Source organism: Symphalangus syndactylus, chromosome 21 (genome assembly GCF_028878055.3).
Source record: "Symphalangus syndactylus isolate Jambi chromosome 21, NHGRI_mSymSyn1-v2.1_pri, whole genome shotgun sequence".
Classification (NCBI taxonomy): domain Eukaryota; kingdom Metazoa; phylum Chordata; class Mammalia; order Primates; family Hylobatidae; genus Symphalangus; species Symphalangus syndactylus.
Genome location: NC_072443.2, coordinates 47,837,187 through 48,905,162, shown reverse-complemented (window position 1 = coordinate 48,905,162; position 1,067,976 = coordinate 47,837,187). Strand labels below are relative to the sequence as shown.

The window sequence follows — 1,067,976 nt, the reverse complement described above, 5'->3', positions numbered from 1 at the left end:
TGCAAAGCTGCCGCTCAACTGCCATTTCAGCTCTGCCCACCGCCCCACCCAGCCACCCCCTTAGCCTATCAAATTTATTTGGCCACTTCCGTATACCACTCCTCTGCCCAGCCATCTCCCTCCCTTTCCAGAGCCTTGGACATTTTCTATTTTATTTTATTTTATTTATTTAGAGACAGGAGCTCACCCTGTCACCTAGAGTGGAGTGCAGTGGCACAGTCATAATTCACTGCAGCCTCAATCTTCCAAGCTCAAGCGATCCTCCTGCCTCAGCCTCCTGAGTAGCTGGGACCACAGACACTCACTACCATACCCAGGTAACTTTAAAAAAAAATGTATTCTTGTAGAGACAGGGTCTCACTCTGTTGCCCAGGCTGGTCTCGAATTCCTGGGCTCAAGCGATCCACCTACCTCATCCTCCCAAGGTGTTGAGATTACAGGCATGAGTCATTGCACCTGGCTGGAAATGTTACTTAAACCTACCTTGCTCTCCAGTTCTTTTGAACCATGGCTTACCCGAGAGTAAACAACTCATGCCTTGCTCTGTCTTATCCCCTCGAGGTCCTCATAGGCATCTGAGAGGAGAGGATCTGCTGTGGAAGTGCGCGGGCTGGAGATTTTTCTACATTGCTTGCACTTCTCCATCGGCAGGGGGACTGCGGAAATCTGTGCTCACCAAATACTGCTCAGCAGTCCTGCATCTTGGAGATGTACCTGGGCTCCTTTGGGGAGACTCACAGCAGAAACAGATGCCAGTTAGTCAGCTTGAGGCAGGAAGGAGAGGCTTAAGCCCCTGACTCTTGATAAGGCACTCTTCTTGGGAAGAAGGCCACATTCAAGTAGAAGGCAAAGCAGATGGTGAGAAAGGCCCACCAGCATCAGGGGTCTCCAGCTGGCTGTGCTTCCGGGAATGCAGCCCATTCTGCAGCATCACGGCTGGCACCAGCTCCCTGTTCCCAACCTCCAACCGGCCAAGGGTGAGTGGGGGATGCAGACTCACCACCATTCGTTGGCGTGAAGGGGGACACAGCCACCTTCTAAAAGGTCCAGAGTGATTCTCTAAATGAGAGTCTCTAAAATATTGGAAAGCCTGTTTTTTTTTTTTCTGTTTTATCTTGTTTTAAATAACACACACCAGTGCATGTGTACATGTGTGCACTTTCTTGTTTCTGTTAGAGAAGGTTGGACTCACCAAATGTGAAGCCTGGCTTAAAATACTGGCCATGTGGTATAAATCAGATTCACTTTGGGGAGCTCTGAGGGCAGGTGGCATTTCAAAGGATTAGCAGTCATGCCCCAGCAGCCAGCAGGAAGGCTTGACGAGTGCTGATCTGTGCAATGTGACATATACCATATGTATTAAGAGGCTGACGATGGAGAAAATAACACTGGCTTCAAATATGAACCCCAAACTGAAAGTCAGAAGGATAAATGCTTTAAATGGCAGTGTCAATTTCTATTCTACTTAAGCTGCTTCTCACATAGGCAACTCAGTGTAACTCTGTGTGTCTGTGTCAGGCCAGACTTGCTGCTGTAACAAATGGCCCCCACATTGCTGTGACTGAACACTATAAATTTATTCCTAGTTCATGTTACAGTCCAGTGCAAGTCAGAAGGGAAGGAGTTTTTCTTTACACTGTCATTCAGGGGCCTGGGCTCCTTCAGTCGCATGGCTTGAACATCTTCTATGACCCCAGAGTCTTCCCCTGAATTCTCAGCACCAGCTGGCAGGTGAGAGAAGAGGGACACGTGGAGGAACCCAGAAAGGTTTTAGGGGCCAAGGCCGAAAGGGCTCCTGTCACTTCCTCCTTCATTCAGTTGGCCAGAAGTAGACATATAATCTGTCAGACTGAAAGCAGTCTGGGAGTTACAGAGCAGCTGTGTGCTCAGGAAGAAGAGGACTGAGTTTGGTGGGCATCTGGCCAGTTCCTGCCACCATGCTGCTGGATGGGAAAGCTGGATGAAGTTCCTTATTAAGGGCAAATGAGTGAGTCTCCTGACTTGACTAGGTTTGTGCCTTCAGAGCTCTGTCTCCTGCGGTGAATCACACACTCCAGCCAACAATTCTGCCATTCTTCAAATCATGCTTGGGATTCCATTTTTGGTACTCTCTTCAGAGCCTTTGAATATTCTAATGAATGGTAAGTTTTTATCCTTTGAGAGTTCTTTTGATTCCTAGAAGCACCAGAAATCATTTGGAACCAAGCCTGGGAATAAGGGGACTGATCAAGCTAAATCACCTTCTTTGGGTCAAAAACGAGGTGTGACCATAAAGTAAACCAACTCTTGAGGCAAATTCCAAAGATGAGATACCCATGCAGCACATTTTGAGGATCGACTGTGTCACTGGAATAATTCTGTGAGGCTTCCCAAGGGGCTGATTTGGAAGGAACGACGTTCATTTAGATGCAGTCATGTGCCGCATGATGACATTTGGGTCAGTGACAGAACACATATATGACAGGGGTCCCATAAGATTGTATAAGAAAATTCCTATCACCTAGTGATGTTACGGCCATTGTAATGTCATAACACAACACATTACTCGTGCTTGTGGTGATGCTGATGTAAACAAATCTACTTCACTACCAGTTGTATAAAAGTATAGCACATATTAATACAATTATATACAGTACATAATACTCGATAATAAACAACCATGTTACTGGTTTGTATATTTAGTATACTATACTTTTTATTGTTATCTTATTTTTTGTTTTTCTTTTTTTTTTTTTGAGATGGAATCTTGCTCTGTCACCCAGGATGGAGTGCAGTGGCATGATCTTGGCTCACTACAACCTCCGCCTCCTGGGTTCAAGTGATCCTCCCACCTCAGCTTCCCAAGTAGCTGGGATTACAGGTGTGCACCACCACACCCAGCTAATTTTGTTTTGTGTTTTTAATAGAGACAGGGTTTCACCATGTTGGCCAGGCTGGTCTCAAACTCCTGACCTCAAGTAATCTGCCTGCCTTGGCCTCCCAAAGTGCTGGGATTACAGGTGTGAGCCACCACACTCAGCCTTTTTATTGTTATTTTAGAGTGTACGCCTGCTACTTATTAAAAAAGAGTTAAGTGGTGTAGAAAAAAGAAAAATTAAATAAATCTGCTAAAATCTCTTTTTAAAATTTAAAGTAAACCTAATCTGGTATTTCCAGATTTAAAAAAAAAAAAAAGAGTTAAGTGTAAAACAGAGTCAGGCAGGTCCTTCAGGAGGTATTCTAGAAGAAGGCATTGTTATCACAGGAGATGGAAGCTCCACGTGTATTATTGCCCCTGAAGACTCTCCAGTGGGGCAAGATGTGGAGGCGGAAGACATTGATAGTGATGATCCTGACCCTGTGTAGATCTAGGCTAATGCGTGTGTTTGTATCTTTTTTAACAAAAAAGTTTAAAAAGTAAAAACATGTAAAAAAATTTAAAAGTAGAAAAAAATTAGAAAATTGGAAAAAAAGTAGAAAAGTAGAAAAAAGCAGAAATCATAAAATAAGGATGTAAAGGATATAAAGAAAGAATATCTTTTTGTATAGCTATACAGTGTGTTTGTGTTTTAGCTAATGTTAATACAAAAGAGACAAAAAGTTAAAAAAATTCAAAGTTTATAAAGTAAAAATGTTACATTAAGGTTAATTTGTTATTGAAGAAAGAAAAATATCTTTTATAAATTTAGCATAGCCTAAACACATGGTCTATATAAAGTCTACAGAGTCATGCACAGGAATGTCCCAGGCCTTCACATTCACCCACCTCTCACTCACTGACTCACCCAGAGCAACTTCCAGTCCTACAAGATCCATTTACGGTAAGTGCCCTGTACAGGTGTATCTTTTTAAATCTTTTATACTGTATTTTTACTGCACCTGTTCCATGTTTAGATAAACAAATACCATTGTGTTACAGTAGTCTACAGTATTCAGTACAGTAACATGCTGTACAGGTTTGTGGCATAGGAACAGTAGCCTATGTCATACAGCGTAGGTGCATAGTAGGCAGTACCTTCTGGGTTTGTGTGAGTATAGTCTATGATGTTCAAACAAGAACACAATTGCCTAAGGATACATTTCTCAGAACGTATCCTTGTCATTAAATGACACATGACTGTATATACATTTTGATAAATTGAGTGTGTGTGTGTGTGTGTGTGTGTGTGTGTGTGTAGTGGATGACTTTGTAGTTTAGGTTCATACACTATCATTTATTCACGATCTGTGTTGGTCTTTTTGCCCAATCAACTGAATCTGCGGGAGTAGAGGTGTATCTTCTGTAAGCAATCATCTCAATTTACGGTTTTAAGTATTCTTGACATGCCGTCAAGCCTGTATAACCCATCATGGATTTGTTCCATCACTCACTAAGTATGTATTGAATGTCTATGTGTGCAAAGCTATTTTGCTTGATTCAGACAAACTGTGATACTAGATGACAGCAACTGCTTCCCTAGCAGCCTGAAGCTCAGTTTGTAGGTGCTAGCAACAGAGTGTTCTAGGATGAAGAAGCAAGAATCGGGCACAGACCTCTTGGATGGCCAGTATGAGAGGAAACTGGTCTTGGAATAGGCTGCACTTGATGGTTCAACTGAAATGTTCTGAGAAGAGTGATTACCCATAAAATTTTCTTATTGGCTGAAGAACACTGGATCAGCTCTTCCCTGGACTGGTGTTTTGCTTTTCTGGATAAACCCAGTGTCTTGGAATATCATCACATGTATTTCAGAAATCACTTATGTTACCCCAAGAAATACAACCTCAGATTATCTTTTTCTCATGAGCAGTGAGGAGGAAGCATAAGAGATAAGGGTGGACCCTGCCATATAGCTACAGTCCAGGAAGGAAGTTGGGGACCTCCTTGTACCATCATACGACTGCATTCAAAGATGAGGAAGTAAAGCCTTATGTCTGAAAGTGTAGTCCTCAGGTCACTGATAAAATAAAAAATCATCTGGGATGCTTGCTAATATGCAGATTTGGGGCCCTTCCATTTAAGCAACCCCTCCCCAGGTGATTCGTTAAAGCTCGAGAAGCACAGGTGGAAGGGATTTGGGCTGGCCTGAGTCTGTGACTAGCTGTCTCCATCAGCTCCAGGCTCTGCAGTGAGCAGCAGGAGTCCCAGACCAGAGCTTCATGTGATAGTGCCAGTGAGACACACTGGTCCACACTGCGGTCCAATAAACCACACTGCAGTGAGGCCTGTCCCTGTGGGTCACATTGATGAGCTGGAGACAAAGCACTTCAGAGCCTTGTTTTACTAAGCATGGTGGAGATGGGCTGCATCATCTTGATGTGCGTGTGTGCATGAAGTTTGTGTTGGCACCTGTGGGGTCTATTTCTCTGTAGATCTGGGGATGCACATTTTGTTCTCTCTGCCACTGACTGGTAGGGCCTCTTCCTTTACCTCCCACCCCAACCCCCAACTCCTTCCTTCTTTCCAGTCTCACCTCTCTGGCTGCTAGGACTCCAAGCCCTGCCTAGACACCAGTCCAGAGAAGAGCTGATCCATGATCAGGGATCCCAGGCAGGGCTTGGAGCCCTAGGAACAGCTAGGGTCTTGCAATTCATAGCCAATCCTTAAAATTAAATAAGAAAATCTTTATTGACCTTATGCTAGCCACCCACATTCATTATCTCATTTGATTCTCAGAACAATGCAATGAGGTTGGTACTCTTTTTCCCCATTTTATAGAAGAGGAAACTGAGGCTCAGCATAAGTAAATAAGTAATTTACTGAAAGTCCCATAGCTAGGAAGTGACAGAGCCAGATTTGAACTCAGATCATTCACTGGTCACTGTTCACGGGACCCATGGAAGCCAGCCCAGCCCTTGTCTTCTCTAAGTCCCCAAGTGCTCCTCCCCCTCCTGCCCTTCACCCCTCTTGCCCCACTGTCTAGAACAGGTGTTTGCAAACCACAGCCCCATGGGCCAAATCAAACCCATGGCCTGCTTTTGTTTTAATTGAGTGAAACTCACATAACATAAAATTAACGATTGTAATCACTGCCTGTTTTTGAAACGAAAGCTTTATCGGAACACAGCACATCCACTCATGCACTGTCGGTGGCTGCTTTTACACTGCAGCAGCAGAGTTCTGCAGCTGTTGTGACAGGCACCCATAGGGCCCACCAAGCCAAAAATATTTACTATCTGGCCCTTTACAGAAAATGTTTCCTGAGCCCTGCTTTAGATGATTTTGATCTATTCTCTTTAGACAGGACCTGGGCCCTGGGGAACGTTTTCTCAGACATCTCTACCTCTATTAAGAAATGCCTGCCCTAGTCAGGCATGGTGACTCACGCCTGTAATCACAGCACTTTGGGAGGCCAAAGCAGGCAGATCACTTGAGGCCAGGCGTTCGAGACCAGCCTGGCCAACATGTCAAAACCCCATCTCTATTAAAAATCCAAAAATTAGCCAGATGTGGTGGTGCGTTTGTAATCCCAGCTACTCGGGAGGCTGAGGCACGAGAATTGCTGGAGCCCAGAAGGCGGAGGTTGCAATGAGCCAGATCATGCCACTGCACTCCAGCCTGGGCAACAGAGTGAGGCCCTGTCTCCAAAAAAAAAACAAAAAAAAAAAACAAAAAAACCGTGCCTGTCCTCTCTAAAGGCAAACTCTTCCCCTCTGTTGGACGCCATGCTGCCATGCTCCTGTGCCTTACGGACCATCTCCTCAGCGACTCCTGTTTCCCCCTCCTTTCTCCGGTCTCTACCCACACACGGGCCAGTCCTGGCAAATACACTGTTACCTGATCTGCCAGGTGCCACCCTGTTCTTTCCTTCTCCTGACAAGTGCCTGGTGTATATAGTTTGTATCTGGATATTCCACTTTCCTTATATTTCCCCCTTCACCTTCTACGATCCAACTTCTGTCCTTCTGCTAGCCTTTTGGACACATCTCCATGTGGATGCCTTGGAGTTAAAATTTAAGTCATCTACCCAGAGGCCTCAGTCTTTGCTATTCCTGTGTTATCTATCTCATTGCCTCAAATTAGTCACTGTGGAGCCATCTTCACCTTTCCCTCTTTCTTTATCTCTGTTCTGCTACCAAATTCCATTGCCTTTTAAGGAAATCTCTCTTGGGTTTCTCCCTTCCTTATTCCCACTGTCAATTCCTTGGTCCAGCCCTTCATCACCTCACATCTGAATCATTACCATGGCTTCTAACTGGTCTACCTTCCTCTCTCTTTTCTGATCTGTCGCCTCTGTCTCACTGTTCAAATACTGAGAGCTCAGATAGAATCCAGGCCCTTGGCATTTACCTTCCCCATTCTTTCCAGCCTCCTGTCCCCCTCTCCCAATATTCCCTGAGCACAGCTGGTCCCCATAGGCCCCACACCTGTGTAGTACTCTGTCTTTCATGTATAATGTTCTCCTCTGTTTTCTTTGCTTGGGAAACTCCTAAACATCTCCCGGGAAAGAGTTCTAATATCTCTAAGAATGCTTTCTCTAGCAACTCTCAATGTCCTTAGAGCACTTGGTTCATACTTATGTGAAATAACTTCCCTTACATCACACATATTTATGGATCCATTTTTTCTCCTAATCTGTTGGTTGGACAAGGGCAGGCACTACATATATCTTCTTCATCTTTGGATAGCCAGAGTAGGTGCTCGCTAAATGTTTCTTCTAAACATTTTATTTTAGATTCAGGAAGCACATGTGCAGGTTTGTTACATAGGTATATTATGTGATGCTGAGGTTTGGGCTTCTTAGGATCTCATTGCCCAACTAGTGAGCATAGTACCTGATAGGTAGTTTTTCAACCCCGGCCCTCTCCCTTCAATAAATATTTCTTGAGTGACCCTTCGATCATGTCCCTCTACTGCTGAAAGCCTACACTGAGTCTCTGTTTCCTAGTGCAGTAAGTTTCAGTTTCAGGTGTGGCTGCACATTAGACCCACTTGGGAAGCCTTGGAAGAATACTGATGTCCGGGCCCCACAGCCAGAGATTGTGATGGAGTAGGGGGGTTCCAGGCACTGGCATTTCGTGAAAGCTCCCCTGGCACGTGTGATGTCTAGCCAGGGCTGAGAATCACCAGTTTCATGTAGTTTTCAAGGCTCTCATTCATTTCCCCATCTCCCCAGGAGGCTCTCAGGAGCCCTTGCCTCAGAACCCCTCTCACATGTTGCTCATCCTCAGAGCCTCCTTGCACTGTAGACCCTTCCTCACTCATATCACTCTCTGTCATTCAGGCTATACTTCTCCCCTCACCCAGGTGGGAGTGCCCCAAGGGCAGGGAGCCTGTAGCTTTGTATCCCCAGAGCACTGAGACAGGGCTGCCAGTGTGGTGGGTGCTCACAAAGAATCTGTGGGCTGGCTGCTTGAGGTCTCACCTTGTAGAAACCATCCTGGTGAGGCCTGAGGAAACAACACATTTCACAGCATGAGCCTCAGGACATGAGGTTTGCTTTGGGTGGATGGGGAGGAAGAACTTGGGTGGGAGGGTGCCCTGCCTATCTTCACCAGTGTGTAGACTCCAACAGCCTCCATAAACTAACAGATGATCCATGCTGGCAGAGAGTGAAGAGTCTTAGATTGGCTCTGATGGTCAGCAGACATGGACTCCTGTCTCCTGCCCACACTGTCATCAGATCCTTGCTATATGAGGTTGGGCAGTGTAAGGTAGAGGATGAGGCGCTGGCTGGTGTCTGAAGACAGGTCCAGACCTGGTGTTCTGTGCATCCTTTGTGGGTACATGATTTCCCTTGAGGGGTCGGAGTCTACCCCAAGGTCCCTTACAGCTCATTCGGTGGGTTTTTCTGTTGCTCATCTAGACCAGGAGCCCTCAGCTAATGCGAGCCAAGGGCCACCTGGAAGGGGAAAAACATGGCACAGGCCACATGTTCCCACTTGCTCATGCAAAACATAGACCTTTGGAGATTGGACATTTTGAGACATTTCTCTTTTGTGGCCCACAGTGGATCAGGGATTCGGGAGCTCTCATGTCTAATGAAAGTCACAAGTTCAAAATTCTAAAACAGATGAGTCAGGAGCATCACATTGTTGCTGTTAATTTTTTCTGTAATAAGAGAAATAAAGACATTATTATTATTATTTAACAGGGTCTTGCTCTGTTGCCCAGGCTGGAGTGCAGTTGCGTGATCATGGCTCACTGTAGCCTTGAACTCTTGGACTCAAGCAATCCTCCTGCCTCAGCCTCCAAAGTAGCTGAGACTACAGGTGCATGCCACCATGCCTGACTAATTTTTATTTCATTTTAGTTTTGTAGAGACAGGGTCTCACTATGTTGCCCAGGCTCGTCTTGAACTCCTGGGCTCAAGCAATCTTCTTGCTTCAGCCTCTCGAAGCATTAGGATTATAGGCATGAGTCACCACACCTGGTCATTATTTTTTGCATGACACCTTAAAAATTTTTTTCCTCATATCCATCATCTCGTTCGATTGTTACAGTTACCCTGTGAGGCAGTAATGCCTACCAATGACAGGTATTACTGTTCATATTTTACAGATAAGAAAACTGAAACTCACTGAGGTTAACTGATTGGCCTAAAGTTGTAGAACTAGAGAACAGAGAAGCCAGAAGGAAGACTCGTGTTCTGTCTCATACTCCAGAGCCCTTTTATGAAAACATCCCACTTGGCCATGCCCATCTTTCCAAATGGAAATAGTTTTCTTTTTTTCTTTCCTGCTTATAACAGTAATACATGCCATCAAAAGACATGTACATGAATTTTAACAGCAGTGTATTTGTAACAGCTGCAAATGGAAACTACCCTAATACCTATTAACAACTGAAAAGAAAGTAAATTGCGGGATAGCCCCACAATAGCCACCACCTCACAAAGACAATGAAGAGTCCATGCCTACATGCAGCAAAGTGAGTGAAGTCCTGAGCAACAGTAGAAGCTAGACACGAACTAATAATCCATATGACTGCATTTTACTTCCATAACATACAAAACCAGGGATTTGGTCTTTTATCAGACAGGAGTCCATGCTGAGAGAAGTCAGGGCAGTGGTGACACATGTGGGGGAGAATATTGAAAGGCAACATAAGCAACTTTTAGTCCGAGATGTGGCTACACAAGTGTGTTCAGTCAGCGAGATTCTTGGAGCTCTGCATGGCATGTTTATGGCATTTCATGGGCACTTTTTTCCACGGGCATTGATATGGTTTGGCTTTGTCCCCACCCAAATCTCTTCTTGAATTGTAGCTCTCGTAATCCCCATGTGTCATGGGAGGAACCCAGTGAGAGGTAATTGAATCATGGGGGTGGGTTTTTCCGTGCTGTTCTCAAGATAGTGAGTAAGTCTCACGAGAGCTGATGGTTTTATAAAGGGCAGTTCCCCTGCACACACTCTCTTGCTTGTGGCCATGTAAAATGTGACTTTGCTTCTCCTTTGCCTTCTGCCATGAGGCCTCCCTAGCCATGTGGAACTGTGAGTTCATTAAACCTCTTTTTCTTTATAAATTACCCAGTCTCATGTACTTCTTCACAGCAGGATGAAAATGGACTAATACAGGCATCGTATTTTAATAAACAGTTTTAAAGAATTACACATACTCTTACAAGAAATTCAGACAACACTAAAGAATGCAAACATTTTTCAATGAATTTTAGAACTTAACACCAGAGAATGTGAAAGTCTATTCCACAAACCTAAGAAAAATGTATTTAGTTCTATATCAACAGTCACTTAAGGAGAAGAAACAGAAGAGGGAAGGAGAAAAAAATGGGGATGAATTGATTGGAAGAAGGGCAGACTGATGGAGAGGTAGAGTGGCTGGGCCGGGAAGCACTTGGTAACACAAAGGGAGACTTGAAGAATAGAGACTGAGAGACCCAGAAACAGGCTCAAGAAGAGATACCTGCAAACAGAGAGCGACCACAGAAAAGCCAACAGAATGAGGGCGCAGCGAGCTGGAGAGGAAGAAGAACACATCCAGACTCACAGAGCAAGTGAGGTAGAGAAGTGTGTGGACATTGCACCCAACTGTCAACCTGGACTTGTGAGGAGAGGAAATCCTTGCTGCTTTTTGAAAGTCAGGGGAGCTTTGCAGTCATGTGAAAACACTGCGTTTCCAGTGACTCCATCAGAGCCTGGCGCTTGGGACGTGTTCAGCAAATATTTGTTGAGTGAGTGACTGACGAACAGATGATTGAAAACTCAGGTCCCTCTACCCACAATGGGAGCTCCACCTCTAGACTTTCTGCTCCTTCCCTGGGGCCCTGGACACTCTGCCCAATGTTGTGGCATCCCAGGAATTTCCCTGCTTGCTGTGGGGAGGATGTTTCACACTGGAAGGTTTTGCAAAATAGGACTGCTTTATCAGAATCCTGTTGCACCGGAGAATGTTCCTGGCTCATTGATGTTTACAATGTGTAACCACTTTTATCAAAGGAATGTTGTTTGTAATGGAATGGTCCTCTCAGATGGGCAGACAAGAAACGGAAGGTCATTTGAGGACCTGCCCCAAGCTGTGTTAAGTTGGAGCTCCAGGTTGCTGTGTGTGATGTTTGGGAGCCTGGCCAGCCCATGAGCAATGCTTCCTCCCTGGAGGAGGTTCCAGCCAGTTTTCAGAGGAATTGCGGTGTTTATATTATCACCTTGGACCTGCAAGGCAAATACCCCTGGAGCTCAGCACTGGTGGGTTGAGAAGCAGCAAGGGCTCCCCATGCCCGGGGTCCAGCAAAGAGGTCAATGCAGCCTGGACAAAATGACACTGGTCCTGACATTCCAGAAAGGAGAGAATAAGCCTTCTTCTGGGGGGTTAAAAAATAGGGAGATGGGTTTATTCCTTTCGTTCTTTGGTGAAAATCCCAATGCACCTGCTTCTTGGAGCTCTGAACAAAATAGTGCAGATATAGCCCATGTGCCATGGAGGGCTGGAATTCTGCTCTTCTGTGACATCTCTGGTGCTGTGGGGCCAGCTCTGCAGTTCCTGTCTGCAAGAGTTCTTCATGTACCTTCGGGCAGAGAAAGGGACTGAATGGGAGGCAGAGATGGCGGCTGAGGCAGGAAGGGAGGAGGAGTCAAGAGAGGTCACAAGGTTCTGTTCTTGTGGGAGAGAAAACTGCCCTGCAGCAGGAGAGGGCTAGGTGCCCCAGCTGTGCCCAAGGATGCCGGTGAGCAGAGAGGAGCAAGTGGGAGAGCAGCTGATGCTGCAGCATACTCTCACTATTGGTTTATCTTCACCAGTCCCCATGGGCCCGTGACAAAGCTGGGCATGCTGGGACATTTCTCCATTTCTCTCCCTCTCTACAACCATTTCCAAATGTCTTAATGATAATGGATAGAATTACGCCTCCCCAAAAGATATGTTCAAGCCCTAACTTCTGGTATCTGTGAATGTGACCTTATTTGAAAATAGCGTCTTTGCAGATGTGAATAAAATGAGATCAGACTGGATTATAAGGGGTCCTAAATCCAGTCAGTGTCTTTCTAAGAATACCATGTGAAGACAGACACACACAGTGGGAAGAAGACCACATGATGATGGAGGCAGGGGCTACAAGCCAAGAACAGCAAGCATTGCCAACCACCGCCAAAGCTAGGAAGAGGCAAGGAAGAGCTCTCTCCTGGAGTCTTCAGAGGGAGCACGGTTCCACTGACATCCTGAGTTCAGAATTCCAGCCTCCACAACAGGGACAGGATACATTTCTGTTGTTTTAGGCCACCCAGTTTGTGGGACTTTGTTACAGCAGCTCTAGGAAAAGAATACATTGGTGTTTCTCAAAATTTCAAATCCCTCAGGGCCACCCTGTCATTCCCTCCACTCACAGCAAGTAGCCCCTCTTACAAGTCAAGTCCCCTACTTTGCCAAGAAAACTGAAGTCCTCAGAGGGAAGTCCAGGCCCTGCAGTGTCCCATGCTCTCCTCTTTTCCTCCTCCCAGGCCAGTCTGTCCACCTAGGCTAGGGAGTCCATCCCCTCCTGCTTCTCAGAAACCTTATCCCATCACCTTTGACTTTCTCCCTCCCACCCAGACCATTTCCACGTCCAAATGTTCCCCCTAAAAACAAGAACTCCCCTCTACTCATTCCCCTGTAGTTACTGTCCCAGCTCACTCTCCCCCTTCAGAGCAACACACTCTTGAAAAGTTATCTCCACCAGCTCTGCTTCCTCAGCTCTCGCTCCTCCCACTCTTCTCCATGTGGATTCTGCTCTGAACACTCTTCTGAAGTCACTTTTGTTATGATCACCGGTGACTTCCATGTTGCTAAAACGAATGGTTATTTTCAGTCTTCACCTCACTTGACCTTTCGGCAGCATTGCACACTGTGAGCCAGGATCTCCTTCCCTTTGCTGGGGTGATGTAACCTTCTCCTGGGTTTTCTCCTGTCTCTCAGTGGCTCCTTTCCAGTCTTTTTTCTGGCTCAGCCTCCTCTCCCAGCCATTTCATGTTGTGTTCCCCAGGACTCATTTTCAGCCTGTCTTCTCTATGATACTCTCTTCCCTACTTAATCCCATCCCCTTGTACTCCAAACCTTAAACTTGGACCTCTCCCCTCAGCTCCAAGTCTGCAGATTCAAATAGTTCTTGTCCACCGTTCCCTCTCCTTGTGAATGGTACCACCATCCATCCAATCATGCAAACCAGAAACCTGAGAAACCTTGCCACTCTCTCTCTCTCTCTCCCTCATCCTCCATGTCCGTCAACATGTCTGGTGGATTTTACCTACTGCCATCTCTCACATCCATATTCTCCCCTGAATTCACTTCTATTACTCTTATCCAAGAATTATCACTTCCCACTTGGACTCCAAGAGTCCGGGCATGAGTTCTTGTTTCTTTCTAAATTATTCCTCTTATCATAGTTAGAATGATGATTTCCAATCCCAAATCATGTCACCCCTCACCCTTTCACTCCTCCTCCTCCACCTTCACTATACTCTACCTTCTCTACTTAACACTTTATAATGACTTCCTTAAACTCTTAAAATAAATAAAAAATCCTTAAAATGAGCTGTTAGGTCTCCCTGATTTAGTTCCTATCAAAGTCTCCAGGCTTACCTGCTTCCATGCTCTTCCTCGCTCTCTACCTCAGCCCCAGTGGCTCTCTTCCAGTTCTTTCCATGCTTCCCACTTCCTCCTGCCTCAGGTGCTTTGCATATACTCTCCCCACTCTGCTTTGCCTGGTTAACAGCCCACACAGCTTTCAGATCAGGGCTCAATTTCATGTCCACGGGGAAACCCAACACACCCTCCTGAGTGCTCTCCTTCGGGCACTTACATATGGCAAGTTTACATTTATACTCTTAATTACTGTCTATCTATCTCCTCCAAACCCTTAAGCTCTACGATGTCACAGACTTGCCCAGCACTCAGCACAGTGCCAGGCACAGTGTAGTCACTCAGTAAATATTTGTTGAATGACTAAATAAAAGAAAGTCTTAGGTTGGATTTTGAGGATATAAAGATGAATAAAGCACAGAGCATCCCAGAAAGCACCTTGTAGATTGAGAGTGGGAGGGGACAAGCAGATGAGAGGATGAGTAAACAGACTCAGGGTTTAATAGGGTGATGAGCAGATAACAGAGAAGCCGGCCAGATGCCCCAGTGGAGACAGTGATCCGTGGGCCCAACCTACCTGTCCCTAAGTGAAGCTCAATCCAGGTGTCTATTAACTGATCTGTCAGCCCTCAGGGACCCATAGTCACCAGAGTCCTGAGTGTCCCTAGGATATTACTGCTGTGCATCTGCCACTGCATCCCAGCCATGGCAATGCCAACTTGCGTGACCACAAATCCTGCACAGGCACCATCGTCAGGAACTGGGCCCACCATGGGGCCAGGTTAGAATGCAGTGTTATAAAAGGCCCTGGCTACAATAAGGGCATCGTGCAGAGCACTTTAGTCAGAAGAGTTCCTGGTGCCTTCTGGCCAGTGATCTCATCATATCCTCAGGCCAACCCCAAGAGGCAGCAGAGGGAAATGATTTTTCTCCCCACTGGGCAGCTAAGGAGACAGATCAATAGAGATCACCTTGGCCAAAGAATGAGAATAGCTTTGGAACAGAACTTAGAGAGAACCCAGGGTCCTCTCTGTCAAGTCTACCAGTCAGACCAATCAGCAGAGGAGGCCTCCTCAAGCTGCAGGTCTGCTGTGGTAGGAACCTGCACAGTTTGTTCACTTTGGTGTGGAAGGACATTTCATGGCCCCTTCACACCACTGAATGTTAGATTAGGTGGGCCTTGAGAGATCATTTGATTCAACACCCTCATAAAGAAGGAAACTGAGACCAAAAGATGAATCTTTTTACTCTCCCTTTCCTTCCCTGCCCTACCAATATCTAGAGGTAGGGCAGAGATTGTTAGCAGTCTACCCAAATCCCTTCTCCCTTTCTTTGCCTCTGTGGTTACACTACATTTCCCAGCCTCCTGTGCAGTTGGGTGAGCCATGTGACCATGCTCTCTCCAGTGGAATGTAAGAGGAGATGAGGCGCTTCCAGACCGGGCCCACAGAAACCTCCTCTGCTCACACCACCATGTTCTTTTCACCTCTGGCTGACTGGGATGCCAATTCCCAGAGCAACTTTGGAAGCTATACTAAAGTATGGCAGAACCACCATAAAGTGGATTCATAATGTGGATTCTTGTTCCTTTAACAGCCTTAGACACTGATGTTCAGCTCAATGGGACAGCTTCTTCACACAGCCTATTGAGCTGAACATTAGTGTCTAAGGCTGTTAAAGGAACAAGAATTCACATTATGAATCCACTTTATGGTGGTTCTGCCTTAGGAGGAGAAGAAAAAGAGCTGAAATCCATCTACAGCTTTATCAATCTTTCCAAGTTCTCCCTGTGTGTCCCTCTCCTAATCTTCTGGTTAAGCCCTTTCTAGCTGGCAGTTACCCTGAACTCAGTCATTTCTCTTAGAAGGCAGAGAGAAGATTAGAGAGAGATAAGCCTGTGGTACCTAAACTGGGGTGGGATTGAGGGTGGGAGAGGATTGGTGGGAGGTGGTAGGTACATGTTTACTCCTTGGGTCTTAGTAGAGAAGGCAGATTATCTCATAGGATCCCTGAATCCACACTAGAAGCCTGTAAGGGCCATTCTACCCTTAAACCTTTCTGCTTGCCTGGGAGTGCAACCAGTACTATGTGACATGGTCTCCTTGGAGGGGAGGAAGTGGCAGTGACCAGAACCTCTGAGCACAGTCCTAGTCTGTTGGGGCTTGTCTGGCTGGGTCTGGGCAGCTGTGCAGTCCTGCCTGTTAATGTGAGAGCAGCATCCAGAGAAGTTGAGCTCAGGCCATGGGAGCAAACCAAGTCAGTTTCAGGGGGATTACTGTTTGACACTTTCTTGGAGAGACCTGGAAGTTCTGTTAGAGCCCTGGAAAGCTGATTTGTTTAAAAACAAAACAAAATAAAACCAAATCTTTACTCTTCATTCCCCCATTTAAGGTGAGTTTGTTTATACACAGCCTCCTTTATGTTTTTTGCCAAATGACTCACTTGTACTGAGTCACCAGAAAGTGGGCCTAGGCCCATCTGCAGCTGCCCTGGACACTACCATCTCATTCTCCTGGAGATGGGTCATGGAGATCTGAAGACAGAGAAACAGAGAAGAGCAGAGAAATGGGATGGAGAGCCAGGCCTGAAAGTGAGGTGCATACTCATATTTTCACGAGCATTTGGTTGTCAGACAGGGGCCCCCAACAGAACTGGCAAGATCCCCAAGGAGCTGCAACATTTGATTCTGTTGCAATACTATTTGTTTCCGTTTGCGAATTATTGCAAACTCTGAATTAGGAGACCAGAATTAATAATATCACATGGTCATTCACAGATCAATCATTTCGTTTTCGGGTCTACCTTCAGAATCTTGAGCAAGATATCTTCCCATTTGAGCCCCTCTTTCTGCACTTAATGAGGAGGCATACAGTCCTAAACTTTAGACATTTTATTATTCATTTACTGGGGAGGGAGAGGTTATGGAAACAAATGGAACTTTATTTACCAAGAAAATTTGTTTACATGAAATCTTTGAATCTTTCCCCATAGGTTTCTATTTAAAATTCTGTGATCTCTGGGCATCATTTGGTTTAATTTGCGATCTGCAGTTCTTTTCCTGATGATGAGTTTGCCCTAGCCTGCCTGAATTCACAGTTTTCTTTTCCCTGCAGCCTGTTTGGGTGTCCTCGCGGTGACATCTCTGCAGAACTCTGGTGTGAGCCAAAGGCAGTGGTCGGATGGGAACGGCCGGCATCCAGGCTTGAGAGGGCGTGGGGGGATACTCGGATTCTCGCGTTGGCCAGAGGGTGAAGTGTTAGGTTTGGCAAACACGAGCTCATCACCAGCCCTGGGGCCTGGAGAAGGGGAGGTGGGGGTGGGAGTGGGGACACTTCAAATCAGTAAGGGCGGTGACAGCGCGGGCTGGGTACCAGGGGACCGTTCCCTTTCTCTCTCCTATCAAAGCACTTGGGATAATCTAGTCTGGTGCTAATCACATTACCCAGGACCTGCTTTTCACCTACTTCTCGTGCGTTTAAGGAGTTGGGAAAGTGGTGCCCGATTCAGAAGACTCTATGCGGAGCATGTGTGTGACAAAAGTTGCAGCACCGTGGCTCCGCTGACCTCATCCCGCTGTCCCGGGCCGGGCCGCTTTCCAGGCGCCGGGCCCCAGCCCCCTTCCTGCCCTCTCCCCGCCCCCGGGCCCGCCGCGCGGGGCCGGTGATGTCAACTGAGGAGGAGCCGCCCGCCAGCCAGCGACCCGCCCGGGCTAATTAGCATGTAGCGGCGCCGCGGGCCGCCTCCGCCCAGCCAGCCCGGCCCCCGGCCGCCCTCCCGCGGCTCCCGACAACTTTTGAGGCGGGGAGCGCGCTAGCAGCCTCACTCCGCTCACTTCCCCGGCCCCGCGCGGCCCCGCCGCCCGCTGCCCGCTGCCCGCTGCCCTCGCCCCGCGCGCCGGGCATGTGAGCGCGGGCGGGCGCCGTCACCATGGCCTCGCCGCGCGCCTCGCGGTGGCCGCCGCAGCTCCTGCTGCTGTTGCTGCCGCTGCTGCTGCTGCCGCCGGCGGCCCCCGGGACGCGGGACCCGCCGCCTTCCCCGGCTCGCCGCGCGCTGAACCTGGCGCCCGTCGCGGGAGCGGGGCTGGAGCTGCAGCTGGAGCGCCGCCCGGAGCGCGAGCCGCCGCCCACGCCGCCACGGGAGCGCCGCGGGCCCGCGACCCCCGGCCCCAGCTACAGGGCCCCTGAGCCGGGCGCCGCAACAGAGCGGGGACCCTCCGGCCGGGCCCCCAGAGGCGGGAGCGCGGGTGAGTGAGAGCCGGGAACCTGGCGCCTGGCCAGCCTGGGCTGGGGGCGTGGGCGCGCCCCGGGCTGCATCCCCAGCCGTAGGCCCCTCCGCGCCGCGCGACCCAGGGTGGGGGCTCCTTGCCCGGCGTTTGCGGGACCCTGAGGGTCGGCGGGTAGGGAGGGACGCTTTCGCAGTTGGCTGGACTGAGGGGTGTGACCATCCCGTTCTCCCCCAACCCTTTGGAAGAAAACTTATTTCCTATGGGGTACCCTGTATCTCTTCCACCCCACTTTAAAAAAAAAATGGAAAGGAAAGGAAAGGGAAAAAGACCCCAAAGCATCTCTCCCACCTCCGATAACTGGCCAGCCGGTCCCCAGTTTCATTTTTTCCGCTATACAGAACTGGCCTCTCCAGGTACAGGGCTTGACTTTCTCATCTAAATAACTGATTTTTAAGGGGTTCTAGGACGGGATATTGTAAAGGACAAAGGATGTACGTAGTTTGAAACAAAACGCTCTACTGGTTCGACTTAAAAGCAAAGGAACTTGGTTGGGGTTGCATGGTTGAACCCCTGCAAGGCGCAGGCTGATACAGGACCATCCCCGAGCCTCTTCCCTCCCCTTTCCTTTCCCAGTGAACTGTTGCTCCGTGGTAGCCACCGCCTGTCCCACGCAGAGAGAAGGAACTGACCTCTTCTCCCTGCCACCTTTGTGTCCAGTTCTTTCTTATGATCTGGAAAAATATGCCACATACTGAGTGGAATTCTAACCATAATACCATTATGACCTTGGGAATGGTGTCTCTTTGAGCTCACTTTCTCCATCTGTGAAATGGAAGTGATGATCCCTGTTCCTTCTAGCCTCCTAGTGATGATGTGACAAAATGAAAGTAAAAATAAATGGAAAGTGCTTTGAACAAAGTCAGCAACGTGGTGGTGTTAGCCTTTGCCTTCCTGTGAGTGACACAGGGCATATGCTCTGTCCGGGCTATTCAAATAAGCTGGGTTGCTTGCAACATTGGACATTGATTTGGAGTTTCCCTGAAAGTTGAGTTTTTTGTCTGCGTAATTGACAATTCGTTTAAGTTTCTCATATCATGCAGACTTTCTGGCACGTGAATTAGCTTGCTTCCTCCAAGCTAGAGTTGCTTCTTAGAGTTAAATAAGAAAAAGTTTGGATTTTTAAAAATCAAGTTCTCCTGTAAAAACTCAATTTCATATTCAACAGTATTCCCATTATCGCAAAATGCCTTATTTTGTGAATTTTTAAATCACTGGCATAAGATTGAGAACCCGAGGAACAGTAAGAAAAGGGAGAGGAGAGATAAGCTTCTGAAGACTTGTAGGAGACACATCCCGGAGTGACTCTGACTTTAGATTACTTACAGCATACGCTGTTTTGCTAACTTCCACGGGAAGGAATCAAGAACATAAAACAACATATTTCCCGACTTTCTCCAACTGGAAAAGTAACTGAGGAACACTGTGTAGTATTTTGGAGTTTTTCTAAACAGAAGATAAACTGCAGAGAATTGAGAACATTTCAGAGGAGACATCCAAAAGCCGAAGGCATATTTCTCTGGGTAGTAGTCAGGCTGTCTTAGCTGAATGGCCCCCATCTTGTTGTTAGGGGATAGGTGGGAGGGACACTGACTTGCAGGGGCGCTGGCTGGATGGGGCAGGCAAATGAGTCTCTTTCCTTCTCTTAGGGGTGGGATCTCCAGAGAGAGGTAGGGATTACAGGTATTACAGAGAGATAGGGACAGTGGAGGCTGCTAGCTTAGAGGACTCAGCTGGTAAGAATTGGGGCCTTATGGGACCCAAACATCCCTCACAGGTGTGGCAGGTAACACTGCTGGTCTTGGTTTTGTGGCTTTCCCAGTTTGATTCCTTTGCAGAGGTGAGTGGTGGAGGCTTCAGGTATATGAGGTACTGGAAGGAATACATGTGAGAGTCCCAGAAAGCAGCGAGAGAGTAGTTGGAATAGTGCACACCTTCTCTTACCTAAGTAGGCTCTCCTGGTGCCCCACAGACACCACCCAAGGAGTGCCTCCCCTTCAGTGGCTCAAAGGCCCAATCTCTGAAGAGATGTTAGAAAGGTGCGATTAGAAGAGATGAAATGAACACCTGTTGAAGCTGCTAGAAGCTACTCATATGGCCAAGGATCTAGGCATGACCTGTGCTTGTTCTTCTGATAGTGGCTCAAACAGTGTCATTTAGGGGTAAAAAAGAAGAAACACATAAGGAAACCAGTGTTGAGTGATTTCAGTGAGTCTGAGTTTTCCGATAACCAGGATTGGGGGCCTTTTGGATTGGTCCTCATGTATCACTAGATGCTATCACTCATTTCACAAGGCAGCAAGGTCTCAATGCTGAGAGGGCCTCCACAGGTTGTCTAGTCCACACTGTGTCCCATGCAAATGTCTGCCCCTCCAGCACCCCTGACAGATGGTCATCCCGGCTCTCCCTCAGCATTTTTGTGTTTGGGGAGGCACCACGCTACTGCCACTAACAAGCCCTGAGTCTCACGAGTAACGTGCTCCATTTGGTTGTTGGGGAAGCTGCCTGCAGGCCTTTCGTGCCATGGGGATGCTGGTAGTCAGGGCCTGGCCCCTGGGACTTCCAAATACACTGATGTCAGCAGCAAGGGCCACAGATGTCCTTTTCTTCCCTGTGGGCCATTTCCAGCTCTTCTCTTCCTGGCAGAGTTCAACTTCTCATTGCTGAGTAACCGCGTTTGCATTCCATTATGTGGATTGTTTGCCTGTATTAGACTGTAAGTCCCTGGAGAGCAGCTCCCTGTTTATATAGCCATTGTTAAGCTTTAGCGCCCACCCGTCACCCTGCTGGCTGTTCAGCTGATGTTTATTGCTGGTGTTTCAGCCAGTGGTGATAAGATGCTGAGACCTAGAGGTTTTCTTTTTCTGCGTGTGTTTTTCTACCACTCAGGACGTCTGAGCCACAGTTCTAAGCTGAATGCAAAGTTTATATGCCTTAATTTTGTGACCCATATGCTATGCTTTCATTGTGAGATCTGCAGATGAGAGGGAGAGAAGGCTTAAATCATAATGAAAATCAATGCAGAAGGAAAGAACTTTCCCACCCAAAGGGGAAATGACGCCGAGTAGCTGAGCAGCCGGCCCGAGAAATAATAATCTTAGAAAAATGCAGCTCCCTAGAGGAAAGGAAGCGCTTTGAGCTGAGCCCCTTCTGAGCTGTTAAATAGCTGTCGCCTGAATTGCTCTAACTTTGTGGGCCAACTTCGTCATTTAGCTTGGCTGCTGGGAGAACCATTACAAGGTGCAGCAGGCAAGAGGCAGCCCCTCAGGGAAGGGAGAGTGGCTTTCCTCCAGAAGGCAGCTGCCTCACTCCTGGCGGAGGCTTGGGGGTGGTGGTAGTGGGGATTCCTGAGAAGCCTGTTTGCTTTGATGGAGGGTGTCCCAAATAGAAGGGGGGAGGCGGGAGGGGGCAAGGGACTCTCCGTGGTGCATGAGTGTTTAAAAGCCACATCCTTTTTACCTTGCAAGAACCCTTTTATTGCTTTCCTCAGCCTGTGTGCACATGCTGAACTGTTATGTTTTGCCAGAGACCCGAATGGTGTGGACTGAGGGAGACTGAAAGGTATTTGCTGCCCAGCTGGGCAGTTTCTGCATCCTTGTCCTGGAGGCTGGGGAAGGAGCCTGTGCCTTCCTGGTGATCCCTCCTGCCTTCCAGTAGCCCTGCCTAGCTGGCTGAAAACAGTGTTCCTGAAGTTAACTTGTCCTTGTCCAGAGACACTCAGAAAGAAAGCAAAGAACAGATGGCAGTTGTGGTTTTGTTAGCCGCTTACTGCCTTCTTCAGTGGCTTCCCTCTGTCTCCAGTGTCCTTTTTGTATGAATGGGAGGTTTCAGCTGCCATAAATGCTCCCTTCCAAGAATCCTGGGGAGGCAACAAGGAAGGAAACTAGTTTTGGGGTCTGACTTTTGACTCCCTGGCCTTTGAGCACCTATGTGTGGTCGGTGCCTTCACACTCCTTGTTCATTTAACCCTCAAAACAAGCCCATGAGGGATGTTATTTGTGTTTTACAGTTCTGGAAACAGTAGCCGGGAGAGGTTAGATCACACTGTAAATGGAGGCAGCAGGATTTAAATAGATTTTGACCAAATCCATGTGCTTGTCCCACAATATCAGGAGGTCTCAGTTTTCTCATCTGTAAAATGGGGTGCCAGTTGTCCTAGATCTCTAAGATCCTCTCCTGCTCATCATTCTTCTTCCTCCCTCCCTCCATTCCTTGCTCTTGCTTTTTTGTGGAGATTAGGGGCCAGCATTGGCGTGGGGAAAATATGAGGAGATGGCAGTGGCAATGAGGACACCTATTGAGTAAAAATTTTTTTAAAAGTTTGTTTGAAATTGCCTGAAACAAGACCACAAGTCTTTAAAATGACATTTTATATAGAGATTGTAAATTATGCCCTACTCATATGCCAATCCATAGGTTATTGATGCCAGAGGTTGCTGCATTAATTATAAGCCAAGCTGAAATGAATTGGTGACTTTCTTAATGGGCCCTCTCCTGGGAACGTGGAGCAGTGGCTGACATTGTGAGGCAGTTGTTATGAATGTCTGCCTAGTAGGAGGTGAGGTGAGATGGTACTCCATGCAGATGCTGTCAAATTGCTTTCATTTGAACGTCTATGCTCTCTTCTACCCACTCACCATTCATCGGGCATAGACAGAAACAAAGACGTTTCTATCCTCTTTTTCACTCTTCTTTTGTTGGAGTGTGGCAGATGTCTCTGTCGGTGTCACATTGGACTGATTTGTAAATCAAGATATATTTACAGAAGCCTTGCTATGTGGAAGAGCCGTGCCAGGTGATGTTCCCCCAGGGAACATTCAGTCTTGTTGGAGCACACACATCAAGATTGTAAAAAGCAAAATAACAATGCATGAGTGATTCACAGCTGAAGAAATGCCACAGGAGATCATACTGACCAAAGGAATGGTGAGGGTGGAGATGGGCTGCTGCATGCAGACGTGGAGACCACTGGGGGCTGGATAGTCCAGGGAGACTTCAGTGGGAAAGAGGGGAGTTGATTTAATTTTGAAAGTTGACTGGGATGTGGATAGACAGAGAGGTGGAGGATGGGCTGGGCACGATGGCTCACACCTGTAATCCCAGCACTTTAGGAGGCCAAGGCGGGTGGATCACTTGAGGTCAGGAGTTCGAGACCAGCCTGGCCAACATGGTGAAACCCTGTCTCTACTCAAAATACAAAAATTAGCTGGGCATGGTGGCATGTGCCTGTAATCCCAGCTACTCAGGAGGCTGAGGCATGAGAATCGCTTGAACCTGGGAGCCGGAGGTTGCAGTTAGCCGAGAATGTACCACTGCACTCTAGCTTGGGCAACAAAGTGAGACAAAGTGAGATTTCATCTAAAAAAAAAAGAAAAAAAAAAGGTGGTGGATGAATGGCATCCGCAAAATCCCAAATATTGAAAAGCCCAAGACTTTTCAAAATGGAGGTGATCAACAGCCAGTAAGGCTGGAGAAAAGGACTTGAAGAGGCTAGTTAGGCTCCCAAATCAACTAGTCATTGAAGACAAGACTGGAAAGGAGGATTAGACCTGATTGTGGAGGGCTTTAGAGGCCTATTAAGGTGTTTGTTTTCATCCCATCCACACCAAGGAGCCCCTGATGGCTTCTGAACAGGGAAAGCATAATTAGCTTGTTCATTTCTGCTTGGAGCTGGGGCCTCATAGATGCACCACATACATATCTGTCTTCACTACAGCCCCATAGTTGTTTAAGAGACACTGGAACGCTGGTGGGCATCGTATTGATGTGTTGGGAGGAAAGACTGAGGACAGAGCATGGGTTAGAGTGGAGGTAGTGGAAATTGAAAGGGAGAGATGCAAGGGCCACTTAAAAGAGTAAGGCTGGAGTACTAGACTGCCTAGCCACGGGGATGATGGGACAGAATGGAGAGGAGCTCTTTGCTGTTAAAGGGGCTCCTTCAGTTTCAGCCTTTCGGTGTAAAGACTGCATGTCCCCTTGGGAAGTATTCTGTGGATGGTTGAGAATGTGGAACTGAACTAGAGGGAGGCCAGGGCCAGATTCAGCCCTGAGGGGCAGTAGTTAAAGCCACAGAGGAAGAGGAAATCAGCTCCAGTCAGGTGGAGAACATCCAGTGTGGATGGTGGGGAGGAAGGGATGCCAGCCCGGCATGAGGGCGCAATGAGAGGTGGGGGTGGCTTGCAGGTTGGCTGTGGATTGGCAGATAATCTGAATGTAGCATGGTTTATGCATCATATGTGGAGGTCTGTGAAGGTCCATATAAGTTAACACATTTCTGCTTTCTACCTTGACTTGTCCTCTCACCTGGAAACTATTCAAGTTAAAAGGCAGAGGGAGACTGGGGAGAATGAGGTCTGGGGAAAGGCCACTGGCCTCCATTCTGAGCTGTTTAGCGGGACTCCTAAAAGTGCAGGAAGAAGCCTGCCTACCGTATGATAGGCGTGGAAGGCCTGTCTGTGGCAAAGTTTGATGGTGAAATAAAAGAGGAAAATCAGAGAGAATCAGAATCCTTGATTCTCATCCCCTCACCCTGTGTCAACTCCTGCCTCTTCTCATGTCGGGAGTTAGCAACAGCATGCACCTAGTTCCTTAAGCTAGAAGCCTAGAAGTCACCCTCCATTCCTCTCCTTTCCTCACCCACTACCGTGATTCTTTTTTGGCAACTCCAGCTGATTCTGTTTCCAGAATACATGGTGAATCTGCTCTCCTCCCCACTGCTCTTTTCTGTTGTCTGCATCCACTTATGCTCTCTCTCTAATCTGTACTCACAGAAGCCAGAGTGATCTTCTTAAAATGTAACTCAGGTCACCTTACTCGGAGGCTTAATACCCTCAAAGAGCTTTGCATTGTACTTAGAATAAAATCCAGACCCCCTAAGTTGGAATATGAGGCCTGCAGGATCTGACTGGCCACCTCTCTCACCCTCGCTTGCTCTGCTCCCCACTTACACCAGACAGTTGTTAATACATGCCAAACTCATTCCTGTCTTGGAGACTTGGCACATGGCGTCCCCCTGCCTATAGCAGCAAGAGCCTTCCAGGCAGGGGGAGCAGCCAGGGCAGATGATCTAAGGCAGGACCCAGCTTGCCTTGTCGCAGGATTGGCAAGAAGGAAGGCCAGGGTGTCTGGGTCACCCAGGGCCGTGAGAACCATGGTAAGGAGGTCGATTTTCCTCTAGGTGCTGTGGAGGGTCCTGCAGCAGGGTCTGCACCACCACATGGTATGGGGCTGTGGTTGCAAGGTCCTTAAGGAGCTGGAAAGACCATCTGCAAAGTCTACAGAGGCTATTAAAAATGGACAGTTTCCTTTTGCTTAATATTTTAGCTCTGAGGTACTTGAACTTCATTCTAGCTTTTGTGTCATGTAAATGTTTTTGAGAAAAGCTTACAGGTCAGATGGCATGGCAGGCAGGCAAGACTGCATTCCCAATTCCTGGGATGTCTCGGGGAACTCGAGGGAGGATCTGACCTCACTGAAGACCCTGAATAACAGGAGCCCCCATCTATCTGTGCAGAGAAGGTGCTGAAGGCAAAGAAATGGATTTGATAAGTTGACAAGTTTCTTCTTAATGTCTCTGATAGGCTGGGAAATGAAGATGGGGGAGGAAGAAAAGTGACAAGAAGAGGGCAGAGGCCAAGGTCAAGCTCTTCAGGTGGCCCTGCAGTTCCACCTTGGAACTGAAGAATCAAATTGGAGGAAGGAGTAGCAAGAGTCAGGAGAGAGACGCCTGCTTGTCATCTGGGGGGATGTTCCTCGTGCAGGGCTGTGACTAGTGATTATCATATGTTGGGCTAGAATTGAAAACCACTCCATTTTCCTTTTCTGGGTGATAGGAGATGGAAACAGTTTTAACTTGGGGACGGGTTTCACTCCTGCCGCCTCCCTGGCCACCAGGACCTTTATTATGGCCATGTGGTGAGACTTTTTCAGGGATCATCTTTTGCCAGGGTGTGGACGAGAGCTCTGCTGGTGTTGCAGTCACAGGCCACAGAGGTCCCGACTTGGAAGGGTCAGACAGTCTCAGTTCAAACCCTAGCAGTGCCACTTGCCAGCTATAGGACTGTGGTAGGTTATTTAGCCTCTCTGTGCGGTCAGTTTGTCATCTGTCAAATGGGCTATTTTTTTTTTTTTTTTTTTTTGAGACGGAGTCTCACTCTGTCGCCCAGGCTGGAGTGCAGTGGCGCAGTCTCGGCTCACTGCAAGCTCCGCCTCCCGGGTTCATGCCATTCTCCTGCCTCAGCCTCTCCGAGTAGCTGGGACTACAGGCGCCCGCCACCACGCCCGGCTAATTTTTTTTATTTTTAGTAGAGACGGGGTTTCACCGTGGTCTCGATCTCCTGACCTCGTGATCCGCCCACCTCGGCCTCCCAAAGTGCTGGGATTACAAGCGTGAGCCACCGCGCCCGGCTCAAATGGGCTATTAATAGAAAGAGGCCTGCTCGGAATGGAGAAGTGCAGTATAACACCTCTAAAGCAGACGGCTTGATGCCTGGGCAAGAGAGCTCTAGAAATGCTAGCAACGGTGATGCTACTGAAACCAGTGCCCATTTACACTGGTCATGGTGTTGACAGCAATCCCCTCACCGCACCTTGCCTTCCAGGCATTTTACTGGACAGCAGGCAAGCTCCCTGCCTAGGGTTCAAGTCCATGTTTCAAAGACCTCTGTTACCTGGTCTTCCCCTTGTTGGACCCCTGCCAACCTCACCCCTTGGTATCCCTAGAACTCTCTCTTGCTTCTTAGCCTTAAACATGGAGAGGAAAGAGCCAACTTGCATGATTTGAAGTCAGAAAAACCAAGTGCAACAGCCCTCACCTAAGGTCATCTGAGGAGACCAGATGAACACATAGAAAGCTATCAGGATTGAATAAAAGCAGTATGCCAGGTGTGACCACAAAATAAGAAGCCTTTGAAAATCAGTCACACTTGGACCTCTGTGGTCAATGAGTATTCTTCAAATCAGAACCTTTGGGGGTTATCAATACATGCTTCACAAGTGTTTGAAGGAGTTGAGAGCCACCTTCAGAGTGTGTGTGAGCCACATGAGCAACTCCCTGGTGTTTCTTGCAGCAAACCTCCTGGATTGAAAATGGGGTTGCGGATCTCCATCTACTGCATCTTTCATCAGATCGTCTTTGAAGTTTTGTGTTTCCAAAATAATCCAACATCATTATCAAGGGATGGAAATGTATCATTATTCAGGAAACTCAAGAGAATAATATTCTGCAGGCTCTATTGAAAACTAGCCAATTGGGTCGGGCACAGTGGCTCACACTTGTAAACCCAGCACTTTGGGAGCTGAGGCAGGAGAATTGCTTGAGGCCAGGCATTCAAGACCACCCTAGGCAACATAGTGAGACCTCATCTGTATAATTAAAAAATATATATATATGTGTGTGTGTGTATGTGTGTGTGAGCAATAACAGTATTGATGGAATAAGTATTGTCTTATTGGGACCTCTTTGAAGAGGACCATACTCACTTGGGTAGGGGAATTCTTGTGGTTTGTTAGGAATTATTTCTAGTACAGTCATGCTTTATGGTAATGGAGTGCTACTGGCTGCAGCTGCTGTTAGAGTTGGGGAGAGATGCGTGGAGCTCTGGCGGGGGTTGGAGGACCTGTGCTTAACCCCTTCTGTTTTCTGCCTCTGTGGCATTGGATAGCTGCCTAATGTCCCTAGGCCTTAATTTCCTCATATTAAAAATGAGGATAATAAAGACTTTCCTGCTTCTAACAAGATTTTTGAGGAGGAGCAAATATAATTATGACTGTGAAAGCACTTACTGGACAGAGCAATGTTTTAGTTGTGATATAGTGAACTGGCTATGACCTTGGGAAAGTCATTTAACTTCTGTACCTGCTTCCGTATCTGTAAAATGGAGACGATAACTGTTTTGTCGACTTCAGTGTTGTTGGAAGGATGAATGGAACTGATCCACATGGACACGCTTTGCAAACATGCGTGTGCTGTGTACGCGTTAGTCATGAATGCTTCCCAGGAACACATCAGGCGTTATGTCTCTAAGAGAGTCAGGCATCAGGAAGAGGTAGATGTGGAAGGATGAGTGGAAAATTGGAGAGGAGTTGGAGAAAGGGAGAACGTTTCTGGGAAATCTCAATAGCCTTTTCAGTTGTTCGTCTCTGTCCTGTCATCCGTCTGTGATTGCCATGGCTAACGCTTTGCCACCTCTTCTGCCTCCCACCAGGTGGGATGTCCTTCACGGCTCTACCCTTGACCTTCTGCCTCCCCCTCAGTTCAGTGAATATTTACAGAGCACCTGCTATGAGCCACAGTCTCTCATAAGAGACCTAGGATTGCGAGAGAATAAGCTAGAATTGTGTAACAAGATAAAATAGTCCAGAGGGAGAGAGTTGTTTCTGGGGAATACTTCTTGGAAGGGGTGATCTCTGAGCTGATTTTGCCAGGAGGCCAAGGGGAAAGAAGTAGGACAGTCTAGGTAGAGAGAACTGCGGGACAAAGGCTTGGAAAGAAAACACAGTGTGGCTTCCCCTGTTTTCTCTGAGTGAGTGCTTCCAACTACAATCCAGTTCTGTGCCTTCAGCCATCTGCCAGCATTCACACAGGTTTAGTGAGCTTCACTTTAAACCAACAGGTAACAGTTATAAACGCAAACACGTTATCTCTTCCTCCTCCAAAACCTGACCTCCCTTTGCTTGCTAATGGTCCCACTAATCTCCCAATAATGCACTCAAACCATCATCTTCGTCTCTTGCCACCTTTTCTTACTTGCATGAAATCAGCATGGACTCCTCTCTCTCCCTTCCTCCCAGCCTTGCTTCCTCCCTTTCTTCTAAATCGTATCAGAGCGCTGAATTCCATTTGGACAGTGAGTTACATAGGACATCAAGATGTCCTATCCCTGTTTGTGTCAGGAAATTGCAGTTTGGATCCCAGCGTTCTTAGTGAGACATCCCTGAAGCCCACAAGGAGGAAGCCTAGCTCTGTCCTTTCTGGCTTTTGCTTTCAGTACATGTTAGCCTTTCTCTGGAGCTCTCAGTCTTAGTTTTGCTCTTTCTTATTTCATTCTTTCTCTATTTCTGTATTTTTTTAAACTGGATTTTCATTGCAGTCAGACGGACCTGGGTTTGGATCCAGTTTTACTATTTGCTGTGTAACCTTGGACAAATTACTTAATCTCACTACACCTCAGTTTCCTTATCAGAAAAGCAGGGATAATAACGGGAGGACCTCATAAGGCTGTCGTGAGGATGGATTGAGACAGTCTACGTGAAATGCTGAGCACAGTGGCTGGCATGGAGTGGATGCTACCTATGTTTTGGCTGCAATATAACCATAATAATCATTATTATTGTCCTGCCCTGGTATGTCTTTTGAAAAAATTCCGTAACTTTATTTCTTTTTGTCTTATTTCTCTTTTCAGCCCCCTTCCTTTCTTCCTCTTTCTCTGTTTTATCTTTCTTAACTGGCTATGGTATACAACTGATTTTTTAAAATACTGGTTATATTTGAATAGAATGTCAGGTTTCCCAATCTTGATTTACAAAACGCATTAGCAGACTTTACATTTCTCTCTTAACTAGATTTTAGCTTCTCCCCTCAGAGGCCCTGGAGCTCCCTCCCATCAGCCAGCGCAGGCCTCAGAGCCCTTCGTGCTGAAACATCACTCCACGGCTCCATTTTCTAGCAGTCGTCAACGCTCCAGACAAATGATGTTTCTATGATTTCCTCAGAGTCCTGGGCCGCTTCACAGAGGTCTGTCGAGTAAATTAACTGCAGAGCTTCTGAAAGTCCGCCGCCAGCTGTGTGGACACCGGGGCCCGGGCCCGGGCCGGGCTGCCCAGTGCGCACACCCCCGGGAGCAGGCCCGTTTCCTCCCGCCCCTCCTGCGCCCGCCTCTCCCCCCTCTTCCTCCTCGGAACCAGGATGTTTTTCCTTGCCTTTTTATTGTTTCGCTAACCTGGCAGGCCTCCTTTGGTGGAGCCCTGCCACCCAGCTTCCTCTCTGGGTGTGATCGAATGTGACGGTGACAACACAGGAGACCCGGAGGCCCGCACCACCCCGCTGGCACCCTTGGCCTTCGCGTCCAGAGGGGACTGGGAGCTACCGGCTTCAACTTCTTTCTGGAAACTCCCCCTTTACCGAAGAGCCTCCTCTTCAGCCACTGTGCTGGATGTTTATTTGTCAAAGGATGAGAGGGGCAAAGAAAATGGAGGCAGCAAGGAAGGTGCCCCCAGAAACAAGGTAGACCCCCTTTCCTCCCTGCAGAAAGCCTTTTTGTTCACTTATTTAGCCAACTGGGAATCTTCTGACCTTTGACCCTAGGACTTTTCCTCAAGGCCTTGAAAAAAAAAAAAACAACCTATAGAATTCTTTTTAAAGCAAAGAGCTTGAGGTCACTCCAAGGTCCTTCATCTTTCACTCCTGCTGGGATAGGCTGCATCCCTCCTCCATGCCCGAGGCCACCTCAGAGCCAGTTCTATTTCTGGAAGGCTGACCCTGACTTGGGAGCTCCAGGCCAGGCCTCCCCTGGGTCTGGGTTCAGTCCAGCAGACGTCTGTCACCCGGAGAGAATGCTCAGCTCAACAACATCCCACCCCTCACAGGGAGGGGAGATAGATTTTGCTTTCTTCATTGCTAGAGCACTTGCAGGGGAAGCGTTTTAAAAATCTGATCATCAAATCTCAAGTCCAGCACTTTCCAACATGCTTGATTTTTCTTAGGGCTGCTTCTTTCAGGGCAAGAACAAGGAAGGAAACGAAACTCCCCGAGAGCCCTGGACAGTCCAGATCGAGGGCTTAGTCTTTTGTTCGCACAAACTCATTTGGCTTCTAAACGTCCTCCGCCCAAAATCATTACATCCGCAGCAGCATTTCAAAACACAGCCCAGAGTGGCCTCGCTGAGTGGGCGGCTGCTTTTCTGGAGAGGCCGCAGCCACCTTCCCACAGGCCCCCAAGGTTCTTGCATGTCCCAGAAATATCCCGCTGCTGGCCACCAGCCTGAAATCCCCCTCATCCAGAGGACCCTTGGGGGAAGGTATGAGGCAAAGAGGGCCTGCAGGGGAAGGGCCCCTGCTAGTTGAAGGGGACTGGGACTGGCAGCCGTGGAAGGGAGGATGAGTTTCTAGTCCTAGCCTTGCCCCTTCCAAACTCCCAGGCACAGTCTCAGTCTCTACCCCTGGGGGGCCCCTTCTCACACCCCAGAAGCATCACAGGGACTTATTAACATGGTCCAGCTCTCCTGGAACTCCTTGAGGTAGATTCTATACCTGATTCATCCTTGTAACCCTCACAGTGTCTTGCTTATGGTTGGTGCTCAGTAAATACATACTTTTTGTTTTTTTTTTGAGACAGAGTCTTGCTCTGTCACCCAGGCTGGAGTGCAGTGGCATGATCTCGGCTCACTGAAACCTCCGCCTCCCAGGTTCCAGCGATTCTTGTACCTCAGCCTCCTGAGTAGCTGAGATTACAGACGCGTGCCATCATGCCCGGCTAATTTTTGTATTTTTAGTACAGACAGGGTTTTGCCATGTTGGCCAGGCTGGTCTCAAACTCCTAACCTCAAGTGATCCACGCACTTCGGCCTCCCAAATTGCTGGGTTTACAGGCATGAGCCACTGCACTTGGCCTATTAAATATATACATTTCTTATTGTAGTAAAATATGCGCAACATAAAATTTACCATTTTAACCATTTTTAAGTATACAGTTCAGTGGCATTGAGTACAATCACAATGTTGTTGCAATCATCGTCACCATCTGTTTACTGACATTTTTCATCATCCCAAATAGAAACTCATTAAATAATAACTTCCTGTTCCTCCCTGCTTCCAGCCCCTGATAACCTTTATTCCGCTTTCTGTCTCTGTGATTTTGCCTATTCTTGATACCTCATGAAAGTGGAATCATGTAATATTTGTCCTTTTGTGGCTGGCTTATTTCACTAACCATCATGTTTTTAGGGTTTACCCATGTCGTAGCATGTGTTAGTTAGAATTTCCCTCATTTTGAAGGCTGAATAATATCCCATTGTACATATATACCACATTTTGTTTATCCTTTCATCTACTGATAGACAGCTGGATTGCTTTCATCTTTTAGCTGTTGTGAATAATGCTGCTATGAAAATGGGTGCATAAGTGTCTGTTTGAGTTCCTGCTTTCAGTTCTTTTGGATATAGACCCAAAAGTGGGATTGCTGGATGAACTCATAACTCTTCAGGTTTTGAGGAACCACCATACTGTTTTCCACAGTGACTGCACCATCTTACATTCGCACCAGCACTGCGGGAGTGTTCTGAGTTCTCCATATCCTCGCCAGCATTTCTTTTCCATTCTTCTTTTTTGATAATAGCCTTCCTAATGGGTATGAAAGTAAATATTTTTTGAATTTATAAATGCTACTCATTGGTGTTTTGCAGATTTGAAACTGTTACTATCCCTCTTGGACCTCAGTCCTGTGAAGGTCAGGTTAGTTGGTTGCTGTGGTCCCTAAGGGTAGTGGTCACCTTTGGAGAGGGATGGGGGCACCAGAGACAATCCAGGTAACTTTGGCCAGAATGAAGGATGTAAAGCAGTATGGATGCTAGTCAGTAGAGCTTGCCACATGCCAGAAATCAGTTTAGCAAGAGCTTCTCTCTGCTCAATCTTCACTGGTTTTCATTTGAAAGTGGTCAGTTAGGAAAGACACTGGAATGAAGGAGCTGGGCTCTAGTCTTTGCTCTGCCACCTATTTTCTGGGTTAACCTGGGCAGCTGACTTCTGTACTGAGCCTCAGTCTCCACTTCTGTAAAATAGGGCAAGAATTACCCTCCTGCCTGCCCTCAGAGGGTCAGAATCTAAAGGGATAATTTAGGCCATGATATTATCCTGCGAAAAGTGCTTTGTCGATTGTAAAATGCATGGGAATTTTTTTCTTAATTTGATCTGTGGGAAGAGAAGCACAGATTCATTCTCCTGGAAAGGACCTGTGAACAGTGCTCTGCCCCTCTTCAGTCTGTGGCCGTCCATCATACTCAAAGGGGAATTTTAAAGGAGGGTGCTAAAAGTCCTTTAAAAAAAAAAAAAGTCTGTTTTCTCCCTTCCCTGTATGAACAATTAAATTTTAGGAAAATGTTTTAAAATGATAAAGAAACCCCCTCTTATAGGTGTAAGGATCCATTGCTGGTATCTAAGACAATGTTATATTTTCATTTGAATGTGGTCCACCAGTCCCCAAATTGAGGATCCCAGGAATGCTCTACCGGGGAGGCAGGAACGGGCAATTCCACAGCTGGGCATCAGTGTCTTACCGTTCTGGAACCGCTCCCTTTTGAGCAATATGACCTTCATCTTTCTTCTACCAGGCGACACCCTAGAAAGGCCTAGGGACTTTCTGCAGGGCTGGTCTCACTGCCTTCCTCTTCACTGGCTCCTTCCTTTAATTTCATCCTATCCTTCCCTTGTCATCTGTGTCTCTGTCACTGGCTCTTCTCCTGTCTCTACATTCAAGTTTTCCCGGGAATCAGTCCTTGATCCTTGGTTTTTCCCTTCGTATGTCATATCCTGTCCTTTCTCCTAATCAACAGTCCCGAATCTTTAACTGTCTGCCAGACATTTTCCCTTGGAAGTTGTAACATCACCCCAAATGTCACATATCAAAAACAGACTTTTCTTGTTCCTCAAGCTCATTCTTCATTATGGCTCCACTCTTTCTTATTCTTTTCGTTATGCATAAAAATCCTCTCTGAGTTAGAAGCTGATCTAGAAGTCCTCTTGCTCAGTCTTCCAGCTAATAATGTGCAGCTGTTGTCAAATCAAGTCTGTCTGATTCCAAAGCCCATGTGATAGGCACCATTTCATTCCTCTTAGAGAGAAACAAGGTCAGCACAGTTGTGTTTCAAGCTGCAGTTCGGCTTTTTGTGGGGGACTTTTTTTTTTTTTTGGCTCTGCTCTTCTGGCCAGTGTCTTAAAGCCTCATGGAATAAGCTGGAGTGTTATGGAATGAGCCCTAGGTTCAGACTGTGTCTGTACTACTATTGAGTACATGACCTGGAACAATCACTTAATCTTTCTGACCCTCAGTTTCCCCGTGTGCCGTATGAGGATAATAATACCCGCTTGACAGGGTATTAATGAGATAATGCATGTGAAAATGTTTAGCACGTGGTAAGCCCTAAATAGATGTTAGTGAAATCTGAATCCAAATGGAGGGAAAAGAAAATAAAGGGCTTGTTCTTCAACTGTGTGCCCCAGAAGCTTGTAGCTGGCAGCACTTGTCATTTGGCTCGCTGCGGGGGTTGATGCTGAGGTGTGGGGGTGGGGTGGACCCTCCAGGAGGAAATTACCTCTTTGGATAACACAGCACACTCCCTGTATGCTCCTACTCACTCCACTGCTCAGAAACAATGCAAATTGAAAAGCCCCAAATCACTGGCAGGGAGTGGGGGGTGGCAAAGAGTTGACTCTGTAGCAGCTGCTAATTAGGAAACCCTATTCTTGGGCTATGCTAGCATGCCTGATGATGCTGGTTCACAAACAGATGTTTTGGAACATTAAGACGCTACAGAAGTGGAAGTTGTCCTTTAGAAGGAAAAAAAAAAAAACAGGCAAAGCAAGCAATAAAACGCTCTTGTTAATTTAATCTCCATTCATGGTACAAGGGAAAGTTATGGCCCAGCACAGGGGGCTAAGTACAGAGGGAAGGATGGTATTTTCAGCTCAAAAGATACCTGAGAAATGGGATGTCGAATCTCTAATATGAGGAGGGTTGGTGTGAATGGGGTTGGAATGATCATCTCTGACCATCTGCGAAGCTGGCCTGGGTGAGGTGCACAGCACCAGCCTACTGAGCCTCCAGGGTTCCCCCTCCCATCCCATGAATGTCTGAGGGCGCACAGCCTCTTCTCCTTCCTCCTGACTTCACTGGGCCCAGGCTCTGAAGCTTGAGGTATCCCATCTCCTTTCCTCCGGGCCATTTCTCTTCTCCACCAAGAATAAGAGCAGGTTCTTTGACAGCTCGCCCCCCATGTGGCAGGTTTATTCCAAATTACTCTCCTACTCAGGGTGTACACAGGTGCTGAGTAGGAAGCCATGTCCTAAACAGAATTCATCCATAGTGGCCCTGATGAACTCAGGGCTTCAGAAAGGATCAGTCATTGGACTTCAGTACATATTTTAGCATTTGAGCCATTGTCCCCGCTGAGATGCCACCTGGAATCGTATAAAGCGCTTGGATGTTCACAGTCAAACAAGACCTCCAGTGGCAGTAGGGGTGGGCTGGGGGTGTTGCCTGCTCCAGCTGTGTGGTTTATTAATCCCTTTCCAAGGAAGAGTTAGTAGGCAATAAGAGAGATAGAGGGGTACCCGGAGTTCAGTAGGGGACAGTGGGATATTGTTCTTTTGGGGTACCAGGCCAGTGACTTCAAGAGCTTGCTGTGCTGGAGGTGGTCCCGGGTCTCACCCTGTGCGCCCTAAGCTCTCCCTATACCTCCTAGGAGAGGTGTCGTGGAGTGGAATTCAGCGAGGCCCAAACTGTTCCTGCAGCCATTTGTCTAGCCTCAGTGCTTTGGTCAGAGTGGATGCATAGCTTCCAAGAGGGCTTGGGAGCCTGGGGCCGTTCTGGTATGGGCTCTGGTCCACGACCTGAAGAGGGGTTAGGACACTGAGCTTTGATTAGCAGTGCCTGCCAAGGTCATCCACCCAAATCTATTTCTTAAAAGTTGACAGCCTGAAATCCATTTAATAGCTATGACATATGTAGCATTCACTGTGTACCAGGTACTCTTTCTAAGCTCTTACATGTCTACATTCCATTGGTTTTCACAACAACCCAGTGAGGGAGATACTGTTAATATCCTCATTTTACAGAAGGCAAGCTGGGGCATGGAGAAATTAAGGATCTCACTTAAGATCATAGGGTATGAAAGAGGTGGAGCCAGAAGTCTAACCTACATGGTCTGACTTGAACCACAGTCTGTGCATTCCCCCACTGCCTCTCTTATTAAGAATGGAATTTCTAGAGACACGGAAAGCAGTAGTTTCTCACCAGTGCAGGCGACTCTGGTGCCCGCTGACTAAGGAGAAGAAGTGGAGGTGTAACCACAGAAGGTAGGTCTCTGGGGCCAGCAGGGCCCAGCAGTGGATGCACTAACCAAGGGTGTATTTGGTGTCTAGCTGCTGTGGAGAGGTGGTCATGGGCCACCAGTTATGGCCATGACTGTTACTGAGAGTAGTTAGGCATCCAGGGGCAGAGCAGCCGAGGCACAAGGAAACTCATCAGTCTTTCAGCTGTGCCGTCAAAAGCCACTCACATGCTTACGTTATGTTTCAGAAATGTCACTGGAACTCCTACCTACACACTTTGTTAGTAGCAAGTTGGCATGAGCCAACTTTCTATTAAAGGTCACAGACTTCACCTACCTTAGGAGGCCGTCTGGGGATCCCAGAAAGCCCATTCCTAAGTGGCTTCTCCAGGTCCGTAGACCTGGGATCCTTTTATCAAGATACCAACCATTTTTGTTCTTTATCTTGGGACACACATTTGTCATAGATGTATTTTTAATAACATGGAATCATATTATACATACTATTTTATAATTTATGTTTGCATTTAACAATATAGTGTGAGCATAATACATAAGAAAAACTGTATCAACAATATATTTTGGTCAGTCCTTTAAAATGTTGTCTCATAATTAAGTTAGCCAACTCCCTTTTGTAGAAATTTAGGTTGTTTCCACTTTTCATTATTATAAACAATTCTGTGATAAACTTCCTTATACCTGAAACTTTGCACACTTCCTAATAATTTCCTTAGAACTAATTTCCAGAAATGGAATTCTTGGGCTAAAATATATGCCTATTTTTAATGCTTTTGCAATGGATTGCTAAATTCCTCACCAAAAGGACTGTGTTAATTGTATTTTTACCAATATCGTATGAAAGTACCTGTGATGACATTAGATATTATTCTTAAATCTTTGCCAATTTGATACACAAAAATAAACAAGTAATGTGAAAGATCTTTTCTAGTTTGGGTTTGTATTTCCTTGCTTTTCAACAATGCTTTCATGTATTTATTCTCCACTTATATATTTCCTTTTGTGAATTGCACATTCATGTTCTTTGTCTACAAGGGGTACATCTTAGGGATTTGAAAAAGTTCTTTGTGTGTTAAGGATGCTAAACATTTTTATCAGGCACTGCAGATGTTTACCCTTGTTTGTCATTCAACTTGTTACAAATATAGCTTTTATTTTTATCAGACTTATACATAGTTTGAAAATCAAATAGATTGTATAAGACTGTAATAAAAACTCTGACCACTCCTATCATCATCATTTTCTGTTCTCCAGAATTAACTGTTCTCAACTCTTTTAACTGATTATCTTAGTAATTTTTTCCATATCTCTAACCTGCTTATGTTGCTATTTATTGATTTTTTTTTAAATTTTGGTTTTAGACAGTATTCACTGATTTCTCTCTATGACAATTTTATATCATTCCAAGCTCTGCCAGTTTGGAAGTGACACACTCTACTTCTGTTCTTTTTTTTTTTTAAGACAGGGTCTTGCTTTGTCATCCAGGCTGGAGTGCAGTGGCACCATCATAGCTCACTGCAGCCTTGACCTCCTGGGCTCAAGTAATCCTCCCACCCTAGCCTCCCAAGTAGCTGCAACTACAGGCATGTGCCACCATGCCTGGTTAATTTTTTTTATTTTGTAGAGACAGAATCTCTACTTGAGGCCCAGGCTGGCCTCAAGTAATCCTCCCACCTCAGCCTCCCAAAGTGCTGAGATTACAGACATGAGCCAGCATGCCAGGCCTCTATTTCTATTCTTTAGAGAGGTATTTTAAATGCATTTTTCACAGAATTCAAAGTTTCCCTTCTCCTATGCAACATGATTCTAATTATCCCATGCCAGACTTACGAACTATTGTTATCCAGGATTTGTTCCATCTTGTTTTATTCATTTCACAAATGAGAAGTTATTGTTATTATTTCATAAATTCAGTGTTCCTTTAGATTTATTCACACATGTATTTTTTTTGCTCATTATATTGCCTTGCATCTGATACCTTTCATTAAGGATTGTTTTTCTTCTGCTTGAAAGAAATTTGTTATAATTTACTTTAGTAGAAATGGTTGAAAAACTCAATTTTGACCGAACATGTTTTTATTTGATAGTCTGAAGATGTTTCTCAAAGATAGCTTTGCTGAATGTACAATTATAGTTCTCTCAGCACGTTGAAAATATTTATCCACTGTCTTTTGGCTTCCATTATCACTGTTGAGAAATCAGCTGTAATTGTCACCTTGTATAGATGATTTGCCATTTTTTTCCCCTCTGGTTGCTTTTAAGACCTAGTCTTAGTCTGTGGTTTTTGTGCAGTTTCACTATGATAGAGGTATATGTTTCGTTTTTAATTTAGTCTCCCAAGGAGCCTCCTTAGAATGAAGATTTATAGTTCTCATTACTTTGGGAAATTTTCCAGCCATTACCTTTTAAAATATTACCACTTCTGTAAGCCCCACACTTTGTGAGGCTGAGGTGGGCAGATCACCTGAGGTCAGGAGTTTGAGACCAGCCTGGCCAACAAAGGTGAAACCCCATCTCTACTAAAAATACAAAAAAATTAAAAAGGTGTGGTGGCACACCTGTAATCCCAGCTACTCAGGAGGCTGAGGCATGAGAATTGCTTGAACCCAGGAGGTGGAGGCTGCAGTGAGGTGAGATGTACTCCAGCCTGGGTGACAGAGTGAAACTCTGTCTCAAATAAAAAATAAAAAAATAAAAAATAATTATTTTCGCTTCTACTTTCTCTGTTTTCTCCTCCTAAACTCCAATCAGTTGTGTGTTGGACTTTTTCACTCTTTTAGTCTCTTAACCTCTTTTTCATATTTTCTGTTTTTTAATCTCATTTTGGGCATTCTGTTATCATTTATTTTCTAATTCTTTTTTTTTTTTCTTTTGAGATGGTCTCACTCTGTTGTCCAAGCTGGAGTGCAGTAGCACAATCACAGCTCACTGCAACCTCCATCTCTCAGGCTCAAGCAATCCTTCCACCTCAGCCTTCCAAGTAGCTGGGACCATGGGTATGCACCACCACACCCAGCTAATTTTGTTTATTTTTTTGTAGAGACAAGGTCTCACTATGTTGCCCAGGCTGGTCTTGAACTCATGGGCTCAAGTGATCCTACTGCTTTGGTCTCCCAAAGTGCTAGAATTACAGGCGTGAGCCACCATGCCTAGTGAATTACAATTATTTTCTAACTCTCACTTTGGCCACATCTAATCCGCTATTGAGTTTTTTAAATTTCAATTATTACTTTTTTTAGTTCTAGAATTTCCATCTAGCTTTCTTTCAAATATTTTGGGTTATTATAGTCTCTTTTTAAAAAATTTTTTTCTAATGTAGTTTTGTATACTTCTTTGTCTGGTAATTCTAGCGTTTGAAGTCTTTGCTTGTCTAATTTGTTGGCAATTATTTAACAAGCAAAGACTTCAACTACTAGAATTACCAGACAAAGAGGTGTGGATGTCTTGTTTCCTCATGGATGCCTCGTTTTCTCATGTATTTTGTGATTTTTGATTGTGGTCTCTTATTCCTTAGAATGTTATCAATACATGATAAAAACTGGTTTGAAGATATGTTTATCTAGAGAGCATTTGTATTTGTGTCTACACAATACGGGTACCCGGAGGCACTATCCATCAGGACCGCCCCTGCCCCATTATTAACAGGATGTGTGTGTATTGGGGATATAATTTACATCAGTGGTCCCCAACCTTTTTGGCACCAGGGACTGGTTTCATGGAAGACAATTTTTCCATGGATAGGGCGGGGTGGGGTGGGCTGGGGGTTGGGATGAAACTCTTCCACCTCAGATTATATCAGGCATTAGATTCTTATACGGAGCATGCAACCTAGATCTTTCACACATGCACAGTTCACAATAAGGTTCTTGCTCCTTTGAGAATCTGATGCCACTGCTGATCTGGCAGGAGGCGGCGCTGAGGCTGAGCTAAGGCGGTAATGCTCACTCGCCCACTGCTCACCTCCTCCTGTGCAGCCTGGTTCCTAATAGCCCATGGACCACTACCAGTCCATGGCCTGGGTTTGGAGGTCCCTGATTTACATGCCATAAAGTTTACCGTTTGAAAGTATACAATTAGGTGGTTTTTAGTACATTCACAGGATTCAGGACCACTCGTGAATAGAGGTAATGTGACATACAGCACACCCATACGAGGGCTAGCTTTATGGTTATATATACTCGGGTGAGATTTATTTTTTCTTTCACTTGAAACCAAGATTGAAGGGCCAGGTTTCCTTGCTGTGCCCTTCTGCGGGGCAGGTTTGTTTCTATTTGCCTTACACCCAAGGCATAGCTGTGTAAAGTCCCAGCTTTACACAGTGGTTTCCTGTTGGATTCCCTCCTTGAGAATCGTGTCTCCCATCTCCTGATTCTCGGCAGCCATCAGAACAGAAACTCAAGGTCACAAATGTTGAACAGGTGCCTCCAGGGCAGCTGCCAGCCTCAACATTAGCTCACTTCTCTGGATTCCTAGTCATGGTTCATTTTTGGCCTCAGATTTGATTCTTTACTTACTTGCCAGCTCAGCAATGCTTTTAGAAATTTTTTTTAAAAAATATTTTATTCCGCATTTTGAGTTGTTTATAGTGGCAGGGTTATGGGGGATACTGCAGGACTATTGTCTACCTTTTAGTTTTGTTTATAGTGTGCACTTTTTCTTTCTTACATCTTTAGTCACCCCTTTAGGAAGAGAGCGCAGGTCAGTGTGGGTCCTGCCCTGTCTGCACGTGGCCATTCTTTTCCCCTCGGAGACTGCACTGGAGTTCCCTGAGCTGAATGGGCTCTGGGACCTCCAATCCTGGTCCCTGGAGAGGAAGGGAACAAAGCTGCTTCCTCAAAGTCCCCGCCACACTCACCAATGGCTGAGTCTCACCTTGTCTGAAGGTTGTAATGGAGCCAAGTTCATTGCCTTCCCTTTGCTCACAGCTGGCCAGCTTTGGGGCATGGGTTTTGAGTCCCTTCTGCTTCCCCACAATCACTTCTCTCTGGCTTCCTTAGAGAATAATTTCTCATTGTGCACAGTTAACCAAGAGGAGACAAAAAGCATCCTCAGACCTTTCACCTCCTCCCAGGAGACCAGCTTGCCTTCGCAGCTCCCAGAGGTAGAACAAAAGGACATGTCCTGTGGGCCACTGTTGTCTGTAACCCCAGTCTCTCAAGTTGAACTTACAGGCCTTGTGGCTGCCCCTGGAAACGCCCTTCTACATCCCATTTCTAGCTGCATGTGGGTCTTGCCTGTCTGGAACTGGGCCCCAGAGGAGCCCAGATGCATGGCAACTTCCCTCCCCCTCCAGGAAGCGTCTGTTAATTATCACCCACAGGAAACAGAACAGGAGGCATAAAAACAGTAACACTCAAGGGATTTTGGGAGGAAGTGATTCCCTCAGGAAAGTTTGTCAGAATGTCTTCTGGAAGTTTTTTATAATCATCATCCCCTAACCCCAAATAAGTGAGCCACTGCTTCTAGAAGGAGTGAATCAGAGTGGAGAAATGTTCAGAACCATTGATCTAGAACTGCACTGGCAAGTGATGCGGCCACCAGCCACGTATGGTTGATGCAGCCACCAGCTACGTGTGGCTATGGAGCTCTCGAGATGTGGCTCCTAAAACATTCACTGGATTTTAAACATTTAATACCAAAAAAAGAATATAAAATATCTCAATATTTTTATATCAGTTACACATTGAAGTGATAATCTTTTGGCTATGTTGAGTGAAATAAAATATTAACATTGAAATTAATTTCACATTTTTTAATTTTAAAAATGCAGCTACTAGAAAATTTAAAGTGTACACATGTGGATTGTATTTGTGCCTCAGTATCTCTTAGGCAGCACTGATCTGAAAGATAACTTGTTCTGTGTATATGTGTGTGTGTGTGTATGTGTGCATGTGTGTATGTGTGTGTATATGTATGTGTGCGTGTGTGTGTGTATGTGTGCGTGTGTGTGTGTATGTGTATATGTGTGGGGGGTATATGTGGGTGTGTGTGTATGTATGTATATGTGTGTGTGTGTAGTATTTAGATACAAACTGTAGGTTCTACCTGCAGCCTCTACTTGTCCGATGGTTTGCCATTTTTGTTTGATTCATATAAATAGAAGTGATTCCATTCATCCCCACAGAGGTTTCTCACCAATGCCTACAGTCCCCATTCCCAAGCAGAAATAGAAATAACATTTCCAAGTGAGGAAAATTAAATGGTTTTTTCAGGGAGTCACGTAATCAGCGACAACTTCACGTGGCCCTGTCCTCACCCTTGCTCAGTGTGCCTCAATTGGCACCCATATTTGATATTGGATTCCACATTAGTTTGGATGTATGGGGAAAGGACAGTGTTCTCAGAATGCTGTTTGGTTTTGGTGCTATTTTTTAGGGGCCCGGCACCCAGCAGTGACCCAGCACTCAGCAGTGGCCCAGCTTTGGCTTCTAAGCAGTGGCCAGGTTGGGTGCAGACTTTTCCAGAGTAACAGGGCAGCTTTCTTGGACTGGACTTGGGCATCCCACGCACCTGCTCTGACCCTGAACCTCCTGCCTTGACAAATGGCATTTGATGCTACATATGACTTCCTCTTGCCCAATTTAACCCCCAACTTTATCTTCATCCTCAGAACATTTTTAACTAATACCCTCTTTGCCACCATCTTGGGTGTTACGGAAGTTAACTATCATTTAAATATATTTTCTGACTAATATAAATACATTCCTAATATACAGGCTTCAAGTAACAGTCCATCCTCAACAGCATTATTTCCTCAGCACTCCCAACTGGAAGCCATACTCCTCTCCACCATTTTCCCTTCCAGCTGAGCACAGCTGGCGGGTGAGGGGCCTGGGTTTGGAGCAGGCTGCCTGGCCCTCCTGCTTTTTGACTGTGCGACTTGGGCAAGATGCATGACCTCCCCCACCCTCCATGTCTCCTTTGCTTCCTATGTAAAATGGGAAGAATAAGAGGACCTGTCTTCATCTTTGTGCAGTGCTTGAATGAATACACATCAGGCACCTACGTCTGCTACCTACCTCAGTGCATATTTACTGTTATTTTTCACAAAATGAGATCATTACCTATAAAGTCTATTTGAAGCCTGCTGTTTTAATTCAACAATCCCTGAAGAATATCTTTATTTTATAGCACCAATTCAGTGACCACATAGTTTTCTTTCTTGTGGATACCGTCTGCTGTAACTGATTTAATTGATAACCTGCTGAAGGAGTTTTAGGTTTGTTCTTTCTTTTCCTTTTTCTACTATAAACAATGCTGTAATGAACATCTATGCAGCTAAATCTTTGTCCACATTCTTGAGTATCTCCTTCAGTTAAATTCAATTTGGAATTGCTGCCTCAAACCCATGCACATCACACAAGTTTTAGTAATATTGCCAGAGTCTTCATGTTTTACCAGAATTGTGCATTACACCTCCCACCTGCAAGAGTAGGTGTCAGGGTCAAGGGCTGCCAGCTTTTATAATAGCTTCCCACCACCCCAGGAGGCACAGTTAGCAACTTTGGCGAATATGAGATGCTTCTTGCCTTTTGCTTACACCCAATCTTCCTCCTCCAATCCCCTCTCTGACCCTGCACAGGTGCCAGAGGTTCAGTTGCTCTTCCGTGAGCCCCATGTTGATCTCTTTCTATCAATAAATTTTCATCATTTATTCTATGCACAATGAAATTTAATCCTGTATTATATTGTTGCTTCATAATTCCTTCCTCTGGATTATAAGAATAATGAATATGGGAAAAAAAGAAAGGTGAAATTATTGTTATTATTTTTTGAGATGGAGTTTCACTCTTGTTGCCCGGGCTGGAGTGCAATGGCACGTTCTTGGCTCACCGCAACCTCCGCCTCTCAGGTTCAAGTGATTCTCCTGCCTCAGCCTCCCTAGTAGCTGGGATTACAGGCGCCTGCCATCACGACTGCTAATTTTTTTGTATTTTTAGTAGAGACAGGGTTTCACCATGTTGGCCAGGCTGGTCTCGAACTCCTGACCTCAGGTGATATGCCCGCCTCAGCCTCCCAAAGTGCTGGGATTACAGGTGTGAGCCATCACACCTGGCCAAAATTCTTTTACTTGAATTCACTCTCTACTGATGTATTTCACGGTGTCTTTTCTGAAGGTTTACTTTTCTTTTCAGAAGCCAGCAAACTCTCCCTGATGCATCCTCTTCTTCTTTCAGATGCTGCCTGGAAACATTGGCCAGAAAGTAACACTGAGCCCCATGTAGAAAACATCACCTTCTATCAGAATCAAGAGGACTTTTCAACAGTGTCCTCCAAAGAGGGCGTGATGGTTCAGACCTCCGGGAAGAGCCATGCTGCTTCGGATGCTCCAGAAAACCTCACTCTACTCGCTGAAACAGCAGATGCTAGAGGAAGGAACGGCTCTTCGAGTAGAACAAACTTCACCATTTCCCCTGCTGGGTACTCGCTGGAGATAGCAGCAGCTCTGACTTCCCAGAGTGGCAACTTAGGTGAGCTTGTGCTGATGATGCACATTTCATGTATGTGTGTCCAGTCCTGGAAAACAAAGTTTCTGCCATTGCCCACAACCCCCATTCTGAGCCATTGTGCCCTTCCAAGGTTCCTCGGCTGGGGTGGGTCAGACCTGTGACTTAGGCCTCATTTGCATTATGCTTGTCAATACCAACCAGACAAGGGTGCAGATTTGCTGGTCCTGTGGTATCTGTGATCCATGGCCTGTGGAATCCAAACTTCATTCCTTTTCAGGGAGCCTGCCACGCCCGAGGGTCTCAGAGGCAGTAGGTTTTGTGGGATGCATAGCTGGGACAGGCTTGGGTTTGGTTTGTGTTGATGTGGCCCAAACGGTTGTTCTTGCTCTGGTGTGCACAGCTTGGCGGTTTGCTATTTTTAGCAAAGAATATCAAGAAGGTGCTGGGGCTGAATGGGTAAAATTTCATTAAGGAATAGAAGACTAAGAAAACTAGCATTAATTAGAGACCTACTACTTACCATCATGTCTGTTCTCTCAATCCTTCTAGCAAGCCTATGAGATCATGTTATTCTCCTTTTAGGCATTTGGAAACTGAAGCTCAGAGAAGTTAGTTGCCCCAATATGTGTAGGTCAAACAGTTAACAGGTTTCAGAACTGGGATTAGAGCTTATGTGTGTGTATCTGAGCAAGGTGGTGGGGGTGCTGAGGTGTGGAATGCCTGGACAATGAGAGTAAGGTGCAGAGGAGAGAAAGACAGGTGTGGCCTGTCTGTAGGGTGGTAAGGCCAGCAGCCTCCCTTGGGGAGGGCATCAGTTGTCCACAAAGGAGAGGAGGAACAGGTAGGACCATTGTGTGAACAGGGTTAGGGACAATCACGGAGGACTTTTGAAACCTGGCAGTTTAGATTTGGTGTGGTAAGGAGAGTCAATGAAGGTTTCTGAGCAAGTAAGTGACATAACTAAAGTGAATTTGAGGAGGATTCGCCCGGCAGGCAGGTACAGGATGTCTAGCGTGGGGGTGGGAGGATGGAGGGAACCTGGAGTCAAGGGGACCACCCAGGCAGACAGAGAAATTCAGACAACAGGTGCTGTGATGTGGCTTAGTGTCCACAGGGATGAAGAAGAGGGGATTGGTAGAGACTTCACCAAGGAAAAGTGATAGGACCTGTTGATGGCCTGAAAGTAAAGGATGAAGCTGCCAGAGATGACTCCATGGTTTCGGGTCCTAGTGGCGGGAGAACTCGATTCTGTAAAGATGCATCTGAAAGTCTTTTGTATTCATAAATGATTCCTACAGAGCTTAGAAACTCTGCACATGACATTCCCTGGTCTTCTTGGTCGCCCAGATATTGGGAATTTTGTTTATATTGCATTCAGGTACATTCTGGGACCAATTTGGTGGAATGTGGACGCTGGGTCCTGATGATCAGACCCTGATTTCTGATTCCATATTGTCTGATACTTACCTCCAGTGAGCCCCTTTTCTGAGAATTTTACCACAATACACAGAATCTTTGTGAGATCTAATAACACTCTCTGCCTTGGTCTGTGGTCTTTCAGGAGTTTATTTTTCATAGAATGAATTATTCTCCTAATTTCTTCTTATGTCTGTAAATTTTGTAGATGTCAGAACTGAGCCCCCTAAAATCATATTAAGACATTTTGAAGTCTGCTGGTGGAATTCTAATTGTGCTGTCTGTTTTCAGCCTCGGAAAATCTTCACCTGCCATCCAGCAGTTCAGAGTTCGATGAAAGAATTGCCACTTTTCAAACAAAGAGTGGAACAACCTTGGAGATGGGAACAGAGAGGGCGATGGGGCTGTCAGAAGAAGTGACTGTGCACATCCAAGAGGCCACCACTTCGGCTTGGAGCCCGTCCTCTCTTCCTGCTTTGGAGATGGGAGAGCTGACCACGCCCTCTAGGAAGAGAAATTCCTCAGGACCAGATCTCTCCTGGCTGCATTTCTACAGGACAGCAGCTTCCTCTCCTCTCTTAGACCATTCCTCATGTGAGTGCCACATATCCAGTGTAACACTCGGAAGTCACTCAAAGTAGACATAAATCAATGTGCATAGCCAGCTAGTTACATACTCATAATAGGGGGTAAGGGGAAAAGACATCAAACCAAAATGCCATTCCTCTAATTTCAGGTACTTGGATTGGAAGTAGGTACAACCTACCCAGTTTATCTCAGTATTGAGGCTCATGTTTAACATGGTTTTTCTTTTTTTTTGTTGCCCAGGCTGGAGTACAGTGACGCGATCTCAGCTCACTGCAACCTCTGCCTCCCAGGTTCAAGTGATTCTTCTGCTCAGTCTCCTGAGTAGCTGGGATTATAGGCGCCCATCACCATGCCCGGCTAATTTTTGTATTTTTAGTAGAGACCGGGTTTCAGCATGTTGTCCAGGCTGGTCTGGAACTCCTGACCTCAGGCGATCCACCCACCTCGGCCTCCCAAAGTGCTGGGATTACAGGCGTGAGCCACTGCGCCCAGCTATTGGTGTCTATTCTCAAACAAGAGACCTTACCTTGGGGTGCATGAAATGGTGAGCATTGTACCATCTGATTAGGAGTGAGATTTTTATTTCTTTATTATTGCAAAAATGTTTCCTTCGATGGTAAAGAAAACATGAGTGTACATTTTTCTAGGCACCGTTTTGAAAAAAAAATATATATATATATAAAATGCAGGAGTTTGCAAGGTGTGATATTAGTAACTACAGCTGTGGAGTGCTCTCTTCTCTCTCTGCTATTCCAATTACTACTCATCAGTTAAGTCTCAGCTCAGGGATTCCCGAGCCTTTCTTCAACCATCTGGTCCTCTGTGCTGTACACCTCGTCATAGCAGATCGTCTAATGCCTCTCTGCCCAGAGAGACTGTAATCCTCTTGAGGACAAGGGCTGTGTCTGTTACTTCCTTTAGGTTCCCCCTCGCCCCAGAACAAGGTACAGCTGATAAGACATAGGGATTAGCATGTGCCCCAGATACCCTCACAGGGCACATCATGCCGTGGGCCAAAGAGAATATTGGAAACTCTGACCATCTTTTTTCTTCTCCGAGGTTTTATTCAGTGTTTGTGCTGCTTGTGTTTTCATCCTCGTGCCATAGGGAGCAGGACAGAGAGGGTTGGAAATGTTCTTGGGAAACAGTGGTTAGGTTGCCTCCGAAATTGCCATTGCAAAATTTTTACAGGTCAGAGGTTTTTAGAAGTACCTTGCGAGACTAGGAGTTTGGGTTTGTGTCATCAAAGCAAAAACTAAACCCAGAAATCCCTTCTGGAGTGCCTGTTTAAAGCAGCCAGTTCTTCTTCCACATACCCTGTATACAGTTTCCTGCCGACTGGATTTGGATATAATTTATGATTCATGTTTTTAGAAGATCGCTTTTTAAGATTATTCATAAACATTGCTTGGATTGGATAAAAGCTGCAGTTCTTCCAGCCTCAAAGTTCTGTGGTTCAGTGATTTACAGCTTTACTAAACGGTAGAAAGGAAGCATTTTTTAGGAAGCTATGCTTTGATTCTGGTCAGGATCATTTAATATTTATAATTTAAATTCAACCTACTTTGGTGGTATATTTGAAAAATCAGCCTATGTTTCCAACTTTACTGGACTTGACTCTATGACTCTATATTCACCTATATATTTTTTTCACCTATATTTTTCAACACTAAAAAATATAATTGTCCCTGAAATTCTTTTACCATCCATCCTTTTAAAAGCTTATACTTTTAACTGCTGGTGAGTTTCATCGTATCTTTCATATCTCTTGAGTCTTTTACTGAGCATTTCTTTTCCTTTTTAGTGAACTGTGTGTTCAGTTCGAGGTAGAGTCCCACCACCCTTTTAGATATTAGAGATGGCTCTGGGTGCTGTTAAATGGGGTTCTCACCAGGCATCCAAGTATGTCTAAATCCATCCTGCCAACCTCCCCTCCTCCCTGTGGGGATGCAGAGGGTACATGCACAAGGACCTGAAGTTACATGGGAAATAAAGTTCCGCTTTGTTTTTAAAGCTGGGCTGGCATCTGCTAACCCACTAACCAGAATCTTCCCCTTGAATCTAAATGTTGAGACGTTACTATCCCTTTCTGACTACACGATACAGGAGCTCTAGGCACTCAGGCAAGAGTGCTGAGAGAGAGCCAGCAGGACCTGCCAGGCAGACCTGGAGTCGACTCAGCCTGGCTGGCCAGCTCTGGAAAAACAAAAGCAAAGGAGGTGAACACTTGGTCACTCCACGCACTAGGAAATATGACCCTGTGAAAAGCCTGGCGCTTACACCAGTCTGATGAGTGATGCGCCTCACTAGGTGAACACAAGGAAGATAACTAGGAGCCTGGCACGGAGAGAAGGGTGCTTCTTATTTGGAACACGAAGGAATTTGAGCAGATGATCTGAAAGATTCTTTCTAGTTTCAGACTGGATACATCTGAATACATCTGTGATTCCACATGTATTCAGCCTTTGTATTCTGTGCCTCGTTTCACTCTTCACTCAGCTACACAGAAACGTGCATGCAACGTAACCTCTTCCGAGGCTGGGATAGCCAGGAGTTACCTGCTTCCAAAACCAAATTGTGTGCCTTACAGTGTTAAAGCAAGTATAGGCCTAGGCAATGGAATCAGATTTTTAAAAAGAGATCAGAAACCACTGGAAATTGTTTTTCTTGCTGCTTTACATCTTTTGCTGCTTTATATCTTTCTGTATTTTCCATATTTTTTAATAATGACCATTGTACTATTTGATCATCGGAGGGAAAAGCAAACAAAGCAACAAACAGGGAAAAAAGCTCCCTTCTGAAGGTGGAAAGAGATATGTGTATGTTGAATTGTGTGAGAGTGGCTACAATTGAGCACTAAATTTAGTACTGAGCTTCCTGGAAACCAGGGCACAAAGAGAAACCGGGTGGGGCATGCAATTGTTTTCAGATAAAGTAAGCATACAATTTCATCCATAGGCATAAGTGTTTGGGGCAGTACATTTTAAGAGGACTGTTTATATAAGAAATGTTGAGAATCATAATGGAAAATGCCTTCAATTGCTGTTTTGTGGAAATTGTGCTAATGTTCTTTAAAAGGTGATATTTTATATAGATTCTCAATAGGAGCTGAGGGTATAATAATGTATCTCAACTTATGAAAGTATTTCTGTGGGTAGCTAAGCTACTGTGGTCCAGGTAAATTGCTTTGTGGTGATTTCACTTTGTAAAGAAAGAGAGCATAAATAACTCAGAAGATTGTAGATGTGACGTATCTTTCTCAAGTATCAGCTGCTTCAGCTGTACTTTTGGCAAGTTCTGGATAGCAGTCAGGTCAAGGTTGAGCGTTCCGATGTGTTCCTAAGATTCCAGTGTTTTGTGCTGTGATTGAAGAGAGACCCATGTACTTTTAGCAGACGAGTAGGCATTCTTGCAACCTCCCATTATAAAGATCAGGAATTTGGCTTGTTTCTGCTCCCAGATGGATGGTCTTTCCATCTTTGAATGGCTGCTTTCGGGGTAGAAATGAGCAAGAAGGGCAATTATTAAATAACCAAGAATCCAGCCTGTTGATTAGAAATGTGGTACGTTTCCCCCTAGATTTATTTAACAGGTGCTCATTTAGTAATGTAAGTGGCGTTTGTAGATTAGTTTGACCAAACATTTTCTGTTTTTACAAAGAGTCATCAACTCTGCCAAAGTATTCACACACATTTCATAGCTTTCCCGTGAGGATTAAATGAGATTTGTATGTAATGTACTTAGCGCAATGCCTCGCAAGTCATAATTGGTCAGTAAATGGTAGTTTTTGATAATGATGATAATGATGAGATAATGAGATAAAGAAGCAATGTTCTGCAGAGCTCTCAGAGTCAGGGAAAAACAGCCGTTTTCCTTTCATGATTTTCAGCATTTGTGACTTTTGTCATTATATTTCTGTGGCCATTGATTTGCTAAATCCACTAGAGGTGGACAGGCCTGGGTTTTTCAGGCTGAATTCAGTATCATCACTGGAGTTTTTTTTGGTTTGTTTGTTTTGTTTTGTTTTTTTGTTTGGTTTTTTTTGTTTGTTTGAGACCTAGTCTCTCTCTTGCTCAGGCTGGAGTGCAGTGGCACAATCTCAGCTCACTGCAACCTCCACCTCCCAGGTTCAAGCCATTCTCCTGCCTCAACCTCCCGAGTAGCTGAGATTACAGGCACCCACCACCACAGCCGGCTAATTTTTGTATTTTTAGTAGAGATGGTGTTTCACCATGTTGGCCAGGCTGGTGTCAAACTCCTGACCTCAGATGACCCACCCGCCTCAACCTCCCAAAGTGCTGGGATTACAGGCATGAGCCACTGCACCCGGCCGACCACCGGATTTTGATGGGAATGTTGAATGGGTGAAATTAATGCAGTATCCTGGGAATAAAAGTGTTTTGAAAGAACCTCTAGCAAGCTGATGAGGCTGTAATTTGGTGGATATAAATGATGACTCCAATGAAGTTAGGGCTGAGAAGTCACATGGTTGAGTGAGGATTTGGGGCATATCTATTATGCTTTCTTTTCTTTTTTTTTCTTTCTTCTTCTTTTTTTTTTTTTTTAATACTGAAGTGCGTTATGTTTGTTTGCTTTGGTTTGGTTTATGTTTTTAAGTAGAGGTGGGTTTTGATGGTCTGGGACTCTATTTTTGTGTCCAGGTCTTTCTGTTTCTTGTTTCCATTACTAGTTTTATAGATTGCCTGCATCTTCATTTTGTCTCCATTAAGGTGGGGTGACCAGAGCTGCCGGCTGTGTTCTAGATATAGCTGGTTTTATGGTTTTGCACAAGAATGAGAGGAACCTTTTTGTTTCCCATGCTTGCTCTCTCTCTCTCTCTCTCTTTCTCGCTGTAGTGATATTTAAAATTTATTTGTGGTTTTGGTCACAACTGCACATAGGACTGGTCTTCAAGGAATTGTTTGTAATGATAACTTCCTTTTTCCCTTTTCTAGGCCATAATTAACAGCTCAAAGCCTTTTATTATATAAGTGTAGAGTACTTTTTATTATTTTTAGCCCAAAAAGAAGAAAAACACTCTCTTTTTGTGACTTTAGTCTTACCCACCATGTTTCTTTCCATTCCCTAAGCTTTCCTGCAGTTTATTCCCATTTGGAATAAAGATTTTAATAGACCTTTCTGGAGGTCAGTTCTCAGGGCATCCTTTGGAAAGTTGTTTGTGGAAGGGAGCCACCCGTACTTACGTGGAGCAGACTACACCTTTTGACCAATAGTGTCTGATTCACTCCTTGAGGCTCTTGACAGTTTCCCCATGGCTGCCATCCGTCGATTAGAGAAAACGCTCCTGGAGTCCTTGATCTCCAAGGGCCCATTGGAGTAGTATGCAGATTTGAGAGCTGGTCTCTAAAGCTTAATGGGGCAAAGTATGATAATGAAGCCTGTTTGCTTTTGGGTAGAATTAAATTTATGGGGTAATAATAAGTATTTCCTGCTGGTTAGAAATTCTGTTACTTAATAAATGCAGTTTGGTTAATAGTCTTTCAAAACATAGGGCTTATGGTGGCCGTGAGGTGGGGAATAATAAAGAACCCTTGATGGTGACAAGCCTGGGAATTGCTGCTGTAGGCCATGAGTGTCCCAGCTGTGTTCTGCAAAACCCTAGGCCTCCTCAATAGTGACCTGCGGTGGAGCACCTTGCAGCAGCTTCACTGTTATTCATTTTATGTATGAGATTTTAATCAATAATAGCATTTGAACAAAAAGGTTACATTGCTAAAACAAAGCAGAACAAAATAACAAAAACCTTATCATAGTGGCCAGTCCTGTTTAAGCTGTAATGTAGAATTCAGCAGACATTTTCATCTTTCTCTTTAAAAAACAAATAATGCAAACAACATATAAGCTTCTCATTGTGCCTGGTGAGGGATCTCGGTGTTCTCCACCTTCCTCTGTGAGAATTAGACCTAGTAAGGGGAGAGTGCAGGCATGTGTCCTGGTAGCATGTGTGTGTATAGATATGTTTGTATCTATATTAGGTCCACGGTATTTACATGTATCCACCAAAATGTAAGAAACGTCATTTGTATCTCGAATATAGTCTGGATTTTCTTAAACTCCTGAGTAATTTTGAAGGATATCTTTTTCCATCGTAGCTTCTGAAAGTACAGAGAAGCTTAACAACTCCACTGGCCTCCAGAGCTCCTCAGTCAGTCAAACAAAGACAATGCACGTTGCCACCGTGTTCACTGATGGTGGCCCGAGAACGCTCCAATCTTTGACGATCAGTCTGGGACCTGTGAGCAAGACAGAAGGCTTCCTCAAGGACTCCAGAATTGCCACGACTTCAGCCTCAATGCTTCTTTCACCCTCTGCAGTGGAATCGAGAAGAAACAGTAGAGTAACTGGGAATCCAGGGGACGAGGAATTCACTGAACCATCCACAGAAAATGAATTTGGACTTACATCTTTGCATTGGCAAAATGATTCCCCAAGTAAGTATTCCCTCTTTACTTGATCTATTAGGGACATATGTAAATCTTTGAATTTTCTTAAGGGATCTCTTCAAGACCATTTGTAATCTCCAGAGAAAAGTGTGTTCTTTAATGGCACTATTACATTTTGATGGTCACTCTTATGAGAACATTGTGAAGTTAGTCAGACGGTTGTCATTCCTCCTGCTTTCTTATAGATGAGAAAACTACGGCTCTGAGGGTTTAAGTAATGGGTGCCTGGCCATTTAGCTCACTCAGTAGAGTTGAGACCTTAGCCACAGGGTTCTTGGTTCCATCTTTTTTTCAGTCTACAGGATGGTCCTCAAGCTGAGAGCTGGCCTACTCTTTATGTTTTATTTTGTTTTGAAGACAATGTCTGGCTCTGTCACCCAGGCTAGAGCACTGGCATGATTACGGCTCACTGCAGCCTCAACCTCCCCAGGCTCAGGTGATCTCTCACCTCAGCCTCTGGAGTAGCTGGGACTGCAGGTGCATGCCACTCCACCTAGCTAATTTTTCTATTTTTTGTAGAGATGGGGTCTTGCAATGTTGCCCAGGCTGGTCTTGAGCTCTGGCCCTAAGCAGTCCTCCTGCCTTGCCCTCCCAAAGTGCTGGGATTACAGGCATGAGCCACTGCAGCCAGCCTGGCCCACTCTTTAAACTAGCTTCAGTTATTTTGTGTACAGTTCATCTTTCCACATAAATGTGCAGATATAAATATTATTCCCAAATTCATGGTTTGGCTTAATCCTTATAATTGATTTTTGTTTTTGCTATACTTAGAATGACCTTTATTCATATGAGAACTGTTTTAGGAAAGTGCTCTCACTGTGCTATATTTATGTGCATTGTATTTGTTGTACATAACCACACACTCACTCTCTCGAACGCTTTTTATGGGAAAGAGAATGAAACACTCAAGCCTATAGGTTACTCTGCTACTTGCACATGCTGTTTCAAAGGTCCCCTGTTCAACAAGTTATATTTTTTGTATTACTCTCTTGCTGCCACCCAAGAGTTTTGAAATAATTATTTAGAATATGATAGTGCATAATACATTTAATAAACACTATACCAGGTTCCTTGGCAAAGAATCTTTCCCTAGAGAGGTCTCACTTCTTAGTTGCCAAGGAATCTCTTTCATATCTATGTAATGGCCTTTTTTCCTATATTACCTTACAGCCTTTGGAGAACATCAGCTTGCCGGCAGCTCTGAGGTGCAAAATGGAAGTCCCGTGTCTCAGACTGAGACTGTGTCTAGGTCAGTCGCACCCGTGAGAGGTGGAGAGAGCACTGCACACTCGCTCTTGACCAACAGCACAACATCTGCAGATGTGACAGGAAGCTCTGCTTCATATCCTGAAGGTGTGAATGCTTCAGTGTTGACCCAGTTCTCAGACTCTACTGTACAGTCTGGAGGAAGTCACACAGCGTTGGGAGATAGGAGTTATTCAGAGTCTTCATCTACATCTTCCTTGGAAAGCCTGAATTCATCAGCACCACGTGGAGAACGTTCGAGTGAGTTTTTCCATTTCATGCAACTGTGCCCCATAGAGGAGAGAGGGACTCACGATGCTTATGAAATCTGTGGCATATTAAAACCACGCATGAGGGCCGAGCGCAGTGGCTCACGTCTGTAATCCCAGCACTTTGGGAGGCCGAGGTGGGTGGATCATGTCAGGTGAGGGGTTCAAGACCAGACTGACCAACATGGTGAAACCCCGTCTCTACTAACAATACAAAAAATTAGCCGGGTGTGGTGGCCGGCACCTGTAATCCCAGCTACTTGGGAGGCTGAGGCAGGAGAATCATTTGAACCCAGGAGGTGGAGGTTGCAGTGAGCTGAGATCGCACCACTGCACTCCAGCCTGGGCGACAAAAGCGAAACTGTCTCAAAAAAAAAAAAAAAAAAAAAGCATGCATGAATGAAATAACTCCTCAGGCCCCTCCACTTTCCTTCCTTATTTCCCAGGCCCTTCTTCTAGCTGGTTGATATAGATACACCTATATATCCCCCAGTTTTTTCTGGTACATCTCTGAGAAGCTGTTCTTGCCACTTCCTTTTCCCACACACAGCTCAAGGACTTCTCTGTCCACATCCTCTCATTCCCTGTAGCCAACCCGTAACTCCATACCTGCCTCAGTCACAGAGCTTCTGGAAGGTGAAAATATCACCTTCTCGTTTAGCAGTTGTCGGGGCATTCATCCAAATAAATTCTCTGTTTTTTAAAAACCAGCTTTATTGAGGTATATTTCACATTCCATAGTATTTGCCCATTTAAAGCACACAATTCAGTGATTTTTGGTGTAGTCACAAAGCTGTGCAGCATCACCACTGTCTAATTCCAGAGCATTTCCATCACCCCACAAAGAAACTCCAAACTCATCAGCAGTCACCTCCCATTCTTCCCTCCTCCCAGTCCCTGGCAATCACTCCTGTGCTTTCTGTCTCTGTAGATTTGTCCATTTTAGACATTTCCTATAAATGAAATCATACAATATGTGGTCCTTTGTGTCTTTCCCTTAGTGTCATGTTTTCAAGGTTCATCCATGTTGTATCACAACTTCGTTCCTTTTTGTGGCTTAATAATATGCCGTAGCAGGGATATACCACACTTTGTTTATCAATTGTCATGAATTGATGGATGTTTGGGTTGTTCCCACCTTTTGGCTATTATGAATAATGCTGTGGTGAACATTCAGGTACAAGTTGTATATGTGGTCGTAAATTTTCCTTTTTTTTTTTTTTTTTTTTTTTGAGATGGAGTCTCGCTCTGTCGCCCAGGCTAGAGTGCAGTGGCACCATCTCGGCTCACTGCAACCTCTGACTTCCGGGTTCACGCCATTCTCCTGCCTCAGCCTCCCGAGTAGCTGGGACTACAGGTGCCCACCACCACGCCCGGCTAATTTTTTTTTTTATATTTTTAGTAGAGATGGGGTTTCACCATGTTAGCCAGGATGGTCTCGATCTCCTGACCTCGTGATCTGCCCGCCTCGGCCTCCCAAAGTGCTGGGATTACAGGCGTGAGCCACCGCGCCCGGCCATAAATTTTCAATTATTTAGGAATGGCTAGGTTATGTGGCTGTGGCTGCTCTATTTTTAACCTTCTGAGGAACTGCCAAACTCTTTTCCAAAGTGGCTGCATCATTTTATATTCCCACCAGCAGTGTACAAGTGTTCTGATGTTGCTACATCTTCACCAATACTTGTAACTATCCATCTTTTCTGATTATAGCCATTTGAGTGGGGGTGAAGGCATCTCATTGTGGTTTTGACTTGTATTTTCCAGTTGACTAATAATGCTGAGCATCTTTTCATGTGCTTCTTGGCCACTTGTATATCTTCTTTGAATATGTCTAATCTAATCTTTTGACTATTAAAATTGGGTTATTTGACTTTTTATTATTAAATTGTAAGAGTTCTTTGTGGCCGGCTGTGGCGGCTCATGCCTGTAATCCCAGCACTTTGGGAGGTCGAGGTGGGTGAATCACTTGAGGTCAGGAGTTCGAGACCAGCCCAGCCAACATGGTGAAACCCTGTCTCTACTAAAAATACAAAAATTAGCCAGACACAGTGGCACGTGCCTGTAATCTCGGCTACTCAAGAGGCTGAGGCAGGAGAATTGCTTGAACCTGTGAGGTGGAGGTTGCAGTGAGCTGAGATCGTGCCACTGCACTCTAGCCTGGGTGACAGACAGACCCTGTCTCAAAAAAAAAAAAAAAAAAAAGTTCTTTGCATATTCTGGATACAGTCCTTTATCAAATATATAATTTGCAGACATTTCTCCTATTCTGTGGGTTGTCATTTCTTTCTTGATGGAATCATTTGTAGCACAGAAGTTTTTAAATTTGAAGAAGTCCAATTTGTCAATTTGAGAAAATTGTTCTTTCGATGTTTCTTTTTAATAATGCTTAGGGATAATTTTTTAAAACAATTCTCAGCAGTCTCTTATTAATGTAAAGTATATTCTGACTAAAGCAAAAATGTATTAGCTTATCATTTAAGCTTTGAATAGGTTTAAATTCTTACTTCTCCATCACTAGTTATAGCTTCATTTCCCCCATATGAGAATCCTAATTGAGGAGAAAGATTAGCATTTATTCTCATGTGATGTGGAAAAGCATATGCTTATCATGAAAGAATACCGCACATATGAGTGGGGGATATTTATGCTCTTTTATGTCTGTGCCTGGAAAACACATTATCTATCTCCTAAGCAAAAGGAATCATTTTTCACCCTCACTACTGTGGGGGTCAGGACTTCTGCCTTCTCAAACCAGGATCTTGAGTTTCATAGCCTTTCCCTTTTTCATCTCTTCAGTACGCTCTTCTCTGCAATTAATGCTCAGTTGGTTCACGAGGAACATAAGATTTCAGTGTGATCAGATCTTGGAGTTCAGTTATAAAGAGCTAGATAGAAAGTAGTCACATTCCTGAAACCATCTCACTGTGGGTTAACACAATGCTTTATCTCGTTCCCTCAGAGTCACCCAGAGCTGACGGGGTTCTGTACTCTAGCCTTTTAGAGTTCTTGGCCCACTCCCTTTTCTGCATTCAGAGTCTCCATTTCATGTCTGACTCTCTCTCTACTTTGTTAAGCCTGTAACCCTGATGTGGTCATTGGCCTAAATTTCATTTAACAGGGAGTTTAGGATCTCCCCATCCAAGGCCTTTTTCTCTTTGCCCAGAGAAATCGTACTCAGATAGATCCTGCTCTTCAGCCTCTCCTGGTTGGCTCTCCACAGGTCTTGAGCCCTTCAGACTGGCTTGAGTCGCGTCTCTCTCTGGCTTCTGGCTTTCTCAGTGATGCCTGTGGCCTGTACTCATTCCTGTCTCTGTCAATTCAAACCTATCCCAAAATGAATTTAGCCAACACTCAGCTTTACACTGTTTTCCATCAAAGCATGGCCATGGGGTACTGACAGCCAGTCTGGGCTGGGAATGTGAATAAGAACCAGAAAAGAGCCTGTTTTTTGTTTTTTGTTTTTATACAGCCAGATTAGGAAGGATTTAGGCCAAGGAGAATTGGACCTCATTTTCATCATTTCTGAAAAGAAGGGTTTATCTGATAATCTAACAATCTAAGATTAGTTCTAAGACCCTTTAGGTTTGTAGCATAAACACATACCCAAAAGAGGATGAAAAGGACATTTATTCATGTGTCGTCTTCCCTATTCCATCCCCATCAATAGAATAAAACACGTGCATTTTAAAAAATAAAAGAAGACAAAAAACAAGCCCACCTTTCACCCCCCACCTCAGGCTGTTTCTTTGCCATTGTACTAATGCCATGGAATGACTGGCCCTGTGGCCATTCATGTATTCCTGGTCCTTCCGGGAGGAAGAGCCTTCTAAGGAGGACTGTGGCCTCCCTCCTGGGCCTTGTGAAAATGGCTAAAGCCCCAATAGGGTTCTTAGTCTTTCACCCACTGTTTACCTCTTCACCACCACTACCAATTTCTCTGACATAAACTCTGTTTATTGTGTATCACTGAACAGAAATCCAGTATCGATCCTATTTGCTAAAGTAATATACCCTCCTATAAATCCAGGGTGCCTGAACAGATGTGCTGATCCACAGTTCCTCTTGAGGTTTCAATCACTGAGCCATGTTTGCAAAAGCAACAGACATCTCAGATAAAGACCCTAAGAGTATGGGAAAGCGTCTTGGCTCCCATAGCCCAGGAAGTGAGGCTTGGTGCACAGTCCTGTCGCTCCAGCCCTGCATTTTTCAGCCATCCTCTCTCTCACTCTACTTTCAGCCTTGGAAGACAGCCGAGAGCTGGGCCACGTGCCAGGTGACAGTTCCACCAATGCAGAGGACAGGACTTCTGGGGTGCCCTCTCTCGGCACCCACACCTTGGCTACTGTCACTGGAAATGGGGAACGCACACTGCGGTCTGTCACCCTCACCAACACCAGCATGAGCATGACTTCTGGGGAAGCAGGCAGCCCTGCAGTGGCCATGCCCCAAGAAACAGAGAGTGCCTCTCTGCACGTGAACGTGACGGACGACATAGGCCTGGTCTCACGGTCACTGGCCGCCTCCAGTGCCCTCAGAGGTGGGGTGTCTTCCACAGTCTCTTTTAACACATCCCTTCAGCTCATCTATTCATTTACTCACAGTCCTGGGATGATTCAGTTAGCTGTCAAGCCAGAAAGTGCCTTACAAGCTCTTTATGGAGAGAACTTTCTAGATTCTCCCCCCTCAGGAAGGTGAATACCCCTCCCCAGTTCCTACCCCCAGTCCTCCACACACACTCACCTAAGGAATTTGGGATAGTGTCTGCTGGGAGACTTAAAATAAGAGACCAACCACTTATGGCTAAGGTCAATCTCCTGAGAAAGAAATATCTCATTCTACAGAATGGAAAGTTGGGAAGATTTTCCTTTTTTCATTTAGGCATAACAGTTATTCTATTTGGGGTCTTAAGAGCTTTTCAGATACCAGTTTGCTTTTATGGAAAAAGGTATGTGGAGGGAATTTGCAACTCCTCTCCATTTTTAGACCCTTAGTCCCCACTTCTTTTTTGTTACCATTTCTACTGCCGCTACCACTGCTTCTCTCAGGAGGTCAGTCTGCTCAGAGGAGACACTGACCACTCCTGCCTGCCCACAATGTCTTTTTTCAGAGTGCTCACCATTGAAAACCACCTCTCCAAAGCAAGTGTTTCACCCACTTGAATTCATTGAGTTTCATGACACTGAAAGTCTGTTTGATAGTGCATATTTCAGAGATTTGTTGTTCTTTTACTTGACCTAACTTTGGCTTTTCCGTTTACAGTCACTGGGATTAGCTACGGTCAAGTGAGTGGCACAGCTATTGAACAAAGGACTTCCAGTGACCACACAGACCACACCTACCTGTCATCTACTTTCACCAAAGGAGAACGGGCATTACTGTCCATTACAGATAACAGTTCATCCTCAGACATCGTGGAGAGCTCAACTTCTTATATTAAGATCTCAAACTCTTCACATTCAGAGTATTCCTCCTTTATTCATGCTCAGACTGAGAGAAGTAACATCTCATCCTATGACGGGGAATATGCTCAGCCTTCTACTGAGTCGCCAGTTCTGCATACATCCAACCTTCCATCTTACGCACCCACCATTAATATGCCAAACACTTCGGTTGTTCTGGACACTGACGCTGAGTTTGTTAGTAACTCCTCCTCCTCCTCCGCCTCCTCCTCTTCCTCTTCTTCCTCTTCCTCCTCTTCTTCCTCCTCCTCCTCTTCTTCTTCTTCTTCTTCAGGGCCTCCTTTGCCTCTGCCCTCTGTGTCACAATCCCACCATTTATTTTCATCAATTTTACCATCAACCAGGGCCTCTGTGCATCTACTAAAGTCTACCTCTGATGCATCCACACCGTTGTCTTCCTCACCATCACCTTTACCAGTATCCTTAATGACATCTACATCTGCCCCACTTTCTGTCTCACAAACAACCTTACCACAGTCATCTTCTACCCCAGTCCTGCCCAGGGCAAGGGAGACTCCTGTGACTTCAGTTCAGACATCAACAATGACATCATTCATGACAATGCTCCATAGTAGTCAAACTGCAAACCTTAAGAACCAGAGCACCCCACACCAAGAGAAAGTCATTACAGAATCAAAGTCACCAAGCCTGGTGTCTCTGCCCACAGAGTCCACCAAAGCTGTAACAACGAACTCTCCTTTGCCTCCATCCTTAACAGAGCCCTCCACAGAGCAAACCTTTCCAGCCACAAGCACCAACTTAGCACAAATGTCTCCAACTTTCACAACCACTATTCTGAAGACCTCTCAGCCTCTTTTGACCACTCCTGGCACCCTGTCAAGCACAGCATCTCTGGTCACTGGCCCTATAGCCATACAGACTACAGCTGGAAAACAGCTCTCGCTGACCCATCCTGAAATTCTAGTTCCTCAAATCTCAACAGAAGGTGGCATCAGCACAGAAAGGAACCAAGTGAATGTAGATGCTACCACTGGACTGATCCCTTTGACCAGTGTACCCACATCAGCAAAAGAAATGACCACAAAGCTTGGCGTTACAGCAGAGTACAGCCCAGCTTCACATTCCCTCGGAATATCTCCTTCTCCCCAAACCACAGTTGTTTCCACGGCTGAAGCCTTGGCTCCCAAATCTGCCACCTTTGCTGTTCAGAGCAGCACACGGTCACCAACAACACTGTCCTCTTCAGCCTCAGGTAAAACACAGTCACACAAGCACATGTTAACTGCAAGGCCCAGTCCAGCACTGAGAGCTACATGGGGCTCAGGGTTCCTGTGAATTTGTAGAAATGGCTGGCATTTGAAATAGCTTCTGTTTTGTGACCTAAAATGCTTCCTGTTGAAACACTTAAAGTGTAAAAGAAGGTCATGGGTGGGCCTAATTTTCTCACCCCTGTGTTGCATAATGCTTCCTGAATAAAGAGGAAAGGATGCATTGGCCATGTGTCACATCAGTAGATGGTACAATTGCAGCTTTTAGTGCCCTGTAGTTGTAAGAGCTGTTCAAGCATGCCTTTAACTTCTCAGAGGTCAGAGGAGGGCAGTGATGCAGGATTGCAGGGTGGAGAAACTCAAGTAAAGAAGCTGAGGTGGCCTGGCTGAGACAGGGATCAACTGGGTATCTGCGTCTGGATCAGATCCCAGAGTCTCTGAGTCAGGGGCTCCCCAGTCACCAGGGGGCTTCTTGGCGTCCCTGGGCTTCTATTGATCCAGGGAAGCCCAAGCTCCTTTGTCTCCCAAAGAGTGTGTGGCTAGTTGATAAATGGGAGTGGGGAGTCATGTAAATGAAAAGATGGTGAACTAACCTTTTCGCACAGTGACTGCATGGCCAGGGCTCCTTTACATCACACTTAGGGTTTTTATAGCCATGTTGAAGTTGCTGGTACCAGGAGAGTAAAGCCAGCCAAATGATCCTTTGTCATTTAAGGAACGGTAGAAGGAAGTAGGATGATGCAGCTTTTCATGTCATATTCAAAGTTACACTTCTGGCTTGTCCAGACACAGGAAAGGAAAACTGCCGTTGGAGAAGGAGTGAAATGGAAACTGGCATCTTAGGGAAGAAGGAAAGAAGAGATGATGCTTTGTAGTGGCTGGCGCAGGAAGCTCAGTGAGCAGCACAGTTCCAACCTGTCAGCCACAATCAACCTGGGCTGGAGGCTCATAAGCAAACCACCTCCATGCCAGCCCCACAGTGCCCCTTTGTATCAGTGATCTGAGCACCTCTGGGAAATGAAAGGTGGCTCTTTCTCCAGGGAAGTTTGGGAGCCTTGCTTCAAGGCCTATAGCCTTCAGTTTCAGAGGCCACATATATTCCAGTGCCAGATGAAATCTAATTCACAAGTCTCCCTTAAAGCCATTAGCCATTCTGATTACAACTGTAGGCAAGTATTAGAGGCAGATTCACTGGCTGTTAGTATATTTTTTGTGCCAGTGTTCATGGGTTAGTGTTTGGCTATATAAGTGCTGTGCTTCTGTGGGTGATTTTAGATAACACTTGACATGGCAATACAGGATAGGAACACCATCTTTAGGTTTAGCTCATTTGTTTTCAGGGTTACTATTATTTTTTTTTTGAGTGAAGGCTTGACTTTTACCTTCTTTTTTTCATTCCACCACTGATTTCCTTTTTGCAGACAATGCAGTTATGTTGTAGGCTTCGGCTTCTCTAAGTATGTCAGAAACCTGTATGCAGCATATTACATAGCTGCTCAACTCTGATAATTTTCTAAATATGGCACAATATGTGGAGGCTCAGTTACATTTGGAGATTTTGGGGTAAAGGATACCATGATTTTGATAAAGCCCAAGAGAAAGGGCAGGGCACGTGCGCACACACACAGACACACGCACACAGAGTAAATCTTCCAGCAGGGGGATGAGTTGATCAGAGATCGTTTTTCCCCCTAAAGTGTGCTTTCAATTGGCATTGATTCAAGTAGAATTTCCTAAGTGTCACAAAGGCAATATAATCATCAATCCTGAATGGAGTGACCTGTAAGCAGCATTTGATTACAATCAGTTCTTGCATTCAGGGATCCCATTGTCTAACACTTATATCTGGACACAAGCTAGTACCAGGACCCAGTCCCACTGCACCTCTGGGAAACCCATTTTACTTTTGTAATGTGGCCTTTCAGGGCAAGTAAACAGAAATAAGCAAGAATCAAATATTAGCTGGGAGAATTAAATATTTACCTAGAGCTGCCTTTACATTTCCTGTATGGTTAACTGCTTTACTCCTGGAATGTGTTTGTAGTCAACAGCTGTGCTGTGAACCCTTGTCTTCATGGTGGCGAATGCATCGCAGACAACACCAGCCGTGGCTACCACTGCAGGTGCCCGCCTTCCTGGCAAGGGGATGATTGCAGTGTGGGTAAGAGAAAAAGTAATGCCCAGTGGTCTGCACTACAGTACCACATTGGGCTACCCAATAAACTCCTTTTTCCTCCAAAATGTGGACAAATACGCTGTTTTAGTTAATACCCTGCTTACTTGAGAGTTAGCATGTTTGCAGGTTGTGATCTGCAGGAGAATGTCAGGAACTATAGTGTGGCACTGACAGACTTCCTGATCTGTATCTGTTCCCAACACTCCTGCCACACTGTACCCTATTCCTGCCCCTGGACATTACTGTGCTGATGCCTCAGCCTGGAATCCCCCTGCTGCCACCCTAATCTATTGATTAAAGTCCTTCCAGTTGTAGTCCAGATGTTATGTGAAACAGTCTTTAATTCTCCCCTCCATTAAAATTTGCTGTTTCCCCCGTATATGCAAATCTTGTCTTGAATTTGCAGTTAGTTGTTTATATGGCCACCTCCACCATCAATAGATGGCAACCCCCTTGAGGGCAAGGGTGTTCTCATACTCGTCCTTTGGGGTCTCACCACACCTAGCACCATTTGGCCCTTAGTAAGTACTTACTATACTGGGTTATGGTTTTGCTGTTTGCTACAGATTCAAGATGTTCTTCTTTTTTCTCCTCTACAGATGTGAATGAATGCCTGTCGAACCCCTGCCCATCCGCGGCCACATGCACCAATACTCAGGGATCCTTTATCTGCAGATGCCCGGTTGGATACCAGCTGGAAAAAGGGATATGCAATTTGGGTAAGAGACTTAGTCTATTTCGGACTTTATTCCATACCACAATATATTTCACAAGGTAACATTTGTTATTTTTCTTCCTAATCAAAATCAGTATTTGTCCAAGCTATAAACTTAAGGAATATAGAAAAAAGTGGAAGCTGTTGTCCATTATTCTAATACTTGGAGACAGAACACCCTACTTTGCATTATGTTTTTGACGTGCAGTATGTTTTTACGTAGTTGAAATCCTAGGATATTCATATAAACTTTATATCTTCAACATTTTCCTATGTTGTTAAAAACATTGTACAAACATCTTAATGATGGCATATTATGCCATCATTTGTGTATAATATTATTTGCTTAACCACTCCACCCTGGAGCTAGGAAAAAAAAAGTCAAAAGGATTATTCTGACTACATAGTAAAAAAAAAAAACAATTTAGATGGAGAAAAGAGAGAGTAAAACTCTGATTGTCCTACCACATTCACACATTCTTTCAGTTTTTAAAAATGACCTTCATGCTCTTGCTCATAGGCAGATAGATTTTGAGAAAGCTGCTGTCCTAACTATCACACAATTTGTCATATTTTGTTCGCTAATTGGATAGATTCATGAAGCTGTTTGATTTTGAAAATAATCTCCATTTTACAAGTTAAAAAGCAAACAAACAAACCAGATGAAAACCAAGGCCCTCACAAGGTGCTAAGTGGGAAGCCTGGTTTCCAGCCCACAGCTCTTTCTATTACACGATAATGTGTTAATTTTAGGAGCTTTCTTGCTTGCAGGATGTGACCCTTGTTAGAATGTCAAGTTTAATACATAACTTGTTGAAGAAGTTAGAAATGAAAGATACAGAGTTTTTTGGTTGTTTTGATTTTTTTTTTTTTTTTTTTTTTGAGATGGAGTCTCACTCTGTTGCCCAGCCTGTGGTGCAGTGGCACCATCTGGGCTCTCTGAAAGCTCTACCTCCCAGGTTCAAGTGATTTTCATGCCTCAGCCTCCAAGTAGCTGGGATTACAGGCCTGCACCACCATGCCTGGCTGATTTTTGTACTTTTAGTATAGAAGGGGCTTCGCCATGTTGGCCATGCTCTCGAACTCCTGACCTCAAGTGATCCGCCTGCCTTGGCCTCCCAACGTGCTGGGATTACAGGTGTGAGCCACTGTGCCCGGCCGGATACAGAGTTTCTAAGCTAAGTAAGGAAACTGGCAGATAAAATAACTCATCTTTCAATCGTCTTAAATTGCCCAGTGTGACACTTAAGACACAAAAAGTGCTCAGTGTTTTTGAGAGAGCAAATGTCTGTATCCTTTGAATGTGCTATTACCTGTGGGCTGAAGGGAATTTTTAAGAAGTACCCTACCAAAATAACGGTAGAATTTTGAAAATTGTTTAAAATAACAAAGATCAAGTCAAAACATTGTTTCAAAAAGAAAGATCTAGAAATAGAGACATCAGTCAAAATCAAGAATTTCTCTCATTCTGGCCTGGCGTGGTGGCTCATGCCTGTAATCCCAATGCTTCAGGAGGCCAAGGTGGGCTGATCACTTGAGATCAGGAATTCAAGACCAGCCTCATCCACATGGTCAAACCCTGACTCTACTAAAATTACAAAAATTAGCCAGGCATGGTGGCACACACCTGTAGTCCTAGCTACTTGTGAGGCCAAGGCACGAGAATTGCTTGAACCCAGGAGGTGGAGGTTGTGGTGAGTCAAGATTGTACCACTACACTCCAGCCTGGGCCGCAGAGCGAGACTCTGTCTCAAACAAAAAAAAAAAAAAAAAAAAGAATTTCTTTTATTCTAATAATTTACTTGCATTTTAGTAAACTATTTAGCCACACACTAACATATAGCCAGGAATTTTCAGTTTAAGAATAGAGAAGCTGGAAATGATTTTGTTTTTAAGGATTGTGGGGAAAGTGTATTTGCCCAGGACTCAAATGATTTGCTTCCAGCTCCAGGGCCACCACCTATAGCACATGGCTTCTGAGCCCTAATTTCCTCATCTGTAAAATCAGATTACCATCTGTCCTGCTTCCCACTCAAGATTATTGTGAAGATCAAATAAAGTCATATATTTGAGCAAGCTTCAAAAATGGTAAAGAGCTGTCCAGATGGGAGGTATCATTTAACTTTAGTCTTCAAACTCTTGGACCAGAATTGAAAGCATTGAAAACAATAAACTGCGCTGAATACAAAGTAATAATTATGGCTCTTTCCCAAAAAAATCATTTATATAACATAGGGAAATCAACATTTAAATTGGAAGTAAAAATTCTACTTAAAGCCAGGTGCTGTAACTGCAGGCGTAAAGGTATAAGTGTCTTTAAAAAAAAACAACAAAAAACCCTGCCTGGAGTGAGTACAGGGTTTGGAATGAAACTGATATATCTTTATATTCACACCAAAAGCAGATGCCACATTTACTCTCCTGACTCAGAATAGATCTATGTACCTGACATTTGCGATGTGAATTTCTATACAGAGAGTCTGGGTATCAGCCTAGACACGTGAGATGAGACAGTGAAGAAGCGGGACCACTGTTCTGGAAGCCTGTGTGCAGAGGGTTCCACAGGTAGCACGGCTCAGGAGGAGAGCAGCACTATCGCCTTCACAATCATCTTTCCCTTTTCAAGTCATTTAGCTTCATTGTTCATAAACATCAGAGGAACATGCAAATTAGAGCATGCTGAAATGCTTTCATTTGGCCAAGAATGTTTTCAGAGAGCTCCCTGCTGCTCAGAAAGAGTCCTAAGCAGCTGGCTTCACTGAACTGTAGAACAAGCAAAAAGATGTTAAGTAAGGATTAAGCGCTTTAGACAGTAAGTATAAGATGTTAAATGTTTTCCCTGGTTCATTTGTGGGTCTTTTTCTCAATTCAGCATGCAAGCTTTCGGGGAAAGAGCAGCTTCATGGACTTCTGTGTCTTGAGTTATTTGTTTTCCATCCGGAGGGAAAGATAAGCATTTAATATAAAGGAAGATAAGAGCCAGCGATGAAACACACCATACTAAATTTTGATTGCCTGCCCATTTGTAAGTCCCATTCCCCTCAGGCCCAATCAGCACAATTTGATGTTAACTGGAATTTTATTTATGAGTGAAATGGGCCTTGAAAATGAGGCTGCTTTTTTTCATTTCCGAACCCAACAGTGTCTTGAATATGGGCTGTTTTCATTATGTGGCTTATAATCATGGAGTCGGCAGCCCCATGCAGTATAGCCCCACGACACATGCTTGGCACCTTTCTTTCTCTCAAGCCCCTTGGGTGTCCTTAGGATATCAGATTCCTCAGGGCACAGACGTTATAGGGGAAAGGAGAGCTTTGAAGATGGACACGCACATGCTCCAGTGCCAATGGTGGCCCTTGGGAGCCTGAGTGAGCTTTCTTAGGAAGTTGCCTGACCTCTGGAAGCCCCCTTTATCAATGATAAAATGGGAATTTCCTCTGACCAAGAGGAGTGGTGTTTGGATGGGGGTGGCTCCAAGGACAAGAGGAAACTGAAGCACTCCCTCGAAGTGGAGGGCATGACTCAGTTGGAGACCTCGGAGGACAAGAGCTTTCCTCTGTCGAAAGCCTGATGAGGCCTGAGGAGCATTTTTAGTGTCTAACACATCTCCCTCCCTCCTCCTAGGATGACATTGTTTAGACCTGTTCATCTTTCTTCTTTGTAGCAGCTTTCTTGGGCATCTATTGTGCGGGACATTGCTAAGGCTCCTTCTCTTAGCAGCCTCGCACATACAAAAAAGGCGCTTTGGAGTTTCTCTCTCTCAAAAGTTTGCTCAATCTAAGCCTTCAGCACGGTCCAGTAGATGCTCACTTTGCTAGAGAAAAATCTAGAAGAGGGAGAGGGAGTCTCCGCCCATAAGGAGAAAGAAATGCACAGAGATTGTCCTGTGAGGTGGAGTAAAGCCGGACACCCCAGAGATTTGCAAGCACACAGCCTTGCGTAGGTTCTTCTGTTGTGTAATCTAACAAGTTACATTTTCCTTTGCAGTTAGAACGTTCGTGACAGAGTTTAAATTAAAGAGAACTTTTCTTAATACAACTGTGGAAAAACATTCAGACCTACAAGAAGTTGAAAATGAGATCACCAAAACGGTAAGTGTCCTGAATGGCATCTTTCTACTCGTCTTGTGTTTCCTAGAACAGATTTTATTCCAAGAGGGGACTGCCTAGGGGTCAGCCGTGTCTCCTGGGCTCTTCACTTTTGTTATATTTGGAAGGGAAACTTCATGGTAAAATAAAAAGCCTTTCAGAAATGGAAGTGAGGTATTGGTGCCCAGTAGAAGAGTTTCTTCAAATGTGTCCTCATGCACAGTCTTTATCTGCACCTTTGTGTTTCTTTTCCATGTGCAAACTCATAGTCACAGACATGCCAATGACAGGCACCAGCAGGAGCTGTTGGTGAGGAGGAAAGACCCAGAAAATCTTACGGTCCCATCTGCTGTTGACAGGCTGTGTGACTTTCCCCTTGTATTTTGGAACCTGGGGAAATGATACTCTTTTTGCTCAAAGGAATGCCAAAGGTGCAGCAGTTAATCCTGATGTCCTAGGGTTTGAGAACTCACTGTGTAGATGACCAAGGGGTCTTTGATTCTACTTCTTTCCCTCTTTGCCTACTTTTTATCAGAATTTTTTTTTTTTTAAAGAAAAATGCCATCCTGGGCAGCATGGCAAGACCCTGTCTCTACAAAAAAGACAAAAATTAACTAGGGTTGGTGGCATGCACGTGTGGTCCCAGCTACTCAGGAGGCTGAGGTGGGAAGATCACATGAGCCCCGGAGGTTGAGGCTGTGGTGAGCCGTGATCGAACCACTGCACTCCAGCCTGGGTGGCAGAGTGAGACCCTGTCTCAAAAACAAAAGAAACCCCCCGAAACAGCAACAACTAAAAAGGAAAATGGAGAGGAAGAAAGAAGAGAGGAAAATGAAGCTCATATAATAAACTTTGCTCCTCAACTGCTATCTGAGTCAGAGATTTGACTTGTCTATACAGTGAGTTCTTAAGCTCTAGGTTCAGAAAATTGAAATTTGTCATTAAAAAACTTCAGAGATGAATGATTTCCAATCTCAATGTTACTTGTTCTTTGTGGATAAGAGTTAGTATATTAGCTAAGAATTATACATTTCTATAGGACTTTGGACTTTATTTGTGTAAAATACGGGTCCAGTTCTATTTCTCTATCTCCTGAGCATTCACTTCATGATAGGGATGATGTCAGATGGCACACTCCTGTGACAGGCATTGCCAGCACGTCTGCAGATAGAACCCCGGGAGGTCTGGAAGTGAATGACATTGCCTGAGTCCACGCAGAGCAGGTGCAAAGTTGGGGAACAGTCCACTAAACCACCGTCACTACTGATACCAATTTCAAGTTCAGGCATCCCCAAGATCACCCTCAGTTTCAATAATTCACTAGAGGAGTCACAGAGCGTACTAAAAGTGATTATATTAACAGCTACAGTTTATTACAGTGAAAGTCAACAGGTTAAGATCAGCCAAGGAAAGAGACGTGCAGGGCAGAGAGTCCGGGAGAGTTCCAAATGCAGAGCTTCCAGCTGTCCTCCCGCTGAGGAGTCCTGCACAGTGTTAACTCCTCCTGGCAACAGTGTGTCCAGTACGCAGGGAGTACTGCCAACCACGGAAGCTCTCCAGAGCCTTGACTGGGGCTTTGTCATGTGGCTGACCTCAATCTCTAGCCCCTCTAGAAGTTGAGCTGATACCATGTTACCCAACCCCACCATAAATCACATTGTTGGACTCTCTGGCACGGCCCAGCACCCCCAGGTAAACAAAGAAGTTTTTATTAGACAGCACATTCCAAGGGCTTAGAGATGGCCTCCCAGATGGCCTCCCAAGAGCAAAGGCCTGACTTCCCTGGGCCAAGGTTAAATTCTTTACTACACAGCAGAATTTTATGTCTACTAATCCTATACCTTGTCCCTTCGCCACAGCTGCCCCTTGGTCGTGCTGCAGGTCGATATCTCCTGCTAAGATAGTACAGGGATTTAAAACTCTATGCAGAAGTGCAGTCCTTTGCATTACATGGCGCTCAGTGACTTATTTGACTTGCTATTTTTTGCCCAGTATCAATGTATAATTTGCTGGTGATGTAACATACCTGCCCCCAAGAAAGAGTGAAGATTAGTCCATCATTGGCTGAGGAAGCCACTCAAATGTTCTTTCCCGAGATGTTATTCTGTTTACCAAACCTGGAAAAACAGGTTAATAATAAAACAACAATAATAAATCATTGCTATTAGGCTATAAACTGATGTCATAAAAAGGGTTTGATAATGTCCCATGTTTGCCTCCGTCTTCTGCAGAGTGGCATGTATCTGATACACAGGCCTTGAAGACAGGTGGGTCTGCACTGGCCCAGTACTGAGACCCTCCACTCCGGGAAGGGAGTCCCGATAGCTCCTATTGTGCAGGGTAGCAGGGAAGCAGGCCTGATATTTCATGCTGTAGAGGGATTTTCTGCTGTCTCCAAGGGCACAAGGCAAACATAGGGAGAGTAGCTCTTAATTTGCTCTCAACAAAAGGGCTCTTGACCCACGTAATGTAATTTCTCACGGAGAGCCTTTTTGAAGAAGACCTGTCTTTGAGTTAGGTCAACTCATTGTAGATTATGAAGCATCTATGTAGGGCCTGTCAGACCTAGGGTAGCTGAAAGGAGCCTTTCCAGTGCAGCTCGTTCACTATGCAAAGTCCAAATAAACAGTTGCCTCTGAGTTGTTTGAAACCCTGGGCCTTAGAAGAGAGCTGCTTCTTTGAAGATGTTTTGCATCCAAGGGTGCTATTCTGAACATCATTTCCTGCCAAGATTTTCCCCACTGATTTACTCTCTGCCTCCTTCTCTTTGTACTCGTGGAACAACAGAAAGGCATTTAAGAGGGGAACAAAAAAAGGACACCACTTCTGTGCAAAGCCGCCTGCTGATAACTTGATGGCTAGAAAATGCCTGTTTTATCCTGAAAATAGGAAACTGGTTCTAGGTCCAAGGCTTTTGTCTAACTCACTGTTAACAACAGGCTTGTTCTTCCTTTCAGTTAAATATGTGTTTTTCAGCGTTACCTAGTTACATCCGATCTACAGTTCATGCCTCTAGGTAAGTAACAGAATTACATTTGCTTGTGAACTAGTCTGTAGAAAGGGGAGGCTGTTCTAACATGGGTGATAGCAACAAAACTGGGCTGTTTTCACCCAGCCGTGGGGCAATCCAGGGCCAAGGTCACTGACCTTCATGCTTTCCCATTCCATCACTGGAGAATGGCGATGACATACATTTCCAAAAGACTTGGGACCCACGTGTCATTTCAGGGCTGTTAAAAACCCACAAACTTTGCCTATAGGGAGTCCAACGTGGTGGTGATCTCACTGCAAACAACCTTTTCCCTGGCCTCCAATGTGACACTATTTGACCTGGCTGATAGGATGCAGAAATGTGTCAACTCCTGCAAGTCCTCTGCCGAGGTCTGCCAGCTCTTGGGATCTCAGAGGCGGATCTTTAGAGGTAAGAGGGCAGCCCTCTGGGAGGGCCCTACCCATATAGTTAGGCACAGACCTAAGATGGATATGCAAGGCATCTAGGGCTCAGGCCCAGGAAAGGCCCTCACAGAGCCTATTTTTGGCATGGGTGTTAAGTCAAAGACCTTTGTGCACATGCATCTTCTTTTATGTGTGCATGCATGTACAAACACTCACACACACACCCAGAGTCCTGTACACAAGCCTTGAAGACACCTGGTCTTTGGCATGCAGCTCCTTCTGTTTATTTTATCTAGTGTTGATGTGGGAGGGAGAGGGGCATAGGAGCTGATGTGACAAAGCAGAAATCATTCTTTTTCCATTGAAAAGTTCCTGCTCTCTTTGGGGAAACAGAATGTACATGCTTGTCAGTGACCCAAAAAAACCTTCATCTGGCCAGAGGCAGTGGCTCACACCTGTAATCCCAGTACTATGGGAGGCTGAGGTGCCCTTAAGCCCAGGAGTTCGAGGCTGCAGTGAGCTATGATTGCACCACTGCACCCCAGCCTGGGCCACAGAGTGAGACCCTGCCTCAAAAAACAAAATAAACAACCACCACCAAAACCTTCATCATGATACATTATTAGGTTAAAAAAAAAAAAAAAAGCATGTGCAGTATTACCCATCATTTGTGTTTGTTCGTTTGCACGTTATAAATGCACAGAAACAAAACCGGAAGAATGGAGGCCAGAATGCCCACAGTGGCGCCATAAACAATTATTTTCCTTTTCTCATTCTTGCTTTGTCTGTTTTGTCAAAAGCTTCTATAGTGCCTCTGGTGTGAGGCAAATGAAGAAAGGGATTGCAGACAAGTTCAAAAGGGAAGTTTGGGTCTTGGAGGAGAAGTTTCACCTCCAGGACAGGAAAACTCAACTGGAATCTAAAGTACTTCTTTGCAAAGGGGGCTTGTCCCTGTTGCCACGTGCTATGTGATCAAAGTTAGCTCATTTTACTACACAAGTAGGGCTGGCAAAGGATGGAGAATCTAGTCTAAACTGCCCATCTGGCATCCAGATGCTGGACATGAGTAGAAGATATCAGGTTGTAACAGTCTGCTGGTAGATCCATGACATTGATATTCCCAGTGGGCCTGGGTTCCGGAACTGCTGGTCAAGAGAGCTTTCTGGAGTGGGCATGTATATTACAGAGCTTGGGAGCCAGATTGTTAGCCCTTCATTCTGGGATAAGAGCTGGAGCTTGGCCCATTTAAAGCCTGTTATTAATTTGAGAAAAAAAAAAAAAAGCTAAACTTTCTGAAGTTGAAGTTACTATTGATGGGGGAGTGAGGTAGAAAGGTCATGCCCCATTATATCATGCTCGAAACTTTGAGACTCTGTGGTTTTACTTTTTTGTTTCTCTTGACAAGGATTCAAGGGTACCAAGTTGTCCTCCCCAATGAGGTAGAAAAGTCACCTTTCAGTTCACTAAATATTTATGGAGTACATTCTATGTGATCAGCATTGTACCAGGTTACTTTTTGTGCCCCATAAATGCGTTCAAATCAAGTGCCTTGCAAATCAAGTGCCAGCCATTTGGATTTGAAAGAGCCTGCTCGTGGCAGCCCTACCTATCCTCTGACTCCCATTCTTCTGACTGCTTGTATATGGTTTATGGGAAAGTACCTCTCACCCTTGCTGCCTTGCTGCCTTGCTGAAGTTCCTATTTACTTCTCCTTTCAGAGCCCGTGCGAACAAAGACAGCAATGCATATCGGCTGAAAAAAAACAGGCTTGTTTCCCTGTTTTTCCTCCCAGGTCTTCTCCAGGTTTTGCCAAGACCAGCCTGGTCTCATGCTAACCTTTCTGAGTGCTAGAGAGGTGGCCTTGACAGCTTCTGACATCTGGATGTTCCTAGCATAAGGGCAGTGCTGGGCTACTCTGGACACTGCCATTGGAAAGGAGGGTTTTCTGTCTTCACTTCACTTCCTTGCCTTTCAAAGAACTGCAGCTCTTGTCATCTCCAGAGGTTTAGTCTTTGGAAATCCCCCATGGAATGTCTCAGCTTTAGATTTACTTAGAGTCTCATTGTCTGTTTTGGCGGATGTTATGCCCAGGAAAGACCATGGGAATTGTGAATGTAGCAAAATCACATTGCCAGGCTTTATATGAAGATGGGATTCTACATGGTCCTATTGGATGGATTTATGGTAGAATATTCTGTGAGAATTTGTAGGGTAGCACCTCCTCCACTGCAGAGGTGGGGCCTGTGTCCCATGCTTTTGCATGGATCTGCTTCTGTGCAGGGCACAGTTGCTCCAGCAGAGTGACTTGCCAGCAGGCTGGATTAATGGGCAGGGTGGAAGGAAAACGTGACATTGGCTTCCAGAAAATATCTAATCAGGCCAGGCAACTCTGGCTGGCTGCTGGACAAGGCAAGTGTCAGCCTGGACAGGTTTCTGCCCTGGAGGAATTTCTTTATATTAAGGTTTGAGGACTGGCAAAGCCTTCAAAGAGTTGAGATGAGGGATTGTGGAAGTTCATCACCTCCCTGGTGCCAGCTTTGCAGTGTTTGCCTGGTGAGATTTTCCATTTTTAATTTTTCTCCCTTAAATACAAACTTTTTACAATAAACAAAGGAAATTCTATCACACACACAAATGTGGTTCTGATTGAGCATGCCAGCTTCCACTGATAAAGGCAGGAAATTCAGCTTTGAGAACTAGAGTTGTGTCCTAAGCTTACCTCGTGTGACCAGGCTGTCTACCGGCCCTGAGCTCTCAGGACTCACAAAAGGGGGCAGATGTCAGGAACCCCATGTGGGGTGGCAGCTCATGTCACCAAAACCTGCCTGGGCAGGGGCAGTTTTGCAGCATTAAAAGGGGTACCTGGCTTCTGAATAGGTTGGCTTCCTCCTTTGGGTGGGAAATGGGAGACCATGCCTGGAAAATTGGCAGCCATTCCTCCCTGCACAATAGATACATGGCCCTTCCTCTTGCATCTTTCTTCCCATTCCGAACTTGAGCTTGCCCCCCAATAACAACAGCAAATATCTAGCTTGCCTTGCCCTGCACATGGGTGTAAATAAGGTACTATCCACTATCCAGTTGGTTTCCTATTTTTGTTCTCTTCTCTGTGTACCCCGTGTACATGGTAGGCCTATGCACCCTCATTGTGTCTGCGATGCACAACTTCACACAGGGCCATATGCCCCACAGGAAATGCTTTCTGATAATAATGAAATGATTCTTTGTCATCCATGAGATGAATAAGGCCCTAAAGTGAACGAGGTAGCAAGCCTGAAAGATGGGCTCCTTCTCTGCCTGCCCCTGTTTCTCTCTGCCTGGTCAGTGACAGGCTGCCATGTGTACCAACCAGTCCCTGTGCGAGGCACTGAAGACCCAGAGATGAAGAAGACTCAAGAACCCATCAGTGGAGTAGGGGAGACTGCCTGATAAACAGAATTACACTACAGCTCAGGGCAAGTAGATTGTCTTTCAGACCCCTCCTCATCACCAGTCTCTTGTAGGCAGCACGCTGTCAGGACAGCAAGCCACCCTGCCACAGGGAGTGGTGCTAGGTGCCACTTTAGGCCATGCAGACACACAGAGCTGAGATGTACTTCCACTTTAGACAGGTCTGGTCTGCACTCCTGTTCTTAGGCCAAGTCTCGGCTTCCAAGAACTCGGCTGTATTTTCTGGTTGTGCTGATCCTTCCCCCTCAGTCCTTTGGAAGACACAGGGCCGTTAAGGGCTGTATTTGCAGTGAGCACCAGAGGAGGGAACAGGGCCCTGTTTATTCCAATTTGGTTTTTCAGTCGGTCCACGGCACGCTGTGAGGGTGTTTTCAACGGGGAACGCTGGTGCACAGCCTGCGGCTGATCAGAGGAGTGGCAGAAGGCAGTGCAGATGGACTCCTGAGAGGAGTGTTGCTCTCTGGAGACTTTTCGGAAAACTCTTCTCAGTCTCTTGAAATAGAAAGTTCATGCAGACGCATGAGCTTGGAAGTGGAGGAGGCTTAAAGGTTTGAAATGGAGGAGGTTTGAAGGTTTGAAGTGGAGGAGGTTTTGTTTTGTTTCACTGTCTTGTTTTTCCATTCCAGCGGGCAGCTTGTGCAAGCGGAAGAGTCCCGAGTGTGACAAAGACACCTCCATCTGCACTGACCTGGACGGCGTTGCCCTGTGCCAGTGCAAGTCGGGATACTTTCAGTTCAACAAGATGGACCACTCCTGCCGAGGTAGCCACAGCTTCGCCTGGGGTTCTGTGCCCAGTCCTGGGACTCTGCCTAGTGCTGTTTCTCTCTCTTGCTCTCTCTCTCTGTCTGCTTAGGTGTGACCATTCTAAACTGAGGGTAACTGGTTCTTGTTATTTTGCTCATGGCAGGATTGAATACATTATCTCCTTGGAATAATAGCATTATCTTTGACTGGTGCATGCTGGTCTGGCCAATTAAATTCAAAGGAAGAGAGAATGGAATGCCTGTGGTAGCAGTGCCTTTTCTTTTTTTTTTCTTTTTTTTTTCCATTTAAAAGAAGTTAGAAAAATTATTGTTGTAATTCCCAAAGCTTTATCTATTGTCTGCTAATCTTTTAAAGTGGAAGTACAAGCATGGAGTCAGGCTTATATCTTTCAGAGGCAGCTGAGGCCAGAGTCAGAGCCTGACTCTGCCTCACTGATCGTGTATCACCTTGGGCAAGTCACTTTGTTTCTCTGAGCCTCAGTTTCCTCTTCTGAGAAATGGGTATGGTGATCCTCTATCGGAGATTTATTCCAAGAGTTAAGGAAGGCAGTGGATAGAGAGGCCCTTTGTAGCCATCAGCATCTGCTCTTGTATTTGGTCCAGGTTGTTGTTGAATTAATAAGTTCTGGTTTTAAAGGTCTCATGAAGTGTTTGAGAGCAGAAATCTAATTCTACTAACCTTTAAGGTGAGGCTTAAATTCATTTAGTTTGAGGGAAAAACTGCTCAAAGAATGTAGTCCAAGAATACTGCTTTAAAATAAAATTAATTCAGGTCCAAGAGCACCACACATCCTGACTTATAAAAGGCTGCTGCAACTTGCAATCACCAGAAAAACTAACGATATAAAGGCCATCATGGGTGGCCAGTTTTCCTACTCAGTCAACACCTTGCTGGTGATAGATGTCAATGGATGTTACTGGAATCTGAATAAAAATCACATACTGGGGCGAGGTGACATGCCACTTTTCTCTATCAGGACTTCCCATGAGAGGACTTGTTCATCACAGATAAAAATATATTTCAGGGCAGCACTGTTATCCTGAGCTTCAGACCCTCTGGACTTTGTTAGGTTTGGATGCAAAGTTCTTCTCAAGTGCTCATCATCAGCTCTCCAGGTGGGACCTGTGATGGGTTTTGAAGTGGAGGGCCAGCTCTCTGTGTTGGGCCTAAGTCCTGATGTGTGACTAGCACACTGCGTGTCTCAGTGCCATGCCAGACTGCCACATTGCTACAAAGAGATGATTCGTCCTCATGCCATCTTATCTGCTTTAATGCAAACTGTTCCTTGCACCTCTTAGAAACGGGGAGTTGAGCCGGGCACGGTGACTCACGCCTGTAATCTCAGCACTTTGGGAGGCCGAGGCGGGCGGATCACCTGAGGTCAGGAGTTCGAGACCAGCCTGACCAACACGGAGAAACCCTGTCTCTACTAAAAATACAAAATTAGCTGGGCGTGATGATGCATGCCTGTAATCCCAGCTACTCGGGAAGCTGAGGCAGGAGAATCACTTGAACCCAGGGAGTGGAGGTTGCAGTGAGCCGAAATCACGCCATTGTGCTACTGCAGCCTGGGCAACATCCGTCTCAAAAAAAAAAGAAAAAGAAAAAAAAAAGAAAACAAATGAGAAGTTGAGCCCATCTTCACGTGGGAAGGGGGCTGGGCTAACATCCATGTGTGTTGGGGCGCTGTGCTGCTGACAGGGGATGACACAAGGTGGGCAGAGGTATGGGCATAGTGCTGTGGTGTTCCCTGTGACCAGTGTCTCAACAATGGCCCTACCACCTTTGCTTCTGGCTGGCCTGCGGCCACTTCCTCTGTTTCCAAGTCAGCAATTTTATAATTGTTTCAGTTACAGGCTAGCATTAACAACAGCTATGAAAGATTTCAATAGCTGTGAAAGATTTATGAAGTGTGCTGACACAGGCACCAGCAACCTTATGTTGACCAAGTGAGGACCCAAGAAGTGGCATAAGGAAACCTTGATTCGCTTTTGGGCTTGTTGCTGAGACCCTGTGAAGTCCTTTCTCAGCAGTATTTGCACCATCAGGCCTCTGAGGAGTGGATTCCGGAGCTTCTTGGGCCACAGCCCTTTAGGCTGGGTTCTGATGGGTTAGCAGTGACATCTTCTGGCCATCAGTGCTGGAGCACTGACACCTCAAATCAAGGCTCAATATAAATATCAGATAGAGGAGTGTGTGTTTTCCAAATCACTACAGTTCAAGCTATACATTAGCAAGTCTGTATGTTCTCTGCAGCGTGCGTGTGCGCACACACACACACACACACACACAATGTGCTTGGTGTCTCACAGAAAATGTCTTTACCAGACTTTCAAAGCTACACATAAAATCTAAGTAGATATCCCTCTCATAGGTTCCTTAGCTTCCTTTCATCATGCAGGTATCATGATTAATTCTTTTTTTTTTCTTTTTAGAGACAAAGCCTTGCTCTGTCACTCAGGCTGGAGTGCAGTGGCGCAATCAAGTCTCACTGCAGCCTTGACCTCCTGGGCTCAAGTGATCCTCCCACCTCAGCCTCCCAAGTAGCTGGGACCACAGGTCCTTGCCACTATGTCCAGCTAATTTTTGTATTCTTTGTAGAGATGGGCTTTTGCCATGTTGCCGAGGCTGGTCTCAAACTCCTAGGCTCAAGCAATCCACCCACTTTGGCCTCCCAAAGTGCTACGATTACAGGCGTGAGCCACCACACCTGGCAATGAATTCTCACAACCTGTTTGCATGTCTCTTTCTTTAATCCGACTGCCATTGCCTTGAGTGCCAGAACCATGTCCTGAGCAGTGCAGGGTTCAGCAAATGTCTGTTGAATGAACGAGTGGATGATAAGGCAGCAAATAAGATGGGAAAAGATTGACATGGCTAGATATAATTTCCTGCAAGGGAACAAAAGAGTTTTTAAGATGCCACTGTCAGCTGGGCACAGTGGCTCACGCCTATAATCCCAGCACTTTGGGAGGCTGAGGCGGGAGGATCACGAGGTCAGGAGTTCGAGGCCAGCCTGGCCAATATGGTGAAACCCTGTCTGTACTAAAAATACAAATATTAGCTGGGCGTGGTGGTGCACGCCTGTAGTCCCAGCTACTCAGGAGGCTGAGACAGAAGAATCGCTTGAACCTGGGAGGTGGAGGTTGCAGTGAGCTGAGATCCCACCACTGCACTCCAGCCTGGGTGACAGAGTGAGACTCTGTCCCCCAAAAAAAAAAAAGATGCCACCATCTACTTATTTCTATTTTTAAGTCCAGAAGACTTGAATTCACTTGTATCTCATGGCAATAGGGGAAGCCCAGTTTGGGAATATATACTAGCTGTTGCCAAATTCATTTCATCTTCAGTGCTCTGTGGTCAGAATATCTCTGGGGCAGGGGTCCCCAACCCTACCGGTTTGTGGTCTGTTAGGAACCCGGCTGCACAGCAGGAGGCGCAATTAGGAACTGGGTTGCACAGCTGAGTCCCGCCTCCTGTCACATCAGCGGCAGCATTAGATTCTCATAGGAGTGTGGACTCTATTGTGAACTGCACATGTGAAGGATCTAGGTTACGTGGTCCTTGTGAGAATCTAATGCCTGATGATCTGAGGTGGAACAGCTTCATTCTGAGACCATCTTCCCAAGACCACCCCCTTGCTGGTCCATGGAAAAAATGTCTTCCATGAAACCAGTCACTGGTGCCAAAAACGTGGGGACTGCTGCTCTAGGGTGAGTGAGATGAGAAGCTGGGTCCTAAGGAGCACAGGAGCACCTCATTGACAAGGTTTCCCCAGAACAGCACCACGGCACTGTAGCACTCAACCACTGATGCGTGATGGAATGAACCCATTTGAAATAGAGAAATGTCATGACATCAGGGAGCCAGGTCACTTCTGATACAAAATGAAAACAGCCCAACCCATCAGCTCACGGGCAAGACAACAGATGGACCTTACATCTGCCTGGATGACAGCCATGGAGTGGAGCGCTTCCACCCAGCAGATGAAGTCTAATGTTGGGTGGGGAGATTGGATGTAAAAACATTTCCAGGAAGAAGTGTTCAAAATAGAAAAGGCTGGTGTGACATCAGCCTGCCTCAGTGCCGAGATGGGTGGGGAGGAGTCGCTGAAGAAGCAAGCAATTTCTGGTGGCTGCCCTGCAGCGTTAGCCATCCACAGATCATCCAGGGCAGCTTCCCCCACTCCCACGACCTGCTGCAGTATGAGGCAGAGGCATACACAGGAGGAGGACCACCGGACATGGGAGAGGCAGGAGCACTCAGATGCCTCCTTAGAGAAGACCCCACCTGAGTGAGGCCAGCAGAGAACTCAGGTATCAAAGATTGGGAGATGGGGCCTCGTTACTCCTTCCCTAAACAGGATGCAATTATGCTCTACCTGTGGCATAAAGTGAAAGCACCTAGTGAAAACTGATTTGATAAAATAAGATTTAAAAATATGTAAAAGGTAAATCAGGTCGAAGGGGAAATTAACGGACTGTTTTGTTGAGGCCAGAAGGAAAGTAAATATGCAGAACGAGACACAGCAGGGTCCTGCACACTTGCTAAAAGAAGGCCCCTCACTTAAGTGCTGAGGTTCCCGGACCCTGAGGCAAAAAGGGAAACATGACTTTGAAAAGAGTCAGGGTCCCTAAAATAAAGAGCAGCTGTTCAGGAGCATCCCTGTCTTTTAAAACAATGGGGCCAAGAGTAATTTCTCTGGGGCATCCTCATCAAGAGGTTACTGAGTGGTATTGTAGCAAAGCAGTCCATGACATCCCGAAATAAATACCACAGGGACTTTCCCATGGCTGCTGCTTATAACAAAAAGCCCTTAATACAAGAGAATGGAGCGCTCTTTTTTGTGGCACCTCGGAGGCGTTCAGCTGCTTCAAGATAAAGCTGAACATCTCCTTCCCAGCCACTGGCTGCCAGAAACTCATTGAAGTGGACGATGAACGCAAACTTCGTACTTTTTATGAGAAGCGTATGGCCACAGAAGTTGCTGCTGACGCTCTGGGTGAAGAATGGAAGGGTTATGTGGTCCGAATCAGTGGTGGAAACGACAAACAAGGTTTCCCCATGAAGCAGGGTGTCTTGACCCATGGCCGTGTCCACCTCCTACTGAGTAAGGGGCATTCCTGTTACAGGCCAAGGAGAACCGGAGAAAGAAAGAGAAAATCAGTTCGTGGTTGCATTGTGGATGCAAATCTGAGCATTCTCAACTTGGTTATTGTAAAAAAAGGAGAGAAGGATATTCCTGGACTGACTGATACTACAGTGCCTCGCCGCCTGGGCCCCAAAAGAGCTAGCAGAATCCGCAAACTTTTCAATCTCTCTAAAGAAGATGATGTCCGCCAGTATGTTGTAAGAAAGCCCTTAAATAAAGAAGGTAAGAAACCTAGGACCAAAGCACCCAAGATTCAGCGTCTTGTTACTCCACGTGTCCTGCAGCACAAACGGCGGCGTATTGCTCTGAAGAAGCAGAGTACTAAGAAAAATAAGGAAGAGGCTGCAGAATATGCTAAACTTTTGGCCAAGAGAATGAAGGAGGCTAAGGAGAAGCGCCAGGAACAAATTGCAAAGAGACGCAGACTTTCCTCTCTGCGAGCTTCTACTTCTAAGTCTGAATCCAGTCAGAAATAAGATTTTTTGAGCAACAAATAAATAAGATCAGACTCGGAAAAAAAAAAAAGAGAGAATGGAGCTCAGGAAAAGTGATACTGTGGGGCCAAAACAGTGCTGTCCAGGTGCACAGCTCTCTAATATCTGCTGTGAGACACATTACAGATGATTTAGAACAGTGTTTCTGAAACTGTATTCCACAACACTCTAGTGATATGTTAATAGAAAGTCTGTAACAATAAAGCAGATGCCAGAGACATTCAGCTGCTAACATTAAGAAAGTAGGAGGAAGAACATTCAACACATTGTCATGAGGAAAGTTATCATGCACAAGGACGCTGGACCCAGCCCTCAGGGCATCACTCGCCAGCCCCCTGCCCCTCCTCACCCCCAGCCATGCATGCTACTGGCCCCCATAACCCACCATTAGCATGTCTGCTATCCCATCAAGTATCGCAGCTCTACACTCTGTACCTTTTCTTATTCAGGATCTTTTATGCAATGTATCTCCTACATTAACCCTGAATCACATTTTTATCATTCCTTGCAGCAGAGAATTTGTCTGTGAGGCCATTTTTCATTGTCTGCTTTCATTCAAGCATGCATTATAGCTCATGGTGCTCTGTCATCTTATTGTTGTGTTGAAAATGTTCTGTGATCACATAAATTCAGGAACTGCTGATCCAGGGAAATGGCCAGGCTGCAACTGCTTCAGTGAAGTAGCGTTCCATGAGCCGCACCACCCGAGGGTTCAAAGTTCTGTTCTTGGGCAAGGTGCCGATTAGCACACATCTAGATATGTCCAAAAATCCCCTACACAGACTCTAGGGTGAGCATTCTGTTACGAAAACCTGGGTACACACCAGGACTGTGCCCCAGAAGATGTCACCCACAGCTCCCCCTTCTCATGGAAGGGTGTCAGCAGGGCCATTATCAGGTTAAAGGTTTGATTTACATTAAAGAAGGGGAGCCATATGTCTTTGTGATGGAAGAAGTTTCCCCAAGGGACATTCTTCATCTATAGAGAACTTCTAAATGATTTGCACTGGTCATATAATAATTACAACTACATGCCTGACATGGTGGCTCACGCCTTTAATCCTAGTACTTTGGGAGGTCGAGGTGGGTGGATCATCTGAGGTCAGAAGTTTGAGCAGCCTGGCCAACATGGTGAAACCTCATCTCTACTAAAAATACAAAAATTAGCCAGGCTTCGTGGCCGGCCCCTGTAATCCCAGCTACTTGGGAGGTGGAGGCAGGAGAATCGCTTGAACCTGGGAGATCGAGGTTGCAGTGAGCCGAGATAGTGCCACTGCACTCCAGCCTGGGTGACAAAGCTAGACTCCATCTCAAAAAATAATAATAATTACAACTACAAAACATTGATTTAGTGGTTACTGTGTACCAGACCTGTACTAAGCCATTTGATTGCCTTATTTCACTTAAGCACCTCCAATAAAATACTTTTTATAGCTGGGAGATTGAGAGCCACAAAGAGGTTAAGAAAAGTTTCTTGATAAGGTTAAGATTTGAGGCTAGGCACGGTGACTCATGCCTGTAATCCCAGCACTTTGGGAGGCAGAGGCGGGCAGATCACTTTGAACTTAGGAGTTCGAGACAAGCCTGAGCAACAGGGTGAAACCCCATCTCTACTAAAAATACAAAAATTAGCTGGGCATGGTGGCACATGCCTGTAATCCCAGCTACTTGGGAGGCTGAGGCTGGAGAATCGCTTGAACCCAGGAGGTGGAGGCTGCAGTGAGCCAAGATGGCACCACTGCACTCCAGCCTGGGCGACAGAGCGAGTCTCTGTCTCAGAAAAAAAAAAAAAAAAGAGTTGTGCTGGAACAGTATTTAAGTGAGAATCATTCCAAAGCAATTTGCAGCCTTCTGGTACTAGAATAATCTTGTGGACTTTAGGGTGGCTGGCGTTTAATTAACTGGGAGTTTGGGAGAGGTAAATAGACACGCTCAAGCGTTTTCCTTTTCTCTTTCAGCATGTGAAGATGGATATAGGCTTGAAAATGAAACCTGCATGAGGTAGGCTCCATGTTGATTTAGTCTAATTTTATTACAAATCTTATTTAGAAGTTATTTAGATAAATTGCCTCACTTATTTCTTTTGAGATTGGAAACTAATTATTGCCCTTTTTTCTTTCTTGGCTTGCAGTTGCCCATTTGGCCTTGGTGGTCTCAACTGTGGAAACCGTAAGTGTACAAAAGTGGACCATTATGCGTGGGCAGGGGCCTGGCCCTGTTGTTAGTGCACAGGTGTCAGTCTCCTCCCACTTCCCTCAGTTCACACCCGCTGTCTTCTTAGGTTCTGTGCCAATGGCATGGGGGAAACAAAGAGAAAGGCCGGGCGTGGTGGCTCGCGCCTGTAATCCCAGCACTTTGGAAGACAGAGGCAGGAGGATCACTTGAGGCCAGGAGTTAGAGACCATTCTGGCCAACATGGTGAAAGCCTGTCTCTAGTAAAAATACAAAAATTAGCTGGGCGTGATGGCACATGCCTGTAATCCTAGCTACTAGGGAAGCTGAGGTGAGAGAATCGCTTGAACCTGGGAGGTGGAGGTTGCAGTGAGCCGAGATCATGCCACTGCACTTCAGCCTGGGCGACAGAGCAACACTTCGTTTAAAAAAAAAAAAACCCAAAAACATCAACAAAAAAAACAAAGAGAAAGACTTGACTGGTGCTGTTCAGGGGCTCAAGGTCTGGGCAGGGAGAGAAACACTCACTCCTAAATAGCCCTGCTGTGTGCTGAGTGTTACTGTGATAACCAGACATGGGGTGTGGGACGGGGAGGCAGGGACTATGCCCACAGAAGAATGAGAGGACACTCGACGGTACTTCTTGGAGGGAGTGGAATTAAAGGAACAGTTGGAAAGATTTAGACTGGCAGATATGGGGGGAGGACATCCCAGGCAGAGGGAACAACTTAGACAAAGGTCTTGAGGCAGCCATGGGCCCTTGGTGTTCTGGGGACAGTGTATAAGTGGGCGTGGCTGGAAGATAGGAAGATAGGAAGGCAGAAAGTAGAGGATTTGTGCTGGCAAAGTATATGGGGTCTGAACTGTTGGGGTTGGGCTCACCAGGCTGAGGAGTGTAGACTCTAATCAATAACTGTCAGGCAGCTGGCAAAATTCTTAGAGCAGGAAAGCAGTTTGATTAAAGAAAGCAATTTGGGCTGCATTGAGAACAGACTGGACAGAGGAGAATGTGGATGCAGCTTAGAGATTTCCAGCATAGTCCCACCAGGCATGATAGAGACAAACTTAGGAGTCCTCTCTGTTCCAAGTGGAAGTAGAGGGTGGAACGCCAAGCACCCAAGAGTGTTGTTGGGGACTGTGAGCAGGGCGTGTTTTGCACCTAATCCAGTTCTTAGAGAAAAGCAGTTGTGATTCATTTAAGATTGCTTGCACTGACATTTTCTTATATTCATACATTAGAAATTGAAATTATCTGCAAAATTAAATTTGGGGATATAGCATATCATAGGATGTAATAGAAATACTAACAATGAAGATTTTAGTTTAGGACAGCTTTGTCTGTCATCCTACAGACAAATGTGCCAGTGGACTATATTCTAAGTTTACTAGAAGGAAAATAGACATGATTTTATTTAATGTGTGTAAAAAAGCCCCCAGTTTCTATTCCCCAATGGTATACCTTACATCTGATTTCTTCAGTGGTGTTTTCTTTGTTCGTAAAGGTTTTCTATTAGCAAGTTTCATTATTGACTTTCTTTGAGCATAACTAAAAAATAAAAATAATGAAATAAAATCAAACACATTCAATGCTGAATATAAAACTGACATAAAACTCTCTTGGTGCACCCAGCATGGCCCTACTCTCAGGCCAGAGTCTAGAGACTTAGAATTACATATCCATTTAGGATTACTGATGACTTTGGTCATCTGATTTATCTTGACTGCAGACTAGCAAGAGGTTACAGAAGATAGCCTCAGAGAAAGACTAGGGAGGCAATTCTAGAAGCAATTATATTTATAGGTATATGAGTAGAGAGGGAGGAGTTCACAGAATTGATATTTGTTTTTTTGTGTTTTTGAGATGGAGTCTTGTTCTGTTGCCAGGCAGGAGTGCAGTGGCACAATCTCGGCTCACTGCAACCTCCGCCTCCTGGGTTCAAGTGATTTTTTTGCCTCAGTCTCCCAAGTAGCTGGGACAACAGGCGTGCACCACCACGCCCAACTAATTTTTGTATTTTTAGTAGAGACAGGGTTTACCATGTTGGCCAGGATAGTCCCGATCTCTTGACCTTGTAATCCGCTCGCCTCGGCCTCCCAAAGTGCTGGGATTACAGGTGTGAGCCACCGTGCCCGGCCGATGTTTGTTTTTTAGGAGCAACCTGCAGCCCTGAGTGGTGTAGTAAACAACGCTGTACTCTTTAGAAGTCCCAGAGGACACTGTGGGGCCATAGAACCATGTGAGCACGGCCCTTCACTCTGATGGACCCCAGTCATCACGCTCTAACTGGTGTTTCATGCACTCAGTTTAATAAGGCAAGGAAGTTATCATATTTTAGGCTTTTTTATTTAATAAATTAAAGAATAGTCAAAATTCTTTCTAGGTGTCAATGCTGAACAGGGTAGGCTTGAGTATTTTGGAGATTTGGCTTATGTAAAACAGTCTGGTTGGCAGTACGTGTCCTTTTCTAAAGATCAGTATTTAGGCAAGCCAGTTTCTCAGCTGGGCTCAGGGTCTTTGTGCTTTTGTGTTTAGGAGGATATCTGTGCCTTAAAGGGGCTGCCTGGTCTACAGAGTGGTGTGTGTTCACTTTTTCATGTGAATCTCATTTCTCACTTGAAACCAGAACAGAGTCACAGAGAGCTCATAAACTGATCAGAGAATGGAGTAGCCTGTGCACAAAAATAGATAAGAAAATCTATAAAGTTTCGATGTGGAAAAAGGAGGCTGACTAATCAGACAGAAATTTAAGATATTTGAGACTTGTTTCCCAAATGCTGGAATACTAGAACTACATGGTGTATATATATACACGTGTGTGTGTGTGTGTGTGTGTACGCATATATAGTCTTTCAGAAGAGATGCTTCAAGGCTAAGAGTAGAGATTACATCACAAGCCTGCGGACCTGATCCTAAGATATTGTAAGTATTAGAAACAGAGAGGCTTAGACAATTTCATGCAGCAGGAGGCTCAAGGTGCAGCAGACCTGTATCACGTGTGCAGAAAACTCATCTGAATGCAATCCCACCTGATGGCAGAGAAAGAGAGAGCCAGTGAGACAGGTGAGAGGTGTGCAGGTGTGGCCACCCTGTTCTCCACGTGTGCCCCTCGGGTGAGCCAGGGAGCAGGAGGTAAGAGATATGACCTGCTCAGTCATCTTGGGGCCTCTCATCCCTGACAGGCCTCTCATAGAATGAGCTAGTACTTTAAACCTGCTTTGGTCAGACAGCTCCCTAGTTTTTATTTTTTATTTTTAGAGATGAGGTCTCTCTCTGTTGCCCAGGCTGGAGTGCAGTGGCCTGATCATGGCTCACTGTAGCCTCAACCTCTCAGGCTCAAGCAATCTTCCCACGTTGGTCTCCCAAAGTGTTAGGATTACAGGCATGAGCTACCACACCTGACTCCTAAATGAGTTTTATTAGAAAATGCTTCTTGTTTCCCAGCAAATGGAAGAGTGATCCATCGAGGGAACATGAGTCTATAAAGGGTTGCAGGAAAGGGGTGTGAGCTGCAGGGCATTATTCTAAGTGGCACTGGTAATTTTTTTCTCGGAGATTATTGGGATGCTGTTTCCCTATGTCATTGACTATTCTGTAAGTTCTTACGTTAGGAAAAAGTCAAGCCCTCTCCATTATTTTTGTGGGGTTCTGGAAGTAGCCAAGATTTCTCTCTGGTTCCTCAGACTTCCTTTTCCTTCCCATTTGTCCAAGTCATTGTCACTTTGTCCAGCAGAGGGCAGAGGCCTGTCTGGATGGTTTGCTCCTGGCCACCTCTTAGAACCGGCAGCCTATCATTAGTGTGGTAACTATTGTTATTCTGTGATGGCATGTAAATATCACTTTATCATTTTGATATCTCTATTAGTTTCAGTGTTGCAAGGCAGTTAATATTATAGTGGCTGATAATAAGTAGCGCTTGCCACCTGCCTCTTTCTCTGAGGTCTGGGCCCAGACCTGGGTGTTGGTTAAGGAGTTGGGAATTCATCCCTCTCTATGGTAATAGCATATTGGGAGTCTGTGACTCATCACTCAACATTTTGTGCCAAATAGCAGGGCTCTGACTGCCCACCATTATTACTCCCATTATTGCCACCCAAGACAGCAGGGGACTTCCTGGGGCTGTGACTCAGGCTGGATTTTTCATAGGCAAGAAATGCTTCTTCTCTATGCAGGCTTCTTAGGGCACATGCTCTACCCAAGCCCAGTGAGGCTGGGGAGGCTGGCTTTTTCCAGCCAAGCACACATCATCCAACTCCAGCAGATTTTGGCATTAGGCATAACCTGTGTCCTACCCCTCAAAAGTTTCTGTTCACTTTCTACTTGTGCCCAGATTTCAGTCCTTGCTCCTTACAGAGAAACTGGAAAGGGCAAGGCACAGTGGCTCATGCCTGTAATCCCAGCACTTTGGGAGGCTGAGGCAGGAGAGTCACTTGAGGTCAGGAGTTCGAGACCAGACTGGCCAACATGGTGAAACCTCGTCTCTACTAACAATACAAAAATTAGCTGGGCATGGTGGTGCATGCCTGTAATCCCAGCTACTCGGGAGGCTGAGGCAGGAGAATCGCTTGAACCTGGGAGGCAGAGGCTGCAGTGAGCCAAGATCGCACCACTGCACTCCAGCCTGGGCAATAGAGCGAGACTCTGTCTCAAAAAATAAATAAATGAATAAATATCTGGAAAGGGCAGGACAAGCCTTTCTCTCAAGTCTTCACCCCCTGCTGGAGCAGGGCCCCCACTCCTGGGCAGCACAGGCCTGCACCTTTCTTATCACTGCTCTCCTTTTAATTTTCTAGACACGTAAAATATCTCTCTGTTTATATCCCAGATTCCACCAATTCCAACAGCAAATATACTATTTGCCAGATGGCCCCAGAATTCTTTTAGGAATGTGTCATCAGATGTGTCTCTCTCTCCCCTTGCCTCCACCCTTTTCTTAGGGCGTGCACATTTCCTCTGTTGCTGGAAGTTTACGTTGGTTCCTCCTCACAGTTTCATAATTGCTCTCATGACACTTTAGGTTGTTTAGCCTTTTTTCTATTTTTAAAATAAATTCCTTTTTAAAAAAATAACAATATAGCACATGGCCATTAATTTCCCCTATTTTAACCCAAATTAATTAGAAAATAGAAGTTAAGGGAAGAGGAGAGTAAAGTAAACAATCTCACCACCCGTTAAACACTATGTTCACCGCGTTTCCTTACTACTAAGTGTGGGGCATAGGCCAGCAGGATCCATGTCACCTTGGAGCTTGTGGGAAATGAGCAGCTTCGGGCTCTCCACTCCAGACCCACTGAATCCGAATCTGAATTTTCACCAGGCCCATAAATTTAGTTAATATGCAGATTCGTATGCATATTAAAGTTTGAGAAACACTGGTATTATATATTTTTCCAGAGATATATATATATGTGTATGTCTTTTTAACAAAAATTGGATCTCACTGAACATACTGTTCTGTAACCTGCTTTTAAACCTAGTAAACTGTGGAATGTTTTCACTTACATAATTTTATGTTACTTTTGATAGTCCTGTGGAATTCTGCTCTATGGACATACTGTAATTTGCTTAACCATTCCCCTCTTACTGCCTTTCAAAAGTCTCTTTTTAAAATATTCCTGTCATCTAAGCCATTTTTCTGTTTTTTGTTTGTTTGTTTTTGTTTTGTTTTTGGTTTTTTTTTTTTTTTTTTTTTTTGAGACAGAGTTTCACTCTTGTTGCCCAGGCTGGAGTGCAATGGCGCGATCTCGGCTCACTACAACCTCTGCCTCTGGGGTTCAAGGGATTCTACCTCAGCCTCCTGAGTAGCTGGAATTACAGGCCCCCACCACCACACCTGGATAACTTTTTGTATTTATAGTAGAGGCAGGGTTTCATCATGTTGGCCAGGCTGGTATCGAACTCCTGAACTCAGGTGATCCACCTGCCTCAGCCTCCCAAAGCACTGGGATTACAGGTGTGAGCCACCATGCCTGGCCCCATTTTCCTGTTTTATGGTTATTGTCATTTTGTGATCATAGAGCTCACATAATTCTCTTAGATTACTTTTTTCTGGCCACAGATATTTTTTTCCATCCTTCTTTCATATTTGCCACATGTCTCTTTTGTAGGTCATCCTTTCATTCAAAGCGTCTGCGCCTCTTCAGAGGAGACCCCTTCCTCACAGCCTCCCAGCATAGCCAGCAGGGAGTGAGAGTCTGCCTTCCCCACTGACAGCCCGCTTCCCGTGAAGCCAGACATTCCGCTTAAATATAATTCTGCACTGTCTTCCCAGCCCAACCCACGGTCCGATGGCAGGTGTAGAAGGTGTCTTTCAGTTGTGTTCACCCAGTTGTTGCCTTGGGTTATAAAAGATTTAGACCAATGGAAATTCTGTGTGTTGGTGGGAGTCACTCAGAACAAACATCTGGGAAGACAGCACTAAACTGCTTAGGAGGAAGGAGGGAGAATCTATTAATATTACCCAGAAGGAAGCTGGAAGTCTCATTTAGCTAAAAGCAGTCATTTTCTCTGTCTTGACTGGCCTCCCTTCACTTCAAATGGGGTAAGGCAGGGATTGGGGAGAGGGAACTGCTGTTCTGTACCCAGCCCTTCTGCTAGCGAGTACTATTTGGTGAGGTGGAAGGGATAGAGTTGTATAAAACATCAGGAGAAAGTGACAGAATCATGTGGGGCACTGTCACAGTGGAGAGTGGTGGGCACTGGCTATGTTCACACCCTGGCTGTAGACTTGCAAAAGGTGAATTTCAGAAGGTGCAGGGGAAAATGAGAATGCTGTGAACAGAGATGGAAGAGGAATGGAAAGATTTTAAAGGCAAAATTCATCTGAGTGCAGTGGCTCACACCTGTAATCCCAGCACTTTAGGAGGCCGAGGAGGGAGGATTGCTTGAGCCCAGAAATTTGAGACCAACCTGGACAACATAGCAAGACCTCATCTCTGAAAAAAAAAAAAAATCAGCCAGGCATGGTGGCATGCCCTTAGTGTCCCAGCTACTTGGGAAACTGAGGTGAGAGGATCACTTGAGCTGGGGGGTTGAAGTTGCAGTGAGCTGTGATCATGCCACTACACTGCAGCCTGGGTGACAGAGCAAGACCGTCTCAAAAAAAGATTAAAAAATAAAAGGCAAAATTCTAACCATAAATCATGAGTGAGCTTAGTGAGGAAAAATATGGAGAGAACTGAATGCATTGTAAGATAAAAACTAATGTGGCTACCTAGAAAATTCTGTAATGTGTTCAAGAATCTTAAAGGAAGGTTGGCTAAGGTTCTCCTGGAGTAAGTAAGCCTAGCTAGCCTAAGCAACAAAGAGAGTTTATTGGAAGAATCCTGGCATCAGGAGTGGAAGGAACCAAGGAAGTAGAGGAAGGAAGCTCAGCAGCTGGGGGTAGCGAGGGGCTTCCTGTGAGAGCACATGTTGCCATGACTGCATCCTCATGTCTCATCTCCGCTCTTTGCCGTGTATCTGTATGCAGGCTCTCCTTCCCAGATAACATGATGGAAAATAGGGTCACCAAACAGCTCTTGGTCAGGGGTGGGGAGGTCTCTAGCTCAGCAATTGTGAAAGTGATGGCCCTCTTTTCCCAAATTCCTGGGAAGTAACTAATTGATCCACTTTGGATGGTGGGTTTATTCCAGGACCAGTGAGCTGTGTCCAGGTGATGGTGTTACATGTCCGAGTGTGCCCATCCCCGGCTGCAGATGGAAGGAGGTGCACAGTTCTCAGAAGGGGGGTGGCTAAGCAGATAGTCCAGTAGATCCCATCCAAATAAGCATATAAACATAGACACATATGACTCTGGGGAAAGGCTAAGGCCCAGAATGTGCTGTTGGTTTGATGAAAGATGCTAACAGTGATGACAACAATGTCAAGCTGTGAAGAGTAAGGGAAACATGGAGCCATTGCTTGAGAAAGACTGAAATGTCAACAAATGCCAAGAAGAAAGTAGGACTAAGAATTCCAAGCTCTTCATTCCAGAAAATCTTTTCGCACTAAAAAGGATAGGACAGACAAGCCTAAGATGACATTCACTGCCTCTGTCTCACCTAAATATTCAGAGCACCTCTGAAGCTAGGAAAAGCTTCAGTTGGCACTTATTCAAATCTGTGCACTTCTACATCATCATAAATCTAAAATCAGTACTTAACCCCAAAAGATCAGTTGTAGAATGATTTTAAGAAGATCTGTGGAGGATATTACAAGGTTACAGTGACATGGCTGCCAAAGAACTTCAAATGTACTCTTTACAAAATATGTATATGACTGGGCGTGGTGGCTCACGCCTGTAATCCCAGCACTTTGGGAGGCCGAGGTGGGTGGATCATGAGGTCGGGAGTTCAAGACCAGCCTGGCCAATATGCTGAAACCCCGTGTCTACTAAAAATACAAAAATTAGTCAGGCATGATGGCGCGCACTTGTAGTTCCAGCTACTCAGGAGGCCGAGGCAGGAGAATCACTTGAACCCAGGAGGCAGAGGTTGCAGTGAGCCGAGATCGTGCCACTGCACTCCAGCCTAGGCAACTCTGTCTCAAAAAAAAAAAAAAAAAAAAAAAGTATGTGTATATATACACAATGTCAAGATTTCAGGGAGGTGTGTGTGTGTGTGCATATGTAAATATGTAAATAAAATTTGGGAAATACAGAAAAGCACAAGGAAGAAAGCAAATTATCCACCATTACCCGAGGCAGTGCTAACTTGTGCAAACATTTTGGTGAGTTCCTCCCAGGGTCTTTCTCTCTGCTTGTGTGCTGGGTGGTCTCCTTGCTTTCAGCCCAGTGCTCTTTCCTCTCCTGTGTAATCTAAACCAGTGCTACTCATGGTCTGGTCTATTGGCTGGCAGCAGCACCATCCCATAGAAGCCTCTAGAAGTGAGGTTCTGAGCCCCTGCCCAGTACAACTGAACCAAATCTCTTGGAGCAGGGACCAGGAATCTGGGTTTTAACAAGGCTTGTGGGTGACTGAGATGCAGACGGGAGTTTGAGAAGCCCTTGTCTATGCCAGTGCTATGCAACTTGTGGTCTGCCGTGTGAACTGTTACTGGACCATGGCAAGATAACACAGAAGCTGAGAGTGAGCACTTAGAAATGTTTATATTAACTTGACATAACTGTGACATCCAAGCATGGGAGCCTTGGAAAAGAGTTTTATTGTATTTTACAAATATATCAGTCCACAGTCAACTCCTTTAAAAAAAAAAAAAAAAAAGAGGAGAAAGTGAAATTTATGATAGTTGGTGCCTGTGGGGACAGATGAGGGGAGGAGCACATGGGACTTTATTTTCTTTATTTAAAAAGAATATCCAGGTTGGGCGCAGTGGCTCACACCTGTAATCCCAGCACTTTGGGAGGCCAGGGTGAGAGGACCACTTGAGGCCAGGAGTTCAAGACCAGCCTGGACAACATAGTGATACCCTGTCCCTACAAAAACCAAAAATTAGCTGTGCCCATGGTCCCAGCTGCTTGGCAGGCTGAGGCAGAAGGATTGCTTGAGCCCAGGAGTTGAAGGCTGCAGTGAACTGTGATTGTGCCACTGCACTCCAGTGTGGGCAACATAGTGAGACCTGTCTCAAAAAAAAAAAAAAAAAGGATATCCAGAAGCACAAGCAAGTAAGCAAAAACTGGCCCTCAGGCAAGGCACTGTGGCTCACACCTGTAATCCCAGCACCATGGGAGGCCGAGGTGAGCGGATCACTGGAGGCCAAGAGTTTGAGACCAGCCTGGCCAACATAGCGAAACCCCGTCTCTACTAAAAATACCAAAAAATTAGCTGGGCATGGTGGCGCGTGCCAGTAATCACAGCTACTCAGGAGGTTGAGGCATGAGAATCGCTTGAACCTGGGAGCAAGAGGTTGCAGTGAGCCGAGATCGCACCATTGCACTCCAGCCTGGACAATGGAGCCAGACTCTGTAAAAATGAAAAAAACCAAAAACTGGTCCTTGACCACAGATAGTTTGAGAAGCACTGGTCTACACCATCTGTGTTTCTTTTTAGACAAAACTGCTTGTTTCCAACAGGAACCTGCTACAGCTGCAGCCACTTGCAAGGGTCACTTCTAAAATGGATGCTTACTTGTTTTGTTGGAAGTGAGAAAATTTAACTTGGTGTGGAAGGATAAGCAGGAGCCAGACTCTGGTCTTTAGGAAAAAAGGGAGCCACGGAGGGTTTTTTAAAGCAGGGAAATGGCAAGATCAGATTTGCTTTCTATAATAGTGAGTGGACAAGACTGGGTACAGGTGGATGCGTTGGGAAGCAGCTGCAGTTGTCCAGACAAGGGATGATGGTAGCTCAGAGCCATGTTGGGGGAGATGAAGAAAAGTGGATAAATTCAAGAGGTTTGTTTTCTGTCTTCACTTTTGTTAAAAAAGAAACTTTCAAATACATGTGTTGCGGGGTAAGGAAGAGAATGTGTTTATTCTGTGGCTTGGCTTTGTTTCCTGTGTATCTTAATACTGATGGCTTTTGTATCCTAATACTGATGGTTTTACATAATAGTCAGGTTTCTGTGCTATTTATTTAAATAAAAGGTTAGGAAAATTGTTGCATGGCTTGTATTTGCTCATAGTCTTCCTGTTGCCTGTCTTCATTCTCAACCAGCACCTAGTGCCCTAGAAGCTTGGTGAGGAGGGGAGGAGGGTGTCAGCCCTGTACCTCATCCTTGTTTACATCCTTGTTTAGTAGAGACGGGGTTTCACCGTGTTAGCCAGGATGCTCTCAATCTCCTGACCTCATGATCTGCCTGCCTCGGCTTCCCAAAGTGCTGGGATTACAAGCTCCAATCTTAATTTACTATCGAGAATCCGGCTACTGGTATTTCATCCTGGATCCTACAACTAGAGAACACAATTTTCTTATATTTCCACAATCAAAAAATCAATCGGAATATTTAATAAAATTTATTGAAGATATGATTTTACCAGAAACACATAGATATAAAAGCAGTTAATTAAAGCTTTTAATATTGCTTTCTACATATGATATGTACTTGCTTAAATCACTGCTAATTTCTGGTAATTAAATTTGATGTGTATTTATTGAGGAGCTACTCAGTCCCTAGCATGGTTGACGCAGTGATTCCCAGACTCTGGACTTAACTGATCAGTAATGTTCCTTATAAAATTGGGGAGTCTAACCTAGGGTTGCCTCCTTTTTATTTTATCAAGTAAAAATCTAGAACTGAATCAAGAATTTTTAGGCCAGGCATGGTAGCTCAAGCCTGTAATCCCAGCACTTTGGGAGGCCGAGGCGGGTGGATCACCTGAAGTTAGGAGTTCGAGATCAGCCTGGCCAACATTGCGAAACCTCGTCTCTACTAAAAACACAAAAAAATTAGCAAGGCATGGTGGCACGTGTCTGTAATCCTAGCTACTCAGGAGGCTGAGGCAGAAGAATCGCTTGAACCCAGGAGACGGAGGTTCAGTGAGCCGGGATCGCACCATTGCACTCCAGATTGGGCAACAAGAGCAAGACTCCATCTCGGGAAAAAAAAAAAAAAGAATTTTTACATCTACTATCACCGTTAACTCAAAAAATTAAACAACACCAAAGGGTGGGAAGTGGCCAAGAAAAGATTCTGCGTTATCTCCATTACTTTTTTATTTATTTTTATTTTTTTGAGACAGAGTCTCACTGTGTCACCCAGGCTGGAGTGCAGTGGTTTGATCTTGGCTCACTGCAACCTTGGTCTCCTGGGCTCATCCATTACTTTAATAAAAATCAGATTTACTGAGGCATAATTTACATATGATAAAAGGCATCCATCTTAAGTGAGAGAGAAAAGTAGAAAGGACAAAAATCTTAGATTATAGAACAGTTATCAAAAAGGAACAAATTAAGTTTTTAAAAAACTCATAACTCACATTTATATTTCTCTTTCTACCGTGGGTTGGTGAAAATGTCATCGGGGCTGGTGCACAGGTAAAAGTTAGGAGCCACCACCATCCTAGGAGTGACTTAGAAAAGGGAGCTTTTCAGCCAGGTACGGTGGCTCATGCCTGTAATCCCAGAACTTTGGGAGGCCGAGGCGGGTGGATCACGAGGTCAGGAGATTGGACCATCCTGGCTAACACAGTGAAACCCTATCTCTACTAAAAATACAAAAAATTAGCCGGGCACGGTGGCACGTGCCTGTAGTCCCAGCTACTTGGGAGGCTGAGGCAGGAGAATCGCTTGAACCCGGGAGGCAGAGGTTGCAGTGAGCCAAGATTGTACCACTGCACTCCAGCCTGGGCGACAGGGCGAGACTCTGTCTCAGAAAAAAAAAAAAAAAGAAAAAACTTTTCTTAATATGGAGAGCCTTGGAGATAGCCATTGAGGATCCCTTGCCAGAGAGTAGGAAGTTGTAGGCGAAAGCACCCCTCAAGGCAGGGTGGTGACCGTAGAGTCAGGGGAGGCCATTCTTGAGAACTCACTGATTCCTTCATTACCTCCAGCCAATACACTTTTTTGTTTGTTTTACGTTTAGCCTATCAGCTTATCACTGTGGTGATCGCAGCCGCGGGAGGTGGGCTCCTGCTCATCCTAGGCATCGCACTGATTGTTACCTGTTGCAGGTAAGTGATGAGAGTTCAGACTCCAATCCTGTTCCTTTGCCTGTGCTATACAAGGGTCAGTTTGTATTCTTTTATGGGATACTTGAGATGGTTCACAATATTAAACCATAGTGTGTGACTAACCCATTTTTAAAAAAGGAGAAAGGGAATTCATCGTAGTTGGTGCCTGTGAGGAAAAAGAAGGGGAGTAAATGGAACTTCATTTTCTTTATTAGAAAAGAATATCCGAAAACACAAGCAGGAAATGAAAAAAGAAATAAATTGGGCTTCATCAGAGTTAAAAACTTTTGTACTCCCAAGGACACTATCAAGAAAGTGAAAAGGCAACCCATGCTTGCAAATATGGGTTGCATGAGAAAACACTTGCAAATTCTGTGTCTAATAAGGGACTTGTATCTAGAATATAGAAGGAACTCTTACAACTCAACAATCTAATTTTAAAACTGGACAAAAAGCTTGAATAGACATTTCTTCAAAGAAGAGATACAGATGGCCGGTAAGCACATTATCTTAGTCCGTTTTGTGTTGCTATAAAGGAATACCTGAGGCTAGGTGCATTAGTCCATTTCCACACTGCTGATAAAGACATACCCAAGGCTGAGCAATCTGCACAATAAAGAGATTTAATGGACTTACAGTTCCACATGGCTGGGGAAGCCTCACAATCATGGTGGAAGGCAAAGAGGAGCAAGACATGTCTTACGTGAATGGCAGCAGACAAACAGAGAGCTTGTGCAGGGAAACTCCCCCTTATAGAACCATCAGATCTCATGAGACTCATTTACTATCATGAGAACAGCATGGGAAAGACCCACACCCCCATGATTCAACCATCTCCCACCAGGTCCCTCCCACAACATGTGGGAATTCAAGATGAGATTTGGATGGGGACATAGCCAAACCATATCAGTGGGTAATTTCTAAAGAAAAAGGTTTATTTGGCTCACAATTCTGATGGCTGCAAAGTTTGAGATTGAGCATCTGTATCTGGTGAGGGCCTCAGGCTGCTTCCACTCCTGGAGGAAGATGAAGGGAGCCACCTGATGAGAAAGAAAGCAAGAGGTGGGGGGCTAGGGGAGAGGTATCAGGCTCTTTTGAACAACCAGCTCTCCCAGGAAAGGTATTAGTCCTTTCATGAGAGATCTGCCCTCATGGCCCAAACACCTCCCTGTAGGCCCCATCCCCTAGCACCTCCACACTGGGGATTAAATTTCAGCATGAGACTGGGTGGGGATAAACTATATCCTGATCATAGCACACACGAAAAGATAGTCAACATCATTAGTCACCTAGGAAATGCAAATCGAAACCACCATGAGACACCACTTCACACCCACTAAGATGGCTATTAAAAAAAAAAAATAGAAAATAGCCGCTGGGCACAGTGGCTCAGCCTGTAATTCCAGCACTTTGGGAGTTCGAGGTGAGTGGATCACTTCAGATCAGAAGTTCAAGACCAGCCTGGCCAACATGGTGAAACCCTGTCTCCACCAAAAATATAAAAAAATTAGCCGGGTGTGGTGGTGCATGCCTGTAATCCCAGCTACTCGGGAGGCTGAGGCAGGAGAATTGCTTGAACCCGGGAGGCAAAGGTGCAGTGAGCTGAGATCATGCCACTGCACTCCAGCCTGGGTGACAGAGCCAGACTCCGTCTCAAACAAAACAAAACAAAACAAAAAAACACCTAGAAAATAACAAGCATTGGTGAGGATGTGGAAAAATTAGAACCCCCCATACACTGCTGGTGGGAATGTAAAATGGTGCAGCCACTTTGAAAAAGTCTGAAAGTTAAAGACAGTTACCAATGGACCCAGCACTTCCACTCTTAGGTATATTAAGAGAAGTGAAAAGGTACACTCACACAAAAACTTCACATGAATGTTCACAGCAACATTATTTACAATAGCCAAAAAGTGAAAACTCTACCAATGTTCGTCAATGGATAAACAAAATATGATATATTTCTACAATGGAATATGATTCCAGCATAAAATGAATGAAGTACTGATACATACTATAACATGGGTGAACCCTGAAAATATGCTAAGTGAAACAAGCCAGTCCCAAAAGACCACCTATTGTATGATTCTATTTATATGACTTATCTGAAATAGGCGAATCTAATAGAGTTGGAAAGTAGATTAATGGCTGTCTAGGGCCAGGGTGGTGGGGAAAAGGGGAGAATTGGAAGATGGTGGCTAAGGGGTATGGGGTTTCTTCTTGGGGTGATGAAACTGTTCTAAAATTGTGATGATGGTTGCGCAAGTCTGAATGTGCCAGAAACCATTAAATGAGTGAATTGTATGATATGTGAACTGTTTCTCAGTAAAGCTATGTACAGAGAGGGAAGCAGACAAAGAAAGAAAGATGAAATATTTTTGCAGTAGAGAAGTTGTAGCAGCAATGTGGGATGTTTTGGGCTTCCTGGAAACCACTGAGATTGGGTTTCTATTGGAAAAGGAAGAGAAAGAAGGAAATTGATTCCCCTTCTCTGTGATGATCTATTCAGATAAGGGAAAATTATGACCTCTGACTTAGATGATAATAATGGCAGGAATTATCTAGATGTAACAGATGGGGGGAACCTCCCAAAATAGCTAGTTATCTTTTCTACCGTTGACATAAAGGACATTTTAAGATATTCTCCGTCTCCAAAAAGGCAGCAGAGAGCAATGTGCCCTAACTGCCCAACTAGGAATGCAGGCCTTATGGTATAGCCTTTGCCTATCATTTTCCAAATTGCTGTCAAATCATCAAAGATAAACCATATGAGTGGAAATAAACTTCAGGGGATGAGACTAGGAATGGTTACCTAGAGGGACATAACCTGAGCGCTCAAGGGACAGAAGCCTCATATTTGCTATGTGTTCTGTACTCTATGGTGTACCCATTTGGGGAAGGAGCCTGTGTCTGCTGGCTCCTGAGAAGACAAGGTAGTTGTGCATGAGTATGTCATTGTCTGAGCCCAGGTATCCCACCCACCAGGAAGCAACACAGTGGCAGGTCTGTTCCCAACTTCTATAAAGAGCCAGCGCCTAAGCCACATGCTAGACATTTGGTTTTATGACCCTGAGTCACTTTTTGCCTTCCCTAGAAAACTTATTTGTAGTTTAAGTAAGGTAGAAAGAAAAAGACTTCAGATTATCCTATCTGTGACAAATATAATTTAAAATTTCTGATCCTGGGCCGGTTAGATAGGTGAAGAACACAGATTCCAACAATTCGCAGTCAGTGAAATCTCACAAGTAGCATTTCTGTAACCTGCTGAAATGAGAATTTGTACAGGTGTATAAATAGGTGGGCTTTTTCATAAATAAACCATTCTGTTTTTATGACTTGTGAAATATTTGCTTTTTGTAGTAGAAAGAGCACTGCCTGGGGAGTTGAAGGCCTGAATTCTAGTTCCAAACCTTCTAGTAGCAAAAGGTGACCCAGAAGACAAGTCAGGTCTCTTTACTGAGCTGGAGCTGCCCCATCCTATCCCCAGAGCTCCTGATTCAGTCAATCTGGGGGAGACCCAGACTCTTCCCATGTAAATTCTGATGCTTGGGCAGCTCGGGATCCACTGGACTAGAATGAGTCTAAGGGCCCCTCTGGCTCCAGCATTCTGTGAATTTATGACCCTTGTTTTCCTGGCCACCCCCAAGACACAGTGATCTCTGTCCTGTAGAAGAGTCTAAATCTGCCCTAATGCCACTGTTTTTCTCCCCCACTCCCTGATAATCTGGCCCTTTGGGGTTGGAAGACTTTTTGTATCTTTTTTTGCACCTAACTGCATATTTACTTGTTGTAGGAAAATACTAAATAACAACAATAATAATACTACTCAGTGGGCAGCTACAAATAAATATAATGATAGCTTTCAGTTAAATTTACATTATAAAATCATAGTTGGTGCTTTCACAGATATCACTTCTTTACAGAATTGAGCTTTACAAATATTTCTGTATCCCACAGAAAGAATAAAAATGACATAAGCAAACTCATCTTCAAAAGTGGAGATTTCCAAATGTCCCCATATGCTGAATACCCCAAAAATCCTCGCTCACAAGAATGGGGCCGAGAAGCTATTGAAATGCATGAGAATGGAAGTACCAAAAACCTCCTCCAGATGACGGATGTATACTACTCGGTGTGTATTCCTGTGTCAGGATGACCCCAGGGCCCCCGGTTCCTCTGAGAAGTAAAAGAATTCTGTTTTGTTGTAGTAAAAGCATTACAGTTAGTTAAGGGTTAAAGAGTAGTGGCATGAAACTCTGATTTACTATTCAGTTTACCTACAGTCTATCTATTTGCATGGTACTTATCAGTGTTGCTATTGAAGTATGAAGGATATTTCCATAAAGCACATTATATTTATGTGGTTGTAGCAGTAACCCTCTTGTTACTAAACTTGGCTTTTAAGTTATAGGAATGGATACTGAAAGGTAGAGCAAGAATTTAGTGATATTTAGCCTTGGGGCCTTTCATTTTTATCTCCTGTCTGCCATGCTTACCTTGTGTGGTTAGGTACTTAAAACTAGAGGATTGGTGGCTGGGCACAGTGGCTCACACCTGTAATCCCAGCACTTTGGGAGGCCGAGGTGGGCAGATCTTAGGAGTCCAGGAGTTTGAGACCAGCCTGGGCAACATGGTGAAACCATGTCTCTACAGAAACCATGCTCATCTCTACAAAAAATTATTCTGGCATGGTAGTGCTTGCCTGTGGTTCCAGCTACCTGAGAGGCTAAGATGGGAGGATTGCTTGAGTTGGGGAGGCAGAGGTTGCAGTGAGCCAAGATTGCACCACTGTACTCCAGCCTGGGCAACAGAGTGAGATCCTATCTCAAATAATAACAACAACAACAACAATAATAAAATAAACAACAACAAAAAAAACCAACTAGGGGATGGGGAAAAGGTATAAAGAGAGCAACAATTCAATGTCGTCCTCAACAAGCACTTCTCGGGTTTAGAATATTGTATACTCAGTATGCCTTTAATAATTTGCTATGTCCAGCCTGGACTGCATCATTTGGAAAGGTAGGAGACAACCTTGAACCCTTGCTGCTTCCCTTCCATATTGAATTTAACCTGTGTCATATTCCTGTAAACTGCTCAGCTCATTTCATATCACTGTATCAACCACAAAGCAAACATGAACAGGCGTATCTGAGCTGAAAAGTAAACGGTTATCAGGTGACTTCTTGTGCCATGTGGAGCTGTTTGAGGAATAGCAATAAATGTGAAACCTTGCCCCGTGGGGACTTAATGGTGTTAGAAAATCTTATGACAGAAACCATAATTCCTCTGGGTTGCTATGGGAATTAACCATGGGGATTCAGACTTCGGATGGGAGGGACAAGTTTGTTCATGCTAAGGAGCTGTTTATTTCCATGGACTCTTTTTGAAAAATTTGAACCTAGAGGAAGAACAAAAAGTTATAAATAAGGAAAAAAACATAAAGAGATACAAACTTAGCTCTAGCAAAAATATTCCCATTGATATTTCTGCATTGGGCTTTGTTTCTCTGTTTATCAGGAAAGTCCTTTTCCTTTACTAACTGAAGCCATAACTGAGCTGGTATTTTACCCTGGTGTGTCCCCACACTCTCATCCTTTACTCGGGACTCCTCAGCCCCAGCACGGTTCAATAACTAGCAACAAACAGGCCTGTGGCATCATAGGAACCAACTTCATGGCATGTTTTCATGGTATTAAAGAGTTACCTTAAATAAATGTAGTCAAGAATATAAATGAACCCCATTTTTATTCCAAAAATAGCAGGCTGGCCAGGCACGGTGGCTCATGCCTATAATCCCTGTAATCACTTTGGGAGGCCAAGGTGGGGGGATTGCTTGACCCTAGGAGTTCAAGACCAGCCTGGGCAACATGGTGAGACCCTGTCTTTACAAATTTTTTTTTTTTTTAATTAGCCAGGCATGGTGGTGGACCCCTGTAGATCCAGCTACTCAGGAGGCTAAGGCAGGAGGATCACTTAAGCCGAGGAGGTCAAGGCTACAGTGAACAGTGTTTGTGCCATTGCACTCCAGGCTGGGCAATAGAGCAAGACCCTGTCTCAAAAAAAAAAAAAAAAAAAGGCCGGGCGTGGTGGCTCACACCTATAATCCCAGCACTTTGGGAGGCCGAGGCAGGTGGATCACGAGGTCAAGAGATCGAGACCATTCTGGCTAACATGAAACCCCGTTTCTACTAAAAATACAAAAATTAGCTGGGCTTGGTAGCGTGCACTTGTAGTCCCAGCTACTCGGGAGGCTGAGGCAGGAGAATACCTCAAACCCAGGAGGCAGAGGTTGCAATGAGCTGAGATTGCGCCACTGCACTCCGGCCTGGCGACAGAGTGAGTCTCCATCTAAAAAAAGAAAGAGAAAGGAAAAGAAATAGAGGGAAAGGTAAAAAAAGAAAAAGAAAGAAAGGGAAAGGAGAAAGGAAAGGAAGGAGAAAAAGAAAGAATGAAAAGAAAAAGAAGGAAGGAAAAAAGATAGCTGGCTGAGCAGTCTGTAGAGGCAGAGCCTAAGCTTAGGGCATGAAGCTGTCACCTGGGTAGACAAGCTGTTCCACACAGTGGGCTCAGGTGTCGTCCAGGTGATTCCCACATTGGGCCCTCCTGCAACTCATTTATGATACACAGTAGCTAGTATTTTATTTCTGCCAAGAAATAATTTACCTTTGGTGCTATTACGAAGGCCTCAAAGTAGCCCCTCTTATTCCCAGGGAGCCTTTTTTTGAGATCAAACTGGTCACTTGAGGATTGCTGTTGGCCTCCTAGTTTGGTGTCCAACTAGGTGGTCGTAGGACCTTACAAAGGTCAGTTCCTCCATTTGCATCAGCCGCCTTCTGCATGGTCAGGGACAGGAAGGATTTAAAGTGGGTCGTGCTCCAGAGAGAAAGATACTTTAAAAAAATTAGAAATAATCAGTAGAACCACATCATACAGGATAAACCCAGATCTTTCTTACATTGGTCTAAAATCATTGGGATTTAACACTGTAATTTAAACCCAAGGATGATAAATTGACTTTCCTTCTTTTCTCTTTGGCAACCAGCCCACAAGTGTAAGGAATCCAGAACTTGAACGAAACGGACTCTACCCGGCCTACACTGGACTGCCAGGATCACGGCATTCTTGCATTTTCCCCGGACAGTATAACCCGTCTTTCATCAGTGATGAAAGCAGAAGAAGAGACTACTTTTAAGTCCAGGAGAGAGAGGGACCCATTGCTCTGAGCCAGTCACCTGGGACCTCTGCTCAGAGGACTGCACCAGGAGGCTGCGCCCAGGATTTGTCGGGAGCCACACTGAGTGGCAAGCAGGAAGAGGGACAGGCATGCGGGGCGTGACCACAGTGGAGGGGACAGGTGGATGTGGAACCACAGGCTGCTCATTCAGCACCTTTGTTGTTACTGTGAATGTGAATGTGGGCCAGTATCAAGAGAGTCTCTCTGAGTGACTGCACCATGGCACTGGCACCAGGGCGACTATTAGCCAGGGCAGACCACTAGACATCAGTGCAGGGGCCTGGTTTTCCCTTCATTTGCACTTTAGTAAATTGGGTGGGAGGTTTCCTTTTGGATCTGTTTCAAGACTGTTCCAGAAAGAAGGCTTCCTTTCCTGAGACACTTCCATAGGCAGCAATTTGGTGATTTATTTGCAGCAAAATACTGGCTTGTTAATTATTTTCCTGCCCAGCACCTGTGTGCTAAACAACAGATGAGGATGAGCGTACCACTAAAGTCTGAAGATGTCGCCGTTGAACGGACAGTATTTTCATGTTTCTTATGCTACAGTTTCCAAGCCAACTCCCACAATGAGGAAATGCGTGAGGCACAGCACACAACTGCAATGTGTTTTTTTAAGTCAAGGTGACACATTTATTTAAGATTTTTTTTTTAATCTCTTTGCAGTGAAATCTCACTTTTTCAAACAAGCCTGGATCAGGGCAAAACAACTTATATTTGGTTTTAGCTGGAGGCTCAGCAGGCAGATTGCAGGCAGGGGGGCACTTTTCATCGATGAGGGCCTAGCCTGGGGCCTGGGACTCTGATCACCATTGTGGAGGCCAGAGGCAGCTGTGTATGGAGGAGAAATGTCAAAATGAATGCAGGTTTCACCACTCTAGGAAAGCAGCTTGTTGAGCCCCTGCAGCTGGATGTGGTTAGAGGGATGGGCTGAATAGGCAGGTTAGATTTCCTGCATCAACAGTGCTTTGGGAAGCTGCGTGGATTCTTGAGGAAGAACAGGGAGCCGAGATGGAGCCACACGTGAGTTTGCTCACCTGCTACTGCAGCACTTTGTTCCCAGAATCTCATGTCTACAAACCCCATGTAAACTTTCAACCACTCAAAGCTGTTTATTCGGCTGAAGAAATAACTTTTTTTCTCACCCAGTCATTTGTACCTCTTCATATGGCTGTGTCGCACCCTCCAGAAACGTGGTTATACTTCCAGTCAGTGTGGGAGAACTGAAGACTTCCGGTTGGTCAAGGAACTGAGGGTTGACCTTCGGGAAGGAAGTTCCACTCGTCTTATTTATTATGCCTGTGATGTGGGTCCTGCCAGGGAGACATCCAGTACTCGGGTCTTTAATTGCCACCTGGGGAACTGTGTTTATTGGCCTGCTTTGGGGCATCCTGGTTTTGGATAAAGTGAGGGGAATACAGAGGTAAAAGAATTGTCTCTGCCCTGAAGCGGGGAGCCCCACTTCTCATTTCTGGAAATGGTGCAGCCATTGGGGACAGTTCTGCCCTGGGCCTGGTTGTTTCTTCAAGGTCCCCTAAATATAATCCCTATTCTTACATAATCCTTGGACCTGATGGTTTTAAGCATGAACTCCTGTGTCCCATGGTCCCCGCCACTCACCATCACCCTGCTGTAGCAGGAGTCCTAGTCAGGGGAGGTGCATTTTAGTAGTTAAATTGCACTCATCCATGAGATAAATAAAAGGAGAACTGTTTTTATCAGTGGAGGCTAACCTAAAATTTCAAAGTGTCGCCTTTTTGAAATCTTGGGCCTTACCTCTCTCTCTGTAGAACCAATGGCCGTTTGTGGCCCACGGCCTCGCACCTAACCGGAGAGTTCTGAGCTCCTGCAGCTCACCTGAGCCCACAGACTAGGCTTCTTGGCTCCTTCCGCAGCATGCCTGCTCATCCCCAGGACCCGCAGCTGTGGGAAGAACCACGTAGGGAGGCTATTCCCAGGCATACACTTCCACTGCCTTCAGCTGACATCACAGCTGACAAATCATCTCCTCTATCGGAGCCAGAAGCCTTCAGCTCCACAAAATGAAGTGTTCTGTCCTGAAAACATTCTTGGGAAGAATCTCAACATCCAGAAAACGGTGTCCTGTGAGTTCTAACAATGCTTCTTGTTCATGGGTTTCTTGCGTATGGAGTGGATTAAGAGTGTTTTATTTTGTTGTTTTAACTGAGATAAAAAGGAGGCACCCACAAGGTTGAGTTCACACAGTCTCCACAGTTTCCAGGAGGCGTGTGGGGGTGGGGAAGGCACCTCCAGAGCATGAGGCTCTAAGGGGACATGAGTAAAGCATGTCTGTGACCCAGTGAGGAAGGGAGAGGCCAGCTGCACTCCTGCATTGGGTTCCTAGCTGCAGAAGGGTCCCGCCTAGGCCGAGGGGAAACACCTGGTAGCAGAAGAGGCCTGGATGCACACCTGGCACGCCAAGGCTCTCCACCCAGACACAGTGCTCCATGTCAGCCCCTGCACTTGGGGTGTGTGATTCACATGCGCAGATGCCACAATCCTGCACCAATATCCCACAGATGGGGGAAGGTGAGAGGAAGGGGCAAGTGATGTGTAACTGCTCAAAAGATGCTTAAACCTCTGTAGAGAGGAGCCGGGCGCAGGGGCATCTGTATGTCCCGTCACACACTGCAGCAGGGAAGGGTGGCTGGCTGGCTCCCTGGTATCAGTGGTTTGGTTTAAGCTCCAGAGGGTCTTATTGCCATTGTCTTTTCCTCTGCCGCTTGAGCCAGCCCAAGGCCCTGGAGTCTGTTTCTTTAGGCGGATGAACTGACATGCTCCTACCATGACCAGGCTCTGGGCAAGGCTCCTCACAGCATCCTCGAGAGGTGGGCATGGAATTGCCCATTTCTCAGATACAGAAACCTTCAGAGAGGATAAATAGCTTGCCTTGTAGAAGCAGGACTGAAACCCTTGTCTGCCTGACTCCCGCGGCTGCTCTGCCCACTGTAGCCCCCTGCCTTACTGTCTGGGACACCCCTCACCGTCCTGTGTACCTTAAATATCAAAGAGGGCAAGAGAGAAAGGGCTTTAAAGATAAGTTATGTTTTTAAGGAACCTTAATATTATTTTTAAGGAGTAACCAAATTAATGACATGAAATGAAAAAAAAAATGCTGAATACCCTTTTGAAAATGTGCTTTCAGATTGGTTTTTATATATATTTCTTAGACACTTGTCATTAAGAAAATAGTGACTGGCTTGTGCTCAGCAAGAAGCACACTGGCACGTGGCTTTGGTATATATAGGAAGTGGAAGGCAAGGACCTGGGTTTCTGACAAGCGCAGTCAGACATACACATCCATCTGAGAGCTGCTTGCCTTGTTCCTATGGTGAGGCCATGGCTTCCACATACTGGAAGCATATTTTTGTGAACTGTTTTCAGAATTGGGAACATATTCAGTGGAATGTCTTAAACGCTGACACATCTTCCTCCTTTGAGGGGAAGTATATTTTCAGAAGCAGCTAAGTCATTTAGAGCCAAAATTGCTGATAGGTGGTTCAGTCAAGCTGGCTGATGGCATCTGAGGTCAAAAACTAAGATGTGACAATTGAGTTCTTAAAGAGGTAACTCTTAAAGTGGGCCCAAGGGAGAGGGCAGCATCTTTGGACTCCTAGGCTGGATGGCTACCCAAGAATATGCCGTTGAAGGATGACACCTATTCAGATGTGAAAGTTCCCAGAGCAGGCACCTTTGGGTCACCCACCTCGCGTGGCTTTTTGGTGCCTGCGTGAAACTGTGTTGCCCCCTGGTGAGGTGCCCAGGTGTCCTGTAAGCTGATTTAACTCTGCCTGAGGACGAGGAGCTGTCCAGTCCAGTTGCCCTTGGCTAAGTTTAGCCTAACATACCCAAAGTTAGGGTTTTGACCCATAGTTCTAAAATTACACCAATTTTGAGACTACAGCACTTCTTTGGAAAGAGGAAGCATGCAAAGTTCAGTATTTCAATACTTTGTATTTTACTTGAAATTACCCTTAGTATCATCTTTTTGTCCTATCTGAAAGCTTTTGTGTGGATGAGAAGGGATATTTCATTTCCTCCCTTAACAAAGTGTCATTCTGAGGTTCTCATGTGTGTTTTTGGAAATAGAGATACTGGTTTTGTAGAGTTTGCCTTTGGGTATGTTTTCTTTTTTTCTTTTTCTTAAATCTCCAAGAAAGATAACTGACTAAAATAGTAGGAACATGAAAGTATTAAATGCCAATTAATTTGCTGTAGTAAAGTATCTTCATTAGCGTTATACTCCATCATATCTGGTGTAAACTCCTCACAGAAAACCCTATGAAACCAAAGGGGGACCGTTTAGGTCTAAAAAGAGACAGGTCCGAGACTGGGTCTGTCACCTGGGCATGTTCAAAGAGGACATTTTGAAGAATTTGCATATTCTGATTTTTAAAATGCACTTAACATACTTCATTACAGATTTCTTGGGTAGGGAGGATGGGATAGGCCAGGGATGGGATGGAATCAGTTCTGCCTGGGAAACTAATCCGACTCATTTACCTTTCTGTATTAACCTTGGCCTGTCCTAAAAAGAGAACGACTGTTTCATCATGAGTTGCTCTGAGTTTTGTTAATGTTTGTGTTGGTGGATTGACGGTTAAATGAAGCATGTAGCTGGAATATGAACTTTTGGAGTTTTCATGTTGTCCTGGATTTCTCTTTGTAAACCTTTAAACCTTAGCCCCTGGTTGATTGTGTTAAACTCATTATGAGAATGTTATTTAAAGTTGTATTATAATTGCAACCTCCACTAATTATTCAGTACTGTAGCAGCAAAGTATTATTTGTAAGAATTTGGCTATTTTTATACTTATATCCATTATAAGTCTGGCGTTCTAGTCAGTAAAATAATGCAATAAAATTAATATCATTTTCGTTGTGTGTTTTCCTCTTAATAACAAGAAAACCAGACCAGAATGCAACAAGTTACTTTTCAGGAGGGCATCACTTAAACAATGGAACAGCTGTACAGTGAACTTCCACATGGCAAATGTGGAGGCTGAGTCATTTCTGTATTCTCAGTGCCCAGCACTGGGGAAGTACACTTTTGATGATGGATGGATGGATGGATGGATGGATGGATGGATGGATGGATAGATGGAGGGAGGGATGGACAAACAGAACTAAATGGCAGGAAGCCAAACTTAGAATCTAACACCTGCTTTTGTTTACGTGAATTGGAGAGCATAAGTGACCAATTCAGACACTTACAATTTCCTTCTCAATGTCTCCCACTACCCCTTCCATGCCAACTCTTCATGTGTTGGAGGAGACGGGAAAGTAAGCCTATGTGTGCTCTGGTGGGGAGAATCTGCAGAACTTTAAGATGGTGGGCCATGGATCTTACACTCATGGTGACGGAGGGATGTGGCTGCCTGTTTAGATATACATTCGTGAATGAATTGCTTCCTTGGATGCCTTGCAGGTCAGGGATGATGAACCTCTCATATGCTTTATGGCAAAAACCTTAGCACTGGGGGAGGCCAGTAATGGCAGTTTGGGGCATGAAGGTGACCTTTTGGCAGGTTGGATCAGGGCTACGGCCTTCCAGATGAATGGAGGTGGCCAGTAGCACTCTCCTCTCCTGAGCCAGCCCCACCCACTCAGCTCTCCCTTCCCCACAGCTCACAATCCCAACTGAGGTCTGAGCTGGAACCCAGGACTGACCCCTTGCTTGTTCCCACTCAGCTTAGGCAGACTTATAAACATCACATCATTTCCAGACTTTCTCTCCCCTCATACTAATTTTTGTTTGTATTTTATTTTTTAAATTGTATATATTTAAGGTATACAGCATGATGTTTTGATATACACAGTGAAATGGCTATTATAGTCAAGCAAATTATTATATCTATCATCTCATTGTTACGTGTGTGTGTGTGTGTGTGTGTGTGTGTGTGTGTGTGTGTGTGGTAAGAGCACCTAAAATCTATTCTCTTAGCAAATTTTCAGTATACAACACAGTATTACTAACCATGGTACTCAGACCGTACATTAGATCTCTAGGCCGATTCATCTTACATAACTGCAAGTATGTACCCTTTGATCTATTTCTCCCCATTTCTGTGCCCTCCCACCATTCTACTCTCTGTTTCTATGAGTTCAACTTTTTTTAGATTCCACATGTAAGTGAGATCATTCAGTGTTTGTCTTTCTGTGCCTGACTGATTTCGCTTAGCATAATGTCCTCCAGGTTCCTTGTTGCCCACATTGTTGCAAATGGCAGGATCTCTGTTTTTAATACTGAATAATATTCCACATGTGGTAATATACAACACAGTTTCTTTATCCATTCTTCTGTTGATAGGTACTTAGGTTGTTTCTGTATTTGGCTATTGTGAATAATGCTGAACCCTGGTAATTGTTTTGAACCTAAAATGGAAGAAACTTCTGCTGTGCATGATAAGCTGGCCTGAGTGCTTTATCCTACTTGTGCCCCTGACCTGGCAGCGCAGAACCTCCACCTCAGGCTTTGATTACCAGCAAGTAAAGAGCTAAAAAGTGGTTTTAAACTGTTGGGCTAAACCTCAGCAATGCGCAATGAGCCATTTCCCAGTTGCTTGGGAAGTAAAAGGTAAGGGGCACAATGCATAGATCACACAGGTCAGAGTCCTCTCCCGTACTGGATATTGAACGGCTGTGGCAGCTTTCAGTTCCTAGGGCTGGATTGTGGTAGCCACTTGGCACAGTGAGCAGGAACTTCAGTTCAGAAAGATAAAAAGATGCCAGGAGTAAAGGTATTTATGTCGATGTGCATTGACCTCGTAAATACTTGCAGCACCATCAGCTGGTACAAGACACTCTCCAGCCATTTTGTGGCTGTTTTCCCAGATCATGATGTCAGGCCTAAGAGGCTGCCCAGTTCTCTGGGCCCTCAGTGTCCTGATCAGTAAAGTGGGGATAATAATCATTGCCTCACAGAGTTATCGTGAGGGTTAAAGGGGAGAACTCACAGGAAAACACTATGAGCGTTTCCTATGATTTTAATACAAATCAACACAAATATCTTTACCCCTGGGATCTTTTTATCTTTCTGACCTGAAGTTCCTGCTCTCTGTGCCAAGTGGCTACCACAATCCAGCCCTAGGAATTGAAAACTATGAAGAAATAGCACATTGGTTCTCTTCAGTAGGGCCCTCCTGTTACCAAAAGAAGGAAAGATGCCACTTTGGGAAGCCGAGGTGTGAGAATCGCTTGAAGCCAGGAGTTCAAGACCAGCCTGGACAACAAAGCAAGACTCTGTCTCTACAAATTTTTTTTTTTTTTTTTAATTAGTCAGGCATGGTGGCTCATGCCTGTAGTCTCAGCTACTCAGGAGTCTGAGGCTGGAGGATCGCTTGAGTCCAGGAGTTCAAGGCTGCAGTGAGTTAGGATCAAGCCACTGTACTCCAGCTTGGGTGACAGAGTAAGATACCACTACTGCCAACAAAACAACAACAACCACAAAATAGAGGAAAGACAGTTGCAGAATTGAATGTCATCTCCATACTGATATGTTAGTAACTCCCCCTGAAGACCTTGGACTTGTGGTCAAAATGTTCTCATCATTTCCCCTTTACTCCTTCTCCAGCCTGTTTCCTAGATCATGAAGGGATTAATGGGCTCAAAATCATAAATCCTGTGGGGATAGGAACCAATCCTATCCTTGTTAAATATTATCTGCTCAGTGCCTGGCACCTAGCAGGCATTCACTAAAACAAAGAATGAGTAAGTGGGCAGACCAATCAGCCAACAAAATAAATAAATCATGACAATTAAAGATTCTGGAGCTCTAGCTCCTCTAGTAGCTGCAGGCTGATGACTGGCTGATGGTGGAAAAATATATAGCCATGACATATCACTGAACAGGAGCGCTTAGCAAAGATCTCTTGTAGCAAAGCTCAGGCAAACATTTGTGGAGGAAACACTTTCAAAACACACTAGAAAGTCCTTTCCCTGGGGAATTGTGGAACTGTGCTACAGAATCTCACTCAGCAATTTAAAGGAACAAAGTACTACAACAGGCAACAACATAGATGAGTCTCAAAGTGTTGTGCTAAGTGAAAAAAGCTGGACACAAAAAGTCTCAAAGCATTGTGCTAAGTGAAAAAAGCTGGACACAAAAAGTGTCAAAGCAATGTGCTAAGTGAAAAAAGCTGGACACAAAAAGGACACAAAAGGCTTTTCCATTTACATTACATTTGAGAAAAGATAAAACTATAGGAACAGGACACAGATGAGTGGTTGCCTGGAGGTGGAGGAGATTTCTGCTATTTACCAAATATGTCTAGCTTTCTTCCTTCTAGGCGCATGGTAGGATGTACTTTTCTACCCTTTTGAAATGTGGCCATGTGAGTTGCTTTGACCAAAGAAATGTAGATGGGAGTGAAATGTGTCACTTCTAGGAAGTTGCTTTTTTTTTTTTTTGAGACAGTGTCTCACTCTGTCGCCCAGGCTGGAGTGCAATGGCATGATCTTGGCTCACTGCAACCTCTGCCTTTTAGGTTCAAGCAATTCTTCTGCCTCAGCCTCCTGAGTAGCTGGGATTACAGGCATGCGCCACCATGCCAGGCTAATTTTTTTGTATTTTTTTAAATAAACACGGGGTTTCACCATATTGGCCAGGCTGGTCTCGAACTCCTAACCTTGTGATCCACATGCCTCGGCCTCCCAAAGTGCTGGGATTACAGGTGTGATCCACCGCGCCCGGCCCCTGGAAGATGCTTTAAGAGCCCGTATATGATGTTCACTTCTCTAGTCTCAGCAATCATGGAAATATGTGCTGGGATGGAGCTGTTGGTGCTCTGGGACACTGACTGCCTCAGATGAACATAGTGCCTTGCTGACCAGAGTTGGACCAGAGTATGAGAAATAAATGTTGTTATATTAAGGTACTGAGACTTAGGCATCACTTGACTTGTTATTGCAGCATTACTTAGCTGGAGTGCTGATGAGTACAACTCTCCAAAAGTAACCCTAGTTACTACAGTTCATGCAAATTGTTTGATTCCTAGTTCAATGCCATGGGACATTTATGTTATCTTTTTTTTTTTAGACAGATGATTTTTTTTTTTGAGACAAGGTCTTATTATATTGCCTAGGATGAAGTGCAGTAGTACAATCACAGCTTGCTGTAGCCTCGAACTCCTGGGCTCAAGCAATTCTCCCATCCCACCACAGCCTCCTGAGTAGCTTAGACTACAGGCATGCGCCACCATACCCAGCTAATTTAAAAAAAATAGAGATAAGATCTTGCCATGTTGCCCAGGCTGGTCTTGAACTCCTGACCTCAAGCGCTCCTCCTGCCTTGGCTTCCCGAAGTGTTGAGATTACAGGCATGAACCACCATGCCCAGCCCCATTTATGATTATCATTAACATTCTTCAACCAAGTTGTTTTAATTTGTTTTTAAACATTTAAATCAGAAGCACTTATTGTGTGTCTAATATTTGCAAAAGCTGCTGTGTGAAGCTTTGTGATATGAGTGGGCTGTTGAACCGGAAGGACCTAGATTTGAAACTCACCTCTACTGCAGTGAGACCTTGATGAATATCTTAACCACTCCAGTCATTTGTTTCCTCCTCCATAACATAGAAGCAATGAAACTAGAGAATTTAGACGTATGTTGAGGGATTGAATGATAGGATGTCTCTAAATTGTGTCTAAATAATAGGGTGCATCTAAGGCTCTGGACCTGAAAGGAAGCAGGCGTGAGGAACTGTGTATTAGGCTCTGTGGTAGGCACACTTGAAGCAGCTGTCTTGTTATAGAACAGAAAAAACTAAAATATTAATTCCTCTGCCCTTCCCTCCTGCTTACTTCATGGTTGCGCAAGTAAGGCATTGTCACTGTGATACTATTATCATCAATAAGATCAGAGCAGCTGGGCATGGTGGCACACACCTGTTATCCCAGCAGTTTGGGAGGCCCAGGTGGGAGGATCGCTTGAGCCCAGGAATTCGAGACCACCCTGGCCAATATGGCAAAACCTTGTCTCTACAAAAAATACAAAAGTTAGTCAGGCATGGTGGTGTGTGCCTGTAGTTCTAGCTACTAACAAGGCTGAGGTGGGAGAATCGCTTGAGCCCAGGAGGTGGAGGTTGCAGTGAGCCAAGATCATGCCACTGCACTCCAGCCTGGGCAACAGTCAGTCCCTGTCTTAAAAAAAAAAAAAAAAAAGACAAAAGCTGTATTGGACAATATGCCATAATCTGATAATCCATGTAGAACTCGATCTATATTTAGCCTGGTGATAATTAAGTTAACCAGGAGCAAGGTCCAAGTTTCCTGCCTGTCCATACCCACTACTCCCAATGGGGAGTCCCTTGTCCCTCATTTCCTTTCTGGTCGCTTCACATCTTGCACTGAGGCTAATTCCATTGTAAAGATCAAGGGACAGATTATAGCCATCTTAGCCTGTAAAATAGGAGCAGCTTCCCCTTTAATCAAAGTATCAGAATGTGAGACCTGGACAACTTTTTAGTGAGGTCACGTGGGCCAGGGCTTTAAAAATCCTACTTATATATATAGAGAGAGAAAGATGCTGATTCAGGAAGACGTTATCACTGGGCAGAGGCCAAATGCATAAAATAAGTAGGGAGATTTTTCTAAAAGCAATATGTACTCAATTTAAATGCTACCTCATTGATATGCGATAATGTCCTTTCTACATTTTTGGTAATAAAAATGTCCCTTATAATGGTGATAGAAAATGGTAGTTGTCTGTACCTACACTTACTCAGCAGCTCCATGTCAGTCCCCTCCACAATCAATTTTTTTTTGACATGTCACTAATTTTTCTAAGCCTTTAAATCTGTGAGCCACTAATGTAGTCCAGTCCTGCCATGTTACAAAAGAGGATTTTCAGGCCCAGTGAGGCTGAATGACTTTACCCAAAGTTTCCTAATGTCCCTGGTTGTATTTTCCCCAGCAGGACAGAAACATCCTCATATGGTGGGACAGAAGAATGCAGGCTTCACAGACAGATCTAGATGCAAATCCTGGGCTCAAATGAGCTACTTACTAGGACAGGACCTTGGCAAGGCCACGGAATTCTCAGATCTTAGTTGTTGCTTTTGTTTGCTACTTTTAAAACCAGGACAGTTCTGGCATTAAAAGGAAGTCCTGGCTGGGTGCAGTAGCTCACGCCTGTAATCCCAGCACTTTGGGAGGCTGAGGCAGGTGGGTCACCTGAGTTCAGGAGTTTGATACCAGCCTGGCCAACATGATGAAACCCTGTCTTTGCTAAAAATACAAAAAGTTAGCCAGGTGTGGTGGCGGGTGCCTGTAATTCCAGCTACTCGGGAGGCTGAGGCAGGAGAATCACTTGAACCTGGGAGGCAGAGGTTGCAGTGAGCCAAGGTCTCACTACTGTACTCCAGCCTGGGCAACAAGAACAAAACTCTGTTTAAAAAAAAAAAAAAATTAAGGGAAGTCCCTTTCAAAGGGCAAAACCAGACTTCTTCACAGCAACATGCAAAGCCAGAAGGCAATGAGTCAACATCTATGAGGTTATTAATTTAATCATGAAAGCAATGGGCAGATTTTGTCCAACAGAAATGATTTTAGAGAACCTGGCATGCAAGGAAAACCACTCCATGGGGACATCTGCCAACTAAGAGAGGAATCAAAACACAGAGTTTGGGAATGAAAATGCTATGAGGGATAAATATTAGATGTGTTTGATATAGAATTAATGCTAAAAACTGAACGAATTAAGATTTGGAAATAGAATATGTTATAAAACCCTGATAGAGTAAAAATAATATAGGCAACAAAACAGGAGGTAGGGAAAGAAAAATGAGATGTTCTTCTGCTTATTTTTGGTGTGTATCTATATATATCCTAGCACAGTTCCTGGCATATTGTAGGCACTCGATAGATGCTGAGGGCTATTATTATGGCTTTCTTGAGGAGGCGAATAAGAGCTTTAAATTCTAACTATCATACCCCCCTGTATTAGTTGGGGTTCTTAGTTGCAGACGTAAGCATCCAATCTGTTTGATTTAAAGGATATCAGGTGACTCACAGAATTTCCAGAGGGTCTTGGAAGATCCGCAGACAGGAACAGGAGTCAAATCACTCTGCAGGAGGGCTCTAGTGAAGACAGCCACACTGCCACCACCACAGGGCATGGACCACACAGCACCCACCACTGATCCTGGCAAAAAAAGGACTCTGTTTGTGCCTGCTTCCTTTCTCTCTTCTTTTTTTTTTTTTTTTTGAGACAGAGGCTCACTCTGTCACCCAGGCTGGAGTGCAGTGGCATGATCTTGGCTCACTGCAACATCTGCCTCCCGGGTTCAAGCGATTCTCCTTCCTCAGCCAGCTGAGTAGCTGGGATTATAGGAATGAACCACCATGCTCAGCTAATTTTTGTATTTTTAGTAGAGATGGAGTTTCACCATGTTGGCCAGGCTGGTCTCAAACTCCTGATCTCAGGTGATCTGCCTGCCTCATCCTCCCAAAGTGCTGGGATTACAGGCATGAGCCACCACATCCGGCCCATTTATCTCTTCTAAATACAAGTCCTAGGCAGATGCCTCTGACTTATGGTGCCAAGTAACAGGTCAGTATCCCAGCAACAAGAAAGGCTGTGGTAGCAAGGTCCTGGCTTCTACCTTGCAGAGGCTGGCCTCGTGATGCGGGAGATCCCCAGCTGCAGGGAGGGCTGCAAAGATGCTATGCAGCCTCAGAAAGGGCAATTGCTGTCCACTCCACCTCCTAAATACCCCTTCTGATGCTTGGTGATCCAAAGACCAAAAGAATCCTGAGAGCACCTGAAACCTATGGTAAATTGGTTTTTACTTATTCAAAGGTTCTGCTAATTCACGGAAATATATTTACGTAAAATTCTAAAATCTCAGAGAAGGGACCCCTTAGCCAATGTAAAAACACTGTTATCAGAGACCTCTCAGTTCTTAGCTGAAAGAAGGAGAGAGTTGATATTATTAAAAAATATAGGCTTGGCATGGTGGCTCCCAGCACTTTGGGAGGCCGAGGTGGGTGGATCACCTGAGGTTAGGAGTTTGAGACCAGCCTGGCCAAGATGGTGAAGCCCTGTCTCTACTAAAAATACAAAAAATTAGCTGGGCGTGGTGGGGGGCACCTGTAATCCCAGCTACTCAGGAGGCTGAGGCAGGAGAATCACTTGAACCTGGGAGGCAGAGGTTGCAGTGAGCCAAGATCGTGCCATTGCACTCCAGCCTGGGCGACAGAGAAAGACTCCATCTCAAAAAAATAAAAAAATAAGTAAAATAAAATATATATGTGTATATATATGTGTGTGTATATATACATGTGATATATATATTATATATATATATATACATATATACTGGGTGTAAAGAAAAACATAGTTTTACTGTACATATAGAGTTCAGTACTATTCATGGTTGCAGACATCCACTTGGGGTCTTGGAACAAATGCTTCATGGAGAAGGAGGAACTACTGTTCCTGACCCTTAGCCTGCAAGGACACAGGCATTCGTGAAGAGGATGGCTATAGAGAAGGAAGAAGTAGAGAAACCTCTCCAGGTGAAGCAGATGTGTCCCAACAGCATCCTTTGTGATAAACAACAGTATTAAAGGTAAAACTAGCACAGGTGGAAGAGAAATGTTTTAAGACATCAGATGGAGATCCTTTGCTTTAAAAAATATTAAATATACCTCAACAAACTAGGCATAGAAGGAACATGCCTCAAAATAATAAAAGCCATCTATGACAAACCCATAGCTAACATCATACTGAATGGGGAGAAGTTGAAACCATCCCCCCTAAGAACTGGAACAAGACAAGGATGCCCACTGTCACCATTTCTATTAAATATAGTACTGAAGGCCAGGCACGATGGCTCACGCCTGTAATCCCAGCACTTTGGGAGGCTGCGGTGGGTAGATCACGAGGTCAGGCATTCAAGACCAGCCTGGCGAACATAGTGAAACCCCATCTCTACTAAAAATACAAAAAATTAGCTGGGCGTGGTGGTGGGCACCTGTAATCCCAGCTACTTGGGAGGCTGAGGCAGAAGAATCACTGGAACCTGGGAGGTGGAGGTTGCAGTGAGCCAAGATGGTGCCATTGCACTCCAGCCTAGGCGACAGTGCGAGTCTCCACCTCAAAAAAAAAAAAAAAAAAAAAAAAAAAAAATATATATATATATATATATGTATATATATATATATATATTTATTTATTTGTTTATTATATGTATCTGGAAATCCTAGAGAGCAGTCAGGGAAGAGAAAGAAAGAACGGGCATCCACATTGGAAAAGAGAAAGTCAAATGATCTCTGTTTGCCAATGATACGATTGTATGATTGTATACTTAGAAAACCCTAAAGACTCCTCCAAAAGACTCCTAGATTGATAACTAAATTCAGTAAATTCTCAGGTTACAAAAATCAATGTACACAAATTAGTAGCACTGCTATACACCAACAATGACAAAGCTGAGAATCAAATCAAGAACTCAATGCCTTTTACAATAACTGCAAAAAAATAAAAATAAATAAAATACCTACACATATACTCAACCAAGGAGGTAAAAGATCTCTACAAGGAGAATTACAAAACACTGCTGAAAGAAATCACAGATTATGCAACCATATGGAAATTTGTTACATTCCATGCTCATGGATTGGAATTATCAGTATCAAGAATAAATATACTGCCCAAAGCAGGTTGAATGCAATTCCTATCAAAATACCAACATCATTTTTCACAGAATTAGAAAAAAAATCCCAAAATTCATATGGAACCAAAAAAGAGCCCATAGCCAAAGTAATCCTAAGCAAAAATAATAATAATAATAATAATAAATAAATTCTGGAGGCATCATATTACTCAACTTCAAATTATACTGCAAGGCTATAATAATCAAAACAGCATGGTTCTGGTATAAAAGTAGATACATAGACCAGTAGAACAGAATAGAGAACCCAGAAATAGTCAAATACTTACAACCAACTGATTTTTGACAAAGCATACAAAAATACAAACTGGGGAAAGGACACCCTATTCAATAAATTGTGCTAGGAAAACTGGATAACCATATGTAAGAGAATGAAATTTGATCCCTATCTCTCACCTATACAAAAAATCAACCCAAGATGCATGAAAGACTTAAAATAAGACCTGCAACCATAAAAATTATAGAAGAAAACCTAGCAAAAACAATCTTGGACATTGGTCTAGGCAAAGAATTTATGACTAAGACCCCAAAAGCAAATGCAATAAAAAGCAAAAAGAAATAAATGGGACCTAATTAAACTAAAAGGCTTCTGTACAGCAAAAGAAATAACCATCAGAGTAAACAGACAAGCCACAGAGTGGGAGAAAATATTTGCGAACTATGCATCTGACACAACTAATATCCAAAATCTACAAGAAACTCAAACCAGCAAGAAAAAAACATAATCCCATCAAAAAGTGGGCAAAAGGCTGGGTGCAGTGGCTCACACCTATAATCCCAGTACTTTGGGAGGCCCAGGCAGTAGGATCACTTAAGCCCAGGAATTTGAGACCAGCCTAGGCAACATGGCAAAACCCTATCTCTGCAAAAAATACAAAAATTATCTGGGCTCGGTGGTGTGACCCTGTAGTCCTAGTTACCCAAGAGACTGAAGTAGGAGGATCGCTTGAGCCTGGGGGGTCGAGGCTGCAGTGAGCCTTGATCACACCACTGCATGACAGAGTGAAACCCTATCTCAAAAAAAAAAAAAAAGAAACAAAAAGTAGGCAAATGACATGAATAGACATCTCTCAAAAGAAGAAAAAGAAGATATACAGGTGGTCAATAAACATGAAAAAATGCTCAACATCACTAATCATCAGAGAAATGCAAATTAAAATCACAATGAGATACTACCTTGCCCCTACCAGAATGGCTATTATTAAAAAGCCAAAAAACAATAGATGCTGGTATGGATGTGGTAAAAAGGGAATGCTTATATACTGCTGGTAGTAATGTAAATTAGTACAACGTTTATGGAAAACAGCATGGAGATTTGTCAAAGAACTAAGGGTAGATCTACCATTCAATTCAGCAATCTCACTACAGGGTATCTACCCAAAGGGAAAGAAGTCATTATATCAAAAAGATGCCTGCATGCATGTGTTTATCACAGCTCAATTCACAATTGCAAAAATATGGGACCAACCTAAGTGCCTATCAACAGATAATGGATAAAGAAAGTGAGATATATATACACCATGGAATACTCCTCAGCCATAAAAATGAATGAAATAATGTCTTTTGCAGCAACTTGGGTGGAGCTGGAGGCCATTATTCTAAGTGAAGTAATTCAGGAGTGGAAAACCAATTGCTGTATGTTCTCAGTTATAAGTGGAAGCTAAGCTATGAGTATGCAAAGACATAAAGAATGGTATAATGGACATTAGATATTTGAAAAGGAGGAGGGTTGGGAGTGAGGGATTAAAAAAAACTACATATTGGATACAATGTACACTACTCAGGAGACAGGTGCAGTAAAATCTCAGAATTCACCACTATACAAGTCATCCATGTAACCAAAAACCACTTGTACCTCAAAAGCTATTGAAATCAAAAATATATAAATAACACCAGAAATATAGATTACTGAAATCTCAAGATGAGAAGAGATCTTAGCCATCAACTACTCTAAAATGCCTAAAAATCCTTTAAACATGCCTAAATCCTCTCTCTGAGTAGATGTCCCAGTGACAGGGAGCTCATTTGCTCCAATGAGGCCCCCTGTAGAGCTCCGTAGCTTCAACTGCAGGAACGTCCTTTCCTAATTTCAACCCAGCGATTTTCTCTGCTTGGAAGAGAGTCCTCTCAGAAGGGGTAAGGACCTTGGAGGGAGGAGTTGAGAAAGTGGATTTAGGTTAGGGCTGCATGGGGACAGATATGAGCAAAGCTAATCAGGAGAGAGGAGAGTTGACAGTGCAGAGGAGGGTCTGTTGTCCTCCTACGTGAAGGTAGGGTGGGCTCCACATGCTGAGAAGCACTAGCCAAAGGGGACAGATTCTTTTGCTCTGAGTCCCAGGGTGAGGCCTTAGCAGACACAGCTAACTTTCCAGGGACTCTGGAAAAATGTGTGAAGAGCAAGAGTTCCCTGCTCATCTCCGTGGCTTCTCCCCACCCATCCTCACAGGCATGGTGGGGAGGGCAGAGGCTGAAGAGTTAGTGGGTGAGGGTGGATGACATTGGCCATTCATGCAGGCTTCCTGGGTGCACATCCCCACTTACTAGCTCCGTGACCCTGGGCACATTATTTTTAATCGCTTTGTGCCTTAGTTTCTTCAAATGTTAACAATAATAGAATCTACCTGTTGGAGTTATCATGAGAATTGAATGAGTCAATATTCATTAAATACAGCATTTATTAATACAATCATATGTATTAAATTGCATGTATAAATGTACCTATTCGTTAAACGTAATACATTTTGTAGTTCACACTGTGAATCAATCAATTGAACTGTGACTTGGGTTTCACCATTTATGTAGCTGATTTCACATAATGCCGTGTTTCTTTTTTTTTTTTAGCATATTCCCAACAACCTCCTAAACTGTGAAACAAGTTGAGAAGCACACTGTAATGAGAGGAGCACATCCTACTCACTCTCTTGCCCCCCAACACAGTGCTTGTGTCCAAAGAATTAAGTCACAGTAACCTTTAATGGTAACGGAAATTCGAGGCCATGAATATTCACTGAGCCTCTCTCTGTCCCCTTATTGATAGGCATCACAATAAAGCAAATTTTCTCCTCCTACTTCTCTACAGTGGCAGATAGGTCGAAAGACTCACTGACATCAATGCTGTTGATTCATAAATGTGTATTATTCTTAAATTTCTATTATTAGCTTCTTGGTCATCACCCACTAGACTGTGGACTCCTCAAGAACAAAGACCTCAGTCTTACTTATCTATTTGTTTTGGTATCAACCCCTACTCCCCTTGTTAACACATGGTAGGTGCTTAATAAGTACTTGTAAAATCGGCTTTCATTTCAGTCCCTCCCCATTCCATAATGCCCCATTCTCTACCCTCTTTAGTTCGTGCATTTGGCTAAAGATCAAAGATCAAGTTGGCCTCTTTGGCTAATTTATTCTTTTTTTTTTTTTTTTTTTTTGACGCCCAACAGGAAACACAGTTAATTTTTTCTCAAATACCCTTGTGAATGTGCCAACCAGTTGACATTTCAGGGGTGGTATGCTTATTAATAGACAATTGTGTCATATACTTAAACAAGTTTCAGGGTCCATGATTCTCTGGTCTATCAGCAGTAATAACTTTCTGTAAGTTACTAATAATGTGACGTTGCAACATGTGGGTCATAAAACAGGGAATCAATTGACTTATGGAAGGCTAAAATTAGAAACGAGCTCAGGAAATGTTGGTTTATCACTCAACTTCCCAGTCCTATTTTACAGATAAGAAAACTAAAGATCAGAGAGGGCAAAATATTTTGCAGGTTACATAGCTGGTTTATAGAAGGTTGGAATAAGAGTCCAGTTTATTATCCTTTCTGCAGCACACGTAGTCATTGAAAGTGTGTGTCATAAAAGCACATAAGCTACAGAAGCATACGGGAGAGGGCAGGCCCGCAAGCACAGCTGTGTTGACTGACTGGGCAGGATACAGGCAGACGTCATCGGTGATTCTGGAAGAAGGCCTGGTTGGAGAACATGGGCAGGGATGTGGGGCAGGCATAGATAAGTGTCTAGATTAAATAGTGACAGTGTGGCCTAGTGAGTACAGCATGGCCTTGAAACCTGGGATTTAATCCCAGATCTGACACATATCCCTTTGTTACTTAACATCTCTATTGCTGAATTTTTTAGTCAATAAAAATGTGCCCATAAAACTGACTTCTCAGAGTTGAGTTAAAGGAGACAATGGATGCCTTATAATATTCAACCTAGCCTCAGGAAAGAGTTCTGAAAGATGGTGGTTTCTGATATCCTAATGGAGGTCAAGCCTTGTGGTCATTCTAGGAGGTCAAAATTGAGAGCCCATTTCTCCTGTCAATCTTTGGGACACTGCTGGACAATGATGAGCTCTTATGTTGGTGAGGGGAGTACCTATCCTCATTGAGCTGATAGCTCTCTAGATCAGGGATTGGCAAGCTATACGCCATGAGTTAGAATCAGCCAGTTGCCTATTTTTGTAGGATCCACGAGCTAAGAATTATTTTTGCATTTTAAATCACTAAAGTAAAACTTTAAAGTAATAATTTGTAAAATGTGAAAATTATATAGAATCCAAATTTTAGTGTCCACAAAGTTTTATTGGAACACAACCACACTCATTTGAGTGTATATAATCTGTAGCTGCATTTGTGCTGTAATAGCAGATTATAGTAGTCATGACAGAGATTGTATGTGATGTTGTCACCACTGCACGCTGAAACAGAACACTACACATCCCAGTGATGCAGCTATGACTCAACAATATTTCAAATGCCATGCATATGGTCATACCATGACATTATCTTTCTTTCTCCCTCCCTCTCTTTCTTCTTCTTTTCTTTTTTTTTTTTTTTGAGATAGAGTCTTACTCTGTCATTGAGGCTGCAGTGTAGTGGCACAGTCTCGGCTCACTGCAACTCTGCCTCCCAGGTTCAAGTGATCCTCCTGCCTCAGCCTCCCAAGTAGCTGGGATTACAGGTGCCTGCCACCACACCTGGCTAATTTTTGTATTTTTTGTAGAGACAGGGTTTCACCATGTTGGCAAGACTGGTCTCGAACTCCTGGCCTCAAGCAATCTGCTTGGCTCGGCCTCTGAAAAGTGCTGGAATTACAGGCATGAGCCACAGCGCCTAGCCCATTTTCTTTTCTTTTTATTAAATTACCAATGCATACCCATCGTGTCAAAACAAGAAAAGAAGAGAAAAAGGGACTTTAAATGTCATGCATTTAAGTCACAGTATGAATTATTTTGGGGTGTGGAATAGGGATTATTTTGTTATCAAAATAGATGGCAAAGCATTGTGTGTACTATGCAATGACAGTATAGGTAGGCTAAAATAATAGTTCATGTTGATATTACTACACTAAACACATATCACAATATTCCCAAGTCACAGGAAAGCAGCCATAGAAAAAAACAGAAAATTTAAAATAGAACGTCTCATCATAGCAGAATTTCTTCTTAAAATTAAATAATGAAAATGAGGCTGCAACTAAAGCAAGTTTCTGAGTGCTTCATTTGTAAGCCAAGCAAGGAAAGCCATTTAGGGATGAGTTGATTACATTGTGTTTGATTGTAGGAGCCAAAGAAATGTACCCAGAGGAAAGAAACTTGTTCAAGACCATGCTAAACTTGCTTAAGACTGCTTTGGAAAGAACAGTTGCTCCGAGAGTTGAAATCACTGGGAACAGTATCAACAGTTAATTTAAAAACAAGGCAAATGACTTTGAGTGGTTTTCTTTGAATCTTGATGAGCTGACAGTTGCTACCAATACTGCTCTGCTGTTTATTTAAGGAGTCAATGACAAGTTTGAAATGACTAAAGAATTAGCCTATATAACCTCTGTGGAACAACTATAGGCAAGAATAATTTTAATGGAATTAGACACTTTAAATGGGTGCATTTTATAATATGTGGATTAAATCTCAATAAAGCTGGGTTTTTTTGTTGTTTAATGAATATTTTCAAAGAACTTAGAAATGCAATATTTTGGTATAAACTGAAGTAGACTCCTCTAAGATGTATTACAATTGATGGTGGTAGAAATATGTTGGAACAGAACCATTTGTAGTTGGGCACATTTGCAAAGCTTGTAAAATTGTGAGGCATTTAAAATATATGGTTATTCACTGCACGCAGGAGCAAGTATTTTGCAGAAAATATTTGAATATATCATGTGTTATTGAACCAGTAGTGTCGAGTGAGCCTTATACCCTCTAAATAGACTTAACCATCATTGGTTCCATGAATTTTTGTCAGATAGAGAAGCTGAATACTCTCACTCACCCTACTGTGCAGCAATTTCATGGCTTAGCAGTGGCAACATTTTATTGCAAGTTTTTGAGCACAGGGCTAAGATTAAAATTTTGAGTCAGAAGAACCACTTTCAACCACTATTATCAAACACTGGATGGCTTTTGAAATAATCTTTTGTTGAAGGTTAGATAATGCTTCTTTTTTTTTTTTTTTTTTGGCTTGAGACAGAGTCTTGCTGTCGCCCAGGCTGGAGTGCAGTGGCCCAATCTCGGCTCACTGCAACCTCCGCCTCCTGGATTCAAGCGATTCTCCTGCCTCATCCTTCTGAGTAGCTGGGACTATGTGTGTGCCACCACACCCGGCTATTTTTGTATTTATAGTAGCAACAGGGTTTCACCATGTTGGCCAGGCTGGTCTCGAACTCCTGACCTCAAGTGATCTGCCCACCTCAGTCTCCCAAAGTGTTGGGATTACAGGCATGAGCCACTGCACCTGGCCAGATAATGCTTCTTAATGAATTCAACTTATAATTACAAGGCAAAATAGCACTTACATGCAAATTTTATCCTTCGGTAAAGTCATTTTAACAACTGATGTTGTATGACTCACGAGTAATGTAAAGCAGTTTTCCTTACTTACCAGGTGGTCGAAAGTTACAATGAGAAGCAAGATCTCCCTTCCCACACAAATTTGCAGCAGACATAGTTTATGAAGTTAAACTATCGTCTCAACAGCTGCTTTTTGGCCCCCAATGCAAGTGCAAAGAAAGTTTTTTGAAATTTCCGTATCTCAAAATCTATTTTCTGTGGTCATTGCAAAAGATTATGTGTAGCAGAGGGAGCCCTTTTCTGAGTGAAAATTTCCTTTAAGTCAGTCTGCTCTCAAATTGCCCTGGAGGGGTTTCCATCTAATCAGTCCTAACTCATTAAAGGAAAAAAATTCTTTTTTTTTTTTTTTGGTAACAGCTTTATTGAGATATAATTCACACACCAAACAATTTAATTCACTCATTTAAATTCAGTACATCAGCCAGGTACAGTGGCTCACACTGCACTTTGGGATGCCATGGCGGGAGGATCACTTGAGGTCAGGAGTTTGAGACCAGCCTGGCCAACATGGTGAAACCCCATCTCTACTAAAAATACAAAAATCAGCTGGACGTGGTGGTGAGCACCTGTAATCTCAGCTACTCGGGAGGTTGAGGCAGGAGGATCACCTGAGCCCAGGAGGCAGAGGTTGCAGTGAGCCAACATCATGCCACTGCACTCCAGTCTGAGCAACAAAGTGAGACTCTGTCTCAAAAATAAAAATAAAAAGTAAATTCAGTGCATCACCACAATCATTAACAATCAATTTTAAAACATTTCCATCATTCCAACAAGAAACCTGAACTTCTCAGCCATCATACTCCAAACCTCCCATGCCCCTCAATCCCTTGACAACTACTAGACTGTGTTTGGCCTCTGTGGATTTGCTTATTCTGAACATTTATTATAAATGGAATCATACAATATGTGGTCTTTTTTGTCTGGCGCCTTTAACTTAGCATAATATTTTCAAGGTTCATCTATGTTGTAGCATGTAGTTAGTACTTCATTCCCTTTTATGGTGAAATAATATAGACGGTTCTTGACTTATAATCATTTGACTTGTGATCTTTTGACTTTACAGTGGTACCCATACTACTGTTTTCACTTTCAGTACGGCATTCAAGAAATTACATGAGATATTCAAAACTTATTATAAAATAGACTTTGTATTAGATGGTTTTACCCAACCATAGACAATGTAACTGTTCCGAGCATGTTTAAGGTAGGCCGGATTAACTAATAATGTGTGGTAGGTTGGATGTATTAAATGCATTTTCAACTTATGATGTTTTCAACTTATAATGGGTTTATTGGAACATTAACTCTATTGTAAGCTGAAGAGCATCCGTATTCCATTATATAGACATACCACGTCTTGTTTATCTGTTCATCAGTTGATGGACATTGGGTTGTTTCTACCTTTTGGCTATTATGAATAATGCTGCTATGTACATTCATGTATGAGTTTTTTGTGTGGACATATTTTCATTTCTCTTGAGTATATACTTAGGAATGGAATTACTGCATCAAAATAATAACTCTATGTCTAACTTTTTGAGGAACTGTCATACTGTTTTCCAGATTGGCTGCACCATTTTACATTCTCCATTTTACATTCCATTAAGTACATACATTACATTACACCATTTTACACTAGCAGTGTATCACAGTTCCAATTTCTCCACGTACACACCAACACTTGCAATTACCTTTCTTGTTGATAGTTATTCTAGCGACTATGAAATGGTATCCAGCTCACTCTTAATTCTCCAAGTTGGGGCAATGGGGAAGGCGATCATTCATACTACTCCATACTTGGTCCATGTGAGGACACCACCCTAGGAGCTCAGCTCTGTAAGAACTTCAGGTCACTTCCATTGAAAATGTAAGTTTTTTTCAAGGTAGGAAAGAATCCCAGAGATTACAGAGATTATGTCCCATTGGTAGTTAGTTTTTGTTTTCTTTTTCTGTTTTTTTTGTTTGTTTGTTTTTGTTTTTACAGAGTCTCACTTTGTCCTTCAGGCTGAAATGCTGTGGCACGATCTCAGCTCACTGCAACCTCCACCTCCTGAGTTCAAGTAATTCTCGTGCTTCAACCTCCCAAGAAACGGGGATTATAGCCATGTGCCACCACATCTGCCCAATCTTTCTTTCTTTCTTTCTTTCTTTTCTTTCTTTCTTTCTTTCTTTCTTTCTTTCTTTCTTTCTTTCTTTCTTTCTTTCCTTCTTTTTCTTTCTTTCTCTCTCTTTCTCTCTCTCTTTCTCTTTTTTCTTTTTCTTTTTCTTTTTTTTTTTCTTTATGGGGTTTTGCCAGGTTGGCCAGGCTGGTCTCAAACTCCTGGCCTCAAGTGATCCACGTGCCTTGGCCTCCCAAAGTGTTGGGATTACAGGTGTGAGTTACCACGCCCAGCCGATAATTAGTTTTTCAATTCACAAACCCACATATTATGTCACCCTCTAAGAAGCCATTATTGGCAATATGGAGATATTTTTCAAGGCACTGTAAATATTTGCAGGGCAGGTTATTTACGAAGCAGGCATTAGGATGTGATCCCTTCTGGAAAGTTCCATAGACAGTATTGCCCCAGCCCCACCTCTTACCTCTCACCCTCCTTCTAGTGATTTACAGAGACACTAAAGGATCTTTCTGAGGAAGGGAGGTGACTTGAATTCTGCAAAGAGTATTAAGACAAATGCAAACACTGACCAAGGCTAAATTGCAAAGGAGAAACCAGGACCTCTGGAGAGGAGTTGCCGAAAAGAAAGGAGGAGCCTCGTAAGGGAGTCAGGCCCAGCATCAGGGCAGGAGCTCAGAGGGAAGGGTGGTTTCTGGTCCTGACCTGCATGGCAGCTGCTAAGCAGGGTAGTGCTGAGATTGGGATATTTGCCCCTAAAGAAACTCAATCAAGGGCTATTTATTGAGTGCCTACTGTATGCCTACCCCTGCTGGGTATTGTTCTTACTGGGTGAACATCACAGTGTTTCAAGGTGAGGTTTTCCTGTTAAACATGCTCCCACCATATCCCGAATGTGTCCTTTCTAAAAGTGCTCTGCACAGTTCTTGCTGCAGGAATGATGGCTCTAGTTCATTGCTATATCCAGAGCCTAGAACAGTGTCTGTCCCTGATAATGCTCATGGTACTCTCAAGTATTTGGTGAATGAAGGAAAAACCCTAAATTCAACATATTGTTGCAAGTTTCCTTTGTTATCAACTATAAGCTGAGTTTTAGTGGCTCCACAAGACCCTTCTCATGAACTCACCAAATTTGTCTTGACCAAGCCACAACTTTTAGACATTTATATAGTTTTACTAGGCGTGGCGGCTCACACTTGTAATCCCAGCACTTTGGGAGGCTAAGGCAAGAGGATCACTTGAGCCCAGGAGTTTGAGACCTGCCTGGGCAACACAGTGAGACCTTATCTCTGAAAAAAACAAACAAACAAACAAAAAAAAACCTAAAACTAAATTTTTTCTTTGAAAAACAATAATGAGACCAGGTGCAGTGGCTCACACCTGTAATCCCAACACTTTGAGAGGCCAACGTGGGCGAATCACCTGAGGTCGGGAGTTCGAGACCAGCCTGACCAACATGGAGAAACCCAGTCTCTACTAAACATACAAAATTAGCTGGGTGTGGTGGCACATGCCTGTAATCCCAGCTACTTGGGAGGCTGAGGCAGGAGAATTTCTTGAACCCGGGAGGCGGAGGTTGTGGTGAGCCGAGATCGCGCCACTGCACTCCAGCCTGTGCAGCAAGACCAAAACTCCATCTCAAAACAAAACAAAACAAAAATAATGATATATTTATACAAATGTATTTGAGCATATGTCTGGCTATTTCCTTGGGATAAATTCCTAGAATGGAATTGCTTGATCAAGAGATAGATCCATTTTAAAGGTCTGTGATACATATTGCTGAATTTCCCTCCTCCGAAGGCTGTTTAAATACCTTCCCTACTGCTGTGTTGGAGGCCTGTTTCCCACACATCATTGCCAACAGCAACCATTGCCATTCTCTTCTTCTTTGCCAGTTAAATAGCCTCAACATCATGGTATCTAATTGGTTCCCAGTGCTAAAGCAATCTCTAGGAAATTGCTTATGAGTATGTGTCAAAGGCAAATTTTCTATCAAGTAAAAGGTTTCTGAGAAAGTCAAATCAAAGATTTCCTCTGGGAAAGGTGACTTGGAGCAACAACAATAAAAAAGAACGTGTAGTTAAAGATTATGGGGATAGTTGTGAGTTGAGTTCAAGCTTTGCATGTCTGTCTAAATGTCATTATGTTCTCCCAGAACTGTCAGCTGCAGGGAGAGAGAGACTTTCCAGGAATGGGTTCCTATTGCATTAAAGTTGATAGGTTTAGCTCTAGCTCTGGCATTGTTCAATTTTCTCTCTTATTAGTATGTTGTGACATTTTTCATGTGGTGGAAAATGTGTATTTCTTTTTTAGTTAACTCACCTGTTTGCTTCTCTGCTCTCACACTTTCAAAGGCCCTCTTCCTTGCCATTCACCCTACAGTGTGCCCTAGCACAGTGTTTTCCAAACTTCCGTCAGTTTTGTACCTCCCTCGTGATTTTTGACAAATCATGTATTATCACTAGTCTTTCTTACATATTTTTGTTGAAACTGACTTTTTTAAAAAAAAATTAACTGAATTTTCTTTCTTTCTTTCTTTCTTTCTTTCTTTCTTTCTTTTTTTTTTTTTTTTTTTTTGACATTGTCTGGCTCTGTCACCTAGGCTGGAGTGCAGTGGCATGATATAGCTTATTGCAGCCTCAGCCTTGAACTCCTGGGTTCAAGCGACTCTCCTGCCTCAGACTCCTGAGTAACTGGAACTACAGGCATGTGCCACCATGCTTGGCTAATTTTTATTAAAAAAGAAAAAAACTTTTTTGTAGAGATGGGGGTCTCACCATCTTTCCCAGGCTGGTCTCAAACTCCTGGCTTCAAGTGATCCTCCTGCACTGGTCTTCCAAAGCTCTGGGATTATACTCGTGAGCCACTGTGCCGGGCCAAACTTAATTTTAAAATAAATTTTACAGCTTGGTGTGGTGGTTCACACCTGTAATCTCAGCGCTTTGGGAGGCCAAGATGGAGGATCACTTGAGCCTAGGAGTTTGAGACGAGCTTGGGCAAGATGCTGAGACCCTGTCTCTATGAAAAAAAAAAAAAAATGTTTGTGATTTAGCCAAGCATGGTGGTACATGCCTGTAGTTCCAGCTACTCAAGAGGCTGAGGTGGGAGGCTCACTTGAGCCCAGCAGTTTGAGGCTGCAGTGAGCTGTGACTGTGCCACTGTGCTCCAGCTTGGGTGATAGAGCAAGACCCTGTTTCCAGAAAATAGATAAATAAATAAAAGCAAATTAACTTTACATCACCACCCCAAACTTAGAAGAAAAAAAAAAAACTAGTTTCCTTTGCCATGGATAGAAAATAACCATAAGAAACATAAACAAAAATAAAGTGTTATTAGATTACCAGGAGTTTGGTTGCCAAAGGCTCTGTGTCTGGGGCCTGATCTCTTTTCCTCACAAAGAGAAATATGTAATTATTAGAGAAGAGTTAAAGATATCTTAGCAATACATGAGATTTTCTCATTGTGTAATCAGAATGGCTGAAATTTGAAAAAGCATAACTTTCCCCTCCAAGTGAATCTCTGTTACCTAATGCTGTGTCCATGGACACTTAAAATCATCTTGTGTGCCACGAAGGCAGTTGTCCTCAGAGCTGAGCACCAGCAGAGTCACAATAAAAATACAAAAATTATCCAGGTGTGGTGGCACATGCCTGTAATCCCAGCTACTCAGGAGGCTGAGGCAGGAGAATCGCTTGAACCCGGGAGGCCGAGGTTGCGGTGAGCCGAGATCATGCCATTGCACTCCATCCTGGGCAACAAGAGTGAAACTCCATCTCAGAACAAAACAAACAAACAAAAAAACACAGATTGCTAATTCAGTAGGCCTAGGTGGGGCCTGAGAATATGCATTTCTAAAAAGTTTCCAGGTCATGCTAGTGCTGCTGGTCTGGGGAACACATTTTTGAGGACTGATGCCCTAATTGTATCATCTCTCATTTTAGGAATAACTGGACTGAGTAAGGTTGAGAGGTACAAACCCCAAAGAGGGGCAAACCTACTCCCACCCATTGTTTTCAATTTTCCTCAGAGCAACAAGTCCAGGCCTGGTGCTAGCATCTCTGGGGACAATGTTTTAATCTCTGGAACCACTCACTTCCTCTCTGAAGAGATCTGAATTACAATTTGTGGCCACCGCAAGAGCTTTCTGATCTCAGTCAAACCTCCCATAGTCTTGATGGGTGAGTAGAGGAGGAAGTGGGTGAGAAATCAAACTCCTTCCTGGGGAAAATCCCTTTATAGAACTTCTCCAAGAGTTTCATTCCAGAAGATAATAAAATGTAATAAAATAATAAAATAAGAAGCCCACAAAATCTCTCATGATGTGAAATATATTTTTAGAGCTGACTAAATTCAGTGAGGTGAGTAGATAAGCAATTGTGAAATTTTATAAGCCAAGACTCAAAAAGCCAATGCCTGCTCCTTTTGAAGTTCAAGGTGATTCGGAACACATCTCCAGTGGTTAAACACAAGGCTGGGCGCAGTGGCTCTCGTCTGTAATCCCAACACTTTGGGAGGCCAAGGCGGGCAGACTCCTTGAGCTAAGGAGTTCAAGACAAGCCTGGGCAACATAGTGAGACCCCATCTCTATTAAAAATACAAAATTTAGGCAGGTGTGATGGTGCACCCCCTGTAGTCCCAGCTACTTGGAAGGCTGAGGTGGGAGGATTAGGCGGAGGTTGCAGTGAGCAGAGATTGCACCACTGCACTCCAGCCTGGGCGACAGAGTGAGACCCTGTCTCTCAAAGAAAAAGAAAATCTATACATTGGTACTTGACCCTTTCTCTGAGCCCGTTACATCGTGTGTGTAAGAAGAGGAAGTTGCCATGAGAGTGCCCGGCCACCGTTCTGCCACCCAACAAAGCAAGTCATTTTCGTGTGTTCATGTTTCCTGCCAGGGCTTATCTTTATGGGGGCATGGTTTTACATAATTAGAGATATAGTGAGAATCCTGCCTCTTCAACTTCTTTTTTTTTTTTTTTTTTTTTTTGAGACGGAGTCTCGCTCTGTCGCCCATGCTGGAGTGCAGTGGCGCGATCTCGGCTCACTGCAATCTCCGCCTCCCGGGTCCACGCCATTCTCCTGCCTCAGCCTCCAGAGTAGCTGGGACTACAGGCGCCCGCTACCACGCCCGGCTAATTTCTTTTTGTATTTTTGGTAGAGACGGGGTTTCACCGTGTTAGCCAGGATGGTCTCGATCTCCTGAGCTTGTGATCCGCCCACCTCGACCTCCCAAAGTGCTGGGATTACAGGCGTGAGCCACCGCGCCCGGCCTTAAACTTCTATCGTAGTAGAATAAGCACTTCCCCTCACGGCTGCGGTCTTCTGCATCGTACTGTGTGTGGATGGAGTCCTGCCTCTCATCAAGGGTGGTCACCACATTTAAACCTCTGTTGTTGGGTAAGGTTGTTTTCAATTATTTATACTGTATATATGTAATACTGCAGCAAACATATCTGTACATATAGTTTTCCCTTCATTTGAAATTATTCCTTGACCAGACTCTGTGGCTCATACCTATAATCCCAGCACTTCGGGAAGCTGAGGCAGGAAGATTGCTTGAGGCCAGAGTTCAAGAACCCCGTCTCTACAAAACTTAAAAAAAAAATTTTTTTTGAAGAAATGATTTAAGATAAAGTTCCAGAAGTAAATTTCTCAGTCACAGGGTAAAAACTTGTTTGTTTGTTTGTTAGTTTGTTTGTTAAGACAGGGTCTGGCTCTGTCACCCAGGCTGGAGTGCAGTGGCACAATCACAGCTCACTGCAGCTTCAACCTCCTGGGCTCAAGCAATCCTCCCACCACAGCCTCCTGAGTAGCTGGGACCACAGGCATGCAACACCATGCTCGACTAATTTTTTAATTTTTTGTAGAGGTGGTGTCTCACTGTATTGCCCAGGCTGGTCTCAAACTCATGGACTCAAGCGATCCTTCCGCATTGGCCTCTCAAAATCATGCCCAGCCAAGAACATTTTTAAATTGCTCTTAATACCTGTTGCCAAATTGTAGCATATTACAACGTAGCAATTGTAAAGCATATTGAATTATTTGCACCCCCACCAGAGTTGGATATATCATTGTACACATTTTTAAAAGATGTAAAATATTACACCAGTGTGGTGGCTCACACCTGTAATCCCAGCACTTTTGGGAGGCCGAGGCAGGTGGATCACTGGAGGTCAGGAGTTCGAGACCAGCCTGGCCAATTTGGTGAAGCCCATCTCTACTAAAAATACAAAAATTAGCCAGGTGGGGTGGTGTGCACCTGTAATCCCAGCTACTCAGTAGGCTGAGGCAGGAGAATCGCTTGAACCTGGTAGGTGGAGGTTGCAGTGAGCAGAGATCATGCCACTGCACACTAGCCTGGGTGGCACAGCGAGACTCCATCTCAAAAAAAAAATTAAAATTAAAAAAAAGAGGTAAAATATAATCTCACTTTTGTTTTAGTTGTAACATCTTTAAGATGAGTAAAGGCTGGGCACAGTGGCTCACACCTGTAATCCCAGCACTCTGGGAGGCCAAGGCGGGTGGATCATGAGGTCAGGAGATTGAGACCATCCTGGCTAACACGGTGAAACCCTGTCTCTACTAAAAAAATAAAAATAAAAAAATTAGCCGGGTGTGGTGGCAGGCACCTGTAATCCCAGCTACTCGGGAGGCTGAGGCAGGAGAATGGCGTGAACCTGGGAGGCGGAGCTTGCAGTGAGCTGAGATTGCGCCACTGCACTCCAGCCTGGGTGACCCTCTCAAAAAAAAAAAGATGAGTAAAAAGCTAAATATTTTTCCCCCACATATTTACTTACTAATAATATTTTCTCTTTTGAATAATTTGTTCATGACAACCAACTTTTGGAAGATAAATTGTCTGAATTCACTGCGGGTCTGAAGACCCCAAACTGTGTCTTATTTACTTTGCATTCCCTGTTCCCTGCACCTAGAACAAATCTGACGGCCTTCATTCATTCCTTCCTTTCTTCCATAAATCTTTACTGAGCACCTGCCATGTGCCAGCTGCTCTGGATGCTGGAGACACAGGAGTGGACAGGGAAGAGAAACTTTCATGGAAGTTAAGCAACAGGTAGCTAAACCAGCAGAGACAAAGTAATTACATATTGTGATGAGGGCTATGGATGAAACGAACTGAGGTGGGATGTCAGGCGAGTAGACCAGCTCCTTTAGATAAGGCCCCCAAGGAAGATCTGGCCTGTCGTTCTCCTGCTTAAATGTTCCCATGGCTTCTACCATTGTGCTTGGAATAAAATCCACATTCCTTTCCACAGCCTCTAAGATCCTGTAGGATCAGGCCCCAGCTTGCCTCTCTGACATCTCCCCCCGATCTCCTCCTAACTCATGGTGCTCTTCAAACACACCAGACTTGTTCTGGCTTCAGGGCCTTTGCACTTACTACTTTTCTAGCTGGAATGCCCTTTTTCTGATGTTTCTATGGCAGGCTTCCCTTCAATAGCAGCTCTCAGTTCCGATATCAGCTCCTGCAAGAAGGTTTTGCTGACCATCCTATTTAAAGTAGCACCTCATACCCCACAAGTCACTATCCCATTGTTGTGTTTTATTTTCTTCAAAGCATTGACCAGTCTCTAAAATCATTGTATTTAATTACTTTTTTTTGCCGACCTCCACTACCCATCAGCTCACAGAAGCTTCAGGAGAGCAGAGACCTTCATCATCTTGTTCACTGCTTCATCTTCAATACCTGATGGATGTGCAGAGATGCCTCGAGTACCTGGGAGTGATTGAACAGCCCCCTCCTGAACATTACTCATGTAAAGCAACCATTCACTGAAAAGTTAATTTCAGAGGGTATAAAAAGCAAGAGTGGAAATGGTTCTGTCAGTGTGTCATCAATTAGACATTTGAATTGGGAATATTGCATTCCACAACTCATTTCTCTGGGAATGGTTTTCTGAATTAGAGAGGAAAATGCTGATCAGCTTCACATAGTATCTAAATGTGGTATCCGTAAATGGTAGTAGTGACTCTGGAAAGGCTATACTCACACCTCTATTGAGGGGCTGGAATTAGTGAGAAGGAGATAGGAGCTTAACAAGTATTTACATTTGGTTCTGTAGACAGAAAAAAATCTTTGGGTCTAACTATTTAATCTTGATAGAAATTTTATGTTTTAATTATCCTCTAGAGCCTTATCATGGTACTGCAGTGTTGCAGAATCAAAGTAGCCAAAGAGGGGCTCTTTTGTTTGAGACAGGGTCTCGCTCTGTCACCCGTGCTGTGGTGCAGCAGTGCAATCTCGGATCACTGCAGCCTCTGCCTCCAGGGCTCAAGGGGTCCTCCTGCCTCAGTCTCCCAAGTATCTGGTACTACAGGCATGCATCACCATGCTCAGATAATTATTTTAAAATTGTTTTGTAGAGACAAGATCTCACTATATTGCTTAGGCTGGTCTCGAACTCCTGGGCTCAAGCAATCCTCCCACTTTGGCCTCCCAAAGTGCTGGGATTACAGATGTGAGCCACCTCACCTGGCTAGAGGGGCTCTTGATGGATCAAATTCTAATTCTAAATGGCTCTGATATAGCTCTCTTGAGTTTACTTTATGCCTAAATAACTGGATATTGCTTTAGCTTAATGGGCATGTCCCATTCCTCTGCATAGTCAATAGAATTATTGAAAAGCTCACCCTGAATAATAGTTCTTTTGCAACCAGGTAATTATGGGTAAACAGCATTTTTTTAGCTGACTTGTTGACAGCGTTACCAACATAACATTGTTTCTATGGGAAAATGGAGTCTGTGTTGTTGACTTATAGATAAATACTTAGAATTCAGCCATTTCATACTAATAAATATCACCCCTTTTTCCTATCCAGGTTTTGAGTTCTGTGAGAAGTAAAACAAAGAGTACAACAGATGGAGACAAAATATTGCTTTTATAGAAGCTTATTTTTGAGAATGTGGCTTAGGGCTCCCTCCTACTGGATCCTTACCTTCTTGGGCACAACAATCCAGAATCCAGGTTATCTCCCCAAAGGGAAACTGCAGGATCTGAGGTGAGTATTCCCAGTTTATTCTGAAATAAGTCACTGCTCTTCATTTGGGGCAAAATGAATAAAGACATGCCAAGAGGCCAGGAGTATTTCAGGAATTAAACTCCCTCCATATGTGAGGAAACATCAGCCCTGAGGAAGAAGCAATTCCCCTCATGAAAGCTCTGTGCATTGTCTCTGTCATCCTGCAGTACTGAAGTCCGGTGTGGATGAGTTAGGAGGGGGCATAACAGTGATTGCTGATTTATACTTTGAGGACTGCCTGACTTTCTTGCTGCCCATATTTTTCCAGATGATAAGGCCAGGAAGAGTCAGGAAGCCAGATGCTTGGCAGTCCTCCATGCCTTCCTGGTTATACTTTTCATTCTATGCTCAGCAGATAAGTAATATAGAAAACCATGGAAATATTGACACTGTTGTAATATGGTGGCATCAGTAGACATTGGTGATAGAGCACTGTGGGCACTACTCACTTATATCTTGAACCTAAGACATGATGGTGTGTGATAGGCTCCTCCCAATTTAGGAGACAGGATTTGAGACCCTGCATTTGAGATCCTGCAGCTACTTATGTGACCCCAGGCCACTTTTTCAATTTTTCTAGATTCCTGGTTAGGCTTTTATAAAGTGAATATAGTAAGTTTAAAATTCCATATAAAAATGACAGAAAAGGAGAAAAGATTTGCAATACATATATAAAGAACTTTTACCATTAAAAACCAAGAAGAAAACCAATTCGACTTTACAATGTGCAAATTATTTGAACAGGTACTTTACAAAAGAAGAGACATGAGTGGCTAATATGCATGTAAAAAGGTGTTCAACATCATTTGTCATCAGGAGATGCAAATTTAAAACAAAAGTGAGATGCTACTACATACCCTTTAGGGTAGCTAATATAAAGACTGACAATACCAAGTGTTGGCAAGGATAGAGAACAACTGGAATTCTCATATATTGCTGATGTAAAATGGCATAACAACTTAGGAAAACCATTTGACGATTTATTAAAAAGTTATATACCTACCATGTGATGCAGCCATTCCATTCTAAATATTTACCCTAAAGAAATGAAAGTGTATGTTCATACAAAAACTTGTACATGAATACTTATAACTTTTTTTTTTTTTTTGAGATGGAGTCCCACTCTGTTGCCCAGGCTGGAGTGCAGTGACGTGACCTTGGCTCACTGCAAATACTACTTCCAGGGTTCAAGAGATTCTCCTGCCTCACCCTCCTGAGTAGCTGGGGTTACAGGTGCCTGCCACCATGTCTGGCTAATTTTTGTATTTTTAGTACAGATGTGGTTTCGCCACGTTGGCCAGGCTGATCTCCAACTCCTGATCTCAGGTGATCCACCTGCCTCAGCTTCCCAAAGTGCTGGGATTACAGGTATGAACCACCACACCTGGCCTTATTTATAATCTTTTTATTTGTAATAGTCAAAACTAGAAACAACTCAAATGTCCATCAACAGATGAATTGATAAACAAGTCATGGTACATTGATACAGTGGAATAGTGTTCAGATATAAGAAGAAACAAACTATGAATACACACAGCAAGGATTAGTCTCAAAATGGTTATAAGTGAAAGAAACTGGCCCAAAAAACAAAACAAAACAAAAAACTACATCTGTGTGATTCCATTTACATAAAATGCTAGAAAATGCAGACTAATTTATAGAGACAGAAAGCAGATCAATGGTTACCTGGGGTTGGGGTGGAGTGTAGGGGATGTAGCACTACAAAGGGACAAGAGGAAAGTCCCAAAGGGTGTGTTGGGAATGCTCGGAATCTTGGTTGCAACGGTAGCTACACATGTGTATACATCAATCAAAACTCATTGAACTGTACACTGTAAATAGATACAGTTTATTGACATAAATTATAGCTCAATAAAGCTAGTTTGAAAAGAAAAGAAAAACAAGCCTTTGTTTAAATCCTGATGCCAGGAGTTATTCAAGCTGAGAATAATAGCATAACATAATGGGCCTTAGAAGTGTCTTTGCTTTGGAAAAAGTGTTTAAATGGACCTCTCAGCCATGTAAGAACAAACCCCTGTCTTATTCTTGAATGGAGACTCGAGGACAATAAGCAGCTTATTTGCTGGGTGATCATACAAAAATGTTTTGTTTTCATCAAGGTCAGAGTTAAAATTTAAACCCAAAGGCCAGGAGTGGTGGCACACGCTTGTAATCATAGCACTTTGGGAGGCTGAGGGGGATTGCTTGAGTCTAAAGGTTTGAGACCAGCCTGGACAATATGACAAAACCCCATCTCTTCTGAAAATACAAAACTCAGCCAAGCATGGTGGTGTATGCCTGTAATCCCAGCTACTTGGGTGGCTGAGGCAGGAGGATCACTTAAGCCCTGGAGGCAGAGGTTGCAGTGAGCTGAGATGGTGCCACTGCACTTCAGCCTGGGCAACAGAGTGAGACTCTGTCTCAAAAAAAAAAAAAAAATTAAACTCAAAACTCTAGCCACAACTCACAAGGTATCATTAGTTTATATTCCTCTGGCTGGGGCTGGACACAGTAGAGCTGGGGCCCTGGACTTTAAGGAGGGAGAACTAGATTAAGAAGACCCAAATCCAAGCATTAAAGCTTGTTCCTGACACATGGTGAGAGGTGAGGGGCTGAGGAACTAGAGAGAGGGTGAGAAAGGGAACTGAGAGGTGGGGCCTGCCCAATGAGCAGCCAGGAGCAGAGAGATCAAATCAGCTGTTCTAAATTTTCTCTTTTCTGTACTTTATTGCCCACTCCCCAACACACTAGTCACCCACAAGACTTCAGTAAAGTTAGGTTAAATGCCATGATGTGATGTCCATTGTGCTTGGGAACTTTATTGGGGGCTGTATCCAGGTAGAGTCACAGAAGTTTGGAGATGTGATTACAAAGTTGCTAGACGTGACCATCAGAGAGGCCCGGAATGGTGGTCCCCAGCATATGGTGACCAAAGTTAAGCAACTAATAATTTTGGGAAACATGTAAGTCCTCTTCAGGGATTTTCAGAACTACGGCTGGAGGAAAGTGGGTTTCCTGCGCTCAAATGCGGGTGAGTAGAGCACAGTTTGTTATTGAATGTTTAATGGAATGGTGACCTCCTAAAAGATGGCAGCTTGGAGACATCTGAGATATCAAGAGATTAACCAAACTCATGTGCCACCAACCTCACAAGGATATTTGGAATGTCCTGAGTTATTTTGGGCTTTGAGTCAGAAAAATGATTCGTAAGGCCAGCTCCACCTCTTCTATCTCAAAAGCTCAGAAGAGACCTATGGTATATGGCCAAATGCTAGCTATAATTGCCTTTCTCTGGTTTGACGTCAATTAATGACTGGACTTTGTACCTGAAAGACAGTTAAAACGAAAGGTAGCCAGAGAGGGAAATCATTTCCTCCTCGGATTACCAAGCAAGAACAGCTAAAATGAAAGCCATCACTCATCTTACTCTTCTTGCTCTCCTTTTTGTAAACACAGGTAAGGAATATTTTTACATTTTAATTCTTCCAATCATGTATGTTGTCTTCGAGGTAGAATCAGCAGGCCTACAGCTACCAATTCTCCCAGCCCAGCACACGGTCTATTTTATAAATGAAGTTTGCTCTCCAGCTCAGCTCAAAGACACAGGCATTTTATTCTGTGGTGGGGAAGATAGAGCAATAGCAAAAGTAGGCGGCTGGGTGCAGTGACTCATGCCTGTAATCTCAGCAATTTGGGAGGCCAAGGCGGGTGGATCACTTGAGGTCAGGGGTTTGAAACCACCCAGGCCAACATGGTGAAACCCCATCTCTACTAAAAATACAAAAAAATAGCCAGCCATGGTGGTGGGCACCTGTAGTCCCAGCTACTCAGGAGGCTGAGGCAGGAGAATCGCTTGAACTCGGGAGATGGAGGTTGCAGTGAGCTGAGATGACATGGGGTGACAGAGCGAGACTCCATCTTGTGGGGGTAGGGGGAAGAAGTGGTCTATGGAGTGAGATTTGGGGCTCAGCAAACCAGAGGCTTGTCTTTGAGAGTTCCTGAGGCCAGATAAGAAGGACTAAGTAGGTTGCAAGGACCTAGTTCTCTACTGTAGTGTTCTGGATCCCCTCTCATGATAATCAGAGAGCTGACCACAGCAAAAAGCCTCCTTTCACAAATGTACTTGAATTTGAGAATGCTAAACCATAGGGAGCAATTGTCGTGTTGATTAGACTTCAGACATGTACTCTCTGTTCTGAGTTAGGAAGGCTTCTATGGGCCACATGTGGGTGAGGTCAGCAGTATGTTGAGAGATGAGGGTTGTGGGGGCCAGTTGGCTTCCTAAAATTTTGCTGAAAAATCACTGGCATGAAGTAGATGGATTAATAGGAAAAAAGGCATACAAAGTATTTAATGTGTGTACCCAGGAGCCTTCAGCATGAACACCCAATTTCCTGATGAGGTATAGAAGCTTATACACCATCTTGAGGTTACAGAAAGAAAGCGGGCTTGGATCTTGGTAAAACAAGTTATGGAAGAAGGGAGAAGAGGAATTCTGTTGAGGGGCAATAAATGATTATTAGGGAGAATAATTGGATCTGGGAACAAAAATGAACTTGTAGATAATTCTCCTTGGAATCTGAAGATCCTTGGAGACAGTCCTTATCTTGACGAAGGGTCTGCTCAGGGATGGTTTCCTTCTCGGTCTTCTTTCCTGCAGTGGATAATGACATAACATGGAGGGGAACAGGAGCAATAGCTCTTCTTTGGTGGATCAGTCCTTACAGCACTTGTCGACCTCTAAGAGTTTTTAATTTAAAATACTCATTATATCATGGAGCTATATTTGGGGGTGAAATATTTTTATTTCCTTCAGGTTCAATGAGTTGAAATCTAGAAGCTGCTTGCAGAAAGGAAGAAAGTATTTGATAAGACAGATATATGAAGAGAAATTAAGCCCTTTCAGAGAACTGGAATGAATGGCATCAGGATTAGAGTTTGTCAAGAGCTGGTTTCAAGCTCTTAATGCAGGAAGGTTGGAGAAGTCTAGCTGCACAGGAGGGGAGGGCTCACCAGATCCCTCCTGCCAACCCTGGGGGCAGATGCCAGGTCCAAGCCTTCAGGACAAAGGAAGAATTGGTGAGGCTTGTATGACTTTCAGGAGCCACTGTTAAAAAAGGCTTGACTTTTAAAAAATAGAATAGAAGGGCGGTAGACAGGGGAAAGTTGACTGGGAGGGGACAAGGAGATGAATAGAGAGGTAAGGGAATCAGGAATTATTGAGGCTCGAGGTACCTTAGGGGAGTGGAGATGTTTCTTGACCCAGAGATCCCAGGGGGAAGGGCAAATAGTGGGGCAAGCAGGGATTCAGATGGCATGCCACCACTTATTAGCTGTGGGGTGTCTCTGACCCTCAGTGTCTTCCTGTGCAGCAATAGAGGGGAAATCTCTATACTGAAGAGTGCTGAGAGGATTAAATGAGACAAAGAGCCTGATGTGCTGGGATACTGCCTGGCACATAGTAGGGGCTTAATACATGATTTCCCTTTTTGTCATGTCTGCACTTGGATCTGATTTTCTTTTCTTTCTTTCTTTTTTTTTTTTTTTTTTGAGACCAAGTTTCACTCTTGTCGCCCAGGCTGGAGTGCAATGGCACGATCTCGGCTCACTGCAACCTCCGCCTCCCAGGTTCAAGTGATTCTCCTGCCTCAGCCTTCCGGGTAGCTGGGATTACAGGCACCTGCCACCATATCTGGCTAATTTTTGTATTTTTAGTAGAGATGGGGTTTCACCATGTTGGCTAGGCTGGTCTCAGACTCTTGACCTCAGGAGATACACCTGCTCTGGCCTCCCAAAGTGCTGGGATTACAGGCGTGAGCCACCACGCCCAGCCTGGATCTGATTTTCAAACTTTGGTTTTGATTTCCTCTTCTTTGTTTAAAAAAGTTATACAAGTAATGCAGACCCACTGTAACAAATCCAAACAATACAGATGTATATGAAATAAAAATTGAGCATCCAATCTGCCTTCCCACCCATCTACCTCCAGATGTATTAATATTGACAGTTTTTGTGACTATTAAGGCTTGCTTTTGAAAAAAAAATTTATTTTATTATTTATTTATTTATTTATTTTGAGATAGAGGTTTGCTCTTGTTGCCCAGGCTGGAGTGCAATGGCGCCATCTCGGCTCACTGCAGCCTCCGCCTGCCAGGTTCAAGCAATTCTCCTGCCTCAGCCTCCCAAGTAGCTGGGATTACAGGTGCTCACTACCATGCTTGGCTAATTTTTTTGTATTTTTAGTAGAGACGGGGTTTCACTACGTTTGCCAGGCTGTTCTCGAACTCCTGACCTTGTGATCTGCCCGCCTTGGCCTCCCAAAGTTCTGGGATTACAGGCGTGAGCCACCACGCCTGGCCTTATTTTACTTTTTGAGATGGAGTTTTGCTCTTGTCGCCCAGGCTGGAGTGCAATGGCACTATCCCCGCTCACTGCAACCTCTGCCTCCCAGGTTCAAGTGATTCTCCTGCCTCAGCTTCCCAAGTGGCTGGGATTACAGGTGCCCGCCACCACGCCCAGCTAATTTTTGCATTTTTGGTAGAGATGGCGTTTCACCATGTTGGCCAGGCTGATCCGAAACTCCTGACCTCGGGTGATCTGCCCTCCTCGGCCTCCCAAACTGCCGGGATTACAGGCATGAGCCACCACTCCTGGCCTGAAAATTTTTAAAAAGTTGCTTTTTTTTTTTTGAGTCTCGCTCTGTTGCCAGGCTGGAGTGCAGTGTCACGATCTTGGCTCACTGCAACCTCTGCCTCCTGGGTTCAACCAATTCTCCTGTCTCAGCCTCCCAAGTAGCTGGGACTACAGGCATGCGCCACCATGCCCAGCTAATTTTTGTATTTTTAGTAGAGACGGGGTTTCACCATGTTGGCCAGGATGGTCTCAATCTCTTGATCTCGTGATCCACCCACCTCAGCCTCCCAAAGTGCCGGAATTACAGACATGAGCCACCACTCCTGGCCTGAAAATTTTTTTAAAGTTGCTTTTTTATGTAACGTTAAGGATTTTGGAGGTGTGTATAAGCAATCACTACTTCAAACATGAGTTCCGTCTCAGATTCTGAGCAACCAAGGGCAGGAAGTGTGTCTTGTACACCTTTACGTTCCTCCTCACCCCCATTCCTTGTATAGCACCTTGACTGCAAGAACCCCTGTGCAAGCATTTCCTGAAACAAATGAAAAATGTGCTGGTGACAGCTGAGGTGCCTTTAACAGGCAAAACTTTCCAGGTTGTTTTTGCTTTCTCTGAGAGATTAGGACTGCATTATTCCACAGAATATGATGAGTGCCTTTGGGAACCAACATCTCATCATAATAAAGAATTTAGATCTGGGAGAAAGGCGTTTGATTGTGACTTTCAGCTAGCTTTGAATAAAGAGTTATAGATGTGCCCTGGACAGGGGTGGTGATTATGGGGTGTTCCCCAGAAAGAAACCGGGTCAGGGCATATATTTTCCCATTGAAACCTATGATTTGTACCTCTGTGGACATTGTGCTATCCTTGTGTTACTTAGAAGCTTTAGGACCTAAGGAAATAAAAAGACTAAAGCTATTTTTACTGCACAGATGTCTTCATATATTTCTGTTATCTATAGATTGAACAAAATACGTTATTTTACAATTCCTCTTGGGTATTTTTACTAGATAATTTAAGCCTGGGATATCAGCTCTAAGCTGTCTTCCCTGAAATCTATACAACCCTCAGATAAAACACACATACACACATAGACACACACAAGTGTATTTTAGTTTTAAAAAAATTGTAGCTATTCACAGCAATGAATTGCTGTCAGCCTGGAATGTGTCTCATTTATTAAAACTAATTGAGCATTCTGAAAGGTAATCTCCCCAGTGAACAGAAATTTAAAACCAAAATAAACAAGCCACCAGTCCAAAACTCCTTGTCATAATTTCAAAGACCTGCAGAAAACCTCTTAAGAAGTCCCAATTTGTTTTATGCACATCTACAGAAACATGTTGGTTCTTTGGCATCGGCCGAGAATGAACATTCCCAAAGCATGAAATTCATGGTCTGGTGGGGTTGGGGTTGTTTGCACCCACAGTCTGCCAAGCCCTTTTCTTCTGTCCAGAGTTTTCCATGGTGAGAGCCAGCCCCTGGCCACTCTCACTGCTACCCCAATGATAGAGGGCACCATGGAGGTCACTTCTACTTCCGCTGCTTTCATTCTGATCCCCAATTTTCTCTATTTGCTCTTGTGTTTGTTCCTTGGGGGTCTTAGCTTTTTCTTTAAATGGATGGCCTTCCCCATAACTTTAATGAAGTGGTAGTTAGGACATTGTCATCTTACAGACCTGGCTTTGCCTCTGGGCAAATTCCTTAACCCCTCTGAGTATTGGTGGGCTCTTCTGTCAAATGTGGGCACTTACGTCTACTTCACAGGTACTGTCAGGCACACGGCCAGTGCTTGATAGATGAGAACTATCCTGAGTGGCAGGAATAGGAAGAGTGGCAGTCAACATTGCCAGCTGGTGATGTATTTCTTACCTAGGAAGAGCAATTGCTGATCTCTTCAACACTTCTGAATGGCTATGTTAGCCAAGCCCTCTTCAAGGTGAAGAGCCGGGCTCTGCCCTCAAGGGGCTCATAGACCCATGGGGGAATCAGGAAGCATATTCCGCAGTTCTCTGCACTGTAAGGTTTAGAAATTGCTTCCTCACTAAAACTTTTTCTTTCAGTAATTTTTTTAACCTATTGTCAAGGTCAGAGTTCTTAGAGACAAGGAAAAGTTCTAGAAAACTTATCACCGGGCCAGTCAAGGTGGCTCACACCTGTTATCCCAACACTTGGGAGGCCAAGGTGGGAGGATCACTTGAGCCCAGGAGTTTTGGGGCTGCAGTGAGCTATTATGGCACCACTGCACTCCAGCATGTGTGACAGAACAAGACCATGTCTCTTAAAAAAAAAAAAAAAAAAAAAAAAAGGCGGGAAGAGAAAATGGATCACTGGATCACTAGAGTTTACTACTCCATGTGTCCAGGGATTCCTAAAAGTTGTGAAAATGCAACTTTGATACCCATGATAGCTCAGAGGGCAAAGATCACTTATTCTTAGTCAATGTATCTAGAATTGTGAATGGGAAAATACTACTAGAATACAATTTTGGAAGAAGTATAATAAGCACTTAATGAGGTATTTTTATTTTATTATTCTTTAAATTACCCAACCCTAACCTTTCCCTTCCTCAATCTATCAAGGTAATGAAAAATTGGGACAGTTGCCTTAAAGTGCAGAAAGACAAAAGAGTCCATTTCTGGTAGTCACTGCGCCACCTTGTGGCACATTCTCAATTGTCTTCACTGAGAATGGTCTGAAGTATATTAAACCCAGATCTACAGTTACACAACTACAGGCATAAATAATATTACTTCTTGATACTCAACCTAAAAAACACTAACTCCTCTGCGGGACTGATGGGTCACGTCTGCAATCCTAGCACTTTGGGAGGCTGAGGCAGGAGGATCATTTGAGGCCAGGAGTTAAGAGACCAGCCTAGCCAGCATAGTGAGAACCTCATCTCTAAAAAAAAAATTAGCCAGCCATGGAGGTGTTACAACTGTAGTCCTAGCTATTTGGGAGGCTGAGGTGGGAGGATTGCTTGACCCTAGGAGCTCAAGGCTGCAGTGAACTATGATCACACCACTGCACTCCAGCCTGGGTGGCAGAGCAAGACCTTATTTCTAAAATAAATAAATAAACATTAACTCTTTATGTGTCATATTTTTCAATAACATTTTTCCAGTTTTGTCTGTTTAATTTTTAATTTTATTTATTGTGGGTTTTTTGTGTTTAGAAATAACCATGTATTTTAATTTTTAATGTAGTCATATATTTTCATTTTTCCAGCAAAGAATGAGTTGAGGCTGGGCATGGCAGTTCATACCTATAATATCAGCATTTTGGGAGGCCAAGGAGGGTGGATCACTTGAGCCCAGGGGTTTATGACCAATCTAGGCAACTTGGGGAAACCCTATCTCTAAAAAAAAAAAAGAATGGGTTGGATACGATTTAGGATTAAGTAACTGTCATTAGTTATTCAATGTACTGTCTCCTCAAACTTGGTATCTTTGTTCCTACAGCCTCCAGCCAAAGCAGCTCACCTGTTTTAACAGCCACAGAAACTGCAACTAGTGGTCCTACAGTAGCTGCAACTGATACCACTGAAACTAATTTCCCTGAAACTGCTAGCACCACAACAAATACACCATCTTTCCCAACAGCTACTTCACCTGCTTCCCCCATAATTAATACACATAGTTCCTCCACAATTCCTACACCTACTGCTACAGACAGTGAGTCAACCACAAATGCAAATTCATTAACTACATCTGACATAATCACCACTTCATCTACAAATGATGGATTAATAACAACGGTTCGTTCTGAAACACAAAGTAACAATGAAACGTTCCCCACCACAAAAGACAATCAATCATCAGGGCCTCCCACTGGCACCACTTTATTGGAGAGCAGCACCCTAAGCACCACAGGTAAGGGCAATTCCCTCAAAGACTCCCTAAGGATGGAGCGTACCACTGTGGAGGGAGGGAGGTGGATATGTTCTGGTGGGGTAGGAAAATGGGTCTAAAGAGGCCCAAGGTTTCCTTGGAAATGAACTGTGCGCTTGAAATCTGTGTCACAATGTAGTGATGGCAGAGGCCCTGAAACCCTCAGTTTCTTTCTGTTCTCCTTTCCTTCCCTCCCATCCTACCTCAAGTTTATTTGCTAGCTATGCAGTATTTTTGTTTAATGAACTCGGGCTTTGTGAAAGGTATCTCTATAGCTTTCCTCTCCCTAGGGGATTTTTAGAAATAGTTTCAGCTGCTCTGAGAGGACCAGGTCCAAATGAGCACAGACTGTCCAGCCCCACTGGTCTAGCTCTCTGGTCTACCTAAGGAAGAAGACAGTTCTACACTTAAGGTAAGAAGGTGGCTGACCACAATGCGGAACTTGAGCCAAGTCATAGAATTTAAGACTGAGGGATAGAAAGCAAAACAACAGCAGTGTTCAAATAATCCTAGGCATAACCAGGGCCATTGTCCAAAGGACAGATGCTTTGGGAACACTAAGAGATGACAAGTGACCTCAAGCAGAAGTTAATGAAACAGGAACCATTTGCTTCACTTCCCCAAGCTCAGTCTATAACAGAAATCAACCAAGTTTATCAGTAAAGGCTAAATGGCCTTGTGGGCCATGTGGGGTCTCTGTTGTAACTCCTGCACTCTACTATTTTAACATGAAAGCAGCCGCAGTTAACAAACAAAAGGTTGGTCAGATATGACTCGTGAACCATAGTTTGCCAGCCCTTGATCTAGAAGAATCGTCACACTTTAGAGCCTAAAGAATCTCGATAAATCCTACCATTCTCAGATGGGAAAGCTGGGAGCCAGTGAGGGCCATGACTCACCCAGGGTCAAAGACCAAGTGGATGTCTCCCTACCCTTAACTTCTGGTAGCTTCCTCAGTGTTCTTTGATAGATTTAAGAAACAGATGGTTAAGCAAGTAGGTCCCAGAGGCTGTATCTAAGACCTCTTTCCCCAGTCTTCTTTCATGTTTGGAGGGGCCACTCTGAAGGCGGGATCCAATGGGACACAGCTCTCCTGGAATCAGGAAAGAGAGGTTTTCTAAGCCATTTCTGTTTTGCCAGGTGTTCCCTCAGAATCAGGCCGTCTTCCTGTGTTCTGGCCCTACCATGAACAAACTGGGGCATGGGGCAAGTCATTTCTCTCTTGGCTTCAACTTACTGATCTGCAATAGGGCAAGACTGAACTAAAATGCCCCCCAAATCTCTTCTGGCTGTAATGTCCTGTGACTTAATTCCTGGCCATGAAACAAGCTAACGAGTCTGTCCTTCGTTGCTGAAGATAAAGCACCCGAGAGTTATTTGTCTGGTGTCTCCGGAAGGAGATACATTCTTCCTTAAGATTTCCTAAGTCATCTTTGCAAGGTGGCTGAGGCTTTTCTTAAAGAAGCCATTAATTTTATTTAGAAGACTGGTTCATACCTTGTCAGAAGGGCGAGCCTTATTTTTGTTCATAAGATACTGAACTATGCCTCCTTTTATCCTATGTAGTCTATTTTTTTTCTCTTTAAAAAATTGTTAATGGAAGCCGGGCATGGTGGCTCACACCTGTAATCCCAGCACTTTGGGAGGCTGAGGTGGGTGTATTGCTTGAGCTGAGGAGTTCGAGACCAGCCTGGGAAACATGGCAAAACCCCATCTCTACAGAAAAATACAAAAATTAGCCAGGTGTGGTAGCACGCACCTGTAGTCTCAGCTATTCAGGAGGCTGAAGTGGGAGTATCACTCAAGCCCGGGAGGCAGAGGTTGCAGCCAGCCAAGATTGTGTCACTGCACTCCAGGCTGGGCAACAGAGCAAGGCCCTGTCTCAAAAAAAAATGTTAATGAACTTTATTTTTAGAGCTGTTTTAGACTCACAGCAAGATTTAGAGAAAGGTACAGAGGTTTCCCATATACTCCCTGGCCTGACATATATATTATCAACATCCCCCACCAGAGCAGTGTGTTTATTACAATCAATAAACCTCCAGTGACACATCATTATCACCTACAGACCATAGTTTACATTAGAGATCACTCTTGGTGTTGTGCATTTTATGAATTTGGACAAATAAATGTATAATGGCATGCATCCACTATTATAGGATCACAACCCTAAGTAACCTTTGCACTTTTCATCCTCCCCTCTAACTCCTGGCAACCACAGATCTTTTTACTGTCTCCATAGTTTTGCCTTTTCCAGAATGTCATATATTTGGAATCATACATTATGTAGCCTTTCAAGATTGGCTTCTTTTACATAGTAGTATGCATTTCCTCCATGTCTTTTCATGGCTTGATAGCTCATTTTTTAGTGCTGAATAATATTCCATTGTCTAGATGTACCAGTTTGTTTATCCATTCACCTACTGAATGGTATCTTGGTTGCTTCCAAGTTGTGGCACTCATGAACAAAGCTGATATTAACATGGATGTGCAGGTTTTTGTGTGGACATAAATTTTCCACACCTTTGGTTAAATACCAAGGAGGGTGACTCTCAGATCTTCTCATAAGAGTATGTTTATTTTTGTAAGAAACCACCAAACTTTCCTCTCAAAGTGGCTGTGTCATTTTGCATTCCCACCAAACAATGAATGAGAGTTCCCATTGCCCCATATTCTCACCAGCACTATTTTACTTTTTATTTTTTAATAAAAGTAAATTAGGCCTATGATTATGGAAAAAACAGCTCAAACAGGGCAAAATCATGTACAATAAAAAATAAATCTCCCTCTCATCCTAAACTTCTAGGACCCAGACCCCCAGTTTCCTTCCCCAGAGGCATCTTCTGTGCCCAGTTCATTGTATCTCCCTCCTAAAATTACCTATGCAAATATAAGCAAATATTTGCTTGTGTATAATCCTCCTCTTCTTTTATTCACAAAAGAGAGCATGTTATACACATCGTACCTTACACACAGCTTTTAAAGAAATCAGTGGTTTCTACATATAGGTTTGTAAGACTCTCAAGACAGCTCTGAAGGTTATCAAACACATAAGCTATTCTGACATCACAGCTCAGAATCATTCCACTTGACAGAAGTGAAGAAAACTGGTAGCCCAGATCACCACTGGACCACTGAGCTAACTCTCCTCCTCAGATCTCATCAGTTCCCCAGAGAAAGAAAGATGCTGCACCCTGCCTGGCCTAGGAGTCTTGGCCCACAGTGTAGAACCCATTGCAGTGTTATTTTCACCATTTATTCAAGTGATCCACTTAGAAAGCCAGAGGCTAGAGTGTCTTCTCATGGCCTCTTAGAATTTTCACTGAGTTAATCCACATTCTCTCCTTTACTATCCCATTCCTGTTTTTATGGATATGTCTCCTAGGTATGCCTACCAGAATATGACATCTAGTTTCTTTTTGGAGCTTCTTGGCTGTTCCTTCCTATACGACAATTATTCATACCTTTCTAAAAATAAGACGTTTTATCTAGAATGTTTTGGGGAGTCCCACCTAGTGTTAGAGGACTGTGCTTCAAGATCCTGGAGGGACTTTGAGATCTGAAGATTCCTGACTCCTTGGAGTCAGAAGGCTGCAATCTCTCTTTCTCTGGGCAAGCACTTGTCCACTAATCTCCGATCTTTACTATTGACAAGTATTATACTTGGCTCTAGAATTTCAGAAACAAACTGTCTAGAGACCTAAGCAAGCAAATATTTGTTTTTAACTCTTCCAAAAGTGTGCTGTGGAGTAACACAACCAAGGAATGGAAAGAGCCCAGGAGGGAGGCATGAAGATGGAAAAATACGTTTCCAGTTGTTATTTATTGTCATTTCTCTGGATTTCTAATCTCTTTCTACTCCATCTAAGTTCCCAGCAGTCCTTGCCAAGATGATCCCTGTGCAGATAATTCGTTATGTGTTGAGCTGCATAATACACATTTTTGCCTGTGTTTGGAAGGGTATTACTACAACTCTTCTACATGTAAGAAAGGTGAGTTACAAGGGATGAGCCATGGCTGAACTCTGTATGTCACACCAAAAGTAGAATCGAAAACGCAAAATGATGGCAAAAGGAGATTCCAAAATATGAGAGATAAAGAAAATGCGGAGGCAACAAATGCCAGCAAAATAGAGAAAAGTGCTGTTACCTTGGGACACTGAGGCAGAACAGGGTGATCTATAAAAGACCACACAGTCCAGCAACCCTGGGAGCCTGATCTTCAGTTCTGTGTCACAAGATTTGTTTGCTCCATAACATCAGATCCCCTCTTAGAGACGTAAGAGCCCTTCAGCTCTTAAAATGGATTTCAGGAGTACATTTATACACCTGTGGCATAATGATGTTTTGATTAGATCACCAGGGTGCAATGAAGGTCTGAGGGCTGACTGTCTGAGTTCTATTTTTTTTTCTGTTTTATGAATGAGAAATATCTTCATTTTCCAGAGCAGCCAATTCTATAAGAAATGAATGCATTGCATTGCCCACTGGGGTTAGGCATATACCAAAAGCCCCCCAAATGCTCATATTTTTAGCACTAATAATCTCACTCCTGGGGATTTACTGTAAGTAAGTGACCCCAAATACAGAAGAACAGTTTGTGTGTGAAGATGTTCATTGCAACATTTTCTTTTCCTTTTAAATAATTAAAAGCACTAAGTCCAATAACAAAAAATGATTACATCAAGGAAGGGGACATGTACGTCACAGAATATTATGCAACCTTTAAAAATGATGGTTATGAGACCAGGCATAGGAGCTCACACTTGTAATCCCAGCACTTTGGGAGGCCAAGGCAGGAGGATCACTTGAGGCCAGGAATTTGAGACTAGCCTAGCCAACATACTGAGACCCCCATTTCTACAAAAGTTAAAAAATTGCCTGGCTGTGGTGGCATATACCTGTAGTCTCAGCTAGTCAGGAGGCTGAGGCAGGAGGATCCCTTGAACCCAGGAGTTCAAGCCTGCAGTGAGCCAGTTGTGCCACTGCACTCCAGCCTGGGTGATAGAGCAAGACCCTGTCTGTCTCTCTCTCTCAAAAAAAAAAAAAAAAAAAAAAAAAAAGACTAGGCAATGATTTGGAAAATACCTATTATATAATAAGAAAAAAAGAAATATGGCATGAACTTGGAATTACAACAATGTAAACTGTAAATGGAAAGAAATATACCAAAATGAAAATGGTTGTGCTAGGTTGGGTGGGATTATGGGTAACTTTTAAAATATTTCCAGATTTCCTGTTGTGTCATTATACAATGTTGGGAATTCTAAAAAATAATCTATGTTTTAAAACAAAATGGAAATGACCCTCTTTTCATTAAGTAGTACAGAAAGATTCTGCTTAACTTTCAGGAAAGGTATTCCCTGGGACGATTTTAGTGCAAGTATCAGAAACATTTGACCCAGAAGAGAAACATTCCGTGGCCTATCAAGACTTGCATAGAGAAATTACTAGCTTCGTAAGTATTTTCCAGCTTTCCTTTCTGTAAAGCATTCTTTGTTCTAACACTGAGTTGCAGAGTGTAGAGCTGGTCTTCAGGTGGTTCACGCTGGTACCATTGTACCAGTTGTTCAAACAGTGAAATGTACATTTACTGGTCGGTAAATGGAAGCTGTCCTGAGCGCCTCCACCAGTGCCACCACTTCTTCATTGCCCAGGCCTCTCCCCTGGGGCCCTTGGACCACCCCATGGTCTTGCACCTGGAGGCGTGGCACCTGGCTTGGCATGGCAGAGGACATGCACAAGCTGGCTCCAGCCATACCATACCCATTGTTTTATGAGCTATTAAAACAGTTTTAAATGGACAGATAAATATCACGAAGTTTTAAAATAAATTATTTCCACAGAATGAAAGAGAAAAAATTTAAAGATGTTGTTTTTCTTTTTTATATTCAAATTTGCATAAATTTTCATACTAGTCTGGCTTTTAAAAAAATGTCTAGAAGAAGAATTACATCTGAATATCTGCTACTTATTTTTTCCCATTTTCAAAAATGTTGGCATGAACAATAGTTTCTCATCGTTTAGATTATTGTGAGCGAGTGCACACATGTGAGCAAGCATGAAAGGAAAGGGTCTTTCCATTCTGCAGCCACAGATGTTAGCCCTGGAAGGACTCTCAGAGCGTGTCCAGCCAATATAGCTCAAAGTTCAGTTTTAAAGGAAAAAATATTAGCCTTAAATATGTCTTAGAAGTCGAGGTGGAGGCTGGGCATGGTGGCTCATGTCCGTAATCCTAGCACTTTGGGAGGATGAGGCGGGCGGATTACTTGAGATCAGGAGTTTGAAACCAGCCTAGCCAACATGGTGACACCCCATCTCTACTAAAAATACAAAAATTTAGCCAGGCGTGGTGGCACGTGCCTGTAATCCCAGCTACTCAGGAGGCTGAGGCAGGAGAATCGCTTGAACCCAGGAGGTGGAGATTGCAGTGACCCAAGATCATGCCACTGCACTCCAGCCCGGGCAACAGAGTGAGACTCTGCCTGGAGAAAAAAAAAATAAAAAGTAGAGATGGAGAGACATTTTTTTTAAAGCTGAAGTTTTATTCCATGACAATGTCTCTCAATTTGAAATTGTATCACTATTAGAACTGGTAACATGTAAAAAATATATCATGGAAATGATTTTACAGATGGTGCAAAGAGAGCTGATGCTTCTGACTGCACAGCCAGCCAGTACATGACAATGCTAGGATAGAATCTATGGCTGCTGTGTCACAGAGTTTGCTCTGCCCCTTTGCCATGTCACCTCTGCCCTGTGGGCCAGCTGGCAGTGACTTGCCCTCTCATCTCGGATCTGCTTTCAAATGTGCCAGCATGGATGTTTTCAGTACATTGAAGATAGCAACATCAATGTCGTCCTACTTCCAGGGAACCCCTGAAGAACTTCATGTGGCTTTACTGAGCAATGGTCACTTAGCACTACTTTCCCCAAACTTGACTTTGAGTGTGAGTGTCACAAAAGCCCCCTCCAGTTACAGGCCTTATGCCCCAGTCTTCAGAAATCAGATTAGAGACTTGATCTCAGTCAGGGTTTGATGTTCCTGGGGGAACCAGTGAGGGGATGAAGCATTCTTATAGTTTCTGGGAGATTTGTAATCCAGAAGGGATGCACCAGAACTCCCTTGCAACCATTAGAGTAGAGTTAGGAAAATAGAGACAACTGACTTTCTTCAAGGTCCTCTTAGCAGCCTTTGTGGGGGCAGTCCCAGCTCAGGCCCTAAGAAGTCTCCCAGGGTCCATTTTCTACCCAGTTAGATCCTGTTAAAGGCTAGATAGAGCATTATTTTTTTCTGCCCCATTTGATTTGTAGAAAATGTGGAAAAAAATTGTTTTTTACTTGTTATTAAATCTGTTCTCCTCCACAGTTTAAAGATGTATTTGGCACATCTGTTTATGGACAGACTGTAATTCTTACTGTAAGGTAAGTTTGTTATGGACTACTTTGGAGGCAGATGTGTGTCTGTCTAACTTCCAAGCTTGTCTTGAGGTCTGCATGTAACATTAAGGCCCTCTGTGGCAAGTCACAAGAGGAGAGGGTCAGTCTCAGTCTGAGCACAGCAAAGGGGACTGTGTGCCTTGGCCCTGCCTCTGATGTCACCCCAACTCTGGGCAGGGCATGGCCTGGGGAAGGCAAGATTCTGCCTGTGATTGGCTATGCAACAACTTGTGCACATGGTCCAGGACATCATCTGGATCTCTTTGTTTGTGTTGATCCCATGGCTGCAAACCATAGCTAGTCAATCTCTGGAATGTGCATTCCAGCGGGCCAGGGGGAGACCGAATGGCCCGTGATCATCTCTTCCCTCATATGGCAAGAGTGAGGAGGACAAGAACACCCAAATCACACACCTGGCTACAGAAGGGTCAGTGGTGAGCTTTCTGCAGTGAGAACAAGCACTTACTGAGCACTTCAATATGTAATGGCAAGTGCTGGGTGCTATTTAGGGAAACAAAGAGGCAGAAGATTCTCAAGAAATTAGCAATTGCATCCCAGCCTCCTCTGGAGCACATTAATACACACGTACTTAGGCTGAGGAAAGAATGCTCTAAGACGGATGAAGTTAGGTAGGAAAAGCAGCCCTCATGTAGCAATGCACTATTTACATCTTAAGTCTTACTATTGTATTCATCCTTGTAAGCATATCAAATCCTTTGTGGAGGCCAGGCATGGTGGCTCACATCTGTAATCCTAGCACTTTGGGAGACTGAAATGGGAGGATCACTTGAGGCCAGGAGTTCAAGAGCAGCCTGAACAACATAATGACACTATATCTCTACCAAAAAAAAAAAACTTTTTTTTTTTTTTTTGAGATGGAATCTCACTCCCATCATGCAGGCTGGAGTGCATTGGTGTGGTCTCAGCTCACTGCAACCTCCACCTCCCAGGTTCAAGGGATTCTCTTTCCTCACCTCCCAAGTAGCTGGGATTACAGGTGTACGCCACCACGCCCAGCCTAATTTTTGTATTTTTAGTAGAGATGGGGTTTCACCATGTTGGCCAGGCTGGTCTCAAACTCCTGACCTCGTGAGCCACCCTCCTTGGCCTCCCAAAGTGCTGGGATTACAGGCGTGAGCCACCACTCCCAGCCTAAAAAAAACTTTTAAAAATCTTTTGTGGATGAGAGAGAGAGAGAGTATGTGTATAGAATTTCAGAGAGGTATTTTAAAAGTGATGGATTTCTAGCTTGGTCTTGATTGAGGGGCAAGTCTGGTTGGCAGTGAAGAGGCACAGTTTGCATGGTGGGAAGCTGGCAGCAAGCAGACAGGCTGGGCCCAAACGCAGTGGCTCTGAAGCTGGAGGTGTGCAGCGGACAGCTGCTGGAGGGCTGTGAATTGTTTCTGGGAATTAGGTTTGGTTTAGTGGACAATAGCCAGTTCATGTGTAGCAGATGACTGGATACAAACAGGAACGGTGAAATTGGAATGGAGTTAGCTAAGCCTGTACTTGAATCCTGGCCTTGGCACTTCGTACCTGAGTGACCAGGCAGGTGTTCTAACCTCTCGGAACCTTTGTCACTGCATCTGTATAATTGGGATAATCTGATCAACTTCCCTGGAGCCTTGTGAGGAGTAACTGAGATAACATTTGGAAGATTCCCTGTATGCAGTGCCTGGCACGTAGTTGATTTCAACATCATCTGTTTCCTTTCTAGAATATGGGACCCTGCAGTGTCATGGAGAGCTGGTCCCACAAGATCATTTGGGGGATCCCCAAAACTGTGGCACTCCTTTGATTCTTAAGGAGTTACTAAAAGGGAGCCAAGCGTGTTTGGAGGCAAACCTTCACCTGTGAGCTCAGAGGCATGGAGGGAACTACTTCCCCCACCTCGGGGGCCATTGCAGGGCAAATGCACCTGGGGCTCACCTAGAAAGGCATTTCTTAGGTTCCAGCCCAAAATTGTCTCTCCACTCTGACTCCCCAAGCTCTTTCAGCCCAAAATTGTCTCTCCCCTCTGACTCCCCAAGCTCTTTCCTACTATAGAAATGTTGGAATTGGAAGGATCCTCAGAATTTCTCTCTTTAAAACCTCTCTTTGGACAGAGGAAGAAACTCAGGCCTGGAGAAGCTGACTGGTCTTGGGCCACAAGGGTCTGGACCTCCTGTCTTAACTCCAAGCCTAGTGCCCTCGTCATTTATACTCAGGTGTGCAGTGGCTCCAGTATTCCCTTTAACCGTTTCACAGGTGTAAGGTCTTGACTCTCCTGAATTAGAGTATAAACCAGCAGGTTCTTTTAATGAATAAATTATGGGTGGCATTTGCTTTCCTAGCCCCAGTGCAAAGCTATGCCATATATTTTAACCAATATAGAATAATTTTTATCAGGTACACCTTTCTCACTGCCCTATTACATTCCACTGCCACTCCCTGCACGCCCCCCACCAAATCCCATTATGAATGAATTATCGTAGAAAATATTAAATTACAATGCTGAAGCCCATTTCATTTTTTGGACTCCCTTTTGAGATGATTGTGCCTAAAAATGGAATTTGGTTCATGTTTTGGATTTTTCTTGATTGTTCTGAGGACTCAAGGTGGCTGCAAACATTGCCTAAATAGGTTGGCTATATTTTCAGCCTTCTGCATTTATTCGAAAGTCAAAATGAAATTTTAGCTGGGCATGGTGGCGTGTGCCTGTGGTCCCAGCTGCTTGGGAGACTGAGGCGGCAGGATAAGCTGAGCCCAGGAGGTCAAGGCTGCAGTAAGACGTGATCTCACTACCACACTCCAGCCTGGTGACAGAGCAAGACCCTGTCTCAAAGAAAAAAAAAAGTCAAAAAGGAGTATAGAAAAAAACATTTAGACAACAAAAATATATCCTGAGGCTTAAAAGCACAGAGTGACAAATCAAATAGTGAATACGTTTTTAAAAGTCCTTTTCCCCCTGTCTCAGTGATTGTATCACTTGATTCATTTTGGAGAATAAAATAATTAAACTTGGCACAGCTGTGCTTAGGGCTCCAAACTGCAGTGCTGATTAGAGAGAGAGACAGTGACAATGTCTTGCTCATGGCAGGAACTTGATATTGCTGGTAGGATTTGCTCATGTTTCCCGCAGCCCTGGCCCTCTTTGTTTCAGTTCTCCTCTGGGTCATGTGTGTCCAGGCCCAATCATGTTCCCACTTTGAAACTGCCTGCTGACTTCCTGGTCCTTTCTGGGAGTGATCCAGGCTCTCTGTGGCTGGTTACTGCTTTCTCCATGCAGAGGGAGGGACACGCGCCCCTCTGTCTCTCTCAAAGAACCAGTCTGAGATTTAACAGCTCAGCGAGACCTACTCTTGCTGTCCTACAGAAAGTGACAATTTCCCATTTCAGGTGTTACTTGTTCTAATTCTGGTTAGCTCTAGGCTCCTAGATCCTTAAAATGATGATTCACAATTTTTCCAAAAATGATTATCCACAATTTTCCTAAGTTTTCTCCAACAGAACATTGTTTTCACCATAGGTTTCCACTGAATACACATCAAATAGAGACCTCCAAGCCTGTACATTGCCATCTTTTTGCAGCCGCCGGCCTCCATGTGTGGGTCCCAGTCGTAGGGACAGGACAGCGGGTCAGGACTAGGGCCGGGAGATTCAGGAGTCTGGGAGATTAGAAGACTTATTTGTTGATTCTTCAGTTCAATTCATTAAGTGACAGATTCATCTCATTTTTAGCACACCTCGGTCACCAAGATCTGAAATGCGTGCTGATGACAAGGTTGTTAATGTAACAATAGTAACAATTTTGACAGAAACCACAAGTGACAATGAGAGTACTGTGGCTACTAAAATTAGTAAAGCAACTGGAAATAACTCAAGCAACATTCTAAACTATGATCGTAAGTATTGTATAATTTTATTCAAAGTTTACCTGAAGACCTACCTACCTTTTTTGTAAACCTTTTCATTATATGTGAAAAGGAGACAAGAACTGTGTCACTGAACTGACAACTGTCTCTAAATTTCTTTTTAACCAATTCTTCTTCCCTTTTCTTGTTTGCTTGCCGTCTGCTTCTTTCCAACCATCTCCCAAGTCATCAAACTGACCAGTGTGTTCCTCTCTAGGAAGGTATAAATGACCAGACAAACCACTGCTGGGCAGGGAAAGAAAAAGGAGAAACAGGCTGGGTGCGGTGGCTCACGCTTGTAATCCCAGCACTTTGGGAGGCCGAGGCGGGCGGATCACGAGGTCAGGAGATCGAGACCACGGTGAAACCCCATCTCTACTAAAAATACAAAAAAAAAAAAAAAAAATTAGCCGGGCGTGGTGGCGGGCGCCTGTAGTCCCAGCTACTCGGAGAGGCTGAGGCAGGAGAATGGCGTGAACCCGGGAGGCGGAGTTTGCAGTGAGCCGAGATTGCGCCACTGCACTCCAGCCTGGGCGACAGAGCGAGACTCCGTCTCAAAAAAAAAAAAAAAAAAAAAAAAAAAAAAAAAAAAAAAGAGAAAGGAAAAACAACAAGGCTTTATATCGAGTTAAAGCTTTCCAAATTATTACAGGAAATTTTACCTATGGCTGGGTGTGGTGGCTCACGCCTGTAATCCCAACACTTTGGAAGGCCGAGACAGGCGGATTCCTTGAGCCCAGGAGTTTGAGACCAGCCTGGGCAACATGGCAAAATTCCATCTCTACAAAAAATTAGCCAGGTGTGGTGGTGTAGGTCTGTGGTCTCAGCTACTTGGGAGGCTGAGGTGGGAGGATTGCATAAGCCCAGGAGGTTGAGGCTGCAGTGAGCTGAGAGCACGACACCACACTCCAGCCTGAGCAATAGAGCAAGACCAAGCATTACCTGTACTATTTTCCCCTTTAGACTGACACACGAACCCACCATGTAGCTGTAGCAATTTGCGTTTGCTGTGTTACAATGGTAGTGGCCAAAAACAACCACCATTTATTTATTGCAACCCTAGAATTCTATGGGTCTGAATTTGGATTGGGCTCAAGTGGATAGTGTGCTGATCTGGGCCAGGCTTAATTGATCTCTGCTGGGCTCACTTAAGCATCTGCCATTAGCTGCTGGGTCAGCTAAATGGTTTGTCTCTGCTCCACATGGTCTCTTATCCTCAGCAGACCCATCCAAAGGATTTCAAGAGCAGCAAGAGGGTAAGATTCAATGCACAAATATTTCTCAAGTCTCTGCTCACATCACAGTTACAACTGTCCAGTTGGCTAAAGCAATTCACATGACCAAGCACAGTGTGAAAGGGCCCTGCCAAAGGGGTACAGAAAGGTGTGAGTAAATTGATGTCATGACTGCAGTCAACCCACCACAACAGTCATCAGAAGTTCCTCACCCTAGAGGTGACCCTTTGGGGCCAGTCCTGGGAAGAGGTGTTTGCAGCTGGTTCTCAGTCCTGGTTGCCAAATCCAGAATCCTCTGTTGAGCCGCAGCTTATTTGACTTTTCTATAGCATTTGACACTAGTATCCTTCCCTTCTAGATGTTCCCTTCTTCCTGGGCCTGCATCCACCATTCTCCTAATCGCCTTCGTGCCTCCCTCATCCTTCTTTTTGCTCCTTCTAAGACTCCTTTTTTCATCTCTTAAATGTTTGCTTTTTTGTTCATTTGTTTGACAGGGTCTCACACTGTTGCCCAGGCTGGAGTGCAGTGGGATGTTATTGGCTCACCACAACCTCCAACTCCCGGGTTCAAGCGATTCTCCTGCCTCAGCCTCTTGAGTAGCTGGGATTATAGGCGTGTGCCACCACGCCTGGCTAATTTTTGTATTTTCAGTAGAGACAGTTTTCACCATTTTGGCCGGGCTGGTCTCAAACTCCTGACCTCAGGTGATCTGCCCGCCTTGGCCTCCCAAGGTGCTGGGATTACAGGTGTGAGCCACCATACCTGGCCAGAAAACACTTTTTCCTGTTCTCTGGCTTAAGTGGCAAAGATAATTTGTTTTCTTTGCCCAAAATTGTAGAATCTCTTGCTCTAGGCTTTTAATCAGAGGCATTTTCATGTGGCAGGTGATGAAGGAGGCTCAATTACAGTTTGGGATGTTTAGTAGAGAGGAGCCATATGACTCTACCTACTCCTATTCTCTCCCCCAATCCATTCTCAGACTCATCTTTTTTTTTTTTTTTTCTTCCCAAGACGGAGTCTTGCTCTGTCACCCAAAGCTGGAGTGCAATGGCACGATCTCAGTTCACTGCAACCTCTGCCTCCTAGGTTCAAGCAATTATCCTGCCTCGGCCTCCTGAGTAGCTGGGATTACAGGCACATGCCACTACACCCAGCTAATTTTTGTATTTTTGGCAGAGACGGGGTTTCACCATGTTGGTCAGGCTGGTCTCAAACTCCTGACCTCATGATCCACCAGCCTCGGCCTCCCAAAGTGCTGAGATTACAGACATGAGCCACCACGCACAGCCCAGACTCATCTTTTAACCCTAATGCCTTCCAACCCATTTTTATTTCTTTATTTATTTTTATTTATATTTTGAGACAAGGTCTCACTCTCGCTCAAGTTGGAGTGCAGTGGCATGATCATGGCTCACTGTAACCTTGAACTTCTGGGCTCAAGTGATCCTCCCACTCCAGCCTCCTGAGTAGCTGGGACTACAGGAGCTTGCTAACTTTTAATTTTTTTCACTGTGTTGCCCAGGCTGGTCTTAAACTCCTAGACTCAAACGATACTCCTGCCTTGGTCTTCTAAAGTGCTAGGATTACAGTTGTGAGCCACTGCACCTGGCCCCAAAACTTATTAAAAGGCAAAGTATAACAGCAATGGGGTGGGGTAATTTTCACAAATTACCTTATCCATATTGTCATGCTGAATATATTTTTAAATTATTTGTGCTTCTCAGCGATCTCTCGGTGTGATTATTATGGCTGTAATCAGACTGTGGATGGCTGCCTCGATGGTTTAGCATGCTATTGCAAATCTGACCTGCAAAGGCCTAGCCCACAGAGCCCTTTCTGCGTTGGTAAGTATTTCACCTGCTTCTAAATGTTCTTCACAACATCACTTTCTCTTCTTTTGCAACATACAAAATTCACTGCTTAAGTTTCCACGTGCATTTCAGAGTCCGAGTGATGTGACTTCTGACTTTAGACATATGGACCATGGCTGAGACCTTTGCTAGCCCATATCTAGCTTCACAGGGGGCACATCATGTGTGGAGTCAATAAGCATCTCATTTTACCTAGAAAAAGCAATGTGAGAAACACTGTCATGTTGTCACATGTGACTTTGGGGTTAAAGAGATTGTTTCTGAAAATTACCCAGAAATTATTCTGTTTTGAAGCTTCCAGTCTCAAGTGTCCTGAGGCCTGCAACGCAGAGCACAAGCAATGCTTAATAAAGAAGAACGGTGGGGCCCCTGAGTGTGCATGTATGCCGGGCTATGAGGAAGATGCTAATCAGAACTGCCAAAAGTAAGAAAAATCACTTTGTTTTTGTCTTGCCACAGCTGGAGCTAGACAAAGAAGAGAGACCTTACAACACGTATATAGGTGTTGAGTCAGGAAGTTGGTAAGCTCGCATAAGTTGGTAGAGACAGAGCATCTTCATCATCGTCATCGTTAATAGTTTTTTTTTTTTTGAGATAGAGTCTTACTCTGTCCCCCAGGCTACAGTGCAATGGTGCAATCTCGGCTCACTGCAACCTCCACCCCCCAGGTTCAAGCGATTCTCCTGCCTCAGCCTCCCGAGTAGCTGGGATTACAGGTGCCTGACACCGTGTCCAGCTAATTTTTGTATTTTTAGTGGAGACAGGGTTTCACCATCTTGGCCAGGCTGGTCTTGAACTCCTGACCTCGTGATCCACCTGCTTCAGCCTCCCAAAGTGCTGGGATTACAGGCGTGAGCCACCGCACCCAGCATCATCAATAGTTTTTGAGCATTCTCTATGCTCCAGGAAACACACTAGGTAATACCTATCGCACAGCAACACCATCAGGAATGTCTTAATTTCCCATTTTCAGGTGAGGAAACTGAAACTGAATGTAAATAACATCCTCCAGCTCACAGGGCAGCAAATAAGTGGCAGAGCCATGTGGCGTCACAGCCTGAGAGGATCCCACTACCCTCCATACCTCTTGGGTTCAGCTTTGCCTGAACTGCAGAATCTTCCTGAAGCCTGGAGGGTGGAGTGTTCAGTCAGTAGCAAATGAGCCTGCATGGGATTGCATACCCCCCTCACCCTTGCAGAACCCCATGGAAGGTGGTCTCCTGGAAGAATGAGAGTGTAAGGAAGGCAAAAGAAAGAGGAAAAAAGCAAGGGATGACAGAATAAAAGGAAGATGGAAAGGAAGAGGTGGAGATTGGGGTGGGAACTCTGACATGCTCCCCACAGGGGCTCTTTAACACTGTTTCCTATCGCTCACTGTATTTCAGGTGTGCATTTGGCTACAGCGGACTCGACTGTAAGGACAGTGAGTATGAAAGCCTTGCTATTATAAACAAGTTATTAAACATCTGAGAAATCAGTAGTGACCCCATTCAACATCCTGCCCAGTCCTTCAACGTCTCTGTCCTCTTTCATAAAGAGAGAGACCATCTGCCTCCAGTTTGCCTTCTGGGTCCTGCCATGCCATGCCCACCCTTAGGTTATGAACAGCAGCCCCTCTGCCATAGAAAATAACAGAACTCAGCACCAGGAGTGGGCTGGCACCTCTGGACTTGCTTGAGACCAGAGAAGGGTGTCTTAGCATTATATTGATTTCCTATGTTAGCTAACATATGCATTATCTGCTGCTACTAGAGATAAAAGACCAGTATATTCCAAAAATTCTGGTGGTTGTAGAAGAGCAGACCTAGAAACCAGACATTTAAATACTCAAATCCTTTTGTCTCAGAGCTATTTACTGGTTTGGGATATTTTGCTGCAAATTCAAATTCTGTACCCTCCCATGCCCCACCCCCACCAGATTAAGACAATACTAACTTTAAATTTTCACTATTTTATATTCTAAAATTTACATAACGAACTAAAGATCAGTCTTCCAAGATGAAGGAAATATTACTGTCAGCCTTCCCGCCAGCCATGAAGATAGTGATGAATGACATTCTCCATTTCTACTGTATTTTATCGCAAGGAATAATTTGCTAAGTCTTTCTTCAGGGCTTTCAATTTCCACACCTATAAAATGAGAAGTTCGGACCAGACAAACTTTGAGGTCTTTCCCAAATTTGCTAGTCTATGGCCCCATGAATCCACATTAAAGGTGGCATTTGTGGAAGCCACATAGCAGAAAGAGACAAAGAGGCCTAGAGCAGTGCTGTGCAACAGAAATATCATGTGAGCTACACATTTCATTTGAAATTTTAGAAATTTCAAGTAAATTGTTAGAAGTAAAAAGAAACAGATGAGGTTGATTTTAAGAACATATTTTATTTAACGCATATATCCAAAATATCATTTCAACATGGAATCAATAAAAAAAGATAAACCAATTATCTCACATTTTTTTCACAGGAAGTGTTTGCAATCTGGTGTGTCTGTTACATTGTGTCTCATAGCCGCAGTGAAGTGTCAATAGTGCCAACCAGGGCAGAGTTAGGAGAGGAGAATGGGTGATAATGAACGTCTAGACTCTTCCCTCATTGATGTTATTATCGAGCCATTAGCTGGCTCCTCTTGCAGTGACATTTAACTCCAACCTAGTTTCCTCAGCTTATCAGTAAGGTGAGGTATGGAGGGCAGGCAAAGGCAGCAGAGGTAAGGAGGGAGGTGTGGCCCTCAGTTGATACTCCACTCCCCACAAAGTCCAGGAAGACCCTGCCACCATCCTTTGTATTTACAGTCTTTTGTCTGGCAAGGCTGCCCTTTCCAATTGAGTCCTGAAGACACAGTTTAGGAAGTATGAGGAGGGAATGCTAAAGGAAATAGGCCAACTACCCAATCTGGCCTGGAGGGTTGGAGACCAGAACCTGATCGTCTTCACAGCTAGGAGTCCCTGGGAATACACGAACCTGTGCAGTAGACAGTTGGGGGCCAGCTTGTTGGAAACTGTTCTTATTTTTTTCTCCCTTTCAGAATTTCAGCTGATCCTCACTATTGTGGGCACCATCGCTGGCATTGTCATTCTCAGCATGATAATTGCATTGATCGTCACAGCAAGGTATGGGATGAAAGTGTCCTTTTTAAATTTTTTTTTTATAGAGAGATGGGGGTCTCACTATGTTGCCAATGTTGGTCTCGAACTCCTGGACTCAAGCCATCCTCCCACCTCTGCCTCCCAAAGTGCTGGGATTACAGGCATGAGCCACCACACCTGCCAGAAGTGGCCTTTTCCTGCGGCACAGCACCACCAGCATGACACTCTCTAGTTTCCAAACATACTCATCCTTTCCTGGGCAAGAGAAGGGAGATAAGGAGAGGCCTTTCTAATACCACTGACTTTTTTTCCTTACCTTAATTTTCTTCTTATATAAGCAATAGCATGATCACAGAAGAAAATAGAGAAGTGGGTAAAGGGGTGGAATTTAAAAATCACTCACAAAACCCACCATGCTGAGGCAACTAACGTTTTGAGATATAACCTTCCAGATTTATTTATATCTTTTAAAATAATATACATAATTTTGTATCTTTTGTGTTTTTAAAATTTTGGATTGAGGTTTTTTTTTGGTTTAACACCATAAGATGACATAGCAACCATTTCCTTATGTCACTAAAAATTCTTTGTTAATGTAATAGTATTTAACTCCACTGAAGTTGTCAAATACAATTTTCATTGGGTCACTTCCCTGTCCAGGACTCTGCTACAAATGGTCTAAAATCAACCTCAACTAAACCCCCTGGTTTTTTTTGTTTTTTTTTTTAACTTTCTTTCAGAAAGGTTATCTCATTAGCCAGGCATGGTGGTGGCACCCCTGTAATCCTGCTACTCAGGAGGCTGAGGCAGGAGAATCCCTTGAACTGGGAGGCAGAGGTTGCGGTGAGCCAAGATTGCCCCACTGCACTCCAGCCTGGGTGACAGAGCAAGACCCTGTCACACACACACACACACACACACACACACACACACACACGTGTTATCTCTGCATGGCTATTTCTCAGCTTGGTGCCTTAAGGTCTCTTCTCTTAAGGAAGGGGCAGTAGAGTTCATTCATTCAACAAATATTTAGATAGACTAAAGGTCCCCCCATTAATAGGGAGGCAAATGCTGTGATCTCTTTCCCATTCTAAATGTGCCAAGTGGGGATCCACTTTGATTTTTTAAAGCTACTGTTTTCTAACATTTAGTTCATATCTTATATTTTGGCAAAATAGGTAGTTTTCCACTATAACGTGAGAGGATAAACAGATTTTAGTTTCCTAAAATATTTTGTTCTTTTTTTTTTTTTTTCTTTTTTGAGACAGAGTCTTGGTCTGTCACCCAGGCTGGAGTGCAGTGGCATGATCTTGGCCCACTGCAGCCTCCACCTCCCAGGTTCAAGCGATTCTTCCACCTCGGCCTCCCGAGTAGTTGGGACTAGAGGCACGTGCCACTGTGCCTGGTTAATTTTTGTATTTTTAATGGAGACGAGGTTTCGCCATGTTAGCCAGGCTGGTCTCGAACTCCTGGCCTCAAGTGATCTGCCCACCACGGCCTCCCAAAGTGCTGGGATTACAGAGGTGAGCCACCGAGGCTGGCCTCCTTTCAAGTCTTTGAACTTGAGACTTTTACTCATTTTACCCACCATTCTTAGATGTTGACTTTGCTTGAATGAAATGCTGTATCTCAAATTATTTTCTAATATTATGAGCAAAATATGAATGAGGCCAGTGGAATTAGATGGTTATGTTGGATCAGCATTGAAGTCCAGGTTTTGTAGCTACACAGAGCTCATGACCTTAAACTTAGGGAACCTACACTGAATAAAATAATGAAGTGTTTTATTTCATTATTAGTGGGGCATCAAGTCTGCAACTTATTCTTTCATAAAAAAAACTGTTGTTAGTGTTCTTTGGTTATGCAACTTATTCTTAATTGGTTCAGAAATGTTAATAATTGGGGAATCTGGGTGATTAGTGTGTGAGAACACTGTAATATATGAATTTTGTAACTTACAAATAAATGTGAAATTATTTCAGAATTTAAAAATATTTTTAAAAAGAACATTAACATTTACTTCAAGAAACTTTCTGCCATTGTCAAATCCTAATTCCTCTTACTGATTACAGATCAAATAACAAAAAGAAGGATATTGAAGAAGAGAACTTGATTGACGAAGACTTTCAAAATCTAAAACTGCAGCCGACAGGCTTCACCAATCTTGGAGCAGAAGGGAGCATCTTTCCTAAGGTCAGGATAGCGGCCTCCAGAGACAGCCAGATGCAAAATCCCTATGCAAGCCAGAGCAACATGCCCCGCCCTGACTATTAGGTGAGTCAATGGGCTTTTTCTCCTGCTTTTGGGAGTGAATGCACTAGGGCAGAGCAGAGACCTGGTTGCTGAATCTTCAATCCTCGGCTGCCCTGCAGGCTTTCTTTTTCTTTTTCTTAATTGAAAGAGAGAGAGAGATCAAAAAGGAAGTTCCGTGCTGTTGTAACTCTGAGCATCTATGTGACTTCAGACACATCACTTAATTTCCCTGGCCTTTGATTTTCTCATCTGTAAAAAGGGCAGCTTAATTTAGATACCCCTAAGGTCCCTTTAGATTACCAACTTCCATGAATACGACTCCAGAGATTATGATGACACTTCTCAGGCTGTTTAAAGACCTAGGTCCTCAGCCAGGACCAGGGAAGGACATTGGATGTAAACATAGTTCTGTGGGATCCTTTTCACCAGGCTGTGTAAAGGCAATGCTTTCTTTCCCTGCCACTTGATCTCAAGGCAACTCTCTCTCTCTCTCTCTCTCTCTCTCTCTCTCTATATATATATATATATATATATATATACATTTTTTTTTAGTTCTATTTGTTGTTGTTGTTGTTGTTGTTGTTGTTGTTGTTTTGAGACAGGGTCTCACTCTGTCACCCAGACTTGAGTCCAGTGGTACGATCTTGGCTCACTGCAGCCTCAACCTCCTGGGCTTAAGTGATCCTCCTACCTCAGCCTCCCAAGTAGCTGGGACTACAGGCACATGCTGCTATGCCTGGCTAACTTTGGTATTTTTTGTAGAGGTTGGTCTCAAATTCCTAAGCTCAAGTGATCCTCCCGCCTCGTCCTCCCAAAGTGCTGGGATTACAGGCATGAGCCACTGAACTGGGCATCAGTCCACTTCTAAAGAGATAAAATGGAGCTTAGCTTGTTGGCTCATCCCATACTCCTAGCACTTTGGGAGTCTGAAGCAGGAGAATTGCTTGAGCCCAAGAGTTCGAGACCAGCCTGGGCAAATAATGAGACCCCCATCTTTACAAAAAATAATAATAATAAAAGATAGCTTTTTAAAAAAGGAGATAAGGCTACTTAGGCTGGCGATACTTTATTTCTCTAGGGAGAACTTTCAAGGACAATAGCTTGTACCCACTGGGTTTGTATTGGATAATCATAGCTGGCACTGCTTAGCGTGATTGAATGAAATGTTGAAAGGAGGAAGCCTGTACGAGACTTTTGGAAGAAGAGTGACAGGAGACTGAGATGGAAAGAAGGAAGATGGTAAAGGAAGAGGAGAAAGGGAGCTGGGGAAGAGATGGAGAATGGAAGAGACGTGAGAGAAATGATAGGGAGAATATGGGATAAAGCTGAAGAAGACAAATAATGTTAATGAAAGTAATGTTAATAATTTACAGATCTAAATAATCGCATATGTTTCTGTTGGAGTATTTTCTAAGAGTATTATCTCTCCCTCTCTGTTTCTGTCTAGAATCATAAGAATGTGGAACCCACCATGGGCCCCAACCAATGTACAAGCTATTATTTAGAGCGTTTAGAAAGACTGATGGAGAAGGGAGCACCAGTAAAGATCTGGCCTCCGGGGTTTTTCTTCCATCTGACATCTGCCAGCCTCTCTGAATGGAAGTTGTGAATGTTTGCAATGAATCCAGCTCGCTTGCTAAATAAGAGTCTATGACATTAAATGTAGTAGATGCTATTAGCGCTTATCAGAGAGGTGGTTTTCTTCAATCAGTACAAAGTACTGAGACAATGGTTAGGGTTGTTTTTTTAATTTTTTTCCTGGTAGGGCAACAAGAATCATTTCCAATCTAGAGGAAAGCTCCCCAGCATTGCTTGCTCCTGGGCAAACATTGCTCTTGAGCTAAGTGACCTAATTCCCCTGGGAGACATACGCATCAACTGTGGAGGTCCGAGGGGATGAGAAGAGATACCCGCCATCTTTCAAGGGTCACAAGCTCACTCTCTGACAAGTCAGAATAGGGATACTGCTTCTATCCCTCCAATGGAGGGATTCTGGCAACCTTTGAACAGCCCAGAGCTTGCAACCTAGCCTCACCCAAGAAGACTGGAAAGAGACATACCTCTCAGCTTTTTCAGGAGGCGTGCCTGGGAATCCAGGAAATTTTTGATGCTAATTAGAAGGCCTGGACTAAAAATGTCCACTATGGGGTGCACTCTACAGTTTTTGAAATGCTACGAGGCAGAAGGGGCAGAGAGTAAAAAACATGACTGGGTAGAAGGAAGAGAGGCAAAGGAAACTGGGCAGGGAGGTTCAATTAGAGAGGAGGCACCTGGGATCCACCTTCTTCCTTAGGTCCCCTCCTCCATCAGCAAAGGAGCACTTCTCTAATCATGCCCTCCCGAAGACTGGCTGGGAGAAGGTTTAAAAACAAAAAACCCAGGAGTAAGAGCCTTAGGTCAGTTTGAAATTGGAAACATGCGGTCCAGCGAAGGGTGCGAGAGGGAGCTTGTGCTCAGGAGTCCAGCTGTCCAGCCTCGGGGTGTAGGCTCCTGAGGTGTGCCACTGGGGCCTCAGCCTTCCCTGGTGACAGAGGCTCAGCTGTGGCCACCAACACACAACCACACACACAAATGGGGGCAACCACATCCAGCACAAGCTTTTACAAATGTTTTTTATTTCTAATGCCTTGTCCTCTTTAAAGTTATTTTATTTGTTATTATTATTTGTTCTTGACTGTTAATTGTGAATGGTAATACAATAAAGTGCCTTTGTTAGATGGTGTCCTTTCTTGTGTCTGGGGCTTTTTTTTTTTTTTTTTCTTTTTCTTTTTCTTTTTTTTTTTTTTGAGACACGGTCTCACTCTGTCACCCAGGCTGGAGTGCAGTAGTGTGAACATGGCTCACTGTAGCCTCAAACTCCTGGGTTCAAACAATCCTCCCATATCAGCCTCCTGAGTAGGTGGGGCTACAGGAGTGTGCTATCATGCCCAGCTAATTTTTTTTTTTTTTTTTTTTTGGTAGAGACAGGGTCTCACTATGTTGCCCAAGCTGAGTTTGGGGGTTTTGATGATGCACAGAGCAGTTAGTCTCATTTTAAATAGCAAACGTGACACATGGTAAATGGGAGTGATTGATATCTGCAGTTCTTATTAGGGGTTATTGGATTACCCAAGATAACGTTCTACCGCATAGTAGACATTTGCTTCCTTCATGCACATCCCACTCCTACCCCATGATGACGAGCATTTTGGGTGGGGCTGATCCTGTTCCCAGCTACAGAGGTTGGCCCTGGTTGGCTCAAGCCAATCAGTGAAATCCCATGCCTCCTTGCCACAATAATTGTCCTAAAAATGAACATGTGGCATAAGTGGATACAATTAGAATAAAGCCTAAACTTTGGTAGGAAGTTTGGAGAAAGAGAAACTTTCTTCTTCTGGAAAGGGCTTGAGGGTGTGAGGTCTTGAACTGCTTCTGTTTTGCTGGGGACAAAGCTGACACACACAGAGGAGAAGAGCTGAGAGAACCAGAGAGAAATGGACCTGGCATGTTGATCAAACCATACCTGAAGCCTCTGGAATTGCCTCTGCTACAAGGCCAGTTTGAAAAGTTTTTTCCTGTTATTTGCAGTCAAAAAATCCTCACTGATACCACTTATGTTTATTCTTGTATTCTCATGGCTAAATGGTGGATCACATACAAGAAACATACTCTTATGAGCTATTAATGCCCACACTAAAGACATTAGCCATAAACCAATCAGTTAACAGCAGCAGAGTTACTGCAGGCAGAATTTACAATTGGCTGGCCACTGTAATTTGTCATCACAGACTTTATTTCTGACCTGCACATTACCCCCTTTATATATAAATATGGTTCTGGATTCAGTACTAGCAGAAGGCTATTGGAACCTTATTTCTAAAGAGGCCTTTCCCCCTTCCTGATCCCGCTTTGAACCAGGGCATGCCAACTCCTGTCACTTCTCAAAGGTCCTGAACCATACTAATTTTGGGCTTCCTGGGCCATTCTTCAAAGACTTCCATTGCTATTGTTTGAATAAAAATAATCTCCTAAACATGTATATGTATAATGTTTATGAAAATGGCTTTTGTATTTGCATTCAAAAAGTTCTTTTTGATTGTTGTGCAACATGACCTATAATTCATTTGTTTCTACTTGCTGGTACTATTGCAAAGGTTTTCTACTAATTGTCCTGCCATCTTGGAGGGCTGTCAGAGTGAACTTTCTACGATGCATATCTGATCGTGACACTCCCTTGCTTAAGCTTTCAGGGGTCATCCACTGAGAAATAGAGCTCATAGAATAAAGTCAGACTCCTGGTGGCATGGCACTCCTAGACATCCGGTTACCGCCACTGATTGTGCTGGCTTTGCCTCATGCCCCTCCCCACGGTGCACTAACACTTTGGCCATACCTGCTGTTTCCTAAACATACCACCTTTTTAATTAATTTTTTTTTTTTTTGAGATAAGGTCTGGCTCTGTTGCCCAGCCTGGAGTGCAGTGGTGCGATCTTGACTCATTGCAAACTGCCTCCCAGGCTTAAACCATCCTCCCATCTCAGCCTCCCGAGTAGCTGGGACTACAGGCACATGCCACCACACCTGGCTAATTTCTGTGTTTTTGTAGAGAGGAGGTTTTGCCATGTCACCAGGCTGGTCTCGAATTCGTGAGCTTAAGCAATCCACCTGCCTCGGCCTCCCAAAGTGCTGAGATTACAGACATGAGCCATCGTGCCCAGCCAACACACCATCTCTTCATGCCTCCATTCCTTTGTTCATGCTTTCCCTCTTGCTTTCCCTCATGCTTTCCCATTTTGGAATGCCTGTTTCCTTCAACTACCTAATGTCTTAATCTATTTGAGCTGTATTACAAACTACCACAGACTCAGTGGCTTACAAACAACATAAGTTATTTCTCACAGTTCTGGAGGCTGGGAAGTCGAAGATCAAGTTGTCAGCCAATTTGGTGTCTGGTGAGGATCCAATTCCTCATAGATGGCCATCTTTTCACTGTAACCTCACATGTTGGAAGGGGCAAAAGATCTCTCTGGGTTTTTTGTTTGTTTGTTTTTGTTTTTAGATGGAGTCTTGCTCTGTTGCCCAGGTTGGAATGCAGTGGTGCGATCTTGGCTTACTGCAACCTCTGTCTCTTGGGTTCAAGCAATTCTCCTGCCTCAGCTTCCTGAGTAGCTGGGACTACAGGTGCGTGCCATCACACCTGGCTAGTTTTTTGTATTTTTAGTAGAGACAAGGTTTCACCATGTTAGCCAGGATGGTCTCCATTTCCTGACCTTGTGATCCGCCCGCCTTGGCCTCCCAAAGTGCTGGGATTACAGGTGTGAGCCACTGCGCCCAGCCTGGGGTCTCTTTTATAAAGACATTAATCCCATCCATGAGGGCTCTACCCTCATGACCTAATAACTTCCCAAAGGTCCCACCTCCTAATAGCATCATATCAGGCTTTAGGATTTAATACATGAATCTTGAGGGTACCTAAACTTTTAGACCACAGCACCTGATAAATACCTCCATCTGCCTAGATCTACTAAACCATTATCTCCTCTGGCTACCCCAGCACTCTCAAGTAGAATTGCCTCCTTCATGTCCCAACTGGTCCTGTAACCAGTTCCCCCAGGGAAGTGGTTGTATATGGTTCCTTCTCACCCAGCACAATGTCTGGCATAGAACAAGCATTAAATAATTGTGAAATGGGAGTGTAAAACAGGACTCTTGCAGCTCAACCTTGAAGAATATGTTCATTATCTTGATTGTGGCACTGGTTTCACAAGTATACATATATGTCAAACATTGTCCAATTGTACACTTTATAAATGTATACTTTGGTGTATGTCAATTATACCTTCACAAAGCTGGGTTTTTTTATTTTTATTTTTTAAGTGGGGAGTGAACTATTATGTAGAGCTGTCTCCAACCTTGAGGGCAGCACCTTCTATGCACAGCCCTAAGACAGGACGAGAAAACGCACATGTCACACTGCTGGCTCTCCGCATTAGACCGAAGGTCCTCTGAGGTTGGCTTTGGGTGAAAATACGGGATGGCCCGCTGCCCTGACAGCAGCAGGTCTTAGCTTCACGTTGGGATCCCTTGAGGAGGTATAAAAGTTACTGATGCCTGGGTCCCATTCCAGAGCACTTCATCAGTCTAGGGCAGACCTGAGTCTCAGGAGTATTTAAACTCCCACCTGCATGTTTGTTTTTTTTTTTTTTTTAGATAGAGTCTCCCTCTGTCACCCAGGCTGGAGTGCAGTGGCGTGATCATGGCTCACGGCAGCCTCTAACCCGTGACCTCAAGCCATTTTCCCCCCTCAGCCTCTTGAGTAGCTGGGATTCCAGGAGCCACCCGCCGCGCCCCGCGCTCCCAGGTGCTTCTAATGTGCAGTCGAGTTTGAGAAACACTGTTTCAGGTCACTGAGTTGGCTAATGGTCCAACTCGAGGTCACATCACATCATTTCCCATTCCTTCCTCCCAGAGTCTAGAAGCCAAGAGCCACATTGTGGACAAGAAGCCCCAGTAAGCTCCAAGTCTCTTTATGGAGAAGGTGACCAGGCATCCAGATTGCATCAACACCAAAACCGCTTGAGGCTGAACTCTTTTGTGTCATTTTGCCCCCAAACCTACCCTGTCCTCCTGCCCCTTTCTACAGCTAGGCAAATCTCGGGGCCAGTAGATGGCGCTGTCTCCTATGGCTTGCAGAAAACTCAACTTCCGGCGGGGCGGCGCTTTTAAAAGGCTTTTTTGAAATCATTAACTTTCATTTTATTATTTTTTTCTTATCGAGACAGAGTCTCACCCTGTCGCCCAGGCTGGAGTGAAGTGGCGACATCTCGACTCACTGCAACCTCCGCCTCCCGGGCTCAAGCGATTCTCCTGCCTCAGCCTCCCGAATAGCTGGGATTACAGGTGAGCACCACCATGCCCGACTAATTTTGTGTTTTTAGTAGAGACAGGGTTTCACCATGTTGGCCAAGCTGGTCTTGAACCCCTGACCTCAAGTCATCCTACCGCTTTGGCCTCGCAAAATGCTGGGATTATAGGTGTGAGCCACCACACCTGACCTTAAAATCATTAACTTTTAATTCACCGTTTCTAAATTTCTCCTTGGACTTTTCTTTGTTGGTCTCTTTATTCCTTGTTATTGTGCTAGGGAAAAATGAATGTTACGCTGTTTGCTCTTGTTGAGATATTTGCATCATTTTTACTGAATCATTAGAGATCATATATTGTCCTCTTTATTGCTCTTATACATAACCATAAGTAGTGTTAATGTCATATTAATGGTGCATAAAATTTGGTACGATTGTTCAGAGAAATCAATGTTTTATTTAGTGGTGATTGTACAAAATTAAAAAGGAGATAAATCCATTTTCATTGAAAAATTCTTCAGTTAAATAAAAAACAAAATGCCACCTGTGGGAGGTGAGGTGAGCAAGATCTGTCTGGGTTTTCCCTGAGGGTTCTCCGAGAACTCCAGTTTGCCATTAATTGACAATCCACAGTGCAAAAAGCAAGGTTGGAGATTAGGTTGGGGAGAGCCCTGGAAGGCATATGGGGGTGTTCTTCTCAGTCTCAGGGCTATGAAATGTGGTGCTCTTATTCAAAGACAGAAGCCTGGGGCAAACCATCAAAGGCCTCATAATTTCTGCAGGCCTGGTGACATTTTTCCTGAGCCCACAATCATGACATGTGGGCCAATAAGGAAATTCTCTGCTACTTCCAGATGAGAGAACCAGTTTGAAAATCAACAACAACAATAATATGTCATATATTATGAAGCACTCCCTATATGCCAGGCACAATTCTTGTGCCTCACACATATTAACCCCTTTAATTCTCACAATAATTATGAAGTAGGTACTATTTTTATGCCTGTTCAATATTAGGGGAAATAGAGGCAAGTAACTAGTCTGCAGTCATGTAACTAGGAAGTGACACAGCCAGGATTTGAGCCAGGCAGTCCAACTCCATTGCCCACCTCTCTGTCATTTAATGTTAAAATATTAACAGAGGTAATATATTTCAATAGTCAGCAGGAACAATGTGACATATATTTGAAGCTGAGAGTGTCCTGTATTTACCAGGACCTGGTGCCAGATGCAAATAGAGCGGTGGATGAAACACAGGCTTCATCGTCCTGTAGCTCACAGGTTAATGGCCTTTATTACCAAAAGTGCAAAACTCTTTCTTTACTTATGTCATTGTTCAAATTTCATAAAGTATTCTCATATTCTCTCCAGTAAAGTAACTTATCTAAAACTACCTGCAACATGCCTGCTGCAGCTTTTTTTTTTTTTTTTTTTTTTTTTTTGAGACAAGGTCTTGCTCTGCTGGCCAGGCTGGAGTGCAGTGGCATGATCATGGCTAACTGCAGCCCTGACCTCCTGGGCTCAAGCAACCCTCCCACTTCAGCCTCCTGAGTAGTAGGACCACAGGTGAATGCCACCACACCTGCTAATTTTTAAAATATTTTGGAGCGATGAAGTCTTGCTATGCTGCCCAGGCTGGCTGTGAGCCTTGGGCTCAAGTGATCCTCCCACCTTGGCCTCCCAAAGTGCCTGGATTCCAGGTGTGAGCCACCACGCCTGGCCTGCTTCTCATTTATTACCCCAGATATGGCTTCCTCTCTGTTTGGGGACCCTCCAGCTTTTCTATCTTGTGTGAAGGCTCTCCATTCTCTAATCAGCTGTGGTGTCCTGCCCTTGTGCAGTGATGGGAGGAATCTTGGAGGCTTCTTTCCTTTTGGTGGAAACAATAGCCTCCTGACTGGGTCCAAGTCAAAAATGAATCCCCACTGTACGGCCAGCCCCTTTGCTGCACCTGAACTTCCTGAAGGAAAATCCTCTGTTTTATTTCTTTGCTGTGTAAAAAGCCCTTAACAAAATTTATTGAATGTAAAAATTAAGTCCCTATTTCAATGAAGTGGCATGGCATCCTAGAGCAAAGCATGTCCTGGAATATGAAAGCAAATAAATAGAGTCAGGGCTAAGAGAAAGCATCTCTTAGCCAGCCCTGTGTAAGGGTCTTTACCATTTTCTTTCTTTCTTCTTCTTTTTCTTTTCTTTCTTTTTTTTTTTTTTTTGAGACGGAGTCTCACTCTGTCACCCAGGCTGGAATGCAATGGTGCGACCTAGGCTCACTGCAACCTCTGCCTCCCCAGTTCAAGTGATTCTCCTGCCTCAGCCTCCCAAGTAGCTGGGATTACAGGCACCCGCCATTACTCTGGCTAATTTTTGTATTTTTAGTAGAGAGAGGGTTTCACCATGTTAGTCAGGCTGGTCTCGAACTCCTGACCTCAGGTGATCTGCCCGCCTCGGCCTCCCAAAGTGCTGGGATTACAGGTGTGAGCCACCACGCCTGGCCTTTTTTTTTTTTTTAAAGACATGGGCTTTTGTGGTTTTGCTGTGTTGACCAGGCTGGTCTCAAACTCCTGGCTTCAAGTGATCCTCCTGCTTCAACCTCCCAAAGTGCTGTCATTTTCTTAATAAAGAGAATTAACTTACACGATATCCTCTAAATGGTACGTAAGTCTCATTCATAATACAGCATCTGTCATTTTTAACTAATCATTTTTTGTTGCTGTTATCCACAGTCTCAAGTTTTAAAAAAAAAAAAAAAGACCTCAAAGTGTCAATACAAATAGATATTTGGACAATGGACCCCACCTGAATATTCTAATCAAGCCACATCTATTATTGCTTGTGTGTCTTCCTGATAATTCCCCTACCCCTACCCCTACCCTCTTAAAGTGGTGATTCAGGTCCTTCCTGTTTTGTTCTCAAGGTCACTACTGATCTCAATTCAGTAGAAAGCCAAAGAATATGGAAGATTTTGCAAGAGAGATTTTTTATGAATCAAGTCTGGTATTACTGCACCTCATTTCCCCCCACATCATACTGGCTTAGAATTTGTCACATAACCGCACCCAACACCCCAAGGGAGGCAGGGGAATATAGAAGAGCTACTTGTCCAGGAACATAGCACTTTGTGAACAGCTCTCTAGTCTCTGTTTTTCTCCCTTCCTTCACGTTACAAAATTTCCTCATCCTTTGAGACCCATCATAAGCACCACTATTTATTCCTAACCCTGTAACAGTATTTGGCACATGGTATACACTCAATAAATATTTGTTGGATAAATGCATCATTTCACAAATATTTTAAAACTTTTTTTGCTTTATTTTGTAGAGATGGGGTCTTGCTATGTTGCCTAGGCTGGTCATGAATTCCTGAGCTCAAGCCTTCCTGCCTCGGCCTCCCAAAGTGCTGGGATTACAGGCATGAGCCACTACGCCTGGCCAACAGATACTTATTTCAGTGCCCACTCCCAGGGAGTTGAGTAATAAGTCAGAGACTAATTCCATAAGCAAATAACTTCAACTTCAACTCTTCCAATGGAGGCAAGGACCAAGTTCTCTAAGAACATGAAGGAAGCCAGCTGTGGTGGCTCACACCTGTCATCCCACTACTTTGGGGGGCAAGCGGGGAGGATTAATAGAGCCCAGAAGCTCGGGCAACATACTAGGTTGACCAGACCAGGCAACATAGTGAGATCCCATCTCTCCCTCCAAAACAACAATAACAACAAAAACAAACAAAAAGGAAGAACATGGAGGAAAACACTCGTCAATAGTAGTCCTAGGAGGTTTCACAAAGGAAGCAACATTTGAGCTGGGTATCAAAAGACAAATAGGAGTTTACCAGTCACAAAAGATCAGGGATAGGGCCTTTGAAAGAAGAAACACAATCTGCAAAGATAAGAATGTATCTGTCTGTGAGGGTGGGAGTAGGGGCCAGGCTCTGAAGGGCTTTGTGAGTTGTGCAATCTGATTCCTGGTCTACTTCAGTATACTTCGGTCTTTCAAATATACCTGGTATATGTGCTCTGCCTCCTTTTTCTTTTTTAATTTTTTTTTTTTTTTTTGGTTTTTCTTTTTTCTTTTGTAGAGACAAGGTCTCCCCATGTTGCCCAGGCTAGTCTTGAACTCCTGGGCTCAAGTGATCCTCTCACCTTGGCTTCCCAAAGTGCTGGGATAACAGGCATGAGCCATGTGCGTGCCCGGCTTCTTCTTCTTCTTCTCCTTCTCTTTCTTTTTTTGACAAGGTCTCACTCTGTGTCCCAGGATAGAATACAGTGGTGCAATCATAGCTCACTATAACCTCAAACTCCTGGGCTTAAGCAATTCTTCCACCTCAGCCTCTCAAGTAGCTGGGACAACACGCATATCATTACCGTGCCCGGCTAATTTTTTATGAGATGAGCTTTCACTATATTGCCCAGGCTGGTCTGCTTCAAGCTCCTGGGCTCAAGCAATCCTCCTGCCTTGGCCTCCCAAAGTGCTGGGATTACAGGCATGGGGCACCACACTCAGCCTCCTACATCTTTTTGAGTTGACTAAAGCTAAGTGTGGTCTCCGGAAGGCACACGAGTCTGAATGTGTAGTCTAACATAAGAACCCCTAGTGAGCATTGCAGGCATCATGTTTTACTTTATGGTCTCTGAAATATTGGAGGGGACAGTGATCAATCTCCACTGAAGCTGGGAGAAGAGGAAACTATCAAAGGCTCTTGAGTTACAAGGAATGAAGTATTTACTTGTTGATGATTAAATAATTGGGGTGGATTAGCTAGGAAGCTGATGGAGGCCTCTTGGGACATCCTTTAAAGAGGAGAGGTGATCATTTTTAGAGTCCACCCATAAGACAGGCCCTCATAGTCTTCCCACATAAAGAACATGTTCAAACAGGCATTCCGTCTTCTATGTAAGCGCAGTGCTTTTTTGTAGAACAATTTTTAGTCGGTAGATCAGGTTATGTAAAGTAGAGCCTGCTGCCAAGTGCAGAACACATTTGGCTTTGCAAGTGGTAATTATAGAGCCAGCTCTGGCAGGGACCAGGCCCTTCACTTTCCAGATGAGCAAACTGAGGTCCAGAGGGTGGCAGGCAGTTGCACGGTTGCTCAGCTAGTTGATGGCAATGAGGACTGGAACTCAATTCTTCTGATCCTGGGCCCAGATTTCTCATTTTCCTCCACTAGCAATTGAATATGAGGGGCCATATTCTACAAAAGGGGCATCAGCTACTGCAAACAGGTGAAAGCTGGGTCCTGGGCCATGGCTTCTTGTGTACCTGGTCCTTCAGCAGCTGCTCACCCTCCATTCCCCACCGCAGCCCCAAACATGACACCCTAAGAAGGGTAGGGGTCCAGAAGCTTGTCCCATCTTTTGAAAGGCTGCTGAACTGCTAGCTAAGCACTGTTTTAAAAGCCACTAGTATACCTAAGACAAGGTAAAGATGAGAGGCATGATGGTTCACACCTGTAATCCTAGCACTTTGTGACGTCAGGGGCAGGAGGATTGCTTGAGCCCAGGAGTTCAAGACCAGCATGAGCAACATAGGGGACCCCTGTCTCTACAAAAAATAAAATAATTAGTCTGGTGTGGTGGTGCCCACATGGGCCCAGCTACTTGGGAGGCTGAGGCGGGAGGATTGCTGGAGCCCACAAGGTCGAGGCTGTAGTGAGCTATGATGGTGCCACTGCACTCCAACCTGGGCAACAGAGTGAGACCTTGTCTCAAAAGAAAAGGAATTCCAAGAAAGTAGTGCCAAGGTGGCCGAGGAATAATCCTGGCTCAGCTTCCAAGAGTGTTCCCATGTACTGGTTCTTCCATCTTCAGGTATCTCTGTCCTTGTCTGGAGCTGTGATATTCTGGGCCTTCTGTCTTATCACTCCACTCCTACAGCATTTCTCCCCAAGCCACATCTGTGTAGAACAAGCTTGTTCAACCTGTGGCCTGTGGGCCACATGAGGCCCAGGATGGCTTTGAATGTGGCTCAACACAAATTCGTAAACTTCCTTAAAACATTGTAAGATTTGGGGTTTTTTTTTTTTAAGCTCATCAGCTGTCGTTCGTGTTAGTGTATTTTATGTGTGGCCCAAGACTTCTTCTTCCAATGTAGCCCAGGGAAGCCATAAGATTGGACACCCCTGGTGTAGACCATACCTGTTCTGTGTCTCTTCTCCATCTCCTGCCTACTCCTTTATTACTGGCATTTACTCAAGAAGTCTCTAAACATGATTGGTTTAAAATATAGTGTGTATATTTAGGTGTATTTGTATTCATTCATTCTACCTTTTACTGAAATAACTGGAAAGGAATCTATGCCCTTTAGATGATATGAGAAAACATCCAGGAAAAGAGGAACACATTGTGATTGCTTTGCTCCAGTGGAAAGAGGGCATTTAGAGAAAGAATCCAGGAGAGTTTCCTCCAGGTCTAAGCTCTACTGATAATCTTAAAGAAAATTTTACATAAGCAATATTCGATGTGAAAAAAAAAATAAAACAAGCATGGCAAACTTAATTGAAAAATATCAGGGCCGGGCGCGGTGGCTCACATCTGTAATCCCAGCACTTTGGGAGGCCAAGGTGGGCGGATCACAAGATCAGGAGATTGAGACCATCCTGGCTCACACAGTGAAACCCTGTCTCTACTAAAAATACAAAAAATTAGCTGGGCATGGTGGTGGGTGCCTGTAGTCCCAGCTACTGGGGGAGGCTGAGGCAGGAGAATGGCATGAACCCAGGAGGCGGAACTTGCAGTGAGCCGAGATCGCGCCACTGCACTCCAGCCTGGGCAACAGAGCGAGACTCCATCTCAAAAAAAAAAAAAAAAAGAAAGAAAGAAAAGAAAACTATCACAACTTTTACTATAATTTCATTCATAGATTTGTTAACATCATTCATGAAAGCTGGAAAATATATATTTCCTCTGGAATATATAATTAAAAAGTATTTTCAAAATTAACCTTTCAAAAGTTGCCCTCAGAAAGATGTAATAATTAATGAGTATTTTCAGAATTGGTAATTAAATGCTTGTGTGTGCTTCTTAACAGTGTCAGAGAAATATGACATTTCTGTGACTTACAGCTACATTTGCACATTAAAAGCAACAACACCAAAGATAAACACCTATCCCTATGTTGAAAATTTCTGTTGAGACTTGTTTGCTATTCTGTCTCTCAACGTGAAATTCCACCCCCCTCGCACTTGGCAATGACCACTATGCACATGCTGAACCTAAAAGTAAGCCATCGAACAAAAATTACTGATATCTACTATATGCCAGTTACCATAATAGGCTATTTTCACTAACAGGGAACCCAGTGTGCCCCGGGACTTGTCCTCTGCTTGTCTCCCATGTTCATCCATCATCTAGGTGTCATTTTTGGGTCTGCCCTCAGTAGTCCCGTATTAGCTGTGAACTCTGAGAGCTGGCACGGGGATTACTTTTTCCTAACCAGGACCATGGTGGACAGGGAAAGAAAAACTTATGACAGAGCATTTTCCTATAAAAAGGAATATAATTTAGTATTTTTCAAATAAAAAGTTAATCACTTTAATTTTATTTTATTTTGAGACAAAGTGCCACTCTGCCATCCAGGCTGGAGTGCAGGGGTGCGATCTTGGCTCACTGCAACCTCCACCTCCTAGATTCAAGCAACTATCATACCTCAGCCTCCTGAGTAGCTAGGATTACAGGAGCACGCCACCACATCTAGCTAATTTTTGTATTTTTAGTAGAGATGGGTTTTCACCATGTTGGCCAGGCTGGTCTCAAACTCCTGACCTCTGGTGATCCTCTTGCCTTGGCCTCCCAAAGTGCTGAGATTACAGGCGTGAGCCACCACCACGCCCAGCCTAAAAAGTTAATCTTAACTTAAAGAAAATTGTATACATGTGTCATAGGCCTATCAATCTCTACAAAAGAATTTTGTAATACTCTGTCACCAGAGTCACTCATTTCTTGGAGTGTGGCAAATCCTAGGGATGACTACTAAAAGCAGAGTAAATTAAGTGCCTTATCTAAACTAAGGAGTATACTGTAGGATGGTTGTTTTTCTGCCCCTGAACTCTTTTTCTCCCTGCATGTTAAATTACAGGTATGCCTCAGTAAAATATTTCTGACCTGGATTATAAATTGAATTGCCCAATATAACAAGTCACTTTGGGAGTGGGTAAATCTGAACTGTGAAATAGGAAACTTAACGAATCTGATTTTTAAGTTTTTTTGTTTATTTATTTTTACAGGTAAAATAGACATAACATAAAATTTACCATTTTAACTTTTTTTTTTTTTTTTTTTTTAAATACAGAGGCTCCCTCTGTCACCCAGGCTGGAGTGCAGTGGCACAATCATGGCTCACTGCAGTCTCGACCTCCTGGGCTCAAGCGATCCTCCCACCTCAGCCTCCTGAGTAGCTGGGACTACAGGCACTTGCCACAATGCTATTTTTTTTTTTTTTTAAATAGAGATGGGATTTCACTAATGTTGCTCAGGCTGGTCTCGAACTCCTGGGCTCAAGCAATCCACCCCCACCTCTACCTCCCAAAGCGCTGGGATTATAGGTGTGAGTGACCACACCTGGCCCATTTTAACCATTTTTAAGTTTACCATTCAGTGGCATTAAGTACATTCACCATGTTTTGCAATTATTACTACCATCTATTTCCTGAACTTTTCCGTTATCCCAAACTGAGGCCAGGCGTGGTGGCTCACTCCTGTAATCCCAGCACTTCGGGAGGCCAAGGCAGGCAGATCACTTGAGGTCAGGAGTTCGAGACCAAACTGAAAGTATTTACACATTAATTTAATTAATACTCTCAATTCTCCTCTCCCTCTAGGGTCTGGTAACCTCTATTCTACTTTCTGTCTCTGAATTTTTCATTCTATATACTTCATACATAGCAATATTTTGTCCTTTTCTATATGGCCTATTTCACTTAGCATGTTTTCAAGATTCACCCATGCTGTAATATAACAGAATTTCTTTCCCTCCCTTCCTCACTCCCTCCCTCTTTTCCTTCTTCTTCTTTTTTTGTTTTTGTTTTTTTTTTTTGAGACAGGGCCTCACTGTCTCCCAAGCTGGAGTGCAGTGGTGTAATCATGATCATGGCTCATGGCAGCTTCAACTTCCCCAGGCTCAGGTGATCCACCTCAGCCTCCCAAGTAGCTGGGACTACAGGCATGCCACCATGCCCAGCTAATTTTTGTATTTTTTTTGTAGAGATGGGGTTTCACCATGTTGCCCAGGCTGGTCTCAAACCCTGAGCTCAAGCAATCCTCTTGCCTCAGTCATCCCAAAGTGTTGGGATTACAGGCATGAGCCACTGCTCACAGCTGCATAATGTCAGAATGTCAGAATTTCCTTTTTTTTTTTTTTTTTTTTTTTTTTTTTGAGGCAGCTATGCACTCTATCGCATAGCTCACTTTAACCTCCAGCTACAGGGCTCCAACTTGAGGGCTCAAATGATTCTCTCTCCTCAGTCTCCCTATGTTGCTCAGGCCGGTCTTGAACTCCTGGCCTCCAGCAATCATCCCATCCCGGCCTCCCAAAGTTCTGGGATTATAGGCATGAGCCACTGCAAAGGCTTTCATTTCTTTTAAAGGCTGATAATAGTCCACTATATGTACCTACTACATCCTGTCTTCTGTTCATCTGTTGATGGACACTTGGGTAGTTTCCAACTTGTAGCTATTGTGAATAATGCTGCTATGAACCTTGGTGTACAGGTATCTGTTTGAGTCCCTGCTTTCAATTTTTTGGAGGATATACCCAGAGCTGGAGTTGTTGGGTCATATGGTAAGTCTATATTTAATTCTTGAACTCATCATAGTTTAAAACTAACCATAAGAAACATAAAATTTCTCTGGGTTATCCATGCTCAAACCCCATAGTCAAACTGATCCAAAACCAGCAGCCTCCTTTGGGTCCAGAAGCCTAGCAGTGATCCGACATGGAATGTTCCAGAAGTAGCCACAAAGGAAACTGTTCCAGTGGCTGTGTGGAAGTTTTGCCTCGAGGTTAGCAATCAGTGCATACTGAATTTAATGAGTAGATGTAAGTCAAAGCATTTGAAGGGCATCTCCACTCTCCAGCTTAATAAAAAGAAGAAGAAGAAGGAGAAGAAGGAGGAGAAGGAGGAGGAGGAGGAGGAGAAGGAGGAGGAGGAGGAGGAGGAGGAGGAGGAGAAGGAGGAGGAGGAGGAGGAGGAGGAGGAGGAGGAGAAGGAGGAGGAGGAGGAGGAGAAGGAGAAGGAGAAAGAGAAGGAGGAGAAGGAGAAGAAGAAGAAGAAGAAGAGACAAGAAAAAAGGCATAAACCAGAAAGCAAAATCTCAGAGAAAGGCATCTCTAAACCAGTTTTAAGATATTGGAGCCTGGATCACTCAGGATTTAGAGCTTATGGCAGGTCTGGGCAAGTTAGGGGCTCAGGAAACCACCAGGTGGTATAGGAGGGGGGCTGGTAAGAAGGGAACGAGCGGCAGGTTTGATCGCAAAACTTTGCAAGCGCAGTTTAGGTAAGTGGCGTTCTGTGTTGGATGAGTCTGAGACAGATCAAACTGATACTTCAACAGTTTGTAAAGCACTGGAGTTGGAAGAAGGAAGGTGACACGCAGAAGATCTGCTCCACAGGGCCTAGGCTTAAAGAATGCTAGATAAGGCCGGGCGCGGTGGCTCATGTCTGTAATCCCAGCACTTTGGGAGGCCGAGGCGGGCGGATCACGAGGTCAGGAGTTCCAGACCGTCCTGGCTAACATGGTGAAACCCCATCTCTACTAAAAATAAAAAAAATCAGCCGGGTGTGGTGGCACATGCCTGTAGTCCCAGCTACTCGGGAGGGCGAGACAGGAGAATCGCTTCAACCCGGGAGGCAGAGGTTGCAGTGAGCCGAGATCGCGCCACTGCACTCCAGCTTGGGCGACAGAGCAAGACCCGGTCTCAAAAAAAAAAAGCTAGATACATACTAATTTTTATTGCAGTTATTAATGCAATATTTACCCAGTTTCCAGGACTCCACTCCCCTCCCATCTAATCCATCCTACACTCCCCTGACAGACAAATCTTTTAAAATCACCACTTGGCACACAACACCTCATAGCTCAAGCTCTTTCAGGGCATTGATTGATTGATTGATTGATTGATTGAGACAGAGTCTCGCTCTGTCACCCAGGCTGGAGTGGAGTGCAGTGGCGCTACCTTGGCTCACTGCAACCTCTACCTCCTGGGTTCAAGCGATTCTCAGGCCTCAGCCTCCAGAGTAGCTGGGATTACAGGTACCCGCCACCATGCCCGGCTAATTTTTGTATTTTTAAGAGACAGGGTTTCGCCATGTTTAGCCAGGCTCATCTCGAACTTTGGCCTCAAGCTATCCACCTGCCTGGGTCTCCCAAAGTGCTGGAATTACAGACATGAGCCAACGCGCTGGCCCCATTATTTATGATCACTGCCTCTCAAACTGGGATAAGAGTAGCTCCAAGGCCGCTGACCTGCGGGACAGGTAGCTCCAAGATAAACCCAGGACAGCTCCTGTAAAATGTTTAGGCACAAGCATTTTACATCAAAACAAACATGAGGATATTATAGAATATGTTAGCCCAAAATATCTGAGACCAGTCTCAGTCAATTTAGAAAGTTTATTTTGCCAAGGTTAAGGATGTGCCAGTGACGGGAAGTCCTGACAATATGTACCCAAGGTGGTCGGGGGTATAGTGTGCTTTTATACGTTTTAGGGAGACATGAGACATCAATCAGTATGTGTAAGATGTACATTGGTTTGGTTTTTTAAGGCAAGACAACTTGAAGTGGGGGCTTCCAGGTTAGAAGCAGATAAGAGACAAAAGGTTGCATTCTTTTGGGTCCTTGATCAGCCTTCCACTGAATACACGATTTAGTCTGGCTCAGTGAATCTGCATTTTTACATAAACAATAGGCCAGAGGGAGCAATCAGGTATTCATTTGTCTCAGGTGAGCCTCAGAGGGATGACTTTGAGTTCTATCTGTCCTTTGTCCACAAGGAATTTCCTGTGGGTAAAATTGTGAGGGAGGTATGTAGCTTCTTAGCTATCTTATTTAGGAATAAAATGGGAGGCAGGTTTGCCTGACATGGTTCCCAGCTTGATTTTTCTCCTGGCTTAGTGATTTGGGCGCCCTGAGATTTATTTTCCTTTCACAAATACTATAAAGGAGCTTGCTATGGACTGCTGCATCTTTGCCCCCAGGCACGCTATATTGTACTTCAAGAAGTTTACTTCCTCAGGCATTGAGGCACTACCTTGTTAGAGTTTGGGAGGAGGCCAACAAATAAAGGTTAACATCCAAATTCCTTGAGCTGGGCCGTTAGGACAGTTTTCCACTGGGCCCTCCAAGCCATTCTTCCACCAGGTCCCTGGCCTGCAAAGGTGAGACCCCGTTGTTCTTTACCCCTTACTGCTTCAATTTTAGCCAAGCCATGCTGCACTTTTGAACAAGGCATCCCAGCTGTCACTTCCTCCAGCAGTTAACCCCTCTGTCCCTCAGTTTCCTCAACTGGATAACAGTACGGTTGTCAGGAGGATGAAATGGGTTAATATGGGTAAAGGACTTAGAACAGTGCCTGGCTGGCAGTGTGCTCTCTGTACTTGGTAGGTATTCTATCGTTATCTTCCCCTACCTGAATGTCGCCTCTTCTCTTGCCTATAAAACACTCCACTCTAAACGCACTTGTAGCGAATCCAAGCCCAAGGCATTCTTTGCTGCACCATCTGAGGAAGACCATTTGAGGAACACCCCACTCCTTATTGGCTAGTTCAGATCCAGCTCATATGTAAATGATAAGATGAAAACCTGAGCATATGTTTTTGAGTCTATCAGTTTGATCACGGAAACTGACAGATTATCAGTAAGGACAATGAAATATAGCGGCATATTGGCCAGTCTCAAATCCTTTAAAGTTGAAAAGGTTAAAAAGTGAAAAGTGGGCCGGGCGCGGTGGCTTGCACCTGTAATCTCAGCACTTTAGGATGCAGACACAGGAGGACTGCTTGAGCCCATGAGTTCGAGACCAACCTGAGCAACACGGCGAGACTCCCATCTCTACAAAAACATAAAAATTTTCCGGGTGTGGTGGCGCGCGCCTGTAGTCCCAGCTACTCAGGAGGCTAAGGTGGAGGAACCTTTGAGCCCAGGAGGTCCAGGCTGCAGTGAGCCGAGACTGGGCCACTGCACTCCAGCCTGAGTGAGAGCCAGACGCTGTCTCAAAAAAAAAAAAAAAAAAAAGAAAAAAGAAATGTAGGTTTCACCTGTGCCTCTACGCCCCACCATGATGCCATCCCTTGCCCATCCATAAGTCGCTTTGCGGTTCCACGCGCGGGCGTCTACGTCCCATCTCGGGCCGCCGGCGGTGTGGCTTTGGGAGGATGAGGTGGCCTCGGCACGACCCCCGTACCTGCTCTCCCTCTCGCAGTCTAGCAACAGCCTTTGGCCCAAGTAATCTCGGCTCGCCTAATGCAGCGTGCCCCGCCCCCTTCCCGTGGCGACGGCCGGCTAAGCAACGGGAGCGGGCTCTACTCAGTGGTTTCGAGCCCCCTACGCCCCAAGTGAGTCGCAAGCGACTTCCACCTGGGCCCGTAGGGCCTCCGCGTCCCGGGCCGGTCCCCGCACAGGGCGGAGCTGGCCTGGCTCGGAGCTCGCCCCGCCCCGCCTCGCCTCGCCTCGCCTCGCCGTAAGCTGACCGTGTGGCGGCCAGGCGGGGGCCTGGCAGGGGAGAGAAGGGGAGGAGAAAGGAGAGGAGGAAAGTGGAGCCTGGCGGGCCGGAGGGAGGAAGGGAAGGGGCGGAGGCGAGGGGCAGAGCGTGCCGGCGCGCGGGGGAGCCTCGGCGCTGGGCGCGTCTAGGAGCCCAAGTCGCGGCCGCCGAGCGGAGCCAGCCCCTCCCCTATCCGGAGCAGCCCGCCGGGGCCGTCCCGAGCGGCGACACTCCAGGCGTCCCGGCCGGCCGGCCGGCCAGCCAGGGCAGCCGCGGTCCCGGGACTCGGCCGTGAGCGCTGCGGGACGGATGGTGGCGGCGGGGCGCGGGCCAGTGCAGGCGCCTTGAGCCGGAGCTGCGCGCGGGGCATGCGGCTGCGGCCCCCGGCCCTCGGCCCCAGCGCTCCGGCCCCTCCCCCGGCCGCCGGCCCTCGCGGAGTGCAGCGACCGCGCCGCCGCTGAGGGAGGCGCCCCACCATGCCGTGGGCCCGGGCGCCGCTGTACGCCTGCCTCCTGGGGCTCTGCGCGCTCCTGCCCCGGCTCGCAGGTAAGCCGCGCCGCCCACGGCGCTCAGAGAAACTTTGTCGCGCACTCAGCCGCGGGCGGGCGTCTCGGAGGGGCGGGGAGCGCAGGCGGTGCCTGAGGGCGGAGGGCGCCTTCGGGGCACTCCCCGGTGGGCCAGTCGCTGGGGGACAGCCCCGCGGGGCGCTCCCCGCGCGCAGCCCCGCCGGGCTGTCGTGAGTCTCCTGTTCCCTCCCGGGCTGAGGAGGAGCTTCCCTTCCTGTGTAAACAGCCTGGCCGGCCTGCTGACCTAGCCCGCCAGCGCCCGCGCCTAGGGCACGGGGAGGACGGCCGCCAGCCCTGCGTTGGGGCCCAGGCTCTCCGTTGGTGGGCACAAAGCGGTCCTTGTGGCCGGCCGGGGGTGGGCGGGCTGCTGGGGGGGATGCCGCCGGTGCCCTGTTCCCGGAGAAGCAAGGGAGTCTGGAAACCCCAGCCAAAGCCCGGGGCCACCTCCACTCCTGAGGGCTCGCCTCCTGGAACGGCGGGTGCACAGGGCCCACGGCGAATCCTGGAGTTCGCTGCGCCTAGGCTAGCCGCCTGCCTTTGAAGATGCAGCCCCCACCCTCCTCGCTCCCCGCCTGCTTCCTCCTTGCCCCCTGCCTGCTTCCTCCTCGCCTAGGCCACCGCAAACCCGAGGGGGTACCCGCGTCCCAAACCACAGCCCCACCTGGGACTTCCCTATTAGATTCCTTCTGCCCGACTTTATCCCGCGATTTGCACACGCTCGGAGCCTCACACTCCCCTAACTGTGGAGGATTCTGGAGCAGAGGACAGGGGCTGTGGAGATTGCCTTAGCCCGACGCTGCGGTGGGCTGGCGGCGGTGCAAGGATCCTTCGGTTACCTGCTCTAAGTTTTCAGAGTTGGGAGATGATTGGACGTGGTAGTTCGGAGGCCCTCGAGTAAGGATGCACTTGTTTGGGATGCGGACTTTCTCCTTTTCTTTAGGAAATAATAGTGCTCTATTCACTTTCAAGTCGGAGATACTTGATTGCTCTTGTGAGCCAAGTGGTTGCCTGGCTGCTAGAGGGGAGGACTGTTCCCCCACGGTGTCTCATTTACATGAAGGCAGTGGAGGTTTAGGTGTAAGAGCGGAGGAGGGGTCTGAGCGAACAATAACTTCGTTCAGACCCTAATTCAAACTTAATACTGTAGCAAGGTTTTTGTTTTTTGTTTTAAATGGGAAAATAATCACTCCAGAGCTTGGAGAGTAGATGAGTGGATTCCAAACACCCATCCGGCAGCCAGTGCCCATCACGGATGTTTTCATGGGTCCCTAGGGAAGGCGAGGAGAAGGAAGATGTAGCCTGCATCACACAGGAATGCATTGTTGTCAGCGCTCCCGTGCTCCACAAGGACTTTCCTTTAGTTTGGAATTAGGCACTTTTTCTTTTTTGGTGGGAACATTTTCTTTTAATACTTTTTAATAATATTAGTAGTTTTTAATTTTGGCAAAATAAAATCTGGCAACCCTATGTTAAGCTCCCCTTCTCTTTTTTCTGTTTGTTTCTTTTGTTTTTAAATCTTAGTTTTCTTTGAAATCCGAAAGTTTGGAAACTGCCAAAGGAGATGGCTTCTAAGTTCCTTTCCAGCTTGACATTCTGTAATTCTGACAAACAGAATTATAATAATAATTTCCAGTTGCAAATAATTTTTTTTTTTTTTGAGTCAGAGTTTTGGTCTTGTAGCCCAGGCTGGAGTGCAGTGGTGCCATCTCGGCTCACTGCAACCTCCACCTCCCAGGTTCAAGCGATTCTCCTGGCTTAGCCTCCCAAGTAGCAACGATTACAGGCGCTGCCACCATGCCCGGCTAATTTTTGTATTTTTAGTAGAGACGGGGTTTCACCATGTTGGCTGGGCTGGTCTTGAACTCCTCACTTCAGTTGATCTAATCGCCTTGGCCTCCCAAAGTGCTTCAATTACAGGCATGAGCCACCATGCCTGGCTGCAAATAATTTCTAAAAATACATTATTTTCCACTTGCATCGTGCTTTCTCTTTTTCAAAGTTCACGTACATCTTCACGGTGATGTCCATTTTCTCATATGGGCTCAGGAAGGAAGTGACTTGCCCTTCCCCTCTACTTGGATCAGGAGTGGTGGACCAGGGACCATGGCTTTTGGTCCAGTGTCCTTTGTCCTACCAACTCAGTTTAGGGAAGAGAAAAGCACTGAGCATGGTGGTTCATTTGCAACTCTTTTGGGGTCCCGTTTTCCCATTTCCCATCTTTTCTTTTTTCTTTTCTTTTGAGACAGAGTCTCGCTCTTGTTGCCCAGGATGGTGTGCAGTGGCATGATCTCAGCTCACCACAACCTCTGCCTCCCAGGTTCAAGTGATTGTCCTGCAGAGTAACTGGGATTACAGGCATGTACCACCACGCTTGGCTAATTTTGTGTTTTTAGTAGAGACAGGGTTTCACCATGTTGGTCAGGCTGGTCTCTAACTCCCGACCTCAGGTGATCCGCCCACCTTGGCCTCCCAAAATGCTAGGATTACAGGCGTGAGCCACCACGCCTGGCCTCTGCCCATCTCTTTGACCACAGGTTTTGGTGGTGGTGGTGGTGGAGCAAGCCATGGCACTGGCCTCCAGAACTTGCTGCCTACCTCTTAGGGCCCTGAAGCTTCTCAGGATTAGCAGAGGTTGACTCACATCTGTGTGATTTATCCTAGTTTCTCAGTGTTGCTGAATTAACTTGAACATTCTTTTTTTTTTTTTTTGCTTCCCTTCCCTTCTTTGTTTTCTTGAAGCATTACAGGTACTTTATTCAGGACGTGTTTCTGTCTTGCCACTAGGAACATTATTTGAAAGAAAAAAACTTAGTTACTCAGAGAAAAGAAAGAGACGACCCTCAGGGCCATGCCTGCCTGGGTGTTCCTGGACCAGTAGTTGAGTGGCTCTCTGTTGCTCTAACCCCACTTTCATCTCAGTATGGATTTCCAGCAGGAAACTGACCTTAGGTTTCAGGGGCTCATTTCAAACAAGTCCCTGGCCGGCTGACAACCCCCTCCCGTCCCCACCAAGGGCTATCTCCTGCTCTCTTTATTATCTTATGGCCAAGAGCCTTCAGACAGAATCCTAGGACGTGGTCTTCCCACAAAACCAGGGGTTCACTGAGGTGAGGCTTTTCCACGCTGCCTTTGCTAAGACAGAGAGGAGCACCGTCTTATAAAGAGGATCCTGCAATACCACTGGAATTATGTGTGCTATCACATTCATTTCTTTTTAAAAAAGCAATCAAATGTTCTTCTAGTGAATGCTCTGCACATCCTAAGAAAGCCCTTTGTTTTATTTAGTGGACTCATGTTGGCAGCACCCTTCCTCTACCCCCCACCCCCTACCACATTTCCTGTGGTCTGTGATGGGGTTGTTGGAATTTGGCTGGGTCTGCATTTCTCTGTAGGTAACCAGGCACAGGTTTAGAGCTGACAGGACAATGAAATACAAACAGTGGGTTTGGTCTGTAGACTGCTGTTTATCCTATGGATTTACATTTTAACTCCATCATCCTTGAGTTGGGGGAGCTTTTTATAAAGGGGATTGAGGCAGAAGAGGGCAGGGTCTAATTAGCTCTAATTAGTATTCCCTGCCTGCTTGTTCTCCATGCTTATTTAGCCACTGAGGCAATGGGGAATTAAAATATCTAAGTAGTTTGGCAAAAGGCCTTTTGTGCCTGCGTGGCCTGGTAACTACTTTTTCTTCTTCAGCCTGGCCATGGAAATATTCTGAGATGCTTTAACGATATCAGTAATGTGGGACAATTACACACTACTTAAATAATAGGGCCCCTTTCACATGGCAGTGTGCAGCTGGGTTAATGGGATAAGGTCTCTTTTCACAGGTATTTCCAGTTGGCTGGAGCCGAGGGCCTTGGAGAACTGACTGCCATGGTTTGTTTTCCTTCTTTCCGGTTCGAATGGGATTAATGGCCTCTATAAATGTAAAGGAATGCTTTATTTAGAGGCGCCCATTTGTTTCTGAGGCTTCTTGCTTCCGTTGAATGCAGGGTTTGCTTCCCGGGCCTCTTGGTGAAAAGTTTGCTCCAAGACAGTCTTGACTCATCCCCTAAGGCTGATGCTTTGAAGGCACTGCAGGGTACCCTGCCCTCTCTTTATAGGATTCCCTCCCCAACTCCAGCCAGACATTTTCAGAGCTGGTTGTCTCATGTAGAGCTGGGACCTACTTCTGCAACTTGTTCCCTTTAGTTATTCTCAACTCTCCCTCAGAGTGATCCTGAGATCCAACTCCAGTCAGATCATGTCTCTCTGCTTAAAACCTTCGAATGGTTTCCCAGAGTCCTGCCAGGCTCCACGAACTCTCCACCGACTTCTCTGACTTTCCTTCACCACTTTGCCTTCGAGTCCTTTGCTCTAGCAGCATGAGCCTCCCACTGTCCCTCCAGTGTGCCAGCCATGCTCCCATGGCAGCCCTTCTCCCTGCCTGGAATACTCTCCTCCAAGATATCTGCATGACCGGCTTCCTCCACCCTGCAACCCTTTTTTTAGCGTCTCCTGCTCAGCAAAGTTTTCCCTGGCTGCTCCCAGCTAAAGCTGCAACCTCCTCCCTATATCCCGCATTCTTTTTATCTGCTTTCCTTCTTTAATTTTTGTCCTTAGCACTCATCACCATCTAATGTAACTACATATCTTGTTCCCTATTTCCCCTAAGTAGAATTCTCCTCCAGCCAGGATGTGAGCTCCGTGAATAAGGGAGTCTTGTTGGTTTTATTCATCTCTGTATCCTCCATACCTAGAACAGCACCAGGAACATATTTGTTGAATGAATAATGGATGAACCTGAGTCTTGGTAATTGGGAGGTGAAGAGGGCGATGCATCCCATCCTCAACTCCCTGTTGCCTTTTACAGCTAGCTTTGAAGTCAGGGACTATGCATGTGGCTTGTTAGGAAGAAACATCCTGGGAGAAAGAGATTCTGTTGGAATGTGTCAGGATTTTTTTTTTTTTTTTTTAATTGGAGTCTCACCCTGTCGCCCAGGCTGGAGTACAGTGGTGCCATCTCTGGTCACCGCAACCTCTGCCTCCCAGGTTCAAGTGATTCTCCTGCCTCAGCCTCCTGAGTAGCTGGGATTACAGGTATACACCACTGCACCCGGCTTATTTTTTTATTTTTAGTAGAGATGGGGTTTCACCATGTTGGCCAGGCTGGTCTTGAACTCCTGACCTCAGGTGATCTGCCCACCTTGACCTCCCAAAGTGCTGGGATTACAGGCATGAACCACCACGCCTGGCTTTGTGTTAGGATTTTTTGAGCTGGTATGGAGGCCATTTGATCCACTTCCTGAGTTGTTTGCATGAGGAGGCTGAGGTCTGGAAAGGTTAAGTGACTTGCCCTAGGTCGCATAACCAATAAGTGACAGAATAAGTCCTCAGATCTTTTATACCCGGTATATCCTGTTCTCCTTCCCTACGTCCCTGGGTGGAGCAGAACTATCTCCTCCTTCTCCTGCTTTCATGGCCCATTCCATTAGAGAGACTGGGGGCTGCAGCTGGTCTATCTCACCTGCTACCTGGTTAATAGCCCTGGTCTTATTTACCTGTGTCCCTGACACAGCCACAATGCTTGGTACTCAAATGATCCCTCCTCTCACCCCAGGATTTTAATGGGCTTAGAAAAACTTTATTTAAAATATTTGGCCAGGCAGGGTGGCTCACACCTGTAATCCCAGCACTTTGGGAGGCCAAGGCAGGCAGATTACCTGAGGTCAGGAGTTCGAGACCACGCTGGCCAACATGGCAAAATCCAGTCTCTACTAAAAATACAAAAATTAGCCAGGCATGGTGGTGTGTACCTGTAATCCCAGCTACTCAGGAGGCTGAGGCAGTGGGATTGCTTGAACCTTGGAGGCTGAGGTTGCAGTGAGCTGAGATCACACCACCGTACTCTAGCCTGGGAGACAGAGAGAGACTCTGTCTCAAAAACAAAACAAAACAAAACAAAAACAAAAACAAAAAACTTACATGTGTACTTTTTCTTTTCTTTTTCTTTCTTTTTTATTTTATTTTGAGATGGAGTCTCACTCTGGTGCCCAGGCTGTAGTACAGTGGTGTGATCTTGACTCACTGCAACCTCTGCCTCCCAGGTTCAAGCCATTCTCATGCCTCAGCCTTCCAAGTAGCTGGGATCACAGGCACGTGCCACCATGCCTGGCTAATTTTTTGTATTTTTAGTAAAGATAGGGTTTCACCATGTAGGCCAGGTTGGTCTTGAACTCCTGACCTCAGGTGATCTGCCTGCCTCAGCCTCCCAGAGTGTTGGGATTACAGGCATGAGCCACTGTGCCCGGTGTCTTATTTATTTATTTATTTATTTATTTATTTATTTATTAAAAAAAGACAGAATCTCGCTCTGTCACCCAAGTTGGAGTGCATTGCCGTGATCATGGCCCACTGCAGCTTGAACTCCTGGACTCAATTGCTCCTCCCACCTGGTCCTTGCAAAGTGTTGGGATTACAGAAGTGAGCCAGTGTGCCTGGACCTTTAAAAAGCCTTCAAAGAATTTAGAACAGTTTTAGATTTCCAGAAAAATTGAGAAGATAGTGCAAAGAGTTCCCATCTACCTCACACCCAGTTTTGCCTATTATTAACATCTTACATTAGTATGGTACCTTTATTATAATTAATGAACCATATTGGTATGTTATTATTAACTGAAGTCCATCAGTTTAGATTTCTTTAGTGTTTACCTAAGTCATTTTTCTGTTCTAGGATCCCATCCAAGATACCACAATACATTGAGTTGTCATGTCACCTTGGGTTCCTACGGCTGTGACAGTTTCTCAGTCTTTTCCTTGTTTTTTATGACCTTGACAGTTTCAAGAAGTACTGGTCAGATATTTTGTAGATCATCCCCCTCTTGGGATTTTCTGATTTTTCCCTGTGATTAGACAGAGTTAGGTGGTTTTGGAAGAAGAACATAGAGGTAATTAATTGCCTTTTAAAAAAAATACCTTTTGATAGGTAATATAGTCCCATAATTTTTAAAAGTATAACTCATATCAACTGAGAAGCCTTTCTTTCTTGTTGCCCATCAGTGTGGGATATTTCTGTGACCCCCTTTCCTAAACAGATTATGCCTATATAATTCCTATTATAGAGCTAATAAGCTTTCTTATGTATCCTGAGGGTTTCTATGCATATGTTATGAATATCCCTCTTTCATTTTTATTCAGAGGCAGCACAAGACACAGTATGTATCTTGCTTTTTATTTTTAACTTAGCAATGTATTGGGGTAAGCTTCCTGTCAATACAGAGAGCGTGCTCATTCTTTCTTTATAGCTGTATAGCAGTCCGTTATATGAATTGGTGTTTTAAAAATAGAAGTCAGATCTGTAAGGCTGGTATTGTTGAGTGTTGTGCAGATGTCTGATGTTCATAAAGGCAGTCTAGAATGAGAACTGCTGGGATAGAACCTTCCTAGAGCATATTTGCATTTCATGGTAACATTTAGACATATGGCTATTTAGTTGCTAGAGTCTATACTGGGACTCTTTTGTCCATTGTGTGACAAATGTGAGGGCCTGGTTCAGGGTGTGGGGAGAAGCATTCCAGAGCATTGCCATCTTCAAGGCAGAAAGGCCATTTCAGCTTCTGTATTCACTTCTGTTATCCCACTGAATATTTTGGATCAGGAAATTCCAACTGCAGATGTATGTTTCAGTAGTAGTTGTCTGACCTTGGACCCATGGGGTGTACAGAAGTGGAGAAAGGCTGAATGGAAGGAGGCCAGCCAGGAGGCTATGGCAGGAATTTAGACCAGAGGGCCTGGCTCGGGCTGTTGGGGCTAGAGGTTGCAGACAGGAAGGGTTGGCTTGGGATAAACATTTCTTGCATCTTGAAAGGAATGATCGACCGGATGCGGTGGCTCCTTGGATGATTGATGAAACACAGGGGTGAGTCAGTGAATTTTGGAAGAACATATTTTTAGATTACAGTTTGCAATAAACACTGGGCTTCGGAGATGTGAAGCAAAAGAGATACAGGGAGTTGCCACTGAGCTGGGAATAGTCACTATGCAAACAGCAAAGAAGATGAGATGTGGCTATCGTCTGGGCTGCTAGTTCCTGTTTCCATGACCTAGACCTAACACTGACATTTGTGAACTCCGTGTGTTTAGTTTTTTATTCATTGCTTCCTTCCTTTTCAAAATGCTTATTGGTGCCAAGTGACTCATCCAGCAAAGTCCAAACTCTCTGAAATATTAATAGGTGGAGAGAGGAGAGATGCCAAAGGGAGTGAGTCTGACGCTACACATATCAGCACACAGCCTGTGGTTTTGGATCCTGGAGTACCTGTCTGGTACCTGGTACCCGGCACACTGTGAGTTCCTGGACATCAAGGGCTGGTAGGTCGTTCACCTGTGCATCTCTAGCATCCCCCCAGTCCAGTGCTCAGTGTTTAGAGTGTGTCGAGTGCAGAGTTTCTTGAATTTGAATTTGTCCCAGCAGCAACCGAATTTTAGGGCAATCATTTTGAGTACCAACGACTTTACTTTTCCATGTGAATATTTAATAATAACAGAAACAGTTAGTAATGCTATATGACAAATTGTTTTACAGTTGTTCATGATGTTTTCATACCAGGTGACTATCACATCCTTTGAGTTTCTTTGGTATTGTGTCCAATATTCAGTAAGGGCTTTTAGGCTGGTGGACCAGAAGACCGGAGCTCAGTCTGATCTGCGTCAGAATTGAGGAGCTCTTATTGTACTGAGCCCTGGACCTCCAGCCCAAGTTCCCAGAGCGCAGTGATGAGGCTCTGGTAATTATAAAGTGTTGTTTGTAAATGTATGTGGCTTTGAAGCTGGGTGTGGTGGCTCACGTCTGTAAGCCCAGCACTTTGGGAGGCTGAAGTGGGCAGATCACTTGAAGTCAGAAGTCGAAGTCAGAAAACCAGCCTGGCCAACATGCTGAAACCCTATCTCTACTAAAAATACAAAAATTAGCCAGGCGTGATGGCATATGCCTGTAATCTCAGCTACTTGGGAGGCTGAGGCAGGAGAATCACTTGAACTTGGGAGGCAAGGTTGCAGTGAGCCAAGATCATGCCCCTGCACTCCAGCTTGGGCAACAAAGCGAGACTGTCTAAAAAATAAAAAAAAAAATGTGGCTTTGATCAGAGTCCTAAGTAAGGCCTTTGACCTCAAATTCCTTTCTGATGAAGGGGCTGTTACAGATCTCCAGAGGACCCTAGAGCTCAGCAGGTCACACTAGCCCTATGTCCAAGGTGGCAGAGGGACCACCAGGCAGGCATCCCATGTGGGCACTTGCTGGCCAGGACCCCATCTGACCTCTTTTTTTGTAGATAGGGCTCCTTGTTTCAAGGCACATACTCTCTTTATCTTACATTTTCATCTATAAAAAGAGGCAACTTGACTAGCTCATCTTAAAACAATCCTAGCCCCAAGGTGCTATAATTTCATGATTTTATGGAAATGATTTTATATGTCAGAGAAAAGGATATGCCACAACGAGCCTGAGTTTGTATTTGATAAGGTTGAGGAGAGGAGGAGCAAAGTTACTTTCATTCTAGATTTGTTATTTTTCCCCCGCAGATAGTGATTGCTGATAGGTACGGGGATTTGACCAAAAAATGGGACTGGCATTGTGCAACTCTTTTCCTGTACACACTTTTGTTTTTAAAGGCTTAAGTGCCTATTTGAAAATCACTAAGTGAGCCAGATGTGGTAGCTCACACCTGTAATCCTAGCACTTTGGGAGGCCCAGGCAGGAGGATCACTTGAGCCCAGGAGTTTGAGACCAGCCTGGGCAACATGGCAAGACCCTGTCTCCACCAAAAAACAAAACAAAACAACACAAAAACATTAGCCAGGTGTGGTGGTGTGTACCTGTAGTCCCAGCTACTTGGGAGGCTGAGGTGGGAGGATCACTTGAGGCCAGGAGTTTGAGGCTACAGTGAGTTATGATCACACCACCGCACTCCAGCCTGGGCAACAGAGCCAGACCCCGTTTCAAACAAACAAAAAAAAGGAACAAAAAATAAAAAAAAAAAATAAAAGAAAACTCACTGAGTGAGTGAATTCATAAAATTAGAAGGAGGTTGTCAGCACATACACAGGCAGGTCCAGCTTCCCAGTAGGTTGTGTTCTCAGACCATCTTGGTCCACATTAGGGCCTGGGATGGCTTTTCCTGCTGAAGTGAGGTCAGGCACGGTGGGTGGGTCCGAGCAGCACCAGAGCCTCCTGCTGCAGACCTCCCTGGGTGAGGTAGATAAGGATGAGGAGGCCTAGGGCTCAGGGTTAGGGCTGGTGGAAACCTTTGTTCTCACCTGCTGTGGGTTCTCAAAGCCTCTCTTCCTTTCTTCCTAGCCTCTCAGCTTCTGCCTGTTTCTCCCTTCCCTCTCGTCCCAGCTACTATCCTTATGCCAATTGGTATTTCTTCCTTCTAAAGTTCCTGGGGTGACCTGATAAAGTTTCCTTCCCTTACCACCACCTCCTGCACCCACCCCTCTCCCAGTCAGCAGTTTTGCTGTTTGCGATTTCTGTGAGTTTTTACTGCTAGTGACAAAGGAGAAGCAGGGAGTTAAAATTAGCAAATTAGGGAAATGTTCCAGTTGCAAGATATTGGTTTTTTTTTTTAACCCCAATTTTGGCATTTCTTCTCTTTTACTTTTTAAATTTTTCTTTTCTTTTTCCAGCTTTATGGAGGTATAGTTGACAAATAAAAATTGTATATATTTACAGTATATGATATGATGTTTTATTATATGTATATATTTGCAGTGATTACTACCATCCAGCTAATTCACATATTCATCACCTCCCATAGTTAACTTTTTGTGTGTGTGGTGAGAGTATTTAAGATCTACTCTCTTAGCAGTTCTCAAGTATACAATGCATTATTATGAACTATATTCACCATTCTGCACAATCGATCTCCAGAACTTATTCATTCTAACTGAAACTTTGTACCCTTTGACCATCTCCCATTTCTCCATCCCACCTCAACCCCACCAGCCATGGCAACCACCATTTTACTCTCTGTATTTCTGAGTTGAATTTTTTTCCACTCCACGTATAAGTGACATAATGCAGTATGTCTTTCTGTGCCTCGCTTAATAGTGTCCTCCAGGTTCATCCATGTTGTCACAAATGACAGGATTTTCTCGATTTTTTAAGGCTGAATAGATTACATTGTATGTATATACCACTTTTTAAAAATAATCACATTTTCTTTATCTGTCTATTGATTCCATATCTTGGCTGTTATGAATAGTGCTGCAAGGAGCATGAGAGTGCAGGTATGTCTTTGACATACTGATTTCATTTTCTTTGACTATATACCCAGAAGTGGAATTGCTAGAACACATAGTACTTCTGGTTTAAGGAACCTCCATATCATTTTCCATAATGGCTGTACTAATTTACATTCCCATGAACAATGTACAAGTTTCCCTGGTTCCCTTTTATCCACATTCTTGCTAGCACTGGGTATCTTTTGTCTTTTTTTTTGAGACAGAGTCTCACTCTGTCACCCAGGGTGGAGTGCAGTGGCGCTATGTAGGCTCACTGCAGCCTCCACCTCCTGGGTTCAAGTGATTCTCCTGCCTCAGCCTCTCGAGTAGCTGGGATTAGGAGGTGCACCACCACACCCAGCTAAGTTTTGTATTTTTAGTAGAGACAGGGTTTCACCATATTGCCCAGGCTGGTCTCTAATCCCTGATCTTAGACAATCTGCCCACCTTGGCCTCATAAAGTGCTAGTTACAGGCGTGAGCCACGGTGCCTGGCCCATTGCTTATTTTTCTAACTGGGTTATTTGTTTTCTTAATATTGAGTTGTTTGAATTCTTTATGTATTTGGATGTTAACCACTTATCAGATGTGTGGTTTGCAAATATTCTCTCACATATAGTAGGTTGTTTCTCTACTCTGTTGATTGTTTCCTTTGCTGTGCAGAAGCTTTTTAGTTTGATAGAATTCCATTTGCCTGTTTTCATTTTTGTTGCCTGTGCTTCTGGGATAAAATTCAAAAAGTCATTGCCTAGTCTGATGCCAGAGAGCTTTTTTCATATGTTTTCTTTTGGTAGTTTTACATTTCAGGTGTTACATTTAAGGTTTTAAACCATATTGAGTTGATTTTTTAAATATGGTGTGAGATAAGGGTTCAGTTTCATTCTTCTGTATATGGATATCTGGTTGTCCCAAAACCATTTATTGAACAGACTAGCCTTTCCCCATTGTGTGTTCTTGACAACTTTGTTGAAGATCAGTTCACTGTAAATGCCTGGATTTATTTCTGGGCACTTTATTCTGTTCCATTGGTCTCCATGTCTGTTTTTATGCCAGTACTATGCTGTTTTAATTACAGTTGCTTTGTAGTATATTTTGAAATCAGGTAATACAATGTCTCCACCTTTGTTCTTCTTGCTTAAGATTATTTTGGCTATTTGGGTTTCATACAAACTTTTGTGGTTTCATAAAAATTTTAGGATTGTTTTTTCTATTTCTGTGAAAAATGACATTGGGATTTTGATAAAGAGTGAATTAAATTTTTAGACTGGATAGCATGGACATTTTGACAATATTAATTCTTCCAAACCATGAGCACAGGATATCTTTCCATTTTGGGGATATCTTCAGTTTCTTTCCTTTCTTTCTTTCTTTCTTTTTTTTTTTTTTGGCTTTTGAGACTGGGTCTCCCTCTGTTGCCCAGGCTGGAGTGCAGTGGTACGATCATGGCTCAAAGTGCTTACTACCACACCTGGTGAAATTTTGTTTTTCTTAGAGACAGGGACCCTGTGTTGCCTAGGCTGGTTTCGGACTCCTAGGCTCAAGCAGTCCTCCTGCTTTCGCCCCCAAAATGTTGGGATTATTATAGGCGTGAGCCACCATGCCCAGCCTTGGGTTTTTTTTTTTTTATTTGACCTATTAATAGATATATTGAATCAATGGATTTCCTCTATCTTAATTCAATATTGTATTCCTGGGATACATGGCTTCTTTCAGTACACTGTACATTTTGATGTAAGAGTATTTGATTTAGAATTTTATTTAAAAAAAATTCCTGAATAAAACCAATGTATTCTTTTTTGTTTTGCACTATTTTTGTCATTTTGGATAGACTAAGTGTAAAGGGGCCTTGTTCTCTCTCAGCAAGAGAGGAGTTGCCGAGTTATGAGGAAAATGAGAATCCAAGTGGGTCTAGCAGAAGAAATGGAAGTCGCTAACACAAGCGTGCAGGCTTGGTGAATCCTTCAAAAACTCAATGTTCAGCCTCAGCAAATGAGCCTTAAACTGCAATTAGCAATGGGACCTGCACCCTTTAGACTCAGAGAGGCCTCCTGTTAAAGAAGGAAGTAATTCCCCCAACTTATTCAAAGGCCTGATCCATGAAATTTATAGCCAGGAACTAATTAGTACATCTTTATCTTGCTTTAAAGGTCTCAACATATGCACTAGTGGAAGTGCCACCTCATGTGAAGAATGTCTGCTAATCCACCCAAAATGTGCCTGGTGCTCCAAAGAGGTATGTAGGTGGGGGAGGGGAGGAAGAAGGGAATTAATGTTGCGAGGGTGAGGGTGAGGAGGAGGCAACACCACAACACACCAATTCACTATACATAAAAATCCTGTGCAGATTCTGTAAGCTGCCTCTTCCCCATCAGGCCAGAGCGATGACAAATCCAAGTTTATGAGACACTAAGATAAACTGGGTTTCTTGATACTGTGGAATGCTAATCCTGTTTTGGGGAAACAAGAGTTTCCTTCCCTTTTGTTTGGAAGCCAATTAGGATTCATCTATAGTTTTCTGATCTTTGGTATAAGAACTCCAAAAGACCTGAGCCTGTGAATTGAGTTTGTTGCATAATGATTCAAAACATATCTAGATGGCTGGCATGTTGGTGGAGGCCAGTTATCTTAGTGTGTTTACTTGAGAATAAATATTAGGAATTAGCCTTTATGGAATGATTTTATTTAAAAATAATGGCTGCCATTTCTTTAAGCCTTTTAGGAAGAGATATAGGTTTGGGACAACCTAGGCCATTGGTATCATAAAGCAATGTGGGCTGGGTACTTGGCTCATGCCAGCATTGTGGGAGGCCAAGGCAGGAGGATCGCTTGAAGCTTGAGCTCAGGAGTTTGAGTCCAGCCTAGACAACATAGTGAGACTCTATCTCTACTAAATAGGAAAGAAAGAAAGAGAGAGGGAGGGAAGAAGGAACGAGGGAAGGAAATGTAACTTGGTGGACTAATCAGAAAATGATCGATTTCTAAATTTCCTGTCTTGAAGGAAATTTCTGGGTCACAAACCCTCCCTATAAAAGTGCCCCATTAAGGTTATTTGTAAAAGAATCCAGGACTTTTAGACTGGCTCAGTCTGCAATGCAGTGCGTGGTCCCTGTCAGGAGGACCAAGAGATGGCTCTCGGGAGGCTGGGGTTAGTCTCCATCATGGCAGCCTCAGAGGTCTAGGGATTCCTTTAACCTATGATGGCTAAAACTGATCATATGGGGACCCTACTAGATGTCGTACACTTTGTTTTATTTTTATTTTTTTTATTTTTTTATTTTTTATTTATTTATTTATTTTTTTTATTTTTTTATTTTTTTGAGACAGAGTCTCGCTCTGTCGCCCGGGCTGGAGTGCAGTGGCGCAATCTCGGCTCACTGCAAGCTCCGCCTCCCGGGTTCACGCCATTCTCCTGCCTCAGCCTCCGAGTAGCTGGGACTACAGGCGCCCGCCACCGCGCCCGGCTAATTTTTTGTATTTTTTTAGTAGAGACGGGGTTTCACCGTGGTCTCGATCTCCTGACCTCGTGATCCGCCCGCCTCGGCCTCCCAAAGTGCTGGGATTACAAGCGTGAGCCACCGCGCCCGGCCTAGATGTCGTACACTTTGTACATCATACAATATCTCTGATCCTCACAACAGCTCTGTCAGGTGGGTGTAATACACTTGTTTTATTGATGAAAATCTGAGGCTCAGAGCAATAAAGTAACTCACTCAAGGTCACACAAGTGTGCCAAAGCTGGGGTTTTAATCTGACCTCTGAGCCCAAGCTTTTCCCTCCAAACTATATGGCCTCTTGCTTGCTATATGAACTCTCTAAAATGTCAGTTTTAAAACTTTGGGAGTTCTCAATTTACTTTGAGAGAGGAATCTTTCCAACACATAAACCTTTAATCGTATTTGTGATTAATTGTACCATCTTTGTTATCACCCTTCTTTAAAATCTTCCTTTTGTTCTCTATGACCTGCAGGGCAGATCCAAGCTGTGTGGCTCTTGCCTTCCTCCTACCATCATCTCTTGTCTGACCCGACATTTAGCCAGAGGGAACCACCTGCAGATACCCAGAGAGCCCAGCTTGAGAAACCCTGCCTGATCTTCCCGGTGTTGCTCCTCTCCCTGGAGAGACTTCCTGGCTTTTTCTTCCTCCTTTCATTCTTTTATTTATTTATATTTATATTTTTTGAGACAGGATCTTGTTCTGTCACCCAGGCTGGAATACAGTGATGCAATCATAGCTCACTACAGCTTCCATCTCCTGGGCTCAAGCAATCCTCCCACCTCAGCCAGCAGGTAGCTGGGACTACAGGTGTGCGCCACTGTGCTCGGCTAATTAAAAAAAAAATCTTTTAGAGATGGGATCTCTCTTTGTTTCCCAGTCTTGTCTGAAACACCTGGCCTCAAATGATTCTCTTGCCTTGGCCTCCCAAAGTGCTGGGATTACAGATGTGAGCCACCATGCCCGGCCCCTCCTTTCCTTAACTGATACCGTGTTTTATCGTTTTTAACAATCAATTTGGCCAGGTGCGGTGGCTCACACCTGTAATTGTAGTACTTTGGGAGGCTGAGACGGGCAGATCACAAGGTCAGGAGTTCGAGACCAGGCTGGCCAATATGGTGAAACCCCATCTCTATTAAAGATACAAAAAATTAGCCAGGCATGGTGGCATGCGCCTGTAATCCCAGCTACTTGGGAGGCTGAGGCAGGAGAATCGCTTGAACCTGGGAGGTGGAGGTTGCAGTGACCTGAGATCAGGCCATTGCACTCCAGCCTGGGCAACAGGGCGAGACTCTGTCTCAAAAAAAAAAAAAAAAAAAAGAATCAATTCAGGCCCCATGTACAGTGGCTCACACCTGTAATCCCAGCACTTTGGGAAGCCAAGGTGAGTGGATTGCTTGAGCTCAGAAGTTCAAGACCAGACTGGGCAACATGACGAAACCCCATCTCTACAAAAAATACAAAAAAATTAGCTGGGTGTGCTAGTGCATGCCTGTAGTCCCAGCTACTTGGGGGGCTGAGGTGGGAGGATCACTTGAGCCCAGGAGGAGGAGCTGCAGTGAGCCGAGATTGTGCCACTGCACTCCAGCCTGGGCGACAAAGCAAGACCCTGTCTCAAAAAAGAAAAAAAAAAATGAATCAGTTCAACCTCATCTACTCCATAACGATCTGCGTACCTGACTGTCTCCATCTGTCTATCCATTTATTTATCCATCCATCCATCCATCTACTTATCTGTGTATCCATTTGATATGAGAATGTATGAGAATGTAAGCTCCCTCCACTGGAGTGTGAGTGTTAGGGGCAGGGGTTCCTTATTTTTTTTCTTTTGAGATGCGGTCTCACTCTGTAGCCCAGGTTGGAGTGCAGTGCCATGATCTCGGCTCACTGCCACCTCTGCCTCCTGGGTTTAAGCAATTCTCTGCCTCAGCCTCCTGAGTAGCTGGGATTACAGGCACGTGCCACCATGCCCGGCTAGTTTTTGTATTTTCAGTAGAGATGGGGTTTCACCATCTTGACCAGGCTGGTCTTGAACTCCTGACCTCGTGATCCACCCACCTTGGCCTCCCAAAGTGCTGGGATTATAGGCGTGATCCACCATGCCTGGCTGGGGCAGGGTTTCTATCTGTTTTCTTCATTGCTGTATTCTGAATGATGCTTACCACATACTAGTTGCTCAAAGGATTTCACTGGATGGCTATTTATTGTGTGTCTGCTAGGTGCAGGCCATGACTACCTCTTTGTCTCTCTGTACTCTGTGCTTCTTTAGCACTTATAACCTCTTTTTGTTTTAATTTGTTTTCATGCCTGTTACCAACTAAATCATCATCTCCTTGAGAAACTAAACTGTCGTATTCATGTTGGATACCCAGTATCCAGCCAAGAATCTGGCAGGAATTTGTATTTGATATAAGAGTACTGTTAAAAAGACATGGAGTGAGCAAAACCAAAGTTTCAACCCCCCTTTGCCATGATTTACTCTTAATTTCTTGATATGTAAAATGAAGGTGACTGTTCCCACCCTCCAGCATGACTGGGAGTGTGAAATGAGCTCGGTGCATGAGAGAACTTGTGGACAAGGCTGATTAGCTGAGCCTTCTGAATGGCTGCCACTGTCATCCATGAGTATTTTCTAGTGGCCTGTGGCTAGAAAATCCAGAAGCCAGATCCATTTTTACTTTAAGTAGCTTCCTTTCTTGTGCTAGTACTTCCACAAGTCAGACTTCCTGATGCTGATAGTAAATGAAGGTGTCCCTAGGAGCTTGTTATCACCCCAGCCCACACTTAGGTTCCCTGTCTATCCCACTGGGCTCCCTCTCTGCTCATCGGGAGCCTCATTCTTAGCTGAAGAAATTCCTATGATCTCTGCCCTGGAATGCAGCTTCCCATCTTCTTTGGGGGTGACCTTTCCCCAGGACATGGGTGTGTTTTAGAGAGCCAGGTTAGGAGAGTTCAGGAATGGTTATTTATTTATTTATTCATTTGAGGCAGGGTCTCACTCTCATCGTCCAGGCTGGAGTGCATGATACAATCATGGCTCACTCCAGCCTCAACCTCCCAGTCCCAGGTGATTCTCCCACCCAGCTTCCTGAGTAGCTGGGATTACAGGCACACGCCACCATACCTGTCTAATTTTTGTATTTTTAGTAGAGATGGGGTTTCACCATGTTGCCCAGGCTGGTCTCGAACTCCTGGGCTCAAGTGATCTGCCTGCCTCTGCCTCCCAAAGTGCTGGGATTACAGGCGTGAGCCGCCATGCTTGGCCACGAATGGTTTTGATGAACCCCTACCCCTTAGCAAGATAGAGTAAGTGTGGCTGGGTGCCTTCTTAACCATATATCCCAGGACATCATCAAAGATGTAATGAGCATATGATATGTGTGTACACTTAGGGTTGCTGCCCAGTAGACAGCTGGTGAGGGCCAGGTTCCCAACCTGTGAGGATGAATCCCATGGCACATTCCATGGGGATTCTCCTGCTCTAGAGCCCATGAAGACTTACCCTTATTTTACTTGAAGTGGGCATGGCGACTCCTTATCCCTCCATTTCACATTCCTTGTAACCGAATTTCATGCCTGCTGGCTCCGTTTCCTCCCACAGGCATCATGTGTGAGTTCACCAGTGTCCTTCCCCACCACCCCATGCACGGTGCTCTTGCTGGTTCTCTCTTAGTTGGCTCTGTGTCACATCAGCCCTGGCTCTCTTGCCTTCATTTACTTTTTTTTTTTTTCATTTTTAATCATTTAGTTTATTTATTTTCTGAGACAGGGTCTTACTCTGTTGCCCAGGCTGCAGTGCAGTGGTGTGATCATAGCTCACTGCAGCCTCAATCTCTCAGACTCAAGTCATCCCCCCACCTTAGCCTCCCGAGTAGCTGGGACTATAGGCCTATTCCACAACATCCAGGCAAGTTTTTGATTTTTTTTTTTTTTTTTTATGATAGAGAACAGGTCTCACTGTGTTACCCAGGCTGGTCTTGAACTCCTGGGCTAAACTCGCCTTGGCTTCCCAATGTGCTGGGATTACAGACAGTGAGCCACTGTGCCTGGCCTGTTGCCTTTATTTTCACACCATGGTTTACCTGAGGGTTTCAGACTTACTCTCTGCCCTCATATCCAGAGTTGCCAGACTCTCCCCTACTCTGAGACCAGGATGTATGGGTCACTGCCTGTCTTGGCCTGTCCATGCTGCCCCTGCCTCTCTGCAACACACTCTCTACCTTGTTCTACACAGCCTTGGCTGCCTGCTTCTCAGCCAGCTTCTCAGCCCTTATGGTGCTGTTTATACAGCACAGCTTAAGACACATGTATTAGTCTGTTCTCACATTGCTATAAGGAAATACCCAAGACTGGGTAATTTTAAAGGAAAGGGGTTGAATTGACTCACAGTTCGGCATGGCTGGGGAGGCCTCAGGAAACTTACAACCGTGGTGGAAGGTGAAGGGGAAGCAATGCATCTTCTTCACAAGGTGTCAGGAAGGAGAAGTGCTGAGCAAAGGGGGAAGAGCACCTTATGAAACTATCAGATCTCAGGAGAACTCACTCACCATCAAGAGAACAGCATGGGGGAAACCACCCCCATGATTCAGTTACCTCCACTTGGTCTCTCCCTTGATATGTGAGGATTATGGGGATTATAGGGATTACAATTCAACATGAGATTTGGGTGGGAACACAAAGCCTGACCATATCAACACACAACAAACCCCAGCAGTTTATGATCTATTTTGTCCATCATTTTTTAAAATGGACATTTTGTTTCCCCTCTAAGATTGTAAATTTTACAACCCAGCCAATTGTCATGAGGAATGTGCCTGGAGGAGAGTGTGCAGATGCTTTCAAGCAGGGCCTAGAGGTAGCCCACATTCTTCCTACTCACACTGTTGCCTAAAACCCAGCCACATGGCATTGCCTAACTGCAATGAGAACTGGGAGACTTGCTCTAGCTTTGTGCCCCAGAAGTAAGGGAGAATGGGCCCAGTGTACTGGCAGCTTATGCTCGTGTCACTCGCAAGAGGACAGTGGTTTGGGAGAAGTGGGCAAGGCTGAGGGATCAGTGCTCCCTGTGAGAAGAGAAAGCAGGGTTGGGGAAAGCAAGGGAGGAGGCAAAGACAGACAGAGATTGCACTTAGGGCTTGCAGAAGTTGGGAGGTTGTTGGGGTGTGAATATGAGGCTCCGCGAAATGGTGTGGCTGTGGGCAGTACCAGGCTGCTGTGAAATCTGGGAGAAGGACCAGGTTAGGCAAGGCCACCGCTGTGGAGCTGAATTCCCACAGGGAGAAGAACAGTGAGGCCATGGATGCATGGAAATGGGGTTGGGCATGGGAGAAGACTAGTGAAGCCTGGGCTGGGGTGAGTGGTCTTTGCCTGGGGAAGTGGATGTGGAGAAGAAGCAATGAAGCATCAGTAGGATTGGAGGTAGGAACATGAGAAGGGAGACAGGTGAGAGGCTGGGAAGCAAGATGGGCCAACTGAAATGAATCAATATTCAATCCAGCTCACATAAACTATAGATTCTTGAAAGAACATCTTGTGGTCAGATTAAATGAAAGAAATAATATTGGCCTATTGTAGACACTTCATAAATATTTGTTCAATGAATTAATAAGTCCATTGAAAGCTGGCAGAGGGATTTCTCCATCCCCCAGGCAGGGAGTATACGTGGCAGTGTGTTGCTGGCACACAACACACATTTTGGTTGTCATCAGCTACCTTCCCCTCAAATCCCTGAGGGTTCTGCCAAGTTGGAGCTGCAGGCGTGGCTGGTCAGGGGGCCAGGCCCTGCCGTATCCCAGCCAGAAAGGTCAGCCTTAGCAAGAAGCCAGCTCCCCGCCTGCGTCCACTTCTCCCCTGGGCTTTCTGCCTGTTTCCCAGTTTGTTTCTTCCCTCTTCATCCCAGGGATTGGGCATGCTGGCTTCCTTTCTTGCTTGGGTTCCTTTTGTTCAAGGGCCTACAGTTTCTCAACTTTCTACTCTATTTCAGAAACAAACAAGAATTTGTCTTTTCCCCCAAAACAATCACCCTCACCTTTTTAGAGTTTTAGCCTTCAGCAATAGTAGGCAGGATGGCACTCAAATAATGTAATGTCTGGTCTGGCATAGAGGAACCTGAATGCACTGGCTGTGATGCTGGACAGCCAAGCACCCATTGAGCACTAGCCTTGACTGCAGGGTAAGAGACCTTGATTAGCAAAAAATATGTAAGGGAGCAGCTGGGCATGGTGACTCATGCCTGTAATCCCAGCACTTTGGGAGGCTGAAGCGGGTGGATCACTTGAACTTAGCAGTTCAAGACCAGCCTGGCCAACATGGCGAAACCCCATCTCTACTAAAAATACAAAAATTAGCCAGGCATAGCAGTGGGCGCCTGTAGTCCCAGCTATTCAGGAGGCTGAGGCATGAGAATCACTTGACACCAGGAGGCAGAAGTTGCAGTGAGCCAAGATCACACCACTGCACTCCAGCCTAGGTGACAGAGCAAGATTCCATCTCAAAAACAAACAAACAAAATATATATGGAGTCAGGTGTTAACATATTATAATAAGTAGCAGACCTCATCTTATCCTCCATGTAACAGTGATGATGGGGTGAGTGCGCATGGTGGCTTACAGTAAGTTGCAAATACCAGTGTTGTAACAAACTAAAAACAATCTAAATTTTAAACACCTCTCTTTTCTCTTTTATATTATTACGACTTAGTAACTAAAAGCAGCAAAAGGCCAGGCGTGTATAATCCCAGCACTTCGGGAGGCTGAGGCGAGAGGATTGCTTGAGCCCAGGAGTTGTAGACCAGCCTGGGCAACATAGTGAGACCTGGTCTCTACAAAAAAAGTAAAAAATCAGTGGGATGTGGTGGCACCTGCTTGTAGTCCCAGCTACTTGGGAGGCTGAGGTGGGGAGACAGCTTGAGCCTGCGAAGTTGAAGCTGCAGTGAGTGGTGATCATGTCACTGCACTCCAGCCTAGGCGACAGAGAGAGACCCAGTCTCTCAAAAAAAAAAAAAAAAAAGGCTGCAAAGGACACTTCAGCTTTTTATTTCCATTCTGCTGCTTTTCCCCTTTGGAGAGTTTAATAAGGGCATTTCTGGAGACCAGGGATCAATGCTTTGTTTGTGTACAGGAACCTCTTCCAGCATAGAGCATGGGGAGCATCTACAAGCAGTTGTGTTGTGGCCCATTAGAAGCCATCCTTCTTGCTTGGATTCCTTTTGTTCCTTGAACAAAAGGTTGCCATTTTTCCCTGTTGAGATGAAGTCTCCTCTCCTATAGGTTGAGACCCCTCTGTACCTGTTTCTCTGCAAAAGGATATTTATCCCTCATGTTTGGTAGGTAACAGATCTCTGAATTTGGGGCAGCAAAGAATTGCTGCCTTCAGAAGGATGGAAGCTGTGGGCCCAAAGTTAGTTTCCTGCTGCAGAACTTGGCAGTGGCCTTGGCTAAAATGGGAGGCGGCACATGCTGCAAAGAGCACTGGATTTGGGCCCAAGAAGCCAGGGCCAGATGAACTTCAACTTCTTGGGTGAACTTAGGCTTGTAGACCTCTGATTCCCCACCTGTGGAAGCCAGGGGATGGCACCAGGTGATGCAGTCAAGGGCCCTGCCCCTTGGAACTTACTATGTCTGACACCTGGCAGAGGGTCTGAGTGTCAGGTCTCTGGGATCTGAAGCTGTTACACCATCAGACATGAGGATGTCATTCATGTGAGGAGGACTTTCTTTTTCTTTTTTTTTTTCAACTTTCATGTTAGATACAGAGGGTACATGTGCAGGTTTGTTATATGGGTATATTGCACTCTAAGTAGTGAGCGTAGTACCCATTAAGTAGTTTTTCGACCCATAAACCCTCCTGTCCCGGTAGTTCACAGTATCTGTTGTTCCCATGTTTGTCTGTGGGTGCTCAATGTTTAGGTCCCACTGATAAGTGAAAACGTGGTATTTGGTTTTCTGTTCCTGCATTAATTTGCTTAGGAAGGAGGATTTTCTTAAACATGAGTCTGCCTTTTCTCTAAGGCTTTATGATGTGAGGCATCCGTATTCATTGAATTTGGAGCTTAGAAATATAGGTATTGAGGGGCCAGATGTGGTGGTGGCTCACACCTGTAATCCCAGCACTTTGGGAGGCTGAGGCAGGTGGATCACGAGGTCAGGAGATCGAGACTATCCTAGTTAACACGGTGAAACCCTGTCTCTACTAAAAATACAAAAAGCTGGGCGTGGTGGCAGGCACCTGTAGTCCCAGCTACTCAGGAGGCTGAGGCAGGAGAATGGCTTGAACCGGGAGGCGGAGCTTGCAGTGAGCCGAGATCGCATCACTGCACTCCAGCCTGGACGACAGAGCAAGACTCCATCTCAAAAAAAATAGAAATATAGGCCTTGAGACATTTACTTTCTTTTTTCTTTCTTTCTTTTTCTCTTTCTTTCTTCCTTTCTCTCTCTCTCTCTCTTTCTTTCTTTCTCCTCTCTCTCTTTCTTTTTTTTCTTTTTTTTTCTTTTTTTACCTTAAACTACTAAGGGTTAAGAGACATTTTCCAGATTTATAATGTTTGTATACCTGGAAGGTCATAGCCATTACCAGATATGCCCCTGGTCTCTGTCATTTTGGTTTTCTCTCTTTAAATATGCATCTATCCTTGTTCAAAATTAAAATATCTAGGCCAGGTGTTGTGGCTTATGCCTGTAAGCCCAGCATTTTGGGCAGCCATGGTGATCATCTGAGGTCAGGAGTTCGAGACCAGCCTGGTCAACATGGCAAAACGCTGTCTCTACTAAAAATACAAAAATTAGCCAGGCATAGTAGCACATGCTTGTAATCCCAGCTACTCAGCAGGCTAAGGCGGTGGGATCACTTGAACCCAGGAAGCGGAGGTTGCAGTGAGCTGAGATTACACCACTGCACTCCAGCCTGGGTGACAGAGTGAGACTCCGTCTCAAAAATAAAAATAAAAACAAAAATACTTAGGAAGGAATACATGGAATAGAGGCGAAGCTCTTGGCTTGTGGCCTGACACCCTCTGTTGAGGTCTGCAGCACTATCCTTTTCTTGGGCAATAAGAACCTATAGCTACAAATCAGTTATGGCTTACTCCTTCCTTATTGGGTCAAAAATAAATCAAAAGAGATTAGTCAAAGCAATTTTTTGGACTCCGTGCCAAAAGAGATCTTCACCTCTTAGGGGAATTTCCCTGTTAAGGTAGCTGCCTTACCCTCAAAATCTTCTTCAGACCTGCCTTACCCCGTGGTGCCTCAGCTAGTGGCTCTGAGTTCCTAGAGCTCTGGGACAATAATGACAGAACTCGATATATAGGTAAAGAAGTCTCAAAGTTGTTGAGCACATCAACAAAACCATATGGCCTGACCCAGGTAGCAAGAAAGTGAACTTTGACACTGATGATAGAGATGCATGGCACTGAGAGGAAATCTAACTTTGGTCCACATGGCATATTGGGTGTCCTTTGCTGTCTATAAAGCTGGAGTTGCTGAGAATAGGACTCCCTTTGTACCATCATGTTGCTGACTTGGTCTGCACTTCCAAAGTCAGTGCAACCTTGCAAGTTGCAGCTTTAATGTGATTAATGGTGGTTTCCACACTGGCAACCAGGTGACAGTGCAGGAGCCCATGATTCTTGTTGTTGGTGCAGCTAACTTCAGGGAAGCCTCGTATGCACTGGAGCTGAGGTTTATCACAACCTCAGCTGAAGAATGTTTTTAAGGAGAAACATGGGAAAGCTGCTACCAACGAAGGGCATGAAGAGGGCTTTGCTCTTAACATCCTAGAGAATAAAGAAGCCCTAGAGCTGCTACAGCCTGTACTTGGGAAAGCCAGTGACACTACTAGGGTTGTAATCAGCACTGACCTGGCTGCCTCACAGTTCTTCAGGTCTGGGAAATATGATTTAGACTTTAAGTCTCCTGATGGTCCCAGCAGATACATTTGGCCCTGTACAAGTCCTTCATCAGTGACGGGTAGTGTCTATCAAAAACCCCTTTGAGCAGGATGTTGGGAAGCTCAGATGAAGTTCACTGCCAGTGCAAGTATCCCAGCAGTGGGGGGATCATCTCATTGACCAACCTGAAGGAATTGTGCACCTGCCTCCTGCTTAGGTGAAGCAGGTTGGCTCTGTGCCCTGGTCTATTCTAGAGTGTAAGCTGGTCCAGACCAGTGGGAGAGGTGTCAGGGGTTCCCATTACTCTGAGGAAACTGACCATGTTTCCACTGCCACCCTGGTGGTGGGGCTGTGCACTGGACTGATCAAAACAGGTGCACCTTGACAAACAGAACTGGGCCAAGTATAGTCAGCTCCTCAGAAGCAGAGGGGCTGGATAGCAAGGCTCAATTCGCCAGTGAGAAAGTCAGAAATTCTCTAGCATAGTAAGCACTGGGCAGGCAAGTCCCTGAGCTCTTCAAGCTCTGGAAAGCTAATTAGACATCTACTTCAGACAGCTCAAGACAGCAGACCCAAACTGGCAGGGCCCTTAGGTTGTTACACCTCCTTTTCCTGAACGCTGTGTTTTTCTTCTCACTGCTTCACTAGAACTGCTATATCAGAGCCAAGCTTGACCACCTGGAACCCCATGTAGAAAGCTCTGCTTTTAAATCTAAGGCCAGAGGCCAGGCACGGTGGCTCATGCCTGTAATCCCAGCACTTTGGGAAGCCAAGGCAGGCAGATCACAAGGCCAGGGGATCAAGGCCATCCTCGCCAACATGGTGAAACCCCGTCTCTACTAAAAATACAAAAATTAGCTGGGCATGGTGGTGTGTGGCTGTAATCCCAGCTACTCAGGAGGCTGAGGCAGGAGAATCGCTTGAATCAGGGAGTTGGAGGTTGTAGTGAGCTGAGATTGCGCCACTCACTGCACTCCAGTCTGGTGACAGAGCAAGACTCGGTCTCAAAAAAAAAAGAAAAAAACTAAGGCCAGAATAATATATATATATATATGTGTGTGTGTGTGTATTTTTTTTTTTTAAACAAAGTCTCACTGTCACTCAGGCTGGCGTGCATTGGCATGGATCATAGCCCACTGCAGCCTGGAGCTCTTGGGCTCAAGAGATCCTCCTGCCTCAGCCTCCTAAAGTGCTGGCATGAGCCACCATGTCTGGCCAGAAAACTCATTTTACTAACCTTGTTTCATTACAAGTGTTTATGGAGCCACTTATACCTTTGGTGTAGTCCTGGAGGTTGTTGACAGGCAAGATCCTCGGGGATTTAATGCACAAATAAATCGTTATTTAAAAAAAAAAAAAAACCCAAAAAACAAACATACCATAGGCTTAGGACAATACATCTGGCTTTACTTATTTGAAAACACTGCAGCGTCTTCTTGACTTCTTGTTCTTTTTTGTGTTTGTTTTTTGTTTTTCTGAGACAGGCTCTTGCTCTCTCGCCCAGGCTGGAGTGCAGTGGCACAATCGCAGTTCACTGCAGCATTGAACTCTTGGCCCAAATGATCCTCCTGCCTCAGTCTCTCAAAGGGCTGGGATTACAGGTGTGAGCCACCAGACCAGGCTGACTTCTTGGTCTTGAATTTTACAAGGATTCTAAAGGGCATTGGGTAGTTCCAGGACATCTGAGACCTTGAGGGAGGGTGCATTCCTCTGATTTTTGTGCCTCTGCCAGCAGTCTGGCTTCTAACAAAGTGGTCAAGGGATGCTGACTCACATGAGGCTTCTGGCAAAGTGTTCCAGAGGGAAGAGGAAGAGACCAGTGTCTTAACTCTTCCAGAAAGACTCATAGGACAGCATTGGCCTCCAGCCTGCCAGAGCGGAGGGGAATCTTGTTTTTCACATTCACCAGGGAAAAGGTGAAACCCCTTTGCCGGAAATGACCAGGGAGGCTTCATGTTTTATAATAAAGTATATTGTTTCATTTTAAAGTTAATACCTTAACCTCCTGGTGTCCCAAATGAGGTTGAGTTGTTCTGATGTCCAGCTTTCTCCCAAACCCAAAGAAAGATTTTTCTTATCAATGTATCGTTATCACACAAACAACAAAGATAAAAATGTTTTTGTCACTTTACTATAGCACCTCATTTAAAATTGTTCCTTCAAATCCTAGTAAATACGATTCTATATTCTGGGTTTTTTTTCCTCCTTAGTGTAAATATTTTAAATTTCTTCTTAATTCTCATAATTATTTATAATGACTGCATCTATTGAAGTGATATGTTATTCTTCTGGTTTAAGGATTTAGGCTTGCAACTTTTAAAGATTATATTATAAATAATACTGCCATATACATCACATAGAGTTTCTCCTTTCTCTTTAGATGATTTTCTTGTAGTAAGTTTCTTGGAGTAGAGCACTGGGTCAGTGGATATGACCTGTACTGCCACGTTGTTCTCCTGAATGATTATCCAGCATCCAATGCCTGTGAAAGACGATAAGTGAACAGCTTAAAGGTTAACTCTTGAATGCCCAAGGGAAGACTTCAGCTACTTATATGTCATCTTATTTATTTAACTATATATTATTTCATCTACTTATTTATTTATTTTTAGAGATGAGGTCTCATTATGTTGCCCAGGCTGGTCTCAAACTATTGATCTCAAGCAATCCTCCCACCTCGGCCTCCCAAATAGCTGGGATTACAGGCATGAGCCACCACGCCCAGCAATATATAACAACTTTTAAATAATTTTAGCTGTACAACTTCTAATCATTTCTGTTCTTTCTCTTGCTAATCATGTAGGCAATTAGGAGCATTTTAACCATCAAAATAACAACAAAACCGAACATTTTTATTATGTGTTTACAGTTTACAAAATGCTTTCATATCTAGCAGCTCAGTTAATCCTTACAATACTTGGTGAATCATCTGGGATAGGGATTACCATTTCGTCCATTTTCAGACAATGAAAATGGAAAGTAGAGAATTTAAGGTCAACCGGATGGAGACGCAGCCACGACATGCGATGTTTTCAGGAGACACCCTGACCACCTCCTGCTCTCTTCCTCTTTTTCCCTGCCTAGGACTTTGGAAGCCCACGGTCCATCACCTCTCGGTGTGACTTGAGGGCAAACCTTGTCAGAAATGGCTGTGGAGGTGAGATAGAGAGCCCAGCCAGCAGCTTCCATGTCCTGAGGAGCCTGCCCCTCAGCAGCAAGGGTTCGGGCTCTGCGGGCTGGGACGTCATTCAGATGACACCACAGGAGATTGCCGTGAACCTCCGTCCCGGTGAGTTGCCCACAGAAAGGGCTGGATGCTCTGGGATCAGGAAGGCCCATGGGGGAGGTGGGACTTGTTAATAATGGGACAATGAGTCAGGCCAGGCTGAGATCAGAGCCACGAGATGGTGATGGGGAGGCGAGGCCCAGACCTCAGGAAGCAGAGTATGTTCTTATTGATGTGTCTGTGGACAGGCTCCTGTGGACAGAGGAAGATCTTTGCTATTTTTAAACAATTGTGTTTAAATATACATAACATTTACCATTTAAGCATTTTCAAGTGTACAGTTCAGCAGCATTAAATTCACAGTATTGTATAAACATCAGTATCTATTTCCGGAACGTTTTTGTCGTCCTAAACAGAAAATCTATACCCATTAAACATTAACTCCTCATTCTCTCTTTCCCTTGGTTCCTGGTAACTGGCATTCTACTTTATTTTTTATTTTTCATTTATTTTTATTTTTAAATTTTGTTTAAATCAGGGAGCAACTGATGGCAGAAATTACAGTCATTCAGGGTGTAGTGGCTGCCCACTCTACTTTCCGACTCCGAACTTGACTAGTCCAGGTACCTACCATAAGTGGAATCATCCAATATTTGTCCTTTGAAGTCTGACTTATTTCACTAAGTGTAATGTTTTCAAGTTTCACACATATTTTGGCATGTGTCAGAACTTCATTCCTTTTTTGGCTGAGTAATATTTCATTGTATGGGTGTATCACATTTTGTTTATTCATTTGTCTGTCAATGAACATTTAGGTTGTCTTCAACTTTTGGCTCTTGTGAATAATGCTGGATGCTGGTAGATTTACTCCTTAGTGAATGCAAGTTGCTCAGGAAACATGCCACTTTTAGGAAAAAGTGTTTTTTCCCATCAGCAAATTCCATTTGAGTCTGTAGCATTCTGCAAGGACAAACCTTTTAGAGTGGAGATATTTTGTTTTGTGACCATGGGGCCCTGCAAGCCTTAGAGTTGCTTACTGTAAGGAAATAGTAATATAATTACTTATAATGTAATATAAAGAAACAGTTTTGCACACCTACTATGTGCTAAACACTTGACCTAACTTTAAGGTAGCTATTTTTTTTTTTTTTTAAGATGAAATATCGCTCTGTCACCCAGGCTAGAGTGCAGTGGCACAATCTTGGCTCATTGCAACCTCCACCTCCCGGGTTCAAGAGATTCTCCTGCCTCAGCCTCCCTAGTAGCTGGGTGTGTACCACCACGCCCAGCTAATTTTTTTTTTTTTTTTTTTGTATTTTTAGTAGTGACGGGGTTTCACCATGTTGGCCAGGCTGGCCTTGAACTCCTGACCTCAGGTGTTCTACCCTCCTCGGCCTCCCAAAGTGCTGGGGTTACAGGCGTGAACCACCATGCCCGGCCAGGTAGCTCTCATTTTACGCACAAGGAAAAAACCTGCTCAAGGTCTCTCAGTTAGTAAGTGGTGAATCAATTCAGCCCCAGGTCTTGGTAATCACAAACCCATGGTTGTTTCTAGTTCACCACTTTTATCATCGAATATTCTGCATATTAGAAACCTTGAAACGTCAAAGGGTTGGATGTGCATGTGGCTAAATTAGAAAGTATTACACTATTGGGAAGGGGCAGATTTTTTCACATTTCACTGATTTTTTGCCGTTTTCTTCTATCCCATGGTCTAGGAAACCACTGGCAGTAACTATTTGTACATGGTTTATGTAGACTCCAGGGAAGCTTGTAGCAGTGGAAAGATCATGGATCTGGCTGGCTCTCTTGACCAGCTCTGGCTCTGTCCCTAGCTTGGAGGCCCTGGGCAAGTTACTCCATCTCTCAGCATCTTAGGGTCTTTGTCACCTTTGTTCCTCGTGGGCATGTTCAGAGGCTTAAATGGACTTTTTATATCAGTGAACTTTTCAAAGTTAAAATTTTTATTATTTTCAAAGAGCAGTAGCCAAGGGTGCCAGATGGAGGTTTGACCAGGGATGCTCAGTGCCTCGGAAATGGATTTAACACAGTGCTGCACGTGGTAAGCACTCAGTAAAGCTCGTTGTTGTTGCTGTGGTTATCATCGTATGGTGTGCACCATGAGTTTTTAAAGAAAGAGCTCCAAGTTATCATACAGTTGAGAAATGTTTTATTTTGTCTATTTTAATTGGCTTGAAAATAAGAAACAAAAGAAGAGTGTAAGATGGCCCTGCTGATAGAGAAGCCTAAACTATTGGGTTGCCTGCCCGGGAATCAGTGTTCAGATTAATTGAAGTTAGGATTTTTGCAAACCTTCTCACTATAAGCGACACTCAGCCTTTTAGTTTAGTGAGATACTGAGTTGAGAGAGAAAAGGAAGAGAACTCTTACAGAGCTGTGTGAGTGGGTAGAAAAAGTCAGCTGAGCCCTTATGTGGGCAGATGGTTGGTAATGTCCTCTGCGGAAAGAGAAATCTCTTACGTAAAGACAGGCTCAGGGTCCAGGGTTTGGACTGATAGGGGATATAGGAGTTGTTGTAGACTATTAATATATTGGAACATTGTGTTGTATAAGAATAGTGTATTGACTAATGTGAATGCCATCTCTTCTTTTTTATCATAGTAACAGTATAGCAATAACACATGAAATTATTTTTCATTTTTACTATGTCCCCTGTCTTTATTCACCTCTTTGTATTTTTCATATACTTATTATCATAATGTATGTATAATCGTGCTATTTTCATTCAATAATCTTTGAAAATTAGGACAAAAATTCATACCTCCAAAAGAGTTTGTAGTTTCAGAGCCATTGTGGAGGAAGGTTTTAATTTACATTTTCGGAACTCCTCATCTAGAATAGCTCTCAAAGCCTGTGGTGTTCTCTCCAGGAAGTATACTTTATGGTGGCAAATCTTTCTTCTTTAGGGTAGACTTAACTTAGGAAAGAATTGCATCACACAAATCCAAAGATGTCCACACTTTAATAATTCCAGTTTTTAAAATCGGAATTAAGGTGTGAGTGTGAGCAGAGATGGTTGTCTGGTTTGACTATCAACTGGCCTTTACAGCAGTCCCTGTAGAAGAGTTAGAGAGTTAGAGAGTTAGTGAAGGCTGGGTGTGGTGGCTTATGCCTATAATCTCAGTGGTTTGGGAGGCCAAGGAGAGAGGATCAACTGAGATCAGAAATCCGTGACCAGCCTGGGCAACATAGTGTGACCCCGTTGCTATCGGGGAGACTGAGGTGGGAGGATCCCTTGAACCCCGGAGTTTGAGGGTCCAGCCTGGATGAAAGTGAGACTCTAAACAACAACAACAACAACAAGAACCCAAAATAAAAAACAAGTGATTTGAGTAACGGCAGGTTTGTATACAATCCATATTTATGCATAAAACTCAATATATGCTCAATTAAAGAAAAAAATCATTCTTATTTGGTATAGTTACATCTCCTGCTAAGCATTATGATATGGTTTCTGGTATTAGAAATAAAACGGAAACCATGACCCTATGTTTATACAAAACCACAGTGTGGGTGCTGTGTGCAGCTCTGTCTTGTGTAAGGTGTCGTGGTGGAGAGCCCAGTGCTGGGGGTGTGAATTGGATGGAGGAGCTGACTGCCTCCTGAAAACACACCCAGACTATGAAGAGGGTTCAGTCTGAAGAGATGAAGACTAGGAAGAGATTTGATGAAAATACGAGTTCCTAAGACCTACAAGCATTGTGAATATGTTTCCCAAAGGTAGAAACACTTGAAACCAATGATGCCTCTTAAAATTTTGAAAATATAATTTTAATATTTACAAAGAGAAGTACAGGCAAACCCGAAGAATTTGTTTGGGGGGAGAGAAAAATGGTATGTCGCAGTTAGCAAAATTTTCAGTTATGCAAAATGCATATTTGCCTCAGGGTATTTCCCCCCTGACTCTAAGGAGGGCTTTCAGGTATATAGGGGTTGGTTTTTCATGTATCTATCTATCTATATAGAGAGAGAGAGACAGAGTCTCGCTCTGTCGCCCAGGCTGGAGTGCAGTGACATGATTTCAGCTCACTGCAGCCTCCGAGGTTCAAACAATTCTTATGCCTCAGCCTCCTGAGTAGCTGGGACTACAGGCGCACACCACTACACCTGGCTAATTTTTGTATTTTTAGTAGAGACAGAGTTTCACCACGTTGGCCAAGCTGGTCTCGAACTCCTGGGCTCAAGTCATTCGCCCACCTCAGCCTCCCAAAGTACTGGGATTACAGGCGTGAGCCACTGTGCTGGGCCTCCATTGTATATTTTTAGAAATGCTTTTGTGTCTCCTTCCTTGTCCTGCCCCCCATGCCTCATAATAGTTATTTGTTGAGTGAAATATAAGACTTTGCCAGACTTTTCGCAGACTAATCAAGGACAGGCCTCAGCATAATATGAAAGACACTTCATGAAGGCAAAGTAATTGTTCCAAGGTAAGTCTCGGGAAGGAAATAAAAATTAAAAAGAATTTGTTTACTTTAAGCAGGACATTTTTAATTTTTTTAAATTGAGATATAATTCACAGACCATAAAATTCACCATCTTAAGGTGTACATTCAGTGGTTCTTAGTATATTTTAAAGGTTGTACAGTCAACACCACTATCTAATTCCAGAACATTTTCCAAAAAGAAGTCCCATACCCATGAACAGTTACTGCCTATCCTACCGTCTCCCACCCTCCCCTTTCAGCCCCTGGTATCCACCCGTCTACTTTCTCTATATATAGTTTTGCATATTCTGGACATTTCCTATACATCATATAATGTGTGGCTCTTTTAGCTGGTTTCTTTCACTTAGCAACATGTTTCAAGGTTCATCCATGTTGTAGCATGTACTTCATTCCTTTTTATGGCCAAATAATATTCCATTGTATATGTATAGATATACTACATTTTAGTTGATGGACATTTGGGCTGTTTTTACTTTGGGACAATTCTTTTTTCTTTTATTTTAATAACCCCACAGTTAACATCCTATACTTTGGGGCAATTATGACTAATGCTGCTAGGAACATTCATATACACACTATTGTGGGGACATATGTTTTCAATAATTGGGCCTATAGCTAGGAGTGGAATTGCTGGGTCATATGGTAATTCTGTGTTTAACTTTTTGAAGGACTGCCAAGCTTTAAGCAGGATTTTGTGTAAATATAGGATCATGTTTTCCATTTTATTTCAATACTGGAAACTACATGTCAGGATAAGAACCTTAGAAAAAATCATTAACAAAGAGCATAAAATCCTTAAGAAAGGACATAAACTTTAAAGTAAAGCTTATTGAGAATGGTCAAAAGCTAAAGGTGGTTTTGAAACACTGAGCAATTAAGAAGAGTTTATTAAAGTCATTATTGGCCTCAGTCCTTTAACCTCTTAAAAAATGACCCTTGCTTGGTAGCTTTCTTACATTTTGAAATAATTTTAGACTCACAAGAAGTTGCAGAAATAACACAGAGATGTTCTATGTACCCTCCTTCGCTGCCCTCAATGATAGCATCTTAATATAACAAAAGTACGTTCTGAAAACCAGGAAACCAAGACGGTTACAATACTATTAACTAAACTACAGGTGATTGGTTGCTTTTGGGTTTCCTGCCAGCCCCTATTTTTTTCCTCCCTTCTCCTTCCAGGTTCTACTTGGAAGAGCCAGTTTTTAGGTATTGCTTCTGCAATAAAGTTGCCACCCTGGGTGACAGTGTACGTAGCTTAAATAGATGAAGAAAGTCTTTTGATGATGGCTGGATAAGGGGTTATTTTAAAGGAAACCAGAAGTATAGAGCCCTGGGCTTGGAGGCAGACACTGTGGAGGACAACCATGTCTTCAGGTGACTTGTTCCTTGGTTCCATCAGTCAACAGTCACAATTCTGAGGTGGAGAGGGGGTGCAGTACAGCCTGGCATCCTTGTTCTAGACCAGTGAGGCAATAATTTGGTTCTAGATCTGGATTTAATCCTGGGATACTAAGTGCCTTCTGCTGTAGTGACTGGAAGAGCTGTCTGCTCATTTATAATGTGTGCACCAGGGCCCTAATTTTCTGTTCAGTTGTAGTCCTGTTATAACAGAGTGGATTTTTATGTTTCCCTTCTTTCTTTCAGTTTCCAGCATAGAATAGTACTTCTAGGGAATCAAAAACCATTTGCATTTATTTTGGGATGGCAAGGGTCTTTATTTGCTGAGGTATTACTTTGTCTTAACACTTTGAACAAAATCAATCTTAAGAGTTTTTGGCTCAAAGGCAGGAAACTTGAGGGAAAAGAAGAAAGAAGAAAAAATAAATAAAAATTTAAAAAAAGTTTTTGAGGCTGGGCATGTGGCTCACACCCATAATCCCAGCACTTTGGGAGGCTGAAGGGGAGGTTCACTTGAGCTCAGGAGTTTGAGGCCAGCCTGGGCAACATGGCAAGACTTTGTCTCTACTAATAATTTTAAAATTAGCCAGGCGTGGTGGCACATGCTTATAGTCCCAGCTACTTGGGAGGCTGAGGTGGGAGGATTGCTTGAACCTGGGAGGTTGAGGCTGCAGTGAGCTGTGGTTGTGCCACTGTACTCTAGCCTGGATGACAGAAGAAGACCTTGTCTCAAAAAAAAAAAAAAAAGGTTTTTGCTGGAATTCTCAACTCACTCTCTAGAAATGTTTGTTATTTGATATATATCCCTAAGGAAAATGCCAACTTTTCACTTTTTATTAAAGGGAAAGCAGAGAGAAGAAGGCTTTAAAAATACATTTCAGATGGAATGCTAGTTGATACCCGATTACAGTGGAAGAACCTGTACTTACAAACTGAGCAGTGCAGAAATTCTGTGCAAAATGCAGTTGGAGCTGGGTTCTCTGGAACCAGGAACAAGCAGAAGGACATGAGAGGGGCTGCCTGGGGTAGCATTTCACCGGTGCCAGGTGATCAGCTTCTGTTTTGAGTTTGCCATTTCTCTGGTCCTGCCCCTGGTCCTGAGGCTGGCAGGAATTACGTGGAATAGCCCCAGAGAGAAGGGATACAGCCACAGGGATACATGAGCCTGTAGAGACCCTAAGTGGAGAGGGAAGGAGCAGAGAAGGATGAATCCTGACACATGGGACGGAATGGTGTCACCAGAGACCAAGACAGGCAAATTAAGGGTGAGAAGCCCTTCCCACTCTGCTGGGCAGCTGGAGGTGGCGATTGGCTTAAAGTCTGGGGTGTTTTTAAAGGAAAGCAGCGTGGCTGGGAAAGAGTTGGAAGGGAGGAGAGTGCTTAAGCGTGCATGGTTCTGGAAGTGTACCCAAAGGTGGAAAACATACCCAAGACCTTCTCTCAGCAGAAGGTGCACTTCACATGCATTAATGGCTTCACCTTCAGGCTGCTAACGTTAGAGGCCTCCCTTTTTGGGGAGTTGGTACGCTGGAAGCTTAACACCCTCACCGCGGATCTGACCAGGAACGTCAGTCCCTCCAGGATCTGCTGACAGAAGATTCTGTCATTGCCACGGCCTATTCAGGAGTCTGTGGCAGTTAAAATCAAATATATTAGAGGCAGCAATAAACCCTCACTCTGAACATCAGTGGTGTTGCCATCTTTCTTACATCCCTCTCTTTCTGGAAAAATGGGACAGTATTTCTTTTTAACAACTGCAGCCTTCCTTTGGGAAGGGGTGTATGTGTGTGTGTGTGTGTGTGTGTGTGTGTGTGTGTGTGTGTTTTCTTACTGATCAATTTCTCTTAGAATGTAATGCCAAGAAGTTTCTTGCTTCAGAATAGATAGCCTCTTAGGATACAAAGGGACCTATATATCATGCCTTCTTTCCCTCAGCCTTCATGTCTGGAAAATTTAGGGTTAAATTTGTATGCCCAAGGCTGTAGCTGTTGAAATTCAAGTTGCTGGCAGGATTTTCTGTCTGTCTCTTTATCCTCACAGGAAATTGCTTCAGTAATTGACTTTTGGGAAAACCGAGGCCAAAGTTTTCTTTGTATAGGAACATTTGTGTGGTGTTTATCTCTTTTAATCCCTACAATAGTTAATATCCTCCCCACTTGACTGATGCAGAAACTGAACAGTGAGTTGAAGAGAGCCTGAGTTCTCCCTAGTCCTTGGTGACCAGGTCTGGATTCAAACCCAGCTTTCCTGCTTCCAAGCCTCTATCCCATAGATGCCTCTCTGCCTCCCAGAATCCAAGCCAATTATTTGTTTCCTGGTTTTAAAGTGCCCATCTGTTAATTTCTTATAATTTGTAAAAAAGTAGAAGTAGATTTTGGATAAAATAAGTTGTAGGTGGGAACTTCGGGGGACAGGTGGCTGAAAATGCAGAAGACCTGTGAAAAGATCATGGCATCAGGAAGAGGAAATAGGATTGCAGGCTCTGTCCATTTGGGGTCTGTTGTGTGCCCATGCAAGGGCCAAGGAGGGAGCTCCCTTCCCCCAACTCCCCCCTCCTCCCTGCCCCTCCTCACTATGATGTGGCACCCAAGGAGCCCTCTGGCGGGACCAGCTGTGTCTGTCTGACCAAAGGCAGACACTGCAGCAGCCTGGAATTCATTCTGGAAGAAAACCTTGAACATTCCTCTGTTTGAGTCAGACTCTGATGGTTTTAAAAAATAGGCTTATATCAATAGGCAACTCAAACTCCATCAATCCTGAGGCGCCTAGAACAGTACACGCGAAGACAAGTCAGGGGAAGCAGGCTCAGAGCTGCCACTCTGACTACAAGCAGTAATGATCATAATCATACTGCATCCATGCAAGCCTGTACTGCTCATAAAACACTGCTCTCCCTCATAAGCGCATCATAGGCTTAACTGATGCTGTGAGCGTTGTTGTTATTTCCATTTTATATTTCAAGAAACTGAGGCCCAGGTTGCACTCCTATTCAAGGGACACAGCTGGAACTTGAACTAAAATCTTTTGATCATTGGATTCCTCGTGGTCTAGTTAGTGAAATATGCCTTGTCACGGTGGGAGGAGGAGAGGGAGCATAGAGGGTTGAGTTCCCTGCAAATTAAAGAAGGCTTCAGTTTGCTAGTTGTCAGCTTGAGATGAAAGACCGGTTGCTCTGAGATGTGGCTGCTGGCAATTCAGGTGTAGACCTGCTGGGCAGGAGTGAGGCCACCTTTGCTGTTGTACCTCTAAACACACAAAGAATCTATCCAAATTTCAAGTATGTATAGACAGTTCTACTGCAGGATAAATAGGACATCTCTTGGCACTCCTGAAATGTTAATAAGCCCAAGGCACTCCTGAAATGTTAATAAGCCCAAGGCAGATAGAATGATCTGGTATGAGTTGAGCCTTAAAGTTGGTTCTAAGTGGTTTGTTTTTAGAAATTATGAAATGATTTCAAGATCATTATCCTGGCCTGGGTCTTCCAGTTATTGCCCTGACTTGAGCCTCTCTGAACTCTATAGGGTGAGACAGCAAAGTCCACACCTGCTAGACACTGGCTTTTCTCTTTGTTCTTTTCCTCTGAATTAATTCCCCTTTTCTCTGCCTGTTGGCTATCTTATTGTAGGTGGTAGACAAATCTAGTGCTGTCTTTTCTCTTTCTTCTTGTTTTCTTTTTTTGATAGAGCTAAAATTTGGAATCGGTCTTCCTGTATTTACATATGTAGTTTCCGATGATAATGAATTGTGCCTGTGATGTCCCAAAACATCAAATATGCCCCCCGAAGTAAATACTAGTCTGGTAAATGGCGAGAGAAATAGAAACAAAAACAGGTGATGTGGCATAGGCATGCATATTTTTGCCCATTGGGGTATTTTAAACAACCATCTTTGTTTCTCTGCCCTCCCTTGCCTTGCACATCTCTCTCCCCAACTTGGTTCTTCCCCACTCAGGCCCACACCCCTCTTTTGTTCATTTCTTCCTGCTTTTTGTTTCAAACGCACATTCCCATCGTGGCTGGGTCTTTCTCTGGAGTTGGTATGTGGTTGGTGGGCTATTCTCCACCCAGTTTGTGTTCATGAAATTGTCTGGTTCACTGTCCACTGATTACCCAAGGGTCCTTGTTGCTGGGAAGACGGAACACTATCAAGGAGCCTGGTTGTTAAGGAGTTTCCTTAGAAATGCTAAGCCCAGGCCAGGCGTGGTGGCTCACTCCTGTAATCCCAGCACTTTGGGAGGCTGAGGTAGGTGGATCACTTGAGGCCAGGAGTTCAATACCAGCCTGGTCAACATAGTGAAACCCCATCTCTACTAAAAATGCAAAAATTAGCCAGGCATGGTGGTGGGCACCTGTAATCCCAGCTACTCAGGAGGCTGAGGCATGAGAATCGCTTGAACCTGGGAGGCAGAGGTTGCAGTGAGCCGAGATCGCACCACTGCACTCCAGCCCGGGCGACAAAGCAACACTCTTATCGATCGCACCACTGCACTCCAGCCTGGGCGACAAAGCAACACTCTATCTCAAAAAAATAAAATAAAATAGAAAAAGAAATGCTAAGCCGAGTGTTTGGGAAGGAGAACCCAGGCCTCCATTCTCAGCACCGTATTCCCTTCAGGTACTTTACTTCCAAGAAAAATCTTCTGGGAGGCACACAATCACTAAAGAACAGTAAGAGGTGAACTAGCTTTGAAAGCAAATCCCATCCCTCAGCCCTCAGCAGGTTGCACAACCTCTAACACGCGTGGCCTCTCTGTTGGTGCAGGTGACAAGACCACCTTCCAGCTACAGGTTCGCCAGGTGGAGGACTATCCTGTGGACCTGTACTACCTGATGGACCTCTCCCTGTCCATGAAGGATGACTTGGACAATATCCGGAGCCTGGGCACCAAACTCGCAGAGGAGATGAGGAAGCTCACCAGCAACTTCCGGTTGGGATTTGGGTCTTTTGTCGATAAGGACATCTCTCCTTTCTCCTACACGGCACCGAGGTACCAGACCAATCCATGCATTGGGTAAGTGACCGGTTGCCCTTCTGTTGGGTACTTAAGGGTGGGAGAATGGAGTAGCAGGAAAATTTAGCTCAAAGAAAGAATTAAGGAAGGCATGGTTAGGAGGGGTGTCCAGGCTTAGGTGTTTAATTTGATTAATGATAAGCATACATTCTCTCCTTTCATGACATGTGAAGAAGTGAGTGAACTGTCACAAGGTTATAAAGATAAAATGATCACAACCCTTTGATTTTCCTGCCTGCCATGCACAGCACCATTTGCTCACATTAATAGAATTCAGAAAATGTTCTCAGGGAGTGATGGATCCAGATTATCAGGGAGGCAGCAGGCAGGGCAACTTAAACTTTCCCCTTGCTTGTAGTAACTGAGGTGCTTGGGGAGAAATGAATTCAAAATTTGTCCCTGTTGTTTTTCTATGAATAACTATAACTTATTTTCACATAATTAGATTAAAATCCTATTTTAAATGTAAGAATTTTTTTTCAACATAAACACCTGAACTAGAAAAGATTTGACATATTATTAGAAAACAGGTGTCTCTAACTGCTGCAACAAAGTCTATAATAACAAAATGTATAATGGCTCAAACTTGCTGGAAGTTTATTTCCTGCTTTTTAAGTCCATCTGGGTCTCTTCATCCGTGGAACTTCTCCTGCAAGCAGTGACTCAGGGACTTAGGTGCCTTCCATCTTCTAGGCTTTACCATCTTCCACACATGGCCCCTAAGGTCATGCTACCTAGAGGGTCATGCACAGGAGGATAGGCCTTTGCCATGCCCGCTCCCACATGCTATTAGACTGAGCCAGGAGGCTGGGAACTAGTGTAGCTGTAGGCCCAGGAATCAGAAGAAGTAGCATTAGTGAGCGGGTCTCTGCCATGGGGTGTTTGTGTGCATGCTGGGGGTGGTGGTTGTATGAGGAGATTGCATTCTTCAGCCCATGTAACACAACCTCTACTAGGTTGGTTTCTTTCCTTTTTAGTCTTTCAGGAGTTTCTTTAAATGTCAAGATTATGCAAGTGACTGCAGTGAGTGGTAACTTCCAACTCTTGCTTTCCTCATCTCCACATTTAACTTTAGTGAGGGTTTGTGTTGTAAGGTCCAAAACTAGTCATGAGATAGGGAACAACTAAGACTTAAGTTTTTACTAAGTGTCAAGCCCCATACTAAATATTTTCTGTGGATTATCTCATTTACATCTCATAACAATCTGTTGAGGTCTCTAAGGTAGGTATAAGCCAGATTTTAAAGATGCAGAAACTGAGGCCTAGAGAGAATAACTTACCCAATATTATACAAACAGCAAGGGGTAGAGCTGGAATATGAATACAGACAAACTATTTTAGAGTCTGCATTTGCATTATTTTTTGAGACGGAGTCTTGCTCTATTGCCCAGGCTGGAGCGCAGTGGTACGATCTCGGCTCCCTGCAACCTCTGCCTCTCGGGTTCAAGCCGATTCCCCTGCCCCAGCCTCCTGAGTAGCTGGGATTGTAGGCACCTGCCACCACACCTGGCTGATTTTTATATTTTTAGTAGAGATGGGGTTTCACCATATTGGCCAGGCTGGTCTTGAACTCCTGACCTCAAGTGATCCACTCACCTCAGCCTCCCAAAGTGCTGGGATTACAGGCATGAGCCACTGTACCCGGCCTGCATTTGCATTTAATATAATGCCTTCTTCCCCATTCAAATCACACTACAACACAGATACTTTACCTTAGGCTGAGTAATAATACCTGCTCCAAAACCACCCTACCCCAGCCTCCTAGGGGCTTACCTGAGGATCATAGTAGGCTATGCTGCAGTAATGTACAGTCTCCAAATCTCAGTGGCTCAATACAATGAACATTTTTGTTTTTGTTTTTGTTTTCGCTTGTGCAAAATCTGATGAGGGCTGAGCTGCTTTCCTTGGCAGCTCTCCATGCAGTAACTCAGGGATCCAGCTCCTTCCATCTTGTGATGCCATTCTCAATTCTTGGTCTTCCAGCTGCCACCAAGGGGAGAGAGCTGTTCTTAAACCCTGAGCCCTTCCCTCACCACAAGTCCTCTTTGGTAGCCTTCAGAGCTCCCAGCTCCAAGTTGGGCTGGGTGATGGGAGCAAGTTAGTGTGTTGGTGGCATGGGCTCTTCTGAATCCCTCCAGATCCTCTGTATACTCTCCTAGAAGCTGATTTAGATCTTCTCCAGGTGTTGGGAACTGACACTGGTGGAAAAACAGACAGGAAAAAGTTTTAAATACAAATGAACTCTAAATTCTTTAACCATGAAGAGGCACTAGGCATCATCATTTGCTGGGTTTAGCTTCCTTCTGGTGACAGGTGGCCACAGGGACTATTATTACTTTGATCCTGTCTCCAAAGCCCTTTTCAGCTAAGTCTGGGTGCCAAATGTTTTTTGTTGAAATTTTGCTGCTTACCAGGAGCAACAGCATCTTAATGGCAAGCCTTAAGCCTTTTATCAGTTCATCTGGAATAGTGATTTTATTTGCTTCTTTTCACCTCTGTCCTAATTGGGCCCTGTCTCCAGACAGATAGGGTGTGTCCCCACTTTCGTTCTTTCAAGGCCCTTCCACTGACCAAGACACTAGATTGGAAGCTGACAGAGAATCAAGGGCTGGCTCTAGGCACTCAGCATTTAAATATTCAAAGTTATGACACATTACTTATTCAGAGCTCGCTCTCCAAGTCCTCTAAGGCAGAGCCTGTTGCAGACAGTAAAACTCCTGACAGTGAGTACAAGGCACACTGAAAAGCTGCTTGTAAGGCAGGAAGTCCAGTGAAGAATGAGAGTGTGGAAGGAAACCTCGGGCCTGAGTTACGTGAAGCTCTCTTCTCTAAGCTGGGGAGGCACACGCAGCGTGGGGGCACACTGTGGCTTGGTGAGCAGGCCGAGCTTTGTCTCCCCAAGTCCAGGCAGCACGGCATCCTGTGTCTCTTGGGTTCAAGTGATTCTTCTGCCTCAGCCTCCCAAGTAGCTGGGATTACAGGCACATGCCACCATACCCAGCTAATTTTTGTATTTTTTAGTAGAGACAGGGTTTCACCATGTTGGCCAGGCTGGTCTTGAACTCCTGACCTCAGATGATCTACCCACCTTGGCCTCCCAAAGTGCTGAGATTACAGGGGTGGGCCACCACGCCCGGCCTAAAGTATTTTAAATTATTCTGTTTCTGTTTCTTGAATTGTGGATCCTTCCGGTGGATCCACAGCTGGTCAGTGTATTGGACCTGCTGACGTGCCTTCATGAATTGTTTTTCATGCGATTTATAAGCTTTTCGTTAGCACATCTTCCTTGGAGGTTGTGGGGGCATCTCTGCAGAGCAGTTTTATGTTTGCTGTTGTCGAGAATCTCCAGGTTCACCGTGGGACTAGTTTTTCTGTTAATTTTTCAGTTGGAGATGTCTTCACCATAAAAGCAGTGTATTCCAATTGCTCAGGCCTGGAGTTACAGTTTTTATGGGTAATTCATCTCATTCATGGTAGATGGTCAGCTTCCGCGCTGCTTTCCTAGACGAGTAGCTGGAGTTTTTCTGTTTCTGGTTTTAGTGGCACAGCAGCTCATTGTAGTGTTTGGCTTTATGCAGAGAGCCCTATTCCAGTGTTCAGCCCTGTGCAGGACTAAGGCTCAGCATCTATTCCTGGTAGACCTTGCTCCAAGCCTGTAGGGCATCAGTCAAGGCCTGACCCATTGCAGGGATCCTTGTCATGAGTGCCTGCCCATTTCCTACCTACTTTTTTTTTTTTTTTGAGACCAAGTCTCGCTCTGTTACTCAGGCGGGAGTTCAGTGGCGGGATCTCAGCTCACTGCAACCTCCACCTCCTGAGTTCAAGTGATTATCCTGACTCAACCTCCTGAGTAGCTGGGATTACAGGCTCCCACCACCATGTCCAGCTAATTTTTGTATTTTTAGTAGAGATGGTGTTTCACCATGTTGACCATGCTGGTCTTGAACTCCTGACCTCAGGTGATCCGCCTGCCTCAGCCTCCCAAAGTGCTGAGATTACAGGCGTGAGCCACTGCACCCGGCCCCCACCTATTCTTTTAAGTCCATTCATTTGTTTTTTGTTTTTTGGTGTTTTCTTTTCTTTCCTTTTTTTTTTTTTTTTTTTTTTTTTTTTTTGCCAAAACCAAATACTTCTGAAAGGTCCGTTCTTTTATTGAATGGTTTCCTCTTCATTTCTGGGATTTACTTTCTAAGCTTCCAGTCTAGGCTATATATTAAAAATTTTTTAATTACATTTTATCCAGCAGTTGTATATGTTTAGAGTTAGAAGAAGCAGATAAGATGTTTTCATTCCTGTTCCATGACATGGAGAGCCTTTCCATGTCAGTTTGATCCATGATACTCTCCTGAGGCATTAGATTGTTTTCTGGATTTGCCTAGGTCTGGTGTCTTCAAATTGGATTCACTTTTTATACATACAGACACTCCCTTGGCTCTTTAACCATATATATTTTATTTTTTATCTCCCTTGTTAATAATCCTTAATTTAGTAACTCTGTGTGCATGGCGCTTATTTGGGGTCTCACAGCACAGACACATGAGAGGGGTAGGATAGTCTCCTGGCATGACCCCAGAACATCTGGATCTTCAGGCCACTCAGACAGCTGTTCTGGGGTTAAGTCAGATAACTCGTCACAGGTGACATCCTACCCCAGTGTCAATGGAGACACTCCTAGCGTCTGTGTGACAAAGCTCTTTTCCTAAGTGACTCTGACTTGGTTATAGTAAATTCTCTGCAATGAAGGCTTCTCTCTGGCAAACACATTTTCTAATTCCTAACTACTTAACAGTCATTCTTGCAGTAAAAATGTATCTGCTCGTTGCTGTTTGCTGTTTGTGGAAGTGAAAGGGAGGAGGTAAAACATGCTGAGCTGTAGCTGAGTTTCTCACGCTTTCCTGGTTAAACAGCAATCATTATTCAGTTTCTTTCCTCCCTGTCCACAACCAACAGGACCAAGTGTAAAAAAAAAACACACACCTGAAGTCCTAAATCATGGGCCGGAGCCACATAGGTGAGGGCAGGATCTTGGAGGAAGAGAGAGGGGGAGAGTTTGGATAGACTTACTTCCTTCTGGGCCTATGATCCACTTGCCAAACAGCTACAGATGGGACCTCAGTTCCTTCTTCCAGCTGGGAATGTAATTTCCATGATTGTTCTTTTCATGACAAAAGGAGGAGGTAATGGATAGTTTGGGTGGCCCGAGGCTGAGGTTAAAAGAGAGTTCCACCTGTCCAAGTACAAGGCGTTCACGAAGATTTCAGGAAAGGAGAAGGGAGAAACACAAAGGAAAGCCAGGCAGGGAGATCCCATCGCTGCCGCCGGCCCCGAGAAGGGGAGCGCGACTGTCATAGGAGTGGGGCTGATTGATTCTGTGCAGGGTGGGCCTGTTGCTGGGGACTCTGTGCTGTGCTGTTGTGACTGTGTGGATGGAGAAGGGACTGTAGCCCTGAGAGGGAATGGAATGGCCCCTTAGAGAACCAAAGATTGCTCCTTTACTGAAGGCAGCCTGCCCAGACCTGCCCTGGTGAGGCTGCTTTTTGACAGCATTTAAGGCAGGGTCCTCCTAGCTGTTGCTAAGGCTGTTTTCTTTCCCATGTATGCAGCTTGAATTAGATTATAAAGCCTTTCCCTCAGGCCTGTTAGTGCTCGTTTTCCATCATTTATCCTGAAAGAGTGACTTCCTTAACACGGCTGGAGACCCTGCACAGTCTGACCCAGCCTCCTCCTCGCCCATCCTCACCCGTTACTCTGCACCACAGCCCCCCGACCTCTCTCTGTCCTTGGGCTCTGTGCTCCCTCCTGCCACAGGACTCTTGCACGTGCTCTTCTCTGTCTGGGACACTCTCCCCTCTTCCCTTTACTTTGTGAACCCATTGGTGAAACAATATAAGCTCTCTCTTCCGACTTTATTAGCTCTAGATCAAGCTGAAACTCTTAGAGCTGTAATGGAAAGTAACTTCCTTCAGGAATGGGGCCACCTGGAGTCTCCACAGGAGACTGAAAAGGAGATCACCCCATATTTCAGGAGAAAGGCTTGGTATTAACCTACTATTGATGTGTAATACTTCCTTTTTTCCTAATTTCCAGACATAACTTTTCATTTGAAGATGCTTAGTTTCTAAATAATTTTTATTACATTTAGCAGAATTGATAGTTTGTTGGTACAATGTTTAGAAACGAATGAAGAAGCAGATAAGATGTTTTCATTCCTGTTCCATTGAGCATTTGTCCATGTGCCTGCACACCTTGGTCACTGAGTGGGTTGACATGACGAGATTATGTGATCCTGTCATCCTTTGTTGCGTTGCAGCAGCATTGATGTAGAAGCTGGTTGCATGGAGTAACTGCACTTACATTGCCCTCACTGGGCATCATCCATGTTCCTTAGCCCAGAGGACACTTCCTCTCCACTTTGCCTAGGCTGGCCCACACCCCGGGTCCCACATACCTTTCAATGCCCATGTCAAGTCTTCCTCCAACAACAGTAGCCTACTATTATCTCTGTTTCCTTTGAACCATTTGTCCAAACCATTCATTTATAACTTGGCATATACTGCCTTGCCTGCAGTTTAGGGCTGATGTTTGGAGAATAGGGACTATGTTATTTATCTTTGCTCTCTCTGCTGTGCCTGTCCTAGGGGCATATAGTAGGTGCTGGGTAAATAGTTATTGGTGCCTCTCAAGGCACTCAGTGAATGCTCAGAACACTTGGTTAAGATTTACAGACAATGATGGAAAAGTGACTCTTCTCTTCTTTCTCTCCAGTTACAAGTTGTTTCCAAATTGCGTCCCCTCCTTTGGGTTCCGCCATCTGCTGCCTCTCACAGACAGAGTGGACAGCTTCAATGAGGAAGTTCGGAAACAGAGGGTGTCCCGTAACCGAGATGCCCCTGAGGGGGGCTTTGATGCAGTACTCCAGGCAGCCGTCTGCAAGGTAACTTTCCTTTCTGGTCCTGTCCCTGCGCAGGGAGGTCAAGGTAGAGAGCATCAGTGGGTGTTGGTACTTCCTGCAGGAGTCTTTGAGTGCCCCAGCATGTGGCTCCTGACCACTCTGAAGTCAAAGGGTGAGCTCTGTGGAACCTCTGGGAAATCTACAGCAGTCAAATCAGCCGGAGCTCGGAAATGGATTGGGCTGGTCTGTGTCTCTGTGTCAGGGTGTGGTTGTGTGCAATGGAGTACTGTCTGCCAGAAGACAGCTGTCTGCGTTTATACATTGGCTTTTTGGTTTATTTTCAGGGGAAAAAAGTAAAGGTCAAGTTATAGGCATAGAAACTTGTAGAGCTTTCTGGACCAATTTTGGCAAACCTTAGAGATTGCTCTCTTGGGAAACCCAGTTGAAAAAGAATTGTGTGAGGCCGGGCGCGGTGGCTCACGCCTGTAATCCCAGCACTTTGGGAGGCTGAGGCAGGCGGATCACGAGGTCAGGAGTTCAAGGCCAGCCTGGCCAACATAGTGAAACCCTGTCTCTACTGAAAATACAAAAAAAATTAGCCGGGCATGGTGGCGGGTGCCTGTAATCCCAGCTACTCGGGAGGCTGAGGCAGGAGACTCGCTTGAACCAGGAGGCGGAGGTTGCAGTGAGTGGAGATCACGGCACTGCACTCCAGCCTGGGCGACAGTGTGAGACTCTGTCTCAAATTAAAAAAAAAAAAAAGAAAAAGAATTGTGTGGCATCTTTGGTTGCAATTCTAGTTGTTTTCCTCCTGCTTCTCTGTGATATATGAATCCAGAGGGAGGGCCTAGAATTAGATCAGAAATGAACTCATGCTTCGAGAGATTCCAATCTTAGCAAAATATATAAATGGAATGTTGGTGATAACATAGTCTTAAAATAATTTTCTACTGTTGAAACAACCCGATAACAATAACAAAAAAAAAAAACCACTCTTGAATTCACTATCATAACACATACTTTAAAAATGTGTGTCTCTTCTTAGTCTTTGTGCATACATTTAGTATTTTTTCATAGTGGTCATCAATAGAGTGTGAATAATTGGTAATGCTTTCTTGAAAATTCAGGCAGGTTCCTCAATAGATGGGGACTCTTCCGTTTAGGGAGGGCAGGGTCAGAGGCTAGAACTCAGTCTAGAGAGCCTGCATATGGCAGCTGCTATTCACTTACTAAGTGGTAAGCACTTAATTGCTCACTTACATAGTTTGTGACCTCAGAGCTTGAGTCTGGTGTGTCACACAGACTCCTGTTTCCTCTCCACTCAATCCTTCCCACTCAAGATGGGAAGAAAACCCCAGTTGTCCTTTCTGAAGTAAAAAACCAAAATGGCAGAAGGAAATGGATAAGGAGAAGGTAAAATGTAAAGAAAGCAGCAACAGCCATCTGCCGTTCTCTTGATCCCACTGTGGTCCTGCCCATCACAGAGTCCATGGGCCCCTCCTGGAGAAGAAGGTAGCAGTGGCTTCCTATCCAGGAAAGCTGCCATGTGGCCTTTTCCCAGCTACTGGCCAGAGCCAAATGGTTTGATTCAGAAGTCCCTGGTGTCTTTTAGCAGTCTGAGAGAGACACGTGGAAACACGGTTAGAATGTATTCAGTTCTGAACCTTTCAGATGTTTCACAAAATAGTTTATGAATTTGATTCAGAAAGAAAAATTATATTTTTGACTGACTTTCAGATATTGACTATAGGAGGCATTTTCTCCACAGACATTCAGCCAAATTCTGCTTCTTGGTAGGGAAAAAAATAGTGCAGGGAAGACATAGGATCTCCCTCATCTCCCCACCTTGAGGATTTTATGGATTTTCTTTTTTTTGGAGAGAAATTCATCTTTCTCTGGAGAAAGAACCCAATTACAGGCCTAAGCGGTGTCTGAGTATATTTTATTCAATTAGATGAATTGAAAGGGCATGATTGATCACTTGGACCACAGTGGTCTTTGAGAAGCCATGTGATCCAGTCTTATGTCTGTCAACCCTTCCTGTGCCATCCCCAATGGATGAACTCTTCAACCCTTTGAAAACAGAGTATTTCAAGACTCAAGCATTTCAGAGGTGATGCTAGCAGATTTTCTCAATTCATTGCCTGGACCTGGTGAATTATTGTTGATGGAGAGGCACTTTGTGAGCAAGTTTTAGGCTTATACCTGTTGAAATTTGCTCTTATTCCTCACCACGACCTTTGCAAAAGGGAATACCTGGAAAGTTAATAATTGCTCAGAATTACGCAGCCGATGAGCCTCCAGCATCTCTCTTCGCCTTTTCTTTTCCATTGTGCTGTCAGTTTACGTTCAGGTGCATACTAAGCAATTTATTTCTCACTTGACATCACCTATTTATAAAACATGTCATCCTTCCTGGCTCACCACAGCCTTATGGTAACAAAAAATTGGAAGTAGTTTATGGACTACCTTTGGATGAAAGACTACGCAACAGTCATACTATTTAAAATATTTAATGACCTGAGGCCAGGCACGGTGGCTCAGAGGCCAAGGCGGGCAGATCATGAGGTCAGGAGATCGAGACCATCCTGGCTAACACGGTGAAACCCCGTCTCTACTAAGAATACAAAAAATTAGCCAGGCATGGTGGTGGGTGCCTGTAGTCCCAGCTACTCAGGAGAATGGCATGAACCGTGGAGGCGGAGCTTTCAGTGAGCTGAGATTGTGCCACTGCACTCCAGCCTGGGCAACAGAGCAAGACTCTGTCTCAAAAACAAAAACAAAAAAATAATGACTTGAATAATATGTAGGGTATTAGTATCAGATGGCTCTAATAGTAACTTTGCTGTCTCTTGGCTCCCTCTTCTAGAAAAAATTGTCCTTAGGGAAGATACAACTCAATGTTTTATGTTTTAAGAATTTCCAGAATAATATGTAAGATAAATTAAGATTGGCATGGGAAGCAGGTTATAAAACAATATGGACAGTATACTTCTGTTTTGCAAACAAAAGAAAGAAAAAATGTGGAAAAGATTAGAAATGGAACAAAATGGTAACAGTGGTTGTCTCAGGTGACAGGATTATATTTTTCTGATAGGTGATAGGCTTATTTTCTTCTTTGGCTTTTTGTTTAATATCTACCTAAATTTCCACAGTGAATATGTATGGTTTCTTTTTTTTTTTTTTTTTTTAATTCTGGAACAGTTTCAGAATAAAGAATGGTGAAATGAAACCCCATATACTCATTGTTCGTCTTTAATGATTACTAACTCATGACCAGTCTTGTTTCATTTGTATTCCCAACCACACCCATATTTGAAGCAGATCTTGGCTATCATTTGTAAGTCCTAAGTATCCCTTACTTTGTTTACTGAATGCTGTGTCTCCTCCTGATCTGGCCAGATTAAAGGCCCTTCCACTGAGTCCTGCAAACAGTGGAACAGAGGGAGAAGGCCTGGAATCTTGTGCAGTTGGCTCTGTGCATCACAGGGGCTGGAGTTGGCCAGGCAATTCCCCGGCAGCGCTGCACGCTCTACTTCCCCTGACCCTATGCCCTGGAGATGGAGCTGATAACAGGCCTATCCCAGCGCCACAGGGAGCTCTTTGTCCTGGTTTTATTCTCACTCTGGTTTTATTCTCATTCTTGTTTCCCTTAATGGACTGTTAGTTATCAACTTGGGATTTAGGGGTATGGAATATTCACATGTCTGACTTTAAATCCACCTCTGTGGCCTGCTCTTGGAAAGTTGTTTTTTGCAAAAAGAAAGAAACTACTTGTTTCTATTTAGGATTCATTCCATTTATGATAAGGACTCTGTTTCTATGAATGGAGGTTTTGAGTTGCTTTATTTATCCCCTGCAGGTCACATTGCTGTGAGAGGCCATCTAACAGCATCCACAGCTAAGGGATGCCTCTGTCGTCAAGGCGGGCATTTTTTCTAATGCACTGTTCCTGGCTGCGTTGGAGTTGGAGAATGCCACTGCCTATAATTTCTTATCTTTACCCAGAGCCTATGATTGAACCTGTTTATACTTTTTTATGGTCAGAATAATAGTTTCTCTTCCAGGACCTTCTAGAAGTTGACTCTAAGTTGTTTGTTCTGAAATTGTACAGGCGGAAGTGTGATGTGTGGTTCAGACTGGAAATATGGCTGCTTTCCTCTTCTCTCAAAACAGGGCACGCCCTTGGCCTAGGGAGGACAGAGGGTGAGCAGTTGCCTAGAAGCTCTGGGTCCCAAGTTGTCAGTTATCACTTTGCTCTTCTTCATGGCTCTCAGGTTAAAGAAGTTACTTGTACATTTGAGCTTGGCTGGGTACATGCTGGCTGAACGGTATTCTATGTGCTGCTTTTTTTCGTCAGCCAGAAAATAAATCAGTGCAACCCAATGCGTTTCCCTGTTTGTCTCCACTGCTAGAGCCCTGGCACTTATCCTTTGTATTCTTTAGACAGAGTTTCTGTTTTAATCCTGATTCTCTTAATTTTGACTGTGTTCAATTTTTAAAGCATTTATTTCCTCTCAAAAATAGTTGGATGAATAAGTCTTAAAGCAAACAAGGTAAATTTATGTATTGAATAAAATTTTTTTGGCAGGAATTGAGACCTTTATTCTTCCCTGGCCAGAATATCTTATCTAAAACGAAGACCACAGCCTCAGAGGAGCCGTGAATCTTGTTGGAGGATCCTTACCAGAATCCTACAGTATATTGGTAGGACTCTGATAAGGGTTGTTCCCATTTTACAGGGGTGGAAACTGAGTATCACAGGGACTAATTGCCCTTAGTAAGGAGTAGAACCAGAATGTGAACCAGTTCTGTTGATTTGAAATTCTGTGCCCTTTTTATTACTCAGTGACTGTGTGCTCTGGGAAGTAGCAATAATGCACTATTGAGCAAGGAGCACTGCATTTATTTATTTAAAACAATTTTTTTTTCTTTTTCTTTTTTTTTGAAAGGAGGTCTCACTCTATCGCCCAGGCTGGAGTGCTGTGGTGTGATCATGGCTCACTGCAGCCTTGTCCAGCTAATTTTTTTGTATTTTTAGTAAAGACAGGGTTTGTCCATGTTGGCCAGGCTGGTCTTGAACTTCTGGGCTCAAGTGATCTGCCCACCTCAGCCTCCCAAAATGCTGGGATTATAGGTGTGAGCCACTGTACACAGCCTGTTTAATTTTTTTTTTTTTTTTAAATAATACATTCCAAACCTAGGAAGGCACTGAATTTAGAGTCATGTTTTCCTTACTCAAGCTCTGCCTCTTCTGTTATCAGCTGCCTCCATGGAAGCCAGTTGACTTCTCCAGGCCTCAGAGAGCACATCTGGGAGATGCAGGGAGGCATGGGACTGGAGGGAGGTGCTCCAGGTTGCCTTTCATCTGTGCCAGCCAGTGCCACTTCTCTCAGAGGACTTGGTCACAGCCCTGTCTCCTTTGCTCAGGGCCTTTGATTTTGCTTTTTTGTCTCTTCTGGCTCAGGCTTAAGCCTCAGACCCAGTAGGGGCTGCTGCAGATACCTGTAAAATGTGGAAAATTCCCCAGTCCCAGAGTCAGGCACAACTTTGTCAGGGTTTCCTCTTGCTCCCTCCCAGTTCCCAGTTCCTGCAGAATTGACTTGCTTTCTTTTGACTTATTACCTGATTTCTTGTAGACCTCAGACTTGTGTCACTTTTCCAAGCATGAATTGAGAAATACAGGAAATTGCCTTTCTTTCCTCAAGGAAGGCATCCCCCCACTCCTCAAACCTCCGCACCACCTGAAGAGAGGGACCAGCCACATGTTCTGCTTCCCGGCTGTCTGCGTTGTCTGTCTCAGCATGTGTGAGCTGCTTCTGCTAGCAGATTGCACCACAGGTTTCCGGGGCTTGATCCAGTGCCAGGCTGCCTGCTCTTCCTGTGCTGCCATGTCTTTGGGAAGCACCATTAAAGTATTGGATTTCCCTGGGCATTGTGCATGCAGGTGTGCAGACCCTCCGCTCTGCGGGGTTGTTGTCAGACGGGCGTGGCGCAGCTTCCCCTTGGCTTTCTATGTGGCAGAGGGCAGTGGTTTCATGTGCACTTCTGAATCCTTCTACTGTTTTGGTCTCTAAGGCGACATCCCAAGTGCAGGACTCCTTGGTTTCCTTGCTCTGCCTTCTGCTGTGAGCTGTGTTGTGGTCTCCGCAGCCCCACCGACAGCTGCTGTTCTGAATTGAGTGGTGGGAACTGGCTGAGTCATAACTCAGTATCGTGAACAGGGCACCTGGGAGAGTTTGCGTTTCTTTTTGCCCTCTAGTGTAAACCAGTCATGTGCCTGTCTTGCACCTGTGCTTAGGAGGTGTCTACACATGCTGGTGGCTCCCTTCACTGACCAAGGCAAGGAATAATCATCCGGGGGAAAGGGTAGGAGGCCCCTTTGATGGCTGGGGCTCTATTTTCATACCAGGTGAGAATGTCAATTTTTTATTTTAAGTCAGAGGCTCCTTCTTGCTTGGAATGTCCATTGGGCAAAGATGAAAGGAGACAGGAATTTGCCCTTGGGTTCTTGTTGCAAGGCTCTCTGCCTGTGGCCTCTACCTGTGGCCTCTGCATGCCAGCCACAGTGACCTGTAGTCCGTTACTCTGACTCAGGCAAGGCCTTTGCATGTGTTGTTTCCTCTGTTTGGATACTCCATTCCTGTATTCCTGGTTTTCTTTGATACTCCTTCCCTGTATTCCTGGTTTGCTTGCTTGCTTGCTTGCTTCCTTCCTTCCTTCCTTCCTTCCTTCCTTCCTTCCTTCCTTCCTTCCTTCCTTCCTCCCTCTGCTCCCTCCCCTCCCTCCCCTTCCTCCTCTCCGTCCTTCCCTCCCTCCCCATCCTTCCCTTCTTTCTCTCTCTCTCTTTCCTTCCTTCCTTCCTTCCTCCCTCCGCTCCCTCCCCTCCCTCCCCTTCCTCGCCTCCCTCCTTCCTAACCTCCTCTCCCTCCCTCCCTTCCCATCCTTCCCTTCTTTCTCTCTCCTTCCTTCCTTCCTTCCTTCCTTCCTTCCTTCCTTCCTTCCTTCCTTCCTTCTTTCTTTCCTTTCTTTCAGTAGATTTTATTTTTTATAGCAGTTTTAGGTTCACAGCAAAAATGAATAGAAAATAAAGAATTCCCACAACTTCCCTCTGACCACTGCACACACAGCCTCCCCCACCATCAGCATTCCACATCAGTGTGGTATATTTGTTACAGTCAGTGACCCAGTCAGTGTTGACACATCATTATCAACCAGAGTCCATAGTTCACATTAGGGTTCACTCTTGGTTTGTACAGTTCTGTGGGTTTTAACAAATGTACAACAACAGGTAGCCACCATTAAATATTACACAGAGTAGCTTCCCTGCCCTGGAAGTCCCTGTGCTCCACCTGTCCATTCCTGCTTCCTCCCTCTGAATCTGTTGTCCTTTTAATGTCTAACCTGTGCCTGTTTGTGTTTCAGATCTCAGCTTCACTGTCTGTTTGTCAGAGAAGCCCTCCCTGGTGGACTTCCCTGAGTAGGTCAGGATGCCCTGGCTCCAGGCAAGCCCTTAATCACTTCTGTCCTAGTTATCATCTTATTTTTATTTATTTGAAGCATTCCTGGAATGCCTGCCTCCTTTTGAGATAGTAAACTCCCTGAAGGCAGGGACTATGTCTTTTTTCTTATGACTATATTCCCAGCACCACACACTGCTGGGCACATAATAGATCCTTGTTAAACATCTGGTGAACAAAGGCTTCGTTCTCACAGGTGCCTTTATGCTTCTGAAGTTCAGGAATACCAGGTTCTTCTGGCCCCAAGCTTGTCCCATCCTGGATGGGACTTCCGCCCTCCCATCCACCAGGCTGCCTCCATGGAATTTACAGTGCTTCATGCAAATTCATTAAAGCAGAACCAGAAGTACTATTACTTGGTAATACTTTTCCATTCAGAAAGCATTTATTGGCTGTCCAATAAATGCTCAGTGGCAGGTATGGTGGAGAAAACTGAAGATAGATGAGAAGTCGCTATCCTCTGGGATTTGATTTGAGCCTGCAGATCCATTAGAAGGGAAATAAAACAACCCATTTGGAAATATTAGATTGAACCATCTAAAATTATTGATATTTATTGATGATATTTGTTATTTGCCTATTGATGTTTTTCCTGCAAAAATGGAAAATTCATATGGTTCAACCTTCTTCATTCCAAAATGTACTATAATTCATATTGGGCTCTGTCACAGAGTACACATTAGAAATGTTATCCTGCACATTGCTGGGATTTGAGCTCAAGAGGAATGTCTGTATCCTGAGTCATAGGCCAGGATTTCTTTTTCCCAAGGAAAGAAATGCTACACTTTTGGCCTCATTAAGTTTAGCCACAGAACAGATTTTTTTTTAAAAAGATACTTCATTGCAAACAGTGGATGGAAGTAGGAAAAACAAACTAAAAAGAATGTGTATATTGTTATAAAGGGATGGAAATATGCCTGAATGTCAACATGATTCGGGAAACCAATCACGGAGACCCTCTAACCTTGTTTTCCCTTATGTGCTGTGGAGACTCCTCTGTCCCCAAGCTCGTATCTACTGTGGGAGCTGCCCACTGGCTGCCCAGGTCAGTCCCCTTTCCTTCCTCATTCCTGCCTTGAAACCTGTCCCCTCTTCCTCAGTGCTTGCTTGAAAGGTGAATGGACAGTGTTTTGTTATTACATTTGAAAACGTCTTGAGTACTTACTGTGTACAAGACGTCCTGTTAGGTGCTGTGGGGAATGCAGAGTTGAAGTAGCCGTGGTGCCTGTCTCCATGAGCACCACTGTAGTTGTAGGACTGATGTATGTGTAGGATCTGAGGCACAGCCAGAGCACAGACTCTGTGGAAGGACTGGCTCCTTTGGACCCATGGTTCAATTAGAGTATACTTCTCTCTCAAGGGGTCATCCTGGTCTCTTGCTTCCCGATGATGTGCTGGTGCTAATGATGCTGTTGATCACCACTGGCTGAGTGCTTTTGAGAGCCAGGCTCTGTACCAGGCATTTAACAGGGTTTCTTTTACATACTCCTTCGAAGGTGGCTTTACTATCTCCTTTGATGAGGAAACAAGCCTAGAAAGGTGGAGTAACTTCTCCAAAGTCTTGCAGCCACAAAAGGCAGCACCAGAGTTGGAAACCGTATCCACCTGCTGGTATGGCTTAACCTTGACATTAGAGTATCTGCCATCTTTTTTTTTTTTTTTTTTGAGACGGAGTTTTCGCTCTTGTCGCCCAGGCTGGAGTGCAATGGCGCGATCTCAGCTCACCGCAACCTCCACCTCCTGGGTTCAAGCGATTCTCCTGCCTCAGCCTCCCGAGTAACTGGGATTACAGGCATGCGCCTCCAAGCCCGGCTAATTTTTTTTTTTGTATTTTTAGTAGAGACGGGGTTTCTCCATGTTGGTCATGCTGATCTCGAACTCCTGACCTCAGGTGATCCACCCGCCTTAGCCTCCCAAAGTGCTAGGATTACAGGCGTGAGCCACCACGCCCAGCCTGCCATCTTTTGAAGTCACACAGGAACAGAGAAGTGGGAAGGGTGTGCTTCCAAAGATAGCACAGTCCCAGTCTAAGGAACCATCACAGTTACCCACATGACCCAGTTTGCCAACTGTAGGATGGTACTGAAACAGTCCCAGGGGAAGAAAGTTGCATGTGCCACTCTTTTCTGGAGCTAAGAGTTTCCTCTCTGTCAGAAACAGTTATCATGTGACTCTATCAGCCCTCAGGATTTTCCAGGGAGGCCACTGGTACTGTCCCAAGGTTAGCATGTTGATTGATATGTGAAATGTTTATCTTTGCCCCTGGCTTCCCTGTCTGTAAAATGGAAACTCTGATATCTGCCTTCTCATTCCTAATTTGGAGGGCGTCTCAGACCCATCGGCTGTGCTCCCTCGGGCTTTCTCAGCACTGAGGCACGATGCTGCTTTTCACATGGTGGATCTTTTCCAGCAGAGAGAGTACATGTGCCTGGTGACTCTTCTGTGACAACTGGGGCCCATGGTCTGCATTGATAACAGTCTTGAGGGCCTCTTCATTTGGACAATTGTTAATTTTAATTAGGGAGATTGACCTCGGGATCACAGAACCTAGAAATTTAAAGCTACAGTCTCTGGGATGGCATCTTTATTCTGGGACTCCCTTGTGTTTGAATTAGCAAGCCAAGGTCAGTGAGCCAGCCCATGTTCAGGCAGGCCCCACTTGTGTTTTCTGACAGCTGAGTGGGACATTGGCTTTCCTCAGATTCCCAGGAATTGGTGGTCTGGGCCTTCCCCTGCACTTTCCCACGGGACATCCTTGAATCTGCCTGTCTCACTTGTCATGCTCTGCCATTGTCCATTTGTGTAAATAAGTTACTATGAAATGGACCTGGGGATCCGCAGGCTTAACATGAGCCAGTAGGAAGATTCAGCTGCCAAACACAGGCCTCATGATCCAGGTCCAATTCAGAGCCCACAAGCCACTTTTTCAGCCTAGTTCCTCTGTGCAGGTCAGACCACATCCAGGGAACCATGCCTGGCCTGCCTCTGGGAGCTGTGTTTAAGACAGACATTGACAGTGAGAGAGCAAAAGGGATAAGTGGGTGGTGCCAGGCATGGGAACCACATCCTCAGAGGAGAGACACCATGGGAAGTAGCACAGCTACTGACCTCAGATATCATTATAAAAGAGGGAATAGACCCTTTTGGCTATTCCAGGGGATGTACTAGGGTAGCCACAGGAAAGCAGGTTGGAGTCCAATGTAAGGAAGAATTTTCTTGTTTTTTTGTTTGTTTGTTTGTTTGAGATGGAGTTGCACTCTGTCACCCAGGCTGGAGTTCAGTGGTTTGATCTCAGCTCACTGCAACCTCCGCCTCCTGGGTTCAAGCAATTCTCGTGCCTCAGCCTCCCGAGTAGCTAGGATTACAGGCACGTGCCACCATGCCTGGCTAACTTGTGTGTTTTTAGTAGAGACAGGATTTCACCATGTTGGCCAGGCCGGTCTCAAACTCCTGACCTCAGGTAATGCACCTGCCTCAGCCTCCCAAAGGGCTAGGATTACAGGTGTGAGCCACCGTGCCTGGCCAAGGAAGAATTTTCTATCAAGGAGAGCTGCTTAGCAGTGTGGTAGTGAGTCTGTGTGTGAGCCCCATACCCAGGTGGCAGGTGCTGGAGGAAAGATCCCTGCACTGGATGGGAGGCTGTATAAGAACCTCTGAGGTTCCTTCCATACTTCAGGTGCTACATGTTTTCTCTGTTTTTCTACCCAGTCATCCATTGGTGCTTTTGTCCTGTTGTAGCCCCTTGGAGCCTGTCTTCTCTGGTTCTCAGCAGTGCACCCTCTAAGCGGCCCTGTATTTGGCCACAGTGACCACGAACTCTGCTATACATGCTCATTTTATTTGCCAAGTGCAGCTGACTTTGAGCTGACTTCTTCCTGGCTCCTGTTGGCTTCGCATGGAGCCACCTTACCATGTGGGTGAAAGTCAGGTGGGACAGAGACCAGGGACAAACTGTGGAGGGTGGGGCAGAGAAGGATGGAAGCTGTTCTTGGTTCTCTGCATGAGCTTCGTTTTTTGTCAGACCTGTAGCCACAGAGTGTGACTCCTTTCAGCCTTAAGAAGCCAAATTGCCCCACAGGCTGGAAGCTTGTGTCCTCAAACTAGTGAAACCAGGTCCTTTACTCCCTAACCATTTGTTTCTCTCTCTGCCAGTCCGTATGTTCTCTGGGGCCAGATGTTGGAAGTGAACAAGCCAGCAAGCCTGTCTTCACTCCTGGGAGGAGTCCATTTTTGTTAATTTTCTCAGTGACTGGGAAGGGCTGGTCTTCCATCTCATTCCCGCTTCCCCTTTTCATGGATGACTGAGAGTGAGGTCAGATTTTAAGGAACTGAGAGGAGGAAATGGAATAGGTCTGCTAGTCTTAGAGAGAGAGGCGAGTGATGAGAGTTTGGTGGCATAGCAGGGTGAAGAGAAAGCTTGTTATTAGTGGGCCATGAGCATATTTGTAGGCACATGGAAGGGACCAGAGGAGAGAGTGACAATGGAATCAATTCTTCAAAGAGAGTGGGGTTTGCAGGGCTGCGTTTCCTCAAGGAGGGAGGAGCACTTCTTCCCTTGGGATGGTGAGATCAGAGCAAGGCTGGGAGGACACGCCAGTTTGTTTAGGATGGAGAGGAGAGCGCTGGCTGAAAGGCATCCTAGGGCCTAGGACCAGAACTGTGAGATCCTGGGAATAGGTGAAGGGAGAAGTCCTTTTACCTATCTCTGTGGGTGATGAAACAGGTGAGGTCGTTCCCTCGCATGAGTGTGGAAGCGGGAGTTGGAAATAGATCTCTTGGTGAATTTGACAGTGAACAAAGAAAAGTGACAGGACGCGCAGCCCTGACTGGATGCCTGGCTTCATGTATCTGCGTCCAGTGCATTTCCACCCCACGCACTCCTGACGCTTTCATCTGAGGCTGACCTCTGTCATGTTTAGCAAAATTGGTTTTGTTTACATTTTGGCTTTACTTAGTGACATAGAGAAAAGTTCAGCTAAATAAATAGGTCTTCTCCTTCTTTTAAAAACTATTTATAAAAAGAGAATATATTCAACATAAAAAATTAGAAAATGTAGATAAGCAGAAAGGAAATAAACATCATCCATAATTCTATTAATGTAATCTAAGTATAAGATGATGTGCTTCTGAATTATAGACATAAGTAACAGTTTTTCAACTCCATGGAAATACTATGATGATAACTATTAATTACTATTTATCCCATACCAGGTACTGAGTGCGCTGCTCAATGTGTATCATCTTCTTTAATTCTCTCAACAACCCTATTTTATCAATACTATTATTATCTCCCTCTTATAAACGAGTTGGCTGAGATAGGGAAGATTAAGTAACTTGTCTAAGATCACAAAAACAACTTAAGGGAGACATGGGACCGAACTCAGATTAGCCAGATACCTGAGCCCATGCACATAAATTCTGTGTGGATACTGCTATCAAATAAAAAAGTATTTGGGCCCAGCATGGTGGTGCATGCCTGTAATCCCAGCATTTTGGGAGGCCAGCACTGCGATGGCTTGAGCCTAGGAGTTCAAGACCAGCCAGAGCATTGAAGTATAATTGATGTACAATGAGCTACACATATTGAAAGTGTACAGTTTAACAGATTTTGACATTTATGTACACTCATGAAAGCAACTCCGCGATCAAGGTAACAAACATGTCCTTCACCCCTAAAAGTGTATTTGTGCCCCTTTATCATCATTTCTTCCTCCTTTCCCTCCTGTCTCGCTTACCCCAGGCAATGAATTTGCTTTCTGTCACTACACACTAGACTGCATTTACTCAAATTTCATGTCTAGTATACACTCTTTTTGCCTGCCTTATTTCCCTTAGCAGTTATTTTGAGATTCATTCATGCTGTTAGTGTATCCATTCATTCCTTTTGTTGCTGAGTAGTATTCCATGGCATAGATGTGCAACAGTTTATGTATCCATTCATCTGTTGATGAACATTAGTTTTTGCCTGTTAGGAGAGAGCTGCTATAAATGTTCATGTTCATGTCTTTGTATGGACGTATGCTTTCATTTCCCTTAGGTCAGTACCCAGGAGTGGGATGGTTGGGTCATGTGTTGGGTCTTTAACTTTTTAAGAAACTGCCAAACTGTTTTCCAAAGTTTCACGTCCCTGTGAAGAGACCACCAAACAGGCTTTGTGCGAGCAATAAAGCTTTTTAATCACCTGGGTGCAGGCGGGCTGAGTCTGAAAAGAGAGTCAGCGAAGGGTGATGGGGTGGGGCTGTTTTATAAGATTTGGGTAGGTAGTGGAAAATTACAGTCAAAGGGGTTGTTCTCTGGCTGGCAGGGGTGGGGGTCACAAGGTGCTCAGTGGGGGAGCTTTTGAGCCAGGATGAGCCAGGAGAAGGAATTTCACAAGGTAATGTCATCAGTTAAGGCAGGGACTGGCCATTTTCACTTCTTTTGTGGTGGAATGTCATCAGTTAAGGCAGGAACAGGCCAATTTCACTTCTTTTGTGATTCTTAACTTGCTTTGGGCCATCTGGATGTATACGTGCAGGTCACAGGGGATACGATGGCTTAGCTCGGGCTCAGAGGCCTGACACAAAGAACATTTATCATTTTACATTCCTACCAGCAGAGTGTGAGGGTTCCAGTCTCTACATATTTTTATCAACATTTGATGTGATCAGTCTTAAATTTTAGATACTTTAAAGGCATGTGGTAGGATCTTACTATAGTTTTGAATTAATACAAGGCTTTTAAATTGTTTAGCATGCAATAATTTATATCCCCTGTAACAGTTATATAGCTTCACATATCAATTAGTAAAAGGAGAAGAGATGTAAAAATTATTACTGGCCCTGGAATAATAATTACAAGTTCCCTTTATAGTCCCTTTTATGTGTTAACTATAATACTTTTTAATACATTCTGTCTAAACCTAGCAACAGCTCTGCAAAGCAGGCTTATTTCCATTTTACAGATGAAGAACTGAGGCTGAGAGAGGTGAAGTGACTGACTGAGGGGCCCACAGTTAGAATAGAGCAAAGATTTGACCTCAGAATCTGTTCCAAAGCTGATGTACTCTGGCCGTCATGCTATATTCCATTTGTAGTTCATTGTTTTCTTTTTTTTTTTTTCAATCCACTTTCTCACTTTTGCTTCCTTCCCCAAACATGGAATACAGAACTCAAGCCTCCAAAACAGCTAGCTCTGCCAGCCAACCCAACAATAAGGGAAATTATTTTTAATGTAAATACTCTGTGGAGTCACCACTTGTAAAGCCTCCAAGCCTGAAAGCCTGGGTGATGAACAAGCATGTCCTGACTCATTCGCAGCAGCCCAACCTCTGGGCCAAGTTTGTTAACGCCATTTACATAACAAGTGCCCACTTCACAGAAAACAGAATTATGCTTATGCTGAGCCATCCTTCACTTGTGGAGCCATTTCCATTTTAGATGCAACCTTCCATTCAACAAACATTTATTTTGGATCCAGCAGCCACAAGTGGAGAGCCTATCATGAACCAGGCACATTTATGAATTATCCCATTTATTACATGCACAGTTCCTCTCTGTATATGAATGTGGGCAAGAGTTTGGTCGTCTGAATCTGGCTTCTCTGGCCCTTGCTAGTTGATGGGCTGGTCACTTCATCTCTCTGAACGCCAGTTTCCTTACCTATGAGATTGCAATGTATTACCTATGTCACAAAGGTTGCAGTGAAGATTAAGTAAAATAATGGAAGTGCACAGTACATGTTTTGTATTATTATTCCTGTTTTACTGATAAGATAAAAGCTTTTGAGGTGTTGAATAGTTGGCTGGAACTGCACAGGTAAGTAGGGGCAGCAAGAAAATTCACATGCTCATCAGAAGGCACCCAAATTCCACATTGTTCTGTCTTCTTACTGCCACCCCACTTTGTGTCCCCACAAGACCCTCAAGAAGCTGGCATGGAGGAACTGGACACTGAAGAAGTTAAATGACAGAGCCACATTCAGAGCCCAGTTTTGCAGAAGTTGTGCCCACCTATTAAAGACAGCTTGGAAAATAATGGGAAAACAAAAAATTGTCTATAACCTTAACCCCAGTCCCAACCACAGCCACATTATGGGGTATTTTGTTCTCTTAATGGAGAGTTACGCTTGTTTCTTAAGTAGTTTGTAATCACACTACAATTGTAGTGCTAAACTCTTTGTTTTCATCTTATATTGTAGATATTTACACATAATTTTATACTTTCTATGAATAATTTCTGATGGCTGTAGAGAAGATATCTGAGTTTATTTACCTTTTCCAGCACAGTAGGATATTCATGCCTTTCCCTTTTTCTCACTATTAATAAAAATACTGTTGCATGTATTTCAGAATGCTTCTTGTGGATAGATTCCCCTGAAGTAGAATCACTGAGTCAAGGATAATTTACACAGTAAAATTGACCCTTTTTAGGTATAAAGTCTTATAGCTACCCCCACAATTGAGATAGGGATTATTTCCATCACCCCAGAAAGTTTCCCAGCATGCCTTTGTCATCCATCTCCTCCCATGACACTAAGCCACTTTGGCAACTACTGATCTGTTTTCTGTCCATGTATTTTTTTTTTTTCTGGATACCTTATGAATGGAATTAGCCTTTTGAGTCGGGCTTTTTGCCCTTAACGTAATGCTTTGAGATTCATCCATGTTGTGGTGTGTTATCAGTAGTTTGTTCCTTTTTATTGCAGTGTAGTATTTAATTGTACGGATGTATTATGATGTGTCCGTTGACTACTGATGGACATTTGGATTGTTTCTAGTTTATGATGACTGTGAATAACATTTTTATAAATATTTGCATATAGGTTTTTATTTGAGCATAAAGTTTAATTTCTCTTGGGTAAATGCCAAAGAGTGGAATTGCTGGATTGATAGTAAGTGTATATTTAACTTTGTAAGAATCTGTCAAACTGTTTTCCAAAGTTGGTGAAACATTTTGTATTCTCATAGGCAATTATGAGAGTTCTAATCATTTCACATTTTTTTTTGGTTTTTTATTGAGACGGCGTCTCGCTCTGTTGCCCAGGCTGGAGTGCAGTGGCCTGATCTTGGCTCACTGCGAGCTGCACCTCCCAGGTTCATGCCGTTCTCCTGCCTCAGCCTCCTGAGTAGCTGGACTACAGGCGCCCACCACCACGCCCAGCTACTTTTTGTATTTTAGTAGAGATGGGGTTTCACCATGTTAGCCAGGATGGTCTCAATCTCCTGACCTCGTGATCCACCCACCTCGGCCTCCCAAAGTGCTAGGATTACAGGCACGAGCCACCGTGCCCGGCGCCTCCTTCCACATTTTTATCAGCACTTGATACTGTCAGGGTTTGTTTGTTGGTTTGCTATTCAAATAGGGATCTAATGGCTATCTCGCTGTGGTTACATTTGCATTTCCTTAATGACTAATGATGCTGAGAACCCTTTCGTGTGCTCATTTCCACCCATATCTCTTCTTTGGCGAATTGTCTGTGCAAATCTTTTGACCACTTTTTAAATTCAGTTGTTTGGTTTTTTTCTTAGTGACTAATGAGAGTTCTTTATATATTCTGTAAACAAATCCTTTATCAGATTTTATTTTTTTCAAATATTTTCTCCCAGTTTGTGCCTTGTCATTTCATTTTCTTAACAGTATTTTTCAAAGAAGGTTTTGAACAAATAAGTTTTTGTTTTGATTAAGCCCAGTTCATCAACTTTTTATCCTATGAATCATCTTATCTAAGAAATCTTTGCCTATGTCACAGTCACAAAGATTTTCTCCTAGGTTTCCTTCAGAAGTTTTATAGCTTTAGGTCTACGTTTAGGTCAGTGATCCACTTTGAGTTAATTTTTGTGTGTGGTGAGATGTGTGGGTTGAACTTCATTTTTTTTTGCACATGAATGTCCAGTTCCAGTATTCTCTGCTGAATTGACTAGATATGTGTGGATCTATTTTTGCTCTATCTATCCCGTTCCACTGATCTATGCATTCTGTCATTGCAGCTATTTTGTCATTACCATAGCCTTGATTACTGTAGCTTTGTAAGAAGTCTTGACCTAAGATAGTAAGTCCTCCAACTTTGTTCTTCTTTTTCGAAATTGTTTGGCTAGTTTCCATTGCTTACAATTTCATATAAATATTATAATCAGCTTGTCATTTTCTCAAAAAGGCCTTCTAGGCTTTTGATTGTGATTGTGTCAGATCTATAAACCAATTTGCAGAGAGACGGCATCTCAACACCATTGGCTCTTCCAAGCCTGAAATGATATCTCTGTCCATTTATTTAGGTCTCTGATTTTCTTTAAGGTTCTTAATACAATTTGTCAAATTAAAAGTTGGTTTTCTGCTTCCTTGCTAGGGTGTTGAGCACATGGCTGTGCCCTTTTGGATAACAGATTCACATGTTTCCTGCGAAAAACTCTACTAGTTTACACTTTCTCTCTATTGTGTTTTATTTCCCAAGTATCTGGCTCCCTCTTTTCCACACTCCATGGCTTATAATGCATTGCCTTATTTATTTAATAGGTTTTAACTCTTTATCAAAATATACACACCGAAAACTATATATAGTTTATATATATACTGTACATCTTGATAAATGCCCACAAGGTCAAGAAACAGAACATCAGCAGCACCCTGAAAGCCTCTTTGTGACCCCTTCCAATCCTGACAGCAAGGAGAACCACTATTCCAACTCCTAGCCATAAGTAGTTTTGTTATGGCTTAGCATTTCATTGCAGTAAGGGACCTTCTAGGCTTCTCACTCCAGGTTCCTAAAATGTGTCTGGCCTCCTCACTGTGCTCCTTTCCCTTCTGAGCTTCTGTTAGCACCTAGAATGCCCACTTCCTCTTCTGCCTTCTCCCTTCTTATTCCTTCTTTCAGCTTCCTTTAAATTTTTTTTAAAATTATTTGTTTTTATTTTTATTTATTTTTTTTACAGACAGGATCTTGCTCTGTTGCCCAGGCTGGAGTACAGTGGCATGATCATAGCTCACTGCAGTCTCAAACTGCTAGGCTCAAGTGATCCTCCTGCCTTAGCCACCTGAATAGTTGGGATGACAGGGGCACATCTCCATGGCTGGCTAATTTTTTAATATTTTTTGTAGAGATGGGGTCTCCCTATGTTGCCTAGGCTGGTCTTGAACTCCTGGCCTCATGCCATCCTCTCGCCTCAGCCTCCCAAAGTGTTGGGATTCCAAGTGTGAGCCATCCCACCCTCTTTCAGCTTCCTTGAAGTGTCCTCATTTTTTCCAGCTCAGTTTAAGTTTCATCTGTGCTGGGAAGCCTTTCCCTCCTCCTCCTCTCCCTGGCTTCCTTTAGCATTGGACTTTCCTTCATTAACACTCCTGTCATGGCGTATTGAAGTTGCTGTTTCCATTTGACTATAAGCTCTTTGAGGTCTGGAACTAGCTTTTCTGTGGACCCAGTGTCTTCTGTGGGGCCTGGCATGCAGTAAGAGATCAGTGATTGAATGCTGGATGAATGTTGAGTGTCTAGGAAACTGATTCCCCAAAAGGCTAATCCCTTTGTTCACAATAGGCCTCCTGGCTGTCAGTCCTCACTGGCTTCTTTTCAAACTTCTTTTCCTCCTCATGTTGGGGGGCTCTTTTGTGATTTATTTATTTTTTATTTCCATGCTGCCTCTGGAGCAAGTGAGAAAATGTCATAGCTGTTTTGGCTGTTTTATCCACCATTATGATGATAAGTAAGAGAGGATCATACCCTTTACTCTTCATCTGTCATAAGAGAGCAATAGCTTTTAACCTGTAAGGTCTGTGAATCCAGTCTCCTATTTCAATAGCAAGTGTGCAGGTATAGAAGACTGTCAGCAGTGTTTAAATCCTTCATTTATTTATGCTGCTACTGACGCATTTTGGGATGCCCGTTCACCATTACTAAGAAGGTGACCATATCCCAGTGTTTGTTGCTCTGTATCAAGGTCTAGCTGCTCCTAAAAATGATGACTGGGAGTGTTTTTGTGTAGAGTTGGCACCACAGTGGCTGAGTATGAAAAATGCAGAGTCCTTCATACAGACTGTATTCAGCTGTGCCTCAGTCTGAAGACTGGATAAATTTCAGATAGTGGAGCAGTAAAGGGAGAATAGGGATCTGATTGACTTTAAACACCAATGTGGCTCAAATAACGATTGGAGTGGTTTATATCTACCAGAATAGATGGCAGGTTTTACAAACCCTCAAAAGACAAACCCACCTATTGGTCATTTGAGTTCTCTGTTCTGATTGACTCAGGTCTAATGGGGGGACTTAACCATCTTAACCGTCATCTTAGACCAGCCCAGCCAACCAGGGGATGTTGATGGGGGAGCTGGTAGGGGGGAACGTTAAAGGTTGTTCTGGAGAAGGAAGAATAGCTGAGGCCAAAAGGGGAAGCGTCCAGGAGGAGCAGCCCTCGAGGGTCATCAGTGAAAGGAGCAGAGAGGAGTATGATGGGCTGGAGGGAGGGGGTTTCAGGTGCATGGGCCGAAGTGGGCAAAGCCTTGGACATTTGTCTGTGTGCATCTGGGCTTCCCCAGTCCAGGCTATGTCTCTTCGAAGCCCCTGTGGAATCCCTCCCTAGTGGTTTTGTGAGTGTGCCCCAGGTACACATGGCAAGGGGAATGCCTCTGATTCAGGCCGTGACTCCTGGAGAGGGGCCAGTGCCCTGCATGACCAGGGCAGAACTGGGCAGAAAGACTGGTGTACCCATCCACCTTCTGTCCTTCAGGAGAAGATTGGCTGGCGAAAAGATGCACTGCATTTGCTGGTGTTCACAACGGATGATGTGCCCCACATCGCATTGGATGGAAAATTGGGAGGCCTGGTGCAGCCACACGATGGCCAGTGCCACCTAAACGAGGCCAACGAGTACACTGCATCCAACCAGATGGTGAGTGCTGGGGACCAGACCCCCCTTCCCTGATGCCTCTCCCGTGACCCTGCCCATGGTCTTAGTACTTGCCCAGCCTTGAAACCTTCCTCTGGCCCTCAGTATTCACTGGCTTTCTGATCCATTCTTGGTGTTGGGTTTCATTATTCAATCTTCTCCAACTGGGTTTCCAGAACTCCTAATTGACTTACAACATTTCTCAGGGATTTCTGTAGCTTGTTCATCTTTCTGCCAATGTGCATCTAAATGGAGAGTGTTTGGTTGGGATACGGGTGGCCCGGGGAAACAGGATAGATCTCATAGTGGGGAGGGTATCTTAAAGGAGGGTGGGTGCTGTGCCCCTGCAGAAGTCACAACTGGTATAGAAGTTATAGGGCAGGACTTCCTGACTTCTAGACATGGGCTCCCAGAGGTGGTGAGTTGCCTGTCAGTGTCAGTAGTGAGCAGAAGTGTTCTGCATGGAATAAGAGGTCCCAAGGACCATCTACTCCCAACAGTCTATAACCACAACTATGCAATTTAAAAGAATTTGTGCAAAATTTCAAACATATATAATAATAGACAAGTAAAATGAACCCTACATGCCCATCATCCAGACCCAACAATGATCAAGATCTTACATACTCACTATGCAATTTTCCCCGCAAAATCTGCACCCTTTTCTTTCTCAAATCCATTCTGGTGGCCAAAGAGGAATTCTTCCCAATTTTCTCCCTTAGAGAAGCCCATTTTCTCCAGTTTCAAGAGGTGGTCAGTGCCCAAGCCTTCCATTTTGTCTAGGAATAATGGAATCTGAAAAAAGGACTATAACTGTAGGACCTCACCAGATGCGGACTCCTGTACCCATCATTAGTCTTCAAAATCCCTCAGGACACTGTTAAACTGCCTCTCAGCTTCCTCTCTTCCTCCTCTTTCTGCACCTCTGCCCCATGGCCCAACTTTTAGTCCAGAGCTCGGCACCCTCCTCTGCCCATCTGAGCCACAAGCAGGATGAAGCAGGACCTGTGGGGGATGTTGGCAGACCTAAGCTTTAGGCATAGGAGAAGGAAAATAGGGCAAGGAGGCAGAGAGGAAAAGTCTTAGAGGAGAGAGGAAGGGTAAGAGGCACCGATGACAGAGGGTAGGATGTGGTGGCTGTTCTCTAGGGTGTCCCCACTTGTCCCCCTCCCTGCTGAAAGGATGGAGACACAGACAAGATATGGAAAACCTCCACTCATCACCTCTCCACTCTGGGGTGAAAGCAGTGAATCTAGTTTGGTGGATGCCAGAGGGTCCTTTCCTTGAGGGTCTCCTCTACTCAGTTCCTCAGTTCAGGAGCTACCAAGAAGGCTTAGTTATTAAGGGACTCTAAGGGGCCACCTAAGGAAAAGGTGCTTCCCTGGCAAATGCTGGCTGCTGACTGTGCATTGGAGCCAGGTGCTGGTATTTACACCTGTTAGGAATATCATAGCCTTGACTTTTGCCTTGGCCTTAGGACTATCCATCCCTTGCCCTGCTTGGAGAGAAATTGGCAGAGAACAACATCAACCTCATCTTTGCAGTGACGAAAAACCATTATATGCTGTACAAGGTATGCTGGGAGGGAGGGAGGCTAGTGATTGGTGGGGTGAAGAGGGTGGTGAGGAGTGTTTACAACTCTGCCTATATGGAGGAAATTCAAAGGAGGGGTGGAATATAGCCCAGTCTTGATCTAATGGAAAATAATAGGAGGAAACAATTAAGCATTCGCATAGCAGTGAATACCTTACAAGAAATTTGAACATATAGTATCTAATTTGATTCTGAGAAAAACCTTGAAAATAGCATGAATTCCCAGTTTTTTGGGTGATGAATTGGAAACAGGGAGGCACACTCTACTAGAGAAGGAAAATATAAAATGAAATGAAGATATACACAAAGAAAAATAAGGCATCTCATCAGGCTACGTCACTAATCTTGGTATTCCAGAGCTTTATGCCTGAGCCTGCAGACAATAGGAGACCAGTGGGCTAGTCTGGTGCAGAAATTCCCAAAGAAACCAATAAATGTCCTGAGTGAATACAGCAGTCTGCATGTGGATCTGTTCCATTTAAAGAAACTGTTCCTGGGTCACCCTGGACTGCCCCATTTAGTCTGGGGCAGGAATTCCCAAAGAAACAAATAAGTGTCCTGAGTGAATAGAGCAGTCTGGGTATGGATCTGTTCCGTCTAAAGAAACTGTTCCTGGGTCACCCTGGACCATCTTCAAAAACTCCCCACATGAACGTGCTCCTCACAGTCACAGATGAGCCAAGTTTGAATTACAGATCTCCTCGGTGTGCTCATGTAAGCTAAATGTAAACTCGCCTCTGAGATTCTTTTACGTGATGAAGCAATGAGAACTTAATCTGGAATCCCTCTCCACCCTCCACCCCCAGAACAGCTGGCCATAGTTCCCTCTCCTTCTTGCTCTTGAATGTCCACAAAAGAACCTTTGTCTGACTGTGTTTTTCTATTGCTCCTGCCTGAGATTATCACTGATAAAATGCCACTTATATTTTCTTGAGTTCTTTATCCTCCTTTAGTCCAAATCAATGTTAGAAGATGAAACAAGGGAGAAGGATTGTTTTTCTTTTTTTGTTTAGTGGAAGATAGCAGGATAAAGCCTATCAGGGCATGGTGGTGTGCGCCTACAATCCCAGCTACCGGGGAGGCTGAGGCAGGAGAATCTCTTGAACCCGGGAGGCAGAGGTTGCCATAAGCCAAGATTGCGCAACTGCACTCCAGCCTGGGGGACAGAGCGAGATTCTGTCGCAAAAAAAAAAAACAAAAACAAACAAAAAGCTATTCACTTACAAATAACGTTTTATGTTTTTAGAGGGCTCAATTGCACAGACTGTATTGGGTTTCCAGATATTTCCAGAGGGAAGAAGTCCACCTTGGCTTAAGCATCCTTCCTCAGAGCTAAATACACCTTGCTTGGGGGAGGAAGCCCATCCAGTCCCAAGGCAGGCAGAGGGTGGTGGATGTCTCTGTCACTGTTAGAAGTGGAAGACTCAGGAGTTAGTACAGATGAAAGAGGAAAGGAGGGTACTTCAAGGCTGCCCCTTTGCCACAGGACCTCAGAGGTCCGTGGGAGGGCACCATTCGTATCTCAGCTTCCTATTAAAGAAAGGGTCTATACTTGAGACCCTTGGAAAAGTTGCCCTTTTTACTCCTTCTGAATAGATTGAGCAGATCCTGAAAGCTGAACCTGTGAATACCTCAGAGACCAGGGGAGAGATGGCAAGAAACTGTCAGGAGCTGTCGACCTTAGAAGATGGGCTTTTAGAGAGCTGTCTGTTACCGTGGGAGGGGCGGGGTCTTAAGACATTATCTTTTAGAGAAAGATCTTGTGAGCACCTTTCCTATGGATCTATAGGGCTGGATATTCCACAGCCTACTGCAACAACTCTTCCTCTGTGCCATTTCTTCTTGCTTTTCCCTTTGGGATCTTCAGTTCATGGTGGGAGAAGGTGGCAGGATATGGTTCTAGGAGTCTTTACTGTTCTAGCCCAGTGTAGCAATGCTCACTCTGATGGTTGGCCGGGCAAAATGAACTTATTTCTTTTCTTTACTTTTTTTCCCAAGAATTTTACAGCCTTGATACCTGGAACAACGGTGGAGATTTTAGACGGAGACTCCAAAAATATTATTCAACTGATTATTAATGCATACAACGTAAGTCACCAGTTTCTTCCCCCACTGTCACCTCCCTTCCACCCCCTCCCACTGAGGCCCTGCAGCTGCCGCGGGCTCAGGTGGGCAGTTCACCGTGCTGCTCTTCTTGGCTCTGCTCCCCCGTCACCTTGAGTTTGGTATCTTCTTCCTGCTTCACTCAGGGTCAGGGTGGAGAAACCCTTCCTGCTTGATGAGTCTCCCTCTCACCTCTGCCATCTTGACTCTCATCTGCAGATCTCAGTGAGCCAAGGAGTGGCTCAGACTCAGGCTGGCGGCCTGGGAAGTGCTTAGGTTTTGACACCTCACGTAGGCAGGCAGTGGTATTCTCCACCTATCCAGTGCCTAGGCTAATGCTGCCACCGTATTCCCTGCCTGCGGGAGCAGAGCATCCACCAGCCACAGGACCACGCTGCAAGAAGTGAAAAGCTTGCACACTGAGCTCACCTCACAGTGGCAGGATGGGAATCCCTCAGGCTCATGGAGCTCAGCATAGAGCTGCAGACTAACATGGGAGAATTGACAATCCGTTTTTTTGTTTTTGTTTTTAATTTTAAAATATAGATAGAGAGATGAGGTCTCACTATGTTGCCCTGGTTGGTCTGATCTTGAACTCCTGGAAGCAGTCCTCCCACCTCAGCTTCCCAAAGTGCTGGCTTTACAGGCATGAGCCATCATGCCTGGCCAAAGAATCAATGTTTTGCCTACCTACTTAGGATGTGATTGTAATGAAGTCCTTTCAGAGGGTTTGTGAATGGGGCTATTAAATTCTATGCTATTGTAACATATCATGTGAAATTGGTCCTAATACAATAAGTGCAAGTTCTTATAGATGTGGTTTAGGAATCACTTTCACATTCCAAGCCACGCATCCACAGACTCACTTCCCAAGCCTTTCCCTTCCCTACCCTCCTTTCCCTCAATTCATGACACTCCAGAAGTACTTGACTCAGACGTACCTTCTCTCAGGCAAATGGCAGGCAGAGCTCTTGTGCTGGGAAGTGTGGACCCTCTGCTATCCCTTCCCTTGTGGGTCCCAAGATGGTTATGGCATCCATTGCCTACCCACCTGCTCAAGGGGCCAGGTAATTTCTAAATTGGCATTCAGAGTGCATCTTCCTGTTAAAACTAAGTTATACATAGACTAAGTGTGGCTTAAGGAACATTATTAATCCTAAACTTAGGTAAAATAGGTTTTTCTGGCTAACCTGGGAACCTAACGAATCAGTATGGCATCACACATCTGTGAGAAAAGTCATCTTGCCTTCCCAGTAGTGACTGACTACAAATGAGTATTTGGAGCTTGGCCTTTCCCAATGTTGGCCTTGTCCACCTGCCGATGTGGCCCTGTTTTGAGTTACAAAGTACTGCCCAGCTAGGGGGAACCCTGGGGCTTGGGGTGTGGCCAGCCCTGCGCTTAGTTCCCTGGAGCCTCAGTGTCCTAAAGGTGACCGGGTGGGCAGCAGTGAGGATTTTTGGCCTGTTTTTCCTTCCTTCCTTCCTTCCCCCTTCCCACTGCCCCCATCTGTTGTAGCCAAGGGTCCTCTTGCTCTCACAGATTCAGATACTCCTGGAACTTCCTATTGTGAGAAACTGAAGACTTCCTTCTCTCCTACCCCAGTGCCCTCATACTAACATCCTCTTTTCTGTTCTCTGGCCCTTAGAGCCTCACCAGATCCCATAGGCACTTCAGAACCTAGAGTGCAGTGAGACAGGGTTTCCTAATTAACTTTACACCGTAGTGACTTTCAGATTCCATGGTGAGTGATTTGCTTTATACTTCAGGAAGGGGGGAAACATGTAAGCTGGTTATGTGGGCACAATAGGTCTGCTGAAGTGTGACACCCAGAGAGGGTTTGGGATGTGAGCCTGCGTAGGAAGGAGGGGCAGCCTGTGAATGTCACCCTCTTTCCTGGGGTGAGCTGGTGTGAGCTGTGAGCCTCTTGGGTCTCAAGCTCTGGACACTGAACTAAGAACCAAATCAAGAGCCAGAACCCCTACCTTGCCACTCTCCCCTTCCGTCTGAGGATGCCAGAGCTGGGAGACCCCACGGGGCAGAAGGTGCACTGCTGCTGGACCCACTTTCACAGGCAGGGAGGCCACCGCTTGCCTCCTGCTGAGTCAGGGCCTTTGGGAAGAAATGGCTGAAGAGCAGCTCATCTGGGCTCTGTTGAGTGGGGTGAGGTCCCTCTTTAAGGCTTTTGTGGAGGGGCCACTTGTCAGCATTTCTTCATCAGCCACCTCCTGAATTCAGAGCTCTGGGGCTCCCCAAGAGCATTGGCTGGTGAAGGCCCAGGCTCCCTGCTCCTGGCGGCTTTGATATCAGAAGGCATCATGGCACACAGTTCCATAGACCTGGTTGGGCAGCCTTGCAGCAGCAGGGAAGGCACACTGCTCAGCCAGCTTCTATGTGACTGCCAGGTTCTGTGTGTCTGTGCTCCTGCTGGGACCGCTGAAAACCAGGGAGCAGGAGGCTTTCTTATTTGTTTCCTGCATGGGATCTCATAAGTACTTAGCCCTGAGCAGGATTTCTCATATATCTACATTCATTTTCTTAGTGGAAATCCAGGGACCCAGGGTCAAGGAGTGAGAAGGGAAGGCATTCCCTGTGTGGTAGGCAGAGGCCAGGAGAGGAGTGTGGATCCCTCCCTGCTGATGGGGAGTGGGGAGCCGGGATGAGTACAGGGAACAATCGTTCTGGGCTGGAGCTGCTTTTGGAACCTGGAACGAATTCCCAGAGGAAGTGTGGGAACCTAGCACTGTCGCGTGATTCTGCGAGTTAAACTGGTTCCTGTAAGCAAACATGTTGTGAAATGAAGCTGATGACTTATGAATGAACTTTGAAACTCAGCACTTTTAAAAATGAGTGATTATGACCAGGCGTGGTGGCTCACACCTGTAATTCCGGTGCTTTGGGAGGCCAAGCTGGGAGGATCCCTTGAGGCCAGGAGTTTGAAACCAGCTTGGTCAACATAGTGAGACCTAGCTTCTACAAAAAATTTTGTAAAAATTAGCTGGGCATGCTACTTGGGAGGCTGGGGCAGGAAGATCGCTTGAGCCCAGGAGTTCAAGGCTGCAGTGAGCTATGATCGTATCACTGTGCTCCAGCTTGGGTGACAGAGTGAGTCTCTGTCTCTCTCTCTCTTTTTTTTTTCTTAAAAAAAAGAAGAAATGATTATTAGAATACTCTCAACAATAACTATTCAAATCCAGTGGAAAAGAATTGTAAAGCCTTATTGACATATAATTAACATACAGCAAACTGTACGGATTTAAAGTGTATAATATGAGTGTTGGCACAGATATACACCGGTGAAACCATCGCCACCATAAAGATACTAAACATGTCCATTACTCCAAAAAGTGACCCTTGATAATTCCCTTCTTCCACCCCTCCCTTCAGGTGAAATTTAAAATATATATATTAAATATAGAAATGTGAAACTGCAAGATCTTTGAAGCAAGTTCAGTTGGTCGAAGTCATGTTAGGGGTATGTTGGTTTTCTGTGTTGATTAGAACCTGTGATACTGTGGTATAATAAGATATATATATATAGGTCCCTACCCCTAGTTCCTAATATAAAGCCCCTAAAACCTTTATAGATAAGGACACTAGGAGAATCTTTTGTTATAATATTTGGTCTTTAATGCTGGTTCCTGACACAGTTTCCAAGACCATTGTAGTTTCCTAGGTAATAGGAACATCTTTTGTTCTAATGCGGTGACTCTTGGGGTGGCGCTCCTGGATAGCCTCAGGATGGGGGCTGGTTGCCAGGGGAACCAGCCATGTGATTAGAGGGTTGGAACTTTCAGCCCCACTCCATGACCTCTGGGGAGGTGGAGAGGGGCTGAAGGTTGAGTGGATCAGCAGTAGCCAGAGATGTGATCAGTCATGCCCATGTAACGATGCCTCCGTGAAAACCTAGAAGGCCTGGATTTGGAGGGCCTTGGGAAAGCTGTGGGACAGGTTCCTGGAGAGTGGCACCAGAGAGGACAGGGAAGTTCTGCACCCTTCTCACACACCTTGCCCGTTTCTCTTCATCTAGCTGTTCATCTGCAGCCTTTATCTCTTATTCATACGTGGGTAAGTGTAAACAAAGTGTGTCCATGAGTTCTGTGAGCCATTCTAGCAAATTGATGAAAGAAGGAAAGGGGTCATGGGAATTTCAATTTATAGCCGATCAGTTGGAAGTATAGGTGACAATCTAGTACTTGTGTTTGGCATCTGCGGTGGGGGCAGTCTCGTGGGCTGAGCCCTTCACCTGTGGGACCTGACACTATATCCAGATAGATAGTATCAGAATTGTGCTGAATTAGAAGATAACCAACCGGTGTCCAGTAGAAAACTGCATGGTGTGTGGGGGAAAAATCCTCACATCTGGTGTCAGAAGTGTTGTGTTGAGTGGTGTGTGATAGTAGAGTAGGAAAAACAGTTTGGGTTTTTCCTTCCAAGTACTCATCTTACTTGCTGCTGTCCTGGCCAACGGGAAGGGCTGGGCTGGGCTTCAAGCTCCTTGCACTTGGACTTTTCCCGACTCTGAGCCCCAGCACGGGTCCCTGGTGCATGTAGGGTGTGCCAGGGCAGCAGGAGAGGCTTTCGTCAGCTCCGCTCTCCTTTCACCTGCTCCGCACCCGGCCAGAGTCCAGTCACAGCTCTCTCCAGACCGCTTGTGTTTCTGTCACCTCACCGTCCGAGTGGTTTGTGTTGGATTTCATGAGTCATGCAACACATGACTAAGTGTGGGTGTTGGCTTTTACCTCCCCTAGAATGCTGGCAGACCATCTGTGGGGACATTCTGAGCAGATTTGGGTTGGAACATATGTAACAGATGCAATGGCTGTGGTATTTGGCCAGGCTGAGGAGGGAGCAAAATGGAAAGGTTATGTTTAATTTCATGTCTTGTAGAATCAAGTCTGGTGTACACATCTCTCAGAGTGTGAAATCTTCAACTTGGATTTATGCATTTTTTCTTGCTGTGCCAAATTCTTCACTATGAGAAATCACCAAGTCTTCCCAAGGGAGTTCGGCAATGTGGTGCTTTGCTCTGTAATAAGTGCTGGTGAGAGAATCCCTTCCAGAGCTCAGCCGTGGAGCCCTGGGTCCCACACGTGCAGAGGGGGCTGGCCTTATGTTGCACCCAGAAAGGCCTCTTTTCAGTGTGGGAGCCAATGGAATGAGTTGGAAAGCACTGGAGCCGCATGTGGAGGGTGACTTCAGAAGCTGTGGTGTATTTTTCCCTAGCAGAGCACATGTTTCTCTTTTTGTTGTTGCCATAAAGTCTGCTTCCACCCACTCCACAGCTGGCCCGACTTAAAGCAATTGCAGATGTGACCTAACCTGACCAAGTATTTAATAGCCTTTAAACTTCTGACATTCCCAACATCGTCTTGTTTCCTACTGGAGAACTAAGGAGTGCACCTAGAGGGGCGAATCTGGTAGGAGTTAATGGAATTTTAGGAGTCACACATAAAAGTCTTCATGCGTAAGAACTGCGCTTTGACCCTCTACTATATTTTATACTCCATCCATTCATTTATTCAACAGATATATACTAACAGCCTAATGTGTGGCAGGGATCATGCTGCACCTTGGAAATAAAATAGTGAGCAAAACACAGTCCTGCCCTCCAGCACTTATAGTTTTGGGGGCAGAGACCCTTACAACCACGATACAACCTGACAATCTCTTTCCAAAGTCACAGCCAAATTCCTTTTTATTTTTTTATTTTTGTTTTTTACCTTCTCTGTGGACAGAGAGCCACTTTCCAAAGAAAGAAGGGCATATCAGGCGTGGGGATTAGAAAGAGCCCTGGGGTGGGTCGAGAAAGCCTGCACCCGGTCCTGTGCAGCAGAGTGGTCCCAGGCCACCTTTTCCTTGCCCTGACTTCCAGCTTCCATACATGAGAGGTTTGGGCTGCGTCGTCTCCACGGTTCCTGCTGCCTGAAATGTCTTAAGAGTTTCTGATTCCAGAGACTCTGGGTAGCAGGAATAATACAAACTTCACATCAGAACATGGGGCCTATGGCCTGAGTAGAACATAAGAGTCTATTTCCATCTAATTCTTAGTTGCTGACTCACAGGAGTCCAAGTCCCTCTTGCTTTTTCCCAGATCCTCTCCCAGATCCTCCCTTGGGGCTTTCGAGTGGCGGCTTGGGCAAATCTTGCTGGGGAGCACTGGTGCTTCCTTCCAAAGTTTTATTTGTGAACCACAGGGCCCCCATATTTCAAGTGATCGTTCCCAAGTAATTTTTTACATGCCTTCACTCTTCAGCTCTTTTACGATACTGTTTTATTTCATCCACATACTTATTCACAGTTATAAATTTAATTTTTAATATTTCTCTTAAGAAATATTTTCGTCTACTTGGCCTGAGACCTTAGCATAGCTGTTAAATCATTCATCTGTCTAAGCATCCATGCGTTTATTCATTCAACAACAGATTGTACTAAGTCCCAGAGAGATCTATGATACAGCCCTTGGACTTCACAACATGGTAGGGAAGACAGATCTGTAAATAGCTAATCACGGGTGGCAGGAGAGTGCTGTGTGTATTGAGTGGCGCTTTTGTGACCCTTGGCCAGTTAAGGCTGGCAAGTTGCAAAGGGAAGTGGATTTAAGACAGATCATATTTTTAGAGTTGTAGAAGCACTTAGATAATTTGTTGCAAAGGGAGAGACTATTTTTTACAAAAAGTATTTTCAACAAGCTGTTAATTTGCTGGAAAACTACATATTTCACTTATTCAACTTTAGCACTATATGCTTAGCAAAAAAGAGAGAGAAAGAAAGAAAACCCACAAGAGCAAGAGGCAAGTCTGTCTACTGTTCTCTCCAACAGCCACACTCCCTAGAGTGTACCCGAGAAGAGAGAGGGAATCTGCAGGGCCGTCTGCGGATGTTGGGGTCCTTGTCTCTCATATGGGTACATCTTGCTATACTCTGTGTTGAGTGTATAAACAGTTGTTTTAAATTTTCTGGTAAAATAGGACCTCTGAATAAAAGCTACTTACTTCATTTGGCCTCAGTCTCCAAAGTGGAATCTTCCTTAGAGATTTTCAAGGAAATTATTATTATTATTATTATTATTAATTTTTTTTAAGAGACAGTCTCACTCTGTTGCCCAGGCTGGAGTGCACTGGCATGATCGTAGCTCATTGCAGCCTTGAACTCCTGGGCTCAAGCGATCCTCCTGCCTCAGCCTCCTGAGTAGCTACAGGCATGTGTCACAAGGACAATTTTTTAAACTAATAGACGTATAGAAAATTTCACAAACTTTTCACAAATTAAATAAACCTGAGTATCCAGCACCCAGGTCAAACACACAGAACATTAGCAAGGCCTAGAAGTCCCTATTCTACCCTCTTCCATCACAGTCCCTCAAGGGCAATCATTAATTTTGCCTGTTTTTGAATTTCATATAAATAGAGTTATGCAATATATATGCCTTTGTCTCTGCCTTCTTTCTAGTAATGTTATATTTGTCAGATTTATCCATATTATTACATGTAGTCATATTTTATTATTTCTCATTACTGTATGTTATTCCACTATATGAACATACTACAATTTTTAAAAATCCATTCTACTATTGATAGGCACCTGAGGAATTTCCAGTTTCTAGCTATTACAAGCAGTATTGCTGTAAACATTCTTGTCCATGTCTTTTTGGTGACGCATACACTTCTGTTGGGTATAATCCTGGGTGAATCCTAGGTCTGAGGTTGGCCTAAGCTTTAGTAGATATAGCCTAATGGCTTTCTGTAGGGTTGCACCAATTTTCACTCCCACCAGCAGGGTTGGGGAGCCCTAGTTGCTCTACATCCTTTCCAACACTTGATGTTCTTAATGTTTATTTTTTCTATTCTGATAGGCAATTTCGACTTGATTTTTGTTTGATTCACTGTCTTAAGAATATAATCCACACATAAGATTGGATTCTCTCATTATGTAGTTTCAAACTCAGGCATATGAACCTCATCTGATGGGAATAGGTATGGATGTGAATGATAGGGTGGATTCCTGGAGAAAGTGCCTGCTGAGCTGATTTTGAAGGATGATAAGGAGCCAACCAGGAGGAGGAGGGAGAGGAGCCATTGTGCAAAGGATCATTACCCTGGGTGCATGGAAAGGCTCAAAGCCTGGATGAGGAACTGCATGTCTGAAGCCGAGGATGGGGATGAGAGGTGGCTCTGGAGAAGCAAGCAGGGGATGGGGCATAACCCATTTGAAGCAGATAATATCATATGGCAGGTCAACCACTATCAACTTCTCCACACTCACAGAGGGAGACCTCAGGCTGGGTCTAGCAAGATGTTGTGTGAGTGCAGAGAGAAGGGAAAGGATGAGGGAGGGCCAGGGAACCAAGCTCACTGGCTCTTCCTTTGGCTTGGGATTCCTGAATTAGAGGAAGCCACGTGGGCCTCAGAAAACCAGTGTGGGAGCACCTCAGCCACAGCCTTTATTAAATGGTTGGGCTTCATTTTCTCTCTCCGTTCAGAGTATCCGGTCTAAAGTGGAGCTGTCGGTCTGGGATCAGCCTGAGGATCTTAATCTCTTCTTTACTGCTACCTGCCAAGATGGGGTATCCTATCCTGGTCAGAGGAAGTGTGAGGGCCTGAAGATTGGGGACACGGTAAGTCTCACCCCAAGTTTTTATGAACTCTTGTTAGCATTGGTCATCAGTCTTTGGGTTCTAATAACTTTTGTGACTTTATTAGAGTCCTTTCAGAGTTTATATTCTCTTTTCCAATTCAGCATCCCAGAGGAGTCTCCTAAGCCTGTTTTGCATGATGTGTTCAGAGTCTCAGGTGAACTTGTTAAAGAGCCCAGTCAATAGGCAGCCCTCAGCGCATTGCCACCTAAGGCTTTCTCAAGTTGGCATTGTGACTTTGGTGTTTTAAACCATTATCCTCTTGGCTTGACACAGTTGTAATCAGGAGAAAGAGTACAGGTGGGGATCCAGGAGACCTGGCTTTCATTCCTAGTCTTCTGCAGATAGCTCTGTTCCTTGGATAATCTGACCCTCACTTTTCCTTTCTGTGAAATGTAAAGAAAGCCACTCCCCCCATTCTGTTTTGGTGAAATAGAATGGATGACTCTACAGCAGTGGAGGACACAGATGCCTTGTCCAGATTAAGTTTATTCAAATGATGTGTGAAGATGTGTGCCTGTGCGCTAAACCAAGGACTTGCGTGAGGGAGCAGGGAGGAGGATATGTGGGCACCAAGAACACAGACACAGACGCAGGCACAGAGGCTGCGAGTGGTGATGGAGAGCTAGCCACACATCTTCTGGAGGTACTGCTGCTGGAAGCAGATCATGAGCTCCATTCCTGACTTGCTTTGTTGACAGGTCCAGTACTCAGAAAACAGAAAGCCAGTGAGGGATAATTCTCTTCTACACTTAAAAGAATCTAGTTAAAACCAAAAATTTATAGAGACCTTACAAATAGATGGCTATATCCTCTTGGCATTCATAGCACTCATGACAGCCAAGGCGGATATAAGCTGACTCATCCCCTAGCTTCAGGGAAAGAGCTTGCGGAGGCAGGGACAGTCTCATGGCTGGTAGCAGTGGTCTCCTGGGGCTTCTCCACATTCCACTGTAGATCCTCTCCCATCCCCGCCTTCACACTGTCCCTCACCCACTTCACAACACACAGACATACCTCTTACCCTTCCTAAATCTTTCTGCAGTGCCTCGCTCCCCCAAATAAAGGGACAGTTCAAAATATCATATGGAAGTTGAGAAAATGAAAGCCTCTCATGACTGGCTACCAAGGCCTTTTCTAAGACATGTTGTTTCCAAGTTTCTTTTGCTTTTAACAAGATTGAAAGAAGGCCTAATCAAGCTGTTGGATGGTAAGTCATTACAAATGATAATTTATTTATTTATTTGGAGACAGAGTCTTGCTCTGTCACCCAGGCTGGAGTGCCGTGGCATGATCTCAGCTCACTGCAACCTCCGCCTCCCAGATTTGAACGATTCTCATACCTCAGCCTCCCAAGTAGCTGGGATTATAGGCATGCACCACCACACCTGGCTAATTTATGTATTTTTAGCAGAGACAGAGTTTCACCATGTTGCTCAGGCTGGTCTGGAACTTCTGGGCTCAAGGGATCCTTCCACTGCAGCCTCCCAAAGTGCTAGCATTACAGGTGTGAGCCACCACGCCTGCCCACAAATGATTATTTATGGCTTCTAACTCAGAAGACATTCATAGAACAAGGTGACATTGCTGTTACAAAACTCTTGTTCCCATCTATTTATGTGAACTTTTTTTTGCTTAAATCTCTACAAATGAAAAATAGGAGTATAATTGATGTGGATAATTGATCCCTGTCTTGTTTAGCAATAATTAATATTATTTTACATCTGGGGGAAAGCCTTATCTCATTAAAGAGGTACTTCCAATAACATTTTACTGTTTATTTTTAATAATTGTAGGAAGTTGCAATGTATTTGTGTTGTTTTCATCCATTATAATGATTACTCAAGCCAGATGATTAAAAAAAAAACCACTAATGCTTTATAGTGACAGGACAGGATTTAAAGAGATAGTTATAAAGAATGGAATGAGGCCGGGCACAGTGGCTCATGCCTGTAATCCCAGCACTTTGGGAGCCCTAGGCGGGTGGATCATGAGGTCAGGAGATCGAGACCATCCTGGCTAACACGGTGCAACCCCGTCTCTACTAAAAAATACAAAAACAATTAGCTGGGCGTGATGGGGGGCACTTGTAGTCTCAGCTACTCGGGAGGCTGAGGCAGGAGAATGGCAAGAACCCGGGAGGCGGAGCTTGCAGTGAGTCAAGTTCACACCACTGCACTCCAGCCTGGGCGACAGAGTGAGACTCTGTCTCAAAAAAAAAAAAAAAAAAAAAAAAAAAAAAAAAAAAAAAAATGGAATGAGGCAGAAATAGCCAAAAAACCCTAACAACATGTAAGTGAATTCTATAGATCTGTGGGTGGAATGTTTGGTGTAGCATGTCAGAAAAGCTGAAGGATAATGTGGGAAATATACCCAAACAAGGAACCCTTTACTTGGAGAAACAGGTTATGATAGAAAAGAGATGGGAGAGGGATGGACTGTCTAATCTAGCATACACCAGGTTTCAGGAAGGCTCTCAGTGATTTCTAATGACATCCTTATAAATAAGGCAAATATTTAATAATATGGGTTGACAACGGCCCAGCCATGCGGATTTGTAGCTGGGTGAACATGCTATCTGAGCGTGTTGATAATGCAGCCAGGGGGAGGACTTGACTGGGGTTCCAATGTCTCTTGTCTGTTGTGTTTATCATTGGCTTGGGTTGAACTCATAGGAGATCTTATCAAATGTGGGAAGGCCACAGAGCTGGAGAAAACAGCTTATGTTATAAATCAGGAAAGCCAAGATTTAAAAATATTTTTCAAAATTGAGACGGATTGAAATCATGAAGATGAATGTCTTACATTTTAATTCAGAATATTACTAGGATATAGGAAACTTGGTTTGATAATAAAAGAAAAACATCTGGCAGATTATAATGGCTCAAAGGCTCAATGCAAATAAACTGATTAAAAAAAAAAAAGTCCGCCAGGCGCAGTGGCTCATGCCTGTAATCTCAATACTTTCGGAGGTCAAGGTGGGAGGATCACTTGAAGCCAGGAGTTTAAAACCAGCCTGGACAATAAAGTGAGACCCCCATCTCTACAGAAAATAAAAAATTAGCCGGGCATGGTAGCTCACACCTGTGGTCCCAGCTACTCAGGAGGCTGATGCGGGAGGATGGCTTAAGCCTAGGAGTTCAAGGGAGCAGTGAGCTATGATCACACCACTGTATTCTAGCGTAGATAACAGAGTGAGATCCTGTCTCTTAGAAAAAAGTAATGGCTGGGCACAGTGGCTCACACCTATAATCCCAGTATTTTGGGAGGCTGAGGCTTGTTAACTGCTTGAGCTCAGGAGTTTGAGACCAGCCTGGGCAACATGGCAAAACCCAGTCTCCCCCAAAAATACAAAAATCAGCTGGGCGTGGTGGGGAGCACCTGTGGTCCCACCTAGTTGAGAAGCTGAGGTGGGAGGATCGCTGGAGCGCGGGAAGTTGAGGCTGCAGTGAGCCATGATTGGGACACTGCATTCTAGCCTGGGTGACAGAGTGAGACCCTGTCAGAAAAAAAGAGAGAGAGAGAGAAAGGGAGAAAGGAAGGAAAGGAAGGAGAGAGAGAGAGAGAGAAAGGGAGAAAGGAAAGAAAGGAAGGAGAGAGGGAGAAAGAAAGAAAGAAAGAGAAAAGAAAGAAGGAAAGAGAAAGAGAAAGAAAGAAAGAAAAAGAAAGAAAGGAAGGAAGAATGAAAGGAAGGAAGAAAGAGAAAGAAAGGCGGGCACGGTGGCTCATGCCTGTAATCCCAGCACTTTGGGAGGCTGAGACAGGTGGATCACCTGAGGTCAGGAGTTCAAGACCAGCCTGGCCAACATGGTGAAACCCCATCTCTACTAAAAATACAAAAATTAGCAGGGCGTGGTGATGTGCACCTGTACTCCCAGCTACTCAGGAGGCTGAGGTAGGAGAATCACTTGAACCTGGGAGGCAGAGGTTGCAGTGAGCCAAGATCGCGCCACTGCACTCTAGCCTGGGTGACAGAGCGAGACTCCTTCTCAAAACAAACAAACAAAAAAGATAAATGAATAAAAAGTAATGCCAGTTGAAGCTGTGTTTAATAGAGATATTTTGAAACCTCACACCTGGAGTCCTATATTCAGTTTTTTTTTTTTTTTAGAGACAGGGTCTTGCTCTGGTTCCCAGGCTGCAGTACAGTGGCTTGATCATAGTGCACTGTAGCCTCCAACTCCAAGGCTCAGGCAATCCTCCCGCCTCAGCCTCCCAAGTAACTGGGACCATAGGCCTGCACCACCATGCCCAGCTAATTTCTTTGTGGGTTTTTTTTTTTTTTTTTTTTTTTTAAGAAACATAGTCTCACTGTGTTGCCCAGAATGGTTTTGAACTCCTGGCCTCAAGTGATCCTCCTGCCTCGACCTCCCAAAGTACTGGAACTACAGGCCTGAGCCACTGTGCCCAGCCCAGTTCTTTTTTGAAAAAGAAAAGTCACAAGCAACTATCATGATGAATTGTTTAGAAGCTAGAAAGGTCAAAGGAACTAATGTTTGTCGATAGTAAGATTGTAAAGTCAGAACTCTTTTCAGATACAAAAAAACTGAAGCCAATTTATGCTGCCTAAAGTGAAAAGGAGAAAGTCATACTAAATATGTTGGGGTTCCTTATGGAAAGCAGGAATACAGTTAGTCTTGGGAAGGACCAGAAACAATCTAAACAATGAGCGGTCTGTGGTCACTAATTGCCTGTGAGGAAGACATTGTTTTTCATGCTGACAGATGGGGAAGACTGAGGCACAAAGCATACAGGTACATAGCCTGAAGTGTCGACATGAAAATTCAAAGCCAGGGCTTTCTGTTCTGAAGCCAGCTCCCTCACCACCTTTATCCGGCTTCTTGGTGCCCACGATTGTATTCTACCAAACCTATTTCAAAGGACTCTACCAGCACAAAGTACAATCCTGAGGAACAGGAGCCTCCATGGGAGAGTGCTGCTGACTGAGCCCCCCTGCACCATGTGGGGAGCCCAGCGCTCGCGCACTGCTGACAGGCAGCCTGGGATTTGAGGATGAGCGTGACTCGCCCCAGCTCACCCATCTAAGAGGCAGTGAACTCACAAGCCAAACGAAGGCCGTTCCCCCTCCACACCAGGTCATCTCGCTCATCACTGCCTCCCCATTACAGAGTAAATTGTATTTGTTTGCATAGAATGGGGACATCCAATGTGCCCTGTCCAACGTGCCCCTTACTGTGGTGGGGGCATTACTGCTGCTGTCTGCCTCTTACAGCAGCCTTATAAGGGAGCTGTTCCTTCCCCATTTTGTGTATGAAAAACTGAGACTCAAAGTGGGGCCTGAGAAGCATGCCAGAAGCCTCAAGCATTGGGAGCCAAGCTGGGGGCTGCTTCCAAGGCCACAGTGCATGCGTTTCCCACACGCTTTGGGAGTAACAGCTTCTAGGAAGCATACAGTGGTGTCATGGCCACTTATGGATGGACACTCTAGTGTACATATTTTGATTTTTGCTGGGATACCTCAGAAAAATGGGGAAATTGCCCAGAACTTGAAAAAGATTTTACATGATTTTTCAAATGCTCTGAAAATCTCAGAGGTATTGAAGTGGTTTTTAGAGCATTCAAAGTGACACTAAAGAAGAGGGGAACTTCTGCTCAGGCCGGCACCTTTGACAGCTCTTCCTGTGGGATTGGATGGGCTGCAGCCCTGTGGGAACAGCAGGGGCCCTAGGCGACCGACCCGAGCTGGCCCTTTGTTTCTACTCACTGTCCCAGTGTTGTTGTCTTGCTGTCCAAGGGCTGTGGTCACATGGCCCCTGACTCCACTGCAAGGGCTGTGGGGTTTTTGTTTTCTGTGGATGAAGACAGGCTGGCACAGGGCAGTGGCCACTCTCCTCTTCAGAGCCAAACATGATTCTGTTCACAAGAGCCACACCAGCCCATGCAGGCCAGGAGAGGCAGCTCTCTTGAGGGCCTTGGAGGCCACCGGGGGCAGAACTGGCTCCATCATTTGTAGGTCCCAGTGTAAAATGAAAAATGGGGTCCATGTTCAAAAATCAGTAAGAATTCCAACACAGCAACCACAGAGCATTAGAGTAAGCATGGGCCCTTCTGAGTGGGGGGCCTTTGTGACTGCACAGGCATACGCCAGGGAGCCGGCCCTGGCACGGGGAGTTAAGGGGCTTTCCCCTTTCAATGAAGGAGAGGGTTCTGTCAATTCTTCTGATCCCCAAGACAGAAGGGGTGCACTTACAGCTGGGACCAGTCTGGTTTTCTTAACCCTGGCCCAAGAAGGTAAACTTTCCATCCCTTCTCTCAGGCAGAACTGTCTCCAAAGCATTGACAGTTGGGCTTTGGCAAGCAGGGGTGCTACTGAGTGTGTATTTCCCTCTGGACATGTGTCCCAAAGCCATACATTTCAGAACTTGCCAGTGACTGTGCTGACATCCACTCGTACTCACTAAGTATTTATGTACCAAATCCCGTGCTCACTCAGGATGGACAGATGAGGCCACAGATCAGGGGCTCAGAGTCTGGTGTAGGAAATAACATGCAGAGGAGTCAGCCCCGTAGAGGGTGAGGAGTGCTGTGGGAAAGCCAGGTGTGGCACTGCAGGAGCCCAAGGAAGAAGGGCGCAGCACTGCAGAGGGAGCTGTTGGAGCCGAGGCTCAGATCACCAGCAGGAGTTTCCCAGACAGAGAAAGCGGTGGTGGGCTGGTCCCATCAGTGGGCCTGCCACGTGCATATTGGCCAGATGTGTCTGCTAGAGTGTGAAGAGCATCATCCTTTGGCCAGTGGAAAGCAGCTGATGGTGATGGCCATGGAGGCAAGAGGAGTGGGCTGGGGAGAGAGGGGAGAGTGGCTGGCTTGGGCCACAGTGGTAAAATATACCTGCCAACCTAAGGGGTCTGGCCATTCTGGCCATTGTTTGGCAAGTGGCAGGAGTTGGGAGGGCTATGGGCAAGTCAGGGAATGGTGGTGGGGGTAGACAAGAGTACTGAGTATAGCTGGAGGGTCTGGGGACTCCCCTGGAGAAGAGGGATTAGGAAAAGCAGACACGGTACAGCTGTCATCAGGGATCTCAGGGTCTGGCCTGTGGACAAGGACACAGCCCGTGTGAGGGGCAGCCAGATGGACCTCGCCTCCTCATTATCACAGCTTCCTGCAGAGGTGGAGGAGGTGCAGGCTGTGGTTCTGTGACAACCCTGTGTGCTCTGGGTCAAGACAGATGTCTAGCAAGAAGCAGGAGAGGTGGCAGGGCAGGGGCTGAGGGGCAGGGATGTCCTTAAAGAGAAATATGGCTTAAATCAAACCTTGAAAACCCCAAATCCAGTGAGATTCTCTTTCCCAGTGATTTCAGTTGTTTCCCTAATTTTCCTCCCTTTATCCTACACCAACCATCAGGAGTCAGTTTACTCAGGAACTGGCTTCAACAAATCAGTATGCAAGTGGCTGGCTGTGAGGCTAGCACGGACGCCCAGCACAAAGCAGCCAGTGAACCCCGTCATGGTCTTCCCACAGCACCCCCTCCCCGCTCCCGTCCACTCTTGGGGCCCTGTAGCCTGTGCTCATCCCAGCTGCTTTTTTGTTGAGATCTGAGCGGACTTGGCATCTGCATAGGATAGCCCTGGATTTGGTGGGTTCGGAGTGGGGGCTGGGCAGCCCTTTTGAAAGGGTGCATCAGGCCAGCCAGCCCCACAGAGGAACCAGGAGAATCCCAATGAAGTTTTAATAACAAGACCGGGCGGGAGGATTGCTGTGTCTGTGACCTTCCTCTTGAATCTCAGAGCGAGTGAATGGAAAGTCTCCAGGAACTGGGGAGCCTTCAGTATCAATTGAAGTTCTCAGGAATCAGGGGAGGGACCCGAAGAGGCCTCATTCCAGCTGCCTTCCAGCTTTTCTGGATTCTTTCCAAATCCAGTAGGGAAAATGGACCCTCTGAAAGGAGGGGTAAGCAAACAGATTTCCTTGCTGGTCCTGAAGTGCTTTTTATAGCACTTCCTGTGCCCAGCAGGAGTTGAGACCCAGTGGCTGAAATAGAACATTCTCTGGTTATCAGGCATCTGGCTGCACTCCAGGCTTCACAGGGCCAGACAGATAGCACCTCACATGGACCGAAGCCTTGGCTGGGGAAGGCCTCAGTACCTGCTTGAAAGCTGGGCCCTCCTTGCTTGCCCAGCTGGGCAGACAGTGCCCGAGTGTTTCTACATGCTGGTGATTGAGCGCCAGAACTTTAGGGGTGCCCTAACCTCCCACTTTCTCCCAGACACATCAGCAAGATTCTGGAGACTTAACTCTCACTTTCATTGCTTTAACCCCAAGGCAGGCAAGTTTCCATGAGACAAGGTTATACTCACAGGTGTGCACTCCCCACAGTCTTTCAATAATTAAATGCCTTTGGCAGTTGGTCCAGGTCATTCCTCTGTAGTTTATTCAGTTTCTGACCTGCAGATGCCTCTGTGGAGCACAGCCTTTTCATTTAACAAGTCCAGCAAGTTGTAGCCCTAGGAGTACAGGGTTTCAGCTGTAACTTGAAGCAAGCTACAGGTAGCTTCAAGCATGTCACTGTTGTGGGAGCTTCAAGCAAGTAGTAATAGGAGATGCAAGCAAGTTTCTCTCTGGGCCTCAGAAGGGAGGAATGGCATCTGCCCCTCAAAGTTCCATTCACCTCTGCATTCTTGATGGCCCCATGGGTGGCTTCGGGCAGGCATAGTCCCCACTCCCATCCCATCTACGGGCTCAAATCATTCCCAGCCCATGGCAGAAAGATGTGGAGATGCCTTTGGCCACCACTTTGGGGATCACCACCAAGGGGTCCCTTTAGTAAGCCAGGCTGGCTCTCCCTCTGTACCCCGATGAGGTAGACCTCATTCCCCCTTCTAGGAGGTGATATGCTAAGGAGAGCGCAGGCCCTGCTCTAGGCCTGGCCCCACTCCTCATCAGCTGTGTGACCATTATTAAATCCACCAACCCCACCAACCCTGTTTTCTCTCTGGTAAATGAGGACACTTCCTTCTAGGGCATTTAAAAGAGATGCTTGTAGAAAAGTCCAGCACAGTGCCTGGTACATAGTAGGCAACTGGCAACTAATAATTATTAGTGTTTTGTTTTGTTTTATTTTTTTCTTTTTGAGACAAGATCTCACTCTGTCGTCCAGGCTGGAGTGCAGTGACATGATCATGGCTCACTGCAACCTCCCCGTCCCGGGCTCAAGCAGTCCTCCCACCTCAGCCTTCTGAGTATCTGGGACCACTGGCATGTGCCAAAACGCCCGGCTAAGTTTTTGTACCTTTGGTAGAGATGGGGTTTTGCCATGTTGTCCAGGTTGGTCTTGAACTCCTGGCCTCAAGTGATCCTCCCAATCTGCCCACCTCGGCCTCCCAAAGGGCTGGAATTACAGGCGTGAACCACTATGCCCATCCTATTCGTGTTATCCTTTAACCAATTTTAGTGTCCAAGTGGATTGAATCTTTACTCACCTTGAGAGACTCCCTGTACCTCGAGACCTTGGAACTTAGCCTTGGAGTTGTTTTTGTCAATCTCTCCCCTTTGCCTCCTCCTACTCTTCCTACCCCCCAGAGATGGAAGGTAAGGTGGAGCTAGCCCAAGCTGTCTGCAGCTGGCCTGGTCCCCTGAGTGTCTTCTGATCCTGCTCCCCTAGCTATCCTCAGCTCACCTATCCAAAAGCCTCTCCTGTTGAGCCTCTTGGCTAATGCTGAGTCCTGGGTGTCTGTTGTCAAGTCCTTTGAAACAGCAGTTTGCTGCCACGCAGGACTTTCTGCAGGACTTAGAGAGCAGGATCTATCCTCCTGCTCAGTCCCATACCCTCTCCCCTCTCCCCGTGTCCCTAGATGTCACAGCATCTGAGGGGAGGCCTTTTAGAACCAGTAAAAATCTCAAAGTAATAGGGATCTGTATGTTTAGAAACAGATATTTATCATGTTCTCAAAAAATGAACATTGTGGGCTGGGTGCAGTGGCTCACGCCTGTAATCCCAACACTTTGGGAAGCCAAGGCGGGTGGATCACTTCAGGTCAGCAGTTCGAGACCAGCCTGGCCAACACAGTGAAACCCCGTCTCTGTCTCTACCAAAACTACAAAAATTAGCCAGGCATGATGGCAGGCACCTGTAATCCCAGCTATTCGAGAGGCTGAGATGGGAAAATCGCTTGCACCTGGGAGGCAGAGGCTGCAGTGAGCCGAGATGGTGCCACTGCACTCCAGCCTGGGTGACAGAGAGAGACTCTGTCTCAAACAACAACAACAACAAAAACATTGTTACCTGAAGATTGTCCAGTAAATCAAGTGAATAATGACATTTTAAAAATTAATTTTAATGACTGGGCGCAGTAGCTCACACCTGTAATCCCAGCCTTTGGGAGGCTGAGGTGGGCGGATCACGAGGTCAGGAGATGGAGACCATCCTGGTCAACATAGTGAAACCCCATCTCTACTAAAAATACAAAAATTAGCTGGGCGTGGTGGTGCGCACCTGTAATCCCAGCTACTCTGGAGGCTGAGGCAGGAGAGTCGCTTGAACCCAGGAGGTGGAGATTGCGGTGAGCTGAGAGCATGCCACTGCACTCCAGCCTGGCAACAGAGCGAGACACCACCTCAAAAAAAAAAAAAAAAAAAGCTTTATTCCAACGGAAAGAATAAAGAATACTAATAGCTGAAAGTGGTTTTTAACCCATTCTGAGCTTCAGAATGATCTGAGGAGCCTTTTGAAAAATAAAGACATTTGGACCCAGATCCAGTGAGTCCGTTTGTGGGGTGGGCCGGGCCTCTGTTCAGGGAGTAAGGGAGAACCCGCCCCTGAGTAAAACTTTACGACGGCATTTCATCAGGACGTGCCGGCCACCTGTCTGTATGTTTTCGTAGAATCCACAGTGACTTGCTCTCAGGGCCCTGCTGGGTGATTCAAACCCCACATGGCTCTCCTCAGGGGAGTGAGGAGGAGAGAGTGGGGGAGTCAGGCTCTAGCTCCTGAATCAGACCAAGCCTTATCCTTGCTTTCCCTCCATCCCAGCCCTGTGGGCAGCTGATAGGCATCCCTCCCGCACCATCCGCCACCCAGCCAGGCCCACCTTGAGCCTGTTTCCAAGGCAATCCGTGAGAAGCTCCTGAGTGAGAAACACTTCCTTACATATTATGTTTAAAAAGAAAAGGTCTGTCCATGTGCATGGTGCATTTCATCATTTGGCGACTCTTCTTTAAGACCTCAGGGGCATGGGGGGATTGTGAAAGATGCAGCTATGACAAGCACCCACAAAGGAGGAATTGGGGCATGGGGGGCTTGGGGGTGTCTGGAGAGCAAGCTCTGGAGTCAGCTGAGCCCTTTGCCAGCAGGCACGGAGCCCTCTCTATGGCAGGCCAGGCGGGTGCCCTTCACCCAGCACCCTGTGAGAGTGCCACCGTGCCCCTGCATCTAGCATTGTGCCTGGCACAGAGGCAGCACCCAGGAAATATTTGTCCACCGAATGACTTTTTAAGTGAGCAGAGAAGAGGCATCTGCAGCGGGGCTGGGAAGAGGATAGGACAGAAGAGAAAAGAAAGGGAGAATAAGAACTGTGTGAACTCAAGGAAGCTCTATACCTTTCTGCAGGGGCCCATTTCCTCAGGGCCATGAGGATACAAAGAGATAATGAATGTTAAATAATTCACCGTCAAATGTGAGCTCACCTGCGCATTCTCTTCTCCGTGAAGCATGGGAGCTTGCTGGTTCTGAGGTCTCTTCCTACTCAGGCCACCTTGGTGGTTCTAACTGTGTGCGTGGAGAGGGCTGGAGTTCGGAGCTGCTCTTCATCAAGGGCCCTGCCCCTGGGTGAATGGGAGACCCTGGCTTGCCACAGCCATGATATCCCTTCTCTTCCTTCTGCCCAGGCATCTTTTGAGGTATCAGTGGAGGCCCGAAGCTGTCCCAGCAGACACATGGAGCACGTGTTTGCCCTGCGGCCGGTGGGATTCCGGGACAGCCTGGAGGTGGGGGTCACCTACAATTGCACGTGCGGCTGCAGCGTGGGGCTGGAACCCAACAGTGCCAGGTGCAGCGGGAGTGGGACCTATGTCTGCGGCTTGTGTGAGTGCAGCCCCGGCTACCTGGGCACCAGGTGCGAGTGCCAGGATGGGGAGAACCAGAGCGTGTACCAGAACCTGTGCCGGGAGGCAGAGGGCAAGCCACTGTGCAGCGGGCGCGGGGAGTGCAGCTGCAACCAGTGCTCCTGCTTCGAGAGTGAGTTCGGCAAGATCTACGGGCCTTTCTGTGAGTGCGACAACTTCTCCTGTGCCAGGAACAAGGGAGTCCTCTGCTCAGGTAAGTGTCCCCAGCAAGCACTTTAGCTCTGAGCCAGGCCCAGATGCCGTTAGGACACCCTCCCAAAGCCTGCCTTTTACTCGGTGGTGGTAGAAAGTGTCATTACCATGGCTCTCCTTGAAGAAGACAGTGGGCAAGCCTTGCTGCCCATAGGCAGGAGATGGGGATCAGTGTGCAGAATACAAAAGCAGAAGGCATTGCCATGAATTGTGGACTCTCAGAGTTCAAGGGGCCTGCCTGTGGGTCATCCACCTTACTTCCCAATTCATGCAAGACTGGCATGCACAGCATTCCTGACAGGTAGAGATGTTCCGTCTCTTCTTGATTGCCTCCTGGGACGGGGAACTCACCGGGGCTGGTAGTAGCCATCTGCCCCTTAGCCAGTGAACTCATATCTTATTGCTGCTCCCATAACTCACCACAAACCTGTTGGCTTAAAATAATACACATTTAATCCATTACAGTTCTGGAGCCCAGAAGTCTGAAATGGATCTTATTTGGCTAGAATCAAGGTGCCAGCAGGGCTACATACCTCCTAGAAGCTCCAGGGGAGAATCTGTGTCCCAGCCTTTTCCAGTTCCTAGAGGCCACCTGTATTCTTTGGCTTGCAGCTCCTTCTTCCATTTTCAAAACCAGCAGAGTAACATCCTCAGATCTCTCTGACTCTGACCTCTGCTTCTGTTGTCAAATCCTTCTCCCTCTCCTACAGACCCTTGTGGTTACAAGGGACCCTCAGTCGAACCCTGGAAAGTCTCCCCATCCCCAGGTCCTCAGCTTACTCACACCTGCACAGTCCCTTTCACCATCTAAGGCCACAAAGTCACAGGTTCCAGGGATTAGGATGTGGACATCTCTGGGAGCTCTTATTTTTCCTGCTAGAATTCCTCTTTCTTTTTTTTTCTGAGATGGAGTCTCACTGTGTTGCACAGGCTGGAGTGCAAGTGGCAGGATCTCGACTCACTGCAACCTCTGCCTCCCAGGTTCAAGCAATTCTCCTGTCTCAGACTCCCGAGTAGCTGGGATTATAGGCGCCTGCCACCACACTTGGCTAGTTTTTGTATTGTTAGTAGAGACGGGGTTTCACCACGTTGGCCAGGCTGGTCTTGAACTCCTGATCTCCTCCCAAAGTGCTGGGATTACAGACATGAACCACTGTGCCTGGCCCAGAATTCCTCTTTATATTGAAGAGAAACTTGTTTCTCAATAACTTCCACCCAATTGGTTAACATTCTAGAGTCCCCCTTCCATGTGACAACCTGTCAAACATCTAAAAGCTTCTTTATGTTTCTCTGTTCTCTCTGCTGATCTAGGCTAGACACCCCAAGTCTCTTCCTTGTCTGAGGGTGCTATCATTTGTGAAGCATGCTTCACAGAATCAAGGGCATTTCTTGTCATGCTGGATGATGAGGGCTTGGTCCAGGGTTCAGTGGAGCATTCGTTTCCTGTGATTTGGACATTCCGCTTACATGGATGCACCCTGACAATACGTTCACCTTTTTTTATTTTTTTATTTTTCTTCTTCCTCCTCCTCCTCCTCCCCTCCTCCTCCTCCTTCTTCTTCTTTCTCTCTCTCTCTCTCTGTCTTTCTCTCTTTCTTTCTTTCTTTCGTGTGTCTTTTTTTTTTTTTTTTTGAGATGAAGTCTCACTCTGTTGCCTAGGCTGGAGTGCGGTGGCGCAATCTCAGCTCACTGCAACCTGTGCCTCTCGGGTTCAAGTGATTCTCCTGTCTCAGCCTCCTGTGTAGCTGGGATTACAAGCGCCCACCACCATGCCTGGCTAATTTTTTTTTTTTTTTAAAGTAGAGATGGCATTTCGCCATGTTGGCCAGGCTGGTCTCGAAGTCCTGACCTCAGGTTATCCACCCACCTCCGCCTCCCAATGTGCTGGGATTACAGGTGTGAGCCACTGCGCCCAGCCCACCTTTTCTTTCTGTTAAACAGTCACAGTACACTCTTGAGCTGGTTTTTAACTTCACTACCAAAAGTTTGAGGCTTTTAATTTATTTTATTTTTTAGAACTGTGGTTCAGAAGGAGAGGTACTTTTTTAGTGTGTTGTGTTGGAGCTCTTAATTTTCTGAATCTAAACACAGGAGTTTACATTGATTCCAGTTAAATGACAAGTTGGCAGTTCCCACTCTGGTATTGCGTTCTGATTAAATGCTTCAAAATTGTATCTCAAATTTTATCTAACACCATGCCACCTGTAAAGGTAGTAAGTGAAACAGTTTTAGGCAGGGCTGTGGTTTCTTCTACACATCATGTATTCTGTGGTTTCCAGGGCTCCCTCCTTAAGAATGGTCTTCCAACTGGGATGGGTGGATTTGAAAGGAACTAAGGGTTCAGTTGGGAAAGAAAGCATAAGGTGCATCTGAAGCAAACCAGGAACATGCAGATACTCCGTCCTATGGGAGGAGGAATTGTACCTCCACGCAGGGTTGCACAGATGTGGGTTAACAAGGGAAGCAGTTCCTGGAGCGGACCTTGCCATGAGACAAGCGTGAGTACACCCATGGGCGTCGTGGGACCAGCATGTCTAAAACTGGAGTTGCCCTGGAAAGTGCAGGACTTAGCAATGTCATTGCAGAGTAAAGTAGGTGGAAAAATCAGGATTCGACATGCCAAGCATGCAACAGGGATCAGCACTTTCCTCAGCAGAGTGATGATAGGTTGGTGTTAGCTAGCTGGTTCTATCTGGTTAGTAGAAAAAGTTTGGGCTCAATAGCAGGAGGCCTGGGCCTAAGTCCCATCATACCGTATCTGCTAGTGTGACTTGGGCATAGAGTTGTTATGAGGAATAAGAGATGTGTGTGAAGCACCCAGCACATTGCCTGACACAAAAGGAAGACACACCCAATGCCGGCTCCTCTATGAGTCAGTGCCACACCCCTCTAGGGGGGCCACACCTGGTGCCCGGTGTGCAGGAGGGCCCCGCCTTCCCCCAGGCTTTGCCTAAAAAATTCCGGGGTGGTGGAATGGAGTTTCCATTCCTCTTAGTAGCCATAATAAAAGCTCTAAGCAGCCTGGCAGGCTTTTTAGCAGTTTTTATTTTAAAGAGATATTAGCAAACATGACAGAACCATTCCCTCCTTCCCCTTCAGGAGCCTGAAATAACCCTCTGGTGTGTCTTTACCCTAGAAGGCTGTGTGTGTCCATGCAGCCTGGGAGCAAGGGCATCGAGTCAGATGCTGGGTGCACGTTTCATCTCCACAGTTCATCAGGCTGTGACCTTGGTTGACGTGGACTTTGTCTTTTCCTGTCTCCTAAGATGGGCCAGCACCACTTGTTTCTGCATTATTTTGAGAAGTGAAGGAGAAGACAGAGATGAAGGCCCTGGCCTGGTACTCGGTAGGGAACAGGACCCAGTGGATGTTAGATGCCTCCTCTGTCTCGCTGAGATTGGGCATTTCTCTGAGTACAGAGCCTGGGAGACAGGGCAAGTGGGAGATGGGGTATGAGAGGCCCTCAGTGGGGAAAACTGGTCATTTTGGAAATAGGAATATTCCATAGCTGAGTGAAAATGCAGCTTTTTTTTGCCCAATCATCAGAACCCACAGTCCTGAGTTAATCCTGCATTACAGAATTCTGCCAGACTTCATATCCAAAAACCCCTGGTGCTCTATCTCTTTTTCTTCCCTTTACCCCATACAATCCTGCGGGATCGGGAAATGCTCACATCCTGGGGTAGAGAAACCGGAGGTTTGCCAAGCCTTGAGGCTCCTAGATCAACGATGCCTAAAGTCACTAACTTCCCTGAGGTTGCAGAATGGAATGTCTTTTTTCTTCCCCACTGGAAAAGCCATAGACAATCATTAAAGAAAACTTGAAAAATACAGGGAAGTTGATGGATATGTGGCCAGTTGGTGCTGTCCGTCTTCTTGGTGACCAGGAGTAATTTGGACCATCTGGGAAACCAGACCTCTTTTCACCCAGGCTGTTTCGTGTCCATCACTTCTGAGGCTGTGTGCTCAGTCAAGACCTTGCCAGAGAGTTGGGGGATTAGCCTTAGGTTGAGAATATTCTGAGCAGTAGTAAGAAATTTAAAAATCATCCATAATTTCATCACTCATATTTTAAGAGGTTAGTTTATTTCCTTCTAAACTTTCTTCTAAGTTATGTGTGTTTATGGCTGCATACAATTTTGTATGATGCTTTTTTTCCTGTAATATTATATCCTAAGGAGCACTTGAAGTCGAATTACTTTAGTAAATCATTGATGAGAACATTTTGAATGTCTTTCCATTGCACTCCCAACTAGCCTCCTCCACCTCTTCACTTTAAAAGCAACAACTAGTTGAAACGTGACGCTATCCAAGTCTTTCCGGAGAAAATAGTTTCTGGAGTGAGATCATTGTTGTTTGACAATTTGGGAAGGACTTAAACTGAGTCCAGCTCCAGGCAGGACTTGATAACATGTTCATGCAGTGGCTTCTTTCACAGTGTTACAGCACCAGCCCTTCCTTGTCTCTCAAACCTTACAGCTCAGGAGGGGCTGTGAAGGGATGGGTAAGGAATTCCAGTCCCTGGGTCCTTGGCACCTGTGGTCGGCATGGGGCTCCCACTCCAGAATTGTGTGTGTTGGTTTTGAGCTCTTGGGTCACGGCTACATCTGGAGTTGTTGTGGCAGAGAAGCCTGTTTCCCAGCCACCACTCTGCTCTTGAAGGTGCTGACTCAGAGACTCCCAAGCAGCTGACTTCAGCATTCTCTCACAGTTTTACACCCCCTCTTCCCTGCAGCCTGTCTTGGAAGGAAATCGTGTGGTTGTGGTCTGTCTTCAGAGTGGGGTTGAGGGGTGCACTTGAAGAAGTGGCTGAGGCAGAACCAGGGCCAGAATAGGTAGGGTCACCCCAGAGAAACTCCTTCCACTTCACTGGACTCTCTGTCAGTAGGAGGCTTACAGTCCTTGCCCCTACCAAGACAGTGCTGGGGGCAAAGTGCAAGAGATTACAGGTTCGCACTATGTTATCCGTCATCAAAATGAGCAGTGAACAAATCCGACTAAGGTCTGGAAGCAATTGAACAACTCTGTTATTACTTTTGTGACACATTGTCATGGGAATGTGTGTGAGCTTGGGGCTCTTGTGTCTCCCCGCGGTTTCTAGAGGCAGCTTGACTTAGAGGATGGTTCTGTCCACAGACTGTTTCTGTGTGTGTGAGGGGAGCTTCCTGGGGCCATCAAGAGGATTTCTTTTCTTTTGAGTCTCATAAAGTATTGACCCACAGAATATGAGAAGCAGGACATGTTCTGTTCAGTTGTTTTTCGTGTAATAAAAGATTCTTGCTCAAACTTTGAGTTTCTTTGTTAGTTTCTGTGTCCAAACAGTGCATTTTCTGGGATTTGAGCTACTCCCTTGTGGTACATTGACGAGGTCAGTTTCAACCCAGATGCTTTCAGCCTTCTCTACACTTAAAATGACTGCACTGGAGTACACTGAATCATTTGCTAATGGTCAGCCTCATTCTTGGGTTCCACAAAATGAGGAAATTTAAATCAAATAGGATATAGAATTTTGAACAGAGCCCTTTTGGTCTCGTGGCTGTAAGATCTCAAAAGCACCTCTGAGTAAGGTCTCATGTATACGTCTCCTTTATTTTACCCAAAGTTTGAGCAAGAATCTTTTATTACTGTGTGGCAGGCAATTAGAAGTCAAGGGGCATCCTCCGTTCTCTCCCAAACGTAAAAAAAAAAAAAAAAAAAAGAAGCATGGTACTAGTAGCATCATTCCTAGTAGGCCAGGGCCAGCATCCAAGCATGGGTTCTGGGTCTGGGCTAACAGTTCCTGGCCGATTTAGCAAAGTTCTGTTAACCCTGTCTAGTTAAAGGTAGTTCTGTTAACCCTGTCTAGTTAAAGGCAGTTCTGTTAACCCTGTCTAGTTAAAGGCAGTTCTGTTAACCCTGTCTAGTTAAAGGCAGTTCTGTTAACCCTGTCTAGTTAAAGGCAGTTCTGTTAACCCTGTCTAGTTAAAGCCACTCCTGAGATTAAGGCCACATCCTAGGCTTCTTGACTCTTGCCAAACAAAACACCTGCCATGGCAACAGTTATCCAGATACAGTTTTAAAAGTGTTTCTCACCATATTTATATTGTTTTCTTTAGTAATGTAATTTTCACACTCAGAATCAGTAGCCTGGCAGCTGTCCTTGGGGCTCGGGTTGCTGCTGTATCTCTGTCATTGCAATTGGCATATTTCACAAATGGCTTGTTACAGTACTGTCTTGAAGGTGACTTCCATGACAGAGGTCTCCAAAAGTACCTTTTGTTTGTTTTACAATAGAGACAGGGTCTCCCTATGTTGCCCAGGCTGGTTTCGAACTCCTGGGCTCAGGGGATCCTCCCACCTCAACATCCCAAAGTCCTGGGATTATAGGCCTGAGCTAAAAGTACCTTTTGAATGAACCTAGATTGGACGTATTTAATCTCCAGGAAAGGGGCCTCTTGGCAGGATCACCACCACTGTGTGCTTCTGGTAGGAGCACCTAGAAATTCTTCAGGTTTTTCCACATACATTAATCTCTGCTCAGTTTGATGTTTACCCAGATGCTTCTAGCAAATACAAGGATGCAAGATATATCTTCCAGAGAAAGGACCCCTCTCTCCCAAAGGAAGCCCCCAGGCAGAGCTTCAGAAACCAGTGTAGCAATTTCCCTTACCTGGTATCATAGAAATCCTAAATATGTACATGACAGTGAGGGCCAGGAGAGTCCGGTTCCATTTTGGAACAGGTGGCTCTGAGAACAGAATTTGTTACAGGATTCTTCAATAACTGTCATCATAAGGAATGAGACACCTGTGAGTGGTAGTAATACTTCTGCAGGATACCACGTACAGGGTGACTAAGGACAATGCATGTTCCTTAGGCAATGATAACACAGGCAGAGCTGCCAAAAACCATGGCAGTAACCAGCACAGAGATGTTTATCTTTGTCCCCTGCACAGGAATACTGCAAAAGCCTTTAGAGGCCTCCTTATATAATGGAAAGGAAATGGCTCTGGAATGAGACAAACCTAGATTTTTTTATTATCTATCAAGTAAGGAGGAAAAACCTACCCAGAAGGGAGTTGTGAGGAACTACCAGGACAGTGTCTATAAAGCTCCTTGCAGGGGCCCTACCACCAGGGGCACTGAGTATATTTTTCTCCGCCGGGGCTGGGTGCAGTGGCTCACACCTGTAACCCTAGCACTTTGGGAGGCCAAGGTGGTGAGTGGATTGCTTGAGCTCAGGAGTTCAAAACCAGCCTGGGTAACATAGCAAGACCCCATCTCTACAAAAAATTATCCAGCTGTGGTGGCGTGTGCCTGTGGTCCCAGCTACTTGGGAGGCTGAGGTAGGAGGACTGCTGGAGCCCAGAAGGTGGAGGTTGCAGTGAGCAGAGATCATGCCACTGCACTTCAGCCTGGGCAACAGATCTCAAAAAAAAAAAAAAGCCATCTGTTTCTAGCAACTACTCAAGTTCACTTGAAAAGCAAAAAGGTACCAAATTGTAGGGCTTGTGATCCTGTAATGAAATAATGCATCTTTTAAACTAGTCACATGAGCCAGCTGGGCTGCTAATCTCTGGAGTCAGCCAGCCTCTTGCAGCTTGTGGTTGGAGAAACCAGAGCTTTGGAAAAACCAGAGCTTAATAAGTATCTGATCTGAGACAATGCAGCTACAAATATAGAAACAACAATCTCTCATTGAAGGTCATTTTATGTTAGGCAGGTTGCTGCATTCATCTCATTCAACAAAAGTTCATTGAGCATTCTTCATAAGCCAAGTGTTGTACTGGCTGCCAGGGATATACAGCTGGAGTTTCAGTCTTGAATTAATTTCTAAATTTTTATTGCCCCTGGAATTTTCCGCTTCTTCTCTTGAAACTTTCTGGAAACGACGAATGGGAACATGAATCATCTTATGCTTCTACCTTTACCATTAAGACTTCTTTGAGATCTTGAAAGACAAAAAAAAAACAGAGTGTTGGGAAGCATTTTGAGAACCTGCCTTCTCGGTGCTCTGAGCTTAGCTCAGTAAATGGAGTTTTTTCACTGCTTTTGCTTACCTCTCAGATCCTGTGTCCAGAAACATCTTAAGCAACAATTCACCTGTGATTCTGAAAATCTAAGCGTTGGGCCTCCCCTCACCGTCCCCCTCCCTCTATTTAGGAAGAGAAGTTTGCAAACAGAACCCTGTGGCGAGGATTCTGTGTGTGCCTTTGAACTTCAGGCCTGGTGCTTAAGGTCACGAGGTTTGGCTTGTGAAGGAAATAATGACATTTAAAAAGCAAAGGAAAATACTAGGAAGACCTAAGAATGCCAAAGATAAGATCTTAGTCATGTAGGCTTGAGGTGTGGGTGGTATTAGCCTTTTGATATTATAGGATAACATGTTGGAAACTTTTCCATGTTTAAATTTAAAACTGTGAGAGACCTCTGGTGGCTGAAATGGTTATTCTTAAGGATCCTTTTGTTCCATTTCTTAGGGGTTGGGCTGACACTTTGAGTTTGGTCTTGGTTTTAGATACTTCAACATAGTTGGTTATTTATAGGCTTCTGCTGCTCAGTGCCTCTGGTGAGGTGGGGCAGGTCTGGATGGAGCTATGTTGTCTTTGGGGTGAGTGTCCATCACGCTCAGAACACTGACCTAAGAGCTCCACCCAGATCCAAAAGCTCCCTTGAGTCTGGAAGGTGCTCTGAGTCTGATCTGCTCCAAGGTTTCCTTCCTCTTTCCAGGGCTCCTTCCTGGGCTCTGACTGTTGTTCACTGACCCAGAGGAGGGAACCTGCTGTCACTCCACCCCGTAGCCACCACCCCCAAAGTCTATCAGGTGAGTCCAGATGTCCCTAAGCTAAAGAAATATGCAACCCAGGTTGGTGTATTATTTGACGTCATGAAGTTGGCCTTTAGCAACAGGCAATACTATAATAACACAAGGAGAATCTTTTTTTTTAAGAGACAGGGTCTTGCCCTGTTGACCAGGCTGGAGTGCAGTGGTACACTCAGTAGCCCACTGCAGCTTCAAACTCCTGGGCTCAAGCAATCCTCCCTTCTCAGCCTTCCAAAGTGTTGGGATTATAGATGTGAGCCACTGCACCCAGCTGAGAATCTGTTTTAATGGCCTTTTCACTATATTGAGATCATTTCCTTGGAAACAAACAGGCTCATTTGTTAGTATTTTGCACTCATCATGAGCAAGCCCTAACTAGGAGGATTTTTTTTGCATCTCATGCCTTTCCTAGCAGAGCCTGTCACACACGGTGTGTCTACAGTGCATTGACTGCTTCGACTGTTTACATTGGGGAAAATTGAAGCCCAGAGCCTGAACTAGGGCTTCTTTTGATTTTTGATTATAGAGTCAGACAGGGAGAACCTTGCACTGCCTTTTGCAGGTAAACAATTAGCTCATTTCTACTAAATTTACTTTTTTTGATTAGCTTAAGACCCTTCCCACCACCCTGGCACTTAGCCTACATTTTCCAAGTCCTACCTTATAAGCGTTCTTTATCTCTGTCAAAATTTTAGGAAAGATTTAGCCCCTGTTTTCTTAAGTGAGTTTCTCTGGGTTACATAAGGATATGTCAGACAGTGAACCAGGCCTGAAGGCTACACATGGACCAGGCAACTGCCTGAGGTGCTCATCGTTTTGTGACTATAATTTGATGAAAGACACAGAGCTCCTCTTAGTAGTCAGTGGGTATCTGGCTGTTGTAATTGATGATGCTGAACTACAAGTGCACCTTTGTTTTTTTTGTTTTTCTGTTTTTTGAGATGAGTCTCATTCTGTTGCCCAGGCTGGAGTGCAGTGGCACGATCTTGGCTCACTGCAACCTCCGCCTCCCAGGTTCATGCGATTCTCCTGCCTCAGCCACCTGAGTAGCTGGGATTACAGGCACCCACCACCACACCTGGCTAATTTTTTGTGTATTTTTAGTAGAGACAGGGTTTCACTATGTTGGCCAGACTGGTCTCGAACTCCTGACCTCGTGATCCGCCCACCTCGGCCTCCCAAAGTGCTGGGATTACAGGCGTGAGCCACCGTGCCCGGCCACAAGTGCATCTTTTTTAGTCTATTCTAATTTACAAAACACCCTTGATGTGAATGATCTCATTTACTTGTTGTTATTACTGTGCCAGGAGATTGGTGTGCTGTCACTCACCCTGCCCATGTGGGAGGCTAAGGCTGAGAAGACTGGCATGTGGGCCACACTCCCCACTGAAATTTTGGGCCAAAAGTCTTGACCGAAACAAAGTCTACCTCCCCTAACCCTAGGGGGCTGCTCTTCTGCTGAGCAGCTGCTTCCCTGCTGTCTCATGTCTTGACTGGGGTCCCAGCAGCCAGGCTTCAGTGTGGCCTACACATGGGACGTTCCAAACCACCTCCGTCCTTTGAGAATGCAGCTAGTCTTTGAACAGTGGCCAGCCTGGGGTGGAATATGGGAACCGTTAACCATCCACAACACCATGATGGTTTCCAGTTTGAAAATAGTAACCCTTGCATCCTGTTGTAGTGACCAAGAGGGTGGTGAGTTTACACTTTCCAGATGTGGTTGGCATTTCCCCAGAAGTGCCTGCCAGGTGGATTGGGCAGGTTAAGCCGAACCTAAGGTGTTGACCTAAAGTACCTCTGTTTCTTTTGGCTACAGCCTTCTGTTTTTCTTTCTGAATCAGCATTCTCAGGGTCCTAGAAGAGAACTATGGTTGATTTCACTCAGCTGGTTTTAGATTTCTTTGAAACTGGAAAGGTGAGTTCATTAAAGAACACAGGATTTGTCCATCTTCCCTCCACTGCCTTAATCTCCCTGTGACATGGCAGCTGGGCATTGGCATTGATTTTATTTGTTGTTGTTGTTGTTTGAGATAGGGTCTCACTCTCTCTCCTAGACTGGCATGCAAATCACAGCTCATTGCAGGCTTGAACTCCTGGGCTCAAGCAATCCTCCCACCTCAGCCTTCCAAGTAGCTGGGACTACAAGCATGTGCCACCATGCCTGGCTAATTTTTAATTTTTTCTTAGAGATGGGGTCTCACTATGTTGCCCAGGCTGGTCTACAACTCCTGACTCAAGGGATCCTCCCACCTCAGCCTCCCAAACTGCTGGGATTATAGGCATAAGCCACTGCACCTAGCTGGCATCAGCATTGAGAAATCAGGTGGCTAAGACCAGAAAGGCAAAGATAGCCTTTGAGACGGTTCTGTTGCTTTTTGCAATGGAGTCTTAGCTTTCTAGCCAGTACCATCATCTCAGAAAGTTAATGTTGAAGTTTGGAGAACCTTGGCTTAAAGCAAGATGACCTTATTTTTTTTATAGCAGTAGTATTTTGCTGCTCAGAAACAGAATGCCCCCTGTGGTCCAGCCGATGAAGGACACTGCCTGTCAGGAAACACCATCAGCTGACTGATGGGGCTGGTTTGTTAACAATATGCCACGGACAGAGGAGCAGCTGTCCCTGAGACTAAAGATGTGTCATTGTTTGTATCTCTAAAGAGCCTTTTGCTGGAGAAACCCAAACAATCTGCAAGAACAGTGGGAGATACAAGGCTGCGATTTCAGTGTGACCACAACCATGTTCTTCCAGAGGAAAGAGAATTCTTAATCGTCTTTTTTTCATGTTATTCTGAAGTCTCTGGGTTTCTTGGACATTTGTTAAGAATCTGAAATATCTCAAGAATCACATATAAGTTCTTCAGGTATCAATAATACTTCTGTTCCTTTTCTTATGTCCAGCATTGGATGTCTTCCCCCAGGGTTTGAGGTTTGTCCTGGTGATATTGTCAACCACAACCAAACGACAGCATGTTCTGAGCATCTCCTACACGCCTGACACCATGCTAGGCGTGGGGCACAGAAACATAAAACAGAGGCTTTGATTGTGTGTGGGTTTGTAGGCTAATGAGATGAGGCAGACCAGCAAACAAACAAGTCCATCAATGTGCCAAGTGATTCTATACCTACGTGTCTTAACCAAGTCTTCTGGTCAGCTTTTGAACATGCTGTGGTCTGTTTAATCTCTCTCCCTCTCTTTTTTTTTTTTTGAGACAGAGTCTCGCTCTGTTGCCGAGGGTGGAGTGCAGTGGTGCAATCTTGGCCCATTGCAACCTCCACCTCCCTGGTTCAAGCAATTATCATGTCTCAGCCTTCAGAGTAGCTGTGATTACAGGCGCCCGCCACCACGCCTGGCTAATTTTTGTATTTTTAGTAGAGACAGGGTTTTGTCATGTTGCCCAGGTTTGTCTCAGCCTCCCAGAGTGTTGGGATTACAGGCGTGAGCCACCACGCCTGGCCTGTTTAATCTTAAAATATTAAAGAAAAAAAAAAGAAAGAAAAGGAAAATAAAAGAATAGAAAATAAAAACCCTGTCATTAGTCTGCACCACAACTCACTGCAAGCTCCCCTTTCCTCCATATTCACAACCACATTTTTTTTTCTTTTTTTTTTTTTTGAGACGGAGTTTCACTCTTGTCGCCCAAGCTAGAGTGCAATGGCGCAATCTCAGCTCACTGCAACCTCCTCCACCTCCTGGGTTCAAGCAATTTTCCTGCCTCAGCCTTCTGAGTAGCTGGGATTACAAGCGTGTACCACTACACCCAGCTAATTTTTGTATTTTTAGTAGAGACAGGGTTTCACCATGTTGGTCAGGCTGGTCTCAAACTCCTAACCTCAGGTGATCCTCCTGCCTCGGCCTCCCAAAGTGCTGGGATTACAGCCGTGAGCCACCGTGCCCAGCCCACAACCACATCCTTAAAACAGTTGTCTACACTTGCTGCCTTCCTTCACCGCCCCCCTCTCAGTCCTTAACTCAGTCTAATTTGGATTCAGTCCAGTGACTCCACTAAAATAGGTCTTCCCACGTCCCCAGTGACCTTGTCTTGATAAATCTATGGGCTCTCAGTCCTCATCGTACTTGACTTCTCGGCTGTAGCAGACTCTGTTGACCATGTCCTCCTTGAAATGCTCTCTTCTCATAGTGGTAAGGAGTATGGGCTTCTGGTCAAACAGATAGGGGTCAAATTCCAGCCCTGCCACCTGCCTGCTGTGTGGTTTTGGATCAGTTACTTGGCTTCTCTGTGCCTTATTTCCACATCTGTAAAAATTAGAGTAATAATTGTACCACAACATAGAGTTATTATTGGGAGGACTAATGAATGAGATAATCCATGTAAAATGCTTAGAACCATGCCTAGCCTATTGTAAGAATTCCATAAAGTTTTACTATTATTAAGAGATTTTAATGGCTTGTTATCTCAGTGGAATTACAACTTCCCAGAAGGCAGTAAACATTGAAGTAAAACATACATTTCTCTGTTGCACATTGACTAAGAATATCCCTGATCCTGTAAGATAGACAAGGCACTATTCCTGTCTTACTAGTGAGGAAACTGGACCGCTGCCCACAGCCAGCAGGTAGGTGGGTGAGGTTGCACGGCAGCACCGCTCAGAGAGGACTTCCCCAGCAGGTCTGAGGAGTTGCACAGTGGAGGGACAGGGATAGGACCGAGGAGAGCAGGGGAGACGTTCCACCAAAGCTGAGTTCTAGGGGTGGTTTTAAGCAAGGGAGAGCTGTGCTTTCTTTGTGAAAGAAACAGCCCTTAGTTGGCAAGTTCTCCAATCCATAACTCCCCCCAGGCATGGTAATGCTGTTCACAAGCGCAGGAAACCCATGGTGAGAACAAAACTTTTCAAGAGCAACTTCTGTCTTGCCCTCGGAGATTTATTTAGTTGCTACTGAGGTGCCTGGACCCAAGCTGAGATCCCTTGTGAGGAAGTTGGGAACATGTCCTGTGCGTTTCAGAAATCTCTGTTCTTTACTTTTTCTACAATCAACACCAGCACATGGAGGGGAGAGGGAAAATAGTGGGATGGGCACATTGCCGTGGGGACCAGGCTTGGAGACACCCCGAGAACACCAGGCAGCACAGGTCAGGTGGGGACACATGAGGGCATGGGAGGACAATGGGTCTGTTATGTAATACCAACCTGCTTGTCAGCAGAGCCAGGAATAGCGCTTCTTAGGAGGGATTTCCCCCCAGGAAATCTTCAAAGCCTCAGACAGAGGCCACAGTCCTTGGAAGCTTATGTATGTGTTTGGCCACAGATAGCCCATCCCGGGTCTGGCTCTGGTGCTCCAGAGAGGACTGTGGTTGGCCCAGCATGTGAGCGCCAAGCGGGTCCGTCACCGAGCTCTCCCCAGCCACCGCGCATTCCGCGCTTTGTAATCTCATCTCCGGCTGCCCTGGCTCGGCAGTGTCACACAGCCCTGAGCCACACAGACACCAGCGACCTGAAGCACACAGCTGCTGACTTGGCTTCCTGCTCTGCCTATTACAGTTGATGGAGAGTTCCAGAAGCTGGGCCCAGAGTCTCACACAGAGCTGTCTAGAACACACATGAAATCTGACTTTGGATGATAGGGAAATTACCTCCCATGTGTAAAGGCTTCCAGCCACGCTCCCTCTATGTCTTTGAGCCACTTCCTGTTTACATGGCCGCCTGTTCGGAGGAGAGGGGAAGAGGGAGGAGGAGGGGACACTGCCGGGGAGAGGGGAGGGTTCCTTGGGGGATGTGAGGAGAGTGGGGAAACACAGCGGGACACTGAGAGGCAGAAACTGAGATGAGACAATGAGAGGAAGCAGGAGGAAGTGAGTGTGTGTGTAGGAGACACGGTGGGCATGGGGGTGGAGGACAGGGCCGTGAGAAGAGAGAAGGGGACGGCCCTCCTGTCTCAGGCACTGAGCCCAGTCCTCCCTCTTCAGCCTTCTGTGAGCCAGAATGGACTCCCAGAGGGGATGGAGCTTCGCTGAGGGAAGCCAAGGAAGCCACAGTGCATTCCAGGGCTAGTGGAAACTATTTTTGAGCCAGCTATGGAGAGATGATTTGTACCCTGAGGGCCTGACGTCTGCCTGGTTATAACACTGAGCTGGGTGAGGATGGGAAGAAGAGAACCCCTCCTCATTTCTGCACCATCCCAAGCTGGCTCCTTCCTTCCTGCAGCCCCACTGCGGTCCTGCTAGCCCTCTGCGGTCACCCATGGCTGCCTTGGGCCTCTGCAGACCCAGAGTGGCATTTGGGGGTGAATGGAACAGTGGCTTTGTTCCTGGGCCAGAGTTGAGGGTGCCTGTGCCCTGCCTCAGAGGCATCGCTGAGGGTCCCCGTGCCCTGCCTCAGGGGCCCTGCTGAGGGTCCCCATGGTCCCCGTGCCCTGCCTCAGAGGCCTCCCTGAGGGTCCCTGTGCCCTGCCTCAGAGGCCTCGCTGAGGGCTACTGTGCCCTGCTCTGGCATGCCTCAGGGAGCTCCCCACGCAGGGCCGAAGGGGGCCTCTGTGGTGTGCGCCTCCCCGCCAAGGCTCAGACTGGCCAAGCAGCTCCCTCAGGCCCTGGGTGTTCTCAGTCCTGGCTGCTCTTGTTTCCGACTGGGCATGGCCTCGGTCACCTTATGAGGCCCTTTAGCTGTGGAAATCTGTGATTCACGCTGACAAAAAGGGTACCCCTTCACATCCTCCAAAAAGACCTGTGCCAAGCTTCCCCCACACCCCGCCATGATAAGGCAGTGATGTTTAATGAGCCAACACTATTCTAAGTGGTTTATAGAGGTTAAGCGAGCTAACTCACACAACAACCCTACCCGCAAGGCATTTTTACTGGCCTCATTTAAAAGTCAAGAAACCAATATACAAAGGGGTGAAACGGCAGCCACTGCTGGTAAATAGCAGATTCAGGAGGCCAGCCCAGGCAGCCTGATTCCAGAATCCCTGTGTTAACCATGGCACTCCACTGCCCCCTTTTCCAGGTGGTTCTTCATAGCTCAGCTCTGTTCTCCACTGCCCATGTTTCATGGTGAACAGGCTCCTCTTCATCCTCAGCCTCATGCACAACTCCCCACCTGCTCCTTCTCCTGGGTCTGTTGGTCCCTGAGACCACAGAGTAGGGGGAGGTTGGGGCGGCTGGTGGTGGAGGCCTCCCACACCCAGGTCACATGTTTCTCGCCCCCTAGTAGTGCCTTTGGCTCATTGCCTCCCATCCCCTTTGCTCCCTCTCCTCTTTTGAGATTGTCGCATCCCTCCACTTTTCCTGTCACATACCTCCTGGTCACCCCCTACATTCCCCAAAGACCTTGGTCCTGCCTCACACTCTCTCCCTCTGCCCCGAGTTCTGCTGTTCTGGGTGCCTTGCCTTTCCCTGTGGACAAGCTGTACTACATGTGGGTCTCCGAGTTCCTAGAGTGTCAGCTCCAGTGGCACCCACAGCAATGCCAGCTCCCATGTCCTGATGCCCCATGTGTCAGAGATCACTTGGAATAGCGCTGATATTTCTGACAGTATTCCTGCAAGGGAGGCATTATCCCCATCGACACAGGAGGAAACAGATCATCAGAGAAGTTTAGGGACCTGCCCAAGGTGACCCAGGGATCTGAACTGAGCTCCAGCCCACACCCTCATCTTGTCATACAGCTGGTCACCCTGTTTCCCTGAACTCCTCTGCTGTTGGAACTTAAGGCTTCAGCATCTCCCCATGGCCACACCCTCGCCCTCAGCCCAGCTTCTCCTTTCTCCCACTCCATCTCTACTGTGATCTCTTCAGTTTGCCATTCCCTTGATTCCTTCATTTCCCCATCCTGTCCGACTTTCTTCTGAATGGTTCTCTTTAATCTGAAGAATGCTCAAATGTATCCCATCTGCAAAATCCCCCATCTTCCTTGTCCCCCATCTCCGCCTGTCCCCACACAACTAGGTTACCTGTGGGAGTTCCCTACGCTCACTGTCACCACCTCCTTACCCCCTGCAGGCTGGATTCTGTCCTCACTGGTCTGTGGTGTAGCCTGGTAGCTGCTTTACGATTTGCCTGCCTTGACCTCCACAGAGCGTCGATGCTGGGGCTTCCTCTCATGTCTTCCTGGGCTTACAGGGCCACTGGCTCCCCTCCTACCTCCCAGCCTGCCCCTTCCTCTGAATAGCCAGCATTCAATTTTATAAGAGGAGGCAAGAGGCTGTGTCTTGGCCCATAGCCCACACAAGCACTGTGTTGCTGATGGAAAGCTGTTGAATTCTACAAAGCTGAAAATCTGTATTAATAGACACATTTACAACTTCCTGTCCATTTGGCTATCAATCATTGTAACAAAGGTACTAATAATAACTTGCATGTGTAGCAGTTCACAGCTTGCACAGGGATTTCACATGTCCTTCAATATCCCTATCTATGTGTAATGAAAATATTTTTTCTGCAGGCACCATTAAATTCAACTCACTTTGCCGAGGTAGCATTAGACGTTAGCTTTGTTTTGATGAAGAGTCCTGACTTAGGTCCTCTGAGCACTGTCAGCCAGGATGTTGTTCCCAATCCCCATGATGGTGATTGATAGGTTATTGATCCTTGGGACAGGGCCAAATGACCCTGGTCCTTTTAATGACATGTGTTCTTCCTAGGGCATTAGGAGGGTCTGGGGCTGACCAGAAGATGCCAGCAATCTCTGAGCATGCAGGCTGAGGGAAAGGCAGGTTGAGGCTCAACTGCAGGAGCGGACACATTTGGATTGGGATAAAATGTGACCAGGCCTATGTAGCTTTTGACTGTCTGTGTGGGTCACGCTTTCTGAAGGAGTCTTGGAAGTCTTGGTTTCAACCAAGGTGGCCAGTAGTTGTGACTTGGGTGCCAGCTCCCACCACTTGGTAGAACCTACTTGGAGGACTGCATTGAGGATTCTGAGGGCAAGCCCAGGCCCCTTGGAGAAGACTCCTATGCGGAGACAGCGATGCCTGCCACAAGTGTGAAGGAGATGTGCAGCGTCTGCCATCGCTGCTTTAGGCTGTCTCTGAAAGGCAGGGAACTACCCAAGGTAAACTCAACTGGGACTATTATCAGAGTCACGAAGGACGAGCATTCTGGTGGCTTCAGTGATTTCATCAAGTGTGAAGCCTGGGGCTTATTTTCTGGTTTGGCTGGCTAGGGCTTTGCTTTGGAGTCATCAAATATTGGAGGCCAAAAAGCCATGTAGATGAAGGTTTTCTGATGTCCCACAGCCCCTCCGCGGCTCCCACTGGCTCATCCCCAGAAACGGGCTGGGCTCCACACACCGCTGCTTTCCTGGCAGCTTCTGGCTGGGCTCAAGGGGGTAGGAAGCTTTTAGGAATGGCCAGCAGCTCTGGCCTTGGGTCTTGTCCCTCTCCAAGGAATGGTGGTGACCTCTGGTGAGCCACCAGCTCTCACCCTCTCCTACCCTTGACTCCTAATTCCTCTTCTTATACCCTAGGTCAGGGGCACACTCAACCACCCTGACCTTGGGCTGGGCTGTGGAACTCTCAGGCCTGCAAGGTATCAGACACACTTAAAGCAGCTAGGCTTCCCCGCCCCCCAGCCATCCCGGGGGAAGTGAAGAGCAGCAGTCACCCTGCCTGGCTCCCCTCCGCAGCGAACAGGCCTTTTCACATGGAAGGCCTGTTCCCTCAACACACATGCCTCACCCCATGCCCAGGCCCTTCAGCAAAGAATAGGTCTACCTCCAAACCTTTGACACTTCCGCATATTGTGCCACATTGTATTTGGATAATTTTATGGTGCAGCCAACAACAATTAGAGTAGGACAGAAAACAACACCCACCTGGCCTCTGTGCCATCTTTGTTGCTTAGCACTGAGCATGCCTTTTACTTTTTGTATGTTTGTGTTGTGGGGATGGTGTGATGGACAAGCCATCAGAGAGTGCCAGAGCCATTTTAAGTCTACCCCTGGAGTGCACCAGTGTCTGCAACTCACTTTGTAATGCATCTTTAAAAATACGGGTTGATGGAAGGGCAGACAGGTGGATAGATAAGCAGTCAAGCAGCATGTCACATGCGAAGGAAGGATCTGGGTGGGGAGGATATGTATGTGCACTACACAATCCTTTCAACTTTGCTGCAGGTGTGGAAGTTTTCCTAATAAAATGTTGCGGGGGGGGGGGGGGGGGCGGCGGGGAATAATCCCCTGACAGTGAGCCATTTTAATTGAAACCAGGCTCTTGACCAGTGTGGTCCCTGAGGCCAGAGGGTGAGGGAGTTGTGTGGATTGGATCCATTTCACCTGTGAAGGCTCCCCATGGGGAGTTCCTGCTGCCAAGGCTCAAAAGTGGTGCTGGTCCCAGACTGGTGGAGAGGAGGGGCAGGGCCGCCCTCTCCCTTCCGGGGATGAGCTCGTGCTGCCCATTCCCCCAGCCTCCGCTATGGAACCCTTGAGCGGCGAGACACTGCCCTTTCCAGTGGCTTACCCCTCAAATGCCCGCATCTACACAGTTAAGACTGCATTCCACAGCGGACTCTGGGCCCGAGTCTGGCTTTCCTCCCCTCTCCTGGAGGGCTTGCCATCTGCTTCAGCGCTGCCTGTGACATGGGAGGGCACCCGCTCAGCACACATTTGCTGTGGCTCTGAGACCCCTGGGTAAGCAGAGAAGCTGCTGAGCACAGGAGGGTTGGGAGGCTTGGCTGTCCAGATGGTCTCCCTGCCGCCTACAGGTTCTGGGCACCAGAGAGTGGACAGAGCCAGGGGAAGCAGGGGCAGGAAGTTAAGTGGCGGGTGAAGAGGCTTTCTGGAGTTGAGTCCTGACCTATATTATATTGTGGGTCACACACATTGGTTGTCCCAGGGAAGGTGCTGGGATCCAATTAACAAGCCAGGTAACTGACTCAGATGTGGAAGTAAAATGAAAGGTCTCCCCACCCTGCCTCTCCAGTCACCCACTAGTTGATGGGTGGTGCTCAGCAAATGAAACTCTTGGTTGTATTAATATCAGCCTTCACATAATGGCATTAGGGAAAAAAATAACACAAAGTTGATTTTTTAAAAAGTACCAATTGTAGCACTGCATTCTGCCTCTGATTGTGTAGAAAATGGAGACTCCACTGTCAGGCCCTTGGTCCCCTTGGAAGATGGCGCTATCTAGTCTTTCCACAGTCCAGCACGCTCACGCTCCAAAACAAACACTCACACTCCAACACACCCTCACACACACATTCCAACACACACAGACTCTCACACTCAGACACACACAAGCATCCTCCCTCACACACACTTGCACTCCAACACACACACACTCATACTTCACACACACTCATGCACGCTTGTACCCACTCACACACAAACATACCCTTAAATACTTCCTCACACACACTTACACTCAAACACACACATACACACATTCGCTTTCTCACACGCACACACATTCCTCTGAGCCGAGTGATATTCCTGCCCCTCACACCTGCTGAGTGGGGACAGCACCCGCCTCCCCACCCTTGCAGGCTATGGAGAGGACCCCCTGCAAGGAAGGGCCAGGGCATCCCCCTGCAGGTTCTAGTCCTGGCTGGGTGTGCTCATAGAAGGCAGTAGACTCTGGCATTGAGATCATGGACTCTGGAGCCAGACTCTCTGGGTTTGAGTCCTGGCTCTGCTGCCACCAGCTGTGTGACCATCAACCTTTGCTTCATCTTTCTGGGTCTTGGTTTCACCCCTCATATAACGTGGACAATAATGCCTGCCCCATAAGTCGCTATGCGGATTCATCGCATTTCTACGTGTAAGGTGCTCATATAGGAAGCACTGGTGAGTGTTAGCTGCTGCTGCTGCTGCTGCTGTTCTCAGCGTCTGCTCCTAAATCATCCATTTCTGGGTTTCCGGTCCCTGGGCAGGAATTCAGCTTCTAACCAGGACTCAGGCAGAACAACTGTGTTTTCTGCTATGGCTGTAACAGATGACCGCAGATTTAGTGACATAAAGCAACACGGATTTATTTTCTTACGGTTCTGGAGGTCAGAAGCCTGAAATCATTTTCACTGGGCTAACATGGAGGTGTCGGCAGGGCTGCACTCCCTCCGATGCTCCTGCTCCGGAGCCTCGGCTTCCTGGCCTTTGCAGCCTCCAGAGCCGCATTCCTTGCATTCCTTGGCTCTTGGCATCCTCCCCATCTTCAGAGCAGCAGCCAGCGTCCTGCTTCTGTTGTCCCACTGCCACCTTCCTCTGTAGTCCAGTCTCCCTTGCTCCCTCTCAGAATGATTACATTTAGGGCCCACGGGACACAATCCAGGAGAATCCCTCATCTCAAAATCCTTAACTTAATCTCATCTGTGAAAGCTCTTTTGCTGTAGAAGGTAACATTGATACTCTGGGGATTGGAGTGGGAACATATTTGGGGGCCATTATTCACACAACTGAAGCAGGAGGAAGCTTCCCTGGGTCCTGGCCCTGTGGCCCAACTTGGCCAAGTTCTGGACCAACTTGGAGCACCAGTCTAGACCTAGCCTGGCCACACCAGCTGCCAGGGTCCCCTGCTGTCCCTTCATGCTGGCTCTAGGCCCTCTGTCTATCTCTCCAAATAGGCTCTGAGGGCAGAGTTGGTGTTCCATTCTCTGCTGAATCCCAGTCCTGGCATGTGGGGCACCAGATGGTTATGTGCTCGTGTGTAAAGGTGAGCAGGTGCTGATGTGCCACATGTATCCTTATAGGCCATGGCGAGTGTCACTGCGGGGAATGCAAGTGCCATGCAGGTTACATCGGGGACAACTGTAACTGCTCGACAGACATCAGCACATGCCGGGGCAGAGATGGCCAGATCTGCAGCGAGCGTGGGCACTGTCTTTGTGGGCAGTGCCAATGCACAGAGCCGGGGGCCTTTGGGGAGATGTGTGAGAAGTGCCCCACCTGCCCGGATGCGTGCAGCACCAAGAGGTACTGGTTCCACCAACAGCCCCACCTTACTTCTCACCCAGGCCAGGCCTGTGGTCCAGCCAGGCAGCCCTCAGGGCCGGCTAGCCTCCACTCCTCACCTCCTGCATCTCCCACCCAGCAAGCCTCACTGGGGAGCCGCACTCTTACCAACAGTAACTGAAACTGTGGCTTTCAAACGCTGATTCCATAAGGGTTTTGTAAGAAAACAAAAACAGAACAAGAAATACAAAACTGCTACTCTGTTCCTAAACACGTTTAGAATTATGAAATAACAGAGTTAAATGAAATTAAATTGGTGTTGGTACCAAAAATAGCACCTTCTCAGAGCCTTACTATTGTGTGCTTTCACAGGAGAATACAGCGTGCATCTTTTTTCAAATGAATTAAATCCCCCACACTGATATCTCCCAAACACTGTTTCACAGAACCCTTATGGGAAATGCTGACAAACATCATCAGAAGGTAAATTGGGAAGAGGGAGGCTGGGCATGGTGGCTCACACCTGTAATCCCAGCTCTTTGGGAAGCCAAGACGGGTGGATCACTTGAGGTCAGGAGTTTGAGACCAGCCCAGCCAACATGGTGAAACCCCGTCTCTACTGAAAATACAAAAATTAGCTGGGCGTGGTGGCGCGTGCCTGTAATCTCAGCTGCTCCGGAGGCTGAGGCAGGAGAATAGCTTGAACCTGGGAGGTGGAGATTGCAAGATCATGCCACTGCACCCCAGCCTGGGCAACAAAGTGAGACTCTGTCTCAAAAAAAAAAAAAAAAAAAAAAAAAAAAAAGGAAATTGGAGAGAAAGGCACCCGACCTAGATAAGGCATGCCAGAAACCACTGCAATGGCTTTTGAATTTTCTGCTCCATTTATACAGATAATAGAATGCGGGCTTTGCGCTGCTGCTGAATGCAGAGATTGTCTAGACCTGGGCCTCAGCCTTCGCTGACTCGGCCACGGCCTCCCATAGCCATGCTGACCTCCTCCTGCTCAGCCCCACATGCTCCACCAGAGTGCAAATGAGAGGGAATTACAGAATGATGCCCCTGGAAAGCAGGAGTGACATTTGCTCTTGGAGTTTGCTGGAGAAACAGCTGTGTCATCATTACCCATTCTAAGGAGGCAGGGACACAGAGGATCAGAAACAAATCATAATACAAACGTCGCTTCTCTTTGGCTGAGGAACGCATCTGTGATTTTCTCTTGGCAGATTTCCCTTCCAAATGTCTGGCTCGGGCTGATAATGAAATGAGTTCATGCTCCCTGCGCCTGCAGCGGCTGCTGGTCAGTCTGTGCTCAGAAACGTTCTGGGTGGCAGAACCCCTGGTTGGACATTTGCCATAAATAACCCAGGCGTGGGTAATTGAAAGCTGGCTGCAGATGAAGAGACAAGATAGACAGGGCTGGGTTTTAATGTGTTTAATTGGAGGAGATGGGGGAGAGTAAGGAAGAAGAAAAACAGATTCGCTTTAGACCTGCTAAGAGCAGGGAAAAAACAGATCCAAGTAGAAACAGCCCGGGGAAGGTTAGGATCCTGGATCTGGAGCCCAGATAGCTGTGGCCATCCCAGCACGGAGTCAGCCATTATCCACGTTTTGTACCCAAGGGAGGTGCCCCCACCTCCAGCTCCCAGCAGCAGAACCTTTTTGAGTCTATGCCTCTAGTCCTTGGGGCACACTAGGTTAATGGGGAGTGGGGGTCAAGCTAGGACAATACACATGGAGCCCATCAAATGAGTCTTGCCTTCCTATGGAGCAGCAGGCAATGGAGGATTGGCTTTAAGTCAAAGGCCCAGGGGAAAACAGCTCTAGCTTTAAATGTTTAAAGCATTTATTTCTTAGAAGACATAGACTTAATAGTTTATTATTCATTACACAATATGAAGGGAGCAAGGAGAGCAAAGAGATGCCACAAGGGAATATAACGATTCTTTTTTTTTTTTTTTTTTGGAGACAGGTTCTCACTCCATCACCCAGGCTGGAGTGCAATGGCACCATCACAGCTCACTGCAGCCTTGAACTCCTGGGCTCAAGCGATCCTCCTGCCTCAGCCTCCCGGGTAGCTAGGACTATTGGCTTGTACCACCACACCTGGCTAATTTTTATTTTTTGTAGAGACAGGGTCTTGCTATGTTGACCAGGCTGGTCTCAAACGTCTGAACTCAAGCGATTCTCCCACCTCAGCCTCCCAAAGTGTTGGGATTACAGGCATGAGCCATTGCACCCAGCCCACTATTCCTTCTTATTTCTCTCTGGGCCACACTGACCCTCTGTCTCTTTCACAGCCTAGGTGAAACTTTTTTTTTTTTTTTTTAAAACAAAGTCCTTTTGATGGTGACTTGCATCAGAGTCTGTTTTTTCTACTTGCTGCTTGTTAAGAGGCACCAGGTTTTGAATGTCCTATATCCTTTTTCTTCTGGGGGTTTCAGGGCAGCCAGTCTTCATTTTCTGGATCTAACCAAGCACACTTTTCACTTTGGGTGAGTTCACACTCAACCCCAGCTGATTTCAATTAACAGGCTCAGAGCAGAGTCTTGCTAAACAACTTAATTTTTTTAAAGGGCAGACTTATTTTAGTACATGACTACAATATATTACAAGTTTCAACCAGTACATGGGGCATATGAGGAGTTATACTGATACGTCCACATGAATACTTAGGGAGTGTTTCCTGAAAGCGGCCTGGAGCTGTGGTTTAATAACAGAGAATCAGATGGAGGGACAGAGAATCCTGGCCGGGAGAGAAAGCAGCCCTCTTCTTAGCCCTGTGCTAATCTGGGAGGCTGGTGCCGGGGGAGGGTGAGGAATCGGGGGCAGCTGGGTCAGCATGAATGACTGAAGCTGGAACCACCCCTTCCTGGCCCCCGGCCAGGTCTCAGCTGCCTGCCTTCCGGGGCTGTGACTGTGGGGAGCGTTACCATCTCGTTTCTAACTTCAGAATATTTCCATAAAGGCAGTCTCAGGAGAGTGGGATTTTGTAGCCATTTCAGGGATGGTTGAGCTCCTAAGCAGGTTAGAACCTCTTAAGAGGCCTAGTCTGAGAGGTGGGGCACTTGGCTGCAGAACCTCAAGTCCTCCTCCATAAAATAAAGGGGACTTACTTAGTGAAATGGTCTCAGAACTCCCATCCAGTTCTGCTCCTCCACTTCGCAGTTTCTGCCCTGGAAATGTTTTAGCAGCTGGCCTCTTAATCCCGAGGAGTTAAGAAAGAGATGATGATAAAGGCACCACATTGCAGTTGCACATCCCTCTGTATTTTTACCAGAGAGCTTTCTGGACACACAGCCCCTTTGGTCCCCACAGGCCTGTGGGGGCATGGCGGCTGTCCCTCGTGTAGCTGAGGTTCTGAGGTCACCCCCTGCACTCTGATGGCCTCCCCAGCACACCTGGCTCTTGAGTCCTGACCTGGTTTCCTAGGGGCCTCTCCTGGGGTCTCACCCTCCTCGAAGGCCACCAGGCAGCACTGCATCACGAAGTCCCTGAGAGCGACACGCCCCAGCCCACTCCTCCCTGGAGCTTCGAGCTCACCATCTTATAGTCCCATCCCCCAGCCACCAGAGGAGCCTGGGACCTCTCCCCGTGAACATCAGCTTTACAGCCCCGCAGCCAGAGCTTAGCTCCCCACCCTGTGACCTCAGGAATCCCGTTCTCCCAGATGTCTAAGACAGAGAAAGAATGTCTGGAACTTGGTTTTGATGATATAAAGTATAATAATGACCATTTGATTGAACGTTGTAGTTAAGCATTTTCACCCACTATCTGAGCCACCACCCGCTGTTAGCCTGAGGTGGGAGGAGAGAGGCTCACGGTGTCACTTTTTGGCTGCTCATCCATTTTCTAGAGGAGGCCCCTGTTAAAGAACAAGGGTTCCCTGGGAGGAGCCATCACCCTAGAGCCTGTGCCAGAGCCTAGTGTAGACTGATTCATGGGTAAGTGGGCAGCAGGCTGGGGGGGACCTGGCAGGTGGGCTCCGTCTGAGAGAGAGAAGGGGGCTGGAGCCTGAGATTCTCCAGGACAGTGGATCTCAGCCCTCAACATGCATCAGAATTGCCCAGGAAGCCCGGCCCCCGGAGGTGTGGTTGGGCCCAGGTACTGGGAGTTTCTCTCGAAAGCTCCCTGGAGAGTTGAACGTGCAGGAGGGTTGAGATCCCCACCCTGGGTGATGACCAGGGCAGGATGTGGGGAACTGGGACAATGTTGGGGCATAGAGCTCTGGCCATGGGAGTGTGAGGATCTCTGGGAGTCCAGGAATACTGTTTTATCACCCAGAAACCTCTGGCTTGGAGCAGACTCCTCACCAGGCATTAGATGGACCAGAGTGCAGATGGATTTGTCTCCTGGTGTCAGAATTTGAAAGGTCTGCAACTTGACATGTAGACCAGACATGCCACTAAATTCACACAGGTTCCTCCAAGAACCCTTGGGCTTCCTAGCATAACAACAAGAAAGGCAGAGCAGAAACATTACCTGAGGCTGAACATCTGCAGCTGGAAAGAAGTGAAAGCCTTCCCAGGTCCTGCACTGTGGGGGGCTCGGGGACAGGTGTGGGACTGTTCTACATTATCTGACACCCACCTTTATTTCCTCTTTTCTAAAGAGATTGCGTCGAGTGCCTGCTGCTCCACTCTGGGAAACCTGACAACCAGACCTGCCACAGCCTGTGCAGGGATGAGGTGATCACATGGGTGGACACCATCGGTGAGTGTGCTGCCGTTGCCCGGGCAGCCATGGTTTCTCTCCTCTTTGGGGAGGAAGGTGGTTTTAGCCTTGAGTCAGGAGGCACTGCCCAGGCTTCCTGGGCATAACTGTGGGCTCCCCATGAGGACCCGGTGCTGGAACCATCATCCACAGCTGATGAGAATGTAGAATGGTACGGACTTTGGAAAGCGGCTTGGCAGTTTCCTAAAAAGTCAAACACAGAATCACCGTACAATGTGCCAATTCCACTCCCAGGTATACAGCCTAGAGGATTAGGTCCACATGTCCATATAAAAATACGCACAAAAATGTTCACAGCAGCATTATTCACCATAGCCAAAGGTGGAAACGAACCACATGTCCATCAATGGGTGAATAGAAAAGAAAACAAAGTGTGGTCCATATATACAGTGGACACTATTGAGCCACTAAGAGGTGTGAAGCACTGATACACACTATGGCAGCGTGAGGCCTGACCACAGTGCGGAGCGAAAGAAGCCATGTATTATATGGTTCTGTTCATATGAAATGTCCAACATAGGGAAAGCCATGGAGACAGAAAGTAGATTAGTGGTGGCCTGATTCTAGGGAGAAGGGAAAATTGGCATTGACTACTAACAGGTGTGGATTTCTTTCTAGGGTGATGAAAATATTCAGAATTAGTGGGAATGGTTACACAACATTGTGAGTTCAGTAAAACGACTGATTGTACACTTTAAAATGGTTTAAATGATGAGGGGGAAATTATGCACCTTGAAAGGGAATCTGCATATCAGGCTCCCCTCACTGGCAGGCTTCCCCCCTATCTTCACCTCTGGCTTCTGCAAACTCCTGGCCCCCAGCTGCCTGTCTGTCTTGGTCCTAACTTACATCTTTTGTAAACTTCGTTGTTCCCACCTCCCTATTTTGACTGACTACAGTCATGGCTTCTGAGGGTTTTTTGTCTCGAGACAGGGTCTCTGTCACCCAGGCTGGAGTGCGGTGGCACCATCATAGCTCACTAAAGTCTCGACCTCCTGGGCTCAGGCAAACCTCTTGCCTCAGCCTTCCAAGTAGCTGGGACCACAGGCATGTGCCACCATGCCACCATGCCTGGCAAGTTTTTGTATTTTTTGAGAGACGGGGTTTCACCATGTTGCCCAGGCTGGTCTCAAACTCCTGGGGTCAAGCAGTCCACCTGCCTCAGCCTCCTAAAGTGCTGCCATTACAGGTGTGAGCCACCATGCCCAGCTACTTCTTAGTATTTGAGCTATATATGCATCCAGCACATATTCATTGAGCACCAACTGTGTGTCAGGTGCTGTCTATCTCCTTAGGAGACTGTGGGGAGTGGACCACAGTCTGGTTCCTCACATGCCTGTCTTCCTGCCTCTGCTTCTGTCTTGCGGTTCAGGGCCTGACTGAACTCAGGTTCTGCATGCAGACCTGGGCTGGTTGCCCCTAACTAGGCACACATGGTCAGAGAAGGAAACAATGCCTTCCTGTGGCCCAAGGACTGGTTCGCTTGGTTCACAGCAGTGACAGCCGTTCATGCACAGCTGCTTCCCAACCCAGCCCTCTGAGATAGAGCAGCAGAGAAAGCTTATGTTCCATCATTTACCCTTTTTCTTCCTTCTTCCCGGCTTTTTTCATACACACACACTCACATGCTCACTCATACTCACCCAGCCCAGAAGGGAGCTGAGACAGAAAGTCCAGGCTTTCATGTCTGATAACCACACTAATTCATCTGCTTCCAGGTTACAGCTCTGTCTAGCAGCAAGGTTAAAAAGGTTAAAAAGGCAAGAGCTGGAAAGCATTTCCCGCCCTAGTGTTCACCTTCTGTTCCTCCCTAGGACCCATTGCCACATTTCCTCACCCCTCACCTCACTTTGCACTTCCCCTAGTTCCTTTCCCTCCAAAAAAACAGCCTGCTAACCCTCTCCCAGGGAAGCCTTGGAATGTAGATAATGCCTAGACAGGGGACTGTGATGCCCCCACCTTGGGGAACGGCAGTGGGGGGCAGGGAGTTGCTGAGGCAGCTTGAGGAAGGGGCTTCTTAATATGGAGGAGGGAGGCCGGGCCGCGTTCAGGGCTTGGCTGGGGACAGCCTGAGCTCCACGCTGTCTCACTTTATCTCCGGGCATCGGCACCACGGTGGGCACCAGCCTCTCACCCAGTGTCCTCATTGCCCTGTGGTTCTTTTTGATTTTGCATCCCAGGAAGGAGTTGCTGCCTCTTGGCCTCTGTGGCCAGCTCTCAGCCTCAAGTGGCCTGGCCTGTTTCTCAAATATGAGGCCCCCACTCAAGCCTCAAAGGGGGCTGGGATGGCTTTCTTTCTTTCTTTATCCCTTTAACTTCCGTGGCCAATCCATTCACCCATCCCCACCCCGAAACCATTAAAACCTTCTGTTATTTCACATCACCCCCGACTAACACTTCAGAGGCTTGGAGATCCTCTAATGTGTTCCACGTGTCCCCAAAGCCATCTAAATTCAGCCCTGGACCTGAGTTCTTGGTGTGAGAAACCTGAACTCATCTTCAAAGGCCCAGCCTCCCCTTAAGACTTTCTGCCCACACCCCCCATGCCCTTTCCTTCTTCAAGGCGCTCGGCTCCCTGCCCTGACCATCAGCGGCTGTGGGCTGCTCAGAGAGACTCAGGCCATTCCTGCTTGGTTTTCTTCCAGTGAAAGATGACCAGGAGGCTGTGCTTTGTTTCTACAAAACCGCCAAGGACTGCGTCATGATGTTCACCTATGCGGAGCTCCCCAGTGGGAAGTCCAACCTGACGGTCCTCAGGGAGCCAGGTAGGTGAGGGCCCAGCCCACTCAGCCAGCCCTCAGTTCTGATTTCTGATGCCATTCCCTGCTCTGGGACCACTGCCCTTTCTTTCCTCGTCGGCCTTTTCAAACTCCAGGGAGAGGAGGGATACAATTTATTTTTCTTTTCTTTTTTTTTTGACACAGGCCATCACTGTGTCATCCAGGCTAGAGTGAGTGGTGCCATCACGACTCACTCACTGCAGCCTTGACCTCTTCGGGTTCAGGTGATCCTCCCACCTCAGCCTCCCGAGCAGTTGGCACTACAGGCATGCACCACCACACCGGGCTAATTTTTTTATTTTTTTGGTAGAGACAGGTTTTCACCATGTTGCCCAGGCTGGTCTCGAACTCCTGGGCTCAAGCCATCCACCTGCCTTGGCCTCACAAAGTGCTAGGATTACAGGTTTGAGCCACTGCACCTAACCAGTACAATTTCTCATGAAGATCAAATCTGAGGTCACTGCTGCTCCACTCCTAGAGTTTAGAAGAAAGATGAATGTGCAGCTGGGGGCCCATTCTTGGGGCAAGCACTAGCAGGGGCATGAGTCAGGGCAATGGGAGTTATAGAAGGATAGGGCCCTGTCCCTGGGGAGGGTCTCATCTTGGAGGAGCACAGAGGTGAAAGTAACCACAGAACATACCTACCCTGCACAGCCAAAGGCAGCAAGGAACTGCTGTGTTCTACAGGGAGGGTGCAGGGCATCTGGACCACCAGGGCTGGGCAGGGTATCACTCTGGGAGCATCCAGCTCCACACACAGCCTGGGCGGGGCCACTGCTGCTTCCCAGCATGGATTCCAAGGACAACGGAGTGCTGGGTTCAACATTCCTGCTGCTCCCATGCTCAGCTCCCAGAACCACTGAAGAGGTCAAGCTTTAATCCAAATACCAACATTCTGCCTCTGCTTGGACCCAGGGACCAATAGCCGTTGCCTTGGAGTAATTGGAATATCTGATATCAGCCCTTACATTCTTCTTGGGGGTAGGGAGGCAGGGGTGGAGCAGAAAAAGATTTGCTCTCTTCAATTGACAGCACTGCAAACTATTTTTCCAAATTGGGCCCAACCACATAATGTGCCTTCCTGAGGCCAGAGGCAGAGAGAAGTGTGGTACCAGCCTAGGATGCACGCCTATAAGAATGAGGCTTTGTTTCCAATGCTGTCTCTGCGGTTCTTTGAAAACAAGCACATTTACTCCAAGGGACTCCACACTAAAGGCTTACAAATGTTGGCCCCCAGCTCAGACCTTGTGGAAGTGGCTTCATGGTACCTCCTGCCTGCCCAGTCTGCTCCTGAAACTATGTACATGAAAGCTGAGCAGGTCCGGCATCCCGCAATGGAGACTGGGCCAGGCGAGGCGTGGGTACTGCCCATGAGGGGAAAGGCAGCCCTGCCCCAAGGCTCTCATCTAGACTTTGCCACACTTGCTGTGTGACTTTGGAACAGTCACTGTCCCTTTTGAATCTTTCATTTTTTGTACATTGGGGAAACCTTCCGAGGATCTAAGGGAGAGCCGAGGAGGCGGCCTTTGGAAGGGGTGCAACTTTCATCTCGGAAATGCCTGCAGTTGGGGGGTGGGAGGGGCATGGTGATGCTAGTGGCTTTGCTTACCATGCTTCTGGTCCCCCCAGAGTGTGGAAACACCCCCAACGCCATGACCATCCTCCTGGCTGTGGTCGGCAGCATCCTCCTGGTTGGGCTCGCACTCCTGGCTATCTGGAAGCTGCTTGTCACCATCCACGACCGGAGGGAATTTGCAAAGTTCCAGAGCGAGCGATCCAGGGCCCGCTACGAAATGGTAAGCATGTGGGAAATGGGAAGCAGAGACTTCAAGCTCAGAGGCGTAGTTGATTTCAGTGGTACGTTAGCAATAGAGGCTCACTAATGCCTTTGGCATTAAAAACAAAAGAATCAACACCAGAAAGGCTGTGCCCAGTTCTGGACAGAGAATTGCACAGCCCCAGTGCAGAGTGACCTGCACAGATCCCTGTTCCAGACCCAGGTCAGGAGGGTCATGGGGGCAGAGGCGCTGGGCGTGCCTCAGGAAGAGTGAACAGTCTCAGAGAGAGCACAGACCCACAAGAAAGCTCAGATTCTTACAGTCCATTACAACACTCACACCTGCAGTGTGGTCACCCCGGGCTGGCTGCAAACGCCCAAAGGACTGAGCACAGAGTCAGTGCCTGCTGAACCCAGGCTTGGTTTCTGTTAAAGCTGGAAGGGACTTCAGAGACTTTCTGACCCAACTCCTCCTTCCAGAGGTGGATAGTGGAAGCTTAGAGAAGGTGAGGGCTTTCCCGGGGAACACAGAGCTGTCCTAGAGCCCACGGCCGTCTCCTCCTGAGTGCTCTGCCTGCTGCTGTTGTGGGGGGCTGACCTGGGAAGGGATCCTAGGGCCTGCGTCTGTCGGTTTGAGTGTGTGAGCTAACATGCGTCCTCATCCTCTTCCCCACCATGTTCTGTAGGCTTCAAACCCATTGTACAGAAAGCCTATCTCCACGCACACTGTGGACTTCACCTTCAACAAGTTCAACAAATCCTACAATGGCACTGTGGACTGATGTTTCCTTCTCCGAGGGGCTGGAGGGGGGAACTAATGAAAAGGTCAGACTGAAACGCCTTGCACGGCTGCTCGGCTTGATCACAGCTCCCTAGGTAGGCACCACAGAGAAGACCTTCTAGTGAGCCTGGGCCAGGAGCCCACATTGCCTGCGCGGGAAGGTGCCTGGCCATGTCACCAGGCTGCATCCCTCCGAGCTTGGGATAAAGCAAGGGGACCTTGGCGCTCTCAGCTTTTCCTGCCACATCCAGCTTGTCCCAATGAAATACTGAGATGCTGGGCTGTCTCTCCCTTCCAGGAGTGCTGGGCTCCCAGCCTGGCCAGACAAGAAGACTGTCAGAAGGGTCAGAGTGTGTAAAACCAGCATACAGTTTGGCTTTTTTCACTGATCATTTTTATATGAAATAAAAAGATCCTGCATTTATGGTTTAGTTCTGAGTCCTGAGACTTTTCTGCCTGATGGCTATGCCTTGCACACAGGTGTTTTTGTTGGTGATGGGGCTGTTGAGATGCCTTTTGAAGGTACGTCGTTTGCAAATGTCAGTTTCCTCTCCTGTCCATGTTTGTTTAGTACTTTTGTAATGAAAAGAAACAAGATTGTTTGGGATCGAAAATAAGATTAAAACCAAAAGAAAGAATTTGTGTTTGTCTGATACTCTCTCTGTGTTTGTTTCTTTCTGAGCGGACTTAAAATGGTGCCCCCAGTGGGGATTGAAGCAGCTGTGTACTTCCTCAGGGATGGGACACAAGCCGGTCTGATACTCCAGACTTTAGCTTGTCAAGTAAGCATGAGGTGCTCGGGGCAGTCAGGGCTGTGCAAGGGAGCACTGAGCAGATACCTTTGGCCCCTTCCAGCTTTTACTGACAGAGAGTTCCAGGCTAGACACCATAAAAACCACCCCTTGGTCTCTCCCTCCCTTGTTTTGAGGGGCTGAGGCTGGAAATAGATTGTGCAGACAAGCAAGGGTTGAGTGGTGGTTCCCACACAAAGTCATCTCTTAAACATCATTAGCAATAGCAATTCCCTTCCAAGGCCTCCCCTCACTCCCGAAACACTTAGGTCCCACGCAGGCCCAATGCAAAAAAACACATTTGAGCTTTTTTCCTGCAGGGCCATGAAGTCCCCTTAAGTTCCCATATCGGAGATGGTTGTCTGACCTTCTCCCCTTATGTACAGAAGAGGAAACTGATTCTCAGAGAGGGGAAGTGGCTTGCCCGAGTATTAGGAGGTTACTGAATGACAAACTGTTCGTAAGACCCCATCTCATGCTGGCCAGAGGGCCAGCCTCCTCATTCCTGCTTGCTCTAAGAAAATCTTTCACTGATCATTTTTTGTCACTGGAATAACTTCAAGGTTATTATGCTTTCATTCCAAATGGATCTGTCCTCAGCTCTGGACCAAATTCCCCTTACCTCATTTTGGCAAACACTAAGTCAAATAATCAAATGCCTGTCACTACATAGAACCTATTACCTAGGGCAAATACGAACAGATTGAGTTTCCTTCATCTTGTGTAAATAGGATGAAACAGAGACCTGGTAACTTGGTGACACTGTTAAACCCTTTCTGGGATAAAGCCAAATGTAAATGAAAACACTAAACAGATAAATTATGGCGTTGAGACTTTCTGAATTGAGAAAAATAAATGTAATTTTGGAAGAAACTTTGGGTTTCTCTCCTGTTTAATTTTGGGTTTCTTGGAGACAAATCATTAACTGGCTCAGAATCTCATTTTCTGTAAGGGCATGCCATTCTTTTTTTTTTTTTTTTTCTGAGAGGGTCTCACTGGGTCACTCAGGCTAGAGTGCAGAGTGTGATCTCAGTTCTCTGCAGCCTCAACCTCCTGGTCTCCCATGATCCTCCCAACACAGCCTCCTAAGTAGCTGGGACTACAGGTGTGCACCATCACACCCAGATAATACTTTGTTTTAATTTTTTGTAGAGACAAATTCTCACTATGTTGCCCAGGCTGGTTGGTCTAGAACTCCCAAGCTCAAGCGATCCTCCCACTTTGGCCTCCCAAAAGTGTTGGGATTACAGACGTGAGCCACCGCGCCTGGCCTGGGCACAACATTCTCGAGCCACAGATAGCAAAGGAGGATTTGTTCTAGTTCCACTTGACGTGGAAAGTGGGGGTGTTTTCGTCTGACGCTGAGGGATATTACGGAACCAGCGCTCACGGTGCCTTGCTGCCCCCTGCTGGAAGCTCTTGGGATGAGCTGTTTGGAGATCTGACTCCCGAGATTCTGACCCAACGTATGATTTTAAAGGTTATCCAGAGAGCTGCAAGTGACCACAAAAATAATCTATTCCAAACGCTTCATTTCACAACCCACCCCCAGATAGGTCATTTTGTAATTTTAAGGTATTTTTATCAAAATGGGCCTTTGGCCGGGCACGGTGTCTCACGCCTGTAATCTCAACACTTTGGGAGACCAAGGTGGGAGGATTGCCAAAGCCCAGGAGTTCGAGACCAGCCTGGGCGACACAATGAGACCCTGGCTCTACAAAAAAGAAAAAAAAAAGGGAATTCTCATTCAGCTTGATTGACTAGTACTTTATTAAACTAACCAATTGCTACCTCTTCCAGGGAAGAAATGTGATTTTTAAATTTGTTTAATTAGGATTAAAGCTTGAGGTGATTATCATGAAACTCTTGGGATGAATTTCAGGTAAGAGCAAACAGATGGGGAAAAACTGGCAGGGAGGACAGAAGGTCCTTCTCTGCTGGAGTATGCCCTTTAGTTCCTCCCTGTCCCTGGAGGACATCCAATACCATGGTTCCTACTTGCTTCTGAGGATATCCTTGTATACTCAGCTGTTATGGAATGGATTGTGTCCCTGCAAAAATGCATTTGTTGTAAGCCCTAAAGCCCCAATGGGATAGCATTTGGAGATGATGGAGCCTTTAAAGAATGAATTGCAATTAAATGAGGTCATAGGGTGGCACCCTAACTCAGTGCAGCTGGTGTCTTTATAAGACCAAGTAGAGACCCCAGGGCTGCAGAGAGGAAAGGCTGTGCGAAGACACTGAGAAGGTGGCTGCCTGCAAGCCAACAGGAGAGGCCTTAGGGGAAACCATTTCTGCTGACACTTGGATCTTGAACTTCCACAGCCTCCAAAACTATGAGAAAATAAGTTACAGTTGTTGAAACCACCCAGTCTGTGGTATTTTGTTATGGCAGCCTGAGCAGACTAATACAGCTTAGTAACAAGCTTTGAGACTGGCAGAGAGGAGGCGGGGAGAAGTAAAAGACGCAAAGGCAGTGACAGTGACAGTGCTGGGATGAGGCTCCGGAAGAGGTGTTGTACCTGTGGGGTGTGAGGTGCCTGAGGAAGCTGGGGGTTTGTCGAGTGGGCACTGGAAACACAGAGCATGGCATGTGAACATGCCTGGAGCTGGGTCACTGCCTGCATGGAGGCTGTGAGCACTCAGACAGCTGTGGCCTGGCTGCGACTCAGCGTTGGGGCTCCTCTGGAGGTCCCCCAGCTGAGAAGGCCTAGTTAGGTCTCTCCCACCTGGCATCCTGTTCTCCCCCAGCTCTGGGGCTCCAGACTTCATAGTCAGGACCCAGCTCCTACTCAGGCCTTCAGACCCTCCAGGGGTGCAGACATAGAGCTGGAGGGAGAAGAATAGGAGAGACAGCTGAGCAGGCACTCATGCTGGTGAGGGGGCTGCACGTGAGGAACAGTTCTCAGCCCCCAGAGGCCCTGCCTGCTCAGTTGCTGCTTTGGGAGGGACCCATGGGAAGCAGGGAAAGACAGTCGCTGCCTGGCCAGCCCCATCTGAGAGAGCCACCTCCGAGACGGGTTGGGTGATGTGTCAGTGAGAAGGCCTTCATATCCAATTTCTTTCTCTTGGATGTGAATGTCAGGAAGTCCATCTCTCCCCATGACTGATGCTTCCTTCTGTCACACAATGGGGCCTGTATAATCGGTTTGGTATCTTGATGGTTAGGAAGCTGGGAACCGAACGCATTTAGTGGACCAGAGACTGTTCATAACATGGGGACAAGAGAAAAAGAGGCTCGGGTTCTTAGTGCCACCCCTTTTCCTCTCAACCCAACCCCACTACCCCCTCTATTAACAACCCCCATCCTCTTCCTACCTTCCCCCTCCACACATGTCCTGATCCTTCTGATAGATGCCCGGCTGCATAACTCTTCACTTTAAGATGCCTCGAATTCTTGGTGCAAAAAGGCAAGCTCTAAACTGCAAGAGGCAACCTATCAGGGGCAGCCACCTCACTGACCTGCTGGGGTAGGAGTTCTTGACCCTTTTGGGTCATGGGCTGCTCTGGCATTCTGCTGAATGCTACAGACACCCTTCTCAGAACAATGCCTATAAATGTGTAACAAAGAAGATGCTAAAAAGTCCAAGCCTATTTCTCAGGGTTATCATCTCACTTTGATTTCAAAAACACCCTCCCTGGAAGACACATCACTGAAAGCTTCATTGGTCCCACCCACATAGAATATCAGACCCCTGTGACTGAAAGCAAACTCCTCATTTGATCCTCACAACTACCCCACAAATACCACATTCAGGGAAGGTATTTCCCCATTTTACAAAAGGGGAGATTGAGAACAGTCACAGGCCTTGAGTGAGGGTTGGTGAGACCCAAGCTCAAGAATCCCTTCTCTAGAGTCCTCTGCCCTGCACCTGCTCCTGGAAAAAGTCTGACTGTCTCTTCTTATCCCAGAATTCTGCCGCATGATTGGGGAGTCATCTGAGTCTCCGTCTTGGGGGCATACATCTCTACTGAAATAAAATGAAGTGCTCTAAGAGCAGACTGATACATTATAAAATGTCTCTCCTTCCTCCTTGAATCTTTCTCTTTTGTCCTCATCACATGAGCAGTCTCTGGTACCCACATGTGGAGGCCAAGGCAACTCCATCTTGGAAGTGAATCTGCCATGTTGACTTCTGATTAACTTCTGTTCTGGAAAGCTCTCTAAGATTTCCAGTTTATCTATTGTTCCTTGTGTAAGAGTAGGTACTAACTAAACAACCTTGATGTTATTGTATTTACCTCAAGTTCTGCCCTTAAGCAATTGTCCTACACACCCCTTCTTTTCACATCCATCTTTTCCCCACGGTCTGTAGCCCTAGGTTTAGGGGATAATGGCTCAGGGATCCAACAACTTGTCTCACCACTGCCCAAGACACAGACATAGCTTCTGTTCTTAAGTCCCTATTAAATACTTCTTTCTGAGAAACTGGGTTTGTCAGCCTTTCTCTGACCTCTCAGCTTCCTCAGACTTTGAGGGGTAGGTTTGCATAGGCCTGCCAATGCAGAACAACACACGTTAACAAAAACCCCTGGAACTGTTCTATTTTTTTAAATGGAGGAAGATGACAACTGACACAAATGTCATGTTTCCTTGCACAGAAGTTCAATCCTTCAAAGACTCCTTTCCATTAGGGAGACACAACAGGTTGGCCTGGCAGGATTTCATATCAGGGAGGCCCCAGGTATGAGCTGACATGTGCTGGTTGGCATTCATGTCCTGACACATGATCATAAAACAATTTTTTAGAAAACGTGGGTGATGAGCTGCACCTTAAGGACCCAGGAGGATGGGAAGTCAGGGATACTTGGGTTTCCCTCCCACTCAGCACCTTTTCTTAGGGTCTCTTTTCAGCTCAAGCCACAAGGACTGTAGGCTTGATTTCAGTTGGGAGACATCCCCTGTTGGATGGCACTGGAGTTGACGAGGGGAAGAAAGCAATAGAAGTGAGAAAGAGGTAATGCTATAGCCCAAGAAGAGAGCACAGGGGCTTGGGGAAGTCAGAGGGCAGCAAGATGGTGGGAGTGAGGGAAGTGTCAACAGAAATAGTGGAACTCTGTAAAATATTTGAAGAGATTTATTCTGAGCCAAATATGAGTGACCATGGCCCATGACACAGCCCTCAGGAGGTCCCAAGAACATGTGTCCAGGGTGGTCAGGGTGCAGCTTGGTTTTATACCTTTTAGAGAGGCATGAGACATCAATCAAATGCATTTAAGAAATGCATTGGTTTGGTCCCGAAAGGCAGAACAACTCAAAGCCAGGGGCAGGGTGGGGGGGTAGAGGTGGGGAGCGGTGGGGGTGGGGGCTTCCAGGCTATAGGTCAATTCAAACATTTTCTGGTTGAAAATTGGTTGAGTTTGTCTAAAGACCTGGGATTGACAGAAAGGCAATGTTCAGGTTAAGATTGTGGAGACAAAAGTTCTTTGAAGTCTTGTAAGTGGCTGCCCTTAGAGACAATAGGTGACAAATGTTTCCTATTCAGATCTTAGTTAATCTCTTTAGGATTGGGAGAGTCTGGAAGATAAAGATCTAGCTATGTTAATAGATTCCTTACAGATGCTAATTTCCCCCCCACAAAGAACAGCTTTGCAGGGCCATTTCAAAATACGGCAAATAAACATGTTTGGGGGTAAAATATTTTGATTTTCTTCCTTGTAAGGTTATACCAGAGTCAGGTTGGAAAATTAGTCATGATATATAGGGTTAAATAAAACCCATCTGATAAAAATTTATGACTTGTAGGGCATGACTCCCCAGACCCCTTAGATAGGAATGTGGGCAAGATAAAAAAAAATCAGAGTTTAGTCCTCAGAAGGAAGAAGAAAGGATAAGGGAGGAAAGGAGGTCAAAGACTACCTATACTGGTTTTCCTTGAGCAAATGCCATGAGGCAAATTTGAATTTTTAGGCCATCTATTCAGGTTGAAAAGAACTCATATTTTTATGTTTTTTTTTTTTTTTTTTTTTGAGACGGGAGTCTCGCTCTGTCGCCCAGGCTGGAGTGCAGTGGCGCAATCTCGGCTCACTGCAAGCTCCGCGTCCCAGGTTCACGCCATTCTCCTGCCTCAGCCTCTCCGAGTAGCTGGGACTACAGGCGCCCGCCACCGCGCCCGGCTAATTTTTTTGTATTTTTAGTAGAGACGGGGTTTCACTGTGGTCTTGATCTCCTGACCTCGTGATCCGCCCGCCTCGGCCTCCCAAAGTGCTGGGATTACAAGCATGAGCCACCGCGCCCGGCCGTATTTTTTTTTTTTTTTTAACTCAACATCATCTCTACTTCAAGTATCTATTCAAGTTGTGGCAGAAAACAACATTGCTAGGTTCCAGGCAAACAAGGACAGCATGTCTTGTTAAACACAGTCATTTCAGGATCCTCCCCACATCTCACCCTGCAGGGCTGCTAAGTGCAGGGAGACAACGTAGTGTTGGGATGTTGGAGGCAGGACTGTGGAGCTGTCTGTGCACAAGCGCACCCCCGAAGACATGGCTGTCCTCATGAGAACCTTGGTTGTGCGGCCCGTCGGCTTCCCACTGACTGTCCTTACATGACGATTAAGACTCTCAGGCCCAACAGGTCTGCTTCTCAGCTAACTCCCATGCCCTTTTCAGAAAAACAGAATTCAGCTTCTCTATAACGTTACTCTGGAGCCACAGGAAGCTCAGGCCACCTCAGGCTCTATCCCAGACACACATGGCCTGAGTCCACTGCCCTGCGCGCCAAGCTGGGGCGAGGGATCTCTGGATCCTCACTGCTCTCCTGGGCTCCCCCCAACCCCAGCGCTGAAAAGCATGACACAGACCTCCTCTGCTGACAATTCCCCACCCTTATTTTGGGTGTCGACTGCCCTTCCTCCCTCCTTCCCTGGGATTCAACAGCAGCACCCAAGAGCCCACACCAGGATCTGACTCTGAGGAGCCCTCTGCCTCTTGTCTAGAGGAAGACTTTCCCCCTTGGTGGGAAGGAGAGGGCTAGGCAAATGTGCTTCTAAACCAGACTTATGCCAAAACCTTGAACTTCAGAAGTTAAAAAATATTCTAATTATTTTGTTTCTCTTTGTATTTCTATTGTGGCCTTCCTTTGGAAGGGTTATGGGGAAAACAAAGGGATTGCAGGGCAACTCATACAAGGCCAAATTACAAATGCGAAAGGCCCTATGATCTAAGAAAAATACGGCATTCTACATCCTGTAATCCAAAATAAAATCCGCATTTAATAAAACAGCATTGATTATAAAATAAACGTAAAGAACTCCAACAGGCTGGGCACAGTGGCTCACACCTGTAGTCCTAGCACTTTGGGAAGCCAAGGCAGGAGGATCACTTGAGCTAAGGAGTTCGAGACCAGCCTGGGCAACATAGTATTATTTATATATACTATTATATATCTAATATATATAACTTAAAAAATATATTTTAAAAATATAACTCCAATGAGTCCTGATTTTTCTCATGCTTTGTGTTTAATATCAGATTCCTTCAAAAAGGAATGCCCTTTCTCATTCAGCCCTGGCACTGAAGACACGATTCATAACCACCTGTTAAGGGGCAAAGGAACCAAGCTGCAGAGAGTCCATAGGGTTACTCACGGTCATTTTCAATGACTGACACTCGGTCCACTGTGTTAAAGTACAGGATTCACACAAGGCCAAGCAGCTATTTCGCTGGGAGAGATCACTGATGCAGCCAGAGGTGATGGTTGGGAAGGCAGAAGACTGGTTCTTGGTGGAGCCCAGTTTTTGTCTTCCTGGTAACCAGGCTGGATCCAGAGAGCTGCAGCACGTTAAATATATTTAGCTAGATGTTGCTGTGTAATAAACCACCCTGGAACTCCATGGCATGCACTACTAAGCATTTATCATGCTCCCAGGCTTACAGATCAGCTGGGGCTTTCATACGTTGGATCGGGGAGGCTGGAGTAGGCTCTGCTCTACTTTCTCTTGCTCTTCAGAAGCCATGGGCTAACCAGGGCATATTCTTCCCATGTGGTGGCAGAAGCCAGAGAGGGGTGAGCAGAAACACGAGAGTTTGGGCTCAGGCTCAGAACTGGTACTGAGTGACTCCCACCCACTGGGCACTTTGGATGAGAACTGCACCCAGGCCAGCATTAGCAGCTAGCTCAGCCGCCAGCACCCTCTGCAATTGGCTCTCCTGTGGCTGCACCCCTGGCAGCCAGGTCTGATGACCCAGATGGCAACCACTGTAACTGGAGTGGTTGTGGGCTCTGCTGTCGGGCACACACTGAGTCACAGTGAGAACCCCCTCCACCGTCTCTACAAAAAAATTTAAAAATTAACCAGCTGTGGTGGTGCACACCTGTAGTTCCAGCCACTAGAGAGGCTCTCGAGAGCTACTTGAGAGTAGTTCCAGCTACTTGAAAGGATTGCTTGAGCCCAGGTCAAGGCTGCAGTGAGCTGTGATGTACTCCAGCCTGGGCAACAGAGTGAAGACCCTGTATCAAACAAACAAACAAAACAAAACAAAAAATCGGCCCTGGGCCTACTTTTGGCAGATTTTCTTAGAGCTGACTCAGTAGCACAAGGGTGAGTGTTGGGACTGATATCCAAAGGCTGGCTGTGAGACTGAGCAGATCCCTTTACGATTCGGGAGCTACACTTTGGGAGCTCTAAAATAAGAGGAAGTGCACCAAATAGTTTCTTAGGTTCCTCCAGTGCGCACACACACACACACACACACACACACACACACACACACATCTATGGGCTTATGTTCTGCAGAATGCCTCGAGTAGCTGGAGAGGCTGGGGGATGGCGTTCTCCACTCCATCAGTCTCACAGACATTCTGTGCACCCCATGGAGACATGGGGTCCCTATATTCCCCACTAAGACCAGGAGTTACAATGCCCAGAATCATGTTCTGTAAATATTCCTTGACTGAGAAAGGGTTAAACTATCTAATGCCTCCAAAATACTTCATTGCTGAAGAACAGCACTTGTATAGCCCAAGTTCTTCTCTGCCTGAATCAACTTGTCCTCTAAAGCTTTGATGCCAGACTGGGATTCTGCTTAGGTAAGAGGCCTGCAGTACTGGGCTGACTCTTAACAATAGAAATACAAATCAGAAACAGATCACTTGAGGCACTCATTAGAAATGCACATGCCCAGGCTGCTGGGCAAACCACAAATTCTGCTAACGCAGAATCTCTGATGGTGTGGGGCACAAGGACCTACACTTTCAATAAGTGGCAGGGGCTGGGTGATTATTTGAGCCTCCTCTCATTTCCCCTCAAATCACCTTAGCAGGGTTCCTATAAAATAGGGTTCATCAACAGGAACAGTGCCTGTGTCCTGGAGATGGCAGAAGCCCACATTTCTAAAGGACAGGAGCATGTGACTCTCAGCAGGAGGAGGCAGACCTCAAGGCTGTCTCACTGCAGAGGCAGAAATGTGAATAACCAGTGCAGTGGTTCCCAAAGTCCAGTCCCTGCGCAGGCAACCACAGCATCACCTGGGACCTTTTTGGAAACACAAATTCTCAAGCCCCATCCCAGAGCTACCCAGAGTCAGAAATGCTGGGGGTGGGGCTGGGCACCTGTTTTGACAAGACTCCAGGTGACTCTGATACCTGCTAAAGTGGGAGAACCACTGACACATGGAAGTGACAGCCAGGGAGGTGGGTGTCTGAGACCTCAGCACATCACTCCAAAGGCCTCTCAACACTGAAGACACCTAAGAGATTCCTGCAAGTTTTTGTCAGAAAATTCTTCTCCCCTTCATGACTTTTGGCTTCCCCAGAGTAGCCCTGAGGGCCAACTCCCTTCCTGCTCCTTCTGTGGCCACTTCTTCCTTGAGAGTTGGTCTCTCTCCCACAGACAGCATTTCCCTGGAGATGCAGCCCTGGGGACATGAAGCCCAAATTGGACTTCAGAGCAGAAGCTCTTGAAGTAAAAACTTCAGGAGGGAACATAATAAAAACCTGAGTTAAAAATCCTAGGCTTGTAGTCCCAGCTACTCGGGAGGCTGAGGCAGGAGAACTGCTTGAACCAGAGAGGTAGAAGTTGCAGTGAGCCGAGATCGTGCCACTGAACTCCAGCCTGGGCGACAGAGTGAGACTGTCTCAAAAAAAAAAAAAAAATCCTAAGCATTCTTCTGAGTCAGAGAAGAGTGGGCCATCAGGTGACAAGGGTGGGGAAATGGCTGATCCTGTGCCACTTCCTGCAGGTGGGCCCCAAATGAGAAGGAATGTGAGTGTGCTGGTGCAATTAGCACTGGGATGGCCCTCACCCTGACCCTGCTCAAACACCACCTTGAATGTGGGCTTTCTCTTTATTATTAATGAAGGCTTACCTCCACTCTACTAATGACAGTTGGGACAATTATGTGGGATCCTTAAGCAAATACCCAAATGGAACCTTAGACCTCCTAATTGTGAAGTCAGTCACAGGAAGCTGTCACTTGTGTTACCACTGGTCCATAACTGCTGGCTAGGGGAAAAAATGAGCCCAAACCCCAACTCCAGTTGTTGAAATAACAGCCAGATACTAGCTCAGGAGCTGAGCTATAGTCACCTTCCCCTTCCCCACCTTCCCCTCTTTGGAGAGCGAGCAATGGCAGTTCTGGGAACCAGCCCATGTGGATACCTGGACTGTCACTTTTAGGCTGGAGACGGAGGAGAATGGCTAACAATTAGATATTATTTGGGCAACACATTAGACAGAGAATACAGGACACAAGAAAAGCTGTGCTGACTTTAGCCTCTTGGTGCCCTAGAATTTTTGTCTTACTGCAATTAGGCTGGGCACAGTGGCTCACACCTGTAATCCCAGCACTTTGAGAGACTGAGAGGCAGGAGGATCGCTTGAGCCCAGGAGTTGAGACCAGCCTGGGTAACATGGCAAGACTTCATCTCTACAAATAATAAAGAAGTTTAGCTGGACGTGGTGGTGCATGCCTATAGCACCAGCTAATCTGGAAGCTGAGGTGGCAGGATCACCTGGGAGGTCGAGGCTGCAATAAGCCGTGATCTCACCACTGCATTCCATCCTGGGCAACAGAGCGAGACCCTGCCTCAAAAATAAATAAATAAATAAAGAAAAGAATAACAAAGCAGTCTAGTCCCATGGAGAGATAGCAAGGATCCTCAAATGTGGAAGACCCTAACCCAGACAGAACTGTGGCTGTCTAACAAACACCAGTCTCAAAAAAAACAAGCTTAAGAATGAACTTATTATAGTATCAATGCAGTGATTACAAATTACTCAATATTTCCCAAAGACCATGAGAACTCCAGAAACCATTCTTACACAGGCCCTGTGGAAGAATCCAAGCAGGAATAATTGGATTATTTCTAGCCAGTGACGTTCAGGGGGACCACGTATCTTCAATGTCTTCACAAAAATGTATCTGAAGCACTCAAACACCAAGTCTACTCAAATACGCTTCCCAAGCAGCTTTTCTGTACATCTCCGCTGCTTCCAGACGATCAGCTGCTGAGATTATGCCGCGACCTACAATGATGATATCGGAACCTCGTTTGCCAATAACTTCTTGTGGGCTATTGTACTGTTGGCCAAGATTATCTCCTGCAAGAAACACAAAAACTACTGTTTAACATAATACAAAAATCAGAAAACCTGTCACATGACTTCTCTGAAAAAGTATCTAACCAGCTTTAAATAAAAACATGCCCCTACTTTCGTTCCCTTTTGTACAGCAACTGGGTAAAAACAGGAGCTGAAGAGACTCACTGGGTAGGCCAGAGACGTCAAATGGAGAAAGATGCTCACCAACTCCTTTTCAATGGTAAAGTTTATTTTATTTATTTATTTATTTACTTTTATTTATTTATTTTTTTTTGAGACGGAGTCTCGCTCTGTCGCCCAGGCTGGAGTGCAGTGGCGCTATCTCGGCTCTCTGCAAGCTCTGCCTCCCAGGTTCACGCCATTCTCCTGCCTCAGCCTCCCAAGTAGCTGGGACTACAGGTGCCCGCCACCACGCCCGGCTAATTTTTTGTATTTTTTAGTAGAGATGGGGTTTCACTATGTTAGCCCGGATGGTCTTGATCTCCTGACCTCATGATCTGCCCGTCTTGGCCTCCCAAAGTGCTGGGATTAACAGGCACGAGCCACTGCGCCCAGCCCTATTTATTTATTTTATTTATTTTTTTGAGACAGAGTCTTGCTCTGTCACCCAGGCTGGAGTGCAATGGTGCAATCTCGGCTCGCTGCAACCCCTGCCTCCCAGATTCAAGCGATTCTCCTGCCTCAGCCTCTTGAGTAGCTGGGATTAAAAGCGTGCACCACCACGTCTGGCTAATTTTTGTATTTTGAGTAGAGACAGGGTTTCGCCATTTTGGCCAAGCTGGTCTTGAACTCCTGACCTCAGGTGATCTGCCCACCTCGGCCTCACAAAGTGCTGGGATTACGAGCGTGAGCCACTGCACCCAGCCTTATTTATCATTATTTTTTTCATGTAATTTTTTTCCAGAAGCATAGATTCAAGTTGCCCTAAATATTCACTCCCTCAATGTCAAATTTTAGATCATCTGTAGCTTAACAATATATTAAAAAAAGAAGTAAAACTCATATATTGCCAAGAAAGGTTCAATATCAAAAAAATACAATAAAGATTGGCCTCACAATTAAAGAAAATTTTAGCACACATCTCAGAATCACCACAAGGCACTGTTGAGCAAGTCTAACCTGACCACTACCATATACAAGAACCCCATCAAGTGGTCACACAGACTATCCATAAACCCTAATCCTTAAATTTTGCTTTTTTGTTTTATTAAATTCCGCTGTTCCAGAAGCATTCTGTTAAATGGCTTATTATCTTCCAAATCCAAGATACTTTAAGTATTCTTAAAAGCTTCGACCCTAACTATTATGAGAGCTTACGAATAAGGGCTTCCAAGTACAGAGTGTTTACTCTGTGCCAATACATTGTGTTAAATATTCTACATGTTATCTCATTAAAGCCTCTTGATTACCTTATGAGGTCAATACTGTTATCATCCCCATTTTACAGACAATGAGACTAAAAGAAGTAAACTGACTTGTCCAAAGATAAATAGTTACCAAAGGGCTCATTCATTATTGTTCTAGACTAAGAAGGCTTTTCTTAAGCAAGTGTACAATAACATGCAAAGTTTTATTTTGCCTGCCATGGGTAAAGAAGCATTTTTGGAAGAGCTACGACCAGTGACCAGATTTACCTCCTGCTTCCAATTGAACTCCTGGACTCAAGTGAAGAAATTCTGGTTTCATGCTTACTCGGGAGCCAGAAATAAAACCAACAACAAATTCAGAGTGCTCCTCAGCCATTCTAACCTAAATGGAATGTAATAGGACATATTACAAGAAAACAGTTAATCACACAGAATAAAAGTAAAAATATGCTCTATTTTTTCAAAACTTAGAAAAAAAAAAAAAAGACACGAAGTCTCCCTATATTGCCCTGGCTGGTCTTGAACTCCTGGGCTCAAGGGATCCTCCTACCTTGGCCTCCCAAAGTGCTGGGGTTACAGGTGTGAGTCACCATGCCCGGCTTATGCTCTATTATCTAGTTAGAAACTTTGCTGTATTATAGATGCCTTTTCTCATTCCATATATATAAAGTTACTATATCTGAAACAGGTCATCTTAGATAGAAACCATAATAAAACACATTTGCTTCATTAAGACTCTGAGATGACCCTTTCCCTTCCCTTCCCGCAATAAACTATACGTAAAACAGAAATCCTATACTATGTGCATCTAAAATCAAGATGCTGCATAATTTCTTATTTCTAATAATGCTTGGTGACCCATCTACTTCCAAAAAGGATTTGAGGCGAGTACTCTAGAACATATTAGAATGGTATGAAACCACATTCAAGGCTTACTGACTATCTACTGATGGGGTACTCCATATCCAAAGGCAGCTGTCATGTAAAGAACGGCTATGCTTTCAAGAGCTAAAGAAATCTCACCTCTACCACTTTCCCTCTTCTGTAACATCAACTGGTCTCCCCAATTTCTTTACTATTATCTCACATTCATAAAAGTCTCTTTAGAAGATCTGCCTGGCTTTCTGATTCGGTAGGTACTTTCCCCGAGACGTGACTCCCATACTTCCCTTCTTATTTGATACTTCCTGGAGACCTGACTCAGTACCACCACTGCACTCCAGCCTCAGTACTTCGAGACCTGAGACACACATTGATACATTCATTCTTGTCACCAAGTACTACTGCCAACAAACAAGTTATGTCTTGTCCTTGAGCCAGACCCAGACTCCCAGAATGCCAAATATTAAAACTGACTCATGGCCCCTGTGCTTTTGAGACTTGGGAAATCAGACATTTATAGTCAATTCAGGGATAGGGTTAAAACCTGACTGTAGGGCCATATGAGTTAAGTCTCCAGATAGTCTGAAGTAATATGAAAAAATAGAAATCCTTTACTTCTAGAATCTTCACATGGTTGAAAAAAATCATGGGGATTTTCTTGGGGCTTTTTATTTTTTATTTTTTTTGATAGGCTCTTACTCTTGCCCAGGCTGAGGTAAAGTGGCATGATCATGGCTCCCTGCAGCCTTGATCTTCAAGCTCAAGCAATCCTCCCACCTCAGCCTCCCAAGCAGCTGGGACTATAAGCACGTACCACCATGCCTGGTTAATTTTCTTTTTCATTTTTTTGTAGAGAGAAGATTTCACTATGACGTCCAACTCCTGGCCTCAAGCAATCCTCCCGCCTTGGCCTCCCAAAGTGCTAGGATTACAGGTGTGAGCAACTGCGCCCAGCCCCCATGGCAATTTTTTAAAATATTATATTCTAAAATATCTGACAAGAATAAGAGAAAGCCACTGCATGTGGGCTGCTGTCATGGGAATGTGCATCTCTGTAGGACTCGGGAGATTCCGAGAAACTGCATGTCTGGGAAGCTCTTCTCATCTTCTCTCAATTCATGGTAAGATGAAAAAGACATTATCTTAAAGTCCTGGTAGATTTAGTAAGTGTTTGTTTAACTAACTATCTGGGTCTCAAAGTTTCTCTTGGAGTATAATTCAAATTCCTGAAGTGTCCACTACATGATATAAAATGCTATTAACTATCAAGGAATTCTATCCAACTAGTATTAATATACTGTCACACTAACAAGAACTGGATTTTTTTTTGGCAGAGGTTCCAGAGACACCAGATTAGGAGATACCTTCTTGCCCTATAGCATGCAGCATAGCAGCCCCTGCCCCCTCTCACCCAGTCCCCCCACCACTTACCGCTGCTCTAGTGTAGTCCCCAGTGGCCAGGGAGCCAGTGGAGCTCATTTCCGCAATAAGGAGGCACCCCCGATGCAAAGGCAGGCCCACTTCTTGCAGGCCTTTCACAACTCCTGAGCCTGGCACGACGTGAGCATTTACTAGATCTGCCCAGGAAGCTATTTTAAAGATACCTCCTAAGAAGAAGGGGGAAAAAAGATATTTGCTGATTTTCAAACAAAACCTCTAACCTCTTGTCCAGTCAACCAACTACAATATGAAATAGTCTCCCAGTAACATGTTAATGAGAGAATCAAACTCTTCAGGAACTTCAGTGTTTATCAGCAGACCCATGGTTCCATCTGTGAAAACTGTATCTGTTATTTAGGTAAGTAGCTGGGTGCGAGATTACAATGAGAAAAAACTTTCAAGGTCTGCGCTTGGCTTATCTGGAACACTAACAGGACTGTTTTTCCTTGAAGGCTGAAGCTCATGACCACAAATAAAGCTCATGCTATTAGAAAGGGACTCCAGTGAAGACAAACACTTATTGATGTCAAGGATAACATTTAAAAATTCCTCTTGAAGCTGAGCATGGTGGCTCATGCTTGTAATCCCAGTACTCTGGGAGGCTGAGGTGGGCAGGTTGCTTGAGTTTAGCAGTTCGAGACCAGCCTGGGCAACATGGCAAAACTCCATCTCTACCAAAAATACAAAAAATTAGCTAGGTGTGGCGGCGCATGCCTGTGGTCCCAGCTACTTGGGAGGCTGAGGTGGGAGGATCACTTGAGCCCAGGAGGTGGAAGTTGCAGTGAGCCAAGATTGCACTACTGCACTCCAGCCTGGGCAACAGAGCAAGACCATGTCTCAAAAAAAAAATAATAAAAATAAAATTCTTCTTGAAGATGACAAGTTTTCACTCTGCAGGGGTCTCTCAGCAGCTTTATTATCGCTCAATATTTCTACGTGTTCCTTAGATCTCCTTAGCTATTTAATTTCAATAGGCAACTATATTCCTTTTAAAAGCGGACAGTAACAAGCCTGATTTTCGAAAAAACTCTATGCAGAGCTGAAGAAAGTTTGTATAAAACTCTTATATCAGTCAATCAGCTAAAGTAAGCTAGGTAATGTGATGAGGGCAGGAAATCTTAAGCACATGAAGAAGTCACTTAAAGACAAATCTGTTTTAAAGAAATAGCTTATGAACATGCATACATTAAAGAAAAGTTACCTCAAAGATGCCTACAAAAAATGTTATATAACACAACCAAATATGTTATAAGGTTAAGTGAAAAATGCATTATAGTCTGATCACACAGTTGTAAAAACACAGAAATTTGCATAGAATAGGCAGTAGAACTAAGCATTTTTCTCAACCAACACATGCACTACTTTGAGTCCCTATTTGATACAAGAAAAATCTTTAAATAATGTTTATCAATAGAACTTTTTCTGCTACAAATAAATCTTACCATTTTATACTTTTTTTCATTGTTTCCTTTATGTGGAATTTTCATTCAAAACATCATATTCTGCCAGGACATCTGTCAAATTTGCTGGCCCTGACACATACCCTTCTTCTGGTACTAGCACACCCATTTTCTTTAAGGAAATTATCCCTGCCTGGTTCTTATTTCAAGAAGGTTAAACAGAGTTAACAACCTCACAGTTGCAGAGCAAATTGTCCAGGCTAGTTAATGAAGGTATTCTACGTCCCAAGCTAGAGTGATTGGTTTGGGGTGAGCATGTAGAGTATGCCTACCTGAGAAAGAAGTCAACAGAGAAGAAAGCAGAGCTGAGAGATGGAGAGAAAGCAAGTCATGAAGATATCACTTGAGCTCCTGGATCCAACCACGCTTGACAGCCTGCTCTATGAATGGACTTTCAATGACATGAGCATTTCCTTTTTTTTCTTCAGTTTAAGTTGGATTTCTGATTCTTGCAGATTCCTGAATAATACACTTACCTTCATACTGCTTTTTCACTGTGTTTCCTATATCTGCAAACTTCCGGTCTTCAAATATCAAGAACTCATGGCGTTTTGCCAGAGTTATCAACTCCTTCATCATATCCAGAGTAAAATCATTCAAAATATCTACATGAGTCTTGAGCACGCAGATACTAGGTCCTAAAGCATCTGCTAGCTGCAACAGCTCTCTGGCCTCTGAAACATCAGCAGATAGACACAAATTGGTCTCCTTCTTTTGCATAAGCCTGAGAAGCTTCGATGCAACTGGGTGGATCCTGGGCAGCTCTGCACGTGCACTGAAGCTGAGTTCTTTGGGTGCTTCCTTTATAGAAAGGGGAGAACCATTATGGTTCGCTGCCACAAAGACATTCTCCTGAATAAATCTCTTCACTCTCTCAACTGTCTCAGCATCAATTTTTTTCTGCTGCTCGAGAATCTCCAGCATTTTGGACAATGTACACACTGAGTGGAGGTGGATCCCGTGTGCCTGCAACTTGTCCTTGCCTCCCTGCTCTCTGTCCAACAGCACTATGGCATCAGTGACCTTCAGGCCCTCCTTCTGAAGAACCTCAACAGTTTCCAAAACACTAGATCCACTGGTGACAACATCTTCAATGATTAAACAGGTTTCTCCTGGATTAATAGTTCCTTCTACAAGACGCTTAGTTCCTAGAAAAGAAAAAATTTTGCTGATTCCAAATTTAAATATGTATGTATATGTGTGTATGTATGTACACACACTCTGTATACAAAACTTGCCAGTTACACATACAGTATATGTGTATACCAATTCTGTATACCAAACTTGCTAGTTGCACATACAGTATATTTATGTATAAAGCCAACTCCGTATACCAAACTTGCCAGTTACACATACAGTATATTTATAGTAAATCAAGTAAATTATTTTGCATTATAAACACTGCTTAATGTGTTTTATGATCAAATTTTCAAATAGAGAGTTTTTTTTTTTTACTTTAAAAAAATGTGTTTTATCATAGAGATGAGGTCTCACTATGTTGCCTAGGCTGGTCTTGAACTCCTGAGCTCAAGTGATCCTCCCGCCTCAGCCTCCCAAAGTGCTAGGATTATAGGTGTGAGCCACCACGTCCAGCCTAAATACAGAGTTTCTTACAGCAAGATCACCTAGATCAAGGAAAGTTATGAAACAGAATAATCCAATATCACGAATGAAATAATTCCTTTTTCCATCAAAGTATTTTAAGTTCACTATTCAAGATCAGCCAAATAATTGGCTTTTTGAAGATACAAATTCAGAAGGAAAAATATTCAGCAATCATTTAGACCCATTACTACAATCTAAAGAATTATATAATGCAATGTGACTAAATATATACTTCTCTACCCAAATCCCACTACAGACTATTTTCAGATAAATGTAAATAACTTGGGCTGTGGACTTTATAGACTCATCAAATCCTTTCTGCCTCTTGAACAACTGGCAAGTTTAACTGAATCAGCTTAAGCTAGAATACAAGACTGCAAGTATTTATAGTATATTTAAAAATGCATAATTTCATTCTAGAAACATTTTTTAAAACATAAAATAAGAAAATAGAAATAAGAGTTTTCTTATGGGTAGGGATTCATACAGTTTTTTTTTAGCTCAGAAAATCTCAGCTGGGTGCAGTGGCTCACACCTGTAATCCCAGCACTTTGGGAGGATGGCTTGAGACCATGAGTTTAAGACCAGCCTGGGCAACAGAGTGAGACCTTGTCTCAAAAAAACAAAAAACAAAAACAGAAAAACTAACACTGCCCTTATGCAACAAAAACTCAACTAATATGTTTCTTTTTTTATCATAAAAATTTTTAGAATGCATCTGTAGAAGAAGGATTTGTTTAAAAAACAGTAACAAAACACTAATAAACCAACATAAAAAAGCCCATTAATTCCTTACTATCATTAAGATTGCTTTTCAGGTTTTATTTATTTTTTGATAGTCTTGCTCTGTTACCCAGGGTGCAGTGCAGTGGCATAATCATAGCTCACTGCAACCTTCAGCTCCTGGGCTCAAGGCATCCTCCTGCCTCAGCCTCCCATGTAACTGTGACACTCAGCTAATTTTGTATTCTTTTTTTATTTTTGTAGAGACAAAGTCTCACTATGTTGCCAAAGCTGGTCTCGAACTCCTGGGCTCAAGCTATCCTCCCGCCTTGGCCTCCCAAAGTGCTGGGATTACAAGTGTGAGCCACTGTGCCTGGCCGATTTTCAGGGTTTTTTTTGTTTGAAATAGGGTCTCACTTTGTCGCCCAGGCTGGAGTGCAGTGGCGCAATCTCAGCTCATTGCAACCTCCACCTCCTGGGTTCAAGCGCGTCTCCTGCCTCAGCCTCTCCAGTAGCTGGGACTACAGATGCACACCACCACGCCCAGCTAATTTTTGTATTTTTAGTAGAGATGGAGTTTTACCATGTTGGTCAGGCTTGTCTCCAACTCCTGACCTCAAGTGATCTGCCCACCTCGGCCTCCAAAAGTGCTGGGATTACAGGTGTGAGCCATGGTGCCTGGACAAATTTTCAGGTTTTAAAGCAAGTCACCTGATAATCTATTGCCATGAACCCACAAAAATATCTCTCTAAGGTGTTTACACTGCTTTATGAGAGTAATTTTATCCATGGATTACTTTTCATGAAGTTTAAATACAAACATACTGGGAAAGTATGTGCTGTTACAACATTTTGCTGATAAGGGAAGGGCTGGTAAAAAAAAAAAAAAAAAAATGTTGGCGTTTCATAGATACAGTACCAAAAAAAGCACTTTTCATTTCCTAGTCAATACAAAGCATTTCACCCCCAGTCTAAAAAAAGGAAGGTGACTTATAGTAACAATTATAAATTCTACAAGCAGTAACAACTTAAAGAACTCAAGATGACTCTGGTAAAACATTAGTGCACAGAAGTGGGAAAAATTCTAACAGTATGATGTTACAGATTAATTAACTTAATGCTTTATGTTACTTTTATTTTACCATAATCCTTTGTTTCTTTCCTTCTAATAAGCATTGGAATTTGATTGGTTGAACAGATAACTGTAGCCAATGGCAAAGCTGTATAAGGCACTCCACACACGGTGTCAAAACTGATCCCTGCATTTTGGGCAGTTTGGAATAAAATATCTGCAACCTGTAAGAAAATGAACACATAAACAATGTTTTATTGTAACTATTTTATTTTATTTTGTATTTTTTATTTTTTGAGACGGAGTCTCGCCCTGTTGCCCAGGCTGCAATGCAGTAGTGCGATCTCAGCTCACTGCAGCCTCCACCTCCTGGGTTCAAGTGATTCTCCTGCCCCAGCCACCCAAGTAGCTGAGATTACAGGCGCGCGCCACTACGCCCAGCTAATTTTTTTTGTATTTTCAGTAGAGATGGGGTTTCACTATGTTGGTCAGGCTGGTCTCGAACTCTTGGCCTTGTGATCCACCCACCTCGGCCTCCCAAAGTGCTGGGATTACAGGCGTGAGCCACTGCGCCCAGCCTATTGTAACTATTTTAAATAGTGTATAAACATCTAACAACATAACAGAAAAGACAGTAATAAACTAGTGGGGGTAAGTCTCAAACTTGATTGGAGAAAAAAAACAAATGCCTTTTTATTACCCTCTCCATAAACCCAGTACACAAATATAAATCTAAAAACACAAGAATGAATCTATTCAACCAGACTCAGAGTATGTTCTGAAGGCAACCTGAGATGTGTTGGGGAAGCTCATGATGTTGAGCCCAAAGACTAAGGATGGTCCCGACTTCCTGGTTTCTCTCAGTAACCCATTAGGCTGAGTATCTAAACCTATCATCTTTTAGTTATATATCCTGAAAGAAGCCTTCAATTAGGAAGTTTCATAAATACAGACTATTGTGTGAATTGCTATTTTATAATCTCCTTTTCCACATAAATTATCACATTTTAATGTTAGGATACATATTCCCACCCAAGACCACCTCATTTTAAAAAAAAAAAAAAAAAAAGCAAACAATCACCGAGTTGCTTTGTGAAGTACATCATAGGTTTAGTCCAGTACTTCTAAAGAGTAAAAAAAAAAAAAAAAAAACTATGACTATTTTAAGTTGCAGAGAATGTAATTTCTAGTACTAAAAATATTAACATATTATCTTAGAACTGTTTTATCACTCTTTTTAAGGAATAAACTTGGAATACACATGCTAGTGACTGGGTATCCACCATCTCCATTTAAAAAAAAACAAAACATGAAATTGCTGGACTATGAAAAGTTTAAAATTTTTTACATCTTTTTCCAACTCATATTTTCACTCCACTGTGTCCACAGAATTTTATTCTAAAGCAACATATGATTATACTTGAAAAGCTTTTACTGATCCCTCTGTCATACTTGTCTATATGTATGTAAACTGAAATTTAAAATGGTAATTTAAAAAAATTTCCCATGACCATAAGTCTCTAGGTGTCAAGAATTCTTATGTAGCTCTCTCAGGTCCTTACTTCCAAGATGACAAAGAAAAGAAAGGAACAATGATCGTGCCAAAAAGGGCTGTGGCCAGTAGTGGCACATACTATGCCCAATGCATGCCCAAGGAAAAGACTATTAAGAAGCCCGTCGTGCAAAACATGGTAGAGGCTGCAGCAGTCAGGGACATTACTGCAGTGAGCAACTTTGCCTCCTATGTTCTTCTCAAGCTGTATGCAAAGCTATGTTAAGGTGTGAGTTGTGTCATTCACAGCAAGGTAGTCAGTAATCCATCTTGTGAATCCCACAAGGACCAAATACCCCACCCTGATTTAAACCTGTGGGTGCTGCCTCATGACCCCCACCAAAGCCCATGTAAGGAGGTGAATCCTTAAGGACTGAAGAGAAACTATTCTCTTGAGGAAAAGAAAATGGAAATTGTACTTTTTAAAGAAGAGAATTCTTCTGTATATTATTAAATTATTACAAGCATATGACTAATTAAAACATGATTTGCAAATTTTGACAGAGGGATAAAAACAGATTTGGAAAATGCGTTTTTAGTGAGTTAATGCTACCTTTCCTCTCCAGTTACTTTATGTACACTAATGTGTATATATAGTACTATAGTCAAATATCACTTATTAAGGGAAGTTAGAGTTTAGCATAAATTATATTGCTTTTTGGGGTGTAAATACTGAGAAATTCTATTCGCATAAGATGTGAAAAGGAGTTTTGTTATACTCAAGTCTCTCCATGTTTTGAACTCCTCCCCAATTAATCACCAAAATACACACACACACACACACACACACACACCATGATCTAGTTATCAAAAAACGTTTTCTGTCATTTATCAGCTGGCTTATTAAAATAAATCAAGTTTTCCCTAGAAAATCCTTAGTAATTCTCCACATTGCCAAGATACACCATAGCAAGATTCTGGATGGTGAGAAGTTAATACTCCAAAGTACTGCAACCTTAATAGTCCAACCTATCTTCAATACTTGTTACAATAACCACACAAAGTGGTCCCTAGTGAACATAAACCCTTAAGTGGGCTGAGGAAACTTATATGTCTTCTAGATAGAACTTTCTGCAATGATGGAAATGTCCTCTATCTGTGCAGTCCAATATGATAGCCACTGGCCATATATGACTATTTAAACTTAAAAATTCATAATGCTCAATAGTAACATGTGGCTAGTAGCAAACTCTATTGGAAAGCATATTTACAGCCCTCTACTCAGTGTGGTCTGCAGCTGGCACTTTGTTAGAAATGCACAACCTCAGATCCAGTCTCAGAGCTACAGAACTGGATTCTGCATTTTAACAAAATTCCCAGGTAATTCATATATACTCAAAGTTTAGAAGCACTGTATTAGAAACCTCTAATTTGTACAAAAATTTTCCTTATATTGACTAAAAACCTGCTTTCCCAATATGTCCACCTTCTAGTCTTAATTATTGCTTCTGGCCGCACAGTGCAAAATTCAACTCCCCTTTCCAAACAGCCCTTCCAAGTGTGGACCTAAAAGGAAGAGGCTGAGGCAAAATTAATATGAGTAGAACACTAATTTGTGCCAAGTTCAAGGAGTGCAACCCAAAGCATAAATTTAAGTTGCCCTGACTATAGGCTTCGATTACAGTAGTTACAAGTGGATTTTTAAAGCAAAAGAAGGGGCAGTTCCTATGTTCACCAAGAATTTGCATTGAAATAGCAGGAGGTAGCCCGGGGGGTGGCACCAGGCATTTGTAGTCCCAGCTACTTGGGAGGCCGCCAAGGCAGGAGGATCTTTTGAGGCCAGGAGTTCGAGATGAGCCTGGGCAGTATGGTGAGACCTCCTCTCTACAAAAAAAAAAAATTTTAATTTGGTGGGCATGATGGCACATGCCTGTAGTTCTAGCTACTCAGAGGTTGAGGTAAGAGGATCTCTCTCTCTTTTTTTTTCTTTTTTTTTTTTTCTGAGACAGTCTCCCTCTGTTGCCCAGGCTGGAGTGCAGTGGCTCAATCTTGGCTAACTGCAACCTCCTGATTCTCCTGCCTCAGCCTCCTGAGTAGCTGGGATTACAGGTGCGCACCACCACGCCCAGCTAATTTTTGCATTTTCAGTAGAGGCAGGGTTTCACCATGTTGGCCAGGCTGGTCTCAAACTCCAGACCTTAAGTGATCCACCTGCCTCAGCCTCCCAAAGAAAGCCTCCCAAAGTTGGGACTACAGGCATGAGCCCGTGCTCACCCGAGGCAGGAGGATCTCTTAAGCCCAGGAGTTCCAGGCTGCAGTGAGCTATGATCACAGAGCTGCACTCCAGCCTGGGTGACGTAAGAGAGACCCCATCTAAAAAATAAATAAATAAAATAATAACACAAGCGATTGATTAGCTATACATTGTTCTTTGTATCACAAATTCCAGGTACATGAAGATAATGGGGGAGACAGCTAGTCAGAGACAAAATTCCTTTAAATAATTGTCCCTGGGGCTGCATAGGGGAGCACGGTTGAAGTCTCTCTGGGTTCTGATAAATTTTGTATACATCACAGGGTTCAGGTTCTTCTATTTTCCTTTTCTCACAAGTATTTTCCCAGCTACTGAATTCTCTGCCTACCCACGTTTTCCCGGTCTATTTGTTTGTTTTTTGAGGCATGGTCTCACTTGTCGCCCAGGCTGGAGTGCAGTGGTGCAATGACAACTTACTGCAGCCTTGACCTCCCAGGCTCAGGTGATCCTCCCACCTCAGCGTCCCAGGCGTGCGCCACCACACCCAGCTAATTTTTTGTAGAGACGGGGGTCTCGTCATGTTGCCCAGGCTGGTCTCGAACTCCTGGGGCTGAGGTGATCTGCCCACTTAGGCATCCCAAAGTGCTGGTATTACACTCATGAGGCACCACGCCCGTCCGCAAGTCTAATTTTCTTAGAGTTAAATACACAGAATTCATTCAAGTGTGCTTCAGTGCCAGAAAGGGTTCCAAACTGGGTTTCCCGACTTTTTGCAAAACACGTGTCTAAGCCTGTGGGTGAAAGAACAGACGACTATCAAAGAGCCCAACCCCTGGCCTCTGTGCTTCTCATGCTTACTCCCCAAACCAAGAGTAGGGTCGGTCTGCCTGTTTGGCTCTTTTGCTCTCACTCACGGCCCAACTCCTGTCACCCTCTTCCATTTCCTTGTCCTCTTTCCCGCCACCAAGCCCTGTCCTTTCCCTTCCTAGGCCAGTACCTGACTCAGAAGACGCGGTCGAGACACGATGCCCCGCAGATCGATGTAGATGGGGGAGGAGAGCCCGCTCTTCAGCACGAAGTCCCCAAACTTGAAAGCCTGCACGTCGTACAGATCCGTCACCAATGGCCCCAAAGCTGCACCAGCGGCCGCCATTGTCGCGGGCTGCCTGTTTGCTTCAAACTCCCAGGCGCCCTGGGCCTCCGGCGCCCCGATGACGTGACCCGCGAAGCCCCGCCTCTTCCGCCTGCCTCGTCTGCGGCTTCCCGGGCTTGCTGCACCCACCTGTGGGTTTCCCCGGGCTCAAGGGTCAGGTGGATGGTAGCGAACCTAGCGCCAGTTTGTGCTTCTCCTGGTTTCTTCTGGATGGGGTCGCTGGGCTTCAAAGCCCAGAACAGCTAGATCGACTGTAGGATCATGAAGTCCAACCTTTCATGAGAGTTTGCATAAATCCTGTCCATTTTTTAATAGCCAGTGCCTTCTCGACTAGTTCTCTGAATTATCTCTACTCCTTGGCCTAGCATGTTATATTTGCTAGTTATTAGCCACGATTTACCGCCCCCCCCCCCCCCCCATGTTTCTCCAAATAGAATATAAGTTATCAAAGACAGGGACCTTTACTCAATTCTTTTATTAACTTTATGAAGTTTGCACATAGGAATATATAGCACTTAGATCATTACAGTATTCATTACCTCTTTTGTCTGTACTCTGCTTCTTGGAGGAGTACTTTTTTATTTCCTTTGGCGTATCTCAAATGCTTAGGTAATAGGTGTAGAAAAGGTAAGGGAGGGAAGGAGGAGAGTTAGAAGATGGTTAATTGATTGGTATCAGGGTTATCCAGGAGGATAATATTGCTAGACAATCTGGAAATCCAAACATATTTGGTCTTTACAAATAAATCCCTTAAAGAAATAATCTAATAAATAATCTTCACAAATAAATCCCTTCTCCATTGTGTATATAAGGCAATACTTTATTCTAGCTTAAGGAAAATAACCCTTAAATTCACATGAAGAATGAAATCTTGTCATTTGCAGCAAGGTGGATGAAACTGAAGGACATTATGTTATGTGAAACAAGCCAGGAACAGAAAGATAAATACCAAATGTTCTCGCTCATATGCAGAAGCTAAAAAAGTTGATCTCATGGAGGTAGAGAATAGAATAGTAATTACTAGAGTCTGGGGAGGGTAGGGGGTGGTTAAAGGATACAAATTACAGCTAGATAGGAGGGGTAAGTCCTAGTGTTCTGTAGCACTGTAGGGTGACTGTAATCAATAATAATTTACTATATATTTTAAAATAGCTAGAAGAGGGGAGTTTGAATGCTCCCAACACAAAGAAAGGATAAATATTTAAGGTGAGGAATATATGAATTACTCTGATTTGATCACTGTACATTGTGTGTATTGAAATAGCACTATGTAGCCAATAAATGTGTACAATTATCATGTGTCAACTATAACAAATACTTTTTTAAAAAAGAGGAACAGATAAGGCATAGCAGTATTGTGCACTACAAAGAACATGAAGTTTCAAACCAAAACATTTTGATTTTAGCCCCGTTCTGCTTACTGGCTGAGTGATCTTAGGCAATGCATTTTGAGCTATATGAGTCTCAATTTTCTCAAAAATAGAATGAAGAAGCCGGGGGCGGTGGCTCACGCCTGTAATCCCAGCACTTTGGGAGGCTGAGGCAGGCAGATCACGAGGTCAGGAGATCGAGACCATCTTGGCTAACATGGTGAAACCCCCGTCTCTACTAAAAATACAAAAAAGTTAGCCGGGCATGGTGGCAGGCGCCTGTAGTCCCAAATGCTCGGGAGGCTGAGGCAGGAGAATGGCGTGAACCCGGGAGGCGGAGCTTGCAGTGAGCCGAGATCGCGCCACTGCATTCCAGCCTGAGCGACAGAGCCAGACTCCGTCTCAAAAAAAAAAATAGAATGAAGATAATAATATTAACTTTCTCCAAAAATCACTATGAAGATTCAATAAGATAGTTCACTCAAAGACACTTGATAAAAAGTTGGTGGAGCTGAGTGTGGTGGCTCATGCCTGTAATCCCAGTACTTTGGGAGGCCGAGGGAAGTGGATCACCTGAGGTTGGGAGTTCGAGACCAGCCCAGTCAACATGGTGAAACCCCATCTCTAACAAAAAATACAAAAATTAGCCAAGCATAGTAGCGCGTGCCTATAGTCCCAGCTACTTGGGAGGCTGAGGCAGGAGAATTGCTTGAACCCCGAGGGGGTGGAGGTTGCAGTGAGCCAAGATCATGCCACTGCACTCCAGCCTGGGCAACAGAGACTCTGTCTCAACAACAACAAACAACAACAACAACAAAAAGCAGAGGAACATAGATCGTACGAATTCATTTTGTGTTCTCCATTTCATTTACTTAGGCTGGGTAAAGGATCTTGACTTTAACCAATATTTAGTCTTACTATTTTAGGTATTTATCCTAAAGAGTTTCCATGAATATAAAACTTCAAGCAATAGTTCAATCTAGAGCCTTTTCATGGACCTAGCTCTATATTGCTCACTGAATCCCTTCTATATTCTACTCTGATACCTATTTTAGACTGAGCTTGTGGGGTTCTGATTATCATTGTATTAGGGCTTTTGCTAATATTCCATAACTACATTGGTGATTCCTCTCAAATACTCCGCTTCAAAAAAATACAGGCTGAGGTACTGTTATTTAATTATTTATTATTGTTTGACCTACACTATACAGACACAGACACACTGAAACACACACATACACATTTGTTTTAAGTTATCTTTTAGGGCCAGGTCAGTGGCTCATGCCTGCAATCTCAGCACTTTGGGAGGCAGAGATGGGAAGCCCAGGAGTTTGAGACCAGCCTGGGTAACATGGCGAGACTGTCTCTTCAAAAAATAAAAAAAAATTAGCCAGACATTATGGCACACACTTGTGGTCCCAGCTACTGGGGAGGCTGAGGCAGGAAGATCACTTGAGCCTGGGAGGTTGAGGCTACAGTGAGCTGTGATCATGCCACCGCACTCCAGCCTGGGTGACAGAGTGAGACCCTGTGCCAAAAAAAAAAAAAAAAGTTATCTTCCAGTGAATGTCTTAGTGACCTTGAACAATCACCTAGATCTGTGACTCAGTCGCCTCTAATCCAAGTAAAATAAGTTACTTCATAAGAATTTGTTGGGATTAAATGAAATATTAATTACAAATGGGCTTCATAATCTATATAGGTGCTAAAATACATACCAATTCTAGATCTAAAAAAAAAAGCTCATAAGGGGCTTATGATTTTAATTCATAAACCTGATTCTGATTTCTTTTCTAATATTATTTATTATCTATGTTTTCTCAGGAGATTGTGATGAGCCAATGTGAAGAGCCCATGCTTTTGACAAGTGTTTCTCATTACAAATAAATGCAATAAAATCTTTTTTTTTTTTTTTTTGAGACGGAGTCTCGCTCTGTCGCCCAGGCTGGAGTGCAGTGGCGCCATCTCGGCTCACTGCAAGCTCTGCCTCCCAGGTTCATGCCATTCTCCTGCCTCAGCCTCTCTGAGTAGCTGGGACTACAGGCGCCCGCCACCACGCCCGGCTAATTTTTTTTTGTGTGTATTTTTTTTTTTTTAGTAGAGACGGGGTTTCACTGTGGTCTCGATCTCCTGACCTCGTGATCCGCCCGCCTCGGCCTCCCAAAGTGCTGGGATTACAAGCGTGAGCCACCGCGCCCGGCTAAATGCAATAAAATCTTAATGAAATAGAAGCCAAATGTTAAAACATGTTTTTGTTTTTCTCGGCAAAGTAAGCTAATCAAAACACTTTAACACTCTGGCTAATTGACAGTATACCATGAATCAGCCTCATTTGCACTTGGGTGGCACATTTAAACTTTCAAAGCCTGATCATATCTGCATAGGCTAACCCAGATTGCTGGAGTCCACACCAGAATGTATAAACTTGTGAGATCCAGCCCAAAATACCCTCCAAACATTCTAACAACATTATCACCTGAAATACCAGTATGAAATTAACAACAACCCGAGGCTTTTTTTTTTTTTTTTTTTGAGATAGGGTCTGGTCTCACTTTGTTGCCCAGGCTAGAGTGAGGTAGTATAATCACAGCTCATTGTAGCTTCTACCTCCTGGGTTCAGATGATCCTTCCACCTCAGCCTCGCAAGTAGATAGGACCACAGGCATGCACCAACACACTCAGTTAATTTTTTTTAAACAATTTTTTAATATGTGGGGGGTTAGGGGGAGGTGGGTGTCTCTTTATTTTGTCCAGGCTGGTGTCAAACTCCTGGGCTCAAGAGATCCTTCCACTTTGGCCTTTCAAAGTGTTGGGATTTACAGGTGCTAGCCACCACAACTGGCCTTGAGGTTTCCTTGGCATTTTTGGGTAAATGCCTTAGAATACTCTAGGGCACAAAATTGTTGCTTTCTCTCTAAAATCCTGGGCCAAACGTGTTGTAATAATCCTGTGATAATTTTACCTTTTCAAAGTCTTTTGTATATTTGGAGAAAGAAAAAAAAATTACTCTTTTCTTTGAACACAGGTTTAATTAGGAAAAAAGAGACGACCATATAGTATCTTTAGTATAGTATATTTATAGGAATGCATAACATGTGAGATGTACATTTTGAAGTTTCATCCATAACTTATAACATTTACTGTAGCAGTAACAAGACAGCAGGTCATCACTTTACAACATTACACATGAGTGATTTTGACTTACAAATAAAATATTTACAACCTACCTTTACAAAACGACATTGTGTGCATACAAAATGAACAACAGCAGAAAAATTTAAAAATAATAAAACAACCAAAAACCCAGAAGATACACTTAAGGCAGACCAGCAAGACACTGAAATAATTAAGGCTGTGGAATTCTTCTGCACCTTGAAAATATAGAGCTATTTATCAATACTGTGGAGTGATTTTAAATCAATTGTTACAAGCCTGATGGAAGTATGTACTTATATGTATATGTGTGATGGTCCCTATGGGGAAACCTGTCCACTTATGAATAAGACCCTTTGTCTGAATGGCCAGTGAAGCCCACTCCAAATTCTCAAAAGACTTGGGTGGGGGCAGGGGTCACTCAAAACCAAGAGATGCCAATACAGTTTGCAAATCGACTATTAATAGTTCAAATATAAAGATAGTTATAAGTCTAGATAAACAGAATAACCTAAATGATGGCCCCTTTGTGTTTCACACTTTGTTAGTTTGGCTTCGTGGATGTCAAAAGACAGCAAATTAATTCCAGAATGAGTAGAATTCATCTCCACAAATTAGCCCTAATGGTTTTGAATGGCCCTAAATGGTTTTCTATTAGAAAAATTGACCCACCTGGGCTGTCTGCAAATGGATAGATTTCTGCATATGAGCAATAACATATACATACATATTATACACTATATACATGTACAGATGTACATATATCCGTATTTTCCAACAGTTTGCACTTTGATCACTACTGTTCTCTGAACAGGATCTCATTCTGAAGAGTATGTTTAGTTTTTTTCACAGTCTTCATATTTGTTCTAACTACTAGTTTTACTCACCTTCCCCATAGAGTAGGCTGAAGTTTGGCAGAAACAGAAGTAAAAGCACCAGGGTCAGAAAAATCAAACATAGAGATGACAGATATGGCTTAAGTTAGTAAGAGAAGATGTATGTCTTGTTAACTTCAGATTCGTAGCCACAGTCTTTGAGGTCATAGTAACAGTCTCTGTAATACTCCAGAATATGGATCCAGTTCTTGATGGAAGTCAGGTATTGATGGAAACTCCTATGCTGGCCATCCCTGGGCCAACAAACTTGCTTGGTTAAAATAAGCCTCAGGAGTTAGCATTCCAAGAATTGTTATTTGCATTTCTTCTACCATGCTCCCTTTTCTCAGCTAACCTCACTATCTGAAATAGCAGTTATCTAACTAATGCGTTATCTTGATCATTTGAATAAAAACTAAACCTGAACACATTTTAGAATCTCACAGCAAAGGGGCACATTTCTCACAGAAAAATGCAATAGCCTGTGCATATTAATTTCAGGCTTATCATAATGTCCCTCAAAGATGAAAAGTTGTCTTAGAGTGATTGCTTTTTCCTGTCCTCTAACTTCTTTATATTTATTGAAAATGAGGAATAAATGCCTTTCATAGAAAATATGTTCTTATGATAATCTGTGTTCTACTACTTCTGCATAAATTTTTTATGTGAGTAAATTTCCTATTAAAAACATTTGGTACTATAAACAAATTTCAGCCCTTTTTAACCCTTTAGAATTAATGAAACAACTGAGAGCCTTACTATTTTTAGAAAATAAATATTAACATAGTAGCTTTCCTTTTCTTGATGGAGCGTGTGTGAGCTCTATCGTCTCTAAGCCCACCCTGGGTTTAATCATTCATCATCAAATCATCCCTAGGCTTTAAATAGTGAAGAAAAATCAAGGTGCAGTTTTATAAATAAATTCACTGAAAGGTCACATATTGCGTTTGTCTAACCCAGACTCCACAGAGGTGCGACCCAGGAGAGAAAGGAAGAAGGTCTACATTCCTCGAAACTCATCTAGCACAATTCATTGACCACACTGAATAAGGACATGGTGAGTTTGACCTTTGCCCTACTACGAAGACCTCTTATGTACAAAATTATTTCCTCCTGTATTAAATGCATGGGACAAAGTTTTAGTTAATGCAAAATTTAGTTTATATCATATTTGCTCCCTCATATTCTCACAAATCTAAATTGCCATGCTCTTCCACAGAGGCAAGAAAAAAGTAATGCCTAACTCATGGGCTCTAATCATGGAGGTTATGGGATAGCAAATATGCAACTCCTGAAAGACCTAACCACCTAAAAAAAAAAAAAAGATTCAAAGTTTGTCCTCCAAAAAGGAGCAGTCCAATTCATTTCTATGCATTTAACATGCCTGTGCATTTAATTTGTCTCTTAGATGCCTGTGAGACTGTGAAAAATAAATTGTGATATGAGAAGATGTTTTCTTCTCACTTCTGCCCTCCCAAGTGAAGAAAGTGGTTGTTGGATTCTTCTCTGTCCTTTTTTTCAGAGCATAAAGCTTGAGAAGGAAGGTAGCAGTTGCTTTCGAGGGCATTTTACTCTTCGCATCTGCCATAAGAAATACTGGAGAAAACGGCTTATGGACATAAGACTTCATCAGCTCTCCTAACCCTTTTCAGTAGACAAGCTCTTAAATGATCCAAATTATAGGCTAAGACCAAATAACATTTAGACAAAGAGCACCTGATACTTCCAACTGAAAGCAATTTACAGAATTTAATCTCATGAGTTTATAAATGGTATCTAAAGACGTGAATATTGAAAACCTGGAATGTTCAAAGTTACTATCAATAAAATTCTTAACACTGGCAGTGTGTAGCACTTTAAAAAAAATCAAAGTATTTTATAGATGTCCCCACCAGGGTTATTTCTCAACATTCCTGTAAGATTAATGTCCTCCCTCCTTCCCCATCCCCCAACTCCCATTTTACCAATGGGGACATTTGGGGAAGGAAAAACGAAGACTTTCTGTAAGAAAAGATGGATCAGGAATAGCTGAGATTGAAACTCAAACATTCCTGGTCCCACCCCTATATTCAGATGTTTTCATTTACAAGATATTTTAAAGTAAAGAAAAAATGCTGCAATATCAGTACATCTAAATGCGATGAACTTCGTTATCTCCCATCCTCCCCTCTGAAAGGCACTACTATTTATAAAGGCTTTGTGGACCACAAAGCAGTGAAGCTAGCTTTCTCCTCTGCTTCCTCTATTCCCCCTTACATTGTTTATGGCTGAGAGAGACCTGAAGGATATCTCCAACATTACCATTTTTTTTCTTAAAAATTTTACCACATTCAGCTGTAAGTGGATATATATCTATTTAATTTGAAACACATGTAAAAGATGTAGGAAATCATTATATTAATACTTCTTAAAAGTTCTTATGGGTTGTCCCTGATCTTTTCATTCTTTCTGTATCCCACCCTTACAAAACAAAACAAAAAACAAAAAGCTCAAAACCCTATGCAATGAATATAAGCCGAGAAAGAAACTTGTGACCTTGACCATTGTTTGTTTTTCCCATTTCAGCTGAAAGTTCACTCCCATTGTGAACTACCATCATAATGATAGAAGTGGACCATTTTCTTTTCTCTCCTCTCTTCCTTACTACCAAGTAATAAATCTCTCTGCCAAAACAAGAGTGGCCTCTGATCCTTCTTCCCTAACCATGGCTGCCCTCAGAGCAACCTAAAGTACATTCCCCAGGATCATCGTCTGGGATTCCTTGTTATTTCCAACTTGCTGTGGAGAGCTCTCGAACCAAGACTACTCTCTTATTTCTGTTGGGAGGGACCAGGAGCTTTGCAGACAGGGAGCCTCCCTTTTAGTTTCCCTCCGTTATCAAACTATATAAAATATACCCTCTTTCTCTTGGGGCCTCTGTTAAGTTCATTCTAGTCTAATGATTGTACCTTGGCTCTAGTTAACAAAATCATCCTACTTTTCATTTCTAGGTCCCTCCTTTCCTGTCTTCTCACTTCCCAAATATGTGTACTTGGGGGAATTCCATGCAACCCCACATCTGGATCCTCCCAACTCTGTTGTAAAAGCTGATATGAAAGCTTGGGGTCTGTATAACATTCTGTCAACTGCCCCCATAACATAATTTCAACAATACCCTCCTTGCCCCCCACCTGCTGTGGTCTGCGCACCATTGTTCTGGGCCCTGGCCTTCTCAAGCAGAAACAACTTGTTATAAAAACTCAGAATGGCTCAGCAGGGGGATCTTGATTCAGGTCATCCACAGTGGACAGAACAGAACTTGCCAAGCTGGACTTTATGGATATTGGGAATCCTCAGAGCCTACAGTTTGTCCCATGACAAACCCTGTGGGCCAGGCTTTCCTTTTTTTTTTTCGAGACAGAATTTTGCTCTTATTGCCCAGGCTAGAGTGCGGTGGCGCAATCTCAGCTCACGGCAACCTCCGCCTTCCGGTTTCAAGCGATTCTCCTGCCTCAGCTTCCCAAGTTGCTGGGATTACAAGTGCCTGCCACTATGCCCAGATAATTTTTTTGTATTTTTAGTAGAGACGGGGTTTCACCATGTTGGTCAGGCTGGTCTTGAACTGCTGACCTCGTGATCCACCCGCCTCGGCCTCCCAAAGTGCTGGGATTACAGGTATGAGCCACTGCGCCCGGCTCAGGCTTTCCTCTTTTATGCTGTATACCATAATGAAGACATGTTTATTGAAAGGGTTTTAGTAAACATGTTTACTAAAAGGACTTTTAGTAAATATGTTTAAAATTTTTTAAACACAATGAAAACATGTTTACTGAAAATTTTTTTACTAAATATGTTTTACATTTCAAAAAATTTTAGTAAACATGTTTAATGTATGTTTTAAATTTTTATGTATTGTATCATAGAATGTTTGTAAATACATAAAGGTCCAAATGAAGACTATAGGGGTTAGTCAAGAGAGACCTCTGAGGGAGTGAGGCTTAATGATCCAGGGCCATTTGAAAACTAAGAAACAAATACAGTCGGAGTCGGTTTCCATATATTTGGTTAATCCCCAAAATACTAAGTGCTATCTAGTCTTATTGCTTATACTTTCCATTAATTTATCAATCTATAATCTTGGATGGGTTGAGGTGGAGGGTGAATGAGGAAGTTGTCTTTGAAACCAATGGAAAAAAAAGATGATGATTTTTAATTTTACATTTTCACTGTGGGAATAAGTGTTTTTTATATGCTAAAGTTCAGGCTTAGTTTCCACCATTTCTTTTTCATTTAGATAGGTTTGTAGTTCTATTCATCCTTCATAAATTCTCTTCTTGCACTTCTGTACTGAGTGATTTTAATTTTCTCTATCCCATTATAGGAGAGAAGCAACACCATTAAACCTGATTTGAACAAACACTTGAGTTACATTTTTAAAATCTTACTTGTATAATCGCAATTTTCAGCACACATTCTAGAAAACTAAGGGTGGATCATGTACAAACACAAAAAACAAGCTCCCTCCCTCCAAAACAAACAAACAAAAATAAAGAAAGAAAACCCATGAAATGCCCAGGTTTAATTTTTTTTCCACCAGAGGGAAAAAGAGCAGTTAATAATAATCTTGTATGGAGAATATACACCAGAAAGCAGCATTGGCCTCAAAGTACAATTAGTCCTTTTAGTTCAGAGAACTATCAGCGGCTGAGTGGTGACAGGTATTGCAATCTCAGTTACAACTTAATGCTCTGTTAGGGTGATGTATCAGGTTTTGTTCCATGGCTTTAAAAAGGACTTAGAACCAGGCCTTTAAAAGGCCTATATGGCTGCCTCCTTTTAGTAAGCACCCCTTAGCTTCAATAAGGAGTTAGAAATAAAGCCAGCCAACTTTCTGAAAGATGGTATTCTACAGCCGTAGAAGAAATCAGAAAGTGTTGGCATGTTGTTCATAGGAACTGTAGGAAAGGTTTTCATTTGCCCTTTTGTATGAACCTCTTATATTTGTTTACTTATTTCAAACCTGGTGTAGACACAAAAATATCCCCGCAGCTCATACTGTATTTGAATTTATTTCCTGGCAGGCTTTCTTGCCAGATTAACTCTGAGCTGCCAGTGAATTTGCGGGTAGCGTTTCATATACAGAAAGAACCTATCTTAATCAAATAACCTGTGATTGACAGAAAAAATTTTCTCATTCAAAAGGGCAACATTGCTTTCTCTTAATGCACAGGTTCTGGTAAAAGATTTCTATACAAGATTTATAAAATGCTCTAAAAAACTTGTCATCTAATTGTGCTTAGTCAAAACAATGTAATGCTTCGGTAAATAAATTACTGTCTTAACTGAAGCACTCAAAGTTACTTGTGATTGATTTAATATATATATCTCTATATTAGAAAACTCTGAAACCTGAATGGGATATATTATACTGTATGTGTATATCTATCCTATTAAGAAACTATATCTAAGTTATCTAAACCAGAATAGTTGATATACATGACATCTCCATTAAATAGAACTTTTTGCTTAAAATTTCAGCAAAGCCAGAAATTTTATACTCTTATGAGCTTAAGGTTTGCCCAGTTAACCACTCATTTTGGAAGATACAGTTAAAATTTCATAACAGCGAATATTGTTCTTATCTTTGCCTTTCTTCTGAACACTTCTGTGACCCTTTGCCTCTTTATTTCTTCAGAATGACCTTCTGGAAAGCCCCTGGATTTAGGGTGACTTTCACTGCTGCTCAGACCCTGAATAACCACTGACGAGGTTTAAGAGGTACATCTCTCAATTCAGAGAACTGCACGGAGTGAAATGATGAACAGAATTATTTACAGTCACATTCAGTCTTGCTTTGGTTCACACTGCACTTCTATGTGAAACCATAGGGGCTGGGAGATGGCTACGTCCCTTGGTTCACCCGGTTGACAATGTAGCTCTTGACATTGGGAATAGGCCGCACATCATTCTGGTGCTTGCGGCGTTCTATGAAGCATGCTAGGCGGGAGGTGTCCAGGGGGATCTTAGAGTAGCTGCCATTATGGGGCTGCAGCCATGGATGCTGTAAGCATGTGGCTGCCGTGGGCCGCCTCCGAAAATCTTCCTGTAAGATCACATTGATGAAATCTCTGGCAGCATTGCTCACACCACAGAAGTATTCATGGGGGAAGCTGAAATCCACCCTGCATACATTGATACATGTCTCCTCTTTGCTCTCATCCAAGAAGGGGGAGACCCCACTCAGCATGACATATGTCAGAACCCCGATGCTCCAGATGTCTGTCCCCAGGGAGACAGGGATGCCTTGAATGACTTCTGGGGCAGCAAACTCAGGGTTCCCCAGCAGGTGGTGAATGTGGAAGTGACCCGAGATCTGGACAGCATCCTCCAAGTCAATGAGCTTCACTCGAGGCACTGGAATCCGTAGGTCAATGAGCAGGTTTTCAGGCTGCAGAGATCCAAGGAAGCAGGAAGAAAAGAAGGGAAGTTCAGGCCTCCATTCTGACTACTCAAAAGACCTCATTAATTCAAACACAGTTATGCTATTCTTTGATAAAGCCTATGGTGTATGGAAAATTCCCTATGCACTATGGAAACTGCATAGGAGACTTCACATGATCATTTTGAGCTTATTACACTTTGAGTTTGGGTGGCAATTCAGGGAAGTTGTTTGACATTGAAAATCATGTCTTCTTAACTACATTGCTTCTGCATTGAATCAAGGAAATAATAAATTACCCATTTTGGTGAACAGCGGCTTCTTTCTGAGCAGCATGGAAGAGAAGGTGACATTTGTTGGCTTACTTCTATGAAGTTAGATTAGGTAGGCAGAACTTCCCTACCTTCTCTCACACCAGATGTCATTGTGGCTCTGGTATATTCTCATTAATTCATGGATGATACACTTAAATTGTGTGACAACCCAGATTCTCTTTAATAGTCATAATGAGGAGGCCGGGCACGGTGGCTCACGCCTGTAATCCCAGCACTTTGGGAGGCCAAGGTGGGTGGATCACAAGGTCAGGAGCTCGAGACCATCCTAGTCAAGATGTTGAAACCCCATCTCTACTAAAAATACAAAAAAATTAGCCAGGTGTGGTGGTGGGTGCCTATAATCCCAGCTACTTAGGAGGCTGAGGCAGAGAATTGCTTGAACCTGGGAGGCGGAGGGTGCAGTGAGCTGAGATCATGCCACTGCACTCCAGCCTGGGCGACAGAGTGAGACTCCATCTCAGAAAAAAAAAATAGTCATAATGGGATGGATGTGGTGGCTTATGCCTGTAATCCCAGCACTTTGGGAGGCCAAGTCGAGCAGATCACTTGAGGTCAGGAGTTCAAGACCAGCCTGGCCAACATGATGAAACCCTGTCTCTACTAAAAATACAAAAATTAGCTGGGCGTGGTGGTGAGTGCCTATAATCCCAGCTACTTGGGAGGCTAAGGCAGGAGAATCGCTTGTACCTGGGAGGTGGAGGTTGCAGTAAACCAAGATAGCACCACTGCACTCCAGCCTCAGCAACAGAGTCAGACTTGGTCTTAAAAAAAAAAGTCATAATATTCTACTCTAAGTAAATACAATGAATTTGAATTTATATTCCTTATGAGTAATGACTGGTAAGTTGGACTTGGCCATTTAAGGTATTCCCTGCAAGGTTGCCACTTCTTTTTTTTGAGACAGAGTCTCGCTGTCGTCCAGGCGCGATCTTGGCCCACTGCAAGCTCCACCTCCCAGGTTCACGCCATTCTCCTGCCTCAGCCTCTCGAGTAGCTGGGACTACAGGCGCCTGCCACCACGCCCGGGTAATTTTTTGTATTTTTAGTAGAGACGGGGTTTCACCGTGTTAGCCAGGATGGTCTCGATCTCCTGACCTCGTGATCCGCCTGCCTCGGCCTCCCAAAGTGCTGGGATTTCAGGCATGAGCCACCGTGCCCGGCAGGTTGCCACTTCTTATTACCTTTATGTCCAAATGTGCAACCCTGCAGTTGTGAAGGTACTGCAGAGCCTCCATGATGTCTCGGATATAGAAAGCTACTTTTTCCTCCATCAGTTCATCATGATTCATAAGGTAGTCTAAGAGCCGGCCATCATCCATCCTGAAAGTAGGCAGGGAAAGGCAAAGGAAATATGTTTGAAATGAAGAAATAGAAAAATAACACATGTACAAATCAGTAAGATCTCTAAGCTCTCTCATACTTCTTGTTATACATGAAGACCAAATGTGCAACACATGCATATTTAGTTACAGCCTAAAGTTATTGTAATATTCAGAACTAAAATAAATATATTTACAAATATGGTGTACTGCAGGGAGTGTGTATAACCTTGTTTAAGAAACATTCTCCTTCATTAACTCTGAAAATTGCACACAACAAAAAAGTTGTGACACCCATTTAAGAGGTTCGATTGCTAAGTAAAGAAAGCCTTCACCAAGAGATACTTCAGCAATATCCTGATTAATCATAACCTAGTGGCTGCAAACAGCACCACATGTGTTTTGCAAAGTACTTCTTAATTTTATTTTAAGATTAATTTTAGAGATGAAGTCTCACTGTGCTGCCCAGGCTGGAATGCTGTGGCACAATCATAGCTCACTGCAGCCTTGAACTCCTGGACTCAAGTGATCCTCTTGCTTTGGCCTCTCACATAGCTGGCATTTCCGGAGGAGGCCACTATGCCTAGCCAAACTACCTTCATCTGTCAGTTTTGAGTTGGGGAAAACAGAAAGTAGGCAGAGTTGGTTCTTTGCATTATTGATTCTCTTCCGCTCCCCCACCCCACCACCTTTTTGTTGTTGTTGTTGTTTGTTTGTTTTGTTTTTGAGACAAAGTCTCTCTTTCGCCTAGACTGGAGTGTAGTGGCATGATCTCAGCTCACTGCAACCTCCGCCTCCAGGTTCAAGCAATTCTGATGTCTCAGCTTCCCAAGTAGCTGGGATTACAGGTGTGTGCCATCACATCCAGCTAATTTTTGTATTGTTAGTAGAGACAGAGTTTTGCCATGTTGGCCAGGCTGGTCTCGAACTCCTAGTCTCAAGTGATCCACCCGCCTGGGCCTCCCAAAGTGCTGGGATTACAGGCATGAGCCACCGTGCCCGGCTCTTGATCCCTTTTTGAATCCTTTGCCTTCTGGGCAACTTTTCCAACCTTGAGAACTGTGATTGAGAACATGGTATATGGAGCCATCCAGACCCAGATTTGAATCCTGGTTCTGTTACCTATCTGCTGAAGGCTGGGAGCAAGTCATTTGAACTCTGTGTTTTGGTTTCACCAAAGTGAACCATCTTTAAAGTGGGAATAAGAACAGCAACAATATAATAACAATTATTATTCATTATATTAATATAATATAATGAATTAATATTATCTTATAGTGGGTGAGTATTACTATTCACCTATTTGATTATGAGGATTGTGCAAGGATGGAGTGAGATGATGAAGCATTTAAGCATAATTGGTAGCATAGGTAAGTGCTAAATAAATGGTAGCTATTCTCAGCCACCCTCTGTCCTCTTACAGCAAGGAGTTACCAAATGTCAGGTATTCTTTAGTGTGCATTGAGTTGTTAAAGGCACATCCCCAGGAAATGCCCATGCAGAGAAGCCTGATGCAGGGTCAGAAATGACTTTCAGTTATAGCTGAAATCCCCCTGGCCAAGTTTCCCTCTTCCCCTCTAGCTTGCTCCTTCCCACTGGTGTCTTCTACTTTCCCTGACAGGAGTAAAGGCTAGAACCCATGCAAGCCTCTTTTGCTTTCCTCTGACCCTGCTAAGGGTGAGGTAAGAGTGATCAGAGTAGAGTGGAGTAGGATTGGGCTTGTTAAATGTATTCCCCTGAACTTCTTGGAGTCATTAAGGGAGCAATTAACAGCAGCACTGCTCCAAGTGAGAGAGTCTTAGCCACCAAGTTCACCTTTAGAGCTTTTGGATAAGGCAGATGCCCACATCCTACCCTAGACTAGGGAATCCAAATCTCAGTTGCCTGGTAAAGAAAGGCTCTCCCAGCAATTCTGGTGACCACCTAAGGGGAGGCCACCAACACATAATTGGCAGCATAAGTATTTGCCAAATAAGCATAACAGGATAATGAGATCCAGCACAGGGGTTAGCTCAGGCACTGCCTCTCCACAGACTTTCCCTGAACTTCAAGTCCAACCAAGCACCTATGTTCTCACAGCAGTCTTCTCCAATACATGCATTTCTTTCTTAGTATTTATCATGTTATATTAAAATCATCCATCTATCTATCTATTGGTCTTCCTCATTAGACTTGTAACTCCTCGAGGGCAAAAACTATATCTTTTCCCCCTATTTTTTATTTATTTATTTTTTTTGAGATGGAATCTCACTCTGTCGCCTAGGCTGGAGTGTAGTGGTGTGATCTTGACTCACTGCAACCTCCACCTCCTGGGTTCAAGCAATTCTCCTGCCTCAGCCTCCCGAGTAGCTGGGATTACAGGTGCCCGCCACCACGCCCAGCTAATTTTTGTATTTTTAGTAGAGATGGGGTTTCACCATGTTGGCGAGGCTGGTCTCGAACTCCTGACCTCAAGTGATCCTCCCACCTCGGCATCTCAAAGTGCTAGAATTACAGGCGTGAGCCATCGTGCCCAGCCCTTTTTCCCCTATAAACTATACCTCTGCCTCCTATAAACTACCCTTATAACTATAACTTTGTTCCCCCGGCCCTGACCCTGGTCTGGATGGTGGTTGGTGCATAGAGAGTGCTCAGTAAATGTTTGCTAAACTAGTTCAACCCACTATTCATCTAACTTAATCCCTGCAACATCTCTGGGAAGTTGGAGGAATTTCAGTCTTCACAGATGAGGACCCGGGGCCCTAGAAAACTAAGTATTCTGCTTCAAATCACAGAGCTGGGACATGAGCCCAGATTCCTCATTCCAAGAGCAGCTTCTTTCCATTGCACTGCAGTAGCCCAATATCAGCACCTTCCCTTGAAACGGCAGTCGGCAAGTCTGAAGGGGCAGAAGTTCTGGGTCAGCTGAACTCAACCTGGTACACAGTGACAATACCTTTCATTGGAACAGAAGCGCAGATGTCATCTGTGGACAAGTATAGTTCACTAGCAATAGAATATGCCTTTTGAGTTAGGAGGTTCCCTACAAACAGGTCAGGCTCTGAAAGAGACTGTTAAGTCTATTAAGTCTAAAGTGACAAACTACCAACTACTTAACTACATAAAGTTTAAGTTTCACAAAAGAATTACAGATGCTAGCAGCACAGGTTTTGTCCTCTCTGTGTTTTTTTTCCAGTTGATTTTAAAAATAGCCAAACTTGTTTGCATTTTTGCTTTCTTATTGCGTCATAAATAAATTTGTGACAAGTTACTGACTCAAACATCCCGTACACACACACCTAGACTAACAAGCACGCAAGAGCCGGACTAACATGTTAGTTGAAAAGCTGAAAATGCAGGCACTTCTCTACTGAAAACGGGTTCTTGTGGAGCCACACGCAGCAGTGGTCTTTGGCGGAAAAGTCTGTCTCCTGTCTAGGCCAAGGACCTCATTAGCACCAATCTGATCACATTTCTGTTACTTGTATCACTTCTGAAAAGACTCTGTTCTCTTTAATCTCTGAGATATTTATCTAAACCACAGAACATACTGTCTCTTCTTAGCCTGGGGTAGTGGTGGGGAGAATGGGACATTATTGCTTTATTACATCTATTCTAGGGGTCACGTATATGGTTGCCTAAGTCCCTAGAAAATCTGGAATGAGTGGAATGTTTTGAAGGTAAGGCTGTCCCCTAGAAGGAATTTTTTTGGGTGGTAGACTGGAGTTGCTATGGTGGCGAACTGACATACAGAGCTCTCTCTTTCTTTTCTTTTCTTTTTTTTTTTTTTTTTGAGACAGAGTCTCGCTCTGTCGCCCAGGCTGGAGTGCAGTGGCACCATCTCGGCACACTGCAAGCTCCGCCCCCCGGGTTCACACCATTCTCCTGCCTCAGCCTCTCCGAGTAGCTGGGACTACAGGCACCCGCCACCACGCCCGGCTAATTTTTTTGTAATTTTTAGTAGAGACGGGGTTTCATCGTGGTCTCGATCTCCTGACCTCGTGATCCACCCGCCTCGGCCTCCCAAAGTGCTGGGATTACAAGCGTGAGCCACCACGCCCGGCCAGAGCCCTCTCTTTCAACTCCACCCTGTCAATCAGCCTACTGTCCGCAAGCTCTTCCCAAACTCCTGCCCAGCCCAAGAGTCCATAATAGAAAGAAAATAAACATTGGAGTGAGAGAGATATGGGTTCAAGTCCCAGCTTCTCCATTCTTGTCTTAAGGAGCTAGTTTTAAGGACTTCTCTTATCCCTATTATGATTTTTTAATTTTTGAAATGGAAATGACATTGATTATAAAATGGGGGAGAGAGTGCATGTTATATGTAGCACTTTGCAAATGATAGGACCTTGTATAAAACGTAACTGTCTTTTCCATTAATTGTGGGCAAGAGCTAACCCAGATGGATGGGGGCCACTTTGGGGAGATGGCATCTGTACTTACAGTTCCAAGATCAGGATGTAGGATGTGGGGGACTCATAGGTGTCATGGAGAGTGATGTACTGGGGGTGCTGTAGGTGCTGAAGCAGGGCAGCCTCATGGGCAGCCTGTTCTTTCTTCTTCATTTTTTTGCTAACAAATTTCACAGCCACATCTTTGCGGGTAGCTTTGTGAATGCATTTCTTTACTATAGAGAAACGGCCTCTGGAAAAACAAAAGGGAGAGTTTGCCAACATTCATCAATTAACTAGATATATTTTATTCATGCATGAGTAAAGTTTTGTGGGAAGTGGTCAGATAGATTTTATTAGGAATCCTACTCTATCGGGGAACCTGCCCTGATAGTCACGTAGGTTGTTTTCTGTTTTCCCTAAGCATCAGCCAGTTTGAGAAATAAAGGGACAGAGTACAAAAGAGAGAAATTTTAAAGCTGGGCGTCCGGGGGAGACATCACATGTCAGTAGGTTCCGTGATGCCCCGCAAGCCGTAAAAACCAGCAAGTTTTTATTAGGGACTTTCAAAAGGGAAGGGAGTGTACGAATACGTGTGGGTCACAGACATCAAGTACTTTACAAGGTAATAGAATATCACAAGGCAAGTGGAGGCAGGGTGAGATCACAGGACCACAGGATCGGGGTGAAATTAAAATTGCTAATGAAGTTTCGGGCACCATTGTCATTGATAACATCTTATCAGGAGACAGGGTTTTGAGAGCAACCGGTCTGACTAAAATTATTAGGTAGGAATTTCCTCTTCCTAGTAAGCCTGGGAGCGCTATGGGAGACTGGGGTCTGTTTCACAACTACAGCTTTGACCATAAAAGACAGGCACACCTGAGGGGGCCGTTCATAGGCCTATACCTCCAGGCGTGTATTCTTTCCCAGGGATGTTACTTGCTGAGAAAAAGAATTCAACAATATTTCTCCCATTTGTTTTTGAAAGAAGAGAAATACGGCTCTGTTCCACCTGGCTCACTGGCGGTCAGAGTTCAAGGTTATCTCTCTTATTCCCTGAACAATTGCTGTTATCCTGTTTTTTTTTCAAGGTGCCCAGATTTCATATTGCTCAAACACACATGCTGTACAATTTGTGCAGTTAACGCAATTATCACATGGTCCTGAGGCGACATACATCCTCCTCAGCTGACAGGATTAAGAGATTAAAGTAAAGACAGGCATAGGAAATCACAAGGGTATTGATGGGGAAGTGATAAGTGTCCATGAAATCTTTACAATTTATGTTTAGAGATTGCAGTAAAGACAGGCATAAGAAATTATAAAAGTATTAATTTGGGGAACTAATAAATGTCCATGAAATCTTCACAATCCACGTTCTTCTACCATGGCTTCAGCCGGTCCCTCCGTTTGGGGTCCTTGACTTCCTGCAACACTACTCTCCTAAATTTTTAATGATAATGTTATTCAGAAAATCCATTTTTCCTTCTTTAGCATTTTAGGGTTTTTGAGATGTCAAAAACTTTTTATATTATATATAATATAATTATATTATAAACTATATTTTATATGTAATATAAAGTTGTTTTTTTTTTTTTCTGAGACAGGGTCTTGCTCTGTTACCCAGGATAGAGTGCAGTGATGTGATCATGGCTCACTGCAGCCTCAACTTTCCAGGCTCAAGTCTCTTGCCTCGGCCTCCCAAAGCACTGGGATTACAAGTGTGAGCCACTATGCCTGGCCTAACTTATGTAATTTTTTAAACCAATATTTTTGTCTGCCATTTTAACCATCAACAGCAGTTCAGTTTTCTTTTCTAGGCAGAATATGTATTTCTGTGAAATATAACAATAGAAACAGCAATAACGTTAAAGAAGGAGGAATTCTACTCAATGATAATTTTAAAAACATTTTTGTTATTTTTTTCTCCTTCTCATACATACCAATTCTACTTCCTTCAAGGTGTAGCACAAATGCTACTTCTTTATGGGGCCATGGCACGATGAAAAAGCCAGACTGCAGAGCCATTGCAAATTGAATTTTTTTTTTATTTCAATAGGTTTTTGGGGAACAGGTGGTGTTTGGTTACATGACTATGTTCTTTAATGGTGATTTCTAAGATTTTGGTGCACCCATCACCCAAGCAGTGTACACAGTACCCAGTGTGTAGTCTTTTATCTCTCACCACCCTCTCACCCTTTCCCCCAAGTCCCCAAAGTCCATTGTGTCATTCTTATGCTTTTGTGTCCTCATAGCTTAGCTCTCATTAAAAACATTTTAAAGAGTCCATTGTTTCATTTTATTTTGTGTTTGTTATCTTCTTATTATGGAAACTTTCTAATATACACAAAAGTAAAGAAAATAGCAAAATTGATCTCCTATGCAGCCAACTTCGATAATCATGAACAATTTAATCAATTTTGTTTCATCTGTCTCTTTTCTATCCCCTGCTTTTTTTTCCCCCTGGAATATTTTCAGCAAATCCAGATATAATGTCATTTCACCCATAAATACTTCAGTTTACATCCCTATCGGCAAGAACACTTAGAAATATATAACCACTCTGCCATTATTGCATCTGACAAAATTACCCACTCCTGAAATAGAATGGTTCCCAGATACAGCTGTTGCCCTGTGGAAGGTGGCAAGAGAGCTCTGTAGGGCACAGGTCAGCAGTGGGGCAGATGAAGGGAGGGTCAATGAGGTGACAAGGCAGCACCATCCAAGCCCTGCCCATGAGGTGTCCTAACCCACGAGCAGAGGAGAGAACAGTTTGAAGACCAGCCCATTCCTCCAACAGAAATGGGTGTGTCATGGCCACCATGAAGGTGATCTAACTGCCTCCTTGACCTGGCTCTGTGCTCAAAAGGCAACTTTTTAATAATACTTTTTTTCTCATCATATATTTGCATAAAATAATGTGCTAATAAGGCCAGGTGCAATGGCTCATGCTTGTCATCCCAGTGCTTTGGGAAGCTGAGACAGGAGGATCGCTTGAGCCCACGAGTTTGAGACTAGCCTGGACAACATAGTGAGATCCTTTCTCTTTAAAAAAATTTTTTTTAAAAATAATGTACTAATCAGTAAAACAAGTCTTAGACAAGTATTTATTGAATATATTATTTACCAAATATCATTCTTGGCACAGTAAGCAAATATTTGGTCAAAATGGCAGTTTTCTTTCACATCATAAATTAATAAATTGCCATTCTGGTTTTAACAGCGCTCTCTTTGTGAGTTTGATTATTGTAAGTTACTTCTTGCAGAGGAGTGAAATGGAACAATGAAAACAATTGAATGCTGAGGATAGCGCTCCCGAATTTAGTGGCCATGTCAAGGTACTGCTAGCTTAATTTTCAGAAAAAGGTTTGTAGTTGTCAAAGTTATGCAGACCCATGGTTTAAAAAGTCAATTATCTTTACAGGTTTGTTATTTAAAAACAATTCATCCCCATTTTTCCTTCCCTGGAGTCTTGCTCTGTCACCCATGCTCGAGTGCAGTAGCATGATCTTGGCTCACTGCAATCTCTGCCTCCCAAGCTCAAGTGATCCTCCAACCTCAGCCTCCCAAGTAGCTGGTACTATAGGCATGCGCCACCATACCTGTCTAACTTTTTGTATTTTTTTGTAGAGACAGGATTTTGCCATATTGCCCACGCTGATCTTGAATTACTGAGCTCAAAGTGATCCACCCACCTTGGCCTCCCAAAGTGCTGGGCTTATGGGCATGAGACATTGTGCCTGGCCTGAGAGGCAGTTTAATATATCAATTTAATATAGTTTAGCAGATTATTGAAATATTTACTCTATGACTCTCAATAGTATGCTTTGAGTGGCTACTTCTTGATTTTTCAGTTTCAATTATTTCTGTTGACATCCCACTATGGAAGATGAGATTTTAGCCTCCTTCATCCCTCTGTCCCTGCCACATAACTACTATTCCCATCTACTGTCTTCCCAATAGAATTATAATCAATATTCAGTATCTGTATTACTACACTATGTCCATGCTATTCACAGTTGAGCCTCTAGTAAACTATGAATACTTTTCCTTTTTGTGATAGAATGCAATCTTCAATCATTTCTGACAAAGAGTGCATGGGAAATAAATTGTTTCAGACTTGCATATCTGAAAATTTGTACTTATTTTACTTTTATACTTGATTGTGAGTTTAGCTGAGTATAATCCAGTTGGGAAAATTTTTCATTCACAATTTTGAAGGAATTATTCTGCTGCCTTCCAACTTCTATTGTTACTGATAATGTTAACTGCTAATGTCTAAAGCATTGATTCCTAATCCTTCATGACCCCTTTTCCTCATGCAGAATTTGTAGGTTCTTCTTTTTTCCTGGGTGTTGAGAAATTTCACAATTATGTGCTGCAGTATGATCTATTTTCATCCATTAGGTTGGGCACTCAGGTGCTCTCTCAAATAGTAAACTCACGTCTTTTCATTCTGGTAATATTTTATTTTTTAGAAATAATTCCTTCTTCTCTGTTTTATTTGCTCTATTCTCTCTTTCTGGAATTTCTGTTTTTCAAATTAGAACTTCTAGTCTAGTCCTCTAATTCTTCTTTTCCTATTCTATTTCCCATTTATTTTCCTGTTGCTCAGATTGCTGGGAAATTTCCTCAAGTCTGTCTTCCCACACTTCTATTAAGGTTTTCAGGCCAGGTGCAGTGGCTCACGCCTGTAATCCCAGCATCTTGGGAGGCCAAGGTGGGTGGATCACTTGAGGACAGGAGTTCAAGACCAGCCTGGACAACATGGTGAAACCCCATTTCTACTAAATATACAAAAATTAGCCAGGCATGGTGGTGCGTGCCTGTAATCCCAGCTACTCAGGGGACTGAGACACAAAAATTGCTTGAAGTTGGGAGGCAGAGTTTGCAGTGAGCCAAGATTGTGTCACTGCACTCCAGCCTGGGTGAAAGAGCAAGACTCTGTCTAAATAAATAAATAAATAAATAAAAATAAAATTTTAAAAAAGGTTTTTTTTTTTCATTTTTTGTTTCTTTTTTATTGTAGAATTATGCTCTTGTTTTATAATTTCAATATTATCTTTTATCTAAGGATACTAATGAGAGTTTTTGGAAGTCTTTTGCTATATAGTGTGTTTCCTTTCTTCTACTTTTGTTTTGATTTCTGTCTTTCATTTTAAAGATTTTCCTCAACTGTTCAGAAATTCTTAGTTGTTAATTCATTTCACCCGGAGGATATTTTTGCTAGATTTAGAATTATTGGTGGCCAGCTCTTTTCTTTAAGCATTTTAAAGATGTTGGTTCTACTGTCTTCTTGCCTCCATGAATTCTGATGATAAATCTGCTGTCATTCGAGTCACTGTTCTACCTAAATGTAATACGTTGTTTTTTTCTCTTGTTGCTTTCAAGATTTTTTTTCGTATATTTGTTTTCAGCAGTTTGATTACAATGTGTTCTGGGCATGGCTTTTGTATGTTTTTTATTTAGGTCACCAAGCTTCTTTAAAAATTTGTGTCTTTTGCCAAATTTGGGACATTTCCAGTTGTTATTTCTTCAAAAATTTTTTCTGCACCAATCACTTTTTTCTTTCCCTTTGGAGTTCTAATGACATGAATGTCAGACCTTTTGATACTTTTCCATAGGTCCTTGGGGTTATGTCTAATATTCGTAAAACATTTTTTCTCTCTGTTCTTCATGTTGGATAATTTATATTTCTTCCTCTTCAATTTCACGAACTCCTCCATCAGCTTTGTTCTGCTATTGAATCCATGCTGTAAATTTTAAAATTTTAGATATTGTATTTTTTGTTATGCAATTTTAATTTAAAAATAATTTCTATTTCTGTCAATAACTTCTATCTTTCCATTCATTTCAAGAGTATTCACCTTTACCTTACAGAGGATGGTTGTAATTGCTACTTTAAAGTCTTTGTGTGATAGTTCCAATATTTGGATCATGTCAGAGCTGGCATCTGTTGATTGTTTTCTTCCCGAGAATTTTTTAAGTTTGTTTCTGCTCTTTGTAATGTTGAGCAACTTTAGATTGTATCCCAAACATTTCGAATGTTATGTTGTGAGACTCTGATTCTGTTAAAATCCTCTGGAGAAGTTTGATTTTTGGTTTATTTGTATGTTTTGGTCAGCAATCAACTTGGTTAGGTTCAGACTGCAAGTTCTGTCTAACCTTCTGTGGGAGGTGGTTGTATTTTCAGTTCAGTTTTCAGTGTTTACTATGCTTTTAGGTCTGCCCCTTGTGAGCACCATACAAAGATTAGTCTGAAACTACACAGTCACTGAGCGGTGGTTTACATCATAGTCCAGTTCTCAGAGACTTGCTATATTTCTTTGAATGTGCCTCATACATGCACAGCTGGAAGGTGGCCCAGGATTTGAGTAATTTCATATAGAATTAGGAGATCTTCTTCTTTTGCTTTCTCCTGAGATTTCTCCTGCATTCTTTATCTCCCAAGTGCCCCTTTTCGAAGTTGTCTGGCCAGAAAGATGGGATTCCCTCAGAGGTTTAGCTTCCTGCATTGTCATGCAGTTTCACATGACTGCCCTCGGGGTGAAGCAGTGACAGTAAGGAGACAGAAAAAAACAAATAAAGCATGAATTATTCTGTTCTTTCCAGCTCAAAGGGTTCCCCTTTCTTTGTCCTTTGGCCAGAAATGTGAGTTTTTCTTGGAGTTTTTGCTCTTCCTGGATGCTACATAGTTCTTTGATTTGGCCCACACTTGTATCAAAGCTGGGGAGATAAAGGAGAAAAGAGGAAAGAAGAAAAAAGGAAGGAAGGAAGAAGGGAAGGAAGGAGGGAAGGAAGGAAAGAAGGAAGGAAGGAAGGAAGGAAGGAAGGAAGGAAGGAAGGAAGGAAGGAAGGAAACTGCTATTCTCCTTGTCATTAGCCATTCTTCAAGTTTTTACTTTTCTTTCTTTCCTTTTATTTTTTTGAGACAGGTTCTTGCTCTGTTGCCCAGGCTGGAATGCAGTGGTGCGATCTCGACCTCCCAGGCTCAAGCAATCCTCCCACCTCAGCTTCCCAAGTAGCTGGGACTACAGGTGTGCACCACCATGCCTAGCTAGTTTTTTCTTTTATTTTTTGTAGAGATGAATCTCGCCATGTTGCCCAGACTAGTCTTGGACTCCTGGGCTCAAGTGATCCTCCTGCCTCAGCCTCCCAAAGTGCTGGGATTACAGGCGTGAGCCACCACACCCAGCCCAAGTCTTTTGTCTTTCCACTCTCATCTCTATTGTTTAATTTAATACCCAAGTATTGCTTTTTGTATCTTGTCCAGTGATTCTGGTTGTAATCAGTGGGAGATAAAGGCTACAGTGGGCTTACTCTATCTTGACCGGGATTGGGAGTTGGCTCATTTTGAAAGCTCAGGAATAAAAACGTGTTTGGTGACAGGGTAGGGTGGCTCACACCTGTAATCCCAGCACTTTGGGAGGCTGAGGCAGGCGGATCACCAGAGGTCAGGAGTTTGAGATCAGCCTGGCCAACATGGAGAAATCCCATCTCTACTAAAAATACAAAAATTAGCCAGTCATGGTGGCAGGTGCCTGTAATTCCAGCTACTCGGGAGGCTGAGGCAGGAGCTCTGCTTGAACCTGGGAGGTAGAGGTTGCAGTAAGCCAAGATTGCATCACTGCACTCCAGCCTGGGAGACAGAGCAAGACTCTGTCTCAAAAAAAAAAAAAAAAAGAAAGAAAAAGAAAAAAGATGTTTAGAAGCTCTGAGCTTGTGGGTGAAGCCTGTCACCTTTTACTTTACTACAGAGTGATTTGACCAGACTGCTCAGTTGGGAAAGCTCCATAATCAGTATCTTTAAGTCTTTCCTTTTGGGCTGGTTAGAGTTCCCAGAGAAAGAGCCCCCTGCCTTCTGCCTAGAGGGTGAAACTCTGGCTATCAACCTCTGGAGGTCCAGTGGATAAGAGAGCTGGGGTTCTGAGTACCCAGCATGCATATATTCTCCTATTGTCCCTGTTTGCAGAATGGCTCCACTGCCTTCAACTGTGCCTGGTGTCCCCAAGGGCAGGGATGCTCCATTTTTCCCTTTGCACAAAATAAAACTCCAGAGCGGGCATGGTGGCTTATGCCTGCAATCCCAGCACTTTGGGAGGCCAAGGCAGGAGGACTGCTTGAACCTGGGAATTCGAGACCAATCTGGGCAACATAGGGAGACCTTGTCTCTATGAAAAATTAAAAAATTAGCTGGGCATAATGGTGTGTGTCTGTAGTCTCAGCTACTTGGGAGGCTAAGAGGATCACTTGAGCCCAGGAGGTCAAGGATACAGTGAACCATGATTGAGCCACTGCAGTCCAGCCTAGGTGACAGAGTGAGACCCTGTCCTAAAACAACGACAACAAAAGAAACAAAGAAATAAGAAAGAGAGAGAGAGAAAGAGGGAGGAAGGGAAGAAGGGAGGGAAGGAAGGAAGGAAGGAAGGAAGGAAGGAAGGAAGGAAGGAAGGAAAGAAGGAAGGAAGGAAGGGAGGGAGGGACCAGTCTTTTCTTGGATGAAGAAAGACAATCACACAGATACTTGAAGCTGGGGAGCAGATTTGGAGCCAGCTTATCCCTTGGGAATGCTGACCGGTTGCCTGCATAGAATCTAAAAATGTAGCAGGACCAGGCCTCCAGGTAAGGATGGCAGGCTGAACACACACATCAGTTTTTCCCTCCCTTCTGAGACACAACTTCCCAAAAAATTTCAGCCAATCCTTTCAATTTTAGCATCCTCCTTCTACCTACTTCCAGAGGTACTTGATGCTCAGTACCCAAAGGTACTGAGCCTTTGGGTAATTCTGCTGCAAAAATTATACTGGCCCTCATTTGACCCCATGACTGACTGACTCACCTTTCAAGGCCATTTATCATTCTTTCATCTGTTTTTCTGTAGAAGAAAAACAGATGAATTTCTGTGAAAAACATCTGTATTTCTGTGAAAATAATACTTTATTTTTGTCTCTTCTTCCAATGTCCTCATTCTTTTTTTTTTTTTTTTTTTTTTTTTTTGAGACGGAGTCTCGCTCTGTCGCCCAGGCTGGAGTGCAGTGGCGCAATCTCGGCTCACTGCAAGCTCCGCCTCCCGGGTTCACACCATTCTCCTGCCTCAGCCTCTCCAAGTAGCTGGGACTACAGGCGCCCGCCACCACGCCCGGCTAATTTTTTTGTATTTTTAGTAGAGACGGGGTTTCACCGTGGTCTCGATCTCCTGACCTCGTGATCCGCCCGCCTCGGCCTCCCAAAGTGCTGGGATTACAAGCGTGAGCCACCGCGCCCGGCCCCAATGTCCTCATTCTTATATGCCTACTTAAAAAAAAAAAAAAAAACCTTCATTGTAGTTTCAATGACGTTTAAGAGGAAGTGAATATAGATGCCTGTGTTCAACCTGCCATCTCACCTGGAGGCCTGGTACTGCTAACTTTCTATATAGCAATGGGTATAGGCAATAGGTCAGCATTTCCAGTGACAATCCCCTGCCTTCTTTATACTGCATTGTTGCCTATATAGTTCATTCCTGGTTAAACATGCCATACTCAAGTGCCCTTTCCTTCTATGGATGTGCTGTAGGAGAGAACATATTCCTTCCTGCACTGTGGCTTTTTATAGTATTTAATTACCAGAGCGCTCCTTTTAACAGAATAGTCACAAAGGCCCAGAATTCCAGGTTTAGTTGTGATGAAGCAAGTCGACTGACTTCTACGGCCCTGACACAGATATCTTTCCTGTGTCTCACATTAACATCTCCATGTATTATTTGGGCCTGGTGGGGTGGCTCACGCCTGTAATCCCAGTACTTTGGGAGGCCAAGGTGGGTGGACTGCTTGAGCTCAGGAGTTTGAGATTACCCTGGGCAACATGGTGAAACCCCATATCTACAAAAAAATGCAAACATTAGCTGGCTGTGATGGCTCACACCTGTAGTCCCAGCTACTTGGGAGGCTGAGGTGGGAGGATCACTTGAGCCCGGAAGGTCAAGACTGAAGTGAGCAGTGATCACGCCACTGCACTAGCCTGAGCAACAGAGCAAGTCCGTGTCTCAAAGAAAAAAGAATAAGAATTTCCATGTATTATTTCCATTCTGTTAATGCACACCATTTTGAAAAGATCTTCTGAAAATATGAGGACTATTCTTAGGAGACAGGAAAAGCTTCAGGCTGTTAGAGACTTTAAAACAAAAACATTGATTACTTTTGAACAGATAAGAAAACTGATCTTCCCTTTGACAAATATCAAATCAGCCATCTGTTTTAGCTAAAACATGCCTTAACCTATGGCTAATAATAGCAAACATATGTCTCCAGGAGGAATTAACTGGGGCATCCTGGTGATGAAAACAATTTCATTTAGAGCTGGCTGGAGACTTAATTGGCCCATTATTGGGGGTCATGTTTAGCTTCACAAATTTCAATATAATAGAGCAAACTAGATTTCAGTTACTAGAGCTTATTTTGGACAATAATCGATATGATGAGAAACAACATATGCTAGTAAAACAAGACCAGGCTTGGAGTTGGGTAGCCCAGAATTTGAATCCTGGCTCCACACCTCCTAGTTGTGGGGCCTTGAGAAAGTTACTTAACCTGCCTGACCCTGAATTTCCTTTACTGAAAATATACTTCAGGCTGGGTGAGATGAGTGGCTCACGCCTGTAATCTCACACTTTGGGAGACTGAGGCGGGAGGATTGCTTGAGCCCAGGAGTTTGAGACCAGCCTGGGCAACATAGTGAGAACTCCATCTCTGCAAAACAACAACAAAAAATTCTTTTAAAAGTTTGCCAGGTATGGTGGTGTGCACCTACAGTCCCAGCTACTTGGAAGGCTGATCATTCTCCCCACAAGCGTGGGAGGATCGCTTGAGCTCAGGAGATTGAGGGTGCAGTGAGCTATGATAATGCCACTGCATTCCAGCCCTGGTGACAGAGACAGACCCTGTCTCAAAAAAAGAAAAAAGAAAAAAGAAGATGAAAAGACAGTATACGCAGCCTGATGCAATGGCTCAGGCCTGTAATCTCAGCACTTTGGGAGGCTGAGGTAGGAGGATTGCTTGAGCCCAGGAATTCAAGACCAGCCTGGGCAACATAACAATACCCGATCTCTATCTTTTTTTTAAAAAAATCTGCTCAAACAGTATCTCATAGCGTTGTATGGATTAAATTAAATAATGTTTGTGTATTAAGCAGTAGAGCTCAAACAAATAAACAAAAATAACATTTGTATATAGTATCTGCTTAGTATCTCGAATACTATAGATACTGAGATCATTATTATCATCATCATTACATAAATTTCCTTGGCTTTTTTTCTTCTGTTTGGCTACACAAAGAAGACAGGAAAGGGGAGGCAGAGTTTGTTTTTGATGAAACGTGCTGTAACGGAAGGCAGTGAATGACATTGTGACTCCTGCCTAAGACACAGAAATAAGGATCATTTTGGTTTCCTCTACAACTTCGGTCACAACCACGCCAGTTAAAAAATGTTATGCTTCACTGAGAAATGCCCTTCAGAGATAGAGATGATGCCAATGGCCTATCGTTAGTGGGTATTCTTTTATTTATACATCCAGGGGGGATGATCTTATGGGTGGGCAACCTGTAAGATCTACCCACATTCCCTCACCCAGACCACCTGGAGACCAAAGTATGCACAGGGATGAACCCCTTTTGTTTCTTTTCCGTCAACTATTCTGTGGGCCAGGTGATAGATTTTTAATTTTTCTGTTAAAAGTCATATTTTTATCCATTTTATTTTTGAGGACACACTAAATGTTCTCTAACCAAAATACTGAAAGTGAGAAAGAGAGAAAAAGTATGGAGTGTATATGTGTGGCAGGGGGAGGATTGGGATTAGAAATGCTCATAAAATAATTAATGTGCTTGGTACACAGGCAATATAGAGATCTATATCCAACAATTAGTGATTATACAGTCTTCCCAGGAATATGTGGAAATTTTTACAAAAATTAACCATGTACTACTCATAAAGCAAGTCCAAACAAAAACCAAGGAATCAGTACCATATAGATTTTCTGACCACAATGCAAATTAAGTTAGAAATCAGTAATAAAAAGATACTTTAAAAAACTCATACCTTTAAAAATCTCATATATATTAAAATATGTTTCCATTATAACCAGGTCAAAGAAAAATTCATAGTTGAAGAAAACTACATATAACTTATAAGGAAAATACTGCATATCAAAACTCGGGACCTATAGCTAAAATTGTACTTTGAAGAAAATTTTGGGCCTTAAATTCTCATATTAGAAAAGAAGAAAGGCTGAGAATTGATGAATGAAGCATCCAACTTAAGAAGTTAGACAAAGAACAGTAGAAAATACAAATAAATATTTTAGTTGTTTTCTTGCTATGGAGAGAATTGCATTTGTAAAAGAAATAAACAACGACAACAGCAAAGAGTTATTATTCTGATGTGAGGTTGCTACGTGTTCATGAACGAACGAATATAAAACTGTGTCATTACCTTCCAATTTCATTCAGCTCAGTGTAAGCTGAGTCAAAATTTTCCTTCCAAGAAATGGTGGCACCATCAGCAGCAGCATCTTCGGAAGAAAGAGAATCCATTTACAATATTGAGGATGTCACATAAGAATAAAGAAAAAATTAATAGAAAAGCTCCAGAGTAACCCCAAAGCAATTCTCATGACCAAATATGGAGTCTGACTCAGTGGGAAAATGCCATGATTCTCTGGAATGTTATTTTAAAAAATCATCCAAGGGGAAACTGACATGACAGGGTCAGCTTCTCTCTCCCATCTACTTAAACAAAGGGAAAACTCAGGACAATCAGAAATATGACTTCTGGATATTTTATAAGATAAATTTGGGAGACAAATTTAAAAGGGATAAAAGAACACTTTGAAGGCCTAGAAAAGCTCGTGAAAATCAGGGGTGTAGGGAGGATGCAGAGAGAGAAGGGAAAAGTTACAAGGTCAAGAAAGGAGAAAAGGAAAAGACATTTTAGAAATTTCTCTTTCTAACCTAATCCACATAGCAAGACCCCGTCTCTACAAAAAATCAAAAATTAGCCAGGTATGGTGGTGCACACTTGTAGTCCCAGCTACTCAGGAGGTTGAGGTTGGAGGATCACTTGAGCTCAGGAGGTCGAGGCTGCAGTGAGCTATGATCGCGCCACTGCACTCCAGCCTGGGAGACAGAGTGAGACCCTTTCTCCAGAAAAAAAAAAAAAAAAAGAAAAAGAAAAAATTCTCTTCTTATCCCACTCTTCTCAGGCATTAATGAGCTTATCTGGTATACTGAAGGATTTAGCTTAACCCACAATATATGCCTGAGTAGATTCTTCGGCAGTATTTCCCTGTGTGATTTGGCAATGATTCACGCGCACGTGCACACACACACGCACACAGCATGCACAGCAATACGCATTTGTGTCATCTCTTGGGGACCAAGGTTTCACAAATAGCAAAACACACAGCATCATCCGGGGCTGGAGCAAGTGAGCAGCCTGGGAGGAGAGGGGCCACATGAGCAGCTTGGCTCGGCGGACCTTGGAGCCAGTTCCCTCAGGTTTCCCAGAGCACAACCTGGCTGAGACTGAAGGCGGCTCATCCATCTTGAATTCTGAGGAAACACAGACCCAGGACCTAGGTTTCTGCATGCATCACAGGCTCATGGGAACAAAGTCAAAGTGACTGGCAGAAAACTGGGCTGACAGTGGGACTGGAACCGGAGAGCATTTCTGGATTCAGGTGGGGGCAGAGGTGATTTAGAGGGTTTCCCAAACCCCTCTGGAGACTCCAGAATTCCCTTAACCCTAAGGCACACAGGTCCATGGTCTTTCAAGTACAGTCAGCTGCCCCCCACCCACTGCTCTCCCCAGTATACACAGACCACTCCCTTGCACTGCCCAAAATCTCATCATTTGGAGATTTCTTTAGGATAGCCAAGTTTTCTCTTTCAAAATGTCCCTGGGATGAAGACGATTTGGGCAAAATAAGAACCTTATTTGTAAAATACTCATATTTAGCTAGCTATATGTGTATCTTAGTTAATTTTTCAACAAATCTACATAAAATTATATCCATGTTGAAAAAAGAAATTCTGGGATGATTGGGGGTGAGGAAACTGTGAAATCCTCATGTTGTAATGAAGTCCTTCAGCCAGGTTGCTTTTCTCTCCCCCATTTGGGGTGGGTGAGTCCCTCATGAAGGGAGGTAGGTTTACGGCTGGCAGGGGTGCCCGGGTGGGAGGAGGCTTTGTGTTACTGTCTCAGAAGAGGGGCGGAGAACATCCATAGGACTCGTGACTCTTGTCTGTAACTCTCCATTCCTGGGGACATACTCATTCCCCAGGGAACTTGGCAGGTGCAGGGGTAGGCATGGGTACAGACCTAACATTTGCCCAAGATGCTTGGAGCTATACTTTACAGAAACATTCTTCTCAGTCCTCTAAAAGGTGCCTCTTGCATGGTGGCCTGACATGTCAACGTGCCCAGGAGTCTGTGACAGGCAGCCAGGTGCCTCGTCCCCACTGCCTGGGGGGCCAGGGCTGGGCTGGGACTCACCATATTCTGGAAGTCGCACAAACTCCGAGGGCTCGCTGGGAAGGCTGATTCCCCAGGGGTTACTGGCACTGACTCTGAACTGATAAGGACAGCCGGGACTAAGGTCTTCGATGACGAGGTAAGTGTCCAAGGTCGAAGCCACCGACTGCTGCCAGATCTGAGAACCTAGTGTACGGTTTCCCAGGACAGGGAGAGAGAAAAGCCAAAGGGATATTGTTTCAAAGACCTTCAGCAAACAAAGAAAGGAAAATAGACACATTCAATTCAAGGGATGCTTGTGGTTACCGTGTCAGGCTCTGAAAGCCTGTAGGCTAACTATGGTAGTTTGGGTTCAATTTCCTAAATGATGGAATAAATGGTGAGAGGCGTGGAAGAAGCTGGCCTATAGATTCTGTTCACTTTCAAATGTGTAAGTGCCAGAGTAAAAAGACATAGATAATACAGAATTTACAGGGGACACATGGCAAACTTTTCATAAGGCCAGAAGAGTATATTTTTAGTTAATAACATGAGAGAAAATATGCATTTGGAAATTGAAACAAAGTGGAAAGTAACATGTATTGAACACTACATACATGTAAAATACTGTGGAAGGTGTCTTCCACATAATTATCTCATAGTTAAATGGGATTTAAGACAGAAAGTTAATTCTGTCTTAAATCCACAGAAACCCAGTGAGGTAGAGACCGCTAATCTTACTTTACAGATGTAGAAACTGAGCCTCAGAAATATTAAACAATTTGCCAAAGAGAACTTAGTTACTGAGCTGAACTATGAACTGGATAATGCTAAGGTAAATATGAACTTTGTAAAATGTGTCTCCCAGCTCACTATTAATATTTTTATGCTAACCTTGGAGACACAAGAGTGAACAGCTCAAGAAGGATGCAGAAATAAATGGGTTTATAACAGCATAGGGCCTGTTTAATAAGAAAGAAGGAGAAAGAAGAGTTAAAATAATAAGCATAATGGAAAGTAGAATAAAACAAATGGTTTTGGTTCGGGGGATAGAGTAGCAAGCACTTGCTTTCAGTTCAGTTGTGTAATTCCTAATGTGATTCAGAGTAATTGTGTTATTACTCTGAATAACTGTAGTTGTGTTATTAACAATTAGAGCTATCTGGCAGCTTCTCATCTTAACGAATTCTTCTTGCTAACTAGATGGAAGTCTCAGTTGTTTCCAACTGCTGAAGAAATATATTCACTTTTAGCATGTAAATGTAACAAATTTTAACAGTTTAAATTGCACAATTTTAAACGGTACAATTAAAAAATATATATTCTCAATTTTATCTGGGGATAGGGGGTGTAGAACTCCACCCGTACTACACTAGTTATTTCTCTGAGAGAAAGATCACAAATTACCCAAGTAGACATCTGGGTTCTAGTGTTAGCTCTGCCTCTCACTAACTATAATCTTGTGTTTCTTAACTTTCTTTAGGCCTTAGCCTCCCCCTCTGTAAAATGGGCTTGATCATCCCTGTCTGGGTGATCGAGCATGTTAAGTAGGGATATATGCATGAAGGCACCTTGAAACCTGCCCTGGGTCATAAATATGTCAGGGAGGTTTGGATCATCTTAGCCAAAACAGCTGCTCAACATCTGGGATCAGCAGGCAGCTGTAATCTGGCACTGAGGCCTCTGTGCTGAGTTGGAAGACACAACAAGGAACAACTTCTGAAAGATGAGGAGGCTAATATGTTTACAATTCTGAAGGACCTCCTAGACAAGACAGAAAAACAAGAGCAGGAGGCTGGGCGCGGTGGCTTACGCCTGTAATCCCAGCACTTCTGGAGGCTGAGGCGAGTGGACTGTTTGTGCTCAGGAGTTTCACAGCAGCCAGCAGCCTGGGCAGCATAGTGAGACCCTGTCTCTACTAAAAATACAAAAATTAGCCGGGTATGGTGGTGTGCGCTTTAGTCCCAGCTACTCAGGAGGCTGAGGTGGGAGGTTGGCTTGAGCCCAGGAGGTGGAGGCTGCAGGGAGCCAACATTGCACCACTGCACTCCAGCCTGGGTTGATGGAGCCAAACCCTGTCTCAAAAAAAAAAAATAAATAAATAAAAATAAAAATAAAAATAAAGGAAAAGAAAAGTGGCTCATGCCTGTAATCCCAGCACTTTGGGAGGCCAAGGTGGGAGGATCACGTTAGCCCTGGCGTTTGAGACCAGCCTGGGCAACATAGCAATAGCCCGTCTCTATTCAAATTTTTAAAAAAATGGTTAAGATGGTACATTTTATTGTGTGTATTTTACTGCAATTTTAAAAATAAGTGTTTTAAAAGGAGAGAATAAAAAAAGAGCAGAAGATAGTGCACCTTCTTCTCTGTACTCCACAGTGTAACCAGAAATAGTGCAGTTTCCTGTGCTGGAGGGGGGCAGCCAGCGGAGAATCACGGAGGTGCAGCTTCTCTCCTGGGCAATGGGGCGGTTAGGGGCTGCTGGAACACCTATGGAGACAGAAATCAGGATCAGGTGCTATTTCTGCAGAACTTAGCATTTTACACCAAGGTATAAGGTCATGTAGGAAACATTACCTAACCCATCTCGCAATTTTTTCCTGTGACCTTCTCCACCAAGTGGCATACCTTTCTCCAGGCCCAAGGCAGATGTGGGAGACACACCGTGCTGTCTGAAGTTCTTCCTTGGGCTAAATACTGCACCCTGAAGATAAAGCTTGGCCAGGGAACTAACATGTTGATGGTAGGTTTATGGTAGGTCACAGACAGCTCTTAGCAAAGATTCATTCTCGTCTCATTTGCCAGAACTTTATTTTTGAATTTTTACAATGGACATTCTCCCCCCCAGGTTGCAGGGAGCCTTTATAATGTTCGCTTGTAACATAGGGCCAGGTGTGCTGGCTGACGCCTATAATCCTAGCACTTTGGGATGCCAAGGCAGGAGGATCACTTGAGCCCAGGAGTTAAAAAAGAGCTGGGCATGGTGGCACATGCCTATAGTCCTAGCTACCTGGGAGGCTGAGGTGGGAGGATAGCTTGAGCCTGGGAGGTTGAGGCTGCAGTGAGTGGTGTCATGCTACTGCACTCCAGCCTGGGCGACAGAGCAAGACCCTGTCTCAAGAAAAAATAAAGTTTGACTAACACAAATTGATAGAGACAGAAAGTAGAGCAGTGGTGGCCAAGAGGCATTGAGGAGGAGGGAATGGGGAGTCATTGTTTAACAGGTACAGATGCAGTTTCAGAAAGATTGAAAGATGAAAAAGTTCTGTGGAGAGGTGGTGATGGTAACCCAAAAATGTGGATGTACTTAATGCCACTGAACTGTACACTTAAAACTGTGCATTTAAGATGGTTAAGATGGGATGGGCACAGTGGCTCATGCCACTTTGGGAGGCCAAGGTGGGAGGATCGTGTTAGCCTTAGAGTTTGAGACCAGCCTGGGCAACATAGCAAGACCCTGTCTCTATTTGAATTTTTAAAAAAATGGTTAAGATGGTAAATTTTATTGTGTGTTTTACTGAAATTTAAAAAATAAATATTTCAAAAAGTATTGTAGAAAACACAGCAAAATCCCATCTCTATAAAAAATGCAAAAAAAAAATTAGCCAGACATGGTGGTGCATGCCTGTAGTCTCAGCTAATCGGGAGGCTGAGGTGGTTGGATTGCTTGAGTCTGGGAGGTCAAGGCTGCCATGAACAGAGATCATGCCTGGGCAGTAGGGCAAGAACCTGTCTAAAAAAAAAATTATTTCAAAAGGTTTGACTAACAAAGAGGCTGTACCTTGCACTTTGACTGTTGCAGACGTTGATGTGGTCCCGTGGTCATTTGTTGCTATGCAGGTATAAATCCCGCTGTCTTGGGGCATCAGATTACAGATCTTCAGGGTGATTTCTCCAGAATCACTAGGGACACCAAAAGGATGCTCTTCAGACTCCAGTAATGAGACACTTGACTGCTGGGTAAAATCCCATAGGGTTGGCACATGGTGTGCTGAGCTGAGAGTCCTCAGACCCAAGGTCAGTCCCTGGTCTGTGAGCTACCTACCACCCTGTCTCTCTACATCCCCAGTTCCTTATATGGAAAAAAATTTTCTGGCCATGCCCATCTCTCAAGTTTGTTGTACATGAGGGATAAAATAAGGAATAAAATGACATAAGAATTAGAGCATTGTTTGAAATATATAAAGTCGTATGCAAGTTCTGGCTCATAGTATTATTAGTATTATTACCACTACCAACTTTGTCCTAGAATATTTTCAGTTTCACAGATTGATAATGAATGATGGGGGGGGGGGAAAGGAAAGACTCAAGGATAAAAATATTTTAAGTATTTCAAATTCTAGATGTGGGATCCTCAAAATAATTAAGTGAATTTCTAAGAAAGGGTAAATTCCATCACCTAAATGATAACTTCCCCATTCATCCCAATATAAGGTCCAGGAATATCCCCAGGGGAGAAATGCTCTGAAATACAGAAGTCACAGTCAGCTCTGCCCCTTCCCTAGGGTTATGATATCCCCTGGCACTTTTCGTGATCCTCACCAACCACTGCCTCTCACACTAGGCTTCTTGGACCCACTGATATTTTATGACCTGGCCAGGTAGTCTCTGCTGGGAATACCAAGGAATGATGGTCTTCTTCTTTTTCACATACACACAAATTAAGTCAATGAATGAAAGTTTCTTGATTCTAGGTGCTTCTTCCACTAATGTTTCTCAAGCATCTAGGGCTTGCTACTGCTTGTCCACTGTAAGCAACGGTCACAGTCCAATTCATAATTAGTAACAATAAATGCTGACAGAATGGGAGACAGTCAGCTAAGTTTTGTTAAATGGACTCTGTGTGTAGAAGCATGCTTGCGGCTTGATTTTCTATTGCACATTTTGGAATGAGTCGTTTCTTTTTCTAATAACACTGTTCTTAGGTAAGGAATTAAACATCTCACTGTTTCACAGCATCCTGAAGGGCACAAAAAATGTCAGGATGTCCAGATGTGAGGATTACGTTTTTACTACAGGTCTGGAGCCTTCACCACTTAAATCAGAAGTCTAAATCTTCTGACTTAGAGATTTACTTGGGGATCTGTAGGGAAAGATCATCCACCAGGGTGAATGTAAGGCAATGACTGTAAAAACTCTTCATAAGTATGATGCATGCTTGACCTGAGATATAAAGGTTATGTTTTTCCCTATTTGTTTAATGTGGGTCTGGAGCACAGTCTTTACAAACCATTCTGTTGGTCCCAGGTATGTCTATGTGGTGCTGAGCACCATGGGAAATGTGTGCTGGTGCTGCTGCAGGTGTCCATCAGGCTGCAGCGTGAGTGGCAGAGGCTGTGACTAACACTTGAGTCTCCTCAGTCTCTCTCTAATCAAGGCCAAGCGTTTGCCCAAGAACAGGCTCCAGGGCAGCTATTCTCTTGCAGAGCCCAGTCACCAGAGCAGAAGTTGCACCCCAGATTCAGCCTCTCAGTGCTGTGCTAAGAGGGGCTGCTGGTGCTGATGTTAGGGCAATCAGCTTACCAAGAGGAGACGGTGTATGTGGCTGAGCTGTTATCAGTGTCAAGGATGTTCTGGTCTGGACCCTTCCAAGTGATGGTGGGCTTCGGCCGCCCACAGACTTTGCACTGCAGTATCACTGTGTCCCCAAGCAAGCAGGTCACATCCACCAAGGGCACAAGGAATTCTGGGGCCACTATGATCAAATCAACATACATTCACATCATTCAGAGCAAATTTAGAATAAAACAGCCATTTTTTTAAACACACCACTCTCATTTCCCACCCATGTCATGTAATGATTCAAATAACCTTCACTGGTGAGTCATCTGGGTCTCTTTAAAAAGTGTTTAAAAGTAATACCTATTATAGAAAAAATAGGAAATATAAACAGAAAGAAAGAAAAGCTCCATAATGTCATAATCCAGAGATAATTACTGTAAGCATTCTGGTATATATCCTTTTGGGCTTTATATAAACAGACTTCTTATAAAAATTGGATCCCATTATACATATTGCAAGCTTTAGTCTTTTTCATCTAATAGTTTATCATAAACCTCTTTCCTTGTCCATTGATAGAGAACTATATCACCATTGCATACAGCCAGTGCTTTAGTGCTGGATTAACTATAATTTATTTAACCAATCCCCATGTTTCCAATTCTAATGCCTTTTAACTCACCTTCTTGGATGAAATTTGGATTTAAGATCTGAAAAACAAAAAGAAACAGAAAATTGCTTGAATCCTAAACTACTAAAAGAGAAGAAGGGACTTCACCGTATTGAGTAAAAAGAAAGTACAATTTAGGGAGACGAGGCCTGGAGCCCAACTTCCCACTATGTTGTGACTGTATTACTGTCACATTAGTAAAACCTCTCTTTAGCAACAATTGGCACTTGGTTTACTCTGTCTAATCCAGTTGTTCACATTCCTGCCTGGCAGTGTGCGGCCCCAGGCAGGTTTATTGTAACTTGGAGCTCTGCTAGCAGAGGTCTTTCTGTCCTCCCTCTTCTCAGTTGCTTTTCTTCCCGTCATAGGCAGAAAACCCATTCTCTTGGTCATTATGCACTCAAGCAATGTGGTGGCACTGATTCTTCCTAGCATCATAAACTCAAAAATAGAGGACCTGAGACCTATCAAACTGGAAGAGTCATTGAAATTCACTAATACAGTGGATTCCTTCCAAATGTCCTCCCTTTACCCTTCGCTCATCCCCAGGCAGGGGAAACAACTCTTGAAGCAGCTAAACACAGATCTTCTCTGGATGAAAGGGAATAAGAGAAGTCCTGTCTGTCTCTTCTTTCTCAAGCATGATCTCCTATAGCCCAGGCCTGCATGGGGCAACTTGAAGCCAGTGACCCAACCATTCTATCCCTTTCCGCTTCACAGGTGAGAAAATGAATACTAAGTGACTAAGCCAACTAACTCTGGTCACAAGGCTGGTTCAAGGGAGGAACTGCTAGGGCTCTTGGTATATACCATGCTGCCTGCCTCAGGACACCTTGGAGATTTCACAGTAGGGAAAACATTTTAGCCAACTAGCCATTCTGGAAAGCTACATCTTCTTGAGAAGATGGTCACTTTTCCCCCCATCTTTTGTATTTCCACTAATCATCCATGTCCAGATTGTACAGCATGGCATTGTTTAAAAAAAGCACAGACTTTGGAGACAGGCTAAAGTCATCTGTTTTGTTTAATGTGATTGTATGTTAATTATATAATAACTGATGCTCCACTATAATATGGGTATAAATAATACCTAGTGTAAAATGTTATCACAAAGATTAAATAAAATCATGTATGTCAAGTACTTAGCACAATGCCCGGCAAATAACAGGTACTCAATACCTATTTAAATAAAATGATCTCATTTTAATAATCTTCCTTCTGCTAAGCAGACTGTTATTAAAGTGGCTTATCTTTAATAGTTTATTTGGCAAAATTCTTCTTTCCTTTATCATGAAGCCAGAAAACTCACATGCCTTACAAAATAGCCCAACTGGGGCCTTTGCACTTATTTCCCTGTATGTATGCATATCTTTGTGAACATGCATGGCTTCTGTGTGTTCTTCCCTTATAGAGGAATCCATATAAACCCTTTGGAAGAAAGACATTATTTCCTTCTTTGCATCCCCCTTTGCAAATCAAGTGCCCGCTTATACCACTCAGGTTTTGTGCAAAGTGGGCTGCAGAAAACCCTTGTGATGTCAAGTTCTGGGCTGAGTGCCCCAACTCTGGCCATTGCAATGCCCTCTGCTAGTCTCAAAAGACCACTTACACCTCTGCTTAGCCTATTTTTATATCAGTGGTTCTCAACGCCTGACCTGGGCAGCCTTAAAAACACGAGAGGCTAATGCCTGGGCCTCATGCCCAGAGATTCTGTTTTAATTGGTGTGAGGTGGGGCCTGGGCATTGGGATTTTTTTTTTTTAACTCTCTAAAGTGAATCAACATGCAGCCTTGTTTGATGAACCTGATGAAAGTCCCCCTCTATCCCAGGGAACTGATCTTGGATAAACCAACTTCCTGCCCCGGAGGTTTTTCTGGGGTGGGATGGGGGAGTGGATGAGAACATCTGGTAGAACCTACTGCATTTCCCACACCTAAAAGAGTCCTTTTTGTGAAAAGGTTTCGAGGCATGGCATGGGGAAGTATGTATGTAAAGGGTTGCTCCACTCAAACAATTAAATCAACCACGAGCAGCACCGCATCACCTGTAGGGGGCGCTAAAGAGGCCAAACATTTCTCTCCCTGGTTTGGATAAGGCAGGGACAACGGCATCCCAGTCAGTCATTTGACAGTCAAAGAAAAGAAGGCTAAGAATATTTTCTAAATGTTAACAGTGGTTATCTCAGGGTGGTAGGTTTAAGGGTGGCTTTCTCCGCATTCAAAAAACATTAACTGAACTTGTCTTCTGCTCTAAGTACAGTTTTGTGGGTAGAGAAATACTAAGACACAGGCTCTACCCTTGGGATTTATAAAGCATCTTAATTTGGGGTGACTATTGTTTCCTTTCTTTTCTTATGTGGGCTTCCAAATATTCTGCAGTCAGCATGTTTCGCTTTCTTTATTTGATTTATTTATTTTTTGAGATGGGGTTTCACTCTTGTTGGAGTACAATGGTTGGAGTACAATGGTGTGATCTCAGGCTGGAGTACAATGGTATGATCTCAGCTTACTGCAACTTCCACCTCCCAGGTTCAAGGGACTCTCCTGCCTCAGCCTCCCGAGTAGCTGGGATTATAGGCATGCGCCACCATGCCCGGCTAATTCTGTATTTTTAGTAGAGACGAGGTTTCGCCACGTTGGTCAGGCTGGTCTTGAACTCCTGACCTCAGGTGATCCGCCTGCCTCAGCCTCCCAAAGTGCTGAGATTACAGTCATGAGCCATGGCGCCTGTCCTCACTTTCTTAATAATTATTTTTGAAGGAAAAAAACGGCACAGTGAAACCTATTAGACTATAAGCTCTTTAAAGACAGGAAGTATTTGTCATTCACCTTTGTACCTCAGGGCCTAGGCGAGGGTCTGTCTCATAAAGGGTACTTAATAAATGTTGGTGAATACATATTTGACCTTTGACTTCATTTCAGACCTTCCAAGAACTCAGGACTGGTTCGTAAATAGAATCTCAGAATAGGACCAAGAGGACCAATGTTATTAGTCATATGCCCAAAATACTTAGTTCTGGGTATATGACTAATAATACTTGACTAGAGCCTGTTGGGAAACACAGATGGATGCAAACTTTTTAGAAAATGATTTTAATACAACATAATCCATAGCTTCTGAGAGAGGACGTTCTTAGCAGCACACTGCGTGGAAGAGTGTGAGCTTGGGGAGCAGACAGAGCATGTAGTATCCAGACTCAGGGCCAGACACTCTACCTTGCCTTGGACAACATTCTTAAGCAACTCCTGCCTCAGTTTTAGCTATACACTGGGGATAAAAATGCCCACCTAGAAGGGTTGTTGGATGTAAGGACTCAATTTATTTGATGAAGAGGTACTGAGCTGACCCTTGGTGAGGTGGTACTGACCGGGCAGGGAGTAAGGCAGGCGTGCTCTCTACCCTCAGTGGGCCAACAGTCTAGTGGGAAAGACAGAATTCAACAACATCTGCATTTGATGCAGCGCCTGACAGATGTTAATGACCAGCTTTCAACAAACATAGAACGTTATACTGTCCCCCATGCTGCCCCCACGCCATCAGAAGGACTCTAGGGTGGAAATGATTTGATAATACCACTAACTTTGTTCAGTGGCCTGTGCTTCCCATCATGATGGGAATCCACACGGAAGCAGGGCATGGAGTCCATGCCAGGGGTCCCACAGAGAAGAAAGCTGACAAAATGGAAGAGACAAATAGCAGGCTTATATGCTATACAATTTTAGTAGGGCTTCATAAACCTACGCTGTGATACTTATAAAACCTACACTTAAAAAAAAAAAAACCTACGCTTTTATAAGAAAATGCCCCAAAGTGCTGCTTAAAGAACTTCTTGCCTTGTTCTTCTTTTTCATCACATAACCCTAACTGTGCTAAGTATGTTTATTACTAAACAGACACACTTTAAAAAAGCAAATATTGGCTGGGCGTGGTGGCTCACACCTGGAATCCTAGCACTTTGGGAGGCTGAGGTGGGTGGATAACTTGAGGTCAAGAGTTCAAGACCAGCCTGGCCAACATGGCGAAACCCTGTTTCGACTAAAAATACAAAAATTAGCCAGGCGTTGTTCCTGCCACACATAGGTGTGGCAGGTGCCTGTAATCCCAGCTACTAGGGAGGCGGAGGCACAAGAATCGCTTGAACCTGGCAGGCGGAGGTTGCAGTGAGCCAAGATCATGCCATTGCACTCCAGCCTGGGTGACAGAGTGAGACCCTGTCTCAAAATAAAATAAAATAAATAAAATAAAATGCAAATATTGGCCAGGTGCAGTGGCTCATGCCTGTAATCCCAGCACTTTGAGAGGTCAAGGTGGGAGGATTGCTTGAGACCAGGAGTTTGAGACCAGCCTGAGCAACATGAGGTGTCACTACAAAAATTTTTAAAATTAGTTGGGCATAGTCCTAGCTACTTCAGAGACTGAGGTGGGATGATCACTTGAAACCAGGAGGTTGAGGCTGCAGTGAGCCATGATTGTACCACTGCACTCCAGTCTTGGCGACAGAGGGAGACCTTGTCTCAGAAAAAAAAAAAAATCCGTTTTCTTTTTTTGAGACAGAGTCTCGCTCTGTCACCCAGACTGGAGTGCAGTGGTGTGATCTCAGCTCACTGCAACCTCCGCCTCCTGGGTTCAAGTCATTCTCATGCCTCAGACTCCCAAGTAGCTGGGATTACAGGCACATGCCATCTCACCTGGCCAATTTTTTGTATTTTTAGAAGAAAGAGAAAAAATGAGGGAGGAATCTTCTATGACCATAGTCCAGAGTCAAAGTTAGAAAAAAAACATTAGTGTGGACCTTGCCCAGGCTCTTGGTCCTTGCTGGAGGATTTTAAATTAAAGGACTGAGTAGAGACAGGATAGATAGAAAGGTGGAGAGCAAAGATAAGCAGGTAGGCCTTTGATGTCAGTGACAAAGTTTCACAATGCTTTTCCTAAGACTCTCCCACTTTGCTGAATGCTATGATGGAACGAGCACTGGAATAAAATTCAAGAGCTCTCGGAGCCAGTCCTCCGTCACTGTGATCTTAACACTTCACTTCCCCATCTCACCTAGGAAATGGGGATAAATAACATTTGCTCTGCACTTCCTCCAGGGTTTTGGAGCAGCACATGAAGGAGTTTGTGAGTAGCTTATGCGAACCTCAAGTGATCTGCCCACCTCGGCCTCCCAAAGTGCTGGGATTACAGGTGTGAGCCAACATGCCCGAACAAAAGCAAATATTCCTAATTTGAGTGTAGTCCTTAGCAGAGACATTGGAAAGAAAGATTGCCAATAAGTCTTAATTACAGTTTCTCCATCTGGAAGGGACTCATGAAAGCCTTTGGTCTTCATTCTTCTGCCTTTTGGCTGGCCCAGGTGTGGAGAGCCCACTTTGACACAAGGTGTGGCTGATAATGGTAATAGCATCACTGATTTGGGTAGTATTATGTGGTTCGCATAAGCTACTCGCAAACTCCTTCATGTGCTGCTCCAAAACCCTGGAGGAAGTGCAGAGCAAATGTTATTTATCCCCATTTCCTAGGTGAGACGGGGAAGTGAAGTGTTAAGATCACAGTGACAGAGGACTGGCTCTGAGAGCTCTTGAATTTTATTCCAGTGCTCGTTCCATCATAGCATTCAGCAAAGTGGGAGAGTCTTAGGAAAAGCATTGTGAAACTTTGTCACTGACATCAAAGGCCTACCTGCTTATCTTTGCTCTCCACCTCTCTCTCTATCCTGTCTCTACTCAGTCCTTTAATTTAAAATCCTCCGGGAAGGACCAAGAGCGTGGGCAAGGTCCACACTAATGTTTTTTTTCTAACTTTGACTCTGGACTATGGCCATAGAAGATTCCTCCCTCATTTTTTCTCTTTCTTCTTTGAAGCAAATCAGAGTACAAACTGGAGGAGGATACCCTTCTCACACAGTAGACTAATTACCGATGTATTTGTCTATGGCTCCCTAGGGACTGCAGGGCCCATGAGGACAAGGACCATATTGTTTTATTTATTATTACTTTTTATTTATATTCTTAAATTTTTTATTTTCTCCTTCTTTGAATTCTAATGGGCCATATTGTTCTGCTATTATTGCCTCCACGCTTAGCATGATACCTGGCACATATGTGCTCTGTTGATATTTGTCAAATCAATGAAAAGCTAAAGTGGTGGGATCCTAATTTTGGGGAGGAGAGCTGAGAAAATGTCCTGCCATGAACTTGCTCAGGAATCTAATCAGTCAGTCAATGTCTGAGATGTAGCCAATAGTGATCTTTCTCCTCTGCACTCTTCTAGGGGCTGTAGGTACCTCTACGTCTCTGACCATGAGCTGCTAAGTACCATAACGTCTTACTGAACTGTATTTGCCCTACCAGACTTGTGAACCTTTTGAAGGTAGTAACCCTTTCTCACGTTTTATGCACCATCAGTCATAACTTTTTTTTGCTATGAACCATCAGTCATTTTTTTTTTGCTATGAGTCTTGCACATAGCAGAAAAATCAAATATTTGTTGAATGAAATTAACTGAGGTCACCCAATTAGTAGACTAGAAATTAGGCTTCCTGACCACCTTGTCTAGTGGTCATTCCTGGTGTGTGCAGGATCCTGAGGGCTTTACATAAGTTGCACATTTTTCTTGAAATATAATGTTTTCCTTCCTTAGAAACAGGTTGGAGTCCATGTAAAATGATAGATGGGAAGGAGGAGAGAGCTGGAATCCAAAATAGTGGTCGTGGGCTGGGTATGGTTGCTCATGCCTGTAATCCCGGCACTTTGGGAGGCTGTGGCAGGAGGATCACTTGAGCTTAGTTCAAGACCAGCCTGGGCAACATAATGAGACCTCATCTTTACTAAAAAATAAAAAACAAATGAGCTAGCTGTGGTGGTGCACAGCTACTCGGGAAGCTGAGGTGGGAGGATTGCCTGAGCCCAGGAAGTTGAGGCTGTGGCAAGCCAAGAAAGTGCCACTGTACTGGGCAACTGTTGCCTGGGCAACAGAGTGAGACCCTGTTTCAAAAAAACAACAAAAAAAAGAAAACATAGATGAAATAGTAGTCGTGGAGGAAAGATGACATTGTTCACATAAAATGCACATGTTCTCTCTCTGTGAGACAGCACAAGAGAATGCTGGGCCAAGTCCGGGAGGACAGGGCTGGTGTAGACACCGTGGGAAAGAACTATGGGTTCCTAAAGCTGGTTTTATTTGACCAGCAGAGGGCAGCAGGTGGCAGCGCTTCCTCCCAGGCGAGAACAAGAACCACCACAATGTGATCCATCAGCAACTTAGTTTCCTTCTGGAGAGAAATCCAATAATTTGTTTTTTCTTCAAAATGGCAGGGCAGTCAGGTAAGAGGAAAGAGTCACAGGTAATATCAACCAGCACGGAGTAGCATAAGCTGAGCTTTGAGGAAATCTTGCGTCTATTTTCCTTGTCAGCCAATGTCTGACTGACTCTAAGACTTAAGAGTGAGGATGAAATTCTGTCTAGAAAATGAGTTGTTAACCGACTCCAGAAAAAAAAGACCTCCACCCCCATTTTTTCCAAATTCTTCATCACATTCACAAAACCTAGCTCAAAACTACGTATTGAGAACACTGAAGGAATAAAAACGGTCAAATAAACATAAACCAAATACCCTAAACCCAACTGACAGCTGCCCAGAATATATTTCTATATTGTTTCCTTTTTCTATTCCTTTTACACTTGTTTCATGTGAACCTGTATTCAGAGTAGGCAAGAAAGGAATTTTAGATGATGAGATCTAGCAATAAAATAAAGATATAAGAAAAACAATTTTTAAGAATTTAGGTATAATAGTATGGTTTGAAGGTTTAACCTTTCGTGTTTTCAATCTGGCCAAACTGGACTCGAATTTCTAAAGTTTTAGAAAATATTCCTACCGCTGCTCTTTTTTTTTTTTTTTTTTTGACAGGGTCTCATGCTGTTGCCCATGCCAGAGTGCAGTGGCATGATCACCACTCACTGCAGCTGCAAGTTCCTAGGTTCAAGTGACCCTCCTGCCTCAGACTCCTCAAGGAGCTGGGACTACAGGTGCACACAGCCACATCCAACTAATTTTTTCTATTCTTTATAGAAATGGGGTCTCGCCATGTTGCCCAGCTGTTCTTGAACTCCGGGCCTCAAGCAATCCTCCCACCTGTACTCTCCCAATGTGCTGGGATTACAGGTGTGAGCCACCACACACAGCCTCCTCTGCCCATTTCTAAATGAACATAAGACAAGCTGTAATTTTAAAAAATGTAAATGCAACATAATCCCAAGCAGTGATAGACTTGTCTCTTTCAACTAGTTCCTTACTCCTCAAGTATTTTCATTATCACTTAGTTCTAAGTGTTTTTCTTCAACTATGATTTTTTCTTTTACCCAGTTGTAATGAGTATGTTTTTACATTTCCAAACGTGAGATTTTTTAAAAGGATCTTTTTGATGCTAATTTCTAACTTAATTGGATCGTGTTTGGAGAACTTGGTCTGTATGATATTGATTCCTTGGTTTTTGTTGAGGTTTGCTTTGTAAGTAGCACACATCATCAATTTTTGTAAAAAAGTTCCATATGTTTTTCCAAAAAATGTATAATCATTAATTTGGGGGTACAGGTCTCTATATGTGTCCATGTGTCAAGTACATTGATTGTTTTATGGATATTTCTAGTCCAAATGTCTCCCCTTTACCCCTCAATATTTTGGTTAGAGAATATTTAGTGTGCTCTCAAAAATAAAAAGGATGTGTTGGGAGCTCAGCACAGAGCCAGTTACACAGGAAAAGACTGCTAAGTAGTAGCTACTATTATTGTGAGCCCAGTGCCTGAGTGGGTGCATAAATATCCACAGAATGAATAAATGGCTCCAGGAAGGATTAATCAGTCCCTCACCATGACTGTTAGAGCAGGTTTTATAGTTTGCTCTGTAACATGGGCATTTAATTATACCTGCCTCCTTCTTATGCTTCTTAAGCCTTAAGCGTGAGAACCAATCTTACATTGTTCGTTAGTCTTCCATAATAATCACTGCAATGCCTTGTGTTAATCAAATTGTGTGAAATTGAACTGACTAGGAATTCACATTGAGTGAACTTTGACAGCATGGGGGTGGGGTTGGGGGGCGATGGTCTTTGCTTCTTCAGTAACAGGCTCTTAGAGCAACTTCTGGGTCAATGGTACCTTGTAATCTCATTAGTGTACAACATAAATGAAACGGGTTAGGCCCCAAGTCTAGGGTGAGGGTGCGATGGAACATGCATGACAGGGCATGCTGAGTGACTGTGTTGGCCTGAGAAACCAGCTCAGACATTTCCAACTCATGTAATTGGACTTCCTTTCTTGGTTGCTCTGGCTGGGCTCTTGAGTCGTTGAGAAAGGGCGTGGGCGAGGCCAAGTAATTATCCCAATAGTCAAGAGATTTGAAAAGTTGTTGAAGAAATTCTCCTCCTAAAACAGATGTGCAGCAAAAGAGGGCCTGAGCCTGACCCTTGTTATGAAAGTACTTGAGCCATACGAGTAGACTTCCTCTATAGCACGTGCTAAGTTTGTTCTCTCAAAGCACCGCCATCAAGACCTGCTCTTTTTATTAGCTGTATGACCTTGACCTCCCCGAACATGTTTCCCCCAGGAGGGTGAGAAACTCTACCCGGCTTACTTCACAGGGCAATTGCAAGGAACAAAAAGCATAATAGATGTGAATCTGCTGTGGACGATCTTCTTATAATTCTCCCAGGAGAGGGAAGCAGCCACTAAGCTCAGCTCCCTTCTCTTGGTGGCGGAATATAAATCAGTCTGCATGGAGAGTCAGAACAAAGCTAGGCAGGAAGTCTTCAAGCCACACCCTTCAGATATATTACAAAGAAAATACTTTGCAAAAATAAAACGACAGGAATGCGATGCTTCACTTTCTTTTCATCCAAAGGGTTCTTTTCATGAAAAAATTCTTTTTATAAAATGCAGAACCAGGCGTCAGTGGACACACACTGGGGATGCCAGGAGGTTGGTCACCTGGCTGGGGGTGTAAAAGTTTCCTTCAATCTGTCTGGCTGGGTTATTTTGAAGCTCTAGGATAAGGAGGCCAGAGTAGCTGATGTGGTGGTGGGGGAGAGGGGGGTGCTGGGAGTAGGCTGGCTCTTCAGATCTGAGGACATTAAAGGTGGGCCAGGGAACTGCAGGTTTGAGGAAGGAAAAATGTACCAGCTCTGGCCGCTCAAACTTCCCAGAGCCAGAAGTGGACACTCCAGTTGAGTCTCAGGAGGAAATCTGCCCGGGCCATTCCCGCCACACCCCCTGAAAAGTGAATTTCTGGCCAAGGCACAGAATCTTCCACGTCCTCTTCTGTCGGGATCTCAATGTTTTCAAAGTCAGAAGTGCTGGAGAGCAAAGTCCTTTGTTAGCACACCTTAGATTTGCATGGTGCTCAAAGGGTTACACATCACTGTATAAACACCTGTACACTTGGAGCTGTGCAACTTTCCAGAGGAACTTGGGGCTCAGAAAGGCTAACTGGCCCGCAGTCACATAGCTGGCGGTATCCAAACTAGAATCCAGGTTTTTGACTCCTGTTCCAGTTTTCCATGTGATACTGCCTTTGTGGTTTTTGTTTAAATTACACTTCAGCCTTGGAAAGCCAAGATGGGTAGAAATGATATTCCTTTTTATTGAGCTGGAAAATGGAATAACACACTTATACACAAAAATTGGCTCTAGGAGTTAGGTCTTCTCGTCTGCCAGGATCTGTGTTTTAGATTAAAATCGACCTGGAGATGGGGCACCAAGTGGCCGCAGGATGGTGTAGGTGGGAGAATAGCAACCAGAACAAACAGAAGCTGCCTCAGAAACTAGAGCACCTTCGAGTTTTCAAACAGAAAAGGACAAGTTCCTGTGGCTCTGTTAAAGGTGAAGGGGCTGCAGGGATGGAGAGGAATAGAGAGTTGTTTAGTGGGTCCACCAAAGAATTTCTGTTTGCGATGATGCAAACGTTCTGGAAATGGATAGTGGTGATGGTGGTATAACACTGTGAAGGGACTTAATGCCATTGAATCGCACACTCAAAAATGGTAAAAATGGTAAATTTTTGTTATGTATATTTTACTACAAAAAATAAAAATAAATGAAGAGGTTAACTAAATGTTTCCCAAGTTCTGTTTATTCTGAAAGTGTGATTCTTTCTCCAATGGGAAATTTCCTCCAAAATCAGCTTCACCTTCCCAAGTGCTTTCTCTCTCTCATCTTTCAGAGCCCTCTCCTAGAAGATCCCGACACTGTTTTTAACTCCCTAAGCTAAATATCTGGTGGCTGGTATTTGACTGAGGATAACATCTGCACTAGTCTGTGTTGTGGATGAGGCTAGTGGCACGTTGAATGGCTGTGGCAGAGGCAGGGTCTTTTTGGAATGATGACAAACTCTCACTCTGAGGAACTGACTTTCTCTACTACAAGAGGTATTGGGTTTTGTTTTGTTTTAGTTAAAATGCATGTAATTACTTGAGCTTGGTGTAAAAACTGGGCTGAGAATCCTTATCCTTGAAGGCCCAAGTCAGGGAGGCTAGTTCAGGACTTTCAACCCCATCCTGTGATGTAGGCAGGTGGCAATGCTGCGGCTAGGAGGCAGGTGCAAAAACAAGTGAGCATTGACACAGTTCTCAGACAACTTTTCAGAGGTGGAAACCTGCCTCGCCTGGGTCCTAAGAAAAATCTAGTACAGGCCAGATGCTGGCCCTGAACACGTGAGCCTGGGGTGTCAGTGCAGACACCGGGGTAGAGACAAGACTGAAAAAGGTGGTGGCTGGGCATGTGGTTCTCCGCCCTGCAAAAGGCACTCAGCAGTCTAACCTTACTGGAAAAAATGAATTACTATTAACCTGTTCCTAAGGCACCCTTGTGTTTGGTTTTCAGCTTGGTTTGACTCTTCTTCCATGTAGAAACATCTCTTTCATGTATGATGCCCCCCTTTCACCCCCACCCCAAAGTTTAATGAGTACAAGGTAAAGAAGTAAGCTGAACTGTGGATAATACTCATCATCTTTACAACAGTTCTCCATGAGGTATGGTCACAGATCAGCAGGAGACTTGGCTGCAGGAGACTGGGCCACGAGGGGATGGCACAGACCTGTAGCCAATCTTGCAGTGGCGTTGATGTGGTGTGTACTGCTGGGAGTGGGACATCCACAAGCAGGGGAAGGAAAAGGATGTAAACATTAGAGCAGAATTACCTCCCTTTACCTAATTGGGTATTGTTGGAAAGCTTTGTACATCTGACTCCTAGGATTCAAGGTGCTTTATTTTCCTCTTAATTAGCTTTCAAGAATGTGCCTGCATATCTCCCCAAAACACCATGGTGGGACAAATGCCAGCCTGAAGGTAGCAAGCAGCCAGTGTTTAAGTAAAGACCCCAGGAAACTGCCCTTAAAGGAACCGTTCGGTCCACTCGTTGAGAAAAAGTAAAGAATGTTTTGGTGACATCATTCCCATGCAGGCAGGAGATGAGAGCCTATGCACAGCTAGGGCTGGGATCAACAGGCTGGCCTCAGGTTAAAGGGAGTCAGTCAGGGCAGGATTTAACATCTGGAGATCTAGCACGGAGTGAACACACAGGGTGCACGGTCCCATTATGTCAGCTGGGGTTCCAGGAACAGAGGCACCCTCAGCACAGGGTTCAGCTCACTAAGAGTAACAGACACACTCCCAGAGAGACAACACACATTGCAGCATCAAGTTCAGAAGACAAGGGTGAGGTTGGGGGCCAGGTTGGGTCTGGGAATGATGCCCTAAATGACCACTTGAATAGTGAGAGGCCTTCAAGAGGTGGCCTGCTCACCTGTATTTCAATTTGGATCTTTAAGGTATAGCCTCTCTCTTCAGTATGCACTCCTAGTCATTTTCTTCTTCTGCAGTGTACATTGCAATAAGGTTCTACTTACACATGCCTTGAGAAAATTCTCAACTCACGTTGAACAGGTTAACTTTCTATATCTTATTTATTTGTGTCTGAAAATACCAAACTAGTAGTGCCAAGATGCCTGCTTTCCCTCTGGACTTGCTCATGTACTCAAAGTTAATTTGAAGCTGGCAACACATTCAGAGAATGACTGAAGTTTAGGCCAGGTGCATTGGCTCATGCCTGTAATCCCAGCACTTTGGGAGGCCAAGGCAGGCAGATCACTTGAGGTCAGGAGTTCAGTACAAGCCTGGGCAATGTGGTGAAGCCCTGTCTTTACCAAAAATACAAAAATTAGCCAGAAGTGGTGGTGTGCACCTGTGGTCCCAGCTACTCAGGAAGCTGTGGGGGGAGGATCCCTTGAGCCAGGGAAGCGGAGGTTGCAGTGAACCGAGGTCATACCACTGCACTCCAGCCTGTGTGACAGAGACTCTACGTCAAAAAAAAAAAAGGGAATCACTGAAATTTAAAAGGATGTATATGGAATATATAAGGGCTACATCCACACATACTGGGGATACTGCAGCTTCCAACAACATGCCTCCTTGAGGTTCCAGTTACTTGAAAGTTTGTGCCTAAAGGAAACTTTGTGTCTCAACTACTGTATTTGAAAACTTTTCAGACATGCATCAACACAATTTTTGGTTTTCCTCTGTTCAGCATGAATATTTTAATGTCTTTGCTCATGCACTCCATAGCACCTCCTGAGGACCCATCTCACTCAGCCCATGCAAAGGACTAAAAGCCTTAGATGAATAAGAACCTTTAAAATGTGTTCAATTAGCAAAGCAGAGTTAAGATGTGTATATGCACACACATGCTTTTATCTAAGTGCAGAATGGGGCATTCGACGACCCCAGTTAATTTTCAATGTGTGCTGTTCCCCTGGCCCCACATCCCTCTGTGCCCATTTCTTCCTACAGAGTGGGAACACCACTCTTCTCCCCTAGTCCACGAGAACTGGACAAGATCCTAAATTGTTTCCTAGAACACAGATACCTGGCTTTTCCCCTGCCTCTGTCTGGCCTTCCTCCACTTGCAGCTGACATTATAATACATGCTGGCAACACTTAGGTCTGGGGATACAGGTGCCACACAGTATCTACAAGCTGACAGGTGTGAACTCCAGGAGAGCTGGTGCCTATCCTGTGAAATGCAAGGAAAACAGAGCCTGAAATTTCCCTTGGCTTCCTTGTTCTCTAAGATACATTTAGGCTACAAATGCCACCTCCACTTTCTCCCACAGTGGGGTATGTATTGAGCCACACCTACCAGATTTAGCTCTGTGGTAATACCCACATCCACAGGGGACTACTCTATCCTGGCAGAACTCCCACTGTCAGCCGATTGCCTCGGGCCTGATTCAACTCAGTTGGCTCCTTCTGCAGCTGACTTACCGGCTCTTAGGCCTCATGCTCTCTTGGGTTTTGTGGTGGCTGAAACAACATGGTGCTGGACTTCTTTGGGATTAGGTCAAATTAGAATAAGAATAAAAGTCTATCTAATTAAGTGAAAAGTTTGAGACTATATAAATTTTTTTTAATGTTGTCTATTTTGTACTTAGAAGAAATCTCTAAACTTGCACCCATTACTGGAGATGGAGGCACAGATCTGGAGAAAAACATTCTCTGAATGATAAAATGGCAAGGGAAGTCAGCTCCATGTTTGCCCTCATTGTCTAGGGTTTGTAAATTTATCATGGTTGTCACTCAGTGGCAAGCCACGTAAGAGCCACGTTTCTATAACCCAACAGACTGGGAGTTGGAAGTGGAATGGATGTTCTTGTTGATACAGGTGTTGGTTCCACTCCCACATCCCTGTAAGCCTGGAGTGCGAGAAACGTCCCCTGGGCAGTGTTTCCATCTCACCATCTCTGGAGAGGCCTCTGCCGTGGCTCCAGGAGACAGGCCCTCCCCAGGGCTTCTTTTCCTTCACATGGTGGGCACAGCCACTGCTCACAGGCCCAGCACTGGGCTGAAGTGTGCTCTGGAGTTGCTACAATTACACCTTATTTGCTATCAATCAGCTCTACATAGCAACCAGGTGCCATACTTCATCCATTATTTTTCTGGAACACTGAGCAGGGAATAAAACCCAGTAGAAGAGCAAGATGAAGAGGATAAACGGCTAAAGAAAAAGAAGCAGCGGAGGAGGGGAAAACAAAAGAGGGAGAAACTAAACACGAAATGAGTCCTTGTCATTTAGCTGGGACTCATCCACTCTTTATAGTGCTGTTTTCCATGAAAAAACGTGTCCTAAGTTTCAAATAATGAAATTGGATATTTTCTACATAAAGTCGAACCTGCCAAAGGAGAAAATATTTAGCAAGCATTCAAGAGAAGAAGTTTTTGTTTTTTAAAAAAATCTAGGTAGAGTTTTCTACCAACACTGAACTGAATTATGTTTTCGTTTGTTTCTTTTATAGCTGGGATGGGATACCCAGAGATGCCCCAACATCAAAATTTATCTTTGAATGGCTGGTCATTTTAGCAAGGTCACTGTTACAGAACACATCAAAAAAGGCAATCATTGTAGGAAATAGGACAACAATAGCTGCTTCTACCTCCATGCTAGTATTAGGGTCAAGATCATCACATTCTGATTCCTCGGAACTGTTCGTCTCCTTGATTGGCAGCATGAGGAAGGGGGAAGAAAGAGAACACAGTTAGAACACAAGTAGCTTTTGCTAGAGAGAGAGGAGAACTTCAGAGAAGCATGGGCGATGGGATCTTGGGCAGAGAAAAAACCAGGTGTTTTTAAAGTGGGGGTGAGAATCACCAGGGGCAGCAGCATGCTCTTTTCAGGGAGAGGAGGCAGGGGTTGTGTACAACTGCTTATCTCATGGGAAACAGCAATGGAAGCAAAATGAAGCATGAGTCGAATTTAAACTGTTGTCTTCTGTGAGGCTGGACTTCCCAGATGAGAGTGAAGGAGAGCATACAATTTCTTTTCCCCAAGAAAGCTGTTAGACTGGGTTTTAGTTGTTCTTACTTTGCTAAGGAAGGGAAACAAAGTTCCAGGTAGATGATCACACATTATAGCACAATTAGTGCTATAATAATCAGTGTCTAGTTTCCATTGTCCATTGGCAGATCTTTCCAGAGGTTCCAATTTAAAGAAAGCAGATGACATTGTTTCAAGATGGGGGTAAATAAGAGTCTGCCAAGCTTAGAATTCATGAGTTCAAAGTAGTAGATGGATTATTTAAAGAAATAATTTGGGTTTCACCAATGTGCCCCCTTATTGTGTCTATGCAAGTAAAATGGCCTGAAGTTGATGTTGTCTGAACTCTGGGGAAAAGAAATGAAACTTTACTAAGGACACAGTGGCCCTTAAATTCCAAACCTCAGCCTCACAGGGTTGGGGGTTTGGAAGGCATCCCTAATTGCTTTAACCTGTGTGTATTCTCAAACCTAGGGTACCGAACGGCAGCTTTGAGAAATTTAATATGAATCAAGCATCTCGCATTTTTAAGAGAATGCTGCGATAATTTTGCTGTAAAACATCTGCACAGTATAAAGAGAAATGTATAAAAGAAAAAAAAAGGTACTTACTTGAATTGAAGTTGTCAGGAGAAATAAAAGATAAAAAATAAATTGATCTTGCATGCAAAATCCTTCTAAACTACTTCCCCTCTGGTACCCATACTGGGAAAAAGAAAATAACCCATCCACCCAAATTGGCTTGTGAGAATGCTGCAGGGTGGGAGTGAATGACAGGTGGGGACGCAGCTCCGGAATACCTTACTCACTTTAACAGAGACTTTGTTGCCCAGAATATCCTTGGGTTTACGAGGCCCTGTGGCTTCATTTTTACCCGTGTTCTCCACTTCCGCCCGCTTTCTCATGCGTAGAGTATGCCATGAACATGACTTCCTGTTGTACCAAAAAATGCAGCAATCAAAATGGCAGGTCAGGGACAGTGATGTGGAGGGCAGGCTCACCACCCTTGGGTGAGTCAACAGGTGAGGTGCTCCATCAAGCCCGGGCTTCAGAGGCCCCAAACCTGCACACCAGCTCCAAGGGTGACTGGCGGCTGACCTCGCCTCCAGCTGGAAGTGAGCAAGGATGAACTCTGACCTCCCCTGGTAGATGTGCAAGGTTGACTGCGGCATTTAAAGAAAATATGAATGCTAGGTTACTAAACTGTAATAAGGGAGTTTGTATACCATACCCGTGATGCCTCACAGGACTGAGGAATTCCTCTTGAGAAGGGCACGGTGGATGGGTGAGGAAAGGGGGTGAGGAGAATAGGAAAGACAAGGGAAGTATATTCTAGAATGCATATGCGACTGACACTTTCCCAGGACCAGACAGAAAGACCCAAAAGGATGATGTTGAGAGTTCTACACTCCCAAACAATGTTGATCAGACAGGATTTTCTGTGGCAGACATTTGCTTAATAAACAGTTGAGCACCACTCATTTACCTGGATATTTTAGGGCAAAGAGTTTCTCGGTCTATATTCTCCATATCACTCAGTGTTTGTGAATATATGGCTTTGTCAGCCTGTAGAGGTCCTAGAGCTTCCCTGTTAGGACAAGACCTAATGTGTGCTCTCAGGGAGGTGACAGCAGCAATGGCTTTTCAATAGGCCTTTCATCCTAACTTCTTTCTTCCCACAAAGGGTCCTGTGAGCAACTTCTTCACAGACCTATGAAGACAAGCTCAGAGCAGAGCCCTTACATTCCATAAATATCAGATCTCAAAGACAAAGATACCAAAAGCCAAGTCACAAATAGCATCAGTGACCCTGAGCAGGCATCATCAGTTTCAGGTGAGGTCACAGAGCTTGAATGAAGTTCTAACTGTTGTCCGGAATAAGTGAGACATGGCTTCCCCTCAGTATCTCCTTGTCAAAGGTGGGCCTATGCAGACAGGGCTCCATGAGATGAGCGTCCATTATGGGAGAGAGGCAGAGGAGATTTAGGAAAAGGAAGCTGCTGCAAAACACAGAGCATCCCTCCGAAACACTCCACATACATCAGGATTTTAAGGGTACTTTGAGGCAGGTGTTCCAAAAATATTTATCCCTAACACATAGGTTCAACCTTCTGAGCAGGAAAAAGCAATCACAGTAATATTCTTGAATCTTGTGGGAAAGTGGGCTCCTTCAAAAACCCAGACCTCTCTTGTATCTCCTAACTAGTCAGGCTCTCTACTGTCCCCTGCACACCAGCACCTTGCTCCAACCGTTGTATAAGTGAGAACCACCCATAGAAGCTAATCTTACATGGCATCAGCCTGTTAACTTCAGACTTTGATAACTTTACTCGAAAACCCATGTCCCTGGCTCCTTCTGAGAACAACTCGAGTCAGGGAGATCCCTGCTGAAAGGACTTCCAGGGCAGGCAGCACATTGTGTATGTGTGTGTCCATGTGGGGGTGTGTTTCTACATTTATTAAACTCTCTGGATTATTTAGTATGCTTGGTGAAAAGCTAGAAATATGAGCAATAACATTTCATGTTCAGAAGGAAGACTCAGAGTAGTATAAATGGCAGGACAGGCTTGGTTTCATATTCTTCTTCCCAGAAGAACTCGTCATCATGGTTTGGGGAGCTTCCATCTCTTGGTTGCAAGCCCGGGCACTGATGTGGACACAGGCTTTCAGTGACGTTTATCCTGTAGGCATCACAACCAACTCTGACCCCTGTGGTTATGGCAGGCCTTGGGGGAGGGTGTGCTGAGTGTCCTCCACTGGTAAATACTGACAACCTCTTTCAGTCCACTGCTCCCCCTCCACACACACCTCCAACACTTGTGCAAGAGCGGCTGACAAGAAATCAGAATGACCCATTTGTATTTCAATCTGCTCTCTTTTGCTCGGTCTGACATCCTTTTACCTTCCCTCCCATGGAAGGTATGGATAAGTGGCCAACAGAACCAAAGGTAGGGAGGAAGAAGTGTTTAGTGCCTGGATATTTAGAGGATAAATCATTAAGAGTTAGCTCTGCAAGTCCCCTGATTAATAAAAACTTCAGTGCTTTGAGGACCTTTATCCCAAGGCTTCCTAAAAGGTACCCAAAACAAGTGTACTTAGGACAAAATGCATGGGGGCTATTGTGCCTTAGGGGCCACTGTGGATTTTTGGTTGGGCCTGTGGTTACCTACTGAGGCCAGGGGGATGTCAGTAGCTGCTATCCCCCGACCTAGAAAGAGGGCCAAAGCAGTGCAGTTCTGCTGGTGCCACTGCTCAGATAGCTCATGGGAGCCCCCTGCACCATGTCTTCCATGGATCACCATGCAGTGGGGAAAGCAGCAGGGAATGCCAGCCAAACACTGCCTTCTACTCTGGTCATTAATTGACATCAGCACCTCAGGGCTGCCCAGTTGCAGGGAACCAGTTGGATAGCATCAAATCTGTACCTTCCCTCATCTCAGAGGTTAGGGAAAATCAACAGGAGCTGTTTAGGAGGGAAGGCCAGGGTCAGAACTTTAGCAACAAAAGTATTTTTGATGTAGGAAAAAAAATGCCAATGCATCAACCCAAATCCTAAAATATAGAAAAGGAAAAAAAAAAAAAAAAAGAAGAAGAGGAAAAGAAGAAGAATCGTTGGCACATTTGAAAGTCAAAGAATAGTGAAATGGGGGAAAAAGGGTCAACTAGTCTTTAACTTCATTAAAACATGCTCATGGTGAAAATTTATTTTACATATTTAAAATAGTACATTTAAACTCATTAGTTACATTACAGGTACAACGATGAGCACTGTGACGCCATCATATTGCACAACCTGACTTCATCCATATGGGTTTCTTTAAATAGTGCAAAATACTTTATACAGGAATGTGTTCGGAAGGGTCTTTGCAACCAAAATAAGGAAAAGAAGTATCTTACAAATTACTATGAACATATATTCAAGTGACGGGGTCGAGGGGAATTTTTAAAAAGTTACAATCTGTACAGAGGAATTGCCACAGACAACCAAAAAGTTCCCTCCCTCCTGGGAGAAGCAGCGGGCCTCTGACCTTCACAGGTCTGGCATTTGTGCCAAGGTAATTTTTTGGTGTCAATCAAAAAAATATATATATATCAGTTACTTAATACAATATAAATAGAAGTCCAGTCCAGTGAGTCCTGTGGTGGGTCAAATGTGGCAACAGAAGGCACACCTTTTGTCACCTAGGGTTTCAGTAGGGTTCTTAATGAGTGGGGGGGCGGGAAGGGGGAAAATGAACAGAAAATTATAAATCAAAAGGAAAGAAAAATCATCGCCACCACCAACAAAAAAGTGGACCACTCCAGCCTGGATGCCCCATGCTGCATATGGTGCCAGCACTCAAACACTGGTTCCGTGGCACTGTTGAAAATAAGCAGCAGTAATTCCCTATCGGGTGTTTGCATTTTTGTGTTCTTTTGTTTGTTTCTGAATATTTTTAATCCTCATACTCCTCTCCCGGGAAAGCCAACGAGGCACTTACTTGATGCTCCCGTCACTACTTTCTGCTGCTGTGGCTTTGGTGAGGGGCGCCAGGATGCTGCCCGGGACCCAGCCCTCGGCGGCGGGGGAATGGTCGCTGGCAGGCTGGTACACCAGACACATGTTCTGCTGGTTGACGGCGAGGACCTGGACCACCTCACCTTGGCTCACACAGATTTCATTCTCCTTCAGTGCATAGTAATCTTTGATCACGGCCATGGACGAGGTCCCATTGCAGCCTCCCAGGTCGTTCTGCTGGGAGATAAGGGTGAGAGGGGCACAAACACAAGGACGCTAGTTCACATGGGCTTGCTCTGCACCCTACCTGGTGGTTCAAGGCCAAATCTCCCACTAGCAGGGTAGGCAGCGGACAGCATTCTCTCTTGAGTAATGACATGATATTAATAAACGTGCTCTGAAAGTATATTTTTTAATAGCAATGTTTCAACAATATTATCATCCAGGGTGAATAGGCTCCACCCCACATAAAGGTATAAACACGCCTTCGACCTGGAAGCCCCTTCCCAGCATACCTTCCTGCCAGCATTCTCTTATAAGTGAAAGGAAGAACCTGGCACTGGCATAGGGGTATGTACGCACCTGGGCAGAGTGAGGTCAGGGCAAGGGTCATGTCAGGGGTCACAATCCTTCAATGGAAAGAACATGGATTGTTTGATATTAAATTTTTCTCTTTTTGAAAGTGCGTTGGCTTTACTCTATATTCTGACCCTCTTGGAGACAGGACTAAGAATGATATCTCTGCCCAATTCAAAGGCAAGGCCATGACCTACCCTAACCCAACTTCCTGCAGGCACCAGGTACCCTCCCCTACTCATTAATACATGAGATGCTGCCCATGACCTTTTCATGTGAGTCTGTTTCAGGGTAGCTGCCTCTAGACAGACGTGTAACTTTCCAAGGAGGACTGGCTGCCTCACAGAGCATGGTAAGAGCCAGAAATTCTTCAGTAAATACATATATATTCTATATGTATATACATACAGGATATACATACAAATTCTTCAGTATATACTTTTTTGTTTGTTTGTTTTTGAGACAGGGTCTTGCTATGTCACCTAGGCTAGAGTGCAGTGGCAGAGTCATAGCTCACTGTAGCCTCGACTTCCCAGGCTCAAGTGATTCTCCTGCCTCAGTAGCTGGGACAACAGGTGCATGCTACCGCGCCTGGCTAATTTTTTTAAAAAAAGTTTTATTAGAGATGAGTTCTTGCTATGTTGCCCAGGCTGGTCTTGAGCTCTTGAGCCCAAGCCATCCCCCTACCTTGGCCTCCCAAAGTGCTGGGATTACAGGCGTGAGCCAGCGCATCTGGCCCAATATGTTTGACAAAATGCCAAAGTGACTTCAGCTTACTCACGAAGGCAGGATTGTTTTTTAAGGTGGACAATCATTTCCAGGTGATGTGATGGAACAAATCAGTATGGTTACTCTAATACACGATTGAACTTGGACACTAATATTTTTTTTAACATAACCAATATAAACTAATAATTCTGGGGAGAAATAAGACTATAAAATTGGAACATGTAGATAAAAAATGTAAGTGTTCCTATTCATAGAGCCACTGAGTTCTAGAGAAAACTGAGGCCTAATGAGGTTCACTAACTTGCTAAGGTTCTAAAGCAAGTGAGTTGCAGAATTGGGAATAGAAACCAGGTTTGCCTGATTCCTAATCTAGCACTTTTCCCATTTCTCTCCTGTTCTACCTACCTTGTAGGGGCAAAATAGCTGTGTAGACTAAGTCTATAGTTGAGTCTTTGACTCTCCTTATGGTGATATTTGAATTGTGGATTATCGACGGCAAACATTCAATCCAAGTCAGACTTCTCCCATTCACACACTGATGATCGACTTCCCTTCCACATCAGCCAATAGATGGTGAAGAACTGGGAAATTCTTTCAGTAGGTGCTCAAGGCAGATCATCCTTAGAAAGGGTGATCTCTTTTTAAGATGTCAAACACTACAGCTGTGACTTTTAGATGAAGATGATCCACATTGCAACTATTCTATTTAGCAAAAATCATCCATTTTTATGATGATTTATGCCACAGGGAACTAGTATAACTCACTCAATTTATAGGGAAAGGAAAACATAATTGAGACTAGACTGTACTTAGTGTGCTGTTCCTGCTAAAATAATCAGCAAGTATTAAAAGATGCTACTTCCTGGCCGGGTGCAGTGGCTCACACCTGTAATCCCAGCACTGTGGGAGGCTGAAATGGCCATATCGCCTGAGGCCAGGAATTTGAGACCAGACTGGCCAACATGGTGAAACCCCATCTGTACTAAAAATACAAAAATTAGCTGGGTGTGGTAGGGCACCTGTAGTCCTCCCTACTCGGGAGGCTGAGACAGGAAAATTCGCTTGAACCTGGGGGGCGGAGGTTGCAGTGAGCTGAGATCGTGCCATTGCACTCCAGCCTGGGTGACAGACCGAGACTCTCTCTTCCTAAAGTAACACCTGAGGCTGTGCCCTTGCAGTGACAAGGGTGGGAGTAATGAGTTGTCACTTACCTTGCTGGCTTCGAACTTGTCCCCAGGCTGGTGGTATTCAAACCCTGGACTGCCATTGGAGGTAGATATCTTCAGGGGAGGCAGAGGTGGGTTATAGCTGGAGCCCTTTGGGGGCTTCTCTGAGCCCACAGGAACGGAGGAGTAGGGCCTGGGGCTGGCTTGGGGAAGCCTGGCAGGTTGAGACCTCATCACGGCTGTGCTCCTTTCTTTCCGTTGATACTCAATGGGCGATTGCAGTGCTGTGGGATAAGAGCAGGTGGTTACTCTAAGCTTTGGGAATCCCACAAGGATTTGGAGGCCTCTTAGGTCCAAGGCTTTGTGTTAGGCATTGTGTGGATAAGTGAGAAAAACACTACCCTTGTTTTTAAGGCAATGGGAGAACTAAGACATCTACCTAAATAATGAAAATACAAAAAACAAAACAGTGCCATATGTGAGGTGCCAAGGGTTGTGCAAAGAGAGAGAAGGCTCTGTAATATGTGCGTGGTGGTAATAACAAAGAGCTTCGGAAGAGAGCTGTGGCCAGACTCTGGCACTCAGGCTGCAGGAAGGAAGCAAGTGTGACGTGCTGGTGAGGGGAACAGGAAGTAGTCAAGAGTGTCTAGGAGGAAGAGGAAACGAGAAGGGTCTGTGAGGTTGGAAGTGCCATGGTATGAAAAGTCTAGAAAGTGAGGCCAATGAGTCTGGACTGAATTCTGAAGGTCATGAAAAGTAATTGGATGGAATGAACTTTAAAGCTTTAAATTGAGATTCTATTGTCAGAGAGCGACATTTGAGGAACACTGACCTTGTAGTGGTTAGGGGGAGGGACTGGAGAGGACGAGACAGAAGGCTTCTTGTCTAATTCAGAAGCCACGGAATGGTAAAAACGAGAGGCAGAAGGTCTAGGAGAGCGGGACCAGTGGGATGTGGAATGGATGTGGGCATGGTGAGGTGGGAGAGATGAGACTTTGACAGCCTAGGTGGGAAAAGCAATGCAAGAATCGAGAATGGCTCAGGTTTGGAGACTCGGAGGATGGCAGTCAGTAGAACTCAGAAGACAGGAAAACAAGCTGATGTGAAGGAGAAGACTGGAGCTTTGTTTTATTGAGTTTAAGGTAACAAGGTTGCAAGGTCTGAGAACTAAAGAGGGAGGGCTAGGCAAATGCCATACAGGTCCAATTCTTCAAGAATGACTTCAAGGGTTGGCCGATTATATCATTTATATCAGTTTGCACTGTAACAGCTATTTAAGTGGGTTAACAGCTGGAGCCCAGAGAACTTCTCAATTATAAGGATATTTCTACGGTGATAGGTACATACCTCAACAGGACTCAACATAGGGTCACACTTCCTTTCTATCTGAGGTCTCAGAAGGAAAGGTTGGCTCTGAGATGCCTGCACACATCTCTGTAAGTAGAAGCCTGGCCCTGGTCCATCATCACATCCTTGTCTCTTGTATGTGTCAAAGTAATAACAGGCCCACCAGAGCACTGCCTCTCTCACTGAGGAGAGTTTTGTGGGCATTAAGTATTTAGGAGATGATAACCTAGTTCAGTAATACAGTCAACCCACTGTATCTGTGAGCTCCACAACCATGGATTCAACCAACTGTGGATTGAAAATACATGGGAAGGGCCAGGCGCAGTGGCGCATGCCTGTAATCCCAGCACTTTGGGAGGCCAAGAAGGGTGGATCACTTGAGGCCAGGAGTTCAGGACCAGCCATGGCCAACATGGCAAAACCTTGTCTCTACTAAAAATACAAAAATTAGCATTTCTGTATTTTTGTATTGATGGCATACACCTGTAATCCCAGCTTCTCGGGAGGCTGAGGCACGAGAATCACTTGAATGCACGAGGTGGAGATTTGCAGTGAACTGAGATTGCGCCACTGCACTCCAGCCTGGGCGACAGAGCGAGACTGTCTCAAAAAGAAAAAAAAAAAAAAGAAAAGAAAAAGAAAATATATGAGGGAAAAAAGGATGGTTGTGGTCTGTACTGAACATGTACAGAGTTTTTTTTCTTGTCATTCCATAAACAATATAGTACAACAATCATTTACATAGCATGTACATTATATTAGGTATTATAAACAATCTAGAGATGATTTAAAGTATACAGGATGATGCACATAGGTCATATGCAAACGCTATGCCATTTTATGTAAGGGACTTGAGCATCCACAGACTCTGGTATCCTCGGGAGGTCTTGGAACCAATTCCCTGTGGATACCAAGGGCTGACTGTATCTCCATGATTCATTAGGAGAAAGGTCTCTTGGAACCAAGTAAAGGTCTGAATCATTGACTATGCCTAAATAAATATAGTTCCAAGTTCTAAGTACATAGCAGAGTTATAAAGTAGGCCTTATCAAACTGATTTTATGAATCAATTCCCATCATATGGAATTGTGATATTACCTGGTTATTTACAATAATTATGTGAAAACATTTGAAAATAGAATGTCTTCTTAAATAAGCTAAATGGACAGCCTGCATTCTTTCACCAGCCTCCATTTGAATAACTTAGTTCTCAGAATCAAGAAAACTGCATCCCTACAGGGTTTGTTTTTGACTGATAGATACAGTGTCTTATGTCTGATCCTGTTTCCTTCTTCACTTTGGTTGCTAGGGAGATCATAAATAAATGAGTGCCCTAACACTAGCACCTATACTGCAGTGTTGTGGTTCACAACCTTAATTTGAAGTCCTATAGCTGTGGATTCAAGTCCTGTTTCTATCGCTTACTGTTTCTGTGACCTTGGACAAGTTCTGAGTCTCCTTTTCCTCACTTGAAAAAAGTAGGACAATAGTACTTACTTCTCCATGTTGATGTGAGGATTAAATATGAAAAACCATGTAAAATGCTTAGCATAGTGCCTGGCACAGAGCAAGGATTCAATACACGGGAGCCATTATTGTTATGTCAATAACTTCTTGTTTCAACTTACTGTTGTACCTTATTTTTCTTTTGTCCCAAATTGATGAATTTTAAAATTCCTAATTTCAGCTTAGAATCTATCAGAAACTCCTAATTAATAGAATGCAATTTAAACAGATATATTTTACATATGCACACATTTTTGCATAAAATTATTTTATCAACAAAAGTGTTCATTCGAAGTCATATATTATATTCAGAAATCATAAGCCATATAAAACTTTCATTACCATCCCTCAGGGCTGGGCTGGTGTTTAATTTTAGACGTTTTAGAGTGAAAGGAATCCTAGAGATCACTTAGTCTAGTTGTTTTTCACCAAATTTTTTTTACAGTTGAGGGCCAGGAGCCTGGCCCAAAAATACTTTCTGTAAGTGCAAAATTGCTTTGAAGTCTCATGTTCTATCTTAAAAAGTCATGGCATCCTGTTACATGACCTCCTTCTATTTGTCTTTAAAACACTGTGCTAAATCCCTTATAATATAGGGAAACTGATATTGTAGGGAGGATGCCAGGTTTCCTGCTTCCAGGAAGACTGGCCCATCACAAAGCATGCCAGCATGGGCAGAGTAGAGCTACCTGAACTCTTTTTTTTCACAAAACCAGCCACAAGGCCCAGATAAATGTCATGACCTCCTCAAGGTCTTCAACTCATATGTCACCTTTTATCTTTCCCTTCAGCATTCAGTTCCATTCTAGACACCCAGAAAATGCTGTATTTGGATCATTTGAAAGAGTCCAGATCCTAGTACAGGCATGAAAAGGTGACACACCCGAGGGTGGGCCTGTACGTGTGTACATGTGTGTACCTGTGTGTGCACTCATGTGAGCACATACGGCCATGTAGTACAGATCTCAGGACAGGCAGGAAGAGGTAGTATACCCAAAGGTGGTTGTGTGTGTGTGTGTGTGTGTGTGTGCGCACGCGCGCACGTGTGTGTGTGTGTGTGTGTGTCTCTACACAGGCATATGTGTTTTCTGAGTCTTCAGGTTTACTTCATTACTAGTTACATTTTGCATTCAACTTCAAGCTCTATTTCTGCTTGGTTAGACTTCTAAGCTAACCAAGTCAACAGAGATCAGCCACTAGCTTAAAATTGCACACCCCTTTCCCATGCCAAGCTCAGTGTGAAGAAAACCCCAGCAGGGGAAAAATAAAGAAATATATACAAAGTGGCAACTCTACTTCACTCCAGTTCACACCACCCATGAGAGAGCTCCTGCAAGGGCCACAAAGAGCAACACCCTCTGTGTAACCACAGATTTTCTTCTAGGAAGTTTCAGGGTATTACAGAAATTTAAAGTTAGCAATCATCTTTAATTTAAAAAGGGTAAGGTTGGCTAGCAATGTGGCTTATGTAGGCTCTCACACTGTTGGGAGCAGAGGAGGGATTTGAACTGATCGGCCAACTCTCATTTATCTCTAGTTAACACTAGAGAAGCTGTGAGAAGTGGAAAAACACAGGTCATTTCTAGCCGGTCCTGGTCCCTTAGACACAGAGGATGTGCCTATCTCAGACTTTTGCGCAAATTAGTACCAGGTGGTAGTGATGGCCACAAGACATATATCCTGTGTCCTATAAACGAAATCTCTTCTATCAGAAAGATGGAGCTTCTTTTTCATACCCTATCTGTTGTACTTGTATATTCAGATTCAGAAAAATTCTAAAGTGTTTCTGAAAACTACAAAGTTGGAGTTCCTATAAAATGTGATCTGGGTTCATAACTCAACATGAACCCAGACTCAAGGAAGCTTAGAGGTTGCGGAGTCCCCTGACATAGCCCTGCAAGAAACCAAGCCCAGAACCCACCATTCAAAAAGTCTCGCTGTGTTTCTAAGACTTGATTGATGTCCTGTACCCAGGCCTGCTGGATGTCAGCGTTGGCGGCTTGCAGAATGACCCTTTCAGAAGTCTCCCTGTTCATGAGTGCAAACTTGCAGGGATCATTGTCCACATTCTCCTCCAGGACCAAGTAATTCATCTGGAAGAAAACAAGTTGATCCTTTTTACATTTAAGAGATTTTTAAAAAATCAGCAACATATTACCATTCCTCAAAGTTTCTATTTCAGGACAAGCTTCCAAATTTTGCCCTGGATCTAGCAGGACAGTACTTAGGTTTTGGTCTCTGGGTGAGTGACACGATCCCAGGGAACCTGCAGGATCATGCTGGAGACTGGCTCAGCCTGTCACTTCAGCTCACAGATAATCACTGTCGTTCAACCTCCGTGACCGAACGTTATTAGGCTGAAAGATCTTCACGGTTCTGGATGTCACAACTCCAGTGCCTCGTCTTAGGGAAGCAGCTCCCAAGAACTGGGCTCTTCCTTGCCTCTTCTCATCACCATTGGGATCCTCACCTTGATGCTCCTTTTGAACATGTAGCCAGGGGTGAGGGATCCCTTCCTGAGCAGTTCACTGAAGATGACAATCTGCTCGAAGAGGAACACGCGCCTCTCTTTGGTCCGGGACTGCATGCCCGCATCCAGCTCGATCACATAGAATGTGTCCTGCTGCAGCAGCTTCCCCTGAGCAGTCAGGGTGCCCTGAAGGAAAGACGGGCTGGGGTGAAGTGATTGAAAAATGGGGAGAGGGCCACTGCCCTCTGGGTCCACAAAACCTCCCCATCTGGGGATACGGGCAACAAATCTGACAACAAAAGCCTCAGGGCTCTAGGAAGAGACTGAATTAGGACCCACCCACTCATCCAGGGGCCGACCTTGGCCACTTTCCTGTTCACACAAGGGCCCTGGAGGGAAAGGGAAAGCAAGCTGTGGAACCACTGAGAAATAGCTCCAGGCAAATGCCAGAAGGCAGGAAGGTAATACTATTAGCAGAAAAGCCATAATCCTGGCCCTTCTTGTTTTTTATTGAAAGGACAATAGAAAGTAGGTGACATTTGGAGCTAGAAGTGGCCTTTCCATCCTCAGAGCTCTGAGAACTGTGCCTGCCTGGTTCCTTTGCAGTATGGGCCAAGGACTAAGGGCATTCTCATGGCCACCAACCTTGAACTCACCTGTAGACAAGGGAAGTGATGAAGGCAGGACCACAGATACTCTGATAAGTCACTCCCTTCTCTTCTTCAATTATTTTAGGATGGGGAAATTCTGAAATCTTAGTTTGTAGTTATAGGCCAACAGGTAAAGTTGGGGGTACTGTAGATAGGTCTCCATATTTTATAAGTGGGTAGATACTTTTCTGGGTTCTGTGATTCTTCTAAAAATGACTCCAGGGTGGGTGCGGTGGCTCATGCCTGTAATCCCAGAACTTTGGGAGGCCAAGCCAGGTGGATTACCTGAGGTCAGGAGTTCAAGACCAGCCTGCCCAACATGGCAAAACCTCATCTTTACTAAAAATATAAAAATTAGCCTGGTGTGGTGGCGTGTGCCTATAGTCCCAGCTACTGAGGAGGCTGAGGCACAAGGATCACTTGAACCTGGGAGGTGGAGGTTGTGGTGAGCTGAAACTGCACCACTGTACTCCAACCTGGGCAACAGAGCGAGATTCTGTATCTAAATAAATAAATAAATTTTAAAAAATTAATTAAAAAAAAAAAAATGATTCCAGCTACTAGGCCACCTGACACCTAGCCGAGGAGGTATAACCTATTTGGTTTGCCAGTTTCTAATGAGATTTTCAGAGACATCTTCACAGCTTCAAAGGGAATATGGCCCAACCCAGAAAGTCTTCCCAGACTCTGTCAAAGCACCTTGCATTTCTATTGCTTTGCAACAAGAAGACCCTGACATCAGAGAGAGCAATCAGAGGGCCTCCTCTGAAATGCAGGTGCTCTTTCTCAGGCGACAACTCTGTCCTTTGGTGCAAACGTGGCCATTCCCTTCATGTGATGCCTTATTCCAAACACTAGCCGGCAGAGGGGTCATTTTTCTTTTGTGTTCCTGAGAAGTCCCTGCCCTCTGCTTGGATCATGGCTCCTTACTGCCAATGTCAGCGGCCAAACAGGCTTATCTCTACCCTGGTCCAAAGTTAATATTAAGCCAGTGACCAGCTAGCCAGGAAAGCTCTATTAATATTACACAAGAACCTATCATGGGTTATAGCTCGGCCAGCACCAAAGCGAAAGCCAGGGGATCTGAAAATGGAGGGGAATTTAAAAGAGGAGGATCTAATTTCTCTCAAGCCCAAAGCCATGGGCTGAGGGAATAGACACATGCTCACTGTTCTTCCCAGTTAGCTGAAGGAATGCAAAAAGCAGGTTCTGGTGGCTTGACAAAAACAGGAGACAGCAGTGCTTAACTTAAAAGCTTGATTCTGGGCCAGGCGCAGTGGCTCACGCCTGTAATCCTAGCACTTTAGGAGGCCAAGGCTGGCAGATCATGAGGTCAGGTGTTCAAGACCAGCCTGGCCAGCATGGTGAAACCCCGTCTCTACTAACAATACAAAAATTAGCCGGGCATGGTGGCACCTGCCTGTAATCCCAGCTACTTGGGAGGCTGAGGCAGGAGAATCGCCTGAACCCAGGAGGCGGAGGTTGCAGTGAGCTGAGATCATGCCACTGCACTCCAGCCTGGGCGACAGAGCAAGACTCCATCTCAAAAAAAAAAAAAAAAAGCTTGATTCTGTGCTTGTGGGTGCCCTTATAATGACACACACACACACACATACACACACGCACGCACGCACAGGTACAACACAGCTCCTGTGAAGTTTAACTTGGGGCAGACAGCACAGTCAGTCACTCCTCCTGCCAGTGGTCACTTCCTCCAGAGACCCAGAGAAGCACAGTTAGACTCCTGTTCAGAAAACATGGGGTCTTCAAGGTTGAAGAGCAAAAGGGATCTCTTGGTTTGTTCAGTATAGCCTCAGACCTGATGTAATGCCAAGGGGAAAAGTATAAAACTCCACCCAGTATGACCGAAGAAAAATGGTTAAGAACTCAGTGTGTGTCTGCCGAGTAACCCTGCTTACACTAATGTCTCCGGCCTGCTTTGCAAGACCAACAGCCTATGAAAAACGCACAGCAAAGAAAACCATCCACATAGTTCCTGTCACAGCAAAGCATGAAAATCAGACAGGGACACATGGGATGGGCTGAAAGGGCAAGGAGGAGAAGAGAATTTGGCTCAAGAATGTCATGAATCCAATGCATGAAAGCAAACTTAAATATACTATCCCCTAAATTACTCATACAGTGGTATGAGTATGAGTCAACTATATCTCTGTCTTGTATCTATTCCATTCTAGTTTAGCCAGAAAAAAAAAAAAAGCCATTTATTTCTGAATTATCTCAAATTCTAGGAATCCCTTTGCCCCAAAAAGGAATAATGAAAGCTTAGGTTTCAGACTGCTGGGAAATAGAAGATCCACATCTTTCCTAAAGGGATCAGCAACTACTAGGTACCAATCAATAACTGTGTCAGTTCCAATTTTATCATATTAATCTTAAAAACATATTATGTGTGGTTAATTTATTAGGTTTGGATATACATTAATAACAGTCAGTTATTAAGTTTAAATTAGAAAGTCAATTTGCTCTTCAAAGGTTCACTGTTATGGGCTGAATTGTGTTTTCTCTCCTTCCATGCCCCCCATCAATTCCTATGTTGAAGTCCTAGCCCCTGAAGTCCCAGAATGTCAGCATGTGACCTTATTGGGAAATGGGGTCTTTACAGAGGCAATCGAGTTAAAGTGAAGTAGTCATGCCAGTAAGCCCTAATAGAATATGACTGATGTCCTTATTAAAAAAAAAAAAAGGAAACGGCCAGGTGCAGCGGCTCACACCTATAATCCCAGCACTTTGGGAGGCTGAGGGGGGTGGATCACCTGAGGTCGGGAGTTCGAGACTAGCCTGACCAACATGGAGAAACCCCGTCTCTACTAAAAATACAAAATATCAGCTGGGCGTGGTGGCACATGCCTGTGATCCCAGCTCCTCGGGAAGCTGAGGCAGGAGAATCGCTTGAACCCAGGAGGAGGAGGTTTTGTTGCCACTGCCTGGGCAACAAGAGCAAAACTCTGTTAAAAAAAAAAAAAAAAAAAAAAAGGAAACTTGGCCACAGAGATAACACAGAGGGAAGGGAATGTGAAGATAGATACAGGGAGAATGCCATGTGAACATAAAGACAGCCATCTACAAGCCAAAGAGAAAGGCCTGGGACAGACCCCTCCCTCACAGCTCTCAGGAGGAACCAACCTGACAGTACCTTGATTTCAGACCTCTAGCCTCTAGAAATGTGAGACAATAAATCTCTGTTGTTTAAGCCGCCCAATTTATGGTACTTTGTTATGGCAGCCCTAGTAAACTTGTATATTCACTTAAACCAAAATCTTTGGGACACAGCCATTTCCCTGCAGACTTGATTCCCCTCTTCAAATAATAGAACTTTGTACTGTAATGTTTTAGAGTTTTAACTATTCATTTAACTAAAAAGCCAGAACCCCTTCTCAAAAAACAGGTGTTCCATTCTCCTGCCTAATTCCACTTCTATCACATAGCCCTGCTGTCACTCACAGTCCCTGAGTTTATCAATCAAGAAGGGAAAGGAAGAGGTCACTATCAGGTCTAAACACTCATAAAGAACTCTGGGTCTTTCCTAGCCTGGCAACATGGCAAAACCTCATCTTTATAATATAAAAAATATTTTAAAATAAGCCAGGTATTGTGGTGTGTGACTGGAGTCCAGCTTCTCAGGAGGCTGAGGTGGGAGGGCTGCTTGAGCCCAGGAGGCTGAGGCTGCAGTAAGTCAGGATTGCACCACTCTGTACTCCAGCCTGGGTGACAGGGCAAGACCCTGTCTCAAAAAAAAAAAAAAAAAAAGAAAAAGAATTCCAGGTCTTTCCAATCTCCTTGGAATTCTGACTTTGGTTTGGCCAAATGCTCTGTAACTTCTTATGACCTCCCTACTGCTGGACTTCCTAAAGAGATGCATCTTCCAGGACTGTAAATGAGAGGAGTCCGGGTATGAAGGCATAGTGGTGAGTGAAGGAGGCAGAGGCAGGACACAGGGCTTCAGGGGGAGGAAGCCGCAACGGCCTGGACTCCTACTGTCCTGGAGAGAGTGGGCTTAGACGCATTCTTAAAGACTCACCTCAAAGCCCTGCAGACGTCCTAGATTCATCATGTCATTGCAGCGTTTGGGAACAAGGCACATTAACTCCACTGCTTTCTGTGGGAAAGAACAACTGTTACTCAGGAGGGGGAACAGGACTCAGGCAGGAAGCTCTTGATAATTCAGTGCTGGAAAACAGGGACTTCATCTCTGGTGGCTCCCTTATTCTAGGAAGGGATGCTGGTTCTGGCTGTCCACTCTCAGAGAGTGTGGGGCTTTCTGTTCCAGAGGGAGGGTGTTGGTCCTCAGCACAGGGGCTCCATGTCAGTCACTGAGCATATGTTGGGGGAATATTACTCAGTCCCTCCTTTCCCTACCTTCCTGTTTTTGTTCATCAATTCCCTTGCCTTCTCAGATTTTCTTTCTTCTCTCTGTTGCTTCCTGGCTGCCCAGGCAACAGCTTAGCCTGGCTTGTGAAACACTAGAGGTTTTAAACTCAAATAATCTGTCAGAATGGTCTGTAACCTCTCTGGCTTAAAATAACCCCATGGTGACATTGTCTCAAAGGACTTCACTTGGAAGTAGTCTGCAGGGTTTGGACAGGGAGGTGAAAATGGAATACTTTATATGTTTGACTCAAATAATAATACTTGCCTTCACGAATAAAATTGCATGCTGAGGCTTTTGTGCAACTTACATCTCATCCCTGAAGGATATTAAGGGGTTACCCTTTCCCACTATGTGTCACCAGGAGCCAAAAGAACACCAGTGGGGCTAAGCTCTAGTCTACCCCAGGACAGATTTCTCGAGTTCTAGGAAACACTGTGTTAACACTTGTCATTCCTCAAGTAGGTACAAAGCTGTTTACAAGAGCCTCTTACTGTCTGAGAGGGGTCCACTGGGATCCGTGGTCCTCCTGAGACAATCTTTTCCCCTCTAGAGAAAGATATCCAATATGGTCCCTAAGAACAGCAAGGATTACATGCAGAAAACTCACCTCGATATCTGAACACTCCAAACCAGCCTTCTCACTGTATCTCAGGAAGTCCTAACAAGTAGGGGAAGCAGGGAAGAGTGTGGGAAGGGGTAAAATTAGTAAAATAGCTGGGGAAAAACTTATCATAAAAATACAGTAACACCCTGGAGACTTTCCTTCCCAGCAGAGGTGGCAATGGTTTAGAGTAGTTGAGAAATGAAATTATGAGTCATGTAAGATGTAATAACATAGAGAGAACTCCCAGAATATTCAAAATTTCTTTTTTTCTTTTTTTTTTTTTTATGAGACAGAGTCTCACTCTGTTGCCCAGGCTGGAGTGCAGTGGTGCAATTTCGGCTCACTGTAACCTCTGCCTCCTAGGTTCAAGCGATTCTCCTGCCTCAGCCTCCTGAGTAGCTGGGATTACAGGCAAGTGCCACCACGCTCAGCTAATTTTTGTATTTCCGGTAGAGAAGTGTTTCGCCATGTTGGCCAGGTTGGTCTCGAACTCCTGACCTCAGGTGATCCTGCCTCGGTCTCCCAAAGTGCTGGGATTACAGGTGTGAGTGACTGCACCCAGCCTCAAAATTTCAAAGCTATGGGAGAAGGAAGAGTGAGAGGAAGGGAAGACAAAGGAAAGGGGGATTATGACAAGAAAGGAGAGAAAGGAAAGTTAAGTCTCTCTTTTCTATTTAGCCTCCTAGTTCCATAAGATGAATCAAGTTAAGCCATTGTTTAAAATATAATTAGGCCGGGCACAGTGGCTCATGCCTGTAATCTCAACACTTTGGGAGGCCGAGGTGGGAGGACTGCTTGAGGCCAGGAGTTTGAGACCAGCCTGAGCAACATAGTGAGACCCTGTCTCTACAAGAAAAATAAAAAAATTAGCTAGGCATGATGGCATGCATCTGTTGTCCTAGCTACTTGGGAGGCTGAGAAGGGAGGATCGCTTGAGCTCAGGCATTTGAGGCTGCAGTGAGCTATGACTGTGCCACTGCACTGCAGCCTGGGTGACAGAGTGAGACCCTGCCTCAAATATATACATATATATTATATTTTATAATATATATTGATTATATATAAAATATATTGATTTTATATAATATATTGATTTTATATATATATATAATCAAATTTTAGGTATTACTAATCTAAGATTTCTAAAGCCTTGCCTTTCCCTTTCTTTCTCCCTTGTAGTCCACTCTGATTTTATATTCTTCTTATTTTTTAAAGGTATCAAGTCAATGATTGAGACAAAGTAAGAATGTGAATTGAAAAAATAAAATCAAGTAACAACCCACCTTAAGGGCAGGAAGAACAACCATGCAGTTTATTTGGGGGCAAAGCTGATGGAGTAGCCAGCAGTTAGATAAAAGTTCCCACGTCCCTACCACTCCTCCCACAGTTCACAGTCCTTTAGGACAGTGTGGTGGAGGCAGAATCCCTAGCTCTACTGCTAACCTGCTCTGAGCTTGAGGGACCCTTCTCCAGCCCTGACCCAGGCTCCCAGCTTCTTACCTTGAGGAGCAACTGGTATTTTGTTATTCTCTGAATGGGCTTGATGAGGAAGTCACTCAGTGTCAGCCTCTGATTTATCTCCTGTTTTACCTCCTGAAACACAGGCAGCAATATTAGAAGAAAAAGGAACTGAAGAACTGGGGTGCTCTGAATCAGGGTTCAAAGGCATGGAAGACAGGTCTGCATGTTTTCCAATGAAGCTGAAGAATCTTTAAGCATCTTTAAGCAATGTGGGGGGTAAAATTGCCTAGAGGACTGTTTACTTGTTATGAACAACACGTAACACACATCACCACTGGCTTCCTGCCATCCTCCCATGCTTTTACAGTGAGTACTTCCACACCTTGGTCTTCACCCCAGTCCTGGGAGACAAGCTGGAGGAGCCTTATTCTCTCCACTGCTTCAGGGCAAAGTCAGGGAAAAGGGGCTTCTCCTAGGACACACAAGCCTATGGAGCCGGGCCTTAAACTTAGATCTCCAAACACTCAGCTGAGTGCTCTTTCTAAGTGATGATGCGGCCTTTCTCCCAGCAAAATAAATCCTTCCAGGCTAGGCCAAGCAAACTAGGAAGTGGCTGCAAACCCTTCAACCAACAGAAGGCTCCTCAGTAAGTGGTCCCTGGGGGACTGGTGGGTACAGTCTGCTCCCACTTAAGAAGAACTGGAGCTTCTCAAACCGTCTCTGTGTTCAGGCTTGTTCTGCAAATGGGGGCTTCTCAAATCAGAACCCAGACTGGGCCACCTCAGCTCCTCTCAAGTGAAGGTGCTCATGAGAATTTAAGAAGCTGCTTTCTCTGTTGAGGCAGCTATTCTTGCCACGAAGGGGTCAACGGTGCTGTGTGGGGGTCACATATGGATGGATGACGTCTGGTATTTCTGAAAGTGGCTGTCTTGGCCTGAGTTTTCCTCTCACCCCGGTTCAGCAAAGCCTGCACAGCTTACCTCAAAGTAGGCATCATACTCAGCAACGATGTACTCTGAGCGCGGCTTATTCTGACAATACCACACGTAGATGTGCAGCTTCCGCTCCTGAAAGAGCAGAGAGAGACATGTGGACAGTCAGGCATCTTGTGTCTTTTGTTCAATCTCAGAGTGCCGTGCTGGCCTCCACGTGGACAAAGGACAAAGACGTACTTGGGGACGCACCAAGGCAGCTGAATATCAGGGATATAAATGTGGTGGGCAAGAGCCACTTTCCAAATCTCCAAGGTGGTCAAAAACACAAAAAACTTAGAGAGGGCTGAGAAGGAAGGTCAGTCAAGGAAGAGCAGAAGAGAAGAAATTTTATTATTTTTTTTCTGAGATGGGGTCTCACTCTGTCACCCAGGCTGGAGTGCAGGGTGGGGCCGTCATGGCTCACTGCAGTCTTGACCTCCCAGGCTCAAGTGATCCTCCTGCCTCAGCCCCCAAAATGGCTAGGACTATAGGCATGTGCCACCAGCCCTGGTTAATTTTTAAATTCTTCGTAGAGACGGGGGCCTCACTATGTTGCCCAGGCTGGTCTTAATTCCTGGGCTCAAGCAACCCTCCCACCTTGGCCTCCTAAAGTGTTGGAATTACAGGTGTGAGCCACTGTGTCTGGCCAGGATTTCAAAATGAATATAAATGAGCCTAGTGAAGGAGTTAGGGAGGAGGTGATGGGAGACACTCACATGCTTAATAAAGAGCTGTGCCAATCTGTCTTGCTCCTGGATACACTTTTCCAGTTCCGCCAGGAAAAAACTAAAAGGAGAAAGGGGATAAGAGAAGGAAGCCACATTATTCAGAACTGTATTATTTCTCAATAATAAGATGAGTTACAGAAGACTCTCCCCTAAGCCCTACTCCTTGAGTCAGATGCAGGAAGAGGACTCAAGTCCTGGGTTCCCAGGACACTGGATCCTCGGGGCAGCATTAACACTTACTCCTTATGCCAGTCGTAAATCTGATGAATATTTCCAAACACGATTTTGTCCTTTCCTCGCATATCCTCAGGGACACCCTTTTCTTCTATTCTCTTCATGAAGCCCTGCAGCAGCAAAGGCAATGGTTAGTAGCATATTTTCACAGGAAAGCTTTCTGGGCCATGCCACATACCACAGCACCCCTGCGAGTCCACATTGTGTGTGAGTTTGAGGACAAATGCTTCTGTGGTTTCTCACTATTCAACCAGGTCTTTTACCCCCGGTGCAGAGCAACAGAGAAAACTTTTTTGAGTTTCAGGATCCCCTTCTTTGTCTCCAGTCCCCTTAAGAAAGCAGAGCATAGAAGAAAACAATAAGCTGTCCCTCTTCCTTCTCCCAATCCAAGTTAATCAGGTCTGTAAAGGCTCAGAACTAGATACATCTGGCCTAGAAGTAAGTCTTAATATGTTAATACTTTATAGTCTATAAAACGTGATCATAGAGAATTTCATTTGTTTTAAAATCAGGTTTTGAAGTTGGACAGGTAGCATTATCCCCATCTGATGGACAAGAAAACCCAGGCACCTGGGTGTTGGATGATGACTTGTCCCATAATCGCACCGCTGATGTCTGAGTTCCCTGCATTTCAGCCTCCCAGTCTTCAGATTCCCCCATCCTCTACTCCTGGGCTGGACTGCATATAGAAGCTGCTGTACCTCTTCCACCCCCCAGCCCCACAAAAAGACAAGAATAACTTTCCATAAGTTAAAATTCAGGTCTTCTATATGCCTGGTTAATCTGTTTATTCAAGGTTCAGGATAAGCAAATACAAAACCCCAAGTCAGCAGATTTCACAGGATGGGAACTCAGGCCAAATGTAAGGAACCGGCAGGCAATGTAGGCTTTAGGCATAGAATTTTTATTTTTTTGTTTTATTTTTATTTTTATTTTTTTTTTGAGATGGAGTCTTGCTCTGTCGCCCAGGCTGGAGGGTGGTGGCGCGATCTCAGCTCACTGCAAGCTCCACCTCCCAGGTTCACGCCATTCTCCTGCCTCAGCCTCACGAGTAGCTGGGACTACAGGCACCCACCACCACGCCCGGCTAATTTTTTTTGTGTTTTTAGTAGAGATGGGGTTTCACTGTGTTAGCTAGGATGGTCTCGATCTCCTGATCTCGTGATCCGCCCGTCTTGGCCTCTCAAAGTGCTGGGATTACGGGCATGAGCCACCGCACCTGGCCGAGAACTTTTAGACTTCATGTTTTCAAGATGATTAACAATAGAGATCTAAGCCATTCAAATTACCCACTTACTTTCTCAGGCTTTTTTTTTTCATCCAAGTGTCTAAGTCCCTCTTAAGTGAATCCCTACAGAGCCAGATTTGTTTAATTTACTACCAAGTTGACTCTTAACTGTGGACCTGTCAACCTTGCTCATCGGTGGGCTTTTCTTTTATCTGTCTTTTTGTTAGCTACAACACTTCTCCTTAAAATCTATGGAAATGTATAAGCCCTAAGATCCCACTAAGAATGAACGGTTTTATGCCTATGTGGCTCATAGCTCTGAAGAATATATGTCCACATAGTTAAACATCAAAGAAAAGCTCTTAAGACAATAGCTTGGTCACCTAAAACAAAGTGGAATGAGTTCCACTCTAACCAAGAGGCTCCCCCAAATGTATAACATTCAGTTCCCTACTTCCCTCTAAATATCTTATTTCAAGGGGAAAAGAAAAATATTGCCTACATATTCTACTTAATACCATTTTTATTTTCATTTCTGCAAGTGCTCAGACAGTAAAGTACATGTAACCATCAGATTAAAACACCTTGGCCTAGGTAGGGTCCAATGTGCTCCTGGTTGGGTAACCACAGACCCACCTGGAACCCTCTACTTACCTCCACCACAATGCCCAGATCCTTGACATAGTCTTTCTCTGTCTGTACCAGCTCATTCAGGACAAACCTGAGCAGGAGATTAAGAACAATGAGTGTTCCTCTTCATTGTTAAGCCAAAGATCTTCACTTAAGTTCACAGAAAAGTTACTTTGGCACCTTTATGACAAGTCCCCTTAAAACACGCACACTTATCTCCTGGGAAAGATGCTTACGGATGCTTTCCCTACAGGAGGCCCTACTGAAGGGCTGAGGACACCAAGGCCAGAAAGGACTTCCCCAGGTGACATACAATAGTCACATGAAAAATGATGCTCAGCACCTAGCATTCTTCTTTCTTTTTTTTTTTTTTTTTTTTTTTTTTTGAGACAGAGTCTCGCTCTGTCGCCTGGGCTGGAGTGCAGTGGCGCAATCTCGGCTCACTGCAAGCTCTGCCTCCCGGGTTCACGCCATTCTCCTGCCTCAGCCTCCGAGTAGCTGGGACTACAGGCGCCCGCCACCGCGCCCGGCTAATTTTTTTGTATTTTTTAGTAGAGACGGGGTTTCACCGTGGTCTCGATCTCCTGACCTCGTGATCCGCCCGCCTCGGCCTCCCAAAGTGCTGGGATTACAAGCGTGAGCCACCACGCCCGGCCTAGCATTCTTCTTTCTATTCGTCATGTGTTTCTCCCTCACCTACAACTGAACAATTGTATAGACAGAGGGCAGAAAGAATGACAACCATTTTGGCAAAACTGAGTTCTGAAAGCTTTAAGGCTGGGCAGGGGTTAAGATGAGACTTTTCTTCCTTCATTTCAGCTCCATTCTTCACTTAACAAGAGGAGAAAGACATTTACTTGATTACCAACCTGTAAGTCCTCCAAGACATGGATAGATATCAAGTGAAGCTTTTAAGATATGGAAGCTGCAATTATTCTGATAGGTATCCACGGTAACTGGCCTGGAAAATCCCCAGTCAAGGCCAGAAAGATGGACTGCAGACATCCCAAAATCACACCTTTAATGCAGCACTACCTTTTCCAGGATGCAGGATTTAATAATTACAAGGACATTTGCCCTCTTGGTTTCTTTCTTGTTAATTCTTTCTACCATTTACTATGTGCCACTCCCTTCATCTGGGTTTCCCCAGGCTTATAATAAGGTAGGTATTGTAAAGCCTATTTTATATAAATGAAAATGCGGAGACAGAAAGATTAGGTAACCTGACCATGATTACAAAATGAGTAGCAGAGCCAGGATTTGAACCCAGTTGTGTAAGAGTCCAAAGACCATGCTCTTTCCCAGCAGCCCACTGCCTGGTAAACTACTCTGACTGGCTCTTGGGAGTCCCTGAAGCCTCAAACCCAAACACTCTTTCTGTCTTTTGTCCAGACACTAAAGAGCTTTACATAAAATGCTAATGGTTGTGCACAGGGGCAGGGTGGTGCTGTGCAACCTACTGGAGTCAAACTCCTCCAATCTGATTGGAATGAGTTTTGCCTGGGACCACACAATTGCATTTTGGGCCCAAGTAGCAGAAAGGATAAAGTTCTGAGATGTCAAAGTGGGACCCCAGCACAAGGGTTGTAACCGTTTTGAACCCAGGAAGCAATTCATTTGAAATTCTTGCTCCGTATAGCCCCAGAAGCCACCACATTCCTGGGGTCTGGGGCCTCTGGGCAATGGGAAGGAAGCAGAGGAACACATGCTTCTTTATCAGTGCACCCAGCACTTCCAACAGCTCCCTCTCCAGCACAGACAATCATGTGTTTTAGGCCACAGGAAGGAACTGGCAAGGCCAAATAAAAGCATTTAAATATATCTTTACCATGGCCCAAGTTACTGCCTGGTAGAAAGTGGCAAAAGAAAACCCACAGGAAAGTTATAGTAGGAATATGGGGCTGGGAGGGCCCTCTGGAGATGAAGTCCAGCTCTCGGTCTCCAGGCGATATTTTTATCCTAAGCTATTTGCTGACAGATGAGGGCTATCTTTGGCTTCTCAGCCTTTAGATAAGGGAACTGTATTAGGTGCTGCTAGTGGACCTGTCATCTCTTCCCTTGAAGGGTTAATGAAGGAAGACCATGACATATTAAAAGACATTCTGAAGAGTGACATCAAGGATTTAAATTGCAGGCATTGCAAGGCAGTGCACAATTAATTGCCAAATGAACTGACAACAAGGCATGTTTTTCATGATAAGTTCTTATCAGTAGAAGTCATTTACAAACAAATGTTATTCTTTGGTCCAACTAAAATTATTTCAGCTACTGGTTAGAACCACTTCTAACCTCCTTTCACAGGGATAGGGAATGGCCGGTCTTCCACAGAAAATCCCTTAGATTCATTGCACTGGCTGTTCTCTGTCTTGAGAACACTTTTTCTCCATGGCTAATTTACCTCCCCCGGTCTTTGTGCAAATGCCAGGGCCATTTAAAATTGCAACATGGCCTCATTTATTCTCTGGATCTCCCTTACACTGCTCTATTTTTTTTTCTTTTTCTTGTTTCCAACATAATACATAATTTATTTTGTTTATTGTCTGATTTCTCCCACTAGAATTTACACTTGCCATGAGAGCAAAGACTTATGTTGTTATTATTATTTGTCTTATTCACTGATGTATCCCACTGATGGTACATACTGGTGTTAGACCGGTATTTGTTGAATGAATGACTAAAACTTGAAGACAAGTAACTCCATTCTCAACTTTTTTCTTCTCCTGGACAAATGACTATTTGTGTTCATCTTTTCTCCACGGAGCTCTCATTTAACCCTTTGATGCCCTACTGCCATCTTCTGGATTGAGTCTTGGTTCACTACACCCCTCAGCCTCTGGCCTCACGTATGGTTTACAGTGAAACACCTATACACCACCCTTTCATCATGACCATAAAGTACAGCAGGAGAGGATAAGGATGACATATAGTAAGAGGTATGAGATACTCTAACAGCTGCATTTGCAGGATAGCTCAGGATGTGAAGAGGGGTGGATTTTGGCAAGAATGAGGAGGGAGAAGAGATGAGTAAAGTGGGCAAAAGAGACAGCAAACTTTTGTGGCCTGTTGAATCTGGACAATGGCTTAAATGACTGCTCAAAGGCCGGTTCAAGCTACATGCTAAGAGTAGTGACTGGCAGCCGGGCACAGTGGCTCATGCCTGTAATCCCAGCACTTTGGGAGGCTGAGGCGGGCGGATCACGAGGTCAGGAGATTGAGACCATCCTGGCTAACACGGTGAAACCCCGTCTCTACTAAAAATACAAAAAATTAACTGGGCGCGGTGGTGGGTGCCTATAGTCCCAGCTACTCGGGAGGCTGAGGCAGGAGAATGGTGTGAACCGGGAGGCAGAGCTTGCAGTGAGCCGAGATAGCGCCACTGCACTATGGCCTGGGTGAAAGGGCGAGACTTCGTCTCAAAAAAAAAAAAATAGTAATGACTGGCTTTTCCCAGGGTCACCTGCCACCTCAGAGGTCACCTTCCTGACTTAAGCTTTGCTTTGGCTTGACAAGGGACTAAGACATCAGCTCCAACTCGGCCTCACCTGTGTAACAACAACCTGAGAAGCTAAGGAGACTCAGCTTTGTGCAAGTCCTAGGAAATTTCCCTTTGGGGGATGGCATTTCTCAACCTCTATTCCATTTACCAACTTCTTGGGGTTCTCCCTGAGTACTCACAAAGCTGAGCGGGTAAATATGGAATTTCAGGATTTACATGCTACTTATTCATCTCCACTATGAAGTGATAGCCCTGCTTTCAAACCAGGCCTTCACTGTGATGTTCTCACTTTTGTTTCCTAGGAAACAAAAACTCATAAATAGACACTTTGTACATTCTAGGTAACAGAAGGACCTGGTCTCACTTATTTTTGCTAGTTTTCATGTCTGTGGCCAGGCTAAAGGAGTGATGAATTTGAGAGAGAAAGGCAGGCTAATTAACAGCAGGGAGACACCCTTTACACCTGCCTTCCCAATTCTCACTACTGCTTATAATCTCTCACATGCTGAGCTATGTCTAAGACTCATCAGTAGCTCTGCTTCCAACACAGAGTCAAACCCTAAACAAGAAAACAAAAGTTGGCCGAGTGTAGTGGATCCTGCCTGTAATCCCAACAGTTTGGGAGGCTGAGGCAGGAGGATTACTTGAGTCTAGGAGTCCCAGACCAGCCAGGGCAACAAAGCGAGATTCCATCTCTACAAAAAATAAAATAATTAGCCAGGCATGGTGGTGCACACCTGTAGTCCCAGCTACTTGGGAGGCTGAGGTGAGAGGATCCCTTGAGCCCAGGAGGTCAAGGCTGCAGTGAGCTATGATCATACCACTGCACTTTAGTCTGGGTGACCAAGCAAGACCCTGTCTCAAAAAAAGAAAAAAAAAAAAGAAAGAAAAGAAAAAGAAAATGAAAGTTTTGGAGGAGTTCTGCTTTTGCACTAGTGGTATCTGGTATATTCTTGATCAACTAAAATAATAGATTGACTTCATATCAACATAGGTAACTCTTGCATAACATGGGACTGTTCTGCATTATGAATTTTATTTTACCACTAACTATTCAAAGTGGAGAAGAAGTTCTCGTGGAACTAATCCCAGAAACAGATGCAAAATTAAAACCTTTGGAGAAGGAGTAGAGACAGGACCTGCTTGGTGGTACAATAGCTCCTTCCTCTATATATAACTTTCCTACATTTGGGGAAATGTTTTCTTAGATGACCTCTATCAGACTTTCTGCCATGGTCAGAGACTCTCTGATTCTACAGGCCCTCAGTAACAGTCTCATAGTTTCCTCAACTTTGCCATTTTCCTTTTATCACTAAGTTTTAAATTTCTAACAGACCTATGACCACACTTTGTCAGTAATAGCTGCTATCTCATAGAACATACTTTAGCCTAAACTTCAATCAAGTCAGTGCCAAAGTGGCTCAATGTTTATCAGTGCTATGCTGTACAGATCTGAGTCTTAGAATGAATGATGTCAGTGGAAACAGTGTGGGGAACCCCTCTCGAATTCTCCCCAACCTTTGTCCATTGTCCACCGCACTCACATGTGCACCACAGGGAGGAACCTGGGGAAGCCACTTACATCCTGCCTCTCAGGGCCTTGGCTTTCTGTTCTTCTTCTGGGTTTCTAGGAGGTGTGGGTGGGGCCATCCCCTCATTCAGGCAGCCTGCAGGGTCTTTCAAGCTCCCCCGGTATGAGCCTCCTTCTAGACTCTGAAAAGAGAGAATAAACAGCCTTAGAAAAGTGTACTTTGGAAAGTCATTTGGAATCCCCGTGTCCTCCCAGCCTAGCCACAGACAACATAGAAAATCAGTAGCCAAGGCTGTTCTCACCAAACCACAGTGAAGCACTAGCAGACCAGAGACTTTATCCTCCTGCAGCAGGGAGCCCAAAGCTGCCACCTTCTCAGGCAACCAGAATGTACTTGGCATCTATGTGTTGCCAATTTCCCAGACATAATGAAATTGTCAAAGTGACTATCTCTAGGTAAGTGCTCCAGAGGTAATGCTAACGATTGCAATTCTATACCAAATATGCAGTTACAAAAGAAAACAAGTGAAAAGGGTGAATATGGTACTCTAGAGGGAACTAAGGGTAAAAGAACCTAAATTTGAATCCCAGATCTGCTAGTCACTGAATGATTTACGTGAGATAGCTAAAATTGTTCCACGCTTCAGTTTTTCTTAGTTTTCAAATTAAATCTTCCCTCTCTACAGATTTCTAAGGAATAGGCAGAGATAATAGCTGTGCAACACCTATTATAATTAAAAATGTCCTATGATGATAAGGTTTTCCCCTGTCCCCATGGATGGAACTGTTAACGATAAAAATACTCAAAATGGAGTCAATTTTAACACTTTTACAAGTGTCCTGGAAGAAGGATTACACTGTGACATTTAGCATTTCGTTATGCAAACTGGCAGAAGTAGTATGGATACACAGTAAGGCTGGAGAGTAAGGTCAAGTTGGGCAACTGTAAAACAAATAATGACAGACTAATCTAAGGCTATTCTTTATTATTATTATTATTATTATTATTTTATTTTAGAGACAGGGTCTCACTATGTTGCCCAGGCTGGTCTTGAACTCCTGGGCTCAAGTGATCCTCCCGCTTCAGTCTCCCAAAGTGTTGAGATTACAAGCATGAGCCAATGCACCCAGCCATAATCATCCATCTATCTATCTATCTATCTATCTATCTATCTATCTATCTATCTATCATCTATTTTGAGACAGGGTCTCACTCTATTGCCCAGGCTGGAGTACAGTGGTGTAATCATGGCTAACTGCAGCCTTGGCCTCTCAGGCTCAAGCAATCCTCTCACCTCAGCCTCCGAAATAGCTGGGACAGTCATGCACCACCATATCCAGCTAATTGTTTTTTTAAGACACTGGGTCTCATTACGTTGCCCAGGCTGGTCTTGAACTCCTGGGCTCAAGTGATACCCCACCTCAGCCTCTCAAAATGCTGGGATTACAGGTGTGAGACACCGTGCCTGGCCCTAAACTGCTCTTACAAGATGCCTGCCTAAACTAGCTACTGCAGCTAACAGAAACAGTTTCATTTAGTAGTTTTTGAAAACATTAGCCCTAAGGTTAAAGTCACGAAGATTTAAAAAAATGCAGTCCAAAAAGGTAGTAGGAAGTAAAGGCTTCAGCCTGGCCTTCAGTGAGCTGCACTTGGAGTATTGTCACAATGCTCTTAGTTGCTCTATTTTAATATAGGCTAAACAGGTAGAAAAGAAAGGTCAAGAGAAATAAATCAAAAAGTAATGAGGTTCCTGATGGCCCATTTTATAAGAAAAGATGGAGAATATGAAGATTTGAATCTGAAAAACATAACACTAAGCAGAGATATCAAACTTCTTCCATTCCCCCACCCCCAAATTGACAAAATATGCCAAGGGCTGAACATGAATTTGTTACTAACACTAGAAACTGGAACTAAGAGGACAGGGTCTTCAAACTTAAGAGAGAATTTCTTTTAACTTGAAATAAAAGTATTCACAGAACAAGTAATCAGCCATGGAAGTTGTTATATCCAGAGCAGCAGTATAGGCTAAAAATATGGAAAGGTCAAGAAGGGTTTAGCTCAATTTATAGATACAGGATCTGTAACCTGTTATTAAGGAAATGAGAGTGTCTGGTGCTTGACAACCAAGCACACAGGCAGGCATTCCAATGACATGTCTCCTGGTGCCATCACCAGAGACAGGCTCCTGGGCAGATGGGCCCAGCTGGTGATTGATCTGATTACATGCCTTTTACTTCCTCTTCTCTCCTTCTCCCCATTGTCCTGTTTCAGCCTTTGTTCTGCAGCCTGTTGAGTGGTAGCATGGTGACTGCAACGCCTGGGAAACAAGCCTTGGTTTATAGGCTCGTCTGACCATTAGATGCTGCTGAAGTTCATTCACAGTTCCATCCCTTTGCCCTTAGAAGAAATGAATGTTTTCCTCTACTGAATTGCTGCTCAGTGGTATCCTCTGTGTTCCTACCCCTTCCCAGGGAGACACCTCTGCCCACAGGCACTCCCATGGAGCATCCAGCTTTGTGTGGTCCACTCTCAACCTTTCTACAGAACGAAGAGCATCTGAGGAGTCCATTAAGTCAAATGGGGAAATACTTCCATCTCCTCCTACCTGACCTGTTCTATGAGCAAAGTAGCCCAAGTTATCTCTAGGGAAGGTCTCTCTGGGATGGCAACAGTGAGAGAGAAGGACAAGAGGAAGAAAGAATTTGGCTAAAGCTATATGCTAGGTAGTCTGCCTAAAACAATGGGTTTGATTTTAATGCTTGTTATAATTCAAGAGTGATTGCCTGTGAAGACCTAGCTACCTATGCTAGAATTGGGATACTGAGCCCCAGCTAAGGGCAACTAGGGTTGACCTAAAATTGTCTGTTCTGCTCCTGGGAGAAAACAGGCAGTGGTGGCCAGGTTTCTGCCATAGTGAGGACTTCTGCCCCACCTGGAGCTCAGGGCACAAATAGTCTCAGAGGACAAAGGAAAAGGTATATGGGGATAGAGCAACAAATGTTCCCATAGTCGATCCAAGGATGGGGAATAGAAATGCAAATAGATTCAAATATGTGATGAAGTGTGGAGGAAGGTCATCCCCATATTTGAAATGAGCACATTTCCTGGGCGCTGGATCTGGGATCATATACTCATAACCTGCCCCTTCTCTGGGCACCTATAAACACTCTTTACATACTCCCTGCACGGCATTCATCACATAGTATTGTAACCACTGATTTGAATTCAGGCAAATATTTATTGAACATCTACTACATGCTAAATATTTGCAAAGTGCTGGAGAAATGAGGATGAATAAGACACAGCTCCCTGGCCTCCATAATCTAAGCCAAAACGGGCACTCTTGTAGAGACACAGGGTATGATGGAGGATGAACAAAAGGAGCAGGTGGCTCTATGGTGGGGTGGAGAAGGAAAGGAAAGACTTAATGGAAGAGGCAATGCTTGAACTGAGAATGGATAAATGAAGAGACTTTCACTGGATATGCCAATGGGAGGACATTCCAGGCAGGAGCAGCATTGTGAGTATAGGGTGAAGGAGCAAATGACATGGGAGCAGCCTGGGAAGCTGAAAGTAGCCTGGTGTGGGCAGAGTACAGAGTGTGAGGGAAGGAGGTTGGCAAGTAACTGTATGTTTTGTGAGTCTGGGTGAGTAGGTATTAAAGGAAGAGGGGATGAGGAGTGAAAACAGAATCCTGGAGAAGTTTGCAGGGATCAGATCATAAGGAACCTTGTCTGCATGGCATTAAGAAGTGGAGACTTGGCTGGGAATGGTGGCTCACGCCTGTAATGCCAGCAGTTTGGGAGGCTGTCCTGAGAGGATCATTTGAGCTCAGGAGTTTGAACCGAGCCTGGGCAACATGACGAGACCCCCATCTCTATTAAATAAAAAAATTAAAATTAAAATTAAAAGAAAGAAGTAGGAACTTTACCTTCTAAGACCAATGATGGGAGGGTTGTAAGCAGGGAAATAACATGTTTTGATTTAAGACTTAGAAATGTCAGTCTTAATGTTCCAAAGATATTTTCGTAATTTGGGACAATGTCTCTGATGTGATAGTAAAGAGAAACAGAACTTAAACTTTAAGTACTCTATGATTAACTACACTATTTTTAAAAGGGTCTAGAAGAAAACGTATCAAAATTTCAACACTCAATATGTCTAGATGATGATTTACGTTTATACTCTTGTCATTTTTCCAAATTTTTTTGAATAAGCATATATTTCTTTTATTCATCAGAAAAGAACTATTAATTAAAAAAAAAATGGAAAAGAGGCCAGGCGCAGTGGCTCATGCCCGTAATCCCAACACTTTGGGAGGCCGAGGTGGGCAGATAACCTGAGGTCAAGAGTTCAAGACCAGCTTGGCCAACATTGTGAAACCCCATCTCTACTAAAAATACAAAAACTAGTCAGATGTGGTGGCACATGCCTGTAGTCCCAGCTACTCGGGAGGCTGAGGCAGGAGAATCACTTGAACCTGGGAGGTGGAGGTTGCAGTGAGCCGAGATCATGCCACTGCACTCCAGACTGGGTGACACAGCAAGGCTCTGTCTCAAAAAAAAAAAGTAAACGAAAGATCCCTCTAGCAGTCACACAGAGAGATGTCGGACTAAAATCTGAGAGGAAATGATTTCCAACAGTGCAGGGAGGAGAGGATTTTGAGCATTAACCCTAGAGACTGCGAGCTCCATATAAGGAAAATTCTGTGCTTGATTTCAAAGCCTGGTGTACAGGAGGACTCCAAGAATTTATTAAATATGCTATGTAACTTGGGAAGAGATCAAAGCTCATGTGATGATACAGTGGGTAAGCTGGCTGGTCCAGTACCACCTACCACACCAACCAATCACCTCTTAGTTGCTCCTCTTTGATAAAAATTTGCATATCACAATTGTTAGGGTGGCTATTATGAAAAAAAATGGGAGATCAGGGTCCAATTCCCAGACAGGGAGGCAGCAAAAAAAAAAAAGTAAATAAATAAATAAAAATAAAAAATAAGAGATAACAAATGTTGGCAAGGGTGTGAAAAAAAGGGACCCCTACCTAGTACATGGCGGGAATATAGATTTGTATAGACATTTTGGAAAACAGTATGGAGGTTCCCAAATAAATTAAGAATAGAATTATCATATGACCCAATAATCCCTCTTCTGGGTATATACGCAAAAGTAATGAAGTCAGCTTTTCTTAAAATATCTGCATCCCCATGTTCATTGCAGTATTATTTACAATAGTATGATATGGAAACACCTAAGTGTAATTGATGGACAAATGGTTAAAGAAACTGTGATACATACACACACACACACACACACACACACACACACACACACACACACACACAGAGAGAGAGAGAGAGAGGGAGAGAGAACTATTATTCAGCCTTAAAGCACAAGCAATGGGGAAAGGATTCCCTATTTAATAAATAGTGTTGGGAAAACTGGCTAGCCATATTCAGAAAACTGAAAGTGGACCCCTTCCTTACACCTTAAACAAAAATTAACTCAAGATGTATTAAAGACTTAAACATTTTTAAAACCTAAAACCTAAAAACCCTAGAAGAAAATCTAGGCAATACCATTCAGGACATAGGCATGGGCAAAGACTATGATTAAAATACCAAAAGCAATGGCAACAAAAGCCAAAATTGACAAATGGGATCTAATTAAACTAAAGAGCTTCTGCACAGCAAAAGAAACTACCATCAGAGTGAAAAGGCAACCTACAGAATGGGAGAAAATTTTTGCAATCTATCCATCTGACAAAGGGCTAATATCCAGAATCTACAAAGAACTTAAACAAATTTACAAGGAACAAACAAACAACCCCGTCGAAAAGTGGGCAAAGGATATGAACACGCACTTCTCAAAAGAAGACATTTATGCAGCCAACAAACATGAAAAAAAGCTCATCATCACTGGTCACTAGAGAAATGCAAATCAAAACCACAATGAGATACCATCTCACACCAGTTAGAATGGCGATCATCAAAAAGTCAGGAAACAACAGATGCTGGAGAGGATGTGGAGGAAATAGGAACACTTTTACACTGTTGGTGGGAGTGCAAATTATTCAACCATTGTGGAAGACAGTGTGGTGATTCCTCAAGGATCTAGAACCAGGAATACCATTTGACCCAACAATCCCATTACTGGGTATATACCCAAAGGATTATAAATCATTCTACTACAAAGACACATGTCCACGTATGTTTATTGCAGCACTGTTCACAATAACAAAGACTTGGAACCAACCCAAATACCCATCAATGATAGACTGGATAAAGAAAATGTGGCACATATACACCATGGAATACTATGCCGTCATAAAAAAGGATGAGTTCATGTCCTTTGCAGGGACATGAATGAAGCTGGAAACCATCATTCTCACCAAACTAACACAGGAACAGAAAACCAAACACCGCATGTTCTCACTCATAAGTGGGAGGTGAACAATGAGAACACATGGACACAGGGAGGGGAATCTCACACACTGGGGCCTGTCTGGGGGTGGGGGTCTAGGGGAAGGATAGCATTAGGAGAAATACCTAATGTAGATGATGGGTTGATGGGTGCAGCAAATCACCATGACACGTGTATACCTATGTAACAAATCTGCATGTTCTGCACATGTATCCCAGAACTTAGAGTATAAAAAAAAAAAAAAAAGATCCTGCCATTTGCCACAACACAGATGGACCTGAAGGTCATGATGCTGAGTGAAATAAGCCAGATACAGAAAGAAAAATGTTGCATGATCTCATTTATATGTGGAATATTTTTTTAAAAGGTCAAAATATACACAAAAATATACACTGATAGAAAATAAAACAGTAGTTACCAGCAAAGTGGAGAAGGCAGCTAGGAAACCAGGACGTGTAGGTCAAAGGATACAAAGTAGCAAATCTGTAGCATGAACAGGTCTAGAGACCTAATCTACATGAAGATTATCATTAATAAAATTGTATTTGGAATTTTTGTTAAATAAGTACATTTAGCTACTCTTTAGGTACTAATTTAGATTTCCACCAAAATTTGATTTAACCAATTAAAATCTAAATTTTAGCTACTTTTGTCCCACATACACAAAAAAGTAACTGTGTGACATGATAGATATGTTAATTTGCTTCACTACCGTAACCATTCTACTATCTATGGGTATCCCATAACATCATGTTGTAAACCTCAAATATACACAATAAAATTTATGTAAAAAAATAACACATGTCTGTGGCTGTCACTTTGGGAGGCTGAAGTGGGAGGATTGCTTGAGCTCAGGTTCAACGCCAGTCTGGGCAACAAAGCGAGACCTCATCTCTGCTAAAAACAGAAAAATTTAAAAATCAGCCAGGCATGGCGACCTGTGCCCATAGTCCCATCTACTTAGGAGGTTGAAGTGAAAAGATTGCTTGAGCCCCGGAGATCAAAGCTGCAGTGAGCCGAGATCAAGCCACTGCACTCCAGTCTGGGCAACAGAGCGAGACCCCGTCTCAAAAAAACAGAACAACAACGAAAACCTTATGTAATATTCTCTGGACAAAAAGCATGAGATCTAAGTAATTCCTAGGCAAACTGTTGGTGGGTGTAGGGACAATACACAGTTGAAAAGCTTAAGTCTGGATTTTTCAGGCCAATGACATTTCAGGTTTGTAACTGGGCTAAAAAAAATTTTGTGGAGGCTGGGCATTGGTGCCTCACACCTGTAATCCCAGCACTTTGGGAGGCCACTGCAGGAGAATTGCTTGAGACCAGCCTGGGCAACACAGTCAGACTCTGCCTCCACAAAACAAAAACAAAAAGAAAAACAAACAAAAAATGGTGGAAATCTAAACTTTTACCTTCTTACAAGAACCTCAGTAATTGGCCTGGTGTGGTGGCTGATGCCTGTAATCCCAGCACTTTGGGAGGTTGAGGCGGGCAGATCATGTGAGGTTGAGAGTTCGAGACCAGCCTGACCAACATGGAGAAACCCTGTCTCTACTAAAAGTACAAAACTAGCCTGGTGTGGTGGCGCATGCCTGCAATCCCAGCTACTCAAGTGGCTGAGGCAGAAGAATAGCTTGAACCTGGGAGGCGGAGGTTGCAGTGAGCCGTGATCACACCATTGCACTCCAGCCTCGGCAACAAGAAACAAAAGCGAAACTCTGTCTCAAAAAAAAAGAACCTTGGGAATCTCTTCCACAGAAGAATGCTAGAAGAACCCAGTCCCTGGAAACATACACCTCTACAATGGATATGATGAGGCCATTATTTTTTCCCCATCTGGATTCTGAACTTTTGCTAACTCCACCTGGCTATTGACAAAACAAGTTAATTCTTCCAAAGGGAGGCAAAGCACACACACAAATACAGCCTGGCTGTGGCCATGTTCTTCCATGATCCACAAGGCTGGCCCAAGGAGGAGATGAATGCTGTCAAAATAGGAGAAGCAGAGGGTGGGAAGTCTTGCTGAAGCGGGTAGGGCACATTCTCAGGGTGCCAGGCCACAAAGTAGACTAAATAGGAGTTCAGTCCTGGCCAGTCTCTTCCCTAAAGGCAGAGGATTATTAGCCAGGGTCCACTGGGGCCATCCTGAGCCCAGTGAACTACGCCAGTGTGCCACCCAATGATGAGCTCAGAAAGGGGCTTTCTTTTCTTTTCTATCTTTTTTTTTTTTTTGTAGAGATGGAGTCTTGCTTTGTCACCCCAGGCTGGAGTGCAGTGGTGCGATCTCGGCTCACTGCAACCTCTGCCTCCCGGGTTCAAGCCATTCTCATGCCTCAGCCTCCCGAGTAGCTGGGATTACAGGCGCATGCCACCACGCCCATCTAATTTCTTTTGTATTTTACTAGATATGGGGTTTCACCGTGTTGCCTAGGCTGGTCTTGAACTCCTGAGCTCAGGCAATTTGCCTGCCTCGGCCTCCCAAAGTGCTAGGATTACAGGTGTGAGCCACCACACTCAGCCTAGGGGCTTTCTTTCCAGAGGCTTGGTCTTTCACGCCAGGAAGATGGTAGAATTCTGGGGCTCCAGGACTTCAGTTTAGAGATACACTAGATTCTCACATGGCCAGGAAGCTCTTGTTTTTCAAACTTGGGGAATAAAACCAAATTGTATAGACTGTTAAGCTATTACCCTGCAACATTCACCCAACCAATCTATTGCTGGCAAATACTAAGTTTCCAAGCGCCCAGCTTCACACCAAGCTACAGGAGATGAGGATGACACAGTTCCCTTTCCCTGTCCTTCACAAGGCAGTTGAGGTGGCTAAGAACATTTGTAGATGCTTGATTATCAGTTTACAAAGCCCGTTCATGCCACTCAATTATCATCATAACTCTCTTGGGATTAGATTTGAATAGACAGAATCAGCATCGATAATAAGTGAGGTAAAAGAGAACCCCAAGTAGACTAAGTAATTTTCCCAGGACTATACAGTAGATAGCAGAGGCAGGACTAAATCCTAGGTCTTCTGATTCCTTATACACTCACTGCCAGCAGCAACAGTCCACAGGTCTAGAAAAGGCTTTATTAAAAATCACACAGTGAAAGCAGGGGGAGCCCTATTCCTGGCTTAGAGATAATCCCTTAATGCAAAACCCAGAAAAAGTGTGTTAGTTCTATCTGGGGAGTTGGGTGAGCATCCTTTCTTGATAAACAAAAGCACGGATTAAAGACCAAGGCTGGTAGCAAGACCACAGAAGGGCCCATTAACGTCCAGAAGGACTCATGGGTGGGTGGTGACTCTTCGGGAGTTTTATCTGCACTGCAGATACACCCTGGTTTTGTTCCTTAACAGTAGGTCTTGTGCAGCAGAGATACTAAGTCACCGAGGCAGAAGCTTTGGTATAACAATGACCAAGTGACCATAAAGCATCAGGGGCAGCTCTGGGAGATAGGAACATGGGGGATCTCATGGCCTTTGGGTGGAGCCAGGGAGCCAAATGAATTCTAAAGCAGAATTCTGTGCCACGGCTTGAGTAACCAATAAAGCGGAAAGACTTTAAGGACTCAGTGAAGTCCAAGAATACCAGATGCTCCTGTAAGATGGAATTGAACTCTGTAAAGTGGAAAGAACTTTATTAGTTCTTCCTGATATGGAACGAAGAGAACTCCCACCCATAGGTCTAGGTTCTGCCCTCTGGGGTAACAAAGAGTTAGTTGCTCTTTGCAACCTCATTCCCATGGCAGTGCTTCAATTACTAGAAGACAGCTCTCATGTGTCTTCTCCTAACTTCTCCCCATAGTTAACCTTGGTTTCCTCAACTTTCCTTCAAATTACATGGACTACATGGTTTGGTTACCTCCTCTGGGCCCCTCCAGTTTGTTCAAGAACATTGTAGAAGGCTGCATTTAGAATAGAATAATAGAATGCATTGGCTGGGCATGGTGGCTCACGACTCTAATCCCAGCACTTTGGGAGGCCGAGGTGGGCGGATCACTGTGGTTAGGAGTTTGAGACCAGCCTGGCCAACATGGTGAAACCCTGTGTCTACTAAAAATACCAAAATTAGCCAGGCATGGTGGTGTGCCTGTAATCCCAGCTACTCAGGAGGCTGAGGCATGAGAATCACTTGAACCTGGGAGGTGGAGGTTACAGAGAACCGAGATCATGCCGCTGCACTCCAGCCTGGGTGAAAGAGTGAGACTCTGTCTCAAAAAAAAAAAAAAAAAAAAAAAAAAATAGAATGCATTATTCATACACAGCTCATGACTTGTATGGTCTGAATACCTTTGAATACTATTGCTTCTTTTGATCTGTACGTTGTACTTTCGTTAACCAAGCCTGTGATAATACTATCTTAGCAGCTATCACACAGTTGTACTTAGTCAAATAAATACTCCAGAGCTTTTATGAGCTCTGAATCTTTTCTTCTTCTAAGCGGAAGAACTGATAAGGAATAGGACTAAAAGTCTTGAAGGTGAAAATGCAACTTAGTGCTCCCAAGGATGGTTGAGATATTCTCAACCTAGTATTGTTACATTGCTATCCCATGTGGGAAGGGAAGAAAGAGAAAGTGGTAGAAAGAACCAAGAATCAAATTTTGGTAGGAAGATTCTAAGAAACCAAACCACTGCTTCCTCTTTCCTTTCTGTGACGTGAGCTTGGTTTTACATGTTAAGCCAAAGATAGTTCTAATTCTGGGCTTACTGTAGGTTCTCAAGAGTAGTTATTGCTGGAAGAAGTTAAATCCTTCATTATGGCAAACTCACCACAGAAAGGACATTCATTCAATAGACATTTATTGAGAGCCTGTAATAAAGCCAATCAACACCAATGCCATCCCACATCCCCTCGTCTCTAGAAAATCTGCTGTGATGGGACTTTTCTATGTCTTTGCTTACATGTTTAACACCATCGATCACACAAATTAGTGGTCTGGAGACTGTCAGCAGTGCAAAGCTTAGCAGTAGTAGTGGGCAAAAAGGTAACCCAAAATATAAAAATAGGCTCTGGAAACAAGTGTTCATGAAAAACCCACTAAGTGTACAAGACTTTTTTATACTAATAGAGCAAAAAAAAAAAAATAATATCCTAAATGACTTACCATCTAGCTAGGGAGGTAAAATGCAAATGAAAACATTAAGATATTTTAACAAATTACGCCACAGAGCTACTTAAGAGCTGTCCCACGCAGTATGTGGCTTTAGTAATTACCATGGGATTACAATGGAAATTTGGCCTGGGCTGGTCAGGGAAGCCCTTGTAGAGAGATTTGAGTAGGACCCTGAATGACCACTATGCTCTAGATAAGCAAACATAAGAGGGAGAACATTCCAGAGAAGTGGGGCCATATGAACAAAAACTTGGAGGGAAGAAAGCCAAGTGTGAGTTTCAGGATAGCAAAGAAAACAATTTGTTTGGAACAGAGTTCATCAACCAAATAAATAACTAGATGCTGGAAAGGTAGGTTGGAGAATAGGCTACAAAAATATCAGAATATTAGGTAAGTGTGGACTTCATGTATAGGCCAGTGATTTCCAAACTTTGATTATATATCTCTGTCACTGAAAATAATTTTGTTCGTGTAGCCCCAAACATGTAACTTGTTTATAAATTCTATATCTATGCTACTGTACTATCATCATATACATAAGAAAACACAAAACCATTTTAAAATGATATAAAGAGGCTCTAATATTTTCTTCCCATACCCCAGTAAGTTGTCTTATGTACCTGAGGGCACCCCCACATTGGAGACCACTGCTTATGTAGCCAAGAGGGAGGGAATAAGCAGTGTTTACAGAAGACCAATTGGGGGTGAAGGCAGACTCAGCAGGGAAAAGGCAGGCAATGGCTACTGCAATACTCCAGGAATGAATTCAGGGCCCATGCTCAGACGGTAAAAGAGAAAATGCAAAAAAGAAAGAAAAACAATGACTTTAAGAAAAAAATTAAATATAGCATTTGCAGAATGAAGAGGGTATATAGGTTGGTGTGGAGAGGGAGAGCAAGTGAGAAGCAGTCAGAGAGGGGTCTTTGAAAGTCAATGTAGTGCCCAGAAGAGTACTTAACTCCTGCTGGGAGGAAAAGGAAAATGGCAGGAAAATGGACAATTTTCAAGAGTTTGACACTAGGTACTGAAAACAGCAGGTTTTTTTTTTTTTTTTTTTTTTTTTTCAATTAGAAAGGAAAATTTAGCAGGAAAAGAATAAAATCATACATATTAAACCTCATTTATATAGTATATGCTGGGATATCTGAAAAGGGAGCTACTATAGTCAAAATTATTAGGTAGCTTTCCGTAGAGCATCCATCATTTTCCTCTAGCTCCTGGGCCAAGTGATTAATAAGACTGCCCAATAGAAGTCTGGCAGAAGCATAGACATTTATCCTAATGAGAATTGCAGGAAAAGCTAAATGGGTGATATGGATGAGAGGGAAAGAAAGGAAAATGCTTCCAATTGTTATCCTGTGGTGATACACTTAAATGTAAAAACAGGAGAGTGGAGGAACAGCTCCATCCTAATGAGCTATCCAAAAAGGGGCGCTTTCACCAGCATTATGCCAAACCCCCAAACCTGCTCAGACTCATCACCTATCCCTCCAACAGGCTGATGGGTCCATGAGACAGTCACAGGCTAGACAGGCTGCCAGTCGCTTATGTTCAGTTTTTCCCCCCATCGTAGGGCTAGGCACTGACTCTCTTAATTTATTGTGGTGAGGTATCCACACACTTTTGCCCATTCCCCTTTATAATCAGCAGTCTACTTTTGAAAGACTTTGTATGCTGGAAGCCTACCCAAGTCCCCATAAAATTTCCTAGTGCTGTCAAATATCCAATCAGTGTGTTCTGGGTCTCAGCATCAACAGTGTACTAGCTTCTGGGCTAACCAAATATATATCAATCACTGACTGAATGCCACTTGCCTGTGGGCCGCTGGATCAGGTTTACAATGAGGTAAGTTTGTCTTGGATAGTTTTCAACTTTCATCAACATTGCAGCCCCCAAATGATCTATTAACTCCCTATACCCATTCCCAAATAAAGTCAAAAAGGGCTCTGGGGTACAGCTTTTTAGAAACCATCATTAGCTGCAATCACATAGGAGGAATGAGGACAGGTGCAAAAGAGAAAATGGCAGACAGATGCAAGGCTGGAGCAGTGTGGAAGTGAGAAACACACAGAACTGCCTCCAGGACCCCCACTTACCAGCTTGTTTTTGACCAACTTTTCTATTGCATTGACAAGATCTGCAGCAGTAGGTACTTCAGTGGAAGCCTGCCGGGCTGCTAGCAAAGAGGACGACTGCAAGACATCAGGCAGCAGAGGAAAAGCAGATTAGCAAGGAATAAGGAACAGTGATCAGGAAATAAAACAGAAAGTCCAAAGCTCAAGCCAGGGAAGGGAAGCAAAGTTCTGTGTTTAGAGGGAAGAGGTGACAGAGGGAGAAGAGTGTGGGTGTAATACAGGCCTGCCCAACCCCTTATCGGGAATTCTAGCCAGCAGCAAATGGATGGGACTAGGCGATCCTTAGGCAGGCCTATGAAGGAGGGGAGAGGAGAAATCACTGACTTCCTGGGAGGCCTACAGACCAGGGCTGCACCTACTGACAGCAACAGCTTGGAGGGCGGGGGCTACTGCTCCATGGGCAAACAAGACTTTGGCTACTACACAGCTGCCCGTTGCTGTTTCGGGGTGTGAAGTATTCAACAAACCCAGCCTCGAGTGTGTCCAAAAAAGGAAAACAGTCCTTGCTTTACTATAGCCTTAGATATAGAACTTTATTATGTGTCCAGCAAAAATGCTAGGGGCAGGACCCTTAGAGACCAGCAAGCTAGATAATCACTTCCTATATTCTCTCCCTCTCTCTTCCTCTCCCCCTCTGCCCCTGACACACATATACCCTTACCCCTCCACAAAGCATAGCTGGCTCTGGTAAGGCCCCTGAACTGGAACACTAGGAAGTAATAAAAGGCTTTAGCAGGAGTCCTGAAGCAGCCAGGAACTACCCTGTCCATAGTAAAGAGAGACGACTCCAGGACCTCCCTGTGTCCCTTTTCCCCTGCACCAGCGGTGAGGAGTTGTCCGTGTGGTTGTTTGTGTGGTCAATGGTTTGGGGCTTCCTGCTCACTGAAGGATGGTGGTTTTTTGTTTGGCTTTTTCTTCCTTCTTCTACCTGAGAAGAAACTGGGGGAGAAATGGTTAACCCTGCACAGTATGTGTGTGCTTTTACTTCCAGCTTATCAGAGCAGAGGGCAGTGGTGTTCCCAAGACCAGGACATAGGCTCCTTCAAGTTTGCCCCTTGGGTTAGAGGGAAAGTTTCAAAAATGAAGCTTCTCATCTAATCTAAGTTACTTTATTAAGTCTTTGCTTCTGAGATGGGAGGAAAATAATTATAATTAAGGAAGATATAACAATATTCTTTTTCCTCTCTTGGGGAATGCAGGAAAAAGCTTACGTCTACGTGGAAAATCAAGTTATCCTCTTTTTAATCCAGTAATCCTACTCCTGGGAATTTATTCCAAGGACAGAAGTCAAAAGAAAAAATGCTGTATATACACAGTGATCTGTATGTAGTAGTAGTATTAGCCATAGTAGCAAACAATGGAAACACCCTGTTAGGATGTCCCCAACAGGCTGATCAAACACATCATGGAACAGCAAATAAGCAAAGTTTTCTCCAGCTATTAAAATTACAGCGAGGAAGAAAAAAATTCATGCAATTTTAGGAAACGGTAGTAAATAAAACATTGGACACATCATATGCCTATTATAATTGTAAAAGTAAAACGTACACACATATGAAAAAGATTAGAAGGAAACATGGAGAAGACAATTGCACAATATTACAACGGTGAACTTTTAAAAATTCCTTTGACAGTGTTGTAAAAATTGTTTTAATAAATCCAACTCCATTTGCTAGATGCTCTGAAGTTCATCCCACTCCCAAACATTTATAAAAAACATACAGAAATCAAACAAGCAGGAATAAGGAGAGTTCATGTATCTGAAAGGAGACTGTTGCCATCTGCCCCATTTCTGGATAAGGAAAAGGCTACACAAATAAAGGTAAGTCAGAATTCTCAGTTAAAAATTATCCAGAAACAATGTAACATCCATTTCTGTAAACAAGCTGTGTTTGAGAGAATTAGAGAGAGAGGGTGGTGACCTTCTGCAAGCGGGGCCCTTGCACAGAGGGCTGTGTGAGACATGGGCACCCTACTCCCCAGGCCACGATCACTGTTTATAAAATACATTACAAGTAGGCAGGGTCTCATTCCCATCTCAAGGTGAAGCACCAGCACTTCTGTCTCAGGAACCCAGGATGGTATAACACCAGCCTTCCTACAGTGTTTCTTCCCAACAATCCAGAGTCAAAGAGCTGGCCCTGAAGACAGGGCCACCAACATCACCTAGGAGGGGCCACGACTAGGTGAGTCACATCATGGGGGCAGCTGCCACATCTCAGAGTCCCTAGACTCTGTCCTTCCAGCCTAGCACAGAGGAAGACTTCAATTAATGTCTGTTGGTTAACAATTCAAATGCAAAGCAGAGAGAATTAAAATAAGAACTGAGATGTCACCAGAAAGGACACACCCGCAGACGGTGCTTTTTGAATTGTGTGCTCAGTGTTATTACAGAGATTTGTTTCCTGCTTACACTTGCTGGGCCACCTCCTGGAAGGAGGCTGTCCCACTATAGGGCAGAGCACTAGAGAGCACAAGAGAGCCTGGAGGGACAGGTAGACAAGCTGCTGCATCCACTACCACCACTGCAACAAAACAGCACTTAAAAAAGCAAATGGAAAGTGCCATACAGTCAAAACCCAAACCTGCCGCTTCCATATCCAGAGTCTAAGAGAATCAGCAACACTTAAGGCAAAAAAAAAAAAAAAGTGATGTGAAAGCAGGGCTGTGAGGAGACTGAGTGACAAGTGAGGGAGAACGTAAAGCTGCCCCAAGCCTCGGGTCAGTACCTAGAAGCACATCTAACCTACGCTTCTGCTCCAGAACAATTGGGATGATCGCCAGGTGACTGGAGACACAGGGGGCATCGATATTTCAAATACCAGTGAGCCTATGCATGCCAGGGGGCAGGGGAATCTTGCAAAGCAAAGTCAGGCAATTTCGCATATTAGGTTTGCCCACCTTTGACAATAACTTCCCCTTAGCAGCATCTCCATTCCTCATACTGTCATTGCAAAATTTGACCAACACTGGGCTTGACTGGTAGCTACCATTAGTTAGAGTTTAGAGTTGACTGCAGGGAAACAACTAACATGTAGGTTGTACAGTCAGGTACAACAAAATGGTTGTGGACTGGAACTACCTGGAATTGCTCCTTTTAGGATGTGCTGCTTCCAAAGACAGAGCCATTACCCTTTATCAACAGGACAAGACACCAGGCAGATTCCCACTTTGAGAATTCTGCACACACCCCTTCCACTGCCTAGAATGAAGTTAGACCTCCAGGGTTGGGGAAGGGACACCTACCAAATAGAGACACAATTGATATCAGCATGGATTCATGTGGAGGACGGGATAACATGGGAGAAAGAGTATGACTACCCCCATCACACACAAAAAACAAAATCACGCATGGCACGTTGCTCTTTTAAGTGAGAAAGTAAAGAAGTTCTACCATTTCATCCTGTGTAGGGTCGTTGTCAAAAATCTTCATAGGTGGTGGGAGGGGTGTGTGTGACTCTTCATCCGGCTCATCTTCACCCCAACCTTTCTTGCTCTTCTAGAACAAAAGAGCAGCATTAGTTACTGTGTCACAAGCTAAACATGCCAGTGGTTCTGGACTTGACATTAACAAAAATAATACATAGGAGGAGAGTTCCTCTCTCAACTCACTCTTAACTGTTCAGCTGCAATTTCCTCTTTTGATACATGGATACACCTGCTTATTTCAAACGAGAGTGAGCACCAGTGGGGAACACAAACACATACCCCCAAAAAGAAGCAAAACCGAAACTATCTATCTTATCAATTAGCAAGAAAAGAAAAAGCTGGAAGTAGTCAGAGAGAGCCTAACTTTTACATTTTTGTAGGGCTATGAAACCATAGCCCAAATGCCGCCAGGCTTAGCTGCCATTTCCAGAGGGAAAAATGGCAGGTAGCATAAAATCACAAGAGGGGGTCCGATTACACATCACAAAGAATTTCTTAGCCACATCAGTGATTAGAGCAGGATTGTGTGCCAAATAAAACAGGTATCTCATTTCCCCAACCAAAACATATCCACTGTCTTTTGGTTACAGAATCTCAGCTTCATCCAGCCTAACTTTGGCTACAGTCTCTCAAACCTTCCAGTATGGGTGTTCATTAGTTTTCATGAAGGCCCATTTAATCACTGATTGACTCCTAGATTAAAGTTTTTCTTTGAGCTGAAACCCTGCCTATTGTAATCTTCATCTGTTCATCATAGTTATCTGGAGTAATTCTGGATGGTCTATTCCTTTTGATGTGTGGCACTGCTCGAGAGACTTGAAAACAGCTACAATCTCCCAGTACAGTCCTGTTTTCAAAATGAAACAACCTTCATTCTTTTATTCTAAATCTAAACAGGTCTAGCTGGTTTTAATGTAGTCCTTAGTAGAGGTAGGGAACTAATGACCAAATGACTCCCCTCAGGCCCAGGTCCTATCTCCAAATCTGGCAAATGGTTTCTGTATGCTGGATGTCTTAGGTGCCAGTCAGTTTCTGAATCGGCCACAAATCAAACTGGCCAATGTCTTAAGAATAAAAAGAATCAGGCTGGGCATGGTGGCTCATGCCTGTAATCCCAGCACTTTGGGAGGCCGAGGTAGGTGAATCATGAGGTCAGGAGATCGAGACCATCCTGGCTAACACGGTGAAACCCTGTCTCTATTAAAAACACAAAAAAATTAGCCGGGCATGGAGGCGGGCACCTATAGTCCCAGCCACTCGGGAGGCTGAGGCAGGAGAATGGTGTGAACCTGGGAGGCGGAGCTTAGCTTGCAGTGAGCCAAGATTGTGCCACTGCACTCCAGCCTGGGTGACAGAGCGAGACTCTGTCTCAAAAAAAAAAAAAAAAAAAAAAAGAATAAAAAGAATCCAAATCACTTAGGCTCAAGATAACACACTAGTGGAGATTTGAGATGGCTTAGTCGACAAAACCTGAGGAAGGAGACATGTCAGAAGGCCTTCCTGATGGACAACTCCGGGGCTCCGTGTAAGTACCTCATCAGCGCTGTCTCCCTGAGGGGTTGTTTCATCCCCAGGCTTGGGAGATCCCAGGTCGAAGCTCTTCCGACCATCGCGGACTTTCTTCTGCTTTTTGATGTTTCCATCTGCCTTCCCGCTGTTCAGCCGACGCACAGGACTCGTCAGCCACTTCTTAAGAGTGTTGGTGGAGCGCTTGGGACCTGGGGAACTGTGGATGGAGTTCAGGGAGGGCTGGGCCTGCAGGTTGGCCACGGACTCGGACTTGCCTCCATTCTCACTTGAGGAATGAGAGTATGCATCTGAGAAAATAGACAAACACAGCCATGTCAGAGGCGGTGAAGGCAGGCTGCAAACCTGGAAGTGAGACAGCTCCATCCTCAGGAAGCTAGGACACAAGGCAGAATGTCCAGGCCAGCTGTAGACCCCAGTCCAGAGAATCCTCTCAAGAACAGCAAGAAAGGCAAACACTCACTCAGTTTTTAATGTGTGAAGCACCATTCCAGGTACTATGGATATAGGAGTGGGCAGAAGACAGAGGCTCCTGCATTCGTGGAGTTTACATTGTGGTGGAAAACACATATAATAGACTATAACAATAAAATAAGCAAAATGAAAAGTATGACAGGTGGTGAGAAGTGCTACATCAAAACACAAAGTACGGAAAGGGATTAGGGAGTGCTGGGGTTGGAAGAGGAGGTGCAGATTGAACAGGTGGTCAGGGACAGTCTCATGACATGACATGTGAGCCAAGGCCTAGTGGTGGTGACGCCATCTGGCAAAGGGCCTTCTGGGCAGAAGAGCAAACACAAAGGTCCCAAGGCGAGGCCTGGGGTGGCCTTGGTGGAGTAAGCCAGGGGGGATCAGTAAGAAAGGAAGTCAGAAAAGCTGCTGGGAGCTGGGTCGACAAGCACGTGGTAGGCCAGTGTTATGCCTCTGGCTTTTACCTGGAGTGAAAACCCACTGGAAGACTGAGCCAGAGTGATTCAATCTGGCTTACATTTTTAAAGGTCATTCTGGTTTCTATATTGAGGGCAAGTGGAAACAGGGAAACTTGTTGGGAGGCCACTGCACTATTCCAGGTGAGGGATGTTGGTGGTTTAGAAGTAGGGTGGTCCTAGTGGTTGTTAGAAGTGATCAGATTCTGGAGATGTTTTGCTGGAAGGGCCAATATGATTTGCTGACAGACTGTGTGTGCATGGGATATGAAAAAAGAGTCAAGGGTATCTCAGGTTTTGGGTCTGAGGTTCGGACAGGGTACCTGAGATGTGGAAGTATATAGGAGGAACGGGACTCGGGGAGGAAATATAGGAGTTTAGGTTTAGACATCTTTGAGATGCCCGTTAGATACCTGAGTGGAGAAAATGAATAGCAGCTTGCCTTCAAGTCTGGAGCTCAGGGGAGAAAGTGCTGGTGACCTGGAGATAATTGCAGAGTTGTGAGAGGAGAGATGGGGTTGGAAGCCATGAAGCTGGGTGAGATCAGCGAGAGGCATGGGTATGGATAAAGACAAAGTCCAAAGACTAAACCAGAAGCAGGAAGACAAGAGGACAAGAAAGTAGCCAGTGAGGTAGGAGTAAAACCAGGAGGGTGGGGTGTTCTGGAGGCTGCATGTGGAAAATGTCTTACAAAGGGAGAGATCAGCTGTGTCAAATGCTGCCTGATAGGTCAGGAGAGTTGACCTAAGAATTAAGTCTTAAAACTGAGCAACATGGAGATCATTGGTGACTTTGAAAAAAGCAGCTGTAGTGGAATGGAGGGGGCCATGGCCTAATTAGAGAGGATGTAAGAGCATGGGTGTGAGAAACAAGACAGAGTATAGAGAATTATTGTACTGTTTTAAAGGCACAGTGATTGGAGAACAAGAGTTTGTTTTGTTTTGTTTTTTAAATCTCAGCATATTGTTTGTAAGCTGTATGCCATATACTGACTATTTTCAATCGTATAATATGCTTGCAATAGTCTAAACATTTTATGTGGACTATCATTTCATTCTCCGTATAACTCTATGAAGTAGGTTCTGTCATTATCCTCATTTTACAGAAGAAGAAACTGCAGACTCAAAGAGTTAACTTGCTTAAGGACATACAGCTCATAGGGGCAAGGTGAAATCTGAACTCCAGACAGCCAGACTTGAGCACCAAACTACACTACTGGAGCTGGGTGTGGTGGCTCATGCCTGTAATCCCAGCTACCCAGGAGGCTGAGGCAGGAGAATCACTTGAACCCAGGAGGCAGAGGTTGCAGTGAGCCAAGATCGCACCATTGCACTCCAGCCTGGGTGACAGAGGGAGACTCCATCTCAAAACAAACAAACAAACAAACAAACAACTACTGGGCCTTTCATGTCTACACCCGCCCAGTTCTCTAGGCTCCCTCTGAATATGGGGTTAGGGATGAGGTTGGAGGAAGAGCAAGTCCAGGGAAAGCCACGCTGCCATGGAAGAATAGAGAGGCTAGAAAAGGCATGTGGCAGATGTGGGCATGCAGGAAAAGCACATTGAGCAAACTTTATTTAATTTTCCCTAAATCCTTGATTTCTGAATACTCATTAAACTCAGAGGACATCAGCATTAGCATCTACCTACCTTGGCTTTAGAGAATAGTTTTGAGTTATTCAAAAGAAAGCCCTTTAAGTCCACTTCAGATTTCTTCCTAGTTCTCAGTGCTTGTTTCTACCAGTATTGAGAAAGCTAGGATCCCTGGACATTCGAAAGTTGCACAGGAGCATCAGCATGCAAATCAAGACCCTCAGTGAGAATTCTTAAGTGATAATTATGTCATGGAGCACCGATTAGGTCATCTATTATAAAGATATATAAGACAGATTTTTATTTTCATAGACCTCTTACCTAGCTATACATAGACATCCATACACAATAGAGAGAAGCAGAGAGAGAGAGAGAGAGAATGAAAAAGCAAGATTGAGCACGCAATATAAAGATAAATTCATAAGGCTGTATGTGATTAATTGCCAGAGGGCTGGTATGACTTTAGCTGACAAGTAAGCAGAATTCAGAGGAGGGTCAGATCAGTGTAGGCAGGATTGATCTGAAAAGATTTAATAGAAGAGCTGTATCTGAATAGAAGGGTGAAGGAATTCCAAAAGGGAGAAACAGCAGGAACAAAAGCACAGAGGCAGGAAAAATGAAAAATAAGTTAACAGCCAGTAATAGATCCTTTGGATGAAATAAAGATTAGTGGAGAAAGACAACCTGGATAGAAAAATTTGTGAGGACATTCAATAATAAACCAGAGGAGTATAAACTTTATTATGAGACTAGTGGGAAATGACATGATAAAAAGGGTTTTTTTTTTTTTTGTTGTTGTTGTTATTGCTTTGTTTTTAATTAATCTTGGCAACTATATACAGCACAGCCCTGGGAAGGAGGAATTAGAGCCCAGAAAGCCACACTAGGGCTGTGCACAGGGAATACAAAGAAATAAATGTGAGACACTTCAAAGCAAGAAGTGATACCATTAGCATCTGAACAAATCAAAGGTGAGTTGTCTCTGTGTATGCTGATGCTTCTCATCATCACCATGATCTTGGGAGAATACCTGACCAGCTCTACCTCACCCGCACATAGGCCCCCTGACAGTGCCAGTTTGCATACTGATATTTAAATCAAACACAGGACTAGGTATTTAAACAAATTATTACAGTGGCTTTTCATACCTATTCAAAGACTGAGTCACCTTTTCCTATAATGACTTTGCCCTAGACCTAGACTAGAGGTCTAATCTACCTGGGAGGCCCTCTGGCCCACATGTAGCCAACAGAGAAGAAATAAAATCCTGAAATAGGGTGAAAGGATATGGCTGGGCATGGTGGCTCATGCATGTAATCCCAGCACTTCGGGAGGCAGAAGTGGGCAGATCACTTGAGGCCAGGAGTTTAGGACCAGCCTGGCCATCATGGCAAGACTCCATCTCTACAAAAAAAAAAAAAAAAAAAAAAAAAAAAATATATATATATATATATATTAGCCAGGTGTGGTGGCACATGACTAAAATCCCAGCTACTTGGGAGGCTGAGGCATGAGAACAGTTTGAGCCTAGGAGGTGGAGGTTGCAGTAAACTGAGATCACACCGCTGCACTTTAGGCTGGGCAATAGAGCAAGAGAAAGAATAAAAGAAAAGAGAAAAGAAAAGAAAGAAAAGGAAAGGAAAGGAAGGAAGGAAGGAAGATAGGAAGGAAGGAAGGAAGGAAGGAAGGAAGGGAAGGAAGGGAAGGGAAGGAAGGGAAGGAAGGGAAGGGAAAGGAAGGGAAGGAAGGGGAGGGAAGGAAGGCAGGGAAGGGAAGGAAGGCAAGGAAGAGAAGGAAGGGAAGGGAAGGGAAGGAAGGGAATGAAGGAAAGGAAGGGAAGGGAAGAAAGGAAAGGAAGGGAAGGGAACGGAAGGGAATGGAAGGGAAGGAAGGGAAGGAAGGGAAGGGAAGGAAAGGAAGGGAAGGAAGGAAAGGAAGGGAAGGGAAGGGAAGGGAAGGGAAGGGAAGGGAAGGAAGGGAAGGGAAGGAAAGGAAGGGAAGGGAAGGAAGGAAAGGAAGGAAGGAAAGGAAGGGAAGGAAAGGAAGGGAAGGAAGGGAAAGGAAGGGAAGGAAAGGAAGGGAAGGAAGGGAAGGAAAGGAAGGGAAGGAAGGGAAGGGAAGGAAGGAAAGGAAGGGAAGGGAAGGAAGGAAAGGAAGGTGAAGGAAGGGAAGGAAGGGAAGGAAGGGAAGGGAAGGAAGGGAAGGGAAGGAAGGGAAGGGAAGGAAGGGAAGGGAGGGAAGGGAAGGAAGGGAAGGAAGGGAAGGGAAGGAAGGGAAGGGAAGGAAGGGAAGGGAAGGGAAGGAAGGGAAGGGAATGGAAGGAAGGGAAGGAAGGGAAGGAAGGGAAGGAAGGGAAGGGAAGGAAGGGAAGGGAAGGAAGGGAAGGGAAGGAAGGGAAGGGAATGGAAGGAAGGGAAGGAAGGTAAGGGAGGGAAGGGAAGGAAGGGAAGGGAAGGAAGGGAAGGGAATGGAAGGAAGGGAAGGAAGGTAAGGGAGGGAAGGGAGGGAAGGGAAGGAAGGGAAGGAAGGGAAGGGAAGGAAGGGAAGGGAAGGAAGGGAATGGAAGGGAGGGAAGGAAGGGAAGGGAAGGAAGGGAAGGAGAGGAAGGAAGGAGGAAAGGAGGGAGAGAAGGAATGAATGAAGGAAGGAGGGAAGGATGGAAGGAAAGAAGAAGGAAGGGAGGGAGGGAAGGAAAGAGGAAGGAAGGGAGGGAGGGAGGGAAAGAGGGAAGGAGGGAAGGAAGGAGGGAGGGAGGGAGGGAATGAAGGAAGGAGGGAGGGAGGGAAGGAGAGAGGGAGGGAGGGAAGGAGAGAGGGAGGGAGGGAATGAAGGAAGGAGGAAGGGACAGAAGGAAGGAAGGGAGGGAGGGAAGGAGGGAGGGAGTGAAGGATGGAAGGAAAGGTGAATGGATGCTTTTGCCAATAGACAGCTGTCTCCAGTGGCTACAACTGGATGGTCTCATGGGCACAAATCTCAGGCTTTCTGAGCCTTGACCCTGCTGGAACTTTCTTGGATATTGCTAGAGTTTTGTGCATAATTTGGAAAACAGCAGCAGAATATTTGTATTTGGAAGCATAAAAATTGAGCTTCTAAAATTCTCTGGTATGAAGGATAACTCACAGGGTTGCTATACTCAGGGAATATTAGGAGCTCGACTAACTTGGTTGGCATCTCTTTAAGGAAAAAGTTGTAATCTTATCTCAGAAAATTCCTTGCTGGCTGTGGTCTTGGGTGTGTTGACATTGTTTCTGAAGTGTTTGGTATGGGTCAAACTACTGTTCTCAGAAGGCTGGGTGATAAACATCTTCAGAACACTGGTAATAGAAGCAGGGCCTCTCTGCTATCTTTCTGCTGATAAGTTTGCAGAAGCTTTTCATTCACTAGACCCCTGTGATTCCATGTGGCTCTACTGAATCCAAGCCTTCAAGACTTATTATCAGCACATGTTGTGTCAGTAGAACTAGAAGCCCGGCCACATTAACTGTGCCTTGTGTTACCAGGCGAGACAGATGACCGCTTAAGATTTCTGTTCCATGGCACATCATGGCCCGGTTCTGAGATTCACAAATGCACATTTTGGATGACCATTCCTCTTACCCTGTTGTCATTTACTTCCGCTTCTTTGCTTTCTGTGAAAATTAATGGCAAGAGTATAAAGTACAAATTAAAGGCCAAGAATAATTTCTATTTTGTTGGTTCAAGTTTGTTCCATGCAAGCAACTGGAGACATGCAAGCATGGCCCAAGTTATGGGAATCTCAGAGCTGGAAGCAATGTAATTCATCATCTAGTTGGTGTCCTGACTTGGGATAAGACCATTTCCAAGACACTTTAAATGCCTGGTTATAAAGGAATGTGGCATCATTTAGATCAGAAACACCTACTTAGTTAATCACTTCTTCAGAGGGATTGGCATGTTATGCTCATCCCATCTTTTTTGGAAAATGGCTGCCATTAGCTGCTGGAGAACTCATTTTACTACCTTTCTAGATAAAACAGTTAAGTGACAGATTTGGCATAACTACAATAATATTGTTGTCTCATCAAATCATCCCAAGTCCAGGCAGGTATTATTTATTAGGATTCCCACCTTAGGAAACAGAAAATGAGACTGTTTTAGGAAACTGAGGCTCACAGTGACTGGCAAAGGCAAGACTTAAACCCAGATCTGACTCTACCACACATATATTCAATCTTATCTCTACATCCAAGTTCATTCCATGTGTTCCTTTCATCTTTACCATTATTATAGAAAGGAGCATCAAGTTGCTTAAAGGTTTATATGTGGAAAAGCGCTTGTCACAAATCAGTAACAAAACTAGTACCAGCATCTAGGCAACCCTAGGCCTATTCTAGGGCTCTGAACCAATGCTTCCTCTTTAGCAAAGAGGCTTTAGAAATGGCCCAAAGACCAATGACTGGCATTAAGTAAATGGGAAGACAAATGGATCCCTGGACGCTGCAAATAATAAAGAGCCCCTAATGTTCTGGTATGTACAGTTGGCTTTCTAGAATTAAAAAAATATTTTCTGAAGCGAATTTTATCATGAAATAGTTTTAAAATACAGAAAAATATAGAAAAAATTGACATCTATGTACCCATCACCTAGATATAGTGTAAACATTTTTCCATATTTACTCCAGGTTTTTTAAAAATAAAAGATTGCAGATATAGTTGAAGCCTTTTATGTTGCCCAGTTGCAATCCCACTCTCTAATTGCCCTCATCAGAATTAAATTCTCTTCTGAAGCTAGTGTGCATCTTTCTTATCCACGTTGTTAAACATTTACTTTTATGTGAATATAGTATTATTTTGTGTTTTATATTTTATATAATTATCATAATGTAGGTATTACTTTGCAACTTCATTTATTCAAAATTATTTGAGATTTATTCATGTTCATACATGTAGATGTAGTTCATTCATGTTAATTTTTTTTTTTTTTTTTGAGATAGAGTCTTACTCTGTTGCCCAAGCTGGAGTGCAGTGGCGTGATCTCAGCTCACTGCAACCTCTGCCTCCCAAGTTCAAGTGATTCTCCTGCCTCAACCTCTGGTGTAGCTGGGATTATAGGCATGCACCACCACACCCTGCTAATTTTTGTATTTTTAGTAGAGATGGGGTTTCACCATGTTGGCCAGGCTGGTCTCAAACTCCTGACCTCAGGTGATCTGGCCCCCTTAGCCTCCCAAAGTGCTGGGATTATAGGTGTGAGCCACCGTGCCCAGCTTCATGTTAACTGTTGAATAATATTCTTTCATAGGCTACATCATAATTTTGTAATATATTTTCCTAATGATGAACATTTGGGTATATGGGGATATAGATAAATAGATATATAATTGTACAAATCCGTTTGCATGAGTGTGAGAATTCTTCTAGGCCAGTGCTTCCCAAACTGACTGTGGTAAAGAACCAGTTTTACTTGTTTCCAACCTATTTTGGACCAGTACTTTTTTTGGGGGGAAGAAGATAGAGATGGGGTCTCACTCTGTTGTCCAGGCTGGTTTCGAACTCCTGAGCTCAAGGGATCCTCTGCCTCAGCCTCCAAAGCGCTAGGATTACAGGCATGAGCCATCATACCTGGCCAGACCAATACTTTTATGAAATACATCACACTCTTGGATGTTGTGGAACTGTCAAAACACTCTTATTTTCTGTGCTCATCTCACTGTGGATTGGACTTAGTTCAAAGACCTTGGCTGTCTGTGGGTCACACACTGAACAGCACCACTTTTACTCTAAAGCATAAATCTCCAGGTGGAACTGCCTGGCTCCACCACTGGGCAGCTGTTATGACTCTGTGTAGGTTCCCTTGGTTTCTGTATCTCTGTATCTTGGTTTCCTCATCAGTAGGGAATATTAGAACCTACCTCATAAGGTTGCTCCTAGGATTAAGAAGTTAATATTTGAAAAGTGTTTAGAACAATGTCTAGACCCAGAGAAGCACCATTTAAGCATTTGTTAAATAAAAATTAATAAAACCATAAAAACCTGCCCTAATTCCATGACTGACTTTTTTCTGTGTGTTCATTCATTCCATCTGTGTGTTCTTCTACAGGCTAGTCCCGATATGTTAAGCATCAAAAGTTTTAGCCTCAAATTTCTGTGTCTCATGAAAGCAAAAGAAAAACCTAATACTACCAGTTGCCACCCGGTAATAGATTATCCCTATCTCCAGTAAGTAATGATAGCTCTTTAACCACCCTAAGACCAATGCCTGAAATCTCTTCCTAGAATAAGTTAGCCTCATCCTTTGGCTATCAGGCAATTTTCCCCCTCCCTCACCATTTGGAAGTTTAAGCAGCACAGGTTATTCCCTGAAGATAACACCTGCCTCCTTCTATCTACAGGGGTATCCCTCAGAGTGGGAGCCTCTGAAGGACCCTATGAGGAGGTAATTGAACAACTGTTGAGGTCATGTTCTCAGATACCATCTTGGGGTTAGAAAAAGCACGTCGATGTCATTAGCCTAAGCCTTGGGGCAACAACTCCATGATTTCAGGTATTTTAATCACAGTACAGTAATCTCTCCCTTATCCATGAGGGAAGGGATGCAGTCCAAGATCCCCAGTGGATACCTGAAACTACAGATGGTATCAAACCCTATATATGTTTTTTTCTATACATACGTACCTGTGATAAAGTTTAATTTATAAATTAGGCCTTAAGAGATTAACAACAACAACTAATAATGAAATTGGACAACAATAACAATATGCCAGCATCACTACTCTTGCGCTTTGGGAGCCATCATTTAGTAAAATACGGGTAACTTGAATGCAAGCACTGCAATACCACGACAATTGATCCGATAACTGAGGCAGCTACTAAGTGAATAATGGGCAGGTAGCATATACAACATGGAGAAGCTGGACAAAGGAATGATTCAGATTCACACCCTGGGCAGGACGGAGTAGGATGGTGTAAGATTTCATCACACTACTCAGAACAGTGTGCAATTTAAAATTTATGAACTGTTTATTTCTGAAATTTTCCATTTAATATTTTCAGACCTCAGTTGACTGTGGGTAACTGAAACCGTGGAAAGTGAAACCTCACATAGATGGACACTATTTTAGCATGTTTCCATGCAACACACATAAGTGCTACCTGCTTCAACTGAAGATAAAAATCAGAATAAAGCTTGGGAGAGCTTGTGCACTGAACATACCCTAACCAGTCCATTGTCTGTGTCAAACATTGTCCTTTTTCTCCTTAGGTAGCCTTTCATTAGTGTGATAGTTAATACTGAGTGTCAACCTGATTGGATTGAAGGATGCAAAGTATTGATCCTAGGTGTGTCTGTGAGGGTGTTAACATTTGAGTCAGTGGGCTGGGGAAGGCAGATCCACCCTTAATCTGGGTGGGCACCATCTAATCAGCTGCCAGCACAGTTAGAATATAAAGCAGGCAGATAAAACATGAAAAGACTAGACAGGCCTAGCCTCCCAGCTTACATCTTTCTTCGGTGCTGGATGCTTCCTATCCTCAAATATTGGACTCCACGTTCTTCAGTTTTGGGACTTGGACTGGCTTTCCTTGCTTCTCAGCTTGTAGACAACCTATTGTGGGACCTCGTGATCATGTGAGTTAATAATAAACTCCCCTTTGTGTGTGTGTGTGTGTGTGTGTGTGTATAAATAAATATATATACATCTCCTATTAGTTCTGTTGTCCCTCTAGAGAACCCTGACTAATACAATTAGTAACCAAATAGAAGATACCTGCATAGGCCAGGCACACTGGCTCACACCTGTAATCCCAGCACTTTGGGAGGCCAAGGCAGGAGGATTGCTTGAGCCCAGGAGTTTGAGACCAGCCTGGGCAACATAGCAGAATGAAAGAAAAAAGCAAAGCAAAGCAAAGCAAAGGGAAGAAAGAAAGAAAGAGACAAAGAAAGAAAGAAAGAGAATAAAAAATAGAGAGAGACAAAGAAAGAAAAAAAGAAAAGAAAGAAACCTGTATAGACATCGGTAGGAAATGAATATACCAGAAATTTATTATATCTGATACAACTAATTTAGAAATTTAATTTCTTGTTTCTAAATTTCAACTCATACTTACTTCAATGTTACACCTAAAAAAAATGCTACTCCCCTTTCTGGTTTAGTGTAAAATTTGCCAAACGATTCTGAAATCAGAACACACTGTACACAAGTCATCAAAGAGTGCAAGCATAGGCTCTGGTGAATGCTTTATGGCTACATCCACAGGACTGTCACCCATTAGCTTTCTAATCACAAAATACTGACTTAGCCTTATTTCTACTGACCCCAACGCAATTTGGAAGTTGAGAAGTACTTCACTTCCCAGACAGAAAAAGAAGATAGTTCTAATAGTGTTAGGAGCTTAGTGTCCCCAAAGACCAGTAACAGTGTCTTTGCAAGGGGTAGGCTGGGACCCTAGAGAGCAAGCACATGTGCAGGTGGCATCCGAGGCTTCCGTGGATTGTGGGCATCCCAAATACATTACTTATGAGGCCGGCTCACTATTTTCTACATTGGCTTGAGTAGCACAACTCAAAAATGAAAAAACTCGGTTTCAATCCATTCTTCTGGAGTTCAGTGATGGTATTCAAGCACACCCCAAAGGCATGTCTTCTACATAATGTATCATGTGATTGTTAAAAGACAACGGGGCCCAGTTGATCCATATAAACCATACCTGTTTTATCTAGGTGGTCAATAGGTCTATAAATGTCCACCTGGTGTTCATCGTAATACTGAATTGGAAACTTTGACTCTAATGGCTGAAATCAGAAGAAACCACAAAGATTTCTAATATCAACTAACAATTTACAGAGGGGTCCTTTGACCTTCTGTTCTTTTGTCTTGCTTTAGCTCCAATGGCATGGGAATAACTGCAAACTCATTCATATTGCTTTCATATGGCTTGAGTTGTATAAGGCCAATGTACTTCAATACATCTGTCTGAAGATATTATATACTCAAACATTCCTATTTTCTTTGCCCTCCAGAAATAATTTGCTAATATAAAAATTATAGAAATATCATTTATACATTTTTGTTCACACTGGAAATTGAATATCCAGAGAAGGGCACATGACGGGAGGGCCAAAGGTGAAAATTTCCTGGGTAGCCAATGGATAAATCCATCTTTGTTCATAAGCATTGACAGCACAAGGCCTGCAGTAAGTATTATTATATAATATGTCCTGCATGGTGTACAATAATACTCTGGCAAAATTTAGCAGAATACAAGCTCCTGGTTGCATATTCAGCTGAGGTCCTGAGGCTATGTACGGCCAGGTCCTGGCATGGCTGGCTTCTCAGCAAACCAACTGGTTAGCCATTTTGGTGCCTGGGCCACTTAGTGCTGGAGAATTAAGATGGCTGCTACGGTGACAGCAATAGGAAATGGGGCCGGGGGGGTGGGGGGAGCTAGAAATACTGTTCCTTGACACTAGGAAACTTGTTGCCCTTGCAATTACTCTTACCACAACTTTAGGCTAAACTTGGTAGATGCATCTTGGCTCAGAATACTCCATCTTCCATCTCTTCGTCATCCCCAAGTCTCAAATGCATAGTGCAAACCCCTGCCTCCCACTTATTATGCCACCGCTTTTACACCTAGTTTAGGAGTCTCTTTTCCAATGCATCCTTTACCAACTCAACATCCTTTACCTCACCACTTCAGTCAGACTTAACTTTGTGTTTTCATAAATTTTGTACAACTGAATCCTTATGCATTTAGAACATCTATATCTATTTTTTCCTATTAAATTAAAAGTACAAAAGCAAGGGCCACATCTTAGTTCATTTCTAGTTATCGTCCCCCTTCTTTTCCCAATATGGCTGCTCCTGTCCTGGCAGAATGTGTACAGAAATCTGAGCCACAGAAATGATTCCAGATCCAGTGGCATCCACATAGGGCAGGGATCCTTCTCATTCTCAGAGCCCACTGGGACACTGGCCCTCAATAGGAATATCTCCAACAGGCAATCTCCACAGACCGAAAAGTCAACACCTCTGGATTCAAATTAGAAGTCTCCGGCCGGGTGCGGTGGCTCACGCTTGTAATCCCAGCACTTTGGGAGGCCGAGGCGGGCGGATCACGAGGTCAGGAGATCGAGACCATGGTGAAACCCCGTCTCTACTAAAAATACAAAAAATTAGCCGGGCGTAGTGGCGGGCGCCTGTAGTCCCAGCTACTCAGAGAGGCTGAGGCAGGAGAATGGCGTGAACCCGGGAGGCGGAGCTTGCAGTGAACCGAGATTGCGCCACTGCACTCCAGCCTGGGCGACAGAGCGAGACTCCGTCTCAAAAAAAAAAAAAAAAAAAAAAAAAAAGTCTCCTAAATTTTGTTCTAATTCAGTGCAGATCTCCCTCAACTACTGCAGGCTTCTTCAGTGCTGTCCTCCCCACCACCCTGGCCCCAGGCTTTGGCTCCTGTTGGGATGGCATTGGAAGCAGAGGATAAAATGAAAGTTCCCAATTGACTGTCCTCAAGGTCTCCTCAACCTTGGGTTCTCCTGTGTAATCCTCTGTCTGAGTCAGAGACAGAGGGAGGAAAGCCCTCAAAGGGCAGTGAACTCCACCCTCTGCCCCTAGATAAGCACGTCCTGAAAACACAAGGCCGCTGCTCTGATATACTGCCCTGCTGACTCACTGGACTCACTGCCCCATCTAGCTGCCTCTGGAAGTTAAAGACGAGAAAATTCTCTCTATATTCCACCAGTGGTGGATTCTGAAGCTTGATATGCGGGATCAAGCAAAAGCCAGTGAAAGCAGATGTGCTGCTCTTCTAAGAGTAAATATTCTAGATATTATTTCAACCTACACACCCATTTACTTCTACTAGAGTTTGCTGCAGCTTCTGGAGAGGGAACACACATTTTTTCTAAATTGTGGAGTAGAACACTTTCCCAAAAGACTTCTGAAGAGTTCAAAACATAACCACCAAGGCCGGGAGTGGTGGCTTCTGCCTATAATCCCAGCACTTTAGAAGGCTAAGGCGGGAAGATCAATTGAGATCAGGAGTTTAAGACCAGCTGAGCAACATAGCGAGACCTCATCTCTACTAAAAATAATAAAAAAAATTAGCCTGGTGTGGTGGTGCGTTCCTGTTGTCCCAGCTACTTACAAGGTTGAGGCAGCAGAATCGCTTGAGCCCAGGAGGTCAAGGCTGCAGTGAGCTGTAATTGCACCACTGCACTCCAGCCTGTGCAACACAGTGAGACCTCTGTCTCAAAAACAAAACCAAAAACAAAACAAAACAAAAACCATAGCCACTGAAAGAATATGGTGAAACTTTACAAATTCAGACTGAAGAAAGGGCACATTATATTAGTATAAAATACAGGCCTTTCATTGTGAAAAAAAAAAAAAAACCAAAACAGTTTCACTGTGAGATATCATCTTATACCTGTTAGAATGGCTATTATCAAAAAATCAAGAGATAACAAATGCTGGTGAGAGTGTAGAGAAAAGGGAACCCTAGCACATTGACGCTGGAAGTGCAGATTGATACAGCTATTATGCAAACAGTATGTAGGTTCCTAAAGAAATTAAAAATGGAATAATCAGGCCAGGCGCAGTGGCTCATGCCTGTAATCCCAGCACTTTGGGAGCCCAAGGCGGGCGAATCATTTGAGCTCAGGAGTTCAAGAACAGCCTGGACAACATGGTGAGACCCTGTCTCTACAAAGAATACAAAAATTAGCTGGGTGTGGTGGTATGCACCTGTAGTCCCAGCTACTCAAGGAGGCTGAGGCAGGAGAATTGCTTGAGCCTGGGAGGCGGGGTTGCAGTGAGCCAAGATCACACCATTGCACTCCAGCCTGGGCGATGAGAGTAAAACCCTATCTCAGAAAAACAAAATAAAAAGAAAAGAAAAAAAAGGAATTATCATATGACCCAGTGATCCCTCTTTAGAGTACATAACCAAAGGAAATGAAGTTACTACCTCATAGAGATATCTGAACCCTTACGTTCATTGCAACATTATTCACAATAACCAAGATACAGCAACCATCTAAGTGTTTGACAACAAACCAAGGAATAAAGAAACTGATGTACATATTTATATACACAGACAATGAACTATTACTCAGCCTTTAAAAAGAAGGCAATTCTGCCACTTGCACAACATGGATGAACCTGGAAGGCATTATGTTAAGTGAAATAAGCTAGACATAGAAAACTATTGCATGATCTCGCTTATATGTGGAAACTTAAAAAAAAAAAGTCAAATATACAGTGATGGAAAATAAAACACTGGTTACCAGGGGTGGGAGTAGGGAGTAGGGAGATGTGGGCCAGAGGATACAAAGTAGCAGATAACTATTTATATGTATCCTATAACATCATGTCATATACCTTAGATATAGACCATAACATTTATTTTAAAATAGACAAACAAGAAATGCTTACTATTTTCAAGTGATGGCCAGCAAGAATTAGTGGATAAGTAGGAACTGAGATTGCCTGAAATCTGCACTCGCCTACGAAGACATCACAAGCACAACACGGAGGGTCATCTAATTATGGCACAAGGCACCTACCAAGTTCCGAGGCTGGAGTGGGCACCTTCTCCTGGGTTTATCTCTCTGCATGCAGCCCTCTCAAGCTCCATATCTGGCAGGTAAGCCCAATTTCCCCATAAATTAGGGCCACTCCTGAGTCCATGGTATGTCTTGGGCCTTCAAACAAGCCCTCAATGAGCTCCGTAAAGCACCGTTAACTCTATTAGCTTACCTAGTAATATTTTCTCCTTTTCTTTTCAGATGGTATGAACATAAACAAGTTCAGTCCTAGTAATAATCACAAAGACTCAAAATAGCACTATACAAATGACTGTATATAACTGAAGACTCTCCCACAGAATGGGCAAGACTAACTTCCAGTTTTGTTCTCCTACCAGCAGACTTTTCATTCACTAAGATTTCTGCATGGCCGGGTGCGGTAGCTCATGCCTGTAATCCCAGCACTTTGAGAGGCCGAGGTGGGCAGATCACGAGGTCAAGAGATCAAGACCATCCTAGCTAACATGGTGAAACTCCGTCTATTAAAAATACAAAAAAAAAAAAAAATTAGCTGGGTGTGGTGGCAGGCGCCTATAGTCCCAGCTACTCGGGAGGCTGAGGCAGGAGAATGGCATGAACCCCAGGAGGCGGAGCTTGCAGTGAGCTGAGATCGTGCCACTGCACTCTAGCCTGGGCGACAGAGCGAGACTCCGTCTCAAAAAAAAAAAAAAAAAAAGATTTCTGCACTGGTATTTTCTTTGCATTCCCACTGTCACTCAGATAGTTTAAATCTACTTGCTTTAACTACATAACAGCTCCAGACTGGTCTCTCTGCCCCCAGTCTTTTTCTCCTATTCATTTGATATATCTCTGCCACCAGAGCAATTGTATCGCTTTGTTCAAATCACATTCAAAACTTCATCAATAGTATCTAATTTGTCAGCCTACTTTTTTACAGTAGTTCTACGATCAGGCCTGATCTCACCTTGCCTGTTCTCTGAGTTCCACTTTTTGATAATCCAAAGTTTTCAAACTGTGGTCCCCAGACCAGCAAGAGCAGTATCATCTAGGAACTTGTGGGAAATAAAAACTCTTGGGCCCTACTCCAGAGCTAGTGGAGCAGGAACTATTGGGGTGGCTTAGTATCCTGTGTTTTAACAAGCTCCCCAAGTAATTCTGATGCGTACCAGAGTTTGAAGACCAGTGTCCTATAAGAACCCTTCACTTTAGTCTAATTTTTCAGTTCACTGTACTATGTTGCATTCCTCCCTGCTCATACACCCTTTAGCTTTTCTGCTTTTCTGAAGCTTACCAAGGACTTCTTCATTGTAAGCCCAGCATGTTCTCCTTTTGCTCTGAGTACCTTTTTGTGCCATTTGTTTGGCACTGATAAATGCTTGTTTACATATTTTCCCTCCCTGAGCAAAGTCCTTGAGAAGAGGTCTCCTCCATCTTTGCACTGTCAGCACAAATTCTTTGTTTGTTTGAGACAGCGTCTCACTCTGTCACCCAGGCTGGAGTGCAGTGGCTCAATGACAGTTCACTGCAGCCTCAACCTCCTGGGCTCAGGTGATCCCCCCACCTCACCCTTCTGAGTAGCTGAGACTATAGCCTCATGCCACCATGCCCAGCTAATTTTTAAAAAAATTTTTGTAGAGACAGGGTTTCACTATGCTGCCCAGATTGGCCTCAAACTCCTGAGCTCAAGTGATCCACCTGCCTCGGCCTCCCAAAGGGCTAGGATTACAGACGTGAGCCACCACGCCCAGCCAACACAAATTCTTTGGTCATTAAATGGCTGGTAATGAAAAGCTAGGGACAAAACTTAACAATATAACTTTTTTTTTTTTTTTTATTGAGACGGAGTCTCACTCTGTCATCCAGGCTGGAGTGCAGTGGTGCAATCTCAGCTCACTGCAAGCTCTGCCTCCTGGGTTCACACCATTCTCCTGCCTCAGCCTCTCAAGTAGCTGGGACTACAGGCGCCCGCCACCATGTCTGGCTAATTTTTTGTATTTTTAGTAGAGATGGGGTTTCACCGTGTTAGCTAGGATGGTCTTGATCTCCTGACCTCGTGATCCACCCACCTCGGACTCCCAAAGTGCTGGGATTACAGGCATGAGCCACCATGCCTGGCCAGTTTCTTAAGAAGTTCTAAGTGCTGCCCAGTCAATTAAAGATGAGTTAAGAAAGCCACCTGTTTCTTTACTGCAAGACTTCTGGGAACCTTTAATATGCTAATGTAGATGATGACCCCAGAGGGAACAGAGAACATTTACCAAATTTCATTGAGCTTGGCTATTATTCCCTAGATCTGGAAGAAAAAGGGTGAGTGAGACTCCTCGAGATGGTATCCTGACAGCAGGGTAGTCAGTCAAACTCAAAACCTGTTATGAATGCCAAAGTAGGAGCTAAGTTGCAGTCTAGCCCAGTTATTTTAGGCTTATGTGCTATCACATTAAGTATACCCAGAAGCCAGTGGGAAGCCTGGCCTGGATTCAACTCACAATGTGCCCTTCAGTAGTAACCTTAACCAAAGGTAACTACAACAGGCTTAATTATAGAGGCCGGGGGGAAGAGTTAAGCAGGGTGACTCTGGAAAGTTTAAGACTGTAATTAAGTGCTACTTAACTGAAAATGTCGCAATGGAAATTCTCCTAGGAAACCTGAGAGAAGAAGCAAGAAGAGGAAACTGCATATATGGAGGAAGTAACAGGTGGCTAGAGGTCAAAGACTGCTTGTTTTCAGTATCCTTTTTTGGTAAACTGTATTTTTGCGTGGAACAGGAAAGAAAGTGTGAAGGCTTAGGGTCTCTTGGACTTAATGTAATAGGAGGCTCTACAGTCTTAATCTGGTCCTCCCTCTCCCAACCACCTGTGCCAAGTGGGTTTTCTTCTAGGTCTTCACTACCTGGCTTAGGAAAAAGCAGTAGAGAAACAAGATTGAGTTCAGTCTAAGCCTCCTGACCAAGCTCAGTGTTTCATCCTACACTTCCCAAGTCTTTGCTCTTCACGCAAAAGTCTCCCTGTGGTTCTCCTCTCTGGCCTCCTCGCTACCGGGAGCATAGATTCCACACTAAGGATACACATGGCTAGGAAAATGAACTGCCTGGCCCACCCCGCAACCAGATTCACCAGTATGATCCCACTGGCACCAGTTCTTTAAAACTTTTTATTTTGACATAATTTCAGATTTAGAGAAAGGTTACACGACTAGTACAAATAATTCCTATATACTCTTTACTCAGATTCCTCCAATGTTAACATTTTGCCATTAGCTTTTTCATCTTTCTCTTTCCAAACTGAGAATAAGTTACAGAGAAGATTCCCCTTTATTCCCAAATACTTTAGTATAGGTTTCCTTAAAACAAGGACATTCTCTTATATAACCATAGGACAATCAGCAAAATCAGAAATTTAACATTGATATCCTGTTTTTTTCAAATATTGACAGTTATTCCAATAATGTCATTCATAGAGAAAGATCATGTCTTTTATGATCTGTACATCTTTTATAAGTACAGGGTAGTTATTCTGTAGAATGTCCCTCATTTGGTTTGCCATGTATTTCCTTATGATTACATTTAAGGTGTGTGTTTTTGGTAGGAATATCCCAAAATTGATGGATCAAATCAGGAGGCATATAATATTGATTTGATTAGACTACAGTGATGTTAACTTTGATCCCCTAGTGTCTGTCACTGGGACAGTGTTCTAATCCACCAGGTAAAACTGCATACTCACTTAGCCCAGCTATTTTAAAACTCTGATATAATTTTGGCTTGCCTAACCCTGGTCATATATGTGACAAATTAACTATAAGTAATGTTTGAACATAATTCCCACGAAAAATACTCAGTTCCATTCATGAAACAATTTCCTGATCACAAACATGAGAAGAGGCTAATTTTCTACTCCATTGAAGACAGACTTAACAGTGTATAATGAAGGTGGTTGGCTGGGTGTGGTGGTTCATGCCAGTAATCTCAACATTTTGGGAGGTTAAGGTGGGAGGATTGCTTAAGTCCAGGAGTTTAAGACCAGCCTGGGAAACATATGAGACCCTCTCCCTACCAAAATAAAAAATAAATTAGCTGGGTGTGGTGGTGCACACCTATAGTCCCAGCTACTTGGGAGGCCGAGTGGGGGGACTGCCTGAGCCCAGGAGGTTGAGGCTGCAGTGAGCCATGATCGAGCCACTGTGCTCCAGCCTAGGAAACAGAGTGAGACCCTATCTCAATAAATAAATAAATAAATAATAATTTTAGAAAAAGAAAGTGGTAATTATACTAAAGACTAGAACTAGGTTTTGTTAAAATTTTATAAGCTATGCTTTAACATTCTATTTAAAGTTGATTTTAGCCTTTGTGGGCACACAAAATCCATCCAGTTGAAATTTTCACATGAAGCAGAGATTCTCAAGTGAGGATTCTGAAAGCTAGTCTGGGGCCAGGTTTATACTCAACCCATGAGGCTTTTCTATAGATCTGAAATTGTCACTGAAAATGGTGTTGGAGATTTTTGGGGAGGCATAAATCCAGGCTGGCTCGGTAACTACTTGCAATATGTTACTAATAAATACAGAAAGATCATCAGGACGTAGAACACTGGCTGCTCTTGAGTCTTGAGTATGGGAGCTGACCAGCTGGAAAGGCCACAGGCTGAAGAATGGAAACAGAATTCTAGGACCCTGGTAGACAGTGAGGCATTTCCAGTCTCATGAATCAAATTTAACAACGTTAAAGGCAGGAGAAATGGCAAGTAGGTAATGAGAGAATAGATTAGTGAGAACCTTAGAAGCTCAAATGTTGGCTTCTAGTTTAGAAAACACTGAATTACGTTACCTAACTGTTGTAGCAAGTAATAAGCCTTCAACTCAAGAGCTGGGTAGAGAGGCTGGATTTGAAAGATGCCACAAGACCCTGGACAGATCATTTCCCAATTATAACATGTAGGTTATTTGCATAATTGGGACCAGAAACTCCCTTTAGCAAGCATCCCCTGCCTTTGGGCAGATAAAACAAACTGATATCTTGCCCTGTTGCCATGAGCCTAATCCTGAGACTTAACTAGCAGTATTTCAACTTTCCTTCAATCAGGAAAAACATCCAATGTACCCACTAAGCTGCTAGAGAAAGGGGCACTTATTCACCCAGGGCAAGAGTCAAAGCTTAGATGTCTTTAGAGACCAACGGATAAGGCAAACATGAAAAGATGGACACAGAACAATCAGGAGAGGTATGAGCTGTGTCAAACTGGGAAGTGTAAGTCTGCTGGGGAGTGTAAGACATATTTTTTTTTAAAGGAGGCAACCACTCTGCTGCCAAATACTATACATCTGGGACCAAAGGCCCAAGGATTGCTACTCTGCCTTGCTTGCCTAATGGTGACAAGGCCACTTTTCCTTTACTATAGCTAAAACCCCTGGCTCCATGATCAGCAATGATTGGTATGGAATGTCACCAGTACTACAGGCATCCCTGCAGATATCCTTTGCAGAGAAAATACTCAATCAGACTATTTCCATAAGAATGCCCTTTTCCCAAAGCTTGCCTAGACCTTGCATCATTATAATGTCTCTTGTATTATTTAAGTGGGGATCCCATAGGCTCGATTTATATAACATTTTATATTTGAAGATATTACTTTATTATTCGTTCATTCAACACATGCTTGTTGAGTGCTTCCTATATGCCAGGAGCTGTTCCCGATGCTGGGCTATAGCAAGTGTAGGAGACAGACAAAGTCGCTGAAATTAGAAACTTGTCATTCTAGTTGGGGTAGAGAGGGAGTCAGATAAGAAACTAACAAATGAATGAGAAAAATTTCCAGTAGTATTGAACAGTTTTAAAGAATTAAACTGACGGCTGGGCGTGGTGGCTCACATCTGTAATCCCAGCACTTTGGGAGGATGAGGTGGGCAGATCACCTGAGATGAGGAGTTCAAGACCAGCCTGGTGAACATGGTGAAACCCCATCTCTATAAAAAATACAGAAATTGCTGGGCGCGGTGGCTTACGCCTGTAATCCCAGCACTTTGGGAGGCCGAGGCAGGTGGATCACCTGAAGTCAGGAGTTCGAGACCAGCCTGACCAACGTGGAGAAACCCTGTGTCTACTAAAAATACAAATTTAGCTGAGCATGGTGGCGCATGCCTGTAATCCCAGCTACTTGAGAGGCTGAGGCAGGAGAATTGCTTGAATCTGGGAGGCGGAGGTTGTGGTGAGCCGAGATCATGCCATTGCACTCCAGCCTGGGTAACGAGAGCAAAACTCAGTCTCAAAAAATAAAAAAAAATTAAAAAAATTAAAAAATTAGCTGGATGTGGTGGTGCATGCCTGTAATCCCAGCTACTTGGGAGGCTGAGGCAGGAGAATCGCTTGAACCTGTGAGGCAGAGGCTGCAGTAAGCCGAGATCGTGCCATTGCCCTCCAGCCTGAGCTACAAGAGCCAGATTCCATCACAAAACAAACAAACAAACAAACAAAAAACAAAAAAACAAAAACAAAAACAAAAAAAACCACTGACTAATGGGCTAGAGAGGGCCTGAGGCTTCTTCAGAATGAGTAGCTGGTAACAGTTCTCTGAGAAGTGACATTTAAGCTGAGACCTGAATAATGGGAATGAACCAGCCACATGAAGATGGAAATAAGGCTTTCTGCCAAGGTCACAGACTATGCAGAGATCCTAAGGCAGAAATGAGTTTGGGATGTTCAAGCTTCCTGAAGGAAGTTCTTGTGGCTGGAGCACAGCTGGTGGGTGAAGGGACATGAAATGCAGTTGGAAAGTAGGCAGGGCCTAGAACCAGAGCCTTGCAGGGCACAGCAGGAAGCTAGACTTTATCCCCAATGCAATGGGAAGCCATTGGAGTGTTTTAAAAGGGGCTGGTGTGTGACATAGGTGATGCAATAGGATTCATTTTCATTGACAATCTTTAATTTCTGACCACTCCATATTATATAGCCAGATAAATTTCCCTCCAATTAGAATCACCTTTGCACCAAGAATCACCTTTTCTTCTAGTGATAAGTAACAGATATGGGGAGAAACAGCTTACTACATATGGATGAATACGAACCATCAGGATATTCAAATCTGGTCTCTGGACAAAACACTCCATATCCAGCTCACACATACAAGGCCATCCTATGCCTCCTTACTATCTGCTCATATTTCCCACACCAACATGTCACCTGGTATCAATTCTTTCTGCTATGGTCTAGGGTGTGTTGACACAGCTTTAGGTAACATTATCAATGAGATATGCTCCCATCTCTGATCTTACTTTTCTCTCTACCTAGACAGTCCTTCCCCAGATCCCACAGAGCCCATTCTCTTACGTCAGGTCATTACTAAAAGGCTGCCTTACCAGCACAGCCTTCCCTGATACCCTACTGAGAACTACAACACCCACCTCCACATGCTGCCACTCTGATTCCCTAGCCCTGTTACCTTCTCTATAGCACTTACTGCCATCTAGACAACTGTATGTTTTGTTTCTTTATTTTTTGAGACAGGGTTTCACTCTGTTGCCCAGGCTGGAGTGCAGTAGCATGCCTGGCTCACTGCAGTCTCGATCTCCCAGGCTCAAGCAATCCTCCCACCACAGCCTCCCAGTAATTGGGACCACAGTGTGCGCCACCACACCTGGCTAATTTTCTTTTCTTCTTCTTCTTTTTTTTTTTTTTTGTAGGGACGGGGTCCTACTATGTTGCCTAGGCTAATCTCAAACTCCTAGGCTCCAGCCATCCTCCTGCCTCAGCCTCCCAAAGTGCTGGGCTTACAGTTGTAAGCCACCCTGCCCAGTCAAGCCAAATGTATTCACCATGTCTTTTTATTTCCTGTATTATTTGCTTTGATATCCGGGGTATTGCTGATCCTAGAGGGATAGCCGCCCCCCCAGGGTTAGTTAATATCTAGAGAGAGATAACACCTTTCCTATGCAAACCCACTAATCCAGAGCCCACACCCCCAACCACCCTCTTTATCAAGCTTTCATTTTTGGGCCAATATCCACCTGCCGTAATCACCCCAGGACCAGGTACCAGACAACTGGGGACAACCCCTTGTCCCCCCAGAGCCCTCTACAATTACTCAAACTAGCCAGTCCTAAACCTACTTACCTTGCCTCACCTCTTAAAGACTCCAGCCCCCTAATTCCTTTTCTCTCTTTGCCTGCATGCAACTTCAGTGTTTTTTTCTGTGGCCCGGTGTGGGATGCCCCATCCTCTTGGGGAACTGTGAGTAATAGACTATCTTTTTAATCACCTCCTCATCTGTTGGCATGACTGAATTTCAAATTTCTATTAATATTAATGTACTATATTTAAAAATACTTACGATGAAATTTATTTCTTATTTGTTGCTCCTACTCTCCTCACTAAAAGCTCCATGAAGGCAGGGATTTTTTTTTTCCTGTTTTTGTTCATTGTTGTGCTTCTAGCAGCTAAAAGAGTGCTTAGCACAGAACTAAAGCACTCAATAAACATTTGTTGGGGAAAGAAGATTTCATAGAAAGTGCTCAGTAAATATGTTCTGAATACTAAATGCATAAAAAGGAAGCCAAGATGCCTGTTTCTGTGTGCATGGATGAATACACAAGCCAAGGGTAGAGTGAGGTGACCTTGAGATTCGAGTTCCAGTTCTACCTCTTTACCTTTCTGAACCTCAGTTTACTCATCTATAAAATGAGGATAACTACCACCCACCTCTGACATAACGATACTTACTTAACCCAATAGTGAAAGCTTATTATATGACAATAAATGGCAACGACAATAATGACTATTGAATGGCAGTGAATAGTAGTGTGTTGTAATACAGCAATGCCCGTGAGGCCTCAAGCCTGCAAGATAGCCAGCCCTCATCCTCAGACTGCAATGCCTTGAGTCATCTGCTGGAATGGATTCACTCTCACTTTCCTTCCCAGGCAGCAACAAAGGGAGAATGCACGTCTCTCTTCCAAGCAGCTTTAAAGTAGCGCTATGCCCTTTACTCACTTTTATAACCTGCTGCTCCTCATCTGTCACAGATGCAGAAGCATCCTAGCTAGTGCAAATACATGTATACACCCATAGGTGTGTCTGGCAAGCATGAACACATGAGTTGCATGACATAATTACGACTTCCACAAACTCAGCTCAGAGACCCCCCCGAACTATCAGGCTCACATGGAAGAGGGGATTTATCTGGTTGATAACATCACCCACCCATTTCTTATGCCAAAGTAGTAAGTACTCCATGACCTCAACAAATAAAAACACTTAGATCAACAGGAGGACTTTGTTTAAAAAGTCAGTATTTCAAAAGTAATATATAGTCATTACAGGGAAAAAAAATTGAGGAAAAAGAAAAGTTTCTGTAATCCAACTATTTTGTGACCTTTAACACTTTAGAACATTTCCCAAATCTTTGTGTAGCTGTGTGCACATGTATACCCGTAAAGCAGTATATTTGTTGAATAAATGAACAAAACTCAAGCCCAGATGACTTTTCTTCAGTCCGCTGACCCTTTGGCTGAGTCTCAGAGTTCCAGGCTGCCTGAATGCTGCTAAGGTACCTTTCATGGTAACTTCAATGCTAGGCCAGGCCTCAGGCTCCCAGTGCTCAGGAAAAGGAGTACAGTCAAAGGAGCACTGGGCCACACAAAGAACCCCACGTGTGATTTCCAGCTTAACTCTTAACTTGCTGCATGATCTTAGGTAAAACCCAATCTTGCTGGCTTTCAATGTACTAATCTGTCAAGGGGAAGAACAACTCTAGATTATCCTTACCAGCGCTTTCACCTTTAAACCTTGGAAATACAGAAGATTCAGTTATGTGTTCTAAGCAGACTTTTAAATGCCATTACTGCAGGGGAGGGCCACCATTGCAAATCCTGGTCTTTGTTCCTAACTCTTGGGCAGGCCTGCAGCAGAGAAGGCAGCTCCCAAAAGCCAGAATTAGAACCTGAGCTAGGGAGAAGCAAAAACATATGGTCCACAGACTATCAGGAGGGAGGGGAAGAAGGGAGACAGGATGCTGTAAGTTCTGCGCTGACTTCCAGCAACTAGTCTCTGGGTGCTTGGGCCTTGGTTCAGCTGCCCTCTACTTATCAGTACTCTTCCTGAGGAGACAGAGCGAGGGCTCATCTGCTCTTCATAGCCCTTGAAAAATTTACTATCTATTCTAGAAACTTAAAGTGTGTGAATTTATAATAAACATTTAAAGGTTGCATGAGAGGGTATAAATTTGTGGCACAGCATGGTAGCTCATGCCTGTAATCCTAGCATTTTGGAAAGACAAAGTGGGCAGATCACTTGGGCCCAGGAATTTGAGACCAGCCTGGGCAACATGGTGAAACCCTGTCTCTATAAAAAAAAATTAGCCGGGCATGGTGACGCGTGCCTGTGGTCTCAGCTACTCAGGGGGTTGAGGTGGGAGAATCACTTGGGCAGGCAGGCAGAGGCTGGAGTGAGCCGAGATCAGGACACTGCACTCCAGTCTAGGTGACAGAGTGAGACCCTGTCTCAAAAAAAAAAAAAAATTTAAAAAGAGAGATTATAAATTTGTAAAACTGAAGGAAAATGCTTAGACAACATTAAGTGGGAAAAAAGCAGGATACAATGTTAATTATAAAAACTGAACTAGCTGTGGACGTGCTGTGGCTCATACCTGTAATCCCAACACTTTGGGAGGCTGAGGCAGGCAGATCACTTGAGGCCAGGAGTTTGAGATCAGCCTGGCCAACGTTGTCTCTACTAAAAATACAAAATTAGCCAGGCATAGTGGTACATGCCTGTAATCCCAACTACTTGAGAGGCTGAGGCATGGGAATCACTTGAACCTAGGAGGTGGAGGTTGCAGTGAGCCGAGATTGTGCCACTGCACTCCAGCCTGGGCGGCAGAGTGAGAATGAGAGTTGAGTAAAGTCAAGGTCTCTAGGATTATAGGGTGACATATTTTCCTTATTTTTTCCTCTATCATCCAAACTATCGGCTACAAGTATATATTACTTTAAAAAGTATGTCATACATAAATACATGCTCACGAAATTTCATAAAATACTTTAGAAGATTATAGCGTAAAAAGTTCATCTCTCTCCAACTTATTCCCAGTTACTTCCTCACACCCAAATCAATTCTACTCTGCTACCTAGAAGTAACCACAGTGATTCAGTGTATATCTTGGATCATTTTCAATGCATTTACCCAATAGACACACAGTTTGTTCTTGCACAATGATGTTCATACTATGTCATTGAATGGTTCTGTGTGGATTTTTTTCCCATTTAACAAACGGGAGTTCTTCCTAAGTTTGGATCTTCTATTTTGCTGTTTGTTTCAGATGGCTGAATACCACACCACTGTAAAATTATACCACACTCATTCCCCTGTTGGAAACAATGTCACTGTCCATATTCTTGTTTGCTATTACAAAAATTATCACTTGAAATTCTGTGACAAATAGAGACCTTCTTTAGGGTATAGTACAAGAAGTGGTATTGATGAGTCAAAAGACATACACATTTTCAATTTTTATAGATTTTGCCAAATGGCCCTGAAGAAAGAGAATCAATTTATGTTCCCACCAGTGGATGAATATCTATTTGGCCTTACCTATAATTTTGCCAATCTGAAGGGTGAAACATAATCTTATTGTTTTTATTTGTATTTTTGATTACTAGATGTTATCTTTTCAAAAGTTTATTGCCTTTTAAAAAGTTTTACATCTTCATCACTTTTGCCCTTTTTAAAAATATTGGGTTAATTAGCTTTTTTCTTAATTTATAAGAACTCTTTATACATTCTGGGTCTTAATCTTTTATCTATTATGCAGGTTACAAACATTTTCTCCTAGTCCATCATTTGTTTTAACTTCCTTTATAATGTCTTTACATTTGCCTGAAATCCTTCTGAAATTTATTTTTATGTATAATGAGATCTGTGGATATAACTTACCTGACTTTAATGTTAAGAAAAACATTTTAAAGTAGCAACTTCAAAGAACCTCTGCTTTATATTTGTCTTTTATGGTTCTCATATTTTATAAATCAAATTTATGGTATTTTTAAGGAGACAGGACTATGAGAAAGGATTAAGAAGCAGCTTTGCCACACATAACACAGCCTGGGCATTTTCATAGCTAAGTGAATGCTGCAAGCTATGCCAGCACTGAGCTTGTCAGACATGTGAGATTTTGGGCTCTAGCTCTTGGGCAGTTTCCATGCTCCTTCAGGTCCCCAGTGAGGACTCCCATCTAAGAGAGGAGACACTCCAGTCTAAGTATCATGTAAGGCCAAAGGAATGCCCCAAATGAGAACAATATAATTGCCCCGAAGTATAATTCCCCTTGCACACAAACTCCAATCAATGTGATTTCCCTCTGTGTTTTCTGCAACTGTGAGCTTAAGTTTCAGTATGTTTAGGTTTAATAAAATTTGCTGAATAGATGCATGACTATGTTAAGTCAAGTCTTTAAGCTATTCATGATGGGGATAATCAGAGAAAGTCAGCAGTGGACTGAAATGATAAAGGAGGGTAAAGTTGGTGGTTAATCAGAAGTAGGTTTTCCAGTCAAGCCTCCCTCTTGGAAGAGATGCAAAAAGCTGCGGCAAGGATTACATTTTGATGTGTGTGTTGGGGTAGAGAGGATTTCACTCATGTGTAATGGAAGGGGTGGTGATGGAGGCAGATCCAAGTGCTATTCTGCTCTTGTGTATTTTGACGATCACACTGCCATGGGTGAAGCACAGCAGCTTAAAAACCTGGCTGCACATGCATTTTTATTAGATACATGACACCAAAACCCCTATGGTAGTAAAGCTCTATAATCAGGGGACAGAACCAATATACAAGGCAGGTCTATGGAGCTTTACACAGTTTTGGCCCCCATTTGGATACAGGACCACAGTGGGAAGAAATTATCTTAATGCACCTATTCTCTCTCTCTCTCTCTTTTTTTTTTTTTTTTTTTGAGACGGAGTCCCATTTCTTTGCCCAGGCTGGAGTGCAATAGCGCAATCTCAGCTCACTGCAACCTCCACCTCCCGGGTTCAAGTGATTCTCCTGCCTCAGCCTCCTGAGTACCTGGGATTACAGGCATGTGCCACCATGCCCAGCTAATTTTTGTATTTTTAGTAGAGATGGGGTTTCACCATGTTGGCCAGGCTGGTCTCGAACTCCTGACCTCAAGTGATCCACCTGCCTCAGCCTCCCAAAGTGCTGGGATTACAGCGTGAGACACTGCACCCAGCCAATGCACCTATTATCTCTATACTCACACACAAAAAAGGAATTTAGGCCAGGCGTGCTGGCTCATGCCTGTAATCTCAACTTTGGGAGGCCGAGGCAGGAGGATCCCTTGAGGCCAGGAGTTCAAGACCAGCCTGGGCAACAGAGTGAGACCCTGTGCAGTGCAATAGTGTGACCTCAGCTTACTTCAACCTTTGCCTCCTGGGCTCAAATGATCTTCCCACCTCAGCCTTCTGAGTAGCTGGGACTACAGGTGCACACCAGCATGCCTGGCTAATTTTTGTATATATGTATTTTTTTGTAGAGATGAGGTTTTGCCATGTTGCTCAGGCTGGTTTGGAACCCCTGGCTTAGGCAATCTGCACACCTTGGCCTCCCAAACTGCTGGAATCACAGGCATGAGCTACTGCACCCGGGCCTAATTTTTTTTTTTTTAATTAGCCAGGCATGATGGCACATCCTTGTGGTCCCAGAGACTCAGGAGGCTGAGACAAGAGGATTGCTTGAGTGCAGTAGTTTGAGGCTGCAGTAAGCTATGATCGCACCACTGCATTCCAGCCTGGGTGACAGAGTGAGATCCTGTCTCTAAAATAATTAATTAATTAAAAATTTTAAAAGGAATTAAAAAACATCTAGTTCAAATTTTGAATCAGGAAAAAGTCTGAAAATTTCTAACGCAATAGAGTGGAAATTACACAGTAATCACTATTATTCTCTTTAGTGGAATAATTTATTTTAAGGATCATAAAAATATTTATAGGGCTTTCATGAGCTCATCTCCAACCTTCATCTCCCAAATCTATTTTCCACCATTAAGCACCTTAACTTTCAATTCTATGATCACGAGGTTATACAGAAACAACCTTTGTGGTTTGGGAAGAGCAATATAGTCCAACAGCAGCACCAAGAGTGGCTCTTGTCAGGCTCGATGCGTAACTTCCACACCCTCACTCTGGAGAATACACTACCCAAGGCATAGAGAAAGCTTAAAAAACATGAAAGCAGTCCTGACCATCTATTTGTTCAGAGTTCTTACTTTGTGGGGTTTTTGGGTCTACCACCCATGTTTTACCCCAACTGTTTCAGAGAAGGGATCTCTTGGTGATAGAATCCAAGTCCAAAGCACGCAACACAGAGTCACATGTGTGAGCTGATGTTGTTCACTCTCTTTATCCTACTGATGGCTCTGAGAATGACCTTCTCAAATAAGATCACCAGGCTCCATCTGAAGCAGTTTTTCTAGCTTGGTATAATGTATTATTCTAGAGAGGTGGGAGGGCATAGTTAGATACTACAAGGTAAAAACACCTTCATTCTCCCTCTTTTGCCCCCATCAAGTTCAAAGTCAAAATGAGGCAACCTTTACTTTAAGGCAAAGGAACCCAATAGACTAGCATATGGGAATATTGACTTTCTCTGAGACAGAACCCCAAAGCAAGGACACACGTTTTTAATATCCATGTTCGTGGGAGGGTTGTGGGGAGAGATGCTCCATTTCAAAAATTGACTGGGTCTCTCCCTATAGGTCAGACACAGCTTGGCCTTCAGGCTACTATCCTCTGGGGAAGTCGACACCTGCATATTGGCATGGCCTGTAGGGAGAGCCAGGGACAGGAAGGAAGAATAGCTGAGGAACATCTCAAGGATAGCCACACTTCAGTTGCCTGAATCAACAGGTGGGCTCCGGGAGGTAAAATCCACAGAGAGGTCTGTGAATTTTAAGGAAGGATTCAGGAGTGTTGCCATAGGGAGCAAGAAAATTAAGCGAATCAATTAGAGGCTGCCAAGGCTACCAGGAGGAGGCAGGTAGAAGGAGACAGATTTCTGGGAGGGCTTTGATGACTAGAAACAGCCTCCTCTGGAGAGTCAATACTATTTTAGGAGACAAACAAGTGTGACTGTGGTTAAAGATAATCACAGTCAGATGTTGGCAAAGGTAGACAAACATTTCCAGGCCTCTGCTATTTAGGGTATAAAAGTGTGTGTGTGTATGCCAGGCAATGCTTGTGTTAAGAGCTTTGGCGGCACAGGGTTTACATATGCAAATAAAAATAATACCCCACAAGAAAAGGCTGCTTCTGGAGGTGCTAACCCATCCCACGGTTTCAGGCACATGATGTGGAATTGCACTAGGTTCCACTGTGGTAATTAAAAAACAAAACAAAACAAAAAAACAAAAACACGAAAACTGGAATTAACTGGGGTCAGCAGAGTAAGTGAGAAGAAACCAGGACTCAACACACAAGCTAAGTACTCTTGGGAAAATCATTTAATCTCTCTAAGCCTCAGCTTTGTCATTTGTGAAACATATAGGCTGACTCCCAAAAGCTGAAGACCTAAGGATGCTACAGTCACATACCTGTTCATCATTACCATGGATATTCCATTCCTATCCAGGTCTGTATGTCCTTCCTGGTGCCATTTTCTTTGCCTAACTTAGATGGAGTATATCCCTCCTGACCCTTTAAGACCCAGCCCTCTGTCACTTTTCCACAAGGCCTCCCCTGAATACATTCCCCTCACTCCTTTAGAAGAGCTGGTAGTTCTGTCCTCTGCGCACATACAACAGGGAAGGCAGAGGGATTTCAGTTCTTAAACTCGTTATAGTTTCTCATTAGACTACAGGTCCTACGTTGACACTTGACATAGATGACATCTGCTGGCACCCATCTATCTCCCCAGCATCCATTTCTCTTCATGGGAGCACCCCAGATTTCACAGCTTTGTGAGTTGAAACCCTGTCCTTGCTAAGTCTCCACTCCCAGGGTAGGTCCCACAATAAGAGAAATATTTCACTTAGTGGATTGTTAACTCAAGGATGGGCATATCACCTAACTCAGGGTAGACAGCACCAAGCAAAGTCAATTTGGGGGACTTCTGACTTCTTCCTTCCTACTGAACGTGAAGGTCTATATGTGATTTTCACTATTGGAAAAAGCCTACTGTAAACTATAAACCTAACCAATAGTATATTTAGCCAAAATGTCATTTCTTTTTGCCTGAAACTAGTATGCATGGTTATTGAATACAAGAAGCTCTGACAGGTTGCTGCCAACAGAACAGAAATTTTTCTTCTTTTATTTTTTTTGAGACAGAGTCTTGCTACGTTGTCCAGACTGGAGTGCAGTGGTGTGATCTTGGCTCACTATAATCTCTGCCTCCCACACTCAAGCCATACTCCCCTCCCAGCCTACTGAGTAGCTGGGACTACAGGTGTGTGCCACCAAACCCAGATTTTTTTTTTTTTTTCCTTGAGATGGGGTTTCACCATGTTGCCTAGGCTGGTCTCAAACACCTGGGCTCAAGCAATCCACCCATCTTGGCCTCCCAAAGTGCTGGGATTATAGGCATGAGCCACCACACTGGCCAGAATAGAAATTTCTGAGCCATAAAAGGCAGATATTTACCAGAGCATAGCAGATAATTGTAGAAACTAAAGGAATACATCCAAGATCATCAACTTTGAACATGAATACAGGATAATAGTACAAACTAACACATACATATAAAGGTCCTTAATAGTGACCTGGTTGAAGAATTACTTAAGAATCCAACACACTGGGAGGAGACCATCTCTTTTTAATAACAACTGTCATCGTGAATCAGCCATAGGGTCTACCAGATCAGCAACTTGTTTTGAACAGGGACACTCCCAGGGTTCAAAACCTGGGCAAAAGGCCAACAGTTTGAGACCTAGGTTACAAGTCTGGTTTCCTTAAAAGCTTTGAGAAATAGTCACTAATCTACTTCCATCCTACATAATGGCTCATTTAAAGCTATTACCCTATAAGTTAGAGAAATGTCTGATAATGGGAAGAATGTTGCTGTTCTCAAGCTAACACTTACTGAGTGCATTCCATATACCAGGTAGCCAGGAACTACCCTAAGTGATACACATACACTTTTTTACTTGAATCTTCACGACCATCCTCAGGGATAGATGCCTGTATTTCCCCAAGTGCACAGATGAAGAAATTGCCATAAAGTTAGGTCACCAGACTAATGCCATACATGTAGTAAGCTCTAATGTCAGGAGGGGGACTCAGTCTGACCCTCCCAACCCATGCTTGGCTCTTAGAGGTCTGAACTAAAGACAGAGAATTGCCCACAAAAAGCTCTAGCTTACCTAGAGAAAATGACGTGTGAGCACAAGAGGGCCAACTGGCCCATGTTCCTTCTTAGTCAAAGCCCTGTTTGTGATTCTAACCTGGGCACTTTCAGAGAGTGCTAGAACCCCAGCTTCAGAAGCTTTGTAATCTGGTTTTCCTCTCTACTTCAAGCTGGGGCATTTTGGAAAAACACATGCACTCAAGGTAGCCTCTCCAAACCTACCTCTAGGCTACTTCCAAAATATATGTTAGCAATCACAATCAAATAGAATAATAAAGACTGCTCTATTTGAATCACATCTGATGCCATTCTAAAAATGTCACACATATATAGTCACATATATGATATCTATATATATATAAATTTCATGGTATAGGATGCTAATCACAAATATAAATACAAATTGGAGGTGTGACTAAATCATAATGAGCTAAACGTTACAAATTAATCAGTTTCTATGCTTTGCAGTTTCACTTTTTAGTAACTGACTTGGCAAAGCCATTCCACAACCAGAATTATAGCCACTGCCCTGTCCTGTCTTTGAAATACGTACCCATTGATACAGAAAAACGCAAATAAAGATGTGAGCCAGGCAACCAAACAAGAGCTGAATCCAATATAACATAATGTGCAGATTGTATCTCATAAATCAAGGATCTGTGACTTTGGAATAAGAGACAAGGGTGAGCACATAATTGTGCCATAATGCTTGGCAAGAAGCCATGGTAATGACAAACCCAGGTGAGTTATGCCATTGGTACGTTACAATGAGAGGAAACTGAGAGGATGGAGTTTGGCTGACTTTCTCCAAGGGACCCAGCCATGCTACAATAAACTCCAACAGTCCCTTCGGATAACTACACTTATCCTCACCCTGAACTCCTGCTCTTCTTCCCCTGGGGCTGGTCTACCTTTTGGGAAGCCTTGCCCACTTTCTCTTCTAACTCCTACACACACATCTCCCTGAGAACAGTCCAGTTCTGATTTTGCTCTTGCAGCCCTGGCTTGCATATGCTGGTAGAAGGGTCATAGTTTAAATTTAGACTTGACCACCTCACTGGGAATTCACTGGGAAACAAGCTGTGTGTGGAACCCATAGACACTCTGGTAGAGTTGGCTGCTAACACTCTAAAATGGAAGCACTAGTTGGTGGTGAAGCTGTAAGTTAAATTGGGAAAAGCGGTAGAATTTCTAAACCAAAGCCCAAAGAAATGGAAACTTCAAAATTAGAAAGGCTGGAAAAAACCTTAAAAGGTTATTGAGGTCTTTTGCTTTGAAGCAGAACCCAAGTAAACAAACAGGATTATCTCTGGTTTTTAAATCCGTTTGTGGAATGGGAATTGGAAAAGATCGTAAAGGCCACTGAGTACAATGTCCCAAATGTTACAGAAACAGGTCTACAGCATTGCCCAAAGAGGGTCATGCAGACTCAGCTGAACCCTGCCAGCACACCCTGAATAATAGTTATCGCAGCAGGAGGCAGCAGCTGTGGATGGCAATGCCTCAGAACAGAAATGAGAGACAGATGGGAAAGGCCAAGGTGGGTTGCAGGGAATGGGACTCTGGCTCTTTTAAAAATCTGGATCCCAGCGCCAACATAATTACGACGAGACTCAGGTTGCAAATCAGGAAGTAAGGGCCCTGGCAGTGATCCTTTGTGACTTAGGTACAGGTTCCTCAGAGGTTCTTATAGACCAAAGAATGGCAGGAGAGCTCTTGAAGCAAGTTGGCTTCAAGCAAGGTCCTAAAAAACGTGAGCGCGATAAGGCGATCCAGCTTTATGCTGCTTTTACTCTACTTCCCTACCTGATGTTCTCCCATAGTAGTTAGCAAAACCTTTTGGCAATGCTTTTTAAACTTGGTAGAGAACACATATAATACCCACTTGTGGACCAGAAGAGGGGTAGTAACAAGACTCTTGGTAGCTATGTCAGTTCCTCAGGCAGGGTCCTGACTGCCCAATCTAACCCCCACTGCCACCCACCCTTGTCCCCAGATAGTCTCAGAGCATCCTGTTCTTTTCCTTGAGAGTACTTAGAAATGTGTGTGAGTGAGGCCAGGCGTGGTGGCTACACCTGTAATCCCAGCACTGTGGGAGGCCGAGGTGGGCAGATCGCTTGAGCCCAGCTGTTCCAGACCAGCCTGGCCAACATGGCAAGACCCTGTCTCTATTAAATACAAGAAATTAGCTGGGCGTGGTGGCTTGCTCCTGTGGTCCCAGCTACTCTTGAGGCTTAGGTAGGAGGATGGCTTGGGCCCAGGATGCAGAGGTTGCAGTGAGCCGAGATTGAGCCACTGCACTCCAGCCTGGGTGACAGAGCAAGACTCTGTCTCAAAAACAACAACAACAACAAGCAAACAACAAACAACAACAACACACACACACAAAAACAAAACGTGTGTGAATGAGACAGCGGGGGTAATGAGGGGAAGAGAAAGAGAAAGAGAGAGAAGGACCTATCTATGATGCCCCTCTCCACCGTAAAATTATGACAGCAGTTCCTTGTCCCCTTTAGATTTCTGATTATTGAGGGGACCAGGAGTCAGGAGGCCTCCAGCAAGGCCTCAGAATACTCTGGCAGCCACTGACCTCACTGGATCTCTGGGAGGACTTCACAGGACTGGATTAAATTAGAGCACACTGGCAATCCAGGTCTGGCTTCAAGTCAACCTTGACCTTCCACCTGGCTATGGGAAGCCCCTTGGGATGTCTCAAGAAAGTCTTCTGGCCTTGCTTGGAGATTCCAGGCCATTGGAGTAGCCCTTGATTTCATCAAGACCAGCTGGACCTCTCTCTCCTAGGTTCTGGAAATCAAGCTGTGATTTCAGATGGACTTGGGCCTCCAGAGGAGCAGCTGTTCTCCCCCAGAATCCCTCTGGATGTTTGTAAATACCAGAAGCAAGTGACCACTGTGGGACAGATTTCTGTGGAATCAAACTGGAGCAGGTGGCTAAAATACAGTTCCAGGAACCTGAGAGTGAGTTCCAGTTCACTGGGGTCCTTGGCCCTCCAGATACCTTCCAAAGAGCTGGGTCTTCCCTCAGACTAGATCCAGTACTTTACCCTCTCTGTTCCCCCAAACATAAGGGCAGGACTGTCCTACATTTCACTGTCTTCTCTACAGAGATATATAAAATTTACTACAGAGAGAATAGAATCATTTCACTAATTATTAAAAAGTAGAAACAAACAGGTGAAATTAGTTTTATTGCATTACATTTAACCCAGTGGCTCCAAAAGTTTTTTTATCTCATATTTCATTTCAAAACAATAGCTCCAAATATGATTTCGATATATAATCAATATAAAAATTGAGATGCTTTAAATATTTACATATACAGCATATCTCAATTTGGACTGGCCTCATTTCAGGTCCTCAATAGCCACAAATGGCCAGTGGCTACTGGATTGGACAGTGCAGCTTTGGAAAGCAGCTCTAACCAAGTTTTCCTCTGTGGTCCCCTGAATATCCCTGCTGCTTTGCTCCCACTATGTCCTTGGCCCTTTAAAAACCCCTTCCTGCTCTTTAGCACATAGTTAGAACCCTGCATCCCCTGGGGAGTCCTCCCAGATCACCCCAGGCCGCTATGCTCCCATCAGCTTCTACATAATTATTTTAGCCAGCAATCTGGCAGGACCTCGCAGCACTGTTTCCCTTATTGTCTTTAGCAACTGATTTTTCTTTTTTTCCCCTTTTTGTTATTACTGTATCACACTTATGGAATAGCTCCCAAGTTGATCTACTTGGGACCAACTCGGGGCAGAGAAATATCTTAAGATTTCTATGTCACTAGCCTAATATCTGCCACATAGTACTCAAATATTTGGGAATCAACACAAAAAGTGCTCAGCCTAATTTCCTATTTGACTAAGGAATTAATGAAACCATCTGAATGTGATGACGGTTGGCACAGGTCCACAGAGACATCTATGTACTTATTTTTGTTCTTTTTTGTTTTTTTGAGACAGGGTCTTGCTCTGTCACCTAGATTGCAGTGCCATGGCACAAACTTGGCTCACTGCAACATCTGCCTCCTGGGTTCAAGGATTCTCATGCCTCATTCTTCCGAGTAGCTGGGACTACAGGCATGCACTACCAACGCCTGGCTAATTTTTGTATTTTTAGTACAGATGGGGTTTCGCCATATCGGCCAGGCTGGTCTCGAACTCCTGGCCTCAAGTGATCCGCCCACCTTGGCCTCCCAAAGTGTTGGGATTACAGGCGTGGGCCACCGTGCCCGACCCTATGTACTTATTAATGATAGTAATAATCCAACACCTACCTAGATTTACCACAGGCCAGGCGCAAGTGATTTACATACATCAACTCACCTAAGCCTTGCAAAAACCCTGTGAAGAGATTCCATGGTCATCTCTATCTTCCAGATGAAGAAACTGAAGAAACTGTACTGTATATTTAAATTACACACCAGATTTCAAAGACTTGGTACAAAAAAAATGTAAAGCATCTCAATTTTTATATTGATTGTATGTTGATATGATATTTGGAGCTATTGTTTTTTGTTTGTTTGTTTGTTTTTAAGACGGAGTCTTGCTCTTGTCTCCCAGGATGGAGTGCCATGGTACGATTTTGGCTCACTGCAACCTCCACCTCTTGGGTTCAAGCGATTCTCCTGCCTCAACCTCCCAAGTAGCTGTGATTACAGGTGCCCACCACCATGACCAGCTAAATTTTGTATTTTTACCATGTTGACCAGGCTGGTCTCGAACTCCCGACCTCAGGTGATCCACCCACCTTGGCCTCCCAAAGTGCTGGGATTACAGACATGAGCTACCGCACCTGGTCTTTTTTTTTTTTTTTTTAAGATGGAGGTATAGTTTTGAAACGAAATATGAGATGAAAAAACTTTGGGAGCTATTGGGTTAAATGCAATACAATAAAACTAATTTCACCTGTTTGTTTCTACTTTTTAATAATTAGTGAAATGATATCATTCTATTTGTAGTATCATTCTATCTGAGTTTATATATCTTGCACAGAGTTACAGCAGAGCTGGGATTCAAATTCATTCTGGCACCTGATTCCAAGTTCTTAGTTAGTCATCATGATATATTGCCTTTCATTCCAGAATACCACAAAATATGCTTTTTATATCCCACATATCAGTCTATATCCTATGAATTAAAGGCATTCGCTTATTATACTTTCAGCCAGGGTATTTCCTTATATAAAAAGAATTCATTCAGAAAATGTAAACAGAAGTAAACAGGAGAGACATGAAATTCTTGGTACTAGAGGATGTTTCTCATAAATCCTCTTAAAACAAAAATAGTACACTCTTCCTTTCAAAGGGTAAGAAACTGAGGGTACTTGGTAACAAGTTCTTGTAATTCCAGACACCCTTTGATTCTGGAACCATTTCAAGGAATGTATCCTAAGGAAGTAATTATGGATGTGTACTAGGACATCCATAATTGCCATTACATAGTGTTTATAACAGCAAAAATCAGAAATAACCTAAAATAGGGAGATTATTTCAATCAGAACAAATCACATTTACATGATAAAATGTGTATACAGTGGTACGCTAGTAAACCAGCTCTCTAAATAAAACAAAAAGCCCCAATTCATGGTGTCTGGTAACTTCCATGGTATAAATACTCCCACCATGGCTGATCTCAAGCTACTAATAGTTTAATAATCTGCTCTGGAAATCCTGACTATTTAACAATCCCTGTCTGAGCTGAGCTGGCTCCAGTATACCATGGAATACACTCATTAAAATGTAGTAGAAGTTGTTCAATATGTTAGGTGAAAACAGTTTGTAACACTTCTGTATCATATTTCCGAGAAAAAAAATACACACATAAAAAAAAAGACCAAAAGAATGTATTTTGTGTTAATACCAGTTATCTCTAAGTGATATAATTTTATCTTCATTTATCTGTATTTTCAACTTTTCCCATTTATGTATGATTTTTCTCAGAAAAAAAAAAAATCAAGGTTCTCTTTCCTAGTTGCAATAATTTAAAAATGAACTATTTCCCATGGTATATCTCAAATAAATAAATAAATAAAATTTTTAAAAAATTCAAAAAAAGGAAAGAAAATGAAAAAAGGAAAGAAAAATCCCTGGACCTGCTCAGTGAGATCAGCTGCACAATGAGAAGGTCCCAGGGTGAGAAGATTCCCAATACCTCATAACTAAGAAAAAGAGGGGAGGGGTAAATCCTAAGGCTCCAGCCACAGTGCTTGCTGATCTCCTGGGGAGGAGAGATAAAGGCTGATCATTCACAGGCCCTGCAGAAAGGCAAGGTGGGAAGTGGGACTGGAGATATGTCAGTCCCAGGACAAGAATTAGTCTGTTTATATAATCTGATCCTGGAAAGATCTATTTCTTAACCCAGGACTCTTCCCAGGATCTTCCCACCAAACTCTTAACCATTATATCAAACTAATACTAATAGTTGTCAAGTTTAAGGCTTGTCTGCAATGAAACATGTTTACATTCATCAAAAATATCCTGGAAGGCTGGGTTCGGTGGCTCACACCTGTAATCCCAGCACTTTGGGAGGCCGAGGTGGGCGGATCACAAGTTCAAGAGATCAAGACCATCCTGGCCAACATGATGAAACCCCATCTCTACTAAAAATTCAAAAATCAGCTGGGCGTGGTGGCGCATGCCTGTAGTCCCAGCTACTTGGGAGGCTGAGGCAGAAGAATAGCTTGAACCCAGGAGACGGAGGTTGCAGTGAGCCGAGATTGTGCCACTGCACTCCAGCCTGGCGACAGAGCAAGACTCTGTCTCCAAAAAAAAAAATCCTGGAAATGCATCCATAGGGAAAGATGTTCAGAAGATTAAATGAAAGCAAGTTATAAAAGCAGCACGTAAAAATGAACCCATTTAAGTAAAAAGCAGTAAACACACAGAAAAGAATATAGTAAGTGATTAGGTAGTGGTTGTCTCTAGATGGTTAGGATTACGCTATTTTGGTCTTTTTGTTTGCCTAAATTTTGATTTTTTTCTGTAGTGAGCATAGTTATTTTTAAGAGTAATGAGGAGGCCAGGTGTGGTGGCTCACACCTGCAATGCCAACACTTTGAAGGGCTGAGGCAGGAGGATTACTTGAACCCAGGAGTTCAGACCAGCCTGGGCAACATGGCAAGACCTCATCTGGCGGGGGAATGTGGTGGGAGAGGGTAATGAGGAAAACAAAATAAAAGCAAAGTAATCTTAAGTGAGAAGAAAGATGCAACAACCTCCCTTACTGGATCTTTGGGCTGTTAACCTCGTGGAAGACAGACAATTCCTGATTCCTAATTCCTATTCCCTGCCACCCCTGTGAAAGCAAATAGCAAATGGGCCTCTACAACTTCTCAAACCAAGAATTCTCCAGGGACACAGGGAGCCTTCCATTATGGAATGCTTTTGCTGGAGATGGGGAGAGGCGGCAGAAGGTTAGGGGAGGGTGGAGGGAGGAAAGAGAGAAAAGAACAAATCAAAAGGAAAAAGACAAGACTGAGAAGAAATCTACCTTTTCCCTCCGAGTCAGCAGCTCTAAGTCAGTAGTCCTCAAATTCGGGCGTGCACCACAACCACCTGGAGGGCTTATTAAAACACAGACTGCTAGAGCCCACCCCTGAGTTGTGGGGTGGGGTGGGGCGGGGCGGGGCGGGGCGGGGCAGGGCAGGGCAGTCAATGATGCCTGGGAATCTGCATTTGTAACACGTTCCCAGGTGACCACACTTTGAGAACTTCTGCTGTAAGTCATTCTGTGAGTAGGCAGACAAAGAAGAGAAGGAGCACTGCACAGATATGAAACTGAGATACAAAATCTGTGGCAAACAATGTGTTTGCAATTCTTTTAAACAACAAGGCTTGGTTTCCCCTTTGAAAGGGAGAAGATAACATCCCTTTCCCCACAGGAGCAATATGAAGATTCTCATGGAGAGAGAGCAGAAACAGAATATCCTGACAGCTGATGACACACCAGATGCTGTAAAAGAAGGGATACAAGCCCACAACTAATCCTGCGCCGGGAAGAACACATACCTGGAAACAGAAACATTTTAGGAGGTACTGCTTTGACCTAGCAGCAGAAGGGGTTTCCCTCCCCTTCAATTTGACAGTTTCCTCACTGTGGTCACCACAAAGGCAAAAAGAATGTGGAACAACCTGTTTTAGTAACTCTGATCTTTGCTCTTTCACTTGGCAAAAGCTGCCTGGCAGCCTCCTGGCTGCCTCACAGGTGTAACCAGGGTTCCCCTCCTTCCAGGAATTGTAACACAGTTCTGCCAAGGGCAAAAGATATGCTCTATTAGTCACTGATTACAGCGGGCAGGGAGGCAAGCCACCCGTGGGCCTCACCTACAAGGGAGGGGGAAGATACTGGCGGAGCCTCAGTGAAACATCCAGCACCATGGGGGCTGGAATAATGGCCTGAGGGCAGCCGGTTATAATTTTTATCTAGGCAAAAACAGTCTGAAGAAGAACCAACAAAGCCTCAAACATAAAAGATGTGCAATAAATATTGGCCAAAAAGAAGAGAAAAACGTTTCCAATGATATTGCTAACCAAAGTCAAGGCACAGGCAAGAAAAAGCAATTGGCTATTTTTTTTTTTTTTTTTTTTTGTATAATGTAGGTTCTCAGGATCCACACTTCAAAAATCAGGTTGCTATTCTCCAGTTCTTGTACCTTGTGCTGCCCCTAAGAGAAGGATAACTTAGGGATATGTAGGCTTCTTGCCAGTATTTTTTCTTTTTTTCTTTGAGACGGAGTCTTGCTCTGTCACCCAGGCTGGAGTGCAGTGGCGCTATCTTGGCTCACTGCAACCTCTGCTTCCTGGGTTCAAGCAATTCTCCTGCCTCAGCCTCCCGAGTAGCTGGGGTTATAGACATGCACCACCACACCCAGGTAATTTTTGTATTTTTAGTAGAGACGGGGGTTTCACTATGTTGGCCAGGCTGGTCTTGAACTCCCAACCTCAGGTGATCTGCCTGCCTCAGCATCCCAAAGTGCTGGGATTACAGGTGTGAGCCACTATGCCCAGCCTCTTGCCAGTAACTTCTGTTGAATCTTCTTTTATGTAACACAAAAAAATTACAACACTGGAAGTGTTATGTGGTTTTTATTGGTTTAATTAAGTTTTTTAAAAAGGAAATTCCCACCACACATCAAGATCACAAGTTTTCTTCCCCACGGTGACAACTCCACAGCACTGAGGCACTGTTGACAATGGTTTGAGCCAGGACCATTAAATTGCTTTGGAACTTACATTTACAGTGTTACCACCTAGTGAACCCACAGATATTTAGCTGGGAGTCTCCTGAGGATGGGGTCTATGTCTAGTATTACAATTACTGCTATAGTTAATAGCTAATCTTTTTTAGAGCACTTTATATGCCTGGCATTATGCTAGGCCCTTTACTTACATTGTCTTAACCAATCTTCACAGCTCAATGGGGTATAAATGTCATTATGATTCCTTCTTGTCCACTCTCCCAAGCACCTAGCACAGGGCTGGCATGCAGTCAGCATAAACATTTGTCAAATAAATTAAAACACTGTGTTACATAAAAAGCAACGTTCAAAGATGCAATGACTGTGAAAGGGTAAGCTTCAAGAACAGGGACAATGGCTGGGCATGGTGGCTCACACCTGTAATCCCAGCACTTTGGGAGGTAGAGATGAGAGGATTGCTTGTGTCCAGGAGTTCGAGACCGGCTTGGGCAACACAGTGAGGCCTTGTCTCAAAAAAAACAAAAGGAAAGAACAAGGACAAAAAAGAGCGGGAAAAGGGACCTGAATTAAGTTGAACCAGAGAGAAAAACATGAACAGATATTAACTAAGAAAACGTGTACAAGCTGCTCTGGGAGAGAGAGATGTGATGGTGGTCTCTGCCATCTTCAGTTTTGGGACAGAAGAGTCCCTTGAAAGCAGACCACATTTGAAAGCAGGTACATTTAATTCCAAATGGCTCCAAGCAGTGCAGTCACCCCCAAGAACAACAGATCATTCCACAGTCAACACCTGATTTAGAGTTTGGGTACTATCTCTACCCTTCTCAGTTGGGTCAGTCCTGCCTCTGGTCAGAGGAAGATAAGCCACATGCCCAGGAATGAAAGAGTTGAGGAAAGAGTATCAGAAAAGGATACTAGTTCTGATCCTGCTACTAAAAGGCTGGATCTCCATTTTCTCCTGCATAAAAGGAGTAGATGGAATTAAATGATTCCTGGTGTTCCTTCTGGCTGTAGCTTTCCATGATTTAGTCCCTTCTGCTTGAGAAGACACCTTCAGATTTCAGACCTCAGCCTTTTCCAGAGCCTTCTTTCAGGAAAAGCTTGGGGTTAGGTCTAAAGGAAGGGGCAGGATGTACTACTCACTGAAAGAGGAGTAGCACTTCAAAAAGATGGGCAATCGCTTCTTGGCCTTTTGGCTAAGATCAAGTGCAAAAAGATTGGCAATGTTTTTAGGGTAGAAGAGAACAGTATGAAGACTCTCACATGGAATACTACAAAATAGGACAACACTACTCCAGAAGGTATGCCCAGTGTTGTATGGGCTCAAGAGTAAAGTCCCCAACATTCAACTTTATTTTTATTTTTAAAGTTATTTTGCATTAAAAAACAGATACAGGGTCATAATTTGTATCTTTTATTCCCAAGGTAGGACTTATGAACCTATACCCTATGGAACCATTGCCTACAGGATTATCAGTGATTGTTGGGCATGCAGCATCCACAGGAGGGATATTCAGCTTCAGTTTCCAATCTCCACCTCACCCCACCACCTTTATACACCCCCATTTCTACCAGGCTGTGGTTTGACTGGCAGTCAGTAATGTTATCCAGATACTAATTGATACTGTATCTAGGTAATAAATGATACACCTATCACCATTCAGTAGATCAGATATGGAAACATGCAGACATGGAAAGAGAAGCATAGGATTCGGGTTGAAGACAGTAAATATGTGTGCTACTTCTTCCCAGGTTGAGTATATCCCTGGTTGATTCTGCTGAGACATTTAATTTAAAAAAAAAAAAAAGAAAAAAGAAAGATAGAAATAGAGTACATCCCTGGGAGGCAAAGAAAACCAAGAGACATATCGCAAAAGCGTACAGTAGGCCCTCTGTATCCACAGGTTCTACATCCTCAGATTCACCAAACTCTGATAAAAAATACTATATTTGTGGGATGCGAAACCCATGGGCACAGAGGTCTGACTTTGTGTATCCGAAGATTCAATAAGGCCGACTATGGAACTTGAGCATCCTCAGAGTTTGGTACCCGCAGGGGTTCCTGGAACCAACCCCCTGTGGCTACTGAGGGACAACTGTACATGCTAAATAATCGATTCAGTTTTCATCATGGTAAAGGCACTTACTAGAAGATGAAGAAATAAAAGGATACACATCAAGGCCCCAAGGATTTTATCCCCTGGATGGTGAATTTTTATTTTTGTTTATTTTTTGGAGACAGGGTCTCACTCTGTCACCCAGGCTGAGTGCAGTGGTGCCATCACAGTTCACTGTAAACTTGAATTCATGGGCTCAACCGATCCTCCCACCTCAACCTCCCGAGTAGCTGGGACTACAGGTACATGTCACTACACCCAGCTAATATTTTAATTTGTAGAGATGGGGTCTCCCTATGTTGCTCAGGCTGGTCTTGATCTCCTGGGCTCATGCAGTCCTCCTGCCTTGGCCTCCCAAAGTGCTGGGATTACAGTGGATGGTGAATTAAAGTCAACAACAGTGAATGTCATAATGGTTCCTTTTTGCAGTTACCAACACCTTTCTAAAGGAACTTGGTGTCATGGTTTCACATATTAAACTCCATTTATAAAATGGGCTATATTAATTTGAGGGCCAAGGAAGAGACATTTACATCAAGTCATAAGGTTTCTGGTTGAGAATTCTGGAACAAAGTAGGATAAGAGAAAGTTATAGACAAAAATGCCTTTGGATGCCCTGTGAATCCCCATAACACTTACCCGTAGCCCATGACATCAGAGTCAAGCAGGAAGGACTACCAATGTAAAGAAAGAAACATAGAAACCGATCCCTGCACCTCCCCAGTGAAGTGATTCAGCTTGGGTAAGTCCCACTTCCTTCCTCTCTTTACCTCTGAGATGTTCAGGCAGCTGGACTATCTCAGTCTAAATGTGAAGACACAATGGCACTTGGGCTTGGGATGCAAGGACACTGATACAGCAGTAAACAAGTATAAATAAATCCCATGCACACCGTGGAGGATGGTAATCAGGAAAAGCTTTCAAAAGGGGACTTTTGTCCACATACCTAAAGCTAATGAAAGTTGACTAGAAACTTAAGTCTCTTGGTTGGGCACGGTGGCTCACACCTGTAATCCCAGTACTTTGGGAGGCTGAGGTGAGTGGATCACTTGAGGTCAGGAGTTCAAGACCAGCCTAGACAACATGGTGAAACCCTGTCTCTACTGAAAATACAGAAAATTAGCTGGGCGTTGTGGTGCATGCCTGTAGTCCCAGCTATTCAGGAGGCTGACGCATGAGAATTGCTTGAACCTGGGAGGCGGAGGTTGCAGCGAGCCGAGATTGTCCCACTGCACTCCAGCCTGGGCGACAGAGTGAGACTCCATCTCAAAACAAAATTAAGTCTTTAAAACTGGCTTCTACCTAGAAAGGTCAGAAAAATCTCTGGGCTCCTTGATCACAAATTCCAGTGCAATATGTAACTTAGGAATTTCCAGGTGATTTGAAATCTTTTCTGAACTGACCCACTTTTTCAGGCTTGAAGGACAGTCTAGCTAGTCAAAGCTATCCCAAAACTAACTCCCCACAGAATGTAACATCAATGATTTATCACCCCTTAGACACATGCATGCCATTATCTCACTTTTGGTTGTTTTTCACCTTCAAAAAGGCAGTTATAAATGCATTTGCCTTCTTTCTTCCTTCTCACCTGATATCTATTTCCTTTCTATCCTTGGTTTTCAGTTTTCCTGCCTTTCAACACCAGTTTCAAGGTAGGGAAGAAAAATCATCTTTCATCAAACCTGCTTTCTGTACTCATACTCAATAGAACCAAAAAAGCTAAGTGCAGTGGTTCACGCCTGTATTCCTGGCATTTTGGAAGGCTGAGGCAGTAGGATCACTTGAGCCCAGAAGTTTGAGACCAGCCTGGGCAACATAGTAAGATCTTGTCTCTACAAAATATAAAAATATTAGCCTAGGTTAGTGGCATGCACCTATGGTCCCAGTCACTTGAGAGGCTGAGATGGGAGCCCAGGAAATCCAGGTTGCAGTGAACCATGACCACACCACTGCACTCCAGCCTGGGCAGCAGAGTGAGACCCTGTATCAAAAAAAAAAAAAGTGGAGGGTGGGGGTGGAGGGAAAAATACAAGATAGTCGCTTTCCATACTCTTCCAAATCAAAAGATAAGTTCAGTGAAATTCATCCATATTTTCCTCAAATGTGATATTTAAAGACCACACAGGTACTTTATCTAAATCCTTGACTCTGACCCTAGTGATGACAATTACAACCACTCAGAAGTCACCAGAGAAATTCCAGTGTAGCTCACTTAGCTTCAAGTCAAAAATAGCCAAAACATTCCACTTCCTCTTGGTTCTTTTACTTTTGTCCTTTTCCTCAGACTTTAGAAGGAGGTATCCTTTAAATCCTGCATGACTGGAAGTCAGATGGTCAAGTCCCCTTGCCTTGGGAACCACAGCAGTGGGCTCTGAGTCATTGCTTCAGAGTCAAGCTACTCAAGCCGCAGGAGACAGCCAAGTTCTCCCTGAGAGAGAAGCGATAGAGACCAAACAACCGGCCGCCTTTATCTACAAGGTGGAGTGGGGAGGTTGCCTTTCCATTGTATTTTCTCTAAGACCAGAGGAACTGGTTCAACTGAAAAGGGAGGCAGTCAGTCCCTTGCAGTGTACACCCTCCAGTTGAGGGACAGCCTCAAGACTCTCCCCTCAGCCCTTCTGGGTGTTGCAATTGGGCAAGCCTTTTCCCAAAGAGTCCACGGACTCTGGGCCATGCACTCAGGCTCAATACAGACCTTATCTTTTCCATCTGTTTTCAAATTGATGCCTACAGGCTGAGTGGAGACTGTTTTCGGTTAGAGTGAGCCTGAGGGAGCCCCAGGGCATGCCCAACACCTCAGACAGGACCCCCAGCCTAGACACAGGCAGGAGTTTTCTTTGGAGAGTGGCTAACTCACCTCCCCCACCATCGTCCTCTGATGAGCCTGTTTTTCATCTTCACACATTTCAGATCTAGGGGAATGAGGAGTAAATCAAGACCCCAGGCACCCACCCTGCCACCCTTCTTTTCCCTTTTAAACTGGTCTCATTGCTTGGACCTCTGACTCCCTCAGACTTCATCTGAGGGTCGCTGGCCTTTTCAGCTCCGGCTCCTACGATAGCCACTCGCACACCTCCTCTCCTAGCCACGGAGCCAGCAGCCGTTGCCTTCACAGGCCCTAGGCAGGAGGCACCCAGCAGGCCCCGGAGCCAGCTCCCCAGCCCCTCCCCTGCATCGCAGCGAGAGGGAAAGTCGGGCAATTCCTCAACAAAGCAAGGGCCAGCAAGACCCCCAGAGAGTTACCCTGCAGGGCAGCCAGGGCTGTCACACATGTGGACTCAAGGAGGCAGCTGTGGGGGCTTCAGATAAGCACCACTCCAGCCCCCACATTCTGACAGGAAACGGACTCCCAAGAAATCCTGCAGAGAAACTCTTTGCGGGGAAAGCAGGGCAGCCTCCGAGCGAACCCACCCACTCAGATTCCCCTTGGCCATTTCCTGCTTCCTCCATGCTTTATTCCCCCTTTGCCTCAATTCCCAGCCTTGGTTTTGAATGTTTCTGAATCAGACTTAGAGGGTCCCCAGCCCCTCACATTCCTTCTTCATCTGAATTTTGGTTTTTAGAGCTCAAAACTACACGGTTCCAGGCTGTTCTAATTAAATGCAGAGATTGAGACAATCTAATGCTAAGATTATGACCTTAATGACTTGCAGGAAAAGTCATTCAGATTTAATTAGTTTTGGTAACCTTAAATCTGCTCAGGATAGAAAATTTCTCAGGGCTATGTTGTGTGTCTGTGGCATAGAGGATGGTGAAAGGTGGCTTGGATGAAGTTTATTCACCAGTAACTCAGCCAGAAAGTTCCATTAGGATTTTGCATAGCAGATGGGATGGGAGACTGGGTGGGGTATTAAATGGGGGTGGAGGCCAGAGGCCCAAAAGGTGAAACTTTTTAAAAGGGCAAATGTCAAGTAGGGGCTACATTCTCATTTCTACCCACACAAAAACAGTCTTCCCCCGCTATCCTAGCGTGTGTTAAAGTGACATGAACAGCCTTAGGAGCATCTGCTTATCCTATTTGGGAAGGTTCTGATTTCTTTTTCAGGAGAAGCCACACAATTGAGAACCCTCCCTCTGTGATCCTTCTCGCCCTCCTGTTCGACGGCTGCTTTGGGGGAAATTGGGTGCTTCCTGCAAGTCTCTTCCACGACATTAAGATTGGCAGAATAATTAAATACAGTCCTAATTGGGCACAGAGAGAGTTGTTAATTAATGAGCCAAGCTCCGGCCCAGAGCTGCAAATCCACACTGGCCTGTGAAAACCCAGGCAGAAAAAATGTGCTCCAGCCCCATGAGAAAATTGTCACTTGGCAAAAACAGTTCCTGTTGTACAGACAGGTGTCAAACACATTCCTGTAGCCAGGAGTCACACGTTAATCCCGCAGCTGAGATCCATGTGTAAATGAGAAGTGAGGTACTTCTCCGCCACTATAGGGACACACGCGGCTCTGCGTTCCCTTCCCACCCCCGCGTCCGCATCCCACTCCCTAGCAGGCTGGCGCCCTGACATCCAAAGTCGCTGCTAAGTGACTGAATTCCCAAACAGCAGCTCCGCATCCAAGTCAGAACCTCACCGCCAGCCAGCGAGCGCGCGCGTTCTGTCTGGGAAACTGTGAAACGGATCGCAGCAAACTCTATCCCTTAGCCGCCCTCCTGATCCCCACCCCCATCCCGCTACCCCAGAGGCCTCCCCAACCCTTCCCTCCCTACCACCCTCCCTCGCGCTCGGCGCGACCAGTCTGGCTAAGAGAAGGCACCAAGGCCGCCGACAGCCACTCACCTCTGCACGGGAAGCAACAGCAGCACTTAGCAAAGAGCCACCCCAAAGAGGGACCTCGGGTGTAAGCCCTGTCGCCGCCCTTCATGTTGCCCCGCCGCCCCAGCGCTCCCGCATAGCACGGGGCGCCAGCCGGGGGTGAGAGCGCGGCGGGAAGGAAACTTCAGCGCCGCCGCCCGAGAGCCGGCTCTAGCCCTCGCTCCCGCCCTCTCCGCTGTGCTCTCCCTGCACCGCGGCCGCAGCTCTGACTTACTGGGAGCCACTGCCACCTTGGGAAGCGGGGAGGGGCCAGGAGAGGAGGGAGGGCCTAAGGGGCGGAGTTCCAAGGTCCAGCTGTGCGCAGGAGACCTGGCCAGCAGCGGCCGGAGCCTTATGCAACGCTGCCTGTGGCACCAGTGCTGTGGGCACGGGGCAAATGGGTGGAGTTTGAGCCCTTCGCACCAAACAGGTAGGTGCTCCTTATATGCAACTTCCTCCCTCAAAGGCCACCACAATGGGCGCTGGCTTAAAAAATACAACTAGATGGGGCCGAAGAGGTGAGAGAGGGGCAGGCAGACTTAGATGGTCCAAGACTCAAGGATGCCCTTTTCTTCCTCGCATCCTCACCCGTTCCCTCCCCACAGCCTCCTCTGTATTTGAAAACACCGTCCCCAACGCTTTCTTTTCCTTCCGTGTAATGCTGATTACTAATAATGATAACAGTGCCTCATCTTGATCAGCTCTCCAACTGTAATGACGTGAAAACACATTCTGGGTTTGGAATCACACAACCAACCTTCAAAGCTCAGTTTTGCCGCCTGCTAGCTGTTTGACCTTAGGCAAGTCACTTCACCTTTTATCTTCAGTTTCCCCATTTTAAAAAAATTGTAAAAGAATTCATATATTCCACGGTTGTAGATTTTCTTTAAAAAATTTTTGTTAATAGAGGCAGGGTCTTGCTATGTTGCTCCAGCTAGTCTTGAACTCCTGGGCTCAAGTGATCCTCCTGCCTTAGCCTCCCAAAGCATTAGGATTAGAGATGTGAGCTACCACATACAGCTGATGGTAGAATTTAAAAATATCTATGGATGTCTCCCAGAGTTGCTGATTTAGTAGGTAGGAGGTGGGGCCCGAGAATTTGCATTGCTACAAGTTCCCAGGTGATGCTGGTGTTGGTACAGGACCACACTGAGACCTACTTGAGATTCAGACTTTTTCCTTGCCTATTTGGCATCTGTTCCCTTTTCTTTTTGTAACAGCACCTTGACTTGTCTTTGAGGAACCAGTCCTCCTCCCTTCTCAGGCCATGTTTCTGGGCTAACATCCTGTTACAGAGGTGAAGTTTAATATTTCCAGGTGAATGAATGCCTACAGAGAAACTTCAAACATCTTACAGTGCAAGAGTTCCATTCACCATCCCCCCTGCCCAATATGCCCAGTAGACCTATCATGCCTTTACTTATATCCCTATCCCTATCTTTTAAATCTTTTTCATGTTTCAAGGCCAAGCTTGCTTTCCACAACCCCCTTGAAGCCCACTTGGACCACATCAGTGGGACCTTCCCACGAACCACTGTATTACTCACAGGGTGTCTCTCCCATTCCTTTGTGTCCAGCTTTAGGGCAAAGGGCCTGCTGGAAACATACAACACTCATAAAGAGGGCCCATTCATCAGAAAAAAGGGAAGTTTGTGGGAGGAATGAAAAACAGAAGCTTGATCACCCAGGTAACCAATGCCTTCCTGGAAGAAACACACTCATGGGACAAGGCTTTCAAAAGTTACCAGGATTTGGGGCTTCCTTTCCCAGTTGGAACCATGCTTAGATTTGTGCTTTATTTATCTATGTAACAGCCAGGCATGGTTGCTCATGCCTGTAATCCCAGCACTTTGAGAGGCCAAGGCAGATCACTTGAGCCCACGAGTTCAAGACCAGCCTGAACAATACAGGGAGGCCCTGTCTCTACAAATAATAAAAATAAATGAATAAGTACATAAATGAGCGGGGCTTGGTGGACCATACCTGTGATCCTGGTTACTTGGCAGGCTGAGGTGTAAGGATCACTTGAGCCTGGGGATGTCAAGCCTGCAGTGACTCATGATTGTGCTGCTGCACTCCAGCCTGGGCAACAGAGTGAGACGCCATCCCCCACAGCTCAACCCCCCAAAAAAATATGTGCCAAGGCATCTGCCACATGGTTGGGATACCAGTAAATGATCGAAGCATGACCTAATGAGTAAAAATAGCTTACATTTATTGAGCATTTATATGCTAAGCAGTTTCCTCCATGTTATCCATATATTATCTCATTTATCCTCATAAAAAAAATCTTGTAAAGTAGTGTCCTGTTTTACCTTTGAAGAAACTGAATTAATAAACTATGATGAGGCTTTAATGGTTTAATTCTGAAGAAAAACTCTAAAAAGCTTTGCCCCTTTGGAACAGTAGAACATAAAGTCAAAAATCTACCCTTTAGTTCTACTACTGCCATCTCCCTGATGGTTTCTCTTGGCAAGGTTTACATAAGAACGTCACTGTCAAGCAGGAAATGAATCTCTGGTGCTCTTTCTAACGCATACAAAAACAGAGAAACTACGGCTCAAATTGCTCATGTTGGCTGGGCGCGGTGGCTCACGCTTGTAATCCCAGCACTTTGGGAGGCCAAGGTGGGCGGATCATCTGGGGTCAGCACTTCAAGACTAGCCTGGCCAACATGGTGAAACCCCATCTCTATTAAAAATACAAAAATTAACTGGGCATGGTGGTGCACATCTGTAATCCCCACTACTCGGGAGGCTGAGGCAGGAGAATTGCTTGAACCCGGAAGGCGGAGGTTGCAGTGAGCCGAGATCGCACCATTGCACTCCAGCCTGGGCAACAGAGTGAGACTCTGTCTCAAAAAAAAAATAAAAATAAAAATTGCTCATGTTGTCTGCACCCAAGATTCCTGATTCACTGACCATCCTGATAATTGGTCAGTCTCATTTTGCCAGGCTGAATTACTGTAGGATCCTTAATCCTCACATAGTTATCCTGGGTTCCAGTTCTGACCCACAACAACCAGCACTATTACTTAGTTCTCTCTTCCATGTCACCAAAGACAATACCTATTTTGTTTTTCTTGCAAGCCCAGACCAAAAATGTCTGTAAAAATTAACCTTATTTGCTTGTGATCCATAGTATGGATGCTACGGTCCAAGGCTCAATATTTGGTTTACCCACCCAATCCATCTCTTTTTACACTTTGGGGGCATTATGATGGGAATTCAAAGATGCTTCAAAATTTCATGGGGAAAAACCAGTTTGTTTTTTACTGAAATCTTCCCTCTTGGTTTTTGTGTTCAGATAACACTGGATCACTTTTTTGTCACAATTCTTTGCAAGAGACTAATGACATTATCATCTTGCTGAAACTGGCTTGAGTTACATGTTTGAGAAAGACCCAACTCTTACTTTAGAAATCAAATACCAGTAGACCCTAAAGTAGTCCACTATAGGCAAAATGGGTCCATTGGGCATGTTTCCACTGATACTTTTTTTTTTTGAGCAGAGTCTCACTCTGTCACCCAGGCTAGAGTGCAGTGGCATGATCTCGGCTCACTGCAACCTCTGCCTCCCGGGTTCAAGCAATTCTCCTGCCTCAGCTTCCAGAGTAGCTGGGCATACAGACAGGCGCCACCACGCACATCTAATTTTTGGGGTTTTAGGCATGAGCCACCATACCCAGCCTCTACTAATTCTTATAACCCAGGAATTTATCCTATCTCAATTTAAAGGCATAAAACCATTAGGAACCTCTTCCTATCTTAAGTTGGCAAGGTCAATACATTTTTGGCCATGCTGGAGATTCATTCTGGGCTTAGACACCAATAACCCAAGAGTCCCATTGCCATCCTCACATGCCTTCCAGAATGAGACTAGCCAGTGTCTACAACCTAACAAGGAAATCCTTTCCTTTCCTTTATTATTATTATTATTATTTTAATAGAAAGAGGGTTTTGCCATGTTCCCTGCGCTGGTCGTGAACTCCTGGGCTCAAGGAATCCGCCCCCCTTGGCCTCCCAAAATGCTGGGATTACAGGTGTGAGCCACCACACCTGGCCATCAAGGACATCTCAAACAACATGGGGACACTAACTGTTCGTGGACCTACTTGTTAATTCATCAAATACTTACTGAGTGCCTACTCTGCGTCAGGCTCTGTTCTAGGTACTGGGTCTACATTGGTGAACAAAAACAATTTCAGTCCTTCTGAAGCTAGCTCCTAGGACAGACTCATCATGAATGTGAGAGAAAAGTTAATCCACATCAGATATGTGACCAGGTTTATTAGTTGAGAGGGTTAATAGATGCCTAGATTCTCTAGCCTGCATCCAGATGTTTTAAGTTAATATTCTCAAGACAATTTGGAAGGGATGGTGGAGGATATGATTTTAAAACATTGGTGCTGATAAGAATCAGGAGGGAAGCGTTTAAAAATATTAGGCATTAGTATTTTTTAGGCTCTGGGGTGGAACCAAGTTTGAGGCTATTGCTGCCTGAGTCTCCCCTCCCCGACCCCCACACACACACCCTGAGTTTTAGATCAACTGACTTTGGGTGCAACTGGGCACAAGTATTTTAAAAGTTCTCCAGGTGTTTGTAATATGCAGCATAGTTTGAAAACCACTGGTGCAGTATGATGGTTCTCAAACTCGAGTATATATCAGAATCACCTGGAAGGTGTGCTAAAACACAGATTATTAGGCTTCACTCCCAGAGTTGCTGATTTAGTAGGTCTGGGGTGGGGCCTGAGAATTTGCACTGCTACAAGTTCCCAGGTGATGCTGATGTTGTTGGTACAGAAACACACAGAGACCTACTCGAGATTCGGACATTTTCCTTGCCCATTTGGCATTTGTGCACCTTCTTTTTCTAACAGCACCTTGACTTGTCTTTGAGGAACCAGCCCTCCTTCCTTCTGAGGCCATGTTTCTGCATGTGGCTGACATCTTCCCCTTGTCCACCCTCTACTCCAAAGATAAGCCCATGACCTGGGTGTGGCCAGGCAGCCACAGGGATTGGTTCAGATTTAGCACATGACTCGAGTTTATGCAATGAGCATAAACCCTGCAATCTTAGCAAGAACATCTGAGAAAACAGCAATCTCTTTCTACAAGATTTCTAAGTTGATGGAATGTTAGCCTAAAGCAGCTGGGGGTATTTTGCTATAACAATATGGGAAGAAGCTCTCTGAGAATGAAGCCAACACAGGGAAAAGATGAGAGAGAGAGAAAAGAGAGGTAAGTTTCCCGTGATATCATTTGAATAGCTAGAGAGGCTTCTTCCTAAAGCCTTATTCCTGGACTTTACTTGTGCCAGCCCCTCGCTTATACATTCCTTTTTGTGTAAGCCAGTTGAATGTCTTATTATTTCAGGGTTTTCACATACCTACCCACCCACTCCCAAAGTTCAGGCTAAAAACTCCTAAGCTATAAGCAATATATTTACAATAGTCTTACTTTTCAACTAGGTGGCTGAGTCTCATTTATATTTTTGGCAGACTTTGTCTTCAGTGATACCTGCAGCCTAAGTCCATTTTACATGAATAAGGCTTTCTGCCTACCTATGTGACCACTTTATGTCCCACCCTCATTTCCAACAGTGAACCCCAAAGAATTTCTGGTATCAGCCTGCAGATGTAGTAGGCCAGGTGTACCACAACGCCAGGCCTGATATCAGGCACCAGTGTGACTGCCTCTCCCTCCACATTAACCACAGCCTTCAGTAACACTGGACCATGACCTCAGGCATCTGTCTCTTCCACCAACAGACATATGTCCATTTTTTTTTCCTTTAGGGTTATTCTCTTCAGATGGACAGGAATAGAATTTTACTAAATCACAATCATTTCCCCACATTTCTTAGAGCTCAGGACAGAGACAGAAGGAAGAGCAACCATGCCCCAATTCAGGCCTAGAGATTCATAGGAGACCCTTCTTACTGTGACAAGTACTGAGACCTTTTATAGAACATAGGCTCAGTGAGCCGTGAACATGGTTCCTGGTGAGTGCAGAGGCCAGGCCCTGATCTCTTTAACTCCACTCCAACCATTCCCTTGCTCTCCTTTCCCCACAGGGGTTCTTACCTGTAGCACTCACCCCCAGATTTGGATTCTATAGGTTTGGTTTTTTTTTTTTTTTAGATGGAGTCTCGCTCTGTCACCCAGGCTGGAGTGCAGGGGCACATCTTGGCTCACTGCAACCTCCGCCTCCCAGGTTCAAGTGATTCTCCTGCCTCAGCCTCCCGAGTACCTGGGACTACAGGCAATCATCACCACGCCCAGCCAATCTATGCGTTTTAAAAAGCTCTGCAGAGGTCATCATTATTGAACTCTTTGTGATAGGCATTTCTTTTTTGTTTCTTTTCTTTTCTTTTCTTTTGAGACAGAGTCTCGCTCTTTTTGCCCAGGCTGGAGCGCTCACTGAAACCTCTGCCTCCCAGGTTCAAGTGATTTTTCTGCCTCAGCCTCCCAAGTAGATGGGATTATGGGCATCTGCCACCACGCCCAGCTAATTTTTTTGTATTTTTAGCAGAGATGGGGTTTCACCATGTTGGTCAGGCTGGAAATCTATGCGTTTTAAAAAGCTCTGCAGAGGATTTCAATGTGAAGTCATAGCTGAGAACCACCGACTTTAGGGCCCAAGGCCACTCATACTGTGGATGAGTTCCTGCACTGTAGAGTTTAGGAAACACTTGGACATAAATGGTTTTACTTTCTCAAACTCTGACAATCGGTCCCTTGACCCATTATTCCACTGCCTGCCATGCTCCCTGGTTGCTAACTGCAGGTTCCTTAATTCTCATCTTCCCTGTGTAGATTTCTGATCTATGAACTGCCTGATTGCTAATACCAGGATGGCTAATCAATGTTCTCAAATTACCAAGCCCAGGCCTCCATTTGTGGCTGTGGCCTAAACATCTAAGATTCTTTCCAAGTACTAATCATTTATTCAACAAATAATTGGTCTTAGAACATTTACTATTTGTAAGTCACTAAGCTAACCTATATATGGGAGTTTATAAGGAAAATGTAAATTAAATAAGGCCTGTTCCCTGAGAAAAGACAAAGAAGAACAGGCTGAATTCTAGCAGAAGTTGGTTTAATTTTCTGTGGCAGAAAAAAGAAATGGAAACAGAATAGTACTGGACACAAAGTAGGGGTTTCTTCTTTATGTGAAAAAGAGGAATCGAGACAATAGTCATCAGTAACCAGAAACACTTCAATTAGAGAGAGGAGGTACAATGTGTACATTGCTTCTATATTTAATTTGAACTCCAAATATGGTGGGTTTTTTGGGTTTTTTTTGAGGCAGGGTCTTGCTCTGGCATCCAGGCTAAAGTGCAGTGGCATCATCAGAGCTCACTGTAACCTCAAAATCATGGGCTCCCACCTCAGTCTTTCAAGTAGCTGGGACTACAGGTATGCACCACCACACCTGCCTAATTTTTTCGTTTTATAGAGATGGGGTCTCACTACATTGCCCAGGCTGGTCTTGAACCCTTGGCCTCAAGCAATCATCCTACCTCAGCCTCCCAAAGTGCTGAGACTACAGGCATGAGCCACTGTGTCCAGCCCAAATATGTTTTTTTCAAAAGTGTATAATATCTATGTGGGTAACTATTCCCAGGTAATATGTGTTATTTTAACAGTAATGTGTACAGAAAAATTGTGCTTGCCAGAATCACGCATAGTAATCTCTTCTCCTTCTTATCGCTGTTTAGTGTGGTCTAACCACTGCACCACTGCTGGTCCCATGGGTACCATCATCCACTTGGTGACAGACAGCTCCTGGACTCTAATGACTGAACCACTACTGAGCTCAGTCCATATGTCTTCACCTATTGACCTTTAAATGTGTTCCTCTGCACTTGCCCACCTGACACCTGTTTGCCTCTTTCTAGCTGTCTCACTTATCCTTAAGAGAGGCCCCAGCTCAGCCTGCAGCCACCCTCTTTTTTTTTTTTCCAGGAAGTATTACTGATCACTCTCTGGTCTGAACCAGGTTCAAGGTAGGAGAGTGGTTCAGGCCATACTGAGAGGACACAGATGTCTCCCCAGAATGGCCAACATTCCTCTTCTGTGATGACAGAGAGGAAGAGCTGCTGGCAACAAGGACAGGTTCCTGGATATCTGTACTGAGCAGCCGCCTGAGCTGGCCTGAGCTCAGGGGCAGATGAGCTATTTATCAAAGTGAAAGATGGCTGCAGCTGGAGTTGCTAAAAACAAACCACTCCAGGTTTTATCCACTTCCAAAAACGTTTACCTCTAAGTAGGTCAAAGTGTTCCCAAAGTAGGGCAGTAAAAGTGCCAGTCTATCACTCTGAGTTTCAATTAAAGTAAACTTATGATTGCTAAGCGTCCACTATGCGGGATGGCATTTTAATTCTGCCAATGCCACCTTCCCTCCTACAGGCACAAATAGCAGCTGCAGCAGCACGTAGATTCACGGGGTATGGTGAAGAGGTTTCTGATGAGTCAAATGGAAAGTGGATTTTGTCTTGATGTAACTCAGGTGAGTTTATTGAGGATTTCCAATAATAGAAAGATGTACACCTGCCAATAATGGAATGTGGATAATGACCTGCTCATCCTTCAACCAGTCCAAATAAATGAGAGGTGCTTAACCCATACATCCCCAGAGAAGACTTCCTCAGTCAGGACTCCTAGCATCAGAACATGATTCCCCATTCCCATCCTCAGGTCCTCCTGCTAAAGCTTAAGCCAGTTTCCTCTACCGTTCTACATGCTGAGCCAGTCTTTCACATAAGAACTCTGCAGAGGTCCTTGATGCATGATCCGTCCCTCCTTTCTATAAATATTTACTGAGAACTTCTTACATGGCAGCCACTGTTTTAGATGCTGGGGATAGGGCAATGAACACAATAGACAAAATCCCTGTATTGGTAGGGGGGATTTGCAGAGGAATATTAACAAATATGTCAGGTAGTGATAAATGCAATGAAGAAAAGTAAAACAGAGACGGGAGTATACTGTGATGGGAGAGGGTGGGAGTTAGGGAAGACCTCTCTAAGGAAGTGTGACAGCAAGACATCCAGGTATCTGAGGATCTGGGGTATCTGGCGTGTTCCAAGCAGAGGGAACAAAAGGTCAGGCCCTGAGGTGAGCGTATGCGTGGCTTGGTTGGTGAATGGCACAGTGAGGCAGGCTGGTCAGGTGAATGGTAGACAAAATAACATCCCCCAAAGATGTCCACATCCTCATCTCCAGAACCTATAAATATGTTACCTTATATGGCAAATGTGATTCCATTAAGGACCTTGAGGTAGGGGGATTATGCTGGATCATTCTGGTGAGGACAGTGTAATCGTGGGTGTTCTTAAAAGCAGAGAACCTTTCCCACTGTGGCCCAGGGGAAAGATTACTATGGAAGGAGGATCAGAAAGATGCAACATTGCTGGCTTTGAAGATGGAGAAAGTGTGGTGGTCTCTGGAAGCTGGAAGAGGCAAGAAACAGCTTTTCCCTAACAGCCTACAAAAAGGAATGTGGCCCTGATTGCTGAAACTGCGATTTTAGCCCATGGGGACTCATGTTGCATTTCCAACCCACAGAACTGTACGATAATAAGTTTGTGTTGTTGTTTGAAGCCACCATGTTCATGGTCATTTGTTACAGCAGCAACAGGAAATGAATATATAGGAGATGAAGTCAGAGAATAGGCTCCAGAACAGGTTTTGTGGAGCCTCTTTGCAGTCACAGAAAGGACTTCACTTTACTCGAAATGAGACAGGAGACACTGGAACATTCTGAGCTGAGACGGGTCTTCAGCCTGGGCCACATCCCTGCAGCTGGGGGCAAGCAACGGCAATTATCTATTCACCCTCCTGTGTACAAAGGTGAGGAGCCAGACTTCCTGTAGCCTAGAGGGCCATGTGGAAAGTAAGACAAGTGGGCACAATCTTAGAATCAAGATTATGGCTGGGGTTAGTGGACATGGGGAGAAAACAAGACAACTCAGTCCTACCACGAGGGCAAAGAAAGGGGCAGGCTGTTCAATAACTGCCTATAGGGCAGAGGGCTGGTATTCAGAATGGCAATTAGTAGTAAATGGAAAGACTTCTCACGCTTGTTTGCAGGGTTTGGGTTAAGGCTGCAGTTTCACCCCCACATAGATCCTCGGTGAGGAGTTGTTCTCAAGGAGCAAGTGACACAGGGAATGCAGTGTGGCGGTAAGAGGAGGGTGCTGACTGCTCTGTCCTGCAGAATCCTGTTGCTGAGGGCTCCTAGAGCTGTGGCCTGCAAGGGCTGCTCCTCAAGGCCTTTGAAGGCCTCCCATCTCTGCCCTTCCCTGAGCAGACAGGATGGGCACATCCCAAGATTGTCCAGACCACTGCCTTGCCTTCTCTTTTCCCCAGGTCACATTCAGTGCATGTCATTCTTGGGTCCCCGTGTTCTTCTAGGGGGAAAGTGCTTTCAGCTTAGCTAGCTGTAAGCAAGAAAACTGCATCCTCTTTCCTCTGGGGGAACATTCTGTTTGCTGGGGTAACCTCCTCTCTATCATCTCCAGCTTCTTCTCAGAAAGCAGTCAGTGGCAGCCTTTCTTCTCTGGGATCAAATCCTGAGGCTCTCATTTTAGCTCTGAGCTCCATCAGCTGGTTCATGTGGCTCCAAAGAGACTTCACCTCTGGATGATAAGGGGCATTATCATCATGTAGATGTCACAGATTTACAGTGGGCACCAGCAGGCATGAAAACATGCTGTTGAAATTGGCATTTAACATAAGCCAGCAGGCTGGCTACAAAAAGGAAAAATGCAGGATCTCTGCAGAGGGACCCAGAGAGACCAGCTCTTTGCCTGGACACCTGGGTCTTCCTGCTTCAGTTCTACTTGGAGGCAGCATGACACTGAGTTGTATTTAGAGAAGGATGTGGCCTGGCCTGACATGTTCCTATTTGAGGCTTTGATTCTAAGCCCTTTCATGTCCTAAATAGTATTAGATGGATGTAGCCACAGGCAGGACATCTCAACCAGAACAAAGTAGGCCTGAGGCAGTTTCCACGAAACTCCTCTCTGTCCTACCCTTCTTTGAATTAAAGAGTGGTCCTCTCATATACACCCAACACTCACAGTGTCAGCACAACCCCCATCACACAGGTCAGCCCATCTCCATAATGTGGTCCAAATGTTACCTTCAAGTACCACAGAATTAATGACAGAGAATAGGTCATGGAGAGGTGCCAGAGGTACAAGCTAAGGAAAAACTTGAATTTTTAGCTCAAATATATCAAATATTATATCAATCCTCTGGGTTAAAGTCAAAAGAAAGTTATGAGAGGATTAAGCCATTATTTCTTGGGAAATCATGGAGCTAGATGGACCTGCTGTTGGTGTACTGTGGAAAGGACCCAGGGTAGGTTAGGAATAGAGACTGAGGGAAGGGAGCCAGTGCAGACAGGAGGTTATGCTGGGGCCTCTGAAAACCTATGGAGGTGCAATGGCTCGCACTTGTAGTCCCAGCTACTTGGGGGTTGCTGAGGCAGAAGGATCACTTGAACCTGGGAGGTCAAGGCTGCAGTGAGGCCTGATCATGCCACTGAACTCCAGCCTGGGCGATAGAATGAGACCCTGTCTGGGAAAAAAAAAAGAAAAAAGAAAACCAATGGAAACTAGAAAGAGAACCCTGACCCCTTGAACAATGCTGGGGATGATTCAGGCTGGAAACACCCTGTACTCAGCCCTATAGAGGTATCAGAACTTAGACAAAGAGCAGGCAGGGAACTTCACATTAATTGGGGCATACTGGGCTGCAAAGTCTACCTTGTTGGAGTTTAAGTGCTATTAATCAATTTCACAGATTTTTTAAAATTAGAATTTTTAGAAACGGAGTCTTACTCCATTGCCTAGGCTGGAGTGCAGTTGTGCAATCATAGCTCACTGCAGCATTGAACTCAAGCCATCCTCTCTCCTGTCCCAGGCAGCTAGGACCACAGGTGTGTGATCACATCTGGCTTATTTCATAGATTTTAAGTGTTTTACCCAAGGTCATCATCTAGCCAGTGGCCAGGATTCACACTCAGGTCTTCCACCCCAAGACATTTTTTTGGAGACAGGGTCTCGCTCTGTTGCCCAGGCTGGAGTGCATTGGCTCAACCACAGCTCACTGCAGGCTCGACCTCCTGGGCTCAAGTGATCCTCTTACCTCAACCCTCCAAGTGGCTGAGGCTATAGGCACTCACTACCATGCCTGGCTTTTTAAAAATTTTTCCTAGAGATGGGGTCTCACTCTGTTGCCCAGGCTGGTCTGGAACTCCTGGGCTCAAGTGGTTCTCCTGCCTCAACCTCTGAAAGTGTTGGGATTACAGACAGACCATCTTTTTATAGTCTACTGCATACCGAGGTAAAGCCACAGACAACTTTTGTTTTATCCTAAACAATCAGCCTGTGCACATAATAATAAAACCAACCTCACAGTTTAAAAATCACTTTTACTTAACATTTCCACCCTTGAGCCTCCCAGCAACTCTGTTTGTTACATAGGCATTTTTATCAGCTTCCTTTTGCATAAATGTGGAAGCTAAATCCAGGAAGATTAAGTGACATTCTACTCAAAATAAGTGGCTTCTCATTCCATACCCTGTCCTCTTCCCACCCCATCTGATTCCCTGAGAACTAAATTCTCTTCCGTTTTCAAAGATTTGCCAGTACCCTTTTAAGGAAAAAAACAGTAGATTACAATACATTAGATTGGGCCATTTGGAATTGAAATTGCTGACATTCAACTTGTTTTTTTTTTTTTTTTTTGAGATGGGGTCTTGCTTGGTCACCCAGACTGGAGTGCAGTGGCACAGTCTAGGCTCACTGCAACCTCCGCCTCCCTTCCCACTGCAGCCCTTCCCCCACCCCCACCCCCAGCAGCTGGGACCACAGGCACACGCCACCATGCCCAGCTAATTTTTTGTATTTTTGGTAGAGATGGAGTTTCACCATGTTGCCCAGTCTGGTCTAGAACTCCTAAACTCAAGCGATCCACCTGCCTTGGCCTCCCAAAGTGCTGGGGTTAAAGATGTGAACCACTGCACCCAGTCTCAACCATTTTTTGCTACAAAAATGGAGATTTCATACACCCCAAACTAAAAAACTGGACCTCAAAATGAAGATATTTATGCTATGCCTATATGCATCAAAAATAGGATACTTTGGCTGGGCACGGTGGTTCACACCTGTAATCCCAGCACTTTGGTAGGCCAAGGCAGGCAGATTGCTTGAGCTCAGGAGTTCGAGACCAGCCTGGGCAACATGGTGAAACCTCATCTCTACAAAAAAATACAAAAATTAGCTAGGGATGGTGGCAAGCACTTGTGATCCCAGCTACTTGCCACTGCACTCCAGCCTGGGCAATAGAGTGAGACCCTGTGTCTCCAAAATAAAAAATAAAAAAAATAATAAACACAGGATACTTTGGTTAATCCCTTTAAATTAACAAAGGTAATTACCTGATGCAGAGAGAAAAAAACAGACATTTTTAGAAGTGGAAAGGATCCTAGAGGTAATTCAGGAAGACATGAATAAAAGGTAATAAAAATGTTACTTTAGAACAAATGACAATATGAATGACTGTAGGGAATAGCTAGGAAAAAAGGCCAGCCTGTAGAGAGTCTCAGAGTGGAAGGCACTTGCCTCTAAGCTCTATGCCCAGAGAGGACAACAGATCAGGTGTCTGTGAGTGAGAAACCAGGGGATGCCCAAAGTTCAAGGGTAAGGACGGACTGTGAAGTTCTCAAATCCAAGGATGTCGGAAAGGACTATTAATCCATAAACACAAACATCACTTTAAACAAGTCAGGATTGTTGAATTTAATTAAAAACATTTTGTTCTGCTCTAAGCGTTTAATAAAAGGATTTATGGAGAAATTGCTAGGCTTGTATAGCTTAGGAAAGAAGTGTTTAACATTTTATCTGCAAATTGTATTACTTTCTTCTAGATACAGATCAGAAGGAGAGGGAGAATAATAATTAGCACTGGTGGATTTACACTCAGGGCTCAGACGGGGGAGAATAGAAGGAGACGTGGGTAGAAAGTGTTTGGATTTCAGTGCTATATATGAGGAATATTCTAGCCCTTAGAATTGCACTAAAATCCAACAGGCTCTAGAAGTAATAAGCTCCCAGTCCCTAGAAGTGCTCAAGTAATGCTTAGCTGACCACTTGTCAAGGGCATTGTGGAAGGGGTTTCTTGTATTAGGAAAGAGAGTGAGCTAGAACACCTTTCACCTGCTTTTCAATTCTAAGACCCCAGGAGCCAAAAGAAGCCAATGTTCTGGAGTGAAATTAATCAAGAACCAGTTTTATCCAGTTATAAAAAGAGTAAGTTTCAACTCTAACTTTTTATAATTCTGAAAAATGTCAAGGAGCTCCTTTTAGACTCTCTCCATCTATGTTTAAACACACTTTTCTTCAAAAAGTATCAGTACTCAAATAAATTACATTTCTTATTCAAATGCATTATTTTTGGGTTTCAGCTATTCTTACCCAACAGTATTATAATTTTTAAAAACACCATATCACACCTTTTCATTGCAAACATAGTGTAATTCAGCTATGCTAATATAAAGGAAAATGTTGTGGGCTAGTGTGGAAACCCGTTCTCACCTTCATTGATCATACTCCCATGTATACTTTTGCTTCTATGAGGAAGTGAGTTCTGAATCTCAAATGACTACCTCACATCTAGTCAATTACAAGTACAATCTTATACAAATGAAGAGGATTGAAGGATCGTACTTCAATCCTGCAATTGAGGATTGTAGGATGAAGTAAGTCAGCAAGCTGCAATTTGTAACATGTCACTTCATACCTGAAAGGAAATGTCTAGGGAATATTCATCCTCCAATTATTTTTTTAGCCTCTCATAATGAAGCCATGTTAGGCATTATGGAATAAATGAAAAACCTGAGGGTAGGGCTCCTAATGCAGAATTATACTGAAAAGTAAGAGGTAGAGAAAGACCTTTGGAGGACTCTCCTAGTAGGCAGAGGAGCCTGAACTTTTTGGCGTTTTGGCTCCTGGCAGCAGAAAGTGCAGGGGACTTCCATCCTGCAGACAATCTGTTGGACAGGCTGGACCAGCACCAGGGGTTGGCAGGCCACTATCAGAGTTGGACTAAGCTCAGCCTGCTGTCCAGAGTGCTCCTTGTAGTCATTCAGCTCCAGCCGAGGACATCAGAATCTTATTAGTTGGCAAAGCACCCACAGGACAAAATCTGTCTCTGATTGCTGCCACTCCACCTGGAGAGTGGGGCATTTGGGGCCAGAGGTGAGAGGGAGAGTGGGAAAGTGGGTATGTGTAACTATAATGGGGTTGATGCTCTTTAGATTCAGCTAGACTGGCTAACAAGCCAAGTCAGATGGGAGAATAAAGTGCCTCTCTCAAAGGCTTTCAGACTTGGGAGGATGTAGAACACAGTGGTAAAGTGAGACCTTGGGAAATGGACAGGTGTGGGTTCAAATTTAGGCCCACTGCTTGTCAGCTATGTGACTTTGAGCATGTTACCTAATCTCTTTAAGACTCAGTATCTTTATCTGTAAGATGAGGAAAATATTATTGCTATTAGCACTAAAGCAACCCAGAACCTGGCCCATGGTAAAGCTCAGTAAATGTTAGGTATTTTTGTGAGTTGGTGACACACTTAACACAGGTTGACAGTATCAAACTTGCCCAGCATTCTCAGGCTGTTGATGGTAATTGCCTTCAGAGCCCAAGTTTTATCCACTGTTCTCCACCACCTTCCACAGCATGGGGAAGCTGTTCCTGAGGCCAGGTAGGTGGTAACAGCAGAAATCATCAGGAGGCCCCCAGGGAGAGGGCTCCTCAAGAGCAAGTCAGGGGTGCCATGGGCCACTGCCCCTCTCCTCTAGAGCATCTGCTTCTGAGGCTCAGGGGGGAAGCCTTGGGCTTGGTTTCATAAGCAGAGAGGTATTTCCTTACAGCTTCTCCAGACCCTCAGCCCCAGCCAGGGAAGAAAGTGCACAGGAAAAGGAACACAGGTGTCCTGTACAGCCAGGTACAGAAGAACCTAGACTGGTTATTGGAGCCTGGGGCAGAAGTACCCAGGAACAATACGTTTTAAAAAGCCATTCTCACCATTTTTAAGTGTACAGTTCAGTGGCATTAAGTCCATTCACATTGTCATGCAACCGTCATCACCATCCGTCTCCAGAGCATTTTTCATCTTGCAAAACTGAAACTCTGTACCTAACAGGCACTAATTCCCTATTCCCTCCAGCCCCTGGCAATCATCATTCTTTCTACATCTAAAAAGTTGACTACTCAAGGTATTTCATTTAAATGGAATCATATAGTATTTGTCCTTTTGTGTCTGGCTTATTTCACTTATCCTAATGTCCTCAAGGTTCATTCATGTTGTGGCATGTGTTAGAATTTCCTATCTTTCTAAGGCTGAAGAGTATCCCATTGTATGTATATATTCAATTCACCTGTTGCTGGACACTGGGGTTGCTTTCACCTTTTGACTGTTGTGAATAATGCTACTATGAGCATGGGTGTACAAATTTCTGTTTGTGTCCTTGCTTTCAATTCCTTTGGATATATACTCAGATGCTGGATTGCTAGATGATACGATAATCTTATTTTTACTTTTTTGAGGAATCCCATACTGTTTTCCATGGCAGCTGTACCATTTTGCATTCCCACCAGCAGCATACAAGGGTTCCAATTTCTCCACCTCCTCATAACACTTGTTATTTTGTGTGTGCACATTTTAAACAATAGCCATCCTTTGCAGTGACATGTTATTGTTGTTTTGATTATCATTTTTCTAGCAATAATTAGTGATGTTGAATATCTTTTCATGTACTTATCGGTCACTTGCATATCTTCTTTGGAGAAATTTCTGTTTAAGTCTTTTGTGCATTTTTAAATTTAGTTTTTGGTTGTTGTTGAGTTGCAGTTCTTATTATAATCTGGATATTAACCCTCAACCCTTCTAATACATCTTTAAGTATCTCCTAAGCTTGACACCCTGGGGGTGCTGAGTCCACAAAGCAGTGGTTCTCAACCCTAAGGGAACATCAGAATCACCAAGTTTGTTCTTCTTCTTTTTTTCCCCCTGAGATAGGGTCTCACTCTTTTGCCCAGGCTGGAGTGCAGTGGCGTGAACACAGCTCACTATAGCCTTGAACCCTCAGGCTCAAGCAGTCCTCCCATCTCAGCCTCCTGAGTAGCTGGGACTACAGGTGCATGCCACTATGCCCGGCTAATTTTTTTCTTTTTTTTTTTTTTTTTCACAAAAGAACTTAAAAATATACTGATGTCCAGGTCCTTGGCAGCTGGAGTAATTGTTCTGGGGTGGGTATGAGGCATCAGTATTTTTAGAAACCTCCTCCAGGTGGTTTCTAAGGTGCACCCAGAGTTGGAAACCACTGCTACAAAGGCTCGCCTCTTGGGAGGTGCTGCCCTCCACCACCTGCTGCTGTGAAAGTGAGAGGGGACTGTGGAAAGGCAGGACTAGGGCTGGAGGGCCCAATCCCAGTGAGAAGCCCTAAGATGTCAGAGTAGCAGTAAAGTAGCAGGAAAGGCAGCCCCACCCCAATTCTGTCACACAGCCCCACTGTTTTTCACCAACCCCATCATGAATGACACCAAGACATATCAGGAGGAAATAACCAACCACTGCTCCCACAGAAGGCAGAGGAGGGAAGGGCAGAGAGGAGCCCTAGCACTACCCAGAAGCCCAACAGGTGCTGGGAGCCCTGGTCTGCACCAGCTCGGCCACAGACTCCCTGTGGCTTCGGGGAGGTCACCTTGCTTTCCTGAGCCTGAGTGTTCTCCTGGAAGAGAGGAGACCGGGCTAGAGCAGTGGTTCTTAACCCTGACTGCACCTTAGATTCACCTATGGAACACTTGAAAATACTGACCCTCAGGCCCCATCCAGAGATTCTGATTCCATTTGTTCTAGGTGGGGTCTGAGCATTGTCATTTGGAAAAGCTCCCAGATGATTCTTATGTGTAGCCACCATTGAGAACCCTGTTTTAGTGGATCATCAAGAACCATCCTGTGGTTCTTTTGTCCCCATTTCCGGGGTGATGGTCATGGCCTGAGCACTCACAAGGTGCTTAGCCATCACACATAGTCCCTGCTTCACACAGCCTGCGAGAGTGCTGACTTGGTGCTCTCTGCAAATGCTAAGAGGGCCAGTTCTCTTATGGGAATTGAAAAAGGAATTGATTCCAACCTCCTGACACCAGATGAGACCATTCTGTCCTATTCCACAAACCCCAGAGGAACATTTTATTCTCAATCTAGTTGTGCATAACTTATAAGGTAAAGCACCCACTGGAGACAAATTACTGCTGAGAGAAGAAAAGGCGGCTTGCCAGCAGGCAGCCAGCTGGAATAAGAGAAGGAACAGCTTATTGGGTCTTAGCTAAGGCCAACACTCTGGGCAGACCCCAGAGAGAGAGGGAAAGGGTTTTGATCCTGGGCCATGTGCATGACTGCACATACTTTCAAATGGGGTCTAGTTGAGGGCATAAGGAATGCTCCATGGAGAATGTAGACTTAGGTCCTTTTTTTTTTTTTTTTTTTTGAGACAGGGTTTTAACTCTGTCACCCAGGCTGGAGCACAGTGGTGTGATCATGGTTCACTGCAGCCTCAGTCTCCTGGGATCAGGTGATCCTCCCACCTCAGCCTCCCGAGTAGCTGGGACTATATAGGTGCACGCCACCCCACCTAGCTAATTTTTAAATTTTTTTTTTGTAGAAACAGGGTTTTGCCATGTTGTCCAGGCTGGTCTCGAACTCCTGAGCCTGAGCAATCCACCTGCTTCAGCCTCCCAAAGTACTGGGATTACAGGAGTGAGATACTGCGCCTGGTCGACTTAGGTCCTTGACTATTGGGAGTCGGGGACCTCTGTATTCAGAGCTCACATGGGTGAGAAGATAGTAAGACCTCACAGGTTGCCATTTGAAGGCTCAGCATAACTGGCCTAAGCTTGGGGAAACAGGAACCAAGCTGGAAATAAAAAGAGCCAGGGAAATAGGTGATAGGCACTGCTGGTACCTTTAAGAAGCTATGCTGGTTAGCAGAGTTAGCTGGAAAGTTCTATGACAGCCTCCCTCCCAGCTTTGTCTCTTGCCTCTATTTTCCATTCTGGGTCTTCAGCTCCTATTTTTAGTTAAATCTCCACTAATCTGTCCTATAGTAGACAGAATCCCTAGTCCTGTGCAGTTCTTACCCTGAATGCTTCCACCTCCCGCCTCGGGATCACAGATTGACTCTGACACTGCTCTCTGATTTTCCACCTTGGGTTTGCTCCTGCCAAGTTGCACATGTGGCAGCCCCAGCAGGGAGGGAGTGCACATTTTACCCAGCCTCAGGCTAGGAGGCCAGGTCTAGGTCAGGAAATCTCGTCTTCCCTTGAAGCTGAGTCCCTCTTGATGAAAACGACCCACATGTGGGGATCCAAGGAACGTTAGCCTTTTGCGGCAAATGGATTGCTGTGCTTGGTTTCGTCTCTGCAGATGCGTCTCTCAACTGGACTTGTGGGAGTGTGTAGTTATTTTGCTGGATAATCTATGGCAAATGATATAATAGCAAAAACTTATCGTGACAACTAAGGTGCATTGAATGCCAGGCACTGCTGTGTTTTGTCTCCGTTACCTCATTTTACCCTCACAATCTACCTTCTGTGTAACCTGTTCTCCTCTTGGCTAGACTTCAAGCGGAACCAGATTCCTGAGTTTCCTTGATTTTCCTCTTGGGCCTGTAATTTCAAATTCCCACACAACTTCCTGACACAGTCCCCCCTTAGTCCTCAGAGGATAGGGGGGAAAGCAGGCAATGACTAAACTGGGAGTAGAGGGCACGAGGAGAATCAGGGCGGCGGTTTTAGCTGACATTTTTCTCCTGGTGGAAGAAACCCTGGAAGGCTGGATGCAGCACAAACAATGCAGCCTGCTGTTGCCATCTAGTGGAAGAAAGGAAGTCAGGCTTTGGAGGTAGACCAGATGGCACTCCAGACACCAGAGCGTTTTAAACATGTTCTGAGTTCACAGTAACCATCAGGAAGCCTGCAGCAGGTCTCCATGCTGACCCTCATCCCCATCTTCCTCTCCTAGAAATATCTAGCACAGGTCTGCATAGAAGGCATCCCTGCTGCTGATTATCTGGCCAGTTACAAAAATAAGCCCAGAACTAAGGCCTGACTTTGGCTTCCTCAGTGTAAAATGCTTGGCTGCAAGGCCTCTGCCACTTGGACTTCACAAATCAGTGGATCTCAAACTCAAATGTGCATCAGAGCCACCTGGAGGCCTTGTTAAAACACAGACTGTTGGGACCCACCAGCTCTGGAGGAGTGGGGGTTCTGATCTTTGCGTTTCTTTCTTTTTTAAAATTAAATTAAAAAAAACTTTTTGAGGCAGGACCTTGCTCTGTCACCTAGTCTGGAGTGCAGTGGTGCGCATGGTTTACTGCAATCTTGTCCTCCCAGGCTCAAGTGATCCTCCTGCCCCAGCCCCCCACTGAGTAGCTGGGACTATGGGTGTATGCCACCATGCCTGGCTAAAATTTTTTATTTTTGTAGAGCTGAGGGTCTCACTATGTTGCCCAGGCTGGTCTCAAACTCCTAGCCTCAAGCCAGCCTCCCAAAGTGTTGGAATTACAGGTGTGAGCCACTGTACCTGGCTTTTTTTTAACTTTGATTTTTTATTTTTAGAGGTGGGGTCTTGCTCTGTCAGCCAGGTTGGAGTGCAGCGATGCAATCATAGCTCACTGCAGCATCAAACTCCTGGGCTCAAGTGATCCTCCTGCCTCACCATGCCCTGAGTAGTTGGGACTACAAGTGAACACCACCTTGCCCAGCTAATTTTTAAATTTTTTTTTTTTGAGACAGAGTCTCGCTCTGTTGCCCAGGCTGGAGTGCAGTGTCGTGATCTTGGCTTGCTGGAGCCTCATTGCAACCTCAGCCTCTCGGGTTCAAGTGATTCTCCTGCCTCAGCCTCCCAAGTAGCTGGGACTACAGGCATGTGCCACCTTGCATTTTTAAATTTTTGTAGAGACAGGGTCTCACTATGTTGCCCAGGCTGGCACCTGCATTTCTAACAGGTTCCCAGGGCATGCTGATATTACTAATCCAGAGACCACCCCTAAAGAAACACTGTCATGAGGAGTTTAGTCTCCCTGGCATGAGAAAAAGTGAGTAAACAGGCATGTGAAGGGAACACAGAGCTTACATACAATAAAAGTCAAGGCTAGAATACTTTATCTGTTGAAGGCACACAAAGGAGTCATGGACCTCAAACCCTGGCTGGGCTGAGGGCAGGATCAGATCTGACTCAGCTGTGGCTCCTCCCTGGGTGTGCCTGGTGTCTCCAGGTCAGCATGTGAGTACTTGGTGGGGGGTCAGACAGCCAGAAGTTGCTGTGGAGGGGGAGTGGGTCAGTGGAGAAAGGATGAGTCTAAGCCATATTTGGCCAAAGGTAGAAGAGGACTTTTCCAAATGTAGCGTGATATGATGGGAAAACTGGAAGAGATCTTAGAGGTTACTTAATTCAACCTTCATTTCTAAGATGAAGCTGACTTGGGAAGGCTAAATGACTTTCCCAAAGTCACACACAGTTACTCAGGAGCTCTTCCTCTCCAAGTTCCCAACCCATTCACTTCACAATCAGGTCCCAAAGAAACCCCACAGGGTAAAAACGGGTCCGTGAGATAGGTCACTTCCATGGTGGTCTTCAGCTAGAGTCAGGCCAGCGCTCGTGGCCTCCTTGGTCTGTGCCTCCCGCCCGCTCTGTTCTCCTACCTTTCACCAAGGGGAAGAAGCAGTCCATCTCCACGCTGCTTCGGGAGTGTGAGATGCACAGGGCGCTGCTGGGGACCAGACCCTCCAAGGGCGGGCTCCGTTCCGTGGTACGGACCAGACACCAACCGGGCCGCTCGCTGGGCCGTTCCAGCAGCTCCACCGTCTGCCCCACCTGGATGGTCAGCTCGCTGCTGTGGCCTGCACTGAAGTCCTGGAGGACCACCGTCAGCTCACATCCGCCAGAGAGCTTTGGAGGGTGGTGGTGGAGGGAGTAGAACAGGAGGGCATGGAGGAAGCGGGGAGAAATACGGGAGAGGGTTGGTGAGAGGGGACGAAGGATGTGTGAGAGCAGAGGTAAGGAGGAACAGAAGGGGAATAAAGGGGAAAAATGGTGTTTAGGGCGGAGAGATGGCAGAAGATGAAAAGGAGAGTTGAGAACAGGAAAGAAAACAAGAAAAAAATGTAATTAGCACAGTGCTATTCAATCACTCAGGCTTTCTAGCTGTAGCCACGGTCTGAAGCCTGCCCAGAACCAGGGCTTTGATTCTAATTCCTCTTGCTTCGTTAGAGCTCATTATTCCTTTGTCAAGCTTCAGCTAATTGTGCCGTTAAGCCCCTTCCCTGTATGCCCCTTTACTCCTTCCAAGGGTTCTACCCTGTGCCCTGTCCCTGCCCTGACTACCACCCTCAGACTCCTATTGTATGGGCATCTATTCTAAGTCACCCCTCCCACTAGATTCTCACTAGATGATAGGGAATAATGGAAGAGACAACCTTCCTTCCTTCTAACCCCTGCAACACCTCCCATCCCCACCCCTTACTGGAGCCATCAGCCTAAAATCGAGGCTACGAGGACTACAAAAAGAATGGGGCTTCAATTCAAAGGCAGAAGTAAAGCAATGTCTGTCTGGGAGGGGAATAGCCTCAAAGGCTCAGGCACTGGGGACCAGGAGGAAGAATCAGAAGGAAAGATGGGCCACTTCTTTTACATACGCCCAGCCCTCATGCTCCATGCTGGCTTGGCTCCACTCTGGTATTTTCCTACTTCACTGATCCTGGGGCAGAACCAATAAAAGGGGTTGACAGGAACAACCCCTACTGGCTGAATGCTGAGACTTCTCACTTTTTCACCTTGGGGATTTGGCCCCACTTCCCCCCCTTTCTTCTGGCTTCATATTTCCATGAGAATCCATTCGGTTATTAGTTTCTCTCATAGAACTAAGTACAGTCTCCCTCTTGGAAGAGCAGCTGCACTTAGAGGCAGAGTGACAGGTAGGGAAGGGAAGGAATGAGGAGGCTGAGGCCCAGCTTGGTAGCCTGCTATCCTCTAAAGTTCACCCCAAAAGCAGTTTGGAGGCAAAGTCCCTGCACCACCTCCAGGAATTCAACTTCAGTCTGTGCATCTCTGATTTAAGCCTTCAGGGCCCAAATTTTCTGCACCAGTGGCCATATTAATGCACTTGTCCAAATATGTTGTGTAGCCATTTCACATGCATTCTGGGAAGCTTCTGCCCAATGGCATACACAGTGAATGCCACAGTGAGTAGATAATTAATAGTCCCACCAGACCAAAAGCTCAGCATTCAGGACTGTGAGAAATTTCCACTAAAGGGACTTCGATGTCAGAGGGGGCTTGAAAAGGTTAAAATAATGCATCAGACTGATGTCGGCAATATGCATCACCACAAGTTACAGGGCAGGGAGTCTGTGCTAACCACGTCCCCATAGGACTGTCATTGGGATCAAATCAGGAAATCTGCAGGACAGAAGGTAGAAGGTGGAAGGAGACAGAAGAAAATATTTTTCCATTTAACTCTCCTGGTCCCATTAAATGCAGTCTTCACTCCCCCACTCTCCTGGTGCTATCCTCCTTAAAAACATCATATAGAGAAGGATTTTGTGGGATGGAGACACCTCAAATCTCTAGAGTACTTTTACAGTTAGCAAAATACCTTTACATTAATTATTCAGTTGGTCCTCACAATAACCAGGTGGTACTATCATCTCCATCTCATACATCAGGAAATTCAAGCTCAGAAATGTCAGTATCAGTGGTTGGGCATTGAGTATACATAAAAATCATGTAGAGAGCTAATAAAATGGAGATTCCCTAGCAGTTCCTTCTCTTGCTCCACCCCTCAATCACACATCATGATTCAGTAGGCCTGGGTTAGGGCCTGGGAATACCTTCCACTGCCCCTAGACAGGGTCTCATTCTGAAGCCCAGGCTGGAATGCAGTGGTGCAATCTTGGCTCACTGCAGCCTCTACCTCTCTGGCTCAAGCGATCCTCCCACCTCAGCCTGCTGAGTAGCTGGGACCACAGGTGTGTACCACCACACCCAGCTAATTTTTTTTTTTTTTTTTTTTGTAGAGACATGGTCTCACTATGTTTGTCTTGAACTCCTGGGCTCAACTGATCCTCCTGCTTCAGTCTCTCAAAGTGCTGGGATTCAGATCCCAAAGTGCTCTGTAAGAAATACATTTCATATTTTGACCAGGGAACACTACATGTGAATAGATATATCACTGAAACACAAGCTCCACTCTGACATTCTATTTTATGTTTTTCTCGATTGCTGTTGACATCCCACTAATTTGATTCCACCTCACTAATGGACTCTGTAGAATGCCAGCGTAGATGACTGAAATTCTTTCTAACTGAGAGACTCTCTATCACTGAGCTTCTGCATCTCAGTGGAGCTGCTCCTCTTTGACAATGCCAGGGGCTCAGGGTTGCTTCTTGAGGCCAAGCTCACACATAGCTGGGGATGCAACTTGCAGCCCTTTCAGGGCAACATGGTTGAGTCCAGGGATGAGTGTAGTCCTTTTGCAGACTGTTAGAGCAGAAGGGGCCTGAAGCTCTAGTTGCAAACAGCCCAGCATGGCACCCAGATACAAGACCCACTTCCCTCTAGGGTGGGTTACAATCAGACCCATGGGCTGGACGGGAGAGGATAAAAAACCAGGCTTGTGTCTCTCTACAATTCGAGACACAGTTCCTGGCGAGAAGCCTAGATACACCACTAGATGGTGGTGTTTGCCTCCTGTAGGCTGCCTAGTCCAGACAAAGGAAGAAGTGGAAACAAGATCAATGGGTAATTTTTTCCATGCTCACACGTTATAGACAACCAGGCTCAAGCTTTAGATGCAGCCCAAAAGCCATTATGGTTCAAATACATGATGAATATCCTGGTTCACTTCACCTCAATGGCTTGATCAAAAAGATTTACTACACCAGGTCCCTACCCTGGCAAGAAGCAAATTCCAAAGAATGGCCAACAAGGGAGGGTGCTGGGGAAATGGTTTGAGGGGTCAGGCAGAGCTGCTCCTGCAACAGTCCATTCTCATCCTCTCCTCCAGGGATGCTGTAAGGTAAGATTCTAAGACCAAAGTTATTCCTACTCAGGGAGATGCTAGGAGCTGAGTAGGCAGCACAGAATCTCAGCATGCATTCAGGTTATGTTTTTGATTCTTCTCTGATCTTGTACCCCTGCTTCTGGAATCTTCTCTCATCTTACTCCCCTCACTGTATGCTCCCACTCCAGCAGCGAGTCCCTGTCTGGCCTTTCAGGCCTAAGTCTTGGCCCCCTTCCCGGGAGCTCTCAGATATTTTCTCTGCCTAATTCCCTAGAACCCCGCCTAAGGCCTGCTAAGCCTTCTTGATGCTAATCGTCTGCCTGGCTTCCCTCCAAGTGCCTGCTGCTGAGTCACCATCCAACTCCTTGTCCTTACTTTCCCAGTCTCTCCCCTTTCTGGGTCCTGGCCATTCCCAGTGGAGCCTGTTCCCCTGCTGACCAATCCCTGGGTGGACGCGGCCTCCTCCACCCTCTGCGATGCTTCCCAGAGGGGCAGAAGGAGCTCCTCCTGTCCTCACTTTCCTCCAGCTCCACAATGATAGCTGTGTTGGCTTCTTTCCAGCATGGACCGCTACATACATAGGGGACATTTCGTAACCACGCTTTGTAACTCCATCTGCATTTTCAAAGTTCTCACATTCACCAGAAATGATCATTTTCATTTAGTTCTATTTTTACATGATTAATATTTGGGGATTAACTGAACCTCCTTCTTGTATAAACTGTGTGAGCTAGCTTGTCCATATGAGCTTCCTCATGTTATGGAAAAGACACAGTTATTCCCTGATAGTTTCCCAATGGCATCCAGAGAGTGAGGACAAGACCCCTGAAGAATTCTCCTGTTGTCATTTCAGAGCTTGCATTTGTGCACCTCTGTGTCTCTGGTTTGAGGGGTCAGGCAAAGCTCCATTCTCCAAGGCAGCATAGCCTCGTTTAGGGCACGGGCTCTGCAGTTCCTCACCAACTGTGTGACCAGGAGCAAGTTACTTCACCTCTTTGTCTCAATTTCTTCATCTGTCAAATGGGGATAATGACAGTACCTACTTCATAGCTTGTTGTGAAGATTAAATGAGATAATATTAAAGCACCTAGGATAGTGCCTTAAGCAGAGACAGCTAAATGATTGTCTAAGAAATAAGTTCTGGGCTGGGCGCAGTGGCTCGTGACTGTAATCCCAGCATTCTGGGAGGCCGAGGGGGGTGGATCACTTGAGGTCAGGACTTCCAGACCAGCCTGGCCAACATATTGAAACCCTGTTTCTACTAAAAATACAAAAAATTAGCCGGGTGTGGTGGTGCACGCCTGTAGTCCCAGCTACTCGGGAGGCTGAGGCAGGAGAATTGCACAAACCTGGGAAGGAGAGGTTGCAGTGAGCCGAGATCACAACATTGCACTCCAGCGTGGGAGTCACAGTGAGACTCCATCTCAAAGAAAAAAAAAAAATTCTGGAGATATTAGTGAATTAGTATTTAAATTCGGGAGGAAAGGAGTACAGAAGAAATTTTAAACGTCAATTTTGATGGCATGTTGTTTGATAACAGACTGTATCAACTGTATATATGCATATACATTATTATGTAAATAAATCCTTTTTTTTTTAAAGTAATCTTCATGGAGTTTTGCCCTAACTAGAAGAACTGACCCTGAGGCTCACTAGGGAAGGTGACTCAGACCACCTTCGAATCAGCACATACTTTTCCTATTATGATAAAAACAAAGGCATGGTGGGACCAAGGATTCCCTTATGCAAAATGAGGATTCACTCTTGCCTCTTCATTCCGCGTTGCTTTCCAGGAAGCTTCCACATGAAGAAGCCCCCTTACCCCAGAATCTGATACCTGCCCTCAATACTTGCCAACTGAGCCTTCTAACTGTGAATACTGACTTCTGACACTGCCTTGCAGAGCACTTGGATCTGATACTCTTGACAGAGGGGGAGCTGTGCCCAAAAGCGCCCATCACATAAGTCCGACCTCCTCCTCCTTCCCTGGCTGCCTGCCCTCCAACTTCTTCCATCTGATCATCTGATTCCTCCACAACTCTTAGCCAGCCTGGGGCACTAAGTTCACATAAATTAAAATCTACATATGAACAGCCTCACAGGAGGCCAGAGCTGGCTGGCAAAAAATGTAAAGCTGGAGCATATCTACTTGGCACGGTTTCAAGGGCACCGTGAAGTCCTGCCAACTCCTGTGCAAAAACTGTCTTTCTCTCCTCCCGTCAACACGCCCTGCACCTGCTGCTAATGCCTGGAATTCCTCCATCAGAAAGTGATTTCATTTAATTAGGTAATGTCCCTTACCATGAAACACCTCAAAGCAGACTATGATTCCCTTCCAAATGCAAAAAGATGAGATGCACCACATGAGTGACATGCAGCTGTACTTTAAGCATGAAAATGCTCATAATAGCACTTTTTCAAATGAGGAAAATTTTACAACAGTAACATCACCGCCCCCCTGCCCCAATACTAAAATATAAAAATCTACCCAGTGGGAAGTGGATGAGGGTTAAAAAGCTACCTATTGGGTACTATGCTCACTATCTGGGTGACGGGATCATTTGTACCCAAAACCTCAGCATCACACAATATACCTAGGTGACAAAACTGCATGTGTAACCCTTGAATCTAACATGGAAGTTGAAATTATTTAAAAAACCTAACAGGAAGGGAATGGTTAAGTAATTATGATATATCTACTAAGTGAGAAATTAATTATGCAGCCATTAGATTATTTATAAAGCTTTGTAATAACTTAAATACTTATATAAAGTAAAAAATTTTTTAAGAGGACAAGATGTACAGTTGTATATATAACTGTGTGAACATCATCAACAACTTAGCAACCCTATTCATAGGAAACAGAAATAAAATTCGTTGAAATGTTAACACTGGTATTGTTGGGTGGTGCACTCTGGGTAATTTTCCCTCTGGCTTTCTAATCTCCAGTATTGCCCAGTGTTTCTCACATAAGGGCTGCTTTATAATGAAAGTAATGATAACATCAACAATAACAATCTCTAAAACAAATCAACAAAGGTAATGGGGAAAAATGCAAATATTTCAAGGAGGCATAACGCTTTGAGGGGAAAAATGGGGCAGTGGATGGACAGTTTCCAATTTTGCTCTAGGACCACTATAGAAGCTTCAGGAAAGCCCCAAATTGCTGATGATGCTTTAGTATAGCTGCTTCGAATCCTTCCTCTACTAAACGTCTGTCCTTGCCCTACTATAAAACTCTGAAGGGTTCTCCAGAAACTAGGTTCCTTTAAAAGAACTTAGTGCTGTGCTTTTATCTTGAATTGATTATAATTTTTTTTAGCAAATGCGTAAAGCAATGTCTGGGCATTTAGGAACATTGTCGTGGAGCTCTGGGATTTCATCAGTTTGTATGTTGGAAGCCCATGAAGCTGCCAGGTCCAATTAAGAGGCTAAAGCTTACAATTTACTTTATCTTTGCTTGCTGGAACTGTGGCTTCTACTAACTGCAACTGAAGGAGCTGTTTGGTTTAGTTGTTTCCCATGGTGTGTAAATGAGCACCATGGTCCCCTGGTCTTGCAGGTCTTGCGAATTGCATAGTAATTAATAGTGGGAAGAATGCAGGAGTGGGAATCAGGAGGCCTTGGTGCTGGTGTAGATTTTACCCACGTATGACACTTAGCAAGCCCCTTCCCTTCTTCATACCTAAATTTCCTCATTTTTAAGATGAGGAAATTGGACTCCAGGGCCGCTTCCAGTTTTAATATTTGATAAGTACAGTAGTTTCTATATTGACTCTCTAAAACACAGTGCTATTGAATTTTCTTGAGCACTTATCATTAATGTGTTGCCTTATTTACATAAATTATGTGTTACTCTTATCCTATGTAAGATACAGAAGAGCAGAGCATTCCGTCTTGCTCATGGTCATATCTCCTGTGTTTAGAGCAATGCCTGGCACACAGCAGGTGATAAATATCTGTTGAATGCGTGAGTGAATAAATTCCATGAATTATTGCCTGATATATAACTGAGATGCCTAGTTACAATGTCTGAGAGGGCTCTCCCATTGGCTGCCCACCTATTCCTATTAGTGTCTTACAGATAACTGTTAAATTTTTTTCTCAGCCCCTTTCAACCAAATTTATCTTGCCCTTTAATCATGTGGCTATATCTCCATGAATTCCTAAACCTGACAAAAACAACATAAGGTGTTAGTGGGGGGAGACATAAATCCACAAGAACAAAGAGAATTGGAGGTAGTAAACAAGATAACTTCTTTTTTAATTGTTTATTTGTTTATTTTGAGATGGAGTCTCATTCTGTCACCCAGGCTGGAGTGCAGTGGTGCGATCTCAGCTCACTGCAAGCTCCGCCTCCCAGGTGCACGCCATTCTCCTGACCTCGTGTCCACCCACCTGGGCCTCACAAAGTGCTGGGATTACAGGCGTGAGCCACTGCGCCCGGCTGATAACTTTTTTTTTCTTTAATGACAGAAAGCAGATGCAAGAATGATACTGACTTGGTAGAATGAGAAGATGTACAGGCGTGAGCCACTGCGCCCGGCTGATAACTTTTTTTTTCTTTAATGACAGAAAACAGATGCAAGAGTGATACTGACTTGGTAGAATGAGAAGATGAGATTCAAGTTCCTGCCAGTTATCTCTGCACAACCCTCAGACAGGCCCAGGGAAGCACCGGATGGCACTGAGGGTGGACCTACAGGTTGGGCTAAAACAGAAGATGGGACCCCTTCCCTCTTCTATCCTATGCGCACTTTCCTGAAAAATGAAATTCAGTGAAGGCTTAAATGTAGAATGGAGAGATGGCTGGTATCTTTGTCTCTCTTGGATCGCAGAATGCTAGCAGCCACATATAAACATGTTAGGGAGATTTTAGAATCATTCATGGGAGAAACCAAAAGATGTGCAGATACTCAAATACTGACATTTAGAGATCCCTCTCTGCTCCCAAATCCTCCAGTGCCCTGCCAGATCACTTCACAGTGAGAACTTTAAGTCAACAAGTTCCTTCCTTTACACTGAATATTGAGTCAGCCTTTGTGCCTCAGTCATAAATGTGAATATTCAGCTATAGATTACCAGACTTTTCAGAAAAACCTCTCTAACAGAGACCAAAATAAATAAACAGAAAAAGAACCAGAACTCGGAGGAAACAAAATGCAAGCAGGACAATAAAACATCAGTAACACTATAAAATCCTCAGAAAGATAAGAGAGGATATTGTATCCATGAAAAAAGAACAAGGTGTTACGTAAAGGGAAAAAGTTGTAGAATGAGAAAGAGCTCTCAGAAGTTAAAAATATTATGGCTGAAATGAAACATTTCATAGATGAGTTGCAAGATAATGTCAAGGAAATTTTGCAGAAAATGGAACAACAACACTGAAAAAGGAGAATGTAATCTGAGGGCCTTTTGGTCAAGTTGTGCTGCTGGCTTCCACTGAGCATGTAGCCTACTAAAAACCCCAACTTAATTCACAGGGGCTTCTCAAACCTCCGCCTCCCAGGTCAAGTGATTCTCCTGCCTCTGCCTCCCAAGTAGCTGGAATTACAGGCGCATGCCACCAAACCTGGCTAATTTTAGTATTTTTAGTGGAGATGGGGTTTCGCCATGCTACCCAGGCTGGTCTCGAACTCCTGGGCTGAAGTGATCCTCCCACCTTGGCCTCCCAAAGTGCTGAAATTACAGGCATGAGCCACGGTGCCTGGCCTCTGCCTGTTCTTCATCTCTGTACTCCCTGCCTAGGCTTCAGAGAACATCTAGACTAGACACTGACTCAAGTTTGGGTGAGAAGGGCAGAATCATACTCTCCTCAGGGAAAGAAGAGGCAGTAGTAGCAACTGGTATGTATCCTCCCTTCTATCTTCATCTCATTGCCCCTGGGGAACCCATACAAGTTGTCAATAGAGATGCGGCTGGGAGGATTAACCCACTGGCAACTTTGCCTCTGCAACACTGACCCTCGGCCTGGAGGTAACTGTCCAACTGTCCTGTCTACAGGGAGGAATCTCCTGGCTCCTCTGTGCTTAACTAAGGCTGTCTATACTGCTGTTTTGATTGTGCTTGCACAGGAAGGCATTTCCTGCAACACACCCTATAGCTTTGGAAGGAGGAAAGAGCTCATAGACATGATTCTGAAAATCCCAAGGCTACCTACAGAAGAGGGAGGAAAGGTGGCTGGGTGAAACCTGAGGTCAAAAAGAGCAACTCATGGTTAGAGAGAGATAAGAAGTTACGGGCTTCTCTGAAAGCCCCAGGCATTCCTGCAAATTGTCTACTGTATGGACTGTGCAACTCTGGAAAATTGAGCTTCAGAGGAAACCAGGCCAAAGACCAGACAATTTTCACAGAAGTGCAAAATGTCATCAAACCTCAATTATTCAGATGTGGGTAACCATTTCCCTTTCTGTGGATTACTGGGTCTGGAGCTAGCCTGCTTAGGTTTGAATCTGTCTCAATTGCTACTATTTGTATCATCTGGAGCAAGTTAATTAGTCTCTCTTTGGCTCATTTTCCTTATCTGTAAAGTAGGAGTCATATTAATTCCTGCCATATAGAGTTATTGGAAGGATTACATTAACACAGGTAAACCCTGACATGCATTACATGCTTAATAAATGTTATATATTGTTTATCCAGTAATCATAACTTGGCATGCACTCGAGATGTGTTTTCTTGCACTGGTATCTTGTGTCGAGGGAGTAGAAATCCATTTCCAGTGCTGGGCGCAGTGGCTCATGCCTGTAATCCTAGCACGTCAGGAGGCCGAGGTAGGCAGATCACCTGAGGTCAGGAGTTCGAGACCAGCCTGGTCAACATGGTGAAACCCTGTATCTACCAAAAATACAAAAATTAGCTGGGCATGGTGGCGGGCGCCTGCAATCCCAGCTACTCAGGAGGCTGAGGTGGGAGAATCACTTGAACCTGGGAGGTGGAGGTTGCAGTGAGCAGAGATTGCACCATTGCATGCCAGCCTGGGCAACAAGAGTGAAACTCCATCTCAAAAAACAAACAAACCAACAAAAAGAAATTAATTTCCAAAGCACCCTTAATGACACATATTGAGATAATCTGGCAGACTAGAAAGAAAAAAAAAGTAAACTATTCCCAAACCCATGGTTCAAAGATTTAGTACCCTAAATATAGGCTATAATTTCCCTTTGTAGGGCCCTGGATGTGACTTTCTGCTCTTCCTGTACTGGGCATCCTAGAGAAACAACAGACTGGAATCAGACTGGGAAGAGAATTCTTGGAACTGGTTGCCAAATCAGGGTAGATAATACATGTTTATTTACACTGTGGTTGTAGGGTGGAGGTCAAAGTATCCAGTCACACATAGAAACCTGGCAAACTAATTCCTGGAAAGAGGCCAAGCTCTCCTCTGGTTGACCAGGAAACTCTGGTTGGTCTAATTATTGTTAGGTAATCTGGGGACAGGCAGCCTGTCTGCCAGGACTGGAGATGGGAAGAGGGCACACGTGGAGCACCTGAGAGGGGAACAACCTGCCTCTGTAAGGGGTCTGGCTGGGAGCGGAGTGCCTTACAGATTCATGTTCAGAAGAAACAGCACATTCTAAATGCTTTGATTCAGAAAGCAAAGACTCCTGGTCACTGTCTCTCAGGCCACAAGAAATGTCAGCAGACATCTTGTTAATTTTTCATCTTCAGGCAGACTAAGATAATAATTAACATCTGTATGGCCCTTTATCGTTTATAAACTCTTTCATAGACATCATATGACCCTCATAGATCTCATAAGGTTGGCATTATCTTCTGATTTTATAAATGAGGAAATTGAGGCTCAGAGAGGTGAAATGACTAGCTAAAGATTACATCCTAATAGCTAACTGCAAAGGCAGGACCCCAGGCCTAATGAGTCCAGCCTCTTCATCCATGCACTTATTTTTCTTCACCAGCCAGCTGCTGTGCTGGGCATGGGGCATACAGCAGTCAGGGAGACAGCTGTGATGTCCCTACCTGCACCACGTTTACAGTCTCTAAGGAGACACACATCATGTGTATGCATGCTGAATGTGACAACAGGAGAAATGAGAGATGCTGGCCCACGGATGGGGGATAGGGTCCCTCAGAAAGTGATTGGCTCTTCCCAGTGCTGCCTCACCCCATTGCTCCACTTGCTACTTCTGTGGTTGTGTCTTCTCAGAGCTGTTTATATTGTTAGTTTGTGAGCCCTCCTTTGGCTGCAACAGTCAATAACATCTTCACTCCTGCTTAGCTAGGAGCCAGCAGGACCCCTGAGCATCTGCCTCTTTCTGGGTCTGTTGCTGAGCTCCACCAACATGAGCCCATCTCCAGCTGTGCTGGCACCACCCCAGATCCAGCACATGTGCCCAGCAATGAGTAGAATTGGTAGCAGCAACAGAAAGGGTTCCCAGCATCTTAAAGCATCTTCATGTCAAGTTTTTGCCCTCAGCAAATTACTGTTAGGGTTTCCCCTTATCCCTGACTTTATCTTCTTCAGTGTAAAGATAGGCCTTCATCTGTGACCCCATACTTTCCATTTGCTCAGGTTAACCCACTTACTGGGTGAGTCCTAATGTGATTTTCTGCTCCCATCTGCTATTGTTGGTTGGTTTTGCTTTGGGACTGACTGCTACCCCATGCCTCACCTCTGGTTCATGACATCATGCCTCCTTTATCTCCTCCTCTCACCATCCTCTCTGGATACCAACTATCATGACATGCCCTCTAGGGAACACTTTGTACTGTTCCCTTGACCATGTGCCTGGTTTATGATCCAGCTCCATCTTAACTTCTTTTTTTTTTTTGAGATGGAGTCTCGCTCTGTCGCCCAGGCTGGAGTTCAGTGGCGCGATCTCAGCTCGGCTCACTGCAAGCTCCACCTCCCAGGTTCATGCCATTCTTCTGCCTCAGCCTCCCGAGTAGCTGGGACTACAGGCGCCCGCCACCACGCCCGGCTAATTTTTTGTATTTTTAGTAGAGACGGGGTTTCACCGTATTAGCCAGGGTGGTCTCGATCTCCTGACCTCGTGATCTGCCCACCTCGGCCTCCCAAAGTGCTGGGATTACAGGTGTGAGCCACTGCGCCTGGTCTTAACTTATAAATTTTCAATTCAGACCAGCTATCCAGGGACAAAAAGAGCAAAGGCAGAGGTCTAGTGGCACTAAGTAGCCACTTAGTTTTGCAGAAACTGTAGTCATTTGAGGCTCTTTTCTCTACCCCTTATATCTGATCTATCACTTAGTCTTGCAAAGTTATTCTTTCCTTTGCCTCTTGGAAGCCCCTATGCTCATCCAGGTGTTCATCAGCCGTCTCTACATTTCTGCAGGTGTCTCCTCATTAACTGGTCTCTCCCACTCTCCATTCTTCTCATAGCACTCGCTAGTGGCACTAAGTAGCCACTAGAGGGAAGCAAAAGCTAGGCTTTTCTAAAGGAAACACGTGCTTGGGTTCCTTGACCAGAAGACTGGTCCCGTAGAGCCTCACACTACCCTGGCTAGGGCAACCACCAGCCCGCAGAGGAAATACAAGACAAAAAAGACTGCATACAGTAGGTGGCACATACTGGGGGCCCAACACATGTTTCCTGGATGAAATTCCTAATTTTAGAAATGAGAAAGCAGAGACTAGGGCAAGTAATGGGATCTGATCACAAAACTAGGTAGCATCAGGGCCCAGTCTTGCAGATTCTCTTTCCCTTACCCCGTACCAGGCCTCTTCCTCTTGTCCATCCCAATCTCAAAACATTTTTGCAGAAACTGTCGTCATTTGAGGCTCTTTTCTCTACCCCTTATATCTGATCTATCACTTAGTCTTGCAAAGTTATTCTTTCCTTTGCCTCTTGGAAGCCCCTATGCTCATCCAGGTGTTCATCACCCGTCTCTACCTTTCTGCAGGTGTCTCCTCATTAACTGGTCTCTCCCACTCTCCATTCTTCTCATAGCACTCTCTTATTTCAGAATTTACACGGGCTCTGCCATCCTCGTCCTGGCATGCAAAGCCCTTCATAACACTTCCCCACCCACTTCTTCAACCCCAGCTTCCACTACTTGTCTGTGTATTTTACCTGCTTGAACTCTTGAGGGTGCCCCAAATGTGTCCTGGCCATTTCTGCCTCTGGGCTTCCGTGGATGGGCAATGTTCCATCTGAATTGTTTCCCTTTTCCTCTCCAGACCCTGTCTTTCCCACTTTTGGAGGTCAAGTACAACTCTCAATTCCCCACCTCTCTCACATTCTTTGACAGTGATTTCTACAGTGATGTCCCCTTCCTGGGACTAATTTTGTTCATCCTACACATTTTAACACTGAAGCAGTGAGAAGGACATATTTTGGACGGCTTGTGTGTATATATGTATATACCATAAAACTTGTATGTATATATGTATATACTATAAAACTAAAATAAAACAGTATTCCCTATTTGGCTTACTGAATAGTCATTTTTAGAGTGGCTTCTTAGTTTTATCACTTTTCTCCTATTTTATGGCATTGTTTCAACATTAAGGCATCCTAGAGCTCTGTGTTTGGCATTAGTCAGAAGGACCTGTGTGTGTGTGTGTGTGTGATTGTGTGTGTGATTGTGTGTGTGTGTGATTGTGTGTGTGTGTGTGTGTATGTGTTGGCTTCTTGGGGTTTTCTTCCCTTAAAAAAAAAGTCAGTATTTCTAGTCCATAATCTGTGTTTCAGTTGGCAGTGGCAAGATAGAGGAGGCTGAGGGAATTGGTAAGTCTAGGAGCTTACTAGACTACATCATGGTGATTTATAATCTGGGTTTTGAACTCAGCAGCCCTGAGCTTGAATTCAAGTTCCACCACTGACTAGCTGTGTTACTGTAGAAATGTTAAAGATATAAGTTCTCTTTCTAAGCTTCAGTTCCTTGTCAATAATATTAGAACACTCAGTTCAGTTCCTCATTCAAAAAGATTAAGATAAGTACCAGCCTAATAGGGCTGCTGTTTCAATTAAAGATTATCATGCATGGGACCAGGCACAGTGGTTCACGCCCATAATCCCAGCACTTTGGGAGGCTGAGGCAGGCAGATCACCTGAGGTGAGGAGTTTGAGACCAGCTTGGCCAAGATGGTGAAACCTCGTCTCTACTAAAAATACAAAAATCAGCCAAGTGTGGTGGCACACGCCTGTAATCCCAGCTACTTGAGAGGCTGAGGCAGGAGAATCACTTGAACCCAGGAGGTAGAGGTTGCAGTGAGCTGAGATTGTGCCATTGCTCTCCAGCCTGGGCAACAAGGGTGAAACTCCATCTCAAACAAAATAAAACAAAAAGATTATAATGCATGTGAATACTTGATACCTACTTAATGGCTGTTGTTATTATTTGGTGTGATTGAGTCACTGAGGGCACATGGAATACTCCCTTCTAGACCTTCTGTCTGTCCCACTGTCCTGCTGAATGGCTCAGTGGTGCTGAGCAGAGAGGGTTCAGAAGAATTGGACAGTTTTGCCTTCCGTTTGATAGCTGTAAGAGATGGGGGCTAGATATTATGGGAGATAATTAAACCGTAGGTCCCATTAGAATATTTGGGCTAGATTTAAGATTTAATAGCTATGGCAAAATACAAAGTCAAGATGGCAGACCCTCCAAAAACTGGGAAGAAAGGGCAATTTTATCCTCCTTTAAATATAAGTCAACCATACCAATATGGATTGAGAGCAGCCAGATAGTTTCAGAGAAAGTTCTACTTATAAATTTTTACAATTCTTTCTTTCCTATATCTCTTCCCCTGTAGTTAGGAGTTTAGTAGCTAGAAAGAGCCAACTTGACTTGAAATATGTCCTGGACAAAATATTATAACAAAGAAAGTGGACAAGGACTTGATGATGGAAACTTAGGCCCTTGGGAACACCAACCATGCTCGCTGAGAGTTCCTTGTGGCAGTGCTTAGATGGAGAGCAAATTTCTTTTTATCTTTAGGAAAAAACAGAACCTGGAGGAACACTTGGGCAAGTTACAGAAAACCTGGAAATTGCCCCTGTGAGGAGGCTCCTATGCCCCCATTTTAGCAAACAAGGAAAAGAATGAGCTCTTAGCTATGGAGATGGTCAATAGTATCAACCTCACAACATGTTTGGTATATGAAAGAGAAAAAAAAGAGAGTCCCCTGCTTGAGCCAAAAAGTTTGGTATACATAGGGGTAAGGGGGTGGCTGGGGGTTGGGGAGGGGCACAACCATAACCAGCATCATGACAGGGGAGCCACATTGTAACCATCAGATATCCTTTCTCCCTCCCTGCTCTCCTGGGACTTCAGCTACAGGCAATGTATTGGATTCCAATCTAGAGACAGTCACTCTGGGTACAGGTTGGGCATGGTGGCTCATGCCCTATAACCCTAGCACTTTGGGAGGCCCAGGCAGGAGGATTGCTTCAGGCCAACAGTTTAAGACCAGCCTAGGCAACACAGCAAGACCCTGCCTCTACAAAAATAAAAAAATTAGTTGGCATGGTGGTATGAGCCTGTAGAACCAGCTACTCAGGAGGCTGAGGTGGGGGGATTGCTTGAGCCCTGGAGTTGGAGGCTGCAGTGAGCTATGATTGTGCCACTGCACTCCAGCCTAGATGGCCAAGCGAGACCTTGTCTCTAAAAAATACTAAATAAATAAAAATTATTTTGGCCTGGCACAGTGGATTATACCTACAATCCCAGCACTTTGAGAAGCCCGGGCAGGAGGATAGCTTGAGGCCAGAAGTTCGAGGCCAGCCTGGGCAACACAGCGAGATCTTTGTCTCTATAAAAATAAATAAATAAATAAATACAATTTAAAATAAATTAAAATGGAATTTTAAAAAGAGGTGCTCCTCTCCCAGTGCTTTGACCACCCCTTCTGGAGGGCTTTGGTCGACTTCAAACCAATTTGGTTTCTGAAAGGAAGAGACTGCATAGAAAGTTCTTCTTCAAGGCTAACTTCAAGTTCTTTGTTCATTCATTCACTCATTCTTTCTTTCAACAAATCCGTGTGAGTATTCTGCCTCTGGATTCATAGCCAGGACAGAATGTAGTTCCCAAATACCTGTCCCAAGCCCACAGACATGTATCCCCAGCATATATGGGCCAGGATGTCTCTGTATTCTCGAAGTTCTCTCACAGCTAAGACCTTCCTAAACTGCATTTTCACCAGCCTCCTCCACCTGATTCTCATTTCCCTGAAAAGGCTTCACTAGACTCTGAGAACTACAAGAGATCCTTCCAAGACACTCCCTATCTCCTTTCAGCTGCATCTAAGATGGATCCACACTGGGCGGTTTTGGCTCTAAGACCATCGCCTATATTGTGAGGGTACAAGGTTTCCATGGTGAAGGAGGCATTCTGATTTTGTACTTCTCTTTCCCTAACTCCCAACCCAACTTCCACAACAACCCTCTTCTATATTGGAGTCCATATGAAGTCATTGTTAAAATCACCACTGTCTGCCTTTCTTTCTTTCTCTCTCTCTCACTCTTTTTATTGGTATAAGGTCCCACTTTATCACCCAGGCTGGAGTGCAGTGGCATGACCACGGTTTATTGTAGCCTTGACCTCCCAGATTCAAGTGATCCTCCCAGCTCAGCCTCCCAAGTAGCTGGGACTACAAGGTACATGCCACCATACCTGGCTAATTTTTTTTTCTTTTTTTTTTAAGAGATAGGGGTCTCAATATGTTGCCAGAGCTGGTCTTGAACTCCTGGGCTCAAATGATCTGCCCATCTCCCAAATTACCGGGATTAAAGGTGTGACTGGCCATATCACTGCCTTTCAATCACTAAGCACTTTGACAAAGTAACAGAGTTGTCAACATAAAAGACAATGGTGTTTATCTTCTTTTGAAAATGGCCATTTTATTTAAAAACTGGGATTAGTGGCTAAGTGCCTTCCCTTTCCCATAATAAGTTACTCTCCAGGTTTTCTAGTTGCTTCTGTTTATATTAAGGGAACTAGAACAAGGGAGACAACTTAGGGAAAAAATTCCTATGTGTGATCTCTGCTTTCTCAACCATAATGCATCTCTTTTCTCAGTCACGTGTGGGCGGGGTTATGTTCTGAGCTTGGGTTGAGAGATTTCAGAGTTAAGACGGTTGCTGTCCTTATCTAAAATAATGTTCCTTTAGAGAGGTCTGGGCTTTCTAGGACATCAAAGAAGCTCCGTCAAGGTGAGGCTGCATCATAAAGTCTCAGCCAGCATCCCATACATTCCTTAACGGGGACGCTGAACAGAGGTTACATGACACATCCACAATTAAGGTGTGATAGCCCCCTCACAGCAGGTGGGGCCCAACCCCCTGCCCTGGCCTCTGGGCTGAGGTCATTGAGACCCAGCCCAGAGACTCCATCTCTTCTAGCAAAGGGCAGGAAGCAAGAGGTCCCTCACCCCTGGGCTCTAGGACAGTCATGTCCCTGTGTGAGCTTCCCACACTGCCTACAGTTGCTGCCAGGAGCAATGAAATGGATTCTTGAAAAAAATCTCAGCATATAAGATTTGAGAAAAGAAAAATACCCTACACATCAGGGACCCTTGAAATTATAGCAAGAAATTTATGATTCATTCCCTAGGCATAAAACTACTGTGTTACAGCCACTACCAATGCCACTGAATTTCCCAGGGTCTAATGTTGACCTCAGGCTCGCCAGCAAAGGAGGAAGAACATAAGAGACCACAATATTTAGAGGGTTTTACATTTCCTGTACAAAAAAAGAGCAAATGAAGAGTGAAGAGCTAGCTGCTACAGTAAAAGAAGTAGGATTATTGGTCAAAGTGTAGCAAATCAAATGTTAGGTAATATAGGAATTGTGGGAACCTTCCTGGTATCACATATTCTTAAATGCAGCAAGATCATAGAGAAAAAGCATGGATATCACTCCTGGCCTTAAAATTTAAGTGGGTTCCCTTTGCGTATAATAAAATCCTAACTCCTTCACAAACATCCTCTAGTACCTGCCTTTCTGATCTTACCTTCTTCCACAGCAACTACAGTCTACAGGCCCAGCCACACAGTGGCTTTGGTCAGCTTCCCTTCTGCCTAGAGCACCCTACCCTCCAGTCCACATCTGCCAAGTTTTCCTGTCCCTTTAGGATTGAGCTCAATTTCCATACTAACTGATTAATTATCTTACTGATTCATTGAACAATACTTACAAAGTGCTTATTATGTGCCAGGCACTCCTTTAGGCCCTGGGGATACAGCGCTGAGCACAACAAACACTTTTGTCCTCATGGAGTTTGTATTCTTGAGTATATAATCAAGATAATGACAAAATAATCAAGATGTTACATAGTGAGATATATATCTATATCGATATAGATAGATATAGATCTATAGATATACATAGATATATCTGTATCTATATCGATACAGATGTATCTATATCGATATAGATATATCGATACAGATGTATCTATATCGATATAGATATATCGATACAGTTTTGTTTTGTTTTGAGATGGAGCTGTGTCGCCCAGGCTGGAGGGCAGTAGCACAATCTCCTCTCACTGCAACCTCCGCCTCCCGGGTACAAGTGATTCTCCTGTCTCAGCCTCCCAAGTAGCTGGGATTACAGGCACCCACCACCACACCTGACTCATTTTTGTATTTTTAGTAGAGACAGGGTTTTGCCATGTTGGCTAGGCTGGTCTCAAACTCCTGACCTCAGGTAATCCTCCTGCCTTCGCCTCCCATAGTGCTGGGATTACAGGCATGAGCCACTGCACCTGGCCCCCTCGTGATAAGTATTGAAGGGAAAAATAAAGCAAGGAAAGGGTATGAAAAGTGGCAGTGCGCATGTATGGTAATGGAGTGGTTTGCATATCTTCTGCAAGGCTTTACAAACCCCACAGCTACTGAATTGTTTCCTTCCTTCATGTTCCCAATGCACACGATAGTTTCCTTTATTACAGTATTTAACATAAGCTTAGGTACCTCCATGACAGTATTTAATGTAAGCTTCCATGTTATTTATATTTGGGCTAGTTACATATATGGGTCATGCTCTGCAACTAGAGTTGGGGTACCTAGAGGCTTTGTACCTTCAAACCCCTGACCCTAGACATGATTTGCATAGCATCTATTCACTCAGTGTTTCCTGAATTGAAAGAAAACTCTGCCCACAGAAGTCAGAATCTAATGCACCCTTGCTTCTGTTTTTCCCTTGTCTTTCTATTCTTATACCGTCCTCTCCTCGTTTTACCCTTTTGTTCGCATTAGAGGTTTTCTCAATATCCTGATAAATTAATTTCAATATCCTTATAAATTAATTTCTCTTCTACTAATTACTGCTTCATCAAGTAATTGAAAAAAAACCTGCTGATTTCTGATGGAAACTCATTTATAAAGAAAATGCCACATTAAAGGAAACCTTCTGTGGTGTTTCGAAAATATGTCCACAAGGTCGAGCGCGGTGGCTCATGCCTGTAATCCCAGCACTTTGGGAGGCCAAGGTGGGTGGATCACGAGGTCAGGAGATTGAGACCATCCTGGCTAACATGGTGAAACCCCGTCTCTACTAAAAATACAAAAAATTAGCCAGGCGTGGTGGCAGGCGCCTGTAGTCCCAGCTACTCAGGAGGCTGAGGCAGGAGAATGGTGTGAACCTGGAAGGCGGAGCTTGCAGTGAGCCGAGATCACGCCACTGCACTCCAGCCTGGGTGACAGAGTGAGACTCCATCTCAAAAAAAAAAAAAAAAAAGTCCATAAAATTTTTTTAATATCTCACCCTTCAGGGATTGATGGAATTGAATTCCTCTCTCCTCTACTTGAGTGTGGGCTGGGTTTAGTGACTACTTCGAATGTGTAGAATATGGTGGAAGTGTTGATGTGTGACCTCTGAAACTAGGGGATAAAAGGCATTGCTGCTTCCTCCTTGCTCTCTACTGAATCACTCACTCTGGGGGAAGCCAGCCACCGTGTCGTGAGGACATTTAAGCAGCCCTAGAGAGACATCCGCAAGGTGAGAAACTGAGGCCGCCTGCCGACAGCCATGTGAAGGAGCCACCTTGGAAGCAGATCTAGCCCCAGTCAAACCTCCAGATGCCTGCAGCTCCAAGCAACACCTTGACTACCACCTCACAGGAAACCCTGGGCCAGAAACACCAGGCAAAGCCAATCTTGGATTTCTGACCCACAGAAACTACTACATAATAAATATTGTTTTAAGTCTCTAAGTTTTGAAGTAATTTAATAGATAATTGAGTGAGTGCTACTCTGGTACTATCAGTGACATTGAGGAAGTCAGTTAACCTCTCTAAGCCTTAGTTCCTCATCTGCAAATAAAGGGAGTTTGGGTCGGAGGACTCTGAGGAATGCCAATGCTAACAACTTATTCTCTCTGAACAAAGCACTCTAGGAATAATGCAGTTTGGGTCAGCTATGTGTAAAGGGTAACAACCTTGAGCTCTCTGGGCTATTTCTGCAGATTCTGACAACAAGGGGTAGTCATCTGAACCCGGAGGTACAAGCTTTGTGCCGGAAAGTGATACTCAATTTAGAAAGGGATACCCAAAAATCCTACAAATGGAATATTTTATGCTTCGAGGGACTTATAGGAGGTAACATAATATGCTTTACGTGGGTGTGGTGCTTCATAGTTGACAAAGTGTTTTCATGTGTATCATTTCATTTAACCCTTATAAATCCCCATTTTACAGACAGAAAGTTGAGGCTCAAAGTTGCTCCAAGTCACACGGCTACTAAGTTCCAGAGTTGAAAACTGAACCACGAATTCTTTGTTGTTAAATTCTATTTTCCATTACTTTCAGCCGCCTCCCTGATGATTTACTTATTTTGATTATAATATTAAATTAAGCAGGCCAAGAACATTGTCTAACATGGCCACAACCCCTTTGACAAGAAGCTGCCCTGCTTATAGCTGCTGACAAGGCAGGCCTGAGGCAGCAGCATCTACTATCACAAAACGCCAGTCCATTCTGTGCCCACAGGTGATTGGACTAGAGTGGGCACTTGGCCCATGAAAAGCTACCCTAAAGGCTGACCAGTGACAAGTGACATGGCCTGGGGCAAAAGAAGATCTGGGCTTTTTTTTTTTTGAGACAGTGTCTCCCTCTGTCACCCAGGCTGGAGTGCAGTGGCACCATCTTGGCCTGGGGCAAAAAAATTATCTGGGCTACCCTTTTTTTTTTTTTCAGACAGAGTCTCCCTCTGTAACCCAGGCTGGAGTGCATGGCACCATCTCGGCTCACTGCAACTCCCACCTCCTGGGTTCAAGCAATTCTCCTGCCTCAGCCTCCCGAGTAGCTGGGACTACAGGCGTGCACCACCACGCCCGGCTAATTTTTGCTTTTTTTTTTTTTTAGTAGAGATGGGGTTTTACCACGTTGGCCAGGCTGATCTCAAACTTCTGACCTCAAGTGATCAGAAGTGAAATCCCAAAGTGCTGGGATTACTGGCGTAAGCCACTGCACCCGGCCGATCCAGGTTATCTTGAGAGAGCTCTTTTCCAAGTAACTAAATGAATTTAACTAAAGTTGGTAGGACTGATGTAAAATTAGCAAAATAAAACTGTGTGGTTATAAAGTTCCAAGAATTATACGGGTTTTTTTAATTTTAATTTTAATTTTTTGAGATAGAGTCTCACTCTGCCACCAAGGCTGGAGTGCAGTGGCATGATCTTGGCTCACTGCAACCTCCGCCTCCTGGGTTCAATCCTCCTGCCTCAGCCTCCTGAGTAGCTGGGATTACAGGCGTGTGCCATCATGCCTAGCTGATTTTTGTATTTTCAGTAGAGATGGGGTTTCACCATGTTGGCCAGGCTGGTCTCAAACTCCTGACCTCAAGTGATCCACCTGCCTCAGCCTCCCAAAGTGCTGGGATTACAGGTGTGAGCCACCATGCCCAGCTGAATCATAAGGGTTTTCTAAAACAAAACACATATACACAAAGACCTTCATGAATTCTGACAGTTAGGTAACAAAAACAATTCTGTCGCCAAAGATGGCTTGTATTTTATGCCACCAAGACACAGGAAATAAGCTCCACTCCCTCACAGAACAAGCTGTGACTGGGAACTAACCAACTGTTTTTCAGTTTTTAAGAAACTGTTTCCAACTGTGCTAAAGAGGTGACAGTCGGCCCAGAGTAATAGGGAGAACAATTAATACTTACATACTTCCTAAGATCTGCTGTGGGGGGTTGACTGGCATGCAGCTAGGGAACATGATCGTGAACCCCTAAATGTCAGTTGTGATGGACATAAACCAGTGCCTCACATAAGGCTTAGTTTTGGTAAGTGGTGCCCATGGAGTGGCCCTTGATCTGCCAAAAAATTGACCTTCACAGCACCATGATAGAGAGATACAACGTCAAGAGTTCTGGACTAAAAATGAAGAGCCCTGGATATGATTCCCAGCTCTGTGGCTTGGACAAGCAACTATAACCTTCTAAGCCACGGTTATTGCGTTTGTAAAACAAAAGGGTTGGACTAAAAGATTTTCAAGGTCCACTCCAGCTCTCCAAAATTGTGTATATGTATGATTCAGAGTCTTGAATACCTGTGTATGGCTACCCACCCAGCTAGCCATTCACCTTATACCTATGGTAACCATGTTATCATATTATGTCTAAAAAAATCCCAAATGAGAAACCAAGAAACATGGTCTGGCTACAAGACAGATTTCTTTAAAATGAGAACTGTTCCATAAACTGCTTTATATATAGACCTGGGCGCATGGCTACCCTGACATATATTTTTCTTCTAAAAGGCCTGAATGGGTGATTAAAAATAAAAGGGACTTCTTTGCATAGCTCATTTATCACATATGCATTTATAATAATTTAAAGTATTAAATGTGGCCGGGTGCAGTGGCTTACATCTGTAATCCTAGCACTGGGAGGCCAAGGTGGGCGGAATGCTTGAGCACAGAAGTTTGAGACCAGCCTGGGCAACATGGCAAAACCCTGTCTCTATAAAAAATACAAAAATTAACACAAAAATTAGCCGGGTGTGGTGGCAGGCACCTGTAATCCCAGCTAATCGGGAGGCCGAGGCAGGAGAATCGCTTGAACCTGGGAGGCGGAGGTTGCAGTGAGTCAAGATCGTGCCACTTCATTCTAGCCTGGATGACAGAGTGAGACCCTGTCTCAAAAAAAAAAAAAAAAAAAAAAAAAAGCTTGGTGCGGTGATGCATGCCTATAATCCCAGCTACTGGGGAGGCTGAGGTGGGCAGATCAGTTGAGCCTGAGAGGTCAAGGCTGCAATGAGCTATCACACCACTGCACTCCAGCCTGGGCAACAGAATGAGACCTATCTAAAAAAAAAAAACAAAAACAAAAACAAAACACACAAAATGATACAAATAAAGTCAAATGTACAAAAATATACAAAACTCTGACTCTTGCTCTTTTTTTTTTCTCCCTTCCTTCCTTTAAAAGAATCTGGAAAACCCAAGGCTTGTCTAGCTTCTTTCTCTCACGTTTTCCTATAAAAACACCAGTGGTCATAGTCCTTTCTTTATTCAGAACCTCACTAAACCTCTGGGCAAAGTATCTGCATTCCCCTCTGTTTTGCTTTGTGCTGAGCCATAGAGCTTGCAGCCTGTCAGGGGTGTGCAGGTGCGTCTGGTGGGTCTCAATGAGTTGGGTGCTCAGCTGCTGCAAAAGTTAGATAATTATCGTCATGCTCATCCTTCCTAATGGAACAATGGTCGATGTTTTAAAGCTTCCAGCCTTCTACCTCTCAGATGCGAGAGGATTTGGAACTTTGTGGTCTATCTCTCTCAGAGGATCAATGCATTTTAGAGAGAAGATCTATCAGTCCCCAGAAGGCACAGAAAGCCTAAGTGCATGTGGGAGGTTTGCACTGCATTTTAATATCCCTGAAACAGGGTGGTAAGTAGATTTTTTCTCCTAAAACCCTCTCAATACCCATTTTAGAGCATTTCCTGAAATCCCCATCTGACTGTTTCCCTCGGCTCCCCTTCATCTGGCAGGCTACATATCACGTCCCCATAGTTGCATCTTTGGGAGTGGCACGCGCAGCCGTCAGGGCTGCACAGATCTCAGTGGCCCTTTCACAGTGAACTGCACCAGCCCCCCAGGCACCATGCGACAGCATAGTAGAAATGGCAGGAGGAGCACTGGGCTATGAGTCAAGAGTCTGGATGGCCATCTAGTTCTGCCCCTATGTGGACAGTGATCTTGGGCAAGCCACTGACTCTCTCCGGACCCATTTCTTCATCTATAAAACAAATCTTCAAGAAATGATCTAAAAGCATTCTTAAGGTCTAACTTAGTGTTCCAATTCGCAGCTTTCCCCAGGCAGAATTACAAGGTGGAGATGCCAAGACTCAGTGTGAGTGTGGTGGGAGAGTTGCTCCAGCCACTCTGAGCTCTGTGGCCTTTTGGGGCCCCACTATTCGCTCTGCTACAGGGTTGTCATTCTGAAAGGTATTCTGCTTGAATCTCCACATTCATCTTTAATGTTACAATGCCCTTGTGAAAGAAGTAAGGGGAAAGGTCTGTCTCCCTCCTGCTCCACGAGATAATATCTCTTAGGTTATCATTTAAGTTTCTCTTTGTACAAGTTTCTCTATGGAAAATTATCTTCTTTTAGTGTCATTGTGCCCCAGAATACTCAGCACTGCTTTAAAAACTCATCCAAATGTCAGCCACCTTATTCCCAATGCACACACATAACCTTCTCCTCTGACCAACAACTATCACCCAGTGATAATTTCTTCTTAACTACTTAAGACAAATAGTGCTCCTCTCTCCTCCCCATCTCTTACATCTTGTCTCTGTCTCTGCCTCTGTTTCTCTGTCTCTGTCTCTCTCTCTCTCTCTCTCACACACACACACACACACACACACACACACACACACACCACTCTTTGGCTCTTCAATATCACCTTCCTTGGTTCCTATATCAAGGTCACTCAAAATCGTCCTGCTGTGCTGAAAGAAGGCAGTGGTGAGAGAAGGTACATACGTTTTTGCCTCATGGTGTATGTACTCGTACTTGTCAAAAGCCAAAATGTTATTTAATCTAATACGTTTTGCTTTTGTCAAAAATGTGAAGACAAATTCACTTCCAACACCTCAGTGGGGACTTCGACATTTCTCACAATTCTTTTGCTTGTTTCTTTTTCGATTCCTTACCATATTATCCTCTTCTAAACCCTTTACATTCTTTACAAACTAACAAACATCTCATGAACAGAAGCTTTGCTCACTACTTTCTGAGAAAACAGAGGTCATAGAATGTGACCATGCTCATCTTCCTTATTCTCCTATTCCTCTACTGCCCAGAGAACCAAGTCCAAATCCCTGAGCATACCACATAAGGTTTCTCAGATCAACCTCTCAGTCTTTCCTACTCATCTGCTACCTAGACGGACCCTGCACGCCAAATCACACCTATGCTTGCTGATTCTCAGACAGAGCCAACATTTTCCCAACTCCTTGACTTTTATTTATGATGTTTTTCTCAGCCTGGAATAGTTCCTTCCCTCCTTTCCCAAACCACACTTCTGTCATCTTCTGGAAATCCTTTTCCATCTTCAAGGCCAGTTCAAAGACCACCTCATCCACGAATCGCCTCCATAAGCAGCTCCTGTCTGCATCATCACCACCAGCAGTTCCCAGTAACATCTCCCTACCTTTTCAGTCTAGCAGAATATTTGTATCTCTATTGCAGCACATTTTTTGCCTTGGATGGTATTTGTCTACATTCCTGTGCCTTTCACTGGATTGAAAGTATCTTCACCATAGAGACTATGTGGTTTTAAAAAATTTCCCTTGGCCAGGCATGGTGGCTCACACCTGTAATCCCAGCACTTTTGGAGGCCAAGGCAGGTGGATCACCTTAGGTCGGGAGTTCAAGACCAGCCTGGCCAACATGATGAAACCCCGTCTCTACTAAAAATACAAAAATTAGCTGGGCGTAGTGGCACCTGCCTGTAATCCCAGATACTAAGGAGGCTGAGGCATGAGAGTTGCTTGAAACCGGGAGGTGGAGGTTGCAGTGAGCCGAGATTGTGCCACTGCACTCCAGCCTGGGTGACAGAGTGAGACTCTGTCTTAAAAAAAAATTCTCTTATGGAGTAGGTTTTCAGTTATTGTCAACTGGAGTTCGCTGAGGTACATGGAAAGTGCTGTACTTCGCCTCATCATAAATTTGAAACCTACATCCCCTGCATGAAGATGTGGATTCTCTTATGTTTACTTTTAAATTTCACATCTTTTTTAGTGTTTTAATTGAACTCTCTCAAGTCCTTTCAGAAATAAATGTAGAGTGTATATTTTAAATGCCTTTTACTGGTTTATAACTTTGGGCTTTTCATTGTGGCATCATCAATTTTGAGGAAAATGTCTCATAACTCTTTAAAAACTGATCTGTCTTAAAATATATTTTCAATGTTAAGAAGGAAAAATACGACACTTCTTTATGACATATGGAGTAAGTTAGGAGTTTTGAGTCTCAAGGATATCTTTGCTATACATTAATACTCTTCTGCACAAATAAAGTAACATCATTTTTGTACAAAGTAAGTACACGATGTGGAGGAGGAAACTAATTAGATATGTACAATGGATTGCTACTAGCTATTTTTCTGGTAATACAAAATAGTATGGAGGCTGGACATGGTGGCTCATGCCTGTAACCCCAGCATTTTGGGAGGCTGAAGCAGGCGCATCACCTGAGGTCAGGAGTTCAAGACCAGCCTGGCCAACATGGCAAAACCCCATCTCTACCAAAAATACAAAAATTAGCCAGACGTGGTGGCTTATGCCTATAATCCCAGCTACTTGGGAGGCTGAGGCAGGCGAATCACTTGAACCCGGGAGGCACAGGTTGCAGTGAGCTGAGATTGCACCACTGCACTCTAGCCTGGGTGACAAGAGTGAAACTCCATCTCAAAAAAAAAAAAAAAAAGAGTATGGATGGCAAAGATTTCCAAGTGCCTCCCAGAGTCCATTGTGCCCTTATTTCTTAGTAATGAAGACTCATTTTGGCTGGCTGGGGTAGATACATTGTTACCCAGTAAAAGACTACATTTCCCTGGTTCCCTTGCAGCTATTGCAGCCATATTATCATGCTCTGGCCAATGGGATGTAACTCTTAGTGTTTGTTGCAATGGTCTTTTTAATATGGGGATGGCACATCTTCCCTTCCCTTCCAACCTGCTCCCTGGAACACCATCCATCTCGGATATGAGAATTAGACTAAACCCTGGGAATGGTGAAGGAATCAGCTAGAAGGAGCCGGGCGCCTGAGGACTTTGTGGATCTTCTTTACCAGTCCTGGACCGCTTACCTGCAGTCGTCTGTTATGTGAAAGAAAAATAAACTTCTCTATTATTTAAGCCGGTGTCACCTGGGGCTTTTCTTTTATATGCAGCCAAGCCTTCTGATCCTGATCTAGATGACAGAGTCTTATGAAGGTAGACAAAGGAGATGTTTTTTAATCTCCGTGTTTTTCTATTCTGATCAGAAGAGAAAAGAAAATTCAAAAGCAGCTTGGATCAAAGAACCATATCTCATTGACAAAGGAGACAGAGAGTGAGGGGAATACCAGAGAGCTAATTATGAGTGCTCAGCCGACAGCAATGCCTGCGACACTCCTGATCTGAAACCCAAGTGACCAGACAGATTGAAGCAGACTGAAGGGGCAAGTTTTCATATCAGGTCGTGCTGTAGCACTCTTGGAAAACTCAAGTATAGCTGGTATAAACAGAGCCCATAAAGTCTCTGCCTAAAAGAAAAGATGAGAAACAAGCTGTAAATTGGTGTTTATAGGGAAAACTTGGAGTGACTGATGGTGACTGGGTTTTGTGAGCGTATCTGTACATAATCTTTTCCCAAATTTATTTCATTTTATATATTTTAATATATTCAAGGGTGTTTACAAGTTGCTAGTGTTTAAAAAAAAATTTCTTTATAGGAAATATCCCCCCATCCACCTCATTGACTATATAATCATGTACTGTTTTTTAATTTTAATTTTTATATTTTTTGAGACAGGGTCTCATAGGCAGAAACAGTGCCATGTTTAGTCTAGGATTTATTATTCCCCACTACTCAGGTTAAGAGCCTTCTGAGTACTCTTCCTGATTCCTGGGAATTTGAGATTTTTTACTCTGGCTGGGAACAGGCATTCTACCCCTCCCTGCACCGACGCCTGGAAACTCAAAGCAGTAAGCTGGGGTATTTGCAGGGTTCGCTTGGTTTGTTTATTGTCTCTCAGGGATCACACTGTCCTTGTTGTCTCATGTCCAGTGTCTTGAAAATTATTGTTTTTTATAATTTGCCCATTAAAGAAAAAAGGTTTCAGGCCGGGAAGGAAATCTGGTTCTTACTTCTCTATCTTGCTTAGAACTAGACACCTCAGATCTTCCTTCCTTACCACAACTTCCTCTCCTTCCAATTTGTTTATTCAGGTACTCATACCTTTTGTTCACCCCGCTAGACCTCCAGTTCATAGAGCCCTTTACTTTCTCCCAATCCATCAATACTCTCTCTTCATCGGTTTCCTTTATATGTAGCTTAGATGCCATGACTCATTTTTATTTTATTTTATTTTACTTTAAGTTCTGGGATACACGTGCAGAATGTGTAGGTTTCTTACACAGATATACGTGTACCATGGTGGTTTGCTGCACCTGTAAACTCATCATCTAGGTTTTAAGCCCTCTGTGCATTAATTATTTGTCCTAATGCTCTCCCTTTCTTGGCCCCCCATGCCCTGACTGACCCCAGTGTGTGTTGTTACCCCTCCTGTGCCCATGTGTTCTCATTGTTCAACTCCCAATTATGAGTGAGAACATACAGTGTTTGGTTTTCCGATAAATGACCCAATTTTAACTAAAGTTCATACATTATTCAGATTCCCTGTTTTTACTTAATATTCTTTTTCTCTTCCAGAATCCCATTCAGGATGCCACATTACATTTAGTATGTCATCTTAGAATCCTCTTGGGTGTGACCGTATTTCAGGATTTCCTTGCTTTTGAATATATTGAGTTTTGGTAAGGTATTTTGTAGAATATTTCTCAACTGGAATGTATCTGATGTTTTTCTCATGAGTAGACTGGGGTTACGGATTTGGGGAGGAAGAGCACCACATCATATTAAGGGTGCATGCTATCAACGTGACCTCTCACTGTTGATGTTTGATGGAGGTAACCTGTTGATAATAACCTGACTGAGGTAGTGTTTGCCAGATTTCTCCACTGTGAAGTTACTCTTTCCCTCCCTTTCACATTGTACTCTTTGAAAATGAGTTACTATACACAGGCCATAGTTAAAGAGTGGGGAATTATGCTTCACCTCTTGGAGAGTAAAGTGCATGGCTCATTATTTTAGTAATGCTCTTGCCAGTGTCCTTAATGTCCTTGCACCTCTCCACTCACTTAACCCAGCTGATTACATGACATATGCTCAACAGTTTCTTTGTTTGTTTGTTTTTGTTTTATTTTGACACAGGGTCTCACTTCTCCCATCAGCCAGGCTGGAGTGCAGTGGTGCCATCTTGGCTCACTGCAGCCTCGACTTGCCAAGCTCAGGTGACCTTCCCACCTCAGCCTCCTGAGAAGCTGGAACTACAGGTGCGCTCCACCACGCCAGGCTAATTTTTTTGTATTTTTAGTAGAGATGGGGTTTTTCCATGTTGCCCAGGCTGATCTCAAACTCCTGGGCTCAAGCAATCTGCTTGCCTCAGTTTCCTAAAGTGCTAGGACTACAGACATGAGCCACCGCGCCTGGCCTTGCTCAATATATTTTTAAATGAATGGATAAATAAATGAGAAAGAAACTGGAGCATATATGTTAATTTCTGAAAACATCTGTGCCTATATTTCAAGCTAAATAATTTTAAAATTATTTTTTATTTTAACTTTTAGTAGAGATGAGGTCTTGCTATGTTGCCCAGGCTGCTCTTGAACTCCTAGCCTCAAGTGATCCTACCACCTTGGCCTCTCAAACTGTTGGGATTACAGGCATGAGCTACCATGCCCAGCCATAAATAATTTTTTAAAAATTACTATTTTACAGTATCTATGTCTCTTTTATCAGTATAGATAATAATTATGTATATAATTATATATAAAATTAGGTTATTTTTATATATATATATATTTTTCTAATTCAACATTACTTAGGATGTGTATTTGTTTATTTTTTTTCCCATAAATGTCATGGAATTATTGGTAAGAACTAATAGGAAAGTATACTGATTAAAAAAGAAGGAAATTTAGAAATCAGTTTCTATTACTTTCACTGCTACAGATTAGGAAACAGTTTTTTTTTTCATTTGTTTTGTTTTGGAGACAGAGTCATCCTCTGTCACCCAAGCTGGAGTGCAGTGGTGGGATCTCAGCTTACTGCAACCTCCGCCTCTCAAGCAATTTTCCTGCCTCACCCTCCTGAGTAGCAGGGACTACAGATGTGTGCGACCCTGCCTAGCTAATTTTTTGTATTTTTAGTAGAGACGGGGTTTCACCACATTGGCCAGGCTAGTCCCGAACTCTTGATCTCAAGTGATCCGCCCACCTCAGCCTCCCAGCATGCTGGGATTACAGGCGTGAGCCACCATGCCCAGCCTAGGAAAAGGGTTTGGATAAGAGATGACTGGGCTAACATATTTTTCAAAGCTCATATACCTGATCAATAGCAGAATTAGGATCAAAACTAAATTTCCTGATTCCAACCCAGTGTTCTAAGCCATTACAGTGCTACATTTTCTTGCCCAGGTCTGCTTGTGTCCATTACTCTGTTTGCAGATAATCTGAATGTGGTTTACATTGGAATTTGCCCTGGCAGTGATACCACAAGCTACGTAATAATGGAGTAACTATGTGATTTCTAGAGCAATGTCATGCAATCTTATAGGATTACTTACAAGAGGTGACATGACATATGTGGCATGTTCTTACACTTATGTAAAACATGCTTTGCAACATTGGTCAGTGACTCTGCTATTGCGGATTCAGTAAGTTCACTTCCCTACCATGCATCATCTACTGTGTAGAGAATCTTATGCCAGATGCCAATAGAGAACTCCACTGGTTAGCATATGAATAATGTAATAAATTAAGCTCTAAGATACAGAAGGGCTCATGTCCCACTAGACTCAAAAGGCCATTGTACCCTAAAAATTGGTTCTCTAAGTCTGGAAAAAGTTCCAAGAAGAACACGAAGCTTTCTTACCTTTATACTTTAATTAAACATTGACATTAGCACTGACCCCCTACATATGAGACCTAACATTCATGGACAGGGTGAGTAGAAATTAGGGTAATGGTAGTAGGATTGATATGGTTTGAGTCTGTGTCCCTGCCCAAATCTCATGTTGAATTATAATCCCCAATGTTGGAGGCGGTGCCTGGTGGGAAGTGATTGGATCAGGGAGGTGTTTCTCATGAATGGTTTAGCACCATCCCCTTTGTGCTGTTCTTGTGATAGTAAGTTTTGTGACATTTGGTTGTTTAAAAGTGTGTGGCACCTCCCCCCTCACTCTCTCTCTTGCTCCTGTTCCTGCCATGTAAGTTTCCTGAGGCTTCCCTAGAAGCCCAGCAGATGCGAGCATCATGTTTGCTGTACAGCCTGTGGAACCATGAGCCAATTAAACTTCTTTTCTTTACAAATTACCCAGTCTCTGGTATTTCTTTATAGCAATGTGAGAACGGACTAATACAAAGATTAACAGAAAGCAAACCATGAGCTAAACATAAATAACACTACTTCAAGGTGTAAATTTGAAATTCACATATACAAATCTGTTGAGTAGAGCCAAAATTTGAAAATCTATTTGAGTTAAAGCCAAAATATAAATATTAGAGTCCAAATGTAAATTATTTGCAAGTATGATTTGATGTTAACTGCTAAGGTAGTCATTCTGACACTCACCAAATATTTCCGCCTTCTGGATATATAACTCAATTGCTTTTCCTGGGCTCCTTGTGATTGAGTAGGTCCATGTGATTAGTTCTGGTCATTGGTGTTGAGTCATTTCCAGGTTGGAGCATTTAATTGTGGGAGTAAGAACATTCAGAATTATCCTTCTGTCTGGGATGGTAATTGGCAACTTTAGAAGTTGGTCAACCAGAGAGTCCCTGAGGGCCTATAATGAACAGAGCCTCCTGCTATGGATAAAACTACATTACGAACATGTAGTGTTAACAAGAAGTAAGTCCTTGTTGTTTAAAGCCACCAATATTTTTAGAATTGTTACCATAGCAAAACTTGGCTTATCCTGACAGATATATTCACTTTTGTTCTCGATTGAATTGTCTTAGGGATGAGTATTGGTAGGAGTCCGGGAACTTTGAAAGAGTGGCAGGAAAAATAAAGTTAAGAAAGGGAGAGAGTTATAATGGGGCCATACTAAGACAAATACAAACTGAATGAAATTATAGCCGACTTACTGGATTTTATTATTGTTGTTACTACTACTATCATGATTATTACTAGCAGTTCTTAAAACAACCTGGCTTGTAATCCTAGCACTTTGGGAGGCTGAGGATTACTTGAGGTCAGGAGTCTAAGACTAGCCTGGGAAACAGTGAGACTCCATCTCTACAAAAAAATACAAAAATTAGCTAAGTGTGGTGGCACACGTCTGTAGTCCCAGCTACTCAAGAGGCTGAGGCAGGAGGATCACTTGAGCCCAGGAGGTCAAGGCTGCAGTGAGCTATGATCACACCACTGCACTCCAGCCTGGGCAACAAATAAACAAACAAAAACAACCTGAAGATGACTGCCATTACATCCAATGACTCATCTTCGGTGTTGGATAGAGATAAAAAGGGAGGTGAGATCATTCTAACTTTTGGATCTCTCAGGATAACGCAATAGCTATTCCTATCCTACATGGTATGAATTTTGTTCACTGAGTATTTATATTTTCTCGCTCCCAAATGGACTGTATGATTCTTCTAATTAAGGATATTTTCTATTCCTTTTATGTATTTTTGGAACAGTCCTAAAGCTCATTAAAATCAAGCTGAAGACCAGCTTCACTTGCTACCAGGGAATTGGCATCAGATGCCACTGTTGACCATTTCTTGGGCTGACTCACAATAGATGGATTGATTCTCACATTTTCATTTCCTGGAGCTTCAGGAATGTTGAATGAGATGGGGGTAGGGCAGGGCAGAGAGAAGTGCATTTGCAGTCAACGCTGTCTTTGAGACTTCAGTCTTTCTCACTGGTAACCAACCCAGTGAAGCAAACCAAATTGAGGGACATTTTTCAAATCTGACTTCTCATAGCAGTTGTTTCTTTCTTTTTTATTTCACATGTGCTCTGTTGGATTTATTCTCCTGTTCATTGTTCTTGGCCCTTGGTGCTTTTTTTTTTCCCATCTTCCCATTTTCCTTTCTTAATTAGAAATGATCTACAGGGCCCCAGAAGTCAAGTAGTGCATTTAAAAGCTCATGTGTACAATAAAACTGTGTTGAGAGAAGAGTTGGCATTTATCAGAATTATTTGAATTGTCAGTGACCAAACCACCCTGTAGTTTCCCTCATCTGGCTGTGCACCTGGGTTCCACTGTCCACCTTGATTATGGCCTTAGAGCTTCTTTGCTACCTGAAAACCTAGCAAAGAAGCTCCAACACTATAATTTGCTAGGTTTAACAGGCCCTGCCTGTTCAACGACCCTGGCCCTCGATTCTGGATTTGAGTTTTGCCTACCAGATCATGCATCAGACCTGTCTTCTACTCTTGCATTATCAAGAACTGGAACTCAAGCAGCATGCTCCTTGTTTTTGCCAAGTATAACATCATTCTGAAGAACTTCCTACTCTTCAGCAGTGCAACAGGGGAGGTCCTCATCTACCAGTCTGGTTGCACTAAAGATGGGAAGTTTTTCTCTCTGTGTTTCTGTACACTAAGGAGATTGCACTTGCTGTACATGCTATGTAATTGTACTTGCGTTATCTACAATGTGTCAGATACTTGCATAGGTACTGGGGATATAGCAGTGAAGAAAGCAGACAAGAGTCCCTACCCTCATGGAACTTATTCTGTGGCAATTACCAATTTGGGTACTAGTATGATTTGACACGAATTTTATAAAACTATACTGGTTCTTTATCCAGCTAATGATCTATACGTACATGCAAGTTCAAAAGTTTTTGCAATCTACAGATGAGTCTGAGTCACGTTAAAATTAAATTTTTATCAGGATAGGACAAAAAGATGGTTGACCTATACAGGTATGTTTAGAGCCCCCCCTGCTGAGCACAAGTATAGATCCAAGAAAATAGAAAATAACCAAGTATCACATTTGATTTCTCATAGCCACATAGAGAATGTGATTTTGTTTGCCATTACATTACTTGGCTCCTATAACAAGACCTGAGTTGGAATGAACCTGCCCCCATTCAGCCATTATCTGGAAAGGCTAACCAGTGCCATCTTAGACCAATTTTTCAACATAACAATGGCAAACAACCTCCTGAACTTAGTCTTGCAATGTATCTCTCTAGAGCTAACCTTAGCATTAGATGATAACTATTACACAATGAATGGGAGGGTGGGTGTGTGTGCTGGTACTCTGAGCTCCCCTCTCATTTGGCTTCAACTTTAAAAGCTTGTCTCTTGAGGGCACACTGAGGCAGTTGGGAGGAGAGAGCCAGATTCTCCTTAACTCTCGAGTCTGCTGCATAAATTTGATGAGTCCTAAGTGGGGTTTGGGGAGAGGACATGGGGAAGCCACATTTACCCACAACTGTGACTGAGCCATATTCCTGCTATCAGGGACTCAGATCTAGGTTGAACATACCTATTACTTGGGCACAGGGAACCAAGCAATAGGTATACTCTATATGAATTACTATCCCAAGACTGTAGCAGGAATTCCTGCACCTCTTCACTGGGTCCCCTGGGGTCCTGTCCTATTTGTGATAAAGCAAACCGGGACTTTCTCTGTCCTTGTACTAGTTACCATGGTGGGTCTCCATGCAGGCATTGTTGGAAACCATGCTTCCTGCTGCTGCTGAAATTTTATCAAAGTAGACTGGAGGGACTGTACAGTCTGCTGGGAATCAGGAGGAAGTAACCAAAGGGAATTAATATTTTTAAACCCCTTAGGGACAAAATAAATACCTGTCACACTATTCAGAATCTGCAATGCCCCTTTAAGCTTCCCTTGATTTATAAACAGTGTATGAATAGTATGAGTTCTTGGCTCCCAGATTCATATAGAACTTGGATCAAACCTTGATTTGTTTTCAAGAATCTTGCCATGTGAACTTGAAGGATGTTTAACCACACCATAGGTGAGGTCATCATCACTTTGAATGGAATCTAGGTTCTTCAAACCTAGGCTGATGTCATATCAGAAAGTCTTCTCTTGACTGCTGGTAAAGGATGGGGGAATAGTCTGAGGTTCCCACTTGACTTCTGGGGTACATTTCTGGGCACCCTCTTCGCTCCAGTGGAGGCATGAAGACTGGGGCAGAGGCTATCTTATCTGAGAGATCCTACTTGCTCCTAGATAAAACTGCTTCTCCCTAATGATTCTTTTTTTTTTTTTTAAACGGAGTCTCGCTCTGTTGCCCAGGCTGGAGTGGCACAATCTCGGCTCACTGCAACCTCTGCCTCCTGGGTTCAAGCAATTCTCCTGCCTCAGCCTCCTGAGTAGCTGGGACTACAGGTGTGTGCCACCACATCTGGCTAATTTTTTGTATTTTTCGTAGAGACGGGGTTTCACCATGTTAGCCAGGATGGTCTCGATCTCCTGACCTCATGATCCTCCTGCCTTGGCCTCCCAAAGTGCTGGGATTACAGGCGTGAGCCACCATGCCCAGCCAATCTTCATGCTTTTTGTGGGGAGTAATAAAGAGAGATTTATAAAATCTTCTGTATGTTTCTTGCAAAACCCTTACCTCTCCATTCCCTCCGACACTCACAGACTTGTTACTATTTGCCTTGAGATCATCTGGATAAATTTCCTAGTGCTCTGTAGCCCTGATTGTGTCAGTCATTGGATCTTAGTTTCTCCCTGCACTCCTTCCTCATCTCCCGCACTCCCTACATTCCTTTGCAGCTTTATTTTTCACCATAAAATGTATCATCATCTAGCATTTTATATATCTTACTTATTTGTCTGTATTTCCACCAGAATATAAACTCCATGATGGCAGGAATTCTTGTTTGTGGTTGCTGTTGTTGTTGTTTTCTTTTTCCTGTCTAGAATAGTGCCTAACACACAGTAGGTATCTAATAAATAGCTGTTGGATGAATAAATGAATGAATATGATGGATACCCAGTACTTCTTGAGAGTCACTAATTATTAGCAATACACATTCTCTTGTTTTGGAGACATAACTCCTTCATTGACCACTGGGTGAAGTATTAGCCATTTCTATAGTCTCTGATAGTGGAGGGACTCTCCAGAACCCCAATCATTATACTATTTTGGATATAACCCTTTATAGCCCTTCTCATGTCAAACATTTACCAAAGACGTGACTGGTGGTGCTACTCTATCTAACCCTCCAAATCCTTACTCCTCCTACTCCTGCTCCCATAAGCATTATTATTATTATTATTTGAGACACGGTCTCACTCCATTGCCCAGGCGGGAGTGCAGTGGTGTGATCTTGGCTCACCACAACCTCTGCCTCCTGGGCTCAAGTGATCCTCCCACCTCAACCTCCCAAGTAGCTGGGACTACAGGTGCATGCCACTATGCTGGGTAATTTTTGTATCTTTTTTGGTAGAGATAGGGTCTCACTATATTGGCCATGCTGGTCTTGAACTACTGGGCTCAAGTGATCTGCCCACCTCAGCCTCCCAAAGTGCTAGGATTATAGGCATGTGCCACCCACCTGGCTCCGTATATATTTTTATAAGACTTTTAATTGAGAAAAAAACAAGTTATCCAGATTTTTTACTATTATAGCCAAATTTGAGGTCTGAGGCATGTTGGGAAAGTGGCATGTGGTGATGATCTAAGCAATCATGTTTGAATGATCATCACACTCACTGGGCTCATTATTTTCTCACTTTAATTTCTGAATCATTCACTCCTCAGAAGCCAGAAATGCTGGGTTGATGGCTTGATGGCCTCTCATGGAAGGCTGTGCATGTGTGTAGCCCTACAAGCAATGTTTTGCTGTGCCATTAAGCTGAAATGTCATCACTTTTATTCTACAACACCAACCAATCAATCAAGCACTGCAAGGACCCTGACCCCTTCCCCCCCAGCCCCCCCGCCCCGCCCCACCTCTTTAATGACCTATTCCATCTCCAAGCCTGCCTATGTGGCTTTGCAGGGTAGACAGAGAGTACTTAGATCATTTGTGTTGGCCTGGCTTTGAGGGTTATATCTGTGGCTCTCCTACAAGTTTGTTGGTTGAATAGTCCCAGAAATACCAAAACATAAAGCAGTAGGTCAGCATCCTCAACAGCAAACGAGAACACAGGAAAGTCTGAGAAGTACAAAGCCTCCTATTTTCATTGCTAACTTCCAGCTGGCCTTGGAGAAGCTCAATTGTGTCAATCAATTTTATCAACCACTTGCTTTTCTCAAGGCCAAGATCCCAGGCAAGTCCTCGTGAATCTGTGAGACACCAGAGCAACACTCAAAGTGCTATCCTTACAGGTCACTCTCAGAGTGAGAGTGCCATACCAATAAAATCTAAACCCTCTTTCTACATCAATTATTTTTTACCTCCACCCCTATCCTGGTACTTCCCTTTACTCAGATGCATGCCATAACAACCACCCAGCAGAACTCAACACAGCCAAATCTAAAACCTCCACATTATGTTAGGTATAAAGCTGATTAGAAGGTCACCATTAATAGGTAACAGAATCACTGGACATCCTTACAGATAGAATAACATTCCTACTCCACCATCCCAGAAACTCAAAAGCAGACACATAGAAACCCCCTCTCCCATCACTGCTATTTCTGAACTCTCTAAATTCTAACTGCAGCTACCATTATCCATGTCCACATCCACCCAATGGTAGGCCTGGCTGTACTATCATGCCACTGGCACCTTTGATGGTCATTAGTAAGCCTGGATATAAGCACCTGTGCTGAGAAAACTCTCTTCAGGGCCAGGATAGGTTTGCAGAACCAGTAAAAACAGGTTTCAAAGGACAGATCTGAGAACCAGCTGCATGTCTGCCCTGAACCCCTGGCTTGTGATTCTATTCATGAAGCCCAATCTAAAAAAGAGTGGTCAGAGCCTAAGCCCCTCTAAGCTACTGAGAGTGTGAAAGGTGCTACACCTTCAGGTGGCTCCACATAAATGGGAGGAAGATGTGTGGTCACCTAACAATCTTAACTCTGACTGCACTTTTGGTTTTCTAAACTTGTTTTCCTTTCTGGATTATAAGTTTGAAATATATTTTAGAGACTCATCCTCATAAAAACTGGCTTTTGACACATTTCCTGTGCATGTGTATTTGTGTACCTATATGCACATACATACACATTGTTGGATTAGGATCTGAATCTTTCTCATGGGTTCTCTAATACTGATTCAGCTCATTGAATCTTCTGCATTCCACTCTCTCCCACAACTCAACCTGTTTTCTCCTATGTTCAGTCCTTGTGTTGCAGTGAACATTAATTTTTTTAAAGGATAGTCATTTTCACAGCACACTAAAGCTCAGCAAAACCACATTCACACTGGATCTTTCATCAATATGAAACTTCCAGTCATCCAAGCTTTATGACCCACATATATCAGTTTCCATGGTCCACACATGGAATGTCTACAGCAGATATTAGACCCTATACTGCTCCCTGTTTACCATGCTTTTGGGCTGCTGATACATACCTATCTCTGTGTGTACTCAAAATCGCAGACTAGTTCTCCTTCCTCATCCCACTTTTCTCTTCCCCAGGTATATTTTCTTTCCTAATGGTGCCTATTTTATGTTGAAGCTGAAAAAACTCATCAACTAGCTTTCTTTGAACATAGCGTACAGAGAATGAAAATGGGGAGCAGCTTGCGTGGGACTGTAACCCACATAGAGAAGACATCTGGATGTTTATGATTCCATGTGATTTAGGGAGTGGTTCTATGATATGCCATGTTCTTTGAGGATAGGATTATTTCAAACTCATTTTTGTAGCCTGTTCAGTGGCTCTTAGAGTGTCTGATACATAGTAAATGTTTACTGAATAAATGAATGGTCCCAGTGGCAGTACAGAAGGAAGAAGATTTCAGAATATCAATGTATTGGGTGACAGATGAGAGCAGATTTAGAAATTAAACTTCTAAAGCCTTACGCTGCTGGATAGTCAAAGACAGTATAGGAGCGGAAGGAAGATAGCTCCTTGTGACCCACAGGGTCCCTACCATGAGAGTCAATGGGAGACCTCACTGTCTCACCAAAAGGAGACAGTGCAGACATGGAGAAAATGACTAGAAGGACAAGAACTGGAAAAAAGGATTTTATGATTCATTTCCATTTTTGTGGAGGGGTAGGTATATTTAAATACTCAAGAATGTGATTCACTAGTCATCAGATATAACAAAATCTACTCTCATTTTGCTGGATACTTCAGTGAAACAGAAAACTTTCAATTATCTCTACTAATGGAGTGAAAGCAATGGTACATATAATCAAAATGTCTTTTCTATTTGCCTTTGGAAAGGATTATGTGTGTTTTCCCCCAGCAGGTTTGCTTTCATAATGGTAAGTTCTAGCTTAGGCTAATAACAAAATGAGTTTGCATTTTCTCTGTAAAATACCCAGTAGGAGAAGAATAAAAATGTGTTTATGGCAGAAGAAACTGATGCAGGGCCTAGGACGTGCCATAGTTAATCACTTATATGAATAATCTACTTGCAGCAAGTGGGATTCTGAACAGGGCAAAAGACCAAGAGCAGCTGTATGTCCCGGATTTTAATGATACCAGAAGAGATGTCAGGAGAAAGCTATAGCTAGTGTTATGAAAAATGTTAATGGAGAAAGAAAAATGGAATAGGAGTAGGAGATCTGGGATTCTCAGACCTGATAGCTCAAGGGAGGCCATATAACCTCTTTTTGTCTCAATTTTCTTATTTATAAAATGTAATAATTCATTTGCACTGCCCACCTAGTAGGTTAACTGGTCAAAAGAAAGCAGTGGTCAAAAGGGCTTATAAAAGTATTACATTATGAAAATGTAAAGCATTGATAGACAAATAATGAAATACTGTTGGCACCTCCTTTCAGGACACATCCCTTGTTTAATTCCTCCATGCTCGGGGTCTTTGGCTGTGGCTTCTGAAACTTACCCCTGTTTAAAAAAATAGTCCAATTTTTAAATGATTCTGCTGTTTAAGGATAACTACTTTGATAACGTCCATGTATCCTAATGAATGGATGCCTCATTTCTCAGGTAATAGCTTCATTTTAAAAGGAACTTCCTAGCTATAACAGCTTAATTTAGTGGTTCTCAAAGTGTGGTCCCTGGACCATCAGCATTACCTGGGAATTTGTTAGAAATGCAAAGTTTTGTATCCATCCAAATCTTTTTGAACCACAAACTCTGGGGGTGCAGCCCTGCAGTCTGTGCTTTAACAAGCCTTCCAGGCAATTCTGATGTACACTCAAGTTTGAGAACTACTGCTTTAGTGCCCCACAAAAAGGGAATGCTAGGAATTGGGCATTGGTACATGCCAGGAGAACCTTTTTTTTCTTTTCCTTTTTCTGTAAGGAGTAGGAAGCAGCTTGTGGGACTTTTCAAATTACACAATATGCTGGCTATTCAGAGCTAGGCCCACAGCAACATGTTAAATCATGTCAAATGCACTGTCATAAAGAGATATATTTATCATCAATTCGTTTGTACATTTGTATATGTATAGTATATATATGTATGTGTATATGTACATATGTATATATATAATGATGACTCAGTACATAATTTTCTCAGGAAGGTCTTACATATGTATCTGTATTATATAAATTATATGTATATATGCCTGTGCATATGTACATATATATGTATATACATACATTTATTTTTCACTAAATAAAGAAAATGATGTACTGAGTACATCATTTTCTCAGGAAGGTCTTTTTCCTGACTACCCTATTTAAAAATGCATCTCTACCTTTGGCACTCTCTACCTTCCTTTCTTATTTTTCTTTGATTCTTCTAATATGCTGTGTTATTTATTTTGTTTATTGTCTGTTTCTCCCAGCTAGAATGTACGCTTCATGAAGGCAGCCTGTTTTATTCACTGCTGTGTCCCTAGCTCCAAGAACTGTGCCTGGCACCTAGTAGGCACTCAGTATATATTTGTTGAATTAATGAGTGAATGAGCAACTGCTGAATCTGGGAGATGAGAAAGCATTGGGGTCAGACCAAAACACTGAAACACCTGTAAGCACCCTTATTAGTCAGTGTCGCTACAGCATGGGAGCCTTGCCTCTCTCTGTTTCTGCTCTGGGCTCTGAGATAACTCTGAAAACAAGCTTTGGTAAGTGCCACCCTGAGGGATTTAGTTCACTATACTCTTTAATTATCATTTCAAAATACTCTCTGGTTTTTTCTAAAAATGGCAATAGTGTCCTGATGGATCAACACGATTATATGGCTGGCTGGGGCTTGGGGGCAGTCTATTATGGATATGCAACAGAACAGAGTGTGACATATTAGGGTTGGGAAAACAGTTTAAGAACGAAAATCAGGAGTTCTGAGTTCTAGTCTTTATTCTGGCCCTTACTTGCTACATGGTCTTTGGCAAATTGCTTGGGCAACTAGCATTTCTGGGTCTCAGTTTCATCAGCTGATCTCAATGATCTCCAAGGTCCCTTAACAGTCGTATTTATATATCCACTCATGTGTTACTTGACTAATATCTGTCTCCTCTACTGGTAAGCTCTGTGAGAACAGGGACTGTTTACTCACCCACTTCATAATGCACAGCACTTGGAGGCACTCAAAAAATATTTGCTAAGTAAACAAATCCCTATGAAAACCAAATGGTGATTTCCGCCTCATCAGCCCGTGCTCTACACAACCAAGGCACAGGTACATGGATGTGTGCTGCAAAGACCCTGGCTGTCAGGGATCTCCTCCAATCACACAAGGAAGAGCAGGACACTGGTCTGCACTCCAAGGGCATACAGAACTGCACAGTTCCTTGATGTGAACACCTGTGGGAGGTATGCAAGGAAGACCCCAGGCTGGGCACCTGGGCCATCAGCCCAGTGACCTGGAAAAGCATGGATTTGGGGATGAGAGATCTGAATTTGAATCACAGATCTGCTGTGTTCTGACTGTGAGTTTAAATTATCTACTTCTCTTCATTTGGAAAACAAAGTACTACCTGCCTCTCAGGATGGCTGTGAAAATTAAAGGAGGACATCAAGTGTCTTCCTAGTACCTGATGTCAGAAAAGCGCCCAGTGAATGGAAGCCTCCTTGACTGGTTCTGTCTCTCCTTCCTTTTATGAAGCCTTTAAGCCATGAGGTTCCTAACAATGCCTCATTTCCCAAAGAGCTGGCCCAAGTTTGTTACTAGCTCATGGGAGTGCCTTAGCTCAGTGGTCCCCAACCTTTCTGGCACCAGGGACTGGTTTCATGGAAGGCAATTTTTCTATGAATGGGAGGGGCGAGGGGGTGGGTAGGGGATGGTTTTGGGATGAAACTGTTCCATCTTGCATCATCAGGCATTAGTTAGTCCGCAGCCCAGGGGTTGGGGACCCCTGCCCTAGCTAGTCTTGGCTGGAGGGGCATAAAGATTAGGATAAAAAGTGTTTCTCAAAATATCTACCTTCAGAGATATATATATATTTCCCTTTTGCTTCCAGTTTGCCTAATGAGATTTCAAGATTTGTAAATTGCTATAGCTTGATATCAAAAGGTTTAATTTTGTAAATAAAATTGAACCATTGATTATCACTTGAACGTGCTGAGGACTACCACTGAAAAAAGCAAGTTTGAACTTTGCCTGTCTCTCTTTTTGGCTGCTGTTCTCTCCCTTCTACCCTGCTCCCTCACTCCCTCCATGGTGGAGTCAATTATACTCCTGTTCCTGCCCTGCCCCCTCCTCTGCCTTCCCCCCACCACACTCCTGTTCTACCTATGATTATCTTTATTCTGAAAAACAAATTCTGTTGCTAGACAACCAGAAGACAAAATTGCTGTGGTTGATATGATTCTCATTAGTGCTGCAATTGCAGTGGTGCCGCCATCATGCCGGACACACGCTCATTGCATCTGTCCCCAGCTTGACAGAGCTTTCTGGAAAGTGGGATGGGAAGGATTCTTGGCAGAGAATTAAGGGCCTCAGCACTCAACAGAAAGTATTTATAAATCACTGTATATCAACAGCCTGCTTTAGAATCATTTTATTAGAACACATTCAAGAAAGTGACATACGGAAAAAAGACAGCAGCAGTTCTCAGTCATGCAAATGCCCGTGTTAAAGTTCTCCATTGGATTTAAATTCAAGTACAAAGACAGTCCTTTCCTGAGCCAGGTGCAATTCCAGAGAATGACACTTTGCAATGAGAGCACGATTCCTTCGAAAAGTTCAGAACACTGAACAAGTCACATCCTCACAATAAGATTGTGAGATACATAGAAGTGTAAACTTTTTTAAGGATCCCTTTACCCTGCCCTCCCCCATAACCCAGCCAGGGAAGTAAGTCCAACTTTAGGACCTCTCAGAAATCAGGTTTAATCTATTGAAAATAAAGCAGTGGGCCTTTAAAAAAAAGTTAGAAAATGAGTTAATATATGAAATGGAATCATCATCTCTGCCTCTTGCCTTGGTGTGGGGTTTCCATGAAACTCTGTGTTTGGGGTTGGGGCTCTCTCTTGAGTGTGTTGGAAACTGGAGGACTTTTAAAACTTTTTTATTATGAAAAATTGCAAACATATACAGAAGTGGGGAGAATGGTATAATGAATATCCATGTACCATCAACTAGTTTCAACAATTACCAACATGTGGCCAGTTTTTCGTTTATATCTTCTCACTCTTCCCACCCACCCTCAACAGGATAACCTGAAGCAAATAGGGGCTGGTAGGGTGGTCTTTGAACCAGAGACCTTGGGAGGGAGTGAGGTTATGGAGGAGCTAGAAAAACCTGAAAAAATCTGGGTAGGCTGAAGCAAATAGAAAAATTGTTGAGGAAGTGGTTGTTGCCAGTGTTTGGGAAAGGCTAAAGTTAACCCTTATCTTCTCTACCACACATCATCCCTTCTTCTTCCCTCTTTCTCATGATGTGGGGATGCAAGCTAGATTAGAATGATGGGTTTCTCCAGATTAGGGGCCACTGACAATAGAAATGTTCAGCCTGGAGAAAAACTTTAGAGACAAGTGTATCCCTCTAATTAACCTCTTCACTCATGTTGCAGACCTCTAGGGCAGCAGGGGCCTGGGCGTACCTGCTGTTCCGAGTGGGATCTGGGGGAAGTACATTGGGCCATGGGGCCTCTCACAGGTCCCTACTGCCCCACCATTTCAGACTTTGGAGAGAAGCTCAGCAACCTCAAATTGCACCCAGTAGAGAAGAAGGGAGCCCCGAGGGTGAGCCCATGGCCCAGGTGGGGAGATTTTGCTTGGAACATGTTGCCCTCTGAACAAAGGCTGCACCCCACACCAGCCCTGCCAGAGAAGTCTCAAGAGAGGTGGGTGATTGGAGTCCTGGTGGGAGGTCCCAACGGTGCCACGGCTAACCCGGTGAGCTGCAGGGACAAGTCCCAGGATGCGCGCTAAACGTAAGTGGAGAAAGGATCTCCAGGTCCCAGGTGCCACCGAGGAACAAGGTTGCCATCCTGTTAAGAAAAGGGCCGGGCTCTGTGATTTGCATATAACTTTGCAAAAATCTGCATGAGATCCCGTAGCCCTTATAGAAAACAGAGTTAAATCATCAGTGCAACCTACTGTATTTCTAGTAACCCAATGCAGAGTGCAACCTGACAAATACACAATCATTTTGTAGAAGAGGATATAGAGGAAACAGTGTGTGTAAGACTTTCCTTGGTCTGACGGTTCAGAAGAAGCCCACCAAGTCCACAATCCAGAGGAGGATCACTGATGAACCACTTTTACTAACTTTGTTGGAAGTCAAATCCATATGCTTTCATCCCATTAGATACCTGTAGACCAGTCCTGCAGTGGCTTCCCAACGTTCCAGACCCATAAGCAGGAGTAGTCAGGAATAATAGAAATGGGGATGTATTAAATGTGAGGTCCTAGTGACAGTGATCGTAATAGTGTTTATTTCATATCCTTTATTTGTTTTCTTGTTTAAGCTCTTTTAGGGTCCCTGTGCCTTACCAGCAAGTCTTGCTATATAACATTTAATTGGGAGAAAGAAACTGAGAAAAGTTTACCCATTTATATAGTACATCGTTGACAGTAATGGACTTAAAATTCATGATTTAAGTGTTTCCAGGGACCATGACAGGTGGCAATCTGTAATTTTTCCAAGGCATGCAGCTGGTTTGGGTAGACCGCAAGGCTGGCTGAGGGAGCGAATTCCTGAGTGAGAGAGTGAACGAGTGGGGAGCCAAGCTGGAGACCCAGCTTCCATATCCAGCATGGCTTACACCATCTCTACTGGGCCATCTGAAGCAATGAAATCACTGTATCCTTAAGAAAAATGACCTCTCAAGGAAGGTCAACTTGTAGTGCTCTTGGAAGAGTGATCTATTCTAAAGAGCAATGGCTCTTGGCCAAAAGAAAAGTTCAGGATCAATTCCAGAGTATAATCTCACAGTCTCACATTGACTGTGGCTCAGCTCCATGATGTGAAAGGTTCTATCACACTTGCTGCATGGAAATGAGAAAACAGTCTGAAACTCTCTTGTAAGAACTCCAGCTGGGCAAAAACTGTTCATTTAGTGAGAGAAAATACTTCAGCTCCAGCTGAAGTGGCAGTTACCCTGAGCTTCCAGGAATATAAGGTATACTTAGGATTCAGAGAGGAGATAAGATTCTGAAGAAAGCCAGGAGCTATACGCATGTATTTGTGAAGTAACTCACAGCAAAGGGACTGGTGCACCCACTGAGCCCAACTTTACCAGGGCAAAAGTGGCTTAAGTATTTTCAATCACGGCCGGGCGTGGTGGCTCACGCCTGTAATCCTAGAACTTTGGGAGGCTGATGCAGGCGGATCACAAGCTCAGGCGTTCGAGACTAACCTGGCCAACACAGTAAAACCCTGCCTCTACTAAAAATACAAAAAATTAGCTGGGCGTGATGGCAGGCACCTGTAATCCCAGCTGCTCGGGAGGCTGAGGCAGGAGAATCACTTGAACCTGGGAGGCGGAGGTTGCAGTGGGCCGAGATTGCACCACTGCACTCCACCCTGGGTGACAGAGTGAGACTCCGTCTCATGTACCCTAGAACTAAAGTATAATTAAAAAAACAAACAAACAAAACACCAACAAGAAAGAGAGAAAAAAAAAGAATTTTAAATCACATTTTTTTCTGTGTGTAATATCATTAGCATGGAAGGTGGCATCAGCTGTCCTGATTAGCTAGACGCCCCCCCCACACCATAATTCACTGTCATTACCAGGTTTTTTTTTTTTTTATATATAGATGTGCTACAAGGCCTATAGAATTTATTTTAGTGGCAGGATTTAATAGTCTTATAAATGCTGAGTTTGGCATTCTGCTCTTTATATGGTTGTTAAAATTCTGAAGAGGATAGCAGTTTAAAAATATTTTTATTGTTCTTATTAATAGCTAACATTTATTGAGTGCTTACCACATGTCTGACAAGGTGCTGAGTGTTTCACATGCATCATTTCACATGATCTGCACCACAACCTCATGGAGTGGGTAATACCATTGCCCTCATTTTGCAGACTGAGGCCTAGAGAAGTCCTGCCCAGGATCATACAGCTGGCAAGTGGAGGGGGTGAGATCTGAACCAAGGTTTGTGTGACTTCAAAGCGGTTCTTAACCACTGTACATGTTGCCTCTTCTAAAGGAGAATCCATCTTCTAAATAATATTTGTACATTTGTATGTTTGTGTATTCTAAAAATCTTGGAAAGCATTCCTCACATAAGAATCTATCCTGTCCCTGAGGACCTAACCTGAAGTGGTTTGGGTCACTTCATTATATATATCCACTGGGGGTTAAAGAAAATTTCTTATCCCCTTTTAAACCTTAAGCTATGATGATCTCTGTGTATCCACAAATCTTTCTCATGATGGTTTGATGTGTGAGAAATAGGAAATAGGTGATAAGCTCATATAGGTGATACTGAACACTTGCTCCCTTAAGCCCTGAGAAAATACATACACAGTTATCCAGGAAGCCATTATTTTATATAGCCCACTTGGTACCTTAAGAGAGTGGTTAACCTAAACATCAACGCATAGCTCTTAACTTTAAAAATGATAGTCATTCATGACATTACTGAGATGATTTTTCAAAAATCTGGCCTAGGGCAAGGACTAGTGGAAAAAGTTTAAGTGGAAATGTGAAAAAGAGACCATTAAAATTTTTTTTTGAAATGCTAATAATTTCTCTTGTTTGAGAAAACAGCTCTCAGCTTAGAATTCATATACATTTCATATCCAATAACTCTATACTTTGGCTTTCTGATTCCGTAGGCCAGTGTAGAGCCTGAGATCAACTTTTTGAAATATTTGCCTGGTAATTCTAAGGGTCACTTGCCTTGGAATGCTTAGCATAGAGGTCTTTTCTTTATGCCAATCACTCCAACATCGGAAAAGCTGAGTTTTGCAGTATATCAAGTACATTTTCACATTTTCCAGCGCACATTGTCCAGAAGCACTTGTCTTTGGCATTTTCCATGAGGGGCAAGAATCAGTGAGACCCAGTTTATAGGACAGTGGCTTTTATTAACCAAACCTTCTCAGCATTCTTTTTTATGAGGGGATGGTACGCTAAAATTTCCCCTATCTCCCCCTATTCATGTACAGACTCCTTCATATAAATGCTGTTTACTGAATATACTGTAGGCCCCATTCTAATGTTAGACTCTTGGAATAAGAGCTGAGCTATAGTGAGACGTTTTGCATTCATTGGACATCCAGTGATAGAAAAATAGCCACAAAAGGAGAACATGTTTATTATATTATACCTTTTCTTGTTCCACTAAGAATTTGAGGCAGTTATTTTGCAATAGATTTTCAAATGCATCTTCAGTTGGCTGTATGTTTCCAATGTTTTTTGTCTGATGGATTAGAAAACCATGGAGGCAGGGATGTGCTTGAATTGCTATTCGTATGGCTAAGACAGAATAAACAGCCTCCTCTAAATTCCTGACTTATGCCATGCTCTGCTTGGCACAGAAGACAATGTGTGATTAACAGACAATACATGGAACACAGAATTTTCTTGGTTTTTAAATTCAAGTGTGTTTTATTCAGCTGATGAAGAGAGGGAACTGATAGAACTTATATTATTTGGGCCAAAATGTTGCTTTGTGTGTTTTTGCCTGAATCATCCAATTGTTTTCCTTAGCGGACTTGGCCAGTGGAAGGCAGTGTGCATAATGGATATCAGAAACACCTGGGTTCAAATCTCATCTCTGCCACTTTCTGGTTGTGTGACCCTTGGTAAATTGTTCAACCTCTTGGAGTGACATTTTCCTCATCTGCAAAATGAGGATAATGATACTTACCTTGAAGAACTGTTGTGGGAATGACAGGAGAGAGTACATGTAAAATGCCAGGCTCATATTAGGAGTTCAGTAAGAAAGGCAGTGGTTACTGTCAGTTGCTTAACCTCTGGATGGCTTGCTTGCAGGCAGCCTTTGTGTTTTTCTCTGCCTGCCCAATTATAGCAGTGACTTCTTACGGAAAGGCCTGTATCTCTTCCATTAGATGGGGTGGGGGATTCTGTCCTTGGCAGGGACTTTATGTATTGTGTTCCTTCATTACCTACAGAGAAACTCTGCGAATACTATAATAACTGGTTTTAAAAAGGCTTTCTCTACCTCAGGTTTCAAACTAGAGCCCAGACTGGAAATATCACTTGATGCAGCCATCAGAATTAAAAACTGAGATACACAGTAACAAAAATATTAAATACTGCATAGAGAGAAGACATAAATTAATACCATGAAACACACTTTCAGGTCAGCTCTTTTCAAGGACTAATTTTTGCAACCTTCTTATTTGTTTTATTATGCATCCTACTCTGCCTGAAGGGTCTCCTTTTGAATCTAGGTGTTTGTGTTTGCTGCTCATGTTGACCCTAGGGCTCTTCTTCCCAAATTCTATAAGGAGGTTACTGATAAAGACAGCCTGGCTGAGCAATCAGCGATGAGCAGGAAGGCCTCGTAGGTGGTGTGGAGGTATGCCCACCTGTTATGCTGCCTCCTGAGTGACAGGCTGGCCACGCCCACTTCCACGCCACCACCCCAGTGCAAAGACAGCAGCCACAGCCAGCAACATTCAATCTCTGTTTTTACTCTTTCCATTTTTCCTCTTTCCATTTTTCCCTCTGCTCAGGGAACCCTCTGAGAGAACTCTGAACCTAGGCAGTGTGGGAGAGACATCCTGGAAAATACTTGTTTCATGTCATTTTTTGTTTGTTTGTTTCCAATTTAGAAAGGTTAGAAATAGTTTCTTTACCAGAAAACCTTCCCTCTGTCCTTAGACTGTGGAAGAGGAGGGAAGAGAGGGTAATGGGGTCAGGGGAGCTGTCTTGACCCGCCTCCTGTTTGAAAGCTTGCTGCTCACACAGTGGCAAATGCTTTCCCTAGTGGGTGTTCTCTGTGCCCTCCTGACCTGGGTCCCCGTGTCCCCATGCTGAGTCACTCTGGGGACCCCTCCCTCTGGAATCACAGAAAGTAAACACCAAACCGGAAACACGTCTGCTTCTCTCTCCCACTGCATATCTCTTCATGAAAATGTCTTATGAATTTGAAGCTATATTTCAAGCTTTTCCTCCCCTTTTCCACAGGTCTCTAAACTGCTGAGTTTTGGGGAAAACCTTCAAGAACTTCTTCCTGCTCCCAGCCCCCTACCCCTTGGATTTTCTTTCTCTTTCTTTTCACAGTCCAAGGCTCCTGACCTTCACAACCAAACAAAGTTGCCAGTTCTTCAGCTCACAACCTCTGCCAATCCTGCAAGTCAGCCTGAATTCACTCTCTGACCGCCTTCTTGAATCCCAAGGTCCTGAGAAGCGTATCACCCTGTTCTCTGCTAGGCACCTGCGCATCCCTCACCCTTGGTTCATGCAGAGGGTGGACCCCAGCAACTATCTGATAGTCTTGTTCCTTTCTGGTCTTTAAAAAATAATATTAGGTTTTTGTTAAATTTATTATGTCTTATTGTAAGACATAATACAAAAACTAAAAAAGACATCACCCAGAAATACCCATTATTTACATTTTGGTGTATTTTCTTCATATATACATATATGCATACATACATGCACATACATATGTATGTACATATGCATAAACACACATACAAACACATTTGTGCACATACATATTCCCCCTTCATATTTTTTTTTAATTTTTAATTGTTTTTATTTTTTATTTTTCCAAGACAGAAACTTGCTCTGTTCCCCAGGCTGGAGTGCAGTGGTGTGATCTCAGCTCACTGCAACCTCTGCCTCTGTGGTTCAAGCAATTCTACTGCCTCAGCCTCCTGGGTAGCTGGGATTACAGGCGTGTGCCACCACGCCTGGCTAATTTTTTGTATTTTCAGTAGCAGCAGGGTTTCACCATGTTGGCCAGGCTGGTCTCAAACTCCTGACCTCATGATCCACCCGCCTCAGGTTCCCAAAGTGTTGGGATTATAGGCGTGAGCCACTGCACCTGGCCACCCCCTTCATGTTTAAAAGCAAAATTAGTCTTTCATATTGAGAGAGAATAGGAAGTGGGGGCAAAAATAACTCCAGGCTACAGCTCAGGTAAGCCCTGTATTGCGCCAGAGACAGTCATGAGCTTGTGGAGGACCCGACTTACTAGTTTATGTCACTGGCCTAATGGCCAGGGAAAACATCCAAGTTCTTGCCCCTCAAACCACATAGATGAATACTTCTTACAGAGTATATGGGAAACACACTGAGGAACACACACACAAATTCATAAATATACACAAACCAGAGATATATACATAAAACATATCATTCAAATTACTGTTTGTGCTCTTTCTGTGAAAAGCTACTTCTATCTCAGTGTACTGCAGGTAATACACAGTAGCAATCATAAGCCTGTCTTCATGGATCTTGTGATTCAGCGGTTGAGATTAAAAACTAACCCATGAGAAACAATAGCAAACCAGAAGGAGATACAGTCTCACAAAATGCTGAGGGATGGGATTCCAGTAATCACTGGAATGATGAAGATGTGTTCCAGCAATACTTTCCTGAGGTCAGAAATGTACCTCTCAGGACAGATAAATAATTTTGGAGACACAGTGATGCAGTAGAGTTTGGTAGATGAAGGCAATTGTGAGATCATTATCTTTTACTGAAGCTGATCACACACGTACTGGAAAACACACATTGGAGGAGAGGTTTGTAGACTACCTGGGACCCAGGTGAGGAGCAGGGGCAGAGGGAAGGGGCCTGCTCATTGGAGGCTCTAGGTCCTAGAAAGTGCTATGTGGTTTGGGAGCCATGCTCTTCCTCTAGAAGCTCCCAGGGACAGACCTTGCCTATTATACAAAATATGCAGCAGGCTGAGGAATGTGCTATCATGAGAGTCCTTCAGTGGAAGTCACCTGAGCAAGAGGATACAGAGTGAAGGAGGGCCACGACGTCTACAGACAAAGCTGTGGACGGAATCTGAGAAAAGAGTAGATCAAAGATGTGGTATATGATGAGTTTAGTTTCAGTTCTGTTGAGTAGAATGCAAGAGGTCATCCAAATGCAGTTATGTCACAGACAGTTGGAAATACAGTGCTGGATCCCAGGGTGAAAGGCAAGCGCTAGGAACAGAGAGTGTTCAACTCATTGTTAAGAGTACAGCTTTATGCTAAGCAACATGGCAAATACAAAGTAAATTCAGGGCAACGTATGCCTTGAATGTTAAAGAATAATGTTTGACTAGAGGAAGGGGAGAGGAGAGGGGCAATATTAGTGTAAGTGGCTCTGTGGGGATGAGGGGCAGGGCATGGATTAATGTGGAGAGCAGTGGGCATTTCCAGATTTGAAAACCGGCCTGTTTTGTTTCCCTGCCGCGTCTCCACCCTAGAGCAGCACTTAGCACCTAGTAGGTACTCAGAAAAAAATGTGGAGAATGAATGGGTAAGTGAATATGAAACTGGCATTAGCAGTACAGTCACTTCAGAGACACACTCTTGTGTTTTGAATTTTGATCATAGACATCAGAAGTGAAGCAACAAAAAACTATTGTTGAAGAAGGGGGGAGTTTTAAAGAAAGTAGATTCAGGAGTAGAAGTTCAAGAGCAGTTCTCATTGGGAGCATGAGGTAACAAATAAGCATTAGACGGCAGAGGAAAAGGAGGTGTTTGACAATATGAGAAGGAGAAGAGGTGCTGAGTTGATACACTGAAGGCAGCTACAAAGGAGGAGATCCAGAGCTTTTGGATGGACTACCAACAGACTGTTTTGGAGGCTAGAGAATGAAAGAATAAAAGGACAATGATGCATCAAGGTGAAGATAAACGTAATTCTATAATCATCATGCTGAAAAAAAAACCCTCAGCATTTTTTGTGTGCTACTCAATAAAGTCTAAATTCCTTTGAATGGTGTTCAGCATCTGCCATGATGTGACTCAGCCAATCATTCCAGTTTTATTTCCCAACCCTTAATTCACAAACCCTGAACTTGAACCAGGCATACTGACTCTCCATGCCCCAAACTAACCCTATATTCTCGTTTCTCCCTTAACCCTCTCTCTTGCTGTTTGATCCATTTGGAATGATCTTCCTCCTTGTTCCCAACACTAATCTTGCCTGGATAAATTCTACCCATTCAGTAAAATCTAATGTGGAACATTCTCTGATCTTCCCAAACTGGAAGCTTTGGTTTTCTTAATTACATTTCGTCCCAGTTTCTAGATCTGTCTCTTGCCCACAATGCCAAACACATCACATTGTGCTTGTTTGTTCTGGTGTAGTGCGAAATACAAGCGATGACCTCAGAACACACCCAGCCATATAGCACTCCTGACAGCTTCACTAAATAGAACCACACTATTGGAGTTAGTTCCTCCATCAGCTTTTGCTTTCATAGCTTTTCTGTATCCTCCCTTGCTGTCAACAGCTTAGCCTTTGTGGCAATACATGTGCCTATAGAGAAGCAACTTTCTCGTCTTCTAATATCCTTTGGGTTGAGTAACCAGATGGCAAAGATCATAAGGATTATATATAAAATTAAGATTTGCAAGGCTTTCCTGTGAGCAACAGATATTTAGTTTTGCTAGTTTCTTCCTGATTTTGGCTGTTTGTCAGACATCTAAGATCCAAAATGAACAAATTTAATAACTTTTTTCTAGCATATTTCATTGCTGCATCTCTATTACCTGCATATAATGTATAGAGTGAAATGTAACAAACATTAATTTTAAAAAGTCAACTTCTTATTCCTTCATTAAAACAGAGGCATACTTAACGATTAACAAACTTGCATTATATATTAAGTTTCCATGTTGGTACACTATTCTGTGGAGAAACAAATGGTGAACTGTACCCTAAAATACTACATGTGGTTGGGAGCAGTGGCTCAGGCCTGTAATCCCAGCACTTTGGGAGGCCGAAGTGGGTGGATCACTTGAGGTCGGAGTTTGAGACCAGCCTGGCCAACATGGTGAAACTCCATCTCTACTAAAAATACAAAAATTAGTTGGGTGTGTTGGTGTGCACCTGTAATCCCAACAGCTCTGGGGGCTGAGGCAGCAGAATTGCTCGAACCCGGGAGGTGGAGGTTGCAGTGAGCCGAGATTGTGCCATTGCACTTCCAACTTGGGTGACAGAGCAAGATTCTGTCTCAAAAAAAAAAAATAAAATACAAAATGTAAGAGATGCCTCATATGTCACATCAGATGAGCCTCTAACTTATCAATGTATAGCCTTCAGAGTATCAAATTATATGTGTTTATCAAGACACAATAAGGAGAATGAAAAGATTTGCCAGAGGGTGAAACATATTACATACCTGACCAACAAAGGACTAATATCCAGAATATATGAACTTCTAAAAATAAATAAGCCAAACAACCCACTGTACACACAGGTAAAAGCTCGAACCAGGGACATTATAAAAGAGAAAATCAAAGGCCCGATACAAATAGGAAAAGATGTTTAACTTGATTAGTAAGCAGGGAAACACAAATTAAAGCCATAAGTAGATATCAATACACATCCACCAGATCTGTAAAAATTTTGAAGTCTAACAATACAAAGTAGTGGTGAGGATATACAGCAATGGAAAACTTCATATATATTGGCAGGAGTGTAAATTTGGTATCGGCACTTTGAAAAATAGTTGACATCTTCAAGTAAAGGTGAAAATATACACACACATCCTATCACCTAACAAATTTACTTTTAGTTTTACACCCTAGAGAAATTCAAGTACACATGCATGGGGGTATGTATACCAGAATATCCATAGCAGCATTGTTCACAATGGCCCCAAACATTGCATGTACAGAATGGATACATTGTGGTATACTCACACAACGGAATACTATATAATGATGAAAATGAATAAACTATACACATCAGCATCAATGAATCCCATAAAAATAAGTGTTGAGCAACAGAAGCGAGACACAAAAGGATATATGTAGAATGATTCTAGTCAAATAAAAACAGCCACATTGAGATGAAATTGTTTAGGGATACCTTCATAGAAGGTAAAATTATAAAAAAAGTAAAGACACTATTATGCATGCAAGGAGAATGGTGACCTCCAGGGTTGTGACCAGGGAGGGGCACAAAGGGGGATTCTGAAAAGCTGACAATATTCTATTTCATGACCTGCATGGTTTTTACATCTATGTTCACTTTATAATTACCCATTAAACTGTTCAGTTCTGTTTGGAGATTTTTGCATATATATTTTGCATTTTGAAAAATTTAGAAAGTTCGATATAAATCAGATGTTTATACTTAGGAATACATTTTATCTATAGAAATAAGATGGTAAGTAACATTTAATCAGATTGACCCATAACTTTCAGTTAGGTAATATAAATACTGTATATTTCAGTTAAAAAATAATATAGAATAAATATTTTAGGACCAAAATTGATACAAAGAAGGAAAAACAGAAGGGAAGATGAACTTTAAGGCCAAGCTCAAATTTCACTTCTGATGTGAAAGTCTTCTTTGGTTCCCAGGTGAAAGTTATCTTTCAAAAAGTATGCTTCTGGTTTAAATGTAACATATTGGGTGGTAAATGTGTATCTCATCTGGCACATTTGTCTTTGTAACTTCTCTGAGGCCTAGCACAACAACTGGCTTAAAGGAAGTGCTAAGTACAACTGTCTCACTTCATAAATACATATAACATGTATACAGCCACCCTATCATCACATACTATCACATATTATCAATTGGGGTGTGAACTCAGAAGACTGGGCAGAAACAAAAGTTGTTTTGATATATTCTGAATCTCCGTGGTATCTGGTCATCAATGGACACAATTAAATTTTGTTGAATAAAAGAATGAGTTCAGTGTACCAATATACTTGAAATAATTTTCTATCCTGCCTAATTTCATTCTTCTGTGTTAACAGAGCTTTCTGTTTGGGCATGTATCAGTGGTAGTTCCTAGTAGTTTGCCCTCCAAATAACAGCAAATTTCGTGGTTTGGACTTCATATTCCCCTGTTGGCAGTATTGTCTTAAATTTAAATGTCAGAGAACATATTCTAGAAGTCTTTCTCTTTTAAGATTTTTAAAGAATTTTTTAAATTAATGCAATAAGCATTCCCCTTTAAGAGACTGTGTGGGAAAAGGCCTAAGAACTGTGACCGTTCTCATTTTGGGGGTGCCAGGATGAAGTGGGGTGGGGAGGTGAAGTAAGTTACAGATTTCAGGTTCCATGACTTGAAGTACCTCTCTTTAACAAACTATAACCACTCCATATAGCTTCAAATACTTTTTCAAGAAGAATTTTTCTTTTTTTTCAAACAATAATCTGAAATGTCTCAAAATTGGGCATATTCAGGCTATCAGCACAGCAGAGAAAGGTCTAAGCAGGAAACCAGGGTGCTGTGTGTGTTTTCTTCATTGCCATATCCTCTGTGTCTACAATAGTGCCTGGCACATGGTAGAAGCTCAGAAAATGACTGATGAATTAATTAGTAAATGAGATAAAAAGACAGCCTACATGAAAATCCCAAGTAAAGGAAAAGATAATGAATTTTTAATATCTTCTATTGCTCACTAAGCCAATCTGTTTTCCATGTGTAAGTGAGGAACAGCAAACAGTAAGTGAAACTTTAAAAATTCTATTTTTGCAGAAAGGACACTAGCTAGCAGAAGGCAGGGTACAGACGTAGTAAAAAAATAGAACCTGGTTTTTCCTCCAGCACATCATAACATTCAAAGGGGTGTTTAAGTCCTTGCAGTTGCCACAGGGCAGAGAGCAACGTATATAGGAGCATTCACAAAGCATTCTTTAGCCAGGATCAGCAGGGTTCATGCAGAAAGCATCTCTCCTGAAATTCTAGTTAATGTGTACCTCTCTCTGCAATTAGCAATTTCAAAAAGAACTAGAGTTCTTAAAGAAAAAAAAATAAGACTATCTGAACATTCTGAACATGTAAGACTCAACTTTAAGTTCCTACAAATGGGAAAGACTGAAAACAAACTGCCAGCCTGATATGAGAACATGAATGCTCAACACAACCAGGGCCATATCTGCATGGGACATGGCGGGAGAAGAATGAGAAGGCTGATTAGTAGTGGGGCAAGTGTCTGGTTGAAAATAGGAGTGGACACCTGTCCTGGTCCGATCTATACAGTTCTGCGTCTTCTTTTAGCAGTTTTCTCCCCAAAAGAAAAGCTCTCAAGCCTGAGGCAAGCTGCCCTTAACTGGCATCTGCTACTACTGACTACTCCTGGAAGAAGCCCTGAGCCAAACATTACATCCTCACTGTTTCACCATAGAGGATCTTCGAACTTGTTTCTCTTGACAAAGCCGGCTTTTTAGCAATGGGGAAGGTTTTACCTCACACACCCATGTTTTCGCCCACTCTTATCATCCATCTGCCACTTTGGTTGTGGCAAACAGTTTGGCAGTAGTCACTAGAAGTGATGAAGTGACACTAAACTGCCAGGTAGGTGAAACCCAGGCAAGAATTTTCAACCCAAGCTCAAGATCACAAAAAAGAGTTACATTTTTCCACTTGTCTGGTTAACAAGATCTTTCCAAGAATTCTATGTTATGGCCACAGATGACATTGTTATGTTTTATACCACCGCACATAAGGTAAAGGGAGCTCCAGCGAAAGCAGAGCCACAGCTTCAAAGCCACCTCCAGCCTGCCCCACCTACTCTACATTGCTTTGGCTCCAGAGGTTCCTGTCTAGCAAATTTTTGCTTAAAGATTTTTTGTTTTATTTTTTGTTTGTTTGTTTTTTTGAGACAGGGTCTCACTCCAGGTTGGAGTACAGTAGTGCAATCACAGCTCACTGAAGTCTCGATCTCTTGGGCTCAAGCAATCCTCCCACCTCAGCCTCCCTAGGAGCTGAGACTAAGGCATGTGCCACCATGCCTGGCTAATTTTTGTATATATATTTTGTAGAGATAGGGTTTCACCATGTTGCCCAGGCTGGTCTTGAACTCCTAGACTCAGCTGATCCACCCGCCTTGGCCTCTCAAAGTAGTAGGATTACAGGTGCAAACCACCATGCCCACCTCCTTCTGCTTAGTTTTTAAGTTTATTTTCATGCCTACCAGAAGAGCTTGCCTCTAGGTACCACACTCCCAATATCACTTCTAGTCATCCTGGAACTCAACTCTTGAAGAACAAAATTTCCCATTCCCTGTTTCCCCTACCATTAGTTTTGACAACGTGGATTCAGTTATTTTGTTCTCTAGGAAAATAACTTTTTCTCTTTAATTGATACAGAAGGAAGAAAGGGTAAGTGATATATCAAAAGTTTGTGCAGAACACTCCAGTAAAATCCTTGCCCTGAAAGCCACCACTTCTCTCCCTGCAGGCTCCAAGCTTTGCTCTCCCCTCCCCTCCCTCCATCCATGCCATCTCCCTTCTTGTACCCCTTCTCCTGGCAGAACTGCAAGTGTACTCACTTGAGTCTTGTTTGCCTTGGACTGTCTCCAGCTAATCCACTTTAACATCTTGGCTTGCTCTCAGATTTGCTTTCTCCTTCCACCAAAATTTTAACAATAAAGTAGATTTCAATTTGAGTTGGGCTGTGGCGGGGCTGAACTGGTTCTGGCAGCTCAGTCCTCCCAGGCAGCTCTGAAGCAGGGATCAGCCTTGCCATATCCCAGTGCTCACTGCCAAGCTCTCAGAGCCCAACCAGAATTTGCTTGAGAAGCTGGAAGATTCTGTCTAGGGCAGAATCACACTCCCACCAAGGCTATGATTTGAGTCACGAGTACTTGGCATCAATGAGTCTGTGATAGGCATTAATACTTGCCACATGCCAACCCTGAAGCCCCTGGACTGGGCTACAGAACCACTTTGTAATTTACTTTGTGTTGCTGTGGATTTGCTGCGGCAGAGTGGGAGGTGATGCAAGGACATTCAGCATAGTGGGTGGATGGGGGCGGGGGTAATAGTAGGGTTTCCTTTCTGTTGCAAAGATCAACGAGCTGAACCATCAAGGTTACTACAAAAGTACTGCTTTTAATCCAACTTACCAGGCAGGAGATTGACCTGGTTTTGAATCTTAGGTCTGCCGTTAAGTGGCTTCATGACTCTGGGCAAGTCACTTTTTTTTTTTTTTAAACGGGATGAAGGAAGAGGGCTACATGATCTCTAAGGTTCCTTTCCTTCCTAAGATTCCATGATTTCAAATTCCAAACTCACATGAATCAGATCTAGTCTCTGGTTACCCTTGCAGCTATCACATATAGATCTCATCTACTGGCAAATCACCTTTTCCAGTGTCCCTATTTCTGTACAAGTACTTGTATAAACCTGAAACAAAGTTTTATGCGGGTCCAAGTGCTCTGAGTACCACGAGAGCACTTCCGAGGTTTCCTGCAAGCTGCGTGTGTTCAGCAAAGTACTCACTGTCTGCTATATTTTATGAAACTTACTTGCTTTTGCAGACGATTGGCAATTTTAATGATGGGTTTCTCGAGGGAGGTTTTCAAGCTATGGAATATAAATCAAAATATTCAGTAAAATTATTCTGATATGAAATATTTTGCCCTGTGAACCTAGGTTGTATTTTTCAGCAAAGTATATTTCATACCCTTTGGTGGTATGCAACAGCTGGAAGCCAGTCATTTATTTGAGGAACTTTCACTTAGAGGAAAACCTGTGACTTCGATTCCTCACACTTTATCAACTTGTTCTGAAAAGCCCACACATTTGTACTGTGTCGAATGTCTCTGAGGAGAGGATGGAGTTGTGCTTCTGGGAGGTGAGAGGGCAGCCAGAGGCGGGGAGCTGCAGGCATACCGAGTACCACAGAAACCTCAGCATTTTGTTGCTCTCTGCTCCTTCTCCTCCTCCTCCAGCCACCTGCCTACCACAGATAAAAGTAACAAAGGAACTATACTAGGAAGAAAGTTATTTTCAAACCTAGCTCTGGACTTGAATTATTAAGAAAGCTAAAAAAACGAAATCACAATTTGGGCTTAGAGTGGAGATGGTATTTTTCCTACTTTGGAGTGACTATCAAGTCCTTGAGAAAAATCAGAGTGTTTCTATCGGATTTATACAGCAATTCTAATCCTATATGCTGTCAGGTGTGGGATTTGACTGAGACTTGAGATTACGCAGCTATATTATAAAGCCCAAGTTTAAACTTCAGATATATCTACTCCAGGCCCTGGTGACAGGAAGTGCAATTATATACACTTTTCAGGTATTTATTTAAGGGTTTGAAGTGTTTTGTTACCAAATGGGAGGCAGCATAATCTCTCCCTAATAAGAAATATTTCATGGGCCCCTCCAGCCCCACTGAGACAAAGGGAAGAGTAATACTAGTGCTGAGGAATTTTTCCCAGAGACATATCCCATTTTTCCTGCCTTTAAGATAGCACATTTAATGGTCTGGATCTCCAGTGTGTGGTGCCACTGTCCAGGGGCCACAGCTAAACCTAACATGCTGTCACAGCAACATGTTGCAAGCCCAGTCTTGGATGGACCATCTTGATGGTTTTTAAGAACGTGTCAAGTGAAAAATATTACCATGTGAACTGCTAAGATTTTTATCAATCCTAATGCTGCCAAGTCTCCACATTTCCAGATGTTTGGTTTTCTCTTCAGTGGCAAAACACAGTGGCCTGTGGCCCCTTGAAACTCTAGGGGGCATGTTGCTGCCTGTTTTCTTGCACAAGAGTGCCCCGCAGTCCCCTGGGCAGTGACCTACACCAGGTCTTCTGTGCTCTTTCATATAGGATCTCAGCTAGTCCTTCAAAATCCCAGGAAGTATAAATCACTGCCTTCATTGCACAGATGAGGAGATGGAGGTATGAAGTGATTAAAGGACCACTCAGGTCATGCAGCTGGTACCTAGTTGGGGATTGAATCCATTCCTGATCTCAAAACCCATCCCCTTTCTTTTACATCACATTTCCTCCCTGCAGCAGACACTACTGGCAGCCCACCCAGATCCCCTTTCCTGCCAGGGCACCCATATCCCAGCTCTTGTGCCTGTTGGCTGCTCACAGCTCACAACTGACACAAACGGCTGGCCCCCTTGCCTCAAGGCAGGGCAAACTCCGTGCAATTCCTACTGCAGCGCTCTGGAAGGGACTAGCCTTCACTCCTTCCCCACTGGACCCTGCTTGCCTTCCCTCCTTCCCCCCTTAGGAGCACATCCTTAAATCACATGCATAGGAATCTCAGTCGAAGACTGCTTCTAGGGGATGGGACCTAGGGTGCTCTCCTTTGAGCTTTGAGTTATCCTAACTCCATCCCTATTCTGTTTTTGTTTTGTTTTGCTTTTTTCCTATTTGTGAGCCCATTTAAGTAAAGACATTCCATTTTTCTCTCAGTCATCTGTCCTCCATAGCACTAATCCCTACAGGGAAAATAATGTGTTACATCTAATTCAAGTCCTTTCAGTTGCAGCATTAGCCCACTTTTTCTCAGAAGAAAAACCAAGCAGTCTTTGATGCAATTTGCAGAAGACTAGAAATGGCCATCCTTTCTGTTTCTGGTTTTGTATGTACCAGAATGTAAGCTGGAAGATGGCAGGGCCTCTTCTCATTTACTGCTGTACTCCTAGCATGGAGAACAGCATCTGCTGTAGAGTAGGTAGGGCCTCTGCACAGTTCATGAACGAAGTGGGTGGGAATATGCCAGCACAGGAGCTAGGCGTCCCCTGGTGCAGGGAGTGGTTCCTCTCTCTGGCTACCGCCCTTGCATCTAGTGGCCTCCCAGTGTGCAGGTGATGAAATTGTCAGTTCTGATAAACCAGGTAAGGCTCTACAGGAGGTCTGTTCTCAGAAGGCTCCTGCAGCCAGGCTGCCCTGCCTGTTGTTAACTGGCATCATGCTACGGCTTATTATTAAAGCACCAGTGACACTGCAGGAATCCTTTGAATTTCCCCTTAGTTGGATCCTTACCATCTCCCACCCAAGCCTTCCTTCCCAAATGGTAAAACAAAATATTGATCATGACCCACTACATTGATGTGATAATTCAGGGTTTAAAAACCATTGAATTATATCCGAAAATCTCAGGGGTTCTCCAGGTATTTCCTTGTTCTTCTTTGGCATATCACCATTATCAGCCCACATTGCACCTCAGCTCACATTAGCTTGTTACTGAAGTTCCTCTTCAAACCACACACCAGCCTGAAAGGTTTCAGCAGTGTTCCTTCCCTTACAATTTTTTCAGAGAAGAGTACCAGCAAGTCAATTTCACTTCAATCTCCCTCTCTCCAGCCAACCCGGACATGTCTGGAAATTTATAGTGATTTTTGGATGGAGAGTATCCCTACTAGGATAGGTTTGTAATGTTCTATTCAATAAGCATTTATTTTATGTTTCCAGCATGCCTGGGCTAAATGGCAAATACATGCACTGGAACTATTACAGTGCAGATGGCTGCTTTTGTACTATTAGCTGGAAAGGATTCAGCAGATATCCATCAGGTTAAACAAGAAGATATTTGGCTGTCACCTCATTACCCAGCCCTGCTTGGCTAGAATTCTATAATTCTAGATTTCTTCTAAGTGTGACTGCAAAACCCCACATTTAGTAATGCACATATAGTCAAAATACTATTTACAGTGGAATGACCTTTTCAGAAAACCATGAACTCCTGGACAGAATAGGGAGGGGGGGCTCAGACCACCATGGAACAAAGTCAGCACACCTGTTTGTCCCTTAGGGAACTACCACTTTTGCATTAGACAGGTGTAAGGTAGAAGCTATACAGATCCATTTAAGTATTGAACAAAAGCAACCCTGGAAAAGCTACTAATGCCGTTTACTGAGGCACCCATATTGTGCTGTCAGTGTTTAATGTAGGATTAAGAATATTAGACTGTTTTCTCATCAAGAGAGGATTTACAGATTAAGAAAACAGTTCAGCTTCTCTGCTATAGAGAAAAGTGGTTGCATTCTTTTCCTGGAGATGTTAAAGACGAGTCAGACAAGGAGGTTTTCAAGTTACAGACCATAGGTGAGAAATGAGGAGGGGTGTTGGGCATTGGTCTTCTGCTCCCAATCTTGTCTTTTTAGCAAGAATTTGGATGAAGCTGCAGAAGATGCATTTATCCAATAGTGCAGAGAGATACGGCTAACATACTGGACAAGATAATTTGTATTCAATACATGCTAGAACACTGAGATGGAACTAAATAAGAGAAAATCTAATAGACATAAAGTAGTCCTACAGTCAGGTTACTAAGTCACCTGCCCAAATAAGGGCAGTCCATAAAAAAGGGCATGGAGATTTTCTGAGCCAGCACTGGACACATATGCTAAACATGGCATACCCTCTTAAGGAGGATCCGCACATAGCAGCTAGTCCTAGAACAAGAAGCCATGTTTACATTAGTTAGAATACTTCTGCAGTATTATGTACCTTTTAGATGTATTTATATTTAGATGTATTTGTATTTAGATGTATTTATAGGACCCATTTTATGTAGAAATTACACACTAGAGTAAATCCAGATGAAGGCAACCTGGATGTGGAAGCATCTGAAAAATATATAAATATAAGGAACAGACACAGAAACTGAGGACTTCTAATCAGAGATGATTTGGAGAAAAGATGTGACAAGCATCTTTCAACACTTAAAGGCTTAAGGGCTGCCACTGGCAAAATGTGGTACAATTTGAGCATTAAAATTAATATGTGATGGTAATAGACTATAACTAATTAAATAATAACCCATGAGCCAATGCTAACAGCAAATATCCAAACCTTAGATTCTAAAGGCTAGCAGATGGAAAAGAGAGTAAAGTTCTTTTTATAGACAGGTGAGTTGAAGTTACATCACTTTAGGTCTAGTGTAGAGAAGAACCTGCTGACAGTTAACAAACAATAAAACCACAGGGCAGAACTAGCTCAAGCATTTTCAAAGATCCTCACAATCTGCCAAATAATTGTGCAGTCTTATTCATAGTATCTAAACCTTTGCTTCCCCTCTAGTAAGAGTTGGAATTAAACTTTACTGAATGTCTAATGGTTATCAAGCAAATATTTTACGTAATCTTACCAATGACTTAGTGAGATAGGTATTATTATCTTTGCTTTACAGAAAAACGAAGGTGCAGTAACCTATGCAATGTGACACAGAGTGTCAGAGCTGGGATTTGAACCTAGGTGTATCGCACTCCTTCCACCACACCACAGCATACTTAACACACATGGAGTGGTTGGAGGAGACCCTGGAGCCGCCACAGCTCCTCAAGTTGGTGTGTCATGGCTCTTTAATGGTTATGCTTTCCTCATCTACTCAGTCAGACAGGGAAACTATTACCGTCATTCCTCTGGATTGTAAGAGGAAGACTGGGGCATCTTTCTAGAAGTCTACTGTTAGAGGAGTCTGAATTGGGTGAGATGTCTCCACCCCTCCCCTCCCACAGCGCCCTTGTTTGTCCTTCTGTTGAATATGAGTCAGTTTACATGAATCAGTCCACTCTGTTATCTTCCTCTTTTTCAGAGACTGTTCATCTGACCACTTAGAAACCAGGTTTCCCTGGCCGTCTAGTATAGCTGGGGGAAAATCTGACACTGCTGATAACATCTACAAGTTCAAACATACCAATGAGGGATTTAACGGAAGAAGGAAAGTGCAGTCACAGAGGACACATGGCTGCCCTGTTATCAACTGTTTTGTGTTAGAAGAGTAAGAACATTTAAATTACAGTGCATAGTCCTAGACTGATCTTCCCTTTATTTTGAAAGTGTGACTATGTCTAAGGAATTTTCTAGGTTTTGTGTACAGACATAATATAGAATCTCTTGACCTGCTCATGTCTCATAAGGCCAGAGAAGGTAGTTGGTATTTGATCTTTCTTTAGCATATTTAAAAATACAATGTTCGTATATCTGTCTGCTTTCAGACCACTGGTTTTATCTGCCTCTTAATCCTGGAGTTTCCTGAGACCAGTCATTTTGCCCCCTCTATTTATTCCACAAGTATCTCCTGAGCCTCTCTGTGCTGCATGTCAGGAGTACGGCAATGAAACAGACAGACACAGCTCTTGCCTTCATCGGGGCTCAATGACCTGGCTATTGAGACAGACATGAAACAAAAAATTACATAAATGGAGATTCACACTCAACAAATAGTCCACATCTCTCTACAGCATCCAGCACAGAGCTTGGCACATGATGGGTGCTTCTACATGAATATGTGAGCGCTGTTTCTGTGAAATATGCAGAAAAACTGACCAGCTGAGTTCATCCTAGCATCAGGAATTCAACGCTTTGACTTTCAGAGTGGGGGAAAACATGAAAAATCAGGAGATCTGTGTTCTAGTTCCTGCCTTCCCAATATTAGAATTGTCTTGAGTGAGTCACTTAGTTTCTCTGAGCCTGCTTCCTTACTTGTAGAATAAAGTCTAAGTACCAGGATTCATTAATAGTAAAATGGCTGCTGTCAAAAGTCTTCTAGTCCAGCCCCACATACCTTGCCAGAAAGTCAAGGAATAGCTGGAGCTGAGGTCTTCCTAAAACAAATGGCTCTAGCATAGGAGTCTGTGTCAAAGTCAGAGCTGCTGGGAAGATAGATTAGCAGCTGGAAGGGATGAATTCCCTGGACCATGACACTAATAATCTGTGTCTGAACATGGGAAACACTGCACTTGACTTACCACCCACTGACTGTTTAAAGAGGAACACTTTTTATACACTAGGAACACTAGGTTGTATTTCTAGACAACAGGTCAGAGGAGACAGGAAATTACAGAAATGGTTTTTCATTGTATGTTTTCACATGTGGAAAAAAAATAATTTTCCATCCACTCTGATAGTCAGTAGAAAATGGCTTAAAAACTTGAGGGCAGTTGTCAGAATTACCTTGAATGACCTTGAGCACTAGTCTAAAGCATGATTAGGGTGATTTGGCACCATAATTTCAGCAGGTTCGGGGCACGGTCCCCACACTAAGGTCTCAATGGGTTTTTTTCTCCCAGCAAGAAAAAATAGGAAAAATCCTAATGAATGCAGACCATCTTTAAAAGAAATACCTATAACTTAGAAAACTAAGATGAAGCAACGACACAGCCTGCTGTCTGAGCCTGAAGGAGCAGGCCAAAATACTAGGTCTGGATAAACTAGGGACAAATAGTCTTTGGAAACCCAGAACTTCATTAATAAGATCACTAACAGGCAGCAAAGGATCATCTCATACTCTTTGGATTCTGGAGTAAGTAAATGAGAGTAGGCTCAGACATGGACCCTTTCTTCCCCCTGCTACAAATTCCGGCGGTTGCATTCCTCACCTAGCTGGGGCAGATACACAGAGCCTTTGCTACAGTTTCTTTTCTTTTGCTTTCCCATCAGACTACTAACTTTTGCTTACTTGCTCCAAAATGTCAGAAAGCAAGTGGCCAGGCTTTCTCACACAACAACTACACCCTTCGTATACCACTTCCTGGTCCTCCTGTCTCTCAGCAACTGAGCCCCAATAATCTGGCCAGAGGAAAGCATCATTTCCACTAGACTCCCTTTGGATAACAGGCTGCTACCAAACAGCATCTCTGTGGCCATTTCCCAAACCATTAATCTTGGTCTAACTTTGAGATGAGCTCTTCTCAAATCACTGTAAATTTGAGCCAATCACAGCCACTAAGGTCTCAGGACAGTATCCCAACTCAGCCTCCCTGAGATCCATCCTCCCAGAAGGCAGAGCAGCCCAAGAAGCCCAGGTAGGGCATCTCAGAAAAAGAAGAAACCTAGACTCCCTCACTACTCAGCCTTCCCACTTCTGTTAAACTCTCCCAGCGTGAGAGGTCAGCCTGAACCACCACAGTCTTCCATCCCCTCAGACCAGATCTCGTGCTGGGACATGCCTCCTCCAGCCCTGTTCTTTCCCCCTTGGCTGGCACAAAGAGACAACTAGCTCCTGAAGGTAGGATCCATAGTGAGAGAAATTCTCTAGGGGTACCTCTCCAGGGGTGGTTGAGCCATCAAGAAGTCTTAGGGGAAGGAAGGTTAGGACTCTGTCCTACCTTGTCACTGTCCACTGTGTTCTGAGAGGTCCTAGAAGCAATGGAGATGGTGTCTGGTTGGCTGCTCCCATCCCCCTGGCTGTCAATATCCTCCACTCCATCCCTGCAGGAAGAAGAGAAAAAAAACAGGGGTGGGGGTGGGGGGAACCACTGTGGGTTTAGAGCACACAAGGATTTCCGGTTGGGTGGGCAGAGCAGCGCCTCAGCACTTTCTAGCAGGGATTTGTCTAAAATTATCCTGCTAAAGAGAGTGGCCCTATGTGATTTTCAGTGATGTCACTTCTTGCACTTAGTAAACACATAATCACTATGTTGATAACTAAATGCAAAATGACCCCCTTCCCCAAAACTCCTCCAGCCCATGCTGCAGAGGGGGTGTATGTATATGTGAATATATATTATATATATATATATACACACACATACTTGGGAATGGGTCTATAGCAGGTAGTAGGAAGATGTATATCCTACTTAGAGCCTAGGCTTCTATCCAGGTGATTAGGTCATTTTAATAATCCCAAATTCAGGGTATTCAAATTTTTGTACATGCTGTAATTAAGATGAGGGTTCATTTACAGTTGACCTATAAAGAAAACAGAAGTGATAAGTTTTTTTTTTTTTTTTTTTTTTGAGATGGAGTCTCATTCTGTCACCCAGGCTGCAGTGCAGTGGTGTGATCTTAGCTCACCGCAACCTTCGCCTCAAGTGATCCTCCTGCCTCAGCCTCCCAAGTAGCTGGGTTTCCAGGCACCTGCCATCATGCCCAGCCAATTTTTGTATTTTTTTGTGGAGACAGGGTTTCACCATGTTGGCCAGGATGGTCTCAAAACTCCTGACCTCAGGTTATCCGCCCGCCTCGGCATCCCGAAGTGCTGAGATTACAGATGTGAGCCACTGCACCCGGCCAAGATTTCTTTTAAACTTGAGTTTCTTCTGTTCAGGAAAACAGGTTGAGTGGAATATTGTCTCCAGGGGATATTATCTTTGGGAAATTCCTGATATTAGACCTTTAACACCTGGGTGTGGAGAAGGAATTTATTGCCTTCATGTGGCTGGGTTTTGAGGATCTCATGCATGTTTATAATGATTTCTTATCAATGCAGAAGGCCAAGGCATTTTCTCAAAGATTGGTGAACAGTCACAGGTTCCACAGCAGGTTTGGAGCCAGCTATGCTTCTGTGTGTCAGCTAAGGCCGTCTCCTGAGTGCACTCCTGGCATTTAGACCCCTTCCTGGGCCCCGGACCACACAGCTGTCCCCACTCCCATGTTCTTTCAGCTCTCCAGCTGTAGAACTGTGCCCCCATCCTGTACCGAGCCCACAGCCATGGCCAAGAGGGATTGGATGTCTGGAAACTGATGAAGGCTGCAAGGTCTGTGCCAGGAAAAGCTGGGGCAGACGTGGGGTTGGGGTTGGGTGAATTAGCACAGGAAATGACAGCTCTTCCCATGGACACTTTTATAAAAGACACCCTGATGCTTCTTGTGGAGAAGTAATGGCATCAGGGGACAGGGAAACTAAAAGCCTGAGAAGCCTACCACATGAACAAAGTGCCACAAATAACGAATTCACCTCAAAGGGTCTAAATGATTGCACTCTGGTGTATATGTGAATGTATGTGGATGTATGTGTGTATGCAAGCACCCATGCATATGCACATGTATACACACAATGTCTATTTATCATAAAAAAGTATTTTCTCCCACCCAGAACACTTCTAAGTCAACTGCTCTCTCATCATCATTTGTGGGCTTGGGAAATGCCAATTTATTTTAATAACATAAGCCACACATTCGTAGGAAGGAAAATCTGCTGGAAAAAGAATTTATGTGACGCATTTCAAAACCAAAAATAAAAGACTTTTAGATCATCTGTTGTTTTGGATTATCTGGGCCAGCACTCCCCACCATGTGTAGACAGTTGAGAGCTGGCTGTACTTTCTGCTTCCCGCTATTCTGGTCCATGGTGGGCCCTTCTGGTCCACTCCAGATGAAGCCACTTCTGGGGGATGTGGGGAGCCCACCTAGGAGTGTGGGTAGTATTTCCCAACCAATGAACTCCTCTATAAACTGTCCCCATATCCAGGAATCCAAGATAATGGAATTATAGACTGCTTGGTTATTCTCTGCAGAGTATGCCAAGGTTTCTCACCCACCCATCACAGGACAAAAGAAAAGGTGGGAGCAGAGAAAAGGTGGGGGAATTTCCAAGATATGCCCTTTCCCATGTTCTAGAAATGCTCAAACTCTCCTACTATAGGAAAAAGGGGCTATGTCAGGGTAAATAAGCCTAGTCAGCCTCACCTGAGTATCCTCTTTCACTATGATCCTAGACCATCATTTCTTTGTAATTGTTTCCTTTCTAATTTCTGTATTAAAGTAGGGATTCCCTGAGGCATGGCATGTCTCCACTGCTAGGCTTTAGTCCACCCCCTCCTTACCTGGACTCTGGACATAGATAACTGACATCAAAATGACCCCTCCCCCAGAGCAGTTATAATTTGTCCATGCAGCACTGAGGACGTGAACTTATCCTGGTCATGCAGGTCTTGGGGCTTCTGCCCCATGGAGGTTTCTCTACCTTAGTCACACCCTTCTTTTGGCTACCACCTCACTCAGGACCAATGCTGCTGCTGCTTCATAGGTCCTGAAATGGCTCCCTACCCTGCTTGTCCTGGCTGGTGACTAAGGGTCAACTAAATCCTCCAGATTTATTCCATTCTGGTACAGGGGAGGAGGGAAGAACCTGTTATCACCAATGAGCATCTCTGCTAGAACCCCATTTTTTTCCTTCAAAATGTATGTGAAGTTTTTGTATGCTTTCTTTGGAACTGTCCCCCAAGAGAGTCATTATAAGTGTAGGTGTCACATGGAGACTAGGGAAAGAAATACTTTGGAAGTCATCCACGGGTTTAGAGGAAACTGGGATTCAGAAGCGTCCAGAAAGATATAAGTCCTCTTCTGCCCAATGACATTGCTTATCATAGGTGAATGAAGGTGAGGTCTCTGTGGGGGTTGCAGTAAGAGCTGCAATGAAACCACCACTCCACACATTACAGTACACAAAGCCCTTTCACTATCCAACCAGTCCAGAGAGTTCCTCCACTCTAGGGCTTATCTAAAGTCCCCTTTCTTTGAATTCTTATAGCATTTATGATCCCTATAGGTGGTTCTTCTGGTCTATTTCATGTGTGAGACATGACTATTAGATGGCTCTTAAGGGAATCAACTCATCTTACACTTCCTTTTATCTTGTAGCACCTAGCAGAGTGTTTATCAAATCAAGAGGTGCTCAATGAAGCCCTGCTGAATTTGACACTAGTGAGATGCTTAAAGACCAGATGACTCATGCTAGGTGGAACTCACAGGCCTTCCTGGAGAGTGCCACCTGCAGGGCACATCCCCCTTCAGAAGCAAAGATTCATCCCATTCCCGCACCCAGAAGCCTGTGAGGCAGGCAGTGCTGGAGGGAGAGGCGCTGGTTACCTCTTACTATTGTTCCTCTGTTTGGCTGGTGTTTTGGGGAGCTGAAGTGGCTCCTTTAAAGCTCCTTTCAGGTGAATGATCCTTTCTTGAATCACTTCTCGAATGTTCTTGATCCACTCCTGCTTGGTTTCGATGTTGGAGGCCTAGAGTGCCACAGGGAGAAAGACTGAGAACCCCAACTCCCATCCATCACCTTGCTAAAAACAGTTCTCAACCCTCCTGCAGTCTTCATCTGTTATTTTCAAGGATTCCAAATGTCTGGGGAGTTTATTTCTCATTTCATACTTATGACTCTTCAATAAGTATTGAGAAACAGGTTTCTCCAACTCCCAGAACAGTGCTCTGACCTCAAGACTCAATGCAGAATTACTTGTATGGGAGTAACTGTCAAAGTATTTCATAACTCATAAGGCACTGACCAATCCCGATATCTGCCCTAGAGGTGGAACAGTATCTGGAAGTTCCCCCTGGGACAGGGATTAACACCTGGGTTGCTAGATCCTGGGGAGGTCTAGTGGGCACTGGGAGGGGCAGCATCTACTTCCCAATCAGTATGGATATATGTCAGGATGTTCACCCAGCATGGCTCCACAGACTTGTACTGACTAGAAGTCAGTCCTGGGTTTGTGGCAAGCTCTGTTAACTAAAGGCACTGCTATCATTTTATGATGATCCCATTTGTCTTGGTAGAATTTTTTTTTCTGGTAATTCTGCCTCACAACAGGTAGCAGCTATGCTGGCAGTTCAGATTGAATATGTGTGAAGCTTTTGTCGGGTTTGGACCATTTTTTCCTTGGTGATGGGCACTTTCCTGACAAGCAAATGACTGCTGGGAACTTCATCATCTGCATTATCGCTGCTCAGACAGGCTAACATCACTGCTGTGCCCCAGAGAGCTGCAATGACTCCTCACGGCCGTCTTCTGGTGAAAGGCCTCCTCTTGACATTTCTCTCCATCAGCATGGTCCCCATGCTAATGTGATTTAGTAGGGGTTCAAGAATGTAGGTTCCCAGGGAATAAGGTCCACATCTTATACATAGTTATCCCCCACCACACTAAGCACTATACCTTTTACACAGAAGCTATTTAGGAAAAAATGTCAAATGCATGTGGAGCAAATCAAGGTGCCTTTTGTCAAAGGGTCAATTGTTCTTGCCACTTGAAGGAAGAGATACGGACAGAAAACAGTTTAAGTGGGCCTTGCTGAGCTGGCCCTGAAAGCCACTCCCTGCTTTCTTCCCTCTTGGTCACACATGTGCATGCACTTGAGGAGACCATGCGTCTTTGAGATTCTGGGTCTACCTTCATGACAGAATTTGCTTCTCAATGCCCATGTGATGCTGCCATTCCCAAGAGAGGCCCATGGCTCAGTAGAGTCTCTGGGCCTTAGCTTTTAGGTGCCACTTGCCCACCCCCACTTCTATTACCCCCAACCCTAGTTTGTGCCTAGCAGAGAGCAGTACTTACTTTCAGCACTGTTTTATTGTCTGAGGATGGGGTGCGCCCAGACCACAAGGCGAATTTGCAGGGATCGCCCTCCACGTGCTCGGTCACACCCAGCTCTGAGGTCTGTAGACAGGAAATGCCTGTGAGAGGCGGGGAAGGGGAAGGCAGTGGGGAAACTTAGGGCTGGGGTGGGAAGGGAAAGGCAACAAAGAGGAGAGGACCGAGGGAGGGGCTTCTGTCAATCAAACTTTAACAGATTGGATATTCTGTTCATCTACCCAGGATGGAAGGACCTACAGGCACATGCCTGATTAGCAGGTACCAGGGAGGGAAGGTGAAGAGGGAGGTGCTAAAAGCAAACAGAAAGAAGAACTGTGAACTCTACAATGCAGACGTGGGAGGTAAGTGGGGTGCTTTCCAAATAGGAGACATTTTCATTTGTCCAGGATGTTTTTGGTGTGGAGGCCGGGGTGGAGATGAGATGAGTGTGTCCAGATCCCTTCCTGCCCATGGGTTCTATGAAAGCAGGGAGTCTTGTCTTACCCCACCTGCCCCACCTACCAGTAGCTTGTTCTTGTAAACATATTTCGTGTGTCCTGAAGAATCTTTGATCTCCTTGCTAAAAACCAAAGAGATCTCAAAGAGGAACAAGTGCCGCTCCCGCCCCTTCCGGATCAGCGACTTCGGGTCCCACACTTGAAAGGCATCCTGGAGAATCAACTCCCCCTGCACATCCAGGTTCTCGTCGAACCCTGAAAAACATCCATTTCCACCCTGTGGAGTTTCTCTACTGCCACAGTCAGGGGGCCATGTTCCACTCCCCTCTTGGAGAAAGCCTCTCTTATTGTTAGTCCTCAGTTCCTGAAGGGTTTTTCTCTCTCTGCTAACTCCAGAGACTGCTGAACACTTCCATAGACATCTCTGAGAATTGCAATTAGATCTCTCCTGCCCCCTTCCTGCACCATGTCTTTTATATACATAACCAATATTAGTGGAATCTCCTGCAAAGGTCCTATGTAACCTCACATCTTCACACACCCACAGTTGGCCTCCTGCAAGAGCAAATCCCATAGCTCCTTTGTCCTCCACAACTTTCTACTGTTCCTGACTTGCAGCTATGAGTGGGGCTGAGTACAAGCACTGCCTGAGTGTCTTCAGCTCCTCTTTATTTGTCATTCATTACCTTAATTCTTCTTATTATTATTTTTTAATTTTTTTTACAGTGGCATGATCATGGGTCACTGCAGCCTTGAACTCCCAGGTTCAAGTGATCCTCCCAGCTTAGCTTCCCAAGTAGCTAGGTCTATAGGTACATGCCACCATGCCCAGGTAATTTTTGTATTTTTTGTAGAGACAAGATCTCCCTATGTTGCCCAGGCTGGTCTTGAGCTCAAGTGATCCTCCCCACTTGGCCTCCCAAAGTGCTAGGATTATAGGCATGAGCCACTGTGCCTGGCCTACCTTAATTCTTATATTCCATTTCTAGAATTCCTCCCTTTGATTACTTTGCACAAGCCTTCAACAGTTTATATTTATACCACTTTAAGTTTTTAAGAGAGGCTCTCGAACTTTAGTGTGCATAAAAATCACCTGGAGAGCTTGTCAAAACACAGATTACTGCCCACCCTCCAACCTCCCCAGATATTCTGATTCAGTAGGTGTGGGGTGAGTCCATGAATGTGCACTTCTGACAAGCTCCCAGGTGCTGTTGCTGCTGCTGGTAAACAGACCATGCATGGAGTAGCTGGATCCAGAGCATAGGTCAGGGACAGACTGGAGGAGCTGGGTACTTGCAGGCACTTCCAGGGTGGGGTGGAGGGGAAGGTACAAACAGAGAGGAAAGGAGTGGAGAAACTGTCAACAGGAATACGTTGAGATGGTTCCTGCTCAGCCTAGGGAAAATAGCCAGGGCTCCTTTGCTCTAAGAATTGAGGCTTCTGGTGCCAAGGATGGTCCAGGAAGTATGGAGACCATATCAAGTCTCCCAAGGTGGTGTTGGTGGTATTGGCGGAGTAGGATGGAGTCCAGAAGAGAAAAAAACAGCCCACGTGTTTACATATTTGTAACAGACTATACACATTTCCTTTAGCACCCATTAAAAATGTTAAGTCTTTTTTTGTTTGTTTGTTTTTGTTTTTTGAGATGGAGTCTCGCTCTATCGCCCAGGCTGGAGTGCAGTGGTGCGATCTCGGCTCACGGCAACCTCTGACTCCTGGGTTCAAGTGATTCTCACACCTCAGCCTCCCGAGTAGCTGGGATTACAGGCATGCGCCACCACACCTGGCTAATTTTTGTATTTTTAGTAGAGACAGGGTTTCCCCATGTTGGCCAGGCTGGTCTCGAACTCCTGACCTCAGGTGATCCACCCACCTTGGCCTCCCCAAAAAATGTTAAATCTTAACTCATCTAACAAATTCCACCCCAGTATGGCTGCTCTGCCCACTCATTCTGCAGTGTTAAGACCACTTTATTGGAATATTACTCTGCAGGTTTCTGGTCTCAAGAAGATAGTTTCAGCTGACTGAAGTCTTATCAGAGTTGTTTGGCTGGACTTACTAACCTTCTAGGAGGACAAAATGCTGGTTGCACAAGAATGTGAATGTATTTAATGCCACTGAACTGTACATTCAAAAATGGTTAAAATGGTAAATTTATGTTATACATATTATGTATATTTTACCATAATAACAAAAAAAGAGCATAAGGCTGAAGATGGTATGTTTTGTGTGTATGTGTGTCTGTGTGTGTTTATGTGATCAGGATTTCTATTCATTGTGATGATCAAGGCAATGTAACGCAGATGCTATGCAGACTAACAAGATTGCTGTAGGTTGGAGGCTCTAGCACACCAACAGTGAGGGTGATGGCCTGTACTGGACTGTCTCATGGGCAGCAACATGTCCACATAACCTCCAGTGGCTTAGGCCTGGTCCTTCCTAGAAGCAGGGTGCTAGCCAAGTTGGTCCTTGTGGAGCCCCTCTCACATGACAAGGGCCTATGTAACTACTTGTCATTTCTTCTCTCTTCCAGCCTTGCACCTTGTCTAACTTCATGCCACTTCCCTCCCATGATGCAAGCTCCCTCGTGTCAAGGAAGCGAGGAGGCTTCCCCAGTGCTGGGAGGACAGCTACCTTCCAGCATGCTGACATGCATGGCATCATTGGCTTTCTTTGGGACACTGAGCATCACCTCCAGGCCATCCTTGAGCTCCCCTTTCCCTTCTTCACAGCAAGTTAAAAGTTCCTGAGGAAAAAAAAGTCCAGACACAATTAGGACCATCTCCCCCAGCTTCCTCCCACCACCTAACCCACCAAGGAAATTATAGACCAGCTTCGCTGTCTGTAATGGTTCCCTCTGAGCTATAAAGAAAGTGAGGTGGGGTAAAAGGGGTTATCTCCAAGAATTCAACCACGATTTTTCTCCCACACTGAGCATTCTCAGCCCAATCTAGCCCAAACTAACTCAATCCAACCCGACTTCCAAATGGCTTGACCTGTAAGTCAGCAACTGAGGCATTCTCTGTCACTGGACTGCCCTCTTAGAGAAGGGACTACCCTGGCAAAGCACATGAACAGAGGTGCAGCATTGTATAATCCAATAAAGAGAATAAAGAGAAGAATGAGGAGGATAAAGGGAAGATAAAGAGTGTGCTATGCAGCACCCATATATCCCTGCATGTTTACTGCTGACACCACTTTTATTTACAAGCCTCTACAGTCTGAATGCTGACTTCCATCCTACTGGGAACAACCTGAGGTTGGAGACTTAATAGGCTTATGACATCCCAGAGTAATAAAATATTTTTAGATCATATGGATGAGGAGTTCCTAATCTGGGGCCAATAGATGGGCTTCTAGGCTATTTCATTGTCAGATGAGGTAAGTGCGATTAAGAGAGATGAAGTGATTTTCCTCAGGTTATATAACTCAGTGGAGGCTATGCAGGGGCCTGAATCCAGGTCTCCTGAATCCAAGTCTGGCACTTTATCCACCACATCAACCCTGTCTCTCCTATATTCTGTCCCCCATTGAGGCTTCCAGGGGCAATACCCTCTTTCTTCACCTCCTGGGGAGCTGGGAAGCGTGTCCTTTCTTTTGTATTTCCTCATTGGAGACTCAGTCATCACCATCCCCATAAAAGATATATAGTATCTGGTTGGTGGAGAAAAGATCATTTTCAACTATCTTGAGAATCATAAGACCACTTGGAATGATTTTTGCCCAAACCAGAAGAATGTTGGGTTTTCATTTTTCCTATCAGGGTCACTGTATCTTGCTCACTTTGACACTGGGAAGGGAATGGTTAAGCAACAGATCTGCAAACCATACTGTCTCCTTGAGGGGGCAGGGGATGCATGTTGAGTGGAGGTGCCTTTCCCAGAAAGAAAGAAGTTCACCAGATCAAACCTTGTAAACACATAATTGACAAATAACCTAATGGTACTTGCTAGCAAGATAGGACTTATCTAGGAAATGCTTTTAATAGGATAAATCTGGTCTGTCTAGGGCTTCTTATGGTAAACAATCCTAGAATCTGTGGCTTTAGAGGCCTGGCTCTCTGGAAGGTGTCACATAAGCTATGCAACTATCTAAGTAAAAAGGGAATATCTTTCATGACCAAATGGTTCTCTTCAGGGCAAGTGATACAATGTGACATATATAATTTACATACTTTGTAAATCAATCTGGCCGCAGCATGTCCTGATGCTGCAAGAAAAGGCTTGGAGCTGCACTGGTGGTCCTGGCCCTTTCCCGTGTCACCTCTGCCTTGGAATTACTTGTATCCTTGAAATTATTAGTCAAGCTTTATACTTGGTAAGATATCTAATTAGTGAGAGTTTGATCTAAAAATTCAATCCTTAGTGTTATCTTGGATACATTCCCATAGGAATAAGGGAGCTCTGAGTGTCCAAAGAAGAGGTGCGCCCCCTAGAGCACATGTTTGGGAGGGAGAAGTGATCAGTGCTCAGCTCTGCCCTTGGCTCCAGTCACTAAAATGTCATCCTTGTTCAGAAAGTGGTATTTACTTCTGCCAACCTAAGGTTGTCAGATTCTCCCACCCCTTTCCTTATTTTAACCTTCTCAATCTTATTTTCATACATCATCAAAGAAAATCCTGAGGCAAAACGTAAGAGAAAAAACAAGAAATATGCTTCAGTTTGTGACAGAAAACATGAATTAGTTTAATCACCCCCTGCCCAAAACAATTTAGCAAGTCTACCAATCTACCAGCTGGGCCAATACATTTTCCCTGATTCTTGCTATACTTTATGGTAAGGAGAAGGCTTCACATTTAATTTAGGATCCTTTTGTAAAGCCACAGCAGATTTACATGAAGAATATTGAGCACTCTGACATAGTTTCTACTTTCACGCCATACCTGAAGTGATGAACCCAGAGGATACTGATAATTAAATATACACTTATTTGAAATAAAACTGACTTTATGAAAATAAATTCCATATTATTTATTTATAGTAAAAGCTCAGCAAACTGTTTTTCTCTTACTCAGCAGGCACTCTGCCACCAGCACATTTAAAAAAGACCAAAACTATCTTCTTTTTTTTGAGACAGAGTCTCCCTCTGTCACCCAGGCTGGAGTGCAGTGGCATGATCTCAGCTCACTGCAACCTCCGCCTCCTGGGTTCAAGCAATTCTCCTGCCTCAGCCTCCCAAGTAGCTGGGGCTATAGGTGCACGCCACCATGCCTGAATAATTTTTATATTTTCATTAGAGACAGAGTTTCACCATATTGGTCAGGCTGGTCTCAAACTCCTGACCTCAAGTGATCCACCCGCCTTGGACACCCAAAGTGCTGGGATTATAGGCATGAGCCACTGTGCCCAGCCTATTTTCTTAAAATAATAATAATAATTTTATGACTTCCTCACAATCAAATTCCTGCCACTTTATTTTTCCACTTCTTAGCTACCTCTATAGGCACTTCTTCCTAAAACACTCAATTCCAGAACAAAGGTCCAGAGCCCACTCCTGCAACTGCCTACAGCAAAACACAAACCTATTCCATCCTCAACTTCCCTTCCTTGTCTATGCCACATAATTCATCCTAGGGGGCTTACACCTTACAGGGTTAAAGGGAGATGTAAAAAGTTGTATTTCTTTTGGAACTGCATCTTAGTTGATTTAAGACACTGGCAGTGTGGATAGTTGAGTCAGCATTGGTTTGTCTTTCTTTCCTTTTTTTTTTTTTTCCTTTTTAAATTCACAACCCCACCAATTCCTGAACAACCTTTGGGTGGGATACGTACATTCAAAACCATAAAAATCAGTTTTTAAAAGTCTATTAGCACAAGAAAAATAATTTTATTTTTTATTTTATTCATTTTTTTTTTTGAGACGGAGTCTCGTCCTGTTGCCCAGGCTGTAGTGCAGTGCCATGATATTGGCTCACTGCAGCCTCTGCCTCCAAGGCTCAAGCAATTCTCACACCTCAGCCTCCTGAGCAGCTGGGATTACAGGCACACGCCACCATGCCCAGCTAATTTTTTGTAGAGACGGGGTTTCACCATGTTGGCCAGGCTGGTCTTGAACCCTTGACCTCAAGCAATCCACCTGCCTTGGCCTCCCAAAGTGCTGGTAATACAGGCATGAGCCACCATGCCCGACCATGAAAAATAATTTTAAAAGGCCAAGCATGAAGTGAGATAGGAAAGAAGAAGATAATTATACACAAAATCTGGGCTAAGGAGATTCTACTGTAAGCAACCACAAAATTCAATGCTAACTTTCTAATAGCCACAGGTAAAGAATGGCCTAAGCATCTGTCATTTAAAGATAGAAAGTATACCCATTTTTCAGGAGAGAGGATTCCCTACACCCCTGTCCTGAGATCTCACAAGAATTTCTTGTGTCTTCATATAAGAAATTTCAAAAAACAAAGAAGGGAAAGCAGTTCTGTCAGGACAGCTGGGGTGGCTGCACACTCTTTTCTCACACTAGTCCTCAGGAAAGGCCGAGGGTGTGATGTCCAGTTGTAACACTTTAAGCCATTTCTGCTGGAGTCCTGGAAGCAGACACCTGTAGCCTCTTCTTGGAGATGAGGAAGGAGAAGAATTGCAGGGATGAGGCTGAAGGGAAATGATGTGGCACGGCTCCACTCTGACTCAGAGGACAGAAAACCCTACCAGGGCACAGGCTCCTGTACCTTCACTGCACTGCTGCCCTCACGCCTCTCATATCATGGAACCCCAAGTGCTAAGCCAGGGAAATTCCATGGGCTGGGAATGGTGGACTCACTCCAGTGTGACTAGAATGGCGGATTTAAAATTAGACTGGTTTTCAGGTTCAGTGAAATGGGATTATGCAAGTTTTTGCAGGCATCTCTAAACATGAGCTGAATTACATCAGATTTTCTCTGAAATTACACAATGTACTTATAACATGTCCCCTACTATCCCTTTATCTTTGCATTAAAGGAGCAACCAGCAGGATATTTCAAACGAGGGAAAACTCTACCCCTAAACTTTAGGAATTAATATAGATGGGGGTTATTTAACTACTTGTGTCAATTCCCCAGGCTTTCTGTGGAAATGACATTATTTTCAATGTATCAATGCATTCTTATATGAGAAAGATAAACCCAAATTACTTAGTGTTTTGCATACTTGGTTATTTAACTTTTAAAGAAAAGATTTTGAAGGAAAATCCAAATCTCTTGGTTGGCTCCAGAAGAACCCCTAACATGCGAGAACCTACAGATATAAGAATACCCCTGTGTTTTAATGTATACCCTTTGACTATTTTACCTTAAAATCCTCATCATCTTGACAAACACAGACAATGGTAGGTGCCACTCTGGACTCGACTACCCATGTAAACTGGCACTGCCCTTAGGACTTTGACCTTTTATTTATTAATTATTATTCTTATTTTTTTGAGACTGTGTCTCACTCTGTCACCCAGGCTGGAGTTCAGTGACACGATCTCGGATCACTGCAACCTCCGCCTCCTGGGTTCAAGTGATTGTCTTGCCTCAGCCTCCTGAGTAACTGGGATTACAGGTGCACACCACCACGCCTGGCTAATTTTTTGTATTTTTAGTAGAGATGGAGTTTCGCCACGTTGGCCAGGCTGGTCTCAAACTCCTGGCCCCAAATGATCTGCCCACCTCAGCCTCCCAAAGTGCTGGGATTATAGGCATGAGCCACTGTGCCTGGCAAGACTCTGACTCTTGATTTCATCAAAAGCAGGTGCTACCAGGAGGAATCTGCTTCTGTAAGGAGGGACAAGAAAGCCTCTAGGAGCCAGTCAGTGCCTGAGAAGGCAATTGCTAAAAGTTGTGCAGTGGTAGGTGATGAGAAAATAGTCACAACTTATTCCTGCTCCCTTTTCTCCCCCTTCTGCCTTAAAGTAGGCATCTGGATTTCCATGGGATAGGACAGCAATGCCAGTGTGGGCTGAAGTTCTGCTCTAGGTAGAAGAAAGGTCTTCAGGTGGAAGCATTCCCATCCTTAGGGGCCAAAGCTGGGACTCCCTTGCCCTAGGCAGTAGGCAGTGGAGGAGGATGTGGAGGGGAGGGGAGGTACCTTCAGGAGCAGTTGATATTTGGTGATCCTTTGGACAGGTTTAATTAGGTAGGAAGAGATGGAGTTGGCCAGACCATGCCGCTGCTGTATCTCCTGCAGGGATGAGAACAATGTGCAATTAGACACAGAGGGGTGTGTGCATGTGTGTGAACTCTGAGAGGAGAGACGCAGGGGTCAGAAGAGAGGAAGAAAGAGATAAAGGTAGACAAGTATGAGAACATGTTCTTTGATAGGGAGAGGGGAGTAAAAAGAGAAACAAAAGAACCAAGATGCATATAGAGAGAAAATAGGAGAGAGAGTAAAAAGGGAGAAGGATTAGGGAAAGAAGCAGGTGTGTGAAACAAATAGAAATTGAGCAAAAATGGAGAAAAAGAACAGTAGAAAAGAGAGCAATAAGGTAAATAACACAGCGGACAGTAAGGAGAGATAAAGTAGGAGTGAAAGGAAATCAGTTCCGAAAAGGGGAGATGAGAGTACAGGGAAGGCAGAGAATGAGGCTCTGACTTCCATTCTGATGGCTCCTGAGGAGTGTTTCCCTGCCCTCAGTCTCCTTCAAATAGCACAAGGATATATCTCCCTTATTAATACCATCCTTCTCTTTAAATTTAACACATCCCAACTTAGGGTCATCACTTTATTTCTTATAAATATTTCATTGTGATAAATGGCACCTCCTTCATTCTTCAGGTCTCCTAAGCTGGAAACCATGGAGTCAATTTTAGTCATTTCTCTGCTGTTGCCCCTAGTGACAAATCTTTCCTTTCCATTTTGAGGGACATCACCCTCATCACTCATGCCCAGGCTAGGGCCATGGCCTCCAACTGCTGTTTGTGCTTCTAGTCTCTCCTTTTAATCTACTCTCTATCCTACCTCCAAAATGATCTTCTACTCCCCAAAGTCTAGGGTTAATAAGGGTCAGAGAAAGGTACATTTTTGTGCCTGCCTTCAAAAAGCTTACAGTCTAGCTGAGAATACTCAATGCACACGAACTAGAGATCAACAAAGGACAATAGAGAAAATGGTACAGCCAATAAAAATTGGGAGAGATTACTGGGGTTGGGAGTGGCCAGGTGGTTAGTAGAGGTAAGGCCTCAACCTCACCTGGGGCTAAGAGGTAAGGTGGGCAGAGGGGGTGGGTTAAGTAAAAGGTTGGAGGGATGACATTCACTTACATCAAATACAAAATGTATTGGATGAAATAATCATTGTGCGTTTAGATGATGATGAGGACCATGACTGAACGGTACAGAGGATGCACACCCACCTTCTATAAGAAGTGAAAAATACAGTTAGATATGCAAGGTTGGGTCATTGATGGGTTTGAGTTAGAAAAGAGTTAGGATATGATGGTAAGTTTTTCAGTGGTAAAGCATCACAGATCTTGAAGAGAAAAAACAGGCGGGGCATGGTGGCTCACGCCTTTAATCCCAGCAGGATCCCAGGTGGCAATCCCAGGTGGCAGGATCACTTGCGTCCAGTAGTTCAAGACCAGCCTGGGCAACATGGCCAGATGCCATCTCTACAAAAAATACAAAAATTAGCTGGGTATGGTGGCACGTGCCTGTAGTCCCAGCTACTTGGGAGGCTGAGGTGGGAGGATTACTTGAGCCCAGGAGGTCAAGGCTGCAGTGAGCTATGATCACGCCACTGCACTCAGCCTGGATGACAGAGAGAGACCCTGTCTCAAAACAAACAAACAAACAAAAAAACAACAAAAAAGAGAAAAAAATGCATGATGAAAGTAATGTTTCAGAAAGAGTAATATATACCTAATAGCAACAGGGGGGTAAATCTTGGAGAAATAGAGACAGAAAGACAAGTTATGAGGCTATTGCAAAAGCCCAGGTGTATAGATCTGAAGTTACCACATGATCCAGCAATTCAAGTTCTAGGTATATACTCAAGAGAAATAAAAAATATATATCTATGCATGAAAAACCCAAATATCCATGAATTGATAAATGGAAAAACAAAATGTAGAATATTCATACAATGGAATATTATTTAGACATAAAAAGAAATGAAGTTCTGATGCATGCAACAACACAGATGAACTCTGAAAACATTATGCTAAGTGAAAGAAGCCAGTCACAAAAGACCATGTATTATGACTCAATTTTTATGAAATGTCCAGGCAAGGCAGATCTATCTGTAGAGACATAAAGTAGATCATTGGTTGCTTGTGGGTTAGGGTTTGTGGTGGAGAGCTGGGGGGTGATGGCTAAAGGATACAGGGTTGCTTTGTGAGGTGATAAAAGTGCCCTAAACTTGACTGAAGGGATGGTTGCACATATCTGTAAGTACACACACAAAAACACTGAATTCATACTTTAAATGGATGAAATGTATGATATCTGAAATCATCTCTCAATAAAGCTGTTATTTTAAAATAGGTCCAGGTATGCAATGTAGGGGCATGCCCTAAGCTAGAATTAGTGAGAATAAAGCATTGGGAAGAATAAAAGAAATATTTTAAAGATGGACTAGATAGGACTTGTTATGGGGCTATGAAGAAGGGTGGAGGACGATAATAATTTTAAAAATTATTCCATTGCCTATCAGAAATTATTTCTATCCCAGAAAGTAGTAATTTTGTCACCATTTGCCTCTTTCCCAGAGGTGTGTAGTTACAAGACTTGTTTGAGGATGATGGGCGAAACAGCTGCAGCTTGACTCTCTTCAGGCAACTGAACCTTGTGAGTTTATCTGGGAGCTTTGGCAAGAAAGCACAAGCAACAATGCACCTTTGACAGTCTTCCTTCTCTGATGAAAAGCCCAGCTTGAGGAAGGCAGCAGAGAGGGAGGGGCATACATCAGTCAAACCAAGCTTAGACATCACACCCATGCTGTTCTCACATTTAGGGTCAAAAATTCTAGATCGGCCAGGCGTGGTAGCTCACGCCTGTAATCCCAGCGCTTTGGGAGGCTGAGGTGGGTGGATCACGAGGTCAGGAGATTGAGACCATCCTGGCTAACACGGTGAAACCCTGTCTCTACTAAAAATACAAAAAATTAGCCGGGCACAGTGGTGGGTGCCTGTAGTCCCAGCTACTCGGGAGGCTGAGGCGGGAGAATGGCGTGAACCCAGGAGGCAGAGCTTGCAGTGAGCCGAGATTGCGCCACTGCACTCCAGTCTGGGCAACAGAGCGAGACTCCGTCTCAAAAAAAAAAAAAAAAAAAAAAAAAAAAAAAAAAAAATTCTGGATCATGTGAATGTGTAAACCTTTCCAGGACTTTAATTCTCTGTGTTATCTTTACAGTAATGGATATTAGGTGACTGCCTTTACTAAGGGTTTATCTCATTTATAGAATGAGGGCCTAAGGCAGATGGTTTCTAAGTGTAGAAGTTAGAGAAACTCTTTTGATGGAATGAAAATAAGCCACAAAGATTATGCCTTTTGGAAAGTTTTGAAAGCAATCCGGAAAGTTTACTGTCTTCCGTCCCCACTTCCAGGGCAGACTTGAAGAACTCCTACTGGACTGGTTTTCTGGCTTCCATCAGTCTTTCCAACTAATGTAGAAGCTCACTAGGCACTATGTTGGAAATGGGGTATAGGGTCGGAAATTTGGGGATATATCTGACTTATCAAAGCCTAGAAATTGGCTAGAAATGGGGATGCAAGGTATGTAGTACTAAGGGAAAATACAGTCTGGTGCCAGGCACTGAGATGTGACAAATATGAATCAGGCATAAGGTCTCAAGGAGCTCACAGGTGAAGGGAGATGTGAGTAATAGAAAGGTGCATTGTTCACCTGCCAAAAGGCAAATCATTACAAATGCTATAACAAAGATACAAAGTACAAAGGAAAGAATTCATGCAGGAAGCAGCAGTTGACCTTTAATGGATAGGAAGAATTTTGAAGAGAGAGAGAGCTCATTATCACTGGCCATCACAGAAATGCAAATCAAAACCACAGTGAGATACCATCTCACACCAGTTAGAATGGCCATCATTAAAAAGTCAGGAAGCAACAGGTGCTGGAGAGGATGTGGAGAAATAGGAACACTTTTACACTGTTGGTGGGACTGTAAACTAGTTCAACCATTGTGGAAGTCAGTGTGGCGATTCCTCAGGGATCTAGAACTAGAAATACCATTTGACCCAGCCATCCCATTACTGGTATATACCCAAAGGACTATAAATCATGCTGCTATAAAGACACACACACACGTATGTTTATTGCAGCACTATTCACAATAGCAAAGAGTTGGAACCAATCCAAATGTCCAACAACGATAAACTGGATTAAGAAAATGTGGCACATATACACCATGGAATACTATGCAGCCATAAAAAATGATGAGTTCATGTCCTTTGTAGGGACATGGATGAAACTGGAAAACATCATTCTCAGTAAACTATCGCAAGGACAAAAAACCAAACACCGCATGTTCTCACTCATAGGTGGGAATTGAACAATGAGAACTTACGGACACAGGAAGGGGAACATCACACTCCAGGGACTGTTGTGGGGTGGGGGGAGCAGGGAGGGACAGCATTAGGAGATACACCTAATGCTAAATGACGAGTTAATGGGTGCAGCAAAACAACATGGCACATGGATACATATGTAACAAACCTGCACATTGTGCACATGTACCCTAAAACCTAAAGTATAATAATAATAATAATAATAAAATATATATAAAGATAAAAAAAAAAGGAAGAGAGAGAGAGAAGGGTGTGTGTGTTTGTGTGTTTGTGTTGTGTGGAGAGGACACAATCTATCCTAGGCAGAGAGAGAGGTGTGAGCAAAGATAGGAAGCAGAAGAGTTTGAGGCATGCTCAGAGCACAGGACATGTACGTCAGAAAAGTGCTAAGTGGAAGACAGGACACAATGCATTTAAAACTTCAAAAAGACCCTTCTGGATATTGTTCATGAATAATCAACAGAAGCATCCTAAGGGAAAAAGATTCTCAATCAGAGGTAATGGTGGCAGATGGCATCCAATATGATACCCAATAATATCAGGTGAGAGGAGCACTTTTCTTGGGTTCTTCTGTGGTAACAAATCTAACCCCAGATATTCTAGTGTGGGACACATACAGCCATTTCCATATTAATGCTCCATTAAAAATATCATGTGCATTTTTCCTCATCTGGCTTCCTTCCATTCAAGTGTCATTTCTTTACTGAGCAACAAGACATTTGTAGGATTTCTGTTGAGGCAGTGCCAGGCTAGAAAGACGCCCAGGGAAGGTTTCTTTTGCACACTTGAGTACAAGAGCCATGTTTAAATGTCTTTATATTCTCCACGGGGCCTAGCCCACTATCTTGCATACAGTAGACATCCAAATATTTATGAAAAAAATGAAAACAGGTAGGCAGAAAGATAGACAGATAACCTTTAAAAAGGGCTGAGTTTCTAGTTTCTGTCACTTCTGATATGACTGCCAAAATGGCCATCACTGCTATAGTCTGCCTCTCACTAAACTTTCTTTTTCCCCAATTTCATCTTTCCCTCTTATTCATCCTTTGAATCATGCAGGGGCCCCTTTGATTTTGCTTACTGTAAAGCCAATAGGTCACTCTCTTTGGGAAACAGCACTAAACAGATTCCACCAGTCGCCAACAGGATTGTGTCATCATTCCAAACCAAAGGATCTGACAAGGCACATCAGCCTCACTCTTCTCCTGGCTTCTATTATAGCAGAGGTGTTTAGCCCTGGCTGCACATCACTCTCACCAGAAACTTTAAAATATCCCAATGCTCAGGCCACAGTCAGGCCAATCATAGCAGAACCTCAGGCGTGGGATTTAGGTATCAAGTTTTTTTTTCAAAGCTCCCCAGGTGATTCCAATGTGTAGCCAAGGTTGAATCAATTGTATTAGAGAAGTGATTCTCAAACTTGAGTGGACTTCAGTTACCCAGAGGCCTCCTTAAAACAGGTTGTTGGGCTCCCCCCGAGAGATTCTGATTTAATAGACATGGACTGAGGTCCAAGGATCACACTTTTGGAAACACTACATTTGTGAGAGCTGTATATGAAGCAGAAGTGAAATATATTAATCAACAACTGCATCATAGTGGGCCTTCTCTAAACATGTGCTTTATGGCTTCCTAGGTTTGGTGTGGAGGCAGGGAGAAAAATTTGCCTCATCCAAAATCACATTGCTCAAGATAGGATGGGATAAAACAAAATATAGACATATACTGTTTTTGCTTTTTTTCCATGCTTAAGGTTGGAGTGGCCAGTAAAGAAAAATTAGGAAAAAAGGATAGCTAAACATCCATATTATGTCAAAGCAGAGAAGCATTTCCACCTGCTCATCAGCTGCTCAAGAATGGAAAACCACAGCTTACATCAAAGAAGGTGCCCGCATGCTCCAGGATAAGCTGGTTGGAATCAGGCTTGTTTTTACAGTAGGTGACATACATCTGAAATTTGTCTGCCTAAAAAGAACAAAGACAATAATAGATAAGCATTCATTAGTTGTTCCCTTCTGTCCACCATGCTGAAGGACCCAGCAAGGGCTGTAGAGTTAAAACTCTCAGATGCCAGTGTCTAGATTTTCTATGGCAAATGTTCTATGCTCATCCAGCCCCCATGGTCCCCTAACAGACATTGGGATGTCTTTCTCCTGTCAGCATATGGAGAAAGCTTCTGAAACTGAGCTCCTTTTAATAATAGTTTGTGCTAGAAAGAATCAGAAAAAGCAACTCATATATCCCGATATATTCTGAAGTTGGACAGAACTTATCTACAGATTTTACCCTTTTTTGGATTATTCACAATTGTGCTCCCCATCTTGAAAAAGGACAGCATTTGCTCTGAATACAAAAACAAATAACGAAGATAAAGTATTATCTCAGAAGTAGATCTGCTTGTACTCTAAATGTCTCCATTGGTGAAAGGTGGAGGGTCATGGTAAGCAACTATGCCATCCCCAACTTCCCAGAGCAATGACGGGCAAAAAGAAAGCAGAGTGACCCCCTGGGGCAGAGGCTAAACAATGGTTCCTAACCAGATTGTTACTTCAAACCAAGAACCTTTTATGGCTGCGTGAAAATTCAAGACTCTCAAGACTCTCTGGGTTAGTGTTACTGGGAAAGGTATGTGTATTTTGGCCACCAAATACTTTTCTTATTTGGTGAAATGCTACCCATCTTGGTGCCTTTGGAACTTTGTGCTGGCATCCTCTTCTGAGACAGCAGCCCAAATATGTCTTTATTACAGCAGGTTTCATTTATACTAGCATTGTTCTAAGAGCTTTACATGTATTTGGTCCTCATGAGACCTCTATACAGTGAGTTCTGTTATTATCCCTAGTTTGCAGATGAGAAAACTATGGCACAGATTGGTTAAGTGACTTTGAATTCCCACAGGGCTCTGCTATCTGCTAACTGTGGGAATTCAAAGTCCCTTAACTAAGCGGAGTATCTGACTTTAGGCTTCTTGGTCTTGACCACTGCCTTTCAATACATTACAAACAACTTCTTCTACCCTTCATTTCTGCATTACACTCACATATTAAGATTATGAGACTTAAGAAAATCACCTTGGGATAATTTTTAGCAAAAGGTGAATATTTTATCCAATCAAAAAAATTTTCTGAAATAGTTTTTGGGACTATGTACTACCTAGGAGGTTATTCATCATCCCTAGGAGATGATGATAAATCATTCTTATGACTGATTGTAAAGGAAACCCACAAGTTTCATGAAAGAAGATGCAAAAAAAAAACCCCTTTACTTAATGGTCAATCTTGTCATTCTCTATGTTGGCTGTGCAAAGGATCATAAATTATTTATCAGCATTAATATGAGCTTTGCATTGGCTCATCTATTTAGAGGTAGGAAATGTATTAGAACAAAATAAGACGGTAGCTAAGACTTTCTGAAGAAACAAGAGTGCTTGGAAGCAAATATTAAGATTTCACGAAAAAAAGCTTGTCTGAGAGTCAGGTCTTGAGTTGTGGGACTGGCTGTGATATTTATTACATGTCAGTGAACCAGTCAACCTCCTATCTCATCTGAAATTTTCCCATCTTTAAAATCTAAAACATAAACATAGTCCTGTCTGCCACACAGGGCTGTTGAGAACATAAACTCTCTAAATCATGAAGACACTTTGAAAGGCAATTAGCCCCTTATGGGTGGAAGTTATTATCAGGTAATTATTAAACAGTAGAACGCTCGACCCCGGGGGAGGATTTCCATGTTTACACTCAGTGTCCTAAGTGGACTTCCCTGGAGATGTTTGCATTCATATATTGTACACGAGCCTGAGTTCAGAATAATGCGGAGTAGAGAGCCAATGAAGACTAATGTTTCAGTTTCTATAATTAGAACCTGGTACATTCAGCCCCTTTACTTGGCCCATGATAATAGCATGAAGGAGGATGACCAGGCACTCATCTTGTGGGTCAGATTGGGATGAATACCCAAAAAATCTGTTTTTCTCTATTAAAGAAGAAAATGTAACAATGGTTAGGTGGAACTCAAAGGATACATGCTTGAGGAGATGGACACCCCACCCATTCTCCATGATGTGCTTATTTCACACTGCATGCCTGTATCAAAATATTTTGTCTACCCCATAAATATATACATCTACCATGTATCCACAAAATTAAAGATAAAACAATTTTTTTAAATGGTTAGGTGGCTTCCTAAGGCTCTAATTCCCTAATCCATATCCTGTAACAATAGCTAATGGACTGAGCTGATGCATTTCCTCTGCCAGGGGTGGTAGTCTTGTTCCACTCTTCCAACCTCACAATTTTAGAACGTTCTCAGACAGCTTAAGATGGAGCTTAATCTTGATGTCTAAGAACTTTTCCCAAGGCTTCTCTCAGACCTACTCATGGTCCGTCTCAGTAGCCCCTGGTCTTGTGTGAGACTGGCAGTGACCCCAGTCCTTAGGTCAGGCACTGAAGAGTGGTGCCATGTGTATGGGCAGTGGGAGAAGGATTTCAGGTTGGTTACCCAGGTAACAAAGCAGTGTCCCACATCCTCAGGCAGTTGCTCGTACTTCTCCAGCTCTTTGAGGAAGATGCTGCAAGAGGAGAAAAAGACTGAATCAGACACTTCTGTGCAGCTGACCCCCCAGAGGACTGCACCGAGGCCAGCACAACCATAACTTCTCAATTATTTATACATGGCTTCTCTACTGTCCAAGTGATAGATGGTGAGGTGCAGTTTTTAATGTTGGAACTAATTTCATTAAAATGTATGTTAATTCATTAATTAGTGCTACTTAAAATAATATTCTTTCTCTCGGAGTGAACACTTCTAGAAGTGAAAATAAATAATAAAATATTTTATTTGTGTTGGACTTTTTATCAGCAAGTAAGAATCTACTTTTTTACACAAGTGATCTAAGCACATCATAAATATTTTAAATAATATAGATATTTCAAAGAAACAAAATAAAATAGCGCTATCCCAGAGATAAAGTAGAAAAAAATTCAGCCTACACTGGCCTCTTTCTAATTTTTGGCCTCTGTCTTCCACCAGTAGCCAATTTGTACTAAAAACTATGTATTAAACAATGTTTTATAATACAGACACCATTAGGAAAGAAAATTTAATGAGTAAAAAGTCACAATATATTCCAAAGCCGAATTGAATTACAACTGTTAACCGCCAGTGTGGATATCTGTGCCATGGCTCCTTTCCACGTTAATAAATAATAAAGAAATAATTACACTGACTTCAAAATAATGTATTAAATCATTGGTTTGGGTTCATAGGATATAAATTCTAACAAGCCAGCATGCATTATTAGAATGGTATTTGCTGTAAAAAACAAAATATTTTTCAAATACAAAGTGATTATGAGGCTTTGGGAACACATACTGACAGAAGTGGAAATGCTATGATCTTTACAAGGAACAATTTGACAGTACCGATTAAATCATGAATGTGCTTATCTTTTGACTCTGCAATTTGAATTCTGTAAATTTTCCCGTAGCTATCTCTATACTTATAAGATGATGTATATACATGAGTATTAACTGTGACACTGTTTATACAAGCAAAAGATGGTCTGTAAAGAACAAAGCATTTAAACTATGGTACATCCACAGGAATATATACTATGCAGCTATGAAAAAAAGACACAGCTCTCTATGTTTTCATACGGAAGAACTCTGGGAGAAGCTAAGTGGAAAAATGTACAGAAGAATATGTAGAATATGCAACTTTTTGTCTCAGTAGGAATTACGTATTCTTATTTCCAAACCAAGAAACTAAGAAAAGACATTACCACAGGGAAGCAGGTGAAGGAACAGAATAGAAGACAGTGGTGGGTGACACTTCTCAATGTTTACTTTTCTATCTAATTTTGATTTTAAAACTGTGACATTGCATTACCTTCAAAAATTGAATTAAAAGATACACGATATAAGGTGGTTCTGCATTACTCTACTACTTACCTGTATCATAGAGGGAAAAATGTTATTTGACTAACTTTACCTAGCTTCTATTGTCCACACATTTTGGCAGTATAATTAATTACAAGTGGTTATGGATCTCATATATGTGTTGTATGTGTTCCTCCTTCAGTGACATAGAATGACATTGTTTGGAGCTTAAAAATATATATGTGCAATTAAAGATGTTTGGCAAGTCCTATTTGGAAAGTCAAAATGCTAACAATAGTTGATGGGATAATAGATGACTTCTTTGTCCATCTGTAATTTAATTTTTTCTACAATAAATGAGCATTGCTTTAGTAATAAGAAAAAAGCCATTTAAAAAAATCTGGGAGACTCCTAGCTGTACCCAGTTTGTCCTTACATATGTGATTTTAGAGTATTCTGACCTGAATCAAAGAGTAATTATAATGATATTTGGGCTTCAGAAATGCAAATATGTAGTGCTCAAAGTCAATAAAGTATCATATTTGTTGCTACCTTTTAAAGAACTACAAGTGGCACATTTAAACTAATATGTACTTTATATGACCATTAAAGTGCAAATTTTAAAAAGTCCTATATAATGTTATAATTGAGGATCAAACTTAGTTCAAGACCCAAAGGGAAATAAACTTTTTTGTTGAGAAAAGAATCAATCTGGCTCATCATCATATATATACACACACACAAGTACACACACACACACACACACACACACATATATACACACATACACATTTTAACTTAAAATTAAAAACAATTTTTTATAATAATAGAGACGAGGTCTTGCCATGTTGCCCAGGCTGGTCTCAAACTCCTGTGCTCAAGCAATTCTCTTGCCTTGGCCTTCCAAAGTGCTGGGATTACAGGCACGAGCCGCCGTGCCCAGCCTGGGCCCTTCTCCCTTAAGAGTAGCCAAAGAAATGGTAAAACAGCCTGCATCAGGACATTCCACACAGGATATAAAATTGTTTTATTGTTTCAGAAGTGGCAAGGATACCCATGATGACTCAGGGAGAGCCATTCCTTGACTTATGACCCAAGAACAGTAGGCCTGGTCACTTTAATTTGAAGTAAACAATGATAATTATGTCTAAAGAATTGATCATTGATAGAGAGAAAGACAGTGCTGGCAATTTTATTTAAAATCTGATCAATTTCAATAGAGCAATACCCTGACTTTTGTGATAGCAGCTACGGAAAACCTATGGGAAGATACACAATTTGAAAATCCTCAGGAAACAAAAATACTATAACCAGAATTAAATGCACAGCATATAATTCTCATGAGGAATGCCTTTCTGTAAAATGAAAGCTGTTTTTTTTTTTTTTTTGAGACGGAGTCTCACTTTGTTGCCCAAGCTGGAGTGCAGTGGCACAATCTCTGCTCACTGCAAGCTCCACCTCCCGGGTTCTCGCCATTCTCCTGCCTCAGCCTCCCGAGTTCCCAAGTAGCTGGGACTACAAGCACCCGCCACCATGCCCGGCTAATTTTTTTGTATTTTTCTTAGTAGAGACCAGGTTTCACTGTGTTATCCAGGATGGTTGCGATCTCCTGACCTCGTGATCCGCCCGCCTCGGCCTCCCAAAGTGCTAGAAAATGAAGGTTTTAACAGCAGTTACCACTAGCTCACCCATCTACCTACTCCCACGTCTGACTTTCTTCCCCTCCCACAACTGAGCACAGGTTAAAGAATCAGCACTCACACTTGGTCACAGTTGTGAAAGGGTCTTCCAAAGCTTCATCCCCCTCATCTTTAAATAACAACTTTGCTGAGGCGGGCAGATCACCTGAGGTCAGGAGTTCAAACCTAGCCAACATGATGAAACCCCACCTCTATTAAAAATACAAAAAATTAGCTGGGTGTGGTGGCAGGCACCTGTAAGCCCAGCTACTCGGGAGGCTGAGGCAGGAGAATTGCTTGAACCCGGGAGGCGGAGGGTTGCAGTGAGCCAAGATCGTGCCATTGCACTCCAGCCTGGGCAACAAGAGTGAAACTCCATCTCAAATAATAATAATAATAACAATAACAATAATAATAATAATAATAATAAAACAACTTTGTGGGGGTGCTTGTAAGGATTTAATAAATTCACAGGTAAAAAGAACCCAACCCAGTGCCTGGCACACAGTAGACACTAAATAAATAGTAGTTCTTCATGATCAGTGTTTCTCAATCTTAGTAAACTCATATTCTCTTTGATAAACATGCATCTGACCCTCTTCCCCACTGCTGGAGACTTATATTTAGGGGGAACTCCCTACCAAGCCCTTGCTGAAAAATCTGCAGCAGGTTACTTTCTCCTAAACCATATCCTGGGAAAATCTTGATTGGTTATTATGTAACAATTAGATTCCAAGGTCACCTTGTTTGGGAAATGTTGGGCTAAGCTGGTTTTTTTGCTGAAGAACTTCCAAAATCCTATAATATGTTGAGTTGCACTATAAACCTCTGAAGTAAATACAATATGCAGTGCTTCTCAAATGTCTTTGTGCATGCAGCACTTTTGGGGCGAGTATCAGACTTTGTCTCAAGGAACACTCTTGGAAAATTCTAGTTAGCGGTCCCACACCTGGTTGTACATTGCCTTCTGGGGTTACTATCTGAGCAAATTCATTGTTTAGAAACGCTTCCTGGGTAATTCCCACACATCCAGTCCATAGATCAGCATTTAAAGGCAACTGTCCTAGATTCCAGCATGCTTCCAGATGGCAAATCCTACACCGGCTCTATAGGATTTAATTTAGGGGGAGAAAGCTAAGAATTTTTTTTTTAAACCTATTCAGCTTGTGCCAGGCATACCAACTGATAAGTTTCAATAAGATATTCATTACCATCTCAATGTAATTGTTGAAAGTAAGTGGCAATATTAAACTCTGTTTTACTTCTTAATTTGAAGCTTATGAAGATGACAGATTATGTAAGTCTGATCAATATCATTCTACTTACTTCAAATAGACATGATGAATTCAAATTAAAGCAAAACAGCTCACAACTCTCTTCACAAATGATGGAACATTTCACCTTAGCTGTTTTATAGCAGCAATTTGGCCCTCACTACTCCAATAATTACATGTAATAAATTGTGAAAGAATGAGCAAGGCAAGTCGTTTGTGTGAATGTCTGGGGCTCTTTCAGAAAGGAATAAAACTTTTAAAGAAATGTCAAGATCAAGGCAATGCCATTACTCTATTAAATTATTATAATTTAATATATTATGCAGTTACTTTATGAGGAAAATGCTTCCCTTTGGCTTTGTACACAATCCCGGGAAATGAAACTGCTGGCATTTATTAACAGAAAGCTTTCTGAGTTTTGTCATTAAATATGATAGAAACAGCACTATTTCAAAGGTACTGGACTGGTTTTGTTATTCTCTCTGAAGATGAATTTGGTCTAGAGTCTCACTGCTTCTGGGGAAGTGTATCCTTCATTGACGGGCTCACAATCTTGTCAGCAAACAGACTTTACATCAAGGGTGCAGTCTGCCTCTAAATGGAAATAGCTATTTGATGACCTTGTATGTCAATGTGCATTTGCTTGTTGGAATGCCAGAGGTGGTGATAAGGGGAAGGGGCCCGTTGTGGCAATGGGATAAAGAGGAACAAAGTGGAGCATACATTTAAAAATTAAGTCATAAATGGGGTGGGGAGAAAGGTGTGAGGTTCATGTATTTGTAGGAAGTCCAGGACATTGCCTTCTTTTCAAAACAAGGCTGGGTAACTGCTTTCATGCAAGTAGAGCTAGAGATTATTTCTAAAGAATCCATTAATGACCAGGCAGATTCAGAGCCTAGAACATAAGAGGCTCTAGACCATAGGGGCTAAGACAGCTGGTTAGCATACTGGAGCAGGTATTAAACTAATGGAGGGTCATGTACACTCAGGGAAAGGTGCTGGATTTTTCATGTAACAGTTTCAGCAGTTTGATCACCCAAGCTGAGCCATGAGAAGCACCTGGCTCTGTCCCTTCATTTCACACTTGACACTTTAGCTCAGGTTAGGGATGAAGAGGAAAGGTCTGCAGGGCTGGATGCCCATTCAGCACATCACAGTCTCAGCCTCCAACCACAAGCAGCAAAATTTACCTTGCTGCATGGCTACCTGTTGAATATGTTTTTGCCAATATCTTCTAACTTTGTGTAATTTGTGTGATCAGATGAATAAAGTTATTTGCATAGATATATACCAAGTTTAATGTTAAAATAAAATACAAAAGATTAATCTTATGCTTAATATTACTCATCTCCATTAAGGTGGTATTTAGCAACCAGGCACGGATGCTAAGAAGTTAGTGTGTAAAACAAAAATTAACATTACTTTGGCACATCCAAACGAAGTGTTTAGACTTTGTCTTGCTTTGGGTATTCCCCAACGTCTATAATCAGCCCCAATGTTGATAGCTTACTGAAAACACAAACAAACAACAGTAACAAGACCATAGCTACATTTGTATAGGGCTCCTCTGATGGGTTCTGCAAGTTACCTCTTCAAGTGTGCGTTTGGGGACCAAAGAAAAATCACAACAGGTCTTCCCCTTCCTCTTTCCTTAACATTTGACTATTAAGAAAACGACAGCTGGATTCTTTGGCTGTGTTACTAATTTTGGTTTGGGCAGATCATAAACCTTTGTAACTTTCAGTTTCTATAGAGCAAGGGAGTACTAGATTATCTTTAAAGATTTCTTTTGGGCTTTTATATTTGATAATTTTATGATTTTCTATAAATGAGAAACCACTAACACCAAAGGCATTTGGAGTGGGGGAAGAAGCTTAGAAAGCATAGAACATGCACACTTTAAGCAAGGGTGTGTGTGTTGGGAAGGGGTAGGAGGGGCAAAGAGGGAGGAAAAGGTAGCAGCAGCCTGGCAGGGTGGCCTTTCCTCGGGGGCCCGAACTGCACATCCCTTCTCTCACCACCTGGTGGAGCCAGCGCCTCGCCGTGCGGCCATGGATCAACCCCCTTGAATTTCAAGGGGTTGTAAATTCAATTTATGGGTGGCAACCAGAATTTTAAAAAAGAGGAGGAGGAAGAAATAGAACCTAACACGAAATACCACAGTGCATCACACATAATACAGGTGTTGTTTTTCAAAATTTAACTTCCCTGTTATATATAGCATATATGCGTGCGTATATCAGGGCATAATGTACAGTCTTTTTCTTTGGTTCATGATAAAAATGGTTTGAAAAACACCACCTTGCTCATTCTCCTGCAACAGGATGGTAGCTCTGGGAAGATCTAGGTCTTTATCCATCTCTTTCCCTCGCTCTCCTTCTCCTCATCCCCTCCCCTTTCCCTAGAGCCTCTTTCCCCAGATGGATCTATCTACCTATCTACCTGCTTGACTACCTACCCTACCTACCTATCCACCCTCCCACCGTCATTGCCTCCCTCCGGCTCTCCTGCTTCCCTCCTTCTCTATCTCTTCCTTTCTCCTTATTATCTGCCCACTTCACGGTTTTCTCACTTATCCTCTATCCATCTAGCTCTCTCTCCTCCTTTCCTTTTGTCTCTCCCTACATTTCTGACTTGCACTATCTCTGCCCACCACCTCTCCTTTCTCTTCCCTCGTCTTACAGACATGGATGTGAGAAGACCCAACCTACCTGGGAGTGCGACAATGCGACCTCTCTCTGCTTCCCATGACCCAGGACGGAGCCCCACTCCCAAATCCCCTATTGCCTCTCTCAACCTCCCTGCTAGACTTCACCACTTTTCTCCCTTGCAGGGCCTTTCTTCAAACTTTATTCCATCATCAAGGAAGCCATCCCTGCCTGTAAAAATCCCACCCCTTATTTAAATTATATCTCAAATGCCCCCTTCTCCATGAGGCCTTTCCTACTTTCCAACTGAGGCTATTTTCTTTGTGCTCCACTTGTGCCCACCTCCACCCTTATCGCAGACAGGTATGTCATTCTCAGAACCCAGAGGGCAGAGGCTGGGTTTGATCACAGAGTACCAGCTTCATCTCCAGTCTAGCACACCTTTGGCCCAAAGAAGGAACTCTGGGAAGATGACCGAAACGTGGCTGTGGTTCAGTCGCTCATTGAGGTACCCCTCCCTAAATTCCCCAGCCTCGATTTTACCCCTGCTGCTCACCTCTCACTGCTCCTGGCTCACTCCTGGCCTGGCCAGTGCTCCCAGCTCAACCTCACATGTCTCTGGTCCTGCTCCTTTGGGGCAGGGAACACCAGGCTGGGAGGGCAGTGGCTGGTGGCCAAGGCCAAATCTAATAGCTTCCAGCCAAGCCTGCAGGGAGGGAGTGTGCAGAAGGGGCATCCAACCTTGGCGGTTGGTCCCTAATTTGAAAATCTAGATCTTGCTGAAAACTGATTTATTTCAGGTAATTGTTGTAGGAGTGCGGCACAAGAATGACATTGACATAGCTCTGGGAGAAATGGGTAGAAATATTCATCAAATTCTAAGATCCACATGGAAGCTGTTTCAATATGAATTAAACCAGACAGATGTGGCAGCCACCATTGGTGGTCTAGGGAGTGAGAGAAGGGGAGACAGTGCTAAAGTGGGAGACCAAGCCCTGGAATCTAACACCTGACTTTTAAGGAAAGGGGAGGGGCGCACACTGGGCAAGTAATGGCTCCTCTGGGATTGCCTCCTTGTCTGTACATGGAGAGGGATGTACTTGATGGTTGAGAGGACCCTCTGAGCCCTGGGAGTAGAGATTTTATTAAAATGTTATTGCTCAGACTCACATATGACCCTATCTCCAAAAAACTGAAAAGGAAGAAGTTCAGATTTAACAGAAGGCGATGAGCATTTTAAATAAAAAGCTGTCCACACCAAAGTTGCAAATCTAATAATCAGCAAGCTGAAAACAAATTATTTTCTTGAATAACAAGTTGTATGCTAGACAAAATGGGAAGACTGCATTAACAAAATCATTACTGTCTAGGGATCTACTAATGGAATATATTCTCCTGTCTGAGTGCTCCGGAATGCTTCCAAAATGCAATCAAAATAGGTCTAAGTCTTGTGTAGATAAGTAAATTTCATGATCTATATAGTTATTTCTGTAGGAAAGAGAAGTAGTGCAAAATGGGGAGAGTGGAGGGCAAAATGAAGTATCATTCCACTTCAATCCCCAGTTTGTATTAAAGCAAATGTTTGCAGGTATTAAATTCTACATATTAAATTGTTCTTTAAAGAAGTTTTGGTGCTGGGGAATTTCCCCATTCAATACCTATAAAGACAAAGGTCCTTGAGACAGATAGATCACACACACACACACACACACACACACACACACACACACACACAGCAAGAGAGAGAACTAATCCTGGTTGCAATTTTTCAAAGTGACACCATTTAGACAGATCAACACCATCTAGCCAAGATATGTATTCACCACATAATGCTTGGTCTAGGTGCTAATTTTCTAGTGACTTAGCTAATTAAGTTAACAAGGTCGTGTCAATCTCAATCCCTTTCTCTCTCAATCTCTCAATCTCCCAATATTCCTTCCTCCTGCTCTCCCTTCCATAGGCTCTCTCCAGATAACAGGCAGATAACCTGAGCTATGCACTAGAAATGAGAGGAGCGTGTTTCTGTTAGACAGTGCTTAATTGCAACTTTGGAACAATACAAACAATTGGGGTTAAAAAGCAACCTTTGATTTTTTTTCATATTGAGAAGTGACAATTTCAGAGAAGTATTTCTGAAGAATAAGTATTAGGACAACCGTATAGTCCAGCCAGTAAGAAGCTTCCAAGAAACTCCTTCATGTAGAAATTAAGTTATTTTTCTCTTCCAGATGGTTCTTGAAGTGATGGGGAAAAAATCACACCTAATGGTTTTCTCTGTCTTGAGACTTTTACAAACTTAAGATTAAATTATGATTTGAATGGTATTAGCTGTAAGTCTGCAAATAGTAATTTTATTTTCAGTTTGTTCATCCATGCATTCACCTACCAAACAAATATTTACTCAATGTTTACTTATGTGCCAGGTACCTGATTATGCAGTGAAAGATGTTCTCCCCTCTAAGCTGTCCCTTAGAGTTTACAATTCCTGCATTTTCTAAGTTGGCTAACTGCCATTTTATCTCTTATTTATTAGAGATTTTAGAGGTGTTATGTTTTCTTCATTAATCAAAATGTGTATGACACAAGTAGAAAGCATACATTATGAGTACAGTAAAGACAGCCCACAGATCCTGTAGGAAATTAATATGAAGCTTGATTTTCTTAGATGTTTCCTTAAATTGTGGATAATTTAAACCATTAATTTAGTTTTGGTCAATAGCTTTCTAAATGCACTACAGTTATTTGCCTTCAGTGCAGAACATATTCATGACTCAGGGTTACCGCTAATATTAAGTATACTATGCTGTAACACAGTGGCTGTATTGGGCCCTATAGTGGGATATAGAATGGTTTGCACCAGTACTGAGTAGCCCTTGACTACTATGAGGTTTTTTTTTTTTTTGGTTCTATTGCCTATTGTTTTTGCAGTTTGTCTTTAGAGAGCTGCTGGTATCCCACTACTCACTCAAGTTCTTGATTCTTATTTGCTGTTTCTAAATAGCTGTGGGCTTACAAACTATATAATAAGAGGTAAAGTGGTTGTTAGGGAGGATAGAAAGATGCTTCTAAGAAAAGACAAGAACTTAATTTTTGTGACATCTCTTCTAGTTGTTGAGAGGCTAGTTGTTATTTTCTTTTTCAGAATGTTCTAACTCGATAATATGTGCTGGGTAGCTGTGTTCTTCATAGTTGGATTTATTCCTCGATTTGCAGCATGCGAGATTCTCTATGGTTTAATTTGATTTTTTAAAAGGATTTCTTAGAACTATATATTGTAACTGGTAGGTAGCTTTTCAGCTATTTAGAAAACTACAAAACTGTTTACCATGGCTTACCAGTGATATCATGATAGCAGAATAAGAGGCATGATTATGTTAGCTATTTTGTTACAAGTGGTCAATTTTGAAATGTGTATTCATTCCCCTTATAAACTGATTGGCAAATGTAGGGCTCCCAGGAAGTGCGTGCTGTGATCTCTAGGCTTCTGTAGTTAGTCAATTCGCTAAGAACATGGGGAAAGTGAGACTTGTTGACTAAATCCCAGAGACCATAAGCCAGAAAAGTAAGGTAACATGACTTACCGTTTGCCAGTCCGATGTCTTCTCAGATATCCTGAGGGAGATGGGATGATACTGAGCTGGGCTCAGATGATGGAATTTGGGATCAATGGTCAAATAGTTTTATTGGGATCTTATAAATGTTAAGCCTGAGGACATGATATTTCTACATCTGGAAATTTCCAGACAAACCAAATTGATAGTGTTAAAATTTATGATTAAAAAAACAAAAGTCTGGGAACTGTTATCACATATTCCAGAAAGTTAAACGGTTATTTCCCCCCCCAGAGTGTATTGCTTCAATAATCTGACAAGGTTTGCATGCCATGGGAGCTACATATATTATGTTCTCTTTAAACTGATGCCATCTGATGACATACCAGGAATTAATAACCAGAAGGTGAAGGGAGAGGAGTGACTTTCCACCCCTTATCTGGACCTATTACAGCCCAGGATCATTTTACACCCAATTCTTGCTTGCATCTTGGTCATTCTTAGCACAGGGCTATTCTAGAGCTGAGATATTGAATATGGCAGCCACTTGCTACTTGTGGTCTATTTAAATCTAAATCTATTAAAATTAAATAAAATTGAAAATTCAGTTCCTTAGTAGCACTAGCCACATTTCAAGTGTTCATTAGCCACACTTATCTAGTGCTACTGTATTGGACACTGCAGATATAGAACATTTCCATCATTGCAGAAGACTCCATGGGACAGTGCTGTTCTGGAGTCTTGCCTCAGGATGGCTGCCACACCTGTACACATGGCCCTTCTATCTCCAGCAAACCTACACAACTCAGTAAATGCCTTGGCTAGCCTGGCATAGCACTGCTCTGCAGCAGGGTCCTGAGAGCTCTAAGACTTTATGCCAGTGTTCTTCTTTGTGTCTTGAGATTATCTCAATTTGTATTTTGGAAACACAGTTATTTCTAGTGGTTGGTTATGTAACTTATCATGCCAATTTTTTTGCTGATCTTCGGTTAACCATGGAACAAACTGTTTTGTATGGTGTGGGAAAGATTCTTAAATCAAGTTGGAAACAATGACTTGTGAAGTCTTAGGGCTCTACGATTCTACTTATTCCAACAAAACAGAGTATCGGTTGATGTCCTTCCCTCTAAACTGTCAAGAAATGTGAAATAAAATGAGGATGGAGGAAATATTTAGGTTGACAGAAAACTTCAATGGAATTCAAAACCCAAAGACCACAAGATGGAATGGTTAGCCTCAGATGAATTCTAATGTCAGGATTTCCCACAAGGTTTAATGAGGAGAAGCTACTTTTATTTCTTCAAAGCCTGGTATTCATTCTGGCTGAATAAATGAGGACGCTGAGGAGAGACGGGAAGGAGCACTGCTGAATACTTGACTTCACTCTCCACTAGGACTTTCAGACAATTACAGAGAAAGGGGAGTGAGTCAAAAAGAAGTCTGATAGCAACTGCCTTAGAAAACTGACCAGATAAGATTCACCAATCACCTTTGATCCACTTCTTGGGAACCCCGTTGTCTGGTTTTTACGGTCTAAGTGTGCACCTCTGAGACCCTCCACAAACCTACTTGTTATGGAAATCGTAGATCTCTTGGATGTTGCCAAAGATGATATGCTCTTTATTGAGGATCCCAGGGGGGATCTCCTCCACACCACTGGTCATTTCCCACAGGTAGGTCTGTAAGACAGTAACAGTTTCATCACTGGCAAGTCTGGCATGCCATATAAAATACAGACAAAATAAACAGGCGCTTGTGGGGCAAGACTCAAACTGTAAATGCCTGTAGAGTTTAAAAAGTGACGGTTAAGTAAACATAAAAGAAACAAATAAAACCTGAATATTTCATTATCCTGAACTTTAGCAAGAACACAAACTCCACAGTCTCTTGTTATTTATTAAATGTGTGTGGATTTTTATGGGGGTCAGGGTGCAGATTTTCAGACCCAATTTAAGTTCATTGACTGTGTCATGGTTTTATTTTGAATTGAAGTGCCTTATACACTTCTTGTTCCTGGGTCTAGCTCCAGTCTGAGAAAAGTTTAAACTTTCTTTTCAAAAGTACTTCAACCTCTCATGCAATTATTGTTGACTTTAGGAGAAAGATTTCCTCTTGTTGGCTTTTTAATTCATTATTCTCTGGGAGAAGACCAATAGCACCAAGTTCCAACTGAGGACTTGATGCTGGCAAAGATGTCATTTTTCCAATATAGCTGTGAACGGATTACTGGAAGACTCACCTCTAAGCACTCATGCAAATCCCTTACATAAGCCTTCTCTGTCTGGAGTAGTTCAGCCATAATAAATCTAGAAGGAAACAAATGGGCTTTTGGTTGGTCATAGATATAATGTCTCTCCTCCTTCAAACTTCACTTCCCCACCCCAGCATGTATGACATTCCTAAATGTCCTATTTTTCTACTTCATCAACAGGTCTTTTCCTTTCTTCAAAATTCCTTCCCTTTCCTACAAGTATCTTCCTATGATACTTGTGATACTTCCTGACCATTGGCCCTGTATCCCTTTAGCAGGTTTGTACTCAGCTAGGTCCATATTCTCTCTCCCTTTTCCACCCCAGTCCTACTATTAATACTTGTGATTCTGTGGTGATATTCATGTGAGTACAGGCATGCAGGACTGTTTATATTCTGTCTCACCAACTAGATAGCTTGAATCTCAGCTTTCCACATTTCTCTTACAGCTCCCAGAATGATGATTTCTGTTCAGTAGAGTTTGTAGATGTATACCAAAACAGTTCTTAGTACCATAATAAACGAGGTTTCAAAGCCAGGAAAAGAGGTCCAACACACCGAGATCAGGGGTTAGCAATTTTTCTATAAAGAGCCAGATAATAAATATCTGTGGGCAATTCGGTCTCTGTCACAACCACTCAACTTTGCTGTTGTCATGTGAAAGGAGCCATAGACAATGTGTAAAAAAAAAATAAGTGTGGCTGTGTTTCAATAAAAACATTTATGGACACTGAAATTTGAATTTTATCTAATTTTCACATTATAAAATATTCTTCTTTTGATAATTCTTCCAATTATTTAAAAATATAAGAGATAATTTTTAGTTTATAGACTATATAAAATAGTTGGCAGGTCAAATTTGGTCTATGTTTGCTGACCTCTGACCTAGATTATCCTTTTAGCTATTTCAATACTATTTCCAATGGGACTTGTTTACAGCATAAACGGATGTGTAGAAAACTGAATATGCAACCATAAGCACAGTATAAATTAGTAATATGTGACTGCTTCTCAGTCCCCCATAAAGAGAAGTCTGTGTTATGCATCTTTAAAGAGAGGATTCTCTTCCTCCTTGGGCTTCTAAATAATACAATGTGCTTAAGCAATTGTTAAACTTATGATACATGGCCTCGTTGTGGTATATTCTATATTTTTCTATTCTTTGAATTGAACTCAGTCGGTAGAGTAAAAAGTGCATAAGCTTTGGAGTCAGACAGATAGGAACTGAATTACAACCAGAGGTAGGACTTGCCTCTCCAGGTCTCAGACTCCTTACTTATAAAATAGCTGATCACACAGAATTGCTGCAAGTATTAAACAAGATAACATAAGCAACATGCCTAGTGCATGGTAGGTGCTCAGGAAACATTCCGTGATTAAATGAGCTGTAGAATGCTATGAAATTAGGACAGAAGGGAGATCAGAAGGAACATAAACTGACCGGCTTTGAAAACTTGCCTTTGATTTTATTGCCTTAAGTTTTCTAGAATTGTTCTTTTGTTCCCATCTGCTTCCTGCAGTTTTACCTGTCTTTCCTTACAATTTAGCTCTGCTATCCCCACCCCATTTTGTTTTATTTTCCACTCATCCTTTAATCTCTTCTGGCTATTTGTTGTCACAGAAGGAACCAAGGAGGAAGATTTGGCCAGGTGTAGTCCCCTCATCCCCCTCCCAGATATGGGCTGAATTATGACCCCTCTGAAACTCATATGCTGAAGTCTTAACCTCCAATACCTCAGATTTTGGTCTTATTTGGAAACAGTATCACTGCAGTACTGGAGTAGAGTGGCCCCTGTATGTAACGACTGATGTACTTATAAAAGGAGGAATTTTTGATACAGGCATATATTCTGGGATTATGCCACGTGAGCACGGAAACAGCCATCTACAAGCTATCAAGGAGAGAGGCCTGGAACAGACCCTCCCCTCACTGCCCTCAGAAGGAATCAACCCCGCTGACACCTTGATTTTAGGCTTCTAGTCCTGAGAGCTGTGAGACAACACATTTCTGCTCTTTAAACAACCCAATTTGTGGTACTTGGTTACAGCAGCCCCAACAAACAAATTCACTCCCCATATGAACAAGCTCTGACTTCACAGAGCAGCTTTAGTTTCTTCAGCTCCAAGGAACCTGTGGTCCTACTTCATCTTGATAAAATAAACTATATAGAGCTTCTTAATCTTAGGACATACTATTTTTTTTCTAGTAATTCCCAAACAGAGTGTCAAAATATTCTTCATAAAGTCCTCCAGAAATCTCTGGATATGTGTTACTTTGCAACTCCAGCATAAAGGAAGCAGTGTCAAGAAATGGTTTATAAGATTGGCACGGTTCATTGTTTACCCTGTCCAATGCTCTGTAATTCTTGATTAGAGTGAAATGTTGGTAGACAACTCCCTACCAAAGAACCAAAGAAGAAAAATGGGTTTTGCCTACCTGGAGTCAGGACTTTTCTGAAAGTGGAGCTGAGATACTTAGAGAGCAAAGCAGGAATCTAATGATAAGTTAGTTCCAGCTCGCTAAATGAATTCTGGCCCCTATTCATTCTTATTCTGAGAAAACAAGAGTTCAATTTATGAAAACCTCAGCTACTTCAGATTCTTGCAAAATATTTGAATTTCAGCATCCTCTACTCTCTTCTTGCCTATTTTCCTCTGCCTCATCTCCTCATGGGCTATTGCTGACCTAGGAGTAAACTTAGGTGGCAGCTTTATATTCTAACATCTACAATTCACTCACTGGACCAATTTCCAAGCACCTCTTTCTTCCTTTTGAAATCTGAATACCTAAAGCAAGTCAGGGGAGGGCTCATCTGATATTGGAACGCCTCCTAAAGCATGCCTTATTTTCTGCTGGCCCAATGGTACATCCCTCAACTTCAAGTAAAGAAATTGATGTTACAGTCCTTATTTGTTTTGTGATTTTAAATAACATCCTGCCCTTCCCTCAAGGTTTAAATTTCTATATCCAATTATATTCTGTAAGATTTTCTTTTCCTTTCTTTTTTATTTTGAGATGGAGTCTTGCTCTGTTGCCCAGGCTGGAGTGCAGTGGAGCAATTTTGGCTCACGGCAACCTCCGCCTCCTGGATTCAAGGGATTCTCATGTCTCAGCCTCCCAAGCAGCTAGGATTACAGGTGTGCACCACCATGCCTGGCTAAGTTTTGTATTTTTTTTTTTTTTAGCAAAGACAGGTTTTTGCCATGTTGGCCAGGCTGGTCTTGAACTCCTGGCTTCAAGGTGATCTGCCCACCTCAGCCTCCCAAAGTTACAGGCATGAGCCACTGTGCCCTGCCTGACTATAAGCTTTTCTTGATCAATAATTATGTTATCTTCATTATTCTCCTGGTCCCTTGATTCATACTAGAGAATATAAAATACTTCTTGTTTTCAAGGAGTCTACAATCTAGCTAGGGACATATGCTTAGGAATTGGTTGAATAAGTAAAATGGGAATTGGTACAGAAAAGAATTAAAGAAGTTCATAAAATGATGGGCCAATGACAGTAGGGGTTGTAGATAAAGGATTTATAGAGGCATAGGATATGAGCTGGATTTTAAAGAATCAATAGGACTTGCAGAGAGCAAAATAAAACCAAACAGGAAAAAAAGGAAGGGAAACGAAAGGGAAAATAACAAACAGAAAGGAGGGCATTCTCCTTTTTTTTTCTTTTTTTTTTGAGACAGAGTCTTGCTCTGTCAGCCAGGCTGGAGGACAGTGGCGCGATCTCGGCTCACTGCAACCTCTGCCTCCCGGGCTCAAGCAATTCTCCTGCCTCAGCCTCCCAAGTAGCTGGGATTACAGGCGTGTGCTACCACGCCTGGCTAATTTTTGTATTTTTAGTAGAGACGGGGTTTCACCATGTTGGCCAGGCCGGTCTCAAACTCACGACCTCAGGTAATCTAACCGCCTCAGCCTCCCAAAGTGCTGGGATTACAGACGTGAGCCACCGCACCCGGCCAGCAGAGTATTCTCAAATATATACAATTTATTCTTAGACCTGAGAGGAGTCAGTGAAAATGATCTGACTGAAGGGTGTGATCTGAACTAGAAAGTATTTTGAAGTTAAATTGACTTAGATGAAGCCAAAGGATAGTAGTACCTTGAGGAGTTTTATCATTATTCCGGGGGTAGTAGCAAACCATTTACAATTTGAAGCTGGTGAGAGACATAATGGAAAGAAATCAAAGAATGTTGAAGAGTCAAAGCTAGATTAAATTCTGGCTTCATTGCTCACCATCTGCGTGGTTTGGGGAAAATTACTTGACTTTTCTAAGTCTTATTATATGTAAAATGGGAATAATCATAGCCGCCTGAGAGAAGTGATAGAAAGATACAAAGAGAAAATGTGTGTAAAGGCACTTTATGTAATGTTTAGGACATAAAAAGTGTAGGTGCTGGTGGCAGGAAGAGTATTGGTATTAGCAATAATAAAATGTACTCCAGAAAGGTAAACCTGGCATCACTGTGCACGTGAATTGGGCAGGGATGAGCAGCAGGAAAGCTATGGGAAGTTTTTGCAAATAATCCAGACAAAACTAGGTTAGTGACACTATTGATGGGAATTAGAAAACCAGAAGGGAGAGGCTGGGCATAGTGGCTCATGCCTATAATCCCAGCACTTTGGGAGGCTGAGGCGGGCAGATCACTTGAGGTCAGGAGTCCGAGACCAGCTTGGTCAACATGGTGAAACCCCATTTCCATTAAAAATATAAAAATTAGCTAGGCATGGTGGCACACACCTGTAATCCCAGCTACTCGGGAGGCTGAGGCAGGAGAATTGCTTGAATCCAGGAGGTGGAGGTTGCAGTGAGCTGAGATCATGCCACTGCATTCCAGCCTGGGTGACACTGTGACGCTCTGTCCCAAAAAATAAAAAAATAAAAAACTTAAAAAAAAATCAGAAGGGAGAATAAAATTTGGAGAAGAAAAAATATTTGATTTGTTCCATGTTGAGTTTTGACATTGTGAAGTAAAATGTGATGATCTGTGAGGAAGGTTTTGTCTAGGAAGTTACTGAAATGTAAAGAGAATTCAGGTGAGGACAGACTGGAGAGACTTCAAAGCCTTCAGAGGGAACCCATATTCTCAATGCAAACATTATGTCTGTCCATCCCAATCCCTGTGGGTGGCCATGAGGACATATTAAGCTATTCAAAGGGACAAGTAGCGGTGAAAGCCCAGTGTAGTCACGGGGAGCCAGCTAGATGGGCGGAAGCCAACACGTACTCTTTCTTCCGGGCTGACTTCCGCTTCTCTTCATTGACTTCGTGGTTGGCGTCCCGCAACTTGACCTCCCGATCTGAAAGGCTTGCTGGGATAATATCCAGCTCCAGGTCCTTATTATCCTGCATAAGGAGGGATCACAAAAGTCACCTTGTGATGCTTTGGGAAAGCAACTCACTCGAGTTGAGGGAGGTGGTAAAATGGGGAAAAAAAGATATAATGTAGAAGGATAAAAACATGAGGCATCTTACAGACTCATACCCATAAGCACTCTTCTTCATGGGATCATTATTGTTTTTTCAAATAAGAGAGAAATAAAATGTTCAGGTCAAATGTTTAGGGTAAATATCCACAGTAAGAAAAAACAATAAACACATTTGATAATTATGTGTCTATTTCCCCAAGGCCTTTGGTCCTAATTAAATCTAAACACATCTGTAAATTAGTCTAAGACTGATTCTTAACCATTTAAAATAGATGTGAAACAAAAACACATAAAGATATAAAAACATCTTTCATTTGTCAAAAGAAAATAATCAAATCAAATATATTTATTTAAACAAGCAATTTCCCTTGGAAACAGAAAGCTAAATAACAGAACAATGACTGAACTTTCTCATTGCTCATCCCTGCTAATTTTAACCACCATTTGGTATTTATATATGATGGAACTTCCTAGATAAAAACTCACAGATTAAAGCCTGGGGGAGACATTAACTCTCTCAACTTTAGGTGGTTTGGCCACTTCACTCTCCAGGCTGCTCTGCTTCAGATCATGAGCCTATTCGAAGATTTAAGAATTAGACATTCTAGGATTAAATTGCCAGGCTGTATTAAGCTCTTAATTCACAGGTTACTAACCCCTATTATAAAGAAGAGATTAAAGATCCATCTTCCCTGGTTCATGGCAAATTGTACCTCTGTTCAGTTGAAATGTCAAATAACCCTTGTAGAAATTGCACCCCTTATTCTTGAAAGAGCACTATTATATATACTGGGGACTCTAATCATTTGCTGATTAACATAATTGGGTGGAAGATGGTACTTATGAAGCCAAGATAAAGCTTTTGGTTCTCAAAGTCAACAGTTAACTCTATACAGAGAAAAACTTTGTTCTGTAGCCATAGGCCCAACTACTGGCCAGTTGATTTTATAATATATAGAGTACTAATCACAGGGGACTGAAGGTTAATGGATCAGCAAGATCCACCCAGCACTCCCCACTAGAAAAGCCACACAAGGCAAGTGCTCTAGGGGTCAACAGCTCAGAAGAACTGCTCTGGAAACATGCTTTTCTTCCATGGCGATGAGGGCAGTGGTGCTCAGGGAGATGAAAAGGGAGGATGTCCCAGAGGGCAATACCCCTGCCTACCTCTGTGTTGACTCCTAGGGCTTTCTCCAGTGAGTACCGGTACTTCCCCATCCTCAAGGAGAAATCTCTGTAGTGCTTGTCCACCGTGGTCACCCATTTCCTTATCTCCGTGGCATGAATGTGGCCTTTTTCCACAAAGCTATCGGCCAGCTGAATCAGAAGCTTCACCTTCTCCTTTGTTTGCTGCCCCAAAAGATGGCCTTAAGTTACTGGATTACATTTATTCTCCTGCCCCTTCACCCCAAATCCTCTCTTCCTGTTTAGAGCAGCCATAGATACCTCATAGCTGACTACCTGGGTATGTATCCCAGCTTTGTTACTACTAACTAGGAGCTCTTGAGCAAGTTATTGAAACCCTCTGTGCCTCTATTTCTTCATCTGCAAAAAGGAAATCATAATATTACAGTCATCCCTTAGTGCTGGGGTTGGGGGAACTGGTTCCAGGGCCCCCCATGGATACCAAAATCCAGATACGCAAGTTCCTTATATAACATGGTGTGGTTTTTGCTTATAACTTACCCACATCCTCAGGAACACTTCAAATCATCTCTAAATTACTTACAATACCTAATACAATGTAAATACTAAGTAAATAGTTGTTATTCTGTATGGTTTAGGGAATGATGACAAGAACAAAAAAAGTCTGTATATGTTCAGTACAGGCACAACCAACCATTTGAAAAAAAACATTTTCAGTTCACGGTTGGTTGAATCCATGGATGCGACACCTGTAGACACGGAAGGCTGATCCTACTTCAGAGGGCTGGTGTATTAAATGAGTTGATAAACATAGAATGCTTAGTAAAGTGGAAGTAAGAACTCAGTAAGCCATAAACATTAGCCATTATTATTATTGATATAAGAATCTCTTACATTAATATGCTTTACAAATTTACATAGTGTGTTACTGTATCTGAAAGCCATTTGAGTTTAGATGCATCCTTAGGAAGTAGGTGGAGGGAAGTGATGCAGGTCTCTTTGAACCATAGATTAAAAAAATCTGAGGCTTAGGGCTGGTCCAGCTTCATACTACCAGTAAGCAAACAGAGCCCATTTGTCTCTGCCCTTTAGTTCCTAGTTCCCCCCTTCACTGTACCAGCTCTAAACCTCATATAAGTTGGCACGTGCCAGGATCTAAATACAATGAGAAGATTTAAGAGTTAACTCTGTCCCTGTCACCACCAGAATCTTGTCTTTAGTTTCCATTAGAGAGCAGGAGAAAGAGGTTAATGAAGCCACCATCTATTATAGGACTAGGTAAAGTAGAACTCTGATGTTTACTGGATTAATTTCATTTTTAGCAAGAGTTTGTTCAATACCTACTTGGTCCATAGTACTGTGTAAAGAGCTATAGGGCAGGGCTTGGGGGTCAAACAGAAGGAAAAAAATCTTCATTTCACACAGAGTAGTTAAATAACTCAGGGCATTATGTAATTGAATGTCAAAATGGGAGAATGTAGAGTTAACACTATAGGAATTTTAAAAGGAGAAAGTGAAAGTGGACAGGCATGGGTAGGGGAGGTCTCACAGATAGGCAGTACTTAAGCTGGGTAAGTCATGGGAATGAGAGAGACACCCAACAAGCAGACTGCTGCTCATTTTTTAATCCTAAGTTTGGATTTTCAAACTCTAAAATTGCTCAGGGAAAGGAAAGAACATTTAAATACTATTCTAAGAAAAAAATTATCTTTTGGACTGGAGGAAAGTGGGTCCAAGGTTTAAACCATGCTACAATCTAGATAACAGGGAAACTGAGGCAGAACGTCACTGGAGCAACAGTAGAAAAAATAACAGAGCCCTTCTTTATTTTACTATCCTCACCCCATCTGATCCTTCCAGGCCTATCTACAGCCCCTCCCATGAGAGACCAACCCTCCCAAGAAATGCTGGAGAAAGAGGGCGTCAGAGAGGCGAGTTGAGAGTGCTCTGCCTGCCGCATGCATGACCAGGGACCAGGGACCAGGGATCCAGCTCTCCAGTAGCTCACTCAGCACACGGAGCCTCTCCTATCTTGGGACAGTAGGCCGGTGTCTGGCACTGGAAAATAAAGGGTAAGAGCTTTGGTGTGAAGGAAAGGAGGTGGGTGTGAGGATAGCAGAAACATGTCCTCAGCCAAGAAAAGGCAGAGTAATAACAGGGGGAATTGGTTAAGACGGAATTAGCAGATTCTATTCAAAATAGGATCTACTCGTTTCTATTCAAAATAGAATCTACTCGATTCTACCTAAACTAGAATTACTGAACCCCTCTTTTTAATCATCTTATTCATTTATATATCTCCAGTGTCTAAGCATACTGAGGACTTTCATCTTATTGCATGTAGGGTGTTTTTTATTTTTATTTTTCCTGAAAACAGTTTTCTTTGGTTTTCTATTTACTTAAAACAGAGACCATGTGTTTATGGAAAAGTCTTGGAAATACATATTCTCTGCTCTTGGTAAAGTGACTCCACCTATGAGAAAGAGTTTTACAGCCAGCTGGTGGCAGCAGCCATACTAGGGGAGCTCTATCAGATAAAATTATATCCTAAAGCATCAAAATTGTGATTCAGAGTCAGCAAAGCAAATGGTTTGTGACCAAGAGTATTCTAGGTATGTGTGGGGACTAGAGGAGCAAAGAGACAGTAAAATGAGTTTAGATGCATCCTTAGGAAGTAGGTGGAGGGAAGTGTAGACACGCCCTTCCCCATGCGGCTCCACCTACCTTTGTAGCAGCCCTGTCTCCACTGCTCTCCATTCCCTATACTGCAGCCATGTTGAATGTCACATGCCCCTCCTGCTGTGATAAGTGGTTCCTACTCATCCCTACTCTCGATCCAATGCCCTTTTTTCTCTCCTCTCCTCTCCTCCCCCAAAAACAAGTGGGCAATGCCTTTCCCAGTGTTCCCACAGTATCACATACATGCTTCTATTTTAGCATATATCACATTATTTATAAGTCTCCTTCATTAGACCATGAACCCTAAAAGATAAGTATTACATCTTATTCATTTGTATATCTCCAGTATCTAGAAAATAGTAGGCATACCATCAATGTTGACTGAATGAATGAATGAGCAAATCTTGTGTTTGGAGATGAGTAAAGCTAGACCAGCAAGAGTTGAAGATTTTTATTGGGAGGAAGTAGATGATACATTTGGCCCATGAATTGGATAAGTGCACTGAGACACCAACCATGGCCATGGGCCCCACTGGGAGTATTCTGAAATGGCTTCTTATACATAGGTGATTGTGGTGGCACCACATGACCTGCTAAATGCCTGGTCACAGCTTTTGAGATCAGAGGTAAAAACTTGTCTTATGAGGGCAGCCCATCAAGAGGCAGCCAGTGACTTCTGAGGTGTCCTGGCCTAAAAGCTGTGTCTAAATAGGGGACTAGAAATAAGCTGGGTCAACTGAGGTTGCTTTCCTGAGGATTTAAACTGCTCAGACAGGGATCTGGGTGATTGGTTGCAGAGTAGAAGTGAAATCACAGAAAGCAGAGAGGAAGAAGAAAAAGGAAGCTGTGGTATAGAAATCGTAGAACATTACACAGATTCTGGTCCTTTGCTCTCAGACGATGACCAGATGATGTGGCTGCTTGAGACACACTTGGTCTTGGATGACATTCCAGTTTTCATCTCCAGAGGTGACACTATGCCACATTTCTTGTTCTTCCCATGGGGCTGAGTCACTGAGCTTTTTCTGGATTTCTGGGAGGTTCAGACACATTGCTTCTATCGTCTTTATTTCCACACACAGCCATACAATATCATTTCTCGTTCAACCTAAGCACATTTGAAACTCAAATCTTTCCTCCAAAGACAGTAACTTATATAAACTAATAAAATGGGAGTCAGACTGCAGCAGTTCTTGAATGAAAGGTTTAGAAGTATGGACATGATCTTGTGGCCAAAAGGGAAACTTTGGGTACCATAATTCATCTGGGCCTGGAAATCTAGACCTGCCAGCTCACTTATCTTGGGCTTCATGTATCCCCTAATTTATGTTTTGCCTTTCCATTTTGAATTCTAGTTATCTGCTGGAAAAGAAAGAGGTTCAAAAGAGGGGTTCAGTAATTCTATTTTTTTCTATCTCTTCCTCTCTCTTTTCCTCCTTTCCTTTCTTTTTTTCTTTGGTTATGATCTTCCTCTCATCAGTAAGCCTCACTCTGAATAAATTTTTTTAAAGCCCTTTTGACTTTAGCACATTTTACAAGACTTTAAGATTTTGCCTTCTTGATAGTAATCTTATAATCTCATAATCTTCCATATTTGCCTTTCATTATTGATATTCCTTATAATGAGATAATAATAAGGAATATTGATATTCCTTATCAATTTTTTTGTAGACACAAATTTACTGAGCTCCTTGTGCAGGTGAATAGGTTTCTTGAAATACATCTTCTGATTCATTCAGCAGGGGATTGTTATTATACATAAAAGAACCAAATTTTCAAAACTTTCCATCACATATGAACTATATTCCTCTTCAGAGTGTCAGAAAGACCAGGCACAGTGGCTCATGTCTGTAATTGCAGCACTTTGGGAGGCAAAGGCAGGTGGATCACCTGAGGTCAGGAGTTCAAGACCAGCCTGGCCAACATGGTGAAACCCTGTCTCTACTAAAAATACAAAAATCAGCCAGACCTGGTGGCAAGCACCCGTAATCTCAGCTACGTGGGATGCTGAGGCAGGAGAATCACTTGAAGCCAGGAGGTGGAGGTTGTGGTGAGCTGAGATCACATGACTACACTCCAGCCTGGGCGACAAGAGTGGAACTCCATCTCAAAAAACAAAAAACAAAAAACAAACAAAAAAAAAGAGTCTCAGAAATAATATCACGCCTATCTTTTATCTGAACTGTTTAGATTCTACCTCTCTCGGTCTAAAGCACCATCTGACAACCCCAGTGTTCCCTTTCCTTGCTATCTGAATCTCAGGAAAACATAGTTTAGTTCAGCTAAGGCTCCAGTTGCTTTCATTACTGCTTAATTTTCTTTTGTCAAGATGAATTAAGTCCAGTTTATCTCATGGCTTCTTTCATTTTCAGAGATGAAATTACCAGCTTAAAAAAGTATTTTCTTAACATTATTAGTCATTGGCAAATGCAAATCAAAACCCACAATGAATACCACTCCACACCCTCTAGGATGGCTACATAAAAAGACACAATAACAAGTGTTGGTGAGGATGCAGAGAAATTGGAACCCTCACAAATTGCTGTTGAGAGTACAAAATGGTATAGCTACTTTGAAAAACAGTTCAGCAGTTCCTCAAAAAGTTAAACACAGTAGAACTCCATATAACCCAGCCATTCCACTCCCAGGTATGCACATAAGGTAACTGAAATATATGTTCACACCCAAACTTGAATATAAAGGTTTATAGCAGCATTATTCATAACAGCCAAAAGCTGGAAACAACCCAAATGTCCATCAACTGATGAATAGTAAACAAAAAGTGATATATCAATGAAATGGCATGCCATTTAGCAATAAATAGGAAAAAAGGATTGATAAATGCAAATAGCATGGATGAATCCTGAAAGCATTAGGCTAGGGGAAGTAAGCCAGTCACAGAAGATCTCATATTGTATGATTCCATTTATATGAAATGCCCAAACAGGCAAACCCATAGAGACTGAAAGCAGATGAGCAGTTGCCAGGGGTTGAGGAGAGTAGCGAATGCAGAGTGACGGCTAATGGGCATGGGGTTTCTTTCTAGGGTAATGAAAATGTTCTGGAACTAAACAGTGGCAATGTTCTGGAACTAAACAGTGGCAATGTTTGCACAACCTTGTGAATATAGTAAAAACCATGGAATTTGTAAAAAATGAAAAACAAAATAATCTTTAGAAAGTTTTACTTTTAGAAGAAATGGAGTTCTTCCGAATGTCATGATGACTAAGCTTTCCCATCACCGTGTGCCTTGACCCCTTATACATTTTGAAACCCATAATAGGAAAATACCATTTCTATTCTTTTAATGGACTGTCTATAGGCATACTACAACATGAAAATTATGTTTTCCTTTTTTCCTCATTCAAACTCTTTTTATTTCATTTTTATTCTTACATTTACGAGCTTTTACATAGAAAGTATCTTTCTATATCCAATGGTGCTTCTACTTGGTCTGTTCCTTTGGACCAGAGTATTATTAAATTCAATGTACTCCATTGCCCTATTCAACCATAAGGGCCACTATATGTATTCTCTTGTGGTGAAAGGTCAATTTGGTTTCCATTTCAAATTCATTTTATTGGTGATAAAGATTATAATCAAAGACAGCTGATTAGAAGAGGTTTACCTCTGGAAAGTGGGATTAGGGTGGGGCAGGAGGCTGCTGCCTCTAATCAGAAACTCCTCAACTGGGTTTGTTATCCTGTAGATATTCTAACATGAATAACTTTGAGATTTGGAACATGATAGTTACGTCGGGAGGGACACAGAACACATACAGCCAAAGTAGAAGATTCATATTAAATATAAATGAGGAGGGGGTGAATCTACTCAAACTTCCTTTTTTCCTTACGGTCTTGAATGGTTGTAGCCTCCTTTGAATGTGTAAAATGCAGTTAGGTAACCTAGGGAACTCTGGATGAATAGTGTGGTTCTTGTCTTTAAGTATCCTGTTGGCTTATACAGGCGATAACATTGCATAGATTACTGGAGGAGAGATGGTCTGTGCCAGGTGAAGGGTTATACGGACAAGGGCTGTAGTGCAGGGATGAGCTGGATCATATCCTGGTATGTGGGAAGGATCATAGAGGAGGAGGCTCTAGAGTGGAAAGGAGGGGCTCCTCTTAAAAAGCACAAACTAGAGGGAAGGGAAGGGTATTCCAAGCAGAGAAATGTATGAAAAAGGCACATAGACAAAAAAGTATATGATGTATCTCTCAGAGGCTAAGAGAATACATCCATTCAGCTGGAGCATAAACCCCGCATAAAATAATAACTGAAGATGAAACTGGGGAGGTAGGGTGGCACAGCTGTAGAGTTGTGGAGCATTATCCTAAAGGCATTGGAAAATCATTAAAGTTCTTGATCTGGGTGGTTATGTGACCAAAGTAGCATTTTAAAGATGAATAGCAATGAAGGACAGGGTGGATTGGAAGGAAAGAAAGGCCAAAGGCATGCAATCAAATTAGGAAGCTACTACAGCTTAGGGTAGTAGCTATGTGAATGAAAAAGAGGAGAAATATATGAAGAAGGTTACAAAGGTAGGATGAATAAGATTGACTGAATAATTCTTCAGATTTCCACTTTGATTATGGAAAGATTTTGATCCTGTGAAGTTCTGGGTATCTGCTGTGATCCACCCTATGCAGATAGGAACACCAACGGATCTCATACTATTCAGCCTGTTAATGGCTCATTATCAACCCTATTTGGAGAAGGGCGGATAAAGCCAACTTGTTAATTCACAAGCCATTTTAATTTGGATTTGAATAGGGTTCTGTGCATCTGCCACCTTCTTTGTGCTGTTTGCTTTTACTGGTATTGAAATGAGCCTCTTATCTGTGCTCATAGCTTTTTGCATTAGGCAAAAAGGCCCAAAGCTCACAAGGATGCAGGGAGAGGCTCCCCAATATTGAGAGTTCATAGGAAAAGATTCATAGAGTGGATAACCACTTCTGAAATATCAGCTCAAGAATGAGGCTAAGGGCCTAATTTTGTTACATCAAACCAGAGGAACATTCCTTATAGTGTCAGAGGGATCTGCGGATAGGCTATTTCCCACCTTGACCCAACAAGGGCATCTCTCAACCTGGGAAAAGTGTATGTTATGTGTGGAAGTGATGCCAAAAAAGGCTCCCATGTGGCAAGGAGCCCTGTGTGAGAGATGAGGACATTACAAAGAGGAACTTGAGACAGATCAGATTTTCATTCAAACCCAAGCATCCTCAGATCAAACCCTGGCTGTGAAAACAGATGAAAATCAGGTTTCCTTCTATTATAGCATTCCCCACAATCTTGGTATGAATTGGTATGTACATTCTTGCAGATTTTGCTCCCCAGAGACCTAGCCTAGCTCATGAGCAGGTTTGAGGCCAGATGGAAATAGCTGAGAAAAGGAGAAATTCACCTATTTTGTGTACCCATATATAGTCATGACCCTTCTAATAAGGTGGACTTCCCAAGCCACTCAAATTGCAAGAATATGTGGATATCTGCAGTGTTCACATGCACATGTGACATTTTTACATGAATACACCCTTTTCCCTGATTTGGTCTGAAAAAATACAGCAGATTCCAGAACCTGGAGCATGAAGATGAGTATCTGGAAGCACAGTATATAGCAGTTGACTTCCTGCATACAGCTGCTCTACCCAGCAGCTGCAATTCTTTGGATATTCAGGTTTCTAAAGAGACAATCCTTTAGGACATTTACATGCCTCCCCCCTTGCCACTGCAGCCAGGTATTTTTGCTTACAGAAGCTGTCTTTGCTTCCATAACGTGAAATTGGCCAGAACAGAGAGTTCTGGGTGGATTTGGGGGAAGCTCTGGGATGTTTCCTACCTTGGCAGGCACCCTGAATTCCCCATATTCTTTCAGCAGTTCCTGAGTCTCCTCTGTGGTCTCTCCAGTGGAGGTATGTGTTGAGAGGTAAAATTCACCTGTTTCTTGGATCCAGTCAAGAGCCTATGGGAGGAAACAACTCATCCAGTCCCCCAAAAGGCAGCTGTCAGTAGGAAAACATGCCATACTACAATGAAGGTTATTGCTGGGACAACTTAATGGACCCAGGAAACACTGACAATTTGATTGGTATGTAGCTCTGGAGTTGTTTTTTTATGAACGAGCTCTCCCTTGCTTTGGAACATTTACCAGCAAAGAGAGGGTCTCCCCCAGTAGACTGAGGACTCTTCTAGGCCAGGCCTAATATCATCCATGAATTAGGGGCATAGTGGGTGACCTAGCATTTCCTCACATCTCCTGGTACCAAACTCAAAACAGAGAGCTTGGTAAATGCTGAATTGCTGACAGGTGACAACCTGCTTTCTTTCTTCTTTATTCCCCACTCCCATCCCCAATTTGCTGCCGTGGCCCTCTTCTGGACTAAGCCTTGGTGATGGGCCTCTGTATGCTCCCCAGAACTGAGACACAGCCAGGGAAAGCTTTGGACAACCTGCTTAGCGCTGCGCTCGAACACCACATATTGCTGGCACTGGTCTAACCGCCGCTTCTTCAAGGTCCAGAAATGCAGCACGCGATTCTCCCTCTGCAGGAGCTCACTCAGGATGGCTGTGGGCAGAGGAGATGCATGATGGTCACAAGAGGCTCTGAGCAAATCCAACCAACCCCTTCAGCCCCATGGCCCAGGTGCCAGGTGACCATGACCGTGATTTCAAGCATCCCCACGATACTAATCCAGCATCAGAAGAAAGGGAGCAAAAGCTGGATACAGAAAGGATTTCCTAGAAAGGAGCAAGGTCGAGAAGTCTAGGGGGAGAGCCCATTGATGAGAGTTCCATCAACTAAGGTGGCAAGAATATAACACCAGTGACTTACAAATGACCCCGATTCTCTTTATAGCAAAATTAGTCCTTGGTTCTAAGAAATCTTAGGAAGCAACTAATTCAATTGGCCCCCAGAATCTAATGAGCATGGGTGGACCTTGACAGGAATCTCAGTCATTCTTAAGGACTCATTATTAGAGCGCAGGAGATTTATAGTGGAATGAGGGCTGGTGTCACTGGCTTGACAACCCACATCATGAGCCATGTTCTTGGACCTGCACAAGAGGTTGTGCACACAGCACTTTAACGGCACAGCCTCAATTTAAACACTTCTAAATAGTGGTCATAGGGAAGCTGTGTTGGAATTATGTCTTCATGTTGTCTCTGGGCCCATGTTGTTTTGGATGTGATCGTAAGAAAAGCTAAAACTGATGTTAAATGAGAGTGTATACACAGGCATATAGCAAAGCAAGTGGGCCATGGTTAGGTATTCAGTCCATGCTATTTCCCTCTCTAAATTTTCTGTTGTTTCAGGAATAGCTGGGTACGTGGATAGATGTCTTAAGCATTTTAAATAGTATGTTCTATGCTGGAAGCAATCAAATTTATTTTATTATGTCTTTCCCCTGCTTCCTGTTGCCATATTAGATATTAACAAAATATACAATAATAACCATATGAATAATATTTATCACATACTCAGTATGTGGAAGACACTCATTTTTATAATACCCCACAATGCATGCACCATTATTATCTCCATTATACAGATGAGAAAACTGAGGTTTAGAGAAAGCTTTTGAGAAAGCATAGGGAAGGTAACTAGTTCAGGGTTGTTCAGATAGGAAAGGGCAGAGTTCAGATTTGGGCCAGATCTGACTTCAGAGCCTGAGTTGTTAGTCACCTTGGTCTCCCATATTACTAACATACTACTAAGACTATAAAGTACAACTTTCTATGCTTTATGAAGATGGCACAACCCAAAGTGAAGTGCTTGCACTGAGAAATTTTTGTTGATTTTATGTACTTTTCATACTCCTTCATTCTCACCTCCCCAGCCAAGTTTGGCTTTCTGAGGACAGAATCTGTTTTTCATCTTTTAGGCTAAGTGCTTTTTTTCTTTCTCTTTTCTTTCTCTTTCTTTCTTTCTTTCTTTCTTTCTTTCTTTCTTTCTTTCTTTCTTTCTTTCTTTTCTTTCTTTCTCTTTCTTTCTTTCTTTCTCTTTCTTTTTTTTTCTTTTTTTGACAGGGTCTGGCTCTGTCACCCAAGATGGAGTGCAATCATAGCTCATTGCAGCCTCAACCTCCCAGGCTCAAGTGATCCTCCCACTTCAGCCGCCTGAGTAGCTGAGACTATAGGCACAGGCCACCACACCCAGTCAATTTGTAAACATTTTTTTTTGTAGAGATGGGGGTCTCAATATGTTGCCCAGGCTGGTCTCAAACTCCTGAGCTCAAGTGATCCTCCTTCCTCAGTCTCCCAAAGTGCTAGGATTACAGGCGTGAGCCACTGTGCTCAGCCTTTTTTGGGTCCAATCATTCACCCTTCCCTGTATCTAAGCCTTTATCATGTAACTTTTTCATTCCTTCCCAAAGAGGCAAGTACAGTTTCTCACTCCCCAACTGATCTCTGGCTTGGCCACATAACTTGCTTTGGCAAATGAGTTGTTACCAGATAAAACACAAGCAGGGCCTTGAAACGTACTTATAGACTTGACTTTGCTCTTCGTACCTCTGCTATCACCACTATAGGAACTTCTCCTGGGTAACTGCTGCCCCTTCGACCCAGGTCCCAGAATACATACACGTGGAGCAAACAAGATCTTACCTGGAGTGAAGGAGCCAAGCTAGCTAGACTTGCAGACTGAAGCACAACTGCACTGCTGAGCCCAGCTGAGATGCTGCTCCTCAGCCAATGCACAGCCACTGAACAACATATGCTTACAGTTGGATATCGTTGAATTTCTTGGTTGTTATGCAGCCATATAACAACCAGCAGCATAAAAAAGCCAAAAGTATATGACATTGGCTTTGAGTCTAGGTAGTAGGTGAAAAGGAAACTGATATATAAGGGATTGTAGGTCCCTGCTCAGGTGGAAGCTTCAATTGGGCAAGGAAGGAGTAGAAACCCATTTCTTTTAGTCTTTATGTTCCCTAGCCAGAGTTTTGCTCATTGAAGCTCCCTCTATGGTGTGGCTGAGGGAATCAACCCAGATCCAGCAGAAATCATAAAGAGTTTCAGGATTATTTTTCCCCCTCTTCTTGAAAGCTTTCACATGGGCAACAACCTGGTCTTGCCTCCAAGAAGATGTAGGCATTTCCCACTGTCTCTGGGTGCCTGTTATTCTTCAGCATGCAGAGGTGTAGGTGGGATATGTGGTCTCTCAGTAGGCAGCTGGCCTCACCCAAGCTCCCATCTACATTTGGAAGCCAGAACATATGTTTTCAAATGTGCTAGAAGAAGTGACATAATACCAGCTCCCCACAGGTCTCCTGACCACAAATAGAATAGCACATTTGGAAGAGAAACTCTGCTCCCTCCTCTCTGTAGGGAACTTTGATTCCTAGATTTAATTCTTTCCAGTGGCCTCTGTTCTCTCCAAATCTTGAGCTATCTGAGCAAAGAGGGAAGCCCTTCTTAAGCAGACCACGCACCCTAGAGACCTGTCCGTGGTGTCTCTAAGCCCATACCACTCCTCACTCCAAGTCGGCTTAGGTTCCCTCCCTAGCCTCCGGTTCCAGAGTTACATTTCTCTGCCTTGGCAAGATGACATTTGTTAAACTCTTCACTCACTCAAAGGCTAATTTCTGCATGGTCAGAAAAATTCCACAGATAATGATTTAAATTTCACATGGTCAGATAATGGGCAATTTTTAAAAGTTATGTATTTATTATCATAGACTTTCTAGAATTCAGAGATATTAAAGATTATGTAGAATAGCACTTATCTAAATTTTATGAACACACAAATCACCTGGTTGGTAGAATTGGACATTTTGCCAAAATGCAGGTTCTTTGTTCTTTTTTTCTCTCTTTTTTTTTTTTTTTTTTTTTTGAGACAGGGTCTCATTCTATTGCCCAGCCTGGAGTACAATGGTGCAAACATGGCTCACTGCAGCCTCCAACTCTTGGACTCAAATTATCCTTCCATCTCAGCCTCCTGAGTAACTAGAGCTATAGGCATGCCACCATACCAGGCTAATTTTTTAATTTTTTGTAGAGATGGGGTCTCACTGTGTTGCCCAGGCTGGTCTTGAACTCCTGGCCTCAAGCAATCCTCCCATCTCAACCTCCCAAAGTGCCAAAATGCAGTTTCTGACTCAGTCAGTTTGGGTGTGGCCTCAGATTCTATGTTTCCTACACTCTCCCAGGGATGTCAATGTGGCTGGTCTGGGAACTACAATTTGAGTAGCAAGAGTCTAGATGCTCCCCTCATTTTATATAAGAAACTAAAGTTTTAAAAGGCTTAATCAATCAGTGACAAATCCAGGGTCAGCATTTGGTTTTAGGATTCTCAGTCCACATTCTGTTCCCAGGCTATAAGACACCCTAGTCTTGTGCTGTTCAATATATTAACCAGGAGCCACAATCAGTAATTTACATTTAAATTAGTTAATATTAAATAAGAGTTAAAATTTAGTTCCTCAGTTGCACTAGCCATATTTCAAGTGCTCAATAGCTGCTGTATTGCACAGCATAGATACAGGCAATTTCCATTATTTCAGAAAATTCCACTAGGCAGTGCTGTCCAGACTCTAAGATAAATGAAAGTACTTGGGGAAATTTTATCCTTGTTTTTGCCTTCCAGATCTTGATGCATGTTTAAAAATTGACCATGAATCATTACTGCCCACACCATCCCACATCATACATTTTCATTTCTAAGGAGAAGCAGCAGGAAATTTGAGATTGTGTGAAAACTGGGTACATGGTATATTTCAGGGAGCGGCTGTTGCTGAAGTGACTGGTGGCTGGGCAGGTCTCTCACTGACCTTTCACTTGTTGCTCGGGTCCCCGAGTGTGGCTGGCGACACTGGGCATGCTGACATTGTTCCTGTGGATGTACTTGAGAAACACCTCAGCATTCCGCCGAGCCAGGGTGCAGGCCTGAGAAAGACAAAGCCGTGAGGCCCCTGTCCCAGCAGGTGTATGGAATCCAAGAAAATGGAGAAGGCATACCCTCCTTCCTTCTATATTTTCTTCTGCTTTTTTTTTTTTTTTTTTTTTTTTTTGAGACAGAGTCTCACTCTGTTGCCTAGGCTGCAGTGCAGTGGCATGATCATAGCTCGCCGCAGTCTCCACCTCCCAGGCTTAAGTGGTCCTTCCATCTTAGCCTCCTGAGTAGCTGGGACTACAGGCGCCCACCACCACACCTAGCTAACTTTGTGCATTTTTTGTAAAGATGAGGTCTCACTATGTTGCCCAGGCTGGTCTCAAACTACTGGGCTCAAGCAATCTGCCCACCTTGGCCTCCCAAAGTGCTAGGATTACAGGCATGAGCCACGGCACCTGGCTCCTCCTTGTACTTTTTAGGAGGCTCAAGAACTCTGAAGGAATGTGGAAGGAGCAGAGCTCTGGAAGTCTCCACTGGTTCATGGAGACTCCAATTCCAATTTATGGAGCTCACCCTTCTGAGCTTTCCGTTTGTCAAGTGAAGAATTACTCCTTGTCTCTGCCCATTCCATCTCAGATAATAATCACAAATGAGCCACCCCTCGTCTCCTTCTATGTTGACCAGGCATTACTAATATTCACTCTCAGCCTACTTTTCCTCAGCCACCAGAATGCCTCTTACATGACCACTGGTGTAAGCTCAGGAAACATAAACCCACTTGAAAATCAGTGTGACTCAGACCTGAGCAAGTAAATTTGGTAAACACATCTATTAACCCTACATTCCAAATCTAAATGGAAATTACCAACATTTTTCAGACTTATTTGCCCATCAAGTCCCCCTCATCTAAATATCATTAATAAGTATTCTATTGTTGAAGAATGCCAGTCTACATAAAGGACTAACAGCTGTTATATTACCTACCCCCTTTACGACTCATATTAGCTATGGGCGGCAGAGAGAGGGCTGGTCACACTCTCCTTGTTGTGCTGATGGACAAGACTGGAGCCCAGAAATGGCAGGAGCCAGGAAGCAACACAGATCTAGGATCTAGGATGACTGACAGTATTTCTTGTTCCTCTCAAGCTTAGTATTTTCTGGATTTCTCTACAAAGCAGGTTTTTTTTTCTGGTTGTAAAGTAATAAATACTAGCATACTAATTTTTAATCCATAGTTTTCAGAATTAAATTATCTCAGATAAAACTGTGCAATTTTATTTCATTTTTCTTTGAAATTTTATTTTTTCTTCTACACACCTTGAAATGTAAAATTTTAGAATCTTATGCTTTCCCTCTGATCCTACAAATAATATAATTAAAAATTATTATATAATAGAAACATAATTATAAAATTTTATAATTTTCTGGTTATATGAAAAATTACCAACAAAGGCATCTAGGATATCTGGTACACAAACGCCTGCTGATGTGTCCATGAACACAGAGGCTACTGAATAAAACAGCTTGATGGTGGTCTCAGCTTAAGGAGTTTCAAGTGGATCAACTAATGAATACAAATAAAGAGCTCAGTATTCTATTTACTGGGCATATCATTCCCACAGTGATAGGCAGCTTCTCACTATGGTTTCAGGGACATATGGAAAACATCAGACCAGAGGGTTTTCTATTTCTTTCTTCAATAGAAACATTTTCTTTTAATTGTATGAAGAAATATATTTATACTTCTGTTTGGATTTTTATATGCTCTACTTAAATTGTTCCACTTTAAAATTTGCTTTGTAATAGGGAAAACTGTAACAAATCATCATAAGCTCTGCACAGAAGAATTTCTATTTAGTCCTATTAGTAAGAGCTGATTACTAAAGGTTCTGACCCATATAGGTGCAGATACCAGATAGACAGGAGGAGGGCAGGGAGAGGCCAGCTTAAAAAAAATAAAAATTAAGCTCAAAGTGGTGGTCAAGTAGAGAAAATCCCTAATAAAAGAAAGGCAGTTAATTACAGAATTGAATAAAATCAATGGCAACATGTCAGGGTATAAAAATTGTCTCTTCTATTCCCAGAAACCTGAGAGGAAGCAGAACATGAAAGCAAGAAATCTGAGAGCAAATGGAGCCTTTAGATGAGCTTGAACACAGAAGAGAGGCGATCAGAGGAGAAGATCAAAGGCTGGGGAAGGAGGCTCACAAGGACTTCCCACACCAGCTGACAGTCTGTGCAGAGCAGGCCTGTGCTTCCTCCCTCGGAAGGCAGGGCACTAGTAGAATACTCGGAATAAGGCATTTATCTCTTAATACAGAAGAATGAACAGTGTCATGTGTGTTGGTAATTGGTAATTGCTAGATTGATAAATAAATAGGGCACCCAAATTCATTTATTTCTTACCCTAATTTTTGCACCTTTCATTTATAAAATATTTTAATCATGTTTTATATCTAAGCTTATATCTTTTTGATATTACTATCAAAAAATAATTTAATTAGCCAAACACAACTGAATGAAAGCATGTCTTTTTCTCAGTTAACAACATCCATGGGATACTCGGATATCTGAAGATTGCAGTAGTAGTAATAGTGTATCCTGATCACCTAACTATACAAAAAGTGCTAAGAGAGAAATAAATGTTGGAAATGTAACCTTTCACCCTTTGAAATTAACCAGTCAACATCTTCATTACACTCCCTTACCCCTTTAGGGAAGAGGTTAGAAAAAAAGAGGGGCTAGGAAGCATGTTTGAAGCTGTGTGTGTGTGTGTGTGTGTGTGTGAGAGAGAGAGAGAGAGAGAGACAGAGAGAGAGAAGGAGAAGAAGGAGGAGGAGGAGAAAGAGAAAGAGAAAGAGAAAGAGGATGAAAGAACAAGGCCAAGGCCAGGAGTCTGAGCCCTTGCATGACAATGTGCTCTGACCTTAAGAAAGGCCTCCTTTTGTTCCAAATGTTTGCTGATGAGTGGAATGACATGGTCGATCTCTGCCGCTGGCCCCAGCTTATCTCGTCCACCACACCAGTCCTCATCTCTCCGGTATTCTTGCTCTAAGCTCTCCAGGACGCTACACACCTAGTGAATCATGGAAGAAAAGACTCAGTAAATTAATTATTCAGGAAGTATTCTCTGAGGACCTTCAGTCTATAGAAGCCTACATATATGACATTTTTCATTAGAAGTTTAATGCCTCTGAGACATCTAAGAGAAGTCCAGGAGGCAGTGTCAGTCCTGTGTCTGAAACCTGGGAGACGTTATAACTGAAGATATAGATTTTGGAATCATCTTTTTATGGGATTTGGTGACATTACCTAGGAATAGTAGGTGAAGTAAGAAAGTAAGGCAGTCTAGAATCTTTGGAGTTTCAGTGTTTTTACACATTATATTGTTATAATTTCACAATAACTATAAATTAGGTAGAACAGGAAATGAGGTTTGGAGAAGATACTTGACTTATCCGACCATCTGTACTTGTCCCATAGTAAGGAGCCTCAAGCAGAGACAAAGGAGGAAGTTGCCGGAAGCTGCCTACGTTGTATGGTTTACGGGCCATAAATGAATGTCATCTTTTTCCTCCCCTGGGGAAAAACGTCTAAAAAATCCTGCCATAAGACATGACATCTCCAGGACCTCTATTACAAAATACACGTTTCCTGTAGAGGAGTAACAAATTTGGGTTAACCTAAAAGACAGTTAAGAAGCTTTTTAGTTCTAAAGATGCTGAGAAGCCATGCTAAGTAACCTTATAAATGAACTCAGAAGAGAGCAAAAGCATTTTGAAGGAGGTTTGGAGGGAAATTCAGCCTGGGTCCCACAGTGGAAAACCCAAGGCAGCCTAGTATCAGGGCCTGGAGGAGGATGCAGAAAATTGAAACTCATATACCTATACAACCATCCTTCCATATCTGTGGGTTCTACATCCATGATTCAACCAACTATGGATTGAAAATACTTAGTTAAAAAGTACAGCATAAAAAATAATACAAATAAAAACAATAAGTAATCCAGAGACGATTTAAATTACATGGGAGAATGTACATATCTGTGAAGGGTCCTGGAACAAATACCCCATGGATACTGGATTTCCTTCAATAGACTTTGGGAATGATTGGATTTCCTTCAATAGACTTTGATTACTTGTTTGGATATGGCAGCAGGGAAGAACTGCTATGATTATCTTTGGCCTTCTCTGAGAAAGTCTTTTGATGAAAGATGTCTTTGTGTGTGTGTGTGTGTGTGTGTGTGTGTGTGATGGAGTCTAGCTTTTTCACCCAGGCTGGAGTGCAGTGGTGCAATCTCGGCTCAATGCAACCTCTGCCTCCCAGGTTCAAGTGATTCTCCTGCCTCAGGCTCCCGAGTAGCTGGAATTACAGGCACCCACTACCATATCCAGCTAATTTTTGTATTTTTAGTAGAGATGGGGTTTCACCATGTTGGTCAGGCTGGTCTTGAACTCCTGACCTCAAGTGATCCACCTGCCTTGGCCTCCCAAAGTGCTGGTATTATAGGCATGAGCCTCCATGCCCAGCCAGATGAAAGATGTCTTTGGATAGGGCATTCATTGAGTTATGAACTGAGCTGAAAGATGTGCTGAAAGCTGTCCCAGGAAGAACACTCTCATAGCCAGACATGCTTCTCATGTCATGAGAAGATCTGTCACCGAACTCGAGGTGACTTCTCTAGTCCCATCTCTAGCATCACACCTTTCTTTCTGCAAGGCCTGAAACGTGCAGGCAGCTCATGTTTTGAGATAAAACAGCTTACAGACATGCAAAAACTTTAAGAAAAAGAGTACTTGAGATCTGTCCCATGATAGGACTGAACTTAGAAGCAAACAATTTGGGAGTTAGAAGAAATGAGAAGATTATTAGGTATAAATACTTTAACAAGACAGGAAACAGAAATCCAGAGGGGTAAAGTAACCTTCGGCAAGTTCACTTCAGGGTAAAATTTCTTGACTCTTACTCCAGTGTCCCTCACCATCTTGATCCATCTCAAATTAAAATTTGTGTATAATATTAGACAGGAATTAAGCCTCATTTGTTTCCACATGGATATTCAGTTGTCCAGCATCCTTTGCTGAAAAGACTTTCTTTCACTCATTGAATTTTTTTGTCAAAAATCAACTGACTGTATATATGTGGATCTATTTCTATAACCACTATTCTGTCTCATTGTGTTTATTCTTATACCAAATACCATTCTGTCTTGATCCCTCCTGCTTTAGAATAAGTCCTTAAATCAGGCAGTGTGACTTGTCCAACTTTGTTCTTCCTTTTCAAAATTGTTTTGGCTGTTCTAGTTTCTTTGCATTTGTATTCTTTGCATTTGCATTTTATTTCCATATAGATCTTAGAATTAATGTATCAATTTCTACCAAAAAAAAAGCTTGCTGGGATTTGATTGAGACTGTGTTGAATCTATGGATCAACTGGGGAAGCTCCCTATCATCTTAGTCTGCAGCTCCTCACTTCTGTGGCCATCAAAGGAGTCATCCCTTTGAAGCAACAGAAAGGACTGAGAGAAGGGGTGGAGACTCTAACCCTGGCTGCAGGGCCCTCTGATGCGCATGTCATATTTGCTCCAAGGGAGACTTTCCGACGGTCCCTGTAAGTCACCCAAGGAGAATGATTCTGATTTACTTCTACCAGGGAACAATTCAGAGAAGGAAACTACTATACATTGAGTAAAAGTATTCTTGTTTTAAACCTGTTTCATAAAAAGGATTCCCTAACAGCACCCAAGTCATTTTAAAAATCCTCTTAGCCCTGTGCATATTGCTATACAGATGAAAGGGTAACACACTGCATGGTTATGGCCCTGCTGTCCAGTTCCTGCCTTTTCTCCCACAGCAGCATCATCTTATCTGGTGTGTTCCTAGTTCCCCAATGACAGAGAGCTGTGTTTCCTCCATTAGACTAGGGGCCCAAGAAATGAAAGAACCATGTGTTTTTCAAGCAGTGCATAATGCCTAACTGTGATAGATTTAATTATTGTTCAGCAACTATTCATTCTCCTTTCCTAACCTTCATAGGAGGCATTGCTACCTCACTAATGTTGGCTTGGCCATGTGACTTATTTTAGCCAACGAGATGAAAGAGAATATGACACAAGCAAAGACTTGAAATGCACTTGTATGGTAGATTTTGGACTCTTGCATTCCTGCCTTTAACTATAAATGTGCCTGGGATGGCTTCAGGTCAAGGAGGACAAGAGACATGGGAACAGATCTAGATCCAGTCTGCAGCTCGAAGCCTAGTTCTACCAAGTTCAGCCAAGATCAACTGAATCCAAGACACTTAAGCAAAAAAAAAAAAAAATGTTTATTGATGTCACTGAGTTTTGGGGTATTTTGTCACACAGCACTATGGTGGTAACAGCTGACTAATATACTGCCCAAATCTAGCATTTAGTATACACCCAATTTCTATTTCAACACCTCCCTATAGGTCTGGTGAGTTTCAGAAATTTATGACAGACAAATCCCACAGTCCAGTGCTCAAATGGAAAGGATGATAAAAAAAGTCATCTGTGGTGTTTCCACAAACTATTCTTCAAATGTTAGTACTGAGAGGACAGGCTTCTTGCTGACATAAGTACTGCCCATTTACACTGCAAGGCAGAAAATAGCCCTCTGGCAATCTCAGCCCCACAAGCCCCACAGTCCTTTCCCTCACCTGTTCAGAAGTTTTGTAAAAGGCCACAGAGGCATTGACCAGTTTTAGCCGGTCTTCCATCTTCAGCATGAGCTGCTGCCAGTGGAGGGCCACCTTCTCAGCACATTCCCGGATGGCATCGGCATCATAGTGGCCAGCCTGGAGTAGCACCTCGGCTTTCTGCTGTACCTGCAGGGCACTCTGGTGCGTCTTCTGCAAGGAAGTGGCATGAAAGAGGGACTGGGCACAAGGAGAGGAGAGAAAGGTCCGTGGGAACAACCCAGGCGTGGTATGGGAGGGGGTGGAGTGAGGCGTGAGTGAAAAGATGCAGAGAAGTTAAAGAGCTTTAAATGACTGATCCATTTTGTCATGACCATTAATACATTATTATTTTTAAAGCATATTTAAAAAAAGAATAAACATACATTTTTATTAGCTAATCTCTCACGACCCTAACTCCTGTCCCCATTTCTTTCTTTTTCCTTGCAGCATTCTAGATTTTAAGGACATTTCAGTTTCTATAGTAGAGAAACAGAAGTTATATATCAATCTGCTCCCTAATTGGTTCATAAATTTCCTTTACAAACAGAATAATAAAATTGTACATTGAGTTTTCAGAGGAGGTTACTACTACAGTCCCATTTTACAGATCAAGTATAGACAGCACATGAAAAGAAACTTCATGTAACACAAATCTCAGCTAACACTGCAATCATTTAAAACATTAATAATCAGTTGAAAAAGATTCCAGTTGAAGGAATAAATTTGGCAGGTTAATAAAGCTAGAGAGTAACCTCCTACATCATCCCTTAATTACTTCACTGGGGGGCACAACAGTGCAGGAGATAATTCACCTCAATACATAATCCCCATGTTATTTACATATCCCTTGAGGAGATACATATATATGTAGAAGGTCTATTTTCTTTCTTCGTTTTTTTTTTTTTTTTGAGACAGGGTCTTGATCTGTCACCCAGGCTGAAGTGCAGTGCAATGGTGCAATCATGGCTTGCTGCAGCCTTGAACTGGGCTCAAGCAATCTCTTGCTTCAGCCTCCAAAGTAGCTGGATAGCTGGGACTACAGGTGTGTGCCATCACACTTGGCTAATTTTTCACTTTTTGTAGACACGGGATCTTGCTGTCTTGCCCAGGCTGGTCTCAAACTCCTGGCCTCAAATGATCCTCTGGCCTCAGCCTCTCAAAGTGCTGGGATTACAGGCAAGAACCACCACACCTGACCAGAAGTTCTATTTTTTTAATCCTTTTTTTATTAACTTTTAATTTACTTTTTTACTTTTTATTTTCTATTAACTTTTTGATTTTCCCTGATGGAACCCAGGGTTCTTTCTTAGGGTTCAAGAAAGAAGTCAAATTATGCTCCCCACCAACAATCACTCTAAAGGCCTCTAGTAACACTCTCAAAATGGGTTAAGGCAAACCCAGCTGCTTTCACTCCCTTTGAAATAGCTTATCTTCCCTGGCATATTTTCCTTCTGATGGAGAACCTAGTCTGAACTGACACATTTAAGGAGAAGCACAGGCCACCTGGAGAAGGAGCATATGTTGCAATTCTGGTTCTGTTCCCTTCATTGTTCTAGGCAATGCAGACTCTGCCTACCTTTCATTCCCAATATCTTCTAGAAATCCTAACTGCTCTGCCATGCCCTCTCGAGACTAAGTGGCCTATATCTCAACATCAATTCCAAGAATATTTAATCAAGTTGTATCCAGATAGAAACCCAGAACTGATTAAGAGGTGTGTATGCTTAGTGAGCCTCTATTCTGTAAAGATGAAATGGTGTCTAACCCAAATGAATACATATTGCATATGCAGTCATGTGGAATATAGTCATTTCAAGCACTGTGAATACATTTACCCATGTTTCCTCAAAAGCTTATTGAGATGCTTAAGTGTGTTATGACACTTGGTCTTACTTGCCCACCATTTGATTAAGGCAAACCTTTTCACTGAAGGTAAATAAAGAGGAGGTATGGCCAAGAGCTGTCTTCATTCTGCCCAGCATGCCTCATAACTGTGCTATACCTCTAATCTGATCGCTCAGCCTTCATTTTCTTCGTTGCTGCTTATGACTATGGGAACTTGACTGCTGTGTGCCCAATTCTTTTTTTGTTTTTGAGACAGGGTCTCACTCTGTCACCCAGGCTGGAGTGCAGTGGCACAGTCTCAGCTCACTGCGACCTCCACCTCCTGGGTTCAAGCAATTATCCTGCTTCAGCCTCCCGAGTAGCTGGGATTACAAGTACCCACCACCATGCCTGGCTACTTTTTTTTTGTATTTTTAGTAGAGATGGGGTTTCACCATTTGGCCAGGCTGGTCTTGAACTCCTGACCTCAAGCGGTCTGCCCATCTTGGCCTCCCAAATTGCTGGGATTACACACGTGAACCACCATGCTTGGCCCTGATTCTTGATTATAACCCTAATCCTGATTTTTTCTTTATAGTGAATACATCCTAACACTGTGATATTTCGGTGTGTCAGAAAGCTACAATAGAGACAGCTGATGATAATAAAACTTATTTCCTTTGGTTAATTACGCCTTAGAAAATGATTTGCTGATGCTGTGTGTGCAATATGAAGGTTGTTTTTAAATCTCAAATCCCAGACAGTTCTTCTAGTACTAGTAATGGTTCCTAAGAAAATATCATGCATCTTAACACTGTTTATACATCCAAGATGGTTTCCGGGAAATTAAATGGTTGCAATCAATCAACATTAGCTTAAAAATGGCTAGCAATCAGTTGGATTACTGCATAAAAAGAGACGGGCAGTTAAAATTTATTATTTTGCCATCATTGTTGTAGAAATGACTCATTAACAATTTTTTTTTTAGTAAAAGATAACATCTTTGCATTTCTTACACACTCAGAAGTGGGTTGAATTCTATACTGAACTATAAGTAATGAATGTCTTTGAAGTTTTCATTCTGTCTCTTTTCCCACTGGTAATTAGCTTATTTTATTTTTAATATAGTTCCCATGTCCCATTTCCTACTCTTTTTCCTACACCACTCTAAAGCAATCAGTTCAAGTCTCTCTGGGAAGGACAATGTCCTAGTAAAAAAGGATAATTAAGCGTACTTAAAGCAAGACAAAATTTATATTAGATTATCATAAATTAAGTTTTATTTTTAAATAGCCTTCTAAAAAGTCCCTGTTGATGAACTTCTTCTGGTTGCATTTTATTCTTTAAATATTGTTCTACCAGCATTATTGAATAATTACTTTCAGTAGGGTAAAAATATCTGGTGCAATCTGCTCCAATGCTCATTATCCTTGTTAAAAGGCAGACTCTGACAATAGTATCTAAGGGTTACATGTAAACCAAATGGTTAAAAATAGCATCCTAATTTATAATGACATTTGCACTTGTTTATCCTCAATCCTGAGTGATCATCACCGGAAGTAACTTCTAACCTTTTAGTTTTACATTTCCTCACATGGTACATATCTAGAGTGTATAAAAAAACCAATGTACCAGTGGCCTTAAAGGTTGAAGGTACAGATAGGTAACAAAGATTCTCATATGAAGTGTGAATACTTATTTTCTAATACCAGGCCTCTCTGGGGGATTTGCTTCCCCATCAATTCTTGGGTAAGAGGGAGGCTCCCTGGACCATTCTACTAGAAGGGGTACAGCCTTTGCTGCCTGAAGGAACACCCACACCTGAGAATCACCCTGCCTGAGGTACAGAGCAGAAAGGGGAAGGGAGGACAGTGCAGCCAGATTTGGGTGTTACCTCGATGGCCAGTTGGAACTGCTCGTGCTCCCGCTGCAGCTGCTCTGCTTCCGACAAAGAGCTGGCATTGACCAGGCTGGCGTTGAGCATAGACTCTCCATTGCGGATCCATCCCAGGACCTAGGGAATCGGGACAAGCACACAGGTGAATGGCCTTCCGCAGTTTCCCCAGAGCTGTTGCCTCCTCTCATGGGGACTTCAGTCAGAGAGCTCACTATCTTTTATCTTCTGTTGGAAAGAGGACAGGAAAGGTCTCCATAATTAAAATGGTCATCTCCCCAATCATACAGAGTACCTGCGCCATAAGGTACTTATTTTATGTACCTGCTTTATTCCCAGCTCCACGTCACCCCTCTGTCCCAATTTCCTCACCCACATAGTGTAAACATTACTTAACGTGGTTGTACTGTATGCATGTCTAAACTTCCTTCTGGAACATAGGATGCTATAAATAAATAAATTCCATCTGTTGGTATCCTTTTCTTTTTTTATAAGGTCCAGTTCAAATAACAACAACTTATGGAAATCTTTTGCACCTAATCTCTCCTGCTAGAAACAATCTCTTCTTTATCTAGGGCAAGCATATCATTTTGTATGTACCACCTTTATGGTATTCACCACAGACTTCCTGTTTCTTCATCTCGACCTATGTTTCATTCCCCCCTAAGAACATAAACTTCCTGAAATCTGGGGCAATATATTAGCTGTATTTTAGTCTCACATAGTACCTAGCACAGTACTTTGCATATAATGGGTGTGGTGTAGTTTTTGAAGTAATGGAGAATACCCAGGTCACACCTGAGTAGTGAGTCTAATTTCCTCTACCTTGCAAAATAACCAAGAGTAAGCAGGTTTGAACTTCAGTAGGTAAACAACTCCAAAAAAGGAGAAAAGAGAAAGAAAACAAGCAAAATAGAAGTAATAACCCATATTCTGGATCATCAGAAAAAGGGGAGCAAGCTATAATATAATTGACTTAAATTATTTAGAGGCCATGGGTAGGCTGAATACAACTTCTATGTGATGTTAACAAGTACTCGCAGAAAGAAAACTCAACGAGGGAATACTAGGATAGAAGAAGAAACAGCTGACACTGTCTAGACAGTTCTAGGTAAAATGGGGATGTGGCAATTATCTAGCTAATAAAGTCAGAGCAAATAATGCAACTGGAAGAGTTAGGCTCTGAAAACCTACCTGGTGTCTGGTCACCAGAACATTGCCAAACACTTTCTTTATTAGGGAGTCTGAGAGTTTTCTTGGAGAAGAAATAAAAGCTATTCTGAAAATTCAAGATCAGTAAATACCACCCATCTGTCACCTCATGCCAAAGGAGAAGACACCACTATCTGTTTCAGATTTGCTTTCATATTTTTCTCCCCTCTACTTCCTCACATTGAACAACTAGAAAATACTAAGCCCAGTCTCATGATCTAGAACTCATAGGCACCTCTCAAATTTCATCCCTGGGAAAAAATGACTCATGCCTTATTGTGCATAGATAACATCAGGTCATAAATCCCACTGAAGCTGGGCTACTTGGATTGAGATGTTAATTCATGGCCAAGCTGGCAGATTGTAGATGCGATGCCAATCTGTAAAGCAATTAGTTACAGGAAATAACTGCTCAGAGTGTTCACGTGAAATCCCTGTTGTCACTGGTGGACTGTGGCTGGCTGGCTAGAGGTGCTAATGATTTTGAAAAATTGCCTGTAACTTTGGGCACATGCATTCATAGACTGCATGCCCAAATGCCTCATTTCTTTGGGAAATGGAGCTCACAGTGTCCCTCTGCCATGATTCACTGCATTTTGTTTGGTCTGAAGATTCATTTGAGGGTGTCAGAGAAACCACTTCTCCAAGTGCATCACACATCAATGTCTGTAGGACAATTTGACTCCTTTTGGGTCTCTTCAGTTTTGTTAGAAAATTTTTCTCTCCAGTTTCAGCCAACAGGCAACATGAGTTACAGCTATGGTGTTGGGATCCCTACTTACCAGCTTCCCATTTAGAAACATCATGGGTTTCAGTACCTACTTTTTAAATTATATAACATCATTTCCTTGTTCATTTTTATTTATTAAATGCTGTTTAAAAAGGCATTCCAGGACTTTAAAGTGGGAGATTTGATTTTAGGAAGCTAAAAATGCATGGTAGTTTATATCTATGGCTTAGCTCCAGGGTGGGGCTGAGCCCTATGAATAAGTCAGTCTTGGACATAGAACTGGCATAGTAGAGAAATAAGATAAAATTTGGAGTCAGAAATCTGGCTTTTTTACTTACCTGGCAAAATCACTTAACCCCTCTGAGTCTCAGTTTTCTCATCTGTAAAATAAGGATAATTGTACCTTCCCTTTCTGCATTGCAGGGTTGATGCAACAATGTGTAAAATGTAAAGTCTAATGATGATGATGGGACTGGTGGTGATTTTTAGTTTGGAGAAAAGCTGGATAATGATGTGATTATTTATACCTCTCTTAATGAGAAGAGAGCTTTATTCCAGAATCTGTATGAGCTTACTGGCATATTCTGATGTGATGTAGCTTCCTTAGCTGTTTTGTCATCATTATCCTTTTACTCTGATCACTGATAACCCTTGTTGGTATAATTTTCTATTACTGGTATTTTTAAAATTCCAGTTCATAAAACTGGCTAGTTATTCTTTTGTGAGCATACAAATATATGCAAGTTAAGAAACATCATAATTAAAATGAGAAAATGTTGGTTCTATTAATTTTGAGCTGTGTGACATTGCAAACATCATTTAAGCTCCATAAGGCTCAGCTTTCTCATCTGTAAAATGTGAACACATTCCTTGCATAAGGCACAAGGTAAAGATGAAATAAAATAATTAATGTAAAAGTATTTTACAAACCGTAAAATGAATATTGACATTGATCAATCATTCTAGGCAACAATTTACCCAATAGGTTAGATGATCTTTAAAGATAATTTCCAGCTCTAACATTCCACACTACTTTCAAAACTCAAAGAATGCCCCTACATCTATAGGGTATCCAAGAAAATCCGTTATGTAGAAATGAAGGACTGAAAGAATATCACTACTTGGGGACTTAAGAGCTAGGCCAAAAGTTCAGCTCAGTCTGAGCTTGAGGGGAAACTGTACATGAAGATCTATTGCTTCTTCAGGCCAGGAGAGCTCAGCTAAGCCCAAGTCAGGAGAACAGATTTGAGTAAGTGGATGTGGATATCCACAAATAGTGATGCCATTTAAGCTGGGCAGGCTGAGCCTTGTAACCATGCAGGCTGGGAAGCCGCTTATAGATGGCTGTGTTCTCAAGGTCATACCTACAGCAAAGCTTTGAGGTTGTACTCAAGGCAACTGACTCTAAGGACTGCTATTGTAGATGATTTATCACAAGGCATAGTTGTTTCTGAAACTCTAGCCACAGGAAAAATAATCAGCTCCTCAGATAGTAGCAGGGAGCCTGTCATATGTCCAGTGTTCCCTAGTTCTAAAAACCCAAGGTCTATGAGACTGCACATGTTCATCCTTCATGGTTTTATAGACTGTGGCCATATGTCCTCTTAATTATCTCCATTTTGAAACAAAAGGATAGTACTTGTCCTGTTGGCTGCCCCTCTTTTGGATCTATTTCAATTCCTCTCTTTTATATTCAGCCAACAGAACTGAACACAGTATTCTCCACAGGAGAATGAGGACATGCTAATATTTTCTCCTTTGTCCTAAATGTCCATCTTGATTATATGCAAATTTTGGCCAGCATTTGGTGCAAAGAAGCAAATTAAGCCAATGTCTTTGGTAATCAAATAAATATAACTTCTTTCCTCATAGCTTAGAGACACAACATTTTATAAATCCATTTTAGCTTATTTTCTGCTAAATGCACTGCTTTGCAGGAATACATATGGAAATTCATTTAGTTTTATGCTCATTAGGTAGGTCTTTCAAATCTTTCTGAATTGTCTAATAGATGTGAGGTCATCTTCACCAGAGTAGTAATTTTCCTGGTAGTTATCAGAGAATTCTTTCGGGTTTGGAGAGTAATTTGGCATTGAGTGGTCCAGGGATCTGCTCCATGGGCTGTAATTAGTGGAGTGGTTTCCCTTCAAGGTCCACTATTTCTCTAGGGGTGTTTGGGCTATCTATCTTAGATATAAAGTCCTACATAAACCCTCAGAAAGAAAATCAGTTGCATCAATCAATTTCATTTGTTCTGAGTCCATTAACATAATTTTTAGTCTAACGTCTGTGCCTTCCTTTCTTTTCAGTACTTCAGTTTAATATAATTTTGGTAAAACTACACTTAAGGTTATGATGGGCCACGATCAAATCTAAACCTTTAATCTATGAGCTCTAATGACATAGTTGTATCATAATCTATTACTGTCCTCTCCCTCTCTGCCCCCATTAATGGCATTTCAATTAAAGTGTCCTTTTTCTTTCTTTCTTTTTTGAGACTATATTCAAAAGAGACTCTCAAGCTACTGTCTAAATTTAGCGTCACTGATCAATACCTACATCTAAATTAACTCCCTTTTTCCAAGAGCCAACAGCTTCCAAATCAATATTTCCCGCTCCACCAATTTCCATCAAACTCAAATGCCTTCTCTGAAACTGGATCAGAGCGCTCCCTAAGGAAAGAGCCTACACTGACAAGGAAAACAAGTCTGTCTAATGAGGCGTGGTGGCTTAACCAAGCAGCAGTCCCTTGGCACCTCGAGGGCCACTGCCCTTTGCAAAGGGCTTGGTAGATTTCTTGAGAATCTGGTTTGAGCAATTTTGTACAGTCTTGAACTACAATCCCATGGTGTGTCATTTTTGTCATGGTAGAAATAAGGAATCTTCCCACCCCCACAAAAGAACTCCTTTTTTGTCTTCCCACTCATGAAATTATAAATGGGAATGTATATAGATATTAGTCCACCCCAGATTATTTATACATAGACAGTCTACTTCCCTATTTAACAAAATACTTATCAGCCCAGTCTCCTCCTATATGGGATGTGTAGTTGGAGAATGAATATATTTCTATTTTAATATCAGCCAAGGAAAAGAGAATTAGGGAGTTGAATCTACCACTAATACTGGAGAAAAATAAATTAAAACCCAGGAACAAAAGCAAATTTATATATTTCATTTCAAAGTCAAATAGGTATGATTTTCCCGTTACGTTTTGTTCAGAAGGTCATTCCTGCCACCTTCCACTGATGGAAATAACCAAGTAGGTGCAGCAGAGGACTTTGATGACCTGCTGGAGCCCTGCTGACCTCAGGCAGGTGCCACCCTCTCCATCAAGCTTAGGCCATGCCTGCTCCTGTCCTCTCATACATGGTACTGCTGAGGTCAGGAAAACCTCAGACCATTCAGCTAGGATTCTTATTTTTAAATTTTGAATTGATAAACATAATTGTACATATTTATGGGATACATGTGATATTTTGATGCAGATATACAATGTGTAGTGCACCTTGTAACTGGGATAACCATAACCTCATTTATTTGTGTTGGAAACATTCAAATTCTTTTAGCTATTTTGAAATATACAATAAATTGTTAACTATAGTCACCCTACTGTATTATACCACACTAGAACGTATTCCTTCTAACTGTAATTTTGTCCCTATTAACCAACCTCTCTTTATCCTCCCCTCCCCTCTATCCTTCTCTATCTCTGATAGCCACTACTCTACTCTCCACTTCTATGAGAACAATCTTTTTAGTTCCCACATGCATGTAGTATTTCTGTACCTGGCTCATTTCACTTCACATAACGTTGGAGGGCTTCTATTTCTCCTGGGACCACATGGCAAGAGTGGGGGCCAGCAGAGGCAAACTGTAGGACCTTGGATTTAGGAGGCCTGGGCTGAAGTTTCAGCTGACCAGTCAAGAGGACTTGAGGAACACTAAGCCTATGGTACCTTAGTTTCCTCATTTGAAAAGTAAGCATAACACCACTTCTCCCCATGGGCATGTTCTCTTAAAATGAGATTATAAATGAGAAAGGATTTCTCATATGAAAAGAAAGTCCAGTCTTAACTACTAAGTTGCAGAATTTGCATACTCATTACTGTTCGGGCTTGCTAGGATTTCCACCAAGTCCTTATAAATAACATGTCTCTCTGGAGACTCAAGTGTGATCCCAGTGTCATTAAGCGGAAACAACCCAGAGGACAGCACTGTAACCCAGCCTTGCTTGGGGCTCAGGAATTTAATCTGTGCTGAATACAGATCTTTAGCATGGCATGTGTGGGCTATTGCTCAGCACTGATTGGGAGAGATGGGGAGTTGAGAAGATAGTGTTTTTTTCATTATAATAAATAACAATATAATAACTAAGACAGAGGCATTAGAGGAAGGAATACCTTTAATATAAGGAATCAAGCAACAATTAAACAAAATAAGATGTTTTTGGCCCTCATACTAAATCAATAGGCTTAATTCCAAAAGTTCCAGCATGCTGAGCTATGGTTTTCTGAAGAAAAAAGGGAAAAGCTCCAGCAGCTGTTATAGACAAGAAAAAAAAATGTTTAAAAGAAAGATGTTTTTTTGCTTAGGATGATTTGGGTAGAGTGGGGCAGAAAGGTGCAACCACAGGAGTGATGTGGTACCTGCCCTGCTGGGAACCCCTCCGGGACCTGTGGAGAGTGGTAGTATGTTCTCTCCTCAGGGTAACAATGGTCTGCTGACCTCTTACGCTTCAGTGGCCTAATCTATAAAATGAAAATAAAGTTTACCTCAGAGAATGGTTGTGAGGATTGATGAAGATGTGTGTAACAGGCTCATAGCACTCAACAAAATGGAACTATTATTATACTTTTACTTCTTCACCCCCACCTTTGTACAAATAGGTAATTAAAACAATTACCACTTAGTCTGTTCTTAATATATGTATTTTTTGTAATTTTTATTTTTTGGAAACAGGGTCTTGCACTGTCATCCAGGCTGGAGTGCAGTGATGTGATCATAGCTCACTGCAGCTTCAAACTCCTGGACTCAAGTGATCCTTCTTTCTTAGCCTCTCAATTAGCTGGGACCAACAGGCATGTGCCACCACATTCAGCTAATATTGAAAATTTTTTGTGCGGTCTCACCATGCTGCCCAGGTTGGTCTTAAACTGCTGGCCTCAAGTGACTCTCTTGCCTTGGCCTCCCAAAGTGTTGGGACTACAGGCATGAACCACCATGCCTGGCCTGTACTATTTTTAAAATGTGACATTGGTCATTGTGTGTATGTTCCCACAGGTTCCTAGAGATCTAGCATAAAATGCCTAGCATAATGCTTCATGCAGATAAGTTATTTTTCCTTTTTAAAATCAACTTTAATATGGCAAGAAAACTTTCCTATAATAACCATACACACTTTGGAAATAGTGATGGTAATTGCTACTAGTTAATGAATATTAACTATGTGTCAGGCACACGGGTACCCCAAATTAATTAACCTGACTCTATATCCTAAATATATTTATTGATAAAGGATTTGTATATTTCCCATGGACTGCTTGACAGGATTGAGAATAGAAAGAAAGAATAGATTCTGTGACTGAGGACAACTCTGGAATGGATTGTCATGTAAGAGAGAAATCATGCATTTGTTGTTTGAGCCATTGTATCATTGAGTCTATTTGTTACTGTAGCCAAGCTTTCAGAAACTAATACAAGTAGTCCTTAACTTACCTGTTTTCGAAGTGCTGGTTACTTAAAGGGGCATCTATGGCTCTGTATGCCTTACCTCATACCAGGAGCAGGTCCCAGGTCAGGCTCAGCTGGCTGAGAAACCCAGGCTGAAGGAAGAAGGGCCGGGCTTACCTGTTTGACTTCAGCCTGGAGGTGCCGTAATTGGAGGCACTGCTCTAGTCGCTTATGAGTCTGCTCCGCATTGAGCTCCAATTCATGCTGCTTCTCATGGAGAAATTCCAATAACTCTTGCACCTGGGCTGCCAGATCAATGTCTTTTTCACAGATCAACTCAATTCCTGATTTTAAAAAATGGAAACAATTAAAAACCAGCTAGTACTGTGAAGGCTATATTCCCTTCAATATGCATAAGAAAACTGGAATTTGGAAACAGCCATTATTCATACCCTCCCAAACTCTAAACATTTTTCTGTGAAACTGGGCACCACAACGTGTCCTTGTTTGGGATGCTAAAATTATGCCATCTCTTTTGTATTAACTGATCCTTTGCCTGAGAATTCAACGGATGATCAGTTCCTTATTATCAACAGGAATTAGAGTTATATAGAGGTCCATCCCTAGACATGACAGCACCCAGCAATTCCTGCTGGGGGATTTGCCAACACCCAGAATATTCACAAACAAGCTTCTAAATCATATTGGAAAATCGAAAACCAAACCAAAAGACTGTCTCAGTACTTCTGCAAATGACACACTTTTTTTTTTAAGCTGGTCAGATATAATTTATCATTAGATGGTAAGTTCACTCCAATGAGAGTAGCTGCACAATAGTGATTTTTAAAAATTCCTTTTAAATTCCCTGAAGTGTCACACATGGACAGTGGTGATTTTATTAGCCAACTACTTAGGTCCTCTAAAAAAAAGAACTGTTAGAAATATAAGCTAGCTCTCATATATTATTTATAAAACTCAGGCACACCTAATAAATACAACCCAGCAATACCACAGGGATAACGAGTGCTTATCCATTTAGAAAAAGTTTCACATTAAAGTTGTGCCCACACAAGGAGAGTTTGCTCAATATTTTTCTACTGATTTACAATTAGTAAGCCCAACCAGTCACTGACAAGTGTTCCCAATGTTTATGTATAAACCACCCAACATTAATAAACTGTCAACCATCTGACCTACAATGGGAGCCTTGAGTCAATATATGCCAGCCAGAAGCTGTGGCCCCATTCCTTGTTTACCTCCTTGTCTTACTTTTCCTATATACTTTTCCTAATTCATAAGCACAGGTGCACACACACACTTCCTCTCTTCACCATGCCAGTTCTCCTATTTATACATTATCATCCGCAGGCCCAAGGTAGCCTTCATCAAATAAATTTCTGCCTCAGAAATTACACTTGATCTTAGCCAAAAGGCCGAGAAGCGATCTGCCTCAGAAATTAACGAACTCAGAGAGCAAAGGAACTGCCTTAGTAATCGAAGTCCTTCTTTCCACTAGTAACTTGAATTTGATTCCTTACTTGGCTCTCAAAGACCACCTGAAAGTGTACTAGCTTTGGAACAGTCCTGACTTGGAATCCTGACCTTAGGCAAATTACCTAGACTCTCAGAAGCCTCATTTTGCTCATATGTAAAATATGAATTTACATACCTACCTACCTCATAAGCTACCTACTTCCTAAACTTGTGGGATTAAATGAGATGATGCATGTAAAATATCTCTCATATACACATATTACTGTGTGTACATGATACACAGTAAATGTAGACCACTGCTCCTTAGTCCTGTGGCTTTCCTGACTCCTGACTCTTACCTTAAACTTTCAACTTTCTGCCTTCTCACATTCATGTCGTCTTGGTTTCTAACTGTCTCTAACTTGTTGCAAGTTGTGACCCATGTTGTTTCTTGATTTGGATTGTCTACATATTTCTTATTCAGCCTTGTTCAGATCCTTAGATCTAGGAAAATCCTAACTCTGGACTGCTTGCTTATTCTGATCCCTGAGTCCACCTGGCTCTGCAGCTTCTTAGTTCTGTCCAAGTCCTTTCCCTGGCTCCTCATCCAACAATCTAGACCCAATGCAGCTTTGGTCCTGATGCTGACACTTTGTCTGAGATGCTGAAGAACAGGATCCCAACCAATGATGGGGTTCAGACTTAAAAGCCCAGCAGGTAAGTCACCAAAAGGTAGTATACTTCCATGGGGATCAAACCCAAAGGAGCCTGCCAATCTCAACATATGGCTACCTAAAAAATAAATCCCATTTGGGAGATTTCCCCATCACTCTAACTCACACCATCAGAAATCCATCACTGCCACCACCAACACACCTGCAACATATAGTTGGGGGAGTATAAGGAAAGTCTGTACATGCTAAGGGAAATTCATCTCTGGAGGCAAAAATCATGTTTTATATAAGGACAATATGGGAAAGTGGGAACACTTTACTTTTTCTGGTGTTACACGGTAATAATTTCAGTATCTTTTCATGTTTATTTTTTGTGTCTGTTTCATAATTCCAAGTCCTAGCTCCTGAAATATCTGTGGGAGACAGAGAAAAGAATGGCTTGTTCTTTTGGCAGCCAACTCCTTCCAGTTACTATTTTCAGTTACCAAGGGGATGAGGTAGAGCATCTCCTTGACTGAAATCAAAATTAAGAATACAAAAATTTCTACCTCTGCAGTGCCTGGCATAGTGGGATGACCCCTGACCCTTATCTTTACTTTCTGGAAATGCAATTTAAGATCCATCTGCAGAAGCAGACGCTCTTTCTCACTTCCAGTCTCGATGCGGATTTGTTATAGCTCATATTCATTCTGCATGTGTCTCTGGTGTTCAAGATGCTGGGCTTGGGCAAAATGTCTTTCTATGTGAGCCTCATAGCTCACCTCTGCCACACCACATGTTACCTATCAAAGAGGACAGCCACCTGCTTAGGACATCAAACAGAGCGGGCTCCCAGCATGTCCTGAGACTCAGTCCCTGCATTTTCATCCATCTCATTTGATGATGTTTTATGTGAGATAAACACAGGAAATAAAATGGATGAAGACAATGCTTATTGCACCTCTGCACTCCTCAGGAACACATCATATTGTGGATGGAGTAAATGGGAGGAACATGAAGATTTATTCCAGCCACACCTAGAAGAATAGAAATTACCCCCTCTCCCACTGCCCCCAAACACACTGACACGAGTCCCAGTTAAAGCCCATCAAATGGTCTTTATCTGTCAATCAGCAGCAGGCAGAGTTTGCTTGTGTTGACATTACTGCTCTCAATCTATTGATATATCTGTTTTTCTTAGGGGTTCTTAGAAATGCAAAAAGACATGTTTCCTCTTTCCATCAAGTAGTGGAATATATTTGTGAGGAAATCATTTGTCAGGCTCTTTTTTAAAAACTTCTTTCTGATGTGCCCCCACAATTTCCTGTGCCCATACCCCAATCAGAACACTTCCATTGAAGTTGGTTCCTTATTAACTTATCCATGTTGTTCCAGGAATGCAGGCTTCCTGATGCCAGGGCCATATCAGTCATATCCATCTCTGCCTCTTCAGGCCCTAGCACAATGCTTCACTCATATTACCCAATAAATACCTAATCAATGAACAAATGAGCCTCTTTAGAGAACTGAGGTCATATGCTGTGGTGGAAAGTACCCGAGAGCTTGGGGGAAGAACAGGCTTAGATTTGCTCTGTATGCTGTGAATGGTGAGACTCTGGGCTTCTTACCCTCTCTGAGCCTGGGTTTCCTTGTCTGTAAAATGGGAATCACAAAGAGGACTTCTCAGGGATGTTGTGAGAACTAAGTGAGATACAATGTATACAGTGCTTGGCATCTAGTAAGCTTAAAATATTCATTTTCTCACTTTTTCCTCTCCCTCAGAGAAATTATAATGAATACACTTTTGATTGCTGATGGAACTATTGAATGGCTTGTACAAAATGTAAATATAAAATCTTACTGACAGGTGTTTATGTACTCGCCTAATGTATATCATTGGAAACAATGGTGGCTTTAATGCTGTTAGACTGCTTCTCTCAACCCTGGCTCACATCGGACTCAGCAGTCTTTTGGACTGAGTTTCGCTGTGTCGCCCAGGCTGGAGTGCAGTGGTGCGATCTCAGCTCACTGCAACCTCTGCCTCCTGGGTTCAAGCGATTCTCCTGCCTCAACCTCCTAAGTATCAGCTGGAGAATTAAAAAAAAAAAAATCACCACCTTCTAACCACACCCCAGACCAATATCAGCAGAATCTCTGTGGCCGGGACCCAACCATTAGTAAGTCTTAAAGCTCCAGGTGTGATTCCAACATGCAACCAAGATTATGAACCACTGGATAAGACAGTACAGGAAACAGAGATATTCCTTCTGCTACACTCAGTAGAACGCTCTGCACTGGTGTTTCCTTAGGGCTAAAAGCCACAGCTAACAATAATAAGCGTTAGTTTGCTTTCCTTTGTTACCAGATGAGGGTACCACTTTAATTTCCTCAAGGAGAGAGGTGACTGTGGTCTAGAGTAAGATTTAGATACTTCTGGCTATGCTGCCGCATACTTGTAACATGTTTTAAAAAACTGTTTGTGTTCTTTAAATATTGGTATCAGCCTCAGATACAGAACATCTTCTTTTCTCTTTTCTTTTCTCCTCCCCTCTCCATTTCTCTGTCTGTGTCACTCCCTCTACCTAACACTAGTTCAGAAATCACAAAGTCCTTTAATGAGGTTTTTAGATCAGTGTTCTCAACCCTGGTTGTAACTTTAAATCACCTGGGAAGTTAAAAAAAAATCTGGGCCCACCCCAGACCAATTAACTAAGACTCCCTGAGGGATGGAACCCAGACACTGGTATTTTTAAGAGGTTCCCAGGTGATTCTCAATCTACAGACAGGTTAAGAACCATTGTTTTACATCAAGGTTTCTTCTTCCCCTCCTCTCAGCCCCTCAGATCCACATTCCTATTAACCCCAGAGTAGCTTTCATTTTGAAAAAATAAAAAAATTAAAAACCCACAGATTTTTTTTCTTTCCTTTTTGACACTAGTAAAATTATTTGTGCTCCATTATTTTTACCTACATCTGTTACACCCACACTGCACACTGATGTTCATTCTCAATTAATTCAGCAAACATTACTATTGAGAACTTGCTAGGCACAAGACACTGGCTCTGCTAGATGCTGGGAATATAAAGAGGGAAGAAAGAATTTGTTCCTTCATGCTGCTGGAAAAACTACAGGAACACAAATAACTTCAACAGAATGCAGCATGTGCTAGAATAGGAGTACAAAATATACTAGTTGCCAAGCTTCACTGAACCTTTTCCATCCTCCCATGTTATCCCACTTCATCCTCACATGACCCTATGTGGTAAGGATTCTGATGATCACTACTTTTCAGAGGAAGGCAAGGCTTAGAGAGACAGGCGAACATGTACAAGGACACTCAGGTCCTAAGAGGTGTGGCTGGGATTTCAACCCAGGATTTCCTCTTGATTTTGTATTCTAGCCTTTATGCTCAAGGAGAAGAGTGATCCTCACAAAACTTAATTTATTTAAGAATTTATTTATTTTTAAACGTTGGGGTTGGGTTCTTCTCAGGCAAAGTAAATTTTAAGTATCATGGCCACAGACTCCAGAGATTTCTCATTTACAAATCTTGTATAAAGAGAGAACTTGATGCTTTGAGTAAATCACAAAAACAACATATCCATAGGGTACATCGCTCTTGTCTTATTCCAAAAGTCAAGTGTAACAGTCGCATGGTCAGATTTCATGGGAGAGAAGAAGTATGGCCTGGCAGATGAGGGCAGCTTGGCTGAATTACGGAAAGTGAGAACTGGAGGGAACCTTAGGAATCAAGGCCTGCCACACTAGACAGAAGAAGAAACTAAAGTCTAAAGAGAAAGAAAAGAGACTTCCAAAATCAGACTGCTAGTTGGTGGTGGGACTGGACCTTGAATTCAGCCAGCATGTTTCTCTCAACTTCTTTCAGCAAAACCTACCACCTCCCAACTTGAGGCTCAAATAGATGATCCCATAGTGAGGAAAGAACAATGAGCAAATTAAGAAATTGTTCCTATTTACTCTATTCCTGAGCCTGATGTTAAGTTAAGCAAAGGCTTTTGCTTTGGTTAGAGTTGTGGGCACACCAGAGGGATTTAGTAGAGCCTGGCTCAATATTATAAACTTCACACTTGAAAAGAAGCATATAAAAATTCCCTAGTTCCATTTGCTACTGTAAAATCAAAGCATAAGCCCTTATTTAGCATGGGCTAAATGCCAACAAAAGTTTTAATATTGCTAATTGTCCTTTTTCTAAGACAACAGTTTATTTTACCTTTAGTTCAAATACAGTCCATTAAACAAAGACTATAAATCCCCAAGCCATTTATTGCCTCAGTCCTGTGTCTCTGAAGTCTTACATTCCTCAGCCACTGGGGGACAAGGCCCACCTGGGCTCACCCCTTACCCCATCCCCACCCTCCAGCTCTGGTGTGAATCTACCCTCCATTTCCCTAAGCCCAGAAGTAAGTTAGATGCCTCCCCTGCAGAACCAGGCATTCAGCCATAGACAGGGAGTGAGCATTCCTAAAACCCCTGGATTCATTCTCTTGAAAGCCTCATGGGCTATGAGACCCAACAGCTAGCTGTGGTAGGAGCAGGAGAACAGCCAACCTCAGTAAGAGGCACTGAAGAGGCCAATCAAACCTCCTTTGACAAAGCTCATTTCTAGAACAGGATATTGTAGGGGTGGGCAGCCCATCTGCCTAGGGTGTTTTCACCTACTCAGCCCTCATAGTTTAGGTGGACGCCAAGCACAGCCCACCTCAGTCATAAGCAGTCCTCAGGGACTTCCAACTCCCAGTAGTCTTTCTGTTACTATGGATACTTGGCTCTTGGGACAGAGGTTGGCATGCCCAGGGTCACGTCAGCACCCTGGTAGTAAGTGCTGCAGGTTTCCAGGCAGACAAGACTCCTTTTCCTGCTGGACACATCTACTGTGAGAGATGAAGGGTGAGCATCCCTGCATAGCTTCTCTGCCCGTCTCTCTGCTAGATGCTGTGTCTGCATTCTCTTATGGTTCCCAGTCGTAGCTGCATAGACAGCTACAGTAAGTACCATGAGGGCAGGCCATGGGCTAAATCCCGAGTCCAGGTAAGATTCTCAGTCAGAGAAAGGATTATGGTTTCCCCCGCTTCCCTAATAAGGTACCGTCTGTGTCCTAGAACATTGACTCTCAGATTTTAATGTACACAGCATTTACCTGGAGATTTTGTTAACATCTACATTCAGATTCACAAGTCTGGGATAAGGCCAGCAATTTTGCATTCCTAATCTGCTCCCAAGTGATGCTGGTGCTGCTGGGCCCAGGGCCCACACTGAGTAGCAACATGCTGGGTCAGTGGTGCACGAAATCACCTGGAGGGCTAATTGAACCACAGATTGCTGGGCCACACTCTGCTCACCCTTAGACTATTTAAGTAACACTGCCCTATTCATGAATCCACCTCTCAGATCAGTCTCTGCTTTAGAATTCTTTGACCCTTAGACTATTTAAGCAACATTGCCACGTACTCCTGTGTACAGGGCTTTAAGAGTATGCGCTGTTTCAATGCCTATAGCGACAGCAAAGGAACTGCAGCAAACATTTATGTTATGAGATTCTGATGTAATGGGTTCAGGTATGGGCCCTTGAACTCGCATTTCAAACACATCCTCAGGTGATGCTAATGCTGCTGATATGCGGATCACATTTTGAAAGCCACTGTCCTAGGTCATTCCAGAGATGTCAGCTGTTGTGGTTTAATTATCACGATTAAAAGCAGTGGTTCTTGGTCCTGGCCACACAGTTGAATCACCTGAGGAGCTTTTTGCTGTTGCCCAAGTTCCATTTAGAGGTAGTTAAACCAGAATAACAGGACATGGGGCCTGGGCACTGTCATTAAAAAAAAAAGTCCCCAGACAGACTGCAAGGTGAGTAGCCCTTCCTGGGACGACACAGAGCACTAGCTGCACACCTGTGAAAAGGCCTGGGTTTCAGCTGCACACCTGTGAACAGGCCTGGGTCTCAGAGGCAGTCTGTTCACAGCACAGATGAAAATTCAAGGACAGACTATGCTGACAAAAGTGAACAGAATTTACTAGACTGTCTCTCCTCTGGTCAGGAGTGAAGTCCCTTTGAATGCTGGTCTTTACTCTTTCAGGTCATCGAAAGAAACACAGTACTTTAAAGTTCAGTATGACTGCTAAGGTCCCCCCGACAATCTCAGGATTCCCATATCCTTCGGGATAAGCAGGGACATGGCCCAGCTGCGTTTTACAGTTGATGGCCTTAGCTCCTATCTACCTCGTGTTGGAGAGTGAGGAACTTGAGCCAACAAGGACCCCGGTGGGAGGGCAGTGGAGTGGGTTGGAAGGTGGAGATCTGGGCTCTAGCACTCCCTTGGGATGTGACCAGCCATGTGACTTCTTTTCTTCTCAACCAGCGGTCCTCAAGATCACCATGGTGCTCTCTCATTCTAACATAAAGGCTGACTTGGGGAGTGGGAAGTATAATAGTAAGGGCTCACTCATTTGTTAGATAAATTTTGAATAAATCTTGAGCAGGAAAAGAAGTTAAATCTGAGTAACTCAGCCATGTTTTTCTGAGAAGTTATAAAATTATATGATCTTGTCATAAATTTTTATCATCACTGTTTATACTCACCCAAAGACCAGTGATTAACAATTGAGGAGACTGGCTGGGCGTGGTGGCTCACGCTTGTAATCCCAGCACTTTGGGAGGCCGAGGCGGGCGGATTACGAGGTCAGGAGATCGAGACCACAGTGAAACCCCGTCTCCACTAAAAATAAAAAAATTAGCCGGGCGTGGTGGCAGGCGCCTGTAGTCCCAGCTACTCGGAGAGGCTGAGGCAGGAGAATGGCGTGAACCTGGGAGGCGGAGCTTGCAGTGAGCTGATACTGCGCCACTGCACTCCAGCCTGGGTGACAGAGCGAGACTCTGTCTCAAAAAAAAAAAAAAAAAAAAACAATTGAGGAGACTGAGAAGCAGGAACCGGAGACAAGGAGATAGCTTAGGAGTAGAGGATAGGGCTGGAGAATGCGTGCTGGCAGCAGGGGTCGGGAGCAGAAGAGGAAACCACTACACATGTGAATACAATCCATATGAATGTCTGACTGCTTCTGGTTTGTTTTTCCAGGCTACCATTTTTTAAAGGAATCTGTGCTGATTGCCATCATCGATTCTCTCACTCTGCAGACCAGAAAACCCTGGCCCTATTCCCAACTTCAGCACAGCCTAACTGGGCAACCTTGGGCACTATTTCAGCTCTCATGGCTTCCATTTCTTTTCTTTTTTTTTTTTTTTTCATCTGACTCTTGCCCAGGCTGGAGTGCAGTGGCATGGTCTCAGCTCACTGCAGTCTCCATCTCCCAGGTTGAAGCGATTCTCCTGCCTCAGCCTCTCGAGTAGCTGGTTACAGGCATCTGCCACCACACCTGGATAATTTTTGTATTTTTACTAGAGAAGGGGTTTCACCATGTTGGCCAGGCTGCTTTCGAACTCCTGACCTCAAATTATCCACTCACCTCAGTCTTCCAAAATGCTGGGATTACTGGCATGAGCCACCACACCTGGCCTTGTTTCCTTTCTTTAAAAAAAAATGTGGGTAAAAATCTCTGTTCTTTGCATCTGTAGGAATAAAATGAATAAACGATGTGGCAGTGCTCCTTGCAGGCTAGCTGGTATGCTTGTTTTCATCATCTCCCCTGCCAGGAGAATGAGCCAGGTCACCCACCTGATGCCTGGACCTCCATGATGTACTGGTGCAGATCCTGTCCCTGCTGGATGACCTCAAAGGTCATGTTGTTCATGGCTAGCTTCCGTTCTGTGTGGCGCTGCAGCCGCTGTTCTGCCAGGGTTAGGTCCTCTGTGTTGAAGTCATTCATCTGCCGAAGCAAGTCTTCATTCCAGGCGTCTAGCTCTGCTGTAACCTGTGAGGGAACCACTGTCATCAGCACAAGCTCACCAGGTCCACGAGAGACTGTTAATTTAAGGCTCACGATTCCAAGCCTTATTCATGAATCCACCCCTCAGATAAGTCTCTGCTTTGGAAATCTTCAACCATTAGACTATTTAAGCAACACTGCCATATACTCTTGTATACATGGCTCCAAGAGTGCTCTCTAGGTGTTTCAGTGCCTATAGCAACAGCAAAGGAACAGCAGCAAACATTCATATTATGAATTATGGCTTATAAAGTTTTTGCATACTCCTTGATGTTCAATCCTCACAATAACTCAATGAAGCAGGCATGGTGGAGATCTCCAGGTCCATCTTCTAGAAGAGGAAGTTGACCCTCACAGAGCCAGATGGGGTTATTTACCCTGCCAGAGAGGGATAAAGTTCTTCTACTAACTGCAAAGACTTTGTCTACCATCCCACAGTTGTTGCTGTAACCATTTTCATAACTAAAGAGGTCCTTAGAAATCAAGTAGTGGGTTTATTTCAGAAATAGAAACTGAGGGCTAGAAAAGCCTGGTGAATGGCCCAAAGTTACACAATCAGTTCAAGAGCTGGTGTCCATCAAAACCAAGGGTCCTGCTCTGGTTCCTGTGTTCTATGGGGCAACATTCTGTCCTTCTATTACAAAGGTTGACACCTAAAAATAGTGACTAAACAAAGTATAAATATGTAGCATACCTCCAGGAATTCAAGCAGATTTAATCAATTGAAAGGCATTAATGATTCTAATGAATACTAAAGTATGTAATGAATGGAAACATTGCCTTAATAGCAGCTTGCTAATTGTTCATTTCTCTACCCCTTAACTCACATGACTTCACCGGGTCTACTCTCAGTTTTCTGCAAATAGAAACTAAATCCTACACTTCCTTTATAATCTCTGCAATCATCCACAGACTAGGAATTCAGAAGTACTGAACTAGATAATTCCACCTGTGCGAATCAAAATTAAAAGTTTTTAAACGTGATTTTCAGATCTGCTATCTCGTGTTACCCCGATGACACCCCTTGAAGGCGACAGCATGTGTACTGTCATCCTCTTTTCTCAGGAGAGGAAAGTGTCACTCCAGGTCACACATTCCCAGGATGGCCCAGGCCATCTAAGCATATATCCCAGAGCCTTAGTTGAGTGGTTTTCATGATGCTGGGTCTCATGCCAGCTCCCACATGGCATAACCTTCCAAGTTATCAAAAACTGCTGCTCCAGGAGCATCAGGGACACAGAGAGACAGACGATAGATTGAAGCAAGTGGGAGCAGTGCTCTTATATTCCATGCTGAGGTACACACACTAGGATGGGAAAGCCAAGCAGCACCTCACAAGGGGCTGCTGTCTGGGTCACAGGATTTCACTTTTTTGTCTAACAACAAGACGTTTCTTCAAGCAAAATAGAAACAGATTAAATTGTACTTGCTCTCTTTGAAGGAGAAATGGGGAAATTGAAAGTATCACTCTCGCTGCCCTAGGTTCTCACTTCACACCCCACATCTTTTCAGGTCAATTTAGAGAACTGCTGAGCTCAGCAGAAAAACCCAGTATTACTTATTGTGGGGCATCCTTGGGGGATCTGGGAGCTACTGGGTTGGCAGGCAACGTAGGTTTTTGTTAAAGCCCCATCTTTGAAAAGTACTTCATTCTCTAACTCAAGAAAGGGGTTAGACTGATGAGGCTAAAAGAGATTATTTAAAAAAGATAATTTAGCCTGGGTGCAGTGGCTTGTGCCTATAATCCGTGATTTGGGAGGCCAAGGCGGGAGGATCACTTGAGGCCAGGAGTTCAAGACCAGCCTGGTCAACGCAGTGAGAACCTGTCTCTCCAAAGCAAATAATAATAAATTAGCCAGGCATGGTGGCATGCACCTGTTGTCCTTGCAACTTGGGAGGCTGAGGCAGGAGAATCACTTGAGCCCAGGAGTTCAAGGTTGCAGTCAGCTATTATTATGCTACTGCACTCCAGCTTGGGTGATAGAGACCCTGTTTCTAAAAAAAAAAAAAAAGCATAATTTAAAGTATAAATAGGCTTTTATAGTTTTTATAGAACAAAGCCTGTAAATATCTTTTTCGTTACTGTATTTTAAAAACTGAAGTATAATTTACATACAAAATACACATATTTTAAGCATTCAGTTCTGAATCTTGACAATTTTATACACCCATGTAGTCATCGCCAAAAATAAACTATAGAGCCTTTCCATCACTCTAGAGAACCTACTTGTGCCCCCTTCCAATCCATTCCTCCCCTTCCCAACCCACAACTAGGTACCAATTTCTGATTTCTATCATCATAGATGTAGTTTTGCCTATTCTTGAATTTAATATGAATGAAATCACACAGAATTTTTTTTAACATCTGGCTTTTGTTCAACATGTTGTATCAAGATTCATCCATGCTGCTGTGTGTATGTTTAGTTCATTCCTTGCTACAGCTGAGTAGAGTACCATTGTATATATAGGCCACGATGTGTTTATCCATTCTCCTCCTAATGAATTATTGGGTTGTTTCCAGTGTTTGGCTAATATGAATAAGGTTGATGTGAAAGTTCTTATAGATGTCTTTCTGTGGACATAGGTTTTCATTGCTCTTGCATAATTACTTAGGGGTGGAATTATATATAGGTCTTAGGGTAAGTGTATGTTTAACTTTATAAGGGAACCATCAGAGTTCCTCAAAATGATTGTAATATTTTACATTCCTAGTAGCAGCGTATTCAAGTTCTGGTTGCTCTACATCCTCACCATCATTTGGCATTATCAGTCTATTTAATTTTAACCATGCTAGTGGGTGTGAAGTGCTATTATGGTTTTAAGTTGTATTTTCTTGATGACTCATGATGGTGAGAACATTTTCAAATGCTTATTGACCATTTGTATATCTACTTTTGTAAGATGTCTTTTCAAGTCTTTTGCTCTTTTTAAAATACTAAGTTAATTAACTTTTCATTGTAGATTTGTAAAAGTTCTAAATATATTCTGGATGTAAGTTCTTTATCAGATAATATATGTAAAATAGCCCAAATCACAATTTTTACTCCATTTTCTGGCCTACAAACTAAGGGGAATTCGAATAAAACTAAAACAACAAGCATGAAAGGAAGAGCCTGCCTTTTCTTTTGATTTTAGGTTCTGTTTGTTTCTGTGAAACTGAGTCTATGAGGTATCTATTTGCCGCAGGAAGATCCAAGGAGTCCCATAGCCAGGAATCTATGGAGTGGAAGGTGCTGACGGTCCTGGTCCTGGTGAGGGAGAACAGAGTCAGGTCAGAGGGCTTTAGTTGAGAGAGTGATCTCAGAGGTCTGGAATCTTAGGAATTCGAATCTAAGCTAAATGTGAAATATGTCCAGGATTCTATATCTGGTGTTTCTATATTCTTTCCTCTCCTCTCCTTAACCTCCTCTACTCTCGTCGTCTGACACCATTGAATTGAGGAACCCAGGTCTGTTATGAAGCCTGGAGAATGGGAATTTCCAGGGCCTCCTCCTAAGGCTGCCCTCCCTGGGTCCACAGGCTCTCTCCTCTTTCTGTTGGACTCCCCCTCCCTTCTCTCCCCCAGGCACTGATGCCCACAGCTTTCAATTAGTCTGATTTGTGTGTTTAATGTATACTGGAATTTAAATTATTCTCTTTCCTAAGTATTTTCTGTTTCCCAAGGAATGTTTTTTTCATTAGGTTCTTCCTTCCCACCTTCTTTCTGGGGCATAAGGCTGGAAGACAATGGGGGTTCATTTTTTAAAAAGAAAAATAGTTGTTTTCAAACCTTATGTTGACCTTACTGCTAATGAACAAATCTAGCTTTCCAGGCTTACCCTGTGCGCTCGTTATGAACCAGTCAGATGGTTTACTTGCTGATGCTGAGAGCAAGTTCTGCCCTCTCCAGCCTTCTTCACTAGTCTAATAGCCCTGAAATGCCCTTGTCCTTCCTCCCAATCTGCTTAAGCCCTGACCACCCTTCAGAGTAAACCCTCTGGCATGAAGAGCTTCACGACAACACCTAGACCCGAATATTTTTCTCTGGCTTATCTAATAACATGGGTCATGGGTTAGTTTGCTAATACAGAGAGACAAGACTGAGAAGAAAAGCCTGTGCCCGCAAGCGAATTTAGTGATTTAACTCCATCTGGAGAGAATTTGTTCAGGCTAGAAACTAGGTCCTGAAGCCAGTGAATGAAAGATGGACCACAAGGTTCCCAGAGGGAACCCAGGTCTGTTATGAAGCCTGGAGAATGTATAGTTCTTTCTTCAGATCAGTGTTTTGATGTTGGCAATAATGATGAAGAAGATAGTATGATTGAAGAAGACACTTTACTTTGTATTGTGCATTTATTACGGGGCGGGCAGTATGTTAAGTGTTTGATCAACTTTATTTAATCCTCATAGCACTATAGGAGGAAATGAAAGCACAGAGAAGTCATATAGTTTTTCCCATGGTCTCAGAGCTGGTGGTGGCAGAGCTGAGCATTTAATGACCAAGTCCAATGCTCTTAACCATGGTGTTACATCAATAGGGCTGCTCCAAGAATTAATTTTGGGGGATATCTTTCTTTTTACTATTCTCACTTCAGAAAAGTACCAGTTTTACCCTTCTTGTTTTCTTCTTCTTCTTCTAAAACAAAAACAAAACAAAAAACAAAACCCATAATTCAGTTTTCTTCACTTCACATGAGCCTTTTAAATTAATCATATATTTTTGAGCAGACCAAGAAATCGTGTGTTTGTGGCCTTAGATAAATGCCAGGCATAATTTATCCTTGCAAGAAAACACACTGCCTTCCTCCAGTATTTTTTAAAAAATTTTTTGGCTGGGCACAGTGGCTCACACCTGTAATCCCAGCACTTTGGGAAGTCAAGGTGGGTGGATCACGAGGTCAGGAGATCGAGACCATCCTGGCTAACATGGTGAAACCCCGTCTCTACTAAAAATACAAAAAAATTAGCCGGGCGTGGTGGCGGGTGCCTGTAGTCCCAGCTACTCGGGAGGCTGAGGCAGGAGAATGGCGTGAACCCGGGTGGCGGAGATTGCAGTGAGCCGAGATCGTGCCACTGCACTCCAGCCTGGGTGACAGAGCAAGACTCCGTCTCAAAAAAAAAAAAAAAAAAAAATTTATGGAACGCTTCACATATTTGTGCGTCAGGGGCCATGCTAATCTCTGTATCATTCCAGTTCAGCATATGTGCTGATGAAGTGAGCACAGTACAGTATATTTTTAAAGAGTTTAGTAATTTTTTTTAAACCGACTCTGCCAGATTGCTCAGTATAAAGGTAATATTAACCTATATAGAATTATCTGGTTATCCAGATGCCTTTGTCATGAATAGGAAACACATCTGCAATTTGGTATTGAGACTTAAATTGCATCAGATAGAAATATGATCTGTTCCCAACACAGGCAGGGTCTCTGTAAGGCAAGAGCAAATGACTTTGGCTCCCACAGCAGGTGCTCTGCATAAACATTCAAGGATCTCCTAATATGACTCAGTAACAAATCAGAAGAGAAACAATAAGAAAGAATAAGAAGGGATGTTTAACTGCTTAAAACCTGGAAGCAAATATATATATAAAAGAAAACATATTATGAATAATAATAACAATGCTGACTACTATGTATTAAGTGCTGATTAACTGCCAGGAGCTTTGCTAAAAATATTATGTGTTAACTTATTAAATCCTCACAGTAACCCAATAGGCTGGGAAATATTATCTCGTCTCCATTTCTCAAATGAGGAAACCAAGGCTTCAGGGGCAACTTGCCTGGCTGGGTGCAGTGGCTCATGCCTGTAATCCCAACACTTTCGCAGGTGGATCACCTGAGGTCAGGAGATTGAGACCAGCCTGGCAAGCATGGTGAAACCCCGTCTCTACTAAAAATACAAAAATTAGCTGGGCATGGTGGCGCACACCTGTAATCCCAGCTACTCTGGAGGCTTGAACCCAGGAGAATCACTTGAACCCATGAGGCGGAGATAGCAGTGAGCCGAGATCATGCCACTGTACTCCAGCTTGGGTGATAGAGCGAGACCCTGTCTCAAAAAAAAAAAAAAAAAAAAAAAAAAGCAAAGCAACTTGCCTAAGGCCACAGAATTAGTAAAGTTAGTAAAACAGGTTTCAAACCCAGGCAGTCTAACTCAAAATACTACACACTTGATCACGGCATTACTGTCTCTCAGCAAAGGTGATTATATACATTAATCAACACTACATATGTTGCGTATGTTAAGATTCAATCTCATTCCAATTACCAGTAGGAAGAAAGAGTCCATGGCATTTCATTGTGATGGGATGCCATTGACATACTTGGGTTGTCAATTGCAAAATGAGCATCTTTCTGTTTTATGACATCATTATTTTTGTGAAGATGAGGAAAGTGGAAGACAAATATTCTCCACTGGCCTACAAATGCTGGCTGATAGGGAAAGACATATTGCAGCTGAAGAAACCATCTCATTGCATGGGAAGAGCTATTTTATCTATAATTTTTGATATAGGTTACCACGATGAATAAAACAGCTAAAGTACCATGGCCATTTACTCTTCTTGTCCAATATAATGTTGAGTTCCTCTCTGTTAATCAATTCTTAAAATGATAAGATTAGTGAATTCTAAAGCAGATTATTTTTAAGTTATCATAGCATTTCCCTGTTTTAGTAATATGTATAATCTCTCTGAAGAGTTAAAATATTTGTTTAAATAGCTAAAGACCTTTGGAGATATTGTAAGAAATTTCCAGAAAAGCAAAGGGACTTGGAAATAATGAAATCCAGTCAGTTGTTTTTAATTTTTGGCAAAATAATGTGAGAACATATTGCAAAAATGCTGTAATTGATTAGTTCCAATGTTCAATTACTTAATTTCTATACCAATTGAATAATTTGGATAATTGGATGATTTTTATGGCCAATTTTATGTTCTTTTCTTCTCTATCATCATGATTAAAACTGAGGTCCTTGGTCAGGTGTGGTGGCTCACGCCTGTAATCCCAGTACTTTGGGAGGCCAAGGCGGGCGGATCACGAGGTCAGGAGATCGAGACCATCCTGGCTAACACAGTGAAACCTCATCTCTACTAAAAATACAAAAAAATTAGCCGGGTGTGGTGGTGGGCGCCTGTAATCCCAGCTACTCGGGAGGCTGAGGCAGGAGAATGGTGTGAACCCGGGAGGCGGAGCTTGCAGTGAGCCAAGATCGTGCCACTGCACTCCAGCCTGGGTGACAGAGTGAGATTCCATCTCAAAAACAAACAAACAAACAAACAAAAAACCCCCGAGGTCCTTGATATAATCACAACTGTCAATTAACAGGGTTGGGAGGGATCTTAGTCATCCCTTTTTATACATGTGTCCATACCTTTGCCTTTTATCATTCTGAGATTTGTGGAACTCTATTCTCTTTTTGAAAGATCTCTCTTTTGCTGAAGAGCTCCTATAATGTATATCGTTCACTCATTCTAGAACCTAGTTATGCTTGAGTGTCAGAATGTTTCTCCCCACCATGTAACCTTCTACTTCCATCCTTACCAGAAAGGAGGAGCATACAGCATTTGAACCTTGATAATGTTACTTGAGTTCAGGTCCATAGCCCCAGACCCACCCCATTACACAGCAATCTGAACATTTGCATCAGGGATTTTTGACAGTTCTACTGAAAACAGGTGACCTGCCAGAATACTAAAGCTGTGTGAATAATCCTGATTTTTTTTTTTTTTTAAAAGGACGATAGTAGGGAAAACCTCCCAATGATCCTGAAATTAATTTGTCAAAAAGTCTAGAAGAGACTATGAAATAAATATTTTGTAAGGATTAGGTTTACTTCATTGGATTCATTCTACATGTTCTTCCCAAAGGTTCTGGGGGTACTTTTAGAAAATGTGACAGTGATCACTAGGAAGAGTCCACAAAGATGACCTCAAATAGATCTTAGCTTCTTTCTTGATATAATTGCTATGTTGGTGGATTTGGCAGTTACAAACGTGGAGAACAGCAAGGCCTTTCAGTCTTGAATGGTTTTTATGGAAGAAAAAGTGGCAAAATTGGACTAGATGATGGGCCCTTAGATGATCCACAACAGTGACTGTGCAGACTAATGGCTCTGTGTCCCCCAGATAAGAATCTGTAGTGACGCACCAGACAGCCCTGACTTACCTGCCCAACTTTTCAAACAGCCATAACACTGATAGTAATAATAAATTAAATTTATATCTATTTTCATAGGCAGAAGAACTGTGCAAAAAAAAAAAAGAAAGAAAAAGACTAAATTTGAGTGACAAAATATAAAAGCTGCCATTTAAGTTTTTTTTTTAAGTCAGTGTACTGGAAGCCCATACTTTCAAATGACAACCAGGAGCTTTTAAGCAAGCAAAGCCTAGACAAGACAGGTGACGAAGTCATTAAAAAGGTACCTATCTCCTGGGCTGCACCAGAGCCAGTACTCTGAAGAGGACAATCCAAGCCTGTATGTGAGCCAGGCTCCCTTCAGCAGACAGTGACCAAGAGAGTCAGTGTCTAGAGACCACGTCCTATCCAGAAAGAGGTGAATAAAATAGGGGATATATACCACAGAGGGCTGACACTAAGGAGAAATCATTATAACATTTTTAGAGTCAGGGGGACTGCAGAAATAACTCATACAATCTCACCATTTTTCAGATAAAGGGAAAGAGGCCTATGATAAGCATTTTCAAATATTTTTAAGGCTCCCAAATAAGAGGGAGCAGACTAGTTCTTTCTTTCTTTCTTTTTTTTTTTTTTTCCAGAGAGCGGAACAAGGACTGAAGTGTAAAAGGTGGAAATTTGGCTGGGCATGGTGGCTCACGCCTGTAATCCCAGCACTTTGGGAGGCCGAGGCGGGCAGATCACAAGGTCAGGAGATCGAGACCATCCTGGCTAACACGGTGAAACCCCGTCTCTACTAAAAAATACAAAAATTAGCCAGGCGTGGTGGCGGGCGCCTGTAGTCCCAGCTACTCAGGAGGCTGAGGCAGGAGAATGGCGTGAACCCAGGAGGCGGAGCTTGCAGTGAGCCGAGATCGCTTCACTGCACTCCAGCCTGGGTGACAGAGCAAGACTCCGTAAGGTGGAGATTTTGAGCTCCCTCCTTTCTTCTCCCTTCCCTGCTAAGCCCCTTTCTGGGCTCTGGAGATATTCTGGTAGAGGCTGGATGTCATCCTCCAGGGATGCCAAATCCTAGCCACCAACTTTTGCCTGCCCTCAGGTGTAACCTCATTGGGAAACCCTCTATGAACATCCTGACTGGGCTAAGCATCTGCCCCTTCCAGTGTTCTCTGCAAACTAGGAGCCTCTATCATAGAATTCTTAAATTGTACTGATGATTCTCTGTTTCTGTGTCTCCTTGTTATATCCTCAATGTCCAACATAGTTTTTGCTACATAGGGAGGTGCTCACCAAATGTTTACTGAGTTGAATTTCTATATAGGTAAAAGGCTGACTGAATGGTCTCTTTCTAATATAAGATGCTAAGGGCCTCTGTGTGCAACTAATTGAAGAGTTGAGACCACCAGTAAGTTATAATCAGCTTATCTTCTCTAGGCAGAAGTTTCTTCCTTGAATGCCATTTCTCCCCAGCCTTAGCCTGGCCCCTATTTATTTTACATAAACCCCATAGATTTAGAATTGGTATATCATTCCCCACTCAGGTTAATTACTCAAATAAACTTTCAGGTGCATTAAGCACACCTTGCTTGCAATTACACAGAGATTTAAAAGAAAAACCATAAAGGTGGCCCATATTTTCAGAAAGTCCCTTGTCTAGAATATCTTTCTTAGTGTCATTTCTAAGGCTTTCCAACATGAGTATGCCCATCTCAGAAAATGCTCCAAATTATCCATTGATAATAGAAAAACTATCTTGATAAAAATATGCATATATGCATATATATTATATTGTGCACATATATTTTATCAAGCCAATACAAAGTATATAAAATTCCCCAGGATTTTCATTAGTAGACTGGTGCTGGAGACTCACTCTGACCACATGGCAGATGGCTTTGCGTAGTGCATGAAAAAGAGGGCTCCTCGGGGAAGGTAGGAGTGTCACAACTCATTGGGGCTGACTGTGGCTCATTTGTTCATTGCTTTCAGCACATTTCAAATTATTGTCTTTTTTCATGTGTCCAGTTAAATAGATTTATCTACTGTCTAGTTTTAACTAAACTAACCTTCACAAAAAGACACATGGTTTAACGAGATTCCTGCAAAGAAACTGCAGTTTGAAGATAATACTAATCACGAAAGCACAAGAGAACTTTGAATTCTCTGTCAGCCACATTATGGGGTAAGGCAACAATGACAATCTAATCTGATCTCTCAAGAAATCAGGCAAAAAATAATTGGAAATTATCAGAAGACTATTTGAAATATGGAACCCACAACTTCTAATGAAAAAACTAAACCTCTCCCAAACAGCATGTTGAATTTTGAAATTATTAGCCAGTGACTGAACATTTTTATAACTTAAAAATGAATAAATATTTATATGTAGGGGGTTGCAAGTTCAAAAAAATTGAGAAGGTACACAATCAAAAATGTTTGGAGACCCCTGGCCTATTCTTGCTTCTAAAAATATTTTTCATTTCTTTCTGATTATCCTAATTGTATAAAACTTGGAAATGCAAGAAAGCATCAAAAATAAAAAAAAATCACCCGTATTCTTACTATCACAAAATAAACACTTGTATTTGGTGAAATGTCTCTTCTATCATAACTAGTTTATATAAAATGTCTTTCATAGAAGGAGGCTGAACCTACAGGAAAAAAACGTTACAGAACATCATGTTTCACTATAGGTCACTTTGGTCTCCATAGAGTCCAAGAAGGTATACCAGGAATCCAGCTATGGGCCTGTTTTTGAGCATCTGACTAACAAATTTAGGATGTTTCACTTTACGTGGGCATGCCCTGTGATCTTATTCCAGGTTATAATGTGAGCACCATTATTATTGAGTAAAAAGAGATTGGTGCAGCAGCTCATGTGCTATCCTAATGATTACATTAAGTGGCTCATCTGGGCCCTCAGTGATATGGTTAAGGGGTCATGTTTAGATTCCTCAGATGCGGGGTAGCAGGCCTCCTCCAGTGTTCAGTAATCCCGAGGAATTTGGAGCATGTCTATCAAATGCCTTCCTTTAGGAAAGAAACCACACTGTAGGTCCTATAATCACAGACCCTGCCCTGGCTTATGTCAGCATAAACACGCCTCTCATTACAGAAACCACCCTCAGTTTCACACTCAGAAGCTTCTCTAAAAGTTTGTTCTTCATCCCCACAGTGAGACATAGCTGGTATTTGAATAATCTCAACACCCTCAAAAATAACTTCTGACAATCTGACTTGAAGCAGAACTTTTCCATAGGTTTGGCAGGATTTCCAGTTCTAAGATTAGATGTAGCATTCTCCCCAAGCTTTTGGGCCTCCCCCATAAGACAAGGGAATGAGACCCCTTCTAAAATCCGGATGTTATAGCCTACACCAGAGGATGCAGAATCCTATCATGATTTTTCTCTCCCTCATTTTATGAGGCCCTCACACTCTTGCTCTCCTGCATACCAGGTTGTCTAGTATTTAGGGTGGGAAGAGGAATTTTTATACATACAAAGGCTAAAGAATGCAAATCCCATAATCTATTTATTTTTTATTTTTTTCTGAGACAGAGTCTCACTCTGTCATCTAGGCTGGAGTGCACTGGTGTGATCACAGCTCACTGCAACCTCCGCCTCCTGGGCTCAAGTGATCCTCCCAAATTAGCCTCCTGAGTAGCTGGGACCATGGGTGCTCACCACCACACCCAGTTATTTTTTTGTATTTTTGGTAGAGACAGAGTTTCACCACATTACCCAGGCTGGTCTTGAGCTCCTGAGTTCAAGCGATCTGCCGGCCTCGGCCTCCCAAAGTGCTGGGATTACAGGAGTGAGCCACCACCCTTGGCTCCATAATTTAAGTATCAAGTTCCTCTCTCGTGACCTTTAAGCCAGATCCAATTTTAACGCATGTGATTTAAACCCACATTTTTTAAAGGATATTTTCTCCATATGTTTTGGATTGTTTTTTAGGAGTGGAACTTGATTTGCCTAGAATCGATGCTAGCAAAGACACCCTTGTGATGCCCCCAGCTGATGTGAGGGGTGTAGTCGATGTTAAAGCGAAGCTAACTGACCCATTCCAACACTGAACCAGCAACCCTGACTTCCAGGCCACAGCCATCTTTTCAAATAAAACTTAATCCAGACCCTCAGATTGTTTCCTCCCCCTTAAGCATGTCTTGAAGCAGACCTGGAATGACAGGAGAGTAAATAAGAAGTACAACAGCAAAACCACCACACCGGCTAACATAATTTCTCCATGGATATATTCACTCCCAGTGGGCAAAATGGAGCTGAGGAATGATTGCAGGAGTGCCTTGGGCTACTTTAATCAACTTAGCCTGTATTTATTTTCGTACATCTCAATCCATATTACTAAAGAAAAATGACCCATACCCTCTCTTTTATCTCTTTATTACCTTGTTACCCTGCCTTTACAATGTTCACTACATACACTCTTCACTACATGTCAATATTTTTATTTTCCCACTGGCATTTTGATTGTTTTTCAAAACATGTTTTGATACTACTTGCCACCTGAAATCCTGAGAGTACATTCAAAATAAATAAAAAGTATAAATAAATTCACCTAAGGTTATGAAATCAGTTGGAAGGATAGTTAAGTCTAGATTTAAAGGCTTAACTTCTCCTTTGTTCCAGGACCTGTCCAGAAAGCACCTTTTAGAACACGAAGTCTTTAAGCAAGAAATTACAAGTTCTCCCAAGGAGGCAGGAGCACAGATGTGCTTGTAAGAGAGTAAGGGATAGAAAGATGAATACCTTTATGATTGCTTTCCTTTTACATTTCAGATTCTCAATATGAACATTTTTGGACCTAGGGTTAAAGCAAAGGGTAGCTGTTCCCAAGACAGTCTCTTGTACTGAGTTGGATTAGGATGGGATATTGGAGCTTTCAATATATTAAAAAAAAAAATTTCCTTCTAAAGCGGTTCCATTGAAGTTTCCGCAGATATTATTAGGAAGCTCACTCTCCAGGAACCCAGAAGCCCTAACTCCAGAGAGATGGTTGGAATGGAAAACAAAGTTAAGAAATGGTGGGTGGAAAGTTGGCTTTTCCTCCTACCGTACCAGCCAGGAGCAAAGAGAAGACATGCCTTTAATTTAACCCTTTGCCATCCCTGAAAAGGAAAAAGTGCCTTATGCTGGATATTCCTTATACCACAGAAACCCTATTGGCCTGACTTTAGTTATGGTTTCAAAGCAGAAAATATTACAAGGGGTAAATTGTATGAGAGAAGACATTACTAATTGGTATGATAAAGGGGACATAAATTTACCAGAATATGTGATTCCAACCTTCCGAAAATAAACTGAGGAGTTTATGAGATGAACTAACAAATGGTCTTAGCACAGGCTTACTTTCTTAATAGGTAGAAATCAAACTGCGGATACAGGTTCCCCTTCCTGTGGCGCTTGGCTTCTTAACTGCTGTGTGATTGAATCTAATGCATGATTTATATTATCAGCTCTAAGGAGGCCACCTAATTTTAACATCTACCCATTCATAAAGCTGTGAAATTCAATGACTCTACTCCAATCATCAAACTACCAGCTCCGTGGTATTTCAGGAAAATGCCAAGTAAGAGTCTAATGGATAGCAATAAAAAACTTCTTGGCTGGGAACGGTGACTCATGCCTGTAATCCCAGCACTTTGGAAGGCCGAGGCAGGCAGATCACCTGAGGTCAGGAGTTCGAGACCAGCCTGACCAACATGGTGAAACCCCATCTCTACTAAAAATACAAAATTAGCCAGGTGTTGGTGGCGCATGCCTTTAATCCCAGCTTTTCGGGATGCTGAGGCAGAAGAATCACTTGAACCCGAGAGGTGGAGCTTGCAGTGAGCTGAGATTTTGCCAACGCATTCCAGCCTGAGCAACAGAGCGAGACTCCTTCTCAACAGAACAAAACAAAACAAACAAAAACAAACAAAAAGAACTTCTCAAGAAAGTAATCTACAGACAGAAGTAAAATAGAGGGGCTCTGCTTGGCAGTAGGGGATGAGAGGGACTGGGAGGAAAATGTCGTGGTGGACTGGGAATTTCTTGCGTTCTAAAAATGCATGCTGGATGCTCTAATTTCCTTAGGCTACTGCCCTGTCTCTGGGGCAGTGCCCTTGGCCAGGAAGCACTTCTTGGCCCCTCTTCACCTCCCCACCTGGCCCCCCGCTACCTCGATGGTGTACTGCTCAAAGATGCGCAGTTGCAGGAAGATGTCCAGCTTGATCTTCCGCTCATGGAACAGCTCCTCCATCTGCACCTGGGCATCGTCAAGCTGCTGCAGGACGGATTCGATGTGGCTGATGGAGCTGCTGTGGGGTGTTTTGTTGTTGGACACAGCCGAGTCCCTATGGCAGAGTGGGGAGAAAAAAGGGGGGGAGAGGCCTTTCCATGTTAAAAGTGACAGAGAAGGAGGGGAATCTTCCTCATTTGAGCAAGGTGGATGTGAATCAGTTGAGTCATTCAATCCACAGACATTTATTGAACTCCTGCTGTGAGCCTCATGCTCTCTGCTGAATGAGTGAACCAAAGCTATGTGCATCCTTTTTTGGGTTCACAAGTCTGTTTTCAAGACTAGTTGTTCTCCTATTCCTCAAGCAGGATTGTGAAAGAAATAAGATGAAATAATGCCTGAGAAAGGACTCTACAAGGCATAAAATATTAGAGAAATGGAATGGTTCCACACATATATGTAGTCTAATTATATAGTTTCAACACACACACACATACATCTATCACAATACATACAGACAAACATATTAAAGGCATATTTTTAAAAAATCTTCCTAGTTTTACTTCACAGATTCTTTGTTAAAACAGATGACGTCATGGTTTGCCAAAATTGTAAGCATGCTCTTTGTAAAGCTATGCTAAAGTTATGGGCTGGTGTTATTATACTAAACAGGCTCAGGCTATACTTAGGAAAGCATAGGATCTGGAGCCTGCAAACCTGAATTAGGTCTCTGCTCTGATACATTTAGGTTGGTGGCCTTGGGAAATCACCTCTCTGAGCCTCAGCTGCCTTATCTGTCAAGTGGACTTAATAATAGTGGACTTAATAATTTCTGCCCTGCTCACTTCAGTTTGCTGTTAAATAAGAGTGCACATGAACTAAGACCGGTAATATGTATGGATGATTATTAATCCTGAAAGGACACAAGTGAAGTGTCAAGTGCTGATCAGGAGAGTAAAGGCTAGATCCTAAGAAGCTGGGACAACCAACAAAGGCTGCAAACAGTTTTGATTTAGGGGTTTGAAGAAATAGAGAAGCACAGTCAAGTAATAGGAGGGGGTGTAGCCTCCTCTGAGGGAGAGTCTATACAAACATAGTAGGGAGAGGTGATGCCTTGTAGAGGGAAACTGAGAGATGAACAGATTGATTTGTTCAGCAAAATGAGGTGGTGGTAACTATAATGGGAAAATGATGGAGGCTAAGAAGTTTAGATACCATAGGGCCTTGAGTAAGCTAGAGCCCTAAAACTTGAAATAAACTGGCACATTCATCATCTTGTGACATCTTAGCTTCTCATGCAATTTAAGGAGCAAAGGACAAGGGGAAAATCATTTATTTCCAATCATCTCATCAGCAGGCTTTCTGAAAGCCATGTCCTTTTAGCCTGTGTTTGTCTCAGAAGCAATGGTATCTGAGCTCATTCTGTTTCTGAAGATGGCATAAGGCTAATTTGTCAAGCGCCCTTCCGTCTACCATTCACAGGGCTCCCAATTCCTGCATCCTCACCCTGGCCTGTTTGTTGTGATACAAGCACAGTTTCTACTCCCACAACTGCATGGACATCCCCAGGCATGAAAATAACATGAGATGTACTCAGTGCTATCTGTTATGTATTTGTTGAGGGCTTTGCTGCTGGGAGGATGTGATTATTCTCTTGGACTGCTCCTCTCAGTCTTTCTCCATCACACATTTTCCAGAAGGAAGAGAATGATTTCAGACCATTTTATGCGGCACTATGTCAGTGTCACACCCACTAGGAATCAAAGAGATGATGCAGAAGCTCCCTTAGGTGCTCTAGTGACAAGTGTCAGAAAAATCAGGAAGACCTAGGGAAGATGTTTCTGGTGTGTGTGAGGCATCCTGTCAATGTCCACTAAGCACCATTTACTTCTTTTTCTCTTTGACTTGCCATGATGTTAGGGAGGGGAGCCTAGGCTAGAGTCAGGTTACTGGCACAATGAACGGTCGCCAGTGGCTCTTGGTCATATGCCTATGGTACTCTCTGAAACCCATGGAATTTAATCTTGCAGAGCAGGCATCACTCACATTGTTGCCTTTGCCATCATTGAGTAGCCTTATGCCCTTAGGCATTGTGCAGGTTTACAGTTGTTAAGAACAAGTGGCATCTCCATAGGCCTAGCCCCACAGAAAGTGAAGCCAGCCAAGCCTGTGAAAAGTATTTGAACAGATAACACAAAGCCATCACAAAATTCTAGAGCTGCCAGAGCTCCTGGAGTGAACCCCTTAATTACACAGACGAAGCAGCTGAGGCCCAGAGAGGTTAAATGACTGTCCACTATTTGGAATTCTCTTCAGAAGCAAATGATAGTGGAGTTTACCAGGGAGGTAGACAAAGCTGTCATGTATTATATATTCATGAAGATGAATTAGGGGAAGAAGGAAAAGAGGCTGTCTTGTTAGCATGCGATAGGAGGATTTGGAGCATCTCATGTGCATGTTTGGAAAAGAAATTATTAATTTCCAATAGAAAAACATGCCAGGGCCTTCTAAAGGTAATTTCTCATTGTTTATTTAATTGGACAACTGGTATGGGTGAAAAAAACCCTCTCCAACTGATGTAATTCCCTCAGGCCCTAGGGATGGCCTGGGACTTGCTGATGAGATTATTTCTGTCCAGAGCTGGCAGAGGTCCCAGCACTCAGTGATTTTGGGATACGAACAAGGCCCTGTGGGCAGGCATCATTAGCACCATCAAATCCTATTTATACAGCACCTGGGCATGGGGTTGGTTGCTGAGGGCTTGCTTAAGGCCTCATGACACTTTATCTAAGGAGCCAGTGTCCTTGACACAGGCAGAAAACTAGATACTGATGCCAATAGACAGGAGGCAATGGCCAGGGTAATTCTAAACAAATGAAAATTTTTAGACAGGATCTGTCTCCTTAGTTATGTTTGTTTAGGTTGATGCAGAAGGAGTTTTATTTTCTGGGCGGCAAGGAATGGTAAAAGGTCATAATTGGGTAACAGGGAACTGGTAGGACACCACCACACTTTTTCTATGTCTTCATGGGTCCAAAGTCAAACATCAGCAAAATGATCTGATTTTGCCGACTGGGGCACTGGAGGTCAGAGTTCAGCCTAACACCAGGTGTCAAATAACATTATATTCCATAATGTCTATTTCTCTGCATGAGCAAATATGCTCTAATTCTTAATTATTTTTTACTTTTGTTTTTTTTTTTGTCTTTTGTTAATTTTTGTTGTATTTATGTTACTTACTGATGGCTGAATAACATCCTGAATGATAAATAATTCTTTGAAACATTAAAGCTTTTCCATTGACTATTTCATTCTAGACTCAAGTTGAGTATGGTGCAGGCATTTTTACATCTTACAGATAAAGATACCGAAACTCACACAAGACCACAAAGCAAGATTTTGCTGAGTCAAGACTGGGACAGGACTTATCTCACGTCTAGCCCGAGGCATTTCCCACTGGAAAGCTCTGCCCATGCTGACCTGGCCTCGCTGGGCTCCCCCAGGGAGGGAGGCGCTGACCTGAGCTGCTGGATAAGGTCTTCGCCTTCCTTGATGACATTGAGTGTGGCATCTAGAGTGGCGGTCTGCTGCTGCTGGAACTGCTTGATCAGTTCCTGGACTGCATCCACAGAGTCTGCACAGACATCTTCCAACATCTCCTTCTGAAGGTCTTCCATCCATGTCCACAACTGTAGAGAGAGAGCAGAGATTCCACTCAGGGAAGATGGGAGAGGCCAGGGCTGGGGTGAGGGCAAGGAAGCTAGACTGGAATCACCCAACTTACTCTCAACCAGTCAGTGCCATTCTCATCAGCACACCTATGGGTTAGTTTGTGTTTTTACATTTATATTCATCACCAGTCTTTGCTAAGTTTACTCCATTGGTGTTGAGGTCCCTGAAGATAGGAATCACCCCTAGCTTAACTTCCCTGTGGTCAGGGAAACCTACAGGTATGGTCTTAGAGCAAGGAGATCAGTCATCTTTGAGACACCACTAGGAAAAACAGGAGACTAGAATGAACAAATATTATTTCATCTTTCAGAAAGGAGGAAAGGGAGCAATGTACTCCATGCACATTGATTCCTAGAAATGTATCATGATATTGCAAATACACAAAGAATGTGGTGGTCAATAAGAACTAAATGCACATTAACTGAGCATAACCTGTACATATTCCATACTATTTTGTTCTTTTTAAAATTGCTAGATTCGTTAGAAAGTTGAATGCTAAAGATGTGGCTTAATTTCAATAAATATACAAGACATTTTCCCATAATATTCAAGATGATAAAATGCAACTAGGTATTACTGGCCAGACAACTTTAAAAGAGCAAAGTGTAGTGTTTTGAACAAAATAAGCACTGAAAATGACGAGGAGTTAAAAACTGAACTACTGAAAAATCATTTATTGATAGCTTTTCCTCATCATACTGAATACAGGTCTACAGTGGCCTGCCAGAGAGCTCACTTTGGACTACTTTGAGAATTTTCATAAACGAGAGAGGGGAAGATGAGTCTGGTGTTTGCTTTGAAACCAGGAGTCTTTGCCTGACTAGCAGGAAAGATAAGCTCAGGGCTCTACCAGGAAAAAAGCCAGTAGAGAGAGAAAATTGATAGATGGAGTCAGAAGATGCAGATTTTGGCTTCTGTTCCTCCCATTACTCATGGTGCCTTTGCACAAATCACTATACCCTTCCATCCCCATGACATCATGTGTAAAGTAGGTTGGGGAAAGCACGAAATAAACTGGTTAGTTTCCATCTGGTTCTAACATCTTAAAGTCTTCCCTGTTAAAAACATAGGTAAATGTCTACTTCAAGAATATTATTTCATCGAGTTGGTTCTCAGTATGGTAAATTACAGTATGGCCTTTTCAATAAGGAAAGATTAAAAAAAATATAGAGAGACAAAATAGTCTTCAAGATTTTGGACAAGTTATTCTTTGTTCCTTAGATAGAGAAGCCCTAGATGCGGCAGAAGAGGTTAACCGGAAGATTAATAAGCTTTGGAGGCCACGAATAAGAAAGTGTAAAGAATGTCCTTTTTGTACAGGTGAATAACCTCCTGAGCCTTAGTTTCCTTATCTACAAAATAGGAAGGATAAGATTTGCCCTGCTCACTTCAAAGACTGTGAGGACTGAACTATTTCCTTATTATTAATGCTTTAAATAAACTTATAGCAGTATTAATAAGCCTACAGCATTATGCTGATTGCTATAGGGAATGCAAATTATTATTCAGCATCCCTCACATTTATCAGCTTGCAAATCTGGTTTTAATTAGTTCAGTTTATTTCCTTTCCAAACAAAACACCAAACAAGTTTTCCAGACCATATAAGCTGGGATACATGTTGCTGTGTGAATATGCTAATTTCAAATCAGCATAAAACCAGGAAGTATAGGATATTGATAATGATAGCTTAACGTCACTTCATATTTTCTGGCTGTAGTTTTGTCTAGAGAGAAAACACATTTTCTAAGGGTATTTAAGTCTTTAGGGAAGAGATGATGGATTCTCTGAAAAATTATTGTACAGAGAGGCAGAGTTTCAGGGGCCAGGCACAGTGGTTCACACCTGCAATACCAACACTTTGGGAGGCCAAGGTGGGCAGATCACCTGAGGTCAGGAATTCAAGACCAGTCTGGCCAACATGGCGAAACCCCGTTTCTACTAAAAATACAAAAATTAGCCGGTCATGGTGGCAGGTGCCTGTAACCCCAGCTACTCAGGAAGCTGAGGCAGTGGAATTGTTTGAACCCAGGAAGCAGAGGTTGTAGTGAGCCGAGATTGTGCCACTGCACTCCAGCCTGGGGAACAGAGCAAGACTCTGTCTCCAAAAAAATAAAAAAGTTTCAAATCCTAGTTCTACCACATATTAGCTATATAATCTTGAGTAAGTTACTTATTCTCTCTGCACCTTGGCTTTCCTTATCAGTAAAATGGGGATAATAACAGTGCTTTCCTCCCAGAGAGTTGTGATAAAGATTACAAATAAGTTGATACGTGTGTGTATACACAAATATATTATCTATCTTACTTATCAACAGTGTCTGACATATAGTCAATACTGTATCAGTGCTACATATTACTACATTTAAAAGATATTTTTAGCTTAGACAACATGGTAAGACCCAGCCTCTATAAAAAAAATTTTTTTTAAAACACAAAAATTAGCTGGGCATGTTGGCACATGCCTGTAGCCCCAGCTACTTGGGAGGCTGAGGCGGGAGGATTGCTTGTTCCCAGCAGGTCAAGACTGCAGTGAGCTGTGATTGTGCCACTGCACTCCACCTGGGTGACAGAGCAAGACTCTGTCTCAAAAAAAAAAAAAAAAAAGATATTTTTGCTGCAAGCCATCTCCAGTTCCCACTAGAGGGCAGAGGGAAAGTTTGAAGTACTCCTTCATTTTGGAGTTTGTATAAGGTCAACATCAAATTTGGTCCTTCAAGATACTAGATTGGGCTGGGCCTCTCTATTCTGTTTTTGCCACTTTGTCTCAGGATAACCGAGGAAAGCCTAGAAACTAAAAAGTCTTGATAGTCCTAAAAGAAAAAAAGATGTAAAGAGCGAGAGGTGAAATTGTGGACATGGGGCACACAGTCACTGCCTGGTGGCAGCAAACTTAAATTGCAAGCTCATAATTTTGAATAAGCACCTCTGAGGCTTAGCACTATAAGGTAGATAGAAATAAAAGTTGGTACTGCTAAACCATGAGTAGAATCAATATCCTATTTACCAGGCTGTAATTTTTCTAGCTCTCTCAATGTCCCATAGGTTTCCTCTGTGTATGTCCCTCTGATTTAGCCCTGAAGAACATGCTTTGAAAAGAGTCCAGATTAGAGGGACACTTCTGCTAATACTTTACTGATTATTAAGCAGTCAGTGAGATCCAGCCAGAATGACCTTTTCTGTCAAGCTACTACAAGCCAATGTTTGCTGGAACTAATTAGGTAAAATCATGGAGTGAGTGAGGTAGCTTGGCAGCAGCAACCACATGTGTTTTTTTCTCCACTGTCTTCCACGTTGGTTTCTCTCTCTTGGGTGATCCTCTTTACTTTCTGCTTATCTAAGGTTTAACATTATAGAACTATACCTTCTCCATCAACCCACCCCCTCCCCAGAAAAAAAAAATCCCATGTTTCAGCCATTTCCAGATCCTCTCTTCTTGATCAAAATGTATGTATACTATGACTCTTCTTTTAGGGTCCCACTCATTTCTTGGCAATGGTTGCTTGCTCCATGCTGATATACACACGTAGATAGTTTTGTGTATTCTTTCTCGCAGAAAACACATGTAGTTGTGGCCAAAAATACCTACATCCAAAAGAATGGATCCAATTTGAGAATTTCTAGAACACTGATAGGGGTACAGTTAAAGGAGCCTTTCCATGCCCTACATAAGATTAGCTCTAATAGTGAACCAGTGAGTTCGGCTAGGGCCAGCCCACAGACCCTCTTCTGCTTGCATAGTGGGGCAGCCTGAGAAAGGGGCAACTGAAAAAGACAGGAAGGAAGGAGACAAGAGAGGAAGAGCCTAGGAGGTTTGTAAGAAAAATAACGAGGCTTATGGACGAGTGGTTAAGGAAAGAGGTCATTTAATTTCATCACTTTCTCCTGCTGATTGGCTGTTCCATTTGCACAGCTTCGGCAGCCATTGTGCTGACAACAATTGATTAACAATAATGATATCAACAATCCTTAAGGATGTTGAAAGGCCCACCATATCCACATGGTGAACCTCCTCTTCCCTTATTTTGAAAAGATAATTTTTCCTGGGCATCAACCACCAGCTTGTTTCTTAAATAAACAGTACAACAGTACAGCAAGTGAAATAGAGGATAAGGCTATTTTTGTTCTTAAAGCCATCATCTCTCTTGAAGACCAATTTAGTTTTGGTTCCAGAGTTGGCGGGTAGAGGAACATGTGTATATGGGAGTGTCTGTGGTGTGTTTGTACCTGTTTGAGTAGGAAATGGTGTGGCAGAATGATTCCACAAGGTGAAACAAATAGAAGTGGGTATTTAATTAAGCTGTCTAATAAAGAGCAGAGGTTGGTTACTTTGGCCAAGTTCCTTATTTAACTTGACTTATATTTATACTATAAAAATATCTAAAAATGGGTATTTTGAAAGCCCAGTGACTGCCGCATTTCCATGGAAACACAGCAAGGAAAGAGAATTCTGTGATGACAATTTCTGCAAGGCAGGTGCTACAAATGCCATGTTCCTGGACAAAAAGAATGAGGACTTGGGTCAATGCTTCTCCCAAACTTGCTCTAGCTCTCCAGACCGGAAAACAAAGCTGGCTGCCCTCTTAGCCCCAGGCAAAAAAGAATGTATTTAAGTTCAGCACAATTTGTACTAGTAGTGGAGGCTCTGGATGTGAAAGAAAGTCCCAAGTACATGTTTGTTGCCTTTCTTTTTTGAGTAACTCTTCTCTGTAAGTAGGGATGAATAGTTTTGCTTTTGAAAAATAACATTTATTGGATTGTTCCTGAGTATAAATTTAAAATATCATTGAAGAAATCTTGCAAAATAAAAAAAAGCCAAAAAATTAAATCTCCCATATCAATCTTAAATTCCTGGTATTACTTCTAGTCCTTATTCTATATGTGTTATTGAAATTGTGTTGTACTGGATATACAGTTTTTATATATTATACCACAAGCTCTTCTCTTGTCATTAATAATCTTCGGCAATGTGATTTAGAATGACTGTGTAATATTTTACTATATAAATGCACTATAATTTGTTTAACGAAATCACCCAATGTGAAACATTTAGATGGTCTCTAATTATTCAAGATTATGACTAACACTGTGATGAAACAGTTAGACATTTTTAACCCTCTTGGCTCCTACAATAAATAAAGAATTCACGAGGCCAACAGGATTAAGCAGACTTGAATTTGTAGAAGAAACGAGCCTGAGGTTATCTTTTTATATCTTCCTCCTGTTTCCTCTCTGATCCTCATTAGAGTAAATCTTTTGATGTGGAAAGTTGGCAAAAGTAAAATGATGAACTTTAGCCTAGGGAGTCATAGGAAGTCTAGGTTAAATCATTTATGAAGGTGGATATTCACTTCCCACTTAGAAATCTCCTACAAAAGGGGCTTTCATTCCCTGAAAATTATAGACTATGATGACATTCTGTTACAAATTGGCACCAAGACAAAAACTCTGAAAATTATTATAGGAAGGAAGAAATGGAGGAAGGAAAGAAAGAAGGAGGAAGATAGCCATAATGAGGCAGAACTGATTTATAACAATATTTATCAGCAGTACCGAAGGCCACTTTGGCAAAGTTGAGCAGATTTTCCTTCTATTCACTCTATTCACGGTAAGAGGGAAAAGCAACCACGGCAACTCAAAATTCCCTAACAGACTACTAATCCTGTCTTGAATAAAAAGCCAGAACTTTGCCTATAGAGTCAAGAGGAAGGAGTCAAGAGTTAATGAAGTCAGGATCAAATAGGTCCCATACTTAGTGATGTTTGAGAGGTGATGAGTCTTGAGAGGTATTAAACAGAGTATGGAAAAATCAAACCACAGGAGTTCTTTCATGAGACCATTCAAGGATGCTCATTTCTGCCCCCCTAATAATCCATTTCTGCCTGCTACATATAGGTCCTAAAGGAAAGCTCCCATCAGCAAGTTAGATTCCCCACCCAGCCTCTCTTATTTACAATATCTGGAGAGCTCAAGTCAAAGAACTGCAGTAGATTAAAATATGATTGAAGGGACTCTTCCCTCATTTTTCTTCTTCTTTTTCTTTTACTTTTCTTAGGAGAGACTGCCTTCCCATTGTCAAGTAAACCCATTTATTCAATATTTATTCAGCACCTCTATGTATCAGACATAGTAGTATCTCTGTCTACACATCTAATGCCACATGTGTACTACACATATTACCACTCCCAATTTAGTGAAGGAGAGAATCACAGCTCAGTGTGAGGTATATACAGTGCTCTGCTCTTGTCTGGGTGAAAGTTGGAAGCAGAGGAAGAAGTTTAAGGAAAAAAAATGATGTCTAAGTTGAGTCTTTAAGTTCCTTATTAAGCCTACTTTAAAGAAACACTAAGAAAAATTTGGGAGGAAGTTTCCTACTAGGAAAAAAAATGAGTGTTGTAATAGTCATCCTCATAATTATTGCAAAGCAATAGAGATTAAGAGTAATTCTCCCAAAGGCACAAAGCATAAAAAAAAAATAGATCTGGAAATCAGACCTACCTGACATCCAAGATCTTGCTGTACTTAGTATGTGGGAACATTTGCATGTGTGTGTACACATATATGTGCATGTGTACACATATACATGTACATACACATGTATGTGCATGTATACATACACGCACACCTTACTTTCTACCCTGCCTTGCAAATCACTTAAATGGGACCTCATATAGGCTGGTTTGGATGGGAAGGTGACCAAGAGGGAACATGCAGATACAAAGTCCCACTGCATGTTCCCTGGGAACAGCTCCTCTATGACAGCCACTCAAAATGTTGCTTTTCTGTCCATCCTGAAAAAAAAATTAAATCTGTATGATCAGAGAGTTGTAGATGTCTTGAATAGAATGAGCTTCACAATCATAAACTCCTTTGTATCCAGGCAGGGCTGCTCTAAATTTCGCTCATATTTTGGGACCGAGGAGAAAGAGACTATGCAATTCCCTGACAGCCTCCTGTTTGAATGAATTCTCTGATGGAAAAAAAAATTCATTCGAGTATCTGTTTACTAGCCTTTATATAAAAGTTTTGTGTCAAAGGAGAAAAAAGCATGGCCTTCAGAGTCAGAAAGACCTGGGGTCAATTTCTGTACTTACTACAACCTAGCTATAAAACCATGGGCAAGTTACTAATTTTTCTGAACTTTGGTTTTCCCATTTGTAAAACTGGAATTTTAAAAAATGAGAATTATCATGGCTATGAACTAGATAGCTAGATAGTCTAGCACATAGTTTGTGCTAAATAAATTTCAGTTCTTTCTCTTTCTTCACCTGCCCCCTGTATCACAACCACTCCTTCTAGTAGTATTTCACATGAATGTGACTTTATAGCAGAGTTCCAGTGAGCAAACAAGTCTCAGGTTCAAACAGGACCAAGCTTAGCAAGATTTGAGAGATATCCGGGAAAACAATAGTCAGTAACTCCCTGACTATTCCTGTCTCCCACATCTCCAATCCTGGCAACACTGTGTATTTCTAAGCCAAGATCTGTCCTACCCATTAAGCCCCTGATTTGGGGTTTAGAAATGCAAAAAAGAAAAATAAAAGTAAGGAAAAGGAAGAACAGAGGAGAGGAGATAGAAAAGGAAAAAAACAAGAGTGTAGGTAATAGGAAGACAGGTAAAATATCTGCTGTACTACTGAGAAAGTCTGTAACCTTAGAAAAGTTATTTTCTGAGGCTTAGTCTCCTCATTTAAAAATGTGTTTAATAAAATCTATATCATAAGATTATCATGAAGGTTACATGAGATGGTATATGTGTCTGGCAAGTAATAGGTGTCCAATTAAAAAACTCATGTAATATATTTTAAGTGCTTACAATAAACCAAATTTTAGGCTCGGTAAATCACCTATACTACTTCAGCTTAATTATTATTATTATTTATTATCATTACCAACAGCAAATAAAGAAGACGAGAAAAAGAATGGAATCTTGGATTCACATTAGAACCGTAACGGGCCTTAGGGCCACCAAGTTCAACTGCATAATTTTATAGATAAGGAAACCCAAGGCCAGGGACATAGTGACTTGCACAAGCTCATATGGTTCTTTAGCAGCAGAATCTGGTCTAGAATCCCAACCTACTAGCTCTGTGTACAGGTGGGAGATGTAGCTAGAGGAATTCCTGGAAGCCATGGTCACTTTTTTGGGAGTGGTAGTTCCATGGAAACTGACCCTGGTCCACCACTTCTCCATGCAGCCAGTACCGCCACAGCCCTCATAAGGAACATGACTCCTGTTCATTCATACTCCATTCCATCACCTACAGGCTCATAATTAAAAGGGAATACACATGCCTTTGGTTTCTGAGACTTTCATTAAGAATTGGGTGAGCCACTATCAAGCAGAGAACCAGGCAGGAAACCCTGTATTAATGTTAATCCCCTTGCTTTATAGACACTCATCAGAGAGTGGCTGCAGGTCCCGCAGAGAGGAAGCAAATCCAGCTTCAGGGAGCTTGCCAGCCCTTCATCTGCCTGGGGAATCTCAGTTTAGAGAACACTATCTTTTCATGTTTTTCTCTGATAGGCGCTGCAATGGTTTGCATTCATTCCCTCGGTGTCAGAAAAGGCTGTGAAGCAGTAACAACCAAGATTCTTAATGCATTCCCAATATTAAAATTCAACTTAATTAAGTAGGGCTAATTTTTTTTTTTCCTGAGCAGCAATCAAACTTTAATTAATACTCTATTAAAGGGAATTCCTCGGGGTGGGGGAGGGGAACAAGCATGCATACACCTAATGAGTTCATCTGCCAAGGGTGTTATTACAGATGATGCTAAATGTGCCTCCTTACTGGCCACTTATTCAATTTCAGCATGTCCCATGTTAATCAGAAATGAAAAGCAATCATAGGTTTGCAACCATTCTCCTCTCTATGGGGCCCCTCTGCTCTTGCAGCAGCTTAACATAATCTATCCTTCCTTCTCCTTTCTCCACTTGGTGAATTATTCAGGCTGGGCTTCAAGCCCAGCCAGCTTCCTTGGTGGAGGGCATCTCAGTCCCCCTTCTTTCAATGCCTGTCACTCCACATTCAGGCACAGTGAGGACCAACTTTAATATCACCCTGCCACAGACCTCATTAAGAAGATTAAATCCCCTGTTAAAAAAAATAAAAACACAGAAAAAACACATCTGTAAACTCTACATGTTCCTTGCTGGTAGCAAAGATACCTGATCAAAGTTCTGTGGGACTCTCATTTCTGACAGGAAACAGCAACTAAGAGAAATTGGGTGCGTAGTGGGAAGAGAGTCTGTGATCCTCTTAATTTCTTCTTGCAGTGACTATTGCTGCAAGAATCAGGGATTCCCACATTTCTCCAGCTGCAGATTGCATGCTTTAGTAGATGCCCCCAAAACCATCTGTCTCCATGACCCCCTTTCCCCACTAGATATTATGGGAGGAAATTTTGCCCCATTCTGAGAGACCTAAATGCAGGCTATCAGGAACGAATTGTTAATATTACCAAAGTTAGGAAGTTAGCAACCCCTAGACTACCCAGGATCCTGGTCAGACCTTCAGGGCCATTTTACTAGGAAGCCGACCTGACCCTGGCAGGACCGAATGCCCTCTCTCCACTGGCTCCCCTTACCTCTTTGGTGTGTGTGTGGAAGGAGACAGACATGTCCAGGAGAAGCTTCCGCTGCTCCACTCTGCGCACGAAGTCTTGGATGCGCACCTCCAGGTGTCGAGCTGCCTTGTAGATCTCCTCGGGGTCACATTCCCCTGTCTGAGCCAACTGCTCCGCTGCTTCTAGGAGCTTGTCCGCATTGGTGTACGTATTCTGCCAGCAACAACAGTGAGGCAAAGTCAAGTTGCAGTCGCGCCTTCCAGCAGCCCACCCTGGGGCTCCCCCGAGCTGAAGTGGAGGGGCGTGGGCGCTGAGCCGACAGCTCCCTGATCTGGCACTGAGGCGCGGTGCGCGGAGCTGGCACGCCGCCTCTCAGCAAGCTAGCAGCCTGCAGGCGGGCACCAGCTAGGTGCCTCATCCACCCCTGGGATTTCTCAGCGGTGCAGTGTCCCTGGAAAGAAGTGGCGAGAGCGTAGAGAACCTCCATACCCCAGCTGCTCCCTATCCCCTACTTTCAAGAAAACCCATCACTGCCCTCACATCTCAGGCTGTAACTGCCAGGATCAGAAATAGCACACCCACAAAGACAGTCTGTATTTCTATGTGAGAACACCAGAAAAACACTAACTGGGAGACTCGCTTTGCTTTTCTCCTCAAGTTCCCTGTAACTACTAGTGTTTATCTTTTTGGAACAGAGCTATTTCTTTGGAGCGGAAGGGATCAGCAACTCTAGGGAGCTGACAGAAGGCAGTGGCCACAGCCAGAGGGAGGAGATGCAGGCTACTCCCTGCGGGCCCAGGGAATGTTTGCAGGAAGGTTGGGGAGGAGTCTGGTGATTTTGTTTATCATAAGCTACTGCATGCACACACACACACACACAGTCGTCCAACTCCCTATCTGTACACACCATGGTATTCTCCAGAGCATTTTAAAAGGCAACCAACTTGTAATTATTATTCATCAGGATGAGAGCCACTGCCTTTAGAATAGTTACTACATTATTTGCCACAGATACAGCTTTTCTTCAGCAGGCTTCTCATTTTGAAAGTCTCCTGATATGTCCTGACTTAGAGCTGGTGACTCAGGTGTACATATATTTCTTAGTATCCCTAGAGCTGGCACAAAACTCTAGAGTGGCGAACAAGCAGAGCAGTCAGTATCAAACACAAAGCGAGTGGAGAATTGAAATGCATTCATGAGCAATGACTCTCTGGTGCTTTGTTTTGCTTATGGAGATAGGGTCTCTGTGTCTGTAAGGAGTGTTTTGGACTCACTTGAAGACCTGGGTGCTATGGACTGAACTGTGCCCCCCACTCAAATTCACATGTTGAACTCCTAATCCCCAATATCTCAGAATGTGACCTTCCTTGGAAACAGGATAATTGTAGATGTAATTAGTTACATTAAGTTTAAATCATACTATAGTAGGAGAGATCCCTAATCCAATATGACTGGTGTCCTTATTTAAAAAAAAAAAAAAATGCCGTGTGAAGAGACAGACATGCACACAGGGAGAATGCTATGTGAAGATGAACGAAGAAACTGGGAGATGTATCTACAAGGCTAAGAATGCTAAAGACTGCCAGAAAACTACCAAAAGTTGAGAAAAAGGCACAGGGCAGATTTCTCCCTCATGTTCCTCAGAAAGAACTAGCTCTGCTGACACTTCAATCTCAAATGTCTAGCTTCCAGAACTGTGAGAAAACAAATTGTTATCTAAGTCACAGTCTCATGGTGCTTTGTTACAACAGCCCCAGGAAACTGAGGCTCTAGGGTTGAAACTTTCAGAGGCTGTGGAGCCAGCCTCTTGATTGTACTGGCATAGGACCTGGGGAAGATGGGCAGGCAAACACTTGTCTTGACTTCTAGGAATTTGGAGAGAGGCCTCAGGGGATCCATAAGGAATGCTGCTTGAAAAGCAACTTCCCAAGGTAAACATCGTTCCAATGCTGGTGAGACCGGGTTGAAAAAGAGAAAAAGTCATTTACATTGTCCCAATGCTTCCAAGACAGGGTTGAAAAAGAGGAAAAATCACTTGGCTCCAACTGGGAAATTCATGGAAAAACAGCAGCTTCATATGAGGGAAGGAGCTTTGCCACTGGGTTAAAGCAGGGTATGTCAACTCTGGAAAGCAGATGAAGGAAGTTATCCACTCATGAGAGACATGCAGGGAGACAAGGGGAATGGCAGGCAAGGGTAGACCTCTAGGGCTGTGGGTCATGTTAAAGAAAGCCCTTATGGGATTGCCCACAATTTCTAGTCTATATGCCCACAGCTGATGGGAGAGAGGTATTTTAGGAATCCCTCAAATTGTCCACCTTAAATCCTAGAGAATCTCAGGATTCCCCCCCAAGAACCCTAGAGATTGTAACTTTACATTCTGTAGACAATAAACAAAAATTTGTGGCAAAGTCAAAGTGAGCTTGCTTGCAAATTAGGTTTGGGACCAATAGGAGATAAATAAAAAGCCAAACTGAAGTGTCTACTACACGTAAGGTGATCAGTTTGTCCCAGTTTGCCCCAGATTTTCCTGGTTTTAGCGCAGAAATTCCTGTGTCCCAGAAATCCCCTCAGTCCTGGGAAAACTGGGATGGCTGATCGCTATAATACATACCCAATACTGTAAGTACCCCAAAAGTACAGATAAATATATAATGTATTTTGTCTCAAAGAAGAATTCAAATCATTCTTGAGAGAAATAACATGACAATACATAAGATGGGGCAGGCAGCAAACTAATAGATAATTAGGGGTTAAAATTTCTTGATATGACATAGATGCTGAAGAAAAGGAGTAAAAACTGAGAATAATAGTAGCTAATAATTATTAAATATTTCGCACATGAGAAGGATTGTTCTAAAGGATTTTATGCATGCTATCTCCTTTAGTCCTCACAATAACCCTATGAAGTTGATGCAGACATCATACCCATTTTACAGATGAAGAAACTGAGGTACAAAGAATTTCTGGCCAAAGTCACATGGCTAGTAAGTGGCAGAACCAGGATTAAAACCCCATTGGCAGGCTTCAGAGCCCAAGCAACAACCCATTAAATTGCCCTGCCTCTATAAGAATATAGGCAGGAGCCTGAGGATGGGTAGGATTTAGCAGAGAAGGAGAAGGGCTTCTCATAGCCAAGCCTGTCTTCTTTTTGCACCCAGGGTACTCTATATTTAGCCCACCCCACAGCCATCATCATACTTTATAGTAACAATGTGTCTCCATGGTATCTCCCTACTGGTCTGTGAGCTCCTTAAAGGCAGGTTCCATGTCTTATTCATCCTTGGTTCCCCCATGCCAAGCACTGTGGCTGGTATGCAATAGGCATTTACTAAATGTTTGTTGAATAAACAAGACACAAATCAGTAGGCCTGTTTGAATAAGTTGAGTCAACCTGACTAAAATTGGAGAGTGGCCAAAAATCAGGTTGGATAAGTCAGTGAAGAGCTATAAGATACATTTTATAGAGAGAATGGAACAATAAAGACAGGTGGGAAGGCAATGGTGTCAGTGTTAAAGCCAGGCTCTCAGCTTTGTCTCTGCCCAGCTCTCTTCCCCATTACTAGTAGAAAAAAGCTTCTAAAATTCAGACCCAATCACAACTGTCTTCTACTTAAAACTGTTCAGTGGCTTCCCTTCCCACTGCCTTTGGGGTAAAATGTCTTGACACGGTGTGCAATGCCCTTCTTCACCTGACACTTTTTCCCTTCAGCTTCAACCTACATCACTTCCCTACAAACAGCCTGTGAAGTAAATTACTTGCATCCCCCAAAACTCACTGCACTGAATCTTGCCTTTGTGCCTTTGCACATATTCTTCTTCAGCCTGAGATGCCCTTCCCTTCACTCTTCTACTTGACCAACTCTTATTCACTCTTTAAGACCCAGCAAGGGCATTGCTTCTTCCAGGAAGTCCACCCTCATATCCTCTTCTCTCCCAAGGCTAGCTTATGTGCCCCCCTCTGGACTCCTAGTGTGATCTATACCAACCCTCTCCATGGTACCTGCCACTTTCTAGTGCAAATGTTTGTCTTTCTCATCTGCTTAGGGGCAGATAATGTCTTTCATCTCTTTCCCTTAGTGTCTGGCATCTGGTAAGTGCTCCATAAATATTTAGTAAATGAATGAATGAATTAAAGAAGATATTGACCTCCACCAATCTTAATATTCAACCCTCACTCCTCATCAACTACCTGGTACAAGACCTTACATGCTAGAATTCATGTTCAATGTTCAATTTTATTTGGTATATCCTACCTCCTGGCACAGCCTTGAAATAGAAATGTGTATAGAAAATATCAACTAAAGTATTACCAAAGCAATACTTTGACTCTTGTCAATACCCCCAAATTGGGGCAAGGATCACAACAGGTTTCTGCTCACTTTCTGACCAAATCAACAACAGCTTTTGACTCAAAGCCAGAGTCTGACCTTGCTCTGAACATATTTCCTAGGCATTCTTTGGTTTCCCAGTCTCCTAGTCTCTGCCTTGGACTTGACCCCTTATTGACATTTCCCAACAGATATGCCAAAAATGGGTTATAAGTGCTGGTATATAGATCCCTCAGCTGTTGGAGCTTTCAGGCAGGACCTGTGGTAGACAGAGCCCCTCATTCAGAGATATGGGCCACACCAACGGCTACAGTTCCTGTTCTTCCCTCTCCAACACCCCATGACTGTGTCAACCAGGTATGATGCCCTAGATAATTCAGCCCTTAAGCCTAACTTCAAACGCTCTGCTGAAGCCTTGGCCCATTACTTTTAAATTTTCTCCCCAGGGAAGAAACAGAACATTCTAGGATAATTTGTCTCTAACAGGAATTCCAGCAATATAGGTATGTTTTCAGATTCCCTAGGCTGAGGCAGAGAAGCAGGAAGCAGGCTTTTTAAAGGCAAGGGGTGGGAGAGACAGTGAATAAAAACACTCTAGAATCAAGAGGCTACTTCCTTGGTAATATGAAGTGAGAATCTTCACTTTATGCCCTGGGAATGAGGAGGATGAGGCCTGAAAGTCACCCTTACTATTCAAAAGAGGCAATGTAGATTGAAGAATGAGACTACCAGAGGACCAGGAGAAAATCCCCCTCACAGTGGTCATTTTTTTCAGGCCAGCAAGGCTGAAACCAATAGGTAATGAGATGCAAGGAAAAAAAATATGTAAGCATTAAAGACAAAGGAGACACAAAAGCATAGACATTGGAGAGGGCAGCAATCAAGATAACACCCAAAACCTTACATTTGAATAGTACTTTACAGCTGACAAATCTCTTTCACCTTCTTTCCTTACCCTCTCCGGGGCAGACCTGCAAAGAATCCATGTGTGAGGAAACTACCTGAGGCTAGAGAAAGAACCATCTGAAAGAATTAGAGATAACAGTGCCTAGCACTCATACAGTTAGAAATAGCACCTGCTCCCACCAGTCAGCCTGGAAAACCTGGTGATTCATGGGATGTTGGATGGAGTACCCAGAAGTGTCAGAAGGATAAATAAGTAGACTTAGAATGAGAACTGCTCTGGTCCTGCCTAGTACATTTTAAGAGAAAGACCGGAACAGATCAATTTTTTTCCATGTAACTTTATTGTGTCTCAGAATAAAGCTTAAGAATATTTATAGAGATACGGAAATATCCACAACTGACAAGGTAAAACTCATGATGTCTGGTATCCAGTAAAAAATTACCAGGCATGCACATAATCAGGAAAATCTCACCTATGAGAAGGAGAAAAATCAATCAATGAAAACTGACCCAGAACTGAAATAGATGTTAAGATTAGCAGACAAGTCTTTTAAAATGGTTATTATAATTGTATTTCATATGTTCACATAGTTAAGAAATAAAAAAAATTTAAAAAAACCCTTGTACTTCTAAAGATGAAAAACATTAGACTGTATTAACAGTAGGTTAGGCTTTGCAGAAGATAAAATGACTGAACTTGAAAACTGCAATAGTAAGTATTTAAACTAAAATACTGAGAGAAAAAATAAATTTTAAAAATAAAGCATCTGTGAGCTATGGGATAACTTCAGACAGGCCAGTATCCATGTAATTGAGATTCCCCAGGAGAAGAGGAGGGTATTGGAAAAGATACCTAAAGAAATAATGACCAAGAAGTTTTCAAATATAACAAAAACTATAAATCCAAGAAACCCAACAAACCCTCAACGCAAGAAACACAAAGAAAACTACACCAAGGAACATAAAAATAAAATAAAGTGGCAAAAAAGGGAAAGAAAAGAAAATCTTTAAAGTAGACAAAGGAAAAAAGACAAGCTATGTACAGAGGAACAAAGATAAGGATGACAGCAGACTTGTTATTGGAAACAGTGCAAGCAGACAGTGGAACAACATCTTTAAAGTACTAAAAGAAAAACAAAACAAAACAAAACGAAACAAAAAAAACCTGGGAATTCTGCGCCCAGCACAAATATTTTCAAAAACAAAAGTGAAATAAAGACTTTTTCAGATATACAAAGATGAAAGAATTCTTCACTAGCAGATTTGCAAGACAAGAAATGTTAAAAGAAGTCCTTTAGGAAGAACAAAAATGGTATCAGATGGAAGTACAGATCCATACACAGGAATCAAGAGCACTGGAAATACTACATGGGTAAATAAGGTTTTTTCCTCTTATTATTTGGATCTATTTAAAAATAATTGACTGTTTAAAAACGAATGATAACAATGTAGTGTGGGATTTATGGTACATATATAAGTAAGATATATGACAACAGCACAAAGACCAGGAAGGGAGGAATGGAAGTATACTATTGTAAGATTCCTATACTATATGTAAAGTGGTATAATACCACTTGAAGGTAAACTGTGATAAGTTAAAATACTATAAACCCTAAGGCAATCATTAAAATAATAAAGTTATAGTTGATCAGCCAACAAAGGAAGTCAAATGGGATCATAAAAATATTAAATTAATCCAAAAAGGCAAAAAAAGGGAGGAAAAGCAACAGATGAAACAAATAGAAAAAAAAACAAGGTGATAGATTTAAATCTAAACATATCAGCAATTACATTAAATATAAATTGTCTAAATAACACAATCAGAAGGCAGAGATTGTCAGATTAGACAAAAAAGCAAGTCCCAATTATATGCTGTCTACAAGGAATGCACTATAAGTACAAAGACACAAGTAGGGTAACAGTAAAAGGACAGAAAAAGATATAGCATGATAACACTAGCCAAAAAAAAGCTGGGTGGCTATATTAATATCAGACATAGTAGATTGCAGAGTGAATAACATTACTAGGAAAAAATGAATAATATTATCATTTGATAATGATCAAGGGGTCAATTCAAGAGGATATAATAACCCTAAACATTTATGCATCTATCAACAAAAGTTCAAAATATGTAAAGACTGATTAAACCCACAAGGAGAAATAGAGAAATCCATAATTACAGTCAGAGATTTCTATGCCCCCTCTCAGTAATTGATAAACAAGTAGATAGGAAATTTGTAAGGATATAGATTTGAACACTCTCAACCAACGTGGCCTGACATTTGTAGGACACTCCACCCCCACCCCAACAGCTGAATGCATATTCTTTTCAAGTGCTCACAGAATATTTACCAAGATAAACCATATTCTCAGCCATAGAATGAGTCTCAACAAATTTAAAGAGATGCAAGTCATACAACATATTTTCTCTGACTATAATGTAATTAAATTAGAAATCAGTAATAGAAATATTACCAGAATATTCACAAATTATTGGAAACTAAATAACACATTTCTAAATAACCCATAGGTCAAAGAAGGTGGCATCAGTTAACCAGGCGACTATAGTATGCTATGCATTGTGTTAGGTTCTTTATCGACATTGTCTCTAAGCATTGGGATCAATCATAAGATAGGTATTATTAATTTCATTTTACAAATGAGAAAACTGAGGCTCAGAGACGTAAAGTAACTTGTTTAAACAATGTTTTATAACTAGAAAATGGTAAGCCAAGTCTCTCTAACTATAACTTCCAGTACTTTTCACTGAAACGTGTACTTCTCCAAAACTCACTGTAAAACCTCCAGCTCTTCTGCTTCTTTATTACTTTGAATTACATTCACTCTTAGGCCTTTGGTTTTTAAATTATGACATTGTAATTGTGCATGTGCAACAGCCTTTTTTTTCTTTTGCAATACACTTCTTTTGTGTGCATGTTGTCTTCTAAGGAGAATTGTATTCACTTTAAAGGAAAGAGTCCATCTTACTCATCTTTTCTATCTCAACTATTCATCAATGTACCTAGTGGGCATGGTGCTCTCCTTTCAATAGTCACTCAACCCAAAAACTCTGCAGTTCAGCAGCTTGTCAGCAGTAAGGTGTCACATTTCCCAGTTCCATTTAGCACTGAGAATGCGTTTGCCATGTAAATGAAGGTTAGGATCCCAGGATAAAATAAAGAAATTCAGTTGAGCACATAATAGGTTTAAAATATAGTACTGACATAGCACATTGTCTATGATTAAGGAGGGTGATACAGAAAAATGCTTTTCAGTTTTCATCCTAGAACTCCAGGAATATATTTCTCCTCCATCTGTTGGCTCTTGCAGGGGGAAGGGGATGAATTCTGGGAATGGCAAAGTGGTCTTTGGTGGAAAGAAGTAAGAAGAAACAGAGGAAACTACTTCTGGGTACCAGTGATGGTTTGACCCACCACATTACATCTGCTGAAAGAACAATATCTTCTTAGGTGCCCTGAATAAAGGAACAAATAAGTTCCCTCCATTAGAACAACTTTATGTCCAAATAAGGAGTGTCTAAGGAGCACCCTAAAGAGGTGCTCCTTAAAGTTGAAGACTATCTATATAAATCTTCAGTTACTAATTGGGACTGATACTAAAAATAACTATTGCAGGTGCCAATACCTCCCAACACAAGTAGTTTCGGTACTGAGACTATCTCTGAGGACTTAAACACCAACTTTATCACATTTACTTATGTAATAATCACCCTGTCCATTCTCACACATCTCTACTTGCTGGAGACTATTTTTCTTTATATCTAAAATGCTTTAGCACCTTTTCCTATAAAAGGCATATTTTGAGAACTCTACATTTTTTTTAAAGTAAAGTTTTATTTTCCTACAGTCTAACTGTGTGTGTTTAGGAAGGTACATGGGCCTAGAAATTCTAAGAAAATTATAGTAGTTGTTCTTTGCTGGAGTGCTGTCTTTCACTGATCCCTTTTCTTTCTTTCTCAATAACTCTCTTCATTTACATATTATTGCTTTAAAGGACCTTCAAAATATTCCCTTCTGACTATAAACTAGAAGCTAAATATCTGGTCACTCTGAGGCAGGAAAGCAAAAGAAATAATTAACTGTTAACATTTTATCCATGTAATAACAACAACAATAAAATACCTTGTTTGTGGATTAAAAGGCAAAGTCAATCCTAGAGGTTGCCAATACTAGTTACAAGGTATAATTTGACAGATAACACCAGGTCCAGACTGTAAGAAAAGACCAGTCCAGATTCCAGAAAACATGGCCACCCTCTGGGTCCTGAAACATATAGCAGGGAAAGATTCTGTCCCTGACCTCTCCCCACCTAGCCCACCAAGGAATGGGGAGCTGTGGAAGGCAGAGTCAGGGCTGTAAGCTGGGCCTAGGGAAGCCAGGACCAGCACTTAGAATAGGACACAAAGAAGATGGTGCAGAGAGCAAGGGGACTAGAGGCCAGAGGTTGGCCCAGAGCTGCTTCCTGAGACAAACCAGAGGGAACAATAGAGAGTAAAGACAGCTGAGCAATTAGGAGACCAAAATGAGGCATGCACTATGCAGACACAGAGCTCTGAAGACTGGAGGAAGGCTTCCTCCTTTTCCCACTGCGCAGGCCCCGGATATAGCCAGCTGGCATTCATATTGCTGCTGGGAGGCAACCCATCACTCCTGGAATTTGATAACACAATCTCTACTCCTCTGGTCACCCTCTCCCCTCCCTCCTTTCCCTCTCTCTATTCAAATTGGCAAAACAATGAAGGGGAACATGTAGCCACAACAGAAAAATGTGGACACAAATATTTTAAAAGTGAAGAAGATAGACTTAAATATACAGATGTGGATACACAGAATGCCCAGTGACCCCGTCCCGGCAGAAATTCATTCTTGCATGGAATTCCTGAAGCCAAAGAAACAAGCAGTTGGTGAGACAGCATCCCCATGGAACAGAATAAGGCTGCCTGCTGCAAGGTTTGGCAATTCAAGAGGTACGGGGGGAAATGTACCCACAGCAATGTTCTCTCTCAAAAGATGTAACTTTGCAGTGTTGCTGTTTTTCCTGTTTTCTGTATTCTATGTTTGGCTGGCAGTGGGAGGGAGTGGGTGTCAGAGAGAGAAGACTGGGCTTTGCAGAGACAAGACAGTTGGCTTGAAAATACTGCTGAAAACTGTGGGGCTTGTGGATTTATTTTTCTCTCCTGTTCCATTCCTAATGCAGGAAAAGAGGAAAAGGCTGTTCCTGACATGGAAAGGTGGGTCAGATGGCGAGGTGACCAAATCAGAGGGTTTGGCCACACTTCTGCTTCTATCCCTGTTAGCATAGTGCTCTTTCAAGTCCTTTCACTCTGTTTTGGTCACATATACCTCTGTTGCCTGAGGTTATGTCTGTATACATCTGTAGGGAGCCCACAGCCTCTGATATAAGAGCAAAGGTGCCTGACCCTCTTAATGACGATACTCCTGCTCCCTTTCCACCTTCCCAGACTCTGGACTTTTTCTACCTTAGACCATTCATGCTGCTATAACAAATGCTTTACAATGGGTGGCTTATACATAACATAACAGAAGTTTATTTCTTACAGTTCTAGAGGCTGAGAAGTCCAAGATCAAGGTACCCACAGATTCAGTATCTGGTGAGGGCTTCAATTCCTGGTTCACAGATGATCTTCTCACTGTGTCTTTATTCGGTGGAAGGAACTAGCTAGCTTTCTAGAACCTCTTTAAAAGGGCACTGATCACCTCCCAAAGTTCCTGCCTCATAATACAATCACATTGGGAATTAGGTTTCAATATATGTTTTTCAAATGTGTTTCATTTGGGGGAAACACAGACATTCAGACCATACTGCTACTTGCCCTGGGTTTTACCTTAGTTAACCTCCCTGGGCTTGGGCCACAGATTATGTGGAACAGAGTTTCTCAACAGTAACACCATTAACATTTTGCACTGGATAATTCTTTGCTTGGGGGGCTCTTGTGGGTTGAATTCTGTCCCCGCAAAAAGATATGCTGTAGCTCTAACCCCAGTACCTTAGAATGTGACCTTATTTGGAAATAACGTTGTTGCAGATATAATTAGTTAAGATGAGATCATACTGAAATAAGGTAGGCCCATAATGTGGTATGACTGGTGTTCATTCATATAAAAAGATGTCCAAATGAAGATACAGACATACAGGGAGAGCCACATGAGAGCTGAGGTTGGAGTGGTGCAGCCACATGCCAGGAAACAGCAAAACCACCAGCAAGTCACTGGAAGCTAAGAGAGAGGCCTGGAACAGATTCTCCCTCACAGCCCTCAGAAGGAATAACCCTGCTAACACTGCAATCTCAGACTTCTAGCCTCCAGAACTGTGAGACAATAAATTTCTGCTGTTGTAATCTGTGCGGTTTGTGGTACTTTGTTACAGTAGCCACAGGAAACAAACACGGGCTGTCCTGTGCACTGTAGAATGCTTAGCAGCATCCCTGGAATCTACCCACAGGATGCCAATAGCAACCTCTTCCCCAGATGTAATAATCAAAAATGTCCCCAGCTACTGTCAGATGTCCAGGTGGGGTAGAAGTCGGGGGGAGATACAAATTGCCTTCCAGTTGAGAACCACCGTTTTAGACCATAAGACCATAGAGGAAGCCGTATTGAGAAAGATCATACAACTGCCCCAGCTTACAGTATTTTTCTGATAATCCTTCAGATGGCAGAAACCTTAAGGAATCCTCTAATCTGTGGTTCTCACAGGACAGGGGGAGGAGGTTGGGGGTTGAGGGCGGAGGGGTATGAGGGATAAAGAAAGGAGCTTGGAGGGACAATGCAGGGCCCAGGCCCTGCTCCAGGTTATGTAAATCAGGATGGGCTGGGGGAGGGAGTTGTGGGAATGTCTGGCAGCCACATGTTTTAAAAGCTCCCGGGTAACTCTAATTGTAGCCACTCATCTACCATTGAAACTACTCATCTACCATTGAAACCACTCATCCAAGGGAAGGGCTCAAAGCCTGGGCTGAAATTCCAACATGACAGAAATCTAGTCTTTTGCCTTGAAATGGCTCAGAACTTAGGACAGTGATCTATTTAACACTTTGTTTGGCAGTTTAAATACAGTAACTGTGGGTTATAGAAATGAAAACCAGAAATGACCAAAATGCTCAACAATACAGAATAGTTCACTACACTGTGGTACATAACACATGATAGAATATTACCTACTCGCTACAATTATGTTTTTGAAGAATATTTAATGACTTAAAGCAATGTTCTTAATGTAATATTAAATGAAGAAGTCAGAATAAACCAAAGTATGGTTCTAATTTTATTATCAAAAAAACCTACTACTGATAATGATAATGATTATGCTATTATATTATAGATAAGGAAACTGAGGATTAAAAATGTAAAAGAAGCTCACATAAATAGTTGATGTTGATCTGGAATTCACATTTGTTTGATCCTGGGCAAAACGATCTTAGTATTCTGCTGTGCTAAATGGAAATTTATCAATAAATATTAATAATGATCACGTCTGAGTGACAGAGATAAATTTTCTTTTCCACTATTTTCTTGCGTCCTAATTATTCCATGGTGAATATGTATTAGTTTCATGATTAGGAAAAATGGAAAAAAATCACTTAAATATAAAAATTATATGCAGGGCATTGTTTAGAAATTATTCCAATGAAGAAAATGTGGTATATATGTACACTAGAGTAGTATTCAGCCATAAAAAAGAATGAGATCCAGTCATTTGCAAAAACATGGATGGAACTGGAGGTCATTATGTTAAGTGAAATAGGCCAGGCAAAGAAAGACAAACATTTCATGTTCTCACTTATTTGTGGGATCTAAAAATCAAATCACTAGAACTCAGGGACATAGAGAGTAGATGGAAGGTTATTAGAAGCTGGGAAGGGTAGTAGGGAGTTGGTGGTAAGGTAGGAATGGTTAAAAGCTACAAAAAATAGAAAGAATGAAAAAGACCTACTATTTGATAGCACAACAGGGTGACTATAGTCAATAATAACTTTATTGTATATCTTAAAACAACTTAAAGAATTTAATTAGATTGTAACTTAGAGGCTAAATGCTTGAGGGGATGGACACCCCATTCTCCATGCTGTGTTTATTTCACATTGCATGCCTGTATCAAAACATCTCATGTACATCATAAATATATACACCAATATGTATGACAAAAAATTTAAAAATAGTAAAAAATATTTTTAAAGAAATTATTCCAAACAGTAAGCAGAAACATTTGTTTTGCAAATGTTTCCTTATTTTTGTAAGAAGAAAGGTGTGTAAGACTATTGGTAGGAAGGTAAATTAGTATAGCCGTTATGGAAAACAGTACGGAGTTTCCTGAAAAAAATAAAAATACAATTATCATACAACCCAGCAATTCTGTTACTGGATATATATCCAAAGGAAATGAAATCACTATGTTGAAGATATGTCTGCACTCTCATGTTTACTGCAGCACTATTCACAGTAGTCAAGATATGAACTCAGCCTTCAAGATATGAACTCAACCTTCGTGCCCATCAGTGAATAAATGGATGAAGAGGACAAAGGGTCTTCAAAAAGTTCATGGGAAATGCATAGTATTTAAAAGGAAACTATGCATGGATTTCAACTTTTTTACACCAAAAAAATCTCATACTAACTTGTCATAACATACCTGAACAAGAAGTAGTTTGAGGTACCAAGGATAAGACATCAGTTTCAAACAGCCCCAATCAGAGCAACATGAATTCTGCTAAAATTGAAGCAAGGACAAACATCAAATTTATGGTGAAGCTTGGGTGGAAGAATGGTGAAATTATTTATGCTTTATAAAAAGTTTATGGGGACAATGCCCTAAAGGAATTGGCAGTTTATAAATAGCTAACTCATTTTAAGAAGGAGTGAAATAATTTTGAAGATGAAGCCCATAGCAGCAGACCATCCACATCAATGTGTGAAAAAAATTAATCTTGTTCATGCCTATGATTAACAGCAGAAATAACACCCAACACCATAGACATCTCAGGATCAGCTTACACAATTCTGACTGAAAAATAAAAGTAGAGCAAATTTTCCACTCAATGGGTGCCAAAATGATTGCACCCAGATCAGGTGCAGACAAGAGTAGAGTTTTTAATGGAGATTTTAAACAAGCATGATCAAGATCCTGAAGTATTTCTTTGAAGAACTGTAAAAGAAATGAAACATAGCTTTACCAGTATGATCCTGAAGACAAAACACAATCAAAGCAATGGCTACCAAGAGGTGGAAGTGGGAGTCTGTCAAAGCAAAAGCAGACTGGTCAAGAGCAAAGACCATAGCAACGGTTTCTTGGGATGCTCAAGGCATTTCACTTGTTGGCTTTCTGGATGGCCAAAGAATGATAATATTTGTTTACTATGAGAGTGTTTTGAAAAAATTACCCAAAGCTTTAGCATGAAAATGCCCAAGAAGCTTCACCAGACAGTCTTTCTCCCCTAAAACTATGCTCCTGCTCATTTCTCTCAGCTAAACAGAGGTATTTTTTTTTTGAGAATTTTGATGGGAAATCATTAGACATCCACATTACAGTCCTGATTTGACTCCTTCTGATATCTTTTTTGTATCCTGATCATAAAATGAATCTTAAAGGGCATCCATTTTTTCTTGAGTTAAGAACATACATTGACCTGGTTAAATTCCCAGGACCTTTGGTTCTTTAGGGATCGACTAAATGACTGGTATCATCACTTACAAAGGTGTCTGGAACTTGATGGAACTTATGTTGACAAATAACATTTATATATATTTTTATTTTTAATTCCATTTTCCATAAACTTTTCAAAGTGCTGTCATATATAGATAATAGAATACTATTCAGTAATAAAATACAATAAAATGGAATACTATTCAGCAATAAAAAAGGAGATCCTGTCATTTTTGACAACATGAATGGACCTAGAATATGTTATGCTAAGCGCTAAGTGGGATATGCCAGGCACGGCAAGATAAATACTGCATGATATCACTTATATGTGGAATCTAAAAATGTTGATCTCACAGAAGCAGAGAATAAGGTGGTTACCAGGAGCTGGGATAATTGGGGGTGGTGAGGTGGGGGGTCTTGAGGCAGGGTTGTTGGGGAGATGTTGGCCAAAAGATACAAAATTTCAATTAGATAGAAGAATATGTTCAAGAGATCTACTGTACAACATAGCATCTATAGTTAACAATATATGTATTCTTAAAAAAATGCTAAGGGAGTAAATATAAAGTTCTCTCACCACAAAAATGATAACCATGTGAGGTGATGCATCTCTTAATTATATATACATTATTCCTCAGTGTATATATATATTTCAAAACAATATGTTGTACATAGTAAATACATACATACATGTTTCTGTTGATTAAAAAATAAGAAATTTAAAAGAAAAAGAGAAAGATGTGCAAGATAACTGATTACCTTGGGAGTGTGGAATCGGGAAGTGGGAGTGGAGGAATAATTAGCTCTTTACACATCTTTGCAATGTTTCACTTGTTATTACAATAAACAGACTTTCTCCAAAATTTGAAAAACACCAAAGAAATTTTAAAAGAGAAAGAGAAGGATTCAATATATTTTTGTCAATTGACAGGTGAAAATGTGAGTGCATTTAGAAATACAAATAAATTTCACTGCAAATATATTTATCTTAGAGATGAATGCACTTTCTAGTTATGTAGAGCCTCAAGACATGAATGCTTGAAGAAATACAATAAAATATACAATCACAAAACATGTAAAATGTCTCTGTAGCCCCAATCAGACAACTCACCTTTCTCAGTTTGGACTTTATGACATTGCTTATCATAGCTTAGAAGAAACATGATGTTGGTATGACATACATATGCAAAAAAAAAACTCATCAAAAATGATCACCTATGAAGTCCTAGAAATTATTCTCCCTGGGCACAATGCCAGCATCAGTTATTCATAACCCTGAATTGTTTTCCTCAGTCATCAGAAGTAAGAAACATGTCAAATTTGAAAGCACTTAAAAGTGAAGCAGGTGCTCTGATCACACCCCTAGAGCCTATGTCTGAAGTGGCACTGTAAGTTTTGGTTGAAAGCCTTCCCTATCACCATCATATAAATGTCAAAAGCCTTAGTGTCATGGCATAGAACAGCAGCACAGAATGACAGGCAGGGATTCTGGACCTTGGGTTCCTCCATGTGTGAAACTGACAATCTAATACCGATTGAAATGCTTAGGGCCTTTTAAATGAGAATTGGCAACACAAACGTGGAGTAATGCAAAGTGAAAGGGATAACAGGTAACACTCGGATCTAGGAGTAATGCAAAGTGAAAGGGATAACAGGTAACACTCGGATCTGGAAGAATCATCCTCTCTTGTCTAGTCTCATTGGTTCACTCTAGGATTGGGCTATCAGCATGGCTTTAGAAAGCCACATCCACTTGTATCTCACCTTCCTCAGGTATACTGTTAAAATCATCAACATCATCCAGCAGAAATGTAGGTGTCAGGCACAGGGCTTCTCTAGAGACTGTATAGTAGCTGATGAGGCCGTGCGGAATGCAGACTAGCCCTAGAACCATACTGTAGTGTTGGGAGAGACCCAACAGTGAGTAGAAATAGAAAAACTTAGCTTCGGCAGTGGCTCTCGGGGTGTCTCTGCTCATGACTGGGATTTGTGGACATTGCCATAGGTACCCCCTTCATTTTTAAAGGGGTGAATTATGTTCAGAATGCTCAGTATATAAGGCATGGGAAAACATAAACTGTATTTCAGAGTTCATCATCAGTAAAAACAAAACTTGAAAAGTTTCTCCATGAGGTGCCTAGGGTTAAGTCTTGGTTCTCTACACAATTAAGTTATATAGACCCCAAGGACATGAAAGAAATGAAGGGTGACAGTAGCACAAATTAGCAATATAATGCTGAGGTCATACTTGGTAAAGGAGTGACCAGGGCAGGAGGGATAAGGCTGGAGAAATTTTCAGGAAGTGACTTTTTGAGCCAACTTTAAAGCCTAGAATGTGAAGCCAAAGAGTAATCTACTAGGGAAGGGAATGGCATGGGCAATAGTACAGATTTGGAAAGCTCACTGTGGGAGCACAGCAGAAGTGTCTAACAGCTCTCCAGGCAGAACAGCTGTCCTCAGAGAAGCACGGTTTGAGAGTCAGAGACCCCAGCTGTAGTCCTCACTGTGGGATAAGCCCTAATGAGTGGCTGCCTGGTGTAGAAAGCTGGTGGGAGGGGGTCAGAGGAGAGAAAGACAAGAGGAAGGAGACCCATGCTAATGACAAGGCCATCTGCACACACTTGTCAAACAGGGCTGGATTGAGAGATTTGCTTTAGGACAAAAGAGACACCACATATCCACTAAGGACTGTTCACCGTGTACTGTCAGCCAAAACCCAGGGCCATCTGGGACCTCTGGCTCCCCACTTTCAAAGCAGGAACATGTTCTTCCCACTTCCTTTCCTTAGGAGATTAAGTGAAAAGACATAGCCATTGCAACATTTCCTCAGAGCAGAGAAGCTGCAGGAGATCAAAGTCTCCCCACATAAAGCTCTTCAGGGAAAGGGCAGAATCCAAATAGCTGAAGATTGGACCATGAGACAGGGAAGGGGTCATGAGGTTCAGGCTCCCATCCCATCATTCAACTAATTTTCTGAAACTCTTGACTGTTCCTGACGTTCACAGGCCAAGAGCTATCTTCCATGACCACAGACTATACCCATAATCCTCACAGTCACAAAAGCCTAGGCAAGAACCATAAGAAACTCCACATGAATCCACCCTCCATATGAGAAAAAGAAAATTAAGCAATGGTGTTAATGTGGATGGTGACATAATGAAACAAGAACAAGCTGGCTTGGAGGCAGGATCTACCTAGGCATAAGTAAGTTCACAGAACCCCCAAAAGGTAGATATAAGAAGCACTGTAGCACTCCCTTGCTGTCTTGAAGTGGGGCAACACTGCTTGTTGTTGAGAGGTCACTGGGCAGGGCTGCCCATTTTTCTCTGATTAGAAGGGCAGGGAAAAGAAACCGACGGAGAACTTTAAATGCAAAGCATCATGCTGTTTCCACTTACAACCGCTTTTGCCCCAAAGTCCTACTGACCTAAACTTACATAAATAAACATCAGAACAGGGAGAGATTTTGCTCATTAAATCATTAGCTTTAGCTTTAGAATGTGGAAAGTTTCCCGGCTAATCCTGCTACACATGGGAATCTGGCCCTCAAACAGTGAAAGAAGCCCAGGGCATCAAGAGTTCAGTTAAACTCAGAGACTGGTCAGCACATTCCCTCTCTTGGGAAACTCCTGGGATGGGGCAATATCATCAATCTCTTCTATATCTTTCTTCTTTTCTGAGTGTGTTCCAGACATGATCTCATCCACTGTCACCATATCCCCTGAAAAATAATGATGGCAATTTACATTTGCTCTGTGCTCTAGGCTTAAAGCACTTTTAACTACCTTATCCTACTGCATGCCTACTTCAACTAAAATGGAATAGATATCATTCCTATTTTGTAGATGTAGAAACTGAGGCTTGGCAAGGTTAGGGGAGCTGTACATATAGGTGGGGTAGCTCTGGCCTCCCATCCAAGTATTATAATCCCTGTATACTTCTCATTGGATCTTGTTGCTTCCCACAAGGAAGAAAGGCAGGAAGAATCTGTAACTCCCATTTTGTTGATGGGGAGATTGTGGCACTAATTTTTCAAGTGATCTTTGTGTGAGACATAGAGTGAAGGGAAAATCTAGGAAATTATCCTTAGTCCAGGTCATCTGGCAGCCTGAAGTCATGATAAAATGTAATTTCTTGGAGTAAATCCCAAACTTTATACTATAATTTTTTTAAAATTTATTTTATTGACATATAATAGTTGTACATATTTTTAGAGTAATGTGATATTTTGATACCTGTATGTAATATATAATGATCAAATCAGGGTAACTGGGATATCCAAACCTTGAACCTTTCTAACTTTATAAACTTGCAAAGTTGCATCAGAGTGACAGCTACAGCGGATGAATCAGACTCAAGATCTACATCCAAATAATCCTTTTCTCTTAGCTGTATTTTTTTAAGCAAATGAAACTGACCTTGGGAATTCCCAAGACAATAAAGAGTCCATAGGTCAAAGCCTCCTGAAGAAAAAGAACAATGAAACATGTCCATCATATGGATTTGGAGTTCCCTTTTTAGCCTCTTCCATGGCTTCCTTCCCTTGGTGATATTTTAAAATTCTAGGCAGGTGATGAGCCAAAGTCCACCGGAGCTATTTCAATCCATATTTGGCATTGTTGAGGCTCAGATATATTGTGCAAAATAGCCCATGGTGTGAAACACCATGGAGATATGTAATTATAGCTGAAGTTGCCAGTATTTGTTTTGTTGGCTCCTAGATTGCAGTAGGACAGCTGCACCAATCTCTATTTAAATCCAAAGGGCAGTACCTTGGGCTAGCTGGGCATATGCCTTGTGCATCCCAAGACAAATAAAGTCACCAATCCTGATGAGGCTTGGATGTCCCCTGGTATATGCAGGAGGCCATGAGATCTCAGCTCCCTCTGTCTCAAACCTGGTTACCTTTCCAGGTGGAATAACTCAGATGTAATGGTCTTTCCTGTCACAACTTGAGAGTGGGCTTTTCTCCTTTAAAAATTTATTCTGAACAAAACTGGTTTATGAAAATGCCTCCAGTTGCTCATTGGCAGAGAAAAAAGACAGATCTGCCTGGTGGGTTGCTCTTGTTGGTGATGTGTGTTTATTTTTTGGTTTGCTTAATATACTGCCTGAAGCCCTTTTCCTCAGGGCTCTTTGATGCTGGTTCCTTTTCCTCATTGCCTGCACCAGCTGCCTCATCTACCCACATGTTCTCAAATCTCTTACCCGTCAGCCCCCACAACCTGATTTGCCCCCATTACCCTGAATGCCACGGCCAGGAAGTACTTGCCTCATGGAGGTCTCAGGGGGCCTGGAAAGCATTGCCCACCTCAAATCACACCTGGACCAGTGGGAAGGGATGAAGGAGGAAGAGGAAGAGGAGAAGGAGGAAGAAAGAGGCTACAAATGTTACTGTTCTGAAGGTCTCCCCACCACCACCACTGCCATCATCACTACTCCCCACCCCAGCTGGTTTTATGGACTCAGAAGGTCCTCATGGCCCTGTAATATAGGCACACCTACAATGAGGAACTGGAAAGGCTTGGGAGGGTTCTTGTAAATTGCCATTCTCTGAAGCTGTCTCTTGGGAAGAAATTCCGAGTGCTTGGCTTAGACCCAGCCCTCTGTCTTCAATGCTAATGTTGCTTCTCTTTACACACTTATAACGGTACCTGGTTTTAATAGCCTGTAAGTTACTAGAATCTGGAAAAGAATATAAAGTTTTAATATTAAAAATGCCACTAGCAAAGAAAAATGACATTGTAGATATGCATCTATTACCATGGCTATATCATTAAATGAAAAAAACCAGTTACTAAATGTACCCATATATACATAAACAGAGGAATAACTGGGAGAATAAACAGAAAGTATTAGCAACTGTTAGACAGACAACCAAGTGGGTGGATTATTTCTGTTTCTTTTTGCTTGTCTGTATGTTTTATATTGAAAAATATGTAACTTTGTAATTAAACATAAAAAAGATAAATACAATAAATTAGAAACTTCCTTTAGAAAAAAATCAGAAGGAAGGTTGACTAACCCTAGTTTTTTAATTCCTCTTGTGTGTGTGCTAGAAGTGCAGGTTCTGAGGTCAGCCTACTTGGGTTCACATCTTGCCTCCTCCACTTGAATGATCCTCTCTAAGCCTGATTCCTCATCTGGAAAATATTAACAGTAACTCTATAGAGCTGTTTCAAAGATTAAGTGAGGTATTCCTTGTAAAAGCGTGCCTTCAGTAAATGGTAGTTATTATCAGTTATTCTTGTATGTTCGTCTTTATAGCACAGGTTTAAAACCTTACAAATACTTTTCCAAATCTTTTCATGAAGGCAAAATAGTCTTGTGAAATTTGCATACATTCCTCCTATATGCAAATTCATCACATGCTCCCTCTTCTTTCAGCATAGACAAATGCTGGCTTCCCCAGCAGCGAGCACTCCTGAGGCCCACCCTGCTCACGGTGTCACAGAAACAAAAGCAAGGGAGAAGAGAAAGGAAGTTGATTCTGCTTCTCTTAATCTGGGCAAGTTGAGTTGTGTTGAAATTAATTATTGGAAGACATGGTAATAAATGGTTTGCTTTCAGAATCAATACTGGGCAGACGAGAAAGCTTTCCTCTGGAATAGCTTTTCCTGTTTCCTTTCTAAACCATGCCAATGCTCTCTGAGAGACATTAACTTTATTCTTCCTATTGGTGTGTTACTTTCACTGTGCAAGGTAAAATATGTTGTCACATTTGTGAAACTTGAGTGATTCCACTCTTTCTGAGGAGGGCCACTAGGCAGAGAATCCTTTAGAAGGGAGAGTCTGTTCTCACTTGGCTCATAATGTCTCTCTACTTCTTTCTCCCTCTTCTGGGGCCCCCATGGCAGGCTCAGCTCCAGCCCAGTGACACACACCAAATGGAATCGCACATCTCCCTGACAGACTTGTCCTCCATATCAGATTCCACTGGCAGCCAACCCAGCCTTGCCCTGGTACTCAGTTTCCATAACTACAATTTTGTCCTGTTCCTAAGAGCCAGCCATTACCTTACCAGGTACCCCAAGAATTCTGCCTCTGAATTGCAGCCCAGCAGCTACAGCCCAGTTACCTGTTAAGAGCCTCCCAGGTGCAAACTGTCCAGCCTCCACCTTGGGTCACTGAACAACACTGGCTCCTGGATGCCCAGCTGCTGGGTGTTCCCTGCCCATAGGCAGGATATACCATTACTTTATTGGCTTTCCTTGTTTGACTGGTCAAACAGGGCATCCATCTCTTCCATAACACTTAACGCTTGATGATATTTGTCAGTACCTGCAGCTGATCTGTCCTCTTGGCACCTGGCCATCTCAAAGCACAGGCCTACTCTTTCCCACATAGCTAAGTAGACCAAACCACGCTGAATCTTGAGAGATGACAGCATGGGACTTAACAGCTTTGCCTGGAAGGGAGTGAAGCTTAAATATATTCTATTACCAGCCACCAGCACCAACATGATCACCATTTGCTGCCACAGAGACCGCCATTTATGGAGCATCTCCTGAGAATCAAATTATCAATTAGGTACTTTCCATATATTATTTCTAATCTCCACATCACTCTTCAGGGTAGGTGTCACTCTCATTTTAGAGAGAAGAACTCTGGGGATCAGAGAACTTAAGTGATTGTCACAAGGTCCAGGGCCAAAAGTGGAAAAAACAGACTGACCCCAAATGCTATGCTTTTCTTCACTATATCATATGTCCCAGTAGAGGGGAAATCAGAACTAAAGGGGACATTTCATATGGAGATAGTGGACTACTAGGGGGGTAGATTTTTGAAAGCTAGGACATTTCATTAATGACAGCTTAATTTTAGCAAAAGGTAAAAGGAAAGGGATGAAATAACTATCTGGTCTGGGCCAAGTAAGGTCCACCATTTTGTGCTAGAACATAGAAAGGAAGACTCAGGCCAGATACCGGCCAAATCAATTGTTAAATAGGCCAAGCTTCAGCAAAGGGCAGAGCCAGCCGTCACCAATCATTCTTATATGTGCTTCAGATACACCAGAGGACAGGCAGAGAAGGGCAAAAGTCAGTCATATGTGGCCTGAGGCTGCATAGACACCTTTTGGGTTAAAAAGATGTCATGGAGGACCATGAAGGTGACCCTTCATGATAGTCCGATGGAAATCTTAGAGTCAAGGAGGGAAAAAGTATCACTTAGGGGTCCTACAGCCACAGTGCTAATGTGCAGCTAGCTGTCTGAGGGATGACCCAGATCCACACATGGAAAGAGGGCTAGGAACTGGCTCTGGGATGGAAATGAGGACCCCACCAGGCCTGATCCCCAGAGACATCCAAGGTTCTTTTGAATCAAGAGACTCCACAGCAGGGTGGTTGACAGCCTGGACTCTGGAGCCTGACTACTAGGGCTTGAATCTGAGCTCCACCACTCACTAGATCTATCAACTTGAGCTACTCATTTAGTCTCTGTGCCTCAAATTCCCTATCTATAAATGAGAATTAGAAATATATATTAATAACTCATGGGATGTTGTGAGAAATAAATAAGTTAACATAAGAAAAATAATTCAAACAGTGCCCAGCACACAGAAAGTACTCAGTAGGTGTTATTATTGTTGTTGTTATTAAGGCCATTTCCTTGTCAAAAAGGAGAAGGAAAAAAATGGCAACTAGTGAACATACTATATTGAATCAAAAGCAGTCTGTGACTAGAAGAGTTGTCTTGGACTCAAAATCAGTATGCTGAATACAAAGTCAATATACAGTATACCACTTCTGTCTAATTTTTGTTTTGTTGTTGCCTTTCGGATCTCTTTGGAAAAGGCCAATCTTACCTGTAATAACAGCGAGTTTTTAAAAAGGAAAAAAAAGACTTCCTTCCATTTCAGCTAACTGAGTGAGAAGGTTAAAGCCTCCTCTGGTAGTCAGGCTCAGTGTGCTGATAATGATCCCAGCTGGATAAATCACAGAAACTTAGTGGGGCTGGGAAAATGGACACAGTAAGGACTGCCATTTCTTCTTCTCAAGAGTGGTTTCCTATAGCTTCATCTGAATTCTTTTTTAGCTTTCTTTAAAAAAATACAAAAGAGTCCAAAGAACTCACTCAAAATTTGACTCAAAAGATGCTTCCTCTAAAGTGCCAGACCCTGGGCTGGGGCTAATCAGGGTGACCCCCAGCACAGGGCAGTCTTGCTAATTCTATCAGGAAGAGTACTCAGTTATGTTCCAGGTTATGTGGTTCTGGAGCCTGTGTTCTTATAGATATTCATCTTATCTACCTCTCTTATCATTCTTAAAGTTGAGACGGACCTCAGAGATCATCTGGCCTGATATCTGCCCAACAAAGGCATTCATTCCATAGCACTCATTCGTTTATCTTTTAAGTATCCATTGCATGTCAGGGTCACCACTGTGCTAGGCATTGGTTTAAAAAGACTGAGAAAAAATTACTGCTCTGAGGAAGGTCACAGTCCAGCCAGATAGTGAGGATAGCATAAAACTGATTATGGCACTGTGCTAACTACCATAATAGAGATATGACCAGAGTAACTAGGTGACTAGAAAAGGGGCATCCAATCCAAACCAAGGAGGCCACTGAGGGCTTCCTAGAAGAGGTATACTTGAGACAAGTGTTTGAAGGTGAATAGGAGCTGGTTAGTTAAAGGAGTGAGAGGGATTAAGGAGATAGCATTGAGACTTGAGAGCATGGTATGCTCAGGAAAACTCCAGGACAACAGGAGTACAAGGTGGGATAGAGGGAACACAGGAGGGGTAAAAGGTAAAGCCAAACAAAGTAATGGGCAGGTCATAAAGGGTTTATATTATCAAGAGTTTGAACTTTATCCTGATGGGGAGCCATCTATAGGTTCCATAACCATTGGAGATCATGATGAGATTGCATCTGGGGAAAGCCACTGTTGTGGCAGCGTGAGGATAGATTTAAGACAATGACTGGAGTCAGGGAAAACAGGATATTGCAGTATTCCAAGCAAGAGATAATGAGGCTCTGATCTAAGGCAGTGGCAACGGGGATGGAAGGAAAGAAACACACGAAAGAGGCAGAATCAATAAGACTTTGCAATAGACTCAATGATGAGGAAGAGCAAGAGAAGAATCAAGAATGACTCCCAAGTTTCTGGCTCAAGCAAGTGGGCGGTTGGTGGTCTTCACTGGTATAACGAATGCAGGAATAAGAGCACACCGGAAGGGGTGGGAGGTGATATAATAAACTTTGGATACACCGAGTTTAGGAACCCCCTGAAAATTGCAATAGATGTGTCCACAGAGCCAATGGGTTTATAAATATCAAACCCAGGGGTGAAACTAGAGATGAGACATGGATTTGGAAGCCATCAGAGTAGGCGTGGCCGTTGAGACTGAGAGAGAGTCTAAATTGTTCAGGGAGTGTGTGTAAAGGGAGAAGAGAAGATCTGAGGAACAAATCCTGGGGAAAAGGGAAAAGAGTTTAATCAGGACCAGCCAGAAAGTCATAAGGAAACCAAGGAGCACGATGCCAAGGAAGGCTTGGAAAAAGAGGGCTTTAAAAGGCGGAAGTGGGTGACAGGATCAAATGCTTCAGAACAGTCAATTAAGACCTGTTAAGTGGCCAGGTGCGGTGGCTCACACCTGTAAATCCCAGCATTTTGGGAGGCCAAGGTGGGCAGATCACCTTAGGTCAGGAGTTCAAGACCAGCCTGTCTAACATGGCAAAACTCTGCCTCTACTAAAAATACAAAAATTAGCTGGGCGTGGTGGCGGGCACCTGTAATCCCAGCTACTCAGGAGGTTGAGGCGGGAGAATCGCTTGAACCCGGGAGGCAGAGGTTGCAGTGAGCCGAAATCCCGCCATTGCACTCCAGCCTGGGTGACAAGAGAGAAACTCCATCTCAAAAAAAACAAAAAACAAAAAACAACAAAAAAAAAAACTGTTCAGTGTCTTTTGGATTTAGCAATAAATAATAAAGTTAGCAAATAAAATCCAGGGACTCCTGTTGGAGTCCCTGGTAAGATTAACCTCAGTGGGACAGAGAGAACAAAAGCCAATGGCAGGGGTCAAGGGGAATGGAGGAGCTGAGGAAGTAGAGGCAGCAAATATAAACTCTTCTATCAAGAACTTGGACTACAAAGGGAAGGAGAAACAGAGCGGAAAGTGGAGTTCAGAGAAGCTGTTCGTGGTGGCTTGTATTTGTATTAATTTGTTTTTAAGATGGGAGAGGCTGGGCGCAGTGGCTCATGCCTGTAATCCCAGCACTTTGGGAGGCCAAGGCAGGTAGATCATTCGAGGTCAGGAGTTCGAGACCAGCCTGGCCAACATAGTGAAACCCTGTCTCTACTGAAAATATAAAAATTAGCATGGTGTAGTGGCTCATGCTTTTGATCCCAGCTACTTGGAGGGCTGAGGCAGGAGAATTGCTTGAATCTGGGGGGCAGAGATTGCAGTGAGCTGAGGTTGCACCACTGCACTCCAGCCTGGGTGACAGAGCAAGACTCTGTCTCAAAAAAAAAAAAAAAACAACAACAACAAAAAAAGATGGGAGAGATGAAGGTGTTTAATCCTAGGGAAAAAAAGGTTGCCTGTATCAGAAAACCTCCAGTGAGAAGAAGCACACTATATCACAAGGCACTTCACTCTGTTTTGGACAGCTCATGAAACAGCAACTCGTGGTTAGAAGTTACACCTGAATTAAGCTAAAATTGGCTTCACTATACCTTTTACTCTTATTTATCTATAGGAAGCCTTCAATTATCAATCCCATCACCCTGCCTTCCATAAAACATTCTTTACTTGAAACAGAACATATCCAGTTACCTCAGCTTCACAATCCTGGTAGCCTTCCAACAATTGTGGTGTATTTTGTCAATATCTTTTTAAAAATATATTTTCCAGAATTAGGCACAATTTTCCACATGTGATCTAAATAGTGACAGTATAATTATTATTTCTCTGGCTTAGATACTATATTTTAATTTATATTATCACTTAAAAGCCTTTAACATTCCTCTCTGCTCTAAGAATAAAGTCTAAATCCTTGCATCTACAGGTCAAAGTTCTTGGGAGTTTATACACAAACTATACTTTTTTGAACTTTTCTACAGTGATTCACATTCTACCACACAGAACCCTTTGCTCTAACCTACTTAACTGATTTCATTTACAGTATCACAAATTTTTCCAGGAGATTCCAGGGAGCTTGAGGACTCCCACTATAACCATAGCTTTCCTTGACCAGAATTGAAATAATCTCAGAACAGCATTTTCTATATCTTCCATTTGATGGAGCAGACTATGGTCCTCTCCACTAACATGATGGCTCATTTCTGTGGTCCTCTTATCTTCATATTGTTTCTGCATAAGGTTCTACCCTCAGGTTTGTCGATTTCATATAGATGTGAAGCATCCTGATACACTGTCACTCCTCCCATTAGAACAAGTCCTTTCAGCAAAGAATTCTCTTCTATTGCCATTTTCTAGTTATGAGCTCAATATCCTGAGGTCTCAGGACTACCTATTATATTTATCTTCTTGTGTTAAAAGTTTAAGTGCACTACTTGTTACACATGCCTTTTGTTGGTTTATTTATAAAGAAGCCTAAAAATATTGTTTGCAACCTGTATTCTTGGTATTTTTTGAAACCTAAGGTTATCTAAGCACATTTTATTTATAACACACTTTTTCTATGTCACCTGTGTAAAGCCTGACATATCTGATTTTGGCTTCACTGGGTTAATTTTCTCCGTCTACTTTAAAATTCATTTAAATCTTTCTATAGAGATCATCAAGGTTTCTGCCAATGTATATCCTTCCCAGTCCTTACAAGATGCACTCCATCCCTTGCCAGAAGCCCATCATCCTGGCTCTGTAGAACACAGTCCAGAGAACTTTTTAAACACCATCTACATAGGCAGGCATTTGTTTCTCAAAGCTTCCCTTCTTTGCTGTAGTTACTGTCATCACACGGAACGAGAGACAAAAACACCACCTGTGCTTTCAAATCTTTCAGTTTGTTACTCAGAACTTATGTCATTAGGAATAAAGCCCCAATTTCTTTCGAATGTGCCATTTGTTCCCCAAAGGAAGCAGCAAATATGGGTGACAGTTCATGGGGTTAATAAAAGGTTCATGGTAGGCTCTCTATAATATCTTGGATATTGGCTCCTGCCCTCTCCCAATTTTCTACATCATATCCACATAAACTGACCTTCAAAACCCCTGACTGGAAGTTATCCACAAGATATAACATCTTTTTTCATCCTCAGTGTGATCACCAGACGGTCTCCCATCAGCTCATACCAGTAACTTCTCCCTAGGGCTCCAGGGAGGGAAGGTTCTGAATCCACTCCAACGGGAAACGTGTCATGCAAGATCCAAAGGGCAAGATTATCCTTTATTTCTCTGCTGCTTCACATTCCTCCACTTGCCCACTTCATGACATTAATTTTTCTGCATTTTCCTGGCTTTCTTCCTCACTATTTTTTTTTCATTTGCCTAAGAATCTTTCATCCTTGCTAAGAAGCTAGAGTGTGAAAAAGCATCTATTTAAGCTCTCCCACCTTTTCCTTCTGCGTGCATTTGCAGCTGCTATAATTGGTCATCATCTCTAGCAAGAAGAGAAAGAAGGAACTTACTTTGAAGGTCACTGCATCACTGCATATTAACTGAATTGCCAGATGAAGTAGCTTTCACTAGAAATGCCCCTTGAAAATCCTAAAGGAGCAAACATTATGCCTCCTTTCTTGCCACAGAATTTCTTAGAGGATTAGAACATGTTTGATGCATTTTCTAAAATTAGGTTTTGAGTTCCTCAAGACAGAAACTGTGGAACTCTAACTTTTCACAGTGCCCAACAAAGAAACTTGATGGGAAATGCAAATTGATGAGGGCAATTGTCTAACTCTGAGGGCACAGACTTTCCATCTCTGTGGATTATCCTATTTTATTTTGCCCTTATTACTATGGTAGGTTTGCTGATTGTACTCAGAGTATCTTCAGTAGGCAAGGTCACTGATAAATCCACTAAAAAGCCTTCCCTCTATTCTTACCTATTTTGAATGATTTTTTTTATAGTTCCAGTTTTACTAAGTCAACAAAGTATTAAGATAGCACAATGCAGTTGCCTACAGAGTTCAGAACATTTGTCATCATTGACTCTTCCTCTTACCACTTGTTTGGATTATCCATTCATTCTGTTAATTCTTCTTTCATAATAGCTCTTATTTTTTATTGTTATACTTTCAGTTCTGGGGTACGTGTGCACAATGTGCAGGTTTGTTACATAGGTATACATGTGCCATGTTGGTTTGCTGCACCCCTCAATCCGTCATTTATATTTAGGTATTTCTCCTAATGCTATCCCTCCCCCAGCCCCCTACCCCACAACAGGCCCCGGTGTGTGATGTTCCCCTCCCTGTGTCCATGTGTTCTCATTGTTCAATTCCCACTTACGAGTGAGAACATGAGGTGTTTGGTTTTCTCTTCTTGTGTTACTTTGCTGAGAATGATGGTTTCCAGTTTCAGAATGATTTTTTTAGAGTGTGTTCTAGTCAAGTTTGATAAAAAAGCAAAACAAAACAAAAAACCACAAGGGTTGGATAGCGAAACAAGTAACCAGAGATTACTGAATAAAGTACTTAATTGTGCCCATGTTTTTCTATTTAAGTCTTTCTTTAAATTGTCTGCTCTTTCAAAAATGTTACACTAATGCTACTTAATATGTCTAGCTGCTTAAATGTGATTTGGTGCTCTGAGGCTTTAGATAATATATATTTGAACATAAACGCTTGCTAATTTTTGACTAAATTAGCATACAGAAAATCTGGCATTTCAGATAATGAGGCCATAAAGCAGACCACTAACAGAGCAGGCACAGCTGTTATGTAAACCACAGGCACTTGAATACTCGCCTACCTCGTAATAGCAAATATCTCAGGACAATATAACAGTACCACATTCTATTCTACCACCTAGGCAGACATGGACACATCTATCCCCTGATAGCCATCCTATTATGGGCAGGAACTCCAACTTACACTTGTTTATATTCTTGATGACACCTAATGTGCCACAAAAAATATGCGTCTCTTAAAAACTACTCAGTGGCCTGAGTCATTTGGTGAGATTATAGGCAAACTGAGTCCATTATTTGACTAAAGACCAAGAGGGGTCCCCGCCAGTGCCCGGGTCTTCTATTTGAGCACACACAACCTCAGCAGCTTGGACTAGAAAACTGTAGACACAGATCCCCTGGTGTATCCCTTCCCGGGCCTTCACTCAGAATGTTGGATTCCTCCCTGGGGAGGCTGTCATGACTGCAAAGCCTTTCCCCAGTCAGCTCAGCTTCTATGTCAGCCATTCAAAGAGTGCCATCTGCAGGATGAACTGAGGACTCAAATATTTAATTCATCTTCAAATGGCATTTGAAGAATTTGTTTAAAATTTGTTCAAGAGCTATTAAACACAAAAGTTAAAGTTTAATGAAGGATAATGGATTGCCACATAAATTCTTCAAAGATATCATTTACGTCTATTTTAATAGCTGCCCTAAATGTCTTTACTAAAAAGACTGACCACTGGTAAGAATTACAGATGCCTCCACTATCCCAAGGGTGGAAATGTATTTGTTCAGGGGCTTTACACTGCCTCAACCCCTCCCCGTAGGTAGCCATTCCCTCTGTTGAGGGCTTGCTCTTCCTTGCAGAAGGACAAATTTCCAGGACCTGTGACAGATGTAATAGCTGTCTTTCTGCTTTGATTCAAGACAATTTTTTGAACCTAAGTACAGAGAATGGGTGCTCAGAATTCCTTTCTCATTATCAGCCTCAGGTAAAGGAATCCTAAATGATAAGGCTGAAAGAGGTCCCTTCACAGAATCATGATCCTTTAGAGTATTGCCTATAAGTTACCCCAGGCTCCTACCCCACAGCATATATAGCCTTCCTGAACACATCTCATAAACAGCAACCCAAACAAAGAACAACAGTGTCCATGCTTTGGCTTTCTGCCATTGCTCTTCTTACTCGAGAATTTTTCAGTTCCTGATTAAATCCACTCCTCTTCTCCCAGTGGCCCTCATCTAATTGACAGCAGAAGCGAGGGAGAAAGATCACTTTCCTGGCTAGATTACCCCATTTTCAGCACCTAAACATGGCAATCACGTTGTACAGAACAAAGCAGGTCTCAGACAGGCTGCTACTGACAGTCAACCTGCCTTCATTGTGGTCAGCATTGGTTTTCCTATGTGGACTAACAATCCCAGGATGCTGGGCCGCTCAATCTCCCAGAGTGGGGGTGAAGGAATAAGGCAGGATTAATTCCCCAACTACAAGATTCAGCTCTGGAGGCTAATTTCAGGGTAATGGGATGGCTCACAAACCCTAGGTAAAGTGCTCCCTTTGTAGCTTACAGCTGCTTTTCTCCTTTCCAGAGCAAACACTCCTCCTAAAAGCATGAGCCTTTTGGAAGTTAGAACTCTGTCTTCTCTTTCAAAAAAAATACAGTCTTATCAGAAAGCAGAGTCAGGGAGATGTGAATTATGCCAGTGGACTACTCATTGGAAGGGCCAGAGGAAAGTTGTAATGGATGTCAATAAGGGTGGCAACATCTCCCACCCTCACTCCCTTTCTCTTTGTCCCACACTTCCCATAAGCAAATGGGCAGTCAGAAATGAGTTTTATGCCCACTTCCTATACCTCAATAAGGAGGGACAGCATGGAATTAGGATAAGAACATGACTCTGGAATCCAACAGACCTGGGTTTGAATCTCAGTAGAGCCCCTGACAAGCTGGATGATTTGGGCACATGGAAGAACTTTCTAAGCCTCTGTGTTGTCTTCTATAAAACAAGGCAAATACTACCTATCATTCAGGATTGGTATAAGACAAGGTATATAATGGAAACATAAGCTCTCAAAAATGTGTCCATTCTTTCTTTAGCATGAATTTAAATTCATGTGTCTTTGCTGCTGATGGAAAGGCATTGTCCCACGTGAAAGGAATATCAGGCATCAGTGAGAAGGTAGAGGAACAGTTGGGAAAAATGGGACTGGTATGGCCATGGATCTTGAATGGTTGTAATAAAATGCAAAAACTGCGGCCTATAACCAAAACATGGGCCTATAACCAAGGTTGGCATTGCCTCTGAGGCCATATCAGGCAGAGAGCAAGGAAGATTGAGCTGGGTCAGGGCTATGGGTGGCTTTGGGGATGTCCTTTCTAAGTGAGGAGTGCTGAGCCATAGGACAGCCCACAGGCAGAAGCACCAAAGCTATGGGATGGCTCTATTCCAACAGACCACCCCACGTACTACAACCTCCACTCTCAGCAGTCAGGGGATACTTGTGGCCCTCTCCCATCCTTTGCCCCTTAACAGCCTAGAGAGGAATGACCCAGGGCCAGATATTGTGGATCTGTGCTGCATCTTGTCCATCATAAGGTGCATTGGGATCTGTGTCTATTACATTGGCAAAGTCCACCTCATTCTGCAGAAGGTCCTCATTGGCTATGAGGCTTTCTTTTTTTTATTGTGGTAAAATATACACAATATAACACTTACAATTCTAACCATTTTGAAGTGTATAATTTAGTGGTATTAAGTACATTCACAGTGTTGTGGTGCAACCATCACCATCATCCATCTCTAGAACTCTTCATCTTGCAAAACTGAAACTCTTATCAATTAAACCAGGGGTGTCCAATCTTTTGGCTTCCCTGGGCCACATTGGAAGAAGAATTGTCTTGGGCCACACACAGAATATACTAATGATAGCCGATGAGCTAAAAAAAAAATTGCAAAAATATTCATAATGTTTTAAGAAAGTTTACCAATTTGTGTTGGGCCATATTCAAAGCCATCATGGGCCACATACAGCCCATGGGCCATGGGCTGGATAAGCTTGCATTAAACAATAGCTCCCCATTCCTCCCTTCCCCCCAGCCTCTGACAACCACCATTCTACTTTCCATCTCTATGAATTTCACTACTCTAGGTAAAAGTAGAATTATAAAATATTTGTCCTTTTTGTGACTGGCTTATTTCACTTAGTATAATGTTTTCAAGGTTCCTCCATGTTGTAGCATATATTAGAATTCCCTCCCTTTTTAAGGCTAAATAATATTCCATTATATGAATAGAACACATTTTGTTTATCCATGCATCCGTCAATGGACATTGGAGTTGTTACCACCTTTTGAATATTGTGAACATGAGTGTATAAATATCTGTTTGATGGCTGGGCACGGTGGCTCATGCCTGTAATCCCTGCGCTTTGGGAGGCCGAGATAGGTGGATCACTTGAGGTCAGGAGTTCGAGACCAGCCTGGCCAATGTGGTGAAACCCCCATCTCTACTAAAAATACAAAAAATTAGCCGGGTGTGGTGGCAGGCACCTATAATACTGGCTACTAAGTAGGCTGAGGCAGGAGAATCACTTGAACCCAGGAGGCAGAGGTTGCAGTGAGTCATGATCACATCACTGCACTCCAGCCTGGGCAACAGAGCGAGACTCTGTCTCAAAAAAAAAAAAAAATCTGTTTGAGTCCCTGCTTTCAATTCTGTTAGGGATATACCCTGAAGTGGAATTGCTGGATCTATGGTACTTCTATTTTTAATTTTTGAGGATCCTTCACACTGTTTTCCACAGGGGCTGCACCATTTTACATTCTCATCAACATTGCACAAGGGTTCCATATGAGGCTTTCTTTATCCCACAGGTTGGGTCCAATCCACCCATATTCCGTGGGCTCAGGTCGCCGCTGACATAGTCTTTCTGGCTCCTATAAGGCCTCTCTCATTTTTCAGCATATGCTTGCAGCTCCCCTAGAGATGCAGTAATGCTCCATGACTTTCCTGTTCTTGCTTGGTTGTTGACATGCCATCTCTTTTTGCATCCACAGCACATAGTCTGTCTGGGGCTGGGAGCCTCCCTGGGTGAGGCCTAGGGCTCTGTACAATGCCCAAAGTGGGGCCCACATTGAGGGCTGTCTGCCTGGTGGGATTGAAGTCAGCTCTGGCTAAAGCAGTGATATGGCAAAACCTAGCTCTGTCATCCTCACTCCTTCAGCTGCACCCACCCCTCTGTCCCATATGGGCACCCTCCCTGCCTTATTCTTCATTATTTTGTTTTACATGGCAGCTGATCACACCTGATAAAATAACTGGAGAGCAGTATTTCATCTCGAAAATGAAAATTTTCAGGACCCATTTGGAAAACTCCCCAATGCAGAAATATAACAGAGTTAAGATAACATTTTTGAGGTGGAGGCTCTGAGCAAAAACACTTTAAAACAATTATACTATTAGACAAATGGTCAGGGCCTGTCATACAACATCTTTGTATAAATTCAAAAATGGTGCCCTTTTTGGATCAGGTGTGCAGCTCAGCTAAAAGACTGAACATTATATAAATGGCAGTTTAAATATTGTACAAATGACACCAAGGCAGGTTCTCTGTGCACATTCAGCCCTGTGAGCGCATGGCTGGTGAGCAGGTGCCACCTATTTCTCCAGGTCCTGGAAGGTATATGGCTTTGTAAATAGAGCTGGGACTGATTTTTAGCTCTCACTCACTGGCAGTGACAATCATAAGCAGTAGCCCTGGGGTGATGAGGAATCTAATAATGTCATTCCCTTCTGCTAGCACCACCTTGTGGACAAGGCATTTTTAGATCACACCAGCAGGAAGATTTTTTTGAAAGACCATAAATGTGGGCATCTATTTTACCACTCACCTAGAATCCAAAAGAAGACAAAGGACTCCTTGCATCAGGCAGGAAGGCAGCCCAGCAGCCACAGGTTATCAACCCAGCATGCCTCACTAAACACCAAAGCCGCAGCCCTGGTCTCCCTCATCTAGACACACACACGCACACACACACACACACACAAACACACAGCTTCTCACCTGAGCCACCTCTTCAAAGTCATCATGCCTCTTCTGCAGGGCCCGGGCTCGATGTAGGGACTTCCCAACTCCAGTGTGTTTGCTGAGAAAGGCCTCACCATGGTTTTCAATCCAGTCCAACACCTGGTCAAAGAAGGATAACAGCAACAATGACTTCCTAGCAGAAGGAAAGACACATGACAACATGTGCAACTGCTAGAGTCCTAACCATCTCCATATCCCATCCCAGTTGTAAAGCAGCAGTTCAGGTGGAAATGGTCAATCCACTGTGAGTCCATGGGATTTCATTACTGTCATTGGCAATATGATAGTCCCACCCTTACCTAAATTCAACTTATCCTTTTTGATATCCATATTATCCTTCCATTACTTTTTCCATTTTCTTAGTTCATTATTTTAAACAAGCTACACAGACCATCAGGCACAATTTAACCCCCTCACCACTTCTACCCAATCACATAAAGATATTGGCAGGAAATTAGGTAGTAGCAGTTTGGGCAGCATCTTGGCCCTCATTACTCATCTGTCACGCTGCCATAAGAACACAAACAGCAATGGCGACCAGTCATGGGGATCCTGCCTCATTGTGCTCCTGGGACTCCCCTTCCTAATCTTGAAAGCAAAGTCCAGGGTAGTCAGTCCCCAGTTAGATGCCCATGATATCTGACCACTAGGACAACAGCCCCCTCTGACTTCTTTCCATCTCCCTCCTCCAATCAATACCAACCAACTAAACAAACAAATAAAGTGTTTGCATCCTAAGTCCTTTAATATCTGAGTCTCTTGGGAAGCAGTGGAAACTTCATGTTCTTCCAGGCTAAAGATCTAGTGATTTGGCTTCAAGACAGTTTCCTTGATATTTAGAGACACTGGAACAGAGAAGCCTGGGTAATGGAGGGGTGAGAGAGAGGGGATGCTAAGAAGGGTGGAAAACAAGTTTTCCTGAGGGGCACTTGAGAGGCAGGATGGAAATCCCTTAGTAAAAGCCTTGACGTGCAGGGAGGACGAAAGCCTTTAATACCCATTTTGCATTCTTGCAGATGGCCTAACAAAAATGTGTGCATCCAGAGATCATCTTTTGATCTCTGAAGAGTTGCTGCTCAGTAAATCAGGTGACCACAATTAAATCAGAATTACAGCATAGACACACCTGTTATAGATCCTGCTAAAACTCAAGTGAGCCCACTCACTGCCTGCAATATTAACCATTAACTAAACATTTGATTAATGATGTACTAGCCTTTCCAGATTTTGGAAAAACTTACTGGAAAATGGTTTAGATGAACTAGGTCTATTTAAAAGGATGGTTTAACTCATTCCTGTGTCTCAAACGGATGGGCCTGTAGCAAACAGAGGTAAAACCAAATCATTCCATAGACTACAGGCATGGGAGTTCTCTGACATTTGGGATATTTTAATATCTGCAGTGTGCAAGGTATGAACATTTTCAAAGTCTTTGGTGACAGGATCACAAAGCCCACATCGTGATTGTGCTAGTTCAGAGAAAGGTACATATGAATATAAAAATGAGGCTTAACAAATATCCACTTAATGAAGACAGGTGGAGTAATTGTCCATTATCATGAAGAAAAAAAGTTTTTTATAAATAAAAAATGAATTCATCTAAATATTATCTATGGAGATTTTAAACACTTTATAATATGTTCCGGCAATATGCATATTTTAAGTATTCTGGAGGCACAGCCCTAAAAAGAAATTGTGGTAGTGCTGGATTTTTACCTTTTGCAAACACTGAAAGGCAGCACTGCAAGGAACTTTACATGTTCCTCTCTTAGAAGAGCCTACATTTCTCTAGAATTACTTACGGTGGAACTTCAACCAAAAAAATCAGGAGAGTGTATTTTTACTTGGCTTGCCACAATTAGATCTCACAATTCTGTACTGTAACGGGAGTTATGCGCTTCAGCATGCAAGGTCAAAGGCAAATGCTTGTAGTCACAAAGTTTCCCATATATTAGGTGCCAAGTATAGTAAAGTTTTAGGATTTTAATGCATAAACTTCCATCAATCCCTTTTGAAAACAAATTGAGGTTTGAGGATAATTTTTTGCAAATAAAAGAACTACCAGTGGTCATTTATGAATGTGTTGGAATTTATAACAGATTTTTCAGACCACAATTTTTTAAATTTAGTTTTGAGCACTTAAGTATGACCTGCTTGTCTGGCAATGTTTTCATGATTTTTGTTTTATTTCGTTTTTTATCTCTAGCTTTAAGAAAATTGGTTATTCTGAAGCAAATTGGTTGAAGAGGAATATTTTTCATCTACTAGTTCACCCACATACAGTGTTTGCACTCCCCAGAAACGATTTCACAACTTTTTAATATTTTTTTAAAGGCAATTTGTTTCCTTTTTAAGTTACTTTGCTTTCTTTAAAATGTCAATTTATTTTTAGTTAGTGACAGTTTTACTTAATTGGCTATGCCTTCATCACTTAAAAACCTATTTCTTTCATATTTGAGAAGCTTTTACTTCATTTTAACATAACTTTGATTGCTCTGTGATGCTCTAGTGTCATCATTTAGTCCAATTTCTGCCATTAGAATTGAAGCTGTAGGGAAAATATGTGCAATTTCGACGGAAGTTCAGGAGCTATGCAGAAATCAATTTAACAAATCAAAAAGCAAATAATTTAGGAAGTTAACAAAATTACTTTAGTAATCCAGACTGAAAAAGTACTTGAGGCTAGATAAACATAGTCAATATATGAAGTATTGTTAAAGATTCTAATTTCTGACTATTTTGTTTCAGACAGTTCATTTAGAGCCATCATTGTGTGATACACGTGTTTAGACCACACACTGTCTGGACCCTGATTCCATGTCCTCCAACCTTGGGAGTACAATCTGACTTTCCATGCAGATCCTGTGCAGCACAGAAACATGTTCCTGAGCAGGCACCAGCAGTGCCTGACAATTATATTACCTGCTATAAATTTATGTGTGGCTTGAGATTCTGGATATTTGTCAGTTTCTAGTGTGTTCCATTAAGATGAACAAGGCCCCAGAATCTGAACATCATTGGTTAAAGAATAAATTGACTTTCTAGTCAAATCCTGGACTCTACCTAAGTACAAGCACCCATCAAGGTACTCCTTATAATCTTATTCCTGAATAGTTTCTCTTCATCTGCAAGGCATATTTAAAATACTCAATTACCAATCATAAGGTATACAGCATGATAGTCATTCATACCTATCAATGGTTCTGATTTGGTATTTGAGCATTTCCAACTTTGGAGGTTTTATCTTTTTGTTTTTGTCAGGCAGCAGAGAAGCATGTGTGGGTATATAAGTATTCACATATTCAGATATTTATTTAATAGTCTTATTGTGCCACAGTGCCAGGCACTAGAGCAGCTCTGGAGGTGGGGGTGCAACAGTAAACAAGGCAGGTATGGCCTGATGCTGAGAACTCAGTCTATAGGGGTAACAAGCACTAGACTCTAAATCACACAATTCATCATTCATTGCAAAGGTGAAAAGCGTCAACAGCCAAATGCATCTTCTCTGGGGAGTCACAGAAGGTTTCTCAGGAGAAGTGAGGTTTAGCTGAGATCTGAGAGAGAGTAGGATTTAACCAAATTAGGAATTGAAAAGACCAGCATGGCTTGCATAGAGGATAAGTAGGAAATGGACCCTGAAAAGGCAGGACCAGATTGTGGTGAGCCCTGGTGTGCTGAATGGGAGAATCCAGTGTTCATCCTAAGAGCCACTGAAGGGCTGCAGGGAGGATAAAGACACTTTTCATTTTCAGTTAAAAATTGTTGCTCTGACTGACTAGGTGCAGTGGCTCATGCCTGTAATCCTATCCCTTTGGGAGGCAGAGGCAGGTGGATTGCTTGAACCCAGGAATTTGAGACAAGCCTCGGTAACATGGCAAAACCCTGTCTCTACAAAAAATACAAAAAAATTAGCCAGGCGTGGTGGTGCACACCTGCAGTCCCAGCTACCCAGGAGGCTGAAGAGGGAGGATCCCCTGAGCCTAGGAGTTCCTGGCTGAAGTGAGCTGTGATATCACCATTCCAGCCTGGGCAATAGAGTGAGATCTTGTCTCAAACAAATGTATATACATATTGCTCTGACTGCTTCGTGGAGGATAAACTGGAGAAGGCAAGAGTAGAGAAGGGAAAACAGGAGGCAGAAATTCTGACAAGAGGTGATGGTGACCCAGGCAAGGCCAATGGCAGTGTCTATAGATAGACAGGCAGGGGGAAAGAATTGCTAGGACTTGGTAATTGGCTATGGGGGAGACGGAGAGGCAGGTGGTAAGCCTGGTCCCCAGGGGCATGTCTTGAATAACTGAGTGGAAGGTAGAACTAGTCACTGGTACGGGAGTGAATGAGTTATGAGGGGTAGCACAGACATAACATATTTTTTTCTTAAGATTTTTTTCCCTTTCCACGCTCATACTCTTGTTCTGAGAATGACTATGGAAAGGGATACTCAGGGGCATAAGTGACAGTGATTTGTGCCCCTGAACTGGAATGGGAAATAGTACTCAATAATGGTTGTCAATCAGATTCTGGGAAAGATGTGCCTTTAGTTTCAAAGAAGTAATTTATACACTAAGGCTTAAAAATAAATTATAAATTGTTAATCTAGCTGAATCCCAATAATAAAACAGTTAGGAATACCACATCCATTTTAAAAACATAACTTCAACCTAAGTGTCCATCAATGGATGACTGGATAAAGAAAATGTGGTATATATCAACAATGGAATACTATTCAGCCATAAAAAGAATGAAATAATGTCTTCTGCAGCAACATGGAAGGAACTGGAGGCCATGATCTTGAGTAAAACAAGTCAGGCACAGAAAGACAAATATCACATGTTCTCACTTATATGTGGAAGATAAATAATGCATATACATGGATGCAGAGTGTGGAGTGCTAGACAATGGACACTGGAAAGGGAGAGGGGGTGGGTGATGAGAAATTACTTAATGAGTACAATATATGTTATTTGGGTGATGGATATCCTAAAAGCTCTGACTTTACCACTACGCAATCTATGTATATAACAAAATTATACTTGGACTCCGTATATTTATACAAATAAAAATAAATAAATAAATAAATAAATAAATAAATAAATAAATAAAGGCATACCCTCAGACTTAAATGAAATTAACCCATGCATTCTCAAAAGGGCTTTTCACCGGGGTATACTTTTTGAGCAGCCCCTTACCTTGACATACAAAGTCCCCTATGCCTGGCTCTACCCCCTTTTAACCCCACCTCTAGTGAGTTCCTGCCTCACCCCCCAACACCCTAAAAGCTGCCTCTCATCTCCTAAGTTTTGCTCTGTTTTTCCCTTCATTTTCCATATCCTTTCCTCTTGTGTACCCACTTTCCAGGCTATCTCCTACTTATCCTTTAAGCTCTGCCTCAAAATCATTGGCTATGGAAAGCCTTAACTCCTTAATAACCCATCCAGGCTGGAGTGGGTGTTTCTCTTATTCTGTTGAAACTACAATTATTGCCCACAGGCCTGTCTCTCACACTAAACTCCAACCTCTTTGTACTCCCAGGACAGAGTGTGGTACTCAACACAGAGTGGTTGCTTAAGACATGTTTAATTGAACTGAACTCAAACTGACCCCTCTAATGCAGAACTTTGGAGTGAACATCTCCTGCTCTACACTCCCACTGTAACTCTATCTCAGTCTGCACTCAAAGTTCTCTCTTTGTGCATCTCCACCTTCTCCACTGCCCCACTTGGCAGGTAGTTAGTTCTTAGAGGGATGTAAAGAGCATGGGTTTTTCACCATTTGTATGCTACCCTTCCCTCTCCTCTACCACACAGCATCATTGCCTGCATCTTGCACTTGGAAGATACACAATGACTGTTTATAGCCACGAATTGCCACATGCATATGTGGCCGAGGTCCCTGCCCTGCTCATCTTGAGAGGAATTTTGCCACCCCATTCAGGAATGATAACAACGCAGGTGAGCCCAGGCTCCTTGCCACTATAGCAGGCAGTCAGTCTTGTAACAGCTTGTAAAGATCTTCTTCTTTTCTCTGTCTTGACTTTTCAACCAGAAAGTAGTCTTTTCCAAGAACAGTCTTTTCCAAAAGAGATGCTCACATCCTCAACTAGATTTGAAAGCTAACCTAACAGCCATTATGCATAATTCCCTAATCACCCCCTTTCTTCCTCATCTAATTGTGTTTATTCCAACCAGCATACAATCAAGATGCAATGCGTTTCAGCACAGAAGACAGTCTTTTCTAACTGCCAAGGAGAAGGGAAAATTTTCTTTTCTTTTTTCTTTTCCTTTTTTTTTGGAAATGAAGTCTCTCTCTGTTGCCCAAGCTGGAGTGCAGTAGTGTGATCTTGGCTCACTGCAGCCTCTGCCTCCCAGGTTCAAACGATTCTCCTGCCTCAGCCTCCTGAGTAGCTGGGATTATAGGTACACACCACCATGCCTGGGTAATTTTTTGTATTTTTAGTAGAGACGGGGTTTTGCCATGTTGGCTAGGCTGCTCTTGAACTCCTGACCTCAGGTGATCTACCCACCTTTGCCTCTCAAAGTGCTGAGATTACAGGTGTGAGCCACCATGCCTGGCTGGAAAATGTTCTTTTGAAGAGAACTATTAACAAATAATCTCTGTATAGTGGCCATGAATGCATCTGAACTCATGGGAAACCACTCTGGTCTTAAGGACTTTGTAAGTACCATTCCATGTGCCAGACCTCTTCTTCTTTTTTTGGAGACAGAGTCTCACTCTGTCACCCAGGCTGGAGTATAATGGCTCATTGCAACCTCCACCTACTGGATTCAAGTGATTCTCATGTGTTAGCCTCCTGAATAGCTAGGACCACAGGCACACACCACAATACCCAGCTAATTTTATTGTATTTTAGTAAAGACAGGGTTTTACCATGTTGCCCAGGCTGGTCTTGGGTTCCTGAGATCAGGCAATCCGCCCACCTCAGCCTCCCAAAGTGCTAGTATTACAGGCGTGAACCACAGTGCCCAGTCCCAGAACCTGTTCTTAAACACGTCCTCATTGCTCATTCATTCAGCTCTCCACTCACTCATCACCAGCTATCACCATATGACACATGGCATACTTGCTTGGTTTGGGTTCTGTTTTATTTCCACCCCCCTGACTGTAAGCTCTATGTAAACAGGGGGTTCATTTGATTTGCTGCTGTGTTCTTCTCAGAGTATTTGCTGAATAAATGGGTAAGTGAATAACAAATATAATTTGAAAACTTCCTGAGTGGGAAGAACAAAACCCATGAAAAGAAATGGAGACGTTTTGCAAACATGTGGAATCAGAATCTCACCTCTCTGATCCCTCACCTGGTTCTCTCTGATAAGTCATCTTATTTGAAATAGGTTATTCAGTTTGTGTCATAATTTGATCCACAGGGTAAAACAAGAAGATGCTTGATGTTTTAGGTAAACTAAAGAATTATCCTCTCTTAATTCCTACCTTTCAGCCCTCAGCCCCCTACATTTAGAAAGCCATTATTCTGATGTAAATTAAGGATCACTTATATGCCATCAGGCATCTACAAGACATTTTGTTCTGTTAAAGGTTCAAGTACACATAGTGTGAAGAGCACTCAGGAGAGTCTACTACATCATTATTTCTGTCTCCTCACACAGCACACTGAGCACTAGTTCTGAAGGGGAGCAGCTCCTAAGCAGCCTGTACCACCCAGCTCCCCATTGGCTGCAACTGGAGAGCACGCAGGCACCACTTGAAATGCCCAATTAGCAACTCATTTTCCATCCGCTCTTTGGAACAAGTATGATCAAAATAAATGTCTTGCTATGGCAGGAGAAGCCATCATTCTTCTGAGAGGGATCAGCAGAAACTCATTAGCAGGTGTACGGACTGTGCTTCCACTGAGAGCTGCAATCCTGTCTCCTGGCAGACCTGAAGTTGGGTGGAAGCCAGCTGAGGGTCCAGAGACCCGAAGTCTCAGCTGCCCCTAACCCTGGGCCTCTCCAGCCAAAGCCCACCTGCACCCGTCCCCTCCCAGCAGAGGAGAGGCTGGGTCCTCTCACCTCTCTGAGAGAACCTCCTCTGCCTGGTGCCTTGCTGTCTGTTTCTGGAGGCACTATACTTTTTAACACTAAGGCTTCAAACTCTTGCCAGCAGTTTTGAACTTCAGAATGCTTAAGAATCACCTGGGGTTCTTTTTAAATTATAGGCTCTATCTCATTCCCAAATTCTGAATCAAGAAATGTAGAACAGGGCCTGATAATCTGTTTTTAAAAAGTCCTCCACTATGCCCAGATGATTTTAATGCAGGGGTCCAAGGATCACACTTTGAAAAATATAGTTACATATTCACATGTGATGCCTCCCTCATTTTCTGTAACAAATGGAAAATAATTTTTAGTGATTTTTTTTCCCATAAAAGCTCTCAAACCTACACTTGCCCATTACCCTCATTCATGCTGTATGGCCACACACCATGCCTATGGTTTCCAGTCTCCCCCCACCCCAACTCAGCCCCCAACTGGCACTAGATTTCCTCAAACCTCTACTCTGATTACATGTCTCCTCTGCACAAAATCCTTCAACAGCGTCTCGTCAATAATCATGTGTGAGTTCTTTATCCTGTAGCCTAGTATTCAAGGCACCAGAATTAGCATGTTGAGATCAAGAACATGCTAAGGATAGGGATTGTCATAAAAAAGATACCTTAGATGGTGACTGTCTTATCACTTGTTAATATAACAATAAAAAAGGAATTGAGGACATTAAACATGTTAAAAAGTGCTGTGGATCAATAAAGCCCTGAGTTTCAGTATCTCCTGGCAAGAGACTTCTTACTGCCTCCCCAGGCCCCATTAGCCTCCTACTCCTGCCAGATGAAGTGCCCAGGTGCTCATTGTGGAAGGACCACTCTTCAGTCAGGACAGAGTTTGCATTCATAAAATCAAAATAAATACCGAAGTAAACACCAAGGGAGAAGCCTATGGTGGGGAAGGGAAGAGAGGCAAGAAGGAAAATAGGGCAGAGAACAGAGTGGCTGGGGTATAGTATGGGAAATGGGGAACCAGGAAGAAGAGGTACTAGGAGCCTATGAGGTTCCTGGCAGGAAGGGTGTGAGCATGCAAGAGGCAAGCCTCTAGCTCATTCCCCAGCCCTGCAGAGACTAGGGAACACATGGAGAGGACTAGAACCCATAGACTTCTGTACTAGCCTCCTACCACAGGGAAAGGGATGGAGTGCTTCCTCTAAGATCAGAGACACTAAAAAGGCAAATGGGAATGTTTTCCTCCCTCTCTTCATTTCAATCAGAAAGCAACCCCAACAAGCAGGAGCCTCCCTCTCGATCTGCACCAACTCAGCAGAGTCTCAGCCTTGTGCTCTTTCCGGGCACCCACTCTGCCCAAAGAATCACCTATTATCTACTTGAAAAATATCTGACTGATTATATTATCGCCATCAAAAAACTTATTTGAGAACCTTAAAACTGCTAATTATGACCAAGGGCAGATGGATATTATTCAAGATATATGCTGCAAAGAATAGCATCAGTAATGCTAAGTTAACATAATTATGACTGTGAAAAATAAATGAGAATGGGTAGTGTCTGTTTTGGGGAAATTTGTGTTAGTAATAAATAGCTATAGAGAAAGCATATGGAAAAGCGTTTTGGGGTATGAGAAGGACTATCATCTTGAATCTTACCGGACAGGTAGTTTGAGGATCAATCTCAGCTGTCAGCAGCTATATGATGTTAGGCAAGTCTCATCCTGTGGGACCAAGTAATTGATCAGGACACTTTGATCAGTGATACTCTAGCACTAAATTATAAACCTCTCAAGGGCATGATCTGTGTCTTTTATTCCCATCACCCATCATAGGGTATATGGCATAGTAGAGAGGCTAAGAGGATGGAGTTTGATATTAGGTGAACTTGGAATTCAATCCCTGATCTACCACTAGCTGCATGACCTTAGGCAAGTGTACTTAACCTTTCTAGGCCTTAATTTCCCCATCAGAAAGACAGGAACAAAACTATCATCTGCCTCACAGTGATGGAAGATTAAACAAAAGCCAAGTGAAGAGATTAGATATTCAATCATATTTACTCATAAAGGTGATGAATCCTGAGCTTTGAACAATATGACTTCCAAAGACACATTTAGTTTCAGTAACAAAATCTCAGGGTTGGACTCCAACCATCGCTCTGATATTTGAATCCCCTTCTCAATGTTCCCATCAAGTAACCTGTTGCACACATGGTTCCCCCATGAGTGCATTCCTTGATCTAATGAGGTGCAGAATATGCCCTGACCCTTTCCTTTTTAGATGTTTTAATCCTTCTTTCTTATAGGAAGAGTTAGTTTCTAGACCTGACATCATTCTGGTCAGTTTTTTTTTTTAATAACTACTCCTTCTGAGAGCAACCTGAAGTGCTCATCTTCTGTTATGCAAAACTGTTGGCTGGATTATACAATGACCAAACTGTTTTAGTATGATTAAGAGACTATGGTCAATCGAGCTAGTAAAAGATTGACTATTTGGGTTTTTAGAAAATTACAGTCCAAATGAGTGCAGGAAATCAACATGGCACATGGATACATATGTAACAAACCTGCACATTGTGCACATGTACCCTAAAACCCTAAAGTATAATAAAAAAAAGAAAAAAAAAAAAGAAAAAAAAAAAAGAAAATTACAGTCAAATCCCTTTGAGATAGTCTTTGACAAACTACCACTGACATAGTAAAAGCTGTAATTTTCCACCTGAGGCTTCAGAAAAACTGAGGGAAGCAGGTACAATCTATTTGTAGTACAGGAACTATGGACTTTAAATGAATGTTAATTTTTATTAATTCAGAATGGAAGTCACCAAGCCAGATATATTCTGACATCACTGCCCTTCCCTAGTTCACCTGATCATACTGCTTAAAAACAAGACATAGGAGCCTCAAATGTGTCACTGACCTACTCACACCAACAAGACCACTCCCTGCCCTTCCAGCCTCACCTTCCATTATCGCTGCCACGAGTAGGTGTCCAGTTAGACTTTCTCATCCTTGTGCCCTGCCTATAACTTAGTTCTCTGCTTTCTGGTCTTTCCCAAGAATATTACCCCCATCTCCCCTTCCTGTGCTCCAAGGACCAGTGCAAAGCACACCCCAACAAGAGGGAACTCTCTCTGCCCTGACTCTAATAAGCTCATTGTTGTTTGGTTGTTTTTGGCTCTGAACATAGATAGCTGTGTAACATTAATATATCCTTGGGTGTATGTGTCTACTCTCAAAGGCAGAGACCACAAACTTCTAGCACAAGGCTTTGCACACAGAAGGTGTGCCAAAACACTTTATAGACGTGTTTTTTCTTTTTTTCTTTTTTCTTTTTTGAGATGGAGTCTCGCTCTGTCATCCAGGCTGGAAATGCAGTAGCGCGATCTTGGCTCACTGCAACCTCTGCCTCCCAGGTTCAAGCAATTCTCCTGCCTCTGCCTCCTGAGTAGATGGGACTACAGGTGCATGCCACCACACCTGCATAATTTTTGTATTTTTAGTAGAGATGGGGTTTCACCATGTTGGCCAGGCTGCTCTTGAACTCATGACTTCAAGTGATCCTCCTGCCTCAGCCTCTCAAAGTGCTGGGATTACAGGCATGAGCCACCGTGCTCAGCCTCTGTCAACTGATATATTTTTTATTTGTTACAGAAAACTAAATTACTTTATAATTAAAAAATAGAAGTTGGGGGTGGGAGGGTTAAAGTCACACTAAAAGACAAAAACATGGAATTATTTGATTTAAACAATCAGTGGAGACTATTCCTGTGTTTGTGTTTTATTCGCAGATCCTACCTACTGTTCTATCAAAGAGTGTGGTCTGTCTAGGATTTGCTATCAGATAGACTCATTCTTGCAAAAAATGGAGAGTGAGGAAGAAGGGGAGGCGAAACAAGGTGGCCTGCCTGCAGGGGATGCTCTGAAAACAGTTGGTCTAGCTAAGAAAAGATAGAATGAAATTTGCATCTCCCAGAAAGAGCAAGAATCTAGTGACTCCTTGTTCTTCCCACCACAATTCAGCTGTATCTGGGCCTGAAAGTAGCCCTTTTACATACATGGAAGATAGAAGAGTTAGGGGAGAATAAAAAACAAAAGGTGCATTGGGTTTCCTTGCATCCAATACAGGAGCACCCAGATTCATAAAGCAAATTCGCAGAGACCTACAAAGAGAGTTAGACTCCCACACAATAACAGTGGGAGACTTTAACACCCCACTATAAATATTAGACAGATCAACAAGACAGAAAATGAACAAGGATATCTAGCTCTGGACCAAGTGGACGTAACAGACATCTACAGATCTCTCCAACCCAAATCAACAGAATATACATTCTTCTCAGGACCACATCACACTTATTCTAAAATTGACCACATAATTGGAGGTAAAACACTCCTTAGCAAATGCAAAAGAATGGAAATAGTAACAAGCAGTCTCTCAGACAACAGTCCAATCAAATTAGAACTCAGGATTAAGAAGCTCACTCAAAACCACACAACTACATGGGAACTGAGCAACCTGCTCCTGAATGACTACTGGGTAAATAACGAAATTAAGGCAGAAATAAAGAAGTTCTTTGAAACCAATGAGAACAAAGACACAACGTACCAGAATCTCTGGGACACAGCTAAAGCAGTGTTCAGAGGGAAATTTATAGCACTAAATGCCCACAGGAGAAAGCGGGAAAGATCCGAAATTGACACTGTAACATCACAATTAAAAGAACTAGAGAAGCAAGAGCAAACAAATTCAAAAGCTAGCAGAAGACAAGAAATAACTAAGATCAGAGAAGAGCTGAAGGAGATCGAGACACGAAAAACCCTTCAAAAAATCAATGAATCCAGGAGCTGATTTTTTAAAAGATTAACAAAATAGATAGATCACTAGCCAGACTAATAAAGAAAAAAAGAGAGAAGAATCAAATAGACACAATAAAAAATGATAAAGGGGATACCACCACTGATCCCACAGAAATATAAACAATTATCAGAGAATACTGTAAACACCTCTACACAAATAAACTAGAAAATCTAGAAGAAATGGATAAATTCCTGGACACATACACCCTCCCAAGACTAAAGAAGTTGAATCCCTGAATAGACCAATAACAAGTTCTCAAACTGAGGCAGTAATTAATAGTCTACCAACCAAAAAACATCCAGGACCAGACAGATTCACAGCTGAATTCTACCAGAGATACAAAGAGGAGCTGGTATCATTCCTTCTGAAACTATTCCAAACAACAGAAAAATAGGGACTCCTCCCTAACTCATTTTATGAGGCCAGCATCATCCTGATACCAAAACCTATTGGAGACACAACAAAAAAAGAAAATTTCAGGCCAATATCCCTGATGAACATCGATGCAAAAATCCTCAATAAAATACTGGCCAAACGAATCCAGCAGCACATCAAAAAGCTTATCCACCATGGTCAAGTCGGCTTCATCCCTGGGATGCAAGGCTGGTTCAACATATGCAAATCAATAAACATAATCCATCAAATAAACAGAATCAATGACAAAAACCACATGATTATCTCAATAGAGGCAGAAAAGGCCTTTGATAAAATTCAACACCCCTTCATGCTAAAAACTCTCAATAAACTAGGTATCTCAAAATAATAAAAGCTATTTATGACAAACCCACAGCCAATATCCTACTGAATGGGCAAAAGCTAGAAGCATTCCCTTTGAAAATTGGCACAAGACAAAGATGCCCTCTCTCACCACTCCTATTCAACATAGTATTGGAAGTTCTGGCCAGGGCAATCAGGCAAGAGAAAGAAATAAAGCATATTCAAATAGGAACAGAGGAAGTCAAATTGTCTGTTTGCAGATGACATGATTGTATATTTAGAAAACCCCATCGTCTCGGCCCAAAATCTTAAGCTGATAAGCAACTTCAGCAAAGTCTCAAGATACAAAATCAATGCAATTGATTTCTTGCACAATTCAGGAATGTGCAAAAATCACAAGCATTCCTATAAACCAATAATAGAGAGCCAAATCATGAGTGAATTCCCACTCACAATTGCTACAAAGAGAATAAAATGCCTACGTATACAACTACAAGGGATGTGAAGGACCTCTTCAAGGAGAATTACAAACCACTGCTGAAGGAAATAAGAGGACACAAATAAATGGAAAAAGATTTCATGCTCATGGATTTACAAACAAGAAAGTGATGAACTGACAGGGTCTTAATTTCAGAAAGGCTCTCATTTTTAAACGCATGATGCAGAACAACCACAGGTGTGGTTTTATACTTTTTCTTAGCTTTAGTTTAGAGTGGCCACAGAAAACTCAGATTACAGCAGTTCCCTGATAGTTGGAGTCTGGAATGCCACCTTCCCCTTGGGGAGGCCTTTCACACACCCTCCTTGTAGCCCCTCTACAGCTCTCCAGGACAACAGCTGTAAAATCAGCATGAGGGTAAAGAGGACACCATGGATATTGCACAATTCATGGCCCAGATCATCTCTGAGAGTAATGGAGAGTTCACTGAAACAGCAATGCCTCTCCTTTGTGCCTTCAGAGGCTGGTACCTCACTCTGTCTCAATCATAGACTGCCTCCTGTGCTCTCCTGTACTCAGGAGTGATATATTTATCAGGATAGCTCCAGATGGCAGGAGTAGGCAACTGATTCACTTACTTCTCCATTCCCAGCAGGCCCCACAGGGGCATCAGAACTGCAGCCAGCACATCAGTAGTGCCCATTTCTCCTGGGACTGAGGTGTTGACTCTGATAACTCAATTGATGCTCCAGTCAGAAGAGGACTCTGCAAGGGGAGTTATGGCAGCCCAAGAAGTGGGGACATGCTCGAAGGCCCATCTGTTCCTGGGACTGATTGCACAGTGACTATCCCGCTATTCAGACAGTGTCACAGTCAGTGATAAGAATGCTCAACTCTCCCTCCACTCTGCCTGACTACTTCAGGCACCCAGCACCAGAGGCCCCTCTAATGACACCTGTGAAGGGAACAAATATCCCAAAGACATGTACAGTTGGCTCTCAATTTTCCATGTGTATTTCACTACACTGGAAATATACAATGGATTACATTGTATTATATAATACAGTAGATAAATTAGATTATACTTGGATTATACCTGATTGATACCACAAAAGAATGAAAGGAGACTGAATTGTTATTTTATGTGTATAATCCTGGAGTTACATGGTAGCCACAGAAAAGTCAAACAGGTGTTTGAACACAAGTCCGTCCACCCCAGCAGCTCCTCTGCAGCTCTGCAGAGCCCATCCCAGGACAACTAAGCCCATCTTTAGTTCTCCTATGGTGACCTAAGAGGGAGATAACAGTGAGCCTGGATCTCAGTCCCCATCTCCCAGCCAGCTCCCCCGGCGCTAGTATATTAGTCCTCCAGCAAAGATCCCAGGGTCCCCTGGAAGACAGAAACAGAGAAAGTACAAGGAGAAAAGAATGGGCTATTTCATCTGAAAGGGCTTTTGTAGCAAGACTGTCCTTTTGTGGTCAGAAACATAACCATTTCTTTATTATTAGTGGTAAAGGAAAAAGCCACAACTGATGTCATAACACACACACACACAAAAACTACATAAAGTCAGGAATAACCTGTAATCATGAAACATACACTGAACAACAGCCCAGGTTTTAAATCTGATTTTCCTGGTCCAACCTTGTCAAGGAATCCTCTGAAGGTCCCTGTACCCCACTTCACCTTCACTCTGGCAGGCCACCTGATTCCCAGACGGACCATATGTGGGGTCCAAGCCTAACAGGGCTTGGATAACCTCCCACCCCCAAGCTGTCTAGCAATCATTGCCTGAGTGTGGGTCAAGCTCACCAAAAGAAAAATGTGCCATATTGGCTCTAATCCTAACCCATACTGACACTTTCGGAGGCCGAGGCGGGCGGGTCACCTGAAGTCAGGAGTTCAAGACCAGCCTGGCCAACATGGTGAAACCCCGTCTCCACCAAAAATACAAAAATTAGCTGGGTGTGATGGCACACACTGTTAATCCCAGCTACTTGGGAGGCTGAGGCACAAGAATCGCTTGAACCCAGAAAGCAGAGGTTGCAGTGAGCCAAGATCACACCACTGTACTCCAGGCTGGACAGCAGAGCGAGACTCTGTCTCCAAAAAACAAAACAAAACAAAAGAAAAATGTGCCATATGACTATGAGGAATTGCAGTTCCTGAGACTGAGTCTCCCTTTCCAATACCACATGGCAAGAAGGCCAGTCTATAAAGTCACTTAGGCAAGAAACATGCAATGCACAGGTCCAGTTTTTGTTTTGTGTTTTGGTAGGGTTCTGTGGAGCAGTTCAGAGCTGAATTTCATTTTTCCTTCTATAAATCTGGGCTCTCCTAAGCCTGATCACCTAGGTCAGGGACTTGAGCTCAGTCAGCCTCCTAGAATGACTAATGGATACCAGGGCTCAGAGCCTGTTACCTGCTGTACATCCTGCTGGAAGACGCAGAGCTGCAGCCGCTGGTGGAGCCGCACCTTGCGGTGCTGCCAGATGCTCTCCAGCCGTCGCTGGTGATGTAACACCTCATGCACCACGTCCAGCACCTGGTGCACTGCCTTGGAGTAGTTGGCTGTGGCCGTGAGGGATTCGGAGTTCCCAGGGCTCAGGGGCCGCTGCAGCACATCTAGTAGTGCTTTGCCATCCTGGCTGACCTGCAGGAAAGAGAGAAGTTTAAGTTAAGGGAAAAAGGTAATAGGCAGGGCACATAGAGAAGCAGGAAGTGTCTACCTGAGGGTCCCTGACTAGGCCTTCTGAGAATCTCAGGCATTCCACATCCAGACACCTAGCCAGCCAGACCTGCCGTGGGGCCCCTCCTCCAGCCTGGTGGAGGGCAGAGCAGCTGGAATCCCCCGATGGGGGAGTTGCTGGAGTGCTGGCCAGTTGTCTGTGAGACTCTCTCCCCTCCTGAATTTCAGCTCTGTGAGAGCAGAGACATTACCTACTTGCTGCTCTCCCCCTAATGCCCAAAACAGTGCCTGGCACACAGTAGGCACTTGGTAAATTTTTGCTTGTTTGTTTTTGAGACAAAGTCTTGCTCTTGTCCCCAGGCTGGAGTGCAATCAATGGTGCGATCTCCGCTCACTGCAACCTCTGCTTCCTGGGTTCAAGCGATCCTCCTGCCTCAGCCTCCTGAGTAGCTGGGATTACAGGTGCCTGCCACCACACCTGGCTAATTTCTGTATTTTTAGTAGAGACGGGGTTTCACCATGTTGGCCAGGCTGGTCTCGAACTCCTAACCTCAGATGATCCGCCTGCCTCAGCCTCCCAAAGTGCTTGGATTACAGGCGTGAGCCACCGTGCCCTGGCTTGGTAAATATTTTAACTGACTCACACCAGGTCAGACAGCATAACTTCATTTCAGAAATGAAGTCAATGTAAGTTCCCACCATAATCCTCTCCTCCTCTTTCTTTCCCAAATTCCTCTATCTGGCTCTAAAATTCTAGATGTGTGACAAGAGGCAAATTATTTAACCTCCTTGGTCCTCAGTTTCCTTGTCTGTAAAGGAGGGATAATTATGTACATATTTCATAAAGTCATGGTGAGGATTAAATAAGTTAACACACATACAGTATTTAGAATAGAGCCTGACAAGTGATACTGGCTACTAATTTTATCTTCATCATCATCACCATTGATATGGTTTGTCTGTGTCCCCATTTAAATCTCATCTTGAACTGTAGTTCCCATAATCACCACGTGTTGTGGGAGGGACCTGGTGGGAGGTAAATGAATCATGCAGGTGGGTTTTTCCTGTGCCGTTCTCATGTTAGTGAATAAATCTCATGAGATCTGATGGTTTTATAAAAGGGCAGTTCCCCTGCACTCACTCTCTTGACTGCCACCATGTAAGACATGCCTTTGCTCCTCCTTCCCTTTCTGCCATGATTGTGGGGCCTCCATGGCCATGTGAAACTGTGAGTGCATCAAACCTCTTTTTTTTTCTTTTTTTATAAATTACCCAGTCTCAGGTATGTCTTTATTAGCGGCATGAGAACAGACTAACACAACCATCATCATCATCATCTCTCTCCCATCCTCTTTATTTCCTTGTCATTTTCTTTCTTTTGACTTTATCCTTTTAAAATACTTTGCTCTCGCTCTATACGAGCCCCTTCTTTCTCCTGAAAAGCAGTGCAATCCTCATTTTTCTAGAACATGCAGAGAAAGGCTGGGACACTTAGACAGTGGACACACCATCCACATTCCTGGGTTCCCCAACACTTGCCCACAGTCTGAGAAAAGTGGGATGACACTCTCTGCCATTCTTCTCATTGGAGTTCTGGCACAATCACAGGCATCAATAATTCTGGAAAATGACATCATACCATCAACACCTGTGGCCCTCCTGTGCTTGACAAAGTACCCAACAGAACAGGCAGCTTTCCAATTTAAAACAGGGATGACTGGGAATTGGTAGAAATTTTGAGTCCCCAAATTTGGTTACCAACTAAATCAAAGTTGCCTTGGAGTCTTCCCCAAAAGAAGGATTTTGGAGATGAAAATGGTCTTTTATCTCAACAGCAAGGTAGGGAATGAGGTGTGCTTCCATCTCCACACCTCTGATGATGAAGCTGTTTGCTGGGTTTGCATCCTCCCCTCACCCCTCCTTTGGTCCCTCATAATAGCTTGGATGGGTGTCCAGGAATACAGAAGCAGCTGTTACTCCTGCCCATGGGGCCACAGAAACGCTTTCAGGGCAGAGTGGTTAGGAGGGATGCTGGGGTAGAGTGCAGCAGAGGCCAGGAGAGGAAATCACCACCACCCACCCAATCCTGCCATCCCCATCTCCTATAATTGACTGCCAGGGGAGTGGGGTGGGGGAAGTAGCTTATAAATAATGCAGAGGTGATGCCCACCAGAGACATGAGTAAGACAAATATCCTATAGTGAAACCCAAGAAAGCTCTCTTCCTGGAATTCTGAGCAAATGCTGTCTTTTGGCACCATGCTACGTTCAGGGTAGGGCAGTTAGAGATGGAGGCCCAAGTCCTAGAAATCCACCCTGCATGAGCTCTAATCCTCTGCCTCAGTCTCTACATCTGTAGGAAGCATGGACAGCTCACTGGCCTCCGAAGTGGGCTTGGAGGGAAGGTTTAATCCTCACAATGCTAGGGCCTGATAATTAATTGAGGGAAGTATTGTGTCTATATGTATAATTACACCCACACCTCACATATGTGGAAGTATAATATTAATCTCATTTGTACTCTCTATATTTGTATTTTGCAAGGAGTAAATTTAAAGATTCTTCACCCATGGGCAGAGGCACAGTTCTGTTATAAGACAGAAAGCTTTGAGCCATACGGATCAGAGCTGATGAGATCAGATTTGGCTTGTAAGTCCTTCGTTATGCCTTCTACAATGACAGAATACATTACCATTTTTTAATATTCATTACTGTCAGACACTGGGACAAGTGCATTACATACATTACCTTCATTTTATTTTTTAAAATTTTTTGTTGGGTACAATGATTGATTTATTTATTTAAATAGTTTGGGGGAACAGGTGGTGTTTGGTTAGTTCCCACTTAAAAGTGAGAATATGCCATACTCGGTTTTCCATTCCTGAGTTACTTTACTTAGAATAATGGTCTCCAACTCCATCCAGATTGCTGTGAATGCCATTATTTTGTTCCTTTTTATGGCTGAGTAGTATTCCATGGTGTATTTATATTACATTTTCTTTTTTTTTTTTTTTTTTTTTTTTTTGAGACAGAGTCTCGCTCTGTCGCCCAGGCTGGAGTGCAGTGGTGCAATCTCGGCTCACTGCAAGCTCCGCCTCCCAGGTTCACACCATTCTCCTGCCTCAGCCTCTCCGAGTAGCTGGGACTACAGGCGTCCGCCACCACGCCCGGCTAATTTTTTATATTTTTAGTAGAGACGGGGTTTCACCATGGTCTCGATCTCCTGACCTCGTGATTCGCCCGCCTCGGCCTCCCAAAGTGCTGGGATTACAAGCGTGAGCCACCGCGCCCGGCCTTATATTACATTTTCTTTATCCCTTCATTGGTTGATAGACATTTAGGCTGGTTCCATATTTTTGCAATTGTGAATTGTCATGCATTACCTTTACAACCTCAACACTGTCCTATGAGGCAAGTGTTACCACTTTGATTTCACAGATGAAACAAGGCTCAAAGTGGTTAAGTAACTTGCTGAGGTCACACAGCTAGTAAATAGGAGAGCCAGGATTCAAACTCAGTTTGACTGTGGCAAAAACCCTTACTCTTACCCAGAAGCCATTAGTTCTTAGACTTCAATGTGCATCAAACTCACCTAGGGTAATAGTTATTAAAATGTAGTTTCCAGGTCTCACTTCTTGACATTCTGATTCAGTCTGGGGTGGGACCCAGGAATCTGTATCAGGTGAGTCTGATGCAGGTGGTCCAGGAACCCATTTTAATACTCCTCTAACTAATCCTGCCCAGAGGAAACACATGGGTTGGATGTGAATTCACTTCTTCTCCTCATCCAGCTTCCTTAATCAGCCTGTCTCCATCCCTCAGTCCCCTTCCTCAGAATTCATGCCAGTTAGCAAACATACTAACTTGTGTGTATCTACACAGATATACCTGTGTAGCTGTTTCCTTTTACTTTGAGAGGACTGTCAAGAGGTTTTTTCTCTTTCTTAACTTTACAGTAACCCCCTGCCTTTGATTTTTCAGTGGAAGAGTCTTTGTCCTTCACATTCATGGAAGCTTCTTACTCCTGCAAACACTTATCTCCACCCTGTGTGTTTTCCTCTGGATCTTCTAGTAAGAAAATTAATCTATTTTTGATGAGCTGCTTCATAAAAAAGGTGGCAGGGCTAGTGTGTACATCTCCATTCACCAACCAGAAAGCAAACTCCAGAGAAGCACAGTTTCATTTTCTTATATTCCTCCCCCAAGAGGAGAAAGTCCAGTCTTCACACACAGGATGAGGCAGATGTATGGGGTGTGTGTGTGTGTGTGTGTGTGTGTGTGTGTGTGTGTGTGAGAAAGAGAGAGAGAGAGAATGAATGTGAGTGCACCAAGGTGGTGCCTAATAATGGCCCCAATTTTTTCTGCTTCCTGGCTGGAGACACCATAGTTCATAGATCAAGGTTTCTAAAGACGTCACCAAAAAAAGAAAAACAGCCTCTCTTCTTCTTAGTCCCACCCAGGCTATTTCACAGTGTACAGGCCAGTGCCCTCGTCACCCACCCATATGCACACATGCCCAAGAACCATGGTTGCCCTGCTCCATTCTCACCTCTGTGTAGGCTTGGGTCACCTGCTCATACAAGGTCTGGTGGTGGTGGATTGCCAGCTCTAGGTCCTGCATCTCGGACGGCAGACCACCTTCGCTGCACATCTTGCACCAGGCGTCCACTCCTGACAGGAACTGGAAGGAGATGCAGGGTGGGTCAGTGGGGGAGCACTGGGGGTGGCGAGTTGGGTGGATTATGGAGAGAGGGTCAGATATCTTGGGAAGAAACATCGGGACTTCTGAAAGCCTTCAAAGACCACTGTAGAGGGTAGAGTTTTTTAATTCTACAAACACTAACTCCTAGTAAGAAATCAGACCCAGGCACCCATTTAGGAAGTATAGTCTCCACAAAATTGACTATTATGAAACTGTAGGGGGCAGGTGAATCATCAGATGTTCAATAGGTTATAGCTACACACTAACTGTAACATCCACGTATGGAAACAGCTCACCACATTCCACGGATACATCAGAGCTTCTTGCCCCATGCGCACTCACAGGCATATGTGAGGGGCTGTGTGTAATGTAAGGAGACGTTCCACACCTGTGCTTTACAGTGTGTACATCCAGTTGTGAAGACAAGCAAAAAACACCTCACACAGACCACCAGGAACCCCAGGAAACTTGCAGAGACCATCCCATATGGGATGGAGACTGCCTTCAACAGGTGTCCCACTGTTGGGTCAGTCCCCTGAAGGGTGGAAACGAGAGAGGCAGTCTAGGGGGACAGGTTGTGCTACACCTACTGCATCCCGGGCTGTGATATATAGACACAGATCTTGACAGACATCAAATTATTTAAAAATTAAAATTAACAACTGTGGAAGACTATGGGTCTTCACGCACAAAGGGTAAGCTAACTGAAACCACTCAGATTCATTGGGTGGAAAAATGCACCTTTAAAATGCAAATAATTCACCCAACAGTCTGGAATGGTTCTGTCTGTGATTCCTCTCGCCTGGATGCACAGCTCCATTTAAATTAATTGCCTAAATACCTTTTTATCCCATTGCCAAGAACAGCCCATATGAGGACAATAAAGAGCTGCCTAAATAAATGCATAGAAAAAATAGCTTTGAGTCATTTTTTCCCCAGTTAAAAAGAAGCATGGTTTATGAGTGTCCCTGAAGGACTAGTAATACCTGCGGAAATTGCATTAAAAAATAGATACAAATAAAATTGCTTCTGATCCAAACCAGTCCAGTCAGGAAACATGAAATAAACGTGCACTTCTCCAGTTTTCTCAGTTCTGGTACTGCAACCGTTTGTGTTCTAGTTTTGTTGTCACTGTCAGCTTTCAGTCCCTGGCCTGTTGATTGTTGTGGTTGACTTTTCATTCTGTACATTTTGTAACACATTAGACCATTTCTTAGCAATTCTGGAAGAGTGCTAGGTGCCATCCAGTATCAGATCATATAATATGTACATGCCGAAATCTCAGAAGCTTTTTTGCTCCACCAATAACTACTTTACAAATGACCCTGGGAGCAACTTGACATTCTTGTGTCAATCATGGGGGGAACACTCCTTCAAGGCTCTTGGGATTTCTCTGCAATATTCTAACAGGTGGCCTGTAGCATATCCCACAAAATGATCACCTCAAGGAGATAATTCCAGAGAGACAAAGAGAGAAGCAGTTGGGTCTTCCTTACCAATCTGGGCAAACCTTGAATAAAGTATGTAAGTGATAAGGTTGAAGAGAGAACAGGAGATTGGACATCAATATTCTCATGGCCCTAAGAATGAACCAGTCACTATCAGTCACCACCACCAACAACCTTAACAACAGCGACAAAAAGATATGGCCAAATCCCTCTCAAAGTATAGGGTTGTGCTTGACACAAGTATTATTTCAGTCTTTGGGAAGGTCTTAGGTGGAAATAGACACAAGTGGAGGAAATAAAAAGATACCAGGACAGCATGTGGTGCAAACACCCATAGCAGTAATGTCCACTGTTTAGTAAGCACACGAGGCACCTTACATATTTCATCTATCATGTTGTATCTTTAGCACAGCCCTGTGCCATTTATGATTAGCTCCACATTATGGAAGAGGAAACAAGCTCAGAATGGTGACGTGACTTGCCTAAGGGTGAATGAATGGTGGAGCTGGGATCAGAATCCATGTGTCTTGCCTCAAAGTCTAGACTCTTAATTATGCCATGTTGCTTTTCACGCTAGAGAGGGTAACAGAGGGAGAAATTTAAGGTGTGACCAGGTGTCTGACTCTCCTTGGCCTATCTTACCCAAATGTGATGTAAAGAAAGAAATGCGAGGTTAAGACCACAGGCCTAGTGTTAAATACACCTGAGGTGATAGCCTATCTACTCATAAATTGTGTGATTTTAGCAGTGGTGTGTTAGAAAATGTTTAACAACCAGCATATATATGTATGGGTGTATATGACTATATATTACATATACACAGGTAAGTGCATTTACAAATGTATAACACACAATTTACAGAGAACAATAGCATATACAATACTCTGTATTGTATATTTAATGTAGCCAGTTGATTCTCACAGGATGCTTTTGACCTATGGTTGCACCTGACAAACATGTATAGTTCTGACACACATGCTGGTTGACATTTTCACTATGTTAGGGAGTGAGACAAAGGTGAAAAGCACCTGAATACTACGCCAGAACATCACTTGTTCATCAAGGATGTCAGCAACTTCTTTGCTGAACCAAATAACAGTTTTTGAATATTGGAAGAATATTTCCTTGATTTTTGTGTGTTATTCACAACGTAACGGCTATACACAGGACACATTTTTAAGTTTAGTCTGCATTTTCAAACACTTTCTCCCTCATTTTCTTAAGACTCTAGGCAACAATAAAGCAATAAATCAATCCCTGGTTTGTAGCATCTGATGATTTCTATAATATGAAACTCCTACCATGGTGTATTTTAAGCTACCAATGTGACATCACCAACATGGAGTTGGGAAGAGGTGATCCATACATAGCACACAATTGTATGGTATTTCCACCACAGAAAAAAATAAATACATAAAAATGATTTCAAGAACATAGGTAATAACAATATGTTGTAAAATCATCAGGAAGGGATGAGTTTTGAGTATTTATTAACTTTGCTTTTAACATAACATATTTAATTATAAACCTACATAATTAAGCAATAGCTAGAATGTGACAACCAGTTCTCAAAATTCCTGAAAATTTAACAACTGTCTCTCTATGAGCTGGTTCAAGACAGGCTCCAACACATCATGGGATCTTAGGCAGGCCAATCACTTAATCTCTCCGAGCTTCAGTGTTCCTCTTTGTAAAATGGGTTAGCAATGTCACTGGCCAATGCCTGGCCACTTAGCAAGTACGAGTAATTATTATCTTGACCCATTATATTATTATTATATTCCCATTATCCATAGCAAATGCTTCATGTAAAATTAGTTTCCCCTGCTCTCAGCACCTCAATGATCACTTTACATTCACCCCTTTGATCTGTGTTCAGAGAATGCACACTAAGCAGACAGTCCACACATGCACACATGCACATGCAACCACTACCAAGCAAAATGTAAAAAGGCTCTGGGTCCCCTCTTGTTTGTATGACAAGCAAAGTCACCAAGAGTTACCAATGTTTCTTTGTGCACACAAGGGCCATGAAAGTGGTAGAACATAGGTTATTGTTGCAATGACTCGGCAGGGTCTTCAGTGTTTCAAAAAGACAGGTGGAGCTCTCTATAGTGTGCATGCTCCCATCCAGCCCTCCCCTGCCCATGCCCAACCCTTCCTACCAGCAGCAGCTGCTGCGGGTTTCTGGGCCTTACCTGCTCAGCCTTCTGGTGGAAAACAGCAGACATGGCGAGGATGGTGCTGCGTTCATCCAGGGCAGCGGCGAAGCTCTTCCACTCCTGGTCCAGCTGGGTGGAGATCTGCTTGATTTGTTGTGAGGCATAATGGCCGGCCTCGGATAGGCGGGAAGCCACGGACATGATACGGTTGATGTTGACATAGGCATTCTGGAAAGCAAAGGAGAGTGCTCAGTGGGGCAGGCTCAAAAGACATCCACTGAGCACTTTTGTGGAGTAGATATTTGGGGAAGGGAGCTGCCCAAAACAAAAGTCTGAGAGAGGCTGGTACAGTCCATACTAGTGTATTTGTTTTCGGCCCAAGAAATCTTTTTCTACAATTCAATTTCAGTAGATAGCAGGGACCTTTCATTGTGGGGAACCAGCATAGATTTTGTACCAACTATTAATGCACTTTAATGCAGTCACTTTACATGGACTACTTTATGTAAACCTCACAACTATCTTATGAGGTCATTCCTGGGGATGGCACATAACTCTCAAGAGTGCTCTTTGGAAGTGATGGCTCAGACGAGGGCACGAGCTAAAGGAGGCGGAGACATCTCTCTTGCTCAGGGGAGAGCTGTACCCAGGACACTATTGCCATCTACATACAACAAACAGGGCAGAAGTACTCATCAAAGAGGGCAAAGGAGACACAGTAATTCTACATCTTCTTATCACCTAGCAAAGATGTCCCCACCTGCCTCCTACCTCCTTCAGCCCTGCCAAAAGAGCTGAGGCAGTGGTCATCAAACAGGGTTTAAATAAAGACAGCATTTGAAGCCACACACTTTTCCATGTTAATAATAAGGTCTGTGAAGCCCTTTCTTATTCCTGCTTGATTTAGGAAGATTTTCCCACCTGACCCCAAAAGGCATCTGTGGGTACCCCAAAAGGCATCAAGGAGGAGCTCTCTTGGCCCATTGTCTCCTGTCATCTTGTGTTTTGTTTACTTGTTTTGTTTACATTCATTCCCATCTTTACTTGCTAATTAAAAATTCACGAACATGTATGCTGTCTATTAGGTCACTGAAAAATGCTCCAGGAAGGAATAAGACAAAAGAAAAACCCCACAAACATAAGACAGTAGTGATTATGGCTATTTTTAACTGCTATCTCCTATTAGTTGTCTGAGGTGTCAAAACAATCAGGTAAGGTTATGGCATCCACAGGGAGCTTTTCCAAATCACACAATGTCTGCATGAAGGAGGACCAGGGAGGCAGGTTATTCACACACCTTCATTATTTGTTACGAATCTTCTCAAATGATTATACATATTCTGCAGTAACAGCATTTTCTCTAGGTTCTACTAGCTCAGATGTAGTTCACTAATACTGAGTAGGTTTAATGAAGGTTTTTTATTTTCCTCTCTCACTTCCCTCATGGTCCCCATTCGTCTTAGCTGTCCCTGACCTCTAAGCACTCCATCCGAAACCTGGGCCAGGTTGGTAGGGTCTCTCTTAATTTAAAATGTCTCTGTGGAAGTTTAAAAGGTTAAGTGAAGAACTTTCACACAAATCTATCCTGATGTCTAATGACCTCTATGTGTCATCTCTTTTTTTACTCTGGCCTGAGACCTTTCTAACATAGTGCATTTCCCTAAGAGAACTAGGATATTACTGATTCTTGTTATGGGAAATAACTATCCCTCAAAGATGTAGGAATCATTCTCAGCCTTGTTTTCTGAGTCAGGACACAAATTCTACTGAAAATTAAACTCTATTTCTAGAGCTGACGGAAAAACCACTCTGCACTTAGAAATAGAGAGGAAGAATGGGGAGGGGGAAAGCACACACTGATTTTGACAGTTTTATCTTCTATGGGAAGAATAGCATGGGAAGTCCCTCAAATCCCCTGCTCATGTCATTGTCTTACTTTGGGTTCTCCCCAAAGCAGACCTTGAGACAATTATTTGGGAGAGAGAGTTTACTTGGGCATGGTCCCAGGAAGCATAGTGAAAGGGAGGGGAAGTCAATGAGGAAAGGGAGGGAAATGAATAAAGGATGTGTTAAGTTCTATGAGCAACTGTGGTTCAATCCCTGTTGAGACCTTTTGAGAAAGTATAAAACATACCTCTGAGCTGTCCCACTGAGGGGTGAGGAATCTGGGTTACTGATGCACTAAGTTCCATTGATCTTTGGTTGAAGGTCCTTCCTGGGGTAAGTTCCTGGCATTTCTAGCCAAACCCACAAACAGACCAAGCACACTTCTGAGATCAGGGAGTGATCACTGCAGATAGATGCAGGAAGCTGTCAGTCTGTATGAGAATCACCTGCAGATGACTCCCAGGGCAGGCTGAGGCCATATAGGTGAGACATTGACAGTGTCTGATAGAGCTGTCCTTCCAAACTGGATTCAAATCCTGGAATCCATGCCCCTGCCCCCTTACCCAGATCTATCTAGGTTTTTGGGTTTTCCTGTACTGGAGAAAGGCCTTGTATACTCTGGCCAGATAGAATGCAAGAAAAGCAGTAAGAGCAAGGCATTACCCTGTCCCCAGATATATCCTATAGACACCCAGCCCTTTGTCATCACTACCTATTACATCCTCCTCCCTCCCATGGCACACAGGGAGGCATATTTCTGCTCACTTTTAGGAAGAACTTTCTAGCTATTAGAGGTGTCCAACTGTGGCTGCCTCTGTAGACTCTTAACACCTTGTCACTCATTCAAATATTTATGGAGAGTGGGCCAGCCTCTGTGTTGGGGGCTGTAGGAGATCAAAGAGGAATAAGATAGGATTCCTGCCCATCCACCCCCTGCCTACAGGGTCTCACAGCTGAGACTTAAGACAAGTCCTCAAATAACTGTAATTTAAGGCAAAATGAAGGAAGTGCTTCCACAGAGGTAGTAGCAACTCCCTGTGGGGATTCAGAGGGAAGGGATCTGAACCACTGGCAGGGCTGTTGGGAAGAGGCTCCCCGCATGAAAGAGGATGGGGAGGCTGGCAGTCCTCCACGGTCCCCTTCAACCTCTAAGCCTGTGATCATAGATTAAAACTAAAAGCAAATAAACAAAAAAAGACCACAGCTTACAGTTCACATTCTAGACTAGCACAGTAAATGCTTTTTTTGTTTCCTTATCAGCAGGTGGAGAAATGCCTTGCTAAAACTAACTAATTATGCCTCACAAAAGAAGTAGAGGCAGTATCCCTCATAATAGAGGGATAAATATAATGTTGACTTATGAATTTGCTCATTGTTCTTCTCTATAGCCCCTTTTCAGAATATGAAACACTTCAGGCAAGTCACATTGCCCAAGTTCATCATCTTCTTCATTTTCCTTTGCCCCAGAACCTGAGAGAAATGGGCAGATAGATTCTAAACTGCAGTTGTCCCTGGGTACAAGGACAGCCACACAATAAATGAGAAGAGAGTAATGGCAAGGAAGGTCTCCAATGACTTAAAAGGAAAGAATGAGGTTAAAGAGCTGGATTAGGAGTCTGAATAAACAGGAGTGCTTACTCATTAAGCATAAATGACTTTTCATGGCCTTTGGTCAATCTATTTGTGTGGTTCTTCTGGGTGATTGTTTATGCCCCTATTAGGAACATTTGGGAGTTATGTTTGTCCTTGGGACATGGCCAAGAGGAATGGATATTTTGGCTCTTTATAGCCTTCCCATTTCCTACCAGCTGCCCCCTCCACTCTCTTCCATCTGCCTGGCTCTCCCATTCTTCCCTGCCAGCCTTCAATGCCTTTCCATCTGCAGAGCTGCCCATTAGTCAAGGGCACTAAAGTCACTGGACCAGGAATCAAGAGCCATGAGTTTTGTTCCCAGCTCTGGCATTCACTTAAGATGTGACTTGACTTCTCTGTGCCTCAGTTTCCTCATCTGTGAGGGAGTTGACCTAATGATCAGACTTTCCATTTCTGAGTAAGTAATGTCAGTTCCAGGAGACCAGGAGCATAGTGCTGCCTACTGCAGAGGTATATGTAGCCCAGGCCTGCTGTCCATGTCTCAGCACCTCATGCTGGCTCTACTCACTGCCCAGTAGTGTGAGGACCAAGGCTGGAGCTGGACCCCTGAGTCCTTCAGCTTCTAGGTGACCAAGGGCCAGAGGCCCTTCTCCTCCTCTCCTCTTTAGCCCCTTCCCCTCAGCTGGGATGCTCAGACTAACCAGCTTCCCTGGCCAGAAGGTAATAACTTGACTAATAATTCTAGCTTGATATGTATCTTCTTAAATCCTTTCCTCAAAACTGATTTATTAAATTTAAACCCCCCTATATATGCAGTCTGTTGTTATTAAATTATTATCATTATCCAAAGTATGGCACAGCCCAAGGTATAGACACAATCTACCCTGCAGAAGGCAATGCACCTGCAGCATGGTCCCTTGCATCATCTACCCCATCTTACCTCCCCCCAAAGCCTCTCCTCCCATCCTTTTGGTCATAAACAGGAAAAATAACTAAATTCCAACAAAATCCCAATAACTCAAAAACCATGTATATTGACACCCTGCCCTCACTTTTGTTATCCACAAAACTCTTTTTTTCATTCCTGCAGTCATTAACTGGAGATCACAGGATGGAGAGCCCCTTCTTCTGAGACCTTGTCCCCTGCTGTGATTAACTGAAATCGATGGAGCAGAGTCATTGTCCTGAAAAAACTGCTTGGCAGAATCTTGATCAAGGTTTTCAGCCCTGCCAAAAGGGCTCCCACTTCTAAGCTGATTCCTGGCTTATGCCTACTGGCTACAAAAACAAGATAATGATAGCTTTCCATTAAAAACCTTAGCTAAATTTTCTCTTTGTGATTTCTTATGTGGTATACTGAAAGAGATACTGGTTATTCTAGAAATAATCATTTGTTGCAAGTTATCATTTTGGTAACCTTAAGCTATGTGTCAGGGGCTGATTATAAGAGAATATCATTGCCAAGAGAAGATATTTGAATCCCATTCATTTCACTCCTAAAAGCAGAGGTGAACTTTACACTCCTGTGGTCACAAGGTCCCCACTCTGAATTAGACATACTCTCTGTGGATTACGTGAGATAACATAAAGCATCCAGCCAGATGCCTGGCACAGAACCAATAGTGCAAAGAATGTCATATCTTTTCCCTCATTCAGTTCCAGGAGATTGGCACTAACTCCCCAAGTTAAGTGCATACCAAATCAAAGTATTAGTAAAAAGTACAACAAAAAGAAAAATCTATCAATGATTCCAACAAGAGGCAAAATAAGCGAAGTCTCATTGTCTTTCACAGAGAGCACAACACAAAGTTCCTACTATTCCCTACTATAGTTGTTAATGCTGCCCTAGCCACTTACCAGGCTATGCCCTACATGCCACAAACCCTCTGCTGCAGACACTATTCCCCTAGGAGTTAAAGGTCTGGAGCCCAGAATTGTCTATAAGTTTTTCCTTGACCCAGAGAGATCAGAGGATTCAGATTCAGCCAATAAGGTGCTTTCTGAGCCATGCTCTTTCAATACAATGTCCTTCCATACCTTAAGTTGGAAAAATAGGGTCTTTATCTCTTGAGATAGTCTTTTTGGGGTGTCTCAATGACCTTGGCATGTGATAGCCACATCCAGAGCACTCAGAAGTGGGGCCATCTTGTCCTCATACAAGGAAACAGATCCTTCTCCTTATCACAAACTGTATTACAAAAGGTGACAGAAGCCTCCTCCCCATGCTGGGTGTTGGGGCTCTTCACTTTGTGGTCTATGGGCAAAGTGACTTGTCCTCAGCTCGAGAGAGGCAGAGGAAGCTCATCAAAGAGCTGTTTCATCTCTGCAAGGAACAAGTCCTGAGCACAGGGTTCTCAATTCCTTTTCAGTTAATGGGGCTACAGATTTTTAATCATTATTATGAAAATGAAAGTTGTGATCACCTGTCAGATCATCACAGGAGGCAAGGTATAACCACCACTTAGGGGACACTTTCCCTGAAGGGGCTCTGTCCTCCCGACCAGCTCTTGAGACCTTGACTCTCCAAATCCAAAAGTCAAGGGAGGGAGGCCATGCAAACAACCAGCTGAGAGCCAAGGTACTCAGCAAAATCATTCACGTCAAATGAAAATCAAATGCTCAATCAAAAAGCTAATATAAAATATAAACAGTATTGCCTCAACTGAGAAAACATTATACATACCAAGGAAGCACACCCAAATACTACCTGTTATTGAATACTTATTATTATTATTATTGAGATGGAGTCTCGCTCTGTTGCCCAGGCTGGAGTGCAGTAGCACGATCTTGGCTCATTGCAACCTCCACCTCTCGGGTTCAGGCAATTCTCCTGCCTCAGCCTCCCAAGTATCTGGGATTACAGGCACACATCACCACATCCAGCTAGTTTTTCGTATTTTTAGTAGAGACGGGGGTTTTGCCATGTTGGCCAGGCTGGTCTCGAACTCCTGACCTCAAGTGATCCGCCTGCCTCGGCCTCCCAAACTGCTGGGATTACGGGCATGAGCCACTGCACCTGGCCTGAATACTTATTTTGTACCAGATATACATGACGGTGGGAACTTTTCTTCAGGGACTTTTTCTCATCTCTATTCTCTTATGTATAGAAAAGTCAAAAAAATAATTTTGGTATATATATTTTATATATCTATATAATTTATATATAATATAAATAATCAGGGAGAAAAGGGTTATTAAACCTATACAGAGGAGATTCTCCCTCCCCACTGAAGTTAATAATCAAAATATCAGAAGTCAAAGCATCTGATGGAGCTAGGGAATTTACGTTCAACCTCCTACTTTTATCAATTCCCTCTTTTTATTGAGGTGCAAAGGTTGTTGTTTCTAGTTTCTTCCCCACTATAAATAACGCTAGGGGTTTATTGGTATTTTTAACTTTAATAGATTTGGTTTTTTAAATTTCCTTTTTCTTATAGATGGAGTCTAGCTATGTTGCCGAGGCTGAACTCCAGCTCCTGGGCTCAAGCGATCCTGTCTCCTCAGCCTCCCAAACTACTGGGGTTACAGGCATTTGGCATTTTTAATTTTACTTTTAAAAATTATTTTAATATATCTTTAATACATTTAGCTGGGTTGTATTCCATCAAAGCTGAAATTATTCAAATGTCCCCATCTCTTTTGACTTCAGCAAAAATATATTTTTTAGTGAAGTACAATTTACATATAGCAGAATAAGCAGGTTTTAATGACCAAAACTGCTTTTCTAAGGAGACAAGAATATAAAATCACTTTATTTAAAGTTTTTAGAAGCCAAGTTCATGCAACAATCTCATTTTACAGTTAGAAAATAAAAAAAAGGAACCCAGCATTGCTTGTATCTACCTAATGTGTGTGATATCAGTCAAGCGACATGTTCAAAGAAAGAGGAAGAATGAGACTAGAGCCCCAGCATCTTGATTTCCTCTCTACATGGCCCCTCTGCTTATTGCTCCCTTTTTCTTGTGCCCTGCAGCTTGTATTAACTTAAGTTTTTATTTTGTCAATCTCAAAGCCATGAGGAATAGTATTTGGAGATTTTCCAATACAGTTTTCAGAGACCTTGTGAGTAACATTCAGTATCAGTAAGAAAAGGAAAGAGATTGTGTCAAAGCAATGGAAAAAGCTCAGCCTCATCTCCTTTCTCCAGCTTAATAACACCATATGTATTACTTACATCTTTGCCAGGACAAAACTCACTTTGGGTCCTAAAGCTGTTAAATCATTAGTTTATGATTAATTAGTTTAACATTACCACGTAAACCTGCTGATCCCACCTTGAAACATATGGTCACTGGGATAGTAACATCTGGAATAAGAACTGTCCATGCTTGAAACTCTACTACAATAGCTATGAGATGTGATGAGCTCTAAAGGAAAACTCCAACTTCTGCCTCCCATGAACCACAGGGTGCCCTCTAGGGGGCCAAATGGGGCAGCTGATTGATGACCATCTGATCAGGTCTGGCCAAACAGTAGGCCAAACCATGTGGAGGCCATCTGTCACTGCCGGATGGAGAGAGAAAAGGAACAGGAATAGCCCCAGTGCTCAGCAAAGATAACATTGGCTCACGAGTCCTGTCCCTCTGGCCTGGCTTGCCGTGCAATATTTCTTCCAGCAATTGCTTTACAAACCATTAAGCAGCCATGAAAACAAGCGCCTGGCCATATGTCCAAAGGCCACAGGAAACCCAGGAACTGGTTTCCTCTCTCTCCTTTCTCAGCTTTGAGTAAAACTCCTTGGGCAGGGTAAATGTTTTTGTATGAGGCATCGTTGCAAAATTGAAATGGTAGGGAATGATGGGTACAGCTGGAATCAGATTCAGGGACACCGAGTGAGGCAAGTGATTAGGAAAAATGCAGCTTTTCTGGGTTAGGATGTAGTAACTTTAGGCTACCTTTAAGGTTGAAATCAGAGCCTCTAAGACTTCCGGGAAATATCCCCAACTGCCCCCCAAACCCAGCCCCCGACCCCCGCCTTTTTTTGTAATAAGGCCTGGTTACTCAGAGCTTGATCTGTGACACCAGCTTCACCTAGCAGCTGGTTAGAAATACAGTATTTCAGGCTCTTCCCCAACTTTCTGAATCAGCATCTACATTTTAACAAGATTGCCCCAGGTGATAGGTATGCACATTAATGTTTGAGAATCTATTTAGTTAGGAGCTGAGGAGCTTCCCCGAACATGAACTATTTCTTCTAGCACGCCTGATCTTTACAACAATAGCTGAACATTTGCAAACATAACATCATGCCAAATGTTGTGTTTAAAATGCACAGACACATTTCACCCTTACGCCATCCCTGACAAAGTTACTATCATTATCCCCTATTTACAGATGAGGTGGTAAGGTTCTGAGAAATTTAAATAACCTGCCTAGGATCACAGTACTAAGAAGGAAGTACAGAGCTACAGTTAGCATCTACTGCCCCAGCTGTTTTACTTTGCCATAAATGCAACAGCTGGGGCACTTCCCTCTCCCTGGAGGGAAGACGATGAGAAATTTCTACTGAAGATCTAAAAATCATAGCCCAGAGAAAAAGAGCCTCTGGAGAGAGAACTCAGTAAGCGTGTTTTCATCTCTGAAGCTTTCCCATTTGGCCCTTGACATGCTCTTGGATTTTCCAGAATAGCCTAGCTCCAGAATGGGCAGGAGCCTGGTAGGTGGAATTCTCTTGCCCCCTCCTGCCTTGGAGCAATAATCTCTACCTGTAAATCCGAAGCCAGCTGCCCTGAGGAACAGGTCGTTGTCTCCACAGAACCGCGAGAAAGTTCAAGATTAAGGCAACTCTTTGCTTTCATCAATATCTTGCCTTATAGCTGGAGTCTTACATATGTCATCCTATATGTTTATTCATCCATTCATTAATTCAACCATACAAGACATTGTGCAAGCAAAGTACAAGACAGACAAAATTCCTATGTTCTCAGAGCTTACCTTTTAGTAGGAGAGTCAGACAATAAATTAATAAATATTTACTATATGTTTATTTCAGTGTTACATAAAACATGCCTGGGAAAAGGGTAGCACGTGATGGGGCTGGAGAGTGCTACATAAATAGAGAAGCCGGGGCAGGGTGACCCCTGAGCTTGGCCCTGAATGAAGTAAGAGGGTAAGCCATGTGGCTATCTGCAGGAAGAGGAGCAGCAGGGGCAAAGGCCGTGAGGCAGGAATGTCTTTGGTGGGTCAAGAAACAGCAAAAATCCCAGGATGACTGGGACAAATCAACAAGTTGTAGAGGCTGAGATGTGAAAAGTAAGTCGGGTTCAGTCTGTTGGAGCCCAGTAAGCCATGGTAAGGGACTTCGGCTTTCATCATGAGGAAAGGAAGACATGAAGGTATTTTAAGCAGAGGAGTGGCAAAATGCGATGGACCTCACCTTTAGGCAGGATCACTAAGCCCATGGGTTGAGAACGGACGGCTGGGGAGCAAAGGTGGAGGCAGAGAGACCAGGTTGGAGCTACTGCAGCAGTCCAAGCAGGAGCTGATGTCAGCTTGGATCAGGGGGGAAACCATGGAGGTGGCAATAAGAGGCCAGATTCTGGATATATTTTGAGAGTAGAGCTGAAAGGATTTGCGGAAGACAGTCCTTTAGCCTTTCCTCTGGTTGTGTAAGGAACTGTGACTTCTGCTTTTTGTACTGCTCCCTTCCCATCTGCCCATCTGGTCCTGACCTCTCACACCTCTTCAGTTTCCTGACTTGCAAACATCTCACCTGTAATGTCTGTAATCAGTCTCTGTCCTTCATCTGGTACTCCTAGCTGGCTACCATGCTGTCCCCAAATAGCACTATCACTGCTTATTATCAACACTTCATATTTGTGTTCTGCTTTACAGTTCAAGACTTCTCATGTACATATCTCATCTGACATACTAGGTTTCACTGACCATTTCATGCCTTTCATTCAACTCCAGGAGACCACAAAGAAAGGCATAAGTCAGCTTTGGCTGAATTTCAGACAAATTAACTGCGTAGCAACTGCAGACCTGACGGAGAACAAGTAGTAGCCATAGATGAGTATGTGTAAGTGTGTGGGTCAATCGAGCTACAGGTCGCAGGGGGCAAGCACCAAGAGGACACAGCAAATAGCCTGGGTTAAGGAACATGCTGACCAAGGACCTCAGAGAGCAGTGGACGGAAGCCAGAAAAGAAGGTCCCAGGATTGTGGGTAGAGAACCAGGAGTGAGAGAGAAAAGGAGGGAGATCTGGGGTCTGAAGGGGATAGGCAATAAAGAGAGATGGTTGAGCCAGGCAGTGCCAACCATGAGTCAGAAACCTGAGTCATCAGCCAAGCCCTGCTGGTCAGCTCAGAGGAGCCTTGCAGAAGGGACCCAGGCCATGTGTTCACTAGAGCAAAACTGAGAAGGCTGCCTAAGCCAAGGAGCTTCCCTGTGCTTTCAGTTTGAATAGGAACCAATCCCCAAACATGGCTGATTAGAGATGGGGGGGGGTAAAAGCAAATGGGACATCTGGAAAGGTTGGGATGGGGAGCAAGGAGTAGGGATTAAAACACAGGCACTCTTTCTCCCTGAAGACTCTTGAGGTTGGAGAAATATCCTCATCTTCTCCTGTAGTTTAGATACTTGACTCTCCAAACCTCATGTTGAAATGTGATCTCCAATGTTGGAGGTAGGGCCTAGCAGGACTTCTTTGGATCAGGGGGACAGATCCCTTATGAATGGCTCCTCCTCAAGGTAATGAGTGTGTTCTCACTCTATTAGTTCCCACAAAAGCTGGTTGTTAAAAGAACCTGGGCTGGGCATGGTGGCTCACATCTGTAATTCCAACACTTTGGGAGGCCAAGGTAGATCACTTGAGGCCAGGAGTTTGAGACTAACCTGGGCAACATAGTGAGACCCTGTATCTACAAAACATTAAAAAATTAGCCAGCATGGTGGCACACACCTGTAGTCCCAGCTACTTGAGAGGCTGAGGAAGATAGCTTGAGGCCTGGAGGTTGAGGCTGCAGTGAGCCATGATCCTGCCACTGCATGCCAGCCTGGGAGACAGAGCCAAACCCTGTCTTCTCTCGTGCCATGTGACCTCTACATGCTAGTGCCTTCCATCTTCCTGTATGAGTGGAAGACATCTAAGGCCCTCACCAGAAGCAGATGCTGGCACCATGCTCCTTGTATGACCTGTACAACTGTAAGCCAGACAAACATCTTTATAAATTACCCAGACTCAGGTATCCTTTTTTTTATATATACTTTAAGTTCTAGGGTATATGAGCACAACGTGCAGGTTTGTTACATATGTATACATGTGCCATGTTGGTGTGCTGCACCCATTAACTCGTCCTTTACATTAGGTATATCTCCTAATGCTATCCCTCCCCCCCTCCCCCCACCCCACGACAGGCCCCAGTGTGTGATGTTCCCCAACCTATGTCCAAGTGTTCTCATTGTTCAATTCCCACCTATGAATGAGAACATGCGGTGTTTGGTTTTCTGTCCTTGCAATAGTTTGCTCAGAATGATGGTTTCCAGCTTCAACCATGTCCCTATAAAGGACATGAACTCATCCATTTTTATGGCTGCATAGTATTCCATGGTGTATATGTGCCACATTTTCTTAATCCAGTCTATCATTGATGGACATTTGGGTTGGTTCCAAGTCTTTGCTATGGTGAATAGTGCTGCAATAAACATACGTGTGCATGTGTCTCTATAGCAGCATGCTTTATAAAACTTTGGGTATTCTAGTTCAACCATTGTGGAAGACAGGGTGGCGATTCCTCAAGGATCTAGAACTAGAAATACCATTTGACCCAGCCATCCTATGACTCAGGTATTCTCTTATAGCAACACAAATGAACTGACACCCTCCAAGTCCACAGGCTAATTATTTGGTAACTTTAGAGTTTGACCTCAGGGCTAATGTCAATTGGCTTATTTCCTTCACCCTGACCAGTAGTGATTTTCAACTTGGTTCTCAGCCTGGTACAGATTTCCTGAGTCACCACAGTACGGTTAAATCAGAATCTAGAGTGGAACCCATATGTAGTATTTTTGGCATTTTTAAAAAGCTTCCCAGGTGACTTCAGCGGGCAGTCAGAGTGCAGGACTGCTGCCTTAGAGACAAGCACTAGCTTCACCAGAGTTGAGTTCAAAGCACACCCGTCTCTCCTTTGGGTCTAGTTTAATGCTGACAATGGTGCCAAGAGCAAGGGTCATAAATGAATCCTGAGCAGATCAGAAAATAAAATCTAATGCTCCTACTGAGTCAGAAGAAAAGGGAAATTCCACCCACCAGGCTGTCTGTGGAGATACACACACTGTATCCTGTTCAACTTGATTGATAAGAACAGGTCTGGCTGGGTATACATGCAGTACTTTGCAATCACAGGTTCCCTAAAGGCCTGCCTTAGGAACCCCAGTGTTAACAGCGATCACTGGATCATATTTATTTTTGTCAGGGGGTGGGGATTTGCTTTTTAGTGGCTTTGCTTCGTCTTTAGGATGAGAATCCCAGAAACAAAGATGTTTGGGATCAGTGGAACTTGAAAGATCATGCAGTCTGGTAGTTCCCGGATGTTAGTGTGTATCGCCTGGGGACACTGTAAGCATGTCCATCCCTGAAGAAAATCAGTGCTCTCATTCACCTTCTAACTGGTGGTTGTTCAGCTTCTGCTGGAGTCATGCCTTATTGGGCTCCCTCAAAAATAAAGGCCCTACCTTCCTAGTTCTGCATCCTTGATGCTCAAATAGTGTTCAGAGTTGGTGATAGACCCTGTGACATGCTTAACATCATAATTCATTCCACAAGTATTTATTTAGGCACCTACTAACTGCCAGGCATTGTTATAGTTCCTGCAGATACAGCTGTGAATAAAACAGATAAAGCTCTGCCTTTAGGAGTTTATACTCTAATGGGCAAAATTCTCTTTGCGTTAGGTACATGAATTTGGGAATGACTAAATTTCAAGCTCCTTGAAGATAGCTTTGTATCTCGTGAATCTTGCTGTTCTCAGTGTTTAGTAAAAGACACAGACAGCAAAAGTTTGTTGAATGCACAAATGAGTGAATACTGAGTGGTAAACACAGGTCCTCCTACTTCAGCTTCCCTAATACCACCAAGGTTGGTGTCCACACTCTGTCATGGCCATTCCCTTTAATGTTTAGGAAGGTTATATCTTCAAGCAAGTAAAGACCCACTTGCAAAATACTCACTCTTCTGTTGTCTTCTTTTCTTTTTTTCAACGTACCATACAATATGTCCATTTAAAGTGTATAATTCAGGCCAGGCGCGGTGGCTCACGCCTGTAATCCCAACATTTTGGGAGGCCAAGGCAGGTGGATCATCTGAGGTCAGGAATTCAAGACCAGCCTGGCCAACATGGTGAAACCCCATCTCTACTAAAAATACAAAAATTAGCTGGGTGTGGTGGTGGGTGCCTGTAATCCCAGCTACTCAGGAGGCTGAGGCATGAGAATCACTTGAACCCGGGAGGCAGAGGTTGCAGTGAGCCGAGATCACCCCACTGCACTCTGGCCTGGTCAACAAGAGTGAAATTCTGTCTAAATGAAATGAAATGAAAGGAAATAAAATAAAAAGTGCATAATTCAATGGTTTTTAGTATATTAGTATTTAGTATATAGATATGTACAACCAATATCACAATCAATTTTAGAACACTTTCATTGTCTCAAAAAGAAACTCTGTACCTATTAGATATATCTCTCTTATACCCCTTCCATTCTACTCTAAGCAACAACTAATCTACTTTCTGTTTTTAAAGGTTTGCCTATTCTGGACTTTTCAAATAAATGAAACCAAATAATAGGTGGTATTTGCTTACTAGCTTCTTTCACTTAGCAAAATGATTTCAAGGTCTGTCCATGTTGTAACACATATCAGCATGTCATTCCTTTTTATGGCCAAATAAATATAATTCCATTATATGAAGATACTACATTTTGTCTATCCATTCATCAGTTTTTGGAAACTTGGGTAGTTTCCACCTTTTGGTTATTATAAATAATGTTGCTGCAAACATTTGTGTACAATGTATGGACATTTTATGTAGACATATGTTTACATATCTCTTAAGTATATTGAATTACTAGGTCATATGGCAACTCTTTAACTATTTGAGGAACTGTTAGACTTGTATTCCAAAGTAGTTATACCATTTTACACTCCTGCAGCCATGTGTGAGCATTCTGACTTCTCCACATCTTTGCTAACATTTGTTATTATCAGAGTTTTTCTTTTTTTTTTTTTTCTGGAGTCTTGCTCTGTTGCCCAGGCTGGAGTGCAGAGTGGTGCAATCTCAGCTAACTGCAACCTCTGCCTCCTGAGTTCAAGCGGTTCTCCTGCTTCGCCCTCCCCAGTAGCTGGGACTACAGGTGTGCACCACCACGCCCAGTTAGTTTTTTACATATTTTTAGTAAAGACCAGGTTTCGCCATGTTGGCCAGGCTGGTCTCGAACTCCTGACCTCTGGTGATCCACCTGCCTCAGCCTCCCAAAGTGCTGGGATTACAGGCGTGAGCCACCGCACCTGTCCAGAGTGATTATAGCCATTCTAGTGCATTCTAATAGGCAAGAAGTAGTATCTCATTGTGGTTTTGATTTACATTCCCCTGATGACTAATTATGTCAAGCATCTTTTCATGTGCTTATGACCATTTGTATATATTATTGAAGAAATATCTATTTAAATCCTCTGCACATTTTAATTGAGTTGTCTTTTTATTATTGAGTTGTAAGAGTTCTTTATAGATTGCAGATATAACTCTCTTATCACATAAACGATTTGCAAATATTGTCTCCCATTTTGTGGTTTTTCTTTTCATTTCTTGACTGTCATTTTTGATGCACAAAATTTTTTGTTTTGATGATGTTCAACTTATCCATTTTTAATTTAGTGTAAGGTAAGGGTCCAACGTCATTCTTTTGCTTATGACTATCCAGTTGTCCCAGCACCATTTGTTGAAAAGACAATTCTTTCCCCATAAAATGATATCGGCACTCTTGTCCAAAATATGTTGACCACAGACACATGGGTTTATTTATGAACTCATAATTCTATTCCATTGATCTATATGTCTATCCTTATGCCAGTATCACATTGTCTTAATTACTTTTGCTTTGTGTTAAGTTTTGAAATTGGATAGTATGAGTCTTCCAACTTTGTTCTCTTTCAACATTATTTTGGCTATTCTGCATCTCCTAAAATTCCACATGAATTTTGGAATCAGTTTGTCAATTTCCACAAAGAATCCAGTTGGGATTCTGATAGAGATATACTGGATTTATAGATCAAGGATTTGAGGAGTATTGCCATCCTAACAATATTAAGTCTTCTAATCAATGAACATGAGGTTTTTTTTCATTTATTTGTATCTTTAATTTCTTTCAACAATGCTTTATAGTTTTCAGAGTATAAGTTTTACACTTTTTTCATTAAATTTATTCCCAAGCATTTTATTCTTTTTATGCCATTATAAATGGAATTGTTTTCTTATTTCCATTTTCAAATTGTTCATTTTAAGTGCATGGAAATACAATTAATTTTCGTTTATTCATTTTGTATCCTGTAACCTTGTTGAACTTATTTACTAGCTCTAATAGTTTTTTATTGAATGTTTTGGGATTTTTCCTACACATGGTTGTGTCATCTGAAAATATAGTTTTATTTCTTTCCAATTTGGATGACTCTTATTTCTTTTTCCTGAATAATTGCCCTGAATAGACCCTCCAATATTGAATGGAAGTGGCAAGAGTGTCCTTGTCTTGTTCTTGATCTTAAGCGGGGAAGTATCCAGTATACTATTAAGTATAACATTAGCTGTGAATTTTTGTAGATGCCCTTTTTCAGGTGGAGGAAGTCACCCTCTATTCCTAGTTTGTTAAGTATTTTTATTACGGACAGGTGTTGGATTTTGTCAGCTGCTTTCTCTGGGTCTATTGAGATGATCACATGATTTTTGTTTTTTTTTTCCTACTGAAGTTAAACCAAGCTCACAATTCTGGGATGACTCCCACTTGGTCATGGTGTGTAATTCTTTCTATATGTTGCTGGATTTTGTTTCTTTTTGTTTGTTTTAAAGATGGGGTCTTGCTCTGTCCCCAGGCTGGAGTGCAATGACACAATTATAACTCATTGCAGCCATAAAACTCCTGGAGTCAAATAACTCTCTTGCCTCAGCCTCACAAGTAGCCGGGACTATTCGTGAGCACCACCGTGTCTGGCTAATTGGATTTCGTTCGATAGTACTTTGCTGGAAATTTTTGCATCCATATTTATAAGAGATATTGGTCTGTAGTTTTCTGGTGTGATAGATTTATCTGGTTTTGGTATCAGAGTAATACTGGCCTCTTAAGCTGGGACATGTTCCCTCATCTTTTTTTTTTACATAAGCTTACAAAAAATGAGTATTAATTCTTCTTTAAATGTTTGGTAGAATTCAGTGATGAAGCCATCTGGGCCTGGGCTTTTCTTTGAGAGTATTTCTTTGATTACTAATTCAATCTCTTCACTTGCTATTGGTCTATTCAGATTATCTATTTCTTCTTGAATCAGTATCAGTTGTTACTATCTTTCTATGAATTTGTCCATTTCATTTATTATCTAATTTATTTGCTTGCAATTATTTATAGCATCTCTTTATAATACTTTCTATTTTCTGTAAGGTAAGTAGTAATATCCCCTCTTTCACTTCTGAGTCTAGTAATTTTTTTCATTGGTTGTTCTAGCTAAAGGTTTGTAAATTTGGTTGACCTTTTCAATAAACCAGCTTTTGGTTTCATTAAATTTCTCTACTGTTTTCCTATTCTCTAATTAATTTCTACTCTAATCTTTATTATTTCCTTTCTTCTTCTTGCTTTAGGTTTCGTTTGCTCTTCTTTTTCCAGTGTTTTAAAGTGGAAGTTTAGGTTATTGAGAACTTTTTTTAGCTTTTTAAATATAGGCATTACAACTATATGTTCTCTCTAAGCACAATTTTAGCTGTATCACATAAGTTGTGGTATGACGTGTCAAAAATTTCATTCATCTAAAATTATTTTCCAATTCTCCTTTTTATTTCGTCTCTTAGCTATTGGATGTTCAGGAAGATGTTATTTAATTTCCACATATTCGTGAATTTCTGAAATTCTTTCTGTTACCGATTTCTAATTTCGTTCCATTGTGATGGGGTAATTACCTGGCATTATTTCTATCCTTTTTTATTTCATGAGGTTTGTTTTTTGGTCTAGGATATGGTCTATTATGGACAACGCTTCATGCCCTGGAGAAGACTGTATAGTCTGCCATTGTTGGGTGGAGTGTTCTATAGATGTCTGTTGGTTCAATTTGGCTTATAGTCTTCTATTTCTTTGTTTAGGTATTCTATTTCCTTCTGTTAATTTGTTCCATCCATTATTAAAAGGGGGTATTGAAGTCTCCAATTAATACACTTGAATTGTATATTTCTTCCTTCATTTCTGTCAGTTTTTGCTTTGTGTATTTTGGTACTTTTTTGTTAGGTGTATATGTGCTTATAGTTGTTATATCTTCCTGATAGAGTGACATTCTTCTCCTTCAAAAAGTTGCTCTTTATGTTTAGTAACTTTTTGTTGCTCTTTTAAAATGCACTTAAGAATCTGTTATTAATATATTCACTTGGCTATTCTTCTGATTGCTGTTTGCATAATACATGTTTTTCTATCCTTTTACTTTCCATCTATTTATATCTTTGAATCCAAAATGTGCCTCCTGTATACAGCAGTTAGATTGGGTCTTATATTTTTTAAAAATGTTTTTTGACAGTGTTACTAACTGGATCTTGGTTTTTAAATCCAGTCTGACAATTTCTACCTTTGACTGGATTATTGAATCCTTTCACATTTAATGTCATTATTAATAGAGTTTATGTCTGCCATGTGACTTTTTTCTATATGTTATATGTCTTTTCTATACTTCTATTACCCCTGTACTGCTTTTTTTGCATAAGTGAGTATTTTGTAGTGTAGCATCTTGATATCTTTACTAATTGATTTTTTTCACTATATTTTGGGGGTTATTTTCCTAGCTATTGTTCTAGGGCTTACCATATACACCTTAATTTATCAGAATCAGCTTCTACTGTACCTTAATTCCAGTGAGACATAAAAATGTTACTCCTAAAGAGCTTTATTCCTTTTCCTCACATTTTGTCATATTTTATACATATTACATTTATAAATGTTACAAACCAAACATCAGATTGTTATAAGTATCACTTTCTGTAATTTTATGTCTTTTATAGAAGCTGAGACATAAAAGGAGGATTACTATATGTTTATAGCTTCTTTCATATTAGTCTTATTTATCATTTCTGAATCACTGTATTTGTTCCCGTGGATTCAAGTTATCATCTGGAGTAGTTTCCTTAGCCTAATACAAATTTGCTCCTAGCAACCTCCTTTGTGCTATCACTGGAAAACATATTACATTTTTATGTTATAGGCCCAACAATACATTATGTACATATTATTTTATATGATTGCTTTTGAAATCAATTAAGAGAAAAAAGGAGAAGAAGTGTGTGTTTATGCTATCTTTTATAGTCACATAATTACCTTTATCAGTGCTCTTTGTCTTTTGGTGTAGATTCAGATTACCATCAAGGGTCACCTGCTTTTAGCTTGAAGAACTTCCTTTATTATTTCTTATAAGGTGCATCTGCTAGAAACAGATTTTCTCGGTTTTTGTTTATCTCAGAATAGTTTTATTTCACCTTGATTTTTGAATGATAGTTTTTTTGGATATAGTATTCCTGGTTAACAGTTGTTTCCTTTGAGCACTTTTTAATATGTTGTCCTACTTCCTTTGGACCGCCATTGTTTCTGATGAGAAATCATCTTTTAATCTTATTGAGGTTCCCTTGTAACAGAGAAGTCATTTTTCTCTTGCTATTTTTAAGATTTTCCTTGTCTTTGGCTTTCAGTATTTTGCCATAATGTGTCTGCTTGTGGATCTTGTTGAATTTATCCAACTTGGAGTTTCTTGAGCATCCTGGTCATAAATATTTTAAATTAATTTTGAAAGAGTTCAGCCACTATTTCATCTAATAATTTAATAATTTTTTCTGTTTCTTCCTCTCTCTCCTCTCCTTATGGTACTGCCATTACGCATAGCAGTTGGTGCACTTAATGGTGTCTCATGTTTTTCTGAAGCTTTGTACATTTGTCCTTATTCTTTTTTCTCTCTGTTCTTCATATTGCATAATTTCTATTAGTTTATCTTCAGGATTGTTAATTCTGTCTTTTCTTGCCAGTTCAAATCTACATTGAGCCTCTCTAAAAAATTTTTGTCTCAGTTATTGTATTTTTCAGCTCCATATTTCCTTTAAAAAAAAGCCTCTCAGCCTGAGCAACATGGCAAAATCCCATATCTACAAAAAATAGAAAAATTAGCTAGGCTTGGTGGCATGCACCTGTAGTTCCAGCTACTCAGGTGGCTGAGGTGGGAGGACTGCTTGAGCCTGGGAGGTTGAGGCTGCAGTGAGCCATGATTGTCCCACTGCACTTCAGCCTGGGTGATAGAGCAAGACCCTATTTCAAAATAAATAATAATAATAATGTCTTTACTGATATTCTGTGTTTGATGGGAACATTGTAATTACACTTTCGTTTAATTCTTCAACCATGGTTTGTTTTTTGAACATATCTATAACAGCAACTTTAAAGTCTTTGTAAAATCTGACATCTGGTTGCTCTCACAGGTGATTTCTATTGACTGTTTTTATTTTTTTCTAGTGCATATTTTTAATCCTTTTTTTTCCTGGTCATACTTTCCAGTTTCTTTGCATGTGTCATAATTTTTTTGTTGAAAATTGGACACTTTAGGTCATATAGTAGTAACTCTGGGTACTGGTCTCCTACTTCTTTTGGAGCTTGTTGTTGTTATTTGCTTATTTGTTTAATGACTGACTGGATTATTGAAATCTATTCCCACTCCCCCACAGCTCTACAGTAAGAAGCCTCTATTGTTGCTCCCGGGGGAGTACAGCATTGGATAGGCTCACAGGCATCCTGCAATGACAGTGGCTTTGGCAGCACTCTGATTTTCTTTCCCTGACCACACCCAGCTGGTACCAGATCTTGTACCAGGTCTGATTTTTCCTTGGTGCTGTCAATGGAATTTAATTCCATTAATTGCAAGCTGATTGCTCTATTGTTTTCAACAAGGTACTGGGGCATAAGTTGTTCCACAGACATATGCAATTAAATTTGGGTCTCTTTGAAGAGATAGTTCCTGAAGTCAATGCTTGAAATTTGTTCTGGCCCCAGAAGATCTCTTTCCCTGGTTCTCTCTGGCAAACTAACCTGCCTGAAATGCAGCCTATGTCGCCAATGAATCTACCAATCTTCTAATTTGCTTTCACCAGAACCTCCCTAAGAGCATTTTTGGAAGTGGCTTAAACTTTTCCATCCTCTGTTGCACATGAAGTCAGTTCCTTTGGGGAAAGATTTAGAGTTCTTTTTTTACAGTTTGTTTCTGCCCCAAGCAAAATCTCTGAGCTGCAGCTCTGGAGCTGAGGTTGGGGACAATGGTGTGCTTTCCTGAATGACACCCCCATTTTAGGAGCTGAATGCTCAGTGGAGTGAGATGAATAGCCTCAGGTCTTCTTGGCTTATCTCTCCCAACATGGAAATTCTGCCTAACGGTGATTGGAGCCCTGGCACACATTGCACAGCCACTGTTCTAAGAATGAGGGCTGGGTAGAAGGGAGTCTCCATCTCTGGGGGGCATTCACCCAGAACTTGGCTTCAGCAACAGGTAGTTTGGGGCAGGATAAGAAATGTCCCACCTGGGAAGATACTCCTTCAACTGGGAACCAGGGTGGAGGGTAAAGGAACCCTGTGTTCTTGGTTGAAGCTTTCTGGAGTGGAGTTTCAAATTTACTGAGTTGGGAGGGGAAAAGAAGAGAGTGGGTCTTGGTTCAAATACCACAGGCTCACTGTTCTTATTGAATTTTAGTGTATGTTCTTGAATAATGTTTTTCATTTGCTGTATGCATTTTGGACCATTTCTGAGACTTTAAATGCTTGTTTTAAAATTTTTCACTAGTTTCAATGGATAACAGGTTTGCAGAGTTCTTCACACTGTCATGCTGGAAGTGAACTGTTCTTCAGAACGTAAAATGTTTTCTTTTAGAAAGTGATTATTTAATACATATAGATCTTCATAGAAAAACAGTTTTCTGATTTAACGTGCATATAAATCACTTGGGGAACTTATTTACAATCCTGGGGTCCTACTCCCAGAGATTATTATTTTCCAGAGCTAGGGTGGTAATCAAAAAGAAATCTACATGTTTAGCAAGCTCCCTATGTGATTCTTTGAGAAAAAATTATACTAAAAAGACTAATGCTTACTAGATAAGATTGAATTCTTCTTCATTTTTTTAAAACAAGTTCTATGTCTACTAAGGGGCTTTGCAGCTATGGCAGTGTCAAACACTGGCTACTTAAACATTACAATAGTGTGTGTGTGTGTGTGTGTGTGTGTTTACATCAAAATCTAGAAATTCTGACATTCTAAAAAGTGCTGCCTGTTTGGAGATGGGAAGTGCCAAAGAATCATGGCTTAGGGCTGCCAAGAATCAAAGATGACAGAGGGCTTGGGGCAAGGTTTCTCAGATTAGGGTTGGGAGATTAGAGTTGGGAGACCACCTGCCTGCCTCAGAATCTTGATTTTTCTCGTACCAGATCTGATTTTTCCTTGGTGCTGTCATTTGTAACCTTCCCTCAAAACAAAGATAGAACACACTGTAGTTTTTTTTCTGCAACTGGTCTGATTTGCACACCATCAAGTGGCAATATGTGCCTTTGGCGAGCAAATTAATGGGATTAAAACAGCTATCAAGCATGCTGCAGCAGAAAGGATTCCTCCCGCCCAGCTGCACATTGTTATCACTACTGTGAATCCTCACAGTCATAATAGAAAATGAATATCATTTTATATTTTAAAACTCTAGACAGAAGCCATCAGCAATTTATTTTTCCCAAAGAACCAGCTAATTAAAATTGTAAATAAGATTGTGTTATGTTTGCATGTACTCCTGCGAGTCTCGTGAAGAACCAGAACATAGATGGTTAGATGTCTGTTCTGTGCATATTACCACTCAACTTCACTTCCATCTGCCCATACTCCCATCAGAGTAGAAGGCCACAATCAGGGGAAGGAAAATTTATGCAAAAGGCTTCCACAACAGAAGGCAGAATTAAAAAAGAGGAAGGCCCCAGAGAGCTCAGGAAAGCTGGTTGTCTGAGGCACTGTAAGAAGCAACAGAATATTTTCCTATGGGGTTTAGTAGGTGGGTTGTTGTTATTCTTATTATTAATTGAAGATCAAAAGAACTGGGTTTCCCAGTGGAAAATTCAAAAACACATGTTACGACAAAAAATCTAAAGATCAACCAATTTTAACTTTTTTTCATTTATGTACCATATTTAGTAGGATATCACTCCCACACTCTTGGTATGTTAATAATTGATGGCCTCTCCTGGCACCAATTCATAGATAAAATTTAGAAAATTTCTGATTTTTCTTCTGTGATTTAATGATATGCAATTATTTCTTTTTATTACAGACGGAATTGCAGAGCCCTAAAATTTATATGTTGAAGTTCTAACCTCCAAGTACCATTAAAAAGTGACTGCATGTGAAGATAGGGTGTTTAAATAGGTAATTAAGTTAAAATGAGGCCATTAGGGTGGGATCTAATCCAGTCTGAGTGGTATCTTTAAATAAAAAGAGGAGGTTAAGACATACAGAGAGATACCAGGGGTGTGTGCTCACAGAGAAAAGGCCGTGTGGCAGCACAGTGAGAATGTAGCCATCTGCTAGCCAAGAAGAGAGGCCTAAAGAGAAACTAAACCTGCCATTACCTTGATCTTGAACTTTTAGATTCCAGAACTGTGAGTAAACAAATTTCTGTTGTTCAAGCCACCCAGTCATTGTCATGACATTGCTATGGCAGCCCTAGCAAATTAATACTCTCAGTAATGGTCACCTTTGCTGGAATTGGGTCTTCAACCAATGTATAAACACTTGACATGTGAAAATAAAACAGAACAGGTAAGTTATTAGTTGATCATTTTCATCGACTAAATGATATACCTAGGACTTCTTTAAATTATAAGTTCTTTGGTACATTATAGAGTTACTTCAATTCACAGACCATTAATTTCCATCAATGAATGAACAATCAACATTAAGTCAACGCAGATTGTTGATTGAAAAATGTACCTGACCTGACCACCCCCCATCTAAATTGGGCCCTTTTCTTAAACTCTGTCATAACATCCCTTACTCTTCCAACATAAGACTTATCGTTTGTAATTATATATTTATTTGTGAGATTATATACTTAACATCTATCTCTCCGCTGGACTCTCCATGAGACATAATCATCTCTGTCTTGTTCACCACTATATGCTCAGTATCCAATACAATGTCTGATCTTTAATTATTTGTTAAATGAGTGAATAAAGAAGTGATAAGGTTCTTAGAACCTTAAGTTGGGGAGGTTGATTGACAGGTTTTAGAATTCCCCTGAATCTCCAGAAACTGTCTTTAAAAATGTGTTTATGCATACATTTCTCTGAAGAGAGGATTCACAACCTTCATTTGATTTCAAAGGGATCTGTGAACTACCTGAAACATAAGGAACTGTTGGCCTATTTCCGTGTGGTAAAATAAGATTCAATACCAAAAGACTTACCTGCAGCCTAAAACAAAGTATGCTATATTTACATTTACATGAACGGATGTGTGGGTATATGTATATGTGTGTGTATAATTTCCAAGAACAGAAACGCTGCAGTGAATCTACAGAACAATCCATATTCCCACTTCCCCTGAATAACTGATCATTCCTGTAGTCACTGAGTTGGAGCAGTAGCCACTTGCATACATGTGTTTCTTGGCAGCAACATCCATCACCCAGGCCAGAGAAAAGGAAGCTGTAATTCCCTCCTTTCACCTGCTTGGGATGCTGACATCCCTCTGCAGCAAGTTTCTTTTAATAACAAACCTTAAACCTCCCATTTAACAAAGGCACCAGGCCATGTTTATCAAGCACAGACGCACAGGCAATTTGATCCAAAACCCTGGGATTTCCCTTCCCTTACTCTGAAGCCAGAGAGGAGATCCAGCCTAATCAGGCCAAGGAGGCCTCTGAGTGCTGTGTGCATTCACAGTGAGGGAGGCTACAAGATGGGCTGGGACACACTAATTGGCTGTTGTATACTAAATCTCTTCTCTTCTCTCTCCCAGTTCCAGAAGATACTTCCCTTCAGTAAATTTCCTCCCTTATTTTTGTCCTAAAAAATGGAGACTTCAACAGTAAATCTGTCCGAAGAAAGGTTTTTGATGTGCTGTTAACTCTCAGTTATCCACACTAGCAGAGAAGAGCAGTTGTACTGATAATTCAAAACCAAAGGCTCTTTTGATTTAACTTTGCAGTTCACTGTTTCTAGGGGCTTGGTGGTGGATTTACCTCCCTAATTATGGTTGTCTTTGTTTCTTATTAAAATGAGTTTGTCTGCCTTAGGGCCAGGCGGTTGGATGACATGAAAATTCTGGCACAGAATTTGTAAAACTCACCAGGGAAAATCCACAAGGCACACAAATAATCAGACTTGACTAGATTTGAGTTCGCCTTCTTAATCACCTGTTACCAATTGCTTTGCTGCTCTACACTAAAGGGAGACAGAAATGAGAAATATCTACAGGAGACCAGTGGGAAGAGAATGAGTCTTTACACTTAGATGAAGACACAAGACTGTGTTGTGGCCAAGACTGATAACACAACCAGTGTTGATGATTTCCCTGCCTGGTCTCACAACCTTCATTTCTGCAGCCAGAGTGAACTTTCTATGCAAGTCTCATGATGTTCACCTCTACCTAACATCCTTCAGTGTGCTAGTCATTAGAGCTGTTCACAACCATCCTGCTCTCTCCTTCCCAGCACGTGATAGGACTGCGCAATGTCCCCAGCCACTTCAAATTGGACGCGGTTCTGTGATTGGTGTTGGCCAATGGAATGTTAGCAAATGTGTCACTTCTAGTTGGAAGGTTTCAGAGCCAGCGTGTGTCCAGCACATGTCCTTGGGTACATGCTTTGTCTGGCAAGACTGGCAGCATCTGAGCTGGCAGATCTGAGCTGGTGGCTATACCATCAGCCCAGGTCTCCCTGGGTGGCTATGATAAGCAGAGCTCCTACAAGCTACAGATGGGTGTGTGGTAGGAACAATAAACAAATCTCTGTTGTTTTCAACCACTGAGATTTTAAGGTTCTTAGTTAACTCAGCATATCTCTATCACTGCACATATCAAGCTGCACCATGATTATCTAGTTTTCTTTCTCTAGCTAGACAGTGAACAACTTGAGGCCAGAATTATTTAATTAAAAGTAATGGCAAAAGCGCAATTACTTTTGCACCAACCTAAAATATTTCTTCTCCAGTGTGTTAACTCTAGTGCATAGCATATTTAAAAGAGCCTGGTAGAAAATGAAATTCTCTTCCTTCTTGGTCTCTGTGATTCACCTTGTTTCTGTTTTTCTAACACTTGCCCCACTCCCAACGTCACCAGCTACAATGATAAGCTGTCTTTGTTTTTCAGATATATGAGGAATGGTGGAGCTGTTCTTCTGGACCAATAATTCAAGTAGAAAGAGCTGGTGGAGGAGACAGGCATTCTTAGGCTGCAGGAGTTTGAAATACAATGGCTTCAAGGAGCAGACACAATTTTGAAATAAAATCTTGGGGTAGCCACTCAAGAAAACAAAAGTATATCCCGAAGTGTTAGGTTTATGAGGGATAAGAGTGGTCATCTGGAGTGAACTCCTCCATCCTTATTATTATCATAACACGAGCATTTACTGATGACTTACTATGTGCCAGGCACTGTTCTCATTGTTTTACAGTTAACACATTAAATCCTTACAACAACCTTATATGGTAGCTATTATTATTTCCATTTTATACATAAGGAAACTGAAGCATAGAGAGGTAAAGTAAGTTCCATCTGGCCACACGGTTAGCAAACATCCCTCTCTAAGTGTTCAGCATCTGCCTGAACACTGCTTATCATGGAGAGCTCACTGTCTCCCACTGCATCCCACCCCACCTCCTGCTCCAAGCCACATCCTGCCTCCCCCTCAAACTGCCATCCCCTGAACATTTCTGCCTTCTAAACAAACATAAAGCAATTCTACCCTTTTCTCTTCAAGGCAGCCCTTTAAATACTCAAAGGCAAAAATCACATGTCCCTTAGGGTTTCTCTTTCCCAGTCTAAACAGCCCTGGGTCACTCAACCATTTACAATGTGCCACAGCTTGAGGCCCCTCACCATCCCAGATCAGTGACTCACACAAGCTGGGGACCAAAAAACGTTGGCTAGGTCAGTGAAGTGGAACTGGTGGAACTCGCCCTTCTAGACTTGAGCTGAGCCAATGCCTCCTACAACCCGGGGCACATTCTTTCACTGTGTAAAGCAGGATCTGGAGGCATAATCTGCTGCAGCAACAGCTGGCTGGCCACATGCCCTGCACTCATCCCCATTCCAACAAATGGAACACCAAAGGGTCCACATGTTCACAGTTCTTCCTCGGGTGGAAAGTCTGTTTCTGTCCCTCCTCCCCCTTCTCCCCACTCTCCCACTCCCAGAGGCAGTGCTGAGAACAGCCCCTCAGCTCACCATGGAGTTCATGGCAAAGTGATTGTGCTGCGTCTGGAGATCAAGGGCATACTGGTAGCTGACTCCAATCTCCGTGTGGCTCTGGAGGAATAACTCCTTGTTGTGGCTTATCCAGTCGAACATCTAGAGAGGACAAGAAGGCACAGCATAATCAGAATGGTCATGAGTCGAATAGGGCAAAACTTTCAGAGCTAGTGGAAGGGGAAAAAGCTCTCCTGCTGGTGCTCAGTGAGAACCAGTTATTGTTCTGAGTCTCAGGGTCTTAATGGGGTGGGCCATAGCCTGAGTTCTCAGGAGAGCCCTCACTTTCAGCTTAAGAACCCACCAGCAGCCACTGTGTTGCATTACAGAGCCTAAGGGAAAAAGAGAAAATGAGTGAGATAATTGGGAGATGGGAGAGGAAGCTGTTTACCATTCCCAGCATGCTTGCTTTAGGGACAGGTGCTGAGGAGACAAGCTGGGAGGCTTAATGCATCTCCTGCTGCACTAGTAGAAGAGAGAAATCTTTGAAGGAAGCAACAGGGCCATCCTTACTCTCCCCTGCCCCCCTTATACACTGCCCAGCCACACACAATGTTGAATTGATTCTGAAGTGAATCAGCTTTTCTCATAACTCTACAGCCTCACAATTCCAGGTTTTCTGCTATAACCCATTGGGAAGCAGAAGATGAGGGTTTTAAGCATAGTATAAGTACCGCCTGGTGCTAGCACAGTGGGTATTAAGCCATCTTCCTCCTCCTAGCTCCATACCCTGGTTTTCACTTAGGTATCCAGCCCTCTTCCAAGAAGCTCACATACTTCAATGGGAGCTGACCAGAACCCCTGGCTCTTTGGGACACCAGACCTAAGCCAACCAGTGCATGACATTTCCCAACCAATGGGATTGTCTCAGATATAAGAATGTGATCCAATTTAGTACAATAAGACATGAGGGAAGTTTGCTAGAAACTTCTAGGAAAACAGAATCCTAGTTATTTAGTTATGGCTTCTCTTCTTCCAGTATTGTTGTATGTGGCTCTGACCTCAAATTGCTGCAGCCATTCTTCTGGCAGCCTGAGGGTGAAGCCAATAGGTAGAGAAAGAGTGGAGCCAAGACAACTGCAGGAAGCAGGCAGAGCCCTGGCTGAGCATTGTCTGGTTTCCACTTTGTCTCTGGACCTCCTTGGACCTGAGCCAATAAGTCCTCTTTATTATTAAAGCCAGTTTAAGTTGGACTTTCTGTAATATTCTGTCCAGAGCAGAAAATTCTACTATTTTCTCTTTAAGGCAGCCCTTTAAATATTTGAAGGTAGCCATCACATGTCCCTTACAGTTTCTCTTCCCCAGGGGGATGTGGACTGGAAGGGAAGAGAAAATGGTTAGGAGGCTGCTACAGAAATCCTGATGAGGGTCAGGACCTGGAAACTCAACCATTTCCAATGTGCCACAGCTCGAGGATCCTCATCATCTCAGCTCAGTGACTCACACATGCTGGGGACCAAAAAACAATGGCTAAGTCAGCAAAAGCCAGGAAAGGTGTGAAAGAGTACATTTGGAGAAGAGAACTGCACTACTTAAGCCTCACACTCCATTTGGGATGGACTAAAGGCCACAGCCCAGTTGCAGAGTGAAGCAGGAAGCAGCTGAGAACAGAAGCAGGCTAAGAAGTGGCCATGACTGCACCAGCTTTCCAGAGCCAGAACTGCAGCCTTATCCAATTATGTTCCTTTAACAGAAGAGTGAATTGACTACTTCAATTACATTCGACCAATATTTATGGGACACCTGCTATGTGCCAGGGACCTCTGGAGGTGACATGAGGCAAAAATGACTAAAATATGGTTCTTGAGTATTAGTGGCTTAAAGGCTAATGTGGAAAGTTGGCATGGACTCAGATACAACTTTATTATAATCTGGTACACAATGTGATTAAAATTACAACTCAAAAAACATCTACTGATAAGATAGAGGTCAATATTGGCTGTTGAGGGAGCACAGAAGAGGCCACCTCATCTATCCTTGAGGAGTGAGATGGGGAAGAGCAGAGAAGGCTTCTCAGAGGAGGTGACACATGAGTCGAGCCTTGATTCAGATAGGAATCAGCCAGGTGAAGGCCAGTGGGATGCATGCTCAGGCAAAGCGACAGAACTGGGACAGCCCACTGCGTCCCAGGACAATGAAGGGTCCTCAGCTGTGTTTCTGGAGCCTGACATCAAGGAGGAGGTGTGGCTGGGGAGGTAGGTGGGACAGACTGACCACAAAGAGCCTTGCACACAGGCTTCAGGGAACCTGGACCACACATTGTCAGCTGCCAGGTGCTGATGGAAAGTTTTAAGCTGGGTAGTGAAGTGTGAAGTGAGCTTGATGGCAGTGAGGGATGTGGACTGGAAGGGAAGAGAAAATGGCTAGAAGGCTGCTACTGAAATCCTGACGAGGGTGAGGACCTGGAGTCGTGGATTATGGGAGTGGCTGTAGAGTCTGAGAAATTGGCAGATTTGAGAGCTACTGGGAGCAGGACTGGGAACTTGGCTGTTTAGAAAGGAGAAGGTGGGGAAGAGAGAATAGCCAGGCTTCTGGCATGGCACCCTGAGTCCTGGTAATAAAAAGCACCACCACAGATGCTGTCTAAAGAAGAAGGTAAGAAGCTTGGCTGGGAAATAATATGTTCTGTTTTAGATGTGCTGAGTTTGGGAGGCCTATGAGAGTTTCAAGGGGAGGTATCCAGCAGGCAGTTAGATTTGTGTCTAAAGGTCAGGAGAGAGACATCAGGGCTGTAACAACTCACACTTAAGTATAAAAACATCACCTTCCAAAGGCAAACGTGCATGATTTGGAGATTATTCTCCCTTTTGAATTACACTTCCATCTATTTACACCAACAGTAAAGAAAGGACGAAAGGACCATTCTTTACTTCTGAGTGTCAGAGGATTTATTTCAGGCTGGGGCTCCTGTAGAGGTTGGGTCGGTATTTGTGCTGTGTGCACTATCCTGGGTCCTCCAGCCTCAGCTACCCTCACATCACAGGCATTTGTTCAGGGCTTTTATTTTTTCTTCTTTAATTATTATTAAGGACAAGAAGGAAAAGAAGACAGGAATTTAGAGGACTCTCATTCTGTAATTTTTATCTTTAAAATTCTGCCTCCCAGCCCTATTTTAAAATAATTACTCATTTCTTTATTGACAAAAGAATCTATAAAGTTAATGAAAGTCTGAAATGCCTGAAGTCCTTAGAACTTGTGATGAAAAGCACTCACTCCATACACTTTCTTGGATGTTTCAGTGGCCGATTTGTGACCTTCCCTGTATGTTATGTTAAATGGTGACTTAGATATGCAAATAAGCAGATGAGTTATGTGCTGGCACCAGAATGATTAGATTGCTCGGCACCAGATCCCTCAACCACAGAGTAGAGAAAGCTGAACACAGGCCAATTAGGGCGGAAAGCAATATAAAAATGAATTAAAGACAGGTGAGAGTTGAGAGTGCCGAAGGAACTGTGCACCTTGCTGAATCAGCTTCTTACAAAATGAGGTCTGTGCCCATGCCATCCCAACTGATTTTGCCTTCTACATTTGGAGCATACAAGCTTGTCACTGGGGTCTGGGACATTCTGGAAAAGTTTAGCTTTCACTGGAGGTGGTGCTCCAAAGAGGTGACACACATCTCAGTAGAGAGAAAAAGACCTGCTCTGGGGATTAGATGGTCTCATGTGATGTCAGGAATCAAGGTTTCCTAAGGGACAATCACAAGCCTTCTCTGGACCTAAACTTGCTGCCTACTTGCATATAATCCTCACCCTTGCAAGGCTGGCTGTCTGCAAGGGTCATAGTCATCTCTGTTGCATTCAGTGGAACTGGCGGCAGAGGCAGAATGTGTGCATGCATGAATGCATGCATGTGCATGTATATATACAGTCAAGTGAAATGAAGACTATGCTGGTTCCAGGCCCAGCTCTGTCACTAACTCCACATGAGACTGTGGAAAAGTCACTTCATTTCTGATCTTCTCCTCATTTGAAGAGATAGTAGTTTGCAGAATGGAGGTAAGCATCCTGGTTTATAATAGGCACAATTTGGAAATGTATAGAATGCATTTTTTCCACCCAAAATAAAAAATAATTTTGTTGATTCTCCTGGATCAGAAGATATATTCATTGCTACAACTTACATTTCTATCTTTTTGAATAAAATAATGTCAGTGAGAAAAATGGCATTGTTTTATAGCCAGAGAAGCTTCTGGGCTTGGTGGTGTGTGCCTGTAATCCCAGCTACTTGGGAGGCTGAGGCAGGAGAATCACTTGAACCCGGGAGGCAGAGGTTGCAGTGAGCCGAGATCGTGCCACTGCACTCTAGCCCAGGCAACAGTGCAAGACTCCATCTCAAAAAAAAAAAAAAAAAAAAAGAAGAAGAAGAAGAGAAGCTTCTTAGTCTCAGCCCTGACAATTGTGTGATGCTTTAGAGTTCAAAATGTCCACTCACCCTTCATCATTACATTGCATCCATAAAACAATCCCACAAGGTGCTATCATCAGGCCCACTTCACAGGCAGGAAAAGGTTCAGGGAAGTAAAGTCCAGGGTGTAGATTTAATTCATTCTGCCCAAGGCTACATTCACTGAGTGCCCATTGCATGCTTTGGGGACCCCGCCCTGCCTCCTACTCATATGGCTGTAAGACTTTCTCTGCTTGAGCTCCCCAGGGCAGTTATCCCTAAAAGTTAGCTGAAAGGGCATTGTTGGTACTCCATCTGGGGTAAGGTGCTATTCCTCAGTGGGAACATTTCCCTGCCAATATCTAGCCTGCTCTTCCTTCTCTGCCTCCTCTTTCTTCTCCTCTTCCTCCACTGCCTGCCCCACCAAGATGGAGTGCCAGGTGTCTGGGGATGGCTGATTCAAATAGCTCTAGTTCTCTCAATACTCACTGAATGAATGAATGAATACTATGAGTTGGTCATAGGTTATTCGGTTGCTAGTCTCCAGATAAGTGGACTCTTTCTAAGCTCCCTTCCAGCTAGGACATTTTAAACTAAAAATATCTCCAAAGTGCCTTCAAACTTGTCTTTGTTTTTCGAGAAGCCACAAATGGTGAGTTCAACAAAGTGTAATATAACAAAAAAAAAATTCTACAAAGAGGAAAGTTCATGTCTAAATAATGAAATTGTATCTCTTTGAAATCAACATAGTTTAGTCTCATTAAGAAGATAGATGTTACATGTAAGTCATTTGGGTTTTTTTTTTTTTTCCTTTTCTTTTGGGGTTTTGTTTTTAACCAAGCTAAGTAATTTTTTTTTTTCTGCTGGCTAAAATCCAGTGAAAATATACAAATCTAGTTCTTAATACAGTAAATGTTAAATGAATCTATTTAAATGCAAATTAGGAAAACAAACAGAAACCTTTTTCTCCTTTCAATGATAGGAATAGCTAAAATGTTATTATTGTTCTTTTTTTAAGAAGCATAAATTATTTCATAGGACAAGTATATTAAGAATCTTATGTTTATTTTCCTTAATTTGCCAAATTTAGCAATAGCACCTGATTTAGAGTTTTAACTTTCAAACCACCTTATTATCCATTGTTAGTATTTTATACTCTAATTATAGATTACATTGGTATTAAATATGTTCATATTCAGCTTTGATGAGCTGATTAAGAGGACACAAGACAACCAATGGCTTTTCTTTGCCTAAATACACACATCCCAATATCAATCATGTTCACTATACCCTGTGTACACTACAGTGGTCCATCCATAAAACCTTGTGCCCTAGAGAGAACTAACAACCTCCTTGCAGGTGAACATTGTTATATCTGGGAAACTAGCCACCCAGTCAATTCCAAAATAAAATTTTATGAGTGTCAGAGGGCAAGGAACAGAATTCAAATCAGTACAGACTCTGCTGTATAAACTTTGACAAATTTTATCATTGGTCTGAAATTCAGTTCCTTATCTGTAAAATGTGGGTAACAATTTAAACTACTTAAACTTTAGGGTATCAGGGAGATTCAAATAAAATGATGGCTATGAAAATGCTTTGTTAAGTGCTACATATATGATAGATTTTGAAATCTGCATATGAGCATATATTCTGTTGCACATATTTCCCAAATGTTTTCATTATAGTAAAAAACAGATGAAAGGTATGAATTTAAGATTGCAGTAGATGGGGAATCACACCTGCAGCTCATATGCAAACACATCCGCCGCCTACCCACCTAGACATGCACCCCCAGAGTGACCACAGAGCCCTGCATAGACACAGCCCAAAGGTGCCTGTCCATCCTCCCACCACCTCCACCTCCACGCACTCAGAGGCCCAGACACCCTCTCGGGGCTCTGCCTGAGGGCACTGGTGCCTCCCTGCTGTCCCTGGGTGGCCTGACCAGGGAATCTTACTTCCTCTTGGCTTGCTTCCAGACTCTGTCTTCCCCACACTCTCTGCCACTCCTCAACTCTCACTATTACAGACTCAGTCCCTTTGGCTCTTAACAGTTTTTCACTTAGGTGAGATGCCTATTAAAATGCAATTTTTCATGTAATCCTTCCTGGAATCAGTTTATCCTGAATATAAAAACAGTTTAGTAAGAGGGCAAGGTCCTTTGTGAACATGGCCCAGGGATGAGATCCTACAAAGTGGCAGAGAGGTCCTAGAGAGAAGGAGGGAAGCCCTAAAATAGACGTGAGAATCAAAGGTAAAATCTCCTCACTTTACAATTTTGCTTTCATGGAACTTGGACTGACCCAGGACACATTTTCTTGTGCAAATAGGGCAACACACAGACCTCGTGTGTGTGTATTCTGGCCCAGGACCCTCAAGACCCTGCTTGGTTTTCATTTATCCACTCTCCTAGGATTGAGCTTTGATAGTTTTCCAAAAAAAATAAATAAATAAAAGGTAGAGAGAGAGAAAAAAAAACATAAAGGACCCCAAAATGTGGAGTTATCTCCAGGTTCCAAGAATTCCTTACTGAAAGAATGTGACACCTCACTTCTTTTGTATCCTGCAAACCCTGCAGGCCACAGGGTATTCAGGTTCTGAAGAGATCATTACACAGACATCTACAGACAGGGGAGGCAGCTGGGATGTGAGCCTGAGAGGCTGTAGGTGTAATAAATATCTCTTGAAGCTCTGCTTGTTTCCTTCATGTTTTTGGCATGTCAGTTGGCATAGTTTTATATATTGTGTAAAAGAGAAGCCATTTTTGTCTTTTGTCATAAATCCAGTCTGCTCAAGGAAGGACAGCACAGCCTCGTTACCTGGGAGACACTTTCACTGTATCCTCAGTAACTGGCCAGGACGCCAAACATCTCACTGACCAGGCCATGTCTCTGACTTGTAAACATGCTACAGATCCCCTAACTCATTTCTTACACCTTCCATACCCAAATTCCTTAAATCTCAAATCCCATGTCTAACACCCTTACATGTTGCTCACAATCTAGAACAGGTCTGATTTCTCTGTAAAATAGCCAAATATCCCACTACGAGCAAAGGGTTAACAAAACCCTTTCCCCTCTTACATGGTAATTTGACCTTCAGTTAACATCCAAGTTCAGCTTCCCTGAAAACAGATAAAAGATGGTATGTGCCAACATGTTGCTAAATCATGTTTCTTACGGTAAAAAAAAATATCCCCTGCTTCACAAATTTCATCTTGATTGGAAGGAACTGTAAGTGAACTGCAAATACCTGATGGGTACACCAGACCTTGGACATCGCTGAGGTGGTGATTTTTATAACTGCAATGTTCATTGCAGAAACTCTGGAAGCTGTGCCAACGGAGTTGTTACCAAACATACTGGTTCCCATGGGGCATGGAGTTTATAAGCCAAGGCAGCTCCTGCAGCTGCCCAATGCAGATCTTACCTCCTTGCACCTAAGCCGATGGCTGAGCTGAACTGCTGCAAGCACTGCTCTGCTGGCAAGCTGTGGTCCCCATCTTATATCATTCTCAGTAGATCAGTACCCAAGATGGCCCATGGTACTCTCATAAATCTGAGTGTTTAGTAGGAACTAAGAAGACTCCCTGGTAGGTGTTGTGCTCATATTTTAGAGCCAAACTATACCTACAACAGTACTAAGCCTCTTGTCTTCTTTTTCTTCCTCTTCACTTCTCTCCATAACAATTTATCTCCACGATATGTTAATGTTATCTCCGTAACATCAATGATGATGATGGTTATGACAGTTGCAACAACTAAGATTTGTTAAATGCTCACTATGTGACAGGTACTGTACTAAGCACTTTATATATATTAACTCACTTAATCCTAATAACCTCACAATTATCTCTCCAATATTAACCCTCAATATCATCATCTCCATTTTATGAATTAGGAAACTAAGGCACCAAGAAATTAATTAACTTGTCCAAAGCCACGCAGCTAATAAACATCAGAGTCAAGGTTTCAAACCCAGGAGGTCTCGTTCCAGAGTTGATGCCCTTAACCCTGCTGCTAAACCCTCCAATGAGCTCAGAGCTTCATTCTGTCTCTCCTTCTCTTCATCACCAAACTTTCAGAAGTGTGTTCTGCCCCTGCTGCCTTTGTTTTTCCTCCATCCATTTCCTCCTTCAGCCCTTAAAATATGGTTGCTTTTACTACTTTGAGCTGACACCCACGATGAAAACCAGTCACTTTCTAGTTTCTGAATTCTTTATTCTGTCAGTTCTCATTCACTTTGACCTCATGTCAGAATCAGATGCAGTCCTTTCTGAAATTCCACCCTGTCTGCCCCCCAAAGACCAGGTAATTTTCAGCAGCAGCCCATCTGGCTGCAGACATGATGAGCGTCTCTTCTTGCTTTCACAAGTCTCTAGACTTGTGAACATTTTCTCTGGAGAATCAGTGTTTTCACATACTTGAATTTTCTTCCTTGACACATCATATCTAGTCTCAGCATGACAAAAATGATAGGAAAACTCTAATTTTGAAAGCTTACCAATCCTCCAATCCTACCCTGACTTATCTAAACTTACCTCCCACTTCCCTGGCTGCCAATTTGTGGCTTCCTTTTGTGTCCTTCACAGCCTATTGTGACAATCTAAAGATGGACCTCAGCCCTTTACCCTTCACCCATCAAACCCTCTCCATGTGAATATCCACCCGGGCCCACAGCTTCAACAACACTAATACTATTTCTAATTTCATGTGCCTGTGCCAAGAGCCTTCATACTTTATGTCACATAATTCTCATAATAATGCTACAAAGAAGGTGTTGTTAATTCCATTTTAAACATGGTGAAAACTCAGTATTAAGAAGCCAAATAAATTGGCTAAGATCCCACAGCTTGTAAGTGATGAAGATAAATTGGAATCTAGTGTCCCATGCAAGTTCCTGTTTCATAATGCACTCTAACAATAACTTCCCAGATAACTGACAAGAATAAATACATGCCAGGCTCTATGCAATGAGGTTTATACACATTATCTCAATCCTCATAACAGCTTTATGAAGTAATAGATGCCATAATCACCACCTTTTTATTTATTTTTTTTTTAGGTAGAGAAACAGATTCAGAGAGATTAAGTAACTTGGTCATGGTCACACATTCTGGGTGGCATATTAAAGACTCAAATCTATGTCTGCATAACTCCAAAAGTCATGCTTTTAAACCATTAAATTGTCTCCCAAATATACACTTAAATCCTGGACTATCTACAGTCACACAGTGCTTGCTATGTTTTGAATGTGCCCTCAAATTTCATGTGTTGAAAACTTAATCCCCAAATTCATATGTTGATGGCATTTGGAGGGGAGGCCTTTAGGAGGTAATTAGGATTAGATGAGGTCATCAAAGTGGGACCCCCCATGATGAAATTAGTGACTTTAGAAGGAGAGGAAGAGGAACCTGAGCTAGCACACTTGCCCTGTCTCAACATGTGGTGCCCTCTGCCATGTTATGATGCAGCAAGTAGATCCTCACAGGATGCTACAAGCTCTTGGACTTCCCAGCCTCCAGAACCATGAGCTAAATAAATCTTTCTCTATAAATTACCTAGTCTCAGGCATTATTTTATAGCAACAGAAAACAAACTAAGACACTATCTATGGACTCAATATGAATATTCTCTTGATGTTCCACAAGCACCTCAAAACTAACTTCTCCTGTCTTCCCACATCTTTGTGTCATCCCTCAGAGCTCAACTTTTTCTCTATTTTCTCAAATAACTCTGCAATATGCCTTTTACTTCCATTGCTACTGCTAATCATCCCTCAGCACTCAACTTTTTCTCTATTTTCTCAAATAACTCTGCAATATGCCTTTTACTTCCATTGCTACTGCTACTCATCCCTCAGCCCACCCTACCTAGATAATAAATTACAAATACTTGCCTATTTGGCCCCCTTACTCCATTCTGTCCCTTACACTAAGCCATCTGACCCCATCAGGTTCACTGCACTAATACATTGCTTTCCCATGTCATTCTCTCAGTCAAAATAATAAAAAGAAAACAAAAAACAAACCCTATTGTTGCTGATACCTATAATGAAAAATCCAATCTTCCTAACCAGGTATTTAAGGCCTCTCCCAACCCCAGACTGGTCCAAATCTATGTTATTATTTCACATCACAGTCCTATTCCAAGTACCTTTTGCAGTCAAATTGTTTTATTCACTGCCATGCAGACACACCATATCATGCTCATTCCATCCCTATATTGGTGTCCACATTTCCCCCCACCATGAAATACCCACACTCAAATCTCCAGATTATTCTCATCCTTCAAAATTGAAGTCTCATCTCCTCCTGATGCCTTTCTTGACCAAATAAGCCCATACTGACTTCTTTTTCTTGGAAACTCATTTCCCTAGTGTTTACCATAGTAGTTCACAAACATAGCCTTAATTTAGAACTATCTGAAATGTTTTCTTAAAAAATATAACTTCCTGGCTGGGCATGATGGCTCACACTACTAATCCCAGCACTTTGGGCAGGCAGATTACCTGAGGTCAGGAGCTCGAGACCAGCCTGGCCAACAAGGCGAAACCCCATCTCTAATAAAAATAAAAAAATTAGCCAGGCGTGGTGGCAGGCACCTGTAGTCCCACCTACTGGGGAGGCTAAGGCAGGAGAATCACTTGAACCCAGGAGGTGGAGGTTGCAGTGTGCCAAGATCACACCACTGCACTCTAGCCTGGGTGGCAGAGTGAAACTCTGTCTCAAAAAACCAAAAATTAAATATATATATTAAATACATAAAAATTAAATATATGTAAATTAAAAATATATATATTTATGATATATATGATATATATTTATGATATATATGATATATATTTATCATATATGATATATTTATCATATATATGATATATATATTTATCATATATATGATATATTTATCATAAATATAAATAAAAAATAAATATATATATCATATATATGATAAATATATATATCATATATATGATAAATATATATATCATATATATATGATATACGATATATATATAGATCTCTTCCTAGGCCCTACCATTGATTTTCTGATTCCATAGAAGCTCTCCAGGTAACCTCAATATACTTGCATTTTTATTTAAAATGTTCACGTGGAGACTTATGGTCTGTCCATGACTAAGTAGCTGGTATCAGATTTAACCCTACTGTCTATTAGCTATTTGAAAGGCATTGGTCAATAACCAATATAGACCAATGATCCTTGAAAGAGAGAAAGCATACAATGTAAGTCCCATATTCACCTCAGCTTTCTCCCTGAGGATATTTTCCTAACTGTGGAGCAGAGAAGTAGAAGCTGAGCAGGGGGCAGCAATAGTCTTGATGGATGTAAAAAACAGATATTAGTGTTCAGGGACTGGTAAGGAGGTTGAGATTTGGATGACAGGATATTACAGTGGAGGGAGATGCAGAGGAGCTACCTTAAAATCTTCACTAAAATTTCCCTCAGGTCCTTAGCCAAATCCCAAGCTTTGCATATACAGGACAAGACTCCAGAAAGTCTAGCAGAGAACAGCTATGAGAGGTGGGGCATATTAAGAGCTAAACAGAAATTTTAGAGGTCACACAGTGCTAGGGAAATGCTGGGAGTTCTAATTCAAACAGAGTAGAGGGGCTTTCATGAGCTCTCTGGGCATTCATTTGGGACCCCAGAAACACCAAGCTATAGGAATAAGAGCCACATCTTTAGAATAAGGGCTATACCCTAGGATTAATAAAAAGATAAAAATATACCTACCATACCAAAGTCTAAACCAAGGCTCAATGGGATCAAGATAATCTTTTGTAATTTAATTGTATTCTAGAATAAGACTTTAAAATATTTAGGGAAAGATAAACTAACAAGAGCCTCTACAGTGTATCATCTACAATATCCACTATACAGTGTAAATTACAAGATATATAAAGATACAGGGAAAAGTTACTGATAATCAAAACAATAAAATTGCCATAGAAGATGATCCAGATTTGAATTTGCAGACGAGGCTTTCAAAATAACTATGATTGACATCTTAAAAAAATGGGGGGAAAGGGACAAAATGGATTAAAAAATGAAATGCTCCAGAGAATCAGAATTTATAAAAAGAATTGCATGAACATTCTAGAATTGCAGAGTATAATACTGAACTTAAGAATTCACTGGATGAGTGTAATGGCAGAATAGATGCAGCAGCAAGCAGGATGAATGAACTTGAAAACAAATCAATAGAAAACAGCACACTGGGCAGGGTGCAGTGGTTCACGCCTGTAATCCCAGCACTTTGGGAGGCCAAGGCAGACAGATCATGAGGTCAGGAGTTTGAGACCAGCCTGACCAACACAGTAAAACCCCGTCTCTACTAAAAGTACAAAAATTAGCCAGGTGTGGTGGCAAGCGCCTGTAATTCCAGCTACTCGGGAGGCTGAGGCAGGAGAATCGCTTGAAACTGGAAGGCAGAGGTTGCAGCGAGCCGAGATCGTGCCACCGCACTCCAGCCTGTGCAACAAGAGTGAAACTCCACAAAAAGAAAAGAAAAGAGAGAGAAAGAAGAAGAACAAGAAGAAGAGGAAGAGGAAGAAGAGGAGGAAGAGGAATAAGAAGAGAGAGAAAGAGAGAAAGAAAGAAAGAAAAAGAAAGAAAGAAAGAAAGAAAGAAAGAAAGAAAGAAAGAAAAGAGCACACTGAAGCACAGAGAGAAAAGCAAATAGAAGCACAGAACACAGCAGAAGAGATGTGGGACATAACTAAAAGATCTAGTATAGTGCTTTCCAGTACAACCTTTTGTGATGACAGACATGTTCTATGTCTGTCCTGTCCAGTTGGTTTGCCACTAGGTGCCTTTTGAATATTTGAAATGTGGTGAATGAAACTGAGAAACTGAGTTTTAAATTGTATTTTTAAGCAGGGTACAGTGGCTCACACCTGTAATCCCAGCACTTTGGGAGACCCAGGCAGGTGGATCACCTGAGGTCAGGAGTTCAAGACCAGCCTGGCCAACATGGCAAAACCCCATCTCTACTAAAAATACAAAAATTAGCCAGGCGTGGTGGCGTGCATCTGTAATCCCAGCTACTTGGGAGGTTGAGGCAGGAGAATCACTTGAACCTGGGAGGCAGAGGTTGCAGCGAGCTGAGATCATGCCACTGAACTCCAGCCTGGGCAACAAGAGCGAAACTCTGTCTCGAAAACAAACAAACAAAAAATTTTATTTTTAATTTTTTTATTTGTATAAATGTAAAGGATACAAATGCAATTTTGTTACATGGATAGATTGCATAGTGGTGAAGTCTGGGAGCTTTTAGTGTATCTATCACCATAACAGTGTACACTGTACACATTAAGTTTAATTAGCCAGATGTGGCTACTGACTGCCCGTTGGGTAGTGTAGTTTTAACACAGGCATACTTAGAGTTCCAGAGGAAAGGAGAGAGAAAATGGGACATGATAGACTCTAAGGATAAGAAGGATATACTACTCCTTCTAGAGTGGTATATTGGACATTGATTCCCTAACATCCATTACACCCCAGATCATTTGTTCAAACCAGTCATCCTAATTTCACTCCCCTTTTTATTTACAGGTTCAGGACTGGGCGAGTCTTAGTAAGTATGAACCAACGAAATTGAGGAGAAATTTGCTTAGAGCTTCTGGGAAAGAGAAGTCAATGTCTGTCTGTGTTTCTCCTTCCTTCTCCTGCTACCCCTATCACTTCAGGAAGAGTGAAGCATGTTGCTCTGTTACAATTGGCAGCTGTCTTAGAACCACGAAGGGAAACAGCCTTGCAATGAAGCTCTCGGCCAAACAGTGAGACCTCAGCAGAGGAGTGAGATAGAAAGATCCTGAGTGCCTGAAGACAGGCTCGCACTGATTCATCTATCCTGAAGCTCACATCGTTGTCTCTGAGTGACTACTTAAAATGTGAAATAATACATTTCCTTGATATTTAAGCAAATTTTACTCATCTTCTGTTTCTTGCAGCCCAAAGCATCCTGATACCAAGAGTCACACACTCATGATGTTTAGTGTGATCGTTCATTCACTTGTTGAGCACTCATTGTATTCCAGACATTGGATTAGACACTGGTGATAAAAGATCAAGGCCATGGTCTAATGAGGTGGACAAACACATTCCATATTCTGTTAATGTTAATAAAATGTGAAAAGTACTATAAGAGACATATAGTGTGGGCTGACAGTAGAGGAACACTTGGTCCAACTTGGCAGAGGTAGCATTAGGGAAAAGCATGGATGGCTTCTGGGTGGCAATACCTGGACAGCATTTGAAAGACAACTGGATTTCGTCAGGCAAAGAAGGTGTAGTTTGAAAGGGCATTTTAATCAGAGGAAATAGCTTGAGCAAAGGCCTGGAGGTTTAAATCAGTAGCATATAATGAGGGATTGTAAGAAGGGATAGTAGGAGATAGGGAGATACCAGATCACAAAGGGCAAAAGATGCATTGGGGAACCACTGGAGGGGAGTGATAGCTCAGATTTGCTTTTAACCCTGAAGTGAGTGTCTAGACTGAGACCCTCCCAGATATACAGGCATTTATCTCATTGCAAAGGGGAGACCAAGCCAGACTTGATCTCATAGAACAAAAACCAACTAGCACATTGCAGACTTCTCACCAACTGATGGTCTCTGCCTCCGCTTTCTCCTCCATTTTGTTCCCTCTCCCATCTTTTTCACACAAACTCTTCAAATGTCTGGGTCAAAGAAGATAAAGATCATAATATGATAATATATGAAAAGTGCTGAGTATAGCATATGATACATAGCAGATCCAGAATGTATGCTAGTCTCTTTCTACTTCCTCTGGGTTCAGACAAGATAAACTGGCAGTCACAACAAGTAGTTGCTGTCTGATTAGAGAAACCAAGACTGCAAAACTTCATGCTAAAATCACACACTGTTCTTGACAGATGAGCTGCAGTTCAGCAGCTGTCTGGAGAAGCACACACTCAATGCTAAGCCTTAAAAGGCCACTCTCCTCACTCTTGCCCTCCTCAAGTTAAGTGATGTAATAAAAAATCTCACCAAGTCATTAATATAAATATTTTCAGACTTTAAATAAGGTGTTTTTGCATTTTATTTCCAGCCTGTGAACCTGGATGCACTTTATTCCCTGCAGCACTGGTAACACACTCATTACCCTCCTGTGGGGAAGGAATGGTCATCCAGGAGCCAGCAAGTCAAGCAGATGAGAAACAGAACTAACCAAGCCAGGAGTCAGCCCAGACAGCCCCGGGATATTGACTCTGAGTGGCCAAATTCCTTCCATTTGAACCACAAATGCTGATAAAATATTTTCAGGAACAGAGTGAGGGAATGTACTTCACTCACTTCCCAAAATGTAGACTTGAAGAGGTCAAATCCTATTTAATCCAGGCTGAGAAAATAATGCCCAACTTTATCCCAGAGCTAAATTTAGACATAAACTGAGATCTGGCCCTTGGCAAGTTAATTTAGATGAGCTAATGGTTGTTCCTGGCATAAGGGATATACTCAATAAATGGTAACTATTATTGTTACTGCAAAAATGGAGTGTCTGTTGGATGTTCTCATCTAGTCCTCCCACATATCCTAAAATCGGCTGTGCCAATCACTTGCACATCTGGGAACAAAGCTCCACATGAGGCTAAGGAGGAGGCAGCTCTTCCTTTGGGAGCCCCTCTCTCGGAGAAGGAGGCAGGACTCCCTGTGGGAGCCCTTCTCTTGGGGAGAAGACCACCACCTAGCTATGCTGGTATGTGCTAGGTGGGCCTGACCTTGAGCTTAGGAGGAGGACTAGGCACCCCATTTTGCCCCTTCTCCCCTCTTCCAGCAGCAGCCTCTGCAATGGGGCTCAGACAGGTAAGGGGCCATGCAGGCAGCCAGGCTGGGCACATCCACAAGGAGAAGCTTGGCAGTGTTTCCAGCTTCTAGACCCTGCAGGATATACTCTGCAGGGCTTAGGAAGAACTTACTGAATGAGGAGCCCCATCACGCCTCAACGCTGCCAGAGGACCAAGGTAAATGCCTGTGTTTAGATAGCATCCATTGTCCCTAAAAGTAGGTTAGAGGCCAGGCACAGTGGCTCATGCCTGTAACCTCAGCACTTTGGGAGGTCAAGGTGGGTGGATCACCTGAAGTTGGTAGTTCAAGACCAGCCTGACCAACATGGAGAAACCCCATCTCTACTAAAAATACAAAATTAGCCAGGTGTGGTGGCGCATGCCTGTAATCCCAGCTACTCAGCGGAGGCAGGAGAATCGCTTGAACCCGGGAGGCAGAGGTTGTGGTGAGCCAATATTGCACCATTGCACTCCAGCCTGGATAACAAGAGCGAAACTCCATCTCAAAAAGAAAAAGAAAAAGAAAAAGAAAAAAGTAGAAATGCAATAACCAGCTAACACATGATAATGTTTTAAGTAACCTTCATAATCACTTCTTTCACTTTTCTGTGCCTTAAAAGAAGTTAAAATTAAAATTTCATTTAATTATCCATCCTTCTTCCAAAATGTCTTTGGGAATTGTTCCCACTCCTGTCCCACTGCCAATCCTCCTAACATGAAGGCCTTGGTGCTGCCTTTGCCCCCTGACATCCAGCCAGTCACTGGTCTTATTTTCTTTCCTTGAGTGTCTCGAGGGTTTGTCCCTTCCCTTTCTACTTTCACTACCACGTCATCTGTTCCCACTTGGATTAGTATAAAAGGACCAGAACCAGTTTCCTGCCTCCAAATCACTCTTCCCATTGCAAGGTGAAACTTGCTAACACCCCAGTTTTCAACAGTGAGTGCATTAAGGTAGCGTTCCTAGAAACCATTCAGCAGTAGGTGGTGCTCTTGTGTCAGCTCAATGTTCACAGGTTTTGTTCTATTCTCAAGCAGCCCAGTGAGTACAGACTGTGTCACAGTCAACTATTTATTTATTGGCACTAAGTGTCTCTGGTCAACACAGAGTAATTGAAGACACTGGTCCTGACCTCCAGAAATCTTCAATATAATTGGGGGAATGAGATCTTTGAGCACCTAGCTATAATGCTAGACGGGATGGAACAGGGACAATTTGAGGGGGATGGATAAGGGCTGCAGGAAATGCTCAGAGAGAGACAGAGCACGTCCAACAGGGGAGAACAGAGAGAGTAGCATCTGAGCTGGACCTTCAGCTGAGGGAGGGTTTTAATAGGCACATACAGTGGAGCAGGCATTCCAAATGAGAGGAGTGTTGGCATGCACAAAGGCATGAAAAGGTGGGAATGTGCAAAGCACAGAAGAGAATGCCCTGAGGGATGGGAGCTGAATGCCCAAGTCCAGTCTCACTCTCCTCATTCTAGGGCCCTTGTGTTTGTACCCCCTCTTGCCACCTCATGACAAGGTCATCTCCCCAGGGAAATCTGGGACAAGCTGGTCAACCCAATCTCTAAAGAGGATGGAGGAAACCAAACCCTCTTTTATCTCTCCACCAGAAAGCATATGTTACAGAGTGTATTTCTCACCACATCAGCAGTTGTTCCTATAGGAGGACATTCTTATGCTAGAGAAAGCTTGCTAAGGAGAGGCTAGAGGTGAACAAACTAAGAGAGTGGGATTTCAAAGATGCCATGGGATGGGGGACTGGGGGAAGAACCCTTCTGGGATTCCAGCTAGAGGCAGATTTCCTCCAAGAGATTAATATTCCTTTGCATGTTTTTTTTCTCTTTTTTAATTATACTTTAAGTTCTAGGGTACATGTGCACAATGTGCAGGTTTGATACATAGGTATACATGTGCCATGTTGTTTTACCACAGGTTTCCGACTCTTTACAAGATAAGAGTATGAGGCTTTAGTTCTCCTTGGTAATGACCTCAGGAAGAGCCACGGGATACAGGAATGGGGTTGAACAGTAGATACCCTCGAGTTGGGCTTTTCCCTGAGAAACAGTAACTACTACTGACCTTGGCACCAGAATACTTTAACTCAACATTTTCATACTGGAAAAATCTCTCTGTGCTCATATGTGAGAAGATATCCTCCTGTATTTACAAATAAGATGGTGTCTCCCTCTATTCAAGTGAGAGAACATCATTCTCTGGGTGGGTGAACTCTTGGGGTTTCAGATCAACTAACTTGGGCTACAAAAACTAGTGCACCTACACATACAAAATCTCATTCTCACCTGTGCAAGTGGGACCAAAAGCTGCAGACTCCTCCCATTTCCCCTCACACATTTGAAAAACTGGTCCCAGGAAAGCTGCATTAAAGAGTTTAGAGCCCATGTCAAACGAAAATAGGCTGAAAGAACTCACAGAACTTTATCTGGTGAAGAAAACATGAGGAAGGTCCCCAAGCACTGTCCCCAAGTTATGGGAGAGCTGCCCTGTAGGGGAAGGAAGAGAGTAGTTCCCCAGTGACCCTGGGAGACAGAGATGGGACTACAGGGTGTAACTACAGGAGGGTAGATTCTGGCCTGCTAGAAGGAGGACTTTCTAACAACTGGGGCTATAGAACAGTGGAACAGGCTGCCTCACAAAGCTGTGGCTTCCTCAGCCCTGCAAATGCTCAGAAGAATCTGGAAAAATGCACATCTGGAAGGGAGTTCTGCCCTGGGTAAGGGATTGGACCTGAATCAAAGACTTTAGGATTCTCAGATGCTCCTGGCAAGACCTGAACCATTTGCCAGAATCCAGTTTTCCTCATGGTCCACTGGTTATTCCATGGACTTCTGACTCTCTGTTGTGCTCCGACTCCTGGTAACCCACATGGCATGAACACAGACCTCCTGCACTCCTCTCTGTAGAGGCTGTGCTCCAGCCACACCCAGCTGCAGACATTCCCAGGATCCAGCCTGCGTTTTGAAGCTGCTGTGCCTTTGCTCACACTCTTCCATCTCCCTGCATCCCAAACCCTGGCTAAACATTTCTCCATCTACATTCCCATAGCACTAATAGACACCATTGTGAACTTACCTGTGCAATGGCTATTTGTTTGCTGGTGCCCTCTGCTCCAACATGGCAAGGCCTGAATGCAGCTTATCTTCCAATTGCCCATCCCCGGCACAGTGCTCAGCACAGTGATTGGCTTATCTTCAGCAAGTGTTCTCTAAGATCCTGCCAGCCTGGTTACAGCATCCATTTCCTTTTCTCCCTACTAGCAGCCAACCTTGTGTCTAATACCCACTGACGAGTTCCTCCTCAAGATCCCTTCTTGGTTTCTCCAGCCACCAGGTTCCTCACCTCCATGCTCTGCTGCCACAGGCTGCCTACTTTCCACTCCGGCATCTTTGTTGTGGATGGGGCTGTATTCCCCATGCATGCCCCTCAAGAGAGCCTCCCCAGGCATCTATCTACTGCTGATTCCACCATTTACATGGACCAGCACAAGTCTATCTCTACAAATCTACCATTTTTTCCATGTGCTGAATGTCTTCAAGGCTCCAGCCATACTGGAAGATTTATGTACATTTTCTTTAACTCATACAATAATCCTAAGGCATGTATTAAAATCTATATTTTAGAGATAAAGAAATCAGTGTTCAGAGGGGGTGAACTGAACACAGTCACTCAGCTACAAGTGACCCAGCAGGGATTCAACCCAGGTTTCTCCAATTCCAAAACCAGTGCTCTCTCTGTCCCCCACAGGAGGCCTGAACTGTGCATGGGGCTCTTCCTTAACTCTGACCAAGGAAGGAAGCAGGAATGGAAAAGGAAGGCCATGCAACCAGTTCAGAGACAACAGGTGCACAAAAGGTAAGGACAGGCCTGAGGAGACGCCAGCGCAGGGACCAGGAAGGTCACAAGTGGGAAAGGGAGTAGAAAGGGAACGGGGAAAATGGTAGAAGGTAGAAAAAAGGAAGGAAAGCAGGTTCCTCAAAGCAAAATGCCTAGAAAGAAACCTTGGGAAAGCTTCCCACCCCGAACAGAGACTTTGTTTTATAAAGTCTGACAAATTTGTCACCCCAGGCAGGATAAGACTTTGGGTTCTGTTTGGGCTCTAGGGAGTGACCAGAACTGTTTATACCTTGGAGGGAGAGGACAGGAAATAGCAGTGGATACTTTGCCCAGTGACGGGGCATTCCCAAATTACTTTATAATTTATAAAAGAAATTATAAAGTAAAATTTCTTTTACTTTATAAAGTACACCTGAAACGTCCTTCATTCTTCAAACAGGGTACCAAAACCTTTCCCCTGTTTCCCCTACTGGGGCAGAGCTGACATGTCTCCTTTTTGCTTGGACCACCTCCATGCTTTTTCTCCCATACATACTAAGACACCCACCCCACCTCCACCAGCCCTACCTCCACCCAGAAAGCAACAGAGACCTTGATATCTTAACTCACCTGGGTTCTAGCCACCGGAGTGGTGACTCTCTAAACCATCTTTTCCTTACAATGTATCAAGAATTACATTAGTGCTAACTCTGATTTTCCCTGCACTGCCCTACATTATCCTCCATCCAAGGCCTAGGGTAAGAGTAGAGAGACATAGTCCCAGCAGAAGGCCTGTCACAGAGTAGACACTCAATGTCTGTTGATGAATGAGTCAATGAACTTTTCTCAGTTACTGCCCTGCACCACACACACACACACACACACACACACACACACACACACACACAGTTCATCTCTGATCAGACCTTCTTTTCACAGCTCACCTCAATTGCTGCAGACAGAGTCAGTGTGACAACCCAGATTCTGGAAAGTACTGTTAACACAGTGTCTTAGTTCTCAGTTCCAAAGAGTCACTAAGGGGTCCACAGTTCTATGGGGTCCATTCATAAGCAGGGGCTGCATAGGCAGACTCTTTACACACAGCAGTTCAGGTCTTGGCACCTTCCACTCTCTTGAGAGAACCGTGGAAGGGAGCCAAGCCTCATGCCTGAGCATTCTTCCCAATCCTTCCTTCATTCTGTTCTCCACACCCACACTCCTCCTGCAGGCGTGCTAATCTCAGGATACAAATGGGGCTGAAAATGCAGGAGAGGGAAGAAAGGAGAGGGAGAAAGGATTTAAGAGGGAGAAAAACAGCTTTGGGAGAAAACACACACATGCAGCCTGTAGAACACTGTGACTTAGATTATTTTTGGAATCTAATGTTTCTAATGTTCAAGGGGAGGAAATGAAAAAAAGTAAGTCGAAATTCCCAGGACCAGCAGGCTGGAAATAATACAGGACACTGTGTTCTGTGTCAGGGGGCGGGATACAGACACACTTCCTTGTCCCGAGCCCCGTCAACAGGAGGTGGAGGGGTTTGGTGGTTAAGGTCTCAGTAGGAGGGCGAGAGCAGGAACAAGAGGGCACCGGAGCCTTTCTCCAAAAAAAGCAGGAAATTACAACCACCCAGTAAAGGCCTTGCCCTTCTGGCCACCCCGAAGGTCACAGCTCTTTGAAGCCTCCCACCCAACATGAAGGGCTCAGGCAATTGAACCACACAGAGACATGACACGCCCCTCTGGAGGCCTGTCCAGTGCTTGTCCCTTCACCACAGCACTGGTGAGGACACATGTCAAGTGACCCTTATCCTCCTAGCCCCCAGCCCCTTTAGCTACCACCTAGGTTCCTGGCACATGCCACCATCTGTCCTGCATGGCAAGAAGCCTCCAAAGAGAGGGTGTAGAGGGTGTGTGTGTGTGCACATGCGAACACGTGTGTGTTTGTGTGTGCACGTGCGCGTGCGTGTGGTGTGTGTGTGTGTGTTGGGAGAAGAGGGAGGAGCACCAGCTTCAAAGCAGAGGACTCTATCCCAAGCAAACCACTCAAGCACACCAAGTCTCAGCTTTCCCATCTGTGAAATGATGCCCCTATACGTGCCCACCTGGCCTACCACATACAGTACATGGGAGACTTGGATGATGAACCACGGACTGGATGACTTTGGGTGGGTCTCTGCTCTGGGTCAAAGATTATTATATAAAAGGAAGGGCTGGGCCAGAAAATCTCTAAGGTCATGGGTGTGAAAATACTTTCAACATTCCCAAAAGAATTACATATTGTAATTACTGCAAAGGCAATTCACTTTGACAAATGACAGTGGAATCATGTTACTGTTGCCTCATGGGGAATGAGGGTGTTGGAGGTGTGGGGAAGAGAAGAGAAAGTGGGCCAGGGTCTACCAGGGAAGTAGAAGCAGCAGGATTTCTCTACAACAGCCCCACTGATTCTGGTCACCCCAGGCAGGATAAGACTTTGGGTCCTGTTTTGGGCTCTAGGGAATGACCAGAACTGTTTATACCTTGGTGGGAAAGGACAGGAAATAGCAGTGGATACTTTGCCCAGTGACGGGGCATCCTGGGGATGTCCTGCAATGCTAATGTGGCCAACAGGACATACCAACCTCAAAATGCAATAAGCACATCACCCTTAGCACAGTGGTCTGCTGCCTACCACAACGCCCAGTGGTGCCCAGTGTAGATTTTCTCATGGTGATTAACATAAAAGCAACATTATTTTGTTTGCACAGACTTCCAAGAATATTAAAATGCATAAACATTGCCATAGGAAGTATTTCTGGCCCCAAGTTTGCAAGGGTATAAGACAAATATGCTCTTAGCTATACTGCAAAGCCAGAAGGTGACAAGTGTCTCCGACGTAGAGGGTGCATGGGGACGGGTGCTCACCTCTCATGGGACACCAGGAAGAATCACTTTCCTCTGGGGCTGCTTTAAGGACAGACCTTGTTTTTCCAGAGAACTTTCCCTGTGGAGGATCTCCCTGCCCTGACTCCTCAGGTGTGACCCCAATTTGACCTATGTGCTCCTCTTTTGTGCCCTGCCCAGGGGCACTGCATAGCCTGGTGACCTGCAGGACCCCCAAGAATCTACACCATAATTTCCAACTTCTCTCAAAAATCAATTCTGAATTTTGTTCCATTAAGGATAATTGAAAATGATTTAGAGCAGGTTCATTTGGAAGAGAGCATCAGTGACACTCTTCATGGTCTCAGCAGGCACCCATGACTGAAGAGTAAATCATAACTGAAATAGCGCAGGGAGAAGGAAGGGAAGCCAATATTCCTGGAATAGCTATGCTGGGCCAGGCACCATGCCAGGCACTGCTACATACATAACCCCACTCAATTCTCATAACAACCCTGCGAAGAAGTTTGTCTTTTTTTTTAAGCAAACAAACAAATAAACAAAACCTCAAGGGAGTAGGGTTTTATTTTTGCTGAGAGGTTTCTTATTTTTCATAATTACCCAAGGCAACAATCCTGAAAAGAGAAGAACCCACTATAAATATGAAGGGGATAACGAAAAAGCAAAAAAGCAAAAAGTATTATATAATTGTTAAGTTGTAAAAGGGCTTAGATATTTATTTAGTGGAGCAAGTCTCTAAGGAAGAGGAAGGAAGAGGAATGGATTGGGGTGGGGGTGGGGCTTTATTAAACCACTCTGCAGATTCTGGTACATCTCCTCAGAAGTTTATTCTCTATCATCACCATCTCCAAAGCTACCACCACCATGACCGTGGCCACCCCACTTCTCCTGTTGAAAGATGTTTTCATTGAGAGAGTATTGTGCATGAGAACAGTGCAGTGTGGAAGCAGAAGAAAAGTCAAAAGATGCTGAAGTAGAAGTAATACAAATTCTTTATCTTTGTTTTGTCGGTAACATAATTGGGGGTGAGAAGTTAAAGATGTGCCTAATGTCTCACAATCGATACGTGTCACCCCAGGACAAATCCTAACTCCACCCACCACAGCTCCATTTCAGCATGGCACCCATGGATGTGAATAGAATTTCACCATGCAAAAATGAATATGCAGGAAGGCATTTAAAAATTAGGCTTTACAAGGTGAGCTTTCCCATAGTGGTAAAGGTAGGGCCAGGCAGCCATGGAGGCCACAGTCTCTGCTGAACACCTAAAAAAAATGAGAGATTCTCATTTGGGCTAGATGTCTTGGTCATGGGGGAGGTAGGCACCAAAATATCCTCTCAAGCAGAGTGATAAGGATATTGTCTTGGGCGTTTCCCAACCATGCATTTACACATGAAACAAATACAATGTGCTGCATAAACCAATAATAGGCATGATTCCAATACTGGAAGCCCCATTAGCCAGCTTTGTTCACTCTTTTGGGGATTCTCCCAAAGTGCAAATATCTTCTCCTTTCCAGAATAGCTTTGGGCAAGGCTAAAAAATGGGCCTCCTGGGTAGACATCAGTAGAGCTTCCTTTATTCAGAAATGAAGTAGATAAAGATTTCTCAATCAGTTAAGTCTAGTTATGCACTGGAACTCTTTGAAGCTCTGCTCCTTCCCTGAAAAGACTGGAAGACTGAGGGCCTTCCCCAGATCAGAAGGCAGATGGGAGTTTCGGTATTTTCTGGTACTTATCATTGGCATCAGCACATTGACATCACGAGGTCATAATGACTGTCATCAGATGGCAAGGCTGGGATTTCTACAGTGTGTGGGAGGTAGACGTGTGGACTTCACGGTTGCTTCTAGTTCTAGCATTATAAGATGTGCCCTGGGCACCCAGGAAGGGGTGTGTGTGGGGAGGATCTTCCACTGAGTAGCACTCACCCTTCCATTTTCCAAAGGCACATCTACAATGAGTCTACTTAACAACTTTTAAGACCACATACGGCCCCCAGTGGGGAAGAAGCCCATCCCCTCTCTTCAGTAATAGGTTGTGTTTGCAGGGCAGACACCTTCATCACACAGGGTCTACCGCAACTGGAGGGGTGGCCGGATGTGAAACATGGCTGCACAGAGAGCCTTAATCTGCACCAGGCCAATGACAGGTGACCTGGCTTGTATTCTGTGAATACAGTGGAGGACAGGCCCATTAGTTATAGACCAGAGGGCGCCCCGCTGAGACTGCAGTGGTTCATCTAACATCATGCATTGTTTGAATCATCTCTGAATTACTCTGTGTTTCCACAGATTGCTCAATAAGACTTTCCTGTCATTCCTGAGCAGCAGTGTTCTCTGAAAATTCTCCAAGCCCAGAGGCTGTGCCTAGGACAGTACAGGGTGCACAGAAAGCATTTAATAAGTAAGAGTTTATGCAAAGGGAAACAAAAAAACTTTTGGAGGTATGGCTGTCTATCACCTTGATGGTTTTATAGGTGTATACGCATGTCCAAACTTATCAGATCATATGTGTTGAATATGTGCCACTTATTATTTATCAATTATACCTCAATAAATCTGCTTCTAAAAATAAAAAAAAAAGTGAATACACAGGAGCTTATGTGCTCACTTCCTTAATTAGATGGTGAGCTGCTCCAGACAGAACTTCTGGCCTACCCACCCTTTTGGGGGCTCACGACAGCTGTTCAACATTGATTATTAAATGAATGAGTGACTTGCTTTATGAATTATCTGTGGAACAGAGGCCCTACTCCCTAGATGCTTAATTGGGAGACAGCATGGCCCACTCCCCAGCACCTCCAAGATGGGGAATGTGGGGGGTCACCACAGGTGACAGGGGAAGAAGTGAGAGGCAGCTTCACTCCCCAAGGCCAGCTGGTAAATGGGGAATACCAACCCATTTTCAAGCCCTTGGGAACAAGCTGTCACCCTGCAAGGCCAGGGGAGAGACTGCGCCCACCTCTTTTACAAAAATAGAGGCTGAACTATCACCAGACTCCTCTGATTGCCAAGAGCTTCCCAGATCTGGAATTAGAGGCCTCTGCCAACCAGCCTCCCACCAGAAGGGAGACTAAGACTTGGCTCAGGCAGTAACTACTTCCTTAAGCCCTTGTTTAGATGTGGATCCACACTCACAGCCCTTACTCCAAACCATCACCCTCTTCACCCCCTTCCAAAGCCACCAAATAAGTCAAAGGCTGAAGCACTTAGCTCTGCGCAGATATTTTAAATTAATATTAAAGCAACTTAAAAGGACTGTTTTTCTACCCTGTCCAGCACTCAGCACATTTTCAGTGGCAGCTGGGTCAAGCTTGAGTGACGTTTTCACCACTGACTCAACCTCAAAATATTCCTGGGCTGCCCTCATCCCATCCTTCTTTTTGCTCCCTTGTTTTGAATATTCTCTCCCTCTCTTCCCACACCTCTACTCACATGCACATGCATGAACATACACATGTACACATTTGCACACTCCCCCACAATCCTTTTTAAGGTATGAGCACATCACACAACAGGCATTCTAAACCTTGGGTTCATGGATAGAATTCAGGGATCACATACTTGGATAGGAAAAAAAATCATATCTTTATTTTCACTAACCTCTAACTGAAATATAGCATTCTCTTCCATTATGAAAATAGTCAACAAACTGCATTAGTGTTAGCAATGCTGCTGTCTTTGACTCCAATAGAAACACACACATTTTCATATCACATCAGGGTTGTCGTCCTGAAACGTCATTTATTTATGTCCATCGCTACTTCAGGATTATGGTAGTTATTAGACTTCAAGTAGATCTTATTAGCATGTTAATTGAAAAGTACATATAGTGCTGCTATTTTTAAAATGTAATAACTATTTCTTTATTTTATTTTTAACGTTTAACTTAGATTCAAGGGATACACATGCAGGTTTATTACCTGGGTATAATCCTATCACCCAGGTACTGGGTATACTACCCAATAGTTAGTTTTTCAACCCTTAGCCCCCTCTCTCCTTACTGCCTCTAGTAGTCCCCAGGTTCTATGTTGCCATCTTTAAGTCCATGAGTATCCAATGATTACCTCCCACTTATAAGTGAGAACATGTTGTATTTGGTTTTCTGTTCCTGCAAATAACCGTGTTTAAGTAATTGCTTTCCAAGCCTATGCATATTTTTTGTACATTTACAAATGTTATTCTGAGAAGGGGTCCATATGCGTCACCAGACCAAAAGAGTCCATGGCACAGAAAGAGCCCCTGCTGTGGAATGAGCATTAAAATGTAGGATTTGAGATTTTTCTCTAGGGCCATCAAGGCATGCACCAGGAGACCTAGCGGCTAACAGGTGGTGTTCAGCGGTAGCAAGAGGCAAGCTCTGGGAGCAGAGGGACAGGAGGGTTATTGGATAAGAGCTTGGATGGGCTTTGGAAACAGATTAAAACACTGGCCCTGGCTAACCAACAGTATGACCTCGGGCCAGCCACTTCACCTCTCTGAGTTTCCATTTCTTCAATTGTAAAATAGTAATTATCATATACTATACAATTCTTACGAGCATGGATTGAGAGAATATATGTGTAACAGCAATTACTGCCCTGTTGAATGGAACTTGGCAGCCCCTAGAAGCGCAGCCTCCTTGACTTGGGAACTTCTGGAGCTATGGTATGCTGTTTGCTTGGTTTTTCAGACAGGCACTATCTGTGCCCTATGCAGGCTTCCCCTGTCCTTGAGCCTCAGGGATACCATGAAGTGCCCCAAACTCTAAAACACACCTAGGCAGACCTAAGTCCCCCACCTCCCTTTCTGTCCCTTGCTCACTGAAACAGGTACCCAGGCCAGGCTGCAAAGCAGATTCCCTGCCCCAGAGCAAAACAGGCCTCAAGAAAAAAAGAGATGGCTGGGCGCGGTGGCTCACGCTTGTAATCCCAGCACTTTGGGAGGCCGAGGTGGGCGGATCACGAGGTCAGGAGATCGAGACCACAGTGAAACTCCGTCTCTACTAAAAATACAAAAAATTAGCCGGGCGCAGTGGCGGGCGCCTGTAGTCCCAGCTACTCGGAGAGGCTGAGGCAGGAGAATGGCGTGAACCCGGGAGGCGGAGCTTGCAGTGAGCCGAGATCGCGCCACTGCACTCCAGCCTGGGTGACAGAGCGAGACTCCGTTTTTAAAAAAAAAAAAAAAAAAAAAAAGAAAAAAAGAGATGTTCCAGATTTTTCCAAAACTGGCAACAGGGCCGGGCACGGTGGCTCACGCCTGTAATCCCAGCACTTTGGGAGGCCAAGGCGAGCAGATCATGAGGTCAGGAGATCGAGACCATTCTGGCTAACATGGTGAAACCCTGTCTTTACTAAAAAAATACAAAAAATTAGCCGAGCATGGTGGCAGGTGCCTGTAATCCCAGCTACTCAGGAGGCTGAGGCAGGAGAATGGCGTGAATCTGGGAGGCGGAGCTTGCAGTGAGCCAAGACGGTGCCACTGCACTTCAGCCTGGGCGACAGAGTGAGACTCTGTCTCAAAAAAAAAAAAAAAAAAATTAAAAAAAAACAAAGGAAACAAAACTGGCAACAGAGCCAAAGTACCTGATTCTGGCTTCACAGAACAGCTGGCTCCTGCCCTGGCATCTAATCACTTGGTGAGCAATGCAGGAATTCTGAGGTCTAAGCTGCCCTTCCCAGAGCAGGTCAGGCCAGGGTCAGACCTAGGCTACCAGGCCACTGGGCAAAGAGCCCCAAGAAAGGTCAGAAGTTCCCAAAACTTGCTTAAATCATATTCAAGAGGTATATAAAAAGGGATATGCTATAAAAAGTGATATGCATTAAAAAAAAACTGCATATACTAATTTTCTTTTACTGTATGTTATAAAAAATTAGAAAACATTATAAAATTATACAGAGAAAATCAATCATAAGCCTGTCCCAAGGAAGCAAAACTATTAACATTCTGGTAAATCTTCTTGCAGTTATATTTAGTACATAAATTGGGATCACACTTATACAGAGAGTTTAAGATCTCGATTTCATCATTTAAAAATACCTAGAGACATTTCTCAATATGAGCTCTTAAAAGACAGAAAACCATCATTTCAGACATCGTAAAATTCACAGGTTACTGAGAGATGTCATGGCATCCCTAAGAACAGTATTGTCCATTTAAATACAAGTTATATCCAAAAAACTGATAGGAGGAGAGCCTATTTTATTCTTCTTAAAGCACATATAATAGTAAACTCTTCTTTCTCCTCTTTAGCTTAAAGAGAATCTAGGGAAGATACCTTTGTATCCTCAGCAAAGAGGCACTATATGCAATTTTCCTTTTTTACATTCTCTTATCTTACTTTCCCCTGATAAGGGGAAAGCTTTGAAAATTCACTGCTAGAAAAAATGGTGTCTTACTCAAGAAAGTGCTTAGCAGCTGAAGAGAAACCTCTGGAAACAAGTGGTTATGGCAGGAAGAGCCCTGGACTTGGAAACAGAAAAATGCTGGATTCAGATGTCAGCTCTGTCACTGTAGACCCAAGATCAAAGAACATCCGTTTCCCTGCATGTCAAGAGAGATACCACCACTCAACCCGTAAGGATCAAAGGATTATGCAGATTAAATAAGACTGTGTGAAAGTGGTTTGTCAATGGTAAAATACATTGCAGGGCCATAATCACTAATTAATATTATAGTGGCTGTTAACAGTACTGTTTTTGTTCCTTAGCTGGCTTGAACCACTCATTGCAGGCACTCGGGGCAGCTTCTAACAGTAGGCGAAAGCATGGACCCTGGAGCCAGACTGCACTTCCCAGCTTGGTGAATTCTTTAACCTCTCAGTTTCTTCATCTGTAAAATGTGATTATAATAGTACATCTACCTCTCAGGACTCTTGAAAGGATTAAAATGAGTAAATTTACACACAGTGCTTAGAACAATACCGGGCACATAATACGTACTATATAAGAGTGAGCTTAAAAAAAAAAATTACATTAGCTAAAACTAGTAGTCACACTGTTTCAAAGCTTTCCAGAAAATTAATTAACTATCATTAATCAGAAAGTTGGATGAGAAACCTCTGCTCCCTCACCCCCATCCCGGCTCAGGTTTGGCCTGTTCCCTTCCTACCTTCTCAGCATCCTGCTCGAAGAGCCGCAACTGAAAGCACTGGTCCAGCTTGAGCTTGCGCACGTGCCACATCTGGTGCAGGTGCTGCCGGGTGGAGTGCAGCTTGTCCAGGAGGCTGGTGATCTTGGGCACCAGGCTCTGGAAGTCGGCACTGCCTGGAATGCAGTTGCGTCCTGAGAAGCCGTCGCTGCAGCGGATGCACTGCAGCAGTCGCTGCCCCTCTCGGTCCAGCTCCTCCACAGGGGCCTTCAGCACCTTTTTCTTGAGCTGTGTGTGCTCGTCAATGAGCCGCCGAGAGCCCTCCACATCCACGGGAAACTCCTTCCGGGCTAGCATCTCCTGGAGGTCCTCGAGGCGCGAGAGCAGGTGCACGGCGCTGTTGAAGAACTCCTCCAGGGAGAGCCGCAGTTCGATCCACTCCTCATGGTTGTAGTCCAGGGAGCCGTCAAACTCCTCCGTCAGCTGGGAGGGGTCCACCAGCTTCGTGAGGCCCTCCACAGATACCATGCTCGTCTGTAAGGGGCAGACACAGACAAGGACACTCAGTGATGTTGGGGGAAGAACAGGGCAGAAATAGGATGAGGGAAAGGACAAGATAAGTCCACATAATAATGACCACAGCCTGCCTCGGGAAGGGTGAGTGGAGGCCATGGGACTCACTGGTCAGGAGTCACAGATCAGCCGGGATCAGCAGTTTCTACAGACTGCTGACTGCTTTAGCAAGCCTCTCCAACTGCCCACCATTTACCACCCCAGAAGAACTGCTTTTGTGTCCCTGCTCTCCTCATTTTCCCTTCTCCTGACCCCAGTTCACTTCAAAAGGGCTTCAGAGGCTTGAAGCAGAAACTGGAAGAAAAACTGACCTAGTTTCTGGGAGACAGTTTTCTACAGCTTTAAAACCAAGGCCCATGGACCCAGGGTATCATCATAGTTGGATTAAGCAACATGGGCCAGTGCTTGGGCTGCAAAGATTTCACAGTCTTATCTTTTCCGAGGCTCTCCCTATTAGCTCTTCTGTGGTATGGTGATGGGCAACAGGGGAGTCTGGGCCCTTGGCTTTCTCTGTGAGGCCCCTACAAGCTCCTGGAGAGCAGATTGGAGAATGTTTGTCTCCAGGAAGCAAAGCGTCTCCAGCAAATGATGATGCAGGCAACCACCTTAGTTTATTAGTAAACATCTTTTCCTTCCTATAGGGCTTTAGGCTTCTCTTCTTTCTCATGAAGAATGAGAGGCTAGCAAATTAATATCTGTGTTTGGGTTCCAGCCCTACACTTATTAACTGTGTGACCCAGGGCAAGCTATTAAGGTCTCAGAGCCTCAGTCTCCTCCTCTGTGTAATGGAGATAATAATTTCTTCCTCATTGGGCTTGCAGAGATTAAATGTATCAATGTGTGTAAGGCACATAGGGTGCATAGCATGGAGTACATGCTCAATCCCTGTTAGTGCCCACTTTGATGATCTGAAGGCTGCATAATTACTCAAAACCTAAAAAGCAATTTATCTCTCTGTGTCTTGCTACTCTCTGAGCATCCCATCCCCTTTGTTCCTTCTCTTTCCACCCCTCTCCTAAGAGGAAGGAAGGAGTTGCCATAGGCAGGAGGGCTGGTCTGGAACAATGGTTGTCAAACTTGACTGCTCATTAGAATCCTTTGGGGAATGTACAAAAATACCAATGCTCAAACCTCATCCCTAGAAATTCTGATTTAATTGGCTAAATGGGAGCTTGGACATGAGTAGGTTTAAGAGTCCCTCAGATGATTCTAATGTGCAAGTAGAGTTGCAAACTCCTGCTAATCTCCATCCTTGCTACTCAAAGCATAGCTCTCAGACCAGCAGTACTGGCATCACATGGGAGCTCGTTAGAAATGCAGAATCTTAGGCCTTACCCCAGACCTACTGAGGCAGAATCTGCATTTTCAAAATCCCCAGGAGATTTGTGTGCATTACACTTGAGAAAACCTATTCCAAAGTACTTTCTCCTTCAAATTTGGCTCAAAGTTTACCACTTCCGGGAAGTCCTCCATCATTATACTTATCAATTACATGTAAGTATCTGTTGTTGAACAAGCTTATACTCTCATCTCTGTATCACTTGTCACCCCAGTCTGCACTAAGTATTAAATTCACTGTTTTTAAGATATTGCCTTATAAATATTCCTTTGATTGGGAGGCCCCCAGCTATCTCTCCTATCCTCTTATTTAGGAGGCAGAGACAAGCTTGCTCAACTTAGAGTGAAAGAGGTGCAGAGAGATGGGACATGCAGGCCAGCAATGCTGAAGCAGAAGTATCAAGACTTACTGAGAAGATTGTTTTCAGTCTCTTCAGCTTATACATTTATAGGCTTGTTGTCACCACCTCTGTATAAACAAGCCAAAATATAGAAAGCATTTCCCTACAGGACTCCTAGTGTTCTGGAGGGGTGCTGGGAGACTATAATAGGTCACAGCTTTTATACCAAGCCAAATTTCTTGTATTGTTTACACAGAGTGAGAATCGCCTGCATCAAGTGTCAGGTCATTGTGCTCAAATCACAGCCTATTTGACACCACACACAGGCGCTCCTGGCCCCCAGGGCACAAAAGTCTGAAATGGGAACCTGCTGAAAGATTAAAAGCAGCTCTGCGTTTTCAACACACACACATTTAAAAGTTCATCCCCTTGCAGATGAGGACTAGAATTCTGGGGAAGAGAACCGTTTAAATTTGGCTGGAACACAGATGCTTAAATCATTGATTTAATCTGATGTATTGTCATTAAAAATTCTCAGGGGAAACATACACCCTCTAGAAAATTTAGTTTAAAAACATGTTTTCCTTGATTATGAAAGTAATATGTCATCCTTGAAAAAAATAAAAATATATGAAGTAAATAAAAACCACCCATTATCCAGTCACCTAGAATAAACCATCACTAACATCTTCAATCTCAGTTTTCTTCTCCATACATACACTTTAAAAACAAATCTCAGATTAAACTGTCCATATTGTTTTATCACCTGCGTTTTACTAAACAATAAATATTTTAATACTATTTTTTCTAGATACGGCTTTTCATGGCTTCATAGTATTTGGGTTTTTTGTTTGTTTTTGTTTGTTTGCTTGTTTTGTTTTGTTTTGAGGAGTTTTGCTCTGTCACCCAGGCTGGAATGCAATAGTGCAATCTCAGCTCACTGCAACCTCTGCCTCCCAGGTTCAAATGATTCACCTGCCTCAGCCTCTTGAGTAGCTTGGATTACAGGCGCACGCCACCACGCCCGGCTAATTGTGTATTTTTAGTAGAGATGGGGTTTCACCATGTTGGCCAGGCTGATCTTGAACTCCTGACCTCAAGTGATCTGCCATCCTCAGCCTCCCAAAGTGCTGGGATTACAGTACAGGCATGAATCACCACACCCAGCCAGTATTTGTGTATTAATGTCACCAACGGTAATGGCTAGTAAGGATACAACCTATATATGTGCAAGTATACGTACTATATATGTATAAATATTTATGCACATGTGTATATATACTATTGTATAGGAACATATGAGCTGTGATGAACATTCTTGTAGACATTTCTTGTTTGCAATTTTACCTGGCTTTTTACCTTCTTGTTTGTTGAGATTTCATATTAAGAATATTTTCTTAAATTAGGCTGGGCACAGTGGCTCATGCCTATAATCCCAGCACTTTGAGAGGCTGAGGTGGGCAGATCACCTGAGGTAAGGAGTTTGAGACCAGCCAGGCCAACATGGTGAAACCCTATCTCTACTAAAAACACAAAAATTAGCCAGGCATGGTGGCAGGTGCCTATAGTCCCAGCTGCTCAGGAGGCTGAGGCAGGAGAATCACTTGAACCCAGGAGGCAGAGGTTGCAGTAAGCCGAGATCATCACTGCACTCCAGCCTGGGTAACAGAGTGAGACTCTATCTCAAAAAAAAAAAAAAAAAAAAGAATATTTTCCTAAATTAGTTACTAGATACAGAAATACAGTTAAATAGAAGGAATAAGTTCTAGTATTCAATAGCACAGTAGAGGAATTATAGTTAACAATCATTTATGGTATATTTCAAAAGCTAGAAGATAAGAATTGTAGTGTTTCTAGCACAAAGAAATGATAAATGTTTGAGGTGATGAATATCCCATTTACTCTGATTTGATCGTTACATATTGTATACAGGCATCAAAATGTCACATGTACCCAAAAATATGTACAACTATGATACAGCAATAAAAAAAGAATTGCTACATCAATGGACATAAACTCTTCCTAAGGTTTTTGTTACAAATTGCAAAGCTGCCTCCAGAAACAGTTGTCCCAGTTACACAACCACCGACAGTAAATAAGACTGTCTAATGAAGGTGTGCATTTGGGACAATCTCGTGAGCCTCTTGTTCCTCCCCATACTCTAACTGGTAAGGCCATGGTGGCCAAGGAATCCTGAAATCTCAGCCATTGAGGTGTCACATACTGTATGGTAGATGGAGAAGAGGAAGTGAGAAATGTGTGGATGGCAGAAGGGGAAGGGAAAGAAGATGCTAAGAGAGAGAAATCTGGCTCACCTCAAAGATGAATTTGGAGCTGCCAAAGTTGGTCTTCTGTTTCTGCCAGAAGTTGTCGGGTTTAATGATGAGGGCCACATGGATCTCAGCTGGAAAGGCTTCCTGCAGCGTTTTGAGGAGGGGCTTGATGAGGTCCCACTTGGAGCCCCGCATGTCGATGATGACAGTGAAGCCACGTTTGCACACGTCCTCACTGTGGGGAGGTCAGAGGTCAGTATGGTCACTCTGGGTAGCTGAGACTTTGGAGTACACAGTCAAAAAGCACCCGGAAACCTGCACTTCCCTTGACCAGAATCACTCTTTCAACTTCATGCCAGGTCTCTTGGCCACCTTCAAACTCAACTCAAACTGTACGGCCTCAGAAAACCCTTTCTGCATCTGACCGATGGTCCTGGCATTCTGCCTTCTCCCAGCACTTGGCAAAAAACTTGGCCTTCCACATGCAGGTTGAGTATCCCTAATCTGAAAATCCAAAATCTGAAGTGCTCCAAAACTTGAAACTTTAAGAGGGTCAACATGATGCTCAAAGGAAATGATTGTTGCAGCATTTCGGAGTTTGGATTTTCGGATTAGGGATACTCACCCGGCAAGTAGAATGCAAACATTCCAAAAAAAAAAAAACCAAAATCCGAAGTCCAAAACACTTCTGGTTCCAAGCATTTTGGATAGGAGCTAACCAACCTGTAGTCAACTGTACTTGTTGGGATGTTTACAATTTGGATATTCACAATTGTATTTGATTTTTATTTTAATTTTTGTCTCCCTTTCTTGTTCCTAAATGAGTCATGTTTTCCCCCACTGAAATTCCAGTTCTCTAAAGACAGACCCTGTCGCCTCTTAAACCTGAGATGGAAAGTCCTTGACAGGGGTGTTGTTCTGCCCTGTGCCCACATCAGTGACAGACACTGGTACATCTTACCACTAAGCCCAAACTGGGCCAAAGAATGCTTTTTCAAAAATGGCTCTAGGTTGATTCTGCCAGTTGATGAGAGATGGTACACAAAGTATGAATAACATGTATTTATCACTATTGTATTTAAGATGTATTACTTGTAGTTTATTATTATTTCTTTTTACTTTTTTTTTTTAAAGGGTCAGGTCTCGCTATGTGCACTGGCTGGCATGCAGTGGCTATTCTCAGGCACAATCACAGTGCACTATAGTCTCAAAACTCCTGGCTTCAAATGATCCCCCTGCCTCAGCCTTCCTGGTAGCTGTGACTACAGGCTTATGCCACCATGCCCAGCTTTGTGGTTTAAAATGTATGTCAGCTTAAAAAATCAGGTCGCTGAGTCATGCTGATCACTCAGAGAAAGCCAAGAGTGGAACTGACTGGAACGGAAGATGCAGACCAGTTGTTTCATGTATTTCCATTGTAAGAGTCACAGTGTGAAATGCACGTATCAGGATGTTAAGGGACGATGGGGGAGGAGTAACTCTTGAAATCAAGGCAAGATGAAGTGACAGCGACCGTCTTGAAAACCAAGAGATAAGCAGGCTAAATAAATCAAGATGTTGCTATATAACTTAGTAGCAAAGTTTATTTAAACACTTGAACTTTGACTATAACTCCTGAGAATAGGAAGAAAAAAATCGAAAGTCAGAATAGTTATAACATCTCAGTTTGGAAGAAAGTCTATGTTTGGGTAGTTAGGGGTCTTTCCTTCTCTTATTTTTTTAAAGCCAATCCGTTTACTCTATAATTCAAAATAGACATTGGTTACTTCACATTTTAAAATATAAATACCAGCATAGTATTTCCTTAGGGTCTTTCACTTAATTTCCCATTTCCCAGACTGTACTTGTTTAAACCACTATGTATGTTACATGACCCACATATATGCCTACCACATATCAGTTGCTTACAGCTGCTGGCAGTAAGGCCACAGAAGGATTCAGGTCACAAAAAGAAATAAAAACCTTTTGGGGGGCTTTATTCTCAAATTTCAACCAGTGATGAGATTGTTACAGCCTCATTAAGAGACCACAGCTCTTGACTATGTGAGTGTCTCAAGCACAAGTCAGCTTACTTAGGCCTCCCTGGTACACAGAAAATTCCCCAGAGAGGCGACTCTCTCCAGCATGAGAGAAAGGATGAGTATTCTCCCCAAATCCTGCATCCCAAAGGAAAGGAGTTGCCTCTTCTTCCCTGACACTTATTGAAACGATGAGTGGCCAAAATTTTCCATAAATAATTTTCTCTATCCTCTTGTCTTAAAGCAATGTGACTATTTTCCAAATTACAGGATTTCTTTCCCATTATAAGAGAAACACCTAATAATTACACAAAAGTTAAAGTAGTCAAAGATCCATGCAAGAGATGCTAATGGTAGGACTGTATAACACCCAGGCCTATTTCCTTTCCACCTTTTCTGTGCATATAGTTTTCATATCATATACTGTTCTACTTTTCACTGTAACATAGTTTTTTCTCATGTCTAAAATTTCTTCCAATCTGTTGCATTTAGTGATAGTCCATCTTATGCCTATACCATAACTTATTTGATCATTCTCATGATTGCTTTACAGAAAAGTATGTCAACTTACATGTCCACCAGCAGTGTATGACAGTACCGCCCCCTTACTGTATCCTCACCAGCACTGGTCATTGAATTTTTAAAATCTTTGCCTATTTTATTAAAAAGTATATTATATTTAAATTTGCATTTCTTTGATTACTAGTTATTGCTTTTTGGCCTGTAAATATTTCTTCTGTGAACTATCTGATCAGCTCTTTTGTCCATCTTTCTATTAGGGATTAGTGGCTTTCTATTGGGATTTAGGGGTTTTCTCACTGAGCATCATTTAGTTTAGCTTAACTTATATTTGTTGCATGCCCACCTATGTCAGGTTCGGCAACGTTAACTGTGGGTATTGCCTTTCCTTAGAGATGATTGTCTTCCTTATTTCCCTGCTCCTCAGACTCCATCTCTGTTGCCGTAATTATGCTGACCTGAGAATTCTTTGTCCCTAACAACAAATATTCTGTGTTGCTCCCAAGAGCTGGAGGTCAACAATCCCAGCATCCAAAGCTGGTGGTCAGTAGCAGGTTATGCCCTGTTAACTAATCATTTCTGACAACTAAGAGTAGAAATTAGGTCCTAATATTCTGTAGGAGGTTCTCAATAACTCAGCAGATGGAGAAAGAGGCCCAGGAGCTGAGTGCTATGACCTAATCTAATTGTCATTTTTCTGTGAAAACAGGCTAATCTTCCAAGGTGCTTTGTGTGTTTGGTTTCAAGTAAGGGGCATAGCTGGGAAAGGGGAAACAACTATTTCATTGTGTGCTTATTCTACGCTGGGGCTATAGTTCAGTATTTGCCATACATCATTTCATTATATCCTAACAATAACTTCATAAACTAGATATGGTTATCTCCATGTGACAGAAGATGAAATTGAGGCATAAAATTTGCCTAAGATCACGTAACTAGTAAGTGGCTAAGCAAAAATTCAAAACCAGGACTGTTGACTTGAAAACCCAAGCTCAGGCTGGCTCACGCATATAATCCCAGCACTTTGGGAGGCTGAGGCGGGCAGATCACTTGAGGTCAGAAGTTTGAAACCAGCCTGGCCAACATGGTGAAACTCCGTCTCCACTCCAAAATACAGAAAAAAAAAAAAAAAGAAAACCCAAGCTCAGGTCACTATATCATACTATAACCCATCACACTGACACTATGTGTAGGTGTTTTTGTTTGGGGACAGGAGTTGGGGGGTCAGAGATGAGGGGATTAAGTTAGGGGACTCAGAGGAGATGGGGTGAATTAGGGCAAGGAGTCTAAGTGAATGATCTCCCTTCTGGAGTCTGTGAAAAACCACAAAGTCAGAGAAACAAAAGAGCATGTGGCATAGTGAGAAAGTTCCAGTGATTAACTCTGGTTCAGGCCTTTGAATGCAAGAGAGTGCAGCTCTTGAGTGCCTTGGAGAGTCCCATTCTGGGCTCTGTCCCTCTTTTTGCACACCACCCCCACTCCACCCCAGGAGCCGAGATGACTCACCCACATACAGTCTGTGCTGCACATCCCTCTTCCCCTTCTAGGCCAAGCTCCTAGTATCTGAAACCCTAATACTCTCTGCCCAAAAGGCCCTTAGCCTACTTCCTGGGCCCATGGGTATCTCTTTCCAGGGTCCAATTCCCAAGGGCAAGTAACACCACCATTATGTGTACCCCAGGCCTGAGGGGTGACAAAGGGCTGCTATTTGCAAGAATGTGGCTAGAACATAAATGTGTGAGCTGGGGTGTTCACTTGCATGCATGAAGTCCCCCTGCCATGTAGGGCTGAGCTGGGGAGAAGGCAGGCAGAGCATGAGTGGGGGCTGGTCTATTGTGCTGCCACATTTGGGCCTGGGAGCTCAAAGGAGTCCAACAAATCTAAATTTAAATTTGGCCTCCTAGGTTGCTGTGAAGATATATTTGTCAAGGTAGAAGGACAGAACATGTTTTATTTAACAGTTTGTTAGCTTGCTACATTAATTTTAAATATTCAGACAAAGGGTATGTGAGCTTCCATTTGTACTCTTGCCCTAGGCACCACAATGTTAGAATCAGGCCTTGCAAGAGACGAGACTGGAGTGGATGTAGGCTTCAAATCAGAATGCACCTCATATGCCAAGACAGGACCAGTGGATTTGTCCTAAAGGCAATGAGGAACTACTGAAGGGTAAGATTCAGAGAAGGAACATGATCAGGTGATTCAGATAGATTACCCTCCAACTGTGCAGAAGGAGGGTAAACTGGGGTCAGCCCAAAGGATTGTGTAAGAATAGAAGAAGGGTCCTTGCTAAAATGACTCTTCAAGGAAGTCTTCCATGGACCACCCTATTTAAACCTGTAACTGTCACCCGGCACTCTTTATAACCCTTCTCTTTATTTTTCTCCTTAGCACTTAGTTACCATCTGGATAATATGTTTTACTTATTTACTGTCCATCTTCCCTCACTGGAAAGTAACCTCAGTAAGGGCAGGAAGTTTTTATTCATTTCACTGTTGAATGTTCAGTGCCTACTACAGTGCCTGGCGCAAACGAGGAAGGGGAGGCAGCAGTTAAGGGTATGAAAACTAGAACCAGCTTCCTAGGCCTGAATCCTGGCCCCATCATTTACTTATTGTGGAACCCCTCTGTGCCTCAGTTCCCACAATGTAAAATGTGAATAATAATTACAGGGTTGTCTTAAAGCCTAATAGACATAAATCACTTAGGATGGTGCCATACACAGACTGTTCTGTGTAAGTCTAAGCTGCCATAGATGTCACTGGTGTCCACCCAGGGTCCCTTTACTAACCACTATGCCTGTTCTCCAGTTCCAAGAGTGTTGGAGCTATCAGTTGATACCTGTAACCATCTCTGAATACTTGCTTTAGCTGATGCCTACGCTTCTCCGAGAGAAACCTGGGCAGTTATACCCCCACACCAGGGCTGGTGAGTGACTGTCTGGTACAGGTGTGTCAGAGCCTAACTCCTTTACCTCACTGCAGAGTAACTCTGAAGTGTGATGTATTTTCACCGCCTCCCCAGTCTCCCCAGAAGGCTGCAGCTAGACTTCACCTGAAGTCTTCATATATCCTTAGTTGGTTTTTCCCCTTTCCTAACTTTGCTTATTTCAGTCTCTTACAAGTTTTTCCTGAATAGCAGACCCTTAATAAATCATTTGTATCCAAATCCCTATCATATTAAACACAGTCCAAGACAGTTATTTTTATTACAGTGTTATGAATAATAATGTAAATATAAATTGTATACAGTTGGCCCTCCATATCTGTGGGTTCCACATCCATGTACTCAACCAACCTTGATGGAAAATATGTACAGCCACCTCTCTGAATCAGTGGGTCTCAAACTTTGGTTGATTGAATCTGCCAATGTGAAACCAGCAGATTTAGAGGACCGATTGTATATTTCATACATATAAGAAATTCTGAAGGCAATTTGATATATGGTCTGGAAGTTAAAAGAGAAACCTGGTGTGGAAATTTTTATTTAGGAGTCACACAGTGCCTGGCACATAGTAGGTGTTCCAGAACATTTGCTGAATGAATAGATCCCTGAATGGGTGGTAGCTGATGTACACACAAGTGGGTGAGATCCCCCAACAAAACCCAGGAAGAGGAAAAGAACCATCTTCTGAGTCAAGAATAGAATTGACAGGAATATCAGTGTTTAAGAGGTGGGAGAAGGAAGTAGATGACCCTGAGGAAAAAATGAAGAGAGGTTAGAGAGAACCAGGAGAGGAATGACGTCAAGAAATAAGGGAGGAGAGGATTGCGAGGAACCACAGTGTCAAATGCTGCAGAGAGATTGGTCATTCACTGAGAGCAGAACTATTGTACTTAGCAACTAAGAGGCCACGGTCCCATGAGTCAGGGACATTTCAGTGGGGTGCTGGGGCCAGAATAAATGCTGGAGCAAGGAAGCAGTTTTCCTGGTTAATCTCTGTAATGATTAGCAGGAAGTGCCACAGATATCAGAGGCTGCTTGTGGTGCACTTCTACCCCCTGGCTCTGTCTCCCCGACCCCAGCAGTGGCCAGAGTCTGCATGGTGCTCTCTGGCCAACCCAACTCCTGCAGCTGCTCCCCAGCCTGCCCTCTTCCCCAAGGCACAACACTCCCAGACCTCTTCTCTCATTCACTGTGCTCAAATGACAGCAGTTTGAGCAGACCCGTGTACAGTGGAACATAACTAACAGGTAGCCTGCTTTTTCCCTTTAGGTGATTTACCTTTTAAAAGATATTTATTAGCCCAAATCAAACTTTCAAGGACAGAAGTTTGCATTGTGTATGGTGAGGATGGGGGCATAGGAGGGTGAAGTTTGGAGCAGCAGACTTTTATATCCTTGTTTTTTATTTAAAAATATTTTTTAAAGCAGACTTTGAAATCCCCTCAGGAGGGGAAAGAACAGTGGGTGATTCCCTTCCTGTTCTCACATCTGCTACTTGAGAGAGAGAAGGCAGCCACTGCCCTGTCTCCCCTGTGCCCACCCTGCCCTGTAGTTTCCCATCTGGGGCATGGGTCCCCTGAGGCCCCCTTGGCCAGGTTCTCACCCTTTGTGATAAATCACAATCCCTTCAAACTGAGCTGTGTTCTGTTTCATAGACTCTCCAGGGCTCTTGGGCCCAGAAGTCACAAATGTATACTAAATGACTGGATGATGGATCAGCTGTTTCTTGTATGCAGTTCTAGACCATTTACTCTTTTGTTCATTAAATGTCACTGGGGCTGTTTTCACTTAGTAAGCCTGTGCTATCTCAGAAAAGCACTTTCACCACTTTATGCCAATGTTTCTCAAACTTTAGTGACTTTCTTTATCACCTAGAACACTTGTTTAAAAATACTGATTTGGGGGAAGCCTTCCAGATATTCTGATGAATGTTGGTCTGGGATAAAGCTCAGGATTCTCCCCCATAGTGATCCAAGGACAACAGTTAGGCACTCTTAGGTGTGGTTTTTGAGAGTTTAATGATTAAAAACTGACTTTGTCTAAATCAGATATTACGATATGCATTTAATAAATAGTAGGTAACACACAAATATATCAGATAGAGTAACAATGAAATAAGTCAGAACAACATTTGCAAGGTGAACAACAGCTACACCATACAGAAGCCTGTTGAAAATGTTAGTTTCTCTCTCCATGGCCTCAGGCTCTCTCCAGTGGAGTCACTTATTGCAAGAATAGGCTTGGAATGATTTCTGCCATTGGAGTAAGTGTCTGGTTCTTTTTGCAAAGACTGAGCTCCTCCTCTTGGCCTAATGAGGCTTTCCCTAAAGAGCTTGGCAGTTTCCCTCCCCAGTGTTGCTGCATGTACTCAGACACCTACTGAAGATTTGCTTTCCCTGGCTCCCCTCTCTAAGTTGCCATGAAATCACTGCCAGGTTTCTGCTTCTTGTCATACACCTGACCTGGCAGCCACATCTCAAACTTCTGGGCAAGGCCTGGGTGTCTCTCTAGGTGCATGTTAGGTCCTGCCCACACCTGATGCCCACAGAGTCATCTGGCTTCAAAAGGAGAACCTCATTATGAAGGTGCTTCAGAAATAACAGTGTCACATAAATTGTACCATATTATCTATTAGTTCATTAATTTATTCATCCAACATACATTTATTGAGCATTTGCTTTGTGACTGCCCCAGTACTAGGCACCAGGGATATATAAATGTGGACAAGACAGAAACATGAAAGTTTCATTCTAGAAGGAGAGGTGGACACAAGACAATGCTAGATAAAGAGAATAAATGCAAGTTATGATAAGTCTTAAGAACTTCTTAGGACAGCCCACATGAGGAGCAAAGACTGAAACTACGAGAAATAATTTGTTAAGAGAATACTAAAAAAATACTAGAGGCCAGGCGCAGTGGCTCATGCCTGTAATCCCAGCACTTAGTGGGGCTGAGGCAGGTAGATCACTTGAGGTCATGAGTTCAAGACCAGCCTGGCCAACATGGTGAAACCCTGTCTCTACTAAAAATACAAAATTAGCTGGGTGTGGTGGCAGGAGCCTGTAATCCCAGCTACTCGGGAGGCTGAGGCAGGAGAATCGCTTGAATCCGGGAGGTGGAGGTTGCGGTGAGCCAAGATTGCACCATTGCACTCCAGCCTGGGTGACAAGAGCAAAACTCTGTCTCAAAAAACAAAACAAAACAAAACAAAAATACTTCAAACAGAGGGAACAGCCTGTGCAAAGGCCCTGAGGAGTCAAAGAGCCTGGATGCTGGCTGCTCCTCCACTGCAGCCAGGCAGGAAGCAGAAATCATGAACTTCGGTAAGGAAGCAGGAGACCAGCAGCTACATCTTGGCTAGCCCTCTAAATCGTGAGGACCTCAAATCTTCCAGCTGAATAGGCATATACAATGAGAGCCAAACTACTGAAATTTGGGGCAACTTTTTTTTTGGTAAAAATGAGACATATTCATATATTAGTGGTAAAAGCTAACTTACTGAACACATGAGGCTCTAATATTAACATTTATATACATTATCTTATTAATTCCTCACATGAAACTCATAAGTAGCTGCTATTTATTATCCTGCCCTATTGCTAAGAAACTGAGGCTCAGAGAAGTTGCTTACAGTCACCAGGAAAGAGTAAAATCAGGATTTGAATCTTGGTTTGTTTGACTCCAGTATCTGTGCATAAAACTACCTTTTTTTTTTTTTTTTTTTTTTTTTTTTTGCCTCATAGATGTATAGAACACTTGATCTTGAAGAAACATTCATGCTTCTTTTTGCTAGCTCCTCCTGTTAGAACTGAGGGTAGCAAGTTTCAGAGGTGGGAAGTAACTTGCTCTAGGTCACACAGTCTGCTGGATATCTTAGCCATTTGGACCAGGCATCTAGTTGTCAACTGCCTTACTCCAGGTCTTTTATAAAGCCATGAGAACTCTGGAAGTGACAGGAAGAAAAATCCTCCCTTGAAGAAGCAAACACTAAATAATCTGGCTTGGAGGCCCAGGGTATCCTGTGTGAGTACTAAAACCCCTAACTCGGGAATAAGGACCATCCCCCTCATGGTTTCCACTGTGCTCTGGCAGCAGAGAAATGGCCTGACCCTGTTTGTCCCCACTCATGTGATGCCACCTGAGATCTACCCCATTTCTATGAATGCCTGGCAGATTCCCACTTAAAACAGCTGCTGGAATAAAGATCACATTGATCCATTCTGATGGCAGGTAGGGAAGCAGAGACCCACAACAAGCACTACTCCAGCAGACCAGCCAGGGAGACGAGCATTTCTGCTTACCTCCTTAGTGTGTGCTGCTGGGGGCCAGTTCCACTGGCATGGGTGTGTGTTCAGGGTATCAGCAGTGTGAAGATGTCAGAATCCTAGTGTGAGGACCAGGAATCCCTAGTGCTTGGGCTGTGATGGAGCACAATTAACCTTCAAATAAGACCTATTCACTAGGATGTCCAGGGAAGGTGACAAATTCAACATGGGTAGAGAGCTAGCCTGATCACTGAGGAGTGGCTGACAGAGAAGAAGGACAAGGCAAGCTAAGAGTTCCTCATTTAATGAGGGCAGCACTGGCCCTGCCATAGCACAGCTTTGGTCCTACAGGGCTGACAGTGCAGGATGACTTGGAGGAATGATCGGGAGGAGTCTTATCCATGATGCCTGGGCAGCCTTTAGTACCTGCAGACTGTTCACCATAAGCAGACAGAAACCAGAAATGGGAGGAAGAAAAAGTAGCCCCAAGTAAGTATCCACTTCACACTTTCTACCAGAGCTGTGCTGCACCCATGTCTACCCTAAATCATTACATAAACTCAGTTCTTCCGAATTTGAGGAGAAAGAAAGGTTCCTGGAGTTCTGTAGAGAAAACAATTCTGATCCATTTGTGCCAGAATTCTCAAGCCATTCAGACATGTGGAGAGTCTCTGGCTGTGGGATCTAGACTTTGTTCAAACTTTTGCCATTACCTGATCAGTGTTAAGCTGCTTTCTGCTCCTTAGGGCTATTCTAACTGCCTCTGTACTTCTGCTGATTGCCCCAAGCCACACCCACTTTCTGAAACACCAGAAATCAGCAGGTGTTAAAGAAAAGTGTTAAAGACACATTAGCACCTGCTTTAAGTTCTCTAATTGGTATAATCAGAAGTAGTAAAAAGAATATTAGAGGAGACAGTGTCTTACAGAGAATGAGCTGCTCTCTGGAAATGGGTTTTAAATGAATGTTTTTTCCCACCGACAGTTCTCAAACTGGTCCTTTAAAATGGGGAGGCCTCCTGGATGGCTGGGTATCCAGAAGGCAGGAGAGAGGTGGTGGGGCTCCCTGTGCTGGTCATGTGCTCTCTCCACTGGGTCATGGGTGACTGTTCTCCACCAGCTGTCTTTCTGTCAAGCTGTAATCCAGCTGCCAAAAGACCTCCTCAGGATCTACATTAATTCACCCAGAGGTTTTTGTTGTTGTTTGTACTGGAAGTCACCCTCTGGCCTCTTTCCCAGATTATTATTCCAAAGAGTTAGTGTCTTTTCTATCCATTTAACAACACATCTTTTGCCTCTGCACATCTGATTTGTGATGCCAGGGCTGGTCGGGGCAGTGGGGTGGTGCAAAGGCAGTATCTTATCCTAAATCTAAGTTTCAATCCCTCCTCCATAAAGTGGTTTGACTCAGTATCTGTGCATAAAACTGCCATGCTCTCTTGCCTCATAGATGCATAGAACACTTGATCTTGAGGAAACATTCATGCTTATTCTTGCTAGCTCCTCCTGTTAGAACTGAGGGTAGCAAGTTTCAGAGGTGGGAAGTGACTTGCTTTAGGTCACACAGTCGGCTGGATATCTTAGCCATTTGGACCAGGCATCTAACTGTCAACTGCCTTACTCCAGGTCTATAAAGTGAAGAGATTCTGATTAATTGGTCTGGGGTTGGACTCGATCATTTTTAAAAGTTCCCTCTGGTGATTCTAATGTGCAGCCATGGTTAAGTACCACTGAAGGTAAAGTTGTAGAGATTTGTTTGCCTATTTCTAGGTCTAGGAACTACTCCTTGTCAGTTTCTCACCCTCAAGTGTGCCAGAAGCAAGCCCAACTCTTGCCCATCAGAGTCCCAGGGAAACCCTAACTGGAGACCAATGAGGAAGGTTGACAGTTTCCACCTTTTTAAAGTCTGCTACCTAATTCTACACAAATAATACTATTAAAAAACAAAACAAAACAAAACAAAACAAAAACAAAAAGACCTCTCACTGCAAACAATTGGAACAAGGATGTGGCGGTTTCTCTTTTTCTCTTCCAGGCAGGGTGTGGTAAAGTATTCAACAGCACAGACTCAGGTCCCAAGGTCACACCCAACATTCTCAGGTATAGCCATAAAGTGACAGGTCCAGAGGCCTAAAATCACTCAGTGGGATCTCTGCAACCACATATCAACTTGTCTTCAATGCTGCCTTTAAACAAAATATTCTAAACATCAAGTCTTCTCAAAAAGAACAAAGACAGTGGCTCACGTCTGTAATCCCAGCACTTTGGAAGGCTGAGACAGGCGAATTGCTTGAACTCAGGAGTTCGAGACCAGCCTGGGCAAGATGGCGGAACCGTGTCTCTACAAAAAAATGCCAAAATTAGCCAGGCAAGGTGGCGCATGCCTGGAGTCCCAGCTACTAGGGAGGCTGAGGTGGGAGGATAGCTTGAGCCCAGAAGGTAGAGGTTGCAGTAAGCCAAATTGCACTACTGCACTCCAACCTGGGCAACAGAGCCAGACCCTGTCTCAAAAAAACAAACAAACAAAAAACAAACCAACAACAACAACAAAAAAAGCAAAGACTTGCCATGCCATGCTGCAAATAGTCAAAAGAGCATACCACAGCTGAAGGGAGCTCCCAAAGAGAGCTCCAGGAATGGCGGGGGTGACAGCAGGATTGGGCAAATTCACGCAGTCTTCCAAAGGATGTACACCTTAGAGGGACCAGCATGAGGCAGCTGCATAAACCCTGATGTATTTGTCAATCAGTAAGGTCATTTTACAGCCTTACAGGCTCTGAAACACAACTCCTGTTCACCAAAGGAAGAGACCCACTTTCTGAATCAGAGTGGCTTGGGGGCACAGCGTTTGTCTGGAAGGAGCTACTCTTAGCCAAGAGAAGACATGAAAACTGTGAAAGCACAAGAACCGTTGCTCCTAGAGTCTGGTCTAGCTGGCTAGGGAGAGAAGGTGGCAAAGGGGTGGGTTCAGATGGGAGTGAGATGGAAACTGACATCCATTTCAGGACAGCAGCTTCCTGCCCTATTTCCCACCCTCTCTCACAGAGCTGTTCATCCCTTCCTTCTGGGCCATTCAGAACATGCAGCAGAAATGAAATGGAAACCAAAGCACTACAGGGAAAGAAAGAACTGGAAACCAAAACCCACATAGCCCTCCCACTTTCCGCAGCCCTCCTCAGACAAACCCCAGGGTACTCTCCTCTGGCCTTCTCTACCCTCTCCTTCTTCCCCGCCCCCAACTCCCCCATAGTCAGGCTATATGAAAAACAATTCATCTTTTAACTTTTAAAAAATGTCATTATGATCATAGCACATATACCGGTGAGCAACAAAGACTGTGACCTGTCTAAGCACAGTGCCTCAGTAAGAGAAGAGAGCTGAGGGGACTCAAGAGACATGGCAACAATGAAGCCATGGGCTGCCTCCCACTCAGGTGCTGCCTCTGACCTGGCCAGGAGACAGAGCAGCAACTCTCCTAGGCTTGGCCTACTACCATGCCATCACCACTCCTCATTCTCTTGCCACACCCCTACCTCTCCCTGCCCTCTCACAGGAACCCCCACTCACTCTCCAGCTGGGCTCTGGTTTCCTGGCAGGCCAGGTGGAATCTTCATTAATAAACCACGTTTCCTCCAGGAAACAGCCCTTGCTGTGGCTTGCACACATCTCTTCTCCTTCCCTCCTCCTCTTTCTCCTTAAGTAGCAGTCACATTCTTGAAAGCCCAGTGCTCTTTGCCTACAGCACACAGACACATGCACAACCATCCCCACCAACACACAATGCAACACCCCACACAAAGCCACCCCCCCAGGCCATGCCCACTGGGTTTTACCAACCAGTGCAGGAGCTCTATTTCCTGCAGGGCAGGCGGTTGTTACCCTCTAGCTAGCCTGCCTTCCCTCTGACACCCAGCCAGGTTGCCCTGGCAGAGGGGACTGATGAGATCCCCATGGTTTACATGGAGGAAAAGCCTTGTGATGGCTCAGACACTAATGGGAACCTGGGAATTACAAGGGAGGTCAAAGAGCTGGAGTCAGGGGAGCCCTGTGGGAGGTGGAAGTATGCATGTTTGGATCTTGAAATGGAACAGGGAAGACCAAGGGCTCCAGGTCTTTGCTCCAAATCAGAATAAACTAGGCTGCCCCCATGCATAACTAGCTCAGAGACTCAGGAAGCTCACATATAGGGTGGAAGAATCCCTCCACATATGACTTCATAGAGGTCCTTATCCTGTGCATGCTGCTCTGGGGACCCTGCTGTCCCACAGGCAGGGTCTATGTTAGGGGGCAGTGTATGTATGATTGCAGCAAGCTCAGGACTGGTACTCTAGCCAGCTGGAGGACCCTGGGCCCATGACTGGACCCCTCTAGACAGCATTCTACTCTTTTTAAAAGAAAGAGTTGGCCTGGCAGACCTCTTCTTCCTGCCTTTAAGCTCCAGAATTCCAATTCATCTATTTCCTTTAAAATCCAGGTCAGATTTTTACCACCAGTAAATTATGTCTGATTACATCCATTTAACTGACATGCTTTTGTGGCTGCTGCCTTGGAAGCTTTCAGTTTTTGTCTTTTCCTGTGGATCCTGAAACCTTAACCAGACCACAAACCTCCTGAAGGTAAGAACTGGGTCCCCACCCCATTCCCCACCCCATTAATCAGCAAATTCAGCCAAAAGATCATTTGACCATTCCCTCTGAGTTGGCGTGTATGTAAGAACTAAACAATTGTCCTGTGTATCCATAGAATTAAATCTGAACCAATGTGCAATCTTCCCAATGGAGCACTCCTTCACAGTCAGAGCTGCAAGAGGGTGAGGAATGGTCTTGCTTTCCTCCAAGTCCAAAACAGGGAGTTTCTCTTCAGCCATTGAGGGTGAAGCCTGAATTTCCTGCAAAGGAAAACAGCTTATGGTCTGGAGATCCAGGACATTCTCTTCCTGTGTAGGGAGCTAGGGTGGAGTGCATCACAGGACAAGGTTCAGACCTTGTCTCAGGCACCAAGCCAAAACCTGGCACATGCATTACTAGCGATGGAAACAGATAAAATTCCAGCTCGGGACAGAACAGTCTGGGAGATGCAAGGGAGAAAAATGTACTGATTTTAGAGTTTTTTAGTAGTTCTCAAAACCAAGGCTGGTCCTCACTTGACCTAGAACAAATGGGGAATGCAGAGAGGAAGGAGGCTCTGAGAGAAAAGGAAAGAGGGGCCAGGGCCATCAGGACACATGCTTGAATTACGTCAGTAAATTATCCAGAAAAACATTCGTCCTTGCTGAGTCACCGTGGCTGACAAAGTGCTCCCATCTAAGTTCCAGGAGAAATGGGGCTGGCTGTCATACTTGCTTAATTTAGTAACAAGAATATACCTCCTTGGTGAGACTGAGTCCACTGCTAGTTCCCTCGCAGGTACCTCCATGCTCCGTCCCCTGGCAGAAGGCTGTGCCCCCCTCTCTGCCACAGTGCCAGTCCACCCACCTCTGGCCTGGGCACCCCCTGTGGTCACAGCCCTGGACAGAGGAAAGAGAACCTCCTGAAGGAAACCTCAGTCTGGCCTCAGGTACTTCATGTCTGAAATAGAGATCCTGGCATTGGCCCTAAGGAGTATGGGGGATGAAGCCCTCTCCTTTTTCCTTGGGGAGCCTCCAGTCTAATTGAATTCAGCCAATTTGCAAGGTGGTGCTCCACATCCTCAGGGGCAAGAAACAAAACCAACCATTCCAACCTGCAAGAGGTTCACCACCTATCAGAGAGAAAGCTGTGTGGTTTTTCTCAGGACGCTCAGATCTCATAGAAGGGATGGGACTCACCCCCATTATATGAGTTTTCTAGATTCAAAAATCTTTAAATGCTGTTCAAATCACTTGTTTTGTTTAGGTAATGCTGGACTTTTGAGAACAAAATTCTGAATAAATCTTTTTTTTCTAAAGCAATCTAAGAAAACATGAGATGGGGTGGAGAAGGCGAGGGGGAGACTTTTTTTTTTCAATACAAGTGACAGAGGCAAACTGGTACAGAAATCTTCTGCAACTGATGAGTGCCTACACCCAAGTTAAATTCTCTGCAACAAAAACCCTAGATAGTGTTGTTTTTCTTGTACTCATCTTCCATGTTGAGAGAAAGAAAATATTGTCTGGAAAGGAAGGTCTGAAAAGACAAATTATCTTCAATGTTTTATCTTCAATGTTTGTGGCTGATGAAAAGGGTCAGGGGGACAGTGGGAGCTCCAAGAGATAAGTTTGCTTGGGGCACTGCAACTTCAAATCTACCAAAGATGAAGGCAAAACCAACAGGAATGTTTTTTGTTAGTGTTTTAGTTTTTTTTAATTTGATTTTATTTAAAAAAGAATTATTATAGAAACACCACACTATTTATTTCCCCAAAATAGCATTATCATAAAATTCCCAGTTTCAACTGGCAATTATTACACAGCAGGTGAAACATTTTCACAAACATTATTTTATCTATCATTTACTACAGTTCTTTGAGAAAGATTGTATCAAACTCACTTGTAGTTGAGGAAGAGTAATCCTTGCTTATTGGTTGCTTAAATTTCAGTGTTTTAATAAAATTTTAAACAGTAAAGCTTGGAAAATCCCAGATTTAATGAGGAGAGAACCAGAATAGAACCACTGGAGCCTCTGACAAAACCCATCTATGTCTTCTTGGGCAGCTGAACTCAGGTACTCTACCACTTGGTGGCAGCGCACCTAAACTGCCAGAAGAGTGTACAATAAATGCAGTCTCTACAAAGCTGAAGTGTCATAACATAGAGTGTCAGTATCAAATATATGCCTGAAAACATACTCAACCCCAAACATCAGTGAAGGGCACATAATCAGACTTAACCAATGGTAAGTAAAGAGAGAAACAGAAAACATAGTGAAAATGATATGTAATGGGGAAAAGAGAAACAGCCCCAAACCTGGATCCCAGTAACTGAAAAACGCATCCTTTTCCCCCGATGCTAGGCTGTCTCTCCAGCATCTATATTCAGGGAACTCTCTTATTTTCAATATTCCAGCCAAATGAATCCCAGCTAAATTTAACTCATCCTGATTACCCACCACAAACTCCAGAAACACCTGAATGCATTGGATCTTATTTCACCTGACATTGAAGTTGACCTAATCAAGGTGACACCAGACACTTCAGCTTCCTAACCAGCCTGCTCTTGGTGAGCCATAGACTACAGTAGCCTAAAAGAGAAATTAAATGACCACACCTAGGCTTTCCAGGCTCATTCAACATTGCTGCCCAGAAAGGCCTTTCTCCATAAAAGGCAGATAAAGACACCAGTTCCGATAAACAAAAAAAAGGTTAACCACTTTAAGCCATGCCAGAACTGACTACAAAACCAGCCAAGGAGCTGAAACACATCCAGAGGCAAAACTAAAGAATCACCAAGGGCAAAAAAAAACAAGCAAGCCCTTTTTAGATTTCATATCAGATCCTAACTTTAATGTGTGCTCCCTGTTAAGGGGCCATATTAGTTTAGGAAAGTAAAAGGAATCCTTGCCTGGAGACCCCACAGAGCAGGCCCTATGACCAATCCCTTTAGTCTTTCCAAAGTCAGGATAAGGTTTAGGTATACAATATATGGCCCTAAGTTAGGGTCATTGATGACGGTGATAAGAATATTTGCACAGTGGTGCCTGGGCAATGGTGAGCAAATAAATTTAGGGAAATGCAAAGAATAGGAAATCTCATTGGAAAACAGTATGGAGGTTGCTCAAAAAGTAAAAATAAAACTACCATATGATCCAGCAATCCCATGTCTAGGTATATGGCCAAAAGAAAGGAAATCATAATGGAGTATTAGTCAGCCAATAAAAAGAATGAGATCTTGTCATTTGCATGACCATGGATGGAACTGAAGGACATTATGTTAAGAGAAATAAGACAGGCACAGAAAGACAAATATTGCAAGTCATACTGGGAGTATAAATTGATAAATTCGGAAATAAATTTGGTGAGTTGTCCCACCAGCTTTAAAAAAAGATTCATAAAATAAGTAACCTGATTAAAACATGGGCAAAAGATCCGAATAGATATTTCTCAAAAGAGGATATACAAAATGGCCAACAGGTACATGAAAAAAATACTCAACATCACTAATCATCAGTGAAATGCAAATCAAAACTACAATAAGATATCATCTCACCTCAGTTAGAATGGCTATTAAAAAAAAAAAAGAAAATAACAGATGCTGAGGAGGATGCAGAGAAAGTGAAACACTCATACACTGTTGGTGGGAATGTAAGTTAGTACAGCAACTACGGAAAACAGTACAGAGGTTTCTCAAAAAAATAAATACAAAATTACTGTATGATCCAGCAATCCCACTGCTGGGTATGTAGCCAAAAGAAAGGAAATCTGTGTATCAAAAAGATACCTGCATTCCCATGTTTACTGCGGTACTATTCACAATAGCCAAGACATGGAATCAACCTTAGTGTCCATCAACAGATGAATGGATAAAGAAAATGTGATATAAATACATAACAGAGTACTCTTCAGCCATAAAAAGAATGAAATCTTATCATTTGCAGCAACATGGACGGAACTGAAGGACATTATGTTCGGTGAAATAAGCCAGGTACAGAAAGGCAAATATTGCATGTTCTCACTCACATGTGGGAGCCAGAAAAAAACAACTCACAGAGGTAGTAAATACAATGATGATTACCAGAGGCTGGGAAGAGAAGGGAAAAGGAATAAAAGAGGGTGATTAATGGGTACAAAAATACAGTTACATAGAAGGAATAAGATCTAGTGTTTGATAGCACAGTAGAGTGACTCTAGTTAACAATAATTTATAATATATTTCAAAATAGCTATAAGAGGAGATTTGGAATGTTTCCAACAAAAAAATGATAAATTTCTGAGATGATGGAAATCTCAATGCCTCTGATTTGATCACCACACATTGTATACTTCTATCAAAATATCATATGCACCCTATAAATATGTACATTATGTATCAATTTTTAAAAAGCAAAAAAAATAAATTATATATGTAAAAACTAAAAAAAGTCCATGATTGCTACAGACATATCTCGAAGAAACCACTTAAGATAGAAAAGTTTATATAAAAAGATTTTTACTGAGGGTTACTTACAACACTGAACTTTTGGAAACGACTTAGATGTCTAGTGATAGGGTTAATTAAATATGATGCATCCCAAGACACACTATTACACATGAAAAGTTTTTAATGTTATGAAAATATTCCTAAAGTATAATGCTAACTGGAATAAAGCAAGCAGCACAACTGAAGAAACAATATAGTCCAATTCTGTTTTTAAAAAGCTCTAGGCCAGACGCAGTGGCTCACGCCTGTAATCCTAGCACTTTGGGAGGCTGAGGTGGGTGGATCACTTGAGGTCAGGAGTTCCAGACCAGCCTGCCCAACATAGTGAAACCCCATCTCTACTAAAAATACAAAAATTAGCTGGATGTGTGGTGGGCACTTGTAATCCCAGCTACTCGTGAGGCTGAGGCAGGAGGATTGCTTGAACCAAGGAGGCGGAGGTTGCAGTGAGCCGAGATCATGCCATTGCACTCCAGCCTGGGTGACAAGAGTGAAACTGTCTCAAAAAAACAAACTTCTAAAAAAAGATAGGAAGGAAATATGTCAATATATTGTTATTATCTCTAGGTGGTACAGTTACAAGAGCTTTAAAAAACTCTTAAAATATTTTTTCTGCACTTATTTTCTCCAGTAAAAGAAATATCTTTCTAATTTAAAAATATAGGCCAAAACTTTGTCACATTGTTAGGCACATATATTCATTCATTATGTATTAGAAGCGAAGTGTTACTGACCTATGGCTGTAACTGCTATCACTACTAGCTCTAATCCTAAACTTAAGCATAACCCTAACCCTAACTTTGAAAAAGCAGTGCTAGGGACAATAAATGACAAGTGACAAAACAAGGTCCCTACTTTCAAGCAAGGGAAGGGAAAGAAACTGCCACTTGTTGTCAGCCCCTTCTGTGAGCTAAATAATGGGCTAGGCACTTCACATGTGTTATCTCATGAAATCCTCACCACCATTGTGTTTGGTAATATCTTTATGCCTATTTTGTAGGTAAGAAAATTTTTAGCAAGCATGCACATTTCACCTCCCACAGGGGAGGATTCTGGGGTTCATTCTTCCTGGACTGGAATACCCTGCATAATTTCCAGGTGTCAGCATTTTCCCTGGAGCCCATTCTTCCTCTGCTATCATTCCACTCCCACCAAGTCAGTGCTGATGCCCAAGGTCCCTTCTGAGAGTACACATGGAATATGCATGTGAAGGAGACTCACTACCCTCACTTATTAGGAATTCTTTTGTCCAGTGCTGGGTGGGTCCTTGATTTATCACTAAAGGCACTTACTGGTTCCTGGAATAACCAGGGCTGCTTCTCATAGTTACTTCATGACCAAGTGGTTTCCGCCTCTGATTGCTCCAGTTATTGTTCTCCAGGGAATCACAAATGTGTCTCTCCGCATTTGAAGCATGATAGCCAGCTCTTCCCCACTCCCTACAACCTGTCCCTGTTCACAGTGTTTCCATGAGCCCCTGTAGCCCCTTAGCCCCACATGGACTGTGCAGGCCCCACAGACCTGCCAAGTCCTACAATGGTAGCATGGCCATGGAAATGAAGGAGCCTCAAAATGTGCATTAACTGAGCACTAATTCCAGAATTGTACTTCTGACACCACAGCAATGCCAATACAGAAACAGACAGGCAGGTGGGTGAAGGAAACATCTCAGACTCAAGGAAAATGAACAAGATGATCATCGCTAGAATATGATAGAGACTACCCCAGCAATGTAGGCATTAAGTTCAGGGTCCCTGCTACTGATAGTCTTTTATTAATCTCTTTAAATAGTTTCTATGGTCTTAAGTGCTTTTGTTTTCTCCCTACATCTCTTGGTATAATTTGGTAACTCAATCATGGTTGACTATCACCCACAGATGAGCATAAATGAGTGTTAACTCATCTAAAAGTGAACACAAACACCTGGGGGAGGAACTGTGAAAGACCCCCCGCACAACCACCACCCCTACCACCCCTGTTGTCTTGCATATCCACAGCCACCATGGTTGCCTTGGCCAGCAGAAGCCCAAGACTGAGGCAATTACCACCTGTATTTCTCACCTGCAGCAACCTTCACACTTAGGTTCCATAGAGAAGCTTCAGGAAAGCAAGTTTGAAGCATTGTGGTCCCTGCCCACCATTGTTAGATCTCTGTGTTGGCGCCCTTCCCTACCTCCCTCTTCCATTGTCCCTCTATTCCAAACCCAGTCTTAGCCCATCCTTCAGATTTCACCTTCTTACTCTCCCCAAATCAGTCCTCTCACTCTGCCACCACTGCCACTTCCTTCACTTTGGCCTCCTCATCTCTTCACTGGATAAAAGCTTAGGCTCTGATGCTAGACCATCTGACTCCAGATCATACTGACTGTGTGCCAGTAGGCAAGTACTTCATCTCTGTAAGTCTCAGTTTCCTGATATGTAAAAGGGAAATAATGATAATTCCCCTCTCAGTGTTGTGAGAATTAAGTTAATGCATGTAAAATACTTATAATAGTGCCTAGAATTGATTAATAAATGCTAGTTGTTATTTTTACTATCTTTGACCCACATTATTGGAACTCTTTCCCCATTGCCTAGCCTTCTCTTCCATTTCTTCTTCCACTCAGTTGCCAGAGTGAATCTTCTAAAATGCAATTTTAATTGTCATTCTCCTGCTGAAAAGCTCTTCAATGGCTTTTTTATTGCCTATTAGTAACTAACTTCCTGAACTGGACCCACGGAATTCTACATGCCTCTCTGCCCTATCCTCTGCCATTCTCCCAAAAGACTATGTGTTTCTACATCTTGAGTTTCTGGAACTTAACCTGACACCCCTTCACGTCCTTTGCCCACCCCCAGCATTCCTTTGAGCCCTTCCCTCTGCCTGGCCCACTCCTACCCCTTTGTGTTTTCAGCAAAATTCTCTTGGGGCTTCTAAATGCTGCTCACATCCCTTTTGAAGTCTCCCCACTCCCAGTCAACAGTGATGCTGTATGTTCCACATGCTGGGAGGCCAGAGCACTGGGTTCAATCCTCTATTTCATCAGTTAACTCAAGGTGCTACCCCACAATTATGCACATGCCAGACTTCCCCAGATCATAGAAGGAGACGCAACCTAATGTTTATGGAATCTACTGTGTACCTGGTGCTATGTAAGGACTTTATATACTTTATCTTACTTAATACCAATAATTAATAAATTGAAAAGATTTTTTTCTTTGATATTGATATAAATTATGATATTTATTCTAAAGTACTGAGAAAAGTAATCATGATTAATTTTCCTTATTTCAGTTAACTAAGATAAACTTCTCAAGAGACACTTTAGCACTGCATTAATCTATTAATAATTTGGTTTGGAGTTCTCAGAGTCAAAACCTTAGCTTCTTTTTCACTCTAAGTTATGTTTAAAGATTCATCCATGTTGTTGCATATCACAATAGTTCAAAAATGCTAGTCACAGAAAACTACATAATGTACAATACCATTCTTATAAAGCTCAAAAACAAGAAAACTAAATAATATATTGTTTATGAAAACATGTGCTGAACTATATCTCCCAAAAAGTAAAAGAAGGATAAACATAAAACCCAGGGCAGTGTTATTTTGGGGGGAAGTAGGAGAGTCAGAACAGGGAGGAGCCCTAGGTAGCATTGAGGATAGAGGTGATGTTCTGCTTCTCAAATTGGAGGGTAGGCTCTCAAGTGCTCGCTTTATTATTGTGCTCCATAACCTTTGTATACACTGCATCTAGTCCATCATATGTAGCAAATATTGCTATCTATGTATGTTCATATATATTTTTGTTGCTATTATTATCATTATTACTATTACTGACCTCTTTTAGGGGAAAGACTAACAATTATGAGCACCTGGGTGCTAGAGAGAGACTGCTAGATAATCCTCACAATACCCTTACGAGATAGACATTGTATTCCCAAAATAAAAATTAGAATATTAAACTCAGAAATGGTGAGTAGCATGCCCGAAGTCTCCCTCTGTGCCAAATATCTTCCATTTGCACCTTGAATCCATTCTGTATCTTCTCTCCACTACCCAGTGCCCTGGGAAGTTGACCTACATGGACTACATCAATGGGCTCCCCTGTCATCTGGCTTCTCAGTACATTCAGCCAATGATGACAGGAGATGAGAGAATGGGAAGAGAGTGGGGTCAAGGTACCAATTTCCCTGATCCCCATCATGGAGTCACCATGAGTTGGTGGCATCTTCCACTGAAGGCCACAGTTCCTGTCAGGCAGCCTCTCACAAAGCTCTCCTCTCTCTTAGAAGTGGTAATGTTTCCCCTCTGTGCTGTTTCCAGGCCTGCAATGCCTGAGGGATCCAAACCTTGCTGGTTTCTCTGTTCCCTGCCCACAGCCTTGTAAACTGTCTCTTGGTTAAAGTCTTCCCAAATTACCTAGGTTGAGGGGCCATATGTTTCCTGGCTGCAGAAAGGTACAGCTGGGATCCGAAGCTCAGCATCTTCCATCTAAACTAAGATGCCTCTTCATCCTTTGCTGCAAAAGCTGATATGACTCTAAGGAAGGTGATTACTAACAATTGCAGTTACTACTGTGGCTTTATGTTTCTTACCAGCATGGTAAAATGCTATTTGCTCTTCAGGGCTGGGGTTACATATAGCCAACAACAGGGACACCTAACTGGTATTGCTGGAAATGTGTGTAAAAAGTATCTTGTTTATACATAGAAATTACAAACTGTTTATACATAGGGTTTAAATTTAAAACAGATAAAGAAATCAACAATGATCTTTAAAAGGTGTAAGTTTTAGGGAAATGTAAACAATGTGACCTAAATGTTCTCATTGGTCCTATTATCTGGTCCTTCCATCACCTGATTCCTCCCCTTCCTCCCCACATCCTCCTTTTATTGATGATCCCAGAGCAAAGAGCGAGGTGCCAACACATCTCAACAGGCCCTTACAACAGAACACATTTCATGACAGTAGTTTGGATAGCTCAGGCTCTCTCATGTAGAAAATAGAGGGAGGAAATCCTTGCAGTTTTTACCCCTCTTCTTTCAACTGTCTTCCTGGTTCTCTCTGCTTACACATATTTTCTGGTAATGCTGCACAAAGACAGTGCAGGCCATAAGCCCAACTTATCTTTTGCTGAAATCTGTAGAACAAGAGCAAACGTTATCAAATAATAACCCACAAGTAAAGGCACCTTGATTTGATTGACATTACAGAATAACTCATCCTAATTTCTTGTCATCTTTCCTCACCAATATGATAACCACATTCCTTGGCAGAACACTCAGTATCTCAGTGGTACTGCTAAGAGTAGATTAAGTGTCAGATACATCAACTGGTGCCCTTAGGGTCACAAAAAGAAGGTCGTGACAAAGCAGGCTAACAGTGATGATGAAGAGGAATTCAATGCAATAAAAACAACCCAGGGTTTCCTTACTAGATGTAGTGCTTAGAAATTCCTATTTCAAGCATTTCATCAACTCTCAATAATCACAGTGGGTAGATTATCCACACTGTGGGCTAGGCCTGGACAGTTGTTTACTCTCAGGCTGGATTTTCTATCCTTTCTCTCAATTTCTAGGGACATTCATCAGCTGATCACATCTGAGTATTTTCTTTCCACTCCTTTCACGTACAAGTAACTGTAAGCAGATAGCAGACCAGGACAAAAAAATGCTAGATAAGTGTAGGTGGATGACAGTAAAGATAACATAAGACCTCACCAAGATTCCTATCCAGAACTTGTCTCATAGTAGACACTCAGTAAATATTTGTTGAACTGAGTGGATGGAGTTATGGAAAAGTTGAATTAGAAGATGTTTGAGGTTTCTTCCCACCCTGTTACCTATGACTCCTCAGAATAAGATGACAGAAAACCTGAGTGACCTAGGAGATAGATACCCAAACTCACCAGGAGCAAGACAGAGAAGTTAAAATGAAGGGACTCATCTCAGGCCAAGATATATGCTGAATGAATAAGTCAGGACTGATCCAAGCTGTTACACCCCAACAGGATCCTTGGTCCTGGGTAATGCCCCCAAATTTCCACCCAGAGTCCAAGGGGACTAAAAAGAAGTTCTCTTAGGATTTAAGGTATAGACAAAATCTTAAGTGAAATCCCAGACCTTAACTTACTTAGGAAGTCTGAGAAAAGAGTACTTAGATGCATATTGGTGGGGGTGGTAATACTCATTCTGAGGCCCTGGATTTTATGAGCATTGTTTTTTCCAATATCACAGAAACCTAGAATTCAGGGCAGGAAAGATTCTTAGAAGCTATCTAAGCCCACCTCAAACCCAGTAGAGGAACTTTTTCTACAGCATCCCTAACAGAGGGTCATCTGGTCTCCAGTGACAGGAAGTTCACTTTCTCCAGAGGCAGCAGCAATGTTGCTAGACAGCTTCCATGTGAGCAGGTTCTCTCTCCTCATTCTAATGTCTACCCATTAACGCAACAGAGGCCATGCCTGTTCCCTCATTTCTGGGGCAGCTCTCCTGAAGTCAGGAATTGCGTTTTTTTTTTTTCTTCATCTTCATGCCTGCCAGCAAACATCCCTCATTCCTTCAACTGTGGAGACATGGATTGTGGGTGCCTTAATGTCCTGCTTCCTTGACAGCACTCTAACTGATCTATGTAGTTCTTAAAATGAAGCTGGCCAGATGAATGTTACAGAGTTGAATGCAGTGGTCCAGATATGGCCTGGCCTACAGAGAGGAGAGTAGGACTATTTCTTCCTATTCATTTCTAAATTATCAACACTATCTGTTTAATCATCTATTCTAAAATGGTCCCCCAAATGGCTGTTAAGTTTGCTGGTTCCTTAAATTCTAGGATCCTCATTCACCACTCACTTGTCCTTATTTGTTTGTCTTCTGCTGGCTGGTTCATCTCCTATGCTACAATGCACTCCCATCTTGGGCTGCCTTTTACTATTACTGGTTTGGCACTGGGTAGGAAAATACCCAGGTTTCCCCTAAATTTCTCAAAATGTGTGTTCCTGCTCACCACAAATCCTCAATCTACCTGGCATAGAGAAGCTCTAAATACTTGTTGACTACATAATGAATAAATGCATGAATAAATAAGTAGCAAATGTTGGTCGGGAGAGGTGGCTCATGCCTGTAATCCCAGCACTTTGGGAGGCTGAGGTGGGTGTATCACTTGAGGTCAGGAGTTCGAGACCAGCCTGGCCAACACAGTGAAACCCTGTCTCTAATAAAAATACAAAAATTAGCCAGTTGTGGTGGCAGGTGCCTGTAATCCCAGCTACTTGGCAGGCCAAGGCACAAGAATCACTTGAACCTGGGAGGCAGAGGTTGCAGTGAGCCGAGATTGCGTCACTGCACTCCAGCCTGGGTGATAGAGAGAGACTCAGCCTCAAAAAAAAAAAAAGCATCAAATGATCAAATGTCACCTATAGGCTTGATCACACCAGCCTGTAACAATCCACCTCCAACAACAAGAGCCTGTCTTTTTAGCATCCTGGATCTGACCCAGATAAATAATTTCTTCTCATCAGTATCATCTACTGAGTCTAACAGTTAATTTTCATTGTTCCCTTTCTCTTCCAAAGCCATGGCTACACAGAAGAAAGTGGCAAATATAATCTGACCTGCTAAGTTATTCAGTTTTCCTACCCCAAACCTCACTGTCTTTAGAACAATCCTATTCCATCCAACAGCCATTATGTGTGACATGTAGCCAACAGAATTAGGAAGTGACTGGTGGGCATGACTAGGTGAACTCTGCGGCCTGCCAGGCACTTATACTCTTCATGAATGCAGGTCCCTCAGGAGGCACGGCAGCAGGCATCACAGAACAGTTCTTCCCACTGGCAATAGGGCTCTTGCCTGCCCTGTGAAGAGCCTTCCGGTTCTCAGGAGTGCAGATTGCAATGATGTGACCACCCTCTGAGAAGCAGAGAGCCTGCATCTTGTGTGTTCCTTCAGTGATAATGTATTATTCCACTTTTTTCACGACCTTCCTCTCAGCCCCTCTTGGGTTTTGTTCCCCTTCACCCCAGCGGAAATCTTTTCTTTTTAAATTGCTTCCAATCTGTTTTGTCCCACTCTTTGCTTAACAAGTCAGAATGAAGAAAAGTATTCTTCCAACACTTTCCCTCTTTATTCTAAAGAAAAGATGAGCATGAGTTAGCTGCAGCTATGTGATGAACATGCAGGAAAGAAAAATGTACCCTTTATATCTTCTGGGATCCCAATTTCTTCTGTCTTTAAGAGAACTGAGAGTTCATCACGGGTGCCTATGAAAACTTCTATTGTAAATTGCTTCAGAAAATTCTTGGTTTTATGCCTGTTAGTCACATACTTAGGAAAAGTGCTTTAAAAAACTGCTTAGCTCCTAGATGGCTAAATTGCTAAATTACCTATATCAATCACGAGTTATTTAGTCTACCTCCTTGCCTCTGAGACAGATAAGAGTATTTCTTCTTTATAATGACCCCCAGAAAAAAAATCTTTCATCCTTACATTGTCTCATGCACTCAAAGTTTATAAGTTCTTCTTCAGATACAACCCAAATCCCTTTTACTGAAGCTTAAGACCTTTTATCTTTTTTCTGTTCCCAGTGGATATCATAAAGAAAAAAAAAAAAAGAAAATAGACACTATTCAGCATCTATTTGTTCACAGTCTTCTGCCTGAAATTCTTCAGGGCTCACCATTCCATTCAACACCCTTCCAAGCATGTGATGACTGCTCTTAAAATCCCCTTTACTACCTGCCCATCACCTCCCAACCATCCCTTTACATTCATCTCTTCTTTAGCTCTCTGAAATGCAGTACTTGCCTCACTTAACACCTGCTTCAAGAACTTAATCAGCACATTCAAAAATTATCCCAGGTCTTCCAGCAAAGGCAAAGCTGGATATATAGCTCCTCTCTGTAATTCACTAATTCTTCTATAAAATGCACAGAGACAAGATGAAGGCTTTGAAAGCCCAAGGAACCATTTCTTGTTTGCCACAACAAACATTTCACAGGCTTTGGCCCCACTAAGAGACAGACAGCAGTGCTGTCGCTGCTCAAGAACAAAGATGGTGAGAGAGCACCAGGGCTGGACTCAGGAGGGTTAAGTTCTAGACCAAGCTCTGCCACTGACCCTTGTGAACCACACACATCCCCTGTCAGCCCCTTTCCCTAAGCAGGACACGACATGTATCTGCCTAGATTGCTCCTCAGGGCTCTCCCAACTCTCACATCTTGTGGTTCTCTGATCAAGTGAAGGTCTCTTCTCTCCCTTCTCAAAATACATAAACTATGTCCTTGGCATGTCTCCCACACCCACCTTGTGGCCAGTGCTACCTAGATCCATGTTTCTCACACTTTTTAAAATTATCATCCTAGGCCCTGAAGGAGCCTTTTTAGATCCTTTTTCCCTAATGACCCTACCCAGTGAAAATTTAATACCACCCATATACTGTACCTTGGTAGAGTATGTATACCTGTGTTTAATACATGGAAAAAAAATCTTTTGCTATCCCCAAGAACCAATTTTCACTCTCTTTGGGGGCAATATCACTCCCACTGAAAATGCATGACCTAAATCAGTGTCATAGAGTATTTCCTCTAGCTGAGTGATACAGAGTTGAGTATCCGGAGTTGCCACTTCCAGCTCCCATCCCATTCACGTGAATCCCAGCAGTAACAATGGGAATGAGGCAGACAACGGACAATGGTGTTCCAGGAATGGTTAGGGTTAGAATCCACTGGAAGAGCAGAAACCACTAGGGTCCCTGGCAGGGATGGAGGCTCCTTCCAAAACTGGCATCAGCCCAGCTCCCCTCCCACTCCCCTGCAGGCCATTCCCCTTCCCCTTACCTTGGCACGCTGGCCAAATACGTCACGAGTTTCCGCAGGTCTTCCTGTCTTATTCTGTCATGATTGCTGCGAGCAGGGAAGGTCAAGATGGGTCCGCCTCGCTTATCACGACCCCCTGCAAGGAGGAGGAAGAAAGAGTGTTTTAAAAACCAGTCAGAAAGGAAAGCCACAGAGGAAAAAGAATCTGTCTGAGTGCTGGACCAATAGGGTATCCAGAGAAATCTGGTCACTGCTTAGGACAAGGTGCGGGGGGTCTAGATGCAGGTAGCATGTACGACCTGGGCAAGTCTTTTGGCTTCCCTGGTGCCTCATCTGCAGAAGGCAGATGAAAACAGTACTATGCACATTACAGGGCTGTTGCAAGAACTGATGAGTTGGCACATGGGGATGCACTTGGGAAAGTAAAGATCTCTACAAATGTGAGATGATAATGAAAGTGATGATAACTGTTCTTATTGAGAAAACAAGCTGGTGGAAAGTGCTATGTTCTTTGGAAATTTAACCTCTAATTTACTTCTCTTTGTAGACTTCTGTGAGGTGGGAGTGCTTGTGATGATGACTATTATTGTGAGAAGACCTCAAAGCATCCATCCCAGGATAGCATTACTGGGAGGTTTTTAGATTCATAGAAAAAACATTAAGTATTTTTTACACAGCCAAAAAACCACCCCTGCCTGTCTGCCTGAGGTGCCACCTGTCACTCCTGCTGGAAGAGCACATGAATCTTATCAGAAATCAGAATGCTCAAGGTCTTAATCACTGCAAATGCATATGTACATGCTAAGATTACACGTGTTTTCTAAACATCACATTTAAAATAATTGGAAGGAGTATACCAAAATGACAATTGCTGTTGCTATTAGAAGGCCAGGATTTTGGATCGTTGCTTTTTCTTTCCTCTACTTTCCAAATACCCTATTCACTATTTATTACATGATTTTAAAATGTATTCATTAATGGACACTATGCTTAGGAAGTGGAACCAAGTTTCTCAGGGGCGTTAAACAGGAAAAAACTTAAGGGTAATATGACCTTACAGAGCACTGGCCATTACACAAAGAAAACCACTGTGTCATGATCACAGACTCCTCATGCCACATCTCAGGTGGCCACTGGATATACCCCAGAGTAGGACCACAAAGGGATCTAATGTAAGAGAGTGGAGAGATGCGAACCTCACCAATACTGGAAAACAAGGATCTCTTACAGAGAGGGCAGAGTCTCCCAGGGATCCCGCCCAAGTGTGAGTTCATGAACAAGGTTTCCTTCTGGTTAAGGGGTCCAGAAGCCACACAGATAGAGGGGAGGCTTGACAAAAAATCAATCCAGAATACCCTTGAGGAGGAAGCAAGGAGGCTGCAGAGGGAAAAGGATTACACAAGATTAAGGCCACTGTGAGATTCAGCCCTGATGAAAAAGTGTTTCAGCACCACCACCACTGCCCAGCACCCCCACTCAGGGCAGATTCATACAGATTAACTCAGAGTTGGACCTTTCATACCACTAGCCGTGGTTCTTTGACGTGATAACCACCCTTGTCTCATCTGCCTTGGAAATGGTCACCATCTCTCCATTGCCTTCCACATGAGGAAAAGGAAGCGAGAAAATTAAATGGAAGGTTTCCCAAAAGCTGGGAGGTCCTCCAATACTCTCAACCTTCCCCTCTATCCTTGACCTCACCCCAAGCATTGTCACTCTGGCAGTTTGTTTGTTTGCTTGTTTTACCATAGCTGTTGTTTTTTTCCTGACCTTCCTTGGACATTTTACAAGTAGAGTCTTGGAACCACAAGGAACCACAGCTCCAACTGGCAAAGGGTGGCTTGGAGGGCTGGCTGACACTGTCCCTCCCAAGCTGGAACCAGGGCTGGCCTTGGAGACATGAGATTCAGGATCATGGCCGAGGAGGTTTTTAGATGGCTGGAAGATAGTCGCTTTTTCTTTACTCTACTTTCCAAACTTCCTATTCACTATTTATTATATGATTTTAAAGCGCATTCAGTAACGGACACTATGCTTAGGAAACAGAATCAAGTTTCTGCTTTTTTTTTTCCATGTCTGACACTCCTGAGAAACTTGGTTCCACTTCCTAAGCAGAGTGTCCATTAATGAATGAGCTTTAAAATCATATAACAAATAGTGAATAGAAAGTTTGGAAAGTTCAGATGGCAGGGAAGGAGGGGTTAGAAGAGAAAGCCTGGGGAATTCTAATTCCCCACATCCGGAAGTGTAGATAAGGAGTCAAGAGGAGGCAGCAGGATCAAGCCATGTGGTGTTCAGAAAGGAAGAGACCTTTGAAGATTATAGAAAAAAGGAGAGGAATGAGCCTAGAGGAAGAGAATCTTTATGCTGGGAAGGGTAGGGACAACAATGGAGCAAGGTCTCAGGGAAGGCACAAGGGTGGGGGGGGGGGGTCCAGCCCACAGCAGATGGGGCTGCCCCCCTCTCTGAGGCAGGCTGTTGAACTCCAAGAGAGGGGAGGAAACGGAGGTAGGTGATGGAGAGGGAAGAGTTCAGCCTGCCTGAGGGACATGGTTCTTTGGGTGGAACAGTAGACAAGAGCCAGTCCAAGGTCAGGGTAGGCTTAGGGTACTGAGGAGAGGGAAACGAAACCATCACTGGAGAACTTCTCTCGAGAATGACAGTAGGACTGGGTAGGACATGAGCTTCAGGGCTGCTGACAGGATACTAGGGCACAGAGAAAGCTCTGTTGAAAGCTTTAGCCACAGTATCTGTGCCAGGCTCCAAGCTGAGTGAAGGCAGAGTGGAGCTAATGCACCATATAAATGGGGTATGCCCAGGGAGGGTGGGAGATGTCCTGTTGGATGATGAGATCCCAGAAAAGAAGGAAAGGTGTTGATTTTATTCCTCTCATATCCATCCTCTCCCAAATGACAAGAGGATATCAGAAAGGGTCAAAGTAAGGGACTAAAACCACAGATAGACATATCAAGGGTCAAGATCTTGGACATGCATAATCATGGTAGGTAGGTGGAGGACTTTGGTACCAAGGAGGCTGAGCAGCAATGAAGCTATAGGATTTGATCAATAATTGACATAGATGCTGAAATTACAGAGGACAATAAGCAGAGATGAATAATAAGGACCCCATGATAAAGTCAATTTAACAATTGATCTGCAAGATGTTAATGGATACACATCATGGACACATAAATTTTTAGGGAATGAGGTTATTCTATAGTTTGGAAAATGCCAGATTAAAAAAAAATTAAGTTCTTTACTGCAGGACATCCCAGAGCCTTAAAATGTTAATGTATTTTAATGGACATTGTAATTCTCCAAGAAAGAGAGCTACAATGTCCAGCATATCCCAAACTTTTTTGAGAGTAGAACCCCGTTTTCTTTGTAGAGGATCATCCTGTGGAACTGTTCTTGGAAAACATTGTGAGAGATGCAGGTCTAGGGTACAAGAGATGGTGCCACAGCAACATAAGGTTCCCTGGGAACAGTGGAAACCAATGAGGAAAACCACATTGGTGGGAGATAAGGAGGCAGAGAGGAATCATGAGGAGGTGGCCAAAAGAAGGGCGCGTATGCACGTAAAGACAATAGGGTGAAATGGACCCCACATGAGAAGGCTGGATAAAAGGAACAATGGGTGCTGTGACTTCTAAGTAGTACAAAGGACATCAGAGAGGCCAGGGGGAGCTCGTAAGCTATGAATAACAGAGCAGAATGGGGCAGTGCTGGAACAATGGAGGCTCACTGAGGGACAGCCCCAAATCCTGTCGCACAGACATGCACACGCCCACATGCAGAAGCTTCTGGGCTGCCCTGGATTATTCCCAATGTACGTTCCCATGGCAGCATGGCTTTCCTTTTGCCTGGCCAAGGCTGGGCACTAGCAGGGGATGGTAGGCTCAATTAACAAACAGCCTGTTTCTCTGCTCACCACCTTCCTTGCAGTGTTTTCTTCTTCTCAGAAAGAAATCCAACTGTTAAACTGCATTATTTAATTATAGGTTTGTTTTATTTTTGCGTTTTATCTTTTAAAAGCTAAGGATGCAAGAGTTGGTTGGTTTGGTTTTTTTGGGGGGGAGGTGGGGTTTGGGTTTTTTTTTTTCTTTTTGTTTTTTGTTTTTTTAAGATGCAGCCAGTTATTATCTTCCCAGTATATTCAGTGTCATTCCCAGACATGGAAGGGCAATGTTCCCTAAGCCCAGAAGTTTCTGGCACCACAAGTGCAGGTGCAGTTGAATAAGGCTTACCCCAGGCTGTTCAGCTTACCCTGGCAAATGGGGGAGAGCTATGTTCCCAGGCCCCTTCGTCCTACTCAGGGAATTGTCTACCTGCCTCATTCCTGACTGCCTTCCTGGCCACGTTGCTTCTGTGAGCTGCATTAGGACAAGCCCCTATCACTTGAGAAGGTTTTTTTCTGAGGCTCTGTCCAGGGCTCTGACTGAATTTACATGGGAAAAAATAAACCATGAACATCAAGCAAGGGTCTCCATGTCAGCGTGTACTGTGCATGCATATGCCCCAAAGTGATGTGCAATAGGATGATGCTCAGAGGAATACATTAGATCCAGGAAGGTCTCCTGTAGGAGGCAAAGTAGGAACTGACTCTGGAAGGAGAGGAAAGGCTCAAACTGGCAGAAGGTATGGAGAAGGCACTGCAGAGGGAAAGAAGTGTCAGGCACAAGAGAAATGAGAGTATTGGCAGGATATCCATGGGACAGGAAGAACATCAGGTTAACTAAGGACCATAAAAAGAAAGAAGAGATAAGATTGGGCTCCCAGAGGGCTATGGGCCACATCCTTGGGAGCCCAGGCTGTGGGGATCAGCAGAAATCAGAGGACTGGCACTGCTCGGTGGCCTCTAGGATTTCTGCACAAGGTCTTCCCATACGCTTAGCAAGCAATCGGAATCCAAGTTTCTAAAGGTTTTGAAGGTTGTCTTACCTATGCTTCTCCCCGTACCCAAATCACTGCTGCATAATCCTGCCAAGGAGTTGTTCTGCATGTGCTTCAACATCTTTAGTGGCAGGGGGCTCATTACCTTATAAGATATACTAGCCCCTAATGAGAGAGGCAGCTGCCAGGTCACTCTCGTCTAACAGCAATGACAATAATAAATTACTATTGCTACTACTGCTAACAATAATTACAATAATATAAAATGCACTTAGTCGTTACAAAGTCTTCTGCACACTCCCATTGCATACCTGCCCTCACCTCCCACACCTACACTCTGAATCATCAGGCTCTCGCCTTTTCTCCAATGAGGTGGGAGACAACTGCTGCTTAACTTCCCCTTTCCTTTATCCTCTCCCCGCCTCCTCTTCTCTCTATTTTGGCTGTCGCCCAACAGTCAGACCAACAGTGCCTGTGGCATGAACCTCTGCTCTACAGGACTGGACTAGTTCTTGCTCTGCGACTCCACTGCTACTCCTTGTAGATAACCAAAATCACTTAGAAATAAAGGTTTGGTCCATGTGGTATAAGCACGTGGCATGTTTCTCAAAATACGATCTTTGGCTACTAACACCGTCTACCCCAGACCCTACCAGAAATTCTGATCCAGGAGGCCTAGAGTGGAGCCCTGGAACAGCCACCCAGAGTGATTCTGGCATACCTTATTGTTTGAGAACGACTGCCTTAGGGGCTCTGGCCAGTCTTTGGCTTCAATTATATCAGGGGTCACTGGACTTTTTCTTAAAGGGTCAGATAGTAAATATTTCAGGCTCGTGGGCCAAATGGTCTCTGCAGTAGCTACTCAACTCTGTTGTTACAGTGAGAAGGCAGCCATTAACACAATCTGTAGTAGGTTGAATAATAGCCCATAAACATATCATGGCAAAGACTTTGCAAATATGATTAAGTTAACCATCTTGAGCTAGGGCGAGTATTCTAGATTATCTAGGTGGGCCCTAAATGTAGTCACAGGTATCCTTAAAAGAGAGAGGCAGAGAAAGATTTGACACACATGCAAGAGGAGAAGGCAATTTGACCCTGGAGGTAGAGATGGAAATGATGCAGCCACAAGCCAAGGAATGTCAGCAGCCATTGGAAGCTGGGAGAGGAAAGGAACAAATTTTCTCTTAGAAACTCTGGAAGCACAGCCCTCCTGACCCCTAGATTTCAGCCCCATGAAATTGCTTTCTGGCTTCCGGAACTGTGCAATAATAAGTTTCTGTTGTTGTAACCACCAAGCTCATAGAAATTTGTTGCACCATCAATGGGAAACTAATACACTCCATAAACAAATACACATTGCTGTGTACCAATAAAACTTTATTTATAAAAACTGATGGATAGCCCACCAGCTACAGATTGCTGACCCCAGAGTGAAACATTAAGAGGTCTTTGTGCACAAGATGTATGGGAGAGAGAAGTCAGATATAAATATTTGGAAGTCATTATTCAGAAAAAAACAAAAACTAAACATCTAAACATGAACCCTCACTTGAGTTCCCTTTGCCAGGACAGAAAGATAAGGAGGAAGCAAAAACTCCTTTAAAAATCTCCTGTCCCTGATCCATGCAGAAATGAACCCAAATTAAACCTCAGGGAGTGTGCCAAGTGCACAGATTCTCCAGTTGGAGCAACTCTCACAGGGCCAGACCAGGGGGCTGAGGTTGGGTGGGAAGCTCGGGGAATGTCCCTTTGGTTCTGGTTGTCCTTTAGAACACTCAGCTGGGCCAGAGCCCTCCTTTGTCTCTCCGTCTGCCTCAGCAGAAAAAAAGCAGCTGCCCCAAGCATAACTTCCCCACCCCTACTTCTCCCCAACTAGCACACAAGTGAATCTGAACACATGTGCACACGCCCAACTTCTCTAGGTCCTTTACAAAAGAAAGTCCCACAAATACTCACCAGACACGAAGGCCACTTTTTCCTTTAGGATAGGGAGGACATCAGAAGCTTTCAAACCATCATTCCGAAAAGACCCTGTGGGACAACAAACCAGAAGGAATCAGGGTGAGAGGAGCCAGCTGGCTGAATCGCAGGGTCCCATCCTCAGTCTCCCAATCCCATCATCAGTCAGCAAGTCCTGCCTTGTCCAGGTCCTACAGCCCAGCCCGATGGACCAGGAGAGGGTCCGCAACAGAAGGTATACTTCCACATCATGCCAGCCACAGGGGTGATCAGGGCTGCAATCCCCCAGTCCTTCTCAAGGAGAGGACAATCCAAGTCACCCTCCCCACATGGACAATCCTCCATGCCCTGGGGGCAAAAAAAAAAAAAAAAAAAAAAAAAAAAACCCAGCCCTGTTGCTGTTGAGCAACTTGAAGATGGGGGACTTTTAAAAAATCATGTTTGTACCTCTAGTGCCTAGCACAGTGTCTTGAACATACTCAGCACTCAGGAAATATCTGTTGAATTAGTTGCTATCAAGATGGATTACAAAGTCCTAAATAATCCTTCTTGCCTTTCCTCTGGCACAACAACTATTAGTCTTTATTTTACAAACAAGGGAAGTAAACCACAAAACTCCTACAGATGGAAGCAAAGTTGATGACAGTACTCCTCTCCCCACCTCTTCCTCCTCCCCTCAATGTCATCATCATCAGTCCACGATAGACAGGAGATGGGGAGACACAAATCTCCTGGGAAGGAAATGCACTATCTTGTTTAACTTGTTCTCTTTCTAAATCTTGCTTCTCATTTAGAAAGTCCTTTCTATGTTCTAGTTAAGTTCCTGTTAGGGGGCTGGAGGCAGAAGCTTGGGGCTCACAAAGAATGGAAACTAAAGATGTGCCTGGAGGAACAGTAGCCTCAGGAGGCAAAGGACAATCCAGCCCATTGTGAGATGTGTGGGAAGTCAGGACCCAGCTTCCACATACACAAACCCTAGGCTAGCCCACTGCACCCCTATCATTTAACCTAAGAACCCCACAGGGACTTTCAGGGAGAGCCACCCACACTTAACAGTGATTCGAGCTATAACTGGGGTCTCTGTTATGTGTCGCCATTAGGGACATGACACAGATAGACCCCAGAAGGCGAGCGGTTGTATGTCAGCTCAAGGAGCGGAACCAGATACCATGGATACCCCCTCTGGTGCCTTTCTCCACTTGGCTTACACCCTTGGGGTCCAAATTTGACAATTTACAGAGGAAAGCAACATGCTGGGCAGGAAAATCCCACTCAATCCTTCAATCTCTAAACATTGACTGTTTCAAGAAACCCATCTGGGAATTTTGGCAATAAAATTCCAGGCCAGGCGTTAAGATCACTGGCCTAGGGAAGTGAAGTGGGCCAACTGCACACTCAACCGAGGAGGAAGAGAGATATGTCCTCAGACTGCCAGTTTCTATGATCAGAGGTCATACCCTAAACCTCAAACAAATTTCGTAAGCGTCTCTGACCATTTTGCCTATTTCTTCTCATTCATTTTTCACCAAATGAAGACTGCAAGTCTTTTTATTCATCAGTCGTTTCTCTTTACTAGCTGACAGAGAACCAGCTACAAGGCTCACTTTGAGAAGACCTTGAGCAATAGGAAAACAAAGTAACACCATAAAAAAGAATACTCGAACTTCAAAGCCTATAAGCATTATTTTGAACTTTCTATCCTTAGTTTCTACAGATATTTATGCTCTAATTTTATCTTCTCCACAGAAAAACAATTAATTTCACTAATAGAGGCTAATTAGGATCAATATAAATTATTATAGAATTTACAAATAGATATATAAAGTATTTTTTTTTCATCCTCATGCAATGAGGAGACATCTCAGCTTCCTTGGCAATCTATTAGGCTTTATCTGTTAGACAAGGATCTTTAACTAATACATGACTTGTTTGTGAACAATGATGCTTCTGTATCAAAATACATGATTTTCCTTTGTGAAATATATCTTTCTATACATTAATTTTAAAACACTTTCCTCTATATCACCATGCACTCTACTAATTTCTATAGAAAAAATGTAATATAAAAGTTAAATTTCAGTCCTGTCTTCTTTCAGATTATTTACAGGTTCAAAAATAGAAAGGCCCAAACTAATGAGATTTACTATACAAAAAGAGTCCACATAACTCTCTTCTCTCCTAAACTCTTGTCCTATTTTTTTCTACTGCTGTCCCTCTTGTCCTCTACTGTGTTGCAGTACACAAGAGGGTCCTAGTTCTAAATAGCCCTAAGACCTTAAGGAAGGGTTTCAAATTTGCTATAATGGAAGCAAAGGGTTCCCCATCCTATCTCCTCTCTACTCCCACCCTTGGAGAGGAAGAGGAAACTTCAAGTCTCATCCATCACACCCACTCATTGTGCCCCACCTCTTCCTTCTCCCCACCAGGGCCCAGGACCTGAGAGAAGGTATGCAGCTTGTCCATGCAGCTTGCAGTCATGGGCTCCAGTAAATGTCAATACCTTGGGTTGGGTTGTTCTAGGATTCCTAGGGCTTCTACTTCCCAGGCCAGGGAAGATCCTGTAGAGGCCACTGCTGGGCCTGGTTGTGTGTCCACCATAAGAAAACCTAAAGTGTCCAGATTTACAAAATCCAAACTAGGGGACAATCATTTCCAATTATAACTAAAATTTTCACATTATAAAAGGATTTGCTCCAGAGTCTCTTCAAATAAAAGTTCCCCTAGTGATTTGAATTAGTTTTTTATTTGCCAAAAATTGAATTACATATAACTTTTCAACAATATATGTATTATGCAAAGCCAAGTAGAGCTAATTAGCCCAGCAGCTCAGAAATTGGTGACCTTGCATATAAAACCTATTTGCACTGGCTAAAGATCCCATGTATCATATCAATTCCCCCAGGGCCCTTGTGAAACCAGCTGTTGGAATATATAATAAAGGAGAAGTTCGTTGAATGCTAACTCAAACAAGACCAATGAAATAGCAACATGTTTTCACTATCAGGTACATGTCTTGGTAGACTCATAGTAAATGTTCAATAAATATTTGATGAAAGAATAAATGAATGAATGAAATGTTGACCCTTCCTAAAATGACTTATACAAGGTCAGTGACTTCATCTGTCACACCAGGCACTGGCGATCTGAGTATATGCCCTCCAGGGTACTACTCAGCTCTAATACTCTGAGACTGTCTAAACCTTCTCTTCATATTTGTCGGCCTTTAAGATCCTCAGGTTATCAGATCAATATGCTTTAAAAGGAAGTACTGGGAATAAATTCCTTAACAAGATTCATTGCACCTTAGGAAGATAAAACATTTCACTGGCTTCCTGGCCCATTTTTCCCCCAGAATCAGTTTACAGATACTCAGGGGCAGATCACCCCATTTTGCAGGTAGCCCCAAATGCCAAAATGGAAGAATAGTGATGGAAGAACTTCGATGAGGCTTAATCTCTTGAAGAAGGCAAGCTTACATTGTCATTGTTATTTCTGGTATAAGATATTCGGTAGAACTATTAGAAAATAAACTCTAGATCATGCTTGTGCAACCTGTGGTCTGCAGGCCTCATGCAGCCCAGGACAGCTTTGAATGCAGCCCAACACAAACTTGTAAATGTTCTTAAAACATTATGAGATTTTTTTGCAATTTTTTTTTTTAGCTCTTCAGCTGTCATTAGTATTAGTGTATTTTCTGTGTGGTCCAAGACATTCTTTTTCTTTCAGTGTGGCCCAGGGAAGCCAAAAGACTGGACACTCCTGCTCTAGACCAATCATAGACCTGTTTCCATCTTAAAAAAAAAAAAATGCTGTTGAAACAGGCTTGCTTCCTCTAAAGAAGGACTGAGAAGACATTAAAAAAAAAAACCCAAGCCCTTGGAGTTGCTGCAGGGAAAAACAAAAATCAAAATCAGGGATGGTACCTTCATGGACCTGACTCAACGTGGGTGGTGGGTGTTGTGCCTCTTCTTAAGGACAAAGGCGTGCTTCGCTGGCATTCAGGGCTAATCCCACCCCATTTGTGTCCTGCTGCTGTCAGAATTACAAGCCTGCTGTTCCGTTAATTAGCAAAGCTGAAATGCTCCACATCTATTAAGAAAGTACAAATTACCCCTGCCATCTCCCCAGGATCCTCCAGCATGGGTCTTCTCCAAGCCCCACTTTTGCTTTTCCTTGCTCCAAATGTGTTATGCTTACATTGCTTCTAGTCATCATTTCCCATGTTGGAAAATGCCAGTCATCCTTACTGTGGCTTCCAGCCTCTGTGTGACCTTACATGGCAATGGTAAAACTGGCCCTTGAGCCCCCAGCCCTGTCTGTAGTTTTGTGGGTCTAGAGTAGCAGTATATTCCCCAGGGCACCTGGGTGCCTTGTGTTCCATACTAACTTCCTTCAGAAAGCATTCCTGATTTCAACAAGTGAAGAAACAAACAACAGAGTGGGCATTTATAGAGCGTTCGGAGGTTCAAGCTGCTGGAGTATCCATGGATTGCTCTTTGTTTCCTTTTGGTTCTCAGTCACACCCCTTTAATGTGCACCTATTTAGAAGTTACTATGTAAGTGTTCTAATGTTGCTTTAAGTGGGCATGAGCCCTGTTTCTGCACACTTCCCTATGCTCAGGTTTCTGCCTTCTCTTTCTACTTCACCCCTGTGGTGTCCAGCATGGGAGCTTTACTCAAAATGGCACTGAGTCACTGACTGAGAGGCTGCATAAAAGAGATTTGGCTTACAATTGAGAGGTGCAGGAGCTCATTTGGCTGGACCTTAGTTTGGTTGTAATTTTGAAATTTTCCTATTCCTAAGGTCATTATTTCATTAATTCTATATTGAGCACTTACTATGTGCCAGACCATATGTCGGGCTTTGGTGATAGTAAGACAAATAAGAAATGGATCCTGCTCTCCAGGGGGGCTTCCAAGCAGAGAAAGACAGGTTTCCAAATAGGACAATTAACTGTTATCAGAGACAGGACATCACCTGTACAAAATGCAAGGAGACAAAAAAAAAAGAGCTTCTTAAAGATGAATCCTAAAGCCTTGCTGCTCAAGGTAATAAGCATCACATACACCTAGAACCTTGTTGGAAGTGCAAAATCTCAAGTTCCACCCCGGACTTACAGAGTCATAGCCTACATTTTAACAAGAAACCCAGGTGAGGCCAGGCATGGTAGGTCACATCTATAATACCAGAACTTTGGGAGGCTAAAGCAGGCAGACAACTTGAGCCTAGGAGTTTGAGACCAGCATAGGCAACATGACAAAACCCTATCTATACAAAAAATACAACAAAAAATAGCCAGCATGGATCTGCAGTCCCAGCCACTTGGGAGGCTGAGGTGGGAGGATTGATTGAGCCAGGGAGGTTGAGGCTGCACTGAGCTGTGATCATGCCACTTCACTCCAGCCCAGCTGACTGAGCAAGACCCTGTCTCAACACCCCCCACCACACACACACAAAAACCCAGCTGATCCATATGCACATTACACTTTGGGAAGTTGTGTACTAAAGTATGTCTTTCCATTCCAGACCTGCCTCAGAGGCAGAAGATAGAGAAAAGCATCCTGTAGCCTGGCCTAAACAGGACCCCTAAAATCTCATCTAACACTACTCATCACCCCTCCAGTCCCTACCATGGGAAGACCCCTCTCCACTGCCCAGAGATTCCAGAGATTCAGCCATTACCCTATAATAATCTATTATTCAAATTCAGCTTTGGAATAAAAAGGCTATCTGGGAGGTAGATAAATTCCCCCTCCAGGGCATTAAAAGTGGACTACATCTTACTTTTTGATGGCAGGAGTGTTTATGAATAACACCTGTCCAAACTGCTCAGAATTTTGGTAGCTTAAACCATTCCTTCATGTATCAGATGTTTTAATTTCACCACAAATCTTCCTTCCTACCCTCAGAGCCCTACCTTCTCTAAGTACTCTCAGTAGCATAAATACTGTCACTGATAATATTTACAGACCAAGATGCCATCTCTAAGATAGCCCTGAAGGACAGAGAAGCCAGTCTGCTTATGCCTCTTTATCGCACCTGCACCCCCACTCACAGGTACAAAGCCCTGAACACTGGGGAAATGCTGGACAAGAAACAGAAAGGAGGGGTGCTCCCACCTGGGGAGCTCTGCATCTGAGAACACAGTGCCCATCTCAGGCAATTCTCTCCCTTGGAGGGGAAACCCAATTTCTGCTCTCTGAGTTTCCAGCCTAATAAAATACCGAGTGTCCATTTCCCCCGATACCAGGAAGCTACCAGACTGCATAAAAAACCAGTGAAGACTCTGAGATTCTGATAAAAACCCTCCCACCCTTCTCCCAACCTGACCATCCTGTATCCACTATATCTTAATTATTGGTGCCATCATCCACGAAGCTAACCAAACAGAAACCTGGGAAGCACCCTAGACTCCTCCCCCTCCTCCATCACACATACTGATTCAGCTACTTGGTTCTGTTGATCCTACCTCTTAAATCTCTCTCTAATGTGTCATTTCCTCTGTGCTGTTTCCCTGGCCTCCCCATCAAGCTGAGCTGTCTCCAGTTGTACTTTATACTCCATCACTCCTGAATGGCATTTATGTGTTTTCGTTTACTCCCCATTAACTAATCCTGATGCCTTGAGGGTAGGGACCATGTAGTATTCCTTGCTGTACCCCAGAACCTCGCACAGGGCCTGTCACAAAAAAGAGTCAAGAAATACTGAAACTGACCACGCACAGGCACAGAGAAGACAGAGAATGGCAAGTTAAGATGATCCATCAGGTCAGTCTCCACAGAGAAGATGATCTTCAAACTAGATTGTAAATAACAGAAGAGGCAAGGGATGGTGGGAAGCAGTACACACCAAGGCAGAGAGGGAGGGGCAAACAAACTGTATGCCATGGATGAAGAGATTTTACTCAATGAACAGAAAAGCAGAGTTAGGGGGTGATGAAAAGGAGTGCATGGAGGAGGGTGGGCTCTGTGGTCTGACTCCCAACAGGGTGGACACCTGGGAAGGCATCGGCAAAGATGTCACTGCAAGTGCCTCCAGAGACTCCGAGAGCCAGGTCTGTGCTACAGCAAGGGGCAGAGCTGGGTGGAATCTGGCTGGTCCCAGAAGAAGGCTGTGGCTCCTGAACAGGGCTTGGCCCAGCAGGCTCTGATCCCAACCTCCAGGTCACATTCTGCTTTATCTTTGAGGATACGGGGAGGTTGGGACTTGGCCCCTGCTGAGGTTAGTGGTAGTATAGGGGGTAGGGACACTGGAACTTTGTCTCTTTTGATCTTCTCCCTAAGTCCCAGGAGAAGCAGGAAGCGTGTTTGTGGGTAACCTCCTGGGATCTGCTGGGACAGTAGCAGGCTGAAAGTTTGTGTAAGACCCCATGAAAGTGCAATGTGAAACTGAATCATAAAGGAAAGAGACTTAAAGTCCTGGTCTCTTCTGTGTAGAAAATAGATGGGTGGAGCCCTTAGGAGAAGACACTGTCAGTGAAACTGGAGTTAGTAGAGAACCTATTAGAAGCAAGATCTTCATTCCCTTCATTCTCCCTTCTTTCATCCCCTCCTTTCCTATGTTAACACAAGAGAAAAAGAGAGAGGTGGCAAGAGTGGGAGAAAACAATAAGGAAAAGGGGTAAGAGCAAGAGATAAAGAGCTAGAGAGAAACATACACACACATACAAACACACACACACACACACACAGAAAGAGAGACAGAAAGAAATGGAGGTGAATGTTCCTGTCTCCTCTTTATAGACACTAAGGAGCTATTAAGGAAACTGTTGAAAAATGCCGCCAGTGACTATAAATATGTTCCTTAGAGTTCACCTTAAAAAAACTACCACCGGCTGGTCTCGGTAGCTCACACCTGTAATCCCAGCAGTTTGGGAGGCCTAGGTGGGCAGATCACGAGGTCAGGAGTTCAAGACCAGCCTGGCCAACATAATGAAACCCTGTCTCTACTAAAAATACAAAAATTAGCCAGTTGTGGTAGCGTGAGCCTGTGAACCTCACTACTCGGGAGGCTGAGGCAGGAGAACTGCTTGAATCCAGGAGGCAGAGGTTGCAGTGAACAGAGATCAAGCCACTGCACTCCGGCCTGGGAGACAGAGGGAGACTCCATCTCAGAACAACAACAACAACAACAAAAAACCTACCACCAAGACAGGAAGTGTGTGCTTAGAGAAAGGAATAAACTTGGCAGAGAGAGAGAGAGAGACAGACAGAGAGAGAAAGAGAGAGGAGAGAGACTGGGCAGCTTTATGTCAGCAACCAAACACACAGCACAGTGTGAAGACCCACATGCCTCTCCCCAACCTGAAAATCTACCTGTGCCCAATGGGGCCAACTCCCCACAGTCGTCCTTCATCACTGTTACCCACAAACATCAAATGGACCAAGGAGCATCCCCCTCCTTAGGTGGCAGGTGTGCAGGAGGGATGGTGCAGCAGAGTTCTCCTCCTTGACCATGGGATTTCTAAGCAAAGGACACCCGGGAGCCTCTGCTAACCTGATTTCAACACAAAAAGGGGAAAAAATATGTTCTTCTTTTGGCAATTGCTAAATACTGAGCTTGTCTAAGCAAACTGGCCAGGCCTCCTGTAACCTGAGGCAGCAACCAGGGACTTGGCTGATAACTAGGTTGGGCAGCCTTTACACTGGAGAAAAGCAATGTCTACCTTCTCTCAACTCTGATATGCATTTGAAGTTTATTTCCATAAATGACCATCTTCTGCCCTGCACTATAGTGAGCTGGACAGCTTCCTTAGGGTGCCTGCCCTAACTGCTCAATCACCATCTGGGCTGGACTCACTTGTCTGCCTCAGTATATCACTGGCATGTACCTCCCTGTTCTGCCATTGTCCACCACTGCATCTGGCTCCCTCACTAGACTCTAAGCTCATTGAGGGCAGGGGCTGAGTACTTCTCTCAATGGCTTTAGTGCTTGGTACACAGCTGGCACTTAATGGGTGACCCAGAGGCAGAGTTTTTCACATCCCAAGTGTCACGACACCTTCTATGTAAAAAGTCTTTAGTAACTGCCATGTCTCTTCCTCCCATGGTGCTTCTTTGTGCTTATTTCTACCTTCATGTTCATCTTTCTCCCTCTCTCACATAAACTCTAATTGAGGCCAATTTCAATATTAACTTTCTAAAGTCAATATTAGCTATAAAGTCCTGGCTAGTGGGCTACCTTTGAGGAATGGAAATTTGTAACACTTTCTATTGCTAAATTAGCTCCATTAAAGATCACTAATAATTAGCACTTTAAACATACGGGTAACCCCTCTCTAAGCCCAGCTAATGAGCAAACCATCTCTGTTTATTCTTCACAAGATTTAATATTAGCTCGAGTTGAGACCTCAGCTGCAATACACACAGGCTTACTCACTCTTCCTCCCTCCCTCCCTCCCCAGAAAAGTTGACATCTTGAGTATAGTGCAGACACAAGAAAATGGCCGCTTCAGAAGTGATTCTATCCATCCACTGTGTTTGTTTTGAAACTGATTCTTTTCTAACTCACCAGGCTACCTAAAGTGCTTATACATCACAGGTAGTGGTGATAGTGGTAGATTTATTGTCTTTTTTGTTACTTTAAGCACTGCTCTTGGATGGGTCCTCAAAGTAACACAGAACATTATCTTGTCAGTGATTACTATGATCCAATTGTTGAACATTAGCTGTGTATTTGCTATTATGATATATTTGGAGAGAGTTACAAAGGTGCCCAGGGGCAGAAGGTGTGTGCTGTGCAAGTTCAGACATAGAAAAGCTTTGCTCCTTGGGACCCTCATCTCAGTCCCCCTCCCTTTTCCCCAGCACAAATATCAATAATATTAATACTTAATTTAATCAGGGCATAAAGACTAGTTAAACATGAAATTGTTGACTTGAAAAGCCAGTTTGGGGCTCTGTCATTATGGAAGGCACTCTGGCAGGTATCTAAATATGAAATTGTCCAGCACCTCTTGGATGTCTCTCCCCTCAACCACCTCTCCAACCCCCATGTGGGTGGCAGTAAAGTAGCAATGGCTGACCACAGAGTTTAGGGCGGAGGACCCTCACAGGCAGCTCCTGGAGCAGACCCTCTCACCCAAGCCCAGAGTTTCTCCCCACTCCCACTTGCACTCTTTCTGATTCTACAACCATGCCACTCCTGCTCCAGTGTCCTCACCATGACCATCAATGAGCAATGTCACAGGGATACACTGGTACAGACTGGGCACAGGTCCACCACATACATGGAACAACTAGGACCAAAGTAACAACCAGGTTTGCAGAACTGCAGGTACGGTCTGACAGCTGAGAAGGGACACATCCAAAGGTCATTTTACTGAACAAACTAGCAAACTAAAGCACCCTCTCCCCACTGCCAGGACATGTATGCCGCTGTCCTTGGTCCTGAACTAGTGTGACGTTGCTACTTGGAGTTGCTGCTGTCCCTGCTGTCTTAGGATATGTCAACCAAAAGAGAAAGAGGCAGAGATGAAAGAGATGTTCAGATATATCATGGAGATAAAGAAATGTGAAGAAGCATCGGAGGGATATACATACAGAGAGATTACAGAATAGAGGTTTTTCTGGTATTGTTTTCAAGTTATTGTAGTAACCAAGAAGCAAAGGTCTGTGTATGTACCCCTACACACACACACACACACACACACCCCATGGAAATGAGACAGCATGAACCCTATATGTCCCCTGATACAATGTTCAGGTATCTAGATAAATTGGCTAACTATATCTGATGGATTAGCCATGGAAAGATTCCTGGAGTTTTAAGCAATTTTTGAGTCCCTATTTAAGTTATTGCCTTGGATATCCAAACATATACAATTCAATTCAATAAATATTTATTTAGCACCTATATGTATCAGGTAAAGTTACAATTACTGTGGGTACAAAGGTAAAACAATATAGAGTTCCTGACCTTAAGGGACTTTTAATTTAAGGAAAGAGTCAGACAAACCAACACGTAATTTCAATATCATGCAAGAAATATAATATAGAGGTACACATGGAGGACAAATATTCAGATAATCCAAAAGAGATACTAAAACTCCAGCTCTAAGGAAGTCTCTAAAATGTGAAAAAGCAGTAACAAGAGAAGAGGCAATGGATTATGGGATCATTACCCAGGTCCTAGATTGGACAAGACAGGTGATGAGTCTCTGTTGGGTCTAGCAGAAGAGAGGAGACTAACTAAGACACAATGGGGTTTTCCCATGACCTAGACCCTATCCATAATAACAAAGAGATGAGTTAATGTTTGCTGGAGATAAACAACAAAGCTTCCCCTGTGGACCTAGCATAACCAGGGCCCAGCATAAGCTAGAAGATTTGCCATGATTGGGAAAACATCTGACTCATGATGTCTGCTATTTCTTTAGAAAGAAGCATAACAATGTTAAGTGCTAAACAGGAAACCGGGGGTGATCTGAATATCTCATGAAGCCAAAATCCTTCTCCAGAATTCTGGAGGGTAGACTGGGTAATCCTCAACTCTACTCATCAGAGGACAGACTAAGTTATGCTTTTCACCTGACAAACTGAAGCAGGCCTATAAACCCTGCCTCAAAATGTATGTGATGGGGGAAAGCCATGAACCTCGTGAAACTGTATGCAAACCATTGCATATCTGTCCATATGTGTCTATTTCTCTGAGAGATCATCTTCAAGTCCAGTTGTCAACAGATTTTCAAAGGGATCTATGACAACCTAAATCGTTGAGAACCAATAGCCTAGGGCAGTCACAGTGAGAGTCTACAAGTTATCTTGGGTTCAAACCACTAGATCCTATTTTATAGGCTCTGCCTCCCTCACAGCACACTTTATGACACTCATGGTTTAGCTGGAACCCAATACCGTGGTTGGGCTGGCAGAGAAAAAATGAAATGATTTTGATTCCTTAGCTGAGATAAATGGAAACTGTGGCAGATGGTAGAAGGTGAAGGCTGTGTGAAGGATCCTGTGCTGTAAGAATAAGCTTTATTAGAGGTGGTTCTCTCTCATTATGGAGCTACTAAGAGCTGGAAGAACTGAGGTTAGTTAACACAAAATGAGTTTTGTAGACACCAAGGCAGTACATTTCCAGTAAGCCTTCCAAACTGATGACAACCCTGCCATTGGAGGGATGACAACTTGACCCCCGGCCCTTCCTCGATTCATGACACTATGTGAAGGTTAGAGCCAGCAGAAAGGGTCTGCAAACATGTTTATCAAGATCTGCTGGAGCCTGGATAATGGCAGGATAAGGTTTCTGGAGTGGTCCTAGTGAGGCTGGCACCATAGGACACACCTGGCCATTACTGGCTCAACGTGCTGTCTTCTACTTAAGATAGCAAGCTCTCCCAGGACAAGCATGTCTTGAGGGGAAGGTTACAGCCCTGAGTCAGGCATAGACTTTGGACAGAAGTCTGACTCCCAGCTCCAGTACTTATTAGCTGTGTGCCCTTGGACAGCTTAACCTCTCTGGGTCTCTGTTTCTTCATATGAGATAAGAATACCTACACTTCATAGGCTGTTGTAATGATTAAGGGAGGAAAACTGAAAAACCAGACACCTAGCTGATACTAAGTAAACATAATGCTCACTCTTCTCTGTTCATCTTGATATCTCCTTCATGGGGCCTGACACATGGTAGATGTTCAACAATGAGTACTGATTATATGAATGAGTGAGCAAGTGAATGAGTAAGTGAAAGGAGTAAACTCAGAAAATGGCAGCTAAAAAATGCTTCCCCAACTTCCCACTGCATACCAGTAAGCCACGGTGGCTCACACCCATCTGTGTGGGTCCTCTGAATTTTTATTATTTCCCTCTGCTACCCAACCTGGGCTATTTGGCGAGCACTACAACTACTCCTGCTCCCCTACCCAGGTGCCCCAGATGTAAAAGAAAGCCTCCTGTTCCCGAGGGAAGACCAGCTGATTGTGCATTCGTCCCTCCTCCTGTGGCCAGGGGGCTATGGTCAGGGGCATCTCCATGACCATAGCTGCCAGCAGCTGCCAGGAGCTGGCAGGCCTTGTTCCTTCTTTTCCCAACTCCTCTTCCCCCTCCCCTTATGAGACTGGGTTCTACATAAAGATCTACAGGTCAAGTTGGCATTTCTGAGAAGCATGCCTACTGAAAACACATCCTGATAGCGAGGCCACCATCTGAGATGAAGAAGCCACCACATCTACCTAGTAGGCAGTCTTCAGAGCCCCGTGGAGAGAGGTCTAGGGAGAGTCAGTGACCTGTGAGTCTTTTTCTTAGTTGGCCTTGAGTTGTCAGGCTATAGTAAGTAGGGGGAGTTCACAGAGAAAGAAAAGCTAGAGAGGTCGTGTTACCCTTAACACACAGAGCTAGGTGTGAAGGCACAGGAAAGTGGTGAATACAAATCCAAGTGAGTTGGATCCTAAAATCTGCTTGCTACATGTAGAATAAATGTCCCCAGGTTGCTTAGATTCTCAGTTCCATGCTCTCTGAAACGATTTTCTCACCAACTCCCCAGCACTCATAATTCTCTCCCAGTAATCTTAGCAGAAGACCTCTAAGAGGCTGGGATATCTGGTCCCCTGCTCTTTCAGCTCCGTGAAAAAGAGGAGTCCTTGCCATGACTGGGGAGCCAGGAGATTGTCTTGTCCATGGATAAATATGCATGTGTACTCAGAACATAGCCTGTATGCTAAGATTAGAAAAATTTTAAGTTAGGGAGTAAATAGATTTATGATAGATTTACATATTTCAAAAAATCAGAAACAACCTCAAATGTTCAACCTCAGGGAAGTGGTTAAATAAACCATGGTATATCTACTCAATGCATTCATTAAATATGCATTAAATATTATACAAGTATAATACCTTGGGAAATTTCCTGGTATATTGTTAAGTATGAAAAAGATTATAAAACAGTTATGTACAACCATGTCTCAATTGTACATACAGTCTGTGTTTGTGTGTGTATAAAAACCATATATATGTACATACATATATGTATACAGCAGTTATCTCTGAAAAGTTGGATTGCAGATTTTGTTAATGTTTCTTTAATTTTTTCTATGTCAGATTTTTCTTATTTATTCTTGAAATAATTGGAAAAGAGCAAATTCCCTCTTTTGTATATTGATCCTTCATATATAGAATATCTGTAAAATTTCATACACTTAAAAAGTTTAATAATTAGGTTGTGGTTATGATAACAAGTCAAATAGCATTTTAAGAGCAACCTTATTTAAAGTTCAGGACAACTGTGTTACACAGCTGTTCACTCTGCAATGTGATCCTGTGGCAAATAAAAAATGGCTACCATTCATCACAGATGAAATTGTCTTATGACTAAAAGAACTGAAGTCCAAATGAGCTGTAAAAGAAAACTCCATTTTTCATTAGGTATAATTTTCCATGTATGCAAACAGGGTTTACCCCTTTGAAATGCAAGATATAAAAGAAGATTCAAGTAAAATGAAATTCAAATAAAATCATGTTTTTGGATTAAAAAGCTAAACATTACAGTGGATATCTGTTGAATGAATCTCTTAGTACCCGCTATGTGCCAAAGGGATTTTCAGCTAGATTTTTACCTATGAAAACAAATAGATAAAAATAATTAAACCTTTTTTAAAAGATAAATAATGTGTTGGGCTTGCCCTACCAGCTATGAAAGTATATTTTTTAAATTCAAATTATTAAAAGGTGGAGCAGACACAAGAATTAACATACAATGAATGGAACCTGAAACACAGCCCTAATACAGATCTGGCATATTTTAAAATCTAATGCATGATAAGGAAATAATCTAAAGCAATGGAGAAAAGATAAAGTAGTCAATAAATGGCACTGGAAAAACTGAATATTTGGAAACGAAAAATCCAGTTAATCCTGACAACTTCATACCATACACCAAAATAAAATAAATTTTAGAGAGATTAGAGCCCAAACCTTTAAAATGACATTTTTTAAAAAACCTGAAGAGAAAACATGCATGGTCATTTAACTGATCCCTGAATAAGAAAGAGCTCTCAAAGGCACAAAAGTATGGAAAGAAATCAGAAAAATATTGACGGTTTTGTTTATGTAGAATTTAAACTATACGTCAGATTATAAACAAAATTTAAAAGGCAAATGACAAGCTAGGAAACATGCAACAAATATGATAGAGAAAAAATTACTGCTCCCTATTTGAAAAATGTGCAAAGAATATAAATACACATTTCAAAAAGGAGGGAAAATGGATAATAAACATAAGAAAAAGCAGTCCACCTAATTAGTAATAAAGAAAATGCAAACTAAACAATGAAATGTTTTAAAAATCCATTAAATTTGCAAAGATTTTAAGAAGGCAATAATCATCAATGCTAGCAGGTTCAGTATTAATTACCTCTTCCTGCCTATAACCCTGTTAGTGCAAGTAAAATTGCTTCAACCTTTTCAGAAAGCAATTTGGTAATATGAATAATAATAATAATACAGTGATCTAGTGATATCCCTTCTGCATGTCTATGTGAAGGAGCTAAGGAAAAATGAGGACAGATATTTGCAAACAAGGGGTTTCATGCAATACTTTTTAATGTGGCCCCAAATTGCAAATATCCTAAGTATCCAACAGAAAGGGGACAGTTAAGATAAACTTGAAATAGGTATAAATTAAATACAAATCAGCCATTACAATTTGTATTTCTGACTAATTTTTAATTTCATGGAAGAATGCTCACAACATGTAAAGTAAAAATTAGGATACTAATAATACACACACTATACAGGTTAGGCTAAATCATATCAGATTGCTGAGACTCAACTTTTTTTTTTTTTTTTTACCTTCTGAAATAGTGATTTGATGTGATCCTAAATATGGACATAATGTATTTCTGGGGTGTGAGATTATGGGGATATTTCATTTTTTCCTTTACACTTTTCTACAGTTTTCAAACTTTCTACAATAAATATGTATTAAAATTAATGTTGTAAAAGTATATAAAGACCATGTGAAAAAAATACCCCAAATTTAAAACTGTATGAATCCACTTCTCTGGTTTCTCTTTTCTAGATTTTATAATACTCTGCTTCTTTGATCTCTTAATGCCCATGCCTTGCCTCATTTTTGTCTGTTATTCTACTTATTTGCACGTTCTGTAATTTGCTGTTTGAGGTTAATCCCCAGAATAAGAAAGAGAACTCTAGAAAGGCTCTGACCTCAGCTGTCAATCCCTCTTCCTCCAGGAAGCCTTCCCAAAAAGACACAAGAGTCATGCAGTTTCTATCCCCAGAGATGGCCCTATGCTTTTCAGTCAATAGAGGTACCACAGAAGGGGAAGTAAGTAGCCTCCTCTCCACTTGTGTTGCCACCACTCCTCTAAAATCGAGAGGCAGAGGAGAGCCCCAAGAAGCACTGGGAAAGGACATGGAGAGGCAGAGGAGAGCCCCGAGAAGCACTGGGAAAGGACATGTCACCAAGAGGTATGAATCCTCATCCTGCAGCGATGAAGACTCCAACAAACATGCAACAAGCACAATGAGATGCTAGGCTGAGGTAACTGGGATTACTTCTCACCAGTGTGCTGTTGGAGGGAGGCTGCTGCTGCCCTCTCCTGAGCCCATGGGCCCATACCTTTTACCTGTGAGCCCACCATGGGACCACTGAATTCACTGATACAATTAATGTTTAGAGCTAATAAGATCCCCAATGAACATTCTGTTTCTTTTCTACAGGCTATGGACATATTTCTGTATTTGTTCACATATTGTACTATAAAATGATTCATATTACTATTTCAATTTTAAGTCATTTTTCTTATAGCAATAAAGTTATCTCTTGCTTTTAAATGCCCTAATCAACATCTAGAAGGTTCATCAATGTCCACCTCAAAAAAGTGTAACTTAGCATCACTATTCCTTAGTTTTTCCATCTGCAAAATGTAAGTAACATCTCGTAAGACTATTACGAGAATTAGCTGAGACTATGTGTGTACCTTGTGACTGGTAGATGTCCAGTAAGTGCTAGGTGATGGAGTGAATGAATCAATGAAGTGTCTGAACTGTGTGATTGATTTGCCACTGGGCTCAGCTGTACAAACCTGGGAACAGCCAAACTGCAGAAACCATTCACAATTCAAGACACAATTATCCACATGCTATCAGCTCCTGAAATTGTAGACATAATAACTTAGAGGAAATGTGCTGCCTCCAGAGAGCATGCTTTGCAAATTCAGACTACGGCAAAGGTGAGAACATTATAGTTCCCATAGGAAAAAAAATTATTCCCTTCAACTCTAAAATTTTAGAATTCTGCGTTTGTGCAAATGGAAACAGTTGTCAAAATCTATTAATTTCCAGCTTTGTGGCTGTAGGATTAAAATCTTTCCATCAAAATCTATATGTAAATTTGGAAGCATTCACCATCCAACTGGGGCCCAGGCATCTACAGAACAACTGAGTCAGGGTTGTGGGATTGTTCCATGCCAATAACATTGCTGATGGGGGAAAGGACACTGGACTAGGAATCTGAAGACCTCAGTTCCCTTTGTGTTTTTTTCTTATTTCTCTAACCCTTTCTGGCCTCCATTTTCAAAACCAGTAAAATAAATGAGCCAGATAAGATGACGGCTGAGGTTGTCACTTCCCCAGCTGTTCCATTCCCTAAATCTGCTTTGCTGTAGAAGAGATAATGGCCTGCAAAAAGTTAGAGAAAGGACCATCCCAGAGGAGAAATGAGAACCTCAGGGATAAGAATCATGCTGGGGAAATACCATATTTAATGAATTGCAAAATGTATCATTAGTTTATGTGCCATTAAAAAAGAAAAAACTGCTGCCAATTAAACTATTACACACCATAAGCTATAAGACGCATCCTGATTTCAGAGATGGCAAAATGTAGAAGGAAAAAGAGCATCTTAGAATCAATAAATATGGAAACTAATATTTACTGGGTATTTGTTATATTCTAGGCACTGAGCTAAGTGCTTTATACATATCATTTAACTCTAAAACAACCCTGTGAAATAAATGCAAGTATAGGAAAGACCAGCATTTTATAGAGGAAAAACTGAGATACAGAGAGGGTTTATATAATCTGCTTAAGGTCATTTAACTAGTAGAGAGAAGAGGTAAAATTTGAACCTACAACTATTTCACTCCAAACTCCGTCTTCTTAACCCTTTACTCTCTGAAGAAACACTGGAGCATCTGATACCAAATGAAAATGAGTTATTGCATGGTAGTAAGACTGAAACACTAAAACTGTCAGAACATATTAAAGGAACTTATTAGGATGCAATACTTTGAACTAGAGGGAACCCTGGAGATGATGTAATACAACATATACTTTATAGACAAGGAAACTGACACCCAGAGGGATGATGTGATTTGCCCAAGGTTGCATAGCCAGTTAGTGCAAAAGTTAAGATTCTAGAATTTTGCTAGGTCATGAGATCAAGTTTGCAAGTCTAGAATTTTCAGATTCTATTCATTCCTTTCTTTTCAAGTTGTAGGCATTTTCCTATCTCTACTCTATAATTTCTTAGTGGTTTATCTAAAACCACACAGGCAAATTCCTTTAGCATTTCAGGATACAGTTCCTTCAGGCCTGAGATGCAGAGCTACCCTCAGAGAGGTCAGGGTGGATGGACACAACAGTTAGACATGGATTTTTTTTTTTTTTTTGAGACAGAGTGAGTCTTGCTCTGTTGCCCAGGCTAGAGTGCAGTGGTGAGATCTCAGCTTGCTGTAACCTCTGCCTCCCAGCTTCAAGCAATTCTCATGCCTCAGCCTCCCCAGTCCCACTAGCTGGGGATCATAGGCACACACCACCACCACCCAGCTAATTTTTTGTATTTTTAATAGAGATAGGGTTTTGCCATGTTGCCCAGGCTGGTCTCAAACTCCTGAGCTCAGACAATCTGCCCACCTTGGCCTCCCAAAGTGCTGGGATTACAGGCCTGAGCCACTGTGCCTGGCCCAGACATGGGTTCTAATCCGTCTAGTTCTAAGAACCCAGCATGCTTAATTTCTCTGTTCCTTGTGGACTTATAAGTAAAATAAGGCTAAAAACACCAACCTCATAGAGAGACAATGTACATAAAGTCCCTATAAATAATCAATTGCAGCTATTATAGCCATGACTGTTGAAGGAGTTTAGGGCTTTTACTATCCCCTCATTTTTCTTAACTATTGATCATTATTATTATTATTATTGAGACAGAGTCTCACTCTGTCACCCAGGCTGGAGTGCACTGATGTGATCAAGGCTCACCGCAGCTCTGATCTTCTGGTCTCAAGCAATCCTCCCACATCAGCCTCCCAAGGAGCTGGTACTACAGGCATGTACCACCACGCTCAACTAATTTTTTAAATTTTTTATAGAGATGGGGCCTCCCTATGTTGCCCAGATTGGTCTCGAATTCCTGGGTTCAAGTGATCCTCCTGCTTCAGCCTCCCAAAGTGCTTAGATTACAGGCATGAGCCACTGTGCCTGGCTGGCTCTTGGTTCTTATAGGAATCAATCTATTTTACATTTTCTAATCTGAAGTGCATTTTCTTGGCTGAAGACAGTGGAAGCAGGAGAACAGGGCTTCTTCATCTCCCTCTATAACAGACCATCTTCCCCAAGCAGAGAGCTAAAACCCTGCTCTATCACAACTGTTCACAAGCTCACTTTAATTGCTAGCTTTAGTTGAGCTATCTGCCCTTCCATTAACTTTTTGTTATATACAAAAAATATATATACAAGCGCTTTAAAAATCAAAAAAGGAAGAAGTCCCTTTCCTTTCATAATTCATCCTGCTTGTCTTAAAGGGAAGGCCAATCTCTTTCCAAGGTATGGGCAGCCCTCCAGACTTCACAGGTCAAAGCAATTTATGTTCAGCCTTCCAGCCATTAGGGACTGAATGCTAGTACAGGAAAAGCCCCTTCCTACCATTTTAGGGACCTTTGTACTTCTAGTTACATACGTGCATGTTAGAAGACAATGTGTGATAATAATGCTGCAGGCTGCCAGGAGAAAGCGCGGGTCCTCAAGCGGTGAGGTGGAAAGTACCAAAGAAGCTGCATGGCCAGGATGTGGGCTGACTTAGTAGTCCTACTTTCCATTTTAAAGACACTGAACTAGGGGGGAAAAGCGTGTACCCAGTCTCACAGTTAACAATGTCTGTGGAAAGCCCAGCTGGTAAAGCCAGCAGGCAGACCAAGGTACCCCTGCCCCACTGGTGATCACTTACCTCACAGAACACAGGCTTTGTAAATTAAGCATCACACGAGCCCACTTTTCAGCTCCTGCCTTCCCAAGGCCTGCTTACTGTTGTTTTGTTCTTGCTGCTTTCGTGGGACTTTGTGGTAGATGCTTGCTACCATTTATTAAGGGTTACTTGCTAAGTGCAGGCTCCTAAGTGCTTTGCATATCTTATATTGCTTAATTCTCTCAACTACCCTAAGGGGTACATATTGTTTCCCACATTTTATGGGTGAAAAACTGAGGATTAGAGAAAGCAAATAATGCACCCAAGGTCATAGAGGTAGGAAAGGATAAAGTCAGGATTTGAATATGGGTCTATCCTATTCCAAAGCCTGTGCATAAAGCCTCATACATATAGATCTGTCTCATCTAGCTCCCAAGTCACCCTGGATAGGACATATCCAGAACTTCAATCTCTTTAGGGTTAGGGCATAGCCATGTTTGGTGCAGCCTCAAACACAGTGTTTGATGTGCCTGGGATGAGCCCCCAGGCCCCAAGTTTTGGGACAGTTACAAGACAGAGAGTTACAGGACAGAGGTTTCTACCTCAGTTTCCTGCTGAGCCCTATAATTAGCACCTTACAGCTAGCACTGTGCTCTGAAACCCCACCTGTCTATTTAGGGCCTTGCCCATCCCTTGCCATACCCTTTGCCTGGCAGGGGAAGGAGGGAAGGATGTCCATGTGCCGCTAGTCACTGCCTGGGGGCCTGCCAGGAATGGAGTGATGGCCCAGTAATGGACAACCACAGACTAGCCTGACCCCGAATGTCTCCCCCAACTTGCAAACTCTGGTGACTCTCCCTCGCAGGACTCCTCACCTTGGATGATGATGCTGACCTGAGCAAAACTTCTTATTGTGATGTTCCAGTGAATCCCATGTATTTCACTGCTGCTGCTTGCCTCTTCCAGCTAGCCCAATAGTCCCTTCACTCGCAGCCAGACATTCTATCAGCCCCTTGGAAAGTGCCAATGCCAATGTTCTGAGGTGGGAAATCAGTTTTCTTCATGTAGGCAAGTGACTAAAACAATCCACAGAAGACTGTCTGAGGCATTTTAGACAACAATAAGTGGCTAAATGGAAATGAAGAATCCCATGAAATTCCCCATCCCATTGACTGTTAATGATGTGGTAATTATAAACACAACAGCAAATATTATTACCAATTTCAAGTGTTGACTAAAACCAGCTGGTACACTCAGCAAAGCACTCTAGTCCTGGAAAGTCCTCGAAACTCATGTAATGCAATAAGTCCAACTTAGATGAAATCTTATTCTAACTGTGGGAATGACGCTGTACTTCTCAACACTACCCAGAAAACCCTATGCAATAAGCACAAGAAGTCTTCTCTGGTGACCTGGACTGACCTATATCCATAGTGGTGACTACTTCCACCAATCCACATAAGGTTGGTGCAGAGATTGGCCAGATGCTTATCAAGCTCGTTCCCTCTTCTGAAGCACACGACTGTTACATTTCCCAACCTCCCTTGCAGTTAGGAACAGTTGTATGACTGAGCTCTGGTCAATGGAAGGTGAGCAGAACTATCATATGCCACTTCCAGGACTGGCTCATAAAACCATCCCACATGTATGTCCTCCACATTCTCTCTTCTCGTCTATCCTCGGATGGCTGGGTGCAAAGTGTAGAGTGGAGGACTCCAAGGCCCTATGAGCAAAGCCACTGAATAGAAAGGGTGAGTCCTGGGTTGTCATCAACCAGGAACATCTGTAGGAGACTATGACATGAGCAAGAAATAATCTTCTATTATGTGATCTCTGATACTTACTGGTTATTACAGCCATCAACCTATGCTGACCAATAAGCAGACAGAGAACACTCTGTTATTAATATCAGGGTGGCAAACTGTGGAGACTGAAGAAATTACTTTCTATCTCTATCTCAAAATCTTATGTCAGGTGTTAATGTATTTTATAAAGGATACACATGGTTTCTTTAAAAGCAACAAGAATATGTCAGTGATCTAGATACAAAAACGGCAGGAGAACTCAAAGAGAAACAGAATAATGAGCACAGGGGAGGGGAAAACTTAGAAGAATTTAGATACCAGCTGCCAGGGATTTGATAGGTCCTCCATTCTTCTTCCTAAGGGTTCCTCCACTCTCACACCTCTTACAAACACATGTGAAAGTATCAGGTAAATTTTAGAGAGCGATATGAACATAAGGTACCATACTATTATTGTTCTGATTCCCAAATCTAAATCCTTGACCTTGTTTCTCAACCAGTCTACCTCCAGTTGCATCTCCAATCTCCAGTAGGTGTTTCCATTAAATGGCACCCAAAGTTCAAAACTCTCCCGCTATCTTCTACTCTGTGTCTCTAGCATTTCAGGGAGGGGAAGAATCATTTGCTTCACAACATATGCCAGGCCCATTATAGTAACTGCTTCATTAAATCCTCTCATATTCTTTCATGAGATAGATATTGTCTGCATTTCATAGATGTGAAAACTGAGGCTCATAGAAGTCAAATGATTTGCCCAAGGTCACAAGTCGGTTAAGTAGGAGCTGCGAGAGCGATTTTCATTTGTGTAAAATATCACACCTGATTGGAGTGCTCCCTAAAACAGTTTTCTACACCTGGTGGTGTGCTAGAGCCTGCTTGTTCTGGTTTCTGAGAACTAATTGTAATTTTCAGAATTTTTGCCAGCTCATTGTTAAACAGGTTGGTAGCTTGAAATCTGCTATGATAGGAGTATTTACACAATAGAAATCAGCAAATGTTACAAACACCACAACCAGGGCTTTTATTCTTCCCTGGAAACATTACCAGCACGTCACTGACTATGCCTTCCTATTTGGACCAGTATGGCAAGGCAACACTATGTCCTGACGCTGTTTTGTTGGAATTTCAAGACCAATAATAACGAAATAATTCCTGGATTGCAGACTTTGCAAACAAAAACTTGAAACAGTAAAAGCAAATATTACAAAGACACAAGGGAATGAGGAACAAGCATGTCTCCCTTAACACAGCTCAACCTTCTGACAGTTCCATGAGTTCTCCTAACAAGCTGATAAGAAATAATTTGGAAAGAAAATACTAGTTTTAGGTGGGGAGGCAGTTAAATTCTGGAGCAGTGCGGAGGACAGCTTTGGAAAGAAAGACCTTAGAGATTTAGTTTTTAAACTAAGAGATGGGGGAGGCATCACAGGTCCCTTGAGGTAAATTCTAAAACAGGGATTATTTTAAAAAAAGAAGAACGTGCAGTTAGCACATTAACGCAGCAGCACAGATAATCCAAAGCTGAAGATAAAATCACATGATGAATTCCAAAGCCAAAGATAAATGACTGGAATTTTTTCTTTGATCTACACAAGACTTACCTTCTTGAATCAAAGTGCATCTTAATTAGATGAGTATGCACCAATCCAATATCTGGAGAAAGGAGCATAGAAGCTTATAGAGTGGTTACAGGCAGTCAGCCTGCATTCGTTTCTTTTTCTTTTAAACACTCCACATGTGGAGAATAATCCCCATGTGAAAAATAAAGAAATTAGTGTTTTCATTTGTAGCCCACAGCAGTTTGTTCCTAAACCTGGCTGATCATCCCATTTGGTTTAGAAGATTTGTAAAAATAGAAAATTTGGTGTCTACATTTATATTTAGATTCAATGAGTCTAAAGAATTGTGTTTGCCAGAGCTGAACAGACTCATAAAAGCATAAGAGCAAAACAATAATTGTGGCAACTAAAGGGTCCTATGAAGAAAGCTACGTAACGTTAACCGGCCAAAGAACAGAAAAACACTTAGTACAGAGATCTACAGGGGATTCCCATTTTTGAAGAGGTTGCAATTACAGTGGCACAGTATACAGTATACACAGAAGTTTGGTTCCAGGACCTCCGCGTATACCAAACCCAAGAATACATACTCATGTCCTGCAGTTGAGGACCCTATGGAACTCACATATTTGAAAAGACAGCCCTCCATATACAAGAGTTTCACATCCTGCAAATACTGTATTTTCCATTTGCATTTAGTTGAAAAAATCCGTGTATAAGTGGACCCACGCAATTCAAACCCGTGTTGTTCACATAGATCTAGCAGGACTCTGAGTGTAAGGCAGAAAAGCTAATTGCCATTTGTTAGCTACCTTTGGAGGGCAATTACTTAATGTCTCTGAGTCTCAGAATCCTCAACTATAAAATGGGAAGACTCCTGAATTGGTAGGTTACTGGAAGACAGAAAGCACCTATCACAATTCCTGGCACAGAGAAGGTCATTGTTATTTATTGCCCTATTATTATTATTTTTCTTTATCAATCAGCTTTAGGAACATTATTCCAAGCAATACATATAAAGCTATGGAAGCTGCTGCCTGGGTCCCTCCAACCTCTCTCTTCCAGCAGCAGCCCATGGCAGGCTCCAGCAGTCCTCTGAGGACAATAGAAGATGCTAATCACAGCACCAGTAGTCAGAAAACAAGATACCAGCTTTAGCTTGGCTCTGCCCTCAACTCACTACATGGCCTGAAACCCAGCCTCCTGGTTCCCTTGGTCTTAATTTCCATCCCCACCAAATGGGCACAATCAAATAGAACCTGACTTGGTCAGAAGTGCTAATGAAGAGCCCAGGAGAATGGGTTAAGGAGAAGGCTGACTCTCAGCTCAGGGATAACGAGCCAGACTGTCACTGTCCCTGGGAGCTTTCCCTCCCTGGTCAGGGAGAATGTTGGCCCCCCAAACTGCTGCACTGAGCTTCAGCTAATTGGAAGCTTGACGACAGATGACACCAGGTTTCTGGGAAACAAATGATCTCTCTATCCTCAAAGTTCTGCAGTGAAGAGGAAGGAGGAGTGGGAACTTCCCCAGAGTACTGCAACCAAGGTTCCTGGGGGCAGCACATAAAACATTAATGGAACTTGAGCCACCACCAGAACTGTCAGGGAGGAAAGGAAACAAGCAAAGCTGTGAGTGGAGATCGCTGACGGCCCAGCCTGCCAGCTGGCATGACACACTACAAATGAGATGCAGCCAGCCAGAAGGGCAGCAGGATAGCCTCAGAGGACCACAGCAGCATTGAGAGCTCCAGAGACTCTAGAAGATTCTCAGGAATTAATGGAATCACATTTTGTTCTCTCCAGAGGGGAAGAGGTGTGTCTTGAAGAAAAGGTGATGAAGCAAAACTATGGAGGAAGGGCCCCCATTGTATCCGTTGAAAGAAATAATCACAGAAGGGGCAAGCAAATACCACAAATGGAGCAGGCAGGCTGGAAGGGTGGATAGAGAGCCCCACAGAAGGTGAAGGAAAAGAGACCAGGAGGAGGAGGAGGAGGGAGGGTTCAAAGAAAATTAGGTTACCCGACTTCTCATTAAAAAACTAGGGTGGGCTGCACGGCGGCTCAAACCTGTAATCCCAGCACTTTGGAAGGCCTAGCCAGGCAGATCACTTGAGCCCATGAGTTTGAGACCAGCCTGGGCAACGTGGTGAAATACCCGTTTCTACAAAGAATACAAAAATTAGCTGGGCATGGTGACATGCACCTATAGTCCCAGCTACTTGGGAGGCTGAGGTGGGAAAATCGCTTGAGCCTGGGAGGGTGAGGCTGTAGTGACCTGTGATCGCACCACTGCAATCCAGCCTGGGTGACACAGTGAGACCCAGTCTCAAAAAAACAAAACAAACAAAAAAACTAAGGTGAAGTGGCTGCTACTTCTCTACACAAAGAGGGAACTTTCCAGATCTTCATGCTGATGTTTTTCCTAATGTAAAATTTCCAAATCACTTCCATGTAGATGAAACATGCCAAGCACATAGAATTTCATACTTGCAACCTGAGCTAGCTCTGAAGCTGCTGTGCTTTCCCCTGCAAGTGAAGGGAGGTAGGAGACAGGAAGAAGTGGGACTGATTAGATGTGACAAGAAGTGCTTCCCACTCCGCCCCAGCATCTGGCCCAGCCTGGCCCCATCACAGGGCTCCAGCTGGCCCCAGACTGCTGAGTGCATGAGCCTCATTTTCAGCAGCTGCTGGTCACGACTCCAAGGGCCAAACCCAGCTAGAGACATAGATGTGGCCCAAGTAAAAGCCACTTCTCCCCCAAGACAGGAACCACTCCCTTAGCTGCATTTATAGATTTAATTTGTAAGTCCTCAAAAGTCAAACATTTTCAAAAAGCAAACACTCCCAGGTCTATCACTTGTTTATGCTCAGTGTCCTCCATTAGATTAGGAGCACCCAGGGGGAGGTCTACACATCTGCCTTCCCACAAGGAGCTTGAGGAGGATGGAGATCACATCCATCAACCTGTACAGACCCCAGCATAGCCACCATACACCAAGACTTTATAAATGTTTTTTGACGAGAACAGCATTTTAAATCCTTGTTTTTTTCCAAAGGATTCTATTTCAGGAAGGAAAAATTTCTGAATGCTAGTGATATTTTCTTTTTTCCTAAAAAAGAAAACACACACAAAGCTCCAGTCCTCCAGGGGAAGTGCCAAGACACTGGAGTGACCAGGAGCTAAGCCAGATGGAGTCAAGGACAGCCATTGTTCCTCCTGCAAGGAAGGGATGGCCTGCACCATGCAGCATCTCCACCAGCCTCTGAGCCCAAGTTCAGCTGGGACTTCCCAGGCTTCAGAATCCTACATTAGGATTTGGCAGAAAGTCATGGAAAGCTCTACCATAATGGCTTAAACAAGTAAGGTGCTTATTTGTCTTAAGTAAGAATTTGGACCTGGCATTCCAGAGCTGCCTCAATGGTGGCCGTTGTCTTATACGTGGCCTTTGTCTCTTGGTTACAAGATGGCTGTAGAACCTCCTGGCATCATATCCCCATTCTAGGGAGGAAAGAGGGTGAAAAGCAAATAACTTTTTCTTTGGATGGCTTTACCTTTATTTAGGAAGAGAAGATCACCCATTGGCTTGTGCTTGTATATCAATAGAATTGTGTCACATCTTCCTTAGTGCCAAGGGAAGCTGGAAAGTTAAGTATTTCACTCTCTATCCTTGATAATAAAGGAAGGAAAGAGGTTTTTGGAATAGATATTAAGTACACTAACCTGCATTATCTATGCCATACACATGGATTCACAAATCAAAAGGACACTTACACCACCCTCCCAAGAGGGATGGTGTAGGGTGGCTCTTAATTTCTGCTCTCTCAATGTGAAAAGCTGTGAAAAAATATACCCCAGACTTAGAAAAGCCTCTCAGGCTCCCAGATGTAACCCCTCCCATGTAACATGCTGAGTCACTTGCATGCATTCTCTCATGTATTGTTCACCACAATTCTCTAAGGCATGAGCTACAGAATGAAAGTTTCTGTCCTCCTGCCCCAAATTTATATGTTGAAATTCTAAGTGCAATGTGATGGTATTTAAAGATAGGCCTTTGGGAGATAATTAGGTCCTAAGGGCCAAGCCCTCATGAATGGGACTAGTGTCCTTTAAAAAAGACCCCAGAGAGCCCATTTGCCCCTGCTGCCATGTCACACAGAAGGCATTATTCATGAGGAACATGCCCTTGCCAGACACTGAATCTGCAGGCACCTTGATCCTCGACTTCCCAGCCTTCAGAACTATGAGAAATAAAGGTTTGTTGTTTGTAAGCCACCCAGTTTATGGTATTTTGTTATAACAGCCCAAATGAACTAAGGCAGCAGGGATGATTTATTCCACATTTATAAGTTGAGGGAGAGGCTCAGAAAGAAGTTACTTACCAAATATCCCACGGCTTACTAGTGGTAGCACCAGGTTCTGAACCCAGTTTTCTAGTGTTAACGCAGTGCTTTTTTCATTACACCACTGGCCATCTTCTCACACTGCATACTTCAGTTTTGCGGCCACTGCTGCAACCACCCACCTTCCTGTTTATGATGCTAGTTTCTCATTTCAAAATTTAGACATATGCAGAAGAGGATCGGTCATGGGGATTCTGGCAAATACCACAGAAGGTTGAAAAACCTTTTCAGGAACCTCTTACTCTTGCCAACAGAACATGCATCTTGGTAGGATGCTCTATCAAAGCTCACCCACAAGAGGTACTAAAAAACCAAATCCAATAATAGATGATGCCTTCCAGTGGTCATCTTGTCTATCTTGCCTCACTCCACCCACCTCAAACAGCTGAAACAGATCTTGACATTCTCTAAAGCTTCTACAATTACCCGCTTGATGTGTGTTGATGTGCAGGCTCATATTGCTCAGGCTAGCCACATACCCCTCCAATGGAGCACTTAGATTGCTGCATGGTAATTGCCTGGCCACTGTTCTGACTTCTGTACAAAATCCTTTATTCCTTAAGAAAAAAGGATTGCATCTAATTCAGTATTATTTTCTCAGCATTTAGCATGGTGCTTGGCACATGTAAGTTCTTAATAAAAATTATTTGAATAAATGAATGCAAAACATCAATCCTTCTTGTTACATTTCTTTTTTCCCTCTCCAGAGTATAAAAGGAAACTAGCTTGTCACTCTCCTGTGGGTGCCCAATTTAGGACTCCACAGATCCCAGGAAGGACAAAATGTGGGCTATTCAACACAAATCCAGAAACTCTTTAGGATGCAAGAGTCCAAGGAGCCAGAGGTCTAGGGCATTGGGGAAGATCTTTCTGCATTTCTGGGGTGCCATGTGGTGTGTGAGAAGTTGAGGAGAATGGGCTCTGGAGCTTTGGCAGGGAGAATTCTTGGTGCAAATAAACCAGAGGAAAGGGAAATGGGAAGAAGCCTAGACTGGAAGCAGCAAGAGTGAATGCCAGGCATGCACTGCAGTATCAGTGTTCCAACCTGTGTCTCCCACTCAGGAACTCAGTTCAGCAGTGAAACAGGCAGCCTGGCCTTGGCTTCAAAGTCTCCCTATCTCTAGCCTTTCAGGCCTTTCCTTAGCTTCCTTAGGTCTGCAGCATGCCTTACTTTGGTCCCAGGTACCTGTCCCATTCTTGCTCCTGACTCTCTCCTAGCACGACCCATCACGCAATCTGGGCCTCTGGCTTCCTGGTACTTCCAGATTCTGGCTAAGGCCCCATGATCCATTCCCAGCCTCTGCTCTGGATCCCTCATTCCTGCCCAGTATAGTCCGCAGCCACTGTTGATGGAAGAAAACAATGCAAGAGCCAAAGGAGCTTCTAGAGCAGCGATTCCTAACCTCCCTGGAGTCAGTGACCCCTTTCAGAATCTGAGGAAAGCCACAGACTTTTGTCTTCGTAAATTGCATGTATACATACATGCACAAAATTTCCATGCAATTATAGGAGCTGAATGGACCTCCAAAAAAGCTCACTCATGAACCCAGAATAATAACTCCTTATCAAGAGGATATCATGCACTTTTGTTTGAGGGATGTTGCCCTCCCTGGGAGAAGCCCCTGGTAGCTCAGCCAGGCAACTCCCAGCTTATCCTCCCCTCAGGGAAGCATTTGCCACAGTGAGAACACAGATTGTCTCTTTGAGCCCTCCCACCTCAGAAGCCTTTAATGAAAACAATATTGAGCACTTACTGTGCGACAAGCTGTGGAAAGGCAAAGGACTTGACACGCATTTTCTGGAAATCTAATACTCACAATAAACTTAAAGTGGCTATTATCCCAATTTCAGATGAGAAAAATCAGGCTTAAAGAAGTTAAGAAACTTGACTGTGTTGCACAAATCATGAGTTATGGAGTGCAGAATCAAACCCAGTGTTGTCCAAGGTCTATGCCTGCTTTTCTCAACACCACACTCCAAAGACTTCCCAAGGTTAGATGACCTCTAGGAGTAAGCAAGGGTAAGTTCCTCTTGCCATCCAAAATCTACCCTTCTTTCCCCATTTAGCATGAAGCTATTAATTACTTGATCAGAACTCTAGCTAAAAAGAGAAGTAATACCTCATTGTTATGTGTCTGTCTCTCTGGGTCTATATAAATGTGGTATTGTTTTTTAAAAATCATACAGTGCCTGGAGAATTGCATATGGGTCCAGAGAATGAATCCATGGAAGTCACTTGAATCACTAAGTGTGCACCAGAAGAGAGCTGTAGGTAGCACTCTGGTAGAAACCATCAGAGAGCAGCTGAAAGTGGGAACAGACAGAAAAGAACATGCAGAGGAGCATGTTTGGAGATATGATGAGGACAATTACCTGGCAGATAGAAGGAACATTTCTAGATAAACTGCACTGCAAGAAAAACAGATAGGAAGGCTCCTGATAAATCCCTTCCTATGCACAGCAGTATAGGGTCTGGGGTCAGGGCAGAGGAAATGCCCTCCCTGTCATGTCCCTGCTAAAGGGCTAGAGCAAGTGGCAGCCCCTTGGAAACAGCATTAGAATGGTTTATCTTTACAAGATGTCCACAAGAGACACTGAGGTTGGGCTGGAGGGTGAGCCAGGCAGAGAACGTGCGGGAAAGTTCTTGCCCACAACCGGAGAAGTGCTCCGGCTAGAAGGATCAAGGCTGAGGATGAAGACAAGATGTGGTTTGGTAGAGTCTGGAATCTACAAGACAAGATAAAATTAAAACAGGATAAACTAAGAGGAAGGAGAAGACTGTGTTCTGGCTGTTTGTTTATAAGTAGCACACAAAGCTTGCCTTCAGAGGCCAGAAGCAAGGGCTTGATTAGCAAGAGGGCTGCTCTTCAATAATGCACCTGCAGAAAGTAAGCATCTTCTCCCCAGCATCATGGATGTTCAGGAAACCAAATAAAAAGTTATAATATAGAATACAAAGACAAAGTTTAACATGTTAGGAGTCTGGAGGTTACCATGTTATTCAAAGATAGAATGATATAAGGCAAATCTAGTCAAGAAAATCATTAAGGATGTATGCAAAGGGTAAACCACAGGGTTTGCAATCTTTTTAAATTAAAAAAAAATCCAAAATGTCCAACACTAAGAGAGTAGTGAAATAAATGATGGTAGCATAGCATAATAGTTGGGTACGTGGGGTCTGAAATCAGAATGCTTAGGTTATATCCCAGCTCTACCACTCAAGAATTGTACGACTTTTAGAAAATTACTTAAATTATTTAAGTCTCCATTTCCTCATCTGTAAATGAGCATAATGATAGCACCTGCCTCCTAATATTATTACTTAGTACAGGGCTTGATATATTCCTAGATAACTGTAGAACAAGAACTCACTCAATAAACATTCGCTATTAGTAGTATTGCCATTATCAAGATGCAGCCATAAGACAGAATACTATTGTGTCATTAAAAGTAATTTCCAGAAATGTAACAACATTGAAAGATGTTCATGAACAATGTGTTTAGGTTTTAAAAAGGTTATAAAGTGTGTACGCTTTATTTTTGTCACATATATATGTGTGTATGTTATTTAGATGATCAAGAAAACAAAATGAAGATTTAGAAATAAGTAGCCAAGGAGAGTAGGAAATTACTTTTGCCCTCAGAAATGAAGAAAAGAAAGACCAACTTCAATACAGCCAAAAAAAGCTCTAAGGGAAATGTGTTCCTGAGGAATTTCTTTGATGTGAGCTTATAAAAAATTCCTGGCTGTCACTGCTGCCCCTCCTCCACCCTGCCCTTCTCTCTTCTTCTGTCTGTGAACCAGGATCTGAGCCTCTCCAATCTAGGAAATGGCAGCAGCAGTCCCCATTATTATTATATTATCTGTAATAACAGCAGTAAGACTTCTCATGGGAAGAGCACCTCACTTTTTTTCAGAGCCCTCACATACCAAACTGGCCTTTAAAACAACCTGAGCAGTGAACCTGAAAAAGACCTCACCTGCAGCTTGTCTCAGACTAAGACAGACAACCTAGTAAGGGCCAGGAATTAAATGACAAATCAGGGATGCTTGCTTTGGCCACAATCAGAGGGGATCACATACATTGTGCAAACATCACTGAGGGGGAATTCTAGGGGTTCCCAATTAAGACAAGTGGGGTCATGGAAAATACCCTAATCCTTTCCCATTTTTTCCCATTATTCAGAGTGGACAGTTGGGAAAGAGTTCCAAGCCCTGAGGACAAAGTGGGTGATGAAAGATCCCTGGTTTTCTCCCTTTCCCTCTGTGAATTTCTTCCTTCTCCCAAAGCAAAAGAGCACTTTTGACAAGAACCAAAACAATTATAGAAGTGCACTAGAGTGCAGGTGAGTTTGATGCAAGCATCTGAAATTAGATTTCTGGCAGGTAGGCAGGCCTTTGCAGGCTTCAGCAGCTGTCCTTTTGTGCAGAAACGGACAAAGCACCCCACATTCAGCTGCTAAACTCAGCTCCTCATTGTTATCCAAACAATGGAGTCAAGAGGTAGATGAGAGTGGAGGCAAAGATAGGCTCTTGTGGAGCCAATTCTATGCCCAGGAATAAGGCATCCAGGGGCATGATTCAATGAGGCTCTCTCTTTCAAGACCTTCCCCTTTTAGGGCAGGCTGGGTAAGACAGGTGATTCTACGTGGCCCTTGAGGAGGAGGAGGAAAATATTTCTTCCCTCCTCTCACCCTGACGGCACATGGGAACCTCAGGAGGAAGTTCCATAAATGTGGACATGTTTTATTATGGCTCCTAGAAAGTCAGACTCAGCTCCTCAGGACCCTTTCCCCACCATTAGCGACGTACTTGTACATGCTCCATCCTTTGATCCTTCCAACATAGGAGCTGGCAACCTATCAGTTTAGGAAAGGCAGCATCCCAAGAGGTAGGTCTCGTAGGAGGTCTTAAGAAAGGTAAGTTCATCTGTGGAAGGAGAAATGAGGCCTTGTGAGGTCTGGCAAGCCCCCATCAGCTTGGCTAAGCTACAGGAGAGAAGTTCATTAATGAGGGGCTATAGTAAAAATGTCTTCACACCCTCTGAGAGAGTGTATGTGGTTTCTTCCTCTTCATTACTTCTTTTCCCCAAATCTCTGCTAGTAGTAATAAGCCAACTTTGCAAACAGATTCCAAAGGTATTTGGGGCTGCAGACATTTGTACCAGGCCTATAATATTTGCAACAATTACATATAAATGTTCTCATACTTGTCATTCTCCCAACCCCCCATTCCTACCATAACTGCCTTCTCTTCCTAAAACTCAGGTCTACCAGCTCAGAGCCCTCAAATAGGTGTCCTTAGCAAACATACTTCATTTCTCCTCAGCACGCAACCCTCTTCTCATGGAACAGCAGATAAGGGCCCACCCAGAAAGGGAACAGGGCCAAGCTGAAATCTGAGAAGCCACACTGATCCAAGGCTCTGGCAGTACCTGGCATACAAGGAGCACTGAGAGAGGGCTCAGTGCCCTTGGGTTGAGCTGTACCAGGAGATATACCTTCAAATACTATCTCAGATACTAACTTCCCCTGTCTTAGCAGGGCAAGCCATTTATGCTTTCAATAACATGAAAATGGAGTTTTAGGTACAGGTAATAATCCATAGCATGTGTTTACATGGAAATTATTCATTTCCATCCTCACCTGGGGGAATGTTTAATCCTTGTGGGAAGAAATAAGATTGAACTCTTCTGAGTACAGCATTTCATTCCATGCAGTAGGTAGTTCTATCACTACCACCAAGAAACTGAAGCCTCGGGAGGCTCATAACTTGTCTATCATCACATAACTAGCAGAAACGACAGAGCCAGAACTAAGACACAGGTATGCTTGACACCAAAGTCTCCTAACCCCAGAGTTCCTTCTGTCTCCTCCAGACCTACCAGCATCCTGCCCATGGTTCACTCACTATTCAGATCATGTCACAGGAAGCGACTTTTGGGGACAAGTCCAGCCCACATCAATCGCTCCCTCTTCTGCTCTTTTATTATACTCATTGTCTGGAGCACTCCACCTAGCAATTGATTTTTCGAAAACCTTCTCTTGCTAATTGCCTCATAGGTGTTCTCTTGGCTTCCTAACCAGTCTCTGTCCCCAGATGGCTTTTTCCCTCAGTTCTCCCACCATACCAGGGTCACTGTAAGCACTCAGTGAATGTCTGCTGAGCAACTAGGTTGAGAAATACAGATGCAAAGCCTAGTTGGAACACTCTTTTTGGAGTACAGAATTTCATAAGTCAGAATCCTCCCTAATTCTACCTTTTTAGTTCCTTTCACAAGTTAAAAATGATACTTATAAAGAGTTCTTAAAAAAATAGGGAAATGCTTATGATAAAATGTCAAGCTAAAAGAGATTGGATGCAAACATAGATATACTTTGTGAGCTCAAGCTATGTAAAATTGCAAAAAATATTAGGGAAAATATATTAAAGAAAAAAGTGAAATAAAGACTGGAAGGGCATATACCAAAGGTTAAAGAGGGGTCATCACTGGCAGGTTGGACTCTGAAAGATGGCTATTTTTTCATTTAGTTTTGTGTCTTTCTTTTGGAAATGCCATAAGTTGTACTTTAAAGAAATTCCAGAATGAACATTAAATTTGATTGTATTTGTAGAAAGGAGTATAGTAGGAGTGAACTTGGAAATAGGGAAGTGTAAGTGGTTCATTAAATTAGGAGAAAATATTAAAAGAGTACATCACTCAGGGTCCACCCAGAAAAACAAAAATCATACTAAGAATTAAAAACATACTAGATTCAATGCAGGAAATAGCTTATCCAGATGACAGGAGAGCTAAGAAGAGAACAAGATGTAGAAAAAGCCCAGAAATGACCAGGAACCAGGGTCATACCATGGAAGCTGGAACCAGGACAGCTGAGCCTCATTTCTTCACCCAGAAAAATGTGGGAGTGAGAGAGGCTGAGGAAGGATACTCCAGTTCCCCGCTTTCTTTCCGGACTCTTCAATCTCCCAACAGTGCTTTCCGCTGGCTAAACTCCGCCAGCAGCCAACTTTCATGGAGCCTGGGAAATGCAGTCTACAGGGGTTGGCACCCTGCAAAATGGCAGGACAGAAGTTGGGATGGATCTGAAGGCAAACGGGCCCAGGACCAACAGGAAGCAGGTAAACATTAGATCAAATACCAGATAGATTCTAGGTCAGGTCAATAAAGAATAGAAGTACATTGACCCAGCCATCCCATTACTGGGTATATACCCAAAGGACTATAAATCATGCTGCTATAAAGACACATGCACACGTATGTTTGTTGCGGCACTATTCACAATAGCAAAGACTTGGAACCAACCCAAATGTCCAACAACGATAGACTGGATTAAGAAAATGTGGCACATATACACCATGGAATACTATGCAGCCATAAAAAATGATGAGTTCATGTCCTTTGTAAGGACATGGATGAAACTGGAAAACATCATTCTCAGTAAACTATCGCAAGGACAAAAAACCAAACACCGCATGTTCTCACTCATAGGTGGGAATTGAACAATGAGAACTCATGGACACAAGAAGGGGAACATCACACTCTGGGGACTGTTGTGGGTTGGGGGGAGGGGGGAGGGACAGCATTAAGAGATATACCTAATGCTAAATGACGAGTTAATAGCAAACCAACACGGCACATGGATACATATGTAACAAACCTGCACATTGTGCACATGTACCCTAAAACCTAAAGTATAATAATAATTAAAAAAAAAAGAATAGCAGGACGTATGCTGACAATTTTTGGAGAATGCAAGTTTTACGCATATATAATTAACTCAAGGCAAACAATGCCTAGTTTAATAGTTAACTCATAGTATCAGTGTATTACTTTGCTAGGGCTTCCATAACAAAACACCCCACAGATTGTAGCTTAAACAACAGCAATTACATGGTTTTAGAAACTAGAAGTCCAAGATTAAAAGGTGTCAGCAGGTTTGGTTTCTTCTGAGGCCTCTGGTTTGCAGATGGCTGGCCTCTTGCTGTGTCCTTCTACAGCCTCTCCTCTGTGCACACACATCCATGGTATCTCTTTGTAGGTACAATATTCCCTTTTTTATTTTTATTTTTGTGGGTACATAGTAGGTGTACATTATTTATGGAGTATGTGAGATGTTTGGATACAGGCATGTAATGTGAGATAAGCACATCACGGAGAATGGGGTATCCATCCCTTCAAGCATTTATCCTTTGAGTTACAAATAATCCAATTATATTCTTTAAGTTATTTTAAAATGTACAATTGAGTTATTATTGACTATAGTCACCCCATTGTACTATCAAATAGCAGTTGTTATTCATTCTATTTTTTTGTATCCATTAACCATTCCCACCTCCCCGCTCCCTTCAACCCCCTACTACCTTTCCCAGCCTCTAGTAACCATCCTTGTACTCTCTATGTTCATGAGTTTAATTGTTTTGATTTTTAGATCCCACAAATAAGTGAGAAAATGGGATATTTGTCTTTCTGTGCCTGGTTTATTTCACTTAACATAATGGCCTCCAGTTCCATCCATGTTGTTGCGAATAACTAGGACACCAATTATATCAGATTAGGGCTCACTCTAATGACCTTATTTTATCTTAATCACCTGTTTAAAAGCCTCTTCTCTAAATATAGTTACATTTTGAGGTACTGGGGGTTAGGGCTTCAACATATGAATTTTAGGCGGGACAAAATTCAGCCTATACCAACCAGTATCTCCCAAACCTTCCTGATAACAGTAGACCCCTAGGGTCACTTGTTGAACACACAGGTTCCCAGGCCCTTCACCTGGAGATATGGTTTGATCTGCCCAGACCTAGTGTTGTAGATTAAAAATGGCCACAAATTGTTCCCTAGTCCTCCCATTAAACGACAGAGTCTAATTCCCATTCCCTTGGATCTAGATTGGCTGTGGTGGCTTCACTGACCGATGGAATGGAGTAAAAGGGACATTTTGGGACTCCTAAAGCCTTGTAGCCTCTGCCCAGCAACCCTGAAACATTCACATTTGGGAAAGCCTACCACCACATAGGAAGTCTGGCTACCCTGAGACTACCATGCTATGAGGAAGCCCAAGCTAACCATGTAGGGAGACCATAGAAAGAAAAACAAAGAAAAATAGCCAGCCCACCTGTTCCTGCCCAGGCATCAGATATGGTATTAAATAAACCATCTTAGACATTCCAGACCCAGCAGACACAATGTAGGGGGAGAAAAAAGAAGGCAGCTTGTGATATTGTGGAAATATGAATATATGTGGTCTTTACCCTACTTCCTGACATACAGCTCCTAAAACCTTTGGAATCTCTAAAGTGATAGTGTCTTTTGTATGCTAACAAGATGACTGGTGGCTGGGGGCCCCTAGGCAGCTTCAGGATGGGGGCTGGCCACTGGAAAGACCAAAGCATGATTAGAAGGTTGGGACTTTCAGCCCCATCCCACAACTTCAGGAGTGGGGCAGGGAGAGGGGATAAAGGTTAAGTTGATCATTAATAACCAATGATTTAATCAATCGTACCTATACAATGAAGACTCCATAAAAAGCCCAAAAGGGCTGCCTCAGGGAGCTTCTGGATAGTGGAACATGTGGAGGTTCCTTAAGGGTGGTACACCCAGAAATGACATAGAAACTATTTCCCACATGCCTTGCCCTGTGCATCTCTTCCATCTGGCTGTTTCTCTGTATCCTTTTAGTATCTTTTATAATAAACTGGTAAACCACGTTTCCCTGAGTTACCTGAGCCACTCCAGCAAATTAACTGAATCTGAAGAGGGGATCATGCGAACCCCAATTTTTAGCTGGTTGGCCAGAAGCACAGGTCACAACCCGGGGCTGATGATTGGTATCTGAAGTTGGGGACACTTAGGGACTAAGCCCTTAATCTGTGGAATCCAATGCTGCCTCCAGGTAGATAATGTCAGAATTGAATTTAATTATAGGGCACCCAGTTGGTGTCTGCTGAAGAACTGATTGGTTGCTGGTGGGGAGAAATCCCCACACCTTCTTCTGTGTTGCATGGTTTGTTTGAGACTAGGAAAAACACTTTCATTTTCCTATCTCTACTATAACTTCAGACAGAACTAAAGCCCCCTACATATGGCCCTAGTACACCTGTCCCACCCATTCCAACTGTTAGAGCCATCTCAGCTAAGGTACCAAGCATTGTGGGGCAAAGATAAGTCATCTTCACTGTGCTCTGCCTGAATTCTTGAGCTGCAAAATTATGAGCATAATAAAATGGTGGTTGTTTATGCCACTATGTCTTGGGGTCAGAAATAGATAAATGAAACGCCTGGCTAGTGTTCTGGCAGTCTTCAGTGGCATTCTGGTCAAACCCCAGGCTCAATTAAGATTGTGCTCCAATGCCCACAGATGAATGTAGAATTAGTGATGGTGGGAAGGGGGAAGGTAGGGTCTTGAGGATAAATGATGGTGCTCAGACATATAATTCCACTGGGGAGAACATCAGAGGCCCTAGAAGGGTTCAGGGGAGCAGTGGGGGGCCAGCCATATGAAGCTCCCTGCTTGTTTCAGCTTTTGGGCTTTCACACTATTCTTTGCCTATCCAAATGCCCTCTGTTCTTTCCTTCCCTTCTCTTCTTCATCCTAGTCCTTTGCTGTCTTTCAGCCCTGTTCAAGAGTTGCTTCCTGGAGTAAGTGGGATCTGACCTGCTTCTAATTAGTCTCATTTCCTACATTCTTCAGAGCCTATATACAGAAAATGGAGAAATAATTGTCACTTGGGAAAGTACTTTGTGAACTGTGAAGCTCTGTTTAAAAGTTCACTCTATAAATTCTTGCTTCTATGTTGCTTTTTTTTTTGACAGAGTCTTGCTCTGTCGCCAGGCTGGAGTGCAGTGGCGCAATCTTAGCTCGCTGCAACCTCTGCCTCCTGGGTTCAAGTGATTCTCCTGCCTCAGCCTCTCGAGTAGCTAGGATTACAGGCGCATGCCACCACACCCAGCTAATTTTTGTATTTTTTAGTAGAAATGGGTTTTCACCCTGTTGGCCAGGACAGTCTCAATCTCCTGACATTGTGATCCACCTGCCTCGGCCTCCCAAGGTGCTAGGATTACAGGCATGAACCACTGCACCTGGCCTAATATTTTGTATTATTAGTAGAGACAGGGTTTCACCATGTTGGCCAGGCTGGTCTTGAACACCTGACCTCAGGTGATCCACCTGCCTCAGCTTCCCAAAGTGCTAGGATTACAGGCATGAGCCAGCTTGCCTGGCCCTCTATGTTGCTTTTTACACACTCTTGCATATATGACACCTCCAGAGTCAAGAACTGATGGTCAGAGAGAGGAGTATTTCCACTTGCTGCCTTCATGTCCCTTTTTCAAAACTCCTGGAATCCACTGCATGTTCTGAGGTATGAGCCGACATCACACACAATAGCAACACTTACAGACTTCGACATTTACAGGTACTTTGTTAGTGTCTCAGAACACTCTCCACTCCATACCAACGCTAACTGCCATGTTCAATCTTCCCTGGAACATGTGGTACATAGTGAGAAGAGGTGGATAGCTTCCACTGCTGGGAGACCTTAGATGTTAAATGTTGGGAGACAGTTCTCCACGGTCTCTTACATTTCTGCACATCTTATAAGTGAGACCCTGATAGCTTTTGTTCCAGATTATCTTTTCAAAGATGTTCATATAGTGAACAGACTTGGAAGATAGAGATATTGTTTCCCTCTGAGGCAAAGGACAGATTTGTTTACTGACAAGTATAAGAAAGATAATGCCCCTACCCTAGGACAAAGCAGATTTGCTTGTAGCCCCTTGTAAAAACTGGAATTTCCTAAGCTCAAAGTTCCTCAACTATAATGCAAACCCACAGCACGTGCAGCAGCTATCTGGGCCCCTCTGCATTGCTACTGTGGGACTTGGGGGTAAGGAGTGCAAATACAAATATGCTGACGTTCATGCTGCCTGCTTTGCTGTAAGTCACTAAGTCCTTTGTCTCTGACCCAGGAGTCTCATAACTTCTGCCAGCATCCATGAAACTGTGGCAGGCTAACTTGTTAGCTAGCAGGTAGGGTAAATCTCAGACCTTGACACTTTACAGTTCTTGACATCAGGTAATAGAGTATACACGCCTCCCCTCTGAAACACCTGCTCCAGCCCCGCTCATTCTCCCTGTCCAAAGTACTTCCTTCTATCATACTCTTAATTACAAGACCCACTGCTTGTGCTGGCACATTACAAGAGAGGCTGAAGATAAATGTAATTAAGTGAGTAATCTGAGTGCTAGACACCAATTTCTGTCAGAACCAGCCATGCTGAGGGGATAGTGATATTCATGATAGCAGCTTTTGCTCTGAAGGGAAATCTTTTCAGAGATGTCCTTTTCCCTACAGAGCTTCTCTCCTCCACCACCCTTGCTCACCCCTCATGACTATTTTCTTGCTGTCCAGAATGTTCACATCCTCTAATCCAATATCTCTACTACAGAATGTAAATTATCTGAGGACCTTTTAAAACATGCAGACTCCTCCCCCAACCCCAGACCTACTGAATAGAGTCTCTGGTGGTGAGGCCTAGCAATCTGCATTTTTAAAAAAGTGCCCCGGGTGATTCTTGAGTACGTTTAAGTTTGTTCTAAATGCTGGAGGCTCAACCGTAGCTGCACATAAAACATGATGCCTGGCTGTAGCCTGAAGAGTCTCAATAATTGTTCTAGAGTAGGGCCCACACATAGGTTTTTTGTTTTCTTGTATGTTGTTGGTTCGCTTCATTTCTGGGGTTTTTAAAAATGTTTCCCTAGGAGATTCCATTTGCAGTCAGGGTTAAGGACTTCCAGTTTATCTACCCTATTGGGACAGTAACCAGGTGGAAATGCACATATTGAGGACTTTTCCCTAATATTCCTTTGCTCCAACATCCTAATTGCCCTTCAACAAAGCCATTTAGTCTTCCTCCTTCAAATATAAATCTTAAAATCTCTCCCTACCTTGTAACTCTCTAATAATCACTTACAACAGAAATCTACCCCCACGTTGTAGACTTAATTGGCCTGTTCCCTTTCTTTTATTTCACCTTGGCATTCTAATTAATCCATTTATAGTTCATCTATCCATCAATCCATGTGCACCTTGCTAAAGATACTTTCAGAAACAACTGGGTTTCTCCTGGCTGATTACTCTGCCATTCATGGCCTCCCTCCTCTTTGCCCCTCCCCACAGCACCCAAATCTCCAGGGGAATAGAAGCTTAGGTGAAGATGGCCTTTCATACCACAGGCTAAGGAACTTCTGCCAATACAGACTGAACAGCTGCTGAAGATCCTTGCCTCACCTTCCTGACATATGCCCTGTGTTTGGACAGTGTATTAGTCTGTTCTCACACAGCCAATAAAGACATACCCAGGCCAGGTATGGTGGCTCACACCTGTAATCCCAGCACTTTGGGAGGCCAAGGCAGGTGGATCACCTGAGGTCAGGAGTTCCAGACCAGCCTGGCTAACATGGCGAAACTCCACCTCTACTAAAAACTCAAAAATTAGCTGGGCGTGGTGGTGGGCACCTGTAACCCCAGCTACTCAGGATGCTGAAGCAGGAGAATCACTTGAAATCGGGATGCAGAGTTTGCAGTGAGCTGAGATCGAGCCACTGCACTCCAGCCTGGGCAACAGAGTGAGTCTCCTTCTCAAAAAAAGAAAAGATAAAAAACAAAGATAGTTCAATCTACATGTCCAGGTCCTAATTACTGTGTCTTTCAGAAAGATATCCCACTCGCACCAAGGTGAGCTCTTAGCAATGCTGCCAAGTCATTAAGATCCACCTTCAAAATAAATCACCTGCATAATTCAGCATCATTCCCATCTTCTACCCCTCCTCCCAACTGGCGAACAAGTGTCCCATCACCCCTGTCAAAAACCCTGCTCAGGAGGAATTGGATACACTCAGGCTTGGAGGACTGATGAGGCCTCAGGAGCAAAACATCTTAAGTCAAAGGAATGAGTTACTTTAATGGTTGAAATTTGGACTGTGTTGAACTGAAAGGAATGATTCCCTAGGGGAACTGTGAGAGGGTTTTTACTCCTAGGGAAAGAGGAACATGTTTATTGGCCTTAGCTCCCCGCTGATGAACACATAAACTGGGGAAGTTGTAGATCTCAGTATTTCATCCAGTAAATAACTGGACACCTGCTTAGGACAGGTTTTGGTTGGGCACTGCATGGATTCAGTAGTATATATGACAAGGTCTCACCTCTGGAACTTACCATAAAAGGCAATCACACTTTAAGATTTTTAAAATAACATCTGTTACACATTCGCTAAGCATTGCTTCTAATCATCTTTAACTTATTCACTCATTTAATCCCTACTACATGGAGTTTGCTGCTGCTATTACCCTATTTATATTTGGGAATGCTGAGGAACAGAGAAGGGAAATAACAGAACCAGGACTGAACTCAGGAAGCCTGGCTTGAGAATCCATGTACCTAACCACTGGGGTAAATGTCTTCAAGAGACCGCTGACACACAATATCCAGGAGTGCTATGCTCCTCAAGGGCGGCCCCTTCGGAGGCTGCATTATTCTAATGGCATTGCTGTTGCTCAGAGGAGTCCTGTCTCCTCTCTCTAGCAACTTTCCCTCAAGGTCTTATGAAGATACCGCACTGAAAACATCCTTTTTCTCTGATGAAGCAACCATGGTAAAAAAGCTGGGCCCTGAAGCCAGGTAACCTGATTCTAGCTCACCATGAAAGTGTGACTCTAACAATGCCTCTGCCACTCCTAACCTCATTCAGAGGGCAATTCCCTTGACTCAGGGGCAGATCCCACAGGTCTGCCTCCATCTCCCAGCAACTGGCACCACCCAGCATCTGCCTGCTGCACTGAACCTGCTTACAAACCAGGTCAAAACAAGTATACCAGTGGCCTTGACAAAGAAAGAGGAGGGGGCAGTGAAAGTAAAGGAAGGGCACTACCACCCTCTCAGTGCTAGGCTGACAAATGACCCTTGAGTGGCCTTGGTCTGTCTCAGATCCTCTTCTCTCCCTCCCCACCTACCTTGCAGGTTTATGAGGCAGCTCCCCAGAGCAAGGCAGAGGACAACTGGTGCCATCTATGCACCAGGTTCGCCTGAGCTGAAGGCATCTCACGGTGAGATTCTGATCAGAGGAACAAGAAGGAATCAACTCTGGAGCAACTACTCCTCACGACAGAGTCAGCACCAGACAGACCTGCCAAGGAAGGCGGGTCCTCAGCCTTGGAGGATCACAGTGGATACAATCCAGCACATAAGCCCCACAATCACAGCTTTAATCAGAGCTTTGAGAGAAAGACAAAGGTGGCAGGGAAGAGAGGAAGCCCAAGGCGGTCCCTTTTCTAACTAGGAAGGGACAGAAATTCAAGCTGCCTAGAATAAACATTGGGCCCAAAAACAAGCTTTGGCCCGAAGCTTGAGATAAGTTTTGGTAGCTTGTTGCATTTGTTGGAGGTCAGGTGCAGTGGCTCACGCCTGTAATTCCAGCAATTTGGGAGGCCGAGGCGGGCAGATGGCTTGTGCTCACGAGTTCGAGACCAGCCTGGCCAACATGGCAAAACCCTGTCTCTACTAAAAATACAAAAATTAGCCAGGTGCAGTGGCATCAACATGTAGTCCCAGCTATTCGGGAGGCTGAGGTAGGAGAATCACTTAAGCCCAGGAAGTGGAGGTTGCAGTGAGCCAAGATGACGCCATTGCACTCCAGCTCGGGCAACAGGAATGAAACCCTGTCTCAAAAACAAAACAAAACAAACAAACCTCCATAAATGGGGAAATGAAGATGGTTGCTAGCTATACTCAACTGGCTCCTCCTATTCATCATTTAAATGCATTCATACAGATCCACCCTTCAAAATCCCTGCTTCCAGGCTCATCCCCACCTATCTGCCCATGTCTTAGACATACTATTACTACATACAAATCACTATTTGTTCATTTATTTAATTCAACAACCATTTATTGGGTGCCCAGTATGTGCCAGATGATAAGAATACAAAATTTGGCTGGAAGATACATAGTTACAGCCTTCAAGGTATCTCTGGTCTATTGGGGTAAATGAATAAAAGAACCGGAATATAAACATAAGTGCTACAATTTAGATCTACATGATATAATTATAGAAGTGAGGGTAGGAGGGTCGGGAAAGGCTTCAAAGGGGAGTTGAAAATTGACCTGTGTCTTCAGGAATGTGCAGTTTTATTTCAGCAGTAGGGAGAGAATATGATAGGAGAGGATGTAGGCATTGCTGTCCTGTGGGGCTAGAACACAGGGGAAGAGGCTGGGGATCAAGGTAGGGCTATGCTAACGAATTGGGAATTTATTCCACAGACTTACTACACAAGCACTGAGAAGCTTAACCCAAAGGAATGACATAAGATTTGCATTTTAGAATTATAATACCTAATGCTTATGTAATACTTACATTCTTCTAAGCTCTTCAACCATATTAATTCATCCCATCCTTACAACTTTATGAGGTAGTATTACAATTAATCTCACTTTACAGATGAAGACATAAGGGCACAGAGTGACTTGCCCAAGGTCACAGAGCTACTAAGTGGTGGAGGCAGATTAAAATCCAGATCCATGTGACTCTACAGCCAAAGTGCTCACACTGTGCTCTTTCCAGCCTCCATGCCTCTGTTCAGTTTGTCTAGACTGGAACAACCTTCCTCCTTTTCTGAGAACTCCACCGCATTTTTAAGCAGCAGCTCACCTGTCACTTCCAATATTTCTTCAACATATAATTTCCCCTTCTTCTGTTCCCACAGCACCATATGTATGGTGATTATGGCATTCATTACTACATTCTGATTTGTATCTCTCTTGACCTATAGGATTCTGAAGGAGCAGGTCCATCTTTTAAGTCCTCAGTCCTTACCCAACACATTTCCTGGAACAAAGACATTTATTAAATGTACCCAAGATTAATGAACACTTTAAAACAAAAATGCCCTCGGTACTAGTTTGCTAGGACTGCCATAACAAAATATCACAGATTGGGTGGCTTAAACCATAGCAATTTATTTGGTTGCTCTGGAGGGTGGAAGTCCAAGATCAAGGTTGAGCAGGGTTGGCTTCCTCTGAGGCTCCTCCCTTTGGCCTGCAGATACAGATGTCTGCCTTCTTGTTGCCTCCTCACACAGTCATCTGTCTGTGTCCCATGGTGTCTGATATAGTCTGGATATTTGGCCCCACCCAAATCTTATGTTGAAATGCAATCCCCAGTATTGGAGACAGGGCCTGGTGGGAAGTTTTTGGGCCATGGGGGAGGATCCTTCATGGCTTGGTGCTGACCTTGCACTAGTTAGTTCTCATGAGATCTGGTTACTGTAAAGTGTAGCACCTCCCCCAGCCTCTTGCTCCCACTCTCACCATGAGAGATGCCTGTTCCCTCTTCACCTTCCACCATGACTGGAAGCTTCCTGAGGCCTCACCAGAAGCAGATGCTAGCACTGTGCTTCCTATACAGCCTGAAGAACCATGAGCCAATTAAACCTCCTTTCTTATAAATTAACCAGCAATTATAAAATTGCCCAGTAATTAATTAAATTATAGCAATGCAAGAACAGCCTAACACAGTCACTGTCCATGTGCCCTAATCAATCTTCTCTTCTTATAAGGCCATCAGTCAGATTGGGTTAGGGCCCACCCTAATAGCATCATTTTAACTTAATCACCTCTTGAAAGCCTTATCTCTACAGTCACATTCTGAGGGACTGGGATTTAGGACTGCAACATATGAATTTGGGAAGGGCACAATTCAGTTCATAACACCCTGTATATATAATATACAAATACTCAATATTTTGAACTTTTCAGCTCCTCTTCCCCAACACTTTATTTTTCTTTTTATGTGTTTTCAGTATGAAAATCTTTAATGAGGAAGAACAGCTGTGAAGACGTGGTTTTGGTCAGCATAGATGAGGAGCACTTGGAACCCAGGCATACAGCACATCTTTCAGGACTGGAGGCTGATAGTGAGATGGTTAAAGAGGCACTAGATGAAGCCAGATGGGTCTGGGCCACCAGATCTCTCAATCTCCTGAGTCATTTTCTTGGTTAATGCTCCCTGCCTGTGGCAAGGAGACTCTGGGAAGGCCCCCAATGATCCTCTCTCCTTGAGTATATACTAGCTTTGTAGCTTGCTTCTTAATCAGTATAATAAGGCAAAGGTGATGGGAGATCACTTCTCTGACTAGGCTATGTGCGACTGTGGCTTCCATCTTGCCAGAGGATTCTCTTTCTTGCTGGCTTTGATGAAACAAGCTACCATGTTGGAGAGGCCCACATAACAAAGACCAGAGATCAGCCTCTGCAACAAGAAACTGAGACCCTCAGCCCCAAAACCCTTGAGGAACTGCCAACAACCATGTAGGTCAAGTCAGCTTTTTCCACGTAGGTCTTCACATGAGACTCCAACCCTGGACGATATCTTGATTGCAGCCTCCTAAGAGACCATGAAGCAGGGGACCCAGAAAGCTGTGTCTAAATTCCTGAACCACAGAAATTGTCAGACAATAAATGTGTGTTATTTCAAGCCATTAAGTTTTGGAGCAATTTTTTACGCAGCAATAAATAACTAATACACTTCCCCAAAAGTCCTCTTTCTAACCTCCAAATATTTGCTGCCCTATTGTTTTAATTTCTGACCAACTAATATCTTCCAGCATCCACATTTGTATTTAATTCCATTCAGATAATTTTATCTTGTATATAATTTTCATCAGCTTGATTTTGCCTACTGCAAAAGAATAGAGTCACTATAAAGGCATGCCAGGGACACTAACATGGAAATATCCAAACTTAGGTTGGTAACAAGATGCTCATCCCTGATCTGCTACAAGATCCCTGTACCCTGTACCTAAAACACATGGGAATACTCACTCTACCACTTGACTTGGCTTCTCTTTTCTATTTTCTCCTTCCCCATCAGAGAAGAGATGCTGTGCTCCTGTCCTTCCTAGGAACCACTTTCCACTACAAACAGTGTTGCACAGCATATTCATATCTATCCTAGGCCTTTCTGCCTTCCTTCTTTCCTCCCAATTCCTTTCAAACGACTGCAGCAAAAGATTCCTCTCCCTCCCCTCCACATTCTCCTCCCTGCTTTGTTCTGTTTTAGAGCCAAAAATAATCCTAATCATAGCAGATAAGTGCAAGATTGGTGCAGGGATTTACACCTGCATCAGGAAAAAGGGAGAGCCATGCATTTCGTAGTAAATTAGAGCTAATGATGAACCAAAGCCAGCAACTTTTAAAGCCTTTAAAAGCACCCCAAAACCTCACCTCCTCATCCTCTAATTTAATTTGACCTGCTTCTGATCATGAGCAGCTTTCCAGAAAAAATATAATACGACTCTTGCTTGCTGTGGTTTTTGCTATGATTATTAAAATAATGTTGCTGTCTCCTTTATGTTTTTTTCATTGTAACTTATGATATGAGTTATTTTGGGTCTAGCCTGGGAATGTTAACCATCACGCATAAATGTGGATTTTTAGAAAAGCACAAGTGCAGTCTCCATTGCCCAGGCTGGAGTGCAGTGGTGAGATCTCGGCTCACTGCAATCTCTGTCTCCCAGGTTCAAGTGATTCTCATATAACTCAGCCTCCCGAGTAGCTAGGATTACAGGTGCACGCCATCACACCTGGCTAATATTTTTTTTTTTCTATTTTTAGTAGAGGTGGGGTTTCGCCATGTTGGCCAGGCTGGTCTCAAGCTCCTGAGCTCAAGTGATCCGCTCACCTCAGCCTCCCGAAAGGCTAGGGGTACAGGTGTGAGCCACCCCTAGAAAAGCACAAGAGTAGTTCTGACACCTGACTTATTAATGGATTTTTAGATATAACACACTTGTAAGTTGGGGTCAGATACATACAGAGTGAGGACAGTGTTGTTCATTACAGGAAGTGGGGTGAGAGAGATGAATAAACGTGGGCAAGGGGCCATGCAGAACTCGGAGGAAAGAGAGCAGAGAGAGACGTGGGCTGTGTGGGAAAAGAGAGCCAGGGCAGGGGCATGGGAGGGCAACCTTTACTGAGTAGCTAATATGTGAGGGACACTGAGCTAGAGATTTCTCGTGTTGCTGTAGTGAATCCTCATGAGTCCAACGAGGGAGGTCCTCTTCTGCCATTTAAAAGAGATGGCTGCTTCTTAGAGAGTGTATATGACCTGCTGAAGGTCACACAGCTGATAAGTGGTGGGCCAAGATTCCAACTTGGGTCTCTCTGAAGATCCGGCAAGGACCTTCTTGCCACTTCCCTGTGCACCTTCTTTTCTTTTCCCTTCTTTTTCTAGGTTAGGGAAGAGGGAGAGGGGTCACTTATTCTACCTCTCTTGATGAAAGCTGGGGGAAGGCAACACTAAAGCACATGGCAGAGGAACTCTGGGGAACCAGAAAGTTTTTATTTCCCAATGGAAAGCTCTGTAGCCTTCAAGGTAGGAGCTGGAGGATGGAGACAACGGGTCTAGAACTGCTCAGGAGCACTAGAAAGAGAAAAACCAGGCACTCCTGCCAAAAGTTGCTACAGCCTCCTTTGGCAGGTGAGAAACAGAATAGCCCCAGTGGGGAAGGGCAAAGGCAAGGTCAGCAGCTGAGAAGAGCCACAGTGATGAAACTAAGAAAGGCTGAACTTACCCCCACCACGCACGCAGTTACCCCAGGCTCAAGCTCAGCACTGTTCTGATCAAAGTTTGTGTCAATGATTATGGTTAAGGGACAACTGATGAAAAGGAAGCTATACAACTATGTATCTCGGGCATTCATTCCTTTAAAATGTTTGCTCAGGAAGAATTATAGTAGTCCCCCCTCATCCACAGTTTCACTTTCTGCGATTTCAGTTACTGGCAGCCAGCCTCAGTCTGAAACTAGGTGAGTACAGTACAATAAAATACATTAGAGTAAGAGAGACCATATTTGCATAACTTTTATTGCAGAATAGCCATGCACCGCATAACAATGTTTTGGTAAATGACAGACCATATATATGATGGTGGTCCCATAAGATTATGATGGAGCTGAAAAACTCCCACCACCTAGTGACATCATAGCTGCTATAACATTGTAGCACAACACACATATTACTCACATGTTTGTGGTGATGCTGGTATAAAGAAACCTGCACACCCAGTTGTCTAAAAGTATAACATATACAATTATGTACAATGCATAATATTTGATAATAATAAATGACAATGTTACTTGTTTATATATTTGCTGAAAAAACTGGTTTATATATTTGTTTAAAAAGTTAACTGTAAATTAGTCTAAGCAGGTCTTTCAGGAAGTATTCTAGATGGAAGCATTGTTACCATAGGAGACAACAGCTCCATGTGTGTTATTGCCCCTGAAGACCTTCCAGTGGGACAAGATGTGGAGGTAGAAGACAGTGATATTGATGATTCTGACCCTGTGTAGGCCTAGGCTAATGTGTTTGTGTATTTATTTGTTAAAAAAAAAGTTTTAAAAGTTTTAAAAAATTTTTTTAAAGAAAAAAGCTTACAGAATAAGAATATGAAAATATTTTTGTACAGCCATACACCTATTTGTGTTATTACAAAAGTATCTACAAAGTAAAAAAAATTACAGTAACCTAAGATTAAACAAAAAATTTATTAATTTTTTTTTAGAGACAGGGTCTTGCTCTGTCACCCAGCAGGCTGGAATGCCGTAGTGTGATCATAGCTCACTGTAGCCTTGAACTCCTGGGCTCAAGCAATCCTCCCACTTCAACCTCTCAAGTAGCTGGGGCTACAGGTGTGTGCCCCCATACCCAGCCAATTTTTTTTTTTAATTTTTATAGAGACGGGGTCGCTATGTTGCCCAGGCTGGTCTCAAACTCCTGGCCTCAAGCGATCCTCCCCTCTAGACCTCCAAAGCTCTAGAACTATAGACATGAGCCACTGCATCTAGCTAATAAAAATATTTAAATAAATTTAATGTAGCCTAAGTGTACAGTGTTCATAAAGTCTATGGTAGTGTACAGTAATGTGGTAGGCCTTCACATTCACTCACCACTGACTCACCCAAAGTAATTTCCAGTCCTGCAAGTTGCATTTACGGTAAGTGTACTATACAGGTGTACTATTTTTAATCTTATACCATATTTTTACTGTATCTTTTCTATGTCTAGATAGGTTTAGATACATGAATACTTATCATTGTATTATGATTGCCTACAGTATCTGGTACAGTAACATGCTACACAGGTCTGTAGCCAAGGAATGACAGGCTATACCATACAACCTAGGTATGTAGTAGTCTGTACCATCTAGATTTGTGTAAGTACATTCTATGAGGTTTGTACAATGAAATTGCCTTATGACACATTTCTCAGAACATAACCCTGTTCACTAAGTGGCACATGACTATATTTGTTATAATTGTTGTATTTCCTAGTTATTGTTAATCTCTTATGGTGGCTAATTTATAAATTAAGCTTTATCATAGGTATGAATATAGAGAATAAAATAGTATATGTAGGGTTTGGTACTATCCATGGTTTCAGGCATCCACTGAAGTTCTTGGAATGTATCACCCACAAAAAAAGGGAACCACTATATTTTCCTTTTAGCACTTGCTTAGTGTTCCTCAAACATGACCCTTTTAGTAAAGAGGTATGTTGCAGATACAACAAGAGGGCTATGAAACATGTGCTCATCTTTTGTCTCAGGTAGGCATTTGGATGCCACTGCTTGGACCTATAAATCCAGGTACAGCCCGGGTTTCTGCCCTCTGAAAGAGCAGTCCAGGTGGTACTGATGCAAGTTGTCCAGATCACACTTTCTAAAACACTTGCATGGACCAAGTAGCTATGGTAAAGTCCACCTATTACCCAGAGATCCATGGATCAGACTGGGGCTGATTTCCAAGAGATGGGGCTTAGGAAACTGGGAAAACTGCAGAGGATAAAAAGAAACTTCTGGGCTACTGGCCACTAAACATACAGTGATCTTTAGCATACTAGGAACCATCCCTCCCCAGCACATCACAATCATCTTGTCAATGACTCCTTATGACCCCTACCCAAGCTTCTGACTCATTTGGGACCCCCCAACTCCCTAATATTCCTCCAAATTAGCTGCCATTCTTGATGCTTTTACTAGACTATAGCCAGTCCAGGATTTTACAAGACACCAAAAATGTATCACCATGTGGGTAATCTGTGTGGATATTACTGAGCCTGAAAATGATCACTTCACCAACTACTACTGCGGGGCTTCCTCAGGATGGGTTCCCTGGGAACTCCAGTCATCCTGGTCCATCTTCTCCAGGTGATTCTAATATAATCCAGGCTAAGTCACTGTTCTAGGAGGTAAAAAACAACTGAAAAGACTTGCTGTTTTAGGAAGATTGATTTGGGGAGCTAAAAAGGAGTAAGCCAGGTTACCCTGTATATTTATTGTGTTTAAAATGCAACAGAGGGCTTTGCCTGAGTCCACACTTGCCAAGCAATAGTCTTGCCCCGAGTGTTCGGGAAATGGCAGGCCTGTTCCTAGAGACAACACACGCAGAGTTCTCCATCTTGCACAGAGCTGAGTCCTCAGACTCCCAGGCCCTGTGAAAAGGAAGGGAGAGAGAATAAAGAAACCCCATTACCACACTTGCCCCAGGCAGTGGTGTCCACCAGGCATCCTGTCCACCTCTAAGAAGAGACAGACTGCCCTCTCTCTCTTAGTCTTCTTAGTGTGCCTCTTTTCAGGAAAGGTCAGGTGATCCTTGCTAAGTGCTTTGAGCCCTTGGGACCTCATGGGCCTCTCTGCCCCGGGAGTCTGACAGGAAATCAATCTGCTGTCTCCTTTGCATTATGAATAGTGTGGATACTCATCAGGTAAGAGGTAATCTCCAAGTTCCCTCCCAACACCAACAGTCTGTAATTCCTTTTAGCCTAGACCTAAGGATGCCTATTTAACATGAAGCAAGGAGAGAACTAATCTACAGTTAGAAAATACATCTCCCAAATTTCCTTGAAAACAGGAGATAGTAGCGGTATGAACAAACCAGACAAGCAGAGCACCTAACTGAACCTTGCTTTGCATCAAAAGAAACTGAGATCAGGCTGGAAAAGTGACTTAAACACAAGGTGATACAATTGATGGTTGAGCTTGAGTTGGGGCCGGGACTCCTAGCTTCTCCTGCTTGTCCCCCTCCACAGTTTGGGTCAGCCACCTTCGGCTTGACGGTGCATGCCCTGACTTTTGGCACGAGCAGCTGCTTTATCCTCTTCATGGTGTTTGGTTCCAATTGATATCCCAAAGTGTCAAAATCCCTGAGTACACACCAGTCAATGGTGAGGACTGAGACCATGGCCACGGTTGGGTGGCAGAGAGAAGCCAGTCCAGGATTTTACAAGACACCAAAAACGTATCACCATGTGGGTAATCTGTGTGGATATTACTGAGCCTGAAAATGATCACTTCAACAACTACTACTGCGGGGCTTCCTCAGGGTGGGTTCCCTGGGAACTCCAGTCATCCCGGTCCATCTTCTCCAGGTGATCCTAATATAATCCAGGCTAAGTCACTGTTCTAGGAGGTAAAAAAACAACCAAAAAGACTTGCTGTTTTAGGAAGATTGATCTGGGGAAGCTAAAAAGGAGTAATGACCAGCGAGGATGGTCAGGGGGCTTGGAACGCACCTACACACAAGGTAAAAAGGCAGGGATGGGTGGAAAGGAAGAGATGCAGACAAGAGGTTATAAAGGGGGGCTACTGGGTCTAAAACCTAAGATGAAAGAGCCCCGGAAGAGACAAAATCATGAAAAAACTCAAAATTTTAGGTCTTGAGAAAGAGGGGCAATGTATCCTGAAGGAGAGGATGAGTTTAATTTTAGACATGTTAAAGAAGATATTCACATAGTCTCAGAGAGGACAGCTAGAGAATAGAGGCTGAAATCTAAAAGATGTAAGCAAGGCAGCCACGTCTGTGCTGGGCCTGGAGAACAGGCCTGGACACTTGGCTGTACTCATTTCCACATCCTGGAGAGCAGGCCTGGACACTCGGCAGCATGCACCTCCACATCCTGGAGAGCAGGCCTGGACCCTCGGCAGGGCGCGTCTCCGCATCCTGGAGAGCAGGCCTGGACCCTCGGCAGCGCGCGTCTCCGCATCCTGGAGAGCAGGCCTGGACCCTCGGCAGGGCGCGTCTCCGCATCCTGGAGAGCAGGCCTGGACCCTCGGCAGGGCGCGTCTCCGCATCCTGGAGAGCAGGCCTGGACCCTCGGCAGCGCGCGTCTCCGCATCCTGGAGAGCAGGCCTGGGCCCTTGGCAGTGCACACAGCGCTAGGTGCTTGGTACCTCCAGGTATGCGGCTCCCATTCCGAATATTCCTTCCGCATCTTGAGTGCAGAGAACTTGGTCTGTTGATATTCCATGTGCCCCACCATACATAACACAGGGCACCTGGCAAGTGCATAACCAAAGCCTCTCCTGGATGCACACGTGGGCTGGGCTATGCCTGCCAGCTGCAGGGCCCTACAAATCACCTCATCCTCCACATTAATTTTTTATGACAATAGAAGTCAAGCTGGCCAAGGGATATGGGACACTGGTCCTGCCATCTGCCTCTTTGGAAGGACAACACAAGGTCCTCACATGGACTGACCAGGCATTAAAGAAAGCCCCACTATGACTTAAATTCTGCTACTATTTTCTCAATTCTGAAGATGGTGATTAGCTTACAGAACCCAAGCTATCCTCAAACATCTTCTCCTGCCAAAGATTATAAGAGTTGAAATCAAGAGAGGAAGAGCTCTGACAGACACAGCTTTCCCTCCTGTGGGAAAGCTCTCCTTCTCTGGATATGCTCCATTGACAAGGGACCTGGACAAGTCAGTCCTGCTCTGTAGGGGGAGTGGAGTTGGCAGAGGCTCAGCTCCAGGCCACATGCATGGGGGCCTGAGGGGAATCCTGCACTTATGCCCCCCTCCTGGGAGACAGATGCGATTAAGGACTTCTGGGCACCTTGCCAAATGGCCTAACATCCTGGGGATGGAGGAGTGGCCCAGGTGGCTCGAAGAAGGGAGCTTGGCTTGGGAGTTTCTAGTAGAAAGGCCCAAACCTGAGGGCAGATTGGCAGCAACTGACAAGCTAGTTAGCTTTGTGCATAAAATGGACAAATGCTATACTTTTTTTCCTTTTTTTAAGACAGAGTCTTGCTCTGTCACCCAGGCTGGAGTGCAGTGGCATGATCTTGGCTTACTGCAACCTCTGCCTCCCGGGTTCAAGCGATTCTCCTGCCTCAGCCTCCCAAGTAGCTGGGACTACAGGTACACACCACCAGGGCCAGGCATTTTTTGTATTTTTAGTAGAGACGGGATTTTGCCATGCTGACCAGGCTGGTCTTAAACTCCCAACCTCAAGTGATCCACCCACCTCAGCCTCCCAAAGTGCTGGGATTACAGGCATGAGCCACCATGCCTGGCCCAAATGCTATACTTTTAAAAGTACCCACCTCTCTGCTGCAGAAAGCCCATGGAAGTACCAGGAATTTTTTGGTAACGATAAATAGTGTGGCATTTTGTATGTCATGGTAACAATAACAAGTTTTATATATTTTCTTCCAAAGCTCATGGAGTGAATCTCATCCCAGTCTATCCTGATGGGGATTTCTGAGGCCTTGCCCTGATCTTTCTAGGTAGCCCTGACACATGGCCATTCAAAAGCACAGGGACGGTGGCTCACGCCTGTAATCCCAGCAGTTAGGGAAGCCGAGGTGGGCAGATCACGAGATCAGGAGCTCGAGACCATCCTGGCCAACATGGTGAAGCCCCATCTCTACTAAAAATACAAAAATTAACTGGGTGTGGTGGCACATGCCTGTAATCCCAGCTACTCGGGAGGCTGAGGCAGAAGAATCGCTTGAACCAGGGAGTCAGAGGTTGCAGTGAGCCAAGATCACGCCACTGCACCCCAGCCTGGTGACAGAGCAAGACTCTGTCTCAAAAATAATAATTAAAAAAAGCACAGGAAACCTTGGTCCCTTTCCTCTCACTCCCTCTTCTCCCAATTATCACTAGGCCAGGAGGCCAAGGCAAAAGACAAACAAAGTAGAGGAAACTTCAATACAATGATTTGTTGACTCTCTACATTCCCCTCTCCCCTATCTCCCAAGTAACTTCAGATTAACCTCAGCATCACTTCTGCAAGGCCTAAGAAAGAGTTAGTGTTTATTCCCAATTCTGTCTGTCTTTTGTTCACTACATCCCGTCTGGAATACCCAGGTCCATAATCTAGCCATAGGCCACTACATAGGCTCTGTTCTCCCAAGCTTTCTCTTTTTAAATTTATTTTTTCTTTATCAAACTTATTTTAGCCATTATAAAAGCAATACATGTTCATCATAGAAATTTTGAAAAATCAACATAGGAAAGAAAATGACCTGTCTCAATTCTACCCCATTCTCCATATATTAACCATAATATTTTTAATGTACTTCCTTCTAGTCTACTTGCTGTGAATTTTTCTTCCCACCATCCCCACCCCCCAATCACCAATCTGGACCAGATATTCTGGTTCCTTGGCTCTTTCACTAACTAGTTGTGTGACCTTAGGCCAGTTATTATTTAATCTCCTGAAGCCTAATTTCCTGGCTAGAATGATGATTCAGGCTGATTGCAGCAGCTCTGTTCATTCCTATTATATCTGTTTTCCAATGAACTCTTTCACTGAGATTAATAATCAGATTGGTCAATGAGGAAATAGGACTCAATTTATAAAAATCTACATAAAGCACAACTTTTAAAAAATACAGCCATTGAGTCCCAGGAGATGGGTCATTAAAAGCCTGGAATGGTCTTACCCTATTACTTCCTGTGGACAACAGAGCCACAACACACAGGGAGCACAGCATCGAGAGGGTTGAGAATAATCACAAAGCCACCCTTTACTGTGCACCTACACAGGCCCAGGAACTCTCTATGTTCCAGGGATGCCCCTGGAAATTTTCTTCTCCTATTCTCAACGAACTTGCAATACAAAATTCTGATTGCTAGGGTACAGATAAGAAAAGCTAGGCTTAGTAGGTTCAAAGCCTTGCCCAAGACTTCAGAGCTAGAAGGCTCAGGGCCTGGCCTTGTGTATCCAAATCTTATACCCTTGTCCTAAACAGTGACTAGATTCTCTGTGCATCATTTCTGGCTATTCCATCCAGCACTCAGGCAGAATTTCTTATTATCTGGAGCAGACTTTCTGGCTGGTTTTCTTAAACTCTCTCCCTCTTCCTCCTTGTACATTTATCTTACTGGGATAAGCCCTGCTCACAACAACCATGACAGAGTAAGACAGGGAGACCTTAGGAACTCACAGCCTATTTGGCCAGCAAGCCAAGGTAAGGTGAAGGGGAATGGGGTAGGGGTGAGATGGGCTGATTCAGGAGTCTGAATGAGAGGCCTTGAACTCATGCTACTGTTGGAGTTGATTTTAGTTATTATCACCCATTGTTGAATGAATGACTCCTCAACTCAATCATGCAAAATAAATACACTTATTTTATGGATAAGGAAAATAAGATTCAAAGAAGTCAAGTAACCTACCCAAAGCCATGTAGCCAGTCAGAACTAAGACTGAACTGGCTGAATCCAGGTCTGTCCACCTCCCAAACCCCTGCATTTCCATTCCTCCAAGATGCCTTTCTCACCAAATATCCAAAAACCTATGGAAGTAGTTCAAGATCTGCAGAGAGAGAGCTTAAGACACCCATCAAAGCCTTTCCCAGGATCCCAGGAAGATGATTTTATGCAGGGACTCTGAAGGCAACTGCTTGCAGTTATTAAACCATCCGCTGAGAATCCAAATTCTAATTTGATCTCCACAGGCAGGAATTCCTCAGGGAACATGTAGTTCAAACTTAAGGGAGGATCAGAAAAACAGAAGTCCTTCTGTGGTAGGTTGTTTATAAGATAGCCAAATCAAGTCCTTCTATCCTTATGTGCCCGCTCCTTTTCAATGTGACTGCCTTTTTTCCCACCAAGAGGTAGGGTCTATTTTGCTACCCCCTCAATCTGAACTAGCCCATGACTTGCTTTGACCAATCCAATAGAGCAGAAGAGATGCTGTGTGACTTCTAGGCCTCGACTTCAAGAGGTGTTGCAGCTTCTGCTCTCGTCCTCTTTCAACACTTCTGCCATCATGTAAAGAAACAGCCTGGTCTTCTAGTGGATAAGATATCACAAAAAGATGAACAGAGAGAGTTATTCAGCTGACAACCAGCATCAATTGCCAGACTTGTCAGTAAAGCCATCTTAGACCATCCAGCCCCAGTCAAGCTGCCAAATGACTGCAGCTAAATGAGTGACTCTAGGTAAGACCAGCAGAAAAACTACCCAGCTGATGCCAACCCAAGTAGCTAAACCAGTAAGCAAATAGTTGTTTCAATCCACTAAACCTTGGAGCCTAATTTCCCAAATCCTTACATAGCATTACTCCATCACTTCTGAGAACAGAGGTAGCATAAAGAATGTAGAAATGGGCCAGGTGAGGTTGCTCATGCCTGTAATCCCAACACTTTGGGAGGTCAAGGTAGGCAGATCACTTGAGGCCAGGAGTTTGAGACCAGCCTGGCCAACATAATGAAACCCTGTCTCTACTAAAAAATACAAGAAATTAGCTGGGCATGGTGGCACACACTTATAATCCCAGCTACTTGGGAGGCTGAGGCATGAGAATCGCTTGAACTACACTCCAGCCTGGGTGACAAAGTGAGACCATGTCTCAGAAAAAAAAAAAAAAAGAATGTGGAAGCGGAAGGAGTTTATAAAGTATGTCTTAGGCAAGCAGCTCGTGTTGTTTGTGCCCTGAGACTCTACAGGCTTCAAAAAACCCCAAGCCTGGAGCCAGACAGCATTAAGAAGTCTTGATTGCATAAAGAAGAATCAAGCCCAAGGGCCCATAAAAATGAGAGAGGTTTAGCGCTTGCTTTTATTGATCTACAACTTCTCTGTGTGTACTCAAGAGGAAAATGTCTTCTCTCATATATCAACCTGTTGGTCACAGCCAACAACTCCCTGTTGCCTTTTAAAAGAATTCCAAACTCCTTAACCTGACATTTACAGGCTCTAAATGATCTAAATTCAGGTCTGGGATTCTAATCCCAATACTGCCACTTATTCACCAGCCATGTGACCCTGGATAAGACACTTCACATCTCTGAGCCTCAGTTTCTTAATAAGTAAAACTGGGATTTTGCACGCATAGATCATGCAGTTGTTATGAAAACTAAGATGATATAAAGTGACCAGTACTATACCTGGCACACAGTAGATGTTGTAAAGTTCCTTCCCAATGGTTCAACACCCTTCATCACACTCAGAGAAGAGAGGTTCCTTCAGAGAAAACTTTGTGAGATGCCAAGGAGGAGCTAAAGGTTCCTTGGGGTAAAGCCATATCTTGAAGCCTTGATGTGGTTGGTAAGGAATCAGAGTGATGGACTGGGTCCCTGTGTTATTTGTTTTTGTTTTTTACCACATGTCCCAAGTACATCTGTAGTTAACTAAAGCTTTACCACGGTATTTTCTGAGGAAAGAACTCTGAAATGCTCTTGGTTGAGTTTCAACCAAGCCAGCCCTCTTCTCCACCTTAGATTCTCATATCCAACAATGGGCATCTGCCTCTTGTATTCAGAACATTGATCCTACACTCAGACTGATCTTACTTCCTTCTCTAGTTTCCTTAGTGGAAAAAACCCTGTTACCCTAATTTCCATAGTCCCACTCCAGCAAGTCACTACTCCCACATTCAGGACAACTGAGAGTCCCAGAGAGAACTGACCCCTCTCTCTTCCCCTGACTACTCCCCTATTGTCCACTGTCGATAATAACTCCTCACAAACACATACAGTCACATTCTATAGTGAAACGGGAAATTGAACTAATAGAACTACATTTCCATCAGAGACCAATCAATGCCATTGATTGGAACAACATTTCACTGGACATGAGGCACCAAGGAGACAGGGGATCCCCCTTCCCTCCCGCTAAAGTACACACACTACCCCGTCTGTCAATCCCCGGGATTCCACTGCACCAGTAGTTGCAAATTACCCACAAGTATCAAGCCCTATGCAGCTAGAGCCCACAGCTGAAGAAAAGCTAAAGCTACCAAAACATCAACCACTGGCTCAGGATTAAAGAGAGATAGGCAGTTCCATTCCTGTGAGCCCTTACCCTGTAGGGAGATCCTCCCTGACCCAGTAAGCCAAATCCACCCCATCCCTACCCTATTATCCAAACCACCAGAGAGCCAACAAGCTTAGTAAAATGCAGTGGTTTCCATTCTCTAAGCATGGACTCTCCATAGTCGCTCCACCATTCCCCTCCAAATCACAGCACTGACCCCTCAGAAAGAGAAAGGAAATAATTTACGTGCCTCAATGTGCAAAGCCTTCCACCACTATGTGTTCATCATTCATTCCTAGAACATCCCTGAATGTAAGGCAATATTATTTCCAGTTTACATGAGTGAACAGAGGCTCATAGAGCCCCAGATAACACAGTCCATAAACAGGATTTAGATCAAGGTCCTGTGACTCAAATCCCATGTCTTTCCACTCGAGTCAACACTTAGAGTTGTGCTCTCTTAGTATATACTCTAAATATACTTGCCTGTGTTTGAGTGTTTGTCTACTCATGTGCCTTTTTCACTGGTTCCTATAGCTCCCAGAACAGTGCCATGTGCTTGGAGGTGGTGTTGACAATGAAGACACATGGAGATGACTTCCAAATCACTCCCAGTGTCCTCTTCCATGAGGCCGATTGAGATCTAATCCAAACCTGAGGCATGTGGCTGTAGTTACCACATTTGGTGCCTTTTCTACAATATTTAACATAATATATTGTCACAACAGAAGTTAAAACTATGATGCAAAAACATGAGAGGAAGTAGACGGAAAGTTGACCAAGAGATATGCAGACAGGCTAGAGTCACCTCTTCTATGAGCTTCATTTGGGAAAGAAAGTGGTATCACTGAGCCTCTCCCCAGGGAGACTCCCCTAGTTTAACTTGACTGAGCCACTGATCCAGGCCCTCCCAATGACTCTCACCAGCATTCTGGGGACTCCCTTAAAGCCAAGGTAAACATGACTCAAACCAGCAGAAGCCAATGTTGCTTGCTCTGCCCTGAACTTTCTCATAGTTTCTCTAACCCAGGTTGCCAGAGCTTGGACAAAGTAGAGAATCAGTTGCCAATGGCAACCAAACCCCACCACTTCCAACTTCATTTTGATTGGCTTAGAGGGATGGAAGTCAAGGAGGGTCCAGGAGCAAGTGGCCTTTATATCTAATGCAAATTCACTTAACAATCATCTTGCTTTATACGCATAACTCTTCAACTTTTTAAGCAGCTTTTCAGTATCATTTAATCTTCTCTTATTCTCATTGCAATTCTTGAGGTGAATGACGATCTCCTCAGGCAGACAGGAACTCCCTGCAGTTGTTTTGTACCTCTCCACCAACCACAGTACTTTTGGAAACCAAAAACCTTTTCAGCAAAGAAAGAGCATGAATATGATCTTCCCAACACAAAGTCACAGAATCACTCAGCCTTAGAGATGGGTGGGTTCTTAGCAGCTCCCTAACTATACAACTCTCATCTGAGGGCAGGTGTGCACTCCAAACCAGTGCTGTGCAGTAGAACTTCCTGTGATGATGGAAATGCACATATCTGCTCTGTCCAATAGAGAACTGTACTGGAAAGAGAAGATATGTGCATTTTGATCACTTGAAATGTAGCTAATATGACTGATAAATTGAATTTTTAATTTTATTTTAACTAATTTTAAAGTTAACAGCTACATGTGACTATTGGCTACCTACGGGAGAACACACTCTATGGTATCCCAACCAGATTTTGCTGCAATAGTAATTTACTACCTCAATTTGATACACAGTGTCCACAAAGAGAGTCATGCAATTTTACACAGAGAATACCTGTTATCTGTGCTGAAAGAATTACATGATGAAAACACCTTTTGCCTACAGTTTGAATGTTGATCACTTCAATAACAAAATGCTTATGAACTCTTACAGACTAAGCAGGTTAGAAACAGAGAAGCCACTAAAGACCATCTAGCTCAACCCCTTTATTTCACAGATGGGAAAACAGGCTTACTATATCTTTCTCCTCAGGTCGTACCTTACAGATCCTGTATTCTCTAGAAAGTCCAGTGCTCTTCCATACTTGCTCCCAATGTTTCTGACAACTTCCCAAATTATTCTCTACCTCTAGGTATCCCAGGGTAAGAGCCAAGCTAGGGAGAAGGAATTAGAATTGTCACCACCATGACTAGCAACCAGAGTCTACTGCTTAACAATTTCACAGGAGCCACAGGTTAGCAGTAAAGTGCAGGGATCTAAGGGAGCCCTGGGCCCAGTCGCTCAGGCAGAGCCCTGCAAGGACACAGGTTCAGTCTAAGTGCACCCCCCCTCCATCTTTACCTGTCCAGTCACCTACTTGGAAAGTTCCCAAATTTATCATTTTAGTATTATTATTATTATTATTATTATTTTGAGATGGAGTCTTGCTCTGTTGCCCAGGCTGGAGTGTAGTGGTGTGATCTTGGCTCACTGCAACCTCTGCCTCCCAGATTCAAGCGATTCTCCTGTCTCAGCCTCACAAGTAGCTGGGATTACAGGCACACACCACCACGATTGGCTAATTTTGTATTTTTTCTTTTAAGTAGAGACCATGTTTCACCACGTTGGCTAGGCTGGTCTCAAACTCCCGGCCTCCAGTGATCCGCCTGTCTCAGCCTCCCAAAGTGCTGGGATTACAGGTGTGAGCCACTGCGCCAGGCCCTCCAAATTTAGATGTTCAAAAAAACATCTGTTTCCTCTCACATTGGCTCAGAGCAGTGGTGTCAGTTTAAATTTGGGGCTTCTAGGCAAAACTGATTTCCAGAGGAATCCCTTTCCCTTTGTTATCTGCTGAATGGACTCCTGGAGAGAGGGAGTCCCCATAGGTGTGGGTCCTGGAAATAAAGATTTTTAAATTAGGGAGAGACATAATATAATTTTCTTATAAAAAGAAAAAACATTTATTTTCTCTGCTTTTTAAAACTGGAAATTAAGAAAGTGTGAAAAAATAATTTTTAAGAGTATTATTTGAGCGATCTGGTGGTCCTGCTTTTGAAGGAGAAACAACTATGAAACATCACTCATGAAGTACTTAATGAACACCATCTTTCCAGTCACTACACTAGGCACTGCACTATCTCATAGGGGAGACAATCTTCATCTGTTCAATATTTGTTAAGCCCCCACTAGACAAAGTCGCTATCTTCATAAAACTTACATTCCAATAATGGGAGGCTTACAAAAATCATGTGTACAAAACAACAATATTACTTGAGATACTACAAGTCCTACAAGAAACATAGAAGCAGTGGGATGGGGTGTGATGCTGGGATGGTAGAGTGGGGGACAGGCTACTCTAGCTAGGGTGGTTAAGAAAGGCCACTTTGAGGAGACGGCATTTGAGTGAAGGCCTGAATGCTGGGGAGGAGGCAGATGGGAGGATGAGCAGGGGAAGACACCCCAGGCAGAGGAACCACATGTGCAAAGGCCCTGAGATGAGGACAAGCATGGTATGTTTGAGGGTCAGGAGGCTTGTGAGGCCGAAGCGAAGTGAACAAGCAGGAAGTGGTAGGAAGAGAGGTTTGAGAAAGAGGCCATGGTTCAGGGAGAGGACATGAGAAAGAGATCATGTGAGGCCTTACAGACCAAGGTAGGTACAATGCAAAAGCACTTGGGTGGGGGGAAGGGGGACATTAAGCCCAAGAGACATGATCGAATGTATGAATATGAATATATACAATGGTGGATAAAATATCTACAGTACAGGAAGAATGAGTGCAAGGCAGGCCATTACAAAGTACAGGAGCTATGCTAATAAAGAAATCTATACTGTAGGGAGGGGCTCAAGAAAGTCTAAGCCTCTTGGGGCATGGCATTCCAGGCTACAACAGAAGACGCAAAGATGGAACAGTGTGAAATGACGTGTGAAACATGACGGCATGTTGGAGGGGACCACATGTGGTTGCTATGGAGGGTGGATAGGTACGAGCCATGCATGGGAACCATGCATACATCAGCCTTGGGAATTGAACATATTTTGTTCTCAATCTTGTCTCTTAAAAATACTGGTACCCAGGCCCCACAACAGACAAATTAGAGAAAAACATCTGAGGGTGGGAGGGCAGACACTGGCATATTGAAAAGCTTTCTAAGAGATGCTAATGCACAGCCAGGGCTGATAAGTGGTACTGTAGGCAATAATTTGAAGGGCCCTAAAAAATTTTAGACAAGCAGCAACATTTATTTCTCATAACAAATTTGTTTTTCTAAAGATTATATTTTATAATTCAGTAAAGTATAATATGTTCAAGCAATGATGACAAATTAATTACTTGTGTTTTCATTTAAAACTTTGAACAATGTTACAAATGGAATAACAAGTTTCCATTCCTCCTGACCTCTGGCTCCTCAGTTTATGAGAAACCTAGAAACTCTGAACAGAAGAAACCTTCAGCAATAAGAGCTGATAGATTTTATAGCCAGAAGGATACTGCAGAGAGCCCCCCTCATTTTACAAATATAAGGAGAGGCCCAGAGGGGTACTATGATCAGGACAAAGATGCCTGGGGTTAGCACCGAAGGTAGAGCTGGACTCCAAAGATAGAGGTCTCTCCACAAAACCATGCTGCTTCTTGCATGTGACTCAAATAACAAAAGCCATCCTAATATCTAGACTTCGACATTTTCTACAATATTAATTAGATAGTGAAAGATCACTTAATTTTAGAAGAAATAAAATATAAATATAAAACAGGAGAGGGATAGGAAAAAAGAAGTCCAAACTAATCAAATACAGTTTTTAGCAAATATAAGTTTATTTTTCATGTTATCCCCTTAGTTAATAACCTCTATAGTTACTGCTCCTTCTGATGTTTTATTTTGATATTTCCATAGATTTCTGTAAACTGAGAGTTTACTCCATGTATGACAAGTTTTCTATAGGTGCATAATTCTTGTTCAAGGCATATATTTCAAAATGTAGACCCACATCTTTCTCTAGTTTCCAGAAAATAAAGAGTTTGAAGCAACAGACACAGAAGAGTGGGTTTGCTCCCATGCTGCAGAAGGCATTTGCAGGACAGAATTCCCAGCTCTATTCTAGAATCAAATATCTGAGGATTTTTTGAGTCTATATTTGGAAATGCCATTCCAACCCTGAAGGCTTGAAATGTGCTGCTTAAAGGTGTGCCAGGAAAATATGGCAGCAGCACCATCTGCATTTATACTGCCACCTTTTAGCCCTGGATCCGAGATTTATACAGCAACAATGGTCAACTATTCGGCTCTTCTCCATTTCTTCATGAAGTCTTTCACTTTACTTTCCCCTGGCAGTGCACAGAGATTTTATATGCCGCCTAAATTAATCTGAAACAGAGGTAAAGGATGTCTCAGCCAAGGTCACTGTCCAATCTGGATGCAGTGATAGCTATAAAAACTGACTGTATACAGTTAAGTGTGTGAGTTCTGCAGTAAATCCAAAACACAATGCTTCTTGCTACTCCAAATGACCACAGAAAAGGTTAGATTCAGGCTGGACTGTTTGTGAGCTATGAAAGCTATGACAGCCCTCAGCAGGGGACAGATGTTGCAACTGAGTCAACAGTGACTTGGCCAAGGCTTGGTCATGCAGAGGTGGAAGCAAATATCCAGGCATTAAAAATCAGTCAGGTGGCCCAGGAGCAAGATTACATACAAGGAAGTTTGGAAGGAGAAGGAGAGAACTTGGAAGTCAGCTCAGAGCAAGCCTATAGTGAGAAATATGAGCGAGGTCTATGGTAAAGAGCCACCCAGCTCAGTGTCCTGTTGTAATATTTATAAGTTTATTCTTCTACCTTTATAGCCTTTCTTCTTACTTCTTTATGCAGATCCATGCTAGAACCTATTACGTGTTCAACCTATTATGTGTCCAACAAAACATATATTTTCATGTCACTGACAGATTTAGGCTATAGAAATGCATGCCATAATGCAGCATTAGATGGGGACATTTTTTCTTCAAACTGCTTTCACATTACTTGCAACATGATTTGTCAAAATAAATACCTTAGGACCTTGTCTCTGTAAGACTTAACATACTCTACATGTGGTGGTTCCCTTATATCTTCAATACTTCTGGAAACACAAAAGCTGGCACAAGTGTCATTATCATGGAATCCATGGCTCCTTCCCTCTGTGCAAGTGACCAGCCATCTGTTGGAAAGTCATGCGCAGTTGCCTGCCTTTCATGGATGCTTCCATTGCCTGTTCAACATCCTCACTCTCCAGACTTGCCAAGAGTGTCTTCTGGACCCTGGGGCTGATGCTCACATGAAACCCTCTAGCCAATGTGCACTTTCAGGCACTCATACTAGGATACCAAGAGAATAGAGTGCTCTTTAAAAAAAAAAAATCCTTCTCATATTTCAAACATCATCTTATCTATGAAGTAAATGTTGTGAATACGGCTAAAGGGATTTCAGGTGTCTTGCCTTTGTTCCCTGTGTGGTCCTGGTGAGGATGCTGCAGTTTCAGAGACAGCAGTAGTAAACATTGGGAATTCAGAGTGCTAGAAGGAGGTACTGGTGTCATCTCCATCATGGGCCTCCTCTCACTCATGAAGAAGTACTTAATGTCAACAGACACTTCACTTCCTACACATGAAGATGCATTCAGTCATCCTTGTCTCCTTTAGATATGCGTATATCGTTAGATGGCATTTGGAAGTCATGTTTACTCTTCTCACTTTGAATAACCTACAGTGAGGAAGGGGCTGCACTGTGCAAGGAGAAGCTTCCATTTTGCTAAGGAGGAAAAGGATAAGACTGTAGTTAGTGCTTCTCTAGGTTCTAGACAATCTTCCCCATTGTATATAAATCTGATAATGGCCCCTGCATAGGGCAAAGCACTATTCCAGCTCTGATGGCCTCACCTCAGGACTAAGACCAAGTGTTTTGACTTTGCCTCAGAGCAGGGATTTGTGATTTAAATACATTATGGAAATATGCCACTGGAGCCAAAACAAACTATAATATTCCGAGTTCAGATAAATTTTTTCTTTCAGCAAGGAGACATTGCTTTTTTTCTTTGTGAATCTCAAGTTGAGGGGCCAAAAGAGGTTGAGTTCCAAGTTCCTTCCAACTCCCACACCTTCACACTGGCTCTCACTCCTGCCTCTCCTGACCACGTTAAGGCAGTGAGCTCTTTCTTTTATAATATCCACAGGCTCCAGCAAGCATCTATTCCACCTAGACTTTCAATGCCTCATTAGGAAGACTGGGACCTGTCTTCTAACCTGTGGAGCAAAATTCAACAAGAAGCAGCCCACAATGAAGGCACTGAATTTTTCCTGCCCCCAACCCCCTCTTAGGAAACTGGCTACCTGTCACACAAGTAGCCATAACATTTGAGAGGTGTACCTGGCTCTGTATGTGACTTAAAATCATCTGGCACCATGGGCAGTTCGACATTGAACATTGCTCTTCTGCTTCATTTTCTGGGATGATTTAGAGGAGGTACAATACATGTCCCAGTACTTAAACCCCAAACTATAAGTACTTTATTTTGTGATGAAGTAAAACAATTTCTCAATCCAAAAGGTATCTATCTTTCAACCCCTTTCTGAGTTACTTTCTGGGCCTTCAGCCTATGGGAGACTCCTCAGAAATGCAGAGACCCTCAAGCAGTATTCATACTTATGGCTCTGATCTTCAAAAGCATCTTGGAGCTAGAGAAAGGAGAAAATTGGGGGCGATCCTATAAGGCTTTGATGTGGATGCCCACAGGCCTGGAGAATGAATGATCTGGGAGATGTGCAAATAGTTCTTGCTTCTTTCTGGGAGCAAAGTCTGGCCCACAGGACCGGGGTCCATAATAACACGAGACATTTTTAGTAACATACAGGAGGCCACAGGAGATTCACATGTTTCTGTACTATAGATGCAAATCTGTTTTCACCTTGACCTACTGGGATAAGGAGTAAATTGGGAAACAAAGAAAAAGTAGTGCTAAGGCAGGAGAACAACCTTGAAGGCAGGGGTAGAGGGGGAGAAGCGATCTCAGATCATGTTATTAAGTTCAGCTTATAGTTCACTTCTGTTTCCATTATTGTGACAGAATTTACTCCCTCCCAAAAGAATTTCTAGAGCCATCCAAAAGCATTAACAATAATATATTGTGTTGAGTCCTGGTAACCAGTCCTAATTCCTCGCAACGATTGCAAATACAAGCATTCACCACAAAATGTTAATAATTGCTCTGTAATGTCTGGAGTGGCAAATTTACTTACATATCAGCTTTGTCCTGTATGTACACTACTTTTTGGGGGGAGGGATGGAGGTGTGACTTTTCTATCATGGTAAAATAGATAGCATATATTATTGACCATTTAATCCATGTTTAAGTGTACAGTTCAGTGGCATTCAGTCCATTCACATTTTCACATTGTTGTGCAAGCATCACCACCAGCCATCTCTAGAACTTCATCATCTCAAATTGAAAACTTCATTACTTTTCACACAGTATGTGAGCCTCCCTCAAACCCCAAAGGATTAAGACTCCACCTACCTTCCTTCTCAGTCCTTGGAGAACTATAGGATACAATATTATATAGCATTTTAAGGTTCACAAAATATTTTTCCTCAATGCTCACATAAACTTTGTAAGCCTCCTGTACATGGGTGAAGACCAAGAATCCAAGAAGGGGACAGACTTGCTCAGACAGGGCACTGACCATGCAGGGATCCAGAGAAGGCTCCCAGTGTGCATCCCATCATCCCTCACCACCTTCGACACTGAGGAGGAGAAAGAAGGTGCTGGAGTGGTACCTAAGGAAATCCTCCAAAGGCCAGGCTGTCTCTTACCCCACCCTCTGCCTGATGTGACTCCATCTGACAGATAGTTAGAGCTGCCTGGTGGCCCAGAAAAAAAAAAGACCATTTTCTTACCATCATTGATTGCAAAAAACCAACTGGGTCATTTCACACTTCCTTTCCTTCTCTTCTCTTTTCACTCACATAAAAGCAAACCTACATCCCATCCACTTTTCACAAAAGCACCACAGTACACTCCCATCACCCTTCTCTCTGCACAGACCTCTTTTATTCCTGATCATTCTAACCAGATTCCTTCTTCATAAAAACGTGAACATTCAAGAGATCCCATCTGATGTGATTTCCCCCTCCTGCACATTGCAGGGATGGCTTGGCCCATGGCTCCCCATCATCCTGAGGCTGCCCTGAGTGCTTGATGGGCCCCTCCATCCAGGCCGGCATGGAAGACATGGTCTGCTTTTCTGTGTATCCTGTTCCTCTTACAAGAACACCCATCATTGGATTTAGGGCCCACCCTAATCTAGTATGACTTCATCTTAACTAATTATATCTGCAAAGACCCTATTTCCAAGTAAGGTCACATTCTAAGATTTCAGGTAGATATGAACTTTCAAGGGACATTTATTCAACTCAGTACACCCACCTTCCTTCACCAAGGTATGTCAAATTCAATTTCTTGTTTTCTTTGGGTTTCGTTTTCGTTTTTTCATCTAGCACCTGCTCCATCTCAATCCTGCTCATCATCACTGCTATGCTGGAAACCCTTCTGAGAATCCTGCTTCCATCTCCCCCCATACCCATCAGTACCTCTAGTCCTCACTTTACAATGGGTATATGAACACCAGATGAAGAAAGAAATGATGCTAAATTGTCCAGAGAGAGTTCATTATTCCAAGCATTCATCTCTCCCCATTTACCCAAGAAATAGCATGTGTTCATCTCACATTTTGCCCTGGACTGGAGGGTCTAACGGTTCCTACCCTCAGGTATTACACATCAGAGAAATGGGCTACTGCACAGCTACAGGAGCAGAGAAGGCAAAATGTAACCAGTTAACTTTAAAAGAAATAGGAAGTTAAAAAAAAAAAGGCCAGCCAGGTGCAATGGCTCATGCCTGTAATCCCAGCACTTTGGGAGGCCAAGGCTAGTGGATCACTGGAGCTCATGAGTTCAAGACCAGCCTTGGCAACAGGGCAAAACCCCATCTCTACAAAAAATACAAACAATGAGTCAGGCGTGGTGGCACACGCCTATAGTCTCAGCTACTTGGGGGGCTGAGGTAGGAGGATCACTTGAGCCCAGAAGCTCAAAGCTGTGGTGATCTGAGATTGCACCACTGCACTCCAGCTTGAGTGACAAAGTAAGGCCCTGTCTCAAAAACAAACAAACAAAAACGAAAGAAAGAAAAGAAAAAGCCATGTGGGCCAAGGGCTAGGGAGGCGTGGCATAAGCCAAGTACTCAAGGAGGAACTGAATTTGAGCAGATGGAGGTGAGCTCAAAAGACATGGGGAAAAATCTGGGGAAAGGCATAGAGGTACAAATAAGCCTGGAATTTTTAGGGGACTATGAGAAGACCCCATCTGACTAGATGGTAGGTTTCACTGCAGAAGGCAGGCTTTATCAGTGATAAGGTTGTAAAGGCAATTGTTTGTAGATGTATACCTGATCCTATAGGGCCCTGAGTCCAGGCCAGTAGGACCCGTTAAGGGGTTCTAAGCAACTGGGGAGTTTGACTAAGAGGTGTTCAGGGAAGCCAGATCTGGTTGGGTGTGCATGATGGACTAGGAGGAGTAGGGGGATGGCAAGGAAGACCTGGATGGAAGCCCAGTTAAGAAGACAGGCTCCAGAGCCAGAGCTTTATTTCTCCACTGTCAGTGGCCTTGAAAAAGCCAAGTGAATCCCCATCCATTGCCACAGTCTTCCATCAGACTCTGCAATCAATATAGCCATCCTGACATGGCTTGGCGGGCGGCGGGGGGAGGGTGGTACCCTGGCTGGCCTCCAGCCCTTCTTTCCCATTAACATGATGAGTTGCAGAGGGCATGTCAGGGATTGCTTTCAGTGAATTCTAGGAATGGAGATCCCTTTGCTTAAAAATCCCCAAACAGGCAAAGAGAAACTCAACAGTGTTTTGCAAATCAACACATGAATGCCTCTTGGGGACAATGGCCTCTCCAGAGAGGACAGAATCACCATCTCAGCTCAGATCCGGCTTCTACTGATGAAACAGCCTAAGACTGGTGCTGGCATCTGAGAGGTAATGAAGAAATGCTCAGCTCAGGCACTTTATACCAGAGGCCATCAGATAAGCAATTATCTCCTCGGTAGACTGGGAGCTTCCTGGGAGAAGTGGGCTATCTCTTCCATAAGATTCCCATCCAGCTCCTTCTAGTCACCAGGCACAAGCCCAGAGGAGGCTGTAAACATAACTCCCATCTACTCCACCCTCCTCATTCAGCCACAAACTTCGCTGCTTCAGGAGCAGAGGGTGGGGTGGAGGTGACACAAAGCAGGCAGAAACAAACCCTGAGTGTGATGGGTAGAATAATTTCTGAAGTTTACAAGGCACACCTCTGAGCCTCTCTGCGTAGCTCAGTCTATCCTAGGAGAAAGATGGGCAGGAAAAGGGGAGGGAGCCCTGAGGAGCAGAAGAAGAGCTGACTCTGATGTTTCCTTTCTCCTTAATAGTGCTCTGTACTCCATCACAGGAGGTTCCCACATGCCCCAGACCCACAGCCACTGCACCTGGAGCAACAGGCCTCAGGAGGGAGCTGGAACAGGGGCACTCGCAGGGGAAAGAGGCAGAGGTGGAATTTTCTGAATGCAGCTAAGACAAAAGGGAAGAAAAGACACACTCTCCTTTTATCCTCTGCTGCACTGGAAGCTCAAGCTGTATCAGAAATATCACACAGGACAGCAGTCCACAAGGAAAATGACCCTCCTGCAGAAGGTTTTCCTTTTTTTAGTGATCAATGTAACTTGAAAGACATAACTTCTACCCCCCTTATTTCGGAAAGGGATGCAAACAAATGATCTATTTGTACTAAAACTAAACTCCCTCTGCGTGTAACTTCTTAAAGGTATTTATACATTGAATCTGACTCACACTTTTGATGTGGAAAAGTTTTATTAACATAACTACTTATCCCAGCCTACTCCCATTGGGATTCATGGCTCTTGCCCAAAAGACATTTCGGGTATTTCTATGTTACCTTAAATCCTGGCAGTGATTCGTGTTTCATAACAAGCATATTCACAGATTCCACGAGAAACTCCTAGCTGTCTTTGGATTACAATTAGGAAGTGAAATTGGAAGTGAGAAGGAGCCCTGTCTACAAGAACAAAGAGCCCCAGACTGAGGGTCTGGAGATTCAGGACCCTATTCCACCACTGCCTGTGTGGTCCAGTCACTTGCCTCCTCAGGGTCCTTGTCTGTAGAATGACATTGCTGGCCTAGCACAGTCCTTAGTTGTCTTCCAACTCTAACTTCCTGTGATTGTAACAGAAGTTTAAAAATATCTCTAGAGAGACAAATCTCACAATATTATGTAGTCATGAAAAGACCGAACCAATGGCATCTAATATCTCTGGGCTCTGAAAGTCTGTGACTCTATTATATACAATGGTTTTTAAATGTGCAGAGATTAAGAAACATAAACACAAAACAGAAGAGTCTCTTTAAAAAGCTATTTTAAAAGTACAGACACTAAAGAGCCTAAAATAGCCATTCTGTGTACATATAGAGCAAATGGGTGAACAAGATCAAAATTATGCAAGTCTAGGGTGGCAAAGGCTTGTAGTGACTGGGACTCTTTCCTGATGAAAATAAGGCATGACAATTGGGACATTATGCCACAGTCCTAACTCCATGTCATTGTTATATCTTTTGTCATTGGGCACAGGGAAAACACAGGACCCCAACACATGGATGGTATTATGAGAAAAAGATTAATTCTCTCTTGACAAGTGCACTGCTTTGTCCTGAGCTCAATGGCAGATCCTGGGGCAGCAGCAAAGCATCTCAAGATACTTAAGAACTTAGGACTTCAGCTAAGTTGGAGTCTTGCTGGTTAATAGGACATGGATTCACTCAAGTCAAAACAGAGGTTCAAAGTGGGGCATAATACACAGCAGACAGATGAGATTCATTACAAAATACTCAGCTAACATGGCGGGGAACAGGAATGAGGTCAGGTGATCAAGCATTAGTAAAGTTTGTCAGGCCCCAAGTTTAAGTAGAGACTGTTAGAGGTAAACTAAGTCTCTCAAGGACTGGGAATAGATGTTGAGTGCTAATATACAGAAGGTATTCAACTGCACTTGTTCACCAAATGGAAACTTACAAAAGAAGATGTTGCTCCAATGAGGTTTGTTTGCTGAACAATGTTTCTCATTCACGGCAGCCAAGACTTTCGGGTCAGCCCCAGGAGAGAGAAGCAGAGGTGGAGGGAAACTCCCTGAACTTAAAGGTGCCTAGACCAGGTCCAAATCCCCTAAGAGGAGGGATTCCACTTCATATACCACCCTGAATCTGGCTGATGGAAGGAAGCTGTATTCTCTGGATGAATGAGGGCTTGGCCAGAGAGTTGATGTCCATAGTTTAAGCTGGATGGGGCCCTTGGATGGGTGCCCATCTATCTAAGGAGACCCTGCCTTATCAGCATCCCAGACCCGGATGAGTCTTAGAAATCCTGAAAGATTTCAGGTTGCCAGAAGCAGCTGGACACAAACAAAAGGCCCTTCACAGAGTAATTAAAATAAGCAAGAAGGTAAAGGCTCTGTGTGTCAAATTCTGCACTCGACTGAGGGAGATGTCATGGATGAACCCCAAGAAATGGGCATGAGCCACGCCTGTTTCCAGAAAAGCCTTTCCCTTATTGTGAGAACTGGCATTAGACAAAGTAATAATCATTTTCAGTTGAATCTTGTGAAAAACTGAATTTAACTTGAAAGTAGGTATTGCATTTCTTTAAATTCCATTTCATATGGTTCCACTCCATATCCATCTTCTAATGGAGAGGATGGTTTCTTAACTGTCTTGTTTGTGAACTGTCTATGTGTTCATACTATGATTCTATTAAAGTTATTTTACTTGGAGAAGGATATTTAAACCTAGTCTGTGGGGCAGTGGATCTGGAAATGTTCTAGACCCCTGATCCTGTCCTGGCCTTTCTTAGTCACCCCTGCCTGTGCCAAGAGATTAGCCACTTATTTAGTACAATCAAACTCAAGGTAGTATCAACTACTTGGTGGCACCTCTGATTTAAGACAAAGGTGACATTGTGATGCTGTGAGGAAAGAATGGTATTTTCAATAAATGTCTTCAAGTCTACTGATGACAAAACAGGAGAAAAAAAAAATCTCTTTTTTTCCGGCTGGAACCATGGAGGGTGTAGAAGAGAAGAAGAAGGTTCCTGCTGTGCCAGAAACCCTTAAGAAAAAGTGAAGGAATTTCACAGAGCTGAAGATCAAGCACTTGAGAAAGAAGTTTGCACAAAAGTGCTTCGAAAGGCAAGGAGGAAGCTTATCTATGAAAAAGCAAAGCACAGCCAGGTGCAGTGGCTCACACCTGTAATCCCAGCACTTTGAGAGGCCGAGGCAGGTGGATCACGAGGTCAGGAGTTCAAGACCAGCCTGGCCAAGATGGTGAAACCTCGTCTCAACTAAAAAAAAAAAAAAAAAAAACTACAAAAATTAGCCAGCCGCAGTGGCAGAAGCCTGTAATCCCTGCTACTCGGGAGGCTGAGGCAGGAGAATCGCTTGAACCCGGGCAGCAGAGGTTGCAGTGAGCCTTGATTGCGCCACTCACTCCAGCCCGGGCAACAGAGAGAGGCTCTGTCTCAAAAAAAAAAAAAAAAAAAAGAAAGAAAAAAGAAAAAGAAAAAGAAAAAGCGAAGCACTATTACAAAGAATATAGGCAGATGTACAGAACTGAAATTCGAATGGCCAGGATGGCAAGAAAAGCTGGCAACTTCTATGTACCTGCAGAACCCAAATTGGCATTTGTCATCAGGATCAGAGGTATCAGTAGTGTGAGCCCAAAGGTCCGAAAGGCGTTGCAGCTTCTTCGCCTTCGTCAAATCTTCAGTGGAACCTTTGTGAAGCTTAACAAGACTTCAATTAACATGCTGAGGACTGTAGAACCATATATTGCATAGGGGTACCCAAATCTGAAGTCAGTAAATGAACTAATACAAGCGCGGTATGGCAAAATCAATAAAAAAGCGAATTGCTTTGACAGATAATGCTTTGATTGCTCAATCTCTTGGTAAATATGGCATCATCTGCAGGGAGGATCTGATTCATGAGATCTATAATATTGGACAACGCTTCAAAGAAGCAAATAACTTCCTGTGGCCCTTTAAATTATCTTCTCCATGAGATGGAATGAAGAAAAAGACCATCCATTTTGTAGAAGGCGGAGATGCTGGCAACAGGGAGAACCAGATCAACAGGCTTATTAGAATGAACTAAGGTGTCTACCATGATTATTTTTCTAAGCTGGTCAGTTAATAAACAGTACCTGCTCTCAAATTGAATACAAAATAGTAATAATAACCTCTTTCTCACCAAACACTAAAAGCATTTCCAAATGAATTACTCATCCAAATGTGAGAAGTAAAACAATAAAGCTTTTAGTAAGAAATACTTAGAGTAGACAAAAATTTCTTAAACAGGACACAAAAAGTACTAAATATAAAAGAAAAAATAATAAACTGGACCACATTAAAGTTAATAACATATGTTCATTTCATGAAAATGCATCATAAGGAGTGTAAAGAGACAAGCCACAGACTGGAATATTCATAATACATATATTCCACAGAGGACTCATATTCAGAATGCATAAAGAACTCTTACAACTCAATAAGAAAAAGGCAGATAATTCAATAGCAAAGATGAGGCAAAAGACATGAAGATTCACCTTACAAAAGAGGATATCCAAATGGCCAATAAACATATGAAAACATTCTAGACTTCATTAGCCATCAAGGAAATGCAAAAAACAAAAACATAATGCCCACAATGGGACACTACCACACACCTAGCAGAAAAGCCAAAATGGAAAAGACAAATAATACCAAATATTGGCAAAGGTATGAAACAATGGGAAGTCTTCTATCTGCTGGTGAAGATATAAATCATTATAACTGCTTTGGAAAACTTTTTGGCAGTGTTTATTAAAGCTAAACATACTCATACCCCATTGCTTGGTATTTCCTCTTAGGTATATACTCCACAAAACTGGGTGTATATATTCATCAATAGACACGTGCAAGAGTGTCCATAGCGGCTTTATTCATAATAGCGCCAAGCTGGAAACAACCCAAATGTCTTGTACAGTAAGATGGATAAATTGTGGCTTATTCATATAATACAGAAATAAATTGCTATACACAACATGGATTAATCTCACATACATAACATTGAACAAAAGACAGACACAAAATAGTGTGTATTTTAGGATTCTACATATACCAAGTTTCAAAACAGGCCAACTAATCTATGATGCTGGGAGTCACCATAGAGATTACCCTTGAGAGGAGGAGCTAGTGAATGGAAAGGGACCCTGCGGGGGCTAATGTTCTAGGGTGCTCATAATGTTATTGATCTGTGTGCTGATTACTCAAGTGTGTTCACTAGGTAAAAATCCATGGAGCTGTACACTTAGAATTTGTGCACTCTTCTGTACACTTGCTATACTTCAGTGAAAAGTTTATAACATGAAAACATAAACACAAACTACATTTAAGGAATAAAGTCCATGTAGGAAAACAAAAAATCCATGAAAACTGCTCTGCAAACTCAAATCTATAAATGACAGCAAAATGGATAGCTTCTAATTGTCCCGATTATTCTCTTCAGAACGAAAATTTGTCATGGGGGGTTGGGGGAGGGATAGCGTTAGGAGATATACCTAATGTAAATGACGAGTTAATGGGTGCAGCACACCAGCATGGCACATGCATACATATGTAACAAACCTGCACGTTTTACACATGTACCCTAGAACTTAAAGTATAATAATAATAAAAAAAAACTTGAACATTCCTTAAGAAAAAAAAGAAAATTTGCTTTTTATTTAGTATCTATGTCCCACTTTCAAAAATAATTTGAAGCCATGGTCATATTTGTTGAACAAATACACATAAGGGGCTTTTTAGTTTTCATTGGAAGCTTTTAGGACATCAAAGTTGTTCAATTTTGTTTGGTTTACTTTTACTTTTTTCCCCATGTTAATATACGGGTTTATAAAATACAATTTTTCTTGGCTAACACCCTCTAATGAAGATTAAAACCCTAATATTTACATAACCAGCAAGCAAATTAAGCTGAGCAAAACACAGTCCACCCAATCAGGATCTTTGGAAGGCTTCAGCCGGTGGCTGTAGTTCAGGTCTAACGGCTTGGCATTCATTGGAAAGGGAAGATTGGGAGCAATTATTTCAATAACCCAAGCCAAGAAACACAGCTATGCTATTCAGGAAAAAGAGGGGGCCACAGAGACCAAGTCTACTTCTAGCAAAATGGAACCTGACTGGCTAGTAAAAGCTGATGTTTCCCTACTCTGCCGTGTGCACTGGCTTTCGCCTCTTCTGGAGGAAAGCTTTTGCAGTGGACAGATGGTTCTCTTACATTTGTATAATGCCTTATTATTTTCAAAGTTTCCTAGATACCAATAGCATCTGAATCTCATATTCACCTTAAAATGAAAATAGAGAAGGTTAGTATTATCCCCTTTTCATTGGTGAAAGAACTGAGACTCAGACAGCTAAGAGACTCTTTAAAACGACATGGCTGGCAAGTTCCATAGCATGGATAGAACATATTTGTCATGTGCTCTGTCCTTTGTACCATGGGGTCTCTTGGCTTCTCTCCAAGCCACTTAAGAGAATGAGATTCCACTTCCAAAACTTGGAAAAAAATTAAGCTAGGATTATTAGACACTGGGCAGCAGGCAAGCTGGAAGCTGTGCCACAGTCAAAGGGAAGGACAGCATTCACCTTCAAGATCATGCATTATGGAGGCACTGGGGGGTACAGGGAGATAGGTAGGTGCCAAGACTCCTACTTGTAGCAATGGTTTGAATGCCTGAGTCTGCTCTACTACAAAAGGTCAACAGCAATGGTAGACTCATCTGGGCAGACTTTGCTACAGACAGGGAACTGACACCTGTGGGTTTGAGACATACAAGTTCTGAAATCCATTCACGCACACAGTCAGTTTGGATTCTGCTAGGGTTGCATGCCGCCAGTAGTAAACAGCATAAAGAGCACTGGCTTTGGAGTCTGCCAGACCTGGCTTTCAGTCCCAGCTCTATTTTTCACTCAATGTGTGCCCCAGAACAAGTTACTTATCTGCTCTGAGTTTCAGTTTTCTTGGTCATAAAATAATAATGATAAAATATACCCATCAGAATCATTGTGAAAATTAACATAATAATAATATAAAGTTATTGGCATATAGTAGGCAGTAAATACATTTTTGTTCCTTTCTCTTCTCGCCAACTAAAAAAAGATGGATTTTCTGCGAGCTTTTAAAACACATGAAAGGAATAGTTTCTATCTTCCTTGCTAGCCAGAATGAAATAAAAACATAAATCATTTAAATTCATACCTTCCAGGTAATCATATATGAATATATAATAACCTTCTCAGGTGGCCTAATTTAAGAACCTTGATCTATTTTTTTTTTTCCTTTTTCACCTGGAAGTAATCTGATTAACTCAGCGCATGCTTCATTTCCTGGAATAGAAATTGCAATCATCTTCTCCTTAATTTCAATAATTGATTAACATGACAAAAACATGTCACCTATAGTCAGAATCTAGCACCCACAATATTCTCTAGAACTGATGTTTTGATGTTGCCAAATGCTGCCTGAAAGAAAAGCATCTAATTTCCAGGTTAACTCTAGATGTTCCCCTGGGCAAATTCCACAGGTTACGCAGAAACACTAAGAGAAGGGGTTTCATACCTGGCTGCCTATGATCTTCCTTTTAAAAAGCAAATATAGTCTTTTCAAAATCTACAGGTGATCTTCCATGAGAAAGTTTTGCTGTTTCCTCAAACTCCATGAAGACCCCTCCCATAAACTGGTCCCCCTTCCCAGTTATCCTATTTTTGTCCATAAGCACATGTTCTTAGAATCTCAGAAACAAGAAACTGAAAGAGATTTCCATTAAAGCCATCTGATCTAGTACTAAGAACAAAAAAATGCATTAATCATCCCACTGAACCCCTGATGGTCTGCTACTGACTAAACACAACAAGTACAGGGGAGCCGACTACGTCCCTGCTGCATTGCTCCCATTGTCGGTCAAGTCCTTCTATACATCTGGGTGGGACGTTTCTCGTTCCATCCTTTCCCCTTTCACTAATCCCAGCTCTGCATTCTAGAGCAATAGGGGACAGACAAATCTCACCCTTCTTCCTCACTAGAGGTCCCACAACATGGAAAGCACCCATTATGTGTGTACACAGGTTTTACGCTCTGAATCAAACATTCAATCCAAAAATCATCTGAGGATCAACTGTGTGCCTCACACTGTTTTAGGTGCTAAGACAGGAGATATAAATAACACACAGCATCTATATGCAAAAAGCTCACAGTAGTCCCTTAGAACTTCTGGATATGACCTGGCTTCTAGACCAACCACCCTTTCCCTCTTCCAGATACACTTTGGCTTAGTGATGCTTCTCTTAAAATGTGATTCTCAGAATATGGGAGCAAAACTGGATGGATGAGTCTGTGGATTATTTCCTAGTCTGATATTGTACTACAGTTGTGCAAGATGTTAACAGTGGGGGATGCTGGGTGAAGGGCACACAGGACTTCCATGAATGTTTCTTTGCAACTTCCTATGAAGCTATAATTATTTCAAAATAAATTTTTTCTAATGGATGGAGATGCCACTAATACAAGCTACTGACAGGACAATTCAAAACCTAATAAAAGGCCCAAACTAGGATAGGTCCACCTACTCAAATAGTTCTTGAAATAACACAGAAGTGAACAGAGAGCAAGAACTGTCAGATAAAAGGCCACACTCTGTCTCTCCCTAGGAGGCAGAGCACCTTCCATAAGCACTTGCTTATAGAAGATCCTCCATGATCTGAATCTGCAGGGCCTTCTCCTCATTCCTATTCTGGAATGTCTGGATTGGCAGAGCCTATTGCCTGTGCTCCCTCTCACCTGGAGGGGCTGCATGGGGTGGGGGGTTATAAACCATTAGGCTTTGGAGTCCAACACACCTGGCTTTAAAATGCAGGCCCACCACTCACTAGCTGTGATAGCCTGGGGATCTTACTTGCTCTTTTCAAGCCTCTGCAAAACAAAGATGGTGATGAGCACTATTATCTCACATAGTTTTGTAAGAGGAGACAATAAAATAATTTATATAAAGCACACGGTATAGTTCCAGCATCCACAAATAACTCAATAAATATTTGTTGTTTTAGAGCCTCGCTCATGGATAAGTTCTAGGTTTCCAGGATTTACTAACTCCCCACCTCTTTTTTTTTTTTTTTTTTTTTTTTGAGAGAGAGTCACTCTATTGCCCAGGCTGGAGTGCGGAGGTGCTATCTTGGCTCACTGCAACCTCTGCCTCCCAGGCGCAAGCGATTCTCCTGCCTCAGCTTCCTGAGTAGCTAAGATTACAGGCATGCACCACAATACCCAATAATTTTTGTAGTTTTAGTAGAGATGGGGTTTCACCATGTTGACCACACTGGTCTCAAACTCCTGGCCTCAAGTGATCTGCCTGCCTTGGCCTCCCAAAGTGGTGGGATTACAGGCATGAGACACTGAGCCTGGCCCTTACTCCCTTTTTAACATCCGACAGAACATCTGCCCTTTCCCCACCTTCTAGTACCTCTCTAGCCTGCCAGGATGTCTCAGATTTCCAGTCCAGTGCTTCTCCTCAAGCCATTTGCAGTGAAGGACCAGTTTGATTTTTTTTTCTGCTTTTATTCTAATCTGTTATAGACTAGTACTTTAGTAAACTATAATAAAAATGAATTACCAGCGAAGTACAATTTTAAAAACAAAAGTTCCAATTTTTTAATTTTTAGATTCAACAGACATAAAATTACTCTGGAAAATTGCTATAAAGTTTCTAAATGCTTCCTTTCTATTTCTGTGCTCCTCATTACTGACTGACAACAAATGGTTGGCAGAGCAGTTCCATGGACTACACTTTAGAGGGCACTTCTCCATTACCTCCCTTCTCCAAGCCTGTAGGAACCTTACTTTCAGTGAAACACAACTGAGGGCTTAAGATGTCTGTGTTTGGGATATTGGTTTTAATTGCCAAGGAGGACTGCATGCTCTCTGAGTGCCAGGGTCATGTCCACTGTGCCCAGCCCAGAACCAGATGCCTCATGGGGGCCAATTCCTTGCTGATAATCTAAGCACTCAAACAGGCATATTATTTACTTTTACCTTTCCATGATTTCACCTCGATGGTGCATCGTTGAAAACCTGCCTAAAGAGAACACTTTGTCCCTTCAACATCCCTCCCTGTTTGCCTGCATACCATCTATTTCTGTGTGTGTCTTTTTTACCACCTGCTTCATCTCCATTTAACTGAAATGTACCAGATATAGTCACAGTTTCTTCCACAGAGGGAGAAGATAGGACAAATCTCAGAAAATCCCATTCATCAGAAAAGCTGGCTTCTGGCTCACCAGATAAACATTCAAGGAAATGGAGTGGTTACATTAATTTACTTCCTGGGGATACTGTTAGCCTCATCTCTGTGTCTCTCTAATGCTGGGCACATGCTAGCTGCTCAGTAGACGTTTATGTGAAGTGGGCACAGAGTAGCAGCTGCTGCAGTGAGTGCAAGTCACACCTTCAGTCATGTCACTCAGAAGAAGGGGGGCGGTGAGTGGCACTGCCACAGGAAGGAGCCTCGGATGTCACTGAGACCAATGGCTGTCTGCCTTGGCAGAACAGTGAAATCACTCGGGAAACTTTGATACAATACTCACTCCTACATCTCAGACCCAGAGACTTTTTAATGTCATTGATCTGGGGCAAAGCTTGGGCATCAGCATTTTTCAGGTTCCATAGGCAATTCCAATGTGTGGCTACGGTGAAAACTCACTGATTTAGAACACTCCCATCCACACAGGTACATAGCAGAGTTCCTTAAATGTTTGTTGAGTAGATGAATGAGAGAGTCACTGGATCAGCAGATCGATAAAGGGAAGAGGATGGGTCTGGAGCAAATGCAAACACAGCCTTGACCATGTCTCCTCAGATCCCTCACCTCCAGCTGCTCTGCATCTTTTCCCAAGTTCCAGCCTTAAGCTCTAGCCAAGAAGTATCCTCTTGCCCATAAGAGAAGCGCTTGCTCCTCCCCTCAAACACTGGTCCCTAGGAAAGCACTGACTTAGTCCACTCTCACCTTTTTCAAGCAGGAAACTCCTGAACTTTCTCGAACACACACCCAGAAGGCTCCACAAATACCACTGGCCTCAACTCCTACAGAATAAGAACACTCCGTCTCATCTATTTCATGTTTATTTAATGGCTGCTAGGCTTGTTTTCCTGGAAGCTTTCAGTCCAGGATGCCATCTCAAACTACAGACTTCCAGAGGACAGAGGCCCAAGAATACTGTAAAAAGTGATTGGTTTATGAAAGTCTAGTAAATGGATGCTGCTGTGGTAATGCTGCAGAGAGACAAGAGGGAAGGGGAGGATGAGAAATGGCAACCAGAAGGAGGAAAAGGAGGAGAAGGAGGACGATGAGGAAGAGGAGGGGGATGAGGAACAGGAGGAGGAGGATGATGAGGAAGAGGAGGACGACGATGAGGAAGAGGAGGAGGACGATGACGAAGAGGAGGAGGACGAGGATGACGGTGGCAATGACAAGGAAGTGGTGTGCATACCTGGAAGGGGAGATGCTAGCTGCCCACTGTGGGCAGGCACAGATGCACAGATGACACAGAAGATCAGGCAGTACCCACTACCCCTTCCTAAGGAGCAGAGAACAATTTAGCTAAGCTCAGACTTCTCTGTTGGGAATGTGTGCCTGGGGCTGCCCCAGGTTCTGACCTCTGGCTGCTCCTTAGTTGCTGCTGCTGCTACTTTTAGCTGAACAGTGGCCCCTTCCCAGCCTCCTCTCCAACCTCTAGTTCCAGGATCTCAGAGGAGCAGCTGGACTTGTCATTCTCCCTCTGGATCCTGGACTTCCTACTCCATGAAGCTACAACTGAGTCAATTTGGGATGCTATTTGGAAGGAGATAAACACAGGGTAGCTAGGGAGTCAGTTGTGAAATCCAACACTTATTTTTCAGGCCAGAAAAAGAAAAAAGGTACATATGTTAGGTCCAAGGAGAACACTCCCTCTGGCCCCAAAAGAAACACTCCTTAGGTCTCCCTCTTACTGCTCATCTAATAGCTTCTAATTGTTCAGATTATCCTGTTCTAAAATGAAAACTGGCTTTTTAAAAATTTATTTAGGATATATGCCCCACTTTCAAACAGAATTTGATGCCAGTCTTATTTATTGAACAAATATACATTAGAGCATTTTTAGTCTTTATTGGAAGATTTTAGGACATCAAAATTGTTAAATTTCACTTGGTTTACCTTTGTTTGCACTGCCTGTCTGTGTATAGATGGCATTCCATCACTAGCATTAATAGGTATTTTCTGGTATGTTTCTCTCTCTCCATTTAAAGGGGAAAAAGAAACACACACTATTTGGGCACCCTTGTTTCCTAGCACTCTGTGAGGCTCTATTAGTAGTTTTCCTCATGCAATTCTTACAATCCATGAACTAAGTTACAGGACCCACCCAGGGCCACAGAGCTTGCAAGTTGCAGAGCTGGGATTCAAATCCAGGACTTTGTGACTTCAAAGCTCACAGACGTCCATCTTCCCCTGAAAACAGGCCTTATACTCCTGTCATCAAAAAGAGCAATCTGCTCCCAACCCTAAAGCCCCACTAGACTGGTACTTCCCACTGGGCTCAATAAACCACGTGGATTGCCTGAACCACCAGTTTCCAGAAAATAGAGAGGGAAACACATCCACCATCCACATGACAGTGAGATATGAAGAAATATGTGCCTTTTCTTGCTAGATCAGCTTTTTTGGTGGCTGCGGAAAGAAAGGAGGGGAGGCACCCAGCCAAGAGAGGTGAATTATGGATCATCTCAGAGTCTGCAATAACATTTCCCCTTCCCAGAAGCACCTCTTAACTGCAAGAATTCCAATAAAATGATTCATTCATTAATCATCCAATAGATTTTCACTGAACACCTACTATGTGCCTAGTACTAGAAACTGTACTAGGTGCTGAGGGTAGAAAAGTGAAAAAAAAAAAAAAAAAAAGCCATCACAGTTTCTGTCCTTATAAAGCTAGCAGCTATAGGGGAACAATGCTGGGGTCCAGAGGCATTTGTGGGGTGATAGCACCTCCTGACACACTACCTTAAATTTAGCAATGAGGCACTTTTGTGGGAGGAGGAGGAGAAGGAGGAGTAAAGGAAACCTAATTCGTTGCTATGCAACAGTGATGATTTATTCTTAGAGCAGGGAGAGCAGCAGCATGGTGCAGGGAGTGGGTGGGGGGTGGAGATGGAAAGAGTGGAGGCTGGAGGAATATACAGTGGGAGGAAAAGTGGTATAAGCAAGTATCGAGGCTACGCACACAGGCCTCTCCCCATGGAGCCGCTCACAAATGGACACTCCACAGAATCATGCTCTCCAGAGATAGACAGAATACTGTAGGCACAGCCCCAGGAACCACAGAAAAACCCTGGTTCTTAGGTCTGAAGTTAACCTTCAGGTACTGTAACCATGCCCGCACTGAATACCAAAAAGGGACAAAAGCTGAACATAACAATCCTTACCGCCAGGGAAGTAGGATTCACACATATAGTTGACCAACGAGTATTTATTAAGCACCTTCTCCATGTTCATTCAACATTGTGCAGGATGCTGTGGGGATAGAGACAGCCCTCAAGCTGAAGGAGCCCATGTGCTGGCTGGATACAGAGACAGACACCTGCCTGAAACGCAGGACTGAGTGCTGGACCTGGCTCAGCCACTTACCTGCTTGCGGAAGCCTGTGGCAAGTCGCTCCACATCTCTGGACCTCAGGCATCTGCTCTCTAAGTTGAGAGACATAAACAAAGCTTAGCCCTATGTCTCTGACACTGTACATGCCACAAGATCTCAGTAAGAGCAGAGTTGAGTATCACCTGGGGTACTTGGGAAGGGCTGCATGGAGAAGGAGGAATTGAGAATGGAGGGGAGAGGGAGACAAATGTTTCCTGAGGGCCTGTTATATATTTTTACCTAATGATAAAGAATAGTTTCCCCATTTTCAGAGTTGAAAAAGCCAAAGCCTCAGAGAGTGACTTGCTCAAAACCACACAGTAGAGCTGGGATTCAAACCCAGATCCTCCCAGCCCCAAAGCCTGAACACTTCCCACTGGTCCACACTGCTTCTCTGAGATGGTGAGATTTAATAGGAAAAAGGGGTGCAAGGAACACTGGTTGAGGCAACACAGGCAGAGATACTGACAGGCTGAAAAATAGCCAGGATTAACAAGGGCAGATTCCTGGGGCAAAGACAGGCTGTGACTGAAAGGAAGGTGGGGAAGCAGAAAGAATGAGAATCAGGCAGTCACTAACCAACACCCTTCATTGTGCCAAGTGCTATGGAAAAGACAATTTGCAACCAAGGAGATAAAATGTGAAAATTAACAATTAGTGAAAACCTACAAAAAGTGCCAAATGAGATGTACAAAAATAAATCATAGTACAGTTTAAATGGGGGAACAGTTGCTTCCAACTGTAGTGGCCACTGGAGATTCTGTGGAAGAAGGAGTTTGGATCTGAGCCTTAAAGGATTCAGGGGGAGGACAGGTGAGGAGAGGATGAGAGAGGTAAGGATATTTGGAAAAGGAAAAATCTCACACACATGAGAAAAAGCAGAAAATATGCTCCAAGGAAGACCACTTTGCTTAGAAGACAGAGCTGGTGGGAAACAGTATAAAAAAGTGGGGTTGGGTGAGGCTAGGGAGTTGTGGCTGACAGAGTGAGGACTCTAATCTTTGACCAGGGCTATGAAAACTATTAGCTGTTTCAGTGAGGAAAGACATGGTGAAAAGAGGAGTTAAAGTAAAAGAAACCTGCAGGGTTCAGAAAGCTGGGGAAGGAACTATTAGGCATGGGATGAAGAGAGTCTGAATTAGGGATGGCATTGGAGGTGGCCAGGAAGGACTGGTTCCCTGGGTATTTCAAGGACAAACAGACAAGTCCTGGTGACTGGGGAGCTGAAGAAGCGGGAATCAAAGTTAACCCAAGCTTCAAGGCAAGAACATGATGGTATCACATTCAGAACTAGAGAAGCCCAACAAAAACTTTGTGGAGAAGATGGTAATGAGGTAGATTATTTCCATTCTATGCATTTTTAAGATTCTTCTAAGATATCAAAATGAAATAATCATGAATCATAAACTCAAGAAAAGGAAACCTGAGGCTGGGGAAGAGGAGGTGAAGTCACCCATGACCCAGGGTGAGACCAGCCCTCCCCTACTCCCTGTGCCCCGACCCGGGAGGGCAAGGCTGCTGCTTTGGAAGTTGGAAACTGTATGTCCTGGTGAAAGAAGTCACAGGGAGAATGGGAATGGACTCTCAGGGCCAACACTTAATTATTCCCATCAGTAGAGCAAGTGAAGCTTTCTAACAGGGTGAAGCCACTTCCCTGTCCAGGCAAGAATTCCTTCTGTGCTCTAGTGAGGGGTCATCTAGCCTTTGCCATGGGCGGGGAATCACAGGAGACCTCACCCAGCATCTTGTTATAGAGACAGGGGATAAGATTTTGGAGTCAGAGAGACCTGGGTAAGAATCTCACTTGTTCCATCTGGGGCACCTTGAACTGAATTCCATCCCCAAGATAAGGTCTGACAGAGATAGAGAAGAGCTCTATAAATGCAGCTCAGGGCCCCTAAAATATCACTCCTATTTGGTTGTCAGTGGCAGTTGAAATCCTACCATTAGAGATTTATTTCTCTAGCTTAATATGTTTCTTTTAAACTACACATTCTCCTGTGAGGTGTAACTTATTGAGTTGTTACCAGCCGTAAGTACAAGAGTATGTATTCATTTATCCGATGCCTGGGGGAGCCAGGGTTCTAATGCTTTGGAGAGGAGGAGAGGGGCATTCTGGAGGTGGAATCATTGGCCATATTTGGGTAGGCTACTGAAGTTAGTCAACGATTGACTGGAATGGCAAAGGGACCTAGAAAGCAAGTTTCACAGCTTCACTGGGGATCAGTCCTAATCATCAGATAAAAGAGGTCACAAGAGAGATAACTCTGCTGGTGGAACTACCATATGACAATATGGGCCCTTTGGGGTACAATATGAAAGATAGGGGGCAGGACCTCTCCAGAGAGCACTGCAAAGCACAACAGAAAAGCCACTTCTACCTCCCGTGAAGGCAAAGTCAGAGAGATCAAGGTGTACCAGGAGAGAGGAGGTCTGAAACCAGGAAGCCCTTTCAGATGATACAAAATCCCCCCTTGTTGCTCACCTATGCTTTCATTCTGCAGCAACCCAGTCCTGAAACTGTTATTTCAAAGATAACCATGATCTCCTCACATCCAATCCCCCACAGTTCTGTCTCACTCTCTAATCCTTGACTTTAGTGCCCTCTCCTTCCTTGCAACCCTTGATAAGCGAATCTCCAGGTGCTCTGGTTTTTCTACCATGTATCTGACCACTCTTGCATTCCCTCTCACTGTGCCCTAAGGCTCTGCCTCTCTCCTCTCTGTACAAACCCTCCTTGTCCCTAACAAAAGAGAGGGACCACTGCCCAGCAGTTCTCAGCAAAGCAGAAAGGAGTGGTTTAGAAGAGTCTATACTGTGCAGGGCCTAGTACATAGCTAGTACACAATAAGCTGCAGGAGGAATAAAGAAACAAATGCATTAAAACACTAATCCAAGTGTGACTCAAGAGGATTATGCCATAGGAAGCCACAAAAGATGTAGTATTTTGTTCTGTTTCTGTGGAAGCTTCACTTACTTAACATATACACCCAAACTTTGACACATGAGCACCCACCCATTCAGCATGTTTTCTCTAGAGAACAACTAAAAGAGAGTGTTGTCAACATCAGAATCCCTTTGCCTCCTCATTACTCTGGTCTTTTGCATCCAAGGAGATATGGTTCTCACAAAGGACCATGTAACCAAGAGAAAAAAGAAAGGATCTGGGCCCTATAGATGGAACCCGAGAGGAGAGCTCTTCTCTACCACAAAAGGACTTTTATCCCTGGGCCAGCTTCCCCAGCCTCCTGCTGCAAGTCCTCCCATATGCTCCCCATCCCCCACTCTTGTACCATTTATCTTTGCAGCAAGCTTTTTCGGTGGCCTCACATCTGTATTATAAGCGCCATGATACACACATATGTAAACAATATCAGAGAACACCTTCTCAACCTTTGGGCTCCCTCACACTAATAGCCTTCCTTTTCCCCCCAGCAGAAGTGTCATGGAGATGAATACCATGGTCTCCTCCAACAAGCTGGGAGCTCTCTGACGACCAAAGCCATAGTTAGGAGTCACCCCCTCTGTACTCACCATGTCCCTTCAGTGGTCCAGGGGAATACTCTGCCATACAGGCACCCTAGTTCATGCTGACGACTGATCTACAAAGAAGACCAAAAGGCCCAGGAACTCCCCAGAAAGGAGGAGGAGAATACATAAGGAAAGATGGAGGGAGAGAATATGGGAGAGGGCAAGAACTTAAGTAAATCCTCTGGCCTCAGTGGCTTTCTTGTATCCTGCCTCAGTCACTCTTTTCATCTTTGACCCTGGCATTGATTATTGAGATTTGCCCTTTGATCTGCTTGTCTGTCTCTGCCCATTGAGTGTGAAGCATTGCTATTTGTCAGATATTCTGAGCACCAGAACCCATGCAAGAAAGTTGTCAAGGCAACAGAACCTCTTCGGTATAAATACTGGTGGGTGATACCACTGGCGGAGTAGAGCACAGAGAGCCTCCCCTCCCCCTCTTTTAGTCAGAGCTAACTGACTTCAAAGTTGGTGGAGTGGAAAAGAGTAGGTCTCTCCAAAGACATGCTAAATTGATGTCTAATGGTGATCCAGCAGGGAGAGAGGATTTTGTAGTTCTGATTAGCTGCTCAACTCCCACTGAGCCCAGAGGTGGCAGTGAGGGGCAAAGAGAAAGCTGCAGGAGGGTGGTGGAAGTGGCATAAATTGTGGGAGATGCCTGAAACCACAGTGCTAGGATGTGGCACCCAGGACAGGCTCTGTGAATCTTGAGATACCAGCCTGCTGGGGGCCACTGGGGATCCCTGGGAATGTCCAGGGCCTTAAGCTCTGACTAGGGCTGTTCTGACCTCCCTTGTTCTCTATACTTCCTCCCAGATCCACAAAAACACATACTTTACAGAAGAGCCTTAGGATCAAGCATCCATACCCCAGTGCTGTTTAGGGAAAACTGTGCCCTTCACCCTTGCCCTCAGAGGACACTATTACATTCAGATGGCCATCTCAGCCATCTCCCTGCATCCGACTCACACCCAGAGTACCATTTTTAGCCTTTTCCCTTCTCTAGACCTCAGTAGTCCCATTTCTAAAAGGAGAGAGAGCTTTCCTCCTCTTCCTCCAGCCTCCAATATTTCTGGAAAGGGTAAAAATAACATAAAATTCGCGTGTAAGGACTCTTTGGAGAAACTCTTTTAAGAAGTAGTCAGTTCCAGCAGCCCTGCTAGTCAGGAGGCTTGCATCCTCAAGTTAGTCCCAGCCCTCACACTTGGAGAGAGAGAAGGAACAACAAACAAGGACAAGGTGGCATTCATTCATTTCCCCTTTTCAACCACATCCTTACATCCTCTGCACAAATGCTCCATTGCTCCCATAATGAGCTGTCCCTCATTAGAGCCCCACCCTACACCTTTGCTCACCCCATTGACACAGCACATCTCACACTCACTCATCCTGCCAGGACCAGCAGGCTCACAGCCTTCCCAGCCACACAGCCAACTGGACTCTTCTCCCCACTCTTATGGACTTGCCACCTGCAACAATCACTTAACACTTACCTCACTCTGCATTTTCTCATTAACCAGTTTTTGGCAGCCCTACAGCATCTAGAACAGTGTTGTACACGTAAGTAAATATTTGTTTTAAGGTTTCATTTTTTAAATTCATTGTTCAGCAAAACCAGTGACTCCAGTGTCCAGGTAACAAGCACGTCCCTCCAGAATGAGAATCCAGACTCCTCACGTCCTCTGCTATATTCATCAGCATAGCCTCTTCCTCCTCTCCCAAACACACCATTCCTGCTGTGGCCTCAAACATTCTTTCCAGTTGCCCAAACTCTCACAGCTGCTCTGCCCCATCAACCATGTTCCCTACTCATCCAGGTCTGCTCAGGGTCTCACTCCCCACCTCTGACATCACTCAGCCCTGTTTCCATCACTAGTGCCTCCTGAATTTCCTGTAGTGCAAAAACAAGAACTTTAAAGAGCAGTGTCACCAGCTTTGTAACAAACACTCTGGTACATGCACATCCATGACCATCTTTTCCCAGGTCACACTCTGCACTAGGAATCTGTGTCCTGGATTAGGGCTTTAGGATCTTCTGGCTGCCTTGAACCTCTACCCAAAATTTCTGGGTCTCTAACAGCCACTAAGGTTTCCTGGCAAGAAACTGGTTATTGTTTCTCCCTGTGAGGAGACCCTGAAGACCAACAAACTCTACCCTCCTCCCAGAGGTTAAGTAGACAAACGGGCCCACCTCACTTTACCACCCAGGCTCCCCTAGAGCCAGCCTATTTGCTACCTGGTAGGCCAGTATTCAAATCCTGATTCCAATCAATGGGGAACCTTGGCAATTTGGTAAAATTCAGTCAGCATGTAATGAACAAGTGCCTCCTCTCGTTCTAAAGGATCAGGGGCTCTCATAGCAAGGTCCCCAGACCAGCAGCATCAGCATCACCTGGGAACTTGTGAGAAGTATAAATTCTTGGGCCCACTGTAGACCTGCTGAATCAGAAACCCTGAAGGTAGGGCAAACAACTTGTGTTTTAACAAGTCCTCCAAATTATTCTGATGTGTGCTCAAGTTTGAGTTCCACTGACTTAGGCCCTGGGGATATAAAAAAAAATGAAAAACCCATAATCTAAACTATCCGTTCTTAGCCCTGGCTGCACATTAAAATAAGTTGGGGAGCTTTTAAAATAATACCAGTCTGGGCCCCATCCCAAACCAATTTCATTAGAATTTCTAGGAGTGGAGAAGTCATCATAATGCAGTATACTGAGTGCAAAGACTGAACAGGGTGTGCATGCAAGTGAGAAGGGATCCTGCAGTAAGGAGATGAGGACAAGCAGCTGCACCATCTGTGCCTCCATTTTCTCATCTGTAGAATGCGGAGTGTAACATTCCCTTGAAGGACTATTGAGAATTACATAAAACGATATATGAAATGCCTGGTATATAGCAGATGCCCAGTGTTCATCACTTCCCTCCTTTCTCCAGAATGGGCCCCTGGTTGACTCTGAGTTGAGCAGCTGGGCTGCTGTGTTTACAATGTCCCCTACACTGGTCCCTCATCAAGGACCCTTCCCCACCAAGAAAGAAAACTTCATGACTGTTCATAGCTTGGGGCAAGAGTTCTCTTCAGCAGCCATCTCCATAATCCCAGCATCTTGATTCACTGTCCTTAAAAACAGCCTGGGTCCTTTGGAACCAGACTTTCCCTATAAGATAGCTCACAGTGCAGACCCCAGACCTCTAATACCCCCATACCCTTTCAAAGAACACCTATTGTTTAAATTTTATTTTCCATAAGTTATTGGGGTACAGGTGGTATTTGGTTACATGTGTAAGTTCTTTAGTGGTGATCTGTGAGATCCTGGTGCACCCATCACCCAAGCAGTATACCCTGCACCATATCTGTAATCTTTTATCCTTTGCCCCCTCCCCCACTCTTCCCCACAAGTCTCCAAAGTCCATTGCATCATTCTTATGCCTTTGTGTCCTCGTAGCTTAGCTCCCACATATCAGTGAGAACACACAATGCTTGGTTTTCCACTCCTGACTTACTTCACTTAGAATGATAGTCTCCAATCTCATCCAGGTCATTGCAAATGCTGTTAATTCATTCCTTTTTAGGGCTGAGTAGTATTGCATCATATGTATATACCACATTTTCTTTATCCACTCATTGATTGATGGGCATTTGGGTTGGTTCCACAATTTTGCAACTGTGAATTGTGCTGCTATAAACATGCTTGTGCAAGTATCTTTTTCAAGTAATGACTTCTTTTCCTTCAGGTAGATACCAGTAGTGGCATTGCTGGATCAAATGGTGGTTCTACTTTTAGTTCCTTAAGGAATCTCCACACTATTTTTCACAGTGGCTGTACTAGTTTACATTCCCACCAGCAGTGTAGAAGTGTTCCCTGATCACCGCATCCACGCCAATGTCTACTGTTTTTTAATTTTTTTATTATGGCCATTCTTGCAGGAGTAAGGTGGTATTGCACTATGGTTTTGATTTGCATTTCCCTGATCATTAGTGATGATGAGCATTTTTTCATATGTTTGTCGGCCATTTGTGTATCTTCTTTTGAGAATTGTCTATTCATGTCCTTAACCCACTTTTTGATGGAATTGTTTGTTTTTTTCTTACTGATTTGTCTGAGTCCGTTGTAGATTCTGGATATTAGTCCTTTGTCAAATGTATAAATTGTGAAGATTTTCTCCCACTCTGTGGGTTGTCTGTTTACTCTGCTGACTGTTCCTTTTGCCGTGCAAAGGCTCTTTAGTTTAATTAGGTCCCAGATACTTATCTTTGTTTTTATTGCATTTGCTTTTAGGTTTTCAGCTATGAAATCCTTGCCTAAGCCAATGTCTAGAAGGGTTTTTCAAATGCTGTCTTCTAGAATTTTCATAGTTTCAGGTCTTAAGTTTAAGTTCTTAATCCACCTTGAGTTGATTTTTGTATAAGGTGAGAGATGAGGACACAGTTTCATTCTTCTACATGTGGGTAGCCAATTATCCCAGCACCATTTGTTCAAAAGGGTGTCCTTTCCCTACTTTATGTTTTTGTTTGCTTTGTCAAAGATCAGTTGGTTGTAAGTATTTGGGTTTATTTCTGGGTTCTCTATTCTGTTCCATTGGTCTATGTGCCTATTTTTATGCCAGTATCACGCTGTTTTGGTGACTATAGCCTTATAGTATAGTTTGAAATCAGGTAGTGTGATACCTCCAGATTTAATCTTTTTGCTTAGTCTTGCTTTGGCTACATGGGCTCTTTTTTTGGTTCCAGATGAATTTTAGAACTGTTTTTTCTAACTGTGTGAAGAACGATGGTGGTATTTTGATGGGGATTGCATTGAATTTGTAGCTTGCTTTTGGCAGTATGGTCATTTTCACTATACTGATTCTACCCATCCATGAGCATGGGATGTGTTTCCATTTGTTTGTGTCATCTATGATTTCTTTCAGCAGTCAAAGAACACCTCTTTAAAGCAACTTGGTAAAGGCCATTTTAGTTACACTAGGAACATATTGTCCTATTCCGGCTGCCCTGAAACTCTTTTTGCCTGTGGTTCCAGGCAAGCGGACAGGCTCAGGATGAGATCTCTGGACTCAGACAGCCCTCCCTGACGCAGGATTTGTCAGTATCCAAACTCCTTCTCCAGGAACATGTGAACGATAGGGGACTTGGCAATAGCCCCAGATTCCTCTAGCGCCTCCCTCCCCATAAGGCACAGGAGTGGGTCTGCAATCACAGGCAGTGCCCTGGGCAGGCCCTCCGCAATGCCACAGATCCTGACCTGTGGCCTCCTGAATTGAACACAGAAATGAGGGCTGTCCTTGTTAGCTACCTCCAGGGCTCTATGCTTATTCTAGCAGACACTAAACATTTTTGCACTTCTGAAAACAGCCTCGACTGCCATTCTAAATTAAAAACAAGCAAACTGTTTCATTACTTAATAGACAAACCTTGTGTTTTTTTTTTTGTTTTTTTTTTTTTTTTTTTTGAGGTGGGGGAGAGAGGAAGGTTGTTGTTTTGTTTTTTAAACTAAAATACTGTCACCTGGCTTGCCCAGATTTGATTCCCTCTTCCCCAGATTTTCCCAAATGGAGTTGGGCTGTTTCCAAAAACCAAATTAGTATCCAAAAACAGTTCGGAAGTTTTAATCACCATTAAGGATATATTTTTTTAATTTTTAAATTTAAAAAATAAAAAATAACCCCACACCATCAGATCGATTGGCTGTTCCCAGAATGCAGATCCACAGTTGGAACACAGGCAGCATCCCTGGCACGAGCTGCCTCAAGGCCCTGCTGTGAGGAGAGTACCCCTCATTTGGAAGTGGTCAATGATGCAGTCAGTCATGCTATCACCTACTAAGTGCCTCAGAAACCAAATTCCAGAGGACAGAGAGGAAGATGGATTTGACTTCAGAGAAAAGAGTGTAAATGCCCCAGCAGAAGGAACCAGAACAACTCCCAAAGAGACAGGGGCTGCCAGGGGAGAATTTGCATCTTAGAGGCCAAGGTGTGGCCTAGTCCCCTGCCTCTGACCCACAAAACTCTCATGAAAGAACTTGGAATGTGAGACAGGAGCAAAAATCCCTGCCAAAACAGCCGTGAAGGAGCCAGAAAAATGAAGGTGCCACAAAGCTTTTCCCCAATTCTCTGAGTTACAAGGCCCTGGTTCCTTCCCAGACACAACAAAGTCACCTTCTCCTGGCCTCATCATCCTCCTCTTCCTTCCCCAAGTCCTGCCATGTGCAAAAGAAGATCTCTGCCCAGGCTGACCAGAGGAGAGTAAGATATTTTCTTCCTGGATTTGCATATTCATTCAGCCTTAAAAAGCTCAGGCCAGGAAAGAAGTCCAGGAATGTGTGTTGTGCGGTGCTACAGTGCTCACTTCCCAGTGCTGGAGGCTCCCTCTCACTGAGTTTCTTCTCCTCCCTTCAGTGTTCTCACCGACTCAGGTTCCAGGCTCTGGGCACTTGAAGTGATGATTGAGCTTCCCTCACAACCCTTAGGAAAATGTAGCCCCAAACTAAGTATTACTAATGCACAGCTTTGCTCATCAAGACATGTCAGGCTGGGGCTCCAACAGGGTAGAGGAGGCTGGAGGAATAGGAAAGTGGTTGTGTAATTCAGGCAGCACCCAGTCATCAGCACTAATGATGGAAAGAGATACTGAGTTGTTGAAATGATGGATAATCAATATTCCAGAATAATGGATATTGTTTGTTAGGCGACAACATGATTCTTGGCAGCTGAGTTGTCTTCTTAAAGATCTACTTGTAAAAAGCAGCCACATGAAAAGAAGACTGTTCCAGATTTTAAAATGACCATATAATACACATACAGAAAAAAAAGTGAGAACTGGCTATGTGGGGAAGACATGGAGGAAGTTAGAGCTCAGAGGGACCTATGACATCATTTCCCCCATTTTACAGATGAGGAACTAAGGTCCGGGGAAGCGAACAGATTGCCTTGTGTCACATAATCATTTGGTGGAAAAGCCAGAAATGGGCCTGGGTTGTCTAAACAGGGCACTGTTCACTTGGCCACAGTAGTCCAAGGGCTTCACCTGGAAAAGAACCATCATTCTAAGCATGTGATGCTGACCTCCTGGCAGTGGCTGCTTCTGTAATCACCACAATTTCCCAACACACAAGTCACCTCATGTGTTCCTACACCCTGATGTCACAGCTGCCACTGAACAGCCCTGGGCCAAGTACCATGATGATTCATAAATCACTGCTCAATTATTTAAAGTCACAGCATTGTCTTTGTCAACAGCACCTTACGTGATTCTGATCAGTAGCTGCTATCAATTTCATCAAGTTCAAGTACAATCTTACTTCTTAGTATTTGGGTGGCCCTTTTAATTTTTTTCAAAAACTCCTTGATAGCTTATACCTCACTTTATGTTCACCAAACCCCATGGGTCAAAGGTAGAGGAGTGATTGGAAGGTCCACTTCATATATTTCCTTGAAGAACTGACCTGTAAGTAAACACAGTTGGTGACGGGCTGAGAGACTATAGCAGAGGACTCCTGAGTCACAGACCCCAGTTCTTTCCAGAGCAAGTTGGAAGCAGGAAAAATATGCTAAAATTCACAAGCAGTTTCAGGGGCAAGAACCTTAAGAATATTATCTGTTAACCTTCAGACATATAGAAGACACTGGGGCCTGTGGCAAATTACTCAGCATCACACTTCAGTAATCTCTCTTCCTTTTCTTTGCTTTTTCATTAAAGCATAACTTGCACAAAGAATACAAATCATAAGGGTACAGCTGGGTGAATTTCTGCATATGTTATACACTAATGTAATCACCAGACCAAGATTTAGAACATTTACAGCTACCCAGAAGGCTCCCTCATGCCCCCTTCCAGTCAAGAATAGCTATTATTCTGACCTCTATCCCATACATTAGGTTTGTTTGGTCATATAAGTGGGAGAATACAATATGTATTCTCTTACGTCTGGCTTCCTTTCCTAATCTTCTAAGATGCTTCTATGCTATTACAGTGCCAATAGTGTGCTCTTTATCTTTTCTGTATAACATTCTGTGGCGTTGATATACAACGTATTTATCCATTCTACTGTTGTTGGAAACAACATTTTGGTTGTTTCCAGTTTGGGGCTGTTATGAATAAAGCTGATATGAACATTCTCGTACATGTTTTTGTTTTTGTTTTTAGACGGAGTTCAAATCTATTGGGTATATCCAGGTGTAGAATTATGGGTTCATGGGGTATACATAATAGATATCATGGAAATTCTCTTTAAAGTGCTGTATAAATATACACTCCCACCAGCAAAGTAAGTTCCAGGAACTCCATAGTCTCAACAAAACTTGATATTATTGGTAAATAGTCATTTTTAAAGTATCACTGGAAAAGACGGCACCCCATGTATGTTTCCAGATAACTGATGTTAGTCTTTAAGCAGTTTTTTTAAAAATCTAATAATTTTACTTCTTGAAGATAGTAAACCACCTAACCATTGCAGACTACACTGAGATGTTCAGAGAGCTCTGAATATATATTTAATATATTCAGAGATATTAAAATTCTAGGGATTTCACTGTCTCCTCCTTCATGGGTAGATATCACTAAGGTATCAGCAGCCTAGAGCACCTCCCTCTAATCTCTGTCCTGGAAAATATTAAAGACGGCCCAATCAGGAACTTTAATTTATATACTACCATAAGTCAATAAGCTCTGGTCACATGGGCTTTCCACTAGAAAGACTATTTCTATGTCCTGAATGGTAAAAGTTGTCCCCAAAATAGGTGAGTTGTTATTCATTTCACTTGCTTTTATGTGGCTTGGCAAATGTTAATCAGTTATCAAACAACACACATTTATAAAGCACATATTCTGTTACTGAGCTAGACATTCTGGAAGTTCCTTGAAGGGGCAGGGCTCCAGAACACATCCCATGGAATGTTGTCATCTGCCTTCTTTTTCTCACTTTACCCATCCAACCCCATTCACAGATGAAATGAGGTTGAAACAAACTTCATTGATGACCTTGGCTTTAGAGGGGAAAGCAAGTCCTAAAAGAGGTTTCCTGGGGAATGAAAACAGAAGAGGGGAGAACAGCCCTGCCCATAAGGCCATGGTGATAGAGTGAATGGATGATTGAAGGTGACGTGATTATTACAACTCTGGTCTTCTTTAGAACAGAAGACCAAGCTCTATCTTATCCTTTATCCAACCTCCACCCATCACGAACTTCCTTCCTTCTCCCTTGCCTCTTGGTGCCATTGTCCAGGAGATTGAAGTAGAGTATCACATCCCACACCTAACCACCAAGTACAGTGCCTAAGACAAGACATATTCCCTGACCTTACAAAACATACCACCCTTAAAGAGTATGTCTCTACTTGGGTGGGTAAAGTGAGAAGGGGCTCTGTCCTAAATGTAGGGTGCAAACTGGAGTACGAGTCACTATGGACAGGCATTGAGCTGATCCTTAAAGCAGACAGGACTTAAGGCAGAGCAGTGAAGCAGACGTAGAGGGTGCTCTGCCCTCTAGCAGAGCAAAAGACAACAGTAGGAAGAACATGGGACCCTTAGGATCTGTGAATAGACAGCACAAGCCTATCTAAGTGGCTTTCCACGCCACCATGATGCTGGCACACCATTCTGCTAATGCTCCTGAGTATGGCTGACCTTCCTCAAACAAAAGCTGCCTGAGCACAATGACTGTGACTTTTAGGAATTTTCTTAGGAACACCCAAATACGAGCATGCTGAATACGGCTGTACACAGTTTTGCTCGTAAGCCTCTATGCCCTCAATTCCACAATTCATAGTTTCTGCTTGGCTCTCTAGATGTCAAATGCAAATGTCTGAGAACAACTCCATGATTTTCTGGGATGGAAAGCTGCTTCTATCCCTGTGCAGAGATATAACCAAGCCAACAGGGCAGCTAACACAAGGTAGGGGACAGGGAACAAGCACACAATGTTTAGACCAATGAGGTGACTCTGGACCACAGAACTCTTCAGGACCAGTTGAAAAGGACACAGTGAGCATCTGAGAAGGAGGCAAGTAGGAAGACCTTGGCACCATACCACAGCCACCCACATGAAGTTCTTGGATTACAGTGCTCCTCTGCAGAAAGCTCACTTCTTCTCCAAATAGCTTTTGGGGCCTAAATCAAGGTTTTTCACGGCTCTGTAGTCTTATTCCATCACGAAGGACCTTCTACGTCTTGTTACTTGGTTTAAATTTTCATTCCATTTTCCTGCTTCCCTGTATTGTCAACTCAGAGGGAACATTTGCCCTCTGGATGGGGCAGAAGTATAACTACCACCTTTGAATTGCCAACAAGTAAAATGGCATTGAGCTAAGACTTCCATTCTCAGCCCAAAAATTTATTTGACCTCAGGCTTCTGTGTTTGCTATCTCAATAGTCTCTATGGAAAACTCATCTTTTTCAGGTCCAAATATCTTTTAATATACAAAAAGTAGCAAGTGGAGAGAGGGGTGAGGAATGTCCACCAGACAAACAAGCATAACATTGGTTGAAAGCATCTATGTCTCAACATCCTAGTCTTCTGGTTTTCTTTGTTCATAAACTGATCTTATTCCACTGATAAACGTGACTATGGTAATAATTAATAACTTGAGAAAAGTTAGTGTGACACATCAGTAAGTGCTTCTTGAGGGTGGGGAGTTGGCCTTAGTCATTGCTAGCACCTACCATACACCTTCCACAAATAAAAGTACTTAATAAATATTGAGTGAATACATGATTGAAGAAAGGCAAAAACTGAGTAACTTAAAACATATTCTACACGTCAAGGACATAAATTATTAAGGGACACAAAATAATGAAGAGATTTAGCCTCTAAAACTGTGGAATAAGCATAATAAAGTAAATGAAGCATAAGAGAAAGAAAAAAAATAAGGAGACATAGATCAACCAAAAAGTATAACACACTGCCAAAAAGACTGTGTGATAGTAGTAACTGCTGTCCTCAATTAGCTGAAGGACTTCAAGTAGAAATGAAATTGTATAGCTTTGCATTACTCTAGAGGGTTGAACAAAGATCAACACGCCTAAATTAGACAAAGTCAGATTTCAATTACATAAAATAATTTACTAACAATTAGATCTGCCCAACAATAAAATTAGCTGTCTCATGGAATCATGAGCACTTTGTCACTGAAGATATGAATCACCATCACTCAGAGATCATCTAGAGGCAATTTCTGCCTCAAGTGGAAAGTTAGACTAAATGGACTCTAAGATCTCATTCATAACTAAGTTTCTACTAATCTAGAACTCTGTGGTCAAAAGTGGGTAATACCAAGCAAAGCAGACTTCCTGAAAGAGGGAAGTTTGGGGTCAGATTGAGAAGAGAGTAACAGAGAATGGTAAATTAGCCTAGTTTAGAAACACAGGTACATATTGGAGTGTAGGGTCCAGAAACCTCAGTAAGGGGAGGAGGATTAGAAAAAAAATCACTCTACCAGTATAATTGGTCTCAGGGACACTTTAAGGTCCAGAGATATTATTCTCAGAAACAGCTATTTAGAATAAATTGGAGCCTTCCTAAACTGGTAGGTAATCCTAACCTGAATCAAATTGAAATGGGAAAATCTTATCAGATATTTAACAAGTTGAGGCAATATGGAGAGGCAATAGAGTTGCAAATTAAAGGAAGCCAATAACAAGGCAAGTCTTGCCCACAAATCTGCAACCAATTTGAAACTTATGAAGGGTGATCTCTGAGCTGCCTTGCCACAAAAGTACCCATCCTGGCAGCCTGGGGCTCCTGTCATTATCGAACCAGGGGTCATTATTTTATGAATCCCATATTGTAGTTGAGCCAGATAGACAACAGCACCTTCTTTCATTTCACTTGGATAATGGCCAGATACAAGTCACTTTACTATGACTTAGAGTACTGTGCCCATCTGTTCACAATTGATGGGAATAATTGAGGGGTGGAATGTGCCAGGCACTCTTGGACAAGCCACAGAAGTGGGCTAGCGGCTTTCTTGGCCATTTGCCATGTGACAATGATTCCCTCATCTATGAACATATGGAGTAGATGAAACTGTCACTTGGAGAGCATGGTACAGCAGAGCTTGGACCATCCCATTTTCACAAGAAACTGTACATGAGTTAAAGCAAGGAAATAGCCTTTACATCTTGGTTACATCATGAGAAATTCTTCCAAACTTATGATGGTAAATTCTCTTTGGAGAATCTGGCCTTGTGCCCCAAATCAGAAAGAAGTTATAATTGGATGTCATGTATGTCCACCATCTTGGATTTAAAACATGGAGGCAAATCACCCCAAAGGAGAAGAGTGGCCAGGGGATGTCCTGAGACCACACACAAACCTCCGTTTTCCACCTCTCAAGGTGCAGGAGTGGTGGGGAGCAGGAAGGAGCCTCAAATATTTGCTAGACTTTGCAAAAATTTCAATGATTGAAAGAAAGAAATCTGACCAACAGTGGCTGAGAAAACAGTTGAGGTAATATTGGGTTACAGGTATTTCTTAACATAATATTGAGGAAAAAAATAAAGGAATCCTACTGAAAAATCCTTCTGATTGATATATATCTTTTCAAGTTTGGAATATTTCACTCATGATTAATTTTTTTTAAATAGAGAAAAAAAACAGAATCATTAAGTTGAGGACTGGTAAAAGCAAGGAAATCTCTCCCAATTCTTGGCCAGACATTCACAAAACCATGATTCTCTCCTATTCAACATTTAGTATATCAAGGCAAACCATGAAGCCAAAACATATTTGCTAAAAGGCAACCTAGAGTCAGAAGAGAATGTTAGTAGGTAAGCTGTCGAGATTTGGGGGTACGAGGTGGTAGAGTCACCTCCTTTTCCTCCAAACCTGCCTCAGAGCCAGGATGCAAACCAAGACGCAGCCTCTAACTCATGGAACCACTCCTGCTCAAAGCAGAAACACCTAATCAGGACAGCCCACTCCTAATTAAGCAGAGCATCTGATGGCCTAACTCTGAGTCATCCAGGCTCTCAACAATGCCTCTTTACTCCTCCTAAGTATTTCCCTGCCGCTCACAGGGGAATCAAAGGCAAGGAGTAGAAGAAATTGACTCCAAGTCATTTTGCTTTTTGTGGGCCGCTGTGTTGAAAGCATTTCTAGAAAGGGGGGATTATACTGTAAGTTAAAATGAGGTGTTTGTGTTTCCTCTGGACCTCCCTTAGACTCCCTCAAATGTCCAGGAATAAGCAAGAGTGGGCCTGGACGACAGTGCCTGCCTGCACTGCCAGGCACAGCACCAGAGCCCTCCACCCACCACATCACAGCTTCCTCTCATCTGCATGACAGCTCAAGGTCACTAGCTCCTGGAGGTTTGCTCATTCACTACACTGTCTCTGACCTTGGGCTTCCTCCTTCCCTTCAAACTCTCCTGTCATCATGATAATCAGTATCTTTGAGTCATTTCATGTGTAGTTGTCTGTTCTTATGATTAGAAACTAACATGAAAGAACAGAGCAGGAAACTTGTAATCCAAGGTCCTAGATTCAACGCTTGTTGCTAGGAAGCCACGGGCAAATCTCTTCACCTTTTTGAGATTCAGTTTCCTCATCTGTAAAAGGGCAATGATAAATCCTTGCTTTACTGATTCAGAAGGCTATTGTGGATTCCAAATGAGATAACCCATGTGAAACCCTTCTGTAAATTGTAAATCATCCTATTTCTGTTGCTGGTACAGAGGCCATGTCTCTTCCTTATACTCCAGGTTCTGAACTAGGGTTGTGCCCCACTCTGTAGGCTCAGCAAGATTTGGTTTAAATGCACTGAACGCCTTGTCCCTACAATGTTAAACACAAACCCTCTCCCACGCATTACCATATACAGGTATACCTCAGAGGTAATGAGGGTTTGGTTCCAGACCACCACAATAAAGTGAGTCACATGAATTTTTTGTTTTCCGAGTACATATAAAGTTATGTTCATACTATACTGTAGTCTATTAAGTGTGCAATAGCATTAGGTCTAAAAAACAATGTACATATTTTAATTAAAAATATTTCACTGCTAAAAAATGCTAACAGTCATCTGAATCTTCAGCAATTCATAATCTTTTTACTGGTGGAGGGTCTTGCCTCAATGTGGATGGCTGCCAGAAATCAGGATAGTGGTTGCTGAAGGTGGGAGTGCCTGTGGCAATTTATTAAAATAAGACAACAATGATATTTACCACACTGATTGACTCTTCCTTTCATTAAAGATTTCTCTACAGCATGTGATGCAGTGTCATAGCATTTTTCCCACAGTAGAAATTCTTTCAAAACTGGAGTGAATCCTCTCAAAACCAGCTGCTGCTTTATCAACTAAGTTTACAGAAATCTTTTGTCATTTCAACAATGTTCACAGCATCTTCACCAGAAGTCAATTCCATCTCAAGAAACCACTTTCTTTGCTCATCATAAGAAGCAGCTCCTCATCCATTCAATTTTCTTCATGAGATTGCAATAATTCAGTCATATCTTCAAGCTCTACTTCTAATTCTAGTTTTCTTGCTATGTCTTCCACATCTGTGGTTACTTCTGCCACTGAAGCCTTGAACCCTTTAAAGTCATCCATGAGGGCTGGAATCAACTTCTTCTAAACTCCCATTAATGTTGATATTTTGACCTCCTCCCACGAACCACAAATGTTCTTAAGGCATCTACAACGATGAATCCTTCTCAGAAGGTTTCCAATTTACTTTGCCTAGATGTATCAGAGGAATCACTATCTATGGCAGCAATAGTCTTATGAAATGTACTTCTTAAATAATAAGACTTGAAAGTCAAAATTAGTCCTTGATCCATAAACTACAGAAAGAATGTTGTGTTAGCAGGCATGAAAGCAACATTTATCTCCTTGTACATCTCCATCAGAGCTCTTGGATGACCAGGTGTATTGTCAATGAGCAAGTAATATTTTGAAAGGGATCTATTTTTCTGAGCAGTAGGTCTCAACAGTGGGCTTAAAATATTCAGTAAGCCATGCTGTAAACAGAGGTACTGTCATCCAGGCTTTGTTGGATTCAGGATTTGGGGGAATGGTAAATGAGCATTGGGTTCAACTTAAAGTCACCAGCTACATTAGCTCCTAAGAAGGGAGTCAAGCTGTCCTTTCAAGCCAGACAGTGACTTCTCTTCTCTAACTTCTTCCAGTAGAAGGCTATTTCATCTACATTGAAAATCTGTTGTTTGGTGTAGACTTCTACATCAATTATCCTCTAGATAACTTGCTTCAGTTTTTACATCAGCACTTGCTGCTTCATCTTGCATTTTTATGTTGTAAAGACTGCTTCTTTCCCTCAGTCTCATGAACCAACCTCTGCTAGCTTCAAACTTTTCTTCTGCAGCTTCCTCCCCTCTCTCAGCTTTCATAGAATTGATGAGAATTAGTGCTTTGCTGTGGATTAGGCTTTGGTTTAAAGGAACATTGTTGCTGACTTGATCTTCTATCCAGATCGCTAGAACTTTATGTCAGCGATAAAGTTGTTTCTCCTTCTTATCATGTGTGTGTTCACTGAAATAGCACTTGTAATTTCCTTCAAGAATTTTTCCTTTGCATTCACAACTTGGCTAACAGTCTGACACAAGGCTTTCAGCCTATCTTGGCTTTTTTTTTTTGAGATGGAGTCTTGCTTTGTTGCCCAGGCTGGAGTGCAGTGGCGCAATCTCGGCTCACTGCAACCTCCGTCTCCCATGTTCAAGCGATTCTCCTGCCTCAGCCCTTGAGTACCTGGGATTACAGGTGCGTGCCACCACACCTGGCTAATTTTTGTATTTTTTGTAGAGACTGGGTTCCACCATGTTGGTCAGGCTGGTCTCGAACTCCTGATCTTGTGATCCACTCACCTCGGCCTCCCAAAGTGCTGGGATTACAGGCATGAGCCATTGCGCCCAGCCACTATCTTGGCTTTTAATATGCCTTCCTCACTAAGCTTCATCATTTCTAGCTTTTGATTTACCGTGAGGGATGTATGACTCTTCCCTTCACTTGAACACTTAGAGGCCACTGTAGGATTATCAATTGGCCTAATTTCAATATTATTGTGTCTCAGGGAATAAAGAGGCCTGAGAAGAGAGGGAGAGATGAGAAAACAGCTGGTAGGTGGAGCAGTTAGAACACACACAATTATTAAGTTTGCAGTTTTAAATGGGCATGGTTTGTGGTGCCCCCAATCATAATAGTAACATCAAAGATCACTGATCACAGATAACCATAATAGATATAATAATAATGAAACAGTTTGAAATATGTGAAAATTACCAAAATGTGACATAGAGACACGAAGTGAGCACATGTTATTGGACAGTGTTGATAGACTTGCTCAATGCAGGGTTGCTGCAAAACTTCAATTTGCAAAACATGCAATATCTGTGAAGTGCAATAAAGTGAGGAATGCCTATACACTCAGAAGTCAAGCCGGCCGGGTGCGGTGGCTCACGCTTGTAATCCCAGCACTTTGGGAGGCCGAGGCGGGCGGATCACGAGGTCAGGAGATCGAGACCACGGTGAAACCCCATCTCTACCAAAAATACAAAAAATTAGCCGGGCGTGGTGGCGGGCGCCTGTAGTCCCAGCTACTCGGAGAGGCTGAGGCAGGAGAATGGCGTGAACCCGGGAGGCGGAGCTTGCAGTGAGCCGAGATCGCGCCACTGCACTCCAGCCTGGGTGACAGAGCAAGACTCTGTCTCAAAAAAAAAAAAAAAAAAAAAAAAAAAAAGAAGTCAAGCCTCCATGCATATCATTATAAAAATGCCCACCAAGAAGGCTCCTGCAGCCTGGCTTTGTGCACCCCTACATATGAGACAGGAGAGCAGATCAGGACCTCAGAATCTGCTGAAGGACACAATCACAGCAGCAGAGTGGTACTGAGCCTCCACCAGCACTGCAGACTGCACTGGTATATCCAGCTCCACTGCCCAGAAAGCAACTATCTTCCATGACAGCCAGGAATTTTTTCTCTTTCTCTTTAGCACCACCACCTGCAGAACTTCCATCACAACCACTGCAGCCAAACTCCCTGGCACCACTCATCTCACCATTTGGCAAGTGAAAAGCCCAAACTTCTCTCACTGGGACTTGTTTCTAGAGTCATAACTAAAATCTCTGATTGCCCAACAGACAGCACCTGGGAGACCAAAGGGAGAAGAATGCTGTGTGACATCTGAAGCCACTAATTGCCCATCTTCCCTGAAGCAATGTGCTGACAGTATCCTGTCTTTTTTTCTGAGTGTCTGCTAACAGGTCTGCCTGTGACTAGGAGGAGCACTTATACTGCTACTAAGTCACTCTGCACCTTCAACAGCTGACACCTATAAGCAGCTCCTTTGTTTTACAGCAAAGTAAATTCAATAACTAATGGCCTTATGGAGAATTCCAATCCACAGCCTCTTTCAACAGGGCTCCAAAAGCATCCCCAAACTGTAAAATTGTTTCTTCAAGTAGAAATAAATCACCACTTCTTGCATTTTATCATACAACCAGGTGCCATGGGCCCCAGAGTCAACCCTTCCTTAATGGTCTGATAAAGGAGAAAAGAAATAGCTGAGTGCTCATGGGTGACTTGTGCAATATTTTACAAATATGAGAGAGAAATAAATAACACAGTGCTATAGACATGGCAATGATATCCTCTGAAAAACTTACAATGTCCTCTCCACTGCCACTCAATTTCTGTCATGTTTTAAATATCTAACTCAAGTTTGACTTCTTCCATGAGGTAGCTTTTCTCTGATTACTCCAGCCTAGAAAAATTTATTCATTCAATATTTCTTTATTGAGCATCTACTGTGTACCAGACACTGTGCTAGATTCTGGAGGTAGAAAATATAAACAATCAAAACCTCTATCTGGTGGCTACATTCTCTAGTCTACTAATAGAAGTACTGTTTATACTCCTGCATCTTTCACGGATAGCATTTCCTGGAACTCATATTACTCTTCATTTTACAAAATAATTATTAACATATCTTTTTAAGTAGCCATTTCTGATTTTTTTTTTTTTTTTTTTTTTTTTTTTTTTTTTTTGAGATGGAGTCTCATTCTGTTGCCCAGGCTGGAGTGCAGCGGCATGATCTTGGCTCACTGCAACCTCTGCCTCTGGGGTTCAAGCAATTCTCATGCCTCAGCTTCCCAAGCAGCTGGGACTACAGGGTGTGCCACCACACCCAGCTAATTTTTGTATTTTTTTTAGTAGAGATGGGGTTTCACCGTGTTGGCCCGGCTGGTCTCAAACTCCTGAACTCAAGTGATCTGCCTGCCTTGGCCTCCCAAAGTGCTGGGATTACAGGAGCATTTCTGAATTCTTTTATATTCTGCTAAGAGAAGGTGCTGCATAAATACACGCTGAATGAATAGTTAGCTAATTATGTGAAAAATATATATATATATATTTAGTTTTCCTATCTGGATTTTAAGTTTCTTGAAAAGTAGGGATTCTTCTGTTCACATTTCTGTATCTTCTAGAGCATCAGCACAGTTCTAGGCACATGGCTCATTCTCAGTACATACTTAGTTAAATTCAGTAATTCTGCTAGAAATGGGAGTTCCTATTCTACATTTATACCATTAATCGCACTCTAGATTTAGAAAATAGGAAGTCTAAGGCAAAGGAAAACAATATGGTCAGTTCTAAGTGACAGTCCCCTCAACATGCTAGCTAAGCTTTCTCTCTGACCAAAGCACTGTGTTTTTGAGAGAGGAATAAAGTCATATTTCATCTGTGGGGATTTACCTAAACCACCTGTGGATTGCAAGAAGAAAACCAGAATGGAATTAGAGCAGCAAGGCTGACTTTGGACAGCAAGACCACCCATAGAAACATCCACCATGTGACCCACACTGGATCTGCCTGCCAAAGGACCACGAACCCAGGAGTCAGAGCCACCTGCCCTGTCGGGGGAATGGCTACAGCCCAAACCAGTCCAGGAAGGCCTGGGTATCCTCATCACCCCGTGTACCCACACTGCTGTCTTTTGTTTCAGCCTCTTGAAATCCATCTCCTAGAATATCCAGTTTTGCTCCGATAAGCCACAACTAAGAAAGTCAGTGAAAGGGGCTGACCTCTGTGGGGAGATGGGTCAATATCCTCTACTACCTTAGGTGAGATTAGGTGGATTGATGTTGTTCTCCCAATCCCCAAGGTGTGAGCACACCATTAGCATTGGTAAAGCATACCCAAACAGCAGCCCAGGAATGGCATCAGGACATCCGTGTATCACCCCCAAAGGCATTAACCTGAATCAGAGCATTCTAAGTTCTAGACACACTTGAAAGCTGTCTCAGGGTTTGCCATCTGAAAATTCAGAGAACTTACCCTGAAGCCATCCTCCCTACTCCTCAAATTAGAAAGTGCCCCAGGACCTTCAAAATCAACCTTAAATAACCAAAAATTAGATATCACTTTCTATTCCAGACACAATGCTAGACCATGCTTTAGTCCTACCCGATCTGAATGATCTGATCCCTGCTCATGTTGGGACAGCCTGGAAGTAGTCCTGCCTCCTCTTCCATCCTTGCGATCTAAGACAGATCCTGAGGAAGCTGCTCTTGGAAGCCAGCAATGGCATTTAGTCATGCAAAGCAATGAGCTGACTTCATTTTCCTCAATAAATATTTCATTGAGATTCAGAGAAATAACAGAAATCTTATTCATGAGATTTATGTTTGTCTTAATGATTCACAGCATAATTTGTTGCAATTAAATATTTATTTTAATATCTTCTTGGGTCTGAACACTTCTGTCCCTTTATCAGTGAGTCTTTGTACCATCAGTCCCCTTACAGATGTGAAGACATTGGGAACAGTCTAATTCTTCTCTGAAGTGGGAGTTTTTCCTTTCCAGCTCCTTCTTAATGAGGAGCCTGCACCACATCTGTGCAACAGTTGCACTGTCTCTGACACATCCCCCAGGGCCCTGTCAGTCAGCTTCCACTCCCTGCTGCCTCTCGCCTTGCAGGTCTCAAATCTATACACATTCGTAAAAGGCTTACTTGCTCAGCTACCTCTCCCACCTCTCCCAGCCATAGAATCCCAGACACACTCTCTGTAAAACAAGGTGGGGGTTGAGAGAAAGAAGAAAGCTGGGCTCTCATTACAGTATGATGAAAAGGAGACCGGAACTGGAACAAAGAGCTCTGAGTTCAATGTCACTACTCCATGGACATACAGTCTTATGACAGTCACTTATCTGGCCACGTCCTACTTGTAAAATGGGGATACATATACTGCTGAAAGACTCAAGTGAGATAGATGGTGGATATGCTTTATAAACTGTAAAGAATGACAACTACCTGCCAGAGTTGTGACAATTAAATGAGAAGATGGATTTCCAGTGTTTGGAACAAATCTGGTATATAATAAATGTTCAAGTAAGACATCCTTATAAAAATATGAGAAATTAAATATGTTTACTTTTTTTAGAGTGCAATGACTATTTAGGCCTCACTGCCTGGCATTTACATGTGGCCTAAGGGAACATGTCCCATGACTCACATAGAGAGATGCACAGAAGTCTTAGGAATCTCCAGAGCCCATGTGAGGGACAGAGGGCTTCTATGGATACATGGAAGTGTCTCCTGCAACTCCATGGGATGCTTCTGGGAGCTGGAAAGTTGTACTTTTTAAACGTTCACATGTATATCTTTGCAGTCTCCTGCAGAAACCCTCTCTCCTACAGAGATGGCACAATCCTAACTCAGTTGCTAAAACTTCCCTAGATCCTAAGAAAAGCATTCCCTGTTTACTTCACAGGGAGTATAGTCTAAGCCACACCCCCCCTCGGCCCCAAGAACAGCCTCCTCCAAGTGGCAGCCAGAGCCATCTGCCATCTGTAGTCCCTCTGTCCTGTCCCCCAGCTGTGAGTCCCACCACGTAGTCTCCCTGAAATATGGCCCAGGCACAGATGGAAGTGTCTCCTGCATCTCCACGGAATGTTTCTGGGGGCTGGAAAGTCTGACAGTCACCCTGAGGGAAGGCACTCTCCTCTGCCTACCTCCATGCCAGCCCTCAGGGAGCTTTCCTGGATGATCTCTAAGAGGAGGCAAGATGGGTCTGGGAGGAGGGAATGAGTAGATTCCCAAGACAGCTTAAAACCCAAAGAGATTTTACGTTCAACATTAATTAAATGTCATTTCTAAAAATTTTAAATCCCTGGCATTGTGAGAAATGCTAAAGCAAATTACAATGCTAAAGCAAAAAGGGCTTCTGAAAAGTAATTATAAAGGCTTATAAGTTAATAATGGCTTTGTACCTTGTACTACTAGAGCTAATTCCATTATCTGAGAAACTAAAAACTAATGTTCAGTAACTTGGTGAATGCCTCAATCTGAAGCTTCTGAAAGAACGGTGCCAACAGCCTTCTTGGCCACCACATCATGTTAAGTAATTCTCTCCTCCAGGAAGCCATCCCAGAATATCTCTCACTAAGTCTGAGTCATCCATTCACTCTAAACACCACCCACCCCACTCCCCCGACACACACACTGCCTTAATGTTCCTCTACTTCTTCCGGAAGAATCTTAAATTAACACAAGAGTGCATTATTTTAGCACCTATAAAAGGATCAGCTGAGTGATATTAGCCAAAAGGAATGAATGAACTGTTTAAGGTGTCAAAGCACTACAAGGGTCAGAGAGGTTCTGAGCAGGAGGCACTTTTGTAGCATCTTTCAAATCACACCAACTCTGTCTTCTCCAGAGATGACCCTTAATAAATGTTTTAGTTATTTAAATATAAAATAATTTGCTGATTCTCCCCACCCCCAGTATGTTCAAGGGAAAAAAAAACACTGTTTTTCTTTCCCATAAAAGAAATACCTAGTATAGACCCCCAGCTCAGGGCAGCAGGTCAACAAAATACACTTGACCACACACCAGCCAGTCCCCCCTTCTCTCCCTCTGAGCTGATGCAGATCAGAAGGAAGCCTGCAACGTCTGAAATCTGACCTTCCATCTGCCACTTGATCTTCCATCTGCCACTTCCCCAATTCAAAAGGGGCTAGGGGCTGGAGGATAGAGCAAGAAAGATCTCCAGGGATCCACTTGGTGGTGAGCAGATGTTAATTTGGACTCCAAATAGGATAGAGGTAACTCTGCTTCAAAGCAAGAGGCTTAAGGTCACAGCCAAAGACACTTTGGTGGACAAAGGAGATTCCAAGATGCTATTGAACAGTCCAACATCTGACTCTGCCTCCAGAAATCTACAGTATAGGTACAGTAGTCTATCCTTATCCGTGGTTTCATTTTCCACAGTTTCAGTTACCTGTGATGCAGTACAATAAGATATTTTGAGAAAGAGTGATACCACAGTCACATAACTTCCATTACATTGTTATAATTGTCCTATTTATTATTAGTTATTGCTGTTAATCTCTTACTGTTCCTAATTTATAAATTACACTTTATTGTAGGTATGAACCTACAGGGAAAAAACATAGTATATTTAGGATTCAGTACTATCTCTGGTTTCAGGCATCCAGTGGGGATCTTGGAACCTATCCCCCTCAGATAAGGGGGAACTACTATATTCTCATCGTCATTTCTGGATAGAAGAGAGGAAAGGACACAAGACTTAAGAAAAGCTAGGTTAGAACCTAATTATGCATACCATTATCCAAGCTGAATGACTCTGTCAAGTCACTTAACTTATTTCAGCCTCAGTTTCCTGATCTGTAAAATAGGATCTATACTACTTTGAAGGTTGAGATAAGCACTTAGGACAGTTCCTGGCACATAGGAAGTACTTAATCAATATCAAAAAAGAAAAAAAGTACTTAGTGATAATACAACCATTATCAACAGGCCACATTCTCCAAGTTCTTTTTCCAGTACAAGGACTAGATTTTTATTATCTGTCTATGCTATTTTTGCTGGCCCTTGCATGACTAATAAAATGCTACTAAAAGACTACCAGCTGGAACAGAAGATGTAGTCTCTAGCCATGACCAAAGAGAAGATATCTGTCCACCAGAGGGAAGAGAACTGGGCTGCAGCCTTGGCCTCATGAATATAACATCCAGGCCAACTAAGCCAGCAGTACCATACGGATATTCTAAAACATCACTGTCACTGTAAGATAAATACGCACCATACCCTTCATTTGAGTACAGAAGTTTTCAGTCACCAAATTTGATTCTTTGTGGACCATACACTGTTAAATAGATCTTATCTTTAAAAAATGCGTCCCCATTTTTGTTGACAATCCTGTCTCCCACAGTGAGAAATGTTCCTGGAACCAGGGTCTGTTTCAGGAAACCAATTTAAATTCATGAAGCTTCTGGTATTTATGATAAAATGAAAGTAAATCTAGTTGAAGCAAAGACCTACATTTCCAAGACAACTGACCATTCATTTATTAGTTGCTGCCCCTAGCTAACACCCAAACCACAAGCTGCCTTTGCTCGACCTCCCTGCAGGAACCCTGGTCATTCAGAAGTACCAGGGTGAAGCTGAAAAAGAAGGGGGAACAAACAGCTTTAAATCAAGGGACACACCCTCTACAGCCAAGGTCAACACCCAGGGCAGCAGGGCTCGGACAGTGGCGGAAAGACTCCACCCATACAGCACTTTGAACAGAAGCTCTCTTCCAACTGGAAGCATAGAGCTAGCTGCTAATCTGACGCACGCCCAAAACAGAGAAGTGGGTAAAAATAAAATTACGACTGCTCCCGTGAGAAGGCCAGGAAGAGAACATACTGAAACAATCATGGCCTGCAGCCCTGCCTAACACCAGTGCTGCTAAGTGACCTCAGCCAAAGGCAGGAAATGATTGATCAAGTTACTTTTCTTGCTCAAAATCTCCCAATGGCTGCCCATAGACTACTGAATAAAATCCTAGCATGGGACCTAAAGCCCACCCAACCAACCTTTCCAGCTTTCTCTCTCAGTATTCCTAATCTCCTTCATACACATTCACAATGTGTATAAACACACGTCTACCACATAAAGACTATTTCCCAAAGTCTCCCTTCTTCTCTAGGTCTCCTCTATCTCCACATGCCCAACTTTTACCCATCCTTTAAGGCCCCTTCAAGATCAAGTCCACAGCTGAAATTCTCCTCCTACTTTTCTCTGCTCCCATGGCACTTTCTAACTGGGTAATGTCTTCCCTTCACTGTCATTCTCATGAAGACAAAGATTCTGCCTGTCTTGTTCACACTCATAATATTGCCTGCACAAGGTAGGCATTCAATACATATTTGTTAAACTGGGGAATACTACCTCACTCACAGGAAGTTTCTTCTGTGACTTGAGTTTCCTAGCCATCACCAGACAAGACGTCCCCATTAACAGAGGCAATTCAAATTCCACTGGCTTTGGCCTGATCTTCTTCCTCATGTTGCACCTCAGCCCCCAAAAAGTTTCATCTCATTACGTCCAGGAGCCCCACTCACATCTCCCCATACTCATTCCTGCTCACAAGGCATTGTCAGCCGTACCTGCCATGTCCTTCCTCTGCTGCTCTGGCTGCCCGCTGTTGCTGGAGGATGCCTGGGGTGCCCTCTGTGAGGATACCACCATCAGATCCAGAGTGCTGGCTCCAGGGTTCTCAAATCCCCAATATTCCAAGTGCCAAGTAGCCTGAGTTCCCGGAGTCTTCACTATGCCAGGATCAAGCCCTGATGGAAGCTAAGTCCATCTTCCCCACTGTGTTCACAAGATCAGCATCATCTGTCCCCATATGTCACACAGAGCCCTCATGAAAACAGCAGACAGGTCCTTCAACTTTTGCACAGGGTTCCTCTCCTCAGGGCTCAGATGTGAGCCCACAGCATTGGCTAAAGAACAACCCCAGGGAAAAAGAGCTCATGGTATCCCCAAATCCCATTTCTCCCTTCCTCCCATCCAAATCCACCATACAAACAGGTACCAAGGGGTGCTTGCCTCTCTGAAGAAATGGCCAGAACATATCCAAATGCTGATAATGGCCACTTTGAAGACTGAAGCTACACTTCTACCTCTGACATAACTGTTCTTCCAACTTGCTCCCTCAAGCCTGGTCCCTCATCCAGCTGCCTGAGGTGGTGACAAAAGGCTGCCTTTTAACCCTTTCTCTTACCTTTCTCCTTTTAAAAATATTTCCACCCAGGGCCTACTCTCTACCCTTCCAGCACTACCAAAGACCCTGTTGCCTCAGCTCCTTCCTCTCTGGGTTGAGACAGATATTCACCATGGCCCTTGGATCCTTCTCTCCTGAAGTGGTTGATAAGAATGGGTTTCAGCAGATACTGCCCAGAATATGATGATTTATCGATGCTGAAGCCTTCTAATGCCTGCCAATTCATGTATTTATTATTCCGGGTTAGGCCACTCAAGCCCTTAATCTTAGCAGAAGGAACTCCAGTGAGGCAGGATGTACCTTGAGCCTCGCAGGCTGAGCCAGCAGGAGATAGCAGGGCACCTGCCCCCTCTGAGGCAGCCCAGCTCAGCCACCTGGCCAGTAGTCTCAAGGTGAGGAGGCGGGGCCTTAAAAGAAACTACCGATGGCTTCACTCCTGCAGGAAACATATCCCAGTCACAAGCAGGTACACAGGTACAGCCTGAAGCTGAAGTTTACCCCAGGGCCTTGGGCCACACTTCAAGAGAAATGGAAGTTAGTCGTCGACTCTCTTCCAATTCAACTTTTGATTATCCTCTTTCAAAGCCCAGATCCTCACATGCATATTCTATCTCCGTACCCTTTCAAAACCTGCCTTCCTAAGCCTTCAGTCCCCAGAGCACCTTAAAACCACTCCACCATCCCCTTCTCATCCAAAAGTTAGATTTTAGGCAATACAGGTTAAGAATTAATAACTAACACTTATTGAGCCTTTAACATGTGTAACATCACCTAGTCCTTACAATAACACTATAAGGTAAACATAGGATATTATTGGCATCTTACAGATGAGGAAACCAAGGCCTAGAGAGGCTGTGACATGCCCTAGTGTCACACAATAGTAAGTGGTGGAGCTACGAGCTAAACCAGGCCATTTTTATTTCAAAGCCTCCTCCCACTTAACTACTCAGCATACTGCCTGAAAAGCAAGCCCATCAGCTAAACAAACCTTGTCACTGGGCTTGACACATCCGAATTTATTAATTTTGCTTCCTTTGGTTTTTTTAAAGGAGTTTGGTACATAAATCAATAGCTTTAACTGGTGAGATTGAAGAATGAAATGGCATGGAGGTAGTCAAAGGAGACATGTAGTTATGTAGTACATGAAAGTATATCTACAAGTACATGTAGATACACTTTGAATTCACTTTTACCCTACTTGTCCCCACCTTCCCCCAAAACCCAGCTGTACTCAGCTGCTCGTGACCAAAAATATCACCCCATGCCTACTTTCAACCTGCTTGGCACACTTCCTTTGGGTATCTTCTTTGAGGGACTTTCAAGAGCTAGCAACCTGTGGCAAATGACAAACTAGGAAGGGGGACTTCTAAGATGAGATCAAGCCATAGATATAGGATATGGAAAACAGAAGGAGGAAAGATGGACCCCAAACCTGTGGAAGGCTACTGTTCAGGAATTGGACCTCTGCTCATCAGATACTCCGGTGGTGCAGTTGGGGACAGGCAGGATAAATTCCTATCTCTCTCTGGGGCCTCTTGTCCAAACAGGAGGATCTGGTTTCTGAACTTCTGGGAGCAAGCCAGAACTTGGAAAAGATCATCTTTGTACCTTCGTACCTCGCCTTCTGTGGTCTCCTGCTCCCAGGTAACAAAGGCAGGTATATTAGATCAAGAAAAACCTTCTAGCCCTGCTAGGGAAGGGATGCTTATGTTTCCAAGGTTTTGGAGGATTTTTTTATTTTATTTTATTATTTTATTTTATTTTATTTATTTTATTTTATTTTTGTGAGACGGAGTCTCACTCTGTAGCCCAGGCTAGAGTGTAGTGGCATGATCTAGGCTCACTGCAGTCTCTGCCTCCCGGGTTCAAGCGATTCTCATGCCTCAGCCTCTCAAGTAGCTGGGACTACAGGTGTGCACCACTGCACCTGACTAGTTTTTGTGTTCTTAGTAGAGACAAGGGTTCACCATGTTGGCCAGTCTGGTCTCGAACTCCTGACCTCAAATGATCTGCCCGCCTCAGCCTCCCAAAATGCTGAGATTACAGGCGTGTGCCACCGTGCCCGGCCAGGATTCTTAAGCCTTAATATTTTCTTTCTTCTGCAAACTGCAGCCCACCTCTACCAGGAACACTTGGAAGGATCCAGCTCATTCAGTGGAATCATGACTACATCAGATCTATTCCTATTTTGTACAATATGCATTTATAGAAGTAATTTGTAATGTGATTAAGTTTGGGGAGTAAATTTCCAACAAAACCATTCTTCCTGCTATATATTTTTTTAATATTTTTGATTAAATAAATTTATTATATTTTGATCACAGAGTATCCCAAATTTTTACAGTTTTTAAGTTACAAAGTGTGTTTTCAATGAACATGCCCCCTATATTTCTGAATCCTTTCTGTATTACTTTTGGCCTTGTATTTTCTTGCATCATTCAGAGCACGTAGGTCTCAAAGTAGAACAAGAACCATGACTATGCTTCTTAATGTTTAATCCTGAGCACAGACTGTGATAGACACAGTTGGTTGCCTACCCAGTGGCCATTAACCCCCTTCTTCCTTGCTTACAGACCCACATTTTGTTCAGAAATCAAGCATCCATGTGCTTCCGGGGAAGCAAAGACAACTTCAGTCCCACAGGGTAAATGCTAATTACATTACACCAATCACGGAAATTGCATCCCCTTCCAGTGACTTGTTTTGGAATTGGTGGCCAAATAATGGCCTTTGAGACATGAGGAAACATCTTCTGGAGGACATCTGGGAAAGGTTTTCTTGCTCTTAAATACATGCATGAAGAAATAGGCTCTTTCAGTTGTTATCGATTCTGCACGTAACATATGGAGTTACGGCAGCCATGTTGGGACTATCAGGATGGTAGCATGGAAAGATGTAAGGTATTGGGGTTCTAAGATGGTCTTTTCTTGTAGTGGCAGGCTAGGTGATTAGGACCAACCTTCCCACTGAGGACAATCATTTATATTTGTTTTTATTTTCTCAAAAGCATTAAACAGCTAACAAGATAAAGAATTTCTAGGTCGAAACCTAGGAGAAGTTGAAAATCCAAAGAGGAAGGCCCAAAACACACAAAAAAAGCTTTTGCCTTGAGAGCATTTGCCAATCTGCAAGAAACAATAATATTTAGTTTAGTAGCAAAACTAAGCTGTGCTTTTGGCAACCAGGAGGAGTAGGAAAGCAGAAAGCAACATCCAGGGCCTCTGCCCCAGAAGACTTTGATAAACAACATCCACTCTAAGCTAGGCTTCCTCTCAGAGGGGAAGCTTCATCCTCAAGATAAAGGTAGCCTAGAATAAACTAGCTGTTAATGCAAACCTGAAACCCAGTTGCCTGCAACATAGGTCAAAGGAATCTTAAGCAGTGTGTTAAGGTAGAACTGGACTGGTAGTATCCCAGGGGCTGTCAAAAGAAAATAAAAATCATTGCAGAAGAATGTTATCATTCTTGGCTTCAAAGCCAGTGATCAAGATACAAAGATAAAAAACACAAGGAAAGGTATACCATGAAGAAGGATCATCAGGAATAGCAGAATACAGAAAGAGACCCACATTTGTGGTAATCATTTCACAATGTGTGTGTGTGTGTGTGTGTGTGTGTGTGTGTGTACGTGTATGTATGAAATATATACATATATACATACATAAAAATGGAATATATTTACCATGTACCACATGATATATATATCAAAGTATGATATATGTCATTATATATCAAAGTATGATATATAAAGTATGATATATATATGATATGTATATCAAAGTATCATGTGGTACATGGTAAATATATTCCATTTTTATTTGTCCATTTTATCTCAATAAAGCCAGGAAAAAAAATCGACCCACAAAGACTTTAGATAATAGAATTATCAAACAAAAAACTATAAAACAAATAGGCTTACTATGCTCAATGCTCAAAGAAACAAAAGATATTTTTCATAAAATTGGAAACTAAAAGAAAGGTGATCTGGGAAATAGTTAAATAGGGATTTTAGCACTAAAAATACAATAATTGAAATTAAGAAGTTAGTGAACACTTTTAATTGCAGATTAGACACAGCTAAAAAGAGAATAAACTGGAGGAGATGTCAGAGGAAATTACCTAGAAATGCATCAAAGGGAGATAAAAATATCTAGAATAATAAGAAATATAGACTATACAATGAGAAATTGCAACATACAACCAGTTTGGATCTCAAATGGGAAGAAGAAAAAGAACAGAGATAATAACTGACAATCTTCCCAAACTGATGAACTACTACAACATTTTATAGATTTAAGAAATCTAATGAACCTAGGCAGACTAAATAAGAAAGAAGCTAGTGATGATGCTGAGCCTCTAACTTAATTGCCCAAATTCTAAACTTCTTGTTAAGAGAAGCAGGAGAAGGAGAAGCAGGAGGAGAAGTGAAGGCAAGAGGAGAAATTCATTTATTGCTTATGCATTTTGAGTTTGGGTTGAATTACCTGCAGCCAAAAGCATCCCAAATTATATTCATGGTGAGAATAAAGTAGCCACCAATTATTGAGTGCTGACTATGTGTACATATACACTTTGTATAATCCCCTGCAAAGCCTTATGAGGTAGTATATTATCAGCCAAGGCAGGCTAGGTAAGCTACAGATACAAACCACCCTCCAAATCTTAGTAACTTCACAGAAAATAAGATGAATATTTGCTTATACTACATGTTCAACTTGGTTCAGCAGAGAGCTGTGATCATCATAGTCACTCACAGTCCCAGGCTGATGAAGGATTTATCCCAACAGAGCTACAATCAATTAAACAATGGAAGGAAGTAAACAGTATATTGGCTTTTAAAGCTTCCACTTGGAAATGAAATACCTGACTTCTGCTCACGTTTCATTGGCCAAAGCAGGTCACATGACCAAGGATGTACAGAAGTACAATCTAACTGTATGCCCAAACATGTAGGCAGCTAGAAGTACTTAATGAATGGTACTAATGACTACCACAGATAGATATTATCTTAATTCTCTGAATAAAGAAACTGAGACTCAGAAAAGTATTTAGTCACTAGTTAAATGAGTCAAAAATATACTAATTAATACATTTTCCTGGAGGAGATATTAATAAGACTATCGCCTTTTGGTGGCTGCAGTAGTGAGAAGAGAAATGTACCAGTGATATGATCTCTAAGGAGCCAAGCAGAGTGCCCAGTTGGGTCTTATCCTCGGCTATCCCAGAATCACTACCCCCAGGGCACAGTATGGAACCAAGGTAGCAAGGGGCAAATATCCTAATCCTTCCTTTGTTCCTTGTGCTAACTGGAGCCTTCCCTGCAAGGATAAGACTGGACTGCAATTGGCCAAACAGACAGTATATGCATTTATGTACTATGGGCTCCCATTATCTTATATATTCCAGGTGTTCAAGATGTGGTTAACAGAGTGAGGGGCGGAGAAGCCACATAATCAGATTGGTCATGCCAAGCTTGTTAACTCTGATCTGTGCAGGTTCAGAAAGCTTGCCAAAGCAACGGAGACCCATTCTGTCCAAACACAGAAGGAGCTGTCTTGCTCTCTTAAGTCCTCAAGACCTTCCTAGGAGCTGGATTTTCCAGCCTGTAATGTACAGAACATTCCCTACCTCCTTCCACACCTAATGATGACATTGTCCACCTCCTCCCTCCCAGCACCCCACATCTGTTGGCAAGCTCCCTTGGCTGCCCTTCCTGCTATGTATGTGCTGCCTCTGCCAGCGCAGTCCAGCCTCCTCCAGACACAGCAGCATTTGTCTGGGATTCTCTCCCTGTGGCAGGGAAAGAGTCAACACCAGGGTTCTTACTTACTTATTCCTTCCCAGGCATGAGGCAGCAGTTAAGGAGAAGGGAGTTAAGGACAGGGAGGACAAGGCCTAGAAAAGAAGCTCTGGGGGGCCAGATTGGTGGGAAAAAAGTCTTCATAATTTCAACTGTTTTCCAACCACACTGTCTCTAGATGAGCCCCCTGGGTGAAAGGTCTGTATATTACCAAGGATGGGAGATTGTAGCCTTAATTATGTCTTGAAGCATTTGGCTGTGTTCATCCTGAAACTTCCAATAGGAAAAAAAAATGCGGTTTCCATTACAGTATCACTGAGGGACTTGTACTGGGGTTGGATCATTAAAATGAAAACACTGATGAGTAAGCCATGGCATTTTGTCTCTAAGACTTAACGTCCTTCTTCCATCCCTAGCCCTGTACTTTATTTTGAGACAAGCTTAAAATAGTCTATAAAATATGGAGCTCATTATCCCATCTAACAGATTTCATTTAGCATGAAAGTAGATTAAAAGCCCCATGCCAATTATTCCTCCTATCCTGGGTTTATAAGGAAGATACTCCTCTGGGTTCTTTAGAGCACAATTCTGCAACAGCCCAGGAGAACCAAGAAGTGCCACTTGCAACCCCACTCAGCTTATTTTTCATAATGATAACAAGGAAGGATAGAGAAATACAATCCTGCTTTTGGAGTTTCTTAGAAATTTTGCCTGGAGCCTTTAAAAGCTGAACCCAAACCAGATAACCCTCAAACACATGAATTCTCCATTCTGTCCACATACAATGACTACATCAAGGCTACTGAGCACAGTAAAGGGGTATATATCGGGGAATATAATGGAAAGAGGTCTCAACTTGGAGTTTTTTATTCTGGCTTCACATCCAGGCTCAGCCAATAATTGTATGACTTTGGGGGGTAAAATCATTTCTTTGAGCCTCAGTTTCCTCATCTCATCTCTTTGTTATCTTCATCTTTGTTATTTTCCATGTGCAGGTGTCATCTCCTCTCCACAGTCTTCTCCAAGGCCCAGCACAAGGCTTTATATAGGAGAAGGGAGGAGGAACTGATGTCTTGATTGCACTGACAGTACCCTCTGAGCCGGCCCTTGGAGGTGAGTTCGATGATAAGAGTATCCAGGTGAGGCTCCTCTCCCTTGCTCCTATACTTTTCAGTCATGGGTCCTCTCTGAGTCCCCTCAGTTATCTCATGTATACAATGAGAATAACACCCTCCCACAACATCACAGGGTCATGAGAGGTTTGAATGAGCAGTAAGCACCTATCCAAGGTCTTGAACTATCCCACCTCTCCAGTCTGAGTTCATGACACTGCCTGTTCTTTTTTAAGAATATCAGGACCATCTGAACTGCATTTCCTCATTTTTCACTTTTTCTACTTAAAAATCATTTTCTAAGCACTCCTTCTTCCTTCCTTACAACAGAGGAAGTGTTCCCCCTCCTCCAGTCTACCACTTCCATCTGCACTCTTTATTCAATCCATTCCTACCTCCTCCAGGCCACTGCTTCACTTTAGAGCACTTATCACAAGCTGTTATTACAAATTCAACTGTTGCTTTGACTTGTATATTGTCTGCCTTACTCACTAGAATGTAAACTCCATGAAGATTTCATGCCTTATTCATATTATATTCCTAGCAAATAGCACTGTCCCTGGAATATTGTCAGTGCTCAATGAATATTTATTGAATGGATAAATTCACTTCTGTTTGTCATTTTTAAACTTCTGTCACTGGTCCCTTCCCCCAGCCTCAAACACATTCAGGCCTTCCTCCTTTAACAAAATTATCACTTGACCCTAATGTCCCACCAACCACCATTCTATTTTTACCTTTCATTTTCTGACATATTTCTCAAACAAACAATATGTGCTTGCTGCTGCCTCATCTTCACCACCTCCTCCCACTGCAATCTGGTTTCTTCTCATTGAGGTGCTGAAACAATGCTGTAAGTAGTCACCAATGCCTTCTGTCACCAAAGCCCTCAACATTGCCTCCTCTCCCTGCCCATGGAGCTCCCTAATTCTTCTCCTCTACTCCCATGAAATTATTGTATCCTGGCTCTCCTCCTACCCTTAAGGAATACTCTTCGTATCTCTCTTATCCTGTCTCCCTTTGTCAATACTTTCAAAAACAGTCTACACTACTCTCACTTTTCTCTGTGCTGTCTTCCTTGAGCTAATACCAGTTTCACCATCACTTCTTGGCAAATGACTCAAAATATTCATCTCCTACCCTAACTTCCCCCTAGAAACACAAACCTACTTGAATGCATGAACGAATCAGACATCTTGTAATCATCTAAAACTCAAAGTTTCTAAATCCCTTTACCAACACCCCAAGTCCTACTCATCTTTTCAGACTTTTAGTATAACATTTGCCACTCCCCAAGTCAAACCTAAGCATGAAAGCTTCGATGGCCCTTTAATATGAAGAGTAAGAAATCCCTGTTACTTTCTCTGATGTTATCTCATACATCCTTCTCTTCCTTCCTCTCCATAGGCCCATGCTTCCTTCACATCCATTTTCTTTTTCTCCAGTTGTCTTTATGCATTCAGATTCATCTTTAAAGAACATGACCAGCACCAGGCACTTATACTCAGAAGTTCCCCATGACCCTTGCTCCCTCTTGTGTGCCTTACCTTCCTGATACACTGACCTGCCCCCTTTTCTTTAGCTATCCATCCCCTTCAACCCACTTTGTGCTTCTGCCCATGCTTTACTGACTAGAATGTTTGGCCCCACCTTCTCCACCAAACAAACTCTTATTAATCCTGCACCCCAAGCTAAACTATCAGATATTCCGAGAAGACTTACTTCTCCAACCCCTCTAGGCAATTAGTTGTTCTGTCCTCTGTGATCCTATGCAAGCCTAGGTAATTGCACTTACCAGTTTTGTTGTAAGGTCCTTTTTACACATCTGAGTCTCTCCTTAAACCATATGAACCCAGTAGTACTTAGTCTACTGGCTGGTACATTGGTACTGCTCAATACCTTTTCTAATTGAATGCTACAACTCTGGAACCATTTGCCCTTAACCCAACATGCCAATGCAAGAATCTTCACAAGGTAGCCCCAATCTGTCCCTCCAACCTTAACTCTTATCACACAGATGCTCCAGGCAGTCTGATTTAGTCTTCATTCCCCAAGCACACCCTGTATTTGCTGATTTCCATCCTCATAATTCAGGGCTACTAAAGCTTAACCCTGCTCTCTCCTTTTTATCCTGTCATTGCATTATCCATTGTGTTATTTGTTATTGTCTACTTCCCCCATTAAACTATAACACTTCACAGAGACAAGAACACTGTCTTCTTTAGCATTGTATTCCCAGAGCCTTGGGTAGAGCAAAGCACACAGTAGGTCCTTAGAAGACATTTGTTGAATAAATGAACATTTCTTCCTTCATTCAGACCCAATTATTTCTCTCTTTTAAATTCATAGCACTCATCTAGCAACTTAACATGAAAGAGTACCTGTGGCATCACAAAGATATATTATAGGTATTATAGGTAAATATTTTGTAGGTATTGTCCACATGGAACCATGAAACATTAGAGCTAGAAGAGCTCCCCCTTGTAAGTAATCCATCACTTGAAAGAGGGCCAACAGAGACGCAGAGATGTTACTGTTGATTCTTTTTTTCTCTCTCTTTTCTTGGAGATGGAGTCTCGCTCTGCCACCCAGGCTGGAGTGCAGTAGCGTGATCTCGGCTCACTGCAACCTCCACCTCTCAGGTTCAGGCAATTCTCCTGCCTCAGCCTCCTGAGTAGCTGGGACTATAGTTGCATGCCGCCACACCCAGCTAATTTTTTGTATTTTAATAGAGATAGGGTTTTACCATGTTGCCCAAGCTGGTCTCCAACTCCTGAGCTCAGGCAATCTGTCCACCTCAGCCTCCCAAAGTGCTAGGATTACAGGTATGAGTCACTGCGCCCAGCCTTATTGTTGATTCTTGATCTTTCAGGAGTTTGAATTGTAAGCTCTCTAAGGGCAGCGAGCTTACACCTAACCCTAATCACTCCCTGCTCTACCTGGACCCTTAGTAGAGTCTATTACTACTGCTACTAATAACAACAACGATACTAATTGCTTTGGTGTTTTCTTTGATAACAAGCCACCTCTGTCCACAAGGTGAAGAGCAAACCCATCACTTATACTGGGGATCCAACTAGCCTTCTGAATATCCAGGGACACAGCTGTCCCACTGCCCCTTGGTTCTCAGCAACCACTGAGTATGCCACCACAGAACAGGCCCTGGGAGGACATGCCATATCTGGGCAAGTGCTGCTTTACTGTTCTCACATCACAGTAATCTCCACCCCACTGGATGGAAACACCACACCGGGACCTCACAAAGCAGCTATCAGTGTCCTTCCCCTAGTACTTGGCCTAGATACATCTTGCCTGGGTAGTTCACACCACAGACAAGACATCCCAATGATATGCTCTACTACCTGCTGACAGGGAAGGTGGCTGGACTCCCAGTTTAACATGCATGCTGGAGAGACAGACAGATGTAGCTCTTCCCATCTGTATGGCAGCAGGTAGAGGGGGCAACCCATCCTAGACAGGAGTCCGGGGTCCTGGATCTTGACTTTCCCTTAGCAGCTCTCTGACTTTAACCAAGCACTTAATCTCTACGAGCCTGTTGCCTATCTGTGAAACGGGAAGTGATATGATCTATCTCAGAAAGGCATAATGGGAAACAAAGGGGTAACATATTTGGAATTATCAAATAATTACATTTATCTTTTTCCTCCTTAACAATGCTGTGATAATCAATTATTCCCTGGAAAGTTCAGATACTCTGTTAGCCAAAGTTATTTATTAGGTTTCCTATTAGGATATAACTTTGAATTAGGTATCTAGGTGAAAATACAAAGGATAGTGAGGACAAGGGCTTGCCCTGAGGGAAACTCCACTCTTAATGGAGGGAAATTATCCCTGACAAGAAACTAAGATTCCTAAAGCTGCAAAAATTCAGAAAACAAGCACATACTTACTGAGTACTTACTGGTACCAAACACGGGTCACACATATTAGCTCCTTCACGGCTCACAACAACCTCCTGAGGTATGTATTATTACTACCCCCAGGAGTACATTGTGCATTACAGAACACTAGCCATGCACCTAGTGACCACGAGTCTCTGAACGGAACCAGGTATAGCCAGGGGATCTTTTTCTGGAGGACATCAGGGCTAAGAGGCTTGGAGGGAAAAGAATGTGGATTAACTATAAGAGGAGGAGGTTTGGGGCATTTCAAGAGAAAGCACAAGAAAATATGAAGGTTGCTGGTGAGGCTCTGGTATAGAACAACAGGGAATTGTTCTGTGATGGTGTTTCAAGTGGGTGTGTGTTCAAACTCTTTATTAGACAAGAGGCCTGGTCCCTTTAGTAAAGTGATCTTGTGCCAAAAGCCAATTAAATAACTCTAATAGGTGTGTGTATATATATAAATATATATATATATAAATGACTATAAAAGCCAATTTAAAGTAACTTCTTTACGTATTACCTGAATATTCAGCTCAAATGAGGTGATTAAAACATAAACTCCTCTAATTAGAAAAACCCTAGCACAGCAGAATCACCCAATGTGCTTTTCATACACATGCTGTGTGCTTTTCTCTTCTTTTTCCCACTGAATATAAGAAAGAAGGAACAAGTCATAAAGGTTGGCACAAAGAACCCACACATCATGCTGGGCACACATATACAATAGTTAACAAGAACAGGGTAAGCCAGACCACGATGAGTATCCAGAGTCCGTGGCAGGCTAGGGACCAGTTACAAGCAGATGGCCTAAGCACAGATACCGAGTCTGACCTGGTTAGGGGCCAGAGCTGTGCACATAGCTGAGCAGCAGGCAAGCCAATGACAGAGCAAGTCAAAGACAGGGTATCTGTCAGACATAGAAGATGAGGAGCCAGAAAAAGGCTGCAGGCATGGTGAGGATGAAAGCAAGGAAAAGGAAAGCACAAAGATCAGGGTGCCCTGACAACCAAGATCACGAGGTCCAGCTGCCTCTTGACTTCTTGCACCTGAGCAGAATCAATCCTTGACTTGGAATGTTTGGGAGATTTGAAAGTTGAGACAACAAAGAATGGCCAGTCAGGGAGAGGTGAACTTTAGTGACAAACCCAGGTAGATTCCTGGTCAAAGTAGAGCCCAACACCATGAAGGCTCGAAAACAGTTATTCTCCTTACCTCCCATTTATCCTGAAGGGAGAAAATGATTTTTCTTTCTCTAATTCTAGTAGAATATGGACAATGCCCACCTAATGCCTTCCTAGTATGAGTTATACTAACCAAAGAAGGAAAGGTTTTTGACATCTACAGTGACAGACCACCATCCCTACCTCCAAACCCCTCAGCAGCCTGAACTGAGAGCAATAAACCCAAAGCAAGCTGGGGCCAAACAACCTCCTGGGACACAGGTAAACTGCTTTTCTGGGAATATGAAGGCAAGTCAAGGTTCATCTAGAAAGTCGTTGAAAATGGTTGAAGTTTGTAAAGACAGTTGCATGAGGTGTATCCAAAAGATTGCGTTCTTACACAGTTTGTTCCTTAGCATAGTTCTATGTGTACTCCTATGTTTACTATTCCCATGTAGTGACTTGTTTTTCGTTCATTTTGTTATTTTGCAACAGAGTTCCTTTTGCCCTTACTCTCTGACATCCATGTTAAAGGATGACAACAAGCAGTTCTCAACTCTGGCTGCCATTAGAATCACCTACAGAGGTCTTTAAAATGCCAGTGTTTAGCCCCCTTTCCAGCTATTCCAATTTAATTGGCTGGAGGTGGAAGTGGGGGTGTTGAACGGAGGAAATGGATATTATGCTTTCTAAGGGCTCCCAGATGATTCTAGCATACATTGAGAGATAAGAAACAATTGGTTTCTGGTCCAGAATCCAAAACACTTTGTGGTAGCTACAGGAATGTGGACAGTACCAAGAAGATAATCTCATTTGTCTACTTTTGTTTTTGTTGTTCGTGCTTTTGAGGTCTTAGCCATAAAATATTTGCCTAAACTAATATCCTGAAGGGTTTCCCTATGTTTTCTTCCAGTAATTTTATAGTTTCTGGTCTTCCATGTAAGTCTTTAATCCACTTTGAGCTGATTTTTGTATAGGGTGAGAGATAGGGGTCTAATTTCATTCTTCTGAATAGATATCCCACTTTCCCAGCACCATTTATTGAAAAGGATGTCCTTTTCCCAATATATGTTCTTGGCACCCTTGTTGAAACTAAAAACCTTCTGCACAGCAAGGGAAACAATCAACAGAGTGAAGAGACAACCTATAGAATGGAAGAAAATATTTGCAAATTGTTAATCCAACATGGGACTGATATCCAGAATATACAAGGAATTCACATAACAGCAAACAAAACAAAACAACCCAAATAATCCCATTAAAAAGTGGGCAAATGATCTGAATAGACTTTTTCTTTTTTTTTTTTTTTTTTTTTGAGACTGAGTCTCGTTATATCGCCCAGGCTGGAGTGCAGTGGCACAATCTCAGCTCACTGAAACCTCCGCCTCCCTAGTTCAAGTGATTCTCCTGCCTCAGCCTCCTGAGTAGCTGGGATCACAGGTGTGCACTGCCACACCCAGCTAATTTTTGTATTTTTAGTAGAGATGAGGTTTCACCATGTTGGCCAGGCTGGTCTCGAACTCCTAACCTCAGATGATCTGCCTGCCTTGGCCTCCCAAAGTGCTGGGATAACAGGCATGAGCCACTGCACCTGGCCCAAATAGGCTCTTCTCAAAAGAATACACACAAATGGCCAACAGGTATATTTTTTTAATGTTCAAAATCATTAATCACCAGGGAAATGCTATCAAAACCACAATGAGATATCGTCTTACCCCAATTACACTGGTTATTACCAAAAAGACAAAAAATAAAAGATGCTGGCGAGGATGTGGGGAAAAGGGAACTCTTATACACTGCTGGTGGGAATGTAAATTAGTACAGTTGTTATGGAAAACAGTATGGAGGTTTCTCATAAAAACTAAAAATAGAACTACTATACAATCCAGCAATCCCACTACTGGGTACTTATCCAAAAGAAAAGAGATCAATCAGTATATCAAGGGATACCTGTACCCTCATGTTTACTGCAGCACTATTCATAATAGCCAGGATATGGAATCAATCTAAGTGTCCATCAATGGGTGAATGGATAAAGAAAATGTGTTATATATACACAATGGAATACTACTCAGCTACGAAAAGGAAATCCTGTCATTTGCAGCAACATAGATGGAACTGAAGGCCATTATGTTAAGTGAAATAAGCCAGGTACAGAAAGACAAATATTACATGTTCTCACTCATATGTGGAAGCTAAAAAAGTTCATCTTATGGTGTAAACAGTACAATGATAGGTTGGTGAATGGGTACAAACATATAGACAGAAGGAGTAAGTTCTGGGGTTTGATAGCACAGTGGGGTGACGATCATTAATGACACTATATTGTATAGTTCATAATAGCTAGAAGAGAAGATTTGAAATGTTCCTAACACAAATAAGAAACGTTCGAGGTGATGGATAGCCTAAGTACCCTGATTTTATCATTACACATTGTATGCATGTAACAAAATATCACTTGTACCCATAAACATGTACGATTATTATGTGTCAATTTTTAAAAGCATCAAGAAGAAATTAGCAGCCTAATTCAGCATATCACTTAAGTTCAACATGTGAGATGTTGACATAATGACAAACATCAGTAATTTTTGCACTTCTGTCACTATTTTAACCATATCCACATACCTCCTACACTGTTGTTTCCTTGGTATTGTTTTAAGTTGACTCTTTTTTACTTATACTTCTTTATAAAAGAAATTAGTGGACTGCAAGGTGACATAAAAAGGTAGGAGAAAAAGAAAAAAGAAGATCATGGCTGAAAGGAAAAGGCACTCAGGATTAGAGGCAAGGAAGACAGGTAGGGGCAGGCCCAGGATTGGAGACACAGGATCTGTGGGGCGAAGGTGGCCCAGCACAGACATAAGAAGGGATGGAAGCTGGGCAGTGAGTTAGAGAATAATAGAGAAATGCCGGGGAATGGGGATACTTGTAGCAGGTAGCATAAAGCTGTGCCTTGAAAGAACACAAGGGACAGAGAATAGGCATGAGGGCCAGGGAGGCTGGAGACATACTGGGGCCAAGAAACTAAGGCAGGGCAAAGTGTGAGGCCCAGGCAGGGATGCCGGAAGGAGAAGAGGGAGACCAGAGGTAGGAGTGAAGAGAGAGCTGAGGAATGGGTGGGATTAAGGAGGGCCAACAGTGAATGGATGGGGCAGGAGTGGACAGCCCAACAGAAGCAGGCATCGGGGAAAACAGACTGTCTTCTGGACTGTGCCAAGCAGTGACCAGCAAGAGAAGCTCAAGAAACGTCTGTAAATCACCTAAAATCATCTCATGTACTACCAGTGGTGGACATTCCCACATGCTTGGAAACATTGCCTGATGCTCTATGAATAAAGAGCAGCAGTCTTTCATTCTTCCCATTACCAAAAAAATATTACATGTAAACAAAGGAACGTAAACCCCTACCTTACTTGTCAGGTCCCCATGAATACACCAAAACTCAACAACAAAAAGCAATGTGACTTCTTTTATATACAACTCATGCTTCTTATCTTTATGAGCTCTTTTCTTTTGATAGACAGTCCCCACCATAGCAACCATCTCCTTAGTCAACGTCTATAAGCACAGAATACAATCAGCAGAATTGACAAACGCCCAGTAACAAACACCATAAAAACAGCATCTATTATTAAGGAGAATAAATCATCAAAATAATGTCTGAACAAGCTGGTAGTACACTGTCAAATAAATTCTTGCATATAGTTAAGTATAGCCCTAGAAAACAATACCCTTTATTTTTTAAATTCTTACCCTTAGCTGAACAGTGATAGGGGAGACAAAAGATTAGTCTGCAATCATCAAGCCTACGCTGTTATTTCTTTGTAAAGTTTATTTCAGCTCCATGATGTGTTCTAATGTTTCCTGCCTTTTCCTAGGTGTGTCAAATCACAGATTCACTTATCCTCCAGTCACAGCCAAGTGAGTGACTCAGGCCAGCATACAGCTCATCGATTATTTCAATTTCCTGGGATAAACTCATCAGTTCCCACTTCTCATTTCCTATCCCCTCCTTACTTTCTTGAGGCCTGTTACTTTCACGATGACATAAGGCATGACAATGATGAGGGCAAAATGATATAAAATCTTCAAACAGATCAAAGGAGCTAAATTCCGTTACACTTAAGAAAGATCAAATCTAAGGGAATTCTGTTCACTGCCCAGAAAGGCAGGTTCATCTTTCATTCATTTACTCATTCATTCCTTCAACAAATATTTATTGAGCATCTTTCAATGAGCTAGCTCAGCCTAATATGCCACTTTAAAGCATGCCATTTTCTATGCAATGTTAGGTAACATTCGTTACGAGAGGAAAGTTGCTATAACTGAAAATTATTTTTGAATATGGATGTGGGTATGCACACGTGTAATACTTTAATACTGATTAACCAGAACTGGGCAACATAATCAACACCCAACCTCCAAACACCTGGAAATCAGACACCCTACACAGTCAAGAGCTACTGGTCTAAAACTTCACATTAAGGAAAACCCTATAGATAGAAAGACACATAAACTTTCAAATTACAGCCATATGTGGTGATCAAACATGCACGGAAGACCACATAATTCTTGCAACCAGCTTTTGCTATCCAAGGGACAGTTTAATCTATCAACCCATAAATTCATTAACCTGACATTTCCAAAATGCCTGACACTGTATACGCACTAACACAATAAATTTCCCCCAAATTCTATGATGTAGGCATTATTATTAATATTCCAACTTTTAAGATTAACAAACTGAGAATTTGGTTAAGTATAGCCCTAGAAAACAATGCCCTTGATGTTTTAAGTCCTTACCCTTAGCCATTTATTCAAGGGCACTTAGAAGGCAATGGAGCCAGAACTTGAACCTAAGTTTGTGACCCATGGATTCAAGCATTTCTAAAAGATAAAAATAAATTGGTAGTATTATAACTTATACATTAACATCTAGCTTCTTCTTATAATTAGCATCATATGGTAGTGTGAATCTTGTTTTAATTCATTTAAGTATAAATTGTCTCTAAGCCTCTAACCATTCTTAATTGGACTTTTCTTAGTTCCCAGTTATTATATACCACCTGTTCCTGTCTTTCCCAGGATGTCTGTTGGAGAGTGAGAATAAACTGTCTTGGTAATGAAAACTACCATTTAAAGAGTACTTTGTTTGTGCCATGCACTGGGATAAGTATTTCACTTGTAGTTTCTCTCTTAGCCCCTACAGCAACCCTCTGAGTTGGTACTACCATTATCATCATTACCCCTTTTTACAAATGAAGGAAAGAAGATACAGAGAGGTTAAGCAACTTGCCTGAGGTCACACAGATAAGGAGGATTCACATCTAGTGGTCTCTTCTCCCTTCTCCCAGTCTATAACCTTCATCAGTGTGAAGTTCTGATTCCCTTCTTAACGCCCTCATCTCAAGTCTGGGCTCCCACTGGCCTGTTTCTCGGTGCTAGTGAGAAACTGCTTTTAGTGTGTGCTGGTTTGGTTTCCTCCATCTTTGATTTCTCCCGTGATAAGGGCCCTGGTTCACCTGCTCTGTGCAGCTGTCTGCTTCCACCTGGTATTGATCTCCCGGCACACTAAGACTATTCCTCATAGAGATGAATACACCTTGGGCTGTATAGCAAGGCTTCCCCAGGGCCATCTTTTCCATCAGGAGTTTGATCTCATTCTTGCCAAAACCTCTTAAAGAAGCCAAAGCTTCTAAAAATGATATTCAACATTTTAAAAAATCAATTACCAAACAAGTTCACAGTGGCTTTTCCTTACAAAAGAACATCTGGATTTGTGTCACATTATCAGGAGACTTTAATTGCATTAATATTTGATAAAATGTATTAAGGTCAGATTAACCTGAGAAATAAAACTGATTTTCTCTTTTCTTTCCACTAACTGCAAATTCTGTACCGGCTCTATCTATAGATAATCAAAAAAGGGAACTATCCTCAGGATAGGTATTAATAGTTCCGTGAAGCTAAGAGGTACACAGGGAGGAACTCAGCATTTACTAAGCACCTACTATGTGCACCAGATATGATGTTATATATTTTACATGTATGAATTAAATAATAGCTCCAGAGCAAACCCAGCACATAGGTCTTACTGTGCCCATTTTATAGATGGGTAAACAAGCTCAGAAAAGTCACATAAATCAGGCTAAGGTCAGTGGCAGAGCTGAGACTTGAGCCTGAGTCTGTTTGCCCCCAGCTTCTTACTGCAGGAATCATTCTCCTTCTGCACTGCTTCTCAGAGAGTTCTATCAAGAGCCCTGCAAGAGAGGGCTTAACTTGTATTTGACTAGAGTACTCAGCTTGATCAAAAACCCAGCAAGAAATGAGATCCTGTTGTACAGATGCTCCCCAAATGACCCTGTGCTCCCGATTCCCAGCTGGGTCATGCATGTCCCCAGAAAAACAGCCTTTCTTTACTTTCCATGGGTTTGCTACTTGCCTCTGTTTCATTCCTTCTCTCTCTTCTTGACCCCCCTGCCCTGTCTGCTTTGTCTTTCTGCATGTCTCTTTATGTCTCTATGTGTATTTATCTCTCTCAGTCTCTCATACAAGCATACACACACTCAGGATACCTCGATCCAGCAGCCGGAGCAAGCGGAGATACCAGAGATACCACTGGTCCCAGAAGCGGTCCGTCATCCCACCCTGAACTCATCCTTCACAGCCAGTCCCCTCGGCAGAGCCTCATCCCACCACCGCTGACTCGAGGAGGCCGGAATCACTTGACGCTGGGCTCGCACACAGTCTGCTCTAAGCAAATGCCTGCCTGCAAAGACAGCCACCAGTCCTCCCACACAGAGGCTGACTGTGCCGGGAGCCGGTTTCACAGCAACAAAGGAACAAGTGCAGAACAACGCCGTGTGCAGACCGAGCCTGCCTGGACCCAGGGGGAGGTCGGAGATGCGTGGGAGGGAGTCAGGAAGGGCTTTCGCAAAGACACAAGGTTTGCAGTGGTCTTGAGAATGAAAATCCACAGTCAAGTCCATGTCTTAAATTTTTTTCCAGCATCTCCTGCCATCCTGGCTTCCATACCTCCCACACCAGAGGCCAGTGGCTCTTCCAATAGCATATGGGATGAGAAGCCAGAAGCTCAGCCATTTTGGACTTTGAGGCCAGTCCAGGAGCCTGGAAGCCTTACTGCCTCACTGCCTCACTGTAGGGACCACCGGCTCTCCTTGCCCAAGACTGCAGGACCTGCATGACTAGTAAAAGGCCACAGATCCTTTTTCCCTACGTCCCTTCAGGGAACCTTTGTTATAGTAGAGACAGCATGGACTCTGAAGTCACACAGTCATGGGTCCAAATCCTGGTTGCCGCTTAATATTTGCCTGGCCTGGATCAAGTTATTCAGCTCCCTGTGCCTCAGCTTCCTCCTCTGTAAACCAGAGAGAACAGTATTTGTGAGCCTCAAAGCAAAAGAAGAATATAATGTTTCTGGTGTTGCACCTGGTAGATACTGGTAGATAGAAGGTTCTCCCTTACCTCTCAACCCCTCTCCCTCTTGCCAGACTCTCAGTTCCCCACACGTTCATACATCCCATGGTTTTCTATCCCCAGGCCTTTGCTCCTGCCCTTCCTGCCAATAGCATGCTGTCCCCACTCTCCACCTCGTCAAGGCCAAATCCTCCCAACTTTTCCAACAAATAACTCAAATGCCACAGAATCCAGGCAGACTTCCCTGATCTTCCTTCCTTTATATTTTATTTTTTTCATTCCACCTTCTCCTTTGTATATGACTCTTCTCCCTTACTTGCCCATAAACTCCATCTTTGTGTCCCTCAAAGAACCCTGAACTTCGCAATTACTTGAGTGATTACTAACTGGACAAATGAACATACAAGGGCATCTGAGTCCCCAATACAATGTTGTTTTCAAGGCAAGGAGAAGAGTAAGCTGCAGAGACCTCAGCCCCTGGGCATTGTCTAAGGCCTTTGGGGCATGACGGGGTGCCCAGTCATTGCCCAATCACAGCCCATCTTACAGTGGGCCAGCCTGTGACCCAGGTGACTGGGAGTGCTGTTCACTGAAATGAAACCTGAGGAGTCCCCAGGTCTAGGACGACCTTGTTCTCCAAGCCTAAAAACTACCCAACAGCCATCTGCACATTCATCACAGCTCTGTGCAGCCTAGGCCATGCCAGCAATGCCTTCTCACTGTCCTAACAGACTGGTGGTCTCCCAGGCCTCCTGGTCTCCATCAGGCAGCTGGTAGGCATGTCTCCCTCAGCACCAGCTCTTCCTTGGAACTTATACCTCCAAGATGAGAGAGGGTGCAGATTTCTGAAGAACTCAGACTGGGGAGGAGGCACGTCCAGGGGGTAGGAGCTAGGAGGGAGAGGGAGAAAGCAAGCAGAGCCCCAACCTCCACCACCTGCCCCTGCCCCCCAACTGCCTTGTGGTTTCTTCTTAAAGTGCAGCATTGGGTCTTGGCAGAGACATCACCACCCAAGAAGCTACCTCTCAGGCTCTGTTAGCATTATTTTCTTATTACCTTAAATGGACAAGACTCCAGTGTGTAGTTAACACAAGAATGCAAACCCCTCCTCCTCCCTCCAGAGAGAAGTAACCCGGTGTTTCTCCCTTCACAAATAACAAGAATCCATCACTCACGTGTGGCCAGTACTTTTTCATTCACAAAGTACTTTCATAACTATCATCTCCTGTTTGCCCTGCAAGGTCTGTAGGATGGGAATCACTTTCTCCAGTATACAGAAGAGAAAATCCATGTTCCAAAAGATTAAATAACTTGTTTAAGGTCAGATAACTCGTAGGTGCCCATCTGTCTCCTCCCTGAGAGTTTCTGGGGCGCTAAGAGATTCCCTGGGAAATTGTGACATGTTTCACTGAGATATGGGAGCCCTCACAGTAGGGCAGGACCTGGGGAAACACTGCTGTTTCCTAACAGGAACCCTGAGGGAGGCCCTTCCAGGGCGGTGCTGACATGCCATGGGCACAGGTTGAGTGGAGGATCCAAATGTGGCCACTTATTAACTAAGGGCTTTTCATCTTTTTCTTTGGCCCCTGACTTATGACTGCAGAGAGAGTGCATCTCCAAGTAAGAATGCCAAAAAGGCTTTTTCTAACACAACTTGGGAGAAATCTGAAAGGGGAGGCTCCCGTCGTGGCAGGAGACCCAGACAGAGAGGGGCAGGGGAAGAGCATCTGACTGTGAGGCAGAAAGTCCCAGAGAGTGCTCTAATGGTGCTAGTGCTACAAGTCTCATTCTTGGGGCTGGAGAAAGAAGCTGGCCCTGTTCCCCTCCCTCCAGTAATCAAGGGCAAAACATTCTACACAGTCTCATTTGCAGAGAAAATGGGAATAAAGACTGTCAAGAACAATATGGGTGCAAGCACTTCCCCCGCAAACAGACCTAAGAACATAAGCAATGCCCATTGGGTCAGCCCCAGGGTGAACCCATTCAGCCTGGAGTTTTACTCAAGATTGGCTTCAACCCATCAAGCTGGGCTCCTTGGAGCTCCCCAGCCCACCACTGCTCATTTCTCCATCTCCCACAGAGCCTCATAAGTCTTACTTGAAATGCAGCCCCTCCAGAAGTTGAACAAAATCTTCCAAGAGACTGTCAGCATTGCCATTTAACTGCAGTGCAATTAGAAAGGATATTGACCAGAACACAGCCTTATTAGTAGGTTTTTGTTGTTGTTTTGGTTTTGTCTTATACAATGCTTCCACAGTGGCTCCTTCTTTCATCATGGTCAAAGCAAGCACAGCTATTCCCATTCACATGTTTCCTCCAGCCCACCCAGCTGGCTACAGAGACATGTTTTCCAGGGACAGACAGAGTCACCAGGCCAGCAACAGCCCATCCACTCCGGAGAGCTGATGCCCATCCGGATGTTCAGCGTTACTTGATACCACAACATGGATGTGTTCCTTTCTCTTCGATGTTCCTTCTTCTTTCCTTGGCACTGTTCTTTCTCCCTCTCTTCACCCACCCCAACTTGAAAACACTGTGTTCCCAATCAGATAAAGCCAGCACAAGTGTATAGAGCAGAAGGCAAGCAGCACAGAGGGAGGAGAGATCCAACCATATCCCAAATCTTTCCCACTCATCTCCTGGGACAACAATGGCCACTGTTCCCTCAGCAGCACTGGCCCAATTCCTCAGACACATGGACCTATCTGGCAAGTGAAGGCAATACAGGAGGTAGCATAGTTGCTGGTACCTGCAAACCAAAGTGAAGACCGTCCACAGACATACTGATCTCCCTCATCCTGCCCCAGGAAGCGGGCTCCACCCGGCTACCATTTTGCCCTGCAAGTTGTGCTTCAGTTGTAACATGAATCAAACACTCCAGCAGACAGCATCCTCAGTCACCTCCCACACCACTTCTGTCCCCTTGGCAATTAGCGCCCAAGTGGTGGAGTGGAGCCCGTAGCAACACATTCTCAGGGATGCCATTTCAGGGGTGGGTTGGACCCCTGCCATCTCTCCCATGACAGCTTAGTGTCCCCAGGTGAACGGGCTTCTTAGGTCCACACCTGAGGACAGTATCTACAGCAAGTAAGTATCACCTAGACACTGAAATTCAAGTCCACCCTCCCAAGAGGACCTTTCCAGCTAACCTCACACATTCTCTATCTCAGAGGTTCTCAAAGTTTAACGGGCAGAAGAATCACCTTAGAGAGTTGGTTATCCACGCAGATAACGAGGCCTCACTCCCAGAGGCCTGCATTTTTAACAAGCTCCCCAGAGAATTGTGCGATGGTGATCCATCCGCTTCAGTCCGTGCTCTCCTCTCCTACCCTCAGCACCGGCTTCGTGTCACTATCTTGAATTCTAGTGTGTACCCCACCTCCCCAACACCCTGAGAGTCCAGTAGGGAGGGAGATTCTGAGTCCCCCATTAGAGTATGCTCACCTGGAAGGCAGAGGGGCCTCTCTCCTCTCAAGAACCAGTAGAGAGCCCACATGGAGGGGTGAGAAGCTGCCATTCAGGAGGCTGAGAAATCAGCCTCATCTCTCCACAGGCTCCAGAAAGCCTTTGTTCTGCCACAGTTCCACTGCACATCTGTACAATGGCTTTAAATGTCACCTCAAATATCAGGCCAGGCGGCAGGAGGGAAAGGCAGAAGCTAATTATTCTGCCTTGCCTCATCTTTTGTGTAGCTTTCATCTTGCTCACCTCTGACCTCTGCTGAGGATCTTTAACTCTGCCTTGGCTGAGGCATGCCCAGCTCATGGAAGACAACCTTTCACTGCCCTGGGCTGTAAACCACCTTGTTAAGTGGTGAAAACCTGATCCCTCCTTACCCCTTCTCTGGGGGCTTCTAGTTCCCCCAGCAGTCAATAGAACCCCCAGTTGCACTGAATCTCTAACACAGCATGTCACCCCAATACCCCCCCACTGCCCACACAAGAGCCAGTCCCCTCTCCTCCTTCAGGACCTTATAAAGCTCATCTACCCTGGGCCCCATGCCCTCTCCACTAAGTCCTGTGAAAAGTACCATGACAACCTCATCCCATCCAAGGTATTTATGATGAGAGCTTAATATTTAGGCCCTCAGGAAATATTCCTATTTTGGCAAAAGATAAAGCCTAGGTCAAAGGAAGTCATAGAGTAGTGCAGGCCTTAGGTAAGCAGTGGTGGGGGTGGATATCTGCAGTCAGGGAGCAGAGTCCATGACTCCCTTCCCTAGGTCTTCACAGGCATGTCCCTGTGAGGCTATCCTGATGAAGTCAATTACAGAAGTTGGTGCTCCTTCCATCCTCCCTCACTGCCCTGACCTCCCATTTCCTACTCAGCATGAACACCTGGTTGGTTGCCTTCCCCAAGGCACCTACATTGCAAAGGAGTTCTTCTTGAAAAAAAAAAAAAAAGCTGGCAAATATTTGGAGAGACCCTCTCAAAACTGATCCATGAGGCCTCTGCAATCCAGAGTTCATTATTACCTCCACTGTTTCCCTCGCAGCTAGTCATGCAGTTCCTCCATCTCATTTCCACCAAGGGCCATTTCTCTGCCTATCAAAGGAGATGGTGTTACTTCATGGCCAACAGGAGGCCGTTCACCCCCCAGGAGGTCTGGCTTCTCTTGAATGTTCCTCACATCTCTCAGTCCCTGAGGTCACTATCAGAGAATCAGGAAGCTAAGTTGCCAGTCACCACAGCTGAAGCCTCACTCCTCAGCCCAGGGGGAGCCCTCCTGTGAACCTCTACCTGCTCTTTCCATCCCATGCCCTTCTCCATCCCCTCCAAGAACTTTTCCAGATAGCCCCCCTCAGCAGGTCTGCCCAGTAAAATCAGGCACCATACCATAGGACTAGGATTGATAATAATGAATGTGAAGTTCAACCATATCAAAAGGAACCCACTGTATTGTCAAATGCATGCTAAATTTTGGTTAGCACATATCTAGAGCTCAACGTTCTTTTTTCTACTTAGTCCCTTTTTTGCTTTAGTCCCTTGAGTATTTTTTTTTCTTTTTATGGAAAGTATATAATCTGTGTGTGTTCCACAGGGCTACCCACTGTTAAATCAGAATATCTGACTCAACTGAATGCCCTAGCTCCCTACATACACACACATAGAGCTGGATAATGAAATTACTCGCACACTAGCCAATTTGAATACTCTCTTCCTTGGCTCTTATTTTCAAAAAGAAAAAAAAACTATTTGCAAAGATCACTTTACTTTTCAACAAATGAACTCCGCTTATGGTTCTTAAAAATAATTGAGTCTCATAAATTCTATAAACCTTTTTATACCTTTCGTACCATTAATTTGCAAGCCTTCGAGGTATTGGGAAAGGGCTGAGGCTTTGGAATAACTTCCCACATCTCAGTTTCTTCATCTTTTGGATGGAGATAAGACTAATCCCATAAAACTTGAACTTTTCATGAAGAAAAAACAAAATAGCATATAAAATCCAAAGCACTACACTTAACACATAGTGGATACTTCATAAAGGTTAGTGCATTCTCCTGCAGCAAAAACAAGCTCAGGTCACATTGAAATTCTCAATTCATGGGACCAGAGTTAAAGTCAAGTCACTACTCCAAGTTTCCCAGGCTTCTCTACCTGCCCTTCAGGATGGGGCAGATTCTTAGAGCTTACATTTCCTCTAATTCCTGTGACACTCTCCTTCCCTCACTAGGGAAATGAAAATGTCCAGCTGCCCCAACTCATCTGATCTCCTCTTTCTGACACAGGTTGGAAAGTTCCCCTGGAGATTCAGTTATGAAAACTGTTTTGACTATACCTTGTGACACATGTGGATGACCCTCGGCACTGAGGAAAAGAGAAACTCTATGAAGTTCTTGATGGACCATCCGCATAGTGAACAACAATTATTTGGTATTCCAAAAAGTCCATCAACCCTGGCCTCACATCATGCACTCAATAAAGCCTAAAGATATCCATGGGAAAAAAAACTATAAAACTTCAAGAAGAAAAATTTTTATAGTCTTAGGGTGGGATGGTTTTCCTAAGCAAGACACAAAACTCAGTATATTGGCTTATATACACATTTTTTAAAATTTTTTTGAAGGATATGCAAATCACCAAAGGAGAACAGGAGGCTGAACAACAGTAGTAGAAGGACAACCTTTTACTGTAAATCATCTTACACATTTTGAATTTTGACCCTTGGACTGTATCACCTAACTCTTTAAAAGATGTTTTAAAATAATGGAGTCAATAATAGATACAACTGTTCTTGGCGTCTAGCTGCTTTGTTGTGAGAAGGCTAAGCCACATGGAAAGGCCATGTGGAAGAGAACTACAGATGCTGGTTGAGACCCCCAGCTAGTCCCAGCCCCCTCCCAGCCACCACAGGCAGCCTACCCTGGAGCTGCCAGCTATCCCAGCACCCCAACAGACACCACATGAAGCAGAAGAACTGCCTGGTAAGCCCCACAATTATGAGAATGATAAATTGATGTTCTAAGTCGCTAAGATTTAGGGTGGTTTGTTACAGTGTAACAGGTAACAAAACAGAGTCATCGGTGCATGCAGAGCAAAGTAAAGCCCCATGATTTGATGAGATCGCCAAGGAGATGTTGAAAACAATTGTGCCTTCTTTCATCTAGAAGACAAAAAGCATGGTTAGTCTCAGGACCACATCTATTTATTAATAGCTTCCTCTCTACTCTTAGAATTCTGAAGATGGGGTTGTCACAGAGGGTGTCTAATTAACATGCTTGCTTGAATTATAAAAAGAAATTAGACTTTCTCTGACAGGAAGTAAGTATGTCTAATTTGGCTACTTGCTTTGACAATCAGATTTGCCTTTCCCAATTCATATAAATCCATAGCTCCAAGATTTTGAAGAAAATATGTTTAAAGCCTATTATAATATGCAACATGCTAGAAAATGTATTATTTGCAACCATTTAAACTCGTGGTAAAAAATTGTTTAGGTATCCACTTAAATGTGTGAAGGCACATAAAGTTTTCAATATTCTTTTAGAGCATACAGAAGCAAAAAAAGTCTGATGCCCACTGAATGACAGTATACTTTAACAAAGAAACACTATGCAGCTATGAATAAAGAATGATGAGGCTTTCTGTGAATTAATATGAAAAGATCTTCAAGACATACTGTTGGGTTAAAAACACAAGGCATAGAGCAGGATAGTTAGTATTCACCTGCTTTTGATCAGAAAGGGATAACATAAGTATGGATTCTGATTTGCTTATATTTACAAAAAGAAATACTGGGAGGGTTCCCAAGAAACTAATACTGATGGTTACCTACGGGAAAAGTGGCTTGGTAGACAGGTATAGGGGTCACATAATGACCTATTTATTTTGTACTAATTTTTGAACACTGTGAGTACATTATATTTTCATATATTTTAAGTCCTCACAGAATAAAATAGTAGATAAAGTTGCAAAAACATGAACATTAAAAGATAATGCAGGAAGTAAATATTTGCCGTGTTTGCAACAATAAATTATACAAAGGGTTAATATCTCTAATTTACAAAAAGTTCCTAGAAACCATTAAGAAAAAGTTAACAACCTGGTATAAAAATAAGTAAAGATTATGAACAGGCAACCCACAGATAAGGAAATATAAATGATTGATAAAAAGTAAAAAGATGCTGACCACTACTAATGATCAGGGAAATGCAAGTAAGCAATAACAGCATGCCACATTTTACCTATAAGATTTCCCCCAGCAAAAACACACACATACACACACACACACACACACAACAAAACAACCAACCTGGTAGGAGACTAAATTGATATAATATTCTTATAAGTCAATTTGGCAGTACAATCAACATTTCTAAAGTATATAGCCTTCAACCTAGCAATTCTTCTAATATTCTCACCTACTGAAATATCTGTACTTATACACACATTGCAGTGTATTCTATAATAGAAAAAATAAAAAGCAAAGAAAAAACCTAAATGTCCCACAATAAGGAACTAATAAGATAAATTATGACACAGCCTACATTATACTTAGAAACCATTAACAAGAGCAAGCAGTTTTATATGTAGTAACATGAAACGGTTCCATGATCTATTATTGAATGAAAGGATATGATTTGTGACATAATTGGAAAACAATTTGTATTATCCCACTTTTTGTGAAAATAGATATATAAATATGTACATACACACTATCAATATGTATTTCACTATGCATAGAAGAGTTCTAGTAGGATATACATATACCAAACTATTAACAGTAGTTATCCCTGAAGAATGAAGAAAGGTAGAGAATTGTGTTTTATAAAATTTTATGTTGTTATAATTTTTTTACTATAAGCACTTGTTACGCTGGTAATTTTCAAAGCATTTAAATATTGAAGCTGCTATTAAAGTAGTGGCTCAAATCTTTTCTGAAAAAGGAGGTGCTCCCTCAGGGCCATGGCAGCAATTTCCTTCTCTACTCCCTACTCATAAGGTGTAGAATGTGAAATGGTCTTCAGAGAACCCACAGGTCACAGCAAAAAATTCACCAGACTTATCCACCTGTTCAAGTGGCTGGCAGATGGAGTTCCATCACTATATCATGAGAAAATGCTATTCATTACCCACTTTGTTCCACACCCCTTATTTACCACAAGAGTCAGGATGGGTTCTCCATAACAAGCATTCAGGAAGAACCTCAACTCCTCTCAGACCATTCATTTATCAGCCACTTAGACACTTTATGGGACTTTGGACAGCAATGGAAACTATGTTTCATCTCAAGTTCCAGCTCTAACCCAGGGGCAGTGACTGTCCAGAGCTTTGTGTTGAGGATTATGCGGCTACTTACAGGATGGATGGGGAAAGAATGGTGCCATCAATTAGTGATGTCTGCCAAGGATAAGGCAGGAAGAACTGTGATACACCAGCTTTCAAGTCAGCCATCCCTGCCCCTGTACAATGGGCTCTGACTCCCCAAACCTCAAGCTTTAAAACCTGCCATCTCTACTTAGAGTTTTATGCATCAGGTGGGGGAAGCTGAAGGTGGTGGGAGGTGGCACAGGGTAAAGTAAGGTGAAAGCTGACTGTGACTGTGTCGTTACGTGGTACGTCTATCGGAAGACTGTGAAGATATGGGGTGTCTGAGGAAGGGGAAGGGGGCCCTCGCAGGTGGAGCTGTGACTCCAAACAGCTGCATATGGGAGACTCTGAACATCTGGTTGCAGTGCTGGTCTGAGGTAAGCCCTGAGCCTGGATTCCATCTGTCACGTCTAACTGAGCTCCTTATCCCAAAGACTCAGCAATTGTGCCCAAGTAAGAAACATGCCTTTCACAATTTTGAAACCTCCAAGTGCCCTGTTAATTGGCAATCCACTCATATTCCCATAACCAAAAAGAGAGAAAAGAAGCCAAAGCCAAAAAAATCCCAGAACTTCACGTGTTGTAACTAAAAACACTCAATAAACAAAGTTAGTCCTCGGGCTCCCTTGGGGAGTAATTGTCTAAACATGCTTCTTTCTTTCAGCTGGTGAAAGAGACAGACGTGCTAAAACTGTATGGAGCTCATCTTGAAAGCATTAATTTTTCCAAGCACTGATGTGCAGCTCATGTGCTTTTCCTGAGCAAGTGGCAGCAGGCAGTGAGGAGGCTGCTGAGGACACCCCTCCGTGCTGGATCTGACTGTAGCAGCAACAGGGATTCAGAGGAAGTGGTCATACTGAAGCTTGGGGGAAAGTTGGGAATTTGGAAGGCAGAGGCCAAGGCCCAGCCACCATGACCTGTCACAGGGAGGGGCTGCACAATGCCTGTGCACTAAAGACGTGGGGTTGGATTACCATTTACAAACTGGAAGGAAAGAAAGCAGAACCAATGCCTTAACCCCCTTTCAGGCCCACTCCCTGGGGGCCAAGTTGGCAATCAACCAAACTATTCTTCTTCATGGGCTGTAGCTCCAACAACCACACACAGTGGCGGAGCACCAGTAGAGGTCGGCCATTTCTGGGTATTGATCTTTAAACCATTTTCCTTTCTCCTTCTCCCCACTTAGGGATGGGAATCTACTGTGGAAAATGTGATTCGCTCATCCACAGTTAAACTGTTGTTTGAGCCCCAAGTCCCTTCACACTAGGAGGTCAGGGGCACCCTCCCTACAGCCTGTTCACATAGGATGAGACACAACAAAACCATCCACTGAGGCAAGGAATCTCATCATCTGCCTGACAAAAACAGACTCAACAATTAGGATATGCCAGAAGTTCTGTCAGTCTTAACAAGACAATTTCCAAGTTGATCGTTACCACAAGGCCCATGCATGTCTAACAGCATGCCAGGATTCTCACTGGGAATCAGTGCTATACACACACAGGCATAATAATTGTTTTGTCACCACCAAGGCTCCGCAGCCAACTCCTTTCAAATGCCAATTCTAACAGTTGTGTGAGATCGGTCAAATTACTAAACTTCTTTGTGCCTCCGTTTTCTGTAAAATGGGGATGATAATAGTATTTAAATAACTTCATAAATGTAAGGGGCTTAGAATAATATCTGGCACACAGAAAGCATTATATATGTGTTTATGATTATCATTATGTTGTCAGCCTTCACGTTTCCATGCTAAGCTATCTCTTCCCTTTGGATCCCTGCATATGCTCTTCCTAGGCTTGGAACACTGTTTCCCATCCTGCCTTCATCCAGCTATCTGTGCTAATTCTTCAGGTCTCCAGGAAGCCTTCCTGGCCAACTCAGCGGGGCCAGCCATTCCTGCATCTGCACCCACAAAATCTTGTACTTTTTCAACACCATATTAGTGTCCCCATATTATCATCTGTCTTCCCACCCAGGTCCTGTTCATTGGTGTATCCCTAGCACCTGGCACAGAGAAGTCACTCAATAAATATGTGCTGAATAAATGAATGGGGAATAGATGAAGGGCAGCTTTCATTCACTCAACAAGCATTTACTAAGTGCCTACAAGATGTCACACCCTGGACTATGCCTGGAAATACATGAAGGAACAGAACACCGAGGCTGCTCTCCAAGAGCTCACAGAGTTTCTGCCTTCTAGCAGTAACTCAAGAAAAAAGTGGAGGTGGGTGTAGCCCTGCCCAAGGCAGGAGGTCAACCAAGTACCAGAAGGAAGGGGTGCTCTCAGAGGGGAATACAGGTTTACCTAGGATAGGTCTGTTTAACTGGAAACAAGCAGCAGAAGCTTTGATTCTGTTTATCATGCCTGCATGTGAAGAATTAATGTAGCTTTGCACTGATGAAAAATAAATGTGGACTCTTCTTTATAAGGGTGGTTTATTTACCCAAGCATCAATCTAACTCTTTCAAGAGAAACACTGGTTAGTTCATTGCATTCATGTTGTCTGCAGACTATTTTTACCACACTGTAAACTCCTCTGAACCGAAGTCATTGTTTGTCATGATCATATAGTTTATATCCCACCCCACTGCTGCCTTCCATCAGCACCAAGCACCTAACATAGTGCCCAGAGTAAAGGGACACTGCAGATTGCAAAAGGGGCACAATTCACTCACTTGGTGTCACTTCCCTTCTGCATTCCTCACTAAGATTTTTAGGTTTGTTAGAGGAGTATTTGTTGTTTCTTCTACTTTTCTGAAGCAGAACTGGCACCACCACCACCTCACCCCCCAAATAAAGCCAGCTGTGGGATTCTGGAGAAGAATTACTTGGCTGTAGCTTTGCCAGAGCCTTTGATAGCTCAGGCCCATTGAAGGAAAAAATGGGAAACAGAATTTCTACTTATAGTAAGAAAAAGTTGGAGCAACTTTTCCCTTGGAGATTACATCAAAGATACTTTTTTTTTTTTTTTTTTTTTTTTTGAGACAGAGTCTCGCTCTGTCGCCCAGGCTGGAGTGCAGTGGCGCGATCTCGGCTCACTGCAAGCTCCGCCTCCCGGGTTCACGCCATTCTCCTGCCTCAGCCTCTCCCAGTAGCTGGGACTACAGGCGCCCGCCACCACACCCGGCTAATTTTTTGTATTTTTAGTAGAGATGGGGTTTCACTGTGGTCTCGATCTCCTGACCTCGTGATCCGCCCGCCTCGGCCTCCCAAAGTGCTGGGATTACAAGCGTGAGCCACCGCGCCCAGCCACATCAAAGATACTTGAGGTTACGTTTTCCATACTAGTTGCCCTAAAAATGAGGAACACAAGAACTTTTCCTCAATGAAGAATCCAAATCTGGCTACCTACAGAAGGGCAATGGTGCTGCCAAACCCCAGCCCAGGAAGCCATGCAGCCTGATGCAATTGCAGCTGGGCATCCAGGGACAGCCACACTGCCTCCAACCTCCACCATCCACCCAGAACCCCAGGACCACAGTCTCATCTTCACTACCATTTTGAGGGTCATCTGTGACATGTCTTATAACAAATTTCTAAGCTAGATAAAAGTAAGTTAGAAATTACCTGCTTATCATTTCTACTCTTTTTTTTTTTTTTTTTTTTTTGTTTTTGTTTTTTTTTTTTTGAGATGGAGTCTTACTCTGTCGCCCAGGCTGGAGTGCAGTGGCGCAATCTCGGCTCACTGCAAGCTCCGCCTCCCGGGTTCACGCTATTCTCCTGCCTCAGCCTCTCCGAGTAGCTGGGACTACAGGCGCCCGCCACCACGCCCGGCTAATTTTTGTATTTTTAGTAGAGACGGGGTTTCACCGTGGTCTCGATCTCCTGACCTCGTGATCCGCCCACCTCGGCCTCCCAAAGTGCTGGGATTACAAGCGTGAGCCACCGCGCCCGGCCACTACTCTTTTTATGATGATGCAAAGTAAGCCAGTAAGGCTGTGACTCGGGGAAAGTCCTTTTATCGTGTTTACAGAGACAACTTTGTGAGGATGACTACGTGTCAATGCACATACATGCACTAGGCCTGTGGATGTCTGTGTGAGCATACCTCTGTTTTTTGTTTGTTTGTTTGTTTGTTTTTGTTTTGAGGTTGTTTTTTGTTTGCTTGTTTTTTTCTGAGACAGGGCCTCATTCTGTCGCCCAGGCAGGAGGGCAGTGGCTTGATCTTGACTCACTTTCAGCCTCAAGGGATCCTCCCACCTCGGCCTCCTGAGTAGCTGGACTACAGGTGTGTGCCACCACATCCAGCTGATTTTTGTATTTTTAGTAGAAACAATGTCTCCCTGTGTTGCCCAGCCTGGTCTTGAACTCCTAGGTTCAAGCGATCTGCCTGCTTCAGCCTCCCAAAGTGCTGGGATTACAGGCGTGAGCCACTGTGCCCGGCCCCTTTACCTCTGTTATGTTATGATGGGGTGGGACAAATTAGCCTGAATAACATTGGAAATATAACCCATGAGCTTTTCACTAAAGCAGCTATGTCTCAGCCATCAGACAGTTTCCCTGGGAGACCAACTAGACTGAGAACATATAGGTAAGACAGGCAACTGGGAGTGGACAGCTTATTTTTTCTTGATATCTTTGAGACTGAATACACTCTTGCATAGAGGTACATAAACACATTGCTCATTAAAGTGTTACCAGGATCTATTTTAAAGAACACGTGCCCAGGAGCAGTGTGTGCTGTTCTCATTTCCCTCCATGACAGTCCCGCTACAGCAGACAGGAGAATGTCATAGAAGGTGAGTCTGGATTTCTGCTAAGCCTTTTACAAATGTCCTCCATGAAATTCTTGTATATAAGATGGTAAAAAAAGAATGGGATGAGCGTATAGTTGGGTAGAATTGCTGTAGACAAACTGCACGGACCAAAGTGTTTGCTAGGAGAATACAGTGAGCTTTAGGTGGAATGCAGGTCTCTGGTAATGGCCACAGAGGTCCTCCCTTGATTGTTGTATTTGACTTTTAAAACAATCGTTTCCTTAGATCAGGAGATCAAAGATATGCTTATACTAAGGGCAGATGATGCAAAACTGGTATAGTGGGCTTAATATTATAATAGATGACCAAAATCAAGACATAAAATTATCTGGGCAGATTTGAACACTAGGTCAAAATTAACAAGGGCAAATTTCATGTCTGAGATCTACATTTTAAAATAAACATATATTTATCACTCACCCAGTCTTTTTTATCTACCCTAGAGAAGTACTTGTACATGTGTACAAGGAGACGCTGTTTATGATGATTTTAAACACCAGAAATAATCAAAGAATTACTAAGAAAACTACAGAATATCCACACTGCAAAATATACTATGCAGAAGATTTCCAGGACATGTTGCATGCAGAAAACTTGCAAAATGATATGTTAACCCCAAACACACATACACAATTTACACATTTCTGCTGATATCTATCTATCTATGTAAATGCACAGAAAGGTCTGGAAGGACCCCTAATAACTAATACCAGGATCTACCTCCAAAGAGAAACTTAGTTGGTATGGAGGTCAAAAAGGCTCTGGCTTTATGAGTAACCTCTGAAATTTAGAATGTATTTGTGTTAAACTTGTGTAATTAAGCTTTCTTTTTAAAGTGCAGCCTTGCTTATAGCTTTTTTAAAAAAAGTTTTACAGTGTGGGAAAGGATACAAATTCTTGGGCTTTCAGTTACCACAAACCTAAGAGGAGTCAGCATTGTGGAAAGGCTACAGAAAGCTAACTCATACTATACAGAAGGTGTTAGAAGTTTGGTGTTCAGACAGCCTTACAGGTACTAGAGTTCACTAAGCTGATCATGTCTGGAACACTGGGTTGGATCCAATTCTGGCAGCAGGAACACGGGCAACATAGAATGCAACTAGAGGAAAGAAATGCTATGGGGATTCTGAGAAGCATAACACCAGAATAATAAATATGGAGCTACGACTGTTTAACCTGAAGACAAACACGTTCCTGCAAATATTTGAAAGCTTATTATATAGATGAATCACTAAACTTGTGAGTTTCTCCAGAGGTAAACATGAAGACAAATAAATACAAGTGACTTTTCTATTTAAAAATAAATAAAAAGAAAAAACATTCTAACTAACAAGAATGAATGACAAAATAGCCTGTCAGGCCAGATCATGAGCTCTCTGTCATTGGAGGCATTCAACTAAAATACTGTATATAAAAAGATGTTGGGTTTTATTATAAGAAAAACTATGCAATCTTGAATATCTCCAACCACTCTAATGTTCTATGATTCCGTATTTTGACTGCAGAATCCATTTTCAATGTATAGTCTCATCAATTCCAAATCCCACAGGTGGTATATCTACCACCAGGTGGCAGTAGATGTCTTGGGCTCTGGGTCCTAAATGTTAAGTGTGGTTAAAAAGAAGCACAGTTTAATACCTTTAAAAATAAAATAATAAAATAAGAGAACAGAGTGCAAGCATTAAGCCAAAAAGGTAATCCCTTTTAAAGAAACATGTAAGTATCATTCATAATCTTTCTGATTATTCCATCACAATGATTCTTAATCCATTTTTTTTCCTCTTGTACATTTCTTTTGTACATGGTCTACGGAGACCTCTTATCTTCTGTGGCCTCCTCTCTCTGGTATCAAGTTTCCTGACTTGTATACAGTTCCTCATCCCCACGTCTGTCCTTGATGCAAAAATCCCCTCTGCTTCCTCTGCAGCTGCAGATCATGTTTGCTGCTACAGTCTTCCCGACCCAAGAAGAACTATCTGTAGGGTCAGAAAAACACCCCAGCCTCTTCCTGCTTCTAGCCTTCCTGCTCTGTATCCACACAGCTTAAGCCACAAAACAAGCAAGCAACAAACAAAAACAGCATAGGCCCCACCCTGACAGCATGAAAGTATATGATTATCTTTTCCCAGATAGAAGAGAATAATCTTCCACCCAGCTCTTAAAAGAGAAAACTTTCTGTCTCCAGCCACAGCTGTTGGCTTGGTAAAATTTGAATACAATCAACAACCCTTGTCCCAGTCCCTAGAAACCTTCAAATGTTAACAACTGCCTTGGTTGAGAGTGAGAGATCACTTCAGAAAACCTAGTACTAAGGAAGTATTTTTGTAAGTGCTTGTGAGTAAATGCAAATAACACAAGATTTTTGAAACTGAGACTTAAAGCAATTTTACTATATACCTGAGTCAAGGTTCTACTCATCTTTCTAGTCTCAGGTGAAAGACCTCTTCTTCCAGCAAGCCCTCGAGATGTTAGGACTATGTTTGTTGTACCTGCTGTGTGCTCCCATATCCTCCTCAGTGTCTCCCATCACAGCCCTGTACCTCCCCAACCACAGCCCTGTACCTGCCCTGTCACCATCCTTACCACATGCATTATGGCCACTCTACCAGCCTGTTTCCCCATTACACGACAGGGCCTAGACTGTACCTGATGCTTTTGCCACTGAGCCCCTAAACACAGTAGGACCCAATAAATATCCATGAGGCTATTATAAATAAACACATTATCAATTAACTAATTCATATGGAACCCAAGTCTAGGCAGCTGTTTCACTGAGGTAAATATCCATTCCACAAACACTTTGTGTCTCTTATGCTAGGTATAGTACAGAATGAGTCAAACCCAGGTCCTGCCCTCAAACAACATACAGTTGAGTAAGGAAGTCAAGACAAGTACACAAATACCTATGGCACAAAATATATAAAGGGGCACCACAAAAAGATGAATATTAGAGGATGGAAAAACAGGAGCAAAGGCACAGAGATCACCAAGTAGTTCAAGTCACTGGAGCTAAGCCTATGGGACAGGTAATACTGGGGCCAGAGCCTAGAGATTCTTGAATAATACCTTTGAGTAGTCAGTATATGCCAGGCTAACTGCTTTACATTCATTATCTCATTTATTCTTTGAAACAATTCTATGTAAAAACCCCTATCACAAAGAAGCAAACGGGTTCACAGAAGTCAAGAAAATTGCCCATGATGTCACAGTTGATAAGTGGCAGAGCTGGGATGCATACCCAGGCCAGCCTTATGACCATGGCAGCAACGCTGTGGTGCTTTGGAGCCTGGGATGCCAAGTTAAGGAGTTGCTACTTTACCCAATAGGAGCTACTTTGAGCAGGAGCATGCCAAGGTTCAAAGACTGTGCTTGGGAAGACGTATCAGACAGTAATGGGGAGAACAGATTGGGAGTCAGGTTTGAAGCCTATTGCAATAGTCCCAGTGTTATATCATTAAACTTCTGAACTGGAGAGTGGTGGTAGGACTGACAAGGGGATTCAGAGCTGAGGAATTCCAGAGGAAGAGTGGGGACAATCAAGGATGATCCCAAGCTATGCACCTGAATGACTGGAAGGATGCGGATTTAGAAGTGGCCCTGCATATGTGCATGCCATGGGAAAGAGTAGGAATGAATGGGTGGGAGTACAGCAGCCTTAAGTCCTCAGGAGCCCCAAACCAGGGGGCAGCCTAAATCCTCCCCACTCTCTTCCTCTCCCTAAGCATTGCTGCTACCTGCAAAAGCTTCCTGAATTCCCTGAGCCTTCCCACCCATTTGGGGCATCTGAGCTCAGCAACTCACAAAAGCAGAGGGATAATAACGTGACATGAGACATCACACAACCATGTCCACCCAGGTCTACTCTTCTCTGGCCAGCCTGACCCAGCACAGACAATGTCTGGTCCCAAACCAGCACCAAGAAGTGGAATAGCAGCAGACAGGAGTTAGAGGCCACAGGTTTATTCTGACTCTTTCACTGACTCCCTGTAACCTTGGACCAGAAGCTTAACTTCTCTGGATCTGTTTCCTAATCTGTAAACCGAGCAGTTTGAACCAGAATCAGAAGCTGCAAACTAGGGGCACACAGGACAAACTCATCTTGTAAATGGACTCTGACCAACACAATGTCTTTTAATTAGTTTCAACATTTGAAAACTGGGCCATTTCACAAAGAAAGTGCATATTTGCTGCTGTTCTTGAAGCAGGAAGGTCTGGCAACATGGAGCCCACATTCCTACATGGCATCAATCAGCTGGGGCTGAGTGGCCGCTGGGACACCACCCTCCAGTTTGCCACAGTCCCCACCACGCCTACTGTTCCTGATTGCTGCCACTCATCATCTATACATGGGTCATTATGATCTTTTATGCTAATGGTCTGGCCCCTGTAGGGAACTGAATTCACAACCTCTAGAGAAAACGATCTAAAATATCATCATTGCAAGATTCAGGAATTGGAGACATTAAACAGAAGCACAGAGGAGTTGGGAGTGATTTTCCCTCAGTGGAAGATGCGGGCTCCTCCGAGGAGCAAGGGCTTGCTACAGCAGATGAAGGTTCATTAACACGTGTGTCAGGCCTGCCCACCGCCCCACACCACACCCTCAACAAGGCACAAGGCCAGATGACATCAGTCTTGGACACAGTCAGAGAAGCCCCATCATGAAGCAATTTGCTTCCCCAGCCACTCTAATTTAACAATTAGCTTAACAACTCTGGTCAGGCACTTGCTGCTGGAGTGGAGAAATGATCCTGATCAGCAGAAGCTTCAGCCTAGAAGCTTCAGGAACTCCCTTCCTATCCCCCCACCCCAGCTTCCCTTGCTTCCCTTGGGTCTGCATCTCCTGCTCACACAGATAGATATTCTAAATATCTCCAAAGAGGTTTCACCTTCTCCTTGAGCTTCCCAATTGGGCTCCTTAGAAACTTTCCAACAAAATTAGTTTCTCCTGGTGCCACTTCAGCCCATTCTCTTAGTCTGTCCTGCAGAGATTCTGGCCTCATCACAGGAAGCATGTCAGGCCAGTATGCGAGATGGGGTGTGGAAGGAAGCCTGCACATAGGCCACACTGCAGAGACAGGGGTACACTCACAAGGCTGGCAACCTTGGGCCATCCTTGGTGCAGATCCTGACTGAGAGCACAAGCCTCAGAAACAGAGTTTGCCCTGTCTCAGACAGCATGCTCTGCATCTGCATTGCCAAAGGGCCTCTTGGTAAGAATGCACAATACTCCCTCTCTACAGCTTGTCCTGCTCCTGCCTCAAGCTGCACCCCAAACCCGAATGCCAAATTTCAGAGAAAGAGAGTGAGATTATTAAGGGGAGGTCAAAAGGAAAAGTTTATAAAGTCACAGTCTATTGTTTTTAAACACAGCATTAGAATTCCAGGACAGACCAGGCGAGGCCAGCGCCTAAAATAGCAGACCCTCAAGAAAGCAAACATCCCTGCATGACCAGATAGAGATTTCACAGAGAACCTGGAGAAAGAAATGGCTCATAAAAATGGAACAACAACCAGGAAAATAATCAGGCCAAAAATAAACCTGAGAGATGCCAATGCCAAGGTCAATCCCAAAGGTTATTTTGTTCCAGTGGGGCCAAATCAGTGGAACCAGTTGATGATACTCTTAGTACAAGTGGTGTCCTCAAGAATGAAAATCCTTCCCAACTTGCCCTCCTTGATGGACAGGAGCGAGGTCAGGGTTGAAACTGCAGTGAGGGCATGAGAACCTGACTGACAAATGAAGTGTAAAGAAATCACCAGAACCATATGGCACCCACCTGGGAGTCCTAAAGGAATTCAAGGGTGAAATTGTGGCGAGGCTGCCCAAAATGTGTAACCTCTGATTACAAAGTCACTCATGCTCTAGAACTGGCAGAGTGCCCAAGTAGCCTCCATTCATATGAAAGGATCCAGGGAGAATTCTAATTTTCATACCAGGAAAGTAGGCAGGACATAGCTTAAGAATAGGACTACTGAGCATGCAAGCAAGCACGATCTATCAAAGAAAAAGACAGTATGGCTCTTATGAAAGCAAAGCCTGTTTGTAATAGTTTTTCAGAGAGTAAATATGAATGTGAACTAATGAAAATCTGTCCATTTACATAAATTTAATTTACATAAAATTTCCAAGATACTACAGTAAAAAGCTTTTTAAAGTTGAATAACAATGCAACAGGAAAAACGGTTTTTCAGTAAACTACTTGGAGGCCAGAAACAAAATGAAAAAATACACTGACATGTCTCCAAATTAAAGAAATTTTAAAAGTGGGATTCATAAGCCATCATGACACTAGAACTTATATAACATTCTTATAATCTGTAGGAGGGAGCTAACGTGAGGTATGCTATGGATCTACACTTTTCCAGGCAGGAGAAAGAAACGCTGATCAAGAGAAATGATAGGACAGTCTTTCCAGGTTCTAAGAGTTGATGTAGAAGAGGTGACTGAGTTTCAGTGTGAGGGATCTATCTACTTCATAACAGTTCCTTAGTCTCCTCTCCAGATAAGATAAATTCTGGGCTCCATTCTCTGGACCTTGTGATTGTGGGCTCCAAAACTTACATATGCCTGGAAAACAGCAACAAATGCAGATTTAACACACAGAAAATGCTTCTGACTAGACTATCAAAGAGATTGTCCACTGCATTTGGTTAAACCCTGACCAGTCAGGCCTGCCATGGCCCTGCCCTTCCTTCTTCGTGACAGTGCCCATTCAATGCATGGAACTACAGATTTAGAAATTCAGGGCACACATTCATAGAAAAGTCATTCTGAAGCTATGAACTGAGAATTCTAAAACAAACAATAGAGTATGATTGGATTTACCCATTCCTTCTATTTTTGTTACTGCATCTCTGTCTTGGGCATATAGCAGGGAGCTGACTGTCGAAATGCAAACCTGAGTAAGCTCAGCACCCCCTGCCTAGCCCCACTGTTCCCTTGTAACCTATCCCATCCATCTATTCTGCTTCTCCTACTACCTCCAACCTGGTAAGAGGCATTGCAACACTTTCTTTGCTCTATCTCTGCTATCCAAGTCCATTCATTCCTTCAAAACTGCAGGCAACAGAACTTCTCCCCTCAGTCATCCTATAGCATGATGAGACCTTGAAACTTACTACACCATTCTGGGCTTGAGATCAATGCCTTGATGGAGAAATCAGAGACAAAATACTTCTATGTTGTGTCACCTGCAAAAGCCTATTCCAATAAATTATAGTAACTATGTCCATAGGTTCAAATCCTGGCACTCCTAATTATGAGTTGAGTGAACTCAGAGATCAATATCCCCATTTGCCAAACAGGTAAAATAGTGTTTATCTACTTAAAAGGGCAATTCTGGGGATCAATTGTGGTAATGTTTATTTTAAAGAGCTTGATATAGTAGCTAGTGCATAATAAGAAATCCACTGATATTAGCTAGTACTAACATATTCCTAAACAGAAGATTTATTCCTTTTTTATATTTTCTCCTGTCTAAATGCAGCTTTTAAAAGGCTACTTAAAAAAATGGGGGTGACTGATGCTAGTTCCCTGTTCTCTGTTCTGCAGCTCTGTGGCTCTCAGTTGTCCCTATAGTATCTTTTTGCACAGTATTTTCTTAGGCTTGTCTATATATTGCTTAACAAATTGTGAAGTCCTTCCTATGTGTCAATGTCATTGCTGCCTGTTCTTGGGTAAAGTTTGCATGGAAAAGGCAGCATGCCTGCAATTTTAAAAGGAGTGGGCCATTTACTGCTTCCAAGAGGCTCCACAGATGACATTGTTCTTGATTAACCCACAAGGTAAAGGGTGTGTACGCTGAAACTAGACTGGATCAGTACTTTGAGAGCAGATCTATCATTGGGTGAAGATTCGTATTAACCAAGCTCACAAGGCTGATGTATAAGCCAGAAACTCTATATCTTGAGTGCCAAAAGTAACAACGAAACACAACTGCCACAGGACCCTGGAGTGCTCAGTTCAGTATAATCACCGTAGGCTGATGCACTGGGGATGCCAACCCATCATCGGAACATTGCATGATGAACATGTAATCAAGGCTTGGGAAGTCTGCAGAACAAGCCATGGTTCAACATCAGCAGGCCATGATGGGATGGACTAGCAAGAATAGCGCTGGTCCTGTTGGAGAACCAAAGGGCCCTGGTGGGCAGCCAGAGTCTGAATGGGCACCACCAGCTTCTGCTTCAACTTGCCTTTCAGAAGTGCCCTGGCTGGCCAGCACCTTCTATACAATCTTTCTCCAAATTGCACTCAGAGCAATTAATTAGGTTTTATATTACTAAATTACAATTGCATTTCAGCCAATATACCTGAGATTATTTCCAGGTCACACTGATGGAGTCTTTTGCTTCACATATTTGCAAAACACCTCCTGGTCCATAGCTACAGATGGTAGATCACATCCATGAGGGATACATGGATGGACCTAATTGAACTCTCAGAGGCAGCTTCATTTCTATTATTTCCAGGTTCCTGGGGGTGTGGGAGGATGGGCTTCACTGTTACGTCCAGGAAACCTCTATGGGCTAAATTCCCCTGGGCCAGGATCCCCATCTTCTCTTTTATTTCAAGGTTATTTCACAAGTAAAACAGGAATTCATTTGCAGTAACCACCTCATCAATGGCATCGATTGACTTATCAGGTGAAACTGCAGATATCTGCTTTATTAACAGGAAGAGACCACTTTCAAGTGTTGGTTGGAAAGAGGGAGAGAGATAGACAGAGGAACAGAGACACAGAGAGCAGATACAGGGAGCAGATCGGAACAGAACAAGTCCAGGAATAAGAATGCACTGAGCTGCTGCCTTTACAAGGACTTGCAGAAGGAAGTGCAATATGTTCACGATTGTATTTAGAAAATTGATATCCACTACTTAAAAAGGAATAGCTCCTCTCCCACTACATTTATCTGGCCCAATATCCTCTTTTTCTTCCCTGGTGTCAACAGCCCATGGAAGAACATCCAGCTTTAGTCCTTAGAAGAAAAAACTTGAAAACTGGCATAGAAATACAACTTATTCCTCAAGTCCCAGACTCCTTAGGCTAGAAGAAATCTTCAAAAGGTCTTTTAGGAATCTCTCTGACTCAAGAACTGATGTGCCTAAGGGAAATTCTAACAGAGGAGACACTTTGCCATTTGGGAAATTCTCACCTTCCTACATAGTTGTGACATGGACATCTTCTGCTCTCTTTCTCTGGGTTTAATTGAGGGGCAAGGCAATGTCGACAAAGAGAGCTATGGTTCAGATGTATCCTCTCCAAAATTCAGACGTTGAAACTTAATGGCCAATGTGATGGTATTTAGAGGTGGGGTCTTCAAGAAGTGACTAAATTATGAGGGCTTCTCCCCTCATCATGACTGAGATTAGGCCCTTATAAAAGAGGACACAGTATTCAAGGTGCCATCTTGGAAGCAGAGACTGAATCCTTACAACAAACCTGCCAGCTCCTTGATCTTGGACTTCCCAGCCTCCAGAACTATGAGCAATACATTTCTGTTCTTTATAAATTATCAAGTACCAGGTATTTTGTTACAGAAGCACAGATAGACTAAGATATCTTCGGCTCTCCTCTTTTGGGTTGAGTTGATGAAAAGAACCCAAGCTTTGGAGCCAGACAGGCTTAGCTGAGATCTTTGTTTTGAACATTTCTGGCAAATCACTTAAGCTCTCTGGGTATGTTTTCACAGCTATAAACGGGAGTAACTACTTCCTTTCAGAGTTGTTGGGAGAAATAGAGATTGCATTTGGAAAGTGCTTAGTCAATGAATTTCCAGCAAACTTATACCTGCAAGGGATGGGATGACACCATTACAGAAGTCACCCACCAGGTAACACCTGACTGGGTTCAAATCACCAAGCATCCCAGCACACCTAGTCAGGCATGTACACCATGCCCTCCATGTCATCTAATCAGGCACATGGCTGCCTCTCTCCTCTTCCTGATCACCTTCCACATAGAAATGCTAAGTTTTAAACATGAGGTGTAAACATGAATAGAAACCTTTCAATGACAGACATCAGCCCACACACAAAAAAAAAGATAGAGGAAGGGAGCAAGACAAGGCAGAAACTATCCCTAATTAAGGCAATTTCAATCACACAAATATTATACATGTGAAAGGGACTTTAACAGTCATTCAGTGAAATCCTCTCTTTTTATAGGTGGCAAAACTGAGACCTAGAAAGGAGAAGGGACAGGCCCACAACAATGACAGAGGCATCCTAAAACCAAGACCTCCTGACTGGGCTGAGGATCCACTGAAATTGACACACAAGGCAAATGCCAGAGGAAGGGAAGGCCAAGCTTACATTTACATAGCCGCTATTTTATAAACAACACTGGGATAGGCACTGAGACTTAGGAAACAAGTTCCCAGCTTTCCTACAGGAGCTTAACGTCTGTCTAGCTGGGTAGCAAACACCTACCATGTGAAACAGCAATAATGAAAGGGGGTTTGTGATGACAAGTCATGGAATGTGTTTAGAGAGATCAGAGATGGAAACAGGGTGATGTCATAGAAGATCTCTTCCCCACAGGTAGTGGGACATGCTACAGCCTGATAAAGACCATGGCTAGGATGCAAAGAACATTCAAGTAAAGGTTCCAGCAGGAACAAAGTCTTGGGATCTAGATTCAGTATGGTATGTTCTCAGTAAAGAAAGAATGCCAGCAGGTTCTGCAAGGACCTGGTAAGTATGTATGTGGATGCTTCCTGGACCTCTCATCACGGATCACTGAGCTTGGTACTCAGAGCAGAGACTTTCAAGACTGCAAGTTTTTCAGCCATTACCACTTCACAGTCTCTGCCTTTACTCCACACACGCTGTCTTTAACAGTTGTCTCTGTCCATAAGTGTTAGAGAGCAAGTCCCCAGAATATAGGGATCAAATCCAGCTAACTGTACTAACTGTAATCCTATCTTCATCTCATTTTTCCTACCTTAATTTTTCCTCTGCTTCTATTTCATCACCTCCTTATTTTTCTTCATTTTATCTTGTTGTGGTACATTTTTTAAGCTGTTGTAAATCCCTTTCAAAGCAAGATGGTATCTAAATACATGCCTGCTAGTCAAGCCCATTTGCACAGCAGCCTGATGAGAGAGGCTCTCCAGTAGTCTCTTCTCCAGAAATATCTTGGTTGCCCCACTCACTGACTCACCAAATTCATCCTTCCAGGCCTAGGTCAAATGTTCTACAAACCATTCCCTAACTCCCCCAGGCAAAGCTGACCTCCCTTTCCTCTGAGCTTCAGCTGCATGTGGTATCTACTCCTTTATAGCACTTACCCTAGTCCACTCTGAAATCCACTCTAAACACTGCTAAAAAATTAATTTTGCTAAAGAAAAGCAGTCCTACCATATAATTCCCTCACTCAAAAATACTCAATCGTTCCCCATTGCACAATGAAGGACTCTCTTACTTTACTACAGTTTACATTGTTTGATTTTCTACTTTTGTCCTATACACCTAAAAATCCAACCTGCCTGCCTTTCTCAAGCATGCCCTGTTCCCTGCTAAAGTGAAAGGGAGCAGCAGATTTCATGTGATTCTCTCTAGCACTGACCCTGGGCTGTGCACGACATAGAGGGACATGTGTCGACTCAGCTCTGGGAGATCCCCAGTCTCTCAGACATCTTACTCATGTTTCCTCAGTATTTCCTCCTCCTCCTCCTCCTCCTCCTGCTAGGTTTCCATGAATTCTTTTCCCCCCAGGGTGATCCAATAGAAAGAATGTGGACTATAGAAATAGACAAATAGACAAATTGGTTCAAGTCTTAGCTCTGCCACTTAATAGCTGTGTGACTTTAGGCAAGTTCCTAGCCCCTCTGAGTCTGTTTATCTTAAAAATAGGGCCCAAAAAGGTCATTTTAAAGATTAATGAGATATTTGTGAAAATGCTTGATTTTATACCAAATGTGTGGAGGGTATTCAATAAATACTAGGTATGGTTACTAATGATTATTGTCCTTGCTGTTTTTCATGCTTCAACATCCAGACAGACCAAAGCAGGAGGTCAGACACCCACTTTACATCCTCAGTCTTCAGTCTCAATGCAGGCACTGCCAGGGCCTGGAGGCCCTTTTCACATCACAAATCACATTGCTACCTCATGCATCCAGTGGAAAATGTCACATTGTTCCTTCCTGAGACCATCACTCAGTAAGGGCTCCTCTTTACCCCTCCCCAACTCCTCCAAGCTCCATGATATTTTTTTTCTTTTTGTAAAAATGATATGTCCCCAGTGCTTCTGTCAATAAGCATTATTCAGCTGCTGGGGAAAGGGTGTAAATCAATAAATATTTAAAATCTACCAGGCTTCTCTATCATCTCCAGACATGGCAGGGCAGAGGCCTTGATGTTCATCTATGATGAAGGCAGATGGGGAAGGGGGTTTTGCACTAGCTGCCTCTTATTTGTGTCTCTGGCCTAAGCACAGATATTGAGTATGTCAGGTGGAAACAGAGGTGCTGCTAGATGAACTCTAAAGATTAAATCTCACTCTATAGCACACTCAGCAAAAAAGAAGCCTCCCAGGAACTTGAAATGTAGATGGATGTGGGACTGTCATCAGTGTCACTGGGCCAACCAGACTTTTTGGTTTTAGTTCTAATTTCACAAAGCGGTCTGGATGCTCACATGCTGCAACCTCACAGGATGTCACAGAGGATGCTACCCATGGAAAGGCAGGTTACACCAAGTAGAGGCCGACAAGGGCCCAGACAAGTATACTGAGTTCAACAGATGGAGGTGGGTGGTTTCCTCCCAGAAAGAAGACCATATCCCTAGCCCCAACTTCTGGAATTGGGATCTAGATCCTAGAACTGGGATTTGGTTAACTTATCCAAACTTTGTCATCCTGCCCCCTCAATGATGAGATTTTCAGACTAGCCACTCAGGTTTAAAGGAGGTACTGCCTATGGAGTAGAAGCCATTTGTTTCTCTGTGTAAGTCTAGCTGGGCCCCATAGCAATCAGACCCATGGTTTGACCTCCTTAAGGCCACGGCCAACCAGCTGAGCTATGGCATAGGGCCTCAGGACACATGTGCAGTACATCAGGAGTCTTCACAACCTAGTCAGGCCTCACCAGTCCTCTGCCCAAGCCATGCACCCAGAACCCAGAGCAGTTCATTAGGGTAACTGGTGAGTGGCTCCCCTGGCCAGCATAGCTGCCCCAGAGCCTCTCTGAAAAAGTGAGTGTGTATTGTGAACAGGCACCTCCTACCTGCTGTGCCCTCCTGCTCACTTCTCAATTCTGGTTTCCATAAACACATCATCAGCGAGAAAGGCTGACATGGCAGAGAGATACACAGGACATAGACTCTGATATGTCACCCAGAAGTCATGGATGTGATCCTTCTCCCCACTTCTACCCTATCCTCAGTGCACAGACCTATCCCTTATCTTTTGTCTTGTGGTTTTTTTTTGTTTGTTGGGAGTGGTTTTGGTGGTTTTTTGTTTTTTGCTGTGTGCTTTAAATTGATCTAATAAACCATGTGATCTGAGCATCCTAATTTGGCTGTGAGCTTCCAGTTCCATGACCTCTGGTTTGAGTACCAACTATGTGTAGAGCATACTTAAAGGCCACCATTGCATCAGGGTAATTCTCCATCGCAACAGGGGTGGGTGGGGTGGGGTAGGAAAGAACAGTCAAGGTCAGGGATGTAAGAAGAGAGGATAAGTGCTAATATCATATCTGAGGTCAGAGTAGGATTAGGGCCTCAGAAAATATCATTTTACTGAGACCCTGGATATGAGCATCTCCTTTCTGGCTCTGCCATGAAGAAGTTGTGGACTTATCACTTTGCCTCCTGGGAACTGTTTTCTTATCTGAAGGAATGAGGCAAATAGACTAAATTATCTCTAATGTCTCTTCTGGAGCCTTCTGGATCTCCTATTTGGGGATTTGAAGTCTGCTCCAGTCTGCACTGCAGCTAACACTGCATCCTTAGAAAGTGGAGTTTGTGTAAAGATACTGGAGCTTATGTAGCTAGAGTATGGAGATCACCTAGCTCATTTATTAGTACTGGGAAACTAACTGAAAGTGAGGTTGAAGAAAATTGTGTCTCCTAAAAGCCTCATATTTTCCTAGTCCACCAGGGGCTCCTGTTTGCCCTTCCATCACTCTCCACCTGTTCCAGGCACACCCTCTGTCCTTCTCCAGCTGGCTGAGTGCCCAAGGCTGACCTAGATGGACCATATGAACGCTCCCTCGCCCTCTGGTATTCTGCTGAGCTCAACCTTTGAAAAGCTGTGGCAGGAGACCAGAAGAAGCAAGGAGGGTGAAGCGGTGTTCCCTATTCCCGACATTGTCATGGGTGGCCATGAGCTTGCTATGTCCCTTACCCAGGTCACACCTCCTTTTGAGGTTGCTCTTTCACACATTCTGGTAACCACTCGCTTCCCTCGCTCCTTCAAATCTAAATCCCTCCCCACATCTTTGTAAAGAGTCCTTTCATTAAACCTTCCTCAGGTTACCCAACATGGCTGGGCCATCTGTTTCCTGCTAAAGCCCTGTCTGGTATATCTAACGAACCCATTTTCACCCTAGTGTCATCTTTGAACAATTGATTCACTCTGAAAATCTCTATACTATGCAACTCAACACATTCAGGACTCTCTCTGGTGCAGCGGAATTTCCAGACAGAAGCTGAGTTTTCTTTTCTCCACACCCCTCTTCATCACTACCTGCAAAATTTCCTGTGCAACATAGAAAGAAAAAAAAATCATAATGGCTAGAACTCACATTTCTGAGCATAGATGAACAACACAACACAATGTTCACGTCATTGTCTAATATGCTCTTCCACCTAGCCTGATGACTCAGTATCTCTTCTGGGAGATGACCTGCTGCCCCTCTCCCTGACAACACTCAGGCCACCCTCCCAGGGAAAAGGGTGTCATCAGGGATCCTGGATCCCCATCAAGCCCAGCTCTACTCCTGCTCCCACCAAACTTACCAAAACTGGAAGGTGAGCTGAGTTGGATGTCTCTGACTGGCTTCCAGAAAAGTTATGTTCTCTCTCAGCACCAGTCTGAGCTTGAAATCTCAACTTCTTGAGGTGGTTTCTTTTTAGTAATAATAATAAAACAGTTGTTGAGAATTTATGGACTAGATACTGATCTAAGCATTCCATGTGTTATACAATTCCATCTTCACACAACCCTGTGCAGTAGGAACCTTTATTATCTCATCTCATTTTAAAGAGGAGAAAATGGCACACAGGTTAAAACCACATGCCAGGATTTGGGCCCATGCAGTCTGGCTTCAGAGCCTGTACTTTTTTTTTTTTTTTTTAACTAAGGAATGTTTTAGTTATATGGAAAAGTAGAAAGAATAGTATAACTAGTCACCATAACCTAGATTTAACAATTATTAGCTTATTGCCACATTTGCTTCATCATTTTTGCTGAATTATTTTGAAGTGAATTACAGACATCCTGACATTTCACCCATAAATACTACAATATGAATCTCTTAAATATGAGGGCACTCAGCTACAATACCATGACCACAGCTAACAAAATTAATTAATAATTCTTAATATCATCTAATACCCATCCTATATTCAAATTTCCCTCACTTCATCCCCAAAATATGTAACCCTTCTGAATTCACACATCCTCCTTGCACAGGGCCGGGCTCATCTTGCTAAAATTGTTGCAGTGTTGGCTCATATGCTGCTGCTGAAGCCACATCAGCACCCAGCCCTATCATCACGATAATGTATGCTCCTGCTATGCTTTTCCTTCTTAGTCTTTGAAAATAAGAAACCTTCTCTCTTACTCCAGAACTCCTTCCACTCAATTCTGGTATAAATCTAGTACGAAGCAGTCTTTCCTGAGTGGAAAAGACCCACCTTCCCAATGTAGCTCCTGCCCCACTGTAGCCAAGACCATGTGAGAGACACAAGTAAACAACACACGCAGGACACAGCACTGCTTATGTCCATTGTCACCTACTCAGGGAAGGGGGAATGGAGGGCAAGCTCCCAAAGACAGGGATTGGGGGGTCATCCTGGGGTGAGAAGTCTCACCAAGAGGGGAGGAAATTTTGAGGGGTCAACATTTTCTCCTTGTCTTTGTCTGAATACTCTTGTTCTGGGAACAGTGTGTGTGTAGCTCAAGGGGTATCAATTTGGAAAGAAAAGCAAGACTGGGCCATTCCAGATGCAGAGAGCTACCTTTGAGATTCTCAACCCCAAACCAAAAAGCTGTCCTAACAGACATACCACATTCTCTTCCTCAGTGCCCAGACAATCTGCTCATACAATGGCCAGATGGTGTCTTTGGGCACCCTCTCAAAAACCTTTAGATTTCCTCCTCAACCCTGGGTGGGCAGTGTGTGCGGTGGGAGGTCAGCAAGGGCAACGGGCCTTAGTTACTGTTGCTTTCCTTATTGCTTCAGACCTCTTTGAGTAACAAAGAAAAACAAGGAAGAGAGAAGTGGAAGAAGAGTATAGAGAAGATGTCATCAAGGCTGCCCTGCCTGCTCTTCAGGAGCTAAAAGTCCTGAAAGTCCCCAGCAGACCTCTACAAACCAAAACCACATGTCCTGCCTCTAAATGGCTTCCACAGAGGAATCACATCATCTCATTTACTTTTTTTTTTAGTCTCTCAGCAGTTTAAACTCCTACTTGTTCTTTAGGGCTTAATCAGAATCACCTCCTGAGCTCAGTCCCTCTGGTTTATGCTTCCTTAGCATCCAGTGGTGGCCCCATTGCAGGATGTGTAGGATAAGCTGTAATTATGTCTTCTTGGTTGTCTCCCCTGCTAGACTGTGAACTTTTTGAGGCCAAAGCCATCTTACTTATTTCTGTATTCTCAGTCCTTAACATGGGGCCTATCAAACCTCAATCATTTGACAAATGTTGGTCAAAATTAACTGAATTCTAACAGTTGTCTAAAATCACCTTCTCTGTCTTGTTAGTGGCACTAAAGTGTGTATTTGTTTACTTAAAACAAAATTCCCTGATTGCTTCTCAGTAGCTCACTTGATAACCAAACTAACTGGAAAGCAACACACATTCAGAACCACATCTCCTAAAGGGCTGGCCCAGCCTTTTTGATCCCTACTAGCCAAAGTCAGTGCTTTACATATGGAACACCCTCGAGACATGCTTGTTGAATTGACCTGATGGTGCCCGTGATCTAAGCTCCCCAGAGAAGTTGACCATCTGCCAAATATAGCTACAGTGTGTTTGAATTATGTTAAGTAGCTGACAAAGTTCAAGTGAGGAAGAAAATTACCAATCCCTCCTGGAAGTGGGCTGAAAGAAGGGCTTTCTTGCTTCCAAAATGTCCTAACATCTTGCTAAATACTGACATCTGTTTGCCTCCAGCTTGCTGCTCCCAATGTTTGCCAACTGGCTGAGAATGTTTGTGTCTTTACCAACTATCTTCCCCCATCGCACCCACATCACTTCCTTCCCGAGCTGGCAACCTCACAGGCACTACCTTGTAAGCACGGTACAGGCACCAAGGGTGAATACCCACCCCTCCACCGAGGAGACCACGCCCCTCAAAATGACCCAGTGTTTCCCCTGTCCTGCAAAAGTATGAGTATTACATCATCACAATCACAGGCCCCGTCACCCTCCCCTCCTCTGCTCCTCTTCCTGTTGCCCTCTTAAATCACATATAATCTGGCTGCTGTAACATGATTAAAGACACTGAACCCTCATTCCAATGGCACAAGTCCTTCTGGAGACAGACTGACTGGCATATAGTGTTTGACTGTTGATCACCTCCATGCTCTTCTCTCCTGCTGTTCTCACCTCCGGCTGTCCTAGCTCTCCTCTGCCTCTCCAAGCTCTCCTGGGAGGGCTCACTAACTCCTCTTTTCCTCCCACCCTCTAACTCTGAGCAGTCATCGAAGCTGAACCCTTAGATCCTCTGTGCATCTAGCTGTCTCCCCCCACTGCCTGGAAGACTTTGTTGCCTTATTCAGACATGTGTTCTTACACTTAAATGTATTTCATTCTTTTTCCTTTACACCCCTCAGTGCTCCGAGGTGACCACATTCCCAATCCTACATCAGGGCAACGACAAACCCATATATCTCACCGGTTCTCCACGTATACTTCAGTACCACAGCCTGGTATGTTTTCTAGACAATTTCATTCAAATCACCAGCTGTCACCACAAATTCAATTTCTCCCCTCTCCAAACTAGCTTCCTTTCACAGCATTCTCCTTTCTTCCATTGGGCCTCCATTTTTCTAAGGCACCAAGGAAGCACGTGACTTTATTTTCTTTTTCAGGATTTTTCTGTTTTTTAATTTTATTATTATCATACTTTAAGTTTTAGGGTACATGTGCACAATGTGCAGGTTTGTTACATATGTATACATGGGAAGCACGTGACTTTAAAAAACAAGAGAAAGTGATGAGAGAAGAAAACCCCTAGAGACCTTTGTATTTAGAAAGTAGCAAGAAAATGTTAATGCTTGCACTCTAATGCAGAGGTTAAAGATGTGGATTTCTAGGACCTGTCCCCAGAGACTCTGATTCAGGAAGGCTAAGCTGTGGCCCAGGAATCTGCATTTTCACAATGTCCTCGAGTGGGTCTGATGCAAGCAGCTGTAGGTCACATTCTGGGAGACTAGGTTTTAGCAGTTGGATATAGGATAAAGGAGACAAGGCTAAAAATGTGTAAATGCCCAAAGGTGGTTTTAAATAGAAGCAATAAACTGTTACAAAGCTCTGTTGCTTAGGGATTTTTACTAAAACCATAGAACTAAGACAGACCATGGAGTTTATCTGGTCCAACTTCTTCATTTAACAGAAGAAAAACTGAAGCTCAAAGGAGTTTAGGTGCCTACAGAAGGCCACATAAGTCCAAGGCAGAATGTTTAACCTAAGTGACAAAGGACGTCCTTTCATAGAAGTAGTAAAGGAAATAAGCACACAAACACTCACAGGCTTAAAACAACTTTTTAAAAATGTGCAAATAAATTGCCTGAGGCTTTTTTTAATACGCAGATTGTGATTCAGCAAGGAGGGGGCCTGAGATCCTGCATTTCTAACAAGCTCCCAGGTAATGCCCTTGCTTCCAGGTCAGCATCCACCCTTTAAGCATCAAGTCTTAGAAAGTAAAATAACTGCTCTTCTGCTGTTCTAAATAAATAGTCTGCTTCTTTACAACAAGCACTTGTGCCATAGAATGCAGTCTACCCCTGGTGTCCTCAGCTGCACCGTGTGGAGTGTGTGGACTCTCTACAGTGCTGCCCCTCAGCCCACCAATCGCCTACTGATAGCCAGCAGAGATGGCGCCTAAAACAAAGGTACTCACACCAAACCTCAGCCCCTAACTGTTACTGTAACAACCATGTTGAAAAGTGTCATGGCCTGATGAAAATTGGGGATTTAAAATGATGTAGCCACATACTGTTCTTGAAAACATATTTGGAAAATTAGATTATTTCATTTTGAAGGAAGCTTTCAAATTAAAAATAAATTTCTTTGTCTAGAAATACATGTGGAACCAAACAAGAGGGTTTTATTTGGAATTAGGAAATAAAGCGACACTTAGTGCCATTGTTATGAACAAAAGCTGGATGACACCCAGAAAAAGAATGGTGTCCTGGCATGGAGGTAGGCTTTGGCACCATATTGCCTGGCTTCAAAACTTGGCTCTGTCACTGACATGTTGTGGGATTTGGAGTGAGTCATTTAACCTCAGTTTTCTTATCTGTAAAATGGAGTTATTATGAAAATTAAATGAGTTACTACAGAAAAAAGCACTCAGTATGAAGCCTGACACATGGTAGGCATTCAGTACAAACTGGCTATAAATACTACCAGAGATCTGAGTGCAGCAATGAATCACAGTTTAGTTAATTCAGCAACAGTGAGCTCCGTCTGATCAGTCGCAAAGTAGAATTCCCTCGTGTATCTGCCTCCCCACAGCTAGTGTCATAGGTGTGTAGTTGCACAGGGTCTTCAGAAGGCCCTGTGTTTGGGATTTAAGGCCCTATCGTCACTGTCTCAAATTTCTTAATAATTTAATTTTTGTAAGTGAAGCCTGAGAGAATGAAGGAGCATGTGCTAGGGGTTGGGACCTAGGCTTATTGAGAGTCCACCTCCAGCTACCTGCTCAGGACAGGCTCTTAGCTAACCATTCCCCCAACCACTGGGGCCCCAGGCCTTGCCTGGCTTCCCCACCCCTTCCACCCAGCAGAGGGAAGGTGGAGGTCAGGTACATACACCCCATAATGTCTCCAGGAAAGTCATGGTGTCAGCCATCCCTCCCTTGAGCTGGCAGCACCGTCACCGCATGCTCAGCAACTCAGCAGCAAGCCTCCTGCCCACCCACAATCCAGGTAGCTAGCACTTCCCTGTGCTTGCAATATCCTTGGAGGTTGCCTCCTCTAAGTTGAAGCAGCAAGTCCATGGAAAGAGAGATACCTGGAACAATTTCTCTGCTCTTGGCCAGGGCTCAGTCCTGCAGCTGGGGGAAGCGGGAACCCAGCAGCCAGTAGGCCATGTGCACCAAATCACAAGGTAAGAAGAGAGCCAGACACCTGTGAGGTTTGCACTGGCCCCTAACAGGCTTGTGCTAAGGCAGTACAACATTAAATAACAAATAGAAAACACCATGACAGATCAAGAGAGAGAGTGAAAGAAAAGAAAGCATTTTATATATTAACACCTACAATAGTACTTTTCTTTGCTATTTTTGAACAAGAAGCTTCACATTTCTGTTTTGACCTGGGCCCAGCAAATTATAGAGCTGATGCTGACCATGAGCATCTGGCCCCCACCCCAAATGCTCTACTTGGTGCTGTGTTCACCTCCCCTTCATTTTATGTTTGGTGGACCAAGACCTAACCCTTTCTCAGAAAGGACTCCCTGATATAGACTCTAATAAATACCAGTCAGCCTCAAAAATGGCCAGCAAAGCCAGTGGGGAATGGAGAGAAAGAGTCCCTTGAGAATCAAGGCCACTTGGAAGCTAAGAGATTCTCAGGAGAAGTCTGGCAACCTAGAGAATGGCAACCAGGCTGAGGGGATAAAAAGCACCAAAATTGCTCCTGGAAAAGATTTTCCAACATTTATTCCACTATCCCCATGGTTCCCAAGCTATGCACCAAGATACCGTGGGCCACTGTAGAAAATTCATAGGGGCTATGTGAATTTTTAAATTTTTGAGGGAAACACATCAATGCTTGGCATTTGTCAGATATTGCATAGCTACTAGCAAAAAGTAGCTCTCAGTTTCAACCTTAAACCACACTCCATTCCTTTAAATGATGTCATATCTTTGCAAAACTGGATTTGAGGCAATTTCTATGATAAAAAGCAAGCACAGCACAAAAAATCAATGGAGAACAGGAAATAAGGGGAGCAATATCCAATTTGAGTCCAGCCTCTGAGAAGCTGTGCAGTGCCCAACAGGCACACACATCTCATTAGTAAGTAACTATGGTTTGTTAAAAATGAAATAAAAGTACTTTTCTTGGGGAGATTGAGGAGGAAATGTTGGTCAAAGAATACAAAATTTAAGTTAGCCAGGAGGAATACATTCAAGAAATCTATTGTATAACATGGTGACTATAGTTAATAACGATGTATTGTATAGTTGGAAATTGCTAAGAGAGTAGATTTTAGGTGTTCTCACCACAAAAAAAAAAAGATAAGTATTTGAGGTCCTGAATATGTTAATTAGTATAATTTAGCCATTCCACAATTTCAAAACATCATGTTGTATACCATAAATATATACAATTTTTATTTGTCAAAAAATAAATAAGAAAAAAATACTTTTATTTATATGCAACATTTTTTCAAATGGCTACTGGATTGTTAGAACATTAGTACTTACTAAGTTGTTTGGATTTAACTACTTAATCAACAGATCTACTAAGTATTCTGTTTCATATAAGGATGCCACAGAAAACTTACTGAGATGTTAAGGTACCGTGAACTGAGAAAGTTATAGGACCTCCACACTACACAATTCCTTATTTTTCTTCTATAATGAGAGTCTCAGGAAGGAAGGGACAAGGAAGAGGATTACAAGGAGCACATACCCAGTGGAATCAGAGCTGGTCTCAGCCAAGTGTAAACTAACAATCAACACAGAGTGACATCTGTCACAATTATGTTTAAAGAAGCTACTTTCAAGATTCAAACTTTAACCTGAATGCTTACAGTATAGAAATAATATAGTTTTTTAAAAATATATACGAATATATAAAATAAATCTAGACTCTTTCATCTTCAGCCTGGAGGATGAATGGTCCAATTTGGAAAAGGTTAAAAGAGATGTTAAATCTATGAGTGAAGGGTGAAAAGACAGATACTAGAGGGAAGCTTACTGATTTAATTGGGCTGGATCAATTCTAGTAAGAAATTCCCAGAAAAATCCAATTGCCGGTCAAGGCTGAAGCCTGCCGTGCTGAGCCAAGCCACAGATAAGGCTAGTGCTCTCAAGCACCATAGAGAGATATGTAGATTCAAAACTTTCAAGCTTGAGAAAGAAGAAAAAGGTAATTGGAGGAGAGTTGGGTCAAAAAGCAGGAGGGGCCCCTCTTGATTACTGAATAAAAGCACAAAGATAAATGGGCATCTTTAGTTCACAACCTGTTCTACTTGTGGCCAGAAAGACCCTTTGGCCCACCCAACAAAATGAGTGAACCCATCCCAAGGACTCATGAACACAAAGATAGGGCATCAGCTAAAGACACAGAGAAAGATATACAGGCAGCTCTGTTATCATGAACTAAAGTGGGGAAATTACACATCTAAAGACCATCAAGCTAAAGGATAATACTCTGTGGGGAATTTGGATGCTGATATGGTTTGTCTGTGTCCCCACCCAAATCTCATCTTGAATTGTAACTCCCACATTTCCTACCTGTCATGGGAGGAACTCAATGGGAGGTGACTGAATTATGGGGGCAGGTCTTTCCTGGGCTGTTCTCGTAATAGTGAATGAGTCTCACGAGAGCTGATTATTTTTAAAATGGGAGTTTTTCTGCACAAGCTCTCTCTGCCTGTTGCCATCCATGTAAGAGATGACTTGCTCCTCCTTGCCTTCTGCCATAATTGTGGAACTGTAAATCCATTATAAACCTCTTTTGTAAATTGCCCAGTCTTGGGTATGTCTTTATCAGCAGCATGAAAAGGAACTAATACGGTTGCCCAGTCTCACTTTCTTAATGTATCCAGATAGTTTGACCCCTCAAGTTGAAACCCTAGGCCTAGGGAATAAACCTGGATACTTGCAGTCTCACCGAATGGAAAGGACAGAGGGTCCTTGAGCAGCAGAAATACAGAGCCTCACAGGATGACTTGTTCCAGAGAGAAGTAGGGAGGCAGCAGCTGATGACATCAAGAATTGTGCCTCGGCCAGGTCCTCTCACTGGGCTCTACCACTCAGGCCCAGGCTCCTTCTGCTTGGGAGTTTGGCACCCGCACGAATGCAGGCAGGGCCAAAGCAAAGAGATTCCTCAATCAATAAGGACTGCTGCAGTTAAACTCACATCTGCTTCCCCTCTCTCTTCCTGCTCCTTCTGCTTCTGCAGATGCCCTGGATGCTGAATGCATCATATACTGCCTTCCATGATTGAGCTTTCACCATTTCATCTTCTTGGCCTTTATCTACTTCCCTGATCCCTGGCCTCTTGCTGACTCTGGCCAGGCTTCCCCCTCTGGTTCTGACTCTTGATCATTCTATAAACTATGAGAATTTCTTGACCTTTAAAACTTGCTTCTGTTCCCTCAATCCCAGTTCCTCACTCTCTGCCCAGCTTCCAGAATAATGTGCTCATACCTGAAGACAGAGTGGCAAAAGAGGGGGTGGTATGGTGGGAGGCACTAAGAAAAAGTACAGGATATGGTCCTGAAGGCTTAATCTCCAGAGGAAGAAGCAGTCTGCAGATCGTCCTCCCCACCAGCTCTTCACAAAGCCAAATGTGGTAAGGGATAAATCAATGGCAGTTAAAACTCTCTCTAAGAGAGAGGAAAAAGATCTGGCAGGGCCAGCCAACACGGATAACTCTGGGGAAAAAGATTTGCCAAATATCCAATTTAAAGAACTTGGAGTTTCTGAGAAAATTCAAACAAAACTTTTCTACTTTCAGAAAACCCTCTTTATAGACTAAGAGAGGAAACAAATCATGTTGAAGAGTAGCTGTTACATATAGATTATAGCTACCCTAAAATTGTTGACTGAACTTTCCTGAGAAGCCCATAAATATTTGGTGGGTCCTACAAAAAATAAACTAAGGATACTGTAATTGGTTCAGAACTTAGCTTGTAAAGCTCATCCAGAGACTGGCAAGGCTGGAGGTTTGTTGCGGCTGGATTTCTAATAGCTAGGGACAGATACCAGCCAGTGACAGGTTATTGTACGTTTTGTGTGTCATGTCTGAGAACAGGGACTCCCAGGCATAAGACAACCATTATAAGATGCATTTTCCCAGAGTTGAGATAAGCAAAGGAAGACTTTCTCCTAAATTATCAGAGACCCCATAGACTTTCAAGAGATTAAAGGAACCTCAGTGATCATCCATTTCAGCACTTTCACTTTACAGTGAAGAAACTCAGGCCCAGAGAGGTACAGTGGTCTGCCCAGAATCAGAAAGGAAACCAGTGCATAATAGCTGAGAGAAGCATACAGGAATCCCCTCTCCAGGCTGGGGACATACCCCTTTGCACCACGCTACAGACATAGAACTGCACAAGGCAGCCAGAAGACTCGAGGTCTCCACTGACATCCAAAGAAGGACAGACTTCCACTGATCAAATTTTGGGGGATTCCTCTCCTCCCTCAAAAAAAAAATAAACACAAACAAATTTCCTTTCAAAAGCTGAGCAATCCTGTAAAATGCCCCCTCAACTACAGCATACACAAGACCTGCAAGGCAAGGGGCTGGCAAAAAGTTAAACAACCCTGAAAGGGAGGTTAAAGAACATAGGGTTAAAAGTCCTGACACTTGAAGAGATAAATTGCCTCCTTTGTTCTTAATCTGCACAAAGGCTCTCCAGGAATTCACAAGGCTCTCACCATTCAACCTGACATATAGGAAGGTCACATTAAATCCAACAGCCCAGAAATGGAAAACTCCCAGAGAACAAAGCTTCAGTACTGAGGGTCCTGGAAGGAATGAATAAGGTGGGTGCAGAATCAATGCACAGGAATGGAAAAGACTTCGCATGGGGAAAAAACGGCACCCACTAGAGTGATTACAAGAAAGGTAAAGGGATTCCCCTCATCCTCTGTACTAAAGAGATTTAGGATGGGATTTTCTAGTGCCATCTCTATAGTCAGATCCCATCAAATCTGGAGTTCTATGGCTCTAGGGCATCCAGGAAACCTAAAGTAGCATGTGATCGTGATCACACACTCAGCCCATGAGTCTGTCAGAGAGGACTTCCACTGGAGAGCTGCCTTGGTCTTTCTCATAGGAAAACCCAAAATCTAAGGGGGAAATCACAAACAGGCCTATTCAATGCCCAGAATCATGCTAGATAGAGTAATTAAGGTGGTCTGAAAATATGTCTCAGAGAATGACTTCTATGCATAACAAGTTGAATAAATACTTCAAAACAAACTAGATAGAATAGAGTGAATAGCTGTAAGAGCTTAGAAACTAGGCCAGGGTAGAGAGAAGAAATTAGATGACCTCCTTTTGGATTCAAGAGATGTGTTTAGTGGCATCAGGAGCGGGGAAGAGGAGACATTCTTGCTAACAGTTGGCAGACTTCTATGAACCCTGCACCCCTCCAGCAATCAGTTGCCCTGGCTCAAAAACCAGACATTACAATCAGATTCTATGGGAATGACAGAAAATTAAATTGTATAACCAAGTCCTATGCATGTCCTCTGCTAAAAGTGATGCATTACAAAATCTGTTGGCAAATGCTAAAAATCATTTCTGTTATCAATTTATGTAAAAGCTTTTGGCAAATGGAATCCAAACCCCCTTCCCCCAAAAGTAACTGTTACACCAGACATAGAAGTTTAGCATTTTACCCTCTGAGATGAGGAATTCACCCACTTTCTTCTTAAAGTTCAAGAGTCCTGATGGTTAATGGCTAACTGAGTAAGGTATTTGCTATAAACTCCACTAATTAAAAGGCTGTATGCAGCTAGATTATAGATGATAAACTCCTAGAGATCCTTTGGTTGGAACTACTGATAATCACAACCCACAAAGTTAAACTTAAATTTAACAGATGTTAATTAGGACTTCCAGAAATCCAGGTTTCAGGAAAAGAATATATAACCATTCTCAGGAAGACTGTATCATACAACTCACAAAGCTCCTACTGCCGAGATACAAATTAGTTCATCAGTGGACAATATAGTCTAGACTACCCTGTTGTACAGATCAGTTGGCCAGTTTCCAATTTAGGAAAGGCAGTTTGAAGGTCCCTGGTCTGGTGTCTGGAGTCAGGCAAAATGTGGTAAGGCTGGCTAACTGCGCACCATGAAGATAGGGGCTACCTGTTAGGGAAAGGCCTTACAGGTACATTCTGAGGGTCTGCCATAGCTTCAGGGAAGTGTCAGGACTGGAACTGGAGGAAAAACTACCCCAGAGTTCTGTGAAGTTTGCATAGCAGCCAGGTAGGGAAGGAGGATATTTAGCATGTTCTCCATTTGCCTCCAGAGGCTTCTGCAACATTTTATTTTATTTTTATTTTTATTTTTAAGTGATGGGGTCTTGCTGTGTTGCCCATGTTGGTCTTGAACTCCCGGGCTCAAGTGATCCTCCCACCTTGGCTTCCCAAAGTACTGGGATTATAGGTAGGAGCCACAACACCTAGCCTCTGCAGCCTTTTAAACAAAGCAGCAAAAGGAAGATATAGAGGAGGATGTGGTACTGCAGTTGATGCTGAAAAAACCCAAGCCTCTCATATGCAGCCATCTCTACCCAACCTAGGGTTTTCCTGTTGCCTAGAAACAGTCACAAAGCATACTGGAAAGGTTAGCTTAAGTATCCAGGTGCAGGCTCTGTGGCTTATCTAGAACAATTCTTGACCCAAGCCTGACTTTACCCCTATATCTGAGCTTTGCATTTGGCTAGAGGCCTGGGGATTTCCCCCATTTTGCACATGGCAGACACTGTTCCTGGGAAGGGAAAAAATTAATTTGACACAAGCAATCAATCCCAATGGAATGTTTATGCACAACAAGCCAAGCGGAAACGGATCTTAAAGGGAGCACTTCTGCTAGGTGATGGGAATTTTAATGCTGAAAAATGACATTGTGTCAAGAACCCAACATGATCAAAGGAGCACACACATTCATATCCAAAGCATGAGCAACATCATGTGCATGCACACAGCACATATATGCACACGTAAGCATGCAGACTTGCCCCACTTGTGGGAAAAGTTGTCTGAGTATATAATTGTCCAACCATCAGTCACTCTGGGTTTTTTTTTAAAATGTTTTGTATTCAAAATATGTAAGGAGTTTGAAGAATGGAGCAGTGCTAAACCCTTTTACAGCAGAAAGCTATAGTAGCATGTGAAGTGTTCCTATACTCCTGTGTGATTCCTATGATGTCAGGCTTGGTGAAAGTACCATTAGTCTTCACCCACAACCTAAGCCAAAACCTGGAGATTGTCTGAGACTTCACCTCTCCTTCAATCCCAACATCAGTTAGACATTAAATCCTGCAGATACCCCACCACTAAATTTCTTGTATCATCAACTATATTTCAGTAGTTTCCTATCTAGAATTTCTATCTCCAATTTTGTCCTTCCGATGGCATATTATCCCTTCTAAATTAGATTTTTTTTATTCCATCACTTCAATTCTTAAAGTCTTCTATAACTCTCTAGTGCTTACAAGATAAAATCCAAATCCAGAGTTGGGCATATGCCTGGAGTCCCAGCTACTCAGGAGGCTGAGATGCAAGGAACACTTGAGCCCAAGAGGTTGAGGCTATAGTGAGCAATTATTGTGCCACTGCACTCCAGCCTGTGTGACACGGTGAGACCCCATGTCTTTAAAAACATAATCCAAATCCTAGAATATAAAATCCAACTCCTGAGAAAATCCAAGACCTCACATGTCTCTCCAGTCCCTCTCTCCCTACAATCCTCTAATTCTCCATGATGTTTACACAACTCTCTCCCTTTGCTCACCTTTCTTCCTCTGCTAGGAATGCCTCTCGCCACTTGTCACTATGGATAATGAATTCCTCTTCTAAACGCCATCAAATCATTTCCTACTCTATGACAACCACCATATCCACCAACATAGACTTCATTCCTTGTTTATGGCCCCACTATCCACTACTATAGTCTTATCACATAACTGGAATGCTTTAGTGTACTTTTTAGAAATCTAGTATGTTTCCCTCTCCCAAAATGTAAGTTCTCTAAAACTCTAGAAAATGTGGAAGAAAGGAGAGTTCTGCGTGGAAGGAAATGTAAGAGAGCCAAGATGGCAGTTTACCCTATTTCTCCTTTTGAGATGCTGGAGTTGGGCTGGGTTTGCACATACACTAAGAAAAGAAGATTCTGGACTGCTTTTTACCATCTTCTCTATCTGATGCAAAAGAAGAAAGGTTCAAGGACATGGGATGACAGGAAGACGAATAAGTTAGTCCTCCCTGTACCTTGGAAGAGCCAGAAGAAAGGTGGTCCCTGATGAAGGCATTATCTAGGATGTTTAGGCACACAGACTTGGAATCCAAAAAAAGGGTGAGGAAGTGTAGGCTTTTTAACACAGGCCCAGAAACCTCAGAAACATGGTTGTTTGAAAAGATTCTGAGAACCAAAATTGTTTGAAGCCACTCATTTGCTGACTGTCAGGATGATTCTCCCCAAGGGGGTTAGTGCCCCTGTTTACCATATAAGGATACTGGGTCACCTCTGAGTTCTGGCATCAGGAGAACCGACCAAGCAGTCTTGAGCTGCAGAGATGAAAGATCTCAAAAGGGTAAAGTCTCCAGAGAACTAGGCATAAAGGTCCTGAAACCACTTACCACTTGGTTCCTATGCCCCTGGGCTTCCCTGTCCCCCCACCTGCTATCCATTCAGTTCATAATATTGTAGATGGAAGACGCATTAGAGACATTCTAGCCCAACTCTCTCTTAAGCCTCAGAGAGGGAGATACTTGCCCAAGCTCAGCAGTAACAACTGTTCTTCCAAAACCCAGCCCACTGCTCTTTCCACTTGAACCCAACCATCTGACTCTGCCACTTACCTGTTGTGTTATTTTTGCTCAGTGCTTGAACCGCCCGGCTTGACTTGCCAGGCTACCAGTTTCTCCTCCCTTCACAGGGGACAGAGTTCCCAGTTTCACCAAAGTAGAAATACTGCTCACAGCCCCTAGCGCTGTTTGAACTCCATAGCCCTGGATTGAGTATAGTGTATAAAACACAAAAGTTTTCCACATCAAAAGAGGTGAGAGAATTTTGGATAAAAACAACAGCAACCAAACAACTCCACCACCACAGAAGCAGAAGAGCAAAACATCTAATTTGGACTTCATTTTTTTCCATTGATTTATTACTGACTAACATTGGTCTTATTTACCACATCCTTGCTATAAAACATATGTTCATGAAAACCCAGACTGATGTTAAAGGAATTCACTTTATTTGAGAAAAGCAAAAGTGACTAGAACTTGTCATTGTTGAAAGTTGAAGAGACTTAGAAAGCAGATCCTAGCAAGGTAAGGAGAAACCAGACCCACTAAAGGCCCCTAGCTCAACCATTAGTCATATTTATCAGACCAAAACACCAACCTCTCAGAAAGCAGAATTCAGCCATGCAGCTCTATAATGTAATCCATCTTCACTCCATCATTCTCCTAAAACCAGGAGCTCCTTGAAGACAGAGACTGCGCCATATGCCCCTCTGTATATGATCTGTAACAAGTGCTAACTATATGCTTTCTGGAAGAATCAACAACATCACACCCTTGCATGTTTACATGCACATAAGCATATACTTGTATATACATGGAATCCCAATGAAGGCAATCTCGGGAGCCTCATTTCTAAACCTTTCTTCCCCCAAATTATTGTTTTAACTAGGGTAATACTTTTTAAAATATAATGTACTTTCCTCTTTTACATGTCTTTATATATATTTAACCTCCTCCTTACTCTGCCAGAAGCATCTATTTGCCTCAAGGAAGTTTAGGATAGTTATAGCAGCAGGCAAAGAGAAAGCGTCAATGTTCAGCTGTTGACATCCAAAATAGGATTTTTTTAGTATGCAGCTTGAATTCTCAAGCTCCCACTAACATATTAAGATACAGCCTGGGTGGACTTGACCATTAAGGTTTTCTTTAAACCAGAGATAGACAGTACTAAGGATATGACATAGGGGAGATCCCTGCCATAAGGAAAGAGGGAAAGCCCTTTTCCTCAGGCATCTGGGGAACATGGGAAACATTCAGTCTAGATCGGATATCAGGGTCTCAGGCTCCACTATATATACTCCCACCTCAAGGCTCAACCAGAGTTTAGGGAACAGCTTTAGAAATACCCCAATGGTTATGATGGCACCTGAGAACCCTAAGGCTACTCCTGAGGTGTTGAAGGCCTCTAGAAAAATGCCTACCTTTTCACCAGTTGTGGTGTGGAGGGGAGAGGATGGTGGTGAACAGATGAAAACACAGCACTGGCCAAGGTGAATGTCTAGTTAGGGAGCCAAGTGCAGAGGTTCTGTCTTCTCACACTTGGTGCTGAGCAACCTGGGATCCATATGCTTCTTTATTCCCTGCTGCTGGTACTCATTCAGTGACTGGGCAAAGGCCTGGAGTCAGGACTAAGAGGCTGCCATATGTAGGGTCTTTGACCACATAGGCAAAAAGTAGGATACAAATTTTAGTGCTGGGTATTAGCACAATATTCCAAAAAACAAGAGAGGTCATCAGACCAGCCCTGCCTCAATGAAGCAAAGTCCAGTGGGATCTAGCTATCTTGCCTTGGCTCCAAGTACTCTTCTTCCTTTGCTCCCATCACTACCACCACAGGTTCATGTAAACACCTCTACGCACCCAGACCCCACTCTGAAGAGAAGTGGAGGAAAATGAGAAAAATCAGAGCAACTGAGCAATTTACCTAAAAGAAATAGTCATCCAAAAGACACTAATCCAGAAAAAAGAATAATATATTATAAACTAGCAAAACGGGGGTGGGGGCTTATCAGAAAGGCTGGCTCCACTTTAGAAAATTTGAAAAGCTACAGTTTCTTTGCACATCTGGGTAATAAGAAGTAAGTGTGCAACTGAACTACACTGTTACCCACCAGAAGGAAAACCTCAGCCATTCTGGGCAGTTAGATGAGCTACTCTTCCACTCTCATACACACGTCTTTTTCCAAAAGCAAATGGAACATGTCATGAAAAGTTTCACTCCATTTCTAGTGCTGCCAATTTCCTACCAGACATGAGAAAATGTACAGTCCTCAAGTGCAGTACAGGCTGTCACTCCCATCTGAGTCCCCCAGCTCAGCTTTCAACCACATTCAAAACTGAAGGAGACCCCAGAGAAGCAGCTGACAAAATCCCTTTTCATTTAGTCAGCATTTTGTTTTTCCAAAGCATTTTCTTTCTATCATCTCACTTTATCTCATACTATTCCTATGAGGTATGGCAGGGCAAGTATGTTTACCTCTTTCTTCAAATGAGGAAAGAGAGATCCCATCTGTAAAAACAGGCATATTACCGGGTTTGGCCAAGTCACAGAGCTATTTAGTGGTGGGTAGAATTAGAAACCAAGGTCTCCCGAATGACATCCTTGGAGTCTCCTAGCCAAGAACAGGCTATGGCTTTTGCATACACAATCTAAAGTGCTGCCATAGCTAACTGTGGTATTGGAATTAACTTACATTCAAGCTCAAGAACAGATGCGGCTTTTTTGGCTAATTGAGACTGCAAATCTGGCTCCTAAGGCACACTGAAAAAGAGGTCAAGAATGGCCTCTACCATTTATTTAAATGTCACTAACAAAAGTGTCCTTAAACATTACACAAAAAGTTATCCTTCAGAGAACAGGGACTGGTTGTTCTTCCTCTCTCCTGAGGATAAAGGCAGAGAAAACAGCCCAAACCTACAGTTGTCCTACAGTCACCTTTGAACAAGATCAAAAAAATGAATGGCCTTTCTTGCTACTCTTTGGACCAAATAATGTCCCAGAACAAACACCAGTCCACAGAAAATCTGGGTTATAAATGTCTATCATTAGGAGAATGGTTTAATAAAGTAACACATCCTCACAATAGAATGTAACACAACTGTTAAAACAAATGAGGTGGCCAGGCACGGTGGTTCATGCCCGTAATCCCAGCAGGATTGGGAGGCCAAGGCAGGTGGATCACGAGGTCAGGAGATCGAGACCATCCTGGCGAACACTGTGAAACCCTGTCTCTACTAAAAATACAAAAAAAAAAAAAAAATTAGCCAGGCGTGGTGGTGGGCGCCTGTAGTCCCAGCTCCTTGGGAGACTGAGGCAGGAGAATGGCATGAACCTGGGGGGCAGACCTTGCAGTGAGCAGAGATCGTGCCACTGCACTCCAGCCTGGGCAACAGAGTGAGACTCCATCTCAAAAAAAAAAAAAAAAAAGTGTTCTATGAAGGTATACCTAAAATTGAGTCTCTCTAAATAAAACCTTATTTTACCACTTATTTAAATTATCACTTAGATTATAGACAATAAATACATATTAAATGAGTCAATGAATGACTAAAACTCCCTTTCTGATTGTTCTCCAATTAGCCGTTATTTTCCTAATTCAACAAGACTATAAACTTTTCCGGGACAAAGATCATGTGATAGCCATTTTCATTAGCCCTCTTAGTATCTGGCATAATACTAGGCACATGGCAGACACTCACTAAATATTAATTAGTTGGTCCATTTGCATGTTTGAACTTTCCTACTTGGGTCTTTCTAAAAGAAGAGTGAATATTTACTTTTCCAGTGCCTGTGAAATAAGTGAGTATTTACAAGCAAGTGATAAAAAGAGTCCCCTCTAATTAATCCACACAACAGCTGTATTTCACAATGTTGACTTCATAGGTCTTTTGTTTAAAGCAGAATTGCCTGTCCACCAAAAAAAAAAAAAAAAAAAAAAAAAAAAAGATACATTTCCTTAGCACAGTGTTTCATTATAAAACTCCCAAGTAGCCTAGACACCAATAAGTAGCTTTTTCGAAAAAAAAAAAAAATGGGTCAGCAAATACTAATGGAGCAAGTATTATTTGCAAGGCACTAACCTGGGCATTGACAAGAATACAGACAAGTCCAAAGCAAAGGGTGTGTACAACCTACTTGGAGAAACCAGACAAAAACATTTTCCAAAGTAGGGCCTCCAAAAGGCCTTAAAGCCACTGATGTTCCATAAAGTTTGGGGAAGAGAACAGTATCCAAACAAGTGAAGTGCACACCTCATCCTCACCCTAGACATCTCATCCAAATCACCAGCCAAAAACACTGTTTTTATCCCCGCTCCAGAGTCTCCAGGGCTGAGCAAGAGTCAGAACCAGACATACCCAGCCCCAACTGAACAGATCATTCTTTTATGCAATTCCCACTCATTCTCCAGAGAATGGATCCAATCCATCTCCTCTCTTCCCAGGCTCGCAGCATCTCCCAGTGCTTGCAGATGACCTTGGCTCCCATTCACTAAGATGACTGAGGTTAGCTTAATTAAGAGCTCTAGCATCTGACCTGAAAAACACCTGGTCTTTCCTCATAGCCATAGAAGAAAAGGTGACCATCCATTCCAGAGATAAGCTCTTTGCCCAGAAATCTCGTTCTTTTCTAACTTTGGGGAAGCTGGTGCCCACCGTGGTGCCCCACTAACACATATGCCACCTTCTAATACTTTGAGTCTCTACCATTGTCTTCCTATGACTTTTTCAAATATTCAAAGCTTTTTCTTGATCTGAAAGAAAAAATAACTTCACTGGACCTGACAACCTTTTAAAATTTTTGAATTAATAATAATATACATGCATAAAACTGCACATACAAGTTTACAGCTCATTAAGATTTCACAAAAGAAACACACCTACGGTCTAGAAGCAGAACAATATCAGTGCCCCCAAAATGTCCTTTTGATTACCATCTTGTTTTTCTCCTTACTTTTATTACCAAGCTTCTTGAATAGTGCTCTATGCTCATTATTCTTGTTTGCACTACCTTTTCATCCATTTCAGCCCAAGCACTCTCTCTTCAATGAATCTTCCCCACGCCCATCCGGGTGAGGTTGTTGATCCTTCCTCTATACATTAGTGTGCATTCCTCTTTGCTGAACTTATACTACACTGCAATCATCTGTTTATGTATCAGGCAACCCTCCCATTAGGCTGTTAACCTCCTTTCAGGAAAGATTATTTATAACTTGTCTGTGTACCCCCAGTGCCTGGCACTTAGTAGGTGTACAGCTGGTGTCTGACACTTCTATAAATGAGTGTAAGAATAAATGAAGAGATCTGCTCACTGAAATCCAGTACTCTGCTAAAATTGATTAGTTCTTTCTCCAATTCCCATCAAAAGGAATGATACTTAGCTGTCAAAACTCAGTGGTTGGGATCATGAAGAATGACTAGAAAACTGTACTGTTACAATCTTTGGTTAAGTGTCTCTTTACATCCAAGTATCTGAGCATGTCATGTGCCAAAGCACTGGTGTACACAGAAGAGGCTTAAAATCTTGCACGTTCCCTCTGACTTAAAGCTGTGACATTACTCTCTATGGTGTTGTGTCCTTCCACTGCCACACCCTGACACGGAGTCCTGCCAATCTTTTCCCCAACTGTTCCTAGAGCCACTCCTCTCTTTCCCCACTACCTCATTTCAGGACAGTAAGTAGTCAGAGACAAGAATCCCCCAGGAGCCCAGACCCCTCCTCCTAGCCCTCTTTTGTCACATCCAATTAACCATCTGCCAGTCTCCCGGGTCCTCTTCTAGGCCCACTGTCCAGCTGCCAACTCAATATTGTGCCCCCACCCCATAGATGCCCATTGTCCCTGGGCTGGGTAAGAGTATAAAAGATGGAGATTTTAGCCTCATCCCTAGTCCCTGCCTGTCATGCCTTGGAATAATTGTAACTGCAAGTTTAAAAAGCATAACCCTATCTCCACACTGTTACCAAATGAAGGAAGAGAAGGAAGAGAAGGAAGAGAAGGAAGGAAGGAAGGAAGGAAGGAAGGAAGGAAGGAAGGAAGGAAGGAAGGAATCATTGTTCCTGATTTTGAAAATAAAGGGATTCATCTAAGTGGCAACATAATCATAATATGTTGTACATGTAATATGTCACACTAGTAATATATAATACCACATTACTAGTAATATCCTATTTACATTACTATTCACAATATGAATATAACTATCACAATATATCTATTAACATGAGCAATTTTTTTTTTTTTTTTTTTTTGGAGACAGTCTCACTCTGTTGCCCAACCTGGAATGTGGTGGCACGATCTTGGCTCACTGCAACATCCACCTCCTGGGTTCAAGTGATTCTCCTGCCTCAGCCTCCCGAGTAGCTGGGATTACAGGTGCCCACTGAAAGGCAAGGATTTTTTACCCATTTTACAGATTTATAAACTAAAGCTTGGAGTGGTTATAACTTGCACAAAGTCACAAAGCTAGTAAGTTTCTGTTCTAAGATTCTATGATTCTGCAACGGTCTACACTTTAGGAAACTCCCACCTTCTTGTGTTCTAGGGAAGATAAGCCTGGTGCCCCACAATCCACCCTTTGGTGGCAGCAACACCCAGATTCCTACTCCCCAGCCCTCTGGAGGGTCGTGTGAGACCACTGAGGAGCCTTTGATGAAATGGGGCTTTTTATCTTGGGTCAGCCCCTGAAACAAGGGGTAGAAGGAGTGTTTGGGGCCAAGAAAAAGAGTATGGCATCTTCTCTTTTGTGTGAAGGATTCCACTTCATGGAGAAGAATGAGCAAGGGGCTCTTTCATGAGCCCTAGTCTGCTTCCCCTTTCTTCTAGGACTTCTAGAGACACTACGGAAACTCGAAATTCATGAGCAAATCCCATCACTGATACAGTACCTTGATGGCCAGACATTGACCCCTCCTCAGTAGGCTGCCCAGATACCATCTTGCCTGAGTTTCCCTCCCTCTCTCCTCTCCTCACTTACTTCTTTCCCCACTTGCCTTTCTGACTCATACTCTGTAGGAGGCAATTCTGCAGACCCCACTACAGCCTAGAGCAGTCCCACCTCAGCTTGCAAAAGAAAGCCACCAGCACTTTCAAACGGATTGCTAACTTTAGATCTCCCAGCCTCGCTTCTTAGCTTCTCTGCCCAAGAGCCTCCTAGGGCCACAACAGCTCAGCCCACCCATTTCACAGCTGCCTCAGCTTGTACTACCCTCCCCAAGCATGGCACCACTAGTCTCTGAGTCTTCCAGCCAGATGATGCTCTCTCTGCTGGAGCTGTCAATCTGGAACATTGTGCCCATTGGTCCTTGCCAGCCAGCTACTTCACTGAGGTCTGCCTTCCCTCCAGAGTCCAAGAAAGAAGCATCCTCCTCTGGCCCAAAGCTGAACTTGAGATCCACCCCTCCAGGCTCATCCAGGACCTTCCTCAATCTATTACTTCTGTCTTTTCTAAATATTAAGTCTCTTCCTCACGCCTGCCTTCTCCCTCTACCCTATCCCTAGGTATTCACATATCTTCCCTCCTAAAAAAAACCTCCCCTCAACTCTGCTCCCCATCTCCAACTACTTTGCTATTTTTAATCTTCCCTTCACAGTCAAACCTTTCCAAAGAGCCATCTATATGCACTCCCACCACTTCCTCCCCATGCGCTCACTCCTCATTCCCCTTGGAATTTGAATTCCACCTCCCATACACAATTGAAACTGTGATTTCAAAGATTACCAATGATCCCTAGTCTCCAGAACCAATGGTATTTGCTCAGTTCCCATCTCCCTCAATTTCTCTGCAGCATTAAACTCTGTTGGTCACCTGTGTTTCCCAAGTATTGCTCTCTCCTGGTTCTCCTCCAGCCCTTCTGCATCTGTTCTCCTACAGCCCAACTGTAGATACCCCTATATCTACAATTCTGTCTTTGGCACTCTGCACTTAATTCTGTGTATGCTTTTCATTTATTATATCATCTATTTTGATAGCTCCAGCCACAACTTCTTTCAGATAGCTCCCAAATCTATATTTCCAGATCTGGCCTCCTTCCAAAGCTCCAGACTCCCTTCGTTATCTGCCTACTGAATCCACACCTCCCTTAGCTATTTCACTGACACCTGAAATGCAACATGTCCCAAAGCAAATTCTCCAAATCCCCCCCCTTCCCCTGCCTCCCCACAGCTGCTCCTCCTCTTACCAGCTCCTGACTTTCATTAAGGGTATCTCTGTTCTCCCAGTCACTCAAACTCTAAACTTTGGAGTAATCTTGGGTTCCTATCTCTTTCTTGACACATCGACATCCAAGATGCCCGGCCCTATAGACTCCACTTCCCAAAGTAACTCATATCCATCCCCTCCTCTCCATTTCTGCTGCTGCTTCTCAAGTTCAGATTCTCCTAGCCTATCACAGTGATCTCCTAACCCATCCCCAACCAACAGTCCCTCCCCTACTCCAATGGACCCTCCACAGGGCTGCCAGATTTATCTTTCTGATCATGTCATTTTTAGTGGCTTCCCAAAGCCAACTGCTGAAAGACCAAATTCATTGACCTTCCATTCAATGCCTTCATGATCTAGGAGCCTAGTAAATATTTGATAAAGGAATCAACTAATCAACCTGGTCGCCACCTCCTGAGTCTCATCTCCCATTGATCCTCCACCAGCCACTGAGTCACATAAACTGGACCATTTACTGCCCCTAAATATGCTATGAATATTCACACCTCCTTTCATTGCTGTTTTAACCTGGGATCACAACACTTTCTGTCTTCCCTGTCCAAACCATACCCATCATATGTCGCAGATCAAGGAGAAGTAGCCACTCCCTTAAGTGTACAGAGTGTCTACCACTTTTCACTCTTACACTTGTTTATCTGTTGCATCCGTGTTCCCTAGCTAGTGTCCAGCTCCCTTCTAATAATGTCATAGGGCAGATGGGGAGGAGACAAAGCTAATTCTCCTACAGTTTCTTCTTTATCTCTCTGAATTAATTCCTCTGTCCACCCATTTGATTCTTTCTGTTCCCTTGCTCCTAGGCAGACACAATTTCAAGCAGCTCTATTGATCCAACAGCTCTGTGGCTGTCAGTCATTTCCTAGTTATTTTCGCTGCCAGTCATTCATACACAAAGGAGTGGCACGAGGAGTCTGAACTGCACACAGACAGAGAAAAGGCAGGAAGGGCCTGATTCTCTGTGCACACCTGAGGCTCAGCAGAAGTAAGAAGCAAGAACCTTCTCCACATGGATTGAGCCACGTGCCCCACAACCCAGACAGGGACTGGCATTCTTCTACTTATGCAGAGGAGGAGAAAACAGGGATCCCCTGACCTGCTGTAAAAGGGTGCCCCATCCAGTCCCCTTGGGAAACCAAAATGAGAAGAACTGCTTCTCTTCCTGGACTGGAAAGGTCCCATGGAAGTCAGATTAAATAAGATAATACTTGTCAGAAGAGGCACTTAGAGTAATAGAATGTTCAATTTGGAAAGATCTACATATATTTGGATAGCATTGTACAACTTATAAAGACTTTTCAGATACAGTATCTTATCTGAGTCTCTCAGCAGCTCTATAAGGGAAAGGTCAGGGCAGGGGGGCTATTATCCTCATCTTACACAGATGTTAAAGTCATTTGCCCAAGTTATTCATGTAAGTAGAGAGCAAAATGGATTGTTTACCTCCTGCTCTATTGTCTGACCTTCTCAGCTTCCTTCACAGACTCTTCCCTCCCCTTTTAACCCCTTATATCCAAGTGCTCCCAGAGGGGGTATATTTATTTCCATTTCCATTCCTGTTCTACATTCTTTTTTTAATGGCTTTATATACTCCCATAGCATGCGTGGTACATGACTATAGTAAACACTTGATAAATATTTTTCAAACAAATGATTAAATGAATGAATGAAAGAGAGCCAAGGCCCAAAACCTAGCCTTCTGATGCCACACACAGGATCCCTGCACTGCATCATGTGGCCTCTCTGGCACCCTCTCACATCCCATGTCAAAAGCCCTGCCCAGCATGCCTTCAAGAGACCTTCGGCCTCTGTCCATCACATTCAATTAATAATTAAAACAGCAGGAACAACAGGGATAACTAGGATTTCTTGTGCTTCTACTGTGTCAGAGACCACTAGATGCTCCATACATGTTTTTTTCCTACTTAATACTCTCAACCTGTGAAACAAGCTTTATCAGTCCCATTTTGCAGAAGATGAGGATGAGACATATTAAATAATTAATGCAAGATCCTATCCCTAGTTAGTGCTGAACCTATTCCATCCAACGCCTATCATCCTCTGACTATATACCAGGGTTTCTCCATCTCAGCATTACTGACATTTTGGAGCTGGATAATTATTTGTTGTCCTGTGCATTGTAAGATGCTTAGCAGCACCCTTGACCTCTACCCACTAGATGCCAGTAGCAAACCCTCCCCAAGTTATGACACCAAAAAAATGTCTCCAGGCATTGTTAAATGTTATATGATGGGGGGTGGGAGGGGGAGAATTGCCCTTGTTGAGAACCACTGGGCTATACCATACTGACCACCTCCAGCAGTAAACTATTAAATACCAGAGCCAGAGAAAACTTTGAAAAGTAAAAAGTGTTCATTTCCAACATCTAAGAAGAACCTCTAGTTCACCCCTTATAGTGTTTTATTGATTTTATTTATAGTCAGGAAGATTTTCTTACTTCTCAGCTAATTTCTTTCTGTAGCTTCAGTTTATTCTAAAACCTCCTTTCATCCCTCAAGGGATTATCAAATATGACTGGACAGTATATACCAGTAATAAAGTTACTGGTGATTTGTGGCAAAAGGATGAAGCAAAGCTTGCCAGATTTTACAGAGGTGGACCTGGATGTCACTGATATGTTCTAAAATATATTAATAGTAGAAATAGCCTATAAAAATATAGCATTAGAAATATTAACAACATTCCCTCTCCAGAACCACAAAGTCTTCCCAATACTCCCCCAAAGGCTCCTGAAAAATGATGTGACCAAAAGCCCAGTTCATAATGGGTGAAAGTGGAGGAGATCAAGAAGGGACAATAAGCATTAAATTAAGCATCATGTTTACACTCTGAAGCATCAAGCATAACTTAAAAAAAAAAAAAAAAGATGTTTTCCTTTGCTGCAAAAGAAAGCTCAGCAAGTAAGAGACTCCTCCCTTTTTAGGTACCTGGCAATGTACAGACTGGGCGGTGATATTTACTCAAGGAATTGCATACAAACATAGATTGTTATTCCCAAATCTCCCTTCTATATGCTCTGGACATGACAACAGTTTAAGTTTCCCTGTCTAGATGTGATGGGGTTATTATTTAAGAAAAAAGTTTAAGAAATCATACAGTGAATACAAACAAACCATCACTTAGATTCAATAGCTGCTTATATTTTGCCATGTTTGCTTTATATTGTGAGAAGGTGTTTTTTGATTAATCACAAGCTTTTAAAAAGATCCTTTTTCTTACCTCCAAAGAACAAATAACTTCAATGGAGGAGACAAGCCTTCATGTATGAAAAGGCTAAATAACAATACAATACCGATGAAGTGAGAAAATGAGTACACACAGTGAGTAATTCAAAGGGCTGTCATCGTGAGCTATGAAAGCTCCCAGAAGAAGGCAGGGATCAAGTCTTAAAGACTGTACTGGATTTGGAGGGTGCCAGGGTGCTTGATCCAAGGAGACCATGAATGCAGGAGCCCTGGGGCAGTGTGTGGAGAGCAGCCTGGCTGGAGTTGAGCTATGAGGCCGACACTTGACCCTGAAGGCACTAGGGGGTTACTGAAGGTTCAAGCACCAAGCAGTGGTGTGATGAAAGTAGTGCTTTAGGAAGTTTAATGTGTCTGCAGGTCCAATTTGGAGTGGGGCTAAGTGAACAGCTTCCAAGGGATGAGAATGAGGGCCAGGAAAGGAGTCCATGGGGGCATATGGGGCCTGGCCTGGGGCCATGCCCTGTGGATGAGCAGCAAGGGCTAACTATGAAAGATAATTCAACAGGATTTGTTGGAGGAAAGAGATACCTCACAAACAATACCAAGGTTTTAAATATCATGACTGGGAGAGTGAAGGTGTCACTGATAGAATTAAGAAAGTCAAGAGGAAGAGCTAGTTTGGGGAGTTGGAAAGATATACAGAGTTGAGTCTGAGATTGGCTGAAGCCCAAGTAACCACAAACACTTCAGTTAAAAATGTCTAGATTCACAGAACCAATGCTCAACAGAAGGATAGAGGTAGAAAATATCTCCACATCATTCTCTTTTCATTTATCTTCTTACATTTTTTCCTTTGCACCTTAAAGAAAAAGGTTTCTCTGCTGCTTACCAAAGCTAAGCTCTTACTTTTGTTAGGGAACCTATTCTTATCTCATTTCTTCAGGTATCAAACTCTACACTCGTTCTAGCCTCCTCAATTTTTCCTCTCCACACATTCTTTCCCTGCCACCTCCAAACCTGCTGTGACTCTAACAAAAAACAAAAATTCCTTTTCTGGATACTAACGTCCCTTCTGGCTAAGCACACACCTCTTTTTCCTTTCACTGATAAACTCTGCAAGTAGCTGATTCCCACTCACCACCCCAAATCCCTCCTCTGAACACCTCTTCTAATCCTGTGCTCCTGGAGCGCACAGGGTCTTTCTTTCAACATGCCCCAGCACTCCTCCTGTTCAACCTGTCTGCAGCCTGTCATCACATCAGAGCCCACACTGACTCCCTGGGGTCTCCAGGATCAAGTCTCCTCTGCTGCCACTTCTGCAATAAGAATTTCTACCCCAAAATCTAACTTTTGCCCTTCCCTTTCTTCCTCTACTCCTTCCCTCTGAGAGCAGATGCATTCACAAAGCTTCAGCTGCATCCAACCCTGCAAATCAACATCAACAGCCCTAGCCTCCAGCCCATGCTCCTGTCTTGAGTCCCACATTTCCAACTGCTGACAAAACAACTCCATCAGGATTTCCCTGAGTCGCCCCCCATGCTTCATGTCCAAAGCTAACATCATTATCGGCCCTGCAAAACCAGTTCCTGTCTTCAACCAGCCCACACCTGTCCATCAGTCAGACACTGTCAGTCCTCTAGGCTCCTCAACCCAGCTACTTCATTTTCCTCATGGGCTTCATTTTCCTCTCCCCCATCACTAGATTATCAACAAGTCCCCACATTTATACCTCTAAAAATGTGTCTCAACGGCATCCCTGACTCCCCATCCTTTCTGCCACCAACCCAGACCAAGGCTCCTCCCCCTCAGCTCTGGATCACTTTTGCATCTCCCTAGATTCTACCCTTCTCTTCTCCACTTATTCAATCATATTATCCCAGATTAACCTTTCCAAACACCACTTTTTTCATGATGTGTCATTGTTCAAGAATCCATAATGATTCCCTACTGCTCCAGAATCAAATCCAATCTCCACTCTTGTGCTTTCAAGACTCTCCCTATTTGACCCTGCCCCACTTCTCCAATCCTGTTTCCCATTCCTCACTAACCTACATCTTCCTCTGTGTCAGCCTAGGCTCTTCAATGCCCAAACTCCCATGTGCCACTGCCCATTCTCCATTCATCCTTCAAGGACCACTCTAAGTTCCACCTCCTCTGTAGTTCTGCCAACTTTTTATAGCACCACAACGCTTAGCAATTAATCTCTAATTGAACAGTAAATGTCAATCTTCTTCAAAAGTTCTTTGAGGACAGAGACCACTTCGAATATTTCTTTTGTGTTCCACAGCACCCTGGACAGCAGAAGGCTCTAGGGATAATTGAAAAGTTCTTTTTGATTGGCTGGTCAATTGGTTTCTGGTCCCAGTTATCAGTTCCCATATCTCCCCTCCTCTGCCTCATAACTATGATCAATAAAATTATTGTAACACACTTTCTCAGGCTTGGAACAGAGAATTCCCAAGAAGACAATCTGGAGTCTACCAATCTAGAATAGTACGCTGGGTAGGGTGGGGTGTCTGTGTCCACGTGCATACAGGGAAGTGAGATTTAGGGAATCTAGCTTAACCAATTGGTCAAGGGATTGAAACACCAAAATGATCAGAAGGACAAGCAAGGAACCAAAATGACAGAATAATTTGAAACATGCCTAATTAGAAGCACAGTATGCCAGAATTTTGACAAAGCAATTTCCAGTTTGGTCCTTGTGCATACAAAATTTTCCATCAGAAAGGGGTAACCCTGGTGCTAGGGACTTTGAAAATTTGTTTGAAGCTTTCTCAGTTGTTCAATAGAATACATTTATAATCTATCCAGCCTATCAGGTATAGTGCTATATATTCCATAGAGATGGGGAATCAGAAGGGAGAAGGTTTAGAAATATGGCTTTTCTAAGCTTAAGAATCTCCACCAATGCATATGCATATGTTCACTGCAGCACTGTTCACAATAGCAAAGACATGGAATCAACCTAAATGCCCATCAATGGCAGACTAGATAAAGAAAATGTGGTACATGTACATCATGGAATACTATGCAGCCATAAAAAAGAATAAGATCACGCCGTTTGCAGCAACATGGATGGAGGTGGGGGCTGTTATCTTAAGCAAACTAACGCAGGAACAGAAAACCAAATACTTCATGTTCTCACTTACAAGTGAGAGCTAAACAATGAAAACACATGGACACAAAGAGAGGAAGAACAAACACAGGAGCCTACTTGAGGGTGGAGGGTGGGAGGACAGAGAAAATCAGAAAAAATACCTATCAGATACTATGCTTATTACCGAGGTGATGAAATAATCTGTATACCAAACCCCTGTGACACACAGTTTATCTATATAACCCGCATATGTACCCCTGAACCTAAAATAAAAATTAACAACCAAAAAAAAAAAGAAGAAGAAGAAGAATCCCCAGCAAGAGCCTAGGCTAGAGACCAGAAGTGTGGTGACAGTGAGTGAGCCAAGCATAGAGGGCCACACAGGGTGGATGTAGTCCTTGACCTACCCCCTCTTGCAACATGTTACAGGTCATCAGTCATTTCCAGCCTCATGCACCAATGACTTAACCTTTCTCTGATACTAAGTGCACATCAGACTTAGCTCAGCCACTGAGCTGCCCAAGGAGGAGGGAGAATATCCCCAACATAGGAGTCCCACAGGAGACTGACCCCAGTCTGCTATTTATTCTGTGATTTGAGCCAGGGTTAGATAATGTGTGCCACATGTTGTGTTTTGAAAGGCCCTGGGAAAAGTAACACATTGGACTATTACTGGCCATTAACACTGTGTGAATTTATTATCAGAAATAAGCAAGCCTCCAGGAACTGAGCTCTGCTACAGGTGCCTGGAACAGAAAATGAACAGGACCTAGTGTTTGGATGATAGGAAAGGGGAAAGAGAAGTGGGCACCAAAAGGTAAAAGTGGAGTCCAGAAAGGGAAGGTGGGAAGGCTCACACTTCAAGATTTTTCCCTCAGAGCTAAGAAAATGCAGACTTTTGCCTCAGTTGGGAGGCAAGGGGGGTCAGCTGGGTTTTTGATTGACTGGTTAATTTGTTTCTAGTCCCAGTTATGAATTCCCACATCTCCCCTCCTCTGCCTCATAATGAGTATTTCTGGATATCACTTAGCCGCCAGAACCACCTTTTCCCTAGATTCCACCTCTTTAGAATTCATGCTTTTGGGTGCTGGGCTGTGTGTGTGAGAGACAGAGAGAGAGAGAGAAGAAAGAAAATAGAATCCATGTCTCAGGAAGAGGAAGGAGGGAAGGAAGGAGGAAGAAAGAAAAGGAAAGAAGGCTTAGACCTGGGAAGCAGAATAGAAGGACAGGGGCTCCCTCTGATTTCCCCAGACCCTGGCACAAGCTCCTGTCCTCCAGCTTTTTCTTCTGCACATCAACTAGAGAATGAACATATGAGCCAATCGAGTCTTGACTTCCAAAGCCACAAGTCTCCCCCGCAAAGCACCCCACCCCCTTCCCTACAGATGACCTCCAGGGCAAGGTAACAGGGTTAGGAAACAGATGGATGTGCAGAGACCCTCCAGAGCTAACCTGACCCCTGACCCCCACCAGTTCATGTCCTCTAATCCAACTTTCCAAAAGGGAGAACAGATGCACGGGGCCCCGGTAACTTACTGGACTCCTTGGGACAAAGATTCCAGACAAAACCGTTTCAGATATGTGGGGAGATGGGGAGCTACACACAGAAGCTGGTGGAAGCCACAGGTACAGGGAGATGGGGAATCCCTGGCCATCAGAGAAACAGGGCCACAGGTGGTGGAAGATGAGGGTGGCCAGTGCCGGTTCTAGGGAGGGACTATGTAGCCAGGGAGCAGGAGGAGCAATGGACCCGGGACTTGGACGATGGCAGGGGCGCAAAGAGCTAGAAAGACATCTCAGGGCTCTACACCTCACAGCAAGCAGAGACTTAGTGGGTGTGTATGAGAGGGACGCTAACTCACACTTCCAGGAATGAGTAATTCTTATGAATAGCTCCTCCGTTCCCAGAACTGAAGAGGAGGACAAGGGGGAGGTCCGAGGCGCCCACCGCCCTCCCAGCCGGGTCTGCCTCTCAAATCAGAGGGACCAGCTCCCCACACGCACCAAGCGAGACCGATGTCCTCCGCCCCGCTCCTGTCAGTCTGCAGCCGGCGCGGCTCCGGGTCCCCGCCGCCCCTCTGTGCACATCAGGGCACCGGGCCCCCGACGGCGAGGAGGGGTGCCGGCCCAGGGCGGCCGCCAGGAGCCCCGCTGACAGGCACGGGGGAGGGGGAGCCAAGGGAGGGGCCGGGACGCCGGTAGCCGGAGCGGCGCGCTGCAAAGTGAGCCAACACCGCCCATCCCCGCGCTCCGGGAGAAGGCGGTCCGAGGGGACGGCCTCCCACCTCCCCAACACAGACTCCCGCAACTGGGGTGAAGGCGGAGGGGCGCGGAGTTCCCAGCCCCCACGCCCTCCCCAAACGCAGCCAGCACTGCCATAACAACCAGAATCTCGGCAACTCCAGCCCCGACGCCGAGGGGGCACTGCCCCCCAACACGCACGCGGCAGCAACAGCCCTCCTTCCCCAAACTTGTCCGAGACGCCGCGTCCGAGGCAGCAGCCTTCAGCCCCGGCCCCCCGCGCCCTGCCCAGCTTACCTGTCCGGAAAAAGGCGTCCACGTCCGAGTCTGCTGCTCCTCCTTCCTCCGCTGTTCCCTCAGGGGGGTTCATGACTATGGGAGGGCGTCCGCGGGCAGCCCGGGACCGAAGAAGCCTGGGGCCGAGGGCTGCTCGGCGCCCTATGGGCGGAGGGCGCGGGGCGCAGCGGCCGCGGACGCAGAGCTGGCGGCCGCGGGGCTTCGAGGGCGGGCGTTGGGCGGCGGGGCTGGGGCAGAGGACGCTGAGTCTCCCTCAGGCGGAGGCGCGCGGCGGGCTGGGGGTGCCTGCCGCCAGCTCCCCCATGGTACCCCTTCCCCAGGGCGCTGGCCGCCTGCTGTCTGGCTGGGGCCGAGGGCCGGGGCCCGGGGCCGGGGTGCGGGCTGCCTGGGCGCCCGCTGTCCCCCAGCAGCGGCAGCTGGCTCTCCTGCTCGCCCGTCTGCCTGTCTCTATTGTTCAGCCCTGCTCCGCTCTCTCCTCTTTATTTTTCCTCCTCCCTCCCACCCTCCCTGTCTCCCTACCTCCTCCCTCGCTCACTCGCTCACTCGCTACCTCCCTCCTTCGCTCGCTCGCTCTCTGGCTCCCCCTCTGGCTCCCGCCGCTGCCGCCGCCGCCGCCGCCTCCCCAGCTCCTCCCCCGGCTCTCGCTCTCTCAGTCCGGGCCAACAATGACCCCGGGGGCGCCGAGCTGAACTGAAACTCCGGCCCGGGACGAGGGCTCGCTGCGGGCCCCCGGCGGCGCCTACGCCCCCAGTCCCAGCGGCCCCGCGCCGGCCTCCCGGGGAGCGGGGCCCGAGTCCCGAGCTATTGTTCGAGGCTGTGCTAGGCCGGCTTCCTGAGCTCCGCAGGAAAAGCCCGGGCCAGGGAGGGGGCGGGGCTGCCGGGCGAGCCCGGGGCTGCAGGGCACACGCCAGGCTCGTCCAGGGGGCTCTGCGGCCCGGGCGCTGCGCGCTCAGCTTCTCCGCTCGCGCAGCCGGTGCTCCTCCCGGCCTCGCGGCCACCTCCTCCGCCCACTCCACTCCCAGGTGTGTGAGGGGAACACCAGGCTGCCCGCCCGCCTTCTCTGGATCTTCAGATCGGTCCCCAAGCTGGACTGACCTGTCCCTAGAGGCCGGCCTTTCTTCCCCTCCTTACTGACGAGCTCTCTTCTGTCTCCCTGCCCTCCTGAGCCTCTCACATTTTCCTCACCAGCTCGCCACAGTTTCTCTCCTTTTTATCTTTTCTCGTCCTTTTCCCCTTTTCAGCGCCCCTTTTAACATCTCCGCCTGTCTCTGTGACTCTTTGTCCAGTTTAATGCTCCTGTGATGTCTCCCTTCCTATCTCTCCCTCCCTCCGTCACTCTCTTGTCCCTCGTTTGTCTCTGTCCTGCCTCCGTACTTGGCCCGTATCTCCGCGCTCCTCTTGGACAGCTGTCAAAACTCCCTAATCCCTGGGGCCTTCTCGGTTTTGTTCTTCTCCCTCGTGTGAATGGAGAGATCCAGTTGGCCAGGAGGAAGGAGGTGTTACAGCAAGCTGAATTTCAATTAAAGTGGGGAGAGGGGCTGGGGAGGAATGGGGATGACGGCAAAAAAGAAAACAGATGCTGTATGGGGTAATTAATGCGGTGATTGTATTGTGCCCATCAGTTTTTAAGCAATAATTAAACAATAATTAGCCAGTAGTGTGTTTATGGTTCTAGTGACTACAGAGCCCACCAAACAGAGGGTCTTTAAGACCTGAGTACGTAATAAGGTCTGCTGAGCGCTGTTCGCTGTTGCCTCATCCAGACAGATGGAGAAGTGGTGGCCTGACCTAATGTGTTAAAACACGCCTAATAGGAAAACCAGGTACTGGTCTGAAGTTGATGACTGCAACCCATCAGACAGAATCTCCTGGATCTGTTTGTCTCTAGTAATCTATTTGGTTCACCTCTCTCTGGGGGCCAAGGCAACTGGGGCCTATGCAGATCCACCAACTGTGTAACCTTGCAGCAAATAAAATGAATTAAATTAGTTTTTAGTGAACACTTTCTGGCTCCCTGTACTCATCACGTTCTTCACTGACACAAATAGTCTTAAGTTTTTTTTCACCCATTAAAAAAAAAGTACCTGTTTCCAACCTTGGATACACCTATCAGACCTGTCTCCAACCTTGAGTACATCTATCAGACCTCTGTAGTAACTCTGACATCACAAGTTCACTGCCCTGAGATCTAATTCATCTGGCCCTAGTATCTTGAACGGGCTTAAGATGCCCCTTTTGCCTATGCCTTTTCTGACAATGAAAATACTTCTCATTTGTCTTTTCAAAATCTTCCTTCCCCTTAATCCTTTGCCTAACCCCTGGTCTGCTCCCCTACCTCCGCACACACGCATGTGATGGCAGAGCTGCTATTAATTAATTGCCACCATTGTGCAGCTAAAGAACCAGTGGCCTGGCAAGGCATTAGCTCATCACAATTCAGAAGAAACATTACATGTTTAGAGGAAGGGTCATATCAAAATCTCAAGGTATAGACAAGAATGGGGGAACACCTTATGTAATGACACAACTTTTTTTTGAGAGGAAATTTGGCAATTTCTATTAAAATGTTAAATGTTCATGGCTATATTAATGTCAAAGAAGACTTCAGAGCAAAGAATATTACCAGGGATAAAGAGGGACATTTCAATTCATCAAGCAGACGTAACAATCCTAAAAGTGTTTGCACCTAATAAGACAGCTTCAAAGTACATGAAGCAAAACTGATAGGATTGCAAGGAGAAATGTAAAAATTTATAATTATAGTCAGACAATTTAATATCTGTAAAATGCAGTAATTAATAGAATAAGGAGACAGATCATCAGTAAAGATATGGAAGACTTGAACAATGCTATCAACCAACCTAACCTAACTGACATTTATAGAATATTCCACTCCATAAGAGCAGATACACATTTTTTCAAATGCATAGGTAGCATTTGTCAAGATAAACCATACGCTAAGCCATAAAACAAATCTCAATAAATTTAAAAGGATTAAAATCATGCAAAGTGGTATATAAATTATACCTAAGTTGGTTTTTTAAAAAAAATCATACAGAGTATGTTCTCTGACCACAGTAGAATTAAACTAGAAATCAGTAACAAAAAGAATCTAGAAAAACCTCCCAAATATTTGGAAAGTAAATAACACACTTCTAAATAACACATGAGCTACTAAGAATAAAAAGGACGGGCTGGACACCATGGCTCATGCCTATAATTCTAACACTTTGGGAGGCTAAGGCCAGGGGATCACTTGAGGCCAGGAGTTCAAGACCAGACTGACCAACATGGCGAAACCTATCTCTACTAAAAATACAAAAATTAGCCGGACATGGTAGCGCTTGCCTGTAATCGCAGCTACTCTGGTGGCTGAGGCATGAGAATCACTTGAACCCAGGAAGCAGAGGTTGCAGTGAGCCAAGATTGTGCCACTGCACTGCAGCCTGGGTGACACAGTGAGACTTTGTCCCCTGCCACCCTCCACCAAAAAAAGAATTCAAAGGGGGATATTAGAAAGAATCTCAAAGTGAATAAAAATGAAAACACATTACATAAAAATCTGTGGGATGCAGCTAAGGCAGTCTAAATCTGTGGGATGCAGCTAAAGCAGAAAGACATTTATAGTGCTAAATACCTATTTTGAAAATAAAGATCTCCCATCAAAAAGCTCCTATTCTACTGTAAGAGCAAATGAAATCAAAGTGGAAGAACAGAAATAAAAAAGATCAGAGCAGAAGGCAATAAAATAGCAGGAAAACAAAAGAAAAAATCAATGGAACTAAAGTGGGTTCTTTAAGATCAATAAAATCAAAAAACCTCCACCCAGACTGATCAGAAAATAAGAGAAAAATCTCAAATTCCTGCTAGCAGGAATGAGAGAGGTAACATCACTACAAATTCTATAAATGTAAAAATATTAATAAGGGAATATTATGAACAACTTTATGCCAACAAATTTGACAACTTTCATAAGATGGACACAAACTACTAAAGTTCACTCAAGGAGAAATTGCTAACTTAAATAGCTATTTATCTACTATAGAAATTAAATGTGTAGCTTAAAAGCTTTCCCCACACACACCCACACATAAAACAACTCAAGATTCACATGGCTTTTTGGGTAAATTTATGAGACATTTAAGGAAGAAATAATATCAATTCCACAAAAACTCTTCCAGAGAAGTGAAAAGGAGGAAATATTTCCCAACTACTTCTATAAGGCCAGCATTACTCTGATGCCAAAATTAAACAAAGGCCATATAAGAAAAAAAATGTAGACTACTTCCTTAGGAATATTTATTAGGAATAAAATTTTTAATAAAATTTTAGCAAATAAAATCTACAATATATAAAAAGGATAGTACATCATGACCAAGTGGGTTTATCCTACATACACAAGGTTGGTTTAACATTTGGAAAACTATTCAATGTAACTTACCACATGTTATGGGTTGAACTGTATTCCCAAAAAAGGTATGTTAAAGTCCTAACCACTGGTAGCTGTGAAAGTGGCCTTATTTGGAAATAAGGTGTTTGCAGATATAACCAAGTTTGGATGAGGTCACTAGGATGGACCCTAATCCAATATGACTGGTGTCCCGATAAGAAGAAAAAAAAATTCCATATGAAGACAGAGAAGACAGAGACGCATAGGGAAAAATGCCATGTAATGGCAGAGGCAGAGATTGGAGTGACGCAGCAGCAAAGAATACCAAGAATTGACAGCCACCACCAGAAGCTAGAAAGAGGCAAAGAAAGATTCTGCCCAGAGTCTCAGAGGGAGCATGGCCATTCTAACACTTGATTTCAGACTTCTCTCCAGAACTGTGACAGAATAAATTTCTATTATTTTAAGCTACCCAGTTTGCACTACTTTGTTACAGCAGCCCTAGGAAACCAATATACCATATTTAAAAAACAATACAAGTCTGAGTGTGGTGGCTTATGCCTGTAATCCTAGCACTTTGGGAGACTAAGGTGGCCAAATCCCTTGATCCCAGGAGATTGAGACCAGCCTGGGCGACATGGCATAACCCATCTCTACAAAAAATACAAAAAGTAGCCGGACATGGTGGCATGAGAGTCAGATCATGTCTCAAAAAATAAAATAAAATTTAAATTTAAAAAAGCAATACCATATGATCATCTAAATAGATGCAGGAAAATAATTTGACAAAATCCAATATCCATTTCTGAACAAAACTCTCAGCAAACTAGGAATAGAAGGGGCTCTCTTAACTTAATAAAGGACATCTACCAAAAATATATAGTTAACAGCAAGCTTTTTCCCTAAGATCAGAAGAAGGCAAGATGTCTACTCTTACCCCTGTTCAATGTACTGGATGTACAGTGCAATAAGAAAAATAAATTAAAGGCACCCAGATTGAAGAGGAAGAGGTAAAACTGTCTGTATTCAAAGATGATATGATTGCTACTTAGAAAATTCCATGAAATAGATATATTTTTAAAACTAGTAGATCTAATAACGAATTTAGCCAGATTTCAGGATATAAGACCAATATAAAATTAAATTGTATTTCTATAACCTAACAATGAAGATTTAGAATTTGAAATTTTAAAACATCATTATAGTAGCATGGAAATACAAAATTTGGAGGCTTAGCATAATTTTTAAAATATGTAAGACCCATACACTCAAAGATAAAATACATTGCTGAAGGAAATTAAAAAATATCTAAGTAAATGGAGAGAAATACTGTGTCATGGAATTTTGCGAAGACTCAAAATCCTTAGGGCATTAATTTTTCCCAAACTGATCTGTAGATTCAATGAAATCCCAAAAGGCTTTTTTGTAGAAATTTATAAGTTGATTTGATGAACAGAACCTAGAAAAGCCAAAACAACTAAAGAGAAGAGACTTGGAGGACTTACCCTACTCAATTTCAAGATATTTATGAGGCTATAGTAATCCAGACAATGTGGTATTGGTGTAAAGATAGACAAATAGATTGATGGAATAGAATGGGGTCCAGAAACAGACCCATATGTATATAATCAATTGCTATTGTTGATTTTCAAGAATAAAAAAAAATCAAAGGGAATTCAGTATAAAAATTGTAGTCTTTACAAATGGTGCTTGAACAATTGAAAAATCTGTATTAGTTTTCTATGACTGCTGTAAAAATTTATCACAAACTTTGTAGCTTAAAACCACACAATTTTATTACCTTAGAGCTCTAGAAGTCAGATGTTTGAAATGAGTCCCACTGGGCTAAAATCAAGATGTTAGCAGGGATGTGTCATTTCTGGAGGATCTAGAGGAGAATCCACTTCTTTACTTTTTCTAGATTTTAGAGGACACCTGCATTTTTTAGCTTGTGCCTCCCTTCCTCCATCTCCAAACCAACAATGATGGGCCAAGTCAGTCTCACACTGCCATCTCTCTGTGTCTAGAATATATAAAGAACTCTCACACCTTCATTATAAGAAAACAAACAACCCAACTTTTAAAATTGGGCAAAAGATTTGACTAGACACTCACTTTAGCAGATATACAGACAGCAATAAGCATTTGAGATAATGCTCAATACTATTAGTCATGAGGAAAATGCAAACTAAAAGATCAATGAGATGCCATGATTCATTGGAATGTCTAAAATTAAAATGCCTGAACATATCAAGTGCTGGTGAGGATGAGGAGAGAATGCAAAAATGGAACTCTCTTACACTTCGAATGCAAAATCGTACAATTACTTCAAAAAACAGTTTGGCAGTTTCTTAACTAGGTAAACATACGCTTACCATGTGACACAGTCATTCCACTCTTGGTATTTACCCAAGAAAAATAAAAGCATATATCCATGTAAAGATTTGCACACAAATGTTCATAGCAACTTCATTTATAATAGCCAACACTAGGAAGTGATCCAAAAACCCATCAACAAGCAATCAGATAAACAAATTGTGATATATCTATACAATGGAATACTACGCAGGACTCGGATGAATCTCAGAATAATTATGGAGAGTGAAAGAGGTCAGACAAGAAAGAGTATACTCTAGGTGATTCCATTTTTATAAAATCCTAGGAAATGCAAAGTAACCTATATTGACAGAAAGCAGATCAGTAATTGTCTGGAGATGACCAGAGTCGGAGACTGGGAGCTGAAGGGAGAGAGAGGGGAGTTATAAATGGGAACGGCGTAACTTTTGGAGGCGATAGATATGTTCTTGACTGCAGTGATGGTTTTTATGGCTGTATGCTTATGTCAAAACTGATCAAATTGCACACTTTAAATACACACAATTTGTCAAATGTCAATTATGCCACAATAAAACTGTTTTAAAAGCAATTTTTTAAGTAAATGGGATAAAGCTACATGTGCTTACAAGGAAATACCAGTTACCTTGAGGGGACTTTTAAAGTCCATAAAATATTTAAATTTTCATAATGTGGATTCTTTACAATGATGTGAGAGAGACAGACAGGGAGAAAATCATCACCTGGAGAAACTTTTTCACATGATGCATAAGAATGCCAGAGTAGAGGAAGGAAGAGCTATGTTCAGGTCTATGTATTTAGAAACAGCTCCCAAGGCATCTTGACACACACCCCCTTTGCTCCGCCCCTACTCAGAGATTTAAAGGAAGGAAGGGACAGGATGGGACAAGATGGAAGAAGTGTTTTTGGAAGATAGATGAGCCTAGGAGACTGGAAGAAGGAGTTCAGAGTCCATAGAATAGTGTAGAAGTACTTCAACGAAGCTGTGGCTGTGACTGAAATGGAAAGCTGTGGAGGGCAATGAAAAAGGAAACATAATAGCATGTGTTGATGCCTTATATATGGAGAGAAGCAGGTGTGGGCAGGAAAGAGTGAGCCGGGGTGAGCAGGAGTCCAAGAACCACTAGGTAACCGAGAGAGAACAATGGCATAACAGGAAAAATTGGCTTCTAAAGGAGAAATTTTTCCTCTAGAGAGAGAGGAGAAAACAATCTGGGGAAAGATGAAGAAAGTGATTAAAATATTACTTAATCAAACCCCTCATTTCAACAACAAGAAGATTGAAAAGTAGAGGTAAAGTGACTTGCCCAAAGTCCCACAGCAGACCCCAGAATTCATGAGTCCTAGGCCGGTTCCCATGCTGTTTCCCTATCACACACATTTCCTCGCCTATGTTAGGAGTCTGAAGTGATGATGGGCATCCAAGTGGTAACGTCTAATCAGCAATTAGTAATGTGATGTCCAATTGGCAGAGCAGCTGAGAGAGGGCTTGGCAGCTGGGAATATTGATTAAGGAGCTAGGAGCTGGTTGAAGCACCAAGAACGAATGAGATAAAAGATTTTCTATCCACTTCTATTAACTTTCCTCTTTGGATGAAATTATCTATCTGTATATCCTGCTTTCTACTCAAATCAAACGTGCCTTAGAACCAGCACCTCTCCCCACTTTTCTGACTTATTTATTCTAATTTCACAGACTAGAATCTGAGAGACTTGTGGGGTTCCTCTCCTTCCTCCACTTCCTGCATCCACGCTATCATTAACCCTGTGTTTTCCTTTGAAAGAACATCCGTTGCCCTCTTTTCCCTCTAATGCCATCCTAGCCCAGCCTTCAGCTCTATGGTCTTGAATTTCTACAACAGCTTGCCAACTGGCCAGGCAAAGTGGGGAAGTGAAGCCAATGATTGAAAGAAACAATAGGCCAGAGAGACAAGTCACAGGAATATGTCAGCCATGTAGACTAGGGAAGATCGTGTCAGGAAGGAGACAGGGGTCAAACATGTTGATGCCACAGGGAAGTAAGGGGCAGAGAGGATTAAGACATGGAGACAGAATTTGGGTAAGTGGCAGGTTTTAAGCGAGCTTCAGTAGAGAAAGAGGAGCATAGAACTGGGTTATAGGAGACAGTGTGTGGTGAGGGAGCAAAGCAAAGGATAGAACCGTACCACAGGCAGGACAGGGGCCAGTGTGTGGTGAGGGGATGGAAGCAGCAAAGAGGAATCATCTCTTCATGAAGAGTGAGCAGTGAAAAAGAAAAGAAGGGCCAGGCGCAGTGGCTCACACCTGTAATCCCAGCACTTTGGGAGGCCGAGGCAGGCGGATCACACGTTCAGAAGATTGAGACCATCCTGGCTAACATGGTGAAACCCTGTCTCTACTAAAAAATACAACAAAAATTAGCCAGGCGTGGTGGTGTGTGCCTGTAATCCCAGCTACTGGGGAGGCTGAGGCAGGAGAATGGCGTGAACCTGGGAGGCGGAGCTTGTAGTGAGCCAAGATCGCACCACTGCACTCTAGCCTGGGTGACAGAGCGAAACTCCATCTCAAAAAAAAAAAGAAAAAAAGAAAAAAGAAAGAAAGAAAGAAAAGAAGACAGTAGTTAGACAGGATGATCAAGTTTCCAAATGTTTATTTTTTTCTCTTGTTTTCAAAATAGAGCAGCTGTGCATAGCTAAAAAGCTAAGAGAAAGACACAGCAGAGAGAAAAAGAGAGGAATAGAGAATTCTGAAGCCAGAAGAATATCAGCATCACTCGGATCATGGAAGGGTGGGTGTCTTCCCTGCTGAAGTGAGCAGCTGGCACCCTGAAGGATGATCTGCATAGAGGAAGCTGGTGGAAGATATTTGGGTCTTAAATCTTGATTCCCAGCCCTCAGTCCATACTGCACAGGAAATTTCTAACAGAAAGCTGTTTCCTTTGTCACACTATTTTCTGTTTAGAGTGAGGACAGGAAATAATCTGTCCTCTTCTTTTAACAATTCCAAGGGAATGCCAAAACATCCCCTGGTCTTGGCTTTGCTTGATATACAGTTGTGACAGCCCCAAAGTTCTTCCTGACCTCTACTCTTAATCTTTCCTGCTGCAGTGGAAGCCCATTCACTCTCATCCTGTCTTTGGGGGAAGTATGTGGTGACCAAAAATCTGCCTGAATGAGGAAATCTCCAGGAGGTAAAATCATGTCAATTTCCTACAGATCCTCAGGAAGTTGCCCTTACAGACGCCACACTCATGTTCCCTGTCAGCCTTCACCTATTCAGAAGAGATGGGAGAACTCAACAAACTAAAGAACACTCAAATACGCCTCAGTTTCCACTGGCATTTTAAAAGAAAGACCCCCTTAGTCATCTCAGAGATGCAGGTCCCAGGAAGCCAGAGGAACGATGCAGCTAATAAACTAAAGCATATCTTAAGCTACCCACAAAGAGTTAGGTGTACTTAAGAAGTGGCCAGACATGCAATCCTGTCATCCCAGGAAACACTCTGTCACTAAGTGGCCCCAAGGAGGAGTGAGGTTTCCTTTCTGATGTCATCCCAGGAGACTAGGAGGATCTGCCAGGCATCCTGAAGGACATGTCATGCAGCAAGTGACAAGAAAGGACCAAGATGTGAAAAAGAAAGTGAGAAACAGGGAAGTTAACGATGAAAAAGGAATAAAGACAAGTGTGGAGGAAAGATGGTGATATGAAGACAAAAAGAAGAAACACAGACAAAGAGCATGCTCAAGAGAGAATCTCTTTCTGCTGTTCACTTAGAGCAGGGGACTTGTAAATAAAGTTGTATCAGAACAAAGCTGTGCCCATTCATTTACTTAGTGTTTATGGCTACTTTTGTGTTACAAGGGCAGAGTCGAGTAGTTGCAACAAAGACCATTTGGCCTACAAGTAAAAAATATTTACTATCTGGCACTTTAAAAAAATGTTTGCTGACCCCTGACTTAGAGTAATAACAACCTTATAACTTCCCCTAATACTGACAGGCTCTCTGTGTTTCTTCAACTACTCTTCAGAATGGTTGTTTTCTTCAGAAACTATTGCCCTGAAAGAAACCAAAACTGGAGCCAAGCAATGGGAAAATTAATCAGAGCTGTAGCTTAGACAGTGACCAAAGTAAAATCACTCCAAGATACAAAAGAAATTGCCAAGCTAAAGAACAAGTCTGACTCTCAAAAAGACTGCTATAAAGACTTAGAACCAACCCAAATGTCCATCAATGATAGACTGGATAAAGAAAATGTGGCACATATACACCATGGAATACTACACAGCCATAAAAAGATAAGCTCCCGTCCTTTGCTGGGACATGGATAAAGCTGGAAACTATCATTTTCAGCAAACTGACACAGGAACAGAAAACCAAACACCACATGTTCTCACTCATAAGTGGGAGTTGAACAATGAGAACACATGGACACAGGGAGGGGAACATCACACACCAGGGCCTGTCAGGGGTTGCGGGGGCTAGGGGAGGGATAGCATTAGATGACGGGTTGATGAGTGCAACAAGCCACCATGGCACGTGTATACCTATGTAACAAACCTGCACATTCTGCACGTGTATCCCAGAACTTAAAATATAATAAAAAAAAGAAAACTACTATATTGACAATAAAACAAGGTCTCAATATCGATCCAGAAAAAGAAATACTGCTATAGATGGAAAATATATGTAGGGGAGGAGGGAGTATGTGTGTGTGTAAAATATGATTTTAGATTCATAAATACTAATCAGAAATATATAGAAAAATATATATGTATACTTCTGATTAGTATTATGTTTCTGTATATTTTTTCTCCTGATTATTAGCTAACAAAACTAAAATCACAATTGTTTCATGCTGAAAGGTTGATATTGTATAGTACCCAAGGAAAATAAAAGAGTCAATCAGTATAATGTATAAATAATAATTCAAAATTGAAATATAGATAAGAGGTAAATTCGAAGGAAAGAAAAAGCCGTGTTTCTGTCATGTTCTGATACTGACATGAAGGTACAGGTTTGAAAGTGGCATTTTTAATACAACTATCCAAAGTTCTTTCCCCTCACCAGCCCCTGTAGAAACAGGGTCTCCCTATGTTTCCTAGGCTGATTTCAAACCCCTGGGCTCAAGCGATCCTCCTGCCTCAACCTCCCAAAGTGCTGGGATACAGCCATGAGCCACCACACCCGGCCTATCCAAGGTTCTTGATAACATGAGACTGAGGAGGGAAGCAGATGAGAGTAAAGGATGAACACCATCCCATGAAACATGAAACAGGCTAATCTGGAGCTTTTGCAGAGAAATTAAAGAGACAGATTAAAGCCACATATCTCCAGCATTTGGCACATGTTTTCCCACTATTTTCTTCAGATGACTTCTACCCACACCTGTAAAGCCATCCCATCCCATCCCATCTTGTCCTGCCCCCTCCTCAACACACACACACACACACACACACACACACACACACACACACCCCTGCTTCATTCCAGGCACAAGATTCTACTCTTCATTCTCTCATTTATCCAGCAATCCTTGCCCTGTCCTCATCTCTAGGCTTCTGCTCTAAGGCACAGACCCTGCTGGGTACCTACCCTAAATCTATTCTGCCCTGCCTTGCTACTAACAGAACTACAATAATATTCAGGAGGGCAATATGTCCAGCTGCGATGCTCACCTGCCCAGACTCCTTTGCAGCTAGGGGTGGCCATGTAACCTGTTTCTTATCATGAAATACAAATGAAGAAAACGTCTGCTAGGGCTTTGGGGAAAATTTTTGCCCTCTTCATAACAGGCTCCACCTTCTCCCCACCCTTCCTTCCTTTCTTTCCTTCTTCACTTTCTTTCCTACCCTTTTTTCTTTCTCCTTTTTCCTACCTTGTGCACAACATGAGGCTTGAGATGGAGCAACCAACTTGGGAACACAGATCAATAAAGCCACAAGCTAAGGATGGTGGAGCAGAAAGAGAAAATAAGCCTGGGGCATTGATGGCTCCTTGAAGTTCTGCATTAGCCTTGGGCTTCTTGTATACGTCTCTGTTTAGTTAAGCCCCTTTAGTCAGGCTTATGTAGTGAGTGGCCTAATGCAACTAATTCCCATGCCCTTACTCTCCCTTTTACCTGGAAAGAAATTCTCCCCACCCAATAGCCAACTTTTGAAGTCCTGCACTTCCCTCAAAGCCCACCTTAAATCCTACTTCCTTCAGGTGGACATTCCACAATGCCTCAAAATCAACCTCCCTCTCTCCCGTAGTCATACAGGGAACAATTAAAATCATTAAAATAATATACCCATCTACTTCATATCATAAACATTCATGTCTATTTATTCATACATCCTATCCCTAGACTGAGAGCTGCTAAGGGCAAGGATCCTTTTTCACTCATTTTGAATGCCCTGCAGCATCCAGAACAGTGCCCAGAGCAGTCTTTGATTGCACAAATTCTCCTTCCTTCCCAAGTGTATGCTACGGATCATATTAAAACACCCAGCTTCTATGTAGATGGGATGGGAAAGTTAATAATTAGGAAAATAAACTTTAGAAATCCTAGTCATGTTTGACCATGTTTTGACAGTTCGAAACTGTGTGGCCCTGTTGCTGACTAATTGCCCAGATATACATACTAAGGTCAAAAGAAGGGACAGAAATAAGAAGGTATAGAAAGTGCAAAATTGGCCTATATATCATCAAACTAGTATGCTGGTTTCATTAAATTCAACTTCAAACCGGTATCTATTAGAGGCTGACTTGTATCCAAAGTAGTTAATGTAACTTATTGCATTGTAATTCCAGTTACACTTCTACTACTTATTTAATGCATTTCTTCTGGTTGTCAAAAATTTATTGGCCATCTATTATGTGCCAAGTCCAGGTGACCAGCCACCCCTGGTTATCTGTGACTGAGCAATTTCCTGAGACACAGGAATTTTCAGTGCTGAAGCTAGGAGAGCTCCAGGCAAACCAGGATGGTTGGACACCAAAGAAGCTCCGAGCCCGATGCTTGATATAAGGCAGTAAAAAAGGTAAATGTTGTCCCTGCCCATGTGGAGCTCTACAATATAGTTGGTTCTTATTTGGTGTTCTTAGCAAGTTTGCATCCTGTAACTGTATTTTCAAATCATACTGTTAGAGTTTATTTAACAGCAATCAAGGCCATCCAACACTTCAGGTGCTAACACCATAAATCTCCATAGTACAGTTGGCTGTGTGTGTGGAGGGAAGAAGAAGGACTTTGGAACAGGAGGGTAAGCCAAAGTTCAGTTCATTAATGTGGTCATTGTTCTACCAGCTATGAATTCCAACCAACTTTAATCAGAGCCTGAGCCAGTTGTCCGTTGTTCTTGGATCAGCAGGCATGCTCCATCTTCAGGTTCTCAGCCCTCTTTGTGATACTAATTTTGACCTGTTGGTGGGACTGTGCCTTCTTTGGAAAAGGACCAGGAAATGTCAACTTTTCCTGGGGGAATGTGGAGGTAATCTGATGGTGGCATCTGCTGATATGGCCATCACAGCTGGCTGGAGCTGACTTTTTCTTCATGATTTTCTTCCATATTCATTCTTCCTACAGCTGGCTTCTGGGCCCTCCCATTTTTGGCATATGGATGACATATTTCCCGTTTTAGAATGCCAGTCTTCCCAGATAGATAATACATACTTCTGAGCTTAATAATCTGAAGATCCTATCCTTCCATAGGAGCCACCTACTCAACAAAGACTGAAGGTCCTGGTTCTTCATTCCAAGAATAAGTGGAGTACCTCTCACTCTATGGCAGACATTTCTCTTTAATCTCCAGCCTTCACCTCTGCTGGGCTTTCATAACAACCACCATTGATTTTCTACTATTGGCTGGGCATTTTTACATCCATTATTTTATTTAAACTGGACAACAACTCAAACTAGGTATTGTTATCCTCACTTCCAGATGAAGAAACTGCAGGGCAAAGAAGTTAGGGAACTTTCCCTGGGTCACACATTATAAATGGACAGAGTAGAAATTGAATCTCACTCTATCAGACTATTTTCTGAGAGTTGACTTGATGACCTGGAAGGGAACAAATCTTGTATGCTTGAAAAGAGCTTGTATATCTTGGATGCTTGAAAATAAGTGTGAGGAAGATTTCAAGGGAGAAGCAATTTTGTGTCTGTTGACTTCTAAATTTTGCTTAGTGAGGGGGTGGGTGTGCCAGGGAACACTGCAGATCAGGGAGAAAGGCCTGTAAACCCTAGTTTGCTGCCTTGCGCTAGATCAAATGTTAGTTCATACCTATATGTGAGTTTGTGCTTTGAAGCAATAAGAAATTAACTTTAAAATGGTCTTAGGAGGTTTTTAAAGGACAGATTTTCAACAAATAAAACTAAAATGCTTAATTTCATTTCCATGGAATTTTTATGGCAAAGATGCTTTCAGTGATCTGGAGCCACTCTTTAAAAAGATGCAGACCAAGGAAGTTGGAGAGTCTTATCTTTTATATTGAGGCAGCCTCAACATTGAGGCACAGCACTGAAGGTCTCAGAGCCTGACCCCATTACTGTCTATCATTAGCATAGTGGTCAGGATAGTCCAGGGATCCCAGAATGAGCATTCACAAATGAGGAAATGATGCCTATAGCAATATGTCAACAATGTCTTGCAAACTGCCTGGTTTATAATAGGTGCTCAATGATTTTATTGAATAAGGGAATAAAGGAACGAATAAATGAAACAAGTGATTTTCCAGAAGGTCACACAAACAGGGACAAAAAATCCAATGTTCTAAACCCTCATACCATCTCTTAATCTAGTTATATCATCCTCTGGGTGAGCCTAGCCCACTTTAAAATGGATATTCAGATGTCAGAATGAATAGAGCAGTGTGCCTGACTTAGGTAATATCAAAATTTTAATTAGAGATGTGGAAAAGATGGAGTTGATGAAGCTCCCCTGTTATCCAAAGACCATGACCATTCCGGGTGGTTGGTTTGGTTTCTAATGCACATCTGCTCCACCTCACCAGTTGCTTTGCACAATATGAGTTCACATTACAAAGTCAGCAATTCTTTATCATCTGCGTGGTCAGTCACCCTTTTGTTGTCCCTCCCTTGTAATTGTTTAATCTGGCCTCCCCTGCCACATTTCTTGGCTGCCTACTCTCCCTGCTCCTGTCAGTCAGGTTGTACTCAGGGAATGCAAATGCACGGAAAAAGTCCAGAGTCAATTAGAACTAATTAGGTGTTTTATCTGCTGCTTTGGATTATCCGTGCCCTCTGTAGACACACAGCATAGGCTAGTTGAACAACCACTCCTGGATTGGGGAGCATTCTAAGATTCACACACAGCTTCCTATTGTCTATGCTAATGGAGGTAAAGTCTGGTGTGAATGTACGACAGAGACATTTAAAAACCATTTAAAAACCAAGGTATAGTTCACACTCATTTTCACTGTACATTTTAGTGAGTGTTTACAACTTTATATAACTGTCCGACCATCACCACAATCAAGGCATAGCATACTTTCAACATCACAAAAAGTTTTCTTGTGCCATTCCAGCCAATCTGCCCCTACCTTGGTCCCAAGCAACCACCAGTCTGCTTTCTGTCACTATAGATTAGATTTGTCTTTTCTAGGGTTTCACATAAATGGAACCATAGAGTACGTATTCACAAGTTATTTTTACTTGACTTTGGAATGGTTTCTCCAATTTCCTTCCCAGGGATGTCTGGTTTAGGCTGATATTAAAATGCGTTCATGTTCCCTACATCCACACTGATTTGACAGGGCAGGCAAAGCTGGGACATGGAAGAAACGTGAGAGGCAAGACGTGGAGTCTGATGAGCATAATTATTGGCAATGAGAAGAATGTTGGCTCTCCCCAGTATTTGTAGAATATGACAAAGCAGTGTGCCCATGTTGTGCCCTGAACCTATTTTCAAGGTCGTTCAATACAGAGTCTCCTAAATTTAACTGCCTAGGAATTGTGTTTTGCCTTGAATGGACATTTGGAAACTCTAGACTCTAGCCAGCCCCTCTCAGCCACGGAGTCATTGCTCCCCCTGGTGTAAACACAGAGATTTTTTACCCTGTGTCAGGCATTCCCACCCACCGCAGCCCTCCCTGGACCACAAGGAGCCAAGGGCAGGCAAGAAAACTTCAGGCTCCCTCTGGCTGTTGTTAGGTTCCTGGGTCACAGGCTGAGTTTGTGAACACAGAGAAACACTGAGATCAACTGCTTGAAAGAGGACAGGAACAGAGAGAAGGGAAACCCCAGAGACGAATTAGCTAGACATGCAAGATAGAGAGGTGAGGGGGCAGAGGCACAGCCGGAAAAACAAAGCAAGAAGTGATAGAGGGATGGGTTTTTTCCTCCATTTATGAAACATCCTAAAAATTTACTCCTCTGCCCAAAATAGATTCAGATCCAGGATATGAGAATCCTTGAGAAGTGAATTTTAACATGAGAATGCCGATAAATCTTTTAAACAACTTATACACCTCCAGGTGCTACTGGACCTGCTTAATCTCTTTAAACCTCCAGTAACTCCAACCATGGTGTTTAAAGTCTCATAAATCTGCGCTAGCTTAAAATAGGGAAATATAAATCACATTCAGAAGCTTAGGGGTAAGGACAGGAGATGGGCATCCCAATGCCGTTTAAAACCACAGCACAGGCTTTTCATCAAATTTTTCCAAGAAAAGTCAAAATGAAAAACATTCAGGTTTCTGGGTTGTGGTTTCATAAGTTCTCAATTTGCTCTTTTTCCTTTTTTTCAGGGGGGTGGGCTGGGGTCCAAAGGAGCATTGACCAGCTAGTCAGTTGGAAAGAAAAAATTGCAAACACCCGTCTCACTTAGTCCTTTTACACAAAATAAAACCAAAAAGAAACAATAATGACAAACTACTACCAGAAGTCATTAGAAAACAGCAATGTTTCTGGTAAAGCACCAACAAAAGTCATGTCTGGTTTTTGTTAAATTGTTAATTTGTGCCAAAAAATAAAAGTTATGGATACTATTCTACTAATAATAGCTACCTTTTCTTTTTCATTCCTGCCACATGCCCAGCACCTACTACTGAGCTGAGGACACACACAACTACCTCCTCCTCATCCCCCTGCTGCAAAGGCTGTCAGACTTTTTCTGGCTCCACATTCGTAATATTTCTCATTACAAACAGTGATTCTCAGCAGCTGTTTGAGAAGGTATTGGAGAAGCCACACTCTCCTAGAAAATCCAGGGGGTACATGAGAGATCCAGCAGGGGAAGGCTTTTCTGTGTGAAGAGCTTTGGGTACATTATCTAATTTTATCCTCACAACGGCCCCATAAGAAATATTATTATCTCTGTTTTACAGATGAGGAAGCTAAGATTCAGACTGTTTAAGTAATTTAACTCAAGTAGCATGGCTGGTAAATGATGGAGCAAAAATTCCAACCCTGAGTCTGCTTTGGAAGACCTGATCTTATCCAAGATGCCATCTACCTTCTGTTAGACCCAGACCACAGAGCATTTGGAAGAATCTCACATATCACACTCTAAGAATTGATATGTTTTCTGCTTCCTCTTTTCTGGCCTGGTCCAGTGACCTTTCAAACCCCAAAATCTTAGAAAAATCCACTGTGTTAACTGAGTCTTTACTGAAACTTCAGTCTGTGTAGAGAAAATAAGTCTCCAGCTTGTGTCGCTTGCTTCAAGTTCCACTTGGCCTGCAGGGATGTACCACCAAGTGATCCTGGGAAAACATCGGAACTTTCGTTTCCTTACCTACTAAATAGGCATCTATAAGACCTATCTTTGGGGTTGTTATGAGGGTTAACGTGGTAAGACCATCTGGAGCCTGCAAAGCCCAGGCAATTGCTGGATCATGTGATGAGCATGGTGACTGAAGTACAATAAAGAGGAAAAGCCTCCCTAAGGTCTATCTTCACAGAGCAGATATTATGTGGAGGAGAGCACATCCAGCATCCAGTACCGCTCACAAATCTTTGCACAAGCCCCACTGCCTTGAATGTGAGGAGGGAGAAGTAAGAAGCGGAGGAAGTATCTCTCTCCCTTATCAGCTCTCCAGCAATGTGTGTTTAATGATGCTAACTTATACTAGAGAATCGTCTTAGTTTGGGGTCTTCCAGAAGCCGACCTTGAAACAAGGATTTTAGAACTAGTGGTTTATTTGGGAGATAATCCAGGGAAATACCAGCAAGTGAGTGAGGAAGTGAGTCAGGGAAAGGAAGACAGCCAATAAAAAGTGGATCATTAAGCCAACTACAGAGGACAACTATAGCTTAATCCTGCAGAGAAACTCTGAGAAACAGTCTAAGACACACACCTCAGAATTATTCCACCCAAGGGATGACGTTGTTGGGATATTTATACATCATCTCCCACCATTCATTGGTTAGGGATGCTCCTGGGGGATAGGGCAGTTAATTTTCCAGTGTTTCTGAACTGCCATGTGTCTTAAGGCCTCGTGACCCTCCAGGGTTCCAGGTAAAGTTCTCAAGCACCAAGATGCAAATCCTGGCAGATGGAAGACGTCTGGAAGACACTGAAATGGCAAGGCAGCCTGAGGGATATGCATTCAGTGTTTGTCACACTAGCTCCATATTTCCAGATGGGAAAAACCAAATTGGAAGGAAGTTAAATGTACCACTACTCACTGAGCAACTGTCTCAGGTATTTTTGAGGTGTAGGGTTGTGTTGCACATGAGCTTGAGTTCACAGTCCCACGCTAAGAAGATAACTGAGCTGAGGGCACACACAACCATCCCTTCCTCATCCCCCTGCTGCCGTGGCTATCATACTTTTTCCTGGCTCCACATCAGTAATATTTCTCACTACAAAGAATGATTCTCAACAGCTGTTTGAGAAAGTATTGGAGAAGCCGTATTCCCTCAGAGACTCCATGGGATACATGAGAATTCAAGGGTACGGACAAAGTCTGTTTTTAAAATATATATTTACAACTGCCTCACTCCCTCACCATGCCAAGTCACTTGAAACTAGGTTATTGCGAGGAGTGGTGATAGGAATATAGGATAAACTAATTCCTGATCAGATGCAGTAAGTCAATATCCTCTGAAACAAACAACTATTCAGCTAAAGGCATTGCCTCTTTTCTAAACCTTTACAAAAAGATACAGTGAGGCATCAAAGGAAGTAGTTTTAACTGTGTGCCAAGGATGGTTTGATTATTTCAGGAAGTTGGCAAAATACCAGAGTTTAGGAGAAGCTTCAAGCAAAGTTGTAAGTGGCTCAGCTTCTGCTGGTTCAGCATGAGACTGTCATCCAACGTCCAGTTAAGTTGGAAGTCAGAGGTCTCCTGTTTTGCTTCAAGGGATTACTATCTGTTCCCTTATCCCCAAATCTCATCTCTACCCTGGCCCTTCCCTGAGCTCATCTATATTATAAAATGTTTACAGAGTGGTTAAATTGGGAGTGGTAATGCCAATAATTTATGCCAAAGCAATCTCAGTTACTTTGTCTCCATAATACTCCAAATTACAGGACCTGAATTATGCCTATGATCTGAACCTCTGTTTTGTCAGGTTATAAAAAAATGAGTTAAAGAGAAGGAAAGATAGTAGATGATTCCTCCAGACAAGCTGTGCTTCTTTCGATTTTACATCATGTGATTCTTTGGCTGTTAATGAAAGTCATCATTGGTGCTTATAATTTTCCCTCTGAATGCCTAAGCATTTTATTACAGCTCACAACACCTCCCCTTCTAGTTGAGGTCTTGGTCGCTGGACACAGCCTTAGAGAGGTCAGCAACAGTACTGCTTTACCAGATACTGACTTCTCCAATTGGAGCTTCTCCTTTTTGTAGCTCCTCTAAAAACAATGGCCTTCACGTCATTTATGGCAGTGCTAGAAATACTTACAGGGGTGGGAGGGTGGCCTTCTCATATTTACTCTCTAAGGGCTTCAATCCATCTACCCTTTGCCTCTGGGAAAAGAAGAAACTCAAGCCATCTTCCCTTCTCCCCATGCCCCTCACTCTGTACCTCAACTTGATGGAGAGATTTCTCACACTGAGTGGGCATCACTTAGTAAAAGGTGGTGTCCTTCCTCTGCCACTCTCCTTTCTTCCTCTTCCCTCTGCATTGTTGAAGATGCTGTCTGATTCTCAGTTCTCTTCTCTCATGCTTGCTGTGGTACTTTTATCACTTTTGGGATCTGTCCCATGAAGAAAGTCTCCTAACTTGGGCTTTGCTTGGGGGGAAGGAGAGGCACATGTAAGCCTCTGGCCTAGGCCACTCAACAAAGAGAGGCACTTAGCTTTCAGACACAAGCTCAATGAAGAGCTCCTTTCCTTTGTCATTGCTCCCTGTGCATGTATGGATCATCCTTAGGAACTTTATGGGGAAGACAGAGAAGACTATGTCCCCTGTTTGGGGACATGATTTGACCATTTCCTGAAGTCTCCTGGCCTCCTCCTTTCTTGGCCCCATGTTTTCTACAAACATTTTTAAGGAGACAGAAAACATTATAAGAATGAAACAATTAATACCTGTTTACCCCATTCCTAATTCACCAGTTGTTCATCTTTTGCCACATTTGCTTATCTGTATGTGTGGTGTGTGTGCAATGTTTTTGTTTTTCTGTTTTTAAGTGTTCCAAACCATTTGAAAGTCATAGATATCAGAGCTCTTTATCCCCAAATACTTCAGAAGGCATCTCCTAGGAATAAGGATATTATCCTGTTTTTATATAATGTATAGATATAACCACAATACTATTATTACACCTAAGAAAAGTAATAATAATTACAGAATATCAGATATCCTCGGTTGTTTCAAGAATGCCTTTTATGGTTGTTTTCATTGTGCTAAAATATACATAACATAAAATGTACCATTTTAAACATTTTTAAATGTACATTTCAGTGGCATTAAGTACAGTCACATTGTTGCACAACCATCACCACCATCCACCTCCAGAATTTTTTATCTACCCCACTGAAACTGCATCCAGTAGAATACTAACTCCTCAGCCCCTGGCAACCACCATTCTACTTTCTGTCTCTATAAATTTGACAACCCTGGTACTTCATGTAAATAGAGTCACAACGTATTTGCGCTTTTGTGACTGACTTATTTCACTTAGCACAATGTCTTCTAGGATTATCCATGTTGTGGCATGTGTTAGAATTTCCTCCCTTTTTAAAGCCGAATGATATCTCACTATGTGTATATGCCACATTTTGTTTATCCATTCATACATTGATGAACCTGTGGTTGCTTCCACTTTTTGGCTATTGTAAATAATGCTGCTATGAACAGGGGGGTACAAATATCTGTTTGAGTCCTTGAGTCCACTTCTTTTGGATGTGTATGGAGAAGTGGGATTGCTGGATCATATAGTAATTCTGTGGTGAATTTTTTGAAGAATAGCCATCCCATTTTTCACAGCAGCTATACCATTTTACACACCCACCAGCAATGCGCAAGGGTTCCAATTTCTCCACATCCTTACCAATACATGTTATTTTCTGTTGCCTTTGTTTTATTTTATTTTATTTTATTTTATTTTAGGGATGGGGCTTGCTATGTTACCTATGTTGGAGTGCAGTGGCTATTCACAGGCATGATCATAGCGCACTGCAGCCTCTAACTCCTGGTCTCAAGGGATTCTTCCACCCAGCCTCTTGAGTAGCTGTGATCATTGTGCCTGACACTTTCTTTTTATGATAGCCAACATAATGTGCTTGATCTCATTGTGGTTTTAATTTGCATTTCCTTCATAATTAGCCTTTTCTGTGCTTATTGGCAAGTTGTACATCTTCTTTGGAGAAATGTCTATTCAAGTCCTTTCTCCATTTTTTAATCTGTTTTTTTATTTTGTGGGTGTTGATTTGTAAAGATTCTTTACATATTATGAATATCAATTTGCAAATATTTTCTCCCATTCAGTGGTTTGCCTTTTCTCTGTGTTGATTATGTCCTTTGATGCAAAGAAGTATTTAATCTTGATGTAGTGCAATTTTTCTATTTTTTCTTTTCTGTGCTTTTGGTGGCAACTAGAAAATTTTAAATTACATGTGGCTGACATTACATTGCTATTGGACAGTTCTGGCCTAGAAGCTTGATTAGATTTAGGTTGATCAATTTTGGCAAGAATAGTTCATAGTCTGGACACAGTGGCTCATGCCTATAACCCCAGCACTTTCAGGCAGATTGCTTAAGCCCAGGAGTTCGAGACCAGCCTGTGCAACATGGTGAAACCCCGTCACTACAAAAAATATATAAAAATTAGCCAGGTGTGGTGGAACACATCTGTAGTCCCAGCTACTAGGGAGGCTGAGGTGGGAGGATCACTTGAGACTGGGAGGTCAAAGCTGCAGTGAGCTATGATTGCAGTGGCACTCTAAACTGGGTGACAGAACATGACCCTATCTCAAAAAAAAAAAAAAAGGGAATACTTCATAGTTGATGATGTGTACTTCATAATATATCATAGCAAGAGGTATATTATATCTAGTTGTCCTACTGTTAGTGATGCTAAATTTGGTCATGTGGTTAACTGCCAGATATCTGGATTATAAAGTACATTTTCTCTTTGCAATTTCTAAATAATTTGTAAGATGATACTTTGGCACCAGAATACCATTTCAGATATTATCAGACCTTGACACTGGTTAGCCCTCTTAGAGAAACGTACAGAGCAAAATTAAGGAAAAGAATCAATGAGTCAGATCCTAAATGCATGACCCTCCAGGAAGGCAGTTCAGATAACCCCCTGCCTCCCAAAGTGCTGGGATTACAGGCATGAGCCACTGCACCCGGCCAGCAGTTTCTTAAAATGTTAAACATACACCTGTCATATGACCCAGCCATTGGACTCCTGAGTATCCAAGGAAATTAAAACATATGTCCACACAAAAGCTTATATATGAATGTCCATAGAAGCTTTAATAATAATAGCCCAAAACAAATGTCCCTCAACAAGAGAAACAAAATGCCATATATTCATACAATGGAATACTATTCAGCAGTAAAAACAAATAAATTATTGATATGTCAATAAAATGAATAAATCTTAAAATAATTATGCTGAGTGGAAAAAAGCCAGACACAGAAGAGTATATACTAAACAATTCTATTTATATAAAATTCTGGAAAATGTGAACTTCCCTGAAGTGACAGAAAGCAAATCAGTAGTTCTATGATGCTAAGAGCAGGAGGCAAGATGGACTGCAAACATATACAAGGGAACTTTTTGGAATGATGGAAATGTTTCATGTGGTAATAATGGCGCTTTCCCAGAGGTATGCGTCTGTCAAAAGTCATTAAATCACACAAACTTGTAAAGTGGCAAAGAGGAAGTTAAAGCAGAGAAGGAGTTGGAAGCTGAGTCAAGAGAGCCCCTTACGTGTCCAGGGAAGTTTAGCAAAAACTTCAGGCTGGAAATAGACTAGACTGAGTTCCAGGTAGCTGTAGTCAGAAGGGTGATCTCACTGGTGATAAAGACCACTCAATGGTGAGCCACACACAAAACCTTCTTGCCTGGAGGGCTTTCCTCTTCCCAGCCACATCTGTCCTGGTTGTAAGACGCTCTTCCAGCCGGGCGCGGTGGCTCACGCCTGTAATCCCAGCACTTTGGGAGCCCGAGGCGGGTGGATCACGAGGTCAGGAGATTGAGACCATCCTGGCTAACACGGTGAAACCCTGTCTCTACTAAAAAATACAAAAAAATTAGCCGGGCATGGTGGCGGGCGCCTGTAGTCCCAGCTACTTGGGAGGCTGAGGCAGGAGAATGGCGTGAACCCGGGAGGCGGAGCTTGCAGTGAGCCAAGATAGCGCCACTGCAGTCCGGCCTGGAAGACAGTGAGACTCCATCTCAAAAAAAAAAAAAAAAAAAAAAGACGCTCTTCCTCCAAGAATTATTTTTTAATTTTTCCCTGCTCATTCTGCATTTACAGAATGGTTTCCACTAAGTCATCTCTATAGCACTGCCTTTCACATCTAGTTGTTGCCCTTTGCATATCACTTTTTAAGTCAGATATTACCAAGCATTGGCAAAGAGGTGGGGAAAGAGAGCCCTCACCCACTGCAGGTGCACCATTCTGAAGGACAATTGTGCACCTTAAATCCACCAAGCCCACTCCTGGGTATACACCTGGGGAAATTCTTCCCAGGGAACACAAGATGTTCCTAACAAGCTTCACTACCACCCTGCTGGAGGCAACCTAGGTGTCCATCTCTAAGGAATGTACAGGTAAAATGTAGTATGTGTATACAATAGGAAAATGAACTATATTTTCATTTAGAAACCTGGATTGATCTCAAAAATGGAGTTAAGAGAAAAAAAGCAAAAATAGAATGGGATTTATAGCACAATTCCATTTATGTATCAAACACACACATAAAGCAGCCTTGTATATTTTTGTAAGGACGCTTATATATCTAAATAAACATCTGTTGGATGGATTGGAAGAACTATATTAAATGTATTAGAGTGGTTGCCTATGGGAGGAGAGCAGTGGAATTAGGAATGATAGATGAAGGGGAAAAAACAATAAACCTTTAAAAATGTTTTCATAAAAAGGTTGGTTCTTCTATGATGATAGTATGATAATATTCCACAAACTGAGAAGCAGGATTACCTGAAACATGTACACCTGAATTCCAAAAGATATAAAAAAGAAAAAAAGTAGACATAATTCTAGCTTTTTATCTGTTTTTCATATTCAAAACAAATGAGCAGTTTCCTGCTTTATGGGTTTTCTATTGTTACCATACAAATTACTATACACTTAATAGCTTAAAACAACATAAATTTATTGTCCTACAGTTCTGTAGGTAAGAAGTCTATCACATGTCTTATTGGGCAAAAATCAAAGTGTTGGTAGCACTGCATTCTTTTCTGAGGGCTCCAGGAGAGTTTCCTTGGCTGTTCCAGCTTCTAGAAATCACCTACATTTCTCAACTCATGGCCCTCCTCTTCTGTCTTCAAAGCCAGCAGGGGCAGCGCTAGTCCTTCTCACATCTCCTTCTCTGACTCTGACCTTCTCTTCTGCCTCCCTCTTTCACTTTTCAGGACCCTTGTGATTATATGGGGCCCACCTGGATCATCCAGGACACACTCTCTATTTTAAAATCAGCTGCTTAGCCACCTTAATTTTATCTGCAACCTCCACTCCCCTTTGCCATGAAAGGTAACATATTCACAGGTTCTAGGGATTAGGACATGGACATTTGGTAGTCTGTTATTCTGCCCACCACACCTGAGCATATGTCAAATATTGAAAAACACAAAACCACATATTCTTTCTCATTGTGAATAAGTTATTCAGCCAAATGACAAAAGATATGTTGATGCTACTATGTGCTAGATCCTCATGGTAAGAGCTGAAGTTACAGTAGCGGTCAGGAGTTGGGATTTGTTGATCCCTCCCTTGCAACAAAAATTCCCATTCTGGCATATTTTAGCTAAAGGATAAATGAGAACTATTCTGATTAAGCTATCTTATTACAATGTAAATGACTGGCCTCTAGAAGAGATACTTATGTTCTTTTCAAAAGAAGCACCCTAACCCAGGGCCTCTTAAACTTTAATGGGCATACAAATTGCCTGGGAATCTTGTCAAATGGAGTTTTGATCCAGTAGGATTGGCATGAGGCCTAAGTCTGCTTTTTCACAAACTTCCAGATGATGCTAATGTTACCTGTCCAGGGCTGCACTTCCGTTTGTTAGAGAACAAGACCCTAACTCAAACAGGGCTCCAATTGTAAGCCATAGTCAGTCTGACCCTGCCATCAATCAGTCTTTACAATGGGTTTGCCTCCTTCTAAGAGGTGACGGTAGTCAACCAGCTTTGCAAAACACCACACTTTGTCACTGTGACAAAATACCCCCAGCAGAGAGGATACTTCGTCTACTAGGAATGCCCTCGGTTTCCCACAAGGATGGTTTCTGACCAAGACCCACATTCATCCCCAGATATGGGTGTGCTGTATACAATCCTTGATAGGATAGTGAGTCTCCTGTTTCCCCGGCCAGGACTCCTAACCTCCAAGACTGATGCCCCCCAGACAGTGTGACCCAGTGGCCCAGTGTCTGAATTCATATCTATTGTCAGAAGTGTATTTGATTGGGCAAAATCAGGACTATATTGGCCAGATTACTTGAGCTATTTGAGGAGTACCTTACTAGATCAAGTTATAAAGGCTGAAAAGATTCAACATTATCTCCCTACTAGTGTTTTGCATACTAGTTCCATCAGGGTTGAGAAATAGATGAGCAGAAGACAGAGCAGAAGCAATAAAATCTCCATAGGTAAGTTGGGTTCTCTTTATAGTGACCTCAAAGGGACTCTGGCCAAAGAAACTATCTTAGTAAAGCTCAAGGACCAATGGGAGGACACATTATTGCATCAAGGTGAATTGATAATGCAATTTGTAAGGTAAAAGAATGCAAGTTCCTATATATACCACGTGGCTGTTCCTGATTAATGAGTTTGGACAGTACCACTTCATACTACACTTTTGAACGTTGATGTGCTTGGGTGTTCTCTGAGCTGTGACTTCCCCAAATCCTTGTTTGGGCTGCAAAACTTTGATGACTTTGGGGCAACAAAGCAGAACCATACCTGCAATTCCACACCTTCTACTTACAAAATAACTAGGTGCATCTCATCTCCTCAGCAGAGTGCTGTTGTAACATTTCCCCTGAGAATTCCTTAAGGAACCTCCATTTTATGGCATCTATAGGCCTTCTTCCCAAATTATTCTGGGTGAGTAGCTGCTAAAAACCCTCTTGTATGAACAAACACTGTGGGAGCTCCTCCACTCAAGCAGCACAGATCCAAAGTTAGTACCCCTGCAATAGAGCAATGGTGGGAGGCATGGATCTCTGCCAGGTGGAAAGGAGACATATTCTGACTATAGCAGGACTTAAAGCTGTCAATTCATCCAGCATCTCAGCTGAATGACCTCCATGACAGCTGTTTCCTATTGTAGAACAAATTAAGTTAGGGGGTCACTATTCTCTCTCACCCTAAATATTCATTCAAGTATTAAAGTGTTATATCAGGCAGCAGCTTTTAAAACATAGAGTCTAATACCCATCATTTTGCAGATTTGAAAAAAAATGAAGACTAGCTATGAAGGCCCAGGAAGCCAGCTTACCCTCCCATCCTTCTGTTTACATCGCACTCCCACCTCTGTACTTTTTACCACTTTCATACTTTTTATTTCCTCCTTCCCTTTCACTTAGCTTGGAATGATGGCTCCTGAATTTCTTGCCTCCACCAAAACTGGATGGATGGCTTTTCTCCTTCTGCTGAAGGGAAGAAAGCTGTGACAGCCTACAGATAAAGGAATTAAATAGACCAAGATTAAACAGGCAGTTCATGGTAGAGATGATATCCAAACCCAGCTCACAGAGGCCAGTCACGTGACTTGTTTGAGGTCACATATCTAGTTGATGGCAATGCTGGGACCAGAACCCACCTCCAACTTCAAGACTTTTTCCCACTAAGCCTTCCTTAACCATAGCTAGAACACCCTTCCCCATACCTGATGAAATGACACCTCATTACAGATTCAAAAATACCTTTGAAGATATTCGCCTTGAAAGGTGAAGGCCAAGTTTCACCTTGAAAGCTGAAGGTCAAGGTCTGCATTGGGGAAAAGGGTAAAAGGAGCTACCTGGGAATGCTACTGATCAGGCCTGGGTCTTTTAGCTCACAGTCACATTAGCCTTCCCACCTAATTCCATTTTTAGGGTTTAAGTTTTTTTAATTCTTTTCCAACCCAATCCCTGTCTGGCCATATGTTATTACTATCTTGCTATTTCAAGTTTCTCTCCAGCTGGGTAAATCTTCATTCTGTGTCCTAGCCCTGGGTTTTTCTCTTTGATTTCCTCTCATCTGCCCAGGAGGCCAGCTTACCCTCCCACCCCTCTATTCACATCTCACTCAACTCTTCCCACTTCTATACTTTTCACCACTTTCATACTTTTTACTTCCTCCCTCCCTTCCACTGCTCTTGGAATGATGGCTTCTGAATTTTTTGCCTTCACCAAAACTGGATGACTTTTCTCCCTTTGCTGAAGGAGGTGGGGGCGGGGGGGTGGAGGGAAGCCGTGAAAGCCCAAAAATGCCATCTTTCATCTAATTTTCTATTTCCAGCACATATTCTATTTATAATTCTGCCTCCCTCATAGCAGATTGACACAGCACTCTGCTTAATTCCCAGAATAAATGTAATTCAAGAATGAGAGGCAAGTCCAGGCTCCCAAGATTCTTCTGCAGTCAGGCATTTGTTAGGATTTTTTTCTGCTAGCATTTGAGGAGTGTCTCTGCTGGTAGCCCTGCTTCTCTGAACCCATCTTCTACTGTCCTGAAAATGCCTTCCATACAGGATTTTCTTCATGGCAGATTTCCTTTCCTGATCATGTCTGGACTAAGCTTATATCAAAGGCAGCTTTTATTCCCCACACGTACATTGACTGTGCCATAAAAGATATTTAAATATTTGTTGGATAAACAAATGAATACTAGCATATTAAATGATAAGTCATAACCTGAGTTTGTGGGAAACCAATTTGGAATTATAGTTAATCCACAAAGTAAACAATACATGTAAAAATTTACATTTTCAAATTAAAAACCAATTTTATATGATACTCAATATCTCCAATGTCCCCATAACGAAATCATTATAAAACCTGAAGGAAGGAGCAATATTTGCAGAGTAACTTCCACCTTAGGAATTGTGTTTTTCTTAAATAATTTTATTTATTCTACAACTTGTGAAATAGGTATTATTATCCCCACTTTGTAGGCAACAAAACCGAGACCCATGCAAGTTGAGTAGATTAGCCTAGGTAACAGAAGAAGTAAGTGGCAAAAAAGAATTAGACAAAAGTTTATCTGACTTCAAAGCTCACTTTAAAAACCAAAGAGGGCGTGGGATCTTTGAACACAGCATCTGATGTAGCACATGCTGATGACTTCTGGTGCAGACTGTGTTCCCCTTGACTATTTCTTTCCTGCTTAGCACATAGCAGATGCTCAAACAAATAGTTGTTGAATTAAATTAGTGAATGTACCATTTAGACTCAAAGTTCCTTAATCTGGTAGTATGCTAATATTCAGGGCTTGATATAGACACTTTAGAAGAAACCCAGCATCAAGGTTTGGAAGGTTATCCTGTGGAGATGCACAGGCCAGTGTTCTCTGTCTTGTCTTCATCAGGGAAAACAGACATGGGATGATGACTTTAGTAGGCAAGATGTAGGTATGAGCTAAGGGTAACACGGTAAAACACTGGATCAAGCTGCTGAGGAAGAAAAAATATTTTGTCTGCAGATGCCCATCACTCTCAGATAAGCCAGGCTTGAGTGGCTGCAGAGGCACCAGGAGCTGCTCCTCTGCATTTGTGGCAACAGTAAGAAGAGTCTCCTAGCAGAAACTGACCTTGTTCTATAGCATCCTCTCCATGATAATGTGGAGTTGTTAGTTCCCTTCATTGCTCTCTGATGCGTAGCTTTAATTGTATCTTTGCTTTTATGTAGAGAATAGATTCATGTTCCCAAGAGGATAGCTGGGAAAACCCACTGCCAGCCTCGAATACAAATAGGAACCTGCAGAAACTGCTGCTTCATGAGTGGGCACAGGGAAGAGGAGATGAAAGAGGACAACAACCTCCAAAGGTCTGAGATTCAGGCATGGAGACATCACGGTTCCTCTTGCCCCCTTCTAAGGAGTGCAAACGGGCAATTGTATTCAAAGGAAAATGAGAAAATTGCCTTCTGGGGGATGTTGTGTGGTGCTGGAAAGCAACCATCCCCCCAAAAAGCTGTTTCTCACCCATACAGGAGCTCCCATGGCTGAGGGACAGCTAATACCACTGTTGACATAATTATCTATTACCTTCCTCAATTTTTTATGCATGTTTCTCCATACTTGAGATCATACTGTATAAAAATTTTGCAATCTGCCTTTTCCAGTTAACATTGTAGCTTGTAAGCATTTGAGGGGAGGATATTATAAAATCCAGCCATTTTACAGTTGAGGGAGACATCAGGCAGAAATAGCAGCAATGACAAGCACTCCTGGGCTGGCTCCCAGGAGGTCAAATAGTCCTATCCCACCCATGGTATGGTGCACCCATTTATACAACCTCATGAAGCAGTTGGCAGTGGTTGGCTCCTGGAGGTATGATCGAGGGAGTTGTTTTTTTAAAATTTCTCAAATTCTTATATTTTTCAAAATTTCATAATAAACCAGTATCACTTTTATAGTCAGAAAAAATATTTTAAAGATGTTTCCTTCCTGCTGCCAAGAAAGCAGCAAGGCATTAGAATCTGAATCAAGGCAGAAGAGCAAGTTACCCAGGCTCATCTCACCATGCTTGAGGCTCCCCATCTATGGATTGGGGATAGTCACCCTGGACCCTCCCAGAGTAGAGACTGTAACACTATCTGTCACATATGGAGAAGGTGATGTCACTCTAGGAAAAGGTGAAGAGATGAGCAGCCCATGTTTGGGAGGTGGCCAAGCTTTGTGGTCCACAGCTGCCCACCCCTCCAAAGCCCTCCAAAGCCTCTCAGAGGAAGAACAGGAATTTGCCTTATTTATGATTATAACCTCCCAACTCAGCCATCATTCAAAACAGATTGGCACCTTGGTATCTTTACACCCTGAAAAAGGAGTTAAGATACATTTTTTTCCCATTGCTCACCAACAGGGCCAACTCATTCATTAGGCACAGGAGACACAGTAGCTAGGGACCAAAATACTATTAGGGGTACACAAAATGTTTTAACATATTATATTCATGTATTTGCCATTATTCCAAAACAGTCATAAAATATGATTTTTCATTTTCTTAATGGAGGAAAAGGTCCAAGGAGGCAAAAGTGCCTACTGCCCACAAAAATCACAATATGGCCCTCATCACTTAGCCTATATTTCAGCTTCATATTTTCCAAGCCTTTCCATGAAATTATCAAGGTGGATTACGAACCAAAATGTCTACTATTCCTCTCTAATCATCTTGTTCATCATTCTGATAAAGAGGAAACAGACTTTGGGTGTAGATTTTTGGCATGAAAATAACCAGAGTCCTGAGGTTAAACGGAGACCCCTCACAGCAGAATTAGGCAGATGGAGACATACTTGGCAGAGAGCAGAAGAAAAAGCTTTTTAAATTGCTCCCACAAAAACCATTACAAAACTGATGGATAAGATGCAATAACTCTAGGAAATGATCTGGCATTGGCCCCTTTTCCTAGGAATAATTGTCCCTCATTCCTTAGGATAACATTTCTGTGAAATGTGAACATCCCTTTCATAATTTCATAACTCTGGTCCTTTTAAAATTAGAGTTATAAATAAATAAGTATAATTTGCAAGCCATTTGATTATATCCCTGTACTTTACCAAGATTCCCTAAGGAGGCACTTACACCACTTTTTACATCATTAAATATTTAAATAAAAACTCATTGAAGTGAATCGTGGGACAGAAAGGCATTTACGAAGCACATGTTTGGGCACGATGCAGCAGCAGGCTTTAGACGTAGGGAGCACATAGAATATTTGCTCCCTGCAGACGAGGCATAGCATAACGCAGCAAGGGGCTTTGAAGGGAGGGAATACAGGTTTCAAGGAAGGAAGCCAGTAGAGAAATCCCCAGTTTTACTTAGAGTCCCTCATGCAGCATTTTATTATAATTTTCATTGGTAAACATTGATTGAGCATAACACTATGTGAAGAGAGTGGAAATGTTGTATTAAATAGCCCTGACCCACAGGAGTTTGCAACATGGTTAGAAACCATGAAAATACTGGATGTAAGTGGATCACAGCAATATCGAGGCATACATGCTGAATGACAGAGGAGTGGTCCCAACTGTAAGTTTTGTATGAGAGCCAAGAGAAGAGAAAATCCTCAAGTGACTGAACATCATTGAGGATCCAGCAGGAAGCAGATGGCATACTCGAGAGAGTTTAACTAAGGAAATATTTACTGAAGAATGGGCAGAGTTGAATAAATCAATCACAGTGGTGAACTTAGGGACTAGCAATTGTGGGAAGCCATTACCACCCCTAGACCTGAAAGGGCAAGGGAGGAAATGATGTTATTGGAGCCACATGAGAACTGATTTCATGGAAGATGAGCTACTAGACAGTAGCTGAGGCTATGGAGGCAAGGCAAGAAGCTCAGTTTGGGAGCTGAGAAATAAGTACCCAATGTCTGATCACCTGCTGATACCTCCAATAGGCCAAATCCAACCAGCTACTAGACAGCAAGGAAGCCAAGGAGATACAATTCTGGTGCAGACACCAGGTTAGGGAAGACTACAGAGTGGACCTAGCGGGACAAATGGAGACTAGCCCAGCACTCAGACTGGAGAGCTTGCTATGGGCCTTAAGAGAAAGGGAAGATATATTGGCATAGAAAAGGAAGGGGGAGATCATCTTAAGCAGAAGTAGACATGTGTATGTAGGAAATGGGAAATAATTTTTTTCCATTGAGGAGGCAATATGCGCACAGTGCATTTTCTTAAGAAGAGTAAGGCTATATCATTCAGGAAGCTTGGAGGAATTGACATAGGTCAGAGTTTTTATTCCAGCACAACTGACATTTGGGGTAGGATAATTATTTGTTTGGAGGACCGTCCTCTCCTTTGTAGGATGTTTAGCAGCAGCCCTGACCCCTACCCTCTATATGCTAACAGCAGCTCACTCCCACTTGTGATAACCAAAAATGTCATCACACATTGCCAAATGTACTCTAGAAATGCAAAACTACCCCCAAGTTGAAGAACCACTGGGAGAGGAAACGGAGGAGACCATGATCAGAAAACCGTTGAAACACGGGGCAAATGTAAGATGACAAGGGCTTAGATCAGTGTGGAGCAGTGAGACTGGCAAGAAATGGACAAAGGCATGGTGCCTGTAGGTGAGAAGCATATGGGCTGTGTGAGAGGCAGAGTGGAGTGGCTAAGGGTGATTCTTAGGTTTGTAGTGGGATAAGAGGGAGGAGGATGTCTCCACTGACAGCACTATGAATGTCTGAGGCTGGCCCTGGGGAAGATGATGTGCCCTTTGTGAACTTGATTGAGGTCCAGGACATTTGGACAAGGGATTGAGTTGAGCAGGGAGGTTGAGACTTTAGGTGTAGATTTGAGTCATCCACGCAGACAACTAGCTGGAAAACTTCTATCCATAGGAGGATAGGAGTTCTCATGAAGGGAAGATAGAGAGAAAACCAAGGACTGAGGAGGTTTTCTTTTCTTTTCTCTATTTTTTTTTTTGTGATGGTGGGGAGCAAGTGAGTGTTGTGCATATTTAGAAGATGAATAATGTGGAACAGAAATAGAAGGCTCTGGAGGCAGGAAAACCAGGCAGTTTTCTGAGGGGTGAGAGTGGGCTGAAGTTCAGCTCCT

The 1,067,976-nt window shown here is 43.4% G+C and overlaps 7 protein-coding genes, 2 long non-coding RNA genes and 2 pseudogenes across 53 annotated transcripts; 7 read left to right on the top strand and 4 right to left on the bottom strand.

Moving 5' to 3' along the window:
• Positions 1-17,668: 17,668 nt before the first annotated feature.
• Positions 17,669-108,516, top strand: HEG1 (heart development protein with EGF like domains 1). 3 transcript variants are annotated; one of them, XM_055259284.2, is made up of 18 exons: positions 17,669-18,209; positions 44,485-44,778; positions 46,465-46,767; positions 53,097-53,213; positions 54,396-54,731; positions 58,977-59,276; positions 59,999-61,411; positions 63,472-63,588; positions 64,203-64,322; positions 68,306-68,409; positions 71,364-71,422; positions 71,667-71,827; positions 75,879-76,013; positions 83,622-83,664; positions 83,795-83,832; positions 96,293-96,380; positions 100,338-100,512; positions 103,426-108,516. In XM_055259284.2, exons 1-18 carry the CDS (start codon positions 17,894-17,896, stop codon positions 103,573-103,575), a joined length of 4,269 nt encoding a protein of 1,422 aa, XP_055115259.2. In that variant the 5' UTR covers positions 17,669-17,893; the 3' UTR covers positions 103,576-108,516. The 3 variants fall into 3 exon arrangements, with proteins under 3 accessions (XP_055115259.2, XP_055115258.2, XP_055115260.2); XM_055259283.2 differs by having other exon boundaries at positions 17,670-18,209; positions 52,875-53,213; XM_055259285.2 differs by lacking the exon at positions 58,977-59,276 and having other exon boundaries at positions 17,670-18,209; positions 52,875-53,213.
• LOC129471672 (small ribosomal subunit protein eS6-like) lies at positions 76,019-81,694 on the top strand. Its single transcript, XM_063630204.1, has one exon. The coding sequence runs from the start codon at positions 80,989-80,991 to the stop codon at positions 81,643-81,645; it is 657 nt and encodes a 218-aa protein (XP_063486274.1). The 5' UTR covers positions 76,019-80,988; the 3' UTR covers positions 81,646-81,694.
• Positions 108,517-139,634: 31,118 nt separating the features above from the next.
• Positions 139,635-169,344, top strand: MUC13 (mucin 13, cell surface associated). The gene is made up of 12 exons (XM_055259518.2): positions 139,635-139,781; positions 146,423-146,833; positions 150,721-150,843; positions 152,202-152,308; positions 154,220-154,275; positions 158,011-158,174; positions 161,143-161,262; positions 161,584-161,713; positions 162,675-162,712; positions 164,317-164,401; positions 166,450-166,651; positions 168,078-169,344. The coding sequence occupies exons 1-11, from the start codon at positions 139,730-139,732 to the stop codon at positions 166,649-166,651; spliced, it is 1,488 nt and encodes a 495-aa protein (XP_055115493.1). The 5' UTR covers positions 139,635-139,729; the 3' UTR covers positions 168,078-169,344.
• Positions 169,345-187,544: 18,200 nt separating this feature from the next.
• On the top strand, positions 187,545-310,684 carry ITGB5 (integrin subunit beta 5). Of its 2 annotated transcripts, none has more exons than XM_055259688.2 (15): positions 187,545-187,711; positions 201,140-201,225; positions 215,454-215,658; positions 226,224-226,473; positions 233,239-233,407; positions 253,577-253,738; positions 255,213-255,308; positions 257,327-257,416; positions 265,912-266,046; positions 277,906-278,335; positions 299,773-299,995; positions 304,587-304,687; positions 307,354-307,473; positions 309,118-309,284; positions 309,952-310,684. In XM_055259688.2, exons 1-15 carry the CDS (start codon positions 187,642-187,644, stop codon positions 310,045-310,047), a joined length of 2,400 nt encoding a protein of 799 aa, XP_055115663.2. In that variant the 5' UTR covers positions 187,545-187,641; the 3' UTR covers positions 310,048-310,684. The 2 variants fall into 2 exon arrangements, with proteins under 2 accessions (XP_055115663.2, XP_055115665.2); XM_055259690.2 differs by lacking the exon at positions 187,545-187,711 and adding an exon at positions 196,065-196,083.
• LOC129471270 (uncharacterized) lies at positions 266,369-277,899 on the bottom strand. The gene is made up of 3 exons (XR_008653534.2): positions 277,705-277,899; positions 274,380-274,526; positions 266,369-266,826 (listed from the first exon to the last, which is right to left on the bottom strand). It is a non-coding gene; the product is annotated as an uncharacterized lncRNA (long non-coding RNA).
• UMPS (uridine monophosphate synthetase) lies at positions 301,395-335,924 on the bottom strand. Of its 6 annotated transcripts, none has more exons than XR_008653529.2 (9): positions 335,673-335,882; positions 331,000-331,153; positions 328,006-328,677; positions 326,061-326,236; positions 324,015-324,129; positions 322,102-322,380; positions 319,154-319,289; positions 309,098-318,610; positions 301,395-304,891 (listed from the first exon to the last, which is right to left on the bottom strand). XR_008653529.2 is itself a non-coding variant. In XM_055259691.2 (6 exons), the coding sequence occupies exons 1-6, from the start codon at positions 335,826-335,828 to the stop codon at positions 322,211-322,213; spliced, it is 1,443 nt and encodes a 480-aa protein (XP_055115666.1). In that variant the 5' UTR covers positions 335,829-335,924; the 3' UTR covers positions 322,011-322,210. The 6 variants fall into 6 exon arrangements, 2 of the variants coding, with proteins under 2 accessions (XP_055115666.1, XP_063486272.1); XR_008653531.2 differs by having other exon boundaries at positions 318,427-318,610; XR_008653530.2 differs by lacking the exon at positions 319,154-319,289.
• A 4,328-nt stretch (positions 335,925-340,252) lies between these two features.
• On the bottom strand, positions 340,253-1,034,358 carry KALRN (kalirin RhoGEF kinase). Of its 37 annotated transcripts, none has more exons than XM_055259658.2 (60): positions 1,033,877-1,034,358; positions 842,304-842,378; positions 835,473-835,587; positions 806,866-807,058; positions 802,320-802,832; positions 772,264-772,386; positions 745,140-745,331; positions 741,341-741,472; positions 736,526-736,756; positions 720,050-720,172; positions 685,285-685,476; positions 675,445-675,653; positions 671,905-672,079; positions 657,400-657,595; positions 647,759-647,925; positions 639,967-640,086; positions 636,228-636,446; positions 632,476-632,625; positions 629,488-629,602; positions 625,165-625,280; positions 624,555-624,677; positions 616,055-616,237; positions 614,686-614,804; positions 609,445-609,511; positions 608,775-608,884; positions 596,675-596,744; positions 594,050-594,139; positions 587,742-587,834; positions 582,328-582,439; positions 579,758-579,948; positions 579,218-579,319; positions 577,750-577,892; positions 574,266-574,368; positions 507,287-507,533; positions 437,045-437,328; positions 435,477-435,578; positions 432,044-432,139; positions 418,456-418,586; positions 413,402-413,468; positions 411,526-411,629; positions 411,274-411,343; positions 410,564-410,650; positions 409,623-409,715; positions 408,126-408,176; positions 407,168-407,245; positions 402,479-402,664; positions 401,930-402,101; positions 397,201-397,439; positions 394,668-394,918; positions 390,996-391,119; positions 389,808-389,867; positions 374,341-374,368; positions 373,683-373,854; positions 371,941-372,062; positions 370,518-370,649; positions 368,202-368,366; positions 366,141-366,219; positions 353,721-353,921; positions 349,161-349,299; positions 340,253-347,653 (listed from the first exon to the last, which is right to left on the bottom strand). In XM_055259658.2, the coding sequence occupies exons 1-60, from the start codon at positions 1,033,947-1,033,949 to the stop codon at positions 347,108-347,110; spliced, it is 8,961 nt and encodes a 2,986-aa protein (XP_055115633.1). In that variant the 5' UTR covers positions 1,033,950-1,034,358; the 3' UTR covers positions 340,253-347,107. The 37 variants fall into 37 exon arrangements, with proteins under 37 accessions (XP_055115633.1, XP_055115632.1, XP_055115651.1 ...); XM_055259657.2 differs by lacking the exon at positions 1,033,877-1,034,358 and adding an exon at positions 973,257-973,679 and having other exon boundaries at positions 394,668-394,921; positions 435,477-435,581; XM_055259655.2 differs by having other exon boundaries at positions 343,786-347,653; positions 394,668-394,921; positions 435,477-435,581.
• On the top strand, positions 488,347-499,494 carry LOC129471266 (zinc finger protein ENSP00000375192-like). Its single transcript, XM_063630206.1, has 3 exons — positions 488,347-489,116; positions 497,458-497,461; positions 498,383-499,494. The coding sequence occupies exons 1-3, from the start codon at positions 488,967-488,969 to the stop codon at positions 498,526-498,528; spliced, it is 300 nt and encodes a 99-aa protein (XP_063486276.1). The 5' UTR covers positions 488,347-488,966; the 3' UTR covers positions 498,529-499,494.
• LOC129471740 (uncharacterized) lies at positions 662,720-662,812 on the bottom strand (annotated as a pseudogene).
• On the top strand, positions 913,984-917,006 carry LOC129471265 (large ribosomal subunit protein uL30-like; annotated as a pseudogene).
• LOC129471267 (uncharacterized) lies at positions 998,028-1,004,558 on the top strand. Its single transcript, XR_010118638.1, has 3 exons — positions 998,028-998,392; positions 1,002,516-1,002,673; positions 1,004,110-1,004,558. It is a non-coding gene; the product is annotated as an uncharacterized lncRNA (long non-coding RNA).
• Positions 1,034,359-1,067,976: the final 33,618 nt, after the last annotated feature.

Excerpts from the sequence above, each read along its gene's own strand:
- LOC129471266 (XM_063630206.1), top strand. The coding sequence starts at position 488,967 with ATGGGTCCATTGGGCATGTTTCCACTGATACTTTTTTTTTTTGAGCAG.
- MUC13 (XM_055259518.2), top strand. The coding sequence starts at position 139,730 with ATGAAAGCCATCACTCATCTTACTCTTCTTGCTCTCCTTTTTGTAAAC. Across the intron at positions 162,713-164,316 it reads CGGACTCGACTGTAAGGACA|AATTTCAGCTGATCCTCACT; the intron begins GTGAGTATGAAA and ends TCTCCCTTTCAG. Across the intron at positions 164,402-166,449 it reads GCATTGATCGTCACAGCAAG|ATCAAATAACAAAAAGAAGG; the intron begins GTATGGGATGAA and ends TACTGATTACAG.
- LOC129471672 (XM_063630204.1), top strand. The coding sequence starts at position 80,989 with ATGGCCACAGAAGTTGCTGCTGACGCTCTGGGTGAAGAATGGAAGGGT.
- KALRN (XM_055259655.2), bottom strand. The coding sequence starts at position 1,033,949 with ATGAACCCCCCTGAGGGAACAGCGGAGGAAGGAGGAGCAGCAGACTCG. Across the intron at positions 614,805-616,054 it reads CCCTAGGAGTCAACACAGAG|GATAATAAGGACCTGGAGCT; the intron begins GTAGGCAGGGGT and ends CTCCTTATGCAG. Across the intron at positions 608,885-609,444 it reads ATTTGCATGAGTGCTTAGAG|ACCTACCTGTGGGAAATGAC; the intron begins GTGAGTCTTCCA and ends ACTGTCTTACAG.
- UMPS (XM_055259691.2), bottom strand. The coding sequence starts at position 335,828 with ATGGCGGCCGCTGGTGCAGCTTTGGGGCCATTGGTGACGGATCTGTAC. Across the intron at positions 331,154-335,672 it reads GACCGCGTCTTCTGAGTCAG|GTTGCAGATATTTTATTCCA; the intron begins GTACTGGCCTAG and ends ATTTTCTTACAG. Across the intron at positions 326,237-328,005 it reads AGTGAAAAAGCAGTATGAAG|GAGGTATCTTTAAAATAGCT; the intron begins GTAAGTGTATTA and ends CCTTCTTCTTAG.
- HEG1 (XM_055259283.2), top strand. The coding sequence starts at position 17,894 with ATGGCCTCGCCGCGCGCCTCGCGGTGGCCGCCGCAGCTCCTGCTGCTG. Across the intron at positions 68,410-71,363 it reads AAAATGAGATCACCAAAACG|TTAAATATGTGTTTTTCAGC; the intron begins GTAAGTGTCCTG and ends TCTTCCTTTCAG. Across the intron at positions 83,665-83,794 it reads GAAAATGAAACCTGCATGAG|TTGCCCATTTGGCCTTGGTG; the intron begins GTAGGCTCCATG and ends CTTGGCTTGCAG.
- ITGB5 (XM_055259688.2), top strand. The coding sequence starts at position 187,642 with ATGCCGTGGGCCCGGGCGCCGCTGTACGCCTGCCTCCTGGGGCTCTGC. Across the intron at positions 201,226-215,453 it reads GTGCCTGGTGCTCCAAAGAG|GACTTTGGAAGCCCACGGTC; the intron begins GTATGTAGGTGG and ends TTCCCTGCCTAG. Across the intron at positions 299,996-304,586 it reads GATGCGTGCAGCACCAAGAG|AGATTGCGTCGAGTGCCTGC; the intron begins GTACTGGTTCCA and ends TCTTTTCTAAAG.